Source organism: Scyliorhinus canicula, chromosome 6 (assembly GCF_902713615.1).
Source record: "Scyliorhinus canicula chromosome 6, sScyCan1.1, whole genome shotgun sequence".
In the NCBI taxonomy this organism is placed as follows: Eukaryota; Metazoa; Chordata; class Chondrichthyes; order Carcharhiniformes; family Scyliorhinidae; genus Scyliorhinus; species Scyliorhinus canicula.
In genome coordinates this window covers 72,399,608-73,553,040 of record NC_052151.1, presented here as the reverse complement: position 1 = coordinate 73,553,040, position 1,153,433 = coordinate 72,399,608, and the positions used below count along the sequence as shown (strand labels likewise).

The following is a 1,153,433-nucleotide window of genomic DNA, read 5'->3' as shown; positions in this document are numbered from 1 at the left end:
TAATCCTCCAAATCATTTGAAATGAAATGCAAATCGCTTATTGTCACAAGTAGGCTTCAAAAATGAAGTTACTGTGGACTTCCGGTGGCGCTTGGGAGCGGGATGGCCGCATCGGGAAGCGATTAGCGGCGCTTTCAGGGGTTTCCCTGACTTTTCGATTTTCTCCCCCCCCCCCCCCCCCCCCCCCCCCCCCCCACCCCCAACTATTGACAGCCTTTGGGACTGTCACGGGCAGCTAGCGGGGCCGGTTTGAAAACCAGCAAAGAACCCCGCGCTGGTGCCGAGGCGACGGGCCCAGCACGCGCTCGAAGGGCAGAGCAGCGGGGTGGAGCCAAGCGGGGGCCGAGGCAGCGGGCCTGAAGCCACGGCAGGATGTAGAAGGATGTCCCACGTCAGATGGCTCCCACCTAGAGAGTGCTAAGAAGGTTGAAGTCCAGCCCCAGGGAAAGTCAGGATGCAAAAAAAGGAAGAGAAAGAAGTTTTAAATAAGTTTGGTGAAAGTTTTTTTCTTCCCCACCCCTTTGAAAAATTGACTGTTTTTCAAAGAAAAAAACGGATTGAAGGAGGACAGGAAAGTGAAGGGGGAATAGGGGAAAGAAAAAAAAAGAAAGGAAAAACAATATGCCGTTAAAGGATGCGAAAAGCAGCGTCGAAGAAGGGAGGAAACGCGGGCTCGTCGCTGAATGAGAAGACGAGAAAAAGTGCTGACGGGATGGCGGATGCCGAACCGCATGGTGGGGCCGCACAACTTGCAGTGGAGAAGGTGACCAAGGTGATGGCGGTAGAGCTGGAAAAACAGTTAAACAGTTTGCGAGGCATTTGGAGGCCTTGAGGAAGGAGATGGCGGTCGCATTGAAACCAATGGTGGGGGAGGCAATTGCCCCGGTTAGGGTAGCTGTGACAAAATCATCGGCCGAGGTGCGAGAGCAAGGTGAGAAGATAAAGGAAGTGGAGGAGGCCGTGACACAGCACAGCAACCAACTCATCTCGATGAGGGACGAGCTGCGGAGGATGGTGGAAGTCAACAGAGGACTCCAAGCAAAATTTGAGGACTTGGAGAACCGCTCGAGATGGCACAATTTGAGAATTGTGGGCTTTCCCGAAGGGATAGAGGGCCCAAGGCCAGCAGAATACTTTGCTAAGAAGTTGACGAAGCTGATGGGAGAGGGCGAGAACCACTCTCAGTAGGAGCTAGACCGAGCTCATCGGTCATTAAGTCCGAAGCCCAAAGTGAACGAGCAGCCAAGAGCAGTAATTATCTGCTTCCATAAGTACTGCATGAAGGAGAAGGTGTTCAGCTGGGCAAAGCAGAAGCGCGAGGTGCTGTGGGATGGTGCGGTAGTTCGAATCTACCAGGACTTGGCGGTGGAGTTGGCAAAATGACAAGCGGCATTTAGGCGAGTGAAGGTGGCACTGTTCAAAAAGAGAGTGCGATTTGGTATGGTGTACCCGGCAAAGCTGAGGGTAATGTATGAGGCCAAAGACTTTTATTTCGAGACAGTGGAGGTGGCTGAGGCGTTCGTGAGTGCAGAAGGCTTGGGACAGGCATGAGGAGCAAAGCTGGAAGAGAGACTGTGGACTCTGATTGGGGAGCTGGAAATGTATAAATGCTACAGATTTCTTTTTGCTGATGTGTATTGTAATTTACTTCTCTTTACATTGTCATAGAGTTCAAGTTAATGGTTGGGTTGATTGGCGTTCTGTGTTGCGACGGTTATATCTTATTTTAGTGAATTGTATGGGTTGGATTGTTTCTGTTTTTTCTTGCTCTGCGACTGGGTGGGAGGGCACAATATATCTTGGCGGGGGGAGCCACCCGCGCTAGCTAACTAAAGTCAGCTAGTGAACTGAGGTGAGAGGAGGACTGCGGACATTGGAGCCTGGATAGCAGGCTTCAATGGGCCTATGAGGCGAGCAAGAGGGGGGAGGGGGAAGGGATTGATGGTGGGAGATGTTTTTTCAAGAGGAAATTTGGGGGGCGGGGTTTGGGAGGGGGGGAAGGGGTTCGATGTTAATAATGGATAGAGGCGGGTCAGGCTTATGGGCAGGGTCCGGTGGTATGATGATGGTGGATAAGAAGGGTGGTTGGGGGGGGGGGGGGTGTGAGAGACCCCCAGTTGGTGGAACGTTAGTGAGTTAGGAGGACCGATCAAGAGGTCAAGGGTGCTTGCGCATCTTAAAAGTTTGAAAGCCGATGTGGCAATGCTGCAGGAGATTCACTTGAGGGTGAATGACCAGGTGAGACTTAAAAAGGGCTGGGTTAGTCAGGTGTTTCACTCTGGATTTGACGGAAGGGCTTGAGGGGTAGCGGTAATGGTCGGCAAAAGGGTACGCTTCCAGATGGCGAAGATGGTGGCAGATCGGGGGGTAGATATGTGATTGTGACAGGGGCGCTGGAGGGGAGGTTAGTGATGCTGTTCAGTGTATAAGGTCCCAATCTGATTGTGGCACCACGTGCTTTACTCATTCTGTAATTTTAAAGACCCATGAGCCAGAGCCTCATCGACCTGTTTCCTCAATTCCACTGCTAGTATGCGGCTGATGTATGCCGTCTGCAGCGTGATCGGCAGGGAGGAAAGAGAGTCCTCTCTTGCCATCTTATTTCTTGCATCCTACGACGCCTCAAAATCCAAGGAGTGATTGCAGCCGGCATCTTCCTTATTTTTTATATTCTGGGCATTTTCGTCAGGTCGGTGTCTTCAACTATCGATGTTGGGTTTTGAAGTTCCTGCGAGTGTCCGTTGCACCTTTTTAAAAATAAACTATTTCAAATGGAAGGCCTCCTCGTGCATCTGACTCCTACTTGCATCACTGGAAGCCGTCATTTTCTGTTTTTAAAGCCCCCAAATTTAATCTGTTTAGAATTAGCTGATCTGCAATCACTTGAGCCAAGAATGATTGCATGGTGGTTAGCATCAATGCTTCACAGCTCCAGGGTCCCAGGTTCGGTTCCCGGCTGGGTCACTGTCTGTGCGGAGTCTGCACGTCCTCCCCGTGTGTGCGTGGGTTTCCTCCGGGTGCTCCGGTTTCCTCCCACAGTCCAAAGATGTGCGGGTTAGGTGGATTGGCCATGCTAAATTGCCCGTAGTGTAAGGTTAATGGGGGGGATTGTTGGGTTACGGGTATACGGGTTACGTGGGTTTAAGTAGGGTGATCATTGCTCGGCACAACATCGAGGGCCGAAGGGCCTGTTCTGTGCTGTACTGTTCTATGTTTGAAACCCTTGAGGAACTGGGGAGAAAATAACAGGTTCCCAGTTCCTACTTAGTGAGTCCTGCTTGAAGGGTTTGTTGACCTTGAGTAAAGAAGAGGAACAAATGCTATGTGGCATTCCCTATGGAGGAGGAATGTACTGACATTCGCTCTGAGGCTCATAAATGAAAAAGTGGCCCTATTATCAGAAGGTACATTACCAAAATTGTGAGGCACATCTCAAGCCAAGCTTTTGTTGGGAATTTGTGTTCAGGCCTGATGCATGTTGCACTGCAGTTCACAAAGCAGAAGAATGTCTTAACAATTGGAGGCTGCAGCACTGAATGTAAATGTTATCATTGTACAGTGAAAATTATAATTGGGGTCTATTCTGAAGTTCACATTAGAACATTACAGCGCAGTACAGGCCCTTCGGCCCACGATGTTGCACCGTCCTGTGAAACCCTTCTAAAGTCCCTCTACACTATTCCCTTATCGTCCATATGCCTATCCAATGACCATTTGAATGCGTTTAGTGTTGGCGAGTCTACTACTGTTGCAGGCAGGGCATTCCACACCCTTACTACTCTGAGTAAAAACCTACCTCTGACATCTGTCCTATATCTATCTCCCCTCAATTTAACGCTATGTCCCCTCGTACTGGACATCACCATCCGAGGAAAAAGGCTCTCGATGTCCACCCTATCTAATCCTCTGATCATCTTGTATGCCTCAATTAAGTCCCCTCTTAACCTTCTTCTCTCTAACGAAAACACCCTCAAGTCCTTCAGCCTTTCCTCACATGATCTTCCCTCCATACCAGGCAACATTCTTGTAAATCTCCTCTGTACCCTTTCCAATGCTTCCACATCCTTCCTATAATGTGGTGACCAGAACTGCACACAATACTCCAAATGCGGCCGCACCAGAGTTTTGTTTGCCCTTGTATAAACTGTATGTATGATTAATCCCTTGGTTTGTTCAGCTGAAGTTAGATTTCTTGAAGCAAAATTTCCATTCCATATGTTGATTCCAAATCTGAAAGAAATATTACGTGCGTTAATGTCATTCACATTATTTTACTTGTATTTTTCTCCAGGCATTACATTATTTTGCTTGGAGAGTGCCACTTTTATTAAGTTTGTGTATTTTTTCTTTACCAAATTGACCAGCATTGTTGCGTACTGCTACAGAAAACCAATCCATTGGGATTACTGTTGTGTTCCATGATTTTAATGAGGAAAAAAAGAATGGCAAATGTGGGTGCAGTGACACTTTGATTTGATATCCACATTTGTCACTATCTCAGTAGCCATACTTTAAAAAAAAACCTACAAGCTCTTATCAAGTCAGTTGAATGCGCACTTTGCAATAATAGCTGGTATTCAACTGCACTGCCATCTCCAGGTCAACGTATATAATTGAGGGTTACCGCAGCATTGACCTTTACTGCACTGAATTGTAATCAGTTGCTGTTTGTGAAGACTTGCAACCTCCGGACATCTCTGTGCACAGTAAAATGTGCTGTATAAATGTTAAATCCTTCAACCGCAGACATGTTTTTTGTGCATTCATAGGATGTGGGTGCCACTGGCTGGGCCAGTATTTATTGCCCATCCTAATTGCAGTTGAACTGAGTGACTCACTAGGCCAGCTCAGAGTCTGCCACATTCCTATGGATTTAGAGTGTCACATGGAGGCGAGTCCAGATAAAGATGGTAGATTTCATTCCCTTAAACGACATTAACAAATTATGGGTTTTTACAACAGTCAACAACAAATTCATGGTCATCATTGGACTTTTAATTCCAGATATTTATTGAATTCAAATGTCACCATTACTGTGGTGAGCTTTGAGTCCTGGTCCTCAGAGCATTACACTGGGTCTCTGGATTGCTAGTTCAGTGATTATATCGCTGCGCTACCGCCTTCCCTAATTTCGTTGGTTGATACCTCTATGAACTGGAAACTGTGTCTGAAATATTTGTAAGGGCTCGTTTTAATATGAAAATAGACCATTGGCTGGACTAGGCATGGAACTTATGTATCAATGTTTCAAATGAGTGCAAGTGCAGTAAATGCCACCATTTGAGCTGTTCACATTAGATTCATGTTCTAGTTACACCAAGAGGATGCCCTTTTAATTGTGTTTTCTGACCACCGCAATATCATAATGCCATGGCGTCCATTATCTCAAAAGCAGTGATGATGTCTTCTCTACATGGTATTTAATGATGCCCACACAGTTTGGAGATCCAGATAAAAGAGATAAATGGCTGCGAGGGGGCCAGCCCTGCAGCTGTGATTGACCTTTATTGGAAATTCTCTCAAATGTTTTGAAGCAAATACAATAATGTATTTGTATCCAATCCTTGCCTAAGTATTACAGGTTAAAGAAAGTTGACAGTAGGCAGATGGTTACATGTTTTACAAGTATCGCTTAATTTCACCCTTGCCTATTAAAATAGCATGGAGTTTATCGTTTGTGACATGAAAATTTATCTCCCACTAACTTATCTCCTATTAGCTTGCATAGTATTCAACTTTATTTTGTCATTCTGACCCACCAGATGTTAATTTGTAACCTAAATAGTTGAGTGCTATTTGCAAATGTAATGAATTTGCATTGGGTTTCTGAATCCAAGTGAATGATGGAACTGTAGAACCAGGGCTCAGTGTGTTTGTTTCTGAGAAATGCAACTGCCCCAGTTTTATGTACCTCGATGTATATTTTAGCTGCTGAAACTAATGACCTGTTTTAAATGTAATTGACATTTATAATACTATTTTGCACACCCCCCCCCCCCTTAAAAAAAACCCTAACCTTTTTAAAGTCTTGTGCACAACTGGACTCCTATTACAAACGTCACTTGGGGATTTGTGTATCTGGTTAGAACTAGGAGGCAATATTTTTCCCCTCGACAAAATTCAAAGCACCATGGTTGCATATAAATCAGATAATTTGATAGTCCCTAAAGTGTCTGCACTGATGGTTTCTACGGGTAATGTTTTTATTTTTAAAAAGTATTTATTTGAAATCTGTATTAAAAGCACTTCTATGTCAATGTCTGCACTAAAGAACGCCTGCAAATTTATTACAATTGTACCTGAATTTAAATGGGAGAAATATTTCAATAATTTGAAATAATTATTAATAGCATTTCCTTTTTCACTTCAGTGCATCTAAATTATCCAGTGATCTTCTTGACCTTCAACCAGATTTTACATCTACAGTGCAATCAACAGTGGCTGCTAATTCACCAGCCAGTGCATGGGGAGGTAAGAACGGTGCATTGCAACAATAGTTTTAACCTGTTGGCAAGATATTCATAAAATAGTGTTTTGGTTTATTTTCCATTTTAGGATTCACAAAATCCGGCCGACTGGTACTGAACCTTCCTGGTTATTTCACTTTGCCACTATTAATTTTTGGAGAAGGATTTCTGTTGGAATGAGCAATATAGCACATAGATTCTGGCATAATTCTTTGGTATAGATTTTTTAAAATTTACTTAAATCTAAATACAAAACAATGACATTTTAGCTTGAAATCAAGTTTTTAAAAAGTAAATATAGGAAGAAAAGCTATCTTGTACAAAGCATTTCATTAATTTGTTTTCCTGACGGTCACCTCATTAAGTAATTTAGACCAATTTTCAAGTTACGTAATCAACATGTTAAATACTTTGAAGGCTACAAGATGTGTGGATTGTATTAAATACCAGCAGTAAGTGTGCTCATTTAATAGCAAAACAAAATCCAACCTCAAAGAATAAAATGTCACCTCACACATTCTTGTATGACTCGATGTTTTTCAGATATTCAATCAAATTGGGTAGCCTGTTTTAAAACTGTTTCCTCCCCTTTATGCTGCATTTCGCTCTGCTTTAATGAGGAAATTGGTATATAATTGATATATGGCAAGTGTAGAAATAACAAGATGAAGAAAAATACAAATACAAAATGAGGAGACTGGGCAAATAAAGTTCTGGTGACAAACTGGTTATTTTAATATTTGAGCAATACCACTCCATATCACTCCAGCCATCCCTTCAAGTTTGTTTTTGCCATTTTTGTAGTTCAATGAATTGACTGCGTTTGTACATGACCCATTGACGTACAGCTTGATCTACTCTCTTGGGCAGTGCCTGATAAACATGGTAAAGGATATGCTGTTAATTTTGTTTCGCTTGATTTGACTTTCAGCGAGATGGTTTTGGCAGAATTTTTTTTTTTTAACATGCTCAAGAGGGTTACCCAGAAATGGCATTTGAAGAGAAGTGCTGACTTCCATGAAAGATACAAAATGTAAAGCACATGTATATGTTGTAGGGTAAATTTTAAATATCTTGTAGTACTACTTAATTGCACTTGTCTTGGGCAACATTAACTATTGTATAACGTGAACATCTAGAAATAATGGCGAACATTATCCTATTTCTACATCTATGCGCAAACCCAGCATCTTCAATTGCTTTTCCTAAGCTGCAGAATGCAGAAGATTATTTCTGTTGAAAACCTTTTTGAGCTGATCACGATGCGTTTGAAACCTTGTAACTTTTAACATGTCTATTATTTCAGCCTTACCAGTAGAGATGCTCATTATGTAACTAAAAATTACATCAAGAATGTGAATGATTAAAAACGGTGGGGATAAAAAGATTTATTGAAATTTGTGTTGTCATCTTTTGAAACCTGAGCTGGCACAGAAGTAGCATTATTATTCTGAACAGTTCTTAATAAACTGACGTAAGCTGCAGTAATCTGATAATTGTGGGAAGTAGGCAAAAAATGTGATGTGATATTGAATTTTGCATTGTTTCAATACTCTTGGCAATTAACTTGGCTACTGTAATTTTAAAAATAATTTCCAGAAATCCATAATGTATTGACCTTTTATAACTGAAGGTAAGCATTTTTGAACTATTATCTCTTTACACTTTCTTTACTCTGCACCGTTGCAATGGATAAAACAGATCTCTTGGGTGAAGGTGAGTAATTTAATGTATTTTATTAGAATTCCTTAATATTGACAAACCATCATCTCACACCTTTACATTGCTTGCTGAACAACAGATTGGATTCTGGCTTCAAGAGAATGTTTTTATTCTTTTTTCTTTTCCCTCTCCCTTACTTTTGACACTTGCAATACAGATTCTTTGACTTCTCCTGCCCTTCCTAATGCCTCTGAGGCACAACCTTCTGATCCATTTATAACAGAGGCTTCCTTGACCACCCCTCCTACAACTGCTGATACTGCTACACCTGCTGCTGCTACAGCAACAACCACTGATCTGGATCTTTTTGGAGGTCAGTTTGGGTGTCTTGATGATACTGGTATCTCGGCAACAGGAGGGATCTTAGCTCAATTAAGATCTTCAGCAATTTCTGTTGTCTTTGCTTGGCTACAATTGATATAGAAATATCTCCTTTTGGGCTGTTATATGTCTGGATTATGAAAAGCTAAGATTTAAATTAGGTGGTGATTGTAAATATTCAATTAAATTTATTCTGATGTGAAATGATCTGTATCTTCTTTAAAGTTCTTTTTATTTGTTCAAACTTGGTGCCTATACATAATGGGCAGAATTTTACAGTATCCTGCCAGTAGATTTACTAACGGGGAGGGCCCTTAAAGGTTTCAGGGTGACCTTCCTGCGTACTGCTGACCTATCTGCAATTTTACATGTGGTGGGTGAGATCTTGGGCAGCCTATGTGGCCTTGCACCAATTGAGGCCAGGACTGCATCCATCCTCAATTTTTGAGGCTAGCAGAAGTTCAGAGGAAGGGAGGAATTTTGCCAGCACCAGTGCTTGGACCTTGATAGAAAAGGAGAGGGTGCCTCCCTCAAGAAATCCCTTTTAGCTTATCCAGGACTGCCTGTTGTCCCAGTCATGGCCCTTGCTGCCACTGAAGCTCCTGGAACTACAGCGCTGTCAGCCATTCTGAGCCAGGGCTTCCAGCCAAATGGAAGTTGGCCAGGCAGTAGCAGCTATTTGGGGGGAAATTTAAACCTTCCAAATGGCTGGCTTGTGTCATTAAAATGAAAAATTTGGCTGAATGTTGCTTCAGGAAATCTGCTAATGGGCGAGTGTGATATCCAGGTGATCGGGTAGTGGTATTGTCAGTGGACAGGTAATCCAGAGACCCAGGGTAATCCTCTGGGATCAAATCACATCAGAATATGAAATTTCAACTTGGTAAACCTCTGGAATATCTGAAACCATTGTTGTTAAAAACCCATCTGGGCCACTAATGTCCTTTTAGGGAATGAAATTTGCCATCCAGACCTCTGTTAAGAGTGGTCTTAAATGCCTTCTGAAATGGCCTAGCAAGCCACTCAATTCAAGGGCAATTACGATGGACAATAAATTTATCCTCTACCTGTTTAACCAAACCTCGCCTTCCAATAGTCTCCTCTGCGAAGCCTCAAATCTCTGGTCTCTCCAATTCTGGGTACTGATCTGTCTCTGACCTCCAGTCACCCCGAACCCAGCCTTTGGTCTGCCTCTGGTCCCTGATGACCCAAGATTGCCCAAACTCCCCAGGTCTTCTCTGCTCCGTGGCCTCGTGCCAACGGCCTACCTCCCAATAGCTAGCGATCTCTCACTTTTAGGTGACTGCTTGGTAATAGAGAGATTGCTGATCAGATCCATCTATTAAATTCTGCTTGAACATTGATCTTGTTTTCCGGGTTTCACACCCCCGAGTTAATATTCAGCCTAATGTTCAGATTAATGAATTTTTATCAGGACTGGAAGTGAACCTAGATAACGGTATCGGGTTATTCTGGTAGCAAAACAAGCCTAGTGTTAATTCACCTGTACATTTGCAATATAAGACACTGGAATAGACATAAGAAATTAATCCAATTTGTTTTGCATTTCTTTGCACCTGTATCTTGTACAGGCCACTTTATCAAACCACTGGTTTCTTGCAGATTTTCTGAGCCTGCGATTTAAACAAGACTTGTCATGTGACTTCTCCAATAAGAGTAATGTTTAAATTTCTGTTTCATACCATTGGTAATGTTTCATCCAAGATAGCCATAATATTGCATTTAGGACAATTATGCTTAAACTAAATAATGTGTAAATTAAATTGAAACATAGCTCCTGCAGCTATGTGTTTTTTTTTAACCATAGCAACCAGACTTACTGGAAAAGTAATATGATTTTCAAACCTGAGCATACAAATTATAAGCAGGAGTAGGCCTCTCTACCCTTCGAGCCTGCTCCACCATTCAATAGCATAATGCTGATCACATTTCACCTCCGTTCCAACTTCTTGTCTACCTCGATAACCTTTTACTCCCTTGCTTATCAAGAATCTATCCATGTCTGCCTTAAAAATATTCAGACTCTGCTTCCACCACCTTTTGAGGAAGAGAGTTTGAAAGACACACTAGCCTCCAAGAGAACAATATTTCTTATGGTCTTATAAGGGCGACCCCTTATTTTTAAACAGTGACCCCTGGTTCTAGATTCTCCCACAAGAGGAAACTATTTTTTCCAAGTCCAACTTGTCAAGTCCCCTCCGGTTCAATTAGTTGAATTATTGCCTTCTGCACTCTCAGCAGATACAAGCCAAACTTGTCCAACCTTTCCTTGGAAGACAGCCCACCAATTCCAGGTTTAATCTAGTAAACCTTCTCTGAACTGCTTATACTACATTTATATCCCTCCTTCAATAAGGAGACCGATACTGTGCACATTGTTACAGATGTGGCCTCACCAATCCCTGTATAACTGAAGCATAACCTCATAATTGTATCTTGTCCACTTACAATACAGCTCTTAGCTGTTTAACAATTCCAGTTATATTCATTTTTCTACTGAATCTAAATTGTTGAAGGGGGTTCAAAAGTTTGACCAGGCACAAAATAGCCGCAGTTGTATTTTAATTTAATGACCATTTCATTCCAATCTTGTAATGGGTAAATCCTGGAAATGTTATCTGATCTTATCTAACCTGTAGAGATTAATCTACAATAATGTAGAATTTATCAGCGAGAGACAACGTGGTTTCGTGAAGGGAATTTGGTGCATCACTAACTTAGATCGACTTTTTTGAGGAAGTGACAAAGATTTGTGAGAAAGGAAGGGCAGTGGATGTTGTCTACATGGAACAAAGAGAAGAACAAAGAAAAGTACAGCACCGGAACAGGCCCTTCGGCCCTCCAAGACTGCGCCGACCATGCTGCCCGTCTAAACTAAAATCTTCTACACTTCCGGGATTCAGATCCTTCTATTCCCATCCTATTCATGTATTTATCAAGATGCCACTTCAACGTCACTATCGTCCCTGCTTCCACCACCACCTCTGGCAGCAAGTTCCAGGCACCCACTACCCTCTGTGTTTTTAAAAAAAAAAAAAAACTTGCCTCGTACATCTCCTCTAAACCTTGCCCCTCACACCTTGATGTGACCATCAATTCACTCGGAATACGATTGGCAGTAAACTGTGGTTTTAATAGTCTTACAACTGAGCCTACCTGCGACCAGAAGAACTGAGGGCAGGCTCTCACGGCTGCAGCACTTTATACTTCCGGTAGTGGGAGGGGCCATGGGCGGAGCCACGGGTGGAGCCCTGTACAAGCTCCTCATCTCCCACTATGGGAAGATCCGCGCAACGGCTCACCGACAAGAGCCCACAAGGACACAATACCATACAATACAATACAGTGTGAATTACATTCACCCCCTGTACAAAAATCAAGTCCGGCGGGCGTGACGGGTCTACAGGTCGAGCCGGTCCGGTGGCTGAGTCGTCCTTTGGGATTGGCGAAGCACCGGGGTTGCAGCCTCTTCGGGTGGCTGGGTGGTGACGGTCGGTGTGGGTATGGGGGTGGACTCCGGGGGTGTTTCGGTCCGAGCTCCGTTCCTGACCGGTGCAAAGGGGGGTGCAGGAAACCTATGGGCGCAGGGGTGAAGGGCGTTGGGGGTCGGGAGGGGTGTAGTGTGAGGGGTACCTCGGCGGTGGTGGTGGTGGATCCTGCAGGCGCCAGGTCCCGGAGGAAAACGGCGTCCTGACGGCCGTCGGGGTATTCAGTAAAGGCGTAGTGTGGGTTTGAATGTAGCAGTAGTACCCTCTCTACTAGTGGGTCCGTTTTGTGTGTCCGGACGTGCTTCCGGAGGAGAACCGGGCCCGGTGTCCTCAACCAAGATGGGAGCGAAGCCCCCGTGGTAGTGCCCCTAGGGAAAACAAATAATCGTTCGTGCGGGGTCCGGTTAGTGGCACTGCACAGGAGGGGCCTAATTGCATGGAGCGCGTCGGGGAGGACCTCCTGCCAGTGGGAGGTTGGGAGATTACTGGACAGTAGGGTCAGTAGGACGGTCTTCCAGACCGTCGCATTCTCCTTCTCCACCTGCCCGTTCCCCCGGGGTTATAGCTGGTAGTCCTGCTCTAGGCGATGTCCTTGTTGAGCAGGTACTGATGCAGCTCGTCGCTCATTAAGGACGAACCCCTGTCGCTGTGTACGTAGCTGGGGAAACCGAACAGGGTGAAGACACTGCAGGGCTCTGATGACTGTACGGGAGGTCATATCGGGGCACGGGATGGCAAAGGGTAAGTGGGAGAATTTGTCTATGACGTTGAGGACGTACACATTTCGATTGGTCGAGGGGAATGGCCCTTTGAAATCGATGCTCAGGCGTTCAAAGGGCCGGGATGCCTTTACCAGGTGGGCCTTGTCTGGTCTATAGAAGGGCGGTTTGCACTCCGCGCAGATCGGGCAATCCCTGGTGATGGCTTTTACCACCTCGGTGGAGAAAGGCAGATTTCGGGCTTTGACATAGTGGGCGAGCCGGGTGACCCCCGGGTGGCAGAGGTCGTTGTTGATAGCCTTTAGGCGGTCGTCTTGCGCGCTGGAGGATGTGCCGCGGGACAGGGCATCTGGGGGCTCGTTGAGCTTCCCCGGTTGATATATGATGTCATAATTATAGGTGGAGAGTTCGATCCTCCACCGCAAGATTTTATCGTTTTTTATTTTGCCCCTTTGCGAGTTGTCGAACATGAAGGCAACCGATCTTTGGTCGGTAATGAGGGTAAACTTCCTACCTGCGAGGTAGTGCCTCCAGTGCCGTACGTCTTCCACAATGGCTTGAGCTTTTTCGACTGAGGAGTGTCGAAGTTCCGAAGCGGAGAGGATCCGGGAGAAGAAAGCTACTGGTCTCCCTTCCTGGTTCAGAGTGGCGGCGAGAGCGACCTCTGAGGCGTCGCTCTCCACCTGAAAGGGGACGGATTCATCCACCGCCCGCATGGCGACTTTGGCGATGTCCTCCTTGATGCAATTGAAGGCATGGCGGGCCTCTGCTGACAGTGGGAAGAGTGTGGTCTTAAATAGTGGGTGGGCTTTGTCCGCATACTGGGGGACCCACTGGGCATAATAAGAGAAAAATCCCAAGCACCTCTTGAGGGTCCTGGGACAATCAGGGAGAGGGAGTTGTAAGAGTCCGCGTCAGGGCCCAGGACTTCGTTTTCCACGGCATAGCCGAGGATGGCTAGTCTGGTAGTGCGGAAAACGCATTTCTCCTTATTGTAGGTGAGATTGAGTTTCTGGGCGGTTTGGAGAAATTGGTGGAGGTTGGCGTCGTGGTCCTGCTGGTCATGGCTGCAGATGGTGACATTGTCCAAGTATGGAAACGTGGCCAGCAGCCCGTACTGGTCCACCATTCGGTCCATTGTTCGTTGGAACACCGAGACCCCATTCGTGACGCTAAAGGGGACCCGGAGGAAATGGAAGAGGTGGCCATCTGCCTCGAACGCCGTGTAGTGGCGGTCGTCCGGGCGGATTGGGAGCTGGTGGTGTGTAGACTTCAGATCCACCGTGGAGAATATGCGGTACTGGGCGATCTGGTTGACCATGTCTGCAATTCTGGGGAGGGGGTATGCATCGAGGTGCGTGAACCGGTTAATGGTTTGGCTATAATCAACCAGCATCCGTAACTTTTTCCCGGTATTGACGACCACCAGCTGAGCTCTCCAGGGGCTGTTACTGGTCTCTAAGACTCCCTCACGTAGCAGCCGAGCCGCTGGACTTCGGCTCTGATGAATACTCTGTCCTGCAGGCTATACAGCCTGCTACGAGTGGCTACTGGTTTACAGTTAGCCGTTAGGTTAGCGAAGAGTGGAGGGGGGTCGATTTTTAGAGTCGCTAAGCTGCATATAGTTAGTGGAGGTAAGGGTCCGCCGAAGCTGAGTGTAAGGCTCTTGAGGTTGCATTGGAAATCGAGCCCGAGGCGAGGGAGGCAGTTTGCCTTGCAGGGAAGATAGGAAGCGAACAGCGTCTTACCAGGTCAGGATGTACGAAGCTTTCGGTGCTCCTGGAGTCGAAGAGGCACAGTGTCTTGTATCCGTTGATTTGAACGGACATCATCGAGTTCTGGAGGTGCTTCGGACGCGACTGATCCAACGTGACTGCGTTGAGTTGCGGGTAGTCGGCGGCTCGATCAGCAGTGCTGGAGTGGCCCCGTGATGACTGTCCGTGGAGGTCGTAGTCGTCGAGGTGAACATCGGGCGATGGCCAAGAAGACGGCCCCCATGAGTCGCACATGTCGGGCGGAGTCGGCAGACATGCTGCAACGTTGCGGGTCCTGCGAGTTGGGGGAGCGATTGTTCTGGACTGCGGAGGAGTTGGAGGGTTTCGATTTTGCCAGGCATACTCTGGCATAATGTCCTTTTCGACCGCAGCTGCTGCAGGTCACGTTGCAGGCCGGGCAGTGCTTCCGTGGGTGTTGGGGCTGGCCACAAAAATGGCACGCTGGCGCTCCATAGTGAGTGGGTGGCCACGCGGTGCAGGCCTGGGGCAGTTGCCGGTCGGGGGTCCACGATTGGGTCGCTTGGTCCGTGGGGAATGAGTTTAGACTTCGGAACGCGACCTCGATAGTAATTGCTAGCTCTACTGTGTCCTCCAAGTTCTGGGCCCCTTTCTCGAGTAGTCGCTGGCGCACATAGTTAGACCGGAGCCCCGCAACGTAGACATCACGGACAGCGAGTTCCATATGCTGGGAGGCCGTTACAGCCTGAAAGTTGCAGGCCCGAGCAAGGGCTTTTAAATCACCCAGGATGTCCTCTAGCGACACTGCGGGGCGCTGGCGGCAGGTAGTGAAAATGTGCCGCGTGTAGACCTCGTTTACAGGCTGCACGTACAATTGGTCGAGCATAGCAAGGGCCTCCGTATAGGAGTCGGTACAATTGAGTTGCGTAGAGATGCGATGGCTCACCCTTGTGTGCAGTAGGCTGAGTTTCTGCTCTTCTGTAGTCTCGGAGGTGGTCGATGCAGCCAGGTAGGCCTTGAAACATCGAAGCGAGTGTAGGAAGATTTCCTTCACCTCTGCAGCCTGCGAGTCGAGTTCTAGTCGATGAGGTTTGAGGGCTGATTCCATAGTAGTTTTCTTCAAGTTTTCTAAGACTATTAAATTGATGTGACCATCCATTCACTCGGAACACGGTTGGAAGTAAACTGTGGTTTTAATAGTCTTATAACTGAGCCTGCCTGCGACCAGAAGAACTGAGGGCAGGCTTACAAGGCTGCAGCACTTTATACTTCCGGTAGTGGGAGGGGCCAAGGGTGGAATCCTGTATAAGCTCCTCATCTCCCCCTATGGGCAGAGCCGCGCAACGGCTCACAGACAGAGCCCACAAGGACACAATACCATACAATACAATACAGTGTGAATTACATTCACCACACACCTTCAACCTATGTCCCCTCGTAATTGACCCCTCTACCCTGGGGAAAAGTCTCTAACTATCCACTCTGTCTATGCCCCTCATAATTTTGTAGACCCCTATCAGGTCGCCCCTCAACCTCCTTCCTTCCAGTGAGAACAAACCAAGTTTATTCAAACTCTCCTCGTAGCTAATGCCCTCCATACCAGGCAACATCCTGGCAAATCTCTTCTGCACCCTCTCTAAATCCTCCACATCCTTCTGGTAGTGTGACAACCAGAATTGAACGCTATACTCCAAGTGTGGCCTAATTAAGATCTATACAGCTGCAACATGACTTGCCAATTTTTATACTCAATGCCCCAGCCAATGAAGGCAAGCATGCCGTATGCCTTCTTGACTACCTTCTCCACCTGTGTTGCTCCTTTCAGTGACCTGTGGACCTGTACACCTAGATCTCGCTGACTGTCAATGCTCTTTAGGGTTCTACCATTCACTATATTCCCTACCTATATCAGACCTTCCAAAATGCATTATCTCACATTTGTCCGTATTAAACTCCATCTGCCATCTCTCCGCCCAAGTCTCCAAACGATCTAAATCCTGCTGTATCCTTTGACAGTCCTCATCGCTATCCGTAATTGCACCAACCTTTGTGTTGTCCGTGAACTTACTAATCAGACCAGTTCTTCAGTAAAGCCTTTGACTTTACTGGACTTCAGTAAAGCTTTTACTGGACTTCAGTAAAGCTTTTGACAAGGTCTCTCATGGCAGACTGGTACAAAAGGTGAAGTTACACGGGATCAGAGGTGAGCTGGCAAGATGGACACAGAACTGGCTTGGTCATAGACGGCAGAGAGTAGCAATAGAAGGGTGCTTTTCTAATTGGAGGGCTGTGACTAGTGGTGTTCCGCAGGGATCCGTGCTGGACCTTTGCTGTTTGTAGTGTATATAAATGATTTGGAGGAAAATGTAACTGGTGTGGTTAGTAAGTTTGAAGATGGCACAAAGGTTGGTGGAGTTGCGGATAGTGATGAGGTTTGTCAGAGTATGCAGCAGGTTACAGTTAGAAACTTGGGCAAGGAAATGGCACATGGAGTTTATCGCGGACAAATGTGAGGTAAAACATTTTGGAATGTCTAATACAGGTGGGAAATCTACAGTAAATGGTAGATTCCTTCGGAGTATTGACAAGCAGAGAGATCTGGGCATACAGGTCCACAGATCACTGAAAGTGGCAACACAGGTGGAAATGGTAGTCAAGAAGGCTCGTCTTCATCGGCTGGGGCATTGAGTATAAAAATTGGTAAGTCATGCTGCAGCTGTACAGAACCTTGATTAGGCCTCACTTCGAATATTGCGTACAATTCTGGTCCCCAGACTACCAGAAGGATGTTGAGGCCTAGAAGCGAGTTCAGAAGAGATTTACCAGGATGTTACCTGGTCTGGAGAAGTTGGACAAACTCATTGTTTTCACTAGAACGACAGAGATTGAAGGATGACCTGATTGAAGTTTACAAAATTCTGAGTAGCATTGACAGAGTGGATAGTCAGAAGCCTTTTCCCAGGGTGAAAATTATTGGGGACATAGGTTTAAGGCGCGATGGGCAAAGTTTAGAGGAGATGTGCAAGGGAAGTTTTTTTTTTACACAGGGTGGTAAGTGCCTGTAACACTCTGCTGAGGGAGGTGGTGGAAGCAGGTATGAATGCAGCGTTTAGGAGGCATCTTGGCAAATACAATGGGAATGGAAGGGTATGGACCCCAGAAGTGCAGAAGGGTAATTCAGACGGGCATCATAATCTGCACAGGCCTGGAGGGCTGAAAGGCCTGTTTCTGTGCTGCATTGTTCTTTGTACTAACTCAACTGCGATACAAGAAATAACTCCTAAATCAAGTGTTTGCAAAAGGAACAAATCACTCAATGAAAATATCAGAAGAATACCTTGTTACGTCATTGCTCAATTATCTTTGTTTTCAGAGAGACATAATTAATGTAATATAGGGCAATTAGCCTTTAATGCTTAGTAGTCTATCACTTTTAAAACTGTTCCTTTTTAACTCTAATTTAAAACTGATAGATGTATTTTGTTTACTGAAATCTGTAAATCCAAAAATTATTCCTATGAGAAGTTGAATTGCAGTCCATTAAATGGTAAAATCTGTTTTACTGATCTTGCAGCCTGACTCATGGCATGTTAAATGTTGCCATGTGAGCATTTATAAGTTTTTCCATACTTGCATCATGGCAGTAACCAGTATGGACCCACTCTAGGATAAATTGGCAACAAAAACACTGCATTTATATAGAATCTTTAATGTGGCAAAGCATCTCGAGCTGCTTCATAGGGTTGTTTAAGAATTGACACAGCTGAAAAAGGAGACATAGGGTAGGTGATTAAAAGTGTAGTCAAGAATTTAGGTTTTAGAAAAGATCTTAAAATTGGAGAGCAAAGTGGAGAAGTTTATAGCCTTTACATCTGAATGCATAACCAGCAATAATGTAATGAAGACTGCCATGTGTGTGCAAGAAAATTGGAGGGACACAGTTCTGGGGTTTATAGGAATAGAGGAGGTTGGAGAAGGGGGTGAGACCATGGAGAGATTTGAACATTGAGGGCTAGAACACATTGGTTAGGCAACAGCTAGAGTATTGTATGTAATTCTGGAACCTGGGAGGGATGTGGGGTTGGGGGGGGGGGGGGGGGGGGGGGTTTGGGGGGGGGGGGGGGGGGTTGGGGGGGGGGGGAAGAAAGAAAGATATATGATTGAGATGTACAAAATTATATGGGGCATAGGTAGAATAGATAGGAAGAAGCTTTTCTTATAGGTGGAGGAATCAATGACCAGGGGGCATAGATTTATGGTAAGGACTAGGAGGCTTCGAGGGGGTGAATGTAAGGGGGATTTTTTTACCCAGAAGGCAGAGTCCCTCATAACATTTAAGAAGCATTTAGATACGCACTTGCGATCCCTCATGACATTTAAGAAGTATTTAGATGTGCACTTGCGATCCCATGGCATACAAGGGCCAAGTGCTGGGAAGTGGGATTAGAATAGTTTGGTGGTTGTTGTTGATTGACACAGGCGTGATAGATTGAAGGCCATTTCTGTGCTGTGGAATTCAGTGACTCTGAGAAGTTCAAGATTGACTCCGTCCACCAATGGCTCAATGTCAGTCATGGACAAAAGGCACTTTTGCAGCTCACATATAGGGAAGATGGGATATTGACGAGAAAAGCATTGGAGTGATGATTCTGGTGGTTCTTTAAAAAAAAACATATGGACGGGCATTGAGCCCAAGAAAGTTGCAGAGGTGGAAGTAGATAGGCTTGGGGATTGGGGAAGGGAATGGGTAGGAGAGGTTCAGGTAAGGACTTCAGGAAAATGAGCATTGGTTTGGGAGTTGAATAAATGTTCAAGAACCTTGGAGAGTAAAAGGAGGTTGGAGATGGGATGGCAGTTTACAAGGAGCATGGATTAATGGAGAGTAAAAGGAGGTTGGAGATGGAGTGGTGGTTTGCAAGGACTGGGTTAAGAGTGTTTTTTATGAAGAGGAAAGGAGTGATGAATTTGCAAGGGAAACTGTACCCAAGTAGAAGAAAACTTTTACAATATCACTCGTATGAAACTATGATTGGCCAATGTTTAGAGTGGAATAGGGTTGGGAAATTGCAATCTTATGAATGAGATGACCTTGCAATGGGTATATAACGAGATGGATAAAGATTGAGCAGGTTGGGGCTGTACTGATTGGAGCTTAAAGAATGAGAAATGATTTTATTGAAACACCAGGGGTGAAATTCTCCGACCCCCCGCAGGGTCGGAGAATCGCCCGGGGCCGGCGTAAATCCCGCCCCCACCGTGGCCGGAATTCTCCACCACCCAGGAATTGGTGGGGGTGGGAATCGCGCCGTGCCGATCGGCGGGCCCCCTGTGCCAATCGGCGTGCCCCCCGCGCCGATTCTCCGGCCCGCAATGGGCCGAAGTCCCGCAGCTGAGAGGCCAATCCCGCCGACATGGTTTCAACCACATCTGGTGGTGGCGGTATTGGCGGCGCGAGCAGGCCCCCGGGGTCCTGGGGGGGGGGGGGGCGCAGGGCGATTGCCCACCGATCGACGGGCGGACCAGTGCCGTGGGGGCACTTTTTCTTCTGCCGCCTCCACGGCCTGCACCATGGCGGAGGCAGAAGAGAACCCCCCCCTACCGCGCATGCGCCAGTGGTAACGTCAGGCCTTTCAGGCCAGCCCTGATGCCGGGGGGGGGGGGTCAAAGGCCGTTGGCAGCAGTTTTGGCGCCAATCGGCATTGCGTCAACCACTCCGGCGCGGGCCTAGCCCCCAAAGGTGCGGAGAATTCCGCACCTTTGGGGAGGCCCGACGCTGGAGTGGTTGGCGCTACGCCGGGACCCCCCCGTCCTGCCGGGTAGGAGAGAATCCCGGCCTAGATTCTGAAGGAGTTGGATTCTGAGAGGGCATTTCCCCTCATGGGGAATCTAGAACTGGGGGTTACAATTTAGCAACAAGGAGTCTCCTATTTTAAGACTAAAATGAAGACAAATGGATGGAGTTAGAGGCTCAAGGTGGCAGTTTGTGATGGACCTGAGGGCAATGGCTTTGGTCTCCCCAATACTTTATTGGAGAAGATGTCTGCTCATCCAATACTTGATGTCTGATGAGCAGTATGATATATCTGAGACAGTGAAGGTGAGGTGGAACTGCAAAGCCTGTGTTCAGCTGGAAACAGTGTTTTTGGATATTGTGGTGAGGGGTAACATGTGGATGAGAAATAAGTGGGTACCAGAGATGGAACCTTGCAGGATTCCAAAGGCAATGATTCAGGAGCAGGAAGCTAAAGTGTTAAAGCTGATTCTGTGGCCATGACAAGACGGTTGGGAATGGAACCAGGCGGGTACAGTCCCACGGAGCTGCACCAGAGTGAGCAAGAGGTATTGGAGGACGATGGTATGATCAGCAAAATCAAAGGGTGCAGCCAGGTCAAAGGATAAACATTATCGTTATCACAGTTGCATCAGATAATATTTGTGACTTTGATTACGTTTGTTGCAGTGCATCGATATGTTGCCCCACCTAAGAAACTGCACTTTCTGGGTGGCTGAGAAATTTGTACCTCTTTCAAATTTTTGTTCCAGTTCTTTCATGCATTAGTTCGAGATCCAGGTATACTGCAAAAGCAGTGGCTCCTCTGTTTATCTCACCTATGTGTCTTACAAGGATGTAACTTTGTGAAGTTGAAAATAGTGGCATCACCCTTCACTTTGAATACAATCATCGAAGGTTATGAAGCCGATCAGTTGCATCAGAGAAGCTATCTGAATAATTATTCAATTTCAAAGCTATCTTAATATTATAAATTGCAAATTTATGTCAAAGCAGTGTATAAAATCATTCCCTATTGTTCCATTTCAGTAACTCGATATCAAGAAATCACTAATTCATAAAAGCAAATATTTTAAGATGCTATTGTACTGAGTGCAGTAATGTGCCAAAATATTAAATTCATAAATAGAATTATGCACACTCAAAGGGAAGAATGCACATACTGATGCACGTTTTCACTTTTCTATGTTGTTTATCCTGGTTGGCTAATCGGCAGAATGAAGCCAAACTCTCTCTCCCCCTGTTCACATGCTCCCCACCCCGAAATCCAGGTGATTTCTTGCATGGCTTAAATTCCAACATTTGTGTCTCCGGGTTTGGGAAATTTGTATACTGTAATGGGGACTTTGAGTTGCCTTTAGCTTACAAACTTGTGACTTGTTTCTTGCTCTGTATATCCTTGTCTCTTTCTTTTTGCTTTTCTCTCCATTTTCTGTTGTGAATGGTGTTGGTAATGCATCTTAGATGCATTTGCAGCTTCGCCAACTGAAGAATCAACAACATCTGAAGGGGCAGGAGCAACAGCAGCCCCTGCAACAGCAGCGCTTGATGCATGTGCTGGAACTGGTGGGTGTCGTATCACTAGTTTACTTGCAGTTGTCACTGAACTAAAATTTATAGTCATTCATTGTTTGTATGGAAACTCTCTTAAAATCTGAGTATTTGTAAGTCACATTTATTTTAGGATAAAATGTGATATATATTTTGCTTTGTGTGTAAAGGTGAAGAAAAAGCTATTTAGTATTAAAAATCTCCTTGCCAAGGGAAGTTTTTCTCCAACCTTAATACAGAGCAAAATATCAGTGTCTGTTATCAGCAGTTCCTCTTGTGTTCCTTTTATCCCATAAATTTGTCACACCATTTTACCTTATTTCATATTGCTCTGAAACATATTACTGATTTGGGTACTCAAGTTACTACTGTTTTCAGGACTGCTATCTTGATTTATTTGCCCTTCCAATTCACAACATCTCCTCCCCACTGCGATGAATTTACTCTTTGCAAGCAACTTCCTGTCATGCATCCTTTACCAGCTAACTGAGAGTGTAGCACAGTCTGAGTGACAAACCACAACAGTCTACTTAGCCAAAACTGTATCTAATGAAAGCGTATCATTTGACTTTGATGTGTTCAGTATTCCCAAATTTTATGAGCAAAATTTATGTACAATGCATATTGGGAGGTCGTTTTGAATTTTCCAGGACTCCTGAAACGGAGGTGAGAGCTGTTGATTCCGACAGGTCAGTGCTTTTTAGAGCACTCCTTATGAGCAAAGAGAGGTGGGACTAGTCTAAACCCTTCCCTCAAGGAAGCCTACAGCTGCTGAACACGGCTTCTCACCACTGCCGTAATGTGGCAACCCCTCCAATCCCCAATCTTGGATCTCCTGCTGAGCTTTGACCTCTCCTTCCCCACCATGCCATGATCAGACCAGATTTCCAGCTTCCCTATCTTTGCCTGCTTATCTGCATCCCCACCCTCTACTTTCCCCCAAGCAAACCCCAATCTCTCTGTAGCTGAGATCAATTATCCTTCACCCCTTGAGGCAGTTTCCTGTGATTGGCTTGCCTGCAAATTAATTTGGCTGTGTTCTGAGCAGGAAACTGATAAAGAAAATTATACAGCAGTCCTGTTGGCCTGAATCTCTGCACTTCTGGGCATTGTGGATTTCCCCCTCTCACATTACTGCTCTTCCTCAATCTTTCCTGTCTCGAAGTAAATATTGGGCTTCGGTGAATAGAAATTGCAATGGAGAAAGGCTGGTTGGAAGGGTAACCAAAAGTTTGGCCTGTGGCTCAATCGGTTGCATTTGTCCCTGAACCAAAGATTTGAGAGTTAAATCCTGCTTAGATTTGATCACAGGATCACTGATCCAAGAACCAGGGTTCGACCCCAACCTCTGGTCACTGTCCGTGTGGAGTTTGCACATTCTCCCAGTTTCTGCATGGGCCTCACCCCCACAACCCAAAAATATATGCAGGGTATGTGAATTGGCCAAGCTAAATTGCCCATTAATGGGGGAAAAAAACTGTATTTTAAAAATTTGAGCACCGGAATCTACGCTGACACTGCTGTGTAGTACTGACTATTCCTTTTGAGTGCTGTCGTTTGGACGAGACATTAAAACTAAGGCCTTGTTTGCATACTCAGGTAGCTGTAAAAGTTGCTGAAGTACTCTTCAAAATGAACAGGGAAGTTGTCCCCAGGCGTCTGGCCAATGTTTATCCCTCAATTACATAACCAATGTCACATTGCACATTTTGGCTGCTGCATTTCCTACATTACAAAAGTGACTACGTTTAAGTACCCTCAACGTTAACCACTTTGGGATGCATGTGGTTGTGAAATGTGCAATATAAATGGAAGCCCTGGAATTTATCAAGGCAACAGCTTGGAGAAGAATACAATTGGCAGAAGTGCCTCTTATCAGTGGTGAAGTGAAGGGACAAGGTTGGAGAAGAGGTGAGGCAGGAGCAAATTTGAGGAATTGGAGACAAAGCAGTTTGAGTCAGTGGATGAGCAGGGCAATGCTGTGCAAGATCAACACAGCAGAGTTTTGGACAAGTTCAAGTTCCTGGGGGATGAGAGGATAGCAAAGGAACAGCTTGGAAGAATCAAATTTGGAGATTAAGGTATTTTGGTTGCATGGGACAGGGGTAAATGGAAAGACGAGCAATGTTTGAGTTATAAGTAATCAGTCTTGTAATCAAAAGCATAACCATAATTTTCAGCTACTGGTTAATTGTTTCTAGCCTCTAAAATTCATGATTGGCTAAGGAAAATTTAGCAGATGCTCATTTGTCCGTCTTGTGCTATTTTGGGCAGGTCTTTAAATATGAGCCCTTAGCTTATGCCCAAAATGGCTGAGAGGCTGTTTGAAGATTGAATGAAGGTATTACTTAAACTTTAGGATATTGTGTAATTTTAATGTGCAAATGTACGGAGCCTTTGTCATGCATGCTTACTACAGTTGTACTGGGTATTGAGCGACCTAATCGATGGTGCTCAAAAAGACAACACCGTCACTCTTTCTGGTCAGCTTTTTGATATATATGTATGTATGTATGTATGTGTGTATTTCGAGACCAGCAGGTGCATTCTCCTAGCCCCACAAAAATCCCTGCTCAGCTGCTGCCCTCACTGTTTCTTGCAGCACACTGAAAGTGAGTCGTTCCTTACTAGCCTGTTATCCCCAGAAACCAGTTTTAGCTTAGAACATGGCTATATTATTATGCCAGCACTGTCCTGCTCACTGATCACCCTTGTCCTTGTTTGCCGAAACTGGCTCCTTGTCCACAGTGCTTTAAATATCTTCCAGATCTTGTGTCTACGCCAGCCGGCTTTCTGCCATGTAAGTCAGTGATGGCAGTGGAGCACCCATTATTGCATCTTTCTGGTTTAATTGAGAGGACCAAATCTGAAAGCTTCCCAACCGGGGACTGCACTGGGCCTTTTTAACTTTGTGGCAATTCTAGGCTAAAGTTGAAAATTGGTCATCTCCTTCCCAAACCCACTGCCTCCATTTGAGGTGTAAACCTCAGCTCAAAGTCAAAGGCCTACTCTAATTCAGCAAAATATTCTTTATTCCATTGTCGCTAAGACCGTGTTCATCACATTGTTGAGCACAAAAGCACCTCTTAAGCACCATGATGTTAGCAGCATTCTTTCAAACATGCAAAACTTAATTTAACTCCACAATACTAGAAATTAATTTTTAATTGCAACAATCAATAGTTTTGAGCCTTTTGTTTTTCTCATAACTAAACTCATACAAAATGATCTATTGGTATGAGTCCTGATTTGGTGTCATGGTCACAATGGCCTAATTGGTTGAGAAGAATGTGTAAAATGTTATTTGCTTTTAGTGTAAACTAATCCTTCTATAAATTCAACTTTTTGAACTTGTTACAAAAATATATGATTAGGGTTAATGAAATGTCATAACTGTTATATGGAGAAATAAACCGCTCTGCTGCTGTGTAGATGTTAACCCCAGTTTCTTAATTGTAAACCCTTAACTTTCCATCCTCTGACCCTCTTTCTTCCCACCTCTGTCCATTTTCAAAGACCCTTTTGCACCATCTGAAGGTAGTGCAGAGGCTGCTGCTGAACTGGACCTTTTTGCTATGAAGTCTGCTGAGGCCAGCGTTCCTGCAACTACCCCCACTACCAGTGCAACTGCCAGCACAACTACCAGTGCCATTACCAGCACAACTACTAGTGTGACTACGACTGAGACTGTTACTGTTACTGCTACTGCGACTGCTACTACTACCACTACCACTATTACTGCGACTGCTACCACTCCTGCTACTGCTCCTACCACTACAGCTGCTGATACTACTGTCACCACCACTGCACCTGTTCTTGATATTTTCGGTGGTAATTTTATTCTTTATCTTGGCATTTTTGATCTAAGGCGGTGTTAATTCAACAAAGTAAACGTTAATGCCTAGTAACTCATTGCAAAAGTATTTAAAAGTTCTTGGAGAAAGTTTGCATAATTGCCTGTCAGAGGTTAGCTTGTGTTAATAGATTTGTTGATGCTTTTTTAAAAACATATATATATAAACTAACTGCTGCGTAGATTTCATGTGGGTCAGGAGAATTAATGTATCTTATCTTTATTCTTAGATTTATTTGATTCTGTTCCTGAACCAAATGCATCTACAACTCCCAAACCAGAAGCAGGTCCTAGTGTAGACCTGTTTGCATCAGGTATAAAACAGGAAAATGTCCATTTCCTGCCTGAAATCCTCAGACACCCAAGAAAACGTCAAAACATTTTGCATAATCTTTTGGAGTCCATTTTAATTTTCAAAATGTGTATAAAACAATATTTTGGAAAAGGGACTGATTTGTCTTTTAATTATTGATGTTTATTTGCTTTCACTTTCCAAAGATACTTTTTCAACCCCTTCTCGTGGGGCTTCCCCTTTGCCTGACAGTAGTCTTACTGCCGATCTGTTATCCGGTGAGTCCTTTTCTTTCTGAAACACTAAGATTGGCCACTATGAAAGCTAAATTGGATTGTGACACTATGAACAAAGCAGTTTTTTAAAAAGTCTTGTGTTTGTAGCTCTTTAGTTAGTCACCAAATTTCACCTCTGAGATTGATGGCTTTTACATCCAATGCTAAAGGCCCAAAATGGGTAAAAGGAATCCTTAACCAGTTCATAGGCAGGATGGATCCACAGTACAAAGGTGTTATAACCTGAACTAAATTGGCAACTGTGTTGACAAATGCTGGAAGGTGGTGTATGAGGCAAAGATGTGAGGATAGTTTTTCCCAAAGAGTTCTATATGCAATTGTGTTGATGTGGGAGGGTATGATATTCGCACTGTGTATCTAAAATAGAAATGTATCAATTCCCTAATCTCCTATACTTGACAAAATTCACTTTTGTGCAGCAAACCCGTTTTGCCACTAGTTGTCTTTAGCTTTTTGGTTCTTAAAATCAAGAATCTAAATAATTGTGGATGCACTTGACTTCAAATTTATTAACTTAATAATAGAAAATGCGGAAAGAAACTGAAAACAAAAAGAGGTTAATATTTTAGCCTTTCTCTGTACTGGAACAGAAGTCTGCATCTGAGTGAGGCAAAAAGAGTGAGTCGTAGATGGTGCAAAGTGTTGCCTCCTGTAACATAAATTAATGGGTTTCATCTCGAGTTTAAAAAAAAAAACTTTTTTTGAAATGTTGGCAAGAGGTGAAATCTCATCAGTGATTATATAAAGATGAGATAATTAAAAGACACAAAGAAAGCAAGGGTATATAAAGAGGTATTACAAACAAGAAACTGGGGAAAATTACAAAGGCTAAAACTGAAAATCCACTAATCATGAAATTTAAAAAATGCTTGCTTTACACCGATGGTCTGCCAGCACCAAAAAGAAAGTGATCTGTTTTTCTGACCTCTCAACCACCCTTAGGCACCCACCACCACACTCCTTCCTCCACCACCCCCCAAAAAAAAACCCACAATGAACTGTCCTTAACAAAGTATTTACAGAAAACTGTAGTCTGGGTTGCTCCTGCTTCTCCCAGCCGTCAGTGAGCAAAAGATGCACCCCATCTAGGAAAACTAGTGCATGAAGTTGTTGCGGTCAATGTTTGGACCAAAGGGCTAAGGTAAAAGCTGAGATACTATTTCTGTAGCTTGCATTGAACTTGACTGGAACACTGGAGGAAGCCAAAGACTGAGGTCAGAGTGATGTGGGAAGGTGAATTTATGTAGTCATGGAAAGATGAGGATTGCACTTCGAGCCAGACTGTAAGTTTCTGGAAAATTGTTCAGCTGTCTTGTTTTTCCATGTGCACTGCAGATTACAATATAAGCAGCAAATGCATTATGTTTGTCTGGATGAAATGTATGCAAATGACTTGACTGTTTGGGGCCTTGGGCTGTATTTTAGAGTGTGGTGAATGAGCAGATGTTGCGTCTGCTACATTTGCATTAGACAGTGACAAGAACTGCAATTGGAAGTTAGGAAAGTGGATTAATGAACAGGGGTAGCAGAGAGGGAAGAAATGCTGGGTGTTGGGAATTGTTTTTGGAGAAAAACTATCTGGCGAATGTCAGGATTAATTAAGTAGGAGGCAAAACAGGTAAGTGAGTCTGCTCTTTCTCACTGTGAGAGAAGGGGAAGGTAATGAAAATTAGATTAACATGCAAAACATCAGCAAAAAAGAAAACACATTTACGAGGTTTCCATGCAGAAAATGAAGTAATCAGAGAATCTAGAAGAAGGGGAATGGAAATCATAGTAGAATAAGATCGAGACAGTCCAGTGTCTCTGGAAATGCCATTTCCAGAGTAGAAAAACAAACCCATGGGGCGTCTAGTGCAGATCATGTTTATGAAGAGTTGGATACAAAAAGAATTATTGAGTAAGATATGGTACTAATGGAGTTGCAGCATTCAGCATGCTAAAAAGGACAAGCAACAACAAATTGTATTTAGTGTTTTTACTATGGCCAATCATCTCTGACATTCTCAAACAAAATTTGACACAGAGCCATATAGTGAGTTATTAAGAAAGAAGTCAAAAGTTTGGTCATAGAAGTAAGTTCAAAGAGCATTTTGTAGGAGCCAAAAAGGCAAAGGACTTCTAGAGCACAGGCAATAAATTATTTGCTGCTAGCGATGGAACATTTAAAATCTGGGATGTATATGAGGCGAGTGTTGGAGGAGCCCAGAGATCTCACAAGATTAGAAGAAATGAAAGAGGGCAAGGCCACTGAAGGATTTGAAAATGAGGATGAGAATTTAAAAATCAAGATGATAACGGCCAAGGATTTGAAAATGAGGATGAGAATTTAAAAATCAAGATGGTAATGGCCCTGGAACCGATGTAGGTCACAGGGCACTGAGGTGATGTTGCAAAACGACTTGTGTGGATCAGGATATGGGCAACAAATCTTTGGGGAGCTCAAGATGAAAAATGCGTGACTGGCTATGAAGAATTGGAATTATCAAGTCTAGAGGTAATTTTAGCAGTGGCAGAGTTAGATGATATTGAAGTGAGAATGGGTAGTCTTGCAGTGGATATGTCATCAAAAGCTAATCTTCGGGGCCAATAAAACACCAAGGTGGCCAAAGCAAAGGATAGAGTCTGTGGCAAGTGAGTTAGGTCTTCCCGATGCTTTGTTGAAGGAGATTTCTGTTCTTCCAGGTCTTAATGTTTTACGAGGAGCATTGCAAATCTGAGACCATGGAGGTTTTAATCTTAATTTTCCCCAAATCTTAACATTTTTATTTTGCTACAGAATTTGTTTTTTCATTTTTGGTATGCCTTTCCCATGTCATTTTTCTGCTACTTTCACGGCTTTTTATAATCAACTAAATTTCCCTCTTTCAGCTTCTCAAAAACCTGTTGGAGCATTCAACAGGAATTGTGTATGACGCTCATGGATTTTGAATTACCTTCAGTGATTCCATTCCCCTCCCCACCAGAACCATTTTTGATTTGTTCAAAACTTTTAAGATCTCACATTTCCAGTCCTGACCAAAGGTCTACATGCACAACCTATACACCCATTAACTCAAAATGCTGGAAATACTCAGCAGGGCTGGCAGCATCAGTGGCAAGAGAAACAGAGTTAATATTTCAAGTGATCTTTCATCACAACTGGGAAAAGTTAGAAATGCAGCAGTTTTTAAGAAACAAAAATGAGAGGGTGGATAAAGAAAAGTCTGTGATAGGGCATGTTAAGGAACAAGGAAAGAAACAGAAGAGTCCTCAACACTTGAAAGGAAGAGAAACAGTTCTTTGTTAAAGCATTGGATGAGATTACGGATGAAATGCAACTGGATCAGGACAGCTTTGAGATAGTGAGTTGGTGCTGCTGATGAGAGAGGTCGAATATATTCATGTTGCACCAGGAGGCACTGAGTGGATTTTGGAATGCAACATGAAAACTGTGTTTCGCTGTGTTGAATGTCTAAGGGATAGCTGTAATCCTTGATGGGCCTGTAATCGTTGGTGGAACTGAAACAGATAGGGTGAAATTTCAGTTGGAATGCAGATGGAAGAATTCTGAGCCAGAGACCTGCTGAGGAACAAAATGTGACTGTGTGAAAGCGAGTTTTGGTACATACCTGATCAAGCATGAGAAGGGGAATATAAAGCAATGAAGGTGAACAAGGTAAAAGGCAAATGTAGAGAAGAGAAAAACTTCTTTGAGGTGGCTGTTCCTGGAAGAGGAGGTGGCAACAAATTAAACACTAAACACAAAAACAAAATCCTGCAGATGTTGGAAATCTGAAGTAAAAACAGAAAATTCTGAAATGTTTAGTCTGGCAGCATCTGTGGGGTAACCAAGTTAACGTTTCATAGTGTAACTTTTCACTAGAACTGGGAAAAGTTAGAAATATCATGGTTTTTAAACAGGTAAACTGGGAAAGGAATGAGAAAAAAATCAAAGGGAGGTCTGTAAAACTGAAATAAAGTAATGCTGGAGTTGCCAATTCACCCAAATGCCAATCTTTTACTTTTCCAGATGCTGAAAGATATTTTAGGGAAATACCTTTCAGGGCCCTGGGGATGGAGCTGGGGAACTTGAGCTTTTTAAATTATAAAGCTTCAAATTATTTCAGTATTACAAACTCCACAGATTTAGATTTTCGTATAGATGAAGGTGTTACCAGCTTTTAATGAATTTATTCATATTCGTAACTATCTTGTTTGTGAAGTTTCACCACCAGGAACTAAAGGAGTAGAGGACTAAGTCAATTGTGTTGCCTGCACGGGTGGCTTCAGTGCATGTCATGGAACCTAATTACAGGGTCACACAATTCAACTCCATTTTCCCATTAATTTGTCACGGTATAAAGACCAACAGATCTTGGTATTCTGACTTAACTGACTGCATATATGCCTTATTCTTTCGATTGTATGCTTCACTATAACTATTGTTCTGACTGAGAGAAATCTTTGTACTTTTTCTACTTGTTACTTACATATTTTCCTTTGCATTGCTGCCTGCTACAGTTGATGCATTTGTAGCACCACCACCAGCTACAATCAGTGCCTCTCCTGCTAAATCCGAAACATCAGCAGTAATTGATCTGTTTGGTGGTGGGTATACCTCTTCAGATTTCTTAAGTTGAGTCATTCGGTATTTGACTAAAACTTCTGTTGTCTAAAACTGAAATGGCAGAATACAGTGAGGGGCAGTCGAGCTGTTCAAAATTAACTATTGAATAAAAATAATATGGGAAAAAAAATGTAGAACTGTTTTCTCCTATGTGCAGTCATTGTTCATTATGAAAATATACTGTAGTAACAAAGTGGTTAACTCATGCATATTTAAGGCATGTTGCCATGTATAAAAAGAAACTGAAATTTGTCACTGGCAATATAATTCAACATTTTAAAGTTGATCTTGTTTAAGTGTATCTAAATAAGGTAAATGATGTAAATAAATCAAATTAGTATGATAAATGTTCAATAAAACTCCTGGATATCCTCATTAATTGAGGTTGAAATAATATGAAATAGTCTCTCCATTATTGTGCTCAATTCCCTTGTATTTCAGTCAGAGGCCATGTGTAAAATATTGTGATTGTGTACAATCTGTCTAAGTTTGGTGCTTTCTTCTTCCTCTCTGTGCTGCATTTTTGGATCAAAATGCTAGATGCTTTTGGCACCTCTGCTCCTGAGTCTCAGCCTGCCACTCAGGCTGTTTCCAGTTCATCTGCTTCATCGGACTTACTAGCTGGTAACTGACTTTTATTCATTGTGGCAGGGAAGGGAGAAGACAAAATACTTGAAAAATATTCCTTCACCTTGCGAGCATCCATGCATATATTGTGTAAATTACTTGTGACAATACTTAGTGAAGGCCTGTTTTCCTTGATTGAAGTTTGCTTGTAACAATTGTAATTTTGTTAATATTACATGATGACTAACTTCAATCAGTTAGTGTAATTGAGACAAGTGCAACATTGTCTTGCCTCCATATGATGTAACTAATTAGGATCGTATTTACTCCACCTTATCCACAGTGCTGATTTTTGAGACTGTCCAAAATTGTGCTCTCTTCAGCCATTCACAAGAATGCATAAAGGCATAAGCACTCGCAACACCATCATCACCCTGATTCCAAAGGAACATGAAATGTTTGGCATTGCTTTTTAAATATAAATAATTTGTTTGCTTCTCTAAGGCTTTGGAAATGCATTTATGACGCCAACAGCTACACCGATTCCTCCAGTCCAGAATAACGTTTTGCAGCCTGACTTTGAAGCAGCTTTTGGTTTGACAGCCGCAAGTAACACTTTTGATTCATCAGGTAAGGGTTAGAAAATAATTAATTTTTAAGACGTTGAAGAGAAAAAGTGCTATATAATTTATCACTTTTGATAGCAACGTCAATAAGTCAAAATAAAATAAACTGACTTTTAGAATTTTAAAGAATGTAAATCTAGAATTTTAAAGAATGTAAATACACTTCCTGTATGTTCAGCGACATTTCAAAGACAGAATAGAATTATTTTTAAATCCTCAGCCACTATTTGAGGTGACTTCTAAGTTGTAAAAAGAGCGAAGATCTTTGGCACCAGCGGGTACATACTTGAATATTCATGAGGGAATTTTTCCATCCATATAATAAAGTTCTAAATTGTGTATTTTGTTTTTAGTTCTCCGTGCTTAAAATTTATGTCAGGAAATGTGAGATAATGTGAAACTGGTCAATGATGATTTCATTCGTCTTTTGAGTAGCGTGGGATTTTTGTACAATTTTTAACTTTCAACGAATTTTGTTTTAACTAGAAAATTTGACTTCCTCCAAAACATTTTTATATTAATTACTGTTAAAGCAGTGCAAAATTAGTAGGTAGATACCAGTTTAACTTCTGGCTGTTTTGTGTGGCAAAGCTTGTATGAATGTTTAGATGCATTCTTGTAAATTTGATTTGTAACAATTGCAGCTGTGTTGTGAAATACTTTTTCCTGTAAGCATATTATGCAATACTTGCCAGGCTGCATTGTTGCTGAACTCCCAGTTCTGCGTGACTTGCTTCCGCTGTTAAAAAGAACAAAGTAACAGGCAGCACGGTGGCACAGTAGTTAGGACTGCTGCCTGCTCAATGGTAACGAGACAAAGTGTGCCCACGCCCGCTCACTGGTCGATGGAGCAATGGGTCGAGTAACTGGATGAGAAGTTTGCCCAGCATCATAAAGGAGTGTGCAGAAGACATGACCCAGGTAATAGCCTCAGGAGGTGGTTGACAGTGTGGAGGAGAAAATAATGACCCAGGGACAGGAGATTCAAAAGTTGCAGGAGGAGGCGACTGAACAAGAGGAGGAATCCACTGCAATGGCTTGGAAATTAGCATACTACAGGACAGCCAGGGACGACTGGATCAGGTGGAAGACTTGAAGAACCAGTCTCGCAGGCAAAATATCCGAATCATCGTGATGCCAGAGGGAAAGGAGGGATCAGATGCAGGTACGTCTGTGGGGAAGATGTTGCAGGATATGGTCGGGGCCGATGTGTTTGACAAGCCGCTGGAGGTGGACTGGGCACACAGGGTGCTCGTACGTGAGCCCCAGGGTCGTGAGCCCCCCCGAGAGCCATGGTGGTGAGGCTGCATCAATTTCTCGACAAGGAGCGTGTCATGAAGTGGGCCAGGCAGACAAAACAGTACACGTGGAAAGAATCAGAGATCCGGGTGCACCAAGATTGGGGACCAGAACTCGCAAAGAGGAGAGCAAGTTTCAACAAATTTAAGGCAGCCCTGTTTGCGAAAGACATTCAATTTGGACTGCTGTATCCGGCTCGTCTTTGGGTGACCTACGAGAACCCCGGGAGCTGTACTTTAACTCTCCGAAAGAGTTGGCTACTTTTATGAAGGACAATAATCTGGCTTGAGAACGTTTAAATTCAAACTGTGGTGGACTGAGTTTGTGGGAAGGGATAAAGTGGGGGGTGGAAGAAAAATTGTTCTATGTTTTGTTTTATCTTGTTTAAAATTTCAGTCTTTCTAATTCTGAGAGTTAAGTCGCGATATTCGGGAAGAAGAGTTTTTTTTTCTTGTGTAATTTGATTTTGACCTATTGCTTTATGTACTGGGTTACAAAGACAAAAACATTTTAAGTTGCGGGGGGGGGTTCTTTTCTGTAAGAAAGATGGTTGATTCTTGCATGCCTAATTTTCTTTAAGTTGCTTGAAGCTTCTATTGTATTTGATTCTGTTTGAAGGTGATGGGACTGATAAGAATAGGTCAAAGGGAGAGGGGTGGGGCCCTGTTGCCTGTGTGTTGGGGGATGGTGTGTTTGCTTTTGGGGATTGTTGTTGTGTTGAGTGCTTGTGCTATGTTTATCTGGCAGATGGCAGGTTTTTTTTTGACTCCGGGGGGGGGGGGGGGGGGGGGGAGCTGATGGGCTAGCTGAATAGTTAATTCACTTGAGCAAAGTGGGGGGGAGAGCTAAGGAAAGAAAGTGAGTGGAGAGGTAGGTGGGGATACTGCTGGCGGGTAAGGTGTCAAGTAATGGGTTAAGAGACATTCCAATTAATTGTCTCATTTATGTTAAGTATCCAGTAATTGACACTGATATATAAAGGGGTTTCAGATGGCCTTTGTGTCAGGTGATGTGAAGATAGAGTTTTGTGCAGAGTCTGTTAAGGGGTGTTTGGAAAAATGAGCGGTACCTTTGACTCTATACAACAACAGCTAAACGTCTAACAAATGGTAGCAGAGGATGGTTCCTGTGAAAATGTGAAGGGTTGAAAGGTACAACTTTTCCAGACCAAACAAAGAGTGAGTGGGAAGAAAAAAAAAGATATATGGCTGAACCTAGGATAAAGATGGCTGGATATGACTACCCCTCCTTACTTTCTGAAGGGATCGTATGACCAATGGAGAAGTGCAGTAGTTATGTGGACTAAGGTAACTGTCTTGGGAAAGAGAAAACAAAGTATGGCATTGGCACTTTACCTTATGACAGTAAAATCCGAAGCAAAGTGTTTTCTGAGCGGGAATTGGAAGAGTCAGACCCAGAAGAAGGTCTGGAGACTCTATTATGTTATATGGATAAGATTTGTAAAAAAGATGACTTGTTAAGTGCATATGAAGCATGGTCGGATTTTGATAAGTTCCGGAAAATAGAGGAATTCTCCATGGAAGACTATATAATGGAATTTGGCAGACTACATAAAAGGCTGCAGAAACACAACCTGGAATTTCCACAGTCTGTGTTGGCCTTTAAATTACTTGACTGTGCTAGAGTGAGCAACATGGATAGGCTCCTGGTTTTGACAGGAGTTCAGTTTACGGATAAAGATACCTTATTCGATCAGATGACAGAAGCTTTAAAAAAGTTTCTGTGGAAACATTCGATTCCGATGGCTCTGACCCAAATAGGTCAGTCTGCAATAAAGCAGAATATGGAAGATACACTACTAACATGATGGCAAAATTGCACGGCTACAAACAGGTCCCAAGACTATAGAAGGAGATCGGGACCCAGAAATTGTAAAGACAGAAACCCAGTTAGAACCTACAATAGGAAGATGAACCCCAGAAATGCCCGTGGTATGATAAATCGATGTTTTCGATGTGACTCTCAATACCATTATGCTTTCAACTGCCCAACACGTTATAATAGAGTGTTTGAAGCGACACATGACACGGAAAAGTCAGAAGAGGAACAAGATAGTGACCAGAAAGAAGGCATTGTCCTATTAACAAGCAGCTTTATACCGGTAATGAGGGTGTTGGTTGCAGAATCCTTCAATTGTGCTGTATTGGACAGTGGCTGCACATGTACTGTGTGTGGAATTGACTGGTTAAAATGTTACCTGGAAAATTCCACAAGTTTCAGGTTTGGGGATGATAATACTCTGAAGTTGCTGAAAAGAGTGATGATCCCTTGTAAATATTGCCAGAGTGAATCATTTCATTAGCACGGATGTTGTATCAAGTGTATCTTTGCCTTTGCTTCTGAGCAGACCGTCGATGAAGGAACCACACATGGAATAGGATACGGCAACAGTTTTTGGAAAAACGGTGGACTTACAATTTACACAGTCGGGACACTGTTGTATTTCATTACTGACAAATAATATTTCAAGTACAGTTGTTAAGGATGTGTTAATGGCAGTTGAAAATGGGACTTTAGCTGATAAAAAAGCTTGTTGTATTAAAACTGCATAGGCAATTTGAGCATCTGTCTCCGCGGAGGCTGAAAAATTTATTAAAGGTTAGTGATCGCTGTGAAGTTTGTAGGAAATACAGAAGGACACCAGCACGATCGATAGTAACTGTACCTTTGGCCAGAGATTTTGATGAAATTGTGGCCATGGACCTTAAGATCTGGGATAAAGCCAAGAATATATTTATTTTGTAGATTTAGCAACTAGATTTAGTCAATCAATGATTGTACGAAGTAAAGAAAAGAGAGTAATTCTGGATCAAATCGTGGAAAAATGGATTGGGACAGGAATGGGCCCACTGGCAAAATTCCTTACGGACAATGGGGGAGAATTTGCTAATGATGAGTTTAGGGATATGTGTGAAAACGTGAATATCACAGTTATGAATACGGCTGCAGGAAAGCCCATTTAGTAATGGTGTGTGTGAAAGAAATCATGCAGTAATAGATGACATGCTCCGGGAAAATTTTGGCAGATAGATCAAACTGCAAACTAAATTCAGCTTTAGCATGGGCGGTCGGTACATGCAAATAATTCATTGCAGATGGTTGGGAGCTATAGTCTCTATCGATTAGTGTTTGGTAGAAATCCTAAAATTCCATCTATTTTAGATGACCAGCCTCCAGCTTGGGAAGGGACTACAATTAGCTCTGCCTTTGCTGAGCATTTAAATGCATTACATAGCAGTAGAAATCATTTTTGGAAGCAGAAGTTTCTGAAAGAATTTGCAGAGTTTTAAGACGTAATGTACGGCCCTCAAAACCTTTTTTCAGCAAGGAGACATACTATACCAGTGTTCTTCAAACTTTTTTCCGGGGACCCATTTTTACCAACCGGCCGACCTTTGGGACCTAACCCAGTCGACCTTCGCAACCCACACCGGCCGACCTTCGCGACCCATGCCGGCCGACCCAATAATTGATACTGATATGTAAAGGGGCTCCAGGTGGCCTTTGTGTCAGGTGATGTGAAGATAGAGTTTTGTGCAGAGTCTGTTAAAGGATGTCTGTAAAAAGGAGCAGTACCTTTGACTCTTTATACAACAGCAGCTAAACGTCTGACATAAGGGACAGCTAGGAGACTGGAGATTGAGATCAGATGGCAGTTGCTGCCAAGGGGCGGATCAAGTGGGGTGCGGAACACGGGCTAGGGGCTGGCCTAGGAAAGGTCATGGCTGATCGACAGGGAAGGGGGGGCAATGGCCCCCCCACCAGACTGGTTACTTGGAATGTTCGTGGACTGAACGGGCCGGTTAAGAGAACCCGTGTGTTTGTAAACCTGGGACAATTTAAAGCGGATGTGGCCATGTTATAGGAGACACACCTGAAGCTGGGAGACCAAATTAGATTAAAGAAGGGATGGGTCGGGCAAGTGTTTCATTCAGGACTGGACTTTAAAACAAGGGGGGGTGGCTATCCTAATTAACAAAAGAGTGACATTCGAGGTGGGGAAGATAGAGGCAGACTCGGAAGGCAGATTTGCTATGGTTAGCGGGAAGTTAGAGGCAATGGCAGTGGTGCTGGTGAATATATATGTCCCAAACTGGGATGATGTCGCGTTTGTCAGGAAGGTGCTGGGAAAGATCCCAGATCTTGACTCGCACCGCTGATCATGGGTGGTGACTGGACCTGAGATTGGACCGGTTGGTGCTTGGACAGGGAAACTATCAGCAATGGCAAAGGAGCTGCGGGGGTTCATGGAGTGCATGGGAGGGGTAGATCAGTGGAGATTTGAGAGACAGGGAGTAGGGAATATTCATTCTATTCCCATGCGCATAAGGTGTACTCCAGGATAGATTTAAAGTCAGAACCCCCGGTTGGGGAGGAGGGCATGAATCAATTCCTGGGGAGGCTAGAGTTTCCTAAAGTAAATAAGGAGGTGGTGGAGGCCATGGGGGCCCTATTGGGCTTGGGGAGGTGATAGATGGACTGGGGGCGATGCAATCGGATAAAGCCCCGGGACCTGACGGATTCCAGTGGAATTTTATAAGAAGTTCTCAGGGTTACTGGGGCCGCTCCTGGTTCAAGGAGCTGGCAGTACCCCCACCCCCGAACGTTATCTCAGGCATCAATTTCTCTCATCCTGAAACGAGACAAGGATCCAGAGAACTGTGGATCGTACAGGCCTTTTTCCCTCTTGAATGTAGATGCCAAATTATTGGCAAAGATCCTGGTCACTCGAATAGAGGATTGTGTCCTGGAGATAATTGGGGAGGGTCAGACGGGATTTGTAAAGGGCAGGGACCTGACATCCAACATTAGATGGCTATTTAAATGTAATTATGATGCCAGCGGAGGGGTGCGAGGCTGAGGTGGTAGTCGCCATGGATGCGGAGAAGACATTCGACCGGGTGGAGTGGAAGTATATATGGGGTATTTTGGACAGGTTTGGGTTTGGGCAGGGATTTGTGGAGTGGGTCCGGTTATTGCACCGGGTCCAGGTGGCAAACGCAAGAACTAATAGAGTTCGGTTTGAATTATTTATTCTATGTCGGGGGACAAGGCAGGGATGCCCGCTCTCCCCATTACTGTTTGCCCTGGCTCTAGAACCCTTAGCAATGGCCCTGAGAGCAGGTAATGCCTGGAGGGGTATAGTGGGGGGGGGGGGGGGAGGGGGGGGGGGGGGGGGTGGAGGAACGCAGGGTCTCTGTACGGACGATTTGCTGCTTTATGTCACGGACCCGGTTGAGGGGGGGGGGGGTGACCAAAATCATGGAGGTATTAGGAGAATTTGGCCGATTTTTCAGGCTATGTTAAATATGGGAAAGAGCGAGATGTTCGTGATCCAGGCACGGAGGCAGGAAAGGAGACTGAAGGAGCTATCTTTTAAAGTAGTTGGGAGGAGTTTTAGGCATCTGGGGATTCAAGTGGCCCAGGATTGGAGGCAGCTTCACAAGTTAAATTTGAGCAAAGCATTGCATCAAATGAGAAGGGATTTCCGTAGATGGGACATTCTCCCACTGACGCTGGCGGGGAGGGTTCAGACAGTGAAGATGATGTTCCTTCCGAGACTGCTTTTCTTTTTTCAATGTCTCCTGTTTTTTTGTCCCAAAGGCTTTTTTCAGAAGCATGAATGCAGCGATATAGAGGTTCATATGGGCAGGTAAAACCCCGAGAGTAAAGAGGGCACTCCTGGAATGGACCCGCGGAGAAGGGGACTTTGCTCTCCCGAACTTTATTAACTATTACTGGGCTGCCAACATATCAATGGTCAGGAAGTGGATAGTGTGGATGGGGTTGGTCTGGGAGTAGATGGAGGCAGCATCCGCAAAGGTTTGAGTCTGGAGGCTTTACTGACGGCGCCCCTGCCGTTCTCGCTGGCTCGGTACTCTTACAAGGGTGTGGGGGCAATGGAGGCAGCATGTGAGACTGGAGGGGGTGTCAGTGTGGTCACCAATCTGTGACAATCACTAGTTTGTCCTGGGGGGCTGGATGGGGGCTTTAAGGTATGGCAGCGGACAGGGATTGAGAGGTTTGGGGATCTATTCATCCAGGAGGCCTTTCCGACCTTGGAGACATTAGAGGAGGAGTTTGATTTGCTGGGTGGGAACGGGTTTCGGTATCTTCATGTGCGGAGGCAGGTTTCAAGTTTTCTTCGCCTCCCCCTGAGGGGACTACAGGATAAAGAGCTGTCAAAAACGGGGGTTGGAGGTGGGAAGGTTTCTGAGATATACAGGGAATTGTTAGAGCGGGAAGGGCCACCTATCAGAGAGGTGAAGAGGAGCTAGGAGGGGAGCTAGAAACTGAATTGTGGGAAAAAGCCTTGAAAAGGGTAAATGCATCCTCGTCCTGTGCTAGACTTAGCTTGATTCAGTTCAAGGTAGTCCACAGGGCCCACATGACGGTAGCCTGGATGAGTAAGTTCTTCAAGGAGGGGGAAGACTGATGTCGACGGTGTGGGGGTAGCCCGGCCAACCACGTTCATATGTTTTGGGCATGTCCGAAACTGAGGGAATTCTGGCAGGGATTTGCAGATGTTATGTCAGAAGTCCTGGAAGGTAGGGTAACTCAGAGTCCAGAATTGGCAATAATTGGGATGTCAGAGGATTCGGGAGCAAAGGAAAGGAGGGAGGCCGATATCCTGGCCTTCTCCTCCCTGGTGGTCCGGAGATGCATCTTGCTCAGATGGAGGGACTCGGAGCCCCCAAAGTCAGGAGTGTGGGTCAGCGATATGGTAGGGTTTCTCAGTCTGGAGGACATCAAGTTCGCTCTGAGAGGATCAATACAGGGATTCTCCCAGAGTTGGCGGCTGTTCATCGATTTCTTCAACAAAAATTGAACGTCAGCAGTAGGGAGGGAAAGGGAAAAGGGGCTGGGAGGAAAACAGGAGGTATGGTAATGTTAAATAAGGACAGAGGACTCGGTGTGCAGGTAATTGGGTACATGTGGGGGACGTGGTTTATTGTTTGTTCTTTTAGGGGGTATTTTGTGCGTCAACCTGCGTGGTTGCTTTACAAATGTCAACATGTTAAATTGTGAAAATTACAAATGCTTCAATAAAATATTTTCTAAAAATAAAAGATGTGCAAGGTAGGTGGATTTGCGACGCTAAATTACCCCTTAATTGGAAAAAATGAATTAGGTACTCTAAATTTATTTATTTTTTAAAAACAAAGCTAAATTCAAACTGCTGTTGTTTGTATTGAGTCAAAGCTTTCGTTTTTTAACGGTGCTATCATATTTTATTTCTCTTCCATTTCACGGCATCACCGTTGGCACTTGGTTTGATCTGATTTCGTTCTTGGTGAGTTTATGCCTTAATTGTGACTTGGCTTAATTTGTACTATGATATAAGCTTGTTACACCATTGGTGTGCTGTACAATGTTCATGAATGAACTGATGAGTTGCATTTTCTTCTTGTACGCCATCTCTTTAAACCAAATTTGAAACCAATGCCAGACCTTTTTACATTGCTATTAGCTGTTAAATTACACCAAATGTACTCTACCTTAAGTCAGAGTAGTCGGCATGATTTGAAACACCGTCCCATCAGGGAGAGATGCTTTGATTAGTATCTATCTTCTTGGATGATTATACAGTTATACAATGGTTTCAAAATACACTTACGGTACAAGAGATTATAGTAGTCATATTTATATCAGTGATTGGTTTGCTACATAATAACATGGTTTGGAGGGCTGTTTGTATGTCAGTAAATCTTTAAAAAAAAAAGAATAGCCTTGAAATAAATTGATTACTTAGATCCCCACTCCTTCGTAGTAATCCTTTCTTTTGGCTGTCAAAGTTTTGATGCATTAGGTGATCTCCTTATGCCCACCATGGCATCACAGAATCAAGCAATACTTGCAGGAATGCCAATAGCAGGTGGAACACAGCCAATGAAAGGCCTGGGGAGTGATCTCGATTCCTCGCTTGCAAATCTTGTGGGAAGTAAGTTGATCAATTGTTTTGGAATATCTTGTGCAAAATTTCTGTCAGCACTTCTGCACTTTATACACTCAATTTTTGTAGTTCATGCTTTATAATCGCTATAAAGAATAAACATGGTTGGTTAAATTAAGTTGTGTTATTCGGACAACTGAAAAAAGCCAAGCATAGCTAAGATATGAGAGAGAATTCAGTTTTCCAATTATTGAATGCTTTTCAAGTGTTGTAACTTTCCATGCACGACAGAATTAAGTGCAGTAATCGATATGCAATAATTCAGAGGGATTTGTATAGGGTGGGTCATTGGGCAGAGAAGTGACCGGGTTTGATATGAATTTGTTTTCATGTTGATAGAAATGTTAGATAGAAATGACAATTTTGTCAAAGAATTTACAGTGCAGAAGGAGGCCATTCGGCCCATCGAGTCTGCGCCGGCCCCTACAAAGAGCAACCCACTCAAGCCCACGTATCTACCCTATCCCCCCAACACAGCAGCCCCCAGATAACCTTTTTGGACACGAAGGACAATTTATCATGGCCAATCCACCTAACCTGCATATCTTTGAACTGTGGGAGGAAACCGGAGCACCCGGAGGAAACCCACGCACACACTGGGAGAACGTGCACACTCCACACAGACAGTGACCCAGTCGGGAATCGAACCTGGGACCCTGGAGCTGTGAAGCAATTGCGCTAACCACTATGCTACCATGCTGCCCTGTTGTGTATATGCACCTTCAAATGGTACTTAATAAAGAGCAACATTATAAACTTTAGCAGAATTCTAGTTCTTTGGGTTGAAGAAAGGCTAGCATTTGTGCTTTTCAGAACCACTGGATAGCTCAAAGTGCTTTATAGCCAATGAAGGAACTTTTTGAGGTGTAGCACCTTATAATATAGGAAAGGTTACAGTTAATTTACATTCCAAACTTCCACATACAACAAAACGATAATGACATAAGAATCAGCTAATTTGTTTTGTGATGTTGATTGAGAATAAATATTGGCCAGGACACCAGGGATAACTCCCCTGCTCCTCTTTGAAATAGTGCCATCAGGTTGAAGGGACAGTGGCAGTTGGATACAGATTTGTCGAGCAAACAAAGCGGTTATTGTTTGTTTGCGGCTGGAAGCAAGTGTGCTTGGTAGCCCCTGGGATTGCAATGGGGATTGCAGTCATTTTTTGATGCGTACTGATAACTAACACTTGGGTACATGAAGTCTTACAACACCAGGTTAAAGTCCAACATGTTTGTTTCAAACAGTAGCTTTCGGAGCACTGCTCCTTCCTTTGCATTTCTAAACTTTGTATTTTTTACATAAAGCCAAGAATAAGATTTCCATTTTTTTCGCAGCATTCACCTGAGGAAGGAGCAGTGCTCCGAAAGATAGTGTTTGAAATCAAAATGTTGGACTTTAACCTGGTGTTGTAAGACTTCTTACTGTGCTCACCCCAGTCCAACGCCAGCATCTCCACAACTTGGGTATATGAGGCATAATTCCAAGTTTTGCAAATTACACAAAACAAGGCAAAGTTTTAAATATCAAGGAAGATAGGAGCCAACATCTGAATTAGATTTCATGGTGAAATTTAATGCAGAAAAATGTGAGATTCTGCATTTTGGAAGGAAGAATAATGAGGTGCGAACGATATAAACTAAATGGGACAATTTTACTTGAGTGACCACTTCAATGGTGAGGGGGAAAATTGATGTGGCTGCTTTTTTTAAAGCAGAAGAGATTCTTGACTGGCTAAAATTCAGCCTCTATCTCTCTTTACAATGGGTTTCTGAACCTCCTGGTTGAGACGTGATGAGGGTCCTGAGGCAGCATTTGCCATCAGCAGGACCAGCTCAGATGTTACGAGAGGCAGTCTCCCAGTTGGCCACCACTGGACCTGCCATCCAATTAATGGGGGGGGGGGTTAGATAAGTTTCTGATGCTACTAACCCAATCGAGAGAACTGGTAGTCTGAAACCTCAGCAGTCTGAGAGAGGTGGGTACTTCAGAGACAGCTGGAAGACCTTTGAGAGCTAACTATTATTTTTAAGTTCTGGATGACTGAGGTTAGAGGGTCCTGCTGATCAGAGGGACAAATTCCTCTGTGCAGGGCAGTTATTGGGAATGAACGGGGAGGGGGAGGGGTTGCCATTCCTACATGCATCCCTGTCTTCTGGGGGATGGAGCCTCTAACTCAGATTCTGTCCACCCCCCACCCACCCATACACACACGTGCACATAGGCAGTCAAGGGGGCCTCCATGAAGCTAGAGGCTGCCCAGCCAGTCCCTTACTAGTTTAATTAATTATGAAAATCCAGTGAGTCAGCCAATTCTCACCCCATTGCACCACTGATAAATTTCCCTGGCTAAATCAGGGAATTCCTATTTTTCATTCATTCAAGGGATGTGAGCTGTTCTGGCTAGGCCAGCATTTATTGCCCAGCCCAAATTGCCTTTGTGAAGGTTTTTGGGAAGAATGTCCAGTCGTACCCTCCTGCCATCTTTGCAGCTACGTCCTGTCCTACCACTTTCTCCACTCTCACAGCCTGGAGGCTAGTAAATTTCAGACGAATTTCAGGAGAACAAAAGGAGTGATTTATGGTAGACATTTTACAAATCAACAAGTAGGACCAGACTTTAGAAAAGATATCGAGCCCTTGGAGACGATACAGATGTGATTTCCTAGAATGTTGCCTGTATTGAAAGACTTCAGTTATATGGAGAAACAAGAAAAACTGGGATTGTTCTGCGGATTTAATAGAGGTGTCAAAAGTTATGAAAGATTTTGATAGATTAGGTAGGGAGAAATAGTTTCCAGTGGCAGGAGGATTGTTAACTGGAGGATACAGATTATACAGATTTAAGGAATTGGAAAAATAACCAAATTGGGGTGGTGAGGAGGGGTGATTTAAGAAAGCGTTTCCGCACAGCGATTTAGAATGAATCTGCTTGCAGCACCCTATTTCAACCTAACATTCAAAAGGAAAATACATGAGGGATATATATGACAGGAAATTGCAGGACAATAAGTGGGGAAGCAGCAGCCTAATGAGCTCTTTATTTAACAGTTTCTAATAATAGCTGGAGGGTCAATAACCAGAGGGCACAGATACAAGTTGACTGGCAAAAGAACCAGAGCAACTTGTATTGCACTGGAGTAGTTAGGATTTTGAATGCATCGCCTGAGATCAGTGGAAACCGATTCAATAGTAGCTTTCAAAAGGAAATTGTATAAATACTTCAAGGAGAAAAGTTGCAAAGATATGGGGGGAAAATTAGAGAGTGAAACAAACTGTTTTGCTCTTCAGAAGAACCACCTTAGACTTGATGGGCTAAATGGCCTCTTGTGCTCTATTATTATAATTCTTATGCTGAGAGTTTTCTGTCTAGAAGTCTCATAATGTGCACTTGAGTTGCTGTGCAGCTGTGTTGCTTTGAGGGAACATTAATAGGCACCCTCACGTCCTGGTTCCGTTATAGATTTATTTGATATATGCTTTATAAGCTTTATGCAAAGGTGTGTGATCTACTGATTAACTATCTACTGATACTCTAATAAGCAATCATGTTTGTAATTTATTTGGTTAGTCTTACATTTCTCTCTCTTCTGTTTGTAGACCTGGGTATTTCACCTGCGCCAGGAAAGAAGTAAGTTATGTTATACTATTCGTCTAATTTGAGGTTCGTTGTGTCCGAAACATTTAATTCAGAATTCTTTTATAATGTACATTTTTGCAAGCACACCAATTTCTGAATGTTGCAGTGCTTGAGGAGATGTAGATAGGCTTGGGTGAGCCATTAAGGAATTTGAACAGAGATGAAAGTTTTAATTTGGAGCTGTTGGGGAATCAAAAGGCAATGTAGGTCAGTGAACAGAGTTGGAATAGGTGCCGTTAGGATACAAGGAGCAGAATTTTGGATAAGCTGAAGTTATGGAGTTTGAAGGATCAGAGACTGGCCAGGAGAGCATTGGAGTAGTCAAAAATAAGCATAATCATTTTCTCTTTTTTTTTCAGAAAATATTTTATTGAGACATTTATCATTTTATCACTTTTCAATAATAACATCCAACAGAGCCTGCAACAAAATAACCATCATTCCCCCCAGCACAAACCCCAACCAATATGGCTTATAAAAACACACCACCGGCCCTCCAGCTATTGCTTTTCCTACCCTTATTTGTCATTTCCATGCCTCCCCCAACCCCCTGCTGACAGTCAAATTTTTCTCAAAGAAGTCGATGAACGGTTGCCACCTCCGAGGGAAGCCCTGTAACAAACTCCTCGAGGCGAATTTTAAACCCCGCCATGCCGCTAACCCAAACCCCGACTTCGGGGGCTCAGAGCCCTCCATCCTGGTAAAATCCATCTCCGGGCCACCAGGGAAGCAAAGGCCCAACTCAAACTCCTCCTCTAACTCCTCCAAACTCTGAAAACCCTCATCAAGAAAGAGATCCCCAAATTTCTTGATCCCTACCCGCTGCCACCTCCGAAACCCCCCCGTCCAGCCCCCCCGGAGCGAACCAGCGGTTATTGCATATTGGTGCCCACAGCAACGCCCCCTCCAAACCCCTGTGCTGCTGCCACTGTCCCCTGCTACTTCCAGGCTTTTGGAATACCAAGCTGTCGAGAAAGGCAGAGGTGCCGTTAACAATGCCCTCAAACTCGTGCCCTTACAGGATGCCACCCCCAACTGTTCCCACACTACCCCCACTACCCACCTCCTGACCATCGATATATTCGCCGCCCAGTAATAGCTCTCAAAGTTCGGAAGAGCCAGCCACCCCCCCACCCAACGCCCCCACTCCAGCAGCACTTTCCTCACCATTGGGTTTTACCGGCCCAAATAAATCCCGAAATTATCACATTCATCTTCCTAAAAAACGCTTTAGGGATAAAAATTGGGAGACGCTGAAAAACAAACAGCAACCTCGGGAGGACTGTCATTTTCACAGTCTGTACCCTCCCCGCCAGAGACAGCGGGAACACATCCCAGCTCCGGAAATCCCCCTTCATCTGCTCTACCAGCCTACCCAGATTCCATTTGTGGAGCTGTCCCTATTCCCGTGCCACCTGGATACCCAAGTACCTAAAGCTCCCTGCCACTACCTTGAACGGTATCTCCCCAATCTCTTCTGCCCTCTGGCCTGGATCACAAAACCCTCACTTTTGCCCATGTTCAATGTCCATGTTCAACAAGAGCTCCTACATCAGACTATTATTTATTGACTACAGCTCCGTTTTCAACACCATAATCGCAGCCAAGCTCATATCCAAAACCTAGGACGTGGCTCCTCACTCTGCAACTGGATCCTCGACTTTCTGACCCACAGACCACAATCAGTAAGAATAAACACCTACTCCACAATAGTTCTCAATACCGAGGCCCCGCAAGGCTGCGTACTTAGCCCCCTACTATAATTCCTGTACACACACGACAGCATGGCAAAATTTGGTTCCAACTGCATCTACATGTTTGCTGACGATACGACCATAGTGGGCCGGATCTCGAATAACGACGAGTCAGAATACAGAAGGGAGATAGAGAACCTGGTGGAGTGGTGCAGCGACAACAATCTATCCCTCAATGCCAGCAAGAGCTGGTCATTGACTTCAGGAAGCAAAGAACTGTACACACCCCTGTCAGCATCAATGGGGCCGAGGTGGAGATGGTTAGCAGCTTCAAATTCCTAGGGGTACACGTCTCCAAAAATCTGTCCTGGTTCACCCACGTCAACGCTACCACCAAGAAAGCACAACAGTGCCTATAGTTCCTCAGGAAATTAAGGAAATTCGGCATGTCCACATTAACTCTTACCAACTTTACAGATGCACTATAGAAAACATCCTATCTGGCTGCATCATAGCCTGGTATGGCAACTGCTGAGCCCAAGACCACAAGAAACTGAGTTGTGAACACAGCCCAGTCCGTCACATGAACCGCAGTTTTCCGGGTCTTTGTCCCGCTTCAAAATCAGAGAGATTGACGCCTGCGACAACGTCGGGGGGGAGCACTCCCAACTCCTTTGCTTCATTGAAGGCCCTTGCCAACAGCCATCCCAGTACCCCCGAAAACTAGTTATAGAATTCTGCCGGGTATTAGTCCAGTCCCGGGTCCTTGCCTGATTTGCATCGCCTCCAGCCCCTCTACCTCCCAATCCCAATAGGGGTCCCCAGGCCCTCTACCAGCTCCCCGTCCACCTTCAGGAACTCCAGCCCTCCCAAAAGTCACCTTATCCTCTCTTCGGCTGGGGGTTCCAATTTATACAGCTTGCTATAGAAATCTTGAAACACTCCATTCACCCCCACTGGATCCAATACCCCCCCCTCCGTATCTCTCATTTTCCTAATCTCGCTTGTTGCCTCCTGCTTCCTCAACTGATGCACAAGCATCCTGCTCGCTTTTTCCCCGTACTCATACACTGCCCGGCTCACCCTCCTCAGCTGTCCCACCGCCTTGTCCGTGGATGGGAGACCAAATTCCAGTTGTAGCCTCTGGCGTTCCTTCAAAAGCCCTTCCTCTGGGGTCTCTGCATACCTCCTGTCCACCCCCCCCCCCCCCCCCCCCCCCCAACCGCCTCATAAATTCCACACCATCCCAGTTCGGGGCATGAAAATTCACCAATACGACCGGCATTTCCTCCAGTTTCCCACTAATCATGACATACCTCTCCCCCCACTCTCCCGGATCCGCCTCTATATTCCCCACCTTGAACGCCACCTGCATATTTGTTGCTGGGTGAACTTATCATTCAAGAAGCTCATCAGCTACTCTGTCGACCATTGAGCCGGCAGGGCTGCTCCCTGTCGCTCCACCATATCCACGTGTGATGCCAGCTCTACACCCACTTAAAAGTAGACAAATCTCCAGGGCCAGATGCAAGGCTGTTGAGTGAGGCAAGGAAGAAAATAGCAGGGGTGCTGACAATGTTCAATTCCTCTCTGGTCACAGGAGAGATGTCAAAGGACTGGAGGATAGCCAATGTGGGACCATTATTCAAAAAGGGAGAAAGAGATAAATGTGGAAACTACAGGCCAGTCAGTCTGACCTCAATGGTGGGGAAACGATTGGAAGAAATTCTGAAAGATGGAATTAATCAACGTTTGGAGAGGCAGGGATTAATCAAGAACAATCAGCATGGTTTTGTCAAGTGGAGGTCCTATCTGACCAACTTGATTGAATTTTTCAAAGAAGTGATCAAGTGTGTATATGAGGACAATTAATTTGATGTGTCTACTTGGACTTCAGCAAGGCTTTTTATAGGGTCCACATGGGAGACTGATAGTGAAGGTAAGAGCCCATGTGTTCCAAGGAAATTTGGCAAATTGGATCCAGAATTGGCTGAGTGGCAGGAAGCAGAGGGTGATGGTTGAGGGGTGAATTTCTGACTGGAAGCCTGTGTCCAGTTGGGTCCCACAGGGATCAGTGTTGGGCCTCTTGTAGTTTGTAGTTTTCATAAATTATTTAGATATGAAGGTGGGAGAGTTGATCGGTAGGTTTGCGGATTATACAAAAATTTGGTTGGGTGGTTAATGGTAAGGAGGATAGCCTTAAATTACAGGAGGATACAAATGGGCTGTTCTGATGGGTTGCTCAGTGGCAAATGGAATTCAGTCCATATAAGTGTGAGGTGGCGCACTTGGGCAGGACAAATAAGGTAAGGGAAAACATAGTAGCAAGACCCTGGGAAGCACCGAGAATCAGAGGGGACTTGATGTGCATGTACATCAGTCCCTTGAGCTAGCAGGTAGGTGGATACAATGGTTAAGAAGGCATATTGTATACTTGTCTTTCATAGCTGAGGCACGGAGGTTAATGCTGGAACTGTATAAAATGTTGGTTAGGCCACAGGTAGAGTATTGTGTGCAGTTCTGGAATCCCCATTATTGAAGGGATGTAAAAACACTGGAAAGGATCCAGAGGAGATTTACCAGGATGTTGCCTGGGCTGAAGAGTTTTAGTTATGAAGAGGGATTAGATAGACTGGGGTTATTTTCCTTGGAGCAGAGGAGAGTGAGGGGGGACATGATTGAGATGTATAAAATTGAAGAGCGTTGATGGGAAGAAACTTTTCCCCTTGGTGGAAAAATCAATGGCCAGGGGGCATAGATTTAAGGAGCCAGGAGGCTTCAAATGGATGTGTGGAAAAAGATTTTTACCCAAACGGTGGCGAGAGTCTGAAATTCACTGCCTGAAAGGGTGGTGGAGGCAGAGACCCTCATAACATTTAAGTATTTATGTGCACTTGTGATGCCAAGGCATACAAGGCTATGGACCATGTTCTGGGAAATGGGATTAGAGTACATAGGTAGTTTTTCACCAACGCAGACACATTGGGCCGAAGGGCCGCTCCTGTGTTGTAGAGTTCTGACTCTCTGAAGCCATCCAGAATGAGATAGCAACAATAAAACCATTGTATTCCTTGTGGTATTCACAATTAATTTCACATTTTCACTGTTAACATTTCAGGAAAAAAAACACATTTTCATGTTTAGAAGTGCTGTTTGTTGAAATTTTAATGACACCATTTTGGCAGAATCAGTTCAAATAGCTTATACTGTCTGTGTGCACCCTAATCTGGTTGTGTCTGTTTTATCTTTTATGGACTGACGGGTGATCCCTATTATTGAAAATTAAATCACTTTTTTTAATGAGTTTTTTATTTAACACAAATTTGTAACATTTACAGAGAGAAAAATGGCCCTGTGCAAAGAACCTTAACATAGTGAAAACGAACTGTGGGAAAGAATAAACATGTTAATAAGGCACTTCCCCTGCCAGCTCTGTTTGCCCATGCCACACGTGTTCAACTAAACTAACGTGGCCCTAACCCTCTTTCTCCCTCCCCACCGCTAGGCCCCCCCTGCCCCCCGAGGCCTGACCTGCCAGGTCAGCCCTGCGCTTGGCCCTAGCCCGCTCCGTCCCACCTCCGACTCTCCCTGGTGCCCCCTGACCTACGCTAGCTACGCTGACCCCTGCCCTTGGCGCCTGCCTGTCTCCCGTCCGAGCGCTCGGGCCCTCCCCCCACACACCAGGGACCCATTAACCTAATTGTATCCCACCGTGCCCTTTCAAGTCCCTTAACCAGCCCCTAGCCCATCCCCCTATCAGAGGTCCCGATCTCCCGCCAAAAGCTACCAAGTGCTGGGCCCCCTTTGCAAGGCCCCTCTCTTTCTCCCCCCCCCCCCCCCCCCCCCAAAACACCCTAAACAGTATGCCCTCCAGCCCCCACTCTCTGTCCAGGCTGAAAACAATCTTGGATAAAACATTACAGTACAGGATAGTTTAACAAACCGCCGCCACACAAAAGCTCTGAGAGCCCAGAGTCCTTTAGTTCAAGTCCAGCTTCTTTTAATAAAAGTCCACACCTAATCAGAGCAAATTAGGTTAACAGACCGCCGCCACTGTACAGCACTGAAAGAACTAAGTGCCCATTAGTTCAAGTCCAGTTTCTTATCTTTAATAAAAGTCCAAACCTGTTCTGGTGTCTCAAAGTAGTAGTGGAGTTCCTCAAACGTAACCCAAAGCTTTCCAGGATACAGCATTCCAAACCTCACTTCCTTTTTGTAGAGGGCTGCCTTTACCTTGATGAATCCTGCACGCCTCTTGGCCAGCTCCATTCCCAGGTCCTGGTAAATGCACACATCGCATTCTCCCATCTGCTGCTCCTCTCCGCCTTGGCCCATCGTAGCACACGTTCCCTATCAGCAAGCCGGTGAAAGCGGACCACCAAGGCCCTCGGTCAGCCGCCCGTCCTGGGCTTCCTTGCGGGGGCTCTATGTGCCCCATCCAACTCCAGGGGTTGAGGGAAGGCCTCCGGTCCCATCAGCACCTCAAGCATACCCGTCACGTATGCGCCCACATCTGACCCCTCGGGGAGGCCAATGATCCTTAAATTCTGCCTCCTGGCTCTGTTCCCCAGCTCTTCAAGCTGCTCCTGCATCCTCCTTTGTCGGGCGTTCAGCTCCTCCACCTCGTGCTCCAGCTCCGTTATCGTGCCCGCCTGGCTGGAGAGCTTCGCCTCGACCTCCCTGAGCGCCTTCCCTTGGACCGCCTGTGTCTTGACCATTCAGTCCATCACCGCTCTCATCGGGTCCAGCGTGTCCCTCCTCAGCTCGGCGAAGCAGTTCTTGAAGAACTCCATCTGGTCCTCCCTTGGCCAGTGAGCCTCCGCTCCCCGGTCCCTGCCGTCCGCCATGCTTGGCCGCCCGGTCTGGGGTCCCCGCTACTCCCGCTTCGATCCTTGCCACTCCACTTGACCACTTCTAGTCCAGCTGCCCATACCCCGGAAAGGAAGCCTCTTCCCTGTCGTCTCCTCCACCGATTCAGGCTGCCAGGTCCCAAAAAAGTCCGTTAAAAAAGGTCCATTTGCCCATCGCGGGCAGGAGCGATCCAACCTGCGACCTGTCTCCTAGAGGAAGTCGAAAATTAAATCACTTTTAATCCCATGAAATGAATTTTACGCCAATTAATTTTGCAAATAGATGTTCAGTAATATTTCTAAGAAGTTGTAATTACCTTACATTATATTGTAATTGCAAAATGAGAGCAAAATTAAAGTAATAGGTTCGATAGTGTAATTTGAATTTGGTTCACATTTTTACATTTTGAAAACAATGAAACAATTTATTACTTAAAGATGGACGTATACATTGCATACAAATGATCATGTCTTCAAAGAGGATTTTAATTTTTTTTTTACATTTTTAATTCTCACATTTTCATCCAAGTTTACACCCACCAACAAACCATCAATGGTAGCAAATACGATGTCAATCCCCTGGCCAACAATTCTTCCCTCCGAAATAACCCTCAACATTTTAAATACAAACATCAAAGAAAAGGATTCAGGAATTCACCATCCACCCTCACATAGTCACCAACAACATACACAGTCTGAGAATTTTAGTTTTTAATTTAATCTTTGGCAGGATGTGGACATTGAAATGAAATGAAAATCGCTTATTGTCACAAGCAGGTTTCGATGAAGCTACTGTGAAAAGCCCCTAGTCGCCACATTCCGGCGCCTGTCCGGGGAGGCTGGTACGGGAACCGAACCGTGCTGCTGGCCTGCTTGGTCTGCTTCAAAAGCCAGTGATTTAGCCCAGTAAGCTAAACCAGGCCAATATTTATTGTCCATCTCTAATTGCTCTTGAGAATTGAACCGCTGCAGCCCATGCAGTGTAGATACACCCAGAATGCTGTTTGGAAGGAATTCCAGGATTTTGACCCAGTGACAGTGAAGGAAGGATGATATATTCCCAAGTCAGGATGGTGTGTTATTTGGAGGGGAACTTGCAGTTGATGGTGTTTCCCTGCATCTGCTGCCCTGGTCCCTCTGGGTGGTAGAAGTCGTGGATGTGGAAAGTTCTGTCGAAGGAGGCTTGACAAGTTGCTGCTGTGCATCTTATAGATGGTTGACACTGCTGCCACTGTGCATCGGTAGTGGAAGGAGTGAATGAGGAAGTGGGCTGCTTTTGTCCTAGTTGGTTATATATGACATTAAATGTTAAAGGAAGATGGTTGGATTCTATCTTGTTGGCCATGGTCATTGCCTGCCATTTGTGTGGTGCAAATGTTACTTACCACTTATTAGCCCAAGCCTGCATGTTGTCCAGGTCTTGCTGCATATGGAGATGGACTCTTTCAGTATCTGAGTCGTCGTGAATGATACTGAACACCATGTAACCATCAGCGAACACCCATACTTTTAACCTCGTGATGGAAGGAAGGTCATTGAAGTAGCTGAAGATGTTTGGGCCAAGGACATTACCCTGACTGAGCTATTTTAAACCTGCTTTTAACATTTCCTGTAATTATAGGAGTGATCTTCAATGGAATGCCTCTGAAAGGAAGTTGACAGGAGGAGCAAACTGGCAGCCCAAGGTTGCTCCAACTACATCTTGGCCAGCAGGCTGTCCACCCAGCAATCAAATGGTACTGTCCTATTTCTGTTTTACCTAAAGATCTTTACTATTTATGAAGATATAGTTGCAACAGTTTGCTTCTAGATCCCAATGAACTTTTCAAAGGGTGGGATTTTCAAATATGGAGTCCACATTTTCCTGTAAGAAGCACAGCTAAATAATATTATCAACTTGGCCATTTCAATATCACAGTCATTAGATCTGTATATCCAATTTTAATGATTTTTCTTTTGTCATAAAAACACACCACCTTTAGCTTTCTGTAGCAGAATTATCCAACCATGAAGGTAAATAGGTCACCCATGTACAATTTTCTGCAATTGCCACTCGAACCAGACTCTTGAAGATGCACAACTAAATATCAGTGCAACTTGACCAAAGCATTTATTCTGTTTCTCGGAACGTGAGTGACATTTTTGTGGTACAGTGTTGCTGTGAGTGTTGATTCCAGAAAAATTAACCGCACTGATTCTATCAAACCCATTGTATTTTGTGCACAAGGTTCTGATCCGGAAAATCCTCAGTATGACTGTCTGAAGTAATCCTGGGGCATCAGTAGCTTAAATTTCAAATGATTTGGTGGCAATGTGCTAAATTATATTAAAATATTTCAGGGTTTAGGAGCAAATCTGCTTCCTTGCAGAAACATTATGAAATAATTTATTGAGATTTGTCATTTGGAACACTACGTTGGCAGAAAGTAGATTGTTGGATCCAATAAGAGACTTTTAGGAGTGCTTGCTAGGATTCTATTTTCATAACTTTGTTTGATTTTTTTTCAGCTGCTGTGATATTGAATTGTTTCACAAGCTTAATTCAGATGTTCAGAATCATGTTGTTTAATATTTGAGATGAATTGTTAGTGGCATTTTCAAAAACAGCTTTTATTAAGTCATTTGTTTTCCGTATCAGTTTTTAGCATTCAATAGTTAAAAGTAATTTATATTCAACTACTATTTTCCTTAACAGAATGGTTGGCCAATCCCAGGTTATGTAACTGAGACCCATTCTACAGTACGGCTTTTGACAGCATTACTAATCATTTTCTGAGCAGCATTCCTTAGAAATAAAAACTCTGCAAGAAGTACTAATCATTCAATCTTAATTGCATGATAATTAAGAATACTCCTATGCACCAAAATTGGTATAAAATTAAAGAAAAGGTTGCAAAGCAGTCCTAAAGTACCAGATCTGTGTTTATGAAAACTTTATTTAGAAATTCTTAAACAATCTCCAAGCCTATGAAGACTTGGCACTTAATGATATTTTTTTTTCTACTATCTCAACTTTTCTATTTTCATTGAAAATGAAAATCGCTTATTGTCACGAGTAGGCTTCAAATGAAGTTACTGTGAAAAGCCCCTAGTCGCCACATTCTGGCGCCTGTTCGGGGAGGCTGTTACGGGAAATAGCCTAAAATATTATACAAAACAATATTTTTTATAAATTTGTTTTCAATTGCAATTGAGGAAAATTTTGATTCTCCTAACATGCCATAGTATATTTCATTCACATTTTTGTTACTGTTTTTGGATTGTCAGAATATATACCAACATAACTATTTAGGAGCAAGCGTAGGCCACTTGACCCTTCGAGCCTGCTCCACCATTCAATAAGATCATGGCTGATCTGATTGTGACCTCAATCCCACATTCCTGCTTACCCCCAATCACCTTTCACCCCTCGTATCAAGAATCTATCTAGCTCTGCCTTAAAAATATTCAAAGACTTGTATGTTTCAATCAAGTCACCTCTTACTCTTCTAAACTCCAATGAATATAAGGCTAACCTGTTCAAACTGGTATTAGTCTAGTAAACCTTCTCTGAACTGCTTTCAGTGCATTTGCATCTTCCTTTAAATAAAGAGACCAATAGTTTACAAAGTACGACAGATGCGGTCTCACTAGTGCCTTGTGCAACTTAAGCATAACCTCCCCACTTTCATAATCAATTTCCCACACAATAAACAATAACATTCCATTAGCTTTTCTAATTATTTGCTGTACTGGCATTATAGTCTTTGTGATTCATGCACTAGGACATCCAGATCTCTCTGAATCTCAGCGCTCTGCCAAAATAGGCCATCGTATTTTCCCCACATTCCATTCCATTTGTCAGATTTTTGCCCACTCACTTAACGTATGTCCCTTTGTAGCCTCCTTATGACCTCTTCACAATTTGCTTTTCCTACCTATCTTTGTGTGTCATCACCAAATTTTGTAATCATACCCCTGCATCCAAATTTATATAAATTGTAAAACGTTGAGGCCTCGGCGCACCACTTGTTACATCCTGCGAACGGGTAACATTTTTGTCTCCAGTTTTCTGTTAGCTAGCTAGCCAATCTTCTATCCATGCCAATTTCTTCCCCTCTACAACACAATGAACTTTTTTATTTCCTGCAATAACCTTTTGATGTTGCACCTTATCAAGTGCCTTCTGGGGATCTAAGTACAGCGCATCATTTTCCTTTACCCACCCACACGTGACTCCTTCAAAGAATTCAAATAAAGTGATTCAACATGATTTCCCTTTCACAAAACCATGTTGACTCTTTATTCTGCTATAATGTTTGATCCACTGCAATTCGCATACCACCACAACCAGTCCACAGCAGCTGCTATCTCCCTGGACCTACACTCATCTCTGGAGCATCTCGACAAAAAGGACTCCTACGTCAGACTATTCATTGACTATAGCTCCACCTTCAACACCATAATCCCAACCAAGCTCATATCCAAACTCCAAAACCTCGGACTTGGTAAGGATCAGTAAGGATAAACAATGACACCTCCACGATAGGCCTCAATACCGGAACCCCGCAAGGCTGCGTACCTAGCTCCCCACTAGACTCCTGATACACACATGACTATGTAGCAAAAATATGGCTCCAACTCCATCTGTACGTTTGCTGCTGACACAACCATAGTGGGTCTGATCTCAAATAAGGATGAATCAGAGTACAGGAGGGTGGCATGGTGGCACCTCGTGGCATGGTGCAACGATAACAATCTCTCCCTCAATGTCAGCAAAACTAAGGAGCTGGTCATCGACTTCAGAAAGCGAAGTGTTGACACACCCCATCTGCATCAATGGTGCTGAGGTAGAGATGGTTGACAGCTTCAAATTCCTGGATGTACACATCACCAACAATCTGCCCTGGTCAACCCACGTCGACGCTACGACTGACAAAGCACAACAGCGCCACTACTTCCTCAGGAAACGAAGGAAATTCGTCATAAACCAATTGACTCCTAATTTTTACAGATTCACCATAAACAGCATCCCATCTGGCTGCATCACAGCTTGTTATGGCACCTGCTCGGCCAATGACCATAAGAAACTACAGAGAGTCATCAACACAGCCCAGTCCAATACTCAAAACCGCCTCCCATCCGTTGACTCTGTAGCATAATCAAAGACCCTTTTCACCCGGGTATTTCTTTCTTCCAACCTCTTCCATCAGGTAGAATATATAAAGTCAGAACACGCACTAACAGATTCAAAAGCAGCTTTTTTACCAGACTCTTGAATGGCCCTCCTATAGATTGAACTGATCTCTATGTGCATCCTCTCTACTGTTGTAACACCGTACTCCGTAAGCTTCACCCGATGCTATGTCTACGTATTTATATTGTGAATTTATTGTATGTCCTATGTTTTTCACGTATGAAACGATCTGCCTGGACTGTATTGCAAAACAATACTTTTCACTGTACCTTGGTACACGTGACAAGTCTAACTAAAAAATATTTATTAGCTTCTGACATTTTCCCCATGACATGTTAAGCTAGCTAACAGGCCTACAGCTTCCTACTTTGTCTATTTTCTAATCTAATGGAACCTTAAAACCAATGCACCAGCTAATCTATATCCACTTCTTTCAAGACCCTAGGGTGAAGTCCATCCAGGCACAGGGATTTGTCACCCTGCAGCTCCAACAATTTGCTCAATGTCACTTTCCTGGTGATTGGAATTTTTCTAAGTTGCCCCCTCCCTTCCATTTCCTGATTTACACCTGTTTCTAGGATGTTACTTGTGTCCTTTATAATGAAGACATCAATTCATCTGCCATCTCCCTACTTTCCATTATCAATTCACTTTCTGTAGAACCAACACTCAATTTGTTAACTCTTTTCTTATTTCAATAGCTATAGGAACTGTTCCGATTAGTCTTTATACTTCTAGTGATCTTTCTCTCATAATCTAATTTTTCCTCCTTATTAACCTTGTCATCCTTTTCTGTTCTTTATACGGTCCAATCTTTTGACTGGCAACCTTGTGAAATTGTATGTTTTTTCATGAGGTTTGATATGGTCTTTAACTTTTTTAGTTTTTAAAACAAATAATTTTTATTGGAATTTTTTACAGAAAATATAAAATATAACAACAAACAATGAAATGCAACAAAGTAACCCATAACAACTGTAACACCCCCCAGACCGCCTCAACGCATGTATCATATCCCCCCCCAACCCCAACAAAAGAACTTAAAAATAAATTTAAATTAAATAAACAAACATAGTCATCGTTTCTCTCCCCCCCCCCCCCCCCGGGTTGCTGCTCCTACTGTCCCAGTACCGTATAGTTGAGCCAGAAAGTCGAGGAAAGGTTGCCACCGCCTAAAGAACCCTTGTACCGACCCTCTCGGGGCGAATTTGACCTTCTCTAGCTTAATAAAACCCGCCATGTCATTGATCCAGGTCTCCACGCTTGGGGGCCTCGCATCCTTCCATTGTAGCAAAATCCTTCGCCGGGCTACTAGGGACGCAAAGGCCAGAACACCGGCCTCTTTCGCCTCCTGCACTCCCGGCTCCACCCCAACCCCAAAAATCGCGAGTCCCCAGCCTGGTGTGACCCTGGATCCTACCACCCTCGACACCGTCCTCTCCACCCCCTTCCAGAACTCCTCCAGTGCTGGGCATGCCCAGAACATATGGGCATGGTTCGCTGGACTCCCCGAGCACCTGACACACCTGTCTTCACCCCCCAAAGAACCTAGTCATTCTCATCCCAGTCATGTGGACCCGGTGCAGCACCTTGAATTGGATGAGGCTAAGCCGCGCACACGAGGAGGAAGAATTAACCCTCTCCAGGGCATCAGCCCATGTCCCGTCTTCGATCTGTTCCCCCAGTTCCCCCTCCCACTTAGTTTTCAGCTCCTCTACTGACGCCTCCTCCACCTCCTGCATAACCTTGTAGATATCAGATATCTTCCCCTCTCCGACCCAGACCCCCGAAAGCACCCTGTCACTCTCCCCCCTCGCGGGAAGCGAAGGGAATCCCTCCACCTGCCATCTAGCAAATGCCTTTACCTGCAGATACCTGAAACATGTTTCCCGGGGGGAGCCCAAATTTCCCCTCCAACTCCCCCAGGCTCGAAAACCTCCCATCAATAAACAGGTCCCTCAGCTGTCTGATGCCCGCTCTGTGCCAACCCTGAAATCCCCCATCAATGTTCCCCGGGACGAACCTATGGTTCCCCCTTAACGGAGCCTCCACTGCCCCCAAATCTTGAGGGTAGCCGCCACCACCGGACTCGTATACCTCGTAGGAGGGAGCGGCCACGGCGCCGTTACCAGGGCCCCCAGGCTTGTATCTCCACAGGACGCCCTCTCCATCCGTTTCCATGCTGCCCCCTCCATCACCCACTTGCGCACCATCGACACATTGGCTGCCCAGTAGTACCCCGAGAGATTGAGTAACGCCAGCCCCCCCCTCCCATCTCTACCCCGCTCCAAGAAGACCCTCTTCACCCTCGGGGTCCCATGCGCCCAAACAAAGCTCATGATGCTGCTGGTCACCCTTCTAAAAAAGGCCCTAGGGATAAAGATGGGCAAACACTGGAAGAGGAACAAGAACCTCGAGAGAACCGTCATTTTGACGGACTGCACTCTACCTGCCAGCGATAGCGGCACCATGTCCCACCCTTTAAATTCCTCCTCCATCTGCTCCACCAGCCTGGTAAAATTAAGCTTATGGAGAGTCCCCCAACTCCTGGCCACCTGCACCCCCAGATATCTGAAACTCTTCACTGCCCTCTTAAACGGGAGCCTCCCAATTCCCTCCTCCTGATCTCCCGGGTGTACTACAAATACCTCGTTCTTGCCTAAATTTAACTTATAGCCCGAGAAGCCCCCAAATTCCGCTAACAGCTCCATCACCCCCGGCATTCCCCCTTCTGGGTCCGCCACATACAACAGCAGGTCGTCCGCATACAGCGATACCCGATGTTCCTCCCCACCCCGCACCAGACCCCTCCATCTCCCTGACTCCCTCAACGCCATAGCCAGAGGTTCAATCGCCAGTGCAAAGAGCAAGGGGGACAGGGGGCACCCCTGCCTGGTCCCACGGTAGAGCCTAAAGTACTCCGATCTCCTTCCATTTGTAACTACACTCACCATCGGAGCCGCGTAGAGCAGCCTCACCCATTTGATGAACCTCTCCCCAAATCCAAACCGCTCCAGCACCTCCCACAGGTACCCCCACTCAACTCTATCAAACGCTATCTCTGCGTCCAGCGCCACCACTATCTCCGCCTCCCCCTCCACTGCCAGCATCATGATAACGTTTAGCAGTCTCCGCACATTCGTGTTGAGCTGCCGTCCCTTGACAAATCCTGTCTGATCTTCGTGTATCACCCCTGGCACACAATCCTCTATCCTGGTGGCCAGGATCTTCGGCAGCAACTTGGCGTCAACATTGAGGAGCGAGATAGGCCTTTATGATCCACACTGCAAGGGGTCCTTATCCCGCTTTAGGATCAGAGAGATCAGCGCCCGCGACATCGTCGGGGGCAAAGCCCCCCTCCTCCCATGCCTCATTGAAGGCTCGCACCAACAAGGGGCCCACCAGATCCGCATACTTTTTATAAAATTCCACCGGGAACCCGTCCGGCCCCGGGGCCTTACCTGACTGCATTTGTCCAATCCCCCTGACTAGCTCCTCCAACTCTATCGGCGCCCCCAGCCCCTCTACCAGCTCCTCTTGAACCCTTGGGAAACATAGCCTGTTCATGAAGCTCTCCATCCCCCCTCTCCCCATCGGAGGTTCCGACCGGTGCAGTTCCTCGTAGAAGTCCCTAAAGACCCCATTTACTTCTGTTCCCTTCTGCACTACATTCCCACGCCCATCCGTCACTCCACCAATTTCCCTAGCAGCATCTCGCCTACGGAGCTAATGCGCCAACATCCTGCTCGCCTTCTCCCCATACTCATATACTGCGCCCTCCTCCACTGTGTCTCCGCCTTTCTGGTGGTCAACAAGTCAAATTTGTCCTGCAAACTACGCCGTTCCCGCAGCAACCCCTCCTCCGGTGCCTCCGCGTATCTCCTGTCCACATCCAGGAGCTCCCCCACCAGTCTCTCCCTCTCCCTCCTTTCCCTATGGGCCCGGATGGAGATCAGCTCCCCCCGGATCACTGCTTTCAGAGCCTCTCAGACCATCCCCACCCGGACCTCCCCCGTGTCATTGGTATCAAGATACCCCTCAATACTTCTCCGGGCCCTCCTACACACCTCAGCCAGCATCCCCACATCCAGGCGCCAGAGCGGGTGCTGGTCCCGCGCCTCCCCCATCTCCAGATCAACCCAGTGTGGAGCATGGTCTGAAATCGCTACGGCCGAATACTCGGCATCCTGCACCCTCGGGATCAATCCCCTGCTCAGGACGAAAAAACTATTCGTGAATAAACCCTACGGACATGGGAGAAAAAGGAATACTCCCGTGCTCTCGGTCTCCCAAACCTCCAGGGATCCACCCCTCTCATCTGGTCCATGAATCCCCTCAGTACTTTGGCCGCCGCCGGTCTCCTACCCGTCCTTGAACTGGACCGGTCCAGTGGGGGATCCAGCACTGTGTTAAAGTCTCCCCCCATGATCAGGCCCCCTGCCTCCAGGTTCGGAATGCGGCCCAACAAGCGCCTCATGAAGCCAGCATCATCCCAATTCGGGGCATATACGTTAACCAGCACCACCTTCTCTCCCTGCAGCCTACCCTTCACCATAATATATCTGCCCTCCATGTCCGACACCACCTCAGCCGCCTCAAACGCCACCCTCTTCCCCACCAGAATCGCCACCCCCCGGTTCTTCGCGTCCAATCCTGAGTGAAAAACCTGCCCCACCCACCCTTTCCTCAGACAAACCTGGTCCGCCACCTTCAGGTGGGTCTCCTGGAGCATAGCCACTTCTGCCTTCAACCCCTTCAGATGAGAAAATACCCTAGTTCTCTTAACCGGCCCATTCAGCCCCCTCACGTTCCAGGTAATCAGCCGGATCAGAGGGCAACCCGCCCCCCTCCCCCGCCGGCTAGCCATAGCTTGTCGACTGCTCGCCCCAGGCCAGCTCGCCCCGCCCGACCCGATCCCCATGGCGATAACGCCTCTCCTCTACCACCCCCCCCCCCCCCCCCCCCCCCCCGGCCCACACCAGCTCCTTCCTGGCCATTCCAGCAGCAACCCGGTATCATCCCCCCCCCGGCTAGGACCCCTCCTAGCCGCGACGCACCCTCCATGGTACTTCCGTGAGTCAGCTGACTTCTGCTGACCCCGGCAGCTCCCGCCAAAACCTATCCCCTCCCGGCATGGGGTCATCCCCCTCTTGCCACACCTCCTTGGCACCGCTTCAGCGCGGGAAAGAAAACCAGTAGAGGCCACGCCAGCTCCGACCCCCCCTGCCCCGCGGCGCGGGAAACCAGAGGAAAGCCCGCGCTTTCACACTGCCACACCCCACCCTTCTGACGCAGCTCCCCAAAATCCAGTTTCACCCCAACCCCCAGCCCCGTACAGAAGAGAACACATAAAATACAAACCCCCAACATTCCCCACATACCCGACCCCCATACCCAACAAATAGACCCACCCGGAAACAGAGCAAAAAGAAAACGAGCATAAAAAACACACATGTCAAAGTTAAAGAACAGCAACAGCGGAAACAGCAACGGCCATAGTGTGTCCCCAGGCCCTAGTTCAAGTCCAGCTTCTCCGCCTGAACAAAGGCCCACGCCGCCTCTGGGGACTCGAAGTAGTCTTCGCATGCTGCTTGGCATGCAGCACCGCCTTCGTCCGGTTGAACCCGGCCCGCCGCTTAGCCACCTCCGCACTCCATTCCTGGTAGATTCTCACTACCAAATTCTCCCACTTGCTGCTCCTCTCTTTCTTGGCCCAGCGCAGCACACACTCCCGGTCGCTGAATCGATGGAACCGCACCAGAACCGCCCTTGGGGGCTCACCTGCCTTGGGCCTCCTGGCCATCACTCTGTGAGCTCCTTCAAGCTCTAGGGGCAAATGGAAGGACCCCGCCCCCATCAACGAGCTCAACATCGTGGTCACATACGCCGGGAGATCCAACCCCTCCAGCCCCTCCGCCAGGCCCAGGATCCTCAAATTCTTTCGCCTCGTGCGAACGTCCAGCTCCTCCAAGCGGTCTTGCCACTTTTTGTGAAGTGCCTCGTGCAACTCCACTTTCCCCACGAGGACCACGGCCTCCTCCTCCCGCTCAGCGGCCTGCTGCTGCAACTCCCGAATGGACGCCTCCTGGGCCGCCTGGGTCCCAAGCAGCTTGTTGGTAGTCGCATTCAGGGAGTCCAGCAGCTCAGCCTTCAGCTCCGCAAAACAGCGCAGAAGAGAGGCCTGCTGCTCCTGCGCCCACTTCCACCAGTCCTCGGGTGTTCCGCCGGCTGCCATTTTGTCTTTCTTCCCCCGCTTTTCTTGGGGAGCTGCTGCAGCTTTTTCCTTTGCCCCACTCCGGGTGAGCACCATAAATTATGGGGACTGCTCCTTTAGACACCTTCCCCCACCGGGATTCGTCGAAACAGCGCCGTTTCGGGCCCTCAAATCGGCCCAAAAGTCCTTAAATAGCGGGAGCTGCCGAACGTGCGGCTTAGCTCCGCATAGCCGCAACCGGAAGTCTTTAACTTTTTTAGTTAACTACAAATCCTCCCCTTGGAATTTTTCTTTCCACTTGGAGTATATCTGTTCTGTGAATTCTGAAATGTCTCTTTAACTACCTGCCATTGCATCACTATTGATCTGTTGCTTAATCTTATTTGTCTGTTCGCTTTAGCTAGCACCACTTTCATGCCCTCCATAAGTCCTTATTTAAGTTTAAAATACTAGTTTTCGCACTCTTCCCTCCCTCAAACTGTGTAAAATTCAGTAATGTTTAGATCGCTGCTACCTATTGGTGGCTTCACTGAATTAACCATTAATCCCATCTCGTTGCACAATGCTAGGTCTGATATCGCTTGTTTGCTGGTTGATTCCAGACTCTGCCGTTCCAAAAAACTATCCCGAAAACAATCTATGAACTCATCTCCCTACCTTTGCCCATCTGATTTTTCCAGTCTGTATGTAAATAATAATAATAATCGCTTATTGTCACCAGTAGGCTTCAATGAAGTTACTACGAAAAGTCCCTAGTCGCCACCTTCCAGCACCTGTTCAAGGAGGCTGGTACGGGAATTGAACCCGCGCTGCTGGCCGCCTTCTGCATGACAAGCCAGCTGTTTAGCCCACTGTGCTAAACCAGCCCCTTTATTAAATTAACATCTCCCATGACTATCACTGCCTTTCTGGTACCCTCCCATTATCTCTTATTTATATTCTGTCCTACTGAGAGTTACAATTAGGGGGCCTGGATGCCAATTCCACAAGTGCCTTCTTACCTTTATTATTTCTCATCCCGACCCAAAATGCTTCTACATCGTGGTTTCATGAACTTAATTAACAGAGCCACCCAACCATTACTTTCTAATTCCTGTCCTTCCTAAATGTCACACACCCTTCAATGTTCGGGTCCCAATCTTTGGCTACCAGATCGTACTTATTAATTCATCTCTTTTGTTTTGTATTCAATGTACATTCAGATGCAGAGTCTTTTACTTTTGTCCTTTTCAATATTTTTGGCGCGTTTTGCATTCTCTGCCCACTTCTCCCGCACCAATGTTTGAACCATGCATTCATTTCTCTAATCTTACTTGCCCTATACAAATTTGGACATGGCTCAGAGAATCCAGAAATTATTACCTTTTTAAGGTACTGTTTAATTTGGTTCCTAGCTCCTCTGATTGGCTATATGTCGTTAGTACACGTGGGCCACAACCACTCGATCTTTCCCTTTACACTTTAGGCTCCTCTGCAGACCTGAGCAAATGTGCCGAACGTTAGACCAGGTAGGCAACGTAGGGCGGCACGGTGGTTAGCACTGCTGCCTCACAGCACCAGGGATCTGGGTTTGATTCCGAACTTGAGCGTCTGTCTGTGTGGAGTTTGCACGTTCTCCCCATGTCTGCAGTTTCCTCCCATTGTCCAAAGATGTGCCGGTTAGGTGGATTAGCCATGATCAGTGCATGGAGTTACAGAGCTAGGGCAAGGAAGTGGGTCTCGATAGAGTGCTCTTTCGGACAGTCAGTGCATACTTGATGGCCCGAATGGTCACCTTCTGAACTGTAGGGATTCCAAAGATAGCAACTTGGACTCTCGGTCTTTGCTGCAGAGAATAGTGTGAATTCCCCCTTACTATACCGTCCCGTACTACTACTAAATTCCTTTGTGCTCCCCCACTTGAATGGCTTCTTGTAATACAGTGCCATGTTCAGACAGCTCTTCCACCCAGCCCTCGCTCTCGTCCGTCACAAGCTGAAAGAAGTTCAAACCTGTTGGACAACTGCAGAGGCTGACACTCTTGCATTGCTGCCCTCTGGATCCCTTAGCTACCTCAGCTGCAGTCACACCCTCCCTATTCCTGACTACCTTCTAAATCCAAAGATCCTCATCCGGACGGGTGTGATCACCACCTGGTATAAAATGTCCAGGTAACGGTCTCCCTGCTTTGATTGATTCAATTATTTATTTTATACCCCCAGACTCCCTCTCCCCGGCAACACCCGCACAGGGTACCTTCGGCCCTTTGCCAGTGCACAAAAATGCCAGCTTGGCACGATGACAGTGCCAACCTGCCACTCTGTCAGTGCCCCTGCCAACTGGCTATGCCATGCTGGCACATGGGTAGTAGTGCCAGGGTACCACCCTGCCCAAAGGGCATGCACCCGAGAGCCTCCAATCTGCTGGGAGACCCTCAAGAGTGCCGTTCCGTCTGGTCCCCAGTTGTGGAGACCAATGCTGAACGGCACTCACTCGAGATCTCCTGAGGCGAGGGAAATTGATCCCATGCCTCAAGTAATTCAGGAATCTGCACATTAAAGTTTGTACCAGTATCCAAAGACTACAATTTAAACAGAAAATCCAAAGGCTGCAGTAACTTCTCAGCAGTCAGCAGCGAAGAATGTATATCAAAACAGGCAGCAAGAGGAGGACAGACAATATCCTAACACTGTTGGTGCAGACTCGATGGGCCGAATGTCCTCCTTCTGCTATGTAGGGATTCTGAGACTAGCTGTATCGCTTTAATATGCAGATTTGCTTGTTATCCCACTAACAATGGGCAGGATTTACATTGCAATGTCTCCCGAGATCATATTAGATCTCATAAGGTGTTACGAACCTGGTAGATCCCAAGGGCAGGGTCTCCCAGGTTTTATCAGCTGTGCTGCGCCCCGGCAAACTGCTTTTGTGCTATAGGTGGCACGTTAGCACAGTGGTCAGCACTGTTGCTTCACAGCGCCAGGGACCCGGGTTCGATTCCCTGCTTGGGTCGCTGTCTGTGCAGAATCTGCATGTTCTCCCCGTGTCTGCGTGGGTTTCCTCCCACAAGTCCAGAAAAAGGCTAGTTAGGTGAATTAGACATTCTGAATTCTCACCCAGTGAATCCAATTTGGCGCCAGAGTGTGGCGACTGGGGATTTTCACAGTAACGCCATTGCGGTGTACTGAAAGCCTACTTGTGACACTAATGGAGATTATTATTATCTTCAGGCACAGCATGGCCATTGGATCGCGCCCATAACATTTAACTGCTGTTTGATTTTTAACAAGACATTTCAGTTTCCCTCAGCTTTCCAAACTCTCAATCTGTTGAGTTTGCACTCCAGTGCAAATTCTCAATGAAATTGCTGCTCGCCTCTGGCATTCATAGTCGATATAAACCAAATATGTTGTATCATTGCGCTTTGCAATTTTCCCTCTATACAATCCTGTGTTTTGTTTCTCTGCAAAGAGATTTGTGTTCACGAATGTCAAATTATGATGATGCCACTTGTTTTTCTGATGAATTATGTATGTCATTTGTGTCAGTGTCACAGGAAATTAATTAACTGGCATTAACAATAAGAATAATCTACATAATAGATTTTTATCAAAAGGTTACAGCTACTGTTCTCTGCCAGATAATTGCTACACTTGATCTTTTGTAGTTTGTCATCACTTGAACCACTTTAACAATTATTGTTCGTAGTGTACTGAACCATATATTCTCGTGATATACTTTACGCTGTTACTTTTGTCTGGTGTGTGGTGCGGTTCTTCAGCTATTTTATGGATTTGTTATGATTCTATGCATTTTTAATTTCCCGAGAAGAGATTTTCTTGGTTCCAAACAATAATGTCTTTGGTTTAAAGGTTCAGTTTACAAGAAGAGATTCTGTACAATTTTCTTCTAAATTATACTCCTTGTTTTTGGATTCCAAAGAAGAATTGATGTGATTTGTTTTCCCCAAAACTTCTGTTTGCCAGAAATAAATTAATCTCCCAGCCATTCATTTGAATTAACTTTTTTGATGGACCGGTTTACTCCTTTCCAAAAAATACAGGGCGCAATTCTCCCAACGGTAGACTGAGGCCGCTCCTCACACCCTATTCTCTTCCCCCCCCCCCCCCCAGGGGGGTTAGGAGCGGCGGTGCATGAATCCAGAATGCCCAGCCTTGACGCTTGCGTCAAAGCGACACGCCGGGAATGACGTGGTCGGCGGCGCCGAAGTGGCGTCAGCCGCGCATGCGCAGGTTGCCCGGCTCCAACCCGCCCATGTGCGGTTGCCGTCTTCCCCTCCGCTGCCCCCGCAAGACATGGCGGCTTGATCTTGCGAGGCGGCGGAGGGAAAAGAGTGCGTTGTTTACAGATGCCGGCCCGACGATCGGTGGGCACCGATCGCGGGCCAGACATCTGCTCAGCACGCCCGTGGTGCCCGATCCTCCCTCCACCCCCCACAGGCCCCACACTCACCTGTTGCGCTCTGTTCACACCGGCAGCGACGAGGTGTGATTGGCGCCGGCGTGAACCGGTCGGGTTCAGCAGGCCGCTCGGCCCATCCGGGCCGGAGAATCGGCGGTCACCGTGAGAAACGGCGAGCGTCGATTCTCCGAGCGGCGTGTTGAAAAAGCAGGGGGTGCCAGGGCGGCGTGATTTGCCGGGCCCTCCCGCGATTCTCCCACCCGGCGTGGGGAGTGGAGAATCGCGCCCACAACATATGATTGCAAGCTTGCCAGCTGTGCAAGGTCCATACTTTGTTCCCCTTCCATTGTTTCCATGTTCTTCAGAAGGTCTTCCTTGATGTTTTCCTTTTGCAGTGTTTTGCCATTTCAAAAACATTAACATTTTGTTTGCATATGCACCTCTTCTCAATCTTGTATAAAATCCGCCAGCACTTTGAACATGGCTTTTCTGGAGAAAAAGCATTAATTTTCATTTAAGAACATTTGCCACCTTTTTTATTCCTTTCATTCATTTACTGATCTGGGTATTGGTGGCTAGGCTGCCTATCCATAGTTGTCGTTCAGAAGGTGGTGGTGAGCTGACACCTTGAGCCCTTGCTGTCTCTGAGGTGTAGGTACACCCACAGTGCTGTTGGAGAAGGAGTTCCAGGATTTTGACCCAGCGACAGTGATGGAATGGCAATATTTTTCCAAGTCAAGATGGTGAGTGACCTGGAGGAGAACCTCCAGGTGGTGGTGTTCCCAGATATCTGCTGCTCTTGCCATTCTAGATGGTAGTGGTCCTGGGTTTGAAGGTGCTGCCTAAGGAATTGAGTTCCTTAAAAGCACCTTTTAGATGGTGCACATTGCTGCCTCTGTGCATCCATGGTGGAGGGAGTAGTAATCAAGCAGGTTGCTGAGTGTTGTTGGAGCTGCACTCATTCAGGCAAGTGGAGAGTATTACACTCTTGACTTTTATTAGACAATTGTGACCTCTTGTCCAAAATATTGTCCATAGCTGATTACAGAATGTACAGAGGAGATCTAAAAAGGGGTTAAGATGGAGTATAAGAATGAATGAGCAGCTAACGTGAAAAGGAACCCAAAAGTATTTTCCAAACAAATACAAATAGTTAACGGGCAATCAAAGGAAGAGTGGGACTGATTAAAGACAAACCAGGAGATAATTTTGTAAAGGCTGAAAGCATAGCTGAGGTTCACTACAAAAGGGAATGCTGCCAATGTGGCAGCACAATCTAACATGTTCCTTGCTGAAAGGCAGAAAAGCCACAGCCTAGATTTTGCTAGAAAATGCTTGAATCCCACCTCCCTTTGCCATTATCACTTCCCACAAACGCACAGAAGTAAATGTGCAATGGAATTATAGGAATAATCAACCATTCCGCAAATAAGATGTAGAATGAATATACTACATGACGGCCCAACCTCCTAATTTATTAAACACTCAAATCATATCTGAATGGTTGAGAATTTAATGAACTCCACTTGACAACATATGATCCATGGATTTTAGCACAAAATGCAGAGTGCAGACTATTCTCTGAACGAATAAGACTTCCATTGTGATTATTTGTATTCTGAAATGATTGTAATTGTGCAACCCTTTAATTCCCATTTTATTTTAATGATAATCACAGCTATCATAGTTACTTGTTTTATTTGTATCATCACAATTCTGCACCTGCTATCTTTTTTTTAAAATTTTTATTCAGATTTTTACAAAATATCAGTAACAGAAAATATTAAAAACTGAGAAAACGAAAAAGAGCAAACCCCCCACCATCTCTTTCCCCCCCCCCCCCCCCCCCCCCCCCCCCCCGGTAAATACAAAAAAGAAGAAATAGATTAACGCCTGTCATAAACAAAGAACACATACACGTCTCTTCAACCTAACCCACAGAAACGACCCCCCACCCCGGGCTGCTGCTGCTGCTGGCCTTTTTCCCTACCGTTCTGCCAGGAAATCTAGGAACGGCTGCCACCGCCTGAAAAACCCCTGTACTGATCCCCTTGGCAAATTTCACCCTCCAATTTGATAAATCCCGCCATATCATTGATCCAGGCCTCCACACTTGGGGGCCTCGCATCCTTCCACTGAAGAAGAAGATTCCGCCGGGCTACTAGGGACGCAAAGGCCAGAACATCGGCCTCTTTTGCCTCCTGCACTCCCGGCTCCACTGCAACCCCAAATATTGCGAGTCCCCAGCCTGGATTGACCCTGGATCCTGCCACCCTCGACACCGTGCTTGCTACCCCCTTCCAAAATTCCCCCAGCGCTGGGCATGCCCAGAACATATGGGCATGGTTCGCTGGGCTCCCTGAGCACCTTGTACACCTGTCCTCGCCCCCAAAGAACCTACTCATCCTCGTCCCGGTCATATGAGCCCTATGTTGCAGCTTGAACTGTATGAGGCTAAGCCTCGCACAAGAAGAGGAGGAGTTTACTCTTTCTAGAGCATCCGCCCATGTCCCCTCCTCAATCTCCTCACCCAGCTCCTCTTCCCATTTACCCTTCAGCTCCTCCACCGAGGCCTCGACTACCTCCTGCATCACTTGGTACATGTCCGAAATCCTCCCCTCTCCAACCCACACACCCGAGAGCACCCTGTCCTGCACCCCACACGGGGGCAACAGAGGGAAATCCGCCACCTGCCGTCTGGCAAACGCCCTTACCTGCATGTACCTAAAGATGTTCCCCGGGGGGAGCCCGAACTTCCCCTCTAACTCACCCAGGCTCGCAAACTTCCCGTCTACAAACAGGTCCCTCAACCTCCGAACACCTGCCCTGTGCCAACTCAGGAACCCGCCAACAATTCTCCCTGGAACAAACCGGTGGTTCCCCCGTATCGGGGACCCCATCGAGACCCCCACCTCCCCCCTGTGCCGTCTCCATTGCCCCCAAATTCTGAGGGTAGCCGCCACCACCGGGCTCGTGGTATGCCTCGTTGGAGAGAGCGGCAGCGGCACCGTTGCCAGCGCCTCCAGGCTTGTGCCCACACAGGACGCCATCGCCATCCTCTTCCATGCTGCCCCTTCCCCGTCCATTACCCACTTAGGCACCTTCGCTGCATTGGCAGCCCAGTAGTACCCACAGAGGTTGGGCAGCGCCAGCCCCCCTCTATCCCTGCCCCGCTCCAAAAACACCCTTCTCATCCTCTGGGTCCCATGCGCCCACACAAACCCCGTAATGCTCCTGTTGACCCTCCTTAAAAAGGCCTTCGGGATAAGAATGGGGAGGCACTGGAACAGGAACAAAAACCTCGGGAGCACCGTCATCTAGACTGCACCCTGCCCGCCAGCGACAGCAGCAACATGTCCCATCTTTTAAACTACTCCTCCATTTGCTCCACCAGCCTTATAAGGTTAAGTTTGTGTAGGGCCCCCCAGCTCCTGGACTCCCAGGTACCTAAAGCTCCTCTCCGCCCTTTTTAGTGGGAGCCTACCAATTCCCTCCTCCTGATCCCCCGGGTGCACGACGAACAGCTCGCTCTTCCCCAGGTTGAGCTTATACCCTGAGAAGTCCCCAAATTCCCTGAGAATCTTCATCACCTCCGGCATTCCCCCCACCGGGTCCGCCACATATAACCAGTCATCTGCATAAAGCGACACTCGGTGCTCCTCCCCACCCCGCACCAGTCCCCTCCAGTTCCTCGACTCCCTCAACACCTCCCTAAACCCAAACCCCCCCCCCCCCCTCCGCTGGGGGTTCAGACCGATACAACTCCTCGGAAAAGTCCCTGAAGACCCCATTGATGCCTACCCCCCCTTCGCACCACATTCCCTCCCCTATCCTTCACTCCACCAATCTCCCTGGCCGCATCCCGCTTACGGAGCTGATGCGCCAGCATCCTACTCGCCTTTTCCCCATATTCATACACCGCTCCCTGTGCCTTCCTCCACTGAGCTTCCGTCTTTCTGGTGGTCAGCAGGTCGAACTTGGCCTGAAGACTACGCCGCTCCCCCAGCAATCCCTCCTCCGGAGCCTCCGCGTTTCTCCTATCCACCCTCACCAACTCCCCCCATCAAAAATCTACTGAAAGTTTACCCAACTCCAATCATTGTAAAGCTATTATCGCAATTGGCTTCACCCACCTGAAATTGCCACTGGTTGTAATGTTATCTTCAAAACACAGGCGCAAACTAAGTTGATTGCAAATTAGAAATATTTTTATCTCTCTCTCTTCCTCCCCCCCCCCCCCCCGTCATTCCTCCCATATGCCTCCCAGCATGCTTCTATTTAAGATGACTCTGGAAAGGCTAGGGTTCTGAGAAAGCATACATTTGAAACACAGGGTAAAGAAATTTACCAGGCATGGAAGCCTTTGGTTATGTAAAGAAGCTGGAGTTGTTCTCTTTGGAGCAAAGAAGGTTAAAAGGAGTGATATTTACCATCCAAAATTATGAATGGTTTTGATAGAGTAAGGAGAAACTTTCCAGTGGCAGAAATGTTGGGAACTAGAACGCCAGTTAAAGGTGATTGGCAGGAGGACCAGAGCTGACGGGCGGAATAATAAATTGCACAGTAAGTTATGATCGGGAATGCAGTGCTTAAAGGTAGTGGAAGTAGATTCAGCAGTAGTTCTCGAAAGGTAACTGGATAAATACTGAATGAAAATATCTGATCGAACTATAAGGAAAGTGCTCTGGAGTGGGGATATTAGATAACTCTGCCAAAAGCTTCCACTAGTACAACCTGACTTTGTGGTGTATGATTGGGCATAGCTCCCCTCCACCCACCCCCTGAACCAAACAATTATAACCTAGTTGTTTACTACTTTTTATTCTCCGTCCCTGACAGCTATTAAAATTCAGGTCTCCTTTGACAACCATTGCAGCCTGCTGTTTCCTGGAGGATAAAATGGCGATCAAAATGCATGACTGCTTCAACCAGTGAATTGAAACTGTGGCTGCGATTTAACTGCCTCGTCGTCCCCAAAACAGGACATGACAAGGCCAGTAAATCTCACAAGAACCTTAGGGTGTCCAGGTGGCATCTTCCCTATGCCAGGGTTTGGGCCTGGGGCGCAAGGTGGGGGGAGAGCGGGGGTTTCAAGGACCCCTGTAATTAGTAAGTTGGGGCGTTGAGGGAGGTCCAGAGATCAGGGTGCAATTTTTAAATGGCACCCGAAGCTCTTTATGCACTGGTGTGCTGAGCTGGTTCATTAGGAAATGAGCCTAAAGGTGAGCCATTCCTCACCGATGCCCACAAATGATGCCCTTTAATGGCAGGGTTGTTCTCGGCGCTGCCAGCGCCAGGGAACACTCCGCTAAATATGCCCAAAACAAGACTTTGTTTAATTTCCATTAAACCACGCCCTCTGTTCTCAAATGTAGATTTGGGCTTTTTTTCCCCAATATATAGTCCATAATTATATCAATTTCTCTCATCGTTTTACCTGATAACCTAATCACCAAGATCAATTCTAAATAATATTTAGCATTGCTTGACTTACTTTTCAGATAGAAATAAAGATATACAAGTCAAGCCAACTATTTCCCATGCATGAAGATCTGTAGTGGCATAGGTAAAAGCTATTTTGCTAACTCTGAAACATCCTGCAAGATAGAAGCGTATTTCATTTGTACTAAACAACTGGTTTGGCTGCAGTATTTTATTTGCAAGCTGCTGTATTTCAAGCAGCATTGATGTCTTTTCTAATCTTTGCTTGACCTTTCTGCTAAGAAGAGATTACATTTTGAAACCACTGCACCTCAAGATGGTCTGAACAATAAATCAGATTATCTTGTTCCACTTTCTGCATTTGGTGTACTTCTTTGTTGGATTTGGAAAGTAAATGAGGATAAAAATAATTATCTCCCTTTGATGTAGCTGTCTTCTTCCCGTTTCTCACTTGGCCAGTATTGTTTCAGAAAAGAACTGAGGGAATTTGCCTGGAACACAAAACCGTTTATTTAGTAAATCTGGGAACCTGTGTGTACCTTAGAGCTGGCAGGTTCTGACCTTTTCAGAAAGGCAGAATCCCTTGATCATCCAATTTTGCACAAAAAATGCTGGACATTCTCAGCAGGTCTAACCGCATCTATGTAGAGAGAACAGTTAACATTTCAAGTCTGGATCCAGACTTGCAACATTAGCTCCCTTCTCTCTCCACTGATGCTGTCAAACCTGCTGAGATTGTCCAGCATTTTCAGTTTTTGTTTTACATTCCAGAATCCACAGTAATTTGCTTTTATCTTTGTACTAAGACTGCTGTGCAGGATGGATAAATCTCCAATTTAACCAGAGATAGGAAATCGTAATTCATGCCTTCATTTTTGATCTCCAAAATAACAACACAGACTGTGCCACCATTTTCTGTTCACTGCAGAAGTCTGTTTTAATCAAACTTATTTATACCAACATACTCACTCCTACGTTTCTATGAATTGTTCATAGGGAGCTGTTCCACCTGTCGGGCCACCACCTACTGCTCAGCCAGTACCTGGATTTGGGATAGTAAGTAATCGAAGGTTCATGAGAATGCAACTTACTATTCTGATAATTAAGATCTATAAGATTTTGATGTCAACAAGGATTTTTCTGATTTTATATTGAAAATTTATTAAGCCACCTTGTTAAATGCTGTCATATCAGGCAAATTATCTAAGACTGTAAAATCACTTTCTTCAACACAGTATTTACTGTTTCTTTAAACAAGTAACTGAAGTACTCCTTACATGTGCTGTTTGATTAAGCCACCTGCAAGTACAGGTATACCCATGATGCCTCAGCAGTCAATGATGTATCCTCAGCCCATGATGAGACCAGCATTTGGAGCTGGAGCCGTTCCTGGAACACCGGTAAGTGTTTTTTGTTAGTCTTCGGAAAGAAACAATGACCTATTATGAGGAGTGTGTTAGAAAAATTGGTAACACAATGAGAGAAATTTAGGGTCAGAATAAAGTGCTAGAAAAACTCAACAGGTCTGCCAGCAGATATAGGAACAGGAGTAGGCCATGCAACCCACTGAGCCTGCTCCACCATTTAACAGGATCATGATTGATCGGGTGCTTCAATGCCTTTTATACCCGCTACCGCCATAGCCCTATTTAAGATCTCCAGCTTCTACAGTATTTTGATTTTAATATGAGAAGTACTGCAAATTCAAGTCATGGTGCTGCCTGCCAGTTGAGCTAGTCACTGCGAGTTGGACTGAAACAAAAGGCAATAAGTTGCTTCAAGGAAAATCTTCCCATTTTATTACACAAAATATACATGCAGGTAAAGGTTGAGGTAAATTTTCAGAAGCATCATCCACATAGACATTTGTGTGCTAAGAGAACATCGCAGGAATTTGTAAAGTTTTCTGATTTTGTGATATTGGGAATTTTCTGCATGCCCACCATGATCTTCAGTTCATTTTCCTGCGACACAAGTTCTGTTGAAAATCAATATTTTATAATGTATGAAGGAAGGAGACACATGAAGCCAAAAAAGAATGATTTTTTTTCCAACAGGTCTCGAGTCAAGACCTTGTAGTTAAAAGCCCCACTCTTCCAGACATTTAAACATCTTCTAACTTCCGGGCTCCTCGATATCAGCTTTTGGGGGGTGCCCCAAAGATGCGCTGGGAAACCCCTCTATGAATTTTGCAAGTAAGCATCTGCATTGCAGTTGCCCAGAAGAGCTAACTTCCTCTGGGCAATTGCACTGCACTTTGAACCATCCAAGAATGCGAGTTTAAATAGCAAACTTCAGATGGTTCTGGCTATGTTACAACCTCTTCTAATTTCTGAGTAGCTATTGTGAAGACCCAGACTGACCTTCCACAGTATCCCTCCCTCTCACACAGGCCCAATTCTTATCCTCAACTGACCCAGATGGTTCTAACCCCTGACCATGCTGGGTACTCTTAGACCCGACTCTCACACCGATACTTGACCTTCTGTCCCTCCACACCACCCCCAACTCCAGGAAACTCAATCTGTCCACCCACCCTACATCCAACCCCCTCAGCCCCCACCCAAAATCCTATTCACTTTCTCCCTGATTTGTCATTTTCAATTGGACCTTTAAACGTCACCTGGTTTGCGGCAGTTAGTGCTGTAAAAAAAAAAGGGGGCATGTCCTCCTTCACTCCGACTCTCTTTAGACGTCGCGCTGGGCTTTTGAGACAGCTATGCTGCATGGATCGCGCCCTGCCTAAGTCAGAAGGTCGGGCGAGACTGGCGTGGAAGAAATTTTACATAGGTATGTTGGCATGGAGTGGCAATTCAAAGCTGATAACCACTCCGAGGAAGTTACTGTCATTCTAGGCTGATGTATTAGTGCAGTACTGAAGGAGGGCTTCAATTCCAATTGGTTTCTACCCTCTTTACTGATCTATGGTATCTGATTGGCTTTGTTGTTTAATGGTCTATACTTACTTCTATATCATTGCAATATCTCGGATCATCCCACTGTTGCTGAACAGTCCTGTGTGATGGTTCCTCCCTCCACCTCACCTTAGCTCACTTAATTTTCTATAAGACTCTTTCCATTTCTAGTTTGATCATGTTTGACCTTAAACCTGATCATGCTGTAGTAATTACACCCAAGTTGCTCATCCATTATATAACTTGTATGCCAAATCTATTTCATTACGCCTAACAAGACTAGCAATGCTTCTGCCATCATAACCTCCTAACCTACTGCTTGACGAAGGGATTTTCTTGCTTCTCACTACTATAGAAACAGTTGCAAATAGATTCAACAAATGGACTTAAAATGCCAACTAAAATCACTGTAATTATAGTTTTAGCCTGTTAAGTTTAGTTTATGTATGCCTGTAAACAGAACTGCATCATTTAACTAGCTATTCTTAGATTGTGTTCTTTATTGGTCTGGATTCTTTGTCACTATAGACTTTCTTTCTCATGGCAATCATTAGTAAGTGATTCTTAATTACTGTGTGGAGTCATCAATCAGGAGTAAATGTGCCTTGGAAGCTGGACAAGGGACAAGAACAATAATTCTATGGCTGTGATGAAGAGACATAAATGGCTTTATTCAGAGAGCAGGGTCTCAAAACTTGACTGACTGGAGCAACATGAGGAAATTTACCACAAATCCAGATGGCAAAGGGGTAGCATATTGATAAGTTATTCAAACATAATCTGTATACAGAACTTATTCTGAAATTTTAATAGAGGAAGAAGAAGTGGTGAAGGGTTGAGCTGCTTGAAATTTTATGAATACAGAGAAAGTGGTATATTCTGGGCGGTGATCTTCCATTAATCATTTCCTATAATTCTTAAGGAGATTGTTACAAAGAGAATAAAGAGAACACAAATTTGTGGGATGAAATTTATCTCTGGGAAGGAATGCTCGTACTATTGCCCAAGAGCATTATTCTAATGATGCATGATAATTTGAAATGAGCATGACCAGGACTATAAGGTTTAATATTTGTATTCTACTTTAATTTTACTACAGAATAAATTATGTTGGGTGGAAGTAAAATTGGTGATACCCTCCTAATATATTGTTATATTTAATCCTATAAATAAAATGTGAAACCTGAATATATCCTGTTCTAAAGAGATTGGTTTCCCTATGGTTGAAATTGAGAAAGTGTTTCTTTGGCACAAATCATGTACTTAGTATGTTTGCTGGCTTTTTCATATTTCCCGCCTTCATGAATATATTTTTAAAACTCTAGTTTATCATGTTTGAAATTGGATAATTGTTGCATGAACAGAATGTGCATGTAAAGTATAATTATAACCTTTCTAACCTCTTGGCCTCACTATATTGCTGCTTTTTCTGCCTTCTTTGGTCTCCGCTTTGTTAGCTCTCCCCAAACCCAACGCCTGCCACTCAGAGCCCCAAGAAACCTGCAACAAAGGACCCTCTAGCAGATCTAAACATCAAGGATTTCTTGTAAACAAAGGTACACTCCAGGTTCTACCTGGAACACGTTTTGTTTGCTGAAAGTTAGAATTGCATGGATAGTGTGCCAGTTTGTGAGTGATTGACAGAAATGTTACAGGTAGATTGCACAAGTTTCTACTCCAGCAACTTTCTAACACAGATATTAGAGGTTTGTTAAGTTTTTAAAAGTCAGCTTTCTTACCTTGTATAGAAAATGTCAATCAGAATAAGAAAATATTGCCCGCAGTTTAAATGCTAGCTTAGATGGTGAATACAAAACAGTAAGAGGTTGTGCTGGTGTTTCACAGCATACAATGTAATCAGGTAATTTTACATTCTCTATTACAGATGTTTTAATTTCTTACCAATTTGTCCTCCTCTCTCCCTCCTGAATCTATTGTATCCTTGCTAAATTGTGTTTCCAGAAGTGTCAACTGCCCTCTACTCTGTGCCGAGCCCAAGTAATGAGTATTAGTATTGAACTCTCAGAATTGTTAGAGCACGAGAGGCCATTCAGCCCATCATACTTGCACCAGCTCTCCGCATGTGCAATTTAGCGAGTGCCATTCCCTTTGGCATTAAGCATAGGGAAGCTGTACAATTGAAGGGATTTTATAACTGAACCAGATCTATCCTGGCCAGTTTCTGCTCTCAACTTTTCTCAAAGCAGTGACTACAGTGGCAGTTTAGAAGCTGGTACTCTCTCCTAATCCAAGATTCTAAGGGTCTTGAAGATTTTTATTGAGATCGGTTCTGTGCAGACTCTGGAATCAGACTGGGGATCTTCTTAGACTATGTGGCTTGGTCGCTTCAATACTTAAACTTCAGGAAAGCCAGACAAGTGTTTAGGTAAGGTAGAACCTGAGCTAGTTTTCATTTATGCATTTCATCATATTTATTTGTCTTGAATTACAATTAAAATTAACAGTCTGTCATTAAATGATGCCAAAATTGAGTGTTCACAGTATCTACAATGTGAATGTGAAAGCACCCCAATCGACCAGGCATTCCTGGTTAAACATGGAAATCTAAAACGTGCTGTCATTGATTACCCACTCCACCAAAGGGTGCATTGTTGAAGCCCTTACAGATAGAAACAATTCAAAATCATGGGAATTTCCCCTTTTTACGTTACCATTTCTGTTTTAAAACCTTTGAAAGAGTTGGACCTTGTTGAATGAGGTGTAAATGGGTTTTTAAAAGGCTTCCTAAGTGATTAGCACCAGACATGAGCTGCTAAGTAACACTAAACTGAGCTTTTTTTACATTAAAGAAGATTGAGAGAGGATCTTCCTATAAAAGCAAATTACTGCAGATGCTGGAATCTGAAACGATCTCAGCAGGTCTGGCAGCATCTGTAGGGAGAGAAAAGAGCTAACGTTTGGAGTCCGATGACTCTTTGTCAAAGCTAACAGAGAAAGTGGGAAATATTTATACTGTGGAGTGAGAATGAAAGATGAGTCATAGCCACAGAAATCCAGGGGCACTGGGTGCTAATGGCCACAGAAACCAAGGGGAAAGGATGCTAATGGCAGTCCCCAGAGAAAACAAAAGATGTGAAAGGCCAAACAGCAGAGAAACTAATATCCGGGTGAATCGCAGAAGGTGGAACACCTGCCCTTTACCTCTTCCATGCTTAGCATCCCAGGCCCAAAACACTCATTCCAGTGGTTTCACTTGCATCTCTTCCAATTTGTTCTACTGCATCCGCTGTTCCCAATGTGGTCTCCTCTATACCGGAGAGACCAAACGCAGACTGGGTGATCGCTTTGCTGAGCATCTTTGGTCTGTGCGCATTCAGGGGCTGGTTTAGCTCACAGGGGCTGGTTTAGCTCACTCGGCTAAATCGCTGGCTTTTAAAGCAGGCCAGCAGCACGGTTCGATTCCCGTACCAGCCTCCCCGGACAGGCGCCGGAATGTGGCGACTAGGGGCTTTTCACAGTAACTTAATTGAAGCCTACTCGTGACAATAAGCGATTTTCATTTTTTCATTTCATTCAAGACTCTGACCTTCCCGTTGCTTGCCATTTTAACAAAAGACCCTGCTCCCAAGTCTGTTCTTGGCCTGCTGCAATGTTCCAGTGAAGCTCAACGCAAACTGGAGGAACAACATCTCATCTTCCGGTTAGGTACGCGACAGCCTTCCGGTCTCGACATTGAATTCAACAACTTCAGATGATTAGCTCTACCCCACCTCGACCCATTTGTTTTCATCCCATTTAATTTTAACTGTCTTTTACCATTTCTTTCTTTCTTGTCTTTCTTAATATATATTGACCTTCTTCCCCCCCCCCCCCCCCCCCCCCCCGCCCTCCCCGCATCATATCCACCTTTCCTTACCCTTTCTCCTCTTTGCTTCCCCCTTCCCCTCCCCCCACATCTACAGTTGACCCTTTAATGTTAGTTTCCCTGCTGTTTGGCCTTTCACATCTTTTCTTCTCTCTGGGGACTGCCATTAGCACCCTTTCCCCTTAGTTTCTGTGACCATTAACACCTGGTTTCCCGAGGTTTCTGTGGCTATAACTCATCTTTCATTCTCACTCCACAGTATAAATATTTCCCACTTTCTCTGTTAGCTTTGACAAAGAGTCATCGGACTCAAAACGTTGGCTCTTTTCTCTCCCTACAGATGCTGCCAGACCTGCTGAGATTTTCCAGCATTTTCTCTTTCTTTTTTTTAAAATACTTTTTATTGAAGAAATTTTTCAAAGTACAAACATTTTAACCCCCCCTACATTTGAATTATATCAAAACAAAGTCAAACCCCCCTACTTAACAAGAATCCCCCCCACCCCCCCCCCCCCCCCCCCCCCCCCCCCCCCCCCCCCCACCCCCCCGCCGACGAACCGGCCGCCAGACCATCTTGTCGTTTCTGGCAGTGTCCTCGGGCAGGCCTTGCCCGTGACACCACCGATACCGTGTTTCCTTCGTTGTTATCCCCCCTCTCCCCCCCCCTCCCCTCCCCCACACCCTCCCCCCCCCCCCCCCCCCCCCCCCCCCTCCCGCCCTCCCCTCCCCTCCCCTCCCGGGTTGCTGCTGTCACGACCTCAGTTTCTATCTCTGATCTAAGAGGTCCAGGAAGGGTTGCCATCGCCTGAAAAACCCCTGCACCGACCCTCTCAGGGCGAATTTGATTCTTTCCAATTGGATGAAGTTTGCCATGTCGTTTAACCAGGTGTTAACACTTGGAGGCCTTGCGTCCCTCCACTGAATCAAGATCCTCCTCCGAGCCACCAAGGACGCAAAGGCTAATATTCCAGCCTCCCTCGCCTCCTGTACCCCCGGCTCCACCCCAACCCCGAAGATCGCAAGTCCCCATCCTGGCTTGACCCTGGACCCCACCACTCTCGACACCGTCCCTGCCACCCCCTTCCAGAACTCCTCCAGTGCCGGACATGCCCAAAACATGTGTGCATGATTCGCAGGGCTTCCCGAACATCTGACACACCTGTCTTCACCCCCGAAAAACCGACTCATCCTTGTCCCCGTCATGTGGGCTCTATGCAGTACCTTAAATTGAATGAGACTCAGTCTCGCACATGACGACGACGAGTTGACCCTCTCTAGGGCGTCTGCCCACGTCCCATCCTCTATCTGTTCCCCCAGCTCTACCTCCCACTTGTCTTTCAACTCCACTACTGGTACCTCCTCCACCTCCTGCATAATCTTATAAATGTCCGAGATCTTCCCCTCCCCGACCCAGACCCCTGATAGCACCCTATCACTCGCCCCCCTGTCGGGAAGCACGGGAAACCCCTCTACCTGTCGTCTGGCAAATGCCTTCACTTGGAGGTACCTGAACGTGTTCCCCGGGGGGAGCCCGAATTTCTCCTCCAGCTCTCCCAAGCTCGCAAACCTCCCCTCTATAAACAAGTCCTTCAGTTGCCTAATGCCCACCCTCTGCCAGCTCCGAAATCCCCCTCCTGTATTTCCCGGTGCAAATCTGTGGTTCCCTCTTAGTGGTGCCCTTATCAAACCCCCCACTTCCCCCCTGTGTCGCCTCCACTGCCCCCAGATCTTGAGGGTGGCCGCCACCACCGGGCTCGTGGTATACCTCGTGGGAGGGAGCGGCCATAGTGCCGTTACCAGTGCCTCTAAGCTTATGTTGCCACAGGACGCCCTCTCCATACGCTTCCAAGCTGCCCCCTCCCCTTCCATCACCCACTTTCGTACCATCGATGCATTTGCCGCCCAGTAATATCCTGAAAGATTGGGTAACGCCAGCGCTCCACTATCCCTACTCCGCTCCAAAAAGACCCTTCTAACTCTAGGGGTGCCATGTGCCCACACGTACCCCATGATACTACTCGTTACCTTCTTGAAAAAGGCCCTAGGGAGGAAGATGGGCAGACACTGGAACAAAAACAAGAACCTCGGGAGGACCGTCATTTTAACTGACTGCACCCTCCCTGCCAGCGACAGCGGCACCATGTCCCACCTCTTAAACTCCTCCTCCATCTGTTCCACCAGCCTAGAAAAGTTCAGCTTGTGGAGGGTCCCCCAGTTCTTTGCCACCTGCACCCCCAAGTACCTGAAACTTTTTACTGCTCTTTTGAAGGGGAGCCTCCCAATTCCCTCCCCCTGGTCTCCCGAGTGTATTACAAAGACCTCACTTTTCCCCAGATTTAATTTATATCCCGAAAAGTCCCCGAACTCCGCTAGTATTTCCATAACCTCCGGCATTCCCCCCTCCGGGTCTGCCACATACAGCAACAGGTCATCCGCATAGAGCGAGACCCGATGCTCCTCCCCTCCCCTTGTCAGTCCCCTCCACCCCCCTGAACCCCTCAGTGCCATCGCTAACGGTTCAATCGCTAATGCAAAGAGTAAGGGGGATAGGGGACATCCCTGCCTAGTACCTCGATGGAGCCCAAAATATTCTGACCTCCTCCCGTTTGTTACCACACTTGCCATCGGGGCCGAATAGAGCAGCTTTACCCACTTGATAAATCCCTCCCCAAACCCAAACCTTTCCAACGTCTCCCACAAGTATTCCCACTCCACCCTATCGAATGCCTTCTCCGCGTCTAGCGCTACCACTATCTCCGCCTCCCCCTCCACTGCCGGCATCATGATCACGTTTAACAATCTCCGGACATTTGTGTTAAGTTGGCGTCCCTTCACGAACCCCGTCTGGTCTTCATGGATTACCCCTGGCACACAATCCTCTATCCTGGTTGCCAGGACCTTTGCTAACAGCTTGGCATCTACATTTAAGAGGGAGATAGGCCTGTAGGACCCGCACTGGGCCGGGTCCTTGTCCCGCTTCAAAATCAAGGAGATCAGGGCCTGCGACATTGTTGGTGGCAAAACCCCCCCCTCGCGCGCCTCATTAAAGGCTCTCACCAGCACTGGGCCCACCAAGTCCACAAATTTCCTGTAAAACTCCACCGGGAACCCATCCGGCCCCGGCGCCTTCCCCGCCTGCATCTGGCCTATCCCTTTAATTAGCTCCTGCAGCTCTATCGGCGCCCCCAACCCTTCTACCAGCTCCTCCTGTACCTTTGGGAACCTCAATTTGTCGAGAAAGTTCTCCATTCCCCCTCTCCTCTTCGGCGGTTCAGACCTATACAATTCCCTGTAGAAGTCCCTGAAGACCCTATTCACCTCTTGCCCCTTCTGCACTACGTCCCCACCCCTCTCTCTCACTCCCCCAATCTCTCTGGCTGCATCTCGCTTACGAAGCTGGTGTGCCAGCATCCTGCTCGCCTTTTCCCCGTACTCATACGCCGCACCCTGCGCCCTTCTCCACTGCGTCTCCGCCTTCCTGGTGGTCAGTAGGTCGAACCTGGCCTGTAAACTGCGCCGCTCCCTCAATAGCCCCTCCTCTGGTCCCGCCGCATATTTCCTATCTACTTCTAGGAGCTCACCCACCAGCCTCTCCCTTTCCTGCCTCTCCTTCCTCTCTCTGTGTGCCCTTATGGAGATCAGCTCTCCTCTAATCACTGCTTTCAGGGCCTCTCAGACCGTCCCCACCTGCACCTCACCCGTGTCGTTCGTACCCAGATAGTTCTCAATACCCGTTCTAACCCTTCTGCACACCTCTTCGTCCGCCAACAGCCCCACATCCAGGCGCCACAACGGGCGCTGATCCCGCGCCTCCCCCAATTCCACGTCCACCCAATGTGGTGCATGGTCCGATATCGCAATGGCCGAGTACTCCGTGTCCTGCACTCTCGGTATCAGCCCCCTGTTCAATACGAAAAAGTCTATCCTGGAGTACACTCTGTGGACGTGGGAGAAAAAAGAATACTCCCTCGCCCTAGGCCTACCAAATCTCCATGGGTCTACCCCTCCCATCTGCTCCATAAACCCCCTTAACACCTCTGCCGCTGCCGGCCTCCTATTCGTCCTGGAACTCGATCTATCCAGCCCAGGGTCCAACACCGTATTAAAGTCCCCTCCCATGATCAGGCCCCCTGCCTCCAGTCCCGGGATGAGGCCCAGCAGGCGCCTCATAAAGCCCGCGTCGTCCCAATTCGGGGCATACACATTCACCAGCACCACATTCTCTCCCTGCAACCTACCCCTCACCATCACATACCTGCCCTCCTTGTCTGCCACCACTTCTGCCGCCACGAACGACACCCTCTTTCCCACCAGAATCGCCACCCCCCGGTTCTTGACATCCAAGCCTGAGTGGAACACCTGTCCCACCCACCCCCTTCTCAGGCGGACCTGATCTGCTACCCTCAAGTGAGTCTCCTGCAACATCGCTACATCAGCCTTCAGGTGCGAGAAGACCCTTGATCTTTTAACCGGCCCATTCAGCCCCCTTACATTCCACGTAATCAATCGGATCGCTGGGCGACCCGTCCCTGCTCCCTGTCGATTAGCCATGTTCTGTCCCTTGCTCGCCCCGGGTCATCCCTCCCTTTCTGACCCGTTTCCCATAGCGATGCCCCCCCCCCCCCCCCCCAGCTCTCCCCTTCTCGTCCCTGGACTTTCCAGCAGCAACCCGGTATCAGCATTTTCTCTTTCGAGGATCTTCCTATATTTTACAGGGGGGTGCATTTCAGGGGAGGTGCAAAGGGATGGGAGGAAAGGATGAGTATGATCTTGTGGATCAGATCAGGGGCGGGTGCTGTGCCTCTCTTCCTACCTGCTCTTTCACCAACTTTCATGCAAACAAACTAGCCTTCCCACTTTCAGCCACCTTCCATTGCTCAGTTTATTATGGCATAAAAACCCTTAATTATCACCCAGTCGGGGCAGTTAAAGGCCTCAGTAGACCGATGGGTGGGTCGTCTGGTGGATGCCTTGCAGCACATATGAAAAAAATATGAAAATCGCTTATTGTCACGAGTAGGCTTCAAATGAAGTTACTGTGAAAAGCCCCTAGTCGCCACATTCCGGCGCCTGTCCGGGGAGGCTGGTACGGGAATCGAACCGTGCTGCTGGCCTGCTTGGTCTGCTTTAAAAGCTAGCGATTTAGCCCAGTGAGCTAAACCAGCCCCATGCACTATATTATGGGGAATGGGTCGGGTGGGCATGAAGGCAGGTGGGCTACCCACCCATTGCATTACCTGTGCTTCTCTGCCAAAATCATACCTGACCTGGGTGGGCCATAAGATCCGGCTTAAGACCTTTCAAGCTATGGCCATGAGGATCTAAGAAAGTCGACAGAGGCCAGAGAAAATACCCAAAGTTGGGTGAGGGCAAAACTCCCAAGTGGGCAGTAACTAGATAAACAACTCATCACTTTCATAAAAAAGTGTTTTTATTTTAAAGGTTAGTCAGGGAGCTAGTGTTTGGTAAAGGATTGAAGTGGCATTTGATCTGGAATCATTGAGCTCTGTGGTACTCTTATTTTACCTTCTAACAAAAATCGGTAATCCAGTTGGTGGGAGATGTCGAAAGTACGACTTTATTATTGTTAATTGCTCACTTGAATACACTTGAATAAGATCTAAAAAAAACTTGGGAGCAAAATATCAAACAATGCATAAAAAAGTCAAGCACCTGACAAAAACATAAAGCACAAAACAAAATCACAAAACACAAACAGATGATTCAAGAATTCAGCAACAAAGAACTCAACCACACAGTCCTATTCTTATCTCTGATTTAACCCCCTCATTTACTCCCATTGGCCTGCAATTCTCAGCAATTCTCCTGGTTTGTTTAGATGAATGTCTGTTACTTAGAGGATGATTTATTAATCAAACTTTGGACATTTTTTAAGATTGACTGGTGTCTATCAAAACTAGCTCAGCGTCTGCATGCTCAGCCTTAGGAAAAATACTGAATATGTTTTTCCCACTTTGCTATGTTTCACAGCTTGGCAGAGACCTTAATAATTCATTAGTTGATTAGACCGAAAACAATGCATGTCTCAGTGCAGAATACATTGGAATACAATGGTTAATTCATTATATGAGACAATGACTGGATTCACACAGTCAAGACATTTTTATATTTTTGCCTCTTAGGTACATGCATTCAACTAGCACCTATATGAATAAAACTAGACACTTAGCAAGCTCTCAAAGTTGAACTGCAGGAAATGACCTGAATTGTTTGTTCTCGAATCCTGGAAGTGGGCAAATACATGGAAATTCATTCATCCTCTCTCTCTCTCTTCTTCAGTTCTCTCGCATACATTTTTTAAAAGTCTGTACTCAAATCTCGCGCACTATTCTTAAATTAACAGAATAACCATTAACATAGTGGCTATTGAAATTAATAGGACAGAATTTGCTGTCGCAGGAAAGGAACATCAGCCTTTGTTTGCTATGAGACTTGCTCTTGCGTGTATAAGTTTTTGACATTTTTGCTTGGCAAGTTGCTGAACGTGCATTCTGATCACACCTCAGTGGGGGAAAGGGCAACTGGGACTGAGTGAACATATTCAGTAATTTTCCTAAGGCTGAGCATGTGTGCCTCTCTAATCATTCAAATTGAAGATATGTGAGCACAAGGTCTGGGAAGCAAGTAGAAATTACAGTAGATGAATTCTGCATTATTTCAGATACAGAAATAGAGAAAGAAAGATTGGATTGAGAGGAAAAATAGACTATGGAAAAGTAAAGAACATAATTTAAATCTTACCATTGCAAACTGAAAGAATGAGATTGAAAGATGCCAGGGGCAGCATGGTAGCATTGTGGATAGCGCAATTGTTTCACAGCTCCAGGGTCCCAGGTTCGATTCCGGCTTGGGTCACTGTCTGTGCGGAGTCTGCACATCCCCCCCCCGTGTGTGCGTCGGTTTCCTCCCACAGTTCAAAGATGTGCAGGTTAGGTGGATTGGCCATGATAAATTACCCTTAGTGTCCAAAATTGCCCTTTGTGTTGGGTGGGGTTACTGGGTTATGGGGATAGGGTGGAAGTGTTGACCTTGGATAGGGTGCTCTTTCCAAGAGCCGGTGCAGACTCGATGGGCCGAATGGCCTCCTTCTGCACTGTAAATTCTAATTCTAGGTTGATTGACAATAATTAACATGCATCATGCATGCCATTAAAAGGGTACTTGGAAAGGAAGGGAAGGACTATTTATAAGGTTAGATGTGAGAGAATGTTTTTTACACAGCAATTTGGTAAAGACTGGAACTGGCTGGGCGGTGGAAGCAGAGACAGTGAAGGAAATTGAATGGGCACTCCAGGGATAGAGAGGGTGAATGTAATTGATTAGATTGCTCAGTGATAGGCAACCGAGGCAAGTGAATAGGCCGCATGAGTAGCCAATCATCTCAGTGGTTCGCAAGGTTGAGATTGGGTTTGTTCACTAACCATGATGTATGAATTAGATTAAATACATTTAATACATGTCGAATATTACATGTTATTTAAAATTCTTAATCATTTGTACGTTAATAGAACTGTCATGAACTCAAAATACAAAAGTATTTACATTTTGGGTGCAGAGGGAACACGCGGTCAATGTTATGTGCAATCAATATGCACCTCGCTTTACTTGCCCCTGCTTCAGTCATGCTGATAAAAAAAACTGCATGGATGGAAATCAGTGGAATGTGGCAACCCTGTACGTGGGCATGAGTCAACAAAATATCTCATGGACCGGACTCCACTTACTTGAGCCATCTGTGGCCCCATGTGATGATTGGAAGCTTTTACAAAAATTGGATTATAAATGTAGTAGGCAAGTAAGGGGTAAACGCCTGGGGTTAGATTTTTGTTTTAATGGATTTTGCCTTGCTTCTAGGAAATAGCAAGTGAAATTGACAAGAATGTGTTTACCAGTCAGCATATTGGTTTCCCTGGGGAGTTAATGTGCTTTTGCAGCTAGCAGAGATGTTGTATTTTCAGCTTGAGAAGTTGAGGTCATTGCTGGATGGAGCTCAGAATGACAGTGGGGCAGTGAGTTTAGCGAAGCGTTGAGAGAGAGGGAGGAGCTGAGTTCTGATCTGCCCGACTCTCGGTCCACAATTCTTTCCAAGTAGGAGAGATTAAAAACAAGAGTGATATTTTAAAAGTAGAGCAGTTTTGTCTGAAGACGAGGAAGAGGCTGAAACAACCCAATGGAAGCAGATATTTGAAGATATTCAGCCAGAGTCTGAAGAGGTTCTAACCAAAGCCAGAATCTGTTCTGTACTATTGCACTCTGCCCTGCTAATTTTCAGAAATATTCAGAGCTATTTGTTTTGTTTATTGTTTTTTTTTCTTCCTTTTTTTAAAAAAGAATTTTTATTCAGATTTTTACAAAATATCAATAACAGAAAATATTAACAACTGAGAAAACAAAAAAGATCAACCCCCCCCCCCCAGCCCCCTTCCTGGTAAATACAGAAAAAAAGAAATAGATTAACGCCCGTCATAAACAAAGAACACATATACACGTCGCTTCAACCCAACCCACAGAAACTACCCCCCCCCCCGGCTGCTGCTGCCCTTTTTTCCTACCGTTCTGCCAGAAAATCTAGGAAAGGTTGCCACCGCCGGTAAAACCCCTGTACTGATCCCCTCAGGGCAACTTTCACCCTCTCCAGTTTGATAAACCCCGCCATATCATTGATCCAGGCATCCACGCTTGGGGGCCTCGCATCCTTCCACTGAAGAAGAATCCTCCGCCAGGCTACTAGGGACGCAAAGGCTAGAACATCGGCCTCTTTCGCCTCCTGCACTCCCGGCTCCACTGAAACCCCAAATATTGCGAGTCCCCAGCCTGGATTGACCCTGGATCCTGCCACCCTTGACACCGTGCTTGCTACCCCCTTCCAAAATTCCCCCAGCGCTGGGCATGCCCAGAACATATGGGCATGGTTCGCTGGGCTCCCCGAGCACCTAGCACCTGTCCTCGCCCCCAAAGAACCTACTCATCCTCGTCCCGGTCATATGAGCCCTATGTAGCACCTTGAACTGTATGAGGCTAAGCCTCGCACAAGAAGAGGAGGAATTCACTCTCTCCAGGGCATCCGCCCACGTCCCCTCCTCAATCTCCTCACCCAGTACCTCTTCCCATTTACCCTTCAGCTCCTCCACCGAGGCCTCGTCTACCTCCTGCATAACTTGGTACATGTCCAAAATCCTGCCCCCTCCAACCCACACCCCCGAGAGCACCTGTCCTGTACCCCACGCAAGGGCAACAGAGGGAACTCCACCACCTGCCGTCTTGCAAATGTCCTTACCTGCATGTACCTAAAGATCTTCCCCGGGGGGAGCCCGAACTTCCCCTCTAACTCACCCAGGCTCGCAAACTTCCCATCTACAAACAGGTCCCTCAACCTCCTAACACCTGCCCTGTGCCAACTCAGGAACCCGCCATCAATTCTCCCTGGAACAAACCTGTTGTTCCCCCGTATCTGGGACCTCATCGAGACCCTCACCTCCCCCCTATGCCGTCTCCATTGCCCCCAAATTCTGAGGGTAGCTGCCACCACCGGGCTCGTGGTATACCTCGTTGGAGGGAGCGGCAGCGGCCCGTTGCCAGCGCCTCGAGGCTCGTGCCCACACAGGACGCCATCTCCATCCTCTTCCATGCTGCCCCTTCCCCGTCCATTACCCACTTGCGCACCATCGCTGCGTTGGCAGCCCAATAGTACCCACAGAGGTTGGGCAGCGCCAGCCACCCCCCCCCCCCCCCCCCCCATCCCGGCCCCGCTCCAAAAACACCCTTCTCACCCTCGGGGTCCCATGCGCCCACACAAACCCCGTAATGCTCCTGTTGACCCTCCTTAAAAAGGTCTTCGGGATAAGGATGAGGAGGCACTGGAAGAGGAACAAAAACCTCGGGAGCACCGTCATCTTGACTGACTGCACCCTGCCCGCCAGCGACAGCGGCAACATGTCCCATCTTTTAAATTCCTCCTCCATTTGCTCCACCAGCCTTGTAAGGTTAAGTTTGTGTAGGGCCCCCCCAGCTCCTGGCCACCTGGACTCCCAGGTACCTAAAGCTCCTCTCTGCCCTTTTTAGTGGGAGCCTACCAATCCCCTCCTCCTGATCCCCCGGGTGCACGACGAACAGCTCGCTCTTCCCCAGGTTGAGCTTGTACCCTGAGAAGTCCCCAAATTCCCTCAGAATCTTCATCACCTCCGGCATTCCCCCACCGGGTCCGCCACATATAACAATAAGTCATCTGCATAAAGCAACACTCGGTGCTCCTCCCCACCCCGCACCAGTCCCCTCCAGTTCCTCGACTCCCTCAACGCCATGGCCAGGGGTTCGATTGCCAACGCAAAGAGCAGGGGGGACAAGGCCTGTCTCGTCCTTCGATATAACCGGAAGTACTCTGATCTCCTCCTACTCGTGGCCACGCCATCGGGGCCTCATTTAACAGCCTCACCCATCTAGCAAACCCCTCCCCAAACCCAAACCTTTCCAGCACCTCCCACAATTACCCCCACTCAACCCTATTAAAGGCCTTCTCCGTGTCTAGCGCCACCACTATCTCCGCTTCCCCCACTACCTCCGGCATCATTATAACATTCATGAGCCTCCGTATGTTGGTGTTCAGCTGCCTTCCCTTCACGAACCCCGTCTGATCCTCGTGGATGACCCGTGGCACACAGTCCTCTATCTTTGTGGCCAAAATCTTCGGCAACAGCTTGGTGTCTACATTTAACAGCGTGATCGGCCTGTATGACCCACACTGCAGGGGGTCCTTGTCCCGCTTACGGATCAAGGAAATCAGCGCCCAGGACATAGTCGGGGACAAAGCCACCCCCCCCCTTCCCTTGCCTCGTTGAAGGTCCTAACCAACAGGGGGGCCAGCAGGTCTGCATACATTTTATAGAATTCGACCGGGAACCCATCCGGCGCCTTCCCCGACTGCATGCTGCCTACCCTTTGACCAGCTCCTCCAGCTCAATCGGCGGCCCTAGTCCCTCCACCTGCCCCTCCTCCACCCTCGGGAATCTCAGCCAGTCCAAGAAGCGCCCCATTCCCCCCCCCCCCCCTCCGCTGGGGGTTCAGACCGATACAACTCCTCGGAAAAGTCCCTGAAGACCCCATTGATGCCTACCCCCCTTCGCACCACATCCCCTCCCCTATCCTTCACTCCACTAATCTCCCTGGCCGCATCCCGCTTACGGAGCTGATGCGCCAGCATCCTATTCGCCTTTTCCCCATATTCATACACCGCTCCCTGTGCCTTCCTCCACTGAGCTTCCGTCTTTCTGGTGGTCAGCAGGTCGAACTTGGCCTGAAGATGACGCCGCTCCCCCAGCAATCCCTCCTCCGGAGCCTCCGCGTATCTCCTATCCACCCTCACCAACTCCCCCACCAGCCTCTCCCTCTCTCTTTGCTCTCTCCTCTCCCTATGGGCTCGGATGGAGATCAACTCCCCTCTAACCACCGCCTTCAATGCCTCCCAGACTGTCCCCACTTGGACCTCCACATTATCATTGGCCTCCAGGTACCTCTTGATACATCCTCGAACCCGCCCGCCCACCTCCTCATCTGCCAGCAGCCCCACCACCAAGCGCCAGAGTGGGCGCTGGTGTCTCTCATCCCCCAGCTCGAGGTCCACCCAGTGCGGGGCATGATCCGAAATGGCTATCGCCGAATATTCGGCATCCTCCACCCTCGAAATCAGCCCCCTGCTCATAATTTAAAAATCGATCCAGGAATAGGCCTTGTGCACATGGGAGAAGTATGAAAACTCCCTTGGCCTCGCCTCTCATCTGGTTCATGAACATCCTCAACACCTTAGCCGCCGCTGGCCTCCTACCCGTCTTGGACCTGGATCGATCCAGTGGCGGATCCAGCACTGTATTGAAGTCTCCCCCCCCCCCCCCCCCCCCCTCCCATTATCAGGCCCCCCCGTCTCCAGATCTGGAATGCGGCTCAACATGCGCCGCATAAAACCCGCATTGTCCCAGTTCGGGGCGTATACATTAACCAGCACCACCCGCTCCCCCTGCAGCTTGCTGCTCACCATCACATACCTCCCGCCGCTGTCCGCCACCACGTTCGACGCCTCAAACGACACCATCTTTCCCACCAGGATCGCCACCCCCTGATTTTTTGCATCCAGCCCTGAATGAAACACTTGGCCTACCCATCCCTTCCTCAATCTAACCTGGTCCGCCACCTTCAGGTGCGCCTCCTGAAGCATGGCCACGTCCTCCTTCAGCCCCTAAAGGTGCGTAAACACCCGGGCCCGTTTGACCGGCCCATTCAGTCTCCTCACATTCCAGGTTATCAGCCGGATCAGGGGGCTCCCTGCCCCCCTCCCCCGCCGACTAGCCATAACCCTTCCTCTGCCCGCCACTTGCCCGCGCCCCCGGCTCGGCCCGTTCCCCACGGCGGCAAACCCCCGTCTCGACCCCCCCAGCATACACCAACTCCTTCCTGGCCATTCCAGCAGCAACCCGGTACCCCGCCGCCCCCCAGATAGGACCCGCCCTAGCTGCGTTACTCCCTCCATAGTACACTCGTAAGCCAGCTGACTCCTGCTGACCTCGGCAACTCCCGGCACTCCTCCGACCCCTCCCAGCGTGGGGCTACCCCTCCTCCCCAGTGCCCACCAGCAGGCTCTCCTCCTCCCCGCCCGCTCTCACGCGGGAAGAAAGCCCGCGCTTCCCAGCTTTGACCCCGCCCCCATCAACCCTCAGCGCGGGAAAAAGCCCGCGCTTTCCATCTGCCCGACCCCGCCTCCTCTAAAGCAGCTCCCATTGTCGGCCCAATCCCCTCGTCGGGCCCCAGCCCCACTTCCCACCGTCAGCTCCCCACACTGCAAGTCTAACCCCCTCCTCGAGCCCATCCACCGAACCCACGCAAAAAGACAGTGCCCCACCTGCCCTGAAAACGACACAGAACCAGCATTAAACAGAAAACCCCCCCTCAGAATATAACACAGTTACATACAGACCCCCGCACCCAACCCTCAGTTTGAGTCCCAACTTCTCAGCCTGCACAAAGGCCCACGCCTCCTCCGGGGACTTGAAGTAAAAGTGTCGGTCCTTGTAGGTGACCCACAAACGCGCCAGCTGCAACATGCCGAACTTCACTCCTTTTCTATGCAGCACAGCCTTCGTCCGCTTGTACCCGGCCCTCCGCTAAGCCACCTCCGCACTCCAGTCCTGGTAGATCCGTACCACCGCGTTCTCCCACCTACTACTACGCTCTTTCTTGGCCCACCTGAGCACACACTCCCGGTCAGTGAACCGGTGGAACCGCACCAGCACCGCCTGTGGCGACTCATTCGGCTTGGGCCTTCTTGCCAGTATTCTGTGGGCCCCCTCCAGCTCCAGGGGCCCCTGGAAGGACCCAGCTCCCATCAGCAAATTCAGCAGGACGACCACGTAGGCCCCCATGTCTGACCACTCCAGCCCTTCCAGAAGGCCCAGGATCCGCAAATATTTCCGCCTCGACCGGTTCTCCATCTCCTCGAACCGCTCCTGCCATTTTTTATGGGGCGCCTCATGCATCTCCACCTTTACCGCGAGGGCTGAGGCCTCATCCTCTCTTTCAGAGGCCTGTTGTCGGATCTCCTGGATTGCCACCCCCTGGGCTGTCTGAGTCTCCAGCAGCTTGTCGATGGAAGCTTTCAACGGCTCTAGCAGCACCGCTTTGAGCTCCCAAAAGCAGCGCTGGAGAGTCTCCTGCTGCTCCTGCACCCACTGCCTCCATGCCTCTTGGTCTCCGCCGGCCGCCATCTTGTGCTTCTTCCCTCGCTTTTGCTTTGGCGCTACCACAGCTATCTTGCTCGCCCCACTCCTGGTCCAGGCCATATACTGCTGGAGAAATGCTGCTGACTCCTTCCCACGTCGGGAACCGTCGAAAAAGTACGGGGCCCTAAAAAGAGCCTAAAGGTCCGTTCCTGGTGGGAGCTGCCGAATGTGCTGCTTCGCTTCGCATAGCCGCAACCGGAAGCATTTTGTTTATTGTTTAATGGGAAATTGAGAGTAGTGAATTAAGGTGTAAATTATAAGCTGTTATTTTTGGGTTATTTTAGTATTGTAGTTACAATAAAACTTTGTTTTAAAAATAACCAAGCCCTATTTCTTCATGCAATCACTGCTGGAGCGAATAATTCTTTTCGCACTGTCTTAAAATATACTAAAATATTGGGATTTCGGCACAGTATCCTAGCCACTGTTGTGGTCTGATCTGGGATCGTAATATTCTCCACTGCTCTACAAAGTCTTGGCATGACCTTGATGGGCTGAATGGATGCCTCCTGTGTCTTAATAATTCTGACTATGACTTGAATTTCTGCAGTGAGTTTGGTTTGAATCTGCCATTCCTACAGAAACTTCATGACATTCAATGCATTGAAATAGCAGGCAGAGAGGTGCCTTTTTCAGAGCAATGCATCTCAATCACATGTCTATCCTTGCATGAAGTGTATAAATTCAAAAGTTACTTTTGAAGTTTCTCTACTGGTTGTGTGCAAGTAACTGAGATGTCATTTGCGTGGCCATTATTTTGATAGAAAATTATGGCCCATTTTCTTCTTTGTATGCTTTCATCTGCAATGTCTAATATCTGTGTCAGCCTTGGCTCATCAGTGGTAGCACTATCTATCACCTAAGAATCAACGGTCCAAGTTTGAGTTGAACTCCAGAGATGAGCAGATTATCTAGACTGACACTTCAGCACAATAGTGAGAGAAGCTGTACCGTTAATGTCGTGTTTCATGCAAGATCATAAATTCAGGCCCCGTTTGTCTTCGTGGGTGATGCAAAAGATTTTGGCCGTCAAAGAAGAGCAAGAGGTTTCTCCTAGTGCCCTGGTAAACCTGTCCACCCTTTGTTCTGCAACAAGTATTGGTGAAACAAATTATCTGGTCACTTATATTAAGCTGTTTGTGGAATCTTGCTGTGCACAATAATAATCTTTGTTAGTGTCACAATAATTGTTATCAGTTAACAGTGCAACAAAGTTACTGTGCAAATCCCCTAATCACCACACTCCAGCGCCTGTTCGGATACACTGAGGGAGAATTCGGAATGCCCAATTCGCCCATCAAGCATGTCCTCAGGACTTGTGTGAGGAAACCGCGGCACACGGAGGAAACCAACGCAAATATGGAGAGAACGTGCAGACTCCGCAAAGACAGTGACCCAAACCGGGAATCGAACCCGGGTCCCTGGTGCTGTAAAACAACAGTGCTAATCACTGTGCTACCATGCCGCCAAATTACTTGCTAGATTTTTCCTATGTTGCAACACTCTAAAACTACCATAGAGTGTCCTAACATGCTTCATAGCCAAAGTTCATAATAGCCACCATTTCTTTCTTCACTAAATTTGACAAGTGGAGCATAGAATAAATGCATTATATAGCATGAACAAAATGTCAGTTTTGATTACTACTTTCCTTAACATAGAATAATGACAGCAATAATCCTGTCTCAAACCAATTCAGGTATTTTTTGCATTTGAAATAGAATTGCATTTAGATAGCACCTTCATCGGAAGTGCCAAAGTATTTTACTTGTGAAGTGAAGGAAAATTTACTATCAATGCAGTAATGTACTTGCTCCAGCCTTGGATGTGAGCTTATGAAAGGAGAAATTTATTAAAAACTGTTATTTAATTTAATCATTTGATAGATCTCATTTATTTATGGCTTACTTTGCAGCTACAGTTCTTGCGATGATGGGAACGCTGAAGATGACAACAGTTGATATTCAATTCCCCAAGCAATCCACCAGTCATGTTTCAATGCTTTTTCAGACTTTCATATTGTAAAAGGTGTAGCACAACTGTGAAAGTAGCCCTTAGAAATGTGTACTTTTGATGTTATGCCCTAATTTATCAGAAGTTGTGCATTTTGGATTGTGTTTTGCAACTTGAAAGATGGGTGTATGTTACTGATGCCTTTTAGTGCTTCTCTGTACCTAACTTAATAGTTTAGGTTGCAGATTTGCAGCTGTTGTGTGATGAGCCACTTGGAGTAATGTGTTTGTATTCTTGAAAGTGCAAATGTATATAATTTCATTGCAGAGCCTAGGATGTCATGTCTGTTCTGTATACCTATTAGCTTACAGTCATGATTCTGATCGCAATTCGCATATCAATTAATGTGCTCACACCCTTCAAATCCCAAGTCTGAAAGTTTTGTCTGAAACAATTCACAACTGCAAAAATTGGGCTAAACATGTTATCAAACTGTTCTAAGGAAACATCTGTGCATTACATTCAGAATTATTTATAATTCCTTAAAGTAATATAAAATTGATGTTAAACTTCCATAGTATGCACTGATCTTGGCATAATGGCATTTACTTGACAAAACAGTATGCTGGTTGCCAAGACAGAAAATGTTATCTAAATAGATCTCATATTTATATCGGAGTATGTTAAATTGTTGTATTTAATTTCTTTATGTTACATTATGTATTCTTTGCTTAATGAACCAGCAGTTAAATATCGGACACTGTGAGAATGCATATTTTGGAAAAGACAATAATGGATTTATGTTCTCAGATGTGTCTATTATAAGGGATCACAAACTAGTTCAAAAGCACTTTTTTTTTGTCCAGTACCAATCTTCATATCTTTTTACATTCGACAGCATATCATTTTTTTTGTTGTTTTTTGTTGAAAGTTCTTGTAACATTAGTGTTGTCAGTAAATTTTTATATGCAAATAGATGGACTCAAACATTGCCCAGAATCTCTTCTCCATCCCTCCACTCTTAATGAAACAACATGTACTGTGTGATTCCCAGGGAAATGTCATATTGTTTGCGCAACCTGCTTGGCAAAAGGTTTAGGCACCAACAAAGGAGATCACTGTTGATCAGTGGGATTAGTGTTCTCAGGCATGGCAGCTGTTTTGTAAAAATGCTATGCAGTTTGAAAGTGTTTCATTTATGTCTCTTCAGATCTATCAGTATATCTATATATTGTACCATTCCAAGTAAGTGTATCCGGAATAAATGTGGGAAAAATACATTATATTTAAAATATTACTCTTTTTATTTAAATTTGTTTGATTTTTTTTTTTGTTTATGATCCAGTGCATGTATGCCCTTTGAAATGCAATAAATGCATTGAACAAAGTAAATTTAAAAATGTTTGTTTTGTTGTATTTGTGTACATTTAAACAATTAAGTCTCTTGCTGAAACTATTTAAATTTCTTTGCACCTGCATTCGGTTGAAGTACCCTTGGACTACATCAGGCCCCTTGTATCTATCCTGGAATTTCTTGCTTCACAGGATGTAAATTTGATTCTTTGGCTGTAGTCTGCACAAGACTAGTGTCATTTATATGAGACAAGCAAAGGTTTTTTCTGGTTTCCATCTACTTGTACTCTAAAACTTCCTTGAGCGCTGTGCTGACCATAAAGCCTGTCGGTGGTCCTGGAGCAAGCTGAAGGATTCTTAGACACTTTGCAGGGTTTTGGCCTCCCAAGTCAGAATCCAATTCCAGTGGGAAGACATTGAGCTATTGTAGTCAATCTGTTACATGAAACGCCTGCGAAGAAACCTTGCATTACCTACATGCATTATTGTGATTCTAATCTAAAATCTTCAGTAAAAAGCTTTTCAGTATATCAACCAATGAAAACCACCTCCTCCTTAAGCAAAGACTAGGTTTAACTAGAATACCCAAAATATCATTCGGGTACAAATAAATGATCTGACTTCAGGAAATTACAATTGTAATTGCATCTTATCCTGCATGAAGGCACTAATCGGCTGCTTTAAATTTCTAAACACCTGGGATGAGACATAGCATGGAATTTATTCTGAGAGCACTTTTGATTATTTCCATTCTACTTTCTTGATTAGTTTATCTTGGAGCTTCACCAAAGCTTTGATTTGAAGTAAATGGTCAAACAAAATAATGAGAGATACATTATGGGAATTAATATTCTACACAGTTCAAAGACTTTTTATTACCTGTCCTAGCGGTCTCATAAGTTAGATACGCTACTTGTGTGAACCTGAGCAGCAGTGCTTCATCCGTACCAAAGGCTGAGAATTGGCTGACCCCACTAAACCTTTCCAAGATCAGCCTAACTAAATTTAATGGTCCACTCCTGGTGGTAAAAATGACAATCTTTGAGAATTAACGCTGGAGGAAGCTAGTCAGCCCATCATACCCATGCTAGCAGAAATAGTTATCCTGCGTAATCCCATATTCCAGCTGTTGGCCTCCACTTTTTGTAATTTTTGTCAATGATTTAGATGATGGGAGTGAAGGCAATGTAGCTAAATTTGTAGATGACACAAAGTTAGGTAGGAAAGTATCTTGTGAAGAAAACATAAGGTTGTAAGATAAACATTGATAAAGTTGAGAGTGGGCAAAAATCTGGCAGATGGAGTATAAGGCAGGAAAATGTGAAGTTGTTCACTTCAGCAGGAAGAGTAGTAAAGCAGAGTATTACTTAATCCCATGAGAGCAACTACAGAATTCCAAGGTACAGATAGATCAGTGCATGATTCTCAAAAACTTAGTACACAGGCACAGCATGTAATTAAGTGGAAGTATTGACGGAATCTTCCCGTCAATGTACAGACTGCTGGCTGAAGTGAGAAAACTGGCATGTAGCTCTCCAGTCAAATTTTCTCTCCAGATTTCAGTGCCCATTCAGTTCCCACGAGCACTAGGGATTCCCACGCAAGCGTGGGGTTGAGCCCCACCCTCCTAACCACCATACAGCCATCGGGGTGCCACTCATGAGCATCAGCGCTCCTCGCCCTCACACACATTGGGGCAACCTTCCCCACTCCCCCACCCCCAAATAGGGCACCCCTGAGGACCTTCCCCAGCACTGCCAAGTGCAGTGTGAGGGTACTGTCCAGCATGTACCTTCCTGCCAGGTTCTCCTCAAATCACTTCAAGTTTTTAAAGGCTTGTTGTAAACCTCACTGACATGTATGAATATTCAGTCATAGGAAACATCACGGGAAACCCTAAAATAATATTTAAATTTATTAAAGGACAGGAACCTCATTATATCATGGGGAGAGGGGTGTGGAAAATCAGGAAACTATCTCATCAAGAACCTTGTTTCCTGACTCGCAAGAGTTTGGGGCCTGCATCGCCATTTACACTGACGGCTAACCCGCTTCAAAATTTCCCCCGATGTTTCCTCATGGGCAAGTGCAGTTACTGTTGTCAAATTAGTGGTCGGCCTTCTCAGACAGATGAGAATTTTTTTCTCTTGAAGTTTGTGCAGCTTTAGAACCCAACCAGAAGTCGTGGTGCACATTGGCACCAACGACGTAGCGAAGAAAAGGGATGCGGATCTTAAAAAAAAGGATTTTAGGGAGTTAGCGTGGAAGCCAAAGAGCAGTACGGGCAGAGTAGTAATCTCACGATTGCTACTGTTGCCACGTGCAAGTGAGGCAAGGAACAGAGAGAGAGTGCAGCTGAACACATGCTGGTGCAGGAGGAAAGGCTTCAGATATGTAAATCATTGGGATACCTTCTGGGGATGGTGGGACCTGTACATGAAGGACGGGTTGCACCTAAAGTGGAGGGGCACCAATATCATGAGTGGGAGGTTTGTAGAGCTCTGAGGGAGGGTTTAAACTAGTTTTGTAGGGGGTGGAACCAGAGCTATGGATCAGAGGATAGGGTAGCTGTTGAACAGGCAGAAATGATATGCAGCAAGTCTGTGAGGAAGGATAGACAGTTGATAGGACAAAGTTGCACTCAGTGAGATGGGTTAAAGTGTGTCTGTTCCATTGCAAGGAGTGTTGGGAATGAGGGAGATGAACTTAGAGCATGGATTAGTACTTGGAACTACGATGTTGTGGCCATGATGGAGATATGGATTTCACGGGGGCAGGAATGGCTGTTAGATGTTTGTTTGAAGAAGCATAGGGAGGGAGGTAAAAGAGGAGGGCGAGCAGCACTGTTAATTGGGGTGTGCATCACCGCTGCGGAAAAGGAGTTAGTCGAGGAGGGTTTGTCTACTGAGTCAGTCTGGGTGGAAGTCAGAAACCAGAAAGGAGCAGTCACTTTATTGGGAGTTTTCTATAGATCCCCAATAGCAGCGGAGAGATAGAGGAACAGATTGGGCGGCAAATCTTGGAAAGGTGCAGAAGTAACAGTTGTTATCATGGGAGACTTCATCTTCCCTAATATTGACTGGAACCTCCTTAGTGCAAATGGTTTGGATGGTGCAGATTCTGTCAGATGTGTCCAGGAAAGATTCATGACTGAATATGTAGATAGGCCGACTGCGGGGGGGGGGGGGGGGGGCATATTAGATTCGGTGCTTGGCAACAAACCAGGTCAGATGCCTCAGTGGGAGATCATTTTGGTAACAGTGACCACAACCCCTTGACCTTTACCATTGTCAAGGAGAGGCATAGGAACAGACAGTATGTGAAGGTATTTAATTGGGGGAGGGGAAATTATACTGCTATTAGACAGAAGCTGAGGAGCATAAATTGGGAACAGTTGTTCTCCGGGAAATGCACAACAGTAATGTGTGGGGGTTGTTTAAGGAGCACTTGCTAAGAGTGCTGAATAGTTTTGTCCCACTGAGACAAGGAAGGAATGGTAATGTGAAGGAGCCTTGGTTGACAAGTTAAGTGGAGCTTCTAGTTAAGGGGAAGAAGGAAGCTTGCGTAAGGTTGAGCAAGCAAAATTCTGGCATGGCTCTAGAGGGTTACAAGGTAGTCAGGAAGCAACTCAAAAATGGACTTAGGATATCTAGAAGGGGGCATGAAAAAGCCCTAGCTGGAAGAATTGGGAAAAACCCCAAGGCGTTCTACACTAATGTGTGAAATAAGAGGATGATCAGAGTGAGAGGAGGGCCAGCAGGGATAGTGGAGGGAACTTGTGCCTAGAGTCTGAGGAGGTAGGGGAGGCCCTAAATGAATATTTTGCTTCAGTATTCACTAGAGAGAGGGACCTTGTTGCTCATGAGAACAGCATGAATCAGGTTAATAGACTCAAACAGGTTGATATTAAGAAGGAGGATGTGCTGGAAATTTTGAAAAGCATCAGGATAGATAAGTCCCCTGGGCCAGACTGGGTATACCCAAGATTACTACAGGAAGCGAGGGAGGGGATTGCTGGGCCGTTGACGATGATCTTGGTGTCCTCGCTCTCCACTGGAGTAGTACCAGATGATTGGAGGGAGGCGAATGCTGTTCCCCTGTTCAAGAAAAAGAATAGGGAAATCCCTGGGAATTACAGACTAAGTCAGTCTTGCATCTGTGGTAAGCAAAATACTGGAAAGGATTCTGAGAGATAGGATTTATGATTATTTAGAAAAACATAATATGATTAAAGATAGTCAGCATGGTTTTGAGGGGCAGGTCATGCCTCACAAGTCTCATTGAATTCTTTTTTTTTATAAATTTAGATTACCCAATTATTTTTTCCAATTAAGGGGCAATTTAGCGTGGCCAATCCACCTACTCTGCACATTTTTGGGTTGTGGGGGCGAAACCCACGCAGACACGGGGAGAATGTGCAAACTCCACACGGACAGTGACCCAGAGCCGGGATTGAACCTGGGACCTCAGCGCCGTGAGGCGGTTGTGCTAACCACTAGGCCACCCTGCTGCCCTTTCATTGAATTCTTTGAGAATGTGATGATACATATTGATTAAGATTGGGCAGTATTTCAGTAAGGCATTTGATAAGGTTCCCCGTGGTAGGCTCATTCAGAAAGTCAGGGGGCATGGGATACAGGGAAATTTGGCTGTCTGGATACAGAATTGGCTGGCTGAAAGAAGATAACGAGTGGTTCTGGGTGGAAAGTATTCCGCCTGGAGGTCGGTGACCAGTGTTGTCCCGCAGGGATCTGTTCTGGGTGCTCTTTGTGGTTTTTATAAATGACTTGGATGCGGAAGTGGAAGTGTGGGTTAGTAAGTTTGCTGATGATACAAAGGTTCCTGGAGTTGTCGATAAGTGGCGAGGCGAGGTTACAGGTTACAACAGGATATTGACAGGATGCAGAGCTGGGCTGAGAAGTGGCAGATGGAGTTCAACCTTGATAGATGTGAAGTGATTCATTTTGGAAAGTCGAATTTGAAGGCTGAATACAGGGTTAGAGGCAGGATTCTTGGAAGTGTGAACAGAAGGATCTTGGGGTTCATGTACATAGATCCCTCAATGTTGCCACCTTGGTTGATAGCTTGTTAAGAAGGCATATGGTTTGTTGGCTTTCATTAGCACGGGGATTGAGTTTAAGAGCCGCAAGGTTTTGGTGCAGCTTTATTAAACTCTGGTTAGACCACACTTGGAATATTGTGTCCAGTTCTGGTCGCCTCATTATAGGACATTATTATGGGCAGCATGGTAGCGCAAGTGGATAGCACTGTGACTTCACAGCGCCAGGGTCCCAGGTTCAATTCCCTGCTGGGTCACTGCCTGTGTGGAGTCCGCACGTTCTCCCCGGGTTTCCTCCGGGTGCTCCGGTTTCCTCCCACAGTCCAAAGACGTGCAGGTTATGTGGATTGGCCATGTTAAATTGCCCTTAGTGTCCAAAAAGATTAGGAGGGGTTATTGGGTTATGGGGATAGGGTGGAAGTGTGGGCTTGAGTGGGTCGGTGCGGACTCGATGGGCTGAATGGCCTCCTTCTGCACTGTATGTTCTATGGAAGGACGTGGATGCTTTGGAGAGGGTACAGAGGAGATTTACCAGGATGCGACCTAGTCTGGAGGGCATGTCTTATGAAGAAAGGTTGAGGGAGCTAGGGCTTTTCTCGCTGGAGCGAAGAAGGAAGAGAGGTGACTTGATAGCGGTGTACAAGGTGATGAAAGGCGTGGAAAGCCAGAGACTTTTCCCCAGGGCGGAAATGGCTGTCGCGAGGGGACATAATTTTAAAGTGATTGGGGGAAAGTATAGGGAAGATGTCAGAGGTAGGTTCTTTGCACAGAGAGTGGTGGGTGCGTGGAATGCACTGCCAGCGGAGGTGGTGGAGTCAGAGTCATTAGGGACATTTAAGCGACTCTTGGACAAGCACATGGACAGCAGTAAAATGAAGGGGTGTCGGTTAAGTTGATCTTGGATTAGGATAAATGGTCGGCACAACATCGTGCGCCGAAGGGCCTGTACTGTGCTGTACTGTTTTATGTTCTGTGCTTCAGAAGTCGGAGGGGGTGGAGTCACTGCATATTTCTAAGGCGGAGGTAGATAGATTCTTGTTGGGCAAGGGAACCAAAGATTGTCAGGAGTAGATGGAAATTTGGAGTTCGAATCACAAACCGATCAGCCATGATTTTATAGAATGGCGGAGCAGACTCAAGGGGCCGAATAGCCACCGCCTGTTCCTATTTTGTCTGTTTGTATAACCCCTATATCTACTTGTTCTGCCACCTTCAGGGAAGAATCAACAGTACTCCAGTTCATTACTGTTACTTATAGTCTACCATTAATTTTGTATGTCTCTACATTGTTTTCCCTCCAGCACACAAAAATAATTTTGCATGTTGAACAAAAAGTTTTCTTTTGAATGATATCTGGAATGTTTGCAGAAGTGTCCAGACCTCCAGGATTAATATGTTAAGATGCTGAAGTACATTTTTTCCTGAAGCCAGTTAAACTTTTACTATATTTTACTACATTTGACTAATGCCTGAAAGGGCTGATGCTCTGGAAATGTGATGTATTCAGCCTAATTTGGACAATAAATGTTTTGTTTTAAAGTCTTCCATCAATCTTTAAACAACTAGGTCACAAAGTTTCGATGAGATATTTATGGATCCCAATAAGAAACTTCTTCATGTGAATCAATTAATCTTGACTTGAGGCTTTCAAATTTTGACATTACTTTCCTGTGAAGCCCCTTGGGATGTGTTACTATGCTAAATGTTCTATATCAATGTAAATTGTTTGAGGAGAAAATAAATTCTGAACATTGCAATTTTAATTGATGAGCCACTTTAAAACTAGTTATGGAAACTTGCATCACAGATGGAGGCCTATGTTGGTTGTTGAAAGAGCTCCCCAATTAACGCCTCTGCTCTTTGCCGAAAGCCCTGTAATTTACTGTTTTATCTGCTTCCCTTTCAGGCAGTGCATTTTAGATTATCATAACTTGCTGTTTTTTAAGTAAATTGTCATCTTTATTGTTTGCTAATTACCGTAAATCTGTCCTTTGGTTATTGACTCTACCATTGTGGAAAGTATTCCTCTTTAATCTAGATTCTAGATGTTCTGGAGATGATTAAAAACAGGCATTATCTCAGACTATATCTGCAAAACCTATTCATCACAAGTCTTCTAAATTCTTGATAATGTTTTAAAATAGGAGGAACAATGAACTCCAACTTCTAACGAAGCTCAAAATTATATTTTGTATTATGTTGCTAGCATAGTTGGTAACTCTTTAACTTCATGTAATTTTATGAACTTCCTCGATTATTGTTGTAAGGGGCTGGGCATAGTTTGAGAGATCCTATTAATTTCTCGACAATATTTACATTGGTACAGTAAAGGTTACCAGCTAAGAGCTGTCTGCATGCATGCTCCTATACAGGTCATATGTTCTCACATCACTGGCAGTACTTATTCAGTCCGATATGGAACCTTTATGTGCCAGCCCCTTACACTACAGTTATGGCTAGTGTTTTCCATTTCAAAATGAATTACGTGAAAGATATATTGTAATCTCATGCTTTTATACATGTATGGAACAATGACAGTTGGACAATATAGTTTTGTCTTTTAACTTGACATTTTGTAGAGCGAGTCCAGTTGTGTAGGATCTCTTATTTTCTAATAAGAGACGGGGTCTGGTGGTAGTTTGAGGTTGTGTTTATTGGTAGTACACTTTCAAATACAAACAAAAGAAACCAATTCCTAGCGGGGATGAAAGAAAAAGAACAATGGAAAGAGAACAAAGAAGAGAGCAGGAAAAACGTGCACCCAGAACTCTATACCTGCAGGTTTTGGTACAGCCCCACTCTCTGCCCCTAATTGGCTTACAAATTTTGAATTGTGACTTCTGAATGGTGCTCCATACCAGCAGTCACGCTAGTATCTAACTTACTGGCTGCACATTTCTAGCCGATCCTGAAAGGCTGGTGTAACATTTCACTTTTATCACCGCCAAACTGCAAATGTATAATCTGACCTTGACTCAGAACAGCAAAAGTTTATATTTCATCTACAATCCAACTAATTCTTTATTAGACTTTCCCAAAGTTACAATATTTGCAAAACTTATTTTTAATATTTTCCTACAATTCCCCCCTTTGAAATTGAAAATAAAGCAAGCAGGCAGAAAACATTGCAGCAGAACACATTCACAGATACCTTTGATAGTCCCTTTGTTTAGGAACAGCCTTCAACATTGGATGGGGCAAGCCAATACACTGTTACAATCGTATAAATATTGGACGCATCCTAATTAGGCAAGAGGGGATGATGGGTAGTCTTGCGACGCATAACCTTAGCAGGGGCTTTGGTTAATTGTTTACAGCAACACTTAAGCATAAAAACACAGTACAGAACAAGAATGATAATGAGGAATATGATCAAGCCTTGAACTAATGAGGCTCCCAAAGAGCCCAGCTATTAAGTTGCACAACTCCTCAAGATGGTGGTTGATTGAGTTAACCCATCTGAGCAGGCAGAGCTGGTGTGGCTGGTCAAGGGAAACAAGGAATGCAAAAACTTAAAAAGCAAGCAACAGCTATGATAATGTGGTTAAACATATTGGCAAATATAAATTATCCGAATTGTCCTTTTTAAGAGATAGGAGTAAAGGGTGGCACAGTGGGTTAGCCCTGCTGCCTCACGGTGCCGAGGTCCCGGTTTGATCCCAGCTCCGGGTCACTGTCTGTATGGAGTTTTCACATTCTCCCCGTGTCTGCATGGGTTTTGCCCTCACAACCCAAAGATGTGCAGGCTAGGTGGATTGGCCATGCCAAATTGCCCTTTAATTGGAAAAAATGAATTGGGTACTCTAAATTTATTTTAAAAAGAGATAGTAGTAAGAATTGTCCTTTTCAAAGATGGGGTTCGCTTCTCCATTCCTGAGACTAAGTGTTGACGCAGGATTCGTGGACTTTCACGACAGCAAATCTAGACCGATTCAGCGACTGTGGAGGGGCTAGCACCGGCGCCCCATGGAACATAATCGATTCCAATGAAAAGAGGTGCGGTATTGGTTCTGTGTTTGGCACTCGGGAGGCTCCCCAGCTGCAGCAAGTGTTCATTGCCCATCCACCCGACCTCTGCACCCACCTCCTGGCCGCCCCCACTACTCCCCCAGGCCCTGGCAGAAGCGCCTCCCCCAACCCCGGCCAGCGGCACAACTGTTATCAAACTATGGCAATGTTGGACACTTTCCGTAAACCCCCCCTCACTCAGCAGCCATGACGTCGGTTTCACGATTTTTAATAGCACAAGTGAACCGTGCCATTGGGAACTCGGCCCGTCGGAAGTGGAGAATCGCAAAGGCCCTGGAGAATACCAGGTCAGGCCTGCTAATATGGAAACGGTGTTTACTTATATGTTTGTTCCAGACCGCATTGACACTGCTGTCGAGTTGACGGAGAATTACAATTTGGCATCAAATCAACGCCCATGCGATTTTGATGTCGCTATTCTCTACCCAATCGGATTCCCCGATTTCAGTGTCAGCCAATGGAGAACCCCGCCCAGGAGCTTTAACTACAGTGTGCTCGTTTGACGCGAGATGCCTGGATCCAAGCTTTGTTCCCTGGACTTTAACAGCTGCTGGCGTAAGTCAGTGGCACGCGATAGGGTCCGTCCCACTTAGCATCTAGGGGGTTCTTTTTGTACTTCTCTTCACGTAAACCCAAACTCCAGGGACAATGTTGTGTCCTCCTCCTGGTGGGTCTCCCCAGGCCATCAATACCTGCTGAGAAGCAGAACTAATAGCATTTGTTAGCTTCTGACAGTATTCTAACAAGGCATCACTCATCAAGTGACAATCGGCTTTTCACAAATCAATGGTTCCTGGTGGAGACATGGGTCTCCCTGTTGTGATTTCAAAGACCTCAGATCCATAGCTCTATTAGGAGTTACCCAAATACTGCACAGGATTATTGGTAATGCCTGGGGTCACAGCATTCCTTCCTGATGATATTTGGCAAGTCGTTTCAGAATTCTGTCCGCTTGCCCTGACGATGGTGGGTGACGAGGACAATGTAAGTCCCAGGTAATGTTTAGTCGTCTACAGACATGTTGGTAGACAACACCTGTAAAGTGGGTTCCTTGGTCAGAATCAATGCTGATCGGGACTCCCCATTGGGGAATATAATCCTTATACAGGACCTTGGCCGTGTGATTGGCTGTGGCCCTTCCAGTTGGAACAGCTTCCACCAAACTTGAGAACTTGTCGACCACGCCGAGAACGTCGGTGTGTCAATGAGAAGGGAGAGAAAGTCGACCTGCAAATGCTGGACTGGTCCGTCAGGCATAGGGGACCTCAATTGGGACATTACCATGATCGGTCTGGGATTATTCTTCTGGCAGACTACACAGCAGTCTGCTACCAACTATTCTCTCTGGAGCAGTCACCTTGCATTGTCTGGAGGTCTCGTCTTGGTCTGATTGCTCCCAGTCTCCTTGTTGGCTACAGCGTTTCCTTTTGCTTCTGTGGTGTTTTCCTTCATTATAAGCCTCACACTTAAAAATGGACACTTAACGGGGTTGATCTCGTACCTCCTTCCCATTTCAGATAGGTAATAATCAATAATAATAATTGCTTATTGTCACAAGTAGTCTTCAACGAAGTTACTGTGAAAAGCCCCTAGTCGTCACATTCCGGCGCCTGTTTGGCGAGGCTGGGATGGGAATTGAGCCCATGCTGCTGGCCTTGTTCTGCATTACAAGCCAGCTGTTTAGCCCACTGAGCTAAACCAGCCCCTAAGTGTACCTGCGGCAGTGAGAAATCCTCTTCTCCGCCACAACTGGCCAGAAGTTCTGAGCAACTCCAAAGCTGTACCTTGAGTCTGTATAGATGTTAGCTGTCTGTCCTTTTGCTATCTGGCATGCCTCTGTCAGGGCCCATAACTCAGCCTTTTGAGTGACGTCCCTGAGGTCAGACAGCCTTTTGCCAGAATCCCATGTCGGCTTGTGACTGCCCATCTTGTTTTTCAGGAATTGTCAACAAAGGAGGAGCCGTCTGTAAATAGGATCAGGTTTGGATGTACAATAGTTCTTCTGCTGCCAAGCTTGATTCCTCCATTTCGTTCAAGATCTCCACCCAGTCATGTTTCTCTCCTCCCCCTTCTTGTCCTCGAGAAGCGGGAGCATAGATGATGGGTTCACCGGGCTAGCCTAGACAATGTGGAGATTGGGGGCTTCCAGGATTGCTGCCCATCTGGCTGTAGTCACCTGTGTTACTCTGTTCATAGACAACAGAATGTGCATAGTGTGGGGGCACTTGATGGCTAGCTTTTGGTCTAGGACCAGGCCCGCAGTGACCATTGCAGCCTGACACGTGGCTTCCATGGCTCTCAGGCAACTTCCCCATCTAAGGACCACTGCGCCCAGTTTTCCCGAATAGTATCCAATGGGTCTCCGTTGATCCCCATGTTCTTGCTGTCACATATTCTTCTTTCTCATGGACAAACAAAGTAAATGGCCTTCCATTGGCGGGGATTCCCAGAGCCGGTATCGAACACACGACCTTTTTTAAATTCGCGAAGACTGATAGCTCTTCTGTTAGGGCAATGGCTTCTTTGTATTTTTGCTTTCCCATCAAGAGGTTATTCAAAGGCTGAGCCAGCTGTGTGTAGGAGTCGATCCAATTTTGGTTAAAGTTACAGAAAACCCAAAAGAATCTGAGTTCTTGGATAGAAGTGGGCTATTTGGCTGTCCGAGTGGATGTGGCCTTATTCTGGTTAAGTGCTCTCTTTCCTTCAATAATCTTTTGTCCCTGGTCCATAACCTCTTGTTGGGCAATTTGTGCTTTGGCTATTCTGGATTTGTGTCCTCTGAGGTGGAGGTGGTCCAGCATGGTACGTAGGTCTTGTTCACATTCTTCCATGGTAGGTAACTCTCTCAAATGGCTTTGTAAGGCCATGTGAAATACGGTAGGGCTGTTGAAAAAACCCTGTGCTGGCCGTGTCCAGGTGTACTATTGCTATTGGATGGTGAAGGTGAACCACGGTCGAAATTTGGGTATCAATGGTACCGACCAAAATCCATTTGCCATATCTATTACTGAGAATTATTCATGTTCCGGCGTTAGAGCATTAAAAATGGGGAAGGGTCGGCTACCAAAGGTGTCCTTTGATCAATACTGGTTGACCTTCCTGTAATCGACGGTCAGATGCCAAGTTCCTTTGGGTTTCCATACTGGCCATATGGGGCTGTAGTTGTTAGATGACAGGCAAGATCCCAGCAATGGAGGTTGGGCTGATAGGGTACTGACTGGTGCACATGGGGCAATCACAGTGAATGATGCCGGTTCCATGTGGATTCTTATATTTGACCCATATTGGGAGTTCTTCCAACTCCTACTTCTTCAGGCTTCTGAGGTAAAGAGTTTTTGTATCATAGGGGCAAACATATTAAATCGGCCCCTGTATCCAGGAGACAGTCTACATTTTGATCGCCCACCCTCCTAATGATATACAATCCATCTCGCTGTTGGATCAGTGCCAAGAGAGGTGTTGGGAAAGTGAGGGCGGACTCCCCTAGTTTGCTGTACCGTCCGGCAGCTCCTGTCGCTGTGGTGTAAGCTGCTTGAATCTTTGTACCAGGATGTTGCCACAAGAGGGCATGCTTGGTCTGTGTCAGGCTGTTTCCCTGACTTCCTTTTTGTCATCCTTTTTCTTCACACCTCTTCGCCCAGTGGCCGCCTTTTCCACAGTGATAACACTTTCCAGGTCGTTTTTCTTGGGTGTTGTTATTGCTCGGACCCTTGGGTTTCCATCCTGCCTGCATGGTTCGGATATTCACTTCCATATCCCAGTACAATTGGTTACACCGATCCACTTAAACTGCAAAAAGTGTTTCTCGGACCTCCAAGTGGCCTTCAGCATCTTTGCCAATTCTGACTTTAATCCAGCGACAAAGGCAGCTTCCATAGCTCCGAAAGTGCTGTCCATATCTTCAGGTCCCTCATCGTTCATTCCTGAGTGTTCCAACCAGACAGATCGGAATCGCTCATCACAGTCGAACACATCCTCCGCCCCTTTTTGCTAGCATGCCACGATCTTTCCCCAGTCCATTTTTGCTGGACTGATAACCTGTAGCCAGCGCTTAATCGCAGTCCCTCCTGCCCCAATTGCTGCTCCTTGTCCCCAAGGGCGACTCAAACCTCGTTCTTTAATTTCTTCCCATTTAATTTCTTCTGTTCTATATTCCCATCTCGCCTAGGTACCATTACCGTCAGGAACTGTACCCCTTCCCATGGGTGGAGATTATAAATGCCCTTTAAATGCTCTAACTGTTCCCATGCTTTCATTCCCCCTTTCTTGGGGTGTGACAATTCTTTAGACCATTATCAATTTTTTCTGGGTCCGCTGGGACATGGTGAAAATACTGGGTGCGTTTAGCTCAAATTGTTTTCTTGCCACCTTCGTCAGTAGCTTCTTCTTACTTAATTTTAACCCGTATTTTTCTTCAGAGGATTGAGTCGCGCCAAGGGGGGTTCCTCCTTTGAAGAACTATTTTCTCAGCTAAAGTCACTAGAGGACTCAGAATCGGTTCCGAGACCGGCTTCGCATAACTGCGTTTTTCACTGTTTCTTCTGGCCAAGGGTTCACATGGGACGATTTATTCATGGGGGATCCGAGAGCTGTCCCTGACCTATTCGTGGTGTTTCTGCTTCTTCCACAATTACTTCTAAGTTCCTTTTCTTCTTACTTAAGTTCTTTTACTTTACTTCGGCTTCTATCTCTTCTGACTTAAGTTTTTCCATTTTTAACTCTTTACTTACTGCCTTCAGCTGTTCTTTCACAGCGGTCAATTGACTCGTAATTTCGTTTTGCTGTCGTACCTGGCCCATGACGACTAGGAACCATTTGGTTTGTTCTTTTTCTTTCATTCGGGTCGTTTTCCCCCAGATCTTTTTGATATCTTCCATGGTCCATTGTCCTTTGGAAGAACCATACTTTTCCTCAATCTCAGTACAGGTTTCGATAAGTCAAACTGTTGCTCTGTATGCCCTTTTAATTGTCGAACGATCTAATCTATGGAAACGTCTGGTGGGGTTTGCCGCCTTTGATTGTGGAAGGCAACTGTTTGTCCTTTTCCTCTGCCATAATACCAATTATTTTTGTTTAGACTCCAGCCATGAGGCTTTTCAGTCAGGCAGGTATATCTATCCTGTATATCTCTGAAATCCAGACGTCTGTTCGGGACCTGAATCGACTACCATACCGGAGACGTTTGAGGTCGCGTAAGAGCGTTACCGAGTCTAAACAACAGCCAAGGACATTTTTTAATAAAGAGGTGTCCTTACCTCCATGGCCCAATATGGGTTCAATGTCCAGATCTCTCGTTCCTTTTTCCTCTAGTGACGCTGCTCGCAGTGCCAAATTGTGGGATCTCTTCTTTTCTAATAAGAGACGGGGTCCGGTGGTAGTTTGAGATTGAGTTTATTGCAGAAACCTGGTTAGTACACTTTCAAATATAAACAAAATCACCGTGGGGCAAAAGAAAGGGAACGATGGAAAAAGAACAAGAAGGGAGCAGGAAATATGTGCGCCCAGAACTTTATACCTGCACATTTTGGTATCGCCACCCCAACCCCCTTTCTGCCTCTATTTGGCTTACAAGTTTTGAATTGTGACTTCTGAATGGTGCTCCATACCAGCACCCATGCTGGTATCTAACTGACTGGCTGCACATTTGCAGTCTGGACCCTGAAAGGCTGGTGTAACATTTCACTTTTTTCACCGCCAAACTGCAAATGTATATTCTGACCCAATCTGACCCAACTCATTCTTTATTTGAGTTTCCGACAGTTACAATATTTTCAAAAGTTTTTTTTTAAATATTTTTCCACGCGCTGCATGAGTGAATGGTGTTTAAACAGTTTCTGTTTCAGATGTGATCATGCTGAAACCAGTTTCAAAAAGCCTCCAACACATAATTATAAATGAGATCAAATTGCATATAATCACACTGCAGGAGTCATGTGGCTCAGCTGGTTCCAAGTACTGAGTTGTTTATAAAAAGAGTTTCAGATGTACTGGCAAAATGGAAATTGCGTAAGAAAACTACAAAACCATTTGTATTGTAGTGTTAATGTAATCAAACTCCCCAGAGCACTTGAACATTATAAAACAAAGTGCGACACCAAGACATATAAGGCGGTAAAAGCTTAAAGAGGTATATTTTAAGGGGTCACTTGAATGTAAGGAAGAGAACTGGAGAGATGTATGTAGAGGATTTGGAGTTTGGGGCCGAGGCAATTGAAGCCACAGCTGCCAATGATGAAGCAATGATGACTGGGAATGCACATGCAGATCCCTTGAAGGATTGCGTACTTGGATGAGATTATAGATATTTGGAGGCGCAAGGCTTTGGAGGAATTTGAAAACTGGAATGAGAATTTCAAACGCAAGGCATTGCTTGACAGGGAGCCAATGAAAGTCAACAACCACAGGTATGATGGGGGAAATGGGAATTTCTGCAAGAGGACGGTCAGATTTAAGAAAAGTATAGTGTGAGAGAGCAGCCAGGTCTTCCAGGCTGGAATAGTTAAGTCTAGAGGTAATGAAGGCACAGATTGGGGTTTCAGAAGCAGCTGATCTGAGACTGGTAAATTTGGGGAATGTTATGGATGTGGAAAAGGGCAGTCTTGGGGCACAATTATGAGGTTGGAAGCTTAACTTGAGATCAAATGTGACACCAAGATAACAAACCGGCTTAATTTCAGACTGTTGCCAGGAAGAGGGATGGCATAGGTAGTTGGGGAAATGGAGTTTGGACTGAAAATAATTGCTTTGGCCTTCCCAATATCGAATTGGAAATTTCTGCTCCTCAAGCATTGGATGTTGGATAAGCAGTCTGTTAATTTAGTAGTGACATTGGAGGAGTTGATAGAGGTAGGGGTGAGGTCGCATTGGGTGTTGCCATCATACATGTTAAAACAAATGCCGTTTCTAGATGGGGCTGATTTAGCACAGTGGGCTAAACAGCTGGCTTGTAATGCAGAACAAGGCAGCAGCGCGCGTTCAGTTCCCGTTCCAGCCTCACCAAATAGACACTGGAATGTGGCGACTAGGAGCTTTTCACAGTAACTTCATTGGAACCTACTTGTGACAATCCGCGATTATTATTATGTTGCTGAGGGGCAGCATAAGATGAAAAATAGGAGGGGGGTCAATGATTGACCCGAGGACACACCAGAGATAAGGGTGTGAGAACAGGAAGGGAATTCATTACATGTGATTTTCTGGCTATGATTAGATAAGTATAGACCCACATGACAGTAGTTCGTCCCAGCTGGATGATCGTGGAAAGGCATTGGAGGAGGATGCTGTGGTCAACAGTGTCAAAGGCTGCAGATGGATTGAGAAGAATGAGGAGGAAAAGTTCAACTTTCGTCAGTGTCACAGCATGACATTGGTGACTGATAGTTCTGGATGGGGTGTAAACCTGATTGGAGAGATTTGAATATGGGATTTTCAGGAAAGATGGGAATGGATTTGAGAGATAGCAGCACATTAAAAGCCTTTGGAGTGTAAATAGAGGTTAGAGATGGTATCATAGAACATAGGGGCCGAATTAGACCATGTGGCCCATCGATTCCAGGGATCATTCTTGTGAACCTCCTCTGGATCACTTCCAAGGCCAGCACATCCTTCCTTAGGTACGGAGCCCAATTGCAATGAAGACTGAATAATTCACCAGTAAAGTTGTAATTTCTCAGCAACTGCAGGTTAGAATGCAGAGCAGGAAGATAACTTTGTGAAGACATGCTGCTGGTGGAATCTCGGGCAAATTGGAAATTAAAATGAATGGTTGGAAAATCATTGCAGCGTACACCTGAATTTCCTCTTTGCGCCGGCTGTGTGTGAAGGAGCCTGCTGCCAGAACAGATTCACAAAGCAATTAATCCACCAACCCCATTGTTCACGAGCCTTAGAACATAAGAACTAGGAGCAGAAGTAGACTGTCCGGCCCTTCGAGCCTGCTCCGCCATTCTGTAAGATCATGGCTGATCTATCCGTGGTCTCAGAACCACTTACCCACATTCTCGCCATATCCCGTAATTCCTTTATTTTTCAAAAAAACATCTAACCTATCTTTAAATATATTCAATGAAGTAGCGTCTACTACTCCTTTCGGTGGGGAATTCCATACTTTAACCACCCTCTGAGTGAGGAAGTTCCTCCTTGATTCAGTCCTAAATCTGCTCCCCTTAATCTTGAGGCTATGCCCTCTTGTCCTACTTTCACCTACCAGTGGAAACATCCTTTCTACTTCTATCTTATCCATTCCCTTCAAAATTTTATATGTTTCTATTAGATCCCCCCTCAGCCTTCTGAATTTCAGTGAATATAATCCCGATCTACTCAGCCTCTCCTCGTACAATAACCCCCTCAACTCCGGAATCAGCCTAGTGAACCTCCTCTGCACCCCCTCTAGTGCTAGCACATCCTTTCTCAAGTGTGGAGACCAAAACTGCACACAGTACTCCAGGTGTGGCCTCACCAGCACCTTGTACAACTGCAACATTACCTCTCTACTTTTAAACTCAATCCCCTTCGCAGTGAAGAACAAAATTCCATTTGCCTTCCTAATTACTTGTTGCACCTGCAGATCAACCTTCTGTGACTCATGCGCAAGTACACCCAGGGCCCTCTGCATAGCAGCATGCTGCAGCTTTTTACCATTTAAGTAATAATCCGTTCTATTGTTACTCCTACCAAAATGCATGACTTCACACTTATTGACATTATACTCCATCTGCCAGACCTTTGCCCACTCACTCAATGTGTCAATGTTCCTCTGTAAGGTTTTACAGTCCTCAGTACACTTTGCTCTGCCACACACCTTCGTGTCATCTGCAAACTTGGATGCCTTGCACATATATTCTATTAATAAAATCCTTTTTGTAAAAAATTGAAACGTGGTTGCAAGTTTTCATTTTAAATGGAAGCTAGGCAGGTCTGTAGATTGACAATTACCCCAGCAACACTGGTGTGATATGCGCTCTCGCTCAGCCATCTGTTCACGGTGGTTGAGTCATCTTCCTGAAATGCCAATATGTTTCCTGGAAACATCACACCTCTTTAAATCTGTGCTTCTTCTGTTGATTAAGAAAAAATGAATAATGTGGGAGTATTCAAAGAAGCCAGACTCCATTGGCAAATATAACTGGGACTGAGAGACTACTGTGCGTATGCATAGTCATTAATTTTTGCTCCCACTGCCAGAGACTAATCCTGTGTAGATGCTTTACCACCCCAGTTTTCCACTGCATTATTCAGCAGAATGTTTTTATATTAATCCGATTTGCCCATCTTCGTAATTATTGTGGTCACAGAAGACCATGAAAATTTACCTAAAGTTAATAAGTGTGGATTTAAACACACATACCTTAATTAATCCAAGCAATTAATGTTGCAATGCAGATCATAGTTTCTATTTTAAAGTATTGGAGGTGTGATGCAGAGAGTGTGATTTTGCACAATAAGCACGCATGTTCCTTTGGCACAACTGTGGAGCCCAATAACATACGGGGCAGGGATTTTTGTCAAGCATCTTGCTTCCGTCCCAGTAGGAGCAGCATTCCAGCAAAATGGTGACGAATGGGGAATAATTGGGTGAGGGATGAAAATGGATGAGGGGACCGCAATGTGCAATTAACTCATGCCTGTTCCTTCTGTAATAAAAACAGAAAATGCTGGAAAATCTCGGCGGGTCTGGCAGCATCTGTGGTGGGAGATCAGAGCTAATATTTTGAGTCTGGATGACTCTTCGGCATTGCTCAATTCCTTCGGTTCCTTCAAAGCTCCGTTTCCTTCTGTGCTGCCCACTAATTTAAATGAGAGTCCAGGGCAGTACGGTGTGCTGTTAAGTGGCCACATGCTTCAGCCAGGGCAAGGTTAACCCCAGTTAAAACTGACCACCTTTTAAGAGGAGGAGCGTACTGGGTTCAGTATGGTCTGGAAGTGGCTGGAGAGGAGTTGCCTGACCTGCAAGATGAATAACTGGGGCAGATTGGTTTGCATCAAGGTTCTCAGATACAGATTTGGAGGTTTTGGTACAACAGGAGGACACAAGAGACCAAAACACCCTCCAGACTGACGCTCTAAGGGTAAGGAGAGACGCTACCCATCGCATTCAGCAACGTCTAGTCAATAACAATAATAGCTGGTAGTTATATAGTTCTTTTAGTGCAACAGAATGTCCCTGGGCATCTTACAGTAGCATTATAAAACAGAATATTAGGCTGAGCCACATAATAAGTAGGGCAGCACGGTGGCGCAGTACATAACACTGCAGCCTCACGGCACCGAGGTCCCAGGTTCGATCCCGGCTCTGGGTCACTGTCCGTGTGGAGTTTGCACATTCTCCTTGTGTTTTTGTGGGTTTCGCCCCCACAACCCAAAGATGTGCAGGGTAGATGGATTGGCCACACTAAATTGCCCCTTAATTGGAAAAATGAATTGGGTGCTCTAAATTTATTTTTAAAAGTTAAAAAAATAAATAAATAAAATAAAGAAGGTATCGGCAGATAGCCCAAATCCTTGTCCAAGAGGTAGGTTTTCAGGAGTATCTTGCAGGAGGATCAGCAAGTGACGAGATTTAGGGAAATAATTCCAGAGCTGAGGGCCAGGCAGCTGTAGACATGCCATGAATGGTGGAGCAATTAAAATCACGGATGTGCAAGAGACCCAAATGAGAGGATCGCAGATATATTGGAGGCAGAAGGCTGGAGGAGATTACAGAGATAGGGAACAGAGAGAACATGGAGAGATTTGAAAACAAGGACATGAATATTGGAATTGAGGTGTTGTTCGACTGGGAGCCTATCTAGGTTAGCAAGCACAGATGTAATGGATAAATGGGACTTGGAGTATGTAAGGACATTGCCAGCAGAGCTTTGGATGATGTCAAGATAACAGTGGATAGAATGTTGGCGGCTGGCCAGGAATGCTTTGTGACAGTCAAATTTAGGGGTAATAAGAACATAAGAACTAGGAGCAGGAGTAGGCCATCTGGCCCCTCGAGCCTGCTCCGCCATTCAATTAGATCATGGCTGATCTTTTGTGTACTCAGCTCCACTTTCCGGCCCGAAAACCATAACCCTTAATCCCTTTATTCTTCAAAAAACTATCTATCTTTACCTTAAAAACATGTAATGAAGGAACCTCAACTGCTTCTCTGGGCAAGGAATTCCATAGATTCACAACCCTTTGGGTGAAGAAGTTCCTCCTAAACTCAGTCCTAAATCTACTTCCCCTTATTTTGAGGCTATGTCCCCTAGTTCTGCTGTCACCCGCCAGTGGAAACAACCTGCCCGCATCTATCCTATCTATTCCCTTCATAATTTTAAATGTTTCTATAAGATCCCCCCTCATCCTTCTAAATTCCAACGAGTACAGTCCCAGTCTACTCAACCTCTCCTTATAATCCAACCCCTTCAGCTCTGGGATTAACCTAGTGAATCTCCTCTGCACACCCTCCAGCGCCAGTACGTCCTTTCTCAAGTAAGGAGACCAAAACTGAACACAATACTCCAGGTGTGGCCGCACTAACACCTTATACAATTGCAACATAACCTCCCTAGTCTTAAACTCCATCCCTCTAGCAATGAAGGACAAAATTCCATTTGCCTTCTTAATCACCTGTTGCACTTGTAAACCAACCTTCTGTGACTCATGCACTAGCACACCCAAGTCTCTCTGCACAGCGGCATGCTTTAATATTTTATCGTTTAAATAATAATCCCGTTTGCTGTTATTCCTACCAAAATGGATAACCTCACATTTGTCAACATTGTATTCCATCTGCCAGACCCTAGCCCATTCACTTAACCTATCCAAATCCCTCTGCAGACTTCCAGTATCCTCTGCACTTTTCGCTTTACCACTCATCTTAGTGTCATCTGCAAACTTGGACACATTGCCCTTGGTCCCCAACTCCAAATCATCTATGTAAATTGTGAACAATTGTGGGCCCAACACGGATCCCTGAGGGACACCACTAGCTACTGATTGCCAACCAGAGAAACACCCATTTATCCCAACTCTTTGCTTTCTATTAATTAACCAATCCTCTATCCATGCTACTACTTTACCCTTAATGCCATGCATCTTTATCTTATGCAGCAACCTTTTGTGTGGCACCTTGTCAAAGGCTTTCTGGAAATCCAGATATACCACATCCATCGGCTCCCCGTTATCTACTGCACTGATAATGTCCTCAAAAAATTCCACTAAATTAGTTAGGCATGGCCTGCCCTTTACGAACCCATGCTGCGTCTGCCCAATGGGACAATTTCTATCCAGATGCCTCCCAATTTCTTCCTTGATGATAGATTCCAGCATCTTCCCTACTACCGAAGTTAAGCTCACTGGCCTATAATTTCCTGCTTTCTGCCTACCTCCTTTTTTAAACAGTGGCGTCACGTTTGCTAATTTCCAATCCACCGGGACCACCCCAGAGTCTAGTGAATTTCGGTAAATTATCACTAGTGCATCTGCAATTTCCCTAGCCATCTCTTTTAGCACTCTGGGATGCATTCCATCAGGGCCAGGAGACTTGTCTACCTTTAGCCCCATTAGCTTGCCCATCACTCCCTCCTTAGTGATAACAATCCTCTCAAGGTCCTCACCTGTCATAGCCTCATTTCTATCAGTCGCTGGCATGTTATTTGTGTCTTCCACTGTGAAGACCGACCCAAAAAACCTGTTCAGTTCCTCAGCCATTTCCTCATTTCTCATTATTAAAACTCCCTTCTCATCCTCTAAAGGACCAATATTTACCTTAGCCACTCGTTTTTGTCTTATATATTTGTAAAAACTTTTACTGTCTGTTTTTATATTCTGAGCAAGTTTACTCTCATACTCTATCTTACTCTTCTTTATAGCTTTTTTAGTAGCTTTCTGTTGCCCCCTAAAGATTTTCCAGTCCTCTAATCTCCCAGCAATCTTTGCCACTTTATATGCTTTCTCCTTCAATTTGATACTCTCCCTTATTTCCTTAGATATCCACGGTCGATTTTCCCTCTTTCTTCCGTCCTTCCTTTTTGTTGGTATAAACCTTTACTGAGCACTGTGAAAAATCGCATGGAAGGTTCTCCACTGTTCCTCAACTGTTCCACCATAAAGTCTTAGCTCCCAGTCTACCTTAGCTAGTTCTTCTCTCATCCCCTTGTAATCTCCTTTGTTTAAACACAAAACACTAGTATTTGATTTTACTTTCTCACCCTACATCTGTATTTTAAATTCCACCATATTGTGATCGCTCCTTCCGAGAGGATCCCTAACTATGAGATCATGAATCAATCCTGTCTCATTACACAGGACAAGATCTAGGTCCGCTTGTTCCCGCGTAGGTTCCATTACATACTGTTCTAGGAAACTATCGCGGATACATTCTATAAACTCCTCCTCAAGGTTGCGTTGACCGACCTGGTTAAACCAATTAACATGTAGATTAAAATCCCCCATGATAACTGCTGTACCATTTCTACATGCATCAGTTATTTCTTTGTTTATTGCCTGCCCCACCATATCGTTACTATTTGGTGGCCGATAGACTACTCCTATCAGTGACTTTAGGGCAGCACGGTGGCACAGTGGTTAGCATTGCTGCCTACGCGCTGAGGACCCGGGTTCGAATCCCGGCCCTGGGTCACTGTCCGTGAGAAGTTTGCACATTCTCCCCGTGTCTGCGTGGGTTTCACCCCCACAACCCAAAAGATGTGCAGGATAGGTGGATTGGCCACGCTAAATTGCCCCTTAATTGGAAAAAATAATTGGCTACCCTATCAGTGACTTTTTCGCCTTACTATTCCTGATTTCCACCCAAATGGATTCAACCTTATCCTCCATAGCACCGATGTCATCCCTTACTATTGCCCGGATGTCATCCTTAAATAACAGAGCAACACCACCTCCCTTACCATCCACTCTGTCCTTCCGAATAGTTTGATACCCTCGGATATTTAACTCCCAGTCGTGACCATCCTTTAACCATGTTTCAGTAATGGCCACTAAATCATAGTCATTTACGATGATTTGTGCCATCAACTCATTTACTTTATTCCGAATACTACGAGCATTCAGGTAAAGTACACTTATGTTGGTTTTTTTTACCTCTGTTTTGAATCTTAACATCTCCAGTTTTATTCCTTTTGTTATTACTGGGCCTATTCACTGAGCTCCCCTCAGTCACTGTACCTTGTACTGTCGCCCTTTTAGATTTTTGACTATGTCTTCTCTGCCTTGCACTTTTCCCCTTACTTCCTTTTGCTTCTGTCCCTGTTTTACTACCTTCCAACTTCCTGCATCGGTTCCCATCCCCCTGCCACATTAGTTTAAACCCTCCCCAACAGCTCTAGAAAACACCCCCCCTAGGACATCGGTTCCAGTCCTGCCCAGGTGCAGACCGTCCGGTTTGTACTGGTCCCACCTCCCCCAGAACCGGTCCCAATGCCCCAGGAATTTGAATCCCTCCCTCTTGCACCATCTCTCGAGCCACGCATTCGTCCTATCTATCCTGACATTCCTACTCTGAGTAGCTCGTGGCACTGGTAGCAATTCTGAGATTACTACCTTTGAGGTCCTACTTTTTAGTTTAACTCCTAACTCCCTGAATTCCGCTTGTAGGACCTCATCCCGTTTTTTACCTATATCGTTGGTACCTATGTGCACCACGACAGCTGGCTGTTCACCCTCCCCCCCCCCTCCCCAGAATGTCCTGCAGCCGCTCCGAGACATCCTTGACCCTTGCACCAGGGAGGCAACATACCATCCTGGAGTCTCGATTGCGTCCACAGAACCGCCTGTCTATTCCCCTTACGATTGAGTCCCCTATCACTATAGCCCTGCCATTTTTCTTCCTGCCCTGCTGTGCAGCAGAGCCAGCCATGGTGCCATGACCCTGGCTGCTGCTGCTTTCCCCTGGTGAGCCATCTCCCTCAACAGTATCCAAAGCGGTATATCTGTTTTGCAGGGAGATGACCGCAGGGGACACCTGCACTGCCTTCCTACTCTTGCTCTTTCTTTTGGTCACCCATTTTCTATCTCCCTCAGTAACTTTCACCTGCGGTGTGACCAACTCGCTAAACGTGCTATCCACGACCTCCTCAGCATCGCGGATGCTCCAAAGTGAGTCCATCCGCAGCTCCAGAGCCGTCAAGCGGTCTAACAAGAGCTGCAACTGAACACACTTCTTGCACATGAAGGGGCCAGGGACAGTGGACATGTCCCCGAGCTCCCACGTCGCACACGAGGAGCATGACACGGGTCTGGGATCTCCTGCCATGTCTTAAACCCTTGGTAAACTTAAACAACTACAATTTCAATGATGTCACGAATGAGTACCTGGATTCAGTGCGGCAAGAAATTCAATGTTTCACACGAGTGGCCAATATCAGTTAATGCATCTTCAAATGCCATACCATTACAAATGAACCACTAACATCAGACAATGCTCAGTCCACCGTTCCCCACCTTCGCTCACCTACAATTTCTGTACTCATACTTCACATTCAGAGCTTCACCACACCCTCACATACACAGCACTGCTACAAGCCTCACACCTTGTACATACTGCCATCTACTAATGCAGGAAAATCATCCAAACACACTTCCCTTTCTCTTGCATGACAAGTGGCACACAGAGACAACATGACCTAATAGGGAGGGTACGCATGACTGCATTTCATCACCCCATGGAGAAGACAGTGCTGGTCATCATTGGAGCATCCTTGACTGAGGCCCTAACCAGTGTCACGGTTGAAACAATTGAAGACGAGAATCTCATCTGATTCCCACACTACATATGGCATAAACATGCTTCAGTTGCTTTCCCCCCTTTCTCTCCCTTACCTTTCTGCCTTTTTCCTAACCAAGAAAAACCATATGGTCAGGCAATGGCACAAGAGTGTGAAGTGTGAGAGTGACAACAGACTGATGATACAATCATTCAGTCTCACACTTACAGTCACCAGTTCAGGTGTGGAGATGCCAGCGTTGGACTGGGCTGAGCACAGTAAGAAGTCTTACAACACCAGACTAAAGTCCAACAGGTTTGTTTCAAATCACTAGCTTTCGTACCATAGCTCCTTCTTCAGCTGAATGAAGAGGTGGGTTCCATAAACATATATATCGACAAAGTCAATGATGCAAGACGATACTTTGAATGCGAGTCTTTACAGGTAATTAAGTCTTTACAGGTCCAGATAGAGCAACTGGAGAGAGGGATAATCACTGGTTAAAAAGGAGTGAATTGTCTCAAGCCAGGACAGTTGGTAGGATTTCGCAAGCCCAAGCCAGATTTGGGGGGGGGGGGGGGGGGGTGAATGTAATGTGACATGAATCCAAGGTCCTGGTTGAGGCCATACTCATGTGTGCGGAACTTGGCTATAAGTTTCTGCTCTGCAATTCTGCATTGTCGCACACCCTGAAGGCCACCTTGGAGAACGCTTACCTGAGGATCAGAGGCTGAATGCCCTTGACTGCTGAAGTGTTCCCCAACTGGAAGGCAACATTCCTGCCTGGCGATTGTCGTGCAATATCTGTTCATCCATTGTCGCAGGGTCTGCATGGTCTCGCCAATGTACCACGCTTCAGAACATCCTTTCCTGCAGCGTACGGGGTAGACAACGCTGGCCAAGTCGCACAAGTAAGCACCATGTACCTGTTGGGTGGTATTCTCGCGTGTAATGGTGGTATCTATGTCGATGATCTGGCATGTCTTGCAGAGATTGCCATGGCAGGGTTGTGTGGTGTCATGGTCGCTGTTCTGAATGCTGGGTAGTTTGATGCAAACAATGGTCTGTTTGAGGTTGCGCGGTTGTTTCAAGACAAGTAGTGGGGGTGTGGGGATGACCTTGGCAAGATGTTCATCTTCATCGATGATGTGTTGAAGGCTGCAGTTTCTCCACTCCTGGGAAGTACTGGACGACGAAGGGTACTCTGTTGGTTTTGTCCCATATTTGTCTTCTGAGGTGGTCTGTGCGTGTTTTTCCTGTGGCGCGTTGCAACTGTCGATCGATGAGTCAGGGGTCAGATCCCGTTTGCAGCCTTCAACATGTCATCGATGAAGATGAACGTCTTGATGCGACCATCAATTCACGAGTTGAAGTAAACTGTGGCTTTAATCGGCTTACAACTGAGCCCGCCTGCGACTATACTGAACTGAGGGCGAACTCGCAGGACCGCAGCACTTATACTTCCTGATGGGGGTGGAGCCAAGGGCAGAGCCCTGTACATGCTCCTCATCTCCCCCTGTGGGCAGAGCCGCGCAACGGCTCACAGGTGGAGCCCACAGGGAGACAGTAATGTACAGTGTGAATTATAGTGGTTACACATTCACCACACATCTTGCCAAGGTCATCCCCACACCCCACACTTGCCTTCAAACAACCGCGCAACCTCAAACAGACCATTGTTTATAGCAAACTACCCAGCCTTCAGAACAGCGACCACGTCACCATAAAACCCTGCCAAGGCAATCTCTGCAAGACGTGCCAGATCATCGACATGGATACCACCATTACAGGTGAGAACACCACCCACCAGGTACGTGGTACATACTCGTGCGACACAGCCAACGTTGGCTACCTCATACGCTGCAGGAAAGGATGTCCCGAAGCGTGGTACATTGGTGAGACCATGCAGACGCTGCGACAACAGATGAACGTACATCGCGCGACAATCGCCAGGCAGGAATGTTCCTTCCAGTCATGGAACTCTTCAGCAGTCAAGGGCATTCAGCCTCTGATCTTCAGGTAAGCGTTCTCCAAGGCAGCCTTCCGGATGCGCAACAACGCAGAATCGCCGAGCAGAAACTTATAGCCGTGTTTCGCACATATGAGTACAGGCTCAGCCGGCACCTTGGATTCATGTCGCATTACATTCACCCCCCCACCATCTGGCCTGGGCTTGCAGAATCCGACCAACTGTCCTGGCTTGAGACAATTCACACCTCTTTAACCTGTGATTATCGCTCTCTCCAGTTGCTCCGTCTGGACCTGTAAATACTTCATTATCTGCAAAGACTTGCATTCAACGTATCATCTTGCATCATTGAATTTGTTCACATTTTGTTTCTGGAATTGACCTCTTCATTCACTTGGAGGAAGGAGTCATGCTCCAAAAGCTAGTGATTCGAAACAAACCTGTTTGACACATACCAGCTCAGGTGTTGCATGTATTTCAGAAGGCAGCAAAGAGGCAGATGAGAGTCAGCGATCCTGAGTGGCCAGCCACCAGGGTAGAGGGAAATAATAGCACAGGCGCTAAGCTGCCTGAGGACAAAGCTGTACCTGAGTTTATCTGCAGAGTATTCAAACAAGAACTTCAGTTGGGAAGCATGTAGAAAAAGGCTACTGCATATGCATAATGCAATCCTTGGTGCATTGAGAGACCTGGCAGAAAATCTGCGGCCACTGTCAAAGAGCACAGAATAATCTAGAACCAACTTGTCCGTGCTTTATCCAGAGCTTGAAGCCCATCCTTTGTACCATGGAAGCGGTGGCCAAATCCATGTGAGCAATTGCGGACCCAATCATGGTGAAGTGTCTGATGATCATGTTCCTTTGAGTGTGGGAAAACTGAAGTACCCACCATCGAAGCACTGCTTTGAAAGCTCAGCCTGAAGTCATTCAAAACCAGGGGACAAGGGTTGTGCCCTCATGATGGTGAAGTTGTGCAGCATAAAGCAGATCACGACAGACTGTGCCACGCGCTCTGGCGAGTACTGCAGGGCTCCTTCACAGCCGTCCTGTTGGTGGAAGTAAAAATAAAAGGGGCTGGGAGTACTCAGCTGGTCAGGCTGTACCTGTGGAGAGACAAACAAGGTCAACATATCAGGCTGATCAGAACTGGGAATAGTTGGAAATATAATTAAGCAATTAAATCACAGGAGGTGTTGCAGTGCAGGGCGGGGGGAGGTTGGGTGGTACAGCATGACCAGAGGATATAGATTGAAGACAATCTATTTAAGATTCTGAACATTACTACATTAATTATCACGATACTACTACATTAATAGTCTGGAGCGTCAATAATCAGGATCTTATTGCATAAACAATCAGTGTCCTATTACATTAATAATCAGGATGCAATTACATTATAATCAGAATCTGGTTACATTAATTACACATTTTCTGTTGCTTCAATAATCAGAATGCGAATTCATTAATCATTGGACTTATGTCAGTTAATAATCAGAGTCCTGTCATGTCAGTAATCAGGATCTTATTTGCCAATTTGTCATTACATTAATACATTAATCCTGTTATTACATTAATAATCAGAGTCCGAATGCTTTTATGATCTTTACACTCTTTCATTTATTGATGATCTACTGTATCAATAATATGGACATAATATAACATTAAGCATGGTCTCCCCTCACATTCCGCTCATCAGCTGAAGCCACCCCTCACTAAAATCTCTCTGACACTCCAGATTTTCACTCTTGCATTGCACAAAGTTAGAAGCATTTAAATGGGGTCACATCAGGAAAAAGAAAGACTGTTTATAGTGACAATGGCATGTGTGAAAAAGGTTTAAGAGCAGACATTCATAAACGTATTTTTAAAAACTGTTGTTACAACTGTTACTATCAATAGCAGAAAGTACTTGACAAGGCTTATCTTATGCAATTACACATTGAGCCATTGGCCAGGTGAATCAAAGAAAAAAAACTGTTCATCAAGCAATGTTTTCCCATATGTGCAGCTGTTTCAACAAACTAATAGAAGTCGGCTCTCAGCCAAGCCTCATTATGTAAGCTTGGCTGAGACCAAGATTTCTCTCAGTCTGTTTGAAGAAAATGCGTCCAAGATAGTTGGCCTGTCATTGTTGCTGTGCATCGCATAAACTTGCAAATGGTCAAAGGCCACCACTTTTGAAGCTGAAAAGTATCCAGTATATCTCAAGTTACCCAGGAAAGGCAAAACATTTAAAACATTTGAACAACAGCTGAAGCAAACCATTTGGGTCTGTTTGGATATACGAGGAGTTTATTCCACTCACAAGATGCTACCGTCAGTCTAAAGAGATGTTCTGCCTTCCACACAAGTAAGCAACCTTGTTCATGAATTTGGAAGTCAGTGCAATGCCAAGCGTACAGGCCATACATCCCAACAAGTGGTTGATTGTATCAAGGAGCATGGTCCTTTGGTTGTTCGTATTAGACAAAGCACAAACCACATTTAACCAGCCCGCAGTAGCAAAACCCAAAAGCAACTGTCTACTGATAGATGTGATTCCATAATTGGGCTGCACTTGCTGAAAACTCCTGAGTGTGCTAATAGCTACGTTAACAAGCAATTTTATCCTCCCGGGATTCCTGTTTATTTTTCAGTGTCTCCCTATTTTCATTCCGCGGTCCTTCTTTAAAAGAATCAATAAAATCATCCTGGGATTTGTTTGGGCGGGAAAGTCCCCGCGGGTAAAGAGGGGGATGCTGGAACGGAACCGTTGCGATGAGGGGCTGGCGTTGCCGAAACTCAGCAACTACTACTGGGCGGCTAACTTAGCCATGATAAGGAAATGGATGGTGGGTACGGGGTCGGTTTGGGAGCAGGTGGAGGCTGCATCGCGCAGGGGCACCAGCTTGGCAGCCCTGGTCACGGCTCCCCTGCCGTTCCCGCTGGCCAGGTACTCCACCAGCCCCGTAGTGGTGGCGGATTTGGGGCCAATGGAGGAAGCATGCGGGGGAAGTGGGAGCGTCGGTCTGGTCCCAAATATGTGACAACCACCGATTTGTCCCGGGGAAGATGGATGGCGGGTTTCGAGCGTGGCGGAGAGCGGGGGTGGGAAGGATGTGTGACTTGTTCCTGGAAGGGAGCTTTGCGAACATGAGGGCGCTTGAAGAGAAGTTCGGGCTGGCGAGGGGGAATGACTTTCGGTACTTGCAGATGCGGAATTTCGTATGTAGACAGGTCCCATCCTTTCCACGCCTTCCACCAAGGGGGATCCAGGACAGAGTAATTTCCAGAGGTGCGGTAGGAGAGGGGAGAGTCTCAGATATTTATAAGGAGCTTATGGGAGCAGAGGACACAGGGACTGAGGAACTGAAACTTAAGTGGGAGGAGGAGCTTGGTGGGGAGTTGGAGGGAGGCGTATGGGCAGACACTCTGAGGAGGGTAAATGGAACCGCAACGTGTGCCAGGCTCGGTCTGATTCAGTTCAAGGTGGTTCACTGGGCCCACATGACGGTGGCCCGGATGAGCAAATTCTTTGGGCTGGAGGACAAGTGTGCTAGATGTGGGGGAGGACCAGCGAACCATGTCCACATGTTCTGGGCGTGTCCAAAACTCAGGGGATCCTGACAGGGATTTGCGGACGTCATATCCCGGGTACTGAAAACAAGGGTGGCGATGAGTCCAGAGGTGGCGATTTTTGGGATGTCGGAAGACTCGGGAGTACAGGAGGGGATAGAGGCCGATGTTGTGGCCTTTGCTTCCCTGATAGCCCGGCAACGAATACTGTTGGCCTGGAGGGACTCAAAGCCCCCAAAGACCGAAGTATGGCTGTCGGACATGGCAAGCTTTCTCGGCTTGGAAAAAATCAAGTTCGCCTTACGAGGATCACTATTGGGGTTCACCCGGAGGTGGCAACCATTCATCGACTTCTTCGCGGGGAACTAATCGTCAGCGGGGGGGGGGGGGGGGGGGGGGGGGGGTAGATAGAATAGTGTAGAGTAGGGGGGAAGAATAGGCGGGTCTATCTGCGAGAGTGGTACTGTTATTTGCACTATGTTTTTTGTAATTGGTATCTGCACACTAATGCATATTGTTACTGTTTACAATGCCAAAAATACCTCAATAAAATTGTCTGTTTAAAAAAAAAACAAGCAATTTTTAAAAATCAGTGGGGCTTATATGGTGGCTTGTTTACGCTTGCTAGAAGTGGCATTCATTTATATGGAGGAACCTGTTCTCTGCTAACAGAAGAAATGTGTTCATGCCTTGCTCCTTTGTTGAATTACTCGTGAGCTGGTGGTGTCTAGTTTTTCATTATTTTCTCCAGGGTTTAAGGTTTAGGGTTTTGAGGTATAAAACCCTTCTAATTAAAAAAAACTCTAAGGTAAATGTTTAATTTCTAACACTGTGATCCTCAGTTGTGCTTGGCCTATAACTAGTATTTATAGATTACTCGGAATTTATTAAGCAAGATTTAACATGAGAGGCGACCCGATAAAGGTCTAAAAGATTATGAGTGGCATGGACAGAATGGATAGTCAGATGCTCTTTCCTAGGGTAGGAGAGTCAAGTACTAGGGGACTAGGTTTAAAGTGCGTGGAGAAAAGTTTAGAATAGATGTGTGGAGCAAGCTTTTTACACAGAGGTGGCACCTGGGAAGGTGGTGGCAGCATGTATGATAGCGGCATTTAAGGGGCACCTTGACAAATATATGAATAGGCTGGGAATGGAAGGATACAGTATTTGTAAGTACATACAGTTTTAGTTTAGGCAGGTACCATGGTCGGTACAGGCTTGGAGGGCCGAAGGGCCTGTTCCTGTGCTGTATTGTTCTTTGTTCTTTGTTTATTTGCTTAACAAGAAGCAGTGAAGACAACAAAGAAGTTCTCCATCTCTCAAGATCCCAGTAAATCTTTGTGTTGTCAGCACAGATGATATCTGGTTTCTTTTTTGTCTTTTACATGATGTTGAACTGTCCAGAAGATCATAACCCAGAAGTCATGGAACCACTGTGCACTCGAGGATTTTTCAACTTTTACCTCCCCCAGCCCCAAGTTCTGAAATATTAAGTGGCTGTTTGATACCACATTCACAAAGCATGTTTTATATATATATTTATATAGACTGTGATACTACCTATCCCATTTCAAAGTAAGTCAAAGTAATTGCAGTTCAAATGCTGAAAGGTCACAGTTGAGATACATTCAGTAGTATGCAAGGAATGCTGTGAAACTATTTATTTGTCCTATCTTTATTTTTGAAGTATTTGCCAAGAAAAGGTAAAGGCTTAGAAATTTATTGGCAATAAGCAAATCAATATTGAGGGCAGTTTGTGCACAAATCCCTCATGAACCATGCTGGAGATGTTCCATCCACCGTGTTGGTAAAGGCTCCATTAGAGGGAACAATTGTTATTCCCTTTCTATGTGAAAATAGGTGGGATTTAACGCATGTTTGAGGACTGGCCTGAACTCAACTAGCATGAAGCCTACTGCATTAAGGCCAACAAGCCGAACTAACAGTCCTTAATGGAGGTCCCCAATGAAAACTTAGGTTTTGTAAAGAGTACTTAGCTAAATGTGGAGTCATATAGTGAAGGAATGTGCCCACGGCTCTGCAATGACCAAAAAAACTATGGTCAGCCCCAGGGTCAGGTCCCTGCCCTCCTTTCTTGGGCTTAACTGAGATTTACATTGGCTTGAGAGCTAATTTGACTGGCCCTCAGACTTTTCAGTTTCAGCAGAGGGGTCATTCCCTTCAGACATTTTCTATCTCTTTTCTTTGCTTGTGTTTCCAACAGTATAAACAGAATTTGCACCTGTCATGGCTAAACCATAAGTTTAATTCCACATCAATTCAAATCTGAAAATAGATATGAACAAGAAATATACCAGTAATTTTGGGAATCAGAGCATTGGTAGGAAACTTGTTACCATAAGGTTTCCATATCAAGTAACTTCTTAATCTCTTGTGACCCACATACTCTGAAATGCATTGCATGTGATGTAATTGTCATCTGCAATAACTGCAGTTTACAAAATAATTTAATACAGTTAACACTTTTCTCCTAGGAATTTAGGCATCACTCAAAAAGGTCTGCATTTATTATCCATACTTAGTTGACCTTCGGATGTCGGTACTGAACTTTATTCTTGAATCACTGCAATCCATGTGATGAAGGAACAATTAGGTAGAGAGTTCCTGGAAATAGGCATAGTGATATACATCCAAGTGATAACAAAGAACAAACAAAAGTACAGCACAGGAACAGGCCCTCCAAGCCTGCGCCGACCATGCTGCCTGTCTAAACTAAAATCTTCTACACTTCCGGGTTCCGTATCCCTCTATTCCCATCTTATTCATGTATTTGTCAAGATGCCCCTTAAACGTCACTATCGTCCCTGCTTCCACCACCTCCTCCGGCAGCGAGTTCCAAGCACCCACAACCCTCTGTGTAAAAAAACTTTCCTTGTACATCTCTAAATCTTGCCTCTCGCACCTTAAACCTATGCCCCCCTAGTAATTGACCCCTCTGCCCTGGGGAAAAGTCTCAGACTATCCACCCTGTCTATGCCCCTCATAATTTTGTAGACCTCTATCAGGTCACCCCTCAACTTCAGTTGTTCCAGTGAGAACAAACCACGTTTATTCAACCTCACCTCATAGCTAATGCCCTCCATACCAGGCAACATCCTGGTAAATCTCTTCTGCACCGTCTCTAAAGCCTCCACATCCTTCTGGTAGTGTGGCGACCAGAACTGAACACTATACTCCAAGTGTGGCCTAACTAAGGTTCTATACAGCTGCAACATGACTTGCCAATTCTTATACTCTATGCCCCGGCCAATGAAGGCAAGCATGCCGTATGCCTTCTTGACTACCTTCTCCACCTGTGTTGCCCCTTTCAGTGACCTGTGGACCTGTACACCTAGATCTCTCTGACTGTCAATACTCTTGAAGGTTCTACCATTTACTGTATACAGTAGTCCCCCGTTATACCGCGCTCCGCAATACCACGGTTCGCGATATACCGCGGGGGGGGATTATGGACCCCAACTGTCAGTTGTGTCAATTTCAGCGGCCGGCTGATTATTTCAGTGAGAGCAGCTTCCCTCTCTGGATCAAAGTGAGCCGGCCACTGAAATTGACACTGCCCGCTGCTCTCTCCCTCCAATCAGAAACATTAAAACTTAAAAGTTGGATTGGAGGGAGAGAGCAGCGGGCAGTGTCAATTTCAGCGGCCGGCTCACTTTGATCCAGAGAGGGAAGCTGCTCTCACTGAAATAATCAGCCGGCCGCTGAAATTGACACTGCCGAGGGGGGGGCGGGTGTTGGGGGGGAGAAGAGGGGGGGCGGGTGTTGTTGGGGGGGGTGGGGGAGAAGAGGGGGGGCGGGTGTTTGGGGGGGGGGAGAAGAGGATCGCAAGATGGCGAAGTTTTTGCACTGAATTGATCCCTTAAGTGATGCTGTTTGGAGCTCCTTGGTCCTGATAGGTCATCCATGACAGCAAGGTTGGTGTTGGGGGGGGGGAGAAGAGGGGGGGTGGGTGTTGGGGGGGGGGGAGAAGAGGGGGGGGGGGGAGAAGGGGGGGGGAAGAGAAGAGGGGGGGGAGAAGAGGGGGGGAGAAGAGGGCGGGCGGGTGTTGGGGGGGGAGAAGAGGGGGGGCGGGTGTTGGGGGGGGAGAAGAGGGCGGGCGGGTGTTGGGGGGGGAGAAGAGGGGGGCGGGTGTTGGGGGGGGAGAAGAGGGGGGCGGGTGTTGGGGGGGAAGAGGGGGGCGGGTGGTGGGGGGGAGAGGAGGGGGGCGGGTGGGGGGGAGAGGAGGGGGGCGGGTGGGGGGGGAGAGGAGGGGGGCGGGTGGGGGGGAGAGGAGGGGGGCGGGTGGGGGGGGAGAGGAGGGGGCGGGTGTGGGGGAGACCCCCCTGGGGGTGTGGGGGAGAGAGGGTGGACCTGCGGGTGTTGGGGGAGAGAGGAGGGCCCTGCGGGTGTTGGGGGGGGGAGAGAGGAGGGGGGGCGGGTATTGGGGGGGGAGAGGAGGGGGGCGGGTGTTGGGGGGGGGGAGAGGAGGGGGGCGGGTGTTGGGGGGGGGAGGAGGGGGCGGGTGTTGGGGGGGAGAGGAGGGGGCGGGTGTTGGGGGGGGAGAGGAGGGGGCGGGTGTTGGGGGGAGAGAGGAGGGGGGCGGGTGTTGGGGGGGGAGAGGAGGGGGGCGGGTGTTGGGGGGGAGAGGAGGGGGCGGGTGTTGGGGGGGAGAGGAGGGGGCGGGTGTTGGGGGGGAGAGGAGGGGGGCGGGTGTTGAGGGGGGAGAGGAGGGGGGCGGGTGTTGGGGGGGAGAGGAGGGGGGCGGGTGTTGGGGGGGGAGAGGGGGGGGGGAGAGGAGAGGGGGGGAAGAGGAGGGGGGCGGGTGTTGGGGGGGGGAGAGGAGGGGGCGGGTGTTGGGGGGGGAGGGGGGGGGGGAGAGGAGGGGGGCGGGTGTTGGGGGGGGAGAGGAGGGGGGCGGGTGTTGGGGGGGGGGGGGAGGGGGGGGGGAGAGGAGGGGGGCGGGTGTTGGGGGGGGAGAGGAGGGGGGCGGGTGTTGGGGGGGAGAGGAGGGGGGCGGGTGTTGGGGGGGGAGAGGAGGGGGTGGGTGTGGGGGAGACCCCCCTGTGGGGGAGACCCCCCTGGGGGTGTGGGGGAGAGAGGGTGGACCTGCGGGTGTTGGGGGAGAGAGGAGGGCCCTGCGGGTGTTGGGGGAGAGAGGAGGGCCCTGCGGGTGTTGGGGGACGGGGGAGGAGCGGGGGAGGAGAGGGGGGGGAGGGGGCGAGCCGGAGGGTGTGGGGAGGGGGCGAGCCGGAGGGTGTGGGGGGACAGGGGGCAAGCTGGACGCTGTGGGGGAGAGCAGGAGGGTGTGGGGGAGAGGGGGAGAGGGAGCGAGCCGGAGGGTGTGGGGGAGAGGGGGCGAGCTGGACGCTGTGGGGGGAGAGGGGGCGAGCCGGAGGGTGTGGGGATGGGGGCGAGCCGGAGGATGTGGGGGGAGAGGGGGCGAGCCGGAGGATGTGGGGGGAGAGGGGGCGAGCCGGAGGGTGTGAGGGGAGAGGGGGCGAGCCGGAGGGTGTTGGGGGGGAGAGGGGGCGAGTCGGAGGGTGTGGGGGGAGAGGGGTCTAGTTGGAGGATGTGGGGGGAGAGGGGGCAAGCCGGAGGAAAAAAAAGAAATTGACACTGCCGGCTGCTCTCTCCCTCCAATCAGAAACATTAAAACTTAAAAGTTGGATTGGAGGGAGAGAGCAGCCGGCAGTGTCAATTTCAGCGGCCGGCTGATTTTCAGTGAGAGCAGCTTCCCTCTCCGGATCAAAGTGAGCCGGCCGCTGAAATTTTAATTGGATCCACGATGGGGTTTTAAATTTATTTAAAAATCTATGCAAGCGCTTCCCATTGTGAGTCTACGGGGGTCTGACCTCTCCCCCCGCCCCCGTAGACTCTCAATGGGAAGCGCTAGCATAGATTTTTAAATAAATTTAAAACCCCCATCGTGGATATCCGCGGCTCGGTTGCAACGCGGGTGGCTGTCTTGGACCCCAACACCCGCGTTATAAAGGGGGACTACTGTATTCCCTACCTGTATTAGACCTTCCAAAATGCATTACCTCACATTTGTCCAGATTAAACTCCATCTGCCATCTCTCTGCCCAAGTCTCCAGACAATCTAAATCCTGCTGTATCCTCTGACAGTCCTCATTGCTATCTGTAATTCCACCAACCTTTGTGGCGTCCGCAAACTTACTAATCAAACAAGTTACATTTTCTTCCAAATCATTTATATATACTGCGAACAGCAAAGGTCCCAGCACTGATCCCTGCGGAACACCACGAGTCACAGCTCACCAATCAGAAATACATCCTTCCATTGCTACTCTCTGCCTTCTATGGCCTAGCCAGTTCAGTATCCATCTTGCCAACTCACCCCTGATCACGTGTGACTTCACCTTTTGCACCAGTCTGCCATGAGGGACCTTGTCAAAGGTCTAACTGAAGTCTATATAGACAACACCCACTGCCCTACCTGCATCAATCATTTTTGTGACCTCCTTGAAAAATTCTATCAAGTTAGTGAGACACGACCTCCCTTTCACAAAACCGTGCTGCAACTCGCTAATACGACCCCTTGCTTCCAAATGGGAGTAGATCCTGTCTTGAAGAATTCTCTCCAGTAATTTCCCTACCACTGACGTAAGGCTCACCGGCCTGTAGTTCCCTGGATTATCCTTGCTACCCTTCTTAAACAAAGGAACAATATTGGCTATTCTCCAGTCCTCCGGGACATCAGCTGAAGACAGTGGGGAGCCAAAGATTTATGTCAAGGCCTCAGCAATGTCCTCTCTTGCCTCCTTCAGTATTCTGGGGTAGATCCCATCAGGCCCTGGGGACTTATCTACCTTAATATTTTTCAAGACACCCAACACCTTGTCTTTTTAGATCTCAATGTGACCCAGGCTATCTACACACCCTTCTCCAGACTCAACATCCACCAATTCCTTCTCTTTGGTGAATACTGATGCAAAGTATTCATTTAGTACCTCGCCCATTTCCTCAGGCTCCACACATAGGTTCCCTCCCAGGTCCTTCAGTGGGCCAACCCTTTCTCTGGTTACCCTCTTGCTTTTTATGTACGTGTAAAAAGCCTTGGGACTTTCCTTAACTCTATTTGCCATTGACTTTTCGTGACCTCTTCTAGCCCTCCTGACTCCTTGCTTAAGTTTCTTCCTACTTTCCTTATATTCCACACAGGCTTCATCTGTTCCCAGCCTTCTTTCCCTGACTAATGCCTCCTTTTTCTTTTTGACGAGGCCTACAATATCTCTCGTTATCCAAGGTTCCCGAAATTTGCCGTATTTATCCTTCCTCACAGGAACATGCCGGTTCTGAATTCCTTTCAACTAACATTTGAAAGCCTCCCACGTGTCAGATGTTGATTTACCCTCAAACATCCGCCCCCAATCTAGGTTCTTCAGTTCCCGCCTAATATTGTTATAATTAGCCTTCCCCCAATTTAGCACATTCACCCTAGGACCACTCTTATCCTTGTCTATCAGCACTTTAAAACTTACTGAATTGTGGCCACTGTTCCAAAACTGCTCTCCTACTGAAACTTCTCCCACCTGGCCGGGCTCATTCGCCAGGACCAGGTCCAGTACAGCCTCTTGCCTAGTTGGACCATCTACATATTGTTTTAAGAAGCCCTCCTGGATGCTCCTTACAAACTCTGCCCCGTCCAAGCCCCTAGCACTAAGTGAGTCCCAGTCAATATTGGGGAAGTTAAAATCTCCCATCACAACAACCCTGTTGCTTTTACTCCTTTCCAAAGTCTGTCTACCTATCTGCTCCTCAATCTCCCGCTGGCTGTTGGGTAGCCTGTAGTAAACCCCCAACATTGTGACTGCACCCTTCTTATTCCTGATCTCTACCCATATAGCCTCACTGCCCTCTGAGGTGTCCTCCCGCAGTACAGCTGTGATATTCTCCCTAGCCAGTAGCGCAACTCCTCCACCCCTTTTACATCCTCCTCTATCCCGCCTGAATCTGCCTTACCTGTTATACTTCTTGCATTAAAACATATGCACTTCAGGCCACCAGACCCGCTGTTTTCAGAACATCTCCCTGTCTCCTCTTCCACATAGCCATACTGGCCCAATTCCCTAGTTCTCCCTCAATTTTTTAACCTTCTGGCCTATTGCTCCGGTACCCACCCTCCTGCCATACTAGTTTAAACCTTCCCGTGTGACACTAGCAAACCTCGCGGCCAGGATATGTATGCCTCTCCAGTTTAGATGCAACCCGTCCTTCTTATACAGGTCACACCTGCCCCGGAGGAGCTCCCAGTGGTCCAGATAACTGAAACCCTCCCTCCTACACCAGCTGTTTTAGCTGCTCCAACTTCCTATTTCTAGCCTACTAGCACGTGGCACAGGGAGTAATCCCGAGATTACAACCCTTGAGATCCTGTCTTTTAACTTTATGTCTAGCTCCCTGAACTCCTGCTGCATAACCTCATCCCCCTTCCTGCCTATGTCATTAGTACCAATATGTACCACGACCTCTGCCTGTTTGCCCTCCCCCTTCAGGATGCCCATTACCCGTTCTGAGACATCCTGGACCCTGGCACCAGGGAGGCAACACACCATCCTGGAGTCTCTTTCACGTCCAGAGAAGCGCCTATCTGTGCCCCTGACTATAGAGTCCCCTATGACTATTGCTCTTCTGCACTTTGACCCTCCCTGCTGAACATCAGAGCCAGCCGTGGTGCCACTGCTCTGGTGCCATTGGTCCGAGGTGCCACTGCTGAGGGTGGTTTACAACTTGCAAGGGGTCTTGGAGATCGTGTTCTGACTGCAATTCTATATTAATTTACTAATTCAATGGTTTTCTTTTTCTTTTAGTACTGTGGGAGAGTGAAACTGCAAAATTGCTGGCATTAACACATCAACTGAGCAGCAGTTGATGGACTTTGCAAATCATACCTTGTTTGTGGTATGCTTTGTATTTCTTCACTCGGTTTTGGATGTGTGAAGATTGTTGTAGCAATGCCACTCGTGAGGCATGAAATTATTATTTTTGCTTTGAAAATAAAACTTCAAGGTTGCATGAATTGAGGTAGATCCAGGCTCTTATACCATATAATTTATGGTATTAGTCAGCTTGGTTTTACGCTCCATTGAATCCAATGGGAAATATAATCAGGGTGGGTCAAAATAACACCCAATCTAATCTTGTCAGTTTCCCAACCCTCCTATATATGTCTTTTCAAATTATGGGTGTAGTGTAAGAAAGTGTAAGAATGGTAATTGCAATAATCATGGGTGACTTTGATCTCCATGTAGATTGGGGAAATCAGTTTGCCAAACATTAATGTGGAAAATTAGTTCATAGACTGTTCTCAGGACAATTTCTTGGAGCAGTACATTCTAGAGCCAACCGGGGAGCAGGCTATACGAGACCTAGTAATGTGCAATGAGACAGGATTAATCAATAACCTCATGGTAAAGCAGCATCTAGGTGACGGCAATCACAACATGATAGAATTTGAAATGGAGAGGTAAGGGGACATGAATGATATCTTAAACCTACATAAAGGTGAATGTGAAGGCAGAGTATGGATGGTCCGTGGCACAGTGGATAGCACTGCTGCCTATGGCGCTGAGGACACGGGTTCGAATCCCGGCCCTGGGTCACTGTCCGTGAGGAGTTTGCACATTCTCCTCGTGTCTGCATGGGTTTCACCCCCACAACCCAAAGATGTGCAGGTAAGGTGGATTGGCCACACTAAATTGCCCCTTAATTGGAAAAAAAATAATTGGGTACTCTAAATGTTTTTTTAAATGACGGCAGAGTTGGCTGAGGTGAACTGGTAAATGGTAGCATAGTGGTTAGCACTATGGCTTCACTGCGCCAGGGTCCCAGGTTCGATTCCCGAGTTGGATCACTGTCTGTGCGGAATCGGCAAGTTCTCCCCGTGTCTGCGTGAGTTTCCTCCGGGTGATCCGGTTTCCCCCCACAAATCCCAAAAGATGTCATTTAAGGTAATTTGCACATTCTGAATTCTCCCTCTGTGTACACGAACAGTCGACGGAATGTGATGACTAGGGGCTTTTCACCGAACTTCATTGCAGTGTTAATGTAAGCCTACTTGTGACAATAAAGATTATTATTATTATTATTGTTAAACTAGGTTATAAGGTGTTGCAGTGGCAGACTTTTAGGAAATATTTAATAATGCTCAGAAAAATGTATCCTACTGTGAAAGAAAGGCTTCTTAAGAAGAAGGATGCATCAAATTAGGAATCTGAGTGTTAAATTGAAAGAAACACTGTACAAATCTGCCAAGATTAGTGATAGGCCAGAGGGTTGGACAGATTTTGAGAACCAGCAAAGAATGACAAAAAAGATAATAAAGAGGCAGAAAGCAGAGTATGGAAGAAAGCTAGCTAGTGAAATTGAAACAGATAGTAAAGGTTTATATAAGTATTTGAACAAGAAAAAGTAGCTAAAACTAGTGTTGGTCCTCTAGTGAGTGAGCCTGGGGAATTGAAAACAAACAGATGATGGAGGAGTTGGACAGATATTTTGCATCTGTCATCACAGCAGTGAACCTAGAAAACCTCCCAAAGATTCTTGAAAGTCGAGAGATGATACGGAGGGATGATCTTAATACAATTACCATTCCAGGGAAAGGGTAATATGAAAACTAGTAGACTTAGAGGTTGACACGTCTCTCGGATGGGATGGACTGCATCCTAGGGTCTTAAAGGAAGTGGTGGTACAGATAGCAGATGCATTGGTTATAACATGCCTCAGATTTTGGACAGGTTCCAGCAGATTGGAAAATTGCTAATACCCTTATTAAAGGATGATGTGGAGATGCCGGCGTTGGACTGGGGTGAGCACAGTAAGAAGTCTTACAACACCAGGTTAAAGTCCAACAGGTTTGTTTCAAACACGAGCTTTCGGAGCCCAGCTCCTTCCTCATTAAAGGAAGAAGGGAAGGAACTTGGCATGTTGACATCTATTTCAAGAGGAATGGAATATAAAACTAGAGAAGTTTTACTACAGCTGTTCAGAGCCTTGGAGAGTCTGCAGGCAGAATTCTCCTAAGGGCCCTGTTGGCATTTTCGATAGTGGGCATGGTGGGCGAATATGGTGGAAGTTCCAGAAATCGGTTTCACAGTGGCACGAATTTACAACGGGATCTTGGACTGGTACCTGCCATCATGGGTAGGGAAACCCACCAGAGGACAGTGTTAATGGTATGCAGGTGAAAGCCTGACCTCTCTCTCCCCCCCCCCCCCCCCCCCCCCCAACCAGATTCTCTGCATTGCTGGCTGGACAACATGACAGTGTGAAGCATGTTTGGAAAAACATGGTGTGAAGATGTCGGGAATCAGCTGAATAATGCCTGGGACTGTTTCCGTAGGTCAGGATAGAGTCCGCCAGCAAACCTGGACCCTGGAATACCACAGCAGTGAGCGGGGAGGGGCATCAGCAGGTGGACGGGGACCATCTTCCAGCCTCAGAATGTTTCAGGAGATTTATCTATTTCAGGAGGTCCACTTTCTGGCCTCAGAGTGTTCCCGACGATCAATCTTCTTTTTCAGGAGGACCACCTTCTTTAATGGTGGGTACTGATGTTCAGAGTCTTTTAATTATGGCATTCGGACATGATGGCGGACTGCATGCCTTCCAAACCTGCCCCACCACCGAAAACGGCGTGAAACAGTCAGGTCATAATTAATGAGGTCAGGGTCATAGGATTTGTCATGTTTTCCCATCATAGTGGAAAACACTCCAAGTTCCTGCCCTGCATTTAGGTCTGGATTCTGCAATTTTTAGGCTATGTCCGGGGGAAGTGTCTAGTTTTACAATGAAAAAGTCGACGTTGTCCCCAAACCGATGCTCCGCCCGGTGGGGGTTTAGCAGCTGCTCCACATAAAACTCCCAGTGTTCCCGACATAAATGGTTGGAGAATTCCGGGTCCATCCATGCACACGGCAGCGAACCGTACAACATGGCGGTGGCCGCGTGTGGACCGAGCCAGCCAGACAGTGGCCCCTAGACAATCTCTCGCCACCCGCTAGACCATCCCCACCAGTCCCCTCAGCCAATGAGGTTTCCAATTGTGGGCACTCCACACTGTCGGGAAATCCGTGAGTACGCTGCCGGCAAAACGGAGCATCCCGCCGACGGAGAAACCAGCCCCGTCTCCCATTTAAGATGGAGATCTGAAAAAATATTTTCTCACAAAGGGTCGTTGGTTAGGGTTGGGAATTCTCTTCCCCAGGGAGCAGTGGAGGCTGGATCATTGAATTATTGAATTACTCAATTAGATAAACTGTTGACTGCCAAGGGAGCCAAAGAATATAGGGAGTGGACAGGAAAGCAGAGGTCACTATTAGGTCAACCCGGATCTTATCAAATAGTGGAGGAGGCTCAAAGAGCCGAAAGGCCAACACCAGCGCCTAGTTCGTATTATTGTATAATTGGTCAAGGTGCAACCATGCAGAATTCACCTGCAAGCTATTACCCCCTCCCTATCTTTTTGTTTAATTCTAAAATGGTATAATGCCTGGACAAATTCCTTTTGCTTATCAGAGGATACGAATATATGTAACTTCTAACAAACACAAATGAGCATGAAGGTCCCACCTTCTCAACCTTGCCCCTCACCTGAGGTGTGGTGATCCTCAGATTAAATCACCACAAGCCAGATCTCTCCCTCAAAGGGGAAAGCAACCGATGGTCATCTGGAACTATGGCTACTTTACCTTTACCGTACCTATATGAGCAACATTGTAAGCCCAACTGATAAACATAAATTGGCTGTTCGTGCAATTTTTATTGTTCAGCAAATAATCGGAGAATCACATTAGATGTTGGTGGGATTCTCCATTGCCTCACGCTGAAAACGGGCAAACGATATGTTCCAACAGCACTAATCTGTGCCCTGCACCCGTGCCAACTTAACTGGTATTTAATTTTCTGGCCTTGCGGGCCCTAACACGACGTCCAGGTGGATCCCCAGATGGTACATCAGGAGTGGAGGTGGCCTGCTGTGATTCCCGCCCTGCGACCTGGGTCCCAATTGGCACCCATCTCCTGGGCCGACCAGGCGTGGATGGGCCCAGCTGCTGCTCGGGTGTCCCAGGTAGCGTGGTGCCACCCTGTTCTGCCCACTGCCCGTCAGATATGCCATGGACAGGAGGGGGAGAGTCCAAGGTGCTGCGGTGTTCCGGCACCTCCCCTGCGGGAGTCACTGGTGCACGCCCCATCACTTCCTCCTCCCTTGGGGGCCCGATGGCCCCCCGGGCAACTCCATGGGATGGGGCGCAAGCACAACTATCCCCTGAGTCCACCTCGCCACCTGCAGCTGCCAGTCATGGAGATCTGCTCTGGTCTCCACCAGGGTCTGCATGCTCGCGGCCATGGAGCGCAGGGAGTATTCCATCTCCACCTGGGACTGCGCCACGTCACATCACTCATTGACTGTGCTACTACCTTCTGAGTCTGTGGCACATCAACCAGTTCCTGCACCATCTCCCTCTGGGACTGGGCCACCTCCCTCTGTGTCTGTGCCACGCCGGAGGACACAATCTCAGACTAAAGGGACGATCCTTCAAAACAGAGATCAGGAGAATTTTCTTCAGTCAGAGGGTGGTGAATTGGTGGAATTCTTTAACATAGAAGGCTGTAAATGCCAAATCACTGAGTGTCTTTAACACAGAAATAGATAGGTTCTTGATTAATAAGGGGATCAGGGGTTATGAGGAGAAGGCCGGAGAATGGGGATGAGAAAAAAAAATGATTGAGTGGTAGAGCAGACTCTATGAGCTGAGTGACCTAATTCGGCTCCTATGTCTGATAGTCTAATGGCCAGCGTATAATAACATATATCAAAACAGGTTACAACACATAAACACCCCGGGCAAAATACTTCCCAGCAATCCACAAGATAGGCTGTACAATTCTTTTCCCCTTTTTGTTGCTCTCAGTGTTAGTGCTCGGCTCACGGGCGGGGCTCTGGCTGTGGCACTGGCTAGGGGTGGGGAACACCCCATCTCCAGCAGGTCTTGCACGACAAAACGCATGATTAAACCGGGGGCCAGGAGGGGATGAGGGTGTGGTGGGAGCGAGGGTGAGGGTGGGGTGAAGGGGTGGTGGGGATGGGGGTGAGGGTCAGGGTGGGGTTGAGGGGGTAGTGAGGGCGGGTGGGAGGGGGTGGTGAGGGTAGGGGTGAGGGTGGTGGTGAAGCTGGGAGTGAGAGTGGTGTGGGAGTGAGGGTGGTGTGTGATGCACGATCAATTGCATAAAGGCTCAGATTGGGTACAACTGTGGCTTTATTGCAGTCAGATGTGTGGCCTCCTACTGCAGCTGGTGAAATGGCAGATCAATGGAGGACACACATATTTATACAGCTCCTAGTGGGCAGAGCCAGTCAACAGGGGCTACCGGTGAACCTGTAGTACAGGTCCTACCTTACATCCCCTGATATAGGGGATACAGGTGGACAGTGGTTCACCATATTTGCCCCCTGTTAAAAATGAGTCCGGCGGGGGTGGTGTGGAACTATATACAGTGTTGAGAATTATGTACAGTGTCTTATATATGAGCAGGGAAGGAAAAAAAATGTCAATTTTGACGGTCCGGTGCCCGTCAGAGGTTAAGTCGATCCGGTACTTTGACGATTCGCTGGCAGCGACATAACGGTGGTGACGATATCAGTGCTGGCGGTGCTGGTGCTGGCCTGCTGTCGGATGACCCCGGGAGCATGCCAAAATCTTCTTCGTCCTCTTGCGTGGGAGGGGAAGGAGGGATGGACCTGGTGGTGTTAATGTTGGGAGCGCCGGGGGTTGGGAGGGTGACGCATGGGTGGGGAAGTGTGTTTGGTTGGAACCCGACGGCGCCAGGTCCCTGAGGGAGACAGTATCTTGGCGGCCGTCGGGGAACTCCACGTAGGCATACGGGGGTTGGCGTGGAGCAAGTGTACCCCGTCCACCAAGGGGTCCACCTTGTGGAGTCGGACGTGCCTACGGAGCAGGACCGGTCCTGGGGCTGCGAGCCAAGTCGGAAGCGACACTCCGGATGTGGACTTCCTGGGGAAGGCAAAAAGACGTTCATGGGGTGTGTTATTCGTAGTGGTGCACAGTAGTGACCGGATGGAGTGTAGTGCATCAGGGAGGACCTCCTGCCAGCGAGAGGCTGGGAGGTTCCTGGACCGTAGGGCCAGTTGGACGGCCCTCCAAACCGTCCCATTCTCCCTCTCTACCTGCCCGTTTCCCCGGGGGTTGTAGCTGGTCATCCTGCTGGAGGCGATACCCCTGCTGAGCAGGAACTGACGTAGCTCATCACTCATGAATGAGGATCCCCTGTCACTGTGGATGTAGGCGGGGAAACCGAACAGAGCAAAGATTGTGTTGAGGGCCTTGATGACGGTGGCAGATTTCATATCGGGGCATGGGATGGCGAAGGGGAACCTGGAATATTCATCGACCACACTGAGAATATACGCGTTGCGGTCGGTGGAGAGGAGGGTCCACACTGAGGCGTTCAAAGGGGCGGGAGGCCTTCACCATGCATGACACGGTCCGGCCGGTAGAAGTGCGGCTTGCACTCTGCACAGACCTGGCAGTCTCTGGTGACTGTCCGTACTTCCTCGACGGAGTAGGGCAGGTTGCGAGCCTAGACAAGGTGGTACAGTCGTGTGACCCCCGGGTGACAAAGGCTGTCGTGGAGCGCCCGGAGTTGGTCTACTTGTGCGCTGGCACATGTACCTCGGGAGAGGGCGTCTGTGGGGCTCATTGAGTTTGCCGGGGCGATACAGAATCTCATAATTATAGGTGGAGAGCTCCATTCTCCACCGCAAGATTTTATTATTTTTGATCTTGCCCCGTTGTGTGTTATTGAACATGAAGGTTACCGTCAGTGAGGAGAGTGAATCTCCTGCCGGCCAGGTAATGCCTCCAATGCCGCACAGCTTCAACGATGGCCTGAGCCTCTTTCTCAACGGATGGGTGCCGAATTTCAGAGGCATGAAGGGTGCGGGAAAAGAATGCCACGGGTCTGCCTGCCTGATTGAGGGTGGCGGCAAGGGCGACATCTGAAGCGTCGCTCTCTACTTGGAAGGGCAGTGTCTCGTCTACTGCGTGCATCCCGGCCTTGGCTATGTCTGCTCTGATACGGGTGAAGGCATGTTGTGTCTCGACCGCAAGGGGGAATTGAGTGGACTGTATGAGTGGGCGGGCCTTGTCCGCATAGTTTTGGACCCACTGGGCGTAGTACGAAAAGAACCCCAGGCAGCGTTTGAGGGCCTTGGGGCAGTGGGGGAGGGGAAGCTCCATGAGGGGCATGCGGTCGGGATCGGGCCCCAGAAGTCCATTTTGGACTACATAGCTGAGGATGGCTTAGCAGGTCGTGCAGAACACACACTTCTCTTTATTATATGTAAGGTTGAGAAGAGTGGCGGTGCGGAGGAATTCAGCGAGGTTAGCATTGTGGTCCTGCTGATCATGATCGCAGATGGTGACATAATCTAAGTACGGAAACGTGGCCCGCAAACGGGCCGCAAACCGTACAGGTTGACCATTCGGTCCATCTCCCTTTGGAAGACCGAGACCCCGTTAGTGACGCCAAAGGGAACCCTAAGAAAGTGATAGAGCCGACCGTCCGCCTCGAAGGCAGTGTAGGGACGGTCCGATTTACGTATGGGGAGCTGGTGGTAGGCGGATTTCAGGTCAATTGTTGAGAAGACCCGGTACTCCGCAATCTGATTGACCATATCAGATCTGCGTGGGAGGGGGTACACGTCGAGCTGCGTGTACCGATTGATGGTCTGGCTGTAGTCCACGACCATTCTGTGTTTCTCCCCAGTTTTAACTATTACCACTTGGGCTCTCCAGGGGCTGTTGCTGGCCTCGATGATACCCTCCCGAAACAGCCGCTGGACCTCGGACCTGATGAAGGCCTTGTCCTGGACACAGTACCGTCTGCTCCTGGTGGCAATGGGCTTGCAATCCGAAGTTAAATTGGCAAAGAGGGAGGGGGGGTCAACCTTGAGGGTCGCGACGCCGCAAACCGTGAGTGGAGGAAGGGGCCTGGCGAATTTGAAGGTGAGGCTCTGGAGATTGCACTGGAAATCCAGGCCCAGCTATACTGCAGCACAGAGGTTGGGGAGGACGTAGAGACGGAGACCGCTGAATTCTACGCCCTGGACAGTCAGAGTGACCGTACAGAATTCTCGGATCGGGACAGAGTGGGATCCGGAGGCCAGGGAGATCCTTTGATTGGCGGGGTAGACAGCGAGGGAGCAGCGCCTTACCGTGTCTGGGTGTATGAAGCTTTCGGTGCTCCCAGAGTCCAGCGGGCAAGAGGTCACGTGGCCATTGATTTTCACCGTTGTCGAAGCGGTGGCCAGGTTGTGTGGACGAGACTGGTCCAGTGTCATCGAGGCGAGCTGCGGGTGATCATCAGAGGTTTCGGACGGAGAGCGTAGGCAGCCCAGGTCGTGGGATGTCGTTGCCGTTCCTGTCCCATGGGGAAGACAAGATGGTGGCATCCTGTGGTCCTGTGGGGAACAAAATGGCGGTGCCCATGGGGCACACATTGCGTGGGCGGTACATGGGACGCATGTTGGTGGCGCTGGACAAGATGGCGGCGCCCATAAGCCGCACGTGGACTGGAAGGGAGGAGATGGCGGCGCCCACTGGTCGCACATGGCCCCGGGAGGAGAATATGGCGGTGCCCATTGTGCATTTGGCAGGGGGGGGGCAATAGCGGCGACTGCGCAGGCCTGGCACACTGCTGCGAAGTGGGCCCTTTTGCTACAAGACATGCAAGTGGCGGCGTTGGCAGGGGTGCTTCTGTTGGCCGCAGAAGTAGCAGCGGGAACCCCCGGAGTGCGCTGATTGGCGTGCGGTGCAGGCATATTGGCTAGGCAGGGCTCCAGCTGGGGGGGTCATTTGCGGGGTCCAGGAGGGATAAGAGGGGTGGGCCGCGCGGCGAGTGGGGTAGGCCTGAACATTACGGGATGCAACCGTCATGGAGAGCGCTAAAGTTTTTGTCTCCACTAGATCGAGCGTGGCCCCTTCCAACAGTCGTTGTCGGATGGGGTCCGACCCAATCCCCGTTACAAAAACATCACGCATGAGGAGATTAGACTGTTCAGTGGCCGTAACGGCCTGACAGTCACAGTCCCGGATGAGTGGGATTAGGGCCTGCCTGAAGTCTTCGATGGACTCACTAGGGAGTTGAGAGCGAGTGGCGAGTACGTGCTTGGCGAAGAGCATGTTCGCTGTCTGCACGTAGTTCTCTTTTAGGAGTGCCATGGCTTCCGCATAATTCGGGGCGTCCTGGATCAACGGGAACACGCTGGAGCTCAACCTGGAATACAAGACCTGAATCTTCTGAACCTCCGTCGGTGTGGGGTTCGCTGCGTTGATGTAAGCTTCGAAGCAAGCTAGCCAGTGATTAAAGTCCTTTCTGGCATCGGGCGAGTGCGGATCCAGCTGCAGGCAATCTGGTTTGATTCTGATATCCATCTTGTTGAAAATCTGACTGCAATAAATTGATGCATGATCAAAAGACCATAAGACCATAAGACATAGGAGTGGAAGTAAGGCCATTCGGCCCATCGAGTCCACTCCGCCATTCAATCATGGCTGATGGGCATTTCAACTCCACCTACCAGCATTCTCCCCGTAGCCCTTAATTCCTCGCGACATCAAGAATTAATCTATCTCTGCCTTGAAGCCATTTAGCGTCCCGGCCTCCACTGCACTCCGCGGCAATGAATTCCACAGGCCCACCACTCTCTGGCTGAAGAAATGTCTCCGCATTTCTGTTCTGAATTTACCCCCTCTAATTCTAAGGCTGTGCCCACGGGTCCTCGTCTCCTCGCCTAACGGAAACAGTTTCTTTGCGTCCACCCTTTCTAAGCCATGTATTATCTTGTAAGTTTCTATTAGATCTCCCCTTAACCTTCTAAACTCCAATGAATACAATCCCAGGATCCTCAGCCGTTCATTATATGTTAGACCCGCCATTCCAGGGATCATCCGTGTGAATCTCCGCTGGACACGCTCCAGTGCCAGTATGTCCTTCCTGAGATGTGGGGCCCAAAACTGGACACAGTACTCCAAATGGGGCCTAACCAGAGCCTTATAAAGGCTCAGTAGCACATCGCTGCTTTTATATTCCAACCCTCTTGAGATAAATGACAACATTGCATTCGCTTTCTTAATCACAGATTCAACCTGCATGTTTACCTTTAGGGAATCCTCGACTAGCACTCCCAGATCCCTTTGTACTTTGGCATTATGAATTTTCTCACCGTTTAGAAAGTAGTCTATGCTTGGATTCTTTTTTCCAAAGTGCAAGACCTCACATTTTCTCACGTTGAATTGCATCAGCCATTTCCTGCACCACTCTCCCAAACTGTCTAGATCCTTCTGCAGCCTCCCCACTTCCTCAGCACTACCTGCCTGACCACCTAACTTTGTATCATCAGCAAACTTCGCTAGAATGCCCCCAGTCCCTTCATCCAGATCATTAATATATATGGTGAACAGCTGCGGCCCCAACACTGAACCCTGTGGGACACCGCTGGTCACCGGCTGCCATTCCGAAAAAGAACCTTTTATCCCAACTCTCTGCCTTCTGTCAGACAGCCAATCCTCAACCCATGCCAGTAGCTCACCTCGAACACCATGGGCCCTCACCTTACTCAGCAGCCTCCTGTGTGGCACCTTATCAAAGGCCTTTTGGAAATCCAGATAGACCACATCCACTGGGTTTCCCTGGTCTAACCTACTTGTCACCTCCTCAAAGAATTCTAACAGGTTCGTCAGGCACGACCTCCCCTTACTAAATCCATGTTGACTTGTTCTAATCCGACCCTGCTCTTCCAAGAATTTAGAAATCTCATCCTTAACGATCGATTCTAGAGTTTTACCAACAACCGAGGTTAGGCTAATTGGCCTATAATTTTCCATCTTTTGTCTTGATCCTTTTTTGAACAAGGGGGTTACAACAACATCAATTGTACAAAGACTCAGATTGGGTGCAACTGTGGCTTTATTGCAGTAAGATGCGTGGCCTCCTGCTGCTGCTGGCGAAATGGCTGATCAGGAGGAGGACACGTAAATTTATACAGCTCCTAGTGGATGGAGCCAGCCGGCAGGGGCTACCGGTGAACCTGTAGTACAGGTTCTACCTTACATCCCCTGATACAGGTGTACACAGTGGTTCACCACAGTGTGGTGGCGGTGTTGGCAGGCGGATTGACATACGTGTCATGGGGACCTGCAGCCGAACTCCAACCCGACGACCTCCCTTTCCTCTGGGCCGCTGTCCAGGGCACACTGCTCTGCCATGGTCAGGAGCCGCAGATCCGGTGGTACCCCTGCAGTTTCCTCCCGCTCCCGGCGGTTATGGCCGACCTTCTCCGGGGGGGGGGAGGGGGGGGGGGGGGGAGGGGGGGGGGGGTGCATAAGGAAAACAACAGTGTTGGACAGTCCGACACATGCAGCCAAGGAGGTTGGTAGCTGTTGGCCTCAGTGGGCATCGTTACAGGGTAGAGGTTCGGCTGCCCTCCGGGTTGTGTGGGGGTGGTAAGGTTATAGGTGTGTGGGACGGTGGTTGGTGTCATAGATACATAGAATTTACAGTGCAGAAGGAGGCCATTCAGCCCATCGAGTCTGCACCGGCTCTTGGAAAGAGCACCCTACCCAAGGTCAACACCTCCACCCTATCCCCATAACCCAGTAACCCCACCCAACACTAAGGTCAATTTTGGACTCTAAGGGCAATTTATCATGGCCAATCCACCTAACCTGCACATCTTTGGACTGTGGGAGGGAACCGGAGCACCCGGAGGAAACCCACGCACACACGGGGAGGATGTGCAGACTCCACACAGACAGTGACGCAAGCCGGAATCGAACCTGGGACCCTGGAGCTGTGAAGCGATTGTGCTATCCACAATGCTACCGTGTCAGGGACACAGTGCTGCCAACTCACCCTGGCCGCCCTGAGGAGGTAGTGCTGTTTTTTCCGACACGACTGGCCGACTCCCTCTGTGTACCCGAACAGGCATCGGAATGTGGTGACTAAGGGCTTTTCACAGTAACTTCATTGCAGTGTTAATGTAAGACTGAGGCCTCCCCACCCCTACTGGAACCCAAAGCTGGTTAACTGGAAGCAGAATGGAACCATTGGTGCTTCATTCCAATTACCCTAGTGTCTGTGTATTTACAGTGATGTATATCACCACACCGAGCACAGACTTACTGGGATGTGACAGCCACAGCTGGGACCACAAGCCACCATGAGATTGCTTGGCAGCTGTGGTTGTGCATGGTTTTTTAATTTCCCCCACTGCTTCAGAGAGCACCTCTATTTTCAGATGCCCTCGCAGCCGCCTGAAAAAAATGAAAATCGCTTATTGTCACAAGTAGGCTTCAAATGAAGTTACTGTCGCCACATTCCGGCGCCTGTTCAGGGGAGGCTGGTGTGGGAATCAAACCATGCTGCTGGCCTGCCTTGGTCTTCTTTAAAAGCCAGCTCTTTAGCCCTGTGCTAAACCAGCTGCCTGCGTCAGCAATGCCGTCCTCTTCCAGTCACCTCTTGGGCCCCTCTACTGGGCCTGGCCTCCTGCACCCTTGCTCTGGTTGCCCTCCTCAATTAGATGGTGCTTCTGGGAACAGCTTTGTACTTGGTCGTGACTGCCTGGAAAATCGTAACTGACATTCCGCCCTGGTCTCTTCCAGGTATTGAGGCCTTGTCAGGAGCATAGCCAAACCACAAAAATTCAGCCCCAAGTGTTAGAATGAGAAACCTATAGGAGACTTCCAGGTTACTGTAAAAAGATATTTTTGGTTATAAGTAATGAAATGGGAGATCAGCTATAATACATGTGTTATGGTTATTGTAAAATGCACGAGTAATGCATTAATCTTGAAGAGAAGCAGGTAATCTTCTGCTTTTATTTGAAAATCGCTTATTGTCACGAGTAGGCTTCAATGAAGTTACTGTGAAAAGCCCCTAGTTGCCATATTCCGGCACCTGTCCAGGGAGGCTGGTACGGGCTGGTAACTTTATAAGCGCAGACATAATTTGCTCAAATTGAGTAAAAAGCCATAAGTCAATATGTGGAGTTCAAGCCAAATAAAATGTGATACTTGAAAGAAGATCGTCAGATTAACTCCAATGTGCTTCCATATGTTGTATCATTTTTAAAAATAAGTACAGCAGGGTAGCATGGTGGTTAGCATAAATGCTTCACAGCTCCAGGGTCCCAGGTTCGATTCCCGGCTGGGTCACTGTCTGTGTGGAGTCTGCACGTCCTCCCCGTGTGTGCGTGGGTTTCCTCCGGGTGCTCCGGTTTCCTCCCACAGTCCAAAGATGTGCGGGTTAGGTGGATTGGCCATGCTAAATTGCCCGTAGTGTCCTAATAAAAAAAGTAAGGTTAAGGGGGGGTTGTTGGGTTACAGGTATAGGGTGGATACGTGGGTTTGAGTAGGGTGATCATGGCTCGGCACAACATTGAGGGCCGAAGGGCCTGTTCTGTGCTGTACTGTTCTATGTTCTATGTTCTATATAATGCTTTAAATGAGGAATAAAAATGGAAATTAATGCACAGATAATTTTAAAGAGAGCTTAATCCACTTCTTAGACATAAAGAAATTAAGCTATCTACCAAAGAAATCTAGAAGTGGCATTTCTCATCTGAGTTGAACATTTTGCTGACAGCTGGAATAGCTTAGAGGCAGTACAATCACACTGTTACCTCAACAAGTGGCAAAATCATCCGGGGTTCTGATTACTATTATTCATTTCCCATTAAAACATATTTTTTTGTTTCTCATTCAAAATATTATTGTGATATGATATCTTGTAGTGTGCTGTATGTACATGAGTGACACAGAATAGATTTTTCTTTTGAAATGTTTTTATTGATGTTTTTACATTTTATACACTGAACATTTGGTAAGGATCAATGCGTTGCTAACAATACAAAAGTCATTTTCCTCAATACCGCTCCCCCCCCCCCCCCCCCCCCACCCCCCGATCCCCCAACCACCCTCCTCCTGCACCCCCTCGATTTGTTGGTTCAGGATCCTCTCTTGGGTCGCTTGCTTTACAATGGGCAGTTATCTGCTATTTACATCCTTCCCTCCCGCTACCCTGTTTTCAGTGTTACTTTGACGGTTCCTTTTCTTGTGGTCTTCTTCTCTGCCTCCTGGCCTCTGTTTTGACCGTTTTTCAGCCTCGCCCTCCTTTTTCTCTCGCCTCCCGCACCCCACCCGCCTCCCTTCCTTGTCTGTTTTCTGCGGTGCCTTTTTCTGTTCTCCCCGCTCTATTGGTGGTTTGCTTCGAACAGATCCTGAAACAAGCTGGTGAATGGCCTCCACGTTTTGTGGAAGCCATTCTCTGACCCTCCACTAGCGAACTTGATCTTCTCCAGTTGGCGAAATTCTGACAGGTCTGTCAGCCAATCTGCTACTGTGGGTGGTGCTGCTGATTGCCAGCCGAGCAGGATTCTCCGGCGGGTGATTAGGGAAGCAAAGGCCACGTTGGGCATCAGCCCACTTCCCGTGAATAGTTCCTGCTGGGCGATACCCCAAAGACTGCCACTCCTGGGTATGGCTCCACCCTCACTGCCAAAACCTTGGACATTGCCACAAAGAAGGCTAGCTAATACCCTGAAGCAGAATAGATGAGCACTTGAAATGCCACAGCGCCTGAAAATGGGATTCAGATAGGTTATAGATAGAATTTACAGTGCAGCAGGAAGCCATTTGGCCCATCGAGTCTGCACCGGCTCTTGGAAAGAGCACCCTACCCAAGGTCAACACCTCCACCCTATCCCCATAACCCAGTAACCGCACCCAACACTAAGGGAAATTTTGGACACTAAGGGCAATTTATCATGGCCAATCCACCTAACGTGCACATCTTTGGACTGTGGGAGGGAACCGGAGCACCCGGAGGAAACCCACGCACACACGGGGAGGATGTGCAGACTCTGCACTGACAGCGACCCAAGCCGGAATCGAACCTGGGACCCTGGAGCTGTGAAGCAATTGTGCTATCCACAATGCTACCGTGCTGCCCAAAGGTTCTTGATGGCCAGCACAGACATGATGGGCCAAAGGACCTCCTTTGGTGCCATTCAATAGAATCATGGCTGATCTGACATTCCTCGAGTCTACTTTCCTGCCCTTTCCTCATAACCCTTGATTTGCTTACTGATTTGGGGGCAGCACGATAGCCTTGTGGATAGCACAATTGCTTCACAGCTCCAGGGTCCCAGGTTCGATTCCGGCTTGGGTCACTGTCTGTGCGGAGTCTGCACATCCTCCCCGTGTGTGCGTGGGTTTCCTCCGGGTGCTCCGGTTTCCTCCCACAGTCCAAAGATGTGCGGGTTAGGTGGATTGGCCATGCTAAATTGCCCTTAGTATCCAAAATTGCCCTTAGTGTTGGGTGGGGTTACTGGGTAATGGGGATAGGGTGGAGGTGTTGACCTTGGATAGGGGGTAAGGTGCTCTTTCCAAGAGCCGGTGCAGACTCGATGGGCCGAATGGCCTCCTTCTGCACTGTAAATTCTATGTAATCTATGTAATCTAGAACATAGAACATAGAACAGTACAGCACAGAACAGGCCCTTCGGCCCTCAATGTTGTGCCGAGCCATGATCACCCTACTCAAACCCACGTATCCACCCTATACCCGTAACCCAATAACCCCCCCCCCCCCTTAACCTTACTTTTTAGGACACTACGGGCAATTTAGCATGGCCAATCCACCTAACCCGCACATCTTTGGACTGTGGGAGGAAACCGGAGCACCCGGAGGAAACCCACGCACACAGGGGGAGGACGTGCAGACTCCACACAGACAGTGACCCAGCCGGGAATCGAACCTGGGACCCTGGAGCTGTGAACAATCTATTTGTCTCAGCCTTTATTATACACAATGATTCTGCCCCCACAGTTCTCTGTGGCAAGGAGTTCCAAAGACTCAACCCTCTGAGAGAACAAATTCCTCCTCATCTCAGCCTTAAAGTGGTATCCCTTTAGTCATAGACTGCCCTCTGGTCCTAGACTCGCTCTTGAGAGGAACTGTGGTCTAATTTATCTGAGTTATTTTGCTGGAATTTTGATGCGTAGACGCAGCAGGCAGAGTGTGACACAATTGTGTAAAATATGCTCTCTTGTCTCATGCTCAGACATCTGCAGAAACTGTTATAGCCCCAGCCGACGTCACGAGATAGGAATCATTAGGTTTTCCGTGCTCTGGGAATATGAACTTCCCCAATAATGGGGCAGGACTTCCCCTAACAGGTTAAACCCCTCTAGTATAAAAACTCTGACCTGGGTGCAGGTTGAAAAGGAGACCCTCTGGGGAGTGGTGATGATTTGATTGTAAGTCATAATAAACCTCTTTGTGCTCTAACCTATGGCTTATGCGTTGCTGCTTACCTTGAATCTAACACTGATGATGAGGAAGGGATTCTACGAATACACCCGGCTACCATTCGGGGTCTCCTCAGCGTACACAATGTTTCAGATGATCATGGAGAACATATTGGGGAGTTACCATGAGTGGCGGTCTACTTAGACAATGTATTGATAACCGTTACTTCCGACCCGGAGCACCTCCCCAACTTTGCAGAAGTGCTACAAAGCTTTGCGGAGGCTGGTGTATGCCACCGTCGAGAGAAGTGCATCTTTAACTCAGCCGAGGTGGTGTACCACGGTATCCCGTGGACCCCCACGGTCTGCACCCCATGGGGGAGACGTTCCAGGCCACCCGCCAAGCCCCAGTGCCAGGGGAGCCAACAGAAGTTCAGGCTCTCCTGGGGCTGGTCAATTATTATGGAAGTTCCTCCCAGGATTATCCATGACATTGGCTCCCCTCCATAAATTACTAAAGAAAGGCCAACTCTGGGCATGGGGCACAGAGCAACAAGTAGCGTTTGCCAGAGTAAAACAGCAGCTTTCCTCTTCAAGACTGCTTACTCATTTTGACCCTTCTAGGCCACTCTTACTGACCTGTGACGCATCCCCTTATGATGTCAGAACCGTGCCAGCCCACGTAATGGAAGATGGTTCGGAGCGACCTATCACATTTGCATCTCAGACATTGGCCGATGCGAAGAAACTGTACATGGAAGTGGAGGAAGGAGAACTGGCTGTGGTATTCGGTGTATAAGAATTCCACCAGTACGACTATGTGCACCACTTAAACACAAGCCCCTTCTGGGCCTCTTCAAGGAGGACCATGCGATCCCTCCCCTAGCCGAGTCCGCGTCCAGTGCTGGGCGCTATTACTGGCAGCGTATGTCTAGGTATTGGAACACCGCTCCGGGGCAGTGAAGGTGCTCGCCTGGAGCTATGTCTGGTGGCCCAGCATCACGTGAACATTGAATGAGTGACCCAGCGATGCCCTCATGTCAGGCATACCAACGATTACCCAGCAGCCCCATTCCCAAGCCACATGCTTGGGAATGGCCTGGAAGGCCTTGGGCTCGAATTCATATACACTTTGTAGGCCCTTTCCAAGGAGCAATGTTCCTCCTCTTGGTAGACACTCACTCTAAGTGGCTGGAAGTGGTGTGGTGCAGATGACAATTGCCCGCACCACCGTGGCAAACTATGCCAGATTTTCAGTACGCACAAAATCCCCAAGTTAAAGGTGTCCAATAACGGCACAACATTCACAAGCCCGGAGTTTGTGGTGTTCACCTCCACCAATGGGATTCGACATGTGAGGACTGGTCTCTGGTGTTGCTCTGTTTACTTGCTATAAATATGGCAGTTAATAAGGTCGCCTTTCTTAATCCTAATTATGAGTATACTTTCAGAGTCGCCAGGTATCTCTCGATACCACCACAAGGTTCAACCCGAATACCGATCAAAGAGCCAATACACCAGTTAGTTAGTTCAAAGTCAATACTACCTTATTTATACACAGGATGATTTACTCATGCACAATAACACTACAGGCTAAACTATATCTATAACTAACACCTATACTTAACTTCGGGTGCTCACTTAGGTCAGAGGAACAATGGCTGTTGTTCGGATCTGAGGCTGTAGGGTTTGAAGAGGTCACAGGAGTGGGAATGGGACAGTCCAGCGCCGACGTTTCAGCGCCGACGTTTCAGCGCCAGGACGTTTCAGCGCCAAATATTTCAGCGCCAAATATTTCAGCGCCAGGACGTTTCAACGCTCATTCATTCAGAAATCATTCTTGAGTATGGTCACAGGTATACCAGCTTTTACACTTAGTTATTTGGTCGTTTCATCGTTCTAACTGTCTTTAGATTTTGTTGGAGTTTTATTATGATTACTGTTTAGATAATGTTAAAGTTTTATTAACAAGTTTTTATACTTACTTAGTTATTTGGTAAATTTCTTTGAGTAAATTTGGTAAGTTCCATATCTTTAAACCCATGGCTGAATCAGTGAAAAGCAAGCGAGGCAGAGAGAAGTTCTGTCATGATGGTTTTATATATCGTTTCGACAAAGAAAGCAAGAAACAAAAGCAAGTTAAGTTTTGGCGATGCCATGAGGATGGTAGGTGCAAGGCCCGCATTCACACATTAGAAAGAAAGGTGATCGAAAAGATCAACGAACATACTCATCCCCCATCTGCAGTTGCTATCGAAGTGGTCATAACTGATGCGAGAGACCGGGCTGAAAAGACTTGTGAGCCTCCAAGTACGATTATCAACAAGTGCATTGAAAAAATGTCCGTGGCAGGTATGGCACAGTTACCAAACAGGCTCGATCGATTCAAGAGCTTCAGTTACCTCATGAATACATGATGCATAAACCCACCCCAGAAACCGAGGAAAATTTCTGTTTAAAGGATAGTGGAACGAACAACGAACGGATTATTATATTTGGGAGAGTTGGTTAGAACACATGGCAACTTCCACGACTTGGTATGCTGACGGAACATTTGCGGTAGCACCACACCTATTTTATCAAGTTTATATCATCATGGTTAGGAAAAATAACGGAGTTCACCCTGTATTGTACGCGCTTTTACAAAACAAACAGTATGCGACCTATATGATGTTGTTTGCGACGGTAAAAGAGATGATTACAAACGCAGGACCTGCCATTATCAATTGTGATTTTGAACGCGCTGCTTTTACCGCCATGAAAGACTCCTTCCCCAATATAGAAGTAAGAGGCTACCTTTTTCATCTGTCTCAAAATATACTTAGGCAGATAAGTGGTTTTGGTCTCATGCGTTTATATAAGAGCAATCCCGATTTTGCATTACATTCGAAAATGATAACTGCCCTATGTTTTGTGCCAGTTGACAACCTTGACAGTCACGTGGATTCTTTAGCAGGTAATTTACCGGAGGAGTTAATTCCGGTTTTAAACTATTTCGAAGACAATTATATCGGCCGTCCTAATCGCCGAGGAGCAGGCAGACAAAGTCCTTTATTTCCTACCGAGATGTGGAATATGTATCAAAGAACATTAGATGGGGATGACAGAACAAATAACTATGCTGAGGTGGCCAACAGGAGATTGAAAAGTGAACTGTTAATGTCACACCCAACTATCTGGAAGTTCATTGATGTCCTTAAGCATGTTCAAAAGGGAAGAGACGAGCACTTCGAGAAACTTTTAGCTGGCAATTAACCTCAATTAAAATTACTTAAATATAGAAAAGCTGATGAGAGGATATTGAAAATTGTTTCCGAATATGGCAGCAGGAATGAAATTGACTACCTTCGTTCAATAGGGCACAATTTAACAAACTAAATGCGTTTTTTCCAATGAATATCCAATGAATGTCCAATGAACTTTCTTTTTAATGATTGATTTTATGAACTTACAGATTTGTAAATTGTTTTAATGTACTGTTTTTGGATCTTTATAAGTGGATCTTTTACAATAAAAACATTTTGTTAACACTTGAGTTTTATTTCATTTTATGAACTTACAGATTTGTAAATTGCTTAGTGCCAAAAGAAATTCTGTCATAACTATATGACAACATTGGAGAATTTTTTTTTCTGGCGCTGAAAAGTCCTGGCGCTGAAACGGCAGCGCTGAAACGTACCGCACCCCACAGGAGTACAGCTAAGGTCGTCCGTCTGGTAGCGAGTGTTGAACTTGAACTTACTGCTTCTGGTGGTGCTGGTGGAAGGGTCTCTCCGCTTGAGAGCCAAATCCAAGAGGCTGAACCTTTGGCGGGGGTTCCTTCTTATACTTGGAGGGGCTTTGTGTGCTTTTAGGCAGGCCTTAAACTTGGTCCCAATTAATTGGGCAGCTTCTTGATCATTATCATCGATCTTAACCAATAAAGGGGCGGGTGCCTTGATGGCTGGGCGTGTCCTAGGTGACCGTTGGCTTTGCTTTGTTTGTGCCTTTTGGTTGGGATAGTGGCGCCGGACTGTCTGGGACAGTATCGGCTGCCTGAGCAGTCGTTCTTTGTTTCCCGGAGATGGGCCATCAATATGTAAATCGACCCAGAGTTTCGGTCCCGTCTGCAGGCTGCCTTCCAAATATACACTCAGGCTCTGTGCCTGCTTGTTGCTTTGCATTGTCCATATTTCCCTATAGGCTCTGCGAGTGTCCATTTTACATTCTGAAAGTGGCCATCCCAGATGGCTACACTACCACCCGGCTTCGAATGGACTGGCCGAAAGAGCGGTCCAAACATTTAAGCTGGGCATAAGGAAGCTGACAGCTGGCGCATTTTCTTTTCTTCTATTGCACAATACCGCATGCCATAATGAGCGTCACGCCAGCAGAGCTTTTGATGGTCCGTCACCTCCGCACCCACCTGAGCTTGGTCATCCCCAATCTAGGCAGGTGGGTCGAAGATCAACGGCGGTCGCCGGTGGAATTGGGAAGCAGCACTACCCACACTATGATGTCAAGGAAAACATAACCTGACACTAGAGTGAGTGTGGGCTGAACCAATTCTTGTGTGGGAGCAAGTATGGAATTAGCTCACAGCTTGGAGTCTATATCCTGTATATATCTACAAACACGTATTCTGCAACCATCCAAGACGCAGAACCTCTTTGTGAGGCCTTCTGAACATACATCACACATTGTGGTGGCATCATTGAACTGCCAACTAACTTATGAATAGTGTGTAATTGCTTTGCAATCATTCCTTCTGATAAGTATCTTATATAAAGTATAATGTACAATGTTGATTTGTTTAGTCCCTTCAGAAATAATTTACCAGTTTTTTGAGATCAGCAGATTCATGGGAGTGGCATGGTAGCACAGTGGTTAGCACCATTGTTTCACAGCATCAGGGTCCCAGGTTCGATTCCAGGCTTGGGTCACTGTCTGTGCGGAGTCTGCACGTTCTCCCTCTGTCTGCGCAGGTTTCCTCCGGGTGCTCCGCTTTCCTCCCACAACTCCCAAAATAAATGCTTGTTAGGTGAATTGGACATTCTGAAATCTCACTCAATGTACCCGAACAGGCGCTGGAGTGTGGCAACTAGGGGCTTTGCACAGTAACTTGCAATGTTAATGTAAGCCTACTTGTGACACTAATAATAATAATTATTATTATTTGCGATCTTTAGCAGCCATTTCCATGCAGGTTGTTGTTTGAGCGATTGCATGAATAATAGAAAATAATCACTATGCAATATGAACAGATTATTGATTGAATAAATGAATCTGATAGTGACTCTGCTTGGAAGTAATAGAATTTATAGCTGAAGAGGTTCAATAAGCATTAATAATGTATGTTTGCAGAATGTGTAAAGTGTTCCTTTGATAAGAAAAACACAACAGATAACAAGACGGAAAAGGTCTGTATTTTTCTGCTGAATATACAATGAGGTTGAAAGGAATAGATCATGTCTTACAGTATACAGCAACTCAGTGAATCTACAAAGAAAGTCACTTTCCAAACATGCATTTCGGGAAATTCTTAAACAACAAAGAACAAGAATGTAAAGCAACATTTATCCTGCTTGAGGTAAAACAAAATTATCAATGTTCTCTTTTTCTTCCCCAGAGTATGTTTTGTTTTGATGATCACTGAGTCATTATACAGCCTGCGCTGTTTTTCTGTAGGACTCTATTTGGGTTCAGGAGTTGTATAATTAATTATATTGGGCAGTTGCGTACTTTTTGTACATTTAAAAATAATGAATGGTACCTGTAACTTTTGGCAGGGATATTTTTCTGCAATGTTTCCTTTTCTAAATAAGTGTGGACTTTTTAGACCTTGTGTTTGTCCTAAAACAATACTGATTAAATTTCACTCTTATTTGTTAATAATCAACATTATTAAAACTATTCATCAAATAATTGTTCAGGTTTTCGTACCACAGATTCTGTGTTTTATTTGAGTTTAGTTACATTTAATTTTAAAGAGTGAGTGATGTGACTAAGCAGAGTGAGTCACTTTACAGTTCTTAACTAAATACTTCTTCTATTCTATCTTTACAGTTCTGATATATGAAAATTACTTAACATGCAAAGACTGTGATTGTAGCAAATAGCATAGCACCAGTGCATTTAAAGTGGTAGGACCTTCCAGACATTCCTCATTTCCATAATTTCCTGATTCACTCCATGCATTTGTACTCTGAGTGATGTTAATGCGACCCAAATATGTATTTCAAGATAAAATGTAGCACCAAAATACTATTACAGTTTTTTTTGAGAAAGCATCCTAGAATGCACTTTAAAGAACCGCGTTTGTCACTAAACTATCTCTGCCAAAGGTATCTGAATCATGTTATTGGTTTGCACATGTTTTTTATTTAAGGCAAGCCTGCAGATCTTAACCTTTGCTCTCTATATAAATACAAATTGCTTACTGTTAGCACAACAAATGATTAGACTGGTACTTTAAGCATAAGTTTCTAATTCTATTCAGATGCAATTGAATAAGATAAATCTCCATTAACTCACTCTTAAAGAGATTGTTCAGATTTTCTGTGACGATGAACTGCTCTTAGTCAGTTATACTCCCACGGGCACTAATATTCGTCACAGTCTTATAGATACTTTTTTTTTCAATCACTGACTTAATGTTTTGGGGGGGGGTAGAAAGGAGAAATGGTTGAAATTTGAACACTTTTAACTGGATAAATTGCCAAATTAATTTTGCACTAAACATTTTAAAGGATTTGTTCTATGAAATCAATCATAATTTGTAACAGGGTAACAAACAACATTATTTCCTTTTCTTTAACTTCGCTAAACCTGCTTAGAACAATTTTGATGACACCCATCACTTTATCTTTGCTGTATTGAACTGCCCGGGATTTTTAAACAGTATACATTGGTAGAAGTCATCAAAAGATGAGCTGTTAGGTAATTTGGACATTCTGAATTCTCCCTCTTTGAATTCTCCCTCTGTGTACCCGAACAGACGCCGGAATGTGACGACTAGGGGCTTTTCACAGTAACTTCATTGCAATGTAAGCCTACTTGTGACAATAAATATTATTATTATTATTGAAAATTGAGCATATCGACAATTTATTTTGCTGGAAACAAGATATGAACAACACCCAATTTGAACCTCCAATTTCAAATGCTCCAAGATTGATCAGTACAACTAAGACAAATAATAAGACACTCGTTCACCTATGTTACAAACTACTTTAAATTCAGTAACAAATGACATGTGGATAGTTTTGTATATTTTACTACGAGGCAAATAGTTATTCTTTGAAAAATGAAAATGCTTAAAATCTGAGTCTATAATAGTTTTATGTTTGCAGGACAAATAATGAGGTTCTGGAGATTTCAGCAGCGCATTCTTTAAAACCTTAAAAATAACTTTAGGAATGAGAATAAGCACCGTTCTCTATTTTAATATATCTTTCAAAATCATTAGGTAGAATACTTATTGGGCTATTAACCAACCCTGAATAATTTGTTCCCACAGATTAATTAATTATCGCAGTGAATTAAATACGGAATAACTAAACATTCTGAACAGCAATGTTACCCAATGTTACAATATACTCTGAAAGACTCTTGCTAATTTTACATTTTATATTCTTAAATTAGAGCGCCCTGAACAGATTCTTTCAGTCGAGATGAAATGTGCCTTGATGGAACATCATCATCCACTTCGTATGCACACAAGTACACGGATACAAAAGCATGTAATTTATGTAATGACTTCCATCAACCATCTCTGCAATCAGCATAGTTCCCATGTATCCAGAAGCATATCTGTGCATATTTAAGTGGAGTAATGCGCACGGCCACATTGTAATCCTGCTGTATACCATTGATATCCACCCACTGATGACCAGAAAAGACTCCAATTATCTTGCGTTTCCATGTACGCTTGTCTTGCTCCTTAAGACGAATGTAAATGCCTGAGCCACTTGATCCAGGATTAGCATCACAATACTGATAGAACAGATCACTGGATTCATCAGACACAGTGCAGAAACGATATACCAATTTCCCTGGTCTGTCATTATCAAAGCCTGAAAAGTGAATCCGGTTGCTTGGCATATTCTGGACAGGAGGACTAATTCCAATCTCCATATACTTGTGTTTCTGAGGTCGCTTTAATTCAAGAATAGCATAATCGTAATCCACTGCAACATCATCAGCCACTCCTTTGAACCAGCCCTTTGGTACTTGCGTGCGCTTTACTCTTGACCATTGGAAAGATGGCTTATCCTTAGTTGATCGTTTATTTCTCTTCGATCCCCTTCTTCTTCCACCCCCCTTGGATCTCATCTTTAAGAATCCTACTCTTAGCCTTTTGGCACCTTTCACATAGTCTTTTCCATCATGAATGCAGTGAGCTGCTGTTAACACATGTTTTCGTGAAACTAGAATCCCAGTACATCCTGTGGAGATTTTCACTGCTGTATTGAAAGGATAGCTGGTTATGAAATGTTTGTTACCAATGCTAAATCTGCTGTCCAACCCAAAGACCTGCCTCTTCCTCCGAGAACGGCCTCTTGCCTGAGCAAATTCAAGTTCATTTTTCAGGTCAAATTCTCCGACTTCCACCTCAGTCAAGGTTCGTGTCCCATTGTTGTACACCGTTTCATAAGAAAGATAATTTTGAAGGTCAGACACGGTTGGCAGTGGTAATTTCTTTTGACAAGCAATCCCACAGGTTGAGTTTATCAACAATTTGGTTTTAGCTTTGAACCTTGGAGGGTCTATGATTATGGTTCTTCTGTCCAATACTTGGGGTGTTCTTTGTAAATGCCAGGTATAATCTTCTGCCGTGTCAATCCAGAAGGCGAATGTTAATGAGTTCATGGAAAGTAATAATAAAAGTGGTATTGTCCCCATGGTGAAACAAGATCCTTTTCTGTGAAGAAAAGAAAAAGAAAACAATGACTTAATATAAAAGACTACTTTCAATTCTCCTATTTACATATTTACATTAAAAGGTGTTTCCTTTTGTGTCTATCAAAATTATTAAAAGTTGTCATCGATCTAGCATTGTGGACCTGGGAACTGGAATATAATTTGAACCAATATTTATGGTGTGAAAAAGAGAGGATAGGCCCATTTATCATACAGAACACAATGTTGGTCCTATACAGCCCACAGATATTGTGAAGAGATTTCTGAAAGGGCTGACTACTTAGATTCATTCTCTTGATCTTTCCTTGCGACCTTTATTTTTTCTTTTTGAAAACAGAATGGCAGAATTGTACATATATTTGTGGAACTTGTAATCTTGTTTCCGAGATCTTGAAGAAATAGTGACAATGGAACACATTTCTCATGAATGCTGAATCACACAAACTAGTTTACTCATTTTAAACTTGTATCCTTTCATTCAATGGCAGCAGACCGAGAGAATTCAGGTCATGAACTTTTCCCACGAAACAGAGAAAATTGAGCTTCATCACAAATTATCACAAAGTTAAGCTAAGGAAGCCATTTATCGAAATGTATGTATTTTTGTTCTTTCTTTGGTTGTGAGCATTGCTGACTCGGCAAGCATTTGTTGCCCATCCCTAATTGTCCTTGAGAAGGTGATGGTGAGCTCCATTCATCAACCCTTGTAGTCCATCTGGTGTAGGTACTTCCACAATGCTGCTAGGAAGGGAGGAACAGGATTTTTGCCTACTGATACTGAACGAAGTGCAATATCAATCCACGGTCTGTGGTTTTAAAGGGAACTTACACGTGGTCATATTCCCATGTGACTGCTGCCCTCATTTTTATAGGAGGTAGAGGTCATGGGTTTTGTAGGTGCTATCAAAGCTAGGCCTTTCAAAGCAGCCTTGGCAGGATGCTGCAGTGCTTCTTATAAATGGCACACACTGATACCACTATGCTCTGGCATTGGAGGGAGTGAATGTTTAAGGTGGTGGATGGGATGTCAATCAACTACTATGAATAGCTCACAGAATCATACTCTCTCTCTGCCCTCGTCCCATTATGGAAACTAACAGTATCTTGATTGATTCCACAATGTTTACCTTCCACTGCCTCACTTGGAATAAAACCTCAGGTATTGATTATTCTCCATATGAAGAAATACTTCCTGATGTCAATGGTGAACTTGCCAAGATATCAGCTTTGGTTCTGAGGTACTACTCTCATTCATGAGTCAGAAAGTCACAAGTTCAGCGTCACATCAGAGGCTTGAGCAGGTAGTGCTCAGTGCAGCCTTCAGGATATTGCAGGAGCCACGGTTCAACCTCTCATCCGAAAGGGAGCATCTCTGACACTGAAATACTCCCTGTTAGTTGTTACGTTGAACCGTGGCTCCTTCTGCCTTTTTTTTTGGTGGATGTAAAATACTACCAGGCTCTTTTTGAAGATGAACAGATTATTCTCCCAAGATTCTCAAACAATGCGACCAAAACGAGTTACCTGGTAATTTGCTCATTGGTGTTCATGGACGGGACCTTATTTTGCATAATTTGGCTTTCATATTTCCCCACACTACAACAGTGACCTCACTTCAGAAGTACTTCATACCAGTGCTGTGTAAACCCATGTTATTCTTACCTGCCTGTACCTATGTCCTCTACATTCATTTAAGGTAGATGCTAATATTTTACTGAAGGCTACATTGTCAAGTGATAATTTATCATAGGATAATACTTCACAAAACTATGCTCCCCCTCCACCCACATGTTCAGGGATCAGTTAACCTTTATCAGCACCCTCCTGAAAATGCTTAACATGCTCAAGGGTCTCTCCCTATTCTGCTTAACATTGTTGGGGTAGATTTCCTACTTCTCATGTGGACATAAAACTGGTGTTGTAGAATGCCTGCCCATTGCAGAATGCCCAATCTGCAATGTCAGTTTAATGCCTGGATAGCAAGTTACCCCATAATGTCTGCAGGATGTGCCTGAAGCTAACACATTGTCCTTTCATCTCTACAACATGAGCCTGCTCCTTAATCAGCTGTGCTCTGAAAGCTGGTGATTCCAAATAAACTTATTGGACTTTAACCTGGTGTTGTAAGACTTCTTACTGTGTCCACCCCAGTCCAACGTCTCCAATCATGGTCCTCAAAATAAAGCATCAAATATAACTGGATTTCTCTGAAAACTAATCTCAATTAAAGACATGTTACTGGAGCAAATTGGGATAACAGGAAACATTTTGGAAACCTGAATTTAATCAATTCAGAAAAAAAAAGTAATGGTATTAGCTCTTCATAACTTCCCCTCGGCTGTTTTGTATCTCTTATCAACAACTGCTGCTGAATTTTCTCTCATACCCATACTCCATGGTTCTCAAGCATCCCATTCATAATGTTCCTCCTTCCTTTGATATTAATTATATACCTTAAATAGGCCATGTGCTCTTCATGCCTGTCACTCTGCTTCCTGCTTTTACTGATCCCCATGAGTATATTTACATCTCAGTGGCACAGCCTCTCGATATTTTATTGTGTGGTAAACCACGTTATTGGGTTTATTGTATTATATTCACTGTGCTGTATTGTACATGCCTGGGCTTGTCCAGGCTGGCTCCACCTGTGGCTCCTCCCCTCTGGGCTTCTGTATAAAAGTGGCAAGTCTCCACCTCCGGACCCAGTTTGGGTCCAGAGGCAGGAGGCTTGCTGTTTAGTGTATTAAAGCCTCAGTTATGTTTATCACTCGTCTATTATTGATGGTGTATCTGGTTTTGCTCACTCGGCTAAATCGCTGGCTTTTAAAGCAGACCGAGCAGGCCAGCAGCACGGTCCAGCCTCCCCGAACAGGCGCCGGAATGTGGCGACTAGGGGCTTTTCACAGTAACTTCATTGAAGCCTACTCGTGACAATAAGCGATTTTCATTTTTTCATTTCATTCAAGACCCTGACCTTCCCGTTGCTTGCCATTTTAACAAAAGACCCTGCTCCCATGTCTGTTCTTGGCCTGCTGCAATGTTCCAGTGAAGCTCAACGCAAACTGGAGGAACAACATCTCATCTTCCGGTTAGGTACGCGACAGCCTTCCGGTCTCGACATTGAATTCAACAACTTCAGATGATTAGCTCTATCCCACCTCGACCCATTTGTTTTCATCCCATTTAATTTTAACTGTCTTTTACCATTTCTTTCTTTCTTGTCTTTCTTAATATATATTGACCTTCTTTCCCCCCCCCCCCCCCCCGCATCATATCCACCTTTCCTTACCCTTTCTCCTCTTTGCTTCCCCCTTCCCCTCCCCCCACATCTACAGTTGACCCTTTAATGTTAGTTTCCCTGCTGTTTGGCCTTTCACATCTTTTCTTCTCTCTGGGGACTGCCATTAGCACCCTTTCCCCTTAGTTTCTGTGACCATTAACACCTGGTTTCCCGAGGTTTCTGTGGCTATAACTCATCTTTCGTGACAATAAGCGATTTTCATTTCATTTCATTTCATATTGTATCTTCTCTAACCTGACCCCTCAATTACTGGCTTTCCTCTCTGTCTAGTGATGAATCCACAGAACTGCCTGTGACTTGTCCAAACCAGATCTTTATTGATACACACGTGGCAAGATAGCGATCTGTTATAGAGCAAGTTATCATGCAGTTTCTTTGTACTCCCCTGGAACTACCCATATGCATGACTGTCCTTATGTACGTCTTATAACCTTTTCTTGATCACCAAATCTGCCCCAGCTTATATCTGAGTGCATGACAACTGTCTCAAGACCGCATGGTGGATCATACCACCCGCCACGTGCTGGCTGGAGGTCGCACACCAATTATCTACCATATTGTTTGCAGGCATACCACTACACACTCCATACTTAATGTTTAAATATGTTTAAATTTACTTAAGGCTGGGATAGACAGATTTTTGGCCTCACAGGGAATTAAGGGAAATAGAACATAGAACATAGAACAGTACAGCACAGAACAGGCCCTTCGGCCCTCGATGTTATGCCGAGCAATGATCACCCTACTCAAACCCACGTATCCACCCTATACCCGTTACCCAACACCCCCCCCCCCCCCCCCCCCTAACCTTACTTTTAGGACACTGCGCGCAATTTAGCATGGCCAATCCACCTAACCCGCACATCTTTGGACTGTGGGAGGAAACCGGAGCACCCGGAGAAAACCCAGGCACACACGGGGAGGACGTGCAAACTCCGCACAGACAGTGACCCAGCCGGGAATCGAACCTGGGACCCTGGAGCTGTGAAGCATTTATGCTACCACCATGCTACTGTGCTGCCCCAAATGGGGAGTTTCCTGGAAAATGGAGTTGAAGCTCAAGATCAGCCAGGATCATATTGAATGGTGGAGCAGGCCCGGCCATATGGTCCACTCATGGAATCACAGAGTACAGAAGAGGCCCTTTGGCCCATCAAGCCTGCACCAACAAAAAAACTAAACTAATCCCACTTCCTAACTCTTGGCCCATAATCTTGAATGTTATGGCATTTCAAGTATTCTTTAAAGGTTCTGAGGTTTCCTGCCTGAACTATCCTCTCAGCCAGTGCATTCCAGATTCCCACCACTCTCTGAGTGAAAGAAAATACCCTCAAATCACCTCTAAACCTCCTGACTTTCACCTCAAAATTATGCCTACTTGTTACTTGACCCTTCAACTGAAGGGTACAGCTGCTTTCTATTCACCCTGTCCATGCCCCTCATAATCTTATACACCTCAATTAGGTCCCCTCTCAGCCTTCTCTGCTCCAAAGAAAAATCCAGACACCTGCTCCTATTTTTTCTGTTCTTGTAATATGTCCCCATTTACGCCTTCCAAGCACACCTGTTTTATTAAATGCCTGTTTCAGCTCCGATCTCACTGATGCATAAAGGTGGCCAGGGTACTTTATAGGGGTGGTTCTATCTCAGTTTCCTCTGTGAAGTGAAAACCATTCCCTGCTAGAAGAATAAACTTATTGTAAATTTCAAGGGAGGTTATGATAGTGCTGCCTCACAATGACATCCCCTGATGGTCACTCAATAACAGAACTAAACACAGTTCACAAAGAAAGGAGTCAATAGAGATTTGATACACACTGGGTGAAAATGAAGATTCAGAACAGGAGGGAGAAGGTCACATTACATTGGCTGAACATAATGGAGAGGAAGATCATCGGTTGTTACTGTAGTAGTTTGAACATGCAGCAGATTGAGAGGGGTATTATTATGGTTCTGTGTACTCAGATTTGCACATCGCAGCAATAGCTACAACAGTGCTGACTGACTCAGAAACACTTGCTTTGTCTATGAACGCACCAGGTGTTCTATCATTGTATGATGCAATTGCCCACATCTGGATTTGACTGTATTTAATTAAGGATTGTATACCTTTGAAGCTGCTATATATTGACATTCGTAGAAAATTTCAAAGAATAAAAATTTAGACGACAGAAAATTATAGAATTATTTGAGAAGTAAATACAGGTAATAACATACACAGACATGCAGCTTATTTAATTTAAAATGGTTTAAAATATTCTAACTTTGCTACAAAACGATTTTCATTTTTCAAATGGTCAGCATTTCATATTATTACAAAACAGGTTTAATGAGAGTTAGGAATGGCATAAATACTCCGCCCCGCCGTGCCGTATTTCTGCCTCACCACGCCGGCGGGATGCTACGTTACGCCTGACGGTCAATGGGGTTCCCCATCATGGGGCAGCCCCATGCCATCGGGAAATCCCCGGGCGCCGGCAAAATGGAGCATCCCGCCGGCGGAGAATCCCGCCCATGGACTTGGAAGTAGGTGTGCGAACCTGGTGGATGGCCGGGGGGGACGGAATGATAAAAAGGGGACGGCACGGTGGCACAGTGATTAGCACTGCTGCATCACAGCGCCAGGCCTGGGACCTGGGTTAAATTCCGACCTTGGGTGACTGTGTGCAGTTTGCACATTCTCCCCGTGTCTGAACAAAGAAAAGTACAACACAGGAACAAGCCCTTCGGCCCTCCAAGCCCGGGGCGACCATGCTGCCTGTCTGAACTAAAATCTTCTGCACTTCCTGGGTCCGTATCCCTCTATTCCCATCCTATTCATGTATTTGTCAAGATGCCCCTTAAGTGTCACTATCGTCCCTGCTTCCACCACCTCCTCCGGCAGCAACTTCCAGGCACCCACTGCAATCTGTGTAAGAAAACTTGCCTCGTACATCTACTCTAAACCTTGCCCCTCGTACCTTAAACCTATGCCCCCTAGTAACTGACCCCTCTACCCTGGGGAAAGGCCTCTGACTATCCACTCTGTCTATGCCCCTCATAATTTTGTAGATCTCTATCAGGTCGCCCCTCAATCGCCGTCGTTCCAGTGAGAGCAAACCGAGTTTATTCAACCGCCCCTCATAGCTAATGCCCTCCATACCAGGCAGCATCCTGGTAAATCTCTTCTGCACCCTCTCTAAAGCCTCCACATCCTTCTGGTAGTGTGGCAACCAGAATTGAAAACTATACTCCAAGTGTGGCCTAACTAAGGTTCTATACAGCTGCAACATGACTTGCCAATTCTTATACTCTATGCCCCGGCCAATGAAGGCAAGCATGCATATGCCTTCTTGACTACCTTCTCCACCTGTGTTGCCCCTTTCAGTGACCTGTGGACCTGTACACCTAGATCTTTCTGACTTGCAATACTCTTCAGGGTTCTACTGTATATTCCCTACCTACATTAGACCTTCCAAAATGCATTACCTCACATTTGTTCGGAATAAACACCATCTGCCATCTCTCCGCCCAAGTCTCCAAACGTTCTAAATCCTGCTGTATCCTCTGACAGTCCTCATTGCTATCCACAATTCCACCTACCTTTGTGTCGTCTGCAAGCTTACTAATCAGACCAGTTACATTTTCCTCCAAATCATTTATATATACTACGAACAACAAATGTTGCAGCACTGATCACAGCCCTCCAATTAGAAAAGCACCCTTCCATTGCTACTCTCTGCCTTCTATGACCTAGCCAGTTCTGTATCCACCTTGCCAGCTCACCCCTGATCCCATGTGACTTCACCTTTTGTACCTGTCTACCCTGAGGGACCTTGTCAAGGCCTTACTGAAGTCCATATAGACAACATCCACTGCCCTACCTGCATCAATCATCTTTGTGACCTCTTCGAAAAACTCTATCAAGTTAGTGAGACACGACCTCCCCTTCACAAAACCATGCTGCCTCTCACTAATATGTCCAATTGCTTCCAAATGGGAGTAGCTCCTGTCTTGGAGAATTCTCTCTAGTAATTTTCCTACCACTGACGTTAGGCTCACCGGCCTGTAGTTCCCTGGATTATCCTTGCTACCCTTCTTAAACAAAGGAACAACATTGGCTATTCTCCAGTCCTCCAGGACATCACCTGAAGACAGTGAGGATCCAAAGATTTCTGTCAAGGCCTCAGCAACTTTCTTTTTAGCCTCCTTCAGTATTCTGGGGTAGATCCCATCCGGGCCTGGGGACTTATCTACCTTAATATTTTTCAAGACGCCCAACACCTCGTCTTTTTGGATCTCCATGTGACCCAGGCTATCTACACACCCTTCTCCAGACTCAACATCCACCAATTCCTTCTCTTTGGTGAATACTGATGCAAAGTATTCATTTAGTACCTCGCCCATTTCCTCTGGCTCCACACATAGATTCCCTTGCCTATCCTTCAGTGGGCCATCCATTTCCCTTGCTTTTTATGTACGTGTAAAAAGCCTTGGGATTTTCCTTAACCCTATTTGCCAATTACTTTTCCTGACCTCTTTTATCCCTCATGACTCCTTGCTTAAGTTCCTTCCTACTTTCCTTATATTCCACACAGGCTTCATCTGTTCCCAGCCTTCTTGCCCTGACAAATGCCTCCTTTTTCTTTTTGACGAGGCCTACAATATCTCTCGTTATCCAAGGTTCCTGAAATTTGCCATATTTATCCTTCCTCACAGGAACATGCCGGTCCTGAATTCCTTTCAACTGACATTTGAAAGCCTCCCACATGTCAGATATTGATTTATCCTCAAACATCCGCCCCCAATCTAGGTTCTTCAGTTCCCACCTAATATTGTTATAATTAGCCTTCCCCCAATTTAGCACATTCACCCTACGGCCACTCTTATCTTTGTGCACCAGCATTTTAAAACTTACTGAATTGTGGTCACTGTTCCCGAAATGCTCCCCTACTGAAACCTCGACCACCTGGCCAGGCTTATTCCCCAATACCAGGTTCAGTACAACCCCTTCCCTAGTTGGACTGTCTACATATTGTTTTAAGAAGCCCTCCTGGATGCTCCTTACAAACTCTGCCCCATCCAGGCCCCAGGCACTAAGTGAGCCCCAGTCAATATTGGGGAAGTTGAAGTCTCCCATCAGAACAACCCTGTTGTTTTTACTCATTTCCAAAATCTGTCCACCTATCTGCTCCTCTATCTCCCGCTGGCTGTTGGGAGGCCTGTAGTAAACCCCCAACATTGTGACTGCACCCTTCTTATTCCTGATCTCTACCCATATAGCCTCGCTGCCCTCTGAGGTGTCCTCCCATCGTACAGCTGTGATATTCTCCCCAACCAGTAGCGCAACTCCGCCACCCCTTTTACATCCCCTTCTATCCCGCCTGAAACATCTAAATCCTGGAACGTTTAGCTGCCAATCCTGTACTTCCCTCAACCAGGTCTCTGTAATGGCAACAACATCATAGTTCCATGGGTTTCCTCCAGGTGCTCCGGTTTCCTCCCATAGTCCAAAGATGTTAAGTGGATTGGCCATGCTAAATTGCCCCTTAGTGTCCAGGGATGTGGAAATTAGGTGGGGATAGGGTGGGGGAGTGGGTGTGTGTAGGGTGCTCTTTCAGAGGGTCAATGCAGACTGGAAGGGCCAAATGGCCTCCTTCTACACTCTAGAAATTCTATGATTCTCTTAGCTCATGTTACTCTTTTCCAGATGGATTGCATATTTATATTGTTTATTTGGAGCTATTGGGAGTAAATTAAAGATATGGCAAAGCAATAATTTTACCTCATTTATTCTGAAATACGTGCAGGAAATCTAATCATATACAATTTTAAATGTATGTTCTGTTGAAGCTTCGTCTGCCCTCTGAGATGATCCCAGGGGACTATTAGAAGACAAGTAGGGGAATCTCCTATTTTTATACATTGACGGAATGTGAATGGCCAGTATTTGTTGCCCATCTCTAACTGCCCTTGAGAAAGCGGTGGTGAGATGCCTTCTTGACTGCTGTAGTCCCCATGGTCTAGGTATACCAATAGGAAGAGTTCCAGGAATGTGACCCAAGAAATGGTGATCTATTTCAAAATCAAGATGTGTGTGGCTTTGAGGGGAATTAGCAGATGTTAATGTTCCCATGCAACTGCTTTCTTCTAGATGGTAGGGGTCATGGGTTTGGAGGGTGTTTTTCAAGGACCCTTGCTGAGTTGCTGCAGTGCATCTTGTATATGTTACACACTGCTGCCACTGTGCCTTGGTGATGGAGGGAGTGAATGTTTCAGGTAGTGGTTGGAATGTCGATCAAATGGGTTGCTCTGTCCTGGATGGTGTTGATCTTCTTGAGGATTCTTGAAGTTGCACTCATCCAGGCAAATGGGAAGTATTCCATATTCAATCCTTAACTTGTGCGTTATAAATGGTGGAAAAACTATTGAGAGTCAAGGTCCGGGATTCTCCTTTTGGGAGACTATGGGCTGGATTCCAGCGGGTAAGTGACGGCGCCAGTGGAGCATCTGTGGTCCTTTACGATTAAATAATCGGTGTGATACCAGGACTGGTGGGAGGCTAGCACCGGCTCCGACTGAAACTCCTGCCTCCCAGGCCAAAAATGGCTGGGTCACGGCCTGCACCGGTCACGCCATACAACATAGCGCCGGCCGTGCACGACCCCAACCCGCCAACCATGATCCCATAGCCCATCTGCTGGCCACCCCTCACCCACCACCCCACCTCCTCCCCAGTCCTTGCAGAAGCCCACCCGGCCAGCGGCACGAATCCGGTCGTGTTTGGCAGAGCTGGACACAGTCCCGGTTCCCGCACGGTTGGGACCACACGTGGCCCGCGCCATTGGGAACCCGGCCCATTGGGTGGCGGAGCATCACGGGTGGGCCAGCTGATGACGCGCCAACACCGTTGAAATGCCGATGACGTACGTTTAATGGGGCGGAGCATGGTGGACCACGATATTTGCCTCCACAGTATTTATCTAGCTGGTCTAGTTAAGTCTCTGATCAATGGTGCCCGCCAATGTTGATGGTGGGGTATTCAGCGATGGTAATGGCATTAAATGTCACAAGCAAGTTATTAGACTCTCGTTTGTTGGAAATGGACCCTGCCTCATATTTGAGGTGTCAATGTTACTCATCAGCTCAAGCCTGAAAGGCGATTGTTTATCCATCAAACAGCATCACAAATAACAGGTGCATTTAGCACATTTAGCAGGGAGTTTCTCAGTGGCTGTAGTCCCGAGAGGCACGCCACTAATCAATGGCACTTTGACACTGATTTTGGCCAAGAGGAGTTTCTCTCTGCCGAAGCTGTACTTGAGTCATTTCCTCTGACAATTCCAGCAGGAAAGGCTCCTCGCAGATCAGGGCGCCATTTTGTCTGGCTGCCCTGATCTTCCCCCTACTCCTTTCGACCTCCCCCCCCCCCCCCCCCATTTCCGATTCCACTTTTCCCCCTGTTTTTGATCTCCCCCCTCCCCCCCCCCCCCAAACTGGTAAAGATTTCCCCTGGGCCCGATCCCTGGCAGTGCCAATGACCACATGGGCACCCTTGGCACTGCCATGCCCGTGACTATCTGGGGTCTCTAATGCCTGGGAGTACTAAATGCCACCCTGGTTAGTCCTCACAGCCGCATCCATCAGGTCCCTAGTGCAGGGAGAATCCCATGACTGCATATTTCAATTATTTTGTTAAATCTTGCGAGGTATTTTGAGTGTCGCAAATCTCGTGAAAGACCTCTCGCAAGATTCAACAGCATCATCCCGACACCAAGACGGGCTTAACAAGGCAGCTAAATTATGCCCAACATTTCTGATCATTTATCTCTTTGCTCTCTGTGGGTTGCTATTGTGCACGCATTGGCTAACTCGTTTACTTAGATTGCAATGGTGACGACAATGGCTTGCCCCATTACTGCGGAGGCAGGTTAGGTGACAGAACCAGGAACAAGTTGGAAAATAGTGTGTCGGCGTGGGCATTAATGAGCCAATTGAGAGAAACTGATGGTGCCACCAAGACTTTTCCAATAGTAGGTGGGCCCCTCGCTGAGGTCACTTAACCGGAAGCAGTCACCTGTCGCCATGCTGGGGGGCCAGTAGCACCTCCGCTCAATCACCCCAGCATCCACGGACAGGATGCATCGGCAACAGTTGTGGCCACAAGCCATCCAGTGAAGAGATTCTCAATTGCTGCAGAGAGCACCTCGTTTTGAAACATCCGCACAGTCTCCTTCCTGCCTCAGCTGCTCCCACCTCTGCTGGTGCAACTACTGGCTAGTCATCACTGTGGGCCCTGCTATTGGGCTTCCTGCTCCCCGTGGAGCTCCTCGAGGCGGCTTCTTCATCCAGGAAGATTGTGGCTGATGTCCCGCCATAGTCACTTATAATTCCCGACCGTGACTTGAGGCTGATGTCAGGATTGTGGCCCAACTCTGCAAAGCAGCCCTCTTATTCTAAAGCACCTCATTGACTGCAAAGAGTGTTGGGATGGCCAGAAGTCATGAATTAATCAGGAAGGAAGACAAATATTTATGTAAATACATAAAATGTAGAAATAAATATAACCTATTTCTGTGTCTTTCTTCTTGGTCCAATTAATATAATTCCTACTGTGTAAGTGAGCCAGGGCTAACAATGCTTGAGAGCCCAATTGTGAGTGGGTTATTTTCATTAAGATGAAAAAAAAATAGTTTATAAGGTTCCTACCTGTACCCTATTAAACAAGGTACTGTACCATAATTTGCAAAAGTGTTTGCAGGGCTACGGGGAAGAAGCAGGAGTGTATGACCGGGTGAGTTTCAGCCAGCATGAAGACAATGGACCGAGTGGCCTCCTTGTGTGTTGTCACTATTTCATGGCACCATGCCTTGCCACTTATTCTCATTTCTGAATAATTACCCACGTGTGAATATACATTTATTTATCTCATTACTTATTTAACTGTTTTATCCTGTATCAGACAGAATGTATGAAGTCAAAACGTCTGGGGACTAAAAGCAGTTAATGAACACCAACCAATCTGGTTGCATCTTTAGCCTTGAACACTTGGCTAAATCTTCAACCGCATAAAATAGTGCTCAAGTGAAAGGGTCTAGAATGCAAATAAGTAATACTGTTTTTCAGTACTTCAGTTCATTATACAGTAAAGTCCTGCTATTCACGGAGGTTACATTCTTGGAAAAACTCATAAGCAGCGAACATGTTTATAATGGGAGTTAATAAGATTGGTTACAACCATCCAAAAATGTGAAACATTTACAGAACAAAAGACAACCAAAACCATGTTTTTAATAAATATGAAGATGTGCTGCTGTTTAGCAAAGTAAGAAATATATATTAGTCACACGTACCCTTATTATAAGACTCTCCAGCAGAATGTAAAAGGCTTGGAGGTGACATTGACGGAGGTTTATTTGAAGATGGAGGGAGTGGGTGAGATTGATTTAGCTGTGGATTTTTACAAATGTTATTTTTCACTGCTTCGTCTTTTGCTTTTCAACCTTGTAAAGTTCTGTGTAAGAAGCAATAGCAGTGTCAGTCACTCGACAAAAGGCAATGCTTCTTTCCAAACTTATCCCATAGTCTGTCGCCTGTTATTTCTATTCTTCCGTTGATCTTATGAGGTCTGCCATCACCTTAGCTGTAAATTACACCTTCTTAGGCTCTTATTCCTCCTCTTTACATTAATTTGATTTGATTAGTTCCACAAGTTCTTCTGTACAGAGTTCCGATTGATGAGAATCCTCTACTTCATATGTGGCAGGTCTTCAAATCCCTCCCCTCCAATCTGTTTGCCAACATAATCATGATTACTTCAGCATCCACATTGGGGAAGCCTGTGACATCATTCACAGCCTGGGGCCAAATTTTTTATCCAACAGGCATTTATGGCTGATTCTCTAACCTCATCCATGCGTCCTTAATTATAATGGTCCTTGGGACGATTAACTGGGTTTTTTTATGTTGGTACTCTACCCACATGATAAGTAACTTCTCCATTTCTGGATCTCTCCTAATTACAAAAGTTAACCTGGCAGTACGACTACCAGAAACACTAATTATATAAGTCCTTATTTTATCTAATTGTAGATTCATTAACACTATACTCCTTGTCCAACATGGTAGCACTAACACCATTGTCACTTGTTTAGCAAGTGTCATCATTTTTCTAGGATGTTTTCTGCTCAGTTCAGATTCACTAATTTTTCAATAATGGTGACTTAAATATTGCCCAGATTCTGTACTGTAGACACAAATGAACACCTATGTGCAAACACTCCAGTAACAACATGGCAGACGACATATGAGCAGTGTGCACAATCTCATCCAGGAAATACATTGTGGATTTTTAAAATTCTAATTTATGAAATTTTTTACAACTTTTCTTCTAGTTTTTCTTCTCTGAAAACTGCAGATAATTGAACACTGGACTGGCAACTGGTAAAAGGATGTACATAATGCTTTGCATGAAAGAGAGAGTTCGCAAATGGTGAAGAGTCAAATCATGGGACTTTATTGTGTGTATAATTGAAAACTATCTAAAAACAATCGTGGACCAGGTGTGTTGGCACCTCGGGGGTCTCGCAGGTATTAGAGCCTCCTGGGTGGTCGGGAACAGGGCAGGGTAATACCCTGGCACTCCCCATGACATACAGGCAATGCCATCTGGGCACCCTGGCAGTGCTTCCCAGTTGACATTGCCAAAGTTCTAAGCTTGCATTGCCAAGGTGCCCGAGTACCAGGTTGGCCCTGCCAAGGGTCAGCACCTGTGGGGCCACACCCATGAAAGGGGGGGCTTGAGAGGGCCACAGAAAGTTTGGGGAGTGAAGAGGGGGTCTACTTTCCCCCCTCTCAACCGCCCCCCCTCCCCTCTCCCCAACCTTTCAACATGATGCCGCCTTGATCTGTGAGGAGCCTGTCCTGTTGGCGAGTCCAGCTCCCCAGTGCCCGAACATTTTCAAAGTGCCGCCCCGAAGGGGAGAAACTCCCCCGAAGCCCAAAAAAGCGGTTACGTGTCGTTGAATAGCGATGCCAATCGCCATATTGCAGCCATTTCTATTCTTAGAACTAACCAGTTAAACTAACTGCTGCTTGTTGCTAACTCGCCACGAGGTGGCAGAACACGATAACAGACTTTTCACTAATCCTCAGTTGAACATCATACCGAGAAGGCAGTAAAAATACTTAAAACTGCTAAAATAAAAACACGCACACAATAGTTTTTTTTCCATGTGGAACATTTCTTCGCAGCTCCTCTATTTACATATCGGTTCCTGACTTGCTTTGATTTGGGCTTCGTCGTCTGTTCACGAACAATAAATAGATAAAGTTCAGGTCACTTTATAAAATCGTTAAATTCCATCCCTCTAACAGTGAATTTTTTTCATGATTTTACATAATTATAAACAACAGACAGCATTGAGTTTTGCAAATTTACCCAAGACCCGTATATAATTTCAATGTGCTAAACTCGGAGAATCTGTGCCACATTTAACTTTAGCAGCTCTCGTTACTTAATCTGCACGACTTTATCTGTCGAACCTGAAATGAAGTAGGCGCCACAACAGGCAATATGCCAGTCTTCCCACTGGTTACATTGACTGATGTTGCGTTTGTTCTTCACCACCCCGGGTTCACGCCAGAAACTTTTCCACTAACCTCCAATATGAGAGCCAATTTCGACTGCTTCTGGTGCTTCTGTGCACGTTTGCGCTGCACCTTCCCTTGACCTCAAGAATAACTCTGCTTCCTTCTCTCTCGCTCGGACGTTGCCTGACTTGCTGAGTGCTTTCAGCGCGTTCTGTTTTTATTCTGTGTTTCGCTTTCCTCTGATCATTTCTATAACTGCGCGCTTTAACTCCATTACTGACCCGCAACTTCTGTGGCAACCTCCTTATCCACATAAACCACGGTATTCTTCCACTTTCCCAGTTATATTGCAAGAGATTTTTTTTTAAATTTGTGGAATCCGGGATTACTTCTCCAAGTGATTGAAGTTTTCACACTTAACGTCCACCCAGTTGAAAAATGATTTGTAACATTTTAATTCACTTGCCTCAAATAGTGTTCAAGGGTGGGGGGCGGGGGTTGAACGAAAAACTGACAATCGAGAGAGAGAGAGAGAGAGAGAGAAAGGAAGGGAAACTGAAATCCTGCCAGGTTGTTAGAAAGGAGAAGATGGACCCACATAGACATTTGGCGGTGTGAAGACCCCGGAGAAGCTTGTGCGTGTGTGTAAGTGCCCGAAAACAAACTGCAGTCCGTCAAGTGGTGCGGTGCGGTTGATCATTTTGAGGTGGACAGTGGCGGCGGACAAAGGGCGGGAGAGAAGTTGGAAGCCGCTCTGCCAGTGAGAGGCGCTCCTCACACCCCACACCCACAGCATGCGAGATGGGCAGCAAAGGTGTCTCCAGGATCAGGGCACAATAAACATGATTGGAGAATAGCTGTTTCATTTCAACATCATTTTAAAATAACGACCAAGTAAATGCCCTACATGGGTGTGTGGGTGGGGGGAGGGTTAAGCTGCACTTCAATAACTCGATCTTCACCAGAATTAAACACAAAGCTGAAAAACTAACAATAGATTTGCTGTGGAATGTGTTCGTTGCGGAGTTCTGTGAAGTCTGGAGAACTTGCCAGTATTACATACATGAATGTGTTCAATTAAGACACTTTTGATGTGTTTTTAGAGGAAGACTAAACAGAAGTCCTCGTTTTGTCTGGAACGTCTCGACAGAAATTGTGAATAACGTCCTTTATTGTACCAGGCTTACCACAGAAATGTACACTATCCGCACCATCTAAATCCAACTTTGATCAGAGTGTCACCGACTCGGGTTGTCTGCTTTTCGCCTTCCTTCATCCAACAAAGCAATACTGCAATCGGTTCTAATTCTTCTTCCGCTCCCGACGAAGAGCTCACCTTACAGTGATCGTTTCTTACCTGTTACCATTCGCTGGGGGAATGCTGCACGATCCTCTCTGCCAAAACATCCTGGCCCCTCACATTGCAGGGGTGAGGGTTGTATCAGGACAGACCCTCTGACGTTCACATTCAGCACCAAACACTGCCGAGCAAGTCTCGACTGCACAGCGCACTTGATGCTTCTGAGGGGGGGAAAAAAACCTTCCCCTTTTCTTCCCAGTCCAAGGGAACTGGGAGGGGTGTGCCCAATGGGATCAGCAGCCCCGTCTGCTCGTCTTTCCCCGTCTGCCCTCCCCTCTGCTCCTGACAGCTTAGTCACACTGTGCTGTTTAGTTTCCAAGTTGCTGTTTACAAACCCATCTCTATATTATTCAAAGGCGAACCACACAGGCATGCCTGGAAACAAAACAGCCCTTGTGAACCACTGAGGATTCCCTGCCCCCCCCCCCCCCCCCCCCCCCGTCCTCGCCCCGCCAGATCATCACTTGTTGCTGCTGGAGAGAAAGTTTTGTCTGTTCCAACATGTCAGAGGGTGAATCAGAGTGCTGCTGGGAATAGCCTTGTACACCTGGGACACTTTGACCTCGTGATATCTCCCAGTGTTAAAGCTATGAAACTACTGCAGGGTATATTTTACGAAACAGTACTATCTTATTTTCTTATTTTATACAACAAAATGAACATCACAAATAACAAATACCTGTTTTAATGTGATAACTATTTTTGCAAACTTTATACCGGCAACAATGTCCATATTTCTGTGTGTTCATAAATAAATTGCCTGGTCTCAATGGTGTTGGCCAGGAGGAGACATTGAATAAACTAGGATTGTTTTCATCGGAAAGATGGAAGCTGAGGGGAGACCTGATAGAGGCCGACACAATTATGAGAGGCATAGACAGGGTGATAGTCAGAGGTTTTTTTCCAAGGGTGGAAGTGTCAATTACAAGTGGCACAGGTTGAAGGTGAGAGGGAGAAAATTTAAGGGAGATGTGCGGGTAGGTCTTTCACACGGAGAGTGGCGGGTGCCTTTAATGTGCCGCCAGAGGATGTGGTGGATCAGGCACATTAGCAACATTTAAGAGGCATCTGGATGGATACATGAATAAGGAGGAAATTGAGGGATACGGACCGAGTAAGGGCAGAGGTTTTTTTCTCGTTAGAGCATCATGATCAGCACGGGCTTGGAGGGCTGAAGGGCATGTTCCTGTGGTGTACTTTTCTTTGTTGTCTTTGTTTTAAACTGCTGCCGAATAGTTGGTGTCTGCATTCATTTTAGTATCTGATACAGATTTTTTTTTTATTTGAGTAAAGTCTTATTTGCTTAGAATCTCAAAACATCCTCCTAACTTTGGGAATCGTAGAATTCAAAATCTAATTGTTTTGGTGAACGAAACTTGGGGAGGCTCGTAACAAACAAGACTCTGGGCTTGCCTCTAAACATAGAACATAGAACGGTACAGTACAGTACAGGCCCTTCAGCCCATGATGTTGTGCCGACCATTTATCCTAATCTAAGATCAACCTAACCTACACCCCTTCAACTTACTGCTGTCCATATGCCTGTCTGAGAGTCGCTTAAATGTCCCTAATGACTCTGACTCCACCACCTCTGCTGGCAGTGCATTCCACACACCCACCACTCTCTCTATATAGAACTTACCTCTGACATCTCACCTATACCTTCCTTCAATCACCTTAAAATTATGTCCCCTCGTGACAGCCATTTCCACCCTGGGGAAAAGTCTCCACTCTATCCTCTCATCACCTTGTACACCTCTATCAAGTCACCTGCCTGCCTTCTTCGCTCCAGTGAGAAAAGCCCTAGCTCCCTCAACCTTTCTTTATAAGACTTGCCCTCCAGTCCAGGCAGCCTCCTGGTAAATCTCCTCTGTACCTTCTCCAAAGCATCCACATCCTTCCTATAATGAGGCGACCAGAACTGGGCACAATATTCCAAGTGTGGTCTAACTAAAGTTTTATAAATCTGCAGCAAAACCTCGCCGCTCTTAAACTCAATCCCCCTGTTAATGAAAGCCAACACACCATACACCTTCTTAACAACCCTATCAACCTGGGTGGCAACTTTGAGGGATCTATGTACGTGGACCCCAAGATCCCTCTGATCCTCCACACTTCCAAGAATCCTGCCTTTAACCCTGTATTCAGCCTTCAAATTCGACTTTCCAAAATGAATCACTTCACATTTATCAAAGTTGAACTCCATCTGCCACTTCTCAGCCCAGCTCTGCATCCTGTCAATGTCCTGTTGTAACCTGAAACAACCCTCAACACTATCTACAACTCCACCAACCTTTGTGTCATCACCAAACTTACTAACTCACCCTTCCACTTCCTCATCCAAGTCATTTATAAAAACCACAAAGAGCCAAGGTCCCAGAACGGCGTCGGCGTTTCACAGGTCGGCGCAACATCGAGGGCCGAAGGGCCCATACTGCGCTGTAGTGTTCTATGATCTATGATCTATAACAGATCCTTGCGGGATACCGACCTCCAGGCAGAATACTTTCCATCCATTGCCACTTGCTGTCTTCTTTCGGCCAGCCAATTCTGTATCCAGACAGCCAAATTTCCCTGTATCCCATGCCCCCTAACTTTCTGAATGAGCCTACCATGAGGAACCTTATCAAATGCCTTACTGAAATCCATATACACCATATTCACTGCCCGACCTTCATCAATGTGTCTCGTCACATCCTCAAAGAATTCAATGAGGCTTGTGAGGCATGACCTGCCCCTCACAAAGCCATGCTGACTATCTTTAATCAAACTATGTTTTTCTAAATAATCATAAATCCTATCTCTCAGAATCCTTTCCAATATTTTGCTCACCACAAACGTAAGACTGACTGGTCTGTAATTCCCAGGGATTTCCCTATTCCCTTTCTTAAACAGGGGAACAACATTCACCTCCCTCCAATCATCTGGTACTACTCCAGTGGAGAGAGAGGACGCAAAGATCATTGCCAATGGCGCAGCAATCTCCTCCCTCGCTTCCCGTAGTAACCTTGGGTATATCCCGTCAGGCCCAGGGGACTTATCTATACTGATGCTTTTCAAAATTTCCAGCACATCCTCCTTCTTAGCATCAACCTGTTTGAGTCTATTAACCTCATTCACACTGTCATGCCCTCTCTCTAGTGAATACAGAAGCAAAGTATTTATTAAGGGCCTCCCCTACTTCCTCAGACTCTAGGCACAAGTTTCCTCCACTATCCCTGATCGGCCCTACTCTCACTCTGATCATCCTGTAAATCATCTGATCATTCAACTCTATAAACTCCTGGCTCTCTTCACGCTCTATGAGTAAATGTAGGAAATGAAATGAAAAGGAGCACCTTACTCACTCCTCACCTAACTTCCACAGTCACCAACTCTCACTACAGCACTCAAATGCACCCAAATTCAGCACTCAGTGCAAAACGTGCTGCAAATCGGTATTGAGTTCTGAAGAAGATTCACATTCGACTGGAATCTCTCCCCACAGATGCAGCCAGACCTGCTGAGTATTTCCAGCACTTTCTATTTTTATTTCAGAATTCCAGCATCCACTGTATTTTTTTTAGATCAGTCAGCAAATGTGGAGCCAACAGGTACATGAACAGTAGATATGAGAAAGGTAGAATAAATAAAGCTATAACACTGTGCCTGAGGAATTTGCTGTCCCTTGTGGTAGAGAGGGCTAATTTCAATATTGAAAAACAGAATGACATAAACAAGGACGGGGGGGGGGGAAGTAAATACAAAGAATTGGTCGGATAAGGGAAAGAAAGATGCAAGTTGGTGGTAATCTGCGTTCATGATAATTGTGTGGCACGGTGGCATAGTGGTTAACACTGCTGTCTCATAGCACCAAGGACCCGGGTTCAATTCCGACCTTGGGTGACTGTGGAGTTTGCACGTTCTCCCCGTGTCTGTCTGGGTTTCCTGCGGGTGCTCCAGTTTTCTCCCACAGTCCAAAAGATGTGCAAGTTAGGTGGATTGGCAATATACTTAACTGCGCCTTAGTGTCCAAAGGTTAGGTGAGGTTATGGAGATAGGGTGGGGATTCGCCCCATGTGGGTGCTCTTGAGGAAGGTCAGTGCAGACGCAATGGGCCGAGTGGCCTTCTTGTGCACTGCAGGAATTCTTTGATTCTATGATAGTGAAGAGGGCATTCTTGCAAAAATGTATGCAAGATCCATTCTGCGGGATTCTCTGCTTGCAGACGCCAAATTCGTATTCGGCAATCGGGCGGAGAATCCCCTTTGATGCCAAAATCGGGGGCGGTCCTGTTTTTGGATGTTCTGCCCTCTCCAGTACGACACCATCGATGAATACGCTGATGAGTTCGCTGCACGCCGTTGGGACGGCCTCAGGCATCACTTGAATGCCTTCCCCCGACGCTCCACCCCTGATGGGCCAACTTCCAAATGGCGTGGGACACGTATGCTCTGAGTTTCCATCAACCTCGTGTGGCAGCTGTACTGCCACAGACCAGCGCCGCCACAGCCGGGGGCGGGGGGTGAGCTGGTCCACTAGCCAAGGGTTTTACGTGGTGCGGCTGCGAGTCCCCCTGGGCAGAGCATTGGTGCGGGGCGGCGCCAACTTTTCCATCATTAAACTAGTCACGTCCTCTGGACATAACCTCAAAATTGGAGAATCCAGCCCTCAGATTCCCAATCGGAGAATCCAGCCCTTAGTCTTTAGTTTTCAAACACATTTCATGTTTGTGTGAAAGGAGGCTAATCAAAATGCCTCTCAGGCTGCTCTTCCGGAGCAAAGTTATTAAAGAAGATGGGGGTGGGATTTTTATTTTCATTAGATGGGTGGATCCTGAGAGGAAATAATCAAAATGTCACAACTGAATGACGGCCCATTTGTCCACGGGATTTGCTGATAGCTATTTCACCTCGAATTTCTGATTCTCGAACAATCGCTGTTCAGTGTGGAAATTACTGTTGAATGGGCAAATACCTTGCAAACCGCTGCTATAGGCAAAGGTGGACTTCTCCGGACTTGTCGAAGGAATGTATCTCTGCAAGCTAAAAATGTTCAGGGAAGCTGTGACAGACAGCATGTTATTTTGCCTCATCTCCTCTGGAAGAGGGCTGGATTGACAAATGTGACTTGCAGGCTTTCTGTGCTGTTCCAGACCAATACCCAGATTCCACTTTACCAAGTTGACCTGGATGTTGATATTTTCCAGGTGCTCAGATTACCAGGCACACAGAAAGTTTGGAGGTGCAGGTATTCCATTGGGGGAAAGCCTGTCCATTCACCCAACAACACTTTCCTCACACTGTCGCCTTGTCTGGGCTTTATAAAACTGCTGTCTGCTCCTGTTCCCAGGAGGAATTCCATTCTGTCGACAACAACTTCAAGTTCAGTGTAGCTTTTCACTCCCATTCTGTCGACAAACTTCATGCAGTATGGTTTTTCACTCCTCCTGACAGCGAATTCAGTCCCACAGAACAATTTAGCCCTGAGGAAATTTGAAAACCTGTTTCTTAAAAGCCACACACCTTTTTCCCAGTGCCTGTGAGCAGCTCATTAAGAGGCAGTGCTTGTTTGTATTTGGTAACTTCACAGCAACAGGCGCTGTTTAAGCTACTGATGCACACCTTGCAGATTCTGGCTTGGGCTGCCCTCATTCTGGGTATCGTGACACCATTGTCCCTGTAAACGTTGCACAGAGACTTGAGAATAGGCTATTGACTCTTCAAGAAAAGTTAGGGCGGCACGGTGGCACAGTCAATTCCAGCTTCAGGTGGCTGTGTGGAGTTTACACTTTCTCACCGTGTCTGCGTGGGTTACCTTTGGGTGATCTGTACCGGGATTCTCTCCGAGCCCGCGCCGGGTCGGAGAATCGCTGGGGGGGGGGGACTGGCATGTGAATCCCACCACGCCGCTCCGATGCCGGCCCGCCGATTCTCTGGTCACGCCTGCAGTCACTGTGGCACCGGTCAGGGGCCGTTGAAAGCAGCCCCCGCAGTGATTCTCCTCACTCAACGGGCCAAGTGCCCGCCGACTCCCGCCAGCGTGAGTTACGCATGGTCCCACCGGCGGGACCTCGGCGTTCTGGCTGCGGGGGCTGTCTTGATGGGGGGGTGGGGGTGGGACGATCCGTCTCCGGGGAGAGCCGCCACGGTGGCCAGGCCCGTGATCGGGAACTACCGATTGGTGGGCACGCTCATTCCGGTGGGGGGGGGGGGCTATGTTCCTCCACACCAGGCCCCTGTAGGGCTCCGCCATGCTGTCCAGGGGCCGGCGTGAAGACGGCAACCATGTGCATGTGGCGGCGCGGAGACGGCCGTGGCGCACACGTGCGCACCCACGGCAGCCGTGGCGCATATGCACGGACACACGCCAGCCGTGTAGGGCCGGCCTTCAGCTCCGGAGCAGCACACAGCACTCCGGCGCCGCTTTAGCCCCCAAAGAAGGGGAGAATTACTGGGCCTGGAGGCCCGTTGATGCCGGCGTCGCTCGCGCCGGTTTTGACGCCGGCGTCAACACTTGGCCACAATATCGGTGAATCCTGGCCCTGGTTTACTCACACATCACAAAGATGTGCAGGTTTTTATTTATTTATTCATTTATGGGATGTGGGCATCGCTGGTTAGGTCAGCATTTATTGATCATCCCTAGTTGCCCTTCAGAAGGTCCTGATGAGTTGCCTTCTTGAACAGCTGCAGTCCTTGAGGTGTAGGTACACCCACTGTGCCGTTAGAGAGTGAGTTCCAGGATGTTGCCCAGCGACAGTGAAGGAGCGGCGATATATTTCCAAGTCAGGATGGTGAGTGACTTGGAGGGGAACCTCCATGCGGTGGGATTCCCAGGTGTCTGCTGCTCTTGTCCTTCTAGGTTAGGTGGATTGGCCATGCTAAATTGTCCCTTAGTGTCCAGGGATATGTAGGCGAGATGAAAATGTTATAGGAATCGGGCGGGGAAGTGGGCTTGGGTGGAGTACTCTTTCAGAGGGTTGGTGCAGACACGATAGGCCAAATGCCCTCCTTCTGCACTGAAAAATGGCGACTAGGGGCTTTTCACAGTAACTTGAAAAATGAAAATGAAAATTGCTTATTGTCACGAGTAGGCTTCAATGAAGTTACTGTGAAAAGCCCCTAGTCGCCACATTCCGGCGCCTGTCCGGGGAGGCTGGTACGGGAATCGAACCGTGCTGCTGGCCTGCTTGGTCTGCTTTAAAAACCAGTGATTTAGCTGAGTGAGCTAAACCAGCCCCTGCAACTTTATTGCAATGTAAGCCTACTTGTGACAATAATAAAGATTATAAAAGGAAAATAATAATAGTAATAATAATAATCTTTATTGTCACAAGTAGGCTTACATTAACACCGCAATGAAGTTATTCTGAAAAATCCCGAGTTGCCACATCTGTTGTACTCTGAAATTTATTTTGTTGCATCCCGAGTTGTACCTGTTCGGGTACACTGAGGGAGAATTCAGAATGTGCAAATTGCCTTACAGCACGTCTTTCGGGGCTTGTGGGAGGAAACCGGAGCACCCGGAGGAAACCCATGCAGACACGGGGAGAACGTGCAGGACAGTGATCTTCCATCCCGGCAACTGGCCATTGTGGGCACCCCCACACCATCGGGAAATCCGTGGGTGAAGCGGATGATCCCGCCGAAGGAGAATCAAGCCTATGGAATTCCTGATGCTTGCGACCCATTCTGAGTCTGATGCATTCCGTAGAGTGTTGCGCCATCTTGTCTGACCTCCTACTGCAAGGTTTCCCAAGAGCCATGTTGTTAGTCTCACTATACATAAAGGTGTATGGCTTGAGATATTATCCTGTCGTATTTATCTGGTCTTATCCTCTTTCTGCCCCCATTTTCTGAATGATCTGGTATTAAAACTCGAGGTACCAGACCTTAAAGTCCATTGTTCTGAAGTTATCCTGTCTTAATTGTTCTTACATTTGCAGTAATACTAACTTATTCTGCAGCGCACCAGTTGTACTCTGAAATTTATTTTGTTGCATTATTATTTGCGTGTTTGTGGCAGCACATTGCCTTTCACCTTTGGAAGACGGGTTCTAATTTTGACTACTCTCCCCACTTTACTGCCTGTAAAGTTTATCTGTGAAATGTGTTTGGCCTAGTATCTTAGCCTAATATCTTATGGATGTAAACTCAACAGCACAAAACTGACCAGGATTTGGCACTGATGGTCATAAAATGGGCACTGAGAAACATTTTGTTAATGTAGTACCAGAGTGATTTCTCTGACTAGGTCTACAGCAGATTGCTGTGGCTGGATAAAGGAATAAAGTGGATAGCTGCACTCTACCTGATGATGGCAATGCTTGATGCTGACTGGGTGAAAAAAAAGGTAAAAATGTGTTCAACTGCTCTATACTGAATCCTTCCTCCTTGATAATTATAAAATTCCTCTTCCAAAATTAGGAGAAAAATAATGCTGCACAATATGATAATCAACACAATGTAATGCAAAGATTACAGACAATATATTCTTGCTTATCTTTGCTGGGCTGTTAGTAACTTGATGTCTGAAAGAATATTTTCCCAACCAGAGAAATATTCAGCTCCAGACTGACTCTTGCCTGACCTTGTGTAACTCAGATAGCAGTGCAGGGCTAGGAGCTACTGCAAATTGCAGGTCAGACAGCATTTGTCTTTGTAAATCCTTATCAGTGAGTGCCTTCTTTCCAGAAAGTTCATTTCAAATAAGCATTCATCAAATCATTTTGAAGCAAGCAGAAAACTGCAGTGTGTACAAATTATTTTCTATTAATTCTAAATGCACAAGTATTCTGCTTCAGGGATTTTTTTAGACACCTTCACAATAATACAGTAAGGGTAAGAACAGCAGTGTGTATTCACTTATAAAGCTTCAGCTAAAAAAGGGGCTGGATCCTCCGATAGTGAGGCTAAATGTTGACACAGTCGTGAAAACAGTGGAGTTTCACGACGGCGTCATTGGGCCCCCAGGTGCAGCTCTTCAACGGCCCACAAAGGGCGAGCGTGAAGCGCCCGAGCGAGTGGTCACCGATGCACGGGTTGCGTCATTGACGCAATGCCACAGCTGCTGAAAAGCATTCTCCCCCCACACACAGCCATCGCAGGCAAGGTGGCAGCCAGACGAGCAGCCCAGAGTACCCAGCACGTGCCTCTGGCACCAATCACCCTACCCCCCACACACAATCCACCCCCCCCCCCCCTGTGCACTGATGCCATTAGAGACCCAACATCTGGGCTGCATGCGTCGGACCGTCTAACACGTTGCTGTTTGTGTCTTCCCCGAACCCCCAGGAAAAGTCCATGCATAACCGCCGGGAGCGGGAGAAGAACGGAGGGGGGCCACCAGAACTTTGTCCCCTCACCGTGCCCGAGCAGAGGGCAATGGACATTATTGGCAGACCGGAGGAGAGGGACGTTGCTGATGCGCAGGTCGGAGGCGCGCCACCAAGTGCGCACCCCCTGCGTGTATGTGGCCCCTCACAACACTTGTGTACCCACCCCCCACTCCCCCCCCCCTCACTCCACCCCCTCACCCCCCTCCCCTCACCCCACCCCCTCACCACTCGCGTCTCACGCCCATCCATCTGTCCAACCATAAATGCTGCCTTCAGGTGATGTCTCAGAGGACTGGAGAATAGCCAATGTTGTTCCTTGTTTAAGAAGGTTAGCAAGGATAATCCAGAGAACTACAGGCCAGTGAGCCTTATGTCAGTGGTAGGGAAATTACTGGAGAGAATTCTTTGAGACAGGATCTACTCCAATTTGGAAGAAAATGGATGTATTAGCGAGAGGCAGCACGGTTTTGTGAAGGGGAGGTCGTGTCTCACTAACCTGATAGAGTTTTTTGAAGAGGTCACAACGATGATTGATGCAGGTAGGGCAGTGGATGCTGTCTATATGGACTTCAGTAAGGCCTTTGACAAAGTCCCTCATGGCAGACTGGTACAAAAGGTAAAGTCACATGGGCTCAGGGGTGAGCTCGCAAGATGGATACAGAACTGGCTAGGTCATAGAAGGCAGAGAATAGCAATGGAAGGGTGCTTTTCTGATTGGAGGGCAGTGACTAGTGGTGTTCCGCAGCGATCAGTGCTGGGACCTTTGCTGTTCGTAGTATATAAATGATTTGGAGGAAAATGTAACTGGTCTGATTAGTAAGTTTGCAGATGACACAAAGGTTGGTGGAATTGCGGATAGCGAGGAGGACTGTCAGAGGATACAGCAGGATTTAGATCATTTGGAGACTTGGGCGGAGAGATGGCAGTGGAGTTTAATCCAGACAAATGTGAGGTAATGCATTTTGGAAGATCTAATGTACAGAATATACAGTAAATGGAAGAACCCTCAAGAGTATTGACAGTCAGAGAGATCTAGGTGTACAGGTCCACAGGTCACTGAAAGGGGCAACACAGGTGGAGAAGGTAGTCAAGAAGGCATAAGGCATGCTTGCCTTCATTGGCCGGGGCATTGAGTATAAGAATTGGCAAGTCATGTCGCAGCTGTATAGAACCTTCGTTTGGCCACACTTGGAGTATAGTGTTCAATTCTGGTCGCCATACTACCAGAAGGATGTGGAAGCTTTAGGGAGGGTGCAGAAGAGATTTACCAGGATGTTGCCTGGTATGGAGGGCATTAACTATGAGGAGCGGTTGAATAAACTTGGTTTGTTCTCACTGGAACGTTGGAGGTTGAAGGGCGACCTGATAGAGATCTACAAAATTATGAGGGGCATAGACAGAGTGGATAGTCAGAGGCTTTTTCCCAGGGTAGAGGGGTCAATTACGAGGGGGCATAGGTTTAAGGTGCGAGGGGCAAGGTTTAGAGGAGATGTACGAGGCAAGTTTTTTACAGAGAGGGTAGTGGGTGTCTGGAACTCGCTGCCAGAGGGGGTGATGGAAACAAGGACGATAGTGACATTTAAGGGGCATCTTGACAAATACATGAATAAGATGGGAATAGAGGGATACGGCCCAGGAAGTGCAGAAGATTGTAGTTTAGGCGGGCAGCATGGTCGGCACAGGCTTGGAGGGCCTGTTCCTGTGCTGTACTTTTCTTTGTTTATTGCCTGTTGTCTGGCAGGACCAGCCGGCAATGGTCCCAGCCCATTCGCCCCCCCCCCCAAAAGACAGCCCCCCCCCCCGGACAGGGTCGGTGCCCCCCAGGGACCCAATCACCAACGGGTAGGGCAGCCGTAACAACAGCCCTCTGGCTGAAATGAGCCCGGAAACCATGACACAGGGGACAGAAACACAGGGGGCAGACACACACACATCATGACCCAGGGGACAGAAACACAGGGGGCAGACACACAACACATCATGACCCAGGGGACAGAAACACAGGGGGCAGACACACACACATCATGACCCAGGGGACAGAAACACAGGGGGCAGACACACACACATCATGAACCAGGGGACAGAAACACAGGGGGCAGACACACACACATCATGACACAGGGGACAGAAACACAGGGGGCAGACACACACACATCATGACCCAGGGGACAGAAACACAGGGGGCAGACACACACACATCATGACACAGGGGACAGAAACACAGGGGCCGACACACAACACATCATGACCCAGGGGACAGAAACACAGGGGGCAGACACACAACACATCATGACCCAGGGGACAGAAACACAGGGGGCAGACACACAACACATCATGACCCAGGGGACAGAAACACAGGGGGCAGGCACACAACACATCATGACACAGGGGACAGAAACACAGGGGGCAGACACACAACACATCATGACCCAGGGGACAGAAACACAGGGGGCAGACACACAACACATCATGACCCAGGGGACAGAAACACAGGGGGCAGACACACAACACATCATGACACAGGGGACAGAAACACAGGGGACAGACACACAGCACAACACAACCCAGGGGACCAGCACACAGGGGACAGACAGACAGCACAACACGACACGGGGACCCCAGATTTAGGGTCCACTGAGGACATGGACTTTCCGTCACTGTTATCACCCACATCCTCCACCATCGCAGAGACTATCACCTCAGCTGGGCTCTTTACTGAGGAGGCTTCTGGGACACTGACTGGTGCGCACTGTGCAGCTGCTCCGGTACAGCAGGTGGAGGTAATAGCAGTCGAGGGGCTGGACGGTTGGAGGCAGCCCGGCCCCAGCAACTAGCTGCCTCCCAGACGGCTCCCAGGTTCCTGGGATATGTAGTCCCACCCATAGATCAGGTGCAGTCAGGGACCCAGGAACAAGTGAGCAGGATGATGGCCGGCTTTCAACACCTGCAGACGCAGATGGAGGAGTCCTCCAATGTGCAGGAACAGGGACTGGTGCCAGTCATGCGTGCCACCCAGGCCGAAGCCGCACGGGTGGCATCCACGGTGGAGTCACTGGGGGCAAAGGTGTTGGACATGGTTCAGGATATGCAAGGCCTGGGGCAGGCGGGGGCCGTGGCCAGGACATGGCTTCCCTCTCACAGGCAGCCATGTGCCAGAGCCAGCTGCAGATTGCAGCAGCGCTCAGCAGTGTGGCCCATTCTCAGCTGGACCATGGCTGAAAGCATCGGCACCATTGCCCAGGTGCTGTCCAGAATCACAGGGATGTTCCACTCCCTGATCTCCATGGCCCCTAACGTTCAGACCCTGGTCGATACCAGAGCGGGCCTCCAGGACTGGCAACACCAGGTGGCGGGAGGGGGGGGGGGGGGGGGGGGGGGGGGGGCTCGGGGTTTGGCTCCGCTCGCACCCCCGTCCCATGGAGAAGCCCGGGTGACATCGGGCACCCCGAGGGAGGAGGAGGGGCTAGGGTCCCTGCCGGTGACACCTGCAGGGGAGGTGCCGGAACACCACAGCACCTCAGACTCTCCCCCCACCCCCTGCAGGAGTCACTGCAGTCCACCTCCACCCCTGCTGTATCTACTGGGGAACTACCTAGGCATAGTGATAGGGACCCCAAGGCCAGAAAGATAGACACAAGTTACTTTGGCACGAGTGCAGGGTACAGTTTACTTCTAGAGGTTAGGGCACAGGCTGTGTATACCTGTGCACATTAAACACATGTTTTCACTGATGGAAGCTGCATGTGTGCTCTGTCCGATGGGTGTGGGATGGGACGGTAAGTGATGGCCATTCAGGCATAGGGGTGGTGGAAGAGTAAGGCCCAGAGGGTGCACCATGCAGCCCCACACTTCCCACCCATCTGGACGTCCCCATCACCCCGTCCCCAGCGATACGACAGGGCCATGTGTCCTGCTCGCATGCAGGGATCACCAAGGTGGAAGGTGCTATTGTGGGTATGAGTCAGACATTGTCTGACGATGTGGTGCTCGGAGCTCATCGCAGACGGGCTGTCATCATCCTCCATCCCATGGACCAGACGCACTGTCACTGGCAACCTAGTGCCCCCAGCTTGTTGTGCCACAGGTATATATAACGGAAGGGTGGTGTGCATGCGGGTGTTCGGTGGTGGGGGCGGTGAGGGTGGTCGGTGGTGGGGGAGGTGAGTGTGTTCGGTGATGGGGCGGTGAGGGTGGTCAGTGGTGGGGCAGGTGCGGGTGGTCAGTGGTGTTGGGGGGTGAGGGTGTTCGGTGGTGGGGGAGGTGAGGGTGGTCAGTGGTGGGGGAGGTGCGGGTGGTCGGTGGTAAGGGAGTGCGGTAATGTGGAGTCCGTGCCCCAGCCCAGCAAACATCCCCCCCTAGTTGGTGAAACGTGCATCAATCAAAGCATCCCATGTTCACTGCCCCAGCCAGTGGCGTAGTGCAGCCTCCCGTGCATGCCCAGCCCCCACATCCCGCCTATTGCCCCTCTCCCCCTTCTCCTCGTCTGATGAGACATGCCCATGCCCCTCATCCTCCTCCAGCACATCGCCCCTCTGCTGGGCTATATTGTGGAGGATGCAGCAGACCACAACGATGTGGACACCCCTCCTGGCTTCAGACTGGAGGGCCCCTCCAGAGCGGTCCAGGCACCTGAAGCGCATCTTCGGAACCCCGAAGAACCTCTTGACCACACCCCTGGTCGCACAAGGGGCCTCATTATAGCAGTTCTCTGCATCATCTCTGTTGCTTCCGTATAGGCGTCATCAGCCACGACCGCAACGGGTAACCCCTGTCACCCAAAAACCAGCCCCGCAGCCGGGGGAGGGGCCTGTCCTTCAAACATGCCGGGTATGAATGATTGCGCCAAGATGAATGAGTCATGCACACTGCCCGTGTACCGGGCATAGACATGCAGGATCTTCAACTGGTTGTCACAGATCACCTGTCTGACTATGGAGTGGTAACCCTTCCTGTTCGTGAACATCGGCCTGTTATCCGCCGGTGCCCTTAGGGCGACATTCACCCCATCGATGACCCCCTGGACCTGGGGAATCCTGGCGATGGCAGCAAACCCTGCTGCCCGGGCATTCTGGTGGGCATGGTCCACATGGAACTGAATGTACCGGTCCGCAAAGGCATGCAGGGCGTCCATCACGGAGCAGATGCACCTGTGCGCCGATGCGTGTGAGATGCCGGACAGGTCCCCACCCGATGACTGGAACAATCCCGTCATGTAGAAGCTGAGGGCGACCATCACCTTGACGGCCACCGGTAGCGGGTGTCCTCCCCACTGTCCCATGCGGTGCCAGGTGTGCCATCGTGTGGCAGAGTGAGCGACGGTTTCCCGGCTCATCCGCAGCCTTCTCCTGCATGCCCGGTCCGGGAGGTCATCGAAGGACATGCGCCGCCGGTACGCATGGGGCCTCCTCAGGCGCCTCCTTGGCACTCCTCCTCCTCGTCTTGTTCCTCCTCCTCCTCTTACTCGTCCCATTCCTCCTCGACCTGTCGGGCAGGCGGCCCTCCAGCCTGAGCGGCTGTCACCTGCCCCCCTGCTGCACATTCCTCTGCTGCAGCCTCCGCCTCCTCTCTGAGCCGCATGCGCTCATGTTGCCACAGGGCTGCATGCAGGTGGCGCATGCCATGGTGGCCAACATCGCTGGGTGGTGCCCAAACATTATGATCTGCAGGGGGTGAGGAGTCACAGTGTTATGGCGCATACACCTGTGCACAGCCAGGTACCATGGGCTACATGGTGGCCCCGGTTGGCCTCGGTTGGCACCATGAGCCTCAGCCACGCATGTCCCTCACCCCCGCCCCATCGGTGCCCATGCTTATGGCGCCCATCCCCGCTGCCAGTGCCACCGTCTGATGGCATTGCCCTCACTGGGAGCTGCCATAGGTATGGCCTTGGGTGGTCCCCCGGTGGATGTCGCCGATTAGGTGGGGTGGCCGGGGAGGGGATCGGCACCCACCCATACGGTCGTCAGCCCTGCGTCCACCCATGGGCCTGGGTGGGTAGCCAACAGGATGGCCGCTGTAATGGTGCCCGTTGCATGGGCACCGCCCTGTCATATCGGAGACTCCCCGACTGCTCAGCCTGTCCCCCCCACTTCCCCTCCCCTCCCCCGACCCTGGCAGGGCCCTCCCACCGACGGCCGGTGTCCGTTAAGGGAGCCCGCAGTCGCCCACGCCAACTCCTACCTCCTCTCACCGCCGCATGAGCCACCACACCAGCTTCACGATTTTTATACGTGGTTAGAACCATGCCGTTGGGACTCCAGCCCATTTCGGGCCGCAGAATCGCTCAGGCTACGGAGAATCGGTCGTCGGGGCACCTCATGCGATTCTCCGGGTCGTGCGGCGGGCGCCGCGAGTCCGTTGTCTTGGGGGGTCCAGGAAATCGGCGCTAAACCGGCGTCAAAGCCGATTTCGGTGTCGGAGCCTATTCTCCGGCCGATCGCATTTTGTGATTTCAACGCTGAGCTGCGTAGAATCCAGCCCACCCTCTCCAATGCTGGGGTAGTAAAGCTTCCATTTTTGTTCTGATGATAAATGTGAGTGATACGACCATAAGGCATATGAGCAGAATTAGGCTACTCAGCCCATTGCGTCTTCTACGCCATCAATCATCCCCATTCGCCTGCCTTTTTGATAACATTTTCTAATATACAGTGATCCAATTATCTTACAGCACAGAGTCAGTACAGCACAGAAGGAGGCCATGTGGCCCATCAAATTTATGCCAGCTCAGGGCAGCAGGGTGGTGCAGTGGGTTGGCATTGCAGCCTCACGGCGCCGAGGACCCAGGTTCGATCCAGGCTCTGGGTCACTGCCGGGTGGAGTTTGCACATTCTCCCTAAGTTTGCGTGGGTTTCGCCCCCACAACCCAAAGATGTGCAGGCGGGGTGGATTGGCCATGCTAAATTGCCCCTCAATTGGAAAAATGAATTTAAAAAAAAATTATGCCAGCTCTCTGTAGAGCAGTCCAATCAGTAACCAGTACCCTGATCTATCCATATAGTCTTGCATACCTCTTTCCCTCAAATGCCCATCCACTTTCCATTTAAAATCATTCATCATCATTTCATCTGCCAGCTTCGCCGGCAGTGAATTTCAGACTTTTGCCACTCGCTGTATAAAAAGTTCTTCGTCACAATCCCTCCTCCAAATCTTGCACAAAACGGTAAATCTGCATCCCTAGTCCTTGTATCATCAGCCAATGGGAACAACCTGTGGGGTATGTGCCGACTGAGCTGGCACATTAGGTATGCAATGATTTGCTGGAACTGAAGAGAATCGGATGTCCTCCGCCTGCTCCTCCTTCTCTTCCTCATTGGTCGTCGAGGGGGTTTTCAAACTTTGAGGGGGGAACACAAGAACATAAGAACTAGGAGCAGGAGTAGGCCATCTGGCCCCTCGGGCCTGCTCCACCATTCAATGAGATCATGTCTGATCTTTTGTGGACTCAGCTCCACTTTCCGGCCCGAACACCATAACCCTTAATCCCTTTATTCTTCAAAACACTATCTATCTTTACCTTAAAAACATTTAATGAAGGAGCCTCAACTGCTTTACTGGGCAAGGAATTCCATAGATTCACAACCCTTTGGGTGAAGAAGTTCCTCCTAAACTCAGTCCTAAATCTACTTCCCCTTATTTTGAGGCTATGTCCCCTAGTTCTGCTTTCACCCGCCAGTGGAAACAACCTGCCCGCATCTATCCTATCTATTCCCTTCATAATTTTAAATGTTTCTACAAGATCCCCCCTCAACCTTCTACATTCCAATGAGTACAGTCCCAGTCTACTCAACCTCTCCTCGTAATCCAACCCCTCCAGCTCTGGGATTAACCTAGTGAATCTCCTCTGCACACCCTCCAGTGCCAGTACGTCCTTCACTCAAGTAAGGAGACCAAAACTGAACACAATACTCCAGGTGTGGCCTCACTAACACCTTATACAATTGAAACATAACCTCCCTAGTCTTAAACTCCATCCCTCTAGCAATGAAGGACACAATTCCATTTGCCTTCTTAATCACCTGTTGCACCTGTAAACCAACCTTCTGTGACTCATGCACTAGCACACCCACGTCTCTCTGAACAGCGGCATGCTTTAATATTTTATCGTTTAAATAATAATCCCGTTTGCTGTTATTCCTACCAAAATGGATAACCTCACATTTGTCAACATTGTATTCCATCTGCCATTATTAAAACTCCCTTCTCATCCTCTAAAGGACCAATATTTACCTTAGCCACTCTTTTTTGTTTTATATATTTGTAAAAACTTTTACTGTCTGTTTTTATATTCTGAGCAAGTTTACTCTCATACTCTATCTTACTCTTCTTTATAGCTTTTTTAGCAGTTTTCTGTTGCCCCCTAAAGATTTCCCAGTCCTCTAATCTCCCACCAATCTTTGCCACATTTTGTATGCTTTTTCCTTCAATTTGATACTCTCCCTTATTTCCTTAAATATCCACGGTCAATTTTCCCTCTTTCTACTGTTCTTCCTTTTTGTTGATATAAACATTTGCTGAGCACTGTGAAAAATCGCTTGGAAGGTTTTCCACTGTTCCTCAACTGTTCCACCATGAAGTCTTTGCTCCCAGTCTACCTTAGCTAGTTCTTCTCTCATCCCATTGTAATCTCCTTTGTTTAAACACAAAACACTAGTATTTGATTTTACCTTCTCACCCTCCATCTGTATTTTAAATTCCACCATATTGTGGTCGCTCCTTCCGAGAGGATCCCTAACTATGAGATCATGAATCAATCCTGTCTCATTACACAGGACAAGATCTAGGACCGCTTTTTCCCTCGTAGGTTCCATTACATACTGTTCTAGGAAACTATCGCGGATACATTTCTATAAACTCCTCCTCAAGGTTGCCTTGACCGACCTGGTTAAACCAATCGACATGTAGATTAAAATCCCCCATGATAACTGCTGTGCCATTTCTACATGCATCAGTTATTTCTTTGTTTATTGCCTGCCCCACCATAACGTTACTATTTGGTGGCCGATAGACAACTCCTATCAGGGAGTTTTTCGCCTTACTATCCTGCACAGGACTTACAGGGTAGAAATTATTATCTTCCCCGTGGTTCTCATGCAGTATGAGCTCCCCCACTGAGATGCGGGAGATCTCCATTCAGCATAAAAGGTCAGCCAGCAAGGCTCCGACTGGATAGAGACCCAGTAGGGATCCACTGGGAAGTGTATAGACCGTTATTGTAAATAGACCAAAGTTCTTTATTTCACTCAGTGTGGACTCCCGTGTCCTTATTAAAACTTCTCCCAAATGGAGAATTCTGGCTATAATATATATGTATGTATATAGGGAACACCATTGTCTACCATCTTCCAGTCTCAAAAATAACCTTTTTCTGTCCTTAAGCCAATTTTTTTTACCAAGCTGACATTGACCCTCCATTCCTGTTAATCATTAGACCGGTTCGCAGTTATCACATCACAGTCATAAATCTCTAAACATACCTTCACTGCTGCCGTCCACTGTCAAAACAAAACCTAAAGCTAAAGAAGTTTCAGCTTCATGGTATATATATCACAAGAGTATTGTAAAGAATGCAGGGTTCTTTCAGATTCTTATGGAAAAATGGGAGTGCTGAAATCTCCTTATTTCACATATGGCCAGCCTGCCCCTGTGCTTTGTAATCTTCATCTCAGTTATGGACTGCTCTCAATTTAGAAGAGTAAAGACGAAAACATTTTCTTTAATTTTAGATTTTGTCGCTGAATGAATAATTAATGGTTTGAAGAGCCCATATAGAAATTGGGTCTTATATGGACACTACAGAAATATTCTTCAAAAAAAGACTCAGCTGAAGTAGGGCGGAGATAGATTCTGTTGGACGCACCCAAAAAATGATTAAGCGGTGGAGATCATTGGATGCCCAACATTATTATTGATGTAAACATTTTGTTTGATTAAAGGAACTTAAACCCAGAGTGGTGAAGCTAGTCCTTTCATTACATTGATTACTTTCTCCTCATCTTTGCTGCTGTACATTTCGGTGCTGTTTCTTCTTCCAGTGGTCAGAACGCAATGTACTGCCTTCAACAGACCTTTCACCTCACTGCCTTATTTGTTTCCCTCCTGTGAATCAAAGGCAAATGATGTAATTGAGCACCTACTGTAATTGGGAATATACATTACAAAGTGGATTTTATTGTCTGGTTAAGAGTAAAAAGTAAAGTAAAGTTGCCACAGTCCCTGATGACCAGAGGCTGCTTTTGCCTTGGAGGGGGAGAACTAACTGGTGGTGATTTAACTTGAGAGTTACCACAACTCAGGCGAGGGGCAAGGTTGAGAATAACCTCAGCCAGCACAGGAATTGAACCCATGCTGCTGTCTTCTCTACATCACAAACCAGCTGTCGAGCCAACTGAGCGAAACTGGCCCCGATAATAATAATAATCTTTATTGTCGCAAGTAGGCTTACATTAACGCTGCAATGATGTTACTGCAGAACTCCCCGAGTCGCCACACACCGCACCTGTTCGGGGACACGGAGGAAGAATTCAGAATGTCCAATTCACCTAACAGCACGTCATTCGGGATATGGGAGGAAACCAGAGCACCCGGAGGAAACCCACACAGACACGGGGAGAGCGTGCAGACTCTGCACAGGCAGTGACCCAAGCCGGGAATCGAACTCGGCCCCCTGGCGCTGTGAAGCAACAGTGCTAACCGCAAGAATAGTTACTGCGAAGAACAAGACGTATGAGTGCAAACATTACAATCAACAGCCCACAGATAAAAGAGAGAAAATGGTATAAAATGCCATAAAGACTGATTTCAACACTGATAAGTGGATCAAACTCTGAAAATGAACTCTTATTTGTTTGAAAACAAGTGACTCTCCTGAATTAGACATAAAGCTCCTGGAAGTATATGTTTAAAATGTTCATGATGTCGTACATGGCAATCCAAGGTGTGTAACAAATTGAATATTGGTCCATCTGAATATTGGTCCATCTGAATATTGGTCCATCTGAATATTGGTCCATCTGAAGTGAGGATCTGGGATCACAATCATTCTGACCCAGCTATTCCCCACACAGGAAGGAAATGAATGATATGTTTGTATCCTTTTCTTGTGATATTGGCGAAGATCAGTCTTTGGCCATGTTTCATTCCATCTCATTCAAAGCTGCATTGTCATTGTCTATTCAGATTCATATGTCTCAGTTTTAAAATAATTTCAAGCTAGAGGGAGCTATTTTTGAGACAACTTCTCCTTGTCTTCCCTCAAACCCCTATGTGTTGAAAATTTCTCTTGTAAAATTCAAAGAATTCCATGGCCATGGCACGATATCAGTTCGAAATCTTGTTTATACTTTCAACTCTTCACAGGTCACATTATTTTCGGAAATGAATCACTCAAACTCAGTGGAGGTTTCCAGACTTTATATGATATTAATGTCTTCTCTGTGCAATGAATTTATTCAACTATATTTCCAACACATGAGCACTATTTTCATTTCCATTTAAACTCAGTGGGATATTCCTCTCAGAGCTGTTATGAATCTCCTGCTTTATAGTCTGAGACAGCACTGAGACCAAGTAGTTGAAGGTTTTACTCGAAAGCTCGATCTGATTAAATAAAACCACGGAACCTGTACTCACCTATAATGTTGAGCTAGTGACTATGATTGGCCCCCAAACTCAGCAGATAACAGTGAAATTTGATTTAGTAGCAGCAATGGCTGCCGCACATGGCAATTGGAGTTCCCCAATGGCTTCAAATTGCTGGAATGGTCTTTGTGGAATTAATTTTTTTGTAACAGATTTGCTAAGACCCCGCCCCCACCACCGCCAACTCTTAATTCCATCTTACTTTCCCTCTATTTCACTTTCTGTTGATGATTTGGCATGGAAATAATGTTTATTTAAAAAAAAACGCATTTTATTCAAATTTGTATCAAAGTAGGTTACAGAAAATAAATACCCCGGGAAACATTCTTCCCAACAGATTTTCCTCCTTTTTTCAGCCGCCCCCCCCCCCCCCCCCCACCTTGCGATGAACAGCTCCTCAAACACGGTCACAAACATCCCCCACCATTTCTCAAACTCCCCTGCTGAGCCCCTTAAGTCAAAGTTTATCTTCTCTAACCACAGGAAATCGTACAGGTCACCCAACCATGCTGCTATCCCCGGTGGCGATGCCAACCGCCACTCCAGCAAAATTCGTCGCCGTGCAATCAGAGAGGTGAAGGCCATGAAATCGGCCTTGCTCCTCTCCATGAGCTCCGGCTTCTCTGAAACTCCAAATATCGCCACCAAAGGGTCCGGGTCCACGCCCTCCTCCACTATCCTGGCCAGGACGGCGAACAGTCCTGCCCAGAATCTTCCCAATTTTTCACAACCCCAAAACATGTGCGCATTGTGGTGATTGTGTATCAGTGTAGATGCAATACAACTGAGCAAGCACTAGAAGGAGCACGGGAAAGCTATAAATACAGAGGGACAGGAAGTGAGGACACACTTCACAGAAGGGGGACTTGGCAGCAAGACACACAGGCAGGCAGCATTTGAGGTAGCCGTAAGTTAAGCTCTGAAGACAGAACACATTTACAATAAAGCATTTTCTCCAACTTTGAGACTACGAGCTTTATTAAGAAACAAGGAACAACACACGCATGATTCGCTGCCCCCCGCCCACACCTCTCACACTCATCTGCTGCCCCCTGAAAGAACCCACTCAACCTCGCCCGGGTCATATGCATCCTGTGCACCACCTTAAACTGTATCAGAATCATCCTTGCACAAGAGGAGGTCCTGTTTATCCTTCGCAGTGCCTCATTCCATACTCCCCAATTGATCTCCATTCCCAACTCTGCTTCCCATTTCTCCTTGATCTTCACCACCCGCTCGCCTCCCTGGTCCCCCAGCCACTTACGTATCCCCAATTCGTCCCTCCCCTTCCACATCCAGAAGCAGCAGTCTCTCCAGCAGGTTGTATCCCGGCAATCTAGGGCAGTGTTCTTCAAAGTGGGGGGTGCGCTGGTGGGTCGTGGGCGGGTGTTGGGAGGGTTGCGGAGCCATTGTCTGCGGCGCTCCCAATCGCGCAAATCCCCACGCAGTAGCCGGCTTTTCATAACGCCGTCTGCAAGTGGCAGCGAACATGTTAAAAAAAAAATTTGCCCATATTGCGCATGCACGCCGATAATCGGGCACGCGTGCGCAGTGCGGCTGCTATTTTTTTTAACGGTTGCAGCTTTTTGTTTTACAAGATCTGTAGTGGTTTTTATTCATTTATTCGTTTATTTTATTCATTTAATTTTTATTTTTTTCATTTATTTTATTCATTTTATTTTTTGTACAAGTTCGGGGGGGGGGGGTTTATTCATTTTTTTCATTTATTTTACTCATTTTATAAATTTTTTTTACAAATTCGGGGGGGGGGAGTTTATTTGATAAAATTTTACAGGAAAAATATTCAGAACTTCGGACAGATGGAGACTCCATACTTTCTAACACCAGAAGGCTTCACCTTCATCCAACAGGTTCCATTGGAGGAGCATGTACGAGGGCCAAAGGGACCCAAAACCATTTCCTCCATTTTTGTCAGCAGCAAACAAGGTAAGAAAAAATGGTGGGTTGCGCAGGTCGGCTGGCATGGGTCACGAAGGTCAGCTGGCGTGGATCACGAAGGTCGGCTGGCGAAGGTCGGCCGGGTTGGGTCCCGAAGGTTGGCATGTTGGTAAAAACGGGTCCCCGGAAAAAAAGTTTGAAGAACACTGATCTAGGGAACCCCTTCCAAACCTTTCGTGCAAAGTCCCTAACCTGTAGATACCTGAACTCGCTACCCTTAGGCAGCTCTACACTCTGCCTTAGCTCCTCCAGACTGGTGAACCCTTCCTCCTAATTCAAATCTCTCACCTTGACCAGCCCCATTCCCTCCACCTCCTGTATACACTATCCATCCCCCCCAACTCAAACCCCATGATTCTCGCACAGCGGTGTTAGCACCGACATCCCTTCCACCCGAAAATGCCTCCTCAGCTGATTCCATATCTTCACCATGGACTGCACCACTGGGCTTCCTGAATACCTACTCGGAGCCATTGGCAATGCTGGCGTCAGCATAGCCGTCAAACTAGACCCCTTACAAGATTCCTCCTCCATCCTAACCCACTCTACCCCTTCTTCCCACCACCGCCGCACCTTGTCCACATTCGCTGCCCAATAATAATGAAGTAAGTTTGACAACGCCAACCCCCTGCTGCCTCTGCGTCTGTAGCAGGGTCCTCCCCACCCTTGGCACCTTCCCCGCCCATACAAAGTCCGAAATGATTGTGTCCACTTTCCAAAAAAAGGCCTTTGGTATAAAGATCGGAAGGGCCTGAAAGATAAACAAGAACCTCGGCAGAATATTCATTTTCACCACTTGAACCCTCCCCGCCAATGTTAAGCGCAGTGTATCCCACCTCTTAAGATCCTCCCAGGCCTCCTCCACCATCTTCGTTAAGTTCCACTTATGGAGCCCCATCCATTCCCTCGCTACCTGAATCCCCAAGTACCTAACCCTATCCCTCACATCCCCCCTAAATTAACCCGCTGTGCCAGCTCATTCACCAGGAATACCTCGCTGGAAATAATATTTCTAACCAACACTTCCTGGTATGGATTGTCTCATTGAGGTTTCTTCCATGATTATTTGAGAAGAATATATATGATTATTTGTTCAGCTCACATGGGACCTAGATACCCTGTAGAAGGTGCCAAGCTGAAATTAATATCTTCTTTTCAATTTAAAGTACCCAATTAATTTTTTCCAATTAAGGAGCAATTTAGGGTGGCCAATCCATCTAGCCTACACATCTTTGGGTTGTGGGGGTGAGACTCACGCAAACATGGGGAGAATGTACAAACTCCATGTGGTCAGTGACCGGGACGGAATCGAACCCGGGTCTTCGGTGCCATGAGGCAGCAGTGCTGACCACTGTGCCACTGTGCTGCCCCGATGAATTTCCAATCACAGGAGGTTCCATTCCACAAATCTGTGGGAAAGTATGAGTGTAATAAATGGTTAGCACCATTGGCATGCTATTGACCATAAAATCTGGGCCAATAAAAAGAAAGCCCTATATTTGCCTGCAAAATTGTATTCGGCATTTTTGTGTCATTAGATAGCAAGAGCTCAGCATTAGATAACATTTCACGAATTGTAGGACAAGTGGGAGGCCAGTATCTAATTTTCTGTGCTGCATGCTGGTACCGATGCTAGTTCTTCACTGATATTCTCACCTTCTTATCCAACTTGACATTGTCATTCTGGTCACTAAGTTGCATATGAAGCCCCTTTTTAAGGTGAAGACAGCAGACAGCAATTCTTTTGGAAACCCTGATTTATTGCTCCTCCAGATCCCACAATAATAAATAAAAATTTACCTTTTTAGAGCCGCGATAGATCCGGAAAAACTGTCATGGTATGCCCGCTACTCATTCATACCATTCCGTCATAAAATGGATCCTGATGTACATTTAAGACAGTCACCCTGCCTAAAACAGACAAATGGCTTGGCCACCTGTATGTGGGTAAGCCCCAATAAAAGTGGCTTTGGACAACCCAGTCATTACCTTGGTGCCAATTAATGAAGGATAGGAAATAACTGGCTATGTTAACTGATGTGTTTGACATTTATTCTGTATATCTGTTGAAATCATAGTGGCCGATTGTGAAAACTATACCTAGGTTGGAGCGGAAGGACACCAAGGCAAATAGGATAATAAGTCAAAAAATAAGAATAAATGACCAAGGTGTAGTTTGGCTTCAGGCATCCTTGCAAATATCGATATGGGTCTCCAAGATCTTGCATGTATTCATCAATATCATATGCAGAGCCAAGTCCCCATGGTAATGCCAAGCTTGCGGGTATGATTGTTGACATTGTGGTGGATCTGTGAAACTGGTTTTGGTGCTGCTAACCTCTCTCGTTTGCCTTATTTCATTTACTTCCATTTCATATGTGGCATAATATAATCGCAATGCTTTCAAAGCATCCCTGAGCATTAAGCAAACAGACTTGCCAGAGTGCATTTACTTGTTATAATTTCCAGTTGGATGGCATAATGCATTTTTGGTGGAAGAAATGTTGCTGATATTCATGGCAATAAGTTGAAGTTAAGATTACTAGGAAAGGAAAGTCCATTTTTAAATTTCCCAATCACCTGGTAATCAATGCAGTTGCTGGCTGATTATTTTATAACACCGCATAAAAATAATAACATGTTCCAGTAAAAATATTGTGCATAAAGCAGTGAATAACACCAACCTATTAGACTCACAGAAAGTACACAGTATTACACACCCAGTTTAGAAAGCATTTAACCATGTTGTATTAATATTAAAATATTAAGGACGGCACGGTAATGCAGTGGTTAGCACTGCTGCCTACAGAGCTGAGGATCGGGATTCGATCCCAGCCCCGGTCACTGACTGTGTGGAGTTTGCACGTTCTCCCTGTGTCTACATGGGTTTTACTCCCACAACCCAAAGAAGTGCAGAGTAGGTGGATTGGCCACGCTAAATTGCCCCTTAATGGTCGAGCGATGCTTCGGCATCCCGAACATGCGTTTCAGGTGCCTGGATCGCTCTGGAGGGGCCTCTCCAGTATGACACTGAGAAGATCTCCTGCATTGTGGCGGCTGCTGCGTCCTCCACAACATTGCGCAGCAGAGGGGCAATATGCTGGAGAAGAGGATGAAGGTCAGGCCTTCTCTAACAAGGAGGATGCGGGGCAAGGCGATGCTGGGTGAGGCCAAGGCACAGGAGGCTGCATGACATGTGCACCGGGGCCATCTCGCACGGGAAGCTCTGATCGCCTCCAGGTTCACTGACTAGAGGTGGGGGGGGGGGGGGGTACTGGCCAGGGGGCACGGACACCACATCCCACCCTCACACCGCGCTGTCTGCAACCCTCGCTGTGATACATACCTGCCACACAACAGGCAGTAACACCATGTCTGGTCTATGGGATGGAGGAAGGTGACAACCTGCTCTGCGATGACCTTTGGTGCTCTGCATCATCTGACAATCTCTGACTCCTGCCCCCGGTAGCACTTTCCACTGTCCACCTGGGTCTAGGTGGACAGCTGAGCCCAGCCCACCCACAATATCCACCCATCCCCACCCCCTGCGCTCCCTCTCTGGCCCAGACCAGTGCTGACAAAGCACTGAGGCAGGTTATAGCAGTCTGATATTTACAGATACGTGCCCCAGCCCCATCACTAAACTATGCCCTGCACCTATGCCAACGTAACTGGTGTCTAACTTCCTGACCTTCTGGGCCCTCACGCTATGTCTAGCTGGATTCCCAGACTCTACATCAGGAGTGGAGGCAGTCTGCTGTCATTCCCTCCCTGCGACCTGGGTCCCGTTGGCGACCATCGTCTGGGGTGCCTAGACCTGCATGGGCCCGGCTGCTGCTTGGGTGTCTCAGGTGGCAGGGTGCCACCCTGTTCTGTCCGCTGCCCACCAGACGCTCCAGGGACAAGAATTGGATTGGATTTGTTTATTGTCACGTGTACCGAGGTACAGTGAAAGGTATTATTCTGCGTACAGTTCAGACTGATCATTCTGTACATGAAAAGAAAATACATAGGGCAAACATAAAATCGTGCCTCCATGACTACCGTCCAGTGGCCCTGACTTCAGTCGTACTGAAGTGCTTCGAGAAGTTGGCCAAGAAGCGCATCAACTCCCAGAACGTCTTGATCCACTGCAATTCACATACCGCCGCAACCATTCCACAGCAGACGCCATCTCCCTGGCCCTACACTCATCCCTACAGCATCTCGACAACAAGGACGCCTACATCAGATTCCTATTTATTGACTACAGCTCCGTCTTCAACACCATAATCCCAGCCAAGCTCATATCAAAGCTCCAAAACCAAGGACTTGGCTCCGCACTCTGCAACTGGACCCTTGACTTTCTAACCCACAGACCACAATCAGTAAGAATAACCTGCAACACCTCCACAATAATCCTCAATACCGGGGCCCCGCAAGGCTGCGTACTTAATCCTCTACTATACTCCCAATACACACACGACTGATGCGACCATCAATTCACACGAGACGATTAGTAGAAGTGAACAGTGGTTTTAATAAGCTAGATCTGTGCCTGCCTGCGACTGCTCTGTACTGAGTGCTGCCTACAGGCTTACAGGTTTATATACCATTCCCGAGGGGGCGGAGCCACAGGCGGAGCCCAGAAGGGCATCAACAAAATACAATACAATACAGTGGTGAATTGTAGTAGCAATACGTTCACCACATTCACCCCCTGTTAAAAAATGAAAGTCCAGCGGGGATGAAGTGGGCTCACAGATCGAGTCTGTCTGGCGCCTTGATCGTCCTTTGTGATCGCCTCAGCTCCGGCTTCGCTGCCGGCACAGGTGTTGAACTCGGCGCTGCTGGCACGGGTGTTGGGCTCGTTGACTCCGGGAGTGTGTCGTCTGGAGCTTTATCATGGTGGATCAGCGATGGGGGGAGGGAGGGTGTAGGCCATGTGGGGGTGGGGGCGGTGTTCGGTGTGGGGAGGCGTAGGTGATGGTCGCTGGGGAACCGGCGGGTGCCAGATCCCGGAGGGAGACTGTATCTTGTCGGCCATCGAGGTGCGTCATGTAGGCAGACTGAGGGTTGGCATGTAGGAGCTGGACCCTCTCAACCAGGGGGTCGGACTCATGGCTCCTCACGTGCTTCCGGATGAAGTCAGGCCCCCGGTGTTGTCAACCAGGCTGGAAGCAAGACCCCGGAGGTGGACATCCTGGGGAAGACAAATAGGCGGTCGTGAGGGGTCTCGTTCGTGGCTGTGCAGAGGAGTGACCGAATGGAATGGAGCACATCGGGGAGGACCTCCTGCCAGCGGAAAACCAGGAAACCTCTAGACCGTAGAGCCAGAAGGACGGCCTTCCATACCGTCGTGTTCTCCCTCTCCACCTGTCCGTTTCCCCAGGAGTTGCAGCTGGTAGTCCTGCTCGAGGCAATGCCCTTACCGAGCAGATACTGACGCAGCTCATCGCTCATAAACGAGGAGCCCCGGTCACTGAGGACGTAAGTGGGGAAACGGAACAAGGTGAATACACTATGTAGGGCCTTAATGACGATGGCCGTGGTCATGTCGGGGCATAGGATGGCAAAGGGGAAACGGGAGTACTCGTCAATGACGTTGAGAAAATACACATTGCAGTCAGCGGAGGGGAGGGGCCCTTTGAAATCGACGCTGAGGCGCTCAAAGGGGCGGGATGCCTTCACCAGGTGGGCCTGGTCTGGCCGATAGAAGTGCGGCTTGCACTCCACGCAGACTTGGCAGTCCCTGGTCATGGCCCTGACCTCCTCGGTGGAGTAGGTCAGGTTGCCGGCCTCGATGAAGTGGAGAAGCTTGGTGACCCCCGGGTGACAGAGGACATTGTGGATAGCCCAGAGTCGGTCACCTTGCGCGCTGGCGCATGTGCCGCGGGACAGGGCATCTGGAGGCTCATTGAGCTTCCCAGGACGATACATGATATCGTAATTATAGGTGGAGAGTTTGATTCTCCACCTCAAGATTTTATCATTCTTGATCTTGCCCCGCTGTGTGTTGTTGAACATGAAGGCTACCGACCGTTGGTCGGTGACGAGGGTGAACCTCCTCCCGGCCAGGTAGTGCCTCCAATGCCGCACAGCTTCCACAATGGCTTGAGCGTCCTTTTCGACAGAGGAGTGTCGAATCTCGGAGGCGCTGAGGGTACGGGAAAAGAAGGCCACGAGCCTGCCTGCCTGGTTAAGGATAGAGATCAGGGCAACATCTGACGCGTCACCCTCCACCTGGAAGGGGATGGACTCGTCCACTGCATGCATCGCGGCCTGGGTAATGTCTGCCTTGATGCGGCTGAAGGCCAGGCAGGCCTCAGTCGTCATGGGAAAGATGGTGGCGTTGATAAGTGGGCGGGCTTTGTCCGCATAGTTGGGGACCCACTGGGCATCATATGAAAAGAACACCATGCATCTTTTCAGGGCCTTCGGGCAGTGGGGAAGGGGGAGTTGCAGGATGGGGGGGTGCATGCGGTTGGGGTCGGGCCCCAGGACTCCGTTTTCCATGACATAGCTGAGGATCGCTAGTCGGGTTGTGCGGAAAATGTATTTCTCCTTGTTGTAGGTGAGATTGAGGGCTTTGGCGGTTTGGAGGAACTTCTGAAGGTTGGCGTCGTGGTCCTGCTGATCATGGCCACAGATGGTGACGTTATCCAAGTACGGGAACGTGGCCCGCAGCCCGTACTGGTCAACCATTCGGTCCATCGTTCTTTGTAAGACCGAGACCCCGTTGGTGACGCCGAAGGGGACCCTGAGGAAGTGGAAGAGGCCGCCGTCTGCCTCAAAGGCAGTGTAGTGGCGGTCTTCCGGGCGGATCGGAAGCTGGTGGTATGCGGACTTCAGATCTACCATGGAGAAAACCTGGTAGTGTGCAATCTGATTAACCATGTCCGCTATGCGGGGAAGGGGGTACTCATCGAGTTGGGTGTACCGATTTATGGTCTGGCTGTAGTCTACAACCGTCCGGTTCTTTTCCCCAGTCATGACGACCACCTCTTGGGCTCTCCAGGGGCTATTACTGGCCTCGATGATCCCCTCCCTCAAGAGCCGCTGTGCCTCCGACTCCAATGAGACTGAGTACAGGAGGGAGATAGAGAATCTAGTGGAGTGGTGCAGCGACAACAATCTATCCCTCAATGCCAGCAAAACTAAAGAGCTGGTCATTGACTTCAGGAAGCAAAGTACTGCAAACAGCCCTGTCTGCATCAAAGGGGCCGAGGTGGAGATGGTTAACAGCTTAAAATTCCTAGGTGTGCACATCACCAGAAATCTGAAGTCAATAAATTGGAAATAAAGGAAAAAAAGTCCGAGGTGCGGCAGTGTTCCGGCACCTGCCCTGCAGGAGTCATCGGCACGAGTCCTATCACCTCCTCCTCCCTTGGGGTGCCCAATGGCCCCCGGGCTACTCCATGGGACAGAGGTGTGAGCGCAGCTATCCTCTGAGACTCCCCCACCAGCTGGCGCTGTCAGTCCTGCAGCCCCACTCTGGTCTCGACCAGAGTCTGTCTGCTGCCAGCCATGGAGCACAGGGAGTAGACCATCGCTGTCTGGGACTGCGTCACATCACCCATTGACTGCGCCACCACCTTCTGCGTCTTTGTCATATCAGCCAGTTACTGAGGCATCTCCCTCTGGGGCTGGGCCACCTCCCTCTGTATCTGTGCCACATCGGTCAGTGCCTGGGCGATACTATCGACGTTCTCAGCCATGGCCCACTGTCACTGGGCCACGCTCAGAATCGCCGCTGTAATTTTCAGACGGCTTTCGCACATGGCTGTCTGTGAGGTGACACCCTGTCCTGGGCCTCGGTCAACGCCTGCACAGAATGTCCCAGGCCTTGGACACGCTGATCCATAGCCGCAAGCCTAGTCTCCAATGCCTCCACCGCAAACGCCACCCGTATGGTGATGGCCTGGGTGGCAAGCATGGTCGACACCACCACCTGCCGCTGCATGTTGTTGGAGTCTGCCGGAAGATGCTGGAAGATGCTGGATGCTCGCCGACAACCCTTCATGTAGCCCCTGGCTCTGCGACTGCATCTCCACAATCGATGGGACAGTTTGTTCCAGAAGCCCGAAACCTGTGTGGGCTGCAGCTAGTTCCTGGGGTCAGCCTGTCCTCCATCTGCCCCCTCGGGAGTTCTTACCTCCACCTGATGTACCAGATAAGCTGTGTGGTGCACACCAGAGTGAACCAGGAGCCTCTTCCACTAAAATGCCCAACCGAGGTGAGCGTCTCTGGGATGGTGGAGACAGCTGTGACGAGAAATCCGTGTTATCCCCGGACTCGAGCTCCGGGGTGTCTCGGGTCTCAGGTCCATGGCTCGTGTCGGTGCTGCTCTCCTCATCCCTGCTCGGCACCCTGGGCTCCGGCTGTGACACTGGCTGGAGGCAGGGGCACCAGATGGACCCACGCCATCACCAGCAGGTCCTGCAAGACACAAAACAAGAAGCATTATTCACTGTGGGCCGGGGGGGGGGGGGAGTGGGTTTGGTGAGGGGTGTGGGGGGGGGGGGGGGGGGGAGATGAGGGTGGTTGACTGACCTGTCACAGGGATCCGCAACTCAGCAGGGTCTCACTTCCTCACATGCGGCCGACATCTACCCCGGCGAATGCCCTTTCTTCGGTCCCACTGATCATATCCAGGGCCCTCTGCTCAGCCACGGTGAGGGGCCGCAGGTCCGGTGGTCCCCCTCCAGTCCTCTCCTGCACCCGGCAATGCTGGGCGGCCTTCTCCTGGAAGGGGGGCTGGAAATAGAAAATGACAATGTTTGCCAGTCCAACGCCTGCAGCCTGGGGGCGGGAAGGTGGTAGCATCAGTGGCCAGGGCATATGGGTGCCGACATGTGGTGCCGTGTGGGGTTTGGTAGCTCTCCAGGTAGGGGTGGGGGGTGTGGTGATTTGGGTTGGGGATTTGTGCCAGGGGCACAGTGTTGTCTATTCACCCTGGTCGCCCTGCACTGCAGGCCGGCCCACGGTGCTGACCGCTTCTGCCACCTGCGTTCAGGAATGGCGGACGATGCCGGGTGGTAGACTCCTTCCCAGGCTGGGGAACAGAGTGGCCCGCTTCTCCTCCATGGGGTCCAAGAGGGTCTCCAGCTCGGCATCTGTAAATCGTGGAGCTACTCTCCTTGCTGCCATCCTGTTGTTTAGGATGGTGTTTGTGGCGGGGGGTGGAATGTATATTTGCAGCTGCGGCTTGTCAGCCTCCTGAGTATCAGCCGCGAATCCGGTACCGTTTCTCATTGGAATCGATTGTGTTCCTCGTGGCGCCGGTGCTAGCCCCCTCAACAGTCGCTGTATCATTCCAGGTGTGGCGCCAGTTTTCCTGTTGTGGAAGTCCATGAATCCTGCACCGGCATCCGTGTCCCTCCCCTCAGTCGGTGAACCTGGAGGCGATCAGAGCGTGCCGTGTGCATTGGCCCTGGCGCACATGTCTGCCTAGGCCCCATGTCCTGTTCATTCTTGCACCTGAACCGCATCTTCAGGAAGCCTAAGCGCCGCTCGATCACGCTCCTGGTTACTTCATGGATGTTGTTGTAGCGGTCATCAGCCACGAGCGCAGCGGATAACGCCTGTCGCCCAGCAGCCAATCTCCCAGCTGGGAGAGCGATGGAGGAGGGTGGGGTGGGCGTCTCTAACATGTCAAGAATTGTCGAGTGTGCCAGGATGAAGGCGTTATGCACTCTGCCAAAGTATTGGGCACAGAGATGAGCATCTGATGGTCACATATAGGCTGCACGTTCATCAAGTGGGATCCATTTTGGTTTGTGTCGAGCGGCCTGTCATCTGCAGGTGCTCGTGGGGGACGTGCATCCTGTCGATCACCCCCTGGACACGGGCCATGTTGGCGATGGCAGTGAACCCCACTACCTGGGTATCTTGGTGGGTCCGGTCCACATTGGAGTGGATTTATTGTGCTAACCGGGCATACAGAGACTCCATGATAGCAGGGATACACATGTGCATGGAGGTATGTGAGGTCCCAGACAGGTCCCCACTCGGCGCCTGGAAGAGCCGGGTGGAGTAAAACTTCACCTTGACGGCCACTAGGAGTGGGTGTCCTCCCCCATACCCCCGCAGTCCCAGGTGTGCCATAATCTGGCAGATATGTTGCACTGTCTCCCAGCTCAGCCAGAGTCTTTGACGACATGCCCAGCCCGGCAGGTCCTCGAACGACAGGTGCTGCCAGTACACACGAGGCCTCATGTGGCACCTCGTTTGTATCTCCTCCTCCTTGGCCTGTTGAGCAGCCGGCTCTCCATTCTCGGTGGTTGCCTCTTGTTCCACTGCTGCACGCTTCGCTACTGCCCCCTTCACTGCTGCAGTTTTCTCCTCCTCGAACAGCTCCAGTTCATACAGCCGCAGGACATCCCCCAGGGCTGCAGTGACGAGCAGTAAGGTCACCATTGCTGCTTGAATTCCAATATCCATTATCAGCAGGGGGTTAAAGGCTGACATGTGAGCATGGTACATATCCCAGTGCCCAACCAGGTCCAACCAGCTACACGGTGGCCCCGGTTGGCACTGTGAGCTCTGACCCTGTCGGTGTCCTGCACCGTGGAGGCCTCTGGCATTGGGTGCCTTTCCCTGATCCCATGGGTACTGTCGGCTGGCACTGCGCTTGCCAGCGGTATGCTCTGCGGCACACATACAGCACCCCATAGGGGCTACAGTGTGTGTTGCCCTTGAGTGGGCCGCATGATGCCCCGCCAGTGGAAGACGGCCGGTTGGGTGGTGAGGGGTGTGGTGGAAGGTGGGTATGAGAGTGGTAGTTGTGGTGCGGGGGGGGGGGGGGGGTGGCACCCATGCAGCTGCTCTACAGGACCAGGGGTCAAGGTGGGTGGTCAGTGGGGTGCACAACAAGATGGCTGCCTTGCAGGCCGCGGTAATGGCGGTCTGTGCCTGGATACTGTCCCAGTAGCATGGAGGGGGTCACCCCGACACTCAGCCTGTTCCTCCGTCACCCCCCCCCCCCCACCCTGGCCCTAGCAAGGCCCCCACACCCCGACCGGTGTCCGGCCCAGCAGCCCAGAGTCGCACCTCTCCGTATCTTACCTTCTCTCTCTCTCTCATCAGCCATGACACAGGTTTCATGATTGTTTTTTGAAAATATTTTATTAAGGCATTTATAAACTTTCAAGAGGAAAAAGCAACAAAGTAAATAACACCCACCCAACCAACAACCACAACCAGCCAACATGGCTTACATACACAGTTCCCCAGTCCCCATCTCCCACTAACTATTCCCGCCTCAACCAACAGCCCCCCCCCCCCCCCCCCCCCCCCCACCCCCCACGCCAATATGATCCGTCTCCGGGCTACCAGGAAGGCAAAGGCCAAAACGTCAGCCTCTCTCACTCCCTGGACTCCCGGGTCTTCCGACACACCAAAAATCGCCACCTCCGGACTCGGAACCACCTGCACCTTCAATACCGTCGACATGACGTCAGCAAACCCTTGCCAGAATCCCCTAAACATGAGGCCATGAATTGTGGGCCCTCCCGGATACCACCCACACCTATCCTCCACCCCTTCAAAGAACCTGCTCATTTGGGCCACAGTCATATGCGCCCTGTGGACCACCATGAATTGTATCAGGCTAAGCCTGGCACACTACGAGGACACGTTAACCATACCCAGGGCATCCTCCCACAATCCCACCTTTAATTCCTTGCCCAACTCTTCCTCCCATTTTTGCTTTACCTGCTCTATTGGGGTTCCCTCCCACTCCATGAGGTCTTTATAAATTTCCGAGACCTTCCCCTCCTCGACCCCGCTCCAGCCGCACCTTCTTTACCCGCGGGATTTTACCGCCCATACGCACCCAGAGATCACCGTGTTCACCCTCTTAAAAATAGCCTTTGGGATAAAAATAGGCAGGCACTGAAGTATAAACAAAAACCTCAGGAGAACCGTCATCTTTACCATCTGCACCCTCCCCGCCTGTGACAACGGGAGCGCATCCCACCTTCTGAAGTCCCACTTCATCTGCTTCACTAATTGAGCCAAGTTCAGCTTGTGCAGCTGCTCCCACTCCCGCACCACGTAGATACCCAAATACCGAAAGCTCCCTCCCACCACCTTGGACAGCATCCCCTCAATCTCCTCTCCTGCCCCCTCGCCTCGATCGCAAAGACCTCGCTTTTGCCCATATTCAATCTGTACCCCACAAATCGGCTGAATTCCCGTAAGATCCCCATAATCTTTCCAATTCCCCCCCCCCCCAGCGGGTCAGAAATATACAAACATTAGTCGTCCGCACACCCCTGTTAGTCATTTGACGCTCTCAGAGCAATCGCCAGTGGCTCTATAGCCAAGGGGAAAGTGGACATCCCTGCCTTACCCCCCGTGCAGTGTAAAATAATCCGAGCTAACTCGGTTCGTCTGCACACTCACCACCGATGCATGATACTGCAACTGGACCCAGTCCACAAAATCCTGCCCTAACCTAAACCGCCCCAAGACCTCCCACAGGTACTCTCATTCACCCCGATCAAAGGCCTTCTCCGCATTCGTGGCGCACACCACCTCCACCCCCCTTCCCTCAGAGGGCATCATAATCACGTTTAGCAGCCTTCTGATGTTAGCCGTTAACTGCCTCCCTTTCACAAACCCCATCTGGTCCTCCCCTATCACTCCTGGCACACCATCCTCTATTCTCAAGGCCAAGAATTTGGCCAGCAACTTGGCATCTACATTTAGAAGGGAGATTGGCCTGTCCAACTCGTATTGTTCCAGGTCCTTATCCTGCTTCACTTTATAAAACTCCACCAGGTACGCATCTGGCCCCAGAGCCTTGCCTGACTGCATAGCCTCCAGCCCCTCCACCACTTCAAACAGCCCAATCAGGGCTCTAAGGCCCTCCACCAGCTCTTCTTCCACCCTTGGAAACTCCAGTCAAACCAAAAACTGCCTTATCCCCTTCATCCCGGCTGGGGGTTGCAACTTGTGCAGCTTACCGGTTCATCCCCACTGGGTCCAAGATAATGTTCCCCCATTTTATCCTTCACTTTCCCTATCTCCCTAGCTGCCGAAACCTCCCCTGTATCGTTTATCTCCACATATCTCCGAATGGCCTCCCCCACCCGGATACACACTTCCTCCTCTGCTAATAGTCCTACATCTAACCTTCGGGGGGGGGGGGGGGGGGGGGGGGGGGGGCTCCTTGCTCACCCGTAAATCCACCCAGTGTGGGGCATGATCCGACTCTACTATCGGCGAGTACTCGGCATCCACCACCCCCTCAAACAACGTCCTATCCATGACGAAAAAGTCAATCTGGGAGTACTATTGTTTTATTATTGTCACAAGTAGGCTTACATAAACACTGCAATGAAGTTACTGTGAAATCTCCCTCGTCGCCACATTCCAGCGCCTGTTCGGGTGCACTGAGGGAGAATTCAGAATGTCCAATTCACCTAACAAGCTCGTCTTTTGGGACTTGTGGGAGGAAACTGGAGCACCTGGAGGAAACCCACACAGACACAGGGAGAGCATGCAGACTCTGCACAGACAGTGATTCAAGCCGGGAATCGAACCTGGGACCCTGGCGCTGTGAAGCAACAGTGCTAACCACTGTGATACCATGCCACCCACATCCCTATCTTCCATACATACATCTTTGTTTCCTTATTCTCAATTTCTACTTATTTTGACACTTCACTTTGTCTTCCATTAACTTTCATCTTTGTCACATGCTTTGTGAGGGACCTTGTCAGATTCTGACAGCAACAGTAAATAATACATTTCATTTATTGAAGAGAAATGAGATGCAGATTTTAAGATTTGTAAGGAGCTCCTGATTTCTGCTATTGGGCTAAAATTTGCACTTGTCAGCTGTCTGCAAGTTGAAGTGATTTTCATAATGACATTCCTGATGGTGGAAATTTGAAACAAGGCCAATTGTCGGTGACAGATTTATGACTCTGATACATAAAGTAGCCAGTTTTGCAGTACTCCAGAGCATTGTTGATGAATGACTAATCAGTCTGGCTCCCTAATAGAACATGTGAGGATAGTTTTGGCACTGGGGACTCAGATTCTTCCCACAGGATAAAATGGTCTTGGCTGGAAATACAGTGGGAAGTTTACTCATAATCTATACTGGAAAGCTGTATGATTTCAGATGGTTGAACTCCAGCACACTGAATGACCTGAAGCCTTGGCTCTGCCAGTCTCCGCCTAGGTTTTCTGGACCTGGTCGATGGGGTATTTCCAAATGGGAAACAAATGTGCAATTTATATCACTGGAGGGGGGTGGTCCGGGGATGACAAGCCTGACCAAAGGGGGGGGGCACTATTTGACAGGCCGGGTCTGCACGCGGGCGGCACTATGTTGCACGGTGTGGCCGCTGCAGGCCGCCGCCATGTGCATGCGCAGTCACAGACCCGGCATTTCTCCGGCCATATCCGCAGCTAAAGCCGGGGGATCTACACTGCGAGCCTGCTCTAGCCCCCACCAGACGGAGTGTCGGTGGCCGTTTTGCGCCGTTTTTTCGGTCGTAAAAAGCTACTGTTCCCACACCGGCGTTAGCACTTAGTCTTCCAATCGGAGAATCCAGCCCATAGCTTCTAAGGAGTGTCTTGAAGGTGGAAAGTGAAGGTTTTGAGGTGTAGGGAGAGTATTCCAGATATACCCAAAATACTTCCGAACTAATGAAATATTTTTCAAATGTTGTCACTGATGTAATGTGGAGAAAATATGGCAGCACACTGCAAGATCCCACAAACAACGAGATAACTTAGCAGATACTTTCTCTTTGTTCGTTCAATGGATGTGTGCACAATGCCAGCATTTATTTCTCACCCCTAATAGCCCTTGAGAATGTAGTGATGAGTTAATAATAATATTATTGTTAATTATTATTAAGTTGCCTTCTTGATTTGCTGCAGTCTATGTCGGTACCACATGGTGCTGTGAGGGAAGGAATTAAGGATTTTGACCAGTGACAGTAAAAGAATGGCGCTATAGTTCTGAGTCAGGCTGGTGACTGAGAGGTCTTGGTGGTGTTACCATGGTGTTCTTCTAGATATTATAGATTGTACATTTCGAAGGCACTGTTGAAGGAACCTCCATGAGTTTCTGCAGTATATCATTAAAAAAATAAATTTAGAGTACCTAATTCTTTTTTTCCAATTAAGGGACAATTTAGCGTGCCAAATGCACCTACCTTGCACATCTTTGGGTTGTGGGGGTGAGACCCACGCAGACACGGGGAGAATGTGCAAACCCCACATGGATAGTGACCCGGGGCCCGATCGAACCCGGTTCCTCGGTGCCGTGAGGCAGCAGTGCTAGCCATGCGTCTTGTCTTGTGTCTTGCAGGGTCTGCTGGTGTTGGGGCAGGTCCATCTGGTGTCCCCCACCCGTAGCCACAACCAGAGCCCCGGGTGCTGAGCAGGGGTGAGGAGAGCACCAGGGATGCGAGCCATGGACCTGTGGCCCAAGACACCCCAGAGCTCGTGTCCGGGGATGACAGTGATTTTCCGTGGTCTCCAGCACCCTCCACCATTCCAGAAACACTCACCTCAGTTGTGTACGTTAGTGAAGAGGCTCATGGGACACCCTCTGGTAGATCACTGAGGGGGCGGAACTCCTGAGGGGCGGACGGCCGGAGGGCGGGAACTAGTTGCTATCCAGACCGGTTTTGGGCTTCTGGAACGGACAGCCCCATCAATTGTGGAGATGTAGTTGCAGAGGGGTTATTGGCGAGTGTCCAGCACCTGCAGATGCAGGTGGAGGAGTCTAACCGCATGGAGGAGCAGGAGATGTTGCTGACAATGCGTGCCACCCAGGCCACCACTCCACAGGTAGCGTCTATGTTGGAGGCATTGGCGGCGAGGGTTGTGGTTATGGATCAGCAGGTCCAAGGCCTGAGACATTCTGTGCAGGTGCTGGCCGAGGCCCAGGACAGGGTTGCCGCCTCACAGGCAGCCATGTGTGAGAACCACCTGGAAATCGGGCAGCACGGTGTCATAGTCGATTAACCCTGCTGCCTCACAGCGCCGAGGGCCCAGGTTCGATTCCAGCTATGGGTCACTGTCTGTGTGGAGTTTGTACATTCTCCCCGTGTTGGCATGTGTTTCGCCCCCACAACCCAAAGATGTGCAGGTTGGGTGGATTGGCCACGCTAATTTGCCCTTTAATTGGAAAAAATTAATTGGGGACACTAAATTTATTTAAAAAAGGAAAAAAAGAACCACCTGGAAATCGCACTCGCCAGCCCCCTGTAAACAAGGGAGAGCAGCACTTGAACCGCTCCTGCACAGCCAACCCCACACAGCTTGCCATTCCCACAAACACCCATACACTCCATTCCCCCATACTTCCCATCCCCCCCCATCCCCACAACAAACGTCGCTTGCAGCTCACAACGCCCCTCCTGATGTTCTACTGTCCCGCACCCAGGTAATGTCACATGTGAGTTGTTAATGCCATACAGGATGACCGTGTGGTGAATGTATTATACTAATAATCCACCAGTGTATTTGTATCTGTGCTGTCGCACTTGTATTTGTATATTTGTATCTGTGCTATACTGTTGCCCTTGTGGGCTTCTCCTATGGGCCATTGTATGGCATTATCCATAGGGGAACATGTCGGGGCATGTATGGTCTCCGCCCATGGCTCCTCCCCCTTGAAGGGAGGTATAAAGAGCAGTCGACCTGCAGGCAGTTCTCAGCATTGGATCAGTCGTAGGCAGGCACTGTTCTAAGTTGATTAAAGCCACGGTTTACTTCTACTCATGTCTCGAGTGAATTGATGGTCGCATCAGACCCATCCCACTGACCACATGTCCATTATCCCGCAGGATCCTCATCCGACCTTGCCGGCCCATCCGGGGTGGTCCATCCCTCTGCCTCTCATGAGAACACCTTGGAATGTAGCTCTGAGGAGACCACCGTATTCCCGGCACCGCTGTCATTCCCACCCGGTCCCAGCTGGGGCCCAGTCAGATGCTGAGCCTCTGGATCAGCTTACCCGGAGCTGATGCAGACAATAGGGTATGGCCGTGATATTCAGAAGGGGATGTCAGCGATAAATCCAGCAGGTCCATTGCCGACTGGAGGAGTCCGAGAGGCTACGGGTGCAATAGATGACGCCTGCAATACGTGGCAGTGAGGCCAACACTGTTAGTGTGGTGACTGCAGTGGAGAGCCTGGTGCACGATGTCAGCAGCATAAATGGAGGTGTCCAAGGCGTGGCTCAATCAGTGAAGGCCATGTCTGAGGGCTTTGGCAGCATGTCCCAGTCGCTGGAGGCCATGTCTCAGGTGGACCTTGGTAAGGCACTGCATAGAATGCCCCAGTTTCAGGTGGGCATTGCCAAGGCCATCCAGAGCAGGTTCCAGTCGCTGGGGGAGGTGTCCCAGTCTCAGGTGGAAATAGCCGAGGTGCTACAGAGCATGTTCCAGTCACTGAGGAGCAGGATGGCATGGTGGGACATGTACCGCCAGCAAGTGGGCCGGTGCCCTCTGGCTCTCGGGCCCCAGAAGATGCCCATCAGCAGCATCGAAGGCCACAGGAAGCGATAGGCAGCAGGCTGCCTCCACGTCTAATGTGCATCCTGGGGACACATCTGAGCACAGCAGTAGAGCATGAAGGCTAAGCAGGTCGATGATTACTGAGAGGGCATGGGGGGGGGGGGGGGGGGGGGGGGGGCGGAGAGTGATGGGGGGAGGCGGGGAAGGGGTTGGGAGGGGTGGGGAAGGTGGGGTAGCACCATCGCAGGAATGGGGCCGTTGGGGAAACATATGAACAGCATTCAAAAACGTTGCACTCGAGAAGTATGACATCACTAGCACTTTATTCTGCAATGCGGGCCGAGCACCAATCCCCTACCCAGCTCCCCAGACGTTGAGGTCCTGGGTGCCTCTTCACCTGCCCCCCCCCTCCCCACCCTGTGCAGGTGATGGGTGAGAGCGAGCACTCAGCAGACAGGCAGAAGTCAGACTATAGAACAGTACAGCACAGAACAGGCCCTTCGGCCCTCGATGTTGTGCCGAGCAATGATCACCCCACTCAAGCCTAACGTATCCACCCTATACCAGTAACCCCCCCCCCCATTAACCTTACTTTGACACTAAGGGCAATTTAGCCTGGCCAATCCACCTAACCCGCACATCTTTGGACTGTGGGAGGAAACCGGAGCACCCGGAGGAAACCCACGCACACACGGGGAGGACGTGCAGACTCCGCACAGACAGTGACCCAGCCGGGAATTGAACCTGAGACCCTGGAGCTGTGAAGCATTTATGCTAACCACCATGCTACCGTGCTGCCCAAACTATGGCATGGACTGAACGCACCAGCGCTCAGCTCTCAGTGGGTTATCAACACCCCCCCCCCCCCCCCCCCTCGCCACCCTCGACATTGACTCGCTGACACTGCCGGTGCAGTTCCATCGCCCTGGAGTGATGTTACACAGACCCTGGGAAGATGGAACTGGGTGCGTGGGAAGGGGAATGGGGGTGAAGGGGAGGGGGAAGGGAGAGGAGGAATGGGGGAGAAGGGAGGGCTGAGGGATGGGAAGATGGAAAGAGGAAGGGAGGGGGTACGGGTAAAAGGGGGCTGGAGGAGGGCATCCTGTTGGGCCTGGTCCATGTCCAAGTTTATATAGCCAGCTGCAGAGGAAACAGGAAATCCATAATCCCACGGATACATTTGTGGGCTGTAGCTTGTGAGATACCGGACAAGTACCTGCTCGAGTCCTGGAATGATCCTGAGACGTAGACGTTCAGGGCTGTGGTGACCTTGATGGCCACCGGGAATGACTAGCCTCCTCCTCCACGTGGTACAAAATCCGCAAGGTGCCGCATTGTCCCCTTGTTGAGGTGGAGCCTACTGTGGCACACACTGTCTGTCACCTGTTCAAAAGAATAGCAACGCCTGTACATTTTGGGCAATCACTGGTCTCTCCCTCTGGGTGACTGCCTGACTTGATGGGCAGCCGGGCTCTCGGGGTGTGGGGCGGGGTCTGGAACATGGTCCGCCTCCTTGAGCATCTGCAAACGCTGCTGCTGCCACCGTCTCTAGTGTCTGGCCGCCTGGCTTGCCAACAGCACCACGAGGGCAGCTTCTGGGTGGTCCAAGATATCATGAATTCTGTGTAATACCTGTAAGGGATTGGAGGGGGTGTGAGACAGACAGCCAGCGGTGTCTTCCATCCCGGGACCCTCCATTCCCCCATTGCTTCCACCTCCCCACACCCTCTGCCAGCCAACACACCCTGCCCATGACCGCAGCATGAACCCCTGCTCACCAGACACCACACCCTGTACCTCAGCCACCCCGTATGTAACATTACCTGGACCGGGTGCTGGTCCCCTCCTGCCTACCCTCTGGTCGCTGAAATATCCCTGGTGCTGGAGCACAGCCCCTGGGTGTTTGGATAGTCATTTATTTGAAGTGTTGGCTAATGTAGACTTGAGAGATGAACAGGCACTTCCAACACTGCTGAAGGTTCAACTCAATTTTATTAACTACTTCTAAATAACTAATACACGATGACTGTGGGTCTAAATGATGCTAACTTAAACTAGAGACCTAAGCCTTGTCCGAACCAGTTGATTCTCTCAGCACATGGTGTGAGTCTGTGCTGGGCTGGATGAGTTCTTGTTACACTCAGAGGCAGCACCCAGAATGAGCGGGAACCGTGGTGCCCTCTGCCTTCATTGTGTGCGTATTTTAACTGGTGATTGGCTGCGGTGTTTGTGCATGTTGATTGGTCCCTGTGTGTACATGTTGATTGGTCCCTGTGTGTGTCCATCACTGTGTGTCTGCACCATGATATACTGGTGTGTATTATTAACAAAGGATGAACATTATATTACAGATCATCACAACTCCAGGCCTAGTCTCACCGACTCCCAGCTTACTCTGATGATCCCCTGCCACTCGCGTCCACACCCTGGCATCAGAAAGGCCCAGGTTCGCGCACTCCGCCTCATAGATTCTGGGTCCCATGGCCCACGAAGGATTGTCCCATAAAGGGACCATGCTATCAAAATTTGGATGTAGGAAGTTATGTAAAGTGCAATAATTCAAAATTAATTTTATGTCAATTCATATTGATCTGAAAAGCTGAAAAGTACCTGATTCAATGAGGAAGATAGTGTAAATGTGTTCTGACAGGGAGAGAAATTACTCTGATCATTGGAATTTTTTCAGACATGCAATGGTGACATTGTCTCAGTAACATATCAAAGCAAAATGACTTTGCCTTTTGTTTTAATGTGATGGACAGTAGCCTATTGTTATGTCATTGGGCTAGATAACCCTGGGCCCAGATTAATGCTCTAGGGGGTCATTGGTTCAAATCCCACCATGGGAAATGGTGGGATAAAATCAATTACTTAAAAAAAACTTAATGGTAAAGCCAGCATTGATTATTGTTAAAACCCACTGGTTTGCTAATGCCCTTAAGGGGAGGTAATCAGCTGGCCTTTCTGAATCTGGAGTGCATGACACTCCAAACCCAGGGTAATGTGCTTGACGCCGAACTGCCCACTGGAATAAATTGATGTGACAATTGCTGAGTTGAAATTAATGAGAATTAAACACTTGATCATGCAGTACACCCGGGCACTATGACAGCCTAAATGTGCCAATTATATCTTCCCAGTCATGACCTGTGCCGTTTCACTGTATTTTTTGTCAGCCATGAGACAAAAACATAGATTAAGAAAGAAGTTGATGAGAGAGGGTTTAGGGCAAATTAAATGGAAGATAGAATCAGAAATCAAAAAAATTGCCATTTAACATGTCATCGCATACAATCTGTAATATGAGATGCAGTTATACAACCGTTTTTCTCTTAACTTATAGCAAACTATGAGTTTCTTTACACCAAGCTGTGGGCCCACATCATAGAATGGTCTGTAGCTCAGATATTTATATTTACTTTTCTCTCATTATGACTTTTATTGTCTTATGTTAATATCAGGAGCCGCAGTGAGGACAAATTCCCGAAGGCGCGATTCTCCACAAATGCGGAGAGTCATGAAGGCTGCCACAAAACCGGCCGTGTTTCACGGCAGCCTCCGCGCCCCCGCCCGGGACCCGATTCTGCTCCCCGGTCGGGGCTAGCATCGCGGCCCCGTGAACCTCGGCATCGCGAGCGTAACAAATTTCGCTAAGCCCGCGCGCCAAAGTTAGCGATGGCTGACGCATATGATGACGTCAGCCGCACATGCACGGATTGGACAACTCCAACCCGCTCATGCGCGGATGACGTTATCCGCGCATATGCGTCAGACCCGCGCATGTGCGGTCCGTAATGCCCCTCAGCCCCTTAGACTTATCCTGCGGGGTGGCGGAGGGAGAAAGAGTGCGCAGGAATCGGACCCGCTGCCCGCGATCGGTGGGCACCGATCGCGGGCCCATGCCACCCTTGGCACGACCGTGGTGCAGCCGTGCCAATCGGTGGCATGGTTGTGCAGAACGGCACTTTGCGGCCGTTTTCACGAACTGGTATAGCAGGTGTATTAAAAATCGCGAAAACGGCCGTAAAGGCCTTGGAAATCGGCCCATCGGCCAGGGGAGAATCGCTGCTCGCCGTAAAAAAACGGCGAGCAGCAATTCGTGTCGGGGGCGGGTGTGGGGGGGGGGGGGGGGAGAGAATAGCGGGAGGGCGTCGGACCAGCGTCGCCGTAAAAATTTGCGCCGCCCGCTATTCTCCGCCCCGTCGTGAGTGCGGAGAATCGCGCCCCCGGGTCCTTCGCGATGGCCGACCCAGCGAGACCGTGGCCAGTATCGAACGGCAGTTAGTGCCGGAAATTATCCACCTGAGCTTCATGGTGAAATGGCTGTCCTGCCAACTGATTTGCCTGGATGGCACCCGTCAACAAGGGGGAGCTGCTTATAAACCACTCCCTCCAAACTTCAGTCAGCACACAGCCATACCACCAGGTAGACCTGCTCCATGCTTCATGAATGCCCACCTGGCCAGGCTGCTGGACAGCATGGAGGTGAGATGGAACACCCTGTTCCCCCAAGGGAGTTGGAGGATCAGCCACAGGGAAGCCACTGCCAACTGGGAGTCAGTGGCAGCGGCCGCCAGTTCAGGCAGTGTGACACAGGCGCCTGTGGTTCGGTCCTTTTGTGTCCACTCTGAGACGAGAGGTCCCAGGCCAGTAGGAACCCAGTCCAGTGCAGGAAGAAGACCAATGACCTCCAGCACAGGTAAGTTGACACCTGCCTCCTGGCATCAGTGCTGCCTGCCAACTCCCTGACCTCCCGTACCCGGCGATCCTCCTAATGAATCTGTGGCTGGCACCCCAGACTAACCGCCTCCCCCACCCCCAGCATAATACATCATACCGCACCTGTGCCCCAGCGCACACTGGCACCACCAACACAACCCACCCATGCCCGGCAGAGGTTCCCACACATATCACCTGCCATAGACTGGATGATGCAGGGGCCTTTGTGGCTCATTCCAGCAGCCACTCCATTCCATGGAGTTACCAAGGGCTCCACGGGCACTGTCCAGGAGGAGGAAGCACTGGAGGCTGACCCGGTGCCTTCCACCAGGGAGACAACGGCGGTCTCCAGTTCTTCTGAGTCCTCTCCTCCTGACAGAGGCAGGTCTCGAACTCAGCAAGCAGAACAGGATGGCACGGCAACGCCAGTGTCACCAGTACGGCGGCTGGGGCTCTCCAACTCCAGGACCACCAGAGGATGTCTCCCAGAGGCATCAAAAGACACAGGGTGCGAAAAGAAACAAGCTGCTTCCACCTCTGATGTGCATCTCGGGTACACACTTAGACATAGTAGCAGAGCACGGAAAAGTGAGAATCGCTGATTGAGCACTGGGGGGTGGGGTCGAATCACAGGTTTGTACAGTGTAAGGGTCCATACTGTTGATTTTGTTTATTCCCTGTCTAACCCCTTATTTCCCTTTTCTTTCATTTTTGCTGTTCCATTTTTAATCCATGGGTGTTTAATGGAGCTGTGACTTTAAGGCAAAGCAGCCTGTACCTTTAATTCAAACAGCAGGATCCAGAAGGCTGTGCTGACCTAGATTGGTGATTGGCCAGTGACAGTGATGACTCAGTTTGATTAATTTGGCTGGTGGTCAATGACTGGGCCCAAAAGGCTGTGCTCTGCCCGGTAACAGGTAGTGATTAGATCTGATTCCACTGGAATATTCTCAGAGTCCAGAGGTTCCAGTTTGGTTTTGCTTTTCGTCCTGCAGCCTGAATGGAGGATTCTAATTAATTCTCTCCTGAAAGAGCCAGCTAAACTCTCTTCAGAAGGCCACGCTGAGGGCTGACTCTCTCTCTCCAGCAAGACTGGGTGTCACTCTCTTGAGACTGTAAAGGCTTGAAACCAAAGCGCGAACTGGTAGAAGGGGTTGATGAGAGGCCTCTTGTGACATTGACGACGCTCGGGTCGCCTCACAAAATCTAATGAGATCTGGTGAAACATTGCGATCTGGACCTCATCCTCATTGGGTGGGATCCAGATTTGCATACTTAAGTGAGCAGTTAGCTTTACTAAAATATGTCCGCGCCGGAGTATCCCAAGGGCCAGGATTGAACGCCTGGGAGACCTCACCATGGCGCCGTTTAGTACTGGTTTACCAAAACATGGACCAGGCATAATGGCACTTGGGGGAATTTCCCAGGCAATAGGAGGCCCATGGGTGATTAGGCAGGATGGTACCCTGGCACACTCAATGCCTCCCAGGCACCTTGACACTGCCACCCTATCACTGCCAGGGCTCACAGGTGCCACTGTCAGGCTGGAAGGGGCATTGCGAGGGTGCCAGGCTATAAGTGCCAAGGTACCCAGGTGCCAGGTTGCCCGTCTCAGGATCTGGCCTGGGGTGCCCTGCCATTATGAGATGGGGTGAGTGGGTGCTCAAGGACCCACTAATTGGTAAGTTGGGGTGGTGGGGGGATCCGGAGTCCACAGTGCGGGTTTGAGAAATCTGGGTGACATTTAAAATTGACGCCCCAAACTCGTCCTGCACCAACGAGCTGAGCTTGTCAGTGAAGGGAATGAAGGTAAGGACAGCCTTGGCAGGGCTTTCTTTGCCGAGGCCCCCCAAAAAAGAGTCCCGTTTAATGGTGGGGCTGTTCTCGGCGCTGAAGGCACCAAGAAACATGCCGATAAATGCACCCAAACAGGATGCGCTTTTTCCCCATTTAATTGAGCCCAAACTGTCTCAAGAAATAAATAGGCCTGAGTGTGAACCTCACGATGAAGGCCCAGTTTGATAAGAACTAAAATGACTCTCCAGAAGGCGTTCTGCTTGTATGTAATGTACTGAATGAATGAGTATTGTCGTAATTACTGCATATTTCACCTGTTATAAATAAACAGTAACTGTGTTTCAACTTGCAAACCTGGTGGCTGAAATTACTGGGCAGCTAAGGGCCAAAGACTTTGGGTATTTTTATAAGAATTATTGGTTAATTCACTTGTATTGTGACTCCAGGACGGGTGGGGCTGGATTTGACTGTTATTGACCAGGATATCGTAACAATAGCTGCAGCATAACTTCTGTGTCTTTATACTCTAATGCCCTACATATAAAGGCTACCATTCCATTAGCCTTTTTGGTTATTTTCTCCACACGCTTGTGGCATTTTAAGGATCTGTGCACCTGAACCTCCAAGTCTCTTTGGACATCCATTGTACCGATACTCTTTCCATTTAGAAAGTACTCTGCTCTATCCTATTATGGTCCAAAATGGATAACCTCACACTTGCTTACATTAAATTCTATCTGCCACAATTTTGTCCATTCACCTCGTCTGTCAATATCTCCTGTAAATACTATGCATGATTGTGCATGCTTCATTGAACCATGCTAAAGCCCGAAAAGGATTTCATTCTCTAAATTTCAACTCATATGCATCCATTAACGGCAGGTTCTGCAAGTTAATGGTCTCTTCCCATACAGTTGTTGCAATGTTTTAAATTTTAAGACAACCTCCGGTCCCATCACTATTTGACTTACAAAAATGAAGGCATAGAAACATAAGGACACAAGAAATAGGATCAGGAATAGGCCATCTGGCTCCTCGGGCCTGCTCTGTCCATCCAAAAAAAATCATGGCTGATCTGATTGTGGCCTGAATTCCACTCTCCTGCCTGCCCCTACATGTAAACTTTCAAGGTGGCCTCTCGTAGCCAAGGCTATCTTGTACAGCCATGGGCCATGCCTTTGGTAATCCAAGACACCAAGATGAAACAAATATGTAAGAGGTGCATGGAACAACCAAAGGAATAACTAAGTATACCTTTGGAACATTAAAGCAACACTTCAGGTTGCCTGAACAGCTACAATACAGCCTTGCTGGGGTTTCAAGTGCACAGCATAGAACATAGAACATACAGCGGAGAAGGAGGCCATTTGGCCCATCGAGTCTGCACCGACCCACTTAAACCCTCACTTCCACCCTTTCCCCGTAATCCAATAACACATCCTAACCTTTTTGGACACTAAGAGCAATTTATCATGGCCAATCCACCTAACCTGCACGTCTTTGGACGGAGGGAGGAAACCGGAGCACCCGGAGGAAACCCACACAGACACAGGGAGAACGTGCTGACTCTGAACAGACAGTGATCCAGGGGGGAATTGAACGTGGGACCCTGGTGCTGTGAAGCCACAGTGCTAGCCACTTGTGCTACCGTGCCGCCCTCCCATGCTTTGTCATGCTCTGCGATAGTGTGCTACAGAATGAAAAATTTGTATTTGGGGTTCCAAACCATGCCCCTGGCTTGGGTCTCCCTGGTGGGAGGGTTGGTGCACTGATATCACTTGACCCTACGTTGGGCCTCTGGAGGGTCAGGATGTGAAAACTCCTATATTGAGTCCCTGCCCTGCTAAAGCCTCACAAAGTTCCCCCATAAGGCGGAGACCCAGTGTATCCATGTTTTAATCAAATTTCCAGTCCTTTTGGCACACTGCCACCAGAGGTACAGTGGTTTTGTGTGGAAATCTTCAACTACATTTCAGCACATTGGCAACAATTTTCCTAAAGGACTGAATATCATTCTTTTGAAGTTGAAACCTGGAAAACTCAAATAAAAAACATGTTTCCAGTAAATTTATTAACTCAAATTGACGTCTAGAGTCATATAAAATTTAGTAAAACATTATGCCACAAATTACTATTGGGTCAGTGAATCTTCTTGTTACAAGGTCTTCCAGACATTGGTGCACAGGTGCATCCCACAGACATTGGTGCACAGGTGCATCCCACAGACATTGGTGCACAGGTGCATCCATGGCGTCAAGGTGGCCTGGTCAGCACAATACATCAGCCCACCAGGTTGCCAGGACAGCAGGGTTCGCCATCATCGCTGGGATGCTTTAGGTCCAGGAGTTGATCGATGGGACACATGTTCCCCTACGAGCACTGGTGGCCTTCACAAACCAAAAGGGGTTCCACTCCATGAAGGTGCAGCTGGTGTGTGACCACGAGATGTAGATCATGCACATCTGTGCCCAATACCTAGGGAGCGTGCACAACGCTGTCATTCTAGCACACTCAACAGTTCCCGACACTTTCAAGGTACACCCCCCCGGGTGAGGAGTTGGCTCTTCGGCAACAGGGCTCATCCGTTGCGGTCGTGGCTGATGACCCCTATCCGGACATCACAGACCAACACAGAGACACCACTTCAACAACACGCATGTCACTACCATGGCTGTGGTCAAGTGATGCATCGGCATCCTGAAGATGCAGTTCAGGTACCTGGAGTGTCTGGAGAGGCCCTCCAATGTAGCACTGGAGAGTCTACCACATTGTTCATCAGACATGATTTCCCTTTCATGGAGCCATGCTGACTCTACTTGATTAGATCATGATTTTCTAAATGTGCTGCTGTTATATCCTTATTAATTGATTCCAACTTTTTTCCAACAATAAATGTTAGGCTAATCAGCCAATAGTTCCCTGTTTTTTTACCTCCCTCCCCTTTTGAATAGGATGTCACATTGGCAGTTTTCCAATCCTCCAGTACTTCACTGGAATCCAGGATTTTTGGGAAATGGTATACAATGCATCAACTATCTCTGTAGCTGCTTCTTTTAGAATCCTAGGATACAAGCTATCAGGACCAAGGGACATCTGCCTTTAGCCCCATTAGTTCGTCTAATCCTAATTCTCTAGTGATGGTGATGGTATTTAATTGTTCCCCCATATTATTTAGTATTATTGGGATGTTCGATGTATCTTCATCGTAAAGACTGACGCAAAATAGTCTCGGTGGCACGGTAGTTAGCACTGCTGCTTCACAGCGCCAGGCTCCCAGGTTCGATTCCCGGCTTGGGCCTCTGTCTGTGCATAGTCAGTGACCCAAGCCGGGAATCGAACCTGAGACCCTGGCGCTGAGAAGCAACAGTGCTAACCACTGTGCTACTATTCCACCCTTAGACAGGTTCCTTAGACAGCACCTTCCAAATTCACGGCCACTACCATCTAGAAGGACAAGAGCAGCAGATACTTGAGAACTCCACCTCCTGGAGGTTCCCCTCCACCACCCCGACTTGGAAATATATTGCCATTCCTTCACTGTAGTTGGGGCAAAATCCTGGAACTTCCACTCTAACAGCAGAGTGGGTGTACCTACACCTAAACAACTGCAGCGGTTCAAGAAGGCAGCTCATCACCACCTTCTGAAGGAGAAATAGGGATAGGGCAATAAATGCTGGTTTAACCAGCCACGCCCACATCCCGTAAATTAATTTTTAAGAAGTCACTCCCCCTTACTAAAACTGCTCCTTCCCTGTCTACCTTATGGAGTATGGAAAATATGTACAATTGTAAATTAGCTTATGATACAACTTTCAGTGGACATTGGCAAGAGATGAAGGGGCTCGTAATGATCTTGAACCTACTGCTTACAAGAATGTGGGAAGCAGAGACAATGAATGATTTCAGAAGGAAATTGGATAGGCACTTGAGGGATGTAAACTAGCAAGGCTGCAGGAACAGCCCTGGAGAATGGGACTGATTGGATTGCTCCACAGAGATCTGGCATCAGCTAAGTGAGCTGAATGGCCTTCTTCCGTGCCGTTATGGTTCTATGAAGCTGAACCTGACAGACAACAGTTGTGATTTAATTGTGGAGTGTTCGATCATCTGAACGGTATTTCTTATCAAAAATAATACTTTACAGAATAAAACGTAGTTTCAGTTTTTCATTCAAGTTGACATACCGTAGTTGGACTCTTTTTTTTTCTTTTTTTTAAATAAATTTTGAATACCCAATTTATTTTTCCAATTAAGGGGCAATTTAGCATGTTCAATTCACCCACCCTGCACAACTTTGGGTTGTGAGGGCGAAACCCATGCAAACACGGGGAGAATGTGCAAACTCCACATGGACTGACCCAGAGCTGGGATCAAACCTGGGACCTCAGCGCCGTGAGACTGCAGTGCTAACCCACTGTGCCACCGTGCAGCCCCGTTGGACTTTTTAACATGTGATGCAAATAAAATGTTGTAATTTTTCTGCAAATTAAAAAAAAATGATAGAGAAAACAAATCTGAAAATAGTAACGGCCATATTTTGCCTGACAAGATATAATGCATGTCATCACACGAGAGAAATGCAGACGGATAAATCTGACATGACAAAGAACAGACTTTTCTGAGAATACTAAAGGCCATGATTTACTGTTTGGGTGGATTTAATGTCAGGGTTAACTGGGACTTCATTCTATTTTTATTTCTATGGTCATTGAAAATTAGTGAGTTTTCACATGTACACTGATGGCACCCAACTCTACCTCACCACTATCTCTCCCAACTGCTCCGCTCTTGTTAAATTATCATCTAGTACTGGATGAGCAGAAGCTTCCTCCCAATAAATATTGTATCCCATTAATATCGGGATTCTTCGACCCGGCCCAATCGCCGGAAGGGGGGCGAGATTCACGCGACGTCGCTCCAAAGCCGGTCTGCCGATTTTTCGGTTGGCACGGTGCCGGTCAAGGGCCCCCCTGGCGATTCTCCGAGCGCGTTGGGCCAAGTGGCCGCCGAGATAGTCCTGCTGGCGCAGTTCTCGTGTGGTCCTACCCGGCGGGGCCTCGGCGTTCATCCTGCGGCCTGGTGGGGGGGTCCTCCACCGTGGCCTGGCCCGTGATCGGGGCCTACCGATCGGCGGGCCGACTTGTCCTGGTGGGGGCCTATGTTCCTCCGCACCGAGCCCCTGTAGCTCTCTGCCATTTTGTGTCAGGGCCGGTGCCGAGAAGGAAACTAACGCGCATGCGCAAATATGCACCAGCCGTAGCGCGCATGCGTGAGTTTGCGCTGGCTGTAGCGCACATGTGCAGTCCCGCGGCGCCTGCTTGATGCCGGTATCGGCAGCTGGAGCTGCATGAGTCGCTCCAGTGCCGTGCTGGCCCCCTGTAGGGCACAGGATCGCTGATCCTGGGGGCCTGTTGACGCCGTTGTAAAACGCGACGGCGTTTACGACGGCGCCAACACTTTGCCTCAGAATCAGAGAATCCCACCCATTGTTCTGGGTCCCCATTCCAAATCCCATTACTTCGCGACTGATTTCATCCCTTTCCCTAGCAACAGTCTGAGATTAAGCCAATCTTGCTTGCAATCTTGGTGTCACATTTAACCCCGAGTGGAGCTTCCATCCTCATATTTGTGCCATCAATTAGGCTCCTACTTCTACCTCAACAATATCACTTTACTTCAGCCCTTTGTCAGCTCATCTGCTGTTGAAATCATTGTTCATCCATTTGTTGTGTCCAGGTTTGCCTTATGCACTCCTGGTTGGTCTCCTACATTCTAATCCTGGTCTCTTGCTCATCACTGATTTAACTCACGATACCAGGGGTGGCCATATCTTCAATTGCCTGGGCCCTAAGCTCTGGAATTCCTTCCCGACAACTCTTTGCCTTTCCACCTCACTTCCTTTCTTTAAGATACCTTAAAATCTACCTCTTTTAGCAAGCCTTTGGTCACCTGACCTAGGTCGTGATGTAATGGTGAAAAAAAACTCCCGATTTTGGCATGTTTACCGTGGTGTTTTCCGGCGCTTGCAGTGCTGTGAACAACCTCACTATTAAATGGCACTCTGCTTCTTTCTTTTTTTAAAATAATTTTTACTAAGATTTTCACAAAATATAAACAACAAACAATATTAACAAAACAAAACAACCATGGTAAAAACCCAAAAACAACAACCGCCCAACTACAAAAGCAAGTACAAAAACAAAAAAAAAGCAAACAACAAAAAGTAAAGAGATAACACCCGCCACATCCAACAACCCCATGTACACAATTCTCCCTCCCACCGAACCGAACCAAACCCCCCCCCCCCTTCCCCCCGGGTTGCTGCTGCTGCCGGCCTATTTCCCTACCGTTCCACCAGGAAGTCCAGGAAAGGCTGCCACCGCCTAAAGAACCCCTGTACTGATCCCCTCAGGGCAAATTTCACCTTCTCCAATTTGATGAACTCCGCCATATCATTGATCATGGCCTCCACGCTTGGGGGCCTCGCATCCTTCCATTGAAGAAGAATCCTCCGCCGGGCTACTAGGGACGCAAAGGCCAGGACACCGGCCTCTTTCACCTCCTGCTCTCCCGTCTCCACTGCAACCCCAAAAAGTGTGAGTCCCCAGCAAAAAGGAAGGACGGTAGAAAGAGGGAAAATCGACCGTGGATATCTAAGGAAATAACTGAACAGGTTTTTTGGGTCAGTCTTCACAGTGGAAGACACAAATAACATGCCAGCGACTGATAGAAATGAGGCTATGACAGGTGAGGACCTTGAGAGGATTGTTATCACTAAGGAGGTAGTGATGGGCAAGCTAATGGGGCTAAAGGTAGACAAGTCTCCTGGCCCTGATGGAATGCATCCCAGAGTGCTAAAAGAGATGTCTAGGGAAATTGCAGATGCACTAGTGATAATTTACCGAAATTCACTAGACTCTGGGGTGGTCCCGGTGGATTGGAAATTAGCAACCGTGACACCACTGTTTAAAAAAGGAGGTAGGCAGAAAGCAGGAAATTATAGGCCAGTGCGCTTAACTTCGGTAGTAGGGAAGATGCTGGAATCTATCATCAAGGAAGAAATAGCGAGGCATCTGGATAGAAATTGTCCCATTGGGCAGACGCAGCATGGGTTCATAAAGGGAAGGTCATGCCTAACTAATTTAGTGGAATTTTTTGAGGACATTACCAGTGCAGTAGATAACGGGGAGCCGATGGATGTGGTATATCTGGATTTCCAGAAAGCCTTTGACAAGGTGCCACACAAAAGGTTGCTGCATAAGATAAAGATGCATGGCATTAAGGGTAAAGTAGTAGCATGGATAGAGGATTGGTTAATTAATAGAAAGCAAAGAGTGGGGATTAATGGGTGCTTCTCTGGTTGGCGATCAGTAGCTAGTGGTGTCCCTCAGGGATCCGTGTTGGGCCCACAATTGTTCACAATCTACATAGATGATTTGGAGTTGGGGACCAAGGGCAATGTGTCCAAGTTTGCAGATGACACTAAGATGAGTGGTAAAGTGAAAAGTGCAGAGGATACTGGAAGTCTGCAGAGGGATTTGGATAGGTTAAGCAAATGGGCTAGGGTCTGGCAGATGGAATACAATGTTGACAAATGTGAGGTTATCCATTTTGGTAGGAATAACAGCAAACGGGATTATTATTTAAACGATAAAATATTAAAGCATGCCGCTGTGCAGAGAGATTGAGTGTGCTAGTGCATGAGTCACAGAAGGTTGGTTTACAGGTGCAACAGGTGATTAAGAAGGCAAATGGAATTTTGTCCTTCATTGCTAGAGGGATGGAGTTTAAGACTAGGGAGGTTATGTTGCAATTCTATAAGGTGTTAGTGCGGCCACACCTGGAGTATTGTGTTCAGTTTTGGTCTCCTTACTTGAGAAAGGACGTACTGGCACTGGAGGGTGTGCAGAGGAGATTCACTAGGTTAATCCCAGAGCTGAAGGGGTTGGATTATGAGGAGAGGTTGAGTAGACTGGGACTGTACTCGTTGGAATTTAGAAGGATGAGGGGGGATCTTATAGAAACATTTAAAATTATGAAGGGAATAGATAGGATAGATGCGGGCAGGTTGTTTCCACTGGCGGGTGACAGCAGAACTAGGGGGCATAGCCTCAAAATAAGGGGAAGTAGATTTAGGACTGAGTTTAGGAGGAACTTCTTCACCCAAAGGGTTGTGAATCTATGGAATTCCTTGCCCAGTGAAGCAGTTGAGGCTCCTTCAGTACATGTTTTTAAGGTAAAGATAGATAGTTTTTTGAAGAATAAAGGGATTAAGGGTTATGGTGTTCGGGCCGGAAAGTGGATCTGAGTCCACAAAAGATCAGCCATCATCTCATTGAATGGCGGAGCAGGCTCGAGGGGCCAGATGGCCTACTCCTTCCTGCTCCTAGTTCTTATGTTCTTATGACTCCGTCCTTGCTACCCCTTCCAAAACTACCCCAGCACTGGGCACACCCAAAACATATGGGTGTGGTTCGCTGGGCTCCCCGAGCACCTAGCACACCTGTCTTCGCCCCCTAAAAACCTACTCATCCTCGTTCCAGTCATGTGGGTCCTATGCAGCACCTTGAACTGTATGAGGCTAAGCCTCGCACAGGAAGAGGAGGAATTCACTCTCTCCAGGGCATCCGCCCACGTCCCCTCCTCAATCTCCTCACCCAGCTCCTCTTCCCATTTACCCTTTAGTTCCTCCACCGAGGCCTCGTCTACCTCCTGCATTACCCGGTATATGTCTGAAATCCTCCCTCCTCCAACCCACACCCCCGAGAGCACCCTGTCCCGTACCGCACATGGGGGCAACAAGGGGAACCCCTCCACCTGCCGCCTGGCAAACGCCCTAACCTGCATGTACCGAAACATGTTCCCCGGGGGGAGCCCAATCTTCCCCTCTAACTCCCCCAAGCTCGCGAACCTCCCCTCCACAAACAGGTCCCTCAACCTCCTAACCCCTACCCTGTGCCAGCCCAGACATCCGCCATCAATGCTCCCTGGAACAAACCGATGGTTCCCCCGTATCGGGGCTTCCATCGAGCCCCCCACTTCTCCCCTATGCCGTCTCCATTGCCCCCAAATTTTGAGGGTAGCCGCCACCACAGGACTCATGGTATACCTCGTTGGAGGGAGCGGCAACGGTGATGTTACCAGCGCCTCCAGGCTCATGCCCACACAGGACGCCATCTCCATCCTCTTCCATGCTGCCCCTTCCCTGTCCATTACCCACTTACGCACCATCGCTGTGTTGGCAGCCCACTAGTACCCACAGAGGTTGGGCAGCGCCAGCCCCCCATCTCTGCCCCGTTCCAAGAACACCCTTCTCACCCTCGGAGTCCCATGCGCTCACACAAATCCCGTGATACTCCTGTTAACTCTCCTAAAAAAGGCCTTCGGGATAGGATTGGAAGGCACTGGAACAGGAACAAAAACCTCGGGAGCACCGTCGTCTTAACGGACAGCACCCTCCCCGCCAGTGACAGCGGTAACATATCCCACCTTTTGGACTGCTCCTCCATCTGCTCCACCAACCTTGTGAGGTTGAGCTTGTGCAGTGCCCCCCAGCTCCCAGCCACCTGGACTCCTAGGTACCTGAAGCTCTTCCCTGCCTACTTCAGTGGGAGCCTACCAAACCCCTCCTCCTGATCCCCCGGGTGCACCACGAACAACTCGCTCTTGCCCAGGTTCAGCTTATACCCAAAGAAGCCCCCAAATTTGCTGAGAATCCTCATCACCTCCGGCATCCCCACCCACCGGGTCCGCCACATACAGCAACAGGTCGTCCGCATAAAGCAACACTCGATGCTCCTCCCCACCCCGCACCAGGCCCCTCCAGTTCCCTGACTCCCTCAACACCATGGCCAGGGGCTCAATTGCCAATGCAAAGAGCAAGGGGGACAGGGGACACCCTTGTCTCGTCCCCCGGTACAGCCAAAAGTACTCCGACCTCCTCCTATTCGTGGCTACACTCACCATCGGGGCCTCATAGCGCAACCTCACCCAACGGACAAACCCTTCCCCAAACCCAAACCTTTCCAACACCTCCCACAGATACCCCCACTCAACCCTATCAAAGGCCTTCTCCGCATCTAATGCCACCACTATCTCCGCCTCCCCTTCCACAGCCAGCATCATAATAACGTTGAGGAGCCTTCGTATATTAGCATTCAACTGCCTTCCCTTCACAAACCCCGTCTGGTCCTCGTGAATGACCCCCAGCACACAATCCTCTATTCTTGTGGCTAAGATCTTTGCCAGCAGCTTGGCGTCTACATTAGCAGCGAGAGCGGCCTATATGACCCACACTGCAGAGGGTCCTAAGTCCCGCTTCAGGATCAAGGAAATCAGCGCCTGTGAAATAGTTGGGGGCAAAGCCCCCCCCCCCCCCCTTTGCCTCGTTAAAGGTCCGGACCAACAGGGGGCCCAACAGGTCCGCATACCTTTTATAAAATTTGGCCGGAAACCCATCCCGCCCTGGCGCCTTCCCTGACTGCATGCTCCCTATCCCTTTAACCAGCTCCTCCAGCTCAATCGGCGCCCCCAGTCCCTCCACCTGCCCCTCCTCCACCCTCGGAAATCGCAGCATGTCCAAGAAGCGCCCCATTTCCCCCCCCCCTCCACCGGAGGTTCGGACCGGTACAGTTCCCCATAAAAGTCCCTAAAGACTCCATTAACGTCTACCCCCCTCCACACCACCTTCCCAACTCTATCCGTCACTCCCCCAATCTCCCTGGTCGCGTCTCGCTTTCGGAGCTGGTGTGCCAGCATCCTGCTCGCCTTCTCCCCATATTCATACACCGCCCCCTGTGCTTTCCTCCACTGAGCTTCCGCCTTTCTGGTAGTCAATAGGTCGAACCTGACCTGAAGGCTACGTCTCTCCCCCAGCAATCCCTCCTCCGGAGCCTCCGCATATCTCCTATCCATCCTCACCATCTCCCCTATCAGTCTCTCCCTCTCCCTCTGCTCCCCCCTCTCCCTATGGGTTCGGATGGAAATCAACTCCCCTCTAATCACCGCCTTCAATGCCTCCCAGACCGTCCCCACTTGGACCTCCCCGTTATCGTTGGCCTCAAGGTACCTCTTGATACACCCCCGAACCCTCCCGCCCACCTCCTCGTCTGCCAGCAGCCCCACCTCCAAGCGCCAGAGCAGACGCTGGTCCCTCTCCTCCCCCAGCCCGAGGTCCACCCAGTGCGGGGCATGATCCGAAATGGCAATGGCAGAGTATTCAACATCCTCCACCATCGAAACCAGCCCCCTGCTCAGGACAAAAAAATCAATCCTCAAATAGGCCTTATGCATGTGGGAGAAAAACGAGTACTCCCTGGCCCTTGGCCTCACAAACCTCCAGGGATCCACCCCTCCCATCTGATCCATAAACCCCCTCAACACCTTAGCCGCCGCTGGCCTCCTACCCGTCTGGGACTTGGATCGATCCAATGGGGGATCCAGCACCGTGTGGAAGTCCCCCCCCCATGATCAGGCCCCCCACCTCCAGAATACGGCCCAACATGCGCCGCGTAAACCCCGCATCGTCCCAATTTGGGGCGTAAACATTCACCAACACCACCCGCTCCACCTGCAGCTTACCACTCACCATCAAATACCTCCCGCCACTGTCAGCCACCACCCTCAATGCCTCAAACGACACCCTCTTTCCCACCAGGATCGTCACCCACCGATTCTTCTCATCCAGCCCTGAATGAAATACTTGGCCCACCCATCCCTTCCTCAGCTGAACCTGGTCCGCCACTTTCAGGTGTGTCTCTTGGAGCATGGCCACATTCGCCTTCAGCCCCTTCAAGTGCGTAAACACCCGGGCCCGTTTGACCGGCCCGTTCAGCTCCCTCACATTCCAGGTTATCAGCCGGATCAGAGGGCTCCCTGCCCCCCTCTCCTGCCGATTAGCCATAACCCTTCCCCTGCCCACCACTGGCCAGCGTCCCCGATCGGCCTGTTCCCCACGGTGGCAACTGTCCCACCCAGCACCCCCTGCATACTCCAGCTCCTTCCTGGCCATTTCAGCAGCAACCCGGTACCCCTCCCCCCCCCCCCCCCCCAACCAGGGCTAGGACCCCTCCTAGCCATGCCGCTCCCTCCATAGCACTCCCGTGAGCCAGCTAACTTCTGCTGACCCCAGCGACTCCCGCCATACCTCCGACTGGGAGTAGTCCCCACGTGGGACTACTCCTCCTCCTTCGTGCCCATCAGCAGGCCCTCCCCCCCCCCCCACCCCTCCCGCCCTTGCACGGGAAAATAACAGCTAGCAAAGGCCCACGCTTCTCAGCCCCAACCCCGCCCCCATCATCCCAGAGCGCGGGAAACCAGAGAAACGCCCACGCTTTCGCCCTGCCCAACCCCACCTCCTCTAGGGCAACTCCCATTGCCGGTCCCACCACCCGCACTCCCAGTTTACCTCCCTGCCCGAACCCGTCCACCAGACCCATACAAAAAGACATAACGACATCGCCCCACTAAAGCCAACACACATCTTGCATTAAACAGAGAACCCCCCCCCTCCAGAGCAAAAATTAAACACAATTACATTATCATACAAATACCCCCATCTTTGACCCTCAGTTTGAGTCCAGTTTCGCGGCCTGCACGAAGGCCCACGCCTCCTCCAGGGATTCAAAATAATGGTGCCGGTCCTTGTAGGTGACCCACAGACGCGCCGGCTGCAACATGCCAAACTTCACGCTCCGTCTGTGGAGCACCGCCTTCGTCCGGTTAAACCCGGCCCTCCATCTCGCCACCTCCGCACTCCAATCCTGGGGATTCTGAACCTCCGTGTTCTCCCACTTGCTGCTCCGCTCCTTCTTGGCCCACCGGAGCACGCACTCTCGATCAACGAACCGGTTAAACCGCACCAACACCGCCCGCGGCTGCTTATTCGGCTTGGGCCTCCTAGCCAGAATTCTGTGGGCCCCCTCCAACTTCAGGGGCCCCTGGAAGGACCCAGCTCCCATCAACGAGTTCAACATAACGACCACATAGGCTGCCAGGTCCGACCACACCAGCCCCTCCGTGAGGCCCAGGAGCCGCAAATTCTTCCGCCTCGACCGGTTGTCCAGCTCCTCGAACCGTTCCTGCCACTTTTTATGGAGCGCCTCGTGCATCTCCACCTTCCCCGCGACGGCCACGGCCTCATCCTCCCTTTCGGAGGCCTGCTGCTGCAGCTCCCGGATCGCGGCCCCCTGGGCTGTCTGAGTCTCCATCAACTCTCTGGCGGTAGCCTTCAGCGACTCCAGCAGCTCCATCTTGAGCTCCTGGAAGCAGCGCAGCAGAGTCTCCTGCTGCTCCTGCGCCCACTGCCTCAGCTCCTCGAGGGCTCTGCCGGCCGCCATTTTGTTTCCCTTCCCCTGCTTTTCCATGGGCGCTTCCACTGCTTTACTGCTCACCCCACTCCTGGTCCAGACCATAGGACCCTAGGGATCTACTCCAGACCCTTTCCCACGTCGGGATTCGTCGAAGAAGTTCCGTTGGGGGCCCTGAAAAGAGCCCCAAAGTCATTTTTAGCGGGAGCTGCCGAACGTGCAGCTTAGCTCCGCATAGCCGTAACCGGAGGTTGCCCACTCTGCTTCTTTCTTGGGCTTCAGTGAGGAACACTTGTCGAGGCCGCACTGAGGGCTACTTCCTGCACCGAGCTCAGCTCACTGTTTTTAAATGGCACTCAATCTCTTGACCGCACCCCCTTCCCCCATCGCTGTCTCCGGATCCACCCCCAAAACTCCAAATTATCAATTAGAGGGTAGTTTTACCCCACCACATTTTACCTCATAAGGGAAGGCACCCCAGGCCTGTTCCTCGGCATAGGCAAGATGCCACCCAGGCATCTTAACACTGCCAGAATTGCTGGGGTGGCACCCAGGTGGCACTGCCAGGATGCTGGGGCCATGGTGCTCAGGTGGCACCAGGGTACCACCCTGCCCAGAGCCCAAGCACCCAACTAAACCCCTGGGAGACCCCCTCCTCCAAATGCCATTTTGCCTGGTACATGTTTGTGGAGACCAATGCTAAACGGCGTCCTGTCAAGGTTTCCGAGGTGAGGCTGTTCGATCCCGTGCCTTGAGTAATTCGAGTGTAGATATATTCAAGTGAGACTAACTACTCTGATTCATGCCCACTGAGAGTGGGATGTAGATTGTGATGCCTCGCGAGATTGCGTTAGATCTAAGTTCCAAGTTGCGTGAGATGAGGCCAGTAGATTGTGCTCCTAATATCTCCTTTTGTGGATCTGTGCTAGACTTTGGTTTAATCATGTTCCTGGGAAATGCCTTGGGACATGTTAAAAGCACAATTTTTGTTGTTGTTGAGGGAAATGTTTCGTGTACTCCAGACAGATTAGCAAAAACATTCAGTAGAAGTGGCAATTTAATTGGTTGGAATGTGCCAAAAAGTGCAAAATGGTTGAAATGTACCAAAAATCTTGATTACTTTAATTTCACCTAATGCATTTGTATTGCACATAAATATTCACACCAACATCATGCACATCCATTGTATGATTTTGTGTTTGCAATGTTCCAGCATATATGAATAATTAAACCTTTATTTGGAAAAAATGAATTATACGCCCTCAGATGATGCTGCAGAAATACGAACAGAATTGCATTTGTTTTCATTGGAGAAAGACAAATTGAGCGGAGACTCATATCGGTCTTCAAAATACTAAGTTATTTATCTTGGATGCAGAGCGAAGCAAAAGAGAACACAAGTACAAATTGATAGGGCTCAATTTTTAAATCTTTTTTTTCCACAGTTGTGTTAATGATGCCTTTGAATAAAAGCTGAACAAATATATGTTAAGAATGGGTTTGCAAATCATAACGATAAGGATATTGAGATGATCAAATGCTACATGGAGTACAAGGTGCTGTTGGGACTACTAGTTTACATCCAAGGAAGGTAACCACTTATATGTGAATAATAATTGTAGGCACACACATTCTGCAGATCAATAATACATGTTTCCACTCATTACACAATTTTTTTCCCCTTTCCTTCTTGTTAGTACTAGGGCAATTTTCTCTTCTAATACTTGAGTATAAGAGACTGCTTAGACACAGCACCCAGAAGACAATTGCGCAGAATCACATTCACGTCATGGCCTGTCTGATTTTCTGCACATCAACTCACATGGGTGGAAAGCCAGTCAAAATTCCAAGCACGTGAGCCTCCCTGCCTGACGTTCCTCCATAAGCTACAGCCAGGCCCTCCTTTTACGCTCAAGGGAAATATGAGGAAACCACATTCCATTAACCCCTTGTTGGGACATAGTTCCACAGACATCTTCACCCAGGCTTTCATTATTCATGTCTAAATCTTGATGGTGAGAAGTTAGGCAGTTAGAATTGAGGGAGCCTGGCGATTGAATTTGATCCTATCCTTACCTAACAGCCACATACACACAGTTCCAACAGGGGTCACTGCATAGCAACCATGGGGAGGAAGAATCAACTTCTGTTCTATCACGCTGAAGCCCTACCCACCCCTACCGAGACTAACTCAACATATAAGGGAAATCCAACTTCAACCTTACTAATCTGTATGGTTGACCGATTCACTGGATAAATCCATCCATGGAACCATATTCTAACATAAACATGTACATAAAACATGCCCACATATCTGTATTTTAATTTTTTTATGGGATGTGGGTGTTATTGGCAAGTTGCCCATCAAGCTGACATCTTGAATCGCTGCAGTCCATGTGTTGTAGGTACATTCACAGAGCTATTGGGAAAGGAGTTCCAGGATTTTGACCCAGCAACAGTGAAGTAATGAAGGTATAGTTTCAAGTTATGTCTGAATGCACAAAGCATTTGGTACAAAATTAATAAGTTAACAGGCCAAATAGAGACAATCTGGTGATGGCTACTGAGACATGGTTACAAGGAGACCAGGTCTGGGAGTTGAATACCCAAGGGTACTCAGTATTTTGGAAGGATAGACAGAAAGGAAAAGGCAGAGATTTAATAATAATAATAATCTTTATTGTCACAAGTAGGCTTACATTGCAATGATGTATTGTGAAAAGCCCCTAGTCACCACATTCTGGCGCCTGTTTGGGTACACAGAGGGAGAATTCAGAATGTCCAAAATGACTCTTGGGAGGAAACCAGGGCAGCCAGAGGAAACCCACGCAGGCACAGGGAGAACGTGTAGACTCCTCACTGACAGTGACCCAGCCGGGAATTGAACCTGGCACCCTGGTGCTGTGAAGCCACAGTACTAACCACTGTGTTACTGTGTTGCCCTAGCTTCGCTGGCAAAGGAAAGGATCAGTGCTGTAGTCAGAAATGATATAGGCACCAGAGACCAAGACTTGGAATCAGTCTGGGTAGAAATGAGAAATAGCAAAGAAAAGATGTTCTTGGTGAGAGTAATCTATAGGTCCCCAACAGTAGTTCCCCAATGGAGCACAGGACAAACCAGGAAATATTGGAAGTTGTAAGAAAGATCCAACAATAATCATGGGTGATTTTAATATGCACATAGACTTGTTTAATCAAATTGGCAAGGGTCGCCTCGAGAGAGAGTTCATTAAATGTATTAGAGATTATTTCTTGGAGCAATTCTTGGGGTCTTCAACCAGGCCAACCTCAAGAGAGTACAGCCAAAATTCCACCAACACATCTCCTGTCCCACCAGGGGCTCCAAAACTCTCTACCACTGCTACACAAAATCAAGGGCGGGGTGGCTATGCTAAATTGCTCTTTAATTGTGGAATAAAATGAATACATATTGTAAATAGTTGGGATCTGAGGAACTCTCTGCCTTTTTTCTGTGAGTCAGTCAGTCCTCTATCCAAGCTAATCAATAACCCTTTGCACATTTTTGGGTTGTGGGGGTGAGACCCACAGGACATGGGGAGAATGTGCAAACTCTACACAGACAGTGACCTGGGGCCAGGATCATACCCGGTCTTTGGCACCATGAGGCAGCATGTGCCACCATACCGCCCATGCAATATATTAATGACTTAGATGCAAGGATAGAAGGTACTCTAGCCAAATTTGCAGATGACCCAAAATTGAGTTGCAATGAGGAAATAAAAAATTTACAAATGGATATAGATAGGTTCGGTGACCAAGTCAAAATTTGGCAGATGGAGTTTAACATGAGTAAGCGTAGATTTCACCATTTTGGTCGTATAAATGGAAAGACAACTTATTATCTAAGTAGAGAAAAACCTCAGACTGCATCAGAGCAGAGGGATCTGGGTGTCCTCGTGCATAAATCGCAGAGACCTAGACCGCGATTCTCCGCTCCCCACGTCGGGGGGGGGTGAGAATCGCGGGAGGGCCGGGCGAATCACGCCACGCCACCCTGGCACCCCCCGTGATTCTCCCACCCCCCCCCCCCCCCAAATGGCGTGTTGCGTTTTGCGACACGCCGCTCGGAGAATCGCCGCTCGCTGTTTTTCCCGGCGACCGGCGATTCTCTGGCCCGGATGGGCAGAACGGCCTGACGACCCCGACCGGTTTATGCTCTCGGCAACCACACCTGGTCGCTGTCGGCGTGAACATGGCGCGACAGGTAAGTGTGGGGCCTTTGGGGGACGGAGAGAGGATCGAGCACCACGGGCATGCTCATCAGATGTCTGGCCCGCGATCGGTTCCCACCGGTCGTCGGGCCGGCGTCTCTAACAGATGCACTCTTTTCCCTCCGCTGCCCCGCAAGATCAAGCCACCATGTCTTGCGGGGCAGCGGAGGGGAAGACGGCAACCGCGGGTTGGAGCTGGCCAACCTGCGCATGCGTGGCTGACGTCACTTAGGCGCCGCCGGCCGCGTCATTCTTAGCACGCCGCTTTGACGCAAGCGTCAAGGCCCGGCGCCCGAGATTTGCGCAACGCCGCTCCTAGCCCCCGGGGGATCGGGGGCGAGGAGCGGCCTCCGATGCCAGAGTGAAAAACTCCGGGTTTCACTCCGGCGTCGGCTGTTTCTCTCCGTTTTGGAGAATCGCACCCCTAGTATACAGGTACAGCATGTAATAAGGAGGGCAAATGGAATTTTGGCCTTTATAGCTAAAGGACTAGAGTGTAAAAGTAGAGAAGTGATACTGTAACCACAAGGCATTGATGAGACCGCATCTGTAATACGGTGTACAGATTTGGTCCCCTTATTCAAAGAGAGGTGCAGCATTGGAGGCAGTTCAGAGAGAGTTCAATAGATTGATTCCAGAGATGAGGTGTTTGTCTAATGAAGACAGGTTGAGCAGTTTAGCCCTATGCTCTCTCTCCAGTTCAGAAGAATGAGAGATCTAATTGAGGTGTACATGACAACAAAGTATTCGTAGAGCGGATGCTTCCTCTTGTGGGGCAATCTAGAACGAGGTCATAGTTTTAGGATAAGGAGTAGCAGATTTAAAGCAGAGATGAGGAGAAACTCTTTTCCCAAAGGGTCGTGAATCTGTGGAATTCACTACCCCAGAGTGCAGTGATTAAATTTGAGGGGATGGACATATTTCAAATTAGTAATGGGTTGAAGGGTTACAGAGAACGGGCAGGAAAGTGGAGTTGAGGACGAGATGAGATCAGCCATGATGGTATGGAATGGCAGAGCAGGCTCAAGGGGCTGAATTGCCTACTTCGGCTCCTAGTTCTTATGTTCCAAGTCAGGATGGCTGTGGCTTGAAGGAGACTTTGCAGGTGGTGTTCACATGGATTTGCTGTGCTTATTCTTCCAGGTGCTGGAAGTCGCAGGGTCGTGAAGTGTTGTTAAGGGTTTCTTGGTGAGTTGTGCAGTGCGCTTTGTTGGTGATACGGACGACTACTACCGTGTGTGATGGAGGAGGGAGTGAACGTATCAGCAGGTGCATGGGGTGCACATCAAGTTAAGTATTATCTTGTATATTATTATATATATGTGAAATATATAATGCAAATTAATGCGGATGCTGTAAATTTGAAATAAAATAAAGAAAATGCTGCAAATACTCAGCGTCTGTGGGGCCAGCAGCAGGTTTAAGGTTTCAGCCCCTTGACCTTTCCGTCAGTCTGCAGTTATCTCCGGGGGCGGGGGGGGGGGGCAGACCTCTCTCTTATTCGACTTAGGACCCGAAAATGCGAACTCTGCTTATTTTTAAATACTTCCTGATCTGCTGAGCATTTTCTGAAGTCTCCAATTGCAGCATTGTAAACATTTGCCGCGGCCTGTGGGGTGGTTTTGTTTGCAAATGATTAATTGATTAATTGTCCCTTTCCGAAACAAGGATGAAGGCTGGCCCGGATTGGAGCAGCTCTTATCTGACTTGCCAATGATGTGGAGCAGCTGGAGATAAGCTGTTAAGTACCTAGCCTCGCGCTGAGGGCAGCTATCGCGCGCTGTTCCTTGAGAAGCTCGCGCTGGGAACTGACCCCGCTTCAACTTTCTTCCAACTACTTTCGTTTCACCGTTTCAGAATCTTAAAATGGCAAAACAAGAATTAGGCGACTGGGAATTGCAGAAACCCCAGAAGAGCTCCAGAAATTCCGTTGACACCAGGAGGAGGGGCTGTGACATTATCAGGAACCCGCTGTTGAACAAGGTAAATACAAGATCAGCATTGGGCGAGAAGGCCGCGGATTGACCAGTGATTGGGCCTGAACTGACCAGTGACTGACAGGCCTGAACTGACCAGTGACTGACAGGCCTGAACTGACCAGTGACTGACAGGCCTGAACTGACCAGTGACTGACAGGCCTGAACTGACCAGTGACTGACGCCTGAACTGACCAATGATTGGGCCTGAACTGACCAGTGACTGACGCCTGAACTGACCAATGATTGGGCCTGAACTGACCAGTGACTGACAGACCTGAACAAATACATGGGACAGAGTGAACTGACCAGTGACTGATGGCAAAGAGAAAATGCAGGAAAATCTCAGCCTGTCTGGCAGCATCTATAGGGAGAGAAAACAGCTAACGTTACAAGTCCAATGACTCTTTGTCAAAGTTGATGGGCCTAGACAGACCCAGGGACAGAGTGAACTGACCAGTGACTGACGGTTAGGACAGAACCTGGGACAGAGTGAACTGACCAGTGACTGACAGGCCTGGACAGACCCTGGGACAGAGTGATCTGACCAGTGACTGACGGCTAGGACAGAACCTGGGACAGAGTGAACTGACCAGTGACTCATGGGCCTGAACTGACCATGGGACAAAGTGAACTGACCAGTGACTGACCGGCCGGCCTGGACAGACCTTGGGACAGAGTGAACTGACCAGTGACTGACAGGCCTGGGGATAGAGTGAACTGACCAGTGACTGACAGATACCTCGCAGGCTGCACACTTGCAACTATTACTTTAAGTGGGAAGGCATGGTTGTTGAGATTTCTTTATTTATTGTCTGTGTGGTGAGGGTTGCACACTGGATGCGTCACACTTTTTGCGCGATGACATGAATAGGTTTATTTTTTTTTAATAACTCCAACTTCTGGGAGGGAGTTAGCGTTCCAGTGAAGGAAAGGCAGAACCCACCATTCACCTTACTGAAGTGTTGTGCTCAGCTAGCTAGATTTGTAGGGCGGCGGCAGCTGCTGCTGCCCTGGGATTAATGACCCCCCCCATAGCCACTCCCTACCCGAGGTTAGATCTGCGGCCCGTGCTCTCAGTTGTGGGCAGAGGGTGTGACTGCATGTGCAGGGATATTGGAAACATTTTTAGTTAGGAGTGACCTTAATGATCCAGTGCAGTCTCTCTCAAATACACATGTGGATGCAATAATTTAGAATATTAAAGTGGGTTTTATTTTTGCAATGGGCAATCATGTAGTTGTTACTGCAGTGTGATCTGCCGCAAAACATTACACGTGTTATATTTTTGCAGACGTTATGATTCATGTGGCTAATTTTAAAGTTGCAATGGTACTTCGACCTGAATTTCACAATGTCACAAGATTCCTGAAATGACATCTGCTAGGCTCCTTTTCTAAATGTAATAAAATGAAATGCTGTACTATTTCCGAAGTTGTATTACCACCGCAACTACAAACTGCTTTGCAAATATATGAAAATCAAAGTAACTTACTCACGTTACCTCTTCATTGTTTGGAATGTTATCTATCATTGACGTAGTAATACTTTTCATAAAACTTTAGTCTTGTGGTAGATCTAATGCAGCTCTTTTATGAAGTTAAAACTGTGCTTGCTTCGTGGATTGGTGGGGAGTGCCACTCTGTGCACAGAAATTTGCCAAGTTAGAAATTCGGTTGAAACTTCATGTGCTGAAGCACTTTCATGTTTTCATTGCTTTGGTTTTAAAATGTTGGTCGCCTAACTTGCTTTGGATTGTTCTTTGTGAATTGGAGGTTTACAAAACATGGATAAGTGCAACACTAACTTTCCTTTTAATTTTGTTTTTACCTGTTGTTGAAAGATAAATAGCTTATTTGTTTTCCTTGCTGTGTGCCGAAACACTCATTGTTTCCCACTCATTTGACTGCCACCGTTTTTTTGAAACGATATGCCTGCCAATTCAGTGAGTATTTAACGTTCTGTGCCCTGACTATAACAACACAGACAACTTTTTGTGAGATTTTTTAAAAGAATATTTATTATACTAAAAGTATTTATTATACTTAAACCCAATCTTTAATAAATGATAACGTTCAGACTTTCACGTATTCTTGCACACGCAAATCGATGTGGGAGGATAGATGGAATATTGTGTTCAGTTTTTGTCTTTTTACCTGAGAAAGGATGTTCTGGCGCTCGAGGGTGTGCAGAGGAGATTCACTAGGTTAATCCCAGGGCTGAAGGGGTTGGATTACGAGGAGAGGTTGAGTAGACTGGGACTGTACTCGTTGGAATTTAGAAGGATGAGGGGGATCTTATCGAAACATATAAAATTATGAAGGGAATAGATAGGATAGATGTGGGCAGGTTGTTTCCACTGGCGGGTGAAAGCAGAACTAGGGGGCATAGCCTCAAAATAAGGGGAAGTAGATTTAGGACTGGGTTTAGGAGGAACTTCTTCACCCAAAGGGTTGTGAATCTATGGAATTCCTTGCCCAGTGAAGCAGTTGAGGCTCCTTCATTAAATGTTTTAAGATAAAGATAGTTTTTTGAAGAATAAAGGGATTAAGGGTTATGGTGTTCGGGCCGGAAAGTGGAGCTGAGTCCACAAAAGATCAGCCATGATCTTATTAAATGGCGCAGCAGGCTCGAGGGGCCAGATGGCCTACTCCTGCTCCTAGTTCTTATGTTCTTATGAGACATAGTCCAATACAATTAAATGGGTACATGGTTCTTGAAGGCTGGTGACGTGGTTGGCTTCAAGTTAAACGTGGTCCTTCTGGGTCAGTGTTAAGGTAGTTTTAAGATGTAGATGGATGCTTTAGCTCTTCTTCTGAAGGTAACCACTATGTGGTTGTCTTTATAGAATTTCTATCTGAGGCACATGGAGAGTCAAATCAGCAGATTGGGTTTAGAACCTGTAGGTTACTTGGAGAGTGGGGGAACCCGCATAGTCTTCCTCCTTTGGTGTTGCCTTTGCTTGTCTACTGAAACAGTTGTTTAAACACAAAAGGATAGCAGGTTTGGCATGTAACTCTCTCTCCAACTGCCCAGTGACCAAACTACGTTTATGGTTTCTGTATTCCGATTGTAATTTGATAAGATCGTGGATGGAAATACTCTCCTGGCCACTGTCCTGTTGTCAAATTGACTTATTCCAATGGTCTGCCTCTACCCAACTAAGTTGCCAGGTGATTGCTTGGATCCTTTGCCAATTGATGGGAGATCGCTCCCATTCATACTCCTTTAAAGGCAGTTTTCCTGGTAAAGCTTTGCAGATGGCTCCACTTAATGGCCTTGGAATATAAAAGGTACAGTGATCCAAATATACAGCTATCTTTTACTGTGATTTCAAGACCTTGGGAGTGTGGCTTTAATATTTCAATTCAACTAGGGGTATCATAGAATCGTTACAGCCCATTGAGTTTGCAGTACTCTGAAAGAGCACCCCACCTAGGTCCACTCCTTAACCCCGTAACTCTGCCTAACCCGCACATATTTGGACACACAGGGCAATTTAGCATGTTCAGGCAGTGTCCTATTGGGCCTTCCCCACCACCCTCCTTTTCCCTCTCTCTCCACCGCACCCCCTTCCTTTCCCTTGTGAACTGTTATAATAATCAGGGTATCCTACCCCCCCTCCCCATAAATTGGTACTGAGGGGAGGGTACCCTGTTTCTCCAACAAAATTAGTATTTGTACCAGTTGGCCTTGTATATATTTTAAAAACTGTTTTAATGAAAAGATATGGCCAATCCATCTAACCTACTCATCTTTGCACTGCGTGGGGTACTCGGAGGACTCTGAGGAAATCTACACAGACACTGGGGGAGAAAGTGAAAACTCCACTTTTTCTCCCAAGTTACCCAAGGCCGGAATTGAACCTGGCTCGCTGGCACTGAGGCAGCAGTGCTAACCACTGTGCCACCAGCCAGTAAAATCAGTCATTTTTTTCATAAAACATGGTTTTGCAAGACCGCCTTTAGGAGTGTGCCCTGTTTTGGTGTTTTCTGCATTTTTTTTCTGTGCGGTGTTCAGTACCCTCCAGTTCCACAAACATCTGTGAGTTTTGCATTCCTACAATTCTGGCCTCTAGTGCACTCCCAACTTCCCTTGTCCCAACTGTGGCTGCGCCTTCTGCTGCTTCGGTCCATAATTCTACATTCCTTGAAAAACTCTCTCTCTCACGCGCACACACACTGTCTCTCTCTTCTCTCTCTTTCCTTTGAAACTTACACCTCTGATCAAGCATTTGGTTATCTGCCCTAATGTCTCTTTTGGCTCGCTGACAATTTTTGTCTAACTATGCCCCTGTGTAATATGTCACTGTATTTAAAGCACCCATCTAAATAAAAGTTATTTTTAAAATAAATATCCGATTATTTTTTTTTCCAATTAAGGGGCAATTTAGCGTGGCCAATCCACCTAACCTGCACATCTTTGGGTTGTGGGGGTGAAACCCACGCAGACATGGGGAGAATGTGCAAATTCCACACGTACAATGAGCAAGTTGTTCTTTATTAAACTAGGACATACTTATTTCAAAATATAAAATATATAAGAAATACTTCATGTTCATATGAACATTCATTCATTCATAGTAGTTGAAAGATTTTGGGAGGTAAGTATGCTGAAATGGTAAATCTGGTCACCATGGATATATGTTGACCTTATGAACTGTACAAATCTTAGTTATAATTGCTTGATTTATGAATGTTTTAGGATATTGAGAAATGGTACATACTGATACTTGTCATCAGCAGTATCTTTGTTTCCATATGAGGGTTTTTTTGTGCAAATGAAAATCATTTAAACTCCTAAATAAATAGCCAAGTTTAATCTATTTCAGTTGTCATATGCTTTATCCCTCATTTAAAATAAATCATCATCTAACTTGTTCACTTCTATTGTTAGTAGCACTTTGTTCAGTTTCATCATCTGCTGACATGGATTTGAGCTTGCAATACACTAATTGCAATAAAAGCTTTCCATTGGAGCAAGATTTAGTTGGATCTCAGGATGAAATTGGACTCCTGACAGAAGAGGTTTTTGTATTGTTTTGCTTCAGTTAATTGTCAAAGTACAGAAGTGCACTCGAGGTGCAATGTCAACTGAGCCTCTGCTTTTATGGCGAGGGGAAATCACCCATGTTGAGGCCTTTTTTCCACATAATATTTATTGAATTTTTTGGGTAAACACCTTTCACTTCATTCATTTATTCTAAAGTTCAGATCGTGGTTGTTGGAATTGTTGTTTGCAAGTAGGCAGATTTGTGGAGTCAAAATAAATATCAAGGAGTGAGAAAATATTTGTTATTAAACAAGCATTAGTGTGTAATTTAGGTTTTAAATTATTTTGGGTATTTAATCTGATTTTTGAAAGTGGCCATTAATGAGTTAGGTTGCATTGTGTATTGGACACTGGAGGTCACCTGCAGGTGGTGATAAATTGAGCTCCTACTGATGTTTTTCTCTGTGTGCACCTCACCTAAATATAGTCTAGAACCAACAAGAATACAGGCTGCAATAAGATAACATATTCATTAATCTAGTCATAAATGGGAACTTAAAAAAAAATCCAACAGTGTTCATAACATCAAATTCAGTGTTGGGTTTGAACAGAAGATTTTAGATTATGATTAGGTTAAACAGATGTGATGGAGCCTGACCACAGAAAACAAATCCAAACTTTGGTAAACTACAGGTGAACAATGGGAGATTCAATAAAGAATTTGGTTAAATACAGGACCAGTAAATGCCCTGAGGTTGTGGCCCTGGATTCCTTTTTGGATTAATTATTGAATAATGCAAAAACTCCTTGCACATTGGCATTCCCGAATGGAGTTCTGTTAAAAGGAATTGCAAATTTTGCCAGGCTGTCTGATAGAATGAACATTGTTAAAATGTACTCTTTTCATGTTGCATTCAGATGTTTTTTTCTGTAGCAATATTACATCTAATTTGGATACAACTTTTGTTTCTATTTCTATTGACACTCTCTGGCTTTTGTATCATGGATTTTTTTTTTTGCTTATTTTTACCTCCCCTGGCATCCATCCTTTCACATACCTCCTCCTTTGTTCTTCCTGCACCTCTCACTCCACTGACAGATTTTTTTAATCAGTAAGGGAATCTAGAATTATGGGGATAAAATGGGAAAGTGGAGTTGAGGATTATCATATTGGGGCAGCACGGGAGCATTGTGGTTAGCATAAATGCTTCACAGCTCCAGGGTCCCAGGTTTGATTCCTGGCTTGGGTCGCTGTCTGTGTGGAGTCTGCACATTCTCCCCGTGTGTGCGTGGGTTTCCTCCGGGTGCTCTGGTTTTCTCCCACAGTCCAAAGATGTGCAGGTTAGGTGGATTGGCCATGCTAAATTGTCCTTAGTGTCCAAAATTGCTCTTAGTGTTGGGTTGGGTTACTGGGTTATGGGGATAGGGTGGGGTGTGGGCTTGGATCGAGTGCTCTTTCCAAGATCAGGTACAGACTCGATGGGCCAAATGGCCTCCTTCTGCACTGTGAATTATATGACTTGTATATTTGATCAGTCCTGGGGTGGAATTCAACTGTGATTTTGAATTTTGGGCAGGTTCCCACCGGCTATTTGCGTGAGATCCACACGAGTATTACATGCATGCATACAGTGTAGAAGGAGGCCATTTGGCCTTTCGGCCTATCAAGTCTGCACTGACCCACTTAAGCCCTCACTTCCACCCTATCCCCCGTAACCCAATAACCCCTCCTAACCTTGAGAGTTTGGCTCAAGTTAGCTTGAGAGCTTGATGGGAAATGGAATGTCAAGTTAGAATCGGAGCTTGATGGGAAATGGAATGTCAAGGTTTGTGTAATATGTGTATGTGCCTTGTGAGATGAATTGCTTCTGTGTTCGGCCTGGTACGGCCTTATCGCGATAAGGCTGTGACTGTCTGTGGGAAACAAACGCAGCTGGGGGATGAGTTACTCCTTCTGATGATAAAAATTGTTATTCTATGTAGTTAATGAACTAACTGTGTGAATATTGAAACCAAGAAGAAAATATATGAAGGAGGGGTTTGAGGGGTTTTGTACAAGTATATAATTAACTGTAACTGAAAGAAAATTGTCTTCACTTGCTGTAACCCAGAGTTACACTGGTGCAGCAGCCCCGCGGTGAATAAAAGAATCATTGAAGTTATCTGGTGTTCGACTGATACTTGCATCAGGACTGAAGTTTAGGAATTCTCATTTGGTGGCAGCGGTGGGAATCTCTGGTGCGTTGACAGAAGCAGATGGTGTAAGCGACAGATCGTCTCCGGACGCGTAGGGGAAATAGGGCCCCCAAATGTGAGTATTTTTACCACTTTGATTTTCCCCTTCGCTGTCCCGGTCGTGAGTCTGCCCTACTGCCTGCTGCTGGAGACGTCCCTACGAGATTCGGGTCAGTCTGGCGAACCCCAGAAAGTAAAAGAGCTTGGGTTAGAGTCCCTGAGATTCGTGTCCTCTAAAAGCTTGGGTTCGAGTCCCTGAGATTCGAGTCCTCTAAAAGCTTGGGTTCGAGTCCCTGAGATTCGAGTCCTCTAAAAGCTTGGGTTCGAGTCCCTGAGATTCGAGTCCTCTAAAAGCTTGGGTTCGAGTCCCTGAGATTCGAGTCCTCTAAAAGCTTGGGTTCGAGTCCCTGAGATTCGAGTCCTCTAAAAGCTTGGGTTAGAGTCCCTGAGGTTCGAGTCCTCTAAAGAACAAGGGTTGGAATCCCTAAGAAATAGTTAAAAGAGGTAAAGAGATATCGATGCCAACATGATCCTTGTTATTACCTAAAACCTTAGCGATAAAAGGTTCCTGTTAACTTTGTAAGGCGGGTGACATAGAATCTTTATGGTGTCACCTTCGAGCTGTGAATTGGCTTGTACGGAGCGCGATTACTCCGTGACTTAAATTATAATCCCCTGCAGATGCGGATAACTCTGCTTACCAACACATAAAACAGGGCAAAAGCGTTGCAGACCCTGGCATAAACCACCATACACGTAATCTCCTTAATCAATTGAAAAACAGGGCAGGATAACCATGTACTAAATTCAAAATTGGATTAGTGATCTAGGATCACTATTAAATTGTAATGGGAAGGACCATCTGGCATCAGACAAAGGGTACAATGGGTAATACTTTAGATACAACTTTTGAAAGTGGCAGCGCACTGCAAACACTTTGTGAACGATATCTGGAGCACTCTAAGCAGTTGAGACTGTTATCGGGGGAATTGCATAAAAATTTAGGAGAAGGGAAATGGCCACTGGAGGGAACTAAATTGGGTATAGAATTGACGGGGGGAGGAATAGTTAAAACAGCCAAGGTCTTGAAAAAGGAATGCGCGTATGGTAAAAGAACCAAGTCATTAGGCTATCTGCCTTGAATCTGTATATTAATCCAGGTGACCTTAAGTTTAAGTGGGATAAGGTGCTGTCAGGGACTGCGGAGTCCCCAGATCTTGTCTCCCAGAATTCTGACATAAACTTCTTTTTTTACTGATACTCAGGCCTTCGTGTGAATATTTTCACCCCTAACATTTGGTGTAGTCTGGCAGGATGTTGCTGAGCTGGACGCCGCTCGAGCCGGTGGACAAGGCGAGTAGTCAACCCTTTGACCGCCAAAAATTAGAGTCACTCGGCAAGGCGGACAGACGGTGAGGTAACATCCAACGAATCTGGTATCAAGGGCAAGTGAGTAAAAGAGTCAGTTTAAAATTTATTTTTTTGGTTTTTGAAGAGCAAAATACTCTGGTACAAAAAAAATGATCAAAGATGGGTGTGATCTCTGTGGAACAGAGAAAATGGTGAGGTACTCAGAAGTGAGATAAGACAAATAAAGCAGGAGTATCTTAGTTCACCAGTTAAAAGAATAAATGACATAAATTAAACCTTCACACCATTTGGAAAACAGGCTAGTTTAAAGGAATTGAGCTCACACTCCTTTAAGCATTGCAATAAAGCGAGTAAAGACAGCGGCAGTACAGATTGTGCAAACTGGCAAAGACATCACATAAAACTGCCAACAATTACGGCTAAGGACTGTCCTGAAATGTCTCCAGGAGAGGGGAAAGAAATAGGCTCCCTGGAATGGACATTTTAAATCAACTAAAAGTTTAGATGTGTCCAGAGGGAAAGAAAGAAAAAAAATCAAATAAAGTCCAAAAGATCAGAAAGTGGCCTGAAACGCTCAATCAACTTTTGTTCAGAAATACCTGAGGATGACAAATCCCCCTCCCAAAACGAAAAATGGGGAGGAAAGTCATACAAGATTAAGGTTCGAAACTTAACAATGGATTCTTGTCTGAAATAACTTCAGATCATTTCAGGCCGTCCAGATAGATTCGGCGGTGGTTCAGTTAATTTGAAATAAAAGAAAAATAAACATCCAGTACTAATCTCTTTCAAAAACTGGTTAAATAGCGAACATTGAAAATTGAATTCAGTTTAAAGAACAAGAAAGAAATGTGAGTAACATTGAAGGAAAGGATAAATAATGTCTGAGGTCACGTAACAGATAAAATCATGCCAAGTTCTCCACCACTTTCGATTCTGTACAGAAATGTAACCATTTCAGCAAGCAGGTCATCTGCACAAAGAAATATACGTCTCTAAGAATAGCTAATGCCTCTAAAATGAATCAGTGGAAATTGACTTAAATGGAATAACACATAAATGGAATAACACATAAAGTTTTCGAAGGAGAATGGAAGATTTTGTTCAGTATTTTAATTGAGCTATTGTAAAATTTCTGTCTCTTTACTCTGAGATTTGCGACCTGTGAGAATGTGTATGCTTGGTCTATGAATGTTAATGTATCTCTGCTATGATTTATCTTCTGAGAAAGTACCTTTGGGTTTATAATCTGGAATTTTAGAATAGGCTCCAGAAAGATTTTTACCTAACTTATTGTGGTGCGTCGTCTGACATTGTGATTTAAAGATCATAGTTTGAGTACAGTTCACAATTTTTTCTTTTCAAAGGCTATCATTGACATTTCCAGGGTAATTTTGATACACAAGGAATTTTAATCAGGGTGCAAAATCATGTATGTAAGAATAAGAAAATAGTAGTTTTATGGTGTTCAGTGGAAGTTAGGATAGTTGAAATACATATGACAGTTGAAATGCATATGACATATGATCAAGCCGGTGTTTCATTAGTTCAGGGTTAAAACTTCCCTGACACAAATACTTTGTAATCATCAGTAGGATAAAACTAACCTGTCTCACCACGCACATGTTTTAATTCTGAGATTGCAGCATACAAGTGTAAAGGACAGATGGGTAAATAAAATATGTCCATGATCATGTTTCTTGTTTAAACAAAAGTAGTGTGGTGACAAAATGACGTCTGGTGTAGAAACACGATACAGAGCAAAATTTGTTCAGTCATATATTCAATAACTTACTGTGTTTGATAGTTCAAAATGAGCTTGGAAATTAAAACTTCAGACAATGTGTGAAGCTGTTTTTTTTTAAAAAGGAAAATCACACAACTCTGATTGAAAGCAAATCTATATTCCAAAAGACACATCGTTCTCAGACACCTGATAACAGGAACTTGGCAGCAATCCAACACTCCTGTGCTGGGTTTGCCTGTCCACACTCTGAGCTCTGGCCTTGTAATTCTGATAAAGTAATAAAATGTCAAAACAGCTGAAGATGTATTTTTAATTGGAACTTACAAATCTTAACTTTTTAATTTTCAGATATATTCAGATTAGTTAAGCCACTCTGTCCCATGCAGAATGGATCTTTGGTGTTAGAACATAGAACATACAGTGCAGAACTTTACAAGTAACTCTAGGTGCCACAATATTTGCAGCAGCTTCAGGAATTTGAGACAGTTGAGTTATTGTAAACTGGCTAATTAACCAGGCAAATGCACGTCAAGGTCGGGTTCAAACGCAACAGAACTAGGAAAATGGATGTTTCATACGGACAACATCTAACACCTGGTGATGACCAGGACACTTTTCCACTTTTCCTTTAGATTTTTAGGTTAAACATTCAGGAAAGGCTGGCATGACAGTAGCACCTGTGGAGACTTGTGATGGCTCTTGAGATCACAGAACAACTACAAGCACTTCAAAGCGCTTGGACATCATTGACTTCACAATGTACACGTAGGATACACGTAGCTATATGAACTATGGGGCTTTACATAATTTTATTGATGGAATATGCATCCCAGCAGTCAGAGACTGTACCAAGGATATAGCTTATTTTAATGCTTGGCTACAGCTACATTCGGGGAAAGAAATCGGATGCGTATACAACTTATGTCTGCTTCTCGCGCGTTTCGGTATTGTTTAGAATATGAATTAAATATGTACAGTGTTTTAAGTAAGGTTGTTATGTAGCAGGTTGCCAATGACATGGGTGCCACTAGATTTTGAGGGCATGACGACCTACACAGGGTTAGAAGAGGCATAATCAATAATGTAGTGACTTGATTTAAGACAGAAACTTCTATGGTAAAGTCACTAGACATGCAAAGGTTGAATGCGAAGGTAGAACAACTTATATTGTGATATTAATGACACAAAATGGCTGAACAAGCCACATTCCTTGTAAACTGTCTTATGAGACCCAAGCGTGGGTATGTACAGGCAGTATCCCAACAGCCGCTGATAACAGCTTCACAGAACAAGACATGTAATGTATCCTTGAAAAGCTCAAGGTCTACAGCTGTAGACAGGACATCATTATGTTAGTTTTCTGTATGACTTCTGTATGAAGTTAGGGGTGGGTAAGACAACACCCACTTTAACCATATATGTGATAATTGGGGATGCTTGGAAACTTGATTGACTGCATGTAATAAGTGTGACGCGAATATAGTTGATTGATTGTATGTAAATGAGAATACAAACTAATTCGAGGCAGCAGCCTTTGAAACCCCGTTACCGGAAGGTCCCTTTGAGACACTCCAGATGGGTTACATTGAGTTGGAAAGATGCCAATGTTATAAACATGTATTGGTTATTGTTGATGTATTTAGTAAATGGATAGAAGCTTACCTCACTGTAGATAACAAAGTTTCCATGGTAGTAAAAGTTTTGATGCGAGAAATTGTTCCTAGATTTGGGATTCCACATCGATTAAGCTCTGATAACGGACCTCATTTTGTGGGACAGATCAATAAGGAATTTTGTACTCGGCTGGGAATAAAACAATAATTACATTGCGCGTACCGATCCCAGGCAGCGGGAATGGTAGAAAGAGCTAATCAGACATTAAAAACAAAACTGGCAAAACTGCAGGTAGAGACTGGAGCCACTTGGCTCAACTTATTGCCTAATGCCCTCTTCCAGATACGTGCAACCCCGGCCGGAAAGACATGACTGAGTCCTGCCGAAATTCTATACGGCAGAGCCTTTTGAACTCCCTGGGATCAAGAAAACCCCAAGGACGTCCAATTCCACCATTTGACTACTGAAATGGCCAACTATGTGATAACTTTAACTAGGGTGTTGAAAGACCTCCATTCACAGGTGCGAGCTGCTTATGAGGAAATACCTCCCTTGTCCAGTTCTGTCACTATTAATCCGGGAGAGTATGTCCTGATTCGTAATTGGATTAGGAAAGGACTGGAACCTCGTTGGGAGGGACCTTACCAAGTCCTACTTACCACTCCAACTGCAGTAAAGGTGGAAGGGAAAAATGCCTGGAACCACATCCATCATTGTAAGGCCTTGAAGTGAAATGAGAAGTAACCTTTTTGTTTCCAAGCCCTAGGTTACAGTTCCACCCAGCCTGTAGGATGAAGTACCTACTTATCACTGTAGTCCTGCTGGGACTCTTGGAGACAAGTGGGGAGGCCAAGCAAAGAACCTGTGGAGGCAGCGGAAAACGAGTCCATCACCTGTGTCGGGACGACACTTTGCGCTGCATCAACAACGACCCTGAGGAAGGAGGATCCTGGAATGTGACCCCGGTGGACGGATGTTCAGCCCAAGTGCGACGACCGCACCAAATCCTGCTCCTTGATGGAAGAATTGAAGGAAGATTGCCCTGCCATCGGATTGGATGTAGTTGGGACTATAATTGCAAAAACAGGCATAAAACTGTACCGCCAGGATGAAAGTATAAGGGAGAGATGTGTTAGTGAAGAACAACCCTTATAGGCAGGAAAGTGAAGGGGATCAAACATCAACCATTCAAAGGACAAGGTGTAACGTAAACGAAAGGCAGAAAAGGGAATTACATGTAAACACGTATCTGGGCGGATCATGGGGGTCTTACCTGGTGCATGGATTAGTGATCCTGGGAGTTGTAATACTTGTAATAATCATGTTTAGCTTCCTAATGAAATGCTTGTGTAAAAGTGTTGGTGCAGCAGTAATTCCCCAACAGTTAATACAGCAACATGAAGTGAGCCTAATGGATGAGAAAGAAGATGCAGAGGAACGTAGGAAAATGGTAGAAGTGCAGATAGAATGGGAAAGACTGAGTCAAGTGGAAGTGGCTGTGGATTAGAAGGTATCATGAAATGTTAAAAGGGGGGAATGAGAGTTTGGCTCAAGTTAGAATCGGAGCTTGATGGGAAATGGGATGTCAAGGTTTGTGTAATTTGTGTATGTGCCTTGTGAGAATTGCTTCTGTGTTCGGCCTGGTACGGCCGTATCGCGATAAGGCTGTGACTGTCTGTGGGAAAGAAACGCAGCTGGGGGATGAGTTACTCCTTCTGATGATAAAAATTGTTATTCTATGTAGTTAATGAACTAACTGTGAATATTGAAACAAATAAGAAAATATACGAAGGAGGGGTTTGAGGGGTTTTGTGCAAGTATATAATTAACTGTAACTGAAAGAAAATTGCCTTCACTTGCTGTAACCCAGAGTTACACTGGTGCAGCAGCCCCGCGGTGAATAAAAGAATCATTGAAGTTATCTGGTGTTCGACTGATACTTGCATCCGGACTTAAGTTTAGGAATTCTCATTCTTCTTTCGTCACTAAGGGCAATTTATCATGGCCAATCCACCTAACCGGCATATCTTTGGACTGTGTGAGGAAACTGGAGCACCCGGAGGAAACCCACGCAGACATGGGGAGAACGTTCAGACTCCGCACAGACAGTGACCCAGCAGGGAAACGAACCTGGGACCCTGGCGCTGTGAAGCCATAGTGCTAATCACTTGTGCTACCGTGCTGGCCATAAACTCCCACACGGGCAGTGACCCAGGGCCGGCATTCGAACTTGGTCCTCAGTCCCAGTGCTATCCACAGTGCCACATGCCACCTTATTCACCTACTCTTGCCATTTGTTCGGGATCTTGGGGAGTTTTCACTCCATTCCAGCCCACATTTAAAATTCAGCAATGGCAAGCAGAACTTGCCAGCAAGACCAGCTCCTCTGCGATCAGGCTTCCATTTTGAATGGGTGCCGTAATCTGATCTTGAGGGTCCCCTGCATGGACAATGTCTTCACCCCTACACACACACACCCGGGCATTCTCAATGGTGTGAATGGCCTACTTCTGCTCTTGCATCTTAAGGCTTAGTCGTTATTAATTGGAACTGAGTGGGAGGAATGTAAGGTCTTGGACCTGAAATGTTTAATTCTGTTCACAGATGTTGCTTGACCTGCTGAGATTTTCCAGCTTTTCTTTGTACAGTACTGTGAAACTTTTATCTACACTCCAGCTGAAAGGTAACCTTGCAGGTTCAGCAGCATGGCTATACACTGCCTTCCACCCTGCACAACTACTGTGCAGCTTGTGTTTTTTCCCCTCTGTCTCTGCGCTGTGGATCAGCCTTGCACTAAAACATTGCTGACAGACTGCCCAATGTGTGGCAATTGTGCCATCAGGTCACTGCCGGTAGCTGAAACAACCAATTGTACCTTTTTTAAGAAATGGATATTTATCAAATGGCTGCAGTGATGGCATTGTGTGGGTGGAGCTGGGTTGTGTCACTGGCTTTTACTTTCGTTTTGAGCTGGAAGCTGTGGCTTTGTATTTTACTTTTGTTTTAGGCAGTTGAAAGCTGAATTCAGACCAGGAAGGTTCATTTTGTGTCTCTCTGTATGTTAAAAGGTGTCCAGATCACTTGATAATTTTAAAGTGATAATTGTCTTGTGTAAAGAATTTATACCTAGTGCTTTGTCTAAAAAGTGTGTTTGGCTTATGGATGTTATTAGGAAAGTTATTAAGGGTCACATATAGAGTACTGTATCTGTGGGGGGTAATTGTGTTGGTAGTTGATAAAATGGTTGTAAAGAATTTATACCTCCTGTTAAAAAGGGTGTTTGGCAAATGGATGTTGTTCGAAAAGTTATTAAGGGTGATGTAGCCATCTAAGATGGCCACCTGCAAAGGACCATGGGAATTATGGCCAACCCAGGAATTGGACAAATACACAGCCTATGTGTATCTAAAACACAGGTGACTTGACTGAAACCCCCGCATGTTTACATTTCAATGGCCCATTTTCCCATGACAATAGAACTCCAACAAGCAACAGGTACGGCCATAGACTGATCGGCGTCACTCCCCTTACTCAAAGCACAACTGCCAAGGTCCATGACCTCTTAAGGACCCACCCAGCTACCAAGACACCGGCCCCTTTATTGGCAGAAATCAAAGAGAGTGACCTGTCGAACTATTGGGTCCAAGGTTAAGGACCGCCCCAAAGAGCGCAAAATCCCAGAGGGATAAAAGAGACCACAGCCATGTGTTCTGTCTCTCTTGGATCTGGCCTGTGCCTACCCAATTGCAGCAGGAACAGCCAGCTAAGTTCAAGACCAACGATCGCTACCTGACGGATGAGCCCAGCAGAGACAGAGCCACTTTCTTTTGAACCAGCCAAGTGAAATCCAGATAAAAGCCTTTATCCATTTGCACAGTGCCGGTCGCCCTGAAGAAGTATAGGTTATTGTAGTTGATGGGTGTAGTTTAACTTGTAGTAGATATTGTGTTTACATGTTGAGATAACTCTTATGTATGTAAATAAGCCATCTTTTGAACTAACTAACTGGTTTTGTGGTCATTTGATCTATACAAGGGAAAAGCTTGTGGTTCACAGAGATAAATAAATAGAGCAACAGTTACATATCAGAGTACTGTATCTGTGGGGGGGGGGGGGGGAGGGAGAGGGGAGTTGTGTTGGTAGTTGATGATGATTCCTGTGTGTTTATAAAATGTTAACTGAATTCACAGAATAAACATTGTTTTGTTTAAAAAGACTTAAAGTCTCTAGCACAGGGGTGGGCAAACTACGGCCCGCGGGCCGCATGCGGCCCGCCAAAGGTATTTCTGCGGCCCACCAAGCCATTAAAAAAAAAAAAATTTTTTTTTTTTTTTTCTAAATTTGTTTTTTAAAAAAAATTTTTTTTTTAAAGGTTAATGGGTGGGGGGGGCTGTTGGGTTACTTACTGGCATAGGGTGGATACGTTGACTTGAGTAGGGTGATCATTGCTTGGCACAACGTCGAGGGCCGAAGGGCCTGTTCTGTGCTGTACTGTTCTATGTTCTATATGAGGCGCCCAGAATCATAACCGGGTGAAGTAATTATTTTACTTAATATACTATGCGGCCCTTTGTGAATTGTGAATTTCTGAATGCGGCCCTTGCACGGAAAAGTTTGCCCACCCCTGCTCTAGCATAACACCTGGATTTGTACTCCGCCTAACCAAAATCTATTAAAAGTTGTAGGTCAGGTACACTTCATGATATACTTGGAATTTTCTAAACCCTGGCCTATTACACAATAGTATTTGCCTGACCTCTTCCATTGCAGTACAGGTCACATTTGCATTCTTTTCAGAACACCTTGGAAAGTTTGTGTTATGTCTTTAACCAGTGTGTCTTCAACCCGTATACAATGGACAAATGACCACCAGTTGTTTCATACGATAATTATAATTTATTGGCTAGCACGCAATGTTAAAGTTATCTCAATTACACACACATGCAAGTTGAACTATAAGCTAATACACACAAGACCTTAACTTTCAAGTGACTGGCACGTACAAGGCAGATATGGCTTTTATCTGGAGTCCGCAGTGTTGAAAGTCTGTTGCTGGTCATCGTTATCCTTGGTTTTGGTCCTTCTGTCTATAGCGTGGATGTTGTTCCTCTTTGGCCGGTGAAGGGTCGCCATTGTTGGATGCTGTTGGGAGCGCTGTGGTCGAAAGAAAGAATGTGGGGTTGTGCAGCACCCTTTGTCCCCTGTAGGTTTTGCGACCTTTTGGGCGGTCCCAGGTCAACCAGGGCTCAATCACCCTGATCGATTGGGTCCAATCAAGACTCGCCAACTTGATGGTGGGGCGTGTCCTTACCGGCCCTGTCCATTGCTGTCTAAGGCACATCGGGCTTTCCAAATAAGGAACAGACACCACCAAGTCTGCTATACAGATTTGCATTTCCAAGCTCATTGTCCTGGGATGGCCTATTAATGGCCATTTTCTTGGGCTGCTTGCAAATGTCTGGGCTGCAGCTTTTTGTTTATTTGAGAGTGCAGCCTTTCTGTCCCTGAACTTGGCCACTTTTCCCAGCGTCTTCTGCTGGATGCCATTTTAGGTGGCCACATCTGTCTGGAACCACATGGCCAACTGGATCCCACTTTGAGAACCACTGCCCTCGGGCTTTATGTGCAATGAAAAACAATCTTGCTCAATGAGATGAGAAACTAGATCTGGTTAGAAAATTAGGGTTAATGGATGGGTACTTGATTTAGAGAGAAGAGATTAATGTTGTTCCATGAAGATCTGATCAGGGGCCTCAGCTAATTACAGCCTGTTTTGTTGATTTAAGCTAAAATGGAAAGCAATATTCTCAGGTTCGCTTAATTCCCGTACCAGCCTCCACGGACAGGCGCCGGAATGTGGCGACTAGGGGCTTTTCACAGTAACTTCATTGAAGCCTACTCGTGACAATAAGCAATTTTCATTTTCATTTCATTTAATTTCATACACACCGATGGGTGGTATGGCGCAGATGGATGCAAAAAATTATAAAGGCTGTAAGCAAGCAAATACATTTTAATGCAGATATGTTTGAGGCTATTGATTTTTGGACCTAAGAAAGAAATGGTGAAAAGTTAGGTCCAAAGAGATTGTGTACAGGTTGTATCCACAGATCTCTAAAACATAGCGGCCAGGTTCAAAGTCTAATGAAATACTAGCTCTATAGATATGAAAGCAAGGGCATTTTGCTATAGCTAGACAAAACCTGATTTATAATACATTTGGAGTGCTATTTACAATGTGCACCTTACCTTGGGGGAAGTGGTAATATTGTTGCTGGACTGTTTGAGCGAAAGCTGTAATAAGGTCAGGAGCTGAATGACCCCGGTGGAACCCAAACTGAATGTCTGTGGGCTGTTGCTAAGTGCCACTTGATAGAACTGACATTGACACTTTCCATCACTTTGCTGATTATTGCGAGGAGACTGATGGGGTGGTATTTGCATAGGATGTAGCTGGGCAATTTTCTACATTATCAGGTAGATGCTGGTGTTGTAGCTGTACTAAAATAGCTTGGTTAGGGGTACAACCTGTTCTGGAGCGAAAGACTTGCTATCCTGTTGGTGAAATGTTGTCAGGGCCATAGTTTTTGAATTATCCAGTGCCTTCAGCTATTTCTTGACTTCTTGACATGTGGAGTGAGTTGTATTAGCTGAAAACTAGCATTTTTGATTCTGGTGATTTTGGAGGAGGCCAAGATGGACCATCCACTTGGCAATTTTGACTGAATATTGTTGTAAATGCTTAATATTGTGCATTTATCCCTACTTGTTAGAGGGAAGGTCATTGAAGGAGCTGAAGACGGTTGGGCCCAGGGTGCTACCCTAGGGAACTCTTACAGCAATGTCCTGGGACTGAGATGATGGACTTCCCACAACCATCTTCCTTCGTGGAAGAATGACTTCAACCAGGGGTGCTGGGTTCCCCCATCATTTAAAGATGGGGTTTTTTGTGAAGTCTCCTTCTCCAGTGAGTTATTTGGTGTCTGCTACCATTCATGACTAGATGTGGAGGGCTGTACTGGTTGTGGGGTCCCTACTGTTTGGAATGCAAGTAGTCCTACATTGTGACTTAACCACGTTGACACTCAAAATATATGCAAGATGCTCCTCCAGGCATCCCTTCCTGCACTCTTCATTAAACCTGGGTTGGTTCCCTGGCTTGGTGGTAACAGTTGAGTTGGGGGCATGCCAGGCCATGAGGCTACAGATTGTGGTTTTATACTATTCTGCGGTTGCTGATATCTCGCAATGCATGCATAACTCCTACAAGAGAGGATCTAACCATCAACCCTTGGCATTTAATGGCATTACCATCATTGAATCTCCTTCAATCAGTATCCTGGGGGTTACCATTGATCAGAATCTGAACTGGATTAGCTATATTAATACTGTGGCTACCAGAACAGGTCAAAGGAATCCTATGGTGAGTAACCTGACCCCCAAAGCCTGTTCCCCTTCTACAAGGCACAATTTAAGATTGTAATGGAATATTCCCCACTAGGCTGGATTGGAATACTCCCCACTAGGCTGGATTGGAATACTCCCCACTAGGCTGGATTGGAATACTCCCCACTAGGCTGGATTGCAATACTCCCCACTAGGCTGGATTGCAATACTCCCCACTAGGCTGGATTGCAATACTCCCCACTAGGATGGATTGCAATACTCCCCACTAGGCTGGATTGCAATGCTCCCCACTAGGCTGGATTGCAATGCTCTCCACTAGGCTGGATTGCAATGCTCTCCACGAGGCTGGATTGCAATGCTCTCCACTAGGCTGGATTGCAATGCTCTCCACTAGGCTGGATTGCAATGCTCTCCACTAGGCTGGATTGCAATGCTCTCCACTAGGCTGGATTGCAATGCTCTCCACTAGGCTGGATTGCAATACTCTCCACTAGGCTGGATTGCAATACTCCCCACTAGGCTGGATTGCAATACTCTCCTCTAGGCTGGATTGCAATACTCTCCTCTAGGCTGGATTGCAATACTCTCCTCTCGGCTGGATTGCAATACTCTCCTCTCGGCTGGATTGCAATACTCTCCTCTCGGCTGGATTGCAATACTCTCCTCTCGGCTGGATTGCAATACTCTCCTCTCGGCTGGATTGCAATACTCTCCTCTCGGCTGGATTGCAATACTCTCCTCTCGGCTGGATTGCAATACTCTCCTCTCGGCTGGATTGCAATACTCTCCTCTCGGCTGGATTGCAATACTCTCCTCTCGGCTGGATTGCAATACTCTCCTCTCGGCTGGATTGCAATACTCTCCTCTCGGCTGGTTTGCAATACTCTCCTCTCGGCTGGATTGCAATACTCTCCTCTCGGCTGGATTGCAATACTCTCCTCTCGGCTGGATTGCAATACTCTCCTCTCGGCTGGATTGCAATACTCTCCTCTCGGCTGGATTGCAATACTCTCCTCTCGGCTGGATTGCAATACTCTCCTCTCGGCTGGATTGCAATACTCTCCTCTCGGCTGGATTGCAATACTCTCCTCTCGGCTGGATTGCAATACTCCCCACTAGGCTGGATGAGTACAACTCCAACACTCAAGTTCACTCCATTCAGAACAAAGCAGCCGGCTTGATTGCTACCTATGCCACAAATGTTCAGTCCCTCCACCGCTAACGAATGGTAGCCGTTGGGTACCATATAAAAGATATACTCATTGCAGGAAGTCACCAAGGTTCCTTCGGTAGCTCCTTCCAAACCCACGACCACTATCATGTGGAAGGACAAGAGTAGCCCATAGATGGGAAGCCCACCACCTGGAGGTTTCCGTCCAAGTCACTCACCACACTGACTTGCAAACATATCGCCATTCCTTCACTGTTGCTGTGTCAGTATCCTGGATCTAACGTTCCATCCCCCGACCGCACTTTGGGAAATCAGACCATAAGACTGTGCTCCTTCTCCTGGCTTACAAGCAGAAACTCAAGCGGGAGAATCCAGCTAGGAAGGTTGTGCAGTGCTGGTCCGAGGAGACAGAAGAGCTCTTGCGTGACTGCTTGGAGACAGTGGACTGGTCCATATTTAAGAACTCAGCGACTAACTTAAATGAGTATGTCACCACCGTCACAGACTTATCAGCAAATGTGTGGACGACTGCGTGCCAAAGAAAGCAGTACGTACGTTCCCCAACCGGAAACCATGGCTCAACCGCGAGATTGACTCCCTACTGAAGGACAGATCTGAGGCGTTCAAGGCAGATGACCCTGTCCTATACAAGAAATCCAGGTACGACCTCCGCAAAGCCATCCGAGATGCCAAGAGAGAATATCAAACTAAGCTAGAGTCACAGACAGACTCTCGGCGGTTGTGGCAAGGACTAAACAACATAACTGGCTACAAAGCGAAGCCGAGCAGTATCTCTGGCAGCAGTGCACCCCTCCCCGATGAACTTAATGCATTCTATGCTCGGTTTGAGCAGGTAACTAACAATCCGCTATCGAGTGCCCCAGCAACCCATAATTCACCCATACCCACCATCACAGTTTCCGAAGTCCGATCGGCCTTCCTGAAAGTGAACCCACGGAAGGCGATGGGCCCGGACGGGATCCCTGGTCGTGCACTCAGAGCCTGCACGGACCAGCTGGCAGAGGTTTTCACAGACATCTTTAACCTATCCCTACTCCACTCCAAGGTCCCCACCTGCTTCAAGAAGACCACCATCATACCGGTACCAAAGAAGAACCAGGCAACGTGCCTCAACGACTACCGCCCGGTGGCCCTGATGTCAGTTGTAATGAAGTGCTTCGAGAGGCTGATCATGAAGCGCATCACCTCCATACTCCCGGAACGCCTTGACCCACTTCAATTCGCATACCATCGCAACCGGTCCACATCAGACGCCATTTCCCTGGCCCTACACTCATCCCTAGAGCATCTTGAAAACAAGGACTCCTACATCAGACTCCTATTTATTGACTACAGCTCCGCCTTCAACACCATAATCCCAGCCAAGCTCATATCAAAGCTCCAAAACCTAGGACTTGGCTCTCCACTCTGCAACTGGATCCTTGACTTTCTGACCAACAGACCACAGTCAGTAAGAATGAACACCAAAACCTCCTCCACAATAGTCCTCAATACCGGTGCCCTGCAAGGCTGCGTACTTAGCCCCTTACTCTACTCCCTGTACACACACGACTGCATGGCAAAACTTTGGTTCCAACTCCATCTACAAGTTTGCTGCCGATACGACCATAGTGGGCCGGATCTCGAATAACGACGAGTCCGAATACAGGAGGGAGATAGAGAACCTCGTGGAGTGGTGCAGCGACAACAATCTCTCCCTTAATGCCAGCAAAACTAAAGAGCTGGTCATCGACTTCAGGAAGCAAAGTACTGTACACACCCCTGTCAGCATCAACAGAGCCGAGGTAGAGATGGTGAGCAGTTTCAAATTCCTAGGGGTGCACATCACCAAAAATCTATCCTGGTCCACTCACGTCAACGCTATCACCAAGAAAGCACAACAGCGCCTATACTTCCTCAGGAAACTAAGGAAATTCGGCATGTCCACACTAACCCTTACCAACTTTTACAGATGCACTATAGAGAGCATCCTATCGGGCTGCATCACAGCCTGGAATGGCAACTGCTCGGCCCAGGACCGCAAGGAACTTCAGAGAGTCGTGAATACCGCCCAATCCATCACACAAACCTGCCTCCCATCCATTGATTCCATCTACACCTCCCGCTGCCGGGGGAAAGCAGGCAGCATAATCGAGGATCCCTCCCACCCGGCTTACTCACTTTTCCAACTTCTTCCATCGGGCAGGAGATTCAGAAGTCTGAGAACACGCACGAACAGACTCAAAAACAGCTTCTTCCCCACTGTCACCAGACTCCTAAATGACCCTCTTATTGACTGACCTCATTAACACTACACCCATGTCTGCTTCATCCGATGCCAATGCTTATGTAGTACATTGTATATATTGTGTTGCCCTATTATGTATTCTCATGTATTTTCTTGAATTCTGTTTAATTCCCTTTTCTTCCCATGTACTGAATGATCTGTTGAGCTGCTTGCAGAAAAATACTTTTCACTGTAGCTCGGTACACGTGACAATAAACAAATCCAATCCAATCTCTCCTAAACAGCACTGGGTGTACCTAAAACTCTGGGACTGCAGTGGTTCAAGAGAGCAACTCAGCACCGCCTTCTGGTAGCAATAAATGCTGGCTAAATCAGTTACCACCCCCCACCCCTCCACATTCAGTAAATTAATTTTTAAAAGTACAGTTGTTTAGTTGCTTGCTCTGTTTGAAATTTAAGGGTGGGGGTGGTTGATGCTATGAGACTTCATGGGTCCAGAGTTGATATTGACGACCCCCAGGGCAAGTCTTTCTCAACAGTATACCACTGTTTTGCCACCTCTGGTGGGTCTGTCCTGTTGGTGGGTCAGGGCACACCCAGGAGTAGTAGTGGTGTCTGGGACTATATGGTATGGAGTATGGCTTTGTTGGGCTTTTGCCAGACTCGTCTGTGGGAAGGCTCTCCTTACTTCAGCACAGGTCCCCAGATGTTGGGAGGATTTTGCAGGGCTGACAGAACTGGCTTTGTCAGAGGCATCAGAAAAGACGAGGCCGCTGTCCAGTCCGTCTTATTTCAGTAGATCTTTTTAGACACTAAATGTGGGTGCTATCAACTTAAGAATGAAATAAATCTTCCCCTCTACGTAGTCGGTTTTACAGCACGGCAAGAGGCCCTTTGGTCCATCGTGTCTGTGCCAGCCATCAAGCACCTATCTATTCGAATCCCATTTTCCAGCACTTAATGTTATGACCACTCCCCAGCACCCCTCTGCCTTCTCTGCTCCAAGGAAAACAACAAACAAACAACACCAGCCTCTCCATTTCTGAAATGCTCTGGTGAATCTCTTCTGCACCCTTTCTAGTCTAATCACATCCATCCTACCTATAGTGTGGTGACCAGAACTGCCACAATACTCTAGCTGTGGCCTGATGAACATTTAATACAGCTCCACCATAACCACGCTGCTCTCTATGTCTCGGCTAATAAAGGCAAGTATTTCGTATGCCTCCTTGACCACTTTATATACCTGGCCTGCTGCCTTTTTGAGATCTTTGGACATGTGTCCTCCTGTTCATTGTTAGTCCATCCAAAATACATCATCTCACTTTTTACAGGGTTAGATTCCATTTGTCACTGTTCTGCCCACTTGACTGGCCTATACATATTATCCTGTAATCAAAGGATAGTGACTAATCACTGTTTCTTCAGGTTCTAAGAAGCAAATGTTAAATTTTTTGGCAGTTTTACATGTAAATAATATTGGTTGTTGATTGCTGCTTGAAATCTGCCACACTTTACAATGTTTAATGTTGGAAATTAAAATACGAAGTGAGACAAACTCCCTTATTCATGGTGTGTAACTTTTTTTCTGCTACAGTCTTGAAATGTAAAACGTTTTGAAGGTACTCCTTAACATGTAGAACATGCATGTGTACATTGACTGATGCTGCTTTGTGTAGTAGTGGAATTTGAAACTTAAATATTGTAAAAGATCTCTTTTGTCACTTTTTGCATCCGAAAAGCTGATGTGTGGTTTAAATGGTGCCCTTCTAACAATTGTGGTGTAAGTAAAAAAAAAAAGACTTCTTTTACACTTTTTATAAATGGGAGGGCTTGTGATACAGTTTGACTTTGTTGCTGGACTGAGACCACCCTAGAGAAAGCAATCCTACATAACTTTTGGCTTCAAGTTGGTTGTGAATGAAACTGGTGCAAAGCCAAATCATTTAAACTTTTTTTTTCCTCTAGAAGGCACCCGGTGGTCCACTGCATGTTGTTTTTTTTTATGGAAACTGACTACCCTGTCAGATCATTGCTAACACTAAAAGTTTCAGACTGTTAACCAACCTCTTGCACATATATGTTGCTGAACTGTGTTTAAAAAGCCTTGCTTTTTAAGGATGTTCTATAGTTCAGTGAAATGAAATTAAAATCACTTATTGCCACAAAGTAGGCTTCAAATGAAGTTACTGTGAAAAGTGGTGCCCCGAGACCTGACTATTCCAGTACTCTCCTGGCCAGTCTCCAACCATGTAATCTCATAAATTTGAATTAATCCAATAATCCAAACCTCTTCTCTCCACACCATGTTGTATTCGGTTGCTGCACCCCCCCCCCCCCCCCCCCCCCCCCATGCTCATTGATCTGCATTAGCTCCCGGCCCCAAAATGCCTTTTAAATACATTCCCAATAACTTTTTCTCAAATCCTGCAACTCATCTGCCCACTATTGGCTTGTACTCTAAAATCAGAATTCATTTCCTAAGCCCCTCAGATGCTCTAGCTTGTGTCTCCCTTGAGGTGTTTGACTTTTAAGGAGCACTTTGACCAAGCTTTTGATCACTTGTCGTAAAATATCTCCTCTAATATGGCTGTCAAACTTTGGATATTGATTCTCAAAGAACTTTAATTCAAGGTGCTACATAAATGCAAGCTGATCAGATTTTAACAATATAATGTACTCGGTTTTTTGAAGTTAATTCTAGAACATGGGTTGGTTTTTGTAAGAAATGTAACAATTAACTTTTTGGAAAATAAAATGAAGAAAGGGGAAAAAAAGTAACACAGAAGAAAATTAGGGGGGGGAAAGTCTAAAATAAATTTTAGGGGTGGAATCTTGTGTGTGGGAAACTAGGTGGGTCAGGCACTTGTGCGGTAGGCAAAATGTCAGCTTCCCGATGATGGCATGATAGTTAGTTGGTTATTAACTTTGTGATGGATTGTGTTTCTTGCAGTGGGAACCTAATAAATTCATGCTCATTAAAGCACAGCTTTGCCAGATTAAATTGCACCGGTAGATATCCTGCTAAATTTAGACCAAGTAGAAGGTCCCTCTCTTGTACAGGGAGCTTTGAACCAGGGAAGAGAAATCACTGATGTATTGAGATTGGCTGGTAGCTGTGAAAGAGGCATGGCTGATAGAGGACGGGAGGTGCAGACATACAAAGGCTTGTGGTGGTAGAAGTGAGGAGGTTGGATGATACATGGAAGGCCAATGTCTGCAGACAGGTCAAGCATGATTTTGGAGATATTGGAGGTTATAAAGGGAAGTTGAGGTCCTGAGATTTGAGGGTAATAGAAAGCGGGTCAAGGATGATGGTTGGCAGATTGAAGTTAATGGGGAAGCTCTAGGGTGAATGATAGTTGGTTGTCAATCACTGAAGGCAGGTCAAGGGAGAAGGGAATGATGCGCAAGACAGACTAGTGACACCCTCGTTGCAGGCAGAGTAAAGCATCGACAAGAGTTCCTGAAAAATGTGTAAATGCCAGAAATTTAGGGATTTCAAACTCCTCTCACAGCCAGACTGTTGCTATTGAATGGTAAGGAGTAGATACCTGTCTTGGTGCTGTTCATATATGACGCCTGGATCTTTGAAACTGAGGTAATATCAGGGCTCATGACATCCTGCCCATCCCCACCAGATGATTGGCCAAGGCTCTTGTGCCTGCATATCTAATCAGCTGGCTGCCATGTGGTCAGCTGCACTGCCTCCAGGTTGAAGTACAGCCTTGTGTCAGGACCTCAACATAATGAGTTGTTGACCATTTGTGCCCCTACAACCCCCATGATTGGGTATAATTGTTAAAAGTCCAGCTCTTTAGTTGAGCGTGGAATAAACATGGACATAGAGAGTGATCAGTTTCTCACCGAGAAGGGAAACAGTCGTGAAAGTTGACCTGGCAAATGCAGAGGCCAAGAAATGTGCTGGATCTTTCCAAGAAAATAAACCTCAACTGCTTGAAAAAGTAGGTTATTTCAAAGGGGTCTGAGCTGGCTGATGCCAAGTGTTCTGCAGTATATCATCACCCACCAGGAACTGGGTTGACCACTCCTTAAGATTCATTGCACCAACAGTGAGGATGTTTTATTTAAACCAGCTGGTTTCAAACCACTCCGAAACCAGCTGGTTTCAAACCACTCATTAGAAATTAAAGTATATAAGGCTGCATTTCATTTGGGTTTCTTTTGGATTTTGCACATGACTGATAGCTTTGACTTGACCCCTATACCCTGGAATAATTTTATTTTGTGGAAAATAAGTGCGATTTTATCTAATAGTGATGCCAAACATTGTGCAACAGTATGTAAAAGTGCATATTTTGGCATCTACTTGGAAGGTTATTTGCAATTTTAATTAAAAAAAATTTTTTGTAATTGATTTAAATTGTCACCTGCTTCCCCACAATTCTTTTATAGAAATTACTGCATTTCAAAACCAGCCCTTTATTTATTACAAAGCATAATCTTGCAGTTATTTAGTGCCTTTCAAAACCTTGTCTTCTAATGCTGCTGAGAGTTAGTGAGATGTTAAGCATAGTTAACTGTTGTATTGGTGAAAATACATTAGCCAACCTGTGCACCTGACCTGATCTCATGTAATGTTGGTTAAGGAAATGAATATTGGTCAGATCATGAGGGTGCACTGCCCTGGCTATCCTTGGAATAGTGTCAGGTAATCTTAGTCTGGGCCTGATTTATTATTTCATCTGAAAGGTGGCACTTTTAAAATTCTTTCATGGGATTTTGTGCATTGTTGGTAAGATTAGCATTTGTTGCCAATCCTTACTTGGCCTTGAGTGTGGGGTTCTGATAGTGCAAGGAATGTGCAAACTGTACATGGAGAGTGATCGGGGGGGGGGGGGGGGGGGCTGGGATCAAACCCAGGTCCTCAGCGCCCTGAGGGGGCAGTGCTCTTTTTTTCATATAACTGACCATTCATTTAAGGGTTTTGGACTCGTATTAAACCCTGGAGTATGAAAATTATTGTTGAGAAATAACCATTTTGGCAAAAAAGACCATCACTAATTTAGAATGAAAACTGCAAAGGTTTATTGGACAAAGATTATTTAGCATTCCACGAGTCAAGTTATGAAACAATACACGCATTCAACACGGGTTGGTCTGTCTCTTCCTGATCCTGGGATTTCTAGTCTCCTCTTATTCTTGGTTCTTCATGGGTTGTTCAGCAGAAGTCCTGGAGTTCACATCAGCACTGCTGGCAGCTACAAAATGGAGTAATCTCTCCTCCCCTCTTTCCCCCAGTCAGCGTGACTGTTCTCTGCCATCGCTCCAGGCAGGAAGATACAGCGATTTTAGATTTAGCACTATTGCTTCACAGCTCCTGGGTCCCAGGTTTGATTCCCAGCTTGGGTCACTGTCAGTGCAGAGTGTGATGAATGGTTACTGTACCCTTTTTAAAAAAAAAAAAAAGAAATTTTAACAAAATATAAACATCTCAACTCTATTAACAAAACAACCGCGGTGACACCCCAAGAACAATACCCACCCAACTTCAAAAGCAACTACAAACAAAAGAACACCCAAACAACAAAAGGGAAAGAGATAACACCCGCCACATCCCACAAACCCATGTATACAGCCCCCCCCCCCCCCCCCCCCCCACCGGGTTGCTGCTGCTGCCGGCCTATTTCCCTACCGTTCCGCCAGGAAGTCCAGGAAAGGCTGCCACTGTCTAAAGAACCCTTGTACTGATCCCCTCAGGGCAAATTTCACCTTCTCCAATTTAATGAACCCCGCCATATCATTGATCCAGGCCTCCACGCTTGGGGGCCTCTCATTCTTCCATTGGAGCAAGATCCTCCGCCGGGCTACTAGGGACGCAAAGGCCAGAACACCGGACTCTTTCACCTCCTGCACTCCCGGCTCCACTGAAACCCCAAAAATTGCGAGTATGGTTACTGTACCCTTTAACACCATGTAGATGATGCCCGTTTAAGACCGGGTTTGGAACCCTGGGGGGCTCTGCCCACCAGGGAGCCGTATATAAGGTGACTCCCTGTAGGTGGCACTCGGTAAGCACACGTCTCGGTAACTGGTTAGTTCTCTGCTTATTAAAGCCTTCATTTACCATTCCACACTCTCATGTCATTATTGAGGGTATTACAATTTAATAAGCAGATTACGTTAGGATGGATGCCGGTCTCAAGCCAGGAAAGGTCAACCTGGAAGCATGGACACCGGAGGCCACAAACATTTTTAAGAACTGGCTCCATGCTTGGAGACCGACCTGGAATCCTCGGAAACTCCCGTCCTAGGGCCTCGCAAGCTGCGCCTACTCCACGCCCGGGTGAGCCATAGAATCTCTGCCATGATCGAGAAGGGGACCACTTATGATGAGGCGATCGAGATCCTGCAAAAGTATTTTGTCAAACCCATAAATGAGGTACATGCATGACATCTGCTCTCCACCTGCCGGCAGCGCTCAAGGGAAACGCTAGACTGGTATATGGAAAAGCTTACCGCGCTCGCCAGGAACTGCAACCATCGGGATGTAACGGCGGAAATCCACATGAACCTGCACATCCGAGACGCGTTCGTGTCCGGCGTCCGTTCCACCTATATCAGGCAGCAACTCCTCGAAAATGGAGCTAAAGACCTTCAGGACACGGTAACGCTCGCCACCTCACTGGAAGTGGCCCACCACAACCTAGGCACAGACCCTGTGAGCCCCCCTCGGACTTCCCCAGATTCGGCCACGCGACGGGCCTGCGCCATGTGGCGACCCGCCCAGACCGGGGGCACACCATGCTATTTCTGTGGGCAGGGCCAGCACCCACGTCCACGCTGCCCAGCCCGCTCCGCCATCTGCAGCGACTGCGGGAAGAAGGGGCATTTTGCGAGGGTTTGCCTGGCCAGGCCCAAGGCCCAGAAACACAAAGATCACCAGGCCCAAAAATTAAGCTCACAGGCCCCGCAGCGCACCGGCCGGACACGCCCCTTTGTGACGCGTCATCGGCTCGTGCCAGTCATGGGGCGGCCATCTTGGCGATGGCCAGCTTCTAGACCCGATACGTGCGACCGGCGGTGGCCATTTTGTGAATCTGACTTGGCTGAGGACTCTGACTATCTGCAACTGAGAGCGATCACCCTCGACCAATCGTGGCCAAAGCACCTGCAGAATTCCATGATGCAGGTCCAGATCAACGGGCGCGACACTCCCTGCCTCTTCGACTCCGACTCCGGGAGCACGGTGAGCTTTATCCACCCAGAAATGGTAAGGCGTTGCTCCTTGCGCAGCTATTCCACCTCCCAAACCATGGCCCTCGCCACTGGGTCCAAATCACGGGGTATTGCATTGCGGATCTCGCGATCCAGGGCGCCAAATATGCCCGTTTCAAGCCCTATATCCTCCCTCACCTCTGCGCCCCCCAGCTACTCGGTCTGGATTTCCAATGCAGCTACCGAAGCCTGACCCTGAAGTTTGGCGGACCCTTGCCCCCCCCTCCCCCTCCAAGGTATGCAGCCTTGCAACACTGAAACTTGCACCCCACTCACTATTCGTGAACCTCACTCCCGACTGTAAGTCCGTCGCCACCAGGAGCCGGCGGTACAGTGCCCAAGATATGACTTTTATCAAGTCAGAGGTCCAGCCCCTGGAGAGCACAAGTGGTGGTAGTACGGTCCGGGGAAAAGAAACAGATGGCCGTGGACTACAGCCAGAACATAAAGCGCTCGATGTGTACCCCCTTCCCCCGCATAGCAGAGCTGGTCAATCAGATCGCTCAATATCGTGTATTCTCCACGGTCGACCTGCTATCCGCCTACCACCAGCTCCCTATCTGACTGAAAGACCGCCCCTATACTGCTTTCGAAGCAGCCAGTGGCTCTTCCACTTCCTCAGGGTCCCCTTCGGTGTCATAAATGGGGTCTCTGTCTTCCAGAGGGGGATGGGCCAAATGGTGGACCAGTACAGCCTGCAGGCTACTTACCCGTATTTGGACAGTGTCACCATCTGCTGCCATGATCAGCAGGACCATGACGCGAACCTCAAACTTCCTCCAGACCGCCCGGGCCCTCAACCTGACCTACAACAAGGAAAAATGCGTTTTCCACAAAACCTGACTAGCCATCCTCCACTACGTCGTGGAAAGCGGGGTCCTAGGTCCCAACCCTGACCACACCCCCTTAAGGAACTTCCCCTTCCCGGTAGCCTCAAGGCCCTCAAACGGTGCTTGGGGCTTTTCTCCTATTACGCCTAGTGGGTCCCCAGATATGCGGACAAAGCCTGCCCACTCCATAAAGACCACGACATTTCCCCTGATGGCTGAGGCCCGATTGGCCTTCAGTCGCATCAAGGCCGCTATGCACGCGGTGGATGAAACCATCCCTTTCCAGGTTGAGAGCGATGCGTCGGACATCGCCTGGCTGCTACCCTCAACCAGACAGGCCAGTAGCATTCTTCTCCCGGACCCTTGCTGCCTCCAAGATTCGGCACTCCGTAGTTGAAAAGGAGGCACAAGCCATTGTGGAGGCTGTGCGGCACTGGGGGCAAAATTAAAAAATGATAAAATCTTGAGGTGGAGGATCAAACTCCACCTACACGTACGATATCCAGTATCGTCCTGGGGAGCTCAACGAACCCTCAGATGCCCTGTCCCACGGCACGTGCGCCAACGCGCAGGAGGATCGCCTGCGGGCTATCCTCGATGACCTCTGTCACTCGGCGGTTACCCGGCTCACCCACTTTATCAAGTCCCGCAACCTACCTTACTCCACCAAGGAGGTCAAGGCCATGACCAGGGCTTGCCAGATCTGTGCGGAGTGCAAACCGCACTTCTACCGGCCAGACAAGGCCCGCCTGGTAATGGCCTCGGGGCCTTTGAGCGACTAAGCATGGACTTCAAAGGCCCCCTCCTGTCCACCAACCACAGTATCTACTTCCTAACAGTCATCGTGTTCTCCCGCTTCCCATTCGCCATTCCCTGCCCCGACATGACCTCGGCCACCGTGATAAAGGCACTGCACAGCATCTTCACCCTGTTTGGTTTCCCCACTTGTATCCACAGCGACCGGGGTACGTCATTCATGAGCGATGAACTGCGTAACTATCTGCTCAGCAAGGGCATCGCCTCGAGCAGAACAACCAGTTATAACCCGCAGGGAAACAGGCCCGTGGAGAGGGAGAACGCGACAGTTTGGAAGGCTGTCCTTCTGGCCCTACGGTCAGGAAGTCTCCCAACCACCCGCTGGCAGGAGGTCCTACCCAATGCCCTCCAGTCCATTAGGTCATTCCTCTGCACAGCCACGAATGAAACCCCTCACCACCGCTTGTTCGTCTTCCCCAGGAAGTCCACCTCCGGGGTCTCGCTTCCACCTTGGCTGACAGCTCCAGGACCTGTTCTTCTTCGGAGGCAAGCGAGGAGCCATAAAAGGGACCCCCTGGTCGAGAGGATCCGTCTGCTACATGTGAACCCCCGATACGCCTATTTTGAACACCCTGACGGCAGGCAAGACTTGGTTTCCCTCCGGGATATGGCGCCCGCTGGTTAACCCTCTACTGACTCTTCCCCCCCCCCCCGGCGCAAGAGCTGACACCCGCTGGCTTCCCCCACACTCCCCACCCCAGTCCCAGTTATTCATCCAGCTATTCCCCCTGCCCCCCGGCACCCTACCTCAACCCAGACGAAAACTCCGACCACCGTGCTCCCGGATGTACCCTCACCAAAGATATCCGTGCCTGCCGCACCACCGCCCGAGCCGAGAAGATCGACGAGGACGATCCGGCCGCCAAAAAAACTAGACGTGTGATTCCACTTCACCCCGATGGACTTTGCGTTTTTGTTAAACGGGGTGAATGTGATGAATGGTTACTGTACCCTTAACACCATTTAGGTGATGTCCCTTTAAGACCGGGTTTGGAACCCTGGGAGACTCCGGCTCCGCCCACCAGGGAGTCTTATACAAGGTGCCGCCCTATAGGTGGCACTCAGTAAGCACACATCTCGGTAACTGGTTAGTTCTCTGCTTATGAAAGCCTTCATTTACCATTCCACACTCTTGTGTCGTTATTGAGGGTACTACACGGAGTCTGCACGTTCCCACCGTGTCTGCGTGGATTTCCTCCGGGTACTCGGTTTCCTCCCACAAGACCCAAAAGACGTGCTTGTTAGTGAATTGGACATTCTGAATTCTCCCTCCGTGTACCTGAACAGGCGTAGTGTGCCGACAAGCGGATTTTCACAGTAACTTCATTATTGCTGTGTTAATGTTAGCCTACTTGTGACACTTCCTCCGTCCTTCCTTTAACAAATTTTGAAGCACCCCTCTCCCTGCCTGCCGTCCCCTCTGCAGTATCACTTTCCTAATCTGTCCCCCTTCCCTGCCCAAACAAATGGAAGACACCAGCCTTCCACCCCTTAAAAAAAAAAAAGCCTTGGGCAAAATAACGAGTAGGCAATGAAACAAGAATCACGGCAAAACATTCCTCTTTACTGCCTGCACCCGACCCGCCAATAACGGGGAGATTGTCCCACCTCAGCAAGTCAGCCTTCATTCTCCCAACCGAGCTAGTTCAGTTAAACTTCTGAAGTCTTGCCCAATCCCAGCCCACCTGCATCCCTAAATACCTAAAATGAGATGCTGCCAGGAAAAATGTTCTCCACACACACCACAAAAGACTCGCCTCCCTAAATTTCAATTTGTACCCTGAAAATGTCCCAAATCTCTGGAGCAATCCTGTTATACTCCTCACCTGAAGAGCTCGGCTCCAAAATCTACAACAGCAAATCGTCTGCGTATAAGGTTAGCTTGGGAGCTTAACTCCAGTTTCTGTACCTTGTCCCATTCTAATATCATGGCATCGTGGAAAGACGGTGAGATTAAGATGGGTGGAGAATTATGATTGGCAACCTTTGGACGACCAAGGATTCTACGTGAAGGTGGAGACCGAGATCCATCAGTAGGAAGTCTAAGCTGTTTTGGTTGCAGTTTAATGTGGTAAACACTGCAGCCTTTGGTCACTAGTATTGCACTGAATGAGATCAGTTAGCAGTTTTTATTTCTGTGGCATTGGGTGGTGGAGAAATATTGGTATACATAATGAGAGGATTCCTGATGTTCATTGCTTCTGTGCTATATAGTTATTTATTGTCCAACTGTAAAAAGCATGTAGCACCTTCATTGAAAACCTTAACTAAGGACGATGCCTCCCAAATGATGCAGCATTGTGTGTTGAAGGTGCAATGTGACTCCAATTTTGCAACCATTTTACCTTGAGACAAAGTGACATTAATTCAGTCATGCTAGTATTCCATGCACTCATGCTTGTGCAATAGTGAGTTGGTTACTCCCTGCTCTCGTCTTGTTTGTTTTAAGTACTAAAAGACACACAAAATAAAAATTGGGTAGGGTTATGATGAGAACCGGAGGGACGGAGTGGTGTGAACTACTCCGGCATCGGCTGCCCCAAAGGAGCGGAATCCTCCTTCAGGGGCTAGGCCGGTGCTGGAGTGGTTTGCGCCCTGCCAGCAGGCATGGAAAGCCTTTGGCGCTGTGCCAGCCGTGGCCGAAGGGACTCCGCCGGTTGGCACGGGTCCGCGCGTGGGCGGAAACGTCAGCGGCTGCTGACGTCATCCCCGCGCATGTGTTTAAGGGGGGGGTTCACCTTCGCGCCGGCCATCGCAAAGGCTTACACGGCCGGTGTGTAAGAAAAAAGTGCCCCAACGGCACAGGCCCGCCCGCGAATTGGTGGGCCTCAATCGCGGGCCTCAATCGCGGGCCAGGCCACTGTGGGGGCAACCCCCGGGGCCGGATAGCCCCCCCGGAGCCAGGTCCCGCCAGTAAGGGACCTAGTTCAATTTACGTCCGCGGGACCTGCATAGAACGAGTGGGACTTCGGCCCATCACGGGTCGGAGAATCGCCAGGGGGGCCGCTGTGAGCGGCCGCCGACTGGCGCGGCGCGATTCCCGCCCCCGCCAAATCTCCGGCGGCGGAGAATTCGGCAGCCGGCGGGATTCACGCCGCCCCTCGCCGATTCTCCAACCCATCAGGGGGTCTGAGAATCTCGCCCCTGATCTCTCCCTCACTGGGTGGGATTCAGATTTGCATATTTAAATGAGCAGTTAAGCTCATTTAAATGGGCTCATTCACCTGCACCAGATTCTTCCAAGACTCGGGATTGATGGCTCTTGCCTGAGAGACCTCCGCTTAGCACTGGTCCACACAAACGTGGACCTGTCATGGTTCGGGGCGGTGGGGGGAAAAGAGGAGGGGGGGGGGGGGGGGGAAAGAGAGATGGGGGGGGGGGGAGAAAGAGGGGGGAGGAAGGGGAGTGCAGGCCATCAAAGGAGTGCAGATGGTTGGGCTCTGGGCAAGGTGATACTTTGACATTGCCAGATCGGTGCCTGGGTAAGTGCCAGGTTGGCACTGCCAGGGCTTGGAGCCCAGTGATGCCCTGCCCTTCTGAAGTGGGGTGCGGAGTGCTCTAGGACCCCTAACAGGTAGGTTGAGGCTGCAGTGGGGGCAGATCTAGAGATTGGGGCAGTTAATTATGGAGATATGTGGCCTTGGAGCTTTCCTCGCTAAACAGAACCAATTTAATTTTCCCTGTTAAATTGCACCCTTAAATGTAGACCAGCATCTAATACAATTTGTACAATAGTTTCATGCCTACACAAAGGAGTTGCCAGTATTTGTTTGCACGCTATTAAAACCGGAAGTTTTGTTGAATCAGCGAAAATCAAAATCTGTGGCCCAGGAACAAAACATTCAGATCACCTGACATCTTGTTTTCTTGAGAAGAAATAAGGAAATGCCATCATTGTTAACCCCCACCTCCTTTCAATCTTTCGGCATTTGGTACTACACCTATGATTTCTTGATCTTGCATAAGCTTAATGCTCAGGTAATCTTAATATTTAGTTAGTTTGAATTAACTTTGGACAATTCCTCCCTACCCCCAAAAACTTGCTCCGAGGGTATTTTTTTCGTATTGCTGTGCAACATATAAATTTATCACAGAGCAACATAGGAACATTGTTGATAATGTTAATGTTATGTGACGGTAGAATTTGCAATTCCAGTTGTTCTCCTTGTGTTTTAGAAGACGATAATGGTTTTCAAGAAGCAGTCAGATAATAATAATAATGGCTTATTAGTCACAAGTAGGATTCTATGAAGTTACTGTGAAAAGCCCCTAGTCACCACATTCCGGCACCTGTTCGGGGAGGCCTGTACGGGCATTGAATCCGCGCTGCTGGCCTTGTTCTGCATTACAAGCCAGCTGTTTAGCCCACTGTGCTAAACCAGCCACTTGATTTAACACTTGGGTAAAGGGGACCCAAGGATATGGGAGTAAGGCAGGATCAGGCTACTGAATCGGATGATCAGCCATTACCATTTAAAAAAAAATAAAAAATTTAGAGTACCCAATTATTATTTTTTTCAATTAAGGGGCATCCACCTACCTTGCACATCTTTGGGTTGTGGGGGTGAAACCCACACAGACACTGGGAGAATGCGCAAACTCTATATGGACAGTGACTTGGGGCCGGGATCCAACCCGAGTCCTTGATGCCGTATAGAACATAGAGTATTACAGCGCAGTACAGGCCCTTTGGCCCTTGATGTTGCGCCGACCTGTGAAACCACTCTAAAGCCCATCTACACTATTCCATTATCATCCATATGTTTATCCAATTATCATTTAAATGTTGGCGAGTCCACTACTGTTGCAGGCAGGGCATTAAACACCCTTACTGGTCTGAGTAATAAAACCTGATATAGGCAGCAGTGCTGACCACTGCCACTGTGCGTAGCCTCTGGAAAGACTGTGGGAATGTTAGATCAATACAATACCACATGTTTTTGATTTTCACTTTCTTTGAGAACTTGTTAAAATTGCTCAATGGCTACTAGAACTGTAGGGGTTGTTGCACATGCACAGTTGGAGTTTGTAAAATATGTTGCAGCTTTCGCTGTCGGGGGTGGGGGGGCGGGGGGGGGGGGGGGGAGAACCTATTCACTGGTTGATGTAAATAGCTTCCCTCAGAACCAGGAGAGGTAGAGAAACTTGAGCCTTCACACACTTTGGGACTAGGAAATGCGATCTGACTGTAATCTTACACGCTCAGTATTCCCTCAAGTACTGAACAAATGTGTGCTTCTAAATTGTGTTGGCAGTGGTAGCTAAGTTGGGGTAACTGGGTTCCAACCAGATATTGTGTGCTCTAACAATACCACCTTTGCATTGCATCCAGTCAATCATAGGGTGCGATTGAGACTCTGGAGCTGATGTAGTTGATAGAGTGCGGCCATGATAATTGGAGGGGGATGTCAGCGACACTCCAGCAGGTCCATAGACAATTTGGAGGAGTCCCAGAGGCTACTGGCATAGGCAATGCATAGCACAGCGGCCAACACTGCTGGGGTGGCAACTGCAGTGGAGAGCCTGGTGCACAACGTTGGCAGCATAAGTGGAGGTGTCTAAGGCGTGGCTCAGTCAGTGACGGTCGCGCCGCAACAGCGTGTCCGACTCGCTGGGGGACATGTTCCAGTCCCAGGTGGGCTTTTGCTTTATGGGGCACCGCGGATTATGTCCCAGTCGCAAGTGGGCATATATCCCAGTCACTGAGGATCATCGCTGAGGGTGTCGACACCATGCTGCTGACATTTGGGAGCTGCCAGGGCTCACAGAACCAGATGACGCAGGGGCAGCTGGGCTCAATTCAGCTGCCCTTCCAAGGTGACACCCCCCCCCCCCCCAAAGAGTCCTATGGGCACTGACCAGGAGGGGGAGCTGGGTGCCAACTCTGAGCCACTGTACAGAGTGGCAACGGCAGCCACCAGTTCTCCCAAGTTCCATCCTTCTGACAACCGTGTTTCTCGAGTCAGCACCTAGAACAGGGTAGCACAGTGAAGCATGTGCTGCTGGCAAATGGGCCAGGGCCCTCTGGCCCCAGGGTACCCAGAGGATGCCGGCCAGAGGCATTGAAGGCCAAGGGATGCAGTAAGCAGCAGGCTGCTTCCTCCACTGATGTGCTTCCTTGGGGCACACCTAGACACAGCGACAGAGTACGGAAGGCTAGAGCAGGTCTAGAATCACTGGGGAGGGGGTGTGGGCGGCACCATCGGGGTTCAGGGGCAGTTGGAGAGACATGTAAAGCATTGGTCCGAGAAAGATGCCTCTGGCACTTTCATCCGCAATGTGGGCCAGCCACCAATTCCCTACCCTAGGTCCCAGAGCATGATGGACCCCTGGATTGTGCCCCCCCCCCCCCACCCCCGGCACACCACGTGCCGGGGTGGGTGTGAGCAAGCGCTCGGCAGACAGGCAGGAGTAAGATTATGGCATAGATTGGGAAACGTCCAACTCCCAGCGGGTTATCACCCCCCTGGCATTGACAGTAACTCGTTGACTATGCTGACACTAGTCCTTGCCTCTCGGGTGATGTCTCGTAGACCCTGGGATGGTGGATCTGGGTAGTTTGGGGGTGGGGCGTGCAGTGAGATGACAGACGATGTCACGTCTTATGGGAAGTGGGTGAGGATGATAGCCTTCCAAGGTTGCCAGGCCCTCACTACTGCCGCCTGTCTTCCATCCAGGGTCGACTCCGGACCTGTTCTCCAGCCGCTCCTGGTCTGGCGCGGCCTCAATGTCCTCTTCAGTGCAGTGTATTCCTCACCCCTCCACCTCCAAGTTAGAGGTGGAGGGCACAGCAGACCACCATGAAGCGGGCAACTCTCTGGGAGTGTACTGCAGTGCACTTCCAGAATGGTCGAGGCATTGGAACTTCATTTTAAGCAGTCCGATGCACTGCTTGTGACTGCCCGGGACTATCAGAGCTCCGCATTGGTTACTTAGCCAGATCCTCAGCAGGTACCCCTTATCCCCCAAGAGCCAACCGCCCATTTTGTCTGTGGTCCTGAGGCTAGGGATGTCCAACTGCCCCAGGATATAGCTGTTGTGCATCTTTACTGGGAAGTGTGCACACGTGAGCTGGATGTTCAGGGAGTGGCACCTGTTCCTGGTGATCTAGGGCACTCCCAGATGGCCTGATGCACGCAATGCAACATGCGTACCCTCTTGACCTGTGGCATTGCGTTAATGGCGGAGAATCCTTTTGCCTAGGCATTTTGTTGAGCCTGGTCTATGTCAAAAGTTTATTTTGTTAGCTGCCTGGGCAAGCAGGGTATCCATGACCTTGTGGATGCACTTGTGGGCTGTAGCTTGTGAAGTCCCTTCTCGAGCTCTGGAATAATCCTGAGGCATACGTTCAGAGTTGCGGTGACCTTGACGGCCTCCAAGAGAGGGTACCCTCCTCTTCCACGTGGTGTCGTTTATGTGAGGAATTGGCACAAATGCCGCACCGTCCCCTTGTGGAGGCAGTCTCCTGTGGCACAATCTCTCCATAATCTGTTTGAAAGTGACGCCTGTACACCTTGGGCTGTCACCCAGCCTCTCCCTCTGGGTCCCTCCCAGACCTGATGGGCGGCTGGGCCCTCGGATGTGGGGCATGGTCTTGCACGTTGGACACAGCCTCGAGTCTGCTGCTGCTGCTGCCGCCTCCTCCGATGTCTGACCATCTGACCTTCTAGCAGCACCATGAGAGCAGCCTCCGTGGGGTCCAGATATCATCCTTCCCATGTAATATCTAAGGAATTGGAGGTGAGAAACAGTGGTGTCTTCCAATCCAGGACCCTCCATTTCCCCATTGCTCCCATGCCATCTGACGCTCTCTGTCCATGGACACCTAGAACATAGAATAGTACAGCACAGAACAGGCCCTTCGGCCCTCAATGTTGTGCCGAGCAATGATCACCCTACTTAAACCCACGTAACCCGTATACCCGTAACCCAACAATCCCCCCATTAACCTTACACTATGGGCAATTTAGCATGGCCAATCTACCTAACCCGCACATCTTTGGACTGTGGGAGGAAACCGGAGCACCCGGAGGAAACCCACGCACACACGGGGAGGACGTGCAGACTCCACACAGACAGTGACCCAGCCGGGAATCGAACCTGGGACCCTGGAGCTGTGAAGCATTGATGCTAACCGCCATGCTACCGTGAGGCCCCGAACCTGCACATAACATCACATGTACCGGGCAGTAGTCCCCTCTCTGGGCAAGGAAATGTCCCCGGTGCTGGAGCCCAGCCTCTGGGTATTCGGATCTTGGCTGCTGCATCCATGGTTTTGCTTCCTGCAGTGTCCAGACGTTACTGTCTGATTGGCACGCTAGGCAATAACTCCCACATGCTACATGGCCCACCAACCCACGGCAATCTACTTTGGAACCGTGAAGTGCTCACTCAACTACGATGCCTATAATAGCCGTCAGCCATGCGGCCAGAAGCCTCCACGGTCAGTGGGAGTTATGGGTGGTCGGTGGGACAGGCAGGCATGGGCTTTGGTTGCCCCTGTAACAGGCACACATGATCCAGGGGTGGCATGGTGGACACTGAGACCCCCCTCCCCGAGAACTTGGGCAGCAATCCCAGTGCCTCCAGGATCATTGTCCAGGAGCAAAGATGGCCACCACCTCCTCGGATCCCCACAGCAGCCATTCTGCCAGCTTCAGGTTTTTATAAAGGTGTACTAATTGGCACACACATGACCACTTTCTGGGGAGGCTGTTAGATCGCGCAAGGCCATTAGATAGGAAGTCATTCCAGTTAATTGATTTCTTGCCACAGCAGGATCTTGATTTTTGTCAACAGGAGCAGGTTGGTTACATCGCAAACCAATCGCAGCCTGGTGTGGTTCTCTATTTTGGCCTCTCTAATGGCTGCGACGTGCTCTCGCTCAAGTGGGATGTGGTGGTAAAATTGCACCCATAATCTGTCTTGGACCATTAGCTGCAATTGATCAAAATTGAGTCCTGACCCTTTTAATTCAAACTGTCTTAATGTGCATACATGGAGTGTTGCATAAATTTAAATTTTGCAAATTACATGCCATTTGTTACTTAAATGAAAGTAGCATTTCCAACCCTCAGTTACTTGTGGCTTTCTTTAAGTATGCATTCTGAGTATGCTTAAAGTTCATGTAACCCTACCACTGCTAAATGTTTAAAGTTGTTAAATGTTGCCCTGTTATATTTTTAAACTCTGATGCTGGCAATGCCGTCTCAAAACATTTAGTCTGTTTATTTTGCTTTGTTGACAAGGGGAAAAATAATGATCTTACAAAGTTAGATCGAGTAAAGCATACACAATATTTTCCCCAGAAGTTATGCTTGTTTTTCATGCTGCTGTTGGAACTATTGACTGTCTACTTCTGCAGAATTTACATTTAATTTAACTAACATTGCAATATTTCATTTGCTAATCCAGAGATTCCTGTCTTGGAAAATTATCTTTAGTCATCTGTGCTATTGTTTGCCTTTGTTGCTTGTCTACTACCAATTGAATGCAACTTGAGACTGAAACATAGAATAAACCATTTGATGGTGTGTTCAAACGTTGATTGTGTGTTCCCACTTAAGCACTGGAATCAACAATTTTAACTGTTGTGGTGCAAATTGTGATTGGTCCTGGCACTGACACAGTATGGGCTATTTTCAGCACTTCCCTGCTTTGGGTAGGTGGGTTATCAGTGGATTGAAAGTGTTCAAATTCAGTGCTCATTTATATTTTGATGATGAGCTGCTGTGCTTAAGAATCTAGAATGGGAAACCTTTTTAAATATTTTGTCCGTGGGATATGGGTGTCATGAGCTGGGCAAGCATTTATTGCCCATCCTGGAGGACATTTCTGTGGATATGTAGACCAGACCAGGTAAGCACAACATATTTCCTTCCCACAGTCAAAATATGTGCAGGTTGGGTGGATTGCCATGATAAATTGCCCTTAAGTGTCCAAAATTCTATGATGATCTATGGTTAACCTAGGACAAAAGTTCGGCACAACATCGTGGGCCGAAGGGCTTGTTCTGTGCTGTATTTGTCTATGATTCTATGAAAGACATTAGTGAACCAGATGGTACAAGGTTAGCTGAGAACAACCCAGCCTCCAATTTTAAATCAAGGTAAGATGTTATGTTTTGTAACAGCTGCTACTATATCATGGCTCTGCTCATCTTGAGCTGCCAGTGGTCTGCCAGCACTACCGATTTCCCTCTTGCCCCACCTATTTCCCAAACAGTGATCTGTCTCCAGCGTTTCAATCACTCCTTCTGAGAATCCTTTCTCCCAGATCAATTGAGATAATAATCTGGTTTACCAATATCCTTTATAAGAAAACATCTGCCACTTTTGCCCAGCCTGGCTGTTAAGTGTCTCTGGGTCACATGTGCTTGGCTCTTAACTGCCATTGAAATGGCTTAGCCGGCGACTCAAATGTATACACTAAGCTCAAAGGCAATAAATGCTGGTCTTCTCAGCAACACTCCCATCCCACGAGTAAATTTGATTAAACTGTCATTATCTTTTTTTATATGTCCAGTTTAATGTCCGAGGAAGAGATTTTGGTACTTTAATTCCTTGCAGAAGCATGGAGAGTTGGAGAAGTGATCTCCAGAGATTTGCGGTACGATGGGCCAGCCTGCCTTTTGAGGGTATTTTCCTTCAAAACATTTGGGAGTGAAGTTTTTGAAGTTGAGGGGCTGTTGCATTATGGTTTGGCTTTTAAGCTATGTTCTAAATCTAGCTAATGAGGCCTTTTCTGTGCCTCTCTTCTGTTAACTATTGCCTTCTATTGCATCCAGAAAAGTGGAATTCTTAGTTATCAATGGTAATGTTATTGGATGAAATTGATGATTAACTCTTGATCTTTAATCAGCTTGACAGCAAAGTTCAGTTGGTGGAGTTCCTGTTCCTAATTTCCTATGGCCACATGAACTAGATTACATAAAGGGAATCTTCATCTTCTTGTGGCCATTTCAAATTTATAGATATTGTGCAATTAGAGAGTAGAGTTAATAATAACTTGTAACATTGTGGTAAAAGTAGTTGCATTTCTGGGAAGGGAGGGAAAAAAAGGAAGTTTTAAGAAAATGTATGGAGTAAAGATGCGTTCGAAGGTCATACATCTTTTAGCAGCGGACACTGAAATTCCATAGGCCTTTGCTTCAGCCAATCGGGTCTGCACTGACTCTTTGAAAGAGCACCCTACCTAATCTTCACATCTTTGGACTGGGCGAGGAAACACGTGCAGACAGTCACCTAAGGCTGGAATAAAACCCAGGTCCCTGATGCCGTGAGGCAGCAGTGCTAGCCACCATGCCACCCCTTAAACACTTCCACTGCTGTTTGTGTAATGCCACCCATCTAATTGGAATTAGTTGTTTCTTATGTTGGCTCCTTTTTGGTGAAGGAAACTGTAGCAATTGATATAGAAACATATCCAACACAGTTATTCTAAAAACTGGATGCAAAGACTATATTCTGATGGTGAACAAATAAGTTGGAGGTGATGTTTACATGTTTTGACGGAGGAGGTGGTGAAGTGGCAGAGGCATTTTGTGAGGCAATTCCAGAACACGACGCCTAGGTACCAAAAGGCGAAGCCATAATTGTGGGACCGAGGGGAAAGAGGAGGAATTGTTGGGCACTTGGATTATAGAGATAGTGAATTGAGAGCAGGATTAGGATGGGTGGGACTTCCGGTGGGGAAGATGGAGGGGGAAGGGTTGACCCAAGTTGGAAAACCCTAGATGGAGCAGCTGATGGCGTTCATTAGTGAGGAGTTCCGCTAGCAGCGAAAGGAGATGCCATCAAGGGAGCAGTAGCACCCTTGAAAGATCAATGGAGAGAGCCAAGTGCGGAGAGGTACTGGGATGGTGGATCCAAGAGGTGGAGAAGTTTTGCAACTTTTGCAAGTTGTTAAGGGCAAAGGTAGAGGAGCAGGTGAACAAATCCAGAAGGCAGAACATGCATATCGCTGGCTTGCCTGAGGGTGTGGAAGGCCACGAGATGGGTCTCTAGGATGCGGATGGTGGAGGTGGATAGGGTGTACAGGTCCCCAAGGCAAGCCGAGAACAGGGTAGCTGCCGAGGGCAGTGATTGAGGCTCCATAGGTTTGTGAAGGAGAAATTCCTGCAGTGGGCCAGGGAGAAGCAGAACTGCAAATGAGGGGAACGGGGTCTGGACCGGTCAAAATCTATCACGACATTGAAATGGAGCTGATGAAAAAGTGCACCAGGTTCAACAAGGGAGCTGACAAACAAGGCCAAAGTGGTTCTATATCGAATGCAGATTCGATTTGGGGTACTGTATCCAGTGGAACTGGTGGGTGACTTTTTGAAGGCCGGGAGTATTATTTTGAAGTACTATTTTGAAACCCCAGAGGAGGCCAATGACTTCATTAGAGACCATAATCTGGGGGAGAACGGAATGCTGATGGGAGACCGGTGCTAGAACAACTGATCAGAAGATGTGGGTATTGGGATTTTTTTGTCTTGGTGGGGTGATTGTGCTGTTGTGATTTTGTAAGGGGGAAACTGCCTGCACCCCCCCCCCCCCCCCCAAACCTTCTGGTGTTTTTCTTTTTGAAGCAGGTGACCTGTGGTGTCAGGTTTGTGAGGGGGAGGGTGGGGTCCACAGAAAGTAAGTTGTTTGCGCAGACCAAGAAGGAAAAGGCGAGGCGAGGGGTGGATAGGAGGAGCTTCGGACAGGTGCTGGTGAATGGAAATGAGGTGGGGGAGGGGGGTGCGACATGGCAGTGCTGAAGTATGGACGGAGAAGGGGGCTATTTTGCATGGGCCTGGTTTAGGGCGAAATTGAAGGGGCAGAATTGGAAGGGAAGGATGGCAGATGGTAGAAAGGGAATGGACGTGTATCCTCCAGTAAGGCTCGGAACATGGAATGTACAGGGATTGAACAGATGGGTGAAGAGGTATTGGAACAGTGAAGGATTAAAAGTTATGGTGAGCAGGTGGATAAGTATAGCTGAGTCTACAAAGATCAGCCATGATCTTGTTGAATGGCGGAGCAAGCTCGAGGGGCCAGATGGCTTGTTCCTGCTCCTAGTTCTTATTGTCTTTGCGCACCTTGAGGAACTTAAAGGCAGAGGTGGTCTATCTCTGCACGGGAAGCACGGTAGCATTATGGATAGCACAATCGCTTCACAGCTCCAGGGTCCCAGGTTTGATTCTGGCTTGGGTCACTGTCTGTGCGGAGTCTGCACATCCTACCCGTGTGTGCGTGGGTTTCCTCCGGGTGCTCCGGTTTCCTCCCACAGTCCAAAGATGTGCAGGTTAGGTGGATTGGCCATGATAAAGTGCCCTTAGTGTCCAAAATTGCCCTTAGTGTTGGCTGGGGTTACTGGGTTATGGGGATAGGGTGGAGTTGTTGACCTTGGGTAGGGTGCTCTTTCCAAGAGCCGGTGCAGACTCGATGGGCTGAATGGCCTCCTTCTGCACTGTAAATTCTATGATTCTATCTCTGGGTGAAGAATCGGGTTAGGTTGAGAAAGGGATGGGTGAATCATAGAATTATCGTAGAATTTACAGTACAGAAGGAGGCCGTTTGGCCCATCGAGTCTGCACCAGTTCTTGGAAAGAGCACCCTACTTAAGTCCACATCTCCACCCTATCCCCATAACCCACTAACCACCGCTAACCTAAGGGCAATTTAGCATGGCCAATCCACCTAACCTGCACATCTTTGGACTGTGGGAGGAAACCAGAGCACCTGGAGGAAACCCACGCAGACACAGTGAGAACGTGCAAACTCCGCACAAACAGTGATCGAAGCCGGGAATCGAACCTGGGACCCTGGAGCTGTGAAGTAACTGTGCTACTGTGCCGCCGGTGGGTCGGGTATTTCACTTGGGGTTTGATTCAAAGTTGTGTGTGTGTGTGGGGCGAGGGGGGGGGGGGGGGGGGGGGTGAAAGGAGGAAATAAGTGATACTGAGCAGGGTTTTGGAGGGGATGCTGGTGGTGCTAGTGTGGTGCTAGTGAACGTTTATGCACTGAATTGGGATGATGTGGGATTTATGATGGGATTGGTGGGAGTGATTCCAGACCTGGACACGAGTTGATTTATGGAGAGTGATTTTAATTGCGTGTTGGAACAGAGGGTGAACAGGTTGAGCCCTAAATCAATGGGAAGATTGAGGATGACTAAGGATCTGGGAGGGTTTATGGAAAGGATGGGGATGGTGGATCCATGAAGATTTTAGGAACCTGGGCGAGCGGGAGTACTCCTTCTCGTGCACGTACAAGTTATACCCCAGAATTGACTTTTTTTTTGTAGTGAATAGAGTGGTGTTGGTGGAGGTGGTATGGGCAGAGTATGCAGGAATCGTGATCACTGGCTGGAGGTTAGACTTGGCTTGAGGCAGGAGCAGAGGCCGGAATGGAGGTTCAACTCGAACAAGCGGTTCTGAGAAGGTGCCAACAGTAATCAGCGATGGTGGAGTTGAATCAGAATGGGGAGGTATTGGCGACCACATTGTGGGAGGCTGTGGTTCGGGTGGTTTTGGTTCGGGAGGTTATCTCGTTCAAGGTGCACAGAGATAGGAGAAGGAGGGAGGAGTATGATAGTTGTTTGACAAGGTAGCCTAGTCAAGGTGGACCAAGGAGGGATTGGCGGAGAGAAAAAAGTTACGGGGCAGTTCAATAAGTTGACGACGGAAAGGCAGGCGAGGCAGTGCAGTATGAAAATGGAGAGAAGGCGAGCATACGCTAGTCCGTCAGCTATGGAGGCAGGCGCGTTGAGTGAAATCCTGAGAGTACGGACAGGAAAGAGGGAGGTAGTTTTGGAGTCATGAAAGATTAATGAGGCGTTCAGGAAGCACTATGACAAGTTATATAGGGCCGATCTGGGGATGAGGATGGGGACTTGGGGCAGTTTTTGGTGCTGGAATTCCCAAGGTTGGATTAGGAGACAGGTGCTGGAAGAGCTGTTAGGATTGAGAGAGGTGATGGATAGCATAAAAGGGATGAAGCCGGGGAAGGCCCGGGGCCGGTTGGTTACCTGGCGGAGTTGTATAAGGAGTTTGTGATGGAGCTGGCACCACATTTACTGGGGATATTTAGTGAGGTGCTGGAGGATAAGCTGCCGGTGTCACTGGCCCAGGCACTGGTCATGTTATTCCTGAAAAAGGAGAAGGACCTGCACTGAAAGGGAAAATGCTGGAAAATCTCAGCAAGTCTGGCAGCATCTGTAGGGAGAGAAAAGAGCTAATGTTTCGAGTCCGATGACTCTTTGTCAAAGCTAACAGGCAAAGAGAGTGGGAAATATGTATACTGTGGAGTGAGAATGAAAGATGAGTCATAGCCACAGAAGCCCAGGGAAACTGGGTGCTAATGGCCACAGATACCAAGGGGAAAGAGTGTTAATGGCAGTCCCCAGAGAGGACAAAAGAAGTGAAAGGTCAAACTGCAGGGAAACTAACATCAGAGGATGAACTGTAGGTGTGGGGGGAGGGGAAGGGGGAAGCAAAGAGGAGAAAGGTGCAGGAAGGGTGGATAAGATGGTGGGGGGGGGGGGGGGAAATTAAATGCATATAAAGAAAGAAATGGTAAAAGACAGTTAAAATGAAATGAAAACAAATGGGTCGAGGTGGGGCAGATCATCTGAAGTTGTTGAATTCGATGTTCAGGCCGGAAGGCTGCAGCATGCCTAACCGGAAGATGAGATGTTGTTCCTCCAGTTTGCAGTTTGAAGGACCTGCACTCTGTTTTTGGCAAAGTTAGTGGAGTGGAGGATGGATGGATATGTTCCTGAGGTGGTTGCGGAGGACCAAATGGGTTTCGTAAAGGGCAGACAACTTTCCAATAACATTAGGCGGTTATTAAATATGAGCATGACCCCATTGAGGGGACGGATACTGGAAATAGTTACCTCTATGGATGCGGAGAAGGCCTTCGGCCGGGTGAGTGCAGTACCTGTTAGAGGGTTTGGGTTGAAATTTGTGGCATGAGTGCATCTGCTGTATGTGACCCCTTGGCGCACGTACAGACAAAATTAGTTCACACAGCTTCAGGTTGTATAAGGGAATGAGGCAGATGTGTCTGTTTTCGCTGCTGCTGTCCATGCTGGCAATAGAGCCCGTCGCGAAAACTTTAAAACACCAGGTTAAAGTCCAACATGTTTGTTTGGAATCACTAGCTTTCGAAGCACTGCTCCCACATGGTCAGTCGAGTGGCAGGGGATTGTGAGGGGGAGCAGGGAACACAGGATGCGCTGTGTGCAGACTGCCTGCTGCTGTTCGTTTCGAGACCCACTGGAGAGTATGAGGAGAATTATGGGAATACTAAAGAGATTCGGGGGCCTTCTTTGAATGTCGTTTCTGGTGATGTGGCGGGTCAGGAAGCCAATCTGGGGGTATTGCCATTTAGAGTGGCCAGAGATAGGTTTAGCTACTGTTGGGTAATTTGGACATTCTGAATTCTCCCTCATGAATATGGTATCTATCTATCTATCTATCTATCTATCTATCTATCTATCTATCTATCTATCTATCTATCTATCTATCTATCTATCTATCTATCTATCTATCTATCTATCTATCTATCTATCTATCTATCTATCTATCTATCTATCTATCTATCTATCTATCTCTCTCTCTCTCTCTCTCCTCTCTCTCTCTCTCTCTCTCTCTCTCTCTCTCTCTCTCTCTCTCTCTCTCCCTCTCCCTCTCCCTCTCCCTCTCCCTCTCCCTCTCCCTCTCCCTCTCCCTCTCCCTCTCCCTCTCCCTCTCCCTCTCCCTCTCCCTCTCCCTCTCCCTCTCCCTCTCCCTCTCCCTCTCCCTCTCCCTCTCCCTCTCTGTCTTAAAGACAATAATAAGACCATAAAACATAGGAGCAGAATTAGGCCACTTGGCCCATCGAGTCTGCTTCGCCATTCAATCATGGCTGATGTTTTCTCATTCCCATTCTCCTGCCTTCTCCCCATAACCCCGATCCCCTTATTAATCAAGAACCTATCTACCTCTGTCTTGAAGACAATAAGTCACTGTCCATATGGAGTTTGCACATTCTCCCTGTGTCTGCGTGGGTCTCACCTGCACAACCCAAAGATGAGCAGGGTAGTTGGATTGGTCATGCTAAATTGCCCTTAATTAAAAAAAATATATTATTGGGTACTCTAAACTTGTAATCAAAAAAAAAAAGGATGGAGGAGCAGTCCAGTAAGGGGTCCAACCTGAGGGCCATGGTGACGGCGACGCTTTTGCTGGCACTAAGAAGGTACATTCCACAATTAGAGCGTGCGACCAGCTGTGGAGCTACCTTTTTCGAGGCTGTTCCGTTGTCTGAGTCTGCCATGTCGCACGGGGCGGCCGCTGCAGGCCGCTGCTGTGTGCATGTGCGGACTCTCGACCGGACGTGCAGGAGCCGTTTCTGGAGCCAGAGCTGCAAGTAGATCCCCGGGGCCCTGCCAGCTCCCTGCAGGTTAGAGAATCACTCTTGACTTTTTCCAAGGAAACTGGCGTGGGGGCATTGCCCCGTTTTTGGAACATCCAACCCCAAATCTTCACAGTGGGCTGCACCACGGGGCTCCCTGAATACCTTCTCGGAGCTATTGGCAACGCTGTTGTCACCAAAAGCCCTCAAACTGGATGCTTACAAGATTCCTTCTCCATCCTAACTGACTCTACCCCTTCTGTTTCCCACCATCTGCGCTCCGTATCCACATTTGCCGCCCAATAATAATGAAGCTGGTTCGGCAACGCCAGTCCTTTAGCTACTTAATGGCATTTACTGATTCATCCATGGTTGAGTTTTTTTCAGCAAGTTGATATCCTGCCACGAGGCCCAGAAGTAGGGGCTAATTGTGTTGGTGCGTGCCCTTTTTTTCACTGCTGGTAACCAATTTGCAGGGGTAGATTTCCCAATAAGATGGCATCCAACCACCGCTTGCCCCACCCCAAAACTAAAAGATTAGCAATGGCCACTTCTTCGGCAGCATCAGTAAGAAGAGGAGTGGTCCAGTGGTTAGCACTGCTGCCTCATATCGTCAGAGACCCAGGTTTAATTCCAACGTCGGACGACTGTCGGTGTGGTGTTTGTTGTAGAGTTCGCACTTTTTTCCCCAGTGTCTGTGTGGGTTTCCTCCGGCTGCTTGGTTTCTTCCCACAGTCCAAAGATGTGTAGGTTATGTGGATTGGCCATGCTAAATTGCTCTTGTTGGGGCTGTGGGGATAGAGTGGGGTGCTCTTTCAGAGGGTCAGTGCAGACTCCATGATGCATTGATGTAATTGCTCATGCACAGCTAGGTCAGTGGAATCTGGAGGTCAGTAAAGCGGGCCCCAGCAGTTAGGAGCTGGTTTGCCGAGGGTAAGAAGAACCATTGCACCAGGTGTGGTCATTGGTCCAAGGAGGTCCCCAACCGAAGGCAGAGTGCCTGTGAAGGAGGTTCCTTCCCCACCTGGAGCTCGTCGGCATGTATCTGGTTGTCTCCCTGCTCAACCCTTTTCTTTTTTTCCCTAGCCTCCCAACCAGTGATATGTTGGTGGAGATGTGAAGCAGTCCTGAATTGACTGAGATGGGAAAGCATCAGGCAAACCAGCTTTTCAAGCCTGTCCCCAAAAACCGCATTATTCGTTTCCAGATTTTAAACATTAAATTAAAATTCTCAGATTGGCACAGTGGGTTTGCTATGTGCAAGCATCTGAATTTTCCAGTTGCATGACCACTACACTAGCTCAACTACTTTTGGTGCATATTTTATTTCTTTGGCTCTATTCCCTCTTCTTTACTTGGGCGGCATGGTAGCCCGGTCAGGGAATGGCGCTTTGTAGGCAGCACGGTAGCACAGTGGTTAGCACTATTGCTTCACAGCACCAGGGTCAAAGGTTCGATTCCCGGCTTGGTTCACTGTCTGTGTAGAGTCTGCTCATTCACCCCGCGTCTGCATGGGTTTCCTCCGGGTGCTCAGGTTTCCTCCAACAAGTCCCGATAGACATGCTATTAGGACATTTTCACATTCTGAATTCATAGAATTTACAGTGCAGAAGGAGGCCATTTGGCCCATCGAGTCTGCACCGGCTCTTGGAAAGAGCACCCTACCCAAGGTCAGCACCCTACCCAAGGTCAACACCTCCACCCTGTCCCCATAACCCAGTAACCCCACCCAACACTAAGGGCAATTTTGGACGCTAAGGGCAATTTATCATGGCCAATCCACCTAACCTGCACACCTTTGGACTGTGGGAGGAAACCGGAGCGCCCGGAGGAAACCCACGCACACACGGGGAGGATGTGCAGACTCCGCATAGACAGTGACCCAAGCCGGAATCAAACCTGGGACCCTGGAGCTGTGAAGCGATTGTGCTATCCACAATGCTACCGTGCTGTGTTCTCCTGTGTACCTGAACAGGCGCCGGAATGTGGCAACTAGGGGGTATCACAGTAACCTCGATTGTAAGCCTACTTGTGACAATAAAGTTTATTATAGCACAGTGGTTAGCACTGTTACTTCACAGCTCCAGGGTTCCAGGTTCGATTCCTGGCTTGGTTCACTGTCTGTGTGGAGTCTGCATGTTCTACCTGTATCTGTGGGTTTCCTCCGGGTGCTCCGGTTTCCTCCCACAAGTCCCGAAAGACGTGCTGTTTGGTAATTTGGACATTCTGAATTCTCCCTCTCTGTACCTGAACAGATGCCGGAATGTGGCAACTAGGGGATTTTCACAGTAACTTCATTGCAATGTTAATAGAAGCCTACTTGTGACCATAAAGCTTATTATTATTTAACTTTCACCACATATCCTATTAGTTTAGGAAATTCACAAACTTCACACATCACCAGGGCTTTTATTGTGATCACCAATCATTGTAGCTTAATCTCCCTTTGTGCCTTTTAACGGGATCTTGATCAATTGAGCCAGTGAGCTAAGAAATGGCAGATGGAGTTTAATTTGGATAAATGTGAGGTGATGCATTTGGTAGATCAAATCGGGGCAGAACCTACTCAAATTAATGGTGGGGAGTTGGGGCGATTTATAGAACAGAGATCTAGGAGCACAGGCTCCTTGAAAGTGGAATCACAGGTGGACAGTGGTGAAGGAATTTGGCAAGCTTGGTTTCATTGGTCAGACCATTGAATACAGAATTTGGAATGTCTTGCTGAAGTGGTACAAGACATTAGTAAGGCCACACTTGGAATACTATGTACAGCTCTGGTCACCCTAGAATACTGTGTATAGTTCTGGTCACCCTATTATAGAAAGGATATTATTAAACTAGAAAGAGTGCAGAAAAGATTTTCAAGGATGCTACTGGGACTTGATGGTTTGAGTTATAAGGAGAAGCTGGATAGACTGGGACTTTTTTCCTTGGAGCGTAGCAGGCTTCGAGGAGATCTTATTGAGGTCTACAATGATGGGCATAGATAAGGTAGATGGTCAACATCTTTTCCCAAAGGTACGGGAGTCTAAAACTAGAGAGAAATGTTTAAGGTGAGGTGGGGGGGAAGAGATACAAAAGGGTCCAGAGGGGCAATATTTTCATTGTGGTGTGTCTGGGATGAGCTGCCAGAGTCAGTAGTAGAGGTGAGTATAATTTTGTCTTTTAAATAAGCATTTGGACAATTATATGGGAAAGCTGAGTATAGAGGGTTATGGGCCAAATGCAATTAAAAACTAAGTTAGGCCGAACAGGGCCTGTTTTCATGCTGCGAACCTCAATGACTTGAATAGAAAAACAAAGTTTTTAAATTCTAAAAAGATACAGTCTCTTGCAGGTATAGTTTACAGTTGCCACCTCAACTTTTGATAGATCCATTATTCGTCATCCACCATTGATGACCCTCTCTACCTCTTAATCTCAGTTTAACTCAATCCTGCCCTGGCGCTCTCGGTTACTTTTTTTTGGAAGAATATTATTTTTTACAATTGAAAATCCAATTTTCTTCCTGAAAGTTCTCATCCCTGAGTTGATCTCGGACCATCCAAGACATTTCATAGAATCCCTACAGTGCAGAAGGAGGCCATTCGGCCCATCCAGTCTGCACCAAACCTCCGAAAATGTACCCCCATCCTATCCTCGTAACCTAACCTGGACACTAAGGGGCAAATTAGTATGGTCAATCCACCTAACCTGCACATCTTTAGACTGTAGGAGGAAACCGGAGCACCGGAGGAAACCTCAGATTTGGTGCGAATATGCAAATTCCAGATAGCCACCCAAGGTTGGAATTGAACCCGGGGCCCTGGCGCTGTGAGGCAGCAGTGTTAACCACTGTGCCACCATGCCATTTACACCTGTTTAAAAAAACTTTGAAAGGCTCTTCTGTTAAATGCATTCCATTGCTTTTGAATTTTGGCCAATTAATTCAGTTCAAAATTAGTTTAAGTATATATTTTAGTAAAAAGAGCTGACCAAAGTGTTTAGTGGGTATGTAACAATCTAATTTCTCATGGCTGGTTGATGATTTCTGCTTTTGCACTTGCCAGCCCACAATATTCCATTAGTTGAAAGGAACCATGGCCGGCAAATGTTACCAGAGAAAACCCTGGGCATTATGACAACAGGAACCCTTAATTATGTTTCAGCTTTGTGGTCCTTCCTTTCCCCATCTACATTTTCTTTTTGTTCCATCTCCGAGCAAATTTAAGCTTCTTTCTAAAAAGCTCTGCCAAAACTATAAGTTTGACACTAATTTCTTTCACTATTTTGAACACCACTATTTTTGAACGCTCCAACAATTCTCACCATTTTGAACAAGAGCTGGAATGGCCCATTGTGATATTGCCAGATTATGTATAATATCATTTTGCAGCATAATCTTCTATTTGCAGTGATACTTGGCCATTAAGTTTGTTGTTATTGCAAACCACCATTTTCTCTCCCAACACGCCTATGCCCTACCAATATTCTGCCTACCAAACTCTCGAAGGATTCCACGAACAACAAACTTTATTAGAAGACCAGTGGTTAAACAAGGCATTTGACTTAGTAAAGACTACTTCACATTCACTGTAACTAACTCATCACATACTCTTTTTTTTTTAGCTACAGAACCTTCATGGGATTAAATATATAAAGTTTACCACATGTAGCTACTATAAATTTGTATGGGTGGAAACCTTGGGCACCCATAGAACATAGAGTGCCATTTGGCCCATCAAGTCTGCACCGACCCACTTAAGCCCTCACTTCCACCCTATCCCCGTAACCCAATAACGCCCCCCCCCCCCCCCCCAACATTTTTGGTCACTAAGGTTAGTAATCCAACCTTATCTGCGTAATCCACCTAACCTGCACATCTTTGGACTGTGTGAGGGAACCGGAGAACCCGGAGGAAACCCACGCAGACACGGAGAGAACATGCAGACTCCGCACAGACAGTGACCCAGCGGGGAATCGAACTTGGGACCCTGTGAAGCCACAGTGCTATCCATTTGTGCTACCATGCTGCCCATTTTACAAAATATTATGTCAAATGAACAGACTTGCAATAGCTTTAAAAATGTAATCTTCAATAGCATGATTGAAATGACATAAAATACCAATATTGTTTTTGTATGAGGGAGCTCCCAAATGACTTTGCCAAACAAGTGACCATTTTATTTTTGATTTGTACTGTGCAGAATTATAAAAATGAAATTGGCCTTTTGTGACCAATAATCTAAATGCCCTGTGACATTTCACTGTATTTAGTGCACGGTATAAATTAGAACGATGTGATTTCTGGTAACTATTTCTGCTCTACAGTGCTTTGCGGGTAACTTGAGTTACTTCCCTTTCAAGCAGAAATGGTTTTGCTTTGTCCTTGGATATTGTTACAGTTGCTGTCTTCTGTCCTCCTTCAGAAATTTGGATCTTGTTAACATTTTAGTCTAGACATTCTGGAAAAGATGTATAGAAGTATTAACCTGATAGACTTTTGTTTTTATAAAGCTGAGCTCATAAAGTGGAGCCATATTTAAGATGCCTGGTTTAAGGTTAAGATACCAAGGCTATGCCAATTTGATTCGCCTAAATTATGCAGGTTTTCCTGTGTGTATTTAAAGATTATATTAGAACATAGAACATTACAGCGCAATACAGGCCCTTCGGCCCTCGATGTTGCGCTGACCTGTGAAACCAATCTAAAACCCATCTACACTATTCCATCATCACCCATATGTTTATCCAATGATCATTTAAATGCCCTTAATGTTGGTGAGTCCACTACTGTTGCAGGCAGGGCATTCTACACCCTTACTACTCTCTGAGGAAAGAACCTACCTCTGACATCTGTCCTCTGTCTATCTCCCCTCAATTTAAAGCTATGCACCTCAGGCTAGCCATCGCTATCTGAGGAAAAAGGCTCTCACTGTCCACCCTATCTAATCCTTTGATCATCTTGTATGCCTCTATTAAGTCACCTCTTAACCTTCTCTCTAATGAAAACAGCCTCATGTCCCTCAGCCTTTCCTCATAAGATCTTCCCTCCATACCAGGCAACATCCTGGTAAATCTCCTCTGCACCCTTTCCAATGCTTCCACATCCTTCCTATAATGCGGCGACCAGAACTGCACGCAATACTACAAGTGCGGCCGCACCAGAGTTTTGTACAACTGCAACATAACCTCATGGCTCCGAAACTCAATCCCTCTACCAATAAAAGCGAACACACCGTATGCCTTCTTAACAATCTTATCAACCTGTGTGGCAACTTTCAGGGATCTGTGAAGATGGACACCAAGATCTCTCTGCTCAGCCACACTACCAAGAATCTTACCATTAGCCCAGTACTCTGTCTTCGTGTTACTCCTTCCAAAATGAATCACCTCTCTCTTTTCTGCATTAAACTCCATTTGCCACCTCTCAGCCCAGTTCTGCAGCTTATCTATGTCCATCTGTAACTTGCAACAACCTTCTGCACTGTCCACAACTCCACCGACTTTAGTGTCATCCGCAAATTTACTCGCCCATCCTTCTACGCCCTCCTCCAGGTCATTTATAAAAATGACAACAGCAGTGGCCCCAAAACAGGACCTTGTGATACACCACTAGTAACTGAACTCCAGGCTGAACTTTTCCCATCAATCACCACCCTCTGTCCTCTTACAGCTAGCCAATTTCTGATCCAAACCGCTAAATCATCCTCAATCCCATGCCTCCGCAATTTCTGCAATAGCCTAGCGTGGGGAACACTTTACTGAAATCCATATACACCACATCAACTGATTTACCCTCGTCCACTGTTTGGTCACCTTCTCAAAGAACTCAATAAGGTTTGTGAGGCACGACCTACCCTTCACAAAACCGTGTTGACTATCCCTAACCAAATTATTCCTATCTCGATGATTATAAATCCTATCTCCTATAATCCTTTCCAAGACTTTGCCCAAAACAGAAGTGAGGCTCACTGATTTATAGTTACCGGGGTTGTCTCTACTCCCCTTCTTGAACAAGGGGACAACATTTGCTATCCTCCAGTCTTCTGGCACTATTCCTGTAGACAATGACGACATTAAGATCAAAGCCGAAGGCTCAGCAATCTCCTCCCTAGCTTCCCAGAGAATCCTAGGATAAATCCCATCCGGCCCAGGGGACTTTTCTATTTTCACACTTTCCAGAATTGCTAACACCTCCACCTTATGAACCTCAATACCATCTTGTCTAGTAGCCTGAATCTCCGTATTCTCCTTGACAACATTGTCTTTTTCCTGTGTGAATACTGACGAAAAATATTCATTTAGCGCCTCTCCTATCTCCTCGGACTCCATGCACAACTTCCCACTACTGTCCTTGACTGGCCCTACTCTTTTAGCAGCTGTTTCCTGTTCCTTAGTCTCAAGTGTTGCAGACTATCTGATATGTGTTTTTATGATTTCAACAATTCCTAACATTGTGTTATTTGCCCAAGTACTGCTGCTTGGCTCTCACTTTATCGTACACCACACACCCCACTCCTAGGCTATAATCGGAAGATAAAATTGGCCTATTTGCTTAACACCTTGGTTGAATGCTTCTCTGTGGTAATGCTGTACAAATCATCTGGTCAGTAATACATTTTGATAAAAAGAATGTGTTTGTAAATCTACTTAATCTCGTGTTTGCTTTTGAATTTAGAAATATTATTGCAGTTCTTGATAGAAAACAGCCTAGGACAATACACAAATCCAAAACTAACTAGAAAGATTGACAGATCAGTAATACATTTTGATAAAGAATGTGTTTGTAAATCTACTTAATCTTGTGTTTACTTTTGAATTTAGAAATATTAATGCAGTTCTTAATTAAACAGTCTAGGACAACACACAAATACAAAAATAACTAGAAAGATTGACACATCAGTTGTGCTAGAGTCACTGTCTTAAAATTTCACGTAAATTTTCACGTAAAAGCAGCCAGTGGTGAGAATTTATGTTCATAATTTGAAAAGAGAAAAATATTTTCCACCCTCCACTCTGCAGGATATTCATTAGTTTTCGAATAATTCAGTGCCAATGGCAAATCATGCTGTTCTGTTGAACCAGTGCAAGAAATCAATCAGAAATTGGTATTCTTAAAGGTTTTAGAATGGTCTTGATGAGAATAATAAGTTTAATTAGGTTTTTCCCTTCTTTAACAAAAATAAATACCCAATTCATTTTTTCCAAGTAAGAGCCAATTTAGTGTGACCAATCCAGCTACTGGCACATCTTTTGGGTTGTGGGGGTGAAACCCACGCAAACACTGGGAGAATGTGCAACCTTCACATGGACAGTGACCCAGAGCCGGGATCAGACCTGGGACCTCGGCGCCGTGAGGCCGCAGTGCTAATCACTGTGCCACCGTGCTGCCCTAATTTGGCTTTTTCCGCACAGGTGGCATATGCATGCACCTGAGCAATTGGATATCTTTCTATAGCAATGTTTCTGCTTTTTCCCCATTCATTTTTTTCCTTCCTCCCAGACCAGTTCCACATGCACCCTCTTCGGTGCATTTACTGTGTCTCTAATAAAAAGTTGTACCCAACAGAAGTCAAGTGGCAAGGTTGACAACATCCTGGGAGTCACCATTGACCACAATCTGATCTGGAGTAGCCATATAAACATGTGGCTATAAGAGCAGGTCAGAGGCTACGAATGCTGTGGTGAGTAACTCGTTTCCTGACGAGTGAGCCCACCATCTGCCCATTTGCTTTGCCCAAATTATGCAGGTTGTCCTGTGTGTAAAGATTATATTAGAACATAGAACATTACAGCGCAGTACAGGCCCTTCGGCCCTCGATGTTGCGCCGACCTGTGAAACCAATCTAAAGCCCATCTACACTATTCCATTATCATCCATATGTTTATCCAATGATCATTTAAATGCCCTTAATGTTGGCAAGTCCACTACTGTTGCAGGCAGGGCATTCTACGCCCTTACTACACTCTGAGGAAAGAACCTACCTCCGACATCTGTCCTATGCCTATCTCCCCTCAGTTTAAAGCTATGCACCTCAGGCTAGCCACCGCTGTCTGAGGAAAAGGGCTCACTGTCCACCCTATCTAATCCTTTGACCATCTTGTATGCCTCTATTAAGTCACCTCTTAACCTTCTCTCTGACGAAAACAGCCTCAAGTCCCTCAGCCTTTCCTCATAAGATCTTCCCTCCATACCAGGCAACATCCTGGTAAATCTCCTCTACATCCTTCCTGTAACGCGGCGACCAGAACTGCACGCAATACTACAAATGCGGCCGCACCAGAGTTTTGTGCAACTGCAACATGACCCTGTGGCTCCGAAACTCAATCCCTCTACCAATAAAAGCGAACACACCTAACAACCCTATTATCCTGGGTGGCAACTTTCAGGGATCTATGTACATGGACACTGAGATCTCTCTGCTCAACCACACTACCAAGAATCTTATCATTAGCCCAGTACTCGGTCTTCCTGTTACTCCTTCCAAAATGAATCACCTCACACTTTTCTGTATTAAACTCCATTTGCCACCTCTCAGCCCAGTTCTGCAGCTTATCTATGTCCCTCTGTAACTTGCAACAACCTTCCGCACTGTCCACAACTCCACCGACTTTAGTGTCATCCGCAAATTTACTCACACACCCTTCTGCGCCCTCCTCCAGGTCATTTATAAAAATGACAAACAGCAGTGGCCCCAAAACAGGTCCTTGTGGTAAACCACTAGTAACTGAACTCCAGGTTGAACATTTCCCATCAATCACCACCCTCTGTCCTCTTACAGCTAGCCAATTTCTGATCCAAACCGCTAAATCATCCTCAATCCCATGCCTCTGCAATTTCTGCAATAGCCTAGCGTGGGGAATGCTTTACTGAAATCCATATACACCACATCAACTGATTTACCCTCGTCCACCGTTTGGTCACCTTCTCAAAGAACTCAATAAGGTTCGTGAGGCATGACCTACCATTCACAAAACCGTGTTGACTATCCCTAATCAAATTATTCCTTTCTACATGATTATAAATCCTATCTCCTATAATCCTTTCCAAGACTTTGCCCACAACAGATGTAAGGCTCACTGATTTATAGTTACCGGGGTTGTCTCTACTCCCCTTCTTGAACAAGGGGACAACATTTGCTATCCTCCAGTCTTCTGGCACTATTCCTGTAGATAATGACGACATTAAGATCAAAGCCGAAGGCTCAGCAATTTCCTCCCTAGCTTCCCAGAGAATCCTAGGATAAATCCCATCTGGCCCAGGGGACTTTTCTATTTTCACACTTTCCAGAATTGCTAACACCTCCACCGTATGAACCTCAATACCGTCTAGTCTAGTAGCCTGTATCTCCGTATTCTCCTTGACAACATTGTCTTTTTCCTGTGTGAATACTGATGAAAATATTCATTTAGCGCCTCTCCTATCTCCTCGGACTCCATGCACAGCTTCCCACTGCTGTCCTTGACTGGCCCTACTCTTTTCGCAGCTGTTTCCTGTTCCTTAGTCTCGAGTGTTGCTTTTTTTTTTAAAAATAATTTTTATTGAAGAGATTTTTTTACATGAAAATATTTACCCCCCTAACCATAGACTATTACAAAATATTCCCTCTTAACAAATATCCCCCCCCGCCCGACCCCCCGCGCGCGCTGTCCCTCCCCCCTCCCCCCTCCCCCCAAAAACAAACAAAGCAACAATTAACATCAAACATGAACTGCGAACAAATTTGTCCGCATAACAACCTTAAATAGCCCACCACACCCGTTGTTGCCACCCCCCCTCCCCCCCCCCCCCCCCCCCCCCCCCCGGGTTGCTGCTGCTGCGACCTCTGCACCCTATCTTTGAGCCAAAAAGTCGAGGAAAGGCTGCCACCGCCTGAAGAACCCTTGTACCGACCCTCTCAGGGCGAATTTGACCCTTTCCAACTGGATAAAGCTTGCCATGTCATTAATCCAAGTTTCCACGCTTGGAGGCCTCGCGTCCTTCCACTGTATCAGTATCCTTCTTCGCGCAACTAGGGACGCAAAGGCCAGTACTCCGGCCTCTCTCGCCTCCTGTACCCCCGGCTCCACCCCAACCCCAAAAATCGCTAGTCCCCATCCTGGTTTGACCCTGGATCCCACCACCCTCGACACCGTCCTTGTCACCCCCTTCCAGAACTCCTCCAGTGCCGGACATGCCCAAAACATATGGACATGGTTCGCTGGACTTCCCGAACACCTGACACATCTGTCCTCACCCCCAAAGAACCGACTCATCCTTGTCCCCGTCATATGGGCTCTATGTAGCACCTTAAATTGAATGAGGCTAAGCCTCGCACACGAGGAGGAAGAATTAACCCTCCCCAGGGCATCAGCCCATGTCCCATCCTCTATCTGCTCTCCCAGCTCCCCCTCCCACTTGGCTTTCAGCTCCTCTACTGATGCCTCCTCAGCCTCCTGCATTACTTTGTATATGTTCGATATCCTCCCCCCTCCGACCCAGACCCCCGAGAGCACCCTATCGCTCGCCCCCCTACTGGGGAGCAAGGGGAACCCTTCCACCTGGCGTCTAGCAAATGCCTTCACCTGCAGATGTCGAAACACGTTTCCCGGGGGGAGCCCGAATTTCTCCTCCAGCTCTCTCAGGCTCGCAAACCTCCCATCTACAAACAGATCCTTCAGCTGCCTGATGCCCACCCTGTACCAGCTCTGGAATCCCCCGTCCATATTCCCCGGGATGAATCTATGGTTCCCTCTTAACGGTGCCTCCATCAGACCTCCCACTTCCCCCCTGTGTCGCCTCCACTGCCCCCAGATCTTGAGGGTGGCCGCCACCACCGGGCTCGTGGTATACCTCGTGGGAGGGAGCGGCCATGGCGCCGTTACTAGGGCCCCCAGGTTTATGTTGCCACAGGACGCCCTCTCCATTCGTTTCCAAGCTGCCCCCTCCCCTTCCATCATCCACTTGCGCACCATCGATACATTAGCCGCCCAGTAATACCCCGAAAGGTTGGGTAATGCCAGCCCTCCACTCTCCCTACTCCGCTCCAAGAAGACCCTCCTCACCCTTGGGGTGTCTCGAGTGTTGCTGACTATCTGATATGTGTTTTTATGATTTCAACAATTCCTAACATTGTGTTATTTGCCCAAGTACTGCTGCTTGGCTCTCACTTTATCGTACACCACACACCCCACTCCTAGACTATAATCGGAAGATAAAATTGGCCTATTTGCTTAACACCTTGGTTGAATGCTTCTCTGTGGTAATGCTGTACAAATCATCTGGTCAGTAATACATTTTGATAAAAAGAATGTGTTTGTAAATCTACTTAATCTTGTGTTTGCTTTTGAATTTGGAAATATTATTACAGTTCTTGATAGAAAACAGCCTAGGACAATACACAAATCCAAAACTAACTAGAAAGATTGACAGATCAGTAATACATTTTGATAAAGAATGTGTTTGTAAATCTACTTAATCTTGTGTTTACTTTTGAATTTAGAAATATTATTGCAGTTATTAATTAAACACAGTAAGAAGTCTTACAACACCAGGTTAAAGTCCAACAGGTTTGTTTCAAACACGAGCTTTCGGAGCACGGCTCCTTATTCACCTGAAGAAGGAGCCGTGCTCCGAAAGCTCGTGTTTGAAACAAACCTGTTGGACTTTAACCTGGTGTTGTAAGACTTCTTACTGTGCTCACCCCAGTCCAACGCCGGCATCTCCACATCATTAATTAAACAGCCTAGGACAATACACAAATCCAAAACTAACTAGAAAGATTGACACATCAGTTGTGCTAGAGTCACTGTCTTAAAATTTCACGTAAATTTTCACATAAAAGCAGCCAGTGGTGAGAATTTATGTTCATAATTTGTAAAGAGAAAAATATTTTCCACCCTCCACTCTGCAGGATATTCGTTAGTTTTCGAATAATTCAGTGCCAATGGCAATCCATGCTGTTCTGTTGAACCAGTGCAAGAAATCAATCAGAAATTGGTATTCTTAAAGGTTTTAGATGGTCTTGATGAGAATAATAAGTTTTAATTTGGTTTTTCCTTTTTAAAAAAATAAATAAATTTAGAGTACCCAATTCATTTTTTCCAATTAAGAGCCGTTTAGTGTGACCAATCCACCTACTGGCACATCTTTTGGGTTGTGGGGGTGAAACCCACGCAAACACTGGGAGAATGTGCAAACTTCACATGGACAGTGACTTAGTGCCGGGATCAGACCTGGGACCTCGGCACCGTGAGGCCGCAGTGCTAATCACTCTGCCACCGTGCTGCCATAATTTGGCTTTTTCCACACAGGTGGCAGATGCATGCACCTGAGCAATTGGATAGCTTTCTATACCAATGTGCCTGCCTTTTCTCCTTCATTTTTTTCCTTCCTCCCAGACCAGTACCACATGCACCCTCTTCGGTGCATTTACTGTGTCTCTAATAAAAAGTTGTACCCAACAGAAGTCAAGTGGCAAGGTTGACAACATCCTGGGAGTCACCATTGACCACAATCTGATCTGGAGTAGCCATATAAATACTGTGGCTATAAGAACAGGTCAGAGGCTAAGAATGCTGTGGTGAGTAACTCCTTTCCTGACTCGTGTGCCCACCATCTACAGAGCACATCAGGATTGTGATTGCTGAACACTTAAGAAGCTCAACACTATCTTAAGACAAAGCAGCCCACTTGATCGGCACCCCATCCCCAAACATTCACTCATTCCACCATTGTACAGTGATGGCAGTTTACATCTAGAAGATGAACTGCAGGAACTCGCTAACCCTCAACTGTACCTCCTAAACCCATAACCACTACCATTTATTTGTAAGGAAAAAGGTAGAAGACACATGCGAATGCAGCCACCCACCATCCTGACAGAAAATAAATATATCTCCATTCCTTCGCTGCAACTGGAGAATGCACAAGAGTTGGTGGGACACCAAGGTCTTGAAGGCCTTTTGGACTGGAAGAGGTTCGAAAGATGAGGTGGGGTGAAGCCATGGGGCATTTCAACACTGAATGGCAATTTTCAAATTGAGGCATTTGGCACTTGGTTGTACAGGATTAGCACCTGCAGGGATAACAATCTTTATTATTGTCACAATTAGGCTTACATTAACTGCAATGAAGTTACTGTGAAAATCCCCCAGTTGCCACATTCCGGCGCCTGTTTGGGAACAGTGAGGGAGAACTCAGAATGTCCAAATTACCTAACAAGCATGTCTTTCGAGACTTTGGGAGGAAACCGGAGCATCCGGAGGATACCCACGCAGACTTAGAACATAGAACATAGAAAAATACAGCACAGAACAGGCCCTTCGGCCCACGATGTTGTGCCGAAATGTTGTCCTAGATTAAGAACAAATTAATCTACACCCCATCATTCTACTGTAATCCATGTACCTATCCAATAGCCGCCTGAAGGTCCCTAATGTTTCTGACTCGACTACTTCCACAGGCAGTGTATTCCATGCCCCACTACTCTCTGGGTAAAGAAACTACCTCTGCATCCTCCTGTATCTTCCACCACTCACCTTAAATTTCTGTCCCATTGTAATGGTTTGTTCCACCTGGGGAACAAGTCTCTGACTGTCTACTCTATCTATTCCCCTGATCATCTTATAAACCTCTATCAAGTCGCCCCACATCCTTCTCTGTTCTAATGAGAGAAGGCCAAGCACCCTCAACCTTTCCACGTAAGACCTACTCTCCATTCAAGGCACCATTCTGGTAAATCTCCTTTGCACCTTATTCCAAAGCTTCCACATCATGAGGCGACGAGAACTGCACACAGTACTCCAAATGTGGCCTTACCAAGGTTTTGTACATCTGCATCATCACCTCACGGCTCTTAAATTCAATCCCTCTGCTAATACACGCTAGCACACCATAGGCCTTCTTCACATTTCTATCCACTTGAGTGGCAACTTTCAAAGATCTATGAACATAGACCCCAAGATCTCTGCTCCTCCATATTGCCAAGAACCCTACCGTTAACCCTGTATTCCGCATTCATATTTGTCCTTCCAAAATGGACAACCTCACACTTTTCAGGGTTAATCTCCATCTGCCACTTTTCAGCCCAGCTCTGCATCCTATCTATGTCTCTTACCGGCCGACAACAGCCCTCACTATCCACAACTCCACCAATCTTCGTATCGTCTGCAAATTTACTGACCCACCCTTCAACTCTTCTAGTTGAACTTACCTAGTACGGTAGGTTTGGGAGGGCTAGTCCTCCACGGGACTTTTTTTTTTAAAAAACAGGACCTTCTCTGGGATCTTGTCATTCTCTCTCTTCCTCCTCTCCTCTCTCTCCTCCTCCCCCCCCCCTCCCTCCCCCCCGCCCCCATCTGCAACAACTATAAAAGGTGGATCAGGGTGGGGGGCACTGACAGTTTGGGACCTATACACTGTCGGCAGGGTCACAACACTGGATGAACTGACGGAGAGATTCCAGCTAGCTAAGGGCAACAAACACGGTAACCTGCAGTTTAAAAACATCCTATGGAAGGAGACAAGGATGTACCCTCCACAAATGCTACTCGAAGAATTACTGGATACAAACGTTCGAGGTAGAGTAAATCTGTAACGACATGTTCAAATGACTAGTAGAGAAGGCCGACTCTGTACTGGACCCGACGAGGCAAAAATGGGAGGAAGACTTGGGCCTTGAAAGAGTGGGGACTCTGAAATGAAGCACTACATAGGGTCAATTCCAGATGCGTAAGACTCTACCTAACGCAACTAAAGGTGATACTTAGAGCCCACTTAACGAGAACCCGAATGAGTAGGTTCTTCCTGGAGGCGGAGGACAGATGCGAACGGTACCAAGGAGGCCCAGTAGACCACATCCACATGTTCTGGTCTTGCCCCAGACTTGCTGGGTACTGTCATCTTCGAGGCAATGTCCAAAGTGGTGGATGTAGGTGAAAATATACAGACCTTTGGGTAAGTAAAGAAGCAATTTTATTAATTTTCAGAATTCTGGGAGAAAGGCTTTTGACCCCCGCGGCCTGTGCAGCACCTTTTCCTGAGCTGAGGTCGCACTGGGTTAATATACAGAAGGAAAGTGGAATTAGTTTGCATTTGCATTTACATATACCCAATCAATTCTGTTTGCGTCGCACTCCATAACAAACATCTTCAATGCCATAAATGGCTACAAGTTAGCTCCTATAGCCTCTAATTGGAAGTTTGCCTCAACCGATAAATTCATTACGTAGATAACGGTTACATATAGCCATGTTGAACATGTCCTTCCTCATTCCTTGGTAGTTCCTTAATTTGGGACCCCTTTGTCAGTTAGCTAAGTAGCTAACAATACTGACATCGGGCAAGTTACTAACAGCTAATTGTCGCTCCGGATGCAGCTTGTGAATCACTTGTTTTGCATAAAGCTTTAATACTTCAGCAGCAGACACTGATTACATAGGGTTTAGAACATTGACAGAGTCCATTTTATATCAGGCGGCATCCATGTTGTATCTTCTGTAGTCCTTTCGGAATTCTACCTCTTCAGCGGAGATGAGGGTGGAACCGTGCACAAAAGTGGTTTTCTTCAGGCTATCCGACCAGCCAGATCTCTTAATGGGAAGGAGGGCAGATGTCTTTGTCACCCAGATTGCCCGCTGTAGAATCCTGCTTGGCTGGCGGTCAGCAGCATCACCTAAAGCTGCAGACTGGTTGTGCAACCTATCAGAATTTCTGCAAATGGAGAAAATTGAATTCACCGTCCGGGGGTCGGAAGATGGCTTCCTCAGAGCATGGGAGCCATTCACCCAATTGCTCCGGGACCTGTTTGTGCCAATAAACAAATAGCCAAGAGCCAGGAGAAAGTAGCCAAGGCATGAGAGAAGAGAAGGAAGGGATGGAGGACCGGCGGGGGGTGGTGCAGCGTGCAAGAGGGAGTAGCCCAACATAGCTGAAAAGAAAAGGGAGTAGCGGAGAGGGAAGGGGGGGTGGGGGGGGGGGGGGGGTACAGGAGGGGAGGAGAACAACAGACTGGAGGAAAAAGTAGGAAACACGAACTGGAGTGAGAGCACAGCAAACGACCACAGCAAGCACAGCAGGGTAAAAGAGTACGAAAGTACAAGAAAAGGTACAGCGGCTGGCCGAAGTGGAGGCAAATGCACAAATGCAAAAGAAAAGAAAAGAAGTGGGGTGAGAAAGTTCTCCCCCGGCCCCCATGACACGTGTAATGAAATTCTCTCTGCTTCTCTATGTACAGGTCCCCTGTTATTTTATCACCCCTTGGGTTTTTTAGTTATCTAATCTTCTTGTTATTTCTTTTCAATTTCTTTTGTGTGCACTTCTGTAAATATACCATGCGTAAAACCCAATAAGAATATTCTTTTGGAAAAAAATGATTACATTTAATAACCTCCTCATATTTGAGAATCGCGGTCTTCCTTTCAAACCTTGTCTGGTCCTATCGCCTTCGGGAGGAACCCCTCCAACCTAGCTGGCAGTATTTGTGTCAATATTCAGTAGCGATATAAGCCTGTACGACCCACACTCTGTTAGGTCCTTATCTTTATTTAACAACGAGGAGATTGAGGCCGGCCATAATATTGGTGGTAGCACTTATTTTAAAAGAATAACTTAATTTCCACAGTGGCACATTGGCTGTAGACTTAATTTACCTACAGCCCCATAGTAGGAAAAATATAAGCCGCTAAGTAAAATTAAGACAACTAGAGCAATTTTATTTGCATGCAGAATATAAAATTGAATAAGATTTTACTGACTTTTCTGAATGCTTATTAATGAGGACATGCAAGTAGTTTGAGGCAATTAAGGAAGAGGGCATCTGCTGCTTTACAAAGTATAAGTGAATGAAAGTCATTACTGTCATCTACTCTCCACCAAGTCAAACAGGCAGATGCTAATAGTTTAAAAGCAAGAAGCATTTGCAAGTTGTTGGTTATTGTATCTAATAGTGTGGCATGATTCAGTGACCGCATTGTGTCCGGGTGAATAGAGGGAGTGGGCAAAGGCGAGATTTGCGATTAGGAATGGTGGCACAGTGGTTAGCACTGCTGCCTCAAGGTGCAGAGGATCTGGGATCGATTCCGCGACACTGTCCGTGTGGATTTTGCATATTCTTTTTTCTTAAAATATTTTATTGAAGCAATTGTAATTTTCACAGTTTAACATATGAACATTTCTTGAAAAACTGCGCAGGCCAACACATGCAGAGCACCTAAACGAACAAAAAACAGAAAACAACATCCCCTACTACCCCGCCCTAATCCTTAATTTCCCGTATATTAAATTCCCTGTCCTTAGCTAACATTGCCATGCCTCCTATTTTCCTCCCTCCCCCCCCCCCCCCGCCCCCTCTTACTGCTGACATTCAATTTTCCTTGGGAAAAAAAACAATGAACGGTTGCCATCTCCAGGTCAGTCCCTGAATTGATCCCCTCCAGGCGAATATGATTTTTTCCAGACTGAGAAACCCTGACATATCGCTAACTCTCACTCCTGCCTTCGGGGGCTCCGAGTCCTTCCATCCTAGTTTCTGGGCCACCAGGGGGGAGAAGGCAAGGACATCGGCCTCCCTCCCCTTGGCCCCCGGATCTTCCGATGCCACAAATATTGGCAGTTCTGGACTTGGAGTGATCCTCCCTTCCAGGACTTCTGACATGACATCTGCAAATCCCTGCCAGAATCCCCTCAACTTCGGAAACACCCACAACATGTGTACGATTCGCCGGGCTACTCCCAACCATCCACATCTGTCCCCCACCTCCTCAAAGAACCTGCTCATCTAGGCCGCCGTCATGTGGACCACCTTGAACTGGATCAAGCTAAGTCTGGCACACAACGAGGATGAATTGACTCTCTTCAAGGCTTTTTCCCACCGTTTAATTTCTAGCTCTCCTCCCACTTCCTCTTCACCTCTCCGATAGTGGCCCCTTCCCACTCCATCAACTCCTTGTATATCTCTGAAACCCTCCCCTCTCCAACCCCTGTTTTTGGCATCATCTTGTCCACAAGTCCCCTCGGGGGAGGCGAAGAAAGCTTGGAACCAGCCTCCGCACAAAGTCCCCTACCTGTAGGTACCGAAACCCGTTCCCACCCGGCAACTCAAACTCCTCCTCTAATGCCTCCAGGCTTGGGAAACCCTCCTGAATGAAGAGATCCCAAAATCTCTCAATTCCTGCCCACTGCCATCTCTTAAAAGCCCCCATCCAGCCCCCCCGGGGCAAACGTGGTTGTCACAAATCGGTGACCACACTGACAATCTCATGTGCTGCCTCCATTGCTCCCACACCCTCAGGGCTTCCACGACCACAGGGCTTATAGAGTACCGAGCAAGCGAGAACGGCAGAGGTGCCGTTGGTAAAGCCTCCAAACTTGTATCCTTGCAGGATGCCCCTTCCACTCGCTCCCAAACCGACCACCTCCCCCACTACTCACTTCCTGGCCATCGATATGTTGGCCACCCAGTAATAGTTAATAAAGCTCAGGAGGGCCAAGACCCCCTCTCCACGACCCCGTTTCAGGAGTGCTGCCTTTACCCTCGGGGTTTTACCCGCCCACACACAACCCGATATCGCCGCGTTCATTTTCCTGAAAAAAGCCTTTGGGACAAAAATTGGAAGACATTGAAAGAAGACGAGCAGTCTCGGAGGGACCATCATCTTCACTGTCCGGACCCTCCCTGTCAGTGGGAGCATGTCCCATTTTAATTTGATCGACCGCTTTGCCCAGATTTAACTTCTGAAGCTGCCCCAATCCTTAGCCACTTGAATCCCCAAATATCTAAAGCTCCTTTCAGCCACTTTAAAAGGTAACTCCTTCAGTCCTGTCCCCGTGCCTGGATCAAGAACATCTTGACCTTTCCCATATATAACTTGGAGCCTGAAAATCTCCCAAATTCTCCTGGTATCTCCATGATTTTGCCCCGCCCCCCGCCCCCCTCCCACAGGGTCTGTGACATAAGAGCAGCAAGTCGTCCGCATTGACAGAGATCCCGTGTTCCATCCCCCCCTCACTATTCTCCGCCAGGCATTCGATGATCTAAGGGCCATTGCTAAGGGCTCTATGGCCAAGGCAAACAGTAATGGGGAGAGTGGGCATCCCTGCCTTGGTCCCCCGACAGAGACTAAAGTATTCTGACCGGACTCTGTTGGATCTTGCATTCGCCACCGGAGCCTGATATAACAGCCGGACTCAATCCACAAATCCCTGTCCGAACCCAAACCTGCCTAAAATATCCCATAGGTACTTCCACTCCACCCAGTCGCAGTCCTTCTCCGTGTCCATGGCTACTACCACCTCAACATCGCGCCCCTCCGCTGCCATCATTATAACATTAAGAAACTGTATAATATTGGACATCAGGCGCCTGCCCTTCACAAATCCTGTCTGATCCTCCCCGATTATGTCCAGGACACAATCCTCTAATCTGGTGGCCAAGATCATTGCCAGCAATTTAGAATCCACATTGAAAAGGGAAATTGGCCTGTGCGATCCACAGCTCTCCGGTTTCTTGTCTCGCTTCAGGATGAGAGAGATTGATGCCTGTGATAGCGTTGGGGGGAGCACTCCCAGCTCCTTGGGACTCGATAAAAGCCTTGACCAGAAGTGGCCCCGGTAGCCCAGAAAACTTTTCAAAATATTCCACTGGGAATCCATCAGGTCCCGGGGCCTTGCCCGATTGCATCATCCCCAATCCGCCTATCACCTCCCCGAGCCCAATTGGGGGCCCCCATAACTTCCACCAGCTCCTTATCTACCTTTGGGAACTCGAGGAATTGATTCACACCCTCCTTCCTGGCCCGGGGTTCCGACTCGTATAGTCGATTATAGATTTCACGGAACACGCCGTTAACTGCCTCTGGGTCCATCACTACCTTCCCCATCATATCCTTTATTTTCCCTATTTCTCTCGCCGCCTCCTTCTTCCTCAGCTGATGTGCCAGCATCCGGCTAGCCATCTGTCCATATTCATATTTTGTCCCTTTTACCCTCCTCAGCTATCCCTCCGCCTTGCTTGTGGAAAGGAGCCCAAATTGCATTTGGAGTCTCTGGTGCTCTGAGCACCTCATTTGGAGACTCTGCATATCTCCTGTCCACCTGTAAGATTTATCCGACGAACTTGTCCAGCTCCGCCCGTTCAGTCTTCTCCTTATGGACCTGAAAATCGAACTACATTCCCCTCTAATAATAGCCTTCAATGTCTCCCACACCACCCCAGCCACAGTCTCTCCCGTATCGTTGTCCTTTATATACCCCCGAATGTGGGCAGCACAATGGCGTAGTGGGTTAGCCACGATGCCTCCATGGTGCCGAGGTCCCAGGTTCGATCCCGGCTCTGGGTCACTGACCCTGTGGAGTTTGCACATTCTCCCCGGGTTTGCGTGGGTTTCTCCCCCACAATTGGGGTGCAGGGTAGGTAGATTGGCCATGCTAAATTGCCCCTTAATTGGAAAAAATTAATTGGATACACTAAATTTTACAAAAAACATATACCCCCGAATGGCCACGCTAAATTGCCCCTTAATTGGAAAAAATTAATTGGATACACTAAATTAAAAAAAAAACATATACCCCCGAATGGCCTCCCTCACTTGCTCACAGATCTCGTCGTCCACTAACAGCCCTTCATCTAATCTCCACTGCGGCGCTGGGACCTGCCTGTGCTCACCCACAGGTCTATCAATGTGGTGTGTGGTCTGACACCACAATTGTTGAGCACTCGGTGCCCTCTACCTCTACCCCCGCCAACAGTGTTTTATCCAGTACAAAGAAATCTATCCTGGAGTATGCCTTGTGCACATGAGAATAGAATGAATGCTCTGTGGCGCCACTAATCTCCACAGATCAACCCCTCCCATGTGCTCCTTGAACCCTTGTAGTTCTGTCGCCATAGTTCTGTCGCCATTGCTGAAAACTTCTCTGGCCTAGAACGCGACAGCTCCAGCCTCGGATCTAAGACCATGTTGAAGTCATCCCCATAACCAACCGATGCGAGTCAAGGATCTTTCCCAGCACCTTCCTAACAAACATGACATCATCCCAGTTTGGGGCATACATTTACCAACACCACTTCCATTCCCTCCAGGTTCCCGCTAACCATAATAAATCTGCCTCCCGGGTCTGCCTCTATCTTCTGTAACTCAAATGTCACCCTTTTTGTCTCCCTTTTGTTAATTAGGGTGGCCACACCCTTGTTTTAAACTCCAGTTCCGAATGGAATACCCGTCCGACCCATCCCATCTTCAGTCTAACTTGGTCTTCCAGCTTCAAGTGTGTCTACTGTAGCATGGCCACGTCTGCTTTTAGCTGTCTCAAGTGTGCGAACACATGGGCCCTTTTGACTTGCCCATTCAGTCCACGAGCATGCCATGTAACCAGTCTGGTCGGGGAAGCTCCTGCCCCCCTCCCCTGTCGATCAGCCATGACCTTTTCTAGGCCAGCTCTTATCCCATGTCCTGCCCTGCCCCTCGGCAGCCACCTCCATCTGGTCTTCATCTCCAACCTTCGAAAAATCCCCTAATCGTCAGCAGCCCCCACCCCCACTTTGTCTCTCTTCAGCTCTCCCAGCTAGCCTAGCAGCTCCTGCCCCGGGCGCCTAGCATTCTGCCACCTGCTGGATCCTCACCTCCCCACTCTTCAAAAAACAATAGCAACAAACACAGAAAGAAAACAAACAATCCAGGTGCAGATGCCCACCCCTCCTCCCTTTACAACATCTTGCCAGTCCCATTCACCTTCAAACCGAGCCAAAAACAATAGAAGAAACATCAAGCAGGTTAAGGGGAGGAAAAAAAGTTTTTGAATGCAAAAATCTCAAAACATCCTTTTCTCTTTTCTTTTTCCCCCACCCCAGGACATCACAGCTTAAAAACTCTTTTTTTTTAACCATAGCTCGGTACATACAGGAGCGGATCAAAATCAAACCAATCCGAGATCTCCTCCTTTTTCCGATCCCTGCAACTTGAGTTACAGGGTGATGCACGATCAATTGTACGAAAGACTCGGATTGGTACAACAGAGGCTTTATTACAGTCAGATGCGTGGCCTCCGACTGCAGCTGGCAGAATGGCTGATCAGGAGGAGTCATGCATATTTATATGGCTCCTTGTGGGCGGAGCTAGCCGGCAGGGGCTACCGGCGAACCTGTAGTATAGGTACTACCGTACATCCCCTGATACAGGTGCACACAGTTAACACAGTGGATCACCACACAGGGAAAGGCTGAGATTTAAAAAAAATATAAAACAGTACAACACTTTTAAAACTCAGCCCACTACCACCTAGATTTTAAAGTCATTACGCCTCCACCAGATTATTGTCCTTCATGAAAACCGCCACTTCTTCCGGTGAGCCAAAATATAGTTCCCGGTTCTTGTAGGTCATCCAAAGATGGGCCAGGTAGAGCAGTCCAAATTTTATTCCCTTTGCTTACTGGGCTGCCTGAACCTTATTAAAACTCTCCCTCCTCTTTTGTGAATTCTGCTCCCAAATCTTGATACACCCGGATCTCAATCTTCCCACATGAACCGTTTTGTGTGCCTGGCCCACCTCATAATGCGTTCCTTGTCCAGGAGCCGATGCAACCTTACCACCATCGCCCTCGGGGGCTCCCGCCCCTGGGGCTTGCGCATGAGCACCCTGTGAGCCCGGTCCACCTCCGGCCTGTCGAATGCATCTGCTCCGAGCATCTTCACTAGCATCTTTCCCACAAACTCACCGGCATCCGATCCCTCCTTTCCCTCTGGCAAACCGACGATCCGGATATTCTGCCTACAAGAGTGCCCTCCACCTTCTCCAACAGCCATCTCTGCTGATCCTGTAGGATATTAATTTCCATTGCCATCGCAGTGGACTGCTCCTCTTGTTCCGCCGCCAGCTCTTGCAACTTTTGGATCGCCTGTCCCTTAGTCGTCACTTTCTCTATCACCTGGTTGACCACCTCCTTAATCGAGGCCACTGCCCGGGTCAGTTCCTCCGCTCACTTCTTACAATGCCAGGCGAACTTCTCATCCAAGTGTTTAACCCACTGATCCATCGTCCATTGAGTTGGCGTGGTTGAACTTTTCTTCTCTGCCATTGCATACACCAAACTCTTTTCACTCCCAACCAACGTTTGATGTCTTCTTTTACGATTGTTTCTTGGGAACAGCTCCATTAAACTAGGGGTTTTCCTCCTCTCCTCTCGCTTTTATCCACTTATGTTGAAAAATTCCCACGGAAATCCAGCTTAAAAGCCATTAAAGGACCACGAAGATCGAGAGCTGCTAAATATGCCACTGTTCACTCCATGGACGCTACCGGAAGTCGATTTTGCACATTCTACCCGTGTCTGCGTGGGTCTTTCCCCCCACAATCCAAAAGATGTGCAGGGGAGGCCATGCTAAATTGCACCTTAATTGGAAAACCATTTTGCGATTCAACTGTCTGCTCCCAATGGAGAGCTCCAGAGTCCAAAATGACGAAGGTGTCATTAACCCTCATTTGCATTCATTTCAATCACTAGATCAGTCTAATGCAATGGCCTCCCAGGACTTAAACAACTCTCCAGCAGGAAGTTATGTAGGTGTCGTTTAATAATAAGCTTGCATATAACACTGCAATAAGTTAGTGTGAAAATCCCCTCGTCGCCACATTCCGGCATCTGTTCGGGTACAGAGAGGGAGAATTCAGAATGTCCTAATTACCTAACCGCACGTCTTTCGGGACTTGTGGGAGGAAACTGGAGCACCCAGAGGAAACCCACGTAAACACTGGGAGAACGTAAAGACTCCGCACAAACAAGTGACCCAAGCCGGGAATCTAACCTGGGACCCTGGTGCTGTGAAGCAACAATTCTAACCACTACCGTGCCGCCCATGGTTCTCCCAACATGAACCATGCGCAATGGCTACTGCGGGACAGCAGTAGTTATTTCCATGTTCTCCGAGCTGCTGCACCAGTGCTGTGGAGTGGGGAGGAGGGATTGTGTGTGGTCAGGTGACAAAACGTTCTAGGTCGGGAAACACCCCTGTGCCAGTGGGGGTGAGGGGCTTTGCATCTGTGAGGCCTTCAAGCCATCTTAGTGGTAAACCCATTTCTGGGACAACCTCAGCTCCCAGACTCTTCCAGGACACAGCCATGCTGTGGTTTCTATCCTGAAATTCAATTTAACTCCCTTTTACTGTGAGCAGCCTCTAGCTTCACAGCTGAAGGTTTTACGAGGAATTAGTTGAGAATTCCTCATGCTCCTCAACTCTCAAGTGCTTCCTCGAGGTCACAAGTGCCATGCCTCAGGAAATGATTAGCGCACTGCATGTCCAGCAACCTTTTTAGGTGCCTGAAATCCAGGAGCCTCAGCATCATAGAGGCAGCTGTCAACAATTAAAGACTAAGGTCGTATGTTTTGGGAGGTGGTGTCGAATGAAGTTGGTGAGTTGCGATGCATCTGGTAGATTGCAAACACTTGCGTCCTGAACCTCCATTATTTACTAATTAACAGTAAAGATCCAAGCTTTTATTTGCAGTGCGTTTCCTTTGAAATACTTTCAGGAAAGCATCACATCTGGAGATTATCCTTAACAACCACCTCCATACCCCAGTGACAGCAACAGAGATGATACTATACCCCTACTCCTAGTGGAAGCAAATTCACATATCAGGCAATGGTGATTGTTGGGCATTGGTGTATAGCAGGCAGATTGCATTTGCACAAAGGTGTCCTCTATATAAGTACTGGTGACTATACTGCACAGTGGGTTGTAAAATATGATTTACTGAAATTAATCTTCATGTCATTGAACTCTCTAATCCAGTGGCTCTTCAGGTTTCTGGATTATTTAGTACCCTGTCAACTCCACTTATGTTTTCGTTAGCATTCCAGTGATGGATTGTTCCTCCTGTGTAGCAGATGCCCTTCAACAATGTGGAATTTTCCAAACATGTTCACATTTAAGTACTGAATTATAAAAGCATTCTAGCTAGCCTATAATATGTATTTAAATCCAGTTTACGATCTGATCCTTTAAATGTCACAGTTTGAAGAATGACACAAATTATGTTGGTGTCAATGAGAAACTTGACCTTTTACAAAGCAGAAATAAAACCGAGAAGGCTCCTTTCATTTCAAAGTGATACGTCCCTGTGAACAGGCAATTTAGACCATTTGTGCTTCTGTAATATAAAATAATATAAAGATTGGTGATCTTTTTGCATAACACCTTTCCATGATATACATCTGACGGTCTATTAAGTAACAAATGTAACAAAATTACTTGCTGGTATTTTATACACCTCCATTGCCTTTCAGTATTTTTAACAGGTATTAAACTGCAATGAGTTGTGAAGGATTTTCCTGCACTACCTAACCTGTTTGGTTTATAATTGAGACTATGCTAGTTCTTAAAGCAATTGAGTTTAAAGGAAAGTTCTGTTTTTAACGGGTGTGTTATAATCCCAGATGATCTCACAGGACTATTCCGATTCCAGAGAGGGGTGGGGTGGAAGGTACCTTCTTGATAGGTCCTAATTTTTTTTTTTTGAAACTGCAGAGAATATTTACTGAATAATTCACAGGAGTCTGCTGATGAACTTTTAACACACAGTAAATAATTTATTAAACAAGAAAAATGACCTATGTTATACCACATAACAGTTATGGTTGGAAAGATTGTAAAAGAAATGCAAGAAAACGGTTCTTACATTCACTTCCTTCATCCCAGCAATATCTCTGCAGAGGAATACAAATTCAGAAAGATAAAATAATTTGTAATAAGCAGATTTTATTCTAATGTTCAGGGCAAGTATGGTGTGCGTGTGAGATAACGAGTGTAATGATATGTATATTGACTGGAATGTAAAGAGTTAATGATGATGCTCACCACTAGAGGGAACCACAGAACAGTCAAGTATATCATGTGACTTCGGGGATTCTGGGATTAGATGATTAGGAGTTAAGAGTTAGGAGAGAGCTGGAAGAGAGTCGGGCATAAAGTAGTTGTATACTTGGAGTTCTGTAAATTAGAGTCAGCAGGTTTATACAATCACCTTCTACTTTAGGAATGTGAATGAATCTTAGTATAAAAAATTTATTATTTTGTTCATTAACAAAGCTCTGTATTCTTTATTCAACACTACACATCCGAGCCATCCAGGTAAAGCAGAATGGAGAACATAACAATGGGTGAACTGTGGTCCGACAAAACTACACTCCAAAGTCAATGATAGATGCAAAGTCAATGATAGAAAATACGGATGATGTGGAGATGCCGGCGTTGGACTGGGGTGAGCACAGTAAGAAGTCTTACAACACCAGGTTAAAGTCCAACAGGTTTGTTTCAAACACGAGCTTTCGGAGCACGGCTCCTTCTTCAGGTGAATGGAAAGGCTTGTTCCAGAAATGTTTATATAGACTTTCCATTCACCTGAAGAAGGAGCCGTGCTCCGAAAGCTCGTGTTTGAAACAAACCTGTTGGACTTTAACCTGGTGTTGTAAGACTTCTTACTATATAGACACAGTCAGAGATGCCCCGGAATGCGAGCACCTGCAGGCAATCAAATCATCAAAGATGCAGAGAGAGAGGTAACTCCAGGTTAAAGAGGTGTGAATTGTCCCAAGCCAGTTCAGTCGGTAGGCCTCTGCAAGTCCAGGCTTGTTGGTGGGGGCCGAATGTAATGCGACATGAATCCCAGATCCCGGTTGAGTCCGCACGCATGAATGCGGACTCAACCGGGATCTGGGATTCATGTCGCATTACATTCGGCCCCCACCAACAAGCCTGGACTTGCAGAGGCCTACCGACTGAACTGGCTTGGGACAATTCACACCTCTTTAACCTGGAGTTACCTCTCTCTCTGCATCTTTGATGATTTGATTGCCTGCAGGTGCTCGCATTCCGGGGCATCTCTGACTGTGTCTATATAAACATTTCTGGAACAAGCCTTTCCATTCACCTGAAGAAGGAGCCGTGCTCCGAAAGCTCGTGTTTGAAACAAACCTGTTGGACTTTAACCTGGTGTTGTAAGACTTCTTACAGAAAATACGGAGGCTGGGGATTGAGGGTGATTTAGAGATGTGGATCAGAAATTGGCTAGTTGAAAGAAGACAGAGAGTGGTAGTTGATGGGAAATGTTCAGAATGGAGTTCAGTTACGAGTGGCGTACCACAAGGATCTGTTCTGGGGCCGTTGCTGTTTGTCATTTTTATAAATGACCTAGAGGAGGGCGCAGAAGGATGGGTGAGTAAATTTGCAGACGACACTAAAGTCGGTGGAGTTGTAGACAGTGCGGAAGGATGTTGCAGGTTACAGAGGGACATAGATAAGCTGCAGAGCTGGGCTGAGAGGTGGCAAATGGAGTTTAATGTGGAGAAGTGTGAGGTGATTCACTTTGGAAAGAATAACAGGAATGCGGAATATTTGGCTAATGGTAAAATTCTTGGTAGTGTGGATGAGCAGAGGGATCTCGGTGTCCATGTACATAGATCCCTGAAAGTTGCCATCCAGGTTGATAGGGTTGTGAAGAAGGCCTATGGTGTGTTGGCCTTTATTGGTAGAGGGATTGAGCTCCGGAGCCATGAGGTCATGTTGGAGTTGTACAAAACTCTAGTACGGCCGCATTTGGAGTATTGCGTACAGTTCTGGTCGCCTCATTATAGGAAGGACGTGGAAGCCTTGGAACGGGTGCAGAGGAGATTTACCAGGATGTTGCCTGGTATGGAGGGAAAATCTTATGAGGAAAGGGTGATGGACTTGAGGTTGTTTTCGTTAGAGAGAAGAAGGTTAAGAGGTGACTTAATAGAGGCATACAAAATGATCAGAGGGTTAGATAGGGTGGACAGCGAGAGCCTTCTCCCGCGGATGGAGGTGGCTAGCACGAGGGGACATAGCCTTAAATTGAGGGGTAATAGATATAGGACAGAGGTCAGAGGTGGGTTTTTTACGCAAAGAGTGGTGAGGCCGTGGAATGCCCTACCTGCAACAGTAGTGAACTCGCCAACATTGAGGGCATTTAAAAATTTATTGGATAAGCATATGGATGATAAGGGCATAGTGTAGGTTAGATGGCCTTTAGTTTTTTTCCATGTCGGTGCAACATCGAGGGCCGAAGGGCCTGTACTGCGCTGTATCGTTCTATGTTCTATGCAGCAAAATCCGATTCCATGGATTTCTCTACCACCCACATTTTGTGAGCCAACCAGTTTCACTGAAACTTTGGGCGTGATAATTAAAAAATATATTTTTATTGGAGGTTTTTCAACAAAATATAAATATACTATAGAACAACCAAGGAGCAACAAAAGGCCATCATATCAACCCACCCTACTACTCCAGCCCTGCTAACACCAACCCCTGATCATGTCCCGCCTTCCCTTTTAAACATCACACCCCCCCCCCCCCCCCCCACCCCCAACGCACTGCCCACACCAATCCTCCACCCCCTTAAAAAACCTCACTGTTGGTGGTGGCCATGGGATGAGCAGAAGTATATGAAAAATGAAATGAAAATCGCTTATTGTCACAAGTAGGCTTCAAATGAAGTTACTGTGAAAAGCCCCTAGTCGCCACATTCCGGCGCCTGTTCGGGGAGGCTGGTATGGGAATTGAACCATGCTTCTGGCCTGCCTTGGTCTTTTTTCAAAGCCAGCCATTTAGCCCTGTGCTAAACAGCCCCAGTATATTTTGTGGCTCCCGCTCAAGGTGGTATTTTTTGGTCCTTTCTCCATCAGAAGGGTGAAGTTTTTGGATGGGAACAGGTGTAGGAGTACCTGGGAGAAGGTGTGACTCCTCTGGTGTGGCTGATGAGTGGATCCACAAAATAGGAGTGGGGCGAGAAGAAAAGAGCTGCAGGACCAGGAGAGTCTGAGTTGTGCCACAGGCTAAGATGGCGGAGGGCAAAGGGGTTGTTCTGCATCTTTTCTGCTTTGCCGTGTCGACGGGGTGGGGGGGGTTTGGAGGACTTGGGCAGGGGGCCATACATGCTAGCTGGGCGGGCTAGTTGACAGGAGTGCCCTGGGGTGTGGGGGGGGGGGGGGGGCGGGGGGGGGGGGGGGTGGTTGGCAGGGATAGAAGTAGGAGAGGGGGATGGGGTTGTTTTGTTTGGGTGAGGGTTGCTGACATGGGTGTGGTTCATATGGCATAGCTGGAAAGGGAGTGATGACTGGACATCGAGGGTAGGCCAGGAGGGTCGGGTGACATGGGCTGGGGGTTGGCCCAAAAAAGGATATGGTTGATTAGCAGGGGAGGGGGGCAGGGAGCCCCCTGACCAGGCTGGTCACATGGAAAGTTAGGGGGCTAAATGGGCTGGTAAAATTGTCAAGTATGTTAGTGAACCTGACAGCACGGTGGTGCAGTGGTTAGCATTGCTGCCTCACGGCGCTGAAGTCCCAGATTCGATCCCGGCTCTGGGTCATTGTCCATGTGGGGTTTACACAATCTCTCAGTGTTTGTGTGGGTTTCGCCCTCGCAACCCAAAGATGTGCAGGGTAGATGAATTGGCCACGTTAAATTGCCCTTTAATTGTAAAAAATTAATTGGGTACTCTAAATTTATTTTACAAAATATTAGTGAACCAGAGGACTCTGAAGGCAGACGTAGGGTCTTTGCAGGAGATGCATTTGAAAATGGGGGATCAGACTAGGTTGAAGAAAGGATGCGTGGGGCAGGTGTTCTTCTCGGGACTGGACATGAAGACGAGGGTCGGGTGGCGGTGCTGGTGTATATGCGGGTGGTGTTCAAGGTGGGGGAGCATTGTGGCAGATCCGGGGGAGAGGTTCGTGATGGTGAGTGGGAAGCTGGAGGGGATACCGGTGTTCTGATAAACATTTATGCCCCAAATTGGGGTGACGTGGACTTGGTGAGGCGGGTGCGGGGGAAGAATCCTGACCTGGACTTGTACCAGTTGATCATGGGCGGGGGGAATTTTAATACTGTTATAGAGCCAAGCTTGGACAAGTCGGGGAAGGTGTCGTCAGTGGCGAATGAGCTGTATGGGTTTATTTGGGTGTGGGGGGAGGGGGGGGGGGGGGGGGCGCAGTGGACCTGCGGTTAATATAGCATATGGGTTGGGGAGTGTGGACCTGTGGAGTGTGAAGGGGGTAGCACTTGCAGAGGCTGAATGTGGCGTTGTTGACGAATGAAGAGATATGCAAGTGGGTGAGGACAGCCATTTGGGGGTAAATGGAGTTCCATGACATGGGGGAGGTTACGGCCACCACGCTGTGGGAGGCACTCAAGGCGGTGGTCTGGGTGGAATTTATTTCAATCTGTGCACATGGGGAGTAGGCAGAGATAGTGAGGCTGTTAGGGAGATTCTGAGGGTGGACAGAAGGTATTCGGAGGCCCCAAGGCAGAGGCTCCAGATGGAGTTTGGATTAGTGTTGACGGGGAAGGCTGTGCAGTAGGTTGGGTGAGTATTGGTACAGAAATTGGAGGTCCGAGATGGGCTGAGGGAGGTGATGGAGAGTGTGGGGGTGGTGCAGGCAGGGAAGGCCTGGATAGGTTCTCGTTGGAGTTTTGTAAACGTTTTGGGGGAATGGGGTGGCTGCTGGTAGGGCCACTGCTGGTGAGAGCATTCAATGAGGCTAGGAAGAGTAGGTATCCCGCCTACACCATTGCAGGCATCCATCTCTTTCCTATTGAAAAAGAACCAGGATGTGGAGCAGTGTGGGTCGCACCATCCAGTATTGCTATTGAATGTCAATTCCAAGTTGCTGGCGAAGGTGTTGGCTTCGCGAATTGGGGATGAGAGGTGATGACCAAATGGGGTTTGTGAAAGAGACAATTGGCTGCATCATGGGACAAGGCATGGTTGCCCGCTCTCCCTGTTTATTTTTGCCTTGTCGATCGAGCCATTGACAATGGTGCTTAAGACTGTCGTGGGATTGGAATGGGATTACAAATAACAAAGAAAATTACACCACAGGAACAGGAACTCCGGCCCGCCGAGTCTGCACCGGCCATGCTGCTTTTCTGAATGAAAACCCTCCCCTTCTGGGGACTATATTCCTGAATTCCCATCCTAATTCGTGAATTTGTCAAGACGCCCCTTAAAAGTCATTATCGGATATGCTTCCACAACCTCCCCTGGCAGCGTCATCCAGGCTCCCACAACCCTCTGTTTTAAAAACAAAAAGTGCCTCGTACATCTCCTTTAAACTGTGCCCCTCGCACCGTAAACCTATGCCCCTAAGTAATTGACTCTTCCACCCAGGGGAAAAAGCTTCTGACTATCCACTCTGTTCATGTCCCTCATAATCTTGTAGACTTCTATTAGGTCGCCCCTCAACCTCCATTGTCCCAGTGAGAGCAAACTCAAGTTTCTCCAACCTCTCCTCATAGCTAATGCCCTCCATACCAGGCAACATCCTGATGAATATTTTTCTGTACCCTCTCCAAAGCCTCCAGTACCTCCTTCTGTTATTCTGGCGAACAGAATTGCACACCATATTCCAAATCCGGCCGAACTAAGGGCGGGAGGGTGACGAGCACAGGGTTTTGTTGTATGCAGATTACTGTTATACATTTCGGACCCATTGGGGGCGTTATGTGAATTTTGGAGGACTTTGGTTGGTTTTCCGGTTACAAGTTGAGCATGGGAAAGTGTGAGGTGTTGCCGATTGAGACCAGAGGACCAAGGATCCTGTTCATATTTCAGAACCTCCCGATCTTTCTTCCCAAAGTCGTTCTTTAAAAAGGTTAACAAACTGTTCTCTGGGTTTGTATGGGTGGGGAAGACCCCGCGAATCATGAGGGCTTTTTTTGGAGCGGGGGTGAGGAGAGCGGGTGCTGGCAGTGCTGAATATAATGAACTACAATTGGGCGGTGAACGTGGCCATGCTTAGGAAATGGGGGTGAATGGAGACAGCTTCTTGTAGGGGAAAAATCTGAAGGACATTGTTTTTTTTAAATATATTTTTTTATTCTCTTTTTTGACATTTTCTTCAAAACTTATACCCACCAACAAACAGTAAACGGTAACAAATACAATGTCAATCCCCTTATTAACAAAACAATCCCATCCTCCCACCAACTCCCAAATAACAGCCGCATGACAACATAAACATCAAATAAAAAACAAAATGGAATCGCGAATCGCCCATAGTCACCATTTAATATATATAGTCCACCCCCCCCCCGCTAATAGTCAAGGCCATCCAATCCAGTGAATGACACCCATGTATTGTAGAACCCCCCCAACCCGCTCCTAGACTCCTCCCCTCCACTTCCCCTCAAAAATAACTTGCCCAGTATTGGTCCCCTTGTGGTAGTCACCACTGTTGTATTATATTGTACATACTGCACTGCATACGAGGGTATTACGGTAAGGCCCCTGTATTACATGTACGGTGGTAGATCCCTGCCTGCTGGCTCTGCCCAGTAGGCAGAGTATAAATGTGTATGCTCTCCGAACTGCAATTTCGGCAGCAGCTGCAGGAGGCCACACATCTCGGTGTAATAAAGCCACCATTAGTCTCCTCTCATCTCGACGTAATTGATAGTGCATCCTGGATACCATGGAATCTAAAGCTCGTCCCCAACATGTGCCTCATGAAACCCACATCATCCAAATTCTGGGCATACACAATAACCAGGAATACTGGCATCCCCTCCAACTTCCCACTAACCACCACAATACCTCCTCTTCTCCCCCCCCCGCCCGAATCGGTCACAATGCTCCCCACCTCCAATGCCACCCTCTTGTTGATCAGCACCTCCACTACTCCCCATCCTCCCCTCATCATCTTCATATCCAACCCTGAGTGAAACATCTGTCCCACCCATCCCTTCCTCACCCTCCTCTGATTCTCCCAACTTCAGGTGCATCTCCTGCAGAGAAACACTGTTTTCCTTCAGACTTCTCAGATGCGTGAATACACACGACCGTTTAACTGGCCCATTCAACCCTCGCACGTTCCACGTGACTAGCCAGGTCAAGGAGTTCCCTGCCTCTTCCCATGCTGATCAGCCGTACCGCTTCCTGGGCCAGGCCCTATGCGCCCCTCCAGGCCCACCCTCTGATGTCCACTGCCATCTCTTCCTTCCCAACTGCACCACACCGCCTGCACCCACGCCAGCAACCCAACCTTCACCCCTGTATCTTCCTCCTGGCAAGCCCCACTTCAATTCCATTAACTAGCCCACCCAGCTGGCATGGTGGTCCCTTCCCAAGTCTGTAACCGTCCTATCCCCCTCCAATCCACCCCCCTCTCCATAGCCATCAACAAACAAAGAAGATTGAAAAAACACTCACCGGCATTGATTTTTCTTTTTATTTCCCCCCCTGTTGTAACCCACCCCAGACATTTACCATAAACTCAAAACTCCTCTCCAAAGTTCAATGTCCACACGCACCTCCCAGTCCACGGTCTGTAAAGTCTTTCCCCAACTCCGGCGAGTCAAAATAAAACTTTATTTTTCTTCTGATAAGTCACCCACAAGCCTTTCTCTAGTTGAACCCAGCTCTCCTCTTCTTCAGTCCCTCATCCAGGTCCTGATGGATCTGGAGTTCTCTCCCTTCCCAGCTGCACCTCTAGGTCTGCCTCACCCACTGCAAAATCTTCGTCCAAGAAACTGTGCAACCGCTCCACCATCGTCCTCGGCGGCACCCCCACCTGCGGCCTCTTAAATGCCCTATGTGCCCGATCCACCTTGAAGGGCCCCCCTCCCCCATCAACTATTTCAACTTCCTTGCCACATACTTGGCGGAGCATGCTCCCTTCATATCCTCCGGCATCCCGATTATTCTTAAATTCTGTTGTCTGGACCAAATCTCTAGGTTCTCCAACTTCTCTCTCGGCCTCTTCTGGCTGTCCACCATCATCCCAACTCCACTGCCAGCGAGGCCAGCCGTTGCTCACACTCCCACCGCCTCCTCCACCTTCTGTATCGCCAGGTCCTGAGCCTCCAGGGAACCCAGAGAATATGACTCGTGCATACTTGAATGAGCCTAATGGCTCATTTAAACATGATGATCTGGATCTTTCCCAGCGAGAGCGAGATTCAGATCATGACCTCGACGTCTCGACCGTCGCAGCCTCGTGCGATACAAAATCGGGCACGATGAGGCTATTAAATTGCGTTCTTTTTTTTCCTCATGAGGCTTTCTAAATTCTGCATTTGGAGAACCTGCCTTGGAATTCTCTCCAAACATCACACCCACTAGGACAGCTTCAAAGGATTCTGAGATCTCTTTCCCCTGGATCTCCAAGTATGCTCAAGCTTGACCTACGAAGCATGCTTTCAGTCTTTAACCATGCCAAGCAGAACACCACGATGCCAAAAGGTTACCTTTTCCCTTGTGGCCAACAGCAGTCACCAACGGTTGGCAGTACCCATGGATCTTCTGGACTTCTCTTCAGCCTACTTTTATTTCAAATCTGATCCCTGCAATTCTGTCTTCAATTTGGAGTTTCTGCTCCTGTAATTTTTCTTGACTCGGAATCGTAGAGTTTACATTGCAGAAGGAGGCCATTCGGCCCATCGAGTGTGCACCGGCCTTTGGGACCTTTGTTTGATCACTGTCTTTGTTCCCACTGGGATTTTCATCTGGGACCTCTTCTTCCTGGTTTGGGACCTTTCCAAACCTATTCCCTAGGTCTCCTTCTCTGGAATGGTGCTTTGGTTCCAGGTCACATGACCGGAAATTTTGCACCATTTTGTTTTGTTGCTGCTTCCTGCATAGGTCTGCAGGGCTCGTTAACAGCCGAAAGGAGGATTAAAAATAACGACTAAATGTATGTGTAGTCCTTTCCTGGCTGGCCCATGCAGAAAAAGCCCAAAGTTCAACTGCTGATTCAAAACCAAGGTAATATCATTTTTTTTTTTGTTCCGTATGTATGTTTCAAGTGTGTTGCTTTGGTATTAGACATCCTGTGAGAATTTAGCAGTATTTTCTTTTGAGGGTGCAACAGGGGGAGAGTTAACAAATATATCTGTACATTTTGTTTCTTCTCAGTTTCTTGCAACCAGTAACAATCATACAAATAATTCTTTTGGAAAAGTCTTGGATGTTTTGTCTGTGAAACTTCCTTCAGATGGCATCCATGGAAGAAGAATTTTCAGCTAGGTTGTTTTGTCAATAGTCTTGCTGAAATATGAGGCTAGTTGCGATTTCTGTTGGAATTTCCCTTTCAATATCGTAAATCTTCTTATAAAGTCTGTTGGCAGTAGCCTAGTTTATGATATATAGGCAATTTGTAAAATGGATGTGTGTGAAAATGAAAGGGAATGCTGTGAATGCTGAAAATTTGAAACTTGAATACACAGCCTACCAGTAATCATCAGTGAAGAGGAAAGATCCTTAGAATTCTATTCCAGCGCAGTGTTTTTTGTGTATCCATTAAAAAAAACTGCGACTTGAATTGGACATTGGTGGTCAAAATCTTGAATATTGAGGAAGTAAATGTGAATGTAGTGAAGAAAAATGTACAGCACTGGTGGTATTCTCACCATGGGTAAGAAGGTTATATCATAGAATTTACAGTGCTGAAGGAGACCATTCGGCTCATCGAGTCTGCACCGGCTCTTGGAAAGAGCACCCCACCCAACATTAAGGGCAATTTTGGACACCAAGGGCAATTTATCATGGCCAATCCACCTAACCTGCACATCTTTGGACTGTGGGAGGAAACCGGAGCACCCCGATGAAACCCACGCACACACTGGGAGGATGTGCAGACTCTGCACAGTGACCCAAGCCGGAATCGAACCTGGAACCCTGGAGCTGTGAAGCAATTGTGCTATCCGCAATGCTAGCGTGCTGCCCGCAATGCTAGCGTGCTGCCCATTATAGGTGGAATTCTCCATCTGTGACTAAGTCTCCTCGCGGGGAACAGAACATGGGGGTTTCCTGCTGCGGAGGCCGGGGGACGCCATGTCATGCCTCACTCCTTGTGTATCTAGGGGTTTTGCACTGTAGTCCGTAGTGGGGCAGGCATGATGGCGCAAGTCCTGCCATCATTTCTGTTTTCCATATTGAAAAAGTGCCCAACATCACCGACCCACCTTTTTTGAAGAAAGCAGATGGACCTCCAGGAGCACTGACTCATGATAATGGGTCCGTCTTCGTGATCCGGAATTTTGATTTTGACGATCCACATATCATCTCGTCTTCTCTCTCTTTCTTTCTCTCTTTCCCCCCCCCCCCCCCCCCCCCCCCCCCACCCAACTTAACTACTGTTGTAGTGTTCCAGGGTGTTGCAGAAAGCCACCTCCTGAGCTCTGGAGGCAGCACCAGACATTGTTCAGGTGAGTACAGACCTTGCACGCCTTGTTGCAAGTAAATTCTGGACTGTTTTTCCCACTGGTGTCATGGAGAATCAGTAGTGGGGGGGAGGAGGAGGAAAGGAAAGAGTGATTCTGGTTGGTCCTTCATCTGCATCCTAGTGGGATGCTGGCCTCCAGTGGATTTCCCTATAAAGAACAAAGGAAAGTACAGGCCTTTTGGCCCTCCATGCCTGCCCTGACCATGCTGCCCATCTAAACTCAAATCTTCTACACTTCTGGGGTCCGTATCCCTCTATTTCAATCCTATTCAGGTATTTGTCAAGATGCCCCTTAAACGTCACTATCGTCCCTGCTTGCACCACCTCCTCCGGCAGCGAGTTCCAGGCACCCACTACCCTCTGTGGGGGCAAAAAAATACCTCTTACATCTCTAAAGCAGTGCACCATAGTGGGCAGCAGCCCAAGATTTTGAGGGAAATCACAGTGGTTAGCACAGTTGCTTCACCGCTCCAAGATCCGAGGTTCGATTCCCAGCTTGGGTCACTGTCCGTGTGGAGTCTGCACGTTCTCCCAGTGTGTGCGTGGGTTTCCTCTGGGTGCTCCGGTTTCCTCCCACAAGTCCCGAAAGACGTGCTGTTAGGTAATTAGGACATTCTGAATTCTCCCTCTCTGTACCCGATGTGTAGGTTAGGTGGATTGGCCATTCTAAATTGCCCTTGGTATCCAAAAAGTTTGGGTGGGGTTGCTGGACTACGGGGATAAAGGGGAAAGGGTGGAGGCATGGGAATTAAGTGGGGTGCTCTTTCCAAGGGCCGATGTAGACTCGATGAAATGAATGAAAATCGCTTATTGTCACAAGTAGGTTTCAAATGAAGTTACTGTGAAAAGCCCGTAGTCGCCACATTTTTGGCGCTTGTTCAGGGAGGCTGGTACAGGAATTGAACCCGCGCTGCTGGTCTTGTTCTGCTTTACAAACATGCTGTTGAGCCCACTATGCTAAACTAGCCCCTATGGGCTGAATGGCCTACTTCTGCACTGTAAATTCTATGATTACATGAAATCCATACTGGCATGATACCAATTTTTGGACTCCAGCTGAACCTCTTTCTCTCCCTCTCTTTCCCTCTTCCTCCCCCCTCCCCCAGCCTGCCCCCTCCAATCCATTGAATCCACTGGTGGGCCATAGGAAAATTCTAATCTGTGGGTTCAAACCTGACTTGAACATAATCAAAACTGAAATGTCTATGCAGTATGGCATAAAGATGTCATCTTTTGGCTGAGGCTGAAAGTTCCATCTGATTGTTTAGGTGCTCGTAAAATGGATTCTTGCGTTTTACATGACTAGTAGCAGAGAATTTGCTGAAATTTGTTTTTGTAACATAACCAAAAAGCAGATCACTTATTTTCCTGTTTGTCGTTGTATTCTGTAAATTGGCTGTTGAAAAGTGAAATAGATTGCGTTTTTAAAAAAAATAATTCATACGCTGGGAAGTGTTTTGGGTTTCCTGAAGATGCACAAACTTGAAGGACTTTTTTTTTGTCTCATTTTCTGATGCTGATGTCGATGTCAAACTGCAGGAAGTATGCTATTGCTACTAAAGTAGCCCATGAACTTGACATTCCAAAGCTAAATGCCAGAAAGGGAAGGAAATCAACTCAAACACATTAATTATAAAGACAAGGTCATGCAATATGAAAACACCGGGTGTTAAACCCAGCACACAGATGTTAATCTATCCAATAGACTGGTTCTCTGAGGTTGCTTGTCAGCCATCTAAGGACTTACTACTTGTGTCATTCATTTATCATGGTTGGAGATACTGAATTGCTCACTTAAAAATCTCTCTACCCACCTCTATAAATCTCCTACCAATTTTGCATTCCACATTGTTGATCCATACTTCCTTTGCCTATCAACTATTTTTGCTGGAGAAATCACTTCTTGTCATGGGACATTTCACAATTTCTGTCTTCAGCTTTGTTTGTCGTTTGTGGGAACTTGTGCCCCCACCTCCCCTGTCATTGGCTAACGCAATGCAGTTGGACTCCAGAAATTAAATCTCTGCAAAAGCTTACATATTTTAAGAACTAGTCGTGATATTGAACAGAACTTTTCAAAAATAAATTTAGAACACACAATTTTTTTCCAATTTAAGAGGCAATTTAGTGTGGCCAATCCACCTGCCATGCACATCTTTTTGGGTTGTGGGGGTGAGATCCATGTAGACACTGGGAGAATGTGCAAACTCTGCGCGGACGGTGGGCTGGGATCAAACCCGAGTCCTCCGCACCGAGAGGCAGCAGAACTAATCACTGCACCACAATGCCACCCCGGTATTGAACAGAACTATTGTGATGTGACTTAGAACTAACCCACTCGAATAGTCAAGATCTCCTCTTCCAATATGCTTGTATAGAAAAAGGCCAATAATGGATTTATTTCGATTGAAAATTACATTCCTAGAAATCAACAAAGAATTGCCTTTGAAATGTATAACTCTTCCTTTAACTTGTTCATGTAGTATAACATTGTGCATATGTAATCCAATTTACAGCTATTGAAGAGAACTGTTACCAGACAATAAATCCATCCTGCAGGTTATCAAATCGCTTGCTGGTTTTTATTCTCTGTCCAAACTTTCAGCTTTTCCAAATGGCTACATCCTGCACTGTAAATGCTACGATTCTTCTCACAAATCAGACAGAATCAGCGGCAACTTTAAACCCATGCTTAGTGTATTCTTAGTGGAAGATGGAATCCACAATCCGGTCTGGGCATTACTCACAGGGTTTCTTGCTGACATGGCGATTTAATGGAAATGGTCAATCCTCTGCCACCTTTTTTTTTTGTCTCCATTTTTAAAAGTTCAATTTCTTTGGATGCGTTTTAGTGTTTTCCTTCATTGTTATGCCAAGACACACACCCCCCTTTGTTCATACAAGACACGCAAGAAAAAGTGAAAAATAACTAATGTTTGTGAATTATAAACATTGCAGGCCTGAATTTTCTTTTGGTTCACTGAAGAAAATAAGATCGGTTTCTGGTGATGAACACTCAATGGTTTACTCCAAGTAACAAAGTTTATGACTTTTCCGCTTCTGACTTTTCCAGCTGTAGTCGAGCCCATTAGTGAAAAATATATTCTGCAGTTAAACCCCATTTCTCCACTTTTCACTGCGGCTGGTGGGTTTTCTAGCCAAGGTTCTTCTTTTTTTTTTGCTGGGTGAAATGGCTTCCCTCTATAATTTCCATATGCCAGACTAAATGCTCTGGCCAACCCTGTGAATTAACGGTATGTTCACACAAAAATAATCTGATGGTCTAGGCAATTGTCATATAATGATATAGTTGATGAATAGCTACTGAATATCTTTTATTTGTATTTCCATCTGAGGATGGCAAGTCTTTTTGGTATTGTTGCTTTAAGTTACATTATTGACTTGGAGAAGGCAGTCATCAACGCCCGAGATATCCCATGGACATGCCTGATGCCTGACAAACATCATGATATCCCATGGACATGCCTGGATATGAGTTAGTCCTTCTCAGTATAGTGAAAAGAGGGTCATCTGACTCCCCTGGAATCCATTTGTCAAGGAAAATTGTCCATATTCCATGTTGCCATTTTTCAAAGGTGCTCCAGTTTTAGCTCACTCAGCTAAATCGCTGGCTTTTAAAGCAGGCCAGCAGCACGGTTCGATTCCCGTACCAGCCTCCCCGGACAGGCGCCGGAATGTGGCGACTAGGGGCTTTTCACAGTAACTTCATTGAAGCCTATTTGTGACAATAAGCAATTTTCATTTCATTTCAGTTTCTTCGCAGTCCAAAAGGTGTGCAGGTTAGGTGGATTGGTCGTGCTAAAATTGTGATTTCATGTCAAAAGATGTGCAAGTTAGATGGGTTATGGGGACAGGGCAAGGGTTGTAAGACTTGCGTAGTGTGCTCATTCAGATGGTCAGTTCGTATTCGATGGGCCGAATGGCCTCCTGCACTAGGGATTCTATGGGAATGTCCATCTTCCTCGTAGATTCATAGCCATATGGCACAGGTACCAAAAGCTTTGTCAAAGTTGTTTGTTTTAAGGAGTCTTAAAGGTGGAGTAGTTTAGGGAGGGAATTCCAAAGATGGAAACCGTTGCAGCTGAAGGCACAATACCAATTGAGCAACTAAGATCGGGGACACTGAAAAAGCTAGCACTGGATATGTAGATATCTGGAATAACACCTCCTCCACGATAGTCTTCAATGCATGGCTGCGTACGTAGCCCCCTTTTAAAACTGAGGGTGTGATATCTGATCACTGTGACACTCTGTGTGATGGGGTTGCTCTCCATCCCATCAGGATCCACCTTCGGGCGATCAATGAGGCGAAGGCTAGAACATCTGCCTCTGCACCCGTTTTCAACCCTGGCTGGTCCAACACCCTGAATATGGCCTCCCATGGGCCCAGGTCCAGTTTCACATGTGCCACTTTAGAGATTACCCGAAAAACCTCCTTCCAGTAATCCTCCAGCTTTGGACAGGATCAAAACATAAGAACAAGGTCACCCCCCCCCCCCCCCCAAAAAAAAAAACAACGATCACGCACATCTACCCCTTCAAAAAATCTGCTCATCCTTGCCCTTGTGAGGTGTGCTCTATATACCACCTTTAGCTGTATCAGCCCCAACCTCGTGCATGAGGTGGAGACATTCACTCTCGAGTACCTCACACCATAACCCCATCTCCATACCCTCTCCCAATTCTTCCTCCCATTTTGCTTTGATCCCTTCCAGTGGTGACTTCTTCTCTTCCAGAATAGCTCTGTAAATCACCGGCACTCTCCCCTTCTCCAGTCCCCTTGTCGTCAGCAATGTGGAGGCCGCCTCCACCGGGAAGCTCTGTATCTCCTTTCAGGCAAAATCTCGAACTTGCATAGAATCATAGACAAATACATTTCTCCCTGCTCCAGCCCATACTTTGCTTCCAGCTCCTTCAATCCTGCAAACCGACACCCAAGAAACAAATCTTTGCGTGACTTAATCCCCTTCTCCTCCCATTTCTGAGAATTTCCATCCCACTTCCCTGGCTTGGTTCATCCATGTTGACCCTACGACCAAGAAAACAAACAAATAATATAATACTTCCTCAGGGAAAATAAGGAAATTTGGCATGTTCACGTTGACTGTTACAAGTTTTTGCAGATGCGCCATGGAAAGCATCCTATCTGGCTGCATCACAGTTTGGTAGGGCAACTGCTGAACCCAGGACTGTAAAAAACTACAGAGTCATGAATACAGACCAGTTCATCGTGCAACCCCCCCCATCCATTGACTCTGTTTACACCTCCTGCTGCTTTGGGGAAGTGGGCAGCATAGTTAAAGACCCCTCCCACCTGTCTTCCAACTTCTTCCATCGGGCAGAAGATGCAAAAGTCTGCGAACACGCACTAACAGATTCAAAAACAACTTCTTCCCTGCTGTTACCAGACGCCTGAATGGCCCTCTTATGGATTGAACTGTTCTCTATGCATCTTCCCTATACTGTTTTAGCACTATACTCTGTTTCACCTGATGTCCATGTATGTGTATTTATATTGTGTATGTCCCATGTTTTTCAAGTTTGGAATGATCTTCTTGGACTGTACCCAGAACAATACTTTTCACTGTACCTCGGTCTAAATCTAATTGAGACGATCACACAAATGAGGATGGATGAGGGCAAAAATTAGATTAAAATTGAGGTGTTCATTAAATGGGAGCCAGTGGAGGGTAGTGGATGAACTGATTTTGTGCACTGGCTAGCTTTCGTCAGTTAAGCACACTATTTAACTGAAACATACTTGCCTTTGCCTTTCCATTTGTACACTCTCGCTCATAAATTATGGCTGGTTAAAAAAAATGTACATGGGGCACTGTGGCTGCATTGTTTGCATCTCTTGGTACAACCGTAGTGTAAATTCAACACTGCTACATTCAAATGATCAAAATATTGCAATAATAAGATAAACCTTTTTTGGGAATGTGAGAATCTATTCTGAGTGTCAGATTTCCTTGCAACATTCAGTAGTAGTTTTTATTTTGGTGTATTGCATACAAGCACCTTAAATACATGTCCATATTTTATGGCCACTGACAAAACAACAACGCTCACCACTGTCCTTCAGGAAAGCTACCAAGAAAGATCTCGGTAGCAATACACCACCCCTCCCCCTTTTCAATGGCAGTTTGAATACAGCAGCAAGTAAAGGGGATCTCCAGGTGTGCAACAGCGGTGCCTGATGTTCACAAATGGGGTAAGTAATCAATCCCATGACATTCTCAGTGTAAACCAGCAAGTAAAAGCACTCATATAATCATAGAAATTACAGTGAAGAACGAGGCCATTTGACCCAGTGAGTCTGCACCGGCCCTTGGGAAGAGCACTCCACCCACGCCCACACCTCCACCCTATCCCAGTAACCTCACGCAACCTTTTCTTTTTTTTTGGGACACTAAGTGCAATTTAGCAAGGCCGATCCACCTAACCTGCACATATTTGGACTGTGGGAGGAATCTGGAGCACCCGGAGGAAACCCACGCAGACTTTGGGAGAATGTGCAGAACTTGGGACCCTAGAGCTGTGAAGCACTGTGCTAACCATTGTCCTACGGTGCTGCTAATCCCTTTAGTTCAAATTTTGAAATTTCGGATTGTGATATAAAGGACACATTAAAGTAAAGGCTAAAATAGGGGGACTTCTGGTGGCGGCCATGGAGTGAGTGGTTGCACAAGGTGGCTCCAGCCCGAGGACTGATTCTTTGGCACTTTCTGCCTGTTTTATGGGAGTGACGCAGGTGGAAAAAGCGATAGTATTGAAGAACTAGGTATTCTACTCCAGTGGGTGATGTTAAAAGAATTACCAGGTGAGGAGTGCATCAAATAAGGGGCATTCTTCAGACGTGGAGGATACGCGTAGTGCAGGAGGGAAAAATATATAGGAGAGATCTGTGGCGTTTTGCCTACAGTGGTCAACGGGGCAGTTGGTGGAATTCCTTTAAGTGGAATATTAGAAAGGTTGGTTGCCTCTGAGGATCTGGCAAGAGTGGCAGGGCTGTCCTGGAGAGTGTGGAACAGTGTCTGAAGGCGCAGAATGTGTCGTTCCAGAAGATTGAGAAGGTTGCTGACCATTGGGATCGAATTGCCTCTTCGGAGGCTGAAATATTGTTGGTATTGGGGGGGCAGAAAAAGGATAAAGTCAACGACCGGGAGTAACGCTCAATGAGGCAGAATTTGAGTGTCATGGGCCTGTCTGAAAGCATTGAGGGAATAGGAGCTATGAATACATGGCCAAGCAAGATGTTTGAAAGTTGAGGGGCGGGCATCTTCAACCGCCCTCCTGGTGGACAGGCCCATCTGGCGTTGAGGTGTAAGCAGAGAGATGGGAGCTGTCATGGACAATCATCGTAAGGCTCCATCGGTATTTAAACAAGGAAAGAATCCTGAGGTGGACAAAGGAGACTCGTGAATGTAGCTGGGAAGGCCATACTGTCTGTATCTACCAAGTCATGGGAACAGACCTGGCTAGGAGAATGGCCAGGTTTAACAAAGCCAGAGCTGCTCTGTTCAGAAGCAAGGTGCAGTTTGGCATGATGTACCCGGCTCGCTGTGGGTCATGCATGGGGGGGAAAATAACATTATTTCAATACGCCAGATGAGAACTGGGGAACATTTGAAGATTTTGGTCACATGCTTGGTTGAGCTGAGGAATTGTACTGCCGGTGGTACTGCCGGTGGGTTGAGGGGGGGGATGTAGAGTGAAGGATTGTTTGGTTTCATTTGCAGTTGCTTTTTATTATTCACTTCGTACTTTTAATGTATCGTTGTCGTATTTTGTAAAACTGTCGCCCCATGGGTGGGGTATAGGCATTGGGAGTATTGAACCTGCGTTTGATATGGGGAGACTTGAGTTGGGATAGCGAGCCTTGGTGGTAGGGCTTTCTTTGTTGGGGATGGGGTGGGTGGGGCGGGGAGGGTTGCTGACATTGAATGTTTCTTTATGGAGTGATTGGATGGAGGGGGATGGTGGTGGCCATCTTTGATGGGCCTGGGAGGTGGACAAGACCAGGACCTAGAGGAGTCTATTAGGATTTGGATATGGCGAGGGTGGCATGGTGACAGTGGTTAGCACTACTGCCTCATGGCATTGAGGACCCGGGTTCGATCCCGGCCCCGGGTCACTGTCCGTGCGGAGTTTGTACATTCTCCCGGTGTCTGCGTGGGTCTCACACCCACAACAGGTAGATGGATCGGGCATGTTAAATTGCCCCTTAATTTGAAAAAATAACTCCTGAGGTTGAAGGACAAAACAAGATTAAAGAACAAATGAGTGGGACAAGTGTTCCATTCGGGGTTGGAAACCAAGACGAGGGGGGGGCTGAGGTGCTTATCAACGAAAGTGGCTTTTTTGGCGAATAACATAGTGAGGGACTTGGGGGTGGATATGGGGAACGTTGGAAGGGGTGCCTGTGTTGCTTGTGAATGTCTGCACTCCTAATTGGGCCGATGTGGACTCATTGAAAAAGGTGTTGGTGAATCAAGGTGTTGGTGAAGATGTGTTCATTATTTGCGATGAGGGTTTGAATACTGTGCTAGTCTCTAGGCTGGATTGATCGTTCTTCAACTCCTTGAAAGTGTCAGGAGTGGTGACGGAGTTGCTTGGGTTTGTTGATGGGGGAGGGGGGTGGATCCGTGAAGGTTTGGGCGCCAGAGGGAGAAGGAATTATCCTTTTCACATTTACATTGAATGTACTCCTGTATCGGGCTTTTGGATAAGGCGCTGCTGCGGGGGTGGTGGGATTGAAGTGCTCTGTGATTGTGGTATCCGATAATGTGCTGCATTTTGTGGATATGTGCATGGAAAAGGGGGGTGCCCAGCGACTGCAGTGAAAGTTGAATGTGGCACTTTTGGTGGCTAAGGGGGCATGTGAAAGGATTAGGACGGCTATAGGTACATGTTGAGTTTAACAAAGATGAGGAGGTCTCTCCCTCAGTGTTCTGGGACCAGTAAGAAGTCTTACAACACCAGGTTAAAGTCCAACAGGTTTGTTTCAATCACGAGCTTTCGGAGCACTGCTCCTTCCTCAGGTGAATCTGTGTTCTGGGAGTCCAGTGTTCTGGGAGGTATTGAAGGCAGTAATTAGCTTTTCTCTTAAGGCGCATTGGGAAAGGATGAAAGGGCAGAGGTTGGTGGAGCCCATTTTGGTAGTGGAATGGCAGTATTTGGCCATCCCAGAAGACATGGAGTAGAAGGCGAGTAAGATGTTCCAGATTAAATTAGAACTGTTGTCGAAGGGGAAGACACGGTTGAACCGAGTAAGAGGGCGTTTGAGCTTGGGGTGAAGGCTAGTAGGCTGCTTGTGCAGAAGTGGCAGACAGCGACTTGGGAGATTGGGCAGATAAGGGCATCCAGGTACAGGGTGGTCCCTGTGCCAAGGTGGTTGAATGGGAAGTGAGGGAGGGTGGTGGTGGTTCGGGGGAGGACTCTGCTATGAAGCAGCTTCTAAATGGCTTGGACTTCCTGGTGGTGGGGAGGGGACTTGGGATGGACGAGGTGAATGAAGTCTGGGGAGGCTCCCTGTCCAGATGGATTTTCAGTGGAATTTTATTAAAAGATTGCTACAGAATTGGGATGCCTATCCAGTGGAAATGTTTAATGATTCATTAGACAAGAGGGAGCTTCCGCCCACATTGGCACAAGCCTCTTTCGCTCATTTTGAAGAAGGATCAAGATCCAGAGGAGTGTGGTTCTTATCAACCAATTATCGCTTTTGAGCATGGATGCGGTTATTGGCCAAAGTGCTGGCAACGGGCCTGGAGGATTCTGTACAGGAGGGTGATATGAGGACCAGACCAGGTTTGTGAAGGGGTGACAGTTATTGTTGAATTTCAGGAGATTGTTAAATGTGGTGACGATGCCCCAATAGATCAGGAAACAAAGAATATGATATCCATGGACGTGCAGCAGGCATTTGATCGGGCTGAGTGGGAGTACCTTTGGCAGGGACAGTTTGGTTTTGGGCTGGAGTTCATTGGCAGGATTAGGTTGTTGTTTAGAGCCCCCATGTATGCATACGATTGCAACAAGTTTGGGCTACTTTTTGTTTTCACCAGGGGAACAAGGCAGGGATGTACACTTTCCTTATTGTTTGCATTGCCGATTGAGATATTGGCGATGGCGCTTAGGACATCAATGGAGTGGGGGGAATAGAGAGGGGGTATGTGGAGCATAGTGTGTCTTTGCATATGGATGACTTGCTGCTATGTTATGTATCTGATTTCCAGTAAGAGTAGTTCAGTACTGACTAAATTTAGCTTATTTTCGGGGTATAAACAAAATGTGCGAAAAAGCAAGTGTTTCCTGAAATACCTCTGAGGGGGACTGGAGAAGTTGTCATTTTGATTGGTTAGGTCTAGTTTTCAATATCTGGGAATACCGGTGGCTCATAGTTGTGCTCAGTTGCATAAGTAAAATTTGGCTAATTGGGCGGGGGGGCGGGGGGGGGGGGGGGGGGGGGGGGGGCGGGGGAGGTGGTGAAGGCAGATTTAAAGAAGTGAGATATTCTTCCAGCCAGGCGGAAACCATGAAAATGACTATATACTCTGGAGGCTTTTGTTTCTTTTTCAGAATCTCATACCTTTGGCAGGGTAAACAGGATGATTTTGGCCTTTGTGGGTAGGCAAGGTGCCTTGGATTGTGACAGTACTTTACAAGGCATTGAATTGGGAGTTTTAGAGACTTGTACGTGGAAGGTAGATTTACAGAGTTAGGGGAGCTGGTGGAGAAGTTTAATTGCCCAGGGGGAATGGGTTTCGGTACCTACAGATTAGGGATTTTGTGAGGAAGGAGCTGGACACATTTCTGCTGTTGCCGCCCCCTTTGTTGCTAGAAAATATTCTGTCTGGCTATGAGCTAGGGGAGGGCAAGGTGTCTGATATCTATGGGCAGTTAATGGAAGAGATAAAGAGGGAAGTGGGGAATTGGCTGGTGCACTTGAAGGGAATGGCTGGAGTAAAGCTCTTGTGTAGGAAAATTTGATTTCGTATGCAAGATTGAGTTAATTCAATTTAAAGTGGTGCACTGAGCACTGTAAGAAATATGCGTATGAGTCATTTTCTTTCTGAAGGAGCGATGTGAACAGTGTTTAATGGGGCCGGCGAACCATAGCCACATGTTTTGTTCCTGCGTGAAATCGGTGGGGCTTTGGGAGTCCTTTGCGGGAACAGCCAGAAATCTTGGGGAGGGGATGAAGGTGGCCCAAATGGACAACACAGTAGCACAGTGATTAGCACTGTTGCTTCACAGCATCAGGGTCCCAGGTTTGATTCCCGCTTGGGTCACTGTCTGTGTGGAGTCTGCATGTTCTTCCTGTGTCTACATAGGTTTCCTCCGCATGCTCTGGTTTCCTCACACAAGTCCCAAAAGACGTGCTGTTTGGTAATTTGGACCTTCTGAATTCTCCCTTTGTTTACCTGAAAGGCGGCGGATTGTGGCGACTACGGACTTTTCACAGTAACTTCATTCCAGTGTTAGTGTAAGCCTACTTGTGACAATAATAAAGATTATTATTATTATTATTTGGGGTTTACGAGGATCTGAGAGTGCAGGAGATGGGAGAGGCTGAAGTGCCCCTGTTAGCTCTGATGAGGATCTTGTTGGGGAAAGCCGCCAACTGCAGTGGTCTGGGTGAGTGACCTGGCGGAATTCTTGCATCTGGAGAAGATGAACCTTGGTTCCACTTGAGGTGGAGGCATTTCATCTCCTTTTTTTCAAAGAGTTGGTAAACGTCAGGGGGGTATCATTTTGTTTTATTATTTTATAGGGCCTGTGGGTTATTAAGGTGAAGGTGGTGGTTTTTTTTTATTACTGATAATTGATACGTTCTCGCAGCATTCTATGGAGGAAAAATCAAGAGGTTTGCCTCTTAACTCACCATGTTTAGTCCTCAAATGCCTTTGAAGTTTTGAGTGTTTGAAACTTTCATTTTCCTGTACGTTCCTGCATATAACACACATGGGCTTTCACCCTGATGTGCATTGGCACAATTGACAAAGCCGTACCTCAAGAAATTATCTTTATGTGCTTTGTTCCAAATTCCATTTTTGTTTACAATGATCAGTCCTGTTGTCTTGCTTACTTACAGCTAGAAAATGGAGGAATCTCTCGGGTGATTTTGCATAGGTGGGCACACGCGTGACTACTCTCTGCTAGCTTCTGACCGGAAAATTGCATTGTTCTATTTAAAAGCCGGTCATTGCAGGCATCCTCAATTTAAAAGCAGCCTTTGGGTGCTTGTCACGCGATCGGGAACGCTGCAACCAACCAATTACTCTGCGGCCGTCCGAACACCTGCCCGCAACCAGTACTTTTGAAAGACTCTGCTCTACAGAGTTTGGTTGGACTCATTAAGTCAAAATGGCTGCCTTCTACTTTCTGATTGCAGTGTGTGGGGACTTGGTACATCCCATGGAGGAACATGAAATCACAGCTGCTTCTGGATTTCTTCTGTGCATATGTGGACTTGTGGGGTCACTGTCAGTTCTAGTGATGTAATGACAGTGAATGAAATGAAAATCACTTATTGTCACGAGTAGGCTTCAATTAAGTTACTGTGAAAAGCCCCTAGTTGCCACATTCCGGCGCCTGTTCGGGGGGGCTGTTACGGGAATGCTGACAGCCTTACCATCACTACCATTGTGAAACCTGGGCCAACAATGTCCTTTGTGTATCATTTTAATCTCCCTAGTCTAGGCAGAATGCTCATAGTAACAAACTGCAACAAAATGGGGAAAGCCATGGTGATAATCAGCACTTGACTGGGATCAGCAAAATATAGAGGCAAAAATAAACTGTTTATATGGTAAATCTTTTGAAACCACAATTGCTTCAATTTCAATTATCAAATGCTTCAGCTACATACTGCAAGTTAATTGAACCTGTACACCAACTTTTTTTGAATTAAGTTTAGCAAAATATTTGAAATAATAGAACATTCAAGGCAAAAGCCTTTTGGTTATTGCCATGATTGTGCAAGTTTCTTAAGAGGTGGCTTGGGCACTGGCTGAGTGTTGATTACCTTGTTTGGCAACACCTTACAAAGTAGTTCATGCAAGTTGTGCTTTCAGTTCTGAAAGTCCACAGCAAAATCCTTTTGCCAAATTCTGCTGTGCTGTGAACCAGTACCAGTTACTGGTAAATGCAGCTGTCTTTTTTTTTTAGTTTATTTTAAGGCCGTTGCAAAGCAAATGGATTAGCACAACATGTGAATCTGTTTGCAGTTTTTTTTGTTCTTTAGGGCAGATAAATCTGGCCCTGTAATGGCACGGTACATACAATGACTGTGCAAAATACATGTAGTTTCTAAAGTTCAATTTTTTTCTGAGATGGGGGACCATGTTTGGTGGATTGTGGTTGGGTGGGGAGGAGGGTGTGGAAAGAGAGGTGTGCTTCCTTTCAAACAACAGCTGCTGGATCTTAAAAATCAGACCATGATATGAGTCATAGTTTATTATTTTATGCCAACCTCCAAATTTAAAAAAAATACTGGCTGCAAAGAGTACGATATTGAAAAATGCATTGTATGTCAGATGTTTATTTAGAACTGGGATTAAATGGTTTGTTTAGCTTGGAATCACAGCAGTACATACTTTAAGGCTATATGAACTTTCATAGGCCCCTTGTGGGTATGTTGATTTCAAGCAGTGTGATTTGATGCCATAATAAGATACACTTGCATGTAGCATGGTCAATTCCAGCCCCACTTGACCTGGAGTCACAACACAATTGAAATTAACTATTAATTTTTAGAAAATACCAAGTCTTTGGTCCTTGACTGCCCAATAACTAGTCACCAAGTTTGTAAATTTAAACACCATTATTTTTTATTAATATGAGCAACTATAATTAGGCAGATGGTTAACTATAAATTCCTAACCCACCTGTTTTTTTAACTCCTCCATCCTCTCTATACATTACACACAAGACAGACAAACACCGAGGGAAAAGAGGGGTGTAAAGAGAAGAATAATATCTGATGTTTCAGATAGACATCTTCCAGTTAGATTCTTTTTAGTCTAGACCTGCAGTTTGATGATCTTGCTTTCGTCGTTAATGGTTTTCACTATCAATTCATCAGCATCTCAAAACTTCTCTGCAGTCTCAAACAGCAAGCAGGATAGAGAGAGCAACTCCAGTTTCTTCTCTCGGCATCCAGGCGCATTCTTCTCTGAGTTCTCCGAAACCTCCCCCCTCCCCCACCTGGCTGAACCCAGCCGTTGTCTGTTGCCGTTCAGGATACAGTCAATCATTACCTAATCCATTGGCTCCCAGCCAACCAATTGAACCAATCTCTGGTAAATTCTTCTCTTCTAAATCTTCATAACATCGTGTAAAGTTCCCTGGTTGTCTTATGGTTAGGATTCATAGCACAGCGTACTATTCTGCAACTTTAAGTTCCTTACTTCCTCTACTCAAAAAGTATATGTCCATTAAATATCCATGGATCAAAAATGACAATGACGAAGTAAAAGAAAAGGGGAATCAACAGGAAGGGCCTTCCCAAAGGACTGTTAATCTGTGGAATTCGCGACCCCAGTGTGCAGTGGATGTTGGGACAGTGAGTAAACCAGAGCTGGTTTAGCTCAGTGACTAGACAGCTGGTTTCTGATGCAGAACAAGGCCAGCAGCACGGATTCAAATCCCATACCAGCTGCGAATTCTGAATCCTTCCTCCGTGTACCAGAACAGGTGTGAGAATGTGGCGACTAGGGGTTTTTCACGGTAACTTCATTGCAGTGTTAAAGGTATATGTCCATTAAATATTCATGGATTAAAAATTACATTGCAGTGTTAATGTCTGCCTACTTGTGACAATAAAATATTTATTTATTTATTTGTTTGTTTGTTTAAATTTAAGGAGTTAGATTGTTAATTGGTAATGGGTTGAAGGGTTGTGGAAAACGGGCATGAGGGTGGAGTTAAGGCCAGGATGCAATCAGCCATGATTGAATAGTGGGATAGACTCGATGGGCCAAATGGTAATTCTGCTCCATTATCTTATGAACTTCGTCTATTCCACTTTCAAAACCCTGTCTCACGCTTTCCCACTGCTGCTATTGTTTTGATTACAGCAGCTGAGGAATCATCATTCATAATTCATCTGTTGATGTTCTGTTCCATTCTAAAGCAAATACTTAGTTTTTAATGGGGTGTAGATTAACTCCTTAATCTTTTAAATTTTCAGAATTCAAATTTCATTGTGGACATTAAGTTCCATTGCAGTGCTGAAACCATGTTAACCACTTTAGCCAGAACGGGTAGTCGAACATTTAAATCCAGCATTTTGAGTAGCTTGGAGATGCTTCATTTTAAAGTAGTTACCCCTGCTTCCCATCTAATAATAATAATCTTTACAAGTGAGCACAAGTAGGCTTACATTAACACTGCAATGACGTTACTGTGAAAATCCTCGAGTTGCCACGTTCCAGCACCTGTACACAGGGAGAATTCGGAATGTCCAATTCACCTAACAAGCACGTCTTTGGGACTTGTGGGAGGAAATCTGAGCACCCGCAGGAAACCCACGCAGACACAGGGAGAATGTGCAGACTCTACACAGACAGTGAACCAAGCTGGGAATTGAATTTGGGACCCTGAAATTCAGCAGTGTGAAGGACCATCAATTCACACGAATCGAGTTGGAGAAGAGAACAGTGGTTTTAATAAGCTAAGAAGTATGCCGCCCTGCTGCTATTCCTGCACTGAGAGCTGGCCACAGGTCTGCCAATTATATACTTCCCCCGAGGAGCAAAGCCACAGGTGGAGCCAACAGAAGCATCAACGCAACAACAGTAAGTAACAGTGAATAAGAACAACGGTGAACATGTATACAGTGGTGGATAACAGGACGAATAATGGTATATTTATATATATGTACTTGGTTCACCACATTCACCCCCAGTTTTAAAAGAAAAACAGTCCAGCGGGGGTGAAGTGGACTCACAGGTTGAGTCGGACGGGAGCCTTGATCTTCTGCCGTAATCGCCTTAGGCCCGGCTGCGGTGTGGGCACGGGTGTTGGGACCTTCGATTCCGGGAGCGTGTTGTCTGCAGCTTCATTGCGATGTGTTGACTGAGAAGGAGACGGTGTAGGGGCGGGGGCGGTGGTATTGGCCCCAGGGAGGGCTGCCGGTGCCCAGTCCTGTCACATTCAAGTGATGGTGATAGGCGGTGTAGGGGTGGGCGCGTTGGTGATGGTTGGTGGGGAACCTGCGGGTGCCAAATCCCGGAGGGAGACTGTGTCCTGCTATCCGTCGTGGTGTGCCACATATGCATACGGAGAGTTAGGCATGGAGGAGCTGAACCCTCTCGACCAGGGGGTTGGACTTGTGGCTTCCCGCATGCTTCCTGAAGAGGACAAGCCCTGGTGTTGTCAGCCAGGATGGAAGCAAGACCCTGGAGATGGACTTCCTGGGGAAGACCAACAAACGTTCGTAAGGGGTCTGTCTCGTTAGTGGCGGTGCAGAGAAGCGACTGGATGGAGTGGAGCGCATCGGGAAGGACCTCCTGCCAGCGGCAGACTGGGAGACCTCTGGACCGTAGGGCAAGAAGGACGGCCTTCCAGACAGTCGCATTCTCCCTTTCCACCTGCCCGTTTTCCCGGGGGTTGTAGCTGATAGTCCTGCTTGAGGTGATGCCCTTCGTAAACAGGAACTGACGCAGCTCATCGCTCATAAAAGAGGAGCCCCAATCACTGTGGATGTAAGTGGGGAAACCGAACAAGGTGAAGATGCTGTGTAGGGCCTTGATGACAGCGGCTAAGGTCAAGTCGGGGCAGGGGATGGCAAAGGGAAAACTGGAGATTAAGGAGTTAATCTACACTCCATTAAAAACTGGAGGGGAGGGGCCCTTTGAAGTCCACGCTGAGGCGTTCAAAGGGGTGGGAGGTCTTCACCAGGTGAGCACTGTCTGGCCGATAGAAGTGCGGCTTTCACTCCGCGCAGACTTGGCAGTCCCTGGTCATCGACCTGACCTCCTCCTCGGTGGAGTAGGGCAGGTTGCGGGCCTTTATGAAATGGAGAAGCCGGGTGACAGTGGTCATTGTGGATGGCCCGAAGTCGGTTTTGCATGCTGGTGCATGTACCATGGGACAGGGCATCTGGGGGCCCATTTGAGGTTCCCAGGACGATACGAGATATTGTAGTTATAGGTGGAGAGTTCGATCCTCCACCTCAAGATCTTGTCGTTCTTGATCTTGCCCCACTGTGTGTTTTTGAACATGAAGGCAACCGACCATTGGTCAGTGAGGAGAGTGAATCTCCTGCCAGCCAGATAATGCCTCCAATGTCGCACAGCTTCCGCAATGGCTTGAGCTTCCTTCTCGACAGAGGAGTGTTGAATCTCGGAGGCATGGAGGGTACGTGAAAAGAAAGGGACGAGCCTTCCTGCCTGGTTGAGGGTAGCGGCCAGGGCAAGTCCACCGCATCGCTCTTCACCTGGAACAGAATGGACTCGTCCACAGCCTGCATCATGGCCGTGGCAATGTCTGTCTTGATGCGGTCGAAGGCCAGGCGGGCCTCAGCTGTCAGAGGAAAAATGGTGGATTTGATAAGTGGGCGGGCCTTGTCTGCATAATTGGGGACCCACTGGGCATAGTAGGAAAATAACCCCAGGTATCTCTTTAGGGCCTTGGGGCAGTGGGGGAGGGGAAGTTGCAGGAGGGGGCGCATACGATCGGGGTCGGGCCCTAAGACTCCGTTTTCCACGACATAGCCAAGTATCACTAGTTGTGCGGAAAACCCATTTCTCCTTGTTGTAGGTGAGATTGAGGGCTTGGGTGGTTTGGAGGAATTTCTTACAGTTAACGTCGTGGTTCTGCTGATCATGGCCGCAGGTGGTGACATTATCCAAATATGGGAACGTGGCTCGCAGACCGTACTGGTCAACCATTCGGTCCATCATTCGTTGGAAGACTGAGACCCCATTGGTGACGCCGAAGGGAACCCTGAGGAAGTGGTAGAGGCGGCCGTCTGCCTCAAAGACAGTGTAGTGGCGGTCCTCCGGGCAGATCGGGAGCTGGTGGTACGCGGACCTCAAGTCTACCGTGGAGAAGACTCGGTAGTGCGCAATCTAGATGACCATGTCAGATATGCGGGGAAGAGGGTACACATCAAGCTGCGTGTACTGGTTGATCGTCTGACTAGTTGACGACCATCCGGTTCTTCTCCCCGGTCCTGACGACCACCACTTGTGCTCTCCATAACTGTTACTGGCCTCGATGATCCCTTCCCGCAAGAGTCACTGGACCTCTGACCTGATAAAGGCCTTGTCCTGAGCACTGTATCGTCTGTTCCTGGTGGCGACAGGCTTACAGTGGGGGGTGAGGTTCACAAAGAGCGAGTGAGGGGCGACCTCTAGAGTCGCGAGGCTACAGAAGGCCAGGCTTCAGAGGTTACACTGGAAATCCAGCCCTAATAAGAGGGGAGCGCATAGATGGGGGAGGACGTAAACTTTAAAGTTGGTGTACTTGGCGCCCTGTATCACAAGGTTTGCGATACAGTACCCCCTGGATCTGCACGGAATGTGATTCGGAAGCAAGGGAGATTGTCTGGGACACGGGGAAAATCCGGAAGGAGCAGCGCCTTACTGTATCTGGATGGACAAAGTTATCCGTGCTCCCGGAGTCGAAGAGGCAGGATGACCCATGTCCTTTGACCCGGACGGCCATCATAGAGTTCTTGAGGTGATGTGGCCGGGACTGGTCGAGTGTAACAGAGCTGATGCGGATGACTGGTCCGGTCAGTGGTAGCGGGGTGGTCCCAAAATAGCGGCCTCCATGAGTCGCATGTGATGGGCGGCGTTGAAGATGGCTGACAAAATGGTGGCCCCCACAGAGGTGGGTGACGCGTCAGAAGGAGTTGGTACCGGCTGGCACAATGCCACACTGCGGGATCTGTGCGCTTCAGGTCGGGCCTGGCAGGCTTTCGATTTGGGAACTTTAGGTTGGGCCAGGCAGACTTTGGCAAAATGCCCCTTCTTACAGCACAAGTTGCAGGTCGCGTTCCGAGCTGGACAACGCTAACTGGGGTGCTGTCCCTGGCCGCAGAATGGCCCCCTGGAGTTGGCGGTCAGCCGCGCGGCACTGGCATGGGACACGCCCGGGTCGGGTGATAGCTGCGCCTTCGACGTCTATGAGGATGCTGCGTGGTCAGGTGTGAAGGCATTCAAACTCTGGAATGCTACCTCTAACGAGGTAGATAGCTGTACCGTGTCCTTGAGGTGGAGGGCACCCCTTTTGAGCAGTCGTTGCCGGATATAACTGGACTGGACTCTGGCCACATAGGTGCCCTGGATCATGAGTTTCGTGTGTTGCACTGCTGTAACTGCCTGGCAGTTACAATTCCTGGCGAGTACCCTCTGGTCACGCAGGAACTCTGCCAGCGATTCACCAGGGCGCTGACACCGCGTGGTCAGACGATGTTGAGCGAACACCTCATTCACCGGCCTCACGAACTGTCCTTTCAACAGTGCTACCGCCCCTTCGTACAAGGCCACGTCTTTGATTAATAGGAAAATTTTGTGGCTCACCCGAGCGTTGAGATGCAGCTTGTGCGCCCCAGAGACTACGTCGGTTGAGGAATCGAGGTAGGCCTCGAAACAACTTAGCCAATGCTCAAAGATTGCAGTGGCTTCAGCTGCCTGCGGGTCGAGTTCAGGTCGGTCAGGCTCGAGCGGCGTCCATTGTGATATCTTAGCTTATTAAATTGATGGACCATCAATTTACAAAAAAGAGGAGAAGAAACATTTTTTAAAAACCAGTGGACTCAAATATTTTCCCTTTGAATATTAATTTGACAAAAGTTGCATTGTACTGCCTAACTTGTTCTGTGTGTGTGTAACAAAGGTAGGGACGTGGGTTAACTTGTTTAAAATATCTATCTGCACCTGGGTGGGTTTTTAGCTCAGTAAGAATTAAACCCCTTTCTGTTTTAAACTCAAGAAAGCCGGTCAGACGGGTTTATTTGTCAGTGCTTAACCATTATGTGCTGGTTGTAATGTGAATTTAAAGGATGAAGGTATTAATTCTTATAACCCCATTATGGCCAGGATGAAGGTATTAATTCTCACAACCCCATTATGGACAGAGCTGGAGTGGTTGAATAGGGGAGCCATTTTACCCCTTCTCATCTGGTTGTTACTTTGCAGTAGCACAAATGATTACCACTGTGTCTTCACAGCGCCAGGGTCCCTGGTTCGATTCCCTGCTGGGTCGCTGTCTGTGCAGAGTCTGTACGTTCTCCCCGTCTCTGCATGGGTTTCCTCCAGGTGCTCCGGTTTCCTCCCACAGTCCAAAGATGTGCAGGTTAGGTGGATTGGCCATGCTAAATTGCACTTCGTGACCAAAAAAGTTGGGATTGGGTTATGGGGATGGGGTGGAAGTGAGAGCTTAAGTGGGTTGGTGCGGACTCGAGGGGCCAAATGGCCTCCTTCTGCACTGTATGTTCTATGTTCAAGATTGTGTCATGAGAGTATCAATAGCCCAGTTTGTTTGGAGTTGAGCTCAGTGCCCAATTATTCGCACCGAGTGACTCCAGGTGGTGAGAGCCACCTGTAGAATGCAATAGAGGTTGGCAGCCATGATGGCGTTTGTCCCTACTTTGCCGAAGGGAGCAGACAGCATCTCGAGGCCAGTACGCGAAAGTGGCAAGACTATCAAATGGAAAGTAATGCACGAGATGCCCCAGGTCACAAGTTTTATTTTGTTTTTGATACAAAATGTTTCCCCTCATGGAACCGATGGCTGTGCTCTGACATGTGTTCCCAAGTTCCTTCTTGCCTTTCCTCGCCTGATAACAAATTCCTTGTGCTTTACAGGCCATTTAATTGGCGGCAGGTGTTTCCCAATTCCGCCTTCATTTTGAAATTTGAAGCATATCCCGGATGGCATTGGGATCCAGAGATGAGAAATGCCTTTGGGAATGTGGTGGCAAATTGTGCTCACAACTGTGCTGCCACATGACAGATGCTGCATCATTCGTGTTTCTGGCATTTTCTGTTTTTATTTCGGACTTCCAGCACTGTGGGGGTGTATGGTGCAAATTTGCTGCAGCAATGAATTCTACCTAAAATAAGTCCTCCGATTGAATTCTAATCTTGTGATGTCCACAACTGCAGGTTAGCTTTTCGATGGATGTTCCAACTAATGTTGGAGGCAAATCTGGCGTGGGCTCCTTCCTGCACTGTACTTCCTGCAAGTGCAATGAAAGTCCTACCTTTGGGAGCTACCAGCTGGTTATATTGATATTTCAGCAATTGAGACATTGCACATGGCTCGAATGAACAGATAATGGGAAATTTAAAATGCAATTCAATAAATTTAATTCCAAATGTGCACAGATTTGTTTTACTGTATTTGTTTGTGTGAAGCTTTCCTTTCCTGGATCTTTTTTTTCCTAAATTTAAGCAGCTTACTTTGGAAACTGAAAGTCCTTATTTGGTCTTTTCCACTCCCAATGGCATGTAAAGCTTGACCTTACTTCACCAAGGATGGATCATATTTAGTGATGGACTAGATTTGTCAGCTGGACTGTAATGTTGTTGCCAAATATCAGCTCATGGCTTTGCTAATAATGAATTCTTTGAAAGACATTTAAGGTGGAATTTTCATCTGTCATTTGCACAGAGGCTTATTTTCAACAAACAAATTGAAGATCTGTAGGGATAATTGCACTGCATTTAAAAGCTAGCGGTTGGGCATATTGCCTGCCTGGAGGATCCATTGTCCCTCTTCGTTTAAACCTGGAAGAATGTAGGCAGAAAAGTAAATCCACTGGGATAAAGTGGGGGCAGGCGGAAGCATGGTTCAGAATTAGGGGGTGGAGGGAAGGAAATAACTAGAATACAGTAGCACAATTGCAATTCTGTCCACTTAATAGATTTACAATACTGTCTGAAGGAATGACTTCCAGTTAGAGAAGTGGAAGTAAACATGCTGAAATGCTTTGAAACAATCTGATGCTACAGGGAGTGGATGTCAGGATCTCTGCATGGATCAATTAGAATGCGCCATGTAACTGGCCTTCCTTGTTCATAATCTGGTTTTGCAATGCAGGCAGCTCCAGATCCAATGAATTTCCTTTAGAGGCTACAAGAAGATTTTAATCTATGTAAAGATTTTTTTGTGTTCTAATGTGAGTGCTAATCATTAAGGAAAATGATTACTAAGCTGCAGTCTAAAGTTTAAAAAGGATGTTTTTATTTCAAGAGCATCATGTGTGAACCATCTGGATTATTGCAATTCGTAATAATCTTTATTGGTGTCAAAGTAGGCTTACATTAACACTGCAATGAAGTACTGTGAAAATCCTCCAGTCGCCACACTCCAGAGGTCTGTTCAGGTACACCTAAGGGAGAATGTAAAATGTAAATGTCCAATTCCCCTAACAAGAACGTTTTTCGGGACTTTGTGGAAACCCACACAGACACTGAAAACGTGCAGACTCGCCACAAGACAGTGACCTAAGCTGGGAATCGAACCGGGATCCGAGTGCTTTGAACCAACAGTGCTAGCCATTCTCAGCTTTATAACTGAAACTGTTCAATTTGGTTGTGTACATATGCTGTTCACGTTTCCCTCCATTTTGATTTTAATGGCTGACTTTTACTGAATTCATGGCAGCTCAACGTGAGCCCTTTTGTGAGATATGTTGTGTGGTGATATGCATCACTGTAAATAGAGGTTAATGTAAATACACGTAGACTAGATAGATACTAGAGGGAGCACCAGAGACATGACACACAGACATTCAACCAATAGGCCAGTAAGATAGGACACGACCAATGGGCATTCAAGACACACACAGAGGTGACACTACCACAGGGAGGCATTACACCAACCCATATATAAAGGACACAGCACACATGCTCTTCCTCTTTCCAATGGAGAGACATTTTGTGAGTACACAGGGTTGATTGAGGCACATCATACCCACCACGTGGATTGTAGCAGACTAGTTAGATAATCTGAGTAGCTACAGCAGGATTAACAGGAGCGTCTAATCCAAGTAGGAGAATTGTTGACAGTTTAATAAATGTGTTAAAGCTATCTCCAAGTCTGAATCTTCCTTTGTCAGAGTGCACGAAAGGAAGCAGCTTATGCTACATCAAGAGCATAACAAAACATGCTGCGCAACAAGATTTTACTACTTGTACTGCAGCAATGATGTGCAGTGCATTAGTCACCTCAAAGTGACAAACGGGTTCCCTGTATATCATCGAATCATAAAATTTACAGTGCAGGATGCCATTCAGCCCATCGAGTCCACACTATCCATGAAAGAGCACCCTACTAACTCCACACCTCCATCCTACCCCCATAACCCCACCTAACATTTGGACACTACAGGGCAATTTTGTGTGACCAATCCGCCTAACCCGCACATTTTGGACTGTGGGATGAAACCGGAACACTCGGAGGAAACTTACGCAGGTACAGGGTGTACGTGTAGACTCCATATCGACAGTGACCGAAACTGGGAGTTGAACTCGGGTCCCTGGCGCTGTGAAGCAACAATGCTAACCACTGTGCTAACGTGCTGTCCATGGTGGTATATGTATGGTTGCCTTTGTGGCATTATTCCATAAAAAGGTCAATTTGACCCTTCCTTCTGGATACCTCGTTTCAAAATCCAGCTGCAACATCCTGGAAGGCTGTGTGCCTCTCCCTGGAACACCCCAGTTATTTTGTTGGTTCGGATATCGCCTGGCTGCCTTTCTAACAAAACTGTTTCGTTTAGCTGTGTATGGATTTGGTAACATTATACAACTGCTCTTGGGTGAATCTTCCACCTTTTGCAGTTAAGTGAAGATGTGAATGTGGCTGTGGTACTGCACCCACCCCTCCCTTTTGGGGGAGGTGGTACTGGGAATAGTCCATACAGAACTGTAAGGGTAAAGGTACATTGCTGACCTGCACAGTTGGACTGAAAATTCTATTCCAACATGGTGAACTTTGGTCTAAGTGGCTGTCAGTTGTAGCAGCTGAATATTTACTGCCCATTTGTACCTTACCTTCAAAAGGTTCTCTGCTGCTTCCCTTAACACAGTGCCACTTTCCGAGATTGTATCATGTCTGTTCCCAGTGCTGGTTGACCTTGTGATTTTCAGATTATATCTTGCTTTTGTTGCTGTCTATTTTCAATACAATTTTCTAGATTAGATTAGAACTGTGTAATCTTCACATCCTAGACACTTGGTTGACTGTAACGTTTCTAATGTTCTGTGCAAGACTTGGAACCAATTTATTCTACATTTCTTCTTTCTCCATATTTTTATCAGTTTTGATATTCTGGAATTCTAATTCGCACAAGGTACTGCCATTAGTGGCAGAGTGACACTGGTTAGCACTGCTGTCTCAGCACCAGGAACCCGGGTTCAATTCCGGCCTTGGGTCACTGTGTGGAGTTTGCACATTCTCCCTGTGTCTGCGGGGGTTTCCTCCGGGTGCTCTGGTTTCCCCTCTCAGTCCGAAGACTGAGGGCAGCACGGTAGCACAGTGGTTAGCATTGTGGCTTCACCGCCCGGGTCACGGTTTCGATTTCTGGCTGGGTCACTGTCTGTCCGCAGTCTGCATGTTTTCCTCCGGGTGCTCCGGTTTCCTCCCACAAGTCCCAAAAGACGTGCTGTTAGGTGAATTGGACATTCTGAATTCTCCCTCTGTGTACCCGAACAGGTGCTGGAATATGGCTTTTCACAGTAAGTTCATTACAATGTAAGCCTACTTGAGACAATAAAGATTATTATTATTATTATTAATAAAGATGTGCGTGTTAGGTAGATTGCACACGCTAAATTGCCCGTTGGTGTTCAAAGATATGCAAGTTACAGGGATAGGGTGGGGAGTGGGCCAAGGTAGGGTGCTCTTCAGAGGTTGGTGCAGACTTGATGGGTTGAATGGTCTCCTGCACAGTAGGGATTCTATGAAAACTAATTATTTCACAATGGATGGTTTCTCCATGTAGTTGAGTTAAGTGACAGAATATGTAGAATATGTTATTATGGACTAAAGTGAATGTCCGAATACAGGTTTTCTTCCTATTCTATGGCTATTTCTCCTCTGAGGCTATTTCTGAGGTCTGCACTGATCCCAATCCATATCTAGTTACAAAGTAGCTTTCTTTTGAGTGGCATCATGTTTGACCAATAAGCAGTCATTTCCATTTGATTTTATAAGGCTGCTTGAAAATTATGGAGATACTAAGAAGCAACCAAATAGTGGAAAGCATCATATATAGGAGTTATAAAGATGTGGTTACACCCAAGGTACAGGAAGAAAGGTGGGTAACTGCTAGACGGGCAAACGGTCAGTGTAGGAGTTCCCTGTGGCAGTGCCCCTCTCTAACAAGTAAGCCCTTTCGAATACTGATAAGGGGGATAGCCCATCAGGTGACAGCAGCAGTAGACAGAGCGGTGGCACGATTGATGGCCCAACTGTACAGAGGAGGGGGGGTGCAAAGCATAATAGAGCAATACTAATTGAGGATTCGATAGTTGGGGCACAGGTGCTTCTGTGATCGAGAAAGAGACTCCCGGATGGTGTTGCCTCACTGGTGCCAGTGTCATGGATGTCTGAGCGGGTACAGGACATCCTCAAATGGGAGGGCAAACATGCAGATGTCATTGTCCCTATTGGTACAAATGACACAGGGAGGAAAAGCAGCAAGGTCCTGCAAAGACATTACAGGGAGTTAGGTAGTAAGCTAAAAACCAAGGCCTCTAGGGTAGTCATTTCAGCATTACTCCCCGTGCATCGTTTTCATAAGGCTAGGAACAAGTTGAACATGTGAATACATAAGCTAAAGGGCTTCAGATATGTGGATCATTGGGATGTCTTCCAGGAAGCGTGGGACCTGTATGAGCAGGATGGGGTGCACCTAAACTGGAGGGGTATCGATATCCTGGCCGTATTGTTTGGGAGGGTTTAAGCTAGTGTGATCTGTGTGTGTGTGGTAAGGGGGGGGGGGTTGGAATCTGAGCAGTACGCCAGCAAGTCTAGAGACTGGGAAAGAGTTTTCAGACGAGGATAAATATAGCAAAGAGGGAAAGCAGGCAGAGGTAAGTTGTTGATCTCTGTGGATCTGGAGTGTGTCTGCTTCAACGCAAGAAGTATAACGGGTAAAACGGATGAGCTTGGATTAAAGTGGAGAATTATGATTTTGTTGCTATTAAGCAGACATGGTTAAAGGAGGAACAGGATTAGCAGCTTAACATAGAACATTACAGTGCAGTACAGGCCTTTCGGCCCTCGGTGTTGCGCTGAGCTGTGAAACCACTCTAAAGCCTAGCTACATTATTCCCTTATCATCCATATGTTTATCCAATGACCATTTGAATGCGTTTAGTGTTGGCGAGTCCACTACTGTTGCAGGCAGGGCATTCCACGCCCTTACTACTCTCTGAGCAAAGAACCTACCTCTGACATCTGTCCTATATCTATCTCCCCTCAATTTAAAGCTATGCCCCATCGTGCTAGCCATCATCATCCGAGGAAAAAGGCTCTCACTGTCCACCCTATCTAATCCTCTGATCATCTTGTATGCCTCAATTAAGTCACCTCTTAGCCTTCTTCTCTCTAATGAAAACAGCCTTGCATCCCTCAGCCTTTCCTCATAAGATCTTCCCTCCATACCAGGCAACATCCTGGTAAACCTCCTCTGCACTCTTTCCAATGCTTCCACACGTTCTGGGATATCGATGTTTCAGACGAGTCCGAGGGGGTAGCAGAAAGGGAGGGGGGAGTTGCATTACTGGTTAGGGAACATATCACAGCTGTGATGAGGGAGGATATCTTGGAGGGATCCTGCAGTGAAGCATTATGGGTAGGATTCACAAATAGAAGGATGCAGTCATAATTTTGGGGTTGTACTATAGGCCTTCCCAACAGCCAGTGGGATACAGAGGAGCAGATATGTAGTCTGATTCTGAAAAGATGTGAAAATAGCAGGGTTGTTGGTGTGGGTGAATTTCATTTCCCCCCCATATTGACTCTGATGGAGAGCAATTTGTTGGGTGTGTCCAAAAGGGCTTTTTGAAACCGTATTTAATAGTCCAACCATGGAGGGGGCTTTACTGGATTTAGTATTGGGGAATGAACCAGGCCAGGTGACCAAAGTTTCAGTTGGGGAACATTTTGGGAATCGTGATCATAATTCCGTAAGTTTTCGAATACTCGTGGATAAGGACAAGAGTAGTCCTCGTGTGAGGGTACTAAATTGGGGGAAAGCTAACCTCCACCAGAATTCGGCAAGTGTTGGAGAATATGAGTTAGGAGTGACTGTTTGAGGGTAAATCCATATTTGAGATGTGGAAGTCTTTTAAAGACCAGTTGATTAGAGTGCAGGACGGGCATCTCCCGACAAAAATAGCAGAATTAGGGAATCATGGATGACGGGGTGGCAAATGGTGAAACTAGGCAAAAAGAAAAAAGAAGCATTCATTGAGGTTGAGGCAACTTAAAAGCTTTTGAAGAATATGGGGAGGGTAGGAACAAACCCGAACGGGGTGTTAGGAGGGCTAAAAGAGGCCATGAAATGTCCTCTGCAAGCAGGGTCAAGGAAAATCTCAAGGCCATTTATACATATACAAGGAGCAAGAGGGTAGCTAGGGAACGAGTAGGCCCACTAAAGGACAAAGGAAGAAAGTTGTGTGGAGTCAGAGGAAGTGGGCGAGATCCTTTAATGAGTACTTACTATCGGTATTCACCAAGGAGAGAGGCATAACGGATGTTGAGGTCAGGGATGAGTGTGTGAATATTCTAAGACATTCTACCTTTGTGAGTTTTAAGATATCCAACACTTCCTCCTTCATTATGCTGACGAGTCCCCTGGACAAGATGGGATATATCCCAGGTTACTGTGGGAGGCAAGAGAGGAAATAGCTGGGGCCCTTAACAATTATCTTTGCATTACCTTTGACTACAGGCGAGGTTCTAGAGAATAGCTAATGGTGTCCCTTTGTTTAAGAAGGGAAGCAGGGATAATCCAGGTAATTATAGGCCGGTGAGCCTGACTTCAGTGGTGGGAAAGCTGTTAGAACACATTGAGGAAAAGCTTTTATCCACATTTGGAAGCAAATGGACTTGTTAGTGTCAGGCAACATGGTTTTGTGCGGGGAAGTTCATGTCTTACCAACTTGATGAGATTTTTGAAGGGGTGACAAAATTAATTGAGGAGGGAAAGGCTGTCGTCTACATGGATGATTTAAAAAAAAAATTAAAAATTAGAGTACCCAATTCATTTTTTCCAATTAAGGGCAATTTAGCATGGCCAATCCACCTACCCTGCACATCTTTGGGTTGTAGGGGCGAAACACACACAAACACGGGGAGAATGTGCAAACTCCACACGGCAGTGACCCAGAGCAGGGATTGAACCTGGGACCTCGGTGCCGTGAGGCAGCAATGCTAACCATTGCGCCACCGTGCTGCCCGACTTTGCTAAGACTTTTGGCAAATTCCCTCATGGCAGACTGGCACAAAAGGTAAAATCTAATGGGATTTGGGTGTGCTAGCTAGATGGATAAAGAACTACCTTGGCAAAAGGAGACAAAGTAACAGTGGAAGTGAGTTTTTTTAGAATGGAGATCTGAAACTAGTGGTGTTCCACAGGGATCAGTGCTGGGACCACTGTTGGTAATATATACATATAAAAATGATCTGGAGGAAAATGTAGGTGGTCTGATTAGCAGATTCGCAGATGCCACTTAAGATATGTGGAGTTGCAGATAATGAAGGGGTCTGTGAGAGAATACAGCGGAATATAGATAGATTGGAGAGTTGGGCAGAGAAACGGCAGATGGAGTTCAATCCTGATAAATGCAAGGTAATGCATTTTGGAAGATCAAATTCAGGTGTGAATTGTACAGTAAATGGCAGAACTCTGGAGCATTGACATAGAGGGATCTGGGCATTGGAATATTGCTTGTTATCCTGGTCGCCACACTACCAGAAGGATGTGGATGAGAGAGAGAGAGAGACAAATACAGCACAGAACAGGCCCTTCGGCCCACGATGTTGTGCCGAACTTTTATCCTAGGTTAGGTTAATCTTAGAATTTTGGACACTAATGGCAATTTATCATGGCCTATCCACCCAACCTGCACATCTTTGGACTGTGGGAGGAAACCGGAGGAAACCCACACATACACTGGGTGGATGTGCAGACTCCACACAGACAGTGACCCAAGTCGAAATCGAACTTGGGACCCTGGAGCTGTGAAGCAATTGTGCTATCCACAATGCTGCCGTGCTGCCCTTAAGAAGAAATTAATCTACACTCCATTATTCTACCCTAATCCATGTACCTATCCAATAGCCGCTTGAAGGCCCCTAACATTTCCGACTCAGCTACTTCTACAGGCAGTGCATTCCATGCCCCCACTACTCTCTGGGTAAAGAACCTACCTCTGACATCCCCCCTATGTCTTCAACCATTTATCTTAAATTTATGGCCCCTTGTAATGGTGTGTTCCACCCGGGGAAAAAGTCTCCGACTGTCTATCTATTCCCCTGATCATCTTATAAACCTCTATCAAGTCGCCCCTCATCCTTCTCCGTTGTAATGAGAAAAGGCCTAGCACCCTCAACCTTTCCTCGTAAGACCTACTCTCCATTCCAGGCAACATCCTGGTAAATCTCCTTTGCACCTTTTTCCAAAGCTTCCACATCCTTCCTAAAATGAGGTGACCAGAACTGCACACAGTACTCCAAATGTTTTTTGTACAACCAAGGTTTTGTACAGCTGCATCATCACCTCACGACTCTTAAATTCAATCCCTCTGCTAATGAACGCTAGCACACCATAGGCCTTCTTCACAGCTCTATCCACTTGAATGACAACTTTCAAAGATCTATGAACATAGACCCCAAGATCTCTTTGCTCCTCTACATTGCCAAGAACCCTACCGTTAACCCTGTATTCCGCATTCATATTTGTCCTTCCTCACACTTGTCAGGGTTAAACTCCATCTGCCACTTCTCAGCCCAGCTCTGCATCTTATCTATGTCTCTTTGAAGCTGACAACAGCCCTCCTCACTATCCACAATTCCACCAATCTTCGTATCATCTGCAAATTTACTGACCCACCCTTCAACTCCCTCATTCAAGTCGTTAATGAAAATCACAAACAGCAGAGGACCCAGAACTGATCCCTGTGGTATGCCACTGGTAACTGGGCTCCAGGCTGAATATTTGCCATCCACCACCACTCTGTCTTCTATCGGTTAGCCAGTTCGTTATCCAACTGGCCAAATTTCCCACTATCCCATGCCTCCTTACTTTCTGCATAAGCCTACCATGGGGAACCTTATCAAATGCCTTACTAAAGTCCATGTACACCACATCCACTGCTTTACCTTCATCCACATGCTTGGTCACCTCCTCAAAGAAGACAATAAGACTTGTAAGGCAAGACCTACACCTCACAAATCCGTGCTGACTATCCCTAATCAAGCAGTGTCTTTCCAGATGCTCAGAAATACTATCCCTCAGTACCCTTTCCATTACTTTGCCTACCACCGAAGTAAGACTAACTGGCCTGTAATTCCCAGGGTTATCCCGATTCCCTTTTTTGAACAGGGGCACGGCATTCGCCACTCTCCAATCCTCTGGTACCAACCCTGTTGACACCGAGGATGAAAAGATCATTGCCAACGGCTCTGCAATTTTATTTCTTGCCTCCCATAGAATTCTTGGATATATCCCGTCAGGCCCGGGGGACTTGTCTATCCTCCAGTTTTTCAAAATGCCCAACACATCTTCCTTCCTAACAAGTATCTCCTCGAGCTTACCAGTCTGTTTCACACTGTCCTCTCCGACAATATGGCCCCTCTCGTTTTGTAAATACTGAAGAAAAATACTTGTTCAAGACCTCTTCTATCTCTTCAGACTCAATACACAACCTCCCGCTACTGTCCTTGATCGGACCTACCCTCGCTCTAGTCATTCTCATATTTCTCACATGTGTGTAAAAGGCCTTGGGGTTTTCCTTGATCCTACCCGCTAAAGATTTTTCATGCCCTCTCTTAGCTCTCCTAATCCCTTTCTTCAGTTCCCTCCTGGCTATCTTGTATCCCAGCGCCCTATCTGAACCTTGTTTCCTCAGTCTTGCATAAGTCTCCTTCTTCCTCTTAACAAGACATTCAACCTCTCTTGTCAACCATGGTTCCCTCACTCGACCATCTCTTCCCTGCCTGACAGGGACATACATATCAAAAACACGCAGTACCTGTTCCTTGAACAAGTTCCACATTTCACTTGTGTCCTTCCCTGACAGCCTATGGGCGCGATTCTCCGCCCCCCCACAACGGGTCGGCGAATAGCGGGAGGGCCTTCCCGACATTTTTCCCGACCTCTCGCTATCTCCCCCCCCCCCCCCACGGCCGCCCCACGACACGAATCGCTACTCGCCGTTTTTTTTACTGCGAGCAGCGATTTCCCCCTATCTGATGGGCCGATTTCCCAGGCCTTTACGGCCGTGTTCACGAATTTAAACACACCTCTCACCATTCGCGAAAACGGCCACAAAGTGCCGTTCTGCACAACCATGCCACCGATTGGCTCGGCTGCACCATGGTGGGCACCGATCGCGGGCAGCAGGTCCGAATCCCGCGCACTCAATGTCCCTCCGCCGCACCGCAGGATCAGTGCGCGGGGCGGCTGAGGGGCATGACGGACCGCGCATGCATGGGTTTGACACATATGCGCTATGACGTCATCCGCGCATGCGCGGGTTGGAGCCGTCCAACCCGCGCATGCGCGGCTGACGTCATCGCAGCGCGTCAGCCGCCGTGAGTCTTGGCGGCCGGGCTTAGCGAACGTTCGCTAAGCCCGCGCTGCCGTTCTTCCCGGGGCCGCAATGCTAGCCCCGACCGGGTGGGGGGGGGGGGGGGGGGGGGGGTGAATCGGGTCCCGGGAGGGGGCGCGGAGGCTGCCGTGAAACTCGGCCGGTTTCACGGCAGCCTTTACGACTCTCCGCATTTGTGGAGAATCGCGCCCGCAGTTCCCAACTTATGCACTTCAGTTCTTGTCTGACAGCATTGTATTTACCCTTCCCTCAATTGTAAACCTTGCCCTGTTGCACACACCTATCCCTCTCCATTACTAAAGTGAAAGTCTCAGAATTGTGGTCACTATCTCCAAAATGCTCCCCCACTAACAAATCTATCACCGTCCCTGGTTCATTACCAAGTACCAAATCCAATATGGCCTCCCCTCTGGTCGGACAATCTACATACTGTGTTAGAAAAGCTTCCTGGACACACTGCACAAACACTACCCCATCTAAACTATTTGATCTAAAGAGTTTCCACTCAATGTTTGGGACGTTGAAGTCACCCATGACTATTACCCTATGACTTCTGCACCTTTCCAAAATCTGTTTCCCAATCTGTTCCTCCAAATCTCTGCTGCTATTGGGGGGCCTATAGAAAACTCCCAACAAGGTGACTGCTCTTTTCCTATTTCTGACTTCAACCCATATTACCTCAGTAGGCAGATCCCCCTCGAACTGCCTTTCTGCAGCTGTTATACTATTTCTAATTAACAATGCCAGCCCCCCCCACCTCCTTTACCATCCTCCCTAATCTTGTTGAAACATCTATAGCCAGGGACCTCCAACAACCATTTCTGCCCCTCTTCTATCCAAGTGTCCGTGATGGCCACCACATCGTAGTCCCAAGTACCTATCAATGCCTTAAGTTCACCCACCTTATTCATGATGCTTCTTGCATTGAAGTATACACACTTCAACCCATTTCCTTGCGTGCAAGTACTCTCCTTTGTCAGTGTTACCTTCCCCACTGCATCACTACGTGCTTTGGCGTCCTGAATATCGGCTTCCTTAGTTGCTGGACTACAAATCCGGTTCTCATTCCCCTGCCAAATTAGTTTAAACCCTCCTGAAGACTACTAGAAAACCTCTCCCCCAGGATATTGGTGCCCCTCCGGTTCAGTTGCAACCCGTCTTGCTTGTGCAGGTCCCACCTTCCCCAGAATGCGCTCCAATTATCCAAATACCTGAAGCCCTCCCTCCTACACCATTCCTGCAGCCACATGTTCAACTGCACTCTTTCCCTATTCCTAGCCTCGCTATCATGTGGCACAGGCAACAAACCAGAGATGACAACTCTGTCTGTCCTGGCCTTTAACTTCCAGCCTAACTCTCTAAACGTGTTTGAGGAGAGTGCAAATAAGGTTTACCAGGATGTTTCCTGGTCTGGAGGGTGTTAGGTATGAGGAGAGGTTGAATAAACTCAATTGTTTTTGTTGGAAAGACTGGGGTTGAGGGGAGACCTGATTGAGGTCTACAAAATTATGAGAGGTATTGACATGGTGAATAGCAGAAGCTTTTTCCCAAGGTAAAAGATTTAATTACAAGCACCAGTTCAAGATGAGGGGGGGGAAGGAGATGTGCGGAGAACGTTTTTCACGCAAAGGGTGGTGGATGCCTGGAACGCGTTGCCAGTGGAGGTGGTGGAGGCAGGCATGATAGCAACAGATCGTTTGGGGAATAAGTAGTAGGTGTAAATAAAGAATCTGGATCGGCACGGGCTTGGTGGGCCGAAGGGCCTGTTCTTGTGCTGTAATGTTTTTGTTCTAATTAAGGTATAGTTAACTGTGTTTACTTTAATGTATCTGTGCCTGGAAGGGTAAAACCTATAGAGTTTCTATTGTTCTTAGAGGGGGCTTCAGCGTGAAGAATAAATAAACCGGCAGTGCTTGCTTAGTAACTGAGGCCTTCCCTGAGGTAGGGAAGCTTTTAAGTTTTAATTTTGGTAATTTGATTGCAGTTTAAGTTAAGTAGAGAGAGAGAGAAGGCTCTGCGAGAAGCGGTTGGGCAGGCTAAAGAGCGAAAATCTTTCTTTTACTAGAAGAAAAGACATACTATGGAGTAATGGTTAAGAAAACATATGCCGGAAATCTGAAGTCCAGCCAGTTAGAAAAACAAGTGTTGGTGAACAGTGACCAAGGTGTTTATAACAGGAATTCAAGGAAGAGGAAACAAAAGTGTTTTGAGTTAAGAGACGATTGCAGTAACCAGATTTAAAGTGGGACAGCAGCTTTTGAAGGCAAATGAAATGTCTGATGCTACATTTAATACAGTCTGGGAATGAGATTTAAAGCAAATGTGAGCAGTTTGTACAGCAGTCAAGACAAATAAATCCTTAAGGTGTTGGTTTAAAATCCGAGACTGGAAAGTGAAGCAGAAGCTTTCTTAAAAGGGTTATTTGGAAAACCTGGTCTGGATTTCAGAATGCAAATTGCTAAGGGAAAACATTACCATGAGAGAATATTTTAAAGTGTATTTTTAGGAGTTCAATTTTGGAAACAAGCGTGGCAATCATCTGGGGAAATTCTGAAGAAACATTCATACATCCACAAACATTCACTTGGGGTTCAGAGTGAGAGTGCATTTGCCCACAGTCGTGTGCTTGAAAGGGACGTTGTGTTAATGAGGCAATTATAGATTAAGAAGTATTTTGTAATGTGTTAATCCTAGTGTGTAATTGTTTAGCTAAATGGGGGGGTGGGGGGGAAAGAGAGGCTTATCCAATTTTTTCATGTTTAGTTTTAATTAGCGGTCCTGTTCGTCCACAGTTTAGTAGAAAAAAAGTTAAAGTTAAGGTCTTGAGCCAGGATTCCATTCTAGGATCTTCACGTCCAGTTATATAATCAACTGGGATCGTAAATTTGACTTTCAAATCCACACCGAAATCTCATGGTCAGCTTTGCTTCTTGGGAAGAAGGGACCAAGATCGGTTCCTCTGGATAGAGTCTAATTTTGTTATAATACAAAGAACAATGCAGCACAGGAACAGGCCCTTCAACCTTCCAAGGCTGTACCGCACAAGAACAGGCCTGTCAGCCCTCCAAGCCTATTTCGACCATGGTACCTGCCAAAATTAAAAAGCATGCACTTACGGAGTCCGGATCCTTCCATTCCCTGCCAATTTCATATATTTGTCGAGATGCCCCTTAAGTGCTGCTATCATACCTACACCACCACCTTCCCAGGCAGCGTGTTTGTGGTAAACCACTGTTACACCTGTATTAGGTGATGTAAGGTAGGACCTGTACTACAGGTTCGGCGGTAGACCCCGCCTGCTGGCTTCGCCCAGTAGGCGGAGTATAAATATACGTGTCCTCCATTCAGCAGCCATTTCACCAGCAGCTGTGGGAGGCCACACAACTTAGAGCAATAAAGCCAGGCCCGCGCAGTCTTTGCTATCGCCCCCACCCCTCTAATCTACACACAATGGGCGCCGCCATCTTCACCTCCCCAGACCGTGGGCGCCGCCATCCCCCCCCCCCCCCCCCCCCCCCCCCCCCCCCCGGGGCCACGCGCGACCAACCGCCATCTTCACCTCCCCTGGGCTACGTGCGGCCAGTGGTCGCTGCCATCCTCGCCACGCGGGGCCACACGCGGCCAGTGAGCGCCGCCATCTTCTCTCCCTCCCCCCAGACCACGTGCGGCTCACGAGCGCTGCCACCTTGTCCAACCCCTGCAACGTGTGGCCCATGGGCGCCGCCATTTGTCCCCCGCAGGAACTTCAGGCGCCGCCATCTTGTCTCCCCCACGGGACATGGACACCGACAGTATTCCTGGACTTGGGCCTCCCAGACTCCCCATCATCCGACGTCGGCGACGACCAACCACGACTCGCCTCAGCCGATCGATCAGTCTCGTCCGCACAACCTGGCCACCGCATCGACCATTGTGAAAATCAATGGCCACGTGACCTTTTGCCTGCGGGACTCTGGGAGCACCGAAAGCTTCATACACCCGGAAAAGGTAAGGCGCTGCTCCCTCGCGGTCCACCCCGCCAACCAAAGAATTTCCCTGGCCTCCGGATCCCATTCCGACGCGACTTGGGGGTTCTGCACGGTCACACTCGCGGTCCAGGGCATAGAATTCAGCGGCTTCCGCCTCTACGTCCTCCCTAACCTCTGCGTTGCCCTACTCCTAGGCCTGGACTTCCAGTGCAATCTCCAGAGCCGAACCCTCAAATTCAGCGGGCCCCTACCACCTCTCACTGTGTGTGGCCTCGCGACCCTAAAGGTCAATCTGCCTTCCCTCTTCACCAATCTAACCCCGGAATGCAAACCTGTCGCCACCAGGAGCAGACGGTACGGCACCCAGGACAGGACCGTCATTAGGTCCGAGGTCCAGCAGCTGCTTCGGGAGGTCATTATCGAGGCCAGCAACGGGCCCTGTAGAGCCCAAGTGGTAGTCATTAAAACTGGGGAGAAACACAGAATGGTCATGGACTACAGCCAGACCATCAATCGACATATGCAGCTCGACGCGTACCCCCTCCCACGCATATCTGATATGGTCAGTCAAATTGCACAGTACCAGGTATTCTCAACGGTAGACCTCAAATCCGCCTACCACCAGCTCTCCATTCAGAAATCGGACCGTCCGTACACCGCTTTCGAGGCGGACGGTCGTCTCTACCACTTCCTCAGAGTTCCCTTCAACAGGGTCTTGGTCTTCCAAAGGGAGATGAACCGAATGGTCGACCAGTACGGTTTGCGGGCCACCTTCCCGTACCTAGACAATGTCATCATCTGCGGCCATGACCAGCAGGACCACTATGCCAACCTCGCCATATTTCTCCACACCGCCTCTCTCCTCAACCTCACCTACAACAAGGAGAAGTGCGTGTTTAGCATGACCCGCTTAGCCATCCTCGGCTATGTGGTCCAGTTCGGAGTTCTGGGGCCCAATCCCGACAACATGCGCCCCCTCATGGAGCTTCCCCTCCCTCACTGCCCCAAGGCCCTCAAACGCTGCCTGGGGTTCTTCTCGTACCACGCCCAGTGGGTCCCAAACTATGCGGACAAGGCCCGCCCACTCATTCAGCCCACCCACTTTCCCCTGATGGCCGAGGCGCAACAGGCCTTCACCCGTATCAGAGCTGATATAGCCAAGGCCGGGATGCACGCAGTAGACGAGACACTGCCCTTTCAAGTAGAGAGCGACGCATTGGACGTCGCCCTAGCCGTCACCCTCAACCAGGCAGGCAGATCCGTGGCATTCTTTTCCCGCGCCCTTCATGCCTCAGAAATTCGGCACTAATCCGTCGAAAAAGAGGCCCAAGCTATCGTTAAAGCTGTGCGGCTTTGGAGGCATTACCTGGCCGGTAGGAGATTCACACTCCTAACTGACCAACGGTCGGTAGCCTTCGTGTTCAACAACACGCGGCAGGAATCGAACCGTGCTGCTGGCCTGCTTGGTCTGCTTTAAAAGCCCGCGATTTAGCCCAGTGTGCTAAACCAGACCCTGATGTACAGCCCATATATGTACATGGTTTGCAGGGCCCCTCCCACATCGCTCACAGGCATCCTACAGCTGCTCATCCTTTGTCAGGTATGTCTTGTACACCACCTGCAACTGTATCAGCTCCAGCTTCACCTCGCGTACAAAGTAGAGGTATTCACCCTCCGCAGCACCTCGCACCACAATCACTCCTCCAGTGCCGTCACCAGCTCATCCTCCCATTTGGTCTTAACCCCCGCCATTGACATCTTATCCACCTCCCATAAATCGCCGAGACAGCCCCCCCGCCCCCACTGCTGTCAGCACCTCCTCCAACAACGTGGTGGCGGGTGCAATCTGGAGGGTCAGGAAGACCTTCCTTGCAAAATCTGCATTTACCAGAAACACCCCCCCCCTTCATCTCTCCAATCCTCTTTTCTTCCCATCTCAGGAACCTCACATCCATCCTCCCTTGCTCAAACCCATGATTTCCCCTGATCGGCATCCCCCTGACCCCACTCCCAATCTAAAATGCTGCTGAAACTGCCTCCGAATCTTCAGCGTGGCCACCACCACTGGACTCACTAAATACTTCCCTGGGGTCATCGGGAGCAGTGCTGTTGTTAGCTTGCAATCCTGACCCTCTACATGAGCTTGCCTCCATCCTTACCCACAAATTCCCCTCCTCCCTATTCCATCCCTCAATCTTCTCTGCATTCACTGCCCAATAATAGTATATCCCATTTGGGAGGCACAACCTCCCCAACTACAGTTTCCTCTGCAATATCACCTTACTTATCCTAGCCACCTTCCCGGCCCATGCAAACTGAGATCAGCCTATCCGTTTCCTTGAAAAATACCTTGGTGAAAAAGACCGGCAGGCACTGAAACAAAAACCAGAATCACGGTAAACTATTCACCATCTTCACTGCTTGTACTGGGCCTGAAGATTATCCCACCTCTGATGTGTTGCGTACTCTGGATCCGTGGAGACTGTGTTTACCTCAGTAGTAACATATACAGGCTACAAACACTTGAAATAGTACAACACCAATTTATTAAGCTAGAAACTGTTGAACATACTTTCACTGTGGGTCGACACTATGTTAGATTAAACTAAAGACCTATGCCTATCCTAACCAGTCTATGCACTCAGCACATGGTGAAGATCTGTGCTGTGAGCTCTGTCCTTCCGAGAGGCTGTATCCCGAATGAGCGGGAAAACTGATGCCCTCTGTCTTTATAGTGAGTGTGCTCTAACTGGTGATTGGCTGCGGTGTTGTGTGTGTTGATTGGTCTTGCTGTGTGTCAATCAGTGTGTGTGTCTGCACCATGATATACTGGTGTATATTATGACAACCTCAACAAAGCCTTCACCCTCCCACCAAATAGACAATTTGAACTTCAGATTATCTGCCTAACCACAGACAGAATGGCACCCCTCCCCCCCCCACACCCCCAAACCCCTGCCCTTGAAGAGGAAACCACAAAGTACTCAATTTTGTTTAGCACTGTTACTTCACAGCTTGGGTCACTGTCTGTGTGGAGTCTGCTCATTCTACCCATGTCTGCGTGGGTTTCCTCCCACAAGTACTGAAAAATGTGCTTGTTAGTTGAATTGGCCATTCTGAATTCTCCCTCTGTGTACCTGAGCAGGTGCCGGAATGTGGCGACTAGGGGATTTTTACAGTAACTTCATTGCGGTGTTTAATGTAAGCCTACTTGTGACACGAATAAAGGTTATTATTATTGCCCCAAATTCAACTTGTACCTAGAGAATTTCCCATATCTTTGAAGCAAGCACCTTATGTCCCCCACTGAGAATTTGGTTCCGAAATATATAACAAATTATCTGCATACTAGGACACCCTATGCTCCACTTCCCATCCCCCCCCTTACTATCTCCTTCACAACGCCGAGCTTTTCAGCACAATGGCCAAGGGCTCTATCGCCAACACAAACAGAAGGGGGGGGCGCTATGTGGCACCCCGCCTCACTTTCCAGTGCAATGTAAAATACCCTAAATTTGTATCATTCATGTGCATGCTCACCATCTGTTCCTTACACAGCAATTTCAACTATGCCACAAACTTCGACCCAATCCCAAATTTTTCCCAACGTCAGATAACTCCACTCCACCTGATCAAACACCTTCTTTGCATCTAATGTCACCTCCAACTCCCTTCTCTCTGCTGGACAAAGCACTACATTCAGTAGCTGCCTCACATTCGAACCTCGGTTGAACCTCCCCAATCACCCTCGGAAGGCACCCCTCCAACCTTCACGCTAGCACTGTTGCCACTATCTTGTCATCCACATTCAGCAAAGATATGGGCCTGAACGATCCTTGTCCTTCTTGAGCAACGAAATGGAGGCCTGCCCCATCGTTTTTGGCAAGGCCCCCCACCCACCTTCCCCATGACCATTGTGTCCTCCAACATTTCCGCAAGCAACGGTGGCAGCCTGTCATTAAATCTCTGATAAAATTCAACCGGGAACCCATCTGGCTCTGCTGCCTTCCTCGCCTGCATCTTCCCAATTGCCCCTTTACTTCCTTTCCCCACTGGCTACTCCAGCCCTGCCTTCTCTGCTTCACCTGACCTCCGGCACGCTAACCCCCCCCCCCCTCCTTGCTCAGCTTCTGGTGGCTTGACCTGCACAAGTCTCTCTAAAACTCCTCAAACACATTATTAATCTGCACTGCGCCACATTCAACTCCGTCATCCTATCCCAAAACAGAATTATCTCCCTCGCTGTTGCCTGCCTGTGAAGCTGACGTGCCAAGATATGACTTGCTTTCTCGCAGTACTCATGACAGCCCCCTTCGCCTTTCTCAACTGAGCACAGTAAGAAGTCTTACAACACCAGGTTAAAGTCCAACAGATTTGTTTCAAACACGAGCTTTCGGAGCACTGCTCCTTCCTCAAACCACTGACTGTGAGACCTCGCAACGGAGTGGCACAATGGCTAACACTGTTGCCTCGCAGCTCCCGGGACCCAGTTTCAATTCCAGCCTCGGGTGACTGTCTGCGTGGGTTTCCTCCAGGTGCTCTGCTTTCCTCCCACAGTCCAAAGATGGCAGGTTAGGTAGATTGGCCACGCTTAATTGCCCCATATTGTCCATAGGTTAGGTGGGGTTTCTAGGCTTGAACATAGAACAGAGACAAATGCAGCACAGAACAGGCCCTTAGGCCCACGATGCTATGCTGAACTTTTGCCCCAGATTAAGAACAAATTAATCTACACGCCATCATTCTACAGTAATCCAATAGCCGCTTAAAGGTCTCTAACGTTTCCGACTCAACTACTTCCACAGGCAGTGCATTCCATGCCCCCACTACTCTCTGGGTAAAGAACCTACCTCTGACATCCCCCCCCCCCCACATCTTCCACCATTCACCTGAAATTTATGTCCCCTTGTAATGGTTTGTTCCATTAGGGGAAAAAGTCTCTGACTGCCGACTCTATCTATTCCCCTACTCATCTTAGAAATCTCTTATCGTCACCCTTCATCATTCTCCGTTCTAATGAGAAAAGGCCAAGCACCCTTTCATTGTAAGATACTCTCCATTCCAGGCAACATCCTGGTAAATCTCCTTTGCACCTTTTCCAAAGCTTCCACATCCTGCCTAAAATGAGGTGGCCAGAACTATACACACTACTCCAAATGTGGCCGTACCAAGGTTTTGTACAGCTGCATCATCACCTCACGGCTCTTAAATTCAATCCATCTGCTAATGGACGCTAGCACACCATAGGCCTTCTTCACAGCTCTATCCACTTGAGTGACAACTTTCAAAAATCTATGAACATAGACCCCAAGATCTCTCTGCTCTTCCACATTGCCAAGAACCCTCCTGTTAACCCTTATTCCGTATTCATATTTGTCCTTCCAAAATGGACAACCTCACTTTTTTCAGGGTTAAACTCCATCTGCCACCTCTCAGCCCAGCTCTGCATCCTATCTATGTCTCTTTGCAGCCGACAACAGCCCTCCTCACTATCCACAACACCACCAATCTTCGTATTGTCTGCAAATTTACTGACCCACCCTTCAACTCCCTCATCCAAGTCATTCATGAAAATCCCAAACAGCAGAGGACCCAGAACTGATCCCTGCAGTACACCACTGGTAACTGGGCTCCAGGCTGAATATTTGCCATCCACCACCACTCTCTGACTTCTATTGGTTAGCCAGTTCGTTATCCAACTGGCCAAATTTCCCACTATCCCATGCCTCCTTACTTTCTGCATAAGCCTACCATGGGGAACCTTATCAAATGCCTTACTAAAATCCATGTACACCACATCCACTGCTTTACCTTCATCCACATGCTTGGTCACCTCCTCAAAGAAGACAATAAGACTTGTAAGGCAAGACCTACCCCTCTCAAATCCGTGCTGACTATCCCTAATCAAGCAGTGTCTTTCCAGATGCTCAGAAATACTATCCCTCAGTACCCTTTCCATTACTTTGCCTACCACCGAAGTAAGACTAACTGGCCTGTAATTCCCAGGGTTAACCCGATTCCCTTTTTTGAACAGGGGCACGACATTCGCCACTCTCCAATCCCCTGGTACCACCCCTGTTGACAGTGAGGACGAAAAGATCATTGCCAACGGCTCTGCAATTTTGTCTCTTGCTTCCCATAGAATCCTTGGATATATCCCATCAGGCCCGGGGGACTTGTCTATCCTCCAGTTTTTCAAAATGCCCAACACAGCTTCCTTCCTAACAAGTATCTCCTCGAGCTTACCAGTCTGTTTCACACTGTCCTCGCCAACAATATGGCCCCTCTCATTCGTAAATACTGAAGAAAAGTACTTGTTCAAGACCTCTTCTATCTCTTCAGACTCACACAATCTCCTGCTACTGTCCTTGATCGGACCTACCCTCGCTCTAGTCATTCTCACATTTCTCACATATGTGTAAAAGGCCTTGGGGTTTTCCTTGATCCTACCCGCCAAAGATTTTTCATGCCCTCTCTTAGCTCTCCTAATCCCTTTCTTCAGTTCCCTCCTGGCTATCTTGTATCCCAGTGCCCTGTCTGAACCTTGTTTCTTCAGCCTTACATAAGTATCCTTCTTCCTCTTAACACGACATTCAACCTCTCTTGTCAACCATGGTTTCCTCACTCGACCATCTCTACCCTGTCTGACAGGGACATAACATATCAAGGACACATAGTGTCTGTTCCTTGAACAAGTTCCACATTTCAATTGGGTCCTTCCCTGATGGTCTATGTTCCCAAACAACTTATACACTTCAATTCTTGACTGACAGCATCGTATTTACCTTTCCCCAAATTGTAATATTTGCCCTGTTGCACGCACCTATCCCTCTCCATCACTAAAGTGAAAGTCACAGAATTATGGTCACTATCTCCAAAATGCTCCCCCACTAAAATCTATCATTGCCCTGGTTCATTACCAAGTACCAAATCCAATATGGCCTCCCATCTGGTCGGACAATCTACATACTGTGTTAGAAAAGCTTCCTGGACACGCTGCACAAACACCACCCCATCCAAACTATTTAATCTAAAGAGTTTCCATTCAATATTTAGGAAGTTGAAGTCACCCATGACTACTACCCTGTGACTTCACCTTTCCAAAATCGGTTTCCCAATCTGTTCCTCCACATCTCTGCTGCTATTGGGGGGCCTATAGAAAACTCCCAACAAGGTGACTGCTCCTTTCCTATTTCTGACTTCAACTCGTACTACCTCAGTAGGCAGATCCTCCTCAAACTGCCTTTCTGCAGCTTTTATACTATCTCTAATTAACAATGCAAACCACCCTCCCTAATCTTATTGAAACATCTATAACCAGGAACCTCCAACAACCATTTCTGCCCCTCTTCTATCCAAGTTTCCGTGATGGCCACCACATCATAGTCCCAAGTACCGATCCATGCCTCAAGTTCACCCACTTTATTCCTGATGCTTCTTGCGTTGAAGTATACACACTTCAACCCATCTCCGTGCCTGCAAGTACTCTCCTTTGTCAGTGTTACCTTCTCCACTGCTTCACTACACGCTTTGACATCCTGAACATCGGCTACCTTAGTTGCTGGACTACAAATCCGATTCCCATTCCCTTGCCATATTAGTTTAAACCCTCCCAAAGAGTACTAGAAAACCTCCCTCCCAGGATATCGGTGCCCATCCGGTTCGGGTGCAACCTGTCCTGCTTGTGCAGGTCCCACCTTCCCCAGGATGTGCTCCAATTATCCAAATACCTGAAGCCCTCCTTCCTACGCCATTCCTGCAGCCACTTAATCAACTGCACCCTCTCCCTATTCCTAGCCTTGCTATCACGTGGCACTGGTAACAAACCAGAGATGACAACTCTCTGTCCTGGCTTTTAACTTCAAGCCTAACTCCCTAAACTCGTTTATTACATCCACACCCCTTTTCCTACCTACGTTGTTGGTGCACCACGACTTCTGGCTGCTCACCCTCCCCTTTAAGGATCCTGAAGACACGATCCGAGACATCCCTGGCACCCGGGAGGCAACATACCTTCTGGGAGTCTCGCTCGCGATCACAGAATCTCCTATCTATTCTCCCTAACCGTTGTGTCTCCTATCACTATTGCTTTTCTATTCCTCTTTCCCCCCCCCCCCCCTCCCTTCTGAGCCCCAGAGCCAGTCTTGGTGTGAGAGACCTGGCCACCAGGGATACTGGTGGTATCCCTCACCACCCACATCCTACAGGAGGAGCATGCAACTGCCCTAGCCTCCATCCCCTCTTAGCTTACAGAATATAGTTGCCCTGTGGACCAACTGGAACTCTGCCTTCCGACTCTACTCCCAGTCAGCTGCACTCTCTTTAAACTCCCGGGGTCCTTTCACGCTCTTTGAAGAAATGTAGGAAATGAAATGAAAGGAGCACCTTACTCCCTCATCACCTATCTCCCTCAGTCACCAAACTCACTATAGCACTCAAATGCACCCAAATTCAGCACTGTGCAGAATAGGGTGTTGTTTAAGGGGCCAATGTAGACTCGATGGCCTGAATGGCACCTGCACTGTAAATTCTGTGATACACCTGTCCAATTGAACTCCACATACTCGTCAATCACCTTCCCTATCGTAGTATAGAAATTCTAGGCTGCCCCTTCCTTCTCTGGTACCACTTTCATCCAATGTGGAGTGTGATCCGAGATCGCAATTGCCAAATACAATGCCCTCAACTCCAACCAACAGCACCATTCCATTCCGACCAGGGAAAAAAAATCAATGATGTGAGCGAGTGCGGCTGGGATCTGACCACCCTAGGCTCCAGCAATATGTTACAATTCCTTTTAGGCCCCCCCCCGCCCCAAAAAAAACCAATCAAATCGTGGGTATCCAGATTCGGAATGGCAGGCAAAGTTCTCTTCATGAACCCCGCATCATCCCAATTAGGGGCATATATGCTTAGCAACGCCACCAGCCTCTCATCCAGCACGCCCGTTACGATCACGTCCCTGCGCTCCTGATCTGTCATATCGTTTCCATCTGGAACCCATTTACCCAAGATCGCCACCCCGAGCCTGATGATCAAACCTCGAATGAAAATGGCTCATCCAACCTTTCCTAACCTTCATCTGGTCCTTCACCCTCAGATGGATCTCTTGCAGGATCACCACATTGGATTATAAATTCTTCAAATGAGCACAAACTCTTGCTCTCTTCACCGATCCCCTGAACATCTTTCTCCCCGTGTCTGTGTGGGCTTCCTCCGGGTGCTCCGGTTTCCCCCCACAGTCCAAATATGTGGAGGTTGGGTGGATTGGCGACGCTAAAAATTGCCCCTTTACTGTCCAAAAAAGGTTAGGTGGGGTTAATGCGTTACGGGAATAGGGTGAGGGAGTGGGCCGAGGCAGGGTGCTCTTTCGGAGGGTCAATGCAGACGATAGGCCGAATGGCCTCCTTCTACACTGTTGGGTGTTCCCCAACTTGCTCCCTTGCCACCTTCTGTGCTTCCTCCAAGTGGTGTGCAATATCGAGGAATACTGCTTCTTCAGCCAGAAAGGTTGGTAGGTAGTTGTTTTCCATATTTGACCTGATGCCGTGGGACTTCATGGAGTCCAGAATCTATGTTGAGAATTCCCAAGCCAATGCCGTCTCAATTGTACGCCACTGTGTCACCACCTTTTGCGTTTGTCTTGTTCCATTGACGGGGCTGGTGATGATTATGACTGGCACATAGTCTGTGGGACAGCTCTCTCAATCTTGGCACAAGCTCCCAGGTGTTCAGAAGAAGAACTTTATGCGTCTGTTGTTCTTTCCGGTGCTTAGGACAATATGGGCAATCTATCTGGTTTCTTTTTTTTTGTAAACTTTGTAGTGTTATGGGCCAGGGTTTAGAAAACTCCAAAGTATACCATGGAGTTCACCTGACCTACAACTGTTTATTGATTTTGGTTACGATGAGCACAAGGGCCTGCCTTTCAGGTGTTACTCAACAGAGGCATAAAGCACTTTTGATCATAAACGAGCTTTATTCTACAAATTTAATTAACACTTTTATAAACACACACAGTAAGCATTTTTATCAACTACAAACATAAATACCCCACACAGTTACAGTAATCTATGTATAACCCTTAATAAATGTCCCCCTTTAACTGTTCCAATTTGATAGCAGGATCCCATAAACAGGTACCTCCTTTTCAAAAGGCGTGGCCCAACACATGGCACTTAAGACTTCGTATAGATACTCTTGTTTCCTTTCCAAAATAGCAGGTTTGAATTCCTTCCAGAAAGCAATTATTTCTTTTCAAGTTACTAAGCAGTCTGGAATCAGCTTTTAAAATGGAGATAGAGACACTTCTTTTGAACCTGTGCAGAACAAGTTCAAACTCTAAGTGAAAGTACAACCATCTCCCAGAGCCACATCCCAGCTACACCCACACAATGACATCACTGAAGCCATGTGGCCATGTGATAAGACAAAAACATTTCTTACAGGGACACTCGCATGACAGTAGTAAAACGAGTGGCTTGCTAGGCCATTTCAGAAGTCAGTTAAGAGTCAACCACATTGCTATGGGGCGGGATTCTCCAATCCCGCGGCAGAGTGTCCACTCCATTCTAAATGCCGTCGCATTTCCCCCTACAGGGGGCCAGCATGGCGCTGGAGCGGTTCGCGCTGCTTCAGCTGCAGATCGCTGTGCGCCGTGGGATCCACGTATGCGCAGTTGCGCCGGCGCCAATGAGGACATGTGCAATGGCGCCGGCGCCAACACATGCACGTGGAGTGGCCTCCCTCAACGTGCTGGCCCCGACACCACATGGCGCTGGGAAACGGGCCAGCGCATAGGAAAGGAGGCCCCCAGCCACAGAGGCCGGCCCGCCGATCGGTGGGTCCCGATCGCAGGCCAGGCCACATCAGAGGGCCCCCCCACCCACAGGCCACCACCCGACCCTTGCACGCCGAGGTCCCGCCATCGCAAAGCAGGTTAGAACGGCGGCAGTGAGACTCGGCTCTTTTCCTATGACTGCTCGGCCCATCCAGGCCAGAGAATCGACGGGCCGGCCGCGTGAAGCGGCCCGCGACCGGCGCCGCACCAACCAGCCTGGTGCCAATGTCGCTGATTCTCAGCATTGTGGAGAATCGCGTGCCGGCATCGGGGCAGCGTGGCCCGTTCGCGGGGATTTTCTGGCCCGACCCAGGGCTGGGAGAATCCTACCCATGGATCTTGAATCACATGTAGACCAGACCAGGTCAGGATATTTATGAGATGGTTTGTATGAGAATCAACGATTAGTATCACAGTCACTGGTACCGAGATTAGTTTTTGGTTCCAGATTAATTCATGGAATTTAAATTCCACTGATTGCCTCACTGGGATTCAAACCCATGTCCCCAGCCATGTTCTCTGGATTCCTAGACCAGTTACATTACCACGACACCAACAATTCCCCCAAATGGATGATCTGACAGCTAGCTAAGGTGAGTAGAAATTGTCCTGCAGAGGGCTTGCTCCTCTCTAGCTGTTCAGAATTCAGAGTCTGACCAAGAAAAGTTGTGATCCTGCTAAAGAATACAATATGGTATATTTTCGGAGCACTCTGTGGTGATTTAGCATTCCATTTTTTGCAAAGCTACTCATCCATCTCTACAATAATAATTTATTGTCTCCAATACCCTGTATTTCCATCCTGCCTTCAGTAAGACTGATGGGTGGGTGTGTATATGAGATCTGATATTCTGATCACTGTTAAACTCTTGGGATGTGCTTTTGTATAATGTTGCGTCAGGGGAAGCTGCTGAGGCAATCTCAAACTAACTTTTATATCCCTGGTGAATAAAAGGCTGGAAAGCATTTTAGTACCGGATTTAGAGCCAATTTAGCATGGCCAATCCACCTAACCTGCACATTTTGAGTTGTGGGAGTGAAACCCACACAGATATGGGGCAAATGTTCAAACTCCACAGACAGTTACCCGGGCCGGGATCGAACCCGGGTCCTCTCTGCTGTAGGCAGCAGTGCTAACCACTGCACCACCGTGCTGCCCGGCTGGAAGCATTTCTGAAAATTGGGCTGCATTCGCTTAAAATAGAATTTATGCCATGTAGGATTGACTTGACTTATTTAGTAATTGGATTGGTCCATTAACCAAATACTGGAACATTAACTGTTGTTTGTTTATTAAACCGAGCACCTGATTATTGGAAGTAAGGGAATTTGGCCTTTCTGGTGGAATGCTTTGTGGACAGATTATAAACAAATTGATGTACTTGTTAATTATGAGTGGAAAATAGGGCGGCATGGTGGTGCAGTGGTCAGCACTGCTGCCTCACAGCACCGAAGACCTCGTGTTCGATCCTGGCCCTGGGTCACTATCCATGAGGAGTTTACATATTCTCCCAGTGTCTGCGTGGGTCTCACCCCCACAATGCAACAGATGTGCAGGGTACGTGAGTTAGCCACGCTAAATTGCCCCATCATTGAGGGGGGAGAAAAAAAGGAGTGGAAAATAACTGCTGGAATTGTACTGTGTATGAGCTACGGCTGTGTGTGTTAGAAATCCTAAAATTTGGCTTTATTCATGTAGCTGGCATTGCTGCAGTGGAAATGGGGAACTGAATGAAGGGCAGTATTCTCCTCTTGGAACATTCTCGTTTGCTACTGAGAAAAGTCTGGTCTCTGGTTTAGCCATTCATTTTTCTAAACTTAAAGAATCTATGTAGTGGTGTCAGGGTTTCAATCTGCCAGACTGAGCTGTTTCAGTTGTATTATGTCATTCAGAATTCGTTGACTGTCTGCACAGCCATAATCTTACCTGAATAGCCTAAAGAATTGGTTCACTTAGTCAGTGCTTCTGCTTAATGTTCTGTGTGTACCTCGCAGCATTCTGTAATGCAAATGTTTTGATTTGGGAACAATTAATGTTTCAGAAGTTGTCAATCCATAGAATTGTTGTCATTTCCAAATTGCTTTGGAGGGGAACTGTGCAAAATGCATATTAAGTAAAAGACCGTTCAATGGTAATTGTTTTCTTGTATTCCATAAGAGTGACCGGTAAGAAAACATTGCAAACTTTGACCAAAACTGTTTGACTGGATTATAGTGAAGCACAGCAAGTGGTTAGATGAAGGAAAAGATTGAGTTATGGAAACTTTTTTTGCCCCAGGGCATCCAGGGTTCCTTGTCTATCCAAGCAAAAAAAACCTGTCAGCGATTAAATAGTTTACATATGTATTTAGCCAATGTTGCCAGGGCAAGGAGTTGATATGTTTTATTGTGGAAATGAAGTGTCAGCCATTAGGAGATTAATATTTATGGACCTCACCCAAGCCACATGCATATGGCTGTGTTTGCATACTTGCCTGTGGAGACTGCCAAAGTTGTCCACAATTTCCCACGCTGAGATTGCCAAGCCAGCCTTAAGATTCCCCTGCCTCCTGGATGTGGCCAGACTCTTGACTCGTACGTGGGGTTTTTGCTCCAGCCTACTCGCTTTTCTCTTTCTGAAGAATATTTAACTGCTGGTTTTGTAATTCTTAATTTGAGAGAAATGTGAAGAGTACAAATCTTTTTTTTTGTGGTGACTTGTCGGAAATAAATTCTCTTCTGAAATTGAAATGTCAGCAGCACGCATGATGTTCAAAATGAACCCTTTCTTTACATGTCTCTTTTCTTTGTTTATATCATGAATTTTGTGAGAGACTAATATTGCTGAACTTCTTCCTCTGCTTCCTTTTTTTCCCAATCTGAACACTGATTCCAGCCACCATTCTTCATCAGACTCCATTGCATCGTTCAGAAGAGTGTGCAGGACGAGAAGGACATGGGGTTCATGGGAATAGGCCTTTGAAGGATCAGGACATAGAGTAGTTAGCAAACCATAAAGGATCTTGGCTTCATAAGTAGTGGAATTGAGTAAAAAAAATTGAGTAGACAACTTCTGCTGAGTCTGTATAAAATTCTAGTGATTCCCCAACGAGAGTATAGCATCCAGTTCTTGTCAATAGATTTGGGAAGGATGTGAGAGTCCTCAAGAGGCTACAGAGAAGATTTTCCAGAATGGTTCCAGTGATAGGGTTTTCGTTACAAAGCTAGCTTGGAGAAGGGGTTGTACTCGTTGGACCAAAGGAGGTTGAGGGGAAATTTGATAAAGGTGCACAAGATTGACCGATTTGGATGTAGTGGACAAAGAAAAGCTATTTCCATTAGCTGATGATGCAAATTCTAGGGCATTGAGCAAGAGATGAAGGGTGTGGTAATGACTTTGAATCCAGTGCCTTTCAATGGGGGAAGCAAAGAAATTAGTGACAGAACCACTGGGTTCGAAGAATATCGTGCAGGAGAAAACGGAAGCGAGTCACTAGTGCATCCAAACTGGATTCCCTACATAATTTCACCTCTATCCATCCACATATGGAACCCGGATCAATGCACCACCCCAGGACCCTCTCAACATTGGCCGCCCAATAATAAAAACAAATTGAGAAATGCTAGGCCCCTTGACTGTCTATCTCTTTGAAGAACGGTCCTACGGTTCCTTGGGGGCCCTGCCACCCATATAAAGAATGATATCAACCTATTAACCTTAACAAAAAAAGATTTAGGGAGAAAAAACGGAAGAGATTGAAAAATAAACAAAAACCTTGGGTGAGTATTCATTTTAATAGACTGGCTTAAGACCGAGATAGATAGGTTCTTGATTAATAAAGGGATCAGGGGTTATAGGGGGAAGGCAGGAGAATGGGGATGAGAAAATATCAGCCATGATTGAATGGCAGAGCAGACTCGATGGGCCGAGTGGCCTAATTCTGCTCCTATGTCTTAGGGTCTTATGGATTCTGTCCATCAAGGACTGGGGAAGGTTGTCCCACTTTTGCAAATTGTGTAGTTCAATTTATGGAGCTGGGCCCAATTGTGGGCCACTCAGATACTGGAAGCTAGATCTGACCAGGTGAAAAGGCAGCCCCCCTCTCCAAGTTGGCTCCCCTCCTCTGGGGATTAACCGGAAAGTACATGCTCTTTTCTTGGTTCAACTCGTATCCCAAAAAGGAGCTAAAGCTCCTCCATAGCCTCATTATTCATCCATAGTGGGGACTGGGTCTGTATCATAAAGCAGCCGATTGTCAACATATAAGGACACCATCCCTGCTTTATCCCTTCAACTTGCCCAAAGCTCTCAAAGTCATGGCTATGGGTTCAATTGCTAAAGCAAATAGGAGAGGGGACATTGGACACCCCTTTCTTGTGCCCCTATTCAATAAGATGTACCCTGAACTCAAGGCATTGGTACGAACAATTGAGGGTCCTATACAATAACCGTACGCATTAAATAAGGTTTATTGGTAGACTGAACCTCTCCAGGACTTGAAAAAAGGACCTCCACGCCACCCTATCAAATGCTTTCTTGGCATCCAAAGACACAATCACCTCCAGCTTGGGCCAATGGGGAGAAAACAATATTCAACAACTGCTGAATGTTGGCTGACCATTGTGTCACCGTGCCGCCCACAGTCAGTCTTTGTTAAGAGTTGGCAGTGATTAGCACTGTTGCCTCATACCTGACCTGTGATACAACATTAATAATACACCAAAGCCTCTGAGGCTGTCAGCATTCTGGAGTAGCAGCTCTCTGGGGTATCCAGTGATGAGTAAAACGAGCATTTTGTTGATATTTCCCTCCATGATGACCTACATGTGCAGTGCGTTATACCTGCAAAAACAAACAACAAATGATAAATTGCTGATTTGGGAAGAAATGTGATTATATCCTAATGCAGAGGAGGGCCTTCAGGCAGTCAGCATCATATGGAAGAGTGGGAGAGAGGAGGACCAGCAGGCAGACGGCATAATATGGAAGAAATGAAATGAAATGAAAATCGCTTATTGTCACAAGTAGGCTTCAAATGAAGTTACTGTGAAAAGCCCCTAGTCACCACATTCCGGCGCCTGTTTGGGGGGAGAGGACGGCCTGCAGGCAGACAGCAGCATCTGCAAGACTGGGAGAGGGGAGAGCCCACAAGCAGTCAGCAGCATCTGGGAGTAGGAGAGAGAGGGCCCTCAGGCAAGCAGTCAGTGGCATCTAGAAGAGCGGGCAAATAGAGGACCCTCGGGCAGACAACATGCGAGTCCTCCATTCGCTCGCTCTTCCAGAAGAGTGGAGAGAGGAGGACCTGCAGGCAGTCAGCAGCATCCGAAGAGTGAGAAAAAAGAGGAGCCACAGGCAGACTGCTGCATCCAGAAGAGCAGGAGAGTGGAGGGGAACCCCCCCCCCCCCCCCCCCCCCCCCCCCCCCCCCCCAGGCATCAGCAGCATCCAGTAGAGAATGGAGGACCCACAGGCAGTCAGCAACACCTGGAAGGCGAATGAATGGAGGATCCGCGGGCAGACAACATTCAGAAGAGTGGGAGAGAGAATGATCTGCAGGCAGACAACAGCCTGCGGAAGAGTGAGCGAATGGAGTGTCTGGAAAAGTTGGAAGGAGGAGGGGCCCGCAGGCAATCGGCAGCGTCTAGAAGAGCAAGCAAATGGAGGACTCGCAGGCAGCAACATCTGGAAGGGAGGACCTACAGGCAAACAGTAGCATCCAGAAGGGTTGGAGAGAGAGGAAGATCCACAGGTAGGCAGCAGCATCCAGAAGGGTTGGAGAGAGAGGAGGATCCACAGGCAGACAGCTAGATTCCGAAGAGTGTGAATGCAGGACCGGAAGAGCAGGAGAGTTTGGAAGAGCGGGAGAGGGGGCAGATAGACAACAGCATCTGGAAGAATGGAAGAGAGTAGGACCCATAGACCGGCAGCAGCGTCTGGAAGAGTGGGAGAGAGGAGGAGAACTGGGATGCATCAAGAGGGGGGGGGGGGAAAGTTACCTGGGCACTTTGTACCAGGAGACAGTCACACCCTTTAGGGTAGGGTTATCTGATTTTAGTCAGTGATCAGGGACAGTGGTTGTGCCTATGAGTAAGGCAGGTGTGAGGACCATCAGGTAGAAATGGCAGAGCCACAGCTTTCACCATTGTCCAACAGGTTTAAGGTGCTTGAAACCTGCATGGAAAGAAGTGGGTGCCTCAGGCTGGATGAGTGAATTGGCCATTGGCAGTCATGGTACAGGAGTCTATTTTGGTGGGGATGTAAACAGGAATGCTGTGCTAATTGATGACTGTATGGTCAGTGGGATAGAAACTGTTCCCTGTAGCAGAGAGCATGAATCCTGGAGGCTGCTTCCTGCCTGCTGCCAGGGTTCGGGGCATCTGCTCTGGGCTGGAGATAAACTTGCAGGGAAAGAAGGAGGATCCAGTTGTGGTCCACGTAAGTACCAATGACATGGGTCGGACTAGGGAAGAGATTCTTCTTGGGGTGTGAGCAGCTCAGGACTAAATTAAACCTCGAAGGAATATTGTTTGGCTTATTACCTGAACCGTGAGCCAAATAGCGGAGGGCAAATTGTAAGTAGTTGAATGCATGTCTCAAAGGTGGCTGTGGGGAAAATAGGTTTCAATCATGGAGCACTGTCACCAGTACTGGAGAAAGTGAGAGCTGTACTATTTGGAACGGTCTTCATCTGAGCCATGCTGGCACCAGTCTTTTGTTAAATCACATAACTCGGTGGTAGAGAGGGTTTTAGCTGTTCACGTTTTGCAGCGAGGATGTTGATGTACTTTTTATATTGCTGAATTGGCAGTGCACCACCATGTCTGTTCATGGGCAAATAAAGTAAGGGATCTTAAATGAAATAGTGGGGGCAAGGTATCAAACATGGGAAGATGGTAATCAACTAGAGGGCGAAGACCAGACGAGGCGAGAGAGTAAGTTAGCAATGGGAAAAGTGATGATCCGAGCATGGCAGAAAGGCCGTACAAACTTTGGACTTAGAGGTTGCATGGATGTAACAAGGTGAATGCACATTACATTTATTAATTAAAAAAAAATTTTAGAGTACCCAATTCATTTTTTCCAATTAATAGGCAATTTAGCGTGTTCAATCTACCTACCTTGCACATCTATGGGCTGTGGGGGCGAAACCCATGCAAACACGGGGAGAATGTGCAAACTCCACACGGACAGTGACCCAGAGCTGGGACCGAACCTGGGACCTCGGCGCCGTGAGGCTGCAGTGCTACCACGCGCCACCGTGCTGCCCTGCCCATTACATTTATGTCAACACCGATGAATTGTCAGCTCAAGTAGAAATAAATGTGTTTGATGTGATAACCATTACAAAAGACATAGCCGCAAGATGACAGAGGCTGGGACTGTTCAATAGTCAAGGGGACAAGGGACCTTCCTGTTGATCCCCTTATTTCCTATACATATTATTTTGTAGTTATTGTTTTTGGCCCATGAATCTTTAATGGACATGCACCTTTATATTAAGCAGAGTAAGTGAGGAAGTTTCAAAATAGTACACTGTCGTTAAGCTTTGGCTTTTTGAACAGAAGAACTCTGATTTTCTGGCACTCTATACATTTGGAGGTATTCGATTCAATTGGCTGGCTAGTCGTCAATAGATTGACCAAGGTGGTTAGCACTGCTGCCTCACGGTGCCGAGGTCCCAAGTTCGATCCCGTCTCTGGGTCACTGTCCGTGTGGAGTTTGCGCATTCTCCCCGTGTTTGTGTGCGTTTGTTTCATCCCCACAACCCAAACATGTGCAGGGTAGGTGGATTGGCCACACTAAATTGCCCCTTAATTGGAAAAAATTAATTGGGTACTCTAAATTTATTTTTAAAAAGTAGATTGACCAAGCCCTGCAACAGACAGTGATTGGGTCCTGCCAGGTGGGGTGTTTTAGAGAACCAAGGAGAAAGCTCGCTCTTGCTCTCTTTCAAATGCTTTTTGCCTGCTGTTTGAGTCTGCAGAGAAGTCTCCAGATGAATCTACAGGTGAAAGCTATTGCAGACTTCCAATTGGATGCCAAGACTGAAAAACGATCTAACTGGAAGATTGTGTGCGTGGTTGACCAAACACTAGTCCAGGGAATATGATATTTCAGAATAACAGGAAGCCAAGAAAAGGTAGAGGCATAGCTCTGTCAATTAACGATGGTGTGCGTATGATAGAGATGACGTTGGAAAATCAAGATGGAAAATCAAGATGTAGAATCAATTTGGGTAGAGATGAGTAGTAGTAAAGGAAGGAAGTCACTTGTGGAAGTAGTTTATAGGCCTCCAAATAGTAACTACACTGTCTGATGAAACCATAAGACACAGTGGGTGGGGGCTTGTGAGAAAGGGTCTGTGATAATCATGGTGATTATAATCTATATATCAATTGGGAAAATCAGAGAAGTCCGTAGGGATGTGGTGGTAGACATTTATTTACAGGGATGTTTCAAAAAACTCAGCAAAGATAGATTCCTGTGAGAAAGGGACTCTGAGAAAGATTCTAGAAGAAGGATGGGACATTCTGTGGCAAACTATGGAAGTTAAAGATAGTATCAAGAAAGAAAGTATACAATTCTAGAATATGGGACAAAATGTGAAAAAGTAACTAATGGCTTAAAGGGAGAAATTGGACTTGTGGGAGAAAATCAGAGCACCCTGCGGAAACCCAGGCAGACACAGGGAGAACGTGCAGACTCCGCACAGACAGTGACCCAAGCCAAATTTTCACCATCACCAAAGACTACCTATTAACCTTGTTTTTGCAAATTCACCACTCTTCTTCGAATTCCCCCTATACCAAAAAGGGCCAATATTCTAAATGGTGAACAGGGATTCTCACTCCCTGACTCCGATGCAGGCTTCAGTGGGTGCTATTCAGGTCAAACTATCTTTTCAAGTTATCCCCCAGTATAACCCATACCTTCACCGAAGAATTTTACCTACTTACCCCTTAATAGCATCGATGTCCTGGGTCCTGCGTTATTAAGGAAGTGAAGTAAGCTAGTAACCACTTTTTCAGGTTAAGTTAAGTTATTATTATACTTTTTTTTAAAGTTGCAAACACTTTCTTTACAGAAAGGTAAACAGATTAGTGATTTTGGATGCTGTCTGGTTGGTTGTGGGGACCTTCAGACCCAACTTAACATTTTAACTTTAAATCCTAGCCTTCTTTAGATCTATTACAGTTTACACTCGGCTGCTTGCCTTGCCTTTCCCATGACCGAGTTCTCTCTCTCTCTCTCTCTCTCTCTCTCTCTCTCTCTCTCTCCTCCTCTTCTCTCCTGATGCTGGTTCTCTGTTTTCTGTCCTCCTTCCTCTGTGCTCCGTTCTGACCTCTCCAGCTGCTGCTCCCTCACGTTCTGCTCTCCTGATTGCTGCTGCCTCGTGGGTGGGGGGAAGGAGGAGCCCGCACTTGATACTTTTTTGGCGGGAAAAATTGGGACCTCCGATAGGGGATGGGCTACGGGGCTTAAAGGGGCATGGTGGGCTACGGGGCTTAAAGGGGCATGGTGGGGGGAGGGCCTGAGCACTGGGGCGGGAGACAGACAGGTGCCAAGGGCAGGGAAAGTGTCTTATTTAAAATGTTTATTCTTTCCCTGTACCCTCTCAGACCAGATATTGCCAGACTTCAATGTTTCAAATGACACCTTTTCTGTATTTTCCAGAACAACCTCGATACCTTTTCTCAGGTCTCGGCTCATCTGCTGAAACACTTAATTCAATCCCTTTGTTCTCTCTGGAATTGAATATTCTAGTGCACTCCTGGCTGGTCTCCCTCCATTCTCTGTCCGTATCTTGGCCCTGTTCACCTAACGCTGCTGTGCTCACTGACCTACATCGACCTCCAGTCAAGCAAAAGCTTTTTGCAAAAAAAAAATCATCCTTGTTTTCAAATCCTCAGCCTCCTCTTTGTATGTTTCTATATCCTCTAGTCCAACAACCATCTGAGACACCTCCCCATGTCTGCGTGGGTTTCACCCCCACAACACAAAGATGTGCAGGTTAGGTGGATTGGCCACTCTAAATTGCCCCTTAATTGGAAAGGAATAATTGGGTTCTCTAAATTTATTAAAGAAAAACAAAGAACCTAGTCAGTGGTAATATGGTGATGGTCACCCGTGTGTGCGCACATGTGCCGCAGGAGGCTTTGCCTCAATAAGGAGATCATGCAACACCTGTGCTGCCACATGGAAGAGCAGGAGACCATCTATGTGCGTCCACCACCTCAAAATCATGAAAGTGTGTGCACGCTTCCCCGGGAGTGTGCACGTCAGCTATATCCTGGGGCAGTCGGAGATCCCTGGCATCTTTTGTGGGACACCCCAGGATTACCAGTTGGCTCTTGGGAGATGAGGGTACCTGCTGAGGTCCTGGCTAATTGACGCCAGTGCAGAGGTCAGAGACCGATTCAGGAGATCTGGTATAACGAGGACCATGTGACCACCCGAGCTGTCATTGAGCGGTGCATCGGACTGCTTAAAATGTGGATGATCTTTATTGTCACAAGTAAACTTACATTAACACTGCAATGAAGTTACTGTGAAAAGCCCCTAGTTGCCACATTCAGGCGCCTGTTTGGGTACACAGCGGGAGAATTCTGAATTTTCAAATTACCTAACAGCACGTCTTTTGGGACTTGTGTGAGAAAATCAGAGCACCCTGAGGAAACCCAGGCAGACACAGGGAGAACGTGCAGACTCCGCACAGACAGTGACCCAAGCCAGGAATCTAACCTAGAACCCTGGTGCGGTGAAGCAACAATGCTAATCACTGTGACTGTTTTGTGATGTACTGCAGTACAACCCTGCTTTGTGGTGGTCTGCTGTGCCCTCCACAACCTTGCACAGCAGCGGGTGGCGTGGAGGAGGAGGAACATGCGGCCTTGTCAGAGAAGGAGTGAGGAGGAGCTGGACCGGGGGGGGGGGGGGGGGGGGGGGGGGGGCTGGACTGGAGGATGAGTCCGGGGCAGACCTGTGGGACCAGATGGGGGATGGGTGGCGGCGAGAGTCCGGGCATGCCCAGAGGACCAGGAAGACCTTATCCTCGTCCGCTTCTCATAGGCTCACAGAATCTCTCCAGTGCAGAAGAAGGTTATTTGGCCCTTTGAAAGAGCTGACCCTTAGAAAGAGCACCCTACCTGTATCCCCATCCAACCGTTGGACACTAAGGGGCAATTTAGTGTGGCTAATCCACCTAACGTGCACATCTTTGTACTGTGGGAGGAAAGCAGAGCACCTGGAGGAATCCCACACAAACACTGGGAGAACGTGCAAACTCCACACACAGTAACCAGAGGTTGGAATTTCCTTGGCGATTGTGATACAGCAGTGCTAACCACTGTGCAACCAATAACGGATGATGTGGCTTCGTCCGTCATCTCTTTTTTTTTTCCCCCCAAAAAAACTTTTTTATTAAAATCTTTATTGTCACAAGTAGGCTTACACACACTGCAATGAAGGTTACTGTGAAAAGCCCCTAGTCGCCACATTCCGGCGCCTGTTCGGGTACACGGAGGGAGAATTCAGAATGTCCAAATTACCTAACGGCCCGTCTTTCAGGACCATTTGGAGGAAAGTGGTGCACCCAGAGGAAACCCATGTAGACACTGATGTGCAGGTTAAGTGAATTGGCCCTGCAAAATTGCCACTTAATTGGAAAAAACAATAATTGGGCACTCTAAATTTATTTAAAAAATGGAATACAACCCAAGTTTCTACAATTTGCTCTCATCACGAAGCACACTAATGGTATCTGCTGGGGTATTCCAACTTGGAACCCCGTTTTGTAGGGGTGTATAATTTTGTTTTGGTGTGAGACAAGTGAAACTCTGGAGTGGGTATCAGGAACCTAGTCCTAGTTATTGTGCAACAGTTATTAAAGACCATTAAAGCAAAGAAAAGGAAAATGCACATGAACAGGACTACTCTACTCAAATAATTACATTATATGAATTACTAAATACACGGTTTTTGAAGAACGTACTCGGTTTATGTAGAACATGCCCCTTATCCCAAATACCTAGATACCTAAACTCCGTTATCTCCCCTGATTCCCAAACAACAACATCCAAAAGAAATAACCAGCTTATACCACACAATACAGGGATGATACTCCAGTCTGGGAAATTTATCACCATAAACTCTAATATTCTAGTGAAGCGACGGTACTGGGACAGCTCGCTGACGTAAGGACGAGACAGGGGTAGCGCGCTGATGTCAGGGCAGTCTGCCATGCTGAGCACTGGGTCTGTGCACTGCCGGATCTGCCATGGGATGCATGTATTTTTAAAAAACAACACATGGCATTTCGTGAGTTTTATTTGTGAAGATTGAAAACTTATAATACACCATTATAGTGCTACGATTGCAGAGGTTTCATACATTCACACAGATTTCACTCGCTGGTGCTTAAATTCCACTTGCCCTGCCCCAGAGGAGTACCACACAATTTATTTTGCGATGGTGTTGTCTTCTTGGATCTCAGTTCAAAGAACAAACAAATGGTTGGAATCCTTGTTTATGCCGCAACACATTCCCCTCCCTATTCCGTGTAGGCACGGAAGTACTTTTGGAAGCCAGTGAACTGGTGCTGACTGCCAGCATTGTGACCCACCATTCTCACCCCTCACACAAACTTCACTTTTCTCCTCACCGTGTCCTTACCAGGCCCCGAGTTCCAACAGTCCACTGTCGGAGTTACCGTCCCCACTTCCTCCTATTGGTCAGTGGACAAATTGGACACCGGATGTGACGTTAGGCAAGCTAATCACCCATTTGATAATCTGACTGCCAGTTGGATAGGGCAAAACAAAATGCTGTTGCTGGCACACCAGGGTGACATTCACAACCTAAAAGCTGTCATGGCTGTTGGGTGCTTCTCCCACGATCGGGAGCACCACGACCTATCGGTCTGCGACCCACCCGACACTCGGCTGCGGGTCACAACCCTGAGTTTGAAAATCCTGCTCTGTACAACGGAAACATCAAATTATCAAGTTACTTTGTGTACCCATAAGTATCAGAAGCAGCACAGCTTTGTTGTACTCTCCTTGAAGTGTCTTGCCAATTGAGAATCGCCTTGTATTTTTTGCTGGCGTGACACGATTGGAAGACCCGATGGGGCACGGACTGGCAGCTACTGATGAGCATTCATGAGATGCAAATAGGATTTGCGGTACCTGAAAGCAAGATGACTGACCTGCTATGGCGCGAATTGCAATGTAATTTTGTGCCAGTGGGTTTCTGTCTTTTTTTTACTTTTTCTAGATTCTCCACGCCCCTTCATTAAACCCACCATGGGCAGGATGTATTCAGCCCTTCGTTTCTAAGCACCCTTGTGCTCCAGTCCCTTGTACAATACAAGTTTGCTATTTAAAATTGAGACAGATGTTGTGCATACAATCCTCTGTCAATTGGTATCCCTGGACTGCATAGTTGTCTCAAGATCATCTGCCTCAAAGGCTTTTCTCATTCAATTGGCTCCATGCTCCCTTTTCTTCCCTCAGTCCCCTGTAATTCTATTCTCGCCATGCTTCCACCTATCTTGGTGCTCATCTTAATTTTCATGGAATGTTCTGTGAGGCGGATCGGTGCTGCAGTGGTTAGCATTGCTGCCTCATAGCACCAAGGACCTGGGTTTGATCTCTATCCTGGGTCACTATCCGTGTGGAGGTCATTCTCCCTGTGTCTGCATGGGTCTCACTCCCACAACCCAAAGATGTGCAGGGTAGGTGGACTGGCCACATTGATTTGCTCTTTAATTGGAAAAATTAAAAAAAGAAAAATTCTGTGGTGTCTTTCTTATATGGGGAAAAATGAGGATATAATATGGTGTTGTCTTTTTTACCTACTGTAAATATGGCAGTCCGTTAGGTTGCCCTTCTTTCTTTTGATATCGATATTATATTGCTCAGAGTCGCCAGGTATCAAATGATAGCACCACAAAGTTCAACTGGATATCGATCAAAGATCCAAACACCAGTTAGTTAGTTCAAGATCAGTTTATTTACACACACAATTAATCATGCAACATAAACACTACTAATTAAATTACATCTATCAACTATGACAACCTGTACTTCACTTCAGGCACCCAGCTTACGTCAGAGGGACAGTGGCCATTGTTCAGATCTGTATCTATCGGGTCTGTACAAGTAACTGCTGCTCAGCTAGGCTCATCCGTCTGGTTGCGGGCGTTGAACTTGAACTTGCTTCTGGTGGTGCTGCAAATGGAGGTAGACGTTGGTGGAGCGCCAGGTCCAAGAGAGGCCGAACACATAGTGGTCTCTCTTTTTATCCTTGGGGGTTTTCGTGCTCTTTTTATTCTTTTATTCTTTTTATTCTATCCTACTTGCATTTGTACTTTTTGGTCACATTTCATGGGATATTTCCCAAGTAGCTGCTATGCAAATTGATTTGTATACATGAATCATATTTGATCAGCATGAGAAAGCAAGTTTATTAGTAGAAAGCAGCTGTTTGTCCTAATCCAGTAAAGATGGAAAAATTGTCTTTCATAAACTAAAATGCTGGAAACACTTAATCGCATGACCTTCCTGCTTTCCTTTGCAGTTTTAGGAAAAAATGTTAATGAAATACTTTACACCCATGTGTAGCTGTATTTTGAAGCTATGGAAGAAAGAGGCTTGCATTTATATAGCTCCTTTCACAACCTCAGGGTGTTTCAAAACAGTCTACAGACAGTTAGAAGTCTAGTTTAGTCACTATCGCAATGTAGAAAATAATTTGTACACAGCAATATCCCATAGCCAGCAATATGACTAGTTATTTGAAGTCTCGACTTTCACGTTGCTACCAGTTTGTCACTTTTCTTTTTGTTGTGTATTTCCCAGAATCTCCATGATTCCATTTTGTAGAATGAAGATGCTTGACAATTTCATTGTTCTCCATACCTAGCATTTTTTTTTTTGCATTTTCACCATCACTATGAAACACCTCTATCGGATGATCTCTTGATCGTATCATAGATATGGAATCATAGAACTTAGTGTAGAAGGAGGCCATGTGGCCCACCGAGTCTGCACCGCCCCTTGGAAAGAGCACCCTACCTAAGCCCACACCTCTACCCTATCCCCACAACCCAGTAACCCCACCCAATGTTTTTGGACACCAAGGGCAATTTAGCATAGCCAATCCACCTAACCTGCCCATCTTTGGACTGTGGGAGTTCTCCAATTAAATCTCTCATTGTAACCCTCTGAGGTGAAGTAATGATGGAATTTTAAATGTATAGAAATTATTGATTAGGTCACATTTACAACATAATGAAGGAACCTTTCCGATGGCCATGATCGGCTTTTAAGAATACTGGTTGCTGGCTTCTAAGAATGCCAGCAGTCCTGTTCATGCGTGCCTCCTTAACCGGATGTAACAGTGCACAGACCCGGTGTCCAGGAGGGCAGACCCGACTCCTCCGGACCTCAGCACGCTGACCCAGGAGCAGATTTATTTGTGCATTGAGCAACTCCCTCAGCCACTTATTTCCTCACCTTGTGCTCTTTCCTTCAACTTCAGCCTTTATATAAACTATTAGGCATTCACAGTTGAAATTCCCTTTGGCTGGTCAGTCCTGCAGCGCAGCCTCCACATGGGATCATGTTGCTGATTTAGGGTTGATTTAGGATGAAGCATTCCCTTGCGGAAACAATACTGGTTTTAAATAAATCCATCTTTTTCCGGAATGAACTCAACCCTGACCCATTTCCTATAAACAGGATTTACCTTGATAATACTTTTCCTTTTAAATCTGAATTTGGAGTGAAAATCCATGTCTTCCTGCATTGTAGAGAGGGTTAATTTATTGTAGAAGATAACTTTGCAGACTATTCTTCTGAATTAAGAAAGTAAAATGTGACACTGATCCTTGCCTGGTCCAATTCTGTAAGCATAATTTTTTTGATTAAAATTGCTAATTTGTTGGCTTGATGATCCTTTTCAATCATAAATGATTTAAGTCGGCTTTTGAAAGAAAGCTGTGCTATATTAAATGCCATTTGAAACCTTTTTTGTATATTTTGTCTGTATATAAATGTCTGTAAATTCTTGTCCCATTTGAGGTTCATTTAGCATCATTTCATACATTAAACTGGAAGCCTCTTTTATATAAATTGGCATGATGTTTTGAATAAAATGGCATGATGTTTATCATTTTGGTACTCCATTCTTAATACAGAAATTGATCTAATTGAAAGTAGATTTACTCTAACCCGATTGCTTCATGTCAAAGTCTAAAGCATCACTAATTACGTTTGATCAGATCTGATTTTAGCAGCAGATAAGCTGACAGGGTTGGAAGTCTGGTAATGTTAGAGTAGGTGGTCTTAGCCTTGCCACCACTATGTAATTGGAATCTCATCTTGCATCAAATATGAAACAAAGGTACAAAAGTCTAATTTAGTCTCAGACAGTTGTAGAAAGGGATATAGAGTTAGTAGTTGGGGAATGGAGGTTGGAATGGTCACTGAAAACAATAGCTTTAGACTTCGCAAATTTAATTGCTGGATATATTTGCTTATCCAGATTCGCACCAGATTTTGTGTAATTTGAGACATAAAAATTAAAACTAATTTGGCCTAACTTTGGTCCAGTGATCCATAAAGACTTTTTGTGGGTTTGTGTTTAACTAATAGGATTATTGTCATCGTCGTCTGACCCCCCCCACTCCCTAGAATTCACTACTTTGAAAAGAAAATCAGGGATGATTATTGCTGGAAAGCCGAGCATCTCTGCCTTTGAAGATGGTGGTGATTGTCTTCTTTGAACTGCTGTAGTCTTTGCGATTTTAAGTGAATTTACAGAAAGGGAGGGAGTTCCAGGATTTTGATCCAGTGACATTGACAAAGCTATTACCGTTCCAAGTCAGAAGGGTATGATTTGGAGGGGAACTCTCAAGTGGTGACTTTCCAATACATCTTCTGCCCTTGTTCTAGGTGATAGAGGATTTAGTTTTGTAAAATAAATTTAAAGTGCCCAATTCTTTTTCCAAATTAAGGGGCAATTTTGTGTGGCCAATCAACCTACGCTGCACATCTGTGGGTTGTCGGAGTGAGACCCGTGGGGACACGGGGAGAATGTACAAACTTCACATGGACTGTGACCTGGGTTCTTGGTGCCATGAGACATTAGTGCTAACCGCTGTGGCTGCCCTGATAGAGGGTTTAGTTCAGGCATTGTCAAAGACGGGGGCGGGACCCATGGGTGGGTCGCGGGCGGGTGTCAGGTGGGTCGCGGAGCCGACCGTCACGGTGCTCCGCGCACAACAGCCGTAGCAGCCGGCTTTTAACTATGCCAGCTGTGAGCGGCCTTCAAAATGGCCACGAACATATTAAAAAATGCGGCCGCACTGCGCATGCGTGCCCATTCATCGGTGCGCATATGCAAAACTATGCGCATGCGCACCGATGATCGGGCACGCATTCGCAGTGCAGCCACATTTTTAAAATATGGTTAAAATGGCTGTTTGCAGCCGGCATAGTTAATAGCCGGCTGCTGCTCGCTCTGCCCGGTTTGGAAGTACTCTGTTCTTCTGAACGAAGCTAAGGCTAAGTTTCCCTCCAGCGTCTCTCACAATCGGACCCCCCCCCCCGTAGAAATCCAGCGCCATGGCCTCCACCTCGGGACTTGCCTGTATCTACAGCGCGCGCATCCTGCCCGACGACGAGTCATCGTCACCGAAGACAAACTCAATGCCCTGATTAAAACAGCTGGTGTGACCATTGAGCCTTTCTGGCCTAGTCTGTTTGCCAAGGCATTGGCTAATATTGACGTCAATCGTCTGATCTGCAATGTTGGTGCTGGTAGCAGTGCCCCAGCTGCTGCAGCAGTTGTTTCCACCGCTGCCCCTGTTGCTGAAGAGAAGAAACAGGAAGAATCTGTAGAGTCTCACAATGACATGGGCTTTGATCTCTTTGATTAAACGTGCCGTGCAACAACATTGTTACAATTTACAAAAAGTAAATAAAAATTGAATATAAAAGCCAGCTGCTGCGGCTGAAGATGGTGAATTTGCGCTATCGGAGACGCAGATTAAAAAAAAAAAAAATTCTATGTAGTCTTCCTGCCTGAGGGAGGCAGAGAGCATGTCATGGCCCCCGAACGTTGACATCACGTGCTTTTGGCACAATTGCGATTCCTCCATTTTGTCAGCAGCAAACAAGGTAAGAGAAAATGGTGGGTCACGAAGGTCGGCCGCCATGGGCCCCGAAGGGTAGCCAGTTGGTAAAAATGGGTCCCCGGAAAAAAAGTTTGAAAAACACTGGTTTAGTTGCTAGTTTGAACCCGTTTATACTTGCTCTGGGTCTCCACTGTTTACTAGCTTTCATTCCTGATGTGTAGAATTTCTCAGTCACTTGTTTTCAAAAAAAGACTTGATCATAATCAGCCCCTCTGACTAGAGATCAGCTTGAACTATTTCCAGTCCTTTGATGTTTTGTTGATGAAAACTGGACACTACCTGATGAGGGGTTTGGCTGGAGTGCTTACTTTTTTATTTAGAAAAATATTTTATTGAGGCATTTAGAAATTTAACAATTTTAACCACCAGGTATCAAAAGGAACAAAACAAGATAAACAACACACCCACCCAATAACGAACCCCAGCCAACATGGCTTACACAAATAGAACCTCCTTCCTTGGCCCCACTTAGAGTGCTTACTGCTAATCAAAATTCCAAAAACTAGGACTTGGGTCCTCCCTCTGCAGCTTGATCCTCGACTTCTTGACCCAGAGTGCACAATCAGTAAAGATAAACAACAACATCTCCTTCATGATAGTCCGCCAATACCAGGGCCCTGCAAGGCTGCATGCTTAGCCCCCTACTATACACGTTAAACACACACAACTATGTGGCAAAATGTGGCTTCACCTTCTACAAGTTTGCTGATGACACGACCTTCGTGGGTCAGATCTTGAACAGCGATGAGTCAGAGTAGAGGAGGGAGATAGAGAACCTAGTGGCGTGGTGTAATGACGACAATCTCTCGTCCAACGCCAGCAAAACTAAGGAGCTGGTCATTGACATCAGGAAGCGAAGTATCGTACTCTCTTCCTGTCTGCATCAATGGTGCCAATATGGAGATGGTTGACAGCTTCAAATTCCGAGGTGTGCACATTACCAACAATCTGACCTAGTCCACTCCGGTCGACGTATGACCAAGAAAGCATATCAATGCCTTTACTTCCTCAGGAAATAAGGAAATTCAGCATGTCCACATTGACTCGTACAAATTTGTGCAGATGCACCCCAGAAAGCATCCATACTGGTTGCATCACAGCTTAATATGACAACTGAGCAGTCCAAGACTGTAAGAAACTACAGAGTCATGAACATAGCCCAGTCCATCATGCAAAACCGCCTCCCACCCATTAACTGTTTACACTTCCTTGTGAAAGCGGGCAGTATAATCAAAGACTCCTCCCACTCGGGTTATTCTCTCTTCCAACCTCTTCCATCGGGCAGGAGATATAAAGTCTGAGAGCATGCACTTACAGATTCAAAAACCGCTTCTCCCCTGCTGTTACCAGACTCCTGAATGAACTTGTTATATCTGATCTCTCCACACACCTCCTCTTGTGAGTAGCACTACACTCCAAATGCTTCACTCGATGTCTGTGTATACATAGAACATAGTGCAGAAGGCGGCCATTCGGCCCATCGAGTCTGCACCAACCCACTTAAGCCCTCACTTCCACCCTAGCCTCGTAACCCAATAACCCTCCTAACATTTTTCGTCACTAAGGGCAATTTATCATGGCCAATCCACTAACAGCACGCCTTTGGACTGTGGGAGGAAACCGGAGCACCTGAAAAAAACCGGAGCACCCGGAGGAAACCCACGCAGACACTGGGAGAACATGCAGACTCCAACAGACAGTGACCCAGTGGGGAATCGAACCTGGGACCCTGGCGCTGTGAAGCCACAGTGCTATTCATTTGTGCTGCCGTGCTATCTATCGTATATTGCTTTTTTTGTGTATGGATCAATCTGACTGTAAGCCAAAAAATACTTTCCCTCTACCTCTGTACACGTGACAATAAACCCAAATTTCTGTTAAACCTTCGAGCTTGGATCGAAACACACCAAGCATAGCTGTTGATCAGTTGCTAGCAGCTTGTTTTCCCCTACTTACTACAAAAGTAGCCAAAATGCTCAATCAACTGCTGAGAATTTGCTTTGACAGAATGATTAGAGACTGAATTTATTTTGAAGTCCATTGACTCCCATTTTATAATCAATCAACGTATTTGTGCTTGCTTCACCCAATTTTGGCACAGTATGATGTTTTACTGCTGGCTGTTTATAGCATGTTGACTTACTTTATTATTGTCATATGGAAACAGTGGCAGGTTTCTTTTCCTGTGTCAGAATTTGGAGTACAAGCTGTAATGTTTATAGTACATTCTGACACTATATTGCAAAGCGTTAAAATAGTAGTAATATAAATACTGGTGCACCATAACAATCAGGAAACATCCAGATCCCAGAGGTGGCGCAGAAGAGTTATCGACGTTGATTCATTGTGTTGGAGATGAGGGGAAAATAGGAAGAAGGCAAGCTTTTTTTTGTATTATAAACTGCCAAACCAATACTCTGCATGATGTGAGCCTTGACCCTGATTACCATATCTACTTATCTCATCATTGTTTGGGATCAAATGCTTGCCCATATCTGTTAACTGACAGACTAGGGTGTCATGGGAATGTCACTTTAAGAAATGTTTGTCTGCTCAAGTGGCTGCAGTGATGTCAGTGTGGGTGGAGCTGAGCTCTGGCTCTGCTTTTTAGTTTCGCTTGAGGAAAAGCTTGGGCGTGTCTGTGGTTTATGTGTTGTTTTGTTTTGTTTCAGTGTTGGAGCTGAAGCCAGCCAAAGAATGTGTAATTTTGATATCTCTGCCATCTAAAGACTATCTCTAGATCATTTGGTGAATTCAGAGTGATAACTGCTCTCAGTAGAGAATTTGAACCTGATGTACTTCTGTAAAAAGGATTTTTGCCTTATGGATGTTAAAAGGAAAGTTTAAGGATTACATAAGAGTGTCGTATTCTTTGGGCGGGCGTATTTGAATTGATGGTTGCTAAGATGTTCATGTATGTTTTAAAAAGGTTAACTGAGTTCATAGAATAAACATTGTTTTACTTTAAAAATTACTTTTCAATTTCCGCTCACCACACCTGTAGAGTGGGCCATACCGCAATCTAGTAAAAGTCATGGGTCAGGTGATCTCCATGATATACTTTGGAGTTCTCAAAACCCTGGCCCATAACGAGGGCATCAATATAGTTGTCTGCAATCTACAGTTTCAAATTATCGAAAACTCTGGGCAAAATTCCCTCATTTTGTGACTTACTTTTTTTTATTTATTCACGGGATGTGGGTGTTGCTGGTTAGACCAGCACTTATTGCCCAGCCCAGCTGCCCTTCAGAAGGTGGTGGTGAGTTGCCTTGAACTGCCGCAGTCCTTAAGGTGTAGGTACACCTATTGTGCTGTTAGGGAGGGGGTTCCAGGATGTTGTGACAGTGAAGGCGCGGTAATATATTTACAAGTCAGGGTGGTGAGTGACTTGGAGGGGAATCGTCAGGTGGTGGGGTTCCCAGGTATCTGCTGCTCTTGCCCTTCTAGATGGTCGTGATCGTGGGTTTGGGAAGTGTTGTCTGAGGAACCTTGCAGTGCATCTTGTAGGTGGCACACATGGCTGCCACTGTTTGTGGGTTTGAATGTTTGTGGAAGGGGGAGCAATCAAGTGAGCTGCTTTGCCGTGGAAGGTGTTGAGCTTCTTGAGTGTTGTTGGGGGTTGCACTCATCCAGACAGGTGGAGAGTATTCCATTACACTCCTGACATGTGCCTTGTAGATGGTGGATGGCTTTGGGGGGTCAGGAGGTGAGTTATCCGCCATTAGATTCCGAGCCTTTGACCTGCCCTGGTAGACACAGTATTAATGTGGGTAGTCCAGTTCAGTTTCTGATCAATGGTAACCCCCAGGATGTTGATTGTGGGGATTCAGGGGCAGTGGCTAGATCCTCTCTTGTAGGAGATGGTCATTGCCTGGCACTTGTGTAGCACGAATGTCACTTGTCACTTGTCAGCCCAACCCTGGATATTGTCCAGGTCTTGCTGCATTTGGACATGAACTGCTTCATTATTTGAGGATTTGCGGATGGTACTGAACGTTGTGCAGTCATCTGCCAACATCCCACTTCCACAACACTGAGGAACACTTGCAGTGATGCTCTGGAGCTGAGATCATTGACCTCCAACCACCAGAACCATCTTCCTTTGTGCCAGGTGTGACTCCAACCATTGGAGAGCTTTCCTCCTGATTCCCATTGACTCCAGTTTAGCTAGGGCTCCTTGCTGCTATGCTTGGTCAAATGCTTCCTTGATGTCAAGGGCAGTCGCTCTCACCTCACCTCTGGCATTGAGCTATTTTGTCCACGTTTGAACCAAGACTGTAATGAGTTCAAGTACTGAGTGACTGTGAGCAGGTTATTGCTGAGTAATTGCCCCTTGATAGCACTGTTGGTGACTCCTTCCCTCACTTTGCTGATTGGGCTGGGTTGGATTTGTTCTGTTTCTTGTGTTCAGAACGGGCAGGCACTCTTTACCAGGGTGGAGGGGTTAGTCATCAGGGGGTATAGGTATACGGTCCGTGGGGCAACGTTATGTTTAGAGGAGATGTGCGAGGCAGGTTTTTTACGCAGGTGAGTGCCTGAAACACGTTGCCAGGGGAGGTTATGGAAGCAGATACATTAACAGCATTGAAAAGGCATCTTGACAAACACATGGATAGGATGGGTATAGAAAGATACGGCACAAGGAAGTGTTGAAGGTCAAGGTTGATAACATGACCGGTACAGGCTTGGAGATCCGAAGGGCCTGTTCCTGCGCTGTTTTGTTTTTTATTCTAGGACCGTGTTTTTCAAACTTTTTTTTTCTCGTGACCCATTTTTACCAACCAACCGACCTTCGTGGCCCACGCCGGCCAACCTTTGCGACCCACCGTTTTCTCTTGCCTTGTTTGCTGCTGACAAAATGGAGGAATCACGTCCAAAGCATTTGATGCTCTCTGCCACCATTCAGGCAGGAAGATTACATAAAATGTTAAATCTTCTGTGACTCTGATTGTGCAAATCTGTGGAAGAGCCGCAGCAGCCAGCTTTTAACAATGCCGGCTGCGAATGGCCTTCAAAAAAGCCGCGACTATATTTTAAAAATTGACCGCACTCATCGGTGCGCATCGATGAACGGGCATGCAGGTGCAGTGCAGACGCATTTAAAAAAAAATATATGGCCGTGGCCTTTCTGAAGGCCGCTCGAAGCCGGCATTGTTAAAAGCGGCTGTTGCCCGTGAATTTGCGCAATCGGGGCACCGCAATGGACGGTTCTGCAACCCTCCAGACACCGCCCGTGACCCACCTGCGGCTCGCGACCCCCACTTTGAAAATGCCTGTTCTAGGACACACCTGGATAATTTTCCACATTGCCGGGTAGATGCCATTATTGTAGCTGTACTGGAACAGCTTGACCATGGGTGCGGCAAGTTCTGGGGCAAAATCTTCACTACTATTGCCAGGATATTGTCAGGGCCCATAGTATCCAGTGTCTTCAGCCATTTCTTCATATCATATGGAGTGAATCGTATTGGCAGAAGACTGACATCTATGCTGCTGGGGACCTCCGGAGGAAACCAAGATCGATCATCCACTTGGCGCTTTTGGCTGAAGATTGTTGCGAATGCCTCAGCCTTGTCTTTTGCACATTTGTGCTGCCCTCCTCCATCATTGAGGATGGGGATATTTGTGGACCCTCCTCCTCCAGTGAGTTGTTCAATTGCCCACCACCATTCATGGCTGGATGTGGCAGGACTGCAGAGCTAGGATCTGATGAATTTGTTGTGGAATTGCTTAGCTCTGTCTATTACTTGCTGCTTATGCTGTTTTGCATACAAGTAGTCCTGTGTTGTAGCTTCACTGCTGTGACAGAGGAAGGAATGTGAAATGAAAATCGCTTATTGTCACAAGTAGGCACGGGCAGCACGGTAGCATTGTGGATAGCACAATCGCTTCACTGCTCCAGGGTCCCAGGTTCGATTCCGGCTTGGGTCACTGTGCGGAGTCTGCATATCCTTCCCGTGTGTGCGTGGGTTTCCTCCGGGTGCTCCGGTTTCCTCCCACAGTCCAAAGATATGCAGGTTAGGCGGATTGGCCATGATAAATTGCCCTGAGTGTCCAAAATTGCCCGTAGTGTTGGGTGGGGTTACTGGGTTATGGGGATAGGGTGGAGGTGTTGACCTTGGGTAGGGTGCTCTTTCCAAGAGCCGGTGCAGACTCGATGGGCTGAATGGCCTCCTGCATTGTAAATTCTATGAAATGAAGTCACTGTGAAAAGCCACATTCCGGCGCCTGTTCGGGGAGACTGGTACGGGAATTGAACTGTACTGCTGGCCTGCCTTGGTCTGCTTTCAAAGCCAGCAATTTAGCCCTGTGCTAAACAGCCCCCGTGGAGTATTTCCTGCTGCGCCGGCTGGCAAGAAAGCACTGCAATCTTCTGCCCTCTGCCTTCTCAATTATGCACCTGGATGTTTACTCCGAATTCCATATTGGTGCATTGTCCGCCATTGTGTCCGGGTGCCATGTTGAAAAGTCTGTCAACATTAGTGACTCACTATTGAAGAAAGAAGGTGATGAGCCATCAATTGCATGAGAAACGAGTTGCTTTACAAAAGTTAGGCTTTAATAAACTAGAACTTAGCCCTGCGGTTGTCTACAATAAAATGGATGACCGCCGGGCGTTTGACTATTTATACCTCGGCAAGGAGGCGTGGTTAACTCAGCCTCTCGACCAATCGGAGAGCTGTCACATGACTGGTCTCAACCAATCGGTCGAGAGGCACATGACCGACCAGGGCCAATGGTAAGCCGGTGTTCTGCCCCAATGGCAGACAGCTATGCAAATCATATCACCACAGAAGGTTATCCTCCTGGAAATGAAGATGAATCTCGAGGAACATTCAGGTTAGAACGTGGAAATGCGAGATGCCAAACCTGGAAGATCCACTGTGATGTTCCAAGGTTGCAGGCTGTGCCCATCCTGAACTCTGATGTTAGCCCCAGGCAATGTTCAGGTGAATAAAAGCAAATTACTGCGGATGCTGGAATCTGAAACCAAAAAGAAAATGCTGGAAAATCTCAGCAGGTCTGGCAGCATCTGGAGGGAGAGAAAAGAGCTAACGTTTCGAGTGCAGATTTATCTGGTACAGAAACCCATGCTTGCTTAGAAGGAATCGTGAGATTTTGGTCTCCAGGGTAACGCTTGACTCTTTCTTCAGGCCTGCCTTAAGATTTGGACTGCTTGTTCAGCCACTGGATTAGATGCTGGGTGTTAAGGTGCAGTCCTGATGTGCTTGATACCTTTCAAGGAGGTGACATTTTTTAACTTGGCACTTGTGAAAGCTGTTCCATTGTCCAACACTGTTGACTTAAGGTACCCTGTGGGTCAAAAAATATACAATTTCTCAATTGTGGCAAACTATGTTGTGGCCTTTGCTTCAAACACTTCCATCCACTTTGGGCATCAACAAGGAGCAAAACCATCGGGCCATTGTTGGGCACAACCGCACCCATGGCTGGTTCAGTCATTCCCAAGGGTACAGTGGGAATATAACAGGAAAATGTTGCAATCAGCACTGTTCAGTGCTTCATCAAATGCAATGTTTTGTTTTTTTTCTTTTTTTAAATAAATTTAGATTACCCAATTATTTTTTCCAATTAAGGGGCAATTTTAGTGTGGCCAATCCACCTAATCTGCACATTTATGGGTTGTGGGGGCGCAACCCACGCAGACACTGGGAGAATGTGCAAACTCCACACGGACAGTGACCCAGAGCCGGGATCGAACCTGGGACCTCAGCGCCGTGAGGTAGTTGTGCTAACCACTAGGCCACTGTGCTGCCCTGCCAAATGCAATGTTGGCATCTATACCAGGCCACCATATGTAACTCAGATGAGCATCTTCATCTAAGATATTGTTGTATCTGTTCAATTCAGCTCTTTTATCAAAGTTTACCAGGTGTCTTTTTTTATGAGCAAAACAACACACTTAATTAAATATAATTAACCCGTAAATTACCCACTATCCATACAAGAAACACCCAGGATTCGAGTAGACACGCAAAGGTGGTTTGGTATGCCGTAGATCTGATCCCCAAGTCCCTCTGGTTCCTCTTTGCGAAGATGATTGTCGCTGCTGTTGCTCGCTTACCTGCTTCTTTCCTTCCTGGTCTGGTGTGCTCCTGGTCACCCCCCCCCCCCCCCCCCCCCCCCCCAAAAATCTTGAGTCTCTGCTTCAAGGCTTCGCTTCCTAGATGTCCTGAATGCCTATTTTTATCTTCCTGTCGCCACCTACCACCTTTTCCACCTGCCCTTGGCCTTCAGCCAATGGAGTCGCAGCAGTGGCGTGCAGAGGTCTGGTGATGCCCGGGGCAAATCTTGATTGTATGCCCAAAAGCCCCACGTAAATATTTCATTAAATATCACCAAAAAACCTATAAAAAACGTAGTTGCACCCGTTCTAGAGCTATTCACTGACCTCTTTATCTTTGTCATCTCTAAGGTATAGGACGGCTGCCTGAGGTTAAATTGCGCTGTAAGAGTTAGTCAATTTCCCCTTAGCGCTGGGATTCTAGGGATATTGTTCTCTTCTTCAGTCATTTTGCTTTGCAGCAATGGGTGAGATGTTATGTCTCGAAAGTTGTGCCTCCCTCCTCTGCAACCCCCATGAAGAAGGATAAGAGCAGCAACGTCATGGAAATACTGTTATGACCCTTGTGGAAATAAACTACAAACAACCCAACTAAGACCAATATACAAGACTTCACTTTTTTATATTAGCAATCACACCAAAATCAACGTAAATTAAACATGAATTAACAGGAAAATTGCAATAATATGACAGATAAATTACACATAGCAGATACAAAGACATATCTCACACATTTCTCAGTCAGCCCATTCAGCACGTATCGCATTCATTTCAGCCACAATATCCTTCAAAACGTTGAACTTCTTCAAATCAAATTCCATCTTCATTTCTCTAAAGCTTTAGCACCAAGTCTCATCAAACACCGGCATTACTTCACCCAATTTCCACAAATATAATTTTCACAGTCGACACATTTCCAGATCCCTTCTTCTTCACAAAACCCTGGTCATGTGGGGCCTGTTTTTGCACTATGCCAGTGCATAAAGGGTCCCCAAATCCAGATATAAAAGCTCTGTTCAAGATCCGAGCTCCAGCAGCTTGCAGTCAAGTAGAACATAGAACAGTACAGCACAGGACAGGCCCTTCGGCCCTCGATGTTGTGCTGAGCAATGATCACCCTACTCAAACCCACGTATACACCCTACACCTGTAACCCAACAACCCCCCCCCCCCCCCCCCCCCCCCCCCCCAAACCTTACCTTTTAGGACACTACGGGCAATTTAGCATGGCCAATCCACCTAACCCGCACATCTTTGGACTGTGGGAGGAAACCGGAGCACCTGGAGGAAACCCACGCATACACTGGGAGGACGTGCAGACTCCGCACAGACAGTGACCCAGCCGGGAACCGAACCTGGGACCCTGGAGCTGTGAAGCATTTATGCTAACCACCATGCTACCGTGCTGCCCCTGTCTCTGAGAATCTCCCATTTATAGGACCCTGGGCTTTAAGTATAAAGGGTAAGAGGGCAAAAGTTAAGAGGCCATGATGAATCTTTATAAAATACTGGTTCTGTCCCAAATGGGTGCCCCTGGCCCAAATGTCAAATTCTGGGCACGACAGTTTAGTAAGTTGACAACTATAGAGAGGGTGCAGAGAAGAGTTTAAAAATGGATCTAAAGATAAAGAATAAATAAAACTCACCCATGGTGGCATTGATTGCCGTCGATTCGGGAGAATTCGCGCCCTTTTTGTTCATGCTCCAGCCACCGAGTGCAAAGCCGCCTCTTCACCAGCGGCGACCGCCGTGCGCAGGTGTGCTCCGGCCAACCGCGGTGCGCAGGCAAGCTCCGGCCGACCGCGGTGCACAGGCGCGCTCTGTTCTCTTCACGCTGCTGCTCCCATCCAATGGATGCCCGGGGCCAGCGCACCGTCGCCCCTCCCCTCTGCACGCCACTGAGTCGCAGGAGGCAGGGTCTCAATGCCCAATGATCTGGTTGATGACCTATTGACAGGGCACCTGATTCTTCCCTCAGAGAAGAGATGATTGCTTGATGGGTTATTAGGAACTGTGGACAATGGGCCAATGCATTTTAAGGAGGAGCATTCATCTCTTGATGGGGTATCAGGAACTGCTTCAGACATTTCCCGGCAGCCTGCCTTTTAGTTCTATTTTTTGGATTCTGCAGGCTTCTTGCTGGAGCGGACTGTGGTTTTAATTTAAAGTGCCCAATTCTTTAATTTAGGATATCCAATTTAATTGGCCTTAAAACTAGGCCCTGATTATATTACCACAATATGCCCAGATGGGCATCATGGAATTTTGCCAGGAGCAACTCACATTCTGTTGTCGGGATGGCTACTCTGGCTCCCAAAGTATGATGCCACCGTTGCAACTTAATTAATCCTTTTGAATATAGTATAGTTTAATCCCTTCAGAAACTGGCTCACTGGCCCCTAGTAATTCACCATTCCTATTGTGTGTCTGGGAGCCAGTGCAGCATCTATCGCTGTGACCTTTTTCTTCCATGGGGTGTAATCCTTTCTGGTGTATATTTAAAAAAAAATTTAAAGTCCACAATTCATTTTTTTTTCCAATTGAGGGGCAATTTCACGTGGCCAGTCCACCTACACTGCACATCTTTTGAGTTATGGGGATGAGACCCACGCAGACATTGGGAGAATGTGCAAACTTCACACTGACAGTGACCCAGGGCCGGGATAGAACCCGGTTCCTCGGAACCATGAGACAGAAGTGCTAACTACTGTGTCACTGTGCAGCCCAATCCTTGTGTATTTGCGTGATACCCCAGATAGGTGACCTCTGACTTAAAAAGTACACTTTTGCTCCCTAACGCATACTCCAGCCTCTTGAATTTTCTTCAGCACCTCCTCTAACTTAGCTTGGTGCTAAGCTTCTGATGATCCAGGTATTAAAACATAATCCAGATGTATTTCTATTTGCAGCACTCCTTATAATAGACTTTCTATTTTCTTCTGGAAAACAGCACCTGCTAACGACCCACTAATAAAAGGTAACTGCATCTATCAAAAAGATCCTTTGTGTGTGTTTATTGTAACATAATCTTGAAAAGCCTCGTCTAACTCAAGTTACTGATGTGTGTGGCTCATATCTAGCTTTGCATGAGACTGACCTCCAGCCAGTGTTGCGTACAAGTCTTCAATCTTGGGGATTGAATACTTATCTAACTTGGCAACTTAATTAACTATGTGTTAATTTGAAGTCTCCGCAGATGTGGATGGTCTTGTCAGGCTTTATCATTGGGACTATAGATGCTGCCCACTCCATGAATTGAATTGGGTGGATAATCCCCAGTTCTTGCAATGTCTTCAATTCTGTGTCCAACCTTTCTCCTAAGTCATATGGTACTGGTCTTGTTCCTTTTTTTGTTTTTAAAAAGGGGTGGCCTCTGGATCTACATAGATCTTCACCTGAAGATCCTTTATTTTACCTAACTTGTCGTGAAAAACATTCTCATACTACTTCATTAAAACTTGTAGTGATCCTTGCCTGAGTGTGTACAGAAGGGGCTGATGGGAAATGGAAGCACCACCAGGGGGCAGCACGGGGACATATAAGAGTGACGCCGAAGGCCCGCCCTCGCTCACTTTGGCTGGAGAGACATGGGAGCAGGACAGGGACGGAAGTTGAGCTTAGGGCTGCAAGTGTGGTTAGGCCTAGTTGCAGAGCATAGAAAAGCAGTATCTTTACAAGTGCCATTCTATAAGTAAAACCTAACAAAGTAATTTATTGTGGAGCACAATAAACCATCCTTCAACTGCTGAACGACTTCTAGCATTCATTTAAGAAACAAAACAAAACTCAGGCAGCCTCTCTTCCCGTGCTTGGAAGAACTTCATCCAGTTGATCTTGATTACTGTGAACCCGAACGACTTGGCCTGACACTTATTATTGGGAGCTGAGTGGACTGCTGCTGATAGCTTACAGGTACTGTAAGGGCAGCACGGTAGCATTGTGGCTAGCACAATTGCTTCACAGTGCCAGGGTCGCATGTTCGATTCCCGGCTTGGGTCACTGTCTGTGCGGCGTCTGCACATTCTCCCCGTGTGTGCGTGGGTTTCCTCTGGGTCCTCCGGTTTCCTCCCACAGTCCAAAGATGTGCAGGTTAGGTGGATTGGCCATGCTAAATTGCCCCATGTGTCCAAAATTGCCCTTAGTGTTGGGTGGGGTTACTGGGTTATGGGGTTATGAGGATAGGGTGGAGGTGTGGACCTTGGGTAGGGTGCTCCTTTCAAGAGGCGGTGCAGACTCGATGGGCTGAATGGCCTCCTTCTGCACTCTAAATTCTATGAGGCAGTACCATTTATCATGATGGTTTCTCCTGTGGAAGTTAGTTTTTGCTACAGTACCCCTCAAACCAATGGCGGGACACCTTGTAAATATCAATGTGTTTTTTCCTATCATCGTGGCAGAAGCTCCCGTGTCAACTTCTATCTTTAAGAGCCTACCACCAAAAGCATCACTGTGATGGGACTACTTTGCCCGCTTGAGTGAACATTTAAAACCGTAGTACAGGATTCTTCCATATAATGCAAATGCGATGACTTACTTTTACATTGGTGCCATAAGGGACCTTTCCTGGGCAGAAAAAAACATCCTGCCTCTTTTTATACTGGCAGGCTTCAGGGGAGTGATTTCTTATGCCCCAGAAACACACTACTTCAGTCCTAGGCCGATTGATTGGCACTTTAAAATCTTCTCACACTTTTGAGACTGTTTGCTTTCTGTTTTATAATTATATCTTCATTTTTGGCACCGCTACTAACCGGAAGTTCCATCCCGAACTGGAAGACCGTGCCATTTTGTACCCTCTGAAGCTCCTGTGCACCCTTTTTGGCTGTCTCCATCGCCAAAGCTATCTCCAGCACCTTCTTACTATTTATATCTGCCTCTGTGATTAGCTTCCTTTGGAAGGCCTCATTATGTTACCGCAGCAGTACGGTAGCACAGTGGTTCGCACTATGGATTTACAGCGCCAGGGTCCCAGGTTTGATTCCCGGCTTGGGTCACTGTCTGTGCGGAGTCTACACTTCTTCCCTTGTCTGCATGGGTTTCTTCCGGGTGTTCTGGTTTCCTCCCACAGTCCCGAAAGACATGCTGTTAGGTAATTTGGACATTCTGAATTCTTCCTCTGAACAGGCACCGGAATGTGGCGACTAGGGGCTTTTCACAGTAACTTCATTGCAGTGTTAATGTAAGCTTACTTGTGTCAATAAAGATTATTATTATTTACTCCACATACTAAACTGTCCAGCAGGATATTGTTGAGGGTGGCTCTGAAGTGTCTTAACTTTTAAAAAAATAAATTTTGAGTACACAATTAAGGGATAATTTAACGTGGCCAATCCACCTATCTTGCACATCTTTGGGTTGTGGGGTCAAAACCATGCAAACACGGGGAGAATGTCGGTCAGTGACCTGGAGCCGGGATCGAACCTGGGACCTCGGCGCCGTGAGGCAGTAGTGCCATCCACTGCGTTACCATGCTGCCCTTGATGTGTCTTAACTTGGTATTAGTGCAGTAGTTTCCCCAGGGGCTCACCTGGTTGAATTAAACTTAAATTGCTGCAATATTATCGATGGCTTTGGGTGGTAGTTGTTTTTCACCAATTCATGATAATGAATAAAACAATGATTCCAAACAATGTCCTGACCAGCTGCCTCCTTAATCCTTACTCTGCTGTTTTTCCCAGTCATGTTGGCTGCTCCATCACTTGTAATTCCTCTGCAAAGAACCCAGTCGAGCCCGCACTTTCCAACCACAAAAGTATTCAATGCTTCAAAAATCTCTGTGCCAGTCGTGTAGGTTGGTGAAGTCAGGTAGCACAGCAAATCCTCAACAAATTCATTGTGCCAAACATGCCGAATGCAAACTAGCAAGGTTGCATAATTTGAAACATCTGTACTTTCATCCAGTTGTATTGAGAACTCCTGCGCTGATTTTAAATGAGAAATAAGCTGGGCTTCTAAATTCTCAGTAATATCACAAATTTGGCAAGCCACTGTGATGTCACTAAGTGATGCGTTTCACTTTTTCAACGAACCTCTCATCTATGACCGTACAAATTATATCTAATGCTGCAGGGAGAATTAATCTCTCTGCTATAGTGTGGGGCATTTTCTCTTTAGCTACACGGTAAGCTATCATGTAAGAGGCTAATTGTACTTTTGTCGTTCAATATACCATTTCTGCTGAGGCCCTCAGCTGACAATTTCAGTTCTTTTTTTTTAAATTTTAGAGTACCCAATTATTTTTTCCAATTAAGGGGCAATTTAGCGTGGCCATTCTACCTATCCTGCACATCTTTGGGTTGTGGGGGTGAAACCCATGCAGACACGGGGAGAATGTGCAAACTCCACACGGACAGTGACCCAGGGCCGGGATTCGAACCGGGGTCCTCAGCGCCGTAGGCAGCAATGCTAGCCACTGTGCTGCCCTACAATTTAAGTTCTTGTTGCATCCTTTGAAAAAAATCCAGAGGTTTGTCCTCTACTCGCCATGCTAAGTCTTCAAAAGACTTTGAAGTTTTAAGAATTTTAAACTTTCATTTGCCAGCACTTACCTGCATATAACACACATGGGGCTTGCATCCTGATTTGCATTGGCAAAATTAAGAAATTAATTCCTTAAAAAATCATCTTAATACTGTTTTGTGCCTGATTTCAGCTTCTTAATCGGCTGTTCAGCAGAGGCACTGCAGTTCACACCAGCACTTCTTTGTCCTGCTGTGGATTCTTCTGAGCCACTCTCTCCAGCAGGTTTAGTTTTGAGATCCTGGCTCGTTTGTGTCTCTGGTCTTCTCTTCCTTATAATAAAACAATCCATTTAAATTTTAACATGTTTGCTACTGACAAAATGGAGGAATCGCAATCATTCCCAAAACATAAATGGCGTCAACGTTCAGGCAAGAAGATTACATTGAATTTAAAAAAAAAATATTTTCCTGCTTCAGCGGGCTAATGTCGGGAAGAGGCGGTGCTTCTCGCTGGGTTCTGCACACTGATGAGCGGGCACGCATGCGCAGTGCGCCCGCATTTTTAAAATCTGGTCGCAGCCGTCATTTTCAAAAACCGCTCGCAGCCAGCATTGTTAAAAGCTGGCTGTTGCGCGGGAATTCATGCGATCGGGAATGTCGTGATGGACGGCTCCGCGACCCAACTGCGGGTCACGACCACCCCCAGTTTGAAAATGCCTTGCTAGGATGAACCCCTACCCTGGTCCCAGATTGACTACCTGGGTCTCGGCAGATCGCTAAGGTGATAAACATCATAATCGTTATGAAGTTTATCTCGCATGTATACATTATTGAGGGGGCTTTTGTGCAATGATTACCGCACTTCCCAAGTGATTTACAATTCTCTTTGATTATATGTTCATGTTACTGTATATGCACTAATGTGGAACAATGAATGGATCAGCAATGCAGGCAGTTTACAGAATGTCTTAACAGCAGGTGCTGCCTTAAACACAGGAAAACGATTGAGCGCAGTGAGAATTTGCTTTATCCCTTCATTTGACTGCGGGTGTTGTTGGTAAAGCTAGCATTTATTGCTCACAGCTAACTTAACTGCCTTTGGGAAGGGCCTGGTGAACTGCTGCTGCCTTGACAACTGAGTGGCTGCTCAGCCTTTTTCGGAGGGCAGTTGAGAGGGTACATTGTCTCCTGCCAGGTGCACCATTTATGGCTTTCTTCAGTGGGCTAGGATATAAGAAAGAGTTCCCCATTCACCCTCACTGTTGTAGAGTTTGCATTGTGAGAGAGCAGAAAAGTTAATTATTCAGGGGTCTCGGGAGTCTCAAAGTTGTAACTTTGGTAGATTTGCTTTAAATTCCTTTCACCAATGAGATTTGAAATGCAAGTGCAGCAAATAAAATTTAAAGATGCCAAAAAAGCATCTAATAAAACCCAAGACTGCTAAATGATTATCTGACTGATCCTTTCCACAGCTGTTGTTTCTCGCTTCAAATTTGGGCTCATTTTTGCATGCAAGCCTATTGTTGTGGTTTTGCAGTGTTGCAGAGGGGCTATTTTCATCTTTTCCAGCTCTTTGAAACCATTTGACTTGTACATGAAGCAGGATTTAATTTTATGAATCAAGTAATACATTGGCTCTGAATAACTCTTGGTTTTACTTTGACAATTACTGTATTTGTAACACTGACATTTTTTCTGCAATTCATCTTCCTGATCTTTTGAGCAGCTTCAATGGAGAATTGATATGGTATAGGAGGGGGAAGAAGGAGGTCAAATTGAATTGTTGTTTGGGAAGTGATCTACCTGCTAGTTGAAAGGTTTGTATTTTTCTTAATTTTAAAGTACCCAGTTCATTTTCTTTCCAATTAAAAGGGCAATTTAGCACAGCCAATCTACCTACCCTGCACATCTTTGGGCTGGGAGAATGTGCAAACTCCACATGGACAGTAATCCAGGGCCGGGATCGAACCTGGGTCGTGCCGTGAGGCAGAAGTGCTAGCCACTGTGCCACTGCGCCGCCCTGTGGTTTTGTGATTTATCTTGCCCATGAAACTTATCAATGGGGAAATGTGTCAATGATCAAACTTGTTGTTTTGCACTCTGATGGCTACATTTTTTTTAATTGGCTGTTAACTCTTCAGATGTGATCTTGATTTCTGACCAATACTGAATGAAGTTTTCAAGTAGTGATCAGTTGATTTTGTTCATTGTTTCAGGGTAGTACATCACTGCCAGTTGCAGTCTTGTGAAATGAGCCAAAGACTTGCAATTTAACCATTGTGAGCAAACCTCTTGACAAATTAGGCTGATGTCCTTTCTTAACCATTGGTAAAATTATGAATGAAAGGGGAGAATATAGTTATCACAAAGGTAATTTGTTTAAAGGTTGCTACTCAGTTAGGCTACTCTAACAATTGCTGTCACAAATTGTGTTCTTAATCAGTAATGGTAACGTTTGCGTAGGGAAATCAAAAGAATAATTCCCAATAAGGGAAAATGAAAACAGTGAAAATTGCATACATCAGAATATTGCATCAAATGTGAAACTTCCAACAAAAGTCAGTACAAACAGGCCACTTAATTTTTTTTTTTTTAATTTAGATTAGCCAATTATTTTTTCCAATTAAGGGGCAATTTTTAGCGTGGCCAATCCACCTACTCTGCACATTTTTGGGTTGTGGGGGCGAACCCCACGCAGACACGGGGAGAATGTGCAAACTCCACACGGACAGTGACCCAGAGCCGGGATCGAACCTGGTACCTCAGCGCTGTGAGGTGGTTGTGCTAACCACTAGGCCACCGTGCTGCCCTTAAACAGGCCACTTAATTAACCAAAGACAGGACATTAAGAATTTGTAGGACAGCTATTAAAAGCTAATAAAATGTAAAGCAGATTGGGGAGCAGTTGTTGCTGGGCAACAAAACAGGAATGGAAATGGAAAAGCTTTCTTTAGTTCATCAGTAGCAGGATGATGGGAAAGATATTGTGATGACTGTTCAACCTCAAAACAGCTTCCGGTAGAGACTAAGGGCAAGTAGAAAAACTGAATAAGTATCTGAGCTCCGCCTTCAGGGGGTGGATAACCAAAAGGCCGTAGTAAGAAGTCTTACAACACCAGGTTAAAGTTCAACAGGTTTGTTTCGAATCAGTTTTCGGAGCGCAGCTCCTTCATCAGGTGAATGAAGAGATGGGTTCCACAAACATATATATGGACAACTTCAATGATGCAAGGTGATACTTTGAATGCAAGTCTTCACAGGTAATGAAGTATTTACAGGTCCAGACAGTGCCACTGGAGAGAGGGATAATCACAGGTTAAAGAGGTGTGAATTATCTCAAGCCAGGACAGTTGGTAGGATTTTGCAAGCCCAGGCCAGATGGTGGGGGGGTGAATGTAATGTGACATGAATCCAAGGTCCAGTTGAGGCCGTACTCATGTGTGCGGAACTTGGCTATCAGTTTCTGCTCGTTGATTCTGCGTTGTCGCAGGTCTTGAAGGCCGCCTTGGAGAACGCTTACCTGAAGATCAGAGACCGAATGCCCTTGACTGCTGAAGTGGTCCCCGACTGAGAAAGGGAACATTCCTGCCTGGCGATGGTCGCGCAATGTCCGTTCACCCGTTGTTGCAGCGTCTGCATGGTCTCGCCAATATACCACTCCTCGGGACATACTTTCCTGTAGCGTATGAGATAGACCAGGCTGGCCGAGTCGGACGAGTATGTACCACGGACCTGGTGGGTGGTGTTCTTGTGTGTAATGGTAGTACCCATGTCGATCTGGCACGTCTTGCAGAGGTTGCCATGGCAGGGTTATGTGGTATCGTGGTCGCTGTTCTGAAAGCTGGGTAGTTTGTTGCAAACAATGGTCTGTTTGAGGTTGCGCAGTTGTTTGAAGGCAGGTAGTGGGGGTGTGAGAATGGCCTTGCCAAGATGTTCGTCTTCCTCAATGACGTGTTGAAGGCTGCGAAGGCCATAATGTAGGATAAAATTAATATTCATTTGGAATTCTTTGAGAAACCAATAGATGTAATGGGTGCATCTGAATTTTAAGCAAGTATTTGAAGATGCTGAACATAGAACATAGAAGTACAGCACAGAACAGGCCCTTCGGCCCTCGATGTTGTGCCGAGCAATGATCACCCTACTCAAACCCACGTATACACCCTATACCCGTAACCCAACAAACCCCCCCCAACCTTACTTTTTAGGACACTACGGGCAATTTAGCATGGCCAATCCACCTAACCCGCACATCTTTGGACTGTGGGAGGAAACCGGAGCACCCGGAGGAAACCCACGCACACAGGGGGAGGACGTGCAGACTCCGCACAGACAGTGACCCAGCCGGGAACCGAACCTGGGACCCTGGAGCTGTGAAGCATTTATGCTAACCACCATGCTACCATGCTGCCCTGATTAGGAGCTTGGTTAAAATTAAGGCACACTATTGAAGGATGGAAAATAAGTCCTTCTCCATTCTTTCCCATTCTTGATTCCCGCTTACATTCTTTCCTAGATTTTCATTCGGTTTTGTTTTTTTCTTTTTTGATTTCTCACTGCTCCCTTGCACCACCTTCCCCCGCCAACCAATTTCCCCAGCGTGGAAGAATAAATTGATATATCAATTCATATAATTGAATGTTTGGCACAGAAACCGCCTAACCAGATTATATTGATGTTATAGTCAACTCGAGTCATTGAAACCATCCCGTCCTCATATTTGTCTGGTTTCCCCATAAAACACCTATTGATTCCAATCCCATTTTCCAGCACCTGATCCATCGCCTTGTATGTAAGTCGCATCTGAATTATTCTTAAATGTTGCGGGGTCCTGTCTCTGCCACCCTTTAGGCAGTGACTTCAGATTCCCACCACCCTCTGGGTGGAAAAATTTAATCAAATCCTCTCTCAACTGCCCTTTCCCTTAAATGTATGTCCACTGGCTACTGACCCCTCTCCTAAGGGGAATGTTTCGCTGTGGTCTGTCTCTTATTCTCCCCATTATTTGGGTGAAGAAATTTCTGCGACATTATTTCAAAAGCATTGCGAGTTCGAGGACAAACCTTGATTTTTTAAAAAGAATGCAGCGAGAACTTATATCGTCAACTGAAGTCCTTTGCAGAAATGTAAGATTGAATGACAAAGCAAGTGACATGTGAGAACTAAGCAGGCTCACCTGTCACATTAAAAGTAAGCAAAAATGGTGGGTCGCAAAGGTCATCTGGCTTGGGTCTTGAAGGCTGGCCAACTCGTAAAAGTGGGTAGCAGGGAAAAACATTTGAAAAACACTGCTGAGATTGTCCATCTCTTCTGGTTGTGTAAATGTAGTCCAAGCAGATCACAGCTAAGAAATGCATAGGAACATTAGAAACACCATGATTTCTGATCATGGTTAGCGGCTGTTTAAGATCCACATTGGCAGAAATATAAGAGTAGGTTGTCTGATGATATGCATAAAGCAATTCCCGACCTCCAGCCAGCAGGTGGCAGAGAGGCTCTGTGCCTCGAGGCAGTTGGGAGTAAGATGTGCTGGTGGATAGACTTGTATTGCATAAACTCTGTAATAGTTACTTAGTGTTAGTAGTTTGTTATTTATTTATTATAGGTTTCTTGACCATGCAGTTATTTCATAACAAATTATTCAAACAAGATGTTCTTGTTCATATCTGGCTAATTCATATCGGCCAGTTTACAGAACATGACATGGGACCAGGCCTGACGATCTACTGAGAACTGTTATGGGCCAGGGTTTAGAGAACCCCAATGTGTCTCATGGAGTTCACCTGACCCACAACGTTTAATAGATTGTGGTTCTGGGGAGCACACGGGCCCACTCTGCAGGTGTAGAAATCTACATTGCTTTTAAATTAAAACAATGTTTATTTATGAAACCAGTTAACACTTTATAAACCCACAGTAAACATCTTAACAACTATCAACACCAATAAATCCCCCAAAGAATACAGTACTCTCAGAGTAACTCTTAATCTTTCCTTGCAATATCTATAGAAAAAAAGAACCCTTTTAATAGAAAGACATCAGGTTTAACTTCACTACTGAGAACAGTTACCACTTTGAAGTCACCAAATAAACATTCATAACCTTGCAGAGATTTATACACATCTTGCTGTGACTGCAGCTTCTTCAAATCTAAAACAAAACTAAACACCTCCTGCAGCTGGGAGCGCAAAGTGAAAGTAAAAAGCAGATAGACAGCGCAGCTCCACCCACACTCTTACATCACTGATTATCATAGAATTTACAGTGCAGAAGGAGGCCATTCGGCCCATCGATTCTGCACAGGCTCTTGGAAAGAGCACCCTACCCTCCACCCTATCCCCATAACCCAGTAACCCCACCCAACACTAAGGGCAATTTTGGACACTAAGGGCATTTTATCATGGCCAATCCACCTAACCTGCACAATTTTGGACTGTGGGAGGAAACCGGAGCACCCCGAGGAAACCCATGCACACACTGTGCGGAGTCTGCACATCCTCTCTGACAGTGACCCAAGCCGGAATCGAACCTGGGACCTTGGAGCTGTGAAGCAATTGTGCTATCCACAATGCTACCGTGCGGCCCACAACGGATAAACGCCCATTTCCTAAAGCTACATTCACTGCAGCTATTTATAAACCCCCATTTCTTAAAGGTACTCTCACATGACAGAACAAACACTCTTTTAAGATTCAAACAAATGAAAGATAACTCTAAAGAAGAAGAAAGAAAACCCAATTTTCCCACTAACCTTGTAAGCTACTGGCAATTGGTGCTCAACGCAAGGTAAAACATCAAAGCCCAGGCATCAAGGCATTCAACAGCTTCCGATTACTGATAATGTAGATGAGAATTGGTGGGTGTTTAAGCAGTAGTTCAAACTCTATGTTACCGCCCTTGGTCTGCAGGCACAGCCGTACGATAGGCATATCGTGTTGTTGCTCACTAGCAGGTCCCCAACCAATTGAAATTTTCGACATGACTGAGTCATTGCGAGCCAAATTGAAAGCTGAGCTAGAGAGGATGACAACTTTGGGTGTGGTTAAGCGCACAGAAGCACCAACAGGCTGGATTTTCTGTATCTGTTGTGACAGAATAAACAAACAAAATACCAAGATCACAGTCTTGCAGATTGTGAGACAATATCTTTATGAAGGATGGCCCAGAGAATCCTGCTCAAGCTTTTACAACGCAAGAGCAGAGTTAAGTGATGCAGATGGATTTTTGCTGAGAAATAAGAGAATAGGAATTCCGAATCCATTAAGGTTGGTGGTTCTGTGCAAAATCCATGAAGTGCACACGGGAAGTAAAAAATGTAAGAGCCGAAGACCGTTATCATCCGAGGTATTGAAGCAGTGGTACGAAACTGCACACTGTGGAGGTGAGTGAACGACTGCACACTGTGTGGAATGCAAGCAAAACTGCACATGGTGTAGAATTCTTCAGTTCCAATCCTCGAAAGAGTCTGGTACTCCAGAAACAGAGAGACAACAGCTCTTTCAAAAAAAAAGGAGGCAAAGGAGACACATCCACAAAGAGCTTTGTCGATGAATCGTCCAAAATCTCCAACTATTGTACTGCAACCACCAGAAGAAACATGCAACGGTCCTAAAACAGCATACAGTGCAGCATATGGAACATCAACAACAAGATAAAGATTCCACGATGTATGAAGAACAACAAACAACATCAACAACTCCAAAGGAAGATGAATTAACGTCACAAGTTCAACAGCCACTTAGATCAACAAGGCTAAGACGCAAACCCGAAAGACTGAATTTGTGACAGATTCAAAACTTTAAAGATGTAAATAGTTATGCGTATCGTATTGAATTATGAAAATGATCTAATCAATGTAAATAATTACATTTTCCAAAGGGGGGAATATGATATGCATAAAGCAATTCTGTATATATTATGTTGTACCTATAAAACTGGTACTTTCGACCAGTTTACTTATTCAAAGGTTTTACTGAGGGTGTCTTTATTTGCAAGGAAACAAACCTCAACGCGAGTTAAAAATTCAACAATATTTTTTGACGCAATTAACCTTGATATCACCCACAAAATACTAAAAGGTACTCCAGATCAGTGTATACTACCCGAAAAGATGGCTTAGGAGGCTATGGATCTGATCGATGGAATTCCTCTGGGCCGCTTTTTAAATATGGCATCCCATCTCTCACTACACTAGGCCTTTCCTATGAGCAGAGCTCCCCAGTGTACAAAACAGGGGCTTTGTGTGGCCTTGGCCGCGTGTTCCCTGCTGAAGCCCCTTATATAACGTGAGTTGCATTGAATAGCCATGTGTTTCTCAGCACTGCAAGCGCCAGAAAACATGGTTAAAAACACTTGCTATGGGACATTTCCCATTTCGGTGAATTGGGCCAATTGAATCTGGATTGGCATACAGTTTGACTTTTATGTGCCTAATCCAGCCAGATCCTTGTGGAAGATGTCTCGTACTGCAAGACATCTTGGAGGACACTGTTGGATATTTTGAAGATGCTAGTGAACCTACTAACTGTATTATTCCTTGTGTATGAATAAAGCTCGTAGTCTTACAGTTGAAGTAGATGCTCGAGCAGCACGGTAGCACAAGTAGATAGCACTGTGGCTTCACAGCGCCTGGGTCCCAGGTTTGATTCCCTGCTGGGTCACTGTCTGTGCGGAGTCTGCACGTTCTCCCCTGAATGCGTGGGTTTCCTCTGGGTGGTTCTCTTTCATCCCACAATCCAAAGACGTGCAGGTTAGGTGGATTGGCCATGATAAATTGCCCTTAGTGACCAAAAACGTTAGGAGGGGTTATTGGGTTATGGGGATAGGGTGGAAGTGAGGGCTTAGGTGGGTTGGTGCAGACTCAATAGAACTGTATGTTCTATGTTCTATTTGTATGAGTTTGTTCTTTCTCCAGCGTTTACACTGTTACATCTGAGCTGCCTGTCTGTGACCTGCTCACCAGCTGTCGTTCCTGTGAAGAGTGTCTTGACTTCCTGTTTGTCTATCTATCTACCTCTGGTGCTCCATCTAGTGGTTACTTAGTTGTAGTGTATTTACATTAACCACTTGTGAATATACAGTGCATATCACTACATCCCCCCTTTTTCATTTTTACATATTTTCTGTACTTTGTAAAAGAAATTGTACAAAACAGGTAGATAAATGATATGCACAAGTTGTGATGATATTGATGATTATACAACGCCAATTAATATTTGAGTCCAATCTTAATTTAAAAAAATTGAGTCCAAACTTTATGAATTTGTTCGGTTGAGTTTTTTCTCTGTTGTTGACATGGTGATATTGATATTGTAATTTCTTTGTGAATGTCATCAGTGTTCTTGTTTTTAAGTTAGCAACAAATCATCACAAGGTGTTCGAATGGTCGAACCACTGATGTTGACTGACGTGGACTTTTGTTCTGTGCTTGTGGTATCAATTTATTGTGTCATCTGCCTTGAAAGCTGGCGTACTTGTTTGTTTCGGAGCAAATGTGAATTTGTGAGATTCATTGTCAGGCCATGGTGTGTTTGTAGTCTTGTCATTGTTTTGGAGTGTGCTGTTGCATTGTCCTTCATGTGCAAAGTTGTACCATGTTGTACAGGTCATTGTTTTGTTGTTGTTTCTGTGTTGTTTCTGTCTTTGTTGTTTTCGTTGTTGTTCTTGTTGTTTTTGTCATGCTTGTTTCTGTTTTTGTTCTTGTTGTTTTTGTCGTGCTTGTTGTTGCTGCTGTTGTCTTTATTATGCTTCTTGTTGCTGTTCTTGTTGTGCTTCTTGTGGTTTTTGTTGTTCTTGTGCGCTCAATGACTGTTCCGTGTGGATAATTTGAGTCATTCTCAAAATTATTGGTGTCAGTGTCCTTTGTGGTATCTGATGTTTCATTGAGTGTTTCTTCTTGAGGATTGTGAGAATGATCTGATGTTGCATTGATCTTGGTGACATCAGTCATTTGTGGTGGATTTGATTCCTCTTCTTTGCTTCCTTGGTGTTCCTCTTCTGGAGTCATTTCTGGTTCATTTGAATCATCTTTGGTTTCTTGGTGCTCCTCTTCTGGAGTCAAAATCTTCAAGATTTCAATTTCTTGTGGGTAGTTTAGATTAGATGAGGTTTCAATTGATGCAGTCTCACTAGACTCATGAGTGTTTGTGCTTTGATTGTCAAGTTCTTTTGTACAGGCAAACTGAGATCTGTCGGTCTCTCTGTGATCTTGCACATCTTGTATGGGAATTGTGATTTCTTCGTCACTTGTCTCACATACAGTGGGTAGACTTACATTGTCGTCTTGTTGATAATGTGAGCTTGGTAGACTTTCATTGTCTGATTCTGGTTGCTCAGATAAGGTTGATTGACCTTCATGGTCTTGTTCATGCATGGATTTCGCTCTCGAGACTTTATTTGCTTACATTTTGGAGTCTGTCAGCGAGCTCTCTGTGGAGGCTCGCGTCGCTCTCTGTGTGGAGTCTTTCCTCCCTCTCTGTGTCGCCGATCTGTGCTCTCTCAACGGAGTCGTTCAGTACTGGCTTGTGCCGTGTTTTCTTCTTGGGTATGTGACAGGTTGCTGTCATCCAATGTATCGACAATCTGCCATTGCATCATGGTATTTGGATTCATCTATCATGAGTTGTGTTGAGCTTTTCAACCATGGCGTTAATGCTTTTATTTATTTATTTTTAATTTAGAGTACCCAATTAATTTTTTCCAATTAAGGGGCAATTTAGCATGGTCAATCCACCTACTCTGCACATCTTTGGGTTGTGGGGGCGTAACCCACGCAAACACGGGGAGAATTTTCAAACTCCACACACAGTGACCCAGAGCCGGGATCGAACCTGGAACCTCGGCGCAGTGAGGCAACAGGGCTAACCCACTGTGCCACCGTGCTGCCCCTTGCTTTTATGATCATCATATGATCAGCCATGTCAGAGTAGTATTTTTCGATAAACAAATCATCTTTTTTTGTTTTGGATGTGTTATTGTGCTCTTCATGTTCAATGAACAAATCATTTTCTTTCGTTTCGGATTTGTCATTGTGCTCTTCACTTTGGGTGGTGCAAACTGCTTGTTCCAGGGTGCTGCGAAAGTTATTTTCAACTGCTGGTAGAAGTTCAGGTAATGTTATGCCTTTTGAGGTTGAATTTTTTGGTTTTGTGCCTTGAGTCTTGTTTGTGATTTTCGGGCATTTCCTGTTTAAGTGGCCGTGATCTGAGCCTTCTGACGCCATGACGCTTGTGATGTAAAGCGTAGGATTCGATTGCGCATGCTCAAATCGATTTTTTTTTACTATGCGCTTTTTCTTAAACTGCGCTTGCGCATGCGCAGATCCCTCTCCAAACTGTGCGCTCCTTTTGTCCAACTGTTCATGCACGATCTTCCATTTTCCCTCAGACCTTGGAAAAAAATCTATCTTGGAGAAATGTTGAAACATTTTAGATACATTGTTTAATCGAAAGTGAACAATGAAATGAAAATATGTCTTTAAATCATTACTCAAAACTTAATTTACTGTTCAAAGGGCTGAAGTAATTTTCAAGAGAATCTGTAACACTTGTGGATTGAGTAAACTGCAATGTAAAATTAAACTAGCTGGGCGGGCAACCTCACAGACGCTCAGTGGGAGGCAAGCAGGTGATAAGTTTGGTAAGGGGGGGGTTAGGATTGTTGTTTTGCTAATGGAGTGGGGGGGATTGCTCTGCTGACAGGGGAGGGACTGTTGTTGGGAGACATTGGACGTCGAGGACGGTGGGTGCCAGAGGGCGGGCCTGAGGAGGCACAGGACGCGAGCCTAATAAGGGTGATGGTTGATTGGTGGTGGTGGGGGGGGGGGGGGGGGGGGGGGGGAAACCAGGCTGATCACACGGAGGGTTAGAGGGCTGAATGGGTCGGTCAAGAGGGCTCACGTGTTTGCGCATTTGAGGAGGTTGATGGTGGACGTGGAAATGCTACAAGAGACACCTGAGGGTTGCGAATCAGACTAGACTGAGGAAGGAGTGGGTCAGGCAAGTGTTTCATTCGGGGTTAGACTCTAAGACTAGAGGGGGGGGGGGTCGCGATCCTGATCAATAAACGGGTGTCATTTGAGGCAGGGAATATAGTCGCGGACTCTTGGGTGGGGGGGTTTATCCATATTCAAATTGCACCCTAAAAACTGGCCGAATTCCTCTAGGATTCCCATAATCCTCCTAATCCCCCCCCCCCCCCTCGCCTGGGTCGAAAATACCTCACTTTTACCCATATTCAATTTGTACCCTGAAAACTGGCTGAATTCCTCTAGGAGTCCCGAATTCCTCCCAACCCCCCCCCCCCCCCCCCCTCCCAAGCGGGTCCGAAATGTACAGTAACAGATATTCCGCATAAAGCGATGCCCTATGCTCCACCCCCCTCCTCCCGTGCTATCCCCAACGCTCCCATCACCAACGGCTCAATAGCCAAGGCAAAAAGTAGTGGGGCGAGTGGACATTTCTGCCTTGCCTCCCAGTGGAGCCTAAAATAACTCAAGTTCACCTGGTTCATCCCCTCGCCACTGGAGCCTGATACAGCAGCTGGACCCAATTCACAAAACCCTGCCCATACCCAAAGCAGCCAGGACCTTCCCACAAGTAGTTCCACTCCACCCGCTCGAAGGCCTTTGCCATGTCCATGGCGACCGCCACCTCCACCTCTTGTACCCTGAGGAGCATCATTATCACATTTATTAGCCTCCTGATATTAGCTGCCAGATGCCTCCCCTTAACGAACCCCTCTGGTCCTCCCCTATCACTTTAGCACGCAATCCTCAATTCCTGAGGCCAAGATCATGGCCAATTTCGAAGTTAGATTGGCCTTCCTGAAAGTGAATCCTCGGAAGGTGATGGGTCTGGACGGGATCCACGGCCGTGTACCTAGAGCCTGTGCGAAACAGCTGGCACATGTGTGCGTGGATATCTTTAACGTGTCCCTTCTCCGCTCCGAGGTCCCCAACTGCTTCAAGAAAACCACCATCATACCAGTGCCAAAGAAGAACCAGGCAACGTGCCTCAATGACGACCATCCGATGGCCCTGACATTAATCGTAATGAAGTGCTTCGAGAGGTTAGCCATGAAGCACATCAACTCCATACTCCCAGAATGCCTAGATCCACTGCAATTCGCATACTGCCGCAACCGGTCCACAGCAGACGCCATCTCCCTGGCGTTATATAGATCATTTCGACAACAAGGATTCCTACATCAGAGTCCTATTTATTAACTACAGCTCCGCCTTCAACAGCATAATCCAGCCAAGCTCATAGCAAAGCTCCAAAACCTAGGACTTGGCTCCTCATTCTGCAAATGGATCCTCGACTTCCTGATCTACAGACCACAATCAGTAGGAATAAACAGCAGCACCTCTTCCTCAATAGTCCTCAATACCGGGGCCCCACAAGGCTGCGTAATTAGCCCCCTACTATACTCCCTGTACATACACGACTGCGTGGCAAAATTTGGTTCGATCTCCATCTACACGTTTGCTGACAACACGACCATAGAACATAGAAAAATACAGTCCTTTGGCCCACGATGTTGTGCCGAAATGTTGTCCTAGATTAAGAACAAATTAATCTACACCCCATCATTCTACCGTAATCCATGTACCTATCCAATAGCCGCTTGAAGGTCCCTAATGTTTCTGACTCGACTACTTTCACAGGCAGTGTATTCCATGCCCCCACTACTCTCTGGGTAAAGAACCTACCTCTTACATCCCCCCTATAGCTTCCACCATTCACCTTAAATCTATGTCCCCTTGTAAAAAGCAAGAGGGTAACCAGGGAAAGGGTTGGCCCACTGAAGGATAGGGGAGGGAATCTGTGTTGAGCCAGAGGAAATGGGTAAGGTACTAAATGAATACTTTGCATCAGTATTCACCAAAGAGAAGGAATTGGTGGATGTTGAGTCTGGAGAAGGGTGTGTAGATAGCCTAGGTCACATTGAGATCCAAAAAGATGAGATGTTGGGTGTCTTGAATAATATTAAGGTAGATAGTACCAGTATACTGAAGGCAAGAGAGCAAATTACTTAGGCCTTGACAGAAATCTTTGGATCCTCACTGTCTTCAGGTGATGTCCCGGAGGACTGGAGAATAGCCAATGTTGTTCCTTTGTTTAAGAAGGGTAGCAAGGATAATCCGGGGGGGGGGGGGGGGGGGGGGGTTGGAGAGGGGAGGATCTCGGCAACGTACCAAGTGATGCAGGAGGAGGACGAGACCTCGGTGGAGGAGCTGAAGGGTAAATGGGAGGAGGAGCTGGGGGAGGAGATCGAGGAGGAGACGTGGGCGGACACCCTGGGGAGGGTGAACTCCTCCTCTTCTTGCGCGAGGCTCAACCTCATACAATTTAAGGTGCTGCATAGGGCTCACATGATCGGGACAAGGATGAGACGGTTTTTTGGGAGTGAGGACAGGTGTGTTAGGTGCTCAGGGAACCCAGCAAACCATGCCCATATGTTCTGGGCATGCCCAGCGCTGGAGGAATTTTGGAAGGGCGTAGCAAGGACGGTGTCGAGGGTGGTAGGATCCAGGGACAAACTGGGCTGGGGGCTCACAATATTTGAGGTTGCAGAGGAGCCGGGAGTGCCGGAGGCGGAAGAGGCTGGTATTCTGGCCTTTGCGTCCCTGGTTACCCGGCGGAGGATTCTTCTACAGTGGAAGGATACGCGGCCCCCAGGCGTGGAGGCCTGGATCAATGATATGGCGGGGTTCATTAAATTGGAGAGACTGAAATTTGCCCTAAGGGGATCGGCGCAGGGGTTTTTCAGGAGGTGGCAACCATTCCTAGATTTCCTGGCAGAGCGGTAGAAGAAGGCCAACAGCAGCAGCAACCCGGGGTGGGGGGGGGTGGTGTTTCGTCTCTGAAGGGGTGTGTATATTTGTTCAGTGTTGATGACGGGTGTTAATTTATTTTCTTTGTTTGGTATATATGGTTTGGGGGGGGGGGGTTTGTTTCCTCTTTTCTTTTCGTATTTTGTTATTGAAAATTTGAAAAAAAATTATTTTTTTTAAAAAAGGATAATCCAGGGAACTACAGGATGGTGAGCCTTGCGTCAGTGGTAGGGAAATTACTGGAGAGAATTCTTCGATACTGGATCTACTCCCATTTGGAAGCATGTGGTCGTATTAGTGAGAGGAAGCACGGCTTTGTGAAGGGGAGGTCGTGTCTCACTAACTTGATAGAGTTTTTCGAAGAGGTCCCAAAGATGATTGATGCAGGTAGGGCAGTGGATGTTGTCCATGTGGACTTCAGTAAGGCCTTTGACAAGGTCCCTCATGACAGATTGGTACAAAAGGTGAAGTCACACGGGATCAGGGGTGAGCTGGCAAGATGGATACAGAACTGACTAGGTCATAGAAGGCAGAGAGTAGCAATGGAAGGGTGCTTTTCTGATTGGAGGTCTGTGACTACTGGCTCTGCTGGGATCAGTGCTGGGATCTTTGCTGTTCGTAGTATATATAAATGATTTGGAGGAAAATGTAACTGGTCTGATTAGTAAGTTTGCAGACGACACAAAGGTTGGTGGATTTGCGGATAGCGACTGTCAGAGAATACAGCTGGATTAGATTTTTTGGAGACTTGGGCGGAGAGATGGCAGATGGAGTTTAATCCGGACAAATGTGAGGTAATGCATTTTGGAATGTCTAATACAGGTAGGGAATATACAGTGAATGGTAGAACCCTCAAGAGTATTGACAATAAACAAATCCAAATCCAATAACTTGGCATCCACATTTAACAGTTGTGATCGGCCTGTATGATCCACACTGCTCCGGATCCTTATCCCACTTCAAAATTATAAAGATTGTGGCTAGCGACATTGTTGGGGGGAGCATCCCCACACGCCCACCCGCTCCCCCCGCTCCCTTGCCTAGTTAAACGCCCTTGCCAACAAGGTCCCAGAACCCCTGATATCTTTTCATAAAACTCCATCTGGGTATCCGTCCGGGCCTGGGACCTTGCCTGACTACATCGCCTCCAGCCCCTCCACCACTTTTACCAACACCATGGGGGCACCCAGTTCCTGCACCAGCTCCTCGTCAATCCTCGGGATCTCCAACCCCTCCAGAAACCACCTCATCCCCTTGCCGACTGTTGAATTCCCTAAACACCCCATTCACCCAGCAATAGTTGCAAAAGTTCAGCAGCACCAACCCCCCCCCCCCCCTCTATGGCCAGATCAAACAGTAACTGGGAGAGGGGGTACCCTTACCTCGTCTCTCGGTGTAGTTTAGCCAGTTCGTATGCACTCTCGCCACTGGTGCCTGATAGAGCAACCGCTCCGAGTCAATAAAGCCCTCACCAAACCCAAACCTTCCCAGCACCTCCCACAGGTAATTCCACTCCACCCGATCACAAGCCTTCTCCGCATCCATCGCTACCACCATCTCCACCTCCTGTCTTTCTGAGGGCATCATTATAACATTTAAAAGCCTTCGAACATTGGCCTTGAGTTCCCTGCCCATCTGGTCTTCCCCTATCACCCCCGGGAAACAATCCTCTATCCTTGTGGCCAGTATCTTAGCCAGCAGTTTAGCGCCCACATTCAGTAGAGAAATTGTCCTGTATGACCCGCGTTGCTCCGATCCTTCTCCCGTTTCAGGATCAATGAAATCGAGGCCTGCGACATTGTTGGAGGGAGGACTCCCTTCTCTCTTGCTTTGTTAAATGTCCTCACCAGCAGTGGGCTCAATATCTCTGAAAACGTCTTATAGAATTCCTCCGGGTAACCGTCAGGCCCCGGGGCCTTGCCCGACTGCGTGCCCTCCAGCCCCTTGATTATTTCCTCAATCTCAATTGGGGATCCCAGCCCTCGGGATAGATCAGTAAGAGATCCAAAAACTGCCTCATCCCCTCCACCCCAGCCGGGGGTTCCGACTCTTATAATTTACTGTAGAAGACCTAAACACCTCGTTCACCCCCGCTGGGTCCAGGACAGTATTCCCGCCTCTACTCTTTACTTTACCTATCTCCCTGGCCACCTCCCTTTTCATGAGCTGGTGCCTCCCTTGCCTTCCTCAACTGTTCCACCTCTTTCTCAGTGGTCAACAGCCCAAACTTCGCCTGTAACCCCCGCCGCTCCCTCAGTAGCCCCGAGTCCGGGGCCTCTGTGTATCTCCTGTCCACCTGGAGTATCTCCTCCACTAATCTATCCCTCTCAGCCTGGTCCGCCTTTTCTCTGTGGGCCCGTATCGAGATTAATTCCCCTCTGACCACTGCCTTCAGAGATTCCTAAACCATCGCTGTGGAACCTCCCCCGTATCATTTGTTTCCAGGTAGTTCTGGTGGTCTTGTTAACCCGTCCACAGATTGCTTTGTCCCCTAGTAACCTCACATCCAGTCTCCACAGTAGGCTTTGCCCTTTCTCTACACCCGTAGATCCACCCAATGCGGGGCATGATCCGACACTGCGATTGCTGAGCATTCCGTATCCAGCATCTCTGGTATTCACGCCCTGCTCAGAACAAAAAGTCGATGCGAGATTATACCTTGTTGACATGTGAGAAAAAGGAAAACTCCTTCGCCCTTGGCCGTGCAAACCTCCATGGGTCGTCTCCCCCCATCTGTTCCATAAAACCCTTCAATTCCTTTGCCGCAGCCAGCCTCTTCCCTGTCCTGGATTTTGACCGGTCCAATTCCGGATCAATGACAGTTAAAGCCTTCTCTCATGATCAAGTTATGTGACTCCCAAGTCTGGGATCTTACCTAAAACCCAACTCATAAATTCCACATCATCCCAATTCGGAGCATATAAACTCACGAGTACCACCCACACCCCCTCCAGCTTCCCACTCACCATTATGTACCTACCCCCCTTGTCTGACATGAATCTCTCTGCCTCGAATACCACTCATTTGTTGATCAAGATCGCTACCCCCCTGGTCTGATTCCAGCCCTGAGGAATACTTGGCTGACCCACCCCTTTCTTAATCTCGTCTGGTCTGTAACCTTTAGGTGTGTTTCTTGTAGCATTGCCACGTCCGCCTTCAGTCACCTCAAATGCGCAAACACGCGAGCCCTCTTGACCGGCCCATTTAGCCCTCTGACAACCCTCAATCACAACAAAATAACATCTCCAACCCTCATCAACACACTAACCTCCCGCTCACCCTCCACTGCGCTTCCTTGAAATAGCCCGCCCAGCTGGCCTGGCCCATGGCACATAAGCATCCTACGCCACACTGATTTTTCCCCCCCCCCCTTCCCCGCTGAAACATACTCCCAGTGGAAACTTAGCAACACCAACCAAACACAAAGAAAGGACCAACCTCCCATCCCCCACTAAGAACAAACTGAGGTCAATGGCCCCAACACGGTGCAAAAATAATCTGAACAAATCCCAAAGAGACAGAAAGGGAACATCGCCTCTAAAGCTCAGTGACCTCCTTCTCCGGACAGTTCACTGTCCCTGACAAAATCCATTGACTCCTCAGGCGTCCCAAAATACAGCTCCTGATCCTTATAAGTTACCCACTGATACGCCGGGTACAGCGTGCCAAACTTCACCCCCTTCTTAAAGAGGGCCGCTTTCACCTTGTTGAAGTCTGCTCTAGGTCCTGGTACAGCGCCTCGTCTGCCTGGCCCATCTCAGGATCAGTTCATTGTCCAAGAACCGGTGCAGGCGCACCACTCCTTGGCAGCTCGTTCCCCTGTGGCGTCATCAGCGCCCTGTGTGCCTCGTCCACTTCCAAAGGCCCTATCTCCCAGCAGCTTCTCGAATATTCAAGCAACATACATGCTGGCATCCGCTCCTTTGGTGCCTTCCGGCAATCCAATGATCCTCAAATTCTGCCAGTGGGACTGATTCTCCAGGTGCTCCACTTTCTCCTGCAGCTATCTCTGTTGATCCCGCACCAACCCCATCTCCAGTCGCCATCCAGGTAAGCTGCTCCTTGTGATCCCCCACCGTCTCCTCCACCTTCTGGATCTCCTGGCCCTGGTCGTCCAACGGCATCTCCATGCAGTCGATCCCCGCCTTTATCGGGTCCACCATCCTAGCCAGGTCCTCCAAATTCTCCTTCCTCTGTTCGGTGAACCTCTCGTTCAGGAAGCCCACCAGCTGCTCTGTTGATCACTGAAAGGGTAGGATCGGTCCCTGATCCTCCGCCATCTTCACCTGTGTCGCAGGCACCACTCCAACTTTCACCATCTGTTCTCTTCTTTTTCGGCCATTTCTGGTCCACACCTCCATCCACCCCTCCTGCACTTTTTTAGATCAAAAGATCCTCCCATTAACCAGGGAAGAGGTCTGAAAATTCCACCACGGGCGGGAGCCACCAAATGTGCGACCACTCGCATCATGGCCGCCACCGTTGGGTGGCATTGTTAGCAGTGTAGATGACGGCATAAAATTACAAAGATAAATGGGCAAAATTGTGGCAGATTGATTTCAATGTAAGCAAGTGTGAGGTTATTGGTATTGGACCAAAACCTGAGAGATTATTTACTCGATGGTACAAAGATAAATTCAGTGGATGTCCAAAGAGACATGGGAGTTCAGGTGCACAGATTTATAAAATGTCACTAACAATTGCAGAAAGTAATCAAGAATACAAATGGAAAGCTGGCATCTTTAGAGGACTAGAGTATAAGGGCACAAGTTATGCTGCATCTTTACAAAGCCCTGGTTAGTATTGTGAGTGGATCTCAGCTCCACACCTTAGGGAGGATATTTTGGCCTTGGAGTGCAACGTAGGGTTACAAGAATGATATCGGGGCTTCAGCGATTAATTTGAGGAGAGATTATACAAATTAGGACTGTTTTTATTCCAAAGTTTCAAAAGTTATGGGGTGATCCAATCAAAGCCTTCAAGATATTAGCAGGAAAAGGCAGGGTATAAAAATAAACTGTTCCATTGGTTGGAGATTCTAGAACTAGGAGGCCTAATCTAAAAATTAGGGCCAGACCATTCAGGAAAGTTGTTGGAAGCAGTTCTACACATGGGATAGAGGTTTGGAACTCCCTTCCATTTGATGCTGGATCAGTTAATTTTAGTTCCAAGACATATACATTTTTGGCGAGCAAAGGTATTAGAGTATATGGAGTTGGGCCACAGATCAGCCATGATCTCATGGAATGGCGGAGCAGGCTCTCATCCTATTCCTATGTTCCCGGAAAGAGGAGGAAGTTTTCCAAATCTATACAATACCCTGGAAGAGTGTTCAGCTACTTTTGAAAATTTATATTGGCCATGGAAAACGTGCAGTGTAAATTCACCAAACCTGGGCTTCAAAGGGTGGATCATGAGGCGAGGTTATATAAACTCAGTTTGTATTCTCTGGGATACTGCACAGAAGCTTAAAGGGTGATTTGAGCAAGGTTTTGGGACTTTGAAAGGAATTTGTAGGGTAGATAAAAGATTATTTTTCCTGGGGTAGGGGTAATGTTCGATAAGGGGACATAACCTTATAAGATGTGTAAAATTTTGCAAAGATGTGTATAGAAGGAGCCAAACTGTGGATTGAGTGAAGATGCAGATCATCATGATCTCTGTTAATGGCCTTCTCCTGTACCCAGCGCCGGCCCTAGGGTTGCTGGCGCCCCGGGCAAGCTGAACTTCGGCGCCCTTGGGGGGGGGGGGGCGGGGCCGGGGGGGGGCGGGGCCGGGGGGGGGGGAGGGGGAGGCCGGAGGGGGAGGCCGGGGGGGGGCGGAGGGTGGGGGGGGGGAGAGCCGGAGGGGGGGTGGGGGAGCCGGAGGGGGGGGGGGGGGCTGGAGGGGGCCCGGGGGGGGGGGCCGGAGTGACCACCAGCGAGCCTGGATCCATCCGCCATGTTTGTGCGGGGCGGCCTGAGGGAGGGCAGCCACCGCGCATGCGCTGGTTGGCACCGGCCCAACTGCGCATGCGCGGTACCCGAGTCTTTTACGCGGCGCCCCTAGCACATGGCGCCCCGGGCGACTGCCCGAGTTGCCGGTACCTTGAGCCGGCCCTGCCTGTACCCACAATAAGAATAATCTTTATTGTCACAAGTAGGCTTACATTAACACTGCAATGCAGTTGCTGTGAAAATCCCCTCGTCGCCACACTCCGGCCCGTTCGGGTACACTGAAGGAGAATTCAGAATTTCTAACTCACCTTATAAGCACGCCTTTCGGGCCTTGTGGGAGGAAACCGGAGCACCCGGAGGAAACCTACACAGACCAGGAGAGAACATGCAGACTCTGCACAGACAGTTATCCAAGCCAGGAATCGAATCTGCTTACTTGGTGCTGTGAAGCAACAGTGCTAACCACTGTGCTACTGTGTCGCCCATATAAGCATATACCTATTAGAGATGAGAAGAATGACAAGTCATCCATGATAGATACAGGGAGGATGTTTTCACTTGTGGTAGGGTAGGTACAGAGAATGGTTCCACTTGTGGCAGAGACTAGAACTGAGAGACAAGGTTTAGGAATAAGAGGTCTGCTATTTAAGGCTGAGATGAGAAGAAATTTTGGTTGGACGTTCTGGCTATTAGAATTCCTACAGTGCAGAAGGAGGCCATTCGGCCCATTGGATCTGCAACAACCCTTGAAAAGAGCACCTACCTAGGCCCATGCCCCCACCCTATTCCCTGGAACCCAACCTAACCTTTTAGACATGAAGATTTGGAAAATAAAATTGGGTCTGTTTTAATTACAACATTAATGGATGATTTTATAGCGATGTTTAAAGCTATGTAGGGATGGGACAATAGGTGGAAACAAAACTGTTTTCAGTAATTGCCGGGCCTGGTACAAAAGGATATAGGATGAAATGGAAAAGATACGTGAGGACAGGAGAACCTTTTATTTTAACAGAGTTGGTAATTGAATGCATGACTAGAGTTGGGAATGGTCTCTGCTATTCATGAGCATTGGCAGTAGTTGAAATGATAAGAGAATATAGCAATAGACCTGAGGACTGGCAACAGTTTAAAATTCAGCAAAGTCTGAACAAGGGATTGATTAAGGGAAAAATATATGAAAGTAAGCTAGGCAGGAACATAAAAACTGGCTGTAAAGGTTTCTAAAGGTATGTAGAGAGAACAAGATGTTAATTATGTTGGGGCCCCTTAGGGGAATCCGTAACTAGGAAGAAAGAACTGGCTGAGGAACTAAATTTGCACTTTATTAATCCTTTGTGAAGACCAAAGCAATGTACCTGAAGTTCTGAGTGACGCGGGTTTAGTGAGGTGCTGAAGGAAGGTGGTATTAGTAGAGAAATGGTTTTGGGAAAATTAATGGGATTGAATGCGGACAAATCTCCAGGACCTGACAATCTTCATCCCAAAGTACTTAAGCAAGTGGCCGTACAAATGGTAGATCCATTGGTGGTCATTTTCCAAAATACTTTGGTCTCTGTAATGGTTCCTACAGATTAGAGGGTAGCTAATATAATAAGTCCGCTCTTGAAAAAGGGAAGTAGAGAGAAAACAGGGAGCTAGAGACCAGTGAGCCTAACATCAGTAGTAGGGAAGCTGCTAGAGTCCATCATCAAGGATTTCATAGCACAGAATTTGGAAAGCAGTGGTATAATCGGACAAAGCCAGCATGGATTTACGAAAGGGAAATCATGCTTGTCAAATCTACTAGAATTATTTGAAGATATAACTAGTAGAGTTCAACAGGGAGAACAGGTGGATGTGGTTTATTTGGACTTTCAGAAGGTCTCAGCAGATTATTAGGGTCTCATAGTTGATTACTACGTAAAGTTAAAGTGCATGGGATTGTGGATAGTGTCTTGAGATGGATAGAAAGCTGGTTAGCAGACGGGAAGCAAAATGTTGGAATAAATGGGTCTTTTTCCGATTGGCAGGCAGTGACTAATAGGGCACCACAGGGATCTGTGCTTGGACCCCAACTGGCCACATTTATCTATTAATGATTTGGATGAGGGAACTAAATGTATGATCCCCAAATTTGCAGATGATACAAAGTTGGGTGGGAGGGTGAGCTGTGGGGAGGCTGCAAAGATGCTTCAGGGGATTCAGACAGGCTGAGAGAGTGGGCACATGCATGGCATATGAAGTATAATGTGGATAAATGAGAGGTTATCCACTCCGGTCACAAAAATAAGAAGGCAGATTGTTATTTGAATGGCTGTAAATTGAGAGAGGTGGATAGTGAGTGAGACCTTGGTGTCCTTGTGCATCAGTCGCTGAAAGTAAGCGTGCAGATACAGCAGGCAGCAAAGAAGGCAAATGGTATGTTTGCCTTCATAGCGAGAGGATTTGACTATAGGAATTGGAATGTTTTACTGCAATCACATTGGGCATTGGTGAGGCCATCCCAGAAGTATTGTGTGCAGTTTTAGTGTCCTTATCTGAGGAACAATGTAGGATGTTCTTGCTATGGAGGGAGTGCAGTGAAGGTTTCCAGGCTGATTGCTGGGATGGCGGGACTGTCAGGATGGTGGGACTAAGTCTGTTAGGATCATATTCATTGGAGTTTAGAAGAGTGAGAGGGGATCTAATTAAAATTTACAAAATTCTAACAGGATTAGACAGGATAGATTCAGAAAGAATGTTCCCGTTGATGGGGGACTCAAGAAATAGGAGCCATAATTTGAGGATAAGGGGTAAATCTTTTTGGACTGAGGTGAGGAGAAATGTATTTACCCAGAGATTGGTGAATCTGTGGAATCTACTACCACAGAAAGTTGTTGAGGCCAAAGCATGTGTAATTTCAGGAAGGAGTTGGATATAGCTCTTGGGGCTAAAGGGATATTGGGAGAGGGGGGTTGGTGGGATGCTGAATCAGGGTATTGATCTTGATGATCAGCCATGATAAAGAATGGCGGAGCAGGCTCGGAGATCTGAATGGCATCCTCCTGTTTCTAGCTTCTATTTTATGTATGTTTCTATGAAATATGAGGCGTGGAGTGGGGGCGGGGTGTAGTGCTGTTGGGGAAAATGTGGACTACTAATCCTGTGGAGTATAAATAGGAATTTGGGCTAGGCCATCTGTTTCTACATAGAATTCTATGTAATTATGTAAACCAGGAAGCAAGAATGGCTGTGTGCTGATTGCATTTTAGTTAGTGTAAGCAGAAAGCACCATTTCATCAATTTGTTTGGGGACATGCACCTGGGAAATGTAACGTTAGTTGGTACAAGACTGGATTAGGCGTATATTTGGAAGAGATGGATGCAATTATGAAATTACTACTTCTTTTTAGTATGAGATCATCATGTGGCAAGTGTACTTACTGTGTAATTGGTGCATAGAAAACCCTGTTATAATACAGCTCGAAGAACTTTAACACCATAATACTAACCGGGTAAGGGTATCAAAACGTACAACTATCTTCAACTGCACGTATTTTGAATTCAATTAAAGCTTCGGTGGAAAAAATGTCCAAATCTAACACACACTCCCAGTCAAATAATGGCTTGAAATGAAGTAAGTTGTCAATATTTGACAACTCTTCTGTTTCTTATAATATACCTCTCAAATGGCTAACCTTTGTACCGGTTGTATTTGGCAGCTATTTGTACGGGTAACAGTAAGTCTTAAAGCAGTATTCTACTGGTCCAGCCTGAAACTTAAAAAAAGAGTGCAACAGCATACAGCTCTAAAATGACTGTGATCTTCATTGCTTTTTATTCATTCATGGAATGTACGTGTCGCTGACTTGGCCAGCATTTATTGCCATCCCTAATTGGGAAGGTGGTGTTGAGCTGCATTCTTAAACTCTGCAGACCATGTGGTGTAATAATAATAATTGCTTATTGTCACAAGTAGGCTTCAGTGTAGTTAATGTGAAAAGACCCTAGTCGCCACATTCCAGCGCCTGTCTGGGGAGGGTGGTACGGGAATTGAACCAATGCTGCTGGCATTGTTCTGCATTACAAGCCAGCGGTTTAGCCTACGTGCTAAACCAGCCCCTAGTAGGTGCACCCACTGTGCTGTTGGGGGAGAAGTTCCAGAATTTTGACCCAATGACAGTGAAGGAACAGTGGTATATTTCCAAGTTTGGATGTTGAAAAGATTTGGTGGAACTTCCAGGTGTTAGTGTTCCCATGCGACTGCTTTCTTTGTCCTTCTAGATTGTGGTAGTCATGGGTTGGGAAGGTGCGATCTAAAGAGCCTTGGTGAGTTCCTGCATCTTGTAGATGGTACACACTGCTGCCACTGTGCGATAGTAGTGGTGAGAGTGGTGGATAGGCTGCTTTGTCCTGGATGGTGTTGAGCTTCTTGAGTGTTGTTGGAGCTGCACTCATATAGGCAAGTGGAACATATTCTATCATACTCCTGACTTGCATTTCATCATGTTTGTGTGGCACAAATGTTTCTTGCCACTTGTCAGCCCAAGCCTGGATATTGTCCAGGTCACGTTCCTGGACATGGACTCCTCGGATACTGAAGTAGTCCGAATCGTGCTGAACAACTCCTTCATCAGTGAACAACCCCTCTTCTGACCTTACGATAGCAGGCAGGTCATTGATGAAGCGGCTGAAAATGGTTGGGCCGAGGAACTCCTGCAGTGATGTCCTGGAACAGAGATAACTGATCTCCCACATCAATTTAAGACTAACATATGCTGGTCCACCCACGTCGATGCTATGATCAAGAAAGTGCAACAGCGCTTATACTTCCTCAGGAAACAAAGGAAATTTGGCATGTCCACATTGACGCTTACCAATTTTTACAGATGCATCATGAAAAGCGTCCTATTTGGCTGCATCACATCTGCTACGGCAACTGCTCGGCCCAAGACCGGAAGAAACTACAAAGACTTGTGAACACCACCCAGTCTATCACACGAACCCGCCTCCCATCTGTTGACTCTGTCTACACCTCCCGCTGCCTTGGGAAAGCGGGCAGCATAATCAAAGACGCCTCCCACCCGGCCTACTCACTCCTCTAACTTCTTCCATCGGGCAGGAGATACAAAAGCTTGAGAACACTTCTTCCCCTCTGTTGCCAAACTCCTAAACAGCCCTTTTATGGACTGATGGACTAATCTGATCTACACTCCTGTCTGCTTCACCTGATGTCTGTGTCTATGTATTTACATTGTGTGTTTCATGTTTGCCCCATTATGTATTTTCATTTCATGTATGGAATGATCTGTTGGAGCTGTGCGCAGAACAATAATTTTCACTGTACCTCAGTACACGTGATAATAAACCAATCCAATCAACAGCTGGCAGCCGTTATTGAAGAACTGTATTTACAGCTCCAACAGAGAGGGCAGTTTAATCTAATGCTCAGATCTTACAATATGCTTCCTTTAAACTGCAAAGCTGATTTAAAAAAAAAAAAATCAATAATCCAGAAAGATACGGTTCTCGGACTTATACTATTTAGAACTTTGAAAATCCAGGGCATTGTTCCCAAATTATTTTAAATATTTAGTTTTGAGATTGTCTGCAAAATAATTGAATAAGAGAAAGCATGGGAGTGGGTGAGAATATGCCAGACATGGATGCAATGCTGTAATTTCCTGCATGAAAATTGTTATTTTTTGAAACTCTTGTGCAGGCTGGTGAATGCCAAATGGTTTTGCCAAGTGGCCATTCTATGTGTGTACTGAGATAGTGGCCAGTTATTAAGGGGAATATCATAGCTTTTATCCAACCTACATGAAAACACTGGATAGTAATTGGGGCACTTCCATCCTCCATTGTGGCTTTCTTCCTCCCCTTTTGTGATGTGCCGCCAATAACTTCCCAGTTAGGAAACTATTGCCGAAGTGTTGTTGCTTTGCACTATTTGTAATTTGATGTTGGCCATTTAAATGGTGATTTGAGATGGTGCCACCTGCCAGAATTTATTGTGCCATTAGAACAACTGAATTGTTGCAAGTGTACTCCATTCGTTTCTGTTCTTTTGTGTCAGTGAAGTGTAAAAGCTACATTAAATGTTTGTCTGATTGACAATGTTATGTGCTGGAGTGGCTGCACCTGAAAAACAATGAATTTTTAAAAAAATGCTCATGTTTAATTTCTCCATCTTCATCTTGTAATCATTTTGATTGTCACATTGTACAGCTGCACATTTTTGGGAGCATCCTAGAACTCTTGTGTTATGTGCTTGCAGGCATTGTAATGTAATGGTGCTCAGTAGAACAAGGGTTGACTTGGGACTCTGCGGAAGGTACGATGCACTGTGTCAGATAGTAAGAGTATCTGGAGGGAGAACTGTTTCAAATTGAAGTCTGCAAGCACCCTTTTTTGCATGCTCTATGTATGAGCATATCTTGGAACTTTAAACAGGTAAAGTCTATCAATAAAGGACTTCTGTATAAACATTCATGTCTCAAGATCTCCTCATTGCGACATCTAAAAAAAAATAATTACATGTGGCAGTAATGGGACCTTCTAAAAGATACCAGAGTACCATAAAGCAGTGATGATATAAAAGAAGGCATTTTATCTGATGAAATGAAAACAGCATCCCAAGAATTAACAACTGAAAGCAGCTGAAGAAGAAATGTGCACCTAGAGCGCAAGAGCCTGCATGAGGCAGAGCAAGAATTGCTCAGCTCACAAGACAGGTGAGGAAAACTGCAGAGAAGCTGCAAGACCCATGAGTGAGAATACCATTGGAAAGCTGAGAAGCTGTACTTGTATTTTAGAATAGGTGGTGGCCCCAAGAGGCTCAGCGGATTGCGGAATCTGAGTGTTGCAAGTAAATAACAAAGGTTTAAAATTAAACCCGTCGAAAAAAAGACAAAGACAAACCTGCAGTTCGGTTTTTATTTTTAAAAAGGTAAAGTTTCTGCAGAGTTACAGCACACTGAGCACAATTTTTCTGAGCTTTTAAAATTTGGTTTAAATGCATTCTAAACTGAGAGAAAATATTTAAAAACACTCGAGCTCCCGTTTTAAATAAGGCAAACAGATTTCAGGGCCAACCCAGTGCGGTACAGCACGGAAGCTGGAACAATCTGTACCTTTGTTGATACATGTGTTGCAAAATTCAACAGCTGCAAAGCTTTTTCTGAGATCTGCCCACCAACTAGACCTCCAAAAAAGGACAAGAGGGAAGCCAGCAGTATCAAAGTTAGTACAGCCTCTGTGTGTGTGTGTGTGTGTTTCTGTGCTTGGGGGGGAGGGATGGGGGAGAAAGTGGTTACTACATTCAGTCTTAAAGTGGCGACACATTTCATAGAATTATAGAATTTACAGTGCAGAAGGTGGCCATTCGGCCGGTCGTGTCTACACCGTCCCCTGAAAGAACACCATATCTAAGTCCACACCTCCACCTTCCCGTACCAGCCTCCCCGAACAGGCGCCTGAATGTGGCTACTAGGGGCTTTTCACAGTAACTTAATTCGAAGCCTACTTGTGACAATAAGCGATTTACACTCCATTTTCACTGTAATCCAGCAACCCCACCTAACGTGTGGACACTACGTGCAATTTAGCATGACCAATCCACCTAACCCGCACATCTTTGGACTGTGGGAGGAAACCGGAGCACCAGGAGGAAATTCAGGCAGACACGCAGAGAACGTGCAGACTCAGCATAGGCAACGACCCAAGCCAGGAATCAAATCCGGGTCCTGGTCACTGTGAAGCAACAATGCTAACTACTGTGCTACCTTGCCGCCCACATTTAAAGCAATAAATACAGGAAATCCAAGTTGTCATGAACAGAAAACTAGAGCAGCCAGATGCATCTACACCAGACACTAGTGGTATAACACACTCCCAGTAGAGCATCAAAGGTAACAAGAGACGTCAGAGGGAGGGCAGCAAGAGAATAGATAGGTGGAAAAAACGGTTGATTATCCTTCCAATCTCAAATGCTTGACCATTCAGCTACGCAAAGAAAAGTAGAATGCAATTCAAACATTGCCTTGCGCCCGTGCAGATCTGGGCGTGCTGGTTAAATAGCGGGAAAGACCAAAATTGAGGTCATCATTTTTTAATTCACCCGGCCTGCCCCTGATGCATTACATTTTTAGTTTTATATTTATTATCACATGTACCAAGTTATTGTTTTGTGAACAGTCCAGGCAGATCATTCCATACATGAAAAACTTAGGACATTTGATAAATACACAATGTAGATGCATAAACATCGGGTGAAACATATGGAGTATAGTGCCACAAGAGTAGAGAAGATGTGTAGAGAGATCAGTTCGGTCCATAAGAGGGCCATTATATTTTTGAATCTGTTAGTATGGTTTTCAGACTTTTGTATCTTCTGTCCCATGGAAGAGAGAATAACCCCGGGTGAGAGGGGTCTTTGATTATGCTGTCCATTTTCCCAGGGTAGCGGGTGGTGCAGATAGTCAATCGTTGGAAGACGGGTTTACGTAATGGATTGGGTGATGTTCACGACTCTAGTTTCTTACGATCTTGGGGAGCCGTAAGACTTGTAGTTTCTTACTGTCTTGGGGGGTGGGGGGGTGGCAGTAAGACTATGTAGTACCACACTACGCTTCCTGAAGTTGATGACCAGCTCTTTAGTTTTGCTGGCATTGAGGAGAGATTGTTGTCGTTACACCATTCCACTAGGTTCTCTATCTCCCTCCTGTACTCTGACTCATCATTGTTCGAGATGCGACCCACTATTGTCTTGTCGTTAGCAAACTTGTGGATGGAGTTGGAGCCAAATTGTGCCACAGTCGTGTGTGTGTGTGTATAGGGAATATAGTAGGGGGCTAACTACGCTGCCTTGCGGGGGGTCTGGTATCAAGGACTATCGTGGAGGAGGTGTTGTTGTTTATTCTTACTGATTGCGGTCTATGGGTCGGACAGTCAAGGATCCGTTTGCAGAAGTGAGGAGCCAAATCCTAGGTTGTGGAGCTTTGATATGAGCTTGGCTGGGATTATATCAAAGAATAGGAGTCTGATGAAGGAGTCCTTGTTATTGAGATGCTCTAGGGACGAATGTAGGGCCAGGGAGGTAGTGCCTACTGTGGGCCAGTTGTGGCAGTATGCGAATTGTAGTGAATGTAGGCCTCCTGGGAAGTTGGAGTTGATGTGCCTCATGACTAACCTCTCGAACCAGTTTATTATGGTCGATGTCAAGGCCACCGGACAATAATCGTTGAGGCACATTCTCTGGTTGTTTTTGGCACCTATATGATGGTGGTCTTTTTGGCGCAAGTGTGTAACTAGGAACGGAGTAAGGGGAAGTTGAAGATGTCCACAAACACATTTGCCAGCTGGGTCTGCGCAGGATCTGACTGCATGATCAGGGACCCTGTCCAGACCTATAGCTTTCTGAGAGTTCACTTTTAGGAAGGCCGGTCTGACTTTGGAAGCTGTGATGGTGGGTATGGGTGTGTCCGGGGCTGCTGGGGCAATTGACAGCGGTTTGATGGTTCCTGCTCTCAATCCGAGCACAGAATGCATTGAGTTCATTAGAAAGGGGGGCATTGCTGCCGGAGATGCTACTCGGCTCCGCTTGTAGCCCGGTATGTTGTTGAAGCCTTGCTGCAACCGGCGAGAATCCGTGACGATAGTCTGTGACTCTAACTTAGTCGAATATTATCTCTTGGCATCCCTGATGACTTTGTGGAGGCCATTCCTGGATTTCTTATATAGGTCAGGGTCGCCTGACTTGATCGCTTCAGACCTGGCCTTCAGGGAGTTAATCTCCCGATGAAGTCATGCTGGAGAACGTATGTACTATTTTCTTCGGCACGCAGTCTTCTAAACATTTGCTGATAAAATATGTGACGTGGTGGCATAGTTGTTTAGGTTGGTCGCTGAATTCTTAAATATGGACCAATGCACTGACTCCAAGCAGTCACATGGGAGCTCCTCTGTTTCTATGCCGGGAGAATGAGCAGGAGCAGAAGGACTGTGGTCTATAAGTCAGGAAGTCAAGGATCCAGTTGCAGAGGGAGGAGGCAGTTCCTAGGTTTTGGAGGATGGATCTGAGCTTTGCTGGGATTATAGTGCTGTAGTCAATGAATAGGAGTCTGATGTAGTGGTCCTTGTTGTCGAGATGCTCCCGGGATGAGTGTAGAACCAGGGGATAGCACCTGCTGTGGACTGGTTGTGGCGGTATGCGAATTGCAGTGGATCACAAATCTGGAATGTGGAAGTTCCAGATCCTGGCCAAAAATGGTGAGCATATCATTAACCCACATTTGAATTCATTTCAATTTGATTAGTGAGATTGAAGTCGAGTGCAGCAGCCTCCTGGGAATTACCTGACTTGCCAGTGAGAAATCACATTGGCATCGCTCCTTATTTAAAAACGTGAAACTGTCAAACTTGCAGTGAGTAGCCATTTCCATTTTCTGGCTTGCAGCTCAAAGGCACCAGAGCTGCTACCCCAGTGCTCGGGTGGGGGTTTGGGCTTGGGGGGCTTGGTTCGGGGGGCTGAAGCATTCAGGTCGGGATTGGGGGCTTAAGAGGCTCTGCATCTGATGCCTTTGAGCCGTCTTTAAATATTTTGGAGACCCATAATGGGGGCAAGCTGCAGCTGAACAAACACTTCAGGCCAGATCTTTGCTGTGACTTCAATGCTGAATGTTAATTTCACTCCCTATGACTGCTATTGCAAATGACTTGTGCAGGATTTCTCAAGCAACAGTCTGCAGGTGCATCTACGAGGTCACGGATGCCTTGAATGCCCAGGCATCCAACTACATCACCTCTGAACTCCCCAGAGGGTCTTCCGCTTTGTGGTGGTCTGCTGCGTCCTTCACAACCTGGCATAGCAGCGGGACGACATGCAAGAAGAGGAGGGACATGTGGCCTCTGAGGAGGAGCCGGACCAGGATGTGCTGGTCCAGGGGGGTCTCCATGGGTCGGAGGGCCAGCTGGAATGAGCTCCAGAGGACTCCAAATAATAATATTCTTTATTAGTGCCACAAGTAGGCTTACATTAACACTACAGTGAAGTTGCTGTGAAAATCCCCGAGTCGCCACACTCCGGCGCCGGATTGGGTGCACCAAGGGAGAATTCAGAATGTCCAATTCACCGAACAAGCACGTCTTTCAGGACTTTGAGGGAGGAAACTGGAGCACCCAGAGAAAGCCCACGCAGACACAGGGAGAACATGCCGACTCCGCACAGACAGTGACCCAAGCCGGGAATTGAACCTGGGTCCCTGGCGCTCTGAAGAAACAGTGCTAACCACGGTGCTATCGTGCCGCATCTGGCTCTGTCAGTCCTGGTGGCTCCCCATTGTATGCACCATCGTGTCGACGCCTTCGGTGATGCTGCTCCCTGACGGTGCCACCGTCTGGAGTGCCTGTGCAATGCCCATCTGTGTCTGGGACATGTCTGTCAACGACAGGGACTTGATATTGAGGCCCTCAACCATGGTTGCCACAGACTGTGCTTTGACATCACCATTCAAGATGCGGACGTCGTGCTCGTAGTTTTCCACTGCGAGCAGTGTTGACCTCGGCACCATACATGATTGGCAATATTTTCTGCAACCGAAGTCTTTGGCGCTTCTCCAATTGGCTATGCAGTGCAGGAATGTACCTGGCATTCCCTCCTGAATGCCACAGCTGTGTCCTGTCATCTGCATCAGCTCTGGGAAATCCTCCAGAGTCTTGGCATCTGACTGGGCACCAGCTGAGCCCTGGGACCAGCAGATCTCTAAATCCCCCCATCTTGGCCCTTTCCTGTTTCTTTTGGGCTATCTTCTACGGGGACAAAGAGGGCATTGTGAGCCACATGCTTAATGGTGGCATTTTGGGCACGGCACCTGAACATGAAGGGCTTGTGCTGGTGGGTGCCAGTGGTTTTTGAGGAACAAGCACGAAGATCGCTGTGGGGAAACTGAGGTGTCACCTAGTAAAGGGTGGAGGGGGATTTGGGAATTTAAGACCATACGACATAGGAGTAGAATTAAGCCACTCGGCCCATCGAATCTGCTCCGCCATTCAATCATAGCTTTTTTCTCATCCCCATTCTGTTGCCTTCTCCCCATAACGCCTGATCCCCTTATTGATAAAAAACTTATCTATCTCTGTCTTAAAGACACTCAGCGATTTGGCCTCCACAACTTTCTGGGGCAAAGAGTGCCACAAATTCACCACCTTCTGGCTGAAGAAAGTCCCCTCATCTCTATTTTAAAGGATCATCCCTTTAGTCTGTGATTGTGTTCTCTGCTTCTAGTTTTTCCTTCAAGTGGAAACATCCTCTCCATGTCCACTCTATTCAGGCCTCACAGTATCCTGTAAGTTTCAATAAGATCCTCCCTCATCCTTCTAAACTCCAACGAGTACAGACCCAGAGTCCCCAACCGTTCCTCATATGACAAGATCTTCATTCAGGGATCATTCTTGTGAACCTCCTCTGGACCCTTCCAAGGCCAGCACATCCTTCCTTAGATCCGGAACCTAAAACCGCTCACAATACCTCGAGTGGGGTCTGACCAGAGCCTTGTACAACCTCAGAAGTACATCCCTGGTCTTGTATTCTAGCCCCCTTGACATGAATGCTAACATTGCATTTGTCTTCCCAACAGCCGACTGAACCTGCACATTAACCTTAAGAGAATCATGAACAAGGACTCCCAAGTCCCTTTGTGCTTCTCATTTGCTAAGAATCTTCCCATTTAGAAAATAGTCTATGCCTTTATTTTCTCCTTCCAAAGTGCCTCTCACTTTTCCACATTGTATTCCATCTGCCACTTCTTTGCCCACTCTCCTAGCCTGTCCCAAGTCCTTCTGCAGCCTGCCTACTTCCTCAATACTACCTGCCCCTCTGCAAATCTTTGTATCAAACTTAGCAACAGTGCCTTCAGTTCCTTCCTCGAGATCATGAATGCATATTGTGAAAAGTTGTGGTCCCAGCACCGACCCCTGAGGTACACCACTAGTCACCAGCTGCCATCCTGAAAAAGGCCCCTTTATCCCCACTCTCTGCCTTCTGCCAGTCAGCCAATCCTCTATCCATGCCAGGATCTTGCCCTTAACACCATGGGCTCTTAACTTATTCACCAGTCTCCTATGCGGCACCTTGTCAAAGGCCTTCTAGAATTCTAAATAAATCATGTCCACTGGTTCTCCTTTGTCTAACTTCCTTGTTACTTCCTCAAAGAACTCTCACAGATTTGTCAGATGTGACCTCCCCTTGACTAAACCGTGCTGATCATGCACTTCCAAGTACTCCGCGATCTCATCTTTAATAATATACTCTAAATTCTTGCCAATGACCGAAGTCAGACTAACCGGCCTATAATTTCCCGTCTCCTGCCTCCCTCCCTTCTTAAACAGGGGTGTTGCATTCGCCACTTTCCAGTCCTCTGGGACACTTCCTGCCTGAAGTGATACTGAGAGATCTCCTGTGAGAACCCTGGGGCGGAGACCATCTGATCCAGGTGACTTATCCACCTTCAGACCTTTCAGTTTCCCCAGAACCTTCTCCTTGGTAATGGTCACTGCACTCACCTCTGCCCCCTCATTTGCCTGGAGCTCTGGCATCCCACTGGTGTCTTCCACCGTGAAGACTGATGCAAAGTAACTACTCAGTTCACCTGCCATTTCTTTGTTTCATATTATTACTTCTCCAGCCACATTTTCCAGTGGTCCAATGTCTATTTTTGCCTCTCTCTTACCTTTTTATATATCGAAAAAAAATTCTTCCTATCTTTCTTTATATTACCTGCAAGCTTACACTCATAATTCATCTTCTCTCCCCTTATTACTTTTCTAAATGTCTTCTCACTTTTAAAGTCTTGCCAATCCTCTGTGTTCCCACTAATCCTTGCCACTTTGTATGCTTTTTCTTAAGCTTTTATGCCTTCCTTGATTTCCCTCGTCAGCCATGGATGCCTTGTCCTCCCCTTCGCAGTTTCCTCCTCCTTGGGATGAATTTCTATTGTGCCTCCCTAATAATCCCCAAAACTCCTGTTGCTATTGCTGTTCCAGGGTCTTCCCTGCTAGGCTCCTTTTCCAATCAACTCTGGCCAGCTCCTCCCTCATGTCTTTGTCGTCACCCTTATTTAATTGTAATTGATTGCAGCTGCTCCCTCTCAAACTGCAGGGTAAATTCTATCATATTGTGGTCACTGCTCCCTCAGGGTTCCTTCACCTTAAGTTCCCTGATCAAGTCTGCTTCATTACACATCACCAAATCCGGAATTGCCTGTTCCCTAGTTGGCTCTGTCACAAACTGCTTCAAAAAAATCATCACTTAGACATTCTACAAATTCCTTTTCTTGGAATCCACTACCAACCTGATTTTCCCAGTCCACCTGCATATTGAAGTCCCCCATGATTATTGTGCTATTGCCTTTTTTACATGCCTTTTCTATCTCTTGATTTATTTCCTGCCCCACATCCTGACTACTGCTAGGGGGCCTGTACATAACTCCCATCAGGGTCTTTTTACCTTTGCAATTCCTCAACTCTACAGCGATTCTATGCCTTCTGATCCTATATCGCTCCTTGCTATCGATTTAACTTCATTCCTTACTAACAATGCAACCCCGCCCCCTTTGCCCATCTGCCTGTCCTTTTGATAGGACACATATCCTTGGATCTTTAGATCCCAGCCCTGATCCCCTTGCAGCCATGTCTCTGTGATGTCCACAACATCGTACCGGCCAATTTCAATGTTCACAACAAGGTTATTTACCTTGTTCCGTATACTGTGCGCATTAAGGTACAATCCCCTCAATCCTGCATTGACCACCTCCCTTTTCACACTTGTCACCTTTTTTGCTCTTCCTGAGGATGATGTTGTTCTTTTATTTTGGTTTTCTACTTCCCATTCAGTTATCACACCTTCTAAGGCAATATTCTGGTTCCCACCTCCCGAGTGACTCCAGCAAACCTCCCAGACAGGATATCAGTGTCCCTCCAGTTTAGATGCAACCCTTCCTTGCCTGACCCACCTGCCCTGGAAGAGATCCCAATGGTCCAAAAATCTGAAACCCTCCCTCCTACAAAAATCTGAAACCCTCCCTCCTACACCACCAGTTCAGCCACATGTTTAGCTGCACTATCCTCCTCTTTCTAGCCTCACTGGCACGTGGCACAGGGAGTAATCCAGAGATTGCACCCCCAGAGGTCCTGCTTTTTAGCTTACTGCCTGACTCCCTGAACTCGTTCTGCAGGACCTCATTACTCTTACTGCCTATGTTGTTAGTATCTATGTGTACTTCGACTTCTGGCTGTTCGCCCTCCCACTCAGTATGTCCTGTGTTTGTTCAGAGACATCCTTGACCCTGGCACTAGGGAGGCAACATACCATCCTGGTGTCTCTTTCACATCCACAGAAGCGCCTATCTGTGCCCCTTACTATAGAATCCCCTCTAACTATCGCTCTCCTGTCATCCCCTACTGAGCAACAGAGCCAGTTGTGGTGCCATTGTTCTGGTTGCTATTGTTTTCCCCTGCTCGGCTATCCCTTTCAACAGTGTCCAAAATGGTATACCTATTAGAGAAGGGGACAGCCACAGAGGATTCCTGCACTGACTGCCTGCCCTTTCAGGCGCTCACCCATCTGTCTGCCTGCACCTTGGATGTGACCAAGTCTCTAACTCCTATCTATGATGTTTTCCGCCACCTGCATGCTCCTCAGTGCATCCAACTGCTGCTCCAACCGAACCACGCAGCCTGTGAGGAGCTGCCATTGCTACAGATGTAGTCCACCAGAACACTGAAAGAGTCACAGATCTGCCACATCTCTCAGTTGGACCACTGCACCCCGCTGAGTGACATTTTAAGCACTAGTTAATTAATTTAAAATAAATACTTGAATTATTGTTAGATTGAGTTACAATTAACAATTTGGCCCTGCCAGTAGATTTTACTGTAAAATTAAATGCTAGTCTCTGCCCTCCGGTTTAGTTACTCCTCTACCTAGTTTATTGATGAGTTTTAATTCCTTTTTTTTTGTTTTTTTTCCAAATGTAATAGATTTCCAACCAGGCAATCAGGTTGCAGCTTTACTGTGATTTCACTTCAGTTCCCCCCCCCCCCCCCCCCCCCCCCTCCATACAATTTGAAAAGGTATTTATCACTTACCTTCCCAGGGTGGGTGGCAGGTGGAACTGATGCCAGGAAAGAGGTGGTGACCTACCCTTGCAGCTCAGTGGAGGTCATTGGTCTTCCGACATTGGGTGGTGGTCCTCCTGGGCCTGCTGCCCACAGTGACCATGGATCTCAGGCAGCATTGCTGGCTCTGCTGTTGGGTGTCCGACTCCTTCAGGGGAGCAGGATGTCAGTCTCTGTTCAACAATGCCGAAGCCTGGCCAGGTGGGTATCCGCAGAGCGATGAGCAGGTCTGCACACTGCCATACTTGTGTGTAGACTGAGAAAGAGTGATGAGGGAGCATCATAAAGCAGCTAACACCTTATTAGGAGAGAGATGCTGAGGTGCAAGTCAGGCGAATCAGACTGTGAGACGGCCAGCATTGGAGAGATTCATCTGGGGGCTCATTTTTGGCACTAGATGTCGTTGGAGTGCGAAATACCCTGCCAAATGTACCCAAAATGACACTTGGAACTTTTTGTGTTGAATCGCGCCCGAGGACTTTCCTGATCAGCACTATAGAAGGTCAACAGAAGACACACGTGACTCTATTGAATTGCAGGAAAGTTCAAGGTGAAGAAATGAGCTTTCCAGAAATAGGCAAACTTCTTGAAAGATCTTCTTGTGCTACAAGAATTCCATGGGTCAATGTTTATTCCTCTGGAAGCTTACAAAGAGAAACAAAATGAATTTATTGTCACCCTTAACAAACGAGAAGTAGCTGGCAGAACAGAATGCAGCAATGTTGAGGATACTGAAAGAACAGGCTCAAGAGCTGAAGAGCCAGCGAAATGGCAAAGAGGAGGCAGTGATGAGAAAAGCTGTAGAACTTTCCAAACTTGAGTGGTTAATGAAACCCTGAGACACACAAAGCAAATTAAGATTTGATTGGAGACGGACTTAGCCAAAAGTAAAACCAAACAAAGGACAAGGACTTATGTTGGTGAAGGGAAAAGAAAAGACCAAAAGGATCTTGGAAAATGTAAATCTGACACACCATGCAAATGAAGGTTCCATTGAGCAAGAACATTGTGGACCCCATGGAAAAATTGCATTTTGCGTCCTCTCTTTAGGAATGCGTGGAGTGCACGTTCTCTCGGAAGGAACAGGACAAACCCACAGTGTATGTAAAAAGCAGACAAGTTGTTAACTTGTAAACATTTTATAAAAATATCTAAATTAAGAGTACCCAATTATTTGTTTCCAGCATATGTTTGGATTGTGGGGGTGAGACCCATGCAAACACTGGGAGAATGTGCAAACTCCACACGGATAGTGACCTGGGGCCGGGATCGAACCCGTTTCCTCAACGCTGTGAGGCAGCAATGCTAACCACTGTGCCGCCCCCAGATAAGTTGTTAATAACGTGGAAAAAGCAAATCAAATTCAGATAGCCAAGTACTAGAAACAGTATCACTACTATTCCTCCAAATGTGATAGAATGAGATGTGGAAGAACTGTCAAGACCACCTGAATTTATAAAGTCAGTCTTGAGATGGGGGAGTAGCGATAGCAAGTAAAATTGTAATATTCTGATGAAGGCTGAAATGTTTTCTTTGGAGAAGAAAGGGGAATTTTTCTTTGTGTATCTGCATGCATGCTAATACAAAGGTGCCTGGCAGAGCACGGTTTAATCTGGGACTACAGAATAGCATCAACCCCAAAATGATGTTCAGTCAGGTGATAAGAGACTCTTGTTGTGTCTGTAAAATCGCAGACACTTCAACCAGTTTATTACGCAAAAGTTTTATTCAGATGTCCTTATTTGCGAGATAAACAAGGTCAAAACAGATTCACGGTTTAACGCAATTTTATTCACCATTCTCTCACTCACAAAATATGATTCCGACTAGCAGCTAAACTCTAGGTATTACCTGCACTTAGCAGGCTGGCCAGACTACAATCACTCAATGTGGATATCTTCTCTGGGCTTTGAAACCCAGGGTCCCTTCTTCTTGTTATGGTTGTGCCTGGGTGTCTCCCAGGTTATCGCTGAAGATCTATTCTGATGTTCCTACCTTTGTACTGATCTGCTCGGTATATGGAGTCATAGTGTGTGCCCATAACTGGCCTGTGTTCTATTGTCACATCCAGACCCTGGCTCGTAAATGGGAGAAAGCAGGATACTCGTGTTTATCCTGGGTGATTCAATCATGATCCGCTGTCCTCTGAAACACTTTTGTCCACCAGCTAATAGCCCATTATGGAGTCTGATGGCTTCTTTTGTCTGTCCTTTGTTCTGCTGAAAAGTTGATACCTGTGTCTGGAAATCATTACATATTTGTAGCATGGTCTAGTTCTTTTGTGTAAACATGAGTGTGTAATCACAAAGTCATATTGCAATAATGAACTTCTCTGTTGACTTACTGCTCTTGCTGACATCCAGTATCAATTCAGCCAGTGCTTCCTGTGGCAATTTCTGTCCTGGTCTATGTGCCTTGTCAATCTGTTTTCAGTACCACACTCTGGCGAGAGAACGGTCCAGAACAGAAATCTGAAAGCAGCCTACCTGCATGGAACAACTCCATGTATGAACATACCGTGGAACTGTGAATGGTTAAAGACTACTAATAAAGCGTTCATGCTTAAACATTCAAGCCTCAAGATCTCCTCATTGAGACACCTAAAAGATCGCATACTGCAATACACTGGTCTCATAAAATAGTTTTTTAATGGAAAGCTAAACGTCTTTTGCTTTTGTGTATTTTCTTCCCCCTGGGGTGAGGTCAGGGATATTGAGGAACTGAAAAAGGAACACGCTGAAGTGAATGCGAATAGCTGATTGAAGGATGAGCCAGTCACAAGCCGGCTTATGTGATTATGCATACTGGGGGCAGCATGGTAGCACTGTTGCTTCACAGCTCCATGGTCCCAGGTTCGATTTTTGACTTGGGTCACTGTCTGTGTGGAGTCTGCACCTTCTCCCTGTTTCTGCGTGGGTTTCCTACGGCTGCTCCCACATGTCCCGAAAGGCGAGCTGTTAGGTAAATTGGATACTCTGAATTCTCACTCGGTGTACCTGAACAGGTGCCACAGTGTGCCGACGAGTGGTTTTCACAGTCACTTAATTGCAGTTTTAATGCAAGTCTACTTGTGACACTAATAATGATTATTATTTTTATTAAAAATGTTTGGCCCCTTATTGTGAGACTGTGCTCATGTTTTAGATTCCCTGCCCACGGAAACAATCTCTCAGCATCCACTTTTATCAAGCCGTTTCAGAATTTTGTAGGTTTCAATGAGATCACCTGTAATTATTAACTCCAGAGAATACAAACCCGCTTTACACAGCTTCTCTACATAGCCTCATTGTCGGGATCAGTTTAATGAACCTTCGCTATACTGCCTCCAATGCAAGTATAAATATGGAGACCAAAACTGTACATAGTACTCCAGATGCTGTCTCAACCTTGTATAACTACAGCAAGACCTCTTTATTCTTGAACTCCAATCCTCTTGTAGTGAAGTACAACTTGCATTTGTCTTTCTAATTTCTTGCTGCACCTACATGCTAACTTTCTATGTTTCCTGTACAAGCACACCCCAAATCTCTTTGCACATCAATGCTAATAAGTTTCACATTTTAAAAAATCTGCTTTTCTATTCATAACACCAAAGTGAATGACTTCACACTTCCCTATATTCCAACTGCCATCTCCTTGCCCACTCACCTAATCTGCCTGTATCTCTGTGCCCTCCCCACAGTTTGCCTTCCCACCTAGCTTGATGTCGCCTTTCTCTTTATCTCAGTCATTAATGAAAATTGTAAATAGCTGCGGCTCCAGCATTGATCCTTGTGGCACTCAAATTCACTGCCTGCCAACTTAAATCCGCGTTTATTCCCACTTTGTTTTCTATCAGTTAAGCATTCCTCTATCCATGCTTATATATTGTCCCTAACTGAGTCTTTATTTTGCCTATTAATTTTTTATGTGGAATCTTATTGAATGCCATTTGGAAATCCAGATATACAACATCTACTGGTTTCCCTTTATCTAGCATACTAGTTACATCCTCAAAAAACTAATACATTGTCAAACAGGTTCCCCTTCATAAAATCATGATGAATGACTTGTTCCAAGCATACCTATGCTTTTCCAAATGCATTGCTAAGAATTTCTTTAATATTAGATTCCAGCATTTTCCCAACAATTGACGTTGCGCCAATTGGTCTGTGGTTCCCTGTTTTCTCTCTCCCTACTTTCTCAAAGTGATGTACTGTTTGCCAACTTCCAATCTAGTGGGACTATTCCTGAATATAAGGAGTTTTGGAAAATCCATAGCTAGCACACCCACTATCTCTGCAGCTATCTCTTATAGATCCTAAGACCCTCAGGTCCTGGGATTTGTTGGATTTTAGATCCTTAAGATTCTCCAATGTTTTATCTCTCATGATATTAATGCCCCTACATTATCGTGTATTTTAAGTATAGAACATAGAACATAGAACAGTACAGCACAGAACAGGCCCTTCGGATCTCGATGTTGTGCCGAGCAAAGATCACCCTACTCAAACCCACGTATCCACCCCATACCCATAACCCAACAACCCCACCCTTAACCTTACTTTTTAGGACACTACGGGCAATTTAGCATGGCCAATCCACCTAACCCGCACATCTTTGGATTGTGGGAGGAAACCGGAGCACCCGGAGGAAACCCACGCACACACGGGGAGGACGTGCAGACTCCGCACAGACAGTGACCCAGCCGGGAATCGAACCTGGGACCCTGGAGCTGTGAAGCATTTATGCTAACCACCATGCTACCGTGCTGCCATCCATGCTACCGTGCTGCCATGGAATGCCATATGGAATGTTAGTCTTTCTTGTGAAGACCGACACAAAATATTTGTTCAGTGCTTCATCAGTTTCTTGGTACCATGATCATTTCTTCTGTCTCTGATTATAATGGACCAACAGTTACTTTAACTATTCACTTTATGAACTTATAAAAGCTCTTGTAATTTGTTTATATGTTTGTATCTTGTTTATTCTTATTTCTGTCTTTTAATCAACATTTTGGTAACCTTTTGCTTGTTTCTAAAACACTTCCAATCCTCAGAATTGACTTTTTGAAATATTGCAAGCCTCTTTTAATCTAATCCTGCCTTTAACTTGCTGAATGAGACTCAGATGGGTCGTTCTCGCTGAGTTTATGTTGTTTCATGGAATGTATTTTTGTTGAACATTTTGAATTGTTTCTTTAAATGTTTCCCACTGTTCATTTACCTCGATACCTTTTTGACTATTCATCCAATTACCCTTAGCCACTTCCCACCCTTGTAGTGATGTCCCTTTAAGATCAATGTCGGCCACGTGACCTTTACTGTTACGTTGCCCTTAATGGGGCAGTCACCATATCCTTCATATTTCTCTGTAATTGGCTTTGTCAAATTAAAAATTTTGCTTATGATTGGAATATATCGCTTTCAAACTATCAAACTAAATATGGAATTGAATCGTATTATGATCACTATTTCCCAGTGGATCGTGTACTCTGACGTACCAATCAACCCTGCTTCATTACACAATAGTAGATCTAAAATGGCTTTATCCCTAGTCTGTTCAAAACATGTTCCTCCAAGAAGTTACAAAAACATTCTACAAGCTCATATTCTAGACCAATCTTGCAAAGTTGATTGTCCCTGTTATACAAAGTTTAAAGTCCCCCACAATTATTATATTTCCTTTTATTACAGGGTCTAGTAATTCATTGTTTAATTCCCCAATCAATGGTATAACTAGTTAGGAGGCCTATAAACTACTCCCACCAGTGTTTTCTGACTCTTGCTATCCCGATTTCCACCCATGCTGATTCTGCGCAATTTTCAGAGGACAGATATTTTCTTACTAATGTTCTTGTGTTAACCTTTACTATCAGAACTACCCTTTCTCCTGTGACATTCAGTCCGTCTTTCTGAAATATTGTGAATCCTGGAATATTATTTTCTCAACCTTGATCACCTTGTAACCATGTTTCTATAATGGCGATTAGATCTAAATAATTTACCTCATTGTGCCACAAATTCATTTATTGCAGATGCTTTGTGTATTCAAATAAATAATCTTTAATTTCATGTTTTAAACTTCTACCCCAGAATAGTCATATTCGCTGATGTAAGCTTTTTTGTTAAACCCTGTCCCTTTTTGTCCCACACTGCCTGTCCATATCCACAAGACTACCTCAACCTTTCTCTTTGGTTTCTTTTCTTAAAAGGTTTCCCAATTAAGGGGTAATTTAGTACGGCCAGTCCACCTGCCCTGCACGTCTTTGTGTTGTGGGGGTGAGACCCACATAGACATGGGGAGAATGTGCACACTCCACATAGACTGGGGCCGGAATCGAACCAGGTCCTCTGTGCTGTAAAGCCGCAATGCTAACCACTGTGCTGCTCCTCTTTGGGTTTCTAAGTCTCCCTTCATCCCAAACCTTTCCTTCTCCATCCCTCACGTTGTGGTTTAAAGTCCTGTCCACAATCCTAGTTGTACGATTGGCCAGGACACTGATCACAGCCTGGTTCAAGCGAAGACCATCGTTCTTTTCTGAATACCAATGACCCATGAATCGAGTCCCTACTTCCCATGGCACTTTTTGAGCCATGAGTTTAATTCTCTAATCTGCTTAACCTGTGCCAAGTACGACCATACAAATTAGGAGCAGGAGTAAGCCACTCAAACCTTCTGCACCATTCAGTAAGATGTTGCTGCTTCTGTGTGAGTGTGCTGAACACTCAATTTGGCTCTGTTTCTTGTCTAAGCTCTGGAGTCGCCAGGTGTCGTTAAGACACCGCCACAAGCTTCAAGGTGAAGTTCAAAGCAATAAAACCGTACACCAATTAGTAAGTCCAAACAACTAGAGTTTATTACGGTAGCATGGTGGTTAGCATCAATGCTTCACAGCTCCAGGGTCCCAGGTTCGATTCCCGGCTGGGTCACTGTCTGTGTGGAGTCTGCACGTCCTCCCCGTGTGTGCGTGGGTTTCCTCCGGGTGCTCCGGTTTCCTCCCACAGTCCAAAGATGTGCGGGTTAGGTGGATTGGCCATGCTAAATTGCCCATAGTGTAAGGTTAATGGGGGGATTGTTGGGTTACGTGGGTTTAAGTAGGGTGATCATTGCTCGGCACAACATCGAGGGCCGAAGGGCCTGTTCTGTGCTCTACTGTTCTATGTTCTATGTTCTATAATACAATTATAATAACTACCCATGCACACGCTAAAAGGATCAAACTTATTCCTACTGCTAAACAACTAATACTTATCTCGAAGGAACTGCTGGGTCAGGGAACAAGGCCTCTTGCTCTGCTCTGGTCTGCAGACTTCAGATTGGTATCAATTGAAAAGGGGGTCAAGAGTGCCTATATCTGGTAGTGGTCGTTGGGAGGCACTTACTTGTTGGTGGCTGCTGTCCGAAGGCTGGATCGGGAGACAGGAGCCAGGAGACAAGAGACTGAACCATGTGTGGGACCTTTCTTTTATAGGTCCCAGGGGATCCGCGCCCCTTTGGGCGGACTCCTTTACCTGCTTGGAATCGATTGGGTCTCTTCCCAATCGATATGTTTGAACCCCCCAATCATGGGGCAGTTCCTCGGTCGCTGGGGTGGTTCTTGGGACTTATTGTTTTGGGCTCCTCTGGCGCCAAAGGGTCTGGCCTTCCATAGAATGTGTCGATCTGTGTTTAACTTGTTTCCATTGTATCTGGGGATCGCCCGGTATCGCCTCATTAGTATGTTAACTGGTTTCTTTTCACAGTGCTGTCTGGTTTCTGCAACAGTCAAAACTGGTTTCCGCAGTCGTCCCAATATACAATCGCTTTGCAAGCTGCTTGCTTTACAACATGTCCATTTTCCCTGCATTCCTTGCAATCTTCCATTTTGTGTTGGGCAGTGGCCACCCCAGGTGGCTACAAAGATCATGGCCGATGTGATTGTGATCTCGGCTCTACATTCCACCCCCCTTCCCCCGTTAACCCTTTAGTGAAAAATCTACCCTCTGCCTAAAAAATCCTCAAAAGACCTTGTTTCCACTCTCTTTTTGAGGAAGCGTGTTGCAAAGACTCAGGACCCTCTGAGAGAAAAAGTTTCTCCTGATCTCAATTGGCGCGTAGCTCAGGTTGTAATCCAGAGATGATTACCTTTGATGTTGTGCATTTTAATTTGTACTCCTCAAATTTTCTTGGGTTGAATCAGGAATTATGTTTTGCCATGTCATTGCGTCCCACATGGACTACAACAACTGGATCTTTCCCTTCCCACTCGAGGTTTCTCTCCAGCTGCCTGCCGATGACTTTAATCCTGAAACTGGGAAAGTAATACAACTATCTGAGATTCCTGTCACCATTGCAGAGAATAGTATCTATCTCCCTGGTTATATTGTCTCCTATCATTATCACATTCCTCTTCACTCTACTATCATTCTTCACTCCATCCATTGAATTACATCCTTCACATTGGTGCCATGGTCAGTCTATTTATCCACCTTGTTGTCCACCTCATCCACACATGTTGTAAACATCTCATACATAACTGTTGAACAAAGTCTGGTGCTGAGACTCCTCCATCTCTACATTCTGGATACCCTACCTGCCTGACCTGCAGTCATGTCCTTCTGTCCCAGGTTTGACCCATCCGGGATGTGTTGCCTTCTTTACTTTGGGGTGAACCACAAGCTGTTTCTTATATTGACCAAATGACCATACAACCAATATATTAGCTCAAAAACACAGTTTATTAATAACACAAGACTTGTATCTCTATGCAATAACACATGCGGCTCCGTACTGAACTACACCGAACGGCTAAGATGACCGTTACTTAACTTCGAGTGACCGGCACTGTGCGAGATAAGGTCTTTATCCGGGTCCATGTGGTTGGTTTGGAAGTTGTTTGGTTCGTCTCAGCTGGGCTCATCTTTCAGGAATGGTTGTGGGTCCTTGAACTTGGTTGTTCTGCTGCAGTTGGTCGGTGCCAATAAAGATTGATCTCTAGTGCGCAGGGCTTTTTATCCTTTGTCTCTTTCACGCCCTTTTGGGCGGTCCTTACTCCGGGTCCAATGGATTGATAGGGTTTTCGATCACCCTCATCGATCTCAGCCAATTAGGTGGGGGATACCTTGATAGCTGTGCGGGTCCCAGCTATCACTGTCCCGGGCACGTAGGCCTTTCCAAATAAGGGGGTGGGTGGCGCCGGTTAGTCTGCTACTGTTGTAACCCCTTGATATTGTCCTGGGGGAAATGGTGATCGACTCTTAATGGATACAAGTTTCAGCCAAGTCTAGTTTCTTCGCGCAATACACAGAGGCTGTGTACCTGTCTGTGTCCCAAATTGACTACAATTTCCGTGGTCCTTTGCAGGTGGCCATTTTACATGGCTACAGATGTGACTGCCTTCTAGAATAATGTGTCCAGGTAACTTTCCCCTTCCTAGATGCATTGCAGTATCATAGACATAGAAACATGGAAAATAGGAGTAGGCCATTCAGTCCATCGAGCCTACTCTGCCATTCATTATGATCATGGCTGCTCATCCAGCTCAGTCACCCGTTCCCACATTCCCCACCATATCCTTGATTCCTTTAGCCCCAAGAGCTATATCTGACTCCTTGAAACCATAACGTTTTGACCTCAACTGCTTTCTATGGTAGCGAATTTCACAGGCTCACCACTCTGGTGAAGAAATTTCTCCTCATCTCCATCCCATATGGTTCACCCTGTATCCTTAGACTATGACCCCGGGTTCTGGACTCCCCTGTCATTGAAAATGAAAATAAAAATCGCTTATTGTCACGAGTAGGCTTCAATGGAGTTACTGTGAAAGCCCCTAGTCGCCACATTCCGGCGCCTGTTCGGGGAGGCTGGTACGGGAATCGAACTGTACTGCTGGCCTGCTTGGTCTGCTTTAAAAGCCAGCGATTTAGCCCCGTGAGCTACACCAGCCCCCATTGGGAACATCCTTCCTGCATCTACCCTGTCCTATTAGAATTTTATAGGTTTCTATGAGATTCCACCTCATTATTCAAAACTTCAGTGAATATAATCCTAACCACCTCAATCACTTCTCGCATGTCAATAGTATCCTGAGCTTGGCCTCCAGCTGATTCTCAACTGAAGCTCCTCAGACTGCAATAGATACTGCAGATGTGATGACCCTGGATCACACTTGTGTCCTGGAGTTCCCACATCATGCTGTTGCAACACCTATTCTGCCCTGCCATCTATGTGTTGTAATTAATTAATTTTCTTTAATTAAGAATTTATAAGCGTACTATTCCCACTAATCTTTATTGCTGCTTATAAACCTTGCACTTTGCTGTTCGTAAACCTTGCACTTTGATTACTCTATCCACTTGTGCTGTTTTCAGACTTCTCTCCCTCCTAATATTCTGAGTCCTCACTGTTAATGGCCTCGCTTCTCCTCTTGCACTCTCTTGCTGTTGAAGGCCCCACTGCTCTTCTAATGTAAGTGATAAAGCAGATACTGTCAATATCTACTTTATTATCCTATGTTTGGATGCTTTCCTTCTATTCAACACTCGATTCAGTGTAGTGTTTGATACTGTAGATACTAAGGAAGGGAGGCTTGTCACAGCCAGACATTGCTAGTGAAAGTCAACATATTGCCCTTTTCTGGTATGCAAATAAAATTTGTTTGGAACTTCAGCTTCTAAACTGTACCTGAAGTGCTGAGAACCAACTTTTACATGTTAGTCATTTACACAGTTTGTGGCAAATGGAATTCAATCCGTTCCGAGGTGATGCACTTTGGCAGGTCAAATAAGCCAAGGGAATACATGATGAACAGCAGGACCATGGGAACAGAGGGGCCTTCGTATGCATGTACACCGGCGTCGCTTACTTAAGGTAGCACAGTTGGTGGATACAGTGGTTAAGAAAGCTTACGGTTGACTTACCTTAAGGTACCTGAGGCATAGAGTTTAAGAGCAGGGAGGTTATGCTGGAATTGTATAAAATGTTGATTAGACCACAACTAGAGTAATGTGTGCAGGTATGGTATCCACATTATCGGAGGGATGTGATAGCACTGGAAAGGGTGCAGAGGAGATTGACTAGTATTTTGCCTGGGCTGGAGAATTTTAACAATGAAGTGAGATTGGATTGACTGGGGTTGTTTTCCTTGGAGCAGAGGAGACTGAGGGGAAGCGCGGAGGGGTGGGGGGGGGGGGGGGGCGCATGATTGAGATGTATGAAATTGTGAGGCGCATAGTTAGAGTAGACAGAATGAAACATTTCCCCTTGGTGGAGGGAATCAATGATTTAAGGTAAGGGGCAGGAGGAGGTTTAGAGGGGATGTGAGGAAAAACTTTTTCACCCAAGGAGCCTGGAACTCTGCCTGAATGGGTGATGGAGGCAGAGACCATCATTTTTTTAAAATTTAGATTACCCAATTATTTTTCCCAATTAAGGGGCAATTTAGCGTCGCCAATCCACCTACTCTGCACATTTTTGAGTTGTGGGGGCGAAACCCACGCAGACACGGGGAGAATGTGCAAACTATGATCTCATAGTTAGGGATCCTCTCGGAAGGAGCGATCACAATATGGTGGAATTTAAAATACAGATGGAGGGTGAGAAAGTAAAATCAAATACTAGTGTTTTGTGTTTAAACAAAGGAGATTACAAGGGGATGAGAGAAGAACTAGCTAAGGTAGACTGGGAGCTAAGACTTTATGGTGGAACAGTTGAGGAACAGTGGAGAACCTTCCAAGCGATTTTTCACAGTGCTCAGCAAAGGTTTATAACAACAAAAAGGAAGGACGGAAGAAAGAGGGAAAATCGACCGTGGATATCTAAGGAAATAAGGGAGAGTATCAAATTGAAGGAAAAAGTATATAAAGTGGCAAAGATTGCTGGGAGATTAGAGGACTGGGAAATCTTTAGGGGGCAACAGAAAGCTACTAAAAAAGCTATAAAGAAGAGTAAGATAGAGTATGAGAGTAAACTTGCTCAGAATATAAAAACAGATAGTAAAAGTTTCTACAAATATATAAGACAAAAAAGAGTGGCTAAGGTAAATATTGGTCCTTTAGAGGATGAGAAGGGAGTTTTAATAATGGGAAATGAGGAAATGGCTGAGGAACTGAACAGGTTTTTTGGGTCGGTCTTCACAGTGGAAGACACAAATAACATGCCAGTGACTGATAGAAATGAGGCTATGACAGGTGAGGACCTTGAGAGGATTGTTATCACTAAGGAGGGAGTGATGGGCAAGCTAATGGGGCTAAAGGTAGACAAGTCTCCTGGCCCTGATGGAATGCATCCCAGAGTGCTAAAAGAGATGGCTAGGGAAATTGCAGATGCACTAGTGATAATTTACCGAAATTCACTAGACTCTGGGGTGGTCCCGGTGGATTGGAAATTAGCAAACGTGACGCCACTGTTTAAAAAAGGAGGTAGGCAGAAAGCAGGAAATTATAGGCCAGTGAGTTTAACTTCGGTAATAGGGAAGATGCTGGAATCTATCATCAAGGAAGAAATTGCGAGGCATCTGGATAGAAATTGTCCCATTGGGCAGACGCAGCATGGGTTCGTAAAAGGCAGGTCGTGCCTAACTAATTTAGTGGAATTTTTTGAGGACATTACCAGTGCAGTAGATAACGGGGAGCCGATGGATGTGGTATATCTGGATTTCCAGAAAGCCTTTGACAAGGTGCCACACAAAAGGTTGCTGCATAAGATAAAGATGCATGGCATTAAGGGTAAAGTAGTAGCATGGATAGAGGATTGGTTAATTAATAGAAAGCAAAGAGTTGGGATAAATGGGTGTTTCTCTGGTTGGCAATCAGTAGCTAGTGGTGTCCCTCAGGGATCCGTGTTGGGCCCACAATTGTTCACAATTTACATTGATGATTTGGAGTTGGGGACCAAGGGCAATGTGTCCAAGTTTGCAGATGACACTAAGATGAGTGGTAAAGCGAAAAGTGCAGAGGATACTGGAAGTCTGCAGAGGGATTTGGATAGGTTAAGTGAATGGGCTCGGGTCTGGCAGATGGAATACAATGTTGACAAATGTGAGGTTATCCATTTTGGTAGGAATAACAGCAAACGGGATTATTATTTAAATGATAAAATATTAAAGCATGCCGCTGTTCAGAGAGACTTGGGTGTGCTAGTGCATGAGTCACAGAAGGTTGGTTTACAAGTGCAACAGGTGATTAAGAAGGCAAATGGAATTTTGTCCTTCATTGCTAGAGGGATGGAGTTTAAGACTAGGGAGGTTATGTTGCAATTGTATAAGGTGTTAGTGCGGCCACACCTGGAGTATTGTGTTCAGTTTTGGTCTCCTTACCTGAGAAAGGACGTACTGGCGCTGGAGGGTGTGCAGAGGAGATTCACTAGGTTAATCCCAGAGCTGAAGGGGTTGGATTATGAGGAGAGGTTGAGTAGACTGGGACTGTACTCGTTGGAATTTAGAAGGATGAGGGGGGATCTTATAGAAACATTTAAAATTATGAAGGGAATAGATAGGATAGATGCGGGCAGGTTGTTTCCACTGGCGGGTGACAGCAGAACTAGGGGGCATAGCCTCAAAATAAGGGGAAGTAGATTTAGAACTGAGTTTAGGAGGAACTTCTTCACCCAAAGGGTTGTGAATCTATGGAATTCCTTGCCCAGTGAAGCAGTTGAGGCTCCTTCATTACATGTTTTTAAGGTAAAGATAGATAGTTTTTTGAAGAATAAAGGGATTAAGGGTTATGGTGTTCGGGCCGGAAAGTGGAGCTGAGTCCACAAAAGATCAGCCATGATCTCATTGAATGGCGGAGCAGGCTCGAGGGGCCAGATGGCCTACTCCTGCTCCTAGTTCTTATGTTCTTATGTTTGTTCTCCACACGGACAGTGACCCAGAGCCGGGATCGAACCTGGGACCTCAGCGCCGTGAAGCGGTTGTGCTAACCACTAGGCCACCGTGCTGCCCTTCAGAGACCATCATAACATTTACATGTGCACTTGCACTGCCAAGGCATACAAGGCTGTGGGCGAAGTGCTTGAAAATGGGATTATTTAGTTTGTTTTTGACAGGCGCAGATGCGAAACGGTTGAAGGGCCTTTTCTGTGCTCGAGACTTCTATGACCCTTTATGAAATTGATTGCATCAAATCCATAATGGAGCAGATTATTATTAGCGTGTGGAAGGAATGAGTTAACAGGTTGTTGAATTTTTAAAGTCTACAATTCCTTACTATGACTGATTTCAAAGTAAATACTTTCCACTTACTGAGAGCAAATATTAACTATTTCGGAAACTTTTCTGGTATCTGGCACAAAATCTGTTGTTGGATAACAATTAACTTAAAAAGAAACTGAATTAAAAGTGCAAAATGTTTAAATTTTTAAAATCCTACATATCACACACACAAGCGAAACCATGACTAATCTATGTTCTGAGACGACTACTTAGCTGAAATGGCTGAAGTGTTTCCTTCTATACTATGCTTCTAGGTGAACCCAAGTTGTGCACTTTGTGGCTTGACTCTATATGCTGTCACTCTTTCCATTGTGTGCTTATTCAGAATGCAGAAAACAAATATTTAAGCAAAATGTATTTCTTGATTAAAAATTGCATATCTACTTTTGTATAGAAATTCAAAATGCACTGTCGGTGATAGAACTTCTTGTAAATCAGCTTAATTGGCCAGCTATAATGTTGATGTCTTTTCCAGTTGTGGGATAGATGCCCATTGAGCAGAGATATATGGATCCTTCTTTTTAAGTTAATTCAGTGACATCTTTGTTTCATTCTGTGGTCAGGTCTAGATTGGGGAATGGGGAGGGTGTTGTGGGTTGGGCATTGTCCATTCTCACAAAATATGCTGCTTGAATCTGGTTTCTTAATTCCCATTACTTTTTACTTTCAGTAAGTATTTACACATTTGGATCTCTGCACCAGGTTGGCACTTTTACTCCTTTGAAATCTCTTCTTCTCTCTCAGCCATGTGATCTTGCATCATTATACACCAGCATCATGCATCCTTCTAATCTTTTAAAAAAAAATATTTTTATTGAAGTATTTGTAAAATTTTATAACAAACAGAAAAAGAACAGTAAACGTTAAACATTAACATAGTGCAAGAATATAGATATTTCTCCAAATGGCTCTGTCTTCACGGTCTCTACACTCTGCGGTTTCGAATCCCTCCACATTAACAGGATCTGTCTCCAGGCTACCAGGGAGGCAAAGGCCAGAACATTGGCCTCTTTCACTCCCGTGTCTTCTGACACCCCAAAGATCGTCACCTCTGGACTCGGCACCACCCGCGTACCTAGCACCTTGGACATTGCCCTGGCAAACCTCTGCCAGAACCCTTCAAACTTCGGGCATGCCCAAAACATATGGATATGGTTTGCTGGGCTCCTTGCCTATCTGTCTTCTATCCCGAAGAACTTGCTCATCCTAGCTGCCGTATTGTGTGCCCGATGGACCACCTTAAACTGGATTCAAGTAAGCCCAGCTCATGATGAGGAGGAATTGACCCTACTTGGGGCTTCCGCCTATAGACCTGGCTCTAACCCTCCTCCTAACTCCTCCTCCCATTTGTTTTTACGCTCCTCCACCGGGGTTTCCTCCGACAGCTCCTGGTAGAAAACTGACACCTTCCCCTCCCCCACCCAGGTAGCGGACACTACTCTATCCTGTATCCCCCATGGCGGCAGCAGCGGGAAGGCCACCACCTGTTTGCTCAGGAAGGTCCGCACTTGTAAAAACCTAAAGCCGTTCCCTGGGGGCAGTTTAAATTTGTCCTCCAGCACCTGCAGGCTGGGAAAGCTCCCATCTATAAATGGGTCACCCATTCTTTTGATACCTGCCCTCTGCCAGCTCTGAAACCTGCCATTCATCTTGCCCGGTAGAAACCTGTGGTTATTGCATATTGGGGTCCAGACCGAAGCTCCTTCCACCCTCTTGTGTCTCCTCCACTGCCCCCAGATCTTCAGTGCCGCCACCACCACCGGACTTGTGGAGCAACGAGCCGCCGAGAATGGCAGAGGTGCCGTTACCAGTGTTCCTAAACTGGTGCCGTTGCATGACACTGCCTCCAACCGCTCCCATGCCGACCCCTCCCCCAATACCCACTTCTTGATCATGGCAGTGTTGGCCGCCCAGCAATAGTTGCAAAAGTTCAGCCGCACCAGCGGGGTCTTACTCGCCCACACACATCCCGAGATGATCTTATTAACCCTCTTGAAAAAGGCCTTAGTGATGAAGATGGGAAGGCACTGGCATACAAATAGAAATCTGGGAGGACCATCATTTTCACGGTCTGTACCCTCCCCACCAGAGACAGCGGGAGTATGTCCCATCTTTTAAAGTCCCCTTCCATTTGTTCCACCAACCGGGTCAAATTAAGCTTATGCAACAAATCCCACTTCCGGGCCACCTGTATATCCAGGTAACGAAAGCTCTTCTCTACCCTCCTCAGCGACAGCTCACTCAGTCTCTCCTCCTGTCCTTTAGCGTGGATCACAAAGAACTCGCTCTTCCCCACGTTCAACTTATACCCTGAGAAACTGCCAAATTCCCTTAAGATCCGCATGACCTCCCCCATCCCCTCCAGTGGGTCCGAAATATACAGGAGGAGATCATCCACGTAGAGCGAGACCTGATGCCCCGCCCCCCGGACCAGCTCCTTCCAGTTCCTTGAAGCTCTCTACGCTATGGCCAGTGGCTAGAGCAAATAATAACGGGGAATGGGGACACTCTTGCCTCGTCCCCCGGTGCAATTTAAAATACTCCGACCTAAGTCGGTTCGTGCGTATGCTTGCCACAGGCGCCTGGTACAGAAATCTCACCCACCAGATAAAGCCCTCCCCAAACTCAAACCTATCCAGTGCCTCCCACAGGTACTCCCACTCCACCCGATCACAAGTTTTCTCCCCATCCATCGCTGCCAGAACCTCTGCTTCCTCTCGTTCCAAGGACATCATAACAATATTTAAAGGCCCCTGCACATTAACATTAAGTTGCCTGCCCTAAACAAATCCAGTCTGGTCTTCCCCTATCACCTCTGGGACAAAATGCTCTATCCTCGTGGCCAAGATCATAGCCAATAGCTTGGCATCCACATTTAGCAACGAGATTGGCCTGTAAGACCTACAATGTTCAGGGTCCTTCTCCCGTACGCCTTATTAAAGGTCTTCATCAGCAGTGGACTCAGCACGTCTGAAAATTCTTTTAAAATTTCCACCGGAAAGCCATCCGGCCCCGGAGCTTTGCCCGACTGTATGCCCTCTAGCCCCTTAATAATTTCTTCTATCTTGATCGGTGCCCCAGCCCCTCCACCAGACCCTCCTCCACACTCTGGAACCTCAACTGGTCCAGAAATTGCCTCATCCCTTCCACACTCGCCAGGGATTCCGACTCGTATAGTTTGCTATAGAATTCCTTAAAAACTTTATTCATCCTCTCCGGGTCTAGGACCAAGTTACCATCCTTATTCTTTACTCCCCCAATCTCCCTGCCCACCTCTCTCTTCCTAAGCTGCTGTGCCAGCATCCTGCTTGCCTTCTCCCCATACTCGTACACCACCCACCCTAGCCTTACTCAGCTGTTTGACCGCTTTCCCTGTGGTCAACAATTCAAACTCCGCCTGAAGCTTGTGCCGCTCCCTCAGGAGTCCGGTGTCCAGGGTCTCCGCATACTTCCTATCCACCCGAAGTATCTCCACCAATCTCTCCGTCTCCGCCCTTTCCCTCTTTTCTCTATGGGACCGGTTCGATATAAGTTCCCCTCTAATAACTGCCTTCAGTGCTTCCCAGACCGTCTCTGTAGATACCTCTCCCGTGTCGTTTGTTTCCAAATAGTTCTGGATACTCTTATTTACACGCCCGCAAATCACCTCGTCCGCTAACAACCCCACGTCCAGTCTCCACAGCGGACGCTGCCCTCTCTCCTCCCTAAGCCGCAAATCCACCCAGTGTGGGGCATGGTCCGGGACTGTAATCGCTGAGTATTCCATCCCCGTCACCTTTTGGAATCAGCGCCCTGCCCAGAACAAAAAAGTCAATACGGAAATAAACTTTGTGGACGTGGGAGAAAAAGGAAAACTCCTTTACCTCGCCGTGTAAACCTCCAGGGGTTTACGCCCCCATCTGTTCCATAAAGCCCTTCAGCTCCCTTGCCGCCGCCGGCCTCTTCCCTGTCCTGGATTTTGAGTGATCCAATTCAGGTTCAATGGCCGTATTACAGTCCCCTCCCATGAAGTTGTGTGACTCGAGGTCCGGGATTTTGACTAACACGCGCCTCATAAAATCCACGTCGTCCCAGTTCAGGGCGTAGACATTCACGAGCACCACTCGAACCCTCTCCAGCTTCCCACTCACCATTATATACCTATCCCTTTTATCAGCCACTATTCCACTATTCTCCCAGCCTCAAATGCCACTCGTTTGCTGATCAAAATTGCTACCCCCCTGATCTTCGAGTCTAGCCCTGAGTGGAACACCTGACTCACCCAACCCTTCCTTAATCTCATCTGGTCTGTGACCTTCAGATGTGTCTCCTGGCGCATTGCCATGTCTGCCTTTTGTCCCTTTAAATGCGCGAACACGCACGCTCTCTTCACTGGCCTATTCAGACCTCTCGCTTCCCCGGGCACCCTCTTATGCAGCAGCCGCCCCCGACCTCCCTTTTATTCCCTGAAGAAAATACCTCCCTTGCCCGCAGAGCAGCCATACTCACTCTCTCGCTCTCTCTCTCTCTCTCTCTCTCTCTCTCTCTCTCTCTCTCTTCTCCCCCCCCCCCCCCCGCCCAAACCTGATCTCCCAAATCAAACACCAACTCAACACTAACTCATCCCCCATCACGGTTCCGAGAGTCAGCTGATCCATGCTGACCCCGATAGTCCTCGCCCCGACGTCCATCAGTCTATCACCTTATTGTTCGGACCTCTCTCCCGCATAGAATAAACCTATTTACAAGATCACATTCCCCAGTAAGTAAACTTCAGCTCTTCAAAAGACATTAGCATAACCATAAAGCCCAGCAGACGCACTCGCTTAAAACAAAACCCAGTTCCCTGAAGGGTAATGCTAATTTCAGCCCCCCCCCCCCCCCCAATCAACCACCTTCTAAACAAAGCGCCTTCCAACCATCCCTCCAAACCGCTCTCTCGCCCAAGACTAACCACAATCTTGTTTAAAACAGTAAGAAGTCTTACAACACCAGGTTAAAGTCCAACAGGTTTGATTCAAACGCGAGCTTTTGGAGCGCAGCTCCGTCCTCATGTGAATGGCTGCGCTCCGATAGCTCGTGTTTGAATCAAACCTGTTGGACTTTAACCTGGTGTTGTAAGACTTCTTACTGTGCTCACCCCAGTCCAACGCCGGCATCTCCACATCTTGCTTAAAACAACACAATTACAAACTGCCGCCACCTCCCATCTTCGAAGCAGTAAATGTCTCTTAACTCAAGTCCAACTTCTTCTCTTTAATAAATGTTCAGTCTGGCGAATCGAAATAATAGTGTCGGTCCACGTGCGTTACCCACAGTCTCGCTGGGTATAACACCCCAAACACCCCTTCTTAAAGAGGATCGCCTTTGCCCAGTTGAACCCCGCACTTCTCTTAGCCAGCTCCGCTCCCAGGTCCTGATAGATGCGCACCTCACTATTCTCCCACTTGCTGCTCTGTTCCTTCCTGGCCCATCGCAGGATGCGCTCCTTGTCTGAAAAACAGTGAAAGTGAAAGCGAACCACCATGGCCCTCGGCGGGTCGTTCGTCTTGGGTTTCCTTGCGAAGGCTCTATGCGCTCCATCCAGCTCCAGGGGTCGAGGGAAAGCCCCTGCTCCCATCAACAACTCCAGCATACCCGCCACATACGCTCCCACATCTGGTCCGTCAATACCTTCAGGAAGACCAACAATTCTTAAATTCTGCCATCTGGTTCTGCTCTCCAGTTCCTCCAGCTTCTCCTGCATCTGCTTGTGGCAGTCCTCTAGCACCTCCACCTTGTGCTCCAGTGCAGTTATCTCGTCCTCTTGGTTGGAGAGTTTTAATTTGATCTCCTGAATTGCTTTCCCCTGGGTTGCCTGAGTCACAACCATTTGGTCCATCGGTACTTTCATCGGGTCAAGGGTATCCCTTTTTAGCTCGGCAAAGAAACTCTCGAAGAACTCCATCTGCTGCTCCTTTGGCCAGTGAGCCGCCGCTCCCTGGTCCTTGCCGTCTGACATGCTTTGCCGCACTGCCAGCTCCCCTCGCTTCCCTCTGTTGGGACTAATTTGTTTCACACAGCCACTTCTGGTCCAGCTATCCATACATCGGGTGGTGGGGTGGGGGGGAGGGGTGTGTGAATCCTCCTAACTATTGCTAACTCCACCGATTTATTTCATAAAGTCCACAAAATCTGGGGAAAAAGGTCCGAAAGTCAGGAGCTATCGAATGCGCAACCTACTCCTCCATGGCCGCCACCCGAAGTCGCATCCTTCTAATCTTAACCCATTACTCAACAGTGTCTCTTTTCAGATCTACTGATGCAAATATGCAATCCATCATATTTACTTTTTCAACTTCACACTACAATAAAGAAAAGCTGGGTTACGGACTGCTGAAAGCACACTTACTTTGCTGCAGGTGAAAATGGCAGTGGTTCTTCATAATTTGGTACTTTGCAGTAGTTCTAATTCATAATCAAAGGTTAAGGTTTACAAAAAGTAGCATTTGTAGATGACGCATGAGGAGCCATTTGTGCACTGTATTCCATTGTAAAGCAAAATCCAACAACTACTTTTTCTGTTTTTTGCAAGGCAGTTACTTGTGATGAGTTGAGTTTAGAAACTGGGCCGCCCTCTTGTAAAGAGCTGGGAAGCAGCTGCAAATAGTGAGCATCAGGTGGCCAATAAACTGTTCCCTGCTGATCTGTGGAAAAACAGCAGCATTGTTCTGCTTGGAAATTTATTTTTGTGAAGCATTTATTGGTGTCTTTAAAATTCCAAAGCAGAAATTATTTATGTTGTGTGGAACATGATTCATCCTTGTATGACAATGCTCATCTGATGATTCTTTTCTCTCAACTACAGAATCACAGAATTTACAGTGCAGAAATAGGCTATTCAGCACATCGAGCCTGCACCGGCCTTTGGAAAGAGCACCCTACTTAAGCCCAAGTGTTTGATTCTGGTGTTTGTTTTTAACTTGCCTCATTTCTTAAGACTCCATTTTTAAAAACTCTTTCTGAAGAAAAAATTCAGCACAAGTCATAATGCGGAAAATGGCGAACTGGGGATAGTGTAGAACGTCCAAAGGGCACAGACAAGTTGAATTGGGTGGTCAAGTGGCACATGAAGTTAAATGCAGAGAAATATGAAGTTATTTATTTTGATAGGATGAACATAGACAGGCACAATCTGCCCGAATGGGAACAGGGTGCGGTAGCGAGCATGTTTAGCCGGGTGTTTCCCGGCGCTCGAGCTGAGAAACGCCATGTTATTGAACGCCCATTCAGATAGATATGGGGCCTCAGTGGAGAATGCCTCGAGGCCACACTTGGTTCTGTTTTCTACACTGAAGAGTTTCGCTCACTGGAACTCCTCTGTGCAGAAGGAGATCGGAATGCCATTTTTAAATGGTGCCCCAATCTCCCGACCCCCCCCCCCCCCCCCCCCCCCCCCCTCAACTCGCCTATAAGGGTGGCCGTAGGCCCCCTGCACAGAGCACTCCAGGTCTGATCCTGGTCGTGGGGAGAAATGCCACCCTGGCAGTGCCCCTGCTGGCATCCAGGTGTGACTGCCTGGGTGTCAGCTTGTGTACCACCCTACACAGTGGGGCTTCCGATCCCCTAGGAGGCCCCCACGTGTGCCATTTTGTCTGTTCCCCGTTTGTGGTCCCAGCATCTATCGGCCCTGCTGCATTTTGGGTGCGAGCAAGCCAGTAGATCATGTCCAGATCGACAACAATCTATCCCTCAATGTCAGCAAAATAAAGATCTGATCATTAACTTCAGGAAGCAAAGTACTGTATGTGCCCCTGTCTGCATCAACGAGGCCGAGGTTTGAGATGGTTGACAGCTTCAAATTCCTCTGGGTGCACATCACCAAAAATTTGTCCTGGTCCACCCACATTGACACTGCCACCAAGAAGGCACAACAGCACCTATACGTCCTCAGGAAACTATGGAAATTCGGCATTTCCACAATTGACTCTTAACTTTTACAGATGCAGCATAGAAAGCATCCTATCTGGCTGCATCACAGCCTGGTATGGCAACTGGGCCCTAGACCGCAAGAATCTTCAGACAGTCATGAATAGAGCCCAGTCCATCACACACATCCGCCTCCCAACCACTGACTTTATCTACACCCCTCGCTGCCTTGGGAGATACAAAAGTCTAAGAACATTCACAAACAGATTCAAAAACAGCTTCTTCCCCACTGTTACCAGACTCCTTAATGACCCTTTTACAGACTGACCTGATTAATACTACACTCCTGTATGCCTCACCCGATGCCGGTGTTTATGAATTTACATTGTGTAGACCATAAGACCATAAGACATACGGGCAGAATTAGGCCGCTTGGCCCATCGAGTCTGCTCCGCCATTCAATTGTGACTGATATTGTCTCATCCCCATTCTCCTGCCTTCTCCCCATAACCCCTGATCCCCTTATTAATCAAGAACCTATCTATCTCTCACTTAAAGACACTCAGTGAATTGGCCTCCACAGCCTTCTGCGGCAATGCGTTCCACAGATTCACCACCCTCTGGCTGAAGAAATTCCTCCTCATCTCTGTTTAAAGGATTGTCCCTTTATTTTATTTTCATGTACTAAATGATCTGTTTAAGCTGCTCGCAGAAAAATACTTTTCACTGTACCTTGGTATACGTGACCATAAACCAATCCATCCGTCCAATATAAAATAAAGGGTACAACTCTAAAGAGGGTGAAGCGATTGTAAGGATTTAGTTCCAAGTTAGTTCCAAGGGTGAGGAACTTCACTTGTGAAGATAGACTGGAAAATTTGCATGTTTTCCTTGGAGGAGGGATGGCAAAAGGAGATATGCAGATGCAGTCAAAATCATGAGGATTTGGAAGGGGGCTCTTGTGAAACAGTGGGTAGAGCATCTGCTTCGGAGTTGGGTCTGGGATTGCATCCTACCCAGCAATTGATGGCTGTGAAATGTGAGTTTATAATGTGGCCAGTCAAGTTGATCATCAACCGGTAAACCCTTCTGGTGTGTCCATGGCAGGCAGTAAGAGTGGAGAAATCTCCTCTTGATTTGCAGAAGGCATCTTCAGATCTCTGCATTACCTTGCCAAGCTTAACCATGGATAGTCTGAAAATGTTATAACAACTGTTTATGGCCGGTTTAGCTCTCCTGGTTAGACAGCTGGTTTGTGATGCAGAGCAAGGCCGGCAGTTCAATTCCAGTACCGGCTGAGGTTATTCATGAAGGCCTGCCTTCTCGACCTTACCCCTGGTTTAAGAGGGGTGATCCTCACTTTCAATGAATTTGTTGCTGATTATTTTGAGTGATTTACTTTTCTCTGCATAAGACATTTGTGAATTATTTAGTCTTACAACACCAGGTTAAAGTCCAACAGGTTTGTTTCAAACACGAGCTTTCGGAGCACGGCTCCTTCTTCAGGTGAATGGAAAGGCTTGTTCCAGAAATGTTTATATAGACACAGTCAGAGATGCCCCGGAATGTGAGCACCTGCAGGCAATCAAATCATCAAAGATGCAGAGAGAGAGGTAACTCCAGGTTAAAGAGGTGTGAATTGTCCCAAGCCGTACACACGTGGAAACACCACCCACCAGGTACGCGGCGCATACTCGTGCGACTCGACCAATGTAGTCTACCTCATACGCTGCAGGAAAGGATGTCCCGAAGCGTGGTACATTGGCGAGACCATGCAGACACTGCGACAACGAATAAACGGGCATCGTGCGACTATCAACAGGCAGGACTGTTCCCTTCCAGTTGGGGAACACTTCAGCAGTCAAGGACATTCAGCCTCTGATCTCCGGGTCAGCATTCTACAAGGAGGCCTTCAGGAGACGCGACAACGCAAAATTGCTGAGCAAAAACTTATAGCTAAGTTCCGCACGCATGAATGCGGACTCAACCGGGATCTGGGATTCATGTCGCATTACATTCGGCCCCCACCAACAAGCCTGGACTTGCAGAGGCCTACCGACTGAACTGGCTTGGGACAATTCACACCTCTTTAACCTGGAGTTACCTCTCTCTCTGCATCTTTGATGATTTGATTGCCTGCAGGTGCTCACATTCCGGGGCATCTCTGACTGTGTCTATATAAACATTTCTGGAACAAGCCTTTCCATTCACCTGAAGAAGGAGCCGTGCTCCGAAAGCTCGTGTTTGAAACAAACCTGTTGGACTTTAACCTGGTGTTGTAAGACTTCTTACTGTGCTCACCCCAGTCCAACGCCGGCATCTCCACATCGTGAATTATTTAGGTAGGGATGGGAAGTACATTTTGTTACTTGGGCTGAAGCAATCATTGTTGCATAGATCCAGACTATGTCATTGAGCCCTGAATCATATTTACAATCCAAACTGGACTGGTTTTAGATTATTTTTCAGATGGGGGCAAGAATCCTGTTGACACATGTCAGACAAATGTAGATGGCTTTTCCTATGTGAAAAATAATACACGTGTATAGTGAGAAGCTTGCTACTTTTTGCTTTGAATATGTGGAGGACCACTTAGGACAGTGTCTTAATAATTTGTGCTTCTATTATTATTAGTGTCATTATTATTATTCATTTGTTAAGCTTTAAATGGTCAAAGAAGTCACGTTATTTTTCTTTCGTAAATTTATCTGCTGTGACTTATTGTTCAACAGTATTTTGATCTCGGTAGAAGACCAGTAATTTTTTAATATAATTCAAAAATCTACAAAGAACTTGCCACAAGGTTCACGGTTCAAATCAGGGTAATTTTGCTACACAAAAATCAAAGAACGTGAAGATTAACAATTATGCTCTAGATCTCATAGATGTATGTTAAAGATTTTAAAAATGCAAGAGTATAGATGCTTCAACTTTAAACCAAATTTCCTAACTCTACACCCATTTGACACCCCAATAAGCTCAAGTCAGATTCTTATTAGAAATTGAAAAATTAACCTTTTGGTCTGAGTACTGTTTCAAAGATTCCTATAAGTTATTTACTTTTGTCGTTCTCTTTTCTGTCTCTCTCCTCTCCTTTCTTTTCCCTCTTTCCTCCCTCGCTTACTGTCCCTTCTCAGTTCCTGTTCTCTCACTTGTGCTCCTCAGTATGGCTAAACCAGAAGTTTAGCTTACTGTTAAGAATCCTGTAGTGAACAAAAGGTTTAAACTCTTGAGCCAGCATAGAGAATTTCACATGAATTCTGTTTGAAGATGTTTCCTGCACTGCAGCCAGATTGTTCTAAATTTAAAATCAAAATGCTTGAACACCGAACTGCGCCCAGGGTCCTACTCCTTTTATAACCAATTTCTATTTGACTTTTTATCCCATGCAGATTGGTCATGAGAATAATTACTGGAAGCTACCTATTTACAAGAAATCCTTCAGAGAAACCTAGTTCTTCGAGGAACCTTCATCCCAACATAAAACATAGGTTTTTCCATAAAACATAGAAACAGAAAATAGGAGGAGGCCAGTCAGCCCATTGAGTCTTCTCTGCCATTCATTATGATCATGGCTGATCATCAACTCAATAGCCTGGTATCCGCTCCCGCTATCCCTTTCTTCTCTTCTCTCTCTCTTCCCCCTCCCCTGGGTGCTCCGGTTTCCTCCCACAGTCCAAGGATGCGCAGTTAGGTGGATTAGCCATGTTAAATTGCCTCTTAGTGTCCAAAAGGTTGGGTTGGGTTACAGGGATAGGGTGGGGGCCTGAGCCTAGGTAGCGTGCTCTTTCAGAGGGTCAGTGCAGACTCGATAGATCAAATGGCTGCCTCCTGCACTGTAGGGATTCTATGATATGCTGTTTTGCTTCCACTTTTCCCATCTCTGCGAAGTTGCTAACATTTGCTGGAGTGTGGTCCTGTGACTGCTACCTTTGTTAATCTGTTGTGCTTCCCATGGGGACTTGGGCACTGAACAGAGCAAAAAGTTAGATGGTGATTGATTGTGATATTTGTAAGCAAATGATTGAGCAACGATCTGGAAAAACCAGTATAATGTGAGAAAATGTGTGGTTGTCCATTTTGGCAGGAGTAATAAAAAAGCTTATCTAAATAGTGAGAGATTACAGAGCTCTGAGGTGCAGAGGATCTGGGTGATTTTGTGCATGAATCTCACAAAATTCATAAGATGTAGAAGCAGAATTAGGCCATTTGGATATTGAGTTTGCTCCGCCATTCGATCATGCCTGATCTGGACAGCAGGGTAGCCCAAGTGATTAGCACTGTGGCTTCACAGCGCCAGGGTCCCAGGTTCGATTCTCTGCTGGGTCACTGGGCTTAGAAGGGCCTGAAGAAGGGGGACACCTAGTGACCCCATAGCAGGGTGTCCTCACTTGGTGGGGGAGCAGGGGCGGTAGTGCCCAAGTGTGTGGGGAGTGGCATTGCGCAATGGATGGGGTGTGGGGGACCCACAAGCTCACTTGGAGATCTGGTCAACCTTTCAAAATGGAGGTCCGATCTCTGCATTCAGCTCAGTGTGGGCTAAGCCGGTGAGAAACTCCCCAGGGCCCAAAAAGGTGACTGTGTCATTGAATAGCAGTGGGAAATATGCCAGCAGAGCCAGCGGGAAATTCCCTGAAAAACCCACCACAAATTAACTTAGAAATTTTTCCATTGAATTCCGCCTTATATTTAAATCTGCAGCTGCATGTACAAATTTCCTTCAGCCCTTAATTGGCTCCATTCTACGTTTAAATTCACTTTGGAAATGTTGCACTCAAATTAGTTCCCTTTCCTTAATGTGCTTGTTGTGAAATCTACCTATAGGTTCTCTACCACTCCCCTGTAAGCCCACCATCACTTGTCAATACTGTATATGCATTGGGATTCCTATATTTCTATGCAGCAGAAGATTGGCCTTATCGGCAACCTTGTAAATAGGGCCCATGCCATTTGCTCATTGTGCATACAATCTCTTGATACCGAGATGGGGTGCATCAAAGATATCCTGTAAGGTGATAGTTACCCCAATTGCTTGCTGAAAATTCATGGACCTAGGGCTGCCACTTTCAGTCGTCGAGAACCCAATTACCCTGGAAAGGTAAGGTGTCTCTGAAACTTGAACAGCAGGCAAAACTAGTGGTTGCGTGCTGCTACAACGCAGTAGCGAAGTGTGGTCTTCGCAAACAGCATGCTGCTGTGAAACCAAAAACACCTTCTGCCTGTCTCTCAATACATCAATTTCAGCGGCAGTTTGACGGCAGCTATGTAGGGTGTGTATCCCAAATGGGGGCTTGTATCAAACAGCTTGTCGTTTTCGGCTGTTTGCAACAGGCAATGTTGATTTTGCCTGCAAAACTCCAAACATAGTGTGCAATGTTAGATGTAGTTGGACAGCACGTATTAAACAATTCTGATTGTATTAAGAATTACACTGACAGGGCATCACGGTGGCGCAGTGGCCCTGCAGCCTCATGGCGCCAAGGTCCCAAGTTCGATCCCTGCTCTGGGTCACTCTCCGTGTGGAGTTTGCACATTCTCCCCGTGTTTGTTTGGGTTTCGTCCCCACAACCCAAAAGATGTGCAGGCTAGGTGGATTGGCCACGCTAAATTTCCCCTTAATTGGAAAAAATGAATTGGGTACTCTAAATTTTTTTTTACATTACACTGACGCCCAATTTAGGATGATCAGTTGGGCTCACAGTATGGCTCAACTATGTGCTAGGCATGGCGTATCTTCACATACAGTGCTCTATACTTTTGCAAACAGAATATGTCCATGCGTTGCCCCCTTTTCAACAAACCAAAGCTTGGGGGACAACCATTCATTGGTTCATTCCCCAAGGCAATCCAAGTCGACGTGCCGTGTTTGAATTTAAACAAAACAAAAACTTGGCAACTAACTTTTATTTCCCTGGTACATTCTCCATGGCAACACATCTGTTAATCAGAGCCCACTTTCCAAACAATTCATACCCTTTTCTTGTGTAGTATAAATAGTTCTCTTTAAGATTTAGTATTCTTGCAAATTTGTCTTGAGTGCAAGATGAAAAATTTTGCAGCATGTCTAATTGTTCAGCACTATGGTTATTGCTTGGTTGTCATGCCAGCATTTTAGAAGCTGTTGGTTTACTTCATTGAGTTTTCTCTGTTCATGTTCAGGGATTTGGTATCTGAATGCAATTGAAAAGGTGAGCAATTCAGCATAACATGTTGCTTCTTTTTCTAGGGCTTGGCTTTTACATTGGAAGAGAGGCTACAACTGGGCATCCATGGTCTTCTGCCCCCATGCGTCTTTGACCAGAATACTCAGCTTGTTCAGGTGCTGAAAAATTATGAACGGAAAAAAGATGACCTTGACCGGTAAGAATAACAGGACAAATTGCTATTTAGTACTATATTGCCTTGTTAAATCTAATGAGACTAATGAGTGAGGTTGAGTACCACTTCTTGCTTTGGCAGAATTTGCAATGGTGAGCTTAATCTTTTAAAATTGCAGGCTGCAGCAGGTCTTGAGAAGTCAGCGAGAAGTGTAGTTTAAGAAAAATCCGTTGCTAAAAACCTGATCCCCGAGTTCCAAGCTCATCAAACAGAAAAAAAAATTAATAATTTGGTAACATTGTGACTGTTCAACTGAGTAAGAAACAAGCAGAAGCTAGAAGTCTTCAGGCAGGTGATTAATTGTAAAAACTTTATTTGGGGTGATTACATTCGGCATTATTGTGGAGCCTACTGAAACCAGCCAGTATGGAAAATCTCTTTGTCGCTGAGTGGACAGCAACACCATCTTGAAATTCCGACAGCATTAAAAGCAGAACATACACTCTTAAAATTTTGAACAGGGATCAAAGTCCACACATCCAAGTCGATTCAAAATAATCCAAGGCCCAAATCAATTACAAAATTGGGGACTTTGGAGGAAACAACATTTAAGATACAGCATTGCATAAGGTTTAAATAAAATGTCAAGAGATCCAATCAAAAGAAGATTTAACCCTGGAAATCAGAACAGTGAGAGCAGCACAGGACCATTTTAAGGGAAGAGAATAAATTTGTGGTGCAGAGGCCAATCTACAGTCCAGCTAGTTAAGCAACAATGAAACAGTGGCACTTGTAACACACGGAAAGCAATACCTGAACCGGCAGCAGAGTTACAATGCTGACACTGTGAAGCAAAGCATTCCCACTCGTGAGATCAGCCCACTGCTTCCAGTGCAATAGGTTTGGACTTTGCTATAAAGAAAAAGCATGCCAAACATTCACAGCAGCATTCAGTACACAGAACTAAGCCATCCCACGATCAATGTGTCAGATTAAGCTCTGAAGTCCTGCTACATCCAGTTGTGACTGGTGGAGGACAATTGAACGACAAACTGGAGGAAGAGAGGAGTCCTCAAATATCCCCATCCTCCATGATGGGAAAGCTCAGCATATCAGTGCAAATGACAAGGCTGAAATATTTGCAACGCCTTCTCCCAGAGGTCCTGATTGCATTATCCAGTTCTGTCTCCACCTGCCGACCCCAGTATCACAATCTTCAACTCATTTGCTATCAGGCTGTAGATTCTGGTGTTAGTACTGAAGACATGTGCTCCAAAATTAGCCACTCCTCTTAACAAGTTATTCCAGTAAAGCTACGACATTGGCATCTGCCTGACAATGTGGGAAATTGCAGTGGTATGTCCTGTCCACACAAAAAAAGGCCAATCCGTCTCCTCTCTATCAGCAGCAGAGTAATGGAAGGGGCCGTTGACAGCTCAGTCAAGCGGCATTTACACAGCAATAACCAGTTTATTGATAATAAATTTGGGTCTCGTTAGGGTCACTCGGCTGTTGATCTCATTTACAGGAAAACATGGACAAAAGAGCTGAACTCCAGAGGTGAGGTGAGAGCGTGTCGCGTCTTTTCGTCCGACGTCACTTCGTCCAACGACACTTCGTCCACGTCTTTTGGTCCAACGTCTTTTTGTCCGCCCGTCTTTTGGTCCAGTGTCACTTCGTCCAATTATCCAATTACAAATTAATTCCGTATAAAACCATTTAATTGATAAAATGCAAGTACAATACAGCAAGTGAATTTAATTGCTACAATGCAAGTAATTGATAAAATGCAACTAAAATGCAAGTTGAAAAATGCAGTTAAAAAATCTAAAAATGCAGTTATAAAATCTAAAAGTTTACTAATTACTTAAAATTCCCGAATTAAGAAAGAGAACGGTAATATCTATCCTTTAACGAGGCTCGTTAATGGAAAGAGAACGATAATAACTATCCTTTAACGAGGCTCGTTAAAGGAAAGAGACCGGTAATAAAAATCCTTTATTGCATATTATACCTTGCTTTGTGCATTAGAGAAGATTTCTATTTACAAAAAGTTAATGTGGGGATTGGAGTGGAGTGCTACTAAGCAAGTTACCAAAAGTCTTTTACAAAAAAAATCATCCGACAAAAAAACGTAACAAGTCACAAAAAGTCTTTCACGAAAAAAATCATCGGACAAAAAGACGTTGGACCAAAAGACGGGCGGACAAAAAGACGTTGGACCAAAAGACGTGGACGAAGTGACGTCGGACGAAAAGACATAGCACCAGGTGAGAGTGGCAGCTTTTGACCAAATGTGGCATCAAGGATCCCGAGCAAAACTGAGTTAATGGGAATTGTTCTCCTAGTTTGTAGTCAAACCGAGTACAAAGGCAGATGGCTGTGGTTGTTGGAGGTCAATTGGCTTAATCCCAGGACAACACTGCAGGAATTCCTCAGGATAGTGTCCTGGATCCAACCATCTTCAGCTGCTTCATCATGAGTTTTCTACCATTTAAAAGATCAGAAGTGGGGACTTGCGCTGATGTTTGTGTGCTGATTGTGCTGTTCAGCACCATTTATGATTCCTCCGATACAGAAGCAGTCTGCACTCATCTGCAGAGAAAGACCTGAGCAACATTGAGGCTTGGGCTGAAGTAAAATTCACATGACAAGTTCCAGGCAATGACCTTCTCCAACAAGAGAGAATACCATCCCACATGACATTCAATGGCATTACCATCACTGAATCCTCTAGCACCAACAAAAAACAGTACAACACAGGGACAGGCCGTTCGGACCTCCAAATGCACCGATCATGATACCTGTCCAAACTAAAATTTTCTGCACCTCCGGGGTCAGTATCTCTCGAATCTCTTCTTATTCATTTCTTTGTCGAGATGCCTCTTAAATGACACTATCATATCTTCTTCACCACCTCTCCCAGCACCGTGTTCCAAGCCCTCATCACCCTCGGTGTAAAAAAAACTTGCCTCCCACATCTCCTCTAAACCTTCCACCTCGCACCTGAGAATGATGTCCCCTAGTAATTAACTTTTCCATCCTGAGAAAAAGTGTCTGACTATCCGCTCTGTCCATGCCATTCAAAATTTTGTAAACCTCAGGTGACCCCGAAAACAATCCCAAGTTTATCCAACTTCTCCATAGCTAATACCCTCCAGACCAGGCAATATCCTGGTAAACTACTTCCGTGCACTCTCTAAAGCATCCACATCCTTCTGGTAGTCTGGTGACCAGAATTGTATGCAATATTCCAAATGTTGCCAAACTAAGGTTCTGTACAGCTGCAGCATGACTTGCTAATTTTGCTGTATTAACTACCTTTATCCATCTGCATTGCTACTTTCAGTGAACTGTGGACCTGTACGCCCTGATCTCTCTGCCTGTGAATACCCCTAAGGGTTCTGCCATTTACTGTATAATTTCCACCTGTATTATACCTTCCAAAATGCATCACCTCACATTTGTCCGGATTAAACTCCATCCGTCATTTCTTTGCCGAAGTTTCTAACTGTATCATGCTATATACTCTGACAAACCTCATCACTATCCGCAACTCCACCAATCTTTGTGTTGTCTGCAGACTTACTAATCAGCCCAGCTACATTTTCCTCAAAATCATTTATATATACTACAAGGAACATGGTACATCACTGATCACCACATAACACCATGAGTCACAACCTTCCATTCAGAAAAGCACCTTTCCATCACTATCCTCTTTCTTCTATGACAGAGCCAGTTCTGTATCCATCTTTTTTTAAAAAATAATTTTTATTGAGAAATTTTGATTTTATACAACAATAACGCACCTTAGTAAAATACCGAAAATAACAATAATATTAACAATCATATACATTCGCCCCATCCCCATGAACAACCCAGCATTTTAACAACAACGCAAATTAAAACACTATAAAGTTACAGAATAAACACTACAATAATGCACCCCCCCCCCCGGGTTGCTGCTGCTATTGACCCAGTTTACCCCCCCCCCCCCGGGTTGCTGCTGCTATTGACCCAGTTACCTATCTCTGAGCCAGGAAGTCCAGAAAAGGCTGCCATCGTTTATAGAACCCTTGTGTTGATCCTCTCAGGGCAAATTTGACCTTTTCCAATTTTATAAATCCCGCCATGTCACTGATCCAGGTCTCCACGCTTGGGGGCCTCGCATCCTTCCACTGTAGCAGAATACTTCGACGGGCTACTAGGGACGCAAAGGCCAGGACCCCCGGCCTCTTTCGCCTCCTGCACTCCCGGCTCCACCCCAACCCCAAAAATCGCGAGTCCCCACCCTGGCTTGACCCTGGATCCAACCAACCTCGACACCGTCCCCGCCACCCCCTTCCAGAATTCTTCCAGTGCTGGGCATGCCCAGAACATATGGGCGTGGTTCGCAGGACTCCCCGAACATCTGGTGCACCTGTCCTCACCCCCGAAGAACCTACTCATCCTAGTCCCGGACATGTGGGCCCGGTGCAGCACCTTAAATTGGATGAGACTAAGCCTCGCACATGAGGAGGAAGAGTTGACTCTCTCCAAGGCCTCCGCCCAAGTCCCGTCCTCTATCTGCTCCCCGAGTTCCTCCTCCCATTTAGCCTTCAGCTCCTCCACTGACGACTCCTCCACCTCCTGCATTACCTTATAGATGTCAGACACCTTCCCCTCTCCTACCCACACCCCCGAAAGCACTCTGTCCATCATCCCCTGCGAGGGCAGCAAAGGGAATCCCTCTACCTGTCGCCTAGCAAACGCCTTTACCTGCAGGTATCTGAACATGTTCCCCTGGGGAAGGCCAAATTTATCTTCCAGTTCCCCCAGGCCCGCAAACCTCCCGCCAATAAACAGGTCCCTCAATTTGCTGATGCCCGCCCTTTGCCATCCCCTGAATCCCCCATCCGTGTTCCCCGGGATGAACCGATGGTTGCCACCCAGTGAAGCCTCCATCGAGCCCCCTGTTTCCCCCCGATGCCGTCTCCACTGTCCCCAGATTCTTAGGGTCGCCGCCACCACCGGGCTCGTGGTAACCCTCTTGGGGGAGAGCGGCAACGGTGCCGTTACCATGGCCCAGGCTCGTACCTCTACATGACGCCATCTCCATTCTTTTCCACGCCGCCCCTCTCCCCTCCATCACCCATTTACGCACCATTGACACATTGGCTGCCCAATAGTACCCCAGAAGGTTGGGCAGCGCCAGCCCGCCTCTATCCCTTCCTCGCTCCAGGAACACCCTCCTCACTCTCTGAGTCCCATGTGCCCACACAAAGCTCAGAATACTGCCGGTCACTCTCCTAAAGAAGGCCCTGGGGATAAATATGGGCAGGCACTGAAAAAGGAACAAGAACCTCGGAAGCACTGTCATTTTGACGGACTGCACCCTCCCCGCCAACGACAATGGCAGCATGTCCCTCCTCCTCCATCTGATCTACCAGTCTGGTAAAGTTATGCTTGTGGAGAGTCCCCCAGTCCCTGGCCACTTGCACCCCCAGGTACCTAAAGCTCTCCCCTGCCCTCCTAAGCGGGAGCCTACCAATTCCTTCCTCCTGGTCTCCAGGGTGCACCACAAACACCTCGCTCTTGCCTAAGTTTAATTTATAACCTGAGAAGGTCCCAAACTCGGCTAGTAACTCCATCACTCCCGGCATCCCTCCCACCGGGTCCGCCACATACAGTAACAGATCGTCGGCATACAACGACACCCTATGTTCCTCTCCACCGCGCACCAAGCCTCTCCACCTCTCTGAATCTCTCAATGCCATCGCCAGAGGCTCGATTGCCAGTGCAAACAACAAGGGGGACAAGGGGCAACCCTGCCTGGTCCCTCGGTAAAGCCGGAAGTACTCCGACCTCCTCCTATTCGTGGCCACGCACGCCATCGGGGCCTCATATAGCAGCCTCACCCATCTAATGAACCCTTCACCAAATCCAAACCTCCCCAACACCTCCCATAGGTACCCCCACTCCACTCTATCGAAGGCCTTCTCCGCATCCAGCGCCACCACTATCTCTGCCTCCCCCTCAATCGCCGGCATCATAATGACATTCAGCAATCTCCGCACATTCGTGTTCAGCTGCCTTCCCTTCACAAAACCTGTCTGGTCCTCATGCACAACCCCTGGCACACAGTCCTCTATCCTGGTGGCCAGGATTTTTGCCAGCACCTTAGCATCCACGTTGAGGAGAGATATGGGCCTGTATGAACCACACTGCTGGGGGTCCTTGTCCTTCTTTAAAATTAACGAGATCAGTGCCCGTGACATCGTCGGGGGCAAAGTCCCACGCTTCGTTGAGTGTCCGCACCAGCAAGGGGCCCACTAGGTCCACGAACTTTTTATAAAATTCCACCGGGAACCCATCCGGCCCCGGTGCCTTCCCTGACTGCATCTGCCCGATCCCCTTAACTAGCTCCTCCAGCTCAATCGGCGCACCCAGCCCCTCCACCTTCTCCTGCTGCACCTTCGGGAAAGAAAGCCCGTCGAGGAACCTCTTCATTCCCCTCCTCTCCCCCGTTGGCTCCGACCGGTACAGTTCCCCGTAAAAGTCCTTGAAGACCTCATTCACCTCTACCCCCTTCCGCACCACATTCCCACTCTTGTCTCTCACTCCAGCAATCTCCTTAGCCGCATCCCGCTTACGGAGCTGATGAGCCAGCATCCTACTCGCCTTTTCACCATGTTCGTACACTGCCCCTTGTGCCTTCCTCCACTGTGCCTCCGCCTTTCTAGTGGTCAGCAAATCAAATTTAGCCTGCAGGCTGCGCCTCTCCCCCAACAGTCCCTCCTCTGGTGCCTCTGCATACCTCCTGTCCACCTCCAGCATCTTTCCCACCAGTCTATCCCTCTCACTCCTCTCGCTCCTCTCCCTGTGTGCCCGGATGGATATCAGCTCCCCACGAATTACTGCCTTCAGGGCTTCCCAGACCATCCCCACCTGAACCTCCCCCGTATCATTCACCTCAAGGTACCCCTCAATACTTGCCCGGACCCTCCTACACACCTCCTCCTCCGCCAACAACCCCACATCCAACCGCCACAATGGACGTTGGTCTCGCACCTCCCCCATCTCCAACTCTATCCAATGCGGAGCGTGGTCGGAGATTGCAATGGCCGAATACTCGGCCTCCTCCACTCTCGGAATCAGTCCCCTACTCACCACGAAGAAATCTATCCGAGAGTAGACCCTATGTATGTGGGAGAAGAAAGAGTACTCACGTGCCCTCGGCCTCACAAACCTCCATGGATCCACTCCACCCATCTGATCCATAAACCCTCTCAGTACCTTGGCTGCCGCCGGCCTCCTACCCGTCCTAGAGCTGGACCGATCCAGTGAAGGATCCAACACCGTATTAAAGTCCCCCCCTATGATCAGACCTCCTGCCTCCAGATCCGAGATCCGTCCCAACATACGCCTCATAAAGCCCGCATCGTCCCAATTTGGGGCATACACACTAGCCAGTACCACCTTCTCTCCTTGCAGCCTGCCCCTAACCATCACATACCTACCCCCCTTATCCGCCACCACCTCCGATGCCTCAAACAACACATTTTTCCCCACCAGAATCGCCACTCCCCGGTTCCTCACATCCAACCCCGAGTGGAAAACCTGCCCCACCCATCCCTTCCTGTTCTGTATCCATCTTGGCAGCTCACCACTGATCCCGTATGACTTCACCTTTTGTACCAGTTTGCCATGAGGGACCTTGCCAAAGACTTTACTGACGTCCATGTAGACAACATTCACTGCCTTCCCTTCATCAATTATCTTTGTCACTTCCTCAAAAATCTCGTTTAAGTTCGTGAGACACAACCTCCCCTTCACAAAACAATGTAGCTTATCGCAAATAAGTCCATTTGTTTCCAAATGTGAGTAAATAATAATAGGCTTACATTAACACTGCAATGAAGTTACTGTGAAAATTCCCCAGTTTCTACACTACGGCGTCTGTTCGGGTACACTGCGGGCGAATTCAGAATGTCCAATTCACCTTATAAACACGTCTTTCGGGCCTTGTGGGAGGAACTGGAGCACCCTGAGGAAACCCACGTGGACATGGGGAGAACTTGCAGATTCCGAACAGATAGTGACCTAAGCCGGGAATCAAACCTGGATCCCTGGCACTGTGAAGCAACAGTGCTAACCACTGATGCCAGAAAAAACATCTCAATCCATCCTCTTGCCACTTTATTTTGCAATTAGCTTTGACCCAAATCCTTGATGTCTATTTGTGGCAGTCAGGATGTCTTTTTTTTCCCTATGAATTTTAACATCCAGCTCCTTCAGATGGCTGAATATATATGAAAGATATGCAAGCTTAGCACACAAAAACATCACACATTAAATCTTTGTGTGGCAATTCATGCAGAGAAAACTCTTTCAGCATGTTACAGAGCTCATAGACATGAGAGAGGATCTTTCCTTGTGACAGCCATCGCACTTGTGTGTGATCTTCATACAAAATGGTAAACTCTTTCAAAGGATGTGACCTTCACGTAATTCACAATTTTAACTATTTGATCTAATACTGCTGTTAATTCAAATGGCATTGTATTGGCAACAAGGGCTTTATGGTGCAGAATACAATGGCTATCCTGGATGTCAGGAATCTGACATTTCTCCTTTTTATCGAACCAGTTGATTTTTCCCAGCATGGAAGCTGCTTCCACAGTGCACCTGCAATTCCACTTGGTCCAATTAAGATTGTTTTCCTCCAGATTAGCACTTGGGACATGAGAGATTTCCCTTCCTGGTTGCATGACTGGGCAATTCTTTGCATAAAAGAAATTCTCTTTGATAGAATCCCTGTCACCATGCCTGACATTGCTGATCTGTAGAGGGATCAGTGTGCCGGGCAAATTTTCTACTAATTTCCTGTTCCTCTTGAAACGTCTGCTCGATATCAACTGACATTTCATCAATTCTGTCAATTCGCAGTTTGATTGTGTTATCAGAAATAGGCGGTGGAATTCTCCGTTCCTGAGATTAACTGTTGATGCTGGGGCAGAATTCACTGACTTCTATGACAGCAAAACTAGCGCCATGTCTGGACTGATTCAGCGACCGTTGCGGGCTGCCATGTGGAACACAATCTATTCCAATGGGAAATGGTGCCGGATTTGCAGTTGACACTCAGGAGGCTGACAAGCTGCAGCTGCATATACATACTGCACTCCCCAACACAACATTCCTGCCAACAGGATGATCGTGAGGAGCGCTGCACCAAGGTTCCCGGACGCCACACTTGATATCCTGCTGGGGGTGTGGAGGAGAGGTGGGCAACACTGTACCCTGGCCAGGGAAGGAGGCTGCAACCGCCTGAGTGCAGATGACAGGCGCCGTAAACGCCATGCACTACACCCTCTGAAACGGCCAGCAATGCAGGGAAAAAAACTGCATAACCTCCTCGGGACGGCCAGGGTGACTAGGCAGCACTGTGCCCCTGGCACCAACCCTCGTCCCACACCCGTAATCCAACACCCCCCAACCCACCAGAGGGCATCATGACCCCCATGGAGATTGGCATCAGGTGAGGAAGTGAGCCTCCCCAACATCACCCTCACACCACCGTCATCCCCCCACACCACCTTAACTCCAGCCCATTGTCTGATCATGCGTCCTGTCTTGTGACTTGCAGGAGCTGCTGGTGAATGGGGCAGATCCTTCTGGTGTCTCCTCTCCTCCCCCCAAGTCACAGCCAGAGCCCCGGGTGCCGTGTAGCGTCGAGGACACGGATGGGGGCCATCCTGAGACCCAGGACACCCCGGAGCTAGAGTCCGATGATGACATGGATTTTCCCATCTCTACTATCTCCAACACCCTCCACCATCCCAGAGACACTCACTTTGGTTGGACATATAACAACTAGCATAAATGCACCTTACCTGAATGCTCGTAGTGTTCGAAACAAGATAAATGAGTTGACGGCACAAATCATCACAGATGGGTATGGTATAGTGGCCATTACAGAGACATGGTTGCAGGATGGTCATGACTGGGAGTTAAATATCCTGGTGTATCAGACGATTCGGAAGGACAGACAGGAAGGCATGGGAGGTGGTGTAGCTCTGATATTTAAGGATGCCATCAGGGCGGTAGTGAGAAATGATATAGATTCGATGGAGAAAAAGGTTGAATCCATTTGGTGGAAATTAGAAATAGTAAGGAGAAAAGGTCACTTATGGGCGTAGCCTATAGGTCACCAAATAACATCACGGTGGGACGGGCAATAAACAAAGAAATAACTGATGCATGTAAAACTGATACGGCAATTATCATGGGGGATTTTAATCTAAATGTTGATTGGCCAAACCAGGATAGTCAGGGCAGCCTTGAGGAGGAGTTCAAAGAATGTCCCCGCGATAGTTTCCTTAAACACTATGTAATGGAACCTACGAGGTCACAAGCTACCCTAGATTTGGTCCTGTGCAATGAAACAGGATTGATTAATGATCTCCTAGGATCCTCTCGGAAAAAGCGATGACAGTGTGGTTGAATTTAAAATACAGATGGATTGTGAGAAGGTAAAATCCAAATTATCTTTTGTTTAAACAAAGGAGACTACAATGGGATTAGGGAGGTGTTGGCTAGGGTAGATTGGGAGCAAAGGTTTTGTAGTGGGACAATTGAGGAACAGTGGGGGACTTTCAAAGCAATTTTTCACAGCGCTTAGGAAAAGTATAGACCAGTGCAAAGGAAGGACGGTAGGAAAAGGGATAATCAGTCATGGAAGAATCAAGTAATGAGGCACTGTGGGTAGAACTCAGAAACAGGAACTATGATGGGGGTGCACTACAGGCCTCCCAAGAGCCCATGGGAAGTTGAAATGTAAGCAGATTCTGGATAGATATAGAAAAAATAGGGTTGTTGTAGTGGGAGACTTTTATTTTCCTCATATTGCCTGGAAATCCCTTAAGGCTAGGGGTTTAGACGGTGAGTGATTTGTTAAGTGTGTCCAAGAAGGGATTTTGGAACAATATATGGATAGTTTGACTAGAGAGGGGGCTATAATGGACCTAGTACTAGGGAACAAGCCTGGCCAGGTCATCAAAGTTACAGTGAGGGAACATGTGGCGAACAGTGACCACAATTCCATAAGCTTTCGAATACTCATGGAAAAAGACGAGTGTTGTCCTAGGATTAAGGTGCTAAATTGGGGGAAGGCTAACTACAACCAGATTAGGTAGGATTTGGAAGCTGTTTGAAGGTAAATCCACATTTGACATGTGGGAGTCTTTCAAGGAGCAGTTGATGGGAGTGCAGGTCAGGCATGTGCCAGTAAAAATGAATAATAATAATCTTTATTGTCACAAGTAGGCTTACGTTTACACTGCAATGAAGTTATTGTGAGAGCCCCTAGTCGCCACATTCCGGTGCCTGTTTGGGTACATAGGGAGAATTCAGAATGTACAAATTACCTAACAAGCACATCTTTTGGAATTTGTGCGAGGAAACCGGAGCACCCGGAAGAAACCCACGCAGACACCGAGAACGTGCAGGCTCCACACGGACAGTGACCCAAGCAGAGAATCGAACCTGAGACCCTGGAGCTGTGAAACCATAGTGCTAACTGCTATGCTACCGTGATGCCCAAGGATAGGAAAGGCAGGATTCGGGAACCATGGATGACGAGGAAATTGCGAGTCTAATCAAAAAGAAAAATGATGCATTTGTGACGTATAGGCAACTAAAAACAGGTGAAGCACTTGAAGAATGCAAGGAAAGTAGGAAAGAGCTCAAGCAGGGAGTTAGGAGGTCAAAAAGGCATCACGAAATGTCCTTGGCAGACAGGATTAAGGAGAATTCGAAGGCATTTTAGACGTATATTAGGAACAAGAGGGTAGCTAGAGAAAGAGTTTGTCCACTCGAGGACAAAGGAGGGAAATCATGTGTAGAACCAAAGAAAGTAGGTGAGATCCTTAATGAGTATTTTGCATCGGTATTCACAAAGCAGAGGGACGCGTAGATTGGTGGAGTCTCAAAGGGATGTTTAAACATTTTAGAACCGGTCGTTATTACGAGGGAGCAAGTGTTAGGTGTGTTAAAAAGCATTAAGGTGGGGCCAGATGGCATCTATCCCAGATTACTGAGGGAGACCAGAAATGAAATCGCTGAACCTCTAACAGAAATCTTTGTGTCCTCATTGGCCACAGATGAGATCCCAGAGAATTGGAGGGTAGTTGTACCATTATTTAAGAAGGGTTGCAAGGTTAATCCGGGTAATTATAGGCCGGTGAGCTTGACGTCGGTGATAGTGAAATTGTTGGAAAATATTTTCAAGAGATAGGATCCATGCACATTTGGAAGTGAATGGTCTTATTAGGGAAAGATAGCATGATTTTGTATGAGGAAGGTCTTGACTCACTAATTTGAGTTTTTTGAGGAGGTGACGAAAATGATCGTCGAGGGAAGGACTGTGGATGTTGTCTACATGGACTTTAGTAAAGCATTTGATAAGGTCCCTCATGGCAGGCTGGTGCAAAAGATTAGATCATATGGGGTCAGAGGTGAACTAGCTGAACAGATTGAGAACTGGCTTGGCCATAGAAGAAATGAAAAATGAAATTTGCTTATTGTCACAAGTAGGCTTCAAATGAAGTTACTATGAAAAGCCCCTAGTCGCCACATTCCGGCACCTGTTCGGGGAGGCTGGTACGAGAATTGAACCATGCTGCTGGCCTGCCTTGGTCTGCTTTCAAAACCAGCAATTTAGCCCTGTGCTAAACCAGCCCCATACCCCGTAGCATTGGAAGGGTGTTTTTCCCAATGGAGGTCTGTAAACCGTGGTGTTCTGCAGGGATCAGTACTGGAACCTCTGCCGTTTGTAATACATATAAATGACTTGGAAGAAAGTGTAGCGGCTCTGATTAGCAAGTTTGCGGATGATACTAAGATTTCAGAAGTTGCAGATAGTGATGAAGATTGTCAGAGATATAGGATATAGATATGTTGCAAAATTGGGCAGAGAAATGGCAGATGGAGTTTAACCCAGACAAATGTGAGGTGATGCATTTTGGTAGCTCCAATTCAGGTGGGAGCTAGAAAATAAATGGCAGAACCATCAGGAGCATAGACACAGATGTGGGCGTGCTGGTCCACCGATCCTTAAAAGTGGCAGCACAGGTAGAAATGGTAGTATGCTTGCCTTCATAGTATCCTATGCAAGCTGGATCGGGAGTCTCGCATGGTGTGTTGCCTGCCCGGTGCCAGGGTGCGGGACATCTCTGACCGGCTTGAAAGGATATTGGAGCGGGAGGGGGTGAATCCAGTTGTTGTGGTCCACGTTGGGACTAACAACATAGGTAAAGCTAGGGTGGAGGACCTGTTCGGGGACTATCAAGCACTAGGAAGAAAATTGAAATACAGGTCCTCAAGGGTCATAATCTCCGGATTACTGCCCGAGCCACGTGCCAATTGGCATAGGGATAAGAAAATTAGGGAAGTAAACACGTGGCTAAGGGATTGGTGTGGGAAAGAGGGATTCCACTTCATGGGACATTGGCATCAGTTTTGGAACCGGGGGGATCTGTACCGTTGGGACGGTCTCCACTTGAACCGATCTGGAACCAGTGTTCTAGCGACGAGGATAAATAGGGTGGTCAGTAGGACTTTAAACTTCTGAGTTGGGGGGAAGGGAAAGTGAAAGCGACAGGGAGCATGGAGTTAAATGGCAAGATACGCAGGAGGATAACATGTAGGCAGGTGGATTTAAGCTTGAGGCAGACTAGGAATGCAACAAAAAGGAAGGATAACTTTGGACATCTTAGGACTTCCAATATCTGTAATGATAAGAAAGTTAGCATTAAGGTACTTTACCTGAATGCTCGTAGCATTTGTAACAAAGTAGACGAACTAATGGCACAGATCATCGTGAATGATTATGATGTGGTAGGCATCACAGAGACATGGCTGCAGGGGGTTCAGGACTGGCAGTTAAACATCCAAGGATATACAACCTATCGAAAAGACAGGGAGGTGGGCCGACAGGGTGGGGTTGCCTTGTTAGTTAAGAACAAAATTAAATCTATGGCACTAAACGACATAGGGTCGGATGATGTGGAGTCTGTGTGGGTAGAATTGAGGAACCACAAAGGCAAAAAAACCATAATGGGAGTTATGTACAGACCTCCTAACAGTGGTCAGGACCAGGGGCGCAACATAGAACATAGAACGATACAGCGCAGTACAGGCCCTTCGGCCCTCGATGTTGCACCGACATGGAAAAAAAAACTAAAGGCCATCTAACCTACACTATGCCCTTATCATCCATATGCTTATCCAATAAACTTTTAAATGCCCTCAATGGTGGCGAGTTCACTACTGTTGCAGGTAGGGCATTCCACGGCCTCACCACTCTTTGCGTAAAAAACCCACCTCTGACCTCTGTCCTATATCTATTACCCCTCAATTTAAGGCTATGTCCCCTCGTGCTAGCCACCCCCATCCGCGGGAGAAGGCTCTCGCTGTCCACCCTATCTAACCCTCTGATCATTTTGTATGCCTCTATTAAGTCACCTCTTAACCTTCTTCTCTCTAACGAAAACAACCTCAAGTCCATCAGCCTTTCCTCATAAGATTTTCCCTCCATACCAGGCAACATCCTGGTAAATCTCCTCTGCACCCGTTCCAAAGCTTCCACGTCCTTCCTATAATGAGGCGACCAGAACTGTACGCAATACTCCAAATGCGGCCGTACTAGAGTTTTGTACAACTGCAACATGACCTCATGGCTCCGGAACTCAATCCCTCTACCAATAAAGGCCAACACACCATAGGCCTTCTTCACAACCCTATCAACCTGGGTGGCAACTTTCAGGGATCTATGTACATGGACACCGAGATCCCTCTGCTCATCCACACTACCAAGAATTTTACCATTAGCCAAATATTCCGCATTCCTGTTATTCTTTCCAAAGTGAATCACCTCACACTTCTCCACATTAAACTCCATTTGCCACCTCTCAGCCCAGCTCTGCAGCTTATCTATGTCCCCCTGTAACCTGCAACATCCTTCCGCACTGTCTACAACTCCACCGACTTTAGTGTCGTCTGCAAATTTACTCACCCATCCTTCTGCGCCCTCCTCTAGGTCATTTATAAAAATGACAAACAGCAACGGCCCCAGAACAGATCCTTGTGGTACGCCACTCGTAACTGAACTCCATTCTGAACATTTCCCATCAACTACCACTCTCTGTCTTCTTTCAACTAGCCAATTTCTGATCCACATCTCTAAATCACCCTCAATCCCCAGCCTCCGTATTTTCTGCAATAGCCGACCGTGGGGAACCTTATCAAACGCTTTACTGAAATCCATATACACCACATCAACTGCTCTACCCTCGTCTACCTGTTCAGTCACCTTCTCAAAGAACTCGATAAGGTTTGTGAGGCATGACCTACCCTTCACAAAACCATGCTGACTATCCCTAATCATATTATTCCTATCTAGATGATTATAAATCGTATCTTTTATAATCCTCTCCAAGACCTTACCCACCACAGACGTTAGGCTCACCGGCCTATAGTTACCGGGGTTATCTCTACTCCCCTTCTTGAACAAAGGGACCACATTTGCTATCCTTCAGTCCTCTGGCACTATTCCTGTAGCCAATGATGACCTAAAAATCAAAGCCAAAGGCTCAGCAATCTCTTCCCTGGCTTCCCAGAGAATCCTAGGATAAATCCCATCCGGCCCCGGGGACTTATCTATTTTCACCTTGTCCAGAATTGCCAACACTTCTTCCCTACGCACCTCAATGCCATCTATTCTAATAGCCTGGGTCTCAGCATTCTCCTCCACAATATTATCTTTTTCTTGAGTGAATACTGACGAAAAGTATTCATTTAGTATCTCGCTTATCTCCTCAGCCTCCACACACAACTTCCCACCACTGTCCTTGACTGGCCCTACTCTTACCCTAGTCATTCTTTTATTCCTGACATACCTATAGAAAGCTTTTGGGTTTTCCTTGATCCTACCTGCCAAAGACTTCTCATGTCCCCTCCTTGCTCGTCTCAGCTCTCTCTTTAGATCCTTCCTCGCTTCCTTGTAACTATCAAGCGCCCCAACTGAAACTTCATGCCTCATCTTCACATAGGCCTCCTTCTTCCTCTTAACAAGAGATTCCACTTCTTTGGTAAACCACGGTTCCCTCGCTCGACCACTTCCTCCCTGCCTGACTGGTACGTACTTATCAAGAACATGCAATAGCTGTTCCTTGAACAAGCTCCACATATCCCGTGTGCCCAACCCTTGCAGCCTACTTCTCCAACCAACACATCCTAAGTCATGTCTAATGGCATCATAATTGCCCTTCCCCCAGCTATAACTCTTGCCCTGCGAGGTATACTTATCCCTTTCCATCACTAACGTAAAGGTCACCGAATTGTGGTCACTGTTTCCAAAGTGCTCACCTACCTCCAGATCTAACACCTGGCCTGGTTCATTACCCAAAACCAAATCCAATGTGGCCTCGCCTCTTGTTGGCCTGTCAACATATTGTGTCAGGAAACCCTCCTGCACACATTGTACAAAGAATGACCCATCTAATGTACTCGAACTATATATTTTCCAGTCAATATTTGGAAAGTTAAAGTCTCCCATAACAACTACCCTGTTACTTTCGCTCTTTTCCAGAATCATCTTTGCCATCCTTTCCTCTACATCCCTAGAACTATTAGGTGGCCTATAGAAAACTCCCAACAGGGTGACCTCTCCTTTCCTGTTTCTAACCTCAGCCCATACTAACTCAGAAGAAGAGTCCCCATCTAGCATCCTTTCCGCCACCGTAATACTGTCCTTGACTAGCAGCGCCACACCTCCCCCTCTTTTGCCCCCTTCTCTGAGCTTACTAAAACACCTAAACCCCGGAACCTGCAACAACCATTCCTGTCCCTGCTCTATCCATGTCTCTGAAATGGCCACAACGTCGAAGTCCCAGGTACCCACCCATGCTGCCAGTTCCCCTACCTTATTTCGTATACTCCTGGCATTGAAGTAGACACACTTCAAACCACCTACCTGAACACTGGCACCCTCCTGCGAAGTCAAATCTGTGCTCCTGACCTCTATACTCTCAATCTCCCGTACCCCAAAACTACAATCCAGGTTCCCATGCCCCTGCTGAATTAGTTTAAACCCCCCCAAAGAGCACTAACAAATCTCCCCCCCAGGATATTGGTGCCCCTCAGGTTCAGATGTAGACCATCCTGTCTATAGAGGTCCCACCTTCCCCAGAAAGAGCCCCAGTTATCCAGAAATCTGAATCCCTCCCACCTGCACCATCCCTGTAGCCACGTGTTTAATTGCTCTCTCTCCCTATTCCTCATCTCACTATCACGTGGCACGGGCAACAACCCAGAGATAACAACTCTGTTTGTTCTTGCTCTGAGCTTCCATCCTAGCTCCCTAAAGGCCTGCCTGACATTCTTGTCCCCTTTCCTACCTATGTCGTTAGTGCCAATGTGGACTACGACTTGGGGCTGCTCCCCCTCCCCCTTAAGGACCCGGAAAACACGATCCGAGACATCACTTACTCTTGCACCTGGGAGGCAACATACCAAACGTGAGTCTCTCTCTCGCTCCCACAAAATCTCCTATCTGTGTCCCTGACTATTGAGTCCCCAATTACTAATGTTCTACTCCTTTGCCCCCTTCCCCTCTGAGCAACAGGGACAGACTCCGTGCCAGAGGCCCGTATCCCATGGCTTACCCCTGGTAAGTCCCCCCCCCCCCCACAAGTATCCAAAACGGTATACTTGTTACTCAGGGGAACGACCGCAGGGGGTCCCTGCACTGACTGCTTCTTCCCAGTCCCTCTTACAGTTACCCATCTATCTCCAGTCTTTGGTTTAACTACTTCCCTGAAGCTCCTATCTATGATCCCCTCTGCCTCCCGAATGATCCGAAGTTCATCCAGCTCAAGCTCCAGGTCCCTAACACGGTTTTTGAGGAGCTGGAGTTGGGTGCACTTCCCACAGATTAAATCAGCAGGGACACTGACGGCGTCCCTCACCTCAAACATTCTGCAGGAGGAGCATTGTACTGCCTTCCCTGACATCACCTCTAGATTTAAAAAAAAAAACAAGAAAAAGAAAAAGAAAGGAAGAGCTTACCTGATATTACCTCAAACCCTGCTCCCGCTGAAAGTTAAGCAAATTTAAAGGCACTCACTCACCTTCACGACAGGCCCCTGCTCCCGCTTCCCAACCACCGTGGGGTGGGGGGGTTGGTTAGAGGAGGAGGTAGGGTGGGAAACACTCACAAAGTGTTTCGGGTTTAACTGTCACTTGCCAACAGCCCTTCCACAAACCACCTTCAACTTAGGCTGACCGCACTGCACGTATGCAAATTCCCCCAGAACAGCTGATCAGTAGCTTTGCTCTGCTGCCCTCTGCTGGATGTACTGGGAAATAGAAAAGGCATGTCAGAAAGGCAAAGTCACGGTGATCATGGGGGACTTCAATATGCAGGTGGATTGGGTAAATAACGTAGCCAGTGGATCCAAAGAAAAGGAATTCATGGAATGCTTACAAGATGGCTTTTTGGAACAGCTTGTCATGGAGCCCACAAGGGAGAAGGCTATTCTGGATCTAGTGCTATGTAATGAACCAGACTTTATAAAAGATCTTAAAGTAAGGGAACACTTAGGAAGCAGCGATCATAATATGGTTGAGTTCAGTCTACAGTTTGAAAGAGAGATGGCAAAATCGGATGTAATAGTGTTACAGTTAAATAAAGGTAATTACGAGGGCATGAGAGAGGAACTGCCGAAAATCGACTGGAAGCAGACCCTAGTGGGGAAGACAGTAGAGCAAAAATGGCAGGAGTTTGTATGCATAATTGAGGACACTGTACAGAGGTTCATCCCCAAGAAAAGAAAGATTATCCGGGGAGGGATTAGACAGCCATGGCTGACAAAGGAGGTCAGGAAATGTATCAAAGAAAAAGAGAGATCCTATAAAGTGGCCAAAAGCACTGGGAAATCAGAAGATTGGGAAGGCTACAAAAACAAAAGGTTAACAAAGAGACAAATAAGGAAGGAGAGGATCAAATATGAAGGCAGGCTAGCCAGTAATATAAGAAATGATAGTAAAAGTTTCTTTCAATACATAAGAAACAAACGACAGGCCAAAGTAGACATTGGGCCAATTCAAACTGATTCTGGAAGGCTAGTGATGGAAGACGAGGAAATGGCTGGAGAACTTAATAAGTACTTTGCATCTGTCTTCACAGTGGAAGACATGAGTAATATCCCAAACATTATAGAGGGTCAGGGGGCTGAGTTGAGTATGGTTGCCATTACAAAAGAGATGGTGCTAAAAAAGCTAAAAGGTCTTAAAATTGACAAACTCCTGGCCCCGATGGGCTACATCCTAGAGTTCTGAGGGAGGTGGCTGAAGAAATAGCGGAAGCGTTGGTTGAGATCTTTCAAAAATCACTGGAGTCAGGGAAAGTCCCGGACGATTGGAAGATCGCTGTTGTAACCCCCTTGTTCAAGAAAGGATCAAGACAAAAGATGGAAAATTATAGGCCAATTAGCCTAACCTCGGTTGTTGGTAAAATTCTAGAATCGATCGTTAAGGATGCGATTTCTAAATTCTTGGAAGAGCAGGGTCGGATTCGAACAAGGCAACATGGATTTAGTAAGGGGAGGTCGTGCCTGACGAACCTGTTAGAATTCTTTGAGGAGGTGACAAGTAGGTTAGACCAGGGAAACCCAGTGGATGTGGTCTATCTGGATTTCCAGAAGGCCTTTGATAAGTTGTCACACAGGAGGCTGCTGAGTAAGGTGAGGGCCCATGGTGTTCGAGGTGAGATACTGGCATGGGTTGAGGATTGGCTGTCTGACAGAAGGCAGAGAGTTGGGATAAAAGGTTCTTTTTCGGAATGGCAGCCGGTGACCAGCGGTGTCCCACAGGGTTCAGTGTTGGGGCCGCAGCTGTTCACCATATATATTAATGATCTGGATGAAGGGACTGGGGGCATTCTAGCGAAGTTTGCCGATGATACGAAGTTAGGTGGTCAGGCAGGTAGTGCTGAGGAAGTGGGGAGGCTGCAGAAGGATCTAGACAGTTTGGGAGAGTGGTGCAGGAAATGGCTGATGCAATTCAACGTGAGAAAATGTGAGGTCTTGCACTTTGGAAAAAAGAATCCAAGCATAGACTACTTTCTAAACGGTGAGAAAATTCATAATGCCAAAGTACAAAGGGATCTGGGAGTGCTAGTCGAGGATTCCCTAAAGGTAGACATGCAGGTTGAATCCGTGATTAGGAAAGCGAATGCAATGTTGTCATTTATCTCAAGAGGGTTGGAATATAAAAGCAGCGATGTGCTACTGAGCCTTTATAAGGCTCTGGTTAGGCCCCATTTGGAGTACTGTGTCCAGTTTTGGGCCCCACATCTCAGGAAGGACATACTGGCACTGGAGCGTGTCCAGCGGAGATTCACACGGATGATCCCTGGAATGGCGGGTCTAACATATGAGGAACGGCTGAGGATCCTGGGATTGTATTCATTGGAGTTTAGAAGGTTAAGGGGAGATCTAATAGAAGCTTACAAGATAATACATGGCTTAGAAAGGGTGGACGCAAAGAAACTGTTTCCATTAGGCGAGGAGACGAGGACCCGTGGGCACAGCCTTAGAATTAGAGGGGGTAAATTCAGAACAGAAATGCGGAGACATTTCTTCAGCCAGAGAGTGGTGGGCCTGTGGAATTCATTGCCGCGGAGTGCAGTGGAGGCCGGGACGCTAAATGGCTTCAAGGCAGAGATAGATAAATTCTTGATGTCGCGAGGAATTAAGGGCTACGGGGAGAATGCTGGTAGGTGGAGTTGAAATGCCCATCAGCCATGATTGAATGGCGGAGTGGACTCGATGGGCCGAATGGCCTTACTTCCACTCCTATGTCTTATGGTCTTATGGTCTTATGGGTATTGAGTATAAAAGCTTGCAAATTATGTTACAGTTATATAGAATGTTGATTAGGCCACATTTGGAATGCTGTGTTCAATTCTAGTCACCCCACTACCAGAAGGACGTGGAGGCTTTGGAGAGAGTACAGAAAAAGTTTACCAGAATGTTGTCGGATATGGAGGGTATTAGCTATGAGGAGAGATTAAATAAATAGGGATTGTTCTCCCTAGAGAGACGGAGGCTTCGGGGAACTGGAGGGGCCTGGTGCGGGGTGGGGAGGAGCATCGTGTGTCGCTGTATGCGGACGACCTGTTGCTGTATGTGGCGGACCCGGTGGGGGGGAATGCCGGAGGTGATGAGGATTCTCAGCGAATTTGGGGGCTTTTCTGGGTACAAGCTCAACCTGGGTAAGAGCGAGCTGTTCGTTGTGCACCCGGGGGATCAGGTGGAGGGGATTGGTAGGCTCTCATTGAAGTAGGCAGGGAGGAGCTTTAGGTACCTGGGAGTCCAGGTGGCTAGGAGCTGGGGGGCCCTGCACAAGCTTAACCTCACAAGGCTGGTGGAGCAAATGGAGGAGGAGTTTAAAAGGTGGGATATGTTACCGCTGTCGCTGGCTGGTAGGGTGCAGTCCGTCAAGATGATGGTGCTCCCGAGGTTTATGTTCCTGTTCCAGTGTCTCCCCATCCTTTTCCCGAAAGCCTTTTTTAGGAGGGTCAACAGGAGCATCACGGGGTTTGTATGGGCACACGGGACCCCGAGGGTGAGAAGGGTGTTTTTGGAGCGGGGCAGGGATAGGGGGGGCCTGGCGCTGCCCAACCTGTGTGGGTATTACTAGGCTGCCAACGCAGCAATGGTGCGTAAGTGGGTAATGGATGGGGAGGGGGCAGCATGGAAGAGGATGGAGGTGGCGTCCTGTGTGAATATGAGCCTGGAGTAGCTGGTAACGGCGCCGTTGCCGCTCCCTCCAACGAGGTATACTACGAGCCCGGTGGTGGTGGCTACCCTGAAAATTTGGGGGCAATGGAGACGGCATAGGGGGGAGGTGGGGGGCTCGATGGAGTCCCCGATACGGGGGAACCACCGGTTTGTCCCGGGGAGCGTCGATGGGGGGTTTCTTAGCTGGCACAGGGCAGGTATTAGGAGGTTGAGGGACCTGTTTGTAGATGGGAGGTTTGCGGGCCTGGGTGAGTTGGAGGGGAAGTTTGGGCTCCCCCCGGGGAACATGTTTAGGTACATGCAGGTTAGGACGTTTGCCAGGCGGCAAGTGGCGGGGTTCCTTGTGTTGCCCCCGCTGGGGGTTCGGGACAGGGTGCTCTCGGGGGTGTGGGTTGGAGGGGGGAGGATTTCAGACGTGTACCACGTCATGCAGGAGGTGGATGAGGCCTCGGTGGAGGAGTTGAAGGGTAAATGGGAAGAGAAGCTGGGTGAGGAGATTGAGGAGGAGACGTGGGCGGATGCCCTGGAAAGGGTGAACTCCTCCTCTTCTTGTGCGAGGTTTAGCCTCATACAGTTCAAAGTGCTGCATAGGGCTCATATGACCGGGACAAGGATGAGCAAGTTCTTTGGGGGCGAGGATAGGTGTACTAGGTGCTCGGGAAGCCCAGCGAACCATGCCCATATGTTCTGGGCATGCCCAGCATTGGGGGAATTTTGGAAGGGGGTAGTAAGCACGGTGTCGAGGGTGGTAGGATCCAGGGTTGAGCCAAGCTGGGGACTCGCGATATTTGGGGTAGCAGCGAAGCCAGGAGTGGAGGAGGCGAAAGAGGCCGATGTTCTGGCCTTTGCGTCCCTAGTAGCCCGGTGTAGGATCTTGCTTCAGTGAAAGGATGCGAGGCCCCCAAGTGCGGAGGCCTGGATCAATGACATGGCGGGGTTCATTAAGTTGGAGAGGCAGAAATTCGCCCGGAGAGGGTCGGTGCAAGGGTTCTTCAGGCGGTGGCAGCCTTTCCTGGACTTCCTGGCGGAACAGTAGGGAAATAGGCTGGCGGCGGGGGGGTGGGGGTTTGGTCTGGTGGGAGGGAGAATTGTGTACATGGGTTTGTTGGATGGGGTGGGTGTTGTCTCTTTCCCTTTTGTTGTTTTCTTTTTCCTGTTTTTGTAGTGGGGGGGGGGGGGGGGGGGTTGCGGGTGGTTCTTGTTTTTTGGTTTTTACTATGTTTTTTGGTTAATATTGTTTTTTTTTGTTTACATTTTGTGAAAATCTTAATAAAAATTATTTTAAAAAAAAGAGACGGCGGCTGAGGGGCGACCTAATAGAAGTTATTAAAATTGAGGCGTATAGAACAGTTGGAGGCTTTTTCCCAGAGTGGAATTGAAAATTACAAGGGAGCACAAGCTCAAGGTGAGGGGGGATAAGTTCAGTGGAGATGTGCGGGGGAAATATTTTTGCACAGAGGGTGGTGGTGGCCTGGAATGGACTGCCAAGTGAGGTGGTTACGGCAGATACATTAGCGAGCTTTGAGACTTATCTCGATAGGCACATGAACAGATTGGGTATAAAAGGGTTAAGCCGGTTGGTCTAGATAGGACGCATGATCAGCGCAGCCTTGGAGGGTCGAAGGGCCAGTTACTGTGTTGTTATTTTGTTCTTTTTGTTTTTTTGATATCTAAGGAAATAGAGGATATAAAATTGAAAGAAAATGCATACAAAGTGGCAAAGATTAGTGGGATACTTGAGAATTGGGGAATATTTAAAGGTCAACAGAAAACCTCGAAAAAAGCTATAAAGAAAAGTAAGAGAGATTATGAGAGTAAACTAGCTCACAGTATAAAAACATAAGAAACGTATACAAATATATAAAACAAAAGAAAGAGTAGCTAAGGTAAATATTGGTACTTTAGAGGAGAGAAGGGGGATTTAATAATGGGAAATGAGGAAATGGCTGAGTAATTAAACAGGTACTGTATTGTGCCTCGGTCCTCACAGTTGAGAACACAAATAACATGCCAATAATTGTTGGCAAGGAGGTTATGGATGGTGAAGATCTAGAAACAATCATTATCACTGAGGAGGTAGTGTTGGGCAAGCTGATGGGGCTAAAAGTAGACAAGTCTCCTGGCCCCAGTGCAGTGCATCCCAGGGTACTAAAAGAGGTGGTGGGGAAAAAAGCAAATGCTCTTATGGTACCTATACATTAGTTTAACTTCTGTCATCATTAGCTTAACTTCTGTAGTCGTTAGCTTAACTTCTGTCATTAAGAAAGACATCTGGATAGAAATTGTTCCATTGGGAAGACGCAGCATGGGTTCATGAATTTAGTGAAATTCTTTGAGGACATTACGAGCGGGGTGGGCAACGGGAAAACCGGTGGATGTGGTGTATCTGGGTTTCCAGAAGGCGTTCGACAAGGTGCCGCACAAAAGACTGTTGCATAAGATAACGGTGCATCGCGTTCTAAAAGAAGAACAAAGAAAAGTACAGCACAGGAACAGGCCCTTTGGCCTTCCAAGCCCGTGCCGACCACGCTCCCCTACAATCTTCTACACTTCCTGGGTCCATACCCCTCTGTTCCCATCCTATTCATGTATTTGTCAAGATGCCCCTTAAATATCACTATTGTCCCTGCTTCCACCACCTCCTCCGGCAGCGAGTTCCAGGCACCCACTACCCTCTGTGTAAAAAAAAAAAACTTGCCTCGTCCATCTACTCTAAACCTTGTCCCTTGCACCTTAAACCTATGCCCCCTAGTAATTGACCCCTCTACCCTGAGGAAAAGCCCCTGACGATCCACTCTGTATATGCCCCATATAATTTTGTACACCTCTATCGGGTCGCCCCTTAACCTCCGTCGTTCCAGTGAGAACAAACCAAGTTTATTCAACCGCTCCTCGTAGCTAATGCCCTCCATACCAGGCGACATCCTGGTAAATCTCTTCTGCACCCTCTCTAAATCCTCCACATCCTTCTGGTAGTGTGGCGAGCAGAATTGAACACTATACTCCAAGTGTGGCCTAACTAAGGTTCTATACAGCTGCAACATGACTTTCCAATTCTTGTACTCAATGCCCCGGCCACTGAAGGCAAGCATGCTGTATGCCTTCTTGACTACCTTCTCCACCTGTGTTGCCCCTTTCAGTGACCTGTGGACCTGTACACCTAGATTTCTCTGACTTGCAATACTCTTTAGGGTTTTAGCATTCACTGTATATTCCCTACCTGCATTAGAACTTCCAAAATGCATTACCTCACATTTGTCCGGATTAAACTCCATCTGCCATCTCTCCGCCCAAGTCTCCAAACGATCGGGTAATTGGGTTACGGGTAATGTATTAGCATGGATAGAGGATTGGTTAACTAACAAAGCAAAGAGTGGGGATAAATGAGCGTTTTTCTGGTTGCCGATCAGTGGCAATGGGGAAGGGTTTCACAGATGCCGTACAATGTTGGTAAATGTGAGGTCATCCATTTTGGTAGGAATAACAACAAAATTGACTGTTATTTAAATGGTTAAAAAATTACAGCATGTGCTTTGCAGAAGGACCTGGGTGTCCTTGTGCATGAATTGCAAAAAGTTGGTTTGCAGGTGCAGCAATAAATACGTAGGCAAATTGGAATTTTGTCCTTCATTGCTAGAGGGATGGAGTTTAAAAACAGGGTGGTTAAGTGGCAGCTATATAGGCCACACCTAGAACATAGAACATAGAACAGTACAGCACAGAACAGGCCCTTCGGCCCTCAATGTTGTGCCGAGCCATGATCACCCTACTCAAACCCACGTATCCACCCTATACCCGTAACCCGCATAACGTAACCTTACTTTTATTTGGACACTACGGGCAATTTAGCATGGCCAATCCACCTAACCCGCACATCTTTGGACTGTGGGAGGAAACCGGAGCACCCGGAGGAAACCCACGCACACAGGGGGAGGACGTGCAGACTCCACACAGACAGTGACCCAGCCGGGAATCGAACATGGGACCCTGGAGCTGTGAAGCATTTATGCTAACCACCATGCTACCCTGCTGCCCCCCCACTGTGCTAAACCAGCCCCCCCAGTACCTGGAGTACTGTGTACAGTTTTGCCCTCCTTACTTGAGAAAGAATGTGCTGGCACTGGAGGATGTGCAGAGGAGGTCACTAGGTTGATTCCGGAGATGAGAGGATTAGCTTATGAGGAGAGACCAAAATGGAGACTGTGTTCACGCCGCTGCGAACGCCGTCATGTTTCACGATGGCACGAAACGGGCGCGGGGACAACCAATTCTGGCCCTCATGGGGCCAGCACGGCGCTGCAGCGGTTCATGCTGCTCCAACCTTATATCCTGGCGCGGACTGGGGGCGGCGCTATACATGCGCAGTGGCAAGGCGCCAACCGATGTATGCACGGTACACTCATGGAACGCTCCGGCCCCGACGCAACATGGCGTGGGGGTTCTGGGGCCAGAAGCGGAACAAAGAAGGCCTTGGGGGGGGGGGGGGGGGGGGGGGGAAGAGAGGAGAGAGGCCTGCCTGCCGATCGCTGAGCCCCCGACCGCGGTCCCACCGGCAGTAATCGGGGGTGAACGGTGCCGGCGGGACTCTGCTGTTTCCGCGCGGCCGCTCGCCCCATCCTGGCTGGTGAATTGCCGGCCCGACCTTGTACAGCGGCCCGTGACCGGTGCTGCGCCAAACATGCCGTCGCAAATGGCGCCGATTCTCCGCACCTTGGAGAATCGCTTGCCCGCGTCAGGGCGGCATGCCGCGGTTGCGGCGATTCTCCGGCCCGGCGCGCGGTTGCGAGAATCGCACCCAGGGTTTCCGTAATCGTGTGCAGCTTCCATTTTACTAGTACCCAATTGTTGTTTTTTCCAAATAAGGGGAAATTTAGCGTGGCCAATTTACCTACCCTGAATCTTTTTGGTTTGTGTAGGTGAGACCAAGGCAGACACGGAGAATGTGCAAACCACACATGGCCAGTGACCTGGGGTCGAGTTCAAACCTCAGCACCGCGAGGCAGCAGGGCTAACCACTGCGCCACTGTGCTTCCCCTTCATCCTCTGTTATCAGAAACTTTGTTCTTTTGACCTCTCCCTGTCTCCCTTGCTTTTCCCTGGGTTTTCGTGTCTGTTTTGAGTTTTTGCTTTTTGCACAGGCGCAAGCGGCCTTCAACCTCTACTACAATGCACAGGGTCCTGACCAGTGTAAAAAATCCGAACCTCGCATGTTCTCAGTCAGGGCATGTGCAGTAGACACAAGATTCCTCAAGGAGATGCTGACCATAGAGCTGAAGACCAAGGCTAGCTTTATTTTATAAAAATAGACATGAAATAGCTTTGAATCTTAGTTTGTGGCACACTTGGTGTGGGGGGGGGGGGGGGGGGGGGGGGGGGCACTCGGTTGATGAGGGTAAACTGGGACAGGAGGATTATTGCTTGTAAAGAGGCACACTGGGTGACTTGATGTGCTGTTTGGGGGATATCAAGAGAAGCACGGATGGACATTGCAGATTTATTTCAAAATTGGCATTCCAGCAGGAGAGTAGGAAGATCTGGCAATACTGAAGGGTTGGTGGAGGGCTTTGGGAAGACAGAGTTCCTGAGAGGGGAGAAATGAAAGAAACCAAGACAACAGAGGCGTCTAGAAGTTTCCAAATTGATGTATTTCAAAATACTGTTTTCTCACCAAGGAGAAAATGCTGGAAAATCTCAGCAGGTCTGGCAGCATCTGAAGGGAGAGAAAAGAGCTAATGTTTCGAGTCCAGGTAGCCCTCTTTTCTGTCTCTACAGATGTTGCCAGACCTGTTCAGATTTTCCAGCATTTTCTCTTTGGTTTGAGATTCCAGCATCCACAGTAATTTGTTTTTATCCAGTGTTTTCTCACAGCTGTGTTTATATTTTATTTTCTCAAACCAGTAGTTGTGTATCTTTTGTGCAATGGTGACTAGAACCAAACACTGTAGTTTGATTAGTACATTGTAATTCCATAGTACAAATGTAGACTTGTATAATGCCATCCTACTGAGCTAATTATATCTTCGCATTACACATTTTCACTATATTATTTGGACATGAAAACATTGTGTTTACTGTTACTCATTGGCCTTTTTCATAATTTAGATTTGATTTATTGTCACTTGGACTGCGGTGTAGCCAAAGGTATTGTTCTGCGACAGTCAAGACAGATCGTTCCATACATGAATAAAAGACATAGGACGTACATGAATACAAAATATAAATACATAGACACAGGCATCAGGTGAAGCACATGCAGTGTAGTACAACTCGGTAGCGAAAATGTGGAGATCAATTCGTCCATAAGGGAATCATTCAGGAGACTGGTAACAGCAGGGAAAATGCTGTTTTTGAACGTGTTGGTGCTTATTCTCAGACTTTTGTATCTCTCGCCTGATGTTGGAAGAGAGAGCAACCTGGGTGGGAGGGGTTTTTGATTATGCTTCCCGCTTTCCCAAGACAACGGGAGGTGGAGGCAGTTAATTGATGGGAGGCAGTTTCATGTGCTGGGCTGTGTTCACCACTCTGTAGTTTCTTAACGGTCTAAGTCGAGCAGTTCCCATACTAGGCAACATTGATGTGGACACTGGTGTGTATGATACTTGGTTCCTGAAGTTAATGACCAACTCCTTAGTTTTGCTGATGGTGAAGGAGAGATTGTTGTTGTTACACAACGCCACTAGATCCTCAAGCTTCCTCCTCGACTCTGACTCATTGTTATTCGTGATCCAACCCACTACGGTAACATAGTAGTTAACACTGTTGTTTCAAGGCGCCAGAGTCCCGGGTTTGATTCCTGGCTTGGATCACTGTGCAGAGACTGCACGTTCGCTCCGTGTCTGCGTGAATTTCCTCCGGGTGCTCCGGTTTCCTCCCACAAGTCTCGAAAGACATGCTTGTCAGGTGAATTAAACATTCTGAATTCTCCTGCTCCGTGTACCCGAATATGCGCTGTAGTATGGAGACTAGGGGATTTTTAACCAATTTCATTGCAGTGTTAATGTAAACCTACTTGTGACATATAAGATTATTATGTCCTGATATATCCTGATGGCGTGGCCGTCGCAACGAGAGTCTCAATGGTCCTTTGCCCATTTCAGGACCTATTCCTTGGTACCTGTGAAACTTGACGATGATCGGCAAGTTTCTCAAGTAGACTTCCATTTAACACTGCTGTGAAGTTACTGTAACAAGCCTCTAGTCGCCACATTCCAATGCCTGTTCAGGTATTTGGAGGGAGAATTCAGAATGTCCAAATTACCTAACAGCATGTCTTTTGGGACTTGTGGGAGGAAACTGGAGTACTCGGAGGAAACTCATGCAGACACAGGCAGAACGTGCAGACTCCACACACAGTGCCCCAAACCGGTGATCGAACCTATGACCCTGGAGTTGTGAAGCAACAGTGCAACCCACTGTGCTATTGTGCTGCCCATATGTGCGGCCGTTCACACCAAAGCTGTCACCGGAAGTCATAACTTAATTGTTAATGAAATCCGTGATGAGAAAATTGAAGTGGATGTTTTCTTTTGACTAAATGAAAATTTTCAAAGAAGTAATCAGGTGTACTGAGAGATTTAAGTTCCACTTTTTCCTCCAGAAGTTCATAGCTTTAGGTAAAACAAGTCCAATGTGATGTAATCAGATTTAGAAAGTGACTGGCATGGGTTGAATTTTATTGCTAAATACAGATCTTCGAATACCTGCATAAAGCAGTGTGAAACTGACGGGCAAATGCTCCACTAGCTGAAAGAACAGAAATATTCATGCTGTAACTAAGTTTTTCTCCTGGTTAATAAAAATGATGCACCAGTGAATGCAGATGCTGTGAAACTAATTGCATCTACTGGATATCACACAGGGAAAGGGTGAGGAACTATGGAAGTAGCTGCGTTTTAAAAGTTCCGTCAGGGATGTATGCACCCACCAGATTTAGCTTCTTCTCTTGCATCTTGCACAGAGATCAAGATTACATGACTTTAAATTGTTAGCCACACAATGTTGGTTCATGCAATTCTTTACCATTCCTGTGTGCTGCTGCTTTGACAGACGTGCCTGAAATTACAATTTTACACTAACTTTTGTCTGAGAAGATTGTTGTTTTTGAAAGCATTTGTAAGAGGAGTTTTCTAACTGGGATGGAAGAGTTCAGTCATGCTGGTGTTGATTTTAAAATGTTTCAGAGCTTTGTGGGTACAAATTATACCCGTTCTTGTAAGTAGTTAAGTAAACCTACAACCAATGCACCAACTAATTTGAATGCTGCATTGCAGACAACTGAGTTTAGGGATCTTGAGACTATTTGAAAAAGGTGTGGTTTATGTTGTGTTATGCTTCTTCATGTAGCATAAGCTGCTTTCTTGATGTATACTCTTGACAAAGAAAGGTTAAGACTTGGAGATAGGTTTAACACATTTATTGAACAGTTAACAATTCTCCTACTTGAGTTCGACTCTCCTGCTGATCTTGCTATAGTAACTCAATCTAACTAACCAGTCTGCTCGAATCCATGCGGTGGGTGTGATGCTTCCTGATCTGCCCCTGTCTCTCGGAGTGTAGCCTATGGAAAGAGAAAGAGCATGTGTGCCCTGTCCTTATATGGGTAGCCCCCTTGTGGTAGTGTCACCTCTGGGTGTGTCTTGACTGCCCATTGGTCGTGTCCTATCTTACTAACCTATTGGTTGAATGTCTGTGTGTCGTGATGTCTCTGGTGCTCCCTCTAGTGTTTGTTTAGTTTATTTAGTTCTAGTGTATCTACATTAACTCCTTGTGTACCTAGAGTGATGCATTTCACCACAGTTTATGCCTCAAAGGAAGGAGTAATCCTTCAACATGTGAGTATTTGTGACAACTGTTTTGTGTGGCTTTCAGTTTAGGTTTTCCTCATCCTTTGTCTTGACATCGTTAAATAATCATACCAATGGATTGGATTGGATTTGTTTATTGTCACGTGTACCAAGGTACAATGAAAAGTATTTTTCTGCGAGCAACTCATCAGATCGTTTTTTTTGATAAACAATTTTATTAAGACACAAGAAACAACAATAATAAAGTGTGCAAAAAAAAAAAAATTGTTATAGTGCAAGAAACCCAGCTCCCCTCCCACATGCACCAGCCTAACTACCCTACCCCTTGCTGATGATTATTTTTCCGCAAAGAAGTTGGTAAATTGTTGCCACCTCCGGGCAAACCCATACAGTGACCCTCTCAAAGCGACCTTCTCCAGTCCGAGAAAGCTCGCCATGCATGCCAGCAGAATTCGTCGCTGGGCTACCAGTGAAGCAAAGGCCAAAACGTCAGCCTCTCTCTCCTCCTGGACTCACTGGTCCTCTTCAACCCCACAAATAGCCACCTCTGGACTCATCACCACCCCTGTTTTCAGTACCCAGGACATAACATCCGTGAACCCCTGCCAGTACCCCCTGAGTTTCGGCATGCCCAAAACGTGGACATGGTTTTCTGGCCCTCCCGAACATTTGGCGCACCTGTCCTCCAATCCGAAAAATTTACTCATCCGGGCCTCTGTCATGTGGATCCAGTGGATAACCTTAAATTGAATCAGGCTGAGCCTGGCGCATGTTTCAGTCGCGTTTACCCTGTTCAACGCCTCCGCCCATAAGCCCTCTTCTGTCTCACCTCCAAGCTCATCCTCCCACTTAAGCTTCAGCTCCTCGGTCTGTTACTCCTCAGCTACCATAAGTTCTTTGTACATATCCGAGACCCTCCCCTTACCCACCCATCCACTGGACACTACCCTGTCCTGGATCCCCCTAAGTGGCAGGCATGGGAAGGACGGAATCTGTCTGTGTAGAAAGTTTTGCACCTGAACTGAACTCATTCCCTCTCGCCAGCCCAAATTTCTCCTCTAACGCCCTCATATGCGGGAAGCTCCCTTCCAAGAACAAATCCCCCATCCTCTCAATCCCAGCCCTCCGCCATGCTCGGAACCCACCGTCCATATTCCCCAGGGCAAACCGGTGATTGTCACAAATTGGGGACCAATCCAATGCTCCCATTCCCCCCACGTGCCTTCTCCATTGGCCTCGGACCGCAAAGTCGCCACCACTATGGGGCTGATGGAGTACCATGCTGGCGTGAGCGGCAGAGGCTACGTAACCAGGGCTGCCAAGCTGGTCCCCCTGCACAAAGCTATTTTGTTGTGCTCTTGACGTAGCATAAGCTGCTTCCTTGATGTGCACTCTGACAAAGGAAGGTTCAGACTTGGAGATAGCTTTAACACGTTTATTAAACTGTTAACAATTCTCCTACTTGGATTCGACTCTCCTGTTAATTCTGAGATAGCTACTCAGACTGACGAACCAGTCTGCTACAATCCAAATGGTGGGTGTGATGTGTTGAATAAACCCTGTGTACTCACTGAGTGTCTCCACTGGAAAGAGGAAGATCATGTGTGCTGTGTCCTTTTATATGGATTGGCGTAATACCCCACTGTGGTAGTGTCACCTCTTTTGTGTATCGTGAATGCCCATTGGTGAAATGAAAATGAAATGAAATGACCAATTCACCTAACCTGCACGTCTTTGGACTGTGGGAGGAAACCGGAACACCCGGAGGAAACCCACGCAGACACTGGGAGAACTATCTGCACAGATAGTGACCCAGGGGGAATCAAACCTGGGATCCTGGCGCTGTGAAGCCACAGTGCTAGTCACTTGTGCTACCCCTATATTCCATCAGTCCTGTGGTAGAGCTCCATGTTCTCACTGCTCTGAGTGAAGACGTTTCTTCTGAATTCTCACTTTGATTTCTTGCTGTCTTGTCTTGTATTGATGCTTTCTAGTTATGTTCTTTTTCAGAAGAGGAAACGTTCTCTGTGTGCATTCAATCTAAACCTTTCATAAAGACCTCAATTTGGTCACCGCTCAGCCTTTGTTTTTCAGTAAAGAGACCCGACCTGCCAATCATTTGTTGATCCATATTAATGCATTTCCTGTATATTTCCAGTGAGACTTAAATGCTAATTTTAAGTAAGTATAATGGCTATTAATAGAGTAAAATGTCCCAAGAAACTTCATAGGTGTGTTATCAAACAAAGCACGGCCCTGAGCTATGCACGGAAATTACTATTGGGACAGATAACAATAGTAGCTTGGAGTAAAAGGTCTAAGTTAAGGAGAGCTTTTGAAGGAGAAAAGAAACGCACAGCTTTAGGGAGAGAATTCCAGAACTTGGATCCTGAACAGGTGAAGGCCTGGATTCCAATGGTGAAATTATTTTTAAAATTGGGAGTGCGCTGGAGGAAAGTTTGATGACTGCAGATAACATGGGGTTGTTGGGCTGGAAGAGAATACAGAGGAAGGAATGAGGCCATGGAGGAATTTGAAAACTAGGAAGATAATTTTATAATTGAGGTGTTGCTGAACTGGGATGTACTGCAGAACAATTAAACAGGGTGGCTGGTGAACCTGACTGCAAGATACAACACTGATTCCAGAGTTTGGATGAGTATAAATCTACAGAGGGGGAAGAGGGAAGTCTAGTCAAGAGTGTGTTGGAATCGTCAGGTCTAAAGGTAACAGACCTTTTAGCAGTAGTTGACGGGCAGAGTCAGGCAATGCCGTGAAGGTAGAAGTAGACGGCCTTGGTGATGGTGCAGGAATATCATTTGACAAAAGGAATGGTATCTTTTTTTAAAAGTGTTTAATTTGCTTTCAAGAATAATAAAACAAAAATGAAATGGATACTCAATCTCTTGCTGCACGTGTACTGTCACAGGTGTGATGATCTATTGGAGGTAAAAGATATTCACCAGCTTCCAGAGAAACTCTTAACAAAATGTTTTGCACATAAAATCCAAGAAGAAAGAAAATATTAGCCAGTGGTGAAATACTTGGCATTTCAAGTTTTTATTGTTTCGATATTTTTCATGCGATTCCAATATATCCCAAGAAACCAAATTAATTTCCAGCTTTTGTGCTTATCCTCAAAAGTGTTTGGGCGCAAATGAAGGACCAAGTTTCAGATTTATATCTGTGGCACCACATTATTTTGAGCACAATAGAATGGAGACAAAGATGTAACTAAAAATTGTTTGATACATTTCTGTTGGGAAGAAATGTTCCTGTACAACATGATTATTTTCTACATTCTTTGCCTATTCACTTCCTGTCTACTAGCTTCAGATAAATACTCTCAGCAACCTACAGAAATAATACTGAAACAATTTTATTGTCAGTCAAGAGCATTATTCAAGATGGGCAGTGAACCTATCATTTCAGTTACAATATTGCGTTCTCCATTCATTTGGTTACTGATAGAGGATAAAACTAGACTTCATAACTGGTTAGGGATATCCTTGCCTGATATCCACATAAACATTTATTACAAACAAGGGATCTCTATAACAATCGAGTGGAATGTCTGTTCAATGTCTCATTCCAATTGACGTGGACTATTTCACTGTGAATTAGGGATTGAACATTGAACTTTACTAGCCTGTGCACCACCTTTATGGCTTGAACAGATTGGGATTTGGCGAAGTGTGCATCTTTAGATTTTTAAAAATAAAATTGGAGTACTGATGCACCATTAATTACACATGAGGCAAGTTGTAGAAGGTGAAGTAATAGTTTTAATACTGTAATATGTAGCCTGTCTGGTGCTGAACCCAGACTGGAGACAGGGCTACAGATCAGTCAACTATATAAAACACCCAGTGGGGCGGAGCCACGGAAGAACAACAATATATAACAAAGTGAGTAACAATGGAACAAAGAGTAACCGAGAATATATACAGCACTGTAAGTAATAGTGGAACTACAATAACAGTGGTTCACCACATTCACCCTCTATTTTAAAGAAAAGTCCAGCGGGGGTGAAGCAGACTTATAGATTAAGCCTATCAGGAGCTTTAACCGTCCGCTGTGATCTCCTCAGTCCCGGCTGTGGTGTGGGGACTGGTGTCGAGACCTGTGACTCCGGGAGCATGTCGTCCTCTTCTTCTTCCAGAAGCGTCGACAGAGAAGGAGACGGTATAGGCGCGGAGGCGATGGTAATGGAGGTAGACGGGGAGGGTCGGGCGGGGAACCAGCGGGTGCCAGGTCCCGGAGGGAGACTGTGTCCTGCCGCCCGTCCTGATGTACCACGTAGGCATATTATTAGCGTGGAAAAGCATAACCCGCTATCGGTTTTGTGGCTCCTCACATGCTTCTGGAGGAGGACAGGCCCTGTGGCTGTCAGCCAGGACGGGAGTGCGACCCCTGAGGTGGACTTCCTAGGAAAGACAAACATACGTGCGTGAGGGGTCTTATTGGTGGCAGTCCACAGAAGCGACCGGATAGAGTGGAGCGCATCGGGAAGGACCTCCTGCCAGCGGGAGACTGGGAGACTTCTAGGCCATAGGGCCAGGAGGCCGGCCTTCCAGCCCGTCGCGTTCTCCCTCTCCACCTGTCCGTTTCCCTGAGTGTTGTAGCTGGTAGTCCTGCTTGAGGCGATGCCCTTACTGAGGAGGAACTGACACAGCTCATCCCTCATGAACGAGGAGCCCCGATCACTGTCGATGTAGGTGGGGAAACTGAACAAGGTGAAGAGATTGTGCAGGGCCTTGACAGTGGCCGAGGTCATGACGGCATGGAATGGCGACGGGAAAACGTGAGTACTCATCAACGTGTTGAGGAAGTAGACGTTACGGTTGGTGGAGGGGATGTGCATTTTGTTGTCGATGCTAAGGCACTCAAAGGGGCGGGAAGCCTTCAACAGGTGCGCTCTGTCTGGCCGATAGAAGTGCGGTTTGCACTCCACGCAGACCTGGCAGTCAATGGTCATGGTCCTGACCTCGATGGAGTAAGGCAGGTTTGCGGCCTTGACAAAATGAAAAAAACGGGTGACCACTGCGTGACAGAGGTCATTGTGGAGGGCCCGATGTCGGTCTACTTGTGCGCTGGCACATGTACCGGAGGACAGGGCATCTGGTGGCTCATTGAGCTTCCCAGGATGATACAAGATGTCGTAATTGTAGGTGGAGAGTTCAATCCTCCACCTCAGAATCTCATTGTTCTTGATCTGCTGTGTATTATTGAACATGAAGGCAACCTCACTGGTCAGTGAGGTCAGTGAATCGCCTGCCGGCCAGGTAATGCCTCCGATGTCGCAGAGCTACCACAATGGCTTGGGCTTCTTTCTCAACAGAGGAGTGTCGAATTTTGGAGCCCTGGAAGGTACGGGAAAAGAAAGGTCTGCCTGCCTGATTGAGGGTAGCGGACAGGGCAAAGTCAGACGCATCGCTCTCCACCTGGAACGGGATGGACTCGTCCACAGCGTGCATCGTTGCCTTGGCCATGTCTGCCTTGATGCGGTTGAAGGCTAGGCGGGCCTCAGCCGACAGGGGAAAAAGGGTGGATTTGTTGAGTGGCCGAGCCTTGTCCACATAGTTGGGTACCCACTGGGCATAGTATGAGAAGAAACCCAGGCATCTCTTCAGGCCCTTGGGGCAGTGGGGAAGGAGAAGTTGCAGGAGGGCGCGCATGCGGGCGGGATCGGGCCGTCGGACTCCGTTTTCCACAACGTAGCCGAGGGTGGCAAGGTGGGTTGTGTGGAAAATGCACTTCTCCTTATTATACGTAAGATTAAGGAGCTGGCGGTGTGAAGGAAACGCTGGAGGTTAGCGTCATGGTCCTGCTGGTCATGGCTGCAGATGGTGACATTATCCAGATATGGGAACATAGCCCGAACTGGTCAACCATTCGGCCCATCACCTGTTGGAAGACCGAGACCCCATTGGTGACGCTGAAGGGGACCCTGAGGAAGTGGTAGAGGGGCCCATCTGCCTCGAAGGCGGTGTATTGGCGGTCCTCCGGGCGGATAGGGAACTGGTGGTACGCGGACTTCAAGTCTGCCGTGGAGAAGACTCGGTACTGCGCAATCTGATTGACCATGTCAGATATGCGGGGAAGGGGATACGCATCAAGCTGCATATACCGGTTGATCGTCTGACTGTAGTCGACGACCATCCGGAGCTTCTCCCCAGTCTTGACGACCACCACTTGGGCTCTCCAGGGGCTGGTATTGGCCTCTATGATCCCTTCCCGCAGGAGTCGCTGGACTTCTGACCTGATAAAGGCCTTGTCCCGAGCACTGTATCGTTTGCTCCTGGTAGCGGCGGGCTTACAGTCCGGGGTGAGGTGAGCGAAGAGCGGGGTTGGGGCAACGTTGAGGGTCGCGAGGCTACAGATGGTGAGAGGGGGCAGGGGTCCACCGAACGTTAGGGTCAGGCTTCAGAGATGGCATTGGAAGTCTACGTCTAATGAAAGGGGAGCGCTGAGATAGGGGAGGACTTAGAGTTTAACGTTAACGTACTCTACGCCATGAATCGCAAGAGCTGCGACACAGTACCCCCGGACCTCTGGATCCGGAAGCCAGGGAGATTGTCTGGGACACAGGAAAAATTCGGAGGGTGCAGCGCCTTACTGTATCCGGATGGACAAACCTGTCTGTGCTCCCGGAGTCGATTAAGCAGGTCGTCTCGTGCCCGTTGATCTGGACAGCCATGATGGAGTTCTTGAGATGACAACGCTGTGACTGGTCGAGTGTGACGGAGGCGAGCTGCGGAAGGTGACTGGTCTGGTCGGTGGTAGCTGATGGCCAAGATGGTGGCCCCAACGAGTCGCATGTAGCGGGTCGCGTCGGAGATGGCGAACAAGATGGCGAACTCCACGGGTCGCACAAGAAAGATGACGCGTTAGAAGGGGGCTGTCCCGACAGGCAAGATACCACGTGGCGGGATTTGAACGTTTTAGGCCGGGCCTGGAAGACTTTTGCAAAGTAGCCCTTCTTACCGCACATACTGCAGGTCGCATTGTGGGCTGGGCAGCGTTGTCTGGAGTGCTGACCCTGGCCGCAGAAGTAGCAGGACGGTCCCCTGGAGTTGGCGGGCTGCTGCGCAGCACAGGCCTGTGACACCCCCGGATCGGGTGATGGCTGCGCCCAGGACGCCCACGAGGATGCCGTGTGGTTGGACGTGAAGGCATCCATATTCTGGAAGGCCGCTTCCAGGGAGTTCGTGAGCCGCACCGTGTCGTTTAGGTCGAGGGTACCCCCTTCGAGCAGGAGCTGACGGATGTAGTCAGACCTAACGCCGGCCACATAAGCGTCCCGGATCAGGAGCTCGGTATGTTGAACTTCCGTTACTGCCTGGCAGCTACAATTCCGGGCGAGTACCCGCAGGTCACACAGGAACTCTGCCAAAGATTCTCCTGGGCGCTGACGCCTCATGGCGAGGAGGTGCTGGGTGTACACCTCGTTTACTGCCCTCACGTACTGCCCTTTGAGGAGTTTAATCACCTCGTCGTACCTGACCGCGTCTTTAATGAGGGTAAATATTCGGTGGCTCACCCGGGCGTTGAGGACCCGAAGCTTTTGCTCCCCTGAGACGGCATCAGTGGAAGAGTCGAGGTAGGCCTCGAAACAGCTTCGCCAGTGCTGGAAGATCGCAGTGGCGTCAACTGCCTGTGGATTCAGGTCCAATCGCTCAGGCTTATCCATCGTACTATCTTAAGAGTATTAAATTGATGGTGCATCAATTACACACGAGACGAGTTGTAGAAGAGTTGTACTAGTTTTCATACTCTTAAGATGTAGCCTGTCTGGTGCTGAACCCAGACTGGAGACAGGGCTACAGATCAGTCAACTATATAAAACACCCAGTGGGGCAGAGCCACGGAAGAACAACAATATATAACACTGAGTAACAATGGAACAAACAGTAACCGAGAATATATACAGCGCTGTAACAGTGGAACAACAGTGGAACTACAATAACAGTGGTTCGCCACAAGTACCTAATTCGTTTTTTCAATTAAGGGGCAATTTAGCGTGGCCAATCCACCTACACTGTACATCTTTGGGTTATGGGGATGAAACCCATGCAAGCACAGGAAGAATGTGCAAACCCCAGTCGCATAGTGACCCAGGCCAGGATCGAACCTGCGAGCCACTGCACCACAATGCTGCCCTTAAATATCTTTAGAAATCGCTTATGAATATTTGTATTCAGAATTATTCATACCTTATGAAGCTATTCAGGAGTATCTCATAATGTTGTAAACTCTTATGTTGATTATGCAGTAAAACAATTCTTGTTGAACAAAGAAAAGTACAGCACAGGAACAGGCCCATCAGCCCTCCAAGCCTGAGCTGACCATGCTGCCCATCTAACCCAAAACCTTCTCCATTTCTGGGGTCTGTATCCCTTTATTCCCATCCTATTCATGTATTTGTCTTCATTTATTATAGTCACAAATAGGCTTACATTAACACCGCAATGACGTTTCTGTGAAAATCGCCTCATCTCTGCACTACGGCGCCTGTTCATGTACACAGAAGAATTCAGAATGTCCGATTCACTTAACAGCACGTCTTTTGGGACTTGTGGGAGGAAACATGAGCATCCGGAGGAAGTCCACACAGACAGTGACCCAAATGGGAATTGAACCCGGGACCCTGGTGCTAACCACTGTGCTACTGTGTCAAGATGCTCCTCAAATGTCACGATCGGGCCTGTTTCCTCCATCACCTCTGGCAGCGAGTTCCAGGCACCCACTACCCTCTGTTATAAAAAAAACTTCTCTCGCAGATCTCCTCTGAACATTGCCCCTTCTGTCTTCTAGTAATTTTCACTTCCACCCTGGAAAAAGCTTCTGACTATCCACTCTGTCCACACTGTACTTTTGTAGACTTTTATCAGGTTGCCCTCAACCTCCGTCGTTCCAGTGAGAACAAACTGAGTTTATCCAACCTCTCCTCGTAGCTAATGCCCTCCATACCAGGCAACATGTTGTTAACACTTTTCTGTACTCTCTCCAATGCCTCGAGGTCCTTCTGGTAGTGTGGCAACCAGAATTGAACACCATATGGCCGAACTAAGGTTCTGTATAGTTACAGCTTGACGTGCCAATTTTTATACTCTTATGTCCCTGCCAATGATGGGAAACATGCCGTATGCCTTCTTGACTACCTTCTCCACCTGCGTTGCCAATTTCAGTGACCCGTGATCCTGTACACGTGGACCTAGATCCCTCTCCCTGTCAATTCTCTTAAGGGTTCTGTCATTTCCTGTATATTTCCCATCTGTATTTAACTTTACATAATTACCTCACATTTGTCCGGATTAAACTCTATCTGCCATCTCTCCGCCTAAGTCTCCAACCGATCTATATCCTGCTGTATCCTCTGACAATCCTCAACGCTATCTGCAATTCCACCAACCTTTGTCGTCCGCAAACTTACTAATCAGACTGTGGTGATCCATTGTGTAATTGTGTATGTGCCTGTATTAGGGGATGTACAGTAGTACCTGTGCTACAGGTTTGCCGGTAGCCCCTGCCGGCTAGCTCCGCCCACAAGGAGCCGTATAAATATGCATGAGTTCTCCTGAGCAGCCATTCTACCTGCTGCAGTCGGAGGATAAACATCTAACTGTAATAAAGCCTCTATTGTACCCATTTGAGTCTTTAGTACGATTGATAGCGCATCACAGACCAGTTACAGTTTCCTCCAAATCATTTAAATATACTACAAACAGGAAAGGTCCCAGCACTGATCCCTGCGGAACACCACGAGTCACAGCCTTCCATTTGGAAAAGCACACTTCCACTGCTACCCTCTGTCTTCTATGACCTAGCCAGTTCTGTATCCATCTTGCCAGCTCACCTCTGATCCCATGTGACTTCACCTTCTGTACCATTCTGCAATGAGGGACCTTGTGAAAGACCTTACTGAAGTCCATGTAGACAACGTCCACTGCCCTACCTTCATCAATCATCTTTGTTACTTTATCGAAAAACTCAATCAAGTTAGTGAGACATGACCGCCCCTTCACAAAACCATGCTGCCATTCGCTGAGAGGTCCACATGCCTCCAAATGTGAGTGAAGCCTGTCTTGAAGAATCCTCTTCAATAAATTCCCTACCACTGACGTACGACTCACTACTCCATAATTTCCTGGATTATCCTCGCTACCCTTCTTAAACAAAAGAAGAACATTAGCTATTTTCCAGTCCCCTAGGACCTTGTAGCCTATGAGGTGACAAAGATTTCTGTCAAGGCCCAGCAATTTCCTCCTTGCCTCCCTCAGTATTACGGGGTAGATCCCATCGGGCCCTGGGACTTGATACAGCAGGATATAGATCGGTTGGGTTTTTTCAAGATGCCCAACACCACCTCCTTTTTTATCTTAATGTGACCCAGATGATCTACACCCTTCCCCAGACTCAACATCCACCAAATCCTCTTTGGTGAAGACTGATGCAAAGTACTCATTTAGTACCTCGTCCATTCTTCTGGCTCCATGCATAGATTCCCTCTCCTGTTCTTGAGTGGACAAAACCTTTTCTTGTCTCCCCTCTTGTTCTTTATATATGTAAAAAAGCCTTGGGACTTTCCTTGATTCTGTTTGCCAATGACTTTTCGTGATCCCTATCCCTCCTGACTCCTTGCTTAAGTTCCTTTCTATTTTCATTCGATTCCTAATGGACTTTGTCTGTTCCCAACCTTCTAGCCCTTACAAATGCTTCACTTTGCTTTTGGACTAGGTTCAGAATATCCCTTGTTATTCTAGGTTTCCGAAACTTGCCATACTTATCTTTCTTCCTCTCAGGAACATGCCTCCAACATGCCAGCTATTGATTTACCCTCAAACATTTGCTCCAAATCTAGATTCTTCAGTTCCTGCTGAATATTGTTATAATTAGCCTTCCCCGAATTTAGCAACTTCACCCAAGGGCGACACTTATCTTTATCTAACAGTACCTTAAAACTTACTAAATTATGGTCACTGTTCCCAAAATGCTCCTCTACTGAAAATGCCCACCTGGGTGAGCTCATTTCCTAGTACCAGGTCGAATATAGCCCTATCCCTAATTGGACTACCTACATATTGTTTCAAGAAGCCCTCCTGGATGCTCCTTCCAAACTAAAAGGGGCTGTTTAGCACAGGGCTAAATACTGGCTTTGAAAGCAGGCCAGCAGCACGGTTGGATTCCCGTAATAGCCTCCCCGAACAGGCGCCGGAATGTGGCGACTATGGGGTTTTCCCTAATTGGACTATCTACATATTGTTTCAAGAAGACCTCCTGGATGCTCCTTCCAAATTAAAAGGGGCTGTTTAACACAGGGCTAAATCGCTGGCTTTGAAAGCAGACCGAGCAGGCCAGCAGCGCGGTTCGATTCCCGTAACAGCCTCCCCGAGCAGGCGCCGGAATGTGGCGACTAAGGGCTTTTCACAGTAACTTCATTTGAAGCCTACTCGTGACAAGCGATTTTCATTTTCATTTTCAACTCTGCCACATCCAAGCCCCTAGCACTAAATGAGTCCCAGTTAATATCGTGGAAGTTAAAATTGCCCCCCCACAACAACCCTGTTGCTTTTACACCGTTCCAAAATCTATCAACATGTCTGCTGCTCTATCTCCCGCTAGCAGTTGGGAGGCCTGTAGTAAACTGACCCTTGCTTTTCCTCGTGCAAGAAGTGTGTCCAGCTGCAGCTCCTGTTAGACCGCTTGACGGCTCTGAAGCTGAGGGTGGACTCGCTTTGGAGCATCCGCGATGCTGAGGACATCGTGGATAGCACGTTCGCTGAGTTGGTGACACCGCAAGTGAAAATTACTGGGGAGATAGAAAATGTGTGACCAAAAGACAGCAAGAGTAGGAAGGCAGTGCAGGTGTCTCCTGTGGACATCTCCCTCCAAAACAGATATACCGTTTTGGATACTGTTGAGGGACGTGGCTCACCAGGGGAAGCCAGCAGTAGCCAGGTTCAGTGCACCATGGCTGGATTTGCTGCGCAGGAGGGGAGGAAGAAGAATGGCAGGGTTATAGTGATAGGGGACTCAATCATAAGCGGAATAGAGGCGGGTCTGCGGATGCAATTGAAACTCCAGGATAGTATGTTGCCTCCCTGGTGCAAGGGTCAAGGATGTTGTGGAGCGGCTGCAGGACATTCTGGGGGGATGGTGAACAGCCAGCTGTCGTGGTGCACATAGGCACCAACGATATAGGTAAGAAAAATGGGATGAGGTCCTACAAGCTGAATTCAGGGAGTTAGGAGTTGAACTAAAAAGTAGGACCTCAAAGGTGGGAATCTCAGGATTGCTACCAGTGCCATGAGCTAGTCAGAATAGGATGTAATAATAGATGGGATGAATGGAAAATTAGGAGAAAAGTTAAAAGGAAAAATAACTTAGGGGAGGTTACTGATAGAGGTGTTAAGATTCAAAACGGAGGTATAAAAGCCAACAGAAGGGTACATTACTTGAATGCTCATAGTATTCAGCATAAGGTAAATGAGTTGATGGCGCAAATCATCGTGAATGACTATGATTTAGTAGCCATTACTGAAACATGGATAAAGGATGGTCACGACTGGGAGTTAAATATCCAAGGGTATCAAACTATTCGGAAGGACAGGGTGGATGGTAAGGGAGGTGGTGTAGCTGTTATTTAAGGATGACATCTGGGCAGTAGTGAGGGATGACATCGGTGCTATGGAGGATAAGGTTGAATCTATTTGGGTGGAAATCAGGAACAGTAAGGTGAAGAAGTCACTGATAGGAGTAGTCTATAGGCCACCAAATAGTAACATTACGGTGGGGCAGGCAATAAACAAAGAAATAACTGATGCACGAAGAAATGGTACAGCAGTTGTCATGGGGAATTTTAATCTACATGTCGATTGGTTTAACCAGGTTGGTCAAGGCAGCCTTGAGGAGAAGTTTATAGAATGTATCTGCGATAGTTTCCTAGAACAGTATGTAATGGAACCTACGAGGGAACAAGCGAACCTAGATCTGGTCCTGTGCAATGAGACAGGTATGATTAATGATCTCATAGTTAGAGATCCTCTCGGAAGGAGTGATCACAATATGGTGGAATTTAAAATACAGATGGAGGGTGAGAAGGTGAAATCAAATACCAGTGTTTTGTGCTTAAACAAAAGAGATTACAATGGGATGAGAGAAGAGCTGGCGAAGGTAGACTGGGAGCAAAGACTTTATGGTGAAACAGTTGAACAGTGGAGAACCTTCCAAGCGAGTTTCACAGGGCTCAGCAAAAGTTTATACCAATAAAAAGGAAGGATATCTTAAGAACATAAGGGAGAGTATCAAATTGAAGGAAAAAGCATACAAAGTGGCAAAAATTAGTGGGTGACGAGAGGATTGAGAAATCTTTAAGGGGCAACAGAAAGCTGCTAAAAAAGCTATAAAGAAGAGTAAGATAGATTATGAGAGTGAACTTGCTCAGAATATAAAAACAGATAGTAAAAGTTTCTACAAATATATAAAACATAAAAGAGTGGCTAAGGTAAATATTGGTCCTTTAGAGGATGAGAAGGGAGTTTTAATAATGGGAGATGAGGAAATGGCTGAGGAACTGAACAGGTTTTTTGGGTCGGTCTTCACCGTGGAAGACCCAAATAACATGCCAGTGACTGATTGAAATGAGGCTATGATATGTGAGGACCTTGAGATGATTGTTATCACTAAGGAGGTAGTGATGGGCAAGCTAATGGAGCTAAAGGTAGACAAGTCTCCTGGCCCTGATGGAATGCATCCCAGAGTGCTAAAAGAGATGTCTAGGGAAATTGCAAATGCACTAGTGATAATTTACCAAAATTCACTAGACTCTGGGGTGGTCCCGGCGGATTGGAAATGAGCAAACGGGACACCACTGTTTAAAAAAGGAGGTTGGCAGAAAGCGGGCAATTATAGGCCAGTTAGCATAACTTCAGTAGTAGGGAAGATGCTGAAATCGATCATCAAGGAAGAAATAGTGAGGCATCAGGATGGAAATTATCCCATTGGACAGACGCAGCATGGGTTCATAAAGGGCAGATCGTGCCTAACCAATTTAGTGGAATTCTTTGAGGACATTACCAGTGCGGTAGACAATGGGGAGCCAATGGATGTGATATATCTGGATTTCCAGAAAGATTTTGACAAGGTGCCACACAAAAGGTTGCTGCATAAGATAAAGATGCATGGCATTAAGGGTAAAGTAGTAGCATGCATAAGAGGATTAATAGAAAGCAAAGAGTGGAGATTAATGGGTGTATCTCTGGCTGGCAATCAGTAGCTAGTGGTGTCCCTCGGGGATCAGTGTTGGGCCCACAATTTGCCGTTGGGGACCAAGTGCAATTTGTCCAAGTTTGCAGACGACACTAAGATGAGTGGCAAAGCAAAAAGTGCAGAGGATACCGGAAGTCTGCAGAGGGATTGGATGGTTTGCGTGAATGGGCTAGGGTCTGGCAGATGGAATGCAATGTTGACAAATGTGAGGTTATCCATTTTGGTAGGGATAACAGCAAAAGGGATTATTATTTAAATGATAAAATATTAAAGCATGCTGCTGTGCAGAGAGACCTGTGTGTGCTAGTGCATGAGTCACAGAAAGTTGGTTTACAGGTGCAACAGGTGATTAAGTAGAAAAATGGAGTTTTGTCCTTCATTGCTAGAGGGATGGAGTTTAAGACTAGGGAGGTTATGCTGCAATTGTATAAGGTGTCAGTGAGGCCACACCTGGAGTATTGTGTTCAGTTTTGAACTCCTTACCTGAGGAAGGACGTACTGGAGTTGGAGGGTGTGCAGAGGAGATTTACTAGGTTAAGCCCAGAATTGAGGCTGTTGGATTACGAGGAGAAGTTGAGTAGACTGGGACTGTACTCATTGGAATTTAGAAGGATATGGAGGGGATCTTATAGAAACATATAAAATTATGAAGGAAATAGATAGGATTGATGCGGGGAGGTTGTATCTACTAATGGGTGAAAGCAGAACTAGGGAGCATAGCCTCAAAATAAGGGGAAGTAGATTTAGGACTGAGTTTAGGAGGAACCTCTTCACCCAAAGGGTTGTGAATCTATGGAATTCTCTGCCCAGTGAAGCAGTTGAGGCTCCTTCATTAAATGTTTTCAAGGTAAAGATGGATAGTTGTTTAAAGAATAAAGAGTTATTATGATGTTCAGGCCGGAAAGTGGAGCTGAGTCCACAAAAGATCAGCCATGATCTCATTGAATGGCGGAGCAGGCTCGAGGGGCCAGATGGTCTTCTCCTGCTCCTAGTTCTTGTGTAAACCCCCAAAATTGTGATGGCCCCCTTCCTATTCTTGAGCTCTACCTATATTGCCTCACTGCAAGAGCCCTGAGGTGTCCTCTCGCTGTTTCACAGTACAGCTGTGATATTCTCTTTATGATAGTGCAACTCCCCATCCCTTTTACATCCACCTCTGTCCTGCCTGAAACATTAAAATCCCGGAACGTTTAGTTGCCAATGTTGTCCCTCCCTCAACCAAGTCTTTATTATGGCATCCAAGTACTAATACAAGCTCTTCAGTTCATCTGTCTTGTTATACTTCTCGCATTGAAACAAATGCACTTCAGACCATCAATCCCACAATGTTCTGCAACATCTCCCATCCTGCTCTTCCCGAGTCTTACTGGCTCCATTCTCTCGTTCCCCAAATTTCGCGGCCAGGATATTTATGCCCATCAGTTTAGATGCAACAGGTCCTGCCTGCCCTGGAAGTGATCCCAATGGTCCAGATATCTGAAACCCTCACTCTGCACCAGCTGTTTAGCCGCGTGTACTATCTTCCTATTTCTAGCCTCTCTGGCACGTGGCACGGAGAGTAATCCCAAAATTACCCCCCTAGACATCCTGTTTTTTATCTTTCTACTTAACTCCCTGAACTCCTGCTGCAGGACCTTGTCACTCTTCCTGCCTACGTTGTAAGTACCAATATGTATCACGACCTCTAGCTATTCACCCTCCCCCTTCAGAATGCCCCCTGCCCTTTCAGGCATTATGGACCCTGGCACCAGGGAGGCAACATATACCATCCTGGAGTCTCTTTCACATCCACAGAAGCGCCATCTGTACCCCTGACTGTAGAGTTCCCCAAAACTATTGCTGTTCTGTGCTTTGACCCTCCCTGCTCAACAACAAAACCAGCTGTGGTGCCACTGTTCTGGTTGCTGCTGCTGTTTTCCCCTGATAGGCTAATCCCCCCACCCCTACAGTATCCAGAATGGTATACTTGTTAGAGAGGGGGACAGTCACAGGGAATTCCTGCACTGACTGCCTGCCCCGTCTACGGTTGTATCTCTGATTTTGAATGTAGCAACTTTAATGAATTGTAATGATTTATTAAAGGATGCTCCTTGAAACTTGCCTTCTGTTTTTATTTAGTAAGAATTTGCATTATTTGTGTGATGGAGTGGACATTTGATTTTTAATTGGTGAATTTAACTGCTCCTTCTGTAAACTTTGGCCTATCATCAGCATGAAACTCATCTTTATAGTTCCCATTCAAGAGACTTTTGCTCATGAATATGGGCAGACTTCAGGCCCAGAGTCTCCATTAAAATTGTATTGTTCAAATGTACAATGCCAGTCAGTTCAAATAGATAGTTGAATTGGAAAGATGTGCACTAATGTAAATATATTTAACCTTTTAAAGCCTCAGTTGGTAATTGCAAGAGTAGAATAATTGCAACAAGAGGAAGCTTTTGTCCTAATTCAGTGTTCATATTTCGATGCAATTGCAGGTTTAAAAGAAAAAGTACATACAATATGTACAGAATATATTCGTGTGCTGCTTTTATAACTTGTCTAATGGAATATATTTTGACTGCTTTCTTCACTTCTACAAATTTATATTTTCTTAACTTGTACTTTTAAAACATTATTTTAAGGTACATATTTCTAATGGCTCTTCAAGACCGGAATGAAAAGCTCTTCTACAGAGTACTGACTTCAGACATTGAAAGATTCATGCCCATTGTTTACACACCCACTGTGGGCCTGGCTTGTCAACAGTATGGACTTGCATTTCGCAGACCAAGGTAAGAGATAGATTCACTGACATTCACATCTATGGTGAAGACAATCAGTTAGACAAACTCAAAGAAATTAAAATTGTTTTTCATTTGGAGTGGCATAAACAATTGCAGCTGTTACCATGTTGACCAATCAGTATGTTTTCTTTAGTATACATTTTCATTAGTTTTTCAATTTTTACAAATAACACAAACTCTCAAAATTGGTACAGTATGAACACTTTTGCATACATAGAACATAGAACATAGAACAATACAGCACAGAACAGGCCCTTCGGCCCTCGATGTTGTGCCGAACAATGATCACCCTACTTAAACCCACGTAACCCGTATACCCATAACCCAACAATCCCCCCATTAACCTTACACTACGGGCAATTTAGCATGGCCAATCCACCTAACCCGCACATCTTTGGACTGTGGGAGGAAACCGGAGCACCCGGAGGAAACCCACGCACACACGGGGAGGACGTGTAGACTCCACACAGACAGTGACCCAGCCGGAAATCGAACCTGGGACCCTGGAGCTGTGAAGCATTGATGCTAACCACCATGCTACCGTGAGGCCACATGAATGGAGAAAAAGACAGGAGAATGTTAACACAATCGATTCTTAAATTTTATGACCCTAGCAGACAACAAGGTTGGCAGCATCTATAAAGGATACAATAACGTAAGCAACGCATTCATCTTAATCTATGTGATCTTGCCCAACCACTATATCGGTAAGGAGGACCAACTGAGCAGGCCCCACCTAATACACACAATTGACTGGTGGATGTTTGCCACATACAAATGTTTGGAGGGGGTAACTGCAATGCCCAAATAAGTAAACCCTGAAGGGGACCAACAAAATGGAAAATTAACAAAGGGGGGGTCTCCCTCTAAGCCAACCCACTGGAATACCTCAGACTTTGTGAAATTGATTTTGTAATACCACATCAATAATAGTGGGAACAGAAATGTCTGGCTTAAATACAATCAGCAACACTTCATCCGGGTGTAGCGTGAGCTTCCCTCCATAATGTAGCCCAAAAATTAAAGCTTCCTGTCTAATTGCTTTCGCTAGGGACTCGATAGCTATTGCAAACAATAACTGGGATAAGCGGCATCCCTTGTTGGAGGAAAAATTGTCAGACCTACATCGTTCGTAAGCACCACCGCCAGAGGACTTTGACAAAGCACCTGTATCCATTTAACATACTCCCCATCCAATCTCCATGTCTGCTGTGTATAAAATAAATAATTCCATTCCACCCGGTTGTAAGATTTCTCTTCATCTAAGGAAATCAGAGAACGTTTGCAATTTTGGAAAATTCCTTTTTTGTTTAAAGATAATTGAGGGTATTTTCAAATATTTACAAAGACATGAAGACTCAAAGAGCCATTACAAACAACCAACAATATAATAAGATATCTAACACTAATTATGAACTTTCCCTCCTATCTCCCCCTTTTTTTATCCAGACTAACCCTTGCCCCCTTCTCCCTTAACAAAGAAAAAATAAGAAAGAGACAAAACAGTCCTGTGCACTGTTGACCACCTTAAATTGTATCAGGCTGAGCCTGGCGCACGACGACTCTCCTCAGGGCCTCTGTAATGAAAAGGGTTTCTGTTACTCCACAACAGGCTGGAATTGGGTGTCACAGATAACTGTGGGTGTCTCTCTCTTGCAAGTGTTAAAACCATGACCCGGAAGTGTCGCACTGGGACAGCTTCGCGAGAGAGAGGGGGCAAGTCTCACTATTTATACCTAACCAGTGAGGTTGTCCTTATGCCACACTAGTTACCTTGACTGCCACCAACGCCTATGTGAGTCTCTCTCCTGTGATGGTGAAATGTCACCCGGAAGTGCCCCACGAGTGCAACTTCGCAAGAGAGAGAGAAAGAGCGACCATTGTTTATTCCTGACCAGTAGCCTCTCTTGAGTGAGCATGTTCGAAGTGCTCAGATTCCCTTTTCCGGTCCTTGACTACGGGATTATGTCCTGGCAATTATTGTGACTTGACCAGAGCGGACAGTCAAAGGAAGGTGAGAACCACAATATTGGTAGTTTTAAAATAATTGATTTATTCAAGAGAAATTAAGTCTTCTGCAACTCAGATTAACCCACACACCGATTATGAAATACTATGTGTAAAACAAGAGACTAAATGGCACATCGAAAATCTTACAGCTTACACAGATTTACTTTAGCGACACAAACACAGATACATTCACTCACCCACCCCAAACCACAACAAGCTATACTAATTGGGAGTTTTCTGTGAGCTGGAGGAATATACTCACCGCTCCAGGGGCAGGATAGTTTGAAAAAAACATTGACACAGATTTCTTTCGATCTTCTTCCAAGCTATCTGGTCCTTGCCGCTGTTGTTCCTTTAGTTCTCGTGATCGGTTTTCAGCCAGGCGAAGCATGTGTCAGGCAAGAGAGTAGAGCAGAGTTCTTGCAGGGGAGCAGAGTTCCTTTCTTTTCTTCACAGTTCCTCAGACTTGACTTTTTAAGGGCAAAACCCTGAATTGGTCAAACACTGACCCTCCTACTGGTGAGTTCCAGGACAAAGGAAACTTTTCTGATTGTTGACAGAATGGAAGTGATCAAGTTCCCCAATCACAAGGTGTCATAATGTAATTTGATTTTACAAAAACTTGCAATGTCTCTGGTTTCTACTGGTCTCTCGACAATGGTCGTTGGAGCCAACTTTGTTATCTCATTAAGGCATTGTGCTTCCGTCTGGCCAGGACAATAAGTGATTTGCATTTCAACTGCCGCTGGTCTCTTGATGAGATTAGGCTGTTTCATGACTCATGGCCTGTTTGTCTTGATTCCGTTGTCTGCCTGATCTGCTCAAATAAACTGGAATTTTGGTCCTTTGATGAGTTTGCTACAATTTACACCATCTCCCATAATCCCCCCTACCCCACTTTCTCTTCACCTCCCCTATTGGGGCTCCCTCCCAATCCATCAGTTCCTTATAGATCTCTGAGGACTTCCGGTTGCGGCTATGACTAGCTAAGCCGCACATTTGGAAGCTCCTGCAACAAAGGTGTTTTTGGGCCAATTGGAGGGCCCCAACGGCGCTGAAAAAACGAATCCCGGTGGGGGAAGGTCCCCTGAGGAGAACTAGACCGATTTTATGGTCGGTACCCGGAGCGGAGCGGCAAGAAAAACGGCAGCAGCTCCCCAAAAAAAGCGGGGGAAGAAAATCAAAATGGCGGCCGGCGGTGCACCGGAGGAGTGGAAGAAATGGGCGGAGGAGCAGCAGGCCGCTCTCCTCCGTTTTTTCACGGAGATGAAAGTGGAACTCTTAGAGTCCATGAACGCGACGGCCACCAGGTTGGTGGGAGCCCAGGCGATCCAAGAGGCGTCGATTAAAGATCTGCAGCAGGAGATGGCCGCGAGGGAGGAGGAGGCCACAGTCATCGGGGCAAAGGTGGAGGCGCACGAGGCACTCCACACGAAGTGGCAGAGCCGCTTCGAGGAGCTGGACACTCGGATGAGGAGGAAAAATTTGAGGATCCTGGGCCTGGAAGAAGGCCTGGAGGGGTCGGATCTCCCGGGATATGTGGCGGAGATGTTGAGCTCCCTGATGGGGGAAGGGGCCGGTCCGGCGCCCCTGGAATTGGAAGAGGCATACCGGGTCATGGCCAGGAGGCCTAGGGCAAACGAGCCCCCGAGGGCGGTGCTGGTGCGGTTCCAGCGGCTAAGTGACCGAGAGAAAGTCCTGAGGTGGGCTAAAAGGGAGAAAAGCAGCAAGTGGCAGAACTCGACGGTAAGGGTGTACCAGGACTGGAGTGCGGAGGTGGCAAAGCGGCGGGCCCGGTACAACCGGACAAAGGCGGTGCTACACGCGAAAAAGATCAAATTTGGAATGTTGCAACCGGCGCGCTTGTGGGTCACCTACAAGGACCAACATCATTATTTCGAGTCCCCAGAGGAGGCCTGGACCTTTGTACAAGAGGAAAAGTTGGACACGAACTAAAACCTGGGAGCACCGGCGGTCGTAGCCGCCGGGGGACTCTGGATTGTGCAAGTGGCCCTTTTCTTTTTCAGGCCAGGTCGGAACTGGGTAACAGTTTCGTGGAGTGTTTGGGGTGTTTTTTCTCGAACGGTTGACTTTTCTGAATATTTTGAAGGTTTCGAGTTGTTGGGTGTTTCTGTATATTTGTACTGTTGAAATCTCTAGTGTGGGTCGTTGGCTTCTTATGGGGTGTTTTTTCCCGTTTCCAATTTCCCTTAGTTATTTACCCCTCCTACCCTTTTTCTTTGGGTGCTTGGGGGGGTTTTTTGGTTCTTTTTTTTCTTTTCGGGTTATGGTTATCTGCGGTTATTTATACTGTTTGATGGAGGGTGATGGTTGGGCACGCGGTTAGTTGATAGTTAGTTAATTATTTTGTTATTTAAGTATGTAGTTAAGTATTTATGTATGTAGTTGCCATTGGGTATTTGTATTTATAGCGTTAAGTTGGGGAGACGGGACGGGGGGGAGCGGGTTGATTATGCGGGTCTTTCTCGGGGGTTTTAAGGGGATCTTTCACGGGCGCAGATGGGGTGAACCGGGAGGAGTCGGAATGTGGCAGGAGCAGCCGGGTCAGCGGAGACCAGCTGACTCTCGGGAGTACGATGTGGGGTACATCGCGGCTAGGAGGGGTCCTAGCCGGGGGGGGGGGGGGGGGGGGGAAGGGGAGGGGACTGGGGGGGGACACCGGGTTGCTGCTAGAAAGACCAGGGACGAGAAGGGGAGAGCCGGGGGGGGTGGGGGGGGGGGGGGGCCATCGCTATGGGAAGCGGGTCAGAAAAGAAGGGATGACCCGGGGCGAGCAAGGGACAAGACATGGCTAATCGACAGGGAGTAGGGACGGGTCGCTCTGCGACCCGATTGATCACGTGGAACGTAAGGGGGCTGAATGGGCCGGTCAAAAGATCAAGGGTCTTCTCACACCTGAAGGGACTGAAGGCTGATGTAGCAATGCTGCAGGAGACTCATTTGAGGGTAGCAGATCAGGTCCGCCTGAGAAGGGGGTGGGTGGGACAGGTGTTCCACTCAGGCTTGGATATCAAGAACCGGGGGGTGGCGATTTTGGTGGGAAAGAGAGTGTCGTTTGTGGCGGCAGAGGTGGTGGCAGACAAGGAGGGCAGGTACGTGATGGTGAGGGGTAGGCTGCAGGGAGAGAGTGTGGTACTGGTAAATGTGTATGCCCCGAACTGGGACGACGCGGGTTTTATGAGGCGCCTGCTGGGCCTCATCCCGGGACTGGAGGCAGGGGGCCTGATCATGGGAGGGGACTTTAATACGGTGTTAGACCCTGGGCTGGATAGATCGAGTTCCAGGACGAATAGGAGGCCGGCAGCGGCAGAGGTGTTAAGGGGGTTCATGGAGCAGATGGGAGGGGTAGACCCATGGAGATTTGGTAGGCCTAGGGCGAGGGAGTATTCTTTTTTCTCCCACGTCCACAGAGTGTACTCTAGGATCGATTTTTTCGTATTGAACAGGGGGCTGATACCGAGAGTGCAGGACACGGAGTACTCGGCCATTGCGATATCGGACCATGCACCACATTGGGTGGACGTGGACATGGGGGAGGCGCGGGACCAACGCCCGTTGTGGCGCCTGGATGTAGGGCTGTTGGCGGACGAAGAGGTGTGCAGAAGGGTGAGAACGGGCATTGAGAACTATCTGGGTACGAATGACACAGGTGAGGTGCAGGTGGGGACGGTCTGGGAGGCCTTGAAAGCAGTGATTAGAGGAGAGCTGATCTCCATAAGGGCACACAGAGAGAGGAAGGAGAGGCAGGAAAGGGAGAGGCTGGTGGGGGAGCTCCTAGAAGTAGATAGGAAATATGCGGCGGCGCCAGAGGAGGGGCTATTAAGGGAGCGGCGTAGCTTGCAGGCCAGGTTCGACCTACTGACCACTAGGAAGGCGGAAATGCAGTGGAGAAGGGCGCAGGGTGCGGCGTATGAGTACGGGGAAAAGGCGAGCAGGATGCTGGCACACCAGCTTCGTAAGCGAGATGCAGCCAGAGAGATTGGGGGAGTGAGAGAGAGGGGTGGGGATGTAGTGCAGAAGGGGCAAGAGGTGAATAGGGTCTTTAGGGACTTCTATAGGGAATTGTATAGGTCTGAACCGCCGAAGAGGAGAGGGGGAATGAAGAACTTTCTCGACAAATTGGGGTTCCCAAAGGTACAGGAGGAGCTGGTGGAAGGGTTGGGGGCGCCGATAGAGCTGCAGGAGCTAATTAAAGGGATAGGCCAGATGCAGGCGGGGAAGGCGCCGGGGCCGGATGGGTTCCCGGTGGAGTTTTACAGGAAATTTGTGGACTTGGTGGGCCCAGTGCTGGTGCGAGCCTTCAATGAGGCGCGCGAGGGGGGGGTTCTGCCTCCAACAATGTCGCAGGCCCTGATCTCCTTGATTTTGAAGCGGGACAAGGACCCGGTCCAGTGCGGGTCCTACAGGCCTATCTCCCTCTTAAATGTAGATGCCAAGCTGTTAGCAAAGGTCCTGGCAACCAGGATAGAGGACTGTGTGCCAGGGGTAGTCCATGAAGACCAGACGGGGTTCGTGAAGGGACGCCAACTTAACACAAATGTTCGGAGATTGTTAAATGTGATTATGATGCCAGCAGTGGAAGGGGAGGCGGAGATAGTGGTAGCGCTGGACGCGGAGAAGGCATTTGACAGGGTGGAGTGGGAATACTTGTGGGAGACGTTGGAAAGGTTTGGGTTTGGGGAGGGATTTATCAAGTGGGTAAAACTGCTCTATTCAGCTCCGATGGCAAGTGTGGTAACAAACGGGAGGAGGTCAGAATATTTTGGGCTCCATCGAGGTACCAGGCAGGGATGTCCCCTATCTCCCTTACTCTTTGCATTAGCGATTGAGCCGTTGGCGATGGCACTGAGGGGTTCAGGGGGGTGGAGAGGACTGACAAGGGGAGGGGAGGAACATCGGGTCTCGCTCTATGCGGATGATTTGTTGTTGTATGTGGCAGACCCGGAGGGGGGAATGCCGGAGGTAATGGGGATACTAGCGGAGTTCGGGGACTTTTCGGGATATAAATTAAATCTGGGGAAAAGTGAGGTCTTTGTAATACACCCGGGAGACCAAGGGGAGGGAATTGGGAGGCTCCCCTTCAAAAGAGCAGTTAAAAGTTTTAGGTATTTGGGGGTGCAGGTGGCAAAGAACTGGGGGACCCTACACAAGTTGAACTTTTCCAGACTGGTGGAGCAGATGGAGGAGGAGTTTAAGAGGTGGGACATGGTGCCGCTGTCGCTAGCAGGGAGGGTGCAGTCAGTTAAAATGACGGTCCTCCCGAGGTTCTTGTTTTTGTTCCAGTGTCTGCCCATCTTCCTCCCCAGGGCCTTTTTCAAGAAGGTAACGAGTAGTATCATGGGGTATGTGTGGGCACATGGCACCCCGAGAGTTAGAAGGGTCTTTTTGGAGCGGAGTAGGGATAGTGGAGGGCTGGCGTTACCCAACCTTTCAGGATATTACTGGGCGGCAAATACATCGATGGTACGAAAGTGGATGATGGAAGGGGAGGGGGCAGCCTGGAAGCGCATGGAGAGGGCGTCCTGCGGCAACATAAGCTTAGGGGCACTGGTAACGGCACCATGGCCGCTCCCTCCCACGAGGTATACCACGAGCCCGGTGGTGGCGGCCACCCTCAAGATCTGGGGGCAGTGGAGGCGACACAGGGGGGAAGTGGGAGGTCTGATAGGGGCACCACTAAGAGGGAACCACAGATTTGCGCCGGGAAACACAGGAGGGGGATTCCAGAGCTGGCAGAGGGCGGGTATTAGACAACTGAGGGACTTGTTTATAGAGGGGAGGTTTGCGAGCCTGGGAGAGCTGGAGGAGAAATTTGGGCTCCCCCCGGGGAACACGTTCAGGTACCTCCAAGTGAAGGCATTTGCCAGACGACAGGTAGCGGGGTTCCCCGCGCTCCCCGACAGGGGGGTGAGTGATAGGGTGCTATCAGGGGTCTGGGTCGGGGAGGGGAAGATCTCGGACATCTATAAGATTATGCAGGAGGTGGAGGAGGTACCAGTAGAGGAGCTGAAAGATAAGTGGGAGTTAGAGCTGGGGGAACAGATAGAGGACGGGACATGGGCAGACGCCCTGGAGAGGGTTAACTCGTCGTCGTCATGTGCGCGACTAAGTCTCATTCAATTTAAGGTACTGCATAGAGCCCACATGACGGGGACAAGGATGAGTCGGTTTTTCGGGGGTGAAGACAGGTGTATTAGATGTTCGGGAAGCCCTGCGAATCATGCACATATGTTTTGGGCATGTCCGGCACTGGAGGAGTTCTGGAAGGGGGTGGCAGGGACGGTGTCGAGAGTGGTGGGGTCCAGGGTCAAGCCAGGATGGGGACTTGCGATCTTCGGGGTTGGGGTGGAACCGGGGGTACAGGAGGCGAGGGAGGCTGGAATATTAGCCTTTGCGTCCTTGGTGGCTCGGAGGAGGATCCTGATTCAGTGGAGGGACGAAAGGCCTCCGAGTGTTAACACCTGGTTAAACGACATGGCAAACTTTATCCAATTGGAAAGGATCAAATTCGCCCTGAGAGGGTCGGTGCAGGGGTTTTCCAGGCGATGGCAACCCTTCCTAGACCTCTTGGATCAGAGATAGAAACTGAGGCCATGACAGCAACAACCCGGGAGGGGAGGGGAGGGCGGGAGGGGGGGAGGGGGGGGGGGGGGAGGGGGGAAAACGACGAAGGAAGTACGGTAGCGGCGGTGGCACGGGCAAGGCCTGCCCGAGGACGCTGCTAGAAATGATAAGTTGGTCTGACTGTCGGTTCGCCGGCGGGGGGGGGGGGGGGGGGGATGCGCGGGTAGGGGGGGGGGGGGGGATTCTTTTTCTCTTTCTTGTTAAGTAGGGGGGTTTGACTTTGTGTTGTTATAATTTAAATGTAAATGTAGGGGGGGTTAAAATGTTTGTATTTTGAAAAATTCAATAAAAATTATTTAAAAAAAAAAAAAAATAGATCTCTGAGACCTTCCCCTCTCCTACTCCTGTTCTCTTCACCACCTTATCTTCAGTCCCTGGTGTGGCAGGTGTGGGAAGGTTGAAACCTGCATCTGCACAAAATCCCTCACTTGCAAATACTGGAGCCCATTCCCACCTGGCAACTCAAAACAACTCCTCCAAGCTCGGAAAACCCTCATCCTCATCAATAAACAAATCCCCAAAAGTCTCAATCCCCACCTGCTGCCACCTCCGAAACCTCCCATCCTGTGCCCACGGGGCGAACCGTTGATTATCACATATTGGTGCCCACACAGATGCCCCCTCCAACCCCAGTGCTGCCTCCACTGTCCCCACATCCTCAGGATTGCCACGACGATCAGGCTTGTGGAGTACCGAGCTGGTGAGAACGGCAGAAGTGTTATTAACAGTGCCCCAAACTCATTTCCTTACGTGACGCCACCTCCACCTGCTCCCACACCGACCCCTCCCCCACTACCCACTTCCTGACCAGCGCAATATTCGCAGTCCAGTAGTAATTAATGAAATTCGGGAGAGCCAGCCCCCACCCCCTCCCCCACGCCCCCGCTCCAGCAGCACCACCTTCACTTGCGGGGTTTTACCCGCCCAAACAAATCCCAAGATCATGCATTCACTTTTTTAAAGAACACCTTGGGGATAAAAATCGGAAGGCTCTGGAAAACAAACAAAAACACCGGGAGGACCGTCATTTTAACTGTCTGAACCCACCCCACCAATGACAGTGGTAGCATATCCCACCTCCGAAAGTACCCCCTCATCTGTTCCACCAGCCGACCCAAATTCAGTTTATGCAGCTGCTCCCACTCCCACGCCACCTGATATCCAAATATTAAAAGCTCCCTCCCACCAACTTGAACGGCATCTCACCCAATCATTTTTCCTGCCCCCTCGCCTGGATCGCAAAGATCTCACTCTTGCCCATATTCAATTTGTATCCCGAGAACCGACCGAATTCCTTTAATATCCCCATAATCCCACAAATCCCCCCCCCCAGTGGGCCCGATATGCACAGAAATAAATTGTCCGCGTAAAGAGGGACCCTGTGCTCCACCCCCCGAAAGATCCTGTGCTTCACCCCCCCGTCAGACCCTTGATGTTCTTAGTGCCATTGGCAATGGTTCTATAACCAAAGCGTAAACAGTGGAGGAAGTGGACATCACTGCCTCGTCCCCCGGTGTAACCTGAAATAGTCTGATCTCACCTGATTTGTCCACACACTCGCCACCAGTGCCTGGTATAGCAACCGGATCCAGTCCACCAATCCCTACCCAAACCATCCCAGGACCTCCCATAAGTATTCTCACTCCACCCAATCAAAGACTTTCTGTGCATCCATGGCCACCACCACCTCAACCTCTGGAGGCATCATAATTACATAAAGCAAACTCCTAATGTCGGTTGCCAAATACCGCCCCTTAATGAACCCCGTCTGGTCCTTCCCTATTACCCCAGTGATGCAGTCTTTGATCCTTGTGGCCAGAATCTTCGCCAGTAGCTTGGCATCCACATTTAATGGAGATCGGTCTGTCTGACCACAGTTTTACGGATCTTATCCTACTTTAAAATGAGGAATATCGGCGCCTGTGACTATATCGGGGGGAGCACTCCCAACTCCTTTGCTTCACTGAAGGCCCTTACCAACACTGGTCCCAACACCCCTGAGAACTACTTGTAAAATTCCACCGGGTACCCATCCGGTCCTGGGACCTTGCCTGATTACATCGCCCCCAGCCCCTCTACTGCTTCTACGAGCCCAATTGGGGTCCCCAGGCTCCCCACCAGCTCCTCATCAACCTTCGGGAACTCCAACCCTCCCAGAAACCGCCTCATTTCCCCCCCCCCTGGCTGGGGATTCCGATTCATACAATTTGCTATAAAACTCACTGAACACCCTATTCACTCCCACCCGGTCCAAGACCATTTTCCCCCTGCGTCCTTCACTTTCCCAATCTCTCTCACCGCCTCTTGCTTCCTCAACTAGGTATGCTAACATCCTGCTCGCTTTCTTCCATTACTCGCATACTGCCCCTCTCACCCTTCTCAACTGCCCTACAGCCTTACCCGTGGATAACAGCCCCAATTTCATTTGCAACCTCTGACGTTCCTTCAGCAGCCCTTCCTCCGGGGCCTCTGCATGTCTCCTGTCCACCTACAGGATTTCTTACACTAGCCCTTCTATCTTCACCCGGTCTGCCTTCTCCCTATGCGCCCAAATCAAGATAAACTCCTTCCTTTTTTAAAATAAATTTAGATTACCCAATTATTTTTTCCAATTAAGGGGCAATTTAGCATGGCCAATGTACCTACTCTACACATTTTTGGGTTGTGGGGGTGAAACCCACGCAGACACTGGGAGAATGTGCAAACTCCACACGGACAGTGACCCAGAGCCGGGATCGAACCTGGGACCTCAGTGCCGTGAGGCAGCTCTGCTAACCACTAGGCCACCATGCTGCCCATAAACTCCTTCCTGACCACTGCTTTCAGTATCTCCCAAACCATACCTGCCAACACCTCCCCTGTAACATTAATCTCAACATAACCCCCGGATGGTCTTCCTCACCCTCTTACACACCTCCTCCTCCTCTAACAGTCCCACATCCAGCCTCCACAGCGGGCGCTGGGCCCCCTTTGTTCACTCGTAAATCCACGTAGTGCGGGACATGGTCCGACACCACCATTGCCAAATATTCCACATCCACCACCCTTGCCAACAATGTCTTATCCAACACAAAGAAATCTATTCAGGAGTACACCTTGTGCACATGGGAGTAAAACAAAAATTATTTCACCCTCGGCCTCCCAAATCTCCATGGACCCACCCCCCACCATGTGCTCCATGAACCCCCAAAGCTCTTTGGCTGTGCCCGACACTTTCCCCCACCTCGAGCTCGACTGGTCCAGTCTCTGATTCAGGACCGTATTAAAGTCCCCCCTCCCCATATAATCAGGCGATGAGAGCTCGGGTCCGGAATCCTCCCCAACACCTGCCTCATAAATTCTACACTGTCCCAGTTCGGGGCATAGATGTTCACCGCTGGCATCCCCTCAGTTTCCCACATACCATAATATACCTTCGCCCCAGAGTCAGGCACTATATTTCCTACCTCGAATGCCACCTGCTTATTGACCAAAATCGCCATCCCCTTTGTTTTAAAGTCCAATCCTAAATGAAATACTTGCCCAACCTATCCCTTCCTCAGCCTAATCTGATCCCTTACCCTCGGGTGAGTCTCTCTTAGCATGGCCACATCCGCCTCGCGTCACTGAAGTGTACGAACACAAGGGCCCTTTTGACTGGCCCATTCAATCCTCGGACGTTCCACATGACGAGCCTGGTCGGTGGGGGCACCCTGCCTCCCTCCCTCCTGCCGATTAACCCTCTTGAGCTCTCCTACGGCCCTTGCCCTGCAACTCCCCTGGCCCGCCCTAGGGTGCTCACCGTCATCGGTTCTCTTCCACTTATACTTGCCCTAACCCTGTCAGCAGTACGCACTTACCTTCCACTCACTCCCCACTGCGCTTCCGTGAACTAGCCCATCCAGCTAGCCTGCCAGCCCCCGCCCATGGTGCATAGTATCCTACCCCTCACTAATTTACCCTCCCGCTTGAATATTAGTGCAAACAAACAAAAACAGCCCCTCCCAAGCCCAAACAAAGAGAACGACCCGCCATCACCTAACAAAGAACAAAGAGCAAATTTAAAGCCGAAAGAGAAATGGCCCCAAACACAAGTTAACAGGAGCTTCACAACATCTCCACCAAAGTTGAAAGTCAACCTTCTCCTGACAAATTCCACTGCCTCCTCGCCGATCCAAAGTATAGTTCCCAGCCTTCATAGGGTAGCATGGTGGTTAGCATAAATGCTTCACAGCTCCAGGGTCCCAGGTTCGATTCCCGGCTGGGTCACTGTCTGTGTGGAGTCTGCACGTCCTCCCCCTGTGTGCGTGGGTTTCCTCCGGGTGCTCCGGTTTCCTCCCACAGTCCAAAGATGTGCGGTTTAGGTGGATTGGCCATGCTAAATTGCCCGTAGTGTCCAAATAAAAGTAAGGTTAAGGGGGGATTGTTGGGTTATGGGTATAGTGTGGATACGTGGGTTTGAGTAGGGTGATCATGGCTCGGCACAACATTGAGGGCCGAAGGGCCTGTTCTGTGCTGTACTGTTCTATGTTCTATATTCTATGTTCTAAACGTGCCGGGTACAATAACCCAAACTTCACCCCCTTCTTGTCGAGAGCTGCCTTGACCTTGTTGTAGCTCGCACACGCTCTCTTGGCCAGCTCTGCACCCAGGTTCTGGTACACTCGGATTTCATGCCCTCCCAGGTGCAGCACTTTGTCTGCCTGGCCCACCTCATAATTTGCTCCTTGTGCAGGAACAGGTTCAGCCACACCACCATTGCCCTCGGCGGTTTGTTCCACTGGGGCTTCCTCATTAGCACCCTCTGCGCTCGGTCCACCTCCAAAGGCCGAGCAAATACATCCTCTCCTAACAGCTTCTCCAGCATCTTCCCCGCATACACGCACCAGCATCGGCTCCTTCACTTCCCTCTGGCAGGCCCACAATCCTTATGTCTGTCTCCGTGACTGGTTCTAAAGGTCTTCAACCTTTTCCTGGAGCCGCCTCTGCTGGTCCCGCATCTGCCCCATTTCCGCTGCCATTGAGGCGATCTGCTCCTCGTGTTCCCCCACCACCTCCATCTTCCGGATCGCCTGACCCTGGGTCGCCAGCTTCGAATCCATTACCCGGACCAGGTCCTCCAGACTCTTCTTACATTGCTGGCTGAACGTCTTGTTCAGGAAGCTAACCAGCTGGTCCGTCGACCACTGAGCCAGCAGGGCCGCTCCCTGCCCCTCCAACATCTCCACTTGCGTCGCAGGTGCGCACAAGTTCCAACCGACTGATTCCCTCTTTTTTGACCGGTTTTGGCCCTCAGCTCCATACACCAGAGGATCAATCTCTTCTGCTCCCTCTCCTGTACCTTTTTTCTGCCTCACATCCGCCTGTTAACCTGGAAAAGGTCTGAAAAAACCACCATGCGCGGGAGCTAACAAATGTGCGACCACTCACTTCATGGCCTCCACTGGCAGTCCCTGTGCACCACCTTTAATTGTATTAGGCTTAATCTTCCGCATGACGAAGAAGCATTAATTCTGCCTAGAGCCTTGTTAATAATCCCCTCCCGCATCTCCCCATCTCGTTCCTCCTCCCACTTTTGCTGAATTTCTTCCATTGGGGCTTCGCCTATTTTACCCAGCTCTGCATTATTATCAAGGATCGGGGGTGGGGGGTGCGGAGTTCACCTTTGGCTGACGGCAAAATTGGGAAACGTGATTGGGCAGAGAATAGCTTCCTACGCTAAAATCGCGGCTGGTGCCGATTTGATGCCCAAATCACAATTTGCCGCCACCTCAAGTGGCATCAAATCGTTTCACTCCGCACATGCAGTAGACACCGTTTGCATATCATTAGCGGGCCCGACCCTGTATTCTCCGGGGCCTCCGTGATTCTCCGCCTCCGATGGGCCGGGTTTCCGAGGGCACGGTTCACTTTTTAAAATCTTGAAACCGGTGTGGCTGCAGAGGGAGAGCGAGAGAAGGTAGGACAGGGAGAGGAGCGATGCTGGCCCTGCCAGGGCCAGGGGAGCGGGTTGCCGGGGGGGATCTGGCGGAATGGCTGGAGTGACCCCCGGTGGGACAGGGGCTGCATCAAAGCATGGACCACTATTGCACCGGCCATCTTTCTGTGCACCCACTGACCAGGGGGAGGGAAAGAGGAGAGTCTGAGGTGCGGCGATGTTCCGGCACCTTCCCTGCAGGAGTCACCATCCCAGGCCCCATCACCTCCTCCTCCCTTGGGGTGCCCGATGGCCCCCAGGCTACTCCACGAGATAGGGATGAGAGGTGAGCTAGCCCCTGAGGTTCCCCTGGCACTGCTGGCTCTGGTCTTGACCAGGGTCCACACATTTGTGGCCATGAAGCACAGGGAGTGGATCATCTCCATCTGGAACTGCGCCACTTCACGCTGCGACTGTACCACCACCTTCTGGGTTTGTGTCACATCAGCCAGTGACTGCTCCATCTCGAAAGGGAAAATGCTGGAAAATCTCAGCAAGTCTGGTAGCATCTGTAGGGAGAGAAAAGAGCTAACGTTTTGAGTCCGATAACTCTTTGTCAAAGCTCAAAGCTTTCGTTTCAGATTCCAGCATCCACAGTAATTTGCTTTTATTGACTGCTCCATCTCCCTCTGGGACTCAGCCACCTCTCTCTGAGTCTGCGTCATGTCGGCCATGCCTGGGCAATGCTGCAGACGTTCCCATACATGGCCTGCTGTGACTGGCCACGCTCTGGAGCGCTGCTGTGATTTCCAAGTGGCTCTGGGACATGTTTACCTGTGAGGCAACAACCCTGTCCTGGGCCTCGGCCAGGGACTGCACAGAATGTCCCAGGCCTTGGACATGCTGATCCTTGGAGATGCTGATCCATAGCCAAAACCGTCACCCTACCCAATACTTCCACCGCAGATGCCAACCTTGCGGTTTTGACCTGCATGGCACGCATAGTCGGCACCACCTCCTGCTGCTGTACGCCGTTGGACTCCTCCAACTTCACCTGCAGGTGCTGGATGCTCGCCGACAACCTCTCATGTAGCCCCTGGGTCTGTGAATGCATCTCCACTATAGATGGGACTGTCTGTTCCAGAAACTCGAGACCCATTTGGATGGCAGCTAGTCCCTGGGATTGGCCTGCCCTCCAGCCGTCCTCCTGCTCCGGTGTTCCTACCTCCACCCGCTGTACCAGGACAACTGTGTGGCGCGCACCAGGTAGTGTCCCAGAAACCTCTTCACTAACATGCCCAACCGAGGTGGGTGTCTCTAGGATAGTGGACGGTGTTGGAGTTAGCCGTGATGGTTAGCTTCATCCTCCAACCCGAGCTCTATGGTGTCCTGGGTCTCGGGCGGAAGGCTGCTGTCTGAGCTTCTCCCATCATTGCGTGGCTCATGGGGGGCTCCAGCTGTGGCACTAGCTGGGGGCGGGGTGCATCAGATGGACCCATCCCATCTCCACAGGTCCTGCAAGACAAGACGCATGATTAGAGCATGTTAGCGAAGGTGCTTCTGGTGCACACATATAGTCGGCCCATTCCAGCAGGTGGATGTAGGAATACCCAAGCGTGTGGTGGGGGTGAGGGTGGTTTTGTGAGGGGGGGGAAGAGATGGTGTGGGAGTGGTGATGACACGCATGTTATGGGGAGTAGCATCTAAGTGGGGTCTCACTTCCTCTCCCATGGCTGAACTCCACCTCAGCGACCTCTCTTTCCTCCGGACCACTGACCATGGCCGTGGCCCTCGGCTCTGCCATGGCATGGGGCCGCAGGTCTGGTGGTCTCCCTCCATCGGGAAGGTGATACAAAAGTCTGAGAACACGCACGAACAGACTCAAAAGCAGCTTCTTCCTCGCTGTTACCAGACTCCTAAACGACCCCCTTATGTACTGCCCTCATTAACACTACACCCCTGTATGCTTCACCCGATGCCGGTGTTATGTCGTTACATTGTGTACCTTGTGTTGTCCTATTATGTATTTTCTTTTATTTACTTTTCTTTTCATGTACTTAATGATCTATTGAGCTGCTCGCAGAAAAATACTTTTAACTGTACCTCGGTACACGTGACAATAAAAAAAATCCAATCCAATCCTGTCTTTTCCCGCTCCTGGCAGTTGTGTGCTCGCACCCCTTCTCCCTTTGGTTTCTCCCTTTTATTCCTTCCGATGAGCAGATGAGAGGACATCTCAAATGAGAGAAATGTTTTCCATTAACTCTTAAAACTACACATGAAAAAAATTGTGGTCAATTTCCAGCCTATAATCTGTGTCCAAGAAAGAGTCAAATTGCTTAATGTCCCCACTGAGCTAGGTCATGTTTATCCAATGAGTAGCTGAGGCATACAGAACTGATTACCCTCTGCTGTTCTCCTTTAGCTGTTCTCTGCTGAGTTAGCAATAGGGATGCTAACTCAGCTGGGTTGTTGGCTTTGATGCCTCAGATTAGGAAAGAGGAAATTGCTTATTCCAGCTGCTGATTAACCAGTCCTGAACTACACAAATGAATGTTGGATGAGGAGGGGTTCTAACCCAGTGAGACTGCATCATGCACCACTGTTGAGTAGTACACTAATTCTCATTGTGAACATTCCTATGTACTCCTAGGTACCAGAAAGCAACCAATTTGTCAGACGTGGGGAGGGGCTGAATATTTTGAGACTAAAGGGTAATAGACACTTCTTGCAATTAATATATTCACATGTAAGATCATGAAAAAATGGTCATAATCGCACAACAGAAATTGAACATGACCCTTTGATTGCCTACCTCCGCCCGCTATACAGGCCAAGCTACGATGCTTTCCACAAGTCATCAGTCTGTTGACACTGCCTAAGCTCACATGTTTAGAATGGCTGCCTGAGTGAGATCCAAACAGCCTGCCAGCACCTTCCAGTGGATAGAGGGGGAAATAATATTGTTGCGAAGAAATAGATTTTACTGTATTTCTTTTCCTCTCCACCCTCTAAATTCAAGCAGTTTATTTTTGCTGAGTAACTGGCTTCTGCAAGTTGTGTAAAGATAGCCAAGGTGATCACTCCTCTAATCAGCTTACCTTGGCTGTGATCCAACACTTGATTAGATTGTTTATCCAATACATGGCAATCCATCATGTAGAAAATCCTAGATATGTAATCATTGTTCTTTCCACTCCTTGGTACAGTGAATTTGTCTGCTAATATGCTGTGCCACTGAGATGCATGTCCGAAAGGAGCTTGCATTTTAGAAAGAGTTTGGGTGCTCTGACGCTAAAACGAATGCCATCCAATATTTCCTTATCCTGTTTACATCCCAACCTGGTTGATCATTTCCAGATCTATCCAATATCAGAAATAAATTCCAAAACATTTTTTTTTTAATCTTGGAAGATTTTTCATTAGAGACAGAACAGCTACAGTAAAATGACTTGCGCTACTCTAGTTGTGTTGCTCTGTAGGACTTTATTGCATTTAAAAATATTTAATTCCTGCCCTTTTAAGAGTTTTTGCCTAACCTGTAGAACATGGCGTATAAATTAGCTTGAAGCATAGTACTGCAACAACCAAAAGGGGAGTAACTACCAATTGGCACATAAGCAAGGGGCACAGTACGGAACAGTTTAGCACATATTTAATTGTTTGGCCATATGCTGGTGTGGTGAGATAAAACCATCAAGGCACTGGGAAAAAAGCTGTTAAAATTTACTAGTGGCTTAAAGTTCAGTTTTCTACTTTCCATTATCTTTTGAAGGAGTTGACTTATTAACCTGTGGTTTCATGGACACAGGCAGCCCTCTGGCACTTTGCCCATGTTGATGATTTTCACCTATCAGCTTGAACATTTGAGTATATTTGATGGATGTGTGGGCCATCAGAGCTGAATCAGATTTTGTCCATTCTATATCTGCACAGGTACCTTTTTACAAAAGTCATCTACATTCTGGTTGGGAGAAATCCTGCACAAGATAGGAGTATGTGTTTGTATTCTTTGCCTCTGAATTCTCGACTAGGATGGACGAGAAGTAATGTGCTACTGCTGTCCTGTTCCATGTCCACCTAGCTGACTTAGCGCAATCACGGTTCAAGTCTGGGACCTCTCCATAGTTTACAGATCTCAATTCTATAACACATGGGAGCCTGACTTTTTTTTGTTACCTTCCAGTTTCTTCCTCCGTAAGGTTATTCCTTTTACATTTTATTCTGTTGCTTGTTCCTAAATTGAGACCAGCATTGTAATCTTCAGCTTTTTTAAAAGCAAATATTTCACCACAAACTATATACTTTGCAAAATGGTAATGATTTTGGAACAGGATGGTCATATTTGATGTATTTCTGCTTCCTCCATTCAAAGGATTTTGGTCTATATTAATCAGGTATTATACAGGTTCTAACAAAATTATACAGTTTTCACACTCAGAAATCCACAACAGAAAATCCAGATGTCATGGAACTGTTAAGATTTGTTATCTTACAGTTTCTTAAGAATTAAACCTTTTGAGGATCTGCAGATCTTCATTTAATCTTTTATTTAACATCCATATCATATTCCAACCATTCCATGCTGAGGAGATAGGTGAAAGGACCCAGTAGCAGTTGCTCCACCATCGATTCCCATGTATCCCGCAAACCTCCAGTGAACCAGGTAATCTTCTGTGTGGGAAACCTGAATTTCGAAGACGTCTTCAATTTAGATAAAATTTGTCATAAAGATTAAAATCCTCTGACCAACATATTGGCACTAAAGTTAAAGACTGAGATTTGGAGTCAGATGCTATTACAGTTGTAACACATTCATCATAATTTCCCCTCTCGTCTATTTTAGCGGAGACATCAAGATTTTTTTCATGAAATACTTGATTAATGCTCGAGTAGATGCTAGAATGACACTGCTATTTTAAAGTCAACAATTCTAGTCTTAAATCTTCTGAATCAAATAAATAAGGACATTGCATTAGTTACTAGGTTGGTCTTCTTTACCAATAAACAGTTTTTTCCCCACCTTGCATGTACAAAAGCTTTTCATTTTTAACTGAGCTTCTTTCTGCTATAAAAAAAACACTGGTTTAGAGGTTTCTGCAATGTCTTTACTGATGCTGAGCAATGAGGACAGATTTGCTGTAAGCCAGTGTAGCAGTAGGGGCTGCTGAGTTATGAAGGAGAAAAGTGGCAGTGCCCCTATTCTTTCTCCAGCCACCCCACAAGAAGCCTGAATGAGTGGAGATCAGGTTTGGAAAGAAGCCAATTCTACCATGATACCTCCAAAATCAAAAGAAGCTGTCTCCCAATACCAAGCATCATATTTGACCAGTGATGCCTTGGACAAGGGTCCAGAGGGCAACTGGTACTCTTGAAACTACTCCAGCCACGAGTCAACATCTTTAAAAGCAGTAAATTGGTACGGTAATTTTTTTCTTTAAATTCCAAGTTATTGCATTGAAGTTGAAGACTATAGATGCCACCTAGTTTTCATTTTTAAATCCCCTTCTTTCCCTTTCTTCCATGTGGACTGGCTTTGGATGATCACCTTTCTAATGGTGTGTCGTATTCTTTCAAAATTAAAATCTATGAAGTAAAAGGAAGTTAAAACAGCAAAATTAGGAACGTTTCTGTTACTGGAAGGAATAGAAGTCCAAACTGGCATTTGGCGGAACGGTGACGGTGATTAGCACTGCTGCCTCACAGCTTCAGGGTCTCTGGTTCAATTCCGGCCTCGCGTGACTGTGTGAAGTTTGCATTTTCTCATTGTGTCTGCGTGGGTTTCCTCTGGGTGCTCCGGTTTCCTCCCACAGCCCAAAGATGTGCAGGTTAGATGGATTGACCATGCTAAATTGCCTCTTAGTGTCCAAAAGGTTAGGTGGGGTTACGGGGTTATGGGGATGGGGTGGAGGCATGGGCTTAAGTGGAGTGCTCTTTCTAAGGGCTGGTGCATACTCGATGGGCTGAATAGCCTCCTTCTACACTGTGTAAATTCTATGATGTATGATGAATATTTTCACACTGCTGGAAGCAGACAAGAACTTGAGAAAATGTATCTCTACGTCAAGCAAAGTTACTAATCCATACATCGTTTATGGAGAGGGTTCTTTGTTTAGCTATGTTGATTATCACAGCAATAAACTTCAATGCTACCAAATCCTTCCCAGATATCTACCAGTCTGCAAGCTCCAGATGTATCAAACCTGAGGCACAACGTTTGCCCACGTCCATTGAGTCAGCCCATGTTTAATTTTTCTTTTGTGTGGATTGTTAATACTGTTGTAGTTGATGTTGTATGAAAAAATTTACTGCAAAATATTGAACATTGCAAGCAGGTGAACAAATGATAACCTGAGCGTGACTTCGGCAGCCCAGGTGGTTTGAATGATTAATAAATGATGGCAACGTCTGAGGCAGATTATAAATTCTAATTGGTTTGCTACATAAATGAAATATTTAAAAGTCTTATTTCATTTTCCCAAAATAAATTTTCTGCCGAGGCAGACATGATATAAAGAAATAGGTTTTGATGCCCTTTCTCTCTTTTCTTATTTTCATGTTGCATGTGAACTAAGATATATTTCTGAAAATTTGACATTCCTATTGGGAAATTATCACTAAGAGTAGAGCTGGTGAAGGCAGCTAGTTGGGTGCGGCTAACAACCACCAATTACTCATGTGAATTCTCTTAACAAGTGCTATAAATGTTTGTTATAAACTAACCTTGGAGTAGATTGGGAAAGGGTAGTGGGCTGGAGATCCACATATCTGGCCTCCTAGTTTGTGAGGATAGCGGTAGGGGTCAATGGGTTCAGTTAGCATGGTAAAGGTATTCCCACAATGCTGTTGGGAGGGAGTTCCAAATTTTCTGTTGGCAAAGGTCCTTCTCTTTTTATCTGATACCAACCCCACCCCAAAGCTAGGTCTATATTCTCAACTAGGGCTTCTGAATGTCTTTGGGCAGATATTTCTCACCATAATTTTATATTTGTTCTTTTTGTGTACTGTCCCTTTCCCCAGATTGTTCTAAAGCAGAACATCTCTCGATGGGAATTTGGAAATGCAAATCGATGGTATTGTACGAACTAGTAACTAAACCTCGCTTCTGTGTTATCCTTTCATGAGCAAGCACATAGATCAAACCAAGAATTGTTCAGTAGCTTTGCCGGTGGCTACCTGAGATTGTTTGAGCTATGCATGTAATGGACAATAGAAACTTTGAAATTGAATCTGCAAACATTCAAGTAAATTTAAGGGGAACCTAATCAAGCATATGAAGGAGAAGGGAATAGAGGGTTACGGTGCAAGATTTAGATGAGGAAAGATAGGAGGCTTGAGTGGAGCATGGACTATTTGGGCTGAATGGCTTAGTAATTCTGTGCCACGTTTCCTATCCAATCCTTGTAAAATGGGACTTAAAAAAAAATGAAGTTGGTTGTTTCGAATCTCATGATTCCACCATTGGTTGAGAATACACCAGTTTCTTAGTTTAATTACTTGTTTCTCACTAACTAAAAGCTCCTGCATTCTACATTAAACAAGGACAGAAACACGAGTATATCAGTTTATATATAATTTGATGGCATAATATTGATTCAAACATAAATAATTGATGGCTACATCAACTAAACAGTGAAGAGAAGCGTATTAACTGCAGGTTTCCAAACTGTTGCTGCAGAGACCCTACAAATCCATTGGTGGTCATTTTCCAAAATTCCTTGGACTTTTTGCCTCCTACATATTGGAGGGTAGCGAATGTACTCCGCTATTCAAAAAGGGAAGTAGAGCGAAAACGGGGAACATTGGTAGTAGGGAAGTTGCTGGAGTCCATTATTGAGGATTTCATAGCAAAGCATTTGGAAAACAGTGATGTAATCAGACAAAGTCAGCATGGATTTATGAAAGGAAAATCATGCTTGACAAATCTACTAGAATTGCATGGGTTTCCTCCGGGTGCTCCAGTTTCCTTCCAAAAGTCCCGAAAGATGTTCTGTTAGGTGAATTGGATATTCTGAATTTTCCTTCAGTGTAACCTGAACAGGTGCCGGAATGTGGCGACTTGGGGATTTTCGCAGTAACGTCATTGAAGCCTGCTTGTGACAATAAAGATTATTAAAAGATTATTACAACTAGTAGAGTTGACCAGGGAGAACAAGAGGATGTGGTTCATTTAGACTTTCAGAAGGCTTTCAACAAGGTCTCACATAGCAGATTAATATGTAAAGTTAAAACGTATAGGATTACGGGTAGTCTCTTGAGATAGTTAAAAAGCTGGTTAGCAGACAGGAAGCAAATATTTGGAATAAATGGGTCTTTTTCTGATCAGTCCGTGATTAGTGGGCACCGCAGGGATTATGATCTCCAAATTTGAAGATGACACAAAGTTGGGTGGGAGGGTGAGCTCTGAGGAGGATGGAGAGATGCTTCAGCGGGAGTTGGACACTGCTGAGTGAGTGAGCACATGCATGGCATATGCAGTATAATGTGGATAAATGTGAGGTTATCTGCTTCGTTAGCAAAAATAGAAAGGCAGATTATTATTTGAATGGGTGCAAATTGAGAGAGGTGGATTCTCAGCGTAATGTTGTTGTCCTCGTGCATCAGTCGCTGAAAGTTAATGCGCAGATATAGCAGGCAGTAAAGAAGGCAAATGGTACGTTGGCCTTCATAGCAAGAGGATTTGAGTAAAGGAATAGAGATGTTTCACTGCAATTGTATAGGGCATTGGTGAGGAGGCCACACCTGGAGTATTGTTTGCAGTTTTGGTGTCCTTATCTGAGGAAGGATGTTCTGGCTATGAAGGGAGTGCAGCAAAGGTTTACCAGGCCGATTCCTGGGATGGTGGGACTGTCATATGAGGAGAGATTAAGTCGGTTAGGATTATATTCATTTGAGTTTCGAAGAGTGTGAGGGAATCTCATAGAAACTTATAAAATTCTAACAGGATTATACAGGATAGATTTGGAAAGAATGTTCCCAGTGGCGGGGGAGTCCAGAACTAGGGTGTAGTGATGGGCATAAGCAATTGTACATGTAAATATATTTGACCTCCGAGCGCTAGGTTGCAGGCAAGTTATACCATGTGACACTGAAACATAGGGGGAGTCTGGAGGAGAAGTTGTCGTGGTTAGTTGTGTTTGTGATTGTTCCAGTTTGTTAGTATTAATTTCCAACCCACAGTTCGTTATGTAATAAATTTGACTAGTCTGGAACTAGATGTTCTTTGGTACACCCGACTCAAACATTGTCACAGTACTAGAACATATCATAGGGGTCTTAGTTTGAGGATAAGGGGTAAGTAAACCTTTTAGGACTGGGGTGAGGAGAAAGTTCTTCATCCAGAGTGTTGAATTTGTGGAATCTGTTACTGTAGTAAGTAGTTGAGGCCAAAACGTTGTGTAATTTCAAGAAGGAATTAGATAAAGCTCTTGGGGCTAAAGGGATATGGGGAGAAGGTGTGATCAGGGTATTGAACTTGATGATAGTGAATGGCTGAGCAGGCTTGAAGGGCCAAATGGCCTCCTCTTCTATTTTCTATGTTTCTATTGACTGTGGCTGATTCTTTTGTTAAAAAGAAAAAATAATCAAATACAATGAATGGATTTTACTTGTGGAGCCACCATAACAACACTGGTTACAGTCATTCATTGAGACAGCCCAGCAGTACCTCTCGGCCTCTGGGAGCAAGCAATAAATGGAGGAGCCTGTCCAAAATTAATCACAATCCCAAATAAATATTTTTTTAAAACCCCAAAAGGACCTCATAGTAATTCATTGTCCCGCTGTCATTTGTTTTGCAGGCAAACCTGACTGTCAAATTACACAGCAATATCCCACATAACACTGAGGTCAATGATGAGATAATTTATTGTGATGCTGTTGATTTAGGGATGAATGTTGGCTGGTAAGCAGGGAAAGTTATTAACCTTCCTACAAATCATGGTGATATCTGTTGAACAGGGTGATGGAGACAAAGAAACTGGACTCAAGTGAAATTTCCTCTTGTTTATTTTCCCATTCTATTTTGGATGCAAGTAATTTGTAAAGCTATGTAAGTCTCTTTGTTTTAGCTGATGTACTGTTTCTGCTACAGTAGCAGTTTGAGTGGGAGGCATTCCTGTGAGCACTTCTTTAGCTTTCTGCCATTTTGAGGCCAAATTGGACTCCACACCCAATAATTAGCTGTTCAATTTGTCACTGTAAATTGTACAGGGATTTGTTGCAGATGTTTTCACCCCTAATTATGAGCTGAATTGGCTGTTCATTACTGTAGTATAAAGAATTACTGCTGGAAATTGGTGCCAAGTGGATATCCTGAAGTAACTGTAAATTTGAGAAGTAATCCTAAAGGTTTTGAGCTAATGCTGAGAGTTTGGTAACGTACCTAGGACTCGCAGGGTTTCTGAATTGTTGACCAGTTGTGTTCTTTGATAGTACACTGACTCAGCCATTATTAACCTATCATTTTCTACATTGCCAAATAAAAATTACAGCAAATAGAAAAATAGCATGTTGAAGGATTTATATTTTAAATTCTAATATAGTGCAAGTAAACAGTTTCAGAATTTTAGACTTGTATGCACCTCACAAGTCTTGAGTATGCTGAACGTGGAAACTCTGCAAGGGTAACTTGTTCAGGATTTGATTTCCCATTCTCTATTGCAGCAAATTATGAAACTTTACCAGAAACTGAATTAGACTAATATTACAACACCCTGGGTGAGGGCATGGTCAATTCCAACCTCCATTTAAAAAATAAATTTAGAGTACCCAATTCATTTTTTTCCAATTAAGGGACAATTTAGCGTGGCCAATCCACCTACCCTGCACATCTTTGGATTGTGGGGGTGAAACCCACGCAAACACGGGAAGAACGTGCAAACTCCACACGGACAGTGACCCAGAGCCGGGATCAAACCTGAGGCAGCAATGCTAACCGCTGTGCCACCGTGCTGCCCTCACCTTCCCTTGATCCAGAGTTGCAACACAATTGAATTAACATAGTTCTTAGAAAAATACCCAAAGACTTTGGCCCTTGGCTGCCCAGTAATTACAGTCAGCAGCTTTGTAAATTTAAACACACTTACGCTAGCCATATGAATACTGTGGCTACAAAAGTAGTTCTGAGACTTGGAATCCTGAGGCAAGTAACCCACCTCTTGACTCCCAAGAACTGTCCATCATCTGCAAGGCACAAGTCAGGAATGTGATGGAATCCTCTCCACTTGCTTGGATATGGACAGCTCCAACATCACTGAATAAGCTTGACACCACCCAGGACAGAGTAGCTTGCGCCCCATCTACAAACATTCACTGCTTCCATCATCGGTACACACTGGCAGCAATAGATATCATATTAACGATGCACTGCAGAAACTCACAATGTCTTCTGAGGCAGCACCTTTCAAAAGCCACAACCAGTGCATTCGAGGACACATGGGAACACCACCATCTAGAAGTTCCCTTCCAAGCCACTCACCATCCTGTTCCATCAGTGTCGCTGGGTAAAAATCCTGGAACTCCCACCCTAACAGCACTGTTGGTGTACCTACACCACATGGATTGCAGCAATTCAAGAAGAACTCCTCTTTGTTTCCTGTCTGTCAACAGGTTTTCTATTAATCTCAATACACTACGCCGAATGAGATTTGCTTTGTCAAAAGCCTTCTGAAGGTTAAAATAAACCACATCCACTGGCTCCTCCTCATCAACTTTACTAGTTAATTCCTCGAAGAATTCCAGTAGATTTGTCAAGCATGATTTCCCCTTTCATAAACCCATGCTGACTCTGTCCGATCCTGCCACTGTTTTCCAAGTGCTCTGCTATAAAATCTTTGATAATGGGTTCTAGAATTTCCCCCACTATTGACGTCGCATTACTGGTCTTTAATTCCCTGTTTTTTCTTAACCCCCTGTGAATTGCGCTTTCACATAGCCGTTCGTCAGTCCAGAAGTAAAACATCTGAACACGTTGGTAACGAATATTCGTTTATTCACGGCCGGGACAAATCTCTAAGTAGTCGGGGAACCACCTTCGAGAAGTGCCAAAGTCCCAGAGTACGGACTGTCCCGTTATACAATCACAGCTTAGAGGTGGTCCCCTTAAATTCCTAGATACACCAATGATTTGGCAAGGATCCAGAACATGTACTTATATGGAATTATTATCCTCGAGGTAGTGTGGTTACTATGACATAATCATTAGCACGGTTCACTAATACTGCTGCTGCTAACGGTTTTCTTATCCTATCCGTCCATCAGGTCCAACTTCCTTATCTCCTTCCCTCTCATGCTCCTGAGTCAGCTCTTTCACATTCCAATGCCCATTGTCTCAGTTGACAAGGTTTTACACACTCATCTTTGCTGTCTCTGCACTAACAGATAGAGACCTGTTCTCATTTCATTCCCTCAACCCTTTAACATCTTTTTACTTGATGATCACAGATATATTTCAGAACCTTAATATTACGTACAGACAGCAAGGTTAAAACAAGACAATAAATGTAATCCACTTCCACACCCCCTCTTTAAATGGTGGAGTTACATTATTGATCATCCAATCTGTAGGAACTGTTCTTGAGTTTATAGAATCCTGGAAGACGGCCACCAGTGCTTTACTATTTCTGGAACCACTTCCTTAAGTACTCTGGGATGTATCAGGCCTTGGGGGTTATCAGCCTTCAATCCCACCCATTTCCCCACCACAATTCCTCTACTGATAGTTACCTCCTTCAGTTCATCCCTGCGGGAGACTCCACATCTCTGCGTAATAAAGCCCCGATTACTCTTTACTCTCATCTCGTCGTAATTGATAGTGCATCAATTTATTACGCAGAGATTTTAAAACTATGGATTCCGCATCAAGCCTGATCGCCTGCAGCTGCATCCTCAAGCAGACAATGCCAAGTCAGCCTTCGCATATTGGCTAGCTTGCTTCGAGGCATATATAGGATCTGCGACTGAACCACCCTCAAAGGCACAGAAGGTCCAGATTCTCTACTTGCGGCTGAGCTCAGAAATCTTTCCGCTCATCCGGGATGCGCTGACATACGCTGAGGCCATGGTGCTAGTGAGGGAGAACTACACGCAGCAGACCAACAAGATCTATGCCAGGGACCTCCTCTCCATGCAGCATCTACTCCCCATTCGCAAGGCAGATCGCCAGTACACCACATTTGAAGCAGGCGGCCGCCTCTATCATTTCCTTAGGGTTCCCTTCGGAGTCACTAACAGGGTCTCGGTCTTCCAACGGGAGATGGACCGAATGGTTGACCGGTACGGACTGCGGGCCACTTTCCCGTACCTGGACAACGTCACCATCTGCGGCCGTGACCAGCAGGACCACGCCGCTAACCATTCCAAATTCCTCATCACCGCCAAACTCATTAACCTAACCCACAAGGAGAAGTGTGTGTTCAGCACGGACTGATTAGCCATCCTCGACTATGTGGTCCAGAACGGAGTTCCAGGGCCTCACCCCGATTGCAAGCTCCCCCTCATGGAGCTCCACCCCCCCCCCCCTCACCCCCCAAGGCCCTCAAATGATGCCTGGGGTTCTTCTCGTACTATGCCCAGTGGGTCCCAAACTATGTGGACAAGACCCGCCCACTCATTCACTCCACCGTTTTCCCACTGATGGCCGAGGCTCAACAGGCCTTCAACCGTATCAAGGCCAACATCGCCACGGCCGCGATACACGCGGTCGACAAGACGTTATCCTTCCAAGTCGAGAGTGATGCATCAGACGTCGCTCTTGCCGCCACCCTCAACCAGGCAGGCAGGCCCGTGGCATTCTTTTCCCGCACCCTCCATGCCTCCTAAATTTGGCACTCCACTGTTGAAAAGGAGGCCCAAGCCATCATAGAAGCTGTGCGACATTGGAGGCATTACCTGGCCGGCAGGAGATTCACTCTCCTCACTGACCAACGGTTGGTTGCCTTCATGTTCAATAACACACGGCGGGGCAAGATCAAAAATTATAAAATCTTAAGGTTGAGGATCGAGCTCTCCACCTACAATTATGAGATTTTGTATCGCCCTGGAAAGCTCAACGAGCCCCCCGATGCCCTATCCCGAGGCACATGTGCCAGCGCACAAGTGGACCGACTCCTCACCCTGCGTGACGATCTCTGTCATTCAGGGGTCACCCGCTTTTATCACTTCATAAAGGTCCGCAATCTGCCCTACTCCATAGAGGAAGTCAGGGCTATCACCAGAGACGGCCAGGTCTGCGCGGAGTGTAATCCGCACTTCTACCGGCCAGACCGTGCGCGTCTGGTGAAGGCCTCCCGCCCCTTTGAACACCTCAGCGTGGACTTCAAAGGGCCCCTCCCCTCCACCGACCGCAACGTATATTTTCTCAATGTGATCGACGAGTACTTGAGATTCCCCTTCGCCATCCCATGCCCCGACATGACGTCTGCCGTCGTCATTAAAGCCCTCAACACCATCTTCGCTCTGTTCGGTTTCCCTGCCTACATCCACAGCGACCGGGGATCCTCATTTATGAGAGATGAGCTGCGCCAGTACCTGCTCAACAGGGGTATTACCTCGAGCAGGTCGACCAGCTACAACACGCGGGGAAACGGGCAGGTGGAGCGGGAGAATGGGACAGTCTGGAAGGCAGTTCAGCTGGCCCTACGGTCCAGAAATCTCCCGGCCTCCCTGATGTGACCATCAATTCACAAGACACGTGGTTGGAAGTGAACAGTGGTTTTAATAGTCTTATAACAGAGCCTGCCAGCGACGAGATGAACTGGCAGGCAGGCTCACGACTGCAAAGCTTTATACTTCTGGTTAGTGGGAGGAACCATGGGCGGAACCATGGGTGGAACCATGGGTGGAGCCAAGGCTGGAGCCCAGTACAAACTCCTCATCTCCCCTATGGGCAGAGCCGCGCAACTGCTCGTATACCGAGCTTACAAGAACACAACACATACAATATAACAGTGTGAATTACTAGATTGTGATTCACCACACTCCCGCTGGCAGGAGGTCCTCCCTGACGCGCTCCACTCCATCCGATCGCTCCTGTGTACTGCGACTAACGAAACTCCCCATGAACGTCTCTTTGCCTTCCCTAGGAAGTCCACCTCCGGGGTTTCGCTCCCAGCATGGCTGGTGGCTCCAGGACCCGTTCTCCTTCGTAAGCACGTGCGGCTGCACAAGGCAGACCAGTTGGTTGAGAGGGTACAGCTACCCCATGGGAACCCGCAGTACGCCTACATAGCATTCCCTGACGGCCGCCAAGACACTGTCTCCCTCCCGGACCTGGTACCAGCTGGGTCCCCGCATACTCACCCCACCCCCCCGCCCCAGCACCACCCTCCCTTCCCCAGCACCACCCTCCCTTCCCCCGGCGCACCCCGCCACAGCCCCCGCTCCAGGACGATCCACCCTCCCCATGGTCCCATCCGTGGATGAAGATGAGGCCGACACGCTCCCGCAGTCACCGACAACCGAACCAACGCCTGCATCAACACCACACTTGCGGTGCTCGCAACGACAGATCAAGGCTCCTGACCGTCTAAAATTGTAGACTCTTTCTATATTTTTTAATAAACTGCATGTAAATAGTTTCCACCACCCCGCTGGACTCTTTTTTTTAACAGGGGGTGAATGTGGTAGTCACCACTGTTGTATTATATACTGCGTACAAGGGTATGATGGTCAGGCACCTGTACTACAGGTACGGGGGTAGATCCCTGCCTGCTGGCTCCGCCCAGTAGGCGGAGTATAAATGTGTGTGCTCTCTGACTGCAGCCATTTCGGCAGCAGCTGCCAGAGGCTCCACATCTCTGCGTAATAAAGCCTCGATTACTCTACTCTCGTCTCGTCGAAATTGATAGTGCATCATACACCATAAATCCCCCCAGCTCCCTTGCCATTCGCACCCTACCCATCGACCTAGGGCTTGACCTATCCACCCTCGTCTCTATGGCACTGTTGAAATCTCCTCCCATGATCAACTGGTGCGTGGCCACATCCGGGTTCGCTGCCAGCAACCCCCTCATAAACCCACATCATCCCAATTTGGGACATACACATTTACCAACACCACTGGTGCCCCTTCCAATACCCCCCTCACAATCTCTTACCTCCCACCCGGATCCCTCGCCGCCTTTACACTCTCAAATCCCATTTCTTTGCTCATTAGAATTGCCATTGCACTCTATTTGAATCAAACCCCGAGTGGAAAACCTGCCCGACCCACTCCTTTCTTAACCTATCCTGGTCCTTCACACGGAGGTGCAACTACAGCAGAAAGACCACCCCCACCCCACCCCCCCCAGTCCTCACCTCAAGGAAGAGGGCTCCCTGCTGACCTCAGCCTTCTCCACCCAAACAAATACTTCTCCTGAACTCCAGGCTGCCTCATCCAAAAGCAAACAAACAAATGTGAAACTCAAACAGTCCCATAAAACTAGAGGGGGGGCATGGAAACATCCATCCCCACGTAACCCTTTCACCCCTACAACCCCTTCCCATCCCAACAGTAAACAGTAACACACCTCCCAAAAAAAAGGTCCCCCTCCAAACATGAGGGAATGAAAATCCCCCAATCCCTACCTCACCAAATATGCTCCCAAATATTATGAAGTGCTAGCACCCGAAGCATTGTCCACTCGTTTCTCCACCTGTTTATGCTCCTTGACGCTCCTTCATGAAGTCTTCCGCCGCTTCTGGGGTCTCGAAGTAATACTCGTGGCCTCCGAATGTGACCTATAATTTTGCTGGGTAGAGCATCCCAAACCTGATCCGCCACCAGTACAGCACCGCCTAGGCCTTGTTGAACCCTGCACGCTGCTTCGCCAACTCTGCTCCGATACCCTGATAAATTCGGACCTTCATCCCCTCCCAATTGCTGGTACACATCTCCCTGGCCCAATGTAAAATCTTCACTTTCTCCATACATTTGTGGAGTCTCACGATCACTGCCAGCAGTGGCTCCCCAGCCCTATACATATGCGCTCAGTCCACTTCAGGGGCCTTATCTAGCTCCCCTTTCACCAACATCCCCGCCAGCATCTTCGATATATGTACTTTGTGGCACTCACACCTTCCACTCCTTCAGGCAGGCCCACTTTTCGCAGGTTCTGCCTTCTTGAGGTCATCTCCTGCACCTACATCTTTGCCCTCAATGTTCTACAAAGGTCTCCTAGGAGCCCCACTTCTGCCTCCAGAGCCACCACACGATCGCTGTGGTCTGAGACCACCTCAATCTCCCGAATCTGCGACCACTATACCTCTAAACATTTCTCCACTTGTTCCATCAAATTCTTCAGGGTGCCATAGCTCCTTCAATGGCCTTCGAGCGATCCTCCCGCATTTTCATCCTCTGCTGCCGGAATTCCTCCTTAAAAAGCAATCAACTGCTCCATCTGGGCCCTTTCATCTTGCACCAGCCCTTCCCCGCAGCCTTCCTTACACCAGCTGCTGTAGCACAGGCTTCCTGCAACTCTTTAGCCAGGTCTCCCAAGTGTTCTACCGGGTTTGGAAACCAGCAGACATTCCACTTGCGGGAGAAACTACTCCTCCGACTTTCACCTACACCTTTACATCAAAATATCACCCAATATCAGGTAAAAAGAGCTCTCTTCTGTGCCTTCAAGCAGGAGCTGCCCTGTGTGTGATCACTCACACCATGGCCGCCACTGGAAGCCACCCTTTGATATTCAATGGCATTCCCATCACTGAAGCCCCCACTAGCAACATCCTGGGGGATTACAATTGACCAGAAACTGAACTGGACTCGCCATGTAAATACTTTGGCTACAAGAGCAGGTCAGAGGCTATGAATCCTATGGCGGGCAACTAACCTCCTAACTCCCCAAACCCTGTCCACTATCTGCAAGGACACAAGCCAGTAATAGAATATTCCCCACTCGCCTGGATGAGTGCAGCTCTAACAACACTCAAGCTAAACACCATCTAGGACAAAGCAGCCAGCTTGATTGGCACCCCTTTCACAAACATTCATTCCTTCCACCACCGACACATAGTAGCAGCCATGTGTACCATCTACAAGATGTACTGCAGGAACTCACTAAGGCGTTTTGGGCAGCATCTTCCAAACCCATGACCATGACCATCTAGAAGGACAACGGATGCAGAAACATGGAAACACCACCACCTGGAGGTTCCCCTTCAAGTCGCTCACCATCCTGACTTGGAAATATATTGCCGTTGCTTTGCTGTTGTTGGGTCAAAATCCTTAACGGCACTGTGGGTGTACTGCACCACATGGACTGCAAGAAATGCTGGCCTAAATCAGTGCAGCCCACATCCTGCAAAAATTAATTAACAAGCTAATGCATGTTAGTACCGGTAGTTAGATTTTGTTTGTTGTTATTTGCAATCAACCTGAGCTGGGAATCGGGAGCAGATGCGGCTCGGAGGCACTGGAGTTTGAAAAAGGTTTTTTAAAAAATCCATCTGTGAAGTCATAGAACGTCTGAGTTGCTCGACTGGTGAGTATTGTAGCTGTGTTTCCCTTACTTCAAAATTGGTGAGTTAGTTTAAGCAGCTGAAAAATTCAAACTTTTATTTGATCAAAAAGGGTTAAGTGAAGCATTTAGTTTCCTTGTAGTTAAGTGATGTCAACAGATGAGGAGTGAGTCGCTGGTGAGTCTCTTTCAAGCGGCGAGGGTTATTTAGTAGTGGTCAGGGTTATTATCTAATAGATGGCAGGGCAGCCACGATAGCTTGGGGCTTTAACTTGGTAGTAAAAGTACACAAACGTTCAATTAATATTAATATGCAATTAACCATGTACAGGTTTGGGAGTTAACTGTTAGTAGAATAGAGGTATTCAATTATGGCTCACTTTGATTTGCTTTACTTGGTTAATTGATTTGCTCCAAAATAGGGTATTCAATTATGGATGGTTTATTTTCTATATTATATGGGAATCTACCGCAGTTTAAAAAGGTGAATGAGCCTAAAATCGAGAGTTGACATGTGGCCCATGATTTAGCAGCTGTGCTAACCAGAGGCTCACATTCCAAAAAGGCCGCGAAATCTCGTGAGAGGCCAAAAACAGGATTTGTGCCTGTGAGATTTCAGTTCGAGATCTTCTCTGCCCCCACCAATGACATGATCAGGTTCATACACAGGAAGGACTTGAGTCTGATATGTGTCTTCCCACCCAACCAGTGTGAAACTAAACCGGCCATGATGACCACACTCCCTGGTACCCTGTCAGTGCCAGGGTGGTAGTGCCAGTGGGGGACTCTCTGGGGAAGCCTTTTGGCGCGGGGGGGGGATTCCCACTTCTGTCTGTTGGGGGAAGGGGGGCCAGTCTGTCGATGCTGGTGGAGAGGGCTTTACCCTGATGACTTTGGGAGTGGGGTGTGCCCCGTGAGACAGGCAAAGTCCTCTTGTGTCCATGGTGGGGGGAGGCAAAGAGTTTGGGGGGGTTCATTTCTTGCGCAGATGGGGTGCCCATTAATGATGGTGCTCCGACCTCTCTGGAGCCGACAATACCACTCTATCAGCCTGCCAGACTGACAGTGCAAACCATGCCCCCAGATCCATGTGCATTGAGTGCTGGCGAATCTGGAGTGAAAACACGGCTGTGTGCTGGAGGGATGGATACACGCCGGTTTTCAGTCTAAAACGGTCACATTTTAGGAAAATTCCACCCATGTTGTTTACAAACAATATTTGCATTTCTCTTGGACGTTTTATGTGAAGCAACAAATAATTTATATGTTGCCTGGTGATCAATCCAGAGCTAGTAATTTGTTTGTGTGGTATGCCATTCTTTTTCTTTTTACAGTGATTTGTGGGGGGAAGGAGTGCAGGGATAATGCTTGAAAGAAAATCCAGTGAACATGCATAGGGTCCACATGTCAACATGGAATAATTGCATCAGATGTTGTTTCCTTTGCTTTCTAATGATAAAGTGTGTACTTGCTCTTGAATTTTAGCTCTCAAGTGCATGGACCAACATTGGTTCTTACTCCATTCAGCAAATCATTTTTGAAAGACAGTACTTTGGGTTACAACCGTTTATCCCCCCCCCAAAAAAAAATTTGTTGAGCAAATGACATTTGAGGAAAATCTGGTAAGTTTAATTTTGCCTTGGGTGGAAGTTTTTCTGAACATTTCTTTTAAAATATCTAGCAACTCTGGATTGCTCATTATCTAGCCTGAGGGGATATATTGTATTTGGTGCTGTGCGCATGCCAAATTTCAAGTCTTGAACCTTCTTGAAGGAGCTGTTTGATGTAACATATGGATAGAGTATTGTTTGACATTTCAACTGTTTATTTTGACACGTGTTCAAACATATTGCAGATGTTCAGTATTTGGTTTTGAAATGTTGTATAAAAAGAGGTAATCCATTTATTTTATTTTCAAAATGGAAGTTTTTGCTTTGCCAAGTTTAGTTGACACTTTTTGAAAAACATTTTTTTAAGTGTTTTTATTGGATTTTTAAATGTTATAGTTAAATCATTTTACATTACATTTGTGTGATTTGAACATTTGAGATACAGGCATCGTACCTGCAAGTAATACTTTACAAAGGCAATTAGGGTGCAGTTCTGGTTTATACAAGAGATGAAGAAAGAGAAGTAGAAAATAAAAAGAAAGATAAACAGGCTAGGCTCGCTGTGCGTATTTATAATAGTCTGCTCCATCTCCCTTCAGTGGCTGTGGGCCTTATTTGGCTGGTCTGCTTGTGCTGCCCTGCCTGTTGTTGGCCCTGGCTTGTGCATCTTCGCTTATTGCCATTTCCTCTGTTCCTCCTTTTCCCCTTGGGTTTATCCCACTGCAGCTGTGCCTCTTGCGCTCACGGGCTTCTTGTGGGGTTTTAACCCCTCCCTCGCCACACTCCTCCCCACAACCATGGGACATTACTTCAAAGAAGGCTGTCCAGAACCTGACATGTCTGGGGCACGCCCAGACCATGTGGGTTTAGTTGGCCGGGCCTCCCTGCCACCGTAAACATTTGTCCTCAACCTCTCAGACCTTTCAGCTGCGTTAGCTTAGCCTTGTGCATGTGGAGGTGGAGTTTACCCTGTTCAGTACTTCTCTCCAGGGTCCCCACCCCATTTCAACTGTTCAAAAGGGGCAGCAGGGTAGCATGGTGGTTAGCATAAATGCTTCACAGCTCCAGGGTCCCAGGTTCGATTCCCGGCTGGGTCACTGTCTGTGCGGAGTCTGCACGTCCTCCCCCTGTGTGCGTGGGTTTCCTCCGGGAGCTCCGGTTTCCTCCCACAGTCCAAAGATGTGCGGGTTAGGTGGATTGGCCATGCTAAATTGCCCGTAGTGTCCTAATAAAAGTAAGGTTAAGGGGAGGTGTTGTTGGGTTACGGATATAGGGTGGATACGTGGGTTTGAGTAGGGTGATCATGGCTCGGCACAACATTGAGGGCCGAAGGGCCTGTTCTGTGCTGTACTGTTCTATGTTCTATGTTCTATTCTATCCCTAGTTCTTCCTCACATTTTTCCCGTGTCTCGTCCAGTAGTTTCCCATATAGTCCCCGCAGTTCCCCTTTCCTAGGTTGCTTGGGTCCAACAGTTCCTCTATCTTGTGTGTCTCGGTGTCCTTGGGTATGATGTCTCCTTACGGAGGAAGTTTTTTATTTGTAAATGTCGTAGTTCATTCCCTTTGGACAGCTGTAGCCTCTCTTGTCAACTCCTCTGATGTCGCTAATTTGTCGTCATTGTAGCAGTCCCTAACTGTCAGAATCCCCTTGTCCTGTGTCCACCTCGTAAAGGTGGTGTCCATTGTGGCTGATGTGAACCTGTGGTTGTTGCAGATGGGGGCCATGGTGGACACTCTGGTCAGGCCGAAGTATTGCCTTAGCTGGTTCCATGTTCGGAGTCTTGCTATGACCAGTGGGCTTGTAGAGTGCTTGGCTGATGGGGATGGGAGTGTTGTTATGCCCTTAGCCATCCCCTCACTCTTTCCGCTGTGCCCGACCAATGGTGGAATTGCAGGTTTGGCAGGCCAGGCCTCCCATACTTTTCTTTCTCTGCAGGACCTTTTTTGGGGATCCTTGGTCACACGCACAACCACATGCACAAGCCGCACATGGCACTGTTGCTCGTTCTTGGTGAGTGTGCTGAACACTCAATTTGGCTCTGTTTTGTTCGTTAGCTTTGGAGTCGCCAGGTATCGTTAAGATACCGTCACAAGTTTCAAGTTCAAAGCAATAAATCCATACACCAATTAGTAAGTTCAAACAAGACACGTTTATTATATTACAGTAATCTACTAATCATGCATATGGAACTATAAGACTAGGCTAATCCTACCACTAATAGGCCAAATACTTATCTGGATAAGGTGACTGCCGGATCAGGGAACAATGGTCTCTAGCTTTGTCCTGGGTCCGCAGGCTTCCAGTAGTTATGGTCTAAAGGGGTCAGGAGTGTCTATTCCCGTAGCGTGCGTTGTGACACTTACTTGTTGGCGGCTGCTGTCCAAACCTCCTCCACAAGGTTCTTCTGCTGCAACGGTGTTCTGCTGGGAGGGCTGGCTGGTCAAGGAGAGACTGGCAGAGAGAGAGAGCTGGGGTCGGGGTCTCTGCTTTATTCCTCTCTCAGGGTCTGGGCGGACCCTCTATTCACTCGCAATCGATTGGGTCTCTTTCCAATCGATTGATTTGAATTCCCCAATAACGGGGCAGTATCTCGATCACTGGGGCGGTTCTTGGGACTTATTGTTTTGGGCTTCCATTGAATGTATTGATTAGTGTTAACTTGTTTCTATTGTGCCTCGGGATCGCCCGGTATCGCCTCATTAATATGTTAACTTTCTGCAGCAGTCCAAATATACAAGCGCTTTGCAAGCTGCTTGCTTTTTACAACATGTCCATTTTCCCTGCATTTCTTGCAATCTTCCATTTTGTGTTTGGGCAGTGGTCACCCCAGGTGGCTAGAGCACACACACAAGCTCCACACACACACACACACACACACACACACACACACGCGCACGCGCCCCATGATCACTTTATCTATCCTGTTAAAAAAGGCCTTGGGCATGTAGATCAGAATGGATCGGGAACTTGGGTAGTACATTCTCTTGATCGTCTGAGTCTCCCCGCCAGGGAGCGTGGGAGTGTGTCCCACCTCTGCAGGTTCTTCTTTACCTTCTCCATCAGACTTGTTAGGTTCCATTTGTGGATTTGTGTCCAGTCGTGGTCAATTTGGATCCCCAGGTATTTGTTTTGGGCATGTTTAAACGGCAGTATCTCCAGCTCTGCTCCTCTCCCTTGTGGGTTCACTGGGGAGATTTAACTTTTGCTTGGGCTAAGATTGTAGCCTGAAAGGTTCCAATCTCTTTCAAGAGCTTTATGATCCCTCCACGATGCTTTGTGGGTCCGGAACATAGAGGAGCAAGTCATCTGCATAGAGTGAGACCGTGCTCTCTGTCCCCTCTCTGGATCCCCTTCAACTTTTTGCAATTCTGAGGGCGTTTGCTAGTGGCTCAATGGCCAGGGTGCATAGGAGCGGGGATAGCGGGCATCCCTGCCTTGTGATCTTTGCTGGTGGTCCGCACACTCGCTGTGGGCGTGATGTACTGGAGTTTTACCCAGGAGATTAACCCTGCTCTGAGCCCAAAACGCTCCAGTAACTCTGAGGTACTTCCACTCGATTTTGTCAAAGGCTTTTCTGCATCCAGGGAGATGATCACCTCTGGTGTTGTCTCCCTGGGTGGGGTCATTATCGCGATCAGCAGGCACAAACATTTTTATTACTCTGTTGTACCAAATAAATTGTGTTGTCATGAAAATCTACTTTTTGACTTATTTTATAATCATTTTAACATTTTATAATCATTTTAACACTTTACCCGTAAAGCTTCCTCAGGACCAGCATTTCTTTGCCCCCACTGATACAAATTGCCAGTGCTGCAGTTTTTATTTTGTTGAGACGGTAATGAATGCCCATATTTTTAGTGTAATAATCAGAAAAGCTGACACAGTTGCATGTCAACAACCGGTGCAGACTTGATGGGCCGAGAGGTGCCCTCCTGCACTGTAAATTCTATGAAACTGACCTGAAAAGACATTTTGCTGATTTGCATCTGCACTGGGAGTCCAAATGAAGACTGGATGAATGTTTTGTAGTGATGTCTTGCCAATGACATATCACTGCCCTTGAAGAACTTCAAGAAAAAATGTAATAATAATCTTGTCACAAGTAGGCATACATTAACACTGCAATGAAGTTATTGTGAAAACCCCTAGTCGCCACATTCCCGGTGCCTGTTCGGGTACACAGGAAGAGTTCAGAATGTTCAAATTACCTAATAGCTCGTCTTTCGGAACTTGTGGGAGGAAACTGGAGCACGCAGAAGAAACCCATGCAGACACTGGGAGAATGTGCAGACTACCACAGACAGTGCCCCAAGCCGGGAATCGAACCTGGGACCCTGGAGCTGTGAAGCAACAGTGTTAACCACTGTGCTACCGTGCTGCACAAAGTGTGTCATTTAATTCTTGACCATGCTTTTCACTCTGATCTCGATCTTCGACCTCTTGCCATGTCCCAGTGAAGCTCAACGTAAGCTTGAGAAGGGATTAGGTACTCTAAAGCTTTCCAGGCGCAACATTTGCTGTCAACAATTTCAGTCCATAAATCTCTGACCCCATTTTGTTTCTTTTTTTCTTTGCAGGTTTGGGTCTTATCCTTATTTTTCTCCTGTTTTTACTTTTGGAAGGTAGCTATTCAACCTGCCATTTATACCTCCTTTAGACACACATCTTTTATCACTTTCCCCATTATTACTTCCTTGAACTTTACACCGCCAAGTTTGCCATTTAGTCTATCCTGTCATCCATCCTGTCACTGACATTTTTCTTCCATCCTTTTTCCACCATCCACCACAACCACCCCCTCATCCCGCCTAACCTTTGTTTGCTTGAAACCTATTAAATTTGTAAATTTCCCTTTTCTAATGCAAGGTCATTGACCTGGAGCATCAACTCTGTTTTTCCCTCTTGTGTTTATTGAAACATTTAGTGTAGAATTTAATACTTGACAGGCTTGCTTGGCGGGTGAAACCAGAAGTGGCTGTGAATCCTGGTCCTGCCCAAATACAATTAAAACTTGTGATATTACGAGGCAGCAAGCGCGAATTGCGACTGAATTGGCTGAGGGGCTGGCACGGGTTGAGTACTGTTTCTAATGGTGGCTGGCTGCAACGTTCAAAAGCCGCCTCCACAGGTTGCAGAGTCTTCTCTGTTGGCAGATTGGCAGCAGCAGGAGGCCACAGCAGATAGGACGGGTCTTTGGGCAGCCAAAAAGTGCTCCGTTTCCCAAATGACTACTTCTGAAGCCTCATGGAGGCAGTTACACCAAGGTGAGATGTCCTGATGTTGAGGGATGGGAGGGAGAGGCCACGCACCTCACCAGGAAGGCATGGACTGAGGTGGCAGTGGGGGTCAGTGGCCATGATCTTGTAAGGGGAACCTGAATCTAGTGCGGATATTATTATAGAATCATAGAAAATTGGAGGAGACCATTCAAGCCTGCTCCTTCATTCATTATGATCATCCTGATCATCCAACTCAATAGCCTAATCCTGCCTTACCCTAAACCCCCTGCGTCCCAAGTGCTATATCTAACTGCTTCATTGAATCATAGAATCAACAGTGCAGAAGGAGGCCACTCGGCCCATCGAGTCTGCACCTTACAAAGAGCATCCTACTCAAGTCCACGTCTCGCCCCTATCCCCGTAACCAGGTAAGCCCCATTAACCTTTTTTTAAATTTTGGACACCAAGGGCAATTTTAGCATGACCGATCCACCTAACTTGCACATCTTTGGACTGGGAGGAAATCGGAGCACCCGGAGGAAACCCACACACACACGGGGAGAAGGTGCAGACTCCGCACAGATAGTGACCCAAGCCGGGAATCGAACCTGGGACCTTGGAGCTGTGAAGCAATTGTGCTAACCACTATGATATCGTGCTGCCCCGTGCTTCTTACAAACACACAATTTTTTGGCCTCAACTAATTCCCGTTGTAACAGATTCCACAGGCTCACCGCTCTCTGGATAAAGAAATTTCTCCTAATCTCTGTCCTAAATGGTTTAACCTGCATCATCAAATGTGACCACTGGTTTTAGATACCTACACCATGGGGAACATCCTTCTTGTATCCACTATGATCGTCTATGAGATGCCCCCCCCCCCCCCCCCCCCCCCCCCCCCCATTCTTCTGAACTGTAGTGAATGCAATCCGAATGGACTGCACAGTAGCACAGTGGTTAGCACTGTTGCTTCAGAGCTCTAGGGTCCCGGGTTTGATTCCGCTTGGGTCACTGTCTGCGCGGGTTTCTGTCGGTGTCTGCGTGGGTTTCTCCAGGTGCTCCGGTTTTCTCCCACCGAGGAAGACCCGAAAGACCTGCTTGTTGGTGAATTGGAATGTCCATCTGTGTACCCGAACAGGTGCCAGAATGTGGCGACTGGGGGCTTTCACAGTAACATCATTGCCGTGTAAATGTAAGCATACTTGTGACACTAATAAAGATTATTATAACCATCCCAATCACTTCTATGTCCGTCCTGCCACCCCAGGAATGAGTCTGATAAACCTTGGTTGTACTCCCTTCAGAGCAAGAACAATCTTCCACAGATAAGGAGACCAAAACTGCACTCAGTATTCCAGGTGTAGCCTCACCAAGTCCCTGCATAATTGCAGCAAGACATCCCTGCACCTAGTCCTCTCCCTATGAAGACCAACATATATTTTGCCTTTTTTTGTACTGCCTTTTGCACCTACATGCTTATCTTCAACGACTAGTGTAGGGGCGGCACGGTAGCATAATGGTTAGCATTGTTGCTTTGCAGCGCCAGGGACCTGGGTTCAATTCTTGGCTTGGGTCACTGTCTGTTCAGAGTCTGCATGTTCTCCCTGTGTCTGCGTGGATGTCCTCCAGGTGCTCTGGTTTCCTACACGTTGTACCTTTTCTGAGTGTCTGTTCTTGGTCGCCTGAAAGGCGACATCAACCATCCCTTCAGTGAGTAACGTGCTGTCAAACAATCACCGTCTGGATGAGCTGAAGCAGTGAAGAGCCTGGGCACCTTGATAAATAATGTGTGAATGCCTGGGTACCTTGCACACACGTGCAGAACCTGGATCTTCTGGTCATATACAATCTGAATGTTCATAGAGTGAATCCCTTTCTGTTTACAAAAGCATCTAGTTGGCCAGCTGGCTCCTTGATGGATCAGAAAATTGCAATGGCAGCGATTCCTCTCCCTAGCTCGGCCTGGCTGACCTGGGCCACCCTGAAATGAATGAATGTGCTCACATGCCTGAACAGGTGTTGCTCGTTATGCTTTCCCTTAATTTGCTCTGTTTTAATTACCTTTGCTCAAGAGTCGCCAGGTATCTTTCTAATACCACCACAGGGTTCAAAGCCAAGTACTGATTAAATGAAAATTTATCGCTTATTGTCACAAGTAGGCTTCAAATGAAGTTACTGTGAAAAGTCCCTAGTCGCCACACTCCGGCGCCTGTTCAGGAAGGCTGGTACGGGAATTGAACCGTGCTGCTGGCCTGCCCTGGTCTGCTTTCAAAGCCAGCGATTTAGCCGTGTGCTAAACCAGCCCCTATCAATGACTCAATACACCAGCTAGTAAGTTTGAAATCAATACACATTTATTTACACACACACTCAATTATTACTCAGCATAAACTCTACTCGCTAAACTCCAACTACTACTAAAAGCCTATACTTAGCTTCGAGTGGCCCACTCAGTCTGAGGAACAATGGCCGTTGTCCGGTTCTGATACTGCTGGCTTCGAACTAGTACCGCATAGTAGCTAGGAGCGTCTATCTCGTAGTGTGCGTTGACCTTAGACTTACTTAGTTGGTGCTTGGCGGCTTCTCGTTGCTGAGAGCCAAATGCCAAGTTGAAGATGGAGAGGAGTCAGGGTGAGAAGAGAGCGAACTGACCTTGGGGTATCGCGCCCTTCTGGGCGCACCCCGGACTTGGTCCCAATTAATTGGACCCAAGCTTTTGTATTGATTTTCTCCAATACCGGAGTTGTTCCCTGATCGTTGGGCCGTTGGCCTGCCTTTGTTTTAGCTCCCTCTGGCGCTGGGGAGTCTGTCCTGGTCTTGATTGTTTCAATGTTTCTTTTTGTCCCTGGAGATAGCTCATTAATATGTTAATGGATATTGGTTTCAGTTCTGTCTGGGTTCTGCAAATCTTAATACACAGGAAACCTTGCACCTGCTTGTTTTCCCTAGTGCTGTCCGTTTTTCCCTGCACTCTTTGCGGGTATCCATTTTGGAATCGGGACGTGGCCACCCCAGGTGGCTACACAGGGCGTCAGTGACCAGCTTGTAACAGCTGTGTACAGGTAACTTAGAGATGCCACAGAGATCACCCACAGTGCCCTTGAAGGCTTGAAGGATCCAGAGGCAAAAAGTGTAGTGCCACATGACCTTCCGAGCCACTGGGGTCCTGGACACTGTTGGAGGCTATCTCAGGCCCAAAACATATGGAAGATGCTTGTCATGACTTCCCTTGAAAGCTGGAATTTCCAGCAGCACAGGACCCCAGTCATGTCACTGTAGTGTGATCGTGGCCTCTATACCCTGGTGGCTGAGTAGTGGGGACTTCTGCAAGGGCAGTCTCCTTGACCTCTGCTCGCCTGATCATCCTGTGCCTGCATCTCTGCCTGAGGGGACTCTCAGGTTGTCTCGATCATTGTTCCCTTTCCTCCTCTTCAGAAGAGATGCACACTGCCGAGTACACAATCCCCATAAGCAGGTTGGCTAATGGGGCTTACCCCTCTGCAAAAGGTGCCAGACAGAAATGTAATTTGAGCACCGCACTCTATACCCAAACACACTATCAATGTTCTAGTACATCAACTCGCCTCACCCTACAAACACAGGCCCTTTTATCCTGCAGAAGCATGCAAATGTAATCCATTCGGTTGGTATGCACGTGTTGCCTATGTAGCAAGCTTAAAATTGCAGAGATAATGTTAAATTCAGGTTAGTTGGGGTTTTAATCCCTTTAATTTCATGCTGGATTCTTTGGCGCCGCTCGCTGCAAGAATGCCACGGGTGAGACGCCGACAATGGAGAAATCCATTGACCTCGGGCGGGATTCTCTGGTCATCGGGTGGATGCGGCAGGAGAATCTCATCCTAAATCTTACTTGGGTTACTTATGGTAGGTTGAGCGAAATATCGCGTGAGTGGTGCGATGACATTAGGATGCCCGTCTGATGTCATCACATGCTATTTCATGGTCTTCTTGGCCGAGTGGGTGCCTGAAATTTTACCCTTTGATTATTAAATATTTTTAGTAAAATAGTTTTTGTAAAATTGCTTCTAAGATATATGTATAAAATTACATTAAATAACTTGGTATCGCCCACCTCTGCGCCGGAATCGCGCCTGGTGCAGGGGTGGAGAATATCCGGCGCGACAGCAATTCTCTGTGGACCCGCCAGTCTTGCGCACGCTGTCGATGCAATGCCGCTCGGGGGCCATTGGAAGAGACCCCTGTGGCCATACTCTGTGGTTGACTGGAAGAACTTCCGCTGGGGTGGTTTACATCTGGTACCACCCGGCAGGAGCTCGAATTCGCGGCTGCGGTGGGGGGCGAGGGGAAATCTGACTCCGGGGGAGTCTCAGCGGTGGCGAGGCCCGCGATTGGGGGCCACCGATCGGCGGGCCATCGCGATCTGGGGGGGACCTACCTTACTCCGTGCGGGCCTGCTGTGTTGGTCTGCCATGACGGCGGTGCCCGTGCCAAAGTGGGCCGCCACATGCATGCGTGGACCCGCTTGCGGCTGCTGTGCACATGCGCGGTCGCGCGGTCTGAACAGCAGTGCCCCGCCGGCAGCCAGAGCTGCGGAATGTACGTCGGGGTCCTGCTAGCTCCCTGGAAAACAGAGAATCACCCTGGACTTTCGAGGCGGGCGTGGGGATTTAATCCCCAAATGGGAAAATCCCGCCAAGATCTCTGTGCCATGTTCGGATACGTACCAGAACATATCTCCTTCCACTCCAGCAGCACCAGAGTCCCTGTAACGTTCTCTTTCTGATATCAGACCTGTCTGTACTCTTGCAGGAGCCAATCACGGATTCTTTAACCCCACAATAACAGAATTTTCACAGTAACTTCATCGCAGTGTTAATGTAAGCCCACTTGTGAAAATAATAAAGATTATTATAAATAAAAAATTACAAAGAAAATAATTAATGAGAACACCAGATCTAAAAGAATATTTTACATCTACCACTAGACGCAACTGTGGTAGTCACCACTAGCTGCATTATATGTATTACAGTTAGACACATATACTAGAGCTACATGGGTAAATCCCTGCCTGTTGGCTCCGTCCAGTAGACGGCGTATAAATGTGTGTGCTCGCCGGTGCTGCAGCCATTCTGGTAGCAGCTACAGGAGGCACAACATCTTTGCTCAAGGAAGCCTTGATTATTCCACTACTTTCGTCTTTGTGGTAATTGATCGTGCATCAATTTATTGAGCTAAGATTTTTTAAATGAAGGATCTTCGCATTAAGCCTGATTGCCTGCAGCTGAGCCCTCAAGCAGCCAACGCTACATCCGCTTTTGACCACTGGCTAGCCTGCTTCGAAAGCTACCTCCAAACATCCGCTGAGGAACCCTTGGACGCGCAGAAGCTCCAAGTCCTTTATTCACGGGTAAGCCCTGACATTTTTCCTCTCATTCAGGATTCACCCACTTACTCTGAAGCAATGGAGCTCCTGAAGGGACATTACGTTGGGCCAGTCAACCAACTATACGCCAGGCACCTCCTGTCCATGAGACAGCAACTCCCTGGTGAGTCCCTAGACGATTTCTGGCGTGCCCTGCACATCCTGAGGAGGAACTGTGACTGCCAGGCAGTTTCGGCAGTCCAGTACGCAAAACTTTACGGTCGGTTGCCGCTGTGTCTTGTCCATGCGTTCCTACACCCCCCAAGTGCGACCCACGTGCCGCCATTTTCCTCCTCACAAGCTACGTGCGGCCCGTGGGCGCCGCCATCTTCCCCGTAGGCAACGTGCGGCCCATGGGTGCCGCCATCTTTAATGCGCCATGTGCGCCCCGTGGGGGCCGCCATCTTCGCCGCCATTTTGGATGGCGCCTCGGGACCCCTGCTCGTCTGGAAGCTCATCTGGCCATTCATCGCCTGCCGCTACCTCTACACCGCTGACCAGCCCGGGGCCTCCGAGCACCTGCCGCAGATCACCTCGATCATCCTGACCCAGTCCCGGCCCCGCAACCTTGCAACTGTAACGACAATGGTGAAAATCGATCGGCACAAGACTCTCCTGCCTTTTTGACTCCGGGAGCACAGAGAGCTTCATCCACCCCACGATGGTAAGGCGCTGCTCCCTTGTGGTATACACCGTTACCCAGAAAGTCTCCCTGGTCTCCGGATCCCCATTGCGTTCAAATCCGGGGGTACTGCATCGCCGTCCAAGGCGTAGAGTGTAGCAACTTCCGGCTCTACGTCCTCCCCCATCTCTGTGCTGCCCTGTTACTCGGCCTGGACTTCCAGTGCCACCTCCAAAGCTTAACATTAAAATTCGGTGGACCCCTAAGCCCCCCCCCCCCCTCACCGTATGCGGCATCACGACCCTTAAGGTCAATCCACGTTCCATGTTTGCAAACCTCACTCCGGATTGCAAACCCGTTGCCACCAGGAGCAGATGGTACAGTGCCCAGGACAGGACCTTCATCAGGTCGGAGTACCCATTGGCTTCTGTGTGAAGGCATCATTGAGGCCAGCAATAGCCCCTGGAGAGCTCAGGTGGTAGTAGTAAAGACTGGGGAGAAGCACAGGATGGTTATTGACTACAGTCAGACCATTAATCGGTACACACAGCTTGACGCGTACCCCCTCTCACGCATATCTGACATGGTCAATCAGATTGCACAGTATCAGGTCTTTTCCACAGTGGACCTGAAGTCCGCCTACCACCAGCTCCCCATCTGCCCAGAGGACCGCCAATACATTGCGTTCGAAGCAGATGGCCGCCTCTATCACTTCCTTAGGGTTCCCTTCGGCATCACTAATGGGTTCTCGGTCTTCCAATGTGAGATGGACTGAATAGTTGACCGGTACGGACTGTGGGCCACCTTCCTGTACCTAGACAACGTCACCATCTGTGGCCACGATCAGCAGGACCACGACGCTAACCTCCTAAAATTTCTCCAGACAGCCAAGCTCCTTAATCTCACGTATAATAAGGATAAATGTGTGTTCTGCACCAACCGCTTAGCCACCCTTGGCGATGTCGTGGAAAATGGATTTCTAGGGCCCGACCCTGACCGCATACGCCCCCTCATGGAACTCCCCCTCCCCCACTGCCCCAAGGCTCCGAAACAATGTCTGGGGTTTTTCTCCTACTATGCCCAGTGGGTCCCTAACTATGCGAACAAGGCCCACCCACTCATTCAGTCTACAGTTTTCCCCCTGGTGGCTGAGGCCCGCCATGCCTTCAACCGCATCAAGGCAGACATTGCCAAGGCCACGATGCATGAGGTCGACAAGTCTCTCCCCTTCCAGGTGGAGAGCAATGCATTGGACGTAGCTCTGGCCGCCACCCTCAACCAGGCGGGCAGGCCCATGGCCTTCTTTTCCCGCACCCTCCATGCCCCCAAAATTCGGCACTCCTCTGTCGAAAAGGAGGCCCAAGCCATTGTGGAAGCTGTGCGGCATTGGAGGCATTGCCTGGCTGGCAGGAGATTTATTCTCCTCACTGACCAACGGTTGGTTGCCTTCATGTTTAATAATACACAGCAGGGCAAGATCAAAAACGATAAGATCTTGAGGTGGAGAATCAAGCTCTCCACCTATAATTACGAGATTTTGTATCGCTCCGGAAAGCTCAACGAGCCCCCTGATGCCCTATCCCGCGGTGCATGTGCCAGCGCACAAGTGGACCGTCTCTGGGCTCTCCATGATGGCCTCTGCCAGCCGGGGGTCACCCGTTTCTTCCATTTCATCAAGGCTCACAACCTGCCCTATTCCATTGAGGAGGTCACCAGAGATTGCCAGGTCTGCGCAGAGTGCAAGCCGCACTTCTACCAGCCAGATCGAGCTTACCTGGTGAAGGCCTCCCGCCCCTTTGAGGGCCTCAGCATGGACTTCAAAGGGACCCTCCTCTCCACTGACCGCAACACGTAATTTCTGAATGTGGTCAATGAATACTCCCGGTTCCCTTTCGCTATCCCATGCCCCGATATGAAATCTGCCATGGTCATTAAAGCCCTCCACGGTATCGTCACAGTGTTCGGTTTCCCCACCTATGCCCACAGCAATCGGGGATCCTCCTTTATGAGTGATGAGCTGTGTCAGTTCCTGCTCAGCAAGGGCATTGCCTCGAGCAGGACAACTCCCGGGCAAACGGGCAGGTGGAGAGCGAGAACAGGATGGTCTGGAAGGCCGTCCTGCTGGCCCTGCGGTCTAAAAATCTCCCGGTCTCCCGCTTGCAGGAGGTCCTCCCCGACGCACTCCACTCCATTCGATCGCTCCTCTGCACCACGACTAACTGAACCCCATGAACGCCTCTTTGCCTTCCCCAGGAAGTCCACTTCCGGGGTCTCACACCCAACATGGCTGACAGTTCCTGGACCCGTCCTCCTTCGCTAGCATGTGCGGACCCATAAGTCGGACCCTTTGGTTGAAAGGGTCCACCTCCTACACGCCAACCCGCAGTACGCCTACGTGGCGCACCCCGATGGGCGCCAGGACACAGTCTCCCTCCAGGAACTGGCACCCGCTGGATCCCCACCCACGGCCCTCGACCCGACACCCCCCCACCCACCCCTCCGGTTACCTCATTCACCCCTGCGCCACTTATCCCCCCCCCAGCGAACCTCACTGCAGCCCCTCTCCAGGAGGATCCGCCCTCCCACTAGTTCCACTCAGGGACTCGGGTGACGCAGACGAGGACAACACGCTCCCGGCGCCACTCACTCTCCCCTCAGCGAACCTCACCCCAGCCCAGGCCCCAGGAGGATCCATCCTTCCGCTGGTTCCACTCAGGGGTGACGAAGATGAGGACATCACGCTCCCAGAGCCACAGGTGACCAAGTCGGTGCCCACATCACCACCAGGACTGAGGCGATCGCAGAGGAGGGTCAAGGCCCCCAACAGAGTGAATTTGTAAAAATTGTTTCCACAACACCCGCCGGACTCTTTTTTAACAGCGGGTGAATGTGGTGGTCACCACTAGCTGCATTATATGTGTTACGGTAAGACCCATATACAAGAGGTACGTGGGTAAATCCCTGCCTGTTGGCTCTGCCCAGTAGGCGGCGTATAAATGTGTGCGCTCGCCGGTGCTGCAGTCATTCTGGTAGCAGCTACAGGAGGCACAATATCTTTGCTCAATAAAGCCTCGAGTATTCCACTACTCTCGTCTTTGTGGTAATTGATACTGCATCAGCAACAAAATCCCAATCTTGGGCACAGTACAGAACAATTATCATCCACATATTTATACAGAGAGGATGGGCAATAAGTTTGGATTATAGTCGGTACGGTCAATTAACTAACTGAGACGGAATAAATAATGAAAACTGCCGGGAGCAGAGGATCTCAGGATAAAAAGGACCAGGACACAGCCTGAGTCCATGATCCTCTGGTGCACGCCCCTCACCATAAAACATAGAGAAAAAACTGCTTGTTCAAACCTCACTCAGCCTCTTATAACATCCCAGCCAAGGAGGAACATTTCAAACCGAAGTGGGCAACAGGCTACCAACCACCGTACAGGACCTGGCCAGTCCACCACCCTTGTACACAGAGGAGTCATTAAACCAAGGAAACTCGGAACATATCAAGACTAAGCGTCTCGGGCCATTCCTACGAAATGCCTTTGAGAAGAAATGTTCCAAGCGTAAAGAGGCAGCAGGATACCAGCTACCATACCGGACCTGTCCTAGTCCGTCAAACCCTTGCACATGGGCTACCCAGCACATGTCAAGACTCACTCTTCCACTAACCACACCCAAGGTACTGCACCAGCCCTACCAAAACTAGAAAAGCCACTTCAATCTTGACACACAATACCCCACCACTGGGGAGAAGTAGAATCGCCAAGGCACCCATCAACTGGGCGTCCTGAGAGGGGACTGATTTTACTCCACAATAGCAGGCTGTCTCCCCAGATTAGGACAAACTCCCATAAAGGGGGGGGGGGGGGGGGGCGCGGCTCCCAAATTAACCAAGGAACGTTGGACACAGACCAGCACTGCACACCATTTCAAACAGAATACTCGGGGACAAAGCATCGCTACTTCAACAGAGACAAAGATGCTGCAACCCCATGGAAGACCCAACTGCAATGAGGAGGGACTTGGGAAGCCACGATATCATACTACATGGAGGAGGGTGCCCATTACCTCCACCTACCTTTCTCTTTGTTTAAAATAAATTTAGAGGACCCAATTTCTTTTTCCAGTTAAGGGGCAATTTAGCATAGCGAATTCACCTACCCTGCACATCTTTTGGGGTTGTGAGGGTGAGACCCACGCAGACAGCAGACACTGGGAGAATGTGCAAACTCCACACGGACAGTAACCTGGGGCTGGGATCGATCCCGGGTCCTCGGAGGCGTGGGACAGCAGTGCTAACCACTGCACCATACTGCCCTCCCCCACCTTCCTTATCCTCAAATCTAAGAAGGGCTCCGACAGTGCAGATCCACAGCATATATTCTCCAACTCCAACAAATCGAGCAAGGATCAACCGATCACATCAGGGGTACTCCACCACAGATTTACCTCCAACTCCAACAACTCCAGATTCCCAACCACAAAGAGGAGTCACAAGGAACCCAATCCTCTCTTTCAATGTACATGATCTGTCTATGCGTTGTAGAAGATAATTGATTCTCAAAACTACAAATAACAAAAATGCAAAATAAACCCAACACAGCTCTAACTGGGAGCTTTCCTCAATCCAAGTGAAGACTTGCCTAACCCTGTCACCCACCGCCACACCAACCATCCACCCATCACCCTGTGGCTATGGCTGAACACCTATTTTGTTTTATATAAATGAGGTGAGGGGGTGTCTAAATAAACTCCCTCTTGTAAATACATGGGCTACTGCACAAAAAAGGAAAGACTATGCCCACAGTACATATCACATTACTGACTCAGTATAGCTTTTGCCAAAATAGGATAATAAGTAACCCTCGCCTCTGTGCTTGTATATCTTGCATCCTTTTCAGGAAAAAAAGGCAATACCATGAAATCAACAGTGTAATAAGGGAATAAAGTTCACAGTTATTGATGAACTTCAGGATAACTCAATCTATGACACTTGAAAAGGCCAAAGTCATAGCTGGATCATCATTCAGGATCTCTAAAGTTCCATTGAACAAAGAGCCTGCACCTCTGCCATGCTGTAGTCCAATGCCCAGGCAGCAAGAAACCTGGGAGGAGGGTAATGTTCTTTGCTGAGTTTCTCAGGATTGATTAAAGTTGTAGTGTAGCCAAAGAACATAGAATCAAAGAATTTACAATGCAGAAGAAGTCCATTTGGCCTATCGAGTCTGCGCCGACCCTTGTAAAGAGCACTCTACCCAAGCCCAGACCTCCACCCTAACCCTATAACCCAGTAACCCCACCCCACTTGTCCAGTTGCATCACGACATAGAGGACAAAACAACACAAGACTGGTGATTGGTGTCTTCGACCGACCCCAGGTCTTTGATGGGATACAATGACCCCCTAAGGGACTCACCTGATTAGCACTGCACCCCTGTATGCTTCACCTGATGCCGGTGTTATGTAGTTACATTGTGTACCTTGTGTTGCCCTATTATGTATTTTCTTTTTATGTACTAAATGATCTGTTGAGCTGCTTGCATAAAAATACTTTTCACTGTACCTCGGTACACATGATAATAAACAAAATCCAATCCAATGTAATCCGTCAAACCTAAAATGGCCAACCTTCAAATCAAGATTACGAAAGCATGGCAGCCATTTCTCAATCGGTGGATGATTTGTTTATTTATGATCTCTAGCTTTGGACAGTCCATTGGTGGGAACATTGTTCTGTCTCCCCTCACAAACACTTTCAAGTCCCCTCTTGGTGATTTTAGGAGTCCCAGCTGGTCAATAATTTCTAATCGATTTAACTTCCCAGTTCTGGCATCATCTTGTAAATCCTTTTCTTTTGTACTGTTATAATCCCCGTGGCAACCAATAATGTGAAAGAACTGAACTTCCACGATGACCTCAACAACTGATGACACTTTTTAAAACGTTTACTGTAACAACGAAAGTAAATCTAGCATAAAGTAAATTTGAATTAACAAGGCAGTTGTATTGAGTAGAGTCTATAAAGGACACTTTAAATACCCAATACAATAAACATATGTCTCTCAGATTTACTGGAAATCCTCTTGGCACGTATGAGACCATGGGCAATCACCAAATCCTTCAACATTCTGCCTTCCTCAAGTAGAGTCAGAGTTTTACAGCACAGAAAGAAGAACTTCAGCCCATCCTGTCTGTACTAGCCATCAAACGCCTATCTATTCTCATCCCATTTTTCAGCACTTGGTCTGTAGTCTGATATGCTATGACTTTTCAAGTGCTCATCTAAAAGCCGCTGAAATTTTGTGAGGCTTCCAACATCTACCACCCTGTGAGTTCCAGATTTCCACAACTCTGGATGAAAATACTTTTCCTTGCATCCTCTAAATCTCCTACCTCTTACCTTAAATCTATGCCCCCTGGTTATGCCCCTGGTTATTGACCCTTTATTAAGGGGTAAAGTCAAAGAACAAAGAAAACTGCAGCACAGGAACAGGCCCTTCGGCCCTCCAAGCCTGCGCCGACCATGGTGCCCGTCTAAACTAAAATCTTCTAACCTTCCGGGGTCCATATCCCTATATTCTCATCCTATTCATGTATTTGTCAAGATGCCCCTTAAACGTCACTGTTGTCCCTGCTTCCACCACCTCCTCTGGCAGCGAGTTCCAGCCACCCACTACCCTCCCCTATGCCCCGGGTGTTGACCCTTTTATTAAGGGGAAGGGTATCTTCCTATCTACCCTATCTCTGTGTCCCTCATAATTTGTACACCTCAATTAGTTTTCTCCCTTGGCCTTCTCTGCTCCAAGGAGAATAACCATAGCCTAACCAGCTTCTCTCATAGCTGAGATGCTCCAACACAGGCAACAACCTGGTGAATTACTTTTTCACCCTTTCTCGGCACATCCTTCTTGTATGGCCAGAATAGTATGCAGTATTTAAACTGTGGCCTAATGAGTGTTTTGTATAGCTCCATCATAACCTCTCTGTTCTTATACTCTGTGTTGGCTAATAATGGGGCTGGTTTAGCACACGGCTAAATCGCTGGCTTTGAAAGCAGACCAAGGCAAGCCAGCAGCACGGTTCAATTCCCGTACCAGCCTTCCCGAACAGGCGCCGGAATGTGGTCACTAGGGGCTTTTCACGGTAACTTCATTTGAAGCATACTTGTGACAATAGGCGATTTTCATTTCATTTTTCATTTCATAAAGGCAAGTATCCCATATGCCTTCTTCACCCTAGCTACCTCCCTTGCTGCCTTCTGGGATCTTTGAATATGCACTCCAAGATCCTTCTGGTTTTCTGTACTTCCTTGTGTCCTGCCATTCATTATGTATTCCCCTGCCTTGATGGTCCTCCCAGAAGACATCACCTCACACTTTCAGGGTTAAATTCCATTCGCCACAGTTCTACCCATCTGATCAACCTGCCTATATTGCTCTGTAATCGAAAGCTCCTCACCATTTACTGCACCACCAATTTTTGTGTGATCTGCGAATTTACTGACCATAACACCAAATTTACATTTGGATCATTAATGTGCATTACAAACAGCAAGGTATCCAGAAGTGATTCTGTGGTACACCAGTGGACACTGGCTTCCAGTCACAAAAACAACCTTTGACCATCACCCACGGTTTCCTGCAGCTAATCCAAATTGCCCTGGATCCCATGGGCTCTTTCGTACTTGATCAGTGTCTCAAGTAGAATGTCTAAAGCTTATGTAGACTACATCAACTGCACTGCCCTCACTATACACCATGTCAGCTCCTCAAACAATTCAATCATATTCGTTGGACACAATCTTCCCGGGGAAATCCATGAAGACTTGGTCAATTGCACTGCGCTGGGAACCAACTGACAGAGCAATTTTAAATCACTAAGTTTAGATGGGTCTGCCAGTTTTATACTCCTAGTTGATGGGGGGGAAAAAGTTTCTAATTTCAGCATAACTATTTTGAAGACCCAGACTGAGCCCTGCACAACACCCGCACCCCTAACCATAGGGACTGGTTTAGCACAGTGGGCTAAACAGCTGGCTTGTAATGCAGAACAAGGCAGCAGCGCGGGTTCAATTCCTGTACCGGCCTCCCCCGACAGGCTCCGGACTGTGGCGACCAGGGGATTTCACAGTTACTTCATAGAAGCCTACTTGTGACAGTAAGCAATTATTATTGTTATGTCTGAATTCCCCCCAGTGCCGTGAACAGAGTGTCCACCTTCGCTCCACTCCTTTTATTCTTTGCCACTAGCCAGGAATCTGCTTCACTGCTTCACCCACCTGAGTTCGGAATGTCGGAATAGACCACACTTTAGAATTTAAGCACAAAGTCTGTATGAAGTGGCAACCTGCTGCTGATTGCCACTGAGGAAGTTGTGGCCCATAGACTAATGGACATTGGAGCTATAACTAAATGAGGATACCAAATTTTGGTAAACGGTGATATGGAAAAAAGTTAAGAATGGGCTATTTAGGGGTTAAGAATCCTTCCCTCTTGTGACCATGGGTTTTTGATAATTGGCAAATAAAATAACAAGATCAGAGCATATCAAATACAGCAAGGCCCCTGGCTTCAGAGGATTTTTGAAAAAAAGAGCTTTGTTGCTTAGATTTGAAGAAAAATTAGCTGTTTTGTGCTGCTAGCATTGGCGGAAAGCACCATCTATCTGAACTAGGATATAAATTCCTTCCATTTGTTAAGTATTAACATTTTGTTGCTTAATAAATAGTCTTGATACTTTTCTGTTGGCATCAAGTGGCTCCTTGTCTGAAATTTGTCTGGTCTCGGATCCCAAGCAATATATACATTATAGTGGCTGAGTTTCCTAAATTATTTAATATCGGTAGCACAATGGTTAGCACCGCTTGCTTCACATTGCCAGGAACCCAGGTTTAATTCCGGCCTTGGGTTGCTGTCCATGTGGAGTTTGCATATTCTCCCCATGTCTGTGTGGGTTTTCTCCGGGTGCTCCAATTTCCTCTGACAGTCCAAGGATGTGCAGGTTAGGTGGTTTGGCCATACTAAAATTGATTGATTGTCAGTGAAAAGTATTTTTTTCTATGTCCGTTCCGTACACAGTAGCCAAAAAGAATAATCGACAAAGTACACCGACAAATAAATAATTAGTTACAGATTGCCTCTTAGCGTGCACATCAGGTGGGGTTGGTGCAAACTATATCTCACAGTCCTTACCATTGGAACCAAGGCACTCTTATGCAAAAGGTAATTAACAAATCATGTCCAAGCAGACATCGAATACAAACAAGCAGTTAATGTAGTCCCTGATGGTATTCAGACCTTCCCAGTTCAATAGAGCAGCACAGTGACATAGTGATTAGCATTGCTGTCTCACAGCGCCAGGGACCTGTGTTCAGTTAATAGAATTGCTACAGTACAGAAGGAGGACATTCAGCCCATCAAGTCTGCACACACCCTCTGAAAGATCACCCATTTCCCCACCTTATCACTGTAACCCCACCTAATCTGCACATGTTTGGACGCTTAAGGGCAATTTAACATGGCCAATCCATATAACCTGCACATCTTTGGATCGTTGACAGCATGGTCAATGCGGGCTTGGATGGCCGAAGGGCCTGCTCCTGTGCTGCAATTTTCATGATTCTTTATTCTTTGTTGGAGGAAACTGGAACACCCGGAGGAAACCCAAGCAGACACTGAGAATGTGCAAATTACACAGTCACGCAAGGCCGGAATTAAACCCGGGTTCCCGGCGCTGTAAGGCAGCAGTGCTAATTAATGTGCCATCGTGCATGTTGTTTGTCAAAATGTCAAACCTTAATAAACATACTTGAACACTATGACGTAGATTTGTTGAAATGTTCAAAGCTGGATGAGTAATGAATCAGGATGCAAAATTCCATCAATGTAGATGCAACTCCAGAATCTTAATTTTCCCACATTGGTCAAGCTGTAAGAATCGGAATCATTGCGTGGCTCAGATTTTCCCGTACACCATGTGAATGAAACAGCAGAAATCACCAGGAGAGTAAAGAGCCCCCAACGGATCACATCCCAGATAATGTAACTTTTACTGACATATGTAAATCCTGAAGATATGGTTAAAGCTGTTGGTGACCTTGTTGTTAAAGCTTCATTGGTACATTCAGCTCCATTGCGCTGATTTTTGTCACATAACAGCAGCTCTTACCTGAAATGCTGATCACCGACGCATTCACCATTTCACTGGATTGTTTCCGCTGATTATTTGAGGCAGTGCAGTAGTATTAATGATATTGCTGTTCAAAAGATTGACAATATAGATCCAGTTTATTGGTGTCTGAGATCTTCAGACTGGGTCTTTTCATACCATGTGTACTGAATGGGAAGGGGTACCTGGACAGACTCACGGGAGACCGACACTGAGCCCCCAGAAAATGAGACATTTGGTGGTGATAATCTAAGCACAGGAACAGACAAAGATTCATCAGAAATTTGTAAATCTATAGAAAATAATTTTTTATTATAGAATTTACAGTGCAGAAGGAGGCCATTCGGCCCATCGAGTCTGCACCGGCTCTTGAAAAGAGCACCCTACCCAAGGTCAACACCTCCACCCTATCCCCATAACCCAGTAACCCCACCCAACACGAAGGGCAATTTTGGACAGTAAGGGCAATTTATCATGGCCAATCCACCTAACCTGCACATCTTTGGACTGTGGGAGGAAACCGGAGCACCCGGAGGAAACCCAAGCACACACGGGGAGGATGTGCAGACTCCGCACAGACAGTGACCCAAGCCGGAATCGAACCTGGGACCCTGGAGCTGTGAAGCAATTGTGCTATCCACAATGCTACCGTCCACGTTTTTCAATTCCAAAGCTGTTCCATCCTGCACCTCTTGAGTGGTCCATCCCACTGATCCTCCAGAATAACAACAAATGTTAATTGTCTTGTTAACTGTGATCGACATTCTCCCTCCCTGTCCACCTGGATCATATTTTACCAAACCTGAGCATCCTATAGTCCCACCATCAACCAATATTTCCAGTACGCTGCCGCATAGTGACAATTTATTGTGATCACTCTTCCCAACGTTCCTGGGCGCGATTCTCCCAGGCCCGCGCCGAGCCGGAGAATCGCCACAACTGAGCCACGCCGGCGCGCGATTCTCCGAGGTGTGGAGAACTGGTGCCATTTGCGCCGACGCGTTTGGCGTGGCGCAGTCACGGGTCACTGTACACTGCTGGGCTGCTGATTCTGCGGCCCGGATGGGCTGAGCGGCCGCGCGGAAACTGTAGAGTCCCGCCGGTGCCGTTCACCCTTGGTCGCTGCCGCCGGGAACTCTGAGCGAAGGGTCGGGGGTGCGGCCTCTCGGGCGGGGAAATGCGCTCCTTCACCTGGGGGGGGGCCCCTCCGATGGGGTCTTTTTCCCCCTCCCTCCGGACCTGCTTTGTTCCGCCTCTGGCCCCAGAATTCCTGTGCCGTGTTGCGTCAGGGCCAGAGTGTTCCGTGAGTCTACCGTGCATGCGTCGGTTGGCGCTTCACCACTGCGCATGCGTGACTTTCAGCCGCGCCAGGATGCAAGGCTGGAGCGTCATTAACACTCCAGCCCTGTGGGGGCCAGAATCGCTACTGCCCGCGTGCAGTCGTGAAATGTGATGGCGTTCATGACAGCGCGGACACTTAGTCCCGCGATCGTTGAATCGCGCCCCCTGTTACTTTGTCCTTTGCCCACAAAGCATCTGAAACTTCTCCAGCAGCCAGTGCTTACTCACACATCTGATTCCCTATAATCTTTAACATTTGACCGGGCCTGGTCAATGCCCTCTCCCCTTCAGAGACCGCTATGGTTGTTCCCTCCCTTAATATTTACATCACAGGGCCTTCTGACAGGTTATTTCAATGGTTGCTCATCCCTCCTACTGCGTGAATTTTTCACTTTCTACCCATGTCCAAGTGGGTTTACTCCAGTGCTCCAGTTTCCTCCCACATTCCAAAGATGTGCAATTTAGGTGGACTTGTCATGCTAAATTGCCCCTTAGTGTCCAAAAGATTGGTGGGGTTACTGGGTAGGGTGCTCTTTCCAAGGGTCGTTGCAGACTCGCTTGGCTGAATGGCCTCCTGCACTGTAGGAATTCTGTGAATAACTAAGATTTAAACTTTAAGATCTCTTTAACAGTATGTGCATTCACAAAAGTAATTGCTGTCAATGGACACAAAGCTCATTGTATTTTGAAAAGCCTGATGAAGAAAACCTTTCTACAGCATTTAGAAGAAGCACAAAAGATTTGTCGACTGAAAAATTATTTGCTCTCCTACTTCTGGTAATTAAAAGCCAGATATTCAGAATTCTATTGTTCAATATTCTGGTTGTTTAAAATACTATTGCTGGTATGTTCTAGGAAATTAGAATCTCAACAAAGAGGGAAAATATTGAATCTCAGAAAATTAAAGTAATTTTTTACAGAATAATCAAACTGATTATCTCTAGAAGCTGATTTCCGTTCTACCACCAGACTGATGAAATGTAGTTTTATCTTCGCCAGCATTAAGATCTTGTATGGTTGGAAAATCAAGTAGTTCTCAGTGGGTGGAGATAAGGATCATAAAACTTCCTGTAATTGAGTATTTAAAGGACTAATTTCCAGGCCACTAGATTAGCTGGTATATGAAGAGAAAATTACTGATCAATTTAATTGGAATTTTTAGACTTGTTTACAAAGGGTTTCCAGTTTATGGGTTGTATCATTTCTTTCTAAAATCCACCTAACTTTTTGGATATGAGTAATTAGCTTTGCATTTAGGTCTAATCCTCTTTTCATTCATCTCCATTAGCATCGACTAAGTGGTAGCACTTTTCACTTCGGAGTCAGAGACTCGAGCACATCTAGGCTAATATTTTTAGTGTTGCAATGTTAGAAACGTTTTTAAAGGAGATGTTAAGTAGTGATTCCATCTTTCTTCTCAAGTGGATACAACGATCCCAGGTCATGCCTCGCTTCATTGTTATGGTTTGCTCCCTCACCATTTTGTATTGGTTCTTTTCACATGTAGTTACGTTTTAAATTGGAATTAATCCAATTGCTTTGCCAAAGTGACCAACGTATCAAATCAGTTCTGATGTGTTACAATTGTATGTTAAGAGTTTTGAGCACCCATGAAGCATACTGGGCACATGAAGTATGACACTTAACCTGTGACAATCCAAGTAATTCTAAATGTATTCTTTTTGAAAGGCAAGAATCATACCATGTCAAGTAGAATTAGGAGTGCGCTAATCTTAAGGCTTGATTGTATAATTGTTGTAGACGTTTGAAATGAATGTTCAAGTTAATTATAGTCAAGCTGCAGGTCAGAACCCTGGCTTTGTTTAGTGGGTCAATAAACATTTTGTAGATTGTGGTGCCATGACAGTCTTGGAAGGAGGGAGGTCGATAAAACCCAGGATTTTAAGAAAGCTTTGAATCTGCAACAAACTACACACAAGAGGCAGAATTGTGAATAATGGAAGCTTGAGTACGACCCCTATTCTTGAACCATCTTACACTGTTAACTGGGCCTGGCACAGGATGCATCCAGAACAAAGTTGAGCAGGAATCACCTTGCATGGTTTGACCCTGGTTTATTTTTGATTATTTTAATGCATTCTAGCCAAAATACAAGCGTATGCCGAAAGGGTTAAGAGATTTTGGCTTAATCCTTTTGATTTCACACTTCAGTGACTGGCCTAAACATACTTATTTTGTAAATCAAATTTGACATGGTGAAATATTCTGCTGTCGAGACTCTATAATGGTTTGCAAATGTAGATCACTTTCTCAAGACTAGCCTTTTAACTAGCTGCTTGTGAGTAATTGTTTTTGCAGAGATATGAATCCAGACATTTTTTTTGACAAAAAAAGAATTAGCAAAAGTTGTACAGCTAGTTACTGTTTGCTGCGGAAATGCTACCACTTTTAACAATCTATATTATAGTCACTCAATCTTTTTGGACATCTTCCTCATTCCTGTAGAGAGCTAATACAGTTTTTCTTAAACAAATCCCATGATAGTTTTGCAGATTGATAACTTGGCAAACGTTTTGTGCTCCAGGCTTACTTTGTGGTTTTTGGCACTTTGTCAAGAATGATGCTTAACTGTTGATATCAACCTTTTTATTTTTCATCTGTTAGCTTAAATTAATTCTTGTAACTTCTGTTTTCATCAAGTGCTGTAGTTTTGCTGTCTGCATTTACACTTGCATTTTTCCATATCAACCTGCTATAGCAACATAGACTTCTTGCACATAGTGTTTTTATTCTAGCCAAGTTTAAGATATTTTCATGGTTATTGTGATTAGGGTTCAGTAAAAGATGTTCCATTTTATCTAGTCAGTATTGTTTATTGCCTGCTGTTACATGCAATCATTTGCTATCTTTATTGCTATTCTAACGATGTCATTTCACAACAGTATGGTGCATGATTTACAATTTACAATTGCATCGGCTAGTACTGCAAAACGTGTATGGGACTTGGTGTGAAATATTTTTTTCTTTCAAAGTAACAAACTCGTTTTTTGGGAGGATGAGTTATAAGAAGTTATTCTTGTCCTCCAATTAAAGAGGAGAAAATTCCAACCATGTCTGACTAGTTACCTGAGAGCAGTTTAACACAGGCAAAACATCAAGTTGAGAAAGTTATGACTTGGTTGTTCCATAAAACATTTCGGTGAAATAATTAAATTTATGAATTTCAATTAATGAAAGGGAAAATTGGAAAATAAAATAATTTTTAACCCCAACAACTACTTCCCTTCTTTACCATAACTCTCAATCCTGTTTCTTTAATTCTCTAGAAATGCATTTAATATCTTTTGACTGCATAAAACTCACATCATAATTGATTCTGTAAATCTTTTGAATCAAAAGTTCTGTCAACTTTCTTGCGCTTCATTTCCTATTTTTTAAAGCTGTTCCAGTTATTAAATTGTTCACATTTGATCTTTAATTCATTGATTCTTAATCTTGATCATTAATTGCTACTGCAGAATCTTGTAAAAGGCTTTTCTGAGACCATAAGACATAGGAGCAGAATTAGGCCAATTTGCCCATCGAGTATGCTCTGTCATTCAATCATGCTGAAATGTTGCTCGTCCCCATTCTCCTGCCTTCTCCCATGACCCCTGATCCCCAGCATATCCACTATCCGGTGTGTTAGTAATCTCTTTGGGGAAAAACTCTACCAATTTCTGTCAGTGGATCAATAAACTGTAAAAAAGGTCCTTCCTATTCATTACCTTATTGTAGGTGATTGCAATGACATAACGGTACTAAGAAAGAGGTTTCAAGGTCATTGCTTCTTATTCCTTGGTGGAGCTTCCCCATCTGGCTATGCTTTCCACAGTTTTGCCCCACCTAAACAACCACAGTTGAAGTGTGGCACTTATCACCAAATCATAATATTGGGAAACTCTTTGCAAGTTGCCTTGTAGCACCTCTCTTGTCTCCTTTTAAAGTCTTCCTTCTCTACAATTTTTGTTGTCCCCATCACCTCCTCCAAACCCAGCCCCACTCTGAGTTTCCGAGCAAGACATCCACCCTCAGCCACTTGACTGAGTAAGTGCTCATTCTCATTGATTGCTATCTCCATCCTTCATCTCAACTCATGTCCTTGCTCCTGATTTTTCTGCTACCATCCTATTCTTGCATGACCACCTTTTCCATACAAACTCCCTAAGCCTGCTGTGGCCATCCCTTTAAAATCGCCATTTTATTGAGTTTATGGGAGTACAGGAGCGGATTTACAGATTAAGCTATTCCAGCCTCTTCACATCCCTAACATTCAGTCCAATAAATACACTTACAAAAATGCTACTGAGGTTCTAACTGTCTACCCTTCGGTCCTCAGTTTGACACTATATTTATGTGGCTATCGATCTACTCTTATCATTTAGGGAAGCTCTTATTCACACACACACTCTGGCCATTCTACCTGGTGTGGCCTTGATTGATTCAAATACTGATTTGAATATCTGACGAATTATGTCAGATTGGCAGGACCATGTCTAGCAATATTGTCCTCAATATTTCTGTCCAAACTGCTCACTGCTTCAGGATAATCCTGGAGAACAACATAAATATAAGAAATAGGAGGCGGCATTGGCCCTTTGGTCCTTTTGAACTTGCTCCACCCTGGCTTCCGAACACACCCAACCATCTCTTAAACCCTTTCTCCTTTTCACTCTACGGCCGGGATTCTCCGATCCCACGGCCAAGTTCTGACACCGGCATCAAAAGCGGCGCGAACCACACCGGATTCAACGGGCCTCCAGGTCCAGGTATTCATCCCTTCCCAGGGGGCTAGTAAGGCGCCAGAGTGGTGTCCACTGCTCCGGTGCTCGAAAGCCGGTGCACCATGGTCGGTGCAGGTCCGCTCATGCGTGGCACGGCCGGCGTGCGTTCGCGCATGTGCGCCACGGCTGGCTCGAGTTCCCGCATGCGATGTGGTTCCTATCTCCAAGCTGGCTCTGGGCAATATGGCGGAGCCCTACAGGGGCCCGGCACGGAGGAACATAGGCCCCCCCACAGAAATAGCCCGTCCGCCGATCGGTCAGCCCCGATCGCGGGCCAGGCCACCGTGGAGGCCCCCCCCCGGAGTCGGATCCCCTGCCTCCCCACAGGACGGCCCCCGCAGCCAGAACTCCGAGGTGGCGCCGGATAGGACCATGCGTACATACGCCAGCGGAACTCGGCGGGCACTCATCCTGGAGAATCGCCAAGGGGCCGCTTTCAATGGCCCCCAATTGGCGCGGCGGCTATCCTGTGGGCACCCGAGAATCAGTGGGTCGGAGCGGAGTGGCGCGATTCTCCGACCTGGCAGGGGGTTGGAGAATCCAGGCCTACATGCTCCTCCAGTTACTGCAAGGAGGTCATGGAATTCTTATCATTAATGTTTTGCCGATCTGTTAAGTTGACACTGGCCTGGATTTTGCAGCCCCAACGTGGTGGGACCAGTCGTGAGGGATGCGGCGGCCCAGCTATAAGTCCATTGACCTTCGATGGGTCTAGAACATCCCACCCAGTGTATTTTTTTCCTCCCTTGCCTCCCTCACCCCCCAACCCCTTTTTGCCCACCAGCCAAGGCCTGTCTATATCTTTCTGTAGTTTTTCTCCTGACTCCCCAACTCATCTTTCCGAACTCCTCTCACATTAATGGCTGATGGATAGTAATTATGTAGGCAGTAATAGAACAACATGGATTGGGTTGATCAGAGCAGTAGCAAAAATACTGCAGCTGACTTGATTGAGAGAATCTGCAGGCTTAGTGCTATGCTGTGATATATGCAAGTGCAAATTTAACTTGTCAGACACATAATCCTTGAGCAATAAAAGTAACAAATCATTGTATAATTGCTATCTTGCAGTTGTGTAAGGAGGTTCAAAGAGATGATTTTTGACTGAATAAGGAAGTGCAAGCTATATTTAGAACACGATAAGTGCTCTGTGATTGGAGCAAGGAGCTGAATGAGGCAAAGAGTTTAAGAAATTTAAAGAGTTTATGCTGGTACTCGCTGCTTTAAAGGGAGGTGGAGGCAGAGACCCTCATAACATTTTAAGAAGTATTTTGAAATTCACTTGCGATGCAAAGCATATAAGGCTATGGGCCAAGAGCTGGATTAGAATAGTTAGATGTCTGTAACGAAAGGGAAAATGCTGGAAAATCTCAGCAAGTCTGGCAGCATCTGTAGGGAGAGAAAAGAGCTAACATTTCAAGTCCGATGACTCTTTGTCAAAGCATCCGCAGTAATTTGCTTTTATTAGTTAGATGTCTGTTTTTTGTACTGGTGCAGACATGATGGGCTGAAGGGCCTTTTCTGTGCTGTAGATCTCCGACTCCAGAGGCACACTGCCAGGGTTTATGGATGGCACTGCCAGGGTCCCAGGCTGCCAGTACTAAGATGTTCAGCTGGCAGTGGGAGTGTCAGGATACAACCCTGTCCCGCACCCTGGGAGACCCACCTAGGTGCTGTTACACCTGGTCCAGTGGGCCAGTGCTAAACGGCACTATAGCGAGATCTCCCAGACATGGGGGTTTGTTCATGGGCCTTGGGAGACGATTGGACCAGGTTTAAGCTCTGCAATCCAGCATGAATGGTGGTGGACAATTAAACAACTCTCGGGAGGAGGAGGCTCCACAAATATCCCCATCCTCAATGATGACGGAGCCCGGCACAACAGTGGAAAAGATGAGGCTAACTAATTTGCAACAATCTTCAGCCAGAAGTGCCGAGTGGTTGATCCATCTCTGTCTCATCAAAGTGATGGAAGGAGTCATCAACAGTCCGATCAAATGGCACTTGCTCAGCAATAACCTGCTCCTTGGTGCTCAGTTTGGGTTTCACTAGGGCCACTGACCTCATTGCAGCCTTGGTTGAAACATGGATAAAAGAGCTGAATGCCAGAGGTGAGGTAAGAGTGACCGCTCTTGACATTAAGGTAGCATTTGACCGTGTATGCATCAAGGAGCCCTAGCAAAAATTGAGTCAATAAGAATTGGGGGGAACTCTCTGCTGGTTAGAGAAAGATGGGCCAGTGCGGTATTGAGAAGCAACTAAGGCGGATTCTGGGAGAAATTGGCTCTCTCAACACAATGGAGAAGGGGATTGCAGAGGACCACTGCTGAACAGGCTGAAGGAGCATCCAACATCAGGCAGTCATGTAAAGTGACTGAGGAGGATTCTGTGCACCATACAAGAGGGAGAAGGGAATTGTGGAACAGAAACCAGAGGATGGTCACTCCACATTGTGAAAGGTAGGCAAGACGGAGTGTTAAGAATAACAGTGGTTGACCAATTGTTTCAAGGAAAAGAGACAGCAGATCCAGGTAACTCAAGAATCCTTGGAGTTGTCTAACAGGTATGAAATTTTAGATGCCTATGACATGAGCAACACAACTGAGTCAGGGTGAAATGACTTGAGGGAAAACCACAGTACCCTGGTGCCTGAGGCTACTCTGGGAAAAGAGAGGGAGACTGTGGATAGGCAGATTATAAATGCGATAATGGTGGTGACACAATAGTGTGAGGGATAGACGGTCCAGTTTGCAACTGAGATTGTGAGTCCTGTTTGGTCTGTTGCCTCCCGGATGCAAGGGTTTGGGATATAGTGGCCCGAGTGGAACCTGAATTGTAGCTCCAGTACACAAGAAGCTGAGAGTAGTGAGGTCATAAGTAAGGTTTCAAAGTTGCAGGAGTGTACCGGCAGGAAGGAAGGTGGTTTAAAGTGCGTCTACTTCAATGCTAGGAGCATCCGGAATAAGGTGGGTGAGCTTGCAGCATGGGTTAGTACCTGGGACTTCGATGTTGTGGCCATTTCGGAGACATGGATAGAGCAGGGAGAGGAATGGTTGTTGCAGGTGCCGGGGTTTAGATATTTCAGTAAGCCCAGGGAAGGTGGTAAGAGAGGGGGAGAGGTGGCATTGTTAGTCAAGGACAGTGTTACGGTGGCTGAGAGGACATTTGATGAGGACACGAATACTGAGGTAGTATGGGCTGAGTTAAGAAACAGGAAAGGAGAGGTCACCCTGTTAGGGCTTTTCTGTAGGCCTCCGAAAAGTTCCAGAGATGTAGAGGAAAGGATTGCAAAGATGATTCTGGATAGGGGCGAAAGTAACAGGGTAGTTGTTATGGGGGACTTTAACTTTCCAAATATTGACTGGAAACACTATAGTTCGAGTACTTTAGATGGGTGCGTTTTTGTCCAATGTGTGCAGGAGGGTTTCCTGATGCAGTATGTAGATAGGCCAACGAGAGGCGAGGCCGTATTGGATTTGGTACTGGGCAATGAACCAGGACAGGTGTTCGATTTGGAGGTAGGTGAGCGCTTTGGTGATAGTGACCACAATTCGATTATGTTTACTTTAGCGATGGAAAGTGGAAAGGGATAAGTATACACCGTAGGGCAAGAGTTATAGAGCTGGGAGAAAGGCAATTATGATGCGATGAGGAAAGACTTAGGATGCATCGGCTGGAGAGGAAAACTGCAGGGGATGGGCACAATTGAAATGTGGAGCATGTTCAAGGAACAGCTACTGCGTGTCCTTGATAAGTATGTACCTGTTAGGCAGGGAGGAAGTGGTCGAGCGAGGGAACCATGGGTTACTAAAGCAGTTGAAACACTTGTCAAGAGGAAGAAGGAGGCTTATGTAAAGATGAGACGTGATGGTTCAGTTAGGGCGCTTGAGAGTTACAAGTTAGCTAGGAAGGCTCTAAAGAGAGAGCTAAGAAGAGCCAGGCGAGGACATGAAAAGTCTTTGGCAGATAGGATCAATGATAACCCTAAAGCTTTCTATAGATATGTCAGGAATAAAAGAATGACTAATGTAAGAGTAGGGCCAGTCAAGGACAGTAGTGGGAAGTTGTGCGTGGAGTCCGAGGAGATAGGAGAGGTGCTAAATGAGTATTTTACGTCTGTATTCACACAGGAAAAAGACAAAGTTATCGAGGAGAATACTGAGATACAGGCTACTAGACTAGAAGGGCTTGAGGTTCATAAGGAGGAGTGTTAGCGATTCTGGAAAGTGTGAAAATAGATAGGTCCCCTGGGTCGGATGGGATTTATCCTAGGATTCTCTGGGAAGCTAGGGAGGAGATTGCTGAGCCTTTGGCTTTGATCTTTAAGTCATCTTTGTCTACAGGAATAGTGCCAGAAGACTGGAGGATAGCAAATGCTGTCCCCTTGTTCAAGAAGGGGAGTAGAGATAACCCGGTAACTATAGACCAGTGAGCCTTACTTCTGTTGTGGGAAAAGTCTTGGAAAGGTTTATAAGAGATAGGATGTATAATCATCTGGAAAGGAATAATTTGATTACAGATAGCCAACATGGTTTTGTGAAGGGTAGGTCGTGCCTCACAAACCTCATTGAGTTCTTCGAGAAGGTGACCAAACAGGTGGATGAGGGTAAAGCAGTTGATGTGGTGTATATGGATTTCAGTAAAGCGTTTGATAAGGTTCCCCATGGTAGGCTATTGCAGAAAATACAGAAGCATGAGATTCAGGGTGATTTAGCAGTTTGGATCAGAAATTGGCTAGCTGATAGAAGACTAAGGGTGGTGGTTGGTGGGAAATGTTCTGACTAGTGTCCAGTTACTAGTGCTGTACCACAAGGATCTGTTTTGGGGCCGCTGCTGTTTGTCATTTTTATAAATGACCTGGAGGAGGGCGTAGAAGGATGGGTGAGTAAATGTGCAGATGACACTAAAGTCGGTGGAGTTGTGGACAGTGCAGAAGGATGTTACAAGTTACAGAGGGACATAGATAAGCTGCAGAGCTGGGCTGACAGGTGGCAAATGAAGTTTAATGCAGAAAAGTGTGAGGTGATTCATTTTGGAAGGAATAACAGGAAGACGGAGTACTGGGCTAATGGTAAGATTCTTGGTAGTGTGGTTGAGCAGAGAGATCTCGGTGTCCATATCCATAGATCCCTGAAAGTTGCCACCCAGGTTGAGAGGGTTGTTAAGAAGGCGTACGGTGTGTTAGCTTGTATTGGTAGAGGAATTGAGTTTCGGAGCCATGAGGTCATGTTGCAGTTGTACAAAACTCTGGTGCGGCCGCATTTGGAGTGTTGCGTGCAGTTCTGGTCGCCACGTTATAGGAAGGATGTGGAAGCATTGGAAAGGGTACAGAGGAGATTTACAAGGATGTTGCCTGGTATGGAGGGAAGATCTCATGAAGAAAGGCTGAAGGACTTGAGGCTGTTTTCGTTAGAGAGAAGAAGGTTAAGAGGTGACTTAATTGAGGCAAACAAGATGATCAGCGGATTAGATAGGGTGGACATTGAGAGCCTTTTTCCTTGGATGGTGATGTCCAGCACGAGGTGACATAGCTTTAAATTGAGGGGAGATAGATATAGGACAGATGTCAGAGGTAGATTCTTTACTCAGAGAGTAGTAAGGGCGTGGAATGCACTGCCTGCAACAGTAGTGGACTCGCCAACACTAAACGCATTCAAATGGTCATTGGATAGGCATATGGACGATAAGGGAATAGTGTAGCGGAACTTTAGAGGGGTTTCACAGGACGGCGCAACATTGAGGGCCGAAGGGCCTGTACTGTGCAGTAATGTTCTATGTTCTATCATGGATCAGCAGGACAAATTTTTGGAAAGGGTGGGTGGGAACCAACAAGATAGTGAAGGACAGCTTGGAGGTCTTGGCTGGACCAGTTTCAGGTTTTAGGGAGTTGGTTGAAACGCAGGGCCTCTTGATAATAATCTCAGACATCCTACCAGTGCCATGAGCGTTTAGGAAAAGACAGATAAGACAGATCAAGGAGGTAAATGGATGGATTGAGTATCGGTGTAGAAGTGAGTGGTTTAGAGTTTTGAGATATTTGTACTACTTTTGGGAAAGGAGAAAGCAGTTCAGAAGAGATGACCTTCACCTGAGTCAAAATGGGACTAATCTCCTGGCTGAGAGTAAGTAGTATATTGGGGGTGGATTTAAACTTGCAAGGCAGGTGGTGGATTGACTAATGGGCCTAGTTTTAGTGGCACAGTGGTTAGCACTACTGCCTATGGCGCTGAGGACCCAGATTCGATCCGGGCCCTGGGTCACTGTGTAGAATTTGCACATTCTCCCTGTGTCTGTGTGGGTTTCACCTCTACAACTCAAAGATGTGCAAAGTAGATGGATTGGCCACGCTAAATTGCCCCTTAACTGGAAAAAAATTATTGGGTACTCTAAATTTACATTTAAAAAAAGTAGCAGTGGGGGAAAAAGAGAGAAGATTGCGAATAGGGAAAAGGAAGTGGAGGGAAGGCTTGAGTCGCCAGTGAACAAGAAATAGTTACCTTCCAAATGGCAAGAAAGATGAGGGCAGCTGTATATATGTAAATGCACGGATTGTAGTGAACAAAATTGGGGAACTGGAAACTGAAATTGCCCTGGGGGTATATGATATAGTAGCAGTCACAGAAATGTGGCTCAAGCCAGAACAGGACTTGACATTCTGGGTTATAAGGGTTTTAGTAGAAACAGGGTAGAGAAAAAGGGAGGTGGTGTAGCAGTCTTTGTTAAAGATAATGTCATAGCTGAATTAGAATCTATATGATTGGAGCTGAGAAACAAGAACGGAGGCGTTACCGTCGGCATTTATTATAGAGCTCCAAGTCATAGGGAGGAAGTAGGAGGGAGAAAGTAGTAGAGAGCATTTGTCGGCAGATGACGGAAATCTGCAGGACAAGTAGGGGGTGATCATTGGGGATTTTGGTTACCCTAAGGCAGACTGGGAGAAGAGTAGACTGGGAAGGGGGGGCGGGCATGATAGGGGAGAAATTCATGCAGTGTGTAGAGGGGACCTTTCAAGAACAGTACATTTCTAGTCGTGCCAATTAGGAAGCTGTGCTGGATCTGGCCCGAGGAAGTGAAGCAGGCCAGTTAGAGGATGGAGTGGGGAGCTGTTGAGAAATAGCGACCCTAATATAGTAAGGTTCAATATTAAGTTGGAAAAGGATAAAAATCAGTCATGTATTAAAATCACAGACTGGAAAAGGGCAAATTTGAACTGGAGCAGGTTGTTTGGAACTGCATTTTGGTGGCTAAAACAGTGGATGAAAAATGGGAGACATTCAAAGGAGAGATAAATAGGGTGCAAGGTAGGTACATACCCATGAGAAATAAAGACTGGGTATCCAAAGCTAGTGTAACCTTTATGTCTAAGATTATTGAGGAGAAAAGAAGGAAGAAAAAACGAGGCATATGGGACATGCTGGAATAATAGCAAAGAAATCAGGAAAAGTATCTCCAATGTAGGAGAGAGGCTAAGGCTGAAATAAGGAATGCTACAAGGAAGCATGAAGAAAGGATGGCACACTGCGCTTAAAAAAATAAATAGTTAAATGTTCTTCAAAATTAGTAAAAGACTTGTGAGGGATAGAATGGGGCCCATATGGGACAACTAGGTTAAACTGCTCGCTGAAGCAGAGGGCTTGACAGAGGTACTAAATGAGTACTTTGTCTTTAACAAAATAGAGGATGATGACAATGGCCCAGTTGAAAATATGGGTGTTGAGTAACTGGGCAGTATAGTGATAGATAAAGGAAAGATGCTAAAAAGACTGCCAACGTTCCAGGTAGAGACATTGCAAGGCCCGGATGGATGCATCCTAGATTGCTGAGCCGTCAGAGTATAAAAGCAAGAAAGTAATGCTACACCTCTACAAATCATTGGTCAGACCACATTTGGAATATTGTGTTCAGTTCTGAGCACCTCATTTAAGAAAGGATGTTATAGCCCTAGAAAGAGTGCAGAGGAGATTTACTAGAATGATACCAGGAATGAGAAATCTTAAATACAAGGAAAGATGAGAGAAATTGGGCCTGTTCTGCTTGGAGAAGATTAAGAGGTCACCATATTGAGGTGTTCAAAATTTTGACAGGGTAAAGAAGGATATTCTGTTTCCACTCGTTGGTGAGTCACTGACCAGGGGTACAATTTCAAGATGGCCAGCAAGAGAGCTAGGAGTGAGATGAGGAGAAACTTAATAACTCAGGGAATTGTTGGGATTTGGAATGAATGCACTGCTTTGGAGAGTGGTGGAGGTAGATTCCATAGGAGATTTCAAACGAGAGCTGGATATATATTTGAAAGTGATGAATTTAGAGGGCTATGGAGATAAAGCTGGGGAATGGGACTAGCTAGGTTGCTCTTTCGGGAGCTGATGCAGAAGGTCTGAATGGCCTCTTGCACTGTAAAAGTCTATGGTTGTGGTCATTGAAGGTCTATCAGCTCCGTTCTAGGATATCAGTGCAGGAGTTCCTTCAGGGTAGTACCCTAGGTCCAACCATCTTCAAGTGCTTGATCAACGACCTTTCTTCCACCATAAGGTAAGAAGTGGGGATGTTCGCAGATGATTTACAGATTATTCAGCACCAATCATAACTCAGATATTGAAGTAGTCCACATGAAAATGCAGTGGTGTTGGGGGGGGGGGGGGGCTACCATTGGCCTGTCACTGAATTGAACTAGCCATATTAATACCGACGTAAATATCGAGGATAAACAGCCTGCTTGATAGACACTTCTTCCAAAATATTCAGCCCCTCCAGCACCGACTAGTAGTGACAACAGTGTGCACCATCTACAAGATGCTCTGCAGGAACTCAAGACTCCTTACGTAGCAGCTTCCAAACCCACGACCACTATCACCTCGAATGACCAGTGCATCAGACATATGAGAACACCACCAACTGGAAGTTCTCGTCCAGGTCCCTCACCACGCTAACTTGGGAATATATCGCTGCTCCTTCACTATTGCTGGGTCAAAATCCTGGAATTCCTTCCCTAAAAGCACTGTGCATCTACCTGCACCACAAAGACTGCAGTGGTTCATGAAGGCAGCTCACCACCACCACCTTGAGGGCAATTAAGGCTGGGCAATAAATGCTGCCCCAGCCAGCTACATCCACATCACATGAATGAATATCAAAACAAAGTGAGGAGGAAATGTGGAAAGAGACAGGGTCGATAACTAGAAAGTGTTGGCTGCAAATCTGATTTTTAATATGAATCTTTATTGCCACAAATAGAGTTACAGTAACACTGCAATGAAGTTACTGTGAAAAGCCCCTAGTCGCCACATTGCAGCGCCTGTTTGGGTACATAGAGGGAGAATTCAGAATGTCCAATTCACCTAACAAGCACATCTTTCAGAACTTGTGGGAGGAAACCGGAGCACCCGGAGGAAACCCACACAGACACCGTAGGAACGTGCAGACTCCGCACAGACACTGTCCCAAGCCATGAATCAAACCTGGGACCCTGGTGCTGTGAAGCAACAGTGCTACCTACTGCGCTAACGTGTTTGTCACTCCACTGTAAATGCCATTTGATTTAACAGACCATTTGCAATACAAACTATGGTGGAATAAGAATGACCACGATAGCTTTGCATTTAATGACAAACTAGCTGTTTTGCAACTACCTTATCTGAGATTGAATACTCTGTGACGTGCCCCTAAACATGAGAGGCATCATAAGCTGTTTAAATCAAATTTCAAGAAGGAATTTGATATAGCTCTTGGGGCTAAAGGGTTATGGGGGTGGGAGGGGGGGGGGGGGGGGGGATCTATGATCAGCCATGATCATAATGAATGGCGGAGCAGGTCAAAGGGCTGAATGGCCTCCCCCTGCTTCTATTTTCTTTGTATGGTTCTATGTAAACCTTTTTTTTGTTTTCTTAAAAAGTGGACATTGCACCTCAGGCTGCTCCAGGTCACATTATTGGCTACATTTTTCTGGAAATCTTTTAACAGCAGTTACAGGACAAAAGCTCAACCCTCATCCTTGTGGAATCTCATACCTCACATTGTGGGGGCATATCACAATCAACAAAACCACTGACGGCAGATGAGCTGTCTCCCCAACCTGATCCTGAAATAAAGGGAGAACAATCAAAACTCATTAGAACCTGCAGAGGTGTGAATAGCCACCATCTTATCTCCTCGGGTGAACAATAGATTTTGACCAGAGACATCCAACCTGTTTGATAGTCTGCAACTGACTCATTAATGAGCAACATCAGAAGACCTAACCTTCTGACCTTTGAAAAGTTTTATTGCTGCACTTCTGAACTCTCAGCTTGGTCTGCTGTTTGACCTCCAGCCTGAAAACACCACAGCAGGTCTCCAGGCTGTCCAGTCTGCAACAAATCGATGCCTCTTCAAAGCCAGTTTATCTAGAAGATTACTGCCATTTTCTGCTGAACAGACCAAGCCTCAGTATACCTGTGTCACCATTAACCTTAAAAGAATTCCCACATTCTCTCCATGTCTGCGTAGGACTCACCCCCACAACCAAAAAGATGTGCAGCACAGGTGGATTGGCCACTCCTAAATTGCCCCTTAATTGGGGAAAAAAAAAGAATCAATACTCTAAATTTATGAAAAAAACCTTAAGGAATTCTGCAACCACTATTTTGGGTAGCTGAACACCCCTGAACTCTTAACTCTTCCGTGAAGTATCTCACTGGACTCTGACTTTTCGTCTTTGATAAGCTCGTGAACTGATATCCAGATCTGTGGTTCTTTTTCCTTTTAAGTTATTAATATTTGTAAAAGCTCCTCTTCCTTACCTTCTTGCGTGCTTGTGTGTGTGTTCATGAAGTTGCAACCATTTTCTGGGTATGAATGTATGAATAAACTGCTGATTTATCCCTGAAGAGAGCTGGTAGGGAGTCACTTTTAAAATTGACGTCGCAAACAGCATGTCTAGCAAATATGTCACAGTCCCCTTGAAATATTAAAACTACTGAGCAGACAGCAAGGTTCCCCTCTCTCCTTGACTGTCATAATAGCCATAATTAAATATTGTATAATAAATATACCTGGTTTTACCTCTGAAGCAACTGTGCAAAACTGAATAAAAACAATCAAATGCAAAATATATTTGTATGGGATGGGCAATTGGGGCGATTCTTTTTCTCTACTGAGCTATTTAATTTTTTAATAAGAGGCCTATAATAATAATGGCTTATTGTCACCAAGTAGGCTTCAATGAAGTTACTGTGAAAAGTCCCTTGTCGCCACATTCTGGCACGTGTTCGAGGAGTCCGGTACGGGGATTGAACCCATGCTGCTGGCCTTGTTCTGCATTACAAGCCAGCTGTTTAGCCCACTGTGCTAAACCAGCCCCGGACTTATTGTACTTATCGGCCCGAATAGTGCTCGTAATTATGCTAATATTGAAATCCTGTGACCTTTGGTAGAGTTAAATATTTGCGAATCAGATTCTTCTAAATTTTTCTCCTTTGCCTTGCTACATGTCTCCCTGGTTACCAAAAATAGATGCTTCACACCCTCTTTTTCAATAATGGCTTTACCTTTCTACTCAAACGTCTCTTTTCACCATACCTGAGGTCTACCATATTCCTTTTTGCTTACTGAAACCTGTGTTATGCACACAAAGAGCACTCTGTGTAAGTTGTTGATTTTGATCAATTGAAAGTTATCCATGAATCATAACATAAGGTTGTAGATGTAAGCCACTTTTCAGGACTTTAGTACAAATGTATATGGTATTCTATTGCGATACTGTTTGTATCCGTTTAGCTGACATACTAAACCAAGGCCACATGTGTACATAAAACATTACATGACACGAGTCAAAGAAAATTGGGACTTCTTTCATATGTCCTGACCATATTTATGTGACATTGCTATTGTGGTTTGAGCAGATTTTGTCTTGTTTGAATTATTTGTCTCTGAAGTGCATGTGTGCGTGGTTATGGTCAAGTTCTGGTCATTATTTTTTGAAGAAATTTACAAAGTTGCTTTTCTTGCTGCCAAAACATATGATGCAGAATAGAGGACAAAAAAAATTGTTGTATAATTTGGGTCTGATACACATACATGAATGTAAATGAAAACTGAAAATCGCTTATTGTCACAAGTAGGCTTCAAATGAAGTTACTGTGAAAAGCCCCTAGTCGCCACATTCCGCCACCTGTTTTGGGAGGCTGGTATGGGAATTGAACTGTGCTGCTGGCCTGCCTTGGTCTACTTTAAAAGCCAGCTATTTAGCCCTGTGCTAAACCAGACCCTGTACATCATTCTTCACTGTCATTGCCTAAGGCTTCTCTATAGCTGAATTCTCCCTACTCACACCATCATTAACCTGAGAAGATTGTATTTTGGATGAAGGTAATTGTTTTCAGGTAAAAGCAGAGTGTGTGTGAGTGTCTTAACGTAATATATCAGGTTCATTTATGGGCTTATCTTGGTTCTATAAAAGTTCAGAAACGGGAGTTGTGTTTCTTGATATTGGATGAAGAGAGGAAACCTTTTATAATCCTGCAGGACACAAAAGGGAGGGAGAATTACTTTTTGACAAGGCATTTTCTTTAATCCTTCTCAATACATTTGTAGAAGCTGGATGCGATTTAATGGAAAAGTTTGTAAGTGTGGTGGAGAGCGGGAACTTCTGCGAGCTTGCTTATGCTCAATCCGGTCAGGCCGTCTCTGGTATTAAATGTTAATTGGTCCACTTCACGAAGCCCCACGGGATTCACATAGCAAATGATGGTCCCGCCATCTTATTTGTTTTTTGGGAGGGCGGAATTAATGGAATTAATAGCGTTTTTCTTTTTATGCAAAGCAGAGGTGAAGGTGAACATAGACAAACTATATGCATTGGTTATTGTTCATTATATACATCAGTTACAATTTCTTGTTTTTCAGCAGGTGCCCAGTTTTAACTAAATCTCCTGCTCCCATCTCTCCCCTTTCCTCCCAATCCCCCTCACCTTCTTGATGTCTGGCTGGCCGCCTTCGTTAGTCGGGTTTTTCAGCCTGTACCAGTTGGGATGGCATAGTGCTACATATATTGTTACATGTTGCATATGGTTGAGTTCTGAGCCTCTTTGTTCTCCCCCCTCACCTCCTGTAACCCCCCCCCATCTTTTTGTTTGTACCTGTGGTTCTACTGTGGGTCATTCCTCCCTCTGACATATTGGCTGTTAGCTATAAACGGGTCCTGGAACAGATTGGTGAATGGCTCCTACATTTTGTGGAAGCCCTCTTCCAACCCTCAGATGATGAATTTAATTTTCTCCATTTAGAAAAATTCCAATAGGTCAGACAGCCAGTACTCAGCTTTGGTGGTGTTGCTGATCGCCAGCCGAGAAGGATTCTCCGGTGGGAGATTAGGGAAGCAAAGGCAAGAGCTTTGGCCGCCCTCCCCATAAAGGGTTCTGGTTGCTCTGGTACTCCAAAGACTGCCACACTCTGGCACGGCTCCACCCTCATCCCCACCACCTTGGACATCGCCGTGAAGAAGGCTGTCCAGAACCTGACAAGTCTGAGATATGACAAGAGCTTGTGAGCATGGTTGGCTGGGCCTCCTTGGCAATGTTCGCATTTGTCCTCCACCTCCGGGAAGAACCTACTCATTCGGGTTCTGGTTATGTGTGCTCTGTGCACCACTTTCAGCCTCGTGGAGGTGGAATTGACCCTGTGCAGTGCTTCACTCCAGAGTCTCTATCCTATTTCAAACACTTGGTAGTCTTCCCATTTTTGCTTTGTCTCGCCCATTGTAGAGTGCGCCCTTCCCAGTAGTCGTCCTATACACGTCCCCACAGTTTCCCCTCCTTAGGATGTCTGCGTCCTGTAGTTCTTCCAATAGCTATTGTTGCGCTGGCCTTGGGTATTTCTTTGTTCAATACGTAAGTGCATATATTTAATTTGTCTCTGCTGGTCTGTTGGAAGTTCTTTGTTAGTTCTTCTAGCTTTGTCAGCCTGTTGTCTACGTAGAAGTCGCTAACTGTGAACGTCCCCCCTGTCTTGCCTCCACCTTTTGAAAGTAGAGTCCATTTTGGCTGGCATGAACCTCCGGTTGTTGCAGAGGGGGATGGGGAGCCGTAATCGACATCTCAGTTAGACCAAAGTGCTATCATAGTTGGTTCCACTGGGCTTGTTGAATGCCTGGTTGGTATGCCCAGAGCCTGGCGGGAGGTCCCCACCCAGGAGCCTTCCTCCATTCTTACTCACTCGGCCTCTGGCTCCTTTATCCACACCTTTACCCTTTCCTCTGCTGCCCAGTGGTAATACTGAAGCTTTGGGAGTGCTAGGACCCCCATGCTGGTTCTCTGTAGGAATTTTGGGTGATCCTAAGACATGCATACACACACACACGCATATACACACACACACACACACACACACACACGCATATATACACACCAAAACAGACACACACCAATTGTTCAGTGAAGACGGCCTTCGGGATATTGATCGGTATGGATCAGAATTGGAAGAGGAACCTGTGCAGTACGTTCATCTTCATCATCTGCACCATCCCTGCCAGGGAGAGTGAGAATGTGTCCCACTCTGCAGGTCCTTTTTAACTTCCTCCACCAGGCTGGTCAGGTTCCACTTGTGGACCTGTGTCGAGTCATGGGCGATTTGGATCCTCAGGTAACGGAATTTGTTTCAGGCCTGTTTAAATGACAGTCCCTCCAGCTCTAACCGACCCCTTTGAGGGGTAACCGGGAAGATCTCACTTTTGCTCAGGCTGTGTTTGTAGCCCGAGAAGGTTCCAAACTCTTAAGAGCATCATGATTGCCTTCATGCTGACTTGTGGGTCTGCAACATAGGCGAGCAGGTCATTTGCATAGAGCGAGTCTCTGTGCTCTCTGCCTCCTCTCCGCATCCCCTTCCAATTCTTTGCTGCACTGAGCACAATCGCTAGTTGCTCGACCACTTGGGTCTTGGGTGGAGCAACCGGTGACAATTTTTGCTGGTTGGGGAAGCTGTCCCTTCCCACCAGGTTTCCCACCAACTACGGCATGCAGTCTGTGGAGTCTCTGCCTTCGATCCCTTCTGGCAGGCCCACTATTCTTAAGTTTGGCATTGTGATCAGTTCTCCTGGTCATCTGTCTTCCCCTTCAGACTCCCCTGCATCGCGACCAACCTCACTATTTCCATCTTCAGGATGGCAATCCAGTCGCTTTGATCAATTGAGGCTCTTTGTAGTTCCTGATGGTATTCCCTTGGGTCTCCAGTCGCCTCTCTGCCTTTTCCAGGGCCTCCTGCATGGTTGCCAAAGCCTCCACTACTTCAACCCTGACCGCAGCCTGGATATCGCCTACTCTTCCCTGTGCTCTCTTCGTTCCCTGGAGAGGAACATCCTTCATCCGCTCTCTGGTGGTCCATCCGCTGGTCCTTCTCGCTCTGGTGTGGCTGGCGCTTCATTGCCTCGTGCATTCTGCTGACTTCTGCCACTTGTTCTCCTGGTTTTTTCCAGTCCCTTGTCTCCTTACGGCCTCTGGAGTTGCTGTTATTCGGCATACCTCTTTTGTGTTATTAGCTAGAGTGGGCGGATAATTTTTTTCCCCTGTTTTTGGGAGTTATTTCGGGTAGAGGAGCCCATTTTTGAGTTCGTAGGAGGAGAGCCACACGATGTAGGATGACTCAGCACAACCCCGTCAGTGGAAGTCTCCCACCAGCTGATTCTCCGGGACTATGCCTGCCAATTCCCTGCCAACAATGGGGGGCAGCACTTGAACCGATCCAGCTGCCTATGTGCCCCTGCAGAAGAAGTTGCTCCACAACACTCAGGAGAGGATCCAGGTGGGTGTCAGGGTGCCGGACATCACACCCACGAGGAACGGGCCATGGAGGTCGTGGGATTGGCTGAGATCACTCAGAGGGGAGCTCCGAGAAGACCACCGTATTTTCAGCACAGCTGCCATCCCCACCCTCCACCGGCACAGAGACTCGAACCTCGGTTGGCGACAGTAGTGGTCAGGCTTCTAGGGCACATTCTGGTGAGCACCACACACAGATGCTGAGCCTCGGGAACAGGTTTACATGTAGCTGATGTAGTCATGGGGTTCAGCCGTGAAATTCAGAGGGGGATGTCGGCAACACTCCAGCAGTTCCATAGCCAATTGGAGGGGTCCCAGAGGCCATGGGCGCAGGAGAAAGCAATGCGTGGCACTGAGGCCAACACTTCTACGGTGGCGATCACAACATGAGTGATTGCATCCAAGATGTGGCTCAGTAAGTGACGGCCATGGCTGAGGATCTCAGTAGCCTGTCCGACATGCCCCAGTCCCAGGTGGACCTTTCTGAGGCAGTGTGCAGCATGTCTTGGTCTCAGATGGACATTGCCGAGGCACTCCGGAGCACGTCCTAATCACTGGGGGATGTACCCCGGTCCCAGGTGGACCTTTTTGAGGCGCTGTGGAGCATGTCTTATTCGAAGGTGGGCATTGCCGGGGCTCTCCAAAGCATGTCCGAGTCACCGAGGAGCATCGTCGAGAGTGTCAACACCGTGCTGCAGACATTGGGGGGGCCGCCAGGTTGGCATAGCGCAATGACATGGGAACAGCCGGGCTGAATCCGGCTGCCCCTCGGTCCCATGGTAACTCCCTGGGACCTATAGGTGCAGACTAGGAGGAGGAGGCGCTGAGTGCCAACCTGGAGCCTTCCTACGGAGTCGTGGTGGTGGCCTAGTTCCCTCCACCTGGCAATGGCTGGTCTCCGGCCCTGATATTGAGGACTATTTTGCAGGAGTTTTTGTGGTTATCCTTAATGATTGTGGTCTATGGGTCAGGAAGCTGATGATCCAGTTGCAGAGGGAGGAGTCAAGTCCTAGATTTTGGTGTTTTGATTGACTGGGATTATGGCGTTGAAAGCGGAGCTGTAGTCTGATGTAGGAGTCGCTGTTGTCGAGATGCTCCACGGATGAGTGCAGGGCCAGAGGGATGGCGTCTGTTGTGGACCAGTTGTGGCAGCATGAAAATTGCAGTGGGTCAAAGCATTCTGGAAGTATGGAGTTGATGTTCTCATGACCAACCTCTCGAAGCGCTTGATAATAATAGATGTCAAGGCCACTGGACGGTAGACATTGAGGCACGTTGCCTGGTGAACAGAGGGGGAGTCTGGACTAACCACAAGTAGTTCTGCATTATTATAGTAACAAAGAAGCAAAGTATTATGGATGCCTGGTTGTGATATTGTAATCACATGTACTTGCTTAAAATGTAATGAAGTAATTTTAGTAGTGTATGTAAACAAACACCGTTTGATAATGATCAGACGTTAGGCATAGAGATCAGAGATTAAGAATGCGTAATTTAGTGACTGGTAAATGCAAATTAACTATCAGTAAAAGAATGATGTTTGTAGTTAATCAGGAAGCTTGTGCTCCATTTTGTAAGGATATGGCTTCCCAGCATATGCTTGAATGAAACCAGGGAACAAAGACACTTTACCGTCTGGTCTCTGGAATTGGAGGATACAGATTCCCTTCCTTTCAAAGATCAATGCAGAAAAGTTTTTGATGCTGAAAAACATACATTCGGCTTGATGAAAAATGAAATGAAAATGAAAATCGCTTATTGTCACAAGCAGGCTTCAATGACGTTACTGTGAAAAGCCCCTAGTCGCCACATTCCGGCGCCTGCCCGGGGAGGCTGGTACGGGAATCGAACCGTGCTGCTGGCCTGCTTGGTCTGCTTTAAAAGCCAGCGATTTAGCCCAGTGAGCTAAACCAGCCCTTAATTAACCTGATTATGTCAGGTTGCCTGATGTTACGACATCGGAATTAACTACCGAGGTTGGTAATGTTAGATGATGCACAGAAGGAGTGGAAGTGAATTCTTGGACTGATACATAAATCAATTAAATCTCTTCTTGGCCCTTTCCTTCTCCAACATCTCATCTACTTCTCAAATATAAATTTCTCGTTCAAGTCCAAAGTGCTGCGGATGCCAGAAATCTGAAACGTGAACAAAATGCTGAAAATACAACAGGACTAGCAGGGTTTGGATGGAGAAACATACTTGGCTCTGGCAAGGGGTCACTGACCTGAGACATAGCCTCTGTTTCTCTCTGCACTTTGTATTTCCGCACAGATTCTGCGAGACCTGTAGACTACAGCGTTTCCAGCATTTTAGGTTTTACTACAAGTCTTTCATCCTTAATATTGTCTGAAATACATGATCTGCGCCCTTCACAGTTTTATTGTCTTTTATAAAATGGCATTTATAAATGTCATTGATGCACGATCAATTGGACAAAGACGAGAGTTGAATACAACTGAGGCTTTTTTACTCTAAGATGTGTGGCCTCCCACAGCAGCTGGCAAAATGGCTGCTGCATGGAGGACACGCATATTTATACTCCGCCTACTGGGCGGAGCCAGCAAGCAGGGACTACCGCTGTACCTGTCGTACAGGATCTTACCGTACATCACCTAATATATGTACAACAGTGGTTCACCACAGTCATAAGCTATATCCTTACCTAATAAAGGGGGGATTGTTATTTTTATCATAGTGATGATTAGTACTGGTTGATGCTATTGGACTCCATACACCTGCTCTGATTGAACTATGTTCAATAGAGCGGCACAATAGCACAGTGGCTAGCACTGTTGCTTCACATCAGGATCCCAGGTTCGATTCCTGACTTCAGTCACTGTGCAGAGTCTGCACGTTATACCTGTGCTTGCGTGGGTTTCCTCCCACCGTCCATAGATGCGCAGGTTGGGTGGATTGGTGACGCTAAATTGCCCCGCAGTGTCCAAAAGTTAAGTGGGATTGCTGGGTTACAGGGATAGGGTGGAGTGCATCTTTTCTTTTTATCAACTACAAATCATCCAGGCATGGAAAGTTAACTTTTGAGTGTAATGGTGGGATTTTGGAATTTGTATAAATCAGTTGAGTTTTGCTCAATTTTTATTATATAACTGAAATTCCTTGAGTATTGTAAGTAGATATCAGTCATACTGAATAAGCTACTGTACATCAAGAATTATGAAAAATACAGCCTACAGTGGAAGTACAATATTGTGCAATTAAAGATGACATTTTTGGACAGCATTTTATTTCTCAATTTGTGCTATGAATGATCTGATATGAATCTTGTGATCTGACATGGGGCTTAAACAGAGTTATAAACCAGATTTGTGCTAAAAGTTGAGCACACTCTGGCTTTTCCAGTTAATCATGATCTGTTCTAAAGGGTCGGATTAATTTCATTTTTCTTGCTGCAAGCGCTGCTGGAAATACAAGTGCTATTATCTCTCCCTTTTACATGTTGTCACTTGTTTTCTTGCAGATAGTGTGTCATCTTTTTCTTTAATTGTGTCTTAGTTGAATAATTAGATGATTAATTCAATGAGTACAGATTAGGAATGCCCAGGAATGAACCTTGGAACTAATGGTGGAGCGTTACTTGTGACGATAAAGATTATTTATTTTATTATGCATATGATCCCTTATCTTTTTCATGCTTCACCAGGGTAAATGTGTGAGTCCTAGACATCACCTTATCCTGTAATCCCCTTAGTGGGAGGCGAGGGAAGCTCGGGACCTGCCTCCGAACAAAATCCGAACCTATTCCCACCTGGCAACTCAAGCTCCTCTTCTAAGTCCTCCAAGCTCGGGAAACTCTCCTCAATGAAGAGATCCCCAAATCTCTAAATCCCTGACTGCAGCCGCCACCTGAAGCTCTCGTCCAGCACCACCCCCGGAGCAAACCGGTGATTGTCACAGATCGGTGACCACACTGACGCCCCCTCCGGTCTCGTGTGCTGGCTCCATTGCCCCCACACTCTCAGGGCTGCCACTACCACTGGGCTTAAGGAATACTGCGCCGTATGGCAGAGGTACCAATAACAATGCCTTCAGATTTGTGACCTTGCAAGATGCCACCTCCATTAGCTCCCACATTGACCCCTCCCTCACTGCCCATATCCTAATCATCGATATATTAGCCGCCTAGTAGTAATTAATAAAGTTCGGAAGGGCCACTCCGGCCCCTGTTCAAGAAGGGCCTTCTTCACCCTCGGGGCTCTCCCCAGCTCATATAAAACCCGAGATGCCGCATTCATCTTCCTAAACAAATTGGGGATGAAGATTGGAAGGCACTGAAACACGAACAACAATCTCGGGAGGACTGCAATTTTCACAGTCTGAGGGCAGCACGGTGGCGCAGTGATTAGCCCTGCTGCATCACGGCGCCAAGGTCCCGGTTCAATCCCAGCTCTGGGTCACTGTCCGTATGGAGTTTGCACATTCTCTCTGTGTTTCCATGGGTTTCGCCCCCACAACCCAAAAGATGTGCAGGCTAGGTGGATTGGCCACGCTAAATTGCTCCTTAATTTGAAGAAATGAATTGGGTACTCTAAATTTATTTTAAAAAAGATTTCAGTCTGTACGCACCCCAACAGCGGGAGCACTTCCACCCTACGGATGTCCCCTTTCATTTACTCAATCAACCTGCCCAAATTTAGTTTATGAAGCTGACCCCAGTCCCTTGCCACTTGAATCCCCAGGTACCTAAAACTCCCGCTCACCACTTTAAACGGCATCTCCCTCAGTCTCCTCTCCTGCCCTCATGCCTGGATTACAAAAACCTCATTCTTGCCCATATTCCGTTTGTAACCTGAGAACCAACCAAATTCCTGCAATTCCCCCCAACGGGTCTGTTGTATAAAGGAGCAAATGTATAGAGCGAAACCCTGTGTTCTACCAGACCTTCTCCACCATCCCCCGCCAAATGTTCGATGCTATCAGCGCCATTGCCAAAGGCTCTATGGCCAGGGCAAATAGTAGTGAAGAGAGTGGACACGTCTGTCTCGTCCCCCTAATATAGACTAAAATACTCTGATTGAACCCGGTTTGTCCTTGCATTCGCCACCGGTGCCTGACATAGCAACCGGACCCACTCCACAAATCCCTGCCTAAAGCCAAACTTTCTCAGAACATCCCACAAGTACCTCTACTCCTGCCGATCAAAGACCTTTCTGCATCCATGGCCACCACCACCTCGACCTCGCGCCCCTCCGCAGGCATCATTATCACATTTAGGAGCCGCCTAATGTTGGACGTCCGGTGTCGTCCCTTAACAAATCCTGTCTGGCCCACCCCTATTACCCCCGGGACACACTCCGCTATGTGTGTGGCCAAGATCTTTGCCAGCAAATTTGCATGTACATTTAACAGGGAGACTGGCCTATATGATCCACAGCTCTCTGGATCCTTATCCCACTTCAAAATAAGGGAAATCGATGCCTGCGATAAGGGTTGGGGGAGTACGTCCCAGCTCCTTGACTCGTTTAAAAGCCTTTACCAAGAGCGGCCCCAACAGTCTGGAAAACCTTTTATAAAACTCCACAGGTATCCGTCTGGGCCTGAGGCTTTACCCGATTGCAACGCGCCCCCCCCCCCCCCCAATCCGTCTATAACCTCCCCAAGCCCAATTGGGGCTGACAAACCCTCCAGCAACTCCTCATCTATCCTCAAGAACTCCAGCCCTCCCAGAAATGGCTTCATGCCCTCCTCCCCGGCTGGGGGTTCCGATGTAGACAATTTACTATCAAACTCCCGAAACACATCATTTACCCCCACCGGATCCAAAACCACCTTCCCCTCCCTGTATCTCTCACTTTCCCAATCTCTCTCGCCGCCTCCTGTTTCCTCAGCTGGTGCGCCAGTATCCTGCTTGCTTTTTCTCCATATTCATACACCGCCCCCTTTACCCTCCTCAATTGTCCCTTCGCCTTACCTGTGGACAGGAGCCCAAATTCCAGCTGTAGTCTCTGCTGACGTTCCTTCAAAGGCCCGTCATGCGGAGACTCCGCGTACCTCCTGGCCCACCTGTAAAATTTCGCCTCCCAGCCTGTCCAACTCTGCCCGCTCAGCCTTCTCCTTATGGGCCCAAATTGAGATGAATTTCCCCCTAATAACCGCCTTCAGTGCCTGCCAAACCACCCCCCATAACCTCACCAGTGTCATTGATCCCCGAATGACTTCCCTCACCCGCTCACATGCCTCCTCCTCCGCTAGCAGCCCCACATAAAGAACAAAGAACAAGAAAATTTCAGCACAGGAACAGGCCCTTCGGCCCTCCAAGCCAGTGCCAACCATGCTGCCCGACTAAGCTACAATCTTCTACACTTCCTGGATCCATATCCCTCTATTCGCACCCTAGTCATGTATTTGTCAAGATGCCCCTTAAATGTCACTATCGTCCCTGCTTCCACCATCTCCTCCGGCAGCGAGTTCCAGGCACCCATTACCCTCTGTGTAAAAAACACTTGCCCCGTACATTTACTCTAAACCTTGCCCCTCGCACCTTAAACCTATGCCCCCCAGTAATTGACCACTCTACCCTGGGGAAAAGCCTCTGACTATCCACTCTGTTTATACCCTTCATAATTGTGTAGACCTCTATCAGGTCGCCCCTCAACCTCCATCGTTCGAGTGAGAACAAACTGAGTTTATGCAACCGCTCCTCACAGCTAATGCCCTCCATACCAGGCACCATCCTGGTAAATCTCTTCTGCACCCCTCTCTCTAAAGCCTCCACATCCTTCTGGTAGTGTGGCAACCAGAATTGAACACTATACTCCAAGTGTGGCCTAACTAAGGTTCTGTACAGCTGCAACATGACTTGCCAATTCTTATACTCAGTGCCTCGGCCAATGAAGGCAAGCATACCTTATGCCTTCTTGACTACCTTCTCCACCTGTGTTGCCCCTTTCAGTGACCTGTGGAGCTCTATACCTCGATCTCTCTGACTTTCAATACTCTTGAGGGTTCTACCATTCACTGTACATTTCACTCCCTGCATTAGACCTTCCAAAATGGCATTACCTCACATTTTCCGGATTAAACTCCATCTGCCATCTCTCCGCCCAAGTCTCCAAACGTCTAATCCTGCTGTATCCTCTGACAGTCCTCATCGCTATCCACAATTCCACCAACCTTTGTGTCGTCTGCAACTACTCATCAGACCAGTGTACATTTCCTCCAAATCATTTATATATATATATACTACGAACAGCAAAGGTCCCAGCACTGATCCCTGCGGAACATCGCTAGTCATAGCCCTCCAATTAGAAAAGCACCCTTCCATTGCTACTCTCTGCCTTCTATGACCGAGCCAGTTCGTGTACCACCTTGCCAGCTCACCCCTGGTCCTGTGTGACTTCACCTTTTGTACCAATCTACCCTGAGGGACCTGTGCAAAGGCCTTACTGAGTCCATATAGACAACATCCACTGCCTTATCTGCATCAATCATCGTTGTGGCCTCTTCGAAAAACTCTATCAAGTTAGTGAGACACGACCTCCCCTTCGCAAAACCATGCTGCCTCTCACTAATTTGTCCATTTGCTTCCAAATGGGAGTAGATCCTGTCTCGAAGAATTCTCTCCAGTAATTTCCCTACCACTGACTTAAGGCTCACCAGCCTGTAGTTCCCTGGATTATCCTTGCTACCCTTCTTAAACAAGGAACAACATTGGCTATTCTTCAGTCCTCTGGGACATCACCTGAAGACAATGAGAATCCAAAGATTTTTGTCAAGACGTCAGCAATTTACTCTCTAGCCTCCTTCAGTATTCTGGGGTAGATCCCATCAGGCCCTGGGGACGTATCTACCTTAATATTTTTCAAGACGCCCAAACCTTGTCATTTTGGATCTCAATGTGACCCAGGCTATCTACACACCCTTCTCCAGATTCAACATCCACCAATTCCTTCTCTTTGGTAAATACTGATGCAAAATATTCATTTAGTACCTCGCCCATTTCCTCTGGCACCACACATAGATTCCCTTGCCTATCCTTCAGTGGGCCCAACCCTTTCCCTGGCTACCCTCTTGCTTTTTATGTACGTGTAAAAAGCCTTGGGAATTTCCTTAACCCTATTTGCCAATGACTTTTCGTGACCCCTTCTAGCCCTCCTGACTCCTTTTTAAAAAATAATAAATAAATAAAAATAATTTAGAGTACCCAATTCATTTTTTCCAATTAAGGGGCAATTTAGCGTGGCCAATCCACCTAGCCTGCACATCTTTGGGTTGTGGGGGCGAAACCCACGCAAACACGGGGAGAATGTGCAAACTCCACACGGACAGTGACCCAGAGCCGGGATCGAACCTGGGACCTCGGCGCCGTGAGGCAGCAGGGCTAACCCACTGCGCCACCGTGCTGCCCGCCCTGCTGACTCCTTGCTTAAGTTCTTTCCTACTTTCCTTATATTCCACACAGGCTTCATCTGTTCCCAGCCTTCTGGCCCTGACAAATGCCTCCTTTTTATTTTTGTCGAGGCCTACAATATCTCTCGTTATCCAAGGTTCCTGAAATTTGCCGTATTTATCCTTCTTCCTCACAGGAACATGCCGGTCATGAATTCCTTTCAACTGACATTTGAAAGCCTCCCACATGTCAGATGTTGATTTATCCTCAAACATCCGCCCCCAATCTAGGTTCTTCAGTTCCCGCCTAATATTGTTATAATTAGCCTTCCCCCAATTTGGCACATTCACCCTTGGACCACTCTTATCCTTGCCCTCCAGCACTTTAAAACTTACTGAATTGTGGTCACTGTTCCCGAAATGCTCCCCTACTGAAACTTCTATCACCTGGCCGGGCTCATTTCCTAATATCAGGTCCAGTACAGCCCCTTCCCTGGTTGGACTATCTACATATTGTTTTAAGAAGCCCTCCTGGATGCTCCTTACAAACTCTGCCCCATCTAAGCCCCTAGCCCTAAGTGAGTCCCAGTCAATTTTGGGGAAGTTGAAATCTCCCATCACAACAACCCTGTTGTTTTTACTCTTTTCCAAAATCTGTCTACCTATCTGCTCCTTTATCTCCCGTTGGCTGTTGGGAGGCCTGCAGTAAACCCCCAACATTGTGACTGCACCCTTCCTATTCCTGATCTCTACCCATATAGCCTCACTGCCCTCTGAGGTGTCCTCCCGTAGTACAGCTGTGATATTCTCCCTAACCAGTAGCGCAACTCCGCCACCCCTTTTACATCCCCCTCTTTCCCACCTGAAACATCTAAATCCTGGAACGTTTAGCTGCCAATCCTGTCCTTCCCTCAACCAGGTTTCTGTATTGGCAACAACATCATAGTTCCAAGTACGAATCCAAGCTCTAAGTTCATCTGCCTTACCCGTAATATTTCTTGCATTAAAACATATGCACTTCAGGCCACTAGACCCGCTGTGTTCAGCAACATCTCCCTGTCTGCTCTGCCTCAGAGCCATACTGGCCCTATTCCCTAGTTCTCCCTCAATGCATTCACCTTCTGACCTATTGCTCCGGTGCCCACCCCCCTGCCAGTATAATTCCTCCCCTGGCATGCCCTCGGGCAACTACCATTGTCAACCCTCCTCCACTTTGAATATCCCGTCCCCGTCAACAGTATAATCCGACCCCACTTCCACTCCCCTTCCCACACCCCCCTCCACTCCCCCACATCGATATCTACAGCTCACCTCCCATTTTGTTTCCGTGAACTAACCCACCCAGCTAGCCCGGCAGTCCCCGCCCATCATCCTACCCCCCGTACTGATGGCGCCTAGCATCCTGACCCCCCCCCCCCCCGGGCTCTTACTGCAAACATTCAAAACAAAGGGAAGAAGTTGAAATAAAAAAGCAATCCCCTCAAGGTCCGAACACCAAGACCCGCCCCTCATCCCAAAATAAAGCACAGTATACCGGCCTAACCCCAACCAGCGAGAAAAAACAAATATCCAAACAACATAAACTCAAAGTTTTTCACAATATAGTTCACATCTCCTTAATCAAACTTCGAGATCATCCTTCTCCTGCCAATCCATTCTCCTTCATAAAGTGTGCTGCCACCTCCGCCGAGCCAAAGTACAACTCCCGGACCCAAAGGTCATCCGTAGGCGAGTCGGGTACAGTAGTCCGGACTTTAGGCCCTTCTTATACACGGCCGACTTGAACTTATTAAAGCTTTCCCTCCTCTTCACCAACTCTGCCCCCAGGTCCTGGTACACCCGAATCTCGACGTCTTCCCAAGTGCATCACCTCATCTGCCTAGCCCACCTCATGATGCGTTCCTTGTCCAGGAACCGATGCAATCGCGCCATGATCACCCTCGGCGGCTCGCCCCCCTGGGGTTTGCGCATCAGTGTCCTGTGGGCCCGATCCACCTCCAAAGGTCGGTTGAATGCAACTACCCCAAGCAGATTCTCCAGCATCTTCCCGACGTACGTGCCCGCATCCAATCCTTCAATTGCCTCCGGCAGTCCCACGATTCGAATGTTCTGCCTCTGTGAACGATTCTCCACCTTCTCCATCAGTCGCTTCTGCTGGTCACGCGTAGGCCCAATCTCTGCTTCCATCGAGGTGGACTGGTCCTCCTTCTCTGCTCCCCCGCCTGCTCTTCCAGCTTCTGTATCACCTGTCCCTGGGCCTCCAGTCTCGTCTCCACGTGGTCAACCACCGCCTGGGCCAGATCCTCCGCACTTTCATTCCACAGTTGGGTGAACTTCTCATTCAGGAAGCTCCATCGACCACTGAGCAGACGGGCCAGACCCTGCACATCTGCCATCCCCGCCTGCGCTGTCTGCTTCTCCACTTGACTCAACCAACAGTTTCCTTTTTCAGGGCACTTATGGACAGCAGCTCCATAATTAGGGGTCACTCTCTTCTACTCCTACTTCTACACCTTTTTCTTACAAAATTCCTGCGACAAAACCAGCGTAAAGGCTACAAAAAGACCATCATGAGCGAGAGCTGCAAATATGCGACCACGCACTCCATTGCAGCCACCTGAGGTCCTCTAAATTCCCTCTTATGCATCCACTTCGCCCAAGCTGTGGAATTTCTTAACTAAACACTTTCCTTTCCTAATGAGTTTACATTTTCAAAATAGTATGCTGAGGTTTGAATTTGATTTGTCCGGATTATTATCCATACCTCCGGACCACTAGTCCAATACATCATTCCACAGTCTAAGATCATCCCTATAGTCAGAGCAAATTCCAGTTATTAGTTCAATGTTAATTCTCTCAATGAAAATTGAAATACAATGTGCCTGAAATATGCTATCACTTACCCAGTTTGTGCCACGTTCCTTCCTTCAGAGTACTAATGGCAAAAATAATGACCTTGATTCACGATCTCTATTCAAAATGGTCGATGTGTTTCTTTTTCCTCTTTTTGTGTGCAACCAGGCAGTGATTGTCGTTCTTACTATCTGCCCATTTGTGATTTGCCAGTTCGACTTGTGTTTATAATACTGTCTAACTCATTTCCCCTGGATCCTGCCTCCTCCCACTGCTTCAGGGTGTTGAAAAAAGGTGCTTTTCTTGGCTGGTAAGTGTGGGCAGGGATGATTGGCAATTGGATCAGTTGAAGGAGACCTCTGAGCTGTGATGTTTTCTTGAGCTGGCCTTGCTGACCTCAACACATGTTGCAGTGTGTGGAGTCTTTACTGTTTTATCTTAATGGTTGTTTCAATCACTTTGTTTTAAAACAAACTGAAACATAATTCAGTCCATGATTGAATTTGGGGGAATAAAAACTTGGTGACGCATATCTCTGCATGTTTTGGTGTCACAACTGCACATGATGTCAACATTGAATATTTCTAAAACATCAATTAGTGATTGAACAGATGGAAATACCCCAATCCCAAGTGACGATGGGAGAATGCGTGTATGAAATAAAGCAATCAATCATCAATGGGCAATTAGCAAAAATTGAAAAATTCAAATTGGTCCAAAGTTTCTTTTTAAAAAAAGGAATTTATTGCGTTTTTGCTTCTCAGACTCACTCAGATGTCTCATCAATGTCATGATCAGTGCTAATACTGACACATAACTATACATGAATGCCAATTTAAAAAAATCCCTCAGAGATGCGAGTGTGACTCAATGTTTTGCCATTTTGTAATGCACTGTTTTGGTCTGACAGCAATAATGTTTGTGAATAATTACTGAGCATTTACCCTTGAAGAAGGGGAAGGCATTGATATGGGTGTCAGTAACTACTGATGGATCCTTAAAAATAACTAAGCTATGGCTAACATTGGAATGGTTCACTGGAATGGAAAAAGATGTTGAGATGCCTGTTTGGAAATTAGAAGCAGTTTCTCTCCGCACAATGGAACTGAATTGAGCTCAGTGGTCCAAGCCTTCCAAATGTGACATGGAAATTTTAGATTATTTGACACTGAACTTTAATTGTAATTAGTGAGGCTGGACATCGACTTTTAAATTTGGCAGTAATTCAATTAGGAGATGGGTCGATCCCCTGTGAAACTTCAGGGTCATTGTAATTGCATTTAAGACAGCTTAATTGCAATTATACTTTGTAAAATGAGAATAATTTATTTTATAGCGGAATATTCAAAAGCAAACAACAGATTATTTATGCTGCCATGGTTAGTCTACCTCTGTAGAAATGAATGTACCAGTGGATATGAATGCTGTATTGGCCCTGAAGGAGCTAACTGTACTGTCTATTGTATTGGCATGTTTTCACATGCCAATGTAATCAACACTAAGCGTGTTCCTTTAAACGAGCACCACAGGTTGGTTAAATATTGGATTAAGAAGTGACTCCTTAGTCTTGTCGACTTATTTTTTTTCAAGTATTTATTAGTTCCTGGGATGCAGCCTTGCTGGCTAGACCAGCATTTATTGTTCATCTGTAATTTCTCTTGAGAAAGTGGTAGTGAGCTGCATTCTTGAACTGCTGCAGTCCATGTGTTGAAGGGAACACCCACAGTGTTGTTAGGAAGGGAATTTCAGGATTTTGACTTTGTGACAGTGAGGAACGGTAATATATATAATGCTGAAGTGTTCCCCGACTGAAGGGAACATTCCTGCCTGGTGATTGTCGCACGATGCCCGTTCATTCGTTGTCGCAGTGTCTGCATGGTCTCGCCAATGTACCACCCTTCGGGACATCCTTTTCCTGCAGCGTATGAGGTAGACTACATTGGTCGAGTCGCACGAGTATGTGCCGCGTACCTGGTGGGTGGTGTCGGGGAACACTTCAGCAGTCAAGGTAATTCAACCTCTGATCTCCGGGTAAGCGTTCTCCAAGGCGGCCTTCAGGACACGCGACAACGCAGAATTGCCGAGCAAAAACTTATAGCTAAGTTCCGCACACATGAGTGCGGCCTCAACCGGGATCTTGGATTCATGTCGCATTACATTCACCCCCCCACCACCTGGACTTGCAAAATCCTACCAACTGTCCTGGTTTGAGACAATTCACACCTCTTTAAACCTGGGATTATCCCTCTCCTCTGCATCTGTAACGATTTGATTACCTGCTAATGGTCGCATTCCAAGCATTGTCCGGCATCTCTGACTTTGTCTATCTAAATGTTTCTGGAACATACCTCTCCATTCACCTGAGGAAGGAGCAGTGCTCCGAAAGTCCGTGTTTGAAACAAACCTGTTGGACTTTAACCTGGTGTTGTAAGACTTCTTACTGTGCTCATCCAGTGAAGGGTAACGCAAACTGGAGGAACAACATCTCATCTTCCGGTTAGGCACATTTAGCCTTCCGACCTGAACGTCGAATTCAACAACTTCAGATGATCAGCCCCACCTCGACCCATTTGTTTTCATTTCATTTTAACTGTCTTTTACCATTTCTTTCTTAATATACATTTAATTCCCCCCCCCCCCAATCTTATCCTCCTTTCCTGCACCTTTCTCCTCTTTGCTTCCTTCTTCCCCTCCCCCCACACCTACAGTTCATCCTCTGATGTTACTTTCCCTGCTGTTTGACCTTTCACATATTTTGTCCTCTCAGGGGACTGCCATTAACACTCTTTCCCCTTGGTATCTGTGGCCATTAGCACCCGGTTTCCCTGGGTTTCTGTGACTATGACTCATCTTTCATTCTCACTCCACAGTATAATATTTCCCACTTTCTCTGTCTGTTAGCTTTGACAAAGAGTCATCGGACTCGAAACGTTAGCTCTTTTCTCTCCCTACAGATGCTGGCCAGACTTGCTGAGATTTTCCAGCATTTTCCCCTTTCGTTTCTGGGTACACATCCCAAACTATGCCTTGTACAAGACTGCCTTTGCTATATTAAATTCAGCTCCGTGTTTGGCCAGGTCTGTCCCATGTCCTGATACATGTGGATGGAATGCCCTTCCCAGTTACAGGACCTTGTGTGTCTTACTCAGTTCAGGATCCGCTCTTTATCTTGGAACCTGTGTAGCTTGACAATGATTGTACGTGGCTGCTCCTCTGTTTTTGGCTCAGCCGGAGTGACTTGTGGGCCATGTCTGTTTCTAGGGACTTGGGGAAGTTTCTCGTTGATCTGAGCCACATACTCCGTGGGTTTTCTGCCCTCAATGTCCTCTGACGGGCCCACAATGTGGAGGTTTCTGGTGGTGTAATCAGTTCATCCTGGTCCTCCACTTTCCCTCGAGTGTTCCCTGGGTTGCCACCAAACCTTGCTACCCTCCGCGTCTAATGAGGCGTTTCGTTCCCCTTGTTTGGTCGCCGCCTTTTCGAGTCCCTGCACCTCTAAAACACTACTCTGTTTTTCCAGCGCCTCCTTGAAGGGGAGCCAGGACATCTGCCATCGCTGCTTTCACTGTCTACATCATTTCCAGCTTAATTGTGTCCCTGTGCTTCAAGAACTCGCCGTTAGGAATCCTGCGATCCCTTTCCTCAATTGAGCGAGCCGACTTCTCCCAGATCCTCCTCCGCTTTTTGATCTCTGTTCACATTTTATTGTTCCTGCCAGATTGTATCTCCTTGTTGATTAGAAAAATAAATTACTTTCACAAATTGTATCATTCGGATTTGCCTACAAACCTTACATGTCTTACAATATTAGTGTAGAACACGTTTTACAAATTAGTGTAGAATATTGTCTGATGGTACTTCATAGACACTGTAAAATATGATGTTGTTGTAAAGGACCAAGTTAGTTTATAGTACTGTTATTTTGGACCTACAATACTTCAATGATCAAAACTAATAACTTGAATTTCAACGTGGCAACGTTTTCTGTACATGGCATACTAATCCAAAGTGGTGAAGTCTTCATCTCTTGGGATTGACTTTACTCTATTTAAGAGGTTTGCTATTTAAATTGTGATCCAATTTTAATGAAAGCCATGTAACAAAATCATTTTTATATTCTCAGGGGTCTATTTTATTACTATCCACGACCGAGGACAACATTGCTACACTACTAAAATCCTGGCCTGAGAATGATATTCAGGTATGTTTGAATTGGACTGTGCCCACTAACTCTGTGTCTATTTTAACATCTCAAAATGCATTATTTTTGAAACAACATTAAATTTTAAACATGTTGAGCATTTGGCTTATTTGTTCCTTGCTAGTTTGCCCAGAGAATGCTTACACACAAGGCCTTAAAGATAGGCAAGGAAATCTGCTCACAAATCACATTTACTAATCCACTTAGTGCAAATTCGCACAAGCAGGGTGGCTTGTCTGCTCATTGACCCTGGTGCGGAGATACTCGGTCTTCTGTGCTGCCAAGCACTGGAATTGCCAAATACTGCGCCATACGTGTTTTCGGCACAGTTTAGTTGATGAGAAATTACAAAATTGAGGAGGAGCAGGATAAGGGCAGATCTGTTTCCTGAAAAGATTGAATTAATAGTATGTTTGATTTTTTTGCCTGAGCCTAACTAATCGATCAATAACAGAATTGTGGTGGATAACCGAACTTCAGTATCTTCTGCGCTAGGTAAATTAAAAATCAGCCAGGATTCCTCATCCTGATCTCATTCCAGTGATTGTGAAGGTCAGGATTAAGTTCAAGGTGGGGCAGTTTTTCTATAGCCTGCTAAGGGTTATTACCTTTGAAGTATGAGCCTAGGAAGTCATTCAGATGAGTGTTACGATTCCAGTTGCTGTCATAACTGAACAGAAAGACCCTCGAATAGAACCCTGGCTCAAACGACCGTAATATTTACTTTTTGTTATAAAATGTGGAGGAACAGAGTAACCAGACCACTAATTAGTTTTAACAGCAAGAAAGAAATATTTATTAACCATGAAAAGGTTGCATATTATAAAACACTCCTTTACTCCCCTTTAGTTTAACAAATACACACAGATTTTAAAATTAACATGCATTACAAAGTACATCTTAAGCTACAATAGTTCCATGAACACAAAAGGTCCTTTTCAAGCACACAAGATGGCTGTGGTAAGACGCAGTCCTCTGATCCCAAGTGAATGGACGCGATTTAACTGAAATAAATAGAGTGGCACTGCCAGGGTGCCAGGCTGGCAGTGTCAAGGTGCCAAGATGGCACCAGCAGTGCCACAGGACCATCCTGCCTGGAGGTTGACCACCCATTCCAAGTGCTGTTTTGCCAGGTTGCCGTTTCTGGGGACCAGTACTGAACGACATCCAGCTGTGGTCTCCTCAGCGAGGTTTGTAGATGCCGGTGGTCATCAGATCTGGCAGCAGCAAGGCTGAGTGTTCCTAAACTGGTTAGATCTCGCGAAGTGTAACGGCCATCGGGAATCCTGGGTGAGGCCTCCCCCGGCATCTACTGGCCACGTCGTGCCTCAATCCTGGCGGGACGTGGCCAGTAGACTGCGCCCAATATCTGTGAATTTCTCCTCAAATGCCCCCAGATGATTCTTATACTGTGTACCACCTTGTCTCGCTGATCTCAGGCTTTCACGCGAGTAATTTCTGTCGACAAAAGTCCCACTTTCAAATGTTCTTTAAAATTATGCTTTTGGGCTTCACACCTCTCACTTCAGGTTCCTTGTGTCTTAAAGACTTTTACATAACTCTGAGGTCCAGTCACTGATTGCCACAATTATTTCAAATAATGTTCTCTAAAGCAAAGCAATTTCTCACAAAGCTTAACACTGCTGCAGGTATCTTGTTAGCCCCTCAGGATGCAACATCTTTTCATCTCTGACTTTTCTGAGTAGTAATCTGTTCTGGTTTCCCATTTCCTCTGTTCTGTTAACTCCAAACTTCTTGGAAACCTCTCTTCATTTCTCTTGTTTACTTAACTAGCTGGGTTTAGCTTTCCAGCATCTGTTTTCTTAACCATTATTTCATAATATGGCTTTTCTTCTAGTAAGGCTAGAACTAAAATGTGAAAACTCCTCTACCTTACAATGCCCCATTTGCTAATTAACACTCACATGCTAATGCCTTTTATTTATTCTTCACTCAGTAGCCCTCTCCAAATACAATAGAATCACAGTTGGAATTGAAACCAGCCCCCACACACACATCCTTGCTGGACAAACATGTTTCCAACTATAGGTTTTACTCTTCCATGCACAGAAACATTAAGTCCACTTAAAACCATACCTTATTTCTAATATTTAACAATACAAATATAAATCCTTTAAAATTACCCTTATTGTCCTAATATGAGATACAAGAGGGCTGCTGAACCCCGTGGAACTATAAATCTGCATGAGTTGGCAGGAAAGACGGGCAACAAGGGGAATGCTGAAGCAATTCAATTGGCATTGAAATCTGATAACTTTATAGTTTAATGTGCACAGAAATCCACTGTCATGAATGACTGTAATTACTTACTCCTAAATTAAATTTGAATCAGAAGCAGGGTGTTTAATCTATTAAACTATGTGTAATAGCCAAAAATTCATATGGATTTTGATTGTATATTTGGCATCAAAAGCGACTGATATATGTGAGTACCACAAACACTTCTTTCCATAGATTTGTGCTGACTGATGTGCATCAAAGGAAATTAACCTCGGGGTTCAACAACTCCATTTGCAATAAAAATTACAAGTTATTTTTCACTTGAGTCAATAATTAAAACTTTGCAAGGGGAAAGGATTTTGCAAGTTGAATTGCTAATTGAATTCCTACCCCTTTCCCAAGCTTGACTCTGAGATTCTGAGTTATCATAATCTTGATAATCTTTATCAGTGTCACATATAAGCTTATTTATCACAAATAAGCTGCAATGAAAGGCAGCGCGGTGGCACAGTGGTTAACATTGCTGCATCACGATGATGAGGTCCGAGGTTCGATCCCAGCTCTGGGTCACTGTCCGTGTGGAGTTTGCACATTCTCCCGTGTTTCCGTGGGTTTCGCTCCGACAACCCAAAGATGTACAGGGTAGGTGAAAAAATTAATTGGGTATTCTAAATTTAAAAAAACACTGCAATGAAGTTATTGTGAGAATCCCCTGGTCGCCATATTCTGGTGTCTGTTCGGGTATACAGAGGGAGAATTCAGAATGTCCGATTCACCTAACTAGCACGTCTTTTGGGATTTGTGAGAGGAAACCGGAGCACCCGGAGAAATCCCACGCAGACACGTGCAGGGAGAATATGCAGACTCCGCACAGACAGTGACCCAAGCCGGGAATCGAACCTGGGACCCTGGCGCTGTAAAGCAACAGTGCTAACCACTGTGCTACCATGTTGCCCAACCCACAAGTCACCATTGGAATTCTCAGGAAAAGAGTCCACATGTCCTCATCATGTGCCAGGCTCAGCCTGATACAAGCTAAGGTCGTTCACCGGGCACACATGATGGTGGCCTGGATGAGCAAGTTTTTTGGGACAGGTGTGCGAGAGGCAAGCAAACCATGTCTATATGTTCTGGGCATGTCTGAAGCTTGGGGGATTCTGACAGGAATTTGCAGAGGTCACGTCCACGATGCTAAAAACAAGGGTGGTGCCGAGTCCAGAGGTGGCGATTTTTGAAGTATTGGAAGATCCGTGATTCCAGGGGACGAGAGAGGCTGACGTCTTGGCCTTTGCCTCCTTGGTAGCTCGGAGACGGATATTGTTAGCAAGGACTGACTCGAAGCCCCCAAAATCAGTGAACTGGATTAGCGACTTGGCTGGGATTTCTCAGACTTGAGAAAATTAAGTTTGCCTTAAGAGGGTCAATGCTAGGGTTCGTCCGGTGGTGGCAGCCGTTCGTCGACTTCTTCGGAGAAAACTAAATGTCAGCAGAGGCAATAAGAAAAAGTGGGGGGGAGGGGGCTAGGCTATTTTCTGTTCAGGGTTGGTGGAATTTTTTAGGGGTGGAGATGGTTTATGCGCTATGTTTATATTTGTATTGTTTACTGTTATTATTATAAAATTATAAATACCTTAATAAAATGTTTTACAAAAAAAAGATAGTTTTGATCCAATTCCAATGGATTCTGATGCCAGAGTTTTGGCAAACACCACTGCAGAATCGATGTACTTGTTTACTTTTCCATCCTCATAATCAACCTTCCGTAGAACAACAGTAAAAGCATGATTGCCTGAATGGATGAACAAGTTGTCAAATATCTAGTCGTGACTAGGTGCTTTTCACAGTAACTTCATTTGAAGCCTACTTGTGATAATAAGTGATTTTCATTTCATTTTTTTCATTTCAAAAGCAGCAGCAACAATATAACCATTTGGCTCAGATTGGGAATTCGGTATTCATGTAATTTAATACCTTATGTCATATAAATCTTGTTTCTGCTGTCTCTAACCCACTCTTTCTTCCACCCCCCCCAACCAGGCTGTTGTCATCACAGATGGCGAACGTATCCTGGGTCTTGGTGACCTTGGGAGTTATGGAATGGGCATTCCAGTGGGTAAGCTAGCACTCTACACAGCATGCGTTGGGATAAATCCTCAACTATGTTTACCGGTGATGCTAGACGTTGGCACTGATAATGAGGTAAAGAAAATGACTTATCTTAAGAATTTACAAGGTTACATGTCGGACTTTACTTTTATCACTGTCGGAATCCTTTCATCTACATAAGATAATGGATGTGCTGTCGGACCTTTACTAGATCTAAGTGTTCGGACCTTTACTTTGGATAACAGTGACAATAAACAACTTGGATCCTGTTTCCACTATATGTAGTACACCTTTATTGCACAACTAAGTAATAGTATATATACACACGATGCTTAGTGTCCCTGCTTGCCAGAATTTGTCCCCGTTGGTCGATTTGCTGTCATCCTCTTTCTGTGGGACTTCAGTGTGACTGACCAGGTCACTCATACCCAATTTCAGCAACAATGTCTCTGTCTTTAATTTGATTTGATTTATTATTGTCACATGTATTAGTATACAGTAAAAAGTATTGTTTCTTGCATGCTGTACAAACAATGCATACCGTACATAGGGAAGGAAGGAGAGACTGCAGAATATAATGTTACAGTTATAGCAAGGTGTAGAGAAAAGATCAACTTAATACGAGGTAGGTCCATTCAAAAGTCTGATGGCAGTAGAGAAGAAGCTGTTCTTGAGTCGGTTGGTACGTGACCTCAAACTTTGGTATCTGTTTCCTGACAGAAGAAGGTGGAAGAGAGTATGTCCGGGGTGCGAGGGCGTCCTTAATTATGCTGACTGCCTTTCCAAGGCAGCGGGAATTGTAGACAGTCAGTGGATGGGAGGCTGGTTTGCGTGATGGACTGGGCTACATTCATAACATTTTGTAGTTTCCTGTGGTCTTGGGCAGAGCGGACTCCACGCCAAGCTAGGAAAGGTTCCACCGAGATGAGCCCCTTCTTTATCCACACTCTAAGAGCCCCTCCTGTTGATTTCCTTATTTCCCATTTATTTTACTTTGCAGTTATAATTTTTGACCCATGGGTGGTAGCACAGTGGTTAGCATTGTTGCTTCACAGCGCCATGGTCCTGGTTTTGATTGACACTTGGGTCACTGTCTGTGCAGAGTCTGCACGTTCTCCCCGTGTCTGCGTGGGTTGCTTCCAGGTGCTCCGGTTTCCTCCCACACGTCCCAAAAAATGTGCTTGTTAGGTGAATTGGACATTTTGAATTTTCCCACTGTGTACCCGTACAGGCGTCCGAATGTCGCAGCTAGGGGATTTTCACGGTAACTTCAGTGCAGTGTTTTTTAAAACAAATTTAGTGTTCCCAATTCATTTTTTTCCAATTAAGGGTCGATTTAGCGTGGCCAATCCACCTAGCCTGCACACCTTTTGGGTTGTGGCGGCGAAACCCATGCAAACACGGGGAAAATATGCAAACTCCACACAGACAGTGACCCAGAGCCGGGATCGAGCCTGGGACCTTGGTGCTGTGATGCTGCAGAGCTAACCCACTGCGCCACCGTGCTGCCCTTTCATTGCAGTGTTAATGTAAGCCTACTTGTGGCAATAATAGGATTATTAATGGACATGTACCTTTTAAGTGATGAACTAAAAAATTTCAAAATAGCATACTGTGCTTGCTCTTGAACAGGAGAATTCAGACCTTTTGGCATTGAGAGATCGGAGGGTCGGAGGGAATTGGTTCAATTGGCTGACTGGTGGGCAGTGAATTGGCCAAAGGCTGTATTCTGCCCGGTTACACGCGATGATTGGGTCTTATCCGAATGGGATGTTTCAGAGGACGCAAGAAGTGTTAGTCAGTTCCTGGATGCTGAAAGCAGCAGTTCAGTCTGTCAGGCTAGCTCTCTCGCTCTTGCACGCTGTCTCTAGAAAAACTAGGCGGAATTCCCTGCTCGCAACGCGGCCTGGGAGAATCGCGGGAGGGCCCCCCGACATTTGTTACGCCCCGCTGGCGGCCCCCGCGATTCCCCCAACCGGCTCGGAAAATTCGCCGCTCGCCGTTTTTCACGGTGAACGGCGATTCTCCGAGCCCGATGGGCCGAGCGGCCGGCCCTTCAAGCCCGTTTAAACACGGCAGCAACCACACCTGGTCTCTGCATTCGTGAAACGGGCGTCAGATGCCCGTTTGGGGCATCTAGGGGCCCGATTGGGACGGGAGCACCACGACTGTGCTCGGGAGGGGACAGGCCCGCGATCGGTGCCCACCGATCATCGGGCCAGCGTCCAAAACGGACGCACTCTTTCCCCTCCACCACCCAGCAAGATCAAGCCGCCACGTCTTGCCGGGCGGTTGAGGAGAAAGTCGGCCACCGCGCATGCGCGGGTTCGTGCCGTCTGCGCGATGAAGTCATCCACGCATGCGCGGGTTGGAACCGGCAACCCGCGCATGCGAGGTTGACTTCACAAATGCGCTGGACTCGCGTCATTCTCGGCGCAACGAGGTCGCTGCCGAGAAAGACGGAGGCCCGCTCCTAGCCCCCTGGGTGGGGGTGAATTAGGTGTGGGGAGCGGGCTCCGAGGCCGTCGTGAACCTCGGCCGAGTTCACGACGGCCTTCACGAATTCGGCCCCCTGCGGAGAAATCCGCCCACTGCATATACTGCCTATCTGCTGGTTTTTGAACTGCAGAGAACCTGAATTAATCTACAGTGAAAAACATTACAGACCTCAAACTGAAATCTTCAACTGAAGTAGACAACCATCTGAAACAAGTAATCTTTTCCTTTTACTTTCATCATTATTTTTCCACTCCATCTTTCCTCTCTGTATTTGAATGTCTGTCTGTAGTGTGTGTAAATACCCAGAGGGTAGGGGCTTGCGAAAGGGAGAGGTTAGGAATTAGATAATTTTTTTTTTTAACAAACTATTTTATTGAGGTAGTTTTTTGGCATCGTGAACAGTTACAGCCATCAACAGAAAGAAAGCAAAAAAGGCAAAAATGATCAAACATCCACGTACATTCAATACTTCAATCGTAACATACTGCACAAGCCCGCTCCTCTCCCACCGGCACTACCCGCCAATTTATCCCTCCTACTCTACTCTACTCTACTCTTCCCCCCCACCCCCCCCTCTGCTGACGCTCACTCTCCCTCAAAGAAGTCAATGAATGGTTGCCACCTTCGGGCGAACCCCTGTACAGATCCCCTCAAGGCGAACTTAATTTTTTCCTTACCCAGGAAACTCGACATGTCCGTAAGCCACAACTCAGTCTTCGGGGGCTTTGAGTCCTTCCATGCCAATAATATTCGTCGCCGGGCTATCGGGGAAGCAAAGGCCAAAACATCGGCCTCTTTCTCACCCTGGACTCCCGGGTCTTCCAAAACCCCAAAAATTGGATCATTGTTAACCAGTTGTATCTGCTGTATATTTAATTATGGTTAATAAAATCTAATTGGTTTTAAATTTACAAACCTGGTGACTGTAGTTTTTGGGGGAGCCAAGACCAGAGACTAGAGGTATTTTCTAAGAATTAATTGGTAATTTCAATTGTATTGTAACTCCAGGTTAAGTGGGGCTGGAATTAACCATGCACTAGCCCAAGGAGTCATAACAATACTGTTTTTGGCTCTGGCCTTGCATTTAAGATAAACCTGTTTTAGCCCATTAAATTGACTCTGCATAACTGCATTGTTTCTCCATACAGCACAATGGGTTGACATGTTTTTGTTAGACCTTACTGTTGAGTGACATAACCACTCTTGTTTCAGTACCTCATTTCTCATGCTGTTGTCACTGAGGCTGACAGACTAAAATAAATAAAACAAATCGGAATGCGAGATGTGCCAGTGAATAATAGAAGGTTGGTGAGGTTTGTGTCAGCTCAGCTCGTGTTGGCTCAGGCCACAAATCTGTTAAAAGTCGATGAGGTTCAAAAAAAGAACAGTTTTTGGATATGTTTGGTTTTTGGATTTACACATAAAAGGTACTCTACCTGTATCTGTAAAAATGACTTTCACCATGAAATGCTTGGTATCCGTTCCCTCCATTTTGGATAGTGGGGAGCTTCTCCAACTTTTCACAGTTTAATGTTAGGTAAAAGAGGTGACTAATTCTCTATATGCAAATAAAGAGGAATGCATTGCATTCTCTTTTCAGGTAGAAGCAGTTGGACTGAGCATGTGGCTTCAATGGGATAGTGGGTTTCCCATGGTGCCGGGTGCTGTTGACTTCACGCTTAGTTACTTTGAGGGAATCAGGTGTAAATTCAGAGATGTACCTTCACTGGAAAAGGTTCCCAACCCTTCATATGCAGTTGAAATGTTATTAGGGTTAATGTATTCCAATATCCTGGCAGCGATCATGTTGTCTTTATACTGTGTCAGTCTGCTGTATCACCTAGCTTATGACTCCAGTGTTAAATGTGGGCGACATTCATATACTGAAAAAAAAAATCAAAATACCGCAGAACCGGAAAGCTGAAATAGAATGAGAGAGTTCCAAAGAGCTGAATTCAACATCAACTCTGTTTCTCTCACAGATACTGCCAGACTGCTTGAGTTGCTCAAGCATTTCTGTTTTTATTTCATATCCTGTGAACCATGCTGACATGCAAAATGCCATTGAGCAGAGTAATGGGGTGCTTGAACAATTCTGCTGCTGCCTGGACTGCAGAGTTGACACAATTTATCATGATCTTCAATATCCAGCACAGCCTTTCCTTCATGAGATATTGCTCTTGTTGCTAGTTATATTGCAGCCAGCCAGGAAGAAGAAGGATGGAGGAGGCAACCAACGCATCACCTTTCTGGTCAGGCTATGCATAAATAGCTCATATGATTGTGGTACAAATAAACACAACCCTCGTTTCTCATTTACCAACAGTCCCACATTATATTTTTCCTCTGTCACAATGCTGAAATGAAAAGGCACTATAAAATAAGTTTACTTTATCAAATAAGCCATTCAATAGTGCATTCTCTTATTTAGTGCCTATCTTCTGTGTCCTTTTTAAAAATTGATTCATGGGACATGAGTGTCGCAGGCTGTGCCAGCATTTATTGCCCATCCCTGGTTGCCCTTGAGGGGACAGTTAAGAGTCATGGGTCTGGAGTCACATGTAGGTAAGGATGGCAAATATTCTTCCCTAAAGGACATTAGTGAACCAGATGGGTTTTTCCGACAATCGACAATGGTTTCATGGTCATCATTAGACTTTTTAATTCCAGATATTTTACTGAGTATAAATTCCATTACCTGCCTTGGTGGGATTCAAACCTGGGTCTTCAAATCATTATCCTGGATCACTAGTCCAGCGACAATACCACCACGCCACCGCCTCCCATGTCTAAGAGATCCTTGTAATTTGTTGGACCACAGATTGCTAGATTTAAAAAAATTTTTTTTATGGGATGTGAACTTAGCCGGTTAGGCCAACATTTATTGCCCATCCCTAGTTGCCGTTGAGAAGGTGGTGGTTAGCTGCCTCCTTGAACCGCTGCAATCCCTGAGGTGTAGGTACACCACCGTTGCTATTGGGGAGCGAATTTCTGGAATTTGACCCAGTGACAGTGAAGGAACAGCGATAAATTTCCAAGTAGGATGGTGAATGACTTGGAGGGGAACCTCCAGGTGGTAGTGGAGTTCCCAGGTATATGCTGTTCTTTTCTTTCTAGATGGTAGGGTTTGGAAGGTGCTGCCCAAGGAGCGGAGTGAAAGTGCACTTGCTATTCCCTGTGTCTGGCTGTTAAGAACCCTGTTGATGCTCTCTGCAATAGTGTCTCAAAATCCGAAAGGATAATGTGACTCATTGATTCTTTTTTTTAAATAATTTTTATTGAAAGAGTTTTTCCATACAGACATTTACCCCTACTAATTTTTAAATTATTTACAACACAATCCCTCTAGGCAAATATCCCTCCCTCGCCCGCCCTCTCGCGCGCACCATTCCTCCCCCCCACCCCCCCCCCCCCAAGCAACAACTTAGCAAACAAGGCAGCCTACAGTTTCAGACATGAGCAGCGAGCAGACTTGCCCGCGTTACAGTCGTGCATGTCCCCCCACGACCATTGCTGCCCCCCCCCCCCCCCGACCCTCTCAGGGCAAATTTGATCCTTTCTAGCTGAATATAGCTAGCCATATCGTTAATCCAAGTTTCAACGCTTGGAGGCCTCGCGTCCTTCCATTGAATTAGTATCCTTCGTCGAGCCACTAGGGACGCAAAGGCCAGTATTCCGGCCTCCCTAGCCTCCTGTACCCCCGGTTCTACCCCGACCCCAAAGATCGCAAGCCCCCATCCTGGTTTTACCCTGGACCCCACCACCTTCGACACCGTCCTTGCCACCCCCTTCCAGAACCCTTCCAGCACCGGACATGCCCAGAACATATGCACATGGTTCGCTGGGCTTCCCAGACATCTGACACACCTGTCCTCACCCCCAAAGAACCGGCTCATCCTTGTCCCCGTCATGTGAGCTCTATGCAGCACCTTAAATTGAATGAGGCTCAGCCTCGCACACGAGGAGGAAGAATTGACCTTCTCCAGTGCATCCGCCCACGTCCCGTCTTCTATCTGCTCTCCCAGCTCCCCTTCCCACTTGGCTTTCAGCTCCTCCCCTGATGCTTCTTCCGCCTCCTGCATTATCTTGTAGATGTCTGATATCTTCCCCCCTCCGACCCAGACCCCCGAGAGCACCCTATCACTCGCCCCCCTACTGGGGAGCAGGGGGAACCCCTCCACCTGCCGCCTAGCAAATGCCTTCACTTGTAAATAACTGAACATGTTTCCCGGGGGGAGCTCAAACTTCTCCTCCAGCCCTCCCAGGCTCGCAAACCTCCCCTCTATAAACAGGTCCTTCAGCTGCCGTATGCCCACCCTGTACCAGCTCTGAAATCCCCCGTCGATGTTCCCCGGGATGAATCTATGGTTCCCTCTTATTGGCGCCGCCAACAGACCTCCCATTTCCCCCCTGTGTCGCTTCCACTGCCCCCATATCTTGAGGGTGGCCGCCACCACCGGGCTCGTGGTGTACCTCGTGGGGGGGAGCGGCCACGGTGCCGTTACTAGGGCCCCCAGGCTTGTGTTGCCACAGGACGCCCTCTCCATTCGTTTCCAAGCTGCCCCCTCCCCTTCCATCATTCACTTGCGCACCATTGACACATTTGCCACCCAGTAATACCCCGAGAGATTGGGTAGTGCCAGCCCTCCACTGTCCCTACTCCGCTCCAGAAAGACCCTCCTCACCCTTGGGGTGCCGTGCGCCCACACGTAGCTCATGATGCTACTCGTCACCTTTTTGAAGAAGGCCTTAGGGAGGAAGATGGGCAAGCACTGAAATAAAAACAAGAACCTTGGGAGGACCGTCATTTTGATTGACTGCACCCTCCCCGCCAGCGACAGCGGTACCATGTCCCACCTCTTAAATTCCTCCTCCATCTGTTCCACCAGCCTGGAAAAGTTCAACTTGTGGAGGGTCCCCCAGTTCCTTGCCACCTGCACCCCTAAGTACCTAAAGCGCTTTCCTGCTCGCTTGAAGGGGAGTCTCCCAATACCCTCTCCCTGGTCCCCCGGGTGTATCACAAAAACCTCGCTTTTGCCCAAATTTAGTTTGTACCCCGAAAAGTCCCCAAACTCTGCTAATAGTTCCATTATCTCCGGCATTCCCCCTTCTGGGTCTGCCACGTACAGCAGTAGATCATCCGCATACAGCGATACCCGATGTTCCTCCCCTCCCCTAGTCAGTCCTCTCCACCCCCCTGAACCCCTCAGTGCCATCGCCAACGGTTCAATCGCCAGTGCGAAAAGTAAGGGGGATAGGGGACATCCCTGCCTGGTCCCTCGGTGGAGCCCGAAATACTCCGACCTCCTCCCGTTTGTCACTACACTCGCCGTCGGGGCCGAGTAGAGCAACTTCACCCACTTAATAAACCCTTCCCCAAACCCAAACCGTTCCAACGTCTCCCACAGGTACTCCCACTCCACCCTATCGAATGCCTTCTCCGCGTCCAGCGCTACCACTATCTCAGCCTCCCCCTCCACTGCCGGCATCATAATTACATTCAGCAATCTCCGCACGTTCGTGTTGAGCTGCCGCCCCTTCACGAACCCCGTCTGGTCCTCATGGATTACCCCTGGCACACAATCCTCTATTCTAGCTGCCAGGATCTTTGCCAGCAACTTGGCATCCACGTTCAGAAGCGAGATAGGCCTGTAGGACCCGCACTGCACGGGGTCTTTATCCCGCTTCAATATCAGGGAGATCAGAGCCTGCGACATTGTCGGGTGCAGAACCCCCCCCTCTCGCGCCTCATTAAAGGCTCGTACCAGTACCGGTCCCACCAAGTCCACATTTTTCTTATAGAATTCCACCGGGAACCCATCTGGCCCCGGCGCCTTCCCCGCCTGCATCTGACCTATTCCCTTGACTAGCTCCTCTAGCCCTATTGGCGCCCCCAGCCCTTCTACCAGCCCCTCCTGGACCCTTGGGAACCTCAATTTGTTTAGGAAGTCCTCCATTCCCCCTCTCCTAGTCGGCGGCTCAGACCGATACAACTCCTTGTAAAAATCCCTGAAGACCCCGTTCACTTCTTGCCCCTTCTGCACTACCTTCCCGCCCCTCTCCTTCACTCCCCCAATCTCCCTAGCCGCATCTCGTTTGCGAAGCTGGTGTGCCAGCATCCTGCTCGCCTTTTCCCCATACTCATAGATCGCGCCCTGCGCCCTTCTCCACTGCGTCTCTGCCTTCCTGGTGGTCAGCAGGTCGAACTTGGCCTGCAGGCTGCGCCGTTCTCCCAGCAGCCCCTCCTCTGGTGCCTCCGCATATCTCCTATCCACTTCCAATAGCTCCCCCACCAGCCTCTCCCTCTCCTGCCTCTCCTTTCTTTCTCTGTGTGCCCTTATGGAGATCAGCTCTCCCCTGATCACTGCCTTCAGGGCCTCCCAGACCATCCCCACCTGCACCTCACCTGTGTCATTCAAGTCCAGATAGCTCTCAATGCTCTTCCGGACCCTTTTACACACCTCGTCGTCCGCTAACAGCCCCACATCCAGCCGCCACAGCGGGCGCTGGTCCCGCGCCTCCCCCATTTCCACATCCACCCAATGTGGTGCATGATAAGAGATCGCAATGGCCGAGTACTCAGCTTCCCGTACCCTCGGGATCAGCCCCCTGCTCAACACGAAGAAATCGATTCTGGAGTACACTCTATGGACGTGGGAGAAAAAGGAATACTCCCTCGCCCTCGGCCTACCAAACCTCCATGGGTCTACTCCTCCCATCTGCTCCATGTACCCCCTCAGCACTTCTGCCGCTGCCGGCCTCCTATTGGTCCTTGAGCTCGATCTGTCTAGCCCGGGGTCCAGCACTGTGTTAAAGTCCCCCCCCATGATCAAGCCCCCTGCCTCCAGTCCCGGAATGAGGCCCAATAGGCGCCTCATAAAACCCGCGTCATCCCAGTTCGGGGCATATACGTTGACCATCACCACTTTCTCCCCCTGCAGCTTACCCTTCACCATCACATACCTACCCTCCTTATCCGCCACCACCTCCTCCGCCACGAACGACACCCTCTTTCCCACCAGAATCGCCACCCCCCGGTTCTTTGCGTCCAATCCAGAGTGGAACACCTGTCCCACCCACCCCCTTCTCAAGCGAACCTGGTCCGCTACCTTCAAATGGGTCTCCTGTAACATTGCTACATCAGCCTTCAGTCCCTTCAGGTGTGAGAATACCCTTGGTCTCTTGACCGGCCCATTCAGCCCCCTCACGTTCCAAGTGATCAGCCGGGTCGCGGGACGACCCGCCCCCTTCCCCTGCCGATTAGCCATGTCCTGTTCCCTGCTCGCCCCGGGTCGACCCTCCCCTTCTGACCCGCTCCCCATGACGATGGCCCCCTCCCTCCAGTCCTCCACTTCCCGTTCCTGGTCTTTCCAGCAGCAACCCAGTGTCCCTCCCTAACCCCCCCCCCCCCCCCCCCCCCCCCCCCCCAGGCTAGGACCCCTCCTAGCCGCGATGTACCCTCCATCGTACTCCCGTAAGTCAGCTGGTGTACGCTGACCCGGCTGCTCCTGCCACACTCCGACTCCTCCCGGCTCGGGGGGGGGGGGGGGCCTCCCCCCCCCCTTGCCACTCCTCCCTGGCCCCGCTCCAACGCGGGAAAGGTCGCCATTGCTAGCCACGCCCCGCGCTCCTCCCCTCCCCCCTCCTCTGCCCCGCGCGCGGGAAAACAGAGGAAAGCCCGCGCTTTCGCCCTGCCACACCCCACCCCGCCATCTTCAGTTCCACCCCCGTCCCCGTCCATGCCTGTAAAGAACCCCCCCTAGGAGCCCATATCCCCGATCTGCTCTCCCCCCCCGTCCCGCCTCCCCAACTTAACATTATGAATAACAGATAGATAACAGATAACAATGTACTTAACAGTCGCCCTCTACCAAACAATATAAATAACCATAAATAACCATGAATAAACCCAATAACAATAACTAAGGGAAGTTGGCAAAGGGGGGAAAAACATCAGAAGAAAAACCAAAGCAAGAGTTCAAGATCCAAACGAAGAAAGGAAAAAAAAAGGGAAACCGTTCCAATAAGGGTTGCCCAGTTCCGACCCAGCCGAAAAAGAACCGCTTGTTCAGCTGAAAGTACCCGAACGGCTATGGCCGCCAAGTATCCCCTGGGTCTAATTCGAGTCCAGTTTCTCTTCCTGTACAAAGGCCCACGCCTCCTCTGGGGACTCAAAATTGTGGTGTTGGTTCTTGTAGGTGACCCACAAGCGCGCTGGCTGCAGCATTCCGAACCTGATCCGTTTTGCATGTAGCACCGCCTTCGTCCGGTTGTACCGGGCCCGCCGCTTTGCCACCTCCGCACTCCAGTCCTGGTACACCCTCACCGTCGAGTTCCCCCACTTGCTGCTCCTTTCCCTCTTGGCCCACTCCAGCACTCTCTCACGATCGCTGAGTCGCTGGAACCGCACCAGCACCGCCCTCGGGGGCTCATTTGCTCTTGGTTTCCTAGCCATGACCCTGTAGGCCTCTTCCAGCTCCAGGGGCGAAGGGGCGGCCCCTGCCCCCATCAAGGAGCTCAGCATTTCTGCTACGTATCCCGGGAGGTCTGACCCCTCCAGGCCTTCTGCCAGGCCCAAGATCCTCAGGTTCTTCCGCCTCATTCGGGTATCCAGCTCCTCAAAACGGCTCTGCCATTTCAGGTGGAGTGCCTCGTGCACCTCTACCTTTCCCACGAGGACCGTGGCCTCCTCCTCCCTCGCAGTCATCTCCTGCTGCAGCTCCCGAATCGACGCCTCTTGGGTCGCCTGGGCTCCCATCAGCCTGGTGGTCGTCACATTCATTGACTCCAGGAGCTCCACTTTCAGCTCCGTAAAGAAGCGCAGGAGAGCGGCCTGCTGCTCCTCCGCCCATTTCCTCCATTCCTCGGGTGCGCCACCGGCCGCCATTTTGGTCTTCTTCCCCCGCTTTTTTTGGGGAGCTGCTGTTGCTTTTTTTGCCACCCCACTCCGGGTACCGACCATAAAGTTGGTCTGGTTCTCCTCAGGGAGCCTTCCCCCACCGGGATTTGTCCTTCCAGCGCCGTTGGGGCCCTCCAGTTGGCCCGAAAACACCTTTGTAGCAGGAGCCGCCAAACGTGCGACTTAGCTAGTCATAGCCGCAACCGGAAGTCGACTCATTGATTCTTAATGGTGTATATTTGTTTGGAAATATTGTGAGGAACAATGTACAACCCAGTGAGGAACCAGTGCAGAAATGGTCAACAATTAATAAAGAATATTTATTAAAGTAAAAGAAAAAACACATGACACAATAGTATTATAATTTACACTATGACATTTAAGTATATGAATAACTAAACACACAAGTTTTCTGAAGTTACCGCCTTTTCCCAAAATATGCCTGCACTCTCTGTATTCAGACTCCATTTCCAAAGCAACATCCAATTTTAGGAACGCTATAGGTCAAATCCAGTAATAGTTAGAACAGTACAGCACAGAACAGGCCCTTCGGCCCTCGATGTTGTGCCGAGCAATGATCACCCTACTTAAACCCACGTAACCCGTATACCCGTAACCCAACAATCCCCCCATTAACCTTACACTACGGGCAATTTAGCATGGCCAATCCACCTAACCCAACAATACTACCACTTAGATGACCAAATGTGGGGAAAATGGTGGTACAGTGGTTAGCACTGCCTCACAGCTCCAGGGACCCGGGTTCAATTCCGGCCTCGGGTGACTGTCTGTGCTGAGTTTGTATTTTCTCCCCATGTCTGCATGGGTTTCCTCCCGGTGCTCCAGTTTTTTCCTACAGTCAAAAGATGTGCAGGTTAGGTGGATTGGCCATCTTAAATTGCCCCTTAGTGTCCAAAAGATTAGCTGGGGTTATAGGGATATGGTGGGGGCGTGGGCTTAAGTAGTGTTCTCTTACCAAGGGCCAGTGCAGTCCTCTTGGGCCGAATGGTCTCCGTATGTACTGTAGGGATTCTATTCTATGATTCTAAACATCCCTTCCTGGTTCAGCGAAGGCATAAAACTGCATCTTTTAGAGGAGAATATCTGTAATATGGCGTGGCTCAAAATGTTAGATGGAACAGGCCTCTGTGGCTCGGATTGTAGATTTCAGGGAATGAGTGGGTTTTATCTTAAATTTATGTCGAGCTTGCAGTGTAGTAGCACCACTTGAAGAACAAGAAATTTAACTGGACGGATGGCTACCAAACTGCATTCCAACATTTAAAAACTGTGTTGACAACAGCACCAGTATTAGCCACACCAAGTTATGGCACATAGTTGAAACTGGATGTGGTGCTAGTGTCATTGGTGGGAACTGTGTTGAACCTGGAATTGAGAAGCCTGTGCGCTATTTCTCTGGGAAAATAAATCCTCATCAAGAGAAGTACTCTACAATTGAAAAAGAGTCTTTAAGTTTGGTATTGACATTGGAACATTTTGAGATTCATGTTGCCAGTAATTCAATAGAAACAATCGTGCATACAGACCATAATCCCATCACATTTCTGGAAAGGTTTCAAAATTGGAACACAGTGTTATTTAGATAGAATTTGTGACTACATCTGTTTAATTGGAAAAACTTTAATGTGGCTGGGAGAGAAAACATCATTGCTGATGGCTTGTCACGAGTCTAAAATATACTATTGGGAACAGTGTGTGCAAATACTTTGGGGTAAATTTAATGTCAGATAAGGTAGAACTGATGAGAAATGAGATTGTCTTGCAAACTAGGACATTTCATGTTTTTAAAAAAAGAGGGAAAGTGTAAGAATTGGGGAAAACATTAATGAAATTGGAATGAAATAAAAAGGGGAAATTGATGACGTCAGCTGTCTTAAGGGATATTTTGATATGTGAATTAGCATACCAGTCAGAAAAGCAATTGTTTACCTTTGTGATTAGGGCAAAATGATGGGGTATAGAAAAGGTAACATCAGAGTGGAGTGAGATAAAGAAATTGACATTTGTATGCTAAAAGCCGGGTCCACAGGATGGGAAACACAAAAGAGAAAGAATGATAAATCCATAGCACGATAACTGGAGAAAGACAGAATAGCAACTTGTAGCCATCTAAGATGGACACTGGGCTACAAAATGGAGAACTGCTAAGGCTGCAGGGAAAAACAGTCTTAGTGAGGACAAGCAGTTTGCAGAAGACTAATTTGCATTCTGCACGTACAGAAACCAGTTTTTGGCCAGGTGCAGAGTTTCAGTCAAAGGTGCAAATGGAAACAGATCTGCATAGTAATGAGGTGATCCAGATCCAGACCCCGCACAATAGAAACATTTAAGTATCAATGGATACTTTTCCGTAGACGCCCAGACAGAATGGCGCCACAGCAACCAACACAAAGAGCCGTAGGGACCGCCCCACCCATCGAGGAACGACCCTCAGATTGGGGGGTTTGGAAGATATCGATTGGGAGAGACCCAATCGATACCTGGCAGGTGAAAGAACCGCCCCAAGGGGGGCACGGACTTCTAGGACCTATAAGAGTAGGTCCCACACATGGTTCGGTCTGTTGTTTTGCTCCGGCTTAGGACTGCTTGCTTGCTCCGGCCCAGACTTGTTACATCGCATCCTGACTCCAGTTTCATCACCAGCCGTTGAGCCTCAGCCATCGAACTGTAAGTGCCAATACAACGATCGCTACGTGATCCAGACCTTGCTAGATCCTGACAACTTTACGATTCAGAAAGTTGCAGACCAAGAACGGGACGAAGGCCTTGTTCCCTGACCTTGCCTGTTCCTGTCTAGATAAGTATTTAGTTGTTTAGTATTAGAAGTAAGTTAGTCTCTTTAGCGTATGCATGTGTATTTATTATATTTGTTATAATAAACACCAATCGTTTGGACTTACTAATCGGTGTATGGATTTATTACTTTGAACCTGACCTTGATATACTTGTGACGGTGTCTCAATACGGCACCTGGCGACTCCGAGCATAATTACACATACAGAGCTATAGTAGTGTTAAGCACACGGCCTTTAAACGGAGGCGTGTTAATCACACTCCAGTAAAACGAGCAACATTTAATGGCGACTTCCTGACGGGACGCGGTTACAAGTGGCACCCCCACTCCGTCGAGGACCCAGAAATTTGAATTAGAAATCTGATTGGAGAAAAAGGAAAAATCACAAGTAATCAAGGTGTTCAAACCAATAAAGATAATTCGGAAGTGTGTTTTGTGCATGCGTACTAACAGGGTTGTAAGGTAAACCTGAGAGCTTTTTGTTGCGACGAACTGTCGGGAGTTTTGTGAGCGGAACATAGCGAAAGCCTTACCCGTCTTGCAAAACATTACCTCAACACCCCCTGTCCTAAATTAAGAGAGAAAGAGAAAATGACCATGCAGGCAATGGAACGCCTCATGAATCCAGAACGGTTTGTGGTCGCAGCGACCAGCAGTAGCCGAGTAGGTCAGTGTCCCGTGTGGGAGCTGGAACTCCGCAAGTATCTGCAAGGAAAGGGATGGCCCCTTTGGAACGAATTCTGTTTGAATGAGGAGACAGGTCCCGGAAGTATAGGACATACTTGGTGGGAGAACCTCTCTCAAATTCATAAGAAAAATCTTAGTAAATCACGCAAGCCGATGGCAATCGTGTCCTGTTTGGCACAGTTGTGAGGCACTGAGGAGGTCGTTCAGACGCTCCGAGCAGAGTTAGAAGAGAGAAATAGGATGAGCAAAGTTGATGTCAGGGACATAGAGAAGGAAAACATGGAACTAAGAGGGAAGCTGGCAGAGAAGGGTAGAGAGATGGATGATGCCAAGAGGGCACATCAGTCATGTCTAGCCCATCTGAGCAGTTCCCAGACCCAGTATGAAAAAGCCTATCAAGACGTGCAACGCGCCGTCCTGATAAGAGAGGAATCGGAAAAACAGGTAGAGACATTGCAGACCTAAAAGCAGCTTTAAGAGCACTCCTTGCTGCCACCACACAACAAAGACAAAGTACAGTGGATCATGCCAAGTGTAGGAAGCAGATTGCGGAACTGCAATCGCTGCTTTCAGTGCAGAATGGGTTCCAAAGTACCTTTGGAACACGGCTAGATGAGGAGAATGCCCCAGACTGGCAGGAATTAAGTGAGACAGCGCAGCGCTATGTTCAAGGAACATGTGCGCCAGCAGCGCAGCAGAAAAGAAAAGCACCCCAACCCCCCACAGATCAAATAGCTACCGTACCCATGAATCCAGTCACCACCCAAAGGAAAGCGACCACAGAAGGCGCACCCGATATCACCTACACCACCCCCTTAACTGTAACCCAACTCAGGGACGCGTGTGAGAAAAGCACTCCGTTTCTCCCCACCACAGACCCCCACCAATTTTTCGCGAAAGTGAAACAGCAGGCAACCATGTACGGCCTGGACGAGAGAGAGCAGGTTAAGCTCACGGTTCTGAGCTTAGACCCGTCTGTAGTAGCAGCCCTCCCCGACCCACAGAACGTTGGAGGAGGCACATTAGAGGAAATGCACACCTCCATTTTAGATGCAATAGGGTATAACCGAGGAGACCCAGTTGAAGGACTAAATAAATGCAGACAAAAGAAAACAGAGCATCCCACAGCATTTGCAGGAAGGCTGTGGATCCATTTCAACGCCGTTTTCGGTGATTTAAACCGAGCGCATTTGAACCGTGACAACATGGTTAAATGGACGCGCACCATAATTTCCCATGCCACAGATGCAGTACAGAGTGCTTGCAATAGTTACGACCCCTCAGAAGAGGCCCATAACGTGAAATGGGTTCTGAAAAGATTGTCCCGCGCTTGGGAACAATCGGTTCAGGGCAAAAGTAAAATAAAGACCCCAGAGGAAGCTCAGGCTGCAGCGGACATTCAAGCAGTAAAAGCACACCAAAGCCCCGCATGGGTAAATGAAGGGAAGAACAGCCCTCCACAGAAGTCGCTCGAATGCTACAACTGTGGCCAATTAGGACATTTTGCAAAGGAATGCAATGCACCCCAAAGATCACAGAGAGGCCCGCAGACAGGCACTCTGAATAGAAATAAAGCAAAGCCGATCCATAGTATAGGGATACAGTCAGGACAGACCAATGTGGACGGAACGGACTGACGGTGTTCGGGCTCCCCCACTTGGGTCTGTGACACTCTTTGGGATCAATCCGGAAGACCGGTAGTCACAGCTAAGGTTAGAGGGAAGCCCATAGAGTTACTTTGGGACACAGGAGGGTCCCGCATGCCTGTAAAGAACCCCCCCTAGGAGCCCATATCCCCGATCTGCTCTCCCCCCCCGTCCCGCCTCCCCAACTTAACATTATGAATAACAGATAGATAACAGATAACAATGTACTTAACAGTCGCCCTCTACCAAACAATATAAATAACCATAAATAACCATGAATAAACCCAATAACAATAACTAAGGGAAGTTGGCAAAGGGGGGAAAAACATCAGAAGAAAAACCAAAGCAAGAGTTCAAGATCCAAACGAAGAAAGGAAAAAAAAAGGGAAACCGTTCCAATAAGGGTTGCCCAGTTCCGACCCAGCCGAAAAAGAACCGCTTGTTCAGCTGAAAGTACCCGAACGGCTATGGCCGCCAAGTATCCCCTGGGTCTAATTCGAGTCCAGTTTCTCTTCCTGTACAAAGGCCCACGCCTCCTCTGGGGACTCAAAATTGTGGTGTTGGTTCTTGTAGGTGACCCACAAGCGCGCTGGCTGCAGCATTCCGAACCTGATCCGTTTTGCATGTAGCACCGCCTTCGTCCGGTTGTACCGGGCCCGCCGCTTTGCCACCTCCGCACTCCAGTCCTGGTACACCCTCACCGTCGAGTTCCCCCACTTGCTGCTCCTTTCCCTCTTGGCCCACTCCAGCACTCTCTCACGATCGCTGAGTCGCTGGAACCGCACCAGCACCGCCCTCGGGGGCTCATTTGCTCTTGGCTTCCTAGCCATGACCCTGTAGGCCTCTTCCAGCTCCAGGGGCGAAGGGGCGGCCCCTGCCCCCATCAAGGAGCTCAGCATTTCTGCTACGTATCCCGGGAGGTCTGACCCCTCCAGGCCTTCTGCCAGGCCCAAGATCCTCAGGTTCTTCCGCCTCATTCGGGTATCCAGCTCCTCAAAACGGCTCTGCCATTTCAGGTGGAGTGCCTCGTGCACCTCTACCTTTCCCACGAGGACCGTGGCCTCCTCCTCCCTCGCAGTCATCTCCTGCTGCAGCTCCCGAATCGACGCCTCTTGGGTCGCCTGGGCTCCCATCAGCCTGGTGGTCGTCGCATTCATTGACTCCAGGAGCTCCACTTTCAGCTCCGTAAAGAAGCGCAGGAGAGCGGCCTGCTGCTCCTCCGCCCATTTCCTCCATTCCTCGGGTGCGCCACCGGCCGCCATTTTGGTCTTCTTCCCCCGCTTTTTTTGGGGAGCTGCTGTTGCTTTTTTTGCCACCCCACTCCGGGTACCGACCATAAAGTTGGTCTGGTTCTCCTCAGGGAGCCTTCCCCCACCGGGATTTGTCCTTCCAGCGCCGTTGGGGCCCTCCAGTTGGCCCGAAAACACCTTTGTAGCAGGAGCCGCCAAACGTGCGACTTAGCTAGTCATAGCCGCAACCGGAAGTCGACTCATTGATTCTTAATGGTGTATATTTGTTTGGAAATATTGTGAGGAACAATGTACAACCCAGTGAGGAACCAGTGCAGAAATGGTCAACAATTAATAAAGAATATTTATTAAAGTAAAAGAAAAAACACATGACACAATAGTATTATAATTTACACTATGACATTTAAGTATATGAATAACTAAACACACAAGTTTTCTGAAGTTACCGCCTTTTCCCAAAATATGCCTGCACTCTCTGTATTCAGACTCCATTTCCAAAGCAACATCCAATTTTAGGAACGCTATAGGTCAAATCCAGTAATAGTTAGAACAGTACAGCACAGAACAGGCCCTTCGGCCCTCGATGTTGTGCCGAGCAATGATCACCCTACTTAAACCCACGTAACCCGTATACCCGTAACCCAACAATCCCCCCATTAACCTTACACTACGGGCAATTTAGCATGGCCAATCCACCTAACCCAACAATACTACCACTTAGATGACCAAATGTGGGGAAAATGGTGGTACAGTGGTTAGCACTGCCTCACAGCTCCAGGGACCCGGGTTCAATTCCGGCCTCGGGTGACTGTCTGTGCTGAGTTTGTATTTTCTCCCCATGTCTGCATGGGTTTCCTCCCGGTGCTCCAGTTTTTTCCTACAGTCAAAAGATGTGCAGGTTAGGTGGATTGGCCATCTTAAATTGCCCCTTAGTGTCCAAAAGATTAGCTGGGGTTATAGGGATATGGTGGGGGCGTGGGCTTAAGTAGTGTTCTCTTACCAAGGGCCAGTGCAGTCCTCTTGGGCCGAATGGTCTCCGTATGTACTGTAGGGATTCTATTCTATGATTCTAAACATCCCTTCCTGGTTCAGCGAAGGCATAAAACTGCATCTTTTAGAGGAGAATATCTGTAATATGGCGTGGCTCAAAATGTTAGATGGAACAGGCCTCTGTGGCTCGGATTGTAGATTTCAGGGAATGAGTGGGTTTTATCTTAAATTTATGTCGAGCTTGCAGTGTAGTAGCACCACTTGAAGAACAAGAAATTTAACTGGACGGATGGCTACCAAACTGCATTCCAACATTTAAAAACTGTGTTGACAACAGCACCAGTATTAGCCACACCAAGTTATGGCACATAGTTGAAACTGGATGTGGTGCTAGTGTCATTGGTGGGAACTGTGTTGAACCTGGAATTGAGAAGCCTGTGCGCTATTTCTCTGGGAAAATAAATCCTCATCAAGAGAAGTACTCTACAATTGAAAAAGAGTCTTTAAGTTTGGTATTGACATTGGAACATTTTGAGATTCATGTTGCCAGTAATTCAATAGAAACAATCGTGCATACAGACCATAATCCCATCACATTTCTGGAAAGGTTTCAAAATTGGAACACAGTGTTATTTAGATAGAATTTGTGACTACATCTGTTTAATTGGAAAAACTTTAATGTGGCTGGGAGAGAAAACATCATTGCTGATGGCTTGTCACGAGTCTAAAATATACTATTGGGAACAGTGTGTGCAAATACTTTGGGGTAAATTTAATGTCAGATAAGGTAGAACTGATGAGAAATGAGATTGTCTTGCAAACTAGGACATTTCATGTTTTTAAAAAAAGAGGGAAAGTGTAAGAATTGGGGAAAACATTAATGAAATTGGAATGAAATAAAAAGGGGAAATTGATGACGTCAGCTGTCTTAAGGGATATTTTGATATGTGAATTAGCATACCAGTCAGAAAAGCAATTGTTTACCTTGTGATTAGGGCAAAATGATGGGGTATAGAAAAGGTAACATCAGAGTGGAGTGAGATAAAGAAATTGACATTTGTATGCTAAAAGCCGGGTCCACAGGATGGGAAACACAAAAGAGAAAGAATGATAAATCCATAGCACGATAACTGGAGAAAGACAGAATAGCAACTTGTAGCCATCTAAGATGGACACTGGGCTACAAAATGGAGAACTGCTAAGGCTGCAGGGAAAAACAGTCTTAGTGAGGACAAGCAGTTTGCAGAAGACTAATTTGCATTCTGCACGTACAGAAACCAGTTTTTGGCCAGGTGCAGAGTTTCAGTCAAAGGTGCAAATGGAAACAGATCTGCATAGTAATGAGGTGATCCAGATCCAGACCCCGCACAATAGAAACATTTAAGTATCAATGGATACTTTTCCGTAGACGCCCAGACAGAATGGCGCCACAGCAACCAACACAAAGAGCCGTAGGGACCGCCCCACCCATCGAGGAACGACCCTCAGATTGGGGGGTTTGGAAGATATCGATTGGGAGAGACCCAATCGATACCTGGCAGGTGAAAGAACCGCCCCAAGGGGGGCACGGACTTCTAGGACCTATAAGAGTAGGTCCCACACATGGTTCGGTCTGTTGTTTTGCTCCGGCTTAGGACTGCTTGCTTGCTCCGGCCCAGACTTGTTACATCGCATCCTGACTCCAGTTTCATCACCAGCCGTTGAGCCTCAGCCATCGAACTGTAAGTGCCAATACAACGATCGCTACGTGATCCAGACCTTGCTAGATCCTGACAACTTTACGATTCAGAAAGTTGCAGACCAAGAACGGGACGAAGGCCTTGTTCCCTGACCTTGCCTGTTCCTGTCTAGATAAGTATTTAGTTGTTTAGTATTAGAAGTAAGTTAGTCTCTTTAGCGTATGCATGTGTATTTATTATATTTGTTATAATAAACACCAATCGTTTGGACTTACTAATCGGTGTATGGATTTATTACTTTGAACCTGACCTTGATATACTTGTGACGGTGTCTCAATACGGCACCTGGCGACTCCGAGCATAATTACACATACAGAGCTATAGTAGTGTTAAGCACACGGCCTTTAAACGGAGGCGTGTTAATCACACTCCAGTAAAACGAGCAACATTTAATGGCGACTTCCTGACGGGACGCGGTTACAAGTGGCACCCCCACTCCGTCGAGGACCCAGAAATTTGAATTAGAAATCTGATTGGAGAAAAAGGAAAAATCACAAGTAATCAAGGTGTTCAAACCAATAAAGATAATTCGGAAGTGTGTTTTGTGCATGCGTACTAACAGGGTTGTAAGGTAAACCTGAGAGCTTTTTGTTGCGACGAACTGTCGGGAGTTTTGTGAGCGGAACATAGCGAAAGCCTTACCCGTCTTGCAAAACATTACCTCAACACCCCCTGTCCTAAATTAAGAGAGAAAGAGAAAATGACCATGCAGGCAATGGAACGCCTCATGAATCCAGAACGGTTTGTGGTCGCAGCGACCAGCAGTAGCCGAGTAGGTCAGTGTCCCGTGTGGGAGCTGGAACTCCGCAAGTATCTGCAAGGAAAGGGATGGCCCCTTTGGAACGAATTCTGTTTGAATGAGGAGACAGGTCCCGGAAGTATAGGACATACTTGGTGGGAGAACCTCTCTCAAATTCATAAGAAAAATCTTAGTAAATCACGCAAGCCGATGGCAATCGTGTCCTGTTTGGCACAGTTGTGAGGCACTGAGGAGGTCGTTCAGACGCTCCGAGCAGAGTTAGAAGAGAGAAATAGGATGAGCAAAGTTGATGTCAGGGACATAGAGAAGGAAAACATGGAACTAAGAGGGAAGCTGGCAGAGAAGGGTAGAGAGATGGATGATGCCAAGAGGGCACATCAGTCATGTCTAGCCCATCTGAGCAGTTCCCAGACCCAGTATGAAAAAGCCTATCAAGACGTGCAACGCGCCGTCCTGATAAGAGAGGAATCGGAAAAACAGGTAGAGACATTGCAGACCTAAAAGCAGCTTTAAGAGCACTCCTTGCTGCCACCACACAACAAAGACAAAGTACAGTGGATCATGCCAAGTGTAGGAAGCAGATTGCGGAACTGCAATCGCTGCTTTCAGTGCAGAATGGGTTCCAAAGTACCTTTGGAACACGGCTAGATGAGGAGAATGCCCCAGACTGGCAGGAATTAAGTGAGACAGCGCAGCGCTATGTTCAAGGAACATGTGCGCCAGCAGCGCAGCAGAAAAGAAAAGCACCCCAACCCCCCACAGATCAAATAGCTACCGTACCCATGAATCCAGTCACCACCCAAAGGAAAGCGACCACAGAAGGCGCACCCGATATCACCTACACCACCCCCTTAACTGTAACCCAACTCAGGGACGCGTGTGAGAAAAGCACTCCGTTTCTCCCCACCACAGACCCCCACCAATTTTTCGCGAAAGTGAAACAGCAGGCAACCATGTACGGCCTGGACGAGAGAGAGCAGGTTAAGCTCACGGTTCTGAGCTTAGACCCGTCTGTAGTAGCAGCCCTCCCCGACCCACAGAACGTTGGAGGAGGCACATTAGAGGAAATGCACACCTCCATTTTAGATGCAATAGGGTATAACCGAGGAGACCCAGTTGAAGGACTAAATAAATGCAGACAAAAGAAAACAGAGCATCCCACAGCATTTGCAGGAAGGCTGTGGATCCATTTCAACGCCGTTTTCGGTGATTTAAACCGAGCGCATTTGAACCGTGACAACATGGTTAAATGGACGCGCACCATAATTTCCCATGCCACAGATGCAGTACAGAGTGCTTGCAATAGTTACGACCCCTCAGAAGAGGCCCATAACGTGAAATGGGTTCTGAAAAGATTGTCCCGCGCTTGGGAACAATCGGTTCAGGGCAAAAGTAAAATAAAGACCCCAGAGGAAGCTCAGGCTGCAGCGGACATTCAAGCAGTAAAAGCACACCAAAGCCCCGCATGGGTAAATGAAGGGAAGAACAGCCCTCCACAGAAGTCGCTCGAATGCTACAACTGTGGCCAATTAGGACATTTTGCAAAGGAATGCAATGCACCCCAAAGATCACAGAGAGGCCCGCAGACAGGCACTCTGAATAGAAATAAAGCAAAGCCGATCCATAGTATAGGGATACAGTCAGGACAGACCAATGTGGACGGAACGGACTGACGGTGTTCGGGCTCCCCCACTTGGGTCTGTGACACTCTTTGGGATCAATCCGGAAGACCGGTAGTCACAGCTAAGGTTAGAGGGAAGCCCATAGAGTTACTTTGGGACACAGGAGGGTCTCGCACCACTATTAATTCCACCACCACGGCACAGGCAGACATGTGGCCGACCACCTCCACCATCACACTTAGCGGTTTTACAGGACACTCACAGCAGGGACACATTACAGCCCCCGTAATCACCCTGAGTTGCAGAAACAGACTCTTGAAAACAAGTTATTGCTAAACAGGCAGCCAGTTAAGATCCATCACTCGAATCAAGAAGGTAAGACTGTTTTCTCAAATGTGACCAAATAACCTGGGTGGGATTCTCTCAGACCGGGGCCGGGCCGGAGAATCGCCGTGACCGCCGTGAATCACGCCCTGACGCCCCGACGCTGGGACGTGATTCTCCGCAGAGTGGAACATTGGTGCCAGCGTGGCTCCGGCCGGGGGCCACTCTATGGGGCCCCTCCCGCCGGCGGAGAAGGGAGCCACTGCGCAAAGAAGTCAAGAACTGCTTTCTAGTTCTTATTATAGGGTTAACATCTGAGCTTAGCATGACTTTCCACCTCCTTCACTAAAGCCTCCAGTGCAGAATTGGAAAATCTTGAGGCCCGTGCTCTCCCAGGATGTCATTCGTCGCTGTTTCCCAGAATAGATTTGTTTCCTGTATGACTGTCAACATCTGGCCCAGGAATAGTGCACCTCTGAGATTCAGGTTAGCTTTAAGTCATACCGTCAAGCTATGATTTTAGACTCCCTGCTGATCATTACAGCCAACAAAAGTGCAGTCATCTTTCAAATGAGCATGAACATGTTGTTGACTGCCTGCTTTACACTGAACGGGCAGCGGTTAATTGCACATCACTATCCCAGTGCACTTGCTGTCCAATTTTGTTCCTAGAGACCGTAACAATTTATTCGAATTAAGTATTTTTTAATATAAACTTGTACGATTATAGACTGCTGAAGAAGAATGTGCCATCTCTTGTTTCTGACATTTTAGAATGTCAGTGATGTGGATTGACTAGGGTTCACAGGTATGAATGTGTCATTCAGTGGATATACAAGAGCACAGGCCATGGCGTGAAGCTGTTCTTTTGCTTGCTATCAATCTGGGTCAGATTTCTTCCACAAATTCCTGATTGCGAGACACTGAATCATTTTGACTTTCTCTCTTGATTAATCATGATGAATTAAGCAGGCTTAAAGAGCAAATGCGGGCATTTATCTGCCATTTAAGAACAGCAGGCCTGACTTAGTGTGGGTGCAAAAGGAGCATTCAAAAAGATTGTTGGTTTGCTTGCTGGTTTCTCAAATATGCATTGCCTCTTATCAAAATGTGAATAGAGTCAAAGTACTTGGAAAATTACAGCCAGGGTAAGGTATAAACAATGATTCTAACTTTGACTCAGTTTGTAATGTGGTTATAAATTAAAGTAACAGCCAAGAATCGGGCAGTCATAGTGGTATATTCTTTCTGTTTGTGTCCCTTAAATCTGTGTAAAAACCAAAAACAAGTTTTAAATTCAGGCAGTAAAACTATCCTGTGATTGAAGGAGTAGAATTAGCAATAATACATAACTTTGGTATGTCTAATTTTTCTAGACAGTAATTGGGGTTTGTTGAAATGCATAAATGCTGTGGAAATATGATGTGGAGATGCCAGTGCTGGACTGGAGTGAGCACAGTAAGAAGTCTTACAAAACCAGGTTTAAGTCCAACAGGTTTGTTTCAAACACTAGCTTTTGGAGCACTGCTCCTTCCTCAGGTGAATGAAGAGGTATGTTCCAGAAACATATATATAGACAAATTCAAAGATGTAAGACACTGCTTAGAATGCTCGCTGTTTGCTGCTGATTGATGCCGAGCATAGTGCATTCGTGACTCCTCAGATACTAAAGCAGTCCATGCCCATATGCAGCAAGACCTGGGCAAAATTGAGCTGACAAGTGGCAAGCAACAGTTGTGCTCCGCATTTATTGCCGATGACCATCGCCTGACATGAGGGAATCTCAACATATCCCCTTGATATTCAAGGGCATTACCATTGCAGAATGCCCCAATATTAACATCCTGTGATAATTGAAACCAAAAAGGACAAAGGATCATCTGGACTCGAAACGTCAGCTCTTTTCTCTCCCTACAGATGCTTCCAGACCTGCTGCGATTTTCCAGCATTTTCTTTTTGGTTTCAGATTCCAGCATCCACAGTAATTTGCTTTAACCTATGATAATTGTTGGTCAGAAACTGAACTGGCTAGCTATATAAATACTGTGGAAATAAGAACAGATGAGATGCTAGGAGTTTGCAGAGAGTAACTCGCTTGACTCCCGAAAGCCTGTCAATCAACTACAAGGCACAAGTCAGGAGTGTAATAGAATACTCTCCACTTGTCTGGATGAGTGCAGCTCCAACAACACACTCAAGCTCGACACCATCCAGGACAAAGCACCCAGCTTGATTGGCATCCTACCCACCATCTTAAACACTCATTCCCCCACCACTGACAACAATGTGTACTATCTACAAAATATGCAGTAGCACATCATCAAGGGGCATTTGACAGCACCTTCCAAACCTCTACCACCTAGAAGGACAATGGCAGCAGATGTATGAGAACACCCCACCTGCAAGTTCCATTAAGCCCACACACCACCCTGACTTGGAACTATATTGGGGAAACTCCATTGTTTCTCGGTCAAAATCAAAATTAGCAATGCAGGGGCCTGAGAATTTGCATATTGGAAGTCGACTCCTGAGATACCAGAGCCATTGTCTGTTTGGGATGTTGATCACCATTGAAGTTCAGGTAAGAGATGTAAAGAAAGGAATATCTTTTTTGTCCTCTTTCAGAGTCTATTCTTAAGTGCCATGACACCAGTTCTCGTTACTGCTGATGGAAACATTTTCTTTGTCTTTCTGCCAACTTACACCAACTTACGGGGGTCTCTGGCTAGGCAGTGTTTTTCTCATTATGTAATTTTTCCTCTCCAAGAAAATTATGCTATTTGCCTTGTTTACAAGGATTATTTGGAAAAATATGCCATCCGCTATTTTGTGACACAAAATGATACTGGGCCCGAGTTTATTCACATCTGCTCTGCGTTGGTTCTGCAGTTAGCACAGGAATGCACAGATCAGTGGAATGAGGTGAACATAGCCAAAATAGAATCAGATAGATCTTTGCAGGGCTTCATCAAGAAATCTGCAAACTGTTCAAAAAAGTCTAAGTACAGTGCTTGGAATAAACAAAAACACAAGATTAAAATTACAACTTTGCCTTGCTGCTGGACTGCTCTATTATTTATACAATTGGTTTGGTGCATGTATTATCGTTCAGGTGTCGACGTATATGCCTAACCTTTTAATAATAATCTTTAATAGTGTCACAAGTAGGCTTATATTAACACTGAAATGAAATTACTGTGATAATCATAATCAATCACAATCATAATCAAAGACCCCTCTCACCCGGCTTAGTCACTCTTCCAATCGGGCAGGAGATACAAAAGTCTGAGAACACGCACAGACTCAAAAACAGCTTCTTCCCCGTTGTTATCAGACTCCTAAACGACCCTCTTATGGACTGCCCTCATTAACACTACACCCCTGTGCTTCACCTGATGCCGTTGTTATGTAGTTACATTGTGTACCTTGTGTTGCCCTATTATGTATTTTCTTTTCTTCCCTTTTCTTCCCATGTACTTAATGATCTGTTGAGCTGCTCGCAGAAAAATGCTTTTCACTATACCTCGGTACACGTGACAAACAAATCCAATCCAAAAAAGCCCCTATTCGCCACATTCCGGCGCCTGTTCGGGTACACTGAGGGAGAATTCAGAATGTCCAAATTACCTAACAGCACGTTTTTCAGGATTTGTGGGAGGAAACCGGAGCGCTCGGAGGAAACCCAAGCAGACACGGGGAGAACATGCAGACTCCGCACAGACAGTGACCCAAGCCGGGAATCGAACCTGGGTCCCTGGAGCTGTGAAGCCACAGTGCTACCCACTGTGGTACCGTGCTGCCCATAGCCATGTGACCAACAGGTTATGTGGAACTATGTAATAAAGGAGAAAGGATCTGGTTTATTGCCATCCTTATAAAATCAGGATGTTTTAAAACTGCTAAATTACGTTGTTGAACTGGCAACTGATGATCTTGTGTATAAATGATGTGAATGTGACGATCTGATTGGTAGACTTATTGTTAGCATGTCAGCCTTTTCCAAAGTAACTTAGTGCCTCCGGCTATCAGTGCTGAGAAATTAACATGATGTCTGATTAGAGTTGTGGAATATATTGATTTTTATTTGTTGTCTTTTATCTTCATGTTGGAATTTCTGTTGGTTAACATGTACTAGAGCCAGAAAAATTACATGGTATTTAAAATCATGTCTCTGCACTTTTCCCTTGGCCTTTGCTTAAGCTGATTTGTTTTTGCCATGGTATCAAGATGGAATGGATTACATCATCCCCCTCCTTCGAAGCCGTGCGGTTTCTTGAACCAAATCGGTTGGAACAAACAAATTGCATGAATATTAGCAGCTTTTAGTTGTGTGAACTGACAGGCCTTTCTATAGTCTAGTTCTTAAGAGTTGCCATGTGATGTGTTCTGGTAGCTGTAGTACTGCCCCCATTGATGAAAGGATTGCTACTGGCTTTTCAGGCGTGTGATTGAATATAAACCTCTTAAAATCCTTGGCTTAATGTTCAAGCAGTGTCAATTTTGCAAAAGCTTGTTCACTGACCTCTCGTCAGTTATCAACCACCTTTTAGGGGCAGCTTAGTTTGTTCAGAACTCTGCCGATGAGATAATCTCTCAGAATTTTAACTCAACATTTTGGTTCATGATTTCGGTCATTTCCGAATTACAACAGGGGGTGTCCTTTTTTTTTCTTCATCAACAATTAAATGGTCTGCTGACATACAGAAAACAAGTCTATTATTTGGATGTGTCAAGGCATTAATGATTGCTTTCTAAGCCAAGGGGCAGAGTAATTCCAAGTCCATTTCCATTTGTTCCTTTAATCTGGAATAATTTGTATCCTGGGGTTGTGTTGTTTGAAAATATTTTTGATAAATAATTCCATCTATGTGACCATATTTGCTTCTTGCTCACCTCAGTATTTGATTTCTTGGTATGACAGTGATTTTGTTTTTCACTTCAATTTTCTCTTGTTCTTTCATCTTCAGTGTAAACTGAAAACATTGTCACCTGTCATGAATACATTTTAAAAAAAATTTAGAGTACCCAATTAATTTTTTCCAATTAAGGGGCAATTTTAGCGTGTTCAATCCACCTACCTTGCACATCTTTGGGTTGTGGGGGCGAAACCCACGCAAACACGGGGAGAATGTGCAAACTCCACACGGACAGTGACCCAGAGCCGGGATCGAACCTGGGACCTCAGCACCGTGAGACTGCAGTGCTAACCCACTGAGCCACCGTGCTGCCCATCCTGTCATGAATACATGAGTACAATTTTAGACATGGTTATGGATCTGGGAAATGCTCTTGTGCATGATTGTTGCGATATGGTTTTGATTTGAATGGTGCTTTCCAGGGCAAGTTGCTTTAATATTAAAATTAGGTCAAGATTACGTGGTTGCTATACGCTAAATTGCATTCAAGCTATTGGAACATAACATTGCATTATGAAACCCCTGTTTCCGTGAACACGAACCAGTGAGAACATCTGTGGCTCGCAGCAGATTAGACTGCCCTAGTTTGCAATCCTGCTGGACTCCCAAAGTGTGGGCCTGTTACTATGTGTAGAAATCTTAGCAGTTTGGCAATACTAACTGAGATGATATGCTTGCTTTAGGATTATATTCCCTCTAGCTATTGTGTCATGTAAAACTAAAGTTTGTACCATAGTGGAAACAATCCAGACAAGAGGACCAACTTTTGAGTGCATTCTGAAGGTCCAGTGAGTTTAATAAGACTTGTATGAGATTACTTGGTCTATAGGGAACTATGCTCTTCATTGAGCTTGGCTGTCAGCAGTGATCAAAGGCTTCAGCTACAGATATTTTATAGATTGCCTGTTCTAAGTTTACAACTACGTGGAAAGTATAACAGGCTCCTGTAAGTTATATCTGTAAATTAAGTTGTAATATTATAATAATGGTGTAATATTTTATAGCACGTTTTGGAAAAACAGCAGATTCATTGAAAAATAACATTATTTTTGTAAATTTTCACAGTTTGAATATGGTGGCAATCCAGAAGTAAACAAAAAATTTAATATTTGCACTTAATTAAAAATAACACCTCAGTGAGTGATGCTGGGAGTGATGTCAATCACAGCCGAAAGGACGGGAACTTTATATCTTCCCACATAAAACACTGGAGATTTTCCAAAATACATTATTTCTAACTTTAATTGTGCTATCTGGCCATGTGTTTCAGATGTTACAAATATATATTGGTGATTCCTGTTGGAGCTGGGTATGGTGGAGCTGAATTTTATTTCAGACGATGTCAATGCTGCTTATAGTGACCTCTGATTCTGTTTTAATGCTAATCATATCTCCATAATCTAAGCTGACATTGGCATTGATTCCAAAATGTTTAATTTGGAAATATTCTGGAGACTCTATGTGTGTTTGGCCTCTGCATCCTGTTTAAGAGAGGTTTGTGTGCTTTTCCTGCTGTAGAATTGCACTGCCACTTTGCAGGTTGACTGTAAATGCAGCCTATTATCCAGCCTGACTTCACCTCTGACTGCAGTGGAATGTGATTTCCTGGCAGAGGATTTACTTTGGTCCTTAACACTTGACTTAAACTTAGCAGTTTTAATATTATTGCAAAGGTAAACCCACATTGCTCCAGTTTTGAACTTGCACTTATTTATTTGTCTTAAAAATTCAAAACTGCTGCAAATCCATTGAACTGTTTATTCAAACAATTCCTCCTTTTCTAAAGGATCCTGATATAAAAAAATAGATTTCCCCATTAGCCTGTGTAGTAATCCACGGGAGGCAGGAGTTCCGTCACCACACCAATATTTATTTACAATAACGATATTACAGGAGCAGCTACAAACAGTGCTGCTAGCAGTCCAGTCAACTTAAGACTGCTCACAAAGCCTACACAGGTGATTATATGGGCCCCCCTCAATGAGCTATCATTGAGGGAGCTTATACTCCAATTGGCCAACCAATAAAGCCAATTGGAGTTCATTACAGCCTGTATAATTAAAACAAGACTTGCATTCATATAGCGCTTTCAACTTCTTCTTGAAGTGTAGTCACTGTTGTAATGTAGCAATGTGGTAACTATTTAGCAATCCGCAAATTCCTCCAAACAGCAGTGGAATAATGACCAGATAATCTGTTTCTTGTGATGTCAGGACACCAGGGTTAATTCCCCTCCTCTTCATCTAATAGATCCCCTGCCACTATTTACATCCACCTCAGCTGGCAGACGGGACCTTGATTTAATGTCTCATCTGAGAAACTGTACCTCTGGTGCATGCTCCCCCACTACAGCACTAAGACAATCATCCTTGACTTTTGTGCTCTAGCTCTAGATTGGGATTTGAACCTGGAACTTTTTATTTTGTTACGATCTCTGTAGAGACTGATTTCAAGAGATTTGAATTTCCAGTTGCTAAAAGAGGGGCACAAAGATTTCATGTTTTCAAGTTTTTATCTCGCAAAGTCAAACAACCTTTTCTGTCCAATGATCATATAGAATTGCGGTCTGTCTGTGATATTCATTGATTTCCAGTCAAGCCTGTAATCTGATCTCAAAAAGGCTTTCCTTGTCCTCTTCCCCATGGCAAACTGAAACATCATCCTTACATCCAGCAACAATACTGATGAACTATTCTTTTTTTTAATAAATTAAGAGTACCCAATTATTTTTTCCAATTAAGGGGCAATTTAGAATGGCCAAACCACCTATCCTACTCATCTGTGGGTTGTGGGGGTGAAACCCACGCAGACACGGAGAGAATGTGCAAACTCCACACGGACAGTGACCCAGGGCCGGGATTCGAACCTGGGTCCTCGGCGCTGTAGGCAGCAATGCTAACCACTGTGCCACCGTGCTGCCCACTGATGAACTATTCTTGATCCCAAATCCCTTTCATTTCAGAAGCAAATGGACAGTTTACTTACCAAATGTTTACAACCCTGTCTCAACACCTTTCTGGGACTTTGGGGGACTTGGCGTCTACTTACTCTCAATTTAGAGACAGCTGCCATCATCTCCTCGCATAAATACCTTGCACCTTCTTAGTAAAATAATATTTGCCTTCCTTTGATCTCTAATAATCAAACCATCCAGGCTTCCTGTCAGGTACACTGCAGCACACAACCACCTAGATTTAAAACTAACAGTTCCAAAATATAATTGAAAGTTGTAAGATTGTTATAATAGAATTCTACAGTCAGCTAGTGTGCAGTCTAATCAGAATTCCACTTTGTGTGAGAGACGGAACTAGAAGACACTTAAAAAAAATATACATTTTAATTGAATTTCTAAGTTTTCACAAACATTGCAAAAAGAAAAGAACATGGATATCAATGGAGAACAGGTACAGCACAAAACAAGAATCATTGACAACAGGGGAACAGATGAGACCGGATGAGATGAGAACAGTATCCCCAACATGTTTCTTTCACAGTTAGAAAATCCATCTGTACAATGCAGGATACAGTCAACAAGACAGAGATACATCATACCCTTTACTACAAAACAAAACAAGAAACAAAATCCTCAAGGACCCCAACACGAAGGGGGAATTTCATTTGTAACTAACAACGGAGTTCAACCCCAGCCAGGCTCAAAACAGACATCAATCATATAACGTCACAATTATGACAAGAGGACCGGCAGCATCAAGTCCAAGCTATTCTCAGACTCGGGGTCTCCCAAAAAAGACGAAGAAAAGAGTAAAGGCCTAAGCTACCAGAACCAACCCACCAGATCACAGGCAGGTTCATCACAGCACACGCAAAGTGCCCAACAACTAAAAGTGAATAGGCCAACCAGCCATCAAGCAAATACAGTGCCCCCAAGGGGCGCAACAGGATAACCATGAGGCCTGAAATTCAAGTACGGATATCCTTCAGTCCCAGTCAAAGGGGGAGCCCCGCCCCAAGGAAAAGGAAGCTGGCAAGATGCCCTCTGAAAGGAGCGCCCTGAGAGGTAGGGTTGACCCACCACTCCCGACAACAGGGAACCCACCTCAACAACCAGGGAAAAAAGCCAGCACCACCATAAGACGAGCACTCATAAAGTGGACCCACAACTAACAGGCAGACCCAATCATCTTTCACATTTGCCAGAACTAAACTTCACCTCGGGTAGCTCAGGGGAAAACAAGTGCAAAGTGGGAACACAACTGATGAGTCACCTCTGGGGTGTCTCAGAAAAGAAAAATTAGGAGGGAAAGAGCAAGAAGCATCAGAATGATCACTCAGGTAACAGAAAATCTGCATCCAACCCAGACCCCAACTACTTGAGCAACCACGGCCCGATGCATATCAAAGCAGGGGAGAGCCAGCTATCCAAACAACAAGGGACATTATTCCTACCCTCGGGAAAAGAAAACAGGGTATCTTATGCATAGTATTAGGTCCATTCCAAATTCTCCACACACCCGGCTACCCCCCCCCCCCCCCCCCCCCCCCCCCCCCCCCCCCCCCCCCGATGTGCCCTCAAGGGAGAATACACTGAATCCTCAGTGGTAACAGGATACTGCCTCAGCACAGTGACAACAGGACACTGCCTCGGCACCATGCCTGGCTCAGCCCAAAGCCGTCCCAAAAAGAAACATGGTGAATATGACCCAGGATCTTCCACACACCCCAACACCTAAACCCCATCGAGCCTGCACCTACCCAGTTTCAACTAGGGTAAGACACTACTCCAACCACACAAAAACAGAAAGGATAAACATTCTGGCTATAGCCAGAAGGGTATCCCAATCCAGAGGAAGAAGAACCATCAAAACACCCTCAATATGGGCCCTGGGCGGGTGGGCCTGACTCTTTTCTACACCCAATTCCGTCCCCCCGCCACCATCCCACCAGGCCAGAGTCAGGACCAGGCTCACCCAGATGTCAGAAGAAAGAAAATCACCCCCCCCCCCCCCCCCCCCCCCCAAACCAAACCAGATCACAGAAATCGGAAACCACAGCCATGGGCACGATATCACAGTGGTTAGCACTGTTGCTTCACAATACCAGGGTCCCAGGTTCGATTCTAGGCTTGGGTCACTGTCTGTGCGGAGTCTGCATGTTCTTCCTGTGTCTGTGTAGGTTTCCTCCGGGTGATGTGGTTTCCTCACACAAGTCCCGAAAGGCGTGCTGTTAGGTGAATTGGACATTCTGAATTATCCCTCAGTGTACCCGAACAGGCACCGGAATGTGGCGACTAGGGGATTTTAACGGTAACTTCATTGCAGCGTTAATGTAAGCCTACTTGTGACAATAATAAAGATTACTATTATTATACAAAGGATACTCCAGGCTATGCTCATCCCTGATCCCCAATCACAGAAACCATCTCCGTTACGGCCTGACCCAAAATCAGAGGAAACACTTTTTTAGTTTCAAAAGTTTCAAAACCGCTAAAGAGAGAGACCCGTACTAGGAGAAAAGACAAAACCGATCCGAAGGAAGAGTCAAACAGAACCCAGTTCTCCCAAGGATAACAAATCCGCCTGCGTCCAAGAAGGATAAAAGCATGGATTCCCAAAATCAAACCAAAAGAAAATCCTGAAACTGATTTGTTCTAATTGGAGGAATAATCTCAATTGCAGTTAGGATAATCTAACTCTCCCAACCACAACCTCCTTCCCCACTCTGGCTCTGCTCATCTTTCCTCTAATTGAGACAAGGGAAAGACAGCAAGGAACACCCCTCCCTCCCTCCACCACCAGGATCATCAGATATTTTAAGGCATAATTATATTTAGGATTGAAGCTGTTCACAAATCCCGCATTCCATATTCAACACAACATGACACGATTGTGCTTAATCGGGATAACCAATGTTACAGGCCATCACACCCATATTACACATTCCCCGGGAGGGAAAAAAGTCAACGTCAAGGAAAAGGCATGATTCTAGATGGAGCAATGTTCAGGGTAACAGCTTGAGATGCAAGTGTTCCTCAGGATAAAAACTGGTGCATGAAGAAAGCAAAAGCTAAGTATAAAAGATGATCAATAAGCACTCAAGGATCCAATAATCGAAACACGAGACACCATTACCCTCACCTTGCCATTTCAGAAGCGCCCAGAAGGTGTATAGCCTGACCACAACCGGGGGAGGGGAGAGGGTAATGACTTGACCAGTTCAACCATCTGCACCCTCTCACGACTACATCAGGAACAGGACACGTGATCAAACCAAACCCTAGTCCAGAAGACATGATATGTTGTGCTCCGTGGAGTTAGATACACCTAAGATTTCCGAAATATGGCAGCCAATTGTCGAACTCACTCAGGAACTCTTAGACCATCGCATCAAGGACCGGTTCAGTGATATATCCCTCTCTGTCCTCTTCTCTCTCCCAAATCTGTGAGGATGGATGGCCAGCCATGCAGCAGGATCTCAATAGTACGCTCTCTATTGCAAGAACCTCCTGGTGCCCCTCCTTTGTCTCCGTAAATACACTCTGCAACTCTTGCAATTGAGTCCTGATATCTGTACCTCCGAGCTGAGATTTTCAGTCAGAACAACATCTTCGTTGGCAGCCATCATCCTTCGATTCACACTGCATCAAGGCGGGGGTCTACTCCATAGCAACTGCGCCATTTAAAGCAGGATCCCATTCCATCCGCCATGTACAATTGCTGCTTTAAGTATTTTTTCGTGGCTGTTTCATGTAGAGACACCAGCCAAACACTTCTAGGGGCATAGCACAAGCCATATAAAGCAAGAAAAGACCAATACAAAATGTGCACTAGGATGAAAAGACGGAATAAAAGTTGAGCCAAGCCTGAGCTGGCAAAAATGCAGCAGTTCCTACGGCCACATCATGTGACCCTAGGAAACACCGTATGAAAGTAAAGAGGCTTCCCGTTAAGACGGAGGTGACATTTTTTTGAACATTGTTAGTCTGTGAAATTTTTCTCCTCTGAGAGCTGGAGGCAGGTAATTGAATATTTTTAAGGTTGATTTGGATATATTATTGACCAAGAAGGGCTTCACATGGGGGTGGATAGGAAAGTAGAGACCACAATTTGATCAGCCACAATCTTACCAAATGGCAGAACAGGTTCAAGGGGTCAAATGGCTTCCTCCTAATTTGTACGTTCATATGTCTGACCACTGGGCAAGAGATGTTGGCAGATTGGAGCAGTGAGAAAGTATGAGGATTTGGCATAGAGAATTGAAACAGCAAGATTATCAAGACAGTATGGAGGGAGTAAGGTATCGGTGCTTGAAGATGAGCAGGGTTTTTAAACTTCTTTCACAGACGTGGACATCACTTGCTCGGCTAATATTCTTACTGCCTGTCCCCAATTTTCCCTGAGAAGGTGGTGGTAAGCTGCTTTCTTGAACCAGTGCAGTCCATGTGGCGTAGGTATCCCCACAGTGCCGTCAGAAAGGGAGTTCCAGGATTTTGACACGGCCATGTAGTTCCAAGTCAAACTGGTGTCTGGCTTGGAGAGGACTTTCCCGATGGTGGTGTTTCCATGGTCCTTCTAGAAAAACTGATATGATGTAACAATCCAGTACAAGTAACAGTCTGTTCCTTTGACAGAATCGGAAGTTGCATTGCTGCTCACCTGATCATGTCTTGCCACAGGCAGGAGGAAGAGACCATCTGGAATATAAAGCTAGTCTCACTGATGGTGACTATGAGAACTGTCATCAATTGTTGCAACATTTGATGTGCTAATATCCTTTAGGAAAGGAAATCCATCATCCTTACCTAGTCTGGTCGAGAGGTAACTCTGGGCACACAGCATTGTGTTTAATTCTTAATTGTGATCTGAAATGGTCCAGCAAGTCACTCCATTCATAGAACATAGAACACAGTGCAGAAGGAGGCCATTTGGTCCATCCGAGTCTGCACTGACCCCCTTAAACCCTCACTTCCACCCTATCCCCATAACCCATTAACCCCTCCTAACCTTTTTGGTCACTCAGGGCAATTTATCATGGCCAATCCACCTAACCTGCACATTTTTGGACTGTGGGAGGAAACCGGAGCACCCGGAGGAAACCCACGCAGACACTGGGAGAACGTGCAGAGCCCGCACAGTGACCCAGCGGGGAATCGAACCTGGGACTCTGGCGCTGTGAAGCCACAGCGCTATCCACTTGTGCTGCCGTGCTGCCCACGATTCAAGGGCAATTAGGGATGGACAAGAAATGCTGGCCCTGCATCCACATCCCAGGAAAGAATAAAGAAAAAAATACTTGTACACTTGTGACGACTGGAAGACTTTAAGAATGTTGGACTCTTAAGTATTGGGCAAAAGCCTGGGGTTGGAGTGTGTTTGACTGCAATGGTCATGTTTTTAAAAAGATAATTCTGTTTTGCAGGGTCATGGGGTTTTAGCAGCCAGGAGGTGAAATTGACAGGAATGTGTTTTTCAGTCTAGGCAAATGGACTGTCGTCTGACTGGGGATGTCCCTGGGGATTTAAAGTGCTTCTGCAGCCTGCAGAGATCATTGTTTGTTTAGCTTGGGGAAATTAGGTCATTGCTGGGTGGAGCTAAGGAATGCAGAGAGACTGTTTTTGAAGACAGTTTTTTTTTGAGAAAATTGTGGAGAGGTATTTTTTTTTTTTGCAGAAAGCCTTGGAGAAGGTAATTGAATTTTGATCTGCCTGATGTTGAGTCCACAATTCTCCCACAGTAAGATTGGTTGAGATCTTGTTTCTTGTTGTTTAATGGCAAATTGAGTAGTAGCATTTACGGTAAATTGTGAGCTGTTCTTTTTGGGTGTGAAGTAAATAAATTTTAATATTGTAGCCTTAATAAAGTCTCGTGGAGCAAATCATTCTTTCTGCGCATTCTTTGAAATAAATTTAAGTATTGGGGTTTCAATCCAGTATCCTAGTCACTGTTGGGGACTGTTCTGGGGTCGTATTGCACTGTTTTTGTTAGCAATCTAGAAATGTTTTCCCCCTCTCGGCATCACGGTAGCACAAGTGGACAGCACTGACTTCACAGCGCCAGGGTCCCAGGTTCGATTCCCCGCTGGGTCACTCTGTGCAGAGTCTGCATGCTCTCCCCGTGTCTGCGTGGGTTTCCTCCGGGTGCTCCGCTTTCCTCCCACAGTCCAAAGATGTGCAGGTTACGTGGATTGGCCATGCTAAATTGCCCTTAGTGTCCAAAAGGGTTAGGAGGGGTTATTGGGTTATGGGGGTGGGGTGGTAGTGAGGTCTTAATAGGGTCGGTGCAGAATTGATGGCCCGAATGGCCTCCTTCTGCACTGTATGTTGTATGTTCTTATGTCACGGGCATGAAGTCTACGTACGTCCACCAGCGACTATTGGGAGGGGATACGCTCGATCTTGCGGGGACTAGGCAGCTCACTAAATCATTAGAAGTGGCCTCCCATAACCTGCAGTCCTACACCCCTGTCCGCACGGCACCCTCGTGGCAATCGTGGGCCCCACCAGCTGCCGACTCCAGCTCACCGCAAGCCTGCACCGCGCGGAAGCCAGCCTGCCCTGGGGACCCCAAGTGCTATTTTCGTGGACAAAGCAAACACCCCCGGCAGTGCTGCCCGGTGCTGAGCACAACCTGCAAAGGGTGTGGGAAGAAAGAACACTTTGTTTCCGTTTGCCAGGCCGAGTCGGTCACCGCTGTTTCCAGGTCTGACATTTCTACATCCCCCCCCCCCCCCGCCCCACATGTGGTCCAGGAGCGCCACCATCTTCCCTCCGCAAGCCACGTGCGGCCCGTGGGCGACACCATCTTCCCCTCCGCAAGCCACGTGCGGCCCATGGCCGCCGCCTGCTGCCCGCCATGTGCGCCCCATGGGTGCCGCCATCTTCGGCGCCATTTTGGACAGTGCCTCAGGACCCCTGCTCGTCTCGCCGTTCGCCGCCTACTGCTACCTCCGTCACTGCTGATCAGCCCGGGACCACCCAGCATCTTCCGATCTTCCGCAGCTCGCCTCCATCACCCTGGATCAGTCTCTGCCCCGCAACCTCGCGACCACCACGACAACGGTGAAGATCAACGGGCACGAGACGATTTGCCTCTTTGACTCCGGGAGCACAGAGAGCTACATCACCCCAGGACGGTAATGTGCAGCTCCCTCCCGGTAGACCCCGTCACCCAGAATATCTCCCTGGCCTCCAATTCCCATTCCGTTGAAATCCGGGGGTACTGTATCGCGACCCTCACCGTCCAGAGCGTAGAGTTCAGCAACTTCAGGCTCTACTTCCTCCCCCACCTCTATGCTGCCCTGTTACTCGGCTCGGATTTTAAGTGCCACCTCCAAAGCCTGACTTTGAAATTCGGTGGACCCCTGCCCCCCCCTCACCGTCTGCGGCCTCACGACCCTTAAGATCGATCCACCTTCTCTGTTTGTGAACCTCACCCCGGACTGTAAGCCCGTCGCCATGAGGAGCAGACGGTACAGTGCCCAGGACAGGACCTTCATCAGGTCGGAGGTCCAACGGCTTCTGCGGGAGGGGATCATTGAGGCCAGCAACAACCCCTGGAGAGCTCAAGTAGTGGTAGTGAAGACTAGGGAGAAGCACAGGATGGTCATTGACTTCAGTCAGACCATCAATCGGTACATGCAGCTCGACTCGTACCCCCTCCCACGCATATCTGACATGGTCAATCAGATTGCGCAGTATCGAGTCTTTTCCACTGTAGACTTGAAGTCCACCTACCACCAGCTCCCCATCCACCCGGAGGACCGCCAGTACACTGCGTTTGAAGCAGATGGCCGCCTCTATCACTTTCTTAGGGTTCCCTTTGGCGTCACCAATGGGGTCTCGGTCTTCCAGCGAGAGATGGACCGAATGGTTGACTAATAAGGGCTGCGGGCCACGTTCCCGTACCTAGATAACATCACCATCTGCGGCCACGATCAGCAGGACCATGACGCAAACCTCCAAAAATTCCTCCATACCGCCAAACACCTTAACCTCACCTACAATAAGGAGAAATTCGTATTCCGCACCAACTGCTTAGCCATCCTTGGCTATGTTGTGGAAAATGGAGTCCTGGGGCCGGACCCCGACTGCATGCGCCCCCTCCTGGAACTCCCACTGCCCCAAAGCCCTGAAACATTGCCTGGGGTTTTTCCTCATATTACGCCCAGTGGGTCCCGAACTATGCGGACAAGGCCCGTCCACTCATCACGTCCGCAGTTTTTCCCCTGACGGCTGAGGCCCGCCAGGCCGTCAACCACATCAAGGCAGACATCGCTAAGGCCACGATGCACGCGGTCGATGAGCCCCTCCCTTTCAGGTGGAGAGCGATGCATCGGACTTGGCTCTGGCCGCCACCCTCAACCAGGCGGGCAGGACCGTGGCTTTCTTTTCCCGCGCCCTCCAAGCCTCTGAAATTCGGCACTCCTCTGTCGAAAAGGAGGCCCAAGCCATTGTGGAAGCTGTGTGACGTTGGAGGCATTATCTGGCCGGCATGAGATTCACTCTCCTCACTGACCAACGGTCGGTTGCCTTCATGTTTAATAATACACAGTGGGGCAAGATTAAGAGCAACAAGATCTTGAGGTGGAGGATTGAGCTCTCCACCTATAACTATGAGATCTTGTATCGCCCAGGGAAGCTCAATGAGCCACCTGATGCCCTATCCCGCGGTACATGTGCCAGCGCACAGATGGACCGACTCCGGGCTCTCCACTATGACCTCTGCCACGCGAGAGTCACCCGATTCTTCCATTTTGTCAAGGCCCGCAACCTGCCCGACTCCAATGAGGTCAGGACCGTCACCAGAGACTGCCAAGTCCCTGCGCAGAGTGCAAGTCCCACTTCTACTGGCCAGATAGAGCACACCTGGTGAAGGCCTACCGCCCCTTTGAGCGCCTCAGCATGGACTTCAAAGGGCCCCTCTCCTCCACTGACCACAACAAGTACTTTCTGAACGTGATTGACGAGTACTCCTGGTTCCCTTTTGCCATCCCGTGCCCCGACATGACTTCTGCCACGGTAATTAAAGCTCTGCACAGCATCTTCACTCTGTTCGGTTTCCCCACCGATCGGGGATCCTCTTTCATGAGTGATGAGCTGCGTCAGTTCCTGCTCAGCAAGGGCATCGCCTTGAGCAGGACGACCAGCTACAAACCCCAGGGAAACAGGCAGGTGGAGAGGGAGAACGGGAGGGTCTGGAAGGCTGTCCTGCTAGCCCCGCGGTCTAAAAATCTCCCGGTCTCCAACTGCCAGGATGTCCTCCGACACGCTCCACTCCATCCAGTCACTCCTCTGCACCACCACAAATGAGACCCCTCATGAATATGTGTTTGCCTTCCCCAGGAAGTCCACCTCCGGGGTCTCGCTCCCAACATGGCTGACAGTTTCTGGACCCGTCCCCCTCCGGAAGCATGTGCGGAGCCATAAATCGGACGCCTTGGTCAAGAAAGTCCACCTTCTACATGCAAACCCGCAATACACCTACGTGGCACACCCCGACGGGCGCCAAGACACTGTCTTCATCCGGGACCTGGCACCCGCTGGGTCTCCACTCCCGACCGGACACTGCTCCTTCCCCCTGTAACAGGGTGTGAATGTGGTAAACACCACTAGTGGTCCATTGTTTGTATTACGGCACTGCCCGTATATTACGGGTACAACGGTAAATCCCTGCCTGCTGACTCCGCCCAGCAGGTGGCGTATAAAAGTGTGTGCTCTCCTGCGCTGCAGGAGGCACAACATCTTATTCAATAAAGCCTCGATTGTTCCACCATTCTCCTCTCGTGGTAATTAACGGTACATCAGAAGTTTAAAATGTATCAAAATACAGTACACCATTTAAAGAATTGACACCAAATAAGGATGCAATTTACCCTGGAAGATGAGGACTTGTAAGAGGGATGCGGAAATAATCCTTGCCATCTGTGTTTAGGAAAGGAAAAATTCACCAAGGTTGCTAGTGTTAAGGGGTGACTTGATAGAGGTCTACAAAATTATGAGGGGCATAGAGTGGATAGTCAGAGGCGTTTTCCCAGGGTAGAGGGGTCAATTACTAGGGGGCATAGGTTTAAGGTGTGAGTGGCAAGGTTTAGAGGAGATGTACGAGGGCAAGCTTTTTACACAGAGGGTAGTGGGTGCCTGGAACTCGCTGCCGGAGGTGGGCTGGTGGAAGCAGGGACTATAGTGACGTTTAAGGGACGTCTTGACAAATATATGAATAGGATGGGAGTAGAGGGATACGGACCCCGAAAGTGTAGAAGATTTTAGTTTAGACGGGCAGCATGGTCGGCACAGGCTTGGAGGGCCGAAGGGCCTGTTCCTGTGCTGTACTTTTCTTTGTTTTTTGATCTTTGTTCAATTGCCTGCTATCCAATAGCTATTGCTAGAAACAGCTGTTGAATGAGAACAGGCTGGAACTTGACTATAACCTCCTACACTCAATCAAGGATCTAGCATAATGGGTATCAGAGGGTGATTACTTCACTGGAACTGTGTATGTACTGAGATAGTTAATGCCTTCAGGACGGGAGAGAAGAAACATGGAAGAAAAATCTTCCATTGCACTGTCACTTGTGTTAAAGGATGGAGCCTGGAGATTGTCCATTGTGATTTTTCTTTTGGAAGGGCCTTCAGATGGATTCTATACAGGCTACCATTAAAAGCGGAGAAAATGTTCCAAGGTAATTGTGGATGAATGGTTGATAGATTAAGCATTTCGCTTGTGTAGTGGAAAGAAAATGAGACACACAAGACTATTGTGCAGTGGAGTTACGATGGTGCTTTTCTGTTTCAAGTACTTTGTTACTGAATGAGCTAAAGCAATGAGATTTATAACAAATTTGACCTGCAATCAATGTAAATGCAACATTTTGTTAGATTTTTAAAAAAAATGTAGTTTCTAAAATTGCAGTTTCTAAAGTTTCAGTTTCCTAACATATTTGACAATAGTATTGTATCCTCTTTATTATGTTATGTTTTATCTATTCAGCAAGATAGGGACCTAAAACATAAAACATTTGATTATTCTCATCACCCTTGCAGATGCTTGTAAATGTGGGAACATTGGTTTCAAAAGTCTATGGAAGAAAGAGGGGTTTGAGGATTTTGAATTGGCAATAAAAGGCAGAATGCTTTTAAATTAAAGAACAGTATTGCTGTGTTGACACACTGGCTTGGTTCCTGTAGCACCAGTTCTCAATGCTTCATTGCAATTAGATGCATTGTATACTGTCTGGAGACAGATTTATTGGAGCAGAATAGATAATGTGGTTTTGTCTATCATTTGAATGTATTTGCCTTCCATAAAGCTAATGGTGTGTTATGTGTGATTATGTGATTTTTTGTAAGAGTAATGCAATTGCTTTGTACAACTATACAAATATTTTGGGGTTGCTTTTTCTTCATTGCTTGGGGCCTACAACTCTGTGCAAGGTGGATCGTTAATTGAGGAGAATCATGCCTGTGTAATTCTGTTCATTCAAAATAGCAAGTAAAAATGAGAACAAGCAGTGTCTTTGTGCAGGTCTCACTTGCCCAAATTTCCTTTTGCTTTAATGTGGCGATTTAAAGATAAGTTACCCCATAACTTTGTTGAACACTGTTGGTATACCACTTTCCACGGTGTAAACTTGTAGATGAGAATTAGATTCATTTCATTTTCCTTGTCTGCTTTCTGGCAACTTGAATTTATATTGTAACTATAATTTTCCTTCCATTTTCTGCCTCCCTCCCTTGAAAGTACTGACTTATGCTCGATTCTGGTTCCATGTGGTCACAGCTGCCCTCCCATTCCGTAACCAAGTGATGATTCTTCATGTGTGGGCCCAGCTAGTGAGTTCCAGCAGATTGTTCAACCAATGGAAAATATGATTCGACCCAACTCTGTTCCCTGCCTCAAGTCCTCAGAAGCACCCTTTTGGCTGCAGTCAGTTTGGTAGCAAACGAGCATGCGAGCCATCAAATTTCTTTCCCAACCTCCTTAGATGATGATTCATGACTCTTGCCAGTTCAGCTAGCTCGATGTAGAACAGAAATTAAACTTTAGACTCTGCGATTTAAAGAAGTTTTAAATAACTGTAGAATCTTTAAAATAATTTTATTACATGCGCAGTGAATGTCTGTATTAAACTCTAACTTGCAGCAAGAGCCTTGACGTTGTGCCAAGGGTTTGACTATTAATATCTGATTTGAAAAATAATGTCCAGGAGAGGAAATAAAATGAAGTATTTTCTGCATTATTAGAGGTGAAAGCATTGCAGACTGACAGCACACACCTCCATTGAGGATGCAAACATGCTGTTAACAGAAACTCAAAAACAGACCTTCCTGTTTTTTTAGGGAATGGTGCTGCACGCGTAGTCTTTCTTTTGATGGATGGGAGGCATTAAACTGTACAAAGCACAAAAAAGACACCTACATTTTAATGGGCAATGCATATTGAGTAAAATTCCTGGGAAAGTAATTAATTTGAACATGATGTTGTATTCTCTGAAAGTTGAATTTAAAGTTTTTTAAAAATTCTTTCATTGGATTTGAGTGTTGCTGGCAGGGCCAACATTTGTTGCCCATCCCTAATTTCCCTTGAGCTGAGTGGCTTGCTAGTCCAATTCAGAAGACCGTTAACAGTCAACCACATTACTGTAGGTTTGGGGTCACATGTACACCACACCATGGTAACAATGGCAGATTTCCTTTTTTAAAAAATAATTTTTATTAAGATTTTCACAAAATATAAACAACAAAACAATATTAACCAAACAACCATAGTAAAAACCAAAGAACAAAAACCAACCCCACCCCCCCAGCAACTACAAAAACAAAAAAAAAGAAAACAACAAAAAGGAAAGAGATAACACCCGCCACATCCAACAAACATGTACACAATTCTCCCTCCCACCGAACCAAACCCCCCCCCCCAGGTTGCTGCTGCTACCGGCCTATTTCTCTACCGTTCCTCCAGGAAGTCCAGGAAAGGCTGCCACCGCCTAAAGAACCCTTGCACGACCCTCTCGGGGCGAATTTCACCCTCTCCAACTTAATGTCTCCATGTCATTGATCCAGGCTTCCACGCTTGGGGGCCTCGCATCCTTCCTCTGAAGCAAAATCCTACGCCGGGCTACTAGGGACGCAAAGGCCAGAACACCGGCCTCTTTCTCTTCCAGCACTCTCGGTTCCGCTGCTACCCCAAATATCGCGAGTCCCCAGCTTGGCTCAATCCTGGATCCTACCACCCTCGACACCGTGCTTGCTACCCCCTTCCAAAAGTCCCCCAACGCTGGGCATGTCCAGAACATATGGGCATGGTTCGCTGGGCTCCACGAGCACCTAGTACACCTATCCTCGCCCCCAAAGAACCTGCTGATCCTCATCCTGGTCATATGAGCCCTATGCAGCACTTTGAACTGTATGAGGCGAAGCCTCGCACAAGAAGAGGAGGAGTTCACCCTTTCCAGGGCATCCGCCCACGTCCCCTCCTCAATCTCCTCACCCAGCTCCTCTTCCCATTTACCCTTCAGCTCCTCCACCAAGGCCTCATCCACCTCCTGCATAACATGGTACACGTCCAAAATCTTCCCTCCTCCAACCCAAACCCCCGAGAGCACCCTGTCCCGAACCCCCCGCGGGGGCAACACAAGGAACCCCGCCACTTGCCGCCTGGCAAACGCCCTAACCTGCATGTACCTAAACATGTTCCCCAGGGGGAGCCCAAACTTCCCCTCCAACTCATCCAGGCTCGCAAACCTGCCATCTACAAACAGGTCCCTCAACCTCCTAATACCTGCCCTGTGCCAGCTAAGAAACCCCCCATCGACGCTCCCCGGGACAAACCGGTGGTTCCCCCGTATCGGGGACTCCATCGAGCCCCCCACCTCCCCCCTATGCCGTCTCCATTGCCCCCAAATTTTCAGGGTAGCCACCACCACCGGGCTCGTAGTATACCTCGTTGGAGGGAGCGGCAACGGCGCCGTTACCAGCGCCTCCAGGCTCATATTCACACAGGACGCCACCTCCATCCTCTTCCATGCTGCCCCCTCCCCATCCATTACCCACTTACGCACCATTGCTGCGTTGGCAGCCCAGTAATATCCACACAGGTTGGGCAGCGCCAGGCCCCCCTATCCCTGCCCCGCTCCAAAAACACCCTTCTCACCCTCGGGGTCCCGTGTGCCCATACAAACCCCGTGATGCTCCTGTTGACCCTCCTAAAAAAGGCCTTCGGGATAAGGATGGGGAGGCACTGGAACAGGAACAAAAACCTCGGGAGCACCGTCATCTTGACGGACTGCACGCTACACGCCAGCGACAGCGGTAACATACCCCACCTTTTAAACTCCTCCTCCGTTTGCTCCACCAGCCTTGAGGTTAAGCTTGTGCAGGGAACCCCAGCTCCTAACCACCTGGACTCCCAGGTACCTAAAGCTCATCCCTGCCTGCTTCAGTGGGAGCCTACCAATCCCCTCCTCCTGATCCCCCGGGTGCACAACGAACAGCTCGCTCTTTCCCAGATTGAGCTTATACCCAGAAAAGCCCCCAAATTCGCTGAGAATCCTCATCACCTCCGGCATACTCCCCACCGGGTCCGCCACATACAGCAACAGGTCGTCCGCATAAAGCGACACTCGATGCTCCTCCCCACCCCGCACCAGGCCCCTCCAGTTCCCCGACTCCCTCAGCGCCATGGCCAGGGGCTCAATTGCCAATGCAAAGAGCAAGGGGGACAAGGGACACCCCTGTCTCATCCCCCGGTGCAACCGAAAGTACTCCGACCACCTCCTATTCGTGGCTACACTTGCCATCGGGGCCTCATAAAGCAGCCTCACCCAACGGACAAACCCCTTCCCAAACCCAAACCTTTCCAACACCTCCCACAGATATCCAAACCCTATCAAAGGCCTTCTCCGCGTCTCATGCCACCACTATCTCCGCCTCCCCCTCCCCAGCCGGCATCATAATGACATTCAGAAGCCTTTGTATGTTGGTATTCAACTGCCTTCCCTTTACAAACCCCGTCTGGTCCTCGTGAATGACCCCCGGCACACAATCCTCTATCCTTGTAGCTAAGATCTTCGCCAACAGCTTGGCGTCTACATTTAGTAGCGAGATCGGCCTATATGACCCACACTGCAGGGGGTCCTTATCCCGCTTAAGGATCAAGGAAATCAGCGCCCGTGACATAGTTGGGGGCAAAGCCCACCCCCCCCCCCCCCCCCCCCCCCATGCTGCCAATCCCAGTGACCAGCTCCTCCAGCTCAATCGGCGCCCCCAGTCCCTCCACCTGCCCCGCCTCCACCTTCGGAAATCGCAGCTTGTCCAAAAAGCGCCCCATTCTCCCCCCCCCCCCCTTCACCGGGGGTTCAGACCGGTACAATTCCCCATAAAAGTCCCTAAAGACCCCATTATGAAAATGAAATGAAAATCGCTTATTGTCACGAGTAGACTTCAATGAAGTTACTGTGAAAAGCCCCTAGTCGCCACATTCCGGGGCCTGTCCGGGGAGGCTGGTACGGGAATCGAACCGTGCTGCTGGCCTGCTTGGTCTGCTTTAAAAGCCAGCGGTTTAGCCTGGTGAGCTAAACCAGCCCATTAACGTCTACCCCCCTCCGCACCACCTTCCCATCTCTATCCTTCACTTCCCCAATCTCCCTGGCCGCGTCTCGCTTTCGGAGCCGGTGTGCCAGCATCCTACTCGCCTTCTCCCCGTATTCATACACCGCCCCCTGTGCTTTCCTCCACTGAGCTTCCGCCTTTCTGGTGGTCAGTAGATCGAACCTGGCCTGAAGGCTACGCCGCTCCCCCAGCAATCCCTCCTCCGGAGTCTCCGCATATCTCCTGTCCACCCTCACCATCTCCCCCACCAATCTCTCCCTCTCCCTCTGCTCTCTCCTCTCCCTATGGGTTCGGATGGAAATCAATTCCCCTCTAATCACCGCCTTCAATGCCTCCCAGACCGTCCCCACTCGGACCTCCCCGTTATCGTTGGCCTCAAGGTACCTCTTGATACACCTCCGAACCCTCCCGCCCACCTCCTCGTCTGCCAGCAGCCCCATCTCCAAGCGCCAGAGCGGGCGCTGGTCCCTCTCCTCCCCCAGCCCGAGGTCCACCCAGTGCGGGGCATGATCCGAAATGGCTATGGCAGAGTATTCGGCATCCTCCACCCTCGAAACCAGCCCCCTGCTCAGGACAAAAAAATCGATCCTGGAATAGGCCTTATGCACGTGGGAGAAAAACGAGTACTCCCTGGCCCTTGGCCTCGCAAACCTCCAGGGATCCACCCCTCCCATCTGATCCATAAACCCCTTCAACACCTTAGCCGCCGCCGGCCTCCTACCCGTCCGGGACCTGGATCGATCCAATGGGGGATCTAGCACCGTGTTGAGGTCTCCCCCCCCCATGATCAGGCCCCCCCGCCTCCAGATCCGGAATGCGGCCCAACATACGCCTCATAAACCCCGCATCGTCCCAGTTCGGGGCGTGGACATTCACCAGCACCACCCGCTCCCCCTGCAACTTGCCGCTCACCATCACATACCTCCCGCCGCTGTCAGCCACCACATTTGACGCCTCAAACGACACCCTCTTTCCCACCAGGATCGCCACCCCCCGATTCTTCGCATCCAGCCCTGAATGAAATACTTGGCCCACCCATCCCTTCCTCAGTCGAACCTGGTCCGCCACCTTCAGGTGCGTCTCCTGGAGCATGGCCACATCCGCCTTCAGTCCCTTCAAGTGCGTAAACACTCGGGCCCGCTTGACCGGCCCGTTCAGCCCCCTCACATACCAAGTTATCAGCCGGATCAGAGGGCTCCCTGCCCCCCTCCCCTGCCGACTAGCCATAACCCATCCCCTGCCCGCCACTGGCCGGCGCCCCCCGCTCGGCCTGTTCCCCACGGTGGCAACCCCCCCCCCCTCCCCTAGCACCCCCTGCATACTCCAGCTCCTTCCATTTCAGCAGCAACCCGGTACCCCCCGGCTCTTGCGCGGGAAAATAGAAACAAGAAAAGGCCCGCGCTTCTCAGCCCCGACCCCGCCCCCATCACCCCGCAGCGCGGGAAACAAGAGGCAAGCCCGCGCTTTCAGCCTGCCCAACCCCGCCTCCCCTAGGGCAGCTCCCAATTGCCGGTCCCCACCACCAGCTCCCCGCAACCCCAGTTTACCTCCCTGCCCGAACCCGTCCACCAGACCCATACAAAAATATATCGCCCTACCCACCCTGAAGCCAACACACCTCCTGCGTGAAACAGAGAACTCCCCCTCCACAAAATAGAGACAGTTATATTTACATACAAAACCCCCATCCCTGACCCTCAGTTTGAGTCCAATTTCTCGGCCTGCACAAAGGCCCACGCCTCCTCCGGGGACTCGAAATAATGGTGACGGTCCTTGTAGGTGACCCACAGATGCACCGGCTGCAACATGCCAAACTTCACACTCTGTCTCTGGAGCACCGCCTTCGTCCGGTTGTACCCGGCCCTCCGCTTAGCCACCTCCGCACTCCAGTCCTGGTAGATCCGCACCACCGTGTTCTCCCACTTGCTGCTCCGCTCCTTCTTGGCCCACCGAAGCACGCACTCCCGGTCAACGAACCGGTGGAACCGCACCAGAACCGCCCGCGGCGGCTCATTCGGCTTGGGCCTCTTGGCCAGTATTCTGTGGGCCCCCTCCTGGAAGGACCCAGCTCCCATCAGCGAGTTCAACAAAACGACCACATAGGCCGCCAGGTCCGACCCCTCCAGCCCCTCCGTGAGGCCCAGGATCCGTAAATTTTTCCGCCTCGACCGGTTCTCCATCTCCTCGCACCGCTCCTGCCACTTTTTATGGAGCGCCTCGTGCATCTCCACCTTTACCGCGAGGGCAGCGGCCTCATCCTCTCTTTCGGAGGCTTGCTGCTGCAGCTCCCGGATTGCGGCCCCCTGGGCTGTCTGAGTCTCCAGCAGCTTGCCGGTGGTAGACTTCAGCGACTCAAGCAGCTCCACCTTAAGCTCCTGAAAGCAGCGCTGAAAAGTCTCCTGCTGCTCCTGCGCCCACTACCTCCACTCCTTGAGGGCTCCACCGGCCGCCATTTTGTTTTCCTTCCCCCGCTTTTCCAGAGGCGTCGCCACTGCTTTTCTGCTCGCCCCACTCCTGGTCCGGACCATAGAACCCTGGGGATCTACTGCAGACCCCTTCCCACGTCGGGAATCGTCGATCAAGCACCGCTGGGGCCCTAAAAAGAGCCCAAAAGTCAGTTTCTAGAGGGAGCTGCCGAACGTGAGGCTTAGCTCCGCATAGCCGCAACTGGAAGTCAACAATGGCAGATTTCCTTCCCTAAAGGACATTTATAGTGAGTACAGGGTTTTTATACAACAATAAATGTTAGTTTCTTGGTCACCATTACTGAACCTCAGATTCATAAATTGAATTTGATGCATGGTGGGATGGGATTTGAACCTTTCAATGGGCTCGATTCAACAAATCGGGAACAAAGCCCCACAGCAAGCGTGTTTCCCGGCACTCACCGTGCTGAGAAACACATGGCTATACAATACGATGGGCCTCAACGGGAACCTCATGGCCAAGGCCATACATAGCACCGTTTTGTACACTGTGGAGCTCCACTCGCTGCAACTCCCCAGTGTAGTGAGAATCAGGATGCATTGGTGTGGTCTCCCGGGGGATTGGAAGCCCCAAGCTGCAGGGTGGTGCTCTGGCACTCCCAGCTGAATGGGTATTGCCAGGGTGACAGGTTGACACTGCCAAAGTGCCAAGCTGGCATTTGTTTTGCACACGCGCGATTGGGCTTGGGGGATGCCCGGTGTGGGGGGTTCCGGGTGAGTGCCGGGACCCTCCCACAGTCCGTTCGAACTGGGAGAGAGATTGGGATCTTTTCAGGGACCTCGGAGAATGAGACGCCATTAAAATATGGCTTCCTGATCTCACTACACTGGGAAGTTCCAACGAGCGCCTTTGGCACGTACCAGTTCAGGCCCCTTCTACAACGCGAGCCACGTTGAATTGCCATGTGTTTCCCGGCATTGTGAGCGACGGGAAACACGTGGTTAAGTATGCTCGCAAGGCGACTTTGTTCCCTTTTGGACACGATTGTCCAGCCTCGTTGCACTCTCACTCAAGCATAACGAGGCTGGTGAATAGCATGAAAGGCCAAAAACAAGGTCTGTGCCAGGCGCCAAACTGTTTGCGAAGCAAACGGCCCACACCCATAGGCAAAATCGAAATTTTACCATAGTATGGCGAGAAACCAATTATTGCCACTTAAGCCCCATTTCCATACAATGAGAGCGATCCCATATCCAATGACCTGCCATCATTCAGCGGCCTCCCCAGCAAGTGCTCATGCTGATGCTTATTAGTACTCATTTTGCAAAACTTGAACCTAATGGAAGGGCTTCTGCAGGGGTGACCCTTGTCCCTGCCCATCTGCCCCACCGATCACCCATACACCCCACTGACTGCTGAGGCCACTGGCTGTGCAACTGAAGGCTATTGCTAATAGTGAATTGCAATCGTGATTAAGTAAGCACTTCACACATCCAAAATTGATTTTCGCAGTGGGTGGGCCATGTAGCATGTGGGAGTCATTGCCAAGCCTCACAATCACACCCTGATGTCTAGACACTGTGCTTGAACAATACGGGAGGCAACATAACACACGCAATATCCGAACACCCAGGGGTTGGGACACAAATCCTGGGACATGTCCACGGCCGGAGGGTGGGTGAGCGCCACATGGAGGTGGGGGGGTGGGGAGGGGGGGAATGTCTGGACTGATTGGTAAAGCGTCCAGAGGTCCATATTGCATAAGAAAGTGACAGAGGCAACATAATGGTTGTGCAAAAAGGAGTTTAATGTGCTGTACAATACCCCACTCCCCTACTCACTCGGGCTGCCCAGTGTAAGTCATTGACCTTCTTCCTGCACTGCTGGCCAGTCCTCTTGGTCATACTACTCAAGCATATGGCTGCCGCCACCTCATCCCAGGCAGCACTGGCTGCCTTGCGGTTCACCCTTCGGGACCCTCGGTGGAACAGGACATCCCTCCTGGCCTCCACCCTGTCCAGGAGCCTCCCCAGGTCAGAGTCCTCGAATCTGGGACCGCGGTCTCCTCGGTTCCATTGTTGCGAGCTGGCTGGCGTTGGATGAGCAGTGCAGTATAAATGCTGCTCCATCTTGTCCGCGGGCGGCTGGTGAGTGTGGTGCCGGTGAATCAGCTGATGAGCCTTCATTTGCGGTGAGAAGCCCGTGGGGGCCTCGTTAAGTGGACCAATTAACATTAAATTATGTTGCCAACCTCACTGGACCGAGAGCTGGGAACTTCGCAGCGACTCCCGCTTGCTACCACACTTGGAAATTATTTTGCAGAATTGCAGCCTAAATCTTCAATTGTGAAGCAAGCAAAGAGTTCTCTAATGCTCTGCGAAACTGATCACTTCTCTGAGCCCGACAACCGATTATTCAGTTAACTGTCCCAACAAACTTAGTAGTTTTTCTTTTTAGAAGGCTTAAAAATCATGCACTCGCTCATTCACTTCCAAAATCACCAAAAGATAACTTTTTTCCAAGCAAGAAGACTTTGTGTCAAGTTAGTAGTAACACTTCACTGGTTTGTATGTCTATGAAAGATTTGGTGGGTGTCTATGAATCGTGAAAATTTGAATTGTTGTCTTGTGTTTGCATTGAGATAATTCCAACCTTTTTGTCTGGTGTAATATTTGAAGATTCCATAAAATTTTCTATTTTTAATAATGAACTTAGTACCATTTACTTATCTTGTCATAATTCATATTATCAATCATTCAATAATTTGTTATTTTGCCTTGCTGGAAAAGACTGCCTTTCAAAAGTTGAATATTTAAATGCGGGGAAACACAAGTTCTGTTTTATTTGTCTCTGCCTTTGCTTCTTCATGTTGTATCACTGAGTGAGTAGGCCACAGACATCTACCAAATCACACTGAGTAGTTGGCTGTTGGCTGTATCTATAAATGTCTGGCATCAAGTTTTTTGTGTATAACTGTGCAGTATAATTATAGCCAAGTTTCGAAATTCACCATGTGAAAGGACTGTAGGCAATCTTTGATATGACGTAACAGAGTGAGTTAGAGTTCCAGTGCCTGACATGTGAGGAAAATAATTTGTATTTATGTTGCAACTGTTTGTCCATCCTACAGCACTTCACAAGGGACAAATTCTTGAACCGCTGTCACTGTTGCAATGTAGGGAAGCACAGTGGACAATTTGCAAACAGCAAGGCTTCATAAACAATACTGAGAGGAATAACAAGGCACTGTTTTGGTGATGCTGATTGAAATGTTGGTCAGGACATCGGGACATTGTCCCTGCTCATCAAGTAGCATTTGTAGTCTGTTATTTTCATCTGAGTGAACAGGCGTCACCACGATTTAGGGTCTTATCAGAAAACTGACACCTCAGTCAGTACTGCCCTGTGTGTCAGCCTGGATTACGTGCACAAGTTTTGAAAGTGGGACTTGAGCCCACAGCCTCCTGACTTGGAGGCAAAACAGCTGCCACTGTGCTAAGGCTGACAGTACCCAACACTTTCTGTAAAACAACATCTGACGCATGGGCGGCTTTAAATGAACATAAGAACATAAGAACTAGGAGCAGGAGTAGGCCATCTGGCCCCTCGAGCCTGCTCCGCCATTCAATTAGATCATGGCTGATCTTTTGTGGACTCAGCTCCACTTTCCGGCCCGAAAACCATAACCCTTAATCCCTTTATTCTTCAAAAAACTATCTATCTTTACCTTAAAACATGTAATGAAGGAGCCTCAACTGCTTCACTGGGCAAGGAATTCCATAGATTCACAACCCTTTGGGTGAAGAAGTTCCTCCTAAACTCAGTCCTAAATCTACTTCCCCTTATTTTGAGGCTATGCCCCCTAGTTCTGCTGTCACCCGCCAGTGGAAACAACCTGCCCGCATCTATCCTATCTATTCCCTTCATAATTTTAAATGTTTCTATAAGATCCCCCCTCATCCTTCTAAATTCCAATGAGTACAGCCCCAGTCTACTCAACCTCTCCTCATAATCCAACCCCTTCAGCTCTGGGATTAACCTAGTGAATCTCCTCTGCACACCCTCCAGCGCCAGTACGTCCTTTCTCAAGTAAGGAGACCAAAACTGAACACAATACTCCAGGTGTGGCCGCACTAACACCTTATACAATTGCAACATAACCTCCCTAGTCTTAAACTCCATCCCTCTAGCAATGAAGGACAAAATTCCATTTGCCTTCTTAATCACCTGTTGCACTTGTAAACCAACCTTCTGTGACTCATGCACTAGCACACCCAAGTCTCTCTGAACAGCGGCATGCTTTAATATTTTATCGTTTAAATAATAATCCCGTTTGCTGTTATTCCTACCAAAATGGATAACCTCACATTTGTCAACATTATATTCCATCTGCCAGACCCGAGCCCATTCACTTAACCTATCCAAATCCCTCTGCAGACTTCCAGTATCCTCTGCACTTTTCGCTTTACCACTCATCTTAGTGTCATCTGCAAACTTGGACACATTGCCCTTGGTCCCCAACTCCAAATCATCAATGTAAATTGTGAACAATTGTGAGCCCAACACGGATCCCTGAGGGACACCACTAGCTACTGATTGCCAACCAGAGAAACACCCATTTATCCCAACTCTTTGCTTTCTATTAATTAACCAATCCTCTATCCATGCTACTACTTTACCCTTAATGCCATGCATCTTTATCTTATGCAGCAACCTTTTGTGTGGCACCTTGTCAAAGGCTTTCTGGAAATCCAGATATACCACATCCATCGGCTCCCCGTTATCTACTGCACTGGTAATGTCCTCAAAAAATTCCACTAAATTAGTTAGGCATGACCTGCCCTTTGTGAACCCATGCTGCGTCTGCCCAATGGGACAATTTCTATCCAGATGCCTCGCTATTTCTTCCTTGATGATAGATTCCAGCATCTTCCCTACTACCGAAGTTAAGCTCACTGGCCTATAATTTCCTGCTTTCTGCCTACCTCCTTTTTTAAACATTGGTGTCACGTTTGCTAATTTCCAATCCACCCGGGACCACCCCAGAGTCTAGTGAATTTCGGTAAATTATCACGAGCGGATCTGCAATTTCCCTAGCCATCTCTTTTAGCACTCTGGGATGCATTTCATCAGGGCCAGGAGACTTGTCTACCTTTAGCCCCATTAGCTTGACCATCACTCCCTCCTTAGTGATAACAATCCTCTCAAGGTCCTCACCTGTCATAGCCTCATTTCTATCAGTTGCTGGCATGTTATTTGTGTCTTCCACTGTGAAGACTGACCCAAAAAACCTGTTCAGTTCCTCAGCCATTTCCTCATTTCCCATTATTAAAACTCCCTTCTCATCCTCTAAAGGACCAATATTTACCTTAGCCACTCTTTTTTGTCTTATATATTTGTAAAAACTTTTACTGTCTGTTTTTATATTCTGAGCAAGTTTACTCTCATACTCTATCTTACTCTTCTTTATAGCTTTTTTAGTAGCTTTCTGTTGCCCCCTAAAGATTTCCCAGTCCTCTAATCTCCCAGCAATCTTTGCCACTTTATATGCTTTTTCCTTCAATTTGATACTCTCCCTTATTTCCTTAGATATCCATGGTCGATTTTCCCTCTTTCTTCCGTCCTTCCTTTTTGTTGGTATAAACCTTTGCTGAGCACTGTGAAAAATTGCTTGGAAGGTTCTCCACTGTTCCTCAACTGTTCCACCATAAAGTCTTAGCTCCCAGTCTACCTTAGCTAGTTCTTCTCTCATCCCCTTGTAATCTCCTTTGTTTAAACACAAAACACTAGTATTTGATTTTACATTCTCACCCTCCATCTGTATTTTAAATTCCACCATATTGTGATCGCTCCTTCCGAGAGGATCCCTAACTATGAGATCATGAATCAATCCTGTCTCATTACACAGGACAAGATCTAGGACCGCTTGTTCCCTCGTAGGTTCCATTACATACTGTTCTAGGAAACTATCGCGGATACATTCTATAAACTCCTTCTCACGGTTGCCTTGACCGACCTGGTTAAACCAATCGACATGTAGATTAAAATCCCCCATGATAACTGCTGTACCATTTCTACATGCATCAGTTATTTCTTTGTTTATTGCCTGCCCCACCATCTCGTTACTATTTGGTGGCCGATAGACTACTCCTATCAGTGACTTTTTCGCCTTACTATTCCTGATTTCCACCCAAATGGATTCGACCTTATCCTCCATAGCACCGATGTCATCCCTTACTATTGCCCGGATGTCATCCTTAAATAACAGAGCAACACCACCTCCCTTACCATCCACTCTGTCCTTCCGAATAGTTTGATACCCTCGGATATTTAACTCCCAGTCGTGACCATCCTTTAACCATGTTTCAGTAATGGCCACTAAATCATAGTCATTTACGATGATTTGTGCCACCAACTCATTTACTTTATTCCGAATACTACGAGCATTCAGGTAAAGTACACTTATGTTGGTTTTTTTACCTCTGTTTTGAATCTTAACATCTCCAGTTTTATTCCTTTTGTTATTACTGGGCCTATTCACTGTGCTCCCCTCAGTCACTGTACCTTGTACTGTCGCCCTTATGGATTTCTGACTATGTCTTCTCTGCCTTGCACTTTTCCCCTTACTTCCTTTTGTTTCTGTCCCTGTTTTACTACCTTCCAACTTCCAGCATTGGTTCCCATCCCCCTGCCACATTAGTTTAAACCCTCCCCAACAGCTCTAGAAAACACCCCCCCCCCCTAGGACATCGGTTCCAGTCCTGCCCAAGTGCAGACCGTCCGGTTTGTACTGGTCCCACCTCCCCAGAACCGGTCCCAATGCCCCAGGAATTTGAATCCCTCCCTCTTGCACCATCTCTCGAGCCACGCATTCATCCTATCTATCCTGACATTCCTACTCTGACTAGCTCGTGGCACTGGTAGCAATCCTGAGATTACTACCTTTGAGGTCCTACTTTTTAGTTTAACTCCTAACTCCCTGAATTCCGCTTGGAGGACCTCATCCCGTTTTTTACCTATATCGTTGGTGCCTATGTGCACCACGACAGCTGGCTGTTCACCCTCCCCCCCCCCAGAATGTCCTGCAGCCGCTCCGAGACATCCTTGACCCTTGCACCAGGGAGGCAACATACCATCCTGGAGTCTCGATTGCGTCCACAGAACCGCCTGTCTATTCCCCTTACGATCGAGTCCCCTATCACTATAGCCCTGCCATTTTATTTCCTGCCCTGCTGTGCAGCAGAGCCAGCCACGGTGCCATGAACCTGGCTGCTGCTACCTTCCCCTGGTGAGCCATCTTCCTCAACAGTATCCAAAGCGGTATATCTGTTTTGCAGGGAGATGACCGCAGGGGACACCTGCACTGCCTTCCTACTCTTGCTCTTCTTTTGGTCACCCATTTTCTATCTCCCTCAGTAACCTTCACCTGCGGTGTGACCAACTCGCTAAACGTGCTATCCACGACCTCCTCAGCATCGCGGATGCTCCAAAGTGAGTCCATCCGCAGCTCCAGATCCGTCAAGCGGTCTAACAAGAGCTGCAACTGAACACACTTCTTGCACGTGAAGGAGCCAGGGACAGTGGACGTGTCCCTGAGCTCCCACATCGCACACGAGGAGCATGACACGGGTCTGGGATCTCCTGCCATGTCTTAAACCCTTGGTAAACTTAAACAACTAGAATTTCAAAATAAAAATAAATAAATTAGACAATGAAAAGAAAAACTACTTACCAGTCACTTACCATGTCACTTAACATGATTGACATCTCCAAATTGCCCCCCAAAATTATCAGTACCAATGACTATAGAACAGTGTAACTGCTTAACAGTGTAACTGTGCCATTTAGATGCAATCTAAGAAAATCACAGTAATTAAAAACAGATGAATGACTTGTAGGATTCTATTCCTTTTTCAAACAGATCTGAACAGCAGTTGTGAGAACCAATATATTTAGAAAAACATGTACTTGTCATATTGTGTTTTCATTTCACTGCTATGAAACCATGAAACTGCTGGAGAGTAAATAAGTTAATTTTCAATATGCTTGAAGTTTTATTTTATTCCCGACACAATTCATTCTTCCACTTGTGGTTTAATCGCTCGGCTGAATAACCCGATGATGTGCTTAAGCTTTCTTCACTTCTCATTAATCCTCTGAATTTGAGATGTGGTACAATCATTTGCCAGTCACTGCTTTGAAAGAACTACTGCTGTGAGTCACCACACCACAGGAATAACTTGTCTTCATTCTATTACCCATAATGTTCACCCATCAAAACCAACTGCATTTATGCAGTAAATACTGAAAAAAGTACTATATAATAATGAATTTCAAAAATTACAAGCCCATTTGGAGCTTTGTACAGTGAATACAGCAGACTGAGCAATAATGTTACTATGTGCTATGAAAACTCTGACCCAAATATTTCCTGGTAATTAAATTATCAATCTGGTTTGTGTCCACAATAGCTACAAGATTCTAATTAGCCTTTCTTTTCATGAGACTATTCACTTAACGGTTACTCAATTTCGTATAATTTTTAATCTGAATATTATAGAGATCAATGTAGGTTTTCACAGCTTTGTTCTAGCAGGTTATCTTCTATCAATCTGTTGTCATACAACAGTCCGGCCGTAGCATGTTTCCACATAAAAAGAGCAATCTCTATTTTGTACATGATATCAGCTGAACATTGGAATGAACAGAAACTACTAAATTAGTTTTGGGATCCTGGCTTCAGTGCCTGTGCTTCCAACATACCACCTTACGGATCATGTATACCCAAACCAGGGGCAGCTTCGACTTCTGCCTGTCCGTCCCACGATAACACTTCCAGGACAGAGCCCTGTCTGTGGTAATATGGTGAAGGTCACATTTTTAAAATATAAATTTAGGAGTACCCAATTAATTGTTTCAATTAAGGGGCAATTTAGCGTAGCCAATCCATCTATCATGTACATCTTTGGGTTGTGGGGGCGAAACCCACACAAACACGGGGAGAGTGTGCAAACTCCCATGGACAGTGACCCAGGACCGGGGTCAAACCTGGGACCTTAGCACCGTGAGGCAGAAGTGCTAACCACTGTGCCACCGTGCTGCCTTTCACTTGAACTTCCCCTGACCATGGCAATTGCTGTCTGCACAGCTGAAGGCTATCGCTCGTAGGGAATTGGCAATGTGAGCTGATATAGCTTCACAGTTCGCAAGTGGATTGTGCGAGGGGTGATACCGTGAATTTGATTTTTTTTTCTGTGAAAATTAGCTGATATAGCTTTGTATTGGTACTAATCTGGAGTAGTGACATTTCTTTGTTGTTTAATGTTTAGTGTGATATGTGGAATATTACTTAGTTTATTTTAAATCTTTATTAGTGTTGACCGTTTAATAAATAAACTATTCTCAATTGGATTCCCGTGGGTAGACATGTCATGTTGCAGGCACATGTTACTTCCTAGCAGGCTAGTGTTACTGCCTAACATCCAAATCAGGCTGAGAGGTCTTGATACTTTGCCTGAACACTAGAGGTTTCAACACCGCAGGGTCAGCAGCCAACAATCGAACACAAATTGGGCTGCAGCATTGGGGATACCTCCATGACCAGAAGGAAGGCGTGTGGACTGCAAAAGGGTGGACGGAGTCTGGCAGTGGTACCTGAGCTCACTCCCAGTGCTGTCCCCTCTGGGGTCCGGTGTCCAGGGGCCGCTGCTGTGGCCGGGGTGCGTGTGCAGGGAGGGGTCCCCCAGCACAATTGACTTGGGGGATTAGAGTGTAGTACCGGGGTGGAAGCCCTAACTCATTGTCAGTCTCACATCCTCTCCAATTCCTCACACACATCACGAGATGGATGATATTGTGTATCCCGCAGCAGCTGCAGTCATGGTGGCAGTCCAAGCGGCCAGATGTCGGGGAAGGAGGCAGTGGCATGGTTGACAGAGGCTTGAGGTGGCAGTCCATGTGCAAGGGCCCACCCCACACCTTGAGGACCCAGCCACCCATTAGACCAGGGAGAGGTCGGTGACGGTCCAAGGTGCACAGGCGTCATTCTAAGAGATGTCAGATGGAATGTGCTGCATGAAGCTCCGCCTAAACAAGGAGACGGTGCAGTACCTGTGCCATATCCTTGCCGACTTGGCACCATTTGCAAGCGGAGGCTTCCCGTTCCCGGCGGACGTCCAGGTCACCGCAGCCCTGAACTTTTAGACCTTGGGTTCATTCCAGGGCTCAAGTGGGGACTTGTGCGGCATGTCCCAGCCAAAAGTCCACAGGTGCACCCATGAAGTCATGAATGCCCTGTTTGCCTGAGCAGCTGACTATATAAACTTTGATCAAAGCAAATTACTGCAGCAGCTGGAATCTGAAACTAAAACCGGAAATACTGGACAATCTCAGCAGATCTGACAGCATCTGAGGAGAAAGAAGGGAGCTAAAGTTTTGAGTCTGGATGAATCTTTGACAAAGGAGGAAGATAAGCCAGACCAGGAAGGGCTGGAAGATGAGCCAGTGAGGATCTGCGGGAGCAGCCAGAGGATGGAAGACAGGCGGCGGCAAGGTTCCAGCATGTCCAGAGGGCCAGTGAGGTCCTCGTCCTCACCCACTTGTCATAGGATGTGGCTTTGTCCTTATCTCACCGCCTCTCCACCGTCTCCATTCCCCCACTTGTTCCACCTGCTCAGTGTCTGTGTTACATCACTCCAGGGTGATGGGTCTGTGTCAGTACTATCAGCAGGTCAATGTACAAGACAAGAGGATGATGATAACTCATTGTGAGGTGCGCTCTGGTGCCCCTCAATCTATGCCTAGCCTGACTCCTGTCTGTCTGCTGACAGCATGCTCACACCCATCACCTGCAGGGAAGGTGGCTCGATCTATCCACAGGTGGAGGTTGGAGGGAGGAGGGTAAAAGGGGCCGGCCTGCAGTGTAGAATAACATGACAGAAGCTTCACATGTCTCAGGTGTGACACATTTTACTGGTGTGCAATCGTAACCCTAGCTGTCCCTAGGTACCGATGGTGCACCACCCCCCAACCCCCCGTGTCCTCTCGGTGATCCTCAATCTTCTTTGACCTCTGTGCTCTGCCCCATATCTAGGTGTACACCCAGGATGCACATCAGAGGTGGAAGCAGCCTGCTGCTCACCATGCCCTGAGACCTCCAATGCCCCTAATGTGCACCCAGTGGAGGACCTGGGCCTGGAGGGCCACGGCCGATTTGCAGGCGGCTCATGCCTCACCTTGCAACTCTGTTCCACCCACTTACACGAAGGCACAGTGTTGTCAGGAGGGGGGACTCAGGAGAGCTGGTGACCGCCGTCGTCTACCTGTAGGGTGGCTCCAGGTCAGCCTCCAGCGGCCTCTCCTCACGGTCTGTGCTTGTAGGCCCCTGGGGGTCACAGAGAGGCAGCTGGATGAGCTCCATAGGCCCCTGTGTCTCAAGCTTTGTCTGCCTGGCGGCTTCCCAGTGTCTGCACCTTGGTGTCGATGTCCTCAGTGATGCCCATCTGTGACTGGACCCTGTTCCGCCCTGCACTTTCTAAACTTCACTAAGGCCTCCCCTAATCTGCTCCCTTTGTCCTTGTCCTCTCTTCTCTTTCTTATCCAATCCTGAATATTCCGAGACATCCAGGATTCTCTGATTCTCTGGACATGATCCTCCGAAATCCCGGCCAAGTGTTGACGCCAGTGTCAAAACTGGCGCGCGTGACGCCAGGGCCAACGGGCCTCCAGACCCAGTCATTCACCCCTTCTTCGGGGACTAGCATGGCGCCGGAGTGCTGTGCGCTGCTCCACCGCCGAAAGCCGACCCTACACGGCTGGTGTGGGTCTGTGCATGCGCGCCACGGCCGTCTCCGTGCCGGCCCCCGGGTAACTTGGCGGAGCCCTACAGGGGACCGGTGCAGAGGAACATAGGCCCACCTGCCCCCGGTAAATGAGCCCACCTGCTGATCGGTTGCCCCCGATGGTGGGCCTGGCCACCGAGGAGGACCCCCCCCGGAATCTGCTCCCCCCCCCCCCCCCCCCCCCCCCCCCACCAGGACCGCCCCCGCAGCTAGAACACAGAGGTCCTGCTGGGTAGGACCACATGTTAACCACACCGGCAGAACTCGGCGTGCACACGGCCCATCAAGCACGGAGAATGGCCGCAGGCACCGCTTTTAACGGCCCCCGACCAGCACCGCGGCGAACGCGCTGGTGCGATTGCCGCCGATTCTCCGGTCGCTAGAGAATTGGCAGCCCGGTGTAGAGTGGCGTGGTGGGATTCACGTGCTCCTCCCAGCGATTCTCTGACCCGGTACGGCTCAGAGAATCCCACCAATTGTTCCTACATTTTACTCTAAAGGAAACATGTTGGGCCTGTACTCGCCCCGTTTCTTCAGTGCCACCCCCCACTGCTGTGCTGTAGATTTTATTTTCCGACAAGAAGCTTTCCTCAGTTTGTCAAAGTTTTTCATAACAAACTTAAATCATACTGTGTTGTGGTCACTATCACTAAAATGCTCCTCCACTGCCACCTCAAACACCTGTCTGGTTCGTGCCACAGAATTAGGTCCGGCCCTTGTTGAACCTTCTACATATTGACATATTAAATACATGTTAAGAAATCCGCCCCATCTAACCCCTTTACACTGGGACTATCCCAATTAATGATGAGTTGAAATTACCTCCTATAATTATCCTATTATCATTATTACTATTTTTACACACCGCAATGAATTGTCGTCATTTATGCTCCTCTGTTGCCCTCTGACTGTTTTGATGGCGTACAATATACTCCCAGCAATGTGACTGAAAGTCCAATACAGCACAGGAACAGGCCAATTGGCCCTCTAAGCCTGTACCAGTCATGATGCAACCCTTGGCCAAACCCTCCGCACTTCCTAGTGCCTTATCCCTCTATTCCCATCATATCCATGTATTTGTACAGATGCCTTATGAACGCTGTTAACGTATCTACTTCCACAACCTCTCCTGGCAGTGTCTTCCAGGCACTCGCCATGCTCAGTGTAAAAAAAAAACCTGCCTCGCACATCTACTCTAAACTTTGCCCCACAGACCATTAACCTATGCCCCCTAGTGACTGACCCCTCCACCCTGGGAAAGAGTGCCTGCCCATCCACTCTATCCATGCCCCTCATAATCTTATAGACCTCTATCAGGTCACCCCTCAACCTCCGGTGTTCTAATGAAAACAGTCCAAGTCTATTCAGCCTCCACATAGCTAACACCCTCCAGACCAGGCATCATCCTCGTAAACCTCCTCTGCACTCTCTCCAAAGCCTCCACATCCTTCTGGTAGTGTACCCACAAACTCTACCCACAAGTCTCATTTGAAGACCCTTCCAGGATATAAAAGCAGCGATGTGCTACTGAGCCTTTATAAGGCTTTGGTTAGGCCCCATTTGGAGTACTGTGTCCAGTTTTGGGCCCCACATCTCAGGAAGGACATACTGGCACTGGAGCGTGTCCAGCGGAGATTCACACGGATGATCCCTGGAATGGCGGGTCTAACATATGATGAACGGCTGAGGATCCTGGGATTGTATTCATTGGAGTTTAGAAGGTTAAGGGGAGATCTAATAGAAACTTACAAGATAATACATGGCTTAGAAAGGGTGGACGCAAAGAAACTGTTTCCGTTAGGCGAGGAGACGAGGACCCGTGGGCACAGCCTTAGAATTAGAGGGGGTAAATTCAGAACAGAAATGCGGAGACATTTCTTCAGCCAGAGAGTGGTGGGCCTGTGGAATTCATTGCCGCGGAGTGCAGTGGAGGCCGGGACGCTAAATGGCTTCAAGGCAGAGATAGATAAATTCTTGATGTCGCGAGGAATTAAGGGCTACGGGGAGAATGCTGGTAGGTAGAGTTGAAATGCCCATCAGCCATGATTGAATGGCGGAGTGGACTCGATGGGCCGAATGGCCTTACTTCCACTCCTATGTCTTATGGTCTTATGATATTGCCCCTCCTTCCTGAAGTAACTGACTCCTTAATTAATAATGCAACACCACCTCCTCTTGCACTCAGCCCTGTCTCACCTGAAGATCTTATACCCCGAAATGTTGAGTTGCCTGTCCTGCCCCTCCCTCAATCACCCCTCACGATTCCTCGAGCCAGTCCACGCCCTTAATTCATCAGTCTTACCTATAACACTTCTAGTATTAAAATGCTTTTGTGTGAAACTTAACATGGTTGAATTCCCTCTGTCTTGGTTCCTTTACTGTAGCGTGCTGTGTCCCTATTGTACTAACCCTCTGTGTCCCCTCCCACTGCTGAACTAGTTTAAGCTCCTCCCAACAGCACTTGCAAACCCACCCGCAGGGATGTTGGTCACATTCTGGTTCAGGTGCAGACTGTCCTGCTTATACATGTCCCACCTTCCCCAGAAACTGTCTCGGTGATCCTGGAATCTAAAACTCTCCTCTGTACCAACTCTTGAGACATGTATTCATCTGCTCTATTCTCCTATTTCTGTACTCGCTAGTACATGGCACTAGGAGTAATCCAGAGAACTTTTGAGGTCCTGCTTTTTAATCTGCTGCCTAACTCTCAGAATTTGTGATGCAAGACTTCATCCTTTATTCTACCTCTGTTGTTGGTACCAACGTGTACCCCAACCTCTGACTTATCACCCTCTCCCTTTAGGATGCCCTGCTACCGTTCAGTGACGTCCCTGATCTTGGCCCCAGGGAGGCAACGCATCATCTTGGATCAAAGTCTGCACCTGCAGAAAAGCCTGTCTGTTCCGCGAACAAATTAATACCCCACCACTTCCTTCCTTCCTGCTTCCTGTCCTCCTCTACAGTCAGTGTCATGATATACAGACAGGCAGCTAATGAACACAGAGAACAGGACATGACCAATGAGCAGGCTGGACACTCGGGTGGTATCTCACTATAAAAGGCACGAGGCACTCACACCCGCCTCTTTCCACTGATGAACATCTACAGTGTGAATCAGGGTGTATTTACAGTATCACACTTCCAGCACGTGGCTAAGAGCTAGTCTAGTTCAGTCAGAGAGAGTAACCACACTTAAGTTAGCAGAGAGTCAAACTCGTAGAGAACTGTGCTAACTGTGCTACTGGTTCAATAAATCAGATTGAATTAACTTCAAGGTCTGGAGTATCTTTTGGTTCAAGCTGCATCCAGTTGCAGCCTGTGTTACCCCAGAGTACATAACACAACAGTGAGGTCGCTTGTTGTACCAGAGGCCTGGCTCTGACTGCGCTCCCTTGCTGAACCAGCACCCTCATCAGCTTCTAAAATGGAAAACCGATTTAAGAGTAGGTCCCCAGGGGATTCCTGCATTACCTGCTTGTTTCTTTTTGACTCTCTGGAGGTTACCCTTCTTTCCTCCTGTCCGTTGAGCTGCGGTGTGATCACCTCTAAACATGCTATCCACGTAACTTAGTCTCACAGATGCACCACAGTGTCTCCAGCTGCAACTCGAGCTCTGAAACTTGGAGCTCATCCTTCTGCATTTGGGAGCATTTCCTGCACATCTGGTCACTTCAGCCTGTTCCAAAAAAGGTAACTAAAATATGTTTTGAAGATATTTGTCTGGCCAGGAGAAAGAAGCAAGCAAGTCGCTCTTGGTCCATGGAAACCTTTTAAAGTCTCTTTCCTTAACCCTTAGTGATTGTTGGTTAGGTTGTTTACTATTTATACACTTATCTCGACTGTAGCCCTTGTAATGTTATTTACTTGAATCTTGTCATGACCAGTGAATAAATGTTGTTTGATTCAGTAATCTAGCAGAAAGTACACACAAAATGCTGTTGTCAGTGATGAGAACCTACTTCAAGTATGTGCTGTGACCACTGCTGAGGAGGCTGTTAGTAATGTATTTTGTGGGCAGGCTAACCGTTCCAAAGCAAATTCCATTTGCAGACTGCTTGATTATCGAGGTTAACTGTGTTAGGATTCTTTTTGGAGGATGGAAAGTTTTCAGTTGGAACTTGCCAACAATTGTTCACATCAGCATTCTCACAGAGCAGATTTGCTGGACATTAGACAACACTTGTGTAGATTTTTTAAAAGCAAATCTTATCAAAACCGGCATGTTTTGGGGAACATAGAGATTTAATAGGTTCTCGATGTATTTTAATAACTGAAAGGTCTGCAGGCAAATGAGGATCACTGCAACCTATGCATGTGCATCTATCTTGGTTTTGTCTCAAAGTGAAGCAACCACTGGGATTATATGTCTTCTCCATTTGACAGAGGATAGGAAGCAGCTTTCTGTGTCTTCAGGCACTGAGTTGCAAATTCTTAGTGAGCAGCGAAACATTCATGTACTTGCCACACACTCAAATAGAGACTAGCACAGGAAGTAACTGTGTGTGTGACACATTGTGAGAGTCTCTCTCTCATGGAGAAAATGAGTCTTTTTAAAGGTTTTTTTTAATGTAGAAAGTTGAACAATTTATTTATTTTTAAAACATTTTTTTTCAAGGCATTTTCAAATAATTTAAAAAACACAAGTGACCATCATCCACAAACCTTAATCATAATACAACCCCCACCCTATTTCCCAATTATAATAATAACAAAGAACGCAAAAATAGCACACAACACAGTAATTCCTAACTTACAAGTACTGAACCCCATTCCCTTTCGGCAACGGGAACTCCTCCTCCAACTTCAGACACCTACTTCCCACGAACAAGTCCCTGAAACACTCTATTCCCACACCCTGAAAATATGATTGCCACAGGTTGGCGTCCAAAATGACATACGCTCCATCTTAAAATATTGCCTGCACTGATTCCACACTCTGAGCAATGAAACCACCACAGGCCTATGGAGTATCTAGCCTGCAAGAACACAAGAGGCTTCAGTAACAATGTCCTTAATCTCGTCCCCTTACACAAAGCCTTCTCTGTCCATCCCCACACTGACCTATGCCCACATGCCATTTTCTGACGTTTTCCACATTTGCCGCCCAGTAGTAATTCAGCAAACTCGTAAGCGCCAACCTCCCTCTCTGCCTGTCCCTCTCCTAATCCTGGTACCTTACCCATCCATATAAAATCCGAAATCATCTCGTTCACCCTCCCAAAGAACGACTGAGGCACAAAAATTGAGAGATTCTGGAAAATGAACAAAAACTTAGGTATAAACCGTCATCTCTACTGTCTGGACCCTCCCAACCAGTGAAAGTGGGAGAACACACACACCCACAGCCCTATGTGCCATTGCCAATAGCTCGATTGTTAATACAAAAAGCAACGGAGATAATGGACACCTCTCCCTCGGTCCTCACATAACCATAAAATGTTTAACCTGTGAAGTCATTATTTGCAAAATGACTGGACAGTGGTGTGCAGACGGAAATACCCCAAGCTAATATTATTTGTGTGAACACTCGCCGTGGGCCCAGTACAAGAACCTATCCAACCCACAATCCCTGCCCAAATCCAAACCACCTCAATCAAATAATTCCACTTAACCTGGTGTTTTCTCGAGAAAAGTCTTCTCGGCAGGCCATCGATATTATCACTGCCATTTCCTGACCCCCCCCCCCCCCCCCCCCCCCTCTGCCCCGGGACACCATAACCACATTTAACAGCGTCTGAATATTAACTGACAATTGTCGCCCCTTCACGAACCCCACTTGGCCCTCAGCAGGCAGTCTTCCGTGCGCGTCGCCAGAACCTTAGCCATCAGTTTTGCATTCACATTCAACAGCGATATCGGAGGATGTGATCCACACTCCACTGAATCTTTACCGTTTTTCAAAATACGTGAAGTTCATGCCTGTGCCAATGTGGGCAGAAGCTCTCTCTTGCCAGCCAACATATTGAACAATTCCACGAGAAGGGGCTCAATTTTGCAGCAAAATATATATTTTTTAATTCCGTTGGGAATCTGATCGGACCAGGGCCTTTCCAGATTGCATCAGGCACATCCACCCCATCACTTTCCCCCAATCAGTGTACCCAAACCCTGCACCTTCCCCTCCTCCACCACCAGAAAGTACAGGCCAAATCCCCATCCCCAGGGGGCTCCGGTTTCCTCCTACAGTCCAAAGATGTGCAGGTGAGGTGGATTGGCCATGCTAAGTTGCCCCTTAGTGTCCAAAATGTTAGGTTGGGTTACAGGAATAGGGTGGAGGCATGGGCTTAAATAGGGTGCTCTTTCCAAGGTCCTGTGCAGACTGGATGGGCCGAATGGCCTCCTTCTGCACTGTAAATTCAAAGATTCTATGTCACCACAAAACAAATCGATCTTCTGCTCTCAGCATTTTAGAAGGACCATACCTTACAGAGCATTTTTAAAGAATTATTTTAAGGGATGTTGTCCAGCTGCTAAGTCCAGCATTTATTGCTCATCTCTAGCCCTTCAGAAGTGTGGTGGTGAGCTGCCTTCTTGAACTGCTGCAGTCCCTGAAATATAGGTACACCTTCAGTGCTGTTAGGGAGGAAGTTCCAGGATTTTGCCCCAGCGACAGTGAAGCTCTCTCTTGATATTTCCAAGTCAGGGTGGTAAGTGACTTGGAGCAGAACCTCCAGGTGGTGGCATTCTCAGGTATCTGCTTTACTTGTCCTTCTAGATGGTAATGGTTGTGGGTTTGGAAGGTGCTCTCTAAGGAACCTTGGTGAGTTATTGCAGTGTGTCTTGTAAATGGTACAGACAGCTGCCATGGTTCATTGGTGATGGAGGATTTGAATTTTTATGGAAGGGGAGCAATCAAGTGGACTGCTTTGTCCTTGATAGTGTCAAGCTTCTTGAGTGGAGTTGCACACATCCAGGCTAGTGGAAAGTATTCTATTACACTCCTGACTTGTGCCTTGTAGATGGTGGACAGGCTTTGGGGTGTCAGGAGGCGAGTTATTCACCATAGGATTCGTAGCCTTTGACCTGCACTGGTAGCCACAGTATTAATATGTCTTGTCCAGTTCAGTTTCTGATCAATGACAACCCCCTGGTTGTTGATTTTGGGGGATTCAGCAAAGGTAATGCCATTCAATGTCAAGGGGTGATAGTTAGATACACTTTTCTAGAACATGGTAATTGCCTGGCACTTGTGTGGTGCAAATATAACTTGTCATTTGTCAGCCCAAGCCTGGATATTGTCCAGATCTTGCTACATTTGGACATGGACTGCTTCATTATCTGAGGAGTCGTGAATAGTGCTGAACATTGTGCAGTCATCTGCGAACATCCCCACCTCTGACCTTATGATGGAAGAGAGATCATTCCTGAAGCAGCTGAAGATGGTTGAGCATGGGTCACTACTCTGAGGATCTCCCGTAGTGATGTCCTGGAGCAGAGATAATTGACCTCAACAACCACAACCATCTACCTTTGTGCCAGGAATGACTCAATCAGCAGATAGTCTTCCGTCTGATTCCCCCTGATTCCCATTGACTCCAGTTTAGCTAGGGCTTCTTGATGCCATACCTGGTCAAATATTGCCTTGATGTCAAGAGTACTCACTCTCACTTGTCCTCCAGGAGAGATGCCAGTGTACTCGCTGTACTGGAACAGCTTGACTAGGGGTGCGGCAGGTTCTGGAGCACAAGTCTTCAGTCCTATTGCCGGAATATTGTTGGGACCCATAGCTTTTGCAGTATCCAGTGCCTTTAGCCGTTTCTTGCAATCACATGGAGTGAATCGTATTGGCTGAAAACTGACATCTGTGATGCTGGGGACATCCTGAGGAGACCGAGATGGATCATCCACGTGGCACTTCTGGCTGAAGATTGTTGCAAATGCCTCAGCTTTGTCTTTTGCAAATATGTGCTGGGATTCTGCATCATTGAGAATGGGGATATTTGTGGAGTATCCACCTTGAGTGAGTTGTTTAATTGGCCATCACCATTCACTGCTGGATGTGGCAGGACTTCGAATTTAGATCTGATGCGTTTGTTGTGGAATCACTTAGCTCTGTCTGTTACTTGTTGCTTGTGCTGTTTGGCACACAAGTAGTCCTGTGTTTGTAGCTTCACCAGCTTGACACCTCATTTTTCGGTATGCCTGATGTTGCTCCTGGCATGCTCGATTGCGCTCTTTATTCAACCAGGGTTGATCCCTTGGCTTGGTGGTAATGATAGAGGAGGGTGTGCTGGGGCATGAGATTGCAGATTGCGGTTGAATACAATTCTGCTGCTGCTGATGGCCAGCAGAGCCTCAAGGATGCCCAGTCTTGACTTGCTAGATCTGTTTGCAGTCTATCCCATTTACACGGTTGTACTCCCATACAGCCTGATGGAGGATAACCTCCGGGTGCAATGTAATAGCCACGCTGCACCTGAAAAGCAGCTTGCCGCGGCAAAGTGTAGCACATTAAAGCCAGGAGATTCCACTCCTGTGATCCATCCGGTTCGTAATGCCTCGCAAGATCATTCGCGATCTCGCAAATCCTACCCATAGTGGGGGGGATACTTTTTTGGGAAATCTGCATATTGGAGCAAGACACTTGTCTCAATCTAATCTGAAGATTCCTGAGTTACCTGAGGCTTTGGGATACATCCCGTTCGCCTTGGAGACCTTAGGCGAGTGTTGTTCAGCACTGGTCCCCAGTGGACGGAGCGGCACCTGGTCCGCAGGGGATCAGAGGCCCCCAGCTGCAAGCCCTTTGGGCAGGGTGGTGCCCTGGCACTAACAAGGTGTCCAGGTGACATTGCTAGCTGATGTGGGCACTGCCAGGGTGCCAGATTGGCACTGCCAATGTGGCAAGTTGGCATTCTTTGCGTGCACGTGATTGGGCCTGGGATGCCCTGCGCGGGTTTTGGTGAGGTGGGGGCTGGGGACTCTCCCATAGAGCATTCCGGCTGGAGAGGGGGTTGGGTGATGGCTTTGGGGCTTCAGAGATCAGGACACCATTTTTGAATGGCATACCGATCTCTTGCTACACTTGGGGAGTTCCAAAGAGCGGAGCTCTCCAGTGTACAAGACGGAACGGGGCTATGTGCGACTTTGACCGTACGTTTCCTGCTGCGCCCCTTGTGCAACGCATTGTAGATTATGAGGGGCATAGACAGAGTGGATAGTCAGAGACTTTTTCACAGGGTAGAGGGGTCAATTACTAGGGGGCATAGGTTTAAGGTGCTCATTAGGTGACTTTGTTCCCATTTAGTTGAATCGAGCCCTCCGTGAGAAGATGGCCCTTTGTCTCTAGAAGGACTGTGCAGTGGTCACTTCTACCGATATTGTCCTGCACAGATGCATCTGCTGCAGGTAGGTTGGTGAGGATGAGGTCAAGTATGTTTTTTCCTCTCGTTGGTTCCCTCACCACCTGCTGCAGTCCCAGTCTAGAAACTGTGTCCTTTAGGCCTGGCCAGGTCGGTCTGTGGTGCTACTTCCGAGCTGCTCTTGGTGATGGACATTGAAGTCCCCAACCCAGAACACATTATGCACCCTTGCCACCCTCAGTGCTTCCTCCAAGTGTTGTTTAACATGGAGGAGTACTGATTCATCAACTGATGGTGGTCTGTACGTGGTAATCAACAGGAGGTTTCTTTGCCCATGTTCAACCTGAAGCCTTTTTGGAGTCCAGAGACTTTTTGGGGTCCATAGTCAATGTTGAGGGCTCCCAGGGCAACTCCCTTCCAACCGTATCTCACTGTGTCGCTAACTCTGCTGGATCTGTTCTGCCGGTGAGACAGGAATGGTGATAGTGGTGTCTGGGACACAGTCATACTCACCGAATTATACCTTACAAATAATGTCAGGCTTTTGCTTGACTAGTCTGTGAGGCAGCTCTCCCAACTTTGGCACAAGCCCCTAGATGTAAGCAAGGGGGACTTTGCAGGGTCTTCAGGGCTGGATTTGTCATTGTCGTTTCTGGTGCCTGGGTTGATGCTTAGTGGTCTGTCCAGTTTCATTCTTATTTTGTGTTGAATACAACCGAGTGGCTTGCGAGGCCATTTCAGAGTCAACAACATTGCTGTGGGTCTGGAGTTACATGTAGGCCAGACCAGGTAAGGATGGCTGATTTCCTTCCCTAAACATCATTAGTGAACTAGATGGGATTTTACAACAATCAACAAAAGTTTCATGGCCATCATTGGACTTTTAATTCTGGGTATTTTATTGAGTTTAAATTCCACCACCTGGCGTGGTGGGATTTGAACACGGGTCCCCAGATCATTATCATGGCTCTCTGGATTACTAGTCCAGTGACAATGCCACTATGCCACTGCATCCTTATTCACCCCCAATAAACCCACCCGTTCCCATGCTCCTTTCCATGCAAACACAGGAGATGGGACATCTGCACTTCTCCCTCCTCAATGTACTTGGACCCGAACACTCCTTCAAGGCGAAGCAGCGATTTTATTATTCTTTCAATTCTGGATATTGTATTTGCTGTTCACAGTACTGTCTGCTGTATATTGTGGAGACCAAACTCAGATTGCGGGACCACATTATAGAACACCAGTGTTCGGCCTGCAAGCATAACCCTGAGCTTTGTTTGCCAGTCATTTTTCTCCCACTCTGACCTTTCGGTCCTTGGTCTCTTGTTTTCCAATGAGGTTCAGTGTAAGCTTTAGGATCTTCACCTCATCTTTCAGTTCAGCACTTTATGGCCCTCGAAGCTTATCAAGCGGGTTTGGCAATTTCAGATTGTAACACCCGCCTCCAGTTTTTTAAGATGGCTGGTGTTGCTAATCATTCTGCTTTCCCATCTACTGGACTCCATCTTTTCTTCCTTTTTTGGCCCCATTTCCATATCTTTTAGCCTTACAATATCATCTGTTCGTCATTTAAATTCTCTTGTCTTCCATTAATTTTCCCCGTTCCTTCCACATGCTGCCTATAGAGTTGCTTGGAACCCTTTATCATCTGTAATTTGCAGTTCCAACCATAGGTCATCAATGTGAAATGTTAGCTTTGTTCCTCGCTCCACAGATGCTGTCAGACTTGCTGATTATTTCTGGCACTTTGTTTTTATTTCAAAGTTACAGCATCTGGTCAATTATCCCGGGATATAGAACAATGACAACCAAATGAAACGTACCGAATGGTATTTTGAGCTGCAGAATATTATGCAGTTGATTTTTTACAGCTGCAGATTTCTCACGCCATATGCTCTTGTAATTTATTTTTAATTTTGTCTTTAAATGTGTGCGGCAAAAGTGCATCAGTTGTTTTAAGTAAAATGTGAATTCTTTAAAACACATGCATTATTGGTATATTCTTTTCTTGTTTGCTTTTTCCTCTCATTTCCACAGAACACATGGAGCGTTTTTTTCCATGTTTAAAGCCTTAATCATGTCTAAACAATTTAATTCCTCGATGCACAGACCACAAATGACTAACATATTTGAAATGGCCGTGTGATGAATTTCACCAGCTCTGGCAAGATACTGCCCACAGAATAAATTCCCATGTGTAAAATCCAATGCACAAATGGCAAGACTAGCTTATTGCTTCTCAAAGCCACTGTTAATTGGGCTACTGATCAAGGTGTTTGGCAAACATTTCAAAGAGTGCTGTATACTCCATGACTTTCTTCACAACCGTTGCTTTTTCTGTACAGTGGTTGCTGTTGAAGTAGCAAATTGTTCCATCAATGCAGAGAGCACCCAGAAAATTGGAAACGTGAGGCTCGCTGTGCTGATTCCCTTATTTCCACCCAACTCGCTTGAACCTCTTTTTAAAAAAAAATATTTACAATCGGCACGGTGGTACAGTGGTTAGCACTGCTGCTATCTCACAGCACCAGGGACCCTAGTTCAATTCCAGCCTTGGGTTACTGTCTGTGTGTACTTTGCATATTCTCCCTGTGTCTGCGTGGGTTCCCTCCGGGTGCTTCGGTTTCCTCCAACAATCTAAAAATGTGCAGGTTAGGTGAATTGGCCATGCTAAATTGCCCCTGTAGTGGCCAAAAAGAGATGTGTAGGTTAGATGGGATAGGGCAGCCTTCTTTAACCACTGCAGGCCCTGAGGTGTAGGTACGCCCACAGTGTTGTTAGAGAGGGAGTTCCATGATTTTTCCCCACCGACAGTGAAGGAACGGCGATGTATTTCCAAGTCAGGGTGGTGAATGACTTGGGAGGGAACCTCTAGGTGGTGATGTTACCAAGGTATCTGCTGCTCTTATCCCTCTAAATGGTAGTGGTCGTGGGTTTGGAAGGTGTTTTCGAAGGGACCTTGGCAGGTTCCTGCAGTGCATCTTCTAGATGGTACACACAGCTGCCACTGGTGGTGGTGGAGGGTTTGAATGTTTGTGGAAGGGGTGCAATCAAGCGGGCTGCTTTGTCCTGGATGGGGGCGAGCTTCTTGAGTGTTGCTGAAGCAGCACTCATCCAGGTAAGTGGGGACTATTCCATTACATTCCTGATGTGCCTTATAGATAGTGGACAAGCTTTGGGAGGTCAGGAGGTGAGTTACTTGCCTTTGACCTACCCTGGTAGCCACAGTATTAATTTGGCTAGTCCAGTTCAGTTTCTGATCAATGGTAACGCCCAGGATGTTGATTATAGGGGAATCAGCGATGGTAATGCCATTGAATGTCAAGGGGTGGTGGTTCAATCCTATCTTGTAGGAGATGGTCATTGCCTGGCACTTGTGTGGCGCAAATATAACTTGCCACTTCTCAGCCTAAGCCTGGAAATTGTACAGGTCTTGCTGCATTTGGACATGAACTGCTTCATTACCTGAGGAGTCACGATTGGTGCTAAACAATGTGCAGTCATCTGCGAACATCCCAACTTCTGGTTTTATGATGGAAGGGATGTCATTGATGAAGCAGTTGAATATGGATGGGCCTGGGACACTACCCCGAGGAATGCCTGGGGCCGAGATGATTGAACTCCAACCACCACAACCATCTTCCTCTGTGCCAGATATGACTCCAACCAGCGGAGAGTTTTCCCCCTGATTCCCATTGACTCCATTTTAGAAAGGGCTCCTTGAAGCCATATTCGGTCAACTGCTGCCTTGGGGTCAAGGGCAGTCACTCTCACCTCACTTCTGGCATTCAGCTCTTCTTTCCATGTTTGAACCAAGGCTGTAATGAGGTCAGGAGCTGATTGACCCTGGCAGAATCCAAACTGTGCATCCATGAGCAGAATAATGGCTGTATGGTAGCACTGTTGATGACTCCTTCCATCACTTTGCTGATGATGGAGAGTAGACTGATTGGGCGGTAATAGACTGGGTTGGATTTGTCCTGTTTCTTGACTATGTCAGGCTATTTCTTGACTAGTCTGTGAGACAGCTCTCCCATGTTTGACACACGCCCCCAGATGTTAGTAAGGAGGACTTTGCAAGGTTGACAGGGCTGGGTTTGCTGTTGTCGTTTCCGGCCATTGTAGTTTTCAGTGTCTGTGTCGATGCTGGCTGGTCCGTCTGTTTTCATTCCTTTTTTGTGTTTTTGTAACAGTTGAATACAACTGAGTGGCTTGCTAGGATATTTCAGAAGGCATTTAAGAGTCAAGCACATTATTGTGGGTCTGGCGTCACATGTAGGCCAGACCAGGTAAGGATGGCAGATTTCCTATCCAAAAGGACATTTGTGAACCAGATGGGTTTTTATGATAATCGACAAAGGTTTCATGCTCATCAGACTGTATAGTTGATTGCTGGGAAATATGTTTTCGGGGGCATTTATTCACTGTAACCTGTTTTGATACATGTTTGTAATAAAATACATTTTTAAAAAAATCATTAAACTTTTAATTCCAGATTTTTATTGAGTCTAAATCCCACCTCCTGCCATGGTGGGATTCGATCTCTGGACTCCTGATCATTATCCTCGGTCTCCGGATTACTAGTCCACTGACAATACCACTGCACCTCCCAACCATTAACTAATATAGTATTTCGTATATGGTATGGAAATTCATTTATATAGCACCTTTTAACATAATACTGTAAAACATACCATGATTCTTTGTCGGAGAGTTACTGAACTAAATTTGACAGAACCACATAATAGGGATACTGTGACAGATCCAAAGGTTTGATCAAAGAGAGGTTTTAAGGAACATTATTTTTTTTGTTCTTGGAATGTTAATGTGGGAAGGTCAGTATTTATTGCCGTTACGAAGATGATGGTGAGCACCCTTTCTGACCCACTTTAATACATGTGGCTTTGATAACACTCAGTGCTGTTGGAAAGGGATTTTGATCCAGCAACAGGGAATAAGAGGTAGTAGTTCAAAGTTGTAATGTTCTGTGACGTGGAGAGAACCCTGCCAGTAATGATGTTCCGAAGTGTCTGCTGCCCTTTTTCTTCTAGGTGGCAGAGGTCATGGCATTTGAAAAGTGCTGCAGTTCAACGTTATCACAGTATTACACAAATATTCACAGGGAACAATTTGAAGGCTATCTAATGTTTGAAGCTTCAGGGTTGCCTGTCATGGTTGACTTTCTGCAGTGGGCTTCTGATTACAGGCTCAGGTTGTCTATAACACCAAGAAGAACATGTGAAGGACTTTTATGCTGTATCTCTATGATAACTCTATTTCCATCGTGGAACCTCCCTCATTATTGTCGTGAAGCATCAAATTCGATTTTGTGTTTGCATGTCAGGAGGGAATTAAAGCCACGGTCTTCCAACTCTGATGGAAGAGTGTTACCACTGAGTAAGGCTCGCTCATTCTATCCACTATGATATTGCATTGGTCAGAAAGGTAAAAAAATTGTGGTTTTGACCTGTGCAATAAAGCTTCATGTAGTTCAGAGAATTTGGCATAACAGTGCATTAGTGAGTCCTCTTTTAGCATTTAAGTTGGGAATTCTGTTGCCTTTGATATTTTGTTTTGATGGCTCATGGAATAATGAAGCTATGGTTTCACTTTTTATCAAAAATGCTGATAGTTGCATATGTTCCAGAGTATGTCATAATTAGAGTTTGTGCCTACACACACAGACCTTTTATAGTGTACATTAGGCCTAATGGGCTGCTTGATCCTGACTAATGTATGCCATTTTATGTTTTCCACAACAGAACAAAAGTTGTCTGTTAGGCTTCTTAAACTTATTATGGTTCCACCCAAAACAGTGTGAGTCACTGGAAAGGTATCCTAATTGCCATACTTTAAAAATTTCACTGGAAGAAAGACGTGCATAAGAGCAGTGTAAGATGCACAAAAGAATGCTATAACTAAGTTAACAACTCCCTTTTATGCTGCTGAGATGACAGAATTTTCAAACGTCAGCATTATTGCTGGAAGAGCATTAGTGAAAAGTAAATTAACAAAGAGAGAGGCAGGAACAAGCTGTAAAGAAAATCGCTTTAATGTTAGTTTTCTTGTCATCAAAATGTGCAGCTTGTTGTAAATTGTAGCAAGGATGAGAAGAATTAAGTACAGATTTAACTTAAGTATATAGGAAATTCTAGCTTCAGAAGCCAAACGGTTTTGCCAAGTTGGGCACAAGTGAGAAACAGGGTTTTGGTTCAAGAATGTTTTGTGGGTGGAATTTAATGGAATTTGTGGGGGAAAAGATTGCCCTTTAAAGACAATTTGTCAATACTATGACCACGATTCATGAATAAAGAAAACATTTTGGGCAGTCAACTTGTACTTTTTAAAAAAAAGGGTGTAATGCTATATTGCCAAAACAAATGTAACTTAACTTTTTTGGTGTAACATTAATAAGTATTGAATTACCCATTTGTGTTTGAAGCCCTAAGTTATTTTCCTCCTCCCTTTAATTAAATAAGTTCTCCAACATCAGGTCGATGTTTTTTCGCAGTTTTGAGAAAACTCTTATGTTCATGAAGCAGGTGTGGGTGTTCATTAGACAAACTATAAATTCAATATGTTCTGCGCCAACACAATAGCTGATGTGGAATGGAGCTGTGTATATTTTATGTGCTGAAGAGAAGATGAAATAGCTTGCATTTATTAACCACTATTTTACATTCTCAGGAAGTGCCAGATCACTTCACAGTCGATGAACGAACTGTTGAGGTGCTGTCATTGTTGGAATGTAGGGAGCTTTATAATGCGCTATGCTTTTGGGGGGTTTTTTTGTTGTTGCCTGAGCAAACACTTAAAGATAGGAGATTCTTTTTCCTAATCTGATTTTCATCTACCACATATCATCCCTGGGCAATAGACTAAATAGATTGCCTGCCTTCAGACCTTTTGTAGACCAGTCTCACTTTGCACTCCACAATATGGCTTGTGGGAAGTGCAATCATCAACTCTAAAACATCAGATCAAAAGAAAAAGTACAGACTTCCATTCGCGACCATGGAGTGAGTGGTCGCACATTTGGGTGCTACCACTTAAGGTGGAATTTTTTGATCCTTCCCCATCCGATTTTAGGGGTGTTTGATGGCAAAAGGTGCAGGAGTTCTGAGGGAATGTAATACCCTTGTGGTGGGACCGGTTTATGGCTTAGCGGATGAGGAGTGTAACGAGCAAGAGGCAGCACCTTGACTGAGAGATTAACAGTGGTGCAACATGGGAGAAGATGACGGAGATTAGGGTGGGGCAGCGCTGGCCTCCCATTAATCTATGGAGAAGCTGGTGGACTTTCTTTTTTTTTAAATAATTTTTATTCAAGTTTTTTAATAACAATAACAAATTTTCTCCCCGCGATATAAAACAAACAAGGCATGTTTCCACACCAAAACAAGAAAAGAACTCTTTCCCCCCCCCCAAAATAAATAATAACAAATAGCAATACAATAAAGAAGAAAATAACATAAAAAACCCACCGCCGCAAAAACACACCCCCAACCATCACCAAGCCCCCCCACCCCGGTTGCTGCAGAGACCGACCACTCTCTACCCCTTCGCCAAGAAATCGAGAAAGGTCTGCCACCGCCGAAAGAACCCCTGTACCGACCCCCTCAGGGCAAATTTCATCCTCTCCAACTTGATGAACCCAGCCATGTCGTTGACCCAGGTCTCCAAACTCGGGGGCCGCGTATCCCTCCACTGTAACAGAATCCTGTGCCGGGCTACTAGAGACGCAAAGGCCAGAATGCCGGCCTCTCTCGCCTCCTGCACTCCCGGCTCCGAAGCTACCCCAAAGATCGCGAGCCCCCAGCCCGGCCTGACCCTAGACCCAACCACGTCCGACAAAATCCCCGCACCCCCTTCCAAAACCCCTCCAGAGCCGGACATGCCCAAAACATATGGGTGTGGTTTGCCGGGCCACCCGAACACCTCCCGCACCTGTCTTCCCCTCCGAAAAACCGGCCCATCCTTGCCCCCGTCATATGAGCCCTGTGCAGCACCTTCAGCTGAATTAGGCTGAGCTGTGCGCAAGAGGAGGAAGAATTCACCCTCTCCAGGGTGTCCGACCACATCCCATCCACAATCTCTTCCCCTAGCTCTTCCTCCCATTTCGCTTTGAGCTCATCTACTGAGGCCTACTCCTCCTCCTGCATCAGTTGGTAAATAGCCGAGATCTTCCCTTCCCTGACCCACGTCCCTGAAAGCACCCTGTCCTGCACCCCCCCTTGGCGGCAGCCGCGGAAACTCCTCCACCTGCCTCTTAACAAAGTCCCTGACCTGCATATACCTAAAAGCGTTCCCAGGGGGGAGGTTCCATTTCCCCACCAGCTCCTCCAGAGTCGCGAACTTCCCATTCACAAAGAGGTCCCCAAACTGTCTGATGCCTGCCCTGTGCCAACTCCCAAATCGCCCACCCGTGTTCTCCCTGACGCAAAACGGTGATTGCCCCGTATCTGGGTCCAAACTGAGGCCTTCACTTCCCCCCCTTTGCTGCCTCCACTGCCCCCAGATTTTGAGAGACGCAACCACCACCGGACTCGTGGAGTACTTTGCCGGGGGGAGTGGAAGTGGGGCCGTCACCAAGGCCTCCAGACTCGTACCCGTACAGGACGCTACCTCCAGTCTCTTCCATGCATCACCCTCCCCTTCCGTCACCCACCTGCGAATCATCGTCACGTTCGCCACCCAATAATATCCACACAGGTTGGGCAGCGCCAGGCCCCCTACCTCCCTTCTTCTCTCCAAAATTACCCTCCTTACTCTCGGGGCCTTCCACGCCCACACAAACCCCAGAATCAACTTATTCAGCCTTCTAAAAAAAAAGCCTTCGGGATCAACATGGGGAGGCACTGGAAAAGAAACAAAAACCTCGGGAGCACCGTCATTTTAACCGACTGGACCCTGCCCGCCAACGAGAGCGGCAGCGCATCCCACATCCTGAACTCCTCCTCCATCTGCCCCACCAGCCTCGAAAAGTTAAGCCTATGCATAGCCCCCCAGGTCCTAGCCACGTGGACCCCAAGATACCTAAAGCTCCCCTCAGCCCTCCTTAACGGGAGTTCCCCAATCTCCCTCACCTGACCCCCCCCCCCCCCCCCCCCCCCCCCCCGGGTGCAGGACAAACAGCTCGCTCTTCCCCACATTTAGCTTATATCCCGAAAAGTCCTCAAGTATCCTCAGCACCTCTGGCATCCCCTCAGCCGGGTCCGCGACATACAGCAGCAGATCATCTGCATACAGCGACGACTGGTGCCCCCCCACCCCCTGCACAATCCCCCTCAACCCTTCGAGTTCCTCAGCGCCATGGCCAGGGGCTCAATTGCTAACGCGAAGAGCAGGGGAGACAAGGGGCACCCCTGCCTCGTCCCTCTGGAAAGCCGAAAGTCCTCTGACCTCCTCCCATTCGTCACCACACTCACCACCGGGGAGCTGTACAGCAACCTCACCCAGCTAATGAACCCCTCACCAAACCCAAACCTCCGCAACACCTCCCACAGGTAACTCCACTCCACCCTATCAAAAGCTTTCTCCGCATCCATGGACGCCACTATTTCTGACTCCCCAGCCACCGGTGCCATCATCATAACATTCCGGAGCCTCCGCACGTTGGCATTCAATTGTCTCCCCTTTACAAACCCTGTTTGGTCCTCATGAATCACCGGCGGGACCACATCCTCCACCCTCCTGGACAGCACCTTTGCCAACAACTTGACATCTACGTTAAGGAGCGAGATCGGACTATAAGACCCACACTGAAGGGGGTCCTTGTCCCGCTTCAGGAGCAAAGAGATAATTGCCCTGGACATCGTCGGGGGCAGAGCCCCCCCTCCCTAGCCTCATTCAAGGTCCTCACCAGCAGCGGGCCCAGCAAATCTGAAAATTTCTGATAAAATTACACCGGGAACCTGTCAGGCCCCGGCGCTTTCCCTGTCTGCATGCTTCCCAACGCCTCCACCAGCTCCTCCAACTCAATTGGGGCCCCCAAACCCTCCAGCAGCTCGTCCCCTACTCTTGGGAAATCCAGCTTATCCAAAAAGCGGTCCAACCCGCCTGTTTCCCCGGGGGGTACTGCCTGGTACAGCCCCTCATAAAAGGATCTGAACACCCCATTGATGTCTTTTCCACCCCGCACTAAGTTCCCACCTGCATCCATGGCTCCCCCAATTTCTCTAGCTGCCTCCCGCTTCCAGAGCTGGTGAGCCAACATCCGACTTGCCTTCTCCCCGTACTCATACACCGCCCCCTGTGCCCTCCTCCACTGCGCCTCCACCTTATGGGTGTTTAAAATGTCAAACTCCGCCTGGAGACTGCGCCGCTCCCTCAGAAGCCCCTCTCCGGAGTGTCTGCATATCTCCTATCCACCCTGACCATCTCCTCCACCAGCCTCTCCCTCCCGACCCTCTCCCCTCTCTTCCTGTGCGCCCGAATAGATATCAGTTCCCCTCTAACTACTGCCTTTAGCGCTTCCCAAACCATCCCAACCTGCACCTCCCCGTTGTCATTGGTTTCCAGATACCCCTCTATACCCCTACGGATCCACCCGCACACTTCCTCCTCTGCCAAAAGCCCCACATCCAACCTCCACAGCGGGCGTTGATCCTTCCCCTCCCCCAGCTCCAGGTGCACCAAACGTGGAGCATGATCAGAAATGGCTATCGCCGAATACTCCGCCTGCACCACTCTCTGGATCAGCGCCCTGCTAAGCACGAAAAAGTCAATCCGGGAGTACGCCTTATGAACATGGGAGAAAAAGGAGAACTCCCTACCCACCCCGGCTTCAAAAACCTCCAAGGGTCCCTCCCATCTGATCCATGAACCCCCTCAGCACCGAGGCCGTGCCGACCTCCTGCCCGTCCTAGACTTCGAGCGGTCCAGAGCCGGATCCAGCACCGTGTTAAAGTCCCCACCCAGAATCAATCCCCCTGTCTCCAGGTCCGGGATCAGGCTCAGCATACACCGCATGGAGCCCGCATCATCCCAGTTGGGGACATAAACATTAACCAAGACCACCCGTTCCCCCTGAAGTCTCCCACTCACCATCACATATCGACCTGCACTATCCACCACCACTTTGGACACGACGAACGACAGGCTCTTACCCACCAGAATTGCCACCCCACGGTTCTTTGCATCAAGCTTCGAGTGAAACACCTGTCCCACCCAACTCTTTCTTAGCCTCACCTGATCTGTAACCCTGAGGTGCGTCTCCTGGAGCATAGCCATATCCGCTCCCAGCCCCCTCAAGTGTGCCAAGACCCGGGACCGCTTCACCGGACCATTCGGCCCCCTCATGTTCCATGTGACCAACCGAACCCGAGGGGCCGTCCCCTTCCCTCTACGCCGATCAGCTGCGTTACCCCCAACATTATGCTTCCGTGAGTCAGCTGACTTCTGCTGACCCTGGCTACTCCCGCCATAACCCCCCCCCCCCCCCCCCCCCCCCCCCCGGATGCAACACAGCCGCCAATCCCTCCCTCCCAGCGCCGCCCCCAATTACTCCGGCGCGGGATGAAAGCCCGCGCTTCCAACCCGAGTCCCGCCCCTCGACCCAACACGTGGGAAAAAGACGGACACATGACCCATCGGGACCCCAAACTACTCCCCAACCCACCAGTGTAAAAAACTAACAGCCCTAAAGAAACCCCGAAAGAACCCAAATAACCATAACTAAAATAGCAAAAGCGGCGAAAACAAACAGGAAACAACCATCAGCAAACACAGCCACGATGGGCGAAAGGATACCTAAGAGGGCAAAGCCTCCAAGCAAAGTACATTTCCCCCCAGTCCTCAGTCCGAATCCAAGTTCTCAGCCTGGACAAAAGCCCATGCCTCCTCCGGAGAGACAAAATAGAGCTGGCGGTCCTTGTACGTGACCCAGAGGCGAGCCAGCTGTAGAGGCCAAACTTCACCCCCTTCCTGTGGAGCACTCCCTTCGCTCGATTGAAGCCAGCCCTTCTCCTCGCCACCTCCGCGCTCCAGTCCTGAAAAATTTGAACGTCCGTGTTCTCCCACCTGCTACTCCTCTCCTTCTTCGCCCACCTCAACACGCACTCCCGGTCAACCAAGCGGTGAAAACGGACCAGCACCACCCTGGGCGGTTCGTTCGGCCTGGGCTTCCGCTGCAGCACTCGATGGGCGCCTTCCAGCTCCAGGGGACCACAAAACGACCCCGCACCCATCAGCGAGTTTAACATTAGGACCACATAGGCTGCCAAATCCGAACCTTCCAGCCCCTCCGAGAGGCCCAACATCCGTAGATTCTTCCGGCGGGAGCGGTTCTACATCTCCTCCATCCTCGGTGGGAAGTTTTGGTAGAATTATGGAGACAGGGAATTTGGCTGTTTTTCTGGGTATAAGTTGAACGTGGGGGGAAATGAGAGGTGTTCCTGATTAACACCAGAGGACAGGAGAGGAGGCTCGGGGAGTTCTGGGTGGCGGGCGTGAGCTTTTGTTAACTCTGGATACAGGTGGCGCGGAGCTGGGACCAGTTGCATAAATTGAATTTGGTGCGACTAGTGGAGGTATGAAATTGGACTTTAAGAAGTGGGATGTGTTGCCTTTGTCATTGGCCACACTGGGGCAGACGGTTAAAATGACGGTGCTGCCCAACTTTGTGTTCCAGAACCTCCACATCTTTGTTCCCAAGTCCTTTTTAGGAAGGTGAATGGGATCATTTTGAGGTTTGTGTGGGTGGGAAATGTCCTGCCAATGAGGAGGGTGTTTTTGGTGGACTGGAGGTGTTGGCACTGCCGAGTCTGCTGAATTACTACTGGGCTGCAAATATTGGCATGGTCAGGAAATAGGCAGTAGAGGAGGATTCTGCTTGTGAGCGGATGGAGGCAGCATTTTGTAAGGGGACTAGTTTGAGGGCACTCAGCGCACCTCCTGTTCTCGCCAGCCGGTATTCCGTGAGCTCGGTGGTCAGCATGGAACCAGTGCAGGCAGCATGTCTCTGTGGGTTGAGCTGGCGGGGCTGGAGGGTTCCAGGGGTGGCTGCAGGTGGGGACTTGTTTGTAGGAGCTAGGTTTGCGGGCCTGGATGAACTTGACGAAACACATCAGTTGCCTCGGAGGAATAGGTTCAGGCTTTTTGTATTCGTTCTTGGGATATTGGCGTCGCAGGTTGTGCCAGCATTTATTGCCCATCCCTAATTGCCCTTGAGGGGGCCGTTAAGAGTCAATCACATTGCTGTGGGTCTGGAGTCACATGTAGACCTGACCAGGTAAGGGCGGCAGATTTCCTTCCGTAAAGAACATAGTGAACCAGATACATTTTTATTGTTGTCCAGTGACAATACCACTATGCCACCACCTCAGGTACCTCCAGTTGACGGACTTTGTGAGGAAAGAGATGCTGTCTTTCCTGGGGCTGCCACCTCAGGTGTTACAAGATAAGCTGTTGCCCAAAGATGTGATTTGGGAGGGAGAGTGGCAGGCATTTATGGAGAGATGATGGAGCGGGAGGACGCTCCGGTGGAGGAGATCAGGTGCAAATGTGAAGAGGAGTTGAGTGAGGGCTGGACTGTGGAAGAAAGTCCTGTGGAGAATGAATATATCCACAGCATGTGCGAGGTTAAGCCTCATCCATTTAAGGTTGTGCATAGATGCTTGGGAGGATGAGCTGGTTCTTCGCAGGCGTGGAGGATAGGTGTGGGCTGTGTGCTGGGGAGGGGTGGGGGTGAGTGAGAATCACGTCCACATGCTCTAGGCATGTCCAGAGCTGAGGGGAGTTCTGGCAGGGATTCTCTGATGTCATGTCCGAGATTCTGAGTCTTGGGTTGGCCCCGAGTATGCAAGTGGTGATATTTGGAGTCTAGGTGGGGATAGAGGCCGATGTTTTGGTCTTTGCCTCCCTGATAGCCCAGAGACAGATTTTGTTGAGCTGGCAGGACTCTGAGCTGCCAAAGGCAGTATGGGTGAATGACCTGGCAGAATTCCTGCACTTGGAAAAGATTACGTTCGCCTTATGGGGCGAGGAGGAGGGGTTCACCCCGAGGTGGAGGCCGTTTATCAACTTCTTTAAAGTGAATTAAGGTATCGCTTCTTGGCCTTTTGGCTAAGATGAAGTCTAGTTTCTGTTCTTTTCCATTTTGATGTCTGGGGCGTCCCTTGTCTGGGGACTATGTGTTAGGTTGATTTTTGAGGTGTGGATATGGAGTGGGGGTTTACTCCATCCACTCCACGCATCAACCTGGTGCTGCAGTATCTCCGGGAATGAACTTTTATTAAAAAAAAGTGAATTAAGGTGTTGGGGGAGGGGGGGTTACGTATTTTCTTTTTTGGAGGGTCTGGGGAGATGAGGGGGATAAACAGGGGCCGGGATGAGTGGTGGGGAGGTTATCCGTTGCTACGGTTGGCTTCTGTTTTTGTATCTATTGTTTTGTTTTCTGATATTTCTATGTATATTTGCAAAATACCTACAATAAAAATATTTAAAAAACAAAAAGTACAAATATTGGGAATGCACTGTGGATCCATATGTGTTAGAGGACAGGTCAATGTTTCAGTGTAACCATCAGTACTGAAACAGATTTCCTGTTTGTGTACTGAGGCAAGGGGTTTCCAGTTAGCACAAATACTAGATAGTGTAAATTATCAGATTGCAAGGTCATTTTATATTTCTGTTGCACTTGCAAAAAACATCTTTGCTGATGACGGACTGTATTTTAGTAACACAATACCAGAGTCTTGAATTTTCATGTGGTTATAAAGAACATACTTTATCAGGTCATAATGTTCACAAAGTATTGGGCTGGGTTAAGATTATACATATTTGCTGTTGTGGGTTTGTGACTGGATGGTAGACTTTAATAAATCCTTGAAAATATTACCTAAGAAGAAAATTCTCTCAGTGATTATACTTCTTGGATTGAAATTGATACTTGCTGGGATGGAGCATCTTTCTTCCAGTGGATTCAAACACAACATTGTTTTCTAATTTAGAGTGCCCAATTATTTGTTTCCAATGGAGGGGTAATTTAGCACGGCCAATCGACCTACTCTGCACATCTTTTGTGTTGGGAGGAGGGTGGTGTGACCCACGCAGATGCAGGTAGACTGTGCAAACTCCACACGGACAGTGACCCTGGGCCAGGATCGAACCCAGGTCCTCGGTGCCGTGAGGCAGCAGTGCCAACCACTGTGCTACCATGCCCAAGTTTTAGTGAGTGATAGTGTAACTTTCCCTCTTATTCTGAGCATCGGGGCCAGAAAAGACTTAGTTTATTTCCATAATGCTTTGAAGATGGTCAAATAAGGCCCTCTCATATTGTACAGAAGAATCTGAAGTATTTGGCTATGGACTTACTTCTTCTCAGGAGTCTGATTTCTATTTAGTATAACAGTTTGCTTTTCGCCAGTTCATTTGGTAAGCATCTAGGGCCACCATACACTCTGTGAATATTGTTCTCCATTTTCTGATAGGAAAGGACATTTGGTCTTTCTATGTTAATGGCTTCCACAGCACATTTAGCACACAATTAGTTTTGCACAGGTTAAAGGGGCTGGATCACAGTTGCAGATTACTTTTCAACTGGTGCACTGTGCTTTACTTCGCATTCAAAATTTCTGGTATTGTATTGTTGTTAAATGGTCAAACAGAGGTGAGGCGGGGAGGCGAGCCCTGAGGGGCTCTCGCTTCTGGTCGGAAGTGCCCGGGCGGACCAAATAGTAACGTTATGGTGGGGCAGGCAATAAACAAAGAAATAACTGATGCATGTAGAAATGGTACAGCAGTTATCATGGGGGATTTTAATCTACATGTCGTTTGGTTTAACCAGGTCGGTCAAGACAACCTTGAGGAGGAGTTTATAGAATGTATCCGCGATAGTTTCCTAGAACAGTATGTAATGGAACCTACGAGGGAACAAGCGGTCCTAGATCTTGTCCTGTGTAATGAGACAGGATTGATTCATGATCTCATAGTTAGGGATCCTCTCGGAAGGAGCGATCACAATATGGTGGAATTTAAAATACAGATGGAGGGTGAGAAAGTAAAATCAAATACTAGTGTTTTGTGTTTAAACAAAGGAGATTACAAGGGGATGAGAGAAGAACTAGCTAAGGTAGACTGGGAGCAAAGACTTTATGGTGGAACAGTGGAGAACCTTCCAAGCGATTTTTCACAGTGCTCAGCAAAGGTTTATACCAACAAAAAGGAAGGACGGTAGAAAGAGGGAAAATCGGCCGTGGATATCTAAGGAAATAAGGGAGAGTATCAAATTGAAGGAAAAAGCATATAAAGTGGCAAAGATTGCTGGGAGATTAGAGGACTGGGAAATCTTTAGGGGGCAACAGAAAGCTACTAAAAAAGCTATAAAGAAGAGTAAGATAGAGTATGAGAGTAAACTTGCTCAGAATATAAAAACAGACAGTAAAAGATTTTACAAATATATAAAACAAAAAAGAGTGGCTAAGGTAAATATTGGTCCTTTAGAGGATGGGAAGGGAGTTTTAATAATGGGAAATGAGGAAATGGCTGAGGAACTGAACAGGTTTTTTGGGTCGGTCTTCACAGTGGGAGACACAAATAACATGCCAGCGACTGATAGAAATGAGGCTATGACAGGTGAGGACCTTGAGAGGATTGTTATCACTAAGGAGGTAGTGATGGGCAAGCTAATGGGGCTAAAGGTAGACAAGTCTCCTGGCCCTGATGGAATGCATCCCAGAGTGCTAAAAGAGATGGCTAGGGAAATTGCAGATGCACTAGTGATAATTTACCGAAACTCACTCGACTCTGGGGTGGTCCCGGTGGATTGGAAATTAGCAAATGTGACACCACTGTTTAAAAAAGGAGGTAGGCAGAAAGCAGGAAATTATAGGCCAGTGAGCTTAACTTCGGTAGTAGGGAAGATGCTGGAATCTATCATCAAGGAAGAAATAGCGAGGCATCTGGATAGAAATTGTCCCATTGGGCAGACGCAGCATGGGTTCACAAAGGGCAGGTCATGCCTAACTAATTTAGTGGAATTTTTTGAGGACATTACCAGTGCAGTAGATAACGGGGAGCCAATGGATGTGGTATATCTGGATTTCCAGAAAGCCTTTGACATGGTGCCACACAAAAGGTTGCTGCATAAGATAAAGATGCATGGCATTAAGGGTAAAGTAGTAGCATGGATAGAGGATTGGTTAATTAATAGAAAGCAAAGAGTGGGGATTAATGGGTGTTTCTCTGGTTGGCAATCAGTAGCTAGTGGTGTCCCTCAGGGATCCGTGTTGGGCCCACAATTGTTCACAATTTACATAGATGATTTGGAGTTGGGGACCAAGGGCAATGTGTCCAAGTTTGCAGATGACACTAGGATGAGTGGTAAAGCGAAAAGTGCAGAGGATACTGGAAGTCTGCAGAGGGATTTGGATAGGTTAAGTGAATGGGCTAGGGTCTGGCAGATGGAATACAATGTTGACAAATGTGAGGTTATCCATTTTGGTAGGAATAACAGCAAACGGGATTATGAAAATGAAATGAAAATGAAAATCGCTTATTGTCACGAGTAGGGTTCAATGAAGTTACTGTGAAAAGCCCCTAGTCGCCACATTCCGGCGCCTGTCCGGGGAGGCTGGTACGGGAATCGAACCGTGCTGCTGGCCTGCTTGAAAAGCCAGCGATTTAGCCTTGTGAGCTAAATTTAAACGATAAAATATTAAAGCATGCCGCTGTGCAGAGAGACTTGGGTGTTCTATTGCATGAGTCACAGAAGGTTGGTTTACAGGTGCAACAGGTGATTAAGAAGGCAAATGGAATTTTGTCCTTCATTGCTAGAGGGATGTAGTTTAAGACTAGGGAGGTTATGTTGCAATTGTATAAGGTGTTAGTGAGGCCACACCTGGAGTATTGTGTTCAGTTTTGGTCTCCTTACTTGAGAAAGGACGTACTGGCGCTGGAGGGTGTGCAGAGGAGATTCACTAGGTTAATCCCAGATCTGAAGGGGTTGGATTACGAGGAGAGGTTGAGTAGACTGGGACTGTACTCATTGGAATTTAGAAGGATGAGGGGGTATCTTATAGAAACATTTAAAATTATGAAGGGAATAGATAGGATAGATGCGGGCAGGTTGTTTCCACTGGCGGGTGACAGCAGAACTAGGGGGCATAGCCTCAAAATAAGGGGAAGTAGATTCAGGACTGAGTTTAGGAGGAACTTCTTCACCCAAAGGGTTGTGAATCTATGGAATTCCTTGCCCAGTGAAGCAGTTGAGGCTCTTTCATTACATGTTTTTAAGGTAAAGATAGATAGTTTTTTGAAGAATAAAGGGATTAAGGGTTATGGTGTTCGGGTCGGAAAGTGGAGCTGAGTCCACAAAAGATCAGCCATGATCTCATTGAATGGCGGAGCAGGCTCGAGGGCCAGATGGCCTACTCCTGCTCCTAGTTCTTATGTTAGATGTGCTGACTTTCAGAACTAACTTCCTTAAGGGTAATGCAATTGATGTCGCGCACATTGACTTCCAAATGGCATTTGAAATAGTGCCACATAATAGGCTTATCAGCAAACTTGAAACCCATGGAGAGACAGTGCAGTGTGAATGTGAAGTTGGCTGAGTGATATAAAAACTAGTGGTGAATGAGGGAGGTTAACAAAAAGTTCCCCTCAAAAAGTTAGTACTTCCATCAATGCTCTTTTTGCATCTAGACTTGATTTGTGCAGGCCACCATTTCAGTTGGTACACAACTTAGAATTATTGTGAGGAGGATAGTTTTAGTAAAATTGTGTGCCGTAATCATCAAGCCAGGCAGTATTTGAGAGTTTAGCTCAGTTGGCTAGACAGCTGGTTCGTGATGCTGAGCGAGACCAGCAGCGTGGGTTCAATTCCCATACCAGCTGAGGGTATTCATGAAGGCTCTGTCTTCTCAACTAACCTTGTCCCTTGCCTGAGGTGTGGTGATCCTCGGGTTAAATCACCACCAGTCAGTTCTCCCCTGCAAAGGGGAAAGCAACCTATGGTCATTTGGGATTACTGACTTGACTTACTAGATGATATGGGTAATACCCCAGAAATAGTTGTGAATGGAGGGAGGAACTGATCAAAAATTACAATCACCAGGGAAGTGATACTGAGCAATTTTTGGAGTTGCGGGCTGACAAGTCCCTGGGCACAGATGGAGGCCATGTGATGAAGTGGTAGCATCTCTATTGCTGCAAAAGCTTTGGGTTTGAGTCCAATGCCAGGACTTAAAGGCCACAGAAGGAGCGTTCAATGTGATTAAACAGGCTGCAAATTAGCTTGGAAATCCTTGCATCACTTCTGCCCCCATTATTCCCACAGGGTCAAAAAGAAACAACATATGGGTGTGAAGATGCCCTAACAAAAAGAACTAATGGATTTCATTCTAGGGTCTTAAAAGAAGTGGCTAGGGAGATAGTTGATGCGTTGGTTTTAATTTTCCAGAATTCCCAAGGTTTGGGGATGATCCCATCAGATTGGAAAAAAGCAAATGTAACTTTTTTATTCAAAAGTGGCACAAGACGAAAACTGGCAACTACATGCCAGTTAACTTAACACCTGCCGTAAGGAAAATGTTCAAAGCAATTATTAAGACAATGTTACAGAGCACTTGGAAAAATTCAAGGTAATCAGGTAGAGTCAACATGGTTTTGTAAAAGGCAAATCTTGTTTAACTAATTTATTGGAATTCTTTGAAGAAGTAACATGAGGGCCGGGATTCTCCGGTATCCGGCGGACGGGCTGTACCGGTGCCAAAGAGTGGCATGAACCACTTAGACGTCGGACCACCCGGAAAGTGCGGAATCCTCCGCACATTTGGGGGCTAGGTTGGCGCTGGAGTGGTTGGCACCACGCCAACCAGCACCGAAGGGCCTCTGCCGGCTGGTGCGAGTTGGCGCATGCGCAGGAGTGCCAGCGTGTTCCTAGAACTGCTGGCATGATTCCTACGCATGTGCAGGGAGTTTCTTCTCCGCGACGGCCATGGTGGAATTTATAGAGGCCGGCGCGGAGGGAAAGAGTGCCCCCATGGCACAGGTCCGCCCGCAGATCGGTGAGCCCCGATCGTAGGCCAGGCCACTGTTGGGGGCTCCCAGGGCCGGATCCCCCCCCGAGGACTCCGCAGGCCGCCCTCAGAGTTGGGTCCCGTCCGTACGGACCTGGTCTAATCCACGCTGGTGGGACTAGTTGAAAACAGGTGGCCGCTCAGCCCATCGGGGACCGGATAATCGCCGGGGGGGGGTGGCCACTGCCAAAGGCCCGCGACTGCCACCGGAGATTCTTCGACCCGGCAGGGGGTCGGAAATCCCGCCCAAGGTGTGGATAAAGGGGAACCAGTTGATGCTCTTCAATTTCTTTTTTTCTTAACAAACATTTTATTGAGGCATTTATGGCTTTATAATAATAAAAGATACAAATACACAAGCAAACATAGTTCGGTGCATAACACATCCCTCCAACTCCTACTGTTCCCGCCTAACTCCCCCCACCCCACCTTATTGAACCTGCTGACAGTTTAGTTTTCTCAGAATAAGTCGATATACAGCTGCCACCTCCAGACGAATCCTATCGTTGATCTTCTTGGGCGAACTTAATTTTCTCAAGACTGAGAAACCCAGCCATGTCACCAACCTATACCTCTGATTTTGGGGGCTTCGAATCCCTCCACACTAGTAATATCCGTCTCCAGGCTACCAAGGAGGCAAAGGCCAAAACGTCAACCTCTCTCGCCCCTTGGACCCCCGGGTGTTCCGACACTCCAGAAATCGCCATCTCTGGACTTGGCGCCACCCTCGCTTTTAGCACCGTGGACATGACATCCGCAAATCCCTGCCAGAATCCCCTAAGCTTCGGACATGCCCAAAACATGTGGACATGGTATGCAGGCCCTCCTGCACACTCACACACCTGTCCTCCACCCAGAAAACCTGCTCATCCAGGCTCCCATCATGTGTGCCTGGTGAACCACCTTGAATTATATCAGGTTAAGCCTGGCACATGAAGTTGCCTTGACTCTGCTCATAGCATCCTCCCACAGACCTGCCTCTAACTCCTTTCCCAACTCATCTTCCCATTTACTTTTTATCTCACCTATCTGGGTTTCCTCCCACTCCATAAGTTCTTTATAGATTTCCGATACCTTCCCCTCTCCCACTCCTGTTCCAGAGATTACCTTGTCCTGTATACCCTGTGACAATAGAAGCGGAAAGGTCGAAACCTGCCTTCGCACAAAATCTCTCACCTGCAGATAACGAAACCCATTCCCTCTCGACAATTCAAACACCTCTTACAGGTCCTCCAAACGGGGAAAGCTCCTATCAGTAAACAGATAGCTCGGCCTCTCAATCCTTGCTCTCCGCCACCTCCGAAACCACCCACTCATGGAAGCATTGGAAAGGGTACAGAGGAGATTTACAAAGATGTTGCCTGGTATGGAGGGAAGATCTTATGAGGAAAGGCTGAAGGACTTGAGGCTGTTTTCTTTAGAGAGAAGAAGGTTAAGAAGTGACTTAATTGAGACATACAAGATGATCAGAGGATTAGATAGGGTGGACATTGCGAGCCTTTTTCCTCGGATGGTGATGTCCAGTACAAGGGGACATAGCTTTAAATTGAGCGGAGATAGATATAGGACAGATGTCAGAGGCAGTTTCTTTACTCAGAGAGTAGTAAGGGCATGGAATACCCTGCCTGCAACAGTAGTGGACTCGCCAACACTAAACGCATTCAAATGGTCATTGGATAGGCATATGGATGATAAGGGAATCGTGTAGAGGGACTTTAGAGTGGTTTCACAGGACAGCGCAATATCGAGGGACGAAGGGCCTGTACTGCACTGTTATGTTCTATGTTCGTCCATCCTCCCTGGGACAACCCGGTGACTACCACTAATTGGAGCCCACACCGATGCTCCCTCCACTCCCATATGCTTCCGCCACTGTCCCCAAACTCTCAGGGTCACCACTACCACTGGGCTCGTGGAGTATTGGGCTGGCGAGAACGACAGAGGAACCGTTACCAATGGCCCCAAACTTGTGCCCACTTCCTAACCATGGCTATATTTGCCACGCAGTAGTAGTTCCTAAAGTTCGGATGTGCCAGCCCCCCCCCCTTCCTTTACTCGCGGGTTTTTGCCCGTCCACCCTAACCCAGATATCACCCTATTCACCCGCTTAAAAAGACCTTTGATATACAACGTAATAATTTTAAAAAGAATCTTTATTGTCACATGTAGGCTTACATTAACACTGCAACAAAGTTACTGTGAAAAGCCCTAAGTCGCCACATTCCGGCGTCTGTTCGGGGAGCGGTTGAATAAACTCGGTTTGTTCTCACTGGAATGACGGAGGTTGAGGGACGACCTGATAGAGGTCTACAAAATTATGAGGGGCAGAGTGGATAGTCAGAGGCTTTTCCCCAGGGTAGAGGGGTCAATTACTAGGTGGTGGAAGCAGAGACGATGGTGACATTTAAGGGGCATCTTGACAAATACATGAATAGGATGGGAATAGAGGGATACGGACCCAGGAAGTGTAGAAGATAGTAGTTTAGTCGGGCAGCATGGTTGGCACGGGCTTGGAGGGCCCAAGGGCCTGTTCCTGTGCTGTATTTTTCTTTGTTCTTTGTTGTTCTTTGTTACATGGGGAGAATTCAGAATGTCCAAATTACCTAATAGCATGTCTTTTGGGACTTGTGGGAGGAAACCAGAGCACCCGGAAGAAACCTACGCAGATACAGGGAGAACGTGCAGACTCCTCCGCACAGACAGTGACCCAATCCAATGAATCGAACCTAGGACCCTGGCGCCATGAAGCCAGAGTGCTAACCACTATGCTATCCTGCTGCCCAAATAAATGGAGGCACTAGAAAACAAACAAAAATCTCGGAGGACCATCATTTTTACAGTCTGTACCCTCCGCACCAGTGATAACGGGAGCATGTCCCACCTCCGAAAGCCCTCGTTCATTTGTTCGACTAAACAGGCCAGATTCGTTAACAGTCCTACATCCAATCTCCATTGCGGACGCTGGCCCCCCTCCTTGCTCACCCGTAAATCCACCCAGTGTGGGGCATGGTCCGACACAACAATTGCCAATGCTCGGCATCCACCTCCCCGCCAGCAAAGCCCTGTTCAAAATGTAAAAATTAATCCAAAAGTAGACTTTGTGAACATGGGAGAAAAAGGAAAACTCCTTCGCTGTAGGCTGTCTGAACCTCCACGGATCTAACGTCCATGGATCTACCCTCCCCATCTGTTCCATAAACCCCTTCCAGCTCCATCGCCATGGATCCTCCCTGTCCTTGAACTCGACAGATCCAACCTTGGATCAATGACCGTATTAAAGTGCCCCCCCCACGATCAACTTATGCAAGTCCAGGTCCGGAATCTTCCCCTTCACCCACCTCATAAACTCCGCGACGTCGCAGTTTGGTGCATAAATATTCACTAATACCACCGGCATCCCCTCCAGCTTCCCACTCACCATGACATACCTACCCCCTGAGTCCGCCATTATATACCCTACCTCAAAAGACACCTGCTTATTGCTCAAGATCGCAACCCTCCTAGTTTTAGAGTCTAGCCCCGAATGAAATACCTGCCCGACCCACGCCTTCCTCAGCCTAGTCTGATCCACTACCCTCAGGTGTGTCTCCTGTAACATTGCCACGTCCGACTTCAAACTCTTCCAATGCGCGAACATGTGAGCCCTCTTGACCAGCCCATTCAACCCTCTCACCCTCGGGCGCCCTCTGTCATTGATCTCCAGTTTGTCTCCCAGCGCCAGTCATCCCCCCCCCCCCCCGTCAGCAGAACAATTCCCCCTCTCTTTCCCCCCCCCCGCCCCCCGCCACCAACAAAACAACAATCCCAACCCCCCCATAACAAACTGGTCACCTGCTCGCTCCCCACTGCGCTTCCGTGAGCTAGCCCCCCCCAGCTAGCCTATTACCCCACGCCCATGGCGCCAAGCATCCTACCCCCACTGATCTCCCTCCCTGCTGCTCGAACATACATATGCAAAACATAATCCCCAACAAACACAAAGAAGAAAATTCCACCCATCATCCCCCAACAAGAATAAAGTTGACGTGTATACAAAACTGAGCAACAGCCCAAAAATTGGTACAAAGACACTACACACACAGCCCAAAAAGAAAATAAATTTAGCAGCACAGGCACAGAATTACTTGCCCCCAAGTTCAATGTCCTCGAAGTTCATCGCCTCATCCGGCAATCCAAAATAAAGCTCTTGACCCTCAAGTGACCCACAAACAAGCTGGGTACAACATACCAAACTTCACCACCTTCCTAAAGAGTGCCGTTTTAACTTTGTTGAAACACGTCCTTAGTTTGGCCAGTTGCGCACCCAAATCCTGGTAAATGCGCAGCTCGTTATTTTCCCACTCTCAGCTCCTTGTCTGCCTGGCCCACCTCAAGATCTGTTCCTTGTCCAAGAACTGGTGCATTCATATCACCGTCGCCCTCAGTGGCACATTCAGCTGCGGCTTCCTCGCAAGCCCTCTGTGTCCACTTCAAAGGGTCAGGTAAACACACCTTCCCCCAGCAGCTTCTTGAACATATGCGCCAAATATGCCCCTGTGTCCAACCTCTCGCTGCCCTCCGGGACGCCAGCAATCTCAGGTTCTGCCTGCGTGACTTCTGCTCCAGATCATGCACCTTCTCTTGCAGCCTTTTCTGGTCCCTCATCAGCTCCATCTCCGCCGCCATCGCGATGAGCTGGTCATCATGCTCAGCCACCACCTCTTCCACCTTCTGGACCGCCTGTCTCTGGACTTCCAATCTTTGCTCCACTCGGTCAGTCCCCATCTTAATTGTGTCCAGGCACTCCTGTCTTTGCTTGGCGAAGCTCTCCTGATGGAATTGCACCAGCTGTTCTATTGACCACTAGGCCGACATCCCAGTCCCTGAGCCTCTGCCATGTTTTCCTGTGTTACAGACTCCACTCCCTTCTTTGTCCAATAATCTCTCCTTTGCAGACCACTTCTGGTCCATGTCTCCATAAACTGGTGGGGGATTCCTCTCCTCTGCCTCACCAATCTCCTATTTTAACGATCAAATCCCCCATAAGTTGGGGAAAAGGGTCTCAAAGGTCCACCACGAGTGGGATCTACCAAATAAGCGACCTGTCATTCCATGGCCGCCACCGGAATAGATGCTCTTCAATTTCAAGAAGTCCTTTGTTAAGGTGGTATGTTACGTTTATTGTGCAAAATAAAGCTCCTGCTGCAGAGGGGAACGTTATTGGTTTAGATGGAATTAGCTAGCTAACACGAAACCAAATGTGACTTCCGGTGGCGGCTATGAGGGAGTAAGTCGCACATTTGGTGGCTCTCGCTCCGGTCTGACTTTAAGACCTTTCTCCCCAACTTTTTTGAACTTTTGAGCGCTGGAGTGAAAAGCAATAGCACTCTAGATCTGAATCCATACAGAGTTGTATGGACTTAAGGAGCAGAAGGGAGCGAAAACAGGCGAAGAAGGGGCTGAACAAAGGTGGTGTGGAAGCTCAAGTGGGTGGAAAGATGGCCGATGAACGGACCACGGAAAGGATGTTCCAGGCAGCACTGGACAACATGCTGCAGGTCATGAAAGAGAGCTTCGCAGCACTGAAGCGGGATAATTTGGAACCGCTCCAGAAAGCAGTGGAGAGAGTTGACCAGAGGCTGGATAAGACCTTCAGGATAAGAAGGTCCAGGCACTGGAGAAGACAGTGGAAGAGCAGGCGGATTTCCAAACGGTAGCAGACGTGGAAATTAGTAAGTTGAAGGAGCAGCAAGCAAGGCTGATGGATAAGCTGGAGGACCTGGAAAACGGGTCTCGCCGGCAGAATCTGAGAATCATTGGGCTCCCGGAGGGGGCCGAAGGAGTGGATGCCACGGCATATGTGGCAGACCTGCTGCAGAAGCTGGAGGGGGATGATTTCTTCCCGCGTCTGTTGGAGCTGGACAGGGTACGCAGAGTGCAGGCGAGGCCAGGCGATGGTGGTCAGGTTCCATAGGTTAGTGGACAAGGAGCGGGTTCTACAGTGGGCCAAGAGCACGAGGAGCTGCTCATGGAACAGTGTCCTGCGCATCTACCAGGATCTGAGCCAGGAGGTGGCCAGGAGGAGGGCAGCCTACAGACAAATTAAAGAGATTCTGTTTAAAAAGAGGTCAAATTTGGGCTACATTTCCTGGCGCGGCTTTGTGTCACATACTGGGAACAGCAACATTATTTTGACGACCCAGAGGAAGCGATGGACTTTGCTTAGGGCCATGGACTGGTGCCAAACTGAGGACCCAAGGACTCAAGTTAGAGTGTACTAAGGGATGTCTGCAGTTGTTCACAGATTGCCCTTTGTGTTAGCGATGTCGTTCAGCATGCTCTTTTATTTAATATTGGGGGTGTTCTTGTGTTTGTGTTTGCCTGTTTGAAAGTTTTAAAATTAAAGCCAAAGTCATAGTTAAAGTTTAAGTTGCTGGGTGCTGGGGGTCTGTTCGGGTTCTCTTTGCTTTTTTTTTCTCTTCTGGGAATGTTACTTTGTTCTTTGTTTGTTTTCTCTCTGTCTCGGTTCCAGAGCGATTACAGGGAAGGGGTCGGGGTGGGAGCTGCCAAGAGGTGGACCAGGGGAGGCGCGGCACATGGGCAGGGGGTGGGCCCAAGAAGGTGGATGGCTGATCGGCGTTGGGGGGGGGGGGGGGGGGGGTGTGCAGGGTGCAGGGTGCCCTCCAACCAAGCTGATCACCTGGAATGTTAGAGGATTAAACGGGCCGGTCAAGAGGACACGTGTGTTCGCGCACTTACGGGCTCTGAAGGTGGATGTAATGTTACTGCAGGAGACACATTTGAAAGTGGCGGACCAGATTAGATTACGGAAGGGCTGGGTTAGCCAGGTTTTCCATTCGGGGCTTGATGCTAAGACCAGAGGGGTCACGATCATGATTAACAAACGGGTTAAATTTGAGGCGGACAGCACAGTTGCGGATGGGGGTGGTAGATTTCTTATGGTCCGGGGCAAGCTTGTGGGGGTGAAGGTGGTCCTAGTGAATGTTTACGCTCCAAACTGGGATGATGTAGATTTCATCAAAAGGCTGCTGAGGAAAATCCCCGACTTGGATTTGCACAAGTTGATTATGGGTGGGGACTTTAATACAGTCCTCGACCCCGACCTTGACCGGTCGTGCTCCAGAACGGGCAGGGTCCCGGCAATGGCAAGGGAACTGAGAGGGTTCATGGAACAAATGGGGGGGGGGGGGGGGGGAGGGGGGGGGGTAGACCCCTGGAGAATCAGCCAGCCGACGGGGAAGGAGTTCTCGTTCTATTCATATGTTCACAAGGTTTATTCTCGTTTTGACTTCTTTATTATGAGTAGGTAAGAGGTACTGAATACTCGGCGATCACTATTTCGGACCATGCTCCACATTGGGTCGACCTGCTTGTCTGCAAAGAAAGTTGTCAGCGCCCACAATGGAGGTTAGAGGTGGGATTGTTGGCAGAGGAGAGGGTGTGTGAGAGAGTGGGGAAATGCATGCAGGATTACCTGCAGGTCAACGATACAGGGGAAGTCTCAGCAGCGGTGCTCTGGGAGGCGCTGAAGACGATGGTGAGAGGGGAACTGATCTCAATCCGATCCCATAGGGTCAGAACGGATAGGGCAGAGATGGACAGACTGGTGCAGGAGATGAAACGGACAGATAGGGGATATGCGGACTCCCCGAGGGCAGAGCTACTTAGGGAACGACGGAGACTGCAGGCGGAGCTGGGAGCGCTACCCACTGGGAAGGCCGTAGAGCAACTCAGAAAGGCCAGGGGCGCGGTGTATGAGTATGGGGAGAAAGCCAGCAGAACGCTTGCGCAGCAACTTAGGAAGAGGGAGGCGGCCGGGGAGATAGGGACGGTAGTGGACGGGGCAGGGAACCGGATGGGAGACCCGGCAGGACTGAACAGGGTATTCAGGGACTTTTACAGTAAGCTGTGTACCTCTGAACCCGCCATGGGGCCGGAGGGGATGAGGCGCTTCTTAGATGGGCTTACCTTCCCAAAGGTGGGCATGGGGATGGTAGAGGGGCTGGGGGCCCGATTAGAGCTGAAGAGGTAATGGGGGGCCTGAAGGCCATGCAGTCGGATAAAGCCCCGGAGCCGGATGGGTTTCTAGTGGAGTTCTACAAAACGTTTGTGGGTATATTGGGGCTGGTGTTTAACGAGGCGAGGGACAATGGGGTGCTACCCCTGACGATGTCGCAAGCCACCATCTCGCTGATATTAAAACAGGATAAGGATCCGGAGGCCTGTGGGTCCTATAGGCCAATCTCCCTGATTAATGTAGACGCTAAACTGCTGGCCAAGATCCTGCCGTCCAGAATCGAAGACTGCATACCGGACGTGATTGTGGAGGACCAGACGGGGTTTGTTAAGGGCAGGCAGCTGGTAGCCAATCTAAGAAGGCTACTCAATGTGATTATGATGCCCCCGGAGGGCAGAGAGGTGGAGGTAGTGGTGGCAATGGATGCCGAAAAGGCTTTTGACCGGGTGGAGTGGGACTATTTATGGGAGGTGCTGGGACGGTTTGGGTTTGGAGAGGGCTTTGTGGACTGGGTTAAACTGCTATATCAGGCCCCGGAGGTTAGTGTAAGGACGAACAGGACGACATCTGAGTATTTTAGACTACACCGCGGGACAAGACCGGGATGCCCCCTCTCCCCACTGCTGTTTGCGTTGGCCATAGAACCGCTGGTAATTGCTCTGAGAGTGGCAAGGGGATGGATGGGAATGGTCAGGAGGGGGATAGAACACAAGGTCTCGCTCTACGCGGATGATCTGCTTTTGTATGTGTCAGATCCAGCGGCAGGGATGGACGGGATTATGGAAATCCTGGGGGAGTTTGGCCGGTTTTCGGGCTACAAGTTGAACATGGCAAAAAGCGAGATATTTTGTGGTGCAGGCGAGGGGTCAGGAGAATAGGCTGAGGGAGCTACCATTTAGGCTGGTTGGGGAAAGTTTTAGGTATCTAGGGATACAAGTGGCGCGCGACTGGGGTAAGATGCATAGGTTGAACCTGTCCAGGCTGGTGGAGCAAATGAGGAGCGAGTTTCGGAGGTGGGATGCACTCCCGCTGTCACTATCGGGGAGACTACAGACGGTGAAGATGACGATCCTCCCGAGATTCCTGTTTATTTTTCAGTGTCTCCCTATTTTCATTCCGCGGTCCTTTTTTAAAAGAATCAATAAAATCATCCTGGGATTTGTTTGGGCGGGAAAGACCCCGCGGGTAAAGAGGGGGATGCTGCAATGGAACCGTTGCGAAGGGGGCTGGCGTTGCCAAATCTCAGCAATTACTACTGGGTGGCTAACTTAGCCATGATAAGGAAATGGATGGTGGGTGCGGGGTCGGTTTGCGAGCGGGTGGAGGCTGCTTCGTGCAGCGGCACTACTTTGACAGCCCTGCTCACGGCTCCCCTGCGTTCCCGCCTGCCAGGTACTCCACCAGCCCCGTAGTGGTGGCTGCTTTGCGGATTTGGGGCCAATGGAGGAAGCATGCGGGGGAAGTGAGAGCGTCGGTCTGGTCCCCAATATGTGACAACCACCGATTTGTCCCGGGGAAGATGGATGGCGGGTTTCGAGCGTGGCGGAGGGTGGGGGTGGGTGGGAAGGATGGGCGACTTGTTCCTGGAAGGGAGCTTCGCGAACATGAGGGCGCTGGAGGAGAAGTTTGGGCTGGCGAGGTGGAATGACTTTCGGTACTTTCAGGTGCGGGATTTCGTACGGTCCCGTCCTTTCTACGCCTTCCACCAAGGGGGATCCAGGACAGGGTAATTTCCAGGGGTGAGGTAGGAGAGGGGAGAGTCTCGGATATTTATAAGGAGCTTATGGGAGCGGAGGACACAGGGACCGAGGAACTGAAACTTAAGTGGGAGGAGGAGCTTGGTGGGGAGTTAGAGGGAGGCGTATGGGCAGACGCTCTGAGGAGGGTAAATGGAACCGCAACATGTGCCAGGCTCGGTCTGATTCAGTTCAAGGTGGTTCACTGGGCCCACATGACGGTGGCCCGGATGAGCAAATACTTTGGCTGGAGGATAAATGTGCTAGATGTGGGGGAGGACCAGCGAACCATGGCCACATGTTCTGGGCGTGTCCAAAACTCAGGGGATACTGGCAGGGATTTGCGGACGTCATATCCCGGGTACTGAAAATAAGGGCGGTGATGAGTCCAAAGGTGGTGATTTTTGGGATGTCGGAAGACCCGGGAGTACAGGAGGGTATAGAGGCCGACATTGTGCCCTTTGCTTCCCTGATTGCCGGCGACGAATACTGTTGGCTTGGAGGGACTCAAAGCCCCCAAAGACCAAAGTATGGCTGTTGTACATGGCAAGCTTTTTCGGCTGGGAAAAAAAATCAAGTTCGCCTTATGGGGATCACTATCGGGGTTCGCCCGGAGGTGGCAACCATTCATCGACTTCTTCGTGGGGAACTAATCGTCAGCTGGGGGGTGGGGTAGAATAGTGTAGAGTAGGGGGGAAGAATAGGCGGGTCTATTTGCGAGAGTGGTACTGTTATTCACAGTAACTTAAGTGAAGCCTACTCGTGACAATTAGCGATTTTCATTTCATTTCATTTGCACTATGTTTTTTGTAATTGGTTTCTGCACACTAATGCATATTGTTACTGTTTACAATGCCAAAAATACCACAATAAAATTGTCTGTTTAAAAAAAAAAGGAAACCAAATGTAGTCATAAAAGGACCTTTTACTGATTGGCAAGATGTAATGAGTAGTGTGCCACAGGGATCAGTGCTGGAGCCTCCAATTTTGCAACATATATAAATAACTGATGAAACTACTGAAAATATGGTTGCTAGATTTGAAGAGGACATGAGGCAGCAAAGGATTAGGTGACCTGCCAAATGAAGTATGATGTGGAAAAATGTGAAATTGTCCATTTGACAGGAAGAATATAAAAGTGTAACATCAAAATAGCGAAAGGTTGCAGAGCTTTAATATTCTGAGGGATCTATGTATCTATCCTAAATGCATGAATCGCTCCTAATTTGCATGTTTGTAACTACTTGGCCCTCAGGCTGCTGGCTCTCTACTCTCCCGCATGCTCCAATTTGCAAGGCAAACTCATTCATAGCTGGTGTTGACCGTTGAATATGGCACTCCAGTGTCAGTTCATGCCTTCAGATAGTGCTGAGTGCTCCTCCAGCCCAGTTGGGGGCTTTGCATATTAGAACTGCGTCGCAGGCTCAGGACCCAGAAGTTATCCAGATTGAAAATCCAGCCCAATTTGTGCATGCAGAGGGGATTCTGTTGAACACCTCAGCAGAAAGATGGCACTTTGCATGATGCAGTTCTCCTTCAGTACTATGAGTGTCAGCCTAGATTGTGTCCTCAGTCCAGGAATAGAACTTGTAGCCCACAATCTTCTGACTCAAATTGAAGCATTACCACTGCATTTACTGTGATAACTATGAATGTAAAACAAAAATCAAGTTGCTTGTTCTGTATGTTTTTTGCCATGTTTTGTGGCTGACTTCTACAGTCTAAAACAAACTTTTATAACTTGAGATTCCACTGCAGTGTCTGCCTTTAAAAAAAAATATATATATATTTTTATTGGCATTTTCCACATTTATCAACAGTTAAATACATTTTTTTGCCACGTTAATTTATTGTATTATACAGAAAGGTTTATCATGTCCTTCCCTTGATTTACTTTATGTACATTTTGCCACCCTTTGGCTTGGCCTGTGGTTCCTTTTGCACCCCCCCCCCCCCTTTTCCTCCCCCCCCCCCCTCTCTTTTCTTCCCCCCTGTCAACTACGGCTGTGTTTGCCCTGTGATCGGGGAGGGGGTTTTCACCCTCCCTCCACGTTCCCTTTTTTCTTTTTGTGACTTTTCAGCCTTTCCTCTATCTAATCCTCCCTCCCCACTTTGGTTCCCCCCTGTCTTTATTTTCCCCTTGTACTTCCTCTATTACTTCCTATCTCTTCCGTTTTCCCCTTACTCATTGTGGCTGGTCTTGAACAGGGGTTTTGGAATAGGCTGACAAATTGCCCTTGTGCATCCAGGAAGCCTTCCTCCGACCCTCAGATGGCATACTTTTCTAGGTGGAGAAATTCTGAAAGATCAGCGAGCCAGTCTACAGCTGTGGGTGGTGCAGCTGACCGCCAGCCGATCAGGATTCCTCAACATGCGATTAGGGAAGTCGGCCCTCTTTCCCTTGTGTAGCTCTGGCTGCTCCGATACCCCAATTTGGACATGGCTTCACCCTCACCCCACAACCTTGGACATTGCCTCTGTGAAAGCTGTCCAGAACCCAACAAGTTTGGAACAAGCCCAGAACCACGTGGGTGTGGTTGGCTGGGCATCTTGGCACCATTCACATTTTTCCTCCACTTCCTGGAAGAACCTGCTCATTCGTGTGCATCACGTTGAGCTGCATAATGGCTGAGCCTTGCACATGAGGAGGTGGAGTTGGCCCTGCTCAGTGCTTCGCTCCAGAGTCCCCATCTCTTATCCCCAGTTCGTCCTCCCATTCCCATCTGGTCTCGTCCAGTGGTTTTGAGCTCTGTCCAGTAACTGTCCATACACTTTTCTACATAGTCCCCCTTCTTTGCTGCTTGTGCCTATCAGGTCCTCTAATAGTGTAGTTCTGCAGTGCAAGAAAAGATTACAAGAATTTTAAGAATGAATATATTAATCTATAAAGTCTTGTTATATTGTTGAAGTCTTGACTTTAAACTGAAACTCTTATATTATCTTTTTGACAGGAGTTGCTGAAAGATCCTTTATACATTGGATTAAGACACAAGAGAGTGAGAGGTCAAGCATATGATGATCTCCTGGATGAGTTTATGCAGGCTGTGACTGAAAGGTGCATATATTTTGTATATAAACATGCATTTTTATCCTGTTAGTATATGGGACATTACTGACCAATTGTAGGTTTATTCCCTCTGTACTGTCTTTCATGACCTTTTGTTATTTCTAGTTTGGTTATTTCTAGTTTATCACACAAGTTATTTTTCAGATTTACTCTGACATTTTCCAGACATTTGTGTAGCCTGTGGGGAGACTTGTTTTTTTCTCTCTTCGTATAACTTTAGCAGCCCCCTGTGGCATTCTTTGACATGATCAAATTCCATTATAGTCTGCTTTATGTGTAGGAAAACTTAATCATCAGTCTTTTCTTAGTGGTTTCACCCACAGATTCCTGTTCATAGTAACTGAATCTCAGTGCAGTGTGGGTGAAAGGGTTTAATCTGCTGAATGTGATACTTTGAAAGTATATTGCAAAATGTGCACTCGTTTCCTGATTTCCCAATCCAAATGGGCCATATTTAAACATTTCATAAACTTACAATGACAATCGATTTTCGTATTTCATTTAGTGCAGTATATAAATGTGAAACCATTGCAAAATAGAGGGAAATTTTTAATTTGAAGACTGAGAATTCAAGATATGATTTTGTCATCATTTGGATTGTTTGCAGCTGGCCCATTATTGCAATTCAAGCATTTTCCAACATAGTTTTCTCATTTTAAGTGACCCAATGTCAGTTTCCATAAGTGCTCCATGCCCTTTTGATTTGACGATGAGAATCATTGGCTGATTCAAAGCTTATTAATGGTGAATAACTTGCTGGAATTGACATAGGGTTCCCTCAGAAAATTTCATCTTGAATTATTAACTTAATAATAATAACACTCTTTATTGTCACAAGTAGGCTTAAATTAACACTGCAATGAAGTTACGGTGAAAAGCCCCTAGTCGCCACATTTATTAATTTAATTTATAATTGAATATGTTTTTAGTCACAAAAATAGGTAGACGTTATACTAGACAAGTAGGATTTCGAAATGTATCTAGAATTTCTAATTGACGTGCCAGATATTCAGTTTGTCTTAACTTTATTGGAGTGGACCAATCTCTGGGTAAGCTTTTAATTATCCTGCTAACGTGTCTTGTGATTGTGGTATTTTTTGATTCATTACACTTCTGTGAAGTGTCTTGGGATGTTTCTGTGTGCAATTTGTTTTAGTGTGTAGCAGTGGTGTAGTTGATGTCTGATGTTTGGAAATTGTCTTTTAGTTTACTAATTCAGCAGGACCGATTCACATAAACCATCTCTGAGGAGGACACCTTGAATGTTCATTGGAAAGTGCACACCACAGCTAAAGCTGATTCAGTACAAAACGTTTCATAGTTCAAGACTTGTTCTGAAAATAAACCTGCAAAATGTGAAGACAGATTGTTAGAATGAGGGTACAGTGGTTATAGGCTTGTCTTAATGTAACCTGCAGGTCTCCTCAAGTTTCCATCGCTTTTATTTCAGTACACAAAAGCACAAGTGGGAGTAAATGCAACTTCAAAATTTCCTCCTCCCTGCCCTCAAACATTTTTAGCATTTGATTTGGTACTTGTAATGGCATTTTGGGGACTCTACACCACCTAATCTCGGAATAACATTTAGTCAAGGAAGACCTGTCGTTAGGTCACCCCTAATTCCTATTCTGATTCCTGATTATGATAAGGTAGGGGATAGTATTCAACAGGAAAATAACAACGTTGCCACACTAAACATGGGTGACTTCCATCTCCATATAGATTGGGCAAATGAAATTAGTAATAATATTGTAACAGATGAATTCCTGAGGTGTGTATGAGATGGATTTTCAGACCAAAATGTTGGGGAACCAACTAGGGAACATGCAATCATAGATTTGGTATTATGCAATGAGAAGGGGTTAATTAATGATCTTGTTGCGCGGGGACCTTTCGGGAACAGTGACAGTAACTGATAGAATTCTTCCTTAGGATGGAACGTTAGGATGGAAAGTGAATAAGTCCAATCTGAAACTTGGCTCCTAAATCTAAACAATGGAAACTACAAATGTATAAGACATGAGTTGACTAAGATAGATTGGGGAATTTCATTAAAATGAATCATGGTGGATAGGCAATGGCTAATATTTACAGACTGAAGATATGCATTGCAACAGCTGGACATTCCTTTCTGGTGCAAAAACACAACAAGTTGCCCAACCATGGCTTATAACAGAAATTAAGGATAGTATAAGGTTAAACAAGTAGACCCGGTGTTGGCAAAATGGGATTAGGTATGCAGGTCAGGTGCAGACTCGATGGGCCGAGGGACTTCTTCTGTGCTGTATTATTCTGTGATTCTATGAAGTTGTTAGAAAAAGTAGCAAGCCTAAGGATTGAGAATAGTTCAGTATTCAGCAAAGGAGGACAAATAGATTTGATTAAGAGGGAAACAATAAGAGCATGAGAGTAAACTGGCAAGTTACAAAAGCAGACTGGAGCTTGTATAAGTGTATAAAAGCTAAACAGTTAATGAAGACCAAGGTAGGTTCCTTACAGCCTGAAAAGGGAGAATATATAAGAGAAATATACCCTGGGGCAGCAGGGTAGCATGGTGGTTAGCATACATGCTTCACAGCTCCAGGGTCCCAGGTTCGATTCCCGGCTGGGTCACTGTCTGTGTGGAGTCTGCACGTCCTCCCCCTGTGTGCGTGGGTTTCCTCCGGGTGCTCCGGTTTCCTCCCACAGTCCAAAGATGTGCGGGTTAGGTGGATTGGCCATGCTAAATTGCCTGTAGTGTCCTAATAAAAGTAAGGTTAAGGGGGGCGTTGTTGGGTTACGGGTATAGGGTAGATACGTGGGTTTGAGTAGGGTGATCATGGCTCGGCACAACATTGAGGGCCGAAGGGCCTGTTCTGTGCTGTACTGTTCTATGTTCTATGTTCTAAAACAAGGAAGTTGTAGAGCAATTAAACAATTACTTTAGTTCTATCTTCTTCACTGAGAAAGACACAAATAACTTTCCAGAAATACTAAGGAATCAAGTGAGAAGGAAGAATTGAAGGAGGTTCGTATTGTTAGCAAGAGCGTTGCACTTCCGGTGGAGGCCATTGAGTGAGTGGTTGCACATTTCGTGGCTCCCGTTCGAGTTGGATTTTATTGGTCCTTCCCCACCCAAATGGCTTTTTTTGAGTGCAAAAGGTGTGTGAGTGCCCAGGGAATGTTTTGCAGGGATCAGAGGACGAGATGTGCCATGAGAAAGAGAGAGCAGCTGAAACAGGACGGTTTTCACGGTGCACTACAGATTAAGGTGGCAGAGAGCAAGGGGGCAGCACTGCCCACCCAGTGGTCGACGGAGCAACTGGTGCAGTTTTTGAACGGAAAATTCCAGCAGCAGAGGAAGACCTGTCTTAGGTGGTGGAGCTACTCAGAGCTGCGATTGAGAGAGTGGAGCAGAGATTGGATTCTCCAGGTCTGATGATTCAGAAGATGGAGGAGGCGATGGGGGAGCATGAGGAGCGGATGGTCTCATTGGAGTCTGAATTGGGATGGTCTTGGACAGCCAGAAGATCTGAGAGAGAAATTAGAGGACCTGGAGAATCATTCCAGGAGACCGAAATTGAGGATCGTTGGGATGCCTGAGGGCATCGAGGGAACGGATGCTGGTAAGTATGTAGCGAGGTTGCTGGAGAAGTTGATGGGAAATGTGGGCTTTCAACCAGGCCCTCCAAATGGATAGGACGCACTGGGTGGTGAGGTGGAAAGCAACTGATTGAGGAGCCGCCGAGGGCAATGGTGGTGCAGCTGCAGTGTTTCTTCGACAAAGAAAAGATCTGGAAATGTGCAAGGCACAGCAAAGATCTGGCTCGGAAGCTGAGGGGTTCATGAAGCGGGTGGGGGCAGACCTGGGATTTTCATACTCCTGCTATGTGCAAAGGGTGTATTCCCGTATCAAATTCTGTGTGATTGACGAGGCACTGCTGACAGGAGTGGCTGACTCAGGGTATCCGGCGATTGTGGTTTCTGACCACGCGACAGATTGGGTGGATTTGCGGGTGGTCCTGGGGGAGGCCCAATGGTCGCAGTAGCGGTTAGCTGTGGGCTGTTGACGGATGAGGGAGTATGTGAGCTCGTGAGGGCTGACATTCGGGACTATGTGGAGGTGAAAGGTACGGGGGCGGTCACAACCGCTCTGTTATGGGAGGAACTTAAGGCTGTAGTTGGAGTGAAGTTTATTTTGATTCAGGTGCACAGGGAGAGGGTGGCGTGGGAAGAAAGGACAAGGCTGGTTGATGAGATCTTGAGGATGGATAGGAGGCACAATTATAGGTGGTGCCAGAGAAGGGGTTGCTAAAGGAGAGACAGAAGCTCCAGATAAAGTTCGGGTTTGTGTCTACAGGGAAGGCGGTGGAGCAGTTACGGAGGGCCAGAGGGACAATTTATGAGTACGGGGGAGAAGGCGAGTAGAAAGCTGGCCCATCAGTTGAGGAAGCAAGCTATGGCAAGGGAGCTCTGTAGAGTGAGGGATGAGAGAGGTAAGGTGGTGATGGACTGGAGGGGGCATTTTAGGTCTTTTGTTGGAGGCCCGGAGCCCCGATGGGGGATGAGGCTGTTCCTGGAAGGGTTGGAGGTTCCCAAGGTGGAAAAGAGTTGGGCTGAGGGAGGTGAAGAGTTGCCTGGGGGTGATGCAGATGGGGAAGGCCCTGGGACTGGACAGGTTTTCAGTAGCGTTTTAAAGAGTTTGGGCGGGTTGAGGCTGGTGAGGACGTATAATGAGGCACGGGAGAGGGGGTATCCCCCCCACTTTATCGCAAGCTTCCATCTCCCTGATTGTGAAGACGGTTAAGGACCCGGAGCACTGTGAGCCATACCGGCTGAAATCGTTATTGAATGTCGACGCCAAACTTTTAAGGGAAGGCAGCTGTTCGCCATGGCGATAGAACTGTTAGCAATGGTGCTGATGGTATCAAAGGATTGTAGAGGGATTGAGCCGGGGGTGAGAACATAGAGTTCCTAGAGGGGTTCACCCGGAGGTAGAAACCGTTCATCGAAATCTTCAAGGAGAATTGACGGGTCAGCAAGGGTGTTGGGGGGGGGGGGGGGGGGGGGGGGGGGTGTGTGTGTAAGGGGGTTAAAATAGGGAAGGCGGAACCTGGCGGGGGGGTTGGTGTAAAGGGGGGGTGGAGGGTTGTGGCTGTTTATTGGATTGATGTGTTGTTCTGATATTCTATATATATTTATCAAATGCCTTGAATAAAAATACTTTTTAAAAAAAATGATGATGGAGAAATTACTGGAACTGAAGCAGGGAATGATTATCTACATTCCAGTGTTCTAAAGGAGGTGGCCGTGGAAATAATGGATGCGTTGATTGTCATCTTCCAAAATTCCGTACATTCTGGAACAGTCCTGGCAGATTGGAGGGTGGAAAATTCAACCCCATTATTTAAAAAGAGGGGGAAAACAATTCATACAAACTGGTTAGCCTCCCATTAGCAATAAGGAAAATGCTAGAGTCTATTAGAAAGGATGTTATAACAGTATACTTTGGATCAGACGAAGTCAACATGGATTTATGAAAGTTAAATTGTGTTTGACAGACCTACTGGAGTTCTTTTGAGGATGTTACTGGTAGAATAGTTAAGGGTGATCTATTGGATGTGGTGCATTTGGATTTTCTGAAAGCTTTTGACAAAGCCCCACATAAGAGGTTAGTGTGCAAATTTAAAAGCACATGAGATTAGGGGTAATTTATTGGTATAGAAGGAGAATTGGTGAGGACAAGAAACAGAATACAAATAAATGGCTCTTTTTTGAAGTGGCAGGCAGTGACCAGTGGGATCCCACAGGAATTAGTGGTTTGGCCCCAGCTATTTACAATATACATCAATAATTTGGATAAGGAAACCAAAAATAACTTTTCAAAGTTTGCTGATGACATGAAACTTGGTGGGAATGTGAGTAGTGAGGACGATGTTAAGAGACTTCAGGCTTCAGTGAGTGGTCTTGCCCTGCTGTAGCAGTTGAGAATACAAGGGAAAGAGCTGATTAGTAAGTAGTGGGTAAGATCGGGTAAGTCTTTACTACTTTTATCAGTTATATTTTGAAAATACTTTTTATGCTTTAGAATCTGTAAGGGTTCACCAGGAGGCTGCATGGACTGGAGGACATGTCTTATGATGAAAGGTTGAGGGAACTACGGCTTTTCTCACTGGAGCGAAGAAGGAAGAGAGGTGACTTGATAGAGGTGTACAAGGTGATGAGCGGCATGGATAGAGTGGAGACTTTTCCCCAGGGTGGAAATGGCTGTCGCGAGGGGACATAATTTTAAGGTGATTTTGAGGAAGGCATAGGGAAGATGTCAGACGTAAGTTCCTTACACCGAGAGTGGTGGGTCCGTGGAATGCACTGCCAGCAGAGGTCATGAAGCCAAAGTCATTAGGGACATTTAAGCGACTCTTGGGCAGGCAGATTGACAGCAGTAAATTGAAGGGGTGTAGGTTAGGTTGACCTTAGATTAGGATAAATGGTCAGCATAACATCGGGGGCCGAAGGGCCTGTACTGTTCTATGTTCTAAATCCTCCTTTGTTAAGGTAGACAAACTAATCTCTGCCTTTTTGTGGGTGGGAAAGAACCCCAGGGTCCGAAGAACAGTCCTGCAGAAAGATTAGTGCTGGGGGGGCTTAGCACCGCCAAACCTTCTGTTCTATTACTGAGCAGTGAACATGGAAAGGGTGTGGGGGTAGCTGGAAGATCTGGGGGAGGAATGGGTGCAGATGGAAGAGGATTCCTCTGTCGGGACATCCCTGCAGGCACTGGCCACGGCCCCTATTCCCATTATCCTCGGCCAAATACTCGACGAGTCCAGTGGTGGTAGCCTCACTGAGAGCTTGTAACTGGCTTAGGGACCATTTCAGGAGTCTGTAAGAACCACACATCCATCCCGGCCAGAATGGATGCCACATATGAAACCTGGAGAAGGGAGGAAGGGATGTTGAGGGTCAGGGACTTGTACGCAGACGGAAGAATGGCGACCTTGGTGGAAACTAACAGAGAAGCTCCAGCTCCCAAAAGGGAACAAGCTCCAGTATCTTCAGATATGGGACTTGCTCTGCAAGGAGGCCCCAACGTTCCCGCAGTTACCCAAGCTCACCTGGCTAGACAGACTAATAACATAGGACAGGTTATGGGAGGGGAAGTGTGCAGACATGTATGGAAACTGCTAGAGGAGGTTAGGGCCCGACTGGACGAAATGAAGGAGAGGTGAGAGGAAGAACTGGGGGAGGACTCTGGAGGGAGATCTTGGATGGAGTGAACTTCTCCACCTCATGCACAAGCCGGAGCCTGATGCAACTGAAGGCGGTGCACAGGACACACCTGACCAGGACACACATGAGCTGGTTCCTCCCAGGAGTGGAAGACAGATGTGAGCAATGCCAGGGGAGTCTGGCCAACCACTCCCTGATGTTCTGGTCTTGCCCAAGACTGATTGGATTCTGGACAATATTCTTTGAGGCCATGTCTGTGGCCTTGTGGGCGTAAGGTGGAGCCATGCCCACTAGTAGCTAATGCCCTGAAATTTGCCTCCCTGATAGCACAGTGACGACTCCAACTTGGATGGCAATCGGCAGCGCCGCTCAAGGCCTCAGAGAGGCTGGCCGACCTGGCAAAATTTCTGAGGCAAGAAAAGATCAAATTTGCTATGGGGGGGGGGGGGGGGGGGGGGGTCAGAGGAAAGATTCCATTCCAGGTGGAAGCTGTTAACCGCCAACCGACAACAATCTTTCCCTCAATGTCAACAAAACTAAAGAGCTGGTCATTGACTTCAGGAAGCAAAGTACTGTACACGCCCATGGCTGCATCAATAGTGCTGAGGTGGAGAAGGTTGATAGCTTCAAATTCCTAGCTGTGCACATCACCAGAAATCTGTCCTGGTCCACCCACTACGGCGCTACGGCCAAGAAAACACAGCAGCGCCTATATTTCCTCAGGAAATTAAGGAAATTGACATGTCCACATTGACTCTTTCACATGTGCAACATAGAAAGCATCAGATTTCATAGCTGTAATGTTTAATATTAATGGCAGTTGTAATTTATTGTCAAGCATAAAGTAATGTACATTTTGCTAAATAAAGTATAAACAGATGTGTTTTTCATGCCTTTTTTTTTAAATGGGAGTTTACCCAGGTTACCATATAATTTATGTGACTGTGGTATGGAGCTCTTCAAAAATGATCGTAATCATATTTGCTTGGAAGTTTTTACTAAACCTGGAAAATTGCTTGGTTTCCTTGGCATTATAAAAGCTGAAAACAAAATGTGTGTTTATACAAATTCCATAGCGCATACCTCAATCCATCATAAAGCTGCTAATAAAATGATGCCTTTGGCAATGAAAAGCTTGCCCTTAGATTTAATCTACCTCTTAGAACACCATGAATATCACTCCATATAGTCCATTAAATGTACTAAAAACATCATGGACAAAAAATTAGCAAAACCACAAATCACACTACAATATAAATATTAACATAAGAGTTGATATTAACTGCCCCAAAGCAGGTACACACTAAGGTGTTTTTTCAGAGTGATATGTTAAACTGAGACCCCACCTACCCTGTCAGGTGAGTATAACATATCCTCTGACATTATTCAAAGAAAAGGCCAATATTCATCCATCAGCCTAATTGTGGGACCTTTGTATGAATTACTTGTTGTGTTTCTTGCATTCCAGCAGTGACTACACACTGAATTACATTTTGCAGAATTGTATATGCATGTTGCTATATTTTTATATGCATGCACGCTTACAAGTAACTTGAAAGTATCATTGGCTGTAAAGGTTTTTGGGCTAGCCTGAGGTTGTGAAATGCTCTATATATGGATTAAGTCCGTTGAAAATGGGTGGTCATTATATAACTTGTGGAAATTTCATAATTAATGTTAATTTCATAGATCTTAATAGAAACTGAAAGTCAGTTTAAGTTTGTTTCAATTCTGTTATCTGGTTATATTTCAGTGTTGATTCAGTTTGCAATTGTCTCTTTTTGCAGAAGCCTGGAACACTAATTACAGCATTTTAAGTGTTTAAATATCTAATTATTCAAGTTGTTGAAAACAGATTAGTCACAAATTATGCATTTGTCTAAATTTGACCGTTACAACTAAGGTAACTGTCAGCTTCAATTTGTTTGCTCCAATTTTACTGCAAAATAATTAAATGTTGACAATGAAACAATTGAAGAATTGAGACTAGAAAGCAGTGATTTGTCTGCTATGAATGTAACTAGAGCGGAGGTGCACAATATGCTGCCATTTGTCTGCTACTATTGAAGACTGGTCAGCTACTTACGGCAAATACCAGTTGCCAATCATTGAGAATTTGACAGATTTTTGGACTTCCTGATTAAGAGGTGTAGACTGAGGAAAAAATATTTCAAAATATGCATGTTGCTATTTAACACTCTTGCAAATAACTTGAAAGTGTCATTTTCTGTCATCATTTTAGAGCAAGCAAGTTCTTTTGACTTAAGTGTCAGGTCAAAATGCTAGTTTATTGTAGCTGAGGGGCTGAACTCCAGTTGACAGGTTAATAGCAGGTTCGGATTTCTGCCTGCCCCAGTGACACTGCTGTACACGCACACTTTCCCAAGAAGGGCTGAATTAGATATTCATAGTAGCTTTATGGGAGTACTACTACTTCCTGGTGGTTTGCCATTGGGATGGAGGGAAATTCATTATTTAGGACTTCAGCTGGTAAATGAGGCACAACGTCTTGTGGCAGGAAGGTGTGCAGCACTGACTAACTAGCTTCGGAGAGGATGGAGGAGAAATCTCATCAACAGGAAGGGCTTTCAGGTCCTTCTGTGACTGCCCTCCCAACAACAATCAAATCCATAAGAAAACTCCCTGGAGGAAAAGGTAGGAAATAGTCAGTGCAACCTCCACCACCCTACAAACTGACACATGGAGACCGGTCAAAGCAAATGGACTCGTAGTTCCCCAGGTACATTCTGCAGGGAAGGATAAAGGAATCATTAACCACCTTACCCCTTGATATTTGGGTAATATTGTTCATTGCCTTGGTATTTACATTGTGTACCTTATGTTTCCCTATTATGTATTTTTGTTTCATGTACTAAGTGATCTGTTTGAGCTGCATGCAGAAAAATACTTTTCACTGTACCTCGGTACGTGTGACAATAAACAAATCCAATCCAGACTTCCGGTGGAGGCTATGAGGGAGTAAGTTGCACATTTGGTGGCTCTCGCTCCGGCCTGACTTTAAGACCTTTTTCTCCGACTTTTTTGAACTTTTGAGCGCTGGAGTGAAAAGCAATAGCACTCTAGATCTGAATCCATACAGAGTTGTATGGACTTAAGGAGCAGATGGGAGCGAAAACAGGCGAAGAAGGGGCTGAACAAAGGTGGTGTGGAAGCTCAAGTGGGAGGAAAGATGGCCGATGAACGGACCACGGAAAGGACGGTCCAGGCAGCACTGGACAACATGCTGCAGGTCTTGAAAGAGAGCTTCGCAGCACTGAAGCGGGATAATTTGGAACCGCTCCAGAAAGCGGTGGATCGACTTGACCAGAGGCTGGGTGCTCAGGATAAGAAGGTCCAGGCACTGGAGAAGACAGTGGAAGAGCAGGCGGATTTCCAAACGGTAGCGGACGTGGAAATTAGTAAGTTGAAGGAGCAGCGAGCAACGCTGATGGACAAGCTGGAGGACCTGGAAAACGGGTCTCGCCGGCAGAATCTGAGAATCATTGGGCTCCCGGAGGGGGCCGAGGGAGTGGATGCCACGGCATATGTGGCAGACATGCTGCAGAAGCTGGTGGGGGATGGTTTCTTCCCATATCCGCTGGAGCTAGACAGGGCACACAGATTGCAGGCGAGGCAGCCACAAGGGCGGGGGGGGGGGGGGGGGGGGGGGGGGAATGGTGGTCAGGTTCCATAGGTTCGCGGACAAGGAGTGGGTTCTACAGTGGGCCAAGAGCACAATGAGCTGCTCATGGAACAACAGTGTCCTGCGCATCTCCCAGGATCTGAGCCAGGAGGTGGCCGGAAGGAGATCAGCCAGCAGACAAATTAAAGAGATTCTGTTTAAAAAGGTCAAGTTTGGGCTACTTTTCCCGGCGTGGCTTTGGATCACATACCGGGAACAGCAACATTATTTTGACGACCCATGGATGGACCTTAGCGATGGTCTTCACTAAGGGGCATGGACTGGTGCCAAACTGAGGACCCATGGACTCAAGTTAGAGTGTACTAAGGTATGTCTGCAGTTGTTCACAGATTGCCCTTCGTGTTAGCGATGTCGCTCGGCATGCTCTTTTATTTAAAATTGGGGGTGTTCTTGTGTTTGCGTTTGCCTGTTTGAAAGTTTGAAAGTTAAAGCCAAAGTGATAGTTAAAGTTTAAGGTGCTGGGGGGCTGTTCGGGTTCTCTTTGCTTTTTTTTCTTCTGGGAATGTTACTTTGTTCTTTGTTTGTTTTCTCTCTGTCTCGGTCCCAGAGCGATTGCTCGAACAGGGCTGCTCTGGGGAGGTGGTGTTGATGGGCGGGGGGAGGGGAGCGGGGGTACAATAGGTGTGAGACATGGTGGCGCCGGCGTTGAGAGCCACCAGGCTAGCTGCTTTGAGCTAGTCAACGGGAGCGAGGTGGGGGGTGTGTATACAGCCAGTATATGGCAGGGGTTAGGCTACAAAGGGTTGTTGCGGGGGGGGGGTGTTGCTCGTTTTGGTGAGTGTGCTTTACACTCAATTGGCTCTGTTTTATTACCTTGCTCCAGAGTTGCCAGGTATCTTTATGATACCACCACGAGGTTCAAGTTCAAGTGCTGATCAATAACTCAATATACCAGTTAGTAAGGTTCAAATCAAAACACATTTATTATATACACAGTCAATCGCTACTCATGCATAAATACTACAAAACTAAGCTACTTCTACCACTACAGGCCAATACTTATCTTCTGGAAAAGGAACCCACTGGGTCAGGGAACAATGGCCTCTTGTTCGGTCCTGAGACTGCAAGCTTCCAGCTGGTATGGACTTAAGGTTTAAAAGCGCCTATCTCATAGCGTGCGTTGACTGGACACTTACTTGTTGGTGCAGCTGCTAGGCAAGTCTCTGTCAAGGGTTGTTTCGAGCTGCTGAGAGACCCTGCCAAGAAGACCGAATTGAACTTGGGGCCTCCAATTTATAGGCCCCAGGGGCTTTCGCCCTTTTGGGCGGACCCCGTACCTGACTCCAATCGATTGGATCACGTACCAATCAATCGGTTTGAATTCCCCAATACTGGGACTGTTTCCTGATCGCTGGGCGATCCTTGGGTGCTCGTTAGCTTCTTTTGTCTTGGACGCCTGCTGCCGCCGAGGAGTCTGGCTTTACCTTGGTCATCCTTAATTGTATCTATTGTGCCCGGAAATTGCTCATTTAAAATGTATGGCTGCTGGTTTCAGTGCTGTCTGCTGACCGAATACACAGAAGAACTCTGCACACTGCTTGTTTTCTGATACTGTCCGTTTTTCTTTGCGAATCTCCATTTTCAACTCGGGAAGTGGCCAGCCCAGGTGGCTGGGGGGGGTAAGTAGGGGGGGAAGATGATCTGCTGACGAGGGAGGGAACTGAACCTAGTTACGGGGGGGGGGGGGGGAGCTGCCAAGAGGCGGACCGGGGAGGCGCGGAACATGGGCAGGGGGTGGGCCCAAGAAGGTGGATGGCTGATCGGCATTGGGGGGGGGGGGGGGGGGGGGGGGGGCAGGCTGCCCTCCAACCAAGCTGATCACCTGGAATGTTAGAGGATTAAACGGGCCGGTCAAGAGGACACGTGTGTTCGCGCACTTAGGGGCTCTGAAGGCGGATGTAATGTTACTGCAGGAGACACATTTGAAAGTGGTGGACCAGATTAGATTACGGAAGGGCTGGGTTAGCCAGGTCTTCCATTCGGGGCTTGGTGCTAAGACCAGAGGGGTCGCGATCATGATTAACAAACGGGTTAAATTTGAGGCGGACAGCACAGTTGCGGATGGGGGTGGTAGATTTCTTATGGTCCGGGGCAAGCTTGAGGGGGTGAAGGTGGTCCTAGTGAATGTTTACGCTCCAAACTGGGATGATGTAGATTTCATCAAAAGGCTGCTGGGGAAAATCCCCGACTTGGATTCGCACAAGCTGATTATGGGTGGGGACTTTAATACAGTCCTCGACCCCGACCTGGACCGGTCGTGCTCCAGAACGGGCAGGGTCCCGGCAATGGCAAGAGAACTGAGAGGGTCCATGGAACAAATGGGGGGGGGGTAGACCCCTGGAGAATCAGCTGGCCAACGGGTAAGGAGTTCTCGTTCTATTCATATGTTCACAAGGTTTATTCTTGTATTGACTTCTTTATTATGAGTAGGGACTTTTTGGAGTGGGTGAGGGATACTGAATACTTGGCGATCACTATTTCGGACCATGCTCCACATTGGGTCGACCTGCTGGTCTGCAAAGAAAGTTATCAGCGCCCACAATGGAGGTTAGAGGTGGGATTGTTGGCAGAGGAGAGGGTGTGTGAGAGAGTGGGGAAATGCATGCAGGACTACCTGCAGGTCAACGATACAGGGGAAATCTCAGCAGCGGTGCTCTGGGAGGCGCTGGAGGCGGTGGTGAGAGGGGAACTGATCTCAATCCAAGCCCATCGGGACAGACGGATAGGGCAGAGGTGGACAGACTGGTGCAGGAGATGACACGGACGGATAGGGAATATGCGGACTCCGCGAGGGCAGAGCTACTTAGGGAACGACGGAGACTGCAGGCGGAGCTGGGAGCACCATCCACTGGGAAGGCCGTAGAACAACTCAGGAAGGCCAGGGGTGCGGTGTATGAATATGGGGAGAAAGCCAGCAGAATGCTTGCACAACAACTTCGGAAGATGGAGGCGGCCAGGGAGATAGGGACGGTAGTGGACGGGGCAGGGAACCGGGTGGGTGACCTGGCAAGACTGAACAGGGTATTCATGGACTTTTACAGTAAGCTGTATACCTCAGAACCCCCCACGGGGCTGGAGGGGATGAGGCGCTTCTTAGATGGGCTGACCTTCCCAAAGGTGGGCAGGGGGATGGTAGAGGGGCTGGGAGCTCCGATTAGAGCTGAAGAAGTAATGGGAGGCCTGAAGGCCATGCAGTCGGGTAAAGCCCCGGGGCCAGATGGGTATCCAGTGGAGTTCTACAAAATGTTTGCGGGTATGCTGGGGCCGGTGCTGGTTAGGGTGTTTAACGAGGCGAGGGACAATGGGCTGTTACCCCCGACGATGTGGCAAGCAACCATCTCGCTGATATTAAAACGGGATAAGGTCTGTGGGTCCTATAGGCCAATCTCCCTGATTAATGTAGAAGCTAAACTGCTGGCCAAGATCCTGGCGTCCAGGATCGAAGACTGCATACCGGACGTGATTGTGGAGGACCAAACGGGGTTTGTTAAGGGCAGGCAGCTATGAGCCAATCTAAGAAGGCTACTCACTGAGATTATGATGCCCCCGGAGGGCAGAGAGTTGGAGGTAGTGGTGTCAATGGATGCCGAAAAGGCTTTTGACCAGGTGGAGTGGGACTATTTATGGGAGGTGCTGGGACGGTTTGGGTTTGGAGAGGGCTTTGTGGACTGGGTTAAACTGCTATATCAGGCCCCGGAGGCTAGTGTAAGGACGAACAGAACGACATCTGAGTATTTTAGACTACACCGCGGGACAAGACCGGGATGCCCCCTCTCCCCACTGCTGTTTGCGTTGGCCATAGAACCGCTGGTAATTGCTCTGAGAGTGGCAAGGGGATGGAAGGGAATGGTCAGGGAGGGGATAGAACACAAGGTCTCGCTCTACGCGGACGACCTGCTTTTGTATGTGTCAGATCCAGCGGCAGGGATGGACGGGATTATGGAAATCCTAGGGGAGTTTGGCTGGTTTTCGGGCTACAAGTTGAACATGGCAAAAAGTGAGATGTTTGTGGTGCAGGCGAGGGGTCAGGAGAATAGGCTGAGGGAGCTACCATTTAGGCTGGTTGGGGAAAGTTTTAGGTATCTAGGGATACAAGTGGCGCGCGACTGGGGTAAGATGCATAGGTTGAACCTGTCCAGGCTGGTGGAGCAAATGAGGAGCGGGTTTCGGAGGTGGGATGCACTCCCGCTGTCACTATCGGGGAGACTAAAGACGGTGAAGATGACGATCCTCCCGAGATTCCTGTTTATTTTTCAGTGTCTCCCTATTTTCATTCCGCGGTCCTTCTTTAAAAGAATCAATAAAATCATCCTGGGATTTGTTTGGGCGAGGAAGTCACCGCGGGTAAAGAGGGGGATGCTGGAACGGAACCGTTGCGATGGGGGGCTGGCGTTGCCAAACCTCAGCAACTACTACTGGGTGGCTAACTTAGCCATGATAAGGAAATGTATGGTGGGTACGGGGTCGGTTTGGGAGCGGGTGGAGGCTGCTTCGTGCAGGGGCACCAGCTTGGCAGCCCTGGTCACGGTTCCCCTGCCGTTCCCGCCGGCCAGGTACTCCACCAGCCCCGTAGTGGTGGCGGCTTTGCGGATTTGGGGCCAATGGAGGAGGCATGCGGGGGAAGTGGGAGCGTCGGTCTGGTCCCCAATATGTGACAACCACCGATTTGTCCCGGGGAAGATGGACGGCAGGTTTCGAGCGTGGCGGGGGTGGGATAGATGGGCGACTCGTTCCTGGAAGGGAGCTTCGCGAAGATGAGGGCGCTGGAGGAGAAGTTCGGGCAGGCGAGGGGGAATGAATTTTGGTACTTGCAGGTGTGGGATTTTGTACGTAGACAGGTCCCGTCCTTTCCACGCCTTCCACCAAGGGGGATCCAGGACAGGGTAATTTCCAGGGGTGCGGTAGGAGAGGGGAGAGTCTCAGATATTTATAAGGAGCTCATGGGAGTGGACACAGGGACTGAGGAACTGAAACTTAAGTGGGAGGAGGAGCTTGGTGGGGAGTTGGAGGGAGGCGTATGGGCAGATGTTCTGAGGAGGGTAAATGGAACCGCAACATGTGCCAGGCTCGGTCTGATTCAGTTCAAGGTGGTTCACCGGGCCCACATGACGGTGGCCCGGATGAGCAAATTCTTTGGGCTGGAGGTGGGGGAGGTCCAGCGAACCATGTCCACATATTCTGGGCGTGTCCAAAACTCAGGGGATATTGGCAGGGATACGTCATATCCCGGGTACTGAAAACAAGGGTGGCGCTGAGTCCAGAGGTGGCGATTTTTGGGGTGTCGGAAGACTCGGGAGTACAGGAGGGGATAGAGAGAGGTGGTTGGGGGGGGGGTAATAAAGTAGTGTAGAGTAGGGGTGAAGAATAGGCGGGGCTATCTGCGAGATTGGTACGGTTATTTGCACTATGTTTTTTGTAATTGGTATCTGCACCCTAATGCATATTAGTGTTACTGTTTACAATGCCAAAAATACCTCAATAAAATTGTCTGTTTTTAAAAAAAAAACAAATCCAATCCATTGGGTCATTTATTGGGAGCCCAAAAACAACAACGCACATTAAATTCAAAACATCATGAGAACTCATTGCCTGCCACAATTAATTTTGTTATCCATAAACGTGTTTAAAGCGAGTCTGAACCTTTAAGTGTGAGGATGGTAATCATGCAGTCAACATCTGGCTGAAGTATTCTGGCTGGTTACATTCCTTTCGCTCTGTTCTTTGCTTGTGAAGGGAAAGGTAGTACACAACTAATGCCGATAAACTGCCATTAGAGGTCAGAGGTGACTTAATAGGTGTTCAGATTTACTCAGCGTTTAATAAAGTAAATAAGGCGACCAGTCCTAGTGGAGAAGGGTCAGTAACTGAAAGACACATGTTTACGGCAAGTTGATAAAATCCAGAGGTGAGATGAGGAGCAATTCATTAAGGAACGGGTCTGAAATGTTATTGGAAACAAATAATTTTTAAAAAATTTAATTTAAAGTACCCAATTCTTTTTTGTCGAATTAAGGGTTAATTTAACGTGGCCAATCCACCTACCGTGCACATCTTTGGGTGTGGGGGTGAGACCCACGCAGACATGGGAAGAATGTGCAAAGTCCACACGGACAGTGACCCAGGGCCAGGATCGAACCTGCGGCATGGCGCCGTGAGGAAGCAGTGCGAAGCACTGTCACCCCTTATTGGAAACAAATTCAATAGTAACTTTCCAAAGGGAATTAATTATGTATTTGGTCTGTTGTGCCCTTGCTCATTCTCTGCAAGGGAAATTCAGCTAGCGCTACTCCCCTGCCATTTTCCCCATAACACTGCAAATTTCCTCTTTCCAGATGATGTATTTAATTTTCCCCATAGGATTTCATTGCAGTGTTTGTATGCCTGTACACAAAAAAAATCCTACTTTTTAGTGCCCAATGCATCAGACAGCTGCTTTCCAACATGCCATTTTCTTTCATTTTCTTACCATATTGTCTGATTGCATGCAACAGTTCTTGCATGTTATCACTCTGACATGTCTGAATTCAGCCAGCGTATCTACATCAATTGTTTCTCTACCTATCCCTACATTGTCACCTCTGGCATTGCCTAATTACCTACCTATTGTTCCCATTTTTATTTGCTGCTTTATGTTGCTATCATCCCCAAGCATGGGATCTTGCAATCCACACCAGAGACCTTAATTTTGACTTCACCATTAACTCTCCTTCCAGGCCAGTAGTGCCTCCAACCATTCCTTGATCACTTTCTCAGACCAAACCAGGGCAGATAAAATCTTGGTATAATTCACTGTGCTTCAAGCCTAAGATTCTATTGATCACAAAGACCTCAGTTACTTTATCTGCCTACATTCCTGCTTTATCTTCCACTGGTACCAAAACCCTTACTCAAGTTTTTATAACTTCTTGATTCAATGTTGCCTGGCCATCCTAAGTACTGACCCTGTTGAAAGGAAAGCTATTTGCAGCCAGCTTCACAGAACCCTTCCATCCTCAGTGGCACACATTGGTTCCTTTTTATTCAATACATTAACCTCCCCATTCTACAATCCTTCCAAGCTCTTGCCCCACTTTTACAGCATTTCACAGTTCTTGGGTGAGAACATGTCCCGCCTCTCAATTCACTAATGCAAAATTAAATGCTGGAAATTATCAGCAGGCCAGGTAGCATTAGTAGAAGGAGAAGTGGGGTTAACATTTCAGGTCTTCACCAGACCTGGAGAAAAGTTAGAAATGTAAGACACTTTAAGCAAGTGAAGGTGGAGTGGGAAGAAGAACAAAAGGAGAAACTCTGAGAGGGCAGGAGAAATTAAATTATAAAATATTTTAAGGTGCAAATGGATCAGTAATGGAACAGGATATGTATTTGGTGTGAGTGTGAGTAGCTTCTGCCTCAAAGAAGCTTTATGGAAATGAGAGTAAAACATGAGGAAAAAATACAAGCCAGTAAAGAAACAGAGTGGCGGCAACTAAAATAGTTTAACTTCATGTTGAGCTCAGAAGACTATGGGCGGGATTCGCCCAGCCCCGCGCCAGGCTGGAGAAGCCCCGCAACCGCGCCACGCCGTCCCGATGCCGGGAGATTCGGCGCCAGGCGCGGCGCTGGTTGTGGGCTGCTCTACATGGCCAGGTCGCCGATTCTCCGGCCCGAATGGGCAGAGTCCCACCGGCGCCGTTCACACCTGGTGGCATCAGGGGGGAACTCTGCGCGCAGGGTCAGGGGGTCAGGGTGGGGGGGGGGGGGAGAGGGGGGTCATGACCCCGGGGGGGGCGCCTCTGATGTGGCCGCCTTTGATCGGGGCCCACCGATCGGCGGGTCGGCCACTCGCTCCCCGGGCCTATTTTCTTGCGCGCCGGCCCCTGAGCTTCCGCGCCATGGGTCGGGGCCAGCGCATTGAAGGAGGCCACCACGCATGCGCAGGTTGGCGCAACTACGCATGTCCTCATTGACCCCGGCGCCACTCCGCATGTGCGGCGTATACCGCTTCAGCGCCGTGTTGGCCCCCTGTAGGGGCCAGAATCTGTACTCCCAGCGGCCCGTTCGTGCCGTCGTGAAACGCAACGTCTTTTCCAACGGCGTGGACACTCTGCCGCCGAATGGGAGAATCCTGCCCTATAAATTTCCCAGTTGAAGGACAAGGTGCTTATTATATTACTATTTCTGATAGTAATGTTGTATTGCTTTGTGCAATACAAGTTACTCACTTACTTCTTCCAGAATGATCTTTAACTCAATGTTGATTAACACTCAGTCTTCCAATTAGAGCAAATACTTTATTGAGTAACGTTGAAAAATTAACTGAGTTTGTTCTCTCTCCAATGCTTAAACTAGATGTTACATGAACAAGATTAAATAAGAAATACTTATGATTAGCTGCACCTGTGCTGAGCTGTCTTTTTGTCTGCTTGTGGTCCCTAGTCCCTGTACTTGCGAAGAAACAGATCTTGGCTTGAGTCTGTCTATTTATACCTGTCTCTAGTGCTGCCCTCTGGTGATTACTTGGTTGTTACCTCTATACATTAAATCCTTGTATACGTACAGATATGCAGATCATGACAGTGCTGTTCCTCGTTTAGAACAATGCAACAGGTCTAGGACAGAGTAGGAGCAAAGTGGAGCATTAAAATGAGAAATAACTTGGAGCTTGGGGGTCACACTTGCAAACGTAAAGAAGGTATTGTGCAAAATGGTCTCCTGAATGTGGCACGGCCACATTGTGAGCAGCAATACTAAACTGTGGGAAGCCAATCCTGTTTCACATTGGAGTGTTTGGAGCCCTGGGCAGTGAGAAAGGAGGAGGTAAAAGGTAGGTATGTTTATCTATGACCTACTACTGCTGCTCAAAACCATTTCATCTGACCTTTTTAGAAGCATCATCAACACCCATCTTGATTTTGGTCTCTTCTACCTTCCTGCATTGTAAAATGGTGTTTCCTATTTACTTTTTGTTAAAACAGCTGCCTAACAATAATGTAACGTAATTAATTTGCTCACTGTCACAGGTGCTAGTTTAATTGGGAATTCGGATAATGGGCTGAAGCCAATTAGTATCATACTGAATTGGCAATTACCCTTCATTTCTTTATCTTTTCTACCTCCTCCTTTTGTATTCCATCCAAGTTAACTACCAGTGTTACAGCCCACCCCAGGTGAGGTCCTCCCAAGTTGTCGATCTGCATAAGACCCCTCAATTTGTGACTGTCCGGCTAAGGTACCCCCAAACTGTTAGAATCATAGATGATGAGGGATGAAGGCTTCAAACAGTATTGGTCGAAACATTAACATATATTCTCCTGTATGAAAGGTTCGGGCTTTGTCATGTTTGTCTGCCTGCTTTTTCATAGCTGTCTGGGAGGTTTTGAAGTGTTCTTGGATCATCTCACAGGCTCTCATGGGCCGCTCCCAGAACACTAAGATGTAATCTATATCCTTCTGCTCTAAAAATCTCACCTTGATTAGTTTCAGAGGTCCTCACTCTTGGTGTCCTTAACCTAACTCAAAAAGAATGAAACTGGTGGACTCACTGGTTGAGTCGCTGGTTGCAAACAGAAAATGAATTGAGTCCTTTACCCTAGTGATGAAGTCCTCATATTTTTATTTCAGCACCACCTTGTCTGTCCTGTGGAGGACCCCCAGAATTTCTCCCCCTTCTATGGATGCTCAGGTTCCGATCAATAATTGCCTGCCTGGTACCTGTGACCTTCTGCTTCTATAGGCTTGATTTTATTGGAAAGGGTATGGAGATTTATAATCCTCAAGGAGAATTTGCTCAGAGGTTTTTGTAAGTGGTCTCTGCTTAAGGCTTCTGCATCCACCGGTCACAGAATCATATAATCCTGCCAATGCAGAAGGAGGCCATTCAGCCCATCAAGTCTGCACCAACCCTACGAAAGAGCACCCTATATAGGCCCAAACCCCCACCCTATTCACGGAACCCAACCCAATCTATTCAACATTAAGGGGCAATTTAACATGTCCAATCCACCTAACCTGTACACCTTTGATGTGAGAGGGAACCCATGCAGATATGGGAGAATGTACAAACTCCACACACAGTCACCCAAGGTTGGAATTGAACCTGGGTCCCTTGTGCTGTGAGGCAGAGTGCTAACCACTGTACCACCATGCCGCCTCGTGAAAAGCAAGTAGCTGAAGCCTTTAAAATTTCAGGTATTTTATTCTGGTCAGGCCATCACTTGAGGGGATAGAATTTCTGATGGTTGTCTATGGCATTAACTGGTACACACTTAAAATAGCCCTTTTCACTGCCTCATAGTCATAGTCATTGCCTTAGACAAGGGAGAGTAAACATGGTGATCTTTGCCTGAAAGCTTACTCTGTAGCAATAAGGACCATTGTTGGACTTGCCACTTTAACTGTTGCGCTAACCATTCAAAAGAGATAACGAAGGTTTCCACCTCCGCTTCATCAAATTTAGGGATTGCCTCATCCTTTAAGTCTGAGCTAGTGGTGTCTTCAAGGGACGCTGCAGAATTCCTGTTCCTTAGTTCGAGTTGATTTAGTTGAAATTCCCTTTCTTCTTTCTCTCTTTCCCTTTCCTTTTCTTTTTCTCTCTGCTGAAATTCTAATTTCCACTTCACCAGTTTTAATCTCTGTTTCATTATCCTCAATTTCCACCTGCAGACTATTGGCCACCCTTTTGAAAATTTTGGGCTTACTGGCTTCCAGCCGAAATTCTAATCCTAAAAGCCATGCTAACTCTTTTCACGGTTCGAAGGACTGAGCTTTTATATCCTTACCGTAATATTCTCTGATTCTGCTAGAAAAGCACTGGCATCAAAAGTGGACATTTTTGAATCCTAATAGTACAGACTCGAGAAAGCCTGAGAATTGGTTTCAAAGGAGCAATTTATTTTCCCCGCTCTCATTTGTTTGTTTTGTCTGTGGGAACAACGTCCAGACCACGAGTCATCGATTTGTTACCTCTCTGTGAGAGCAATCCTGCATTATGGGATTCCCCAAAGTTGTTGATCTGCGTGAGAACCCTCCACTGCCTGATTGGTATACCCCAAAATTGTTACAATCCGAGATGAGGAGGATGAACTGGCTCCCTGTCTTTATTCAACTCCCGTTCATCGCAACAAGATTTAATCTAGGAAGGGTCCCATTTTGTGGATACTCTTTTCCCAGATGTAAAATAAACCAATTTAACCAGACTTTCTTGAGTTAAAGACAGAGTGAGGTTATTAATTACTAAAGACAAGAAAATAGTAAATCACACATATATATTCATGCAGATTAGAGCAGAAAATTGTTCAGAGTAAGGAAAGACAAAAAAAGGTATATGGAACAGTCCTTGACTCATGAGAAGTAGATGATTGAGCATTGTGATTTGAGATTCCACTAGAGTTGACTTCAAAGAACAATACAGCAGAAGAATGGGCTCTTCAGTCCTCCAAGCCTGGACCAGTCATGATACCAACATTTGCCAAAACTCTCAGCACTTCCTTGTGCCATATCCCTCTATGCCCATCCTAGCCATGTGTTTGTCAAGATGCCTTTTGAACGCTGTTAATGTATCTGCTTCCACAACATCCTCTGGCAACGTGTTCCAGGCACTCGCCACCCTCTGCATAAAAAACCTGCCTTGCACATCTCCTCTAAATGTTGCCCCACAAACCTTAAACCTATGCGCCCGAGTGACTGATCCCTCTACCTTGGGAAAGAGTGCCTGCCCATCCACTCTAACCATGCCCCTCATAATCTTGTAGACCTCTATCAGGTCACCCCTCAACCTCCATCTTTCTAATGAAGACAGTCAGAATCTATTCAGCCTCTCTAGATAGCTAACACCCTCCAGACCAGGAAACATCCTGGTAAACCTCCTCTGCACCCTCTCCAAAGCCTCCACATCCTTCTGCTGGTGTGCGACCAGAATTGTAGGCAATATTCCAAGTGCAGCCTTACCAAGGTACTATACATCTGTAGCATGATTTGCTAGTTTTTATACTCCGATGCCATATCCAATGAAGGGAAGCATTGTGTGTGCTTTCTTGATTACCTTGTCCACTTGTGTTGCAACCTTCAAAGATGTGCACGCCCAGATCTCTCTGACTTTCTATATTCCTAAGAGTTTTGCCGTTTACGATATATTTCTCCCCTATGTTAGACCTACCAAAATGCATTACCTCACATTTAGAACATAGAACATAGAACAGTACAGCACAGAACAGGCCCTTCGGCCCTCGATGTTGTGCCGAGCCATGATCACCCTACTCAAACCCACGTATCCACCCTACACCCGTAACCCAACAACCAACCAACCGGGAATCGAACCTGGGACCCTGGAGCTGTGAAGCATTTATGCTAACCATCATGCTACCGTGTTGTCTGGATTAAACTCCATTTGCTATTTCTCTTCCCAAGTCTCCAACCTATCTATATCCTGCTGTATCCTCTGACAATCCTCAACACTATCTGCCACTCCACCACTCTTGGTGTCATCCTCGAACTTACTAATCAGACCAGCTACATTTTCCTCCACATTATTTATATACTACAACATTTTTCCCCAAATTGTTTATGTATACAACATCAGAGGCCCCAGCACAGATCCCTGTGAAACACCACTAGTCACAACCTTGCATTCAGAAAAACAACTTTCTACTACTATCCTTTGCCTTCTATGACCAAGCCAGTTCTGTATCCATCTCACCACCTCATGTAGGCAACACGGTGGTGCAGTGCTTAGCACAGCTGCCTCACGGCGCAGAGATGCCAGGTTCGATCCCTGCTCTGGGCCACTGTCCATGTGGAGTCTGCACATTCTCCCCGTGTTTGCGTGGGTTTCGCCCCCACAACCCAAAAGATATGCAGGATAGGCGGATTGTCCATTATAAGTTGCCCCTTAATTGGAAAAAATTAATTGGGTACTCTACATTTGTGCAAACAAAACTTACCACCTCACCTCTGATCCCACGTGACTTCACATTTTGTACTAGTCTGCCATGAGGCACCTTGTCAAAAGCTTTACTGAAGTCCATGTAAACAACATCCGCCGCCCCCCCTCGTCAATCATCTTTGTCACCTCCTCAAAAAAACTTGTTCAAGCTTTGCGCAGGTGAAGGAGACACATCCTAAGTGAGTGAGACACAGCTGGAGTGGGAATTTGAACTTGGGAATTTGGGCAGTGTGATAATTCGGCACGGAGTGGAGGAAGTGCTGTTTCCCTTTTTTGTTCTGTTTCCTTGGTGGCTTTGTAACTGGTAATCTGCAGGGAGAGATCCAGAGTGCATTCCGGGAAGCAGGGGGAAAACCAGGGAGCACCCTGGGAAGGGAGGTGATATAAAGTCTCACCCCCAGTTTCCAGTGGCCTTCATTTCCGGGAGCGGGAGAGAGAGCGCGAGCCGGGGAATATTCTGGTATTCTGAGTGATCCGACTGTCGTGGAAAAAAATACTGAAAAGTGACTTCACAAGAAAGCTGTGAACTGATTGGCTGATAGGGAATCTGCCCTAAATTTAAAAATTGTTAAACTAATTAAACATAATTAATTAATTACTTGATCATAATTTAGAGCGGTATCTAAGCCAGAGATTGGAGAGTACTGTATTTAGCATTTACATTTATATAAGAAATCTAGTGCTAGGAAACATAGTTAACAGTAACTTTAAAAAAAATGTATGTTTTAATTTGATTTACTAATTAATTAACACAATGTTAATCAGAGGGGTGCAGTGCTCTGACTGTGAGATGTGGCAGGTCCTGGAGGCTTCCAGCGTCCCGGATGGCTGCATCTGCAGAAAGTGCACCCAACTGGGGCTCCTCACAGACCGCATGGTTCGGTTAGTGCAGCAGTTGGATGCACTTAGGAGCATGCAGGTGGCGGAAAGCATCATAGATAGCAGTTATATAAATGTGGTCACACCCAAAGTGCAGGCAGAGAAATGGGTGACCACCAGAAGGGGCAGGCAGTCAGTACAGGAATCCCCTGTGGTTGTCCCCCTCTCGAACAGGTATACCCCATTGGATACTGTCGGGGGGAATAGCCTATCAGGGGAAAACAGCAGCAGCCAGAGCAGTGGCACCACGGCTGGCTCTGATGTGCAGCAGGGAGGGTCAAAGCGCAGAAGAGCAATAGTCATAGGGGACTCTATAGTCAGGGGCACAGATAGGCACTTCTGTGCACGTGAAAGAGACTCCAGGATGGTATGTTGCCTCCCTGGTGCGAGGGTCCAGGATTTCTCAGAATGGGTAGCGGGCATCCTGAAGGGGGAGGGCAAACAGGTAGAGGTTGTGGTACATATTGGTACTAACGACTTAGGCAGGGAGGGGGATGAGGTCATGCAGCAGGAGCTCGGGGAGCTAGGCAGAAAGTTAAAAGACCGGACCTCAACGGTTTTAATCTCGGGATCACTCCTTGTGCCGTGTGCCAGTGAGGCTAGAAATAGGAAGATAGAGCAGCTAATCATGTGGCTAAACAGCTGGTGTAGGAGGGAGGGTTTCAATTATCTGGACCACTGGGAGCTCTTCTGGGGCAGCTGTGACCTGTATAAGAAGGACGGGTTGCATCTAAACTGGAGAAGCATGAATATCCTGGCCGCGAGGTTTGCTTGTGTCACACGGGAGGGTTTAAACTAGTATGGCAGGGATGTGGGTACCGGAGCAATAGGTCAGAAGATGAAAACATTGAGGGAGATGTTGCTGAAAACAGCGGGACTGGTGGCCTGAAATTCATATGTTTTAATGCAAGAAGTATAACAGGTAAGGCAGATTAACTTAGAGCTTGGGTTAGTACTTGGAACTATGTTTTTGTTGCCATTACAGAGACCTGATTGAGGGATGGACAGGATTGGCAGCTAAACTTTCCAGGATTTAGATGTTTTAGGCGGGATAGAGGGGGAGGTAAAAGGGGTGGAGGAGTTGCGCTACTGGTTAGGGAGAATATCACAGCTATACTGCGGGAGGACACCTCGGGGGGCAATGAGGCAAAATGGGTAGAGATCAGGAATAAGAAGGGTGCAGTCACAATGTTGGGTGTTTACTACAGGCGTCCCAACAGCCAGCGGTAGATAGAGGAGCAGATAGGCAGCCAGATTTTGGAAAGGAGTAAAAGCAACAGGGTTGTTGTGATGGGAGACTTTAACTTCCCCAATATTGACTGGGATTCACTTGGTGCTAGGGGCTTGGACGGGGCAGAATTTGGAAGGAGCAGCCAGGAGGGCTTCTTAAAACAATATGTAGATAGTCCAACTAGGGAAGGGGCTGTACTGGACCTGGTATTGGGGAATGAGCCTGGCCAGGTGGTAGAAGTTTCAGTAGGGGAGCATTTCGGGAACAGTGACCACAATTCAGTAAGTTTTAAAGTGCAGTGGAACAAGGATAAGAGTGGTCCTAGGGTGAATGTGCTAAATTGGGAGAAGGCTAATTATAGCAATATTAGGCAGGAACTGAAGAAGATAGATTGGGGCGGATGTTTGAGGGCAAATCAACATCTGACGTGGGAGGCTTTCAAATGTCAGTTGAAAGGAATTCAGGACTGGCATGTTCCTGTGCGGAAGGAGGATAAATATGGCAAATTTTGGGAACCTTGGATAACGAGAGATATTGTAGGCCTCGTCAAAAAGAAAAAGGAGGCATTCGTCAGGGCTAGAAGGCTGGGAACAGACAAAGCCTGTGTGGAGTATAAGGAAAGTAGGAAGGAACTTAAGCAAGGAGTCAGGAGGGCTAAAAGAGGTCACGAAAAGTAATTGGCAAATAGGGTTAAGGAAAATCCCAAGGCTTTTTACACATAAAAAGCAAAAGGGTAGCCAGGGAAAGGGTTGGCCCACTGAAGGCCAGGGCAGGGAATCTATGTGTGGAGCCAGAGGAAATGGGCGAGGTACGAAATGAATACTTTACATCAGTATTCACAAAAGGCAACACGGTAGCATGGTGGTTAGCGTCAATGCTTCACAGCTCCAGGGTCCCACGTTCAGTTCCCGGCTGGGTCACTGTCTGTGCGGAGTCTGCACATCCTCCCCGTGTGTGCGTGGGTTTCCTCCGGGTGCTCCGGTTTCCTCCCACAGTCCAAAGATGTGCGGGTTAGGTGGATTGGCCATGCTAAATTGCCCGTAGTGTCCTGAAAAGTAAGGTTAAGGGGGGGTTGTTGGGTTACGGGTATAGGGTGGATACGTGGGTTTGAGTAGGGTGATCATTGCTCGGCACAACATCGAGGGCCGAAGGGCCTGTTCTGTGCTATACTGTTCTATGTTCTATGTTCTAGAAGGAATTGGCGGATGTTGAGTCTGGAGAACGGTGTGTAGATTGCCTGGGTCGCATTGAGATCCAAAAAGACGAGGTGTTGGGCGTCTTGAAAAATATTAAGGTGGATAAGTCCCCAGTGCCTGATGGGATCTACCCCAGTATACTGATGGACGCAAGAGAGGAAATTGCTGAGGCCTTGACAGAAATCTTTGGATCCTCACTGTCTTCAGGTGATGTCCCGGAGGACTGGAGAATAGCCAATGTTGTTCCTTTGTTTAAGAAGGGTAGCAAGGATAATCCAGTGTACTACAGGCCGGTGAGCCTTACGTCAGTGGTAGGGAAATTATTGGAGAGAATTCTTTGAGACAGGATCTACTCCTATTTGGAAGCAAGGGGTCGTATTAGCAAGAGGCAGCATGGTTTTTTTGAAGTGGAGGTCGTGTCTCACTAACTTGATAGAGTTTTTCGAAGAGGTCATAAAGATGATTGATGCAGGTAGGGCAGTGGATGTTGTCTATATGGACTTCAGTAAGGCCTTTGACAAGGTCCCTCATGGCAGACTGGTAGAAAAGGTGAAGTCACACGGGATCAGAGGTGAGCTGGCAAGATGGATACAGATCTGGCTAGGTCATGGAAGGCAGAGAGTAGCAATGGAAGGGTGCTTTTCTGATTGGAGGGCTGTAACTAGTGGTGTTCCGCAGGGATCAGTGCTGGGACCTTTGCTGCTTGTAGTATATATAAATGATTTGGAGGCAAATGTAACTGGTCTGATCAGTAAGTTTGCGGAAGACACAAAGGTTGGTGGAATTGCGGATAGTGATGAGGACTGTCAGAGCATACAGTAGGATTTAGAACGTTTGGAGACTTGGGCAGCAAGATGGCAGATGGAGTTTAATCCTGGCAAATGTGAGGTAATGCATTTTGGAAGGGCTAATACAGGCAGGGAATATACAGTGAAGAACCCTCAAGAGTATTGACAGAGAGATCTTGGTGGACAGGTCCACAGGTCACTAAAAGGGGCAACACAGGTGGCGAAGGTAGTCAAGAAGGCATACGGCATGCTTGCCTTCATTGGCCGGGGCATTGAGTATAAGAATTGGCAAGTCCTGTTGCAGCTGTATAGAACCTTGGTTCGTGAACACTTGGAGTATAGTGTTCAATTCTGGTCGCCACACTACCAGAAGGATGTAGAGACTTTAGAGAGAGTGCAGAAGAGATTTACCAGGATGTTGTCTGGCATGGAGGGCATTAGCTGTGAGGAACGGTTGAATAAACTTGGTTTGTTCTTTCTGGAACAAAGGAGGTCGAGGGCGACCTGATAAAGGTCTACAAAATTATGAGGGGCATGGACAGAGTGGATAGTTAGAGGCTTTTTCCCAGGCTCGAGGTGGGGGGGGGGGGGGGGGGGGGGGGGGTCAATTACTAGGGGGCATAGGTTTAGAGGAGATGTACGAGGCAAGTTTTTTTTTACACAGAGGATAGTGGTTGTCTGGAACTCGCTGTCGGAGAAGGTGGTGGAAGCAGGGACGATATTGACGTTGAAGGGGCATCTTAGTATATACATGAATAAGATGGAAATAGAGGGATACGGACCCTGGAAGTGTGGAAGATTTTAGTTTAAATGGGCAGTATGGTCGGCGCAGGCTTGGAGAGCTGAAGGGCCTGTTTCTGTGCTGTACTTTTCTTTGTTATTTGTCCCGAGTTAGTGAGGCACGACCTCCCCTTCACAAAACCATGCTGTCTATTGCTAATGAGCCCATTTGTTTCCAAATGGGTATAAATCCTGTTCCTGAGAATTCTCTACAGTTATTTACTTACTACCGAAGTGAGGCTCACCGGCCTATAGTTTTCAGGATTATCCCTGCTACCTTTCTTAAACAGCGGTACCACATTTGCTATTCTCCAGTCCTGTGTGATCTCACCTGTAGCCAATGAGTGTACAAAGATGTCTGTCAAGGCCCAACAATTTCCTCACTTGCTTCCCTGAGTGTTCTGGTGTAAATCCCATCCGGCCCTGGAGACTTGCCTCCCTTAACATCTTTTAAAAGACCCAATTCCTCCTCCTTTTCACTGTTAACATGATGCAGACTGATCACACCCTACCCAAGAATCATCTTCCACAAAGTCCCTTTCTTAGGTGAACACTGATGCAAAGTACTCATTTAGTACTGCACCCATTTCCTCTGGCTCAGCACATAGATCCTCCTCACTGTTTTTAAGTGGTCCAATCCTTTCTCTGGCCACCCTCTTGCTTTTTACATATGAATAAAAAGCTTTGGGATTCACCTTTATCCTACTTGCCAAGGACTTTTCATGACCCCTCCTAGCCCTCCTAATTTACGGCTTAAGTACCTTCCTACTTTCTTTATACTCTATTCAGTAGGTGAATAGTCAGTTTTACGATTCCAATATTTTGTAGTTTGACGGGGAAGCTTCCCAATTCACCCTTCAGCTGTGCTCTTTTGCTGACTGGGCTGCTTTTCACTGTCAGAGAGAGATTTGAGAGATGCCCGCAAAAATGGCTGTGTGCTTTGCTGGCTTTTACCTCTGTCAAACATCCATCACTTGTTCTCACACAATAGACACACAGACAGACAACTGGGGCAGCTTCTCAGCTGGCTTTTAACCCATTCTTTGTATATTCCAAGTGGGAAGTCAAATCCACAAAGATCTACCTCTCCATTACACAGGAAATTTCTTCATGAGGTGGCTATTATGTTCCATTGTGTCGACCGGAAATAGCAATTATTTTCTGCAGACTTTTTAGAATTACCTTGTCTGGTAACAGGGTTGGTTCCGCTGTCTCTTTAAAAATTGTCTGTAGCAATTCAGCCAGTGGCTAGTATGTCCAATTTTCAGAAAAACTCGGGTCTTACTTCAATATTTTTGGACATACGTTTTTTTCCTCCAGTATTACAACACCAGGCAAGTTGTTACTTTTGCTGCTCCTGTTGGGTGCTACTGTTTGGTTGACATAGCCTTGCCCCTCCCTTTCTCTGTAATTTCTTCTGGCGCTACAATCCTCCCAAGGATCTGGCGCTCCTCCAGTTCTGTCCTTTTGTGCATCTTCCATTTTTATTACTCCACCATTGGTGATTAGGCCTTCAGCTGCCTGGTTTTGGAATTCTCTCCAGAGGCTTTCTGCATCTCTTATCTTTTTGTCTCCACTTTTTGTGATACTTGTTAAAGCCTTCGGGCAAAGCTTTTTGTCATCTACCTTTTATATCAATTTATGCGGCTCAGTGTAAAATTTTGTTTAACATTGATTCTGCAAAGTGCCTTGAGATGTTTTACTATATTACAGGTTCTAGAGAAGTTGTCACAATAGATTTATTGCTGACCAGTAAATAAAGAAATAAAATTGCTTTCTCTATTGGAAACTCCTACACCCTAACTTCATCTCATGCATTTTACTGCTTTCGAGTGGGAGCTTTTCATCAATAGGTTAGTATATTAATAGTAGCTGGATTTTCTTGAGGGACAAAGGCATTTTTGTTTCTGTAGAGGAAATTATTTTGTATGCTTTCCCTGAATATCTGCTGTGCAGATGATTATCTGTTTCCTACCATGGCTTATGGAAAGAGAAGTGTTAAGCTGTTGCATCAACTCCAGGATATTGCAGTTCATTCCATCTGCCAGGCATGTCGTTGGCAAACAGATTTGTTGCTGTTGCATTCTGGAATGAAATAACTGCTTTGTTTGGACTAAATCAGTATGAAGAATTTTCCCACTGTAGATTTTCTATGGGAAAGAGTGGCAACTTAATTGTAAATTACTTTGAAAACAGTGTCTACAAACATTAATCCAACTTGTTATCCAATGTTTTGATTCCAAAATGCAATTAATCAAATGGTGTGATGCTTAACTGACATTATATTTATCCAAATTACCATGATTTGTGTCCATTACCATTCAAGAACTGATTATTTAACATATGTCAAAAGTGGGAGTTAAAATAGATATAAATTGGTAATCACAATTGATTGATCAGGGTGCTCTTTGGTTTTCTAATGGTTGTTTATTGCACAAAGAATAGGAGGATGTGTTTACACTAGAGCTGTTGTGTGGGATTGCAGGATTTTGACTTTCCACCAATGCTGTTAGTGTAATGCAGCTTGAATCCCCGGCCAGGGTACAACATTATGTTTGTGCAAAGCAGAATGCAAGAAAATCCTCCACTTCACTTTTGGAGTCAGTTCAGATCTTGATGTCTGATATACAAAATACGTGTTTGATTTTGGTGGCAAATTAAAAGCTGTTCACTAATCAACTTGTAGTGTTAACTGACTCGTAAATTCTACAACAGTTAGTAACTTGGATTTGTTTTCCTGTCTTTGTCTTCCCCACTCCTCCTTCCTTCTGTGGAGTACAAGGATTTAGTAAACTGCTGCTCTGTTAGCATTCAAAGGGGCTTTTGTAATAATTCCATGTCACATGCTTAATTTCATCCCCTTTTCTCTTTTCCTTGTGATGAAGGATGTATAAATGCAGACCATAAGAACCAGGAGAACGATTAGAAAATTCAGCCCTTTGAGTCCGCTCCGCCATTCAATGCAATCATGATCACATCTCGGCCTCAACTCCACTTTCCTGCCTATTATATAACCCTCCAATCCATTACTAATTAAAAATCTGTCAAACTCCTCAAATTTACTCAATCATGTGCTGCCTGACACATTGAGAATTGGAGATGAGTTTGAAGCCATTTCAATCAAAAGTACAAAGTAAAGTCTGATTTACCTCCTGGCTTTTATAAATGCTGATCTCTAGTTAGTTTGGTTCACTCCACAGTGCTGTATAAACAGCTGAGTACACTGGATATAGCAAAGGCTATGGGCCTTGATAACCTTCAATTTATAGTGCTGAAGACATGTGGTGATAAGTCTGTAAGCAGTATTGTAGATAGCTGGTGGTGCAACCGCCAACCAGCAGATGGTAGTACAGATCCACCATGTGGTCTCAATTCAGCGGTCATGTGACAAGGCACTCTGATATAAGTGCGGCAGATCTAGTGGTTGACAGATAGTTATAAGACGTACACAAGGCCAATTGTGCTTTGGATAGTTCCAGGGGAGTATAAACAAACTCTATTATAACTTGCTCCGTATCAGATCATTACCTTACCATGTGTGATTTAATAAAGATCCTGGTTTGGACCAGTCAAAGCAGTTCGGTGGATTCCTTGCTGGACATGGAACACCGAACACAACAATGTATACGAGTGGCAGCCACTCCCCTTGCCAAACTGTTCTTGTTAATCAATCCGATTGGCACCTCTATTGAAATGTAGAAGATTGCACACGCATTTCCTATCCACAAAAAAAAAGGTCTAAACCTTCCAATCTCTGGATCACTGGAAACCAGGGGCGCGATTTAACGGGGAGGGGGGCGACAGAGTCCTGTTTTGTGCACGGTGTCCTGTTTTGGGCATGTTTAACGGGATGTTTCTCAGGGCCTGCAGGGCAGGGAACGACCCCACTATCAAGAGGGACTCTTTATTTTGGCCTTGACGAGGAACACCCTGCCGAGGCCGCACTTACCTTTGTTTCCTGCAGTGACAAGTTCATAAGGGCAGGGCACCCCAGGACCGACCGCTGGCCATGCCAACATGGTAACCAGGCATCTTAGCACTGCTAGGCTCCAGGCTGGCTGTGCCATGGTGCCTGGGCAACAGTGGGAGTGCCAGGGTACCACCCTGCCCAGAGCCCAACCATCCGGGAACCTCCGATGGTCTGGGACATCGTGAGATTTAACTGCTCTGTCACATCCAGAGTCAGGTGTGACAAGCCGCTTGATTGGGTCATTGTGTATAATGGAAGATACGTATCGGGACTCTATGGAAGTCCTGACCTGTGAACGTACACATGAATTACCTAGAATTATGAACTCTGATGCCCGGGACAATCCAGGGAATGTTTGACTCTGAACTTGAGTTGGGGGCTTTGAGTATATCCATGTGACTTGATAGTTACCCAGGAAATGTTAGGGGTTATAAGTACACAGTACAAAGATGTGCGGGTTAGGTGGATTGGCCATGCTAAATTGTCCTTGATGTCCAAAAAGGTTAAGTGGGGTTACTGGGTTACAGTTAGGGTGGAGGTGTGGGCTTAAGTAGGGTGCTCTTTCCAAGGGTCAGTGCAGACTCGATGGGCCGAATGGCCTCCTTCTGCACTGTAAATTCTATGATTCTATGATAATGTGGTCTATCAGCTAGGTAGCCACATGACCTCCCCCATTCCCATCCCATCCCAGACGCTTTTATTTATTTTTGAACTTACAATTTTTTTATTCCATCTTTAAAGTTACAAAGCCAATGTGCAGAGTGGACAGGGAACACCCTTAATCTATCTCATTGCTTGCTCCAAAAACCAATTCAAATTCAAATTGAAGCCAATTCATGGTCTCCACAAGAGAGACGTACAAGATCCAAGCTGACAAGAAAATCGATCTCAATCACTCTTTTCATGTAGAGCGATCGATCCAAACATTAAATATGTTCCATGTATTTTTTAAGAGATGCAATAAATGTGTTCAGCTCAATGCCAAACATCACAAAAATCACACTTTAAAAGCCTGATAATTTTTTAAAAAGTATATCAATTAACAGAGTTCCCACTCCCCCATCTCATCTATCTACCTGTTTTTCCAATCTATTACCTGGTTAAAAATAAATACTGTTTCACTAGAAGTGCCAATTTACATGGTCCAATATTATTACTGCCATTTATGCATTTAACAGAGGCCACAGTTTGCCCTACTAGCCACTGTAAAGGCCAAAATACCATAATGAAAATCCAATGATTCCAGTCAGTCCTTTAGAGAGGAGTGAAATGTGCTGGTTTCCTTGGCAATAATGACTGCCAACTTTCTAATCATGTAAAAGCCCGTAAACGTGTATGCTTTCACAAAAAAAAAACAACTTGCACTGGTATAGAGACCTGAGAAGAATGAAGTTTGCCAATAAGGTTTCACATGAGTGATGTTAAACAAATTTTGATATTGAGCCGCAAGAACATATTAAGGTAGGTTTTAAGGAAAGTCTTTAAAGAGAATAGAAGGATGAAGAGGTTTAGAAAGAGAACCTCAGAACTTGAGTCTTCAGCTGCCAAAGCCCTTATGAAAATTAGAGATGTACTAGAGGCCAGAACAGGAGGAGCATAGAGATCTTGGAGGGCTATAGGGATGGAGAAGGTTGAAGATTGGGAGGAATAAGGCCATGGAGACATTTGAAAATAAGGATGTGATTTTTTAAAAAAATAATTAAGATTTTCACAAAATATAAACAACAAAACAATATTAACAAAACAACCATAGTAAAAACCAAAGAACAAAAACCAACCACCCCACCCTGCCCCCCCAGCAACTACAAAAACAAACAAACAAAAAGGAAAGAGATAACACCCGCCACATCCAACAAACCCATGTACACAATTCACCCTCCCACCAAACCAACCCCCCCCCCCCCCCCCCCCCCCGCCGTTTGCTGCTGCCGCCGCCAGCCTATTTCCCTACCGTTCCGCCAGGAAGTCCAGGAAAGGCTGCCACCGCCTGAAGAACCCTTGCACCGACCCTCTCAGGCCGAATTTCACCCTCTCCAACTTGGTGAACCCCGCCATGTCATTGATCCAGGCCTCAACGCTTGGGGGCCTCACATCCTTCCACTGAAGCAAAATCCTACGCCGGGCTACTAGGGACGCAAAGGCCAGAACAGCGGCCTCTTTCGCCTCCTGCACTCTTGGTTCCGCTGCTACCCCAAATATCGCGAGTCCCCAGCCTGGCTCAACCCTGGATCCTACCACCCTCAACACCGTGCTTGCTACCCCCTTCCAAAAGTCTCCCACGCTGGGCACGCCCAGAACATATGAGCATGGTTCGCTGGGCACCCCGAGCACCTAGTACACCTATCCTCGCCCCCAAAGAATCTGCTCATCCTCGTCCCGGTCATATGAGCCCTATGCAGCACTTTGAACTGTATGAGGCTAAGCCTCGCACAAGAAGAGGAGGCGTTCACCCTTTCCAGGGCATCCGCCCACGTCCCCTCCTCGATCTCCTCACCCAGCTCCTCTTCCCATTTACCCTTCAGCTCCTCCACCGAGGCCTCATCCACCTCCTGCATAACATGGTACATGTCCGAAATCCTCCCTCCTCCAACCCACACCCCGAGAGCACCCTGTCCCGGACCCCCCGCGGGGGCAACACAGGGAACCACGCCACTTGCCGCTTGGCAAACGCCCTAACCTGCATGTACCTAAACATGTTCCCCGGGGGGAGCCCAAACTTCCCCTCCAACTCACCCAGGCTCAAAAACCTGCCATCTACAAACAGGTCCCTCAACCTCCTAATACCTGCCCTGTGCCAGCTAAGAAACCCCCCATCGACGCTCCCCGGGACAAACCAGTGGTTCCCCCGTATCGGGGACTCCATCGAGCCCCCCCACCTCCCCTCTATGCCGTCTCCATTGCCCCCAAATTTTCAGGGTAGCCACCACCACCGGGCTCGTAGCATACCTCGTTGGAGGAAGTGCCAGCGCCTCCAGGCTCGTATTCACACAGGGCGCCATCTCCATCCTCTTCCATGCTGTCCCTTCCCCGTCCATTACCCGCTTACGCACCATTGCTGCGTTGGTAGCCCAGTAATACCCACACAGGTTGGGCAGCGCCAGCCCCCCCCCCCCCCCCCCCCCCCCTATCCCTGCCCCGCTCCAAAAACGCCCCGCTCCAAAAACACCCTTCTCACCCTCGGGGTCCCGTGTGCCCATACAAACCCCGTGATGCTCCTGTTGACCCTCCTAAAAGAGGCCTTCGGGATAAGGATGGGGAGACACTGGAACAGGAACAAAAACCTCGGGAGCACCGGCATCTTGACGGACTGCACCCTACCCACCAGCGACAGCGGTAACATATCCCACCTTTTAAACTCCTCCTCCATTTGCTCCACCAGCCTTGTGAGGTTAAGCTTGTGCAGAGCCCCCCAGCTCCTAGCCACCTGGACTCCCAGGTACCTAAAGCTCCTCCCTGCTTGCTTCAGTGTGAGCCTACCAAGGATGTGAATTTTTTATTTGTGGCAGGCGAAATAATAGGTTTGGGGTCACTTGGTGCCAAGTATTTAGGAATCATAACTGCATCGGCTATATGACAATAGGTATCTGTAATGCATATAAGTATTACAATTGTTCTTCCAATTGCTGCAACAAATATTTGAAATGCCCCTTCAAAAGAAAAAAGCACTGATTGACGATTGGCAGTACAGAATATATTGGATATGGAGAGTAATTTTACAAACATTTGTTGTCAGCAGGACACTTTGACTGCGTGCTCTCAACTTTCTGGAAAGTTTCCAATACGCTGCATTAGTTGGCAAGGCTCCTCAAACACGGGCTTAGAAAATTTGCTCATTACGCTCATTCCTTCCTTGATTCTTATCTCACTGACTAGCATAGAACTGACTGCACATGATAGAACTACAAAGGATGCCAAAAATCCCAGTCACTCCTTTTATGTAGAACTTTAGATTTAACCATGAAAAATGTTCCACGATTATCCTTTTTTAAAAAGAAAATTGTAAAATGTACCCGGTTCAGTGCCAAACTTCACAAAGCGCACACTTTGAAAGTCTGATCACTTATTTTATAAATTTAGATTTGTGCTGACTATTAGTAATTTACTGGCAGTAGTTTTTATTGTACAGATGGAATTACTGGTTAACCATTACTTATTTAATCACTCAAAGATGTGCAAAATAACTATATATAGTTTGTAGAATGATCCGAGTAGAACTTTTCTGTGTAGACTAGTTTCACATTTATCTAATATTTATGATCATGTTTTCCTTTGTTGGACTGAACCACTTACCTGTACGGCTCTCACCTCAGCCTCAGCTCCCTTAAGTCCCAGGAATGCAACCTTGAATGGACAACTAAAGGTGGACAACTAATTTCACCTTTTACTGCAAGACCTGACTGGACCACAAAGTGTCATTGGGTCTTGCTGTTTTCTGCCAAAATTGTTCACTCTTTCATGATCATCCTGGAATGTGAAGATAACCCCCAGCATTTTTACTGCAGTCATTCTTCTGAAACACTTTTCTTCTGTTCCCTCCACTCTTCTCTCCAACAATTGTGAGAAGCTCATGGACGTCTTTGTCACTAAGATTGAGACAATTCAAACATTGCCTCTGCCAAATCCCTTTCTTCTCTAACAAGAAGAGAGAAAGCTGGAAAACCCCAGCAAGTCTGCCAGCATCCATTAAGAGAGAAAGAGTTAACATTTTGAGTCATAGACTCTTTGTCAGAATTGGAAGGAGGGTGAATGTCAGAACTGAAAGGAGGGTGAATGTATCAAAGCAAAAGAAACTGCTTCACAAAGTAGCAACTTTAAGAACAAATGGCGGGAGACTTAGTGTGAGAGGGGTGGAGGTATTTTGCATTAAGGCAATAGATGTAGAATATTAAAAAGAGAGAGGAAAGTGGGGAGGGGGGGGGGGGGGAAGATGCAGGAAAAAGGTGGAAATCTAAAGTTTCCAAACTCGATGTTGAGTCCCGAGGGCTGCAATGTGCCCGATTGGGAGTTGAGATTCTGCTGCTCCAGCTTGCGTCGGGCTTCACTGGAGCATTGCAGCAAGCCAAGGACTGACATGTGGGCATGAGAGCAAAGTGCTGAGTTAAAATTGCACACAACAGGAAGGTTTCGGAAGGTTCCTTTTCTTTCCAGCAGGCTAGATTTTCTAAAATATTCTTCATTTAAACACCTCCTTCCCAACCACTTTGACCTTGAACTTACATCTTTCTCAAGTGTCTGTCCTGTTTTAACCTGATGGCCTCTGCAAACTTATCTTGTTCATGAGCTCCACCTTGTGCTACCTCAACCGTTACTCTCATTAAACTGCTCATTAGACATCATCTAATATATAGGAGCAAAATTAGGCCATTTGGCCCATCCAGTCTGCTCTGCTATTTGATCATTGCTGATCTCATCCTGGCCCAAACCCCACCGCCCTGCCCATTCTTCATAACCCTTCAACCCATTGCCAATTAAAAATCTGTCTAACTTCTCCTCAAATGTACTCACTGTCCCAGCATCCACCGCACTCTGGAGTACTGAACTCCACAGATTCACAATCCTTTGGGAGAAGTAGTTTCTCCTCAACTCCGTTTTAAATTTGCTACCTCTTTTCTAGAATGCCCCACAAGAGGAAGCATCCTCTCCATGTCTATTTTATCCATACCATTTGTCATATTGTATACCTTAGTTTGATCTTCCCTCATTATTTTAAACTCGAGAGAGTATCGGCCTAAACTGTTCAATCTTTCTTCATATGACAAACCCCTCATCTCTGGAATCAATCTAGTCAACCTCCTCTGAACTGCCTCTAATGCCACTACATCTTTCCTCAAATAAGAGGACCAAAACTGTGTATAATACTCCAGGTGTGGTCTCACCATTGCCTTGTACAGTTCAACAACACTTCCTTATCTTTATACTCTATTCCTTTGGCTATAAATGCCAACATTCCATTTGCTTTCTTTATTATTTGCTGAATCAGAAAATTGTTACAGTGCAGAAGGAGGACATTCGACCCATGTCTGCATTGGCTCTCCTAATCAACAATTCACTTAGTGCCGTTATCTCCCGCATTCTCCCCGTAACCTTATCCTTTTCAGATAAGTCTCATTCGATCTTGAAGGCTTTGATTGAACCTGCCTTCAGCACACTCAGGCAGGGCCCTCTAGACCTTAACCATTCACTGGGTGAAAAATAAATCTCTTGGGGGCAGCACGGTGGTGCAGTGACACCTTACGGTGCCGAGGACCCGGGTGAACAAAGAACAAAGAAAAGTACAGCACAGGAACAGGCCCTTCGGCTCTCCAAGCCTGTGTCGACCATGCTGCCCGTCTAAACTAAAATCTTCTTCACTTCCTGGGTCTGTATCCCTCTATTTCCATCTTATTCATGTCTATGTTAAGATGCCCCTTAAACGTCAATATCGTCCCTGCTTCCACCACCTCCTCTGGCAGCGAGTTCCAGGCACCCACTACCCTCTGTGTAAAAAAACCATGCCTCGTACATCTCCTCTAAACCTTGCCCCTCGCACCTTAAACCTATGTCCCCTAGTAATTGACCCCTCTACCCTGGGGAAAAGCCTCTGACTATCCACTCTGTCAATGCCCCTCATAAGTTTGTAGACCTCTATCAGGTTGCCCCTCCAAATCCGTCATTCCAGTGGGAACAAACTGAGTTTATTCAACCGCTCTTCATAGCTCATGCCCTCCATACCAGGCAACATCCTGGTAAATCTCTTCTGCACCCTCTCTAAAGCCTCCACATCCTTCTGGTAGTGTGGTGACCAGAATTGAACACTATACTCCAAGTGTGGCCTAACTAAGGTTCTGTACAGCTGCAACATGACTTGCCAATTCTTATACTCAGTGCCCTGGCCAATGAAGGCAAGCATGGCGTATGCCTTCTTGACTACCTTCTCCACCTGTGTTACCCCTTTCAGTGACCTGTGGACCTGTACACCTCGATCTCTCTGACTTTCAATACTCTTGAGGGTTCTACCATTCACTGATTATTCCCTGCCTGCATTAGACCTTCCAAAATGCATTACCTCACATTTGTCCGGATTAAACTCCATCTACCATCTCTCCGCCCAAGTCTCCAAACGATCTAAATCCTGCTGTATCCCCTCACAGTCCTTTTTTTAATTTTTTAATTTTTTTAAAGTACCCAATTATTTTTTCCAATAAGAGGCAATTTAGCATCGCCAATCCACCTACCCTGCACATCTTTTGGGTTGTGGGGGTGAAACCCACGCAGACACGGGGAGAATGTGCAAACTCCACGCGGACAGTGACACAGGGCCGGGATTCGAACCCGGGTCCTCAGCGCCGTAGGCAGCAATGCTAACCACTGTGCTGCCCCCCTGACAGTCCTCATCGCTATCCGCAATTCCACCAACCTTTGTGTCGTCTGCAAACTTACTAATCAGAACAGTTACATTTTCCTCCAAATCATTTGTATATACTACGAATAGCCCAGCACTGACCCCTGCGGAACACCACTAGTCACAGCCCTCCAATTAGAAAAGCACCCTTCCATTGCTACTCTCTGCCTTCTATGACCTAGCCAGTTCTGTATCCACCTTGCCAGCTCGCCCCTGATCCTGTGTGATTCACCTTTTGTACCAGTCTACCGTGAGGGACCTTGTCAAAGTCCTTACTGAAGTCCATATCGACAACATCCACTGCCCTACCTGCATCAATCATCTTTGTGACCTCTTTGAAAAACTCTATCAAGTTAGTGAGACACGACCTCCCCTTCACAATACCATGCTGCCTCTCACTAATACGTCAGTTTGCTTCCATGTGATCCCGGCCCCGAGTCACTGTCCGTGTGGTGTTTGCACATTCTCCCCATGCTTGTGTGAGTCTGACCCCCGCAAATCAAAGATGTGCATGGTAGGTGGATTGGCCACGCTAAATGAGTGATGGATATTTATTTATTGTCACACGTACCAAAGTTCAGTGGAAACTATTTTTTTGCAGCCAAGGCAACGTACACAGTTGCCCCTTAATTGGAGGAAATATAATTAGGTACTATAACTTAAAAAAATATATATATATTATCTGGGGCTGTTTAGCACACTGGGCTAAATCGCTGGCTAAAAGCAGGCCAGCATTCCCGTAACAGCCTCCCCGAACAGGCGCCGGAATGTGGCGACTAGGGGCTTTTCACAGTAAGTTCATTGAAGCCTACTCGTGACAATAAGCGATTTTAATTTAATTTCATATTGTCTTTAAATCTGTACCCTCTCATTCTCAATCCTTTCACGAGTGGGAACAGTTTCTCCCGATCTACCCTGTCCAGATCCCTTATAATTTTGAATGTCTATCGAATCTTCTCTTGGCCTCCTCTCCTCCAAGGATAACAGTCTCAACATCTCCCATTATCAACTAGTGCCGTGGCCAAGTCTAGGAACACTGCCATCCGGGTCCCTCATTTCCTTCACGCTCACAAACCCCGTTTTCCTGCTCATCAAAATGCCCCCCCCCCCCCGGCGATTTTGAATCAAACCCTGAGTGGAAACCCTGACCCACTGATGGATCTGTATTTTGTAAATATATTTATGTGTCGCCGCACTATGCATCAATCATACAGAACCCGAGACCGAGCTTCTTGAGTGAAGTCAAGAATATTTTTATTTATGTCAGTTTCAAAGTCTATTGATCAAGTCAAAATGTACACGAATACATAATTTAAAAAGTTATTTGTCCAACGCAAATACAGATGATTTGAGTTGAATTCAAGATGCAATTCAGTTTGAAGCAATTTATTCAGATCGAAATGCATGATACAAAACTGAAACAAAAGTAAATAGCTGTTTGCGAAGCAAAGTAGAAATTGGATTCAAGGTTAGGTTGAAGATGAATTCCGAGAGAGCGCAAATGTTTTCTCCAGGTTTCTGAAATAAATCATAATCTTTTTAGACTCCGTCCCCTTTCTGACTGTGTTTGGGTTAAAATTATTTATATAATTGACTGAAAATGTCTGTCCATCAAGTTTTAAGAGATAAATAATATGCCATGGGAAAATTTCTGTATGTTTCTATAATATGGTGTGGTCGGACCACCTGCTTTCCCACCATATTCTCGAGAACTGGGAGGTTTGCCCAGTAATGATAACAAGGCAATGTGGATAGTCAGTTTGAATACTGACTACCTTATCAGATCTTTCTCATGCTCTCAGCATTTTCTGCTGTCCTGGCATATCATATGAATTTTAATAGTATAATGTCACTAAATCATTTCTTCCCTTAAACCTTTGTTACCTATCATAAAATAGGTTTCTATTACCCATCCTTTCCTTGGCCTCCACATGGAGGTGCGTTTCCTACAGAAAGACCACCTCCGCTTTTAAGCTTCTGAGGTGTGCAAAGGCCCGAGATCTTTTCCTCGGTCCATTGAACCCTTGTACCGGGACGTGGGCCTTCATTCCCCCCTGCCATCCGCCATCCTCCCTTTTTGGCTTTACCCCCGTTAATTACACCCTGCAGCTGGCCCATCCAAGGTGGCCTCTTTCTCTACCCCTGACTATGTTTCTTCTCCAACCCCGCCCCGTTGCATCTCCCTCCCTTGTTCCCCAACCCCCCACCAGGACATCTCCCTCAGCCTTCTCCCCATCTCACTTCTGTTCACCAGCATTACCTGCCAGCGTGGCAACTCCTACCCAAAGGCTCATCCTACAGACCCCTCCCCCAATCTCACCTCTCTGTTCCGTGAAGGAGGCTCCCTGCAGAACGTACCCTCCTCCAGCCAAACAAAAACTTGTTTCAAACCACAGGTCACCTCCCTCAAAGATTAACAAAAATATAACCACAGGCAGCGAGTGGTGGTGGTTTGGGGGGGGGCGGGGGGGGGGAGTTGGGACAGCCATCCCCTTACTAGCTTTTCATCCCTGCTATCCTTTCCCGTCCCAACAGAAAAAGAAGAAAAACCCTCCACATCAAAGGAAAAGAAAAAAGCTCCACTCCCTCCAACCCCAGTCTACCCGTATTCGGCCATTACTCCAGACTGCCAGCTCCTCCGTCCATCAAAATTGTCCAGCACTTTTCCGCCTCTAGCCTTGCCAACATCCTCGAAATGTATCTCATGGCACTCGCACCTTCCACTCTTTCAGGCATGTCAACTATTCACAGATTCTGCCTTCTTGACCTGTTTTCCTGTTCCTCCACCTTTGCTCTTAACGTCTTGCAAAGGTCTCCTAAGAGCCCCACCTCCGCCTCCAATGCCACCACCTGATCGCTGTGGTCCGACATCACCCTCTCAATCTCTTGGTTTTGCAACCCCTGTGCCTCCAAACATTTCTCCACTCTCTTCATCGAGCCCTTCATGGGTGTCACAGCCCCTGTAGCCGACCCTCCTGCATCTCCTTCCTCTGCTGGTGGAACTCTTCCTTGATGGAGGCCATCAAATGTTCCATCTGAGGCTTTTCTACTTGCACTGACCCTTCCCACACCCCTGGCAATCTTTCCACTAGTTGCTGCACCACAGATCTTTACAGCTCCAGGGCCAGATCCCTCATCTTCTGCCGGGTTTAACCTTCAGTTACACTTTTCCGTCGAAATTACACCCAATTTTGGGTAAAAAGAGCTCTTTTGTACACCTTCAAGCAGGAGCTGACCCTGTCTGTGACCACCCACACCATGGCCACCACCGGAAGTCCGCACATTCCATGGATACATGTCTAAAAACTGAAATCAGTCATTTTCACTCTTCGAGAATCAGAAAAATAGGAGCAAGAGGAGGCAATTCGGACCTTCAGGCCCATTCCACCATTCATTATGATAATGGCTGAACATCCAACTCAATAGCCTAATCCCGCTCTCCCCCCCCCCCCCCCCCCATATCCTTTGATCCCCTTTGCCCTAAGTGCAATATCTAACTGCTCTTAAAACCGATGTTTTGAATCCAACTACTTCCTGTGGTAACAAATTCCACAGGCTCACCACTCTCTGGGTGAAGAAATTACTCCTCATCTCTGACCTAAATGGTCTATCCCTGGTTCTGGACACACCCACCATCGGGAACATCTTTCCTGCATCAACCCTGTCCAGTCGATTTGGGCAGCACGGTAGCATGGTGGTTAGCATAAATGCTTCACAGCTCCAGGGTCCCTGGTTCGGTTCCCGGCTGGGTCACTGTCTGTGCGGAGTCTGCACGTCCTCCCCGTGTGTGCGTGGGCTTCCTCCGGGTGCTCCGGTTTCCTCCCACAGTCCAAAGATGTGCGGGTTAGGTGGATTGGCCATGCTAAATTGCCCGTAGTGTCCTAAAAAGTAAGGTTAAGGGGGGGGTTGTTGGGTTACGGGTATAGGGTGGATACGTGGGTTTGAGTAGGGTGATCATTGCTCGGCACAACATCGAGGGCCGAAGGGCCTGTTCTGTGCTGTACTGTTCTATGTTCTATATTCAGTCCTGTTAGAATTTTATAGGTCTCCATGAGATCCCCCCTCCTTCTGATCTCCAGCGGATACAATCCTAACCGAATCAATCTCTCCTCATACGTCAGTATGCCACTCTAGGAATCAGTCTGGGAAACCTTTGCTCCATTCCCTCTATAGCTAGAACATCCTTTCTCAGAAACATAGCAGGTGAGATTTCACCAAAGCCATGTATAATTGCAGAAAGACATCTCTGCTCCTGTCCTCAAATCCTCTTGCAATGAAGGCAAGCATACCATTTGCCTTCTTTACCGCCTTCTGCACCTGCATGCTTACCTTCAGTCACTGCTGTACGAGGACACCCAGGTTTGTTGCACATTCCCCTCTCCTAGTTTATGGCATTCAGATAATAGTCTGCGTCTCGTTTTTGCTGCCAAAGTGGATAACCTTGCATTTATCAAAATTATACTGCATCTACCATTCATTTGCATATTCACTCAACTTGTCCAAATCACACTGAAGGATCTCTGCATCCTCCGCACAGCTCACTCGGGACCCAACTTGGTGTCATCTGCAAATTTGGGGATATGACATTTTGTCCCCTCATCTAAATCATTAAGATACATTGTGAATAGCTGGGGTCCTAGCACCGGTCTCTGCGGTACCCCACTAATCACTGACTGCCAATTTGAAAAAGACCCGTTAATTCCTACTCTTTGTTTCCTGTCTGCCAATCAGTTTTCTGTCCATCTCAATGCACTACCCCAATCCCATGCGCTTTAATTTTACACGCTAATCTTTCATGCGGGACTTTGTCAAAAAGCCTTCTGGAAGTCCAAATATACCATAGCGACCAGGTCTCTGGCACTGAGTCGGGCTCTGGGGCTCAAAAGGGAAGGGGAGAGAACAGAAAAGCAATAGTGATAGGAGACTCAATGATTAGGGGAATAGATAGGAGATTCTGTGGTTGCGAGCGAGACTCCCGGAAGGTATGTTGCCTCCCGGATGTCAGGGCCAGGGATGTCTCGGGTTGTGTCTTCAGGATCCTTAAGGGGGAGGGTGAGCAGCCAGAAGTCGTAGTGCACATTGGTACCAATTACATAGGTAAGAAAAGGGGTGAGGATGTAATAAACGAGTTTAGGGAGTTAGGCTGCAAGTTAAAAGCCAGGACAGAGAGTTGTCATCTCTGGTTTGTTGCCAGTGCCACGTGATAGCAAGGCTAGGAATAGGGAGAGGGTGCAGTTGATTAAGTGGCTGCAGGAATGGTGTAGGAGGGAGGGCTTCAGGTATTTGGATAATTGGAGCACATCCTGGGGAAGGTGGGACCTGCACAAGCAGGACAGGTTGCATCCGAACCAGAGGGGCACTTATATCCTGGGAGGGAGGTTTTCTAGTACTCTTCGGGATGGTTCAAACTAATTTGGCGGGAATGGGAACCAGATTTTTAGTCCAGCAACTAAGGTAGCCAATGTTCAGGACATTAAAGCGTGTAGTGAGGCAGTGGGGAAGGTAACACTGACAAAGGAGAGTACTTGCACGTATGGAGATGGGTTGAAGTGTGTATACTTCAACGCAAGAAGCATCAGGAATAAGGTGGGTGAACTTAAGGCATGGATCGGTACTTGGGACTACGATGTGGTGGCCATCACGGAAACTTGGATAGAAGAGGGGCAGAAATGGTTGTTGGAGGTTCCTGGTTATAGCTGTTTCAATAAGGTTAGGGTGGGTAGTAAAAGAGATGGGGGGGGGGGTTGCATTGTTAATAAGGGATAGTGTAACAGCTGTAGAAAGGCAGTTCGAGGAGGATCTGCCGACTGAGATAGTATGGGTTGAAGTCAGAAATAGGAAAGGAGCAGTCACCTTGTTGTGAGTTTTCTATAGGCCCCCCATTAGCAGCAGAGATGTGGAGGAACAGATTGGGAAACAGATTTTGGAAAGGTGCAGAAGTCACAGGGTAGTAGTCATGGGTGACTTCAACTTCCCAAATATTGAGTGGAAACTTTTTAGATCAAATAGTTTGGATGGGGTGGTGTTTGTGCAGTGTGTCCAGGAAGCTTTTCTAACACAGTATGAAGATTGTCCAACCAGAGGGGAGGCCATATTGGATTTGGTACTTGGCAATGAACCAGGACAAGTGATAGATTTGTTAGTGGGGGAGCATTTTGGAGATAGTGACCACAATTCTGTCACTTTCACATTAGTAATGGAGAGGGATAGGTGCGTGCAACAGGGCAAGGTTTACAATTGGGGGTAGGGTAAAAACGATACTGTCAGACAAGAACTGAAGTGCATAAGTTGGGAACATAGACTGTCAGGGAAGGACACAATTGAAATGTGGAACTTGTTCAAGGAACAGATAATACGTGTCCTTGATATGTATGTCCCTGTCAGGCAGGGAAGAGATGGTCGAGTGAGAGAACCATGGTTGACAAGAGAGGTTGAATGTCTTGTGAAGAGGAAGAAGGATACTTATGTAAGACTGAGGAAACAAGGTTCAGACAGGGTTGGAGGGATACAAGATAGCCAGGAGGGAACTGAAGAAAGGGATTAGGAGAGCTAAGAGAGGGCATGAAAAATCTTTGGCGGGTAGAATCAAGGAAAACCCCAAGGCCTTTTACACATATGTGAGAAATATGAGAATGACTAGAGCGAGGATAGGTCCGATCAAGGACAGTAGCGCGAGATTGTGTATCGAGTCTGAAGAGATACGAGAGGTCTTGAACGAGTACTTTTCTTCAGTATTTACGAATGAGAGGGGCCATATTGTTGGAGAGGACAGTGTGAAACAGACTGGTAAGCTCTAGGAGATACTTGTTAGGAAGGAAGATGTGTTGGGCATTTTGAAAAACTTGAGGATAGACAAGTCCCCCGGGCCTGACGGGATATATCCAAGGATTCTATGGGAAGCAAGAGATGAAATTGCAGAGCTGTTGGCACTGATCTTTTCATCCTCACTGTCAAGAGGGGTGGTACCAGGGCAAGTGATAGATTTGTTAGTGGGGGAGCATTAGTGGGGGAGAGTGGCGAATGTTGTGCCGCTGTTCAAAAAAGGGAATAGGGATAACCCTGGGAATTACAGGCCAGTTAGTCTTACTTTGGTGGTAGGCAAAGTAATGGAAAGGGTACTGAAGGATAGGATTTCTGGAAAGACACTGCTTGGTTAGGGATAATCAGCACGGATTTGTGAGGGGTAGGTCTTGCCTCACAAGTCTTATTGAATTCTTTGAGGAGGTGACCAAGCACGTGGATGAAGGTAAAGCAGTGGATGTGGTGTACATAGATTTTAGTAAGGCATTTGATAAGGTTCCTCATGGTAGGCTTATGCAGAAAGTAAGGAGGCATGGGATAGTGGGAGATTTGGCCAGTTAGATAACGAACTGGCTAACCGATAGAAGTCAGAGTGGTGGTGGATGACATATTCAGCCTGGAGCCCAGTTACCAGTGGAGTACGGCAGGGATCAGTTCTGGGTCCTCTGCTGTTTGGGATTTTCATGAATGACTTGGATGAGGGAGTTGAAGGGTAGGTCAGTAAATGTGCAGACGATAGGAAGATTGGTGGAGTTGTGGATAGTGAGGAGGGCTGTTGTCGGCTGCAAAGAGACATAGATAGAATGCAGAGCTGGGCTGAGAAGTGGCAGATGGAGTTTAACCCTGAAAAGTGAGGTTGTCCATTTTGGAAGGACAAATATGAATGCGGAATACAGGGTTAACAGTAGGGTTCTTGGCAATGTGGAGGAGCAGAGAGATCTTGGGGTCTATGTTCATAGATCTTTGAAAGTTGTCACTCAAGTGGATAGAGATGTGAAGATGGTCGATGCTGTGCTAGTGTTCATTAGCAGAGGGATTGAATTTAAGAGCCGTGAGGTGATGATGCAGCTGTACAAAACCTTGGTAAGGCCACATTTGGAGGACTGTTTGCAGTTCTGGTCGCCTCATTTTAGGAAGGATGTGGAAGCTTTGGAAAAGGTGCAAAGGAGATTTACCAGGATGTTGCCTGGAATGGAGAGTAGGTCTTACGAGGAAAGGTTGAGGGTGCTAGGCCTTTTCTCATTAGAACGGAGAAGGATGAGGGCCGACTTGATAGAGGTTTATAAGATGATCAGGGGAATAGATAGAGTAGACAATCAGAGACTTTTTCCCCAGGCGGAACAAACCATTACAAGGGGATATAAATTTAAGGTGAATGGTTGAAGATATAGGGGGGATTTCAGAGGTAGGTTCTTTACCCAGAGAGTCGTGGTGATATGGAATGCACTGCCTGTGGAAGTAGTTGAGTCGGAAACATTAGGGATCTTCAAGCGGCTATTGGATAGGTACATGGATTACAGTAGAATGATGGGGTGTAGATTAATTTGTTCTAGGATAAACGTTCGGCACAATATCATGGGCCGAAGGGCCTGTTCTGTACTGTATTTTTCTATGTTCTATGTTCTACCACATCCACTGACTTCATCAATTCTACCAGTTACATCCTCGAAGAATTCCAGCAATGATATTTTGGGCCGAATCGTTCTCTGGATGTGAAAGAGCAGAGTGACGATTTGCTTATGTTATTTTTCTCTGTCCGCGGAAGGTGCCAGGTTCTGCCAGACCTTGATTTGAGTTTTCACTGCATTACACAACTAACTTTTTTTTTAATATAAATTTAGAATACCCAATTCATTTCTTCCAATTAAGAGGCAATTTTAGCGTGGCCAATCCACCTACCCTGCACATCTTTGGGTTGTGGGGGCGAAACCTACGCAAACACGGGGAGAATGTGGAAGCTCCACACGGACAGTGACCCAGAGCTGGGATCGAATCTGGGTCCTCGGCGCTGTGAGGCAACAGTGCTAATCACTGCATCACTGTGCTGCCCACCTAACTAACCTTAACGGATATAAACAAAATACTGTGAATATTGGAATCTGAAACAAGAACAGAGGGTGCTGAAAAAACTCAGCAGGTCTGGCAGCATCTAAGGAGTAAACCGAAAGTTAACGTTTTGAGTCATTTTGGCTCTTCGTCAGAACTGAAGAGAGGTAGAATATGTTAGATATTGAAGTGTAACTGTGAGAGATTTCAATAAAAAGTAGCAGCTTTAAGAACAAAAGGCAGGTGGCCTGGTGTGGGAGGGGCAGGGTATTGAGACTATAACATGTCCGAAATATTTTTTAAAAGAGGTTTAAGATGAAGGAGAAAGGTCACAATTGAAAGTTGCTGCACTCACTGTGAAATTCAGAGGGCTGCAATGTGCCCAACCAGCTTGTGCCGGGCTTCACTGGAGCGTTGTAGCAGGTCAATGATGGACAAGTGGACATGAGAGCAAGGTGCTGATTTTAAATTACACTCAACAGGAAGGAAGGGGTCATGCTTGCCAACTGAGTGAAGGTGTTCTGCAAAGTATTCACCCAGACTGCATTGAGTCTTCCCAATAGAGGAGACCTCCCAATAGGAGCAGCGAATATAATAAACCAAATTGAAGAAAATGCTAGTGAACTGCTGCTTAACCTGATAGGATCATTTGGGGCCTTGAATTGTGAGGAAGGAGGAGGTAAAGGGGAAAGTGATGTATACTCTGTAATTGCAAGGGTGAAGTGCCATGGGAAGGTGATGGGGAGTTTGTCATGAAAGCGGAGTGGACCAGAGGGTCATGAAGGGAACAGTGCATTGTGGAATGGTGACAGGTAGGGTGAGAGGAAGATGTGTTTTTGTGGCTGCATCGCGCTGTTGTTGATGGAAATGGCGGAGGATGATCCTTTGAATGCTGAGTCTAATGGGGGTGAAAACGGAGGTTGAGTGGAAATAGGAAGCAAATTAGATTAATTTTTCCAGCTCTAGTTATGGATAAGAGAAGGAAATGGAACTAGTTCATTGATAGATTGGAAAAACGTCGTGGGAGGAAGCCTGAGTAGGATTGGAACAAGCAATCATCAGCCCACAAGTGCATCCATGAGGTGACAGAAGCTCTGTATGCCTGCACATCAGAGTTGGTTTAGCTCAGTGGGCTAGACAGCAGGTTTGTGATGCAGAACAAGGCCAACAGCACGGGTTGAATACCAGTACCAGCTGAATTCTCCCTCTGTGTACCCGAACAGGCGACGGACTGTGGCGACTAGGGGCTTTTCACAGTAACTTCATTGCAATGTTAATGTAAGCCTACTTGTGACAATAAAACCCACCAAGATGCCTGGGATGTTCCAGGTCCAGGGGGGCCATTGATGGCACGCATGTCGCCCTGCCATCTCGCTTGGATATTTCTGCCTCCACCTGATGCGCATCAGCAACTGTGCGGTGCTCACCGGATAATGTACCCGAAGCCTGTCTACCAATCCCCGTGGGGTTCAATTCCCTGCTGGGTCACTGTCTGTGCGGAGTCTGCATGTTCTCCTTGTATCTGCGTGGGTTTCCTCCGGGTGCTCCGGTTTCCTCCTACAGTGCAAAGGCGTGCAGGTTAGGTGGATGGGCCATGCTAAATTGCCCTTAGTGGCCAAAAAAGGTTAGGTGGGGTTATTGGATTACGGGGATAGGGAGGAAGTGAGGGCTTAAGTGGGTTGGTGCGGACTCGATGGGCCGAATGGCCTCTTTCTGTACTGTATATTCTATGTTCAATATTGCCCACCGAGATGTCTGTTTCTGCTCTGGTAGAAGGTGCACGTGACAGCTGTGATGCATGGCCTGTGTTCTCCTTGATACTCTCTTCCAAGTTGGTCTTTTGGTTGGCGGAGGTTGTATGACTCCGGATGGTCCGGCCTCATCAGATGGCAGTTGTGCAAGACAGTGGACGTGTGGCAAGGCTATTTTTGTGGGACATGGACAACTCACTTGAGACAAGTCATCTGGGTGAAGGGGCAGTGAATCCTCACCTCTGCGGCACAGGCCAACCTTGCTGTCAGTCACTGCTTTCTCCTTGGGCAACCTTGCGATCTCCAGGGCCCGTTCCTCATGGGGGTGAGGACTCTGGTCTCTGGGACTCCTCCCCTCGTCTTAGCCCATTCCCTCTTCTTATGGGCTATCTTATCCTGCAGGGACAAAGGGAGACCATTGTGAGCCACGCACTTGATCGGTCAAGGGGGATCTGTAGCAGGTGGCATGTGTAGACGCTGCACCTCGACATGCTGGGGTTTCGCTGGTAGGTGCCAGTGGGTTAGCGTAGCAGACGGAACTGATGCCAGCAGAAAGGTGGTAACTTACCCTTGCAGCCCATTGGAGGTCATTTGACTTCTTCTGACATTGGATGGCGGACGTCCTGGTCATGATGCCCTCTCTCACGGCAGCTGCCACTGCCTCCCAGGCGGCATTGCTGATCCTGCTGCCGGTTTTCTGACCCCCTCGGGAGAACAGGGTGCCCCACCTCTTATTGACGGCAGTAAGAAGCCTGGTCAGGTTGGCATCGCCAAAGCGAGGAGCAGATAGGTGAACTGCCATGCTTGTGTGTTGACTGGCAGTAAGTAGTGAGGGAACACTTAAAAGCAGCTCCTCCCGTGTTTCTGGCAGCAGCTGAGACGTGAATCAGACAAATCCGATGGCGAGGGAGCCAGTAATGGGGATATTCACATGGGGGCTCATTTTTGGAATTCAATGGCACACATTGAATTCAGGCCTTGATCTTGCCAAGGCAGCCGCAAAGAAACACCCTCTCCAGAAAATGTTCAAGTGTGGTAGAGAGCGGGAATTGCCGCAAGCTTCCAGGCGCTTGGCCCAGCGAGGCCGGCAACTCTATTAAACTTTAATTGGTCCACTTATCGAGGCCTCACAGTTTTCTCGCCGCAAATGAAGGCTCACCAGCTGATTCGCCAGGACAGCACTCACCAACCCCCCCTGCTAACCAAATCGAGCAGCACTTAAGCTGCACTTGCTCACGCAACCCCAGCCAGCCCGCAACAATGGGCAACATGGTAGCACAGTGGTTAGCACAGTTGCTTCGCAGCTCCAGGGTACCAAGTTCGATTCCCGGTTTGGATCACTGTCTGTGCGAAGTCTGCACATTCTCCCCGTGTCTGCATGGGTTTCCTCTGGGTGCTCCTGTTTCCTTGCATAGTTCAAAGATGTGCAGGTTAGGTGGACTGGCCATGCTAAATTGCCCTTAGTGTCCAAAAAATGGTTAGGTAGGGTTACGGTGATAGGGTGGACTTGTGCGCTTAGGTAGGGTGCTCTTTCCAAGGGTCGGTGCAGAACATTCGGCCGAATGACCTTCTGCACTGTAAATTCTATGAATCTTTGAATATGGCACCAAGGACACCCAGCTCCAACACGGGAACGCTGACCTTGGGAGGCTCCTAGACAGAGTGGAGGCCAGGAGGGATGTTGTGTTCATCGAGGGTCCTGGAGGGGGAGCTATAGAGCAGCCTGGGATGAAGTGGCGCAGCTGAGAGCTCAGGAAGTATGGCCAGGAGGACTGGCCTCCAGTGCTGAAAAAAGGTCAACGATCTACACCGGGCAGCACGAGTGAATAGACTGCAACGCCCCACCCCCCCTCCCAAGGGAGCATCCATACCCCAACTCTCCACATCACCCCCAACTCTCCTTCCACCCCCTCCCCCTTCAAACCCACCCCCCGAAAACCTTGATTAGTGGGATACTGGCACCAGTAGCGAGGAAAGAGGGGAGCTGTTCTGTTGGAATGTGCACTTTTTAAACTGGGTTGGGACCAGTGTCCTGGTGCAGCAATTAACTAAAATCTAATAGAATCCCTAAAGTGCAGAAGGAGGCCATACAGCCCTTTGAGTCTGCACCGGCCCTCTGAAACAGCACCCCACATCAGCAGCACAGTGGTTAGCACTGCCGCTTCACAGCACCAGGGACCCGGATTCGATTCCTGGCTTGGATCACTGTCTGTGCAAAGTCTGCACATTCTCCACATGTCTGCATGGGTTTCCTCCGGGCACGCCGGTTTCCTCCGGGTACGCCAGTTTCTTCGCACAAATCCTGAAAACCTGCTTGTTAGGTGAATTGGACATTCTGAATTCTCCCTCTGTACCCGAGCAGGTGCCAGAATGTGGCGACTAGGGGATTTTCATAGTAACATCATTGCAGTGTTAATGTAATCCTACTTGTGATACTAATAAAGATTATTGTTATGACAAAGGCCCTATCCCATTAACGCCATCTGGGGGCAGTTCCGTATAGACAATCCACCTGATCTGCACATCTTTGGACTGGGAGGAAACTGGAGCACTTGAAAAGAAACCCACACAGACACTGGAAGAATGTGCAACCTCCACACACAGTCACCCAATATTGGAATTGAGCACAGCGCTGTGAGGCAATAGTGCTAACCACTGTGCCTAGGACTTCAAACTAAAAAGAATTGGATTGGTGATAGACGTTTTAGGTGAGGAGAAATTTTAGGCCATATAGCAGTGTAGCTAATTTGGATAAGGATAAGCAGATTGTGACAGGAAGGGATAGAGTGTTCTAATCGTAAGAGTGCATTAGTGAATAAACTCAAATCAAGGAAAGATGGTAAAGAGCTTTGAGTGTGTAACTAGCAAAGTAGCTAAAGGGGAACTCGCAGCTGCCTTATATTTGCATTTGCAAAAGACATTTTGTGACGTACCACAAGAAAGTTTGTTATACAAGGTAAGGAATCACATGTTAGGAATAATCGAGAGCATGGTTCTGGATTAAAGCACAGAATACAATGCAAGTCAACAGATCTTTATAAACTGGCAGGTTGTTACTAATGGGATGCTTGTAAAGATTGGTGCTTAGACCTCGGCTATTTATAATCTATATTAATGGCTTAGACGAAGGGACAAAGTGGAATGCACCCAAGTTTGCTGATGACAGCAAGTTAATTGGGAAAGTAAGCTGTGGGGTGGATACAGACTAGGTAGAGGAATATAGGTAGGTTGTGTGAAGCAGCAAGAATGTGGCCTGGTCGATGGAGTATAATGTGGGGAAATATGAGGTTATTTACTTTAGTAGGAAGAATCGTAAAACATTTAAGAAGTGTTTAGATGTGCACTTGTGAAGGCGTACAAGGCCATGGGCCAAGTACTGGAAAATGGGATTAGAATACTTAGATGGTTCTTTTTGACCAGTGCAGGCGTGATGGGCTGAAGGACCTTTTCTGTGCTGTAGACCTCTATGACTCTCTAAACATCCAATGAGGAGAGGTTCAGCAGCATAGGTCCATGCTCTGGGATTTGGATGAATGAAAGATAACCTGATTGAAACATACAATTTTGAGTCGCTGAGAGCCTGTCACCCCTAGTCTAGAAACCAGGGAGTATTTTCAACATAATGGAGTGGCCATTTAGGGGTGGCACGGTAGCACAGTAGTTAGTATTGTTGCTTCCCAGCACCAGGGTCCCAGTTTCGATTCCCGCTTGGGTCACTGTCTGTGCGGAGTCAGCACGTTCTCCCCATGTCTGAGTGGGTTTCCTCTGGGTGCTCCGGTTTCCTCCCAAAGTCCAAATATGTGCAGGTTAGGTGGATTGGCCATGATAAATTGCCCTTAGTGTCCAAAAAAGGTTGGGTGAGTTTACTGGGTTATAGGGATAGGGTAGAGGTGTGGACTTAGGGAGGCTGCTCTTTCCAAGGGCCGGCGCAGACACGATGAGCCAAATGACCTCCTGCACTGTAAATTCTATGATTATATGACTGAGATGAGGTGGAATTTCTACATTCAAAGGGATTTAAATTTTTGAAATGTTCTACCCCAGAAGACCGTCCAAGCTGAGTCATTGATCGATTGTAATTTGCATACAGCCACAATTAAAAACCATAATTAACATTAAAAACTATAAATCCCCTAACAGCTGATGGTGTCTAAATTCTTGAAAAAGGAAATAAATGGTTGCCATCTCGGGTGAATCTCTCCAGTGACCCCTGGTAGTGAATTAACTTTTCTCTAAGTGTAAGAATGACATTAAGTTGCCCAACCAGGCAGAGGCACTGAGCAGAATGGGAGACCTCCATCCAAGCAGAACGTGGAAAAGTAAATTGAAGAACCCAGCAATTATTCATCATCAATTGTTGCAAGTTTATTTGGAACACACATTTTCAAATATTGTACTTTATTGTTGCCCTCGATATATACCAAAATATGTCAGCAGAAGTGCACATAGTTGTACAGCAGTATCTGCAAGGATATGGATAATTTAACGTTAAGCACCCTTGCTCTCCCTCCACTGCCAAACTTCCAAAATGTGTGCTCTCCAATTCTTGAGGCTCCTTGTCAGGGGTGCTTTTGAAGAATCCACCCTAAAGCATTGGCATCAAGTACCAGTACAGGTATGTCAAAGTTAAGTAAAGATTTTCATTGAAAAGACAGAGGCTGACGGGCAACCTGATAGAGGTCTACTAAATTATGAGGGGCATAGACAGACTGGATAGTCAGAGGCTTTTTCCAAGGGTGGAGATGTCAATTACAAGGAGACACAGGCTCAAGGTGAGAGGGGGAAAGTTTAAGGGAGGTGTGAGGTGTACATTTTTCACACTGAGAATGGTGGGTGCCTGGAACGCGCTGCCACAGGATGTGGTGGAAGCAGGCACATTAGCAACATTTAAGAGACATCTGGATGGGTACATGAATAGGGCAGGAATAGAGGGATACAGACTGAGTAAGGGCAGAAAGTTTTTTTTCAGTACAGACTTGGAGGGCCGAAGGGTCTGTTCCTGTGCTGTACTTTTCTTTGTTCATTGTAAACTCGACCTAGTCCCAGAAGACCTTAGGTTGCTTTCCCCTTTGAGGGAGCGAGCTGACTGGTGGATTTAACCTGAGGATCATCACACTCAGGCAAGGGACAAGGTTGAGAAGGTGGGCCTTCATAGTTAGATATAGCATTGGCGTCCACTCCAAAAAATTATCCCAGAACTAAACCTCAGAAGATTACTACATCGGTATGAATATACCATTGTAGTAATCAGATATTCCCATGTCCTGAGATATTCAAATTGTGGCAATTCACAACAGTTTTAAAAAGTAATTGAGGCTGAATTTTTTTATTCTATCAGTCTGGACTGGATTTGAGTCCACATTCCAGAGGAGAACCGATTTTGGAAGCCAACTATTTCTCCTATCCTTAAATTTAGGCCAAGAATGTGGGTTGAAGGCGGCTTTTAATAAACTATTCTTCAATAACATGAACAGAAAGCATTTAACATTGCGATTTGGATTTATATATATTTGTGCCAATGTCTTATATTATGTTCAGGTATTTAGGAGTTAGGCGAGGAACAGAATATTGCTGGTTATTTACTGAGAGTGTGAATGTTTATGTGTAGTTTCAATTTCCTTGCAGAATATGAATGAAATACACCCTGCAGAAAAGCTCATCTCATGCCAAGTGAATAAGAGTTAGAGATTGATGTGTTGTTCTTGGCTTGTGAATTCTTATTGCTGGAAGACCATATGAAAAGACATTTTCCAGCATTAATTTATAACAGTCAGAAATATGAAAATAAAAGATTATATTTCCAAACTTAAGACCTTTTATATCTTGGTCCATAAATTTAATTTCTTGCCATAAGCTTCTGTTCTAAACCTGCCTCTTTTCAGGGCCACCAAGGTTGTTATTCTCTTTCTAAAGCATCCTATGGAAACCTTGCTGTGTAAACATTAGCTTCTGCCTCTATACCTATAAAACAACAATTAACACACTTCAAAAGTAATTTGTTTCCAGCAAAGGGCTTTGGCAGATCTGCAGGATATGAACATAGAACATAGAAAAATACAGCACAGAACAGAAAGGCATTATTGTTGCATTGTTGTTCTTTTAACACACTTAAAATAACCTGATACCTTACCAGACTCTTATATGTAGACTACAATTTATAAACACAAATAAAGCCACCCGTAAAACTTAAAAGTACAGTGTACTCGTGAATGTCAGCTTTGCTTAGTTGGCAGCACTCCGGCTTCTGAGACATTAAGTTGTGGGTTGAAGTTCAAATTCAGGACTTGGACACATTAATGCAGGCTGTCACGTGTACAGTACTGAGGGAGCACGGCATTGCTAAAAATTCAGTAATTTAGATGGGACAATCAACTAAATCTGGTTGTTCAAGTGGATGTAAAAGGACCCATGACACTATTCAAAGAAGAGCAGAAGATTCTTGTGCACTGGCCAACATTCCTACTTCAGCTGACGGCACCACAAATACAATGACTGATCAGTCATTCTTTGGCAGTTTTAGAATTTTGGTGTGTAAAGGTGAATATTTTCTGACATAATTAAAATAACGCTTCATTAACAAGTTTTTTGTGACACCCTTAGATGCTATATGAATACAAGTCCTTGTATTTGTATATATTTTAAAACAAACATAGGCCTGGAAAAATCAGCAGGAGCAGCTCATTTGAATAAGGAGCACGAGAGGCCATTCAGCCCCTCATTCATGTGAACACATATGCGATTGCAGGCATTCTCTGGCTCTCGCAGCTGGAAGCTCCAACAACTAGTAGCATGTTTGGGAGTTCCCAGGCCTCCCTATCTCCTTGCAAGACTACCATCTAAACTTTAAGCAGTGAGCTTGATTTGGTTCAAAAGTCAGAGCATTCTTTGCTCTGACCTAGTTCTTTGACTTAAATCTCAATTCCTACACCCTACAGCCCACACTCTATCCCAATCCCATTCAGGAATCTAACTATAAGGTAACCTGCATTTCACAGCTGAGCAACTGAAGGTACACGCACCAATGCTGCGGGGGAGAAGGGAAAGTGAGATTCAGTTAGGTATGATAAACTTTGAGGGAGTTGTGGTGCAGAAAAAAGATGCAAATATAGGGAGATGGCAACTATGAGCGGTTTAAATATGAGGAACACAAATGACTAGCGAAGGTGGAGTTAGGGATGGGTTTGGAGGTTCTGATAAACTGACATTTATGGAAGGTGGAGGATGGGAGGCCAGTTATGAGAGAATCAGAATAATAAAGAATAGAGATTATCAATGCAGGATAGGGATTTAGTAGCAGATGGGCTAATCTAAGTAGGAATTGGGTGCTATTTAAAAATGAAAATGGGCAGTATTTGCAGTAAAAAGCATTGGAAATGTTTAGCTCCAGGTGGAACAAGATGCTGAGGTTGTGAACAATCTGATTCCACCTGCACCAGTTGGACAGAATAGGGATGACTTCAGTGATTAAAGTTACATAACTTGTAATATAGACTGAGGGCAATAGCTCTGATGTTTCCAATACTTGGCTAAAGTGCATTACCTCCAAGGCTGAATGTCGGATGAGTATACTGATCGGTTGAGATGCAAAGATTATGTCAGCGGCATGTTTGTGGTAGGTCAGGCCTCCTGCTGTCCTACTTGTTCATGGGTTCCTATTGTAATACATTTGGAAGCCATGAATACTCACTCTATCAAAACTTTTTGTAATGACATGATAACTTCAAGATTAAGTCAGCAGCTGCACTGGAATCCCATGGCACCTGTTTCACATTTGTTTAAAAGTAGGGTACACCAGTTAGTTTTATGCAGTTGTCTATGAGGCTGCATTTATTTTTCTGTTGAATGCTTGACTAAAGGGACAGGACAATAGGAGCTTGGGACTGGCAAGGGCAAGTCAGTGGTGAGTGGGGTTGGGGGTGCAGAATGGGGTTGGGAAGACATGCAAGAAGGATCCAGGAGAGGACAAATGGTGAAGCCGGGAGCAAGAGGGGAGGATGTGACCAAGCAGGGCACTCACTGGTCAATAATTGAGACTTCAACGCCTAAAGCAGGCAGCGCCAGATGGAGAAGGCTAATCAGGATACAGTCATCCAGGGAAGGCATCATAGACGACTGAAGCTGGCATGTCACCACATCCTCGGGACACCTGAAGATTTCAGAGAGGTTCTGACAGAGACAACTGCTGCTGTCCTTGGAAAAGGCCACAGAAATATGTGGACCAGACCACAAGGGCAGGAAAACCATGCTTGTGGCCCTCAAGGTTACTACAGCAAACAATATTTTTGTCACTGGTGCTTTTCAGGGCTGTACAGGTGACTGGTATATTACAGGCTACCACACGCCAGTGCAAAAGGGAGGTAAGTAATGGCCACTTCTGCCACAAGAATAAATTAATCAATTACTTCACAAGAGAGGTCAGCAGGCAGCCAGAGCATTGGGCTTTCTGGCCATCACTCGTTTCCCTGGAGTGCAAGGGGTCATTGACTGCACTCTCGGCAATTAGAGCTCCCTGGGAAACACTATAGCAGCATTTGTGAATTGCAAGGGCTTTCACAAAAGCGAAACTGATCTGTGATCGCAGACAAAGCGTGCCTTATGCTCGTTTCCCAGTGATCTCTCATAACTTGTATTGTTTTCTTAACTTGCAACTCCCCGAGCTTTTTGAGGCTCCAGCTTTGGTTGGTGGTGGGGTCTACCAATGGATACGTGGCCCTGCTTTGTTATTGCCATGCATACAGTCGACACTTTAAAGTTAAATTAGAATCGCATGGTAGCTGACACCTGACACAAGTGGAAATGCCATCCACATCCGCTTCTGTAGCTAGATATGGGGTGTCAGTGAGTACCGCCCTGAGTGTGGGGTACGTATATGATTTTTCTCATTGCAGTGTGAACAAGATTTTTCAGAAATATGATTGGTTACGAGACCGTAGGAATAAATGGGTCTTTTTCAAAGTGGCAGGCAGTAAATACATAGATACATAGAAGAAAGGAGCAGGAGGTGGCGTTTTGGCCCTTCGAGCCTGCTCCGCCATTTATCACGATCATGGCTGATCATCCAACTCAATAGCCTAATCCTGCTTTCTCCCCATAGCCTTTGATCCCATTCGCCTCAAGTGCTATATCCAGCCGCCTCTTGAATATATTCAGTGTTTAGTTTTCTGGGTTATGTTGCAATTGTATAAGGTGTTAGTGCGGCCACACCTGGAGTATTGTGTTCAGTTTTGGTCTCCTTACTTGAGAAAGGACGTACTGGCGCTGGAGGGTGTGCAGAGGAGATTCACTAGGTTAATCCCAGAGCTGAAGGGGTTGGATTATGAGGAGAGGTTGAGTAGACTGGGACTGTACTCGTTGGAATTTAGAAGGATAAGGGGGGATCTTATAGAAACATTTAAAATTATGAAGGGAATAGGTAGGATAGATGCGGGCAGGTTGTTTCCACTGGCGGGTGACAGCAGAACTAGGGGGCATAGCCTCAAAATAAGGGGAAGTAGATTTAGGACTGAGTTTAGGAGGAACTTCTTCACCCAAAGGGTTGTGAATCTATGGAATTCCTTGCCCAGTGAAGCAGTTGAGGCTCCTTCATTACATGTTTTTAAGGTAAAGATAGATAGTTTTTTGAAGAATAAAGGTATTAAGGGTTATGGTGTTCGGGCCGGAAAGTGGAGCTGAGTCCACAAAAGATCAGCCATGATCTAATTGAATGGCGGAGCAGGCTCGAGGGGCCAGATGGCCTACTCCTGCTCCTAGTTCTTATGTTCTTATGTTCTTATAACTACTTCCTGTGGTTTGGCAGCACGGTGGCACGTTCGGTTAGCCTTGCTGCCTCACAGCGCCGAGGTCCCAGGTTTGATCCAGGCTCTGGGTCACTGTCCGTGTGGAGTTTGCACATTCTCCCCGTGCTTGCATGAGTTTCGCCCCCACAATCCAAAAGATGTGCAGGCTAGGTGGATTGGCCACGCTAAATTGCTCCTTAATTGTAAAAAATTAATTGGATACTCTAAATTTATTTTTAAAAAACTACTTCCTGTGTTAATGAATTCCACAACCTCACCACTTTTTGGGTGAAGAAATGTCTCCTCAACTCTGTCCGAAATGGTTTACCCTGATCCTCAGACTGTGACCCCTGGTTCTGGACATACTGTTGCTCTTTCTGGGTGAGTGTGCTTTACATTCAATTGGCTCTGTTTTATTCCTTAGCTCTAGAGTCGCCAGGTATCCTTATGATACCGCCACAAGATTCAAGTTCAAGTTCAGATCAATGACTTAATACACCAGTTAGTAAGGTTCAATCAAACACGTTTATTATTACACAGTCATTTGCTACTCATGCATATAAACTAAGACTAAACTGTTCCTACCACTACTCAGGCCAATACTTCTCTGAAATAAGGGAACTGCCGGATCAGGGAACAGTGGCCTCTTGCTTTGTCCTGGATCCGCAGCCTTCCAGTTGGTGTGGACTAAAGGGGTCAGGAGTGTCTACTCTCGTAGCGTGCGTTGTATGACACTTACTTGTCGGTGTAGCAATTGGCCTGGCCCCTCTGTCTCACATTCACGGTCCTGGAGAGTTGCTGCACAGGTGTTCTGCTGGGAGGGCCGGCTGAGAGAGGCTGGCTAAGAGAGCGAGCTGGGGTCGGGGTCTCTGTCTTATACTGTTTTGGGTTTCGTGCCCATCTGGGCGGACCCTCTATAAACTTGCAATCGATTGGGTCTCTTCCCAATCGATTGATTTGAATTTCCCCAATAACGGGGCTGTTCCTCGATCACTGGGCGGTTCTTTCCACCTTATTTGTGTCCTTTGTTTCAGACTCCACTGGCGCCGGGATGTCTGACCTTCTATAGAATGTTTCAATCTCTTCTAAATGTTGTGTCCATTGTGCCTGGGAATCACCGGGAATTGCTCACTTAATATGCGCAGCTTGTTAGTTACAATGCTGTCTGGTTTCCTTAGCAGCCAGAATACACAGGGGATTCTGCAAACTGCTTGTCTCTTTGCAACTGTCCATTTTCCCCTGTAACCTTTGCGTTCTTCCATTTTATGTGAGGAAGTGGCCAACCCAGGTGGCTACACTACCCACCATTGGGAACTACCCTGTCTAGTCCTGTTGGAATTTTCTAAATCTCTGAGATTCCCCGCTCATTCTTCTGAACTCCAGTCAATCTCTCCTCGTGTGACAGTCGCGCCATCCCCGGAATCAGTCTGGTAAACCTTTGCTGCACTCCCTTGAGAGCAAGAACGTCCTTCCTCAGAAAAGGAGACCAAAATTGCACACAATATTCGAGGTGTGGCCTCACCAAGGCCCTGTATAATTCCAGCAACACAATCCTGCTTCTGTACTCGAAACCTCTCGCAATGAAGACCAACATACCATTAGCCTTCTTTACCGCCTGCTGCACCTGCATGCTCACCTTCAGCAACTGGTGCACAAGGCGAAGGTCATGGCGCGGGAGATGGACTGCACGTTGTTGAGGGCCCTGTCAACAACTGTAGGTGTGAAATCACGGTTGAGGAAGAAGGAACATATTTTCAAAGCACCATTTTGGAAAGTGCCATCATCGGAACAAATGCGACAGAGGCAAAGGAGTTGAGAGAAAGGAATGGAGTCCTAGCAGGGTGTATGGTGCGAAGAGCTCTAGTCCAGATAGCTGTGGGAGTCAGTGGGCTTGTAGTGGATATTAGTGGATAGTCTACTGCCGGAGATGGAGACAGAAAGATTAAGGAAGGAAAAGGAAATGTCTGAGATGGCCCAGGTGAAAGACTCTTTTTCCTTGGTTTCTGTGGCCATTAGCACCCGGTTTCCCTGGGTTTCTGTGGCTATGACTCATCTTTCATTCTCATCTTTTATTCCACAGTATAAATATTTCCCACTTTCTCTGTCTGTTAACTTTGATAAAGAGTCATTGGACTCGAAACATTAGCTCTTTTTCTCTCCCTACAGATGCTGCCAGACCTGCTGAGATTTTCCAGCGTTTTCTTTTTGGTTGTAAGGCTTCTTATTGTGCTCACCCCAGTCCAACTCTGGCATCTCCACATCATGTTCCTCATAATTTTGTAGACTTCTATCAGGCCGCCCCTCAACCTCTGCTGTTCCAGTGAGAACAAATCAAGTTTATCCACCCTCCCCTCATAGTTAATGCCCTCCATACGTGGCAAATCTTGGTAAATCTCTTCTGCAACCTCTCCAAAGCTTCCACATCCTTCTGGTAGTGTGGCATCCGAAATTGAACATAATATTCCAAGTGGTCGATCTAAAGTTCTGTGCAGCTGCAGCATGAGTTTTCAATTTTTATATTCAATGCTCCGACAATGAAGGCGAGCAAGCCACATCCCTTCTTGACTACCTTTACCACCTGCATTGCCACTTTCAGTGACCAGTGGACCTGAACACCCAGATTCCTCTGCCTGTCAATACGCTTAAGGGTTCTGCCATTTACTGTATATTTCCCACCTGCACCTGCATTAGACCTTCCAAAATGCATTACCTCACATTTGTCTGGATTAAACTCCATCTGCCATCTCTCTGCCCAAATCTCCAAGTGATCTATATCCTGCTGTATCCTCTGACAGTCCTCATTACTATCCACAATTCCACCAACCTTGTCATCTGTAAACTTCCCAATCAGACCAGTTACATTTTCCTCCAAATCATTTATATATACTACAAACAGCAACGGTCCCAGAACTGATCTCTGCGGAACACCACTCGTCACAGCCGTCCATTCAGAACAGCACCCTTGCACTGCTACCTGTGGTGATAAATGTGTGAATAAGATTGTATGCAGTTAGTAATGCAGCCTCTAACCAGCTGGTGGCATCAGACCTTGGTCACATGATGTGGCAGACTCACCAGTTGGTAGTAAGGCATAAACAAGTACAGTCGCACATCGGGTAGTGCCAGAGCAATCTAGTCTGTATAACATTCCGTATGTTATCATCCCATATGCTAACTAATAAACCATCATTCTTAGTAAGTCATCAGCAGTTCTGTATGAATCATTGCACAGAAAAGCCAATAGAACACAACATGGTACCAGGAGTATTGAACATTTAAGGAAACAGCAGAAAAGACAAAGGAAAGCCGCTGAAGAATGAAACAGAAAAAAGATTCTTCAACCGACCTGGTAAACAACGGCCTGTGGTGACTCAACGCAATAAAAGACGGTGAAGCTTGAGATGGAAAATTTAAAGGCACCCCAGCAGCTTCATGTATTATTAACATAGCCAAAAACTGGCGTGTTTTCAAACTGCAGTTTAGGTTCTTATGTTTCAACCCTTGGCCTGCAGGCATAGCCTGACAAAAGGCGCATTGCATTGCTGCTCACGGTGGCAGTGTTGCTATATTTACTTGGTTATAAATATGGCAGTTAATAAGGCCGCCTTTCTTAATCCTAATTATGAGTATGCTTTCAGAGTCGCCAGGTATCTCTCGATATTGCCACAAGGTTTTAACCGAATACCGATCAAAGAGCCAATACATCAGTTAGTTAGTTCAAAGTCAATGCTACTTTATTTCCACACAGGGTGATTTACTCATGCACAATAACACTAAACTAGATCTATCACTAACACCTATACTTAACTTCGGGTGCCCACTTAGGTCAGAGGAACAATGGCCGTTGTTCGGATCTGAGGCAGTTATGTTCGAAGAGGTGACTCGAGTACTGCTAAGGTCGTCTGTCTGGTAGCGATCATTGAACTTGAACTTACTGCTTCTGGTGGTGCTGATGGAAGGGTCTCTCTGCTTGAGAGCCAAATCCTAGAGGCTGAACCATTGGCGGGGGTTCCTTCTTATACTTGGAGGGGCTTTGTGTGCTTTTAGGCGGGCCTTAAACGTGGTCTAAATTAATTGGGCAGCTTCTCGATCATTACCATTGATCTAAGCCAATAAAAGGGCGAGTGCCTTGATGGCTGGCGTGTCCTAAGTGGCCGTTGGCCTTGCTTTGTTTGTGTCGTCTTGCTGGGGTAGTGGCGCCGGAATGTCTGGGACAGTATCGGCTACCTGAGCAGTCGTTCTTTGTTCCTCCGAGATGGGCCATCAATATGTAAATCGACCCAGAGTTTCGGTTCCTTCTGCAAACTGCCTTCTAAATATACACTCAGGTTCTGTGCCTGGTTGTTTGCTTTGCATTGTCCATATTTCCCTATAGGCTCTGCGAGTGTCCATTTTACATACTGAAAGTGGCCATCCCAGATGGCTACAGCAGGTCCACAAGCTATCAAAATCTACAACACATTTGCTTTCGATAAAGAAGAGGAAAGCAAGTGATAAGATCAAGTGATAGAGTACTTCGATCGGCATTGCCCTCCCAAAAAAGAATGAGACATTTGAAAAATGTATCTTTCATATGCGTACCCAGAAACCTGGCGAATCTTTTGACAGTTTTGTCACTGACCTGAGGCTGAAGGCCCAGTCCTGCATTTTCAGCAATCTAAAATCTTCAATGATCTGCGATCAAATGGTATTTGGTATATCGAATGACCAGCTCCATGAGAGATTACTGTGGGAAGAAGATTTGATATTGGAAGAAGCAATTAAGATTTGGCATGTGAGTGAGTTGGCTGCACAGCAAATCAGTACATTCAGCTCACTGGACTAGCAAACCAGAGCCCCAGAGTAATGCTCTAGAGACCGAGGTTCAAATCCCGCCACTGCAGATGGTGAAATTTAATTCAATAAAAATTTGGAATTGAAAGTCGAATGATGACCATGAAACCATTGTCACTTGACACAAAAAACCATCTGGTTCACTGATGTAGCTCCGAACCAACTGACATCATAAAATGTTGTACCAATTCTGGAGAAACTGGCTCCAGAAGCATACGGGGAACCATCAAAGCCCCATGAAGATGTCCCGATAATGAACCATCTGGTTCACTTATGTCCATTCGGGAAGGAAATATGCCATTCTTATCCGGTATTGCCTACATGTGACTCCAGACCCACAGCAATGTGGTTGACTCTTAACTGCCATTTTAAGCGGCCGATTGAGTCTGCAATCTTATGCCAGAAATGTGGCAACCGCCATGGCCCACGGAAAGCGTACTGGCTGGAATCGTGGCTTGACAAATTCTCGTTTTGTGATGAACCAGAAATCACGGGATGCACCGGGTGCCAGATTGACTGGAAGAAAGGAAAATATATCACATTAAAGACCATTAAAATGAAAAGGAAGCATAGCGGTCAGAGCACTCACAAAATGTTTATGAAAACTATACCAAATGACTCATTCTTCAATCTCTTTAATCCTTGAGAAGCTCCGCAGCACGAAATGTTAAATAAAAATTCTGCAGTAAGACTTGCTGTTGACTTTGAAATTGGTTGAATCATTTGTGAACACATAATTTCTACGAAGATTATGCAGATAATAAAGTAAGCAAAGGTCTGGATGATGAGTCCGAGCTGGAGAGATGGCAAACTCAGTGAGGGAGCCTGTGCAACCCTACGTCGGAGGTTTGGCGGAAATGTCAAGGTGATCACAAGAGAAGCCCTACCCGTGCTAAACACCGAAAAGCGCCAATACTCTGAGATGGCATACAAAGAAATGGATAGCAAGATTGCTGTAGCACACACCTGAAACAAAACTGATGTAGCTCCGAACCAACTGAAAACAGAAGGCTTTATAACAATTCTGGAGAAACTGGCTCCAGAAACATACGGGGAACCATCAAAGCCCCATGAAGAAGTTCGGTAGTGGACTCCCCAAGACGTAAGGCCATTCCACGCAGGGGGAGTTCAAAGAGCAAACGACAGCATCCTTATGTAGTTCCACGGCAACGGATGATACGTACATCACAATCCATAATTCAAAGTTTTACGGTACTATTGGATAAAGGTAAGAGTAGCCCACGGGAAAAGGTGCTAAATTGCGGAAAGGCAAATTATAATAATATTCATCAGAATCTAGATTGAAAGATCCTGAAAAAGCTCAGTTAAATCTGTACAGACCCAAGCCATATGTGATGAAAGCGAACGCAAATAATGTTTTTGTACTTGACAAAGGCTGTTTCTATGTATAAATGGTGACATCGCTAAAGGAAGTGGGATGTGGTGATATGTCTGTGAATATGATTGTATGCAGTTAGTAATGTGACCTCCAACCAGCTGGTGGCGTGCCAAACTCACCAGTTAGTAGTTAGCAGTAAGGTGTACACAAGGGCAGTCGCACATCGGGTAGTTCCAGAGCAACTTAGTCTGTATAGCATTTTGTACGTTAACTTTCCACGTGTTAGCTAATAAATCATCATCCCAAGTAAGTGATCAGCAGTTCTGTATGAATCGTTGCAAAGACTAGACAACAAAACACAACACTACCCTCTGTCTTCTCTTACCAAGCCAGTTCTGTATCATCTTGCCAGCTCGCCTCTGATCCCGTGTGACTTCACCTTTTGTACCAGTCTGCCGTGAGGGACCTTGTCAAAGGCCTTACTGAAGTCCATGTAGACAACATCTTTCATCAATGCCCTCCCTTCATCAATCATCTTCTCAATCAAGTTAGTGAGAAACAATCTCCCCTCCACAAAACCATGCTGTCCTTGCGTTAATATGTCCATTTTCTTCTAAACGAGTGTAAACCCTGTCCCGAAGAATCATCTCCAATAATTTTCCTATATTCCCTCTATTCTGGGGTAAATCCCATCAGGCCCTGGGGACATATCCATGTTTTTTAAGACTTCCACCTCCTTTTTGATCTCAATGTGACTCAGACTATCCTGCCACAGACTCATCATCCACCAAGTTTTTGGTGAGTACTGATGCAACAAAGTCATTCAGTGTCTAGTACATTGCCCATTTCCTCTGGTTCCATGCATAGATTCCCTTTTCTGTCTTTGAGTGAGCCAACCCTTTCCCTGGCTACCCTCTTGCTCTTTTTATATCCGTGTAAAAAAACTTTGGGATTTTCCTTAACCCTATTTGCCAGTGACATTTCATGACCCCTTTTAGTCTTCCTGACTCCTTGCTTAAGTTCCTTCCTACTTTCCTTATATTCCAAATGGGCTTTGTCTGTTCCCAGCCTTCTAGCCCTGACAAATGTTTCCTTTTTCTTTTGGACTAGGCTCACAATATCCCTCGTCATCCAGGGTTCCCGAAACTTGCCATACTTATCCTTCTTCCTCACAGGAACATGCCAGTCCTGAATTCCTATCAACTGACATTTGAAAGCCTACCACAAGCCAGATGTTGATTTACCCTCAAACATCCGCCCCCTTACTAACTGCATACAATCTTATTCACAGACATATCACCACATCCCCCTTTCTTTAGAGACGTCACCATTTACACATAGAAACATCCTTTGTCACGTACAAAAACATTATTTGCGCTCGCTTTCATCACATGTGGCATGGGTCTGTACAGATTTAACTGAGATTTTTCAGATCTTTCAATCTAGACTCTGCTGAATATTGTTATAATTTGCCTTTCCGCAATTTAGCACCTTCTCCCAAGGGCTACTCTTACCTTTGTCCAACAGTACCTTAAAACTTTGAATTATGGCCACTGTTCCCAAAATGCTCCCCTACTGAAACTTCGACCGCCTGGCCGAGCTCATTCTCCAATACCAGATCCAGTATGGCCTCTTCTCTAATTGACTATCTACCTATTGTTTCAAGAAGCCCTCCTGGATGCTCCTTACAAACTCTGCCCCATCCAAGCCCCGAGCTCTAAGTGAGTCCCAATCAATATAGGGGAAATTAAAATTACACACCACAACAATCCTGTTCCTTTTGCACCCTTCCAAAATCTGCCTTCATATCTGCTTCTCTATCTCACACTGGCTGTTTGGAGGCTTATAGTAAACCCCCAACATTGTGACTGCACCCTTCCTATTCCTGAGTTCTACCCATATTACCTCACTGCATGAATCCTCTGAAGTGTCCTCCCACAGTACAGCTGTGATATTCTCCTTAACCAGTAGTGCAGCTACACCACCCTTTTTACATCTCCCTCTGTCCCACCTGAAACATTTAAATCCTGGAACATTTAGCTGCCAATCCTGTCCCTCTCTCAACCAAGTCTCTGTAATGGCAACAACATCATAGTTCCAAGTACTAATCCAAGCTCTAAGTTCATCTGCCTTACCTCTTATACTTCTCGCATTGAAATAAATGCACTTCAGACCATCAGTCCTGCGGTGTTTTGCGACATCGCCCTATCTGCTCTTCCTCTGAGTCTTATTGGCCCGATTCACTAGTTCCCCCTCAGTTATTTCACCTTCTGACCTACTGCTCCAGTTCCCACGCCCCCGCACAGAGAGAAGAAGCTTCATTCAGAGGATGGTGAAACTATGAAACTCTACCACAGAAGGCTTTGAAGGCCACGTGACTGAATATATTTAAGAAGAAAATAGATTTCCAGAGTCTACAGGTGTCAAGGGGTATGCGGAGAGCGAGGGATATGGTGCTGAGATAAAGGATCAGCCATGGACATATTGAATGGCGGAGCAGGCTTGAACAGCCTACTTCTACCATATTTTATATCTTTCTATGAGGCTTTGAAATGCAGAATTTTAACAAAGGAAAATATCCAATTACAAAGGAAGTAGTGTATAATCAGAAAGCTAGCAATTAAAATGGGGCAGTCCAATGTATTTTGATGCGTTCGTAAATGTTATCAGTTTTGAAATGCTGATTTATTAAAATATGTACTGCATCGCAGAATCTAATTTATTAAAATATTTGTCCAATCTTTAGTGTGGTTTGTTGGAACTACTTGGATAGCTGCAAATTTTAGTTACACAATCTAGCCCATTAATAGGTTAGCATCTACAAAGAGATTTTCAGGGCCCTTCCTTCTGATTCCCTTGGTCCCTATTTATTTTATTTTGTTTGTATCATTTTGGAAACATAACTTTAAGTCGAGCAGAGGAAGTAAGGAACTAGGTGTCAAAATAGTGTTCTGTGTTAATAAAGTTTTGTATCGTGGGCAGAAGAACCCAGACTTTATGGCACTCGACATTGGAAGGGTTTGTTTTGATTTGTTGGTTGGTGGCCAATGGATTGGCCCAAGGCCGTATTCTGCCTGGAAACCGACAAGAGATTGGTTCCAGTCAGGTGGGGTTTTTCAATGAGAACCTGAGAGAAGCTATTGGACTCTCAAGGTAGAAGCAGCTCTCTCTGCTGACTCCTGTCTGATGGCAGATGCTTCTGGACCTTGAAAGAAGTTGTGAGCTCTCTCTGACTCTCTCAGTCTCTCTCTCTCATGTCTGAAAACTTATAATGAAAAAACAATTAACTGTAAGATGTCCATCTGAAACAAAGGCATCCTTTAACTTTCATCATTATTTTACACCCCTCTTTCCTATCCTGTGTTTGATTTTCTCGGTATGGTGTGTGTAGAGGTTGGGGCGAGTTAAAGGTTGTGGGGGTGGGGGGGGGGGGGGGGGGTGTGTGGTTAAAGATAGAAAGTTAACCAGTTGTAAATATTGCCTATGTGATTGCTGTTGTTAATAAAAAGTTAATTGTGTTTAAATTTACAAATCTGGTGATTGTAGTTATTGGGCAGCTGAAGACACTTTGGTATTTTAAAAATAAAAGTTAATTTCAACCATGTTGCGGCTCTGGATCAAGTGGGGTTGGAATTGACTGCATACTGCCCCAAAGTATAACAAGATTGACAGTAATCGGCTAGAAGTGGAAAATGTTAGCTTTTAAAAAGATCTAAGCATGCATTTGAGAGTATAAACACAAGTGGATTTACTGTAATTTGTATTATTTTCTGCGGTAAAATGTAGGCAGAAAGCCAGGCTGAATTGAGAGTTACTGCAGCTCAGCGAAACATTATACTGCAAAATATCCTGTGTAAAATGGTGAAAAATCAACTATTTACAGAATGAAAAAGAGAAACACTGAATGCCACATCAAAAATACATGTAGCCAATTGGGAAAAAAGTTCTGTCTTTGGAACTAGCTATGCAGAAAGTTCAGAGAATCAAGAAAATAAGAATTTAGAATGAAGCCACGTGGATTATCAAGCCTTTTGCTATCTTGGCACTTCAGCTGAACCTGTCTAATCCAATTCCCCTGCTTTTGTTCCCTATCTTCAGCTTCCCCTTTTAAATACTCATCTATTCCTTTTAAAATGTTTTTCTTCTAAATTTACAGTACCCAATTTTTTTTCCCAATTAAGGGGTAATTTAGTGTGGTCAATCCACCTAACCTGCATATCTTTGAGTTGTGGGGGTCAGACCCACGCGAACACGGGGAGAATGTGCAAACTCTACACGGACAGTGACCCGAAGCCGGGATCGAACCCGGGTCCTCAGCGTCATGAGATAGCAGTACTATCCACTGCACCACCGTGCCGCCAAATGATTTTATAGGCTCGACCTCCGTAGTCGCATGTCATAACTAAAGCATTCCATGTTTCAGTGAAAAGAGTAAACTGCCAACTTTCTGCTGCTTTACTAGTTGACAAATCTATAATAGAAACACATTTATCATTGCATTAATTTTTTTAAACGCTGCACTTCCCTTTAATCTTTATGTACCATAAAATGAGCTGCAAATTTTTGAGCTGTTCTTTGAAAATAGCCTTTCATCTCTAGTGTAAATTGTTAGCAATGCTTTTTTGCTGTAAACTCACCATGATCCGACTGGCTTTCCTGTAATCTGGTACCCAGAACTAAATATTAAGATGCAAGTTGTAAAGGCTGATTAAATACTAAACTAACTCGCAAGACCTTAAGTTGCAAAACATGCTGTAACCTTACCTGAGATCATAGAAACATAGGAAATAGAAGCCAGAGGGGGCCATTCGGCCCGTCGAGCCTGCTCCTCCATTCATTATGATCATGGCTGATCATCAAGTTCAAAACCCTGATCCCGCCTTTTCTCCCGTGTATCTTGATCCCTTTAGCCCCAAGAGCTATCTCTAATTCCTTCTTGAAATCGCACAACGTTTTGGCCTCAACTACTTTCAGTGGTAGTGAATTCTACAGATTCACCACTCTCTGGGCAAAGAAATTTCTCCTCACCTTGGTCCTAAAAGGTTTACCCCTTACCCTCAAAATTATGACCCCTAGTTCTGGACTCCCCCAACATTGGGAACATTCTTTCTGAATCTACCCTGTCTAACCCTGTTAGAATTTTGTAAGTTTTTTGAAAAATATATATCAACAGAACAATAATAACAATAATAATAAACACCCCCCGGCACCCGCAACAACGCATATAACAAACCCCCCCAAACCCAACAAACAACAAAATAAATTAACAATAAGCAAATTAACTTAAACACTATCCCCCTAACCCCCCCCCGGGCCCTGGTTGCTGCTGCTGTTGACCTAGTACCTTATTGTTGAGCCAGAAAGTCGAGGAAAGGCTGCCACCTCCTAAAGAACCCTTGCACCGACCCCCTCAGGGCGAATCTGACCCTCTCCAGCTTAATGAATCCCGCCATGTCATTAATCGAGGTCTCCACGCTCGGAGGTCTCGCATCTTTCCACTGCAGCAAGATCCTCCGCCGGGCTACTAGGGACGCAAAGGCCAAAACATCGCCCTCTTTCACCTCCTGCACTCCCGGCTCCACCCCAACACCAAATGTCGCGAGTCCCCAGCCTGGCTTGACCCTGGATCCCACCACCCTCGACACCGTCCTCGCCACCCCCTTCCAGAACTCCTCCAGTGCCGGGCATGCCCAGAACATATGGGCATGGTTCGCTGGACTCCCCGAACACCTGACGCACCTGTCTTCGCCCCCAAAGAACCTACTCATCCTAGATCCTGACATGTGGGCCCGGTGCAGCACCTTGAACTGGATGAGACTAAGCCACGCACATGAAGAGGAGGAATTCACACCTCTCCAGGGCATCCACCCATGTCCCCTCCTCAATCTCTTCCCCCAGCTCCACCTCCCACTTAGCCTTCAGTTCCTCTACCGACACCTCCCCCACCTCCTGCATTACCTGGTAGATGTCAGACACCTTCCCATCCCACACCCCCGAAAGTACCCTATCCCTTACCCCCCGCGGGGGCAGCAAAGGGAACTCCTCCACTTGCCGCCTAGCAAACGCCTTGACCTGAAGGTACCTGAACATATTCCCTGGGGAGGGAGCTCAAACTTCTCCTCCAGTTCACCAAGGCTCGCGAACCTCCCGTCAATAAACAGGTCTCCCAACTTCCTAATGCCCGCCCTTTGCCACCCCAGGAACCCGCCATCCATGTTCCCTGGGACAAACCGGTGGTTCCCCCACAGCGGGGCCTCCACTGAGCCCCCCACTTCCCCCCTGTTTCGCCTCCACTGCCCCCAAATCTTGAGGGTAGCCGCCACCACCGGTCTCGTAGTGTACCTCGTTGGAGGGAGCAGCAACGGTGCCGTTACCAGTGCCTTCAGGCTCGTGCCTCCACAGGATGCCATCTCCATCCGTTTCCATGCTGCCCCCTCCCCATCCATTACCCACTTACGTACCATCGAGACGTTAGCCGCCCAATAGTACCCAGAGAGGTTGGGCAGCGCCAGCCCCCCTCTATCCCTGCCCCGCTCCAAAAAGACCCTCCTTACCCTCGGAGTCCCGTCCACCCAAACAAATCCCAGAATGCTGCTGCTCACCCTCCTAAAAAAGGCCCTCGGAATGAAAAGGGGGAGACACTGAAACAAAAACAAAAACCTCGGGAGCACCGTCATTTTAACGGACTGTACTCTACCCGCCAACGACAACGGCAGCATGTCCCACCTTTTAAATTCCTCCTCCATCTGCTCCACCAACCTAATAAAATTGAGCTTGTACAGAGTCCCCCAGCTCCTAGCCACCTGAACCCTCAGGTACCTAAAACTCCTCACTGTCCTCTTTAGCGGGAGCCTACCAATCCCCTCCTCCTGATCTCCCGGGTGTACGACAAACAGCTCACTCTTGCCCAGGTTCAGTTTATATCACGAGAAACTCCCGAACTCAGCAAGAATCTCCATCACCTCTGGCATTCCCCCCACCGGGTCTGCTACATACAGCAGCAAGTCATCTGCATACTGCGACACTCGGTGCTCCTCCCCACCTCGCACCAAACCCCTCCACCTCCTCGACTCCCTGAGAGCCATGGCAAGAGGCTCAATTGCCAACGCAAAAAGCAAGGGGGACAGGGGGCACACCTGCCTCGTCCCACGGTGGAGCCTAAAGTACTCTGACCTCCTCCCATTTGTCGCTACACTCGCCATCGGGGCCTCGTACAGCAACCTCACCCATTTAATAAACTCCACCCCAAACCCGAACCTCTCCAACACCTCCCACAAGTACACCCACTCAACCCTGTCAAAGGCCTTCTCCGCATCCAATGCCACCACAATCTCCGCCTCTCCTTCTGCTGCCGGCATCATTATCACATTTAGCAGCCTTCGCACGTTAGTGTTCAGCTGCCTCCCCTTCACAAAACCCGTCTGATCTTCATGTACCACCCCCGGCACCCAGTCCTCTGTTCTAGTGGCCAAGATCTTCGCCAGCAACTTGGCATCTACATTCAGCAATGAAATTGGCCTGTATGATCCGCATTGCAAGGGGTCCTTATCACGCTTCAGGATCAGGGAAATCAGCGCCCGAGACATCGTCGGGGGCAAAACATCCCCCCTCCCATGCCTCATTGAAGGTCCTAACCAACAGGGGGTCCAGCAGGTCCGCGTATTTCTTATAAGATTCAATCGGGAACCCATCCGGTCCCGGCGCCTTCCCCGACTGCATGTGGTCAATCCCACTGACCAGCTCCTCCAACTCGATCGGCGCCCCCAGTCCCTCCACCTGCTCCTCCTGCACCCTTGGAAATCGGAGCCTGTCCAAAAAACTCTCCATTCCCCCTCCCACCGCCGGCGGCTCCGACCGGTACAGTTCCCTATAAAAGTCCCTAAAGACCTCATTGACCTCTGCCCTCTGCTGCACCACATTCCCATCCCTATCCTTCACTCCACCAATCTCCCTAGCCGCGTCCCGCTTACGAAGCTGATGCGCCAGCATCCTGCTCGCCTTCTCTCCATACTCATAGACTGCTCCCTGCGCCTTCCTCCGCCTTTCTGGTGGTCAATAAATCAAACTTGGCCTGCAAGCTGCGCCGCTCCCCCAGCAATCCCTCCTCCGGGGACTCCGCATACCTCCTATCTACACTCAACAGCTCCCCCACCAGTCTCTCCCTCTCCCTCCTCTCCCCCCTAATCACTGCCTTCAGAGCCTCCCACACCATCCCCACCTGTACCTCCCCAGTGTCATAGAACATAGAACAGTACAGCACAGAACAGGCCCTTCGGCCCTCAATGTTGTGCCGAGCCATGATCACCCTACTCAAACCCACGTATCCACCCTATACCCGTAACCCAACAACCCCCCCCTTAACCTTACATTTATTAGGACACTACGGGCAATTTAGCATGGCCAATCCACCTAACCCGCACATCTTTGGACTGTGGGAGGAAACCGGAGCACCCGGAGGAAACCCACGCACACAGGGGGAGGACGTGCAGACTCCACACAGACAGTGACCCAGCCGGGAATCGAACCTGGGACCCTGGAGCTGTGAAGCATTTATGCTAACCACCATGCTACCCTGCTGCCCCTACAGAGGTCATTGACCTCGAGGTACCTCCCGATACATTCCCGAACCCTCCTACACACCTCCTCATCAGCCAACAACCCCACGTCCAGACGCCAAAGCGGGCGCTGGTCCCGCACCTCCCCCATCTCCAGATCCACCCAGTGCGGAACATGGTCCGAAATCGCAATAGCCGAATACTCTGCCTCCTCCACCCTCGGGACCAGTCCCCTACTCAAAACAAAGAAATCAATGCGGGAATAAACCCTGTGCACATGGGAGAAAAAAGAGTACTCCCGAGCCCTCGGCCTCCCGAACCTCCAGGGATCCACTCCTCCCATCTGGTCCATAAACCCCCTCAACATCTTGGCAGCCGCCGGCCTCCTGCATGTCCTGGAACTAGAACGATCCAGTAGGGGATCCAGCACCATATTGAAGTCCCCCCCATGATCAAGCCCCCCACCTCCAGGCCAGTAATGCGGCCCAACATACGCCTCATGAAACCAGCATCATCCCAATTTGGGGCATATACATTAACCAACACCACCCTCTCCCCCTGCAGCTTACCACTCACCATCACATATCTGCCACCACTATCAGCCACAACCTCAGACGCCTCAAACGCCACCCTCTTCCCCACCAGGATCGCCACCCCCCGGTTCTTCGAGTCGAGCCCTGAGTGGAAAACCTGCCCCCCCCCCCCCGGGCTAGGACCCCTCCTAACCGCGACGCTCCCTCCACTGTACTCCCGTGAGCCAGCTGACTTCTGCTGACCCCGGCAGCTCCCGCTCTAAGTCCGACCCCTCCCGATATGAGGTCCCCCCTCCTCCCCTGCATCAGCTCTTTGGCACCGCTTCAGCGCGGGAAAACCGGTCTAATAACCACGCCCCTCGCCACCAGCTCCACCCCCCTCGTCCCACAGCGCGGGAAACCAGAGAAAAGCCCGCGCTTTCACACTGCCCCACCCCACCAACGTGGCTCCCAAACAGCAGTCCCAACCCAACCACCAACTCCGTACAAATAAAGACACAGATCAACCACAAACCCTAGTACCCCCCTTAGAACACAAAACCATAACCCACATCGTCCGAAAGCGAGAGAGAAAGCAGAAACAAACAGAATAACTAACTACAGCATAAACAGTGATACAAAAATACAAAAACTTCCGCAGCCCCCATTCTCTAGTTCGAGTCCAACTTTTCAGCCTTCGCAAAGGCCCACGCTTCCTCCGGGGACTCAAAGTAGTAATGCCGGTCCTTGTTGGTGACCCACAGGCGCGCAGGCGGCAACATGCCGAACTTCACCTGCTCTCCGTGGAGCACCGCCTTCGTCCGGTTAAACCCGGCTCTCCGCTTGGCCACCTCCGCACTCCAGTCCTGGTAGACATGCACTACCGAATTCTCCCACTTACTACTCCTCACCTTCTTGATCCATCGGAGAACACACTCCTGGTCACTGAACCAATGGAACCGCACCAGCACCGCACACAGGGGTTCATTCGCCTTAGGCCGCCTGGCCAGTACTCTGTGGGCCCCCTCCAGCTCCAGGGGCAGAGGGAAGGATCCTGCCCCCACCAGCGAGTTCAGCATCACGGCCACGTAGGCCGGCAGGTCCGACCCCTCCAGCCCCTCCTCGAGGCCCAGGATCCGCAGGCTCTTCCTCCGTGACTGAAGCTCCATCTCCTCGAACCGATCTTGCCACTTTTTATGAAGCGCCTCGTGCATCTCCAACTTCCCCACTAGGGCCGAAACCTCCTCCTCGTGCTCAGAGGCCTGCTGCTGCAACTCAAGTATCGCTGCACCCTGGGTTGTCTGGGTCTCCAGCAGCTTACTAGTCGTCACCTTCAGGGATTCCAACAACTCCCCTTTCAGCTCCGTAAAATAGCGCAGAAGGGCTGCCTGCTGCTGCTCCGCCCACTGCCTCCACACCTCGGGCTCCACCGGCCGCCATTTTGTCCACCTTCCCCCGCTTTTCCAGGGGAGCTACTGCTGTTTTTCTCCTCGCCCCACTCCGAGTCCGCACCATAAATCCCGGGGGGTTTTGCTCCAGACCCCTTTATCCACCGGGAATCATCGAATCAGTGCCGTTTGGGGCCCTTAAAAGAGCCCACAAGTCCTAATAAAGCGGGAACTGCCAAACGTGCGGCTTAGCTCCGCATAGCCGCAACCGGAAGTCTCCTTCTGCCTTCACAAATACCTCCACTGCTTCCACCATCTTGAAATAAAAATCCTTGGAATTGTAGGTCACACTCAACTTCCCAGGGTAAATCACGCCGAACCGCACTCGGCTGTTGTACAGTGCCATCTTCACTCGATCGAAGGCTGCCTGCCTCCTTGCGAACTCCACTGTTAAGTTCTGGTATATTCGTAAACCAGTACAACCTACTGCACCTCCCGCTTCTCTTTGCCTTCACCGGGGTAATAGCCTCCTCCACTAGTAGCTTCGTTGCCGCCATCATGTCTGTCCTCATCACCTCCATGTGCGCAGCAAACTGTTTCTTGAATTCCATAACCATCACCTCGATCATCTTTTCTGCCGTGAACACTGCGGCCCCACCCTGCGACCCAACGTCTGGCATCTTTCCAGTAGCTAAGCTGGCCTTTTCGTTCAATGGCGAGACTTTCTCGTCCCCTTCTTTCTGGCGGCTTTCTTTCGGTTTTAGACATCCCCTTCCTTCCTTATGCCTTCCTACACTTATTTGTAGAAAGATTGCCCCCGGAACCGGGCTTAACATTCCTAAAAATAAAATCTCGAGTAGAAGCCATCAACGAGCGACTTCCTCCTACATGCCGCCACCAGAAGTCATCTTGTTTGTAAGCAGCTGCTGCGAGATAATTATTTAACAATACAAACCGATTCAGCATCTGCATGTAAAATCAGAAAAAAGTAGCAGAGATTTTAGGTGGGAAACAGAAGATTTTGCAGTACAGGGCACACCTAGCTGTAACTGCAGTGGCTGATACCCTGAGAACAGAACTACATGAAATGAAATGAAAATCGCTTATTAGTCACAAGTAGGCTTCAAAGGAAGTGACTATGAAAAGCCCCAAGTTGCCACATTCCGGCACCTGTTCGGGGAGGCTGGTATGGGAATTGAACCATGCTGCTGGCCTGCCTTGATCTGCTTTCAAAGCCAGTGATTTAGCCCAGTGTGCTAAACCAGCCCATCATGCTGTGCCTCTGGTAAATGCTGCAATAAATTTGACAACAGGAATCATTTCACAATGCTGCAGATCGAAGCAAGCCTTCCTTTGCCACCAGCCACATTGCAGCCGGTCTGTCCTCCAAGCATCAACAAGGTGAATGAACTGGGACTTAAACTTTTCTTCCTTCTCTTCATCCATAAAGCAGCAAATACGTCCAAAGCGAAGAGACAGGAAAGTTTAGAATTTTCCTTTCTGCATGTTAAAGAAATGTCAGTCCACTTTGTCTTTTGTATCATTGCTTTCCTTTGTATTAAAGTAATACATTCTGTCCCAAATAGCAAAACACTTGCTTTTCATTGCCCAATTGATTCTTGTAAATCTGTTCTAACAGTGACCGACTGGGATTAATGCTTCCATTTATACTTTAAAACCATACAACATCAATTGCACATAGAAGATCCTGACAAAACATCGATGAGGAAAAGATGGACACATTAATTCCATCTTTCACTCTTCGCATTTAATTCCACAAAAAGGGATGATTGATATTTTGTTCTCTTTTCATTTCTCTTATCTTGTGATTACTATAAATAAATTAATATTCTGTGGCCCAAAGAGCGGGAATATCCTAAAGCTTCTTTGTAGAGATACAAAGAGAAAATATGTGAGTAAGAGGTATTTTGGTCAGGCATGTGAGTACTGTGGATCGAGTGGGTAAGGTAAGGGGCTGGGGTGGCAGCTGGTTTACATCGGGGGTTGTTGGTTGGGGGTGGGGACCCGGGACATTGTGAGTAGTCGGAGGGAAATTGGCTGATCTCTGGTCAGTGAGAACTTTCAGGCGGGCTCGCTTCAGGTAGAGCTGGGGAGTGGAATTATGGGGTGTGTTGGATCGGGTATGTAGGGGAGTGTGGGGGGGTTGGGGTAGCAGGGTAGTGGGATACGACTATTCAGAGACCGACAGGTCTGGGCTACATTTTTGAACAATATGTGAGACTAGTAGTGTAATGAGTTGACATGCCAATGTACAGTGTTATGAAAACACAAGATCTTGCTTCGTCACTGCCAATTTCCGCAAGATGAGTTCTTAGCTTTTGACCATTGGGAAATAGAATGCTTCCCCATGGAGAAGAATGAAGCATTATTGATGAGTGGTATACTTTAACTTTTTAGTATTTATAGAAATACATGCTACCCAGTCTTCTTCTTGGACTAACAATTTTATGGCTAACTTCGAAAAACGTTAGAAACAGGTTACTTACACAAATAGCTGTAACTTTTCATTTTATATCCTGATGCTATTTAGTAAACGTCCCTTTCTTGCCAATATTAAATCCAGTAATTTAATATTCAATAGTTTTCTGGAAACTCCCTGTAATCAGTAATAATATTTTGTTTGTTAGGTATGGCCAGCAGTGTCTTATTCAGTTTGAGGATTTTGCGAATACGAATGCATTTCGTCTTCTGAACAAGTACCGCAACAAATACTGCACCTTCAATGATGATATCCAGGGTATGTACAAAATTTTAAATTTGTCTTTGCAACTACACATAACCAAAGACAGATTCCACCAGGATTAATCGGTGATCCTGTCAAATCCCATCCAGGTCTACCATCTGGATGATTATCAGACTGTTAATCTACCTTTTGCATACCTGTCCGAGTTGTTAACCATAGTTCAGAAACTAAGAAGTGCTTCTATCCATAACCAATATGGCAAACGTTCTGCTAATTTTACTCCCATACATAGTATGTACCAATTAGAATACATTGATTTCAGTTTCAACATTTAAGTGAGTGAAATGACTTCAGAAGTAGAAAACAATGAACTATTAGGATTGCAGCCTCAAAGTTCAGATAATTTGCACAAATTCAATTTTAAGATTGTAGAACTATACGGATCTAATTCAAAGTTTCAAATGATAAATTAAACATAGATTCATAGTTTATAGCTACAGTATGATCTTTTAGATCACTTCAGGCTGTCTGTTCAGAATAAATGCTGTTTATTTTTTTTAGCTTTTTTTCAATCTGGTTTCTCTTCTGCTGCCATTATTATATAATGGGGTCCAAATGATGTATATTTATCTATATTTTACAACTTGCGTTATGTAGCGAAATCATATCTACAAGCTCCAAAGTCTGAGGTCTTCAAGAATGTGCTTTGTCATCGTCAGAAAAGATAACTGATTTTTTTTTAAATGAATTTGTTTTTAATGGTCCCTGGCTATGCTGTCAACCCTGGGGTGACATCATTTGAGTTGATGGAAATTATCTCTTTGATTCTTTTGCCCCACTAGTGACAGTATATTTTTTTTTAAGTAAATTTAGAGTCCCCAATTCATTTTTTCCAATTAAGGGGCAATTTAGTGTGGCCAATCTACCTTGTTATGGGCCAGGGTTTAGAGAATCCCAAAGTGTATCATGGAGTTCACCTGACCCACAATGTTTACTAGATTGTCGTATGGGGAGCATACGGCCCACTCTACAGGTGTGGTAGTGCGGAAATGGAAAAGTATTTTTAAAGCAAAACAATGTTTATTCTATGAACTCAAGTTAACCTTTTTAAAACATACAGCGAACATCTTAGCAACCATTAATTCAAATACAACCCCCAAAGAATACAACACTAAGTAATCCTTTAAGCTTTCCTTTTAACATCCATAAGACTTTAATAAAAAAACATTAAACAGAAGCACATTAGGTTTACATTCACTACTGAGAACATTTATAATTCTGAATTCACCAAATGATCAAGAGATAGTCTTTTCATGGCAGAGAGATCAACAGTACACCTGCTTTGCCTGGCTTCAGCTCCAACACTGACAACGAAACTAAAACACACCCTGCAGCAAACAGCCTAAAACGAAAATAAAAAGCTGACAGACAGCCCAGCTCCACCCATACTCTGACATCACTGATAAACACCCATTTCCTAAAGGTACATTTCTTAAAGGTACATTTCTTAAACACCCATTTCTTAAAGGTACACTCACATGACAACCTACCTTGCACATCTTTGGGTTGTGGGGGTGAAACCCACGCAAACACAAGGAGAATGTGCAAACTCCACACAGACAGTGATCCAGAGCTGGGATCGAACCTGGGACCACGGCACTGTGACGCAGCGATGCTAACCACTGCACCACCGTGATAGTGACAGATAGCTTGATGAGCATTAGGCAGAATGCATTATGATTAATGGTATTTAAGACCTTTCACCAAATATTTTCTATGTTGGAACTTCCATGGGATGGGAAAGATATGGTGGAAATCCTGGGTGAGCAGGAATTTCCCAAGGTGGAGGAGGAGTTATGAGAGTACCTTGAAGCTCCACTTTAGTTGGATGAGATCAAGCAGGCGAGGAAACCGATGCATTCGGGGGGCACCGGGTCCTGATGGGTTCCAGGTGAAATTTTATTTAAAAATATCATAGACTTATTAGTCCCACTATTGTTAGGGATGTTCAGGGACTCCTAGAAACATAAAAGCAGGAGAAGGCCATTTGTCCCTTCAAACCTGCTCTGCCATTAATTATGATCTCCTGAGAGAGGTGCTTTGCCATAGACGCTGAGGCTGGCTTTGATTTCCATGCTCTTGAAAAAAGACAAGGACCCCTTAGGTTGTGGGTCGTATCATCCAAACTCCCTATTAAATGTGACACAAAGGTGTTAGTTAAGTTGCTGGCATTAAGACTGGAACTTTGTCTGCCAGAGGTTGTGGGGAAAGACCAAGCAGGTTTAGTTAAGGGGCGGAGGTTGACAGAAAATGTGAGACATCTGTTAAATGTGGTGCTTGCTCCGGGGGAGAGTCGGGTCCTGGAGATCATAATATCGCTTGACGCGGAGAAGGCGTTTGATAGGGTAGAGTAGGATTATCTCCTTGCGGATTAAAAAAAATTTGGATTTGGTTTGGGCTTTGTAGCGGGGGTACAGCTGTTTATATGACCCCATTTGCCAGTGTTTGCGCGAACAAAGTGATCTCTGACCACTTTCATCTTTACTGAGGTACCAGGCAGGAATGTCCATTGTCACTAGCAATAGAGCCACTAGCCATAGCCCTACGGTCCTTGAATACATGGTGAGGAATAGCTATAGGTGGGGTGGAACACCGGGTCTTGCTGTACGCCGGCGATTTACTATTCTATGTGAAGAATCCGGAGACGTCAATAGATAACATTATGGGAGTCTTGCAGTATTTTGTGGCCCTTTCTGGTTACAAGATAAATATAGGAAAGAGTGAATACTTTGTGGTTGGATTGATGAGGCAAAAATAGGGTGGGGGGGTGCAGGAGGGAAGAGATGGGATGGTATCCCCTTCGCCCTGGCGGGCTGAGATTAATCGATTAAAATGGACATCTTTCCAAGATTTTTATTCTTATTCCAATACCTTCCAATATTCTTACACAAGACTTTTTTTCAGAGTGATTGACCGTCTGGTTGACTGGATTTATTTGGGTGGGTAAGAGCCCAAGGATCAGGAGGACTTTGCACCAGAGGGAGAGATACTGAAAGGTTTGGTCCTGCCAAATGTTCAATGCTACTATTGGGCAGATAATGCTATAAAGGTGCTAAGAGTAGTTTGGAGATTCGGATGGGAACAGAGTCTTTGAGGGGAGCAAGCCTAGCGGCACTGGTATCAGCACCGTTACCAGTGGTACCAAAGAAATAGTCATCTAACTTGGTAGTAGTAGCTACGTTAAAAATATGGAGGCAACTCCGCCATCTTTTTAACTCGAGAGTCGCCGCTAGGCTCACCCCTATCTGTGCGAATCAGTTATTCAATCCTGCTAGGTCTGATTTTAAATTTGGGGAATGGAAGGATCAAGGTTTAGAGAAAGTGGGAGACTTATTTTTAGATGGTCGGTTCTCTAGCTTCGGGGAAATGAAAGAAAAATATGGGCTCACAGATGCTCATGGGTTCAGGTACCTCCAAGTGCGCAGCTGGGTTACAAAGTACTTTTGAGCCGTTCCGAAGAAGCGGCCTTCTACCTTATTCGAGAGGATCCTACCCTGCTCTGGTCCGCAAGTGGCCAGCACCTCGGGTATATACGAGCGGATTATGACAATTAAAATGGGCTCTGTTGAGGGTGTGAAGGCAAAGTGGATGGAGGAGCTGGCTTTGCTCTTGGAGGGGGAAGTTTGGAGTGAGACATTGAGGAGGGTGAACTAGACCTTGTCCTGTGTGAGGCTGAGTCTCATCCAGCTGAAAGTGGTGTTCCGAGCACACCTTACGAAGCCTAGAACGAGTGATTCTTTCAAGGAGTGGATTATAGATACAATCGATGTGTGGGGGACCCTGCACATCATGTGCACATGTTCTGGTCGTGTGCAAAGCTGCTGGACGTCTGGAGGTCTTTTTTGAGACTGTGTTGGCAACCCTGAATATTAGGTTGGAGCCTTGCCCATTGGTGGTGATTTTTGGGGTTTAGGTTGTGCCGGAACTTGGGATGGGGATTGGGGCAAACGTCCTGGCCTTTGCCTCACTGGTGGCATGGAGGCAGATCCTCATGAGCTGGAGGTCGATAGCACCACCAAGGGCCTCAGCGTGGCTGGATGACTTGATGGAGTTTTTACATCTCGAGGTTAAGTTTACCGTGACAGGGTCAATGGAAAGGTTTTATTGAAGATGGCAGCCATTTGTATTGTACTTTAAATAGCTGGTCACTGTTAGCTGTTAGGAGTTGGGGGGAGGGTGGGGGGAAGAGACGGGGTGGGGGGAGAAGAGACGGGGGGCGGAGAGACGGGTGGGGGTGGTGGAGAGACGGGTGGGGGGAGAAGAGACGAGAGTGGGGACACAAGACTGGAGGAGGGAGACGAGACTGGATGGGTGGGGGAACATAGAACCAAGTTTTACTTTTGTAAGGAAATAAGGGTGGTGTGGGAAGGGACTCTTGCTTAATTGTTATTCTATGTTTTTATAGATTTAGTACTAAAATTGTTAAGTTGTAATAAAAATATTTCATGAAAAAAATGACAAAGGCCCAGATATTTAGTCAGCATCAATGCTGCAGTGATGATTTCTTTTTATTTTTATATTTTAAAAAATTTAGAGTACCCAATTCTGTTTTTCCAATTAAGGGGCAATTTAGCGTGGTCAATCCACCTACCCTGCACATTGTTTTGGGTTGTGGGGATGAGACCCACGTAGACACAGGGAGAATGTGTAAATGCCACGGACAGTGACCTGGGATTGAACCTGGGTCCTCAGCGTCGTGCGGCGGCAGTGCTAACCACTGTGCCGCCATGCCGTGATGATTTCTGCGACCTGCTTGGATTTCTAATCTTTTTTTTTATAAATTTAGAGTACCCAATTATTTTTTCCAATTAAGTGGGCAATTTAGTGTGGCCAATCCACCTATTCTACACATTTTTGGGTTGTGGGGGCGAAACCCACGCAGACACGGGGAGAATGTGCAAACTCCACACGGACAGTGACCCAGAGCCGGGATCGAACCTGGGACCTCAGCGCCGTGAGGCAGTTGTGCTAACCCCTAGGCCACCATGCTGCCCGGATTTCTAATCTGAGCTGAAGAATTGAAGGGTCAGTGCAAGGGGAATGTCAGGGGAAAGAAGACATGGAAGAACGGAAGATATGCTCCCTTTTCACTAGAGTAGCAACCGTATTCAGATGGATTATATCATTAAGCGAGCAGGTTAGTAATTGGGTGAGTGAGCAAATGGGAGGATGGTTGGTTGAAGGGGGGGGGGGGGGGGAGGTGGTTGTGACTGGAAGGCGATTGGTTGTGGTGCTCAATTGAGTTACGCTGTGAGCTAAACCAGATATTGAACTGTGTAACATTCCCAGAGTAAATATACAGGTATCTGGCATTTCTGGTATCTTGCGTGTCTATCCCAAGTTTCCGACGCTGAGCTCAATTTGGATAGCAGAAGATTTGGGCTATTACTTCAGTACTGAGGATGGCATTAATCTTTGCAAATGTATTTCAGTTATTCAGTAATAATACTCTGGCTATATCACAATCATAATTTTCCCCTTCTCCCTGAAACTGTCATTTTATAAGCCAATTTTAATATGAAATTTGTATTTTACTCATACAATATATTATTACTTCAGTTAAATATAAAGCTACTCAGTTACTTTCTGTTACTTTTGGCAATTTTTCCATTATTTCTCCTGACATTAACATGTCTGCACTTGAAACCATATTAGACATGGGAACCACCCAGCTCTCTTTTTTTTCTGGCGATGATGTTATCTTTTTGGACCTTTTTGTCTCTTGTCTTAAATTAAAGAACTGTGCCCTGATCTATAACAGCTGTCCGTACAATTTTCTGCTGATTCAGTTGTGATAGGAATAAAGCGCTCATTGTAAAATACATGAGTGCGATTGTACTGCTGAAACTTGCTGTGAATGCCATTAAAATTGCTTGTTTTAATCTGGATTGCTTCTTTTGGTATGAAACGTGACATTCCAAGTATTATTCACTCATTTGGAGAGAGCGGTAGAACAGGCTTGAGAGTGAGCAGCCTGTTCCTGTGATGGTCAAGTTATTAACTATCATCTTGTGGTAACTTGAGACCACAAAGAAGGTAGTCAAATGCATTGTTTAGATCATGGGTTCTCAACCGGGGTCCAAATGGACCCTGGGGGTCCATGTAACATTACTGGGGGTCCACACAAAGAAAATACCGAATCGGGGGTCCACGGTGATATTTTAGTGGTCCATAGAGCAATTCTACTTCAGAACAATTCACCTTTCTCTCTCTCTCTCGCACTGACAAAGGTCAAAGAGAGATTATAATCTATCTAATTTACCTTGAGGGCTGAAGGGGCTCAGAACCAAAAAGGTGCATTTGCTGTGGCCCTAATTGTCCCACTAATCTCCCTTGGATTAGTTTACCACGCTAATGAAGGAAGGATTAACGGCATTAACTTCTTTAGTAGCAGAAACGATTTCGGTTGAAACTATCAACTCTCAGGAGCTAAACTTTAGATCATAGAATTTACAGTGCAGAAGGAGGCCATTCAACCCATCGAGTCTGCACCGGCTCTTGGAAAAAGCACCCTACCCAAGGTCGACACTTTCACCCCATCCCCATAACCCAGTAACCCGACCCAACACTCAGGGCAATTTTGGACAGTAAGGTCAATTTATCATGGCCAATCCACCTAACCTGCACATCTTTGGACTGTGGGAGGAAACCGGAGGAAACCCACGCACACACGGGGAGGATGCGCAGACTCCGCACAGATAGTGACCCAAGCCAGAATCGAACCTGGGACCCTAGAGCTCTGAAGCAATTGTGCTATCCACAATGCTACCGTGCAGCCCGCACGGCAGAAGGAACAAAAGAAGGAATAAAAGAAGGAACAAAGTTTAACAATAACAATTACTCAGCAGAACCGTAGTAATAGTAATAACTATGAAAAGAGGAGCTCTGGTAAAACAGGCCTTGTTTACAGGTCCCTCTTGCAGACTAAAAAAGCCCGCCCAAAGCTTGCACATGGTCAGACCCCTCAACAGATGCCAGTAAAATAAATTAGATAGGAGGAAAGGCTGATAAAACTCAAAATGGCACTCTGGAACAAAACCCATGCACCACACCGACCATTTTGGTTGTACTTCTTTAACATTCTTGATTTGATTTTGCTGTGTGTGCGCTCAGAACCTTAAATCTTAATATATCCTGTAACCATGCCATTTCCATTTGCGCTTTCAGTCACCCTCCCAATGTTGGGCTATTTTAATGTGCATAATGATCGGTTCATTCTGACATAAAGTAGTTGCAGGCTGGGATCTGAACCAGGTTGTAATATGTGATATCTGCAAGGCAGCTGCTTATGTAGTTCATATATCGTCACAACTGTCTTTAAAAATAAATCTCTGAAGGGAAGGTAGTTTGGCAAAGCTTTATTTGACTTTGACCTGAATCTAAGCAGGTGAATTCTCATTCATTGCTGTGAAGGGTTACAGTAGGAGTGTTCTGACTGACAGGTTAAGTATAGCTGCTTGAAGAAGATAGATTGTTTTTAGTCATAAAGTCACTTCGCAAATCACGATTGCACTGCACTTGCCATAATTCTGGAGGTTTGCTTGCAAACTGATTGATTGGTGAGATTCTTGGTCGTATGGTTCTTCAGTTATTAGTTCCTTCCAGATGTATATCTGTATTTATGAGACTTTCACCTTTACAGAAGAACTAAGTTAAGTTACACAATTGAAGTTGCATGCTTCTTTTAATTTGTTTTAAATATATCTTGTTCTTAATGTCTTTGATTTAGTTGTTTCTTGCAATCTAATTTATTAATACTCAGATTTATTAGAGGTCAAATTATTTCCCTTTCCTTCATCTAGACCATAAAGATGAGTTTTCTGTCTCTGCTGATGATTGTGCCAAGGTATCTCCTCTTCTAAAATAAATTAGAACAGTAATGGGAAAGCTAGGTTAGTGAGTGGCCGCGTGAGTGGCCTTCCTTCATTTCAGTGGGCCGCAAGATTAAAATCAGGCTTGTTCACTAACCATAATCCTGTGAATAAGATTAAATACATTTAATGCGCATTAAATATTTCATAATGAGTTATAGAACATGCATAATCATTTATGTATTAATGGAAATATCATCAATTTCAAATGGTAAAAACAAAATAAATATTTACACTTTGAATACAGAGAGCACGTGTGACTCTCAGTCAATTTGTGCCACCATCAGGCACTTCACTTCAGTTTCCCTTGCTTTATGTGCGTGTCACTTCAGTCATATTGGTAGCATAAAAAAATGACGTGGACCGAAATCAATAGAATATGGCAACGCTGTGCGTGGGTAACATTTTGTTGACCGTACTCAGAACCCAGATGAGTCGCATGTGGCCCCTGGGATTAGAGCCAGCCACTAGACAGGGTGATCGAATTGCAGATACAGGAATTACATGGGATGGACAGCACAGAAACAAGCTATTTCTGACCCACCCCCGTTTTGTGGGCCACACGAGCCGCCTCCTGCCATCAGCTTCTAATACTATCAGCATAACCTTACCAACTCTATCAGAAGATATTAAAAAGATAGTGCACCAATCAATAGCCCACTAATTTTCTGAAGTGCAACAAGTTCTATTAATTTGTCTCTTCCCTCGACTCTGACAATTAACCTGTCATTCAAATTATTAATATTTCTAGGTATATAGCTGTATATTTAGTCATTTAAAGGAAATACATATGCTAGTTAATCCCTTTTTATGGCAAATAAACTTATTTAGCAGAGTACAGGGGCATGTATTGGCTGCTTCAATCACTGCATGTTACACCTCTTGGGAACCATTAATTAGAGATAACCTCACTACTGATAAACTCACTACTGATTTTCTTTGTATTGTTTTCTTTAATTAGGGCATAGGAAATGGAGTAGGGCAGGCCATTTGCCCCTCACCTGCTCTGCCTTTCAATAACATCATAGATGATCAGATCCTCACCTACATCCTCCTGGCACTATTCCCTTCTTCTGTTGAGAATTGATCACCCACAGCTTTTTGTGCAGAGAATTCCAAAGATTTGCAACCCTTTGTGGGAAGCAATTTCTCCTCACCTCAGTCCTAAATGGCTGACCCAGAAATTTCTCCTCATTGCAGTCCTAAAAGGCTGAAAACAGCTTTTACCTAATTAGTCTCTTGAGAATTGTATGTTTCAATTAGATCACACCTCATTCATCAAACTCCGGGCAATGTAGATCTAGCCCACTCAATCTCTTCTCCTTGGACAAGCTCCTCATTCCAGGAATCGTGAACTTCTACTTTAGTAGCAGACTCACTTAGTCAGCAGGTTGGGGTTAGTGCCGGCTATTCGAACAAATCAGTCCTGCTGATAGATAAGTCAGCTGCTGCCCCAACTGAAGAAAGTCATCTAAAGTCAGAAAGGGGCAGGAAACTAAATATTTTCTGCTCTACATAGCTCAGACCTACATCATTTATATATGTCCACTGATGTTGCGGTTCATACATACAGTAAATTGCTGCAATTCCTACACTTGCCATCCTTGCCTTGGCATTGTAATTGGCCTTAAAATAAAAGCAGAAATGCTGAAAATAATGAGCAGCTCTGGTAGCATCTATGAAGAGAAAAACAGAATGAACATTTCAGATCAATGATCTTTTTGTTCTAATCAGAAGCTGTATGCCCTGCTGAGGATTTCCAAATGTTGTTTTTCTTTTTATTTCTGATTTCCTTCTGATACAAGTTAAAGTTGGTTTCAGATTCCATTACCTTGTTTCATAAAGGACTCTTGCAGCTGATGGAGAACTCTGATCAATTCATAGAGATTCTAGGGCCAAAGAACAATGTTGACCTATTCCTTGAAGCATGGCAAATACATTTCTTAAGCATCCAAATGCCTTTGTAATTGACGAAAAATGCCTCCATTCAAGCAGGAATCTGGTACATTTGTGACACTTCCCGTTCCGTTTTCAGCAAGTCTTCAATTGCTTAAAACAAAATTCACAAATCTCTATCCAGGTGGGAGTAAAAGATAATCGAAGTTCTACTTATGCACTTCAAAACCTCATGCTTCAGAGGATGGAATTTAGTTAATCAGTGCCTAAAAGACAACCCATGGTGTAAAAGATAGGAATAATACAATTAATTTATGACCTCTAGTTTGTATTCGTGCTTACCTTTGCTTAAACATCCTGCAGATTTGTCAAATTTGGAAGAGAATATAACTTGTATTGGCAGCTCATATCAGCACATATCACTGTTCTCGATGGTTTCATGCACTTTCAATCGGCTAGTGCAGTGAATATTATTTTTATGGGGTGTGGATGTTGCTGGCTAGGCCAGTCTTTGTTGTCCAACCCTAATTGCTTTGAGAAGGTGGTGAGCGCAACATTCTTGAATCTTTGCAGCCCATGTAATGTAGGTATACCTAGAGTGCTGTTAGAAAGGAAGTTCCAGGATTTTCACCCTTCAACAGTGATGAAGTAGCTAAATTGCCCTTAGTGACCAAAAAAGGTTAGGAGGGGTTATTGGGTTATGGGGATAGGGTGAAAGTGAGGGCTTAAACTTTGGAAAAGGTGCAAAGGAGATTTACCAGGATGTTGCCTGGAATGGAGAGTAGGTCATACGAGGAAAGGTTGAGGGTGCTAGGCCTTTTCTCATTAGAACGGAGAAGGATGAGGGGCGACTTGATAGAGGTTTATAAGATGATCAGGGGAATAGATAGAGTAGACAGTCAGAGACTTTTTCCCCGGGTGGAACAAACCATTACAAGGGGACATAAATTTAAGGTAAATGGTGGAAGATATAGGGGGGATGTCAGAGGTAGGTTCTTTACCCAGAGAGTAGTGGGGGCATGGAATGCACTGCCTGTGAAGTAGGTGAGTCGGAAACATTAGGGACCTTCAAGCGGCTATTGGATAGGTACATGGATTAGGGTAGAATAATGGAGCGTAGATTAATTTCTTCTTAAGGGCAGCACGGTAGCATTGTGGATAACCCAATTGCTTCACAGCTCCAGGGTCCCAAGTTTGATTTCGACTTGGTTCACTGTCTGTGTGGAGTCTGCACATCCTCCCCATGTGTGCGTGGGTTTCCTCCGGGTACTCTGGTTTCCTCCCACAGTCCAAAGATGTGCAGGTTGGGTGGATTGGCCATAATAAATTGCCATTAGTGTCCAAAATTCTATGATTAACCTAGGACAAAAGTTCGGCACAACATCGTGGGCTGAAGGGCCTGTTCTGTGCTGTATTTCTCTATGCTAAGTGGGTCGGTGCAGACTTGATGGGCCGAATGGCCTCCTTCTGCACTGTAAATTCTATGTTCTATGTCTTTAATTGGGATTCAAATTAAATTACATTATTTGACATAATCTTTATTGTCACAAGTAGGCTTACATTAACACTGCAATGAAGTTACTGTAAAAAGCCCTTAGTTGCCACATCCCAGTGCCTGTTCAGGTACATGGAGAGAGAATTCAGAATGTCCAAATGACCTAAGAAGCACGTCTTTCGGGACTTGTGGGAGGAAACCGGAGCGCCCGGAGGAAACCCACGCAGACAAGGGGAGAACGTGCAGACTCCGCACAGACAGTGACCCAAGCTGGGAATCAAACCTGGTACCCTGGCGCTGTGAAGTCACAGTGCTATCCACTTGTGCTACCGTGCTCCCCTAAGCTTCTCTAATTAAAAGTTTGGTGTGTTGGACTGCGGAAACTTCCTTGCAGTCACAGTTCCTACCCTGGAGCTGTGAAGCAACAGTGCTAACCACTGTTCTACCAATTACCTTTGTACCAATGATCATTAATGAAACTTAGACTTTTTCTTTGCCATACAAATTCAGTAACTCTAAATGGTCATACCCGGTTTCTTAAAAGGTGACGCATTTTAGGAATAGAAAGTAACATGTAGAATGGATACACAAATTTAAAGAGAATTCTGTCATTTGCCATAAAAATTACGAATTAAAACAGACTGATTAATTGAATTTAAATTCCACCCGCTGTCATGGTGGGATTTGAATCCATGTCCCACAGCACTAGCCTGGGCCTCTGGATGGCTAGTCCAGTGTTTTAACCACTAAACCATCGAGTGCTCTCTCCTCTCTTCTGTCTCCTCTCTCTCTCTCCCCCCCCCCCCCCCCCCACTTCCTCGATAGTGCCTACTCTCAATTGTGAGCAAAGTGGTGGAAGGGGCCTTTGGCAGTGCTATCAAGCAGCACCAACAGAGCACTGACTACACACTGATACTTGGTTTGGATTTTGCCAGGGTCACTCAGCCCTCGCCCTCATTGCAGCCTTGATCCAAACATGGTCAAAAGAGCTGAATGCATGAGGTAAGAGTATTTGCCCTTGACATTTGATCGAAAGCAGCATCAAGGAGACTTAGAAGAACTGAAGATGATAGAAATCATGGAGGCAGTCCCAGGACATTGCTGTGGGAGTTCCTCAGGATAATGTCCTCAGCCCAAAAACTTCAGTTGCTTTATCAATGACCTTCTCTCCATCATAAAATCAAAAATTATCATTTTAAACAAGAAAGAATCTCATCATTTCGCCATGACATTATTTTCGCTGAATCCCTTACCATCAAGTTCAAGTCCAGACTTAACATTGAGTTTAACAACTTCAGACTTTGAATTCTCTCCTTCACGTTCACCCCATTTTTATTTCTATCAATTTATTTTCATTGCTTCCATTGATCTGTTTTTTGTCCCTCACCATTGTCCCCCCATTCTGCCACCCCACTTGGGTCATCTGTTCCCTGTTCCTAGTTGCCCTTTGACACACTGCTCACCTTTGTTCTGCCGTTAACACATTCTAATCTCTTTATGTGCCACTACCAGTAACCTGCACGCTGCGGTGGGAAAGCAGCTTGCCACAGTACAGTGTGGCCGTTGAAAGCCATGAGATCCTGCTCCCTAGGTTCACCTGGCTCGCAATGCCTCGTGAGATTCAATACAATCTCGTGAGACATTGCAAGGTGACCCCCACCCACAATAGGCGAGATCATGTTGGCAAATCTGCACATTAGAGCTAGAGAGTAAGCTTTACTCTAATGTGCAGATCTTTGAGGCTTTGGGATTCAATCCCTTCTCCTCGGGGTCCTCGGGCAAGCAGCGTTTGATACTGGTCCCCACAATCAGGCACCAGACAGAATGGGGTCTCCCAGGGGAATGGGAGGACGCCAGCTGCATGCCCTTTGGGCAGGGCGGTGCCCTGGCAATGTCAGCCTGGCACCCTGGCAAGGCCAGGCTGGCATCCAAGTGACACTGCCAAGGTGCACAGGTTGGCACTGCCAAAGTGCTAAGCTGTCATTTTTTTGCGCACACGCAAATGATCAGGACAGGATTGGCCAACATGGGTGTTGGGGGGCCCGGGGGGACCCTCCCATATTGCGTTTGGTCTAGGGTTGGAGGTCAGGGATTCTCCTGGGGGGGCCTCGGAGATCGGGACATCATTTAGCGGAGCTCCCCATTGTAAAAAACGGGGCTATGTGCGGTTTCGGCTGTGTGTTCCCCGTTCAGGTCCCTTATTCAATGTGAGTCATGTTGAATAGCCATATATTTCTCGGCTCTGCGAGTGCCGGGAAACACGTGGCTAGACATGTACACTCGGGGATTTTGTTCTCTTTTGGGATGCTCGCGCCCTTTGTCTTTCTGTCCACAATATCTTTGTCAATCCCCCCCCCCCATCAACAGTATAAAATCTGACCCTATTTTTAGTTCCCTCCAGCTTTGACAAAGAGTCATCTGGACTTGAAATGTTACCTTCCTCCTTGTGGTAGTCACCACTGTTGTATTATATTGTATATAGGGTATTACGGTAAGGCCCCTATACTACAGGTACGGGGGTAGATCCCTGCTTGCTGGGCGGAGTATAAATGTATGTGCTTTCCATACAGCAGCCATTTCGTCAGCTTCTGTAGGAGGCCACACATCTCTGTGTAATAAAGCCTCGATTACATTCTACTCTCGTCTCGTCGTAATTGATAGTGTATCACTCCTCTCGCCACAGATGCTGTCAGACCTGGGGCAATTGTCCAGTATTTTCTGTTTTTGTTTTCAGATTCCTGCATCCGCAGTAATTTGGTTTTATCTAAGAAGATGTTCGTTGCTGCCCAACCTTTTCACTCTCAGCCCTGCCTGGCTGTCCTCTGTTCGTATTGCCCCACTCCCACTGGCCGCTGCTCCCTGATTTCCCGAGACATTACGCTCGACGATTGCCTGGCCACCTTCACTCCTCCCAACTGCTGCTCTGCTCACCTCTTACTCATGTGGCCGGGACTCAACCCTCAATTACCGCATGAGCTCCTGGCTGGCTGCCTGGCTGCTGCAACTTGTTATCTGGCCTGATGGCCTCTGTTTTTTTGGGTTGGTTGCTTGTTCATTCTGCTGCCCTGCTGCTCCCCTCAATGGCTATTGGCCAACGCTGCCTCCTCGCCTCGCTGAAGTCTTTGCAGGTTTGTAGCCCTGATGTTAGGCAACGACCTCACTTTCGCTTCAGGCTGCCTGACAGACTGAATGCCAGAAACGTGGCTGCTGCTTTGCATCTATACTCAAATAAATTTCGGTAACTTCACACCAATTCAGAAGATCAGTCTAAATCTCCACCATCTCTCGACTTCTGGCAAACTTTTTTTCTGCTCTAAAGGGGAGTCCACCAATCGGAGCCCAGTGTTGTTCTGTATCGCCTGCTGATAGGCTCATCTTGATTGATTTTACGATCACGACAGTCACCCCTCTGTGTGGGGGCCCTCCATTGACCGGGACCCCGCATTGGAGCACTGTGTTTAATTGAAAGCCCACCTCTGTGGTTCCAGAAGGCAGCTCGCCACTATCTCAAGGGCATGAGCAGATGGGTAATAAATGTTAACCTAGCCACATGCCGTGTATTAATTTTTAAAATTGATGACAGTACTTTGGAATGTGAGGGAAAGCAAAGGAAAATGCAAGAATGTCATTTTCAGCTGCTGCTATGCTGGTCACAAAGACGCAAGTAGGAAAAATGGAATAGAAAAATGAAAAAAATGAAATGAAAATCGCTTATTATCACGAGTAGGCTTCAATGAAGTTACTGTGAAAAACCCCTAGTCGCCACATTCCGGTGCTTTTTTGGGGAGGCTGGTACGGGAATTGAACCGTGGTGCTGGCCTGCCTTGGTCTGCTTTAAAAGCCAGCGATTTAGCCCAGTGTGCTAAACCATCCCCTAGAAAGTAGAGAAAAAGAGAATTTGACACAAAAATGGCATCCTTAGATTGCACATATGCATTGTCTGTATTCACAACCATGCCTGATTGCAGTGTTGTGAATTTGGGAAGGCAGAGCTTCATGTGGGAAGCTCCGATACATACTGAGTACAGCCCACTTCCTGTCACTGGCTAACATGATTCTTTGCAACAGTTAAAATATTAGCAATGGTGCAACAGTCCATTACTTTTAAAGCCTATGGGCTGGAAATTGTATGATTTTGTTTTCGGGGAGTGGGAGGATTGCATAATGAACTGGAATAAAGGGCATACATTGTCTATGCAAGAGTGTATTTATTCTAAAATTCATGCTAATTCTGTTGGAAATGGAAGATAATGTGCCCATCTGCAAAATCTTTTATGTTGGTAAATGACAGGAATGACTGCAGTTCTGCTGTCACAGAATTCAACCATTTATACCAGAACTGCTCCTGAATTTAGTTACGTATTGAAAGAGGGCATAGGTTACTAACAACATTACTTGTCAAACCAGAAAGTGATTGATTTCAAGACTCAATAACAACAAGCTTTGTCTGCAACATCAGCTTTGACTGAAGGGAATTTCTCAGCTGCACTGCCCAGAGAGAATTTTTCACGCAGTATGAGGTTGCGCCAAAGAAGACAGCAACGAATGAGTTACCTTTTAACCAGCATCTAAGAACAAGCTGATTCTGCAATAATGTCTCTTGAGATGTCTGCTTGGTGAGGCCATGGTTTAGGAAAAAACTATAAAAGAGGAACCCATCTCCTGTTGCAAACTGATCTCCAAAAATTCTCTCGATCGCAAATAACAAAGAACAGATGTGTTTCAAAACTGTGCACTTCACACTACAAGGTGCTTTTGCTGAGTACAACTATTTATTAAAAGTTGTTACTTTTTAACCACTGTGTTTACACTGGTGCCTGTCTGTGCTGCTCTTAAACCTGCCCTGATGTCAGGCTGAAACAATAATCGAGCCAGGGATGTCTGGTGCTTGGTTGTGCTGTGGTATAGTGAGTTTCTTGTGAGTGAACTGGGCTATCTCAAGGCTTCCAGGTTCCAGGAAGCCCCTTCAGAAGGCTGTGTCACCACATTAAATATATATAGAGCCTGAGCCTGTATTCTGTTACCTTCATAATCAAGTGGCTGGTTAGAAAGATCATGAGAGTTGTAACCAGGTGGAAGGGCAAAATGATAAAGGAATGTTCTAGCCACACTTGGGTCCTGGAACCCAGATCAATGGGAAGACCTGGGTGTTGATCTTGGATAGATTTCCCAGAACCTGACAAACCATGTCTGGAAACTTACAGAAGGCGCTTTCCGATAAATGGTTAACCCGCACCATCCCGAGACTTGAAGATTGGTGGTTAATATATCCACTTCAGTGCACGTATTGGTTGAGAGAGATTTGAGAATTTGTTCGCCGTGGTTAAGTTCGTGTCATACTCTCCTCCAAGTCAGAAGGTTGTGGGTTCAAGTCCCATTCCAGGACTTGATCAAAATCAAGGCCATCATTTAGTGCAGTACTGAGGGTGTACTGTTGAAGGTCACTTCATTCAGATGAGTCATTAAAACAAGGCCCTGTTTGTCCTTTCAAGTGAACACGGGTCCCATTGCATCATTTTGCTCTCCTCTGAGTTTACTGCCCCCTTATTGTTGCTAAATCTCTCCCTCCGTCTAAACTCTCCAACCCATTTTCATGGCTACCCTGTTGACCTGGTGCTTAGGAGGCTTAGGGGTGATCTTATAGAGGTCTATAAAATAATGAGGAGCATAGACAAGGTCGATAGTCAACATCTATCCCCAAAGGTAGAGGAGTCTAGAACTAGAGGGCATAGATTTAAGGTGAGAGGGGAAAGATACAAAAGAGACCAGAGGGGAAATTTCTTCACACAGAAGGTGGTGAGCATCTGGAACTGGCTGCCAAAGACAGTGGTAGAGGCGGGTACGACGTTGTCCTTTAAAAAGCAGTTAGACAGTTACATGGGCAGGGTGGGTATAGAGGGATATAGGTCAAATGCGGGGAAGTGGGACTAGGTTAGTAATAGAAACTGGACAGCATGGGCCAGGTGGGCCAAAGGACCTGTTTCCATACTGTAAACATCTATGACTCTATAACCTTGCCATCTCTCGTGGTCTTGCTAATAGGAAGTAATTGTAATTATTTTGGTCTGTGAACAAAGAGATGCCTTGGGGAACCTTGGGGTTCACAATCAAAAATTTCTCACCTTGGATTTAGCCAGTGTTGATAGCTCTTAATTGTGTCATTTAGTGTGTTTTCTCCATACACTGCTCTCTTGTGCATTCAGCAAGAGGTGTATGTGTTCACAACATGTTGTTGTGCACTGTTAATGAACACTTGACTTTCAGTTTAGGATTTGAAACTGTTTGCAAACTTTGTCTTTCTGAACTGAAACCTGAATTCCTAAGCTGCGGTTTGCAGGTCAAAATTCACCCTGAGACTTGCAGGTGAAAGCAGTGCGATGGAAGACCCATTCAATAGAAATGAATAGCAATGACTAAATAGATAATGCTGGGACTGTGCAGAGGATTACTTATTTAAAATTGCAAACCTTACCGTTTTTATAACAATCCTTGGTGAAATTCAGTTTTGTTGGCAGGTTTCTGCTGCAATTTTAGCCCAGGGTGTTTCTTTGGACAATGAGTGCTCTATTAAACTTGTTCAGCATTCTCGGTTTTTCATCTCACTACTGGATGGATGAATCACAGACAATTAACAGCTTGTCTTGCGCTCGTCCCTCCTCCGCAAGGATCCTTCCTGTTCGAATATGTACCGGAATGAGGTTTGAAGCCACATTTGTGAGTGTTGATTTTTAAGGAAATGGTACCATCCTCTGCTAATCTGTTGCCTTCAATTTATAATATATTTCCTTATTGGCAATTGTGTATTTTATTATTTTTGTATTTTGTGTCATTTCAGTGAAACTTTTGTGTGTCCTTCTCTTTGCATCTCTGGTATGGTAATAGAGCCTCTACTGAAACATAGCTTCTATTTTAATGTACAGTTTACAGTGTCATCTTTTCTGATCATGTCTGGTGGCCTACTACCCAAAGGCATTAAATTACAACTTCCCATTCATATGATCGTTTTGGTGTATTCTCCTTGGAATCTGAAATGAGTGAAATTGCAAATGAAATGTCATATACAAACTGGTTTTAATCCGTTATTAGGTTCAAATATATTATTTGAGGATGAATAGAAGAAATTGGAACTGAAGAACGAATGGAGAGGAATTAATGAATTCCCAGTCCTTCTATTTAGTTTAAACACATTTAAATTGATAGAGCACCTTTAACAAACCTACATGTGTTTTACAGATGGTGATTGTGAATGAATGCTGAGCCAGATAGTGTGTTTGGAAATTAGGTTGAATATTTGACTGAAGATAATCTTTATTGTCACAAGTAGGCTTACATTAACACTGCAATGAAGTTACTGTGAAAAGCCCCTAGTCGCCACATTCCGGATCGGGTACACAGAGGGAAAATTCAGATTGTTCAAATCACTTAACAGCACATCTTTCAGGACTTGTGGGAGGAAACCAGAGCACCCGGAGGAAACCCATGCAGACACAGGGAGAACGTGCAGATTCAGCACAGTGACCCAAGCCAGGAATGGAAGCTAGCATCCTGGCGCTGTGAAGCAACAGTTTTAACCACTGTGCTACCGTGGGTTTTGAGAAGAATTTTGAAAGTTAAAAATTAAGGTGGAGAGGGAAGAAGGTCTTGAGTGTGCCAGAGAGAAAAACAATACACCAGAAGACTGCCATCACTGGTGCAATGAAGGGAAAGGGCAAAGAATATCTTGTTACAATCTGTGGAGTGGAGTGCTTGGGACCTCTAATAGAGTTGAAGGAGCTTTCTAAGATAGATTGAAGAAAATGCATGGAGTAATTTATAGAAGCAAAGCAATGGAGCAATTTATAGTAATGAGATGATTTTTAAATATTATACTGCCAGACGGAGAGTTTGAGAGCTGAGTGAGGTTGGGGCCAATGGACAAATGCTTGTATGGTACGAGATTAGCAATCAGAGTTTCAAAATCACACCATGCGGATTTGTGATATTGAATTCAACAAATTAGGTGATATGTGGATGATGTAACAACAGAAGGTTACATAGAATGTATAGCACAGAAATAGGCCCAACCAGTCCATGATGAAATATCAAAGCTGCTGATTTATCATTAAAAACTCAACTGGTTCACCAAGTTCCTCGATAGAAGGATGCCAGCCACCCGTATTTTGGTGTTTGAAACCTTGATTGCAACGAAAGCAGGTTACCATCTTTGTCAGAAGCTGGGATTGAATTAAAGCTTTTAAAGAACATAAGAACTAGGAGCAGGAGTAGGCCATCTGGCCCCTCGAGCCTGCTCCGCCATTCAATGAGATCATGGCTGATTTTTGTGGACTCAGCTCCACTTTCTGGCCCGAGCACCATAACCCTTAATCCCTTTATTCGTCAAAAAATTATCTATCTCTATCTTAAAAACATTTAATGAAGGAGCCTCAACTGCTTTACAAGGCAAGGAATTCCATAGATTCACAACACTTTGGGTGAAGAAGTTCTTCCTAAACTCAGTCCTAAATCTACTTCCCCTTATTTTGAGGCTACGCCCCCTAGTTCTGCTTTCACCCGCCAGTGGAAACAACCTGCCTGCATTTATCCTATCTGTTCCCTTCATAATTTTATATGTTTCTATAAGATCCCCCCCTCATCCTTATGAATTCCAATGAGTACAGTCCCAGTCTACTCAACCTCTCCGCGTAATCCAACCCCTTCAGCTCTGGGATTAACCTAGTGAATCTCCTCTGCACACCCTCCAGTGCCAGTACGTCCTTTCTCAGGTAAGAAGACCAAAACTGAACACAATACTCCAGGTGCTGCCTCACTAACACCTTAATTGCAGCATAACCTCCCTAGTCTTAAACTTCATCCCTCTAGCAATGAAGGACAAAATTCCATTTGCCTTCTTAATCACCTGTTGCATCTGTAAACCAACTTTTTGTGACTCATGCATTAGCACACCCAGGTCTCTCTGCACAGCAGCATGTTTTAATATTTTATCATTTAAATAATAATCCCTTTTGCTGTTGTTCCTACCAAAATGGATAACCTCACATTTGTCAACATTGTATTCCATCTGCCAGACCCTAGCCCATTCACTTAACCTATCCAAATCCCTCTGCAGACTTCCGGTATCCTCTGCACTTTTGCTTTACCACTCATCTTAGTGTCGTCTGCAAACTTGGACACATTGCACTTGGTCCCCAACTCCAAATCATCTATGTAAATTGTGAACAATTGTGGACCCAACACTGATCCCTGAGGGACACCACTAGCTACTGATTGCCAACCAGAGAAACACCCATTAATCCCATCTCTTTGCTTTCTATTTATTAACCAATCCTCTATCCATGCTACTACTTTACCCTTAATGCCATGCATCTTTATTGTATGCAGCAACCTTTTGTGTGGCACCTTGTCAAAGGCTTTCTGGAAATTCAGATATACCACATCCATTGGCTCCCTATTATCTACCGCACTGGTAATGTCCTCAAAAAATTCCACTAAATTAGTTAGGCACGACCTGCTCTTTATGAACCCATGCTGCGTCTGCCCAATGGGACAATTTCCATCCAGATGTCTCGCGATTTCTTCCTTGATGATAGATTCCAGCATCTTCCCTACTACCGAAGTTAAGCTCACTGACCTATGATTACCCGCTTTCTGCCTATCTCCTTTTTTAAACAGTAGTGTCACGTTTGCCAACTTCCAATCCACCGGGACCACCCCAGAGTCCAGTGAATTTTGATAAATTATCATTAGTGCATTTGCAATTTCCATAGCCATTTCTTTTAGCACTCTGGGATGCATTCCATCAGGGCTAGCAGACATGTCAACCTTTAGCCGCATTAGCTTGACCATCACTACCTCCTTAGTGATAACAATCATCTCACGGTCCATCACCTGTCATTGCCCCATTTCTATCAGTCACTGGCATGTTATTTATGTCTTCCACTGTGAAGATCGACCCAAAAGAACTGTTCAGTGCCTCAGCCATTTCCTCACCTCCCATTATTAAATCTCCTTTCTCATCCTCTAAAGGACCAATATTTACCTTAGCCACTCTTTTTTGTTTTATATATTTGTCAAAACTTTTACTATCTGTTTTTATATTCTGAGCAAGTTTACTATCATAATCTATCTTACTCTTCTTTATAGCTTTTTTAGTAGCTTTCTGTTGCCCCCTAAAGATTTCCCAGTCCTCTAGTCTCCCACTAATCTTTGCCACTTTGTATGCTTTTTCCTTCAATTTGATACTCTCCTTCATTTCCTTAGATATCCACGGTCGATTTTCCCTCTTTCTACCGTCCTTCCTTTTTGTTGGTATAAACCTTTGCTGAGCACTGTGAAAAATCGCTTGGAAGGTTCTCACCTGTTCCTTAACTGTTTCACTATAAAGTCTTTGCTCCCAGTCTACCTCAGCCAGCTCTTCTCTCATCCCATTGTAATCTCCTTTGTTTAAGCACAAAACACGAGTGTTTGATTTTACCTTCTCACCCTCCATCTGTATTTTAAATTCCACCATATTGTGATTGCTCCTTCCGAGAAGATCCCTAACTATGAGATCATTAATCATACCTGTCTCATTACATAGGACCAGATCTTGGACCACTTGTTCCCTCGTAGGTTCCATTACATACTGTTCCAGGAAACTATCGCGGATACATTCTATAAACTCCTCTTCAAGGCTGCCTTGACCGACCTGGTTAAACCGATCGACATTTAGATTAAAATCCCCCATGATAACTGCTGTACCATTTCTACATGCGTCAGTTATTTCTTTGTTTATAGCCTGCCCCACCGTAATGTTACTATTTGGTGGCCTGTAGAATACTCCTATCAGTGACTTTTTTGCCTTACTGTTGTAGGGAAAAATCCCTTGTGCCAGTGCATTCAAGAGGTCGAGTCTCAAGGCAAGGTTCAAAGCATTTCTACTGTATTGTACAAGTTCTGAAGTCCTTCAAGGAGACCCACGCAGCCAGCTCCTAACAATGGCTTGACCACGGTGATCTCCCCGATATGCAGACGAGGTTCAATATTTATAGAGAGTACAAGCATTTGCAAGGTTTTGGCGGGCTTTTGCCGTTTTACATTAGAATAGTACAGATAAATAGTACAGATACATGATTTCCCGGGCTTCCTGACTCTGACGTCAATGTCTCGTTATCTGCTTGGTTTTAATAGGTGTTCCCTTGACTTACAATGGGGTCCCATTATCTCTATGCTGTACATTGATTAGGTGTTGAGTGTGGTTCCTGGGTTAACCTGGGAATCTATTGTGTCAGCCTCCTGTTTGATAGCATTTGTGTCTGTGTGTAAAACTAATCTAATCAATATATTTAATCCTTGGGTTTCTTTTGCCTGCCTGGGTCATTTTGGTTATACAACATTTCATTTTATAACATTTCATTTTGTAAGTCTTAGTTTTAATCAAAATATATATATATCTGCCCCACTGTCAGGGTCTTGACTCGCAGATATCCCGATCTTCTGGCCATGGTGCCGTTTTAAGATGCAGCTTCGTGCTGTTGCTAGGCAGATTATAGATTCTCCATTTCATTCGAAAAAGATTTCTCAGCTGTGCAAAAATGGGATTCAAACGAATGCCCATCCCTTTACATCATAAATGGTGCCAATCAGTCCAATAAATGAACAATGCTTTGATGATGTAAATATTAATACGAATCCAATATAGCCTTAAAAAATGTCCTACTTCATTACTATTCCTGATTTCCACCCAAATGGATTCAACCTTATCCTCCATAACACCGATATCATCCCTTACTATTGCTTGGATGTCATCCTTAAATAACAGAGCTACACCACCTCCCTTACCATGCACTCTGTCCTTCCGAATAGTTTGATACCCTCGGATATTTAACTCCCAGTCTTGACCATCCTTTAACCATGTTTCAGTAATGGCTACTAAATCATAGTCATTGACGATGATTTGCGCCATCAACTCATTTACCTTGTGCTGAATACTAAGAGCATTCAGATAATGCACCCTTATGTTGGCTTTTATACCTCCGTTTTGAATCTTAGCACATCGATCAGTAACCTCTCCTAAGTTATATTTCCTCTTAACGTTTCTCCTAATTTTCCTTGTCGTTGAACCCATATCTTCATGTAACAACCTGCCACATCGCTTACCATTTACTTTTTTACTTCCTGTTTTATTCCTTTTAGTATTTTAGTATTATTTTAATCATGACTTTCCCAAGACCACAAAGGATGTTCCTCGTCAATGCTGTTTCATTCACTGTGTGTATGGAAATGGTTTGTCCATTATGTCACACCATTCTAAATATGACCCTCTTAAACTGAGCAATTGTGAAAACTGCACCAAAATTGGAGCAGAATTTTTTTCTGTAATATTTTGAAATTCTTGAAGGATTCAACTTCTGCTTGAATTTTATGGAGAGCAAAAAAATCACCAGTCTATCTCTGTTTGCAATTAGCTACTGAATTTTGGTATCACTATAAAAAAAATCAGTACATAAACTTTTAACATATTATAAAAGATGATGTAACAACTCCAAAACAAGTTTCCTGTTTATGACATGTTCAATGAATTATTTAAAACATTGGAAAGCATTGGCTTCTCCTCCTCAGATTGTTCAGGTAGTATCCGATTGAAATTTAAAGCCATTTCATTAGTCACACAGCTGCAAGTTAAACAAACCTGCTATTCTACTCCTGGTCCCTTTTGAGTTCAATGGAAAAGAGAGGCAGGCTGATGACTTGAAGTGGTGACTGAGGGAACTATTGTTGGATTTTATAGTTTAGTTTATGACTCAATGGAACTGTCACCGTACAAATTAGTGGGAGAATTGAAGTGAACATTCTTTCCAGGATATTAAAACTTGGCTGAATGATTCCAATAACTAGTTGTTTAAGCTCATAAAAATAATTTCTTTCATGAATATTGAAAGGTAGCAGATTGTGTTTTAAATGTGTTTTAAAATGTTGCCAGGTTCCACATGCAGTACATTTGACAGGTTATATGCCTCAGGTCTCTTGCTGAAGTCGTTGTTTAATTTAAATATTTATGGAGAGCCAGTTTCAGAATTAAGTTTTTGTAATATTTTTAAATCATTTCCCTGTTATGGGTAAGCATGTTTTGTCTTGATAGAATTAGCCTGTATTTGTTTTTCTTTTAATATATTTTTATCAAAGTTTTTCCATTTTTGGAAATAATTCAACAAACCCTGAAAAATGATACAATACATCATGAATATTTCTCCACATATGAACACAGAAAAAGACAGGAGGGCACCAACATAATTGGTTCAGCTTAATCGTTATGCCTGGCGTCTCCATTTATGTAAAAAGAAAGTGAAAAGATCAGTAAGAGGGTGAGGCAAAAAGAGGATAAAGCCATGAAAACATGGAAGAATGGTGCCCACCCTTGTGTCTAGCATGTTAAAGGCAGTGTTAATAGCAATCGAAAACTTTGTTGTTTTCAGGGGCGGGGGGGGGGGGGGGGGGGGGGGGGGCTCCGAATCCCACCCCGACGCAGGCTGCCGTATTCTCTGGCGCCGGTTTTCGGGCGGGGGTAGGGTTCACACCACGCCGGTCGGGGGCTGTTGGCAGTGCGCACCCCCCCTCCCCCCTGGCAATTCTCCAGGCCCCGATGGACCGAGCAGCCGTCTGTTTCTGGCCAGTCCCACCGGCGTGGATTAGACATGGTCCCACACGGCGGGACCTGGCAGGTAAGTTGGCTGAGGCAGTTCTCCTGGGGAGGGTGGGAGGGGATCCAACCCTGGGGGGGCCCCACGTGGCCTGGCCCGCGATCAGGGCCCACCAATCTGCGGGCGGGCCTGTGCCGTCGGGGCACTCCTTCCTTCTGTGTCGGCCCCTGTAGGGCTCTGCCATGGCCGGCGCGGGGAAGACAACCCCCTGCGCATGCGGCAGACTATGGCAGTCGGTCTGCGCATGCGCGGAACCATGCCGGCGGTTCCACGCATGCGCGAGATCACGCCGGCCCTTCAGCGCATGCGCAGGGGCCCTTCGATGCCGGCCGGCGCAGTGCCAACCCCTCCGGCGTCCTCCTACCACCCGGAAATGACGCCAGAGTGGTTCGCACCGGTTTTCCCGCTGGCATGGGAACTTATTCCCCTAAGAGAGAATCCCATTTGAGATGGGGGCCCTGAACTTTTCAGAAAGCATCTAAATTGGATCGGAGAATACAGGTTAGGAATTCCATTGGAATATATCCCATGATAATTTTATGCCAATTCTGAACTGAAGGAGGTTTATCACTAATCCAGGATCCAGAAGACGAAGTGTCACAAAACATTCTGTTTAACTGCTTAGGTTCCGTGGATATCAGGATTTATTCTATCAGGGAGACATTAGCATTGAGATGCGGCGATGTCTTATTAAGGATAAAGTCTATGAGTTGTAGATATCTGAAAAAAAAGCATGTTGGGATATTAAATTGTTGATATAGTTTCTCAAAAAATAACAAGGAAGCACCACTAAACACATCATCCAGTCTACGAAGACCTCTATTCCTCCAGATATCAAATCCATGATTCTGAAGACCTGGTGGGAAATCCAGATTACCCTGAATGGGACAGAGAAAGGAACTTAAACCAGATCTACCTTCCAGTTCACGGACCATCCTCCATGCTCTCAGAATGTTAATGATTCAAGTGTTATATTCCCATACTGGACCCAAACCCCAATGTTTTAGTTTAATTTGTAAGACTGTACAGAAAGAATCCATTCCAGGAATGATTGCAAATAGGGATTTGGTGTTTTTAAAAAAAACTACATTATTACCACAATATTAAACCCCTTAACATCAAACCTAAAAATAACTTACAATTAGCCATTAAACAATACCACTCATTACAATAAACAGTTACTATCTATATTCCCAATTAAACAACAACAAAAAACACACCGCTCTCAATCCATCCTACATCCCAATAGCACAGAATAATACTCGCTTTCCAGAACAGATTTGTCTCTTGTTAGAACCCTTGTAGACTCTGGCTGGATGTCTTCAAAAAGCTATTTAAAGTTTTTTATCATTTTCCCTGCAGTCGTCAGACAGGTGTGTCCTGTTTTAAATATTATTAACTTTTTAACTATGCTACTGCAATAAAAAACTGCCTTACTTGTGGACTCCGTGTTAGCCAGATCAGAACTCAACTCAACAGCTTTCTCAAAATGTCTGAATATCTTATCTTAGCTCCACCCAGCATTGACATTATCTCCCCAAGTTGAAAACAAATTAACTCCCCAAGGACTCCCCCTAATCAAACAACAGTGCATTAGCCCAAACTTTTACTCTGGTGAATTTCACCTCTGGCTCTTTTCTGGTATTGTGATACAAGATAATTTTAAAAACACAACCACTGCAGTCAAACGCACAAATCCAAGGCTGTTGACTTTTAAATTGCAAAATGTTATAATCCAATGTATCCAAAACAGTGAATTTGTCACAGTAGGATTTTCACACTTGACATGCACAGATTTGAAATCGCTGAGAAACAACAGGGCCTGCTGTACACAGACTGGCCAGCTTCAATATGAAGCCAAATGGAGGAAGGGTCCTCTGATTCATTCTCATATGATCTAAAATGTAAAGCTACTCGATACATTTTAATATTCAGTACCCTAACCTCACTATTGAACTGCAGTGTGGCTAGATTTAAGCAAGGTTTCTATTTCTCCATTATAAAAGAACACTTCTTTAATTTCCTTTGGTCCTTAGTAGAAAGCAAGATTGGCAGTATCATTAAAGGATATAATAATCTGGACAACATATTCATCTTAATCAGTGCTATCCTATCCAGCCACAATATTGGTAAGGAAGATCAATGATGCATGACCCACTTGATAGATGTGAGTAAGGGGGGAGTACAAAAATACCCAAATATGTGAACCCGCTAAATGGAAAATCAATAAACGAGAGAGTTCTCCCTCTAGGGTTCCCAGAGGGATAGCCTCAGTCATAAATTTGATTTTTTAACTCGACAAAAGGCGGAATCTATCTACCACATCAATGATAGCTGGAAGAGAAGCGTCATGCTGACATGTCATCCTGACCTACAACAAGGAAAAGTGTGTGTTCTAACCGATTAGCCATCCTCCGCTATATGGTTCAAAATGGGGTTCTCGGGCTCGGCCCCGATTGCATGCGCCCCCTCATGGATGGGTCACCCATCTTTTTCACTTCATAAAGGCCTGCAATCTGTCCTACTCCATCGAGGAAGGCAGGGCTATCACCAGAGACTGCCAGGTCTGCGCGGATTCTAAACCGCACTTCTACAGGCCAGACCGAGCAAACCTGGTGAAGGCCTCCCGTCCCTTTGAACGCCTCAGCGTGGATTTCAAAGGGCCCCTCCCCTCCACCGACCGAAACACGTACTTTCTTAATGTGGTCGACGAATAATCCAGATTCCCCTTCATCGTCCCATGCCCCGATATGACGTCTGACACCATCACCAAAGCCCTCAACACCATCTTCGCTCTGTTTGGCTTCCCCGCCTACGTCCATAGCGACCGGGGATCCTCATTTATGAGCGATGAGCTGCACCAGTACCTGCTCAGCAGGGGCATCGCCTCGAGCAGGACGACCAGCTACAACCCCCGGGGAAACGGGCAGGTAGAGCGGGACAATGGGATAGTCTGGAAGGCCGTCCAGCCGGCCCTAGGGTCCAGAAAGCTCCCGGCCTCCCGCTGGCAGGATGTCCTACCCGACGCCCTTCACTCCATTCGGTCACTCATTTGCACTGCAACTAACAAAACTCCCCATGAACGTCTCTTTGCATTTCCCAGGAAGTCCACCTCTGGGGTTTCGCTCCCAACATGGCTGGCAGCTCCAGGACCTGTTCTCCTCCGTAAGCACGTGCGGCTCCACAAGGCGGACCCGTTAGTTGAGATGACACAGCTACTTCACGCGAACCCGCAGTACACCTACGTGGCGTACTCCGACAGCCGCCAAGACACAGTCTCCCTCAGGGACCTGGCGCCAGCTGGGTCCCCACCCCCCCCCCGCCCCGGCGCCACCCCCCTCCCCCCAGCGCACCCCACCACTGTCCCCGCTCCAGGACGATCCGTCCTCCCCTTAGTCCCAACCTTATTAAAAAAAAATAATTATTATTTAAAAAAATAAATTTAAAAAAAAATTTTTTTTTTTGATGACTTGATCTTGGTGGGCCGCATAAAGATGCGGCCCGCGGGCCGTAGTTTCCCACCCCTGGCTTAGAATCTGTCTTGATTCCATTTTCAGGATTTCAAATTATTAATTCTTATTAATATCAAACCCATTGCGAAATAGTCAATTACATTTTTTTAAAAAGTCATAACTATTGCATTAGCGTGAAAATAGAATCAATATTTTTAATATGTTATATATATCTTATATATATGTAACTTGTGCATGTGATGAGCTGCAGATTCATTTCAGTTGTAACAACCTGATGGAAGTGTGATGCAAATGCATTACTATTTATATTTAATGGCTGTGGGATAGTGAGATTGATTCAGAAAGCTCAAGCTACATTTCCTCAGCCAGAACATGTACAGAAGACATGATGTCACAACAGTACAAGTCCGACGGGGTCACAGAATGGAATGTTATCCCATTCAACTGGATCAGAGACATTTGCCTTGACATTTAATACTATTGAATCAATTTTAATCTGAAGCTTATTGTAAATCTAATTGGGAAAATTCTACTCCTCTTTATAAATGGAATGTTTGTCAAAATTAGAAATTACAGTACATTTCCCTGACTCTCATTTTCACAATAGCCTTTCACATGAGCGAAAAAAGCAGAAACTTACATTTATGAGATATCTTTGTACATGATTTACACCAAAGAATGGTCCCAACCAAGAACCATTACTCAAATGTAAGGTGGGCGGCGTGGTATAGGTTGATGTACTGATTGTACATAGTTTCTGAGGCAGGTACAGGAGTGGAATGAAGAAAAATAGTAGAGGATGATGGGGCACCTGACAAGGCCTCTGAGACTACAACAATGCACCATATTTTTTTTTGTTGCTAAATTTTTGTTTTTGCTTTCTCCATTCCTCAAGAGATTGTCTCCATAGTGGGATATTGCATAGCCCAATTAGTCTGCATTTATACTTCACCGAAGCACCCTCCCATGCTCCATCATCCAATGCTGAGCATAACTCTCTGTTCCCTTCCCCATCATGCTCATTTTGCTTACCGTTCAACATGTTCATACTACAGCACTCAGCCACTGCCTGTGGGCAGCGACTTCTACATTCTCATGATGCTCTGCACAAAGAAATTTCTTTCCATTCTATTTTAGAGGTGACTATCTTATTTTGGTGGGTTCTAGTTTTTCACTTCACCACATTGGAAGTATACTCCACTGTATTTTCGCTCACAAGTTGGGAAAATTTCCGATGCTGACTGGGGTCATAAGTGGGTAGATGAGGTATAGGGTGGCATGGAGGGTATGAGCTGCCCTGATGATGGGCAAAAGTGCATAAGTTGGCATAGAAGGTATGGAAATTTCATGACTCTGCAAACCTTGTTCAAGAGGAAGTGCCCCAGTCAGATTTTCATTTGGGTGGGGTCGGGGCATTGAGGTTGATAACTGGAGCTGGACATACTTCTGTCTGCTTCCTGGTAAGAGTTTGGAGGCAGGTATAGGAGTGGCAAGGTGCTGAAGTAGGTATTTAAAAGGCCTGCACTGCGTTGCCTCGATTACCATTAAAGCAGTAAAACAAAAGAACAGCCCCCGCAACCCACCACCACCATGGCCTCTCATACCTTACATGCAAATTTGTGCTCCCCTCCTATGGCTGTTCATATCCTCCATACCACCATACACCCTTCTACTAACTCACATACCTCAGTCATTCCCATAATCCTTTCTAGACCCCATGTCAACTTAGTGCCAACTCATGCCAAACAATAACCCCTCAACCACCATCACTTCCCTTATCCCTCCATGCCAACTCACCTAATTCCAATCATGGGAAGACCTCAAGAGTCTGAAATTGAAATCACTGATCTTTTTCAACTGTAGAGTATTTTTTTTCTCAAAATTTAAATAACAGGTGATTTGAATGACTTCATGGCTTGACAGTTCCACACACCTTGGGCGGGATTCTCCCAGCCTCCACGCCGAAATTGCTTTCGCCGCGAGGGCAGAGAATGGGGCATGGTGTGAAAAGGTCCGACGCCTTTCCTTGATTCTCCGCGGATCGGAAAATCGGCAGCAGTTGGCACGGTAGTCGACGTGACGCTGGTTGGGGGCCGTTGAAAGAGGCCCCCTCAGTGATACTCCGCCGACAACTGGCTGAGTTCCCACCGGCATGGTTCCCGTTCACTCATGGTTCCACCCGGCGGGAGCTCGGAGTGGCAGCACGTCGACTCAGTCTGTGGCCACCCTGGTGAGGGGGGGCCTCCAGGACAGCCAGGTTCGCGATTGGGGCCACTGATCTGGGGGGGGTGTGGGCAATATTTATGGGGCCGGCCCGCTGTGTGAGCCTGCCATGTATCGGCAGCCAGAGCTGTGAGGACTACTCCAGGGCCCTGTTAGCCCTCTTCAAAACAGAGAATCGCTCTGGACTTTCTCCAAGAAAGTCCAGAGTGATTCGTGTCCGTTTGCTCGCGAGTGGGGGACATAGCCCCATTATCAGAGAATTTCGCCCCTTATCTACTTTTTGCACAAATTCATGCCGAGTCTTTAACAATTCCAAAGATGTCCCTGACCTCTCCAAATAGCTCCAGTAAGTTCACACCTTTTTCTCAAATGTTTGAAGTACACAAATCACGATTCGGAAAACTGGGTAACCAAAATAGTTTCTGATTGAAGGAAGCAGCACTTTCAGTATGTAGCTACTTCCGTGAGCCATGGATGTCCGTTTCTCCCCCAATGCAAATGGTGAGTGCCATGGTGAGTGCCAGTTCAGGGATGGGACTTCAGGATTCTGGGCTCTGACACTATTCTGGAGTAGTGAATGAAACTTAATGAAAATTTGGTGCACTCTCATAAATTTTTTTTTGGCTGCCCTCAGCTTTCTCTTTTCTCTTTTCAAGAAAAGCAAGCCTGTTCATTCTTACCTGAGGTATAACCGTGCAATTGTGGTATCATCCTTGTAATTCATATATAGACACTTTTCTCCAGTGTCTGCATATCCTTTTTATAATATTGCAATCAAGATTATGCTCAATACTGCAGGTGTAACCGAATCGAAGCTCGATACATGTTTAGCGCAACATCCCTTCTAGTATTTTATATACCTCAATCAGATCCGTCTCATCCGTCTACATTCCAGCGAGTATAAGCCCAACTCTTTAATCTCTTTGGAGTTTGGAGATGAAGCATTAGTTTGTAGGAATAATATGGTGAAATGTTGAATTTTTGAGGAGAATGGTGCTGATGGCAGATAAATAGAGAGGGATTGCTTGAGAAGAAATTTGGCCAGTTGGGCTAATGGAAGGGAGGGCAGTTGCAGAGGCAGAAGATCAGGTGGTATCAGTCTGAATTACAAAGACGTCCTTATTATTGAAGGTGAGAGTGGAGGAGACAAGAGACGTGTTTAAGAAAATGGTTCACAGTGAAGAAGCCGGGCTTATATTTGCATTCCAACCTCATCCTGGAGCAATAGGCAATTTAGCATTGTATATAATTGGAAATATTTACACATCTTTTGTTTCAAAACTTAATGTGTTATTTAACGTGTGGCGAACATCTCTTTCTTCCCTGCTGGTAGCCTGTTGGAATGTCACTGCCCAGATTTAAGCAATTGAAAAGAACTATTTTCTCTACTTTCAAATATTAAAAATCACATGTATGAGTGAGCACTTGTTGAAAACAGTTTACCTGCCATCACAGGGTGGGGGGGAATTCTGCCCTTATGGAATCTTGATTTCTACACCCCCACCCCACCCACCTCCAGATTCACAACAGGTTAAACAAGCAGTGCAAGTGCGGCTTTAGTTTGAATTGTTGTGCCATGTAGCCAATTCTCTATTATTTCTACTGGAAAATGAAAAGAGGCAGGGCACAGCTATGGAGGCAGGGCTACCGCATAAATTCTGTTGGAATTAGCTTTTATGTGGTATTATGAATGTTGAGAAAGTCCAACTTCCATAAGCTTCTGTTCGCAGGAAGCAAGAAAACAAAAGGAAAAATGCAACACTGATTTATTAGCACAGTGCTAGTTTAAGATCACAATGGGGCTGAGCCCAAGAGTGTAAGATGTACAATCAAATCAGTGGGCATATTGATAACTGCAGTTCTCCGGATGGATCATTTTTCTTTCATTTTTTTTTAGTAGTTCTTCCAATCTCTGCTGTAAAATCAGCATTCATTTTTAAATTTGTTAGAGTTCTGGGAGGAAAGGGCTGAGACTCCGCAGCCTTTGACAGCACCTTTTCTCACTTGAGCTAAGGCTCACATGGGTTAATGTACAGATTCAAGGGGCGGAATTAGTTGTATTCTCATTTACATACAATCAATCACTATATTCGTGTCACACTTCATTACATGCAGTCAATCAATTTTCCTAGCATCCCAGTTATCACATATATGGTTAAAGTGGGTGTTGTCTTACCCGCCCCTAACTTCATACAGAAGTCATTCAAAACTAACATAATGATGTCCTGTCTGCAACTGGAGTCCTTGAATTTATCAAGAACTCATAGAATTTATTGTTCTGGGAAGCTGTTATCAGCGACTGTTGAAATACTCCCTAGGTTCTCATGAGGTAGTTTACACAGTTTGTAACTTATTATTAAAGGAAACTGGCTAGTTCAGCCATTTTGTGTCTTTAGTATTGTTAAAATAGTTAACAGCCATTTTTCTCCTGTGTCCTTTCTGATATTAACTAGCATTGTGTATACCCTATCTATTTCTACAAATTGCCTCTTCTAAACAGGCATCTAGGCCAATGAGTACCTTTTGTCTCATCAGAACTATTCAAAAGTAGTATCGGAGCACAAATGTAGTTACAGGGCCACCAATAATTTATATCATAGTCCAGTATCACAAAATGCCCTCCAACAAATTAAAGGCTGGATTCTCCAGTTACCCAGTCACATATGTCTCGCCAGTGAGCCGTTCGGGCGGCAGGATTCTCTACTCCCGCCGATTGTCAATGAATTTCCCATTGAAGCCACCCCACGTAGCCGGGAAACCCACGGACAGGGGGTGTGCTGTCGGCGGGAACAGGGAAACCCAGCGGTGGGAGAATTACGGCCTAAAACTATTAAATACTATCATTTGTCAGTTCATCAGAATTCTTGGACATAGTTGATTTATTTTGTTAAAGTGGAATCATGATCAGGAGGATTATGTGAAGTCAATCATGAACATGCATCATGCCTCTCTTTGTTCAGTGATGTAGTTATGGGCCACAGTGTATTTGGTGAGCTTTGTCTGTCCTCTGCTAAATAGAACAGTGCATAGCATCCGCAGCAATATAATTAGAAGTCCAATTCAATTAGATTTTCAGCAGACTTAATTTCTGAGGGATGCAATGCCTTTTTAGTTGTTTTAGCTGTTAAGTATAACATGTAATTCAAATCTCCGTGGACTTCAGAAGGCTAAGGGGAGATTTATTGGAGTATTTGAAACCATGAAGAGTTTTGAAAGTAAATAAGAGAGAAACTGTTTCAACGGGCAGTGGGGTGGGAAAGCTGGGGATGCAGATTTATAGGACTTGGCAAAGTAACCCGAGGGGAGTTAAGATTTCTTTTACATGCAGCAAGTCGTTATGCTTTGGAATGCACTGCCTGAAAGGGTGTTGGAAGCAGATTTGATAGTAACTTTCGAAATGGAACAGAATAATACTTAATGGAGAAAATCTTGCAATGGTTGTGGGGGGGGGGGAAGAGCAGGTGATTGAGAATAATGGAAAAGCTCTATGGAAGAACGGATGTATCCTCCTTATGTGTCGAATGATTCTATGATGGCCAAATCTGGAATTAGTAACTAATGTTATATACAAACTTGTTTTAACTCTCAACCATTTTTAAAAAGATCAAGCCATACTGCAACACGTCGTTTCTCCCAGAAACTATAACAAAGAACTTTACTTGTTGCCTCGTTAGTGCTCCTGAGGCCTTCACTCAACTTTCATTCAAAAGCACTGGAGTATTATTATATCTTCATAGTACGTCACTTACAGCTGCACCACATAAGATTACTTTTTCAAAATGTGCATTTGGATGTGAAACTCTCGCTTGTTATCTCTGATCCTGAAGGGTCTGACTCGATTCAGTGAACCCTAAATGTAGTATAATTTTTTCCAGGGTTCTCCACTACCAATTATGAATCAAGAAGAATTAAATTATCTAGGATACAGCCAAGACAGGATGTTACCTCTTCCAATAATAACCCTTGTAATTATAATGCTTGAGGTTGCAAGGGAAATTCAAGTTCCAGCTGTGGTTTTGTCATTGCTTAAAACCTGAAAGTGGCTTGTTTAATCTGTGTCTGCTGTCTGGTTTATCTTTATTTGATTTTAAGTAGATGAAGAATTAAATGATGCAAGGCAGTAAGAAGGAATACTCAAAAGATTTCCAAATTATTTCCCTGGTAGTGTGTTGTAAATAGACTATGGTCTTGATTGACTCCTGACTTTTCAAACGAGCAGCTACTCGGGTGGAATGTGAACAGATAATGAAAGATGTAATTCTCATTTAAATGCATTTCCCTTGGACTTCCAGTGGTGGCCATGTTGTGAGTGGTCACACATTTGGTGGCTCCCGCTCATAGTGGACGTTTTGGAACTTTTCCCCGGCTAACGGCAGAACTGTGATTGAAAAAGGTGCAGGATATGTGGAAGAAGAGAGTATCCCACCGGTGTATGAATTTGTGGACCAGAAGTGGTTGAAAAAGGAGGGAATAATTGCTGAAAACTGGTGTGAAGCCTACGACACGGGAAGATGGCGGATGGTTAGGGTCCGATCTTGCTAGCCCAGTGGTGGACGGATCAGTTAGTGAGCTTCCTCCATGAGAAGTTTGCCCATCAGAGGAAGGAGAACTTGGAGGACTTAGCCAGAGTGGTGGATCTGATAAAAGCGGGGATCAACCACATGGAGATGAGGTTAGAAGCCCAGGACCAGGTGATCCGCAAGGTGGAGGAGGCGGTGGGGGAGCACAAGGAGCAACTTGCCTCGATGGCTGCGGTGATGGGGTTCATCAGAGATCAACAGAGGAGGATGCGGGGGAAGGTGGAAGATTTGGATAATAGATCGCACAGGCAGAACTTGAGGATCGTGGGCCTGCCAGAGGGCAGTGAGGGAGCAGACGGCGGTGCATATGTGGAGAGGATGTTCAAGAAGCTGCTGGGTGAAGGAGCATTTGGTCGGCCCTTGGAGATGGATTGGGCGCACAGGGCGCTTATGAGGAAGCTGCAAGGGAACGAGCTGCTGAGGGCAATAATGCGACTGCACTGGTTCCTGAATAAGGAAAGGATTTTGAGGTGGACCAGGCAGACAAGGTGCTATACTTGGGAAGGCAGTGAACTGTGTGTCTATCAGGACCTGGGTACGGAGCTGGACAAAAGGAGGGCGAGCTTCAATAAGATGAAGTGGGCCCTCTTCAAGAAGGGGGCAAAGTTCAGCGTTCTATACCCAATGCCTTTGAAGGTAACGTATGAACGCCGGGAACTCTATTTTGGGTTGCCCAGAGGAGGCAATGTAATTTGTTGGAGACAATGGACTGGCAGGAGGAGGACATTGAACTCTGGAGGGAACGTACCTATTTTGTATTTTGGTTTTCTTTTAGTTTGTATGAACCACTTTTGCACTGCATTTGGGGCTGTTGCTCTATTTTGGGTTTGTTTCATTCTTGATGCGGGATGGCGGGTTGGTCTTTTTCTGTGAATGGTGGGGATTGTAAAGTTTGCACTGGGAGATTGATTGAGCGGGGGGGACGTGAATCAGCGGGGAGAAGGATTCTCAGCGCCATGGGCAGGGGCTACCAGGCTAGCTGGGTGGGCTGGATCACGGAAGCGCAGTGAGGGCTGAGCAGGTATTAAGTGTGTTGATGGGGGTTGAGATTGTTGTTTTGTTATTCGGGGGAGGGGGGGGCAGAAGTCTGCTGACAAGGGAGGGATTGTTAAAGGGTGACATGGTGAGGGGCGCCTGAGGGGATGCGGGCTGGACCTGGCCCAGGAAGGGCTACGGTTGATCGGCGGCAGGGTGGAGGGGGCAACCCCCCCCCTCCCCCGACTCCCCATCCACCCACTCCACCCCACCTCCACCAAGCTGATCACATGGAATGTGAGAGGGCTGAATGAACCAGTCAAGAGGGCTCGTGTGTGTATTCGCACATTTGAAGAGATTAAAGGCGTGCGTGGCAATGATACAGGAGACACACCTGAGGGGGGTGGATCTGACTAGGATGAGGAAGGGGTAAGGCAGGGGTAGATCCAAAAACAAGGGGGGGAGGTGAATCTGATTAATAAGCGGGTGGCATTTGCTGTGGGAAGTATAGTGGCGGACTCGGAGGGGTGGGGGATGGGGGGGAAGATATGTTATGCTCAGCAGCAAGTTGGAGGGAATGCCGGTGGAGCTGGTGAACATTTATGCACCGAACTGGAATGACGTAGAGTTCATGAGGTGGGTATTGGTAAAGATCCCTGACCTGCACTTGCATGATTATGGGAGCACTTTAATACAGTTATAGATCCAAGGCTCGTTGGGTCGATTTCGAGGACAGGGAGGGTATCGGCGGTTGCGAAAGAATTGAAGGGGTTATGGAACAGATGGGGGTGGGGGGGGGTTGATCCGTGGAGGTTTGGGTGGCCGAGAGCAAAAGAGTACTCTTTTTTTTTCTCCCCCCATGTGCACAAAGTGTACTCCGAATTGATTTTTAATTATGGACAGGGCGTTGTTGGCGAGGGTGGTGGACGTTGTGTACTCGGCGATAGTAGAATCGGATCATGCCCTGCACTGGGTGGACTTACGGGTGAGTGGTGGGGGGGGGGGGGGGGGTGTAGGCAGGGCCCGCACTGGAGGTTAGATGTAGGGCTATTAGCGGAGGAGGAGGTGCGTGTGATGGTGGCCATTCGGAGGTATGCGGAGGTGAAGGATACAGGGGGAGGTTTCGGCAGCTATGGTATGGGAGGCGTTGAAGGCAGTGGTGAGAGGGGTGTTTATCTCGATACCGGCACACAGTGAGAAGGCGAAGCGGGCGAAGGTCGATAGATTAGTGAGGGAGATCCTCCAGATAGACAGGAGGCACCGAAGGCGGGGTTGTTGAAGGAATGGCAGAAGCTTCAGATAGTGTTTAGGTTGCTATCTATAGGGAAGGCGGTGAGGCAGTTGAGAAAGGTGAGAGGGGCGGTGTATGAATATGGGGAGGAGGCTAGCAGGATGCTAGCACACCAGCTAAGGAAATGGAATGTGGCGAGGGAGATTGGGAAAGTGAAGAACAGAGGGGGAAATACGATCTTGGACACGGTGGGGGTGAACGGGGTGTTTAGGGACTTTTACAGCAGGCTCCCTGAGTCAGAACCCCAGCTGGGGTGGAGAGGATGAGGCGGTTTTTGGAAGGGTTGGAGTTTCCGTGGGTGGGGGAAGAGCTGGCGGAGGGCTTGGGGCCCCAATTGGGCTGTTTGAAGTGGTGGTGGGGTTGGAGGCAAGGCCCCCGGGCTGGATGGAGACCCAGTGGAATTTTATAAAAGGTTTTCAGGAGTGCTGGGGCTCCTGCTGTTAAGGGCTTTTAATGAGGCTAAGGAGCGAGGGGTACTCCCTCCAACGATGTCACAGGCCTTGATTTCTCTCATCCTGAAGCAGGATAAGGACCCGGAACAATGCGGGTCGTACAGGCCAATCTCCCTTCTAAATGTAAATGCCAAGCTACTGGCCAAGATCTTGGTCTCGAGAATAGAGGATTGTGTGCCGGGGTGATGGGGGAGGACCAGTCAGGGTTTGTGAAGGGGAGGCATTTAATGGCGAACATTAGAAGGCAGTTAAATGCTATTATGATGCCCTCTGATGGAATGGAGGGGGGAGGTGGTGGTCACCATGGATGTGGAGAAGGCTTTTGATCGGGTGGAGTGAGAGTGAATGTGGGAGGTCCTGGGGTGGTTTGCATTTGGGCAGGGCTTTGTGGACTGGGTCTGGTTGTTGTACCAGGCACCAGTGGTGAGCGTGCGAACGAACCAAGTGAGCTTGGATTATTTTTGGCTGCACCGGGGGATAAGGCAGGGATGTCCACTCTCCCCACTGTTGTTTGCCTTGGATATAGAGCCACTGCCGTTGCCGCTGAGTGTGCCAAAGGACTGGCAGCGGATAATTCGGGGGGGGGGGGGTGGGGGGGTGGAGCACAGGGTCTCGCTATATGCGGACAACCTACTTTTCTATATTTCTGACCCGCTGTGGGGGGGGGGGGAATTGGAGAGATTATGGGGATCCTTGGGGAATTCGGCCAGTTTTCGGGGTACAAATTGAATATGGGCAAAAGCGAGGTATTTGCGATTCAGGCGAGGGGACAAGTGAGGACATTGGGGAATGCCATTCAAAGTAGTGGGAGGGAGTTTTTGGTACTTTGGTATCCAGGTGGCATGGGAGTGGGAGCAGCTACACAAGCTGAATTTGGTTCGGGTTAGTGGAGCAAATGAAGGGGGAGTTCAGAAGGTGGACGTGCCCCCTTTGGCACTGGCAGGGAGGATGACGGTTCTCCCGAGGATTTTGTTTGTAAACACTGGGTTTGGGTGTGCGAGTAAGACTCCGTGGGTAAAGAAGGTGCTATTGGAGTGAGGTCGAGGGGAGGGTGGCTGGCCCTACTGAATTTCAGGAACTACTACTGGGCTGCGAACAAAGCAATAGTCAGATAGTGGCGGAGGGGTCGGTGTGGGAGCGGGTGGGGGCGGCCGGGTAGGGACACGAGACTAGTGGCACTGGTAACGGGCCTCTGGCGTTCTCGCCGGCTCGGTACTCCACAAGCCTGCTGGTAGTGGCGGTTTTGAGGGTGTGGGGCAGTGGCGGAAGCATATGGGAGTGAAGGGGAGGGTCGGTATGGACACCTATTTGTGCAACCACAGGTTTGCGCCAGGGGGAGGGTGGGGGAGGGGGGAGGGAAGAGTGGTGCTTGAGAATGCCCTGAGTATAGTGAAGGCGTCCTCGTTGTGTGCCAGGCTGAGCTTGATACAATTCAAGGTGGTCCACAGGGCACATATGACGGTGGTCCGTACGAGCAGATTCTTTGAAGGGGTGGCGGACAGGTGAGGGCGGAGTGCGGCAGGGCCTGTAAATCATGTCCACATGTTTTGGGCATGCCCGAAGCTTAGGGGGTTTTGGCAGGGATTTGCTGATATAATGTCAACGGTATTGAAGACATGGGTCGTTCCGAGTCCAGAGATGACGATTTCTCGTGTGTTGGAAGACCCGGGAGTCCAGGGGGCGAGAGAGGCTAATGATTTGGCCTTTGCTTCCCTGGTAGCCCGGAGATGGATCTTATTCGCGTGGAGGGACTCGGAACCTCCAAAACTGGGGGTATGGGTCAGTGGCATGGCCGTGTTTCTCAGGCTTGAGAAGATCAAGTTCACCATGAGAGGATTGATGCGAGGGTTCGCCCGGAGGTGGCAGCCGTTCATCGATTTCTTTGGGAAAAATTAAGCTGTCAGCAGATGTAAGGGTGAGGGAGTGGGATAAAGGGAAAGAGGGAGGCATGAAGGATGGTTAATGTGGGAATTAGTTAGTAGGAAAGGGGGACTGGGGAACTGTGTATGTAAGCCACATTGGCTGGATATGGTTGTTGGTTGGGTGGGTGATATTTGTTCTGTTTTTTTCTTGAAAATTGTTAAAATTAAATATGCCTTAATAAAATATTTAAACAAAGAAATACATTTCCCTTAAATGTGTTTCCAAAATGGTATGGAAAAAGGGAGTATTTACTTCTAAACCTGTTTGTTCTGCTGATGAAGGGGTTGCTTATCCCTGTGCTGTATAGTCTCAATGTGTTCAAATGCAATAAAATTGCTATGTGATAGCAGAATAACAGTTCTATGACTTAAGAGGGTGTCAGAGCACTGGTGATCTCTGCCCAGGGTATCAAGCTTTATGAATCGCTGAAATTAAAAGTGAACTGTGAAACACTCCTCCTCTGACCAGATTCATGTTTGACTCTATTCTCAGCCCCTTCTTTAGAAGTTCTTAACCAGCTCTGATAACTGGTTGGATATTGTTTGCAAAATTAAAGGCTGCAAACTCTTGCTTTCTCAACAGTGACAGGTGTGCGCACCAGTTTTATCCGTGGTATTGCTCTTGGTGAGTCAAGGATGTGCTATTTTGCTGATCTTCTCAGGCATTACTTGCAAATATAAAATAAAATTCCATCCTTCCATCAGTGTGGGGCTGTGATGTGTGTGTGTGAGACAAGACAGGGACATAACAGCTTGGGGAGGAGAAGGGGAATTAAAAATACAGCATTTCAAGTTGGGCAAGATCAAGCTGTAAGGATTACACTTTGTAATGGGCTGATGGCTGGTCAAATCAGTGTCCTGGAGAACAAGAGATCTTGAGTGAATTACTCCAGCTGAGCAAGGGCATCCTGTTTATTCCCACGAGTTCAAGGCTGAATTGGGCAATGTAACCCAGGCCAGGTGTGGGTGTATACCTCTGACTCAGTGCTAGCGGTTTCACCCTCAATCTGTTAACCTCTAAATTGCCCACTGTATCTTGGATTCAATTTCCGAACAACTCCCTATCGTAACAATCGCAACATGGGCATTGTTTGGATTTTCTTTTAAAACACCGATTTGGGAATAATCTTAAAATCAAATATCTGAAACAGAGCATTTTAAAATAAACCCACCAGAAATGGATACAGATATTCTTCAATATGAAAACTGGTATCCTGATATGTATAAAACAAAGATATGATGTTGCACTTTCGGAGACTTCATTCAAAAGAGAATGAACACTAGAATCACTGGTACCAGGTTTTTCCACAGTGTATACTTGTAACATTTTGGTTGATGAATTATTTGGTGGTCTTGATGTAGCTCTGCCCTTGTAATAGAGTGCACCTTTCGGGGGCGATTCTTTACAGGCCACGTAACCCACTCAGAAGCTATGGAAGTGGAGCGCTCTAACCTGGGCCTATCAGGTGCCAGGGCATAGACCCATGGAGCTGGGGATTATCGGAGCAAGCCTGGGAGTAATGGGAACTAGTCCTGTGTTAGAGTTGTGTTGTGGGGGCGAAACCCACGCAGACACTGGGAGAATGTGCAAACTCCACACGGACAGTGACCCAGAGCCGGGATCGAACCTGGGACCTCAGCGCCGTGAGGCAGTTGTGCTAACCACTAGGCCACCGTGCTGCCCTATGTCTTACAAACCTAATAGAATTCTTTGAGGAAGTGACAAAGTTAATTGATGAGGGAAGGGCTGCAGATGTCATCTACATGGACTTCAGTAAAGCATTTGATAAAGTTTCCCATGGCAGGTTGATGGAAAAAGTGAAGTCGTATGGGGTTCAGGGTGTACTAGCTAGATGGATAAAGAACTGGCTGGGCAACAGGAGACAGAGTAGTGGTGGAAGGGAGTGTCTCAAAATGGAGAAAGATGACTAGTGGTGTTCCACAGGGATCTGTGCTCGGACCACTGTTGTTTGTGATATACATAAATGATCTGGACGAAGGTATAAGTGGTCTGATGAGCAAGTTTGCAGATGATACTAAGATTGGTGGAGTTGCAGATAGCGAGGCGGACTGTCAAAGAATACAGCAAAATATAGATAGATTGGAGAGTTGGGCAGAGAAATGGCAGATGGAGTTCAATCCAGGCAAATGCGAGGTGATGCATTTTGGAAGATCTAACTCAAAAGCAGACTATCTGGGAGTTCAGGTTCATTGTACCCTGAAGGTGGCAACGCAGGTCGATAGAGTGGTCAAGAAGGCATACAGCATGGGGATGTCAATTACAAAGGGTCACGATTTCAAGGCGAGAGGGAAAACGTTTAAGGGAGATGTGCGTGGAAAGTTTTTTACGCAGAGGGTGGTGGGTGCCTGGAATGCTTTGCCAGCGGAGGTGATAGAGGCGGGTACGATAGCATCATTTAAGCTGCATCTGGACAGATATATGAACGGGTGGGGAGCAGAGAGAAGTAGTCCTTGGGAAATAGGCAACAGGTTTAGAAAAAGGATCTGGGGCGGCATTCTTCCCTACCCAGCGTGACGGAGGGTCCTGGAGTAGGGGAGTGGCGCCAACCACTCGGGGGGCACGCCTCCCCAAAGGTGGGGAATTCTCCCCCCCTTTGGGGGCCAGCCCCGCGCCGGAGCGGTTAGCACCAGAAGACTGGCGCAAAAAACCGGCGGCCCCGGTAGCGGGGCTGACCGAAAGGCTTTCACCGGTCGACGCATGCACCGGCAGTGACGTCAGCGGCAGCTGGCCGCTGACATCACTGCCGGCGCATGCGCGATGTGGGGTTCTCTTCCGCTTCCGCCATGGCGAAGGCCGTGGCGGGCGCGGAGGAAAATAGTGCAGCCAGGGCACTGGCCCGGAGTCTGAGCGGGGGGCCCCGATCGCCGACCAGGCCACCGTGGGGGCACCCCCTGGGGTTCGATCGCCCCCCCGCCCCCCCCCAGGACCCCGGGGGCCTGCTCGCGCCGCTGAGCCCGCCGTTCCAGAGGTGGTTTAAACCTTGGCGGCGGGAGAGGCCTCCCAGCGGCGGGACTTCGGCCCATTCGGGCCGGAGAATCACCGCAGGGGCCTCTCCGATCGGAGTGGCGAGATTCCGCCGCCACCACTTCCCGTGTGGCGGAGAATCTCTGCCACGGCGGGGGCGGGATTTTAGGCGCCCCCAGGCGATTCTCCGACCCTGCTGGGGGTCGGAGAATTTCGCCCCAGAATCGGCGCAGACTGGGAGGGCCGAAGGGCCTGTTCCTGTGCTGTAATTTTCTTTGTTCTTTGTATTAATTAGACAGCACTATAAATTTTATTCACCTATTGGGGATGCTTGAGAAACCTTATCTGCTTTTGTAGCCAGGCTCCAACAGATGGCTGAACATTGTGAGTTTGATCCAACTTTCAGTGCTATGTTATATGACCGTTTGGTCTGTGGTACTAATAATGTGAATATTCAGAAAAGGTTGCTGGCAGAAACTAGAATATCCCTAGACAAAGCGGCTGAATTGTCTTAAGCAACGAAGTGCGGAACAAAGCACCTTTGACCAGCAAGACGTGCAAAGCCAGGTAAATCAGTTATGATGGGAAATGGCGGCAGCTTTAAGCAACCAAAGTCTGAGTGCAGCAAAGCCTGAGAAAAGGGTGACCATCTTTCAAAGGGTCTACATACGTGTTGTGGGGGAGACCTCCCCATGACTGATGCAAATATAAAGAGGTAATTTGCTACAGATGTAATAGAAAAGGCCATATACAGGCCAGATGCAGTCAGACTGCACCAAGTTTCCAAAAGAAAAATTGCCGACTCCAATGAATAAGCTTGTGAAAGACCCGGAAGAGAAGTCCGAAGTTTATAAACAGAACATGGTGATGTTAAGCAAGACACTACCCCATTAAAATTCATAGAATCATAGAATCACGACAGTGCAGAAGGGGGCCATTCAGCCCATTCAATCTGTATCCGAAGGAGCACTCCACCCAGGCCCACTCCCCCACAACTCCACCCAATCTGGATCTCTTTGGACACCAGGGACAATTTAGTATGGCCAATCCACCTACCTGCACATCTTTGGACTGTGGGAAGAAACCGGAGAATCTGGAAGAAACCCACGCAGACATGGGGAGAATGTACAAACACAGTCAAGGCTGGAATTGAACCTAGGTCCCTGGCACTATGAGGCAGCAGTGCTAACCACTGTGCCACCATACCGCTCTGTGTCCTTGTTAATATCTGCCCTTTAAATATGGAGGTCGATGCAGGTGCTATGCCACAGTGTAGGAGAGCAGACATATAAGTATCTACAGGGAGGACTGCAACTGTCGAATCTGAGAAGTATATCGGCCACTTCAGCCACCCATACTGGGGAAGCCCTGAAGATAATGGGTACAACATCAACCCCACTATCATATCAGCACCTGTCTGCCCAGTTTCCCTTCATCGCAGAAAAAAGACAGAGACTGAGCCTTAAGGGGCGTGGTTGGATGAAGAATATCAGGCTGATTTGGCTGGAGATATTCAGCATCGTGGACAGGGTTTTCCAGGAGCTTGAGTGCAAGTACCAGAAAGTTTTTTTTCTGAGAGCTAGGGTGCATAAAAGGGGTAAAAGCCAAAATCTACACAGAGTTAGATGCAACACCAAAATTCTTTAGAACCCAACTGGTACCCTATGTTCTCCACCAAAAAGCTGAAGTGGAGTTAAAACATCTAGACATCCTGGGGGACAATTACACTGGTGCAGTTTCCCGAGTGGGCAACACCAATAGTTCCAGTATTAATGCCAGACTGCGCAATAAGGATTTACGGTGATTACAAGATGGCTATGAACAGGGCTGCTGAAGTAGGTAGATATGTATAGTAGGTAGATAGATAGGGGCTGGCTTAGCACAGGGCTACATAGCTGGGTTTTAAAGCAGACCATGGCAGGCCAGCAGCGCGGGTTCAATTCCCATACCAGCCTCCCCAAACAGGCGCCGGAATGTGGACACTAGGGGCTTTTCACAGTAACGTCATTTGAAGCCCACTTGTGACAATAAGCGATTTTTCATTTCATTTCATATCCTCTTCCCAGGATCGAGGACCTCCTCGTCAAACTGGCAGGAGGCCTCAAGTACCCCAAGTTTGATCTAAGCCATACATACCAGCAGCTTGAAAGGTGCACTTCTCTTGAGGCAAGCTAAAACCTCCTGAAATCTCTTTCATATCTTTTCTAAGTTTGTTATATGCTCGGCCTATCTCGATCAAGTTAGAAGGACATCATCAAGGTATACTACAACCCGTGGTAGCCCCTATTGCAGACTCTCCATTATCCGTTGTAATATTATGCCAACAATATGCCAAAATGCAGGCACGTATATTTGAATAAGCTTTTCTGCGTGTCTACTATGACAGATCCCTAGGAAGTGTCATCTAATTAGAGTTGTTGGTACTGTGATGAATGCAGGATTTTAGATAAAGTGGATTATGAATGTTTGGCAATGTAAGGGTTAACTGGGTTAGTGTGTTTGACTGCACTAGACATGTTTTTAAAAGAATCTTCTTTCGCAAGACCAGAGGAGAAATTAACAAAGAGTAAAAGTCTGGGCTAATGAACTGTTGTTTGACGAGGGCGAATCCCTGGGAAGTTGATGTATTTTTAGCCTAGCGAGTTAATTTGTTTCAGCTTGGGGAGATGATGGAATTGCTGGGTGGAGCTAAATTAATCAGACACTTTGAGAAAGCTTTTGAGTTTAGTTCTAATTCAGCTAACACCGAGTCCAGGATTAAGGGGCGCGATTCTCCGCTGCCCACGACGGGTCGGAGAATAGCGGGAGGGCCTTCCCGACATTTTTCCCGCCCTCTCGCTATTCTCCCTCCCCCCCCCCCCCCCCCCCCCCCCCCCACAGCCGCCCCACGACACGAATCCCTGCTCGTTTTTTACGGCGAACAGCGATTCTCCCCAGGCCAATGGGCCGTTTTCACGAACGCAAACACACCTGCTCTCACCGTTCATGAAAACGGCCGCAAAGTGCCGTTCCCGGACAACCATGGCACCGATTGGCACGGCCGCACCACGGTGGGCACCGATCGCGGGCAGTGGGTCCAATACCCGCGCACTATTTGTTCCTCCGCTGCCCCGCAGGATCAGTCCGCGGGGTGGCTGAGGGGCATGACGGCCCGCGCATGCGCGGGTTTGATGTATATGCGTGATGACGTCATCCGCGCATGCGCGGGTTGGAGCCGTCCAACCCGCGCATGCGTGGCTGACGTCATTGTGCGCATCAGCCGCCGTGACACTTGCCGTGCAGGCTTAGCGACCGTCGCTAAGCCCGCGATGCCGTGCTTCACGGGGCCGCACTGCTAGCCCCGCCCAGGGAGGAGAATCGGGTCCCGGGAGGGGGCACGGAGGCTGCCGTGAAACAGGGCCAGTTTCACGGCAGCCTTTACGACTCTCCGCATTTGCGAGAATCGCGCCCAAGGTATTTTGTTCTCACAGTAGGATAGTTTTTAAAAAATAGTATTTAAAGCAGTGAAAACTTGTCTGAGGACAAGGGGGAAGCTGAAACAAAACAGTTGAAACCGCTTTTTGAAGACATCCAGCCAAAGTCTGCATGGGTTTTAACAGGAGTCAAATCTGTTCAGGAAAACAAGTATTATTTTGTGCTATTGGGATGTAGATGGATTGAGAGCAGTGTGTTTTTTTCTTTCTTGTTAATTGGAAGTGTGTTTTTTCATTCTTGTTGTTTAATTGGGAGCAGAGATAGTAATTAAGGATGTTGTATAATCTATTTTCGAATGTGAGGTTAAAGATTTTTATGGTGTGTTAAGAATAAAGTTTTGTTTTAAAATACCAAATCCCTATTTCTTATTACAATTAATCTTGGAACACAGACTTACAAAATAAAATAAAATATTGGGGTTTTGGTCCAGTATCCTACCAACTGTTGGAGTCTAATCTGCAATTGTTACAAAATGCAATGCCCATATCCAGCTTTGTATACTATTGACCTCCTGCATTTATATCTTTAATTCTCGGGATTGGATATCAATCCATCTTTGCCAGCCTGATTAACTTAAAATCATCACAATTGTGGATGGTCTGTGTGATTTCGATACAGGGACAATGGGCGCTGCCCATTATGAACTGGCTGGATGATCCGCAGTTCTTCCAACCTGTTTAACTCTGAGTCCGCTTTCTCTCACAAGTCATATGGTACCGGTCTTGCCCTAAAGGATTGGGGAGTCGCCTCTAGATCAACATAAATCTTCTTGGAATCCTTTGATTTTGTCTAATTCATCACGGAAAATGTTGATTTTCTTAACAATTCTGGCAGTTCCCCCTTTCCTCACTTGAAAAACTTCAGCCCAATTCAATTTGATTTCTTTAAACCAGTCATGGCCAGGATAATCCTTCACCTGTCGCTATTATCAATTGAAAACTGGGTAGATTGTTGTCCATAGCTTACAGATACCATTGTGGTGCCTTTCATTTTTATTGCTCTCCAAGTACAATGGGTTGACTCTCTCTCTTCGGAACTGGAATATATGCTCGCCCAGCACTGTGGCTGATGCCCCTGTACCACTTCCATCTTTAGAGGCTTTCCATTTACTCGTAACATTACAATAATAGGATATGTGATCCTTACTCTGCTGGGTTACCCTTAAAGGACAATCGCCACAAAAGTTTAATCTGAGGTGTGTGAAACTGTAAAGCCCAGCACAAAGGTGAATTTATTTTAAATGTATTTAGTTGAATGTGGAGCCAAGGTCATATTTAAAGGCTGCTTCAACCTCTGACCTATGTCCTGCCCCCTCATATCATCCACCACTTTGAGACTGATTTGGAGTTTCCTCTTCACTGCTGTCTTTTCATGCCACACTGCATGGCTTCACTATAGTGAGGCCTGAGGCCCGGTAGCAAGGTTGCCTCAGAGGTCATCATTCAGCCACAAAGAATGAACCAAGTGTTCCTGGGTGTGCCTGATTTTCACCTCAATCTCTCAAATGTTGGCCATTTCAGAAAATATTTATGGAAACTAAGAATTTTGTGTCTTAATAATAGGTGAGAATTGAGTTTAACTGAAATGACTGGATGTGCTAAGAGAAAAATACTAAGAATCCCTGATAGCTGAATGAGGAATCTGATTACTATGTTTAGCATTGCGTAGAAAAAGAAGTTTAAACTTCAAGGTCCTTTGAGAAATTAGAAGGAATCAGGAAATGATGCATGTGCTAACTTAATTCTTTATATCAATTTGGACTAATTCCACATGCAGTCAAATGGGCTCAGGAATTTAAAACATATGTAGAGTTCGGTAAAACATGTGTTCTAAAGCAGTTCAACATTATGTGCCAACCGAAGAACCCAGCAGTAGCTGGCCAATACCTTCAAAAATGCTGATAAATTAGAGCAGTCCTGGTGTGATATAAAATAGTTACATTGGTTTCTCATTTAAATTGGCAGTAGACACAATATCCTTTCATTTGTACTGGAGAGGGGCAAAGAAAACTTGCTATTTCCTTTCAGGCTTTCAAGTCAGTCTTGAAGGCACAAAATTGGTGCATTTTTAAGGGACGAGGAGTTTTAGCTTGGAAAAGTTTGAATCTTTTCCATTAAAATTAATGCACTATGCTCACTGTTATCATTTTACACAAACAAATTTATTTTTTCTGTCTCTTTGACTAAAATTCTAAATGATATTTAAATATACCAACCAGACTAAATTTCCGCTAAACTTTTGTCAAAAAGTATTGTGCTTTATTCAACTCCCTCCTGAACCTTGCTTCACATAGGAATGCCATCTCCTTGAGGCCCTATTTACTGGAAAATATTCTCTCCCCCAATTACCAACATTTTACAGAACAAAACTCTGCTTCTCCAGCTGTTCCACTTGAGACTGGCACAGCTTCGTTTCCTGTCTGCAACCCCCGCCCCCATTCAGAATGCCCCTCCTGTGCAGTTCAAGCCACTGTGCTTCTTCCACTGTGCTTCTTACCTTCATCCTCTCACCTCAGATCTGTAGATCTGTCCCCCTTCCCTCGCATTTATTACCATTAATTTTTCGTCTTCCGACATACATTCTCCATATGACACTGCTCTTGTCCAGGTCCAGCTGCTCTTTGAAGTTGTTCCAGCTACTAAATACTCCTAGGTGGGAATTTCTGTTCTTGCAGGAATGCTCTCCCATCAACACAGCTCTTAACACAACTCCTGCTGCTTTTGAAATCATTCCAGACACTACATACCACAGGTGGGAATTTCTGTTCTCTCAACAATTACCTTCTGCATGCAGTGTTTCTGATCACTTCCAAGTAGTCAGCAAAACATTTTTATATAAATGTCACTGAGAGCAAAATGGCCCACATTGCGCTGATTATATCAGGCATGTTGACATACGCACTGGACCCCAAAAAGGTTAACTCCTGGCGCGAAGTAGTCTTTTGGCATCGATGTTCCTGGCATCAGTTTGCATGAAGCTGTGCTATTGGTGCGATCCTGGAAGACACGATCAGGAAGCATTGAACAAGGTGGGGGAGCTGGCATGAATGGACTTCAGAAATGCTTAAATAAAGATTCTTAGGTCCTTGGAAGGCTTTTGACCATAACAACTTTGTGCACCACTGTTTGAACAGCTGAGACATCAAAGTTAATTTGTCAATTTGCTTATTTGTCACTTTGACCTACATTTTTCATTTGGAGAGTTTTTTTGCAGGTAATATTTAAAAGGTTGTCCTTTTTCCTGTATGTGTGCAACAAAGAACAGTGCATTTAACTTGCCATTTCGGAAAATGGCTGAAAATATAACTGTTCTCCAACTCCTTCTATGCATGTCCTCCAAGAATGCTTGTGCTTATTTATTGCATCAAAATGCTTCAGAATATTTTGTTTCCATTGCTCCTTCTGCTCATTCTTCTGAACAACAACTGTTGATCAGGTGTGAGGTCAGAAATGTTTCTCCTTTCAGAGTAATCAGACTCCTTTTAAATTCTGGTATATCTAGATTTTGCCAGATTTCAGTCAGCCAGCTTCCAGACCTGATAGCACGGTAGCAAAAGTGGATAGCACTATGGCTTCACAGCGCCGGGGTCCCAGGTTTGATTCCCCGCAGGGTCACTGCCTGTGTGGCGTTTGCACGTTCTCCCCGTGTGTGCATGGGTTTCCTCTAGGTGTTCCGGTTTCCTTCCACAATCCAAAGACGTACAGGTTAGGTGGATTAGAAAATTGGCCATAATAAATTGCCCTTAGTGACCAAAAAGGTTAAGAGGGGTTATGGGGATAGGGTGGAAGTGAGGGTTTAAGTGGGTCGGTGCAGACTCAATGGGCAGAATGGCCTCGTTCTGCACTGTATGTTCTATGTTCTGTATCCCCACATGCTCTCCATGTGCAAGAGGCCTGGAGAGGTTGGGTCTTGTCTCACATTAAGTGGGCATGGATGTGTCTGCACACTAACGTCTGCCACCCTATGACAGTGTAAAATAGCAACTAAGTGTCAACTGGTTGTGCTCTGAGGTCAGTGAGCAAAGGTGACGCTCGTAAGAAGTAAGAAAATGCTCAAGTATGTTGAGATATGCTGTCTGTATCCCAAAGGCATAAACACCTGAAAAGGGAAGTTAGCACAGTTTTAGAAATAATAAGTCATGCCACATGAATTGATAGAAATTCCTTGAGGAGGTAACCGGGTTTGTTAAGGAGGGGACATACTTTCATTGGAATGCCAGAGGTGTTTTATGAAGTCCCAAATGTGGAACACTTAAACAAGATATTGGTGTAATGGCAAATTAGTTAGCAGTATATATCCAACTCTTTTTAATTTGATGTTGTTTGCTTGAAAAAAATCAAATGCTCCAAAGATTCATATTATGTTTAAACGGAATGGCACAAAAGACTATTTTAGTTAAGAGGGTAAGAAAATCAAATTGGCAGATTATCCATATTATGTAACTTTGAATTTAGAGGAATACATTGAAAATTAATCCTGCCATTCAAAGTATAAAGTAAATAGAGTTTAAAATAATCAGTTTTGTTTATGGGCATCTTTTGTGAGAACTTTTATTCTCTACACTACTGATATATAATAAATAACTGAGGGGGTCAATAAATGATTCCATTTGCTGGTGACCCAAGCTGCAGATCTAGTTTAGAGCAGGGATTCTCAACCAGAGGATGCAGTATATGTACCCCAGCCAGGCGTGTTTTCTATATAATAGGGAAGGTGCCACCCCACCACCATCCCGCCTACCCCAAGTTCACCCTCATAATATGGTGAGTTGACAAATGCTGAAATTGAAGCTTGTCTGTCATATTTGAGTAGACTTAATCAAGGCTTAATATTAGAATCCTTACAAAATCCCTACAGTGCAGAAGGGGGTTATTCAGCCCATCGAGTCTGCACAGACCTTCCGAAAGAGCATCCTACCTAGGTCCACTCCCCCGCCCCATCCCAATAACCCCACCTAACCTTTGGACACTAAGGGGCAATTTAGAATGGCCAATCCACCTAACCTGCACATCTTTAGACTGTGGGAGGAAATGGAGCACCCAGACCATGCAGACACGGGGAGAAAGTGCAAACTCCACACAGACAGTCACCTGAGCCTGGAATCGAACCCAGGTCCCTGGTGTTGTGAGGCAGCAGTGCTAATGACAGTGCCACCATGCTGCCCAACCAATTGACCCCAATAATATGCTGCCCACACCACAAAACAGTTGACGTGGGCAGTCAGATGGTAGTGGGCAGCCAATTTTTTTGTTACATAAATTATTGAAAGGGTGGGATGGAAGACGGGTGTTCTACCTTCAGGGGCTGCCTTTTTTGGATTGTGGGAGGAGCAGCCCCCTAAGTTGGAATGTTTACCCATCCTCTTCCTTCCTGCCTCCTCTCTAACATGCTCGAACCCTCACTGCCTAAAACTCCGGACTGACTTGTTTCCAGGAGTCCATGGGCCTGCTGCTGCTTGCTCATTGCATTACTCGCTATGCACACTAAGGTGCTCTTCACGCTGACCCAGGACTGATGGAGTTACTGGCCAATTGGATTGGCTGACAGCACTCGAGGGCGAGACTTCCTTCCTGGTGAGGGACAGAAGAGACATTAGCTGTCTGCTTAACCCACCCGCCTTGAGTTATGACAGGTTATGGTCCCCCCAACGGCCCCACACTTTGTAATATTAATCTGCATGGTTCTGCCCTAAAGGTCCATGGAAATGTCAGTGGTTCACTATTTCCACTTCTCCGACGCTTTAACGTTAATGGAATGCTAATCCCCAAAGTTACTGAATTCAGGGCACAGAGTGTTTCCTTCCAGCCCCTAGTCACTGATTGACAGCGGCACAGTAGCACTTTAGCCTCCGGACCTTCGTAGGACTTGAGGAACGGAAATCGATGCTTGGCATCGAGACTCGATCATTGGGTCCAGCGGTGTTGTCAGGCACCTGTCACTCTGCCATGCCCACACAGGCGTGCGCGCATGCACACAGGCAAACATACACACACTTTGAGCATGACGTGCATGCCGCCTTGTTGGAGACAGCACCACGTCTTGACAGTTACTGTTTAGCAGCAACTAAATTTTCACAGAATAAAATCCACAATTCACATAACCACTTTCATACAATAAAATACATGTATTTTAACTGGGGTCTGTGAATTTTTTATCATAAAGGAGATGAGGCTGGGATGACGACAGGACCCTATTTTGCCGAGACAGTCCTAGGGCTGGATTCTCCGCTTTTAGGACTATGTCCCATGCCAGCGTCAAAATGGTGGAGTTACTCCTGAAAATGCTGGATTAAAGGGACTCGAATTCATAGCCCTGCAGGGGGCTAGAAGGGAGCCGGAGTAAATCTTGCAGCTTTTGCTGCAGAAACGGGCCCCTGCACTTCCGGGTCAGAGGCCACGCATGCACACGGCGGCGTCCTCCAGTGGCCCCGCCGTGCTCCATGGTGGACTCGGACCGCAGAGCAAAGGAGACCCCCCCCCCTGGATCGGACACGCGCCTGACCCTCAAACCCCCACACAATCATTCCCTGGCAGCCTATATAGCCCCCCCTGGCCTCCAGTCCGCCCGCCCCTGACCAGGGCCGCCACGGACTGAATCCGCAGCCACCACGCGAGCATCCTGACCAGCTGAAAGCTGCGTTTTCAGCGTCGGGGTGCGGAGAATCCAGCCCCTGGTTTTTCACTAAACATCCAGTTTTCTGAGGTTTTGTCCAAATTTCTCAAATGCCCATTTTCAACTCCTCTGAGTCCTCTCCCCTCGAACCCATCTCTTGCATTCCACTTACTGTTAGCAAACTCAAAATAGCCTTTTGCGCTGTGCTGCACTGTATGCATGGTATTGTAATGCTGCTCACTCACCAACCATTAAGCAGTTGCACTGGAAATCTCCAGCACAAAAATCTAGAGCCAGGAGGAAATCAGTCAGTGATGTTCAGTGGTCTCAGTCAAGCTGTACTTGATGAGGTAGTCAACTGTGTACATCGGTAAACCACCAATCAGTGCTGAAAAAGGTGGCAGGAAAGTTTGCTTGAGCAAAAGCTTCAGCCAAGCTTCTCATCCTAAGTTCACATACTTTCCTTCTAAATCCTCCAGGTGCAAACAAAATCTCCCATACTTTGGGTGCATTTCTGAGTTTAAAATTCAGCTTTTGAATAAAAACATCTATTCTTTCAACCCAGTGTGTAAATAAAAATAAACAACACTTAGATTTGATTTATTATTGTAACATGTAATAGTAGTGTACAGTGAAAAGTATTGTTTCTTGCATGCTGTACAAACAATGCATACCGTACATAGGGAAGGAAGGGGAGACTGCAGAATGTAACGTTAAAGTTATAGCAAGGTGTAAATAAAAGATCAACTTAATACGAGGTAGGTCCATTCAAAAGTCTGATGGCAGTAGGGAAGAAGCTGTTCTTGAATCGGTTAGTACGTGACCTCAAACTTTCGTATCTTTGTCCTGATGGAAGAAGATGGAAGATAGTACATCCGGGGTCCATGGGGTCCTTAATTATGCTGGCTGCCTTTCCGAGGCAGCGGGAATTGTAGACAGAGTCAATAGGTGGGAGGCTGGTTTGCGTGATGGATTGGGCTACATTCACAACCTTCTGTTGTTCCCTGCGGTCTTGAGCAGAGCAGGATCCATACCAAGCTGTGATACAACCAGAAAGAATGCTTTCTATGGTGCATCTGTATAAGTTGGTGAGAGTCGTAGCTGACATGCCAAATTTCCTTAGTGATCTGAGAAAATAGAGTCATTGGTGGGCTTTCTTAACTATAGTGTCGGCATGGGGGACCAGGACAGGTTGTTGGTGATCTGGACACCTAAAAACTTGAAGCTCTCGACCCTTTCTACTTCGTTCCCATTGATGTAGACAGGAGCATGTTCTCCACTATGCTTCCTGAAGCCGATGATAATCTCCTTCGTTTTGTGACATTGAGGGAGAGATTATTGTCGTCACACCAGTCACCAGATTCTCTATCTCATTCCTGTACTCTGTCTCATCATTGTTTGAGATCCGACCAACTACTGTGGTGTCATCAACAAATTTGAAAATCGAGTTGGAGGGGAATTTGGCCACACAGTCACAGGTGTATAAGGAGTTTAGTAGGGGGCTGAGGACACAGCCTTGTTGGGCACCAGTGTTGAGGATGATCGTGGAGGAGATGTTGTTGCCTATCCTTACTGATTGTGGCCTGTGGGTTAGGAAGTTCAGGATCCAGTCGCAGAGGGAGGAGCCGAGGACCAGGCCACGGGGTTTTGGAAATGAGTAGGAATAATGGTGTTGAAGGTTGAGCTGTAGTCAATAAATAGGAGTCTGACATAGGTGACCTTGTTGTCTAGGTTTTCCAGGGTTGAGTGCAGGGCCAGGGAGATGGCGTCTGCTGTGGACCTGTTGCAGCGCTGGGCGAACTGTAGCGGATCAAGGCGATCCGGGGGGCTGGAGTTGATTCGTGCCATTCGGGTTTGAATCCCACCATGGCAGGTGGTGGAATTTAAACTCAGTAAAATATCTGGAATTAAAAGTCGAATGAAACCATTGTCGATTTTCATAAAAACCCATCTGGGTTCACTAATGTCCTTCGGTTGTATTCGACCGCTACAAAAACACAAAAAAGGAATAAAACCGGGTGGATCACCTGACATTGACCATGGAACCTGTTGACCCTGCAAAGTCCTCCTTACTAACATCTGGGGGCTTGTGCCAAAGTTGGGAGAGCCGTCTCAGCTCTAAGCAACAGCCTGAGATAGTAATACTCACAGAATTACAGACACCATTCTTGGGTATGCCCTGTCACACCATAATGACAAATGGCAGAGGTGGCAGCACAGTGGTATATAATCAACTCTGGATCCAACAAAGGTTAAACATGTCCAAGGATTACCACGTACCTGCCACCATCAGCCGATGAATCAGTATTCCCCCATATTCAACACCACTTGGAGGAAGCAAAGGGCGTGGACTATACTCTGGGTGGCGGACTTTACTGTCCATCACCAAGAGTGGCTCGATGGTACCATTACAGACCGAGCTGGCTGGTCCTAAAGGATGTAGCTGTTAGACTGGGACTGCAACAGGTGGTGAGGGAACCTTATGGAGTCAAAGACCCATCTTCACATTGAGGATATGCTCCATCGTATTTCATGGCACTACCACCGTAGTGCAGGGCATCCATGAGGCACTGTGGGCCATCAGCAGGATTGTACCACCAAGCCAGGGGATCAACCCTGGTTCAGTGAAGAGTTCAGGAGAGCATTCCAGGAGCAACAGCAGACAAATGGAAAATTAAGTGTTAACCAGGCAAAGCTACAATGCAGGACTACTTGCGTGCCAAACAGCATAAGCAACAAGTAATAGAGATATGTGATTCCGCAATGAAAGTGTCAGATCTAAGCTCTGCAGTCCTGCCATGCCCAGCCGTGAATGGTGGTGGACAATGAAACAACTCACCGGAGGAGGAGGCTCCACAAGTATCCCTATCTCAATGATGGATGAGCACAGCGCGTATGTGCAATAGACCAGGCTGAGGCCTTTGCAACAATCTTCAGTCAGAAGTGCCGATAATCCATCTCAGTCTCCTCCAGAGGTCCCCAGCATCACAAATGTCAGCCTTTAGCCGATACGATTTGTTCCATGTGATATCTAGAAACAGCTGAAGGCACTGGATACTGTAAAGTCTATGGGCCCTACAGTATTCTGGCAATAGTACTGAAGACTTCTGCTCCAGATCTTGTCGCAACCCTAACCAAGTTGTTCCAATACAGCTACAACCTGGCAATGTGGAAAATGACCCAGGTGTGTACTGTACACAAGAAACAGGACAAATCCAATTACCGTCCTATTAATCTAATAATAATCTTTATTAGTGTCACAAGTAGGCTTACATTAATGCTGCAATGAAGTTACTATGAAAATCCCCAAGTCGCCACACTACATCGCCTATTTGGGTACACTGAGGGAGAATACAGAATGTTAATTCACCTAACAAGCACGTCTTTCGGGAGGAAACCGGAGCACCTGGAGGAAATCCACGCAGACACGGTGAGAACGTGCAGACTCCACACAGACAGTGACCCAAGCCGGGAATCGAAGCTGGTGCTGGGAAGCAACAGTGCTAACCACTGTGCTATCGTGCTGCCCATCTACCTCCATCAGCAAAGTGATGGAACGAGTCACTAACTGCGCTATCAAGCAGTTCTTACTCAGCAATAACCTGCTCATGGGTGCTCAGTTTGGGTTGCGCCAGGGTCACTCACTCCTCACTTCATTACAGCCTTGGCACAAACATGGACAAAAGAGCTGAATGCCAGAGGTGAGGTGCGAGTGACTGCCCTTGGCGTCAAGTCAGCATTTGACTGAGTATGGCATCAAGGAGCCCCATAAACACTGGAGTCAATGGGAATCAGGGGTAGGAAACTTTGCTGGTTTGGATCATACCTGGCACAAAGGAAGATGGTTGTGGTGGTTGGAGATTAATCATCTCAGCTCCAGGACATCATTGCAGGGATTCTTCCGGGTAGCATCCAAGATCCAACCATCTTCAGCTGCTTCATCGACGACTGCTCTTCCATCATAAGGTCCGAAGTGACAATGTTTGCGGATTGTTCAGCACCATTCACGACTCCTCAGATCATGAAACAATCCATGTCCAAATTCAGCAAGACCTGGACAACATCCAGGCTTGGGTTGACAAGTGGCAAGTTACATTCGCCATTCGCCCCACACAAGTACCATTGTTGAATCCCGCACAATCAACATCCTGGGCTTACCATTGATCAGAAACTGAACTGGACAAGTCATATTAATACTGGGCTACCAGAGCAGGTCAAAGGCTCGGTCCTATGGTAAATAACACACCTCCTAACTCTCCCCCTCTTCCCCCCACCACCCCCAAAGCCTGTCTACCATTTACACGGCACAAGTCAGGAGTGCAATGGAATACTCTACACTTGCCAGGGTAAGTGCAGCTCCAACAACACTCGAGATTCAGTCACCCAGGACAAAGAAAGCCGCTTAATTGTTCCCCGTTTCACACGCGTTCAAACCTTCCACCACTGACGAACATTGGAAGCCATATGTATCATCCACAAGATGCATTGCAGTAACTCACCAAGGTTCCTTGGACGGCTCCTTGCAATCCCACGCCTGCTACCACCTAGAAGGACAAGAACAGCCAACACTTGAACCCCAACACTTGGAGGTTTCCCTCCAAGTCACTCCCCACTGACTTGGAAATATATCGCGTTCCATCACTGTCGCTGGAGCAAAATCTTGGCACTCCCTCCCTAACAGCACTGTGGATGTACCTACACCTCTGGGACTGCAGGGTTCAAAAAGGCAGCTCACCACCATCTTCCTGAAGGGTAACTAGGGATAGCCAATAAATGCTGGTCTAACCAGCGACGCCCACATCCCGTAAATGAATAAATAAACATAACTTATCTTCAATAATTGGGTGTCTTAATAGGGTTGGCACCTCTGGCCGGACATATTCTGGGAGATGTCATCACATGACCTCCTACCATTAACTCTCCCAGGCTCCTGTCAATGTCCGGTCGTCAAACATGTCCCTTATCATGGATTCCCATCCCAAGGCTTTACAATGCGTCCCAGTTTGGACATTTGAAAATCTGGCCACCAAAAGAAGGACCTCAAGTAAAACAGTTGAGAACTCGGAGGATTAGATAGGGTGGACATCGAGGGCCTTTTCCTCGGATAGTGATGTCCAGCACGAGGGGACATAGCTTTAAATTGAGGGGAGATAGACATAGGACAGATGTCAGAGGTAGGTTCTTTACTCAGAGAGTAGTAAGGGCGTGGAATGCCCTGCCTGCAACAGTAGTGGACTCGCCAACACTAAACGCATTCAAATAGTCATTGGATAGGCATATGGACGATAAGGGACTAGTGTAGAGGGACTTTAGAAGGGTTTCACAGGACGGCGCAACATCGAGGGCCGAAGGGCCTGTACTGCGCTGTTATGTTTTATGATCTAGATTTAGAACTATTGTCTTCCTGGTGCGTTTACTTGTTTTCAATTCTTATTGTGATGAAAAGCCACTTCTCTGGCAACTGAACCTAACTATATATTTGGCCATATTATTAAAAAAACATTCTTGTGTCTACATGTGCATCCAGTCTACAAAATCGTATTGCTGTTTTCACACTTTCTCACACATGATAATCTTTTCCCATTATAAATGTTTGTTATAACTCAGGGACAGGGGAGGGAACACGGTGCGGAGTCAAGCCAAAATAAATGAGGTATTTAGGGACTTCTATGGGAACTTGTACAAATCAGAAACCCCGAGGGGGGGGGGGGATGCGGCGCTTCCTGGACCAATTGAGGTTTCCGAGGGTGGGGGAGGAACAGGTAGAGGGTTTGGGGGCCCCAATCGGAATGGAGGAGCTGGTTAAGAACATAACCATTAAGGGGTTGGGAAGCATGCAGACGGGCAAGGCCCCGGGACCGGATGGGTTCACGGTTGAGTTCTATAGGAAGTTCTCGGAACTGTTGGCCCCGTTGCTGTTGAGAGCCTTTAACGAGGCGAAAGAAAAAGGAACTCTCCCCCCCCCCCCCCCCGACGATGTCGCAGGCTCTGATCTCGTTTATCCTCAAGCGGGACAAGGACCCGCTGCAGTGTGGCTCGTATAGGCCGATTTTACTCCTCAATGTGGATGCCAAGTTGTTGCCGAAGGTCCTGGCCACTAGGATTGAGGATTATCATAGAATTTACAGTGCAGAAGGAGGCCATTCGTCCCATCGAGTCTGCACCGGCTCTTGGAAAGAGCACCCTACCCAAGGTCAACACCTCCACCCTATCCCCATAACCCAGTAACCCCACCCAACACTAAGGTCAATTTTGGACACTAAGGACAATTTATCATGGCCAATCCACCTAATATGTCCCGGGAGTGATACATGAAGATCAGACGGGGTTTGTAAAGGGCAGGCAGCTGAATGCAAACGTGCAGAGGCTCCTGAATGTGATTATGATGCCCTCGGAGGGGGGGGGGGAGGCAGAAGTGGTGGCAGCAATGGATGCGGAGAAGGCCTTTGACCGGGTGGAGTGGGAGTACCTGTGGGGAGGGGTTCATAGGGTGGGTTAAATTGTTGTACCAGGCCCCGGTGGCGAGTGTATTGACGAACCGGCTGAGGTCAGAGTACTTTAGACTGTACCGTGGAACGAGGCAGGGGTGCCCCCTGTCCCCCCTGCTGTTTGCCCTGGCGATTGAGCCGCTGGCCATGGCGCTGAGGGAGTCCAGAAGCTGGAGGAGCTTTGGGGGGGGGGGGGGGGAGGAGCACCGTGTCTCACTATACGTGGATGACTTGCTTCTGTACATCTCGGATCCAGTGGAGGGGATGGGGAAGGTCATGCAGATCCTTAGGGAGTTCGGAGACTTTTCGGGATATAAGCTCAACGTTGGGAACAGCGAGCTCTTCTTGCTGCATGCGTGGGGCCAGGAAAAGAGGTTGGAGGATCTGCCGCTCAAGATGGTGGAGAGGAGTTTTCGGTATTTGGGTATCCAGGTAGCCAAGAGTTGGGGGGTCTTGCATAAGCTGAATCTGCCGCGGTTGTTAGACCATATGGAGGAGGACTTCAGGAGGTGGGACATGCTACCGCTCTCCCTGGCGGGCAGGGTGCAGTCCGTCAAGATGGCGGTCCTCCCTAGGTTCTTGTTCGTGTTTCAGTGCCTGCCCATTCTAATCCCTAAGGCCTTTTTCAAGCGAGTGAGCAAGAGTATTATGGGAATCGTGTGGGCAAATAAGACCCCGAAGGTTAAGAGACTGTCCTTGGAGTGCAGTCGGGGGGGGGGGGCTGGCGCTGCCGAACCTGTGCAGCTACAACTGGGCAGCAAACGTGTTGATGATTCGGAAATGGGTAATGAAGGAAGAGTCGACGGCGTGGAAAAGACTAGAGGCGGCGTCCTGTGTAGGTACTAGCCTGGGGGCACTGGTGATGGCACCGTTGCCGCTTCCGCCGACGCGGTATATCACGAGCCCGGTGGTGGCGGCGACGCTGAGGATTTGGGGGAATGGAGACGGCATGGGGGGAGACGGGGGACTCGTCTGGTCCCCGATACGAAACAACCATAGGTTTGCTCCGGGCAGGGTAGATGGTGAGTTCCGAAGCTGGCACTGGGTGGGAATTAGAAGGATGGGGGATTTATTCATCGACGGCACTTTTGCCAGTCTGAGGGCGCTGGAGGAGAAATTTGGGTTACCCCTGGGAAATGACTTCCGCTAAATGCAGGTTCGGCCGTTCGTCAGGAGGCAGGTAGGGATATTCCCGCTGCTGCCTGCCCGAAGGATACAGGACAGGGTGATCTTGGGCGTGTGGGTCGGAGAGGGTAAGATCTCAGAGATATACCAGGAGCTGCAGGAGGCAGAGGAAGCCTTGGTGGAGGAGCTGCAGGCCAAGTGGGAAGAGGAGCTGGGTGAGGAGCTGGATGAGGGCCTATGGGCTGACGCCCTTGGCAGGGTCAATTCCTCCTTATCTTGCGTCAGGCTCAGCCTGATCCAGTTTAAAGTGGTACACAGGGCGCATACGACAGGGGCGAGGATGAGTAAATTTTTTGGGGTGGAGGACAGATGTGTGAGGTGTTCGGGGAGCCCAGCAAACCACGGCCATATGTTCTGGGCCTGCCCGTCGCTTGCGGAGTTTTGGAAAGGCTTTGCAAAGGTTATGTCCAAGGTCTTGGATACTCGGGTAAAACCGAGTTGGGGATAGCGATATTTGGGATATCGGATGATCCGGGAGTGTAGGAGTCGAAAGAGGCCGGAATTCGGGCCTTTGCCTCATTGGTAGCCCGGAGGAGGCTCTTGTTAATGTGGAGGGACGCGAAGCCCACAAGTGTAGGTCAACGACATGGCGGGGTTTCTCAGGTTGGAGAAAATAAAGTTTGCCTTGCGAGGATCCTTGTAGGGGTTCTCCAGGCGGTGGCAACCGTTCCTTGACTTTGTCGTGGAACGTTAGGTGGAGGTCAACAGCAGCAGCAATCCGGGGGGGGGGGGGGGGGGGAGGGGGGGCTGATCTCTTTTTCTTTCTGTAAAGGGCCCATGCCCCTATCCTGTTTTGAGTTGGGTGTTAATTTGTTAAACTGTTTATCGTTTAGAGGGTTAAGTTGTTTTGTTTTGTTGGCATGTTGCCCTTCTTTGTATTATTTTCCTTTTTGGAGTGTTTTGTAAACTTATTGAAAAACTTTGAATAAATACATTTTTAAAAACATGTTTGTTACAGTGACAGTAGCCCATCATCCTGTAATTACACAAGCTAACCACTGGTATTGTATCATTGTTTCACCACAATTTGCTCAAATTACTTGCTGAAAACATTTCAATTGATATTTGTTTCAGTAACATGCTCGTCTCCACTTAAACAGTAGGCACTTGAAAGCACACTTAAAATGTAGGTATTTGAAAGTCTCAGCTTATTTCAAATATCTGGACTTGCATACAATTTTTTTGTCCAGAGCAATTACTCAAATCTTGCACGCTCACTCATTTTCATTGTGACACTTGCACTGAGTTAATTGACCGTGATTTTCAAAATGTATCCATGCTAATCACTGTATCGTAATGAAGGAATATTTTCTTTGGCATTTCACAATTGTTTCTCAAGTGAAAATTTCAGTAGAGCATAGGGAGGCCATTCGGCCCATCGAGTCTGCACCAACCAACTTAAACCCTCACTTCCACCTTATTCCCGTAATCCAATAACCCCTCCTAACCTTTTTGGACACGAAGGGCAATTTAGCATGGCCAATCCACCTAACCTGCACGTCTTTGGATTGTGGGAAGAAACCGGAGCACCCGGAGGAGACCGACGCAGACACAGGGAGAACGTGCAGACTCCGCACAGACAGTGACCCAGCGGGGAATCGATACAGTGCTATCCACTTGTGCTACCATGCTGTCCCCTCAGTATTATTAATTGGGTAACATGAGCCTTTAGTTAAATTTGGATTTGTGTAGGTATTTGAATGGGATTAAACATACTGCTTTAAGTATTGGAAGCTTCTAATTACAATGTGTTTTCATGATTTGAAATGCAAAGATAGCAAAGATTTATGTAAGTTCTGAATAATTAAAATCTGCAAAAGGTGAGTTTCCTTGGACATCTATGAGTTGCATTGCTCATATCTGCGAGTTAGATGAATCATTTATAAGTTTTTAAAGCCGTTTCAGTTAATCTCTAAAAATATAACCATAACTAATTCAACTGAAGCACTGTACTAATAAATGTACACCTTGATTAGCTTGCATGTACTTTAAATTGAATTGTTTGGATATTTACATGTTATGGTTATTAATAGATGTATGTCTGTTTAGGAACGGCCGCAGTGGCAGTTGCAGGTCTGCTGGCAGCTTTGCGCATCACGAGGAACAAATTGTCAGATCACAAGTTCTTATTTCAAGGTGCTGGCGAGGTAAGTCAGCAGGTGACAATCAGTAGCTAGCAACTTCAATTAACTTTTCACATTTTATTTGATGTTTCATTATTCACGATTAAGATCTTTTAAAAGGTGAAGTTGGCACGCACAAAATGGGCTGACTGACTGGCGAATTGGTTCAATGTACAGTTTATAATTTTTTAAGGCATTTTAAAATGTTGTTCAGTAAATTTAATTAATGCCATAGGTTGCTGTTCCATTACTGTTTTCGTAGAGAAAAAAATAGAAACTATAATAAAGAACCCCCCCCCCCCCCCCCCCCCCCGGGCTGCTGCTGCTATTGACCAAGATACCTATCTTTGAGCCAGGAAGTCCAGAAAAGGCTGCTACCGTTTATAGAACCCTTGCATTGATCCTCTCAGGGCAAATTTGACCTTCTCCAATTTTATAAATCCCGCCATGTCACTGATCCAGGTCTCCACACTTGGGGGCCTCGCATCCTTCCACTGCAGCAAGATCCTCCGCCGGGCTACGAGGGACGCAAAGGCCAGGACACCGGCCTCTTTCGCCTCCTGCACTCCCGGCTCCACCGCAACTCCAAAAATCGTGAGTCCCCACCCTGGTTTGACCCTGGATCCAACCACCCTCGACACCGTCCCCGCCACCCCCTTCCAGAATTCTTCCAGTCCTGGGCATGCCCAGAACATATGGGCATGATTCGCTGGACTCCCCGAACACCTGGTGCACCTGTCCTCACCCCTACTCATCCTAGTCCCGGACATGTGGGCCCAGTGCAGCACCTTGAATTGGATGAGACTAAGCCTCGCACATGAAGAGGAAGAGTTGACTCTCTCCAAGGTATCCGCCCAAGTCCCGTCCTCTATCTGCTCCCCGAGTTCCTCCTCCCATTTAGCCTTCAGCTCCTCCACTGACGACTCCTCCACCTCCTGCATTACCTTATAAATGTCAGACATCTTCCCCTCTCCGACCCACACCCCCGAAAGCACTCTGTCCATCGCCCCCCCGTGAGGGCAGCAAAGGGAACTCCTCTACCTGTCGCCTAGCAAACGCCTTTACCTGCAAGTATCTGAACATGTTCCCTTGGGGGAGCCCAAATTTATCTTCCAGTTTCCCAGGCCCGAAAACCTCCTGCCAATAAACAGGTCCCTCAATTTACTGATGCCCACCCTTTGCCACCCCCTAAATCCCCCATCCTTGTTCCCCGGGATGAACCGATGGTTGCCACCCAGTGGAGCCTCCATCGAGCCCCCTGTTTCCCCCCTATGCCGTCTCCACTGTCCCCAGATTCTTAGGGTCACCGCCACCACCGTGCTCGTGGTATACCTCTTAGGAGAGAGCGGCAACGGCGCCGTTGCCAAGGCACCCAGGCTCATTCCTCTACATGACGCAATCTCCATTCTTTTCCACGCCGCCCCCCCCCCCCCCCCCCCCCCCCCCTCCCTCCATCACCCATTTACGCACCATTGACACATTGGCCGCCCAATAGTACCCCAGAAGGTTGGGCAGCGCCAGCCCGCCTCTATCCCTCCCTCGCTCCAGGAAAACCCTCTTCACTCTCGGAGTCCCATGTGCCCACACAAAGCTCAAAATACTGCTAGTCACTCTCCTAAAGAAGGCCCTGGGGATGAAGATGGGCAGGCACTGAAAGAGGAACAAGAACCTCGGAAGCACCGTCATTTTGACGGACTGCACCCTCCCCGCCAACGACAATGACAGCATGTCCCACCTCTTGAACTCCTCCTCCATCTGATCCACAAGCCTGGTGAAATTATGCTTGTGAAGAGTCCCCCAGTCCCTGGCGACCGTAACCCCCCAGGTACCTAAAACTCTCCCCTGCCCTCCTAAGCGGGAGCCTACCAATTCCTTCCTCCTGGTCTCCAGGGTGCACCACAAATACCTCACTCTTGCCTAAATTTAGTTTATAGCCTGAAAAGGTCCCAAACTCAGCTAGCAGCTCCATCACCCCCGGCATCCCTCCCACCGGGTCCGCCACATACAGTAACAGGTCATCGGCATACAACGACACCCTATGTTCCTCCCCACCTCGCATCAAACCTCTCCACCTCCCTGAATCCCTCAACGCCATCGCCAACGGCTCGATTGCCAATGCAAACAACAAGGGGGATGGAGGCAACCCTGCCTGGTCCCTCGGTAAAGCCGGAAGTACTCCGACCTCCTCCCATTCGTGGCCACACACGCCATCGGGGCCTCATATAGCAGCCTCACCCATCTAAGAAACCCTTCACCAAATCCAAACCTCCCCAACACCTCCCATAAGTACCCCCACTCCACTCTATCGAAGGCCTTCTCTGCATCCAGCGCCACCACTATCTCAGCCTCCCCCTCAATCGCCGGCATCATGATGACATTCAGCAATCTCCGCACATTCGTGTTCAGCTGCCTTCCCTTAACAAAACCTGTCTGGTCCTCGTGTACAACCCCTGGCACACAGTCCTCTATCCTGGTGGCCAGGATTTTTGACAGCACCTTGGCATCCACATTGAGGAGAGATATGGGCCTGTATGAACCACACTGCTGGGGGTCCTTGTCCCTCTTTAAGATTAACGAAATGAGCACCCGCAACATCGTCGGTGGCAAAGTCCCCCCTTCCCATGCTTCATTGTGTCCGCACCAGCAAGGGGCCCACTAGGTCCACAAACTTTTTATAAAATTCCACCGGGAACCCATCCGGCCCCGGCGCCTTCCCTGACTGCATCTGCCCGATCCCCTTAACTAGCTCCTCCAGCTCAATCGGCGCCCTCAGCCCCTCCACCTACTCCTCCTGCACCTTCGGGAAAGAAAGCCCGTCGAGGAACCTCTCCATTCCCCTCCTCTCCACCGTTGGCTCCGACCGGTACAGTTCCCCGTAAAAGTCCTTGAAGACCTCATTCACCTCTACCCCCTTCCGCACCACATTCCCACTCTTGTCTCTCACTCCAGCAATTTCCTTAGCCGCATCCCGCTTGCGGAGCTGATGAGCCAGCATCCTACTCACCTTTTCACCATGTTCGTACGCTGCACCTTGTGCCTTCCTCCACTGTGCCTCCGCATTTCTAGTGGTCAGCAAATCAAATTTAGCCTGTAGGCTGTGCCTCTCTCCCAACAGTCCCTCCTCTGGTGCCTCTGTGTACCTCCTGTCTACCTCCAGCATCTTTCCCACCAGTCTATCCCTCTCACTCCTCTCGCTCCTCTCCCTGTGTGCCCGGATGGATATCAGCTCCCCAAGAATCACTGCCTTCAGGGCTTCCCAGGCCATCCCCACCTGGACCTCCCCGTATCATTCACCTCGAGGTACCCCTCAATACTTGCCCGGACCCTCCTACACACCTCCTCCTCCGCCAACAACCCCACATCCAACCGCCACAACGGGCGCTGGTCCCGCACCTCCCCCATATCCAACTCTATCCAATGCGGAGCGTGGTCGGAGATTGCAGTGGCCGAATATTCGGCCTCCTCCACTCTCGGAATCAGTCCACTACTCACCACGAAGAAGTCTATCCGAGAATAGACCCTATATACGTGGGAGAAGAAAGAGTGCTCCCGTGCCCTCGGCCTCACAAACCTCCATGGATCCACCCCACCCATCTGGTCCATAAACCCTCTCAGTACCTTGGCCGCCGCCGGCCTCCTACCCGTCCTGGAGCTGGACCGATCCAGTGAAGGATCCAACACAGTATTGAAGTCCCCCCCCATAATCAGACCTCCCGCCTCTAGATCCGGGACCCATCCCAGCATACGCCTCATAAAGCCCGCATCGTCCCAATTTGGGGCATACACACTAGCAAGTACCACGTTCTCTCCCTGTAGCATGCCCCTAACCATAACATACCTACCCCCCTTATCCGCCACCACCTCAGATGCCTCAAACAACACATTTTTCCCCACCAGAATCGCCACTCCCCGGTTCTTAACATCCAACCCAGAGTGGAAAACCTGCCCCACCCACCCCTTCCTCAGACGGACCTGGTCCGCCACCTTCAGATGGGTCTCCTGAAGCATTGCCACATCTGACTTTAGCCCCCTCAGATGAGCAAGTACCTTCGACCGCTTCACCGGCCCATTCAATCCTCTCGCATTCCAGGTGACCAACCGGATCAGAGGGCATCCCGCCCCCCCTCCCCCGTCGACTAGCAATAGCCCGTCGACTGCCCGCCCCAGGCCAGCACCCCCCGCCTGACCCAGTCCCCACAGCGACAACACCTCACTTCTGTCCCCCCAGGCCCCCACCAGCTCCTTCCTGACCCTGCCAGCAGCAACCCGGTATTCCCCTTTCCCCCCCTCCCCTCCCCCCCCAGGCTAGGAACCCTCCTAGCCGCGAACCGTCCTCCATTGTACTTCCGTGGGCCAGCTAACTTCTGCTGACCCCGGAAACTCCCGCCAATAACCCGACCCCTCCCAAAGTGGGATCATCCCCCATCCTATCGCTCCTCCAGGCACCGCTCCAGCGTGGGGAAGAACCAGTTAAGGCACCCCCCCCCCCCCCCCCCCCCCCCCCCGTCATCGTCTCCACCCCCCAGCCACGCAACGCGGGAAACCAGAGGAAAGCCCGTGTTCTAGCACTGCCCCACCACACCCTTCTGACGCAGCTCCCAAATACCAGCCCCACTCCATACCCCCAACCCGATATAGAATACAACAAACCCCCCCAACCCTCCCCGCAAGATACAAAACTCAAACAATGTCCCACAACAAAAAAACAGAACAACACCCCAATAAATAACCATATCGAAATTACAAAAGTACAGAAAAAGAGAACACAGCAACAGCAGAAACCAGCAATAAAGTATTACAACCGACCCCACAACCCCCAACCCCTAGTTCGAGTCCAGTTTCTCCGTCCGCACGAAGGCCCACGCCTCCTCCGGGGAATCAAAATAATGGTGCCGGTCCAAATAAGTTACCCACAGGCGCGCAGGCTGCAACATTCCAAACTTTATCTTCTTCTTGTAGAGCACCTCTTTCGTCCGATTAAATCCGGACCGCCGCTTAGCCACCTCCGCACTCCAATCCTGGTACATCCGTACTACCCCATTCTCCCAGTTGCTGCTCTTCACCTTCTTGGCCCAGCGCAGCACACACTCCCGATCCCTGAACCGGTGGAACCTCACCAGCACCGCACGTGGGGGTTCATTCTCCTTAGGCCTCCTGGCCAGTACCCTGTGGGCTCCCTCCAGCTCCAGGGGCAGATGGAAAGACCCGGCCCCCACTAGCGAGTTCAGCATCGTAGCCATGTAGGTTGTCAGATCCGACCCCTCCAGCCCCTCCGCAAGGCCCAAGATCCTCAGATTTCTCCGCCTCATGCGGTGATTAAGTTCCTTGAAGCAGTCCTGCCACTTCTTATGGAGTGCCTCGTGCCCCTTCACCTTACTCACGAGGACCACGGCCTCCTCCTCTCGTTCAGTGGCCTGCATCTGCAACGCCTGGATGGCAGCACCCTGGGTCGTCTGAATCTCCGAGAGCCTTTTGTTCGTTTCCTGCAGAGAGCTCAGTACCTCAGTCTTGAAATCTGTAAAACAACGCAGGAGAGCAGCTTGTTGCTCCTGGGCCCACTGCTTCCACTCCTCTGGAGCTCCACCGGCTGCCATCTTGCATTTCTTCCCCCGTTTTTTCTGGGGAGCTGCTGCTGTTTTTTCCCCCCTTTCCACCCCGAGTTCGAGTCATGAAATGCGGAGAAAGTCGATCAGCACACATTCTCCCACCGGGAGATGTCGAAAAAATTCCGTTTTGGGCTCTAAAAAGAGCTGAAAGGTCCGTTTGAAACGGGAGCTCCCAAATGTGCGGCTTCCTACGCCATCGCCGCTACCGGAAGTGACACTCAAATGTTAATACGACTGATCCAAATCAAATATTGATTGAAAGATTTGAAATCTTTTGAAGTTCAAGAACACTTCAAACATATTAATCGCAAAGTATTTACATTAATCAAACTACAAGAAATTTGTCTTCTCATCAAATTGGACCTCAGAATAATAGAATTAAAATAATAGTTACAACAGTCAATCATCATGAAGGAAATGTAGTCTGCTGGATCGCCACCATACTGTACAGCATTTTATGTGGTGCAGTTTTGTACCAAAAATTCACACCTTGAGACCATAATTTCAGCTATGCCACAATCTTGAGTTTATGAAAGAAGCATTTCTCCACAGTGAATGAACAAAGATTTTGTAATCAACAGGCAGTGGTTTTGGAGTGGAGTTATTGTAGCAATTTGCCATTCATTTTGTCCACTTGGAATGGTGCATTGCATGGCAAGAAGTAATCAATTGGAAGAAGAGAAAACCATTTAAAAAGCTACAGTAATTTGAACAGTTACATTACAAAGCTATTTAAAAAGCTACAGTTGTAATGTCTTGCATTTTAGCTAAGAAAAAGTAAGTTTCAACATTATAAAATCTGGTGTTTTTTTTCCCATCTTGCTCCTAATTTAGGCTGCGATGGGGATAGCAAATCTCATTGTGATGGCAATGGAGAAGGAAGAGATACCTCGGCAGCAAGCTCTTGCTAAGATTTGGATGGTTGACTCTAAAGGCCTCATTGTTCAGGTAAAAACAAAAGGTTAATGCAAATATTTTGACGTGAGGGTTAGATACTTTGGTGCTGCTGCTTCTATAGTGTACGCTAAATGCGGCTTTATCCACTGATAAGTGATGAAGTAAAGAATGTGGCAGGTTATAATGTTGGAAGTTGTGCTGATGTACCGTTCAGATGATGAAGACCTACATTGCTTCATGGATGCCAATTTTAGGTTACTTTTTTCCCACTTAGCACTTTCCCACCACACCAGCTGTTGTAGGGTGCACTTACTGTGAATGTCAATCTTTACCTTCAAACAGACTTCTCTTTATTGCGATCAAAGCGATTATAATAGATGAGGGGTAGCAAATCTCACAGGCTTTGCTAGCCATTTCTTACACCGAGACATTATTTGGAGTGGCTAATCCTGTATTGGTCCTCACCTTCACCCAGTTCTCACCTGTGGCTTCAAGTAAGTTGTTAGCATGCGAGCCACACACTTCAAAAGGTTAGGCAAAAAAGGTATGAGTAGCTGTTGGGTCTCCCACCCTCAGCAGCTTAGGGATTTGTCTGTCCTGGTATACAAAGACTGATTCTGGCAAAATGTATGGAATTGATTAATCAAAGGGCCAATCATCTGGAAGAAGGCTCAGCATCATGTTGTGGAAGGTATAGACCTTGACAGGACACACAAGATGTCCTGATCACCCACTGCATCGAAATATATCTCCAGCTGTCACATTTTGCCACTGGACCAAGGCAAGTCAGGACAAGGACAGAGATTGGTGATGCATAACATTCCCTCAAAGTGATCCAAGTCTTCATTTTTTGCTTATTTGTCGGCCATTATTGATCTGGCTCAAATGTCAATGGGTGAGTGACATCGCAACATGTGAGAGCTGTAGCGGTGAACCTGCAAAATGGCAGCTCAAGACATGGGTTGCTCAACAAAGCAGAAGTGGAACTCAGCAGGCCCCCGAGCCACTGAGCAGCCGCTTTCAAAACCACACTACTCACCTCCCTAATCAGGCTAAAGGAGCGAGAAAAAATACACAAAGCATTGCTTCACCTTCCTGACTAGCAGGCCACAGTTGGCAGGGATTCATCAATGTGGTTGGAAGTAAATCTCAAAAAAGAAAGCATGGAACATGTGAACTTCATCAACAACAGCACAGCTGACAGACCTGAAAGAACTTGGCAATTCTAGCTAAAGGAAATGAATATGAAAGTAAGGAAGTGTTGTTGCAAATATACAATAAGAAGTCTTACAACACCAGGTTAAAGTCCAACAGGTTTGTTTCAAACACGAGCTTTCGGAGCACGGCTCCTTCTTCAGGTGAATGGAAAGGCTTGTTCCAGAAATGTTTATATAGACACAGTCAGAGATGCCCCGGAATGCGAGCACCTGCAGGCAATCAAATCATCAAAGATGCAGAGAGAGAGGTAACTCCAGGTTAAAGAGGTGTGAATTGTCCCAAGCCAGTTCAGTCGGTAGGCCTCTGCAAGTCCAGGCTTGTTGGTGGGGGCCGAATGTAATGCGACATGAATCCCAGATCCCGGTTGATCTACGCTGCAGGAAAGGATGTCCCGAAGCGTGGTACATTGGCGAGACCATGCAGACACTGCGACAACGAATAAACGGGCATCGTGCGACTATCAACAGGCAGGACTGTTCCCTTCCAGTTGGGGAACACTTCAGCAGTCAAGGACATTCAGCCTCTGATCTCCGGGTCAGCATTCTACAAGGAGGCCTTCAGGAGACGCGACAACGCAAAATTGCTGAGCAAAAACTTATAGCTAAGTTCCGCACGCATGAATGCGGACTCAACCGGGATCTGGGATTCATGTCGCATTACATTCGGCCCCCACCAACAAGCCTGGACTTGCAGAGGCCTACCGACTGAACTGGCTTGGGACAATTCACACCTCTTTAACCTGGAGTTACCTCTCTCTCTGCATCTTTGATGATTTGATTGCCTGCAGGTGCTCGCATTCCGGGGCATCTCTGACTGTGTCTATATAAACATTTCTGGAACAAGCCTTTCCATTCACCTGAAGAAGGAGCCGTGCTCCGAAAGCTCGTGTTTGTAACAAACCTGTTGGACTTTAACCTGGTGTTGTAAGACTTCTTACTGTGCTCACCTCAGTCCAACGCCGGCATCTCCACATCATGGCAAATATACAAGGCATTGGTGAGACCACACCTAGAGTATTGTGCACATTTTTGGTCCCCTTATTTGAGGAAAGATGAAGTGGCATTGGAGGCAGTTCAGAGAAGATTCACTAGGTTGATTCCGGAGATGAGGGGGTTTGTGGTATGAAGAGAGATTGAACAGTTTAGACTTATACTCGCTCAAGTTTAGAAGAATGAGGGGCGATAAAATTCAGGTATACAAGATGATAAAAGGTATGGATAAAGTACACGTGGAGTGTGGACAGTCTCGCATGGGAACCTACTGTTACAGGAACCTTAGGAGAAACTGGGAATCGCGGAGGTCGGAGCCTAACGACCGGTAAGTGTTTAAATTGAGCTCCAGGTAAACCTTCTGCAGATGTCAGACTTTCAAAAGAGAGAGTGGCTCCTGATTGGATCTCTATAAATCAGATAACTCATGCCCTTAATCCTTTCACTCCTAGGCTTACCAGTGTAGATTCTAAATACATTTTAGACGGTAAGAGTTTTTTTTTCTTCTCACACTTGCTAGAGGGTAGCAAGCTATATTTAACATTTTATACCAACCTGTACTGACCAGGAGACATATTAATTTTTGTGGGCCTATTCGTGAAAGCAGCAGCTGTAAATTTTCATTAAGGGCCTAACTAGTATTTAGTTTTTGGATAGTACATTAAAATAGATGGGGGACCACCAGACGGGGTAGGCAGCCAATGCAGGGGTCCCCTATGACTGTCCCCGTATCTAACAAGTATGCTGTTTTGGATAGTAATGAGGGGGAAGATCCATCAGGGGACAGCAGTGGCTAGAGCGAAGGCATCGCGGCTAGCCCTGCTGCACAGACGGGGATACAAAGCTTGGCAAAGCAATAGTGGAAGGGGATTCAATAGTCAGGGGCACAGATAGGTGGCAGCGAAAGGGACTCCAGGATGGCCGTTGGTCTCCCTGATGCCAGGATCCTGGATGTCTCCGAGTGGGTACAAAGCATCCTAAAACGGGAGGGAAATCAGACAGAGGTCATTGTCCACATTGGCACGAATAACATAGGTAGAAAGAGCAGCGAGGTCATGCAATGGCAATTTAAGGAGTTAGGCAGGACCTCTAGAGTAGTAATCTCAGTTTTTTTGATCATTGGGATGTCTTCCAGGGAAAGTGGGGGCTGTACAAGAAGGATGGTTTACACCTGAACTGGAGGGGCACCAATATCCAGGCCGAGAGGTTTGCTAGTATGGTTCGGGCGGGTTTAAATTAATGTGGCAGGGGGTTGGGAATTAGAACATAAGCCAGCAAGTGTAGAGACTGGGGATTAGCATGGTACCAGGACCAGGCTGGTAAGGGGAATAGCGGGCTGGGGGAGGTCGAACTCAGTGGGCCTGGAAGTCTGGAGTGTATCTGCTTCAATGCACAGAGGATAACAGGTAAGGCAGATGAACCTAGAGCCTTGATTCACGTGGGGAACTTGGATGTGGTTGAGATAACAGAAACTTGGTTAAAAAAGGGACGGGACTGGTAGCTAAATATTCCGGGATACAGGTGTTTTAGGCAAGACAGAGGGGAAGGTAAAAGTGGTGGGGTTGTTGAAATGCTGGTTAGACAACATATTACAGCTGTTCAGAGGGAGGGCACCTTGGAAGAATCATGTAACGAGGCACTGTGGGTAGAGCTCAGAAACAGGAAGGGGCAGTCACAATCATGGGGGTGTACTACAGGCCTCCCAACAGCCCACAGAAAGTTGAAAAACAGAGATGTAAGCAGATTCTGGATAGATGTAGAAATAACAGGGTTGTTGTAGTGGGAGACTTTAATTTTCCTCATATTGACTGGAAAGCGTTAGGGGTCCGGATGCTGAGGAATTTGTTAGTCCGAATAGTGAGGGGGCTATATGGGACCTAGTACTACGGGACGAGCCCGGCCAGGTGATCAAAGTTGCAGTAGGGGAACATGGTGGTTAGCACAAATGCTTCACAGCTCCAGGGTCCCAGGTTCGATTCCCGGCTGGGTCACTGTCTGTGTGGAGTCTGCACGTCCTCCCCGTGTGTGCGTGGGTTTCCTCCGGGTGCTCCGGTTTCCTCCCACAGTCCAAAGATGTGCGGGTTAGGTGGATTGGCCATGCTAAATTGCCCATAGTGTCCTAAAAAGTAAGGTTAAGGGGGGGGGTTGTTGGGTTACGGGTATAGGGTGGATACATGGGTTTGAGTAGGGTGATCATTGCTCGGCACATCGAGGGCCGAAGGGCCTGTTCTGTGCTGTACTGTTCTATGTTCTGTGTGGCGAACAGTGACCACAATTCCTTTAGCTTTTGGATACTCCTGGAAAAGGACGAGTGTTATGGTGCTAAATTGGGGGAAGGAAAACCGCATAACAGGTTAGGCATGATTTGGAGGTTGTTGGAGAGGCGTTTGAGGGTTTTAAAGAACAGTTGATGGGAGTGCAGGACAGGCATGTGCCAATGAAAAGGAAAGACAAGAAAGACAGGATTCAGGAACGTGGATGACCAGGGAAATTTTGCGTCCAGTCAAAAATAAAGAGAATGCATACATGAGGTCTAGGCAATTAAAAACAGATGAAGCACTTGAAGAATACAGGGAAAGTAGAAAAAAGCTCAAACAGGGAGTTAGGAGGGCAAAAAGGAGTCACGAAATGTCCTTGGCAGACAGGATTAAGGAGAATCCCAAGGCATTTTATACATGTATTTAGGAACAAGAGAATAGCTAGAGAAAGAGTTGGTCCACTCAAGGACAAAGTAGGGAAATTATGTGTGGAACCAAAAGAAGTGGGTGAGATCCTTAATGAGTACTTTGTATTGGTGTTCACAAAGGAGGGGGACACGTTGATTGCTGGTGTCTCAGAGGGTTATGTAAACACTTTCGAACAAGTTATTATTATGAGGGAGGAAATGTTAGGTGTGTTAAAAAGCATTAAGGTAGACAAATCCCCAAGGCCAGATGGCATCTATCCCAGATTACTGAGGGAGACGAGAGATGAAATCACTGGGCCTCAAACAGAAATCTTTGTTTCCTTGTTGGCCATAGGTGAGGTTCCAGAGGATTGGAGGATAGACAATATTGTCCCATTATTTAAGAAGGGTAGCAAGGATAATCTGGGTAATTATAAACCAGTGAGCTTGACGTCAGCGATAGTGAAATTGTTGGAAAAGATTCTCAGAGATAGGTTCCATGCACATTTGGAAGTGAATGGTCTTATTAGGGACAAATAGCATGGTTTTTGTACGAGGGTGGTCATGTCTCACTATTTTAATTGAGTTTTTGAGGAGGTGACAAAAATGATTGACGAAGGATGTTGCCTGCATGGACTTTAATAAAGCATTTGATAAGGTCCCTCGTGGCAGGCTAGTGCAAAAAATTAAATCACACGGGGTCAGGGGTGAACTAGCTGGATGGGTTCAGAACTGGCTTGGCCATTGAAGACAGGAGGGTAGAAGTGGAAGGGTGTTTTTCCGAATGGCGGTCATAACTAGTGGTGTTATGCAGGGATCAGTACTGGGACCTCTGTTGTTTGTAATATATAAAAAAATATATATATAAATGACTTGGAAGAAAACATAGCTGGTCTGATTAGCAAGTTTGCGGATGATACTAAGATTGCTGGAGTTGCGGTAGTGATGCAGATTATCAGAGAATACAGCAGGATATTGATAGGCTGCAAAATTGGAGGGTGGGGGGGGATATGGCAGATAGAATTTAAGCCGGACAAATGCGAGGTGATGCATTTTGGGAGGTCCAATTGAGGTGGGAGCTATAAAATACATAGCAGAACCATCAGGAGCATTGACACAGAGATCTTGGCGTGCAGGTCCACAGACCCTTAAAAGTGACAGCACAGATGGAAATGCTGGTAAAGAAAGTATTTGGCATGCTTGCCTTCATTGGATGGGACATCGAGTATAAAATTTCACAAATTATGTTAGTTACATAGAACGTTGGTTAGGCCACATTTGGAATACTGTGTTCGATTCTGGTCACTACACTACCAGAAGGATGTGGAAGTTTTGGAGAGAGTACAGAAAAGGTTTACCAAAATGTTGTCTTGTATGGAGGGTATCAGCTATGGGGAGAGATTGAATAAACTGGGTCTGTTCTCACCTGAGATACAGAGGCTGAGGGGCGACCTGATAAAGGTTTATAAAATTATGAGGGGTATAGATAGGGTGAACAGTTGGAGGCTTTTTCCCAGGGTGGAAATGACAATTACGAGGAGGCACAAGCTCAAGGTGAGGGGAGAAAGGTTCAGTGGAAATATATGGGGGAGGGTTTTTTACAGGGAGGGTGGTGGTGGCCTGGAGTGCACTGCCAAGTGAGGTGGTTGAGGCAGATATGTTTGCGACCATTAAGACTTATCTAGATACATGAACAGATGAGGTATAGAAATAGAAAGATACAGGAGGTTGGTCTAGATAGGACGTGATCGATGCAGGCCTGGGGGGCCCGAAGGGCCTGTTCCTGTGCTGTACTGTTTATTGTTCTTGTGGGGCTTTCTAGAACAAGAGGTCATAGTCTTAGGATAAGGGATAGCAAATTTAAAATTGAGTTGAGGAGAAACATCTCCCAAAGGGTTGTGGTTCTGTGGAATTCGTTACCCTGGAGTGTGGTGGAGCCTGGGATAGTGAGTAAATTTAAGGAGGAGTTGGAAAGATTTTTGATTAGTAATGGGTTGACGGGTTATGGAGAAAAGGTAGGGCAGTGGAGTTAAGGCCAGGATGAGATCAGCCATGATCGAATGGCGGAGCAGACTCGATGCGCCAAATGGCCTAATTCTACTCCTATATCTTTTGAACTTAGGGACTGCTTTTGTCAGTAGAGAGCTGGCTAGATACAATGTCCAGATTGCTGCCCTCAATGAGACATGTCTACCTGAGGACGATCAGCTCAAGGAAATCAATGCAGGTTACACATTCTTATGGAGTGGCTGTGGAAGGAGAATGGTGTGAAGTTGCCATTGGCTTTGCTGTCACGAATGATTTCATCAGTAAATTGTCTTCCTGAGGTTGTTCATGATGCTTTGATGGTGCTTGAACCCCTCCTCCCCCAACAAGGCAGCAGGCAAGCAGCTCTGATTGGCATGTTCATGTCTTGATCATAGAATCTCTACAGTGCAGAAGTAGTCCATTTGGCCCATCGCGTCTGCACTTTGAACAAGTACTCTACCCATGCCCACCCCCTTTCCCTGTCATCCCATAACCTAACCTGCACATCCCTGGACACTAAGGTCAACTCACTTAACAGGTACATCATTGGACTGTGGGAGGAAACCACAGCACCCAGGGGAAACCCACGCACACTCTTGGAGGGCGTGCAAACTCCACACAGACAGTGATCCAAGGCTGGAATTGAACCTGGGTCCCAGGTTAGGACTAACCTTGATGAAGCTAAAGATAAAGTCTGTGACAACCTCCACTCCTTGATTGCTACTGTGCCAAAGTCAAACAAGCTAATTATTCATGGTGATTTCAATGCAAGTGTTGATGAAGATCACCAGACATGGGGTGGGGTCATCAGAAAGAAATAGGTTTGGCACTTGTAACGGCCACAGTCTCCTCTTGCTTAAGATTTAAGATGTGTGCTGAGCATGAGCTTTTGATCACCAACATTTCCCCCTTTTCTAATCGCAACAAGATGTCTTGGTTCCACCCCTGTCCTGCGCATTGGCATTTAATTGGCTCTATTGTTACCAGGCAAGGGACAGGCTGGATCTGAGTGCAATGAAAGCCCTGTGCAGCTCAAACTGCTGGAGTGATCACATTCTTATCATTTCAAAGCTAAGCATCAAGATTTATCCCCTTGGATACCCCAAAGCATGATGGTTCAGAAGCGTCTCAACATCTCCGGCTCAAACAGGTAGTCATGTAGAAATCTCTCTCTGAAGAAACTCTAATGACACCTGGTCTACAGCACACTCACTGCATTGAGAATGACTGGGTGATTTTCCAAGATATAATATACTTCACTTCCATAGAGGCCCTTGGCTCTACTTCTTGTCAGCATCAAAATTAGTGTGATGAAACAATAAGGTAATACGGAAACTACGGGAGGAGAAACATCAATTGTCTCGATGACAAATCATAACTATCAAAGCAGGATGCCTATCGAAACATCGACAGGACTGTCCAATGCAAGTTCAGAAATATGTAAGACACGTAGCTGAATCAGAAAGTAGGCAAACTTTAGTCATATGCAGACCTCAAAGACTTAGAGATTCTACGATGCTCTGAAACCTAACTCTGGGCTGCAGTGTACAAGATCATGACCAATCCTCAGTGCTGACTGATCACCGCTTGCAGAGACCGCCCAAATTCTAGAAAGCCGACAGAGCCCTTTAGTCACACCTTCAAACAGCCTTCAGTAATCAGTGAATCAGTAATCAACAGGTTGGCATCAGCTGCTTTCTTGATGACCCTCCTACACTATTAGAAACAACAAATGCAATGATGCTCCTGCTTAGCGCCAAAGCTGCAAGAGCAGATTCTTTCCCAGCTGAGGTCTACAGGGCTGGAGACTATTGCCAACCAAAGAAGCTCACTGAACTCTTTCAGTCTATGTGGGGACAAGGAACCATTGCACCAGAATATGAAGACAGAATATGAAGCTGAAAGGAACTCACCAATTTTGCGATAATCATCGAGGAATCTCAGTTCTCTTCATTACCTGCAAAATCTTTGCCAGATTCTTTCTGAACTGCTTGGTGCAACATCTTGACTCGGATCAGAGAGTCACTGAAGTTCAGAAAAGGTCAAGAAATCACGATGGTGTTTGCAGTTAGATAGCTCCAGGAGAAATACTATTAACAGAAATGGACCTCTACACCATGTTTGTTGATTTAGCCAAGGCTTTTGACACCGTCAGCCATGAGGCCTTTGAAAGGCCATTGAGAAATGTGGCTGCCCTGAGAAATTCATCACAATGATTCAAAATTCTATGAAGGCTTGCTTATACATCCTGGATGATGGTGAATCATCTGACCCATTTCCTGTCACTAATGGAGTTCAACAGGGCTGCATGCTAGCACTATCTCTTAGTCACATGTTTTTCACTGCCTTCCATGATTTTGATCCTGGCATCAAAATCAGATACTGCATCACCAGGATGCTGCAACAACACCAAGATCTCCAAAGATGTGATTTGTGATTTTCCTGCATGCTGATGCCTCTGTGCTAGCTACTGGTTAAAAATAGACATGCAATCTAACATAGATGCTTTATGCCACAACCTCGGCTTTACAATCAACACAAAAGAAAACAACCTGCTCCAGGAAGGTCCTATCTTGAGCCTATGGTTTCAGTCCATGACCAGAATATGTCAACAGTGGATAGGTTCACTCTCTTGAGCTGTCTATATTGTTGACAAACACCTCTAGGAATTGCTAAAGCTAGTGCCGCCTTTGACAGACTTTAAAAATCAGTCTGGGAATGAAGAGGGATAAATCTGCCTACCAAACTGAAAGTCTACAGAGCAATAGTCCTGCCCACTCGGCTTCATGCATGCAAGAATGGATTACTATAATGCTAAGAAACTCAACCACTTTCACTTGAACTTTGGGAAGCTTCTGAACATTAGATAGCAGGACAAAACAGACTCTGAGGTGCTCATCTGAGCTGGTGTGCCAAGCATTCACACTATATTGAGAGAGTCACAATTGAGTTGGGTTGTAAATGAAGCCAGAATGCCTGATGTTCATGAAGCCAGAATGCCTGAGATGCACTACCAAAGCAAATCTTCTGTGGAGAGCGAGAATCTTGGGTCTTTACTCATGATGATCAAAAGAAGTGCTGCAAGAAAACTAAAGGCTTCACTTTAGAATTTTGATTATGAGTTCACTGGTGTAACACCAGTGTGACCTCTTTCGAAAGCAAGCACATATCAGAGGCAAGTAAACATAAGTAGAAGAAATCCCAAACCAGCAACTTGTCCAAAACTCAATCATTTGCAGCATCATGTCTTATTTGCAAGAGAACCTTCCAGGCACAGACTGACCTTGGCAGTCACCCTGATTGGAACCCTACAAAATACGACAGATGATGAACATTTGGTCCTCTTCACCTCAAAGAATAAGCAAGAATTATAATTCATCTGTTGGGGACAGGTTGTTATTAACAACCTGTAGGATATTCCCTTATGTTGGTTACTTCACCAGCAGACACAGACTTAGTATAGCACCTATCCTTCAGGACTTGCCTAGTTCAGCTAGTGGTGGTACTCCCTGAGCTATCATGGTTGACATTAAATTCCTCCTTCATTCTGTGCCCTTACTTCCCTCCGCTTCCTCCAACTTAAGATCAACATTGGCAGGGTGGGAGCGCTGATGAAGGTGTGTGTGCTGATTGGAGACAAATCCAATTGTCGATGCCTACATATATAGTATTAAAAGTCAGATCGCTTGCTTTATGTTCCAGGCATTGACATCCAGATTTTATGACCCCATAGCCTCAGAATCATTTTAGCTATGAAGAGAGATTGGGTCGACTAGAGTTGTTTTCCTTGGAACAGATGTGAGTGAGGGGGGACATAATTGAGATGAATAAAATCATGAGGGGAAGAGATTGAGTAAACAGGAAGAATGATTCCCCCTGGTGGAGCGGTCAATGACCAGAGGGCATAGATTTAAGGTAAGGGGCAGGAGGTTGAAAGGGAATGTGAGGAAAAATCTTTTCACCCAGGGGATGGTGGGAGTTTGGAACTCGCTGCCTAAAAGGTGGAGGCAGAGACCATCATAACATTTCAGTATTTAGATGTGCACTTGTGATCCCACGGCATTCAAGGTTAATATCCAAGTGCTGGGAAATGGTGGTGGTTTTTGGCCGGCACAGACTCAATGAGTCAAAGGGCTTTTTCTGTGCTGTATGACTCTGTATGACTAATGAGGCAGTAGGTGGTCAGCAGGAGGCTTCTTTACTCTTATTTGGCCTGAGGCTGTGAGCCTCCAAGGATGCAGAAATTGTTGAAACCTCCCTCAACTAGTTCCTATCTCTCCCAGCTGACTAAACGCTTCAGTGTCTCTGGGGTTGGTCTGCCTTCGGCATTCTTAAAGTAGACTGAATAGATTTACCTTCTATTTGCTTGCACACAAATGATTGAGAGTATCATCTGTTGGCTAACTTGCATTTTATATGCCTTAATGGGAATTACTATTCCCAAGTCACTCTGAAATGTTCAATATAATTGTGCATTCTTCAAATAACCTCTGCAGAGGTGCCATGGGAGGAAAAGAAATGCTTCTCTGGGGGCCCCTCTAATGCTAAATCTATTGCAGTCACGCACATTGTAATGACCTTCCAGCTCTCCCCATATTGTGGTGATAATGAAGCTATCAACTGGAAAGAAACTGGAATGTTATTGAATGCTACTTGCCTGCACTAAATATAGCAAACGAAAGCTTCTAATGCAAACTTTAAACAAAACTAAAGGCAGGGATATATCCAGCATCTGGAGGACAGAATAGCCACTGTGCAAAGTGGATCTATCCTCTCTAAAACACATTGCAACACAGTAGTCTGCTTTTGGTTGATGCTGTCACGCAATATTAAAATCTTGCCGAAGATATTTGAATAGTAATTCAGATGTTAGCAGTCTTTTTCATTTTGGAAATGGAATAAAAGACCATGATAGGTCAAACATAGAATCATAGGAAAAGAAGAAGGCTGTCCAGCTTCAGCCTATTCTGCCATTTCGTGAAATCTTTGCCAATCCGTATTGCTGCAAAATTCAATCAAAGTTGGTCTTGAAATTTTCAATTGACAGTTCTCAGGAGGAGAGAGTTTCAGATTTCCCCGATCTTTTGTGTGAAGAAATGCTCCCTGACAATCTCTGAATGGTCTGCGTCTAATGGACTTCGCCCATCAGAGGAAATAGTTTCATTCCATCCATCAAATCCTTTAATCTGAATAAGTAAAAACTTAGTTTATATTATCACTCTTCTATATTCAAGGGAAATATAATTCGCCCATATAATTTAATCCTTTTAGCTCCAATATCATTCTGGTTAATCTGTGCGGCAAAGGCAATATATCTTTCCTGAAGTTTGGCAAACACAGTACTCTAAATGGGTTCTAGTTCGAACTTTATATAATTGTAATATAATTTCCACCCCTCGTGATAAAGGCCAGTTCCCTGAAAGAGCTACCAATTAGTCAACTCCCCATAGCCCTGTCAATGTATCCTTTAAGTAGGGCAGCACGGTAGCACAAGAGGGCAGCACGGTAGCAAAGGAGGACAGCACGGTAGCACAAGTGATTAGCACTGTGGCTTCACAGCGCCAGGGTCCCAGGTTCGATTCCCTGCTGGGTCACTGTCTGTGCAGAGTCTGCACGTTCTCCCTGTGTCTGCGTGGGTTTCCTCCGGGTGCTCCGGTTTCCTCCCACAGTCCAAAGATGTGCGGGTTAGGTGGATTGGCCATGATAAATTGCCCTTAGTGACGTAAAAAGGTTAGGAGGAGTTACTGGTGTAGCCACCGAAGTTGGCCACTGCCCGACACAAAATGGAGAACTGAAATGAATGCAGGGAAAGCAGGACAATGTAAGGAAAACAGGCAGGCTGCAGAATCTCCCTGTGTATTCTGTCTGCAAAGAAACCAGACAGCACTGAAACTAACAGTTGCGCATATTAATTGAGCGATTCCCGGGCACAATGGACACAATCGAGAATAACAAAGGTCAAGCCAGACTCTTAGGCGCCAGCAGGAGTCCCGGACAATAAGTTACAAACAGCCCCAAGAACCGCCCAGCGATCGGGAAACAGCCCCAGTATTGGGGAATTCAAACCAATCGATTGGTATGAGGTCCAATCGATTGCAAGCAGGTATAGGGTCCACCCAGATGGGCGCGAAGCCCCTGTGACCTATAAAGGACAGATCCCAAGTTCGCTCTCTCTCTTAGCCGGTCCTCCCAGCAGAACACCTTTTTAGCAGCTCTCCAAGAACTTGAACGTGAGAAAGAGAGGCCTGGCCAACAGCTACAGCGACAAGTAAGTGTCCAACCAATGCTAGCTACGAGAATAGACACTCCTGACCCCTTAGCCCATACCAACTGGGGAGCCTGCAGTCTCAGGACAGAACAAGAGGCCATTGTTCCCTGATCCAGTGTGTTCCCTTATCGAAGGTAAGGATTGGCTTATAGTGGTAGGAATAGTTTAGTCCGTTAGTATTAGTGGCATGAGTATCGATTTACTGTGTAAATAATAAATGTGTTTGATTGAACCTTACTAACTGGTGTATTGAGTCATTGATCTGAACTTGAACCTCGTGGCGGTATCATAAGGATACCTGGCGACTTTAGAGCTAAGGAATAAAACAGAGCCAATTGAGTGTAAAGCACACTCACCAGAACAAGCAACACTGGGTTATGGGGATAGGGGGGAAGTAAGGGCTTAAGTGGGTCGGTGCGGACTCGATGGGCTGAATGGCCTCTTTCTCTGCACTTTATGTTCTATGTGTCTGCATGGGTTTCCTCCGGGTGCTCTGGTTTCTTCCCACAGTCCAAAGACGTGCAGGTTGGGTGGATTGGCCATGCTAAATTGCCCTTAGTGACCAAAAATGTGGGGGGGTATTGGGTTATGGGGACAGGGTGGAAGTGAGGGCTTAAGTGGGTCGGTGCAGACTCGATGGGTCAATTCTGCACTGTATGTTCCAGGTTAAAGTATATATGCAGCCCCTCAAAAGTTAGTATTGAATCTTCTTCCAGGTAGTGCATTCCAGATTATCAGAATTTGCTGAGTTTAAAAAATGAAATATCCTCTCCACCACCATCTTCCCCCAGCCTTTATGTATCTGTGTCCTGCCCCTGAAAAACGACTTTTCCTGTCTTCTCTACCAGAGCCCCTCATAATTTTGAAATGGACCAAAGAGTTTAACGCTGCTTAAAGTGTCAAATTGCTTCAGCCGTCTTCAACTTATGCGAGGGAAATATAAAATATATTTATTTACTCAGTTGGAAACACTCAGTGGTATAACTCACCACCAACTAGAACCCAATGTTTATATTGCGCACAGAGGAGCCCTTTCTGCATTTTTGCTCTTTTGGAGACATGAGTACTTCGGCTTGCCAAGTGTCACTGTAAGGTCAGAAAGAGTCTTAAATGACCAACATTTGGTCACAGCACAGGAAATAAAGCAATCTGCTGTAATTGTTGAGTGATATTTCGAATGTGTTCCAGAAGTCTTGGGCTGGGTTATATGCTGAGGTCAGGCTTCCTGCACCCCAGTGAAAATGTCAGGGGCGTGATGTATTATCTGTGTTGGTCTAACATCGACTGCAACTGGATGCAGTAAAACGAGAAAAAGGCTTCCAACACAGGAGATGGTCCAAACTGTTTTATTACACCTGTTGATTGCTGTACGTAATCTGCTGTGGGTTGACACTCTATTAACCTAATGGATAACCTCATACTGGTTTGACCAGACTAGCTCTCTATCACATGGTGATGATGTTCATTGGCCTGTGCACTGCGACTATCTTCCTGGCCGTGTCCTGTGAGAGAGAGAGAGCCTTAATTCCCTGTGGGCTTTATAGTGGTGGTGTCCTGTCTGGTGATTGGTTGTTCTGTCGTGTGTGTTCATTGGTTATCCTGTGTGTCAATCACTGCCTGTCAGCATCTCATGATATACATGAGTGGATATTATAACATTTTGGAACGTGTCTGTATATGCATGCATAACTATGTACAAGTGGGAAATGAATGAACATATGTACATAGGAAGGTGTCTATCATGGAGATACAGAGCAAACTGAACAAAATTTACATGATTTAAATCTATAGATTCAGTCTTTGTGGTGGGCGACGAATTCCTGTCAATTGCCGCAGAGGTGGAGGGGGGGCACCGGCAACTGGACAGGTGGGATGGCTGCCATCTCGGTGGCCTTGTGGACAGGTGGGATCGCTGCCAGATCAGTGATGACATGCGGAGAAATGCGGTCAGGTGATGGGCAGGGAGCTTTACACAGTGCCCTCCTTTTGCGCCGTAAAATGGAGCCAGCAGCCATTTGGACAACGAAAGACCTGGGAGCAGCCTGTCTGACGACAACAGCTGGGGCTGACTAACCTCCCTCAGGCAGCTGAACGTGAGCAACATCGTCTGGAGCCAGCACAGGCAGATTCGTGACATGAGCATCATACGTGAACTTTTGCTGGTCCCTGGATCGCTGCAACTTCTGCAGCACCGTGAGGTGGTCAAGGTCTGGAACATGGATGGCTCGGGTTGCGGTTTATGAGCAACTGCGCCGGAGACAAACTAGTCGACAGAGGGGTTGCCCTGTATGCCAATAGCGCCAGGTTGAAATCCGAGGCTGAGTCTGCAGCCTTGCACAGCAACCGCTTGACGATGTGGACCCCTTTCTCGGCCTTCCCATTTGATTGTGGGGAATGGGGACTGGATGTGTTGTGACTAAAGTGGTAGGATCATGCAAATTCGGACCACTCTTGTCTGTAGAAACATGGAGCGTTGTCACTCATTACCGTGAGTGGGTATCCCATGCCTGGCAAATGTCTCTTTGCAGGTTTTGATGATGGACTTTGATGTGCGGTCCGACAGTTTCACCACTTCCAGGTAGCTGGAGAAGTAGCCGACCAGGAGCACGTAATCACGCCCATTGGCGCGAAAGAGGTCTATCCCCACCTTGGACCATGGAGAGGTCACAATCTCGTTCTGTTGCAGAGTTTCTTTGGGCTGCGCTGGTTGAAACTTCTGGCATGTTGTGCAGTTGCGGACTGTGTTAGCAATGTCCTGGCTGATGCCAGGCCAGTAAACTGCCTGCTGAGCTCTGCGTCGACATTTCTCGATCCTCGGGTGACCCTCATGGATCTGTCTGAGCACCATGTTTTGCATGCTTTGGGGAATGATGATTCTATCTAGTTTAAGAAGGATCCCCTCAACAACCGCCAGTTCGTCCTTAATGTTGAAGAACTGGGGGCACTGCCATTTGCCAGCCATGGGCGAGGTGCTTCATCACGCGCTGCAGTAAGGGATCTTTGGCAATTTCTTCGCGTATTTGTATAACTCGTTCATCAGTGGCTGGGAGGTTGCTGGCACACAACTGCACCTGTGCTTCAATGTGGCGAATGAAGTCGCCCTGTTCACACGGCGTGGTGACGGATCGGGATAGGGCATCCGCGACGATCAGCTCCTTACCCGGTGTGTAGACGAGTTCGAAGTCATATCGACTGAGACGAAGAAGAATGCGCTGCAGCCGTGGTGGCGTCATAGATATCATAGAATTTACAGTGCAGAAGGAGGCCATTCGGCCCATCGAGTCTACACCGGCTCTTGGAAAGAGCACCCTACCCAAGGTCAACACCTCCACCTTATCCCCATAACCCAGTAACCCCACCCAACACTAAGGGCAATTGTGGACACTAGGGGCAATTTATCATGGCCAATCCACCTAACCTGCACATCTTTGGACTGTGGGAGGAAACCGGAGCACCCGGAGGAAACCCACGCACACACGGGGAGGATGTGCAGACTCCGCACAGACAGTGACCCAAGCTGGAATCGAACCTGGGACCCTGGAGCTGTGAAGCAATTGTGCTATCCACAAGGCTACCGTGCTGCCCTGTCATGTCATTTAAATCCTTTTGGATTATGTGGACTAAAGGCCTGTGGTCTGTTTCCACCATGAACGTTGGCAGGCCGTATACGTATTCATGAAACTTGACTATTCCTGTCAGGAGACCCAAGCACTCCTTTTCGATCTGGGCATCCGGTGTTCGGTCGGAGTCATGGCCCTGGAGGTGTATGACACTGGAGCCCAGGACGAGGAGTCGTCTCGCTGGAGGAGCACCGCCCCAATGCCGTCCTGGCTTGCGTCTGTGGATATCTTGGTATCCTTGGTTGGGTCAAAGAATGCCAGTACTGGGGCTGTGGTGAGCTTCGCTTTCAGCTCAAGCCACTCCGCTTGATGCGCGGGAAGCCACTGGAGCACTGTCGACTTTTTAACGAGATGTCGGAGGGCTGTGGTGTGGGATGCCATGTTGGGAATTAATTTCCTGAGAAAATTCACCATCCCGAGAAAATGGAGCACCGCCTTTTTGTCCTCTGAGGTCTTCATGGCATTTATTGCTAGCACCTTGTCAGCATCAGGTTGCACATCCTGCTGTGAAATGTGGTCACCCAGATACTTGATAGCGGACTTACCAAATGAGCATTTGGCCCTGTTGAGCTGGAGGCCGTTTTCATGTAGCCTCTGGAAAACTTGTTTGAGGCGAGCGATGTGATCCTTGGGCGTCGTGGACCAGATGATCACGTCGTCCACATAGATTCACACCCCCTCGATGCCCTCCATCATTTGCTCCATTATGCGATGAAATACTTCGGAGGCTGATATGATACCAAAAGGCATGCGGTTGTAGCAATAGCTGCCGAACGGAGTGTTAAACGTGCACAGCTTCCGACTGGACTCGTCCAGCTGTATCTGCCAGAACCCACGGGAGGCATCCAGCTTGGTAAAGAATTTGGTATGAGCCATCTCACAGGTTAACTCTTCACGCTTTGGGATCGGGTAGTGCTCGCGCATGATGTTGCGATTCAGGTCTTTGGGATCAATGCAAATGTGGAGTTCACCAGAGGGTTTCTTGACGCAGATCATGGAGCTGACCCAGTCTGTTGGTTCTGTGACCTTTGAGATGATACCCTGGTCATGGACCTCTCGTAGCTGCATTTTCAGATGATCCTTGAGAGGGGCCGGCACCCGGCGCGGTGCATGGATGACTGAGATGGCATTCGGTTTGAGCAATATCTTGTAACGATATGGGAGCATGCCCATTCCATCAAACACATTGTGGTATTGCGTGAGAATGTCGTCTATCTCAGCCTGGAAATTTACATTGGGCGAGGCAGTCACCGGTGTCGAGGACATGGCATAGACGCGATGGACCAGATTTAGGAGTTTGCATGCGCGAGCACTGAGCAGGGATGCCTTGTCAGGCATGACGATCTCGAATTGTAACCTCACTTTGATTGCCTTGTGAGATACACCTAGCTGACATGATCCACTGGCAGCTATAGGTTGGTCTCGGATGCTGTCGAGGTCCGACTGTGATATGGGGTTTGCAGATGCGCCAGTGTCCAACTTAAATCGAATGCGAGACTGGTTAACCGTGGCGACAGGATCCACACTGAGGATTGAAAGGTGGTTTGTAGGCATGGTGGAGGCTAGCTCACGCGTGGTGATTATGCCTACCCGATATGGAGACTTGAGGCAGTCAGCATCGGGGTCCATTGGGCTGTCGGGATCCGAAACCTGCATGCCTTGTTGTACGTAGCGGACACGTCTGCACTGCAGCTGGGATCGCTGGCTGTTGGTCGATGGAGCGGACCTGCATAAGGCTGCATAATGCCCAGGCTTTCCACACTGTAGACATCACCTTCCTTTGGCTCTGGTTCCTGTGACCTATGCCAAATGTGGTTTAAAAATAAATTCTGGTGGTTCACCATCCCCAAGAATTACTGGAGGTCTGGAATGGGGTTGGGAACACCTTGATAGCCTTAGTTACTTGTAGTACTGCCGTGGTGCCTTTGTTACTGATGATGTGGCCTAGGAACCAAATTGATGTTTTGGAAACTCTAACTTCTCATCCTGCGTCAACCCTGCTTCCTGCAGCTACTCTGAAGACTGCTGTGAGTCTCTTCCCGTTCTCCTGACTGTATCCTTTGACGTGCCAACTAGATACAGCCAAGAAGGTAAATCATTGACCTTCCTGATTGTAGCCTCTCTCTCAAAGTCTTTAATCCAGATCTTGTTGTCATTTCGTAGTTGTGACAAGTGTCTGGTATGGCACCCTTTTGTTCCTGACTGAAGCCTGCTTCTGCCTGTAGGACTCTTCTCTTGCTTGGCTGTCCTGGTAACCCTTTTTTAACAACCCACTAGTTTCTTCTGTTGCTCGTTCTGGGTGAGTGTGCTTTACACTCAATTGGCTCTGTTTATTACTTAGCTCTGGAATCGCCGGTATCGTTATGATATCGCCTCAAGATTCAAGTTCAAGTTCAGATCAATGACTCAATACACCAGTTAGTAAGTTCAAAATAAGACACATTTATTATAGCACAGTTATTTACTACTCATGCATATAATACTAAGACTAAACTATTCCTACCACTAACAGGCCAATACTTATCTGGAATAAGGGAACTGCCGGATCAGGGAACAATGACCTCTTGCTTTGTCCTGGATCCGCAGGCTTCCAGTTGGTGTGGACTAAAGGGGTCAGGAGTGTCTACTCTCGTAGCGTGCGTTGTATGACACTTACTTGTCGGTGTAGCAATTGGCCTGGCCTCTCTGTCTCACGTTCACGGTCCTGGAGATTTGCTGCACAGGTGTTCTGCTGGGAGGGCCGGCTGAGAGAGGCTGGCTAAGAGAGCGAGCTGGGGTCGGGGTCTCTGTCTTATACTGTTTTGGGTTTCGCGCCCATCTGGGCGGACCCTCTATAAACTTGCAATCGATTGGGTCTCTTCCCAATTGATTGATTTGAATTTCCCCAATAACGGGGCTGTTCCTCGATCACTGGGCGGTTCTTTCCACCTTATTTGTGTCCTTTGTTTCAGACTCCACTGGCGCCGGGATGTCTGACCTTCTATAGAATGTTTCAATCTCCTCTAATTGTTGTGTCCATTGTGCCTGGGAATCACCGGGAATCGCTCACTTAATATGCGCAGCTTGTTAGTTACAATGCTGTCTGGTTTCTTTAGCAGCCAGAATACACAAGGGATTCTGAAAACTGCTTGTCTCTTTGTAACTGTCCATTTTTGCCTGTAACCTTTGCGTTCTTCCATTTTGTGTGAGGAAGTGGCCAACCCAGGTGGCTACACTTCAACAAGATTACAAGTTGTGTGCAAGGTTTTCTCCTTATCAGGCGTTTGGATGGGGTCAGGTTGTATTGTAACAAGATGGATCTATATGTGAGCAGTGATGAAGGAAAGTCCTTGTCCTTTCTTATGGAAGATTTTATAGTGTGACCCTTCTTTTGGCCTCTTCATTTGACTGTGGATATCTCGGGAGGCTGGTACAATGGCAGAAACCAGATGTGACGAGGTGCACAAGTACTGACTTATAAATTGTGTTGTTGAAAACTATCTAGCCGGCTCGCAAAGACTTCACTCTTACCCGCATTAAATGTATATTCCAAGAACCGACCAAATTCCTCTAATATCTCCATAATTCCTCCAATCCCTTCCAGTGGGTCCGATATGTACAAAAGTAGATCATCTGCGTAAAGTGAGACCCTGTGTTCCACCCCCACCCCCGGCCAGACCCGCAAAGTTCTTAATGCCATTGCCAACGGCTCTATAGCCAATGCAAACAACTGTGAGTAAAGTGGGCACCCCTGTCTCGTCCCCTGACGTAACCTGAAATAGTATGATCTCACCCGATTCGTTCACACACTCGCCATCGGTGCCTTGTATAGCAACCAAACCAAATCCAAAAATCCCTGCCCAAACCCAAACCACCCCAAGACCTCCCATAGGTATTCCCACTCCACCCGATCATAGGCCTTCTCTGCGTCCATGGCCACCTCAACCTCAAGCATCTCTGGAGGCATCATAATTACATTGAGCAACCTCCAAATGTTAGTCACCAAATACCGCCCCTTAACGAACCCGGTCTGGTCCTCCCCTATTACCCCTGGGACTCAGTCTTCGATCCTTGTGGCCAGGATCTTCATCAGTAGTTTGGCATCTACATTTAACAGGGAGGTCGGTCTGTATGACCCACAGTTTTCTGGGTCCTAATCCCACTTTAAAATGAGGGATATCGACACCTGTGACAATGTCAGTGGAAGCACTCCCAACTCCTTTGCTTCATTGAAGACCCTTACCAACAGCGATCCCAACACCCCTGAGAACTGCTTGTAAAATTCCACCAGGTACCCGTCCGGTCCTGGGACCTTGCCCGACTGCATTGCCTCCAGCCCCGCTACTACTTCTACAAACCCAATTGGGGCCCCCAGGCCCTCCACCAGCTCCTCATCAATCTGCAGGAACTCCAATCCTCCCAGAAACCTCCTCATCCCCTCTTCCCCAGCTGGGGGTTCCGACTCCTACAATTTGCTATAAAATTCCCTCAACACCCCATTCACCCCCCGCCGTGTCCAAGACTGTATTCCCACCTGTGTCCTTCACTTTCCCAATCTCTCTCGCCGCCAACCGGTGCGCTAGCATCCTGCTCGCTTTCTTCCCATACGCATATACCACCCCTTTCACCCTTCTCAACTGCCCCACCACCTTACCCGTAGATAACAGCCTGAATTCTATTTGCAACCTCTGACGTTCCTTTAGCAGCCCTTCTTCCGGGCCTCTGCATATCTTCTGTCTCCTGTCCACCTTCAGGATTTCTTCAACTAACCTTTCTATCTCCACCCGCTGTGCCTTCTCCCTATGCGTCCGAATCGAGATAAACACCCCCCCCCCCCCCCAACGACCATTGCCTTCAGTGCCTCTCAAGACGTACTTTCCGACACCTCCCCCACACCATTAATCTCGCCATACCCCCGGATGACCTTCCTCACCCACTCACACACCTCTTCCTCCTCACCCGCTCACACACCTCTTCCTCCGCTAACAGTCCCACATCCAACCTCCATTGCGGACGCTGGGACCCCCACTTTGTACACTCATAAATCCACAGAGCGCAGGGCAAGGTTCGACACCACTATTGCCGAATACTCAACATCCACCACCCCTGCCGACAACGTCTTATCCACCAGGAAGAAATCTATTCCGGAGTACACCTTATGCACATGGGAGTAAAACAAACATTCTTTCGCCCTCGGCCTCCCAAATCTCCATGGATCCACCCCCCCCCCCCCCCCCCCCCCCCCCACCATGTGCTCTATGAACCCCCAAAGCGCCTTAGCTGCAGCCGACACACTCCCTGACCTTGAGATCGACCGGTCCAGTCTCGGATCCAGGACCATATTAAAGTCGTTCCCCCCACCCCCAGAATCTTTAAAGTCCAATCCCGAATAAAATACTTGCCCAACCCTTCCTTTCATCAGTCTAATCTGGTCCCCCACCCTCAGGTGAATCTTTTGTAGCATGGTAATATCTGCCTTCAATCACTAAGTGTTCGAATACGGGCCCTTTTGACTGGCCCATTGAATCCTCGCACGTTCCACGTGACCAGCCTGGCAGGGGGGGCACCCTGTCCCACTCTTCGCCGATCAACCATAGCCCCTGTTGAGCCAGCCTCCGGCCCGTGTCCTGCACCTCCCCAAACCCGATCTTGGACGCCCACCATCAGTGATCCTCCTCCCCTTACACTTTGAAAGCCCTACACCTGTCAGCAGCACTCTTTCCCCCTCCCCTTACACCCCCCCCCCCACCCCCACTAACCTTCCACTCTCCCCCACTGCGCTTCCGTGAACTAGCACACCCAACCCCATGGTGCCTGGCATCCTACCCCCCACTGATTTCCCCCCCCCCGAACATGAATGCAAACAAACTAAAATAACCCCTCCCCAAGCCCAAACAAAGAGACCAACCATATCAACAACAATAATCCCATCCTCCCACCAAACCCCCAAACAGCATCCTGCATGTTCACATAAACAAATAACAAAATGGAATCAGGAAGCACCCACACTCCCCATTAAACATAATTTCCCCTCCCCCCCCCCCCAACCCTCCCAACCTAATGTTCGATGTTATCCAATTCTTGAAAGTGCATAATGAATAACGCCCATGAATTGTAGAATCCCTCCATTCATCCCCTCAGTTCAAACTTAACCTTCTCAAGAGTTAAGAATTCCAACAGGTCCCCCCCCCCCCCCCCCATGCCAGGGCACAGGGTGGAGAGGTTACTCTCCATACCAACAGGATCCGCCTACGGAACTCCCAAATAGATTTCTTCCTGGTGGATTAGATGTTGTTGGCAGGGCTGGTGGATGTTGAGCATTCGGCAATTGTGGTGTCGGACCATGCCCTGCACTGTGTGGATTTGCAAGTGAACAAAGTTGCAGGGGTTCGGGGGGCAGCGAAGGAGGCGAAGGCTACAACATCTGCCTCCGCACCCGTTTCCAACTCCTGCTGGTCCGACACCCCGAATATGACCTCCCGAGGGCCAGGTCCAGTTTCACGTGCACCACTTTAAGGATTATCCTGAAAACCTCCTTCCAGTAATCCTCCAGGATCAAAACATATGAACGTGATTCGCAAACACTATCCCCTTCTACAGTCCGCCTGTCGTCATCAGCTCCTCCAGAAATGTGGAGGCCTTCTCCACCGGGAAGCTCTGTATCTTCTTTCTGGCAAAATCTCAAACCTACATGTATCTAAATATTTACCCCTGCTCCAGCCCACACTTGGCTTCCAGCTCCTTTAATCTGCAAACCGACCTGCAAGAAACAAATCTTTTAGTGCCTTAATCCCCTTCTGCTCCCATTTCCGAAAATTTCCATTCCACTTCCCTGGCTCAAATCTGTGGTTCTCCTTAATCGGCATTTCCCTTGATTCTGCCCCCAACCCGAAGTATTGGCGAAACTGCCTCCAAATTCTCAATGATGCTATTATTACCGGACTCCCTGAGTATTTCCCCGGGGTAATCAGGAGCTGCGCTGTTGCTAGCACCTTCAATGCCCCAAACATGAGTTAACAGCAGCATCACAGCATCTCCACCAAAGTTCAAAGTCCAGCTTCTCCTGCCAGTCCATTGTCTCTGACAAACTCTGCTGCCTCCTCAGCCCATCTAGCCGGGGTTGGATCCAATTCCCGGCCTTCGTAAGTCACTCACAGATGTGCCGGGTACAATGGCCCAAACTTCATCCCCTTCTTGTGGAGGGCCGCCTTGACCTTATTGTAGCTCGTTCTGCTCTTGACCAACACTGCACCCTGGTCCTGGTACACTCGGATTTCTTGCCCTCCCAGGTGCAGCACCTCGTCTGCCTGGCCCAACTCATAATTTGCTCCTTGTCCAGGAACCAGTGCAGCCACACCACCATTGCCCTCGGCGGTTCGTTCCCCTGGGGCTTCCTCATTAGCACCCTCTGCGCTCTGTCCGCCAATAAAGGTTGTGCAAACACACCCTCTCTTAGCAGCGTCTCGAGCATCCTCCCCACATATGCGCCAGCTTCGCTCCTTCATCCCCCTTCGGCAGGCCCACAATCCTTATGTTCTGCCTGCGTGACCGGTTCTCTAGGTCTTCAACCTTCTCCTGGAGCCGCCTCTGCTGGTCCCATATTAGCCCCATATCCGCTGCCATCGAGGCAAACTAACTGCTCCTCGTGTTCCCCCACCACCTCCTCCATCTTCTGGACCGCCTGTCAGTGGGCTACCAGCTTTGTCTCAACGCGATCGACCACCTTCTTGATCCAATCCACCGACCGCGCCAGGTCCTCCAGACTCTCTTTACGTTGCTGGGCGAATTTCTCATTCAGGAAGCTCACCAGTTGGTTTGTCTCTGCCTTCATAAGTCACCCACAGACATACAATAGCTCCCTGCCCCTCCGCCATCTCCACGTGCATCGCAGGCGCCGCACCACCTCCAACCGACTGATTCCCTCTTTTTGTACAGCTTCTGGCCCTCCGCTCCATACACCAGTTGGCCAATCTCTTCCACTCACTCTCCTGCACCTTTTTTCCGCCTCGCATCCACCTGTTAACCAAGAAAAAGGTCCGAAGAAACCGCCATGACCGGGAGCCACCAAATGTGCGACCACTCACACCATGCCCACCAACCGAAGTCAAGACTTCCCCATTCTGATTGTAAGTAATGTATTCGCCTATCACCTGGTATTTTCTGGCAGGAGACCATGTCGGCCAGGAGGTACATGTCCAACCTCCATGAGGGGCATTGGGCAAGGCCCGCCTTCAACCTAACATCTATGTAATGTGGACCGTGGTCGGAGATGACCATCACTGAGTATTCCACTCCTACTATTCCTGGCAGCACCAATTTCATCACTGCAAAGAAACCGATACGGGTATATACCTCGTGTTCTGGTGAAAAGAACTAGAATTCTTTCTCATTTGGGTGTAGGAACTGCCATGCCTGTTTTTTTCCCCCATTCTGTGGTATGATCGGTATGTCAGTGGTCCTGTACATAGTTAAAGCCCCCCCCCCCCATGTTCAGTTGGTGTGTGTTGATGTCGGGGATTTCCACCGTGGTCTTCTTTATGAAATCCGTGTCATCTCAAATTGGGCATACACATTTACCAGGACTAGCGGTACCTCGTCGAGGGCACCGCTGACCATAACGTACCGTTATCCTGGGTCCGTGACCGTCCTTGTTGCCGTAAACACCATCCTCTTGCTAATCAGGATAGCTACCTCGCTAGCCCTCGTCCCTTAACAGGAGTGGTATGTCTGTCCTACCCAGCCCTTCCTTACCCGCTATCAGTCCTTCTCCCTCAAGTGCGTCTCTTGAAAGAAGACTAAGTCGGCTTTCAAATTTCTGAACTGTCGAAGACGCTGGATCTTTTCACTTGGCCATTAAGTCCCTGATGTTCCAGTTGATAATGCTGCTGGGGGATTTTTGGTCCTGCCCTTTCAACCATACTGGATGCGCCCCTGTACTCCGGGGTTTCCCTTTGTTCAAGGACCCTCCAAAGTGGCAGCCTGTGGCACCATCTTATTCCCTCAACCTGCACCTTACCTGCTGAAGCCAACCTGAAAACCATCCCTTTCCTATCCTTTTATTTTCCTTGTTCCCACCCCTCCGCCCCCCCCCCCCCCCCCCCCCAACTGCATGTCCCCTCTCCCTATCTTCCCCCCCTTACATTCCCCATCCCTGCCCTGTGGTTCTCCCCTCCCCTGCCAAACGCTCCCTCCCTACCGGGAGGTGCACTGCTTAGGTAAGCTGATCTAAGTTTTGACTAGGTTGAGCCACGTAGTCTATCGGATCCCTGCCTTCGATCCCCTCTGCCAGGCCAACTATCCGTATATTTTGGTGCCGCGACCAATTCTCCTGGTCCTCGGCCTTCCCCTTCAGGCTCCCTTGGGTTGCCATCATCCTTTTAATTTCAGCCACCAGAGTAACAATCCTGTCAATTAGGTCCGTCGATGCCTTGTCCATCTCTAGGATCACCTTCCCCTGAGCTTCCAGTTTCTTCCATCAATCACCATCTGCATGGTGACATACGCCTCCTTCACTGCCACCTTGACCGCCACCTGGATCTCCACTTTTATCACCGCCTTCGTCAGGAATGTCTTCCATCCATCTCCGGGCCGGGATGGTTTAAAAATCATAGAATTTACAGTGCAGAAGGAGGCCATATGGCCCATCGAGTCTGCATCGGCTCTTGGAAATAGCACCCAACCCAAGCCCACACCCCACCCTATCCCCATAACCCAGCAACCCGACCCAACACTAAGGGCAATTTTGGACACATGGGGCAATTTAGCATGACCAATCCACCTAACCTGCACATCTTTGGACTGTGGGAGGAAACCAGAGCACCCGGAGGAAACCCATGCACACACTGGGAGAATGTGCAGACTCCACACAGACAGTGAACCATGCCGGGAATCGAACCTGGGAACCTGGAGCTGTGAAGCAATTGTGCTAACCACCATGCTGCCGTTTGCGGGAGGGGGGGGGGGGCGTTGTTCGGGTCGTCAGTATCCCTCTCTCCAGGGTGGCCATGGACCCCTCTCCACGTGGGTCTGCCGACTCACTCACCCGCTGGCCTTGGCCTTTTCCTCCGTTTCTGCCTTCTCGGCGGCCGCTCGAGCTCCCATTTGCTGGCATGTTGTATCTATTCTCTCCCTTTCTTATTTGTGGGGGAATAAGTCCGATTTCCCAGGCTACGTTCGACTAAAAGTGCCTATGTGATTGTTTTCTGGTGGAGAGCCACCTGATGTGTGACTGCTCAACACTTCACTGTCACTGGAAGTCCCAATGCATCATTGTTGATGGTAATTTTGTATAGATTCAGTGTGTGGTTCTCTCCAGCTGCTGTAGAACAGGTGAGGCAGACTTGACCTCAAGATTTTCACATGACCTCAAGATTTTCCAAAGTGTTAGACCCTATAGATTGCTTTTGAAGTGTAATCACCGTTGTAATGTAGAGAACTCGGTAACCAATTGTGGACAGAACATCTCATTGATAGGAATATGATAATCTGTTCTAGTTGAGGGTTAAATATGGGCCAGGACATCAATTTAAAATTGACAGCATTTGAAGCAATCGCCAAGGAATTTCTTACTTAAATATAAAGAAATTAGAAAAGTTGACACCTAGTGTGTTCCATGCTTAAGTAGTGCCCGAGGAATATTGCATTTCACAATATGTAGAATCATTATATACCTGCCTATAGGTCCTATTTGTAAAACAGTTCTCATAGTTTTTAAACATTATGCTCTGCATTCATAACCTAATTCCTTTTGCTCCTCTCGTCAACGACTTCATATTACTGTGTTTGAACATGGTCAGATGAAACAAAAGCAGTGCAATAGGGAACAGAAAATGGTCATGTTGTATACTATGCTGGAATTAAATTGAACAACAGACTCCACTCTGCATGCAGTTGAGCTGCACAGTTTGCATGAAATAACTTTGTAGTTGATTACTGATAATTCAAAGTTGCTCAATTCAGAATTGTTTCAATTGAAACTGACTTTGAATTATTAAGTTGATTATATAGTACAAGAGCTACAGAACTGTCCTGTTTCATTTCACTTATCCAACCTCCACAGCCATCAGTTATAAGCTATATGAAAGTTGGAGAACGTGACATTTTGCAACTACAGAACAGCCCAAGTTTGGATATGTTCCTTGGGTTTAACTTGGATCCATCCATTAAATAGTATTGTCGAGCAAGGCAGAAATGTATTTGCTAAATTACTTTTTTTGACCTTTCTAATGACCAAAAATGAAAACCGAAAATACTGGAAACATTCAGCAGCTGGCAGCATTAGTGGAGACTGTCATGTGAGAGTACCTTTAAGAAATGAGTGTTTACAAAAAACGGGAAATAATGCGATTTCTTGGTACGATTGGATTTTACCAAAAATTTGTCCCGAATTTCAGCAGTGTGGTCGCTCCACTGATGGACTGCTCAAGAAGCGTAACAAATTCCAGTGGACAGCGGAGTGTCAACAGGCATTTGTTGGCCTGAAGGCTGTGTTAACCACTACTCCTGTGTTAGCCATCCCAAATGATACAAAACCATTCAAAGTGGCGTTTGATGCGAGTGATGTGGGTGTAGGTGCGGTGCTTCTACAAGACGACGAAGGGCTAGAGTGGCCTATTGGTTATTTTTCAAAGAAATTTAATTCTCACCAGAAAAAGTAGTCAACGATTGAGAAGGACACGTTGAGTTTGGTGCTAGCTTTGCAACATTTTCACATTTAGATCATAGAATTTACAGTGCAGAAGGAGGCCATTCGGCCCATCGAGTCTGCACCGGCTCTTGGAAAGAGCACCCCACCCAAGGTCAACACCTCCACCCTATCCCCATAACCCAGTAACCCCACCTAATACTAAGGGCAATTTTGGACACTAAGGGAAATTTATCATGGCCAATGCACCTAACCTGCACATCTTTGGACTGTGGGAGGAAACCGGAACACCCGGAGGAAACCCACGCACACACGGGGAGGATGTGCAGACTCCGCACAGACAGTGACTCAAGCCGGCAACGGACCTAGGACCCTGGAGCTGTGAAGCAATTATGCTATCCACAATGCTACTGTGCTGCCCTGAGCAGCAATCCGTCTGACACCATTATATATACTAATCCATTGACGATTTTGGAGCGATTCCGGAATAACAATGCAAGGCTGTTTCGCTGGGGTTTATTGTTACAGCCATTTCATTTTAAAATAGTACATGTGGCAGGATGAGAAATCATGATAGCCAATGCTTTGTCACGAATGTGATGAACGGAAGGAGTTTCAGTTGGAGGAAGAAGAACGAAAAAAAATAGACTATATTATTATACCTGTCTGCGTGTATTTTTTTTTTAACGGAAAGGTATAGTTACTGTGTGCATTTCCTAAAGGATAGTGAAAAGTTGAAAAATGAAACCATCTTGAAGTCGATGGTTTATTTTGTTTCTTGGGGGGAGGTGTCATGTGAGCATACCTTTAAGAAATGGGTGTTTAAGAAATGTACCTTTAAGAAATGTGTGTTTATCAGTGATGCCAGAGTGTGGGTGGAGCTGGGCTGTCTGTCATATTTTTACATTTTCGTTTTAGGCTGTTTGCTGCAGGGTGTGTTTTAGTTTTGCTTTCAGAGCTGGATCACTGCAGTCACAGCCAGAAGGTGTATGAGTCTCTCTCTCTGTAATCTAAAGACTGTAAATTGATCCTTTGTTGATTTAAAACTAATAACTGCTCTCAGTCGTGACTTTAACCTGATGTGCTTCTGTTTTAAGGGTTTTTTAAAAAGTCTTCTGGATGTTAAAAGGAAAGCTTAAAGGATTACTTAGCGTTGTATTCTTTGGGGGTTGTATTTGAATTGATGGTTGCTAAGATGTTCACTGTTTGTTTTAAAACGGTTAACTTGAGTTAATAGAATAAACATTGTTTTGCTTTAAAAAATACTTTTCCATTTCTGCTGTGCCACACTGTAGAGTGGGCCGTGTACTCTCCATACAACAATCTATTAAAAGTTGTGGGTCAGTTGAACTCCGTGATACACTTTGGAGTTCTCTAAACCCTGGCTCATGGATCGATTTCATCAGGTTATTGACCTGAAATGTTAACTCTGTCTCTCTTTTCACAGATACTGCCAGACCTGCTGAGTGCTTCCAATATTTTCATTTATGATTTCAGATTTCCAGTGTCATAGTCTGTTACTTTTTTAAAAATCTCATGATCAGCCTATTTTGTCTTTCTCAGCCTTTCACTTTGTAATAGGTCTTAATCCCTGCCAGAAAGATACAATGGGTCATTTTATAAACAAATAGACAGAACACATTATACTCTAAGATTCCTCTTTCCAGATGCCCAATCTTTAGTCCTTTCATAAATCACACCTACTGAACAATTAGATTACTAATACTCTAAACACTTGTGGTTGGGTTCCACTGGTAGCACATTGGAAAATGAATCACATGTAACACTAATGTTCAGATCACACACATTCTTAGTTTTAATAATTGTGCATGCTGTGTTGGCCAGTATCAGTTGGGGAAGTTCTGACAAAACAGCACTTGACCATGTTGTCTCTTGGTGGGAGAGGAGAAACATCCACTTGTTCACATTGTTGGAAGGTGGCCACTTCCGGTAGCGGCAATGACCAGCTGAGCCGCACGTTCGGAGGCTCCCGGAAAAAACGGACTTCGGGGCTTTTTTAAAGGCCCCCATAGGAGCTGGAGAGGCAAACCCCAACGGGGGAAGAGGCCAGGAGTCGCCCCAGACGTCCCATGGTGCAGACCAGGAGCGGAGCAGGGAGAGAATCGTGAGGAAAAACTCTTGAAAAAAATCGGGACCCGAAGGACAAAATGGCGGCCGGCGAAAGTTTTGAAGAACTGAAGAAGTGGGTCCAGGATCTGAAAGTGGAGCTGCTGGAGTCCATCAAGGTAACCAACAGGGAACTGATGGAGACCCAGACGGCCCAGGGGGCTGTGATCCGGGAGCTGCAGTAGCAGGCCGCCGAAAGGGAGGATGAGGTCGTAGCCGTGGTGGGGAAGGTGGAGGTGCACGAGGCGCTCCATAAAAGATGGCAGGAGCGGTTCGACGAGTTGGACAACAGGTCGAGGAGGAAGAATTTACGGATCCTGGGCCTCATGGAGGGGCTGGAGGGGTTGGACCTAGCGGCCTATGTGGTGATGATGCTGAACACGCTGGTGGGGGCTGGGTCCTTCCAGGAGCCCCTGGAGTTGGAGGAGGCCCACAGAATTCTGGCTAGGAGGCCCAAGCCGAACGAGCTGCCGCGGGTGGTGTTGGTGAGGTTCCACCGGTTCGTGGATCATGAGTGTGTGCTCCGGTGGGCCAAGAAGGAGCGGAGCAGCAAATGGGAGAACACTGAGGTGCGGATCTTCCAGGACTGGAGTGCGGAGGTGGCGAGGCGGAGGGCCGGGTTTAACCGGACGAAGGCGGTGCTCCACAGACGGAAGGTGAAGTTTGGAATGCTGCAGTCTGTGGGTCACCTACAAGGATCGGCACCACTATTTTGAGTCCCCGGAGGAGGCGTGGGCCTTCGTGCAAGCCGAGAAACTGGACACAAACTGAGGGTCCCCCGGATGGGGGATGCTGTAGAATACTGTATTTATTTATACTGTATGTGTATTTGCGGGGTTTAGGGTATGATGTGGGGTAGCCGTAGGGTGGGTGGGGTGATGCCGTATGGGTGTTTTCTTTATGGGTTTTCTAGCAGGAGTTGGGTGGACGGGTTTGGACTGAGGGGTAAACGGGGTGTTTGGGGAGCTGGTGGGGGGGACTGACAATGGGAGTGGCCCTGGAGGAGGCGGGGCCCGGCAGGGCGAAAGCGCGGGCTTTCTGCGGGGTCCCCGCGCTGGGAGAGGGAGGGGGCGGGGTTTTCTTTTCCCGTGCAGGAGCGGGGGAGGGTGGACTGGTTGATGGGCACTATGGAGGAGGGGCAGTCCCACATTGGGAGGAGCCGAAAGTAGGGCGGGAGCCGCCGGGGTCAGCAGAAGATAGCTGGCTCACGGGAATGCTGTAGAGGGGGGGCGCGGCTAGGAGGGGTCCTAGCCTGGGGGGGGGGGGGGGGTTACCGGGTTGCTGCTGAAACGGTCAGGAAGGAGCTGGAGGACGCAGGGGGTGCTGGAGGGGGGGAGGTGCCGCCGTGGGAAACTGGCAGAGCGTGGGACGCTGGCCGGGGGTGGGCAAGGGATGGGGTATGGCTAATCGGCAGGGGAAGGGGGCAGGGAGCCCTCGGATCCGGCTGATAACCTGGAACGTGAGGGGGCTGAATGGGCCGATCAAAAGGGCCCGAGTAGTTGCGCACCTAAAGAGACTGAAGGCGGATGTGGCCATGCTCCAGGAGACACACCTGAGAGTGCTGGACCAGATTTGGCTGAGAAAGGGGTGGGTGGGCCAGGTATTCCACTCAGGGCTGGACGAGAAGAGTAAGGGGATGGCGATCCTGGTGGGGAAGAAGGTGTCGTTTGAGGCGTTGAAGGTGGTGGCTGACAGTGGCGGGAGGTACGTGATGGTGAGTGGCAAGCTGCAGGGGGAGCGGGTAGTGTTGGTGAATGTTTATGCCCCAAATTGGGACGATGTGGGGTTCATGCGGCGTATGCTGGGCCGCATCCCGGACCTGGAGATGGGGGGCCTGATCATGGGGGGAGACTTTAACACAGTACTGGATCCCCCATTGGATCGATCCAAGTCCCGGACGGGTAGGAGGTCGGCGGCGGCTAAGGTGCTGAGGGGATTTATGGACCAGATTGGGTGGACCCTTGGAGGTTTGTGAGGCCAAGGGCCAGGGAATACTCGTTTTTCTCCCATGTACATAAGGCCTACTCGAGGATTGACTTTTTTGTCCTGAGCAGGGGGCTGGTATCGAGGGTGGAGGAAGTGGAATACTCCGCCATTGCCATTTCGGATCATGCCCCGCACTGGATGGACCTCGGGCTGGGGGAAGAGAGGGACCAACGTCCGCTCTGGCGCATGGAGGTGGGGCTGCTGGCAGAGGAGGAGGTGGCCGGGAGGGTCCGGGGGTGTATTGAGAGATACCTCGAGGCCAATGATAACGGGGAGGTTGGGGTGGGGACGGTCTGGGAGGCATTGAAGGCGGTGATGAGGGGGGAATTGATCTCCATCCGAACCCACAGGGAGAGGGGGGAGCAGAGGGAGAGGGAGAGACTGATAGGGGAGATGGATAGGAGATATGCGGAGGCCCCAGAGGAGGGATTGCTGAGGGAGAGGCGTAGCCTTCAGGCCAGATTTGACCTACTGACGACCAGAAAGGCGGAAGCCCAGTGGAGGAAAGCACAGGCGGCGGTGTATGAATACGGGGAGAAGGCGAGCAGGATGCTGGCGCACCAGCTCCGGAAGCGAGACGCGGCCAGGGAGATTGGGGGAGTGAGGGATAGCGCCGGGAAGGTGGTGCGGAAGGGGGTAGATGTCAATGGGGTCTTCAGGGACTTTTATGGGGAACTGTACCGGTCTGAGCCCCCGGTGGAGGAGGGTGGAATGGGGCGCTTCCTGGACAGGTTGCGTTTCCCGAGGGTGGAAGAGGAGCGGGTGGAGGGACTAGGGGCGCCGATCGAGTTGGAGGAGGTTGTCAAAGGGATAGGGAGCATGCAGTCGGGGAAGGCGCCGGGGCCGGATGGGTTTCCGGCGGAATTCTATAAAAAGTATTTGGACCTGTTGGGCCCCCTGTTTGTCCAGACCTTTAACGAGGCATGGGAGGGGGGGGCTTTGCCCCCAACTATGTCGCGGGCGCTGATTTCCCTGATCCTGAAGCGGGACAAGGACCCCCTGCAGTGTGGATCGTATAGGCCGATTTCGTTGCTGAACGCCGATGCTAAGCTGCTGGCAAAGATCCTGGCCACTAGAATAGAGGATTGTGTGCCGGGGGTCATACATGAGGACCAGACGGGGTTTGTGAATGGAAGGCAGCTGAACACACATGTGCGAAGACTCCTCAATGTCATTATGATGCCGGCGGTGGAGGGGGAGGCGGAGATAGTTGTGGCGTTGGACGCGGAGAAGGCCTTCGATAGGGTGGAGTGGGAGTACTTGTGGGAGGTGTTGGAGAGGTTTGGGTTTGGGGAGGGGTTTATTCGGTGGGTGAGACTGCTCTACGAGGCCCCGATGGCAAGTGTAGCCATGAATAGGAGGAGGTCGGAGTACTTTCGGCTGCATCGGGGGACGAGACAGGGGTGCCCCCTGTCCCCCTTGCTCTTTGCGTTGGCAATTGAGCCCCTGGCCATGGCATTGAGGGAGTCAGGGAACTGGAGGGGCATGGTGCGGGGGGGGGGGGGGGGGGGGGGGGGGGGGGAGGAGCATCGAGTGTCACTGTACGCAGACGACCTGCTGCTGTATGTGGCGGACCCGGTGGGGGGGGATGCTGGAGGTGATGAGGATCCTTGGGGAATTCGGGGGTTTCTCGGGGTATAAGCTGAACCTGGGCAAGAGCGAGGTGTTTGTGGTGCATCCGGGGGATCAAGAGGAGGGGATTGGTAGGCTCCCACTGAAGCAGGCAGGGAAGAGCTTCAGGTACCTAGGGGTCCAGCTGGCTGGGAGTTGGGGGGCCCTGCACAAGCTCAACCTCACAAGGTTGGTGGAGCAGATGGAGGAGGAGTTTAAGAGGTGGGATATGTTACCGCTGTCACTGGCGGGGAGGGTGCAGTCCGTCAAGATGACGGTGCTCCCGAGGTTTTTGTTCTTGTTCCAGTGCCTCCCCATCTTTATCCCAAAGGCCTTTTTCAGGAGGGTCAACAGCAGTATCACGGGATTTGTGTGGGCGCATGGGACTCCAAGGGTTCGAAGAGTGTTCCTGGAACGAGGCAGGGATAGGGGGGGGGCTGGCGTTGCCCAACCTCTGTGGGTACTACTGGGCGGCCAACGCAGCGATGGTGCGTATGTGGGTAATGGGCGAGGAGGGGGCAGCGTGGAAGAGGATGGAGGCGGCATCTTGTGTGGGCACGAGCCTGGAAGCGCTCGTAACGGCGCCGTTGCCGCTCCCTCCAACGAGGTATACCACGAGCCCGGTGGTGGTGGCTACCCTCAAAATTTGGGGGCAATGGAGACGGCACAGAGGAGAAATGGGGGGCTCGATGGAGGCCCCGATACGGGGGAACCGTCGGTTCGTCCCAGGGAGCATGGATGGCGGATTCCGGGGCTGGCACAGGGCAGGGGTTAGGAGGTTGAGGGACCTGTTTGTGGAGGAGAGGTTCGCGAGCTTGGGGGAGTTAGAGGGGAAGTTTGGGCTCCCCCCCGGGGAACATGTTTAGGTACATCCAGGTGAGGGCGTTTGCCAGGCAGCAGGTAGAGGGGTTCCCCTTGCTGCCTCCACGGGGGGGTGCGGGATAGGGTGCTCTCGGGGGTGTGGGTCGGAGGAGGGAGGATCTCGGACATATACCGGGTGATGCAGGAGGTAGACGAGGCCTCAGTGGAGGAGCTGAAGGGTAAATGGGAAGAGGAGCTGGGTGTGGAGATTGAGGAGGGGACGTGGGCGGATGCCCTGGAGAGAGTGAATTCCTCCTCTTCCTGTGCGAGGCTTAGCCTCATACAGTTCAAGGTGCTGCATATGGCCCACATGACTGGGACAAGGATGAGTAGGTTTTCCGGGGGCGAGGACAGGTGTGCTAGGTGCTCGGGGAGCCCAGTGAACCACGCCCATATGTTTTGGGTGTGCCCAGCGTTGGGGGAGTTTTGGAAGGGGGTAGCAAAGACGGTGTCGAGGGTGGTGGGATCCAGGGTCGAGCCAGGCTGGGGACTCGCAATTTTTGTGGTGGCAGTGGAGCCGGGAGTGCAGGAGGCGATAGAGGCCAGGGTCCTGGCCTTTGCGTCCCTAGTAGCCCGGCGGAGAATCTTGCTCCAGTGGAAGGATGCGAGGCCCCCAAGCGTGGAGGCCTGGATCTCGGATATGGCAGGGTTCATTAAATTGGAGAGGGTGAAATTTTCCCTGAGGGGATCAGTACAAGGGTTTTTCAGGCGGTGGCAGCCCTTTCTGGACTTCCTGGCGGAACGGTAGGGAAATAGGCCGGCAGCAGCAGCAACCCGGGGGGGGGGGGGGGGGGAAGTACGGGGGGGAGGGAGAACTGTACACATGGGTTTGTGGAGGGTGCTATCTCTCTCCCTTGTTTTCTTTTTTCTTTTTCTCTTTTCTCTGTCTTTTGGTTTCTGTTTTGGTTTTTTTTGGTTTTTTTGTTTTGTTTGAAGTTGCTCTTGCAGCTGGGGGGCACTGTTACCGCGTGTTACGGGGTGTTACCGCGGGTGTACGTTAATAGAGTTATGATGTTTATATTTTGTATTTTGTAAAAACTTTAATAAAAATTATTTATAAAAAAATTGTTGGAAGGTGAGCTGGTCTAGATATTGCCAAACAAACATAATTTGTCAGCATTCACAGCTTGGGCTCTTGCCTGAAGAAGTGCAGTGGCTAATGTACCAGGGCCTATCCCTGAGTCACTGCCGAGAGATGGGATGTACTGTGCTAAAAATTAAATTAGTTGAAGAATGCTACCTGACTTTATTCTGTCAAGTTCAGAATTTCTGCATATTATCAGCCCAAACAGTGAGATTTCATTAATGGAAATATTATCAAAACATGATTAATTCTAAAGAATTCGAGGTTAACACTTTTTAATTCTTTTGATGGGATGTGAGCAAGTGCTGGTAAGGTCAACGTTTGCTGTCCTTCCCCAAAGGCCCTGGTTATGGTACACTATTATCTTGAAGATCCTGCTTAAAACAGGCTGGCATTGTGGTAATGCAACGGCACTTGAAATCCAGAGGCCCAAAGTTCATCAAGGCAGCTGGCGAAATTTAAATTTAATCATTAAGCTGTGTGGTGATATCATGGTTGGATTGTAATTTACCAACTCACCACCAGGAGTTACATTAATATATAAGTCAGGGGTGGGCAAACTACGGCCCGCGGGCCGCATGCGGCCCGCCAAAGGTATTTCTGCGGCCCACCAAGTCATTAAAAAAATAAAAAAAATAAAAATTTTTTTAAAACATTTTTTTTTTTTTTTTTAATTTTTTTTAAAGGTTAATGGGTGGGGGGGGGGCTGTTGGGTTACTTACTGGTATAGGGTGGATACGTTGACTTGAGTAGGGTGATCATTGCTTGGCACAACATCGAGGGCCGAAGGGCCTGTTCTGTGCTGTACTGTTCTATGTTCTATATGAGGCGCCCAGAATCATAACCGGGTGACGTAATTATTTTACTTAATATACTATGCGGCCCTTTGTGAATTGTGAATTTCTGAATGCGGCCCTTGCACGGAAAAGTTTGCCCACCCCTGATATAAGTGAATGTTAATGTTAGTGTTAGGTGACCTTTGACTAGGGAGCTGGGAAAGAGGTTGCCTGTGCATGATCATGCTGTTATTCTGTTTTAGTTAATGTTAATAAATTGTTTGTAGATTTAGCTACAAGTGTTCTTGTAATATAAATTAGGTCATCTGTCAAGGAAATTACAATCTGGAATAGAAAATTTACTCTCAATAATGATGATCATGAAATCATCTGGTTGGACAATGTCCCTTGGGTGAGTGGGGGGGTGGGGGGGGGGGGGATGTGAGGGGAGAAAATCAGCCATTATTTGCTGGTTTGGTCTCCATTTGACTTCAGACCATACAACAATGTGGTTGACGTTTAACTGCACTCTTGAAATGGCATGGTTTGTCACTAAGTTCAAGGAAAATTAGGTTTAGGCAGCAAATGCCGACCTTACCAGAGGCACCTGGGTCTCACAAAAGAATGAAAAATACATTGAAAAGTACTGGTTTTCAATGTTGGTTCATCTGCAAGGCACGTTTTATCAAAACTTTAAAAGTTCTGTGTGCAGACACACTGGTTCAGATTTAACTTTGCCATATGAGAAAATGAAGTACTATTTTGTGAAAGGAGATGGGAGGCAGTGGCATAGTTGTATTGTCGCTGGACTAGTAATCCAGAGGCGCAGGGTAATGATCTGGGGACCTGGGTTCGAATCCAACCAAGGCTGGTGATACAATTTATTGGGGCGGCACGGTGGCACACTGGTTAGAATTGCTGCCTCACAGCTTTAGGGACCTGGTTTCAATTCAGGCCTCGGGTGACTATGTGTAGTTTGCACTTTCTCCCCGTGTCGGCGTGGATTTCCTCTGTGTGCTCCGTTTCCTCCCACAGTCCAAAGGTATGCAGGTTAGGTGGATTGGCCTCGCTAAATTGCCCCTTAGTATCCAAAGGTCATTGGGGTTACTGATTACAGGGATGGGGTGCAGGTGTGGGTTTAAGTAGGGTATTCTTTCAAGGGCTGATGTAGACTCAATGGGCTGAAAGGCCTCCTTCTGCACTATAAATTCTATAATTCTACCCAAAGTTATTCCTTAAGACTGAAGACTTGTCACATTATTTCAAATCGGAATATTTACTGGGAAATGGTGCCATCTGTTGGCTAATGAAAAGGCCAGTATCCTTTCCTGATCAGCAGCAGTCCTTATAGTCAAGGGGTGATTTGAGTCCATTTCAGTAAATTTGGGACATTGCTTGTCATTGATTTTTTTTTTTAATGAATGGAAAATAATAGGCTGTATTTCTGTGATTTTCTAAGATTCATTCTTTGCTGGGAGTACAATATGACACGATGGCTCTTGAAATGCCTTGGTTTGAAACTTGGAAATGTCGTTAATAATGAAGGTAGTAACATACTTTAGGATGACACAGACTGCTGAAATGGGCAGATGGAAGATGGATTTTAATGCGAAAGATTATGAATTTATACATTTTGGGAGGAAGGATGAGGCAACATGAACTAAATCGAACAATGTTAGAGAAGTTGTCACTGAGACCTGTGGGGCTGGATTCTCCGCACCCCGATGCTGAAATCGTGTTCGGCAGCGGGGCAGAGAATTTGTTTTCCTGCCCGAAATCGGGATCGGCGCCGGTTCCGCTATTCACCGCCCCCCGAAAAGCGGCGTATTCCACGAGTATCCACCGCCTCAGGCCATATCTGAGGCCCGCCCCGCTATTCTTCGTCTCCGACCAGCCAAATTCCCAACGGCGTGGTTCTAATCTGGTCCTGCCATTTGGGAACCTCGCTTGGCGGCTGCGGACTCAACCCGGAGCCGCCACAGTCGGGGGAGGGCTGATTGGAGGGCAATGTAGGGGGTTTCATTCGGGACTGGGGGCACCTTGTGTGGGCGGTCCGGGTCGGGTGAGCGGTTGATGCAGGGCACTATTTTATTTCTCTTTTTATAAATTTGGAGTACCCAATTAATTTCTTTTCAAATTAAGGGGCAATTTAGCATGGCCAATCCACCTTAACTGCACATCTTTGGGTTGTGGGGGTGAAACCCACGCAGACACGGGGAGAATGTGCAAACTCCACAGGGACAGTGACCCAGGGCTGGGATTCAAACTCGGGTCCTCAGCACTGTAGTCCCAGTGCTAACCACTGCGCCACATGCCGCCCCAACGGGGCACTATTTTGGGGGTCCAGGTCCGCGGGCTGAGTCCGCCATGGAGCACGGCACAGCCACTGGAGGCCGCCGCTGTGCACATGCGTGGGCTCTGACCCAGAAGTGCGTATCGACAGCTAGAGCTGCGAGCTCTACGACAGCTGCCTACTAGCCACCTGCAAGTCAGTGAATCTGTGGCCTTTTGACGCCCGTTTTCCTGGCGTAAAAGACCAGTTTTCCCAACTGCATGGGGACATAGTCCCAAAAACAGAGAATCCAGCCTGTGGTGTGTAGAGAAACCTTTAAAGTGACTAGACAATTTGAAGGCTATTTCTTCCTTAAAGAAAGTACACGGCATCCTTAACTTTATAAATATGAATACAAAAAAGAAGTTAACCTAAATTCTGGCATCATGATTTTAATTGCTTCATGATTGGCAGCCTTCAGCTGACAAGAGCCCTAAGTTTAAAATTCCTTTCCCAAAGCTCTCTGCCTCTCGACCTCACTTTCCTGCGTTACGAGCTCCTTAAAATCTCTTTCACCATGCTTTTTATCATCAGTCCAAAAATCTTGATGTTCGGTGTCAAAGTTTTGTTTGATTTGCTCCTGGGAAGTGCCATGTTAAAGCACGATATAAAGGCAAGTCATTGCTGTAGCAAAATTTTATAAAACACTAGTTCGGCCTCAGGTGGAGTAATGTGTGCAGTTCTGGGGACCTCACTGCTGTAAAAATGTCAAGAACATAGAGAGGATGCAGAAGGGATTTACCAGAGCTCGACCAGGGATACGTTACATAGAGAGACAGGAAAAGCTGGGTTTGTTCTCCCTAGAGCAGAGAAGGTAAAGGCAAGACTTTAAATAGATGTTAAAAATCATGAAGGGTTCTGATGGACTAAGTAAGGAGAAAGTGTTTGCAGTGGCAGAAAGATTAGTAACCAGAGGACCCAGAATTAAGGTGATTTGCAAAACAGCCAGACCAGACATGAAAGAAAAACAGTTTACGCAGCAAATTATGGTCTGGAATGCAATGCCTGCAGGGGTTGTGAAGAAGGCTCAGTAGTAACTTTCAAAAAGAGAATTGAATATATACTTGAAAGAAAACACTTCCAAGTGAGACTAATTGGATAGCTCCACCAAATAGCTTGTGCTTTCACAATGGGTTTAATTACATCTTTCTGTGCTATATTATTCTCTGATTCTGTGGAGATGCCTTGAAATGAACCAAGAAAGTTTCTCAAGCTGCAGTTGTACAATACAGGTAAATGTAAAGTTTATAAAGCATTTATTTATCACAATTTGGTTCTTCCTCTCAATTTTGTTTCTCAAATTCACTAACAACTGATTATTAATGTTTTACAGATTTTAAGAACCTTCTGTAGGGTGGAATTTGAATAGAATTCCACATGGCGTTGAATCAGATTGAAAATTAAGGGGGTAAATTTAACCTGACCTGCTTTCTGGGAAACTGACATGGTCAGATGGACCACCCATTTTAAGTGTAGTCAAAGGAAGGCAAAATCGGGCAGTCAAACACACCACATCACGTGCTTCTCCAGTCAAGTAGATTCAGATTATTCCTTAATGATGTTATAAGGGCTCTCCAAAGCAGAACTTTGTTTTGCAAAAAGATAGTGCGAAACCAAGTGCATCGTATTTTGTGATCCTCTTTCCTACTGGTTTTGAATCCTGATGTCAAACTTATGGACCATATTCAAAGGCAGATCAGTTGTCAGCAGCTACTGGTTGCAATTGTGTGCGATTAAAGTTGGGCTACATTTTCCCTGTTTATTCACCAGTATTTATCAGCCCTGTGTCTCAGATCTATTTGTTTTTTCAGACAGATTTAGTTTCGCACAGAGCTTTTAGTGATTAAGCTGTTTGAATTTTAAAACGAGATTATGGTATAAATTCAGCCCAATTTATAGGTGCTAGCTAGATGGCTGGGGCTACCATCGGAAACCCACATTGCATGGCATGTTTTCCGGTTGATAGGATTGACAGTGTAGTCGGTAACTGTATCAAAAGTTAAACATGTGATTGGTGATGTGTCCCTCTGCCACATAATTTCTTCTGTTCTGGATTGTAGACTGTTTGCTGTAAATTGTACTCGGTTGGAATGGGTGACGGGCATTGTTTGTTGGCAGTAAGTTCACAGACGAGCTTAAAAAAGTCAGTAAAACGGAAAGGGCCCCAAAATGACACTTTCAGCCATTTCTGAGTGTGTTTACTTTCCTTTCTTTTCTTGTTGGTGCGGTAAATTATTTTGTGCCCCAGCCGCATTTTTGACAGCATTGCAGTTCCCAGTGGGAATTTCCCTATCTGTTAGGTTTAGAAAAAGATTGGGACCAATGAATGGACTGCATGAGAGATTGTGCCCACTCGTTTAGTGGTGGATTTTGCCTTGTCAACTGTGCACTTGTGCAGGTTTCCTCTTCTCAAAGAAAAGTTGGGACAAGTAGTCCAATGGCATTATAACGCTAACTGAAATTTGGATTAAGCCTACACTGATGCACCCAAATTACACATTCTTATGCTTTGAGCGGTACTGGATGCTGGGGTGAATGGGACCTACCATGATGCTACTGACTTCAGAGTTTGACACATCTACTTCAGTACAAGCAAAGATGTAAAGCAAGTTATCTTTTAATATAGTAGACTTGTTGATGAACACGCGAATGATATGGTGACTTACCTGAGACATTACAGTATCTCACAATACATTTTTTTAAAAATTAGAAATGAGAAAGAAAGCTTTAAATAATTTTGTCAATAACGTTTAAGTGTGTTCATTTTTTTTGTCTTTAAGGGACGTGCCAATCTGACTGATCAGAAGTTGATGTTTGCTCACCCACATCCAGCATTATTGAACCTGCGAGATGCGGTTCATTGTCTCAAACCTACTGCAATTATAGGTACATTGCATTTTGTTTGCTTGCTCTGCTAACTCCTACGCTCTGTTTGCTTCCTCATTATCAGATCTTTTGACCACTATCTCTTCTCTCCCCCACCCCTCCCCTCCCCCTACAGCATGTACTAAAATAAATCATATCCTTTAAACTCATTTAATTTTCTTTGGCAGCAGAAGGTCACCTAACTGGTACAACATCACTCAGCTCCACCTCTAGTGATCCTGCTACCTCTGTCAGTACGATAACTGATGTCATACCAACTGATATAGCAGGTTTTGTGCTTCATTCTTCCTCATTGAACCTGAAATGGCAGATATTGGACTGCTACGGAACCTTATTTAGAGTTATTGATTATTGACCAAAGTAAATTAAATCACGAGATCTACAGTCTCACAATGAGTTAATATAATTTATTTCATACCCCTGGCTTTCATGTTAGCTGGTATTGTAAATGTTCTCCCTTTCAGTTTTATCCCTCCACCCCCACCCCCAATCCCTACTCAGAACAACAACACTTGACTCCACTGTATTCGCAAGCTACTCCCCAGCCCCAATGTCCATTTCCTCTCCAAAGTTTCCCAAATCTGTTATTTCCCAGAACTCCCTGCTTGAATTCTATTAATCAGGTTTCAATCTCTGCCACCGTACCAAAATAACTCATACCAAGTCCTTTGTGACTATGGCGATGGTAAACTTCTCCCCCTCTACCTTCTCGACTTGTCAGCAGCTTTTGATTTCATTGGACCCACGTTATCCTTTTACCCTGTTGCCTAGCTGGGTGAGACTGGGTAGGACTCTTCTCGCTTAGTTCCATTCCTATATCTATATTGTCACAGCCAGAGAATCATTTGCAATGGCTTCTCTCACCACTCTTGAATCATTACCTCCAGTATTCCATGTATACGTTCTTGCCCCTACACCCTCAGTCCCCGAGCAAATTTCTTAGGCAAATGCTGTTCCTTGGTGACATAATTACAATGCACGGCATTAGTTTTGACATGTATACTGATAACACCCAACTCTACCTCGCCACCTCTGTTGAATGTTCCACTGTTGTTAAATTATCTGACATCCAGTACCGGAAGAGCAGAGATTTCCTCAAATATTGGGAAGACTGAACATAGAACATACAGTGTAGCAGGAGGCCATTCGGCCCATCGAGTCTGCACCAACCCACTTAAGCCCTCACTTCCACCCTTATTCCTGTAACCCAATAACCCATCTTAACCTTTTTTTTGGACCCAGGGCAATTTAGTATGTCCAATCCACCTAACCTGCACATCTTTGGACTGTGGGAGCAAACCGGAGCACCTGGAGGAAACCCATGCAGATACGGGGAGAACGTGCAGACTCCACACAGACAGTGACCCAGCAGGGAATCGAATCTGGGACTCTGATGCTGTGAAGCCACGGTGCTAACCACTGTGCTACAGTGCTGCCCATTGACTGATGCCATTGCTTTTGCTCCAAACTCCATTTCCTAGCTACTGACTACATCCCTCTTCCTAGCAACAGTCCGAGATTACAACAGTCTTTTCACAGTCTTGTTGTCACGTTGTGCACTGGAGATGAGCATCTAGGCTCATATTTGAGCCATCACAAAATAGTCTATTAATATCACCCTTCTCTCAGTCAATCTGTTACAGAAACCCTCATTCCTGTCTTTGTTACTTCCAGATTTGGCTATTCCAATCATTTCTGGCTGGTTTCCCTCCATAACCCTCCATAAACCTGAGGTCATCCAAAGATTTGCTACTCATGTAATTCGCACCAAGTCACAGTCACCTATCACCTCTGTGGTCGCTGACGTACATTAGCTCCCCATTAAGCTTATTTCTTAATTTTAAAATGCTGTTTGACCTTGCCCTTCCTTAATCTGCTCTACACCCACAATTTATGATACCTGCTCTCTTCTACTTCTGGCCTCTTGCGCATCAATTTAATTGCTCCATCATTGGTGACCGCATTTCCAGTTGTCTCTACCCTAAGCTCTGGGGTACCTTACATCCACTTCTCCGTCTCTCTATCTTGCTTGTCTCCTTTAACACACTCCTTAAAACCTACCTCTTTGACTAAGCCTTTGATCATCTGACTACTATCTCTTTAGGTTGCTAAATTTAGAGTACCCAATACATTTTTTCTAACTAAGGGGCAATTTAGCGTGGCCAATCCACCTACCCTGCATATCTTGAAGTTGTGGGGGCAAAACCCGCGTAAACATGGAGAGAATGTGCAAACTCCACATGGGCAGTGACCCAGCGCCGGGATCGAACCTGGGACCCTAGCGCCGTGAGGAAACAGTGCTCACCACTCGCCACCGTGCTGCCCGGGGGTGTCTTCATTTTATCATGCACCTTTGACATTTTATTATGTAAGGCACTATATAGATATAAGTTGTTGTATGATTGCTAAGATGGAGTGAATGCTGATGTAAGCTTAACTATTGATTGCAGTAAAGATTAATTGATCAGTAACTGTACATGGGTAGTGTTCCAATGATGATGTTTCCTTTACACCGTGAGTTTCAAACTTTTTTTTACACGGGACTCACTTTTTGCCAACAGGCCAACCTTCGCAACCATGCTGGCCGACCTTTGCCTGCTTTCTCCTCATTATCTCACTCCAATCAGGTTCACAGAAGGAGAGGGTAATGTGCATGCAGGTTGAGCACCCCTTATCCAAAATTCTTGGGGCCTAGTGTGTATCGGATTTGGAATTTTTTGGGTTTTGGAATATAATATGAAAATGCGCATCTGCAGCATGTTGGGACCTGCGCATCGCCTGGGAAGCTTCCCAGAGCCTTGTGGGATTTCCCGTTTGTGATGTCAGGATTTCAGAATTTTTTGTTTTTCGGATAAGGGATGCTCAACCTGTATCAAGTGCAGAGTTCAGTCAGTTCCTTTGTGTCATCTTTATCTTTTGTGAGAATGGAAAATCTAACCTCACACATGTAGATCGCCGTGAAGGGAAATAGCAACAAATGCTTGTTTTACTCAGCCCTGGATACTCCTGAGAGATATTACTCCAGAATTCTGACAGCCTCATGGACTTTTGGCATGTTTTTAATGTGCTGTCACAGGTCAGATCTTCATTTGGAGTCAGCTGTAAGTTAATAACTGATTCTGTTGTCTCAACCTCAAAAGGAATTTTTCACCCAATACTTCTGTTTCAAAACCTGAAACTTCTCCAATTTGCCAGTACTTCCTTGTACATAACACAAATGGGCTTTGCATCCTTATTTGCATTGGCACAATTGGCAAAGTCACGCATCAAGAAATCATTTTTATGCTGATTTGTTCCTGAGTTAAATTTCTTCTTTGTAGGCTTTTAACCAGAGGCCCTGGAACTCTGTGCAGAGCTAACATTAGCACTGCTCTGTCCTGCTGTGGATTCCCCTGATGTGAGATCCTGGCCAATAGGCACACTGCCTATTTGTGCCTCTGGCTGACTCTTCCTTGCAGCATCGATCCATCTTCACAGCTGTCTTGCCTTGCTTGCGTGAAAATGGAAGAAGCTCTCCTCCGCGATTTGGCGCATACAGGGCTCTTGACATCAAATTTACATGTAGGGCTGGAGACCTGCTCTCTGCTGCCGCATATGGTCAGAAGACTGCACACAGCCTCATTTCATTCTCATTTAAAAGCCGGTAGCAGCCGCCATTCTCAATTTAAATTCCGATAGCAGGCGTTGAGCGCTTCTCCAAAGATCGGGAACACCGCGACCGATTGCTCCGCAACCCTCCCGACACCCGCTCACCATCCATCATGACCAGCACTTTGAAAAACCCTGTTTTACTGTGTACATGTCCGCAGTTTTCATTGAGCAGTTGTTGGCTGTTTCCAACTCTCCAGTGATATTCTGGAGCCATCTTTGGGATTTCTCTACAGCTGTGATCGTAACTTCTTAAAAGTATTGCAGTGATTATTTCCCTGGGGCTAGCAACTCAGTAGTTCACATTCCACCGTGGCAAGATGTGAAATTGGATTTAGGCAATCTGATAATTTGCAATCTGCCTCCAGATATTCATAAATATTGAAAAATGTAAACAGAATACAATTGGTTGAGTAACATAACCAGTGAAGCTAGGCGGTGAAGCAGTGGAATCTCTACTCAACACCTCTATCCTGACCTCTTGATCGTATGCTGCCTTCACCGCCTCCAAATTTAGCTTCGATGAATTTAGTTCCATCCCATATGGTAATCTAATTTATTTTAAATTTACCTATCAAAGGACAGTTTTGTTATATGAGGCCCCTTTCTAAGACTGCAAAGTCTACAGGTATTGTTTTGCAAATAGAGCTGCCTTTCTGAGAAGTAGCAGTTCTTCATGATGCAATATTGTTAAGAATCATGTTAGACTCATTGCATAATTCTTCAACAAGAAGGAGGCCCCTGTACTCCCAACCCCAGGCGCAGTACTGACCTGACTCAGTGACACAGGAGGGTTCAGGGGTCCAATAACATGGTGTTATCCATGCAGACCAGCTCAGCTCCCCAGCTTAGAGATGAAGGGCAGGAACCGGTCTGCCCTGGCAGAGTGATGTACAGTGCATCAGGAGGAGTGCAGCACTGTGGTCATGTTACACTCACCCTGAAGTCTCTGACGAACTGAAGATTGCCTTGTGCAAGCCATTCATTAGCAACTTGGTTTGACGACGACATAATTTCCCGCCAGCATGATACAAGATTGAAAAGCCTAACAGGATTCTGGTGATCAGCTGTTTTATGAACATTCATGAAATTCAAATGGCGTTTATGCCACCTTCTAGCACGAAGGACATTAGCCCGCCATTGGGAGAATTGCAATGTGATTTTACACCGCCGGCTTTCTGACAGTTTGCATCTTGCCAGATTCTCCACGAATGCCTTCCACAAAACCCACTTTAGGTGAGTTGGTAGAATTCCGCCCTGCATTTGTAGTTGAAGCAACCATAGTCACCAAATAATGCATGAGGCACTGTCAAGCAGAGAGAAAATGCTTCCAAGAATGCACAGAAAAGTTTAAATCTTGTTAACTGGATGAGTTGCAAAAAGCAAAGCTTTTTTAATAAAAGATGGCCTGCCCATTCCTGAACAACTATGCTATGGCATTGGCAGAATATTATCAGGATCAGTTGGCTTGTTAACAAGCTCAGTTGACCCTTGCTTATTTATTAACGAAGGCATATAGGCTTAGCTCCCTGTATTATGGGGGTGAGCTCGGGGATGGGTAGTGATGAGCAGCAAGGTGCTGGGGTTGGCACTGACCTATTTTAAGTGCCGGCCCTGCTGATAATCTATCCAGCAGGACACGTAAAATACTATCCATTCTCGAGGTTTGCTATCATGTTTGGCAACATTTTAATTTTCATCGAATCATAGAATTTACAGTGCTGAAGGAGGCCATTCAGCCCATCGAGTCTGCACCGGCCCTTGGAAAGAGCACCTTACTTAACCCCACACCTCCACCCTAACCGGGTAACTCAGTTACCCCACTAACCTTTATGGATACTTAAGGGCAATTTAGCATGGCCAATCCACCTAATCTGCACATCTTTGGACCGTGGGAGAAAACCGGAGCACCCGGAGAAAACCCGCGCAGACACGAGGAGAATGTGCAGACTCCACACAGACAGTGACCCAAGCTAGGAATTGAACCTGCGACCCTGGAGCTGTGAAGCAACAGTGCTAACCAATGTGCTACCGTGCCCACAACAATTTGGAGAACGTTGAGAAACAGAAATTCTGGGCTGTATTTTCATTCAAATCAAGTAGTATTGCCATATTATGGTATTTCAACTCGTACAGGTAATTTGTGATTGAGCAATATTACACTGAAACACTTGTTTGCAACTGTAATTTGCATTTTATTGCAATCTTAATGTTGTTTTGAACAGCTGTGTTTTTGAAAATACCATATAAAGAGATTACATAGAATTCTAACCCAGTTTGAGTACTGTTTAAAATAGAATGCTGAACGTTTTATGATATATTCGTGCATGCCATTATTGTGTTGGAAATTTATTGTTGAGCTCCATAAATTTGTATTGCAAACTATTATTGACTGAAAAATGCATAGAGACAAATTAAGTATATTAGACGTACAATTATTGGCAGTAGTCAATGAGTAAAGGCTGCTGTTTTTTGATCTGGTTTAAATATCCGGGATATCAACACTTGTCTGAGGCTTCAGCCCTGAATAGCTGCTCAACACAAATAACTTTAGACACTGCATGTACCTGAATGTACTCTGTAGCATTGTTTGCTTCTTTTAGTACTGAACCTCTCCTCCCTACGGTAGTACCAATCTGTGGAAAAGTCAGCGCAAATCAAAAACATATTTCCAACTTTCTGTTGAAGAGAAATGATTCAGCATATCCTACATTGTTCATTTTTTCTGGATTTTGGGGGTTTGAAAATTAGATAGTTATTGATGGTACTTGTATGAATTCTGTCCAGTGTGAGTTTAAAAGTGTTCTTGGCTCTCATTCCTAACCTTTTATTATAATATCTTGTGCCCTGCATTTTCCTTTGGAGTGTGAGTTTTGAAGTACATGGAATAGAATCTTGCTCATTTATTGTATTTGACTGTTCCTTCCAGGCGTTTCTGCAATTGGTGGTGCATTTACAGAACAGATTATCAGAGACATGGCGAGCTTCAATGAGCAGCCAATTATATTTGCTTTAAGCAATCCAACCAGCAAAGCAGAGTGTACTGCTGAGCAATGTTATCAGTTGACAAAGGTATTGTATCCAGTTTACACAAGTAACTTTACTTTCTGATGTAATTAAGGTTTTACCATCTAAAATGTAAATGACCATAGCAGCAATGTCTTTTTAAATCTTTTCAATTAAGGGGCAATTTAGCGTGGCTAATCCACCTACCCTGCACATCTTTGGGTTGTGGGTGTGAGACCCATGCAGACATGGGGAGAATGTCCGCACGGACAGTGACCCGGGGCCGGGATCGAACCCAGGTCCTCAGTGCCATGAGGCAGCAGTGCTAACCACTGCGCTACCATGCCACATCAGCAATGTTAATTATTGCTGGCTTCTGTGAACTCATCACTGATTTTAAAATAACTTTATTAGAATGCTACATTTTATTGGCTAGTGTGACTGATTTGTCGTATAGAATGCAACTCATAATGAGCACAACAATTCCAGAATGAACATTTGAAAAGTGATTATCTAACAATTGCTTGTTATTATTTTATATGACCCAGAAGGATGAAATTAATCCATCATAATAGATTTTTTTTTGTTTACAATAGCTTTACTTTGCTGATTGATTGTGTTTAGAAGTACTGGATATGCTGGCACTCAATATGATGTCTTATGAAAATCCTAGAAACAGCAAATAAAATCACAATTTTGAAGAAAAGCATTGCTGCTGTCTGACATTGACACATTTATCTTGTCAATGCAGTTTTGATCCTGAGGATTAAATGGTCACAGTTCCTGTGCACCAAATGTGATATTGTTTTCCTGAAACCTCTGCAAAATTGCAATACATTGATTCAAATACACACTGGAGGTAGATTTAAGTGGTTTAAGATTTGGTTAATATAACTCAGCAGTGCAAACAACAAGTTTTGTTCTGCTCAAGAGAAACAAAAAAGTGCAAGTTCAGGCTTTATTTTTACAAGAAACCGGTTTCTAAACAAGTAAAAGCTTTTTAAATGTAAACTTCACTTTACAACCAGTACCTTTCCATTCTACTCCTGTCTTTATCACTACTCAATAGACTTCAAACGTTTGAACATTTTTGCACCTCTTGTGACACATAAATACGAAAATATTCTTCAGTGAAACATTTTCACAACATACTTGAAAAGTATATTTTCTGCTGGTTTTAATACCGAAACACTAAATATTATAAAAAGGAAACATTTAAATAGATATGAGGGACAGAGCATTCGACTAAATGGACAGCTCTTTAAGCAGCTTCATGGCTTTTTTTTGTACTTCAAATTGTGATGATCCCATGGTGTATTTTAAATGCCTTTGAGTTCAACTATAATTTTGATATTCTATCCTGGACTGGAACATATTCTGGGAAATTGGATGCATTGTTACCCTTTTTGGGCATTTACATTTGGGTTGAATTGTGTCAGATGCCATATTAGCGAGAGTATTGGCACCGGCACAGGGGTGCAAGTATGCAGAGCAGGTGGCTTAGTTGATGTGCCAATTTGAGGCACAAAGCTCCAACTAATACCATCTCTTAACCATGCACAGCTGAATGTGTATTCAGCAGCAAGAAGGACTTATCCTTTCAGGACTATTTAAAAGGATCATCAACTACTTTTATGTTTGTTGCCGTTTGCCCTCTTTAAGTTTTTGGTACTATTCTATCAAGCTTTGGTACTTTCTGTCATTCTTTCAAGTTGCAACACTCATTGTGCCATCTACCAGAGCTGAAAAGGATTTCACTCCTTCAGGGTCAAGCTGGTGTGTGACCATTAGCAGTGAATCATGCACGTTGATGCCAGGAATCCTGACAACAATCACGACCATTCCATCATTCTTGGCGGTTCACCACACCAGCTGCATTTTAGCCACTACGACAAGCAAAATTGTGTTTACTGGGTGAAAAGGGCTTTGCACTGAAGATTTGTCAGTTGGTTCTGGTGCGCAGTTCACACACTTGCATAACTTGTACAATAAAAGCACAAAATGTAATAGGCAGGCAGTTGGTGTTCTGGGACAATGTTCCTGCTTCCTGGATCACTCTGGAGAAGCCTTGCAGATTTGGTAGAGCAAGTGTCACCATTTCTCTTGACCTGCTGCATGATCTTGCCATCGTGAGGTGACAGTCATAGAACATAGAATATTACAGCGCAGTACGGGCCCTTTGGCCCTCGATGTTGCGCCGACCTGTGAAACCATCTGAAGCCTATCTGACCTACACTATTCCATTTTCATCCATATGTCTATCCAGTGACCACTTAAATGTCCTTAAAGTTGGCAAGTCTACTACTGTTGCAGGCAGGGCATTCCACACCCCTACTACTCTCTGAGTAAAGAAACTGCCTCTGACATTTGTCCTATATCTACCACCCCTCAATTTAAAGCTGTGTCCCCTCGTGTTGGCCATCCCCATCCGAGGAAAAAGACTCTCACTGTCCACCCTATCTAACCCTCTGACTATCTTATATGTCTCTATTAAGTAACCTCTCAGCCTTCTTCTCTCTAACGAAAACAACTTCAAGTCCCTGAGCCTTTCCTCGGAAGACCTTCCCTCCATACCAGGCAACATCCTAGTAAATCTCCTCTGAACCCTTTCCAAAGCTTCCACATCCTTCCTATAATGTGGTGACCAGAACTGCACACAGTACTCCAGGAGCGGCCGCACCAGAGTTATGTACAGCTGCAGCATGACCTCGTGGCTCCGAAACTCAATCCCCCTACTGATAAAGGCTAGCACACCATTTGCCTTCTTAACAGCCCTATTAACCTGGGTGGCAACTTTCAGGGATTTATGTACCTGGATGCCGAGATCCCTCTGTTCATCTACACTACCAAGAATCTTGCCATTAGCCCAGTACTCTGCATTCCTGTTACTCCTTCCAAAGTGAACCACCTCTCACTTTTCCGCATTAAACTCCATCTGCCACCTCTCAGCCCAGCTCTGCAGCTTATCTATGTCCCTCTGTAACCTATAGCATCCTTCAGCACTATCCACAACTCCACCGACCTTCGTGTAATCTGCAAATTTACTAACCCATTCTTCTACACCCTCTTCCAGGTAATTTATAAAAATGACAAACAGCAGTGGCCCCAAAACAGATCCTTGCGGTACACCACTAGTAACTGAACTCCAGGTTGAACATTTCCCATCAACCACCACTCTCTGTCTTCTTACAGCGAGCCAATTTCTGATCCAAACTGCTAAATCACCCTGAATCCCATGTCTCCGTATTTTCTGCAATAACCTGCCATGGGGAACCTTATCTGAACCTTACTGAAATCCATATACACCACATCAACCACTTTAACCTCATCCACCTGTTTGGTCACCTTTTCAAACAACTCAATAAGGTTTGTGAGGCATGACCTACCCTTCACAGAACCGTGTTGACTATCGCTAATCAACTTGTTCTTTTCAAGATGATTATACACCCTATCTCTTATAACCTTTTCCAACATTTTACCCACAACCGAAGTAAGGCTCACAGGTCTATAATTACCAGGGTTGTCTCTACTCCCCTTCTTGAACAAGGGGACAACATTTGCTATCCTCCAGTCTTCCGGCACTATTCCTGTCGACAAAGACGACATAAAGATCATGGACAAAGGCTCTGCAATCTCCTCCCTGGCTTCCCAGAGAATCCTAGGATAAATCCCATCTGGCCCAGGGGACATATCTATTTTTACACTTTCCAAAATTGCTAACACCTCCTCCTTGTAAACCTCAATCTCATCTAGCCTGGTTGATTGTACCTGAGTATTCTCCTCGACAACATTGTCTTTCTCCAGTGTAAACACTGACAAAAAATATACATTTAACGCTTCCCCTATCTCCTCTGATTCCACACACAACTTTCCACTACTATCCTTGATTGGCCCTAATCTTACTCTAGTCATTCTTTTGTTCCTGATATACCTATAGAAAGCCTTAGGGTTTTCCTTGATCCTATCCACCAACGACTTTTCGTGTCCTCTCCTCGCTCTTCTTAACTCTCCCTTTAGGTCCTTCCTGGCTAACTTGTAACTCTCAAGTGCCCTAACTGAGCCTTCATGTCTCATCCTAACATAAGCCTTCTTCTTCCTCTTGACAAGTGCTTCAACTTCCTTAGTAAACCACGGTTCCCTTGCTCGACCACTTCCTCCCTGCCTGACAGGTACATACTTATCAAGGACACGCAGTAGCTGTTCCTTGAATAAGCTCCACATTTCGATTGTACCCATCCCCTGAAGTTTCCTTCCCCATCCTTTACATCCTAAATCTTGCCGAATAGCATCATAATTGCCTTTCCCCCAGCTATAATTCTTGCCTTGTGGTATATACCTATCCCTGCCCATCGCTAAAGTAAACATAACCAAATTGTGATCTCTGTCACCATAGTGCTCACCTACATCTAAATCTAACACCTGGCCGGGTTCATTACCCAGTACCAAATCCAATGTGGCATCGCCTCTTGTTGGCCTGTCTACATACTGTGTCAGAAAACCCTCCTGCACGCACTGCACAAAAACTGACCTATTTATAGTACTCAAACTATAGTATTTCCAGTCAATATTTGGAAAGTTAAAGTCCCCCATAACAACTACCCTGTACTCTCGCTCCTGTCGAGAATCATCTTTGCTATCCTTTCCTCTACATCTCAAAAAAAAAAATCGCTTATTGTCACGAGTAGGCTTCAATGAAGTTACTGTGAAAAGCCCCTAGTCGCCACATTCCGGCGCCTGTCCGGGGAGGCTCGTACGGGAATCGAACCGTGCTGCTGGCCTGCTTGGTCTGCTTTAAAAGCCAGCGATTTAGCTCAGTGAGCTAAACCAGCCCCTCTGGAACTATTCGGAGGTCTATAGACAACTCCCAACAGGGTGACCTCTCCTCTCCTGTTCCTAACCTCGGCCCATACTACCTCATTAGACGAGTCCTCAAACGTCCTTTCTGCCGCCGTAATACTTTCCTCGATTAACAATGCCGCCAAACCCCCCCCTCTTTTACCATCTTCTCTGTTCTTACAGAAACATCTAAATCCAGGAACCTGCAAAAACCATTCCTGTCCCTGCTCTACCCATGTCTCCGAGATCGCCACAACATCGAGATCCCAGGTACCAACCCATGCTGCAAGCTCACCCACCTTATTCCGGATGCTCCTGGCGTTGAAGTAGACACACTTCAAACCAGCGTCTTGCTTGCCGGTGCCCTCTTTCGAACTTTTAACCCTATCCCTGACCTCACTACTCTCAACATTCTGTACACTGGGACTACAATTTAGATTCCCATCCCCCTGCTGAATTAGTTTAACCCCCCCCCCCTCCCCCCACCCTGAAGAGCACTAGCAAATCTCCCCCCCAGGATATTGGTACCCCTCTGGTTCAGGTGAAGACCATCCTGTTTGTAGAGGTCCCACCTACCCCAGAATGAGCCCCAATTATCCAGGAAACCAAAACCCTCCCTCCTGCACCATCCCTGTAGCCACGTGTTCAACTCCTCTCTCTCCTTATTTCTCACTTTGCTAGCACGTGGCACGGGTAACAACCCAGAGATAACAACTCTGTTTGTTCTAGCTCTCAGCTTCCACCCTAGCTCCCTGAATTCAACTAATCAGCCATGTGCCATTTCTTGGTGCCAGTCTTCCTTGGTGCCTGCCCTAGTGCTGCTGCACAGTGCTACCCCCAATGGTTGCAAGAAGTCCTTGTAATCAGCTTTGAGTACCACATCAGGAGCAGGAACATGAGGAAGCAGCCTAGACAGGCTGTCTGTAAAGAACTTTTCCTGTTACAGTACCTCCAATCACAGTTCTCTCTCTACCAAGTCTTGCACCTTACCTTGCCAAGTCAGTTGCAGCATGTGCTTGGTCACACAACAGAAATAAAAGTCACCACAAAATCAACACTCCATTTATAAAGGAAATCAGGCTACATTGCATGCAGAATTCAACTAATCAGCCATGTGCCATTTCTTGGTGCCAGTCTTCCTTGGTGCCTGCCCTCGTGCTGCTGCACAGTGCTATCCCAATGGTTGCAAGAAGACTGCTGACTTTCAGTAGAGGAGACTACAAATGCCCTATGAAGAGGATCTTGAATAGATCTAAGCTGAGAAAGCTCAGTTTCAGACAAAGTATGTCAGCAGAAATCTGGACTGATTGGGTCCACATTGGGCGAATCCCAGAAAAAATGGACCCCAAGCCCTGCACACCAGCTAGACTCCATCATGTTCCTTGTATTTGAACAAAAGGTTTCTGGTACACTTCCCAATCAGTCCGCTTTTATAGGCTGCTCCATTTTAGTCCTCAGCTGAGTCTTCTGTAGTAGAACTTCTGTGCAACCTTTCCTTCTGGTGATCTGGCAGCTATTTTCTTCTTGGCCTCTGCCCTGGCTGCAGATTATTTTTACCTGGTACCTCACCATGTGCAAATCTGTCTCTGTTCTTCTCTTAAGAAAATTTAGTCAGCTCCATATCTGGAAGTCCCCAGCATCACAGATCTGATTCAATTCACTGCACGTGATATCAAGAAACAGCTGAAGTCCCTTGAAACTGCAAAGGCTTTGGGCCCTGACGATATTTCAGCTACAGTACTGAAGACATTTTCTCCAGAATTTGCCATGCCCCTAGCCAAGCTGTTCCAGTACTGCTACAACACTGGCATCTACCTGACAATGTGGAAAATTGTCCAGGTATGTCCTGCGCACACAGAACAGGACAAATCTCTGCCAATTGCCACTCCATCAGTCTACTTTTGATCATCAGTAAAGTGATGGAAGGGGTCAGCTCATCAACAACAGTGCTATCAAGTCATTTTCCACATTTTCTCTCCGCACTGCTAGCGATCAATTATCAGCTTCCCTCAAACTGTAGCTGTTTCTCAGGACTTGCACTATGTGATGCCCCTGAAAGTTGAATTACTGTTGCATCATGTTCTGACCAAACTGTCCTCTGTTACTCCTACTATTGATCATACTATTCATCACGCTGTCAAATGTTTTTTCTTTCAAGCAAAACTAGAGGGAGAGGACTTCCGGTGGTGTCTGCGAGTGGAGCGGCCGCGTTCAGAAGAAGCTCCCGCCGGTCCGCGATATCGCGGTCTTTTTTGGACGTTCCACGTGAATTTTTGGCATAGAATAAAACTCTCCGGGGTCTGCCCTGCCTCCCTCGCCCAGTGATAGGATCAAAGCTCCGTTTTACGGAGCTGGAGGTTTGAAAGGTCGGGAGGGAAGAGACTGGTCCCGGTGGGTTCGGCGGTGCGGCTGCACTGGAGGAGAAGTGGGGATCACGACTTATTCCCCAAGGAGTATCCTGAAAGCTGAAGGCCTCAAAGACCACGAGTAGAAAAGAGAGACTTTTTCTGTTTTTACTCTCTCCTGAAAACTTGAAGGTAGCAGCAGGGACGGAGCCAAGCGGAGGTCGAGGCAGCAGGCCCAAAGCCAGGGCACGATGTAGGTGAGATGACCCACATCAAATGGCTCCCGCCTAAATGTGGTAAGAAGACTGAAGCCCGGACCCCAGGGAAATTCTGGAGTAATACAAAAAAAAGATGAGAAAGAAGTTTTAAAGAAATTTGAGATTGAATAAGGAAGGAAGAGTGAGAAAAAGGAAAAGTAATAAGCTGTTAAAGGATGCGAAAAGCAGCATTGAGGAAGGGAGGAAATGCGTGCTCGCCATTGAATGAGAAGACAAGCAAAAGTGCTGACAAGATGGCGGAGGCCAAACCGGCATGGTGGGGCCGCACTACTTACAGTGGAGAAGATGACCGAGGTGATGGCGGTGGAGCTAGAAAAGCAGTTTGCGAGGCACATGGAGGCTTTGAGGAAGGCGATGGCGGTCACATTGAAGTCATTGGTAGAGGAGGCAATCGCCCCGGTGAGAGTAGTTGTGGCAAAGACATCGGCCAAGGTGAGAGAGCAGGGCGAGAAGATGAAGGAAGTGGAGGAGGCCGCGTCACAGCACAGCGACCTCGATGGAAAAGGAGCTGCGGAGGGCAGTGGAGGTCAACAGAGCGCTCCGAGCAAAGCTTGAGGACTTGGAGAATCGCTCGATGCGGCACAATCTAAGATTTATGGGCTTGCCCGAAGGGATAGAGGGTCCAAGGCCAACAGAATACTTTGCTAAGAAGTTGGTGGAGCTGATGGGGGAGGGTGCGAACCCCTCTCAGTACGAACTGGACCGAGCTCATCGGTCATTAAGGCCGAAGGCCAAAATGAATGAGCCGCCAAGAGCAATAATCATCTGTTTCCATAAGTACTACATGAAGGAGACGGTGTTAAGCTGGGCGAAGCAGAAGCGTGAGGTGCAGTGGGATGGTGCCGGAGTTCGGATCTACCAGGACTTGACGGTGGAGTTGGCAAAAAGACGAGCTGCATTCAGGCGAGTGAAGGCGGCACTGTACAAGAAGGGAGTGTGATTTGGTATGGTGTACCCGGCAAAGCTGAGGGTGACGTATGGTGCCAAAGACTTTTATTTCGAGACAGAGGCGGCGGCTGAGGAGTTCGTGAGGGCAGAAGGCTTGTGACAGACGTGAGGAGCGGAGCTGGAAGAGAGACTGTGGACTGTTTACTGACGTGTATTGTAATTTACTTCTCTTCACATTGTTAGAGTTTAAATTATTAGTTGGGTTGATTGGCATTCTGTGTTGCGACGGTTATATCTTAGTTTAGTGAATTGTATGGGTTGGGTTGGTGATTTTGTTTTTTATTTCTTTGGGACTGGGTGGGAGGGGACGGTATAGCATGGCGGGGGCAGCCACCCGCGCTAGCTAACTAAAGTCGGCTAGTGAACGGAGGTGAGGTGAGAGGGGGGCTGCGGACATTGGAGCCTGGTTGGCAGGTTTTGATGGGCCTACGAGGCGAGCGAAGGGGGGGGGGGAAAGGGATCGATGCTGGGAGATGTTTTTTCGAGAGGAAGTGTGTGTGTGTGGGGGGGGGGGGGGGGGGTTGGGGGTGGGGGAAGGGATTTGATGTTAATAATGGATAGGGGCGGGCTTATGAGGCAGGGCCCAGTGGTATGATTATGGTGGATAAGAAGGGTGGGGATGGGGACGGGGACGGTGAGAGACCCCCCAGTTAGGATAGTCACGTGAAACGTGAGGGGATTAGGAGGTCCGGTCAAGGGTGCTTGCGCATCTTAAAAGTTTGAAAGCAGATGTAGCAATGCTGCAGGAGACTCACTTGAGGGTGAAGGTTCAGGTGAGACTTAAAAAGGGCTGGGTTAGTCAGGTGTTTCACTCTGGATTTGACGGAAGGGCTCGAGGGGTAGCGGTAATGGTCAGCAAAAGAGTACGCTTCCAGATGGAGAGGGGGGTGGCAGATCAGGGGGGTAGATATGTGATTGTAACAGGGGCGCTGGAGGGGAGGTTAGTGGCGCTGTTAAGTGTATACGGTCCCAATTGGGACGATGTGGGATTTGCAAATAAGATGTTCGGGGCCATCCCCGACTTGGACACACACAAACTGATAATGGGGGGGACGGGGACTGGAACTTGGTGCAGGAGCCAAGGTTGGACAGGTCACGGCTGCGCTCACTGGTCCCATCAGGGGGGTGCGAAGGCGCAGGCTGGGTTAATGGTGGAAATGTGGGGGGGGGGGGGGACCCTTGGAAGTTTATGCACCCGAGGGCGTGGGAGCACTCGTTTTTCTCAGCAATCCATAAGGTATATTTGCGGATCGACTTTTTTGTGGTGGGGAAGGCTTTGTTGGCTGGGGTCAAGGGGTCGGAATACTCGGCAATTGCAGTGTCAGATCATGCTCCGCATTGGGTGGTGCTGGAGAATGGGGTAGCTCGGAGGCCGGGGTGGAAATTAGATGTGGGACTTTTGGGGGACCAAGTGTTCTGTGACAAAATTGAAAAGGTAATTAAGGAATATGTAGGTTTCAACAGTACAGGTGAGGTGTCGACAGCGGTCATCTGGGAGGCTCTAAAGGTGGTGGCGAGGGGGGAAGTGATCTCGTTTAAGGCCAGGGTGGACAAAGAGGAGAGGGTGGAGCGGCAAAGGGTAATAGATGAGATGTTGGAGGAATATAGGACTACAGGCGAGCTTTCACCGACTATCTACCAGGAAGGCGGTGCGCCAACTGAGACAAGCAAAGGGTGCAGTTTACGAACATGGAAATAAGCCGGGGCATCTGTTAGCAGGTCAACTCCGGAGGGAAGCAGCGGCAAGGGAAATTGTGCAGGTGAGGGATAGGGCAGGGAAGTTGGTGGTGGCCCCGGATCTGATTAACAAGGTTTTTGAGGAATTTTATGAGAGGTTGTACAGGTCAGAGCCACCCGGGGGAGATCGTGAGATGCAGGAATTACGAGATGAGTACCCGAGGTTAGGGGAGGGGGACATGGCTACAATAGAAGGAGCGATAGTGGGGCAGGAGATAAATGATGCGATTGGGAGGATGCAGTCGGGGAAGGTGGCAGGGCCGGATGGGTTTCCAGTGGAATGTTATAAAAAATGGATAATCTGGCATCCCTGATGGTGGGGATGTTTAAAGAGACGATAGGGAAGGGGATGTTGCCACAAACCTTGTGGCAGGCATAGATTTCCCTGTTGCTAAAAAACGATAAGGAGTGTGGGTCGTATAGGCGCGTATCATGGGGGGGATCTTATAGAAACATTTAAAATTATGAAGGGAATAGATAGGATAGATGCGGGCAGGTTGTTTCCACTAGCGGGTGACAGCAGAACTAGGGGACATAGCCTCAAAATAAGGGGAAGTAGATTTAGGACTGAGTTTAGGAGGAACTTCTTCACCCAAAGGGTTGTGAATCTATGGAATACCTTGCCCAGTGAAGCAGTTGAGGCACCTTCATTACATGTTTTTAAGGTAAAGATAGATAGTTTTTTGAAGAATAAAGGGATTAAGGGTTATGGTGTTCGGGCCGGAAAGTGGTGCTGAGTCCACAAAAGATCAGCCATGATCTAATTGAATGGCGGAGCAGGCTCGAGGGGCCAGATGGCCTACTCCTGCTCCTAGTTCTTATGTTCCTATATCACTTCTGAATGTGGAATCAAAAGTTTTGTCGAAGGTACTGGCGCGTAGGCTGGAGGAGTGCCTACCGAAGGTGATAGGTGAGGATCAGACTGGGTACGGGAAAGGGAGGCAACACTTTTCAAACATTAGAAGGGTATTGACCGTCGTTATGGTACCGGCAGAGGGGGAAGGAAACCGAGGTGGTTATGGCATTGGAAGCTGAGAAGGCGTTCGACCGGGTAGAATGGGGGGGTACTTGTTGGCAGTTCTGGAGCGGTTTGGGATTGGACCAAGATTTATGAATTGGGTAACACTACTTTATAAGGAGCCGAGGGTGAGTGTCCGCACAAACAACATCAGCTCGAGATACTTTTCTCTCTACCGTGGGATGAGGCAGGGATGATAGGGTGTCCTTTTATGCCGATGACTTGCTGTTCTATGTGTCGGAACCAAGTGTGTTGATAGAGGGAATATTGGAGCTGCTTCGAGTGTTTGGGTCTTTCTCGGGGTACAAGCTGAATCTAGACAAGTGAGTATTTTGTGGTATCTCGGCAGGGTGGGGGGGGGGGGGGGGGGGGGGGCTGCCATTTGTAGGACAGGGACTCGCTTTAGGTACCGGGGGTGCAGGTTGTCCGGGAGTGGGGGCTCCCCAGGTACAACATTTCTAGTTTGGTGGGGAGAGTGAAAGCCGATCTGGCAAGGTGGGATGGTCTCCCTCTGTCACTGGCGGGTTGGGTACAGGTGGTTAAACTGAACGTGTTGCCACGATTTCTGTTTATTTTTCAATGCCTGCCGATTTTCCTGCCAAAGGCTTTTTTCAGAGAGATTGAGGGAAGGATTACAGTGTTCATAATGGGGGGGGGGGGGGGGGGGGGGGGGGGCAGGCAGAGTTAGTAAGGTGCTACTGCAGAAGGGAAGGCAGGCAGGGGATTTGGGTCTTCCGAACCTGATGTATTACTACTGGGCGGCGAATGTAGAGAAGGTGCGGAGCTGGGTCAGAGGGGTTGATTCCCAGTGGGTCAGAATGGAGGAGAGTTTGTGCAGGGGGTCGGGAGTGAAAGCTCTAGCAACAGCGCCCAATAGCCCTGGGGAAGTACTCGGGGAGTCCAGTAATAATAGCTTCATTGAGAATTTGGAGGCAGTTTTGCCAACACTTCGGGTTGGGGGCAGGGTCAAGGGAAATGCTGATTCAGGGGAACCACGGATTTGAGCCAGGGAGGTGGGATGGAAATTTTCGGAAATGGGAGGAGAAGGGAATTAAGACACTGAAGGATTTGTTTATTAGGGGTCCGTTTGCAGGATTCAAGGAGCTGGAAACGAAGTATAGGCTGGAGCAGGGAGAACTATTCAGATACATGCAGGTTTGAGATTTTGCTAGAAAGGAGATACAGAACTTCCCAGAGGAGCCGGCGTCCACATTGCTGGAGGAGGTGCTCACGACAGGGGGACTGGAGAAGGGGGTAGTGTCAACGGTCCACAGAGCTATTTTGGAGGAGGAGAAGGCACTGCTGGAAGGGTTCAAAGCAAAGTGGGAGGAAGAGTTGGCAGAGGATATGGAGATGGGGTTCTGGTGTGAGGTGCTCCGGAGAGTGAATGCCTCCACCTCATGCGCGAGGTTGGGGCTGATGGAGCTGAAGGTGGCAGACAGAGCACACCTCACGAGGGCGAGGATGAACCGACTCTTTGAAGGAGTAGAAGATGTGTGTGAACGTGCGGCGGGGGGGCGCTAACCACGTTCATAGTTTTGGTCCTGTCCAAAGATAGAGGATTACTGGAAGGAGGTTTTTAAGGATAATTTCTAAAGTGGTGCACATGAAACTGGACCCGGGCCCCCGGGAGCCCACATTCAGCGTGTCGGATCAGCCAGGGTTGGAAACGGGGGCGGAGGCAGATGTCGTAGCCTTCGCCTTGTTGATCGCCTGAAGGCGGATCCTGATGGGTTGGAGGGCAGCCTCTCCACCATGTGCCCTGGCGTGGCGGTGGGATCTGTTGGAATTCTTGACTCTTGAGAAGGTTAAGTTTGAACTGAGGGGAAGGATGGAGGAGTTCTACAATTCATGGGCATTATTCATTCTGCACTTTCAAGAACTGGATAATATCGAACATTAGTTGGGGGTAGTGTGTTGAGGGGAGGGGGGCGATGGGTAATGGTGGCGATGGGTTATTCCTGATTCCTTTTTTCAGTTGTTTATGTGAACATGTGGGCGAATGTTTTGGGCTCAGTGGGAGGATGGGATCGTTGTTATCGATATGGGGATTGACATATTTGTGACTGATTATTGTTTATTACTGATTATTGTTTATTGTTGGTGGGTGTAAATTTGGGAGAAAATGCGAAAAAGGAGGAGAATAAAGAAATACTAAAAAAAAACAGTGCTATCAAGCAGCACTTACATAGCAATAACCTGGTCACGGATGCTCAGTTTGGTTTCTACCAGGGTCACTCAACATGGTTCAAACATGGACAAAAGAGATGGATGCCAAAGGTGAGGTGAGAGTCCTTGACATCAAGGCAGCATTAACCGAGTAAGGCATCAAGGAGCCCCAGCAAAACGAGTGGTTGAGAGTGGTGGTGGGGGTGAACTCCCCGCTGGTTGGAGTCATACCTGGCACAAAGGAAGATGGTTGTGGTGGTTGGAGGTCAATCATCTCACCTTCAGTACATCGCTGCAGGAGTTCTTCAGGGAAGTGTCCGAGGCCCAACCATCTTCAGCTGCTTTATCAATGACCTTTCTTCCAAGATAAGTTCGGAAGTGGAGATGTTTGCTGATGACTGCACAATGTTCACCATTCATGACTCCTCAGATACTGAAGCAGTCCATGCACAAATACAGTGAGATGTGGACAAAACCAGGCTTGGGCTGACAAGTGGCAAGTAACAATGGTGCCACACAAGTGCCAGGCAATGACCATTTCCAACAAGACAGGATCTCACCATTTCCCTTCAATATTCAATAACATCGTTGAAACCCCCACTACTAACATGCTGAAGGTTACCATTGACCTGAAACTGAACTGGTCTAGCTATATAAATACTGTGGCTACCTGACAAGATCAAAGGCTAGGAATCCTGCAACAAGTAACTCTCCTCCTGATTCCCCAAAGCCTATCCACCATCTACAAGGCACAAGTCAGGAGTGTGATGGAATATTCTCCATTTACCTAGATGAGTGCACCTCCAACAACATTCAGCACCATCCAGAGCAAAGCAGCCTGCTCGATTACTACCCCTACCACAACCATTCACTTCGTCCACCACCGATGAAGAGTGGCAGCAGTGTGTACCATCTACAAGATGCATTGGAGGAACTCACCAAGGTTCCTTATGCAGCACCTTCCAAACCCACAATAATCTAGAATGATGAGCAGCAGATACCTAGGAACACCACCACTTGGAGGTTCGCCTACAAATCACTTGCCATCCTGACTTGGAAATATGTCGTCCTTCCTTCACTGTCAAAAGCCTGGAGTTCTCTCCCTAACTGCACTATGGATAGGCCTACACCTCAATGACTGCAGTGGTTTGAGAAGGCAGCTCACCACCACCTTCTGAAGGACAACTAGGGATGGGCAATAAATGCTGACCTAGCCAGCGACGTCCACATCCTATAAATTAATTTAAAAGAAGTATCTGAGCTTCTGGCTGCGAGTGTGAAATTGAGGTGCTGTGTTCTGTCTCTTCCACCATTGCCTGATCAGGGTGTCTTGGGGCATCTGAATGCATGATAGCCCAATGGTAGAGTTGTGGTCCGTTGCTTCCATATTGCAGGTTATTTTTTATTCATTCCTAAGATGTGGCTGTTGCTGGTTAGGCCAGCATTTGATGAAATTCCATATTGCCCTTGAAAGATGTGATGTGCTACTTTCTTGAACTGCTGCAGTCCTTGTGGTGGAGGTATACCCACTGTACTGTCAGGACCGGAACTCCAGAATTTTAACCCAGTGACAGTGAAAGACTGGCAATGTCGTTCCAAGTTGATATAGTCCAACGTGACAACCTATGATCTGTGGACTTCAAAATAAAATTCAGTGCTGTAGACCTTGCATTTTATTCCGTAAATTAAGGAGTCCTGCATTTTGTAATGATAACTGTTTGCATAGCAAAATGTTCTTAATTGAGCAATTATTTTATTAATTTATACTTTTTATTTCAATAATCAGCTTTAACTTCTGAATTATATTTTATTTATCTCATCATCACAGTCCGGCATTTGCTGCCTTGATTTTTTTAATGAACCAAATTCGCTATCTTTCTAAATCAAGTTGAGTTGTCGCTTGGAGGGGCACCTGCAGAAGATGTTTCCATCTGTCTGCTGCCGTTGACCTTCTCGATGGTCAATCAAAAGAGAGTGTGCGATGAGGGAGAAGTGATGTTTGAGGAAGAGGTTGGGTATGAAGATACTATCACCTTCAATGGTTTGAGCCCTGTCATTGGCCCTGGTCTCAGTTATGACAAATACCATTTGTGAGGACATGCATCTGTTCCTGCCCCTGCAGGTTAGGTGCTGCTGGCCCCAAATGTAAATATTCAGTGCGGAAATGATATAATTAATAGGTATGAGTCTTGATTGATAGAGGTTGCTGGTAGATGAATGATGGGGTGTGATGAATTGAGCAGCGTCTGAGGCTATTAGTGCAAACAGTAGGATGTGGCATTTGAAGATGCATTCACTGACTTTGACCACTTGTGTGGTCATTGAACTTCCTTGTACCACTGCCCCACATTCTTGAAGCTAGTCTCCTGTATGTGACTGTCACAACTACCTATTCCCACTGTCACCTGAACCTAAGTCTGGAGGACCTCCTGGCCCTCCCTATAGTTCTTCCAGCCAGTCAAAATATTGACCCTCCTGTAAATGCATTCAGGCAATCAATATTCAGGTCACTGCAGGCTGGAAGCTGAAAATATTGAACTCGGCAGTCTGTACAAAGTTACCAAGAAGCTTTCTTTGCGATGAATGGGCAACGGAATAAGTACACATTTTGGTGGCTATCCAACTTGGCCTCCTTTTTGCTTTTTAAAAAAATAATTTCTTGCAAATCTAACTTTGCGTGCAATTTGACTGAATGAAGAAAAGATTGAATTCCTTGTGTAAATTCTATTACAAGCTGTTTTGAATTCCCTGAAGGAAGTTTACTTGTTGAAAGGCAATTGGGCTGTGTCAGCTGCCTTGGGTGTAAAGCTGCACATCAGCAACCATTCCTGCTTTACATGTTTTTACAAGTGAAAGATTGACCTGATTGCTTGATCATTCTTTTCATTTTTTTCTCTCTAAATAATGTTCTACGTATCTGCAAAATGGACTGTGGGAACTAGGGAGCACAGAAAATAATAGATAATTGATCTAAACTAGTATGGCAGGGGGATGGGTACTGGAGCAATAGGTCAGAAGGTGAAAAAAATTGAGGGAGAACTAGGGAATAGTGCCAGTATGGTTCTGAGGAAGAGCAGGCAGGGATATGTTGCTGAAAACAGCGGGACTGTTGGCCTGAAGTGCATATGTTTTAATGCAAGAAGTATAACAGGTAAGGCGGATGAACTTAGAGCTTGGATTAGTGCTTGGACCTATGATGTTGTTGCCATTACAGAGACCTGGTTGAGGGATGGACAGGATTGGCAGTTAAACATTCCAGGATTTAGATGTTTCAGGCGGGATAGAGGGGGAGGTAAAAGGGGTGGAAGAGTTGCGCTACTGGTTCGGGAGAATATCACAGCTGTAATGCGGGAGGACACCACAGAGGGCAGTGAGGCTATATGGGTAGAGATCAGGAATAAGAAGGGTGCAGTCACAATGTTGGGGGTTTACTACAGGCTACCCAACAGCCAGCGGGAGATAGAGGAGCAGATAGGTAGACAGATTTTGGAAAGGAGTTAAAGCAACAGGGTTGTTGTGATGGGAGACTTTAACTTCCCCAATATTGACTGGGATTCACTTAGTGCTAGGGGCTTGGACGGGGCAGAGTTTGTAAGAAGCATCCAGGAGGGCTTCTTAAAACAATATGTAGATAGTCCAACTAGGGAAGGGGCTATACTGGTCCTGATTTTGGGGAATGAGTCCGGCCAGGTGGGAGAAGTTTCAGTAGGGGAGCATTTCAGGAACAGTGACCACAATTTTGTAAGTTTTAAAGTGCTGGTGGACAAGGATAAGAGTGGTCCTGGGGTGAATGTGCTAAATTGGGGAAGGCTAATTATAACAATATTAGACAGAACTGAAGAACCTAGATTGGAGGAGGATGTTTGAGGGTAAATCAACATCTGACAAGCGGAGGCTTTCAGTTGTCAGCTGAAAGGAATTCAGGACCGGCATGTTCCTGTGCGGAAGGAGGATAAATATGGCAAATTTCGGGAACCTTGGATAACAAGAGATATTGTAGGCCTCGTCAAAAAGAGAAAGGGGTATTTGTCAGGGCTAGAAGACTGGGAACAGACAAAGCCTGTGTGGAATATAAGGAAAGTAGGAAGGAACTTAAGCAAGGAATCAGGAGGGCTAGAAGAGGTCACAAAAAGTCATTGGCAAATAGGGGTAAGGAAAATCCCAAGACTTTTTATACATACATAAAAAGCAAGAGGATAGCCAGGGAAAGGATTGGCCCACTGAAGGTCAGAGGAGGCAATCTATGTGTGGAGCCAGAGGAAATGGGCGAGGTATTAAATGAATACTTTGCATCAGTAGTCACCAAAGAGAAGGAATTGGTGGATATTGAGTCTGGAGAGGGGTGTGTAGATAGACTGGGTGACATTGAGATCCAAAAAGACAAGGTGTTGGGCGTGTTGAAAAATATTAAGGTCCCCAGGGCCTGATGGGATCTACCCCAGAATACTGAAGGAGGAAATTGCTGAGGCCTTGGCAGAAATCTTTGGATCCTTTGAAGGGTAGCAAGGATAATCCAGTGTACTACAGGCCGGTGAGCCTTACGTCAGTGGTAGGGAAATTATTGGAGAGAATTCTTCGAGACAGGATCTACTCCCATTTGGAAGCAAATGGACATATTAGTGAGAGACAGCATGGTTTTTTTGAAGAGGAGGTCGTGTCTCACTAACTTGATAGAGTTTTTCGAAGAGGTCATAAAGATGATTGATACAGGTAGGGCAGTGGATGTTGTCTATATGGACTTCAGTAAGGCCTTTGACATGGTCCCTCATGGCAGACTGATACAAAAGGTGAAGTCACACGGGATCAGGGTTGAGCTGGCAAGGTGGATACAGAACAGGCTAGGTCATAGAAGGCAGAGAGCAGCAATGGAAGGGTGCTTTTCTGATTGGAAGGCTGTGACTAGTGGTGTTCCGCAGGGATCAGTGCTGGGACCTTTGCTGTTCGTAGTCCATATAAATGATTTGGACGAAAATGTAACTGGTCTGATTAGTAGGTTTGCAGACGACACAAAGGTTGGTGGAATTGCGGATAGCGATGAGGACTGTCAGAGGATACAGCAGGATTTAGATCGTTTGGAGACTTGGGCGGAGAGATAACTGATGGAGTTTAATTCGGACAAATGTGAGGTCATGCATTTTGGAATGTCTAATGCAGGTAGGGAATATACAGTGAATGGTAGAACCCTCAGAGTATTGAAAGTCAGAGAGATCTTGGTGTACAGGTCCACAGGTCACTGAAGGGGCAACACAGGTGAAGAAGGTAGTCAAGAAGGCATACAGCATGCTTGCCCTGATTGGTCGGGGCATTGAGTATAAGAATTGGCAAGCCATGTTGCAGCTATATAGAACCTTAGTTAGGCCACACTTGGAATATAGTGCTCAATTCTGGCCGCCACACTACCAGAAGGATGTGGAGGCTTTAGAGAGGGTGCAGAAGAGATTTAGCAGGATGTTGCCTGGTATGGAGGGCATTAGCTATGAGGAGCGGTTGAATAAACTCGGTTTGTTCTCACTGGAACGACGGAGGTTGCGGGGCGACCTGATAGAGGTCTACAAAATTATGAGGGGCATAGACAGAGTGGATAGTCAGAGGCTTTTCCCCAGGGTAGAGGGGTCAATTACTAGGGGGCATAGGTTTAAGGTGCGAGGGGCAAGATTTAGAGGAGATGTACGAGGCAAGTTTTTTTTATACAGAGGGTAGTGGGCGCCTGGAACTCACTACCGGAGGAGGTGGTGGAAGCAGGGACGATAGTGACATTTAAGGGGCATCCTGACAAATACATGAATAGGATGGGAATAGAGGGATATGGACCCAGGAAGTGTAGAAGATTTTAGTTTTGACGGGCAGCATGGTCGGCACTCGCTTGGAGGGCTGAAGGGCCTGTTCCTGTGCTGTACTTTTCTTTGTTTTTTGTATTCAAACATCCTTCACATGCAATAGGAACTTGGTGCTGAGGAATCACATGCACGTCGCATATGATTCATTACTCCCCTCTTTCGTAAAGAGGTGGACGTTTTCCCTCAGTATTGAACTGCAAGCCATGGCTTTGACCGTGAACCCAGCCTTGTGGACACTGTATAATTATGAGCAGTGCATCTCAATACAACCATTTGGTTCCTGCTGTTAAGTCCAAGATATTTGGATTTGCGATTCCTAGAGAGAGAGAGAGAGAGTCAACCAAGGATTGACTCAATTCAAGGTCACTGTCCTGCATTTGGTCATTTATGAGATATCCTCATTACCACGTGTTTGCATAAGAAAAGTAATTCTCATAAATAAGTGCGGCATGGTGGCACAGTGGTTAAAACTGCTGCCTCACAGCACCAGGGATCCGGATTCAATTGCAACCTTGGGTGATTGTCTTTGTGGAGTTTGCACGTTCTCCCCTTGTCTGCGTGGATTCCCTCTAGTTGCTCCAGTTACCTCCCACGGTCCAAGGATGTGCAGGTTAGATGGATTGGATTTGTTTATTGTCACGTGTACTGAGGTACAGTGAAAAGTACTGATCTGCGTGCAGCTCAGACAGATCATTCCATTCATAAAAAGCAAATACATAATCAGGCAAACATGAAATACACAATGTAAATACATAGACACAGACATTGGGTGAAGCAGATAGGAGTGTAGGACTACTCTGTAGTTATCAGATCAGTCCATAAGAGGGTCATTTAGGAATCTGATAACAGTGGGGAAGAAGTTGTCTTTGAATCTGTTTGTGCGTGTTTTCAGACTTCTGTATCTCCTGCCCGATGGAAGAAATTGGAAGAGTGAGTGAGCCATGTGGGAGGGGTCTTTGATTATGCTTCCCCCTTTCCCAAGGCAGCGGGAGGTGTAGACAGAGTCAGTGGATGGGAGTCAGGTTCACTGGATGGACTGGGCAACATTCACGACTTTGTAGTTTCTTCTGGTCTTGGGCCGAACGATTGCCGAAATCAGGTTGTGATGCAGCCAGATAGGATGGTTGGACATGCTGAAGTTCCTTTGTATTATGGGGATAGGGTCTAGGTAGGGTGCTCTTTCAGAGATTCTGTGCAAACTCAATGGGTGCAATGGCCTCCTGCACCGTAGGGATTCCATGGTTCTAAATCTGGGGGATATATATCATGTACTTCCCAAGCAGTAGATACAGGCTCTTGCTTCCATTTACCCAAAGTATTTGGGTAGTCCGTAACCCATTTTTAAAAAAAATTTAGATTACCCAATTATTTTTTCCAATTAAGGGGCAATTTAGCGTGGCCAATCCACCTACCCTGCACATTTTTGGGTTGTGGGGGCGAAACCCACGCAGACACGGGGAGAATGTGCAAACTCCACACGGACAGTGACCCAGATCCGGGATCGAACCTGGGATCTCAGCGCCGTGAGGCGGTTGTGCTAACCACTAGGCCACCGTGCTGCCCTCGTAACCCATTTTTAACCTAAAAAGAATTATTGGACTTCAAAGTTGCACATTACAAGGTTACGGGGACAGTGGGGGATTTAGTTCATATTGCTCTAGCTAAGAATAGTCATAGAACTGATGGACAGAAAAATTAAATGGAACTTGTGTGTTCTGCAGCTGGAGCAATGATCCCAGGATCCTATTTTAAGTTCCCACCCTCAATATTAGAGGAAGGTGTCTGCCTCAAAGTCCAGATTTGTCTCTGGATACTAAGATTTAAAACGGTTACCACCCATGTGGTCTCGATGTACATATATTTTGGATAGGCTCAAGTTAGGTTTGTTCACACAATGACCCTTTCACAGTGCTTTTCTGTTGGATGTTGCTAGCTCTAGTTGAAAGTATGCCAGCAGATTTTATCAGATGACTTTCCACCCGCACGCATTCCCATTACTGATCATTTGACACTTGTATCATTAAAGTGTATTGTCTTCCCATGGTAATTGAAAAAAACCAACTCGGGCAAACCCAATTAGATGAGTTTTGATTATCAAAAAAATGTTTTTTTCTTCTCATCTGATTTTCTGGCCACTATGATTTTTCTCCTCTGTGGCTTGCATTCAATCCTGGGAGACTAATCTTTAATTCTTGGAGATTATAGGGCAGTCTTGGAGACTTGGCAAGCCGGTTCATTTATTTAATTTGAATGGAATGACAAATTAATATTTTCTTGCTCTGCCTGTAGCATTCAGCCTTAATACAACTCCTCCAGAACATTTTAAACCTCGATGAATACTGTCATTTCAGCCTCTCTTTTTCACTCTCTTCTGAAAATGTTATAACCAGAAATATTACATTTAATATGACTTCCATATCTAAACTCCTACCTCTCCATATTTCTGACTCAGAATTTGCTTTGAGAATTTGTGTATACATATTCCATCCTTCCCCTTCTTGGGAGACCTGACTCCAGTTTTTTAGGACCAGCTGCTAAGTCTTTAGCTAACACTCTTTGAATTAGATACAAATCCTATGAGCTATGTTGCAATAGTCAGCTTTTTTCACTGTCAGCAGTAGGTTCGTTTGTGCAAAACAAACCTTTAAATACAGAGTTAAATGAAAGTTACCATAATCCCAGAGGTCCACAGGCTGCTCTCCCCTTTGAGAAAAAGAGCTGGCAGGCGAGGGACAGGGTTAAGAAGGCGGGACCTTCATGGGAGCCTCAGATAAACCTGTGCTGTTGTTGTTGCTCCGCATCATGAACCAGCAATTGAGCTTACTGACCTCCCTCAGAATTAAATATAAACTACATTAAAAACCATGATGCGGAGTTGCTGGCGTTGGACTGGGGTGGGCACAGTAAGCAGTCTTACAACACCAGATTAAAGTCCAACAGGCTTATTTGGAATCATTAGCTTTCATGGTTGTCCGCCGGAGAGGTTGGAGCAGTTGCACTATCTGGACCTGTAAAGACTTAATTACCTGCAAAGACTCACATTCAAAGTATCATCTTGCATCATTGGCTTTGTCTTTATATGCTGTCTTTGTGTAACATACCTCTCACTCACATGATGAAGGAGCTGCGCACCTAAAGTTGGTGATTCTTTAACCTCGTGTTGTAGGACTTCTTACTGTACATTAAAAACCAACAACAATTCAAACCTTTTTCTTTACTCCTTGTTTTCCCTTCCTGATATTCTCATTCCTTCCCTGTTCCTTCTTTCCTGTTCAATCTAACATTTTTTTCAGGTAAGCAATCCCTTAGACAACATGGAGTTTGTGTGGTAGGGATTTCAGCATATATCAAATGAGGAAAGTCCTCATACATCAAAAGCAATTAATCAAATCTTGATGGATTCTTGGTGAGTTACGTTTTGTTCTAATGTCATTGGAACCAACTCCTTGTCCCTCTGTGATCCCAACATCATAAAATGCCTGTACCTGCGTGATAGTCTTGTTTTAGTCACACTACCCTGAATACAAATTCCTTCAAAACTCTTTGACGATAAAACATTCATGGCCTCAGCAGACCCTCGGGATAGTAACAAAAGGGATGCTACAATTCAGAGTAATGAAGTTTTATAATGTCCTTCATCCTTCAGGCATACCTTAAACATAATTGCAACCATAAACAAAATAGCACCAATTTCAGTAGACAGAGGCTCCAGCAAGGAATTCCTAATTCCTGCCGTTGAAACACATCTGACAGAATTATTATCCTGTATGTGAGTCAGATTACCCAGTGGTGTTTTATGCACAAGAGAGAAATCCTCTTTCCTGCGGGCACTATAAATGCAAACCCGATAAAGTGAAGTTTCAAAGGTAGGCAAGAAATGAGCAGGATGATTGCTAAACAGACCTGGATAAGTGGCATAGTGGGAAATATGCTCTTAAAGTCATTGAATGATTAACATTTTTAAAAATGGTACCACTAATGCAGTCTTGTAAGTAGTAAGGTCTTAAAGGGCCTAGGTTGGGTGCTGTTTTGGACATAGGTGCAGACTAGATGGGCCGAATGGCTTCCTTCTGTACTGTCGGATTCTATGATGAGGTTCAAATAAGGGTCTTTATCTTTATTACGTAAGCATCCCATTTAGGAACTAAAGCAGGCCTACTTGAATCCAGGCAGAGAGATCTTGTGGAAAGGAGAAAGTTGGACAGTCATGTTGTGATCCCTACAGTGCAGAAGGAGACCATTCGGCCTATCAGGTCTGCACAGGCCGTCTGAAAGAGCACTTTACCTAGACCTACGACCCCATACTATCCCTGTAACCCCACTCATTGATCATGACAAATCTACCTAAACTGAACATCTTTAGACTATGGGAGGAAACCCCCGCAGGCACAGGGAGAATGTGCAAACTCCACACAGTCACCCAAGGCTGGAATCGAACCCGGGTCCCTGGTGCTGTGAACAGCAGTGTGCACTACTCTTCCACCCTGTACTTGTATTTCCTAGGCCCATACATCGGATCCTGGTCTCCAGTCATCTTGGATCCCTTGTGTGGTAGCTGGTGTCTAAAGGCAAACCCCTCAAATTAACTCTCATGCACAGGCATCACAGCTTCTCAGCACATACGTCCCAACACTGGGAGCTATAGATGAGTTCAAAGAGGAATTTTATTTCAGCCTCTAACAATCCTTGACCCGAGTCTTGATGGACGACAAGCTGATCCTTTTTGCCGACTTCAACACCAGAGTTAGAAAGGACAGAGACCTCTGGACTGCTGTAATAGGCAGAGGTATTGTAGGGAAATCGAACACCATTGGTACACTGCTCATAACAAAATGTCAAGAATATAGCCTTGTAATAACCAACACCGTGTTCCGTCAGAGAGATGAGTACAATGCTTCATGGCAACATCTTAGCTCCAAGTACTGGCAACTATTTGACTATATCAAGGATGTGTGTATCACGCTAAGACTGGAGCTGACAACTGCTGGATAGACCACTGCCTAATCTGCTTTGTAGCCCCAAAGCAGTGATGGCAACAAACAATGCAGCAGGAAAATCAATGCTGAGGCACTGGAAGAGCCAAATTCAGCCACCTGACAATGCCTTGCTACCTAGCGACTCAATGTTCACAGTGCCTGATAAGCCCTCACGGCCTCGATAATCAGCACCAGTGAAGCAACGTTTGGTCACTCGACCAGGAAACACCAAGACTAATTCGATGAGAGTAACCAGTAGATCTAAGAGCTGATGAGCTGTAAGCTCAAGACTTTTCTGAATCTGTACAGCAACCCAATTCGTGCAAGAGAGCAGCTCCACAGATAGCTTGAAAGCGGAGGTCCAGTAGAAACCCATAACCTAAAGAACAGATGGTGGGTAGAGAAAGTTCAGGAGATTTAGCAGTTAGCCATCAATTATGACGTGCAAGTTTCTTTAACGTGGTCAAGACCAGCATCTACGGTCCAAACACTCAAGGTCCCATCACACTGCTGGCCAAGAAGGGAGAGGTCAACCCCCAGCTAACCACCAACCAAAAGAAAATGGGACAGTTTATTTTGACGGCACCTTTTCTAGCCCCATCCCCATTTAAGTACTGTGTCCAGTTCTGAGTACCACATTTTCTCATGTTACCAATCAACACCAATGGATTTGTACAGTTCACCTCCGTTGTAGCAAGTTTCACATTTTTCACATTCTGAGAATAGCTGTTCTCATTTGTGCAGCTAATTGTTTTCTGGTTTAATCAAGAGTTGGCATTATTGTGATTAAGAAGGGTGGTTGAGAAGACATTAGGAAGGATGTAGAAAAACTTTAAAAGAATGCTTCCCGAGTTGAAGGACCGAGGTTAAATGGATAGACTGGCAAAGTTGGGCCATTCTCCTTAGGGAAGAGAAGGCTGAGATTCGATTCAATAGAGGTGTGCAAAATCTTGAGGGAGCTGAACAGAGTAGATGGGGAATAACTCTTTCCATTTTGGAAAAGGATCCAGAACCAGAGGACATGATTTTAAGGTAATTGGCGAAAGAACCTGAGGTGACAAAAGGAAAAACTTGTTTACAAAAAAATGAGTGATGAGGATTAAAAAATGTGCTGCCAGCGATAGTGGTGGTAGCAGATTCAACTGTGGCTTTGAAATTACCTAAAGAGAGAAAACGTGTTGGATTTATTGTGAAATGGCAAGGGAGTGAGACTAACTGAGTAGCTCTTGCAGAGTTGGCAAGGACACGATGGGCCGAATGGCCTCCTCTGCTGTAGCAATTCTATGATCACAAGGTATGTTATAGAGCATCTTTTAAATTAGAATATTATCCCAAGGCATTTTACAGAGGCATTATTTTTTTTTAAAACTGGACGGCTAGTCAGTAAAGGCAATATCAGCCAGAGCTTGGTATATATGTTTTAGATGGAGAGGTGTGGGGGTTAAGGAGGGAATTCTCAACTGTGGGGCCTAGGTGGCTCGGGCACAGCTCTTCGTAGTGAGATGAAGGGAGAAGTTGAGTTCTCATTTTTGCACATTTTAACTTGTGTTATTCTATTAGATCTTTCCTTACCATATTTTGTTTCTGGAACAGGATTGGCCTTGTGATTACAAATTTAGTTATTCAATATAGTAAATTTGTTTGTAAGTGGCAGTTTTACCGAGAATAATTTTTTGGGCAGCTTCTAAAAATAATTGACTGATGCCATGAAATCAGTCTAACAGAGTGTGACACTACTTCTGTAAATAATGGGAAACTTTGTCATAGTGAGGGAAAAAAAATTCAATTTAAAGTGGTGCCTCCAGATGTTAAATAAATATTTTCTTGACGTCTGCTACCTAAAAGCTGCTATTCATAACAGTGCAAGTAGAAAACCAGCCTCACTAGAGATACTGTGTACCAGACGGCATTTTGCTTGCATTTTCAGATCCGCCTAGATGTTGTCAGAACAGGTTGGCTCAAGCTATTAAAAGACGATGCAATTCTCCATTATGTATTGTGGATAGTCATTATTGCAAAGGGATAGATTTGTCAGTTGCCTCAGCAAATTTGTTCAAGGCAAATGCATGAAAGCTGGATTAATGGCCACGAATAGTAAATACAAGAAAGATTACTTCATGCTATAATGCTGTGATTCTTTTAGCATTAAAGTCTGACTACCACTAGAGTGCTAGGTTTCATTGAACCTTTACAATCCATATTAAGGGGCCTTTGTTTAATGTAAGGATCATGCTGCATGCCTTATCTGCCTGCCTGTGGCTGATTTTTCACACAATAGGTTGAGGATTTTGAGGTCTGCATTAACGTGTTGAAAGTTTAGAAGCATATTAAATTTCTCAATTTCCGTAAGACATTGGGAACGATTCTCCGGAACAATGTCTAAGTGTGGTAGCGAGCGGGAATTGCCGCGATCTTCCCAGTGCTCAGCCCAGTGAGGCCAGCAACGTAATTCAATGTTAATTGGTCCAGTTAACGAGGCCTCACGGGCCTCATGCCGCAAATGAAGGCTTGCTAGCTGATTTGCCGCGACTGTGCTCGTCAGGCCTCCGCTTACAACGTTGAGCAACACTTAAGCTGCACTTGCTCAGCCGACCCCATCCAGCCCACAACAATGGCACAGAGGAGATCAGCCCCAAGTTTCAGGAACACAAATCTGGGGCGAGTCCTAGACGCAGTGGAGGCCAGGAGTGATGTCCTGTTACCCCAAGGGTCCCTGAGCACGAGCCATATGGCTGCTAGTGCTGCCTTGGACGAGGTGGCAGCGGCTTTGAGTTCGGGGAGTTTGACCAGGAGGACTGGCCTTCAGTGCTGATAAAAAGTCAACGACCTACACCGGGCAGCACGGGTGAGTAGACACCAATCCCCTCACCCCGCACCCCACCCTCCCCTACCACCCACCCAAGGGAGCATCCACCACCCAACTCCCCATGCGACCCCCAACCCTCCCTCCATTACCCCTCCCACCACTGTGAACCACGCGTGTGGCTAATAATTCCCTCTCTGTGTCTCCTCAGGAAAAGTTCTCCCACACTGGTGGTGGGGTGCCGGACTTAAGAATCCTCATCTCCTTCGAGGAGCGTGTACTGGAGTGACTGGGGTGGCCGAGGACAGATCATTCACCCACATAGAGGTTGGCGGATGCTGCAGAGGTGAGGAACCACTGGGCTCCACCCAAGGGACCTGTTAAATGGGAGTTGTTATTGCCTTACTGATTGACCCATCCCTCCCACTGACCACATGTCCATTCTCCTGCAGATCCTCCAGCCGACGACGCCGGCCCATCCCGGGTGGTACCCTCTCCCACAAGACCACCTCGGAGGAGAGGTCCAAGGATGCAACCGTGAATCACAGCACAGCTGTCACCTCCACCCTCTACCAGCACAGATACACGGACCTCAGTGGGACTTATTAGTGGACAGACTTCGGGGGCATAATCTGGCGAGCACCACACAGCTGCTCGTGCACATCAGGTGGAGGCAGGAACCCCCACGCGGTATAGCAGTCGGAGGGCTGCTGTTCCCAGGATCCTGCTGGGTCCCAGCCTGATACTGAGCCTGTGGTACAGAGGTACCCAGAGCTTTTGGAGATGATAGGGAGCAGTCGGATCATTCAGAGGGAGATGTCAGCAGCACTCCAGCAGGTCCATAGCCTCTTGGAGCAGTCCCAGAGGCTATAGGCGCAGGAGATGTTGCCAACAATGCATGGCACCGAGGCCAACATTGCTAGAGTGGCGACCGCAGTGGAAAGTTTGGTGCACGACGTCAGCACCATTAGTGAAGGTGTCCAAGGTGTCGCGCAGTCGCTGATGGTTATAGCTGAGGGTCTCGGCAGAATGTCCGACTTGCGGATGTCACCCAGTACCAGGCTGACCTTGATGAGGTTCTGCGGGACATGTTCTGCTCTCAGTTGGGAATGGCCAAGGCGTTGTGGAGATCGTCCCAATTGCAGGTGGGTATTTCCGAGGCACTGCAGAGCATGTCCCAGTCGCTGAGGAGCATCACTGAGGATGTCGACACGATAGTGTGGACCATGGTGAACCGCCAGGTCTGGCAGAGCCAAATGATTCAGGGGCTCGAATCAGCTGCCCCTCTATTCCAAAGTGAACTCTAGGGCCTTATGGGCACTGGGTAGGAGGAGGGGGCACAGGGTGCCAACTCGGACCCATCCCTTGGATTGGCGATGGTGGCCACCAGCTCCTCTGAGTTCCACCCCTTTGATGAGGCCGCACACGAGACGGTGGCACGGCTTTGCATGTGCTGCTGACAGGTGGGCCTCTGGCCTCAGAGCCCCCAGAGGACGCTCGCCAGGGGCATCGAAAGCCACGGGACGAGGCAAGCAGCTAGCTGCCTCCACCTCAGATGTGCATCCTGGGGAAACACTAGACGAAAGACTATACACTTGTGCTTTTAGTTTATTATCCATGACTCCCTATTTATCCAATCACTTGCATTAAATGAATAGCTGGTGTATAATTTTGATAAATTTTGTATTGGTTACTACTCAGTTCATTTTTATTTTATTCCTTTAGACTTATTTACTTCAATTTGTATACTTTCGCATTTACTGGCATCTATAAGATTGAAGTACTCTGCACTCCGTCCCCTTTGCATCCAATTCCTGTTGCCACTCCATGTAGCAGATTCTCTCAGTGTTGTGCACACACTTCGATTGTAGAAATTAGAGATTTTAATCTCAAGGTGGTCAGAAAATGTGCACATATTAAACTTCTGCCCTGGTGGCATCCATTGACACCGTATCAGCTCCTGCCATAGACTGGATTGTTAACAAACTATAGCTGCATGTCCAGCCATATGGAAATAAAAGAGCTCAATACTGTTGAGGGTGATGACACCTTGGGGAAGTTTCGAGAGCATCCATGGGACAGATGACTGCACAGTCACACAGACCACAGACACGTATAGAAACACAGTGGATAAAAGTAATCTGTTAGTCATGGTTCAACAAGCATTTCTACAACTGCTGACAATCAATCGTGTGTTGCTTTCCTGCTGCCAAAGTCAAAGAGCACTAAAGATCGTAGAATCTTTTGAACGGACCTCCGGTGGCGGCCATGAACTGATCGGTCGCACACAAGATGGCTCCTGCTTGGATTAGTTGGTTTTGGCCTTTTCTACCCAGTTAATTGGGGCTTTTTGTGCAAAAAGTGCAAAGTGGGTGGAAGTCGGTAAAAGCCCTAGCTCAGGAGTTGGAGGACACATTGATGCACGATCAATTGCACAGAGACAAGAGTTGAATACAACTGAGGCTTTATTACTCTTAAGATGTGTGGCCTCCTACAGCAGCTGGCGAAATGGCTGCTGCACAGGGAGCACACATATTTATACCCTGCCTACTGGGCGGAGCCAGCAGGCAGGAACTACCCCCGTACCTGTAGTACAGAGTCTTACCACACATCTCCTAATATACACAATAGTGGTGATACCACATTCACCGGTTAAAATTGAGTCCGGCGGGGGTGACGGAGAGCTGTATACAGAACAAGCTTAATATACTGAGGCAAAAAGAAATTTTTGAAGTCCAGTACAAGGTGCTTGAACAGTCCCGAACCAATTACAGGTTTAGCCGGTCCGGGGTCTTGATGTGACGTTGGGAACGACGCAGTGGTGGCGGCGATTCCGGTGGTGGTCCGACCCTCGGTGACACCGGGAGCATGCCGAAATCCTCTTCATCCTCGGGCGTGGGCAGAGGAAGGACGGATGGTGGATGGTCCTTGGGGGGGGGGGGGGGGGGGGGGGGGGGTGCTGCTGGATGTGCAGGGGGAGAGAAGGGTGGTGCCAGGCCGGAGGTGTGTGTGTGAGGAACCTGCTGGTGCCAGTTCCCTGAGGGAGACCGTATCCTGGCGGCCGCCGGGGTACGCCACGTAGGCTTACTGGGGGTTAGCGTGGAGTAACTGCAAAGTTTTGGGTCCGCCTTGTGGAGTCATACATGCTTACGGAGGAGTACGGGTCCTGGAGCTGCATGTCAAGTCGGGAGCGACACCCCGGATGTGGACTTCCTGGGGTAGGCAAAGAGACGTTCAAGGGGTGTGTCAATAGTCTCCGTGCATAGGAGCGACCGAATGGAGTGCAGTGCATCGGAGAGGACCTTTTGCCAGCGGGAGGCCGGGAAATTTCTGGTCCGTAGGGCCAGCTGGATGGCCCTCCAGACCGTCCCGTTCTCCCTCTCCACCTGCCCCTTTCCCCGGGGGTTGTAGCTGGTCGTCCTGCTGGAGGCGATACCCTTTTTGAGCAGGAACTGACGCAGTTCATCACTCATGAATGAGGATCCCCTGTCACTGTGGATGTAGGCGGGGAAGCTGATCAGAGCGAAGAATTGTGTTGAGGGCTTTGATGACGGTGGCAGACGTCATGTCGGGGCACGGGATGGCGAAGGGGAATCTGGAGTACTCATCGACTGCACTGAGGAAGTATGTGCTACGGTCGGTAGAGGGCAGGGCCCTTTGAAATCCACGCTGAGGCGTTCAAAGTGACAGGAGTCCTTCACCAGGCGCGTGCGGTCCGGTTGGTAGAAGTGCGATTTGCACTCCGCACAGACCTGGCAGTCTCTGGTAATTGCCCTGACTTCCTCGGCGGAGGAGGGCAGATTTCGGGCCTTTATGAAATGGTACAACCGCGTGACTCCCGGGTGACAAAGGTTGTCGTGCAGGGTCCGGAGTCGGTCTACTTGTGATCTGGTACATGTACCTCTGGATAGGGCACCTTGGGGCTCGTTGAGCTTACCGGGGCGATACAAAATCTCGTAGTTGTAGGTGGAGAGCTCGATCCTCCACCTCAAGATTTTATCGTTCTTGATCTTGCCCCGTTGTGTGTTGTTAAACATAAAGGCTACCGACCGTTGGTCAGTGAGGAGAGTGAATCTCCTGCCGGCCAGGTAATGTCTCCAATGCTGCACAGCTTCAACGATGGCTTGGGCCTTTTTTGCGACGGAGGAGTACCGAATTTCGGAGGCATGAAGGGTGCGGAAAAAGAATGCCACGGGCCTGACTGCCTGATTGAGCGTGGCGGCTCGAGTGACGTCTGATCTATCGCTCTCAACTAGAAAGTGTAACGTCTCGTCGACTGCGTGCATGGCAGCCTTGGCGATGTCGGCTCTAATACGGTTGAAGGCCTGTTGATCCTCGGCTGTCAGGGGAAAGAGGGTGGACTGGATGAGTGGGCGGGCCTTGTCCGCATGGTTTGGAACCCACTGGGCATAGTAAGAAAAGAACCCCAGATAGCGCTTGAGGGCCTTGGGGCAGTGGGGAAGGGGAAGCTCCATGAGGGGGTGCATGCGGTCGGCATTGGGCCCCAGAACTCTGTTCTGGACCACATAGCCGAGGATGGCTAAGCGGTTCATACTAAACACGCACTTCTCCTTGTTATAGGTGAGGTTTAGGAGAGAGGCAGTGTGGAGAAATTTGGCACGGTTGGCATCGTGGCCCTACTGATCGTGGCCGCAGATGGTGACATTGTCTAGGTACGGGAAAGTGGTCCGCAAACCGTACCGGTTGACCATTCGGTCCATCTCCCTTTGGAAGACCGAGACCCCATTGGTGACGCCAAAGGGAACCCTGAGAAAGTGGTAGAGGTGGCCATCTGCCTCGAAGGCAGTGTATGGGCGGTCCGCCGTACGGATGGGGTTAGGTTTGCGAATAGGGAAGATGGGTCGACCTTTAGGGTCGCGAGGCCGCACACAGTGTGGTAGGAGCCCGCCGAATTTCAGTGTTAGGCTCTGGAGGTTACTCTGGAAGTCCAGGTCGAGTAGAAGGACAGCGCAGAGGTTGGGGAGGACGTAGCGCAGATGCCGCTGAATTCTACGCCCTGGACCGTGAGCGTGGCTATACAGTACCCCCGGATCGCCACGGAGTGGGACCCAGAGGCCAGGGAGATTCTCTAATTGGCGGGGTGTACCGCGAGGGAGCAGCACCTTACCGTATCTGGATGCATGAAGCTCTCGGTGCTCCTGGAGTCCAGCAGACAAGAGGTCTCGTGCCCATCGATCTTCATGCTAGATCGTGCGGGCGAAACTGGTCAATCGTGACCGAGGCGAGTCGTGGCTGTTCGTCACTGGTGTCAAACGATGGGGTGCCCGGGGTCACGGGTCCTGGAACGATGGCCCATGTGCCGTGGGGGAGACAAGATGGCGACGCCTGATGATCTTGGGGTGGACAAGATGGCAGCGCCCATGGGCCGCATGTGTCGGGGGTTGACAAAGATGGCGGTGCCCATGGGCTGCAGGTGGTCCAAGGAGAGGAAGACGGCGGTGCCCACCGGCCACACGTGGTCTGAGGAGGGGAAGATGGCGGCACCCACTGTCCGTACGCGAGGGGGGTAGGGGCGATAGCGGCGACTGCGTGGGCCTGGAACACCGCAGCGAAGTGCCCCTTTTTGCCGCAGGCCTTGCAAAGGGCGCTGTGGGCTGGGCAGCGTTGGCAGTGGTGTTTCTGGTGCCCGCAGAAGTAACATCGGGGGCCCCCGGGTTGGCTGGCTGGCGCGTGGCACAGACGTAGGATCGGCTGGGTGAGGCCCCCGGTGGGCCGGTCGTGTGTGGAGTCCATGATGCATAGGAGGGGTGGGCCACGCGGCTGGGGGTGTAGGCCTTAAAATTGCGCGAGGCGACCGTCATTGATAGCACCAGCTTTTTGGTTTCTGCACGGTCGAGCGTGGCCCCCTCTAAAAGTCGTTGCCGTATGAGGTCTGACCCTATCCCTGTAACGAAAGCGTCCCACATGAGGAGGTTCGAATGTTCCGTGACGGCCTTACAGTCACAGTCTCCGACCAGGGGAATTAAAGCACGCCATAAATCTTCTACGGAATCACCAGGGAGTTGCCTACGACTAGAGAGTACGTGTTTGGCAAAGAGCGTGTTCGTCCCCTGAGTGTAATTCTCTTTCAGTAGCCCCATGGCTTCATCGTAGGTCGGCGCGTCCTGGATAAGAGGAAATACGTTGGAGCTCAGCCGCGAGTCGAGTATCTGGATCTTCTGAGCTTCCGGAATTGGGTCTGGTGCAGACCTGATGTAAGCTGCAAAACAAGCTAGCTAATGTTGAAAGTCCTTTTTGGCATGGCTTGATTGCGGATCCAGCTGCAGGCGATCCGGTTTGATGCGGAAGTCCACCTTCTGACAATCTTAGAGTAATAAATTGATGCATGATCAATTGCACAGAGACGAGAGTTGAATACAACTGAGGCTTTATTACTCTAAGATGTGTGGCTTCCTACAGCAGCTGGCAAAATGGTTGCTGTACCTGGAGCACACATATTTATACTCCACCTACTGGGCACAGCCAGCAGGCAGGGACTACCCCTGTACCTGTAGTACAGGGTCTTACCACACATCTCCTAATATACACAACAGTGGTGATTACCGCACAAACCAAAGGAGAAAATGGCAGAGGGGAAAGGATCATTGTATTCTGCCGCATGGCCCGTGGAGCAGTTGATGGACTTTATCATGGGGGAATTTCGACAACAGTGAAAAGTGATTCAGGAGGACTGGTTCAGGGAGATTGACGGAGCAGTAGCCCCTGTTTCTGGGACTCCGGATCAAGTAGAGAGGCGCCTGGAGTCGCAAGGTGCGACAATTTGAGAGATGGAAAGGGTGTTGTCGGACCATAGTGACCAGATCATGTCATTGGAGGAACAGATGATGATGCTGGGGGAGGCAAGGCCTTAGGTCGAAGGTTTATGTCCAGGAGAATCAGTCCAGGTGGTGGAATTTGCGAATTGTTGGCCTGCCAAAGGTTGTGGAGGGAACGAGTTCCATGGGCTCCGTTTCAAAGATGTTCAAGACGTTGGTTGAGATGGGAGTCTTTGAGAAGGCCACAGAAGTGAATCGTGCCCATCAGTTACTGCAACAGAGTCAGAGTGCTGGGCAGCTGCCGCAGGCGGTGATTGTGCGTATGCACAAGTTCCAGGAGAAGGAGAAGATTCTGAGGTGGTCAAAGACAACTTGAGACTGTGTCTGGGAGAGGAAATCCAATCCGGATTTACTAAGACATATTCCTTCGTAAGGCTTTTTTCTGGAGGGTAGGTAAATTAACCTCAGAATTTGTTTGGAAGGAAGGTCACTGATTCTGAGGTCCATTTTTCAGGGGGGGGGGGGATGGTGTTGCCATTCCCAAACTGTTGTACTGTTGGGAAGCAAACGTGGAGAAGGTGAGACGTTGGTGAGGGATGCAGGTGGAGGAGGCTTCGTGTGGGGTCAAGCCTGAGGAGCGTGGTGACAGCCCTGCTCCCGTTTTACCCGGATAGGCATACCAGCAGTCCCGTCATTGTGTCACCTCTCAAAATATGGACCCAATTAAGGTGGCATTTGGTATCGGGAGTATGTCAGTACTGGCCCCAATATGTGGGAACCATAGGTTTTTAACAGGAAGGATGGATGCGATGTACAGGAGTTGATAAAGGGATGGGATAGAGCGGGTTAGGGACCTGTTTACAGAGGGGAGGTTCGAGGGGCTAGAGGAAATGCAGATAAAGTTTGAGTTAGATATTTGCAGGTCCGGGATTTTGCACGTAAGGAGCTGCCTTTGTTTCGTCAGATGTCAAATCACAGGCTGTTGGATCCGTTGCTTGCAGTTGAGCATAGCCAACTTATGGAAGAACCTGTGTCCACCCATCTAATTTGCCTCAATTTCAAAGCACCTTACTCCCACTTGTTCATTCTCATTTTAAAACATTTCATATATGGTGATAGCATTTGACGTTTGAATTGATGTGTAAATGCATTGAGCAAGATTTTTTTTCAGCGGCTCATAATAGATGTGTCACCACTCCCTTAATGAAATGAAGTGAACTAGAAATATTCAACACATCTGGTGGCATCTGTAAAGAGCGACACAGTCAATGTTTCAATTCAAATCAATAACGTCTCTCTTCACAGATTTTATGAATATTCCAGCAGTTTGCTTTTTACATTTCCAGCATCCGTGTAATTTTTCTTTTATTAAATTTAGTGATATTGCCTGCATTTTAGTCAGGGATCATTTACAACACTTCGTTTTTATAGCGAATTTTTCTAAAGGAGTAAATTAGAATCATAGAATGCCTGTAGTGAAGATAGAGGTTATTCTGCCCATCGGCCTGCACCAAACCTTCAAAAGAGCACTCTATTCATGTCCACTCATCCATCCATCCCGCCTTATCCTCGTAACCCCATACCCACCTGCCACGGTTTTCGGTTTTGACCTCTCCCGTGATTTAATGGCCTCCTCTGAAGCGCAACATGGCCAATAATTTGCGTCACCAGTCTCTGGATCGCAGGTGACTGGACGTATGCAGAACAATGTGCATTGGGACCCTGCAGAAGTTCTGACATACTGACTTCTGAGGGAATGACCCGGGAAATTTGAATTTGCAAAGCACAATTCCACTGCTCCAGGATTACCCCACCCCCAATCCGACCCGCCCACTGTTTCAAAAAACCCGACTAGCTCTCAACCACCTGGTTACCTCTCCCGACCTTACCTGATTGCAGGGTGTTGTACCTAAATGCGCAGTATACGGAACAAGGTAAATGAGTTTGTTGTGCATATTGAAATTGGCTGATACAATGTTGTGGGCATCACAGAGACGTGGCTGCAAGGGGATCAGGGCTGGGATCTAAATATCCAAGGATATGTGTCCTATCGAAAGGACAGGCAGATGGGCAAAGTGGGCGGGGTTTCATTGTTAGTAAGGAATAAAGTTAAATCGATAGCAAGGAGCGATATAGGATCAGAAGGCATAGAATCTCTGTGGGTAGAGGTGAGGAATCGCAAAGGCAAAAAGACCCTGATGGGAGTTATGAACAGGCCCCCGAGCAGTAGTCAGAATGTGGAGCAAAAAATAAATCAGGAGATAGAAAATGCATGTAGAAAAGGCAATATTATGATAATCATGGGGGTCTTCAATGTGCAGGTGGACTGGGAAAATCAGGTTGGTAGTGGATCCCAAGAAAAGGGATTTGTGGAATGTCTAAGTGATGATTTTTTGGAGCAGTTTGTGAGCCTACCAGGGAACAGGCAATTCTGGATTTGGTGATGTGTAATGAGGCAGACTTGATTAGGGAACTTAAAGTGAAGGAACCCTTAAGGGAGCAGTGACCACAATATGATAGAATTTACCCTGCAGTTTGTGAGGGAGAAGCTGCAATCAGACGTAATGGTATTACAATTAAATAAGGGTAACTACAGAGTCATGAGGGAGGAGCTGACAGTTGATTGGAAAAGGAGCCGAGCAGGGAAGACAGTGGAACAGCAATGGCAGGAGTTTTTGGGGGTTATTAGGGAGGCACAACAGAAATTCATCCCAAGGAGGAGAAAACATGCGAAGGGGAGGACAAGGCATCCATGGCTGACGAGGGATGTCAAGGACAGCATAAAAGCTAAAGAAAAAGCATACAAAGTGGCGAGGGTTAGTGGGAAGCCAGAGGATTGGGAAGCCTTTAAAAGCAAGCAGAGGGCAGCTAAAAAGGCAGTAAGGGGGGGGAGAAGATGAAGTATGAGTGCAAGCTAGCTAGTAACATAAAGTAAGATAGGAAGAGTTTTTCTCAATATATAAAAGGTAAGAGAGAGGCAAAATTAGACATTAGACTACTGAAAAATGTGGCTGGGGAAGTAATAATAGGAAACAAAGAAATGGCAGACGAACTGAATAGTTACTTTACATCAGTCTTCACGGTGGAAGATACCAGTGGGATGCCAGAACTCCAGGAGGGGTGAGTACAGTGACCATTACCAAGCAGAAGGTTTTGGGGAAACTGAAAGGTCTGATGGTGGATAAGTCACCTGGACCGGATGGACTACACCCCAGGATCCTAATAGAGATTGCTGAGGAAATTGTGGAGGTATTCGTGATGATCTTTCAGGAATCACTGGAGGCAAGAAGGGTCCCAGAGGACTGGAATGAGGCTAACATATCACCCCTGTTTAAGAAGGGAGGGAGGCAGAAGATGGGAAATTATAGGCCGGTTAGCCTGACTTTGGTCATTTGTAAGATTTTAGAGTCTGTTATTAAAGATGAGATCGCAAAGTACTCAGAAGTGCATAGTAAAATAGGACTGAGTGAACATGGCTTTGTCAAACTGAGGTCGTGCCTGACAAATCTGTTAGCGTTCTTTGAGGAGGTAACAAGGACAAAGGAGAACCAGTGGGTGTGATTTATTTTGATTTCCAGAAGGCCTTTGACAAGGTGCCGCATAGGAAACTGTTAAATAAGTTAAAAGCCCATGGTGTTAAGGGCAAGATCCTGGCATGGATAGAGGATTGGCTGACTGATCGAAGGCAGAGAGTGGCGATAAATGGGTCTTTTTCAGGATGGCAGCCAGTGACTAGTGGTGTGCCTCAGGGTCTGTGCTGGGACCACAACTTTTCACAATATACATTAATAATGTGGAAGAAGGAACTGAAAGCACTGTTGCTACGTTTGCAGATTATACAAAGATCTATAGAGGGACAGGTAGTACTGAGGAAGCAAGGGGGGTGCAGAAGGATGTGGGCTAGCTAGAAGAGTAGACAATGAAGTGGCAAATGAAATATAATGTGGAAAAGTGTGGGGTTATGCACTTTGGAAGGAGGAATTTAGGCATAGACTATTTTCTAAATGGGGAAATGTTTAGGAAATCAGAAGCACAAAGGGACTTGGGAGTCCTTGTTCACAATTCTCTTAAGGTTAACGTGCAGATTCAGTCGGCAGTTAAGCAAATGCAATGTTAGCATTCATGTCAATAGGGCTAGAATACAAGACCAGGGAGGTACTTCTGAGGCTGTATATGGCTCTGGTCAGACCCCATTTGGAGCATTGTGAGCAGTTTTGCACCCCGTATCTAAGGAAGGATGTGCTGGCCTTGGAAAGGGTCTCGAGGAGTTACAAGAATAATCCCTGGAATGAAGAACTTGTCATATGAGGAACGGTTGAGGACTCTGGGTCTGTACTCGTTGGAGTTTAGAAGGTTGAGGGGGGATCTTATTGAAACTTACAGGATACTGCGAGGCCTGGATAGAGTGGACGTGGAGAGGATGTTTCCACTTGTAGGAGAAACTAGAACCAGAGGACACCATCTCAGACTAAAGGGACGATCCTTTAAAACATAGATGAGGAGGAATTTCTTCAGCCAGAGAGTGGTGAATCTGTGGAACTCTTTGCCGCAGAAGGCTGTGGAGGCCAAATCACTGAGAGTCTTTAAGACAGATAGATAGGTTTTTGATGAATGAGGGGATCAGGGGTTATGGGGAGAAGGCAGGAGAATGGGAATGAGAAAATATCAGCCATGATTGAATGCCGGAGCAGATTTGATGGGCTGAGCGGCCTAATTCTGCTCCTATGTCTTGTGGTCTTACGGACTACCCACCCTGGACTCACCCAACTGTCTGACACCCTATCAACATCCCACATATCTTATCCATCTTGCTCAGCCTACCCATTCACTCATTCACTCTGCACATTTAAACTTTTCTCACTGCAGCTAATGCAGTGAAAAGAGGGCATGTCGAGTTTGCCCCAATCATACTCTTCTGCGATGGAGTTCTCCGATGGACTTGGAGGACACAGCTAGAAATGCAGAGGTGTGTGCAGGTGTAGAAAGGTGCGGTCGAAGTGGCAATCTGTTGGTGATTGCCACTTCATGGAAGATCTGAAGCCTTAGCTTTCTGAAAAAATCTTTCAAGGGGTCATATGTCCATATTTTATATGTCCAAGAACAGGTTTCTGACTGACCACCTTATTTGAAACATGGCATCTGTATGCATGCTTCATTCCCTCAGTTCTCTGGACATCCCTTCTCAATCACCACCTCTTTTCCTCTCTTTCCTCCTTAAGATTATTTCCTTGAAACTTCTGTCAAAGCTTTTGCCCTAACATCAGTGAGGTGAGTGTGTCAGCCCATGACATCAAGGCAGCATTTGACTGAGGATGGCTTCAAGGAACCCTAGCAAAATTGAAGTGGATGAGAATCGGGGGACAAAACTTCGCTGATTGTAGTCATACCTAGCATAAAGGAAGATGGTTGTGGTTGTTTGAGGTCAATCAGTCAAAACATCACTGTAGGAGTTGTGAAGCCATTCCGAATTCAGAGATTGTAGAATATGAAACTAATTACACTGGCACTTTCTGTCAAGGAGAGATCTTCTGTAAACGTATTCCTATAAAGCGAGTTGTGAAAAAAGTGAGCAAAGCACCAGCTGCATTTAATCAAGTTGGGTCATAAAATGTTAGATTCTAAAATTGTTTTTCTAGCAATAATTTAAGAGACTTTTGAAAGATTTTTTATGATGGCTACCAAAGAAGAAAGGGCTCCTTTTCAATTCCAAATGTTTCAAGCAGACTTGGTAGGAACTGCAATTAATTTATCAAACTAACAGCAATTTTTCCCCTGAGTAAATTTTGAATTATACAGTCCACGTTGCTGCAGAAACGTGTCATTTGGTTGTTGCATTGCATACCATGTCCCTTCTGATATGTCGGGTTAGACTTTCGGCTTCACCACTTGAGCAGTAACCTGGCAGATTGCAGTGGATCACCAGCTGGCTGATGTTCATTCCATTGAAATGAAACCCAGGCGGTTTTTACAGGGATCAAATGAAGTGCTGTGCTGGCCTGGTAGGAAAGGATGTATAACTGAAATTAAGTTTATCAAACTGATGGCAATTTCTCAAGAGACTAAAAATCTACCCATTTGTAACGATGATATATTATGGTCATGAAAACAGCAAACAAATGCATGATTCAAAAAAATATTTGTATACTGCAGTACAGAAAGCAGAGTTCACTCCTTCAAGATTTGACTTGCCAATTGTAATCATGGTCATAAACTAGAATGGAAATTTGCCAGCAAAATCTTGGTTTATTTTTTCTGCACAAGTGATTCAGCCCCTTAAGAATCACACAAAGGAATACAAAAATGTTAGCATTATTCAACCTTTTTGAATGAAACTGGTGATACAAATGTATTAAGAAAGGCAGAAGTTTGCTATGAATTTGCAAATGCCTCTGTAGCAAATGGCACCTCTTAATATAACGATATTACACAGAAAGGAATCTTCCACCAATGTACTCTAGTGATGTGCCTGTGCTCGTAATGAACATCAAAAAGGACAGGGAATGATTTTGTTTGTGTGTCACAAATATTTAAGAAATTGAATGGAATTTGAATCTTGCCCTCAGCAATAGTGTGGATATTGGTAAGAGAGCAGCATCATGGTGCCAAGCTGTCTGTCTCCCCCTCTCTCTTCCTTTTATAGGTGGGCTTCTTCATGGTTGAATAGCATGCCCACCTAAATGGCTAGTTAAAGATGAAAAATTGGTCTCTACATCAATTGTTCCATTTCTCCTTTCCTTCTATTTGCGTCAGGCAGTGAGCAGCCTTAACCAACTTAAAGGAACCACTGGGGCAGCCACACTAATAGCTTGGGACTTTTTGCAGGGCCAAGAGGTTCAAAAATGCTCCTCACTTCCAATATTGCTACTGGTTGCTGGGTAAACCCACAGTAATTTTGTGGGACTGTTTTCTCCAGTGGTTCCTTTTAAGGACTGATGATTAGGCCACCCTCCAGCTGGTACAAATGGATGTTTACATCATCAGTCAGGGCACATGTGACCCCTCTGTCCACCAATCCCAGTCTTCCATAGATTTGTGAAGTGCCCAGGAGCAAGCTGCTGTTTTCTTTCAGCCCACTCGTGGTGCTCAGGCCTGGTACTGGGCACTGTAGGTATAGGAACCAATCTTTACCATTGGCACTAGGGAGCTGGAGATAGTAAGAGAGGTGACTTGTTAGGCACCAGACTTTAGTAGGAACAGAAGGCATAAAAGGAGTGAAAATGGATGATAATGAAGGGGAGGAGAATGGTGGGTGAATATGGCAGTGTTAGTTTGGAGAAAATTGTGAAGCACCTTTCCACATGAAGGGTGGTCGGAAAATAAAGAAGTTACTCCCTTATGGATGCCGTGAATGCCGGTTTAATGAAAACTTTCAAATATGAGATTGATAGATTTTTGTTATGTAAAGGTATCAGAAGGCTTGGGTGTCACAGTGGCTAGCACTGCTGCCTCACAGCACTGAGGACCTAAGTTTGATCCTGGCCCTGGGTCACTATCCATGTGGCGTTCGCACATTCTCCCTGTGTTTGCGTGGGTCTAACCCTAACAACCCAAAGATGTGCAGGGTAGGTGGATTGCCGATGATAAATTGCCCCTGAATTGGAAAAGAAAATAATTGGGCACTCTAAATTTATAAAAAGAAAAAAAAGGTATCAGCAGGCAGATGAATGGAGCTGATATCCAGAACATCCATGATCTTAACGAATGGAAGAACCGGTTTTAATTAATGAATAGTGTACTCCTGTTCCTACATGACGAGGGATGAAAATGGGATTGGGAGCTCGAGAAGGAAGGCAAATATATATATAATATATATATAATATACCCTTTCCATGGATACTTTAATGGGGTTGCATGCTGGAGCCACAACATCAGAGAGAACATGGGCAAACTTCCCCCATCCTTCCAGTCTGGTGATGGCCTCTTGACAACTCTGCCTGATGTTCCCCGACCTGCCTTTATATCTACAAAATTTATCTCGCCAATTGTTCTTCAGACTGTGGCTGCGCGGGGGTTTGGTCTCCAGCAGTCCTCTGAGTGTCAGAAACCTTCTTGTCACTGCCTCTGCCTGTTCTGAACACGTGTATATGAGCCATTCGCCAGATTGTGACCCTGGACCTACTCTAGAATGAGGATCCTCCGAAGGGCATGTACCTCTGCTGGCAGAGGGTGGAAGTGAACATAGTGATGGCCTTCATCTATTACTTCCTCTGCCTCCTCACTTGTGTGGGCTGGGGCACTAGCTTGGCATCGTCCTCTGCCCCTTCTTACTGACGGATGGAATCGAGAAAGTGATTGAATAGGCAGTTTCCTACACTATGGATCACTCAATCGTTATTTGTATGTTGTCAATGTATACTGGATGGACACTCTGGTTTGTTTGGGGAGTCCAACCTCGCCTTCTGTGTAGGAATGATCTCTGTCTTCACCGGCATCTCTGCCACCTCTTCCTCTTGGGAGGAGAGTGTCCTCAGCTCTGGGGTATCCCATCCAATCTTCACACTTTCTTCGATAGATATCAAGTGAGCTTAGAACATAGAACAGTACAGCACAGAACAGGCCCTTCGGCCCTCAATGTTGTGCCGAGCCATGATCACCCTACTCAAACCCACGTATCCACCCTATACCCGTAACCCAACAACCCCCCCCTTAACCTTACTTTTATTAGGACACTACGGGCAATTTAGCATGGCCAATCCACCTAACCCGCACATCTTTGGACTGTGGGAGGAAACCGGAGCACCCGGAGGAAACCCACGCACACAGGGGGAGGACGTGCAGACTCCACACAGACAGTGACCCAGCCGGGAATCGAACCTGGGAGCCTGGAGCTGTGAAGCATTTATGCTAACCACCATGCTACCCTGCTGCCCCATGCTTGTCCTGCATAAAGCCAGATGGTTTGATTGTGAATGTTATGGATGAAAGAGTAGGTCAGAAGCATGCATGTCTGTTCTGTCTGCTGAGCCCTCCACAGTAAGAGATTAAGATCCCATTGTGCAGGATCTTACATCAGATGGTGATCTTAAAGTGACTGGCAGACACTCAGTGCTGATGTCCCATCTGCTAGTAGTGTGTGACATCCCTGTGGACTCTTATACAGCCAAATGCCCTAATGAGAGCGTGAGTTTGAAGTGAGTAGAAGTTTCATTTACCCTAGCGGAGCACATCAGATGATTTATTTGTTTCTTGCACTGCAGGGTGGTTCTTTGTTGGGTGCCAAGGGTGCTGATCACCCTGGCAATCTCCTCTCGGGTGGGAGGACAGTCTGCTCCATTCTAGAAAAGAAGAGCTCCTGTCTTTTCTGAATGGCCTGGAGGAGGATCCTCGGGAGGCTTTGCTGAATTGTTGCAGAAGATTTTGTATGTTAAGGTGCCGTGGTAAAGTAGAAGTTTCCCTACACCTGGTCTGCAGTAGGTGAATGTCCGTGCGGTTGCTGTTTAAAGATGACGTCAACACCTTTGACCCCATGAGGTATCGGCAGAGCAGATAAATCATTGCCTGCTCACTAAGATATTCTATGAACCTCTCATTGATTGATGCACAATTAGTGAATTACGCCGACATTACTGCCTGCCACCAGAATTTTCTATTCTGGACACTTGAGTCTGCTAATTGTAAATTGTATAAGTGCTGGTGAACAGGAATGCTTAATGTTCAATGTTAAATGTCAACATTATATGTGGAGACCCTGAGAAATGCTTAAAACAATTTTGTGCTCCAACATTTATGTTTAACCTTGCATGTTTTTATGTCTTTTCCTGTATTAAACAAGTTATATATCACAATTTATCTTGAAAAGCTGAAAATTACATGTTTGCACATGTCCGGTCTAATCTGGAGCTGCTGGTGTTTTTTGTGGTCTTTTTTTTAAAACCTATTCGTCAACTTCTATTTTGTTCGCTTGCCATATGTATCATAACATTAAGCGAGAGAAGGAAGAGGTGTTATTTTTGAGTGTTTTGATCTTGCAGGGCTATGGGTAACACAATGATCTGCAAAGAGAAATCAACGTTTATATTTTACAAAAAACATATTCACTTGCTTATTTTAAGCAGGAGACCTTTACTTTGTTATGGTAGAAATTATTTCCAACTGAGATTTGTCCTATAAGTTTTTGTATTTGAGCAGCAGAACCAATATTTTCTATCCAGGAAATAAATTTCCTCATGATAAAATGAGTCACCTGAACTTGCACGTGTATACGATTCTGAATATTGGTGTAAAAGGTCGGCTTGAGCTTTGTTTGGTCGCACATTTTGTACTTCCAGTAATTGCTTTGTTAATATTAACAAGCGAAGGAAAATATAATACCTGAAATTTAGTGACAGATATTTCAGTTGAACTGGCCCTACTGTGCACCTGGAAATCTAGCTACAAGCACCATTTTCAGTCAAACTATACAAGCTGAGAACTCCTTGGTGATGTTCTTGAAAACTGAAATATTGTACTACCCCTTTGTATTGTTGATGCCCTTTACCACTTGCAGGCTGACTCTGGAATTTCTGCCAGCATGTAATTTGGGTGTTAATTAAAAGCAACAGACGATATTTATTATGAATGTTGCAAGGGTCTGAATGACTGTCATTTTGCGTCCAATCGGAGAACTCCTTGCAATGCCTCTTGTTGTGGAGAGAGAGAGTCCACACAGGGTTTGGAATGTTTGTGGTTTCAGCAAACTGAGTTGCAAGCAATCCATGGCATACATATCTAGACAACCCCTGCCTCAGGATTAATTTCCATGACGACTGTCTTTCAAGACTATTGTACTGAAATTTGAGACTACTGGAGAGAGTGAAAGCCCCAGTTCTGTCAGGACAACTCCAGTTGTGTTGGAATTTATCTCATTTGTTCATTAATTTCTGTCAGGAAATGGTTAAAATTTTCACCTAGTTTGCCTTTACCACCCCATCCCTGTGCAACAAGTGGGCATCTCTGGTTGAGTTTTGGCTATCCTGGAAATTGCACACACTATAAACCTCAATGGAATTCAAGCCAGCGAAGGGCTCACATAAATTCCACTTAATATGTAGAGGAACTCCAAACCTTCAACAGCAAAACGTAATTGGTCCTTCTGTGATTAGTTCCCATCCCTGAGATGCCAACTCGTTCCATTTGGAGTAGAAAAGAGAAATGTTTTTTGGGACCTCCTTGAATCGTTTCTCTGTGATAGGAACTACAATACTCTGCTGGGATGTCTCATGCATTGTCCCAGCCCCCCTGCCATGCGATTGACTCTGTGCTGGGATTAGGGTTGGGGTCATGATCCCTGACTTTGGGACTACAGTGGTTGGGTGTATTCATGTTTATGAATCTTTAGAAATTTTGTGGCCTATGTCTGAAAGAAAGTCAGTCAAAAAATTATTCATGTGCGTCTTTCTTCTCAGCTCTGAGGTATCTTCTTTGCTTAATTATGGTAACAAATCGAATCCGACCATGAACATCTAGGGTTGAATGGCCACGCTGCGCCCATTGTGGGCAGGAAATGAAATGAAATGAAAATCGCTTATTGTCACGAGTAGGCTTCAATTAAGTTACTGTGAAAAGCCCCAGCAAATCACCTCCCAGCAAGTCTGCATATTCAAATGAGACAGCTAGTCTCACTTTAATCTGCAGATTCCTGAGTTACCCGAGGCATAGGATCAATCTCCCTCGACTCGGAGACCTCGAGTTAGCGTCGTTCAGTACTGGTCGTCACAAACGTTTTCATGTACGCCCGAAGGCTCAGCACCGTTGCATGCTGCCCTCGGAGTGACTGTGGGGGAAATGAGACGGTCACCCACCTCCTTGTGAAATGTGCCTTTGCAAAGAAGGTCTGGAGAGAGATGCAGTGGTATTTGTCAAGGTTCATCCCGAGCAGCTCTGTGACACAGGACTTGTGCTCTACAGACTGTTTCCAGGGACATACGGTAGACAAACATCAACTGCTGTTGGAAGGTCATCAACTCGGTGAAAGACGCTCTTTGGTCTGCCGAAAACTTGCTGATCTTCCAGTGCAAAGAATTGTCCTCGACTGAGTGTTGCAGACTGGCACATTCCAAGGTCCAGGACTATGTGCTGAGGGACGCACTCAAGCTTGGGGCAGCTGCCACCAAGGCGCAATGGGGAAAGACCACTGTGTAAGGTCTCACCATCAAATGTACAGTGGGTGGGTAACAGTGTAAAACCCCTCGGTCCGGGTCTTCAATATTCCAATGTATAAAAGAAACATGACAATGTAAATATTTAAGAAAGAACTGTAACATAAAGAAGGATATGTGTGTAATGTCATCCCAATTGAATGGAAGAAAGATAAGTGAATGTGTAACTTTGATGGTAATGTACAGTCAAGACAATTTGAAATGTTCTGTAATGTTTCTTAGAGATTTTATGAATAAAGTATATTTTTTTTTTTAAAAACTGGTCGTCACAAATGAGGACCAGATGGAATAGCGCTCGTGGGGGTCTCCCAGGGGATTGGAGACCCCCCCCCCCCCCCCCCCAGGTGCTTGCCCTTTGGGCAGTGTGGTACCCTGGCCCTGTAGCCTGGCACCCTGGCACTGCCACCTTGGTGCTGTCCTGGCACTGCCATGGTATCCAGGTGGCACTGCCAGCTCGCAAATGCACTGCCAGGTTGGCACTGGCAATGTACCATGTTGGCATTTTATGTGCACTGGTGATTAGGTCAGGTGTGCCCTAATCACATTCCCTGCTGAGGGCCCTTATCTAATGTGGTGACGTTTTATAGCCATGTGTTTCTCAATGCTGCAAGAGCTGGGAAACACGCGGCTAAACACGTTCACTGTGGGACTTTGCAGTTAAGAGGTTCCCTTTTAGTTAAATCGTGCCCATAATTTCTAAAGCATTTTTCTCTCTTTGTATTTTCTATTGCAGGGCAAAGCTATATTTGCAAGTGGAAGTCCATTTAACCCAGTGACGATGGAAGATGGCCGCGTGTTGTATCCTGGCCAGGGTAACAATGCTTACGTTTTCCCAGGAGTTGCACTGGGAGTCATAGCATGTGGTTTGAAGCACATCGACGAAGAAGTATTTCTGATTGCAGCAGAGGTAATGTTCATAACTCGGCTTTCCCGTGTCTTGAGTTTGTCATCAGCGCTGTAGAGATGCCAGAATACTTGAATACACTTTCTCCAGTGCAACAGTTTTGCACTTTATTCCATTATTGTAAAACACTTATTTAATAAGCTGAATTCTTTAACTTCAATAAGTGTAATGGTGCAATTGAACCTCTATATAACTTTTCCATGTACTATAAGTAGGGATTCTTAATTTCAAATGAAGTGGCATTTCTGGTCTAAGTACTTTAGCCTACATTCTGAATGTCGGATTAACAGAACTTACACTATATTTTTCCAAGTCATTTGCAACCTGTTTTTTTTCTCTCTATTGTACGCCACGTTGTATAGCGACATAATTGATGGCTTTCCTGCTGCATCTGATACTTTGGCTGACCCAAAGCTTTATTCCAAGAGGAATAAGAATATGTGAGAAAATAAATTCAGTTTAAAATGGCATGTAGCTTCTTGCTTGAAGCTGCAAGATAAATGGCAAAATGTAACATGACTTATTACTTCATTCTGCTTTCAGATGGCATTATAATTGATTAATAGTTTGTTTCTGGAAGATTGTCATACTCATGACAAAAACAGTGACAGTTTCTCAAATATGCTTTTCCTTCTAATTTGAGAAACTTGGATTATACTTTCAAATAACATAAAACTGTTTTTATTTCCAAAACATTTCTAATCTACTAATGTTTGATGTTTATCTTTTTAGCTTTCCATGTCGTATGAAGTAAAATTACTTCATACTTTAGGACAAGTAATATCTTACTTTCAATGCCTGTGTGCAAATACCATAGTTCAATATCTGAATTCCTTCTCTTTAAAGTACAGCTTCATCCAAAATAAGCATTGAGCTAATTCTACACAAACAATGCACCATGGCATGGTTCCACAGTAAATTGTTTGAAGTTTCCCCTGGCATTTGGTTAAATGTAGCATGATATTTAAGGGCCATGGGTTCAATATTTCCAATGCTGGGGTTTGACGACAGGGTTCCAGTATTCCCAACCTCCCAGATACTTGGGACAGCATTTGGAAAACTTGATGGAACAGATTTTATTTTACTCCTTATTAAGTGTTGCCTGCTTTATTTATATGCCTGGTCACACTTCCTCCTTTGATACTCTGAGGCAGTGAAACTGAGGAACAAATTTAGAAAGGGATTGCCAGTTTTCACAGTCTAGATTTAAATATTTTTTACTGGAAAAATGAGGTGGAGTAGTACTGACGGGGAGCAAAAAATATGGATGGATTGGGAGAAAGCCATAGGCTTTTTCACCTTCCAAAGCATAAGTTGATGCGTCGGGGGCATGCCAAGAGTGGCCTGGAAAAGCCAAGAAAGGAACAGAGTAGAAGAAACTGTCTTTTGCTTTGAATCTAACTGTTAATTTAAATGCCATAATTAAGATCCTACCTCTTGTTACAAATGTACACGCATTGAAGTCTTGCACATGATGGCTTGGATTGAATCTATGGTCTGTATGGTGGTGCAGAGTATTGTTGCAAGTACTGGGAATAATTACAGAAACTATATTTGTCACGTCATGCATTTTGAGAGACAGGAATGTCATCTACCACTGGAGCAGGATGTTGTACCCAAAGCTGAGAATGTAATTTGTTAATGAAATTCAAAATAGTAGACAATGGCATCCACTAAGTTAAGCAGAATTATGTGAAGCTGACATCACACATAGTGACTATCAGTGTTTTGGGCACATGATTTATATTTGTTTTCAAAAGAATGAACATGAACTAACTTCCCCCTGTTTTCCCGTCCATTCTCCTTAAAACCCTCCCTTCGAATCAGTTTAGTCTTGTTGAAGCTGTAAGAGTGATTTAAATGCACTTACATACCATTGATGGGAATTCCCTCAAGATTAGCAATTTCCACAACATTAAGAATTCCACCTGAGCGACAACGTCCGGTGGCAGCTGTGTGGTGAACAGTCACATGCGCGGTGGCTCCTGCCAGGGTACTTTGATTTGGGCTCCTTTTGCCTGGTTTATGAGCGATGTTTGGGGGAAAATTTGGGGGAAATTCGCTTAGTTTGATGGGATAGGGTCCCCTCATAAAAGTTATGTCCAGCAAATACAATATAAGACAGAAGTTGGGCAAGGGATCACCATCAGACTCAGAACTTCCTTGAGTCTCTGAAGGGGAACATGGTGGAGGCTTCCGCTGTGTTGGCCTCTCCATGGTTGACCGGGATGCTGATTAGCTTCTTGGCGGACGAATTTAAGAAGCAGCGACAGGCATTTGCTGAGGATCTGGAGAAGGCAATGAAGGGGACTTTGGTCCCTATTTGGGCGACCTTGGAAAAGATGGACCAATGGATAGAGGTACAATGTGCAGTAAAACAGAAGGTGGAGTGGCGCTCTGAGACAGTAGTGAGCGGATTATCTCCCTGGAGGCAAAGATGGAGGTGATGGCTGAAGAACGTAAAACATTGAAGGTCAAGGTTGATGATCTGGAGAACCGCTCCAGATGGCAAGACTTAACATTGAGCTACTGGAGGGCTCCAACTCTATGGACTATATGTCTAAGATGTTTGGAATGTTGTTGGGGGAGGGGGTTTTGCCGTCCCCTCCTGAATTGGACTGGGCCCATCAGAAGCCTAGATCTGTGGAGCCATCACAGGAGATCATCATCAGGTTTTATAGATAACTGGATGGTACACGAGGTAGGCGATGGACCATCGAGACTGTAGATGGGAAGGCCATACCATTAGAATATGCTAGGACATTGGGTCAGAGCTGGTGAGAAGGTATGCAGTGTTCAATAAATTTGCACTGTACAAGAGCAATATGAGCTTTGGTTGTATTTCCTCTGTTCATGTCGTATTTGCTTTGTTTGGTCTTGTTCCGTACTAGAGAAATAACCCCCCCCTCCCCACACCCACGACGAACAGTTCCTCAAACACGGTCATAAACATTCCCCACCTTTTCTCAAACTCCCTTGCAGAGCCCATTAACTCATACTTTATCTTCTCTGACCGCAGGAAGTCATACAGGTCACCCAACCAAGCCGCTACCCCCGGTGGCGATGCCGACCACCACGCCAGCAAAATTTGTCACCGTGCAATCAGAGAGGTGAAGGCCAAGACACGGCCTTCCTCCTCTCTATGAGCTCCGGCTTCTCTGAAACCCCAAATATCGCCACCAACGGGTCCGGGGTCCACTCCCTCGTCCACTATCCTGGCTAAGACGGCGAACACTCCCGCCCAGAACCTTCCCAATTTTTCACAACCCCAAAACATGTGCGCATGATTCGCTGCCCCCCGCCCACACCTCTCACACTAATTTGCAACCCCCTGAAAGAACCCACTCATTCTCGCCCGAGTCATATGCACCCTGTGCACCATCTTAAACTGTATCAGGATCATCCTTGCACAAGAGAGGTCCCATTTACCCTTCGCAGTGCCTCACTCCATACTCCCCAATTGATCTCCATTCCCAACTCCGCTTCCCATTTCTCCTTTATCTTCACCACTCGCTCGCCTCCCTGCTCCCTCAGCCACTTATATATATCCCCAACTCTTCCCTCCCCTTCCACATCCGGAAGCAGCAGTCGCTCCAGCAGGGCGTATCCCGGCAATCTAGGGAACCCCTTCCAGACCTTTCGTGCAAAGTCCTGAACCCGTAAATACCTGAGCTCACTACCCCTCGGCAGCTCTATCCTCTCCCTTAGCTCCTCCAGACTGGCGAACCCTTCCTCCAAATACAAATCCCTCACCTTGACCAGCCCCATTCCCTCCACCTCCTGTATACACTATCCATCCCCCCCCGGTTCAAACCCATGATTCTCGCACAGCGGCGTTAGCACCGACATCCCTTCCACCATAAAATGCCTCCTCAGCTGATTCCATATCTTCACCGTGGACTGCACCACTGGGCTCCCTGAATGCCTACTCAGAGCCATTGGCAATGCTGCTGTCACCATAGCCCTCAAGCTGGACCCTTTACAAGATACCTCCTCCATCCAAATCCACTCTACCCCTTCTCCTTCCTATCATCACTGCACCTTACCACATTCGCTGCCCAATAATGATGAAGTAAGTTTGGCAACACCAACACCCCCTGCTGCCTCTGCGTCTGTAGCAGGGTCCTCCCCACCCTCGGCACCTTCCCCGCCCATACAAAGTCAGAGATAATTGTGTCTACTTTCTGAAAAAAGGCCTTTGGTATAAAGACCGGGAGAGCCTGAAAGATAAACAAGAACCTCGACAGAATATTCCTTTTCACCACTTGGACCCTCCCCGCCAATGTTAAGTGCAGTGTATACCACCTCCTAAGATCCTCCCTGGCTTCCTCCACCAGCTTTGTTCAGTTCCACTTATGGATCCCCGTCCATTCCCTCGCTACCTGAATCCCCAAGTACCTAAACCTATCCCTCGCTACCGTAAATGGCACCCCCCTAAATTAGCCCGCTGTGCCAGCTCATTCACCGGGAATACCTCGCTTTTCCCGACATTCAGCTTGTATCCCGAGAACCCTCCAAATCTCCCCAACAGGCCCATAATCCTTCCCATAATCTCCAACGGATCCGAAACATACAGCAAGAGGTCATCGGCATAGAGCGACACCGAAGCTCCCTCTGTCCCCTCATTATCCCCTGCCACTCTGCCGTCCCCCTGAGAGCCATCGCCAATGGCTCTATGGCCAGCGCAAACAGTAACGGTGACAGTGGGCACCCCTGCCTCGTATCCCTGTGTAAGTCAAAGCTTCGTGTGCTCATATTATTCGTCCTCACCCTCGCTCTTGGCGCCACGTATAGCAACCGCACCCATGCCACAAATCTCGGCCCAAACCCAAACCTTCCCAAAACTTCCAACAAGTACCGTCACTCCACCCGATCAAATGCTTTCTCCTCGTCCATGGACGCTGCCACCTCCAGTACCAAGGCTCTCGACAGATTCATCACCACATTCAACAGCCGTCTTATATTACTTGCGAGTGCCTGCCCTTCACGAAGCCTGTTTGATCTTCTGCAACCACTCCCGGGACACAATCCTCCATCCTCCCCGCCAACAACTTAGCCAATACTTTCACATCCGTGTTCAATAGTGATACGGGTCTGTACGACCCACATTCCACCGGATCCTTCCCTTTTTTTGGGATTAGTGTGATTACTGCCTGCTTCATCGTTTCCGGCACCTCCCCCTTCTCCAGTGCTTCATTAAATGCCACCAACAGATGTGGTGCTAGGTCCGCCACAAATTCCTTATAAAATTCTGCCGGGTACCCATCCGGCCCAGGGGCCTTCCCCGACTTCATACCCCTGATACTATCCAGCACCTCCCTCAGCCCCAGGGGCTCCTCCAATGCCTGCCACTTTGCTTCCTCCACCTGGGAAAATTCCAGCTCGTCCAGAAACCACCCCATGTCCCGTCCTCCTGGGTCTGCCTCATAAATACTCTCTAAATGCCTCATTTACCTTCCCTGGCTCTGACACCACATCCCCAGCCCCAGTCTGGATCTTCAATATTTCCCTGGACGCAGCTCGCCTCCGCAGCTGGTGCGCCAGCATGCGGATCACCTTCTCCCCATACTCGTATTGCACCCCTCTTGCCCTACGCAGTTGCCCTACTGCCCTCCCCATTGTCAGCCTGTCAAATTGCCCCTGCAATGTTTTCATCCTTGCCAATCCCTCCACGGTGGGCACCCTCGAATATTCCCTGTCCATCTCCATTATCTCGCTCACTAGACGGTCATGTTCCACCCTCCTTTCCTTATTCGCACGAACCATAAATGAAATAATTTCTCCGCAGACCACTGCCTTTCAGTGCTTCCCAAAAAATGCCCGCCGGCACCTCCCCATTCTGATTAAACTCCACATAATCCCTAATTGCCAACCGCACCGTATCACAAAACCCTCCATCCGCCAACAACCTCCACCCCGGCCTCTGCTTTCGCCCCGTACTGAACCGAATATCCAACCAGTGGGGTGCATGGTCCGAGATAACTATCCCCGCATACTCCACCCTCTCCCCCCCACCAAAATCTCCCGACACACTACAAAGTAATCAATCCTCAAATACACCATATAGACGTGTGAAAAGAAGGAATACTCTCTTCCCCCGGGGTGCTGAAAGCATTATGTATCCACCATACCCATCCTCTCCATAAGCCCCCCCAGCTCCCTTGCCATTCGTACCCTACCCATCGACCTATCCACCTTCGGCTCCAGGACACAGTTAAAATCTCCTCCCATGATCACCTGATACGTGGCCAAATCCGGGATTGCTGCCAGCAACCCTCTCATAAAACCCACATTATCCCAATTTGGGGCATGCACATTTACTCACACTACCGGTGCCCCTTCCAATACCCCACTCACAATCACATATCTCCCACCTGAATCCCTCACCTCCTTCGCACTCACAAATCCCATGTTTTTGCTCATTAAAATCGCCACACCCCTCATTTTCAGATCAAACCCCGAGTGAAAAACCTGCCCAACCCAACCTAACCTGGTCCTTCACACGAAGGTGTGTCTCCTGCAAAAACACAACCCCCGCTTTCAAGCTCCTGAGGTGCACGAACACCCGCGACCTTTGAACCGGCCCATTCAGTCCCCGGGCATTCCACGTTACCAACCTTACTGGAGGCTTGCACCTCCAACCCCCTCTACCGTCATCTTCCCCACTTAACTCCTGCCCCTTTAATTCCACTCTGTACCAAGCCCATCCCAGACGCCCCTTCGCCCTTGACCATGTCATCTATCACCCCCGCCGCGTCGCAGAAACCCCACGCCCCAGCTTTTCCCTTCCACTTCTTCCCCCCCCCCCCCCCCCCCCGCACTTCCTCTTTCCCCTCTTGACCTTCTTCCCCACCATCTCACTTCCATTCCCCAGCATAACCTGCTAGCGTGACTGCCCCTGCCCAAAGGCACATCCTAATGACCTCCCCTTCTATCTTCCCCCCCCCCCCCCCACCCCCACTCTTCAGCTCAAAGAAGAAGGCCTCCTGCTGGCTTTACCCTCCCTCACCCAAACAAGGACTTCTCCTGAACTCCAGGTAGCCTTCTCCAAAAGCAAACAAACAGTTGTTAAACACAAACAGTCATAAAACAGGAGGGGGGATGGGAACATCCACCCCCACATAACCTTTTCACCGCTACGACTTCTTACAATCTCAACATTGAACAGAACGCCCCCCCCCCCCCCCAAAAAAAGGCAAAAATCCCCCAATTCCTACATCCACTTCAAACATGCTCCCGACCATTACATAGTGCCAGCACCCCGGTTCCCAAGCATTGTCCACTCAGTTCTCATCCAGTTTATGCTCCTTAATGAAGTCTTCGGCCACTTCTGGGGTCTCGAAATAATAATCCCGATCTCCGAACGTCACCCATAATTTTGCCGGGTAGAGCACCCTAAACCTGATCTGCTGCCGGTACAGCACCGCCTTGGCTTTGTTGAAACTTACCCGCCGTTTTGCCAACTCGGCTCCGATGTCCTGATAAATCCGGACATTATTTCCCTCCCAGTTACAGTTACGTTTCTTCCTGGCCCACTGTAGAATTTTCTCTTTCTCCACAAATTTATGGAGTCTCACGATCACCGCCCACGGCTGCTCCCCAGCTCTAGGATTTTGCCTCAGAGACCTATGCGCTCGGTCCAACTTCAGGTGCCTTATCTAGCACCCCTTCTGCCACCAGTCCCGCCAGCATCCTCGCGACGTACCTCGTCGCACTCACACCTTCCACTCCTTCAGGCAGGCCCACTCCTCAACCTTTGCCGTCAGCGTTTTACAAAAGTCTCCTAGGAGCCCCACCTCTGCCTCCAGAGCCACCACACGATCACTGTGGTCCGAGATCACTCCTCAATCTCCCAAATCTGTCACCCCTGCACCTCCAAACACCTCGCCATCCGCTCCAAAGTACTCTTCAGGGGTGCCACAGCTTCTGCAATGGCCTTTACATGATCCTCATGCATTTCTTTCCTCTGTGTATGGAATTCCTCCTTGATAAAAGTCATCAGTTCCTGTATCTGGGGCCTTACAGCTTGCCCCTCCCCCGCCTGCATGCTGGGAGAGACCGCCTGTGAAGCACAAGACTGTCTCAACTTTCCAGCCAAACCTCTCACTGTTTTCTGCCAGGTCCGGTGATGAGAAGACATACCATTCCAGGGGTAAACTACTCCTCTAACATTCACCTACACCTTTTCATCAAAATTCCACCTGGACCTGAGTAAAAAGAGCCCTTTTCTGTGACTTTGAACAAGAACAGCCCTCTATGTGACCAATCACTCCATGGTCACAAGCGGAAGTCAGAAAAATACTTTTCACTGTAGTTCAGTACATGTGACAATCAATCATTTGGTGTGATGTACCTGGCCCATCTTCGCCTGACCTTCAAGGACAGAGATTATTACTGTGATGCGTCGGAGGTTGAAAATCAGCAAAAACTGAAACTGGCGAGGAATGGGAGGAGGTAGGAAAGAACTGCAACAAGATAAGGGCTTGGTTGAGGTGATGGTTGAGCATAAAGTGAGTCTCTGCAAGCATTGGGAGGGAAAGAATAAGGAGAATGCTAACATGAACTGTGAACGGGTAATTAATGTGCTAGCTTGAATTGAACAGTTGCTTCAGCAGAGTATGGGGCTGGAAGAAGGTGGCTGCACTGAACTAGGGGAGGGAGGTGATTGGGGAAAAAAGATATTCTAACTGAGCTGGGTATCAGTGGGAGAATGGGGTGAAAGAAAAGCCACACTAACCTCGGTGGGGTGGAGTGAAGGCAAGGTAAGATGGGGTTTGGGACTGCATTAAGAATTGAGAGAAGAGAGAAAATTGACGACTAAGGTATGTGAGCTAGGTATTTGACAATGTTATGCAGCTGAATTGTGGTGAGGATGAACAAATTCAGATCCAATGCACGCCTCCGCCCTGAGGTGCTAGAGAGCTGCCAACTCCTGTCAGCATTTCTTTAAGGCTGTTCCTCAGGGCATAAATCTTGCCAAATTGACTGGCTGTACATGACTAAGGGAGGTCGGTCTTCACCTCAGTGGGCTTCACCCATTCTCCCCACTTTGACTTTTATCTGGAGGAAATCTGATGCCTTTTCTCATTCAGCCCAGCAGGTCTGGCAGCATTTGTGGAGAGAAGACTAGAGGATGGAATTTTGTGTATCTCCCTTAGCACGTTTGGTGGCAGTGAAAGCATACATACAGCATCATGACTATTGTGACTCGAGGGAGTAGAATTGTGCTTTGCCAATTATCATCGTAGCCGTGAAATTTGGAGGTGAAAGCTGCTATCTGATAGCTGTTGCCTGCCCTACCCTGATAGCTATCACCTGCCCTACCCTTATAGCTATCACCTGCCCTACCCTTATAGCTATCACCTGCCCTACCCTGATAGCTATCACCTGCCCTACCCTGATAGTTATTGCTGACAAATCCTGATAACTATCTCCTGATCTATCCTGATTGCATGAATAATAAACAGCATATTCTGGAATTGTGTAACTATGTGATGCCATACATTCTGAGGGGGAATGCTTGTGTTTGTGTAAGACATTTCTTTGTTGTCAGCTATTTCAAGTGAAATGTTACTTTTTATTTGAAGTTTCATTTGCCTTTTAATTCATGTTCAATTTGCATTGGTTCTGATTTGTGCCGAAATATAAGTTACAAAAAGTGAAATCTTATTGGTGACTTCTTCATACAAGCTGTGTTTGTCTGAAGGGGTGGGGGGGAGGGTCATTCAGTAAATTTTAGTTATTTCAGTTCTCAGTCCCCCACTGGGATCATAAAAGTTATCTGATATTATCACATTGCTGTTTGTGGGAGCATGCTGTCCATAAATTATCTGCAACATTGCCTACAGGTATAAAGGTAAAGTTGTCATAGTCCCAGATGACCATAGGCTGCTTTCCCCTTTGAGGAAGAGAAGCTGACTGGTGGTGATTTAACCTGAGGATCACCACACCTCAGGCAAGGGGCAAGGTTGAGAAGGCGGGGCCTTCATGAATAACCTCAGCCGATACGGGAATTGAATCAGCGCTGCTTGCCTTGCTCTGCATTATGAATCACACTCAATATCCTGAGGCTTACCATTAATCAGAAGCCAAACTGGACTAGCCATATTATTACTGTGGCTATCAGGGCAGATCAAAGACTAGGAATCCTAGGGAGGTTACTCATTTCCTGACCCCCCAAAGCCTGTCCACCATCTACAAGGCACAATTCAAGAGTGCAATTGAATGCTCTCCATTTGCCTGGATGAGTGCAGCTCTAACAACACAAGAAGCCCAACACCATCCAGGGCAAAACAGCAAGCTTGATTTTTCCCCTTTCCAGAAAACATTCAAACCCTCCACCACTGACGAACAGTGGCAGCAATGTATACCATCTACAAGATGCACTGTAGTAACTCACCAAGGTTCTTTAGACACACCCTTCCAAACCCATGGCCACTACCATCTAGAAGGACAAGAGCAGCAGATACCTGGGAACCCCACCACCTGAAGGTTCTCCTCCCAAGTCACTCACCACCCTGACTTGAAATAGGGCGGCACGGTAGCACAGTAGTTAGCATTGTTGCTTCACAGGGACCCGGGTTTGATTCCAGGCTTGGGTCACTGTCTGTGCGGAGTCGGCACATTCTCCCTGTGTCTGCACATTCTCCCTGTGTCTGCTTGGGCATCCAACCGGTGCTCCGGTTTCCTCCCACAAGTCCTGAAAGATGTGCTTGTTCGGCGAATTGGACATTCTGAATTCTTCCTCAGTGTACCCGAACAGGTGCTTTCGTGTGGCAACTAGGGAATTTTCACAGTAACTTGATTGCAGTGTTAATGTAAGCCTACATATGACACGAATAAAGATAATTTTTGAAATATATCACTGTTCCTTCACTGTCACTGGGCAAAATCCTGGAACTCCCTGACAGCACAGTAGGTGTACCTACACCTCAAGAACTGCAGCATGAAGGCAACTCACCACCATCTTCTGAAAGGCAACTAGGCATGGGCAATAGATGCTGGCCTAACTCACATCCCTTAAATTAATTTTGTTTTAAAGTGTTCTGCATCAAGTGAGCTAAATCGGCCCCATTGCCGACATAAAGAACAAAGAACAGTACAGCACAGGAACAGGCTCTTTGGCCCTCCAAACCTGCGCCGATCACGTGTCCTATCTAGACCAACCGCCTATATCCGAGGTCTCAGCACTGATCCCTGCGGAACCACTAGTTACAGACCTCCATTCGGGAAAAATACTGGCAGCATTGCCTACATTACAACAGAGACTACATTTCAAAAGTATTTAATTGGTTGCAAGGTGCTTTGAGCTGTCGGTTGGTTGCGAAAGGCAGTATATGTATACAAGCCTTTGTCTTTATCTTGCCAACCTTCTTTTGTAAGCTGAGCCAATGCACATCAGGCACAGTTGGTCATATGAGAGCATTGTTTGAATCTGATATGCAGCATGGAGGGAGAAGATGCAATAATGGTAATGTCACTTGGCTAGTAATCCAGAGACACATGGGACAAATCCCACCACAGCAGCTAGACAATTAATAAATCTGGAATATAACTAATCCCAGTAATGATGACCATGACAACCATCATCATTTGATGTAAAAGAAAAACAATCTGGTTCACTGATGTCCTTTAGGGAAAAAAATTTGCCATTCTAATTTGGTTTGGCCGGCAGCAATGTGGTTTGTTTTTAACTGCTCAGCAAGCAACTCAGTTTCAAGGGCAATTAGGGATGGACAACAGTTATTGGTCATGCCTGCAAACAATGCTCGCATCCTATGAATGAATAAAGAAAAAAACACAGCTTGTATTTATATAGTGCTTTTAACATGGTGCGCATACAAGCTTTAAGCAATTAGGAGAGAAAACCTTTCTTACTTTTCCACCCTCTAATCAAAGAACTGTTTAGGAAAATTTCTGTGCTCCTAACTGTTGCTTACCCAAAGAACCAAGGTCCTTTCAAATGTTTTTTGCACAGTAAATCACTGTCTTCCATCAGTTGATGCACAGTAAATCACTGTCTTCCATCAGTTGATGCAAAGTAAATCACTGTCTTCCATCAGTTGATGCACAGTAAATCACTGTCTTCCATCAGTTGATGCAAAGTAAATCACTGTCTTCCATCAGTTGATGCACAGTCAATCACTGTCTTGCATCAGTTGATGCAAAGTAAATCACTGTCTTGCATCAGTTGATGCACAGTCAATCACTGTCTTCCATCAGTTGATGCAAAGTAAATCACTGTCTTCCATCAGTTGATGCACAGTAAATCACTGTCTTCCATCAGTTGATGCACAGTAAATCACTGTCTTCCATCAGTTGATGCAAAGTAAATCACTGTCTTCCATCAGTTGATGCAAAGTAAATCACTGTCTTCCATCAGTTGATGCAAAGTAAATCACTGTCTTCCATCAGTTGATGCACAGTCAATCACTGTCTTGCATCAGTTGATGCAAAGTAAATCACTGTCTTGCATCAGTTGATGCACAGTCAATCACTGTCTTCCATCAGTTGATGCACAGTCAATCACTGTCTTCCATCAGTTGATGCAGTCAATCACTGTCTTCCATCAGTTGATGCACAGTCAGTCACTGTCTTCCATCAGTTGATGCAAAGTAAATCACTGTCTTGCATCAGTTGATGCACAGTCAATCACTGTCTTCCATCAGTTGATGCACAGTCAATCACTGTCTTCCATCAGTTGATGCAGTCAATCACTGTCTTCCATCAGTTGATGCACAGTCAGTCACTGTCTTCCATCAGTTGATGCAAAGTAAATCACTGTCTTGCATCAGTTGATGCACAGTCAATCACTGTCTTCCATCAGTTGATGCAAAGTAAATCACTGTCTTGCATCAGTTGATGCAAAGTAAATCACTGTCTTCCATCAGTTGATGCACAGTAAATCACTGTCTTCCATCAGTTGATGCACAGTAAATCACTGTCTTCCATCAGTTGATGCAAAGTAAATCACTGTCTTCCATCAGTTGATGCAAAGTAAATCACTGTCTTCCATCAGTTGATGCACAGTAAATCACTGTCTTCCATCAGTTGATGCACAGTAAATCACTGTCTTCCATCAGTTGAGCCATTGGGACCATTTTGGATTGGATTGGGTTTGTTTATTGTCACGTGTACCGAGGTACAGTGAAAAGTATTTTTCTACGAGCAGCTCAACAGATCATTAAGTACATGAGAAGAAAAGGGAAGAAAAAAGAATACATAATAGGGCAACACAAGGTATACAATGGAATTACATAAGCACCCGCAATGGATGAAGCATACAGGTTGTAGTGTTAATGAGGTCAGTCCATAAGAGGGTCATTTAGGAGTCTGGTAACAGCAGGGAAGAAGCTGTTTTTGGGTCTGTTCGTTGGTTTTCTCAGACTTCTGTATCTCCTGCCCGATGGAAGAAGTTGGAAGAGTGAGTAAGCCGGGTGGGAGGGGTCTTTGATTATGCTGCCTGCTTTCCCCAGGCAGCGAGAGGTATAAATGGAGTCAATGGATGGGAGGTAGGTTCGTGTGATGGACCTGGCTGTGTTCATGACTCTCTCAAGTTTCTTGCGGTCCTGGGCCGAGCAGTTGCCATACCAGGCTGTGATGCAACCAGATAGGATGCTTTCTATGGTGCATCTGTAAAAGTTGGTAAGGGTTAATGTGGACATGCCGAATTTCCTTAGTTTCCTGAGGAACTATAGGTGCTGTTGTGCTTTCTTGGTGGTAGCGTCAACGTGGGTGGACCAGGACAGATTTTTGGAGATGTGCACCCCTAGGAATTTGAAACTGCTAACCATCTCCACCACATTGAGGGAGAGCTGCATCACTCCACTAGGTTCTCTATCTCCCTCCTGTATTCTGACTCTTCGCTATTCGAGATCCGGCCCACTACGGTCATATCATCAGCAAACTTGTAGATGGAGTTGGCACCAAATTTTGTTTGGAAATGGTTGGAATCATTTATCTGTAAATGTCTGAAAAGTGACTGGGGTAATTTTTCGTGAAAGCAGGGACTGAATGGATGCTGTGCTAATTAAATGTATTTTGTTTAATTGGGTTTAAGCATTCAGTTTTGGTCCTAATTGTTGATTACTACAATTGAAATTTGCCTGAAGGTGTTGAGCATCAATCAGAACCAATGTTCATAGTTCCTCTGAAAATGTGAAGGGGTCTCACTGATGCATAGTGATGGATGACTCACAAACCCATGGAGAGGACTCTCAGACCTGGTGAAACAAGTCCTGAGGAGGAGGGATGTCCTGAACTCTCAGTGGGAGAAGGAGATCACCTTTCCCCTTGTCCCTGCAGCCACTATGCTTCATCTGCTCCACGAATTCCCCCTGCAGACGAAGCGGAACCATAGAAAGATGTCCATGACCAAGCACTCCCTTTCTCCTGGTAACTCCTGTAAGATGTCCAATAATGTCGAGTAACACTACACTCACTTTATGTGAAGATCTAAAGAAAATGTTTGGAGTAACTGTTTATTTTCTAGTGAAGTCTTAAGGTCAATTTTGAAGGCATTACATAAATGGAGGGCATTTCATATTATGACCCAAAAATGGAGGAAGAGGTGAAGTGTTTATGTCGATGGCTGTTAGAACAGAGTGCTAAAGAAGAACTCAAAATAACTTTAAAGAGGAAAGTAGATTAATATTTGAAAACTAAAGTTGTATGTAGAAAGGATGGGACTAAGTAGCTCTTTGAGATTAGACATTGGTCAGATGTGCTGTAGAATTCTATAATTCCAATTTCAACAGCACAAAATTGAAGTTTTAAAGCGCTTTATTTTTAGGATTGAAACATTTAAAAAGTGAGAATTCATCTGAAAACTCAGGAGGTTCCAATTAAATCAAAGCAATTGGGAGGTACGTTCCTAGCTCCTGAATCTCAACATCATGAGGTTGGCTTCATCTGTTCTATTATGAGAGCCTTGAATGATCTAGTTACATTTACCAGTGAAATAAAAACTGGAAATGTACATGTGGAATCCATAATACCCAGTTCTTTGGCGAAGAACATGAGTTAGACTGGAATCCATAATATCCTGTTCCTTAGCGAAGGACATGAGTTAGCGTGGATTCCATAATATCCCCTTCCTTAGTGAAGGACATAAGTTAGTGTGAAAACCATAATATCCTGTTTCTTAGTGAATGATGTAAATCTCTGGAGACAGGACGATGGAGGTAACCTTCTCAGGAATGCACTTTTCTGTAAACTATCGTAACCTCCAAAAGCAAAGAGGAGATGATTACGTAAAAGCAAGATTGAAAGACTTTACTCTTCTATTGGTCAGTTTGCCCTGTCTACTATTGGCTAGAATTACTGTCCCTTCATTGGCCTAAAATAAAGTTTAACTGATATTATTGGTGTGTGTGACATACAAATGAAGGATGAGACTGCAACTGTAATTCTACAGGTTAATCAAGCTATAAATGTTTCTGCTTCGCTGGACTCAGACAGAGCAATGCAGTGAACCCCACTGGTTTGCTCTCCTTGTGCACATGTCAATAAAGAATGATCAAAGAGTACTGCCGTGTGTGCCTTGCAATAACTTCACAACAGACAATGAAATTTAAAATCTGAAAATTAAGGATGAATTATCATCTCGTCTGGTTCTGATCAAGAGTTACATCCAAGACTACTTCCGGTGATGGTAATGTGCTGAGCGGACGCACATCAGGTGGCTCTCCTCCGAATCAGGACACAAAATGGCACTTTTAGTTGAATTTTGTCCAAATTTGAAAGAAACAAATCTCTCAATAACTAAAGGAGGGTAACCAAGGAAATATGCCAGCGAACGAGAGCTCGAGGGACCGGAGAGAGCCACGAGCAGCAGGCGGATGAGATAGCAAACCCATGAGGCGAAGGGCCCTGACCACCCAGGAAAGAGGGCAGCCAACGATCCGAGCATCAGCCTCCCCCCGCCCTTCTTCACCACCTGAAGACGGATGGAAGAGCTTTCTCATGAAGGAACTGACCGCCATGAAGGAGGCGACCAGGATAGAGATCCAGGTGTCAGTCAATGAGGCGGTAGTGGAGGTGATGGCCATCATGTAGAAGGAAACCGCCAAGCTGGGGAAAAAGTGTCAACCCAGGAGAGGACGACCCTCAACCTGGAAAAGGCCTCAATGCATGAGAGCGATAGAATTGTTGCCCTGGAGGCAGAGGTAAAATGGTTGGTGGAAGCCCAAGGGAACCAAACGAGCAAAGTTGAGGACCAGGAGAACGGTCCCGATGACAAAACATCAGGGTCGTATGCCTGCTAGTAGGCATTGAGGACAAAGACCCGACGGACTACCTCGCCGAAGTACTGGGCAATGTAGTTGGGAGAGACAACTTCCCCAAACCCCCAGAGCTCGACAGATCGCACAGGCCACTTAGGCCAAAACCAAGGCCGTGGAACAGCCAAGAGCAATTATCGCAAAGCTCCACCAATACCAGGACCATGAGAAGATCCTGTGGGGCACAGCAGACATAAGCAAGCACCTGAGAAGGTCATTGAATCAGAATTTACCAGGACATTAGGGCAGAACTAGCAAAACGCAGGGCCGAGTATAATCAGGCTAAATCGGTCCTGTACAAGAACAGGGTACGTTTCGGTGTGCTGTTCCCGGCCAGACTCTGGATCACATACCAAAAGAAGGAGCATTACTTCAACTCCCCAGAGGAAGCGAATGAGTTTGTCAGAACCAACAGCTGGCACAAAGGGCAGGCACAGCAATGATGAGAGTTGAACAGGGAAAGACTCTGAAAGAGCAAAAGCCTTATTGGACAGTGAGCAATCTTTGCGCGGGACTGTGCTGCATCATTCCGATTATAAAGGGATGACTGGGTCTTAGAGAGGAGCAGGGACTGGGGATGGCAGATGAGGGTTTAAACAAGGAGAATGGGCAGCCAGCAGACATAAGGAGGTGGTTAGACCAGCCCAGGGAGGAAAGCCACCAGTTGAGCAGAAATAGCTAACACGGGAAGACAAAAACCAAGAGCGTGCACCTCCTGGTAGGGAGGGAGCGCCTGGTAGGGGGGCTGGGGACACGTGGACAGGAAGGGGAAAGTACAGGGAGAAATGAGGAAAGGGCAACATAGGGAGGGGGGGGGGGGAGATAGGCAGGGGTAAGGGACACAAAAGGAACAGAGAAAGAAAAATCATGCAGGCCTCTTTGGAGGAGGAACAGGCGAAGGAAACAAGATGGCGCCGCAAGCAGCCACTTTGAAGGGTCCTTAAACAAAGTGCAGGGACGCACTTGTGGTAAACACCACTGGTAACACACTACATGTATTACAGGCACCAGGGTAAATCCCAGCCTGTTGGCTCCTCCCAGCAGGCAATGCATAAAAATGTATTCTCTCCTGCGCTGCTCCCATTATGGTTCCAGCTGCAGGAGGCACAACATCTTGTGCAATAAAGCCTCAATTATTGATGCATTGTCAATTGTTAGTCCGCTGAGAGTAGTTTTCCTTCAGTAGCGCCATGGCCTCTGCGTAGGTCGGCACGTCCTAGACGAGGGGAAAGACGTTGGAGCTCAGCCGCATGTACAGAATCTAGAGCTTCTGGGATTTGGTCTGGCGCAGACCCGATGTAAGCTTCAAAACAGGCTAGACAATGTTCAAAGTCCTTTTTGGCGTTATCTGCTTGAGGATGCAGCTGCAGGTGATCCGGCTTGATGTGAAGGTCCATCTCTGAAAAATCTCAGTGTAATAAATTGATGCACTGTCAATTCCGAGAAGACGAGAGTAGAATATAATCAAGGCTTTTGAGATGTGTGGCCTCCTACAGCAGCTGACAAAATGGTTGCTGCACGGGGAGTACACATTTTTATACTCCGCCTACTGGGCGGAGCCAGCAGGCCGGGATCTACCCACGTACCTGTAGAACAGGGGCCTTACCGTAAAACACACATATTGGGGACATAGCCTCAAAATAAGGGGAAGTAGATTTGGGACTGAGTTTAGGAGGAACTTCTTCACCCAAAGGGTTGTGAATCTATGGAATTCCTTGCCCAGTGAAGCAGTTGAGGCTCCTTCATTACATGTTTTTAAGGTAAAGATAGATAGTTTTTTGAAGAATAAAGGGATTAAGGGTTATGGTGTTCGGGCCGGAAAGTGGAGCTGAGTCCACAAAAGATCAGCCATGATCTAATTGAATGGCGGAGCAGGCTCGAGGGGCCAGATGGCCTACTCCTGCTCCTAGTTCTTATATACAGTATATATATCAGTGGTGACTATCACATTCACCCCCTGTTAAAAAATGAGTCCGGGGGGGGGGGGGGGGGGGGGGGGGTGGAGAACTATATTTGGGAGTTGTGTTCAAAATCACAGAGAATATTACAAATTCAGGCGGTCCATTGCCTTGATCTGCCGTCAAGAGCGCTGCAGTGCTGGTGGCGACTCAGGCAGCGGCTTGGTCTCTGGTGACTCTGGGAGCGTGTCGAAATCCTCTTTATCCCTGGGTGGGAGCAAGGGAGGGACGGATTGTCCCAGAGCGGGAGCTGCGGTGGGGTGCGCCAGGGGGAGGGAGGGTGGCGCTGGGGCAGAGGGGAGGTGTGTGTGTGTGGAACCAGCTGGTGCTAGGTCCCTGAGGGAGACTGTGTCTTGGCGGCCGTCGGGGTACGCTACGTAAGCGTACTGCGGGTTGGCATGGAGTAGCTGTACCCTCTCAACCAACGGGTCCACCTTGTGGAGTCGCACGTGTCTACAGAGAACGGGTGCTGGAGCTGCCAGCCATGTTGGGAGCGAAACCCCAGAGGTGGACTTCCTAGGGAAGGCAAAGAGACGATCATGGGGGGTTTCATTAGTCGCGGTGCACAGGAGCGACCGACTGGAGTGGAGTGCGTCGGCGAGGACCTCCTGCCAGCAGGAAGCCGGGGGATTCCTGGACCGTAGGGCCACCTGGACGGCCCTCTTGACCGTCCCATTCTCCCACTCCACTTGCCCGTTTTCCCTGGGGTTATAGCTGGTCGTCCTGCTCGAGGCAATGCCCCTGTTGAACAGGAACTGGCGCAGCTCATCGCTCATGAATGAGGATCCCTGGTCGCTGTGGACGTAGGCGGGGAAGCCGAACAGAGCGAAGATGGTGTTGAGGGCTTTGATGACGGTGGCAGACGTCATGTCGGCGCATGGGACGGCAAAGGAGGATCGAGAATATTCATCGACCACACTGAGGAAGTACGTGTTTTGGTCGGTGGAGGGGAGGGGCCATTTGAAGTCCACGCTGAGGCATTCAAAGGGGCGGGAGGCCTTCACCAGGCGCGCACGGTCTGGCCGGTAGAAGTTCGGTTTACACTGGCAGTCTCTGTTGATCGCCCTGAGTTCCTCGATGGAGTAGGGCAGATTGCGGGCCTTGATGAAATGGTAAAAACGGGTGACCCCCTAGGTGACAGAGATTGTCGTGCAGGGTCTGGAGTCGGTCCACTTGTGCGCTGGCACATGTATCTCGGGATAGGGCATCGGGGGGGGCTTGTTGAGCTTACCGGTGGCGATACAAAATCTTGCAGTTGTAGGTGGTGAGCTCGATCCTCCACCTCAAGGTTTTATCGTTTTTGATCTTGCCCCGCTGTGTGTTGTTAAACATGAAGGCAACCGACCGTTGGTCAGTGAGGAGAGTGAATCTCCTGCCAGTCAGGTATTGCCTCCAATGCCGCACAGCGTCAATGATGGCTTGGGCCTCATTTTCGATGGAGGAGTGCCAAATTTCAGAGGCACGGAGGGTGTGGGAAAAGAATGCCACGGGCCAGCCTGCCTGATTGAAGGAGGCGGCCAGAGCAACGTCTGACGCATCGCTCTCGACTTGGAAAGGCAGCATCTCGTCGACCGCGTGCATGGTGGCCTTGGCAATGTCAGCCTTGATACGGTTGAAGGCCTGGTGAGCCTCAGCCGTCAGGGGAAAAACAGTGGATTGAATGAGTGGGCGGGCCTTGTCTGCATAGTTTGGGACCCACTGGGCATAATACGAAAAGAACCCCAGGCATCGTTTGAGGGCCTTGGGGCAGTTGGGGAGGGGGAGTTCCATGAGGGTGCATGTGGTCGGGGTTGGGCCCCAGAACTCTGTTCTGGACCAAATAGCCGAGGATGGCTAAGCGATTAGTGCTGAACACACACTTCTCCTTGTTATACGTGAGGTTGAGGAGAGTGGCGGTGTGGAGAAATTTGGAGAGGTTGGCTTCATGGTCCTGCTGGCCGTGGCCGCAGATGGTGACATTGTCCAGGTACGGGAAAGTGGCCCGCAGTCCGTACTAGTCAACCATTCGGTCCATCTACCGTTGGAAGACCGAGACCCCGTTGGTGACGCCGAAGGGAACCCGAAGAAAGTGGTAAAGGCGGCCGTCTGCTTGGAACGCAGTGTATGGGCGGTCCGCCTTACGGATGGGGAGCTGGTGGTAGGCAGATTTCAGGTCCACTGTCGAGAAGACCCGGTGCTGTGCAATCTGATTGACCGTATCAGATATGTTTGGGAGGGGCTACGCGTCGAGCTGCGTGTACCGATTGATGGTCTGACTGTAGTCAACGGCCATCCTGTTTTTCCCCCCAGTTTTGACCACTACCACTTGAGCTCGCCAGGGCCTGTTGCTGGCCTCGATGATACCTTCCCGAAGCAGCCGCTGGACTTCGGACCTGATGAAGGTCCTGTCCTGGGCGCTGTAGACGTCTTCTCCGTCTACGGTTTGCAATCCGGGGTTAGGTTTGCTAAAAGGAACGGGGGTTGACCTTCAGGGTCCCGAGGCCGCAAACGGTAAGGGGTGGTAGGAGCCCATCAAATTTCAGGGTTAGGCTCTGGTGGTTGCACGGGAAGTCCAGGCCGAGTAGCGAGGCAGCGCAGAGGTTGGCGAGGATGTAGAGGCGGAAGCCGCTGAACTCCATTCCCTGGACAGTGAGGGTGGTGATGCAGTACCCCCGGATCGCCACCGAGTGGGGTCCGGAGGACAGGGATATTCTCTGGTTAGCGGCGTGTACCGCGAGGGAGCAGTGCCTTACCGTATCTGGGTGAATGAAGCTCTCAGTGCCCCCGGAGTCCAGCAGGCAGGAGATCTCATGCCCGTTGACCTTCACCTTTGTTGAAGCGGTCGCGAGGTTGTGTGGTCGAGACTGGTCAATCATGACTGAAGCGAGACGTGGCTAATCGTCGGTGTTTGCAGGTGATGAACGGCCTGATGAGGTGCCCGACGGGCAGGGGTCTTGAGGCGGGTAAGATGGCGGCGCCCACGGGCCACACGTGTCCTGGGGGAGGCAAGATGGCGGCGTCCTGGGGCTGCACGTGTCCTGGGGCAGACAATATGGCGGCGCCCATTGGTTCTGAGAGAGACAAGATGGCGGCGCCCACTGGCCGCACGTAGTCCGAGGAGGGGAAGATGGCGGCGTCCACTGGCCACACGTGGGGGTGCCGGGACAATAGCGGTGATTGAGCGGGCCTGGCACACTACAGCGAAATGTCCCTTCTTGCCACAGGCCTTGCAGAGGGCGCTCTGCGCCGGGCAGCGCTGTCAGGGGTGTTTTGCCCACATTTGGGCCCCCCGGGGTTGGTTGGCTGTCGCGCGGCACAGGCGTGGGTTTGGCTCAGGGCGGTCGCTGATGGGGTCCACGATGGGGTGGCCGTCTGCCGGGTCCACAATGCACAGGGAGAGATGGGTCGCGCGGTTGGGAGCATAGGCCTGAACGTTGCGTGATGCGACCGTAAGTGAGAGCGCTAGTTTTTTGGTTGCCTTGAGGTCGAGCATGGCCCCATCTAAGAGCGCTTGCGGATGTAGTCAGACTCTATGTCCATAACGAATGTGTCTCTCATTAGCAGATTCGAGTGTTCCATAGCCGAAACGGTCTGGCAGTCATATTCTCTAACTAGGGCGAGCAGGGCACGCCAGAAATCTTCCACCGACTCACCGGGAAATTGGCGCCGCGTGGAGAGGAGATGCCTGGCGTAGATTTTCTTAGTCCTCTGAGAGTAGTTTTCCTTCAGTAGCGCCATAGCCTCTGCGTAGGTCGGCGCGTCCTAGACGAGGGGAAAGACGTTGGAGCTCAGCTGCGTGTACAGAATCTGGAGCTTCTGGGATTGGGTCTGGCGCAGACCCAATGTACGCTTCAAAACAGGCTAGACAATGTTCAAAGTCCTTTTTGGTGTTATCTGCTTGAGGATGCAGCTGCAGGTGATCCAGCTTGATGCAGAGGTCCATCTCTGAAAAAACTCGGTGTAATAAATTGATGCACTATCGAGACGAGAGTAGAATGTAATTGAGGCTTTATTACACAGAGATGTGTGGCCTCCTACAGCAGCTGACGAAATGGTTGCTGCACGGGGAGCACACATATTTATACTCCGCCTACTTGGCGGAGCCAGCAGGCAGGGATCTACCCCTGTATCTGCAGTACAGGAGCCTTACCGCAAAACACATGTATATACAGTATATACATCAGTGGTGACTACCATAATTGTTTTACCATTCTCGTCTCGTGGTAATTGACGGTACATCAATTTATTGCACAAGATTTTAAAAAGTTGAACATCTTAATCAAGCCTAATCGCCTGGAGCTGAACCCTCACACAGCCGCGCCACGTCCACCTTCGAACACTGGCTAGCCTGCTTTGACAGCTACCTCAGAGCAGCCACTGAAGAACTCTCGGACCCACAGAAGCTTCAGGTCCTCCATTCACTTCTTTGGGGCAGCACGGTAGCACAAGTGGCTAGCACTGTGGCTTCACAGCACCAGGGTCCCAGGTTCGATTCCCCACTGGATCACTGTCTGTGTGGAGTCTGCACGTTCTCCCCATGTCTGCGTGGGTTTCCTCCTACAGTCCAAAGATGTGCAGTTTAGGTGGATTGGCCATGATAAATTGCCCTTAGTGACCAAAAAGGTGAGGAGGGGTTATTGGGTTACAGGGATAGGGCGAAAGTGAGAGCTTAAGTGGGTCGGTCCAGACACGATGGGCCGAATGGCCTCCTTTTGCACTGTATGTTCTATGTTCACGGGTGAGCCCTCAAGTTTTTCCCCTCATCTGGAGCGAGCCAACTAACACAGAAGTGATGGCGCAACTAAAGGGACAGTATAGCAAGTCTGTGAATCAAGTGTACGCCAGGCACCTCCTGGCCACGAGATGGCGACTCCCGGGGGAGTCTCAGTACAATTTCTTGAGGGCTCTATGGATACTGGGTAGGAACAGTAACTGCCAGGCAGTTTCGGCAGTCCAGCACATCAAACTACTAATCAGAGACCCTTATGTCATGGGCATAAGGTCTACTTACGTTCGCCAGCGGCTATTGGAAGGGGGTACGCTCGACCTTACAGAGACTGTGCAGCTTGCTAACTCACTAAAAGTGGCCTCCCGCAAACTGGAGGCCTAGTCCTCCGACCGCGCGGCACCCTCGTGGGCATTGTGGGCCCCACCGGCGGCTGACTCGAGTACACCGCAAGCCTGCACCGCGTGACAGCCGCCCAACTCCGGAGGACCCAAATGTTGTGGCCAGAGCAAACATCCCAGGCAGCGCTGCCGGCGCGGAGCGCGACCTGCAACGGGTGTGGGAAGAAGGGCCACTTTGTTTCCGTTTGCCAGGCCCGGTTGGTCGGCGCTGTTTCCAGGCCCAGCAGAGCTGCGCCACCCACGTGTCATCCAGGGGCACTGCCATCTTCTCCACCAGAAGCCACATGCAGCCCGTGGGCCATCTTTAATGCCATCCGCCATGTGCACCCCGTGGGCGCCGCCATCTTCGCTATCTTGGACCACGCCTCAGTACCTCTACTCGCCTTGGCTGTTCACGGACCACCGATACCTCCGCCACCGCTGATCAGTCCGGGACCTCCCAACATCTTCTGCAGCTCGCTTCCATCACCCTTGACCAGTCTCGGCCCTGCAACCTCGCGACCGCTACGACGACGGTAAAGATCAACGGGCACGAGACGACCTGCCTCTTTGACTCCGGGAGCACAGAGGGTTTCATCCACCCCACTACGGTAAGGTGCTGCTTCCTCCCGATACTCCCCGTCACCCAGAAAATCTCCCTGGTCTCCGGATCCCATTCCGTGCAAATCCGGGGGTACTGCATCGTAACCCTCGCCGTCCAGGGCGTAGAGTACAGTAACTTCAGGCACTACATCCTCCCCCACCTCTGCGCTGCCCTGTTACTAGGTCTCAATTTTCAATGCCACCTCCAAAGCCTTACGCTGAAATTCGGTGGACCCCTGCCCCCCTTCACCGTCTGCGGCCTCACGACCCTTAAGGTCGATCTGCCTTCACCGTTTGCAAACCTCACCCCGGACTGTAAACCCGTCGCCACTAGGAGCAGGCAGTACAGTGTACAGGACAGGGCCTTTATCAAATCGGAGGTCCAACGGCTTCTGCGGGAGGGGATTATTGAGGCCAGTAACAGCCCCTGGAGAGCTCAAGTGGTGGTAGTGAAGACTGGGGAGAAGCACAGGATGGTCATTGACTACAGTCAGAACATCAACTGGTACACGCAGCTCGACGTGAACCCCCTCCCACGCATATCTGACATGGTCAATCAGATTGCACAGTATCGAGTCTTCTCCACAGTTGACTTGAAGTCTGCCTACCACCAGCTCCCCATCCGCCCAGAGGACCGCCAATACACTGTGTTCGAAGCAGACGGCCGCCTCTATTACTTCCTTAGAGTTCCTTTTGGCGTCACCAATGGGGTCTCGGTCTTCCAGCGAGAGATGGACCGAATGGTTGATCAGTACGGGCTGCGGGCCACTTACCCGTACCTAGATAACGTCACCATCTGCGGCCACGATCAGCAGGACCACGACGCAAACCCCCAAAAATTCCCCCAGACTGCCAAACTCCTTAACCTCACCTACATTAACGGGAAATGCATGTTCCGCACTTTGTAAATATGTGCTTTATATATTAAACTGTTCTCCTGTTAAGGTTGGAAAATGCCAATATGTATGTATTTTCCAAATGTATTTTCAATGTTTATTAATATTTGGGATAAAATTGTCGGGGGATTTGAGTACAGGATACTTCAACCAAGAGTTAGCCTGTAGATAACAGCTGTTAAGGAATGTTCAGGAAGAGTTATGGACCAAAGTCATCATAGCTATGCAACTTACTAAAACATGTTATGAAAATAAGCCTTCTAATAATTGCTTTCATGCTGTGTATAAATCATAGCTCGGTGACTCCAGGTATGCATTATCGTTTTAAACATGGGCAGATTTATTGAGCAGTTATTAACCTAATATTTCTGCAGTCGTAGCCTTACATTTTTCATTTCCCAATGATCTCAGTAAATTGTGTACCATTATAGAGACAGCTGCACTGAAAGAGTGAGCCTAGCTTATACAGTAGCTCCAGTATCAAGAATTTTATAAATGTCTGTGACCTAACATCCAATGTATGACATTTTAGTCTTTTGGGTATTTCAGCAAAGATCAGTTACAACCGTAGACAAAGCTGCCAGCCAAAAAGCAGCAACGACTGTACAATTTAATGAGCTGTTGTATCTCCAAAGCTCCTGTTAATGCACCAGGATGTGAAACAAAACTGAACAATTAAGTAAACATTTCTTCTTGATTGCCAAGTTTTATTTGCAGCACAAGTGATGAATTGTGATATAGAAACATAGAAGCAGGAGGAGGTCATTCGGCCCTTCGAGCCTGCTCCACCATTCATTATGATGATCATCATAGATCATAGAATTTACAGTGCAGAAGGAGGCCATTCGGCCCATCAAGTCAGCACCCCACTAACGCCCATGCCTCCACCCTATCCCAGTAATCCTAGAACTCACTAAACCCACCCAAACTTTTTGGACACTGAGGGCAATTTATCATGGCCAATCCACCTAACCTGCACATCTTTGGACTGTGGGAGGAAACTGGAGCACGCAGAGACGGGAAGAACGTGGAGACTCCACACAGACAGTGACCCAAACCGGGAATCGAACCAGGGACCTTGGAGCTGTGAAGTAACTGTGCTAGCCACTGCAACCATGCTACCCATGGCTGATCATGGTTGATCATCAAGTTCAATACCCTGATCCCGCCTTCCCCCCATATCCCTTTAGCCACAAGAGCTATATCTAACGCCTTCTTGAAATTACCAACATTTTGGCCTCAACTATTTTTTGTGGTAACACATTCCACAGATTCACCATTCTCTGGTTGAAGAAATTTCTCCTCATCTCAGTCCTATCCTTATCCTCAAGCTATGACCCCTATTTCTGGACCCCCCAACATTGGGATTATTCTTTCTGAACCTATCCTATCTAATCCTGGAAGAATTTTGTAAGTTTCTATGAGATCCCCTCTCACTCTTCTGAACTCCAATGAATATGATCCTAACCAATTTAGTTTCTCCTCATATGACAGTCCCGATATCCCAGGAATCCGCCCTGGTAAACCTTCACTGCACTCCCTCCATAGAAAGAACATATTTAGGCATTGCATTTTACAGTCTACTATTAATTTAATTTGGTTTTGCTTTAATTTGAAACAAGAAACTTTGAATTATGGGGAATCAGTAGTATATTCTGCTTCTCAGTAAATGCTGTTCGTGGATTTTCCTCTTTGGAAATGGGAAACAGAAGCTGGCTCCGTTTCTGTGTTAGAAATACTCCTTAAGTGGAAAACGGACTTGAGTTTCAGATTTTCCTGTGGATAATCCTCTGGTTGATATGGAGACAGGGGCCGGGATTCTCCCCTACCCGGCGGGGCGGGGGGGTCTCGGCGTACCGGAGTGGCGAGAATCACTCCGGCGTCGTGCCTCCCGAAAGGTGCGGAATTCTCTGCACCTTTAGGGGCTAGGCCCGCGTCGGAGTGGCTCCCGCTCCGCCGACCGGCGCCAACGGCCTTTGGCGCCACGCCGACCGGCATCAGGGCTCGCCGAAAGACCTTCACCAGTCAGCGTGCCACCTGCTCCCGCTCGTGCCACCTGCTCCCGCCGGCACCACAGGTGGTTTAAACCATGTCAGCGGGAGAGGCCTGACAGCAGCGGGACTTCGGCCCATCGCGGGCCAGAGAATCGCCGCGGGGGGCCCGCCGACCGCCAGGGCGCGATTTCCGCCCCCACTGATTCCCGGGTGGCGGGAAATTCCGGCCATGGTGGGGGCGGGATTTACGCCGGCCCCGGGCGATTCCCCGACCCTGCGGGGGGTCGGAGAATTCCGCCCAGGTTTCCTACCCAATTGAAGTCGAGGGTTGCAGGAATGGGGGTATTTCAAACACCCAAAGCGACCTTCACTGAGGCTGCCTGTTCTCCTGAGGGCAAGAATCCATAGACAGCCCTGCACCACAAGTACGTGAGATGTCACAGGGAACTGGAGGACTAGCACCCACAAGCGAGTGGAGAGAAGTCCTCTTCCTAAAGGTGACCGGAGGGGGCCACCTTATCATGCATCAGGGCTATCTCCCTGTTCAGTATCATTTTCCTCTATCTCCAATTCCTCCTGTTCTCTTAGATCTGCTGTTCCTCTGAAGAGCTGCCCCCTTGCAGAATTCAACATTGCACTCAGGCTGCCCATGTTATGTAGGGTGCAGTAGCCAGAACAATTCCAAAGACCCCTCCTGGAGGCCATTGCTGAGCACCAACTGAGTGATCCAGACACCGGGTCCAGTGCCATCTGAGCCTGCAATATCCCAACAATTGTGACTTTGTTATCCAGCATTGGTAACGAGGGTGTCTGTCAGCTGTGTGATGCACTGGAGTATGCCATTATGTGAGATGCCGCAGAGCCTGCAACTGATGAGGCACAAACATCTGTGACCATATGCCTAGAGAATCACAGTCTCCTTTGCCACTCCTTCTCAGTCACCTGCAGATAACTTTACGTCTGCCTGTAGAACCTGCACTCAGGCTAACATTTTCTCCTTTGTGCCCTTGTCCCTCTACTCTGGCCTCCTGATGCCCGATGCTCTTCCCTTCCAATGCAGGCTGGTGATCCTCATCTCCAGTGGCTTTGATTTCAGAGGATGCAGCAATCATTTCCAGGTTCAGCGTTCCTCATGCTCAGATGGAATCTGAACATCCCTTCCCACTGCTCTGATGCCAGTTGACGCTGAATGGCTGATGGTCCCCTGAACTGGCAAAGTTCTTTAATGCTCAATCTTTCCCTGACCTGTGATGAATAATTTCCTCTGCAGCCAACTAAAAACCGAAAGTGTTGGACACGGCGTGTCTGGCAGCATTTGTGGAGAGAGAAACCGAGTTAACGTTTCAAATCCCTATGCATCTTCAGAGCTAAAGAGAGGGAGAAATGTGATAGGTTTTATAGTGTTTAAGAAGGGATGGAGTAGAGCAGCATATCGTGGATAGGCGGGAGTCAGGAGAGATTTGACAATGATATCACGGACAGCAGTCAAAGGGGAGTGTAATTGATGGTGTTGAAGATCAAACAAGATACTAAAAGTGGCATAAAGGTAAGATAGTGTTGTGCTTTCTTTTCCTCTGTCTTTTCTATGGCTCTGTTCCAATTATGGCAATCAGTGAGTTTGCCCTCCTTTCTTTTGATATCTATGTTCTAATGCTTAAAGTCGCCAGGTATCAAATGATACCACCACAAGGTTCAACCGGCTATCGAACAAAGAGCCAAACACCAGTTAGTTAGTTCAAGGTCAAGGGTACTTTATTTACATACAACTAGTCATGCAACATAAAGACAACCTGTACTTAACTTAAAGCACCAGGCTTAGGTCAGAGGAACAGTGGCCGCTGTTCGATTCTGGATCTATCGAGTCCGAAGAATTAACTGCTGCTCAGCTAGGCTCATCCGTCTGGAAGTGAGTGTTGAACTTGGACTTGCTTCTGGTGTTGCTGCACTTGGAGATGGTCGTGGCCGGGGCACCAGGTCCAAGACAGCACGAACATATGGCGAACTCTTCTTCTTATACTTGGGGGATTTTGCGCTCTTTTGGGCGGTCCTTCAGTTTGGACACCACTAATTGGGTGATCCCTGATCACTCTGTTCGATTTCTAACCAATAAGTGGGCTGGGATCTGGATGGCTGGGCATGTCCCAAGCAGTCACTGACCCCGTTGTTTACGCTTCCCTTGAACAGGGAGTGGCGCCGAAATGTGTGGGACTGTACCGGTCGCTCGAGTACCAGTCCTTTGTCTTGGTGAAGATGGGCCATCAAATGCTAATTGGACGGAGTTTCGATACTGTCTGGACTTCTTGCTGACAAATATACATTTCAGGCCCTGAGCCCGCCTGAGTCTTGCCTTGTCCATTTTATCCGCTTTGTGAGTTTTTCTGTCCCGAGTTGTAAGTCGCCATCCCAGATGGCTACAGTAGCATAACAAGGGTTAGTGCTCTGTTCCAGGGTCCCAGGTTCAATTCCCGGCTTGGATCACTGTCTGTGCGGAGTCTGCACGCTCTCCCCGTGTCTGCGTGGGTTTCCTCTGGGTGCTCCAGTTTCCTCCCACAAGTCCTGAAACACGTGCTGTTAGCTGAATTGGACATTCTGAATTCTCCCTCAGTGTACCCGAACAGGCGCCAGAGTGTGGTGACGAGGGCTTTTTACAGTAACTGCATTGCAGTGTTAATGTAAGTCTACTTGTGACACTAATAAAGATTATTATAATAAACAGTATCTAGTTTCCTGGTTCTAACTGCCTCCGCTTCTCTATGGACATCCAATACCTCTACACCTCCATCTTTCACCATCAGTGTCTGAGGACTCGCTATTTCTTTCTTGAACAGAGACCCGAACAATCCCATCTACCACTATCCATCTCTGTTGGCTGAACTTGTTCTGTCATTCAACAATTTCTCCTCTAACTTGCCTCACTTCCTGCAAGTAAAAGTTGTGGCTTTGGATACCCACATGGGCCCCAGCTTTGCCTGTCTTTTTTGGAGGTATGTGTAACATTCCTTAAAACATAGAACATTACAGCGCAGTACAGGCCCTTCGGCCCTCGAAGTTGCGCTGATCTGTGAAACCACTCTAAAGCCCATCTACACTATTCCCTTATCATCCATATTCCTTGTTCTAGCTCTATTCATGTCCTTGCCCACGGCTATTTTTCTGGTACATCGATAACTGTATTTGTGCCATTTCATGCTCTAGTCTGCACCTCAAGAATTTCCACCCCTCAACTTCACATTGTCTACCGCTTCCCTTCCATGACTTCTTTGTCTCCATTTCTATTGATAGGCTGTCTACCAATATTCATTACAAGCCCGCTGACTCCCACAACTATCTTGACTACAGTTCCTCACACCCCACTTCCTGTAAGGACTCCACCTCTTTCTCCAGTTTCTCTGCCTCCATTGCACCTGTTCCGATGATGATCCCTTCCAAAATTGAGCTTCTGACATGTCTTCTTATTTACTTAACCGAGGTGTCCCCTCCGCCACAGTGTGGTTGACAGGGCCCTCAAGTGTCCCAACCCATCTTCCACACCTTTACCCTCACCACTTCCCCTCCCTCTCCGAACTATCATAGGGTTCCCCTTGTCCTCACTTTGTCACCTGACCAGCCTCCATATTCAAAGGAACGTTCTCTGCCATTTCCACCAACTCCAGCATAATGCCACCACCAAACATCTTTCCTTCACCGCCTCTGTCAGCATTCTGCTGGGACCATTTTTCCGTGACATCCTGATACACTCCTCCAACCCAACATCCCCTTCCCATATCACCTCGCCATGCAATCGCAGAAGCTGCATCACCTGCCCCTTTACCTCCTCATTGTCCAAGGCCCCAAATGCTCCTTCCAGGTGAAGCAGTGATTCACTTGCGCCTCCTTCAATTTAGCATTAGTTGCTCACAATGCGGTCTCCTCTACATTGAGGAGATTAAACACAGACTGGGTCAGTGCACAAGTTGGATTCCAATCTTCCTGTTGCTTGAAACTTTATTTCACCGTCTTGCTCCCATGCCCACATTTCTGTCCTTGGCCTGCTGCAATGTTCCAGTGAAGCCCAATGCAAGCTGGAATAACAGTACCTCATCTTCCGATTAGGCATTTTACAGTCTTCTGGGTTTAACATCAAGGTCAACTGTTTCTGACCATGAACTCCTGCATTTTGATTTAAAAAAAAAAAAATTTACCCCACCTCCTCAGGGCCATCTGTAACTAGGACAGCACGGTAGCACAGTGGATAGCACAATTGCTTCACAGCTCCAGGGTCCCAGGTTCAATTCCTGGCTTGGGTCACTGTCTGTGCTGAGTCTACATGTTCTTCCCCTGTATCTACTTGGGTTTCCTCCGCGTGCTCCGGTTTCCTCTCACAGTCCAAAGATGTGCAAGTTAGGTGGATTGGCCATGCTAAATTTCCCTTAGTGTCCAAATTTGCCCTTAGTGTTGGGTGGGATTACTGGGTTATGGGGATCGGGTTGGGATATGGGCCTGGGTAGGGTGCTCTTTCCAAGAGCCGGTGCAGACTCGATGGGCCGAATGGCCTCCTTCTGTACTGTAATTTCTATGATTGATTTGCTTTCATAATAATAATAACCTTTATTGTCACAAGTCGGCTTACATTAACACTGCAATGAAGTTACTGTGAAAAGCCCCTAGTCGCCACACTCTGGCACCTGATCGGGTACACTGAGGGAGAATTCAGAATGTCCAATTCATCTAATAACCACATCTTTCGGGACTTGTGGGAGGAAACCGGAGAACCTGGAGGAAACCCATGCAGACACTGGGAGAGTGTGCAGACTCCGCACAGTGCCCCAAGCTGGGAATCGAACCTGGGTCCCTAGTGCTGTGAAGCAGCAGTGCTAATCACTGTGCTACCGTACCGCTGTACATGATGTAGGGCATCAGAGGAATCACAAATGTAGTTGGAAGAAATTATACAAGGGTGAGAGAATGGAGTCAAGATAGAATTGGATTTTATGGGCAGAATCAGGCTGGCATGGTGGGTCCACCAGGACAGTCCTGTTTGTGGATTTTGGGAAAGAGGTAGTAGCGAGATTTACAGAGTTGGGGGACTGAGGTTAGAGGCTGTGGAGGGAAGATCTCCAAAGAAGATTGGGTCAATGATAGTCCCGTAAACAATGGTTTGATGTCTGGTGATAGGGTCATGGTCCAAGGAAGGTAGGAAGAAGTGTCAGAAAGTTGGTGCTCAGACTTTGCAAGGTAAAAATTGAGCATGATCCTGACGTCCTCGCAACCTTGCTCCCTTGCCCACATTTCTGTCCATGGCCTGCTGCAGTGCTCCATTGGAACCCAATGCAAGCTGGAGGAACAGCACCTCATCTCCAATTAAGCACTTTACAGTCTTTTGGACTTAACACTGATCTCCGGGTAAGCGTTTTCCAAGGCGACAATGCAGAATCGCTAAGCAGAACCGCTCAACCGGGACCTGAGATTCATGTCGCATTACATTCGTCCCCCACCATCTGGCCTGGACTTGCGAAATCCTACCAACTGTCCTGGCTTGAGACAATTCACACCTCTTTAACCTGGGGTTATCCCTATCTCTGGATCTGTAAAGATTCAATTACCTGCAAATGCTCGCATTCTAAGCATTGTCTGGCATCTTTGAATTTGTCTATATATATATGTTTCTGGAACATACCTCTTCATTCATCTGAGGAAGGAGCAGTGTTTGAAACAAACATGTTGGACTTTATCCTGGTGTTGTAAGACGTATTACTGTGCTCACCCCAGTCCAATGCCGGCATCTCCACATCATACCCAATATTTTAGTTGATTTGTAAGACAGATTAGACAGAGTGATATGGTCCTGGAGTGGTTGCATGAAGAAATAGGACTTTGGTATTCTTAACACAAAATTTTATTCTGAATATAATATTAAACTTTTTAACTTCATATCCGAAAAGAACAGTTTACAATACCCCTGAAATTCTCCAACTCAATTTCCCATTAAACGACAAGAAAAGAAGCATACAGCTGTCAATCTATCTTAATAATTAGCATGGCATAGAGTAATACTTGCTTCACAGAACATATTTGAACTTCTCTGGCTGGATTCACACTCTGGCTGAATATCTTTAAAAATCTGGTGCACCTGGTGTGTTTTAGCTTCTTCTTTGTCCACAGACAAGACTGCTCTGCATTACGTATTACTGTTTTATAACTATCTTACTATAGCCGAATTGTGGACTCAATGTCACGCAGATCAGAAATCAACTCCTCTCTCCAAAGTTTCTCCATAAAAGCTGCCTCTCTAAAGCATTTCAAAATGTTTCTTTGCATTCTTTGGCTCCATCCAGCAATTAATCATCTTCCCAAGCTAAAAAGCAAATTGGGCCAGATTGTCTGCAGCCTCACTCTTAAATCGGGATCGGCAATCAGGCGGCGAATGTATTCCGACGCCGGATCCGGGGCAGGTTCCGGTTTACGATGCTCCACCCCCTCCAAGCCAGCATCATTGTGACACGCGGCATGCACAGTTTCAAGGCCGTTGATGCGTCATCAGCCGGCTCATCTGCGATGCCCCGCCTTCGATGGGTCGAGTTCCCGACGGCTCGGGCCACGTGTGGTCTCAGTGTTCGGGAACCCAGTGTGCTGGCTACGGACGGTTTCCAGCGCCGCCACACATGTCCGGGATCCATGCCACTGCCCTTCTGCTAGGGCTTGGTAGGGGGGATGGGCTGTGGGGTGGGGGGGGGGGCGGGTTAGGGTTCGAGCACGGCCGGCGCCATCATTTCCAGCACATTCGGAGCAGGCTGTCAGCCCTATGCATGCGTGGCCTGGACCCGGCCATTGTCTGGCCTCTTTCCACGTGATCCGTGGGTGGTACACGCGGTGCTGGTGCTAGCCCCTCACTAGTACCGGAATCGGTGAGGGGTTCACACCGATTTTCCTGTCATGAACCACCCTCAGATTCGCCATTGACGCCAATTCCACCCATTATCTCTGAATTCTGAAAAGCACATTAACTTCACGGGGACTTCCCAGTCAAACAATACTCCATTAGTCCAGACTCAAAATGCACATTCTTTTGTCAATTTCATCTTCTGGCTGCTGAAAGCACCCAGGCCTTGCAAAACAGAATTATGTTTTGAAAAACATAACCACTGCAGTCAAACAACTCTAACCCCAGGTGTTTAACCCTTAAATTGCCCAATAATTAGAATCCAATATTCCTAAAGTCTTCTAGTCTCCACAAAGGATTTATAAATCTTGTTTAGCTTGGAATGAGTTCATGTTGGTTACACCAGCATCCAAAACTTGTTGGGATTGCCAATGCTGATAATGACAGCTATCTTTGCATAGAAGCTGTTAATGTATTATGGTCCCTTTTATTGTCCAAGTCTGTTTGGTCTCAAACCTATTGAGACTCCTGTTTATTTTTAAATTTGTCAAAAATGCCACTGTACAATGTTTACTGATGTCAACAGATTTAATTTTGACGACAGGGCCAATTTCATAAACATTGGAGCTTCTTTCACTGGGAGAGCATCTTGGAAACTTGTGGGTGCATTTCCCACGATATCCCATCCTTTTAAAATTAATTAACAAAAGATCCTGGGAAGTGCACCTGCATTCCCTCTGGGCAAGGCTCCATGTTGGGAGCACACATTCATAACATTGGCCTTAATATCTGCAAAATTAATGAGACTGAAAGTTATTTTCTTTATTTCTTTATGAAGAAGTTGATCCCCAGCTGGATTGGGCTGCGAGGAAGAGTGGTTCAAGTTAGGACACTGAGCTCATTTCAGACACAACCAGATGATGTAATGGGAAAATGGCCGAGTATTTATTCAGGAAGGATTAAAACATATTGGCTGAGGGCATTTCTCATCTAAACCTAACTCGTGATCAGAATTTCCCATAGTAGTGGATCTCTGAAGCAGACATTCACAAAAAATTATCATTTTATAATTTATTTAATATAATTTTTTTTTAAAGCTTGATATCCACTGAAGAAGCAGAATTAAAATGATGAGATGAAACACTTAACATTCGTATGATTAAGTTGGAAGATGGTAAAGGCCATTGGGATTCTGACTAGTTTTCTCCCCTTCTTTTACTATACTGCCCACAGGAAATGTCAGGGCATCTCTCCAGTCTCTCATGGAAATTGTACCCTTTGTAAACATCTCAGTGGAACTCAGACCAGCTGAAAGCTACTTTTGCCTTTCTAAAGACCATCGTACTTTGCTCGACTAAGAGAATTTATTTATCATGGATCAGCTGCCTTTGACAGCAGAATGGGAATTCAAGAGGGATTTTGAGTGGGGTGTGATGGAAATGAGCTGCTCTACCTTGCAAGAGCAGATTAAGCTGGGCTGGAATGGGCCATTCTGATGTCCTCTTGCAGCAGTCACCAGCCTGAAATGGGATCTCACGCCTGGGTAACATAGCATGTGGGTGTTCAGTTCTGCCACACTGAGGTGGATATTGTGGAGCGGACTGGGACCAGTAAGATGGTGGTTGGGCTTGGAGAATTATTCAGTCGTGGGGAAATACCTTCCACTGTGTTTAGCTCACTCAGCTAAATCACTGGCTTTTAAAGCAGACCAAGCAGGCCAGCAGCATGGTTTGATTCCCGTACCAGCCTCCCTGGACAGGCGCCGGAAAGTGGTGACTAGGGGCTTTTCACAGTAACTTCTAGCTCACTCAGCTAAGTCGCTGGCTTTTAAAGCAGACCAAGCAGGCCAGCAGCACGGTTCGATTCCCGTACCAGCCTCCCCGGACAGGCGCCGGAATGTGGCGACTAGGGGCTTTTCACAGTAACTTAATTGAAGCCTACTCGTGACAATAAGCGATTTTCATTTCATATACCAGCCAGCTGTGGGATTATAAGCAAGTGAGAAACTCCCCCATTAGTGGCTGGAACCTCATATACTCAAATCAATTACATGCTTACAATTTACATCTAATTTGTTCTGATTTAACGCAGCCTCCCCAATTAAATAAATTTAACTATCGTCTCCTGTGTCTTCAATAATCTACCCATTAAATGCTAGAGACTTAAATGTGGCTTACCTAACACCGTGTGAGGTCTTTTGACCTGCAGGAGAGTGAGTCACAGAGATCAGCATTGCCTTTGGAAAGTTTTTCTGTGACAGACTGAGAGGTGGAGTGCAGGAATTGACTTGCGACCAAAACTGTTGATTCAATAAATTAAAGAGGCAATTCAAAGCCTTCGAACAGAGGGTCCTCTGATTAAAGTGGCATTACATATCTGAGATGTTCAGGGAAGGATACTTCAGAGGTCATCTTTAAAGAAGGGAGAAGATATTGCACAATGAAAATCATGCATCCTGTCCTCTATCCTTGATTGTTGGAACGGATCAGTGCTGCACGGAACCAGCAGCAGCAAAGGGAGTGAGCACAATGATAGGAGACCAGGCAGCTAGGCGGACACAGGCCTCTGGCACATCCAAGAGTTTCCCAGACCAGGATGACGTACCTACAAATATGGAGAGACAGTGCCTGAAGTGACCACACCTCTCCAAGGACACCATTAGAGAACTGTATACTCTAACACAGGATGATCTGCATCCATGGAGATTCTGCACTGGTGGCACCAAAGGTTACTGAAGCTCTTAAACTTTTGTGCAGACAGTTCCTTCTAGGGGTCTACAGGTGACAGCTGTGGCATCTCCCTAGCAGCAATTCACCACTGCATCAAGGAGGTGACAAATGCACTGTACGAAAGGTCGGAGAATTCATAATATTCCAGTTGACGATGACAGCTAGGTAAAGAGGGCATTGGGATTCAAGCCATTGTCAGCTATCCACCTATTCAAGGATTAATAGACTACACTTATGTTGCCATAAAGAAGCATCTGATCAATTAGTCATGTTTATTATCAGAAAGTGATTTAATTAATTCAATATGCAATTAATCTGTGATCACCAAGAAACTAATCATTGTGTATGCTCACTATCTTGAAGCAGCCACAATCCCCAAGTGTTTTGACACTTGGAGGTGCCGAACATGTTTGTGCCAATCAATGAATGGATGACCACTTCATAAAAGGCTGATGATGCCCATCAGAAACCCTTGCAGTGAGGCAGAGAAGTGGTTCAATGCCAATCATATCACATCCAGGAACATCTTAGAGAAAACCATTGGTTTGCTGAGGATGTGCTTCCATAGCCTCGAGCATTCTGGAGCTGCTCTCCAGTATAACCCAGGAAAGACATCACAGATCGTCATCGTATGCAAAGCACCAGAGTACATCAGCCAAAAGATAGAAGTAGCAGCAGTAGCTGCGTGGGTTTTGCCCCCACAACCCAAACTGAGGAGAATGAGGAATTGGAGAACAAAAGGGAAGGAAGCTACGCATGTTGCTGCCAATGTGCATTCCATGGAAGTTGATGCAAGGGACCAACTCATAGCCTCTTTCACCTTGGTCATCACACTAAGGTCTGCATCTCAGTCTGAGAGCAAGCAGCCTGCAGGCCTTAAACATATGTTAAAGATCCTACATTTTGAAAAGTGAAACATCATGAAGCCCTTGTATGAAAACAAATGCTGAAAAGGTGCACACCATTTTAACGTAATAGTAATACTTAGCTAACAAAATTATATATACGCCAGTGCTAACTTACTGTGGGAAAGTGAACTTTTTGAAATGTTTGTATTTGCTGTGATGAGTTGCATCTCAAACACTTGCAGGGTGTAGTGTCAGCAGGCTGCTCTCTCTCTCTCTCTGCCCTTGGCGGGCATCATTTAAGCTTGGATGGGTATGGAGGCTGTGATAATATGTGCCTGTATTCATTATGGTGGAAGGATCAGCAGAGCAAGGGTTAATACAAGACTGGAGAGTGGCACCATCACAGTGTGATGTGTGTAGTCAAATGGTCAAAGAACAGTGCAGAGTAGAACTCTAAGAAGCAAACCTACATAGTGGTACCAACCCCATGCAAAAACATACTTGGAACTGTAAATAGTTAAAGTCGACCAATAAAGGCGTTTAAACACACAAGCCTCAAGATCTCCTCAATGGGGCAGCACGGTGACCTAGTGGTTAGCACAGCTGCCTCACGGCGCTGAGGTCCCAGGTTCGATCCCGGCTCTGGATCACTGTCTGTGTGGAGTTTGCACATTCTCCCCGTGTCTGCGTGGGTTTTGCCCCCACAACCCAAACATGTGCAGAGTAGGTGGATTGGCTACGCTAAATTGTCCCTTAATTGGAAAAAAAATTGGGTAATCTAAATTTAAAAAAAGATCTCCTCAATGAGCCACCACCACCACTACAAAATAAATAATCCATATTACGTTCATATTATGACAGAGGCCATGGCCACTTACCTCCCTGACTACCTCCATCCAGGTCACCATCATTTGCTGTCAACTTTTGCTGCCATCGGTTGGAAATAGAATCTTTCTGCATTCCCTAATGGTCTGTGCAATGGGCTCTCGCTGAACTGTAAGGGAATGCACTGGTGAACCTTTAATAACAGAGATTCTTCTACTTGGACCTTCCCAAGTTTTTGATTGGGCTATTCACACACCTGACAATGGTGGCCAGTTCAATTGCAGTCCTCTCACAGGAAGACTAAATGTAGAATTTTAGCTTTTAAACAGGGCTTACTGCCTTTTAAATTTGGAGCGGGTGATGTGAGCTTCCTGGCATCAGAGCCACACCCACCTGTCACCTGGCAGAAAGCCCATGTCACATATGGACTTTACACTCAGTGATTGGGTTCAGATGGCCACGTCCTTCCCTCGCTAGGTTCCCAACTTCTGGGCTCACTGGCAGATTCTGACGGTCGGACAAAGTCCAGCCCTGTGCTGCCAGGATAAATCCCTGAAATATTTGTGGCCCACTTTTCTTTATAAGTTTTAAATACTTAATGAAGTAATGGTAAATACTGGGGTTGTAGAGGTACCATCTGTGGAATATAACAGCTTGAGTGTGATATTTTTAAAGGCTATCGGCATTCCCATGGAGGTTTGAATTACAATATTTTATTGTGTATGTATGTGCTGACAACAACGAAGCCCATCTCTCCACCCGGCTCGCTGCAAGAGATGGATCACTGAATGCGACCCAAATATCATAGTCAGTGGTTGTTGATCTGTTAGTAAAGTAAATTTCCTTCCCTATAGGTATTAGTAAAAACGTTTGATTCTGAAAATGATGCCTCAAGCTTCCTACTCTGTGCTGTACTAATCTGTGCATCGTCCATTTCTGTGTTGTTCAAGGATCTTGATGCAAACACTATTGACTTCTCTTCACCTTTGGGCATTATATGAGAAACCACAGTTCCCACCCCATAAGGTGATGCATTGCAAGCCAGTTGCAAGGGTTACTTCAGATCAAAATGTGTCAAGACGTCTGACTTCAGTCGCGCTTCTTTAGTTTGTACAAAGGCCTTCTCGCACTGATCCACGGATTTCCATTTCCAGTTTTGGCACAATAACTACTGTCAAGGCTTGACAATAGTTGCTAGATTACGGACAAACCTTCCATAATGATTTAATAAGCCCAAAAACTCGATTTACGTTTTGATGTGTAGGCATCTCTGTTATGGCTTTTACTTTTAAAGGCAATTTGTGCAGTCCCTTTGCATCTGTGACGTACCCCAGGTATTCAATAGAAGATAAGAATTCACATCTTCTCTCTGGAGTGTAGCATCTATATTTTGAAGATGCTCCTCTTCATTCTTCCCATAACTAAGATATCGTCTAAGTAGCACTGGACACCTTCTAGCTGGCTGTGAATTTGATCCATGGCACGCTGTAAAAACGCAGGTAAGACGTGAAGCCAAATGGAAGTCTTTTATATTTGAATAGCTCTTTGTGTGTCATGATTGTCAAATATTGTTGTGGATCCACATTTTACTGGAGGTATTGGAGTATAGTGTTCAATTCTGGTCGCCACACTACCAGAAGGATGTGGAGGCTTTAGAGAGGGTGCAGAAGAGATGTATCATGATGTTGCCTGGTATGGAGGGCATTAGCTATGAGGAGCGGTTGAATAAACTCGGTTTGTTCTCACTGGAACGACGGAGGTTGCGGGGAAACCTGATAGAGGTCTACAAAATTATGAGGGGCATAGACAGAGTGGATAGTCAGAGGCGTTGCCCCAGGTTAGAGGGGTTAATTACTAGGGGGCATAGGTTTAAGGTGCGAGGGGCAAGGTTTAGAGGAGATGTACGAGGCAAGTTTTTTTACACAGAGGGTAGTGGGTGCCTGGAACTCGCTGCCGGAGGAGTTGGGAACCAGGAAATGTAGAAGATTTTAGTTTAGACGGGCAGCATGGTCTTCACGGGCTTGGAGGGCCAAAGGGCCTGTTCCTGTGCTGTACTTTTCGTTGTTCTTTGTTAGTTTGACTAAGCTTAACTTTCCTGAAATGCTGGCCAGTGGGCATTGCTCTGCACACAGTACCAGATTGATAGTGACTTTAAAATCACCATAATGCATCCGGAACCATCTTTCTTCGTCACAGGTACTATCAGTATGGCCCAATCACTTACATTAACAGGTTTGAGGACTTCCGACTTGACCAGCTCTCCAATTCTGCCGTGATCTTAGGCCTGATGGCATATGGCATTGACCTCATCTTCAAGCATCTTGCTTGACATTCGTCCTTCCTCTTTAGCCTGACTGAAATCTCTTCTTTGCTTCCAAGCTCTACATTAAAGACAATGGCAAGTCTCTTTAAAATCTTTGGTAAACCTACTTCGGACTACGACACGAGATTCACCTTGGCCCAGTTTAGCATAATTCTCTCCAGCCAGGTTCTCCCCATTAGGGCTGCATAGTTACCTTTTATTACGTGCAGGGACATGTCTGTAGTCTGTCCGTTTTGCTTCACATTTACCTTGCGATGGACCCTTAACAAAACCACTTCTCCGATGTAGATTTTTGAGTATTGTCTTTGAGGATTTCTAGGTGATATCTAGGTTGTAATTTCGCTTAGTAAACCGTTTAAACAATAAAACGGCTGCATCAGTGTCCACCTCCATCTTCACTGGTTATCATTCCAGTAAAGGAATGACCCAGTAATGGTTCGTTACACCAGAAATGGTCAGTATGTTCAATGACAGTTCTTCATCTGACTGTGACTCTTATCATTATTCGCGGCCTTTTTGTATCCCATGGATACTTTTCCCTCTGTTCGATTTTTCATTTGATGTGTTTGGTTCTTGCTTTTTATAATTCTTGGATGAAACTTGTTGCTTCTTTCTCCAATAAGCACGTTCCATGTTCATATTTCTATGGGAAGGGCTATGGTAAGAACAATGTGCCACAAGGTTTTAATGCAAACCTCACTTTTTTTCCTTTCAAACAAGGTAGCCCTGACCTTGGCCTGCTCCTTTCCGAGTTTTGCAACGGGTGTTGCAGTATTCCCCAAGCTCTCAATTAATTGTTGCAGGCTATTTTGTTACTTGCTGCTCACAGTCGAGAGAGCACTGTTCCAGAACTTTGGGCAGAAAATGTGGCAAGCTTCTTTTGATGCTGTTTTCGCCAAGACTGTTGATAAATTTCAGTTCCTTCAATGGTTGCTGCTATTATCCTGCACCCCTCCGTCGGCAGCTTTGGTGTAGCAATGTTTTTATCTGCTCAATCCTTTTTGGATGGCTGCAGAGTCGATCAACTATTTTTTTACTCCACCGGATTTCTGCAGTTCTTTTTCGAGTGTTTGCTGTATGGATCAACCACCATGCCAGTTTCTTTTTGTGGTATTTTTAAAGGATAGGCTTGCAGTCCACAAAGGTGCAAAACAAACAAGAGCTTTATTAAAAGGTGTTTTCTCTACAGGCTGTAGAATAAACTGGCTGTTGGTCTGCCCAAACTGCTGTTGATGTCATCAATACATCATCTGATTGAACTCTTAAAGTGACCTTGTTCCAACTAGGAACAAACATGAATGCACAGCATTAGGTTTTAATAGTTTCGTAACAAAGTTGATTAAATAATTACACTCAATTGTCTTTGAAGTATACGGAGCAATTTGTCGTTTTGGTCAACAATCAGCCTGTCATTACTCAGCTCTGTTATGACTCAGCTCTGTTATGTTGTTATTACATCACTGTAGTCATGGCATAAAAAAATAAGCAATGGCATCAAGAATTCAGGATTATTGTTTAACAAGCCAGTTTATGGCAGCACAAGTTCAAAATAAAGTTCACAAATTATCATTTACAGTAAAGAATTCTGAGGCATAAAGGGAATTGTCTGTTTTTAATACTGAATATTGCCATTTGACTGTTATGTGGAAATAATGTCAAGTGATGCTATAGAAGAAGGATTGGTCAGGTTATTGCATAGAAATGTTGTAAGTGCATTAATAAAGTATGTATTTATGTTATCTTCATACATAGCGGTCAGGTCAATTATACCTCCATAGTTGGAACTAGTTTTCTTTCTTCTTCTCCCATACTCGGTTGATTTTCTTTTTGCAATATTAGTTCACTTAAACATATAGGAATACAAACTCTGCAACAATTTTCCATTACTATGTGATGAGATGGATACATCTCTTACTATGGAACCAATTGTGTTGGCTCATAAACAGCTGAGTAAAAGTAATTGGTTGAGAGACTGCCGATTCATGTAGCACTGATTCCATTAGCAGGAGAAATAAGACACTGCTTAGAGGAAAGATTGAAGATCCTCCCGTTCCGATCAACATTCTTTTCTCCTTTGCCAACAGGATGGTGGGTTCAGTTGAGCTCCTCCACTAGTATTGATGGTCTTCCCTGCAGTGTGAGGTTTGAAAGTGAGAGTTGGCTGTTTATTCTTCTGGGAATCGCAGCTCACCCAACATTCAGACATGTATATTTCCAGCAGATGGGAATTATTATATAACGATCCATCCATTTAATGTTGCTCATTAAAACTGAATATATTTATAGTAAAAATGAAAAATGATCTCCACATGTTACATAAATAGAATACACAAATGGGGAACAATGCAGACTGAATGACAGACTAAAATAATTAGCCAATTTGAGCTTCAATTAATAAATTAAAATAAAGTTTTATTTCATAAATGGATAATTGGATAATTTCTCATTATTTTGTGCAGAATTTTAATTATATTCGTAATTTTTAAAATCTTGGCAGCATGTATTATGTTTTCCTTCCTTTTAAATATACTTACACTCTTCACTTCATTATGCCGAATATTGAAAAATAATAATGTGGAGAGAATTAGACTCTCAAAATGTGTTTAGTTGTTTTTGCTTTCATCACCTTCACGTTGCAGGGACAGCTGAAAAACTCAGAGGGTTCTCTACCATTCTTTACTTGTCAGTGCTCCTGCTGGAGTGAGATGTTTGGTATCTTGAAGAGCCCTTTCAAGAAAGCTGGCAGACAGATGTCAAAACAGCTCTCTCTGACTGGTTGTTAATGGAGGTGAAACTGCCAAACTGTTTAAGACAACTTTCATTCTTGAAGGATATGAGTTAGTCTATGAAACTGTGTTACAGAAGTGTTTCAATTACTGTTCCTGAAAAAATTAGCCATATCAAACTTTCTTACCAGCATTATATTGAGCTCATACCAGTGATACTGGGCAGATGTTTGCCACATTGCAGCAGCAGATCTACTGACCAGTTTGTGGATTGTAGCACACTGCACTACGCAATTCCTTAGTCATTATTAAGCAAGATGCACAGTTGATTGATTGCTACAGTCACTTGTGTTTCTTCTGCGATTTAACATTGTCCAGATATATTCAATTTAATATTTGTACAGTCCAGATATGCCAAAGTGATCGCATCTGTATTTTACCATCACAGTTGATCTATAGCAAGCTTAACTGTTTAGTAATGAAAGTATCGTTTACCAGACTCTGCCGTGTGTCCCAACTGGAACAGGCAGTGACTCTGATTAATGAACAGTAAAGATTGTGGTATTACGGACACTAATGTAATTTAGGGTGTGATGTTTGGCATTTTTCACAATTGTTGGTTTGCAAAAGTATTACAGAAACATTCCACATCATGTCACTTTGACACTGGTTGACTTAGTCAGGGTATAAAATTATCTATGAACTAGAAATGATTTTACAAACGTACTGCACCGCATCCTTTTGCAAACGTTTAAGTTTAGTTGCCTTTCTTAAATATGGGTTATGGTTTATTGAAGTCCAATACCACTGTGAATATTACACACACTTTCTTCCCCTCTTGTTTCATTGCTTAGGATGAACAGGCTTAACACTGTACTTGTAGTGGAATTTAATTACAGATTTTTGAATTCATTTACATTGGAGAGATGTTAACAAAACAGCTTGAACTCAGCAACTTTAAAGGAACAATGTTTCCCCAACTGAGAAGGAAGATAATTAATGCTTGAGCAACCAACAGTACTAATGGGAGGTTCCAGTTTGGGATGGCAAAACATTGCAGGGGGTAATTTTCACTGACCCTGTTTAATAAATGGATTGCCACCCATATTAGAGCCAGCTCAAAATGAAATTATTCATGTTGAGATCATTGGCAAGGCTATTTTTGAAATGCTGGGGCAGATTTTTGCAGAGTTGGGAAGACTCAGTGAACCTTTAAAAATGGTGTGAGGGACATGGATGTTGAAGCCCTACCGATCCAAATTCTGCTGGTAGCAAAAATGGATTGGGCATGATTCACACAGAAGGAAAACCTGAACTTGACGGGGCCATTTGCACTTGGTGCTGAGTTCAAACAGACCCAATTTTGGCTTTGCCTTAATGCGCAGTGTGAATTTCACAAATTGATGGTGTAGATATAAATGCTCTTGATTAAAGTCTATATAACTATCATGATCAGAAGTTTTTTTTTAAATGCCCCGCTCTTTAAATATTTAAAAAAAATTAAACGAGGTTCTCACTGACAGATTAAACCAACTCCTGCTGGACTCCTATGATTGACCGGCCAACTGGTGTAGAATCATTAGCGTCTGGTCATGCAGTTTTAATAACATTAACATTTCCCCAAGGTCTATTGTTACCTCATTACAAATGAACAGGTAAGTTTCTAAAGCTATAATTATCTCAAACACTAGCTTTCGAAGCACTGCTCCTTCCTTAGGAGACTCACCCCAGTCCAACGTCGGCATCTCCACATCATTACAATTATCTCAGTAGACGTTTCTGAGTTCACAGTTTGATTGACAGTTCAAAGGTGCTATTAAAGAATTAGATGTTGAGATGTGAGGTCTGAATAGAAGTCTATTTGTTTTTATAAGAGATTAACCACTTGAGATTTACAAGTTTTGAATGGATTTCATGAATGGAAGTGTTTTTTTCCATTATCAGGTTTGTGTGAGAGGGAGCAGAGTTCGATTGTCAGCAGTTTATTTGTTACTCTTCTCAAGATCACTCATGGAGGAGATTGGTTGAGTGGCTATGAGATGAGTTGGGGACTATGAGGGGGCATAGGTGGGTGTAGACATTGAGTTGGTATGTGGCAGAGGGATATGAGCATGAGCTGCCATTGGGAGGTATGGTAGCTGGCATTAATGCAAACAAACAAGAAATAGAAGCTGGTGAAAAATATATGGCCCATCGAGCCTGCCTTGTCATTTAGTGTGGTCATGAGATTTGACTCCACTTTACTGCCCACTCTACATTTCCCTTAATTCCCTGAGAAACTCAGTTTCTAACCCAACCTTGAATATGTTCAATGATGGCACTTTAACAACCACCTGGGATACAGATTTCCAAAGATTCACAGCCCTTTGAGTGAAAGAAATTCTCCTAATCTCAGTCATAAACGATTGGCCCTTTATCCTGAAATAATGATGGTGTGTAGTCTGCCATTGTATCTGAGCGCCATGCTGAAACTTTTCGCAACATTTAGGGCAGCATGGTAGCATGGTGGTTAGCATCAATGCTTCACAGCTCCAGGGTCCCAGGTTCAAATCCCGGCTGGGTCACTGTCTGTGCGGAGTCTGCACGTCCTCCCCGTGTGTGCGTGGGTTTCCTCCGGGTGCTCCGGTTTCTTCCCACAGTCCAAAGATGTGCGGGTTAGGTGGATTGGCCAGGCTAAATTGCCCTTGGTGTCCTAAAAAATAAGGTTAATGGGGGTTGTTGGGTTGCTGGTATAGGGTGGATACGTGGGCTTGAGTGGGGTGATCATTGCTCGGCACAACATCGAGGGCCGAAGGGCCTGTTCTGTGCTGTACTGTTCTAATTCTAAAAAAAAAAATCACTGACCTACTATTGAAGAAAGAAGACAGACCTCTAGAAAATGAAGACAGACTTCCTGAGAAAGCAGACATGCAGGAATGTTGAAGCTGGAAGGTAGACCTTCTCCAGGGCACTAAATCTGGAAGATTTACCTGTTTATGCTCCCCCTATCCACTGCTGTGTTTTACTGGGTTGCCGATGGCCTCCGTCCCAAACTCTGGAGGTAGCCCAAGGCATTGTTCAAGATAGTTCCAATGCCACGTTGTTCCAAGCATGTTTTCCCATGGTGTCGCAGAGAATCGGGCATGGGTGTTTGTGGATTTGGGCTTTCATTTGCATCTTATTAGCGGGGTGCAAATATGCATCACACCGAACTCCAGCGGGTTTCCAGATCCGCCATGGAGAGCACCATTGGAAGATCCCGCGGGAAATTCAAGTTGGATTAAAACCAATGTCAGGGCCTCCCATCGACCTCTTTCTCCACGCTCATCTTCCCCCCCCCCCCCCCCCCCGCCCCGCCCCCTTCCTCTTGGTGAGTTTGTGCATTGGAGGGATCTGGGGGCTCGTGTTGGGGAGTTGAAAGATCAATTGATGCCCCTATAGTCTTCGGCACTGAGATGCTCCACTGAAATACAGCTGAGTGCGGCCTCGGTGGGCGTTCCCATTAACCATAGATAGCAGGGTCGTTCCCGGTACAAGAAGTGCCAGGAATGACTCTAGTCCAGGCCAGAACAGACTTTTTTTTTTGGTTAGAACGCGCGCCCATTAGTTCTGACAATGTGGAATCTGTATGGGTAGAGCTGAGAAAGACTAAGGGGCAAAAGTATTAGTGGGGGTTGTACATAGACCCCCAAAAAGTAATGGTGATGTTGGAGATGGCATCAAACAGGAAATGAGAGACGCATGCGATAAGGGAACATATGTCATTATGCTGACTGCAATCTGCATATAGATAAGTCACAATATCATTGAAGAGGAATTCCTGTACTGTGTGGGATGTCTTCTGGATGAATACATTGAAGAACCAACTAGAGAACAGGTCATCCTAGATTGTGTAACGAGAAAGGAATAATTGGCAGTTAGTTGTGCGATTAGGATGAGTGACCATAATATGATAGAATTCTTCATCAAGATGGTGTGTGATGCTGTTTATTCTGAGACTAGGGTCCTGAAGCTAACTAAAAGAAACTATAATGGTATGAGGAGTGAGTTCGCAAAGAGGATTTGGGGAATGTCCCTTAAAGGGATAACAGCGAATAGGTAATGGCAAACATTCAAAGGCAGTATGGGTGAACTGCAACAATTGTTCATTCCTGTCTGGCGCAAAGACAAAACTAGAAAGGTGGCCAAGCCATGGCTTACAAGGGAAATTATAGATAGTATTAGATCCAAGGAAGAGGCATACAAATTGGCTGAAAATACAGCAGACCTGAAAATTGGGAGAAGTTTAGAATTCAGCAAAGGAAGAGGGCAAAGGGGTTGATTAAGAAGGGGAAAATATAGTATGAGGGTAAGGTTATGGGGAACATAAAACTGACTGTAAAAGCTTCTATAGGTATGTGAAGAGAAAAAGGTTGGTGTAGACAAATTATAGGTCTCTTACAGTCCGAAACAGGGGAATTTATGAGGGGGATTCAAAGAAAACGTTGACTAACTAAATATGTTGGTTTTGTCTTTACAAAGGAGGAAAGTAAGCATAGAGGCACAGCAGGCAGTGAAGAAGGAAATGGTACGTTGGCCTTCATTGCGTGAGGATTTGAGTTGAAGAGTGGGGATGTCTTGCTGAAGTTATACAGGGCCTTGGTGAGACCACACCTAGAATATTGTGTGGGCTTGAGAAACATAGACATAAACTCACCAACCGCCACCAATTCTGACTATAAGCCACCGACTCTAACTATTACTATGCAACTTAAAGGTTGTAGATCACTTCACTTATCTTGGAAGCGCAATCTCCAGAAGTGTCTTCATTGACAGCGAGGTGGCAAATAGAATTGCTAGAGTAAGCTCAGCATTCTATCAGTTATGCTAGTGGCTGTGGAGCAAATGTAGTATCAAACATTAGAACAAAACTAGCTGTGTGTAAAGTTTGAGTAATACCTACCCTCTTATATGCCTGTGAAATTGGGAGCACAATTCAGATTATCAGTTGGGCAGATTTTGCATGAGATGCATTTGGAACATCTTGCTCAACGCTGAAATATTTCAAAGATTGCAGCACTCACTCCTCATTGGACATTCTGAATTCTCCCTTGGTGTACCCGAACAGGCACCAGAGTGTGGCAACTAGGGTATTTTTACAGTGTAACTTCATTGCAGTGTCAATGTAAGCCTACTTATGACACTAATAAAGATTATTATTATGATGATGAAACATTATGGGCATTCATATATTCACAACTTAAACTTGGACACTGCTTGCGAGGTAGGTTGAGATTAAAGTTCATGGACCCCTTGAAGGTGGACTTCAGGAAATGTGGCATAACCAGCACAGATTGGGAGAAAAATGCACAAGAAAGAACCATCTGGGTAGCAATCTCAAGTTGTAGTGTTGTTTCAAGTTGTTGTTTCCCCCCCAAACAGCAAAGAACACAGACAACTAAGGACAAAAGGCAGGGCAGTCACAGCAATATTACACAATTCGTATGTGCCCGCACTGTGTGAAGCCTTACAGGTCTATAAACGGGCTCCACAGCCACATTAGAACACATGAGAGAAGGACAATTTTGATAACAAAGGGAAACCAGTGACAGTTGAAATTTGTCTTGCTTTGAAGGGAGTTACAATGAACAGTCATCCTGAAGTCTGTTTATGGCTAAAGATTTTATGCTCCCCTAACATCCCTCAGCGCGCCCCACCCCTGGTGGGTTCTGAGGCGTGGGGCGAGTATAAAACAGCATGAATGGGATTCCCTCTGGGATATCACCTGATCGGATGCAATTTTAAGGTGAGGCAGACAGGGCCTTGGACCGGAAGCTAGCCACGCCCCAACTAAAGCCATAAAGTGGCCACTTAATAGCCATTTCAGGGCCTTTTCGTGCGCCAGCTCCATTTTTAAACTGAGGGTGGGAAACGGAAAAATATTCTCACCCTCAATTTTGTTCGGGAAGAGTGGGGTTGGGTAGGGGAGGGGGAGAAGGTGGAGGAAGAGACAAGGGGCAACCTCCCATCATGGACTGAAGACCTCCAGCTACTTCCCTTCCCACAACTTGGATTGGATTTGTTTATTGTCACGTGTACCGAGGTACAGTGAAAAGTATTTTTCTGCAAGCAGCTCGACAGATCAGTCAGTACATGGAAGAAAAGGGAATTAAACAAAATTCAAGAAAATACAAGAAAATATATAATTGGGCAGCACAAGATATACAATGTAACTACATCAGCATTGGCATCGGATGAAGCATACAGGGTGTAGTGTTAATGAGGTCAGTCAATAAGAGGGTCATTTAGGAGTCTGGTGACAGTGGGGACGAAGCTGTTTTTGAATCTGTTTGTGCGTGTTCTCAAACTTCTGTATCTCCTGCCCGATGGAAGAAGTTGGAAAAGTGAGTAAGGCGGGTGGGAGGGATCCTTGATTATGCTGCCCGCTTTCCTCCGGCAGCGGGAGGTGTAGATGGAGTCCATGGATGGGAGGCAGGTTTGTGTGATGGACTGGGCGGTATTCACGACTCTCTGAAGTTCCTTGCGGTCCTGGGCCGAGCAGTTGCCATACCAGGCTGTGATGCAGCCCGATAGGATGCTTTCGATAGTGCATCTGTAAAAGTTGGTAAGGGTTAATGTGGACATGCCGAATTTCCTTAGTTTCCTGAGGAAATATAAGCACTGTTGTGCTTTCTTGGTGATAGCATCGACGTGAGTGGACCAGGACAGATTTTTGGTGATGAGCACCCCTAGGAATTTGAAACTGCTAACCATCTCCACCTCGGCTCCGTTGATGCTGACAGGGGTGTGTACAGTACTTTGCTTCCTGAAGTCGATGACCAGCTCTTTAGTTTTGCTGGCATTGAGGGAGAGATTGTTGTCGTTACACCACTCCACTAGGTTCTCTATCTCCCTCCTGTATTCTGACTCGTCGTTATTCGAGATCCGGCCCACTCTGGTCGAATCGTCAGCAAACTTGTAGATGGAGTTGGAACCAAGTTTTGCCACGCAGTCGTGTGTGTACAGGGAGTAGAGTAGGGGGCTAAGTACACAGCCTTGCGGGGCACTGGTATTGAGGACTATTGTGGAGGAGGTGTTGGTATTCATTCTTACTGATTGTGGTCTGTTGGTCAGAAAATCAAGGATCCAATTGCAGAGTGGAGAGCCAAGTCCTAGGTTTTGGAGCTTTGATATGAGCTTGGCTGGGATTATGGTGTTGAAGGTGGAGCTGTAGTCAATAAATAGGAGTTTGATGTAGGAGTCCTTGTTTTCGAGATGCTCTAGGAATGAGTGTAGAGCCAGGGAAATGGCGTCTGATGTGGACCGGTTGCGACGATATGCGAATTGAAATGGGTCAAGGGGTTCCGGGAATATGGAGGTGATGCGCTTCATGATCAGCCTCTTGAAGCACTTCATTACAACTGACGTCAGGGCCACCGGGGTAGTCATTGAGGCACGTTGTCTGGTTCTTCTTTGGTACCGGTATGATGGTGGTCTTCTTGAAGCAGGTGGGGACCTTGGAGTGGAGTAGGGATAGGTTAAAGATGTCTGTGAATACCTCTGCCAGCTGGTCTGCGCAGACTCTTGAGTGCACGACCAGCGATCCCGTCCATTCCCGTCGCCTTCCGTGGGTTCACTTTCAGGAAGGCCGATCTGACTTCGGAAGCTGTGATGGTGGGTATGGGTGAATTATGGACTGCTGTACACTTGACAGCGGATTTTTGGTTACCAGCTCGAACCGAGCATAGAATCCATTAAATTCATCAGGGAGGGGTGCGCTGCTGCCAGAGATACTGCTCGGCTTCGCTTTGTAGCCCGTTATGTTGTTTAGTCCTTGCCACAACCGCCGAGAGTCTGTGACTCTAGCTTAGTTTGATATTCTCTCTTGGCATCTCGGATGGCTTTGCGGAGGTCGTACCTGGATTTCTTGTATAGGACAGGGTCTTCTGCCTTGAACGCCTCAGATCTGTCCTTCAGTAGGGAGTCAATCTCGCGGTTGAGCCATGGTTTCCGGTTGGGGAACGTATGTACTGCTTTCTTTGGCACGCAGTCATCCACACATTTGCTGATGAAGTCTGTGACGGTGGTGGCATACTCATTTAAGTTAGTCACTGAGTTCTTAAATATGGACTTCCCAGGGTATCCCCACCCTCCCCCCTCCCTACAACCCCTGATACTTACCAACACTGGGGGGGAGTTGAGGGTTTGATTAGGGACAACATCACAGCAGTACAGACAGAGGTTATATCCAAGGGCTTGCCCACTGAGTCTATATGGGTAGAACTGAAAAATAAGAAGGGTGAGATCACTGTGATGGGACTACTATAGGCTCCCAAATAGTCAGCGGGATATTGAGGGGCAAATATGTAAAGAGATTATAAATATCTGCTGAAAAAATAGGTTGGTAAGTATTGGGGACTTTAACTTTCCCAACATTAACTGGGACAGCCATAGCACTAGGGGTTTAGATGGAGAAAAATTTGTTGAGTGTATTCCGGAAGAATTCCTCATTCAATATGTGGATGGCCTGACTAGAGAGGGGGCAAAACATGACCTCCTCTTGGGGAATAAAGAAGGGCAGGTGATGGAAGTGTTAGTGCGGGATCACTTTGGGACCGGTAGCCATAATTGAATTAGTTTTAAGATAGCTATGGAGAATGATAGTTCTGGCCCAAAAATTAAAATTCTAAATTGGAGCAAGGCCAATTTCGAGGGTTTAGGCAGGAACTTACAAAAGTTGATTGGGGGTGCCTATTTGAGGCAAGGGGACAGCTGGTAAGTGGCAGTCTTTCAAAAAGGTATTAACTAGGGTTCAGGGTGATCACATTCCTGTTGGAGTGAAGGGTAAGGCTGGTAGAAGGAGTGAACCCTGGATGACTCAGGATATTGAGGCCATGGTCAAAAGGAAGAAGGAGGCTTATGACATGAATAAGCAGCTGGTATCACATGGATCCCTTGGAGAGTATAAGGCTTGTCAGAGTAGAATTAAGAGAGAAATCAGGAGGGCAAAAAAGGGACACGAGATTGTCTTGGCAGATAAGGCAAAGGAAAAACCAAAGAGCTTTTACAGATACATAAAGGGTAAACAGGTGACCAGGGACAGGGTAGGGCTTCTTAAGGACAAACAAGATATTTGAATTATCGATAGCCACAGGAGAGGTGTCTGAAGATTGGAGGGTAGCAAATGTTATGCCCTTGTTTAGGAAGGGCTGTAGGGATAAGCCTGGGAACTACAGGCCGGTTAGCCTTATTTCTGTAGTGGGTAAATTGTTAGAACGTATTCTGAGGGACAGGATCTACAGGCAAAAGCTAATTAGGGAAAGTCAGCATGGCTTTGTAAGGGGGAGGTCGTCTCACGAATTTGATTGAGCTTTTTGAAGGGGTAACCAAGAAGGTAGATGAGGGCAGTAAAGTCAACGTTGTCTACATGGACTTTAGCAAGGTATTCACAAGGTACCGCATGGTAGGTTGTTGCAAAATGTTAAATCACAGAATCCAGGGTGAGGTACCCAATGGGATACAAAATTGGGTTGTGGAGGGTTGTTTTTCAAACTGGAGACCTGTGACCAGCGGTGTGCCTTGGAAATCGGTGCTGGGTCTACTGTTATTTGTTATGTATATATAAATGATTTGGTTGAGAATGTAGGAGGCATCATTAGTAAGTTTGCAGGTGACACCAGGATTGGAGGCATAGTGGATAGTGAAGAAGGTTATATAAGATTGCAACAGGATCTTGACCAATTGGGCCACTAGGCTGATGAATGACAGATGGAGTTTAGTTTGGATAAATATGAGGTGATGCATTTTGGTAGATCAAATCAGGGCAGGACCTACTCAGTTAATGGTAGGGAGTTGGGGAGAGTTACAGAACAAAGAGATCGAGGGGTACAGGTTCGTAGCTCCTTGAAGGTGGAGTCACAGGTGGACAGGGTGGCATTCAGCATGCTCGGTTTTATTGGTCAGGATATTGAATACAGGAGTTGGGTCGTCTTGTTGACGTTGGACAAGGCATTGGTAAGACCACACATGGAATACTGTGTCTAGTTCTGGTTACCCTATTATAGGAAGGATATTGTTAAACTAGAAAGAGTGCAGAAGAGATTTACGAGGATGCTACCAGGACTTCATTGTCTGAGTTATAAGGAGAGACTGGATAGGCTGGGACTTTTTTCCCTGGAACGTGGGAGGCTTCGGGGTGAACTTATAGAGGTCTATAAAATAATGAGGAGCATCGATAAAGTAGATAGTCAACATCTTTTCCCAAAGGTAGAGGTTTTAGAACTAGAGATAATAGGTTTAAGGTGAGAGGGGAGAGATACAAAAGTGACCAGAGGGGAAATTTCTTCACACAGAGAGTGATGAGCATCTAGAACAGGCTGCTAGAGGCGGATACAATTTTTCCTTTAAAAAAGTTGGACAGTTACATGGGCAGGGTGAGTATTGAGGGATATGGGCCAAATGCGGGCAAGTGGGACTAGCTTTGTGATAGAAACTGGGCGGCATGGACAAGCTGGGCCGAAGGGCCTGTTTCCATGCTGTAAACATCTATGACTCTACTACTCCCAGGATTTGGTCTCAGATACACTGCTGGAGTTCATCTTCTGGCCACTGCTGCACCTTGACTGGATGGGCTGGAGAGCTGGCCGATAGCGCTCTCCAAGGCAGGACCTCCTTCCAAGTGTGGAAAGAGGTCCCGCCTGGTGTCAATCAATGCTCAGTAGAGTGTAAAATGGCAGTGGGCCTGTCCAAGTGGGCAGAGATGCATTTCTTACTGACTCTGGATGGCCAGCACCAAGCAATCGTCATCCTGAAAATTCAAGCCTATTAGTTGTGTTGTGCAGATTGTACATGTTCACTTCTCTTTGCCTTGGTTATAAGTCCTGCAGTGTGAGCTTTCAGATACTTGGCAAATACAAGTCACTCTTTGTAGAGCAGTTTTGTTAAGATGATGGGCTGCAGGTATCGTTTTCCCTTTCAGAGAAATGATCACAATAACTGCTTTAGTTGAATGTGGTTCACGATTGATGATTATAATCAGAACATTGTGCTAACATATCAATTGCTGTAAACAACCATCAACTTTTTAGACCTAATTTGCACAGAAAGGCAGTTTAATATTTCTTCTTCCAGTTTGCAGTGTAGCACCTGCAGCTTTCCTATGCAGATAATTGTTGAAGCAAACTATTCAAATAATCAGCAAATAATTGCAAAAAAAAAATGCTCGCAGTTTAGTCCAGATTTTACTTCATTGCTGTACTTTTAAGTATATTTTCAGGATGAAATGAGTTCTGGCCACAATATAATGTTTTATAGGTAATTAAACTTGAAAAATACACTCCTGACCGGTCTGCTACTTTGTAGGGCGCGATTATGCGTTCGCGAAGCACTTGAGCGAGAGCGCAACACAGCCATTAGATTGCCATAGGAGAGGCCAAAATAGATGACCGTGCTGGGTGCCCGCTCCAGTTGCCGAAATCATAGTGTTGCCAGGGCATGGCGAGAAACCAATAATCACCACTTAAAGCCAATCTCCATACGTCCCCGTGTCTAATGGCCTCTGGTGATCTAACCACCTCCCCAACAAGTGGTCACATGGGCACCAATCAGTACGTGGCCCTGGCGGAAATGCTGCTGTGGGAATCCTAGTTGCTGAGTAGCCATCTTCGCTGCCCCAGTGCTCGGGGAGGGGTTACTGCCCAAATGCTCGGTCGGGGGTGTGGGGGGGAATGGTTGGGCTGCCACGGTGAAAGGCCGCCCCTGGGCTTGGTGGGGGGGGGGGGGGGGGGAAGAGAAGGTAGACGTCTCAGTGCCCATGGGTCCCCCATGCCACCCCCTGTGTACCCATGACGGGGGTTACCCCAGCTCATGCCTGTCTGTCCCACCGACCACCCATAACTCCCACTGACCCTGGAGGCCTCTGGCCACGCGACTGAAGGATATTGCTAATATGGAATTGGCAAACGTAGTTAAGTGAGCACTTCACAGCTTTGAAGTGGATACACGTGGGTAGGCAAGCCATGTAGCAGGTGTGAGTTATTGCCTAGCATTCCAATCAGACTCTGTTGCCTGGACTCTGTTCCTGAATCCTGCAGGAAGCAACACCACGGACGCAGCAGTCAACATCCAGCACCTTGGAGTTACATCTGCAAACCCCTGCCAGAACCCCTTTAGCTTCGGGCATGCCCAAAGCATGTGAACATGGTTCGCGGGCATGCCCGCGCAGCGCCAACAACTGTCTTCCACCCTCTCAAATAACCTACTCATTCTGGCCACCGTCATGTGCGCCCTGTGGATTACTTTGAATTGAATAAGGCTAAGCCTAGCACACAGAGGATGCATTCACTCTCCCCAAGCCTCCTCCACAGCCCAGCCTCCATTTTCGCCCCAGCTCCTCACACTTCCGTTTGACATCTATTGGGGCTCCCTCCCAGTCCATTAACTCCTTATAAATCTCCGACCCCCTACCCTCGCCAACTCCTGCTTTCGACACCACCTGGTCCTGGAGCCCGGGGGGCATACGTCGGGAAAGGATGGCACCTGCTTCCTAACATAATCCCTGGAACTCATTCCCACTGGACAGCTCCTGCTACTCTTCCAATTCCTCTAGAGTCTAAAAGCTGTCCCCAACCGGTCGATCCCTGCCGCCGCCACCACTGAAACCCCACGCCCAACCGCACCGATGCAAATCTATGATTCCCACAGATTGGTGCCCACACCGAGGCACCCTCCAACCTCAAATGTTGCTGCCACTGCCCCCACACCCTCAGGACCGCCCCACCACCGGGCTCATGGAGTACCTGTCCAGCGAGAATGGCAGAGGCACCGTCAACAGGGCCCCTAAGCTTGTGCTTACAAGATGCTGCTTCCGTCCACTCCCACACCGACCCCAACCCCACTATCCACTTCCTGACCTGCTATATTCACTGCCCAGTAATAGTTCATTATATTTAGCAAGGCCAGCCCCTTCTTTACCTGTGGGGATTTCCCCACCCACAAACCCCAAAATCAAAGCATTAATTTTATTGAAAAAGACCTGTGGAATAAAGATTGGAAGGTCCTGGAAAACAAATAAGAACCTCGGGAGTACTATCATTTTCACAGTTTGCACCCACCCCACCAGCGACAACAGGAGCACATCCCACCTCTTAAAATCCCCCTCACCTACTCCACCAACAATGCCAAATGCAATTTGTGTAGTTGGTCCCATCCCCACGCCACCTGGCTGCCCAAATACTTAAAGCTCATCCCCACCACCTTAAACGGTAGCTCGCCCAAGCTCCTCTCCTGCCCACTTGCCTGAATTGGAAAGATCTCACTCTTCCCCATGTTTAAATTGTATCCGGAAAACCGGCCGAGCTCCTCTAAAATGCTCATGATCCCCTTAATACCTCCCAGTTGATCCGATATGTAAAGCAGTAGCTCGTCCACAGATAGTGAGACCCTGTGCTCCACTCCACTCCCCACTCCCCTGCCCACCCGCACTATCCCTTTCCAATTCATTGACACTCTAAGCGCATTGCCAGTGGCTCTATCGCCATGGCAAAAAAATAACAAGGAGAGTGGGCATCGCTGCCTTGTCCCACGATGTAGTCCGAAATACCCCAAAGTCACCCGATTCATCTTTACGCTCGCTACCAGTGCCCTATGTAGCAACCGGATCCAATCCACAAACCCCTGCCCAAACCTGAATGGTCCGAGTGCTTCCCACAAATATTCCCATTCTACCCGACCAAAGGCCTTCTGCATGTCCATAGCAACCTCCACCTCCATATTTTGTCCCTCTGAGGGCATCATTTTCCTGTTCAATACACGCCTAACGTTCTCCAACAGATGCCTTCCCTTTACAAACCCAGCCTGGTCTTCCTTATCACCCCAGCACACAGTCTTCAATCCGCTTGCCACACTGCTCCGGGTTCTGATCCTTATCCAAAATTAAGGATATCGAAGCCTACAATAATGTAGGAGGAAGCTCCCCCTTCTACCTTGCCTCATTATACGTTCTTGCCAACAGGGACCCCAGATTGTCCGAAAAAATTTTTTAATTCTACCGGGAACCCATCTGGGCCCCAAGGCCTTCCCTGCCTATATCGCACCCATTCTCTCCACCACCTCCACCACTCTAATGGGTGTCCCCAGCCCCTCTTCCACCTTGGGGAGCTCCAACCTGTCCAGAAATCGCCGCATTCCCTCTCCCAGGCTGGGGGCTCCGATTCATATAACCTCATAGAATTCCTAAAAATCCCCATTCATCCCCACTGGGTCCAAAGCACCCTCCAAGCAACGCCTTGTCCACCACAAAAAAGTCAATCCGGGAGTACACCCTGTGCACATGGGAAAAGTGCACAAAACACTTTGCTCTTGGCCTCCCAAACCTCCACTGGTCCACCCCCTCCACCCCCCATACGCCCCTTCACCTCCTTTGTCACCGCCGACACCTTCGCCAACCTCGGGCTCGACCAGTCCAAACTTGGCTGTGTAAACTCCGCCCCCCATGATCAACCACTGCGATTCCAGCTCAGGAATCTTCCCCAGCACCACCTCATAAACTCCACGTCGTCCCAGTTTGGGGCATAAACATTTACCAGGACCACCTGCATCACCTCCAGCTTCCCACTCACCATCACAAACCTCCCCCCCCCCCCCCCTCCCTTCCCCGAATCTTCCAGATGGTCCCCACTTGTTCACCAACACCGGCACTCCCCTCATCTTCATATCCAGTCCCGAGTGGAACAGTTGCCCTACCCATCCTTTCCTCAGCCTTGTCTGATCCCCTCTCTTTAAACGCATCTCTTGTAGAAAAGCCACGTCCGCCTTCAGCCTCCTCAGGTGCGAGAACATACCTGACCATTTGACCGGCCCATTCAGCCTCCTCACGTTTCATATGATCAGCCTGGTTTGGGGGGCTTCACGCCCCCCTCCTCTGCTGATCAGCCATATCCCTTTTTGGACCAGCCTGCTTCACGATACCCTCCAGGCCCACCCTTGGATGTCCACCGTCATCATTCACATTTCAGCTGGGCCACACCAACCGCACCTTGTTGACACACCTCTTCTTCCCCCCCCCCCCCCAAATAAAACAACAGCCCCATCCCTCCACTGCAATAACCACCTGATCACCCACTAACCAGCACTTTGAGCTAGCCTGTCAGCCCTTATCCAAGTCCTCCAAACCTCTTACCCCACCCTTATTCACCACACTCCCTAAAGAAGCAAAGAAACAGAAAACAGCTGAACACACCCTTGATGCTCCCAAGGACCCCGCGACCAAGCCCAACAAAACATTTCAGAGGAGAAAAAGTTCTCCAACAACCACCAATAGGAAACACTTTCTCACACCACCTCCAAAGTTCAGTGTCCTCCTTCTCCTCCCAGTCCATTGTCTCTCAAAATCTCCATCGCCTTCTCTGGAGTACCATAATAGTATTCTCGATTCTGGAAAGTTACCCAGAGGCTGGCCGGGTACAGCACTCCAATCCTCACCCACTCCTTGAAGAGGACAACCTTGACCCGATTAAACCGGCCCTCCTCTTCGCCAGTTCTGCACTCAGGTCTTGGTACACCCGCAGCTCGTTCCCCTCCCAGGTGCACTTCCTCGTCTGCCTTGCCCACCGAAAAATCTTCTCTTTGTCAAAGAAACGGCGCAACTGCACCACCATCACCCTCGACAGCTCGCCCAGCTATGGCCTCCTCATCAACGCCCTGTGCGCTCGGCCCCCTCACCCATCAGCTTTTTGAGCCTCTGCACCTTCAATGCCTTCAGGTAACCCCACGATCCACAGATTTTGCCTTCTGGGGCGGTTCTCCAGATATTCCACCTTTTTCGTCAGCCTCTTTTGGGTCTCTCGCATCACCCCCACCTCGGCCACCAATGAGGCAAACTGTTCCTCATGCTCCCCCACCACCTCCTCCACTTTCTGGATTGCCTGGCCCTGGGACTCCAGCCTCTGTTCCACTCGGTCAATCCCTGCTTTTAATGGCTCGGCCACATTGACCAGGTCCTCTGATTTCTTCCTCTGCTGGCTGAACTTTTCATTTAAGACGTCCACCAGCTGCCCCGTTGACCACTTGGCAGGCAGAACCGGCCCTTTGCCCTCCGCCATCTTGACCTATGGTGCATGAAGACGCTCCTGCTCCACCAGCTCCCCTCTTCTCTACCCACTCCTAGTTTGTGGATCCATCCACCAGCCACACCAGAGGAGTTACACCTTCTTCTGGTACTCCGACACATCTTTCCATCCAAAATTCCACCCCTCAGACTGGGAAAGGACTGAAAAAAATCCACCTTGAGCGGGAGCTACCAAATATGCGACCGCTCACTCCGTGGCCGCCATCAGAAGTCATTGTTTGTTGTTTTTAAAAGTCTTTCTGTTTGAAAATAAGCATTGTCAAGATACTATTCTCTCATTGGGGTCGCAGAAAAATTTAAATGCATCAAGGTCTCGAGAGCACAGAAGGGGATGACGGCTTCCGGGATCGGGGAACGTGCCCAGGACAGAATTAGGGAATGGGGAATGTCAGAATATCTGAAAACAAACAAGTATCTAATAAACTTCCCTTGCTATATTACTGTGACTTTAAATGTGATTGGTCATTGTGATGGAGGTTCACTGATGATCTGTAGGGTACCGTGAAAGAAACCCCTTGTATTTTTTCACATGATGTTGACCTCGGCAGGAGAATAGAAACTTATTCAATAGTTAATTCTGAAAATTGATGAAATTGGGGCTGAGGCTGGTAGGGAAATTGGGCATTGTGTTTGAGGAAGCACATAGGATAGCACAGGCAGAGTTGGTGCAGGGATGGGAGGTATTGAACGCTTGACAACGGGAAATGAACTGAGAAATCTGGTGCCTGGATTCGCTCCAGGAAAATATGGCCAATGTCAGTTCTCCGGAGTGGGGCTGAAGGGCTGAGGCCTGGCGGTGCTTTGGGAATGGGGGAGTTATGAGATTTTGTAGCACCTAAACAGCTGATCAGGGCTACAGGAGTAACAGATCTCGAGAGGATGATGTCTGGGGCATTAAAGCTGGATTAACGTGAGAATGGTTTCTACAAGATGGAGAGGCGAATACCAGAAATGAAGGTTGGTACTGTGATTGCACAATTTGTTTCTCAGCTGTGCTGCATCTGTATGAATTTGTAAAACTAGTAAAAAAAAAACAATCATTCTTATTGATCTTATTGGCAAGAGTATTTGATTATAATAATGTTGCAAAAACCTGAATCTTTCTTGTGTGCTTTCACTCCTTCCAGACAATAGTTGCACAAGTACTTGAGGAGCATTTGGCTGAGGGTCGCTTATATCCCCCACTTAGCACCATCAGAACTGTTTCCTCAGCAGTGGCTATAAAGGTAATGACATTGATCAATTTATTATATATAAGCTTTTTGGATTAAAACATTAATAGCAACACTTTGAGAGATTTCTGTAAGAAAAATATTGCCAGTAGCAGTGCATACGAGAGGACTTTCTTCAAATGTTGCATTATTTTATGAAATATTCATCGGCCAACTTCTATAAAAGGCACAAGCCAACTCAAGGTAAAGTATTCTGGTCCATCAGAATGAAAAGGCAAGAGTGATTGGACCCAGATTGGGGAAGGAGGGGGCAGAGGTAGAGTGATGAGGGGAAGGAGGATGGAGAGTGAAAGCAGAGAAGATAGGTGTAGGAGAAAGGACATGAGGATGTGAGGAAAGGGGAGCAGGAAAAGGTAGTGTAGAGGCAGCGAGTGAGCGACAAAATTGAAGCCCAAGGTATAAAAGGGAGTTTAGGAACTGGAGGAGCTGGGGCTGTTGGTGCATAAATCTTTTAAGTTGGTGGACGTTAACAATTAAAGGATATGGGAAGACGGACTTTTATGTAGAGACATCGGGTGTGATCTACTGTCCGCGTTGCACCTGAAAGATAGTGCGGCATGGCCAATAGATGCCAGGAGATCCCTCTTCCGGGATCTGCCTGGCTCGCACGCCTCACGAGATTGTGTTAGATATGAATCCTGACCATTTTGGGCGTGATCATTATTTTTCAAATTTGCATATCAGAGCGAAACCGCTTGTCTCACTCGAATATGCATTTCGCAGAGGTACCCAAGGTGTTGGGATCTAACCCCCTCACCATTCAGTGCTGCTCTTCACAAACGGGGAGCAGACTGAACAGCACTTGAGGGTCTCCCAGGGGGTCGGAGGCCGAGGTGCTTGCCCTCTGAGCAGGGTGGCACCCTGGCACTGCTGGTGGCACTGTAAGCCTGGCACCCTGGAAGTGTCACCTGGGTGACAGCCTGACACTGCCAAGGTGCCCAGGTGACAAAGTCAGCTGACGGGGACTGCCAGGCTGAGAATTTACTTGTGCTGGGGTTCGGGCCTGGGGGTGCCCTGCGCAGATGCAGTGGGGTGTGTGGGGCCCCTGAGGTCCCCCTTGAGTTGGGGATTTAGGGGTGTTCGAGAGTCATGTTGAAGGGCCACGAAATAGTCATAAAAATGGCGTCATGATATCTACCTGCATCAGGGAGTTCTGGCAAGCGGAGGTCCTCAGGAAACGGGGTTAAGTGCGGCCTTGTCGGGGAGTTTCCCACTGAGGCCCCGGATCGAACCAGGGTCTTGATAGTTAGCTCATCCTGGAACAGCCAGTGTCTGTTGGAGTTTAGAAGATTGAGAAACTCTTTTGCTGAAACATAAGATCCTGAGGGGATTTGAAAGAATGTTTCCTCTTGTGGAAGAGACTAGAACTAGGGGACACAGTTTAAAAATAATGGTCTTCCATTTAAGTTAGAGATGAGAATTGTTTTTCCCTGAAAGTCATGAATCTTTGGATCTCCTATCAGCAAGAGCAGTGGAGGCAGGGATATTGGATCTTTTCAAGGCAGAGTTAGATTCTTCCTGAGAAGTGAGTCAAAGGTTATCAGGGGTAGACGGGATGTGGAGTTGAGGCCACAATTCACAATTAGATCATCCATGATGTTGAATGGTGGAGCAGGCCCGAAATCCTGAGTGACGTACTCATGCTCCTAACCTGTCTGCTCATATATATGTTCCTATGTTTGTAAGACGAGATCTAATGCTGCACATTTAAAAACACTAGTATTCCATTCTGGTAATCACGGGCGAAATTCTCCGACCCCACGCAGGGTCGGAAAATCGGCCGGCAGCGGCGTTATTCCCGCTCCCGCAGGGTTTTTAATTCTCTGACCGGCCAAAAACCGGCGCTGTGCAAATCCCGCCGGCAGCCTCTGAAAACAGCTGGCGCCGGCGGGATTTCATTATATTTTTGTTTCCACAAATCTCCGGCCCGAATGGGCCGAAGTCCCGCCGACGTGGCCACGGGTCACGTCGGCGAAAATCACAGTAGCTTTAAAACGGCGTCAACCATTGATGATGGTTGACGCCGTTCAGTGTCGGGGGGGGGGGGGGGGTGGGTTGCGGCATCGGGGGGGGTTGCGGCATCGGGGGGGGTTGCGGCATCGGGGGGGGGGTTGCGGCATCGGGGGGGGTTGCAGAATCGGGGGGGGGGGCTGCGGCATCGGGGGGGGTGTTGCGGCATCGGGGGGGGTTGCGGCATCGGGGGGGGGTTGCGGCATCGGGGGGGGTTGCGGCAATCGGGGGGGGTTGCGGCATCGGGGGTTGCGGCAGCGGGTGGTGGTGTTGCGGCATCGGGGGGGGTGGGGGTTGCGGCATCGGGGGGGGGGTTGCGGCATCGGGGGTGTGCGCTCGGTGGGGTTGCGGCCATCGGGGGTGTTGGGCATCGGGGTGGTTGCGGCATCGGGGGGGTTGCGGCATCGGGGGGGGTTGCGGCATCGGGGGGGGGTTGCGGCATCGGGGAGGGGGCTGCGGCATCGGGGGGGGTTGCGGCATCGGGGGGGGATTGCGGCATCGGTCGGGGGGGGGGTTGCGGCATCGGGGGGGGTTGCGGCATCGGGGGGGTTGGCGGCATTGGGGGGGGGTTGCGGCATCGGGGGGGGTTTGGGGGCAGCGCGTGCAGAGAGGGGGGGCGACGGATGCCCGGGGCCAACGCACCGTCCGCCCCCCCCCCTGTACGCCACTGCCCCTACCCCAACCATCCCCCCGTCACCACCCCTACCTCCCTCCAACGCCCCTACCCCCCTCCCCACCACCCCTACCCCCCTCCCCACCACCCCTACCCCCCTCCCCACCACCCTACCCCCCTCCCCACCACCCTACCCCCTCCCCACCACCCCTACCTCCCTCCCCACCACCCCTACCCCCCTCCCCACCACCCCTACCCCCCTCCCCACCACCCCTACCCCCCTCCCCACCACCCCTACCCCCCCCTCCCCACCACCCCTACCCCCCTCCCCACCACCCCTACCCCCCCTCCCCCACCCTACCCCCTCCCACCACCATACCCCCCTCCCCACCACCCCTCCCCCCCTCCCACCACTCCCTACCCCCCTCCCACCACCCATACCCCCCTACCCCCCTCCCAACCACCACTTACCCCCCCTCCCAACCACCCCTACCCCCCTCCCAACCACCCCTACCCCCCTCCAACGCCGCCCCCCCATCTGTCGCAACGCCGCAACCCCCCTCTCTAACGCTGGGTCCCCCCCCTCTCAACGCCGGGTCCCCCCCCCTCAACGCCGGTACCCACACCCCGTCCCCCTCCCTCTGAAGGCCGGTACCCACACCCCCCTCCCTCTGAAGGCCGGTACCCACACCCCCCCCCCTCTGTCCTCCTCCCCCCCTTCCTTCCTCCTCCCCCCCTTCCTTCCTCCTCCCCCCTTCCTTCCTCCTCCCCCCTTCTTCCTCCCCCCCCCCCTTCCTTCCTCCGTTAGTGGGGGGGGGGGCGGCGTTAGTGGGGGGGGGGTGCGGCGTTGGAGTGGGGTAGGGGTGGTGAAGGGGGTAGGGGTGGTGAGGGGAGGGGGTTGGGGTAGGGGCAGCGGCGTGCAGAGGGGGGGCGACGGTGCGTTGGCCCCGGGCATCCGTCGCCCCCCTCCTCTGCACGCCGCTGCCCCTACCCCAACCCCCCCCTCACCACCCCTACCCCCTTCACCACCCCTACCCCCCTCCAACGCCGCCCCCCCTCCAATGCCGCCCCCCCTCTCTCAACTCAACACCGCAACCCCCCCCCCCTCTCAACTCAACGCCGCAAACCCCCCAACGCCGGGTCTGTCTCTCTCCTCCTCCCCCCCCCCCCCCCCCAATGCCGGGTCTGTCTCTCTCCTCCCCCCCCCCCCCCCCCCCCAAAATGCCGGTCTGTCTCTCTCCTCCTCCTCCCCCCCCCCCCCAAACCCCGGGTCAGTCTCTCTCCCCCCCCCCCCCCCAAATGCCGGTCTGTCTCTCTCTCTCCCCCCCCCCCCCCAAATGCCGGTCTGTCTCTCTCCTCCTCCTCCCCCCCCCCCCCCCAATGCCGGTCTGTCTCTCTCTCTCTTCCCCCCCCCCCCTGCAAAATGCCGGTCTGTCCTGTCTCTCTCTCTCCCCCCCCCCCCCCCCCAAAATGCCGGTCTGTCTCTCTCTCCCCCCCCCCCCCAAATGCCGGTCTGTCTCTCTCCTCCCCCCCCCCCAAAATGCCGGTCTGTCTCTCTCTCCTCCCCCTCCCCCAAATGCCGGTCTGTCTCTCTCCTCCTCCTCCCCCCCCCATGCTGGTCTGTCTCTCTCTCCCTCCCCCCCCCTCCAAAATGCCGGCCTGTCTCTCTCCTCCCCCCCCCCCAAATGCCGGTCTGTCTCTGTCCTCCTCCCCCCCCCCCCCCCCATGCTGGTCTGTCTCTCTCTCCCTCCCCCCCTTCCAAAATGCCGGTCTGTCTCTCTCCTCCTCCTCCCCCCCCCCCATGCTGGTCTGTCTCTCTCTTTCCCCCCCCCCCCCCCCCCCCCCCCCCCCAAAATGCCGGTCTGTCTCTCTCTTCCCCCCCCCCCCCCAAAATGCCGGTCTGTCTCTCTCTCTCCCCCCCCCAAATGCCGGTCTGTCACTCTCCCCTCTCCTCCTCCCCCCCCCCCCCCCCCCAATGCCGGTCTGTCTCTCTCTCTCCCCCCCCCCCCCCCAAAATGCCGGTCTGTCTCTCTCCTCCTCCTCCCCCCCCCCCCCCAAACGCCGGGTCAGTCTCTCTCCTCCTCGCCCCCCCCCCCCCAAAATGCCGGTCTGTCTCTCTCTCCCCCCCCCCCCCCCCCAAATGCCGGTCTGTCTCTCTCCTCCCCCCCCCCCCCCCCCAAACGGCCGGGTCAGTCTCTCTTCCCCCCCCCAAAATGCCGGTCTGTCCTCTCTCTCCTCCCCCTCCCCCAAATGCCGGTCTGTCTCTCTCCTCCTCCTCCCCCCCCCCCCCATGCTGGTCTGTCTCTCTCTCCCTCCCCCCCTTCCAAAATGCCGGCCTGTCTCTCTCCTCCCCCTCCCCCAAATGCCGGTCTGTCTCTCTCCTCCTCCTCCCCCCCCCCCCCCCCCCCCCCATGCTGGTCTGTCTCTCTCTCCCTCCCCCCCCTTCCAAAATGCCGGTCTGTCTCTCTCCTCCTCCTCCCCCCCCCCCCCATGCTGGTCTGTCTCTCTCTTCTCCCCCCCCCCCCCCCCAAAATGCCGGTCTGTCCTCTCTCTCTCCCCCCCCCCCCCCCCAAATGCCGGTCTGTCTCTCTCTCTCCCCCCCCCCAAATGCCGGTCTGTCACTCTCCTCCTCCTCCTCCCCCCCCCCCCCCAATGCCGGTCTGTCTCTCTCTCTCCCCCCCCCCCCCCCCAAAATGCCGGTCTGTCTCTCTCCTCCTCCCCCCCACCCCCCAAACGCCGGGTCAGTTTCTCTCCTCCTCCTCCTCCCCCCCCCCCCACCCCCCAAAATGCCGGTCTGTCTCTCTCTCCTCCCCCCCCCCCCCCCCCCCCCCCCCAAAAAAAGCCGGGTCTCACCACTTCCGCAGCTGGTGAAACTGACGCGTATCGCGTCAGTCCGCTGCTGGCCCCTCCGGGAACGGAGAAAAGCCGCCTAAAAGAAGGCCCCCACGCCGGAGTCATCTACACCAATTTTGCTCGCCGGAAATCGGCGTTACGACGGTCTGCAGAGAATTTCGCCCCACATTTTAGGAGGATATAGGAAGGCTGTGGGGAGAGAACAAGAATGGTTCCAGGGATGAAGGATCAAAGTTAAATGGAGAGACTGGAGAAGGTAACATTAGCATTATCTAGCCGAAGACGTGATTTGAAAGAGGTGTTTAAAATCATGACTGATTTAGATAGAGTAATAGTGTCCAGTGGCTGAATGTCAATGACCAAAGGGACGCTTTTGAGGTGACTAACAAAATCTAGGACAGCATGAGGATAAAAACTTTTAGCAGTGTGTGGTTAGGATTTAGAATTCATTGTCTGATAGGATGGTGGATAAAGATCCAATAGCTTTAAAAGGGGATGAATAAATACTTGAAAGATTAAAAAGTGGCAGAGATGGAGGGAACGAGCTATTGAGTTGGACTAACCAGAAAAGAGTGGTGCAGACTCGAAGGGCCGAATGACCTCCAAAAGTGCGGTGCTATTCTGCCTTTCTATGAAGTAGAAGGATGGCAGGGAGAAAACAAATAATTTAAATAGGCCAATCCACCTAATCTGCACATCGTTGGACTGTGGGAGGAAACCGGAGCATTTGGAAGAAACCCACGTAGACACGGGGAGAAAGTGCAAACTCCACGTAGACCATCACTTGGGCATGAGGCAGCAGTGATAACCACTGTGCCATCATATCGTCCTGGTGCGGGGCGAAGAAACCTAGTCAGTGAATAAGAAATTGGGAAGGGCAGAGCTGGAGTGATACGTAGAATGGGGTGACAGTGGAGGGGCATTGGGGGATGTGGAGATGGGGTACAGGTGCAAGAAGAAAATAATTCCTCATGTAGGCAAAAGAGTAGTACTCTGAGTGCTAATTGGACAGTGAAAGAGTGGGATTTTTTTGCCACGGCTGAATGGAGTTTTGCGATGTTTATGAAGTGCATGTGCGCACAAACTTGATGGTATGTAATGGTGAACAGGCAGGTAGTCAGCAACAGATGGTGTGTGATGGTGAACAGACAGCTGGTCAACAGGAGGCAGTGTGCAATGGTGAACTGCCAGCTGGTCAGCAGCAGGCGGTATGTAATGGTGAACAGGTAGTTAGCATCAGAGGTGTGTAATGGTGAACAGGCAGCCAGTCAGCAGGAGACGGTGTGTAATGGTGAACAGGCAGGCAGTCACCGTGTAACGGTGAATAGATAGTTGGTCAGCAGGAGGCGTTGTGTGATGGTGAACAGATAGTTGGTCAGCAGGAGGCGGTGTGTGATGATGAACAGGCAGGCAGTCAGCAGGAGGCGGTGTGTAATGCTGAACAGATAGTTGGTCAGCAGGAGGCAGCGTGTAATGGTGAGTAGGCAGGCAGTCTGCAGGAGACTGTGTAATGGTGAACAGACAGCTGGTCAGCAGGAGGTGGTGTGCAATGGTGAACAGGTAGGCAGTCAGCAGGGGGCAGTGTGTAATGATGAACAGACAGCTAGTCAGCAAGAGGCAAGTGTGTAATGGTGATCAGGCAGCTGGCCAGCAGCAGATGGTGTGTAATGGTGAACAGGCAACTGGTCAGCAGGAGGTGGTGTGTAATGGTGAACAGACAGTTGGTCAGCAGGAGGCGGTGTGTAATGGTGAACAGACAGTTGGTCAGCAGGAGGCGGTGTGTAATGGTGAACAGACAGTTGGTCAGCAGGAGGCGGTGTGTAATGGTGAACAGACAGTTGGTCAGCAGGAGGCGGTGCGTAATGGTGAACAGACAGTTGGTCAGCAGGAGGCGGTGCGTAATGGTGAACAGACAGTTGGTCAGCAGGAGGCGGTGCGTAATGGTGAACAGACAGTTGGTCAGCAGGAGGCGGTGCGTAATGGTGAACAGACAGTTGGTCAGCAGGAGGCGGTGCGTAATGGTGAACAGTTGGTCAGCAGGAGGCGGTGTGTAATGGTGAATAGACAGCTGGTAAGGAGAGGGAAGCTGTGGTGAGGCTGGCAAGCAGGTTGGAGTTGAGGTGTGGGGACCAGCAATGAACCTAGCAATGGATAGACCGTGAAATGGCATTGGAGTAGGATTGGAGTGCTTGTGTAAAGTTTTTGGCCTGGAAGGGAAGGTGTGAAGGAGGAGAACTGGGCAAATAAGTAGATGATGTGGGTGATCGTCAGGAGCCAAAGAACTGTAAAAATTCTAGTTTTATCTATTTTACTTGCACATTATAAAAAATGCCTGAAATTAGATCAGAAGAGGCTGGAAATACTCAGGTCAGACAGCGCCTGTGCATACCAAAAGAATTAGCAGATGGAAGGTTGTTGACTGGATACGTTTGGTGGAGTTTTCCATTTAATTCAGTGTCAGACTGTGAATGAAACCCAGCATGTAGCTCTCCAGCTGCACAAGCGAGGTTTTAGTGCAGATTTTCAGGAACTGAGAGAAAAGAAAATGAGTCGGTGGAGTTGATGGCATCAGTCTGGCAGAGTGGGGACCAATAAGGCTGGCTTCCCCCTCCCTCCCCCCAATGCCCACATTAGTGCTTCCCCCCCCCCCTCCCCAAGGGCCACATTGGGGACGTTCCCCCCCCCTCCCCCCCCCCCCCCCCCCTAGGCCCACATTGGTGCAGCCCCCTCCCCTAAGGCCCACATTGGAGCAGAGCCCCTACCCCCCAGGCCCACATTGGGGCAGCTCCCCTCTTCCCCCCCCCCCCCCCCCCCCCCATGCCCTTGATGTCTCCCTTTGTGGGGAGAAACCTCATTATGTCAACGGCGAGGGGCGTGGAAAATCTGGAAGCGATGTCTCGCTGGCACAAATTGCTTTCCCCAACTACTGGAATATTTCCCCCATTAACTCTGCTTCTCTCTTCACAAAGTTCTCTCTGACCTGCTAAGTATTTCTAGCATTTTGATTTCATTTCCGATTTCCAGAATCTGCAGTGTTTAGTTTTTTTTTCTGAAACTGGTCTGGTTTGTACCTAGTGCTGCAGGTGTAGTCGGAGTTTATTACGGGTTTTCCACTGCCACACATGTAGAATGTATATTTAGAATAGGGTGTTTCTATCAATGTTAAAGGAATGACTGATGGAAAGCAAACATACTAAAAGCTGCAGATCACAATTGGAATGATTTAGTATGTTTTGAAAAAGGTTCAAGGAGTGCATGACTGTGACCCAATTGCTGCTGCTGGACTGAACCTTTTGTGACACCTTTTCCTTTTCAGGTTGTTGAATATGCATTCCGAAGTGGTATGGCATCTTTGTACCCAGAGCCTGAAGACAAAGAATCTTTAATCTGCTCCCTGATTTACAGCACTGACTACGATGAGTTTCTAATTGATTCCTACACCTGGCCTGAAGAAGCCTCAAAGATTCAAACTGTCAAAAAGTAAAAGCAGTTTCCCGAGTGTGTTGGCATTAAATAGAGTTACATTTTAAATTTGCTTCCAGGTGTTTTGGTTTCTGACATGGATGTACTTTTTCTGCAACTGGAAACTTTCTTTCTATTACCCAATGATAATCTTTCAGTTCTCGTTGTTTTTGTAGCTCTCATATCTGTAACACCAATTTGTGGCATTCATTCACTAACAAGTAGAGGACATTAAGTGCCCCCACACTAAATTCCTTTTCTTTGCTCTGCCTGATGCCATATCGTTGATTGCAATGCGAGGCAATGCCAAAAGTGGTCATTTAAAGCATTTTCAACACCATTTCTTCAGACAATTCCAAGTCATTTTTTGTAATGCCATTTTGAGATTCAAGGACAGTCCCAAACTAGGTGACTACAATTTCAAACTGAACATGGCAAGGGCACACATCATGATCCTTTAACTGTTCAGATCGAGTTCAGATGGCATTATTGGGATTTGCCTATTTTGTTTTTACATCAATGCTAACCAGGCGAACAATGGTGACCTCCCTGCCAGATGCTCATTGGAAGTCCAAAACACCCCAATAGGAAGAGCAGGTAGGAAAGCCTGAGACCTTCCATTGCCCTGGACATCCCACAGCTCCCTATATTCACAACTCCCTGCCAAATTCTTTCTATCCACTCAATTTCTGTCTACCACAATTTCTGCAGGTCCCTGGCAGCTGCCTCCTGTTTGCCAAATCTTAATGACCAAACTACCATTTCTTGGCTGTTACAGTTGGGAAATAGTAACGCAATCTAATTGTTAAAATCAACCAACACTCCCACCAACTGCACCTAGATATTCTGGATGCCTTTCCGACCAGAAGTAAAATTGGGGCCCACCATTCTTCTGGTTAAATTATTTGGATGTTAGATGACTCCAGGGGAGAAAAAACCCTTTATATAAAATAAAATTGCTTTCTAATATTAAATGAAACGATGTTATTAGGAATCAGTTGATTGCTGCTGTGATCTCTGTTCTAGTTGCAGATAGACTTTCGCATGTTTACATTGCAGATGTTACTGATTTTTGTTTTAGCATACAGTTGTAGCCTTAATTAATACAAAATATGTATTTGGCATAATATTCCACCCTGTTTTAAAATATACTATTGGAAATCAAATAACTCCCAAGATTTTCTAAAATAGCATGAGCATGATGAATGGGAAGTCAGTAAGAACATTTTCAGATTGAGCATATTATGATTTTTCAGTGGTCCTCTTGCTCATGTAATTAACTCAAATTTCAAGAGGAAAAAAACGAATTAATGCTTAAAAATCTCACATTAAATGATCAACGTCAGGTGGCGGAAAAAAAAACAAGGGCTGACAAATTAAGTGTGCTTTAAAATTTGATGTTTGGATATGATATTGAGCTCCCAAACCTTCCCCTGTTGAGCTCCAATACCTTCCCCCTCCTCAGATAAGTTACTGTAACTCTTTTGAATCATAATATGACTCTTCCATGCATCGTACAGTCATGAGTGGTATGTTGTATTTCAGAAATGTATGGGTTACAAATTACATGGAAAAAAAATAAAATGTTTAGAGAATCAATTGTTGCATCAGTTGCATTGTTTTATCCAATATAAGCAAACACAACTCAATGTTAAAATACAAGACAGAAGCTGCGTACTGGTGGGCAGCACGGTAGCATCTTTGCGCACCTTGAGGAACTTAAAGGCAGAGGTGGTCTATCTCTGCACGGGAAGCACGGTAGCATTATGGATAGCACAATCGCTTCACAGCTCCAGGGTCCCAGGTTTGATTCCGGCTTGGGTCACTGTCTGTGCGGAGTCTGCACATCCTATCCGTGTGTGCGTGGGTTTCCTCCGGGTGCTCCGGTTTCCTCCCACAGTCCAAAGATGTGCAGGTTAGGTGGATTGGCCATGATAAATTGACCTTAGTGTCCAAAATTGCCCTTAGTGTTGGCTGGGGTTACTGGGTTATGGGGATACGGTGGAGGTGTTGACCTTGGGTAGGGTGCTCTTTCCAAGAGCCGGTGCAGACTCGATGGGCTGAATAACCTCCTTCTGCACTGTAAATTCTATGATAAAAGAGCAAGTGCTGGGTAAGTAGAAGTCTAAAGTTAAATCCGGGTATATTCTAATGAGTGCTCTTTTGTTCTTGTAACAAATTGGGTAAATATAAAATAATTATAGACAGGAAGCATGAATTTATAAATTGGCTTCAGATACAAGCTCATGGAAGAAGATTTCCTTGGTCTTTCTGACCATTGGGGAAGTGGGGCTGGTGTGGTGCTATCTAAATTGTATTGGAAAATACTTTTATTCAACTTTTTGATATTTTATTATTTTAAATACACAACATAGCAAAGAAAAAACAATGCAAATCCCCCTCAGTAAATTCAACCAAATACCCACATTTTACACCCCCTCCCCCGCCTAACAGCTGACGGTAACCAGCTCCTTTATATGCAGTATGAACAAGCCCCATCTCTTGTGAAATCTCTCACCCGTCTGAAAGCAAATTTCACCTTTTCCAGATACAAAACTTCATTGGATCCCCCAGTCACATTGAGGCACAGAGTGGAGCAACTGACCTCGACCCAACTGGACCCTCCTACCAGCGATCAGCGATGTGAAGGCTAAAACATCTGCACCTGCTCCCGTCTGCAGGTCCGGCAAATCCAACACCACAAATATGGCCCTCAGGGGACTGGGCTCCAAATCAACGTACAAGACCTCTAACATGGTGCTGAAGAACAACCTCCAAAATTTCTCCAACTTAGGGCAGGACCAGAACATATGCGTGTGATTAGCCGGGTCCCTCCAACACCGCTCAAAAGTATCCTCCATGCCTTCGAACAACTGACCCATCCTCAACTTTGTCAGGTGTTCTCTATGTACTACCTTTAATGATATCAACCCCAGCCTCACACGTGAGGTTCAGGCAATTGGAGTTACAAGATTTTGACCCCAATGACGGTGAAGGAATGGCGATATGTTTCCAAGTCACGATGCTGTCTGGCTTGGAGGGGAACCTCCAGGTGGTTCTCCAAGTGGAATCTTGGTGAGTTTCTGCAGTGCATATTGTAGACAGTACATACTGCTATCACTGTGCGATGATGGTGGAGGGACTAAATATAAGTGATAGGGTGGCAACCAAGTTGGCTGCATTGGCCTGGATAGTGTCAAGCTTTTTGTGTTGTTGGAACTGCCCTCATCAGGGAAATGGACAGTATTCCATCATCCTGACTTGTGCCTAATAGCTGGTGGGCAGGCTTTGGGGAATCAGAAGGTGAGTTAATCTGACCTCTTTTAGCCACAGTATTTATGTGGTTGGTCTAGTTCAGTTTCTGGTCAATGGTAACCCCCAGTATCTTGATGGTGGGGAATTCAGTGATGGTAATGCTGTTGAATATCATAGAAAGATGTTTAGATTCTCTCTTGTTCATGGATCATAGAATTTATAGTGCAGAAGGAGGCCATTCAGCCCATCGAGTCTGCACTGGCTCTTGGAAAGAACACCCCACTTAAGCCCACACCCTATCCCCGTAACGCAGTAACCCCACCAAACCTAAGGGCAATTTAGTGTGGTCAATTCACCTAACCCTGCACGTCTTTGGACTGTGGGAGGAAACCGGAACACCCGGAGGAAACACACACCGACACAGAGAACGTGCAGACTCCGCACCGACAGTGACCCAAGCCGGGAATCGAACCTGGGGCCCTGGAGCTGTGAAGCAACTGTGCTAACCACTATGTTACTGTGCTGCCCCATCCAGTGTGCCACATGCACACATCCAGTGTGTCCAGTTAAAAAGCACATCTTTTGTGATATTCTTTGTGGTTCTAATTGTGGGATGGATGGTTGGTGTAGTGTTCACAAAGACCATAAGCAGCTTTTATATTGAACAAAGGTATAGATTTATTTACACTACTTAATTGGATTTAACACTTCTTCCTACATAATATACAGTTGATAAGAAACATACAGTCTATACTCATCTACTACTAATCTCTACATTAACTATGATGCTCTCACTCACACTATCTTTCCTACAGTCTGTCTTCTAGCTTCTCCTCAACCTCTCACCCACTTAGCATAATTCTACATCTAGCTCTCTCCAGTGGTTTGATTTGGACATAACATGAACCCTTCCATAGAACAGTGCAGAAGGAGGCCATTCGGCCCATCGAGTCTGCACTGACCTACTTAAGCCTACGCCTCCACCCTATCCCCGTAACCCAGTAACCCCAGCTCACCTTTTTGGACACTAAGGGCAATTTATCATGGCCAATCCACCTAAGCCGCATATCTTTAGACTGTGGGAGGAAACCGGAGCACCCGGAGGAAACCCACACAGACACGTGGAGAACATGCAGACTCCGCACAGACAGTGACCCAAGCTGGGAATTGAACTTGGGACCCTAGAGCTGTGGAGACTATGCTAACCACTGTGCTTACCGTGCTGTTGAAGGTGGCCATTGCCTGGCACCTGTGAGGCATGGAGCAGCACGGTGACATAGTGGTTAACACAACTGTCTCACAGCGCCAGGGACCCAGGTTCAATTCCTGCCTTGGATGATTGTGTGGAGTTTGCAGTTTCTCCCCATTTCTGCGTGGATTTCTTCTGAGTGCTCTAGTTTCCTTCCACAGACCGAAGAGGTGCAGGTTAGTGGATTGGCCATGATGTCTGAAAGGTTAGGTGGGGGTTACTGGGATGGTGTGGTGTGGAGATGTGGGCCGAAGTAGGTTGCCCTTTCCAAGGGTCGGTGCAGACTTGATGCAGACTTCCAACACTTTAGGGATTCTATGATTATATGAATGGTACTTGCCATTTGTCAGCCCAAGCCTGGATATTGTCTAGGTCTTGCTGCATTTGGACAAGAACTGTTTCCGTATCTAAGCAGTTGTGAATGGTGCTGAACATTGTGCAATTTTTAGTGAACATCCCTACTTCTGACCTTCTGATCGAAGGAAAGTCATTGATGAAGCAGCTGAAGATGGCTCATCCTTAGATTGGATTGGATTTGTTTGTTTATTGTCACCTGAAAAATATTTTTCTGTGAGCAGCTCAACAGATCATTAAGTATATGAAAAGAAAAGGAAATAAAAGAAAATACATAATAAAAGATTAGAACGATTGTAAGTTAAGTAAAAAGTGGATCTGTTAGGAGAGCTCGCAGAAAGTTGCCATGCTCCGGCGCCATCTTGTGCATTTTACAATGCAACTTCAACTCCAGGAATCATATTCAGTGGTCACCATGTTTTGTTATGAATTGTTTCATCATTTTTCAAGTCACATTTAAAGATTATGATGTGGAGATGCCAGCATTGGACTGGGGTGGGCACAGTAAGAAGTTTTACACCACCATGTTAAAGTCCAACAGGTTTGTTTCGAATCAGTAGCTTTCGGAGCACAGCTCCTTCATCTGGTGAGTGAAGAGGTGGGTTCCACAAACACATATATCGACAAAAGTCAATGATGCAAGATGATACTTGAATGCGAGTCTTTGCAGGTAATTAAATCTTCACGGGTCCAGATGGTGCAACTGAAGAGGGGGATAATCAAAGGTTAAAGAGGTGTGAATTGTCTCAAGCCAGGACAGTTGGTAGAATTTTGCAGGCCCAGGCCAGATGGTGGGGGGGGGGGGGGGGGGGTTGAATGTCACGAGACATGAATCCAAGGTATTGGTTGAGGCCATACTCATGCATGCGGAACTTGGCTATCAGTTTCTGCTCGGCGTTCCTGTGCTGTCGCGTGTCCTAAAGGCCTCCTTGGACAAGGCTTACCCAAAGATCAGAGGCTGAATGCCCTTGACTGCTGAAGTATTCAAAGAACAAACATAAGTACAGCACAGGAACAGGCCCTTTGGCCCTCCAAGCCTGCGCCAACCGTGCTGCCCGTCTAAACTAAAATCTTCGACACTTCCGGGGCCTGTATCCCTCTATTCCCATCCTATTCATGCATTTGTCAAGATGCCCCTTAAACGTCACTATCGTCCCTTCTTCCATCACCTCCTCCGGCAGCGAGTTCCAGGTGCTCACTACCCTCTGTGTAAAAAAAAAAAAAAAAAACGTGCCTCGTAAATCTCCTCTAAACCTTGCCCCTCACACCCTAAACCTGTGCCCCCTAGTAATTGACCCCTCTACCCTGGGAAAAAGTCTCTGACTATTCATTCTGTCTATGAACTCCATATATAGAAAAACATCCCATTAATCTTGCCCCTCTCTCATGAGACTGCAATTCAACGACAAAGATCATAACAAGAATATTGCTGGTAGTTTATATTAAAATCCATTTCTGCTTCGATCCAACAATAAAATCCTCCCTTTCAACCATGATATCTGATATGCACTGAATTATCCCACCCAATACTGCTCCACACCCAGCCCTCTGAGCTTCTGAAGAGCATTAGCTGCCTGTTCCCTTTGAAGTATTGATAGTATGGGAATGAAAGTTGTGATAGGTCTCTGGGTATTTTACATTTTAGAGTACCAACTCTTTTTTTTTTCCAATTAAAGGGCAATTTAGCTTAGCAATCTACCTACCGTGCACATCTTTGGGTTGTGGGGGTGAGACCTACGCAGACACGGGGAGAATGTGCAAACTCCCACACGGACTGTGACCTGGGGCCAGGATCGAACCCAGGTCCTAGGTGCCATGAGGCAGCAGTGCTAACCACTGTACCACCGTGCCACCCTTGGGCTTTGGGTATTTGAGAGATTTCTGAGTTTGAATAGGGGCAGCAGGGTAGCATGGTGGTTAGCATAAATGCTTCACAGCTCCAGGGTCCCAGGTTCGATTCCCGGCTGGGTCACTGTCTGTGTGGAGTCTGCACGTCCTCCCCCTGTGTGCGTGGGTTTCCTCCGGGTGCTCCGGTTTCCTCCCACAGTCCAAAGATGTGCGGGTTAGGTGGATTGGCCATGCTAAATTGCCCGTAGTGTCCTAATAAAAGTAAGGTTAAGGGGGGGGTTGTTGGGTTACGGGTATAGGGTGGATACGTGAGTTTGAGTAGGGTGATCATGGCTCGGCACAACATTGAGGGCCGAAGGGCCTGTTCTGTGCTGTACTGTTCTATGAATGCCCCAATAAGATCCTGTTGTAGCACTGAACATGTTGACCCCATTTCTAGCAATGATGTCAATGAAGAAAAGTACTGAACCAGGATGAATGTTGCTCATGATGTATACATGTGCTTGCCAATGATACCAACACATCTCTATAAGAACCAGCAACATTTCACATTTGGTGAAAGAAAAACAGTGGGCAAAATTCTCCATCTCGTGCCGCCAATAATCGAGTTCCGATGAGGCAGAGAATCCCGCAGTCGTGAAGAACACTGGCATTGATCCGTTTCCGATGCTCTGGCCCCACACTGAGCGACCCGCTCACCATATTCTTCAGTCCCGCATGATTCTGTGGTCCTCTGGGCTGGGAATTACGTCGGCGAGAATTACTACCTCTATTGACACGCGTGGTCCTGACATGGGGGTGTGGGTGGATCAGGTCATCTCCATACAGAGGTGAGAGGAACCAAGTAAATCCAGGGGTGGGGGATTGAATTGTGCAGTGGGGCGGGGGCTGAATCGTGATGCGGGCGGGAGGGGGTGTGGTGGTGACCAGCCGTGAGTCCTCGCTATCGGGCTGCCTGTTCAAAATGACGGCCTGATTGCGGGATTTCCTCGGGAGTCACATGCAATCCTCATTGTGTATGAATTTGCCTGGTGAAGGATTGGGAGTGCAAATCGGGGACAATTCAGCTTCGGCCGGAAGACGTCCTGAAAGACGTACTTGTTCGGTGAATTCTGAATTCTCCCTCTATGTGCCCGAACAGGCACCGGACTGTGGCGACTAGGGATTTTCACAGTAACTTAATTGCAGTGTTAATGTAAGCCGACTTGCGACAATAATAAAGATTATCATTAACCACTGGGCTACCATGCTGCCCTTGGATTTGAACTCAGATCCCCAGAGCAATGCCCTGGGCCTCTGGATTATGAGTGAAAATACCAAAGCGCCACCTCCTTAGCCCTGAGTGTTGATCTACTTGAGTATTGGAGGTGCACTTATCCAGACAAATGAAGAATATTCTGTGCCATGTAGAGGATGGACAGGCTTTGAGGAGTCAGGAGGTGAGATACTCTCTGTAGAATTCCCAACCTCTGACTGGCTCTTGTAGTTTCAGTATTTACATGGCTAGTCCAGTTTAATTTCTGGTCAATGTTAGCCCAGGATGTTGACAGGGGCAAATTTAGCAATGGTTTTGGCATTGAATGTCATGGGGAGATGGTTCCTTCTTACTGGAGATGGCCATTGCCTGACACCTGTGTGGCATGAATGTTGCTTTCTGCTTATCATCCCGAACCTGAATGTGTCTTTAATGACCAAGAAGCCAGCGGTCGGAAGGAAATGATTTATGTTACTTTAAACTATAATTTGGCCATGGCAGTAACTATCTATAATCACAATCCCCTTTGCGACAACCTACATGCCAGTCAGATCATGGTGTTCAGCCCCTAGTGCAACCAACTTATCGAATGATTTGGAGTCTGCGGTAGCTGGATAGGTAAGACTCTTTATAATCCCAAACATCGAGGCCCTGCAGGCTGTCAGGACAATCACTTTTTGACTGTCTACCTCTAAGATACTATTTTTTTTAAATTTAGAGTCCCCAATTATTTTATTTCAATTAAGGGGCAATTTAGTGTGACCAATCCACCTACCCTGCACATCTTTGGGTTGTGGGGGTGAAACCCAAACAAACACGGGGAGAATGTGCAAACTCCACACGGACAGTGACTGAAAGGAACCAGCTATTTCTGATAGGGAAACGGGTCATTGATTTAGCCATTTTCATGCAAATACTAAAGCCCAATTTGAAATCCATTTTAAAATGGATTTCATCATAAGACTTCAAGCATCACTTTAGATTACAAAAACACACAGCTTGCAATAATGAAAGCATGGATTTGAAACATCTACAGTCTAGCTAGAAGCAAATGAAACAGTTCAATGAAGGTCGCAATAAGTTAACATGAATAAAATGAAGCTGCCATTGTTCAAAATGTGAACAAGTATAGCAGTTAGCCGAAAACAGATCTGATTAAATGTGTAAGTCACATTCCAACACAGAAAGCACCCAAAGGTGCAGCATATTTGCATATATGTTGCACATTGATGATTGACAACTAACCATCCAGCTAAATGCATTTGAGACTCATCCAAGCCAATCAGCACATTAGAGGAGTAGGGACAGATGGGGTCAGGCTGATACAATTTTCCTTAAAGATAGAGGTCCAGGCAGCCATTTTCTATCCAGGATCACCCTATACCTTTTACCTAACTACTCGCTATCCTTATTTCGTATTTTCATATTTCCACTCTTAAAAGTCTGCGCAAGCTGTTTTTGCTTTGAGCAAGAAATCATTGTAAGATTTCTTACTGTGCTCACCCCAGTCCAACGCTGGCATCTCCACATCATGGCTACTAAAGAATATGGAGATAGGGCAGGAAATTAACTGGTCAAGCATGATCAAATTGAATGGTGGAATGAGCTTGATGGATTGAATGGCTGAGATCTGTTCCTATGTTCCATGCTACCTTCTCTTGCAAAGAGAAATCTGCAACAGCTTCGCTCCTGGGCCAACTTGAATCAGCCATTCCTCACTCTGTGCAATTTCTAAAGTGAATTCACCCGTGGCTAGGTGGAGTACTCCCTCTATACTGCATTCTTAGCATAACCTTCCTTGTTTTTGCCTGCTTTCCTTCAATTGGAAAAAAAACCTGGATATAGAGTTTCATTGATGTGTTCATAGTTGAGAATGAAGTAATGGAGCCCAGAGCAGAAAGTATATAAGTGGATGGTAAAGCAAATGTTAGCAGCAATTAGCTGAGAAGTTAGTGAGCTTTATTGAAATTTGTGTGGTAATTGCTGAGACATTTTCCTTGCAATGGTGGTCACCTGCATTAAGTGGGCATGATTGTTCAACATGAATAATAATAATAATCCTGGTGTCACAAGTAGGCTTATGTTCACACTGCAATGAAGTTACTGTGAAAACCCCCTTGTTGCCACACTCCAGCGCCTGTTCGGGTACACTGAGGGAGAATTCAGAATGTCCAATTAACCTAACAAACATGGAATGTACCTCATTAATGATAGTGAATGGGATGGATGATATTACAATGTTAATTAATGCCTCATGAGGGGCATAGACAGAGTAGATAGTGAGAGGCTTTTTCCCAGGGTAGAGGGGTGAATTACTAGGGGGCATAGGTTTAAGGTGCGAGGGGCAAGGTTTGGAGGAGATGTACGAGGCAAGTTTTTTACACAGAGGGCAGTGAGTGCTTGGAACTCGCTGCCGGAGGAGGTGGTGGAAGCAGGGACGATAGTGACATTTTAAGGGGCATCTTGGCAAATGCATGAATAGGATGGGAATAGAGGGATATGCACCCTGGAAGTGTACCTGATTTTAGTTTAGATGGGCAGCATGGTCGGCACAGGCTTGGAGGGCCGAAGGGCCTGTTCCTGTGCTGTACTTTTCTTTGTTCTATGTTCTTTTGTTCTCATTAGAATATGGTCACCCATTATGGATCCAGTAGTTCCACCACTGGATGAGAAACATTTCTGAAATATTAACTGTGTACACATTTGGTGTAACATTTTCACCTTCCTAGAACAGTGCTAAAAGTCCAGGTCCACAAGAGAAAAATTGGGGCTATTATATGACACTTTTAAATCCTAATTTCATTGTATTAAGCGGTGCAGTACTATTAATCTTATAAAGAAGAAAGATTTTCGCATTTTCTGTCTGCTCATGTATGGTTGCTTAATTCTAACACATTTAATTTCAGAAAGTACAGAATTTCAGTGCCTTCAGCTTTCAAATAATTAATTTGAGTGACAATCATCTGTGATTTCTCGTAAAATTCTTCTGATCCAATGCCGTGACTTCAGTGGAAATGTAGTGGAGACCCAGAGAAAGTGTGAACAGCTAAATTTGGTCAAGTTTGCTGCTTCTCCAAATTCCCGCTAATCATTTACTGAAGTAACGGTAAGGGATGAACCCCTGTGGAAATCTTCACCAGTACGAATATCAGAACATCTATGATAAATGCTTTCTAGATATGTGTTTTTTACTGGCAGCATTATAAGATCACATGACCTATTGGAAGTGCAGTAGTGATCACCACCTGACAATGAAGAAGTGTAAGAAAGCTGTGGAGGATTTGGCCACTTCAACAAAGAGGCCGAGGAAGTTCTCTTTCAAAGTCTAAGGTTTCTATTAAGCTAGTGAAGATGGTAAAATACAAGAATGCAATTGTGGCAAACAAAATGTGGCAAATTTTAACACCAAGATTCAGGGACAATCGTTCTCGAGAGATAACATTTGAGTGGTCTCGTGCCACACTCAAAAGTTCTCAAATATACAATTTAAACCTTGATTATAATCATCCATTCGTTCTTTCAGAATAATGGGGCCCTTCCTTTTTGAATCTGTGAACCAATTATGTTTTCCTGTCACATTCCACAAAAGTTGAAAGCAGATAACAAGTTTCTCATATGTCATAATCTTCTAACTATGATTCAGGGCTTCTCAGTACTCAAACATATTTGGATTTGTTTATTGTCACATGTACCGAGGTGCAGATCATTCTCATTCAATACATGAAAAAAAATAGGGTATACAGGGGCAACCGGTGGCGCAGTGGGTTAGCCCTGCTGCCTCATGGCGCCGAGGTCCCAGGTTCGATCCCGGCTCTGGGTCACTGTCCGTGTGGAGTTTGCACATTCTCCCGTGTTTGCGTGGGTTTCACTCCCACAACCCAAAGATGTGCAGGGTAGGTGGATTAGCCACGCTAAATTGCCCCTTAATTGGAAAAATATTAATTGGATACACTAAATTTATAAAAAAAGAAAATCAGTGTTTATCTCTGTATTAAGCACTGTCTCACCCCGGTCTCCTGGTCGCTCACCTCTATTTATTTTTTTTAAGCAGTTCCTCGTTAGTATAGTGGTTAGTATCCCCGCCTGTCACGCGGGAGACCGGGGTTCAATTCCCCGACGGGGAGTTTGTACATCTCCTGCAAGAAAACGGCAATCCTTTAGCCCCAGTGGCCTAATGGATAAGGCACTGGCCTCCTAAGCCAGGGATTGTGGGTTCGAGTCCCATCTGGGGTGATGTGTGTTTTGTGGGCGGCACGGTGGCACAGTGGTTAGCATTGCTGCCTACGGCGCCGAGGACCCGGGTTCGAATCCCGGCCCTGGGTCACTGTGAGGAGTTTGCACATTCTCCCCGTGTCTGCGTGGGTTTCACCCCCACAACCCAAAGATGTGCAGGTTAGGTGGATTGGCCACGCTAAATTGCCCTTAATTGGAAAAAATGAATTGGATATTCTAAATTTTGGGGCCTCACGGTAGCATGGTGGTTAGCATCAATGCTTCACAGCTCCAGGGTCCCAGGTTCGATTCCCGGCTGGGTCACTGTCTGTGTGGAGTCTGCACGTCCTCCCCGTGTGTGCGTGGGTTTCCTCCGGGTGCTCCGGTTTCCTCCCACAGTCCAAAGATGTGCGGGTTAGGTGGATTGGCCATGCTAAATTGCCCGTAGTGTAAGGTTAATGGGGGGATTGTTGGGTGACGGGTATACGGGTTACGTGGGTCTAAGTAGGGTGATCATTGCTCGGCACAACATCGAGGGCCGAAGGGCCTGTTCTGTGCTGTACTGTTCTATGTTCTACATAAATACACATATTGGGGACTTGCTACTGGAACAAGGTGTAAGTAACGTTCAGCTGAAAGTTGAAAGTCGGTGCAAGGATTGTAAACTGCATTTCTTTTTACAGAAATGTCATGTGGAGTGGAGGTACTTTGACAAAGGACAAAAGGAAAAGTGGGAGGAAGGGCATGCACTTAATATACTATATCACCTTAAGGTGTCCACTTTAGGTTGACAGTAATAAAATCCTTTGGGTGCATGTTTTGTTTTGTATTAATTCAGCTGACTCTGGAGGCGAGGGCGATACAGAGGGAATCATGTGCCAAAGGAAAGGGACACAAAAAAACACTTAAGGTCCTATTAGCATTTTTCCCAGAGTGGACGAGGAGTTGGTGCAGGGATTGGGAACCCTATTGGGTTGAGGGATATAGGGTGGAGGCATGGGCTTAAGGAAGGTGTTCTTTCCAACGGTCAGCCAGGTGCTCGTACTCCGTGAGCCCAGTGGTGGTGTCAGTCCTGAGAGTAGTGGGGCTGTGGAAGCAGAATTTGAGACTGGAGGATGCCTCAGTGTGGGCACCCATCTGTGATAATCGTAGGTTTGCAGTTGGGGGGGGGGGGGGGGGGCGTTGGTGGCTGTGTGCGATGTTTCAGGGCTGGCGGCGGGCATGGATTGAGAGATTCAGGAACCTGTTTGTAGGGAGCAGCTTTCTGAAATTAATGGACCTGGAGGCAGAGTATAGGTGGAATGATTTCAGATACAGAATGGTCTGGGATTTTGTGAGGAGAGGGACGCTATTCTTTCTTGGGTTGCCGCCCATGGGGCTGCAGCATAAGGTGTTTTCAAGGGAGGGGAGAGGGGAGGGGAAGGTCTCTGAGGTCTACAAGGAGCTGGTGGGATTGAGGGGGAGCCCTGAGGAGGGGGACATTATGCAGAGGGGATGAGGAGCTGGGGAGGGATTGGGGGGGGGGGGGGGAAGGTGTAAGGTGAAGGCTGTGATGTGGGAGGAGGCTCTGTCGAGGGTGAATTCATCCTCGTGTGCGAGGCTCAGTCTTATTCAGTTTAATGTAGTTCACAGGGCACATATGACAGTGGCGAGGATGAGTAGGTTCTTTGACGAAGTAGATAGAGGACAGGTGTACTGGGAGGCCCGCAGACCACGTCCACATGTTTTGGGCATGTCCAAAACTGAAGGGGTTCTGGCAGGGGTTTGCGGACATAATGTCCGAGGTGTTGCAGGTGAAGGTGGTCCCGAGCCCAGAGGTAGAGATATTTGGGGTGGTGGAAGAGCCGGGAATCCAGGGGGTGAGAGAGGCCATTGTTTTGGCCTCTGCCTCCCTGATAACCCGGAGACGGATTTTGCTTGGGTGCAGCGGAAAACGGGGGGGTGGGTGGGTGAGCGACCTGGCAGAATTCCTGAAGCTGGAGAAGGTCAAGTTCGTCCTGAGGGGTGTCAGTAGATAGGGTCACTTAGAGGTGGAAGCCATTCATTGACTTCTTTAAGGAGGATTGAGGTGTCAGCAAGGGGAGTGTGGGGAGGGGGGATTATGGGGATTAAAATGGAGAAGGCAGGAAGGGAGGAACCGGGTAAGGTGGGGGGAGGGGAATAGGTGTTGGTTATTTATTATGTTATAATTTTACTTCTGCTTTCATTTATTTTGCTTGTTGTTTGTTTATGCAAGTGCCTGAATAAAATATTTTTTAAAAGATCCTATTAGCATAATATACACTTCATTAATAGAGACAGTTATCATCTCTCAACATGAGAATATCGCCTGTATTAGGTATCCAACGTGAAATTCATCATACATTGAAGCCAAAGTAAAAGTCTGCGCTTTCACATAGTGATTTAATGAGATTTAAATTACATTGCAATCTCATTAAATTGTACAATTGAAGTACAGTTAAGGGAGCTCTTGCAGCTACAGTGTGATGCATTGGGATCTCAGACTCACACTGCTGCTTCCTGAGACCTCTGATTCTTTGCTAATTAGTGAAAGCTGCAGCTGAATAAATTAGTAAAATCTGAGCCTATTTGGTGAGATGTTAGAATCTCACTATTTCTTATTGAGACCTCGGCATCACTCTATATTTGATGAGATCTCTGATTCTTAATGTGGCCAAGTGCAGCACGATTACAGATGCACCACAGAAAGCATCCTATCTGGCTGTATCACAGCCTGGCATGGCAACTGCTCAGCCCAAGATCATAAGAAACTACAGAGAGTCATGAACACAGCCCAGTCCATCACGTTAAACCGTCTCCCATCCATTGACTGTCTACACCTCCCGTTGCCTTGGGAAAGAGAAGCTGCTTCCATATTGAGGCATCCTTGAGGGTATATTGGGACTGTTTAATGGACCAGGGCCAGGCATGTCTCGGTGATTGGAGGGGTAACCTCTCTAGCATCAGTGCTGGGGTTGGGGGGGGGGGGGGAGCAGTCATTGCTGCCAGTGGATCCCTCTGGGCCATTGACCAGCCAGAAATGGCACCCAGCCCCCTCCCCAGGAAGCCACCGGGAAGGCCACATCGATGATCCTGGGGGGGGCCCTCCAAACATGGCAGGTAGTGGGGGATGGGGGGGGGGGGGGGGGGGGGGGGGGCTCATGGAAATACTGGTGGGGATGTTAATTGGCCATTAGTAGGCTAGTTAATTGGATTAATTGGTCGGCTGGCATCTGAGCCACTGCCACCCTTGCTTCCGGGAAAATCTCCTGCACTCAGAAAATGTTGGGCTACCTTCCGTTGCCTTCTGCTGCCACGTTATGAACCCTGCCACCACTCCACCTATTCCTGGAGGACTGGTAAAATCCTGTCTGTGGGTCATGGCTGAGTTCTGTCACTTGTCCCTCACCAAAATAACATCCTGTGTATACTGGGAATCTCAAGTTTTCTTTTGATTGTGTTTAGAAAGAAGTTAAGTTATTCATTTTCAGGTATCTAAATACTCTAGTTGCCGATGTGTTTTAAACCAAAATCACAATGTCCAGAGTTCTTATCCGTTACCAGCTTTTATGCCGATTTCTCACACAAGGTTGAGTGAAAGTTGGTTTCTGTTCACACTTGGATGTATTGACAGATGATGGTGCCGGTGCAGACCACAAGGATCCACCAAAGACTGAACCTTCTGAACAAGCGACTGGATCACGGCTTTTATAATGCTCCCTCAGAGTCTGAATGAATACCTCACGTGTGCATGAATCTTTCTTGAAACAAATCATGTAGCACTTTGGAAAGAAATGGCAGCATAAGATGCCATAGTTTGATGCTAAAATTGCAACCACTTCAACAGCTGGGAGATATTGATCATCAGTGTTGACATATGCAGGGACAAAGGAAATCCATACAATTAAGTAAATGAGCATGCTGAATGTGATAAACCTGGCCTCGTTGTAGATGTCTGGCAACTTCCTGCCCATAAATGCGAGCAGGAAACAAAACATTGCAAGTACAGCTATGTAGCCTAACATGACACCAAATGCCACGTTGGAGCCTTCTTCACATTTTAGTAAAATTATTTTAGGTGTATCATAACTTTTTACAGGATGAGGTCCGTTAAGTGTCAACCACAGTGCACAAATCATTACTTGGATTAGATTACATGTTACCAGGATCGCCACGGGTTTGAACAAACTCATCATTTTTTTACGGTTAACAGGATCAAACTTAAATGCCAGAATGATCTTAAAAGATTTGATCAATATCCAAGAAACACAAATAGTAAAACTTATGCCAAAGAGTGGCTGTCTAATATAGCAGCCATAGCTTGTTGGTTCACCAATAAAGAATCCAGTACTTGCAAAGCTAAGGAGCAATGAGAGAAGTATTACATAACAGAATGGACCTCCAATCGACTTTAGTACTGGAGTGTTCAATTTCTGCCTGAATATTATAGCAATGACAATTATTAAAATAATGCCCAAACTAGCAAAAACTACCAGGATAATTGCAAAGCCGTTGTTCCAGCTAAAGAATTCCGTGGTTCGGTCATTACACGTTGAACTTCCAGAATCAGACCACTGTTCATCTGAACATTTTAAGCAGTTGTTCATATCTGCGGTGGAATAAAAAAAATCATCGTTAGCATTCGGGGACATCAAATTAACATGGAAAAACTGTTAGAATTGTCATTTTTACGGAAAGTAGTTATAAGCTGCTTCCATGTTTTGTGATTAATTTCTGATGTATCTCTATGTTCTGTGCAAATAAATGGTATTGCATCCACAAGGCTACTAAATAATTGCAGATGACGGAGTTAATTCACATCACCATAACCCACCCAGACAATAATTTGCATTGTGTTTGGTTACTTCTATTAACAGGTTTAGTAGATTATTTCAAATTTTAATTACTCGGTGTAAAGAAGGTCTAGATTTTGACCTGGTTTAGTCAACGTCTTAAAAACAATAAAATGGGATTAGAGCACTATGTTCTGATATGGGGTTTTCTGCGTTTTCCTCAAAACCCAGGCCCAGATTTTCACCACAACGGAACTGAGAGGCTCAGAGAAATCCTAAGTCCCACCCCCGAGAGAGAACTTCCTACTCTTACCTGGGCAGGACTGGAGTCAGGCTGGAATTTGCAAAGGCATGGTTTGTGAAGACAGTAGGACATTTAAATCATCACTGTCTCCACTGGAGTGGGATTTTGGGAGGCTCAGGTGTGTGAAACACAGAGTATGCAGACTAGATCAGGTAAGAATAGGTCTGAGTTTGGATACATTTGGATAGCCAGGGTACTCATTTGGAGGGATATGGTACCCCTTTGAATAATAGTCCCAGGATACCTTTAGGAGAGATAAGGCATCCTTCAGGATTGTTAAAATTAAACATGATTACGAATAAAAAGTGCATGAGCTCAATGGAACTATCAAAGCTGTTAATCTGTCAAAGAACTGTCAAAGCTGCCGAATAACTGTCAAGCTATCAAAGAACTGTTAAGCTGTCAAAGGACTGTTAGGCTGCTAACAAACTGAAAATTAATTGGAACTGTAAATTGTAAACCTGTAAATTGATTTAACTCTGCAAGGCCTTAAATTTATTTTAAAAAGCCAAAAGAGTTCAAAAGTATCAGTGCTTGATATTTTATTCTGTCCATTTGTATAAGCCTAAGGTCTATCATTACAGGATTTGTGATGTGATGACTAATTCTATAAACTAACATTATCACAGTGGGGTGCCTGTTAGTAAACAGTTTGATTGGTAGCGCCAAGTATTTAGAGAATGGAAACATACAAAGTAGGAGCAGGAGGAGGCCATTTAGCCCTTCAAGCCTGCTCTGCCATTCATTATGACCATGGCTGATCATCCAACCCAGTAGAATCTTTACAGTGCAGAAGTAGGCCATCCGGATCATTAAGTCTTCACTAACCCTCTGAACAAGCACCCTAACAAGGCCCTCTCCCCCACTCTATCCCTGTAATCCCATAATTCCACTTGACCTTTTGGACACTATGGCAATTTAGCATGACCAAACCACCTAACCTGCACATCTTTGGACTATGGGAGGAAACCGGAGCACCTGGAGGAAACCCATGCACACATGGGGAGAACGTACAAACTCCGCACAGTAGCCTAATCCCACCTCCCCCACCCCATATCCGTGGATCCTCTTTGCCCCAAGTGCTATATCTAACTGCTTCTTGAAACCATACAATGTTTTGTCTTGAACTATTTTGTGTGATAATTAATTCCGCAGGTCGACCACTCTCTGGTACTAAATGGCCTATCCCTAGATATCCAAAGTATCTTCCAACTTTAACCCCTGGTTCTGGACACCCCCACCATCGGAAACATTCTTATTGCATCTACCCTGTCTAGTCTTGTTAGAATTCTATAGGTTTTTATGAGATTCCCCCCTCATTCTTCTGAACTCTAATGAATACAATCCTAACCGACTCGATATCTCCTCATACATCAGTCCCGCCACCCCAGGAATCTGGTAAACCTTGGCTGCACTCGCTCTCGAGCAAGAACATCCTTCCTCAGATAAAGAGACCAAAATTGCACACAATATTCCAAGTGTGGCCTCAGCAAGGTCCTGTATACTTGAATCCTCTTGCAATGAAAGCAAGCATTTCCTTTGCCTTCTTTACCACCTGCTGTACCTGCATGCTTACCTTCAGTGACTGGTGTACGAGGGCACCCAGGTCTTATTGTACATTCTCTCTCCTAATTTATGGCCATTCAGATAATAGTCTGCCTTCTCATTTTGGCTACCAAAGTCGTATTTATCCAAATTATCCTGCGTCTGCCATTCATTTTCCCACTCACCCAACTTGCCCAAATCACACTGAAGGATCTCTGCATCCTCCTCACAGCTCACCCTCCCACACAACTTTGTTCATCTGCAAATTTGGAGATATAACATTTGTTCCCTCATCTAAATACTGGTCCCTCCCAACACACTCCAGTCAGCACACAGCCATGTCACCATGGAGACCTGCTCCTGGCCAGGCTGCTTGCCACCCTGTTCCCCAGAGTGGTCAGAGAATCAGCCACGGGGTCGGCAATACTGCCTGGGAGACAGTGGCAGTGGCCGTCAGTTCAGGCAGTGTGACCAGGAGGACCTTAGTCCAGTGCAGGAAGAAGACCAACGACCTCCACTGGGCTGCATGAGTAATTGACACCGGCCCCCTGGCATTGGTGCTGCCTGCCATCCTCCTGACCCCCCCCCCCCCCAAAACAAAGGGCTGGCAGTTGGCACCCCCCCTCCCCTCAGCATAATACTGTGCCCGTGCACCAGCACACACTAGCACCTCCCCAGCACAAACCACCCAATGCACAGCTGTGGTACCCACACATGTCTCCCACCATAGACCACCCCCAGTACACGATTCCCTCCCTTTGTCCCTGCAGGAGAGGTTGGCACATAATAGGTGGGAAAGGGCGTAGACGGGCAGCAGGGAGCCGGACATCTCAGTCCTCACCCCTATGAGAAACGTGTGCTGGAGATGATGGGATTTCACCAAATATAGAGCAGCCACCAACAACGAGGTTGGCCTGCACCACAGATGTGGGAATCCACTGCCCCTGTACCCAGATGACCTGTCTCAAGTGAGTTAATGTCAGACAAAATTATCCTTACTCATGTTCATTATCTCACAGGGTGTCCACTTGATGGGGCAGGGCTGTCCAGGTCACCCCCCTGCCTTCCAGGCAAAGACCTCAGAGGAGAGCTTTGAGGATGCCATCATCAATGCATCATAGCTGTCATAGAATCATAGAATTTACAGTGCAGAAGGAGGCCATTCAGCCCATCGAGTCTGCACCGGCTCTTGGAAAGAGCACCCTACCCAAGGTCAACAACTCCACCCTATCCCCATAACCCAGTAACCCCACCCAACACTAAGGGCAATTTTGGACACTAAGGGCAATTTATCATGGCCAATCCACCTAACTTGCACATCTTTGGACTGTGGGAGGAAACCGGAGCACCTGGAGTAAACCCACGCACACACGGGGAGGATGTGCAGACTCCGCACAGACAGTGACCCAAGCCAGAATCGAACCTGGGACCCTGGAGCTGTGAAGCGATTGTGCTATTCACAATGCTACCGTGCCATTCCTCTCCCTCCACCAGCGCAGAGACATACAACTCAGTGGGTGACACTAGTGGACAGGCTTCTGGGCACAATCTGGTGATCACCTCACCACACAGTTGCTAACGCACATCAGGTGGAGGCAGGAACATCCAAGAAAGTCAGCAGTCAGGGGTCTGCTGGATCCCAGGACTCGGCTGGGTTCCGGTCAGATGCTGAGTCTCTGGACAAGGTTGTCCCGAAGCTGATACAGATGCTACAATACGGGTGTGAGATACAGGAGGGATTGTCAGCGACACTTTGGCGAGTGAGCAGCCGATTGGAGGAGTTCCAAAGTCTCCGGGTGGCACAGATGATGCTGGTAATGTGTGGCACCGAGGCCATCACTGTTAGAGTGCCGACTGCCATGGATAACTTGGACCACAATGTCAGTGTCATGAGTGCCGGTGTCCAAGGCCTGGCTCAGTCAGTGATGGCCATGGATGAAGGCATGTCCCAGTTGCTGGAGGACATTTCCCAGGCTCAGGTGGGCATTGCCAAGGCACTGCAGAGTGATATGTCCCAGACAGAGATGGACATTGGCGGGGCACTGCAGAGCATAGCCCAGTCACTGAGGAGCATTGCTGAGGGCATTCAAATACTAGTGTTTTGTGTTTAAACAAAGGAGATTACTCAAATACTAGTGTTTTGTGTTTAAACAAAGGAGATTACAAGGGGATGAGAGAAGAACTAGCTAAGGTAGACTGGGAGCTAAGACTTTATGGTGGAACAGTTGAGGAACAGTGGAGAACCTTCCAAGCGATTTTTACAGTGCTCAGCAAAGGTTTATACCAACAAAAAGGAAGGACGGAAGAAAGAGGGAAAATCGACCGTGGATATCTAAGGAAATAAGGGAGAGTATCAAATTGAAGGAAAAAGCATATAAAGTGGCAAAGATTGCTGGGAGATTAGAGGACTGGGAAATCTTTAGGGGGCAACAGAAAGCTACTAAAAAAGCTATAAAGAAGAGTAAGATAGAGTATGAGAGTAAACTTGCTCAGAATATAAAAACAGACAGTAAAAGTTTTTACAAATATATAAGACAAAAAAGAGTGGCTAAGGTAAATATCGGTCCGTTAGAGGATGAGAAGGGAGTTTTAATAATGGGAAATGAGGAAATGGCTGAGGAACTGAACAGGTTTTTTGGGTCGGTCTTCACAGTGGAAGACACAAATAACATGCCAGCGACTGATAGAAATGAGGCTATGACAGGTGAGGACCTTGAGAGGATTGTTATCACTAAGGAGGGAGTGATGGGCAAGCTAATGGGGCTAAAGGTAGACAAGTCTCCTGGCCCTGATGGAATGCATCCCAGAGTGCTAAAAGAGATGGCTAGGGAAATTGCAGATGCACTAGTGATAATTTACCGAAATTCACTAGACTCTGGGGTGGTCCCGGTGGATTGGAAATTAGCAAACGTGACGCCACTGTTTAAAAAAGGAGGTAGGCAGAAAGCAGGAAATTATAGGCCAGTGAGTTTAACTTCGGTAATAGGGAAGATGCTGGAATCTATCATCAAGGAAGAAATTGCGAGGCATCTGGATAGAAATTGTCCCATTGGGCAGACGCAGCATGGGTTCGTAAAAGGCAGGTCATGCCTAACTAATTTAGTGGAATTTTTTGAGGACATTACCAGTGCAGTAGATAACGGGGAGCCGATGGATGTGGTATATCTGGATTTCCAGAAAGCCTTTGACAAGGTGCCACACAAAAGGTTGCTGCATAAGATAAAGATGCATGGCAATCAGGGTAAAGTAGTAGCATGGATAGAGGATTGGTTAATTAATAGAAAGCAAAGAGTTGGGATAAATGGGTGTTTCTCTGGTTGGCAGTCAGTGGCTAGTGGTGTCCCTCAGGGATCCGTGTTGGGCCCACAATTGTTCACAATTTACATTGATGATTTGGAGTTGGGGACCAAGGGCAATGTGTCCAAGTTTGCAGATGACACTAAGATGAGTGGTAAAGCGAAAAGTGCAGAGGATACTGGAAGTCTGCAGAGGGATTTGGATAGGTTAAGTGAATGGGCTCGGGTCTGGCAGATGGAATACAATGTTGCCAAATGTGAGGTTATCCATTTTGGTAGGAATAACAGCAAACAGGATTATTATTTAAACGATAAAATATTAAAGCATGCCGCTGTTCAGAGAGACTTGGGTGTGCTAGTGCATGAGTCACAGAAGGTTGGTTTACAAGTGCAACAGGTGATTAAGAAGGCAAATGGAATTTTGTCCTTCATTGCTAGAGGGATGGAGTTTAAGACTAGGGAGGTTATGTTGCAATTGTATAAGGTGTTAGTGCGGCCACACCTGGAGTATTGTGTTCAGTTTTGGTCTCCTTACTTGAGAAAGGACGTACTGGCGCTGGAGGGTGTGCAGAGGAGATTCACTAGGTTAATCCCAGAGCTGAAGGGGTTGGATTATGAGGAGAGGTTGAGTAGACTGGGACTGTACTCGTTGGAATTTAGAAGGATGAGGGGGGATCTTATAGAAACATTTAAAATTATGAAGGGAATAGATAGGATAGATGCGGGCAGGTTGTTTCCACTGGCGGGTGACAGCAGAACTAGGGGGCATAGCCTCAAAATAAGGGGAAGTAGATTTAGGACTGAGTTTAGGAGGAACTTCTTCACCCAAAGGGTTGTGAATCTATGGAATTCCTTGCCCAGTGAAGCAGTTGAGGCTCCTTCATTACATGTTTTTAAGGTAAAGATAGATAGTTTTTTGAAGAATAAAGGGATTAAGGGTTATGGTGTTCGGGCCGGAAAGTGGAGCTGAGTCCACAAAAGATCAGCCACGATCTAATTGAATGGCGGAGCAGGCTCGAGGGGCCAGATGGCCTACTCCTGCTCCTAGTTCTTATGTTCTTATGACACCATGGCTCAGACAATAGGGAGCTGCCAGAGGTGGCAGGGGCGGATGACGCAGGGGGCTCAGGAGTTCACTCTGGATGCCACTTATCCCATGGAGTCAGCCAGGTCCCCATTGGCACCGGCCGAGAGGAGGGAGTGCTGGAGGCTGACTCGGAGCCTTCCACCAGAGAGACGATGGAGATTTCCAATTATTCTGAGACCCCCCCCAACCCCCTTCCCCCAGCATGTCTCAAGGTCAGTCAGCAGGCAGAACAGGGTGGCATGACAACGTCAGTGTCACCAGTAATGCGGTCAGGCCCTCCAGAGGATGCCGACCTGGGGCATCAAAAGCCACAGGGTGCGAAAAGCAGCAGACTGCCTCCAGCTCTGTTCCCCCCCCCGCCTAGATTAGGAGCCTCTGATGCAGACCACTTGAAGGTGATGGGTATGTGCACGCTGTCAGCAGAAAGACAGGAGTCAGACTATAACATAGACTGAGAAGCACCAGAGGTTACCTCACAGCGAGTTATCATCACTCTCCTGCCTTGTATAATGTTACGCTAACAATGCCACCATAGTCCCATCACCCTGGAGTGATGTCCCTGGGAAGGTGGAACTGGGTGGGAGGGAAGGCCGTGGGGTTGGGAGGGGGGGGGGGGGGGCAATGGTCTTCAGGCATGCCAGACCCTCGCTGCCATTGCCTCTCCTCCTTCCCTCAGCTGCTCCCACGTGTCCTCCCCCCGGGCTCATCCTCCAGAAACCCCCTGCTCCGGCCCCTCTTCATCCTCCTCAGACAGGGCCACATGTCCCCCCTCCTCCTTCTTCAGGTTGTGGAGGGCACATCAGACCAGGACAAAGCGGGAGAACCTCCAGGAGGTGTACTGCAGTGCACCACCAGAGCGGCCCAAGCATCAGAACCACATTTTGAGCATTACGATGCACCGCTCAATGACAGCATGGGTGGTAACATCTGTCTCGGTCTCCATGCTGGCGTCATCAACCAGCACCTCAGAAGGTATAACTCATCCTCCAAGAGTTGATCCATCATCCTGGGGTGGTCCCCAAAGATGCCAGGGATTTCTGAGTGTCCCAGGATGTAGCTGTCACGCACACTCCCTGGGAAACCTGCACATACATGCATGATCTTGAGGTGGTGGCTGCACAATGGTTAGCACTGGGTCCCAGGTTCGATTCCCGGTTTGGGTCACTGTCTGTGTGGAGTCTGCACATTCACCCGTGTCTACGTGGGTTTCCTCCGGATGCTCCGGTTTCCTCCCACAGGTCCCGAAAGACTTGCTTGTTAGGTGAATTGGACATTCTGAATTCTCCCTCAGTGTACCCGAACAGGCGCTGGAGTGTGGCGATTAGGGGCTTTGTACAGTAACTTCATTGCAGTGTTAATGTTGGCCTACTTGTGACAATAAAGATTGTTATTAAAGGATTAGTTGAAGAAATTTCTATGTATTGTCCTAAATTTGTCTGGCAACAGCAGTAAAACAAATTTCATAAAACATAATGAAATACAACCTACAACAGGTAGGAATGTGTCTACAGACAGCAATAGTCAGTATTCAAAAGGCTGGATGAGATGTATCTCTCTCAGGAACGAGATTAGAAGGCAGCTTAGAAAGGAATCAGATGTGAATAGATTGAGTAGAAGAAGTTTACCTAGACAATTGGGAAGATCAAAGAGGTATATATATTTGAGTCAAGGAATTTGATTGAGGCAGACAGCTCAGTACACAGAAGGCAAAATCAAAGTGGAACGAAGGTCCAATAGCCAGGACCCTCAGAAGCAAGGCAGGCCAGTTTAAACCTAGCAGGCAGAAGCAGTCACGCCAGTTTCCAACTAACAGCCTCTTAAGCCTTAGAGCCAGGGCGGTGCAGAAAACCTTTGTGTAGGCTGTTTAAATATCTTCGCTGGATCCGGAAAATACATTTTCCAGACTTTATTATTATCCCTTATTGTTAGTAATGAAAAGCTGGGCAGCACGGTGGCGCAGTGGGTTAGCCCTGTTGCCTCACGGCGCCGAGGCCCCAGGTTCGATCCCGGCCCTGGGTCACTGTCCGTGTGGAGTTTGCACATTCTCCCCGTGTTTGCGTGGGTTCCGCCCCCACAGCCCAAAGATGTGTAGGGTGGGTGGATTGGCCACGCTAAATTGCCCCTTAATTGGAAAAATAAATTGGGCACTCGAAATTTATTGAAAAAAAAGTAATGATAAACTGGGTTTTTAAACTTCTAGATTAATTTAATTTGGATAAAAGCAAATTACTGGGGATGCTGGAATCTGAAACAAAAACAGAAAATGCTGGACCAGCTCAGCAAGTCTGACAGCGTCCACGGAGAGAGAAGGGAGCTAACGTTTTGAGTCTGTGTCAAAGCTGGGATGTTAATTTGGAAATTGTTTGGGAACAGGGAAAGTTTTAAGTAGTTCAGTATCATAGATATATTTTGGAACAAGGGGTACAGTTCTACATCAACTGTGTGCGTTTAGTAATTCATATACTTTAATTGTTGTAGAGTAGTCCTGTTCATGTGTATTAGTCTTTTCTTCACTTCAATAAATAGTCTTCAATAATGGTTGCACAATGACTGGGCTGTTTAATCTCACTGGGATTTCACTTGTCTCCTCACACCAAAACAGCTAGACACCCCTACAAACCGGTGTTCCAAGTTGGGATACCCCCGTAGATTGCACCAGTGTTTTGTGACCGTATTGCATGGTTTTCCTTCAATTAGTGTTTTTTAATAATGAAATCATCTGGCTCATTTGTGATTGGCTTTTTGTCTCGGCAGCCACCCTTTAAGGGGCTGTCCCTTTTGATTTGTCCCTGAGTTTATTTGATTTAGTTTGTTTAGTTGATTTATTCAAAATATGAATAATGTGGTTGGCTTCAAAAATAAGAAGAGGCATTTATTTCATGTCAGCGTGGTTACTGAGACCTGCCCATTGGGGATGCTAGTTGGTTTGGTATAGAACATAGAACATACAGTGCAGAAGGAGGCCATTTGGCCCATCAACTCTGCACCAACCCACTGAAGCCCTCACTTCCACCCTATCCTCATAACCCAATAACCCCTCCTATCCTTTTTTGGACACTAAGGGCAATTTATCATGGCCAATCCACCTAACCTGCATGTCTTTGGACTGTGGGAGGAAACCGGAGCACCCGGAGGAAACCCACGCAGACACGGGGAGAACGTGCAGACTCCGCACAGACAGTGACCCAGCAGGGAATCGAACCTGGGACCCTGGCGCTGTGAAGCCATAGTGCTATCCACTTGCGCTACTGTGCTGCCTGAATAGAAGAGACAAGGGCTAAACTAATTCAGCAGGTGGTTGGGAACCTGAATTGTAGCTCCAATATACAGGAGGTTGAGAGTAGTGAAGTCATGAGTAAGGTTTCATGGTTGCAGGAGTGTACCGGCAGGCAGGAAGGTGGTTTAAAGTGTGTCTACTTCAACGCCAGGAGCATCCGGAATAAGGTGGGTGAACTTGCAGCATGGGTCGGTACCTGGGACTTCGATGTTGTGGCCATTTCGGAGACATGGATAGAGCAGGTTCAGGAATGGTTGTTGCAGGTTCCATTGTTTAGATATTTCAGTAAGCTCAGGGAAGGTGGTAAAAGCGAGGGAAGGGTGGCATTGTTAGTCAAGGACAGTATTACGGTGGCAGAAAAGAAGTTTGATGAGGACTCGTCTACTGAGGTAGTATGGGCTGAGGTTAGAAACAGGAAAGGAGAGGTTACCCTGTTGGGCGTTTTCTATAGGCCTCCGAAAAGTTCCAGAAATGTAGAGGAAAGGATTGCAAAGATGATTCTGGATAGGAGCGAAAGTAACAGGGTAGTTGTTATGGGGGACTTTAACTTTCCAAATATTGACTGGAAACGTTATAGATTGAGTACTTTAGATAGGTCTGTTTTTGTCCAATGTGTGCAGGAGGGTTTTCTGACACAGTATATTGATAGGCCAACAAGAGGCGAGGCCACATTGGATTTGGGTAATGAACCAGGACATAGAACATAGAACATAGAACGATACAGCGCAGTACAGGCCCTTCGGCCCTCGATGTTGCACCGACATGGAAAAAATCTAAAGGCCATCTAACCTACACTATGCCCTTATCATCCATATGCTTATCCAATAAATTTTTAAATGCCCTCAATGTTGGCGAGTTCACTACTGTTGCAGGTAGGGCATTCCACGGCCTCACCACTCTTTGCGTAAAAAACCCACCTCTGACCTCTGTCCTATATCTATTACCCCTCAATTTAAGGCTATGTCCCCTCGTGCTAGCCACCTCCATCCGCGGGAGAAGGCTCTCGCTGTCCACCCTATCTAACCCTCTGATCATTTTGTATGCCTCTATTAAGTCACCTCTTAACCTTCTTCTCTCTAACGAAAACAACCTCAAGTCCATCAGCCTTTCCTCATAAGATTTTCCCTCCATACCAGGCAACATCCTGGTAAATCTCCTCTGCACCCGTTCCAAAGCTTCCACGTCCTTCCTATAATGAGGCGACCAGAACTGTACGCAATACTCCAAATGCGGCCGTACTAGAGTTTTGTACAACTGCAACATGACCTCATGGCTCCGGAACTCAATCCCTCTACCAATAAAGGCCAACACACCATAGGCCTTCTTCACAACCCTATCAACCTGGGTGGCAACTTTCAGGGATCTATGTACATGGACACCGAGATCCCTCTGCTCATCCACACTACCAAGAATTTTACCATTAGCCAAATATTCCGCATTTCTGTTATTCTTTCCAAAGTGAATCACCTCACACTTCTCCACATTAAACTCCATTTGCCACCTCTCAGCCCAGCTCTGCAGCTTATCTATGTCCCTCTGTAACCTGCAACATCCTTCCGCACTGTCTACAACTCCACCGACTTTAGTGTCGTCTGCAAATTTACTCACCCATCCTTCTGCGCCCTCCTCTAGGTCATTTATAAAAATGACAAACAGCAACGGCCCCAGAACAGATCCTTGTGGTACGCCACTCGTAACTGAACTCCATTCTGAACATTTCCCATCAACTACCACTCTCTGTCTTCTTTCAACTAGCCAATTTCTGATCCACATCTCTAAATCACCCTCAATCCCCAGCCTCCGTATTTTCTGCAACAGACGACCGTGGGGAACCTTATCAAACGCTTTACTGAAATCCATATACACCACATCAACTGCTCTACCCTCGTCTACCTGTTCAGTCACCTTCTCAAAGAACTCGATAAGGTTTGTGAGGCATGACCTACCCTTCACAAAACCATGCTGACTGTCCCTAATCATATTATTCCTATCTAGATGATTATAAATCGTATCTTTTATAATCCTCTCCAAGACTTTACCCACCACAGACGTTAGGCTCACCGGCCTATAGTTACCGGGGTTATCTCTACTCCCCTTCTTGAACAAAGGGACCACATTTGCTATCCTCCAGTCCTCTGGCACTATTCCTGTAGCCAATGATGACCTAAAATCAAAGCCAAAGGCTCAGCAATCTCTTCCCTGGCTTCCCAGAGAATCCTAGGATAAATCCCATCCAGCCCCGGGGACTTATCTATTTTCACCTTGTCCAGAATTGCCAACACTTCTTCCCTACGCACCTCAATGCCGTCTATTCTAATAGCCTGGGTCTCAGCATTCTCCTCCACAATATTATCTTTTTCTTGAGTGAATACTGACGAAAAGTATTCATTTAGTATCTCGCTTATCTCCTCAGCCTCCACACACAACTTCCCACCACTGTCCTTGACTGGCCCTACTCTTACCCTAGTCATTCTTTTATTCCTGACATACCTATAGAAAGCTTTTGGGTTTTCCTTGATCCTACCTGCCAAAGACTTCTCATGTCCCCTCCTTGCTCGTCTCAGCTCTCTCTTTAGATCCTTCCTCGCTTCCTTGTAAATATCAAGCGCCCCAACTGAAACTTCACGCCTCATCTTCACAAAGGCCTCCTTCTTCCTCTTAACAAGAGATTCCACTTCTTTGGTAAACCACGGTTCCCTCGCTCGACCCCTTCCTCCCTGCCTGACTGGTACGTACTTATCAAGAACATGCAATAGCTGTTCCTTGAACAAGCTCCACATATCCAGTGTGCCCAACCCTTGCAGCCTACTTCTCCAACCAACACATCCTAAGTCATGTCTAATGGCATCATAATTGCCCTTCCCCCAGCTATAACTCTTGCCCTGCGGGGTATACTTATCCCTTTCCATCACTAACGTAAAGGTCACCGAATTGTGGTCACTGTTTCCAAAGTGCTCACCTACCTCCAGATCTAACACCTGGCCTGGTTCATTACCCAAAACCAAATCCAATGTGGCCTCGCCTCTTGTTGGCCTGTCAACATATTGTGTCAGGAAACCCTCCTGCACACATTGTACAAAGAATGACCCATCTAATGTACTCGAACTATATCTTTTCCAGTCAATATTTGGAAAGTTAAAGTCTCCCATAACAACTACCCTGTTACTTTCGCTCTTTTCCAGAATCATCTTCGCCATCCTTTCCTCTACATCCCTAGAACTATTAGGTGGCCTATAGAAAACTCCCAACAGGGTGACCTCTCCTTTCCTGTTTCTAACCTCAGCCCATACTACCTCAGAAGAAGAGTCCCCATCTAGCATCCTTTCCGCCACCGTAATACTGTCCTTGACTAGCAGCGCCACACCTCCCCCTCTTTTGCCCCCTTCTCTGAACTTACTAAAACACCTAAACCCCGGAACCTGCAACAACCATTCCTGTCCCTGCTCTATCCATGTCTCTGAAATGGCCACAACATCGAAGTCCCAGGTACCAACCCATGCTGCCAGTTCCCCTACCTTATTTCGTATACTCCTGGCATTGAAGTAGACACACTTCAAACCACCTACCTGAACACTGGCACCCTCCTGCGAAGTCAAATCTGTGCTCCTGACCTCTATACTCTCAATCTCCCGTACCCTAAAACTACAATCCAGGTTCCCATGCCCCTGCTGAATTAGTTTAAACCCCCCCAAAGAGCACTAACAAATCTCCCCCCCAGGATATTGGTGCCCCTCAGGTTCAGATGTAGACCATCCTGTCTATAGAGGTCCCACCTTCCCCAGAAAGAGCCCCAGTTATCCAGAAATCTGAATCCCTCCCGCCTGCACCATCCCTGTAGCCACGTGTTTAATTGCTCTCTCTCCCTATTCCTCATCTCACTATCACGTGGCACGGGCAACAACCCAGAGATAACAACTCTGTTTGTTCTCGCTCTGAGCTTCCATCCTAGCTCCCTAAAGGCCTGCCTGACATCCTTGTCCCCTTTCCTACCTATGTCGTTAGTGCCAATGTGGACTACGACTTGGGGCTGCTCCCCCTCCCCCTTAAGGACCCGGAAAACACGATCCGAGACATCACGTACCCTTGCACCTGGGAGGCAACATACCAAACGTGAGTCTCTCTCGCTCCCACAAAATCTCCTATCTGTGCCCCTGACTATTGAGTCCCCAATTACTAATGTTCTACTCCTTTCCCCCCTTCCCTTCTGAGCAACAGGGACAGACTCCGTGCCAGAGGCCCGTACCCCATGGCTTACCCCTGGTAAGTCGTCCCCCCCACAAGTATCCAAAACGGTATACTTGTTACTCAGGGGAACGACCGCAGGGGGTCCCTGCACTGACTGCTTCTTCCCAGTCCCTCTTACAGTTACCCATCTATCTCCAGTCTTTGGTGTAACTATTTCCCTAAAGCTCCTATCTATGACCCCCTCTGCCTCCCGAATGATCCGAAGTTCATCCAGCTCAAGCTCCAGGTCCCTAACACGGTTTTTGAGGAGCTGGAGTTGGGTGCACTTCCCACAGATGAAATCAGCAGGGACACTGACGGCGTCCCTCACCTCAAACATTCTGCAGGAGGAGCATTGTACTGCCTTCCCTGACATCACCTCTAGATTTAAAAAATAACAAGAAAAAGAAAAAGAAAGGAAGAGCTTACCTGATATTACCTCAAACCCTGCTCCCGCTCAAAGGTAAGCAAATTTAAAGGCACTCACTCACCTTCACGACAGGCCCCTGCTCCCGCTTCCCAACCACCGTGGGGTGGGGGGGTTGGTTAGAGGAGGAGGTAGGGTGGGAAACACTCACGAAGTGTTTCGGGTTGAACTGTCACTTGCCAACAGCCTCTCCACAAACCACCTTCAACTTAGGCTGACCGCACTGCACGTATGCAAATTTCCCCAGAACAGCTGATCAGTAGCTCTGCTCTGCTGCCCTCTGCTGGATGATTGCCTTCACTCAAACTCCTCGGGTCCCCTTCGCAGATTCACCTTCAACTTAGGCTGACCGCACTGCACGTATGCAAATTTCCCCAGAACAGCTGATCAGTAGCTCTGCTCTGCTGCCCTCTGCTGGATGATTGCCTTCACTCAAACTCCTCGGGTCCCCTTCGCAGATTCACCTTCAACTTAGGCTGACCGCACTGCACGTATGCAAATTTCCCCAGAACAGCTGATCAGTAGCTCTGCTCTGCTGCCCTCTGCTGGATGATTGCCTTCACTCAAACTCCTCGGGTCCCCTTCGCAAATTTCCCCAGAACAGCTGATCAGTAGCTCTGCTCTGCTGCCCTCTGCTGGATGATTGCCTTCACTCAAACTCCTCGGGTCCCCTTCGCAGATTCACCTTCAACTTAGGCTGACCGCACTGCACGTATGCAAATTTCCCCAGAACAGCTGATCAGTAGCTCTGCTCTGCTGCCCTCTGCTGGATCTAAGAACTCAATAAGACAGGTGCTAGATTTGGAGGTAGGTGAGCACTTTGGTGATAGTGACCACAATTCAGCTACGGTTACTTTAGCGACGGAAAGAGATAGGTATAAACCGCAGGGCAAGAGTTATAGAGCTGGGAGAAAGGCAATTATGATGCAATGAGGCAAGTCTTAGGATGCATAGGTTGGGGAAGGAAACTGCAGGGGATGGGCACAATTGAAATGTGGAGCTTGTTCAAGGAACAGCTACTGCATGTCCTTGATAAGTATGTACCTGTCAGGCAGGGAGGAAGTGGTCGAGCGAAGGAACCGTGGTTTACTAAAGTAGTTGAATCACTTGTCAAGAGGAAGAAGGAGGCTTATGTAAAGAAGAGATGTAAAGAGACGTTAGGGCGCTCGAGAGTTACAAGTTAGCTAGGAAGGACCTAAAGAGAGAGCTAAGAAGAGCCAGGAGGGAACATGAGAAGTCTTTGGCAGTAGGATCAAGGATAACCCTAAAGCTTTCGATAGGTATGTCAGGAATAAAAGAATGACTAAGGTAAGAGTAGGGCCAGTCAAGGACAGTAGTGGGAAGTTGTGCGTGGAGTCTGAGGAGATAGGAGAGGTGCTAAATCAATATTTTTCAACAGTATTCACGCAGGAAAATGACAATGTTGTCGAGGAGAATACTGAGTTACAGGCTACTAGACTAGAAGGGCTTGAGGTTCTTAAGAAGGAGGTGTTAGCAATTCTGGAAAGTGTGAAAATAGATAAGTCCCCTGGGCCAGATGGGATTTATCCTAGGATTCTCTGGGAAGCTGGGAAATGTTGTCCCCTTGTTCAAGAAGGGGAGTAGAGACAATCCCAGTAACTGTAGTCCAGTGAGCCTTACTTCTGTTGTGGGCAAAGTCTTGGAAAGGTTTATAAGAGATAGGATTTATAATAATCTAGAAAGGAATAATTTGATTAGGGATAGTCAACACAGTTTTGTGAAGGGTAGGTCATGCCTCACAAACCTTATTGAGTTCTTTGAGAAGGTGACCAAACAGGTGGACGAGGGTAAAGCAGTTGATGTGGAGTATATGGATTTCAGTAAAGCGTTTGATAAGGTTCCCCACGGTCAGCTATTGCAGAAAATACGGAGGCATGGGATTCTGGGTGATTTAGCAGTTTGGATCAGAAATTGGCTAGCTGTAAGAAGACAGAGGGTGGTGGTTGACAGGAGATGTTCAACCTGGAGTTCAGTTACTAGTGGTGTACCATAAGGATCTGTTTTGGGGCCACTGCTGCTTGTCATTTTTATAAATGACTTGGAGGAGGGCGTAGAAGGATGGGTGAGTAAATTTGCAGATGACACTAAAGTCGGTGGAGTTGTGGACAGTGCGGAAGGATGTTGCAGGTTGCAGAGGGACATAGATAAGCTGCAGAGCTGGGCTGAGAAGTGGCAAATGGAGTTTAATGCAGAAAAGTGTGAGGTGATTCATTTTGGAAGGAGTAACAGGAAGACAGAGTACTGGGCTAATGGTAAGATTCTTGGTAATGTGGATGAGCATAGAGATCTCAGTGTCCATGTACATAGATCCCTGAAAGTTGCCACCCAGGTTGATAGGGTTGTTAAGAAGGCGTACGATGTGTTACCTTCTATTGGTCGAGGGATTGAGTTTTGGAGCCATGAGGTCATGTTGCAGCTGTACAAAACTCTGGTGCGGCCGCATTTGGAGTATTGCATGCAGTTTTGGTCGCCGCATTATAGGAAGGATGTGAAAGCATTGGAAAGGGTGCAGATGAGATTTACCAAGATGTGGCCTGGTATGGAGGGAAGATCTTATGAGGAAAGGTTGAGGGACTTAAGGCTGTTTTCGTTAGAGAGAAGAAGGTTAAGAGGTGACTTAATTGAGGCATACAAAATGATCAGAGGATTAGATAGGGTGGACAGTGAGAGCCTTTTTCCTCGGATGGTGATGGCTAGCACGAGGGGACATAGCTTTAAATTGAGGGGAGATAGATATAGGACAGATGTCAGGGGTAGGTTCTTTACTCAGAGAGTAGTTAGGGCGTGGAATGCACTGCCTGTAACAGTAGTGGATTCGCCGACATTAAGGGCATTTAAATGGTCACTGGATAGACATATGGATGATAAGGGAATAGTGTAGATGGGCTTTAGAGTGGTTTCACAGGTCAGCGCAACATCGAGGGCCGAAGGGCCTGTACTGCGCTGTAATGTTCTATGTTCTCAGGGCAGAGGATGGTGTATGGGATGCATGGATTTACAAGTATCAACACTATGTTGGCATAGGGTCTATAAAGAGCCATTGGGATGTGAAGGGCAGAGAGATATGAGGGACCATGGGGTTGTGCGGGGGCCGGGGGATGGGGGGGGATCATGGGGTGGCATAGGTTGTCATGGGGTTCGGAAGTGAATAGGGGGTGAGGGGGATCAGGGCTGTAGGGCTGTTTTTTTTTTTCATTTTTAAATTCAATTCAGCAAGGAGTCTTCCACCTCAGCACCCAGCAGCCTCTGCACTCGTTTCAAGGGCAGTGGGCCCAACTCTTGATCAAGGACAGTGGGCCCAACTCTTGATCAAGGGCAGTGGGCCCAACTCTTGATCAAGGGCAGTGGGCCCAACTCTTGATCAAGGGCAGTGGGCCCAACTCTTGATCAGGCCCACACCCAGAATAAAAATCAGAACTGTGAGCCGCCAATTTTAAAGGTTTAAAGGTGAGGTTCACAACTAGAATCAGCCTGATAGCTATTTGATAGCTATCCCACATGTGACAATAACCAGTACTCACCCCAGCCCACAGAGTAGTATCCCTCTGCACAAGGCACACACTCATAGCAACAGGTATGTGCGGAATTGGAGTTCTTCCTTTGTCCAGGTTGGCAGGACTGCGAGCAGTTAGAAAATATATCCTATGGAAACAGAATTAATCCAAAGTATTGTTAATTTGACATGACAGTCATTGATTTTTAAACGTTATATACCAATCACCAAGGACACTGTTTTGTCAGATGCACCAAAGCAAAATAGCTACCCTGTTCTTTATGCTTGGAGTAAATTATTTTTTTTAGCAAGAGGTTTTATCAATCTTTCACAGAAACACCTTGTTGAGGTTAAATTTCCATGGGATTGTTTCGGCGTAACTTAAAAGCACAAGAATGATTCTTTTTCGATGCTTTTCCACATCCTTGGACGCATTTTCTGCCAGAGGTAATGTATTTAAAATCGCAACTAATATTCAGGTAATTGGAAACAATTGGACTCGCAACTGATGTCCAATTTCAGCATTTCATGATGTGAGCAGCTGGGATGTCTTAAGAAGTGAATTTAAATAATTTAGGACTGAGACAGAAAACGCAAACTGAGGGATTATTTCCTACATTACTTATATCTCGATTGTCAGCCTTAGCTCAGTAACACTCTGGTCTCAGAGGGTGGAGAAAGTGTTTCAGACTGCAATTATATAATCTGGGTTGAGACTTCACTGCAGTAATAATGGAATACTGGATTGTTGGAAACGATGTCCTTTGAATGAACCAGGAGCAACTTGTCTGCTTAGGTAGATGCAAAAGGACAATGAGGTCTTCTGGTGCGCTAGCCAACATTCCCCCCACGATCAATTTAATCAAATGCAGATTATTAAGTCATTTATTGTATTGTCCTTTGGAGGTCTTGGCTATTTTAAGAGCCCGTCATGTTGATTCCCTTATTTCCCATTTCTTTTATTTTGCCGTTATCATTTTTGATCCATAGATGTTTAATGGACATATACATTTAAGTCAAGCAGAGGAAGTGAGGAAATCAAAAGTTGACATATAGTACACTATGCTAGCTTTTGAACAGCAAAACTCAGATTTTTTGGCTCCCAAGAGATCGGAGGGATTTGGTTCGATTGGTTGGCTGGCGTCAATGAATTGGCTAAAGGCCGTATTCTGCCCGGCAACAGGCAGTGATTGGGTCCTACCCGAGTGGAATGGTTTTCAGAGAGCAATGGCGAATGTCTCTCTGTCTGTCTTTCTGTCTGTTGGCAACAAAGTGGCAAATGAAATACAATGTGCAAAAGTGTGAGGTTATGCACTTTGGAAGGATGAATTTAGGCGTATACTATTTTCTAAATGGGGAAATGCTTCAGAAATCAGAAGCACAAAGGGACTTGGGTGTCCTTGTTCACGATTCTCTTAAGTTTAATGTGCAGGTTCAGTCGGCAGTTAAGAAGGCAAATGCAATGTTAGCATTCATGTCAAGAGGGCTAGAATACAAGACTAGGAATATACTTCAGAGGCTGTATAAGGCTCTGGTCAGACACCATTTGGCGTATTGTGAGCAGTTTTGGACCCTGTATTTAAGGAAGGATGTGCTGGCCTTGGAAAGGGTCCAGAGGACGTTCACAAGAATGATCCCTGGAATGAAGAACTTGTTGTTTGAGGAACATTTGAGGACTTGTTGGAGTTTAGAAGGATGAGAGGGGAACTTATTGAAACTTACAGGATACTGTGAGGCCTGGATAGAGTGGACGTGGAGAGGATGTTACGACTTGCAGGAAAAACTAGAACCAGAGGACACCATCTCAGACTAAAGGTTTGATCCTTTAATACAGAGATGAGGAGGAATTTCTTCAGCCAGAGGGTGGTGAAACTATGGAACTCTTTGCCGTAGAAGGCTGTGGAGGCCAATTCACTGAATGTCTTTAAGACAGAGATTGATAGGTTCTTGATTAATAAGGGGATCAGCGGTAATGGGGTGAAGGCAGGAGAATGGGGATGATAAAATATCAGCCATGGTTGAATGGCGGAGCAAACTCGATGGGCTGAGTGGCCTAATTCTGCTCCTATGTCTTAATGGTTTTATGGTCTCTTTGTCTCTCTCCAGAAATACTGCCTATCTGCTAATTTCTGAATTTGCAGAGAACCTGGATGAATCTGCAGTGAAAACCATTACAGACTGAAAACAAAAACCTTGAAAATAAAGCCTAGACTGAAGGAAGGTGTACTGGAAGTCAACCATCTAAAACAATACTCTTATCGTCTTACTTTCTTCATTATTTTACACCCCTCTTTTCCCCTCTGTGTTTGTTTGTCTGCCTTGTGTGTGTATGGAAGGTGGGGATGAGTTAAAGGGCGGAGGGGGGTGGTTAGGAATTAGATAATAGTTAACTAATTGTGTTTGCTGCATACTTAATTATAGTTGTTAATAAAAAATAAGTTTTTAAATTTACAAACCTGCTATTTATTTATTGGGAAGCAATAGACCAAAGACTTCGGGTATTTTCTATGAATTATTTTTTATTTTCAATTGTGTTGTGACTCCAGGTCAAGTGGGGTTAGCACTAGCCCAGGATGTCATAACACTATGTACAAAATGCCTGTATCATATACAACAGCAATAGTGATTGTGCTTGAATGCGATTCATTAACTACAGAGCACTTTGGGACCTCTGTGGCATATTAGAAAGCATTAGATAAATGCAAATTCTTTCTTTCATAGGAAGCTGCTGTGGAAAGGCATTTTGTGGTGTGCGAGGATAACCTCTCCAAATGCACTTAAGTTAAGAAAGGAGCACTGCCACCGTTGTGTATCACTTTGCTCCCTTCTGTTCTATGTCACTCTGCAAGCGCAGAAGTGGGTTACTGGATGATACTCAAATGCTTATGCTACAAAGAACACACATTACACTTCTAAATTTATTTGAAAACTTGCCTTTCCATTTGGCCGGTTCAATTCCGGCCTCGGGTGACTGTGTGGAACTTTCACTTTCTCCCCGGGTCTGCGTGGGTTTCCTCCGGGTGCTCCAATTTCCTCCCACAGTCCAAAGATGTGCAGCTTAGGTGGACTGGCCATGCTAAATTACCACTTAGTGTCCAAAAGGTTAGTTGGGGCTACTAGGTTACAGGGATGGGGTGGAGGTGTGGGCTTAAGTAGGGTGCTCTTTCAAAGGGCCGGTGCAGATTCGATGGGACAAAAGGCCTCCTTCTACACTGTACATTTTATGATTCCATGATTCTTTTTGGGAAAACATTCTCGGGGTCAGTTTGAATTGGAAGCTTGACCATTTGTCCTCCTGCAATATGGGTATGTCTGTGAGCCAGGAAAATATATAAAAGATGTTGCTGGGCTACTTTGCATTCGGCCTTTTTCAAGGCGCAACAGGCTGAGGGGCTTGCTACTTTGCCTATCTACATTGTAATGTACCATGCTGATTTTTCTGAAGCTGGCAAAATTTATTGGGAGATTAGAAATCTTGAAACAACAGATAAACTGCGCGCACCAAGAAAAATAAATCCAAACCTCTGTGATGTTTCTGATGGTTTCATCATAAATGTAGATTTGCTTATTCAGAATGTTATACTCTCCAATTATTTTAAACTGTATAGTTCCATTTTCCATCACCCACTTCATTAAGTCATATCCATTTACAGAGTCTCCATTTTTGTCAAAATAGAACAGTCTCCCCTCTTCAGTGAAGTTCACCGTTTTTAATGCTTCAAGTAGCTGCAAACAAAAATGATCAATGATTAGTGTACAATTTTATTCAGGAAGATTGAGAATCCAGAGATTAGTTATAACTTTTTTTTGGTTAACTGGGTATCTGCCGAAAGCTGCTGCCAAATACAGGAAACTCCAATTTTAAAAAAAAATCCTTTACGGGATTTGGGTGTCGCTGGCTAAGCCAGCGTTTATTCCCATTCCTATTTGCCCTTTCAGAAGGTGGTGGTCAGCTGCGTTTTGAAACTGCTGCAGTCCCTGAGGTGTAGGTACACCTACTGTGCTGTCAGGGAGGGAGTTCCAGGATTTTGACCCAGTGACAGTGAAGGAACGGTGATATATTTCCAATTCGGAGTGGTGAATGACTTGGAGGGGATCCTCCAGGTGGTGGGATTCCTAAGTATCTGCTCTTGCCCTTCTATCTGAAATAAAAACAGAAAATACTGGACAATCTCAACAAATCTGACAGATTCTCTGGAGAGAAGGGAGTTCACGTTTCGCATTGTGCTGACTCTGTCAAAGCTGGAGAGAGCTGGAAATGGGGTCATATTTGCACCATTGTGGGGTGGGGGGTTGGTGGATAGTGGGGCTGGATAGGGGGCCAGTGATAGGTCGAGATTGACAAAGATGTTGTGGACAGAAAGACAAAAGGAATGTAACTGTCAGTGATTAAGGCTAAGAAAGTTGCTAATAGTGGCACATAATGCGTGAATTTCAGATCAAAGGTGAACAGTGTGTCAAAGGGCAATTAGGAACAAGGAACAGATGACCCAAGTGGGGTGGGGGTGGGGAAACGGTGAGGCAATAAAAGATCTATGAAAGAAATGAAAACATAAATTAAAAAAAGGGGTGAAGGTGAAGGGAAGAATTCACAGTCTGCAGTTGTTGAACTCAATGTTAAAACCGGAAGGCTGGGCTTCACTGGAACATTGCAGCAGGCCAAGGACGGACATGTGGATATGAGAGCAGGACAGTGAGTTGAATGGGTGGCACGGCAGCACAGTGGCTAGCACTGTTGCTTCACAGCTCCAGGGACCCGGGTTCAATTCCCAACTTGGGTCACTATCTGTGTGGAGTCTGCACGTTCTTCCTGTGTCTGCGTGGGTTTCCTCCGGGTGCTGCGGCTTCCTGAAATGAAATGAAAATCGCTTATTGTCACGAGTAGGCTTCAAATGAAGTTACTGTGAAAGGCCCCTAGTCGCCACATTCCGGCGCCTGTTCGGGGAGTCCTGAAAGACGTGCCTGTTAGGTGAATTGGACATTCTGAATTCTCCCTAAAGTATGCCCGAACAGACTCCGGAATATGGTGACTAGGGGCCTTTCACAGTAATTTCATTGCAGTGTTGGTGTAAGCCTACTTGTGATGCTAATAAAGATTGTTATAAAAAGCGCAAGCGACAGGACAGTCTGGGTCCTGCTTGCGGACGGACCAAATGTGTTCTGCAAAGCAGTCACCTAATCTCTCCAATGTAGAGTAGACTGAATTGGCAGCAGCAAATGCAATGGACGAGATTGAAGGAAGTGCACGTGAAGCACTGCCTCGCTTGAAAAGTGTGTTCAGGCCCTTGGATGGTGAGCAAGGAGGAGGTAAAGGGGCAGGTGTTACACCTTCTGCGATTGAACAGGAAGGTGCCATGGGAAGAAGGTGAGGTGTTGGGGGTGTGGAGAAGTGGACAAGGTTATCTCTGAGGGAACGGTTCCTGCAAAATGTTGACCGGGGAGTGAGGGGGAGATGGTGGCATCATGCTGGAGTTGGTAGAACTGGCGGAGGATGATTCTTTGAATGTGGAGGCTAGTGGGGTCAAAAGTGAGCACCAGGGGGTCCTTATCCTGGTCCTGGGAGGAAGGGGTGAGAGCAGAGGTGCGGGAGATGGGTCGGAATTTGTTGAGAACCCTGTTGACAACAATGGGTGGGAAACCACAATTAAGAAACAATGAAAACATGTTAGCAGCACCGTTTCGGAAAGTGGCATCATTGGAAGCGATGCAACGGAGTTGAAGGAACTGAGAGAATGGGATGGAGTCCTTATAGGATGTCTAGTGTGAAGAGCTGTAGTCGAGGTAGCTGTGAGAGTCAGTGGGTTTGTAATGGATATTAGTGGACAGTCTATCCCCATAAATTGAAATAGAAAGGTCAAGGAAGGGAAGGGAAGTGTCGGAGATGGACCATGTGAAGGTTATAGAGGTGGAAATTGGAAGCAAAATTAATACATTTTCCAGGTCCAGGTGGGAACATGAAGCGGCACCGAAACAGTCATCGATGTACTGATAAAAGGGTTGTGGGTTGGAGACATATTTAGGTAAGAGTTAGCAGTGTTTTTCTTTCGCATGCTGACTGAACCAGTCACCCATATCTAGCCAATGGTTTTGAATTGTTGATAACGATCTTGTGAAAACAAAATGAAAAAAATTGAAAAATTGAAAATGAAAATCGCTTATTGTCACGAGTCGGCTTCAATTAAGTTACTGTGAAAAGCCCCTAGTCGCCACATTCCGGCGCCTGTCCGGGGAGGCTGATACGGGAATCGGACCGTGCTGCTGGCCTGCTTGGTCTGCTTTAAAAGCCAGCAATTTAGCCCAGTGAGCTAAACCAGCCCCATACTTGTGAACTTGTGAATATTTGTTAAAAATTGCACGTCTGGGAGATACAATAGTACAGAATCACATGATGCATCCATTCACAGGCTACCAAAGTGAACCTGGCATCAGCATGGAAACCAGCTTTACAGGAACATTTAACAATTATTTTGTAGTTAAATAAGAATTTATTTAAAATAAAATATTATAGTAAAAATAGCTACCTCCCATGGTGCAAAATTGGGTGTTTTTTGACATACTCCTCCTTGACATTTGAGGAGGTTCCTCAGAGCATGAGCTATTGATTTAACTGCTAAGTACGTTGCATAAGTGCCAGCTCGCTCAACGTTTTGAACTAAATAATCGTCATCAAAATCTGCGATGGATTCATTTGTTTTGTTACAAGCGAGAGGTGATACCAGTTTCAAGGAGTCTGGAAGTGGGCAGTCCTTTAAACCTGAATTGCACATCTTTGTGTAATTGAGATACTCAGCTGAACAAGTAAAACGAAGTTGCTTATATTTTTCAATGAACTTATTAAAAGCCCCAGGTCCTGATCTTGGGTTCCTTAAGTGTTCATTAAAGCCCGGGATATTTCCATTTTTGAAGGAAAAGCCAAATACGTTTCCAACTTTTTCAATATTCTGCATGGTTGAAACAGCTCCCGATATTGTCCAGGCATCGCTGGCAACCCACACCCTTGTAATGTTACGCTTAATGATTTCCCCCAACAGTTTAATGACAACCGCTGGTTTAGCGAAGAGAACAATAACATTTGCAGTAGGAATGGTTTCAATTTTTGAAACCAGGGCCTGTATTGCTTCATCATTTGATTCACCAGCAGCAAATATCGAGATCAGTTCTTGAAAACCAATGCAAATGTCAAGGTCATGTGCGTTTGAAAGGAAATCAGCCATTGCAGATTTGCCATAGTCATCATCTGTTGCGATAACCCCAATCCAGTTCCAACGAGAGTTGCTGACAAATCGAGCCAAGGCCTTTGTCTGATGGATGTCACTTGGAACTGTGCGTATCAATGATGGAAATCTCAGCTTGTCGCTAAGGATTGCAGCAGATGATGCAGGACTGATCTGTAAAGCAGTCAGAATGTAGGAAAGTTATTCAATTACACATACAGGGCATGGATGATTCTCTGTAATCATATCTGAATTTGAATGGAAATGGACAGTCCATGGCACTCTACACAAAGGTGTAACCCATCACTTGCAACACTTGGAATTTCCGTTGGCTACATGCAAGCTCCTGATTGCTCTTAGGAATTGCACTGTTAACCCTGCAGGATGTGTTAATAAGCAATCTCAAGAAATCTGGCTGGGCTGTAGCAGAGTCATTGTGAAAACCGCAAATCCTGCTCTCAGTCTTTTTGGCCTGGCAAAGAAATAACCAACCCCAGTCTTTTCTTCATTCATTTAGGCTTTTTCTTTCTGAAGCCCCATTTTTGTTTTGTACTTCTTACAAACACAAAATTTATATGCCCGTTCACATTTTTGTTGGTTCTTTGACAACCAGCGATTGCCTAGCATCATGTCCAGGTTTAAGCAGAATGGTAAATGAGTGACATTTCTGCACGGTCAGTTTCCCAAAGAACGACAAGTTCAGTTTCCCGAGAAAAACTCGCATCAGGAGGTTATATCCAGCCAGTCATCAAGAAGTATTTTTCCTACCTCCGCCTAAGCTAGGGAATAGTGTGTGTGTGTGTGTGTGTGTGTGTGACATCTCCAAGTCACGAGATTCTCACTGAAATCTGCTATATTTAGGAGGCAGACCTGCAGCCTCCGAGTCGGGCAAGGAGTGTCTTTGAAGGTGAGCATGCTGATGTATTTCTTCATGTCAGGATTTTTTCAGTCAAGAGCAAGAGGCATATCCAACATTTTGCAGTCATTGTGTGCTATTGTATAAGGGATGTGACTGATGCAGGATGATGCGCCAAAAGAATTGCCTTCTCTCTTTCTGCATAGAGACAGGTGGAATGTGCATGTGGATGTGTTAGGATAGCGGATTACCCCATTGTGTAGCGTATGCCATGGACTGTCCACATGCTGCTTTTCAGGTGGTCCACTTCCTGAATGTGCAACTGGTGTGTGACAATGCTCAGCACACCATACTGGTCAATGCCTGGTACGCTGGAAGCAGTTATGATGCCTCTGTTCTCTGTCAGTCTGCTGTACCATTAGCATTTGAATTTCTGCAAGATACCAGAGGCTATTGGATGACCAGTACACCTAGGTGGAGTGCATGAAGCAGGATTGATGCTGCCACACAAAATATTAACGAGCAGGTAACTGGGGTGCTTAAGCAACACTTGCACTGCCTTTACCCCTCAGCAGCAGTCCAGACTATTTACCAGGCTGATTCCTGGGATGGCAGGTATGACATACGAGGAGAGGTTAAATCAGTTATGATTGTATTCATTATATTTTTAAAAATTAATAATAATAATCACTTATTGTCACAAGTAGGCTTCAATGAAGTTACTGTGAAAAGCCCCTAGTCGCCACATTCCGGCGCCTGTTCGGGGAGGCTGGTACGGGAATTGAACCTGTGGCTGCTGGCCTTGTTCTGCATTACAAGCCAGCAACACTGTTTTAAACCAGCCCGGGGATCTCATAAAAACCTAGAAAATTCTTAAAGGACTAGTCAGGGTAGGTGCAGGAAGGGTGTTCCCAAGGGTGGGTGTGTCCAAAACCAGGGGTCACCATCTGAGGATACATGGTAGACCATTTAGGACAAAGTTGAGAAGAACTTTTTTCACCCAGAAAGTGGTTAGCCTGTGGAATTCGTTACCACAGGAAGTAGTTGAGTCCAAAACATTGTATGGTTTCAAGAAGCAGTTAGATGTAGCACTTAGGGCAAGGGGGATCAAAGTATATGGGGGAATGCAGGATTAAGCTATTGAGTTGGATGATGATATTGAAGGTGGAGCAGGCTAGAAGGGCCAAATGGCCTCATCCTATTTTTTCTACGTTTCTACGTTTTCTTTGTTTCCTGCGGCGCTCTCCAGGCAACATTTTACGATTTGTCAAGACCTGCTCTTTCTTGCACAACTTCATAACCATGTGGGCACAGCCCTGGCCATGAGGTATATGGTGAGAAGCTGAGGAGGAGAAGGACTGTCTTTCTGGCCAGGCTGTCCATGATTGGTTCCTCCAGCTGCTGCAGTACCAGTGAACACATCCACAATTAAATGAAATGAAAATGAAAATTGCTTATTGTCACGAGTAGGCTTCAATGAAGTTACTGTGAAAAGCCCCTAGCCGCCACATTCCAGCGCCTGTCCGGGGAGGCTGGTACGGGAATCGAACCGTGCTGCTGGCCTGCTTGGTCTGCTTTAAAAGCCAGTGATTTAGCCCCGTGAGCTAAACCAGCCCCTAGGGAATACCCCAGTCACCAACTGTTCCGTACCTTACCTTCTCCACAAAACAAATATTGAAACTGAACTTTATCAAGAAATGGATGGGCTGCAGATGGCCTCCAATAGCTCTGGTCTCGAATAGCTTGGCGTTCGACTGCATCACCTCAACATAAATAAACACAGCCTGGGATGGCTGTCTGAGTGGCAATAACAAGGCCACTGGAGGAGTGGTAGAAGTGGGTGAATAAATACTGTAATTGTGAGAGTAGTCCATAGAACCACTGCTGCTCCTCTTGGGTGGCTGCTCAGGAATCTTTGTGATCTATTGGAGGACAGATTACTGGACTGCTGGTAAGAACCTGCAAGCTCTTGTATATTCACCACTGTGATTGCAACAGTCAGAGCTTGCATAGCAGCAAGCTGCCCTATTGTTACTTCAGTCTGAACTCTCACAGCCACTCTCACACTTCTGGTGGAAGATTCTTGTGCTCCACTGGAAGGTGAGACATTGGCTATCAACTGCACCGTCATGGTTGTGTCCGCAAGTGTTCTCAAGGAGTTGGCCACTATATTTACACCGGAATGAATGGGCTCCAAACTTTGTGTAATACCCTGTGTAAGTTGTTGCACTCTGTTATGCTTCTGGACAGTGACCACAGGCTTTCTAGAAGGCCCAGCAGTGGACCTGTGTGCATTCCTATCAGCATTTTTCTGTATATTGCACCAATGAAGTCCTCATCTGAGTCTTCTGTAGCAGAATTTATGTCTGACCTTGCCTCCAGTAAACAGACACCTGCACAACATTTCCCCCTGTCCTGACTGCAGGGGACATGCCCAATGTCTCACCACATATAGCTCCATTTCTACTATACAAACATATGAATTAGAAGCAGGAGTAGGCCACTCTGCCCCTTAAGCCTGCTCCGCGATCCAATAAGATCATTGTTGATCTTACTGTAACCTCAACCCCACATTTCTGTTTACCCCTGATAACCTTTCACTCCCTTGCTTAATCAAGCACCTACCGAGCTCTGCCTTCAAACTGCCTACTGAGGAAGAGAGTTCCAAATAATCATGACCCTCTGAGAGAAAACATTTCTCTTCATATCCATCTTAAATGGGCAACCCTTATTTTTAAACAGTGACCCCTAGTTCTAGATTCTCCAACAAGGGAAAATATCATCTTCACGTCCATCCTGCCAATACCCCTCGGGATCTTAAAGGTTTTGATCAAGTCGCCTCTTATTCTTCTGAACTCTCATGGGTACAAACCTAAACCCTCTAACTGATTCTTTCCTGGTATTAGTCTAATGTATCTTCCCTGGACTGTTTTGAACACATCTTTCCTTGGATAAGGAAACCAGTGCTGTGTACACTGTACTCAATACCCCGGATGTGGTCTCACCAATGCCCTATACAACTGAAGCACAACCTCACTACTTTTGTAATCAATTCCCCTCACAATAAACGATAACATTCCACTAGATTTCCCAATCATTTGCTGAGCGATCCTCTGAAATTAAGTAGGTTTCTGAGGTGGATGGATGTGAGTATCAGTTTCTTCATTAACAGTCTTTTCTTCCACTAATCACTTGCTCCTGCACCACTATCTGAGAGGTGGCAGAACTGGTTACCTGTCAGGAGAAAGGTGCAGAGATAAAGTAATAGTAAATGTTGGCAAGGGCTGGGAAAGGTATCCTTAAACCAACTGTCACTTGTAAATCAGCAGGAATTGTGCGATGAAGGTGCAATGGAATGTGAGAACAAGGATTAAATATGAGGATTCTGCCATCTTCAGCCTCAACACTGACCGCTCCAATGATGGTGAGCACCATCTCCTCCATGGGGGTGAGGACATGCAACCGTGCCTGTCTCCTTTTGGCTAGCTCCCGCTGCCACAATGTTATGCGGCATATAGTTATCAAAGCGAGAGGAGAGAGAAGTGTGTCAGACAGTGTGGTTCAATGATTTTGGGTGATGTGATGAGAATGGTTGAACAGCTGGCAATGTGAGTGTGAGGATGGAGTGATGCTGTAAATGTGAGGTAAGAGCTGTGATGGCAGAGATTGTTGGGAGAAGGGGAGGAAGCAGTGAATTGAACAGCAAGAGAGGCTAGTGGTGCAAGTCTAAAGGATATGGCACTGGATGATGAATTCACTGACCTAGATCTATTGGTGTTTGAACTTTGTGTGGCAAGCATCCAGGTTGTCAGTGCTACATTTCCTGCATTGACCACAATAGATATCTGCTCCTATTACCTTCTGAGGGTTTGTCTGGAGAGCTTTCTGATCTCTATGGATAGAGGACCTATCCAATGCATGCACCATGGACTCCAGTGCCTTGAGAATTTTGGGCCATGTTCCTTCCCCTGTTGTGCCATTATCCAGACTTATTGCAGGTCAAATTCTCTTCTCCATCCACTTCAAGCACCGGCTGCATCAATAATGTACCTCATCTTTAAGAGGCGCATGCTGGCTTTAAGATTCACTAGCCTTGCGGAAATATAGGCCCCACTGCTGATGTGTGCAGTCACTCTTCCATACATTTAGTGCTGGGATGCATGCAGCTTTCATGTAAATGATCTGAGAAATGTGATACTTGTGTGCAGCCTGCATCATATTACAATCCCCGCACATATTGTTGAAGGTTATGCAGTCTTGCCCATACTTTCTTTACTTCCGCCTCAACCCCATTCTCAGTTTTGTCTCTGCTTATTTCCCAATCCTTACATCTCATCAGCTAAGGAGATATTTTATTGGTTCTCCACTTCCCTCCGGTCCCAGCTTGCCCTTTCAACAACTTTGTAGGCAACCTATTTTGAATTGAACAGTCCAGTCCAATGAACCAGACACTCTGTTATGTTCTCTGCTGCAACAAAACCTAGCCCATTAATAAAGTAAAATTAGTAATGTGGGTGTGCAATTGTCAAAATGAACTTCAATACAGAGCAGAGTGGGGTAGTACATATTTTGTAGGAAGAATAAGGAGACTAAATACTCTATAAAAAGAAAATATTAAATGGGGTACAGGAACAGAATAATTGGGGCACATGTGCAAAAAGTATTAAATGTAATGGCACCAGTTTATAAGGCCATAAAATAAGCAAACTAAGAACTGGGGTTCACTTTACTGGGTATAGAGTTGAAAAGCCGAGAAAACAAAAGATGCTACATATCCTCAGCAGGTCTGGCAGCATCTGTGGAGAGAGAAACAGAGTTAATATTTCAAGTCCAAATGACCCTTGGACTTGAAACATTAACTGTAATTCGCTCTCCACAGATGCTGCCAGACCAGCTGAGGTTATCCAGCATTTTCTGATTTTTTTCAGACATCCACCATCGGCGGTATTTTGCTTTCATGAAAAAGCAGAGAATTTGTGTTAAATTTGTATAGACCACATTTGGAGTACAGTGACTAGTTCTGGTCTCCATACTATAAGAAGGGCATGGAGAGACTGGAGAAAACCCCAAAAACATCTCCTAGAATTATACCAGATCTGAGAGGTTATATGCATCAGGAAAGATTTAAAAAGGTGGAGTTTGTTTCTCTCAAAATGAGAAGTTTGAACGGTGGCCTGATGGAGGTCTTTTTAGATTATGAAAGTGATGGAATAGACTTTGAGAATATATTTCTACTTGTGGGAAAAACTAGAACTCTGATCATAAATATAAGATTGTCACTCATGAACAAAATTGGTTAAAGTCCCCGCCTGCCTCACACTGGGTGTGTTTGGCATGGGATGGCAGGGATGGTCACAGCCTTTTGTGGCCTAATTAAAAATGGTAGGAAGAAAAGGGGAGCACCACATTTGGTGGTGCTCAATGTGCATTGGGAAACCCCCAAGATGCCACCCCTTGTTCTTCCTCTCACTTGCCCTCTGTGATCGAGCTCCCCATCCCACTATCCCACACTCTGGGCTCTAAGTTCCCTCCCTGCCCTAAAAATGTGGGACTCACCTTTGTGGCAGCCATGGGCCTCCTTCATGTTCCTGCCTGCAAACCTGGTCGCGCCAACCTCTTAGCTCTGGCTCTGCTGGCCAATCTGATTGGCTGACTGAGGACAATAGTTCCTCCCACTGAAGGGCGAATGGCCCACTCTCAATGACGACAGCCCACTCCCATCTGCCGGTGACTTGTTGGTGGGAGGGCAGGCAGTGTTTCCAATCCCGCCCACAACCGCCTCCCCACCCCCCTCCCCTTTACAAAATAGCCCAATAGGTAATTCAGGAGAAACCTTGTTACCCAAATAGCGATAAGAATGTGGAACATGCTACTCAAAGGAGTAGTTGGGGTGAACAGCATAAGTGCATTTAAGGAGAAATCACATAAGCACATGAAGGTTATTTTGATAAGGTTGGATGAAGAAGAGTGCCAGAAGGCTTCTGTTGAGCGGAAAGGCCTTGGTCTGAATGGCCTTTTTTAATGCTGCAGATACGTTGTAATGCTTGTAATGAGGATTGCATATACATTCAACGGATATGAAACAAAAATATTGCACAGGAGCAAGGCTTTACATACCTGAGGCATGAGTGCTACATTAAATATTCTTGCGGTGGAAATCGACAACTCCGAAAAGATTTCACCTACAACAACTTTTACAATCGGTTGGTAATCTGTGTAGTTGCATCGAACCTCCAGACAATTATCTGAGATATTCACTTTAGAAAGTAACTTCATTGAGGCTGTTACAGCCGTGGAGACATCTGTACAGGTATCATATATTTCATATCCAAGTTTAATACCAGGAAGTAACGTGGAGTTGTTGGTCATTTCAATTGTATGTATCATAGCCTGTAGCCAGATAAATCTATGAACATCAAACCTTTAAAACAAAAACCAAACATTATTCTAAGCATTAAAAGGGTTAAAAGTGTGTCAAAAAAAAGTTTCAGTGACTATATGAAAAATGAAATGAATATATCCATCTTGATGAGAAGCATCTATTATATTTTTGACATAGTGCATTTTCCTAACTTAACACACAGGCTTCAGTGACACTGTACATGTGTTTTTTTCCCCAAAAATGATTTGAATGCCTCCAAAAACATTGTAAGGTGTGGGTTGTGAGAGGAAGCGTATTAGCTCCTTACCTGTCCAAGTGCTGACTGCAGGGAACATCTGAGGTTTTAAACATTTTAATCGCAGGATTCTGCTTGCACTGGAGCAATAAATCATTTGATGCTGGACAAGTCATCGATGGCCACATGTGAATTTAAAACAGCTGACGTTTCAGTAATTAATTGTAATAATTAACCAAATTATCATGAGCGCACAGAATTGGGCAAAGTGGCCACTCTGCAATTTCCTAATCCATATTCCTTCTCAATAGAAGCTTTGCCTTGTAAAAAATCATCCGATAATGTTAGGCTTCGCTTAAAGAGTTTAGGGATCATCACAAGACAGCATGCAGGATCTTGCTGAAGTAGATATTGCAAATTAGGGAAAGTGATGGTTATTAAATCTTGAAGTGTTCAATCTTCCTCTATGCCAGCATAACACGTTGCTTTGAAATGTACTTCAGATGGAAATATAATACAATCGTTAAAAAAACTCAGATACTTAACTTATCTCGCACACCTTTTCAAAATGTAAGCAGCTTTTGCATTAAGTGGAAGTAAATGTGTGGGTGGGACACACAATTCTGCAACAGACTGCTTCAATAAAGAAGTCTGAAAAGACACTAATCTACTCTTGTTTTCCACTCTGTAACTTCCATGTCGACTACAGATTTAATATAGGAACAGGATGCAACAGGGTGGCACTGCTGCCTCAGAGTTCCAGGGACCTGAGTTCGATTCCCGGCTTGGGTCACCGTCTGTTGAGATTGTACTTTCTCCCCTTCTCTGCCTGGGTTTCCTGCGGGTGCTCAGGTTTCCTCCCACAAGTCACGAAAGACGTGCTTGTTAGGTGAATTGGACATTCTGATTGGTCCCTCCGTGTACCCAAACAGGCGCCAGAGTATGGCGACTAGGGGATTTTTACAGTAACTTCATTGCAGTGTTAATGTGACACTAATAAAGATTATAGATTATTATTATAAACAATACAGGCCAGAACAGCCAGCATGTACATTTCCAAATGTGCATACCGATGCAATCATTCAATACTCATACTGGTATTGGTTCTGAAAATACAAGTAAAAGCAGATCCAAACAACAAAATGTTTTCTTTTGAAATCTGATAATCAAGTGAAACTGTCCCATCCCCAATCATATTGGATTCCTTATATAACAAAGAAACATTTAATTACTTGAAATCTAAACGGCAAACCATACTCGAAGCAGTCACATGTTTAAAGTGTGTTTAACTTTGTATCCCATGCTTATTGCAATAATGTTCCTGAATAAAAGAACAAATAAACTTACACTTTACATGTCAATGGGTCTGGTTTAGAGCGAATTTCTAAATGTTCCACTTGACGATGGATTGGGAAGATTCCACCAATGTTGATATCTCCTTGGCTTCGGGCTCCTACAGTGTCACAGGCTCTCACGGTCCAGCATAGAAACCAGCATAGAAACACACAGCACCAAACATCGACAGGCTTCACAGCGAGCATTATTCCTAGGAAAGTTTAGTTATTTAATGTTGCATACAACTAATTAAGAATTTAAATGTAACCACGGAGTAAATTAGAATATTCAGGACCATACCTTCTGCTTAGATGTATTTATTGGGATGTCTGAGAGTAAATTAAAACAGCTTCCTCTTTTGATCTTGGGCACAAACAATACTCTTTCACTTCACCTGCTGTGCAGTGACACTCTGAAAGGAGGAGTTTCTTTGTTTTTAAAGCTATGAAGCTTTTCTTCATGCCAGGAATTTCCCTGCCATTCTCACCAACACGTCGAGAATATTAAACTTTTTATCGTACTTCCTGCTTTTACTTTCAGGATGTTTAACTGTTAACAGGTACAGGTATCGAGGCAATGGCTTGAATAATGGCAGAAATTTTTATTTGCTGTTGATCTTGCATCCTGTTATGTGTAATTAGGTGTGTGGATATATAGTTTGTATTTCATAGGATGTAGGCCAGTCAGCATTAATTGTCCTTAATTTTTAAAATTAATTTAAGGGATGTGGGAATGGCTGGTTAGGCCATCATTTATTGCCCATCCTCATTTGCCCTTCAGAAGGTGGCGGAGTTGCCGTCTTGAACCGAGGTGTAAGTACACCCACTGTGCTTTCAGGGAGGGAGTTCCAGGATGTTGCCCAAGCGACAGTGAAGGAACAGCAATTTATATCCAATAGCCCTCGAGAAGATGATGGTGAACCACCTCTGTGAACCACCACAAACAGCCGTGGTGCTCTTCGGGAGGGAGTCCAGCATTGTAACTCAGTAACGATGAGGTCGCAGCAATGTATTTCCATTTGGGGGGCGGTGTGTGACCTGGAAGGGTAATTGCATGTGGTGGCATTCCCAGACACCTACTGCCCATGTTCTGCTAGGTAGTAGAGGACGCCGTTTGGAAGATGTTATTGAAGGAGACTTGACGTTGATGCAGGGCACATTATAGATGGCACATACTGCTGTCAATGCATGCCGATGGTGAATGCTTAAGGTGATGGATGAGGTGTCAATCTGGATGATATCATGTGCATTGAATGTCGATGGAGCTCCGTCGCTCTCCTGATTTGTGCCATGTAGATGGTGGAGAGTCAGGCGAGGTATTCATTGCAGAATCCCAGCCATTGGCTTGCTCTTTACTCACAGTATTCAGCACAATTAGCCCATTTAAGTTTTGGTCAATGGTAAGCTCTAGTATGTTTGAGAGGAGACTGGGCATTCATTGGCTGGATTGTTTTTGTCCTGCTTTTTGCGCGTAGGACATACCTGGCTAATTTTCCACTTTTTCCTTATTGCAGCTGTATTGGAACAGCTTGGGGTGTGCTTAGTACTGGAGCATAGTTTTTCATCACGATAGCTGGAATGTTATGAGGCCCATAGTTTTCATAGATTTCATAGAATTTAGAAGGAGGCCATTCAGCCCACCGAGTCTGTACCGGCTCTTGGAAAGAGCACCCTACCCAAGCCCACACCTCCACCCTATCCCCATAACCCAGCAACCCCACCCAACATTAAGGGCAATTTTGGACACTGAGGGTAATTTAGCATGGGCAATCCACCTAACCTGCACATCTTTGGACTGTGGGAGGAAACCGGAGCACCCGGAGGAAACCCACGCACACACGGGGAGAACGTGCAGACTCCACACAGACAGCGACCCAAGCCGGGAATCGAACCTGGGACCCTGAAGCTGTGAAGCAATTGTGCTAACCACAATGCTACCATGCTGCATCCATCACTCAGCTCTTTCTTGATATAATAGTCTGGAGAGCAATGCACAGTGACTAATTTTCTTGTATCAGGATTACATAACAGTAACATTTTCAAACAGAAGAAGAGATTTCCTCCATCTAGTCCACCTACCCAGAGTATTACCTCAGTGCACTTCTAATGAGCCTGCATCCCATTAATTGATAAGAACCTGTCTAGATTCTTCTGGGAACCCATTTCTTGTTTTATCAACTGTGTTGGAAATCTCTTTGGCTATATAGTGTGGCACTTGGTGCCAAACAATTTGAGCCATAGGTTCCATGCCATATCTCTGGCAGGGAGTCCTCTGATTCGCTCGCCCCACCATCACCTCAACACTGCAATCATCGGGATGCCACAATTAAAGGTCGCCCCAGCGCACATCAGCCATACTTTGTAGCTTGCTGGGAAATGATGGCTGGCAAGAAATTCACCCCCACTTTTTTGGATGTCTCCCTGGAGTAACATCTGTTTCCTGAGGAGGCATGATGTGATGACCTCTATCTGCACACAGGAAGAAAACCAGCCAGCAAGGTCACTGTAGTGAACGTATTATGGTAACCATTCACCACTGTACTACATTGTATTATGCTGTTGCCCATGTGGGCTCCACCTATGGACCATTGTACTGTATTGCACCGATTGTATCATGTTGGTGCCCTTGTGGGCTCCGCCCCTGTGAGGGGAGGTATATACAGCTGCTGCCCTGTAGGCGGCTTTCAGTGCAGAGCAGTCGCAGGCAGGCACAATTCTAGCTGATTAAAGCCACAGTTCACTTCAACTCTCCGTCTCGTGTGAATTGACGGTCTCATCAACTTAATCAACTAAAACATCGCGATGGAAGCAGCCCTCAAACTTTTTTTTTTAAATAATTTTTATTGAGATTTTCAAAAACATATCAAAAACAGAAAATAACAACAAAAAAACAGTATTAACAACATCAAAAAGAAAAACACACTAACCCCCAAAACCAACCCCCCCCCCCCCCCCCAGTAACTACAAAAAGAAGAAATAGATAAACACCCGGCATATTCAATAGCACATACACACATTTCTCCCTACCCCCGAAACAAACCCCCCCTCCTCTTCCTCCCCCCCCCCCCCCCCCCCCCCACCCAGGTTGCTGCTGCTGCCGGCCTATTTTCCTACCGTTCTGCCAGGAAGTCCAGGAAAGGCTGCCACCGCCTAAAGAACCCCTGTACTGATCCCCTCAGGGCAAATTTCACCTTCTGCAATTTGATGAACCCCGCCATATCATTGATCCAGGCCTCCACGCTTGGGGGCCTCGCATCCTTCCATTGAAGCAAGATCCTCTGCCGGGCTACTAGGGACGCAAAGCCTCTTTCGCCTCCTGCACTCCCGGCTCCACTACAACCCCAAAAATTGCGAGTCCCCAGCCCGGCTTGACCCTGGATCCCACCACCCTCGACACCATCCTTGCTACCCCCTTCCAAAACTCCCCCAGTGCTGGGCATGCCCAGAACATATGGGCGTGGTTCGCTGGGCTCCCCAAGCACCTAGCACATCTGTCTTCGCCCCCGAAAAACCTACTCATCCTCGTCCCAGTCATGTGGGCCCTGTGCAGCACCTTGAACTGTATGAGGCTAAGCCTCGCACAGGAAGAGGAGGAATTCACTCTTTCCAGAGTATCCGCCCACGTCCCCTCCTCAATCTCCTCACCCAGCTCCTCCTCCCCTTCAACTCCTCCACTGAGGCCTCATCCACCTCCTGCATTACGTGGTACACGTCCGAAATCCTCCCCCCTCCAACCCACACCCCTGCGAGCACCCTGTCCCGTACCCCACGTGGGGGCAGCAGAGGGAACCCCTCCACCTGCCACCTGGCAAACGCCCTAACCTGCATGTACCTGAACATGTGCATGAAACCAGGGGCTGGTTTAGCTCACTTGGCTAAAATCACTGGCTTTTCAAGCAGACCAAGCAGGCCAGCAGCACGGTTCAATTCCCGTACCAGCCTCCCCGGACAGGCGCCAGAATGTGGCGACTAGGGGCTTTTCACAGTAACTTCATTGAAGCCTACTCGTGACAACAAGCGATTTTCAGTTCATTGTCATTTAATGTTCCCCGGGGGGGAGCCCAAACTTCCCCTCTAACTCACCCAGGCTTGCGAACCTCCCATCCACAAACAGGTCCCTCAACCTCCTAATACCTACCCTGTGCCAGCCCAGAAACCCGCCATCGATGCTCCCTGGAACAAACCGGTGGTTCCCCCGTATCGGGGACTCCATTGAGCCCCCCACCTCCCCCCATGCCCTCTCCATTGCCCCCAAATTTTGAGGGTAGCCGCCACCACCGGGCTCGTGGTATACCTCGTTGGAGGGAGCAGCAACGGCGCCGTTACCAGCGCCTCCAGGCTCGTGTCCATGCAGGACGCCATCTCCATCCTCTTCCATGCTGCCCCTGCCCCGTCCATTACCCACTTACCCACCATCGCTGCATTGGCAGCCCAGTAGTACCCACAGAGGCTGGGCAACGCCAGCCCCCCCCCATCCCTGCCCCGCTCCAAAAACACCCTTCTCAACCTCGGAGTCCCATGCGCCCATACAAATCCCGTAATACTCCTATTGACCCTCCTGAAAAAGGCCTTCGGGATAAGGATGGGGAGGCACTGGAACAGGAACAAAAACCTTGGGAGCACCGTCATCTTGACTGACTGCACCCTGTCCGCCAGCGACAGCGGCAACATGTCCCATCTCTTGAACTCCTCCTCCATTTGCTCCACCAGCCTAGTGAGGTTAAGCTTGTGAAGGGCCCCCCAGCTCCTAGCCACCTGGACTCCCAGGTACCGAAAGCTCCTCCCCGTCCTTTTCAGCGGGAGTCTACCAATCCCATCCTCTTGATTCCCGGGTGCACAACGAACAGCTCGCTCTTACCCAGGTTGAGCTTGTACCCAGAAAAGCCCCCAAATTCCCTAAGGATCAGCATCACCTCCGGCATTCCCCCCACTGGGTCCGCCACATAAAGCAGCAAATCAGCTGTGTATAATGACACTCGGTGCTCCTCCCCACCCCGCACCAGACCCCTCCAATTCCTCGACTCCCTCAACGCCATGGCCAGGGGCTCAATTGCCAATGCAAAGAGCAAAGGGGACAGGGGACACCCCTGCGTCGTCCCCCGGTACAACCGAAAGTACTCCGATCTCCTCCTACTCGTGGCTACGCTCGCCATCAGGGCCTCATATAACAGCCTCACCCAACTGACAAACCCCTCCCCGAACCCAAACCTTTCTAGCACCTCCCACAGGTACTCCCATTCAACCCTATCAAAGGCCTTCTCCGCGTCTAATGCTACCACTATCTCCGCCTCCCCTTCTACCGCCAGCATCATTATAACATTCAGAAGCCTACGTATATTGGTATTCAGCTGCCTTCCCTTCACAAACCCTGTCTGGTCCTCATGAATGACCCCCGGCACACAGTCCTCTATCCTTGTGGCCAAGATCTTCGCCAACAGCTTGGCATCCACATTTAACAACGAGATCGGCCTGTATGACCCACACTGCAGGGGGTCCTTGTCCCGTTTAAGGATCAAGGAAATCAGCGCCCGTGACATGGTGGGGGGCAAAGCCCCCCCCTCCCTTGCCTCGTTAAAGGTCGTAACCAACAGGGTACCGAACAGGTCTGCATACATTTTGTAAAATTCGACCGGAAACCCATCCGGCCAGTGCGCCTTCCCCGACTGCATGCTGCCTATCCCTTTGACCACCTCCTCCATCTCAATCGGCGCCCCCAGCCCCTCCACCTGTCCCTCCTCCACCTTCGGAAATTTCAGCCTATCCAAGAAACGACGGACCGGTACAGTTCCCCATACAAGTCCCTGAAGACCCCATTAATGTCCACCCCCCTTCGCACCACATTGCCTCCCCTATCTGTCACTCCACCAATCTCCCTGGTCGCATCTCGTTTACGTAGCTGATGCGCCAGCATCCTACTTGCCTTCTCCCCATATTCGTACACCGCTCCCTGTGCCTTCCTCCACTGAGCTTCCGCCTTTCCGGTGGTCAGCAAGTCGAACTTGGCCTGAAGGTTACGCCGCTCCCTCAACAATCCCTCCTCCGGAGCCTCCGCGCATCTCCTGTCCACCCTCACCATCTCCCCCACCAGCCTATCCCTCTCTCTTTGCTCTCCCCTCTCCCTATGGGCTCGGATGGAAATCAACTCCCCTCTAATCACCGCCTTCAAAGCCTCCCAAACCGTCCCCACTCGGACCTCCCCATTATCATTGGCCTCTAAGTACCTCTTGATACACCCCCGAACCCGCCCGTCCACCTTCTCATCCGCCAGCAGCCCCACCTCCAGGCGCCAGAGCGGGCGCTGGTCCCTCTCCTTCCCCAGCTCAAGGTCTACCCAGTGCGGGGCATGATCCAAAATGACAATGGTCGAATACTCGACATCCTTCACCCTCAAAATCAGCCCCCTGCTTAGGACAAAAAAATCGGCCCGGGAATAGGCTTCATGCATGTGGGAAAGAATTAATACTCCCTGGCCCTCGGCCTCACGAACCTCCAAGGATCCACCCCTCCCATCTGGTCCATAAACCACCTCAACACCTTAGCCACCGCGGACCTCCTGCCCGTCCTGGACATGGATCGATCCAATGGGGGATCCAGCACTGTATTAAAGTCCCCCCCCAGTATCAGGCCCCCGTCTCTAGATCCGGAATGCGGCCCAGCATGTGCCGCATAAACCTGCATCGTCCCAATTTGGGACATAGACATTCACCAGCAACTTGCCGCTCACCATCACATACCTCCCTCCACTGTCAGCCACCACCTTTGACGCCTCAAACAACACCCTTTTTCCCACCAGAATCGCCACCCCCCCGATTTTTTGCATCCAGCCCCGAATGAAATACCTGGCCTACCCAGCCCTTCCTCAGTCTAACCTGGTCGGCCACCTTCAGGTGTGTCTCCTGGAGCATAGCCACGTCCGCCTTCAGCCCCTTCAGGTGCGTAAACACCCGGGCCCATTTGACCGGCCCATTCAGCCCCATCACATTCCAAGGATGCCCCCCTCCCCTGCCGACTAGCCATAACCCGTCCCCTGCCCGCCACTGGCCAGCGCCCCCCGCGCGGGAAAAAAGCCCGCGTTTCTTAGCTCCGACCCCGCCCCCATCCACCCTCAGCGCGGGAAACAGAAGAAAAGCCCGTGCTTTCCCTCTGCCCGACCCCGCCCATGCAAAAAAGACAGCACCCCAACCGCCCAAGAACCAACACACAACCAGCTTAAAACAGCATAAAACAGAGACCCCTCCCACCAAAAGTTATTTACAAACCCCCGACCCTTAGTCAGAGTACAACTTCTCGGCCTGCACAAAGGCCAACGCCTCCTCCGGGGACTCAAAATAAAAGTGCTGGTCCTTGAAAGTGACCCACAGATGTGCCGGCTGTAACATGCCAAACTTCACACTCTGTCTGTGGAGCACAGCCTTTGTCCGGTTGTACCTGGCCCTCCGCTTAGCCACCTCCGCACTCCAGTCCTGGTAGATCTGCACTACCGTGTTCTCCCACTTGCTGCTCCGCTCCTTCTTGGCCCACCTGAGCACGCACTTTCGGTCAGGAACCGGTGGAACAGCACCAGCACCGCCCGTGGCGGCTCATTCGGCTTGGGCCTCCTGGCCAGTATTCTGTGGGCCCCCTCCAGCTCCAGGGGTCATTGGAAGGACCCAACTCCCATCAGCTAGTTCAGCAAGATGACCACATAGGCCCCCAGGTCTGACCCCTCCAGCCCCTCCATGAGGCTCCTGCCACTTCTTATGGAGCACCTCGTGCATCTCCACCTTTACCACGAGGGCCGCGGCCTCATCCTCTCTTTCGGAGGCTTGTTGTCGGAGCTCCCGGATCTTCACCCCCTGGGCTGCCTGTGTCGCCAGCAGCTTGTCCGTATTCGCCTTTAGCGAGCCTAGCAGCTCCACTTTAAGCTCCTGAAAACATCGCTGGAGAGTCTCCTGCTGCACCTGCGCCCACTGCCTCCATTCCTCGAGTCCTCCGCCGGCCGCCATCTTGATTCTCTTCCCCCGCTTTTTCTTAGGCGCTGCCACCGCTATTCTGCTGGCCCCGCTCCTGGTCAAGACCATAGACCACTGGGGATCCGCTGCAGACACCTTCCCACGTCGGGAACCGTCGAGCAAGTACCGCTCGGGGCCCTTGAAAGAGCCCAAAAGACCGTTCCTGGCGGGAGCTGCCGAACGTGCGACTTAGCTCCGCATAGCCGCAACCCAGCAGCCCTCAAACCTGATCGACTTGAACTTGACCCACAGGCCCCGGAAGCCAAAGGGATTCTTTCACACTGGCTCCGATGTTTCGAGGCCTACCTCGCCGCATCCTCCTCGCCCTCCGTCACCGACGAACAGAAGCTGAGCCTCCTCCACGCCCGGGTAAGCCATCGAATGTCCGTGCAACTTGAGGAAGTGACCACATATGCAGACGTGCTTGCGATGCTGAAGCACCAATACGTGAGGCCGGTGAATGAAGTGTTCGCACGGCATCTCCTCACCACTCGTTGCCAATGCCCCAGGGAATCGCTGGAGGAGTAACTACGTGACCTCAAAGTCCTAGCATGAAGCTGCAACTACAAGGCCATCACGGCCCCCCAACACATGGAACTCGCCGTCCGAGATGCCTATGTGGCTGGAGTCCGGTCCAACTACGTCAGACAGCGCCTGCTCGAGAAGGCGCCCTCGACCTAGAAGAGACGGTGAAACTAGCCACCTTGCTAGAAGTAACGTTCCAGAGCCTCAATGCATCCCCTCCGATCACGTGACCCCTCTCGTGGACTCCCGACCAGAGAGTACACCAGGCTTGTGTCGCGCAGTTGCCCCCCATCCCGGGGGGCTACCCTGCTACTGTTGCGGTCAGCGCCAGCACCCCAGGCAGCGTTGCCCGGCTCGGAATGCTAACTTTAGCAACTGGGGCAAGAAAGGACACTTTGCCAAAACTTGCCTGACCAGGTCCAAGTCCTCCAAACCACAGGCCCGACTCTCAGACTCACAGGCCCGCAGACCCTGCAGCATGGTTGTGTGCCTGCCGGCTCCGCCCCTTCAGGCGCATTACCCGCCTCGTGCTGTCCGTGGGGGCAGCCATCTTCTACTCTACACAACACGTGTGACTCACAGTGGCTGCCATCTTGGCCACCATCTTCACCACCACCTGACACGTGCAACCGACGGGCGCCGCCATTTTCAATGCCACCCGACACGCGCGACCGACGGGGGCAGCCATCTTGGGACCACCCCACCACCTCTGACCACGCAGGCTACCCACAACTCGGCGCGGTCATCCTTGACCAGTCACGCCTAAAGCACCTCAGGAACCTCCCATGATGACCGTCCGGGTCAATGGGCACGAAATGCCCTGCCTGTTTGACTTCGGGAGCACAGAGAGCTTCGTTCACCCAGACACGGTAAGGAGCTGTTCTCTTCAAATCTCCCCCGCATTTCAAACTACCTCCTTTGCTTCCGGATTGCACTCAGTGCAGATCCGGGGGTACACCGTTGCGAACCTCGCGATACAGGGCGTCGAATACGCTAACTTTGAATTATATGTGCTCCCCGATCGCTGTGCTCCTCCTCTGCACTGGGACTGGAGTTCCAGTGCAACCTCAGGAGACTGACTCTAAAGTTTGGCGGGCCCCAACCCCTCCTCACTGTTTGTAGCCTCACAACCCTGAATGTCGACCCTTCCCCGCTATTCGCGAATTTCACTGCCGACTGTAAGCCCATCACCACCAGGAGCAGGCAGTATAGTATCCAGGACAGGGGCAAAATTCTCCGACCCCCAGCAGGGTCGGAGAATTGCCCGGGGCCGCCGAAAGTCCCGACCCTGCTGTGGCAGAGATTCTCCGCCACCCGGGAATTGGCGGGGGCGGGAATCACGCCCCAACGATCGGCGTGACGTCCGCGCCGCATCAAGACAGATATTGCCAAAGGCGTGATGCGCACGGTGGACGAGTCCGTCCCCTTCCAGGTGGAGAGCGACGTGTCAGAGGTTGCTCTCGCCGCTACCCTTAACCAGGCAGGCAGGCCAGTAGTATTTTTCTCCTGTACCCTCAGTGCCTCCAAAATTCGACACTCCTCAGTCGAAAAAGAAGCCCAAGCCATCATGGAAGCTGTATGGCACTGGAGGCACTACCTCGCTGGTTGGTCGTTTACCCTCGTCACCAACCAACAGTCGGTAGCCTTCATGTTCGACAATACACAGCGGGGCAAGATCAAGAACAATAAAAACTTGAGGTGGAGGATCGAACTCTCCACCTATAATTACGATATAGTGTATCGTCCTGGGAACCTCAGCGAGCCCCCAGATGCCCTGTCCCGCGGCACATGCGCCAGCGCGCCAGATGACCGATTCAGGGCCATCCATGGTGACCTCTGCCACCTGGGGGTCACCCAGCTTATCCACTACATCAAGGCCCGCAACCTGCCCTACTGAGGAGGTCAGGGCCATGACCAGGGACTGCCACATCTGCGCGGAGTGTAAGTCGCACTTCTATCGACCAGATAAGGGCCACATGGTAAAGGCATCCCGGCCCTTAGAGCGCCTCAGCATCGACTTCAAAGGGCCCCTCCTTCTGCCAACTGCAACATGTATTTCCTTAATGTCATTGACGATTTCTCTCGCTTTCCCTTTGAAATCCCTTGCCCCGACATGACCGCGGCCACCGTCATTAAGGCCCTACATAGTGTCTTCACCTTGTTCGGTTTCCCCACTTACGTCCACAGTGACCGGGGCTCCTTGTTTATGAGCGACGAACTGCGTCAGTACCTGCTCAGCAAGGGCATCGCCTCGAGCAGGACTACCAGTTACAACCCCCAGGGAAATGGACAGGTGGAGAGGGAGAACGCGACGGTCTGGAAGGCCGTCCTCCTGGCCCTACATAGAACATAGAACGACACAGCGCAGTACAGGCCCTTCGGCCCTCGATGTTGCACCGACATGGAAAAAATCTAAAGGCCATCTAACCTACACTATGCCCTTATCATCCATATGCTTATCCAATAAATTTTGAAATGCCCTCAATGTTGGCGAGTTCACTACTGTTGCAGGTAGGGCATTCCACGGCCTCACCACTCTTTGCATAAAAAACCCACCTCTGACCTCTGTCCTATATCTATTACCCCTCAATTTAAGGCTATGTCCCCTCGTGCTAGCCACCTCCATCCGTTGGAGAAGGCTCTCGCTGTCCACCCTATCTAACCCTCTGATCATTTTGTATGCCTCTATTAAGTCACCTCTTAACCTTCTTCTCTCTAACGAAAACAACCTCAAGTCCATCAGCCTTTCCTCATAAGATTTTCCCTCCATACCAGGCAACATCCTGGTAAATCTCCTCTGCACCCGTTCCAAAGCTTCCACGTCCTTCCTATAATGAGGCGACCAGAACTGTACGCAATACTCCAAATGCGGCCGTACTAGAGTTTGTACAACTGCAACATGACCTCATGGCTCCGGAACTCAATCCCTCTACCAATAAAGGCCAACACACCATAGGCCTTCTTCACAACCCTATCAACCTGGGTGGCAACTTTCAGGGATCTATGTACATGGACACCGAGATCCCTCTGCTCATCCACACTACCAAGAATTTTACCATTAGCCAAATATTCCGCATTCCTGTTATTCTTTCCAAAGTGAATCACCTCACACTTCTCCACATTAAACTCCATTTGCCACCTCTCAGCCCAGCTCTGCAGCTTATCTATGTCCCTCTGTAACCTGCAACATCCTTCCGCACTGTCTACAACTCCACCGACTTTAGTGTCGTCTGCAAATTTACTCACCCATCCTTCTGCGCCCTCCTCTAGGTCATTTATAAAAATGACAAACAGCAACGGCCCCAGAACAGATCCTTGTGGTACGCCACTCGTAACTGAACTCCATTTTGAACATTTCCCATCAACTACCACTCTCTGTCTTCTTTCAACTAGCCAATTTCTGATCCACATCTCTAAATCACCCTCAATCCCCAGCCTCCGTATTTTCTGCAATAGCCGACCGTGGGGAACCTTATCAAACGCTTTACTGAAATCCATATACACCACATCAACTGCTCTACCCTCGTCTACCTGTTCAGTCACCTTCCTACGGTCTAGGAATCTCCCAGTTTCCCACTAGCAGGAGGTCCTCCCCGACGTGCTCCACTCCATTAGGTCACTTCTTTGCACAGTCATGTCCGCCTATTTCTTTTCCCTAGGAAATCCACCTCCGGGTCTCGCTTCCATCCTGGCTGAAGACACCGGGGCCCGTACTACTCCGGAAACACGTAAGGAGCCATATGTCCGACCCCCTGGTTGAGAGGGTCCAGCTACTTCACGCCAACCCGAAGTATGCATATATAGCGCACCCTGACGACCGACAGGATACGGTCTCCCTCCGGGATCTGGCACCCACAGGATCCCCCACCATCACCTACCCCCCCAACCCACACCGAACAGCACCCCCGCACCTATATGGCCTCCACACCCCCTCCTATACCCCCTCCCCTCATCACCGACCTATAGGGATGAAGCTCCAGAAGACATGCTCCCGAAGTCCACACCTGTGCCCGCGTCGACGAGTTCAATGCCCATGCCCGCACCGACGAGTTCGACAACCGTGCCCGCTGCGAAACCAGAGCTCAGGCGATTGCAGCGCGTGATCAGGGTGCCGGACAGACTCAACCTGTGAGCCCTTCACCCCCGTCAGACTTCAATTTTTTAAAGAGGAGGTGAATGTAGTGAACGCATTATGGTAACCATTCACCACTGTACTACATTATATTCTGCTGTTGCCCATGTGGGCTCCTGTGGACCATTGTACTGTATTTCACCGATTATATCATGTTGGTGCCCTTGTGGGCTCCGCCCATGTGAGGGGAGGTGTAAAGAGCAGCTGCCCTGTAGGCGGCTCTCAGAGCAGACCAGTCGCAGGCAGGCACTTTTCTAGTCGATTAAAGCCACAGTTCACTTCAACTCTCTGTCTCATGTGAATTGATGGTCACATCTGTCACCAATCCAGAATGGGAGGCAGTAGCATCAGAAGTCAGTGCTAACACCCTGCAGAAAAGGACAGCCATCCAGTGCAGGAAGTAGATGAATGATCTCCTCCATTCTGTCAAGGTAAATCATTCTTCTCATCACTTCCCACTCACTCATCCATTTATCATGCACAGTGATTAAGGGACATCACCACTAACTCTGCCACACACATCTTCATCTCTTCTGCAGCTGTGTCTTTATCACCTCGCGGGTCCCATTCACCATCCACAAATGCCAGGCATCCTTATCATCTGTACTGGGACGTGTTCTGCTTACACTCTCGCCATCTGTTTTTTATAGGAGAAATTTGCTCAAAATAAGAGGGGCAAATTACAGATGGATGGAGGATGCCAGAACGTAAGATTCTCATAGACTACGAGGTCAGAACCATCGGCTTGCTGGGGAGGACGTTGATCGTTCCTGCACTGATGGTGAGTCGGAGACGATAAATCAAGGGAGAATCAAGCACTGCATTGTCATCCATCAGACAATAATGCTGTGAGTCATGTCTCTGTTTCTAAAGGCCCCTGCCGTGCACTGATGAACTCTTCTTTCTGTCGCTGGCAAAACTGAGAAGGAACTCTGGGAGTCCAGCAGCCCTGAGAGCGGTACAGAAGAGGAATTTACAGACTCATGACAGTGCTCACCCACTCTCGCCACCAAGTGGAACCTACTTTTTGATTTGCCTCATGGTCGCAATCAGCTGAGCACATCACACTTTCTGATCTACAGCAGGCAGAGGCAGTGACGTCCACGAGTGCTGGCTGTTGGAGGATTGCTGGAGGCCAACAATCTGCTGCTTCCCTGATAGATTATAAATTTATTGATTCATTGATGTTTTTTTAGGTACTGATTGAGTGCATAGCTGAAAGAGTGGAATCGTTCAAAACAATATGAGTGGAAAAGCTAGTCATTGGCTCAGATAATGAATTAACTATCAAACTTTAGGAACTTGTCTGTGGAAATTTAAACATTGTTCCAAATGAATGTTCCATATAAGGAATAGATCATTGTATTTCAGTGCATTTAGTAATAAGAATGTATCAAATAATTATTTACAACAAGGTCTATGGCCAGCAGTGGTGTGGAAATTTTTTCTCATGAGGCGCACACGTAGACACTAAATTATTGCTAATGGATACCAGCCAATGTTTGATTAATAAATCATCCTCTAAATAACAGACATATATTTGAACAAATCAGCAGGGCTCAGCTGAGAATTAGAAACCAATGAGAGTAAATGAGGGATAATAATAATAATCTTTATTGTCACATGTAGGCTTACATTAACATTGCAATGAAGTTACTGTGAAAAACTCCTAGTCGCCACATTCCGGCGCCTGACTATCATCAATATTTATTGCTCCAACTCTGTCACTGTACTTTATGGAGAGTGAAATATATAAAATTAAAGATAATACTTTACATGGATAACTATTTTGCTCTGTGGAACAAACAAATTGAAGTTAACATTATTTGCAAAGAATGAATTGGAAAACTTCATTCAAATAAAACCAGTTCAATACATACTGTTCTATATTTGGGTCCACTGAGGGTGATATCAGAATGTCCCAAATTACATAACAGCACATTTTCGGGACTTGTGGGAGGAAACCGGAGCACCGGAGGAAACCCATGCAGGCACAGGGAGAACGTGTAGACTCCGCACAGACAGTGACCCAAGGCGGGAATCGTACCCGGGGCCCTGCCGCTGTGAAGCAACAGTGCTAACCACTGTTCCACCGTGCCACCCTCGATAGACCATCGATAAGGATTCCCTTAAAAGTAAAACCTCATGGTCAAGGACTCGTTCCTGAATTCCTTCCTCTCTGAATTCTTGAATCATCTATCCATTTGTTTGTGTTTAAAGTGATTTCTTTATGCTTTTATGTTTAATGCACTTTTTTCCATGTGTTTGACCCTTGTATGTATTGTTTGATATTTCATTTCTATGTTTTGATTCAAGTGTATTCAAGCAAATAATTAGCAATAAAATTATACTTTTGACATCTCCAATCAACCGAACCACCGACTCTCATTAGAAGATAAAATAAGCGATCCTGCAGTCCCAGTCAGATGACAAACCTCTGAAATCGGTCCTACCTCAATGCAGGAACTCCAAAGTTAAACTCGGGAAAATCAGGAAGGGATGTCTGGTACACTCCTCGGATATAAAGGCTGCATGGAGGAATCCGTCCACCTTATGCCTCACCTGATTGTGTTCACACTGCAACACAGCGGGGTTGGCACAGCTAGGGTGGCAGCCATCTTGGTGCAAGTCTTGCACTGCTGCAGCGCATGCTCTCTGTGGTGCATGATGAACAGCCCATAGTGCTGGGATCCCAGTGCCAAAGGTAGAGGACGGTGGAGCTTCACTGAGCTCACATCGGCTTCCCCACCAACCTAAGATGTCAGGGGCCCTCGGGCACCCTAGGCAGGATATTCAGCTGGTGCACACTCCAGGGCCACCCTCCAGGATAACTCCGGGAGTGTCGTACCCATCCAGCTCCACAGGATGACAATGGTGAATCTGCCACACAGCAGGACCCCTAAAGCAGGCCGGGACCCTATATGTGTCGGCCCTCCAGAGGACAACTGCCAAGATAATCACATACGACAGAACTTGGCAGACAGCAGGCTGCCTCCACTTCTGCTATGGATGTTGTGGTGCACAAAGACAGTGCCAGAGTTAGAAAGGTCAAGAAGCTCTAGTGGGCAGGTTCACCTCTGGAAATAAACTCTCACTAATTGCACCCTTTCTACGGCTCCTTGTTCTGATTAGCTGTGTTCCTGTAGTCCCAACCTGAAATCTGGATTCCTGCACCAGGAAAGGCAGGCTGTTCAGTCCAAGGCTTCCTCCATGTACTTTGTGCAAGGTGTCACCATGACAGGAGCCTTATCACAGAGAGTGTGAGCTGCCACTGTGTCACCATGACAGGAACCTTATCACAGAGAGTGTGTGCTGCCACTGTGTCACCATGACAGGAACCTTATCACAGAGAGTGTGAGCTGCCGCTGTGTCACCATGACAGGAGCCTTATCACAGAGAGTGTGAGCTGCCACTGTGTCACCATGACAGGAGCCTTATCACAGAGAGTGTGAGCTGCCACTGTGTCACCATGACAGGAACCTTATCACAGAGAGTGTGAGCTGCCACTGTGTCACCATGACAGGAGCCTTATCACAGAGAGTGTGCGCTGCCACTGTGTCACCATGACAGGAACCTTATCACAGAGAGTGTGAGCTGCCACTGTGTCACCAGGACAGGAACCTTATCACAGAGAGTGTGAGCTGCCACTGTGTCACCATGACAGGAGCCTTATCCTTATCACAGAGAGTGTGCGCTGCCACTGTGTCACCATGACAGGAACCTTATCACAGAGAGTGTGAGCTGCCACTGTGTCACCATGACAGGAACCTTATCCTTATCACAGAGAGTGTGAGCTGCCACTGTGTCACCATGACAGGAGCCTTATCACAGAGAGTGTGCGCTGCCACTGTGTCACCATGACAGGAGCCTTATCCTTATCACAGAGAGTGTGAGCTGCCACTGTGTCACCATGACAGGAGCCTTATCCTTATCACAGAGAGTGTGCGCTGCCACTGTGTCACCATGACAGGAGCCTTATCACAGAGAGTGTGAGCTGCCACTGTGTCACCATGACAGGAGCCTTATCCTTATCACAGAGAGTGTGAGCTGCCACTGTGTCACCATGACAGGAACCTTATCACAGAGAGTGTGAGCTGCCACTGTGTCACCATGACAGGAACCTTATCACAGAGAGTGTGCGCTGCCACTGTGTCACCATGACAGGAACCTTATCACAGAGAGTGTGAGCTGCCACTGTGTCACCATGACAGGAGCCTTATCACAGAGAGTGTGAGCTGCCACTGTGTCACCATGACAGGAGCCTTATCACAGAGAGTGTGAGCTGCCACTGTGTCACCATGACAGGAGCCTTATCACAGAGAGTGTGAGCTGCCACTGTGTCACCATGACAGGAGCCTTATCACAGAGAGTGTGTGCTGCCACTGTGTCACCATGACAGGAGCCTTATCACAGAGAGTGTGTGCTGCCACTGTGTCACCATGACAGGAGCCTTATCCTTATCACAGAGAGTGTGTGCTGCCACTGTGTCACCGTGACAGGAACCTTATCACAGAGAGTGTGTGCTGCCATCAGTCAGGAGGGAGAGCAATGCTCTCAGAAGCCATGTGAAGATAATGGGATATCCTCACCGGATCTCCTCATCACCCTCCATGAATCTAATGACAATGACTGCAGCCTGAGCTTCTCTGCCTCATCTGGACATTTACATTGCCTCATAGCCGACATCCTCTTAAGAATGTCCTCAGCCTCATCCCGTTCCATGTCCTCCTCATCGGAAGAAATGGTCGACTCCTCCAACTCCTCCTCAAGCAGTTCCTCCCCGCATTGAAGTGCCATGTTGTGTAGGCATAACAAGCCACCACAATGTGTGCCACCCTCTGTGGAATGTATTGCAGGTTCCATCAGACTGGTCTAGTTACCGGAACATCATCTTCAGCATCCCAATGGTCTGTTCCACAAAAGTGCGAGTTTCAGCATGAGCCTCGTTGTTACCTTGTCTCAGCTGCACTCTGTGGTCTTCGCACGAGCTTCATCAGCCATCTTCTCAGCGGGTGGCCCTTGTCCCCAAGCAGCCAGCCCTGCAGCCTCTCTGGACCCTGAAAAATGTCAGGGATCTGAGAGCAGCTCAGTGGACACTCTGTGGGAATCTGGTGTGATGTATTTGGTGTAGTCGCTCATATAGTTCACTGGCCTGGACATCTGATTGCAGGTGATGGCACCTGTGGAAAGCCAGGGATCTGGGCAAAGCCCATCATTCTTTCATCCTGGCTTTCCTGATCTTAATTGAAATGGATGAAGCTGTGTGCCCTCGCGAAGATTGGTTCTGTCACCTCCAGGGTGCACTTGTGTGTGGAGACTTTCAAAATCTCTGAGGTCACCTGTGGAGTCCTGAAAGGAGCCACTGGTGTAAAAGTTGAGCGACACTGGCAGTGTATAGCTTCCAAGTCCCCTTGGTGCCAAATCATGTGGAATGTAGCAAATGTGACCAATCTGTTCTCTGGAACTGCCTATTCTTCCACGGTGCTGGTTCTCAGACATCTGCAGGTATGTTAGGCACCAACTATGGACCCTGAGCCCAGTGAGGCACCTCTGACTGACGGTTCACTGGGGTTCATCCTCTGCATTCAAGGTAGGCCCTGCCTCTCCTTCCTCCTCAGCGTTCTGTTCCCGATTTTGGAGAGCCAGGTGCCTCCACTAATGTTGCCTTCATCCCCCCTGCCGATGAGCAAGAGCAAGAACACTGACAGTGAATTCACCAGGCTCCATGTCTGTACATTCTCTTCATTGCAGTATCAAAGAGAAAAACTTAATAGTCAGCATTTGTCACCTAAGGCCCACTCTTTTTCAATTCATGGTCTCAATCTGCCTCTCAAAAGCCCACTGACTCATGTCCTGGCCACCACGTTGATGCCAAGTCCATCATTCACCTGCTAGTTGGGTAAGAGCCAACATAACGGGTGGGATTCTCCGTAGCCCTTCGTAACGCGGGTTGCCTGCGAAAAAACTCGGTGTTAATCACTCCGGCGTCGGGGCCTTCTTTAAGGCCGCTATTCTCCGTTCCCGGAGGGGCTAGCAGCTGACTGACGCGATACGCGATACGGGGTGGGTGGGGGGGGGGGGGGGGTGGGGGTGGGTGGGGGGGGGGGTGTGTGTTCCGGCATTTTAGGGGGGTTGGTGGTGTGTTCCGGCATTTGGGGGGGGGGGGGGTGTGTTCCGGCATTTGGGGGGGGGGGTTTGGGGGCAGCGGCGGGCAGAGAGGGGGGGCGACGGATGCCCGGGGCCAACGCACCGTCGCCCCCCCCTCTGTACGCCGCTGCCCCCTACCCCAACCCCCCCCTCACCACCCCTACCTCAACCCCCCCTCACCACCCCTACCTCCCTCCCCACCACCCCTACCTCCCTCCCCACCACCCCTCCCTCCCTCCCCACCACCCCTACCTCCCTCCCCACCACACCTACCCCCCTCCAACGCCGGGTCTCCCCCCCCCCCCTCAACGCCGGGTCCCCCCCCCCCAACGCCGGGTCCCCCCCCCCCAACGCCGGGTCCCCCCCTCCCCCAATGCCGGGTCCCCCCTCCCCCAACGCCGGGTCCCCCCCCTCCCCCAACGCCGGGTCCCCCCCCTCCCCCAACGCCGGGTCCCCCCCCCTCCCCCAACGCCGGGTCACCCCCCTCCCCCAATGCCGGGTCCCCCCCCCTCCCCCAACGCCGGGTCCCCCCCCTCCCCCAACGCCGCCCCCCCCCCCTCCCTCAACGCCGGGCCCCCCCCTCCCCCAACGCCGGGTCCCACCCCTCCCCCAACGCCGGGTCCCCCCCTCCCCCAACGCCGGGTCCCCCCCCTCCCCCAACGCCGGGTCCCCCCCCTCCCCCAACGCCGGGTCCCCCCCCCCCTCAATGCTGGGTCCCCCCCCCCTCAATGCCGGGTCCCCCCCCCCCTCAATGCCGGGTCCCCCCCCCCCCTCAATGCCGGGTCCCCCCCCCCCCCACTGCCGGGCCCCCCCCCCCCTCAATGCCGGGTCCCCCCCCCTCAATGCCGGGTCCCCCCCCCCCCTCAATGCTGGGTCGTCCCCCTCCCCTCAATGCCGGGTCCCCCCCCTCAATGCCGAGTCCCCCCCCCTCAATGCCGGTACCCACACCCCGTCCCCCTCCCTCTGAAGGCCGGTACCCACACCCCCCCTCTCTCCTCCTCCTCCCCCCCTCACTCCTCCTCCCCCCCTCCCTCTCTCCTCCTCCCCCCCTCCCTCTCTCCTCCTCCCCCCCTCCCTCCCTCTCTCCTCCTCCCCCCCTCCCTCCCTCTCTCCTCCTCCCCCCTCCCTCTCTCCTCCTCCCCCCCTCCCTCTCTCCTCCTCCCCCCCTCCCTCTCTCCTCCTCCCCCCCTCTCCTCCTCCCCCCCCCTCCCTCTCTCCTCCTCCCCCCCCTCTCTCCTCCTCCCCCCCCTCCCTCTCTCCTCCTCCCCCCCTCCCTCTCTCCTCCTCCCCCCCCCTTCCTTCCTCTGTTAGTGGGGGGGGGGGTGCCGCGTTAGTGGGGGCGTGGGGGTGCGGCGTTGGAGGGGGGTAGGGGTGGTGAAGGGGGTAGGGGTGGTGAAGGGAGGGGGTTGGGGTAGGGGCAGCTGCGTGCAGAGGGGGGGCGACGGTGCGTTGGCCCCGGGCATCCGTCGCCCCCCTCCTCTGCACGCCGCTGCCCCTACCCCAGCCCCCTCCCCTCACCACCCCTACCCCCTTCACCACCCCTACCCCACTCCAACGCCGCACCCACCCCCCACTAACGCCGCACCCCCCCCCCCCACTAACGGAGGAAGGAAGGGGGGGAGGAGGAGGGGGGGGGGGGTGTGGGTACCGGCCTTCAGAGGGAGGGGGACGGGGTGTGGGTTGCGGCGTTGAGGGTGGGGGGTTGCGGCGTTGAGGGGGGGGACCCGGCGTTGAGGGGGGGGGACCCGGCGTTGAGGGGGGGGGTTGCGGCGTTGCGAGAGATGGGGGGCGGCGTTGGAGGGAGGTAGGGGTGGTGAGGGGGGGGGGTGGTTAGGGTAGGGGGCAGCGGCGTACAGGGGGGGGGCGACGGTGCGTTGGCCCCGGGCATCCGTCGCCCCCCCCTCTGCCCGCCGCTGCCCCCAAACCCCCCCGATGCCGCAACCCACCCCCCCGATGGCCGCAACCCCCCGATGGCCGCAACCCACCCCCCCGATGGCCGCAACCCCCCGATGGCCGCAACCCACCCCCCCGATGGCCGCAACCCACCCCCCCGATGGCCGCAACCCCCCGATGGCCGCAACCCATCCCCCCGATGGCCGCAACCCACCCCCCCGATGGCCGCAACCCCCCGATGGCCGCAACCCACACCCCCCGATGGCCGCAACCCCCCGATGGCCGCAACCCACCCCCCCCGATGCCGCAACCCACCCCCCCGATGCCGCAACCCACTCCCCCGATGGCCGCAACCCCCCCGATGGCCGCAACCCCCCCGATGGCCGCAACCCCCCTGATGGCCGCAACCCACCCCCCCGATGCCGCAACCCACTCCACCGATGGCCGCAACCCCCCCGATGGCCGCAACCCCCCCGATGGCCGCAACCCACCCCCCCGATGGCCGCAACCCACCCCCCCGATGGCCGCAACCCCCCGATGGCCGCAACCCACCCCCCCCGATGGCCGCAACCCACCCCCCCCGATGGCCGCAACCCCCCGATGGCCGCAACCCACCCCCCCCGATGGCCGCAACCCCCCCGATGGCCGCAACCCACCCCCCGATGCCGCAACCCACTCCCCCGATGGCCGCAACCCCCCCGATGGCCGCAACCCCCCCGATGGCCGCAACCCACCCCCCCGATGGCCGCAACCCACCCCCCCCGATGGCCGCAACCCCCCGATGGCCGCAACCCACCCCCCCGATGCCGCAACCCACCCCCCCGATGCCGCAACCCACTCCCCCGATGGCCGCAACCCCCCCGATGGCCGCAACCCCCCCGATGGCCGCAACCCACCCCCCCGATGCCGCAACCCACTCCCCCGATGGCCGCAACCCCCCCGATGGCCGCAACCCACCCCCCCGATGGCCGCAACCCACCCCCCCGATGGCCGCAACCCCCCCGATGGCCGCAACCCCCCCGATGCCGCAACCCACCCCCCCCATGCCGCAACCCACCCCCCCATGCCGCAACCCACCCCCCCCATGCCGCAACCCACCCCCCCCCCCATGCCGCAACCCATCCCCCCCCCCATGCCGCAACCCACCCCCCCCCCATGCCGCAACCCACCCCGACACTGAACGGCGTCAACCATCATCAATGGTTGACGCCGTTTTAAATCAACTGTGATTTTCGCCGACGTGACCCGTGGCCACGTCGGCGGGACTTCGGCCCATCCGGGCCGGAGATTTAAGGTCAGTGCAAATAAAATGAAATCCCGCCGGCGCCAGCTGTTTTCACAGGCTGCCGGCGGGATTTGCACAACGCCGGTTTTTTACCGGCGGGAGAATTCGAAAACCTGCGTGAGCGGAAATAACGCCGCTTCCCGCCAATTCTCCGACCCTGCGTGGGGTCGGAGAATCCCGCCCAACCTTTATCCAAGACCTCATGACCAAGTGGCGACAGCATTGGCCACTGTACTGCATCCTGCCGTCTCCTCTCAGGCGTAGATAGTGTCCAAACCCTCACTCCCAAGGCCTTGAGCTTTACTTGGCATATGGCAGGCACTTGAAAATAAGCACTTCAGCACACAGGTAATGACTAGGAGCACTCTCCTCAGGCATTCCTATCTAATGTGTTTGCTTTCCCAGTTGGCTAGTGGTGCAGGCACACCATTGTTTTCAGCAATTTGGAAGTCAATGCTTCTGTAACTTCTGAGCAGCAATCAGAGAGGGGAAAGGAGGGTGGTGGGGAGGGATGGAGTTGGGGTGTTGGTGGAGGGGGGTCCAATAGGGCACTGCCTGAACTATCTACAGAGGCAGAAAAACAAAAGAGCCTTCAATTATGCTGTGCCAGATTCTGGGAGCCCGCCAGAGGGGGCGAGCGGGCGACATAGTGTCAAGCACGAGCAAGCCCTGCACCCCACTGCAGACAGCCTCATGTGTGCCCTCTGTTCCCGACACTGGGCGGCCGATATTCTTTCAGACAGTCGCCCGCTGGGCCCGAATCCTGCACCACACTGAGTACAGTGGGCGACACGGGCCCACCAACTAACCAATCCTGCCACCGGGATCATCGACAGGCGGGATCTCCTCAGGCTCCCACGCTAATTGAGTTACAATTCAACAGTCTCAGCTGCAACAGGGTAATCATCACTAAAGTATCTTTCCATTAGCCTTTCCCTTGTCAAAATCCTACCTCCAGAAACCCTCCTCCCGTCTGAAATTTAATCAAAGTCCATGCTACCTGCCCACCCACCCACCCACTGCATTGCCCCAGCGATCCCTTCCCTCTGTGAGACCTTTCCAAATTCCCCTCGCCCTGCAGCAGGAGAAATCTTAGAAACAGTGCTTTTCACACTTGATAGTCTCCCCGGAGACTTCACCCTGATTTCTCCCAGGTCTAGGCCCTGGTATCCTGCAGTCAACGCATGCCCCCCCCCCCCCCCCCCCCCCCCCCCCCAACCCCCCCCTTGACAATAAGATGCAAGTGTATTCAAATGAGGTTCCTGATGTTGCAAGGCAGGAAAACAATATCCTCCACTGCTTTATGAAGGGCCATTGCGGCAAGCTTGGCAGCCCTGAGCTGAAACGCTATGCTAGAAATTTAGAACCCTCATTATACCAGGACATCTCAGAGATAAAGAGTTGGATTTTATTGGCCATTTTCAGGCTGGAAAGCAGGCAGGTGGACCTTTAAATTAGGGCCAACCCCAAGCCCACCACAATTTTACAAGTAGGGAGGCATCAGGGTGACACTGTGGCACAGTGTTGTGGCCAACTAAAATGGTGTTCGGGCAAAGGATGCTGGGAAAAGTGGCCAAGTTCAGGGACAACCTGAAGCTACAGGCTGTAACTCCGAATAAACAAAGGCTGCAGCCCAGACTTTGCAAATAACATAGTAAAAAGGCCATCAAGAGGCCACCCCGGGACAATGGGTTTAAATGCAAATCACTACAATGTAGCAGAATCAGTGTCATCTGTTTCCTTATTTGGGAAGTCCTATGTGCCTTGGACACAACATGGATGGTAAGGACACCATCTCGCTCGCTCTCTCGACAGCAGCCAACAATGGTGATCTTTCACCGGCCGAAGAAGAAGAGACCATCTAGGCCAAGGACAATGATGACCAGTAACTGCCCATCAAGACTGCAAGACTGCAGGTCCCAGATAAAAGCTGTATCTGCCCGGTACTTGTCAGTCATTGAAAGTTAAGTTAAGGTCTTATATGCACGAGCTTTGTAGTTTAACTTATGTGTGTGTGTGTGTGTGTGTGTGTGAGTGTGTGATTGAATAACTTTACCATTGTAATAATAATAATCTTTTATAATCATCTTTTTTGTCACAATTAGGCTGACATTAACACTGCAATGAGGTTATTGTAAAAATCCCCTTGTCACCACATTCCAGCGCCTGTTCGGGTACACTGAGGGAGAATTCAGAATGTCAAAGTTACCCAACAGCATGTCTTTCGCGACTTGTGGGAGGAAACCAGAGCACACAAAGGACACCTACGCAGACACGGGGTGTATGTGCAGACTCCACATGGGCAGCCACCCAAGCGGGAATCGAACCTGGGACCCTGGCGCTGTGAAGCAACAGTGCTAACCACTGTGCTACCATGCTGCCTTTATGTTGTGTGAACATAAGTAAATACTGTACTATTGTATGAAACAAACTTGGAGTCATTTGTCCAACGTAAACGGGTTAAGACACACTGTGGTTTAGGCACAACAAATTGGCGACTCTGGTGGGATTCAATTAGAAGTAACAATTATTGCTCCAAAAGATCCCGCAGACCTAATATTCCTGGAGATTTAGCCTGAACTTGAATTAAGAAGGCAAATGCCCCATGCTACGGACAGGATTTCAAGTAAATTGAAGGGAGTGGAAGGTCTCTATTGAAAGAATTGTTAAAAATTGAAAACCACAGTTGTTTGCTCCGTTTTGGACAAATCACTGTTTTTCGGGAGTGTATACTAATTGCATGCACAACTAATAGGGAAGATAGCATAAACTCCGGTAATTTGCACACACACTCAGAGGGATTAGGACCGGAACATAGCCCACAAGCCGTATCCACTGTCCCATCGACTCCCCACCCCCTTGTCCCCAAATTATGGCAGGACAAAAGTCAGAAGCAGAGAAGGGTCCCGTACGGGAAGAGTAAATAAGACAGTATATTAAGAAGAAAGGATGGTCCCTATGGGCAGAATTTTGTTTGAATGCCGAGACAGTCCTGGAGTGATAGGACAGACTTGGTGGGAGGACCTAAATGAAGTGCACGGGAAGCACGCTGTAAAACATGAGAAAAAAATAGCCGTTGTATGCTGCTTGTCGCAGTTACTAGGTACCGAGGAGGTCCTGAAGACCGTCCATGGACAGCTAGCAGAGAGTCAGGACGAGATAATAAAATTTTAAAAATGTAAGTCAGGAGGAGATACAAAAACTAAAGAACGGAAGGCAGGCGGAGATAAAGAAATTTTAAGACGAAAGGCAGGAGGAGATAAAGCAATCAAAAGAAGACAGGCAGCAGGAGATACAAAGGCTGAAGGAAAAACATCAGGAGAGATTTGAACAAATGACAGGGGATAAAGACAGGGAGATAAGCGACCTGAAGCATTTGAACCAGGCTAACCTGGTGCATTTCGGCAGCTTCCAGACCCAACCTGAGTAAGCCTATCAAGATACCCAATGGGCTGTCATGGTAAGAGAGCAAGCCAAGCACGAGGTCACTCACCTGGAAGCGAAGTGCAACAACCTGCAGGCTGTACTAAAAAGCTCTCCATACAGCTAATAAGGAACAGAGTCAAGCAACCGCTGCCAGTGAGAAATTATCAAATTAAAATTATTACTCTTGGTTCAAAGCAGTTTTATGTGTACCTCCGGGACAGTAAAGGAAGAGGAGGAAGAGATGGCAGATTGGGCAGGGTTACAGGAGAATGCCAAAATGTACGTCATGAGAACCGAGAGTTGGGATCAGCCACCACCACATCCAGGAACAATCACCCCACCACAGAGAAAGCAAACCAGATCCAACCCCAGTACCGTTGCACCCAGTCACCCAAGACCCGGCTATCATTTATACATCGCCGTTCACAGTAACCCAACTGAGTGATGCGTGTAATAAAATCTCGGCCTTTGAGCCGACTGCGGCCCAGACTGGTTCTTTGAAGACATCAGGCAGCAAAAGTTAATGTTCGGGTTAGATGAAAGGGAGGAAGTGAAACTTATATAGTGATATGCCTTAGCCAGTCCATGAGGTGAAATGAAAGAAGCAATATTAATTGCGGTAGGCTACAATAAGGGAGATCCTGTGGACGGCTTAAATAAGTGTAGATGGAGGAAAGGAGAACACCTGATCGCTTTTGCCAGTCACCTCTGGACTCACTATAAATGGGTGCATGGGGAATTAAAGCATTCCAAGGTGGCTGAGTCCGACTCCTCTAAATGGGCGAGGACACTCGTATCCCAGACCACTGAGCAAGGCAAGAGAGCCTGTGTTAATTTTGACCCAGCTGAACCCACACATAAAGAGGCACGGGGTTCTCCGGTGTTTATCCCGATTGTGGGAGCAATCAGTCCAGGATACCCCACCCCCAAACTGAAAAGGAAGCTACCCTGCATTCGATGAGAGCTAATCAGGGTCTGCTATAGAGAAATGAGGGTAGAGGGGAACCCCAATAACCAAGGGAGCAATACCCGAGAGAGTCCGCTCCACCATACACACTCCCAGGAAGGGATAGAGGGACATATTACACCTGTGAGCAGCCAGGATTTCACCCAAGACTGCAGAAAACCCCCACCGCCAAAAAGTTGAAACCCGGACACCCCGTCCCACTACCTAGAACAAGCCTTCGACACGACCGAGATAACCACCCCAGACCGTTAGATGGACCCAGTCGCTCCATGCATAATGTGGAGGCTTACACATATGGCCTCGCATATGACTCTATAGGTTGATGAAGTCCGGCCTCTCCAAACTGGGCTTGCAACACCAGGTGGGTCACTGGCAAGGTATGAGGCCATCTCGTCAACTTCCCCTGAGTTACCGGAGGCTCCTGAACTACCCTTAATTCATCCACCCTATACATGAGCACCTCATGGCCGTACACAAGCACAATCACCCTCAGCGGATTTACTGGGAACATGCAAGAAGGCCACATCATGGCCCCAATACAGGTTTGCATAGGTAACATAGTTAGTAATCACCCAGTGGTATTACTTAACCTTCCCCCATCCGCCGAACACATTCTGGGAGTGGATTTTATAAATAAACATAATCTCTCCTTTGACCCAGTAAATCGCTGCATCTGGCAGATGGCGACGATTAATTGCGCACCATCAACTCTTTCCATTGGAGCATTTGTAAATCAGGTTTGCACAATAGGAGAGTATTGGTACGATCCCTTAGCGATTAGCACAGACCCAACGATGAAGGAAGTCTTTCAACGGAACAAAGGGGTGTTTGCAACATGCAAACATGATTGCGGCCAGATAACAAGGGAGATGTTACCAGACCTAGAATTCCTAACAGTGACGTGTTGCCCCTTCTACCTCCCACGTGAATTCATCTCTGTATTCATCACAGCAGTCTACATCCCACCCCAGGCGGAAGTGAAGAAAGCACTAAACGAACTACATTCCACCATTAACAACCAAGAAATGAATCACCCCGAAGCCCTGACAATCATGGCTGGAAACTTCAACCAGGCCAACCTCAGGAAAGTCCTACCCAAACTCCATCAACATATCCCCTGCTCCACCAGAGGTGCAAACACCCTGGACCACTGCTACACTAATATTAAAGGTGCCTACCGCTCCATTCCCTGACCCCACTTTGGCAAATCCGACCACAAGTCGGTCTTCCTACTTCCGGCTTACACACAGCAACTCAAGCGTGCTGAGCCGGTCAAGAAAACCGTGCAGTGCTGGTCCGAGGAATATGAGGACATCCTTCACGACTGCTTGGAGACTGTGGACTGGTCCATATTCAGGGCTGCCGCAGCTAACCTGGACGTGTACGCAACCACCGTCACAGACTTCATCGGTAAGTGTGTCGAGGACTGTGTACCAAAGAAGACAATCCGGGTATTCCCCAATCGGAAACCCTGACTCAACCAAAAGGTTCACTCCCTGCTGAAGTTCCGGATGGAGGCGTTCAAGTCTGACGACCCTGACCTATATAAGAAATCCAGGTACGACGTACAGAAAGCCATCAGGGATGCAAAAAGACAATACCGCATCAAACTAGAGTCCCAGGCCAACGGCATGAACCCACAACAACTATGGCAGGGCCTATACAAGATCACAGGCTATAAAGCAAGGCGAGGCGGAACATCTGGGGCTGAAGCATCCCTTCCTAATGATCTGAACAAGTTCTACGCCTGCTTTGAGCAGTCAGCCAATATATCAGTGACACCCGTCCCAACAGCCCTGGACACACCCATATTCCAGCCTCAGAGGTAAGAGTTGCCCTCTTGAAAGTGAATCCGCAGAACGCAACGGGCCCCGACGGAGTCCCTGGGTGAACACTCAGAGTCGGCACAGACCAGCTGGCGAGTGTATTCGCAGATATCTTCAACACCTCAGTCCTCCGCTCTACGGTCCCCACCAATTTCAACCAGACCACCATAATACCAGTACCAAAGAAGAACAAGGTAGCCTGCCTCAACGACTACCGACCAGTGGCCCTGACGTCTGTGATCCTGAAATGCTTTGAGCGGCTAGTCATGAGATGGATCAATGCCAGCCTCCCAGACGGTCCACTGCAGTTTGTGTCTCACTGCAACCGGTCCACAGCAGGCGCTATCTCCCTGGCTCTACAATCAACACTCGAACACCTCAACAACAAGGACACCTATGTAAGACTGCTGTTCATAGACTACAGTTCCGCCTTTAACACCATTATCCCAACAAGACTAATAACCAAACTCTGCAACCTTGGACTTGATCCCTCCCTGTGCAGCTGGATCCTTAACTTCCTCACCAACAGACTACAATCTGTCAGGATAGGCAACAGCACCTCCTCCATGAGAGTCCTCAACACCGGAGCCCCACAGCGATGTGTGCTCAGTCCTCTACTGTACTCCCTATACACACATGACTGTGTGGCAAGATTTAACTCCAACTCAATCTATAGGTTTGCAGATTATACAAATGTGGTGGGTCGAATCTCAAACAACGATGAATCAGACTACAGGAGGGAGATAAATCATTTGGTTGCATGGTTTACCGAAAACAACCTTTGTCTAAATGTTGGAAAGACCAAGGAACTGATCATCGACTTCAGGAAGCGTAGCACGGCACACGCACCTGTCTGCATCAATGGCTCTGAAGTGGAGATGGTCGATAGCTTTAAGTTCCTGGAGGTCACCATCACCAACAGTCTGTCCTGGTCCACTCACATTGATGCAACAGTCAAGAAAGCCCAACAACATCGCTACTTCCTACGGAAGCTGAAGAAATTTTGCATGTCTGCATCGACTCTCAAAAACGTCTACAGATGTGTCCTATCCGGCTGCATCACAGCCTGGTATGGCAACTGCTCGGTCCAAGATCGCAAGAAACTGCAGAGTGTGGTGAACTCAGCCCAATGCATCACACAAGCTTGCCACCCCCACATTGATTCTGTCTACACCTCCCGCTGCCACAGGAAGGCAGACAGCATTATCAGAGACCCCCTCCCACCGAGGCATTGCCTTCTTCCAGACCCTTCCATCAGGCAGAAGATACAGAAGTCTGAAGATCTGCACATCCAGACATAGTAACAGCTTCTTCCCCACAGCTGGAAGACTCCTCAACCACTCCCCCTCGGACTGATCTGTTCCCTGTAAGAATACTATTCACGACGCCCTATGCTGCTCTTGCTAATGTATTTGGTTTGTTTGGCCCCTTGTTCCGCACTGTAACCAATCACTGTTTGTCGATGTACCATTTGTCAAGGTTCTCAGTTGATTATTCTTTTGTCTACTATGTACGTACTGTGTACGTTCCCTCGGCCGCAGAAAAATACTTTTCACTGTACTTCGGTACATGTGACAATAAATCAAATCAAATCAAATCAAATCAGGCGTTAATTGAGGGGCCGGACCTAAAACTCCAGAAACAATACGGCTTCCCCAGACAGGTGGAGACAGAGATAGCTAAGGCAATCGACAGCTCCTTCCAGCAGGGGGTAAGGCACAAACAATGCCAAGATGTGGCCCATTAAGAAACCAGATGGATCATGGCATCTGACAATTGAGGGAATTAAATAAAGTAACCTCACTCACAGCCCCTACTGTAGCTACACGCCCTGCAATTGTGATGAAACAAGGGGTGCAGGCGAAATTCCTCGCTGTCCTGGATTAGCAATGGTTTCTGTACCATTGGAGTAAGTTCGCCTTTACATTCCAAGGCCAACAATACACTTGGACTTGTCTCCTGTAGGGCTTCCACAACTCCCTGTCCATATAATACCGACAGCTAGCCAGCGGACTATCTAAATTCTCCCAACCCGTTTGCCTATTGCAGTATGTCGACGATTTATTACTCCAGACCAACACCAGAGAGGAGCATGTGGCTTGATAAGATGAATTGCGAGCACTGCTCCACTCTATCAGATGTAAGTCAACGGAAAAAGGCACAAGTCATGAAGTCGAAGGTCTTGGGCGGGATTCTCCAATAATGGCGCTATGTCCCCAAGCCCACGAGAAAAGGGGTGCGAACCACTCCGGCGTCAATGGTGCCCGATATTGAGGTATGCTCCCCTTCCTTGGGAGTTTGGCGCCGGAGTGGTCCCTGTCATAATATACACACAATGGTGCACAGACAGACATTGATTGACACACAGGATGACCAATGAACACACAGAACACAGCAGCCAATCACCAGACAGGACACGGCCACTATAAAGCCAGAGGGCACTAGTTTTCCCGCTCTCTTGGGATGCAGCCTCCGAGACAGTCAGAGCCTGTGAGCAACAACTAGAACATCCACCATGTGGTAGTAAGATAGTCTGGTCAGGTTATCCTCAGGTCTCCAGTCAAGTCAGCATAGTGTCAACCCACAGTTAAAGTATGTATGATAGTTAAGAGTTCAATAAAATCGAGTTGCATTTATTCAAGTGTTGGAAGCCTGTCTCTCTCACTCCTGCAGTAAACGCAGTCCTCGTAGACCCAGCTTACCCAACACATCATGGTACCACTGAGTCATGCTCGAGTTTGATGGACCTACCGTGAGATAGTCTGCCTTTGATCAGCGATCAGCCACCCGGTAACATGGATGGCGTCCGCCCTCCCCCGCCGCTCCGCATCACCGGCAACCTCGGTTTCAGCTGTATCTTGAAGCCACCGACCTCAAAGCCGCATCGAATGCCAGAAAGATTGCTCTCTTCCTCTCTACAGCCGTGGACCACGCTATCCACATTTTATTTTTATTTTTAAAAATAAATTTAGATTACCCAATTATTTTTTCCAATTAAGGGGCAATTTAGCGTGACCAATCCACCTACTCTGCACATTTTTGGGTTGTGGGGGCGAAACCCACGCAGACATGGGGAGAATGTGCAAACTCCACACGGAGAGTGACCCAGAGCCGGGATCGAACCTGGGACCTCAGCGCCGTGAGGCAGCTGTGCTAACCACTAGGCCACCGTGCTGCCCTGCTATCCACATTTTTAACTCCCTCACCTTTGCTGAAGGTGAGGACAAGACAAAGTTCAAAACAGTCGTGATGATGTTCGACAGCCACTGTGACATCGAGGTCAACGAGAGCTTTGAACGCTATGTGTTCTAGCAGAGGCTTCAGGGTAAGGATGAATCTTTTCAGTCCTTCTTAACCCATCTCCGTATCCTCGCGCAGTCCTGCAACTACAGCTCCACGTCCGACTCCATGATCCGCGACCAGATCGTTTTCGGGGTCCACTCCAATCCCCTTCACCAGCAGCTCCTTAAAGTAAAGCAGCTCACCCTCGCCATCACCATCGAGACCTGCGTCCTACGTGAGGACGCTAATAACCGGTACTCCCATATCAAGGCGGCAGAGACGGCGCGGCAAGGCCCCCACGATGCGGAGTGGGTGCAGGCCATAAAACTGCTCCAGGGCCTGAGTCTGGATGAGGGCGGCCATTTTGTGCGCTTTTCCCAGGCTTCTGCGCATGCACGGAACGACTAAGGGGACGGCGAGGCCGAGGACTGAACTGCGCAGGTGTGCACATCATTCGACCCCACCGCGCATGCGCGGTGGCGCACAGAGCGTCCTGACGTCGGCGCAATGACGTGCAATAACTGTGGCTCCTCCCACTTAAAGCGGCAATGTCCCGCGAAATCTCGACGCTGTCTCCAGTGTGGCAAGCTTGGCCACTACGCAGCCCTCTGCAGATTTGCTCAACTGCCCACCACACATTGATCCCTGCAGCAGCGCAGGAACGTCTGGTCAGTGCAGCAACCCGTTGCAGACTCCGACTCCGACATGATTACAGATCCCGATACCGAGGATCTCATATCCCCATTCCGGGTGGGCATCATCACCAAGCATACGATGCTTTCCGCAACAAAGGCTAAACCACTCCCAGTGATGAGCATTGATCCGGACGACGAGTGGTATGCCACCCTTACGGTCAACAAATCTCACATACACTTCAGGCTGGACACCGGCGCTTCAGCGAACCTCATTTCGCAGTCTGACCTGAATACCATCCATGTCAAACCGAACATTCTTCCATCGGCCTGCCAGTTTCTCGACTACAATGGCAATGCCATTGCTGCCAGTGGCTCATGCCAGCTTGTGGTATCTCATCGTTCTTCAAGAGCCACCCTGCTTTTCAAAATTGTAGGGTCCAACAAAGCTTCCTTGCTCGGTGCTGAGGCCTCCAAAATCCGGAATCATGTGCAGCGGGTTTACTCCATGTCGCCCGCTGAGGCATCAGCCTCGCCAGATGCAAACTTCCAAATCAAATTAAATTACATAATAGCATGATACCACAGCGTCTTTGAGGGTACGGGCACACTCCCCTACACATACAAGATTCTTCTGAAACCGAATGCCAGACCTGTGGTTCATGCACCCCGTCGGGTGATGCCACCCCTTAAGGACCGTCTCAAGCAGCAGCTGCAAGATCTCCAGGACCAGGGCGTCATTTCTAAGGTTACGGAACCCACGGACTGGGTTAGTTCCATGGTTTGTGGCAAAAAACCATCAGGGGAACTGCGCATTTGTATCGACCCCAAAGATTTGAACCGTAACATCATGAGGGAACACTACCCTATCCCTCAGCACGAAGAGCTTACCTGCGAAATGGCTCACGCCAAGTTTTTCACAAAGCTGTATGCCTCCTGTTGCTAGTTGTGTTCTCTCTTTAATTGGCTCTGTTTATGGCGGTTAATATGGTCGCCATCCTTAATTCTAATTACGTTTGCTCAAGAGTCGCCAGGTATCTTTCGGTACCGCCACAAGGTTCAATACCGAATACTGATCAAAGACTCGATACACCAGTTAGTAAGTTCGAAATCAATGCTCATTTATTTACACACACAGTCAATTATACTCATGCACAAACTCTACTCACTAAACTATCACTACTACTAAAGCCTATACTTAACTTCGGGCGCCCACTCAGTCAGAGGAACAATGGCCTTTGTCCGGTTCTGAGGCTGCTGGGGTCAAGCTGGGACAGAATAGTAGCTAGGAGTGTCTACCTCGTAACGTGCGTTGACTTTGGAGTTACTTGTTGTGGTGCAGCTGCTAGGCAGGTCTCTCCTCGCTGACAGCCAAGACCAAGAAGAGCGATTCTCTCTTGGGGGCTTCTTCTTATACCCAAAGGGGGCTTTGTGTGCTTTTGGGCGGTCCTTGAACTTGGTCCCAATTAATTGGACCATATCCTGATCATTGGTATCGATTTCCTCCAATAAAAGGGTGGGTGCCCTGATTGCTGGGCGGGCCCTAGGTGGCCGTTGGCCTGCTTTGTTCTAGTCTCCTCTGGCGCCGGGGTATCTGCTTTAGTATCGTTTATCTAGATGGCTCATTAGTATGGTAATGACTTTGCAGTATCGGTCTTGTCTGGGAGCTGCAAACTCCAATCAACAGACAAACCTTGCACCTGCTTGCTTTCTCAGCATTGTCCATTTTTCCCTTCATTCTCTGCAAGTGTCCATTTTGTAATCGGGACGTGGGCACCCCAGGTGGCTACACGCCAAGGGATTTTGGCAGATACAACTGGACGCATCCAGTCGAAAGCTCTGCATTCTTAACACCCCGTTTGGTCGTTAATGTTACAACCAGATGCCCTTTGACATCATCTCCGCCTCGGAGGCGTTCCACCGAATAATGCAGCAAATGATGGAGGGGGTGCGAGTGTACGTTGATTACATCATTGTCTGGTCCACGACTCCGCAGAAACACATCGATCGCCTCAAGCAAGTGTTCCAGAGGATCCATGAGCATGGCCTCTGACTCAACCGAGCCAAATGCTCGTTCGGTCAAGCAGAAATAAAGTTCCTCGGCGGCCATATTTCGCAGTTCGGTGTGCAGCCAGATACAGATAAGGTGTCGGCGATCAACGCTATGAAGACACCGGAGGACAAGAAGGCGGTCCTCCGCTTCCTAGGGATGGTCAACTTCCTTGGGAACCCGACACAAATTCCGCTACCTGGGGATCCAAATAGCCCATGACTGGAAAGGGATCCACAAATGGAACCTCACCAGCCTGACGGAGGAAGTAAAAAAGGACCTGCAAAGATGGAACACACTCCCACTCTCCCTCGCGGGGAGAGCCCAGACGATCAAAATGAACGTACTGCCCAGGTTCCTTTTCCTGTTTAGATCCATTCCGATCTACATCCCCAAGGCCTTTTTCAAAGTGCTGGACAAACTTATCATGGCATTCATATGGGGGGGGGTTAAAATTGCTAGGATCCCAAAGAAGGTCCTACAAAAAACAAAATCCAGAGGGGGGCTAGCCCTCCCGAATCTACAATTCTACCACTGGGCGGCAACAGCCGAGCGAGTAAGGGGATGGATCCAGGAGCCAAAAGCCGAGTGGGTGCGTGCGGAGGAGGCCTCCTGCATGGGGACCTCCCTCCGGGCCCTCGCCATGGCAGCACTCCCATCCCCACCCAAAAAACACTTCAGCAGCCCAGTGGTGACAGCCACCCTCCAATCCTGGAACCAACTGCGGCAGCAATTTGGCCTGACCAAAATGTCGGACAAAGCTCCCATCTGCAACAACCATAGGTTCACACCAGCACTGACTGACGCCACCTTCAAAAGGTGGAGGCAGGACGGGGGGACACTGACAGTCAGGGACCTATACACGGACAACAGGATCGCAACACTGGACGAACTGACAGAGAAATTTCGGCTAGCCGGGGGGAACGAGCTACGGTACCTGCAGCTCAAAAACTTCTTACGAAAGGAGACAAGGACGTACCCACAACCGCCACGACAGACACTACTGGAAGACCTACTGGACGCAAGTATCCTAGAGAAAGGGAACTGTAGTGACATGTATGACCGACTGGTAGATAGGGACGACACCGTACTGGACGTAACAAGAATGAATTGGGAGGACGACCTGGGGATTGAGATAGGGTGGGGACTCTGGAGCGAAGCACTGCATAGGGTCAACTCCACCTCCACGTGCGCAAGGCTCAGCCTGACGCAACTAAAAGTGGTACATAGAGCCCACTTAACAAGAAACCGTATGAGTAGGTTCTTCCCGGAGGTGGAGGACAGATGTGAACGGTGCCAAAGAGGCCCGGCCAACCACGCCCACATGTTCTGGTCTTGCCCCAGACTTGTGGAGTACTGGACAGCCTTCTTCGAGGCTATGTTCAAAGTGGTGGGGGTGAGGGTGGAGCCATGCCCGATAGTGGCGGTCTTCGGGGTTTCAGACCAGCCAGATCTATTCCTGGGGAGGAGGGCGGATGCCCTTGCCTTTGCCTCCCTGATCACCCGCCGTAGAATCTTGTTTGGCTGGTGGTCAGCAGCACCGCCCCGAGCTGCAGACTGGCTGTCCGACCTCTCGGAATCTCTCCAAATGGAGAAAATCAAATTCGCCATCCGAGGGTCAGACGACGGCTTCCACAGAACGTGGGAGCCATTCATGCAATTGTTCCGGGACCTGTTTGTGACCAACGTACAAGAGGAAGAATAGTCGGGTGGCCAAGAATCAGGGGAAAATGGACGGTAATCGGGGGAAGGTAGGCCGGGGGAGGGGGGGGGGGAGGGGGCTACGGGTTCGTTATGGGGGTTTGATGGCTAGCTAAGGCCCAAAACCAAACTGTAAATAAATGCCTGTAAACATGTGCCTCGGCCATATTGGGGAATGTAAAATATGTATGCCGGCTAAAGGGGGCGGCCACAGTTGTTATTATGAAGATGCTTACCTGTAAATATACATGTTAATTTTTGCGTATTTTTTCTTTTCTTTTTTTTTTCTTTTTCTCTCTCTAATAATTTGTAATTTGTTGGATATAAAATATGAAAACTCATAAAAAAACATTTATAAAAAACTTCCTTGGGAAGTTTACCCCCAACCTTGCATCTCACACCATAGCTCTCCGCAATCTTGTAAAAAAAAAACACTGACTTCCAGTGGCTTCCCGCTCATGAGCGAGAGTGGCTTGATCTCAGGGCGAAACTCACCAAGGCCCCGGTACTGCCGTTTTTCGACCCTACGAAGGCGACAAAGATCTCCACCGACGCAAGCCAGGCTGGCATTGGGGCAGTACTCCTCCAGCGGGACGACTCCTCCTCCTGGGCCCCAGTCGCATATGCATCTAAGGCCATGACACCTACTGAGCAGCGCTATGCTCAAATCGAGAAAGAGTGCCTGGGCCTCCTCACGGGGATTGATACATTCCATGATTACATGTATAGACTCCCCAAGTTTATGGTCGAAACGGACCACAGGCCACTGGTTCACATCATACAGAAGGACCTGAACGATATGACGCCACGCCTACAACGTATCCTCCTCAAACTCCAACGCTATGATTTCGACCTGGTCTACTCCCCAGGCAAGGAGCTCATTGTGGTCGATGCACTCTCTCGCTCCATCACCGCGCCATGCGAGCAGTCGGACTTCGTCTGCCAGATCGACGCTCATGTTGAGTTCTGCGCATCCAACTTTCCGGCCACTGACGAAAAGTTTGTACAGATTCGTCATGAAACAGCCAGGGATCCTCTACTCCAACGGGTCATGCGCCATCTCACAGATGGCTGGCAAAAGAGCCAGTGCCCACAGTTCTATAATATAAAAGACGATCTGGCAGTGGTCGATGGAATACTAATGAAACTGGAGAGGATAGTAATAACACAATGTATGCGAGAGCTCGTCCTCGGCCAACTCCACGAAGGTCACCTGGGAGTGGAAAAGCGTCGCCGACTTCCTCACCGCACAGGACCTTCAACCAACGTTATACACCAGATACATCAATGACATTTTTTTCCTTTGGACCCACAGCGAAGAATCACTGAAACGACTACACGATGAGATCAATAAGTTCTATCCCACCATCAGTCTCACCATGGACTATTCTCCAAATTCAGTTGCATTCTTGGACACACTCATCTCCATCAAGGACGGTCACCTCAGCACTTCGCTTTACCACAAGCCCACGGATAACCTTACGATGCTCCACTTCTCCAGCTTCCACCCGAAACACATTAAAGAAGCCATACCCTATGGACAAGCCTTCCGTATACACAGGATCTGCTCAGATGAGGAGGAGTGTAACAGACATCTACAGACACTGAAAGATGCCCTTGTACGAACGGGATATGGCGCTCGACTCATCGATCGACAGTTCCAACGCGCCACAGCACTTTCCTGGGGCAGAGAAACTACGATATCTTCTTTGCAGCCTTCAACACATCATCAATGAAGATGAACACCTTGCTAAGGTCATCCCCACACCCCCACTACTTGCCTTCAAACAACCGCGTAACCTCAAACAAACCATTGTTTGCAGCAAATTACCCAGCCTTCAGAACAGCGACCACGACACCATACAACCCTGCCAGGGCAATCTCTGCAAGACATGCCAGATCATCGACATGGATACCACCATTACACGTGGAAACACCACCCACCAGGTACGCGGCACATACTCGTGCGACTCGACCAATATAGTCTACCTCATACGCTGCAGGAAAGGCTGTCCCGAAGCGTGGTACATTGGCGAGACCATGCAGACACTGCGACAACGAATGAACGGGCATCGTGCGACAATCACCAGGCAGGAATGTTCCCTTCCAGTCGGGGAACACTTCAGCAGTCAAGGGCATTCAGCCTCTGATCTCTGGGTAAGCTTTCTCCAAGGCGGTCTTCAGGACACGCGACAACGCAGAATCGCCGAGCAAAAACTTATAGCTAAGTTTCGCACGCATGAGTGCGGCCTCAACCGGGGTCTTGGATTCATGTCGCATTACATCCACCCCCCCACCATCAGGCCTGGACTTGCAAAATCCTACCAACTGTCCTGGCTTGAGACAATTCACACCTCTTTAACCGGGGATTACCCCTATCTCTGGATCTGTAAAGATTTGATTACCCGCAAATGCTCGCATTCCAAGCATTGTCTGGCATCTTTGACTTTGTCTATATAAATGTTTCTGGAACATACCTCTCCATTCACCTGAGGAAGGAGCAGTGCTCCGAAAGCTCGTGTTTGAAAAAAACCTGTTGGACTTTAACCTGGTGTTGTAAGACTTCTTACTGTGCTCACCCCAGTCCAACGCCGGCATCACATCATGATAGAAATGAGGCTATGACAGGTGAGGATCTTGAGATGATTATTATCACTAAGGAGGTAGTGATGGGCAAGCTAATGGGGCTAAAGGTAGACAAGTCTCCTGGCCCTGATGGAATGCATCCCAGAGTGCTAAAAGAGATGGCTAGGGAAATTGGAAATGCACTAGTGATAATTTACCAAAACTCACTAGACTCTGGGGTGGTCCCGGCGGATTGGAAATGAGCAAACATGACACCACTGTTTAAAAAAGGAGGGAGGCAGAAAGCGGGTAATTATAGTCCAGTGAGCTTAACTTCGATAATAGGGAAGATGCTGGAATCTATCATCAAGGAAGAAATAGCGAGGCATCTGGATGGAAATTGTCCCATTGGGCAGACGCAGCATGGGTTCATAAAGGGCAGGTTGTGCCTAACTAATTTAGTGGAATTTTTTGAGGACATTACCAGTGCGGTAGATAACGGGTGTCATAATATCCACTCATGTATATAATGAGATGCAGGCAGGCAGTGATTGACACATAGGATGACCAATGAACACAGAACACAGAACAACCAATCACCAGACAAGACACCACCACTATAAAGCCCACAGGGCATTAAGACTCCTGCTCTTTTCGGGACACAGAGACTGAGACAGTCAGAGTGCACAAGTCAGTGGACATTATTGCCATGTGGTAGCTAGTAGGTCTGGTCGAGCCAGTAAGAGATCGTCAGTAGGATTAGTAGAGTGCCAACCCTCAGCTGAACATGTGCAGCAGTTCATAGTGAAATAAAACAGTGAAGAATCATCTCCGGTGTTAGATGTTTGTTTCTAGCTTCCCTGTATCCAGTTGCAGTCAACGTCGAACCAACCTGCCTAACACGTCAACGGGGAGCCAATGGATGTGGTATCTCTGGATTTCCAGAAAGCCTTTGACAAGGTACCACACAAAGGGTTGCTGCCTCAGATAAAGATGCATGGCATTAAGGGTAAAGTAGTAGCATGGATAGAGGATTGATTAATTAATAGAAAGCAAAGAGTGGGGATTAATGGGTGTTTCTCTGGTTGGCAATCAGTAGCTAGTGGTGTCCCTCAGGGATTAGTGTTGGGCCCACAATTGTTCACAATTTACATAGATGATTTGGAGTTGGGGACCAAGGGCAATGTGTCCAAGTTTGCAGACGACACTAAGATGAGTGGTAAAGCAAAAAGTGCAGAAGATACTGGAAGACTGCAGAGGGATTTGGATAGGTTAAGTGAATGGGCGAGGGTCTGGCAGATGGAATACAATGTTGACAAATGTGAGATTATCCATTTTGGTAAGAATAACAGCAAACGGGATTATTATTTAAATGGCAAAATATTAAAACATGCTGCTGTGCAGAGAGACCTGGGTGTGCTCGTGCATGAGTCGCAGAAAGTTGGTTTACAAGTGCAACAGGTGATTAAGAAGGCAAATGGAGTTTTGTCCTTCATTGCTAGAGGGATGGAGTTTAAGACAAGAGAGGTTATTCTGCAATTGTATAAGGTGTTAGTGAGGCCACACCTGGAGTATTGTGTTCAGTTTTGGTCTCCTTACCTGAGAAAGGACGAACTGGCGCTGGAGGGTGTGCAGAGGAGATTCACTAGGTTAATCCCAGAGCTGAAGGGGTTGGATTACGAGGAGAGGTTGAGTAGACTGGGACTGTACTCGTTGGAATTTAGAATGATGAGGGGTGATCTTACAGAAACATATAAAATTATGAAGGGAATAGATAGGATAGATGCGGGCAGGTTGTTTCCACTGGTGGGTGAAAGCAGAACTAGGGGGCATAGCCTCAAAATAAGGGGAAGTAGATTTAGGACTGAGTTTCGGAGGAACTTCTTCACCAAAGGGTTGTGAATCTATGGAATTCCTTGCCCAGTGAAGCAGTTGAGACTCCTTCATTAAATGTTTTTAAGATAAAGATAGATAGTTTTTTGAAGAATAAAGGGATTAAGGGTTATGGTGTTCGGGCCGGAAAGTGGAGCTGAGTCCACAAAAGATCGCCATGATCTCATTGAATGGCGGAGCAGGCTCGAAGGGCCAGATGGCCTACTCCTGCTCCTAGTTCTTATGTTCTTATGTTCTGATTAACTTTTATTCCAGAAGCACTGAACTGAGTTGCCAGGATTGCATTTTGCTGTGGAGTTCCAGAGTCGTGGTCATCTGTCCAGTCTTCATCCAAATCACATAGTTTGTTGGAATGCGCATGTGCAGGATGGCTATGCGCGTGCGCAATACGGTTTCCATCCAAAACTCGCTTATTTCTCAACTGGGCCACAGATCCAATGCAGTCGGCCCTGAAGTGCGTTTTCGCGCACTTTTCTTTAATCAGTATATCGGAATACTGATTCCTTGATATTTCATTTGTTCTACACGTTTCAATTGCATCTTCCAATTTTAAATCTTTTTGCCTGAATAAACGTTCTCTTAGCTTTTCATCTTTGATGCCAAAAACTATTTGATCCCTAGTCATTGAGTCTGAAAGGATTGAGAAGTTGCAGGTTTGTGACTTTAATCTTAAATCAATAATGAAGCAATCTGCAGTTTCTCCATCTTTCTGCACTCTCGTTTTAAAGACAAATCTCTCATAGTTTCATTAATCAGAGCTTTGCAGTGCAGGACAAATTTTTTAATCACTACACTAAATTTATTTTTATCATCTTCAGTGGAGAACTGGAAGGGGTTGTGTAGCTCAAATGCCTGTGGTCCAGCCATTGTTAAAAATATAACAATTTTTCTGTTATCACTAGCAGAATCTAAATCTGAGGCAGATAGGTCAAGTAAAATTGCTCCTTGAAAATTTTCCAACTAACATCTATTTTACCGGAAGTCCGGAACTGTTTCAGGGTCCGCAGTTTTTCCATCGCGTCTCGACTTGTCTGGGTGAGTTGATGTAACAGGTTGGAAGCAGTCTTGCTGTCAAAGACTGATCATGTGTTATTTTTTGGTCTTCTGAGATCCTATCTAATTTTAGCTAAATTACTTCAGTAATTACCTGTACCATGTGATGTTCCTTGTATTGTTCTCCAAGATAGCTAAAAATTGTAGTGTTTACAAAGAACATCAAGCTATGTATTTAAAACAAAGCTAGTTTATTTTACACTACTTTAAATGGTTTGCACACTCTACTAAGTAATAGCTAACAAAACAACAGTATTAAATCTATGCGAGAGTAATCTATAATGTCCTTCAAAAACAACTAACACTCAATCTCAACCTCTGACTATCCTTCACCATAAGCTTCTCCCAGGATGCTTAGATGCCATCTCGTGTTGCGATACATGGACATCATCTTTGTAACCCTTAACTTTCCTCAGCTTATATATATCATTACAATAACCATGTTCAATACCCTCCTATTGTTCGAAAAGAGCTGCCTCCCTTTCACAAACCCCATCTGATCTTCCCCTATCACCTTTGGGACGCACTCCTCCAACCTTCCCACCAACACCTTCAGCAGTACCTTTGCATCCACATTCAAGAGTGATATGGGCCTATACGACCCACACTCTGTCGGATCCTTATCCTTCTTGAGCAACAAGGAGATCGATGCCTGCCCCAAAGTCTGCAGCAATACCCCCTTCCCTATCGCCTCCTCAAACACACCACAGTGGCACCAACCTATCCTTAAATTCCTTATAATACTCCACCGGAAACCCATCCATCTCTGCTACCTTCCCTGACTGCATCCTCTCAATTGCATCCTTTATCTCCTGCTCCCCTATCGCCCCCTCCAATGTGGCCCTATCCCTCTCCCACAGCCTCGGATATTCTAAACTATCAAGGAATTCCTTCATCCCCCGATGCTCCCCCCAGTGGCTATGACCGATGCAACCTCACATAAAATTCCTCAGACATCCTATTAATCTGGTCCGGAGCCATCATCAACTTCTGCTCCTTGACCACCTTTGCTTTAAACGATAGCGCCTCCCCCCTCATACAAAGCTTCCCATACCACCGCCTGCGAAACCTCCCCCGTACAATTAAACCCCAGGTATTCCTCAATTACTTTCCCAATCTTACCACAAAACTCTCGGTCCCACAACAGCCCCACATCTAATCGCCACCTCGGCCTCTGCACTGCCCCCTTCTGCAATACCATGTCCACGCAATGAGCCCATGATCCGATACCGCAATTTCTGAATACTCCTACCCTTTGACCCCGGCCAACGGCGCCTTCCCAACCACAGAGAAATCTATCCGCTGTCATGTGAGTTTCCCTTTAAGAACACTTTTTGTCTTATCACATGTCTTCAGTGATCTCATTTTGTGGGTGGAGCTGAGCAGTGACTGTGAGGTTTTTGGTTTCACTTTCAGTTTGACTGCTGTGGACGACAGACCGAAGAAAGAAATGAAAATGAAAATGAAAATCGCTATTGTCACGAGTAGGCGTCAATGAAGTTACTGTGAAAAGCCCCTAGACACCACAATCCGGCACCTGTTTGGGGAGGCTGGTACGGGAATTGAACCGTGCTGCTGGCCTGCCTTGGTCTGCTTTAAAAGCCAGTGATTTAGCCCAGTGGGCTAAACCAGCCCAAAATGTTTTGGCCTTTCTCTCTCTATTTTCATTTAAAATATCTATTCCAGTAAAGTCACCTTGGGGGTGGCTTTGGAGTTGTAATTGTTTTCTGGAAGGAATTAGAATCTGCTGGTTGAAAACCGGGTTAGAAACACAGGGACCAAAACTATTCTTAGTCCAGTGAGAATACAGTGTGCTGGGCCACGCGTTTGAATAGGGGTTTCTGGTTTAATGGATTTTGTTTTTGAATTGGAACAGTTAAGGGGGAATTCATTAAGTGCTATACATAGATTACTGTAGCTGGGCGGTGTCGTTATGTTTGTAATTGATAAAAATTATTGCTGTGTGATTACATATCTGTTAATTAAGTTCTTAGAATAAAGCTTGTTTTTATTAAAGTGTCTGGGAAGATTGATGAATCTCAGCTGAAGGGAAAGCTCTTGTGCTCACCCTAGTCAAATTCAAAATAAAGGTTGTAGGTCAGGTGGACGTCATAATATACTTTGGAGTTTCTAGGCCCTGGCGCATAACACTGCAAATAGACCTTATGAACCAAAGAGAAAAACGAATACTCCTGCTCCCCCAGGTGCAAAAAGGGTCCACTCCTCCCATGTCCACCATCAGTCCAGCCAACGCCTCTGCGCCCCCCCCCTCCCCCCCTGGACTGGGCAAGCGACCTCGGTTGCGACCTGTCCAATCTTGGTTCCTTCACCAAGTTTCAGTCTACACCCACTATCAATTCATGGGAATCCAAATCGGGAATAGCCCACAGACCTTCTTTACAAACCCTACATCATCCGAGTTGGGACCATACACACTTACCAATACCACCAACCTCCCCTCCAGTGCCCCACATTCCTACCTCCTTGATCTGCCACCATTTTCTCCATTTGGAACCTCGCTCTTTTATTAACCAGGACCGCAACCCCTTGCGTGCTGCAATCAAAACCTGAGTGAAACACCTGACTAACCCAGCCCTTCCTAAGCCTCACCTGATTCCTCAACCTCAGGTGAGTCTCCTGCAGCATCGCCACATCAGCCTTCAAACTTTTCAGATGCGCAAGCAACTTCAACCTCTTCACTGGGCCTCCCAAGCCCCTCATGTTCCATGTAACTATCCGAACAGGGAGTCTCTACCCCCCTCCCTTCCTCTCCACCATCATCATAACTCCGCCCTGTCCACTGAGCCTGACCCACCCCGATCAATTGTTGACATCGAACACCATCCCCCCTCCCAGAATCCAACCTGCACTCCCTCTCAAAAAAGCCTGACCCTGTATCGATCCCCTCCCCCGTCCCACTTTTTCACATGCCCTAGGCCCATCGAAACCCGCTCACCAGACTTCAATGTCCACACCCCCTCCCCCCCCCAACACCTCCGTCCACTAGCCGACTTAAGTTTGCTAGTATGGGACCTCTGCCCAGGCCTTCCCTCCCCTCCTGTCCAGTCCCAGGAAAAACAATCAAACATGCACATCGCAGAAAAAAACGTCACTACAAAGAACAACAATAAAAAACTTAACCTCCATAACAGCATGAAGTAAAGACATAAGTCAAAACTACATATATACATTCTCCCAACTTCCATTCCACAGTCCACAACACCTCTTCAGTCCCATTCTTTACTTTCTTCACTTCTGTCCCACGCCTTTTTCCTTCACAAATGCCTCCACTGCCGATACCATCTCAATATAAATGTCTCTGGAGTTGTAGGTCACCCACAGCTTCGCTGGATACACCACTCCAAACAGCACCCCACTGTTGTACAATGCCGTGTTAACTCGGCCGAAAGCTGCTCGCCCCTTTGCCAATTCCACCGTCAAGTCCTGATCAATGCGAACACCAGCACCAGCCCACTGCACCTCCCGCTTTTGTTTTTCCCAGTTCAAGGCCTTCTTCTTTGTGTGGTGTCTGTGGGAACAGATGACACTGTCCTTGGCGGCTCGTTTAGCTTTGGCTTAGACCTCAGTGACCGATGAGCTCAGTCCAGTTCATACCGAGAGGGTCCCCCCCCCCCCAATCAGTTCCACCAACATCTTGGCAAGGTACTCTGTCGGCCTCAGGCCCATCATCCCCTCAGGCAGGCCCACAATCCTCAAATTGTGCCGTCTCGAGCGGTTCTCCAAGTCCTCCAACTTTGCTTGCAGCTCCTTATTGGCCTCGACCACCCTCCGCAGCTCACCTCCCATCGAGGTGACTGATCACTCCATTCATTTTCTCCCCCTGCTCCCTCACCTCGGCCCATGTTCTTCGCCACAGCCACCCTCACCGGGGGAATTGCCTCCTTCACCAATGGCACCGCCATCTCCTATCTCAGCACCTCCATATGTTTCGCGAACTGCTTCTCCAACTCCAAGGACATCACCTCAGTCATCTTCTCTACCACAAGCAGTGCGACCCCACCCAGCCTCCGCCACCTTGTCAGCTCCCGGGCTGGTACTCTCACTCACTCAATGGTGAGCCCTCACTCTCTCCCTTCTTCACTGCTGTTTTCCTTTGATTCATAGACATTCTTTGCATTCTTTAAAGCTTCTGACTCCTAATCATTCACACATTACCCCCAGAACCAGACATTAAAATTCCCCAAAATACTCCTCGAGCAGGAGCAACCCAATGTGCGGTGTGTCCCCTACATGCCATCACTGGAAGCCCTGAATGATAAGTCTGTTCCTGCCTTCAATGAATGCAAGACCTCCAAAGTATTACATCTTTTTTGCAGTTTTTTTCCATTCCATAAGCAAATTGTTCATTTACATCACCTCATACAGATAATTGAGGAAAGATATTAGCACAGATGTAATAGAATCAGTATTGGGCAAGTTAACAAACACCAAGGGGCAAAAATACTTTAATATGGGTGGTATACAATCCACCAAACTGCAGTGGTAATGTTGGGGACAGCATTAGACAGTAAATCAGAGATGTGACAAAGGAACATCTGAGATTATGGGTGACTTTCATCTGTATATAGATTGGGTGAGTAAAATTAGTCACAGTAAAATAGAGGAGGAATTTCTGGAGTATATATGGAATGGCTTTCTGGACCAGTGTGTTGAAGAACCAACAAGGGAACAGGTCACCTTGGACTGGGTGTTTTCCAATGAGAAAGGATTAGTTTGCAATCTAGTTGTGAGAGAACCCTTGGGGATGAGTCACCATAATATCATAGAATATTTTATCAAGGCGGATAGTGACGTAATAGATTCTGAGACCATTGTCCTGAATCTTAATGAAGGTAAATGCCCATCTGTGACTGGGACATTCTCCGCAGTGCCCCAGCAAAGTTCTACTGAAACTAGAACATGTCCCCCAGTGACTGGGTCATGCTCCGCAGTGTCTTGGCAATGTTCACCTGAGACTGGATCATGCTTCACAGCACCTTGGACAGGACCACCTGTATCAAGGACATGTCCCCAGCGACTCGGATATGCTTCCCCTGTGTCACCTCGGTCTGCTAGACCTACAGGCTCCATAATGTCTGCAGCATGTTGCCGGCACCATCTGTGACGCTTCTCAGTGACTGGGACATGATCTGGGGTACCCCAGCAATGTCCACCTGCGACTGGGACATGCTCTGCAGTGTTGCCCACCTGAGACCGGGACACCTTCCCCAGTGAACGGGACATGCTCTGCAGGGCCTTGGCAATGCCCACCTGAGACTGGGACATGCTCCGCAGTGCCTTACTATGGTCTACCTGGGACTCGGACACGTTCCCCCAGTGACTGGGTCAAGAATTTAGAATTTAGAATTTAGAACAGTACAGCACAGAACAGGCCCTTCGGCCCTCGATGTTGTGCCGATCAATGATCACCCTACTCAAACTCACGTATCCACCCTATACCCGTAACCCAACGACCCCCCCCTTAACCTTACTTTTTAGGACACTACGGGCAATTTAGCATGGCCAATCCACCTAACCCCGCACATCTTTGGACTGTGGGAGGAAACCGGAGCACCCGGAGGAAACCCACGCACACACGGGGAGGACGTGCAGACTCCACACAGACAGTGACCCAGCCGGGAATCGAACCTGGGACCCTGGAGCTGTGAAGCATTGATGCTAACCACTATGCTACCAAGCTGTCAAGGCATTCAGCCATGGCCGTCATTGACTGAGCCACACCTTGGACACCTCCACTCATGCTACAGACGTCATGCACCAGGCTCTCCACTGCGGTCACCACCCTAGCAGTGTTGGCCTCGGTGCCACGTATTGCTGGCACCCATCCTCCTGTGCCTGTAGACTCTGGGACTCCTCCAATCGACCATGGACTTGCTGGAGTATCGCTGACATCCCCCTCTGAATATCAAGGCCTCACCTTAGCGTCTGCATTAGTTTCGCGTAAATCTGGTCCAGGGCCTCAGCATCTGGCTGGGATCCTGCTGGGTCCTGGGATCCAGCAGACCTCTGACTGCTGTCTCGCCTGGGCATTCCTGCCTCCACCTGATTTGCATCATTATGTGTGCTCCCAGAATGTTCCCCAGAAGCCTGTCCACTGCTATCACTCTGAGGTGTGCTCATTGGGAGGGTTGGGTCAGTCTTTATGGCATTAACAACTCAAGTGTGACAGGTCATCTGGGTGGTGGCCAGTGGGGCATCACCTCTGTGCTGTATGCCAACCTCTACGTTGTTGACAGATCTGTCTTTGGACACCTCATGACCTCCAGGGCCCATTCCTCGTAAGCGGTGAGAACTCTGATGTCTGGCACCCCACCGCCCGTCTGGGCCCTCTCCCAATTGTTGTGGACTAACCTCTCCTGCGGGGACACAGGGGGGACATTTGTGAGCTGCACGAATAGGGGTGGGGGGTGGTTTTGGTGGGGGGTGGGGAGGTTTCGGTGTGGGGGATTGGGGTGTATTTAGGGGGGCCGACATGATTGGCACTGCTGGACATGGGTGGGCTGGGGCATGGAATGGTGGTGGGCAGGGGCAGTGCCAGGTGCATGCTCGTGGTGGTGGGGGCGGTGCCAGCGGGCTGGTGCCAACCCACCTTGGTGGCCCGGTGGGAGGTTGTTTGGCCATTTTACGGCACTGGGTTCCAATCCTCCTGTTGACGCTCCCCGAGCTGACGGCCCTGTCACTTCCTCACAGGCAGCACTGGCTGCCCTGTGGCTGACCCTCCGAGACCCTCGGGGGAATTGGGCATCCCATCTGATTTTGACCACATCCAGGTCGGCATTCCCGAATTGTGAGGCTGGTCTCCTTGGAAACATGGCTGCGATCTGTATGGTGTCGGCTGTGCAGGATCGGTTAAAGCGCTACTCTCCTTTATTAGAAGGGGCTGCCGAGCGTGGTCCCGGCGAATCAGTTGGCGGGACCGACATTTGCAGCGTGAAGCCCGTGCAGCCTTGTTGATTGGCTCAATTAACGTTTTATAGCGGTGACAGACTCGCAGTTCCCACTCGCTACTCACACTTAGGGCGTGATTTAATGGAAAAGTTTCTCAGTATGGTTAAATAGCGGCGGGAAACTCCCAACAAAACCTACCACAAATGACACTTGGAAACGTTTTGGTTAGATCCCGTCCTTGGGCGTGGTTCTCGCTCCGTAATTTCTCTTTCCCTTCGGACAGCAGGCACTTGTGCAACTTGGTCAATGAGAGCTTCTGCTTATGAACTCATTCCAAGCCACAACCCCCAGCGTGATCAATGAGATCGCTTTCTAAATTAGCCTAAATGAGGAGAGGTTAATTCTTAATTGGCTGATTGATTTGTGATTGGTCTCAGTGGACATGATCAGTTTCGAATTGGTTTCTTGAGGGCGATGATGCTCTATGCATGCCATTTCCTATTGTTCCTTGACTGGCCCTCTGAGGTGCCAATTACATGTAGGGCCATTCCGCTCATTAAAGTTTGTTTCTGTTCATTTGGCACAGTAGGCTAAACAGCTGACTTGTAATGCAGAACAAGACCAGCAGTGTGGGTTCAATTCCTGTACCGGCCTCCCCGATCAGCTGCTGAAATGTGGCGACTAGGGACTTTTCACAGTAAATTCATTGAAGCCCACTTGTGACAATAAGTGATTATTATAATTATTATGTTCTATAATATATTCCTTGTCCATTTGTACTGGATGGGGGAAAATATGCTGTCATGTCCCCATGCTTGATATCTTGATCTCATCACTTCAAAACCTCATTTATCTATTAAATCAGACCCCAATCAGTGACACGCTGTTTCTAACAGTCATTTGAAGGTTGTTGTTACATCTCTCGGTGGTTACTTGGAATGAGTTACTTTACCTTGAAACAAAAGATAGAGTGGCAAATAAAATGAAACACTGGCGGATGCTGGAAAATCTGAAATAAAAACAGCAAATGTGGAATAAGACTCAGCAGGTCTGGCAGCATCTGTGGATAGAAACAGAGTTAACGTTTTGGATCGAAACAATCCTTCCACAGATGGATCATCCATGTGATGGCTGAAGATGATTGCAAATTTTTCAACCTCGTCTTATGCACTGATGTGCTGGGTCATCCCCATCATTGTGGATGAGGATGTTTGTGGAGCCCTCGCCCTTTGATCACTGTTTAATTGTCCACCACCATTCACAACTGGATGTTGCAGGATGGCAGAGCTTTACTCTAATCCTTATTTGTGGGCTTGCTTAGCTCTATATATTGCATGCTGTGTCCACTGTTTAACATGCATGTTATCTTGTACTGTACCTTCACCAGGTTGGCACCTTATTTTTATATATGCCTGATGCAACTCCTGGCATGCAGTCCTGTACTCCCCCTTGAATCAGGGTTTTCCTCTGTCTTGATGTTTATGGTAAAGTGAGAGATGTGACAGGCCACAAGGCTACAGGTTGTGGTTAAGTATAATTCTGGAGCTTCTGATGACCCACAGGACTGCACGTTTTGAGGCACTTCATCTTTTCTAATCTATACCATTTAGCACGGTGTTTATTGTAGTTTAGTATTTAGTGTATTCATGAATATACATGTAAGAGTCATAAGCCCATAACACATAGAGCAGAATTAGGCCAATCGGCCCATCGAGTCTGCTCCACCTTCAATAATGGCTGATATTTTCTCATCCCCATTCTCCTGCCTTCTCCCCATAACCCCTGAGGCCCTTATTAGTCAGAACCTATCTATCTCTGTCTTAAAGACAGTCAATATAAAAAGCAGGCTTTTTCATAAATTATACGCCTTGTTTGTTATTTTGATTACCGATGTCAATTTATACATTTTTCACTTTCGATACACTTGGAAGGGTTTCCTCTCACTTTGTAACTAGAATTCTATTTATTATTTTATTGTATTGTTCTGATTTAGGTGCAATCACCTGTGAAAATAAAACATTAAAAACATTTAAGTGAAGTCAGCTATTTGCTGTAGATCATAATGTTCCTTGTTGTCTAATGTATCAGTGAGGAGATTTGTAGAAGTTAGCAAAGCTGGTTGAGCAGCATTTAATTTATTCAGTTTCATTGTAATAAACAATTTCATTTGCAAATACGACGACACCAACTGACCTGTTGGATGATATCCTCCTCCCTCGCCTGTGGCTCTGAGGACAATTGTTGCTGGCAAACATTGCCTCCAATTTAAAGAAGCTAATTGCTACAGAATGGGGATTAAGTGGCTAATTTGGGTTTTCTCGAAATCAGACATGGGGATTATGATGCATGTTTGCCTTTTGCTCATTCAGTGTTGTACAGACAGCAAGAAAGCTTTGTGCCGTCTGCTCATACTTGTGTCAGACAGTGAGGGCACCCAAGCTGTTGTGAAACTAACACCACTTAAAGCCAACCTGCAGCAATTAAAGCTAGCCTGCTCTACTTGAAACCAGAGTGCACTATTTAAAAGTGGCTGCAGCAGGGGCTGAAGCAGTTTAAAGAGGTAAAGATCAGGAGGAAGCCACACAAATGGTGCAGAAGGCTGACCTGTGGCTAAAGGCTTCTCAAATCCCTGGTGCACGAGGTTGAAGAGATCTTCTCCCCTCAAGGGGCTGGGAGACTATAAGATTATCACGGACTGATTTACAAATAATCTTTCTACATAAGAGAGTTGCTTGAGTGGCATTGAGTGTAAACCACACGGCTGAAGAGGGACTTTATGTAGATAAAATCATTACTGAGACCAGTGGGAAATTTTTGAAGTAGTTTTTTACGTTTGAAAATTGATCTAGATTTTGAGCTGTGCAAGTAGCTGTCATGACTTGTGAAAAACTGCAAAGTCATGCTATTAAAACTAAGAAATTATGTTGGACTAGAAGACCCCAAGGCTCAAAAGAGTGGCAAAGCATGGGGCGGAATTCTCCGCTCCCCACGCCGGGTGGGAGAATCGCGGGAGGGCCGGGCGACTCACGACATGCCCCCTGGCATCCCCCGCGATTCTCCCACCCCCCGCTCGGAAGAATCGGCACTCGCTGCTTTTCACGGTGACTGCCGATTCTCCGGCCCGTATGGGCCGAGCGGCCTGCCGTTCCCAACCGTTTCACGACGGCGGCAACCACACCTGGTTGCTGCCGTCGAGAACATGGGTGCCATAGTGCTGTTTGAAGCTTGTGGGGGGCGTAGAGGGGAGTGAGCACCACGGCCGTGCTCGGGAGGGGACTGGCCCGCGATCGGTGCCCACCAATCGACGGGCCGGCGTCTCAAAGCGACGCACTCTTTCCCCTCTGCCGCCCCGCGAGACCAAGCTGCCACGTCTTGCGGGGCAGCGGAGGGGAAGACAGCAACCGCGCATGCGCGGGTTGGAGCCATCAGCCGTCGTGATGTCTGCCGCGCATGCGCGGGCTGGAGCCGGCCAACCTGCGCATGCGCGGCTGACGTCACATAGGCGCCATCGTTGCGTCATTCTCGGCGCGCCGCCTTGATGCAAGCGTCAAGGCCCGGCGGCCGAGAGTTATGGAGCGCCGCTTCTAGCTCCCCGGGTGGGGGTGAATAAGGTGAGAGGAGCGGCCTCCGAGGCCGTCGTGAAACTCGGCCGAGGTCACGACGGCCTTCCCGATTTTTCGCGAGAGCGGAGAATTGCGCCCCATGGTGTTTTGCTCAAGATGTTATCATGGGGGTAAGTGAGGCTGAAAGGTGTACACATCAGGCAAGAGGAAAGAATAATTGGATCCATTCGATCAATTGGTCAGGAAACAGGGGGAGAGTGAGTTTCTAACAGAAATATGAAGATTGAGGAATGAGTACCTTCTCCTGAGAAAGTGAATAAACAGAGAGTGAGAAAACAAAATTGCCAGAAATCGCCACGAGTGTCTATTCGGGACAATTTTTTAGAACAATATGTTGTGGATCCAACCAAGGATCTATTTTAGATTTGGTAATGTGTGATGAGGCAGGTTTAATAAATTATCTTGGAGTAAAAGATCCCCCAGGAAGCAGTGGCCATAACATGGTAAAATTTAACATTCAATTTGAGAGTGAGAAACCTGGGTCAGAAGCAGCAATGCTGCACAGAGTAAATGTAAAGGATGAGGGCAGAGTTGACTGGCGGGACTGGGAAAGGAGTTTGGCAGAAAGACGTTTGACCAGCAATGGCAGACGTTTCTGAAAATAATTCATGACATACAACAAAAATATACCAAAGTAAAGTTGCCATAATCCCAGGTGACCATAGGCTGCTTTCCCCTTTGAGCGGGAGAGCTGACTGGTGGTGATTTAACCTGAGTATCACTACACCTCGGGCCAGGGACAAAGTTGAGAAGGTGGACCTTCATGAATAACCTCAGCCATACGGGAATGAACCTACTCTGCATCATGAAACAGCTGTCTGGCCAACTGAGCTAAACCAATGTACCAATATAGTTAAAGACGTAAAAGTGGGGGGAAAGAAAAAAAAGAGTTAACAGTAATGAAATTAAAATCCCTTATTGTCACGAGTAGGCTTCAATGAAGTTACTGTGAAAAGCCCCTAGTCGCCACATTCCGGCGCCTGTTCGGGAAGGCTGTTACGGGAATCGAATCGTGCTGCTGGTCTGCCTTGGTCTGCTTTCAACGCCAGCGATTTATCCCAGTGTGCTAAACAGCCCCTGTGCATCATCGAGTAAGGTCCAGGCAGGGAATAATGGTAAAACAATGATATTAAGGGCACTTTCTCTGAATGTGTGACACATCTGGAATCAGTATTACAAAGGAATGATTACAAGATAACCAAGGTTGGGAATTAAATATTCCAGGGACCCAATATAGCCCTCATGGTAAAGGTTGACATGAGGATATTAGTGAGGAAAAACCTTGGCTGAGAAGAGCAGGATGTAGCAACAGATGGGTGGAGCTTATGAACAGCAAGAGTCAGAAAACCGGAATAGACCCCCCTAACAATAGTTATACCATTGGACAGAGAATTAAACAAGAAATTATTAGAGCATAGAACAAAGTCAATGTGAGAATTGTGGGAGACTTTAATCTTCATTTAGACTGGATCATTCAAATTTTGATTTGATTTGATTTATTATTGTGACATGTATTAGTATACAGTGAAAAGTATTGTTTCTTACATGCTGTACAAACAATGCATACCGTATATAAGGAATGAAGGAGACACTGCAGAATATAATGTTACAGTTATAGCAAAGTGTAGAGGAAAGATCAAAAGTCTGATGGCAGCAGGGAAGAAACTGTTCTTGAGTCGGTTGGTACGTAACCTCAAACTTTGGTATCTTTTTCCTGACGGAAGAAGGTGGAAGAGAGTATGTCTGGGGTGCGTGGGGTCCTTAATTATGCTGGCTGCCTTTCTGAGACAGCAAGAATTATAGATAGAATCAATGGATGGGAGGCTGATTTGTGTGATGGACTGGGCTGCATTCATGACCTTTTGTAGTTTCCTGCGGTCTTGGGCAGAGCAGGCTCCATAACAGGCTGTGATACAACCAGAAAGAATGCTTTCTATGGTACATCTGTAGAAGTTGGTGAGGGTCATAGCTGACATGCCAAATTTCCTTAGTCTTCTGAGAAAGGAGAGTCATCGGTGGGCTTTCTTAACTATAGTGTCAGCTTGTGGGGACCAGGACAGGTTGTTGGTGATCTGTACACCTAAAAACTTGAAGCTCGCGACCCTTTCTACTTCGTTCCATTAATGTAGACAGGAGAATGTTCTCCACTGTTTCCTGAAGTCGATGGCAATCTCCTTCATTTTGTTGACATTGAGAGAGAGATTATTGTCGTCGCACCAGTTCACCAGATTCTCAATCTCATTCCTGTACTCTGTCTCATCATTGTTTGAAATCCAACCCAGTTCAAAGCTATTAATGTTCAATGTTGAATGATTTCAATGATCCCACTTCACTGAGGTGTCTGGAGAATAACAGGAGGGAGTTCTACCTAGACATAGTGAGGGTCCAGGTAAATTTCAGGAGTCAATGATTTAACATCATAGTTGATGAACCTCATGGTTGTGAAAATTGAGAATGCAGGCAAGTGTTAAGGAGGCACAGGTGTAGCATTTCTGACATTCCATCACTGGAAGCCTGTCATGTGCTTTCCAGAGTTATGATGTGGAGATGCCGGCGTTGGACTGGGGTGAGCACAGTAAGAAGTCTTACAACACCAGGTTAAAGTCCAACAGGTTTGTTTCAAACACGAGCTTTCGGAGCACCTGAAGAAGGAGCCGTGCTCCGAAAGCTCGTGTTTGAAACAAACCTGTTGGACTTTAACCTGGTGTTGTAAGACTTCTTACTGTTTCCAGAGTTGGCATTCATCATGGACCAAAGGGCATTTAGTCACTAATCATGAGCACCTAATTGCTAATAAGTATGCCGGATCAGAAATTGGAGCACTGAGCTAGATTAACTGACGCATTTCATTGAGACTCTTACCATCTGAATCTCTGTGGTATGGGAAGTCTCAGGGAGTCACCTCGATGTGTGTGTTAGCACCTCAGAGAAGAGGCTACACCAGTGACAGGAATGGAGAGAATAAAACTATGTTGCACCATTACAGCTGCTATTGGTAACAGCTTGTGAGCTTCAATGTGTTGACCTGTTAATCAGTAATCTGCTCAACCTTTCACTTCAGATGGAAAGGTGAAGCAACTGTGCATCTCGGGCTCAAAGCTGCTTTTGTGAGGGTTCTGATACAGTGGAGGAGGTGGAGGAGGGAGAGTCGGCACAAAGCAGAGTTCCAGATGGAGGCCTTGCCTGAGGTCCAGGGTCAAGGGGAGCCAGAGCAAAAACAAGAGGGTTAGGGGGAGAATCCCAGATCCAGGTTATACTGAAGATACTTCCATTTACAAATGAGTGAGAGACAGTGTCACACATATTTGCACTTGTACCCAGCTCTGGTAAATTAGTTCTGCCATATTCTTCGTGAAACTCTTACAGCCGTGGGATTGGAGACCATCCCCTGTCATTGGTATTAAAGGTGACCACCATGCTCAGTTTCCTTCCTTGTAGGACATTTCAGGGATCCACAGGGGACCTGGGCAGCATCTTGCAGTTTGCAATACAGAGTGAATCAAGGAGGTCACGGATGCCCTCGACAGCAAAGTGTATGACTATATGAGATATTCTCTCATTGAAGATAGCCAAGCTGCAAGATTCATTGGCTTCACAGCTATCTTGGATTTCCCAAGAGTGCAATCAACTGCCTATAAGGCTTTAAGAGTTCCGTGGCAGCAGCCACTGATATTCATAAACTGTAAAGGCTTTCATTCCATCAATGTACAACTGGGTGTGATCACTGGAAGAACATACAGCACGTGTGTACACGGTACCCTGACTCCTACATCTTGAGTTACTCCCATGTGTCTCAGGTATCCAAAGGATCTGAGCGTCTGCAGGTACAGCTGCTTGGGGATAAGGGGTACCCAATGAAATGCTGGCTGATGACACTGGCACCAACAATGGAACCCTACAGTCTAGAAAGAGGCCATTCGGCCCATCGAGTCTGCACTGAACCTCAGAAAGAGCACCCTACTGTTGCCCATACCACCATAACCCTACATCTGATAGGGAGCCGCTGGTCAGCTTGTTTGTGAAGTAGAGTGAGGCCAACAGCATAGGTTCAATTCCCATACCGCCTGAGGTTAATCATGAAGGCCCGGCCTTCTCAACTTTACTCCTTGCCTGATGTGTGGTGATCCTCAGGTTAAAAGGGTGAACCACCACCAGTCAGCAGTCCCCCTCAAAGGGGAAAGCAGCCTATGGACATTTGGGTCTATGGCGACTTCACAACCTGGCACTGCAAAGAGGGATCCCTTGCCAAAGTGTGAAGTGGAGGAGGATGAGATTTCTTCGGCGGAAGAAGACCAGAAAGGCCAGGTACCTCGAGAGAGTCAGTTTGAATGTGATGATGCCATAGTGAAGTGAGATGCGCTGGTGCCAATTTATTTTCTGCCAGCTTCCAGGAGGAGTAAAGTGAAGGGAAGGGGAGATGGCTACATTTTGCCTGCCCCTGAATGCCATTCCATTTAATTGAAAGGGATATCCAACCAGTCACATTGAGAGCCCATTCAGCATTCACACTTGCACCTTCAGCCTCATGATTAACCATGTCATGATCGGTGGTGGCATGGTGGCACAGTGGTCAGCACTGCTGTCTAACAGCACCAGGGCCCTGTGTTCAATTCTGACCTTGAGCGACTGTCTGTTTGGAGTTTGCACATTCTCCCCGTGTCTGTGTGGGTTTCCTCCGGGTGCTCCGGCTTCTTCCCGCAATCCAAAGATATGCAAATTATCTGGATTGGCCATGCTAAAATTGCCCCTTAGTGTCCAAAAGATGCGTGAGTTGGGTGGGGTTACGGGGATGGGGTGGACCTAGGTAGGGTGCTCTTTCAGAGATGTGCAGACTCGGGCTGAATGGCCTCCTGCACTCTCCGGATTCTATGATCTCTAAAAAGGTCAGTGTGCCCTAAATACGCGCTCACTCTGGGAAGTGACTTGACAACGAGAACGCTGCTAAAACAGACTTGAAGCAGCCATCGCCGCATAAAATGTCAAACTACAACAGCCAGTGATTTGAAGCTTTCATCCCCCTGTCCCTGTTTTGCCCTTTGGCAATACCACTGAGGAGACACAACTGTTGCTATTCCCTCAAGGCTGCCGATCTGTATCATGAGGAAGCAGGGTGACAAGTGCTTTAATCTAACATTTCCAATAAAGATTACATCTCCCCGACACCACATGAGAGGATGCAGAAACTATCGCCAGAGAAGTTGATATCACATGAATGTCAATCTCACAGAGGAGCATTATCACTGTCACAATATGTGGATATGATAAACCACATAAAGGGCCAATGTAATGTTACTACACTCATCACATGATTGTTCTATAGAGCAACCATATAAAGACCACATGCCTCCTTGACTTATGGGAGATAGATGAAGAGAGTGGAAGCGAGAAAGCCAGAGTAGTTGTGAGATAGTTGAACTAATAGCATAGTTAATAATGTAGATGTGTAGTGTAACCTTTACTTAATTAATTGCTTAGTAATATGTTCAAATTTAATTCAGTGTAGTGTAATAAATTAGCTTTGTTTATTAAACACAGCTTGCTGTTCTTTGTTAGCACTACGACCTTCACCATCCTGAAATAACTAAAACAAAGAACACAACATGGTAGCAGGATGATTGCTAAAGGTTTTTAGTTAGGTTTTGTTAGATTAGCAAGAAGAACGTCGGAAAAAAGAACTTTGGTGAAAAACACCAGCTCACCCGCTCCCAAACTCCACCAGAAGCAGCGGAAGATAAAGGAGCAGCTTGGAAAAAGATCAACCTTGAGAGGCTTCAACAACATGCAAGTGAACTCACAATCACCTTCAATCTTCTTCAAAATCACCAAAGGTCGATTCTAATGGAGTGGTTGAAAACTGGAAAGTGCTGAATACAGCACCATCTCAAGCTGTGAAGAAACCATCGGCTACAAGACCAGGAAAACCAAGACTGGTTCGATGAGGACGATCACACCATCCAAGAGGAAAGTTTTCTGCATTTGGCAAAACAACATAACCAGCAAGGCAAAGAGGCGAACTCATCAATTAGCTAAGGTGGAGGTACAAAGAAGAACTAAGGAAATGGACAACTAATGGTGGACTGAGAAAGCTAAAGAACTGCAGCTGACATTGTTGCTGACCAGCATGACACCTGGGACCAAATACTCTAGGCCTCAAACCGGTTTAACTGTCTTGGGAGACAGAAAACATTGGTTGTCCATGGAGAGAACTCTTCAAAGTACTCCTAAACCATGATACAACCATAAATGAAGACATGTTTGAAGAAATCTTCCAGTTCACCTTCAAAAATGATCTTGGACTCCCATCAAGCGTGGACAAATTCAAAGCCGCCATTAAACACACGAAGAATGGAAAAGCCGCAGGAGTAGATGGGATTCCAGCAGAGATTTTGAAACTTGGAGAAGAGGTCACCCATCATCTCCATCAGCTGCTGCTGAAAATCTGCGACGGAGAAGGATTTTCTGCCAACCTCAGGCTTCATAGCTATCGTTGTGAAAGGAGAAAAGGCGTACTATGGGAACTACTGAGGAATCTCCCTATTCTCCATGGGAAGATCATCACCCAAATCTTTCCTCGCCTCCTTCTCCCAGTCTCTGAAGAAATCCTTCCAAACACTTGTTTGGCTTCCAAACAAACTGCGAACAGCCGACATAATTTTCACTGCTCGGCAACTTCAAGAGAAATGTCAGGACAACATTACGACTGTATATGGCCTTCATCGATCTGACTAAGGCTTTTCACTCAATCAATTGGGAAGTGTTATGGAATACCATGTCAAAGGCCCGGATATCCAGAAAAATCTATCACCATCCTCCGACTCCTCCACGACAAAATGTCGGTAACAGTCCTCAACAACGGAAAAAAGAGGAAGGCTTTGCTGGCTGGGGTTAAGGAGTCGGAATGCTCGGCAATTGCAGTGCCAGAACATGCTCCGCATTGGGAGGATATAGACTGGAGAAGGGGGTAGCGCAGAGGCCGGAGTGGTAATTAGATGTGGGACTTTTAGGGGACCAAGGGTTCTGTAACAAAATTGAAAAGGTAATTGAGGAATATGTAGGTTTCAATGGTACGGGTCGCATGTCGAAGGCAGTTGTTTGGGAGACTCTAAAGGCGAGGGTGAGGGGTTAGGTGATTTCGTTCAGGGCCAAGGTGGACAAGGAGGAAAGGTTGGAGCGGCAGAGGGTGACAGATGGCATGTTGGCATAGATAGGAGTTATGCGGAAGATGGGGACCCAGTGAAGCTGGAAAAGAGGACGGAACTACAGGCGAGCTTTGACCGACTATCTGCCAGGAAGGCGGTGTGCCTAAGGGGTGTAGTTTACAAACATGGAGAGAAGGTACGTTAGCAGGTCAGCTCCGGTGGGAGGCAGTGGCAAGGGAAATTGTTCAGGTGAGGGAGAGGGCAGGGAAGTTGGTGGTGGCTCCGGATCTGATTAACAAGGATTTTGAGGAATTTTATGAGAGGTTGTACAGGTCAGAACCACCTGGGGGAGACCGTGAGATGCAGGAATTTCTAGATGGTTTGGAGTACCCTAAGTTAGGGGAGGGGGACAAGGCTATATTAGAAGGAGCGATAGTGGAGCAGGAGATAAAAGATGTGATTTGGAGGATGCAGTCGGGGAAGGTGGCAGGGCCGGATTGGTTCCCGGTGGAAGATTTAAAAAAATTCAAGGATAAGCTGGCACCCCTGATTGTGGGGATGTTTGAAGAGGCGATAGAGAAGGGGGTGTTGCCACAAACTTTGGGGCAGGCATCGATTTCACTGTTGCTAAAAAAAGATAAGGATCCGATGGAGTGTGCGTCGTTTCGGCCCATATCACTTCTGAATGTGGACGCAAAAGTATTAGCGAAAGTACTGGTGGGGAGGCTGGAGGAGTGCCTCCCGAAGGTGATAGGTGAAGATCACACAGGGTTCGTGAGAGGGAGGCAGCTCTTTTCAAACATTAGAAGGGTATTGAACGTCGTTACGGCACCGGCAGAGGGGGAGGAAGGAAACAGAGGTGGTTGTGGCATTGGACGCTGAGAAGGCATTTGACTGGGTAGAATGGGGTACCTGATGGCAGTTCTGGAGCGGTTTGGGATTGGACCAAGATTTATGAACTGGGTAAAGCTACTATATAAGGAGGCGAGGGCGAGTGTCCGCACAAACAACATCAGCTCGAGATACTTTTCTCTCCACCGTGGGACTAGGCAGGGATGTCCTATGCCCTCCCTGCTGTTTGCACTTGCGATTGAGCCGTTGACCGTCGCATTAAGAAGTTCGGGGGTATGGAAAGGAATAGTGCGGGGGATGGGGGGGGGGGGGGGGAGTGTGTATAGAGCATAGGGTGTCCTTATATGCCAATGACTTGCTGCTGTACATGTCGGAACCGAGTGTGTCGATAGGGGGAATATTCGAGCTGCTTCGAGTGTTCGGGTCTTTCTCGGAGTACAAACTAAATTGAGGCAAGAGTGAGTATTTTGTGGTGTCTTGGTCGGGTGTGGGTGCAGGGGTCGGGGGGGTGTTGCCATTCCGTTGGGCAGGGACTCACTGTAGGTACCTGGGGATGCAGGTTGCCTGGGAGGTGGGGGGGGGGGGGGGGGGGGGGGGGGGGGGGGGGGGGGGGGGGGGGGGGGGGGGGGGGGGGGGCTGCGCGAGTGGCTCCGCAAGTACAACATTTCTAGTTTGGTGGGGAGAGTGAAAGCCGACCTGGCAAGGCGGGATGGTCTCCCTCTGTCACTGGCGGCAGGGCCGGCTCAAGGCACCGGCAACTCGGGCAGTCGCCCGGGGCGCCATGTGCTAGGGGGTGCCAGAGACTCGGGTCCCGCGCATGCGCAGTTGGGCAGGTGCCAACCAGAGCGTGCGCAGTGGCCGCCCTCCCCCAGGGCGGCCCCCCCCCTCGGTCCGCCCCCCCCGCTCGGTCCGCTCCCCCTCGGTCCGCCCCCCCCCGCTTGGTCTGCTCCCCCCGCCCCCCCCCTCGGTCCGCCCCCCCCATCGGTCCCCTCCCACCCCCCTCTCGGGTCCGCCCCCCCCCTCGGGTCCCGCCCCGCCCCCCCCCCGGCCCCCCCCCCCCCCAAGGGCGCCGAAGTTCAGCTTGCCCGGGGCGCCAGCAACCCGCTGACTGGCGGGTCGGGTACAGGTGGTTAAACTGAACGTGTTGCCGTGGTTTCTGTTTATTTTTCAATGCCTGCTGATTTTCCTGCCAAAGGCTTTTTCTGGGAGATTGAGGGAAGGATTACCTCGTTCATATGGGGAAAGAAGGTGGCCAGAGTTAGAAAGGTGCTGCTACAGAGCGGAAGGCAGGCAGGGGGTTTGGGTCTTCCGAACTCGATGTATTACTACTATGCAGCGAATGTGGAGAAGGTGCGGAGCTGGGTCAGAGGGGTTGATTCCCAGTGAGTCAGAATGGAGGCGAGTTTGTGCAGGGGGTCGGGACTGAAAGCACTAGCAACAGCGCCGCTCCCGATAGCTACGGGGAAATACTCAAGGAGTCCGGTAATAGTAGCTTCATTGAAAATCTGGAGGCAGTTTCGCCAACACTTCGGGTTGGGGGCAGTGTCAATGGAAATGCCGATTTGTGGGAACCACAGATTTGAGCCAGGGAGGTGGGATGGAAATTTTTGGAAATGTGAGGAGAAGGGGATTAAGACGCTAAAAGATTTGTTTCTTGGGGGTTGGTTTGCAGGATTGAAGGAGCTGGAAGCAAAGTATGGGCTGGAGCAGGGGAAAATGTTTGGATACATGCAGGTTCGAGATTTTGCCAGAAAGGAGATACAGAGCTTCGGTGGAGCCGACCTCGACATTGCTGGAGGAGGTGCTGACGACAGGAGGTGTGGGGAAGGAGGTAGTGTCAACGGTTTACGGAGCTATTTTGGAAGAGGAGAAGGCACCACTGGTAGGGATCAAAGCAAAGTGGGAGGAAGAGTTGGGAGAGGATATGGAGGAGGAGTTCTGCTGTGAGGTGCTCCGGAGAGTGAATGCCTCCACCTTGCGCGCGAGGTTGGGACTGATACAGCTGAAGGTGGCAGACAGAGCACACCTCACGAGGCTGAGGATGAACTGACTCTTTGAAGGAATAGAAGATGTGTGTGAACGTTGTGGGGGGTGGGGGGGGGGGGGGGGGGGGGGGGGGGTGGGGTGGCTAATCACGTTCATATCTTTTGGTTCAGTCAAAGCTAGAGGATTACTGGATGGAGGTTTTTTTGGGTAATTTCTAAAGTGGTGCACGCGAAACTGGACCCGGGCCCCCAGGATGTCATACTCGGGGTGTTGGACCAGCCAGGGTTGGAAACGGGTGTGGAGGCAGATGTTGTAGCCTTCACCTCTTTGATCGCCCAAAGGCGGATCTTGATAGGTTGGAGAGCAACCTCTCCACCCTGTGCCCTGGCGTGGCGGGGGGACCTGTTGGAAGTCTTGACTCTCGCGAAGGTTAAGTTTGAACTGAGGGGAAGGATGGAGGGGTTCTACAATTCATGGGCATTATTCATTGTGCACTTTCAAGAACTGGATAACATCGGACATTAGTTGGGGCATTTGGGTGGCAGAGTTGGGGGGAGGGGGGGCTGAGTGTGTTAATGGCGACTATGGGTGATCCCTAATTCCTTTTTGTCATTTGTTTGTGTGAACATGCGGGCTAATGTTTGTGGTTTGGTGGGAGGATGGGATTGGTGTTATTGATATGGGGATTGACATATTTGTTACTGATTATTGTTTATTGTTGGTGGGTGTAAATTTGGGAGAAAATGTGAAAAAGGAGGAGAATTAAAATATTTTTTTTAAAAAACAACGGAAAAAAGACAGAAACCTTCCAGGTCAAGACTGGAGTCAAGCATGGATGTGTCATCACCACCACCTTTTCTCCATCCTCATCCCCACCATCCTTCACCTTGTCAAGAGCAAGCTTCCCAGTGGAGTGGACATCTTCTGGAGAATGGATGGAAAACTTTTCAACCTCAACCAGTTGAAAACTACACTGATGTCACTTATGGAGCTTCAGTAAGCAGATGACAATGCCATCTCTAATCTCTCAGAAGAGAATCTCCCAACCATGCTTGACAACTTCGCGGAATCATGCCAAAGAATTGGTCTCAGCCTCAACCTTCTGAAGACTCAAATCCTTTACCAGCCCACCCCAGGGCATGATTTGGTCTCTCTCCCTCCATCAAGTTCAACACAGCGACCCTACCAAACATGGAACATTACCCATTGCTGGGGAACCAACTCTCCTCTGACGCTGACATCGATGCAGACATCTAACATAGTATCCAATCAGCAAGCGCCTCTTTCGGGTGTCAAAGAATGACTGCAACATCATGCTGACACCAAGATCCTTCTGTAGAAGGCTGTTGTCCTCCCAACTCTTCTATAGGGCTCTAAAACTTCAACTTCATACAGATGCAATCTCAAAGCCCTGGATAAGTACCATATATGCTTTCTGAGATGGATTCTCCAGTGGGAGGACTGGTGTACTAACATCAGGATCCCTGAATGAGCCATGAACACCAGCATTATGGAGGCCATGGTCATCCAAAATCAAATCTGCTAGCCGACCATATGTTTAGGATTACCGACCGCCAAAACAAATCTTCTTTCCCCAGCTTAAGGAAGGCTTTCAAACAAGAGGAGGATAAAGAAAATGCTTCAAAGGCACCCTGAAGGCTTACCTCATGAAGTGCAACAAAGACTTCATTGCCTGGGAGACCTTGCTCAGAAGAGACCTTCCGGGAGGAACCTGTCGATTGAAGGGGTACAATTCTGTGAGGATATCCGACGGCAAGAGGAGGCGTGGAAAAGGAGCCTTAGAAAGGAATACCAGTCAACTAAAGTCCAAGGACTGATTCCATCTCTCGGAAACAACTGTTAGCGGCCGAAGGGTGCGGCTCTTGGATCGGGCTCATCAGCCATGCAAGAATGCATAGTACCCATAACCAGTAACACAGAGTTTCTCAGATGGACAATCATACTTTTTAGCAGTAGATGACCGAAGAATGAGAAGGTAACCTAACTCTGTTTCACTCTCCATGGACGTCGCCACATCTGCTGTGTTTTTCCAGGATTTTTTGGTTTTATTTCAGATCTACAGAATCCGCAGTATTTCGCTTTTATTTAAGAGAAGGAAAATTCTGGACTTGGTTTTAAGGAGTGTAACTGGGGCAGGTGAAAGGGCATCAGTGGGGAAAATTGCAAAAAAGAGGCATTTATTGTGTTCTCCGTGGTTTCTGCTGAACTTACAGTGGGGATATTAAGTGTTATGGGTCAGGGAGGCAAGGCAATCGAGGTGGCAGGCCTGAGTCCAGAACGCTTTGTGGAGGGGGACTAGAGCACACTGGGTGGCTCCCACTGAAAATGGACCTTTGAGGAGTTTGAAATCCGGTCCCCGGGGGAAGAGATTTCTTGACTTTAGAATTTTTGGGGGAAAAATTTGTGAAAATCATTATTTAGTTATTTTAGGATTGCAGAAAGAAAGAAGAAATAAGAAGTCGTTGGAGGATGCGAAAAGCAGCTAGGAAGAAGGAAGAAAACCTGGGTTCGCCGTTGAATGGGAAGGCCAGCAAAAGCGCTGACAAGATGGCAGATGCCGGACCGCATGGTGGAGCCTCACTACGTACGGTGGAAAAGATGACCGAGGTGATGGCGGTGGAGCTGGAAAAGTAGTTTGAGAGGCATTTGGAGGCTTTGAGGAAGGAGACAGCGGTCACATTGAATCGTTGGGTGGAGGAGGCAATCGCCCCGGTGAGGGTAGGTGTGGCAAAGACATCAGCCGAGGTGAGAAAAGGAGTTTTGGGAGATGGAAGTTTTTGGAAATGGGAAGAGAAGGGGATTAAGATTTGTTTTGAGCCATTGTGTGCATTAAGGGTGACTATAGGTTAATCCCTGATTCCTTTTGTCATTGTTCATGTAAACCTGCGGGCTAATGTTTGGGGGGTTGGTGGGAGGATGGGATCAGTGTTATTGATATGGGGATTGACATACTTGTTGCTGATTATTGTTTATTGTTGGTGGGTGTAAATTTGGGAGAAAATGTGAAAAAGGAGGGAGAATAAAAATATATATATTTTAATGTTCTGGGCCAGGGTTTAGAGAACCCCAGAAGTGTGTCATGAGTTCACCTGACACACAACTTTTACTAGATTGTGATTATGGTGAGCTCACGGCCCACTCTGCAGGTGTTACAGCAGAAATGGAAAAGTATTTTTTAAAACAAAACAATGTTTGTTCTATGAACTCAAGTAAACTTTTAAAAACATACAGTGATCATCTTAGCAACCATTAATTCAAATACAACCCCCCAAAGAATAGAACACTAAGTAATTCTTAAGCTGTCCTTTCAACATCCAGAAGACGTTCAAAAAATCTTTTCAGCAGAAGCACATCAGGTGAAAGTCATTACTAAGAGCAGTTCTTAGTTTTAAATCACCAAAGGATCGATGTACATTCTTTTGATTACAGAGAGAGACTCTAATACACCTTCTGACTGTGGACTGCAGCTATCCAGCTCTGAAACATGAAACTAAAACACACCCTGCAGCAAACAGCCTAAAACAAAAGTAAAAGCTGAAGACAGCCCAGCTCCACCCACTCTCTGACATCACTGCAGTAATAAACACCCATTTCTTAAAGGTACTCTCACTACAGATACTTATATAAACACCCATTTATAAACACCTATTTCTTAAAGGTACTCTCACATGACATAAGTGACGTGACATGGACATTCTACACTTTATCTAGTCATTTGTTTTTTGGTCGA

The 1,153,433-nt window shown here is 47.2% G+C and overlaps 4 protein-coding genes and 3 non-coding genes across 37 annotated transcripts in view; 5 read left to right on the top strand and 2 right to left on the bottom strand.

The window, feature by feature from the left end:
* Positions 1-96,615, top strand: part of snap91a (synaptosome associated protein 91a) — a 329,189-nt gene extending 232,574 nt beyond the window's left edge. For 12 of the 28 annotated variants that reach the window (XM_038799488.1, XM_038799489.1, XM_038799490.1 and 9 more), the window contains 17 exons: positions 6,371-6,471; positions 8,169-8,183; positions 8,347-8,502; positions 21,727-21,828; positions 25,330-25,644; positions 25,897-25,980; positions 26,165-26,236; positions 30,758-30,844; positions 31,404-31,487; positions 31,935-32,060; positions 41,187-41,318; positions 44,934-44,964; positions 53,139-53,253; positions 73,747-73,806; positions 74,046-74,150; positions 77,107-77,221; positions 95,191-96,513. In XM_038799488.1, coding sequence (XP_038655416.1) covers positions 6,371-6,471; positions 8,169-8,183; positions 8,347-8,502; positions 21,727-21,828; positions 25,330-25,644; positions 25,897-25,980; positions 26,165-26,236; positions 30,758-30,844; positions 31,404-31,487; positions 31,935-32,060; positions 41,187-41,318; positions 44,934-44,964; positions 53,139-53,253; positions 73,747-73,806; positions 74,046-74,150; positions 77,107-77,221; positions 95,191-95,300 — 1,810 coding nt within the window. In that variant the 3' untranslated portion in view covers positions 95,301-96,513. Of the gene's footprint in view, positions 1-6,370; positions 6,472-8,168; positions 8,184-8,346; positions 8,503-21,726; positions 21,829-25,329; positions 25,645-25,896; positions 25,981-26,164; positions 26,237-30,757; positions 30,845-31,403; positions 31,488-31,934; positions 32,061-41,186; positions 41,319-44,933; positions 44,965-53,138; positions 53,254-73,746; positions 73,807-74,045; positions 74,151-77,106; positions 77,222-95,190 lie in introns of all 28 variants that reach the window. The other 16 variants (XM_038799504.1, XM_038799491.1, XM_038799505.1 and 13 more) reach the window with 13 other exon arrangements.
* A 61,010-nt stretch (positions 96,616-157,625) lies between these two features.
* prss35 (serine protease 35) lies at positions 157,626-177,768 on the bottom strand. Of its 4 annotated transcripts, XM_038799484.1 has the most exons (4): positions 177,373-177,768; positions 175,639-175,728; positions 173,777-173,937; positions 157,626-161,144 (listed from the first exon to the last, which is right to left on the bottom strand). In XM_038799484.1, the coding sequence occupies exon 4, from the start codon at positions 161,123-161,125 to the stop codon at positions 159,986-159,988; it is 1,140 nt and encodes a 379-aa protein (XP_038655412.1). In that variant the 5' UTR covers positions 161,126-161,144; positions 173,777-173,937; positions 175,639-175,728; positions 177,373-177,768; the 3' UTR covers positions 157,626-159,985. The 4 variants fall into 4 exon arrangements, with proteins under 4 accessions (XP_038655412.1, XP_038655413.1, XP_038655411.1 ...); XM_038799485.1 differs by lacking the exon at positions 175,639-175,728; XM_038799483.1 differs by lacking the exons at positions 173,777-173,937; positions 175,639-175,728 and having other exon boundaries at positions 177,373-177,767.
* Positions 177,769-243,005: 65,237 nt separating this feature from the next.
* Positions 243,006-1,038,743, top strand: me1 (malic enzyme 1, NADP(+)-dependent, cytosolic). Its single transcript, XM_038799481.1, is given in 17 exon segments — positions 243,006-243,111; positions 243,680-243,805; positions 474,606-474,739; positions 522,245-522,394; positions 528,906-528,913; positions 615,677-615,708; positions 615,710-615,754; positions 620,033-620,194; positions 723,108-723,211; positions 802,932-803,041; positions 865,696-865,793; positions 872,210-872,323; positions 914,241-914,346; positions 920,924-921,066; positions 967,594-967,767; positions 1,028,102-1,028,200; positions 1,036,999-1,038,743. Coding segments are annotated over 17 exon segments (1,821 nt in total). The 5' UTR covers positions 243,006-243,063; the 3' UTR covers positions 1,037,167-1,038,743.
* On the top strand, positions 704,427-704,615 carry LOC119968099. The gene has a single exon (XR_005461122.1). It is a non-coding gene; the product is annotated as a U2 spliceosomal RNA (small nuclear RNA).
* Positions 1,038,744-1,049,157: 10,414 nt separating the features above from the next.
* Positions 1,049,158-1,049,229, top strand: trnad-guc. The gene has a single exon. It is a non-coding gene; the product is annotated as a tRNA-Asp (tRNA).
* A 36-nt stretch (positions 1,049,230-1,049,265) lies between these two features.
* Positions 1,049,266-1,049,338, top strand: trnar-ccu. The gene has a single exon. It is a non-coding gene; the product is annotated as a tRNA-Arg (tRNA).
* Positions 1,049,339-1,052,579: 3,241 nt separating this feature from the next.
* On the bottom strand, positions 1,052,580-1,088,175 carry LOC119967231 (G-protein coupled receptor family C group 6 member A-like). The gene is made up of 7 exons (XM_038799480.1): positions 1,088,107-1,088,175; positions 1,087,819-1,088,017; positions 1,085,972-1,086,275; positions 1,078,306-1,079,172; positions 1,075,307-1,075,510; positions 1,071,813-1,071,933; positions 1,052,580-1,053,926 (listed from the first exon to the last, which is right to left on the bottom strand). Exons 2-7 carry the CDS (start codon positions 1,088,010-1,088,012, stop codon positions 1,052,875-1,052,877), a joined length of 2,742 nt encoding a protein of 913 aa, XP_038655408.1. The 5' UTR covers positions 1,088,013-1,088,017; positions 1,088,107-1,088,175; the 3' UTR covers positions 1,052,580-1,052,874.
* Positions 1,088,176-1,153,433: the final 65,258 nt, after the last annotated feature.

Bases quoted from the DNA above. Each gene is read 5' to 3' on its own strand.
- prss35 (XM_038799482.1), bottom strand. From the start codon at position 176,329: ATGTGGATAAGGAGGTTGCCACAGAAGTTGCGGGTCAGTAATGGAGTT. The intron at 161,145-176,084 runs GTTAGTGGAAAA...TTTTCTTCACAG, and splicing joins AATTGGCTCTCATATTGGAG to AAAAGGATCTTGTTTCACCA.
- LOC119967231 (XM_038799480.1), bottom strand. From the start codon at position 1,088,012: ATGCTCGCTGTGAAGCCTGTCGATGTTTGGTGCTGTGTGTTTCTATGC. The intron at 1,079,173-1,085,971 runs GTATGTAAAGCC...ACTGCTTTACAG, and splicing joins ATGTAGCACTCATGCCTCAG to ATCAGTCCTGCATCATCTGC. The intron at 1,053,927-1,071,812 runs GTGAGTACTGGT...ATTCCACCGCAG, and splicing joins ATACTACTCTGTGGGCTGGG to ATATGAACAACTGCTTAAAA.